The sequence below is a fragment of the Podarcis filfolensis genome, assembly GCF_964270895.1.
Source record: "Podarcis filfolensis genome assembly, chromosome: 6".
Taxonomy (NCBI): Eukaryota; Metazoa; Chordata; class Lepidosauria; order Squamata; family Lacertidae; genus Podarcis; species Podarcis filfolensis.
Window position 1 is genome coordinate 68,370,088 of NC_139609.1, and position 1,086,759 is coordinate 69,456,846.

The 1,086,759-nt window shown below is 41.5% G+C and overlaps 28 protein-coding genes and 3 long non-coding RNA genes across 118 annotated transcripts; 17 read left to right on the top strand and 14 right to left on the bottom strand.

The window, feature by feature from the left end:
• Nucleotides 1-318: 318 nt before the first annotated feature.
• On the top strand, nucleotides 319-2,495 carry RABIF (RAB interacting factor). Its single transcript, XM_083617654.1, has 2 exons — nucleotides 319-488; nucleotides 1,509-2,495. The coding sequence occupies exons 1-2, from the start codon at nucleotides 336-338 to the stop codon at nucleotides 1,752-1,754; spliced, it is 399 nt and encodes a 132-aa protein (XP_083473780.1). The 5' UTR covers nucleotides 319-335; the 3' UTR covers nucleotides 1,755-2,495.
• Nucleotides 2,496-18,882: 16,387 nt separating this feature from the next.
• LOC310764415 (tubulin alpha-1C chain-like) lies at nucleotides 18,883-28,505 on the top strand. The gene is made up of 5 exons (XM_083618254.1): nucleotides 18,883-19,043; nucleotides 23,566-23,788; nucleotides 24,802-24,950; nucleotides 26,242-26,922; nucleotides 27,989-28,505. Exons 1-5 carry the CDS (start codon nucleotides 19,041-19,043, stop codon nucleotides 28,280-28,282), a joined length of 1,350 nt encoding a protein of 449 aa, XP_083474380.1. The 5' UTR covers nucleotides 18,883-19,040; the 3' UTR covers nucleotides 28,283-28,505.
• A 14,649-nt stretch (nucleotides 28,506-43,154) lies between these two features.
• KDM5B (lysine demethylase 5B) lies at nucleotides 43,155-91,587 on the top strand. Of its 2 annotated transcripts, XM_083617294.1 has the most exons (28): nucleotides 43,155-43,682; nucleotides 54,157-54,234; nucleotides 57,308-57,430; nucleotides 57,772-57,942; nucleotides 60,391-60,447; nucleotides 62,627-62,761; nucleotides 64,034-64,136; nucleotides 64,614-64,723; nucleotides 65,810-65,968; nucleotides 66,706-66,825; nucleotides 68,047-68,205; nucleotides 70,086-70,267; nucleotides 70,488-70,650; nucleotides 72,886-73,005; nucleotides 73,663-73,857; nucleotides 75,471-75,652; nucleotides 77,302-77,426; nucleotides 78,242-78,392; nucleotides 81,015-81,129; nucleotides 82,151-82,506; nucleotides 83,907-84,045; nucleotides 84,357-84,536; nucleotides 85,952-86,110; nucleotides 86,839-87,324; nucleotides 88,988-89,099; nucleotides 89,302-89,456; nucleotides 90,121-90,438; nucleotides 90,741-91,587. In XM_083617294.1, the coding sequence occupies exons 1-28, from the start codon at nucleotides 43,545-43,547 to the stop codon at nucleotides 90,876-90,878; spliced, it is 4,629 nt and encodes a 1,542-aa protein (XP_083473420.1). In that variant the 5' UTR covers nucleotides 43,155-43,544; the 3' UTR covers nucleotides 90,879-91,587. The 2 variants fall into 2 exon arrangements, with proteins under 2 accessions (XP_083473420.1, XP_083473421.1); XM_083617295.1 differs by lacking the exon at nucleotides 60,391-60,447 and having other exon boundaries at nucleotides 43,177-43,682.
• A 3,899-nt stretch (nucleotides 91,588-95,486) lies between these two features.
• On the top strand, nucleotides 95,487-131,257 carry IPO9 (importin 9). Of its 3 annotated transcripts, none has more exons than XM_083617342.1 (25): nucleotides 95,487-96,180; nucleotides 96,352-98,294; nucleotides 109,459-109,589; nucleotides 110,483-110,569; nucleotides 110,808-111,009; nucleotides 112,132-112,220; nucleotides 113,788-113,874; nucleotides 115,091-115,210; nucleotides 115,965-116,065; nucleotides 116,824-116,882; nucleotides 117,310-117,461; nucleotides 117,717-117,815; nucleotides 118,233-118,339; nucleotides 119,062-119,201; nucleotides 119,605-119,764; nucleotides 120,025-120,251; nucleotides 121,014-121,162; nucleotides 122,656-122,784; nucleotides 124,255-124,530; nucleotides 125,099-125,265; nucleotides 125,512-125,645; nucleotides 126,386-126,505; nucleotides 127,445-127,549; nucleotides 127,848-127,924; nucleotides 129,225-131,257. In XM_083617342.1, exons 5-25 carry the CDS (start codon nucleotides 110,949-110,951, stop codon nucleotides 129,333-129,335), a joined length of 2,670 nt encoding a protein of 889 aa, XP_083473468.1. In that variant the 5' UTR covers nucleotides 95,487-96,180; nucleotides 96,352-98,294; nucleotides 109,459-109,589; nucleotides 110,483-110,569; nucleotides 110,808-110,948; the 3' UTR covers nucleotides 129,336-131,257. The 3 variants fall into 3 exon arrangements, with proteins under 3 accessions (XP_083473468.1, XP_083473466.1, XP_083473467.1); XM_083617340.1 differs by having other exon boundaries at nucleotides 109,459-109,520; XM_083617341.1 differs by lacking the exons at nucleotides 95,487-96,180; nucleotides 96,352-98,294 and adding an exon at nucleotides 106,394-106,495 and having other exon boundaries at nucleotides 109,459-109,520.
• A 2,734-nt stretch (nucleotides 131,258-133,991) lies between these two features.
• Nucleotides 133,992-158,909, top strand: LZTR1 (leucine zipper like post translational regulator 1). 2 transcript variants are annotated; one of them, XM_083617386.1, is made up of 20 exons: nucleotides 134,676-135,055; nucleotides 135,187-135,249; nucleotides 137,991-138,047; nucleotides 139,393-139,472; nucleotides 140,025-140,133; nucleotides 140,949-141,032; nucleotides 141,850-141,907; nucleotides 143,341-143,480; nucleotides 144,562-144,763; nucleotides 144,953-145,063; nucleotides 146,004-146,096; nucleotides 146,904-146,999; nucleotides 147,597-147,780; nucleotides 148,059-148,228; nucleotides 148,448-148,604; nucleotides 150,405-150,531; nucleotides 152,440-152,589; nucleotides 153,453-153,558; nucleotides 154,634-154,714; nucleotides 157,747-158,909. In XM_083617386.1, exons 1-20 carry the CDS (start codon nucleotides 134,889-134,891, stop codon nucleotides 157,861-157,863), a joined length of 2,352 nt encoding a protein of 783 aa, XP_083473512.1. In that variant the 5' UTR covers nucleotides 134,676-134,888; the 3' UTR covers nucleotides 157,864-158,909. The 2 variants fall into 2 exon arrangements, with proteins under 2 accessions (XP_083473513.1, XP_083473512.1); XM_083617387.1 differs by lacking the exon at nucleotides 152,440-152,589 and having other exon boundaries at nucleotides 133,992-135,055.
• A 3,481-nt stretch (nucleotides 158,910-162,390) lies between these two features.
• MMP24 (matrix metallopeptidase 24) lies at nucleotides 162,391-199,022 on the top strand. 2 transcript variants are annotated; one of them, XM_083617452.1, is made up of 10 exons: nucleotides 162,391-162,642; nucleotides 175,676-175,824; nucleotides 177,548-177,664; nucleotides 183,066-183,370; nucleotides 188,032-188,193; nucleotides 190,743-190,957; nucleotides 191,871-192,009; nucleotides 192,151-192,417; nucleotides 192,914-195,616; nucleotides 195,986-199,022. In XM_083617452.1, exons 1-9 carry the CDS (start codon nucleotides 162,475-162,477, stop codon nucleotides 193,249-193,251), a joined length of 1,860 nt encoding a protein of 619 aa, XP_083473578.1. In that variant the 5' UTR covers nucleotides 162,391-162,474; the 3' UTR covers nucleotides 193,252-195,616; nucleotides 195,986-199,022. The 2 variants fall into 2 exon arrangements, with proteins under 2 accessions (XP_083473578.1, XP_083473579.1); XM_083617453.1 differs by having other exon boundaries at nucleotides 162,391-162,609.
• Nucleotides 194,983-206,608, bottom strand: EIF6 (eukaryotic translation initiation factor 6). Its single transcript, XM_083617617.1, has 7 exons — nucleotides 206,343-206,608; nucleotides 204,963-205,048; nucleotides 203,538-203,713; nucleotides 202,469-202,645; nucleotides 200,618-200,799; nucleotides 195,972-199,504; nucleotides 194,983-195,606 (listed from the first exon to the last, which is right to left on the bottom strand). Exons 1-6 carry the CDS (start codon nucleotides 206,447-206,449, stop codon nucleotides 199,495-199,497), a joined length of 738 nt encoding a protein of 245 aa, XP_083473743.1. The 5' UTR covers nucleotides 206,450-206,608; the 3' UTR covers nucleotides 194,983-195,606; nucleotides 195,972-199,494.
• A 19-nt stretch (nucleotides 206,609-206,627) lies between these two features.
• On the top strand, nucleotides 206,628-235,513 carry LOC310764197. Its single transcript, XR_014549053.1, has 4 exons — nucleotides 206,628-206,873; nucleotides 208,036-208,464; nucleotides 221,904-221,976; nucleotides 235,394-235,513. It is a non-coding gene; the product is annotated as an uncharacterized lncRNA (long non-coding RNA).
• FAM83C (family with sequence similarity 83 member C) lies at nucleotides 209,280-221,882 on the bottom strand. The gene is made up of 5 exons (XM_083617469.1): nucleotides 220,954-221,882; nucleotides 216,251-216,418; nucleotides 214,480-214,604; nucleotides 210,746-211,833; nucleotides 209,280-210,487 (listed from the first exon to the last, which is right to left on the bottom strand). Exons 1-4 carry the CDS (start codon nucleotides 221,500-221,502, stop codon nucleotides 210,966-210,968), a joined length of 1,710 nt encoding a protein of 569 aa, XP_083473595.1. The 5' UTR covers nucleotides 221,503-221,882; the 3' UTR covers nucleotides 209,280-210,487; nucleotides 210,746-210,965.
• UQCC1 (ubiquinol-cytochrome c reductase complex assembly factor 1) lies at nucleotides 230,541-272,640 on the bottom strand. 4 transcript variants are annotated; one of them, XM_083617581.1, is made up of 10 exons: nucleotides 272,394-272,640; nucleotides 270,423-270,527; nucleotides 269,070-269,174; nucleotides 263,788-263,895; nucleotides 258,369-258,441; nucleotides 255,538-255,595; nucleotides 251,430-251,538; nucleotides 235,872-235,949; nucleotides 234,945-235,058; nucleotides 230,541-231,977 (listed from the first exon to the last, which is right to left on the bottom strand). In XM_083617581.1, the coding sequence occupies exons 1-10, from the start codon at nucleotides 272,415-272,417 to the stop codon at nucleotides 231,843-231,845; spliced, it is 909 nt and encodes a 302-aa protein (XP_083473707.1). In that variant the 5' UTR covers nucleotides 272,418-272,640; the 3' UTR covers nucleotides 230,541-231,842. The 4 variants fall into 4 exon arrangements, with proteins under 4 accessions (XP_083473707.1, XP_083473708.1, XP_083473706.1 ...); XM_083617582.1 differs by having other exon boundaries at nucleotides 272,406-272,523; XM_083617580.1 differs by lacking the exon at nucleotides 272,394-272,640 and adding an exon at nucleotides 272,078-272,125.
• Nucleotides 272,641-292,877: 20,237 nt separating this feature from the next.
• Nucleotides 292,878-298,327, bottom strand: GDF5 (growth differentiation factor 5). The gene is made up of 2 exons (XM_083617515.1): nucleotides 296,717-298,327; nucleotides 292,878-295,441 (listed from the first exon to the last, which is right to left on the bottom strand). Exons 1-2 carry the CDS (start codon nucleotides 297,351-297,353, stop codon nucleotides 294,573-294,575), a joined length of 1,506 nt encoding a protein of 501 aa, XP_083473641.1. The 5' UTR covers nucleotides 297,354-298,327; the 3' UTR covers nucleotides 292,878-294,572.
• Nucleotides 298,328-305,383: 7,056 nt separating this feature from the next.
• Nucleotides 305,384-338,171, top strand: CEP250 (centrosomal protein 250). Its single transcript, XM_083617209.1, is given in 34 exon segments — nucleotides 305,384-306,027; nucleotides 306,029-306,205; nucleotides 307,652-307,834; nucleotides 308,542-308,598; nucleotides 309,177-309,259; nucleotides 309,399-309,564; nucleotides 310,195-310,301; nucleotides 310,451-310,708; nucleotides 311,417-311,513; nucleotides 312,192-312,290; nucleotides 312,799-312,951; nucleotides 313,413-313,591; nucleotides 314,074-314,256; nucleotides 314,628-314,772; nucleotides 316,188-316,334; nucleotides 317,711-317,941; nucleotides 318,659-318,852; nucleotides 319,364-319,491; nucleotides 319,584-319,753; nucleotides 321,459-321,638; nucleotides 322,201-322,335; nucleotides 323,258-323,401; nucleotides 323,921-324,759; nucleotides 326,214-326,373; nucleotides 326,724-327,081; nucleotides 328,932-329,059; nucleotides 330,433-330,553; nucleotides 331,199-331,353; nucleotides 332,108-334,561; nucleotides 335,327-335,455; nucleotides 335,719-335,871; nucleotides 336,263-336,370; nucleotides 336,605-336,652; nucleotides 337,192-338,171. Coding segments are annotated over 34 exon segments (8,247 nt in total). The 5' UTR covers nucleotides 305,384-305,931; the 3' UTR covers nucleotides 337,474-338,171.
• A 1,180-nt stretch (nucleotides 338,172-339,351) lies between these two features.
• On the top strand, nucleotides 339,352-358,549 carry ERGIC3 (ERGIC and golgi 3). 4 transcript variants are annotated; one of them, XM_083617741.1, is made up of 14 exons: nucleotides 339,358-339,485; nucleotides 343,439-343,509; nucleotides 344,698-344,785; nucleotides 345,779-345,898; nucleotides 346,143-346,236; nucleotides 347,022-347,187; nucleotides 348,712-348,769; nucleotides 352,351-352,365; nucleotides 354,068-354,099; nucleotides 354,703-354,799; nucleotides 356,461-356,525; nucleotides 357,053-357,189; nucleotides 357,582-357,637; nucleotides 358,089-358,549. In XM_083617741.1, the coding sequence occupies exons 1-14, from the start codon at nucleotides 339,398-339,400 to the stop codon at nucleotides 358,166-358,168; spliced, it is 1,167 nt and encodes a 388-aa protein (XP_083473867.1). In that variant the 5' UTR covers nucleotides 339,358-339,397; the 3' UTR covers nucleotides 358,169-358,549. The 4 variants fall into 4 exon arrangements, with proteins under 4 accessions (XP_083473868.1, XP_083473870.1, XP_083473867.1 ...); XM_083617743.1 differs by having other exon boundaries at nucleotides 339,372-339,485; nucleotides 345,779-345,865; XM_083617742.1 differs by lacking the exon at nucleotides 352,351-352,365 and having other exon boundaries at nucleotides 339,352-339,485.
• LOC310764245 (CMP-N-acetylneuraminate-beta-galactosamide-alpha-2,3-sialyltransferase 2-like) lies at nucleotides 356,566-373,655 on the bottom strand. Of its 4 annotated transcripts, none has more exons than XM_083617755.1 (7): nucleotides 373,503-373,655; nucleotides 367,524-368,079; nucleotides 364,471-364,661; nucleotides 363,235-363,414; nucleotides 362,455-362,500; nucleotides 360,272-360,391; nucleotides 356,566-359,213 (listed from the first exon to the last, which is right to left on the bottom strand). In XM_083617755.1, the coding sequence occupies exons 2-7, from the start codon at nucleotides 367,794-367,796 to the stop codon at nucleotides 359,046-359,048; spliced, it is 978 nt and encodes a 325-aa protein (XP_083473881.1). In that variant the 5' UTR covers nucleotides 367,797-368,079; nucleotides 373,503-373,655; the 3' UTR covers nucleotides 356,566-359,045. The 4 variants fall into 4 exon arrangements, with proteins under 4 accessions (XP_083473881.1, XP_083473880.1, XP_083473882.1 ...); XM_083617754.1 differs by lacking the exon at nucleotides 373,503-373,655 and adding an exon at nucleotides 371,532-372,224; XM_083617756.1 differs by lacking the exon at nucleotides 373,503-373,655 and adding an exon at nucleotides 371,761-371,954.
• Nucleotides 373,656-376,610: 2,955 nt separating this feature from the next.
• LOC310764233 (arf-GAP with SH3 domain, ANK repeat and PH domain-containing protein 1-like) lies at nucleotides 376,611-410,491 on the bottom strand. Of its 7 annotated transcripts, none has more exons than XR_014549089.1 (29): nucleotides 409,369-409,762; nucleotides 407,555-407,627; nucleotides 404,799-404,944; nucleotides 403,855-403,920; nucleotides 403,376-403,425; nucleotides 403,128-403,257; nucleotides 401,671-401,756; nucleotides 400,437-400,512; nucleotides 398,623-398,718; nucleotides 397,922-398,022; nucleotides 396,657-396,726; nucleotides 396,186-396,273; nucleotides 395,630-395,678; nucleotides 394,746-394,909; nucleotides 393,985-394,118; nucleotides 393,230-393,321; nucleotides 390,976-391,165; nucleotides 390,124-390,209; nucleotides 388,715-388,830; nucleotides 388,004-388,071; nucleotides 385,743-385,850; nucleotides 384,476-384,713; nucleotides 383,349-383,510; nucleotides 382,289-382,352; nucleotides 381,282-381,331; nucleotides 379,818-379,957; nucleotides 378,953-379,075; nucleotides 377,082-378,407; nucleotides 376,611-376,992 (listed from the first exon to the last, which is right to left on the bottom strand). XR_014549089.1 is itself a non-coding variant. In XM_083617693.1 (29 exons), the coding sequence occupies exons 2-29, from the start codon at nucleotides 409,492-409,494 to the stop codon at nucleotides 378,320-378,322; spliced, it is 2,976 nt and encodes a 991-aa protein (XP_083473819.1). In that variant the 5' UTR covers nucleotides 409,495-409,549; nucleotides 410,308-410,491; the 3' UTR covers nucleotides 376,611-378,319. The 7 variants fall into 7 exon arrangements, 6 of the variants coding, with proteins under 6 accessions (XP_083473819.1, XP_083473820.1, XP_083473818.1 ...); XM_083617693.1 differs by adding an exon at nucleotides 410,308-410,491 and having other exon boundaries at nucleotides 376,611-378,407; nucleotides 378,957-379,075; nucleotides 409,369-409,549; XM_083617694.1 differs by adding an exon at nucleotides 410,192-410,293 and having other exon boundaries at nucleotides 376,611-378,407; nucleotides 378,957-379,075; nucleotides 409,369-409,549.
• A 132-nt stretch (nucleotides 410,492-410,623) lies between these two features.
• LOC310764228 (fer-1-like protein 4) lies at nucleotides 410,624-524,680 on the bottom strand. 4 transcript variants are annotated; one of them, XM_083617673.1, is made up of 46 exons: nucleotides 524,602-524,680; nucleotides 464,649-467,975; nucleotides 459,700-459,755; nucleotides 458,995-459,083; nucleotides 457,490-457,589; nucleotides 456,516-456,607; nucleotides 455,394-455,435; nucleotides 454,009-454,164; nucleotides 453,326-453,386; nucleotides 452,236-452,367; nucleotides 450,617-450,679; nucleotides 449,377-449,461; nucleotides 448,111-448,270; nucleotides 447,724-447,907; nucleotides 447,100-447,286; nucleotides 446,107-446,477; nucleotides 444,172-444,280; nucleotides 442,924-443,122; nucleotides 441,915-442,035; nucleotides 440,621-440,721; nucleotides 440,118-440,205; nucleotides 439,028-439,144; nucleotides 438,353-438,505; nucleotides 437,128-437,311; nucleotides 436,136-436,260; nucleotides 435,080-435,214; nucleotides 434,379-434,552; nucleotides 433,149-433,265; nucleotides 432,170-432,331; nucleotides 430,938-431,106; nucleotides 430,023-430,189; nucleotides 428,390-428,521; nucleotides 426,956-426,998; nucleotides 425,272-425,378; nucleotides 424,060-424,191; nucleotides 423,587-423,697; nucleotides 422,177-422,304; nucleotides 421,420-421,590; nucleotides 420,564-420,718; nucleotides 419,705-419,883; nucleotides 418,968-419,053; nucleotides 417,607-417,705; nucleotides 415,525-415,766; nucleotides 413,135-413,424; nucleotides 412,432-412,532; nucleotides 410,624-411,925 (listed from the first exon to the last, which is right to left on the bottom strand). In XM_083617673.1, exons 4-46 carry the CDS (start codon nucleotides 459,048-459,050, stop codon nucleotides 411,745-411,747), a joined length of 5,967 nt encoding a protein of 1,988 aa, XP_083473799.1. In that variant the 5' UTR covers nucleotides 459,051-459,083; nucleotides 459,700-459,755; nucleotides 464,649-467,975; nucleotides 524,602-524,680; the 3' UTR covers nucleotides 410,624-411,744. The 4 variants fall into 4 exon arrangements, with proteins under 4 accessions (XP_083473799.1, XP_083473798.1, XP_083473797.1 ...); XM_083617672.1 differs by lacking the exons at nucleotides 464,649-467,975; nucleotides 524,602-524,680 and adding exons at nucleotides 462,913-463,132; nucleotides 464,128-464,430; XM_083617671.1 differs by lacking the exons at nucleotides 464,649-467,975; nucleotides 524,602-524,680 and adding exons at nucleotides 462,913-463,132; nucleotides 464,036-464,052.
• CPNE1 (copine 1) lies at nucleotides 469,451-520,282 on the bottom strand. 8 transcript variants are annotated; one of them, XM_083617714.1, is made up of 17 exons: nucleotides 520,155-520,240; nucleotides 516,954-517,008; nucleotides 485,398-485,526; nucleotides 483,463-483,642; nucleotides 481,562-481,636; nucleotides 479,633-479,704; nucleotides 478,769-478,852; nucleotides 477,942-478,031; nucleotides 474,935-475,033; nucleotides 474,276-474,362; nucleotides 474,132-474,191; nucleotides 473,607-473,740; nucleotides 472,983-473,037; nucleotides 472,852-472,903; nucleotides 472,236-472,369; nucleotides 471,211-471,447; nucleotides 469,451-470,819 (listed from the first exon to the last, which is right to left on the bottom strand). In XM_083617714.1, exons 3-17 carry the CDS (start codon nucleotides 485,524-485,526, stop codon nucleotides 470,703-470,705), a joined length of 1,605 nt encoding a protein of 534 aa, XP_083473840.1. In that variant the 5' UTR covers nucleotides 516,954-517,008; nucleotides 520,155-520,240; the 3' UTR covers nucleotides 469,451-470,702. The 8 variants fall into 8 exon arrangements, with proteins under 8 accessions (XP_083473840.1, XP_083473839.1, XP_083473838.1 ...); XM_083617713.1 differs by having other exon boundaries at nucleotides 516,954-517,040; nucleotides 520,155-520,205; XM_083617712.1 differs by lacking the exon at nucleotides 516,954-517,008 and having other exon boundaries at nucleotides 520,155-520,282.
• On the bottom strand, nucleotides 508,635-512,886 carry RBM12 (RNA binding motif protein 12; the record flags this gene model as incomplete). The annotated part of the gene is made up of 1 exon (XM_083617707.1): nucleotides 508,635-512,886. The coding sequence occupies one exon, from the start codon at nucleotides 512,884-512,886 to the stop codon at nucleotides 510,244-510,246; it is 2,643 nt and encodes an 880-aa protein (XP_083473833.1). The 3' UTR covers nucleotides 508,635-510,243.
• NFS1 (NFS1 cysteine desulfurase) lies at nucleotides 522,064-537,675 on the bottom strand. Of its 2 annotated transcripts, none has more exons than XR_014549092.1 (13): nucleotides 537,495-537,675; nucleotides 536,024-536,091; nucleotides 535,368-535,484; nucleotides 533,399-533,482; nucleotides 531,968-532,120; nucleotides 531,442-531,535; nucleotides 530,656-530,790; nucleotides 529,060-529,217; nucleotides 527,062-528,063; nucleotides 526,637-526,812; nucleotides 524,758-524,841; nucleotides 524,403-524,492; nucleotides 522,064-523,790 (listed from the first exon to the last, which is right to left on the bottom strand). XR_014549092.1 is itself a non-coding variant. In XM_083617740.1 (13 exons), exons 1-13 carry the CDS (start codon nucleotides 537,583-537,585, stop codon nucleotides 523,727-523,729), a joined length of 1,326 nt encoding a protein of 441 aa, XP_083473866.1. In that variant the 5' UTR covers nucleotides 537,586-537,651; the 3' UTR covers nucleotides 522,064-523,726. The 2 variants fall into 2 exon arrangements, 1 of the variants encoding a protein (XP_083473866.1); XM_083617740.1 differs by having other exon boundaries at nucleotides 526,637-526,718; nucleotides 527,958-528,063; nucleotides 537,495-537,651.
• On the top strand, nucleotides 537,619-540,521 carry ROMO1 (reactive oxygen species modulator 1). 2 transcript variants are annotated; one of them, XM_083617770.1, is made up of 3 exons: nucleotides 537,619-537,751; nucleotides 539,218-539,348; nucleotides 540,154-540,521. In XM_083617770.1, exons 2-3 carry the CDS (start codon nucleotides 539,218-539,220, stop codon nucleotides 540,260-540,262), a joined length of 240 nt encoding a protein of 79 aa, XP_083473896.1. In that variant the 5' UTR covers nucleotides 537,619-537,751; the 3' UTR covers nucleotides 540,263-540,521. The 2 variants fall into 2 exon arrangements, with proteins under 2 accessions (XP_083473896.1, XP_083473897.1); XM_083617771.1 differs by having other exon boundaries at nucleotides 537,748-537,813.
• Nucleotides 540,522-542,037: 1,516 nt separating this feature from the next.
• RBM39 (RNA binding motif protein 39) lies at nucleotides 542,038-574,345 on the bottom strand. Of its 21 annotated transcripts, none has more exons than XM_083617726.1 (20): nucleotides 574,005-574,308; nucleotides 568,851-568,913; nucleotides 568,556-568,628; nucleotides 567,055-567,104; nucleotides 564,529-564,640; nucleotides 558,902-559,099; nucleotides 558,268-558,462; nucleotides 557,546-557,611; nucleotides 557,402-557,455; nucleotides 555,027-555,144; nucleotides 552,497-552,649; nucleotides 551,424-551,561; nucleotides 550,660-550,725; nucleotides 549,462-549,666; nucleotides 548,731-548,808; nucleotides 547,535-547,567; nucleotides 545,873-545,948; nucleotides 545,656-545,761; nucleotides 544,260-544,338; nucleotides 542,038-543,023 (listed from the first exon to the last, which is right to left on the bottom strand). In XM_083617726.1, the coding sequence occupies exons 10-20, from the start codon at nucleotides 555,087-555,089 to the stop codon at nucleotides 542,923-542,925; spliced, it is 1,098 nt and encodes a 365-aa protein (XP_083473852.1). In that variant the 5' UTR covers nucleotides 555,090-555,144; nucleotides 557,402-557,455; nucleotides 557,546-557,611; nucleotides 558,268-558,462; nucleotides 558,902-559,099; nucleotides 564,529-564,640; nucleotides 567,055-567,104; nucleotides 568,556-568,628; nucleotides 568,851-568,913; nucleotides 574,005-574,308; the 3' UTR covers nucleotides 542,038-542,922. The 21 variants fall into 21 exon arrangements, with proteins under 21 accessions (XP_083473852.1, XP_083473854.1, XP_083473853.1 ...); XM_083617728.1 differs by lacking the exon at nucleotides 558,902-559,099 and adding an exon at nucleotides 560,340-560,450 and having other exon boundaries at nucleotides 564,529-565,249; XM_083617727.1 differs by lacking the exon at nucleotides 564,529-564,640 and adding an exon at nucleotides 567,473-567,627.
• On the top strand, nucleotides 545,955-547,528 carry LOC310764253. Its single transcript, XR_014549097.1, has 3 exons — nucleotides 545,955-546,315; nucleotides 546,354-546,665; nucleotides 546,877-547,528. It is a non-coding gene; the product is annotated as an uncharacterized lncRNA (long non-coding RNA).
• A 305-nt stretch (nucleotides 574,346-574,650) lies between the features above and the next one.
• LOC310764230 (rho GTPase-activating protein 39-like) lies at nucleotides 574,651-676,246 on the top strand. 7 transcript variants are annotated; one of them, XM_083617678.1, is made up of 12 exons: nucleotides 574,651-574,682; nucleotides 586,982-587,054; nucleotides 591,527-591,756; nucleotides 645,950-646,348; nucleotides 658,919-660,227; nucleotides 662,405-662,957; nucleotides 664,228-664,317; nucleotides 666,942-667,015; nucleotides 668,738-668,937; nucleotides 670,520-670,611; nucleotides 671,592-671,761; nucleotides 672,668-676,246. In XM_083617678.1, exons 1-12 carry the CDS (start codon nucleotides 574,666-574,668, stop codon nucleotides 672,860-672,862), a joined length of 3,402 nt encoding a protein of 1,133 aa, XP_083473804.1. In that variant the 5' UTR covers nucleotides 574,651-574,665; the 3' UTR covers nucleotides 672,863-676,246. The 7 variants fall into 7 exon arrangements, with proteins under 7 accessions (XP_083473804.1, XP_083473805.1, XP_083473808.1 ...); XM_083617679.1 differs by lacking the exon at nucleotides 664,228-664,317; XM_083617682.1 differs by lacking the exons at nucleotides 574,651-574,682; nucleotides 586,982-587,054 and adding an exon at nucleotides 595,031-595,231 and having other exon boundaries at nucleotides 591,670-591,756.
• Nucleotides 676,247-679,848: 3,602 nt separating this feature from the next.
• On the top strand, nucleotides 679,849-727,483 carry PHF20 (PHD finger protein 20). 4 transcript variants are annotated; one of them, XM_083617688.1, is made up of 19 exons: nucleotides 679,965-680,161; nucleotides 688,590-688,729; nucleotides 694,424-694,534; nucleotides 701,181-701,352; nucleotides 702,645-702,729; nucleotides 703,572-703,651; nucleotides 705,096-705,480; nucleotides 706,075-706,182; nucleotides 709,156-709,329; nucleotides 709,596-709,778; nucleotides 709,958-710,233; nucleotides 710,786-710,884; nucleotides 711,477-711,641; nucleotides 717,037-717,212; nucleotides 718,694-718,829; nucleotides 722,033-722,228; nucleotides 722,718-723,117; nucleotides 724,401-724,572; nucleotides 725,602-727,483. In XM_083617688.1, exons 3-19 carry the CDS (start codon nucleotides 694,452-694,454, stop codon nucleotides 725,742-725,744), a joined length of 3,033 nt encoding a protein of 1,010 aa, XP_083473814.1. In that variant the 5' UTR covers nucleotides 679,965-680,161; nucleotides 688,590-688,729; nucleotides 694,424-694,451; the 3' UTR covers nucleotides 725,745-727,483. The 4 variants fall into 4 exon arrangements, with proteins under 4 accessions (XP_083473816.1, XP_083473814.1, XP_083473817.1 ...); XM_083617691.1 differs by having other exon boundaries at nucleotides 718,694-718,793; XM_083617689.1 differs by lacking the exon at nucleotides 679,965-680,161 and adding an exon at nucleotides 686,226-687,413 and having other exon boundaries at nucleotides 688,282-688,729.
• A 177-nt stretch (nucleotides 727,484-727,660) lies between these two features.
• Nucleotides 727,661-739,028, bottom strand: SLA2 (Src like adaptor 2). 6 transcript variants are annotated; one of them, XM_083617767.1, is made up of 8 exons: nucleotides 735,882-739,022; nucleotides 733,629-733,777; nucleotides 732,420-732,522; nucleotides 731,324-731,410; nucleotides 731,023-731,126; nucleotides 730,736-730,885; nucleotides 728,577-728,709; nucleotides 727,661-728,114 (listed from the first exon to the last, which is right to left on the bottom strand). In XM_083617767.1, the coding sequence occupies exons 2-8, from the start codon at nucleotides 733,735-733,737 to the stop codon at nucleotides 727,985-727,987; spliced, it is 816 nt and encodes a 271-aa protein (XP_083473893.1). In that variant the 5' UTR covers nucleotides 733,738-733,777; nucleotides 735,882-739,022; the 3' UTR covers nucleotides 727,661-727,984. The 6 variants fall into 6 exon arrangements, with proteins under 6 accessions (XP_083473893.1, XP_083473891.1, XP_083473892.1 ...); XM_083617765.1 differs by having other exon boundaries at nucleotides 733,629-733,802; XM_083617766.1 differs by having other exon boundaries at nucleotides 735,621-739,022.
• A 380-nt stretch (nucleotides 739,029-739,408) lies between these two features.
• Nucleotides 739,409-797,217, bottom strand: NDRG3 (NDRG family member 3). 7 transcript variants are annotated; one of them, XM_083617746.1, is made up of 17 exons: nucleotides 786,039-786,172; nucleotides 773,099-773,199; nucleotides 770,495-770,530; nucleotides 754,889-754,994; nucleotides 754,513-754,633; nucleotides 753,348-753,410; nucleotides 752,974-753,034; nucleotides 751,919-752,005; nucleotides 751,083-751,139; nucleotides 750,314-750,417; nucleotides 749,623-749,688; nucleotides 747,996-748,047; nucleotides 744,847-744,894; nucleotides 744,021-744,056; nucleotides 743,867-743,918; nucleotides 743,171-743,209; nucleotides 739,409-742,221 (listed from the first exon to the last, which is right to left on the bottom strand). In XM_083617746.1, exons 2-17 carry the CDS (start codon nucleotides 773,153-773,155, stop codon nucleotides 742,052-742,054), a joined length of 1,155 nt encoding a protein of 384 aa, XP_083473872.1. In that variant the 5' UTR covers nucleotides 773,156-773,199; nucleotides 786,039-786,172; the 3' UTR covers nucleotides 739,409-742,051. The 7 variants fall into 7 exon arrangements, with proteins under 7 accessions (XP_083473872.1, XP_083473873.1, XP_083473874.1 ...); XM_083617747.1 differs by lacking the exons at nucleotides 770,495-770,530; nucleotides 786,039-786,172 and adding an exon at nucleotides 797,079-797,217; XM_083617748.1 differs by lacking the exon at nucleotides 770,495-770,530 and having other exon boundaries at nucleotides 786,039-786,175.
• Nucleotides 796,600-854,455, top strand: RALGAPB (Ral GTPase activating protein non-catalytic subunit beta). Of its 4 annotated transcripts, none has more exons than XM_083617675.1 (31): nucleotides 796,769-796,984; nucleotides 808,306-808,521; nucleotides 809,553-809,755; nucleotides 811,237-811,400; nucleotides 812,760-812,946; nucleotides 814,728-814,859; nucleotides 815,976-816,154; nucleotides 820,000-820,148; nucleotides 820,252-820,468; nucleotides 824,732-824,767; nucleotides 826,709-826,910; nucleotides 828,335-828,502; nucleotides 829,083-829,197; nucleotides 829,840-829,987; nucleotides 832,502-832,566; nucleotides 832,721-832,853; nucleotides 835,641-835,762; nucleotides 836,260-836,442; nucleotides 837,516-837,667; nucleotides 838,006-838,193; nucleotides 839,928-840,034; nucleotides 841,085-841,237; nucleotides 841,862-842,071; nucleotides 843,085-843,243; nucleotides 843,693-843,858; nucleotides 844,404-844,526; nucleotides 844,787-844,923; nucleotides 845,481-845,589; nucleotides 846,617-846,695; nucleotides 847,176-847,324; nucleotides 849,005-854,455. In XM_083617675.1, exons 2-31 carry the CDS (start codon nucleotides 808,336-808,338, stop codon nucleotides 849,196-849,198), a joined length of 4,515 nt encoding a protein of 1,504 aa, XP_083473801.1. In that variant the 5' UTR covers nucleotides 796,769-796,984; nucleotides 808,306-808,335; the 3' UTR covers nucleotides 849,199-854,455. The 4 variants fall into 4 exon arrangements, with proteins under 4 accessions (XP_083473803.1, XP_083473802.1, XP_083473801.1 ...); XM_083617674.1 differs by having other exon boundaries at nucleotides 796,770-796,984; nucleotides 835,629-835,762; XM_083617677.1 differs by lacking the exon at nucleotides 824,732-824,767 and having other exon boundaries at nucleotides 796,600-796,984.
• A 48,279-nt stretch (nucleotides 854,456-902,734) lies between these two features.
• LOC310764252 lies at nucleotides 902,735-904,991 on the bottom strand. Its single transcript, XR_014549096.1, has 3 exons — nucleotides 904,862-904,991; nucleotides 904,492-904,618; nucleotides 902,735-902,818 (listed from the first exon to the last, which is right to left on the bottom strand). It is a non-coding gene; the product is annotated as an uncharacterized lncRNA (long non-coding RNA).
• Nucleotides 904,960-1,008,961, top strand: CHD6 (chromodomain helicase DNA binding protein 6). Of its 9 annotated transcripts, none has more exons than XM_083617666.1 (39): nucleotides 904,960-905,038; nucleotides 941,069-941,198; nucleotides 942,119-942,174; nucleotides 956,406-956,926; nucleotides 963,379-963,526; nucleotides 965,679-965,828; nucleotides 966,963-967,028; nucleotides 968,690-968,748; nucleotides 969,479-969,596; nucleotides 971,745-971,831; nucleotides 972,556-972,690; nucleotides 976,041-976,162; nucleotides 976,711-976,954; nucleotides 977,816-977,992; nucleotides 979,024-979,167; nucleotides 979,607-979,862; nucleotides 980,255-980,465; nucleotides 982,236-982,431; nucleotides 982,955-983,119; nucleotides 983,411-983,590; nucleotides 985,239-985,349; nucleotides 988,274-988,476; nucleotides 988,873-989,072; nucleotides 989,811-989,970; nucleotides 991,417-991,506; nucleotides 992,186-992,289; nucleotides 992,906-993,035; nucleotides 993,559-993,619; nucleotides 994,554-994,608; nucleotides 995,956-996,175; nucleotides 996,755-996,963; nucleotides 997,199-998,812; nucleotides 999,482-999,630; nucleotides 1,000,845-1,001,051; nucleotides 1,001,352-1,001,798; nucleotides 1,002,124-1,002,306; nucleotides 1,002,391-1,002,510; nucleotides 1,003,746-1,003,850; nucleotides 1,004,728-1,008,961. In XM_083617666.1, exons 3-39 carry the CDS (start codon nucleotides 942,142-942,144, stop codon nucleotides 1,005,628-1,005,630), a joined length of 8,283 nt encoding a protein of 2,760 aa, XP_083473792.1. In that variant the 5' UTR covers nucleotides 904,960-905,038; nucleotides 941,069-941,198; nucleotides 942,119-942,141; the 3' UTR covers nucleotides 1,005,631-1,008,961. The 9 variants fall into 9 exon arrangements, with proteins under 9 accessions (XP_083473792.1, XP_083473788.1, XP_083473790.1 ...); XM_083617662.1 differs by having other exon boundaries at nucleotides 982,955-983,117; nucleotides 983,406-983,590; XM_083617664.1 differs by lacking the exon at nucleotides 904,960-905,038 and adding an exon at nucleotides 905,421-905,526.
• A 2,291-nt stretch (nucleotides 1,008,962-1,011,252) lies between these two features.
• RBL1 (RB transcriptional corepressor like 1) lies at nucleotides 1,011,253-1,034,703 on the top strand. 4 transcript variants are annotated; one of them, XR_014549088.1, is made up of 23 exons: nucleotides 1,011,253-1,011,870; nucleotides 1,013,730-1,013,863; nucleotides 1,014,449-1,014,649; nucleotides 1,015,121-1,015,185; nucleotides 1,015,269-1,015,397; nucleotides 1,015,490-1,015,650; nucleotides 1,015,964-1,016,013; nucleotides 1,018,086-1,018,272; nucleotides 1,019,177-1,019,343; nucleotides 1,021,025-1,021,137; nucleotides 1,021,926-1,022,029; nucleotides 1,023,042-1,023,179; nucleotides 1,024,570-1,024,734; nucleotides 1,024,923-1,025,058; nucleotides 1,026,497-1,026,748; nucleotides 1,027,056-1,027,273; nucleotides 1,027,992-1,028,168; nucleotides 1,030,023-1,030,094; nucleotides 1,030,250-1,030,328; nucleotides 1,030,415-1,030,587; nucleotides 1,031,518-1,031,682; nucleotides 1,032,000-1,032,805; nucleotides 1,032,843-1,034,703. XR_014549088.1 is itself a non-coding variant. In XM_083617685.1 (22 exons), exons 1-22 carry the CDS (start codon nucleotides 1,011,721-1,011,723, stop codon nucleotides 1,032,168-1,032,170), a joined length of 3,207 nt encoding a protein of 1,068 aa, XP_083473811.1. In that variant the 5' UTR covers nucleotides 1,011,253-1,011,720; the 3' UTR covers nucleotides 1,032,171-1,034,703. The 4 variants fall into 4 exon arrangements, 3 of the variants coding, with proteins under 3 accessions (XP_083473811.1, XP_083473812.1, XP_083473813.1); XM_083617685.1 differs by having other exon boundaries at nucleotides 1,032,000-1,034,703; XM_083617686.1 differs by having other exon boundaries at nucleotides 1,011,647-1,011,870; nucleotides 1,018,086-1,018,221; nucleotides 1,032,000-1,034,703.
• Nucleotides 1,034,704-1,047,770: 13,067 nt separating this feature from the next.
• On the top strand, nucleotides 1,047,771-1,072,074 carry LOC310764238 (deoxynucleoside triphosphate triphosphohydrolase SAMHD1-like). Of its 2 annotated transcripts, none has more exons than XM_083617710.1 (16): nucleotides 1,047,771-1,048,143; nucleotides 1,050,059-1,050,125; nucleotides 1,052,422-1,052,491; nucleotides 1,054,434-1,054,594; nucleotides 1,056,978-1,057,093; nucleotides 1,057,173-1,057,243; nucleotides 1,058,425-1,058,580; nucleotides 1,059,789-1,059,889; nucleotides 1,061,626-1,061,734; nucleotides 1,063,461-1,063,552; nucleotides 1,064,076-1,064,191; nucleotides 1,066,826-1,066,965; nucleotides 1,068,449-1,068,544; nucleotides 1,068,651-1,068,755; nucleotides 1,069,046-1,069,177; nucleotides 1,070,085-1,072,074. In XM_083617710.1, the coding sequence occupies exons 1-16, from the start codon at nucleotides 1,047,936-1,047,938 to the stop codon at nucleotides 1,070,196-1,070,198; spliced, it is 1,854 nt and encodes a 617-aa protein (XP_083473836.1). In that variant the 5' UTR covers nucleotides 1,047,771-1,047,935; the 3' UTR covers nucleotides 1,070,199-1,072,074. The 2 variants fall into 2 exon arrangements, 1 of the variants encoding a protein (XP_083473836.1); XR_014549091.1 differs by having other exon boundaries at nucleotides 1,047,772-1,048,143; nucleotides 1,069,046-1,069,377; nucleotides 1,071,155-1,072,074.
• Nucleotides 1,072,075-1,086,759: the final 14,685 nt, after the last annotated feature.

Genomic DNA, 1,086,759 nt, shown 5'->3' on the forward strand with positions numbered 1-1,086,759 from the left:
GGGCGCAGAGCCACTTGCTCATCTTTTTCCCCCCACTGGGTTCGTAGCTGATGAATTCAGCCGGCATCTACTTTTACTATTTCCGTTCGATATTATATTAGTACTAAAAAAAACAAAAACCCGAACTGGTGCAACGGCAGGATTGCAAAAGGAAGAAAAGAGCTTTAGCATTGAGGAGCGCTGGACTGCGCCGCTCGCTCGGTCTCCTCTCCGCTTTCCTGTTCCGCGTAATTTGCGCGCGCGCCTTGCAGAGCCGGCCGAGGGGAACAAAGCGGGGCGCCTCTCTCGTCCCCGCTGGTGTCGCCCCGCCCTCGCCCTCTTGCGCCTGCGTGGCTATGGCGGCGCCCGGTTCGGAGATGGAGGCGGCGGGCGCGGCGGGGCCGGAGGAGCTGGTGTGCGCGCGGGGCCGGAACCGCAAGGCCGTCCTGTGCCAGCGCTGCAGCTCCCGCGTGCTTCTGCCTGGCACCGCCACCTTCACCCGCCGAGAGGTAGGCAGCGGGCGGGCGGGAGAAGGGCTTGCTGGGGCGCCCGTCCTCGGCCCGCCTCCAGGCGCCGCGAGACCGGCTTGCCGAGGCCAGGGCGGGGTTTTCGGAGGAGCTTCCCCGGAAATCTCCCGTTCCTCCGGTGGTGCTTTGCTTAATAAGAGCCAGAGGTAGAAATCTCTGCCTAGCCCTGAAGATCCCTCCGTGATTTGGGGCCAGTCATTCTCTCAGACTCGCCTAATGCTACATTGCAGGGAGGTTGCGAGTTAAAAATGGGATATATTGCGGGTGGCGGGGGGTGATATCTGCAATGTTGAGCTTGTTAAAGTCCGGGGTATAAGTGAAAATAATGGCTATGAAAGGAAAGACGTTTAGAAAGAGGCTTGGCGACTTGTCTGGCTGCAGAATGGGAAGACTGTGAAGACACCCTGCAGATCCTAAGAGGCATACTTATTATTAACACATGCTTTACAGTTATGGAGATAAGTCTTGCCTAAAATGAAGCCCTGAATCCAAAATCTAGGTGGAGAGCCAACTTTGCAGCCAGAGGCGTACCCAGGCTCCCTTGCACCCTTCGCAGTGAGCTGTCTCGCCCCTGTCTTCCCTTGCACCCTTGGCAAGGAGATCTATTGGTGTGGAGAGACACACTTTTTGCACCCTCCTGGGCCTGCACCCTTGGCAGGGGCCAACCTGGGCAGCCCCTAGGTACACCCCTGTTTGCAGCTAGTCCGCTTGTGTATGCTAGGGGAGGCTAACCAGTGTTATTGGACTCTGATTCCTATCAGCCCCAGCCAGCGTGGTCAATAGTCAGGAATGATAGGAGTTCTGGTCCAACAACGTCTGGAGGGCCACAAGTTAGCCACTCTTGAGGAATATTCAAAGTAGCAGTGAAGAGACAGGGAGTTGTGTGTTTGGGAAACTGTAGAGAGCTCTAACTACCCCATAGTAAGTACCAGCACATCATGCCAGCCATGTTGCTTCTTTCACGATAAAAGCAGCTGACTTGCTTGTTCTGTTGCTTGACAGCTTTTCCTCCCTGCTATGAAGAAGAAGACCGCCCTGGTGGGTAACAGTGACTTGGATGGGGATGTCCTACAGGACCACTGGTTGGTTGATGACATGTTCTCTTTTGAAAATGTTGGCTTCACCAAGGATGTTGGAAATATAAAGTTCCTGATCTGTGCAGACTGTGAAATCGGTCCTATTGGCTGGCACTGCTTGGATGACAAGAAGAGTTTTTACGTGGCCTTGGACCGTGTGTCCCATGAATGATGTGCTGGCTGGTGACCAAAAGATCAATGATCTTCCTGTCGGCTAGTTCAGACACGTTATAGCTACTCTTCTCTCTAGCAGACTAATGTCTACTTTGTAATGCCAACATGCAGCCTTGAAAACGGCTCAAGAATGGTGCCCTAACATGTTGCATTGAAAGAAGTGTCTGCTTATATTGCTTGTCAAGTGACTTACGACTCCCTTGAACCCCTTCTCCCCATTTAATCCTTGCCCTGAGTCCTGTTCTTGTCTAAATTCTTGCAGATTACATTGGTGTAATTTGAAGCAAAGACCTCTCTTTATTTAATTATTGAGTGAAATAAAAATATTGAGATACACTGAACCATCTATCCCCTGTAAAGTGAGCATATTAATGCAACTGGAAGAATTCTTCTAGCCTTTTTTTTTTTTTTTTTTGCTTTTGGGCAGTATCATATCCAGATTTATGGTTTTCTGCTGTATTTTGGACCAAAGGGTGCATACTTTTGACTTTAATGTTTACAGACATGACTGCTATATCTCTGTCAATTGACATTTTATAATTGACATTTTATAATTTCTATCTTATAATTGTTATTGAAAGCCAAGTCTTGGTTGCGGGACTTTTTAAATGTGGGAAAATAAAACGAAGCTTTTGAGAGTGCAGAAGAAAAGTACAAGAAAAGAATGTAATCGGCGGAGCTAACCTTCTAATCCTTTACAAATATTTGTATTTAATTAAATGTAAACCAAGCTTTTCAATTTGTATGTTGTGATCTTTCTATAAAATGTTGCCAGAGATAATGAACCTAATGAATCTTAGCTAATTAAAAACACAGCAAATCTTGACAAAGAAAGAATGCTTCAGTTGGATGTACTTCCACTTCTCCGCATAGTCCTTTTCGATTTTTATCAATTTTCCTTGCCAAAAATGACCCATTAGTTCTATAGAAACAGAATTCTGATGTTAAAACAAAACAATTATCTGATAAAATATATTAAATGTAAATCTCACTACTTTTGTGGAAATGAGAATTATGTTCAATAACAGTGACGGATAAAAACAAAGTAGCACATGTAGAAACACCCATCATAGGAAGGGTTGAGGGAGTTGAGACTGTTTAACCTGGAGAAGAGGAGACTGAGAGGAGAGATGATAGCCATCTTTAAATATCTAAAGGGCTGTCACATGGAGGATGGAGCAAGCTTGTTTCCTTCTCCCAAAGCTAGGACCCGAACCAATGGATTCAAGTTACAAGAAATGAGGTTCCAACTAAACATCAGGAAGAACTTCCTGAGAGTAAGAGCTGTTTGACAGTGCAAGGACTCCCTCAAGAGGTTGTGGACTCTCCTTCCTTGGAGGTTTTAAAGCAGAGATTGGGTGGCCACCTGTCATGGATGCTTTAGTTGGGATTCCTGCAATTCATGGGGTAGGACTAGATGACCCTCGGGATCCCTTCCAACACTACAGTTCTATGATTCTGTGGTAGATCAAAGGAACTATTTGTAAATTAGAACTACAAAACATTGCTAAAGGACTTCATGAAGAGAAATGTCCAATGCTTTTGTTAGGCAAAAATATTCCAGACCAGCAATAGCCAATGTGCTGTTTTCTAGCTATGGCTGGACTACAACTCCCATAATCCCTGACTCCTGACCATATTGGCAGGGGCTGGTGGCAGTTGGGAGTCCAGCAACATCTGGATTTTGGGCTACCCCTGCCTAGTGAGTAGATTTCTAGTGCCAACACCCTGCTTAGTTGAGAAAACCCAACTTTAGAGCATCCCCAACCTCTTCTGACGCCCTCTAGCCCTCTAAGGAATCAGTTCTATTGTTGACATGCTCTTAACCATCAAAACATTTCTCCTATTTTAGTTAAAGTCTGTCCTCCTATCCTTTAAACCCATTAGATATTGTCCTGTCGTTTGGGACACCAGAGAAGAAGCCATTGCCCTTCTTGGCAAGCATCTGAAATGACCTGGAAAGTAAAACGGAGAGGGCATGATGACATTTCCATTTCAAATGTACACCTCATGGTGGCACCACTGCTTCAGGGCTGTAGTGTGGATTTTTTGCTTCTGGGATCCAGCACTTGTCTTGCAAATAAGTGAACGTGTCCCTGTTAAAGCAGTGGTTATTTCCAGTGCAGCAGCTTCCTTCATACCTCTTTACTACATTTTCTTAAGTGGCTGATTCTCCTCAGTGGCTTTTGATACCACTGGCCATGTTATCCTTCTGGGCCATCTGTGGGAGCTAGGAAGCACTCCTTTGCAGTGCTTCCATTCATATTCTGTGGCAGCTTCAGACAATAGCCCTGGGTGACTTCTGCTTGGGCCAGAGCTAGCTTTCTCGCGGAATCGCACTCGGTTTAGTCTTAATTGTCCATGGTATTTGTACGAAGCCACTGGAAGCAGCCATCAGAATTGGAGCACCAAGTCATCAGTATGCTGATATCACACACAGTGTTCTCTTTTCCACTTGTACCAAGCAAGGCACTGCAATTGCTCCGTCAGTGCCTGGAGGTGGTAGTGAGCTAGATCTGACCCAATAATTCATCTTCAGTGTAGTGTAGTAGTTACAGTGTTGGATTGGAACCTGGGAGATGGGCTCAAATCCCCAATCAGCCATGAAGTTCACTGGGTAGCCTTGGACCAGTTCACTGTCTCTCAGCCTAACCTTCCTCACAGGGTTGTTATGAGGATAAAATGGAGAACCAATATATCTGCTGCCTTGATTTCCTTGGAGGAAAAATGGAATAGAAATGTAATATAAATTAACTGAAGCTGAATCCAAACAAGGCAGAAGTGCTATGGGTGTCCAGGAGGGGGCAGAATTAGCTGTTCTTGATAGGGTGCACTTCTTTTGAAGTTTGTGTATTTTGGGGACACTCCTGGAATCGTCTTTTTTTGTCACTCAAGGCCAAGGTGGCCGTGGCTAGGAAAGCCTATGTCCAGCTTCAGCTTATGTTCCAATACAGTGGTACCTTGGGTTAAGTACTTAATTCGTTCCGGAGGTCTGTTCTTAACCTGGAACTGTTCTTAACCTGAAGCACCACTTTAGCTAATGGAGCCTCCCACTACCGCCGGAGCTTGATTTCTGTTCTCATCCTGAAGCAAAGTTCTTAACCCGAGGTACTATTTCTGGGTTAGCGGAGTCTGTAACCTGAAGCGTATGTAACCCGAGGTACCACTGTATAACCATTTCTGGATAGGAATACCTTGGCTGTAGTTGTGCATGGGGCTGTCTTTGAAAACTCTCTTGAAATCACAACTAATGAAAAATGCTACAGTAATAATATTAATTGGAACAGCAGGCCATAAGCACATTACTCCTATCTTGAAAAAACTACACTGGTTGCCAGTTGTTTTCTGGGCCAAAATCAAGGTGCTTACTTTGATGTTTGAAGGCCTAAATGGCGTGGGACCGAAATAGCTGCAGGAATGCCTCCTTTCAACTCAACCTACTTGTGTTTAAGATCAGCAGGTGACACCCTCTTGGTGGTCCCTAAGCAAGATTGTGAGTGGCCCAGGGAAGGGCCTTTTCTATAGTGGTGCCTTGCAAGTGGATCACTTTTCCTACAAAGGTGCACCTGGCCCCACCTCTTTATAGTTTTAGGCACCTGATTAAGATGCACCTCTTTCAGTAGGCATTTGGAGGATAAATGGATTACAGTGCTACCTCAGGTTAAGTACTTAATTCGTTCTGGAGGTCCGTTCTTAACCTGAAACTGTTCTTAACCTGAAGCACCACTTTAGCTAATGGGGCCTGCCGCTGCGCCGCCGCCGCCTGATTTCTGTTCTCATCCTGAAGCAAACTTCTTAACCTGAGGTAATATTTCTGGGTTAGCAGAGTCTGTAACCTGAAGCGTATGTAACCTGAAGCGTATGTAACCCAAGGTACCACTGTACAGTTACGAACTTAATTCGTTCTGGAGGCCCGTTCTTAACCTGAAACTGTTCTTAACTAGAGGCGTGCTTTCGCTAATGGGGCCTCTTGCTGCTGCCGCTGCGCCACCAGCACACGATTTCCGTTCTCATCCTGGGGCAAAGTTCTCAACACAAGGTAACTCTTCCAGGTTAGCGGAGTTTGTAACCTGAAGCGTTTGTAATCTGAAGCGTTTGTAACTCGAGGTACTACTGTATTGGCAATATTATTATTATTATTATTATTATCATCAGCAGCAGCAGCAGCAGCATTATCATTATTATTTATTTATTATTTATACCCCACCCATCTGGCTTAATTTCTGCAAGCAAATTGGTTCAGGCCCCTGACAAGAGTGATGTTCCCCTCCTACAGCAGCCTGCTGGACATGCAACAATGGGAGAGAGAGAACAGGGTGGCCTCTCACCAGCTGCTTGTTCAGCCCTAACCATAGTCAACATGTGGCCCCAGACAGACTACCCTCAAGGGAATGTGGCCTTTGAGAGGAAGATGTTTGGCCGCTCCTGTTTGAACTGAACTGGACTGGTGTACCATAGTGTGTTTGTCCCCCAGCCAAGAGAGCTGCCTCTAAGAACAGTCAGGAAAGGGATGCCACATCAACAGTTTTCAGCGCAGGCACCTGTCAGAGGAGGCTGCTTTAGGCCGCACCATCCTGCGATGGAACAAAAGGCCCCTAGCTACTGCTTAGTGCTAGCCGGAGAACATTCCTTCGATGTGTGGAGCGCCAGGAAATTCTTGCCTTTTCTTCATTATGGAATGATTCCTTTTTCTCCTTTCTGTGCAGATCATGACTTGGCTCATTCTGCCAGGACAGGCTGAAGAAGAGGATGGAGTACTAGCTCTTTAGGCAGTGAGTAGCATAGGAAAATTTGGCAGGCAGAGGGTTATTAGAAGGGAACTAGATTTGAAGAACATTGCAGTGGGCCAGATTCAACTAAGTAGGTCTGCTGGCTGGAGCCAATGCCAGGACTCCTGCTAGCACAATGGGACTTTGAGTTCATGTTTAGAATTGGAGTTTTACTCCCAATCAACCAAGTTTCCCTTGTTTTCAGTGGAACTTAACTCATGACTAATGTTTGCTAGACTGGGGACTTCTTCTTTAACAACAACAAAAAAAAGGAATATCAAATATCAAGCAGCTTTCCTTTAAAACAATGTTTATCATATTTTTAATCAATACTTTTTATATGCTCATGAACCACTGCATATACATCCATTTATGACAGGCTACAGTCCTAAGTGCCTAAAAGGAAGCCCCACTGACCCCGGCTTAAAGTGGAATTATAAAGTAGCCATGCTAGCCCATTTAAAAGTTTTGTCTGAGAGAGGCGTTGGGCTGCAACTCACCTTGCTTTGTAGACTGGCATGGGAAGGGTAAATAGGGAGGAACCTCCAGTCTTCCTTTTGCTGATCTATTTATTCAGTATTATACTGATACTCTCAGAGCCCCTGGCCTCATTTCCTACTTCCTTTTCTTCATGCTCATCCTGGGAGATGAGACATCTTCATGAGTCTCTCCAGCAGACATCAGTGAGCTCCATGTATCTCCACCTGAGTGAGAACTAGGATCTTTCCTATCAAGAATGTGTTTCCTTTAATAAACTTAGCTTTCTTATTTTCAAAACTCAAGAGTCTCAGTGTAAAGTGCGCTTCTTCAACAGTGTTTCAGTTAAGCTTCCAAGTTGCATGTTAACGCAAAAAACCATGAGAAAGTTCCTTATTGACCTTGGAGCAGCAAGGCATAACAGCAGATTTAAAGCATGCATTATGGTATTGCAATCAAAAACTTTTATTAACTATTAAATTCTACCCCTAGAGACAGAGATCTATTTGTGTACTAGCGCTCTATTTGTGAACTGGCAGAAATCCAAGAACATGTTAACTCCTGGGCTGTCTCCTTTGACAGCCACCTATTACAATACTGAATTCGAAGAAGAAGAAGAAGAAGAAGAAGAAGAAGAAGAAGAAGAAGAAGAAGAAGAAGAAGAGTTGTTAAGCAATAGGTATATGTGGGGAACATCTGGTAGGATTAAATTTAGAAGGGATACTTAAATCATGCTATCAGATAAGAAAAAAGTACACTGTCCACTGCACAACATAAAAATACAAAATGAAAATGCAAAATACATAATATTATAACATAAAAATTAAAGACAACATAAAAAACCCTCCTACAAGCACATTTAAAAGCCCATCTTTCTTTGGCAATCACTTGTAGCCGAATAAGATTGTTTTCCAATAAAACAGTCTTAACAGTGAGTGTGTAAGTGACTGTGGAGGCTAATTCTGGATCCACATGTCCTTCCACAGTGGGGACATAGGTTTCCGCTGAGGGTTTGCCAAAAGTGCCTTATTCTTGGCTCCTTTCTCCTTTTTGCCCTGAGTTCATGCTTCTTCAAAGTCCATGGCACCTTTGGTAAAGTCTGTTCTCCAGTTGGAATGCTTGCAGGCCAGTGTTCCCCAGTTATCTTTTTTTAAAATCATTTTTATTAAGTTTTCCATTTTAACAATCCAATCAAATCACATTAAATATTCCAAATTATACGTATACATATCAAATAATCCAAATATTCTGCCAAATTATAATTTTTTTATTGGGACTTCCCATGCTTCAAGTTTGGCAGGGCTCTGATCATCTCATATCTCTACTGCTTTTAATAGTAATTTATAATAGTTCCTTTAAATCTTCCTGTTGTTTTCCTTCTTTCGTGGCCTCTGAGTTGTTTCCACAAGCGAGTTGAAGTAAAATGATGTGTTTCTGTGTGAATTTTATGTGTATGATTCCCCTCTGTCCGTTGCAGCATCTCCTCACACACTGGTGCTTCTGCCAAATCAATCCAAAAGTCTTTTCGCTGCTGGCAGCTGCCATCTTCTCTCAGTCCCAATGAAATCAATTCTAGGCGTCTGCTCATTAATTTTCCCAGACCAGTTGCATCAAACATTAGCCTTTCCCGGGGAGATTTACTAAATTGGACTTGAAATACAAATATAACAACATATTAAAGGCTCACCTCCCCCTATGACTATTTATAATTCTGCAGCTCCGTCTTATTCCATCATGGTGGATTTCCAAATTAAAAAGTGTTCCCCAGTTATCAGTGTTTATACTACATGTTTTAAGATTTGCCTTGAGAGCATCTTTAAACTTCTTTTGTTGTCCATTTTGCTTTCCATTCTTAAGTTGGGAATAGAGTAGTTGCTTTGGAAGGCATCCGAACAACGTGACCAGTCCAACGAAGTTGATGTTGAGGAATCATTGCTTCAACACTGGTGATTGTTGCTTCTTCCAGTACATTGTCATTAGTTCTCCTGTCTTCCCAAGTGATGTGTAAAACTTTTCGGAGACGCAGTTGATGGAATCTTTCGAGGAATTGGAGATGGAGTTTATAAGTGGTCCATGTTTCGATTGTTTAATCAGGCAAAGACCTAACGGAAGAGGAACAATTTGGCCTGGTGCCTAAAGATATGTAATGAAGGCACCAGGTGATTCCCGCTGGGGAGAGCTTCCACAAATGGAGAGCCACCACCGAAAAGGCCCTTTCTCTTGTTGGCACATGAAGAATATCAGCTTCAGTAAGAAGTGGATTCAGCTAAAGAAGTACCACATTGTATTTATTAAAATGTGTTACCTGTTGCTTTTTATTACAAAATAATCCCAAAGTGGAGGTGCAATACCATAAAACACCATAAAACCATGCAAGCCATCAACAAACAGTAAAACCAGACACCAACTCTATCTGAGGAATAACCAGAGTGCCCTTCCTCGGGTTGTAGCATTTTCAATCCCTGACAAGTGTGGCGCTGTCAAGAGGGTGCCCCTATTAGCACTTAATACTTGGGCAGGCCCATAAGTTAGAAGGTGCTCCCTCAGGTATCCAAGTTCTAAGCCAGGTGAAGAACCTTTTTGGCTTGGCAAACCAGATCTTTATCTCCCCACCCCAACCCTGTGCAGGCCAGCTTTGACTAGTGAACATTACTACCCACCTGTCAGTCACTGGACATCATTGCTGGTATGCAGCCCCTGGAGGGCTGCCCAAGGTTAGCCAAACATGGTTAGCCACCCCTAGTTTACTGCATACTCAAATGTTTATTCATTTTTGCATTGCATTTATTAGCTGGACAATATACCTTAATTTATTGATGGATATATAGAGATTTTGGGAACAATGTCCCCCCCCCGCCCCGTAATAACAAAGAAAGGAAAAAAGTGAGGAAAGATGAAAGACCCGTGGACATCTTATTTACAGCTAGCAGCATTGTGTCCTCTGCTGCTCAGTAATTCTAAGAAACCGAAACATCAGCGCTGGTTTGAAAAGTTCAGTCTGCTATTTTGATCGAAACTGCCATCCCATTGCATCCAAACATATTTGAAAACCTGCTCCTTGCTCTCCGCAATTCCATGTAAAATTTGGTTATGATATCTTGAGATGTATCTAAATGCATAGCAAAGCAGGCAACATTGCAAAGTATATAGTAGATTGGGAGGTAAATCTCTGTTCACTTAAAAATCAGGTATCTACTTCACCAATTTAATATAATATTTATACTATTGTTCAGAATTCTTTGCCATTTGTGAAAATTGTGCATCAGAAACATTAATTACAATGATCAACTTCTTTAGAAGTTCTTTAGAAATCTATAATGTCTATACCCTTACCTTATGTAATATTAAAGGGGAAAATGGGGAATTTATAAATAATTAAAAACACAGAGGAAGTACTGATTCGTTATGGAGTGATATCTGTATCTGTCATAGATTCCTAAAACCCACTGATGAAACTAGACACCATTTTGGCACAATAAATGCAAATCATATGTAAAAATTAGACCCAGGCATATCTCCACTATGATATACGCCAGAGAATTTCACCTCATCATTCTTCTTGCAAACACAGAACATCTGGTTGAACAGAAAGAGGCCCTTTGCAAGATATCACTATCTTGCAGAAGGAAGTATATAATTATGCATTGCCTGGAGAGAGAAAAGCTTTACTCCCTCCTCTTGTAATATTAGAACCTGGAGACATCCCATAATGTTGGAAGATTCGGGATAGCCAAACGAAAGTACTTCTTCACACACACATAGCATTTATCCACACTTAACTTTCCTCCATGCTTTCAAGGCACAGACTGCGCCTTAAAGCTCTGTGCCTAAGCACCCTTTTTTCACTCTAGATCTTTCCCCATGAAAACCCACTCTTTAAAGCTCAATCGGAGCAAGCGAAAATCCACAGAAAACCTAAATTGACGTCTGCTCTGATTAAGCACTAAAGGGCAGGTTTTTGTGGGGAAAGCTCTGGGGTAGGGGGACAATCCAACTTGGACACTGAGCTTTTAAGCGTGGTCCTGTGCCTGGAAAGAGAAGGGCAAAAGCTAAGTGTGGATAATAGTTGAACTATAGAATTCACTCGCACAAGAAGTAGTGAGGGCCACCAGCTTGGATGGCTTAAAAAATGGATTAGACAAATTCGTGCAGGATAAGGCAAACAACATCTACTTGCCACCTCCACTGTTGGAAGCAGTATGCCTCTGGATTCCAGTTACTGGGAATCATGGGTTTGGTGATAGCTGTTGTGCTTAGATCAGGGGTCAGCAAACTTTTTCAGCTGTGGGCCAGTCCACTGTCCCTCAGACCTTGTGGGGGGCCGGATTATATTTTGGAGGGGGAAAATGAACGAATTCCTATGCCCCACAAATAACCCAGAGATGCATTTTAAATAAAAGCACACATTCTACTAATGTAAAAACACCAGGCAAGCCCCACAAGTAACCCAGAGATGCATTTTAAATAAAAGCATATGTTCCACTCATGTAAAAACACCAGGCAGGTCCCACAAATAACCCAGAGATGCATTTTAAATAAAAGGACACATTCTACTAATGTAAAAACACGCTGATTCCCGGACCATTTGCAGGCCGGATTTAGAAAGTGATTGGGCCGGATCCAACCCCCAGGCCTTAGTTTGCCTAACCATGGCTTAGATATTGCTTTCAGGTTTGCTATCTGTTGACCACTGTGCGAACAGAGACACTGGCCTAGATGTGCCATTAGCCAGAACCAGAAGGCTTTTCTCATGTTCTTCTGAAAGAGCAGCAATTCCACTTGGAGAGCCCATGCAGACAGCTAAGCTATTTTGTCACATATTCACTCAAGTGTATTATATTGCCAATTAATTAGGGAATGTGCAACCTTCAGGTGCAAACGTGTTTTAAATTTGCATTGAATGTGCTTGAAATGTATTGTGTGGATCCACGTAACAACTGTGCTTTCCTTCTGCAACAAAGCAGTCATGTGATATATGTTGCACCCTAAATGTTGCAATTCATTTCTAATTGTGGTTAACATTGTTGTATGGATTAAGACATATTTAAAAGAGCAGGTTTTCTGAAATACATTTGATGGAGTTTTTGTACTGGATGAAAGACTAAAAAGACATTTGGTAATGAATGGATTAAGAAATATGATGACGCAATTACCTAGGCCCGATTCCTTCCTAACAGGTTAAACAAGAAATCAAGTTCTGCAGTCTTTGGTATGCAAAATGATATGGTATGGTTGCAAGTCTCATTTTTAAATACAGTGGAAATCTCATAAAATTATGCATTAAAATTTAAATTAAAGAGAAGCTGTCTGTACTCTTTGATTTTCAGCTGACAAAAAAGATAAAATTAGGTGTTTGATAGTGATATATAAATATTTTATATGCAGAGAGGAAATGTCCGCATGGAATCATAGCTTAAACACGCCACATGAGAGCCAAAGTTCAATGCTCTCATTTCAGGATTCCAGCCAGGCAAAAAAACTAGCACTCCAAAACACTGCCAGCTCACAAAGTCCAAAAGCTAAGCAGTTCTGTGTCTCTGGGCTTTTCTGAAAACTCTGGTCTCACTCAAAACTGCCGTCAACTGTTCTTCTCACAGAGAGACAGACACCTTGTCATGCTTCCCTTGACCACCCATTCAATTCACCTTCTATTTAAAACATTTTTTTATGAGGCAATAATCAATATTTTTATTTATAGACATATTTATGGACATATTTCTAGCTGATTTTGCGCACTCACCCTCACCTGCACCCCTGGCAGGGGCCTACCTCACCACCCCCTAGTTACAGACCTGCCTAGAAGTACACACAACATCCAGAGCGCCTTCCAGCTATTCTGCCATATGCATGTGTGATCTTTATACTGCCTTGCTCTGGGTTTCAACTCAAACCCAGTAATATTGGTGAATCATTCAGCACTGATTTTGAGAGAAGCCAGATTCAGCCAAGAGTGCCCTGCGGCCCTGTTTTTGTCGTGGGACATTTCTCAAGTTTGAGCTGGATACAGCCCAATGTAGGTGTAAAGCTCACATTGCAGAGTATAGTCAAACCTCGGTTTTTGAACGTCTCGGCTGCCAAATGTTTCAGAAGCCGAATGCCGAAAACCCAGAAGTGAATGCTTCCATTTTCGAATGCACCTTAGACGTCAAATGGCTTCTGAGGCACATTTCTCAATTTTTTCAATGGTTTTTGCTGCCAGCCCTTTGATCCTCGGTTTTCGAATGTTTCAGAAGTTGGATGGATTTCCGGAACAGATTACATTCGAAAACCGAGGTTTCACTGTACCAGAGGCTGATCAAGAATGTGAGAAGAGAGCTGAGTCTAGCATCAAGGTAACTCAAACCTCCTGGCCTGCAATAGCAAAAGTAGGAAGAGACATTAAACAGTTATGCTAACTGAAGCTGATGGGAGTTGTAGTCTAAAACACACAGAGGGCCAGTTTGGGAAATTCTGCAGTAAGACATATTCAAATGTATTTCATTGGCCAATATCTACTCCCAGTTGCATCTTCTCTCCTACACAAACCCATGTATTGGGAGCTCACGCAGTTTAAAACAGGGACATCAGTTATTCATACATGTGGTGGCAAACCTGCTCACAAAACCAGTTAAAGGTAAAGGTAAAGGGGCCTCTGATCATTAGGTCCAGTCGTGGCCGACTCTGGGGTTGCGGCGCTCATCTTGTTTTATTGGCCAAGGGAGCCGACATACAGCTTCCAGGTCATGTGGCCAGCATGACCAAGCCGCTTCTGGCAAACCAGAGCAGTGCACGGAAATGCCGTTTACCTTCCCGGAGTGGTACCTATTTATCTACTTGCACTTTGACGTGCTTTCAAACTACCATTGCTATAAAAAGATTAGGGTGCACACACACAGCAGACACACAAAATATTCCCTGAGAAAAATTACACTTTATTTTAGCAGACAGAACAATCCCAAAAAGCCATCTTGGATTTCCTAATGATTCCAAATATTTCCTCTGCAGATGGAAATATATTGGGGAAATATTTCCCAACAGTTCTTTCACTTACAAATCCTTCAAATCCTGTCTTGAGAGCATATTTTGTGTATGAATAGGGTATGCCTGTGACCTAGATTCAAGAACTAAAATATTTACCATCTCAAAAGCATGGTCAGGCTGTCCAGGTAATGCAATCTGTAAAACATTATAGGGTATCTTGACAGGCAGGAGAGAAGTCATGTACTCAAATTTCTCCTATGGACAGCCTCCTTCTGCGATGTATGTATGCTGCTTTTGGGGTGGTCTTTGGTTAAGGGGTTGGGCAATTTCAAAAGTCTTTAAAGGGGCTTGCACACCTTTGTTCTTGGTTGCTCACCTCCTTGCAAAGGGGGGGGGAGGACTCTGTTGCAACAGAAAAATAAATATCTTCCTTCTTTCACTGGATTTTGCCTCCATCCATTCTTCTCTGACCGATCATGGACTTAGAGGACTCTAAGTCCCTTGGGAATTTGGGTTGCAAAAGCCAACTCCAATTTTTCTAAAACACCATGCACAGATTCAAGCAAACTCATAAGTAAAATCAACAGCCAAAAAAGTAGTCAGATGCCATCAAAAATTAGATTTATTTGTTCACCCAATGGCTCTGAAACCAAGTGTGTGATGCACCCTAGTGCTATGTGGATTGCTGCAAAGCACAAGTATTTAAAGAACAATGAAAGGAAAAAAACCATCGAAATGTATTATGTGGGTGTTTAAAAATCCCTCAGCCTTACCTAACACACTCAAGAATGCAAAATAATCCCTGGTCTCTCTTGCCTGGCCTGTCTGACTGGTTAATAAGTAAGTCACATACAGCAATTACAGCAGGCAGGCAACTCCCAGAGCTGTTAATACTCCTCCTGTGTTTCTCTTGCCAATACCCACGTTCTCCTTGCACACACACATACCATGTTAATTCCTGGTCAGGTTCCCTCCTTCCAGAAACCATGAAGCAATAATTAAATTCTCTATAGTAAGAGTCTCCTACTGGGAAAAGGCCAAGGACAAACCAGGTTACATTTGCTGGGCTGCTTTAAACAAGAAAGAGGCTTGCTCTCACACACAAAACAATCAAGAACAGAGTCTTTGGAAGTCTTGCATTCAAATTCTGCTGTGACCTCATTAGGCTATCTTGAACAATCTATTATTATCTTAGCCTCTTGTGCAAATCCCTTCTGCAGTATAGGGATAATAATTCTGATCTCCTTAAAGATAGTTATTGTAAGGAGGATTTTTGAGATAATGTATGGGAAGTGCTAAATATCATTGAAACATGATATTTAAATACTGCTGTTATCATTTACAGTGATAATGGCTCCTCCATAACCATGATGCAGAAACTGGTGGTATTGTTGCTAAATGCCAGGTCTGTCCAGAATAAAACATAAAGCACCCATGATTTGATTGTGGATGAAGGGACAGACTTGGCATATTTAACTGAGACCTGGGTGGATGTGTTGGGTGACCCTGTGCAAATCAGACATGCCCATTCCAGAATTAGTCAGGAGATAAAAACCCATAACAGGCCCGGCTGTAAGATGTTACTAGTTAGGAACAGGTGGGTGTCCTAGAAACTTGGGTACCAGCCTTGAGATAAGGGGCTGTAAATCTCCAGCAGCTGGCAGATATTTCATGAGACACTCAATTCCCAAGAGCCCTTGATCTATCCAGACACCCCCCCTGCTGCTGCCAATGAACCTCAATTTGTCCAAAGTCCAATAATAAAGCATAACTACCCTAACTAATATTTACATGTCACAGGAGTTTACTAAATGGTGACAGGGAGCTACTACCAAAAAATCCATTCTCTTATTATTATTCCTGGAAATAATAGTTTATCTATGATTAGTTAACTATCAGCATAATTCTATACATGTTTACGTAGACTGGTATGTATCCCCAAACTCAATGGGACAAACTAGTAAGTGTGTTTGGAATGACAATTCACAGTATTGAATATTGGCACAACCTCAGTTATATTGTATCTGTTTTCTATCAGATTTCTATCAGATTTCTGTCAGCTGTCTAGGTTGCCCTGAGGCAACAAGTAGACTTAACAAGAGTGCTGGTAATGTGTTGGCATGGGAACTAATAAATAATTAGCCAACTGATTATTCATTTGGACAACTATCAGAGAAGGTACTAGCCCCCTCCTAGTTAAGGATGTGTTAATCCAAGTGTAAACATACACTGCAGTTTGAGAAAAACAGAAATATACAGAGAACTCAGCTAGGGCTTTAGCAATATTTTAGGATGCTATACCTGCCTCCCTGCTACAGGTGTAGGGAACTACACTACAATTACCATCATCCCTGGGCTTTTGCTGTGCTAGCTGAGGCTCATGGAAATCGTAGCTTAGGAACATCTGGAAGGCTGAAGGTTCCCCACACCTGCCTTACTAGATGAAAGAGTGGACAAGACTCCAACACCTTTAATAGTTATGTAGGAGAGAGAATTTTGGCATGTGTAACTTGCATGACAAGCCCAACCTGCTGAAATCTCTACACAATTATTAACAGTGTGGGAGCCCTGCCTGATATTTCACACAAGAGCCCAGCTAGATCAGAGTAAATATCTTCTAGTTCAGCATCTTGTTTCCCACAGATGCCCAGAGGAAGCCCACAAAGCAGGGCAAAAGCACAACGTTTATCTTCTGCTTGGGCTCCCCAGTGAATGACACTGAAAACCAGGAAGCCTCAGATTCTAGAGGGAGAAATACTATACAGCCACCATGACTAGTAGCCAATGGCAGCTTTATTCTCTTGTGGAGTTGTCCAATTCTCTTTTAAAGCTCCGTATAGTTAAAGCTATGGTTTTCCCAGTAGTGATGTATGGAAGTGAGAGCTGGACCATAAAGAAGGCTGATCGCCGAAAAATTGATGCTTTTGAATTATGGTGTTGGAGGAGACTCTTGAGAGTCCCATGGACTCCAAGAAGATCAAACCTATCCATTCTTAAGGAAATCAGCCCTGAGTGCTCACTGGAAGGACAGATCCTGAAGCTGAGGCTCCAATACTTTGGCCACCTCATGAGAAGAGAAGACTCCCTGGAAAAGACCCTGATGCTGGGAAAGATGGAGGGCACCAGGAGAAGGGGACGACAGAGGACGAGATGGTTGGACAGTGTTCTCGAAGCTACAAACATGAGTCTGACCAAACTGCGGGAGGCAGTGGAAGACCGAAGTGCCTGGCGTGCTCTGGTCCATGGGGCCACGAAGAGTCGGACACGACTAAACGACTAAACAACAACAAAGCTCGTTGCCATCACCATAGTTGCGGTAGCTAAATTCCATGGTTTAGCACTGTGCGGAAAAAGTGGCCCCTCTTGTCTGTCCCGAATCTTCCACAATTCAGCTTCATTGATTGACCCCAGCTTCTAGTATTGGGTTGGCAGGGGTGGGGAGAGACTTCCCTCTATCCACTTTCTCTACACTGTGCATACATTTATACACCTTTATCATATACACATAGCCCCAACAAACACACCTTACTCTTCTTTTCTCCCACCCTAAAAAAAAGTTCCAAATTGTGTTAGGGTATTTCCTCCTGTTCCCTGATCATGCTGGTTATCCCTTCCTTCAACTCTGCAAACTTCTTTTTGAAATTCAGCAATGGGAACTATATGTAGTATTTAAGTATGGCTCTACCATAGATTTCCATCAAGGGCAGTTTTTTATCTCTTTCCTAATGATCGCTGATATAGAGTTAAGCCACCCACCCTGCTCTCATTCTTGGAGACGTCACACGGGAGCAGTGACCTTTGTGTGTTTAAACTGGGCAGCCGGCATAAAGGAACCCCTGACCATTAGATCCAGTCATGGCCGACTCTGGGGTTGTGGCGCTCATCTTGGTTTACTGGCCGAGGGAGCCGGCGTACAGCTTCCGGGTCATGTGGCCAGCATGACTAAGCTGCTTCTGGTGAACCAGAGCAGCGCACGGAAACGCTGTTTACCTTTCCGCCGGAGTGGTACCTATTTATCTACTTGCACTTTGATGTGCTTTTGAACTGCTAGGTTGGCAGGAGCAGGGACCAAGCAACGGGAGCTCACCCCGTCGCGGGGATTCGAACAGTCAACCTTCTGATCGGCAAGTCCTAGGCTCTGTGGTTTAACCCACAGCGCAAATGTTACAAAGTGCCAGTGAGCCTCTAGTAACCTCCTCCCAAAAGGGACCCAAACCTGGCAACTCTTAGAGAAGTAAGTTCATCACAACCATATAGAGCGCTGGCTTCAACCTAATTTAAAGTGGATTTGTTTCCCAATAGCATCGATGGTTCGAAGTGTGTCGGGAATGAATCGATCAGTGCATCTCTTGGCACCCGTCGGATTCACGTCCAACCCACCTCCCGCCGGCTTTCATTCCTCAACCTGATCCGTCTCGCAAGCTCGCGGGATGTCGCCAAGTTGTGCAGAAAAGCGCAGCCAAAAGAGGAACGCAGGGTTCTCCGGCAAGCGGTTCGGCACAAGGTGGGCGGAAGGTTTGCCTGCTCAAGGGACACGTCCAGAAACAACTGACCAACCCCCAGCCTCTGGGGGACGACGCACTTTGAAATTTTCCAAAATCAGGGAAGCAGCGCCTTGTGCTGGACTCCGCAAGGCCGCAGTCAAACCCAGGTATGTGAACCTGACATAGAAGCAGGTTCTGCCAGTGGTGGAAATAGCACGAGAGAGCGAGAGCTTGGGGGGTTCGCTTCTATCCCGATCATTTTTGATTTGGCGGGAACTCGTCTCCCAGTTTTGCCTCGTTACGAATTACCCTATGGCTGTCCGCAAATGGGCAAATTCATATCCGCTGCCCAATGGCGGCGGGCCGGGGGCGTCTTCCTTTGGCTCCCTATTCAATGGGGCGCGTGGGGCGGGGCAAGGGGACTCGGGCGCTGTCCAATCGGCTGCGAGGAGAGAAGCGCTCCTTCGGAGCCCCTTATATAAGGGATGCCCGGTCCTCAGAGCAGCTGTTTCGTGGTGCTGATCAGACCCGTAGCGCGTCTGCTGAAGCCAGAGCACCGACAACCTCACAGACTCCTCGTAGCCTGTCGGAGACATGGTGAGGGTTGCTTGGTTTTTCCTTCCCGCCGGGTTCCTGCTTCTCCCCTCGGTGCCTATTAATAAAGGCGCGCGTTATGTGTTTTTTTTGCCTTACGTAATGTCATGCCGTCGGGCTTTCCAACATCTTTCTTTCCGTTTTCTGTGCCGCGCTAGCGACGCTGGGACGAGTGGGGATGTCGAAGGGCTTCTCCGCGTCCTTCGGGGCGGGAAAGAGGGTTGTAGATCGGTGTGTAATGCGCATTTAACAGAGCGGAAAGTCTTTGCTAAGACAACGATCCTATCCCCGCTTACACAGGAGTAAGCCCTGCTTAATGCAGCGGGACTTACTTCTGAGTAGACGCGGTTAGGACCGCAGTCCATGCTGTCTACAGAAAGCAGCTACGACAGAGATGCAGGACTGTTCAGAGCGGGTGGGGGTCCCCTCGATCTCGGAAGGCCCACAGGTTTCCCTAAGGGTGGCCTCCGTGAAGCTAGGAAAGCAGGATCGGGCCCTTCTTCGTTTCCTGGTTCCCCGCCCGAGTCGCGCGCCCAGCTGGTGTAGGCTGAGTTGGCGGGGTGAGCTTCGGGTTTTTGCAAAAGGTCAGTGTCCAAAGTCCTCGCGTGGGAGACCAGCCAACAGCTGCAGCAGCAGCACTTGGACTCTTTCTCCGATTCAGTGTCTCGTTTTGCCTCACCCTCCAGTTGCCCCGCTTGTCCTTTCTGCCAGCTCCTCTTGAAACCTCCGCTGCTGAGATTCTCAATCTTAATCGTCTCTGGGCCTAGACATACATTTGAGGATATGCAAGTGATGCCTACATGCCCTCAAATCAAAGGACAAAAAAAAAGGAAGCTGCGACTTAAAATGGCTTGGGCATGACTCATTTGTCTGGGAGACTTGGAGCTGACATCTCCGAGCCCCCTTCCTTTGTCTGGAATGGGAAGGAGGGGCAGCAGGGGCGAGAGTTTTTGATCCACCACCCTCTGTCCTGCTTGCCTCCGTTTTAAGTTCTTCAAGATTTAATTGGTTATTTTTGACCAGGTAGTGGGTTTTTTAAGAGTGCTGGAAGCTTTCTTGGGTATCAGAACTAGTTTGATGCTGTGTTGGCCACTCACTGCACTCCCCTTTTTACAAGTTTATAAAGCAGCATTGCTGCAAAATGGTGGGAAGTTTTTAAAGAAGATGGCTGCCTCTCTCAGTCCTTCCCTTCCCTGGTATTTCAACATCCTGGGGTTTTAGGGTTGTTGTTTTCAAGTCTGTCTCTTTGATTTTTAGCCCAAAGTTCACATTGCTATTTTGTGTTACCCCTTAATGCTCCATCCTGTCAAGCTGTTGTGTGTGTGTGTGTGTGTGTACACGTACACACATGTACAAATACACACTTCATTCTTTTAAAATTGGCACCAGGGCTTTCCTGTTACATTCCATCCTTTTTTGCTAGTGAGTTCTCCAAGTACAACTTTGTGAACACATACCACAAAACCCCAAAAGGCAAGCGAAGCATTGCTGTAATGGTGATAGACACTAAATCTTGAAATGACTACAGAGACCTGAATTCTGTCTTAGAGGGCATTTCTTAACATCTGGCTAAAGTGCTGTACTCTGTCCATCAAAAGTATGGCCTTAGTTGAATTTTAGATTACAAATGTCTTGCATCAAGAGTGACTTGGCCAACAATTCCGATTGTTCCAGTTAAATAACTGCAAGAAGGGATGTGATTTCCCCCCCCCCCCGACATGAAATAGCAGGGAGCACTGTAACAGGTAGCCGAAATTATTGATCATTCCTCCTCATGATTCCTTAGGCAAAGGAAACTCTAATCAACAACTGAAGATTTCATCTGCTGTCCTAATATTCTTGAGAGTTTATTCCATTATGAAGCCAGTAAGCCTCACACACAAGCACACACACTCAGGGTTGCAGTTTTGATACGATTTAACTCCAGTGTATGATATTTTGACTGAACTAATATTTGCAGGTTTCCACTATAGCTACAGCCACTGCCAGCTAGCTGTGGACCTATTTCCCTTACTTTGATTAGAGCATCTTTCTGTCTGTGATTCATATTTTTCATTCTGCCTTAGCTGAGGTGTGCCTGCGTTCCATCGACAGCTGTCCCTGGCTTTGGGGGTGTGCAGTAAAAACTTGGGGTTGTAAACCAATGTTAGTTCCACTCAGATAAAAACTTAAGTTGAGTACAAACCTTGAATGTGCACAGATGTCTGAGAACTAAATCTCCAGATTTTTTTGTTGTAGCTGCAAATCCTGACAATACTGCTGGATTGCCCAGTAAGCCGCCACCACTCTCGATGGGTGTCCTATGAAGTGCACTGCTTAATAGATGAAAGGCAAATAGCAGGAACATGAATCAGCCATGAGGCTGTTTTCTCAGTGCTGGCAAGCCAAGGACTGGATGTTCCTGTTCTGTGCCTCCCAGCTTGCTGCAGAAATGAAGTGAGAATCCTGTGGCACTTTTCACACTAAGCAAATACTCAGCTTGAAAGATGGTGGGGGCATTAAACCTCATGCACTATATCCTTGGCCATTTATCCAGAAACCACTAATAAGGTGTCAGCAATGTGGAAGGTGGAAAGAAAGAGACCTTCTGAAAGGGGAGACAAGTTTTTATGGGAAAAGAGCAGAATGAGATTTAAGGCAGTTAATAACTTAATTGTATATATTTTTAATGTTAGTAACTGCTGCTTAAGCTAAAACTGAAATACTGTTGTGTGCTGTATAATTTAGATCATTATCCTTCCGTGGTAGAAGAAAATTACCTAGTATGGATAATTGATGAGAGAAATATCTAAATGTAAGAACTGGAGGGATATCTCAAAATAGGCCTTACAAGAGAGCATCACCTGAGCTTTGAGACACAAGGGAGTAAAGCTAACAAATTAGGACAGCTAATTAAAAGTGCACCAATAGCTTGCTAATTGAGTTAGCTTTATCATTATTTCTAGATAAAGAATACTTTGGGGACAAGCTTAACTTCTTTTTTTTTTTTTTTTTTGCATTAAAAATCAATAAACCAAGAAAAAGCATCAGTCAACAAGTAGTATGAGAGATGAATATTTAAATTACAGTGGGGGGGGGGAGAACCTTGAAAAAAACAGTAACTGGAATGTGGAGATTGTGTAGAGAATGTGTAGGGTAGATTTAGGATTTGTGTTAGCCCAATTGAAACATAATTTCTGTATGGCAACATATCACCATCTGGCTTGATGATTGCACATGAACATCACAATCCAAACTGACGACAACTTCCTTGGAAAAATGCCACTTTTTTCTTTAAATGGACTAATCTGTGCTTTATTTGGCATATTATCAAGACTCCCTGGGTGACTCACAATAAATTATTAATGCTGTACACAGTGCATTATAGGAATGTATATGGGAATCTAATTACAAAGCTCAAGCATCTTGGGTTTCTAATATTGTTCTCTTGATTGGTTCTAGAAAAGCAGAGCTGCCAGGGATTCTAGATGCCCAAGGACCTTTTCTAGTTCCTCCTTGGGCAAGATAGTAACTGGGAAATAATTTGAGCAGTAGACATCCTATACCCTTTTAAAATGTGGCTCTTTTGGGGGGGGAGTGTTATTGGGTTATTATTTTTATTTTATATACATTGTGATCTTTTCTGTGAACCACCCTGAGACCTCTGGGTATAGGGCAGTATATAAATTCAAAATTAATTAATTGTACAGTTGGAAGAAAACATGAGGCTCACCTAGGCCAACCTCCTGCAATGTAGGAATCTTTTGCCCAACGTGGGGCTGGAACCCACAACCCTGAGATTAAGAGTCTCATGATTTACTGACTGAGCTGTACAGCAGCTAAAGGTAAAGGGACCCCTGACCATTAGGTCCAGTCGTGACCGGCTCTGGGGTTGCGGTGCTCATCTCACTTTATTGGCCGAGGGAGCCGGCATACAGCTTCCGGGTCATGTGGCCAGCATGACTAAGCCGCTTCTGGCGAACCACAGCAGCGCACGGAAACGCCGTTTACCTTCCCGCTGGAGTGGTACCTATTTATCTACTTGCACTTTGACGTGCTTTCGAACTGCTAGGTTGGCAGGAGCAGGGACCGAGCAATGGGAGCTCACCCCGTCGCGGGGATTCGAACCGCCGACCTTCTGATCGGCAAGTCCTAGGCTCTGTGGTTTAACCCACAGCGCCACCCGCGTCACCTAGAGAGGTGGTTATTGGCAAGCTGAGTTTTCAACCTAAATTAGATGGGCTTATTTGTTTTCAACTGAATAATTCATATATTGTATATGCAACCAATGGTGGGCCATCTGCTATCAGTACTATTTCAGTAGTGGCTAGGGTTGGCAATTATGGGGCACAGAGACTATTGAATCCTCCTTTTTTATCCCACAGGACATTGGTAACTGTAAATTGAATTGTGCTTGGCAGCTTCTCTTTCAGTGCATATTCCCCTTTTAATGGGTTTGGTGGCAGTTTGCATTTCAGTTTCAGTAAAGAACAAAGGAGGAGGAAACTGGGCATTAACCTTTTCTGTCTGTCTCCCTTCCCCACAGCGTGAGTGCATCTCAATTCACGTTGGCCAAGCTGGTGTGCAAATCGGCAATGGATGCTGGGAACTCTACTGCTTGGAGCATGGGATCCAGCCTAATGGCACCATGCCAAGTGACAAAACAATTGGTGGTGGAGATGACTCATTCAACACCTTCTTCAGTGAAACTGGTGCAGGAAAACATGTCCCTCGTGCTGTGTTTGTGGATTTGGAGCCAGCAGTGATAGGTAAAGTAAATACAGCCTGTGTGGTTGGAATGGACGTGAGATGGGATGTGGGACAGTTGTATAATGAAAAGTCTGGAACGTGAGGATTCAGGTTTTCCCTGTTGTAATTTAGATTCTGTATAAAACACATTGCATGACCTTAACTGTAGACATAGCCAGAGCAAGGCACAGTGTTTCTAAACATGTGGTTAACATATTTATCATTATTTAAGTTTAGATACAGTAATCCTTGAGAAATTAGGTAGTACTTTCCTGTGACTTGGATGGAAGTGAAGCCTGGGTTAAGATGTCACTTATGAATATCTGTAATGCTTGGTATGTGAAATACTGGATTGCCGGACTTTTGCATCAGTTTTTACAAGAAAGTGTTTACAGATGGGGGGGGGGACGGGATAATTCTTGTGGTGAAAGGTTATATCCAAGTAATTATTACTCAGAGTAGACCAATTTACATTACTGGACTAAGTCATGCCCATTTATTTCAGTGGATTTACTCTGAGTGTAACTAACGGGTAAAACACTTAACATACTTACTAATCTTTAAGGCAGGCATAGCTAAACTTGGCTCTCCAGATGTTTTAGGACTACAACTCCCATCATCCTTAGCTAACAGGACCAGTGGTCAGGGATGATGGGAATTGTAGTCCCAAAACATCTGGAGGGCCAAGTTTGGCCATGCCTGCTTTAAGGTGTTTCAAGACTCTTTGTTCCACTCTGCTACAACAGACTAGCATGGCTACCCTGTGGAAATTGTAGCTGGAAAAACATTTTAACCCACATACTGGATACTGTTGCCAGCTGTTTATACTTCTATGTATATTGTTTAAAAATCAGTTCTTGTACTAACAAAACCTGTTCTAGGCAATCACTAGCAGTGCCTGTCAGTAGAAAAAAAAGTTCTCTTCAAGTTCTATAAACCTGCAAAACTACTTAGGGTGCTTCAAGCACAAGCAAAATTGTAAATTTTATTTGTTTCATTTTTATTGTACAATAACTTGTGGTTTTGTTTTCAGACGAAGTGCGGACTGGGACATATAAACAGCTCTTTCACCCAGAACAGCTGATTTCTGGCAAGGAAGATGCTGCTAATAATTATGCAAGAGGTCACTACACTGTAGGCAAAGAAATAATTGATCTCGTACTGGAGCGCGTCAGGAAACTGGTAAGTTCTGTTGCTTTTGCACAGTCAAACTTGCATTGAAACATTTTGCCCTGTTTAAAAATTAATTCTGAATGTTCAGACTTCACTTGTCAATCTGTGCCTGTCAAAATGTAAATATCCTCGAGCTCTTTTGTACCTCCATGTAAATTTATTTGGGGGGGGGTGTTATTTAACTTTTGGTGCTACTAGAACACGGACTGTTGCTTCATGTATTTTTTACTCTGGTTAGAACCATGTGGCAGTCATGAAGTGACAGGTTTGGTGTGGTTACCAGGGGTCAGCAAACTTTTTCAGCAGGTGGCCGATCCACTGTCCCTCAGACCTTATGGGGGGCAGACTATATTTTTTTGGGGGGGACATGAACAAATTCCTATGCCCCACCAATAACCCAGAGGTGCATTTTAAATAAAAGTACACATTCTACTCATGTAAAAACACCAGGCAGGCCCCAGAAATAACCCAGAGATATATTTTAAATAAAAGGACACATTCTACTCATGTAAAAACACACTAAATCAGCAGGCCAGATTTAGAAGGCGATTGGGCCATATCCGGCCCCTGGGCCTTAGTTTGCCTATGTTTTGAGCAAACATACCCTCTTCCTTCCCTAGCCACTGTACAACCTCTTTGTCTAGGAGGTCCATGTAAGGACTAATGCAATGTTTTACATTGGTTTCTGCCATTTGTTATGGATTTGGTCTCATCTCTCATGGTTTTAGAATTGAGTCAGAGGAATGAGGCTATAGCTAACTACAGCAAGAGAATTCTGGGGGCTATGGCTTTCTTACTCTCTAAAATATTTAGATTGCAATCTTTGTTGGTCTGGTATAGATTTTCGCTTTCTCAATTTTTATGTATAAAATAGTATTGGGTTAGAGAACTGAAAGGGGGGGTATTTTGTGAGTTTAAAAAATCTTTTTAGGCTGTGATTGCCCAGAGAATGTAAGTTATTGGGTGACTGAAATACTCTAAATAAATAAAACTACATATGGCCTGCTTAGTCAGTGAACTTGCAAAATTTGCTTGTGACCTCCATGTAATAAGAAATATCTACCTCCAACTGGCAGATCTGTTTGGTTGGTGTGGGAACTGCTCACGGTTCCTGCTGATGAGTTCTACATTTGGTCTCTGCTTTTTTCTTACAACTGCTTAGTGGTTGAGTTGAATGATAAATGAACTTTTTGCTGCTGGGCAGAATACCACATTAGAAGGTAGAAAAGTGAATGGGCAAAACCCATTCTCAAATGTTAGGATTACTAGCCTGCTATAATGTCCTTTCCCCCCTCCCCAGGCTGACCAGTGTACTGGCTTGCAAGGATTCCTGATCTTCCACAGCTTTGGAGGTGGCACTGGGTCAGGATTCACTTCTCTGCTGATGGAACGCCTCTCAGTCGACTATGGAAAGAAATCAAAATTGGAATTTGCCATATACCCAGCTCCCCAAGTTTCAACTGCTGTTGTCGAGCCATATAACTCCATCCTGACAACCCACACCACCCTCGAACATTCTGACTGTGCCTTCATGGTTGATAACGAAGCAATCTATGACATTTGTCGTAGGAATCTGGACATCGAACGCCCTACCTACACTAACCTCAACCGCCTCATTGGTCAGATTGTTTCTTCAATCACCGCCTCTCTCAGATTTGATGGTGCCTTAAATGTGGATCTGACAGAGTTCCAGACAAACCTGGTGCCTTACCCCAGGATCCACTTCCCTCTGGTAACCTATTCCCCCATTATCTCAGCAGAGAAGGCCTACCATGAGCAGCTCTCTGTCTCTGAGATCACCAATGCCTGCTTTGAGCCATCCAACCAGATGGTGAAATGTGATCCCCGCCATGGCAAGTACATGGCTTGTTGTATGCTGTATCGTGGAGATGTTGTCCCCAAGGATGTCAATGTTGCTATTGCCGCTATCAAAACGAAGCGTACCATTCAATTTGTTGACTGGTGTCCTACTGGTTTTAAGGTAAGCGCTGCTGATTGCATTCAAAATGGTCTGTTTCATGTCAAGATTTATAGGTGGTTGAATAAGCACATCTCAAGTACTGTATATAATTTTACAAATGGTGTAGGCAGGCTTAATTAACTGTGTTTCAGTCTTAAGATGACCTAAAGGCATGCAGCCATCCCCTGAACTGGATGGTTGATCACAACCTTTGTGGAAGGGCATCTACCATTTCCTGCTTTTGCAGAACCTACATGAAGGAGGGTGGAAATACTTAGTCAATACTCAGCTTGCCATATATATGAACTAACTAAAGCTGATTTGAACGTTGACAATCAGGACTTTTCAATATAAAAATGCCTTCTAACGTTAGTCATGGTAGATTAATGTACTATTTGTGGGGGCAGTTTAAAATGGGAGCACTAGCTCCTAACAAAATTATAAAATGATGTAAGCCTGTAGAGAAAAGAGAATTATGTTGATGACTAATGATGTTTCAGCTTCTAATGTAGGAGTGGGAAACCTGCATCCCTCGTGAGAGATGCCACATGAGAGAAGTGGGCAGGAAACAAAGGAAAGCTGAAATGGAAGGTGGTAGAAAATCTCTCTGTTCTGACTTCTGCCAAGAGCTATTTGTCAGTCCTTCCCACTGGGTCAGGAGAAAAGGGTGCAAGAAAGAACATGCAGCCTTTGGAAAAAAAGATCCCCCCACTTTGCTCTAATAGGTATCTGAAAGTCCCAACCATGTGTCAGTTATAAGAGCTGCCCACTATGCTAGCTGTGAAGAAGAATAGCAGCGCAAAATACTGCACTTTGCAAATGGGTAAAAGGTTCCCCATAACACAAATTCTACTTTGTTGGGAACGTATCAGGATACCCCCGGGAAATGGATATAGCTAGACATCTCTTACATTTAAATGTGAAGTTCTACACTCCCAGTGTTCTTAATGCAGGGTGATCTTGACCTTGAGCTTGCTGGCTTGTGTACAGATGCAGCTCCTTTCTGACTTGCAAATACACACAAATTAGATATTATTGTGATATAGGAAACTTTACATTGTCTGCATATCTATTGTTTGTTTTCTAGGTGGGCATTAATTACCAGCCTCCAACCGTTGTTCCTGGTGGTGACTTGGCCAAAGTCCAGCGTGCGGTCTGCATGCTCAGTAACACCACAGCCATTGCGGAGGCCTGGGCCCGCCTGGACCACAAATTCGACTTGATGTATGCCAAGCGTGCTTTTGTCCATTGGTATGTTGGAGAAGGAATGGAGGAAGGGGAGTTTTCGGAGGCCCGAGAAGATCTGGCTGCACTTGAGAAGGATTATGAAGAAGTGGGCACAGACTCCTTGGATGGTGACGATGAAGGCGAGGAGTATTAGACTTGCACACATGTCTGTTGTATGGCTGTTACCATTTGCTACTTTGTAATAAAGTAAATGGGGAGCAAATCTCAAATGTAAACAGAACACCTGGCATTCCATGCCAGAGCGCTTGGAATAAACACTTTTATAACTGAGGTATCTTGCCAGTTGATGATGATGATGCAAGCATTAAAGCATCCAGCTGGATGCAAACAAATAAAACCATCTTGCTATTTACTAACATGGAGTACTTGTCTCATTGCTACATGCCCTAAACACTTGAAGCAGGCAGATTTTAGGGAGAGGAGATAGATCTTTGGGAAGAAGTTGGGTTACGTTGGTGGCTTAGCCAGTAACAAACTTCAGTGGTCAATTTGCTTGCGCCTACACTAGCAAGTAGTTGTTAACAAACAAAAAGCCAAGCTGTTTTCAAATGCGCTTGAAAATGTTAATCATTGTTGTGAGTAGTGCGTATAAATTCTACTTGTAGCTGGTGAAATACTCCAGTCCTAGACATGCTTATTCGGAATTGCCAAATGCTAAATAACCAAAACTTTTAAATATTGTAATTGGTCTAATTAAAAGTAGAAACAAAATAGTAAATGGCTAGCCCCTCACAACCTGCCCACCCACTGGAGGGAAAAGACACCTCCAGAACAAGATACCACATGCAATAGGACGAAAGAGGGTGTAGAAGATGAGAAAAGGGGAAGAGAAGCTGCAGAGGAACCCAGGTAAGATGGAATTGCTGGTTGAAATGAAAATGTGGATATACTGTATCACCTGCAGAGCTGCTCCCCTAATTATGTGAACTAGTTGGCGCCTGTTCGTATTGCATGACGATGGCATATTTTAGCAGCCTACCTATGTATTTGTAAAGAGTTTTGTTTAGCTACAGGTGGCAATCTAAAGTAATCTGATAGTATCAAAGGTCTGTTTGTGGCACATGGCTGCTCAAATTCTACTTAGTTATATAAAATGTCTGAGGAGGCGGGAGGTAGGCCTTAAAATCACATACAGTGGTACCTCAGATTACATACGCTTCAGGTTACAGACTCTGCTAACCCAGAAATAGTGCTTCAGGTTAAGAACAGAAATCGGGCTTCGGCAGCGCAGCGGCAGCAGGAGGCCCCATTAGCTAAACTGGTGCTTCAGGTTAAGAACAGTTTCAGGTTAAGAACAGACCTCCAGAACGAATTAAGTACTTAACCTGAGGTACCACTGTATATTTCTGGTGTTCTGCCACTGGTTACTGTTTGGCAATGTGCCAGAGATCTAATAAATTCGGTCTTTGTTACTATTGCTGACCAATTCCTGATGTTAAAAAATCTGGAATATTTTAAACACTATTTGTTAATGGGGGTTGTGGGAGGAGAAAACTACATTTCTGATCAGATCCACTTTTGTAAACACATCATGCTATTGGTGTGTATTTATATTTCCACATTTCACAGAGCTATGATGTGATGGTGTGGGTACAGTCTGACCCTGTTAATAATTTTCTCTGTCATTGCCTAAAAGCAGGCAAGGCCTTTTTTAATATGTCACTTTCCAGTCATACTGTTCCTGGCACAAAAAGAAAAAAGCTTAAGACTCCCGAAAATAGGTCATGCTCTTATTTGCCCAAGCTTCAGTGGAGGCATGGAACAGAATAGGTTTGATGTATGTTTAGCCTTGTATGTTTGGCCTTGACTACCAGTAACAGATGTTTTGCAGAAAGCTGTGGGGAGTTCATGATTGTAGTAATTTTGTAGGCGCCTTTATTTTTCCTTTAGCTTATTTTATGGGGAGAGATGCTCCTCTGTCACAGGGAGCATCGATGCTTTCATAGGAAATACTTTGGCAAAACAGTCTGCCTAGATTAAATTGGCATATACTGCAGGATCTTGTTCTTAAACCTTGCAGATCAAAGAGGCATGATATCCCTAAATTACTTTATATGGCAATACAGTGGTACCTCAGGTTACAGACTCTGCTAACCCAGAAATAGTACCTCGGGTTAAGAACTTTGCTTCAGGATGAGAACAGAAATTGTGCAGCGGAAGCGGGAGGCCCCATTAGCTAAAGTGGTACCTCAGGTTAAGAACAGTTTCAGGTTAAGTACGGACCTCCAGAACAAATTAAATTCTTAACCTGAGGTACCACTGTAAAGTAAAGCATGCTGGGACTGAGTGTTGTGTCGGCTGGGGGCTAGGATGACCCCCAGACATATGACAGGAATGTTTCCAGCCTGACTCTCCCTTCAGCGTTCAGTGTGCAGCTCTAGGGAGTTTCTACAGCCTTCCCTGATGATTTATAATGACTCAAGTCTTGGAGACACTGAGCGCACATTCAGAGTCCAGCAGAGATAAACGCAGGCAGAGCTAGGCTGGAGTTGTGAGCACTAAAAGCTACTATATTAAGCATTATGCAGAACATGTCTCCTCTCGCTCGTCTTCCTCAAAGAGAAGTCAGAAGTGAAAGCAAAAACAAACGGAAACAGAGTACAGTAAATGTCCGCTCCGCTGATTCCAACAATTGGTGCTGGAATGCATAACACAGACATGTGATGAGCCAATCCTACACAGTATCTGCACTGTGAAAGGAATAGAAATCCAACACTGAGTAGGTGGGTCCTAAGCAAAAAAAAAAAGGTGGGGTCAGAGCAAAAGGGAAGCCAGCCAACCCCTTCGCTCAAGAACTGCTGGCCACTGCCCTATGTGGTGAGCTGCATGAGCCTCTTTGAGAAGAATCTTCTAGTTCTGACCTGGTTCTCTCAGCCCAAGCTTCCCATTAGACTCTTTCCAGCCTAAGAGGAGCCAAAGGACTTCCTTTTCCATTTGGATTAGCTCATGGGAAGCCCTACTTGTGACCTATAGGTATCAAGTTGGCCACAGTAAGGGTGGTCCACTGTTATGTTCCTTCTTGAACAAGGCCTACCAGAGCTCTAGCATGTCCTGCATTTCTCACCATGCTGCTCTAGCAGAGTCCTCCTGTCTTGTGGTTTGATCTCTGATCCTGATTTTTCTTCAGCATTCCTTACTTTGTTTTCCAGCTCAGCCACTTGATCACTTTTGGATTCTGGTAAGTCATCTGACACTGGACTCTTGTTCCTAGCTTTTGGTATTCTCCAGACTGCTGCTCATTGGCCCATACCTGACAACATACTCTGACACCCTTGCCTTGGCCCCTGCTCACCACCACCACTCCAGCCCTATTTGAGGCCAGTGTGGTGTAGTGGTTAAGAGTGGTAGACTCGTAATCTGGTGAACCGGGTTCGTGTCTCTGCTCCTCCACATGCAGCTGCTGAGTGACCTTGGGCTAGCCACATTTCTCTGAAGTCTCTCAGCCTCACTCACCTCACAGAGTGTTTGTTGTGGGGGAGGAAGGGAAAGGAGATTGTTAGCCGCTTTGAGACTCCTTAGGGTAGTGATAAAGCGGGATATCAAATCCAAACTCTATGAAACTAGGCCACGTGTTGCAAGCTGCCCACCCTGTCCTAGGGCCTATGTAATAATAATAATTGTACCCCGCCTATCTGACTGGGCTTCCCCAGCCACTCTGGGCGGCTTCCAACAAAGATTAAAAACACACTAAAACACCAGTCATTAAAAACCTCCCTAAACAGGGCTGCCTTCAGATGTCTTCTAAACGTCAGATAGTTGTTTATCTCTTTGACATCTGATGAGAGGGCGTTCCACAGTGCAGGCACCACTACCAAGAAAGCCCTCTGCCTGGTTCCCTGTAACTTGGCTTCTCACAGTGATGGAACTACCAGAAGGCCCTCAGCACTGGATATCAGTGTCCGGGCAGAACGATGGGGGTGGAGATGCTCCTTCAGGTATACTGGGCCGAGGCCATTTAGGGCTTTAAAGGTCAACACTAACACTATGAATTGTGCTTGGAAATGAACTGGGAGCCAATATAGGTCTTTCAAGACTGGAGTTATGTGGTATCAGTGGCCACTCCCAGTCACCAGTCTAGCTGCTGCATTCTGGATTAGTTGTAGATTCCGGGTCACCTTCAAAGGTAGCCCCACGTAGAGCGTGTTGCAGTAATCCAAGCGGGAGCATGCACCACTCTGGTGAGACAGTCTGCGGGCAGGTAGGGTCTCTACCTGCATACCAGATGGAGCTGGTAGACAGCTGCCCTGGACACATAATTGTCCTGTGCCTCCATGGACAGCTGTGAGTCCAAAATGACTCCCAGGCTGCGCACCTGCTCCTTCAGGGGCACAGTTGCCCCATTCAGGAACAGGGAGTCCTCCACACCTGCCTGCCTCCTGTCCCCCCAAAATAGTATTTCTGTCTTGTCAGGATTCAACCTCAATCTGTTAGCCACCATCCATCCTCCAACCACCTCCAGACACTCACACAGGACCTTCACTGCCTTCACTGGTTCCAATTTGAAAGAGACGTAGAGCTGGGTATCATCCGCATACTGATAGTAGTATGTAGTAACTGTAGATTTAGGCATGTCTACACAGAAGTATGTGCCACCGTGTGGGGTTCCTCCCAGGTAAAGGTGTATAGTGGTGATCCTTACAGCTTCAAAATCTGGCTAAAGCTGAAGCAAGCCCGAAGCCCAATTATTACTTCCAAAAGGTAATGACTGTTATTTTAGAAATGCTGATACTTTTTAAAACAAACAAATACTCACACTGGAGGCCTTTTTGGACATTGTTTTGTGTTGGTTTTTATAACTGTTTACAGAGTGCTGCCAAAAGCATGATAGGACTTCCTTCCTGTGTTGAGCATTTCCTGTCAAGTCTTTTTTTGCCGCTGTTGCTTCTTATTCCATGGCCCATGTGGTCTGGTTTCTTGTCGCCCACATTAATTCAAGAGAGTTTCGTGCCGTGGTGATAAATGGCTGCAACTAGGTTCCTTTGAAGGTCTGGAATCCCAGACCAGCATATTAAACATTGGTCGTCAGAGCTTACCAAAGAAACTGAATTTGAACTAGAAGAGGGGAAGGAAAGGAAATTGCAAACTTAATCCTTCTTGCCATACAAATGACTAAAGCAGGGTTGGTGAACCTGTGAGCCTCCTTTTTTTTATCCTCTTACTCCAAGGAGTGCAGGGATCCAGAATTGGCCTCCACAGTCACTGACGGACTCACTGTTAAAACCGTGTTTATGGAAGACAATCTTACTTGGCTACAAGTGATCGCCAGACAACAAGAAGATGATATTTCCTCATTACTCCCCACAACAATAACCCTCTGGAGTCCATTAGCCAGAGTGACTGGCCCAAGGGCACCCCCTGAGCTCTGTGACTGAGAAGAAATGTGAAGCTGGGTCACCCTTGCCTAAGTAAAACACTTTAGCCATTACTTCACACTGGCTCTTTTTTTACATCTCTGCACTTGCTGTCTACCTCTTAATGCATCCAAACCTTTTAATACACTGGGGGGTGGGGAGGGAATCCAGTACCCAGTTAAGCTCTAGTACAGTGGTTCTCAACCTGTGGGTCCTCAGATGTTGTTGGACTACAACTCCCATCATCCCTGAGCTCTGGCCTTGCTAGCTAGGGGTGATGGGAGTTGTAGTTCAACAACATCTGGGGACTCACAGGTTGGGAAAGGCAGCTCTAGTACAAGGCCAGAAGCCAGTTTTGGCTCTTGATCCTCATTCAGTGGGACTACACCAGTTTACAGAGGGGAATGAGAAATTCTCTCATCTTCATGTGCATGTATGCATTGAATTATGCAGCATACATGTTTCATTAATGCACATCTGAAGCTGCAGCAGCCTTAAAGAAAAAAGAGGAGAGAAATGAGTGGCAAAAAAATAATTTCAGCTGCCTTAAACTGAAGACAGCATGCCTAAAGTGCTGCCTGTAGAAACTGTTGAATTGGCGCAGTGCTATCAACCTCCTCAGAAGCAATGCAAGCAGACAAACTCTGACTACAAGCCACCTTGTGATCCACAATCAGCTATTAGGGACCAACTACCAGCTCAGCTGTGATTGGGCCAGAGCAATGGTTTCTGCCAGAGGTTAATATGGGCGTTAACACCAGTGGCGGAGCTTCAAGCTCCGGAGAGGGGGGCGGAGAGCAGTCAGGGGCGTGGCTGGCGCACATCCCAGGAGCATGGTGCACTGCCGTGACATGCGTCCTGGTGGTGTGGCGTGCTGCCTGCGGGGGCATGGCACCCAGCGTGGGGGGGGAGCTGCGATGGCACCCCACCGGGATCGTGCCACCGGGGATGGTGCGCTCACCCCGCACCCCGTTCCTCCACCTGTGGTTAACACCAGTCTCAATAGTATGTCTTGCCATCGCTCATGGCTCCTTGGCTGGTTGTGAAGTCTCTGGATGCTATCTATGTTTGGGGTTTGCAGACTTTGAAGGTGCCAAGGAGGTATCAGTGCACTGTGCAACAATTACAGATTGTGCTTCTAGATAAAACTCATCCAATCCTTTTAGAAGTTAAAAGCTGAGGTCCTGTTGAGGTGCAAAGTCTGAAATGAAAGCTGTTAATTGCCATTCCGTATGATAGATGGTGAAAGTACAAGGGAAACTTATGCCACAGCTGATGACTCAGTGCTATGTGGGAAAAGGCATGTGTAGGTAGGTTGTGTGCCTAGCAAAACTGGTCTGGCCTGATCAGAAACAGATGCTCTCCATTTCTAAATTCATTTGTTCCCAGGAGGCTATTTGGCAGAATGAGTTTTCTAAAATTCCATGTGCATTGTGGCAATTGAATGCCCTTACTTGCAAATTTATTTAAGCCCCCAAGTGGACAGAGAAAATACTTTTGATGTTTGGTCTCAGATAACTGGGTCCATTCATACAAACAATCAGCTACTTGGTAGTTGGTTGAAATTCCTGCATGAAGGCTGCTATGCTTAACAAGTATTTTATTTTCTGATGGTTGCTGGATAAATCAGCTACTTGCCATGACAAAGTCAATGCAAACAGTCTCTTATGATGTGTAAAGACACGGTGCAGTTACTGGAACTACTTGGTAATTTAACTGGCTACAAACAAAAGACTTCTCCCATGTAAAGCACCATACATGCAGTCACAATTTTAAGTAGCCACAAAACGCGTGTTTTCTTAGTTGTGAAAAGGTACATCTCAATCTTACTGTATTGCAGAATGTTTGTGGAATACTATGTGAGATCTGGCCTCTTTTTCTATGTACGCAGCATAGGGGTTTGCAGAAGGGAGATACCCAGTTACTGGAGTTAATTGCTATCTCACAGCCTTCTCCAAGTTGGTGCATTCCAGATGTTTTGAACCACAGCTCCCATCAGCTGTGCTGGCTGGCCCCATGTAAAACTTTCACCTGCTGGTTTTAACAGATCAGGCTGCTGTTGAAGGTACACATGCAACCTTCTCTTTTCTGGTTAACTGGCAAACCTACATTGCAAATGTCATGTCTGTTTTCTCTACAATAACTAGCAACCTCCTTGCCAAAAACAAATAAATAGAAATGCAATACATATTAAAAACTAATATTTATAGTGCAGCATTTAAGATCTTGAGGTTATTTATTTGCCACACTTATACACCTTTCTGCCAAAGCAGAACAAGCATTATGGGAATCATAGAATGAGAAAGGGAAACAAATTCCTTGAATCACATAGCCAGAAAATAAGTTCCAGACATTCAAAAACTTTCCTAAGAGATAACCTATCCCTCTCTTAAGCAGAGGCCACTTTAAGGGGAAGATTATTTGAGCTGCTACAAGAGAGATATCAGAACAGAAATATAGATGCATTTGCATAGCTTGTTGCAGATGGCAGGAGCTTTAAAGTGAATCTTGTGTCCTGCCAGGGTAGATACATATCTGGCTGACAATAAAAACTCCCGCCACAAATCCAAGTGCTGATAAAAGCATGTGAAAGAGGATGTCCTCTGTATGTGTGGCTTGTTTGATTCTTAGATTTTTGTTTCTTATTGCCATTGAATATTCTTTCTTCCCCAATCTGAGGCTGCTGTGTTTGTTTTGTGTGTGTGTGTGTGTGTGAGAGAGAGAGAGAGAGAGAGAGAGAGAGAGAGAGCGCAAACTCTCACTGCCTAATATCCCATCCCATTCGTCACTCAGCTTGCTTTGTGCTGGCCTGTATTCCGAAGCAAACTTTTTGTGTCCTAACGTTTGACCATTAGAGGCAAATGCATCCTGTTTTATATGTTGCCATCTAGTGGAACATGTGAATAAGAACAGATCTGGTATATGAGGAGTTTATAGGATGAGTTGGCTAGTTTGCCAGAAATCGTCATTTTACTATAAACACTACAAATGGTTTCCTGTGGATTCTTGTTGCCTGGCCGTTGCTAATCCCAAATCTGCAAAGAAATCAAGATTGGATTATTTTCATTTTGGTTTCAGATGAAAACATCCTACTTCTAAGCATCAATTCGTCCTCCTAGGATGGATCTTCATGTAGTAGCCAAAATAGAACCATGCACACGAGTGTGAGATTATGAGTAGGCATGTATGCTTGGGGGAACCAATATCTATATATAGATAAAATAATCACACCATTTTACTCTTAATACCCAGGATCCTTCCAGGATTTGGTCTGAAGGCATATGGCACAGCCTCTTTGGTGATCTTTTGCACATCTCAGTCTGGTGAGATCTAACTCTGGCCTGGATAGGAGACTGCCTGCGAATCCCATTATGTTGCTGTGATTTCTGTAATGGAAGAGAGGTGGGATAGAAATGTAATAAAATAATGTCAGACATTCACTGGCCTTCCTTTTGGCCCTTTTTGCGTGCTTGGACGGAATGTGTCCTTGAACTGTGATAATGCCTCTTGCATGCGTAGATGGCAAGACTGGCCTGCCCATGAGGTAGACTGAAGCAGCTGCCTCGGGCAACAGAATCCTGTGGGTGGCATCACTGCAAACTCTTTGCCTACCACCTCACAAGATCTCACCAGAAGACACTGCCACTTAACCTCAGTAAGCGTGACCTTGAAAGGAGGTGGCATCTTTCTGTTTCGCCCCAGGCAGCAAAATGGGACAGGTGGAGAGACGTATGTAAAGATACCATTGATTTTTTAGTGACTGCCATTTAGCCTATTGTGTAAAGCTAAGAGTTGCATCCATTGCTCTGCCCCCTTTTACTTATGTTCCCCATCCTGGTCTAAGGACACAGAACAGAGTGAAGAAGTCTGGCTGGAATCTGAAGGCCATGTCTGGTCCATCATATAGGAGTTGTAGGGAACCAGTCAGTGGGGGAAGTGGATTATCAATAATATGTTGGTCGTTTCTGTTTGCTGTTTTTTTTTTATTGCAGGAGGAGATTGCCTTGGAATTATTCAAGCCTTGGAGTCAGCTGGGAAGATGTTTGCAAGAGAGCTGAAACAGAATGTCAATGGCTGTTGAAATTTAAAAATTCAGCTTTGATTTTGAAATTTTATTTCAAAATGTGCGTGCTTTAGACTGTGGGGTGCATGCTTTTTTTTTTTACTGGCAATGCAATGTTTCTTGATTGGTTCCTGAATCCCACCTTACCTCTTTCAAGAGTGGCCAATTGCCAAAGAAGACAGGGCTACAAACAATTGAGTAAAAGAGGGTCTTTCAGGAAGTGTGACTAGCATGTGCTGAATTGACCTTGCTATTTGTCACTATTTTGCTTTGTTGCTCTTTTACAGTTATTGATTATTTCTGCTGCTTTTTCTGCGGCTTTCCTATTGTTTTTAGATGTTCTATGGTGGTTTTGTATTTTTATTAAATATGATTCTGTATTTGTCTAATGGAAACTGCCTTGTCAGGATCCTAGTCCTAAAAGACAGCCTAAAATATCTTAACTAATAAATATTGAATGCCAAATATCAAGTAGCATTAAATATTGTATACAGCAGTGGTGAGCACTGGATATCAGCATAAAGTCTACAGAGGACTTTAAGGCTGTGGGTTTTGGTTTTTTTTAATGCAGGCACATATATTTGACCTTTATCATGATCATACAAAAGCCTTCTTAGCATAGTGCATTTGATGAAAGCTTTCTTTACATCTGTTTAATTCTGTGCATTCTCACTTCGAAATAAGCCACACGGAAATCATTAGATTTCACTTCTTAGCTTCTGTGGTTAAAATTGTGCTGTTACCTGGGCCTTAGTTTCGGGCATAATGGCCCTTACTTCTGAGTAAACATACAAAGGATTGTGCTCCACTGTAGCTTTTAATACACACATGCCCTTTTTGCTAATTTTTTTATTTATCCATCATAAAAAACACCACTCCCTGATTCTGTAGACACAGCAACTAACTTAGATTACAGCTGTGCTGAACTTCACCCACAGCGTGTACTGGGAGGTGGGGCAACGCCTTGCTTTCCGTAACTCAGTAACTTCCTCGTGAAGATGACTCGCGTGGATAAAAGGCCCACGCTTTAGAGCTTGGCAAACCCGCCCCCACTCCACAGTGTGGAAACGACGTCCCCTCGAAATTCAGGATGGCGCTGTAAGTTAAAAGACCTGATCCCATGTGGCTCGACGGCGAAGACTCCCCTTAAGCTGTTGCTATGCTGGAGAAGTTGCCTAGCGCATACTTAGAGAAGGGCGCGGGGCAATGGAGAAGTCGGGATAATAGAGGGGGCGGTGTCAGGACCGCGGAGAAAGAGGAGTGATGGCTGCAAGGTTGGACGGCGGAGGGGGGCGGGAGGGAGGAGCAGGCTGGCCCAGAAATGCGGGAGCGAATACACGTGTGCTACGTGCAGCTCCCGCTGCTCCCCTGGGTCCTAGAGAGTTCCTCAATGGGGAGCCACCTCCGTAGGGTGCGGTGGGGTGGCTGCCTTGTCGATCGGCTCTTTGGCTCCACCATCCCTCTTTGCTGGATCGACCCCCGAGGGGAGCCTCATGCCCCCCCCCGCCAGCCCAACACGCCCTCCCTCCCTCTGGTAATAATGCTCGATGTGTTTCTTCACCAATGGAGGCGCTTCCTTCGACTCCCCTCGCCGGCCTCCGTAAGGCAGACCCCTGCCAGATGCGGAGGGGGTGGGGAGGGGGGCCTGGGTTGCGTCCGGGGTGGGTTGTGCCTCCCTTGGAGAAGCTGACACCAGAGGGGGCTGCCCCTTCCCTTTGTCCTGTTCATCGGCCTCGACGGGGGCAGTGGTCCGGAGTAGGGGCCCGAGGGGGTGTCTGTTTGCTAACCTGCACGCCTTTAGGGCTGCTCACACCCAGGATCACCCGGCCGGACCCCAAGTTCCTCACCCTCTCCCAGTAATGAAATTGGGGGTGTGGAGGCAGGATTAGAGTAGCATGGAAGACTACACAAGGGGGGGGGGCGATACTCTTCCGGAGGGTTGGGACAGCTGCTGCAGGATTGCTGGAAGTGATACAGGGGTAGGTGTGTAGTAGGTAGCGAGCTTTGTGCAATACTAAAGGAGGGAGGCATAACTACTAAGGAGTTCAGGGTGGGAAGAGATTACAATGGGCGTCTCCAGATTTGGGGTGTGTGTGTTGGGGTACTATTGAGAAGATGGCTTGATCTGTTTTCTCTTTAAGTAAAGCCGCCGCCGCTGCCCCCCCACCTCTGAGGACACACTGTGGGTGCTGAAGGAGGAGGTCTGGAGCGGACCCCTTCAGCAACCTTTGTCAGTGGCTCCATTTGGGGAGGGGGGGGGAGAAGAGGAGGAACCTCTTTTGTGCACAACTTTTGGAACAGTTCCAATATCTCCCCCACCCCCTTGGAAGGGAGCCCGGTCTTTGCTGGAAGCGAAGGGGTTCCTGCTGGGGAAGGAAGGATTATAAAACGGGGGGGGCGGGGGTGATGGTGTCAGTTCATCTCATGGAGAAGGTATGGGGCGGGGAGGGGAAAGGTTGTGGCCCGGTATGGGGAGAGGAGCAGCGACAAAGCTACCTTTTTGGGGGGGGGAGGGAAGCCCCACCAGAGAGAACAGATCAGTGGGCGGAGCACTGTTAACAACTGCCAGCTCCCCGGTGGATCACCGCCCCTCCCCCTGAAGCGTGGCACCGTTTATCAAAATAGCCTAGACGTTAAGGCTGCAACCTTACGCTCGAGAACAAATCCTATTGAGCTCAGTGGGGCGTACTTCTAAGTAAACTCGTGGTAGGATTCCGGATAGTTGCGCCGAGCAGTGACCCCCCCCCCCGGCTCCCTTCCTCCCATCCAACCATTAATTCCCATTGTCCTGGGGACTCCAGTGATCTGCTTACAGTCCCCTCTGAACCAAGGGCCTCCAAGTCTTGTATGAGACCTAGGGAAGCGACAGGGATAGCAGCGTTACAGTGCGCCCCCCCCTTTGCCCCGCGCACTGCTTTGCACTGGAAAGGGAAGGCTTCCCCACTGCACAGAGCCAGGCGCAGACAATGAAACAGCTCGGCCTCCCTCCCCCTCTGACGTCCCCCCAAGCCCTGGCCTATCCCAGAGAATAGAGAGGCTCTTTAAAAAAAGAAGTGCCGGCACTGAGGTGGCTGTCAGCTGTGAAGGATCCCTCCGCACATGTAAACATAGATCATAAAGGCGAAGAAGGTGGATTAGAGAGTAGAGACCCATGTGGTTGGCGTTCTCTGCATGGAGCTCATTAGCTTAGAGGCCTCTAGTGATCCCCTGTTGCTGGCGAAACTGAATGGAATCTGTCATTGCAGCAGTCACGTTGTAGGTCCCCACCCCCACGCCACAAAGACAAATCCTAAAGTTTTGCACGACAGGACTAAACGAGGAGATTTTGCCAATCCTGCGGTACTCCTGCTCTACTTAATTTAATAAGAAGTTTTGAAAAGGCCTTTATCTTTTGGTAAAGCCATTAACTTATACAGAACATAATATTTTAGGGATAAAATAATTCTTGTGGTTTAATAATGGAATCCTCTCTCTCTCTCTCTCTCTCTCTCTCACACACACACACACACACACACACACTTGGGATAGATTATATGTATCCTCATTTTATTCCTCATTAGTTCTAAATTTAAAACAGCAGTATTATTCTGAAGGAAATGGACTGAAGATTGCAGTCTTGTAACAAAATGCATGGTACTAAAAATGATCCATACCTACTTGAAAAGCCACCCACAATTTATATCATGTGATGTTGACTATGGTGATCAAATGTATAATCTGTGCATGACTTAAAATGTACAAGCCACACAATAAACTTCCCTCAGTGTCCCCCTCCCCACTATTAGAGCTAAAATGCAAGCATAAATGTATCTACCCAGAAGGAAGTCCTACTGAGTTAAATGGGGCTTACTCCCAAGTAAATAAGTTATAATTGCAGCCTTAAGCATTCTCTTGGAATCGATACAAAACCACATGATTTTGATCATAGCTTTAGACAGAACTTTCCAAATTTTTCATGTTGGTGATCCACATGCATCATTTCATGACAAAGTGATCCAGTTTTCCTAGCAAACCTGAGGTTAAACTAACCCCTTTCCAGCCCCAGCAGAAGCACTGGGAGCATTTGTGCGGACACACCTACACACTGCAACCAACACACTAACATTTTGCAACACAGAATTTGGAAAGCTCTGGCTTCTCTAAAGATCAGGATCAAGAAATAATTGGGTTATGGGAAGTTACAAAATTAAATAACTGAAGTTGGTGGGCTTTATCCATAAGCCTACATACAATATAATCAGGCTGTTATTTGGTTTAATTTGAAAAAAAAGCAAAGGTAATATTAGAAATGCATGAGAAATAAAGAAAATAAAACTAATGTGAGAGAAAACATACTGCTAACCCTATTGGCTCAATTTCCATTTTGAATTAGGAATGGTTTGCACATAAAGAAACCAAAATTCTATCTATGAAACAGTATAAAGTATGAATATAAAGCAAACCCAAACTCAGTTTTAAATGTCAGACTATTATTTGTTTCATATACTGTACCTTGCTGAGACACATTAATATATTTTTGACAACGAAGTATTTTTAAAACAATGCATGGCTAAATAAAACCACCGAGTCCTAATCTTCCTTGCATGTGCATTATTCTCTTGTAGAATTAACTACTGCATCTGAAAACACATGTGGATCTGTTGTATGTTTATAAAAAAAAGGTAAGAATCCTGCCTACTGAAGCATATTTAAACACGTGAAGCATATTTAGGCATTTTTAAGTATTTCAACATTAAAGCTATAGCACATTTAAAACATTTAAAGTTTTTCAGAATTATGTAATTGATAATCATTTGGCAGTATCAATGTGAGAATACAGCATCCTAATAAAACAAAATGTGATTTTCAACCCACCATATGTGAAACAAACTTATTTTAAATGCATAAATATGTTGTGCTTTGTTTTAAAGGTGCCTGGGGCTGGCAAAATTAAAGCAACTTCACTTAAAACCAGCAAGAAAATATGCTCATGATCAGAATGTCAATCTTTGCACATTTGGGTGTTATCACATAAAAATGGACATTTTTCTGTTATGGACAAACTGTTCTGTCGTAATTGGTGCCAAGTAAGTCAGAAACAGCTATTTAACAGCACAGCTAGTTGAATCATTTTATTAGTTATTAATTATGGAAAAACGATGAAATTAAGTTATAAATACAGATTTTAGAGTGGAAGGCATGTAATGAAGAAGATGATTGTTAGGGGTTCCTGGTTTTGTCAGAGAAACAAAATGGAGTGACTATGTTGAGTGTACTGTGTACCCTGAAACAAAATAATGGGTACCCAGGCGAAGAACGCGAATTGCAAAGGTGGCTCCTTTTTCCTCAGTCCCGTTTTGTCGGCAAACAGGAGTCCAAATGGACTCCTGGATCACTGGATCGATCCCACCAAAACAATGAAAGCCTACCATGGGGCCTGAAGGCCTAACCTCGTAGGGAGAACACGCTCCCTCTTTCCAAAACAGACACATTCCCTTTGGGGGAGGGGGAAAGAAACACAGCTGAACCAGCCCCGGCTGCAATACTTTCTCTGCTCCTACTGCAGCCCCATTACTTTTCACGCATATGGGCCCCATGGGCGTAGCCAAGACGGGCCCTATACTCGGCCGTCCCAGAAGAGGCCTTTCTGCAAAGAGCAGCGAGCACGTCCGCACGCAGGCAACCCGTGTTTTGCGCAAGCTCTTTCGGACGAGAGAGTTGGGCGTCCGCGAGCCAACCCGAACAAAGGGGTGCGGTGGAGAAAAGGGGCTGGCACCCCATGTGGCGTGGGGGAGCGGGCGGGCGGGTCCCTCAGGAGGCACTTTCCATAGGGCCGGGCCTCCTCCTCGGGACTCTTTTTCTCCCCCTCCCCCCGCCCTCGCTCTGGCGGAGGCACACGGGCCGTTCCAGCGGCGCTCGGTGACGCTTTGGTTGTTGGGGGATTGTTCGGAACGGCTGCCTGACTCGGCGCTGCCCGTCCTGCCGGCGACCCAGGGCTGACCATGGCCGAGTTCCTGCCGCCGCCCGAGTGCCCCGTCTTCGAGCCCAGCTGGGAGGAGTTCGCCGACCCCTTCGCCTTCATCCACAAGATCCGGCCCATCGCCGAGCAGACCGGGATCTGCAAGGTGCGGCCGCCGCCGGTGAGTGAGCCTGGGCGACCGACCTGTGCGCCGCCTTCACCCCCCACCCCCAGCAGCGACGCCGTGGACGGCCGAGCAGAAACCTGGGGGGGGGCAACTGCGTGCAGAGAGTCTGGGGGCAACAACAACATCTCTTTCCCCTTCGAGCCTTTTGCCCCCCCCCGCCCTCCAAGTTCCTAAAAACTCCCGGTCCCAAGACCCCTGCATTGGGGGGGGCAGGTATCATTTTACACATCCCCACTCAGTAAACTTGTACATCTTCCGTCGGTCCCCCTCCCCCCTTTAATATTCAGCGCGTCTCGGGGGGCTTCCATTCGCCCCCCCCCACTGCACGCCTTCATGGGGGGGAAAGAGCCCCCCCCACCTCCACCCACTGACCCTTCAATGATGGGCAAGCGTTGGGTTTCTGGACGAGCTCTGAGAGAGTCCTCAAAGGCGTCCTTGTCCCCATATGGACTCGCTTTGGAGGCCAGGCTCGCGTTTACCCCACAGAAACGAGGTCATGGGTTGGAGTGCAGAATGGCCCTCTTGTGTCGCTTCAGCCCAGCGGACTTTGGAGGTTTGGCTCCCCGAGGGAGACCCACTCTAATATGGCTGCCAGTGAGCTTTCTGCCTCTCTCTCTCTCGCCTCCCTCCCTCCTTTCCTCTCCCTCTCTCTCGCCCCCATGGCTCTCTCACTTTGGCCCCTGGCTCACTTTCCATTCGGGGAGCTCCCCTCCCGCGGCTCCCCCATCTCCTCCTCCTCCACGACCCAAATAAAGTTGCCTTGTGTGTCTTATCCCGCGGGTTGGGGGGGAAAAAGCAAGAAACGCACACCGTTCACACAATGAGGCACGTTTCTTCAGCTGCTAGTTTTCCAAATCAAACGGGGAAGTTGGTCCCGAAGTGCTTCCTTTGGGATGACTCGTGCTAGGGAAGCTCCAGTGGCAAAAGCCTCTCAAGACCCAGTTGAGGCTTTTGTTTCTCTGCACAGGATCATATTAGCAGCTAGTTAAGTAATAAAGAGTGTAGCTTTTCGAATGAGTGAGGAAGGGGGAGGTGGAAGAAACTTTATTAAGGCTCAAAACCTGCCTTGCAAGCCCACTTTTAAATTGAGGGAACAAGTTTTACCTTACAGGCAACTACAGTGAAGAAAGAACACATTATTTATTTATTTCCTAAAGACTTAATGCAGCAGAAGTAGTTGATTTTTTTATGGCTAGAAAGAGGCAGCCATTGTCACCGTTTTACCTTTTTTATAGTAGGGTATTTTGAAGGTAAATAAGTGTTTGTTCCACATGGTTTGTCTAACAAAGTTTAAGCATTGTCAAATTCTTGGGGACTGGGCTACTAATATCAAGAGAAATACTTTATAGCAGTCACTGTGTTAAAACCTGAGACAGCTGCTTGGGTGTTGCCCTCCATGTTGGCATTGTGGTTGAGCTAGGACTGTGGATTTTCTTATTTCCATGTTTTCTGTACCCACAAAAAGCTTTTCTGTGGCCACTTTAGTTCCATCTGGGTTAATTTTAATACTGGCACCCATATTTTAAAGTTGGGAATATATAAATAGAAGCCATTGAGTTTTCAGAGATATTTTCTTTCAGAATCCTAGGCAGACATGGCCACCATTTTAGAGTGCGATACATAGTGGGAAGGGTGATAAGTCTTCATCATTACCAGTATAAACAGACACTACAGAGGGCTATAGAAGGGGTGATTTTGAGCCACTAACTCAATTCAGTTTTTAAAAAATTGTTTCTCAGTATAATTTACTTCAGTTTTATTACCCCAGTTATTTGCACTTCCTTTTTAAAAAAGGTAAACTGTGATTGAGGAAGGATTTGAAGAAACAAAGATTTGTTTGTTACAAGGGGTATACACTACTTTCACTAAAAAGAAGGCAATCTTCATTTAGGGAGATGTATTGGTAAATATGGATTCAAACAACTTACATTCTAGTTAAAATACTTGAAATGTTAATTTGGAGCTGTGTATAAATCAGACATATTGATGAACTTGAGTTCTGCAATGAAACTTGAATTTTATTCATTCTCTGTATCCAGTTACATTTCAGTACGACTTTCAGTCCTAACTGGAAAACATAACTGAAGATTGACCCTTGACTGAAGAAAGTAGCTTGTAGGAACTTTTCTTATTCTACTAGGTGAAATCTTGTCAACCTTTGTTCCTCTTAAATTCCATTTATTTCACTAAGGTTTGGGTGCAAAGAGTGATTGGTGGGTGGAACTCACATATACACTTAAGTAGGGCAGCCTTTTGATTTGAAAGTAACTCCGTTTAATATATGATCTTTTAAAGTTTCTCTTCAGTTTCATTTTTATGTTTTAATTGTACATGTGTATGCATTAAAAAGTCTGTGGCTGAACAAGATAAAAACTGCACCTAAGATTGTGTATCATACCTACCTACATGACATTCATTATAAATCCCTGTGTTTGTAAAATTATTGTTGGTGGTTGGTTGTGGTTTTAGCGCCTTTGAATAGGGTGGAGGTAAAGTGTGTGTGTGTTATGTATGTTGTTAATGCTGAGATGGCCTGGCTTGATTGTTTGGTCCCAGTGGTCCTACCAGTCAAGATTTACTTTTTAGGAAAATAAGTCATGAGACATGCATTTCACAGAAATTACTTCAAGCTTAGGTGCATTCTAGAAAGGTAAAGTATTGCCAGGCTGCCCTTTGAGGTGATTTTTTTAGGAAGCACATACCACAGGCCTTTTATCATATGAAGGCATTGTGTCCCATACATTTGAGATCCTTGCTGGTAGGTGACACCATATTTATAAAAGGGCCTGCTCATCCCTGAGTGGGTCAGAGCGCACAAAATATTGATGGCCCATGGATTAGTATCTAGACTATAATATGACCCTCAAGGACACAAGTTGGCCATCTCTGTTCCAAAGGATTCATTGCTGGGTGTTTGCCTGTTTTTTTTTGTCACTTAATTTTGGCAGCGCTTGGTAGCAAATAATTGTTTATAGGAGCCTGCTTTCTTGCTTCCAGCTCTACAGAGACAAAATGACATCCCTTTTGTTTCTGTTGCCTTGCTGAAGAGCTTTTTAAAAAGGGGGGGGGGAGGAGCAATGAGAATTGTATGTATGTAATAATCCCTCCAACCCATAACACTAATGCTTTGTTCTGACTCAAGATGCAGTCTGCTGCCATTTTGAATGAGGTACACACTACCACCATGTTCTTTGAGTGTGTTTCTTTTAAACTTGTTACTCCAACTTTTGTTGGTTATATAAGCGGACAAATATTTTTAAAAGAGTGACATTTGTGAGAATTGTATGTTTTCAAATGAAGGTGTTGAATAATGAAGCATACAAATAATGATGTACAAGACAAAATGCCCATGGAATTTAATGTCTCCAAATAATGCTACTCAACACCTCATATTGGTGTATTTGATGTGAAATTAAACTCTGGACCGTAGGTTCCATCTGCTTTTAAACTGAAGATTTTTTTGCACTGGTCTCAGAATACTTAATATTATAGGCTGCAGTCCAGCACACAGCCTGATTGTGTGCTTAGGCATGCCTAAGACCATGGATTTCAAAGGGTTTAGATGCTCCTAACTCTGATCAGGGTGATTGTTACGGATAATTGAGTCTCACTGAAATTAGTGCAACTTGTGTACTGAATTAAATCTACAGACTTAAAATCCTGTACACCAAGGAGGGGGGAGGGGATAAAGGAAGCCAAAAAAGAAAAAATGGGGTGGTAACCTTTATATTTTTAAAAAAGAAAAGAAATGCCCACACCATAAATTACCAGTCCAAAATGCCACCCAAAGGATATTGGGTTTTGTGGACACCATCTGCTAAATGCCTACTTGTTGTAGAGATGCTGTAAAGTTAAGTGGGATGGATGATTGTTTCTCTGGAGCTCTATCCAGAAGGCAGATGAATCTTCACTCCCAGGCCTTCCCTGGAAAAGGTGCTGTAGCAAGTGATGTTCTGAAAATTAAAGCTTGTTCCCAGCTGTAATTGTGTTGATGTCTAGCAGGCAGGTAAAATGACTTCCAGATCTCCAAATGTTTCTTTCCATCTGCACCAGAACTATAAAGGCAATGTTGATAATGTACGTAACTGAAAACCTCCTTTCTGGACTAAGAATTCGTTTTCCTAATAGCCCAACCAGAACTCATCAAATGGGAATGTTTGGATTCAAATAATGTTCATTTCACAGAAAAAAGAGAGTTAAAATGGCTTAAATGTGCACATTTCAGCATTTGACATTGCCTTCTTGGTGGCGGCACAGAAGTAGGTTGTTGTTACTTGAATGAGCTGGCACAAGCCTTGGATCAGACCCAGGTTTTGAGCCTAACTTATTAACAAACCACCATTTGCCAAGTTTGTAAACCAACAAACCACAATTTGTTTCTAACCAGGAATAGAAGCTTTACATCTTTCTTTTTTTTGTATGAAGGGGAAAGGAAGTGCACATACTTACGATTTGTTTGAGCTTGTTCATGTAACAACACACTATGGTTTTTTTATTACCCCTGATGAAGCCCTTACTCTGAACATAAAGAATATGCATCTTGCTTTCAATTTTATTTATTATCAAGTGATCCTTTGATGTGAACAACTTTTATTTAACTGGGATAGCAGAATCACTCTCAACATCACATGCTTTATTCCTTCCAGTTGTAGAAGACTTAATATACATACCTTCATAAAAAGGTGAAACTTAGTCTGTTTCTTAGGCATTTTGCTTCCTGAAATGAGGTTATGATAGTATTGTTTACTATTCTGTATGAAGTGTCATATCTATAGCAACATGGAGTACAGTCTTCTAGCATTACCATAAAACAATAGCTTTCAATCAAGCTTGTGACCTCTTGACTGTATTTGCCTAGCATAGACATTGTACCTTTGACAGCAAAAAAAGGAATTCAACAGGTGCTTCTCTTGGAATGGAGTTCGGAGGTCATGCATATTAGATTTTTGCTGTCAAAAGGGCATGATCTTTGCCAAGAAAAACACTTTCACCAGACTTAAACTTGCCAAAGCTTGGCATACTGGTACTTTGATTAAGTTCTAGCAGTTCTCTGTGTCTATACATTCAGGTGGTATAAATGTTAATTTCAAAATATATGCATAGCTGTCAACTTACAGATTTGAAAATAAGGGACCAGCAGCCTTGAAAATAAGGGATCAGCAGCCAAAATAAGGGACCTGCAGCCTCACCTGTTCCAGGCACTCCAGTCTTCCTGTCCTCCTGCCGTCTGGTCAAACTCATGCTGGGTAGCTTCGAGAACACTGTCCAACCAACTTTGTAACCAGAGGTTCAACTGAATAGAATCTGAATCATATGCACCACAAGGCCTATGCAGCCTCAACTTAAGATGGCTCCCCGGCCTGGCTTTGCACTGCAAAGTTTGCTGTAGCACATGCAACAAAATGGCGTCCAGCATTCAAAAACCCCCTCAGCTTGCATTAACTAGCCACACACAAGGCATGCAAGCTCCACCCCCCAGTCGTTCTTAGACTTCTTATTGGGTGAGCAACACAGCCAAGCAACACAGTTGGAGCCTCCCTCCTCCCTGGCTGGCAGGGAGGGAGGGAGAGGAGCTGCTTCCTTTGAAATTTAAGGGACATCATTTAAGGGACATTTAAGGGACATCCATCAATAAGGGACAGCAGTGGGACATGGTGCTGGAATAAGGGACTGTCCCTTCAAATAAGGGACACTTGACAGCTATGATATATGCCTTTCAAAATATGAACATTTGGAAAATCTGAAACAGGGACCTACCTGCTGATGATAGACATTACCTTAAATCTAATCTGTATCTTAGTTTTCATATTCTACTGTTGGGATGGCACAATCAGATGAAAAACTTGTAATTCTGGAATAGTTTTCAACACTTTCCTTGTGCATGCTAATGGTCTCAAGAGTACACTCTTATTTTTGGGAGGTCCAACAAAGGGATGTGGGAATCAACTCTACATTGCATGACTTAAAATTGGGGCTGTGCAGTTTTGCAAATGATAGCTTCTGTTTCTCTAAGAAAATTTGTAACGTGGTCCTTTTAAGTTTTCTTTTCAAGCCACTGTTAGTAAAGGATCACCAGTTGCATTGCAGTTCATTTGCTAAATACCACTTCTCTGAACTTGCTTCTTAGTAGTCTCAATTTGGTTGACTAGTTGTGAAAATCTGCAGTTCTTGGTGAAGGAGGTTTTTCCCAATTGCTTTCTTGCCCTTGGAAAGTCCTCATAAACCCAACATCCTACCTGAAGAAATTCCAGCCAACCTCTACCTTCAGGTTATATCCCCAATCTTGGTCCAACTATAAAAAACTTCTAGGAGTTTGGTCTAGGGCTTGATCAGTGATGCCTTATTGAACATCAGTCCTCCCCTCTTTCTCAGAGACCTAGAAGTGATTTTTACAGAGACTATACCTTACATGTCTGATTTCTATTAATGTAATTTAATATTGCAATTTCATTCCCAAGAGAAACTTCAACTGGTAATACACAAGTCTTGCTAAAAGGGCATACATAGATCAAAGTGATTTCTTGTGCAAAACCTGTGCATTATTATCACATCCCTGTAGAAACATGTAGAAACCAATCTGGTTATTTGTATGAACTGTGGCATGCTGAGGCATGCCTAATGTGTTATGAACCAGACAGAGACAAGTGAATGTACCTAAGGCAGTGAACACAGCCTGTAGTTGGTGTACTGCACAAACTAAGAAGCTTGGTGTACATACACACCTTAAAACAACCTGGGCTGGAGAGTTCAGTATGAAGCACTAATTGGGTAGTACTTGTAAGATGGCACTTGAATACGAAGTACTTTTTGAATGATCAAGCTTTTTTGGGTTATCTGTGTGGGGCAATTTTTTTAAAAATGGCAAATTTAGTATTTGAAATGCTGGATTTATGCAGGTAATGAAGTCTTCAAGACTTCATTGACCCTTTTCAATGCTATTAAAACAATTCCAGAGCATGCCATCAAATATATCTTTTAGATATTCCTACCAGTAATTACCCTTATTATTATTATCTTTAAGTTGGCACATCACTGTTTTATACCGTGGACCATGTATTTTCATGTTTTCTTATCTTGAAGGAACATACTAGAAAAATAATTTCATCACTGTACCACAGTCCCTCTCTGTTTGATGTTCATACAGCAAGACTCAGTTCTGTGAAGGAAAACAACAGTTTATCATTAATCCTTCTATATTAAGGAAAAGGACTCAAGCAAATTTTTGATTAATTCCATGGCTTTGTGATGAGCTAGAAATTATACACACAATATTGTTGTAGCTGATTTATAACTCATTCCAAAGTAGTTGTGGGGGTGACAGCTACTTTGCATAAGTGAAGAGAAAAGGGAGAACAAATGTGAAGAAAATTAACATAAATCAGCATTGGAAAAGTTAGCAATATTTTAAAACCCAAGTCAGGGAAAGGGATGATAGGTTTGCTAAATTTTCAGTGTGGTAACATGTGTGAAAAGGTTATGTAGCAGAGAAAAATAGCACTTGCAGTCTACAGAATTGGAAAACTTTATGGAGATTTCAGAACATACACTTAACAGGAAACAGAGAGTTACCGGAGTGGGCTTGTATCAGGACCACTTTCCATACGTCTGCTTCACAAGTCACATTAAACCACACTTCAATTTTTTTAAAAAAATGAATGCACTGTAGTGAATGCCACTGGAAAGTTTTTGTTCTCTTTGCTTGCTCCTGATGAACCATTAGGAAACAAGCAATGTTGGCCACTGCTTGTGCTTTTGAAAGAACCAGGAATTCTTGTTTGGATATAATCACAAGCCAGACTCTGGCAGGAGCTGGGAAGGTAGAGTGAGAAATCCTTAGCTGCATGTGATAGCATGATGAGCATTCATATTAAACCATAGTTAACTTTGAACTATGGCTTAATGTGATGTGTGAACTAGACCATTTGAAAGCCATCTTTATATAGGAAAAAAAAATGCCATGTGTGAAGTGGGCCAAACCTGATATTATGGGAGAAAAACTAGTTAGTTTTCCAGTATTTTCCCTTCTAAGGCAACGTGGGCTGGGGAATATTTTCAGAAGAAAACTAGTGGGTTGTTGCGTATGGGGTGGGGTGTTCTTACCCATCGGTTCTCTCCTGTAGATACTGTCTGGGCACTTACTTTCCCTCTCTGATTTTTGATTTTAGGACTTGCAGAGGGGAGGAGAAAATTACGTTGTGGGTAGCATTTGTAGGAGAAATTGGCAGGTCCTGGAAAGATTACGTAGCCCTCCTTTCTGCTTTCTGATCAGCACCTCCTGTGTTCCCCACTCTATCAGAAAATTTGGCATTGTAACCTTATTGTTCCTGAGAATGTATACTTTAGCCCTTAATGTCAGTATGCTTGCTGTAGCAGAGAAGTGGTAGCTGTTGGATTCACTTTCACCTGTATGGGACTAGATTAATTCTTAAATCTGTAGCTCTTATACAGAGGGTGGGGGAGAAACATAAGTGATGTAGCCATCTTGAGTTTAAATAGATCCACCTCTGATTTCTAGTTTAGGCTGTCCTTACATATTAGTATGGCAGTTGTGTAACTCTCCCTTTAAATTTAAATTTCTACTGCCTTGTCTTTCTGGATGACAACAGAGGCTAGCTGTACTTCCTTCTCCTTCCATATTTATGGCTGGAGAAGGTTAAGATGGGATTGTGATGCTTCTCTGCCGGCCTCTGACATTAGAGTGAAGCACAGTTAGTGGGAGAGGTAGCTATGTTCAGCTTGGTGGAAGGCTCCCACTGATGGTTCACCCGTTGGCAGAAGCAGGCATTACATTCTGAAATGAGGTATTTTGAGGTTGGGTCCACAAATTCCCTGAGGAGTTTAATCCTAAGGCTCTTTTGGCTGCTTGAGCAGTGGATCCACCGCTCCATCACTCATTGAAAAGATCACAAAGCAGTATGCAAAGAAAAAGCAAAAAATACAATAAAAATAGATACATTATGGAAAATATCAAAATCTATAAATAATACAATATAAGAGAATATAAGAGATCAACCTCCAAAATGTAGAATTGCACTCACTCAGTACACTTATCCTCTCTCAGTATCCACATCTGCTAACTCTTCTGTACATCAGTCAGCCTACAGCTGCACACATTCACCCACACTCATAGAATCTATGTTCTCTATTTAGATTTCCATACTTCAAAATATTTCCATATAAATACATATTTACTTTGACTTGGTACAGATTGTTTTCCTTTTAATTTTTATTACTAAATTTTAGAGAGTATTATAAAACAAATTAAAACAAGGAAACAGTGAGTTGTATCCAACTTAATCACTGTGCAAGTGAAACAATTTTTACTCACACGGTGCAACTTCCGTTTCCTCGCCTCTCTCCACATGCCCTCCCCACCTGCACCTGTTCTGGGCCTTCCCCTGGAACAGATTTGGGGGTGGTGTGTGGTCGGAGAAGGATGAGAGGTTCCATTATGCAAGCTAAAGTTGTTCTGCTCATGCAATGACTTGGATTAATTCCAGTGTTTGAAAAGATTAAAAAGGTAGTAATATTGGTGATGACAGCATTCTACTGTATTAGACTAGATTTCCAGCACTGGTGGTTTTTGGCATGCATTTTCTAATGCCAATGAAATTTGCACTGTATGGTGTGAGGTAGCATTTTTACCCCATATAATATTTGTATTTGTAGTATCGGATGAAGTGTGCTCAGCAGAACCCAAACACCCAGAGCCAGAAAACATATTCATGGGATATTGTATAAACAAGAAAGTAATGTTTTTATTTTAAATTACAAACAATTCCAGAGTGCAAAAACTATATTTTAAAAATGCTCTGGAAATACTAAAATGTCTAGAAATTACAACTGAGAATTAACTTTAATGTTTTTTGGGGGGGGAATGTTTTTCTTACCCCATTTAGAAACCTGAAAGAAAACTCTTCCTGGTTAGAGAAAGGTCCCCCAAACGGTGTTACATATTTTGTGCCAACCGACTGACATTTGCTTGACCTTTCCATGACCATTTGTCTATGAAAAAACAGTGAAGAGTTTTACTACCCCAATCCACTAAATTGGCTGGCGTAATAAACACACCCCAGTGGCAAAATTCAATGCTTTTCTGGGCCATTTTATGCTGCAGGTGGTTTTTGTTTACACTACTAAATCACTAAGTGGTAACTGGCTCAAACTTGGGAATGCTGTACAGCTGACAATTTGTGTGTGGTTATGTGTGTGAGTAAATGGCACAGTGAGAAATGTGCCTGCAGTAAGTATCTTACCCTGCAAAGCTGGATGAAGGTTAATGCTAGTAAGAAGTAACTGTGAACTATATTTTTCTGTTAGATTTTTCTATATCTGAAAATAAAGTGAACAAGATCTTTTAAGTTGTATTTGAAAATAAAGTGAACAAGATCTTTTAAGTTGTATACCAGTTTTGCTCTGTCAAAAAATTCTCTTCTCTGTACTGAATTATTTTTTCCCCCTTTCCTAGGATTGGCAGCCTCCATTTGCATGTGATGTTGATAAACTTCACTTTACTCCACGGATCCAAAGGCTGAATGAGTTGGAGGTAATGAATTAACTAATCGTAAATACTTCCCAGTGACCACTGATGGATTGGGTGCTTAAAACTGTTGAGATAAATGCAGTATTTTTAATTAAAACAGCAGATCTCCTTTTCAGACAAAAAGAGGAAACAGGTGTGGTGATTAGCCACCATTCTGTTGTGATCTGTAAGGCTGGATAGAGAAGTTCTAGAATGCTACCTCTCCCTCAACAGTTTGAGGATCTGACAAAGACATAAATTCTAGCTGGAGAGCCTCAGCTGCTAGCTCTCTGGCTGGCTTCTCAAACATTTTGACCTTTTAAAGATGTCTCTTTGGAGACAGTTTTTCTGCCTAATGTTCAGCTTCCTGGGGATATATTATTTAAGTATGCTTTCTTTCATTTGGCATCTCATGGTATACAAAGGTATAAACAGATTAAACAATTAAGAACAATTAAAATCAGTAAAGATCCATTCCCAAAATATTAAAAACACAAAAGTGATCCAAGGGAAATTAAAGTTTGATACCCTATAGTGGAATCAAACACCAACAAAAGCCTGGGGGCTGAAATACACTAGTGTTGGTCTGCAGAAGATGTAAATAGTTCCATAGGGAAGGTGCTGCTACAGAGAAGGCCCTCTTCCTGGTTACTGCCAAATTCACGTCTCTAAAGTGTAGCGCAACCAAGAGGACCTCCTCATCTAAGTAATGAACATGAGGATATCCTAAAATAGTATCCACGTAGGAGTGAGATGGGAAATAAGATGCAGAAAAGTGGAAAGTTTCAAATGTTCTAGAAATGTGAAGAAGGGGTACTTCATAAGCCTGGAAACACCACACTACTCGTTCATCTGGGAAGGACTTCAGGAGAAGTCAATCTTAGATTGTATTTCTACCACTTTTCCTCTAAATATCTTGGCTGTTACATGTTCTCTGTGACATTGAGTCATGCCTACCCCTTTCCAGAGGTTAAGATGTGGAGGTGCTTCAGAAGTGCCAGTTGATGCATTTTGGTGGTGTGTTGACAGCTATTTTGTTTTGAACAGTCATTAAGCTTGTTCTGCTCATTCTGCAAGCTCCTTTTGACTACTTTTAACATTCCATTCTACCAAAAATATCAGATGATTATTATTTTTGTCATTTTAAAGAAGCAGGAGTAAATAAATATATGTAGTGTGTATTAAAATGCTATACAGTATTTGCATTTGTTCAGAAGTCTTTTCCTGTGCATGCAAGACATCAGGTGGGACTTAAATGCCACCTAGTGGTAGCAGGCAGAATTCACTGTTTTAAAATTCTGAATGCTCTGGAGCGTTAATTCTCTCATGGACCCAGTCTAAAATTCTATCTCGCCACTTTTTTTGACCTCTTCTGATTGCATGGTTCAAGCCTTCCATTGCAGCACATTCTTCATCTGGGAGCCCTGGTGGACTCTGTTGTGGGAACAATGTCCTTGTCTCCAGAAAGGATAGGCAAGGTCAAAGCGGCACTCAGTTCTGTCAAAATCATGAGTGAACCTCAGGGTGCAAATTCTGGGTCTCATGGCAATACTACATTCTTGACCTCTTCAGTGGCTGCTGCTCTCCCATTGAAGTTCCATAGCTGCCAAGTGACATATCCTCATTTCCCTGTCAAGATTGGTATGTCACTCTTTTCAGTGGTGGCTTCAGAAATCCTCCCTTCACCAGGGATTCCCTCTCAGGCAACCCCCTTGGACAGTCATCATTTCAGATAGACAGAGGGCCTCTCTCCAGCAGCTGGATGCTCCAAGGCACCTAGTCCTCAGAGGAGACTCTCCTCATCAACCTGGAATGAAGGGCAGCCCACTTCATAGTCCAGCACTTTGCAACCAAGGGACATTTGGGGGCGATCCTAATCTTAACCAGCAATGTCACAGACCAACAGTCACACAGACAGAGTGGCACTAGAGGTGGAAGAACATGTGGACTCCATTTCTGTCAAGCACTTCAAAAGGATTGAAAATGCTCAAGCCAGCTGACTGAGCAGGGAGCACCTCCTTCGTGGAGAATGAATGCTTCAACTTGAGGTGTTTAGAAAAACTGTGTCCCGCTTTTGGGACAGTCCAGGTGGACCTCTTTACCTCCTTAGTCAATCGCTCTGTCCTCACCATGGCCTCCAGGAATGCTTTATGCCTTCCCCCCATTCCTACTCCTCTCCCAAGTCTTGAGAAAAGAGAGGGTTCAGTTCACTTTGTGGTCCCATACTGGCCTTAAAGGCCATGGTTTTCCGAGATGGGGACAACATTCCCATGGACTCTTCTTTTGCATGACAACCTCTTGACTTAGGGAGAGCTTCATTATCCAGTTCCAGCGTGGCAGAACCTGCATGTTTGAAGACTGAGTGGAAGTATCTTAATCAAGTTGGGCCTTTCTCCCAGCAGCTGATACCATGTTGTTCTCCAGCATCCTCCTTCCTTGGATATATCAAAGCTCTTGGAAAGTACTATCTAAATGGTGTAATAAGAAAGGGCTCTTGCACACACACAAAAAGTTGGAATCTCAGAATTGTTATTACTTCAAGCTGGTTTGAGCATGGGCTTCAAACCTCATACCCTAAAGCTCCAGTCACCAGTCCTTTCAGCTGTGCTGTCAGAGAATCTGAGCAAGACTCAAGGCTCTCATCCATATGTCAAACATTCCCTTTGTGGTGCTTTGCTCAAATGTTCTCCCACTCACCATAGATTCCACCCATCTATGGGAATCCACATGGTGCTCCTAGCTCTCCAAAGATCTAGCTTCATGAAAGGACTAGTGCTTTAGAACATTCAGAATTTTAAAACAGCAAATTCTGCTTGCTATACAGGTAGGTAGAGCTCAAGTCCCACCAGATGTAGTTTTTACATGCACTGAGAAGAACTCACATTTGGGTGGTGTACATGGTTGCTTAAAAGCACAACAGATTCTTCCTCCATACTTCTGCTTGCATCCCAGGATAATGATTGCTTCTTAACCTGAAGAGACAGTAATCACCTTTATTTTCACTTTCTTTGCTCATTATGCATAATAGATTGGAGAATATTAAATTGGTACTTGAAAATAATAACTAAACTGTATAATAAATCCACACTCTGAACAGGCTCAGACCCGCGTAAAACTGAATTTTCTGGACCAGATTGCAAAGTTTTGGGAACTTCAGGGATGCACACTGAAAATTCCACACGTAGAAAGAAAGATCTTGGATTTATTCCAGCTTAATAGGGTAAGTTTCACATGCTTTTAGGCTGAAATTATGCTAATTTTCAGTCGCAAGCAAGTAAAAATAAACTTGTTTGGTCCTGAAGGCTCTTGCATTGATAAATATTTTAGAATGTAGTATCTAGATAAACAGGGATTAAGTAGTTGTATTAATTACTTAAAGCTTTGTTTTTGTCTGACACACTAAGTAATTGTGTTAAGGTAATAACTTCCTCTGGATCTAACATTTATTTATAAGATAGCACCTGCTCACTGGAGTTAAGCTGTTTCCTTTTCTGAGTTATATTTGTCGGAAATGACCCTGTAAATTTGTAAATCTTGATGTGCAATCCTTTTCATTTGCAGCTAGTTGCAGAAGAAGGTGGATTTGACTTGGTGTGTAAGGACAGAAAATGGACTAAAATAGCTACCAAGATGGGGTTTGCTCCTGGAAAAGCTGTGGGCTCACATATTCGTGCTCATTATGAGCGCATTCTTTACCCTTACAATTTATTTCAGACTGGAGCTAGTCTGCTGGTGAGTATAGACTACTTTTCCTAGATTGTGAACTTCTTTACAAATTGACTATTTTTCCATTGTGGGAAAGAGTTCTCCAATTTTCTTTTTTGGTGAATGCTTTTAGAGTTCTAAAAAAGACTTACTACAGCAGAGTCATGGAAATTTTAATATAATTTTTTAAGGTTTCACTGAACACAAAGACGTAGTTGTATATTAGCTGCTGTTTTTAGGGTTTTTATCTTCTTGCTTGATCAAGAAGTTGATACTTACAATGGCTATTCTTGCCTAGTAGAAAGGAAGTGGTTTGGATTGCTTTGCTCCTTCCTCACAGTTAGAAACAAGGTAGTTAGCTTTTGAACCACATCTAAAGCTGTACTTTGCTTTGAGGGCTCTATGCAGCACTTTTTTACAGTACACATTTTCAGTGTGCTAATCTTCTTAGCTTACATTTGTGCAGTTCTAGCCTGCTTGGGTTCCTTTCCTACCTTCCATTGAATGGGAGTAAGCTTCTTACTTTATTGGACCCCAAAGTGGTTAAAGTTTATCTGCAGTTTCTGAGGTAGTTGTGCAGTTGGTATATAGAAAGCTGGTATGTCTGAAAAGACATGACACTGCTTTACTGAAAGAGTAGAAATGTATGTAGAAAGGATAGGCTTCATCTGATCAAAAACCAGTTTAGACCATCTATAGGAACATAGGAAGCTGTCCTATACTTTGGTCATTGGGCCATTTAACTACAGCAGCTGGCAGCAGCTCTCCAGGGGTTCTAACGGGACAATCCCAGCCCCATGTGGAGATTCTGGGGATTGAACCTTGGACTTTCTGCTTGCAAAGCAAATGCTATATTTCACTGAGCTGCAGTTCTTTTATGGCCAAGAACTCAATACACATGCACTGGGTACATCCAGACTAGACTACTGTAATTTTATGTATGTAGAGTTGTTTCTGAAGACAGTCTGGAAACAGATGCCAGGATGCTTGTGAGGATTAGGCAGTTTGATTATATAATACTAATTTTGTATTGGTTTCATTGGTTTACCTTTTCGTTTCTGGACTTGGTTTACCTTTTTTGTTTCTGTAACACTAGCTTTAAAACTAGTTTGGTGTGCTAAAAGGCATTTTTATTTTGGAATTTGAGAGAAGTTGTATCCCTGTCTGTACAGACTCCTCTATACGCTTCCTTCCTTTCTTTTACACTGATCTTGTTTTCTTTCGCCTTAAAAAAAAAAGAAAAATAAGTTGAAATTATTTGGTTTGATATAAATTCAGAAGGTGGATAGGCTTTTAAACTGAAGTCTGAAGTTGCAAAGAAAGCTGCACATTTTAGTGCAAGGTTTCTTTATCACAATTAAAAGGCTGTGTTTGCATTACCTCCCATCTTGAGCATAGCATATTTTGAATTAGTCTTTGTTCATTCTTCATAGTAGTTGTGCTATTTGATAGCACATTAGAGGTCATTCTAAATATCCATAGTATTGTTTTTTGTCTTTTAAGACATTTACTAACCTATCTGTAGGTCTGTGTGGCACTGTGGTGCTTATTCACTAAGTTAGTCTACACAGTAAAGGCTATGGATGTATGGTAGTAATCAAAATAGCCATCAAACTCTAGCTGTGTATGTAATAACAGGGATGTCTTCATATTCAAGGATCATGCAGAAAGCTGTTCTACTAATTTTATCCCATTCTGCAATATGACAGGCCCTTTAAACTTGATGGTCTTTGTGTCATAAGCTTACTTACAGTGGCTGTGTTTGCACATCATGCATAGAACCACCTCATTCTGGGGGGACTGTAATAGGCCAAGTGAAACATAGCTGCTGATGAGCTAAAAGGGTTTAATTAACTCATAGAAAGTAGGTTCCATTGTTTCCACTAAATAACCATAATGGTATATTGTAGGTTGTAAAAATAAAACTCATATTTTCTCAATTAAGTATATCTATATGTGTGTTTTTTCAAAGTTCTGAATGTTTTGGTTATTTGTAAAAATGCTAATGATGCAAGGACAAAACCTTTGAAGTAAAAGTACTAGATTTTTGTAGCAGAAAAGCAATTTTAGTGTTTCTGTCATTATCTTTGTTAATACATTCCTATTGTTTGTCCAGTAGAAGCCAGTAAATCATTGCAGTCTGTGTTTTGCTCTAAAGGCTATATAGTCATGGTAGCATCTTATGAAGATCTGCTGCTTTGGCCTTGTGTAATCAGGTTTTTATAGTTATTGTAATAGGAACTTATAGAAGAGGATCTTTTTGTTCCATCTTAAAACAGGGCTGTCTTAATGCCCATGTACTTACTGAAAATCTAGTCCTGGTATAGGTGTCTTTATATTCCTGAAATGAAAACTTGCAGCTTTTCAGAAAAGGACCACTTAGAAGGAAATGACTTTCAAATAGCTACTTGTGACCCCACTTCACAGGGTCACAATTCTTTAAATTGTAACTCTCCAAGCTCTCTCTTGCAATAGGCGCCAGACATTTGTTCCAAACTGATGTGTTTAGTGGATGATGCAGTTCTGGAAAAGGTATGTTCAACATTTTTTTAAATGATGATCCTTTCCCGTTTCTCTTCTAAGCTGTTTCAGGTGCTTCCTCTATATCCACCTGTGCAAAATAGTTCTATATTCTGTCAAGTGCATCAAGGAATTGTGTGAATCTGTGTTTTGGGCACAGGATTTCAATTATATGCTTTTCAATAATGTTTCTATAAAAGCATGTTACATTAACTTGGTTTATCCTTGATCCATTGTCTCTGGCCTATTCACTGTATTTTAATTTAGTGTGGAGTGTTCATTGCCTAACTCAGACAGTATTTCCTGTATTCCGTGATTGTGTGTTAGTGTATAATACAGAGAGGGAGAACTGGAGGCAAATGCTGTATAAAAAATTAATTGCCTCTTATTAATTTCTTGCATTCATTTTTAAGCAGCTATATATTTGTGATATTATGGAGTATTGTGGTATTTGTTGTTGTATATACCTTTGCAATTTTTTTACTTAAGATTTTATTTTTTCATAAAGCTTCTACCCTTCAAGCAAGTGCTGTTGTTGGATGCAAAATGATTCTTTAGCAGCTATGATTATTCTTCTCCCCTGTCTATTACTTGTATCTTCATAGCTTTTTGTTTGAAGTCTAAATGTTCCTCAGGAGAACAATTAGCATTGTGATGAGAATTGACAACCTTCTATGGAATTTTGTTTTATTGGTGCTTCTGTAACTTTTGGATTCTTGAAAGCTGTGTGGGAAAAAAAGTTAAACGCTATTTTGTGCATGTAGAGGTTTATATAAGTAGTTTGGTGAATGATTAAAATTCTGGTTATTTAAAAGGCATGGTGTACATGGTCAAGCAGAGAGAGAACTTTCAGATGCATCCAGGCCATTTTAGCTTGTTCCTTGTCTGGGCATCCCTGTGCTACCACCATGTGGTGTTTGCCTATGTACCACATTTTGATCAGGCAACACTTCAGTTCAATTGTAGATTTTGTAAGTTCAGTTGTAAATTTGCTAGGAAACATATTTCAATGCACAGCTGGCAGAAGAGGAATGATCAAAAGGTTGAGAACTGTTTCTCACTGTGTTTGTTAAATCTACAAAGAATTCAGGTTTAGCTTTTTATGACAATGGCACCTTGGTGTCAAAACAGATGTGCATTTCTTTTTTTCTTTTTTTTTTTTAATACTGGGAAAAGCAACACTCTCTGTTTAATATCCCCCTGCTGCAAATCTTCCGCTAATCCTGCTGGGGGAAGGTACAGGTACACGTACATTGACTTAATCTTTCCCTCCATTAGAATAGCAGTCAAGATTTTTTAAAAAAAAAAAGTGGGCATGGAGAAAAAGTGTATTTTCTACATCAAGCAGTGTATAACTTTAGTGAAATAAATACATAAATATAAATATTGTTCTCTTTTTTTCCTAGCAGTAAAACATTTATGCTTGGTAACTACTTGTGTTCTTTGCTTCTTCAGCAAAACATTTAATGATTTGTGCCTACCTGAGGGCCAGTGGTTGGAGGGCTGCAGTTAGTATGTTGTACCAGGACTGACCCAATTTCAGATTCCTTTCTCTTTCATGACACTCCTTGGGAGACCTTGGGCCAGTCACCACTCTATTCCTAACCTTATCTCACAGCATTGTTGTGACAATAAAATGTGCATGGTATGGAATAAATGTACACTATCCTTCTCTCAAGGAAGGAAGGGTGAGAAAAACATGTAATATTTCAGTATTTTCATAGCAGATTTGGTATTTTCGTTCCACTGCCCAGAAAACTCAAATGTTATTATCAATAGCAATCCACAGAAATGGTGAAATTGTCAAGAATTCTATTGCAGGTCCCATGCAGAGTACCTTGGATGTAAATGATCGCAATCTACTTTTCTTCTATCCACTGTCATTAGTCGCCAACACTGCAAAACTGCCAGAATGTTGGATCCAGATTTACTTCTGCAGTTACTGTTGGAATGCCGTATAGAACGCAAAACTTGTAACAGATTTATTTTCAAAAAAAATTGCCATTATTAAACCATTTTAGAAAGTACAGATTGGTCATTCCAATCCATCTGTAGTGAATATAATCATGTATGGTTTTTTATTTTAGCTACTAAAAATACTTTACATTGGGGTTTTGTTTTTTTTAAAATGTGTGAAATATTTGGTAGGAAATAGAGAGAGGAAAAAATCACTTTTGCTTGTTTTTTTTAGTGTCTTCAGAAGCCAGATATTACCAGTGGCACAAAGGACAAGGAATATAAACCACATGATATTCCTCAAAGACAGTCTGTTCAGCTGTCTGAAACTTGTCCACCTGCTCGTCGAGCAAAACGCATGAGAGCAGAGGTAGGATTGACTTTTCATGTATTGATTTCTAAAATGCCATAATTCAAAGCCACAGAAGTACTTTATAAGTAGTTATTTTCCTTGCCAGAAATTAAACAGCAGTTCCAATATTTCCACATCATCGCTGCCTATGGTTCTGAGGAGCACATACAGTTTTATTTATGGACTGATGCAGACATACTCTTTAAGAGATTATGAGTGGGTTGTAGGATCACACTGCCTTTCCTTGTGGGAACAAATCTTTCAGCCTTAACCACAGTGAAGTCTTGTGTTGGCACTAACAGCAACTGGATAACCAGGGTTCCCATTTAACAAGGATTTGAAACTAAGGTCTAGATTTCACTAGCATTTCCTCATATTGTCTGAAGCTGTTGACATCTTAAGTAATGCAGTTTATATTCATACAACATTTCTTATACACATTGGGGCTTAGAATCTCTTGTAGCCATCTGTACAACAGCTTTGTAGAATATATGTCATAATTTCCACTTTTGAGTAAACTGAGGCTGAGAAATGCTGACTATCCAGAAATCATGAGTCACGCACAATTTTGGTTGCCCTTGAAAACCGAAGGCCTTAAGCAACATAACATTCTTTTGAATTCCTACTAGAATCTAGTTTATGAAAAATTTCCATTTGGGTGTCTTAGACTAAGTGTAGCATCCCTGAAGCTTTACAGTTCTCTGGAGAACCACCAAGGTGACTTATCAATTGTCTGAATTGGTGTTTTTTTGTAATTTTAATCATATACTAGCACATCTGTTTTAAGGCAGCTGAATCTAAACTTTCTGAATAGTCTAGGATGCAGCTTTAGCCTGGATTGTGTGAATTGCCTTGACTTTGACTTAGGCATCCACCTACAGCTGTGCAGGAGCAATATCAGTACATGAAACTCCTACCTACTTTTAGTAGGGAACAGAATGTCTATGAATGGGACTTCTTCATTCTTCTCGTTTATCAGTAAAATATTAATTGTAGGTGTTGGATACTTCAGGCAAACATTCCTCAGCATTGTCGTTACTGTGCTTCCATAAGAGAAAATCAAATGCCAGCAGTTGAGGAAGGAGTCAGAAGCACTCCTTCCTTTTCACCTTTGCATAATCTTACTATTGTCATCAATAAGTTATGGGGCAGACTATACATTTGAACACATCCAAATAACTATTCCAGCAGCGGTCTACTGTTGCATATTATAAGCTCATGACAGATAATTCTGTACTGAACAAAAAGGAAGAATAAATAAAGATTAAGCTTAATTCCCCTCCCCTCTAGGCTACTAATATAAAAACTGATATGGAGGAAACTACAGAAACCAAAACTCACAATTTGAGACGTAGAATGGGAACCACACCTCCAAAGCTTGAACCTGAAAGTGGTAAGTGTATCAATGGGGTGGGGGGGAATAAAATAGTAGGCATTTGCTTTTTAACATCCAAATTATAGCTTGACCAGTATTCATTTGGATGTAGTATTTGCCAAAATGGTGGTGGCTTTGAAGCAAAATCTTTTATTTTAAAATAAAGCTTTGAAATTTATGAACTTGCTGACCTTTAACAAGAGAAAATACATTGCTGAGACTGTTGGTTTTTTAAAATGTAACTTCTGTAAAAAAAATAATTAACAAATTGTAAGTAGTTTGGTAGGCACCATCTTAGAAGAACCTATTCCCTTTCTCTTTCTCTTTGTTTTTACATGACTTGCAGATTTAATAAATTAATAAATAGTCACACAATTTACTCACTTAAGGATTCTTTAAGTGGGTGACAGCCCCATTTAAACTCTTTTAAAAGCAGTTCTATTTTGTCTCAAACACTTTTGAGTAATATTTTCTAAATGTATTTTGCTGAATCAGATAAAGAGTCTCAAGGCCTTGTGAAACGGGAAACGGTTGAAAAAAAGCAACCCATTTGGGAAACAGAAAGAGAAAAACCAAAGGGACGTTCTAAGAAAAGCTTTAATGCAGTGAGTACTCTTTTCCCCCGCCCCCTTTAATGCTGATTGTAGAAAATTATGGGCTTGTAGTTTGAACTTAGTAGTCAGAAGAAAAATAATTTCTTGGTATTTTGTATTGTGAAATACAGTGATGCAATACTTTTGATTCTTGGTTAATATAGAAAAGATATTATGTCTTAACTGTAACAGGTTTTTGCAAAAAGTTGATCCAAATGAGGTTCTACAATTACCTCATTCATTTAGAATGAGATCTCAATTTTGGCATTCAGCTGTCCAGTAGCCATATGGCAAATTCCATCTGATATCTGTGTCATGTGCTCCATCTTGCTATGCAATGGGAAAGCTGCTTTTTCTGAAAAGCTGAGATGCAGGAAGCTTTGTAACTGTCACTGGATCCTTTTTCTCTTCTAGGAGACGGACTGACTGCATATTTCTTTATAGCAGCCACAGCTGAGATGATAAAATGAGATGGCCCATGCATCCCATTGTGCTCCTTGATGGAAGGGTGGGATAACTATTAGAAAATAAGGGTGTTTTTGATGGTAGTCCACCAGGTTTTCTTTACTCTTTTTTTTTATCCATCTATTCATAGATAACGCACTCCAAACAACTGGGCCATTAATGGTGCAATGCGAACCTGGCCTGGCAGCAGTAGGGTTTAATGAAGTGGCAGGATGCTTCTGCATCCCTGCCACTCAAGCTGCCCAGGACCGAAGGTTGCACCAGTTGGGAGTTGGCACAGCTATCAGGCTTGGGCCCAGTGCCATCAAGTCACAGCAGTGAAGTCCTGGGGCAACACAACTGTTTTGTGCCCTGTTTTGGAGCTTTCTGTGGAGCGCTGCTAGTAGGTTATACTTCTTCTCAAACATTCAGTTCATGAATCTTCTCACCAGTTCAAAGGGTGTTTGGATCACAGTGCTTCTAGCTTGAGATGTTTGTAAGAATAAAGAAATGAAATGTGTTTCTGCATACACATGACATGCCTACATCATATCTATCTGTCAAGTGTTTTCTTACCAAGAACCTTGCATAGAAGTAAGCAAGGTAATGATGGGACCAATCCCCCATCCCTCACTTTGGCAATTTTTTTTACAGGTGGATTTGTATGTCTGTCTCTTGTGCGGCAGTGGTAATGATGAGGATCGTCTGCTCCTATGTGATGGCTGTGATGACAGTTACCATACCTTTTGCTTAATACCACCTCTTCATGATGTTCCCAAGGGGGACTGGAGATGCCCCCAATGCCTAGCTCAGGTAATAATAAAATATGGGTTAAATATTCCCCCCCCCAGGGCTCACAAATATAAAGGGTCAGCACCCAAGTAGACTAAAATACATTAAGCAAAAATCTGTTTTTCTTTGACTTCTCCTCTACCTTGGAGGTTACTGAGTGGTATCCAAGTAATATGTCCCATCAACACAAGGGTTTCCAGAAGTACTTTATCTGCACAAGTGCCCTGCGCCTTCCCCAGATCTGCTGTTCAGGGTGTATGGAGGTGTGGGGGGAGGAGTTATGTTGCACAAGTAGTAATCCAAGTAGTAATCCTTCTTCTGATGGGACTGCAACTTAAGGCTACTCTGGAGACAATCCACTGTTGTACACCTTCATCCTACCCAACCCCATGGTGCAATTACTCATTCAGTATAAGAGTTTGTTTAGATTCAGCATACTCCTAGAGCCCCAGACCCTTCTTATCATTCAACAAAGGGTTCTGGTGGCTCCATTGTTCCTCCTGGAGACAATTTAAGATTATTCTCATCATAGGGCACCCGCACATATCTAATATAGTGTGTGTCTGCCTGGGTCTTGTTGCAAAACCCCTTCCAATACTGTCCTGTATTTATGGAGTTCCTTTTGTCAACCTGTAAAAATGGATCCGTGCTAGTCCATCTTGGATGAAGCCCATTTTGTTGTTTGTTTTAAAAAATACTTGCTTTATGTATGGTATGTTTTCTCTTTGTTAATTCAGTGCTGTATTTTAATTACACAGGAGTGTAATAAACCACAAGAAGCATTTGGTTTTGAACAGGCAGCACGAGACTACACACTTCGCACATTTGGAGAAATGGCAGATGCCTTCAAGTCAGATTATTTCAATATGCCAGTGCATGTATGTTCACACTTCTAATGAGTCTGTTAACTTGGGTTTCATTATTGGGTTTATTAAAATTTGCATTCGGGGGAAACTCTTGTGTTGGTATCTAGAAAACAAAAATGGAGAATTTAGTTATGAATTTGGAGTGGGAAACAAAACGCTGGCAGTAGGGTTTCTATCTCATCCTTATAAAGTGGGTGGCAATGCGATTATTTATAAGACAGAATGGCAGCTGTTTCCCATTTGGTTTTTTACATGATAAAGTTGAAGATTCAGAATTGACACTCTGGGCAGAACCAGTGTGGGGAAGGAGTTAAGGTGTTGAAAGATTCTTGCCTCCCTCTCCCACTGCTATCCTGGCATTTTAAAGGAATTCAGTGTAACTTGCATTTTAATGAACAGGTGGCTACTTTAACAACTTGACGGCCCCAGAAAGGATTTATATCCTGCTTGGTACTTATTTATTTGCCATGACACTTCCATACCGCCCATCAGCTAAGTCCTTTGGTATTAGTTACTACCTGACAAACTTATCTTGTCACCTTTTCTAATGTTTCATCTAGCATTTATTCTGATTTAATGCATTTGTTAAAAGGTTTAACACTGAGTTGTGGAGTACAATATCTTCTAACAGTACCAGTGTAAATAATTTTTTTTTTACTGACTCCCTAAAACTGCATGTGTTTGTAGTAACAGAAAGCAAGTACTGACCACTGCAAAATGTTGCATGCAAGTATCACTGGTCATTTCATGTATAATTCTTATTGATGCTCATTAGAGACTGATAAATCTATGACCCTAGGAATAGGATTTCCCCAACCTAAAATATTTTAACTGTTAACCTGAGATACCTGAATCATCCACTGGTCCATCTCATCGGCATGTCTCTATTCATGCAAGGACCCCCAAGTTTCTTTCTATGTGGCACTTCAACTGGTCCAGGGAAAGTATGAAAGTGGTATTTTCCTTCGTTTTCATGGTTTTCACCACTAAGGTGCACTTCTAGTTCCTTTCCAGCTCTGTTTGTCTGTCTGGTTTCATTGTGGCCTCTCCTACTTGTATTTGCAGCATACCTGCTACATTCCCCCTGTTGTTTGATAGGGGATGGCATTCTGTGTTAGGGATAGTAACACTTAACCCTCACCACCTCACAATTCTGTTTTGGCCCTTTATATTTATAACATGCTGCTGTTTTATTTTTTGTTAGTGAGTAACTTTTACCTGCCTCTTGTTCAGATGGTTCCTACAGAATTGGTTGAGAAAGAGTTTTGGCGTCTTGTTAGCACAATTGAAGAGGATGTTACAGTGGAATATGGTGCTGATATTGCTTCAAAGGAGTTTGGCAGTGGGTTTCCTGTGAGAGGTGGGAAAATCAAATTAAAACCAGAAGAAGAGGTAAGATTTTATTATTAACTTATATTTGGCATGTAGGCTGTTTAGAAACATATATAAAATTTCATGGATTCAAAGTAAGAAATGAGCAATTCGGACTGGCCCCAGCCTTTTGGTGGTTTCTCTGCTTGTGAATTAGGTGGTTGTTATGGTATTTTTCAGTTCCAAAATGGCCATCTTGCTGATTCTCCAAAAGGAGGGAGGAAAGCACTTTGCTATCACTTTAGACGTGAATGAGATTCTGGAACAACAATATACTCCCCCAGATCAAGCACTTCCTTTCCAACGTGGTAAAATAAGCCAAAAATATCCCAGATGGGAATAATTTGAAGCCAGTTACTTAGCTGCTCAGAGTTTCTATGCTTATTTCAACCATGGAAGCTTTTAAACTAGCTATTTAGTCCAAAATCACAATCTTTTGTTCACATACTATTTTTTTAACAAATCATCCAGATGACTTGGCCATCAAATGATTGTTGTTTTGGCTTTGTCTTGTTTGTCTCTCATTCCTTTTTGGAGCACATAAATTCCAACTATTGCAAGGGGAGGGAATCAGAAGACCATTGTAGCCCTGGCTGGTGTACATCACCTTTGTCCTACAGTCCCATACCTCCCTTCATTACATTTCTAGCCCAGGTTTCCCACCCACCCTTCCTTGTTGCACTGGAATAGAATTACTGTCATAATTCCACCCAACCCCCTTCCCTTAGACTCCAATTTGAAGGAAGAGGACTTTGTGTGGCATAAAGCTGGGGAGGTTTGCAAAACAGTGAAATACCTTTTGCAAATGATTCAAAGACACTATGAAATCCCCCTCCTTTCTCTGATTCATATGGCACTGGAGTTAGTGGAACACCCTCCCATCAGATGTCAAGGAAATAAACAACTATCTGACTTTTAGAAGACATCTGAAGGCAGCCCTGTTTATAGAAGTTTTTAATGTTTAATGTTTTATCGTGTTTTTAATATTCTGTTGGGAGCCACCCAGAGTGACTGGGGAAACCCAGTCAGATGGGCGGGGTATAAATAATAATATTATTTGTTTGTTTCTTGAAATCAGTAAGAGGTCCTGCTGCTTTTCAAGGCTGAGAAGGGAAGATCTCGCTCTCTCTTGCACTGGGCTGTGATGGAAAGCAGCAGGATCTCTTGTTGCTTTCTGATTACTGCAGCTTCATGTGAGTTAGAAAAGGCAGGGGGAAATCCATGCCATCTGCACTGAGAGATATTTTACTGGTCTGATGTTCAGCACATCAAGGAAATGTGGGAGGAAGGAGTAATCCAGGGTGGGAAAACCTGTGGCTCTCCTGATGTTATCGGATTCCCATCAGCCTCAGTCAGTATGGCTAGTGGCCTGGGATTATGCGAGTTGGAGTCCAGAGAACCACAAATTCCCTGCTCCTGGATGAACCCTTCTTGCATCCCCTTCTCTTCATAAGTTCTGTAAAATTACAGTTGTTTGTGGACATCCACATGTACCCAGCTTCATTTGGCCCTTCAGCATACGGGTGGGCATTCCTGGATGCTAATGGAAATGAAGCACAGTATTAACTGCAGTATGGAACCATTATTTTTATTTTATTTTACAGCTGAGAATTATACCTCAGCAGTGCTAAGACATCCTACTTTCAAGCAGCCCAGGTGATCTGTAATACATGTATTAGGACACAAGTGCAATAAGAACTTAATAGGAATATAAATTTATTTTACTGGAAAAGCTAATGTTAAAGCAGTAGCTAGACTTCGGGTGGTAAAGTACCCATGCAATATTCTATGGCATTTTTTAAAGTTATCAAATTAGAAAAATGTCCTCCTCAAATAGAAAACTGCTTTTTAAATGTGGTTTGTGTTAAACCTGTGGACTCTCCCATTTGCTTTGCTTTCAGGAGTATCTTGATAGTGGATGGAATTTGAACAACATGCCTGTGATGGAACAGTCTGTTCTTGCTCACATCACTGCAGATATATGTGGAATGAAGTTGCCTTGGCTATATGTAGGGATGTGCTTTTCCTCATTTTGCTGGCATATTGAGGATCACTGGAGCTATTCCATCAACTATCTGCACTGGTGAGTTTATAGGGAATGGAGCATATAGATATGTTTGTGCAACCTGATATATATAGGTCACCAGACTAAATTATAATGTTTCCTTTCCTTTTAACATTAATATCTAGGTATTTGTATCTCTGCATACCTAAATTGTCTCCCCACTTATAGGACATAATTATGATCCTAAAACCTGCAAATGGTTGATTATTGTAGTTTATCTGCTTTTTTATGTTTGCAGGGGGGAGCCTAAAACATGGTATGGAGCCCCAGGATATGCAGCTGAGCAACTGGAAGATGTAATGAAGAAGTTGGCTCCTGAGCTATTTGAATCTCAGCCAGACCTTTTACACCAGCTGGTTACAATTATGAATCCCAATACATTAATGTCTCATGGTGTGCCTGTATGTCATTGAGCTTTTGTTTTCACCCCTACCTCTTCTAGTGCAAGGTTCATAGCTTAAGCAGTTGTTTTGTAGTACCTGACAAACTTCAAGCTTTTTTGCAAACACTAATAGTTGTGATGTTTCATGAGCTATAGCTATAGAAAGAGCAATACTGTCCTTGCTTCTCAATAATTGATTTGAAACTAGCAAAACCAATTTTTGTTTGCTGTTCCAAGCTCCTATCGTGCACAAAAATGAGCACAATTCGATAGTGGATGATGATTAATTCCTCTGTTGCACATTGCTTGCTTTTTGTGCAAATTATAGTCTCCAGGTAGGAATTCTGTGTCTGTAAAATGATGTAATGATTTTTCTTCAAGGGCACTACTTTGGAGTAATTCCTATAAAGGAATAAATGTGGAAAGTTACATCAGAATGGAAAATCTAAATGGAAAGAGTTATTACCGTATATACTTGAGTATAAGCCGACCCGGATATAAGCTGAGGCACCTAATTTTAGCACAAAAAACTGGGAAAACTTACTGACTCGAGTATAAACTGGTTCACCACACCACAAACCTGGTGGTAGCAGCATTGGTGGAGGAAGAACAAGTAGTCTGAAAGGGCTGCTTTCAGGCTGCTCGTTCCTCCTCTGCTGCCGCCGACAGCGGCAAAGGTGGAGGAGGAGGAAGGAGCAGCCCGCTCGTCCCTCCGTCACCGCCTCTGCCGCTCGCAAGAGCAGGCATAGGAGCCGCGGTTGGGAGAGGCACAGTGCACCGCCTCTCCCAACCGTGGCTCCTGTGCCTGCCCTTGAGAAAGGCAGGCGGTGGCGGCGGGACCAGTGGTGAGAAAGGGCTCCTTTTGGGGCGCTCCACCCTCCGCCTCACGCCTTGAATATAAGCCAAGGGGGGCTTTTTCAGCATTAAAAATGTGCTGAAAATTTGGCTTATACTTGAGTATATACAGTATTAGTCTTTCTTCTCCCTCTCCCTCACCGGATACTACAAAGCTTTAAAGGTGACTTGCAGCAAAGAAGTAAGATATAAACATTCTATGCAACAAAACATCTGTGTGGATAATACTGAGCTAGATGGACCAGTGGTCTGACTTTATGTGAAGATAGAAGCATCCTTATAACAGTGATTATATACCAATTATGAGCTATTGAAATCCCCCTTCCCCAGCTGCAACAGTAAGATAACCATTACAACAGGGAGCTAACAAAACTCTTCAAGCAGCGGGAGGAAACATTTTGCAATAAAATGCCGAGGCGTCTTGGCCTGGTGCCAAAAGATGTGGAGTTATGGGTTGTTTACATACCACTTTTTGGCTCAAAACCCCCCAAAGCAGTGAATGACGTGGTAGTACAAAAGAAATATACAATAGGTAAATCAAAACAATATAAAATAGCTAAAGCACCAAACACTCCTGATCACATTTGAGAGCTGCATTCATGTTTTCGCCACAAAAGCAGCTCCACAGCATTACGCATCTCATTTAATTTGCATCATCTTGTGCAGCACCAGTAGCATGTTGTCACTGGAAAACAGGTTGTAGGCTGGGTAAAACAGGTTGTGTCCAACTTGGTTTTACTCGTAGCAGAGACATTGATTACTTACTTTATTTGAATGTTCTCTTTGTACTATTACAAAACTTTAATAAACATGTTTAAATAAAAACGAGCAAACCTGTTGCAATGACTAGCTCTGGGCTAGTCATGTTCATTAATTTCAGTGGCTCTACGCTGAGTAAAAGCTTAGTTGAATAGCTTCCTTAATATTTAGCCCCTTTATGTTTGCCAACATAATGTGACAGAGAGCGTATTAGAGTTAGAGGCTGAATCACCTGGATAATTGAACCCCTCAGTATCCATGGGTTTCGACAGCTGTCCCATTTTGTGAGCAGCAATGACTTATTTCTGATGATGATGATGATGATGATGGCTGTCATCATAGATAGCTTGAAAAAAAGGCTTGGACAAACTCACGGGATATTTCTGTCAGCACCAAATAGATTTGATAGGTAAATGCACAGAAGCAGTCCATACTTCTGGATACCAGATGGTGGGGACAAAGAACATGGAGGGTTGTTTCTCCCTTTACACCACATTTATGGGTTTCCTGGATGCAACTGAGTAACTATGGTTAGAATCCAAATGGATGCTTGGTCTGATCTAGATGGCTTTTTAGAAGATTCCTAAAAATTCTAAATTTTCAACTTCAGCATTTTCTGGTTTGCTTTGCTTTGCCATAGATTTACCGTACCAACCAGTGTGCTGGTGAATTTGTGATTACGTTTCCAAGAGCCTATCATAGTGGCTTTAATCAAGGTTTCAACTTTGCTGAAGCTGTTAATTTTTGCACTGTTGACTGGGTAAGTTTTCCATTTTATTGCCATCTTGTTGGAAAGCATATTCTGAAATTTGAAGGTGTGGCCATTGTTTCCTTTAACCTTCAAAACACTTCTGTGAGTTGGATCACAGTGTGGATAGTATGAGTTTTATTCTTTTTTTAGAATATGAAATCAGGTTTTAAAAGATCTTGCTGTATTCTTTGGACACCTTGTCATCATCTCACCTTAAGAAGCAAACTAATGTTATACATTTTGTTTCTGATTCAAAATTTTGTAGAAGGGGCTTCATTGTGCATATAGCATTCTTGACTGCTGAGGTCTTCCAATCCACTGAAGTAAAATGGATATATCCCTGCCAATGTATTCCAAATGCTGTGAATGGTTAAAACATTTCAGCTGGAAGTGTGCTGCCAAGTTTCTGGTTATGCTTCAGTTTTGCACATAGCACTGTACAATCTTAATTAGCATTGAATTCCTTTCTGCAGAGAATGGTTTTAAATACTTATTTGTACAGGGTCCTAGAATGGACTGTGCTTACCTTGTTTATTCTGGATCAAGTGGACTGCATTAATTTAATAATTTGGCCAGTGATGTATTGGCAAGAACCTGTTGCTTTATACAGCTTCACCTCTCCTGAGAACATTAAGAAAATCTGTTTATTGTATTTTTTTCTTCTAGTTGCCATTGGGACGTCAGTGTGTGGAGCACTATCGCTTATTAAACCGCTACTGTGTGTTTTCTCATGATGAGATGATATGCAGAATGGCTGCCAAAGCAGAGACTCTTGATGTAGTGGTAGCGTCTACTGTTGAGAAAGACATGGCTATTATGATTGAAGATGAAAAGGCTTTACGGGAGGCTGTGTGTAAACTGGTATGTTTTATGAAGTTAAGCGATTAGCAGTGAAATTGTTTCAAAGCAAGCAGCTCAGTGGTAGCCACCTACTTTGCTTGCAGGTCTCTCTAAGCAGGCCATCTCAGAGCCCTGAACCACTTACAAACTTTTGAGGCCCCCTAGCCAGTGGTGGCTTGCTTCTGAGACCCACTGAGTTCCATGGGGATTGCTCTCTGATAAGTATGTACAAGATTGCAGCCTGAAACCGCTAGTGTTAAAGGTGCCACAACAAGGGCCCCCATGAACTTCCAAGCTATGGGGGGGGGGGAATTCCTCCCAAGGTATTCACTTCAATACTTAAACTGGTGTTGAATATTGAGTGGAATGGGACTTGGGAGATAAAGGGTTAAAAACACGGCTCAGATGGATGAGACCTCCTGGCCATAGCAGTACTTTTGGACTGAGTGACTGAGTTGTGCAGAGAGTTGATAGGCCAGTGAACAGGAGCTGGAGAAGGTCCTCCTGGAGAATACACACTTCTCTCAGAGTTTAAATTGGTTGTGGAAGAATATATGGAACAGGAAAAAATGTGCCTTTGCAATTTTTTTTGGGAGGGGTGTTAAAAAGCACTTGGTGTTTTAAGCCCTGGTTGCCCTAATGGCTCCACTGCCCCAGCCATAATAACTATGAAACATGACAACAAACAAAAACAAAATAAGGAACCACAACAGAAAAATAGACATATTTTGATTTTTTTAAATTTAGGCTTTTCTACCCTTTTCCTGTGGAAATGCATAAATTATTGAGGTAAAATGGTACTTTCATGTAAAACGGCTGTTGATATTAAGCATATGACAGAACTCCATATCAGTTAACCAAAAATGGTGTCTTTTAGCAAATCATCCATTTGTTTAAATTTGCATTTCTAAGCTGGGAGGGTGTGTCGCAATCTGGTCCAATGTACATAAAAACGAGTTGTGAAACATCAAATTCCCCCAAAATAACAAGTGTTGAATTAAATTTGAGGCTTCCTTTGAACTTGAGGCCTCGGGGCAAATGGCCCTCGTAGGTACGTCTCTGTTTGGCCCTGCTTCCAGGTTCAATTTCAGCATCTCTAGGTATGGCAGGGAATGTCCCTTCTCTCAAACATGCCAGCCAGTAATGAGGTAGATGGATCAATGTTCTGACTCTGCATAAGGCAGCTTCCTAAATTTCTATGTCCTGTACTCTCAACTAGCAAGGAGAGAGATTCCTACTTCTATTGCTTGCATGGTAGCTGCCTCATGAATAGTCCATATTAGAAAAAACAATTAGAATGTTTGGTCGTTAATGCAGGTAACATTTATTTTTTTGAAAAGTTTTATTGTTTGTTTACTAACTTTGGTAAGGTAATTAATGTCTTAGCTATTTAACTTCACTATTTAAAATCCTTAATTCCAAAAAATGATAATTGTTGATAATTTTAATCTACATGATGGGGTAATTTACTCATAAATGTACAGTTTACATGCAGTGAATCAGTTTATTTTTATGGAAAGTAGCTATGCCTGAATCTCTCAGGATGGTACGTTGCCATTCTTGAAATTTACTTGCATCCATGAACTGTTTTGTTTTTACTGTCGTATGAAGTGAATGACTGTTGTTTATTACAGGGGGTTACTGATTTAGAGAGAGTGAATTTGGAAATATTGCCCGATGATGAACGACAGTGCATAAAGTGTAAAACCACTTGTTACATGTCTGCAGTCTACTGTTCTTGTAATCCTGACTTATTGGCATGCCTGTATCATGTAGAGGACCTCTGCACATGTCCCGCTTATAAATACAAAATGGGGTAAGATTTTGTTTGCAAAATCTATTCCAAGGAATAGAAATGTTTCTCTTAAAGTGTAATTGCATTTCTTTTTCCTGCTTTTGCTGAATATTGTGTGTAGTAAAAGATTGCATCTTAGAAGCTTAAACAACAAATTTTGTTTGGTTTCTTATCACAGCCAATAATAGGTTAGATTTTTAAATAAACAGCAACAGAGCATAGTTGTATGTATAGGAGGGAGGGAAGTTACAGAAGCATAGCTTTTTCTGGGGTAGTTCTAGGTGAATTCTTTGCATTTTCAGTTTCATTTGGGGACAGGCAGTGTATCTTTTGGATTTGCTCCCCCCTCAGTGTTTAGCTAATAAATACCTTAATATTGTAATGCATTATTTTGGAAGAAGCTGTTGGATTGAAAAAATGATATGCTTGGTCCTTTCTAGCTTATGTCACTTAAGTTATGCATAGCTTTTCTCTGTAGTTGATTTTATGACTTCCTTCCCAAGTTTTCCCCATCCTTATTGCTCTAAAATACTGTATCTCTGAAAAGCAGGGACAAACTACCAGGAAGTGTTTCCATGCTGCTGTTTGCCACAGTGTAGGTTATTGGGGGGGAGGGTGTTATATAGACATGGTTGTGTTGCAGACCTGTTGCTGCGGCTATCACACTTTATGTATACATATATATATACCTGCATATATATATGCAGCCCTGCCATTTGATTTACCTGTTATCCCTTCCTTCTAAAGCAGGGGTTGAGGAGAAATTTAAAGAGTAGAGTGACACGTCATCTCCGGAGGAGGAAAAAACTTAAACACGTAGCAGAGTTCCCATAAAATAGACCAGAGGCAATTGTACTTCATCCAGCAGAGCTTTACTTGCTACTGAAGGCAAATGGGCATAATCTCATTTGCATGGAATAATAATAATTTTATTATTTATACCCTGCCCATCTGGCTGGGTTTCCCCAGCCACTCTGGGTGGCTTATAGCACATATAAAAACGTAGTAGAATGTCAGACATTAAAAAAATTCCTGATACAGGGCTGCCTTCAGATATCTTCTAAAAGTTGTATGGTTCTTTATCTCCTTGACATCTGATGGGAGGGTGTTCCACAGGGAGGGCAAAGGTGAAAGCAAATCCCTCCCCATCCCATTGTTTTCGGAATCACTTCCCCACAGCTGTCTGGACCTTTGGACCACTTCTGTAGTCAGAAGTAACTCTTGATGAGAGAAAAATAGATGGGGGAAACTGTACAGCCAAGTTCAGTTCCCTGTCGTCCTGCACTTTAAAACTTGTCCTACCCCATAGGGAATTGACAGAGTGTGGTCAACCCCACATCTTTTCTCCTTTCCTTTTCATCCCCCATCAATTAGTAAATAAAAATGTGTCAATATGACGTAACTGCATCACAGGCTCAGTGATCCCCAGTTCACATTATTGAATTCTGGCTGTGGAGGTGGGGAAGCTTTAAAACACAGTGACATCATTCATTTTTGTTTCTTAGCTTTTAGAAAAAGGGGAGAAGTGGGGCTGCTACCTTTGGCAGTGGCTACAGTCTCCCTAACATTTCAGCATACCGTGCACATTGTAGTAGAATAGTACATGCCAAAATGCTTCACTTAGAATTTCAAATTTGCAAGTATTTATAGAAATTCTGTACTATTTCCAGATATCGTTACACATTAGATGAACTCTATCCAATGATGAATGCACTTAAGCTGCGGGCTGAATCCTACAATGAATGGGCTTCTAATGTAAATGAAGCTTTGGAGGCAAAAGTTAATAATAAAAAAAGTATGTATCTTTACCTTTTTGTTTTTGTGCTATGACTACATATTGTCAAATGTTATTAGTTTGATATTATCAGGCTGTTATTTATCACATGTACCCAGAAATTCCACTAAGTTCAGTGATACTTACTTTCCACTAAATGTACATATGACTGCAGCCTAGTTCTGTATAGGTTGAAGATGAGCAACCTCATCTGTTACCAAGCCAGGTTCAAGCTTTTTGTATTAATTTACAAAGCCCGGAACAACTTAGATCCAGGGTATCCCAGAGCTCTCCTGAACCCTTTCCCCCCAGCTCAGTCACTGAAATCAACTGCAGGAATGCCATTGGTCGTTCGCAAAGTTAATGAAGGCTCATTTTACAACTATCTAAGGCCCAATCCTGTGGAATACTCTGCTAATAGAGATTCACCAGGCCACGTAGGCAACTAAGAATACATTCTTCCACAGTGTTTAATTAATGTCTGTTTTATACTTTTTTTATATGGTTTTTATTGTACAGTTTTATATTTTATTGCTGTAAACTGCTTTGATAAACCATATTTCACAGTGTATAAGACTAGTTTTTTTTCTAAAAAATAATGTCAAAAATTAGGAGGCGTCTTATAAATCTGAGTCCCCCAAAATAGGGGGGGGGTCTTATACATGGGGGCATCTTATAGACGGAAAAATATGGGATATATTTTTAAGACTTTGCAGTATTTTAAATAAATAAATAAATAAAATAAATAAGAAAGTAGAATAGTTTACTATAAAAGTGCAGACCCAAAATAGCACACTTTACTATTCTAATTACCAAAAATTTTGGTTCTCCCAAAGGTCTCATGAATTTCAAAGCTTTAATTGAAGAATCTGAAATGAGGAAGTTTCCAGACAATGATTTGCTGCGACACCTTCGTTTAGTTACTCAGGACGCAGAGAAATGTGCCTCAGTTGCACAACAGCTTCTTAATGGCAAACGGCAAACTAGGTATGTTTAATATGTGTCTTGTAGCTTGATTTCAAATTCCCAGGGGGTTTATTAGGAAAACTTGCTTCATGTCTTTAAATTATTGTGAGTGTTTAAACATTTTTTGCTTCTAAAAATGCTGAATACAACTCTACAGCATAAAGTGCTGAAAATAGCTAAATTACCTACATTTTTATTGAGGTTAAATGTGATAGAAACGTGCATATCTATGCTTGGCATCATCAGTTACTATGATGATGGGCATTAAAGGTAAAGGGACCCCTGACCATTAGGTCCAGTTGTGACCGACTCTGGGGTTGCGGTGCTCATCTCGCTTTATTGGCCAAGGGAGCCGGCGTACAGCATGACTAAGCCGCTTCTGGCAAAGCAGAGCAGCACACGGAAATAGCGTTTACCTTCCCGCCGGAGCGGTACCTATTTATCTACTTGCACTTTGACGTGCTTTTGAACTGCTAGGTTGGCAGGAGCAGGGACTGAGCAACAGGAGCTCACCCTGTCGCGGGGATTCGAACGCCTGACCTTCTGATCGGCAAGCCCTAGGCTCTGTGGTTTAACCCACAGCGCCACCCGCGTTGGTGACGGGCATTACCTGGAGCTATAGGAGAGCTGAGCAATGTTCAGTTTCCCTTTGGGAGGAGTGCATGTTTGCAGCAAATAACACAATGAAGTAATTGTTTGTTCGTTCTGCTGTTCTCAGATAGCCACATTGACCTAATTAATAGGAAATAGCTGCAGACACTCCTGCATCATCAAAGGAACCTTGGTGGCAATCTCCCATATCTTGAGGGGAGGGGTGTTGGCAGGAACAGAGTGTAACTTTCTTAGGCTTCTTTTAGCAATGGTAAACACCAAAGGAGATTAGAAGGAGCAAAACGGGAGTTGGAAAAGACACAGAGGCAAGCATCAGATAGCCACATTGACCTAATTAATAGGAAATAGCTGCAGACACTCCTGCATCATCAAAGGAACCTTGGTGGCAATCTCCCATATCTTGAGGGGAGGGGTGTTGGCAGGAACAGAGTGTAACTTTCTTAGGCTTCTTTTAGCAATGGTAAACACCAAAGGAGATTAGAAGGAGCAAAACGGGAGTGGGAAAAGACACAGAGGCAAGCATCACATGGTGCTGAAGAAAATACTTTCTTTCAAAAGCACTCAAGTTTTCTATTTTTACACTTAATGTATTTTGAGTGCACCAGTTCTTTCATTGGCAGAAGCAGCTTCTCAGTTTTTGAATGAGGAATTTATGTTTGGTGTAGCAGTAGACAATTGGAATGAGCATGGTAAGCAGTAAGATGGCCAACAGCGACACCAAATTATTCAAGGTAGTAAAAATAAAAGATATGTCTCCTAACAGGGCATTAAAATGGGAAATACAGCTCAGTGCATGTAAGTTTAAAGTAACACACATTGGCACTAAATAAAACGTCACCAGTGATGTCAGCTGATGGGCGGTTGGACGGGGTTTAGAGAAAATGGCCTTGTAGACCAGTTTTGACTCAGTAGTGGACCAGGTTTGGCCTGCAAACTGGATGTTCTCCACCCCTAGTGTACAGAAAGTGGAGAGATGTCATCCAATGAGGCTAAATGATGGGAGGTTCAAGACAGATAAAAGGGAGTACTTCATATAGCTAAACCTTGGAATTCACTATTGCAGGATCTGATGGTGGCCATCGGTTTAGCTTTTAAAGGAGATTAGGCAGATTCATGGACAATAAGACTTGCAATGGTTCCAAGGGTGACATGCCTCTAAATATTAATAATTGTGGGATAATAATAATAATAATAATAATAATAATAATAATAATAATAATAATAAATTTATTTATATCCCGCCCTCCCCAGCCAAAGCTGGGCTCAGGGCGGCTAACAACAATAAAACAGTACAAATGTACAGCACAAACAACACTCTAAAATCATTCATTATAAAATTAATTAAATTCAAGCCACTGGCCACCATTGGGCCAGAGCTCCGCGAAGATTGCCAAGGGAGGGAGTCAGGCTGTGCCCAGGCCAAAGGCCTGGCGGAACAGCTCTGTCTTGCAGGCCCTGCGGAAAGATGTCAAGTCCCGCAGGGCCCTAGTCTCTTGTGACAGAGTGTTCCACCAGGTCGGAGCCACAGCCAAAAAAGCCCTGGCTCTAGTTGAGGCCAGCCTAACATGTGACTGAGAACTTTCCCCATGATGTCCTCCTTGTGGACTACCCATAGTCATTGGGTTGGTCACAGTGGGAAACAGGATTCTGGACTAATAGACTTTTGGTCTGATCCAGCAGGGTTCTTCTAATGTTCATGTGTTGCAGTGTGTTTGTAAAAAAAATTAGACCATTTTCTTCTGCACCTTTAAGATTTGCCATTGTTGTATGAAACTTGTGTTGGCTTCATTATTCTCTCAGAAGAGTAAAATTAGCACATTCACACTTCACTTGGCATTGACCACATGCTGTTCCCCACCCCTAGCTTATAGGAAGTTTAAATAGCAGGTGAAAAAGTATCAATTGCAACAAAATTCCATCTGCTGTAGGAATTTCATTGAACAGCGGGGCAGAAATCCCTTTTTTAAAAAAATCATTTCTGATTATGCAAATAATTGGAAGCATGTTGTAATTATGTCTGTGCGATTGCAGGTATCGGTCTGGAGGAGGAAAATCTCAAAATCAGCTGACTGTGAATGAACTCCGTTTATTTGTTAGGCAGCTCTATGCTTTACCATGTGTCATCAGCCAAACAACATTGCTGAAGGTAAATTAGAGCATTCCAGATAATAAATCCTAAGAAAACAGACTCAGATTTCTGAATGTTCCAAGAATTTGGATAGAGAAACAAATGCCACTAGAGCCAACAACTTATTGGGACTAAACAAACCATAGTTAAGCTTGTTGGGCAGGGTTCAGGCAATCAAGCAGTCAAGTCAAGTAACCTTTATTGGCATCACATAAGAACATTCAGAATACATTTAGAATAGATAGGCCAGTACGATCTCGTCGCCACCCCAACAGCACAGTCACCTGCCAAAGGGCAGAAGAGGTGAGCAATCTGCCTCATCTCTGTGGGTTTCCAGCAAGGGCAGGATCCTGTAGCATACTTCGGCAACAAAAAATCAAATAGAGGAACTTAGCTACTGTCTTGGTGAGCTCCTGGTCTTTCCCCTGTAATAATATGTGCTCGATTCAGCAGCACATAGACTAAAATTGGAACGATACAGAGAAGATTAGCATGGCCCCTGCGCAATCAAACAAAGAGTGGTTTTAATAAACCATGGGTTAGTGTTTTGTGCAAACCAGACATATATCATATTTTGGGGTATGTATTTGAACATAGTTTTAAATGAATGTAAATTGGCAGGTCTGCATTTCTGATTTTCTATGCTTTCTTGGTGTAGAAACCTTACCCCAGGGAGTTGTCACTTCCTAAGAACAGGAAGAATATGAATTCCGATTGGAGCTCTCCCTGACCAAAATCCAAATCTAATAAAGTTGACTTGGTTAACTCATACAAAATTCTGAAACACATCAGAATTTTTGGTCATTATTTATTTAAGCAGATCTTGGCAAAGTTGATAAGCTCTTAAAATGAGATTTGTTCAGAAATCTTAAAATCTGAGGAATTGTTATTTTTTTACTTCTTGGAAACAAATACACCTGGCATTCTGAAAAACCTGCTAGGTGGCTTGCTGTTCAGGTGAAAATGACAGAATAGATTTCATGATATTTTGGTGGGAGAGTTTTAAACCCTTGACATATTTTGCTGCTTTATATTTCAGGATCTTCTTAATCGTGTGGAAGACTTTCAGAAGTATAGCCAAAAACTCCTCTCTGAAGAAATTCCCAGTGCTTCAGAAATACAGGAACTGTTGGATGTCAGTTTTGACTTTGATGTTGATCTTCCCCAGCTAAGTGAATTACGGATACGCCTAGAGCAAGCCCACTGGCTGGAAGATGTGCAGCATGTTTGCTTGGACCAAAATTCTCTTACTCTGGATGATATGAGAAGACTTATAGACTCTGGTGTTGGGCTCGCTCCTCATCCTGCTGTTGAGAAGGCAATGGCTAAGCTGCAAGAGCTGTTGACAGTATCTGAACACTGGGATGACAAGGCTAGAACCCTGATAAAAGCCAGGTAAAAACTGAATCTTCCTCTTTCAGAATTATTGCAGTTACCACACACTGCTTTCAAGTAATTATTTTCCCAAACTTTCACAAAAATGAGGAAAGGTGAGTCTGTAGCACTCTGTGTACAGGAAAGAAAGTGAGATGGTTAACCCATCTTCCACTTGAAGGCATTTGGGTGAAGACGAGTCCTACAATAATGTATTGAGCCTCGTTTTAACTACAGGCATTAACTTGTTTCTGACCTGTACCACTTTAGACTTCAAGATGGAGCCTTATGTGTCTCCATGCTTCTCTGTATGTATGTACAGTATACATGCATACAGAATCTCTGCACATAAAAAACTGTTGTCAGGAAAGTGACCAGGCTAGAACTCTGCCCCGATTCAGTAACCATGTGCACTAGTGAAGACCAGCACAAGGGCTCTCACTAGTGTATATGCTTCGCTCCTCCCCCACTTCCCCAAATCCACTCAGAAGGGTCAGGAATACTCCCCAGAGCAGCACATAGGAGGAGGAAAGATCAGAAGAGTGCAATGTTGAATTCCTCCCTGTTATGTTTATGTTATCACCGTTGGGCTGAGAGGATCCTCCAACTCTTGGTCCCCATTCCCCTGGTTAAAATGTAAAAATTGCATCTGTGGGGGATATTTTCCTTAGCAAAAAAGCGTTTTGGGGTGGGGGAACGGAGTCTGTGTGTGTATGCATGTGTTTGCTGAACTGCCTTGCAAGCAGCATATGCAGGCAAAGAGAGCATGGAAGGAGACAGCTGCTTTGGCTTGCTCCTGCTCCCCAGCTGGACAAGGCAGTGGCAGCCCAGTAGCAGCATCACAACAGAGCCCTTGCACTGCCTTCAGGGCACTCTGATGCAAATGCTGGGCTGCCTCTGCCTTGCCCAACCCATGCACCAAGGCGGCCTCGGATGGGGCAAGTGCGCTGGCCTGTCTCAGCTGCTGCTGCCTGTGGGGGGGGGGAGTCTAATGGATCCTCCACCCAGTCTGCCGGAGACATGGTGGGGGTCTCCTTTAAACTTCTCCATTGAGAGGCGGGCAGCTGCACACCCCCAGTGGAGAAGTTTAAAGGAGCCCCCACCTCCCCAGAATCCCTCCCCCCGCGTCCTCCTTATTGGCCTTCAAGATATGGGAACCTTATGCAGGCAATTCTCAATTTGTGCATGTTCAGCGTTGGAAGAGAAGCAGGGTGGGCTTACACGTATGATGACCTGGAATGTGACCCCCACATAAATGGGGGATTGCCTGTAAATTAAACTGAATTATATATTCATTTAATTTGTCTGTTGACATCCCATACTGACAATAAGTGCCTTATGATACTATAATTGTAGCAATTTTGCACTAGTGTTTGAGTAATAATACAACATTGTGATCATATATGTTTGTTTATTTTAAGACCACGGCAGTCATTAAGTAGTCTTGAAGCAGCAGTGAAGGAGATTGAGGAAATTCCTGCTTACCTTCCAAATGGCATAGCTCTGAAAGAGGCTGTAAAAAAGGCCAGAGACTGGCTACAGGAAGTGGAGGGCTTACAGGTAGGAAAGATACATTTACTCATCATCAGTGATGTTCATTAGTGATTTCACTCTGACTTCATTTGTTTCTGTAGACTGTGTGGTGTTCAACTGCTGGCAGAAATTTAAGTTGTACAACTGATGTTTCCTTCGGGTAGGGATGGGGAGCCTGTGATCCTTCAGATCTTGTTGGGACTCCCATCAACCCCAGCCAGCATGTAGTCCAGCAATATCAGGAGTCCCACAAGTTCTCTGTATCTGCCTTAGATAGGCATGCGGCAGAATAATACAATTACTTTAATTTTTTTTTAATAATGTTTCTACACTGTTAGGTTGGTGGACGTGTGCCTGTGTTAGATACACTTGTGGAACTTGTGTCTAGAAGTCGCTCTATTCCAGTACATCTTGAATATCTGCCAAGATTAGAATCATTAGTTGCTGAGGTTCAAACTTGGAAAGAGTGTGCAAGCAATACTTTTTTGACTGAGAATTCACCTTATTCTCTTCTTGAGGTAAGCAGTTTATGGTGTATACATGTTTGCTTTCAATTCAGTATTTGTGATATATACCCACCACATAGAAATTAAGAGTCAAAGGCTGACTGAAATACCACAAGTATCTTGTTCACATCCACAGGGTACATCAACTGAAAGTATCCCACAAAACTGGACAAGACACCTGACATAGATTTGTCCCAACTATGGTATTTGGATCACTATGAAATCAAGAATTTTGGCCTAAAATTGCCTAGCAAAACTCCCATAGCAGGCTTCTGAGGGTTCCAGCATACTGTTTCCTGTGGCAGATATCAGCAAACCTTTCACCTCTTTCAAAAGCTCTGCTGGACAGCAACTCGAGGATTTGATGGAGGCTGCAAACTAAGCCTTCACTGTTGCCTTCACCACTATGCAGTAGGCACAATTATGTGTTCTAGTAGTAAATGTTCAGTTACCCTCACAGCAGGCCTTATGCCTATTGTGCTTAAGCCATTGTCTGGCCTGAAGCTCCACAGAAAACCACAGGGGCATTCAGGCTCCATTGTGTCAATGGCCTATCACATCTCACCATTCCACAGTGAAACTAAGGCCTCCACATCTTATGCTGCCAGGAATTCACCTAGAATGCAAGAATCCATATTGACAAGTTCCTCACCAAGGCAAAGACAAAAGTATATGCTTTCTGTGTCAGGCCAGTGACAAACTTATGACTGATCCATGGTTGTCATGGAAGCCATGATGTCCTGAGCTGGACCACATTAATCCTAATTGCCCCTCCAAAAGGTGGCTTTCATGGTTCAGAGAGGTCTATCAGGACGATGTTATACATGACTGTGTGCAGTAACTAGTTTGGCCCTTGAGATTCCCAGATAACTATGATATGGGAAGTGGGATTATACAAGAAGTAAGTGCTGGAACTGACAGCCCTCAAGGTTCAGGTGACTGATGACTATCAGATTTTAAAAGATGTATTTGCAGTCTTCTGTTTAGTGTATGCCCCCTCCCATGTTTGTTCTTGGCTACAGCTCATGTTTAGTGATCAGTTAGCTTAACCATGAGTAAAAGGTAAGGTAAAGGTAAAGGACCCCTGGACCATGAGTAGCACTTCTGGTAAAGCATTAAGCCAAACCTTGGTTTAACGAGGTGTGGCACAATAGTAAAAAGTACTTGGGAGGAGTAAAATTACTGTGAGCTCCTCTCCAGGAGCCTGCAAGTTTGTCTTGCTGTGTTTTGCTAAACAGGTCAGTGTCTTGTTGCATCTCTCTTTTTTGACAGCATGACCTTGCATAGAACATCCTGATTCGGATGGATCTTTATTGCTTTTGCCACAACAGACTAACACAGCTACTGTGGATTGGCCATTTACAAGGAGGATACGATTATGTTGTTTTACACCAGGATGAATAATGGTTGTTCTGACTCTTCACCAGGTGTTGTGTCCAAGATGTGATATTGGAACATTGGGATTTAAAAGAAAAATGAAGAAATTAAAAGAGCCTGTCCCAAATGGAAAAAAGAAGAACACCAAATTAGAGAGTTTAAATGATTTGGAAAGAGCTTTATCTGAGAGTAAGGAAACTGCTGCTGCGGTATGTATACTGTTAGAAATGGGTTTGGAAATAGGTGTTCAGTAGATTAAGCTTTTCTCTTGCTTTGTTCTTTTATGATGCTTCATTTCTTCCATTTCCTTCGGTGTGGAGATGCACACTAATCCTTTTTTGTCTAGTACAGTCATACCTCGGGTCGCGAACGTGATCCATGCAGGAGGCACATTCGCAACCTGCAGCACCGCATCTGCGCATGCTCATGAGGTGATTTGGCGCTTCTGTGCATGACGTCATTTTGTGCTTCTGCACGAGCGCCGAAACCTGGAAGTAACCCGTTCCGGTACTTCTTGGTTCGGCACGGTCCGGAGCATTCGTAACCCGAGGTATGACTGTATATCTTTTTATGTTCTCTCCCAAATAAAGAGGGCATGTTTTAATACATTTTTTAAAAATGGACTTTCTGAGGATTGAGATAAGATGTGTTTGGGATGGATCTTCTGTTAATGAAAGTCAAGCCTCTTACTCTACATGTAAGAGTATCCCTTAACATTTGATGAAGTGTCAGACAATATGCCATTTAAAAAAAAGGTTCAAAAAGAATGCATCTGGTTTGACTCCCTAGTTGGAATCATAGAATTGTAGAGTTTGCAGGGACCCTGAGGATCATCTAAAGCTTTCTTGCAAGATTTGGAGAAAATTATAGTTGAGCCCTTCAAGTTTAAAAACCTTGCTCTGAGGAATTTGACTGTTTTCATGTCATTTTCTTCCAGATGGCCACACTTGGTGAAGCCCGCTTAAAGGAGATGGAAGCACTGCATTCACTTAGAGCAGCAAATGAAAAAAAAATATTCTCCACTGAACAGGATGTAGAGATCAAAGTTTGTCTCTGCCAGAGTGAGCCCGCAGCACCAATGATACAGTGTGAACTATGCAGAGCGGTCTTCCATACCAGCTGTGTTTCAGTGCCCAGAACTTTGCAGGAACCTCGGGTGTGGCTCTGCCCTCACTGTCATAGATCTGAAAAGCCACCTTTAGAAAAGATTCTACCTTTACTGGCTTCCTTGCAGCGTATTCGAGTGAGACTGCCTGAGGGAGATGCTTTACGGTATATGATAGAGAGAACCGTGAACTGGCAACATAGAGCACAGCAGATGTTGTCCTCAGGGAATATAAAACTCATACAAGACAAAGTGGGCTCAGGTATACTGTACAGCAGATGGCAAACCATGGCAGGCCAGTTGCAAGAGACAAGTAAGGTAAGGTTCTCCTTGATAAGGGGAGCTCACCAGGATGTGTTGCGCAACATCCAACTGACACATTTATCTAAACTCTGAGCCAACAATACTGTGGTAAATTATTAAGGAATTACATGCTAATTCCCAGTCTTGGTTCACACACATTTATTACTTAATGGATTGTCCTATTAGGCCATGAATTCTACTCTCCCTCCTTGATACGTAGCCTTGTTGTGGATTTAAGCTGCCTTATGTTCCTGTCCTAAACTGTATCATTTAGAATAAAGTAAATCCTCCTTATCAGTCTTGCGTCTCTGGCCCTTCATCAGCTCCTCTGTCATGGACCTCCAGTCTGCTTGTGGACAAGCTGATCTGATGTCAGTCTGTTTAGCTGGGTTGGGATGAAACTTGTTTGACTATTTGTCTTGGGGGGGGTAACACCCTCCTCCCCCAAGGTCTAATTAGATTTGACTATGTGGTATCACAAGGCCAAACTGGAGAGAAGGCAAAAATTTGCCATCATTTTAAAGTGGTGTAAATGTTGACCCCTCTAGTGTCTTCCCCAAATGAAATGGTTATGTGTTTTTCATGGAAAATGAGGCTCCTTTCTCCCCTACCTTAATGTGATAGTCTTTTGTCTGCAAAGGACAGGCACATCTTGCATGGCAATGTGAGATAAGCTTTGCTCAATCAGACTAAAGGTCTAGTGTGGTATCCTGTGTAGTACTTAATTTTGTATGTCATGAATCTACTGCCAAGGAGTTTCATTGAGTTACCCCAATTTCTGATGTTATAAGAGAGAGTAAAAAATAGAACACTTTCACTTTCTCCATAACGTACAGTATAACATTGTTAACTTCTGTCACATTCCCATTTAATCATTTATTCTTATCTAAAAAGCCCCAAATCCATTCAGGAAGGTGATCAACAATGTTGGTTGCCCTTTTCTTTCCTGTTTTCTCTGTGCCTTTTTTGAGACGAGGCAATCATAACATGGAATTTGCTTTTGTTACTTCTACACACATGAGTTGACATTTTTCGTTAGTTGTCTCTTTAACCCCCTAAAACTTTTTCCCCCAAGTCACAGACAGATTAGAACCTATTACTGAATGTGTGGTTAGAATGTTTTGCCCCTTCACATTTCAATGGCTTTTCATTTGCTACTTTTTGCTGGCCGTCCACCCAGTTTGGTGAGATGCTTTTTGGAGTTCCTCACATGTTTGTTGAGTTTTCACAATCCTGGATAAATTGGTACTGTATTTACTGCAAACTTTGCTACGTCACCCCTAACTCCAGATCACTTATGACTAAATTAAAGAGCATCTGCTCCAATACTGATAATGCCTACATGCATTACTCTGTTGTGGAAAATTGTTTATTCCTCACTTCTGCTTCCTGTTTCTTAATCAGTTTCCAGTCCAAAAGAGGACCTAATCCAGTGATTTCAGTTTGTTTTAGATGGTTATAATATTGTGTTTTAAATTGTTGTAGCCAGACATAGCACCTTATGGTGAAGAGTGGCTAATAAATTGAAATAATAATTATAGAACTTTCTAAAACTAAGATATTGGGCATGTCATTTTAATCAATTGTCAATTTAAAGTTACGTTTTAATACCATGATCATTCAAGTTCACAGCATGTTAAAGAAATAAGGTGGTGTTTAATTGCTTCTCTTTAATTAGGTTTCACAGACAATTGGTGCGACATCTTTCTCTTTGCCACATGACTGGAATAACAGACCCATGCATTTACACTCTCCTTTCTCTACAGGACAAAACTGCATCCCCCTTCATGGTAAGTATGCTGTACTTATCATTCATCAGTGTGAAATCCTAAACATAACATTATGAGCTCCTTTGTGTAGGGTCTTGTAGGCAGAGAGTTTGTAAAAATAATTTCAATTTGCTTGATGTGCTTTGGAAAGAAAAGTTTTAAAGCTTCACCATTTTTAAACTTCACCACTGATAATTAAAAATTATTTTGTTTGTCACTCTAGCCATTAGTGCAGAGCTGAATGAACTGATGATGGAAGCCCAACTACTACAGGTTTCACTACCCGAAATACAAGAGTTGTATGAGATCTTATTCACAAAGCAAAGCCCAGTTGCAAAGACAGAACAGAGGTCACCAGTAGGACCAACAAGTGAAAAGGTAAGCTTTTAGGACTGGGGTCCATCTCAGAAAGGGAGTGATTGCTTGAATCTGCTGGTTTTGAAAATCTTGTTTTAATTGCTGTAATGTAAATATAGGCTCCCCCCCCCCATCAACAGTGCACATGCACACACAGAAGCATTTTCCTGTGTATCACTTTTATTTCTCCCCTCCCTCAACATCAGCCACTAGGAGATGATAGAGAGGGCACACTAGAAATCCAGCTCAGTTGTTTCTCTGTACCCCATTCCCCCAAAAAACACACCAGATGTGCAGTTCCAATGGAATTCTTACAAATGTTCTGTTGCATAAGCTTTGCCAAACCAAAGCTCTAATGTCCAGGTTTTTGTGACATTGCTTACATTCTAAAAGTGGTTAGGGATAGCTTGCATGCTGTGGCAGTTCACAGCTGATATGTGTGCTCTCAATATTAATTCCCTTGCACTTAAAAGGTGACAGGAGGTTTTTTGTGTCTGTGTTGAAAAAATGGTAAAACTTTTCAAAAAAAAATCTCATTCTTAAGTGCTATAAGAAAGAGATGCTGAAGTATTACGCTTAATATGTGCTTCTCATTAAATGTGTGGATGGTTACTGCATAGCATGCAGAAGTATAAGGAACTGGCTACGTGGTACTTTATGAACTTCTAATGCATGTTTCTTGTAGACTGATTTTTGTCGAGGGAAGAGAGATGGAATTTGCTCTGTGGAAAGGAAGCTGAAGAGACATTTTGAGAGAGGAGATTTCTGCGGTGAGATGAGAACACGAGTCAGAAAAATAGCTCCCAACAAGAAAAAACTGAAATTATCTCATTTGAGGGAACTGGGTACTAGCAAGCTGGAAAGAAACAGGTTGTTTGACATACAGCGGTCTGGTGAAAGCCAGTTGCTTCTTTCGGATATGTCCTTCTCTGAACAAGAAGAATCTGAAGATGAGGATGCCATCTGCCCAGCTGTCAACTGCCTACAACCTGAAGGTGATGAGGTAAGTTGAAGGAAATATCTGTAAAGGATGTAAAAATGCATGGTTTGGTAGAATCATAGAGATGGAGGGGGCATTGTAGGCCACCCAGGACAAACAAACCCAGTTCTTTCAGCCTTTCACCCTAAGACTATTTTCTGAACACCAGTTTTTCTATCTCCTCAAAGTATTGTGCCCAGTACAGGATATGGTACTAGTAGACTGCTAGACTTGTAGCTACAGAAAACTTGCTAGCAAACAGATATAAAAGTGATGTACTATATTTGTTGTTGTGTGAAGACTTTTAACTCTCTCTTTGTGTCTAGGTGGACTGGGTCCAGTGTGATGGCTGCTGCAATCAGTGGTTCCATCAAGTATGTGTGGGTGTCTCTCCAGAAATGGCAGAAAAAGAAGACTACATATGTGTGAGCTGTACGGGAAAGGACTCCCCATATCGAAAGTAACATGCCTGATGAACATAAGGACTCTACAAAAGAAGATTAGCTTTTTTTTTCCTCCATAAAGCCACTGGGCTGGTTTTAGAGCCAAGTTGCAAATGGTGCTACTTCTATCCTAATGGGATCATTTTTCAGACCTTAAAACAATTTGACACTTTTGTATTTTTATCCTTTAAGCTGTTTGTGGTTATTGAGGTTTGAAATGCTGACTGTTCAGACAGGGGTTTTTCGCCAGTTTGAAGGCATCAAAACATGCACCTTTTCATGTATAGCATTAAATTACCTCTTTGAAATTTACCAGCACATTTAATCAACTCTGTTTAGGTGCAAAACACTGCACTAAGAATTCCCATAATTCCTCTTTTTGAAGAAATCCCTGTTTACTCTTTTGAACATTTTTGAAAACTTTAGATTCCCCCCCCCCTTTGATTTTGTAGTCTAGGTTTATTTATCTGAGCAATAACTTCTGTGTCTGGTTTCAGTGACTGGAATTCTATTTCTGAACAGCGTGTGGTGCTTTTAGCATTGGTTAATGTACAGAAAGCAAATGTTTAGGTTCTAGTGTCACTGATGGACTAGTGATGTAGGAGACAAGAAAGCTCTGTAAAGTAATGGCCACAGCTGTATTTTGGCTTTTTCTTCTTTTTTGGTAGCTTGTATCAAATGTTGCAGTTTATATTGTGGAATAAACCCTTGGTTATGTTACAAAATTCAATGCTGGTGTCTTCAAAGATGTTGCATTGCAGCCGTTTCCCACCTTGATCACTTTTATGATGCATGTTTTCACATAATTATGTTTTTAAAAGCATCCATGCCATTGCATTTTGAGACGTCTTTCTTTCCTTAATCCCACAGAGCCTAGATCTGCCTTGTAAAAACCTACTTCTTCATTACCTGTGGCAAATAGGTGTAGAAACTTAACAAATCTGCTTCTTTTCTAAGACCACGAATGTGTAGGCAAGTGGGTTTTATGAGGTAGTAACTTTTGTAGATATGTTTTACAAAGGTCTCTCAGATGACATAAATGGTGGAAGGGCTCAGTGTAGAGTCCACGCTCTGCAGGCAAAACATCCCAGGTTCAGTCCTCAGCATCTCTAGACTTGTCACAGAATTCTGATGGAAATCAGTGTGGAAAATGCCGATGTTCACTTATTTGTCCCATGCCTGGAACAGAAATCAATTCAGTGAATATGATTGGTATTTGCTCTTGTTTTGAGTTTGCCAGTGGTGCATGATTGATTGCGTCTTTCCCCATTTGTATTGAGTTCCCTGTGTATTGAAATGAATGACCATTGCATTGAAATGGTGTGTAATAACGTAGTAATAGCAATTAATGTAAAACTCTGCCAAATTGGAAAGTGAGTCTAATAATGTAGTTTGTGTCAGAAGACAAACTGCAGCAGAATGGACATAAATGTCTTCTTCCATCCCTAGCATCTCCAGGTATGGGTGGGAGAGACCACTGCTTTAAACCCTGAGTGCCACTGCTAGTCAGTACCTGAGCTAGATGGACTAATGGTCTGATTCAATATGAGAGTCAGGATTCATCTGTGAGCTTTGTCAGTACAAGCCCTGCCCACGGCTATCTTCTGTATTGGACTGGTGTTCCTTTTTGTGTCAATTCCTCATGGTATATATTTGCTCACTTCTGACTTCGGTAAGTTTTTGGACAGCAGTCTTCACAACCAGATGCCATTCTTTCCCAATTCATGGGTGACGAGAATACAGTTTGGAACTCTTGACCAGTGAGAAAAAGGACAGAAATATTCCTATCAGCTTTGATCTTCTTCTATCTCTATATAACTGCCACTACTAACATGTCCGACTGAGTTCAGAATCAATGTTATGTTAGATGATAGCTCAGTCAGCAGAGAATGAGACTCTTGACATACATTTGGCCTAAAATGTAACTTGCTAGCAGAACGAAAAAACATTGGCTGGCTGTTATATTTTTTTTTAAATGCCAAAAAATGCCAATACATTTAAAGCATAAAACATATTTGTAACACAAAAATCAAAAACTGGAATTCTTATTTACAGGCTTCTTATTTCATTTTAACTTCTGGAATTAGTGGTGGGAATATGCTATGGGATTAGTTCTTAAGACTTGCGCTAAATCTGACAGCTAGTGAGTACAAGCAGTACAAATTATGGATGCTATAGTCCAGGTGTTTCTTCTGTCTACCTTCAGCCCTTGTAGTGGTTCCAGAATAGCAATGGAAACTGTGTTTTATAATAAAGTATTGTCCCAACTGCAATGGGTTGGCTGCACTTTCAGAATTCCCATTACTTGAGAACAAAGCATATTAAGACAGCCTTCCCCAGCCTGGCACTTGCCAAATGTTGGGACTGCAGTTCTCATAATCCTTTACCCATTGTCGTGATGGCTGGGGTTGAGGGCAGTTGGGAGTCTCAACATTTGGATCACCAGCCTGAGGAAGGCTAGCTGAGGGAAAGCCTTTCCTTGAAAGCCATGCCCGAAACAATCCTAATGCCACATTTATTTATTTATTTTAATAAATAAATAGCATATTGATCAACACTTGGGCGGAGGGGCAGAATGAAAAATATTTTGCTCCTTTATGAAGAAACCTGTTCCAGAACTGTGTAGAAAAAGATTGTGTGTGAGAGAAATACTGTCCTAGGTGTGTTCCTTTCCAAAATGCTGTGTTGCTTGGGTGGAAAATCAGTGGACACCTCTGCTAGCAGATTCTGAGGGAACGTGATTTTTGCAGACTAGCTCTTCCTGCTGTAGTCAACCTATGCCACCTCCCATGTTTTCAGAAGTGTCCCTCAACATTTGCTCTGATTTTGGGGAAATGCTTGTACCTGTGGGGGCAAGGAAGAAATGGTGAACAACCCCCTCTGTGATCATCCATTGGCTTAGCAGAAGCACCTGCTGAATCAGAAGTCCTCTTGTGAGCTTAAGAACACCAATGTGTATCTTTGAGTTGGCACAACTCATCCAAGTTATACAGTGGTACCTCGGGTTACAGACGCTTCAGGTTACAGACTCCGCTAACCCAGAAATAGTACCTTGGGTTAAGAACTTTGCTTCAGGATGAGAACAGAAATCACATGGCTGCGGCTTGGCAGCAGCTGGAGACCCCATTAGCTAAAGTGATACCTCTAGGTTAAGAACGGACCTCCAGAACGAATTAAGTTCTTAACCCAAGGTACCACTGTACCATGAAAATACAAAGTAGCAGCATTAATAGAGTAGTAACAAAAGTTTTGTAGACTGTTCAGCCCTTAGATTTTCAGAAATGTACCCTCTTCAGACCAATAAACATCTCATTTCAATCGACAATGTTACCTTGGAGCCAGTGCTGCCAGCCTTTCCCCTTATGAGAGATGCATGTTTAAAGGTAAAAACATTATTGGCCCATGACAGTGTTTTTATTTTGGGGAGAGGGGAGCACCTATTGTATGGGAGTGTGAGAAAGAGTGGCCAATATTACATTGTTTTGCCAGGTTCCTGCAAAGGCCCTCAGCTTCGAAAGCACTGCATTGTGGGAAGGAAACAAAAAACCAGACTTTATCATATCACCACTGCACAGCCAGCATGAGATTGGGTTACATACAGTGGTCTGGTTGGTTCCCTGTACAATAGTGAGGTTATTACAGAGAGATTGCCATCATTTTGACAGAGTCAGATCTAGAACACAAGGACGCTGGTATAAGAAAACACTGTGATCTTTCATATGGAAGCACTTAAATAGGGTTGTTTTGTCACCATGCCGGTCTATGCAAAGCAGTGTTTTCAAGCATTTACTCTAGAACACATGGGTGCTGATGTAACAAGCCAGTGCTGGAAACATTTAAATTGTCACCGTGTTGATCTGTGCAAAGCGTTGTCCTCTCAGGCATTCTCTTTAGTGAAAGCCATTGCACAACAAAGCCAGTTAGGGAGCTTTGTCTTAAAATAGCAACAATGAAATTGGGTTAGTACAAATAATGTATTGGTAATAGGCCAGAAATAATAATGTCTCTGTTCATCTGGATGTTTATAGGCTCTGTCATGCACTTCACTGGCATGACACATGTCTCACTACTGCCTGCTCATGAGATCTGAACTGGCATATTTAATTCTGGCTACAACCCAACTTTACCTCAGAATGTGCTAGTTCAAAAGAAAGATGCCTATAGTCAGACCATGCTTGTGGTTTCATGCATCCATCTGCAGGACAAACAATGGGATATTTATAGGACATGTTGGATTTGTGAAAAATCCACACATTTTTGTCTGTGGTTTTTGCATGTTTAATTAAATGCATTTCAGCCACTCTCAGAAGAGCATTGCAAGCCCTTCAGCAGTTTGCTTCAGCATGCAATGGGGGGGGGTGGAGGAAAAATAACTTTGCTACGTATTGATGCTGCAGGACATTTGTTAAAGGTGCCACATAATACTTGTTCTGCACTTGTAATAAATCTGTCTTTTAGTGTGGCAGCACATACGTTGGAACTTCCTGTGAACGAGGTCAGGTAGTAGGCACTTTCACTGTAATCTTAACGGTGCCTGTTTGAAACATCTTTTGTTTAGGCAAGCCCTCCAGGCATGTAGAAGTTGCAAGTATTTTTTTTCTTTTCAGCTCTGATTAATAAAAGTCTCTCATCATCATCATTATTATATTTATATATCAACTTCGATTTGAAATTACAAGGCAATGTACAAGAAAAAACACACAGTACAAAATAAATCAGCAGACAATAGACAAGGACAGACATAAAATTTATAAATGCAACCAAATTCTGGTCAATTCTTAGGGCCTCTTGGTGCAGCCTTTGTATTTTGTATCCTCCATAGCACCCGTCCAATCCATATAAGGGAAGTCAGCTGTGGCAATGCAGTGTAGCCCTTCAGTTCTCCTGTTCTTCCAGGGCTATATGAGCAGTTGGCTTAAGAAAGCAGCCCTTATTGGGCTTTCAGCAATCTTCTCTCTCTTTACTGCCTCACCACTATTTGAAGTACAGCCAAGAGAATCATGCCAAGCTACAGCTCTGCTTGCTTTTAGCTCACAGTTCACTACTGAGAAGGATGGGTGAGTGGGAGGGCATTTTAATTCTGATGGTGGCAGTGAGGGGGAAAAATGCTTGGTTTTTTAGAGACACAATATTGTGTATGCACAGTGATGGCTGTTCATTAATAGCAATCATGCATGCTATCCAGCAGGGGCCCATGACATGTATACAACCATGTGCCATCTCAAATAATTTTTTTTTCTGGTCACCACCCACCTAACATTTGATATCAGGGACACCCAGAGGAGCTCTGATTACCTTAATATCCAGACAGTGGGAGCTTGCAGTCCTTTCAGATGCCCCTTCAGTACATCTCCACATTTTACCACTGCTCAGCTGACTCTCCAGAGCTTTGCAATGGCCAGAACAAATCAGAATGAATGTAAAGAATGTAATTCTAAGCACACATGAGAGTAAGCCCATTTCAATCAGGGTTCCCTAACTGGTCAGAAATAAGTTCGTATAGTCCCTCGACAGTCAAGAAGCAAGGTCATTTCTCCTCCCTGTCTTTTGTCTTGTTATTTATTTTAAATTTTATTGATTAAATTTGTATACCACCCTTCATCTGACGATCACAGGGCCGTTTGCAACATACAAAATGAAAACAAAAAACACATCATAATTATCCTCATTCTCATCAACAAACAAACCAATAACCAGTAGGGAGGAACATGTGATCTTCTTTGGACTCTTAACTCCCACCATTCCTAGCCAGCATAACCAATGGTCAGGGGGTGAAGGAAGTTGTAGCCCAGCAAGGGCCAAACATTCCCCACCCCCTGCTTTAAGATGTAGGTGAACAGTCAATTTTTGTATTGTATCTGCCCATCCCTGTTTCCAGCAAAAGCTACTGAGCTGGACCCCTAAGCCAGCCAAAAATGGATGGATCCCACCGTCCATTTTTTTATTTCAAAAGTTAGCCTGTTCAGTCAAGGCGGGCGAGTCTGAATGGGGTCAAGACAGGACCATGGTAGCGGGGACATGCTGGAGACCTGCGAAAGGGGATCCATCTTCACCCTGGACAAAGTGGTGAAGCGAAACACCAACAAGGAGACCTGGCTGGTCATCAGTGGACGTGAGTACAACGTCACCCGCTTCCTCAGTGAGCATCCACGTGGAGAGGAGATTCTGCTTGAACAAGCTGGTAGAGATGCCATTGAGAACTTTGAAGATGTTGGCCACTCTTTGGATGCCCGAGAGATGCTTGACCAATGCCTTATAGGAGAGTTTCATCCGTATGGCAGTAATCCTAATGCCTCCAAGGTTCCAAACAAGTCTTCCTCGAAAGAATGAAGTTTCTGGACAGTCTGGCTGATCCCTGTTTTGGGAGCCATACTCTTGGGATTGTTGTATCCCTACTACATGATGGATGGGAAATTCTCCTGATTTGACCTTGCTGAACCTTTAGGACTGGAAACCATGCCTTGCCACTGAAAATGGGGTTTTACTAAATTTGATGAACATAGATTTTGTCCTTCACTTGCATCAGCCAGTCCAGCAGCCCTGCTTTCTGCAAAGCTAAGCAGGAATTTGGTGGGGCTCACTGCTATCTTTCTTGTAACTGCAGAAACAGCAACTTCCTGCCATTCCATGGCATGGCATTTCTGTCACCATTGATCATGAGTCACTTTTCATCCAGCAGCTTCTGGCTTGTCGTGATGGTGCCTCTGACCCATGCCAGCCTGTCCCATTAAGTACCAGCAGAATGAGATGGCATGCTGTCAACATTTCTCTTTAGCAGACCAGCAAGAGAAATGGCTCCACCAGCACAGCGCAGACTGGGAACAGCGGTACACCTGCCTCTTCTCGGGTGTTTTCCTTCAGCTTCTTTCCGTACATGGTTTTTTGAAACGGTTAAATGGGTACATTTTTCTTTCAGTCTTCTGCTTTACATAGTCTAACTTTTTAATCTGCCTGATCTGTAAGAAAGGACTCCTCCAATTAAAAAAAAAAAAGTAAAAGTTCTCAGCCTAAGGATGCGATGCTTCCATCCGTGCTGCAGGGGGCGCTCTCCGAGAACCGGTTCCGGCGGGATCCTCGCCGGCGCCGCTCTCCGCGCGAGAGCACGTCGTTGCGTGCGCGTTTGGCGCGCGGTGGCGGCAGCAGCCGCGGCCCTCAGCCCGCCTAGTGCCGCCTCACCCGCACCCGCTGCTGCCTTTCCTCCCGCCTCGCGCTTCCTCCCCGCCCCCCCCAGGCCCGCGGAGCTTCTCCCTCGCCTTTGCTGCTGCTCTCCTCAGGGGCGCGGCGGGATGGCGGGCGTCGCGTCGGGCGTGGGGCCGGGCCCTGTGGCTCAGGGGCTGAAGGAGGCGCTGGTGGAGACCCTGAACGGCATCCTGTGCCCGGTGCAAGGGGTGCGCGCAGCTGCCGAGGAGCAGGTGAAGGTGCTGGAGGTCACCGAGGGTGAGTGTGGGGGCAGCAACTGCCGACGGGGGGGGGAGGCTCTGAGGGGAGCGGAGCCTCCCGCTTCTTCCCTTTTGTGGGCCTCGGGTCTCCCCGGCCAGGGCGATGGGCAGAGAAGGAGATGGAGCTGCTCCTCGGTTTCCCAGTTCTGGATTAACCCCTTTTGGGGGGCAGGGGCTGGAAAGGACTTTTCGCAGAGCTTGAGGTGGGCGGGGAAACTCGTGTCCTGCCTCTGCCGCCACCGGTTCCGCGCTCCCTTCAGGGTCCTGCCCCAGTCTCGCCTCTTCTTCGGCACCGGAGATGCCGAGGCTTCCTCTCCAAGTCGTCCGGAGTTTATATGTCTCGGAGTGGGCTTCCTCCGGCGGCCCCGCTTCTCCTTTTGTGCCCATTGTGTATGTAAGGCATAAATCGGCCTTCGTCTGGTGAGTGTCGTCGGCCTGACCCTAAGGGTCGCCGCACCGCTGCGGCCACACAACTACTACAGGGTGCAGCTAAAAAGTGGCTCCCTCCCTTTTGTGCTAACGGCGGGTCCTTGGTCAGAAAAGGTTGAAGAGGGTTCCTCATGGGATAAGGTTGGGTGATGGGGAAGGAGGGGGCTTTGTCTGGGCGCCTTGCTGAAGTTCGCCTATAAAGCAGCCTTAAGGGTTTCCAAGCTAAATTATTCAGACTTTAAAGAGCAACACTGAACTGAGTGAGATAGTAATATCTCTGTAGTAAAATTGGTTGGCCTAAAGGGTTGCGTACAGCCGGGTTTTAATGAGAAAAAGCTGTGCTCATTAAGTGTAATAGAATTAAATAGAGATGTAGATCTTAAAGCCTTCTGCAGAAATGTTTCTAAAAGGCGTTCTCTCCTACTTAAGACTAGCTTAGGTGTATACAGTACTGTCACAGGGTATACTGTCTTTCTCCCACTTCTCCTCTGGAGCATTGTTATGCTCACTGTGATAAGCTAGCTGTGGGAGTGCCTGGTATGTAAATATTCCCACACCGATTGTGATCTACCATGTGAACTGGTGCAGATCAACAAGGGCTGAAGCATTGCATGTCTGAATTGCAGAGTCTGAATGTGCTGATACTTCACTCCATAATTTCCAAATTAGGCTTTTCAAATGTGCTCTAAAACCCATTTAACTCCATAGATTTAGACATAGCAGTTCCATAAACATAATAAATTACTTCAGTTTAATGTAGAGAGTTATAATAAGATCTGAATTCTGTGTGGTTATTAGTTGTTTGTGTGTGTGTTATATGTGTTGATATATACCCATATGCATACATACATACATGTGTACATACATACATGTGGTTAGATCCAACTCCCACCAGTCTCAGCCAGGACAGTCAGTCATCAGGGATAATAAGACGTGTATTCCAACCATTAGCTGATGGACACCATGTGTCCCAACCCTGTTCTCCTGCCAAAATACCACAATAGAAAAAAAATCTGCTTTAGCTTTATTTATCAATTTTTGAATTATTTATGTGCTTATGCGTTAGGAATATTTTGTTAAAATATTTAAAAACGATGTTTTACATAGCAAATTCAAGTTAAATAAGCCTTTAAGCCTTTCCCTCTCTTGCCACCCCCAGTCTGGTAACTTAAATGACTAATGAGAAGAAAATTCCTAAGATTGTAGTATGTAATGTGTTGTGGGCAGATACAATTGCTACTTGGTCACTGTTGTGAAAACGTGTAATACAGGCATAGGGGCTATAGGGGGGGGAGGCATAACTACCTACCGTATTTTTTGCTCTATAGGGCGCACCGGACCATAGGGCGTGCCTAGTTTTTAGGGGGGGAAATAAAGGGGGAAAAATTATCCCCCCCGCCCCAGCCCCAAAGAGCAAAGAAGCCAAGACAGCAAGCGGGATCCATTCCGCTGGCTGTTTTGGCTTCCTCCGAAGGCTTGCGAATAGCTGCCTGAAGCCTGGAGAGCGAGAGGGGTCGGTGCGCACCGACCCCTCTTGCTCTCCAGGCTTCAGCGAAAGCCTGCATTCACTCCATAGGATGCACACAAATTTCCCCTTCATTTTTGGAGGGGAAAAAGTGCGTCCTATAGATTGAAAAATACGGTACTTTCAGAAGCAAGTCATGAACAATATAGCACTTTTGTGATACTGTTCTTGTTGTTTGAAAGCTGTCATTGCTTGAAGGAGAAGTACCAATATTTATGCGTATTTGTACCATATTTTCTGGTTTTGTCTGTTTTAAGCAGTTTGATTATGTCACTTCAAAGGGAACTTCCTTCAGACACCCAACCCAGCTGAAGCTTCTCCCAATGTGGTTTCTTTCAGTTGATGAACTTCTATCTCTGGCACAACTTAATTGGAGATGTCTGCTGAGTAAAGTACAAATGTGTGTTGAGGTATTGGTGGAGAGGGCAGAAAGATTAATCGTACAAAGAGGACAGAGATGGCACTATTAAAGTGTCACTAATTATTGCAATAAAAGAAATCAGTTGTATAGCCTTCTGAGAAGGCTTATCCATGAGGCTTCTTCACATAGGATTAAGCTTTAATGATGTATATTTTAAGATCAGAAGTAAGTTGTGCATGTTTTCTTTGTAACTTAGCTTTATCTGTACCTATCCTGCAAGCCATCCCACTTTTTTTGCTTAATTCTTACATTTCAAGAGCTGATTGCACTAAGGAATGCTGGATTGAAGAGAATTTACAGCACACTATTGTGTATGAAAGTATGAGAGTGCCATAGGTCATCACAATAGGATAATACTAGCCTGCAGAAAACTCTAGGCTGCCTCATTTTTTTTGAGAGCTCGTAAAAATATTAAACAGGAAGCAGCTTTGGACTCACTTTTCCAATGCTTAGAGTACACCAAGTCATAAACTATCCTTAAAACACAAAACTTAACCATATTGTTGAGCATGTGGGGAAGAGACATTATGAGACACTCCAGATAATGGCCTTTTAAAACAATTGAAGCCAAATGTCAAACTATATGAAATTTTATTTGGTGAAAGGTGGGGGGAAAGAAATGGGAAGGCAAAAACACACAGAGAGACTTAAAATGAACTAAGTAAATATCTTAGAATCATAGAATCATAGAGTTGGAAGAGACCACAAGGGCCATCGAGTCCAACCCCCTGCCAAGCAGGAAACACCATCAGAGCACTCCAGACATATGGTTGTCAAGCCTCCGCTTAAAGACCTCCAAAGAAGGAGACTCCACCACACTCCTTGGCAGCAAATTCCACTGTCGAACAGCTCTTGCTGTCAGGAAGTTCTTCCTAATGTTTAGGTGGAATCTTCTTTCTTGTAGTTTGGATCCGTTGCTCCGTGTCCGCTTCTCTGGAGCAGCAGAAAACAACCTTTCTCACTCCTCTATGTGACATCCTTTTATATATTTGAACATGGCTATCATATCACCCCTTAACCTCCTCTTCTCCAGGCTAAACATGCCCAGCTCCCTTAGCTGTTCCTCATAAGGCATCGTTTCCAGGCCTTTGACCATTTTGGTTGCCCTCCTCTGGACACGTTCCAGTTTGTCAGTGTCCTTCTTGAACTGTGGTGCCCAGAACTGGACACAGTACTCCAGGTGAGGTCTGACCAGAGCAGAATACAGTGGCACTATTACTTCCCTTGATCTAGATGCTATACTCCTATTGATGCAGCCCAGAATTGCATTGGCTTTTTTAGCTGCCGCGTCACACTGTTGGCTCATGTCAAGTTTGTGGTCAACCAAGACTCCTAGATCCTTTTCACATGTACTGCTCTCAAGCCAGGTGTCACCCATCTTGTATTTGTGCCTCTCATTTTTTTTGCCCAAGTGCAATACTTTACATTTCTCCCTGTTAAAATTCATCTTGTTTGTTTTGGCCCAGTTCTCTCATCTGTCAAGGTCGTTTTGAAGTGTGATCCTGTCCTTTGGGGTGTTAGCCACCCCTCCCAGTTTGGTGTCATCTGCAAATTTGATCAGGATGCCCTTGAGTCCATCATCCAAGTCGTTGATAAAGATGTTGAATAAGACCGGGCCCAAGACAGAACCCTGTGGCACCCCACTAGTCACTCTTCTCCAGGATGAAGAGGAACCATTGATGAGCACCCTTTGGGTTCCAGTCCTTTTATTCCAGTCTTTTGTAAATGTCTGGTCCTGCTGGTTCTGAATTTTCCCAGTTAGTTTCGCCAACACGGCATAGTCCATTAACTTCATCTGCCACTCTTCTTTTGTTGGGATCTCTTCCCGTTTCCTATTTTGGGCCAATAATATCTTTGCTGCAGTTGTTGCATACAAAAGCAATATTTTATCTTGCTTATGTATTTATCTACAATACCCAATAGAAAGGCTTCTGGTTTCTTTACAAATGTATATTTCAACATTATTTAAAGTTCATTATATATTATTTCCCGGAAAGCCTTCACTTTCTTACAAACCCACCTCATATGGTAGAACGTTCCTTCTTTTTCTTTAGATTTCCAACATTGATTATTTCGTCTGTACATTTTTGCTAACTTCACTGGTGTTATATACCTCCTATACATCATTTCCATTACATTTTCTTTAAGCGAACTGCAAGCTGTAAAATTTATTCCATCTTTCCAAAGTTTTCCCCAGTCCTCTAATTGTATATTATAACCAGTATCCTTTGCCCAGTGTATCATAACTGATTTAACTTCCTCATCTTTCACATGCCATTCTAAAAGTAGTTTATACATTTTTGACAATATTTAAATTTTAGAACTCAACAAATCTACTTCAAACCTGGATTTTGTATATTCAAATCCATTGTTTTTCTTATCTTCTTTAAATATTTCACTTATTTGACAATAATGCAACCAATCTTTCACGAAGTTTTAATTTCTTCATAGATTTTAATTTCCATTAAAATCCATTCCATTAATTCTCTATTTCGATCACCAAATCTTCATAGGTGGCCCAATTTCCTTCCATATTTAACTTTTTTACATTTGTAGCCTCCAATGGTGATAACCACCATGGTGTTTTATGTTCTAACAAACTCTCATATCTATTTATTGGTGGAAACTTAAACCCATATAAACCATTCTCTTAATGAGGGCTGATGGTCATTTGGCCCAATCATGAGTTAATGCTCCTGATGATAGTGATGACTGGTCATAAATTTATTTAGACACTGGGTCCACCTCAACAGCACTGAACTTATATTACATAAGGCAAGCCACTTCAGATTAGCTGACCCACTGGAAATACAGTGGTCAGGTTAAGTACTTAATTCGTTCTGGAGGTCCGTTCTTAACCTGAAACTGTTCTTAACCTGAAGCACCACTTTAGCTAATGGGGCCTCCAGCTGCCGCCGCACCACCGGAGCACAATTTCTGTTCTTATCCTGAAGCAAAGTTCTTAACCTGAAACACTATTTCTGGGTTAGCGGAGTGTGTAACCTGAAGCGTATGTAACCCAAGGTAGCACTGTAAAGGATTAATCTGAGTATGTACTATTGAAAATTAAATGCAGGATATATTCAGGGGCTGTAGGCAAATTGACAGAGGTGCAGGATTTCAGACTCTTGAAAGGATAGTATTGGTCTGTTCACACACACTCTTACCCTCCTCCCCATATAAATTCAACGATTCCTAACCTATTTCTCACATAACCCAAGTGTCAGGTGATCGCACCTACAGGGAAAATTTATATGCAGCTTGTAGTATCAAATATGATCTGATAGCTGCTTTGAAGATCTGAGGTCAGCCCTCCTGTTACAGAACAAATGAGAATTGCTCATTCTAGGAGTGGCTGCTTCAAGCAAGCTTGGGGACATGTCACACTTCTACTTTTAGCAGCAAGCCCAGACTCTTTCGCATTATATGATCATGTAATGGTACAGTATGGGGTGAGCAACCACCATTGGGCCCTCTGATGTGTTGTAGCTTACATACATCATTCAAAACTGTCACATTTTCATCCTGCGCCTTCTGAATAGGTTATTTATTTTAAAAGTAGTAGTAGTAGTAGTATTTGGCAGAACCTGCAGATTTTGTTATGCTGAAACTGGAAACACAGGCAAATTAACACTAGTTTGCCCTAGCAATTATTCAAGTAGTTTTTTTTCCTGCCCTAGCAATTATTCAGGTAGTTATTTCCTATCCCGAGGGCTCTGAGTTGAATTTTAAGAGTTGTGAACCTATTGCTAGCTGAGGTGGGCCCTGAATCTCGTCTCTGGTTTGAAAACGGGGGCATTTTTGACCCATCTCACAGCCAAAGATACCTCTTCACAGAGTCCATTTGATGGGAAAGCAATGGCTATGAGATTGCGATTTAGTGAAAATAGTTAATGGTTTTAAGTAATAACCGTGAGAATAGGCTAGTGTGAAGCATTCTACATAGCATTGCTCAGGAAGAGTTTTGCAAGCTTTAGTTGAGATAGCATATCACAGCATCACTGTCAGAGCACTTAAATTATGTGAAAGAGCATGTCACATGAGATGTATCTCAGTGGCCACCCCACAGCTGGCCATCACTATTTCCCTGGAAACTTTCTAGGACTGCCCTCAGTCTTGCCTCACCGCAAATCACCAATATGTTTTAAACGTGTAAAACAAGGGTGGCTAACCCGAGATCCTCCAGATGTTATTGGACTACAGCTTCCATCATCTCTGACCATTGACCATACTGAATGAGGCTAATGGAATTGAGAGTCCAAAGGCATGTGGAGGGTCACTGGTTAGTCACCCCTGGTCTAAATCAAGTGTGCATAATTAATCTGTGCTAGGTGATCCTGAGTATGCACTTTTTATGGCAGCATAGGAAGCTGCCTTATACCACGGTTGGGCCATTATTTCATCTAGCTCAGTATTGTCTACATTGACTGGCAGTGGGTCTCCAGGATTTCAGGCACGAGTCTCTCTCAACCCTAACTGGTAGTGCCAGGGATTTGACCTGGGACTTTCTGCTTGCAAGCCAAACCATGTACCACTGAGCTAGGTTTTGCTGGATTAGATCAAGGTCCATGCAAGAATGTCAACAATCAGCATTAAGGATGTCATCTTCTGCTGTTATGTGAATAAGTTAAAGTACTTGGTTTCATTTAAAACACAGTTTGAATGCAGCATTGCTTCTCAGTAGTTATGTCTTTGCTTCATTATAGATGTTTGTCTTTGCAGTGATAGCATAGTTGAACTTTACTGTAAACAAATATCTTTTTCAAAATATTTTTGTCTTGTGTTTCTGTCTTAGGTAAATATTCAGCTGCTAACAAAATATAATCAAATTGAAGTATACATTTAAATTAAAAAACAAATGTAACCACAATTTTAAAATATCAGGAATCATTATTTTTTTTAATGGCAGTATCAGCACCCTATGATTAAAGTGCAGCGTCCAAAAAGTCTTTTGTAAGGATGTATGTTTACATATTTTGTACATACCTTTTTGGGGAGGGTGTTCAGTAATCTTTGCGGCACAACAGAAGACCCTGTCCCTAATGCCCACCAGGTTCACTTCTTATGGTAGAGGGGCATAGAGTTGGGATTCTGAAGTTGACTTCTGTGTTCAGCTGGATTCTTAAGACTGTTCTTAGTATCCAATCCTATGCTGTTTAACGTCAAAAGCAGAACTTTGAATTTAGCCCAGGGACAAATTGGTAACCAATGGAGATCAGATGATAATAGAGAGATGATCCAAACTGTGAGTCCTACATAATGCCTTGGTTCACAGTGTAGCGGCCCATTTACTACAGCACGAATGAAAGAGGCCATGTGCCAGCTGAAACCATAAAATGCATTCTACCCACCCTCACTATCTGGCTTCTAGGCACAGAGCTGAATCCAGGAGCACTCCAGTATTGAGTCTGATGTTCAGGGTGGTGCAGTCCCATCCAAAACAAGTTTTACATCTACCTCCCAGTTTCCAATCTCCTCACCCAACAATATTTCCGCTTTGTCTGGATTAAGTTGCAGCTTGTTTGCTCACTGCCAATCCAAAATTGACACCAAGCAGTGCTTTAAATCCTCATCAGTCTTCCTGAGTTCAGATTACTCCTGTGGTTACAAGACTAGGTAACCATAGTGGTCATATAATGATTCCACTAACTTGGAACTGGAGGGGGAAATTGCTTTCCTATTCTCACTTGAGGTTTTCTGGATCTCTTCCAGTATAGCCTAAACAATGTTCTTCTGCGAAGGGAGAACCCTCGGGGATCAAGACTCAGTCCTGAGCATGTGGTGTTCACTGAGCCTAGCTGATGGAGCCTGTACTTGGATAAAGGCCAGTTTTGCAGTTTTTTACTACTAGTATTGGCTTTGGTTCCACAAGTAGTTCGAGAAAATATTTCTGAACAAAGAACATTCTGAACAAAATATTTCTGAACAAAATATTTCTGAACAAAGAACATAAGAGCATTCTTACATACTGTATTTGTGCTTGGTTCTCCAGTTGTACAGCTAGGGAGAGGAAGGTGCTCCAGAAGGTCATAACCACAGCACAAAGGATTATTGGTCAACCTCTCCCATCCTTGGAAGAATTGTACGGTTCCCGTTGTCTTAGGAAAGCAAACAACATCCTGCAGGATTCATCTCACCCGGGATACAGTCTGTTTGCACTACTGCCGTCTGGCAGGAGATATAGAAACATCAAGTCAAGGACAAATAGACTGAAAAACAGTTTCTACCCGAGAGCTGTGGCCCTTTTGAATGCTGTAACTCGATAGTGTGACTTGGGAGATTGATGGGTGTGGGTGTGGGTGTGGCTGGAATGTGGTTTGTGGGTTGTTGTTGTTGTTTTGCTTTTGTTGTTTTTAAGGGATGGCATCCAATTTCGTTGCACTTGTGCAATGTTGCACGTGTGTAATGACAATAAAGAATCTATCTATCTATCTATCTATCTATTTAACATTGCTTCTTCTTTTAATTAGGATGCTCCTGCTTTTATAAGAACTGTGCCCCATAAAAATTCAGGAGCAAGAAAGAAAGATTGACTCCTTTTAAATTTTGCATTGCATTCTCTATATCAGGGTGGGGAACCTACAGCCCATGGGCCTCCCTGTATGTCCTGCCAGGCAATTTTGATCGATGCATGCATATCTGCCCTTCTGGTGTCAAATGTGGGACACGTAAAGTCACCACTGGGCCAGAAAGGTGCCAGCAAAGCCCTCTTCATGGTGCTTTGAAGTCCCAATTATCAGCTGATTGTTGGGGTTTTGAAGCACAGCTTAGGGCTCTCTGCAGTCACAGATGATCAGTTAATATTTTGGTGTTGGAGAGAGCCCTGCACAGCTGCAGCCTATACATTCAGCTGGAAATAGCTGCACAGAAAGCCTTGTATTTAGAGAGTGCTAGAAGAAGTGATTTGAATACAAAGGTGTTCTCTGCAGAGGAAAAGGTGCTCAGTTTTTAGGATCATTTACCCCTCCTTCCTGCATAATGGTCAGCATATTTTGAATGTTGATGGCTGTCAGTCACCTGACATGATGATGTGAGGCAGGGCAGTCCAACTTTTCATACCAAATGGGCTACAAGAGTACTTTGACACGGAACCCATGGGCTGCACACTGCCTTGTCATGCAGGGTTGTAGGAATGAGGCCAATCTTGATGTTGGGAAATCTCTTTTGCCCCCCAAGGGCCTCATTCTTTTGGGGAAAACCTGTCTAATGCTGGAGCCAAGAAGTGGATAGGAAAACAGGGAAGCATGACTTGATTGAATGACTCTTTCAGTTACCCTATCCTTCCCCCCCCCTCTCTCTCCTACCCCATCTATCTCTGCTTAGATGTGTGGAGTAGAGGAAAAGTTATGGTTAAGGTTTGCATCAGCAAAAGGGGAACCATTTTTCTGATTTGTGGGGAAGTGATTAAAGTCCATTTACAAACAAAAGGGTCGTTTTGTTGGAAAGCTCAGCATACAAATTACATTTCCTGCAAAGATATCACATATCTTGGCAAAAGAAAGAATTAGTACACAGGTTGGGGAGCAGAAATACTTAACAGCTGTGCTGCAAAGCAACATCTTCCCATTTTTCTTTGTGAAATTGCGGGAATTGCAAAGGGGGTGACTGGATGGGAACACCCTGTGAGCCAGAAGTCCCATCCCTGAGTTAAAAAACTACATATATAAATTTGAATAATATGTCTTATTGGAGAGGGAGATAAGAAACTGCAGAGATGATGTTGGTGGAAATATTGAGGGACTGTACTAGCACTGCATCAATCATCAGTGGATTTTGCATAGGATAATTACAGGATGTGAACGTGATCAGTACGTACCTGCTGCAATGGTGTCCAAGTGCAGAAGCTTCTCTTGTGCCGTAGAACTGGCAGAACTGGAATCTAGCCATAGAACTGGGAGACATTAGGAATTATTTGTTTTAATTGAATGTTTACAGTTTTAAACTCATATTTATGTTAGTATAGTTATAAGTTCCTTTGTGAAGCTTTTTACCTTATAAAGGAGGTAGAAATACAAAATTGGGGTGGGGAATCTCACACCTCAAGGCCACATGTGACCCTCCAGGCCCTTTGATTTCTTCTTGGGCCACATAGCTTAGCAACCATGCTCCATTTCCTCCTTGTGAGTTGATGCTTGACTGGAATGCTTGTTTATCTGGATGGATGATTGAAAAAGGTGATATATATGCATGTGCTTGTGGAAACTTAAGCATTTTGTGTGACTGGGTCATGTTTGTTGCTCTACATACTTCTGCTTTTAGCCCCACTCACTACTGGCATGTGGCCCTCCACCTGAAAGCAGTTTGCTGTCTCTGATCTAAATAAATAAAATATTTACTGCTTAGATACACACAGGATTGTAATTTTAAAGCTTCACTTTCAAATTGTATGAGCTTCTTGTTTTGTAATGACCTTTTTGCTTTGTAAATCATTTGGTTGGGATGTCTGGTCCAACCAGACATTATTTTTTATCATCTATATTTGTGTATTAGTGGCAAAGTAACGACAAAGTGTTATTTTCTTCAAATGGTTCAGATTTCTAGATGTCCCCTCTTTTCTCCGACTTTCTGCTATAACCCATTCATTGAAAATATCTTTTGTTCATAGGATTTTTGAATTAAAAGGTTGGTGGAGAGAAGCTGAGAATAGGGCAGGAACTATAGGGAATGGACTGTGCAAGGAATAAAGGGTCACACATGAAAAATGACAATGTAGTTTCCCCAGCGTTATAACCTCTGAAACATGATATTGTGTTACCAGTAGCTTACTTTTTTTTCTTTTAATTTCAGAATTTGGTGTTCACTTGGCAGAATTGACTGTAGATCCCCAAGGAGCACTGGCCATTCGTCAGGTCAGTCTCAAATAATTTAAAGTTAAAGTATTTGTTTGCTGAGCAGCTTCCTGTTATCCCTATAACCAGGTGAGCAATTATTTTGGTACAGAGGATGTTCACTTTCATGTATTACGACTCACTTCTCCCTGCCCCTTCCACAGATGTTAATACCACAGAGCTGAGTAGGAGTCCCTTAGCACCACTTTCTAGAAACAGCTGCCCAAATAGGAGTGGAACCACTGTAAAACAGTGCCCCAGTCTTCAACCTAGAGAACCAGTGCAGAAGAATGCAGTCATCAGAACCTTGCCCAAGAAGGGAGTATTAGCTACGTTGAGATAGAAGCAGAACATACATATTACACAATAGTAAGCTACTGCTGAAGTACGTCACATTTTCTGGTATAATCATGATGTCTTTCTTAAAATAGACAGACTGACATGAATAAAGACATTCAATTTTTAACATTTTAAAGTTAAGCACATTTAAGTCCCATTAAATCAAATGAGAGAGAGAGAGCACATGCTGAAATTTCTCTCCTTGAAAGCAAAAGTGCTTAAGGCGAGTGACTTCACTGGAATGTTGATACTGGCAGTCCTTATCTCCCTTGTCAGAGTGAAGAATGTAAGAAAGCTAACTCTTGAACATGGTATCGTGTAAGACAGGATGATGTCCTTGTAAAAAGTGTTCTTTTTGTCTATTGAAAAGTGCATTTATTGCCTTGCCTCTGGATGTTTACATTCTTTTATTACTGAAGCACAGACCACAACAAAATACTCACTCTTTGTACATATCTATGACGGCTGACGTTCCTTTTCTTGTACTTTGACACCAAAGAAGCAGGCATCTTCTGAATTAGGATGTTTATCTAATGTTGAGAGCTTTGCCCTTTCTGTGGGCAATCTAAGAGATTAAAAGGACCTTTGAAGACCTAAATTTCAACAGCTCAGTTTTGTTTTATCTTCCTTGCTTTCCTTCGCAGCTGGCTTCTGTGATCTTGAAACAATATGTGGAAACTCATTGGTGTTCCCAGTCAGACAAGTTTAGACCTCCTGAGACTACAGAAAGGGTAATACTTTCATTAATTGCTCAGTTACATAATGCTCAAGTTTGGAAGAGAGATGTGTTTCCTTGATTTCCAAGTTAAAGCCATTTATAAATGTATAGAGAACTTTTTGTATAGGATACATCTCAGCTGGATATTTACTGATACGTGACTTGGAATAGTATATCATTTGTACATCCTACTGTGTTGTGCAAATGATTGGTGTCCCTTGCTAAGTTCCTCCACCATTCATTTTCCACAGGCAAAAGCTGCCATTAGGGAACTGCTTCCCAATGGGTTGCGAGAATCTATTAGCAAAGTACGTTCAAGTGTTGCGTATGCCGTTTCAGCGATAGCTCATTGGGATTGGCCTGAAGCTTGGCCTGAGCTTTTCAATCTGTTGATGGAAATGCTTGTCAGTGGGGATCTGAATGCAGTGCATGGAGCTATGCGAGTGCTTACAGGTATGTGAGGATTGTGTTGTCTTAACTGAGTAGTTCTTGCAACTTGTTTCGGGGCTTCCAAACCATTTTAATATGTTGGGGTTTTTTTTAGATAGGAAACTTGGTGTTGCCTTCTTTCTTTGCCTTATAAATTACATTGTTCATACTGCAGCTTGTAATATTGGAAATACTTTTAGTTCCCCCTCTCCTTGTACAAATTTCTGGAAGCTGCGTAATGATAAAAGAATTTAGGTGTAGTAGTAGATGAGACTGTTGATTCCAGTAAATCTTCAGCAAATAATCCACTCTAGCCATCTCCCTTGCACGTTATCACTAGTTCATCTGTCTAGCAGGGTACATATAACTATGGTGTTCATAAACGTTAAATTAAAACAGAAAAAAATCCAGTAGAACTGGGATTTATTTTTTATTACCTCTGCAGGGTTGGGTTTTTACAGAAGATTGTAATATAGCATCAGGCTAACAGCATTTTTTGTCAAATTTGTTCCCAATTGAATCTTGTAGTCCCCTGTGCCATTTCAACTACACTGAATTCTTGAAACTCTGTTGAGTGAAATAAGGATGTTAGATACTTTGGGTTTACTCAAAGGGCAATCAGTGATTGCTCTGTTCATGGACGCCACCATCCTCTTTTTGCGGATTTTCATAATGAACCTCTGTAGTGCTATCAAGCCTGAGCCTTGGCTATACAATATGAGAATTAGGGTGAATGTTAAGTGGATAATTTCCAAGAAGTTGCGTGTAACTCCTTAGAGAAAATTAATGCTGAATTCTGAATGACTCCTGTACTGGATATAAGCCTAGTTCTCACTGAGGTTGTAAAGCTATGGCTGGTTTAGATGTTGGGGAGAAGGCTAGGCTAGAACTCTTCAGCCTCATAGTTTAGTCCTCTGTGTGCAAATATTTGTTATGTGAGCAACCACATGTAGTCTGAAACAATACAACCCAGATGCAGTTTAACACCTCAGAAGGAAGTTGACTTCTACTTTATGTAATCCTAAAAGGAAACTTAACCCTTGCTCATTTGTGAATATGTGTGTCATTAGACTGAACAATATGGAAGTGAGAATTTACTCTGAATAATCTCTAAAATAAGTACTTTGCTACTTTTCTTTTTTCTAGAGTTTACTCGGGAGGTGACAGATACACAGATGCCCCTTGTAGCTCCTGTTATTCTTCCAGAGATGTACAAGATTTTTACAATGGCAGAGGTATGGGTGAAAATGGATGACTTCCATCTAGTAGGAACCATCCTACTAAGTACAGTCATACCTCAGGTTGAATGTGCTTCGGGATGAGCGTGTTCAAGTTGCGCTCTGCGGCAACCCGGAAGTAACGGAGCGCGTTACTTCCAGGTTTCACCGCTTGCGCATGCGCAGACGCTCAAAATGACGTCATGCGCACGCACAGAAGCGGCGAAAAGCAACGCATGTGTGCACAGACGTGCCGTCGCTGGTTATGTTTGCTTCTAGATGCAAACGGGGTTCCGGAACAGATCCCGTTCGCATCTAGAGGTACCACTGTACTGATATGTTTAGATCTATGCTCTTGCATAGTTAACATATACTTCCTCTAGCTTCTCTTCTAAATATGTACTTAGAGGATCCCTAGACAAGTTAAAATGTGGATGTATGGCATGGGTGTAGCCAGGATTTTTATTAGAGGGGACAGGCCTTTTGTTGGGGGGGGGCAGAACCTCAGTTAGCTATGTATTTTTATTGATGGGGGGCAGCTGCCCCTCCCTGTCCCCCCTTGACTACGCTCATGGTGTGTGGCAAGAACTATCCTCTAGGTGTGTTTCTGGCTCTGCTACAAGAAGCTGGTAGCCACTATGTGGTAGTTTCTGCATAATATAGACAGAGAAGATGCCTTTGGGCTTTGTTTTCATATTTCCAGGTCTAGAGTGATATTTATAAATATACTATTAGCTACATGCTATATCAAGGATTACACCAACACAAGTTGTATATAATGGTTTCTTTAATTCTTATCTGCCTCCTAAGCCAATTCTGTTAGTGCCCCAGTGAGCCTAGTATTTTTCTCACAGAGAGTGGTGTAGTGGTGAAGAGCAGTGGACTCGTAATCTGGTGAAACGGGTTCGATTCCCTGCTCCTCCACATGCAACTGCTGGGTTAGTCACACCTTGGGCTAGTCACACCTTGGGCTAGTCTCTCAGCCTCACTCACCTCACAGTGTTTGTTGTGAGGGAGGAAGGGAAAAGGAGATTGTTAGCCGCTTTGAGACTCCTTAGGGTAGTGATAAAGTGGGATATCAAATCCAAAGTCCTCTTCTTCTTCTTCTTCTTCTTCTTCTTCTTCTTCTTCTTCTTCTCCTCCTCCTCCTCCTCCTCCTCCTCCTCTAAACATCCCAGTCTTCAGTTATGTGATGATTCTAGATGAATATCTTACAAAAGGGAAATTTCTTACAAAAATGAGTGTTTTGCTTATTTTGGTTGTAGAAGGAAATGATTTTCTCTCTCAATAGAAACAAAGTATGCTTGATAGAAAATTAAATGTCAGAACATTTCAGCTAGGAGTGCTTTGAAAGGCTAGTTTGAAAGTATATATTATTCTATCTTAAAATATCTATTGAGGAAAATCTGGTGCTAATTTTAGGTTGTCTGCACAGTGAAAAATTAGAAAGCTAACTACTTTTTACTAGATACAATTCTGCGGAATTGTGAAGCAGGGAGAACTAGTATTGTGGGTGGCAGCTGCTGATAACACATTAACAAACGCTAGTTGTTTTCATATTTTGACAAGTTGCTTTTCCTGTTAGGTTTACGGTATTCGTACAAGATCACGTGCTGTGGAAATCTTCACTACTTGTGCCCATATGATCTGTAACATGGAGGAGTTAGAAAAGGTAAATTGTTGATTCCTTATCTATGAGTTGTGTTGATTGTAGTAGTATAATATTCTTTCCATTATACTTGACACAGGGTTGTACTAACTCTGTGATAGGTTAAAAAAGAGGTGACAAGATCAAAAATTTATTCTAGCATCATGACTGAAAGGAAATTTGAATGTGAATGTCCAAACCCTCTGATCTATACCCTGCATTGTATAGGACTAGAGTGTATGGAAGGTGGCCTGTCGGTGCAAAATGTGTTGCCAAATTGAGAGACTGGTAATTTTTATAATTTTTAGCATGACAGTCAAGGAACCTTTAACTTGGTTATAATGTGGGGCAAGGGGACACCTCCAGCAGTCTCCCAGGAATGGCAGCTGGTATGCTTAGTCCATTTTTAGAGCCCATCTTGAGAGTAAAAAGGTAAAGGGACCCCTGACCGTTAGGTCTAGTCACGGACGACTGTGCGGTTGCAGTGCTCATCTCGCATTACTGGCCGAGGGAGCCGGCATACAGCTTCCAGGTCATGTGGCCAGCATGACTAAGCCACTTCTGGCAAACCAGAGCAGCACACGGAAACACCGTTTACCTTCCTGCCAGAGCGGTACCTATTTATCTACTTGCACTTCGTGCTTTTGAACTACTAGGTTGGCAGGAGCAGGGACCGAGCAATGGGAGCTCACCCCGCGGCGGAGATTCAAACCGCCAACCTTCTGATCAGCAAGCCCTAGGCTCTGTAGTTTAACCCACAGTGCCACCCGCGTGCCTTCATCTTGAGAGTAGTTGGATTCAAATGAGGCTTGCTGAATATGCAATCCAATTAGTTGATGATAAATATCAACTACTGTACTGTATTGTGTTTGGGGGTATAGGGAGAAGCCAAGTAATTGAGGGTTTATAAAGGCAGCTGCTGGAACACCAAGAGAGAGGGGGAAGCCAAGGGCAAGCTGAGCCATTTTGGGTGGGATTCAACCAACATAGGTGGGTCTACTGTAAGTCTTAGTTGAATACAAAGCTTGGAAGCTAAGTGACAAATAAATGAGATGTAGAGATTATGTGTAGCTTTAAAATCTGCAGCAATTAGAACCAGTTAGTTGTTTTTAAGGAGGAGGGAGACCATGAAGAGCTTTGGGGCATGTGAGTCACAAGTTTCCTTCACTGTTTTTCCCAGGGATAAGCAGTTTACACATTGCTGTAACTGAAAACCAAATGATACTTTTTATTCTGGTAGGGAGCAGCCAAAGTCCTTATTTTCCCTGTGGTGCAGCAATTCACTGAAGCCTTTGTTCAGGCCCTACAACTGCCTGATGGACCTACATCAGATAGTGGACTTAAAATGGAGGTTTTAAAGGTAAGTATATAAAATACATCTGCATGTAAGCAGAGAACCTTTTTTTTGAAAGTCTTGCTGTAGTGGGCAACAAAAATTGTGTTCTTAAGCTTTGTTTTTATTTACATGGTATGTGACATTATAACAATACTAATATAGCAGTTAATAACAGGTGCCATTAAATTTAGGTAAACAAAATACAACACAACAGAGTTTCAGGAAATATCTTTCTTTAGAAACCCTTACATATGATAGGAGTAAAATAGCTCTGTTAGGGATCAAAAATAAGTATTCATATTACAAATGCTACTCCTGCCGAAGTGGTATGAATGCCTTGTTAGAAATTACTCCAGGATATTTTATTATATAGTTAATTTATCTAGAATGAGATTGGCGCTTATAAGGCTAGGGGTTTGTGTGCAACCCTTTGCTCGTCCTTGTCAGAACCCATGAATTAGCTTTTCGTAAGCCTGTAATATGTTTCCGGTTGGGTTCTTAAAGATGGACATGGCTTTCTGGATCTCCTATCAATTGTCAGCTGCTACCTCCTAATGACATAAATGAATCTATGGGTCATACTGTGTCTATGGATCATAGAATCAGAGAATAATAGATTCACGTTTGTGTTCATTTAATTACCAATTTCAGTATTAATATTCACATGCATATAAGACAAGTCTATTCTTCAGATGGAGAAATGTGAATATAGTGGTTTTTAGAGGGGAAATTACTAATTTTGTAAAAAAATGATTGTAAGGATCCTTTCCTTCTGCAGGCAGTGACGGCCTTAGTGAAAAACTACCCAAGGCATATGATTTCCTCCATGCAACAGATCCTTCCTATTGTGTGGAATACACTTACAGAAAGTGCAGCCTTATATCCTTTTTTCTGCATTTTGAAATAAGAGCAGATTTTCTAGAAAGAAAAGGAAAAGAGGTTCTTTTCTATGTGAAATCTAGGCTTTCTATGTGAAAGAAAAGGATGATAGAAAGGAAAAAGTAAACAGTGGTGGTGTAAATTTGTACATGCAACAAGCATTTTACTCACAAGCAAATGACTTGAGGCTGAAAGAATTAGTTCTGTGGCATTTCTGAATAATATATCTTACTGAGAAGATTGACATGAGAAGGTGAAGGCATGCTTGAATATTTTGGCTACTGGAACAAATAGCAGCTTTGAGGGGACACCCTCAACCTAGGCCTGATACAGAATGGGCCTCCTCAAAGAACATGGATGCATGTTCTAAGAAAGAACATGGATGCATCTGTGTCATAATTTGTTGTTTAGATCTTAGAATATCTCATTATCACTTTATTTGTATACCACCTCTTCACAAAAAGATTATGCTCTAAGTGGCTTACAACCCTGAGAAAAAAGTATCACATAATCAACAGTTGCAAGAAAAAATCATTTTAACGTCTCTAATAAAGGTGGCTGTGATATGCAGCCAGTTTGTCTATTTTTAAAAAAAGAATTAGCCACAATATGGTATTGATTTCCCGTTCAAGTGTTATTGTTGCTCACTTACGCTGACTGAAGTATAGTAATTTCATTGCAAAGGATTTGGTCCTTAAAAAAAGGTGCCATGATCTGGTAGTATGTCAATTGAATCTATTTCTCCTTAACTAACATACCTATGTGAGAACAGAAGTAAATTACACAGAAGAAGTAGAAGACCCAGTGGATTCTGATGGTAAGAAACTCACTGTTACAGGTGTGATTGAAACTCTATCTAAACATCTATAAGAAACATCTGTAAGAAACTCACAGCACATGGATCTCTAGAAGAAATAAGTCATCCTTGAAAAGCATGCTGTGTGAATATTATAAGATTAAGTACTATTTGCTGGAAACCTTGGAAAAAAATTAAAAACTGACTAACTTAGGTGAAGCCAATAATTTTTAATATATTTCTGTATAACTGTAGTTGAGATTTTAAATGTTAAAACAGCAACATAAACAACAAGATACTTGCTGTTGGCAAAGATTTGAAACTGTGTAAAAAAAAGGAATAATTTGACTGTCATGCAATAAGTTGAATTAATTTTGGAAACTATTCATAATTTTTTCCTATCACAAAAAAGTTTGACTTTAACAATCTTTACTTTTTTCAAATTTAGGTGAAGTTTTGGGCTTTGAAAACCTAGTATTCAGCATATTTGAGTTTGTTCATGCTCTGTTGGAAAACCACAAATTTAAAAGCACAGTGAAGAAAGCGTTGCCAGAGCTAATATATTACATCATTCTCTATATGCAGATTACAGAAGAGCAGGTAAATATATTTACTGTACATTATTATTTAGAAAATGATTTTTAACGCTTCGGTATACAGCCTTTAAAGCTGGTTAGAACTTAGTGGTAGAAGATACAATATTTATGATTATTGAATCAGTTCCTTTGTAATAGTCTCCAGTGATCTGAAAAATAACATTGGAACCTTTCTGCATGTGTTGGTTACGGTAATTTAGTTGCATGTATTCCTGAATAGGCTAAGGGTTTCCTATAAGTATTGTGCTTTCCTACTTAGATAAAAGTCTGGACTGCAAACCCACAACAGTTTGTTGAAGATGAAGATGATGATACATTTTCCTACACAGTTAGGATTGCTGCACAGGACTTACTGCTGGTAAGAAATAATATGCAGTGTTTTTGCAGTAATGGTAAATAGTAGTGATTTTTCACATGCAGCTTATACACAAATACAAACCCATATACATGGAACTTGAGTATTTTCTTTAGAGCCACTTCATGTATGATTTAGTTGAGATTCCTACATTGAATTAGATGGCCCTCAAAATCCCTTCCAACTCGTATGATTCTGTGATTTCATTCTCTTTGGATATTCCACTAAGCATCTTGGAAAAAGTCAATCTGAAACAGAGAATGAAGGCATTTCAGAGGGCATTTCTACCATGCCCAGATTCTCTGTGTTCTGGGACTATGTACTTAAACATCTAGCTTTATATTCAACAAGGTGTAGTGTGAAATGAGTTCCCTTTTTTCTTGTCTGCAAAATGTATCCTATTGTCATATTTCTGTGTAGGCTGTTGCGACTGATTTCCAGAATGAGAGTGCAACAGCATTGGCTGCAGCAGCTACAAGACACTTGCAGGAAGCTGAGCAAGCTAAAAACAGTGGTGCTGAGCATTGGTAAGACTGGGTGGCAGCTATTCATTTGATGGTACTATCTCAGATTATTTAGCAGGCAACGAAAACAAATCAGTTTCATTGATTGATGTAGTCAGAAATGATATTAACTGACAGTCTTAACTATTCCAGTTACCAGCTGTTAAATTTGTATTTATAGTGCATATGCACTATATTGGTACTATTCAAATGCCAGTTAGATTATCCAAATTATTGTAGGATTTTTTTTGGGGGGGGACTATGCATCTTATAATCTAAGTTCCCAATTGGGGGTCCATGTAATACACCTAGTGGGTCTGTGACACCATTCACATAACAAAAGCTACCATAGAGATGCAGTCCTGGGCTTCGCGCAGCTCTCCGCAAGCCTGGGGAGACCGGCGCGACTTCCCCCAGGCTCCATAGTCTTGCAGATAGCAGGCTGTTCTCGGGCTGGGGTCGGGGGAAGCTCGGGCTTCCCCCGCGCCAGCCCCGCGCTTGGGGGGGGAAATAATTTTTTTTTCTTTATTCCCCCCCCCCCCCAAAAAACTAGGTGCGTCCTATGGGGCGGTGTGCCCTATGGGGCGAAAAATACGGTATACAGTACTCCATGTTTACAGTTAATATATACAAATATTTACCTTTTGTGTTATTAAGGGTAACAAAAGATATTTGTATAATTTCTCCAGAAGTAAAATAGAAAAATGAATATTGGAAGACCTAAGTAACTTATTTATTTATTACAGGTGGAAGATACATGAAGCTTGCATGCTGGCTTTAGGTTCTGTCAAATCTCTTATCACAGACAGTGTGAAGAATGGTAGAATACACTTTGATATGCATGGATTTCTAACAAATGTAGTTCTTGCAGACCTCAACCTGTCAGGTACTTCATCATTTGGTTTGCTGATTGGTTCCTAGAAAATAACCTGAAACTCAAGCTGTATTGGAAAAATTGTTACCCATAGATTTCTAAACTTAAAAAAGATAAACTAGCCTAAAACATTAACATCAAAATATTAACGCAGGAGGGAGACATTTGCTAAAATGAAGTCCATAAAATGTAAATAGAGGGAGCTTCAGTGTGGAAGAGGCATTTTACTCTGAGTAGACCCATTGCAATTAATGAAGATGACTAAGTTAAGTCCATTAATTTCAGTAAAGTTACAATGAGTAAACAGTTGAAGACCATTCTGTAACTGTATACAGCTCTTCTCAATAATATATTGGATCCTTCTGTTTAATGGTAATGAGGGAGAAATGCACGAATGCTTTTTTCCTTCTTCCAGTGTCTCCTTTTCTCCTTGGTCGTGCTCTTTGGGCTGCCAGTCGTTTCACAGTCGCAATGTCCCCAGAGCTCATCCAGCAGTTCCTACAAGCCACAGTTAGTGGTCTTCATGAAACTCAACCCCCTTCTGTTCGAATTTCTGCAGTAAGGGCTATTTGGGGGTAAGTAGGTCAAGAAATAGAACCTATATTAGTTGATTGTAGGCTGATACAAGGAAATGTTCACAATTTCTTGCTGTGACAGGTGAAATGTTGAAGCTGTAATCTTGACACTGTGATTATGACAGTGCATATGTACTCAGAAATAAGCCCTAACCAGACTTATGTCTGGATAAGTATGGATAGGATTGCAGCCTGAAAGAAATATTGGACACCATTACTGTATTACTGACTGTTGATGTTTGTTGGGTTTTCCCTCCCAGGTATTGTGACCAGTTGAAGATATCTGAAAGCACCCACGTCTTGCAGCCTTTCCTTCCCAGTATCCTTGATGGACTAATTCACTTAGCAGCTCAGTTTAGTTCTGAGGTCCTCAATCTTGTGATGGAAACACTTTGCATTGTTTGCACAGTAGATCCAGCCTTTACAGCAAGCGTAGAGAACAAGATCTGCCCCTTCACCATTGCCATCTTTCTCAAATATAGTAATGGTATGTGCTCAGGCAAAACTATTAATGATCATATTATGGATACAGATAATCTTCATGAAACTATCTTCAGTTAACAGGGTTATGTATGTGTTGGCTGTCCCAATGCCTTGTTGTGAAAGACAACAGTGAAATTTCCGTGGATAGGAAAATCCATCAAGAAATTGTATTTGACATGCTCATTTCTTAATCTGTGAAAATGCCCCAACTAGAGCTTGGTGAACTTGTAGTTATAATAATTAGAGCTATATATTATTTCAATCCTGTTTTCTCGTAAATAATGCTAGAAATTTTGAGGTGTGGTTGATCAGAATCTCTGCATCTTTCTTCACCCAGTTCTGGTAGCACCTCTTCCGCCCTTTGCATTTAATAATTACTGTTAGTAGCTAGGAGCAAGGGACATATTTTAAGTATGTGGAAATCAAGCATTCTTTCCCACTGTTTAGTCTTTTACTCTTGATTGTTGATATTTCTAACCAGCTATCATGACATTGGGACTGCAGACGAGTCAAGCTAAGGCATCCCCACATATAATGCATGAATCACCAAAGGCAAACATCACAGCTGTGACTTTCTTTCTGACCTTTATAATTTAAAACAAACTGCTTTGTTTAGGCAGAAAGGAGGAACCCTGCCACATATAATGGAAGAGCATCATATTTGATCCAGGAGGATTTAAAATTAGCACGCCGCATTTCCTTACTTCAGTAATATAATTTGATGTAATTTTATACTCTTGGTAATTGGGTGTTTTTCTTGCTTTAGATCCTGTTGTGGCCTCACTTGCCCAAGATATCTTTAAGGAATTAGCACAAATAGAAGCCTGCCAAGATGCAATGCAGATGCGATTGATCCCAACCCTTGTCAGCATCATGCAGGCTCCTGCTGATAAGATTCCAGCAGGGCTTTGTGCAGTAAGTATGAGGGTATCTTCTCAGAACGTGAAATGCTTTATATATCCTAATGCGGTTTATAAAAACAGAAATACTTTTTATTACTGAAAATACATAATCATGGAAGAGAAGGGCATACAGTTGGATCGTGTCTTATGTGTGGGTTTGGTTTCTGACAAAGCACATATACACAAAATTGTGTACAGGCAACTCCCAACTTGCACGCAATCTACTTGCATACAACCGCACACATGCACAGTGCCAGGAACCTGAAAGTAGTGGGAGAGACCTGGAAAGTCTGGCTCACGGGGAGACTCCAGAGCCTCAAAAGGATGGCCTCTTTGGGCTCTGGGGATGGTCTCTTTGCAAGCCACAAGTACTCTCCAGGGTGCTCCCCACTTACGCACATTTCACTTATGCATGTAGGGGCTCAGAACATAACCCCCGTGTAAGTGGAGAGTTGCCTGTAGGAAGAAGAACCTCCATCACCAGCAGCAACAGGTCATTTTTCCTCTCACTGGCAGCAACAAGCACTATGAACCCACCACCTCCAGCTACCTAATGGCCTCAAGAAGTACAGCACTGCTGGGTTCACCCTCTCTTTTATTGGCAGCCAGCAGGGTGGCAGAGGCTGGGCACCGCTGCTCTCCCACCTTCCAAACACAGCATGTTGCTGGCACATACTGGAGGAAGTGAGGCAGGGATAAGGTGCTGTGAGTTCAGTATTGTACAATAAAGTGGAACCAGTCCTCTACTCTACAGCTACACAGTGCCGAGCTCCCTGTGCCTCTCCCTCTCATTCAAGCAACATGCTATGTTTGGAAGCCAGGAGAGCAGTGGTAGCTCACCTCTGTTGCCAAGGCACATGTGGAGAGGGATAGGAGTGATGGGGCCAGGTGGGGTGGGCCATTGCTAACTGGGAAGCCCCCGGAGGTGCCCTTTTCCATTCCACTGGGGGATATTCCTTGTGGAGAAGTGATGGGAACACCATTTTGAAATGGGATCCCCCCCATTCGCTCCCCTCTTGAGGAAGACCCACTTCATCTGGATCTGCATAAACAGAACGCATGTAAGATGTGCTCCCACTGTATCTATTTTGAGAACAGTGCACATACCTTGTCTTTGTTCCTTTAGGTGTCACAGTTATTTCAGTAACTGTTTCTTGGTGAAAACTGAACCATTAACCAGATTGAGAGGATTTTTCACAGTGTTTGGACCAGGACACATTAGTTGAATTTAAATATAATTTATTTCCATGAGAGCTAGTCATGACTAATGAAACACTTTGAGTTCAACAGGACCTAAGTTCAACATCTTAATTTGGTTCCAGCCAGCACACTAAAACTACCACTCTTCTGACTACTCTTGATGCGACCATCTGGAAGAATCTCTGCAAGAATATTTTGCAGATGACAAAAATGTTTTCTGCAAATTGATCTGCTCCTTTCCTGACGTTGTGCTGTGTCTCCTTATTCCAAAACTACTCAACATCTATCTGAATTTTTCTTTTTCAGACTTCGATAGACATATTAACAACTGTTGTGAGGAATACTAAACCTCCCCTTTCACAGCTCCTAATCTGCCAAGCTTTTCCTGCTGTGGCTCAGTGTAGTCTGCACACAGATGACCATGCTACCATGCAGGTAATCATTTTTTGGAAGAGGGAAGTTTTTGTTAGATCTTGCATTGTCTGGAAGCTTCTGAGTTGAAGCCAACCACTTCATACTGCATATCATATTTAGGTTTATGGACTGGAAATTGCAACTGGATCTGTTATTGAAAGCACAAGTATCTTGTTTTTATTATAATTCTTGGTCATAGTAACTTGAAATTTACCTTGCTTAAGCCCCCAAAATACCAGAGCGAGTGAGTACCTCGTGCTCCTCTCTTTTTCTTTTGGTAATTTATAATAGAATGAATTAAGAGAAGTAAATGGGTTTTATAGTACTTTGAGAATATTTTTTAGTAGCCTTTTATTGTAGACTGAAACAATTTTTCATAGGAGACTGTCTATTCTTAAACTATTAACACAACTCAAATTATATGAATGAATTGGAGAGAAGCAAGAAACCTAAAGATGAAATATATTCACGGAAGAATATTTGAAAGGAGGTTGTGAGTTAAGTCCAAGCTCCTCACATAAACCAACCTGGACATTGTGATCATCATCTGAGACCCTTCTCCATGTACCCCTTCCACAGAAATTCTGAAGGGTGGAAACTTGAGAATGGGCCTTTTCAGTGGTGGCTCCTGTTTGTAGAATGCTCCCCAGAGGCTTGCCTGGTATCATCTTTATCCATTTTTAGGTGGCAGGCTAAAACGTTCCTTTTTACATGGGCTTTTGACCATTAATTTGAACGTTATTAAGTACTTACGATTTCTTGTAGTGGGGCAGGATCTTTAAGACCTGTCTTGTGTTTGTGTAGATTTTTAAAATAGTTTTTGGTTGTGCTCTTGTAATTGGTTTAAGTAGGTCACTTTTGTCAGCAAAGTGATGAATAAATGAAATAAATAATACATAATAGAGTTTGCATGCACTTGGGGCAAGCTTCACTGACCTTGATTTCATAGGAAAGGTAGTTCCCATTCAAATCCAAAACAATAACTCATAAAGCATAAACTAATGAATTATGGGGTCCTGTCCATCATGTCTTTGTTGGCACTGGTACTACTGCAATACAGGTAAGTTGTCATTGCTTAATAAGTAACATTTCCCCAGTTGAGTCTTTCATAGCTGGCTGGCTGTAGATCATGTTTATACCCTTTGGAACCATTCAGACATAGTTCCAGGTTCAGAAATGCATCCTGTGTTTTCATAGCATTCTCTCAATGTTAAGTGCATGAGCTCAGAATATTGTCATCATAACAGATAGTTCCCAAGTGCAAATTTTGCCAGATAAACATGTTTTGGTGGCACTCAGGACTATTTCCTAGCCCTTGCATAAAAGGAAAGGAGCAAGTTTGCATGAAAAAGATATTCCACATACAGTTTTTGACTCGTACAATCTCTTGCCAGTTAATTTGTTTCCTTTGGGCCTATAAGGCTGTTTGTTAAATGTCTGAAGCACTTGGTAGGTTGAAAGTGTGTATTCTCACGTGCTTTGTTCTTTCAGAATGGTGGTGAGTGTCTACGTGCATATATTTCAGTCGCTCTGGAGCAAATTGCACAGTGGCATGATGAGCAAGGCCACAATGGACTGTGGTATGTGATGCAGGTGGTGAGCCAGCTTCTTGATCCACGCACTTCAGAATTCACAGCTGCCTTTGTAGGCAGATTAGTTTCCACGTTGATTTCTAAAGCAGGGAGTGAATTAGGAGAGAATCTTGACCAGATTCTGAGAGCAATTCTTAGTAAAATGCAGCAAGCAGAAACACTCACTGTAATGCAGGTAAGAGGCTCAAAACTTAAGTTGATAAAATGAGTTGCCTTGCCCAAACCCCTTGATGTATTTAGCTATCCTGTAGTTTTATACATGAAGTTGACCTGGCTTAGAGCAAAGCTAATTTGGTGAGGGATATGTTCACTAATGCCTGGCGGGATGGCATTCCAGTTGTAAGTGGGTGTTCTGAACTGAACTCACAAGTTTGTTTATCCATTGCTTATGAAACAGTATATTCCCTATGATTACCACAAACATTGTATTAGCGTACAAAACAACTTGTGTTCATTACTGCTACTTAAGCAGAGAACTTCTAAAATTCTAAAATTATATTTGAGATGCAAAATTCTAAAATTATATTTGAGATGCATCATGAAAGATGACTAAGCTTCTTAGCAGGATGCATGGGGACTAGGTGCTTTGTAACTTTTTCAGTCAAGTTCAGTGACTGATCCTGCAATCCTTTTTTGGTTTTGCAGGATGTTATTGTTGAGTTCAGTTTCAAACATTGGTAAAACGACTGAAATTCCCAAAATACAAAAGTCAAAATGTCTATCTTACTTTGTCTCTCTTGCAGTCTTTGATCATGGTATTTGCTCACCTGGTTCATTCTCAACTTGAACCACTACTAGAGTTTCTTTGTAGTCTACCTGGGCCAACAGGCAAGCCTGCTCTGGAGTTTGTAATGTCAGAGTGGATGAGTCGACAACATTTGTTCTATGGACAATATGAAGGCAAGGTCAGGTAAGGTGTCCATCCCTTGATCACATGTATGCCTTGAAATAATTGAGCATGCTCATACCTTTCATTTTAAAGAATCCTATGTCATTATAGTTGTTTGTTCCTGGTTTTGCTTTAATAACCTGCTCTTTGAACAAACCACTCTGCCCCAAATTTGTAGATAAGGGGAAACTAGTTCTAAAGTCTTGTAAATAGGATGACACTAAGAATGGAGCTGATCTTCAAGTATGTGACTCTTAAAATTTTCAGCTCTGTAGCCCTGTGTAAACTCCTCCAGCATGGTATCAATACAGATGACAAGCGACTGCAGGATATCAGGGTAAAGGGAGAAGAAATATTTAATATGGAAGAAGGAATACGCACACGATCAAAAGCAGCTAAAAGTAAGTGTTAACATATTCTTTCAAGATTGAATCAGCCAGAAGTAAGAGGCATAGAAAGTCCATTAAAATATGCTACCACTCCCTTCAAAACCAGTGGACTTAAGTGCCACTGACAGAGAATTAAAAGCTTTGAAAGTTATGACATGTACATCTTTTTCTGGTCTTTTTCAGACTAATGTAGAATGCAAGGCTTACACAGACATAAGAGATTTTATAGTAGTTGAATGCATTAAATGCATGTTGGTCAGAAACAGTGAACAGTTGCTGACTTATAAATAGCAATCGTATATAGAAGAGTGCCATCTTTTAAATAATAAGATAAAGTGATGATGACTGTGCAAAGGATTGGCATTTAGTCATCCAGTTCTCCCTGATGCTGCAAATGTAACTGCTCAACAGGATGTCTACTCAGTCATTAGTTTAGAAAACAATGTTAAAGGGATCATTTGTTGTTTAGTCATTTAGTCATGTCCAAGTCTTCGTGACCCCATGGACCAGAGCACGCCAGGCACTCCTGTCTTTCACTGCCTCCCGCAGCTTGGTCAAACTCATGGGATCATAGTGAATGTATAGTGTTGAAAAGAGTTGACTACTGCTGGTTTTTGTGACAACTTTAAAAACTGAAGAGTTCAACAGATTTGGAATGCCTCTTCAGACAGTTGTGAACGTTTACGTAATTGCATCGAGTTTCCTAAATTCTTAGCTGCATGTATAGACTTTTTTTCCTCTGTTCTTCTCAGATCCTGAACGCTGGACAAACATTCCTTTGCTAGTTAAAATCTTAAAATTGATAATAAATGAACTTTCTAATGCAATGGAAGCAAGCTCTTCTCGACAAACTGCTGCAGAATGGAGTCAAGGTACAACACTGATGTGACTTTCAGTCTTTATGGTGGTTATCATTTGGTGCCATCCAATATGTTGCAGTGGTAAAGTGTTTCAGACTAGGCCTAGGAAGACCAGGTTCACGTTTCCATTCTGACATGAATCTCACATTAGGGCCCATCACTGTCTTTCAACCTAGCCTACCTCACAAGGTAGTGGTGATGATAAAATGGAGGGATAGGGACCCAAGTATGCTGCAATGAGCTCCTTGGTAAGATAATACATGTAATGTAATGTAATACATTAAAATATATGACTGCTGCTTCTATAGCACAAAATGTCAACTATGCCCGCATGGTGTGTGTGTGTGTGTGTGTGTTTGGTTTTAATTTTTTTAACCCATAAATCATAGAGAATGCTCACATGCTGTGGACAATCTTAGATTTGCACTAAGCTGCATGAGAGTTCAGGTGTTTAGAGAATAGGAGTTCTGGGTATAGGTCTTCTTACTTAGTAGTGAGAGCTCTGCTCCCTTTATATGCCCCAATTCTATGTAATTTTCCTCAGTGACTAGAAATACTAAGTACTCCATGAAACAAATATTTTCAATTAGAAGTATGTGAATTACTAACCAAAATAATATGACAAATTTACTTGGCAATAAATACAATTTTAAAATAGTACTTAATTGTAGGTATATGTGCTTAGAATTGAGTTTTCTATGTACCTATATAGAGCATTCCATTGTCAACCATGGCACTTTCAGTATATTTTTCTTTTTGGTGAGAATTGCAGCTTTCTTGGTAATATTCTGCTTGCTCAGAAATGTACAGCTCTGTCCAAATTGAAATTTCCAGTATGCCTCCTAGTTAAAAAGCAATGTCCAGGTGGTGAACTTTACATCAAAGCAAAACAAAAACAAAAACAAAAAAACCCACTCCTCAAGGCAAAACTGTTTCTCTCTTAATTAACAGAGGAATCCAATGATATGTGGGAAGATCAAGAAGAGGAAGAGGACGAGGAGGAGGAAGGGTTAACAGGGCAGCTATTGTCTGATATTCTTGCTACAAACAAGTATGGTGAGCAAAGCAGTTCTAAACTTGTGAAGATTATTTGTGCAGGGAGCGGTAGACCCAAGCCTTTAGTAAAAGTATTTTACAAACCACTTTCACTGTGTTGTTTAGAAATGTGACTTATATAAGAACTGAAATAACACCAATTTATTTCTTCTTTCAAATGTATTCAGTGTCTAAATAAAAGTGTTGTAGTTCATTTCAGTGCAAAAAGTGTATGCAAAAAAGACAGATTTCTGTAATTGTGCATATTGGTGTTTTCTTGCCAATATGATGGCTCACATATCACATTGTTTGTTTACAGATGACGATTATTATGAAGATGATGATGAAGACGATCCAGATGCACTGAAGGATCCTTTGTATCAGATAGACCTACAGGTAGGTTGAATGATCAAGGTTTCGTTGCTGTTCACTAATCTTTTTAAATACTTATTCTAATCTTTTAAAATACTTATTCAAACACCTGGAATACAGTTAATACTGTTGAATACTGACTTGAATATTTATTCTCATCTGTTTAACATGCCCTCACAACAGCACGAAGCTACTGTAATTAACTTTGAAAGCTTTATCTCACAGTAATGCATAGCACCACACATAAGGCTGTAGACAAAAATCAGTACATCCATCTGATGGTCAGTAAATAAGGGGACTCAGAAAGAACAATCTAGATTTCTCTGTGTTGCCAACCAGTGGTCCTGAATATTGGGATGTAATAGTGCTCTGCTTCTGTTCTTTAAAGAGAAAAGCTTTTTAAATCTTGGGACAGGAAGCATCTGGAGTTCTAATTTTGAGTGGGAAAATGACTGAAAATGTTCTGCTTCTTTCCCCCTTCCCAAACTGCTTTGCTGTTATATTATCCCAACACAAATTTTGTAACTGAGGATTAATGCCTTTGAGTTGTTGTAGTCAGTGGAGCGTTTGTATTTGGAGAGGAAGGTTCATCTTTCAGGAAAGTTTCTTTTAACAGCAAGAGAGCTATATAATACTGAGTCTGATGTATAAGAAAAATGAAATAAATCAAAATTGAAATTAGAATTTGATAAAACTCCTCTTTGGGGTTAAAACGCAATCATTTATTTTAAAATAACTAGTAAAATCATACCAAAACAAAATAAACTAAAACAACAGAAGCAATAAAAGCAAAGCAGTGACAGATTAGTATTAGTATCTGACAGGGAGCAATTCAGGTGGAAAAATAAAAAGGCATTTTGCCTGGCATGAAAAGAACATTGGAGTAGGCACAAGGCTTAAGGGTTTAAGACCTTTAAACTAAGGTCTTGAGCATTTTATATTGTTATCACTCTCTTGCATTAATACAGCGGTGCCTCGCAAGACAAAATTAATTCGTTCCGCGAGTCTTTTCGTCTTGCGATGTTTTTCGTCTTGCGAAGCACGGTCCGTCGCAACTGCGCCTCTTCAAGCGGCTTTAGGAAAAAAGCGAACGAACTCGCAAGACGTTTTCGTCTTGCGAAGCAAGCCCATAGGGAAAATCGTCTTGCGAAGTGACGCAAAAACCGAAAAACCCTTTCGTCTTGCGCGTTTTTCGTTTTGCGAGGCATTCGTCTTGCGGGGCACCACTGTATATTGTTCTTCTGTATTATAGAATAATTTCACGTATAAATAATTGTGCAGTATCCTGTGGAAATGAATTGACAACTATTTGTCTTCCTTATAGGCTTACCTTACAAACTTCTTATGTCAGTTTGCACAGCAGCCTTGCTATGCAATGTTCTCAGACCACCTCAATGAGAATGAAAGAAGAGTTCTTCAGACCATTGGCTTATAAATCCTGAGCATTGTGAACATATCTGGAAAATATTTTTCTGGTTTATTTCACGTTTTGTGACTTGAAACATCTTCCATTACTCACCAGATGTGATTATCTTTATTTTGAGGAACTGTTCCTTATCTTATCATGATGTAGGGTTAAGAGAAGGATTGTTGAAGGCAACAGGCAGATGTGCATAGAATTTTGCACACTGGATTTGCACAACGGGAACACTATTCTTCAGATCAGCTTTTCAGGAGAAAATTTAAGTATTGTGCCCTAAAGCCAACTTTCTCTCCTCCACTGAAAAAGCACTTCACTGACTTTTCACAGCACAGCTTAATGAAATGAGGAAGACATCGCCATTCGTTCGGATGTGTATTGAAACTGGGAAGTTTTGTCCCACTTTGCACTTCTGTTACACAGGGTAAATTATCTTGATCTTACCATATGGCATCTTTTTACCGACACTTGAGTGGAAATGGAATCCACTTACAGTACAAGAGCTTGGATAAAAACCTGAAAAAATAAAATTGTTTACCGTTCATATATAGAAGTAAACGACTCCTATGTGAGCTCCGTTATTCTCATGATTCTTTACTAAAGCTATCATGCACCCATTCTGAGCAGGCTTGCTAAAAACTCAGTTCCTGTGGTTACTGATGACTGGTTTTGCAACCAAACATTTTTATACAAATCTTGATTGTATTTAACTTGTCTATTTACTCCATGAATACAGCTTTCATATACCTTTTGCTTCCTTCACATGCACAGATCACACAATATGGCTAAACTGTAGTCCACAAATTAGTATGTGTATTTTTATAGGGCCATAAAATTAACATTTACTGGCTAATCTGCAAGTACAGTGATGCATCTCACAACACCTCTTTGCCTTTTTCCTCCCTTTTTGGGAAAGAAATTAAAAATAAAACTGTTCAAACCTCCATTGTTATCATTCTTTTTAAAATATCCAGGTAACAAAGTTGCATCCTTTGGTAATCTCTTTAAAATTCACGTGTGAAAAGCATACCAGCCTTTAATTGCCACTTCATTGAACGAGGTATAGGCATCTTTAATTTGATGTATCGCACAGCTTGTTTCACTGGTTTTTATGTTAAAGGTTATATGAGTCTTCCAAAATTAAACCCAAATTTAATGATGTAATTTAATGATGTCATGATCTATCAACTTTATAAAAATACAGTAGAGACAGTTCATGTGTGTATTACAACAGTTTGGATGAGATACTGTATGATGGAGGAGAGTGATGGCTGCCAGGTCTGAAAACTGGATTTATAATACTTTATTCATGTTCAATGGATAAAATTTAATGAATCGTGAGAAGCTGGAGGTTTGGGGAGTGTTTCAGTTTAATAGCTGTCAGAGCTTTCAGCCCCAACTTGAGACTTCAACTGCGTAATTGCAGGACACTGCCAAGGAGGAAAAAGCAGTAGGGGTTCAGCAAGGGAAATAAGATCTCAAACGTGCTGGGGCCAAGCTTAGCTTTGCATGCTGAGTGTAAAAAAAAGAGACTGTTAATTGAGGGACCAACATTAACTGTAGTTCCACCCTCCCCGTAATTCAATTGGAATGTATGAGCACATTTGGACCAGGTTATTATTTATTCATCAATGAATTGCTGTTTGCATATGCCTTAAGGCAATTTACAAATATACCATAAAACCAGCTAAAATAGTTTTCAGAACAGTACAAAAAACAATTGAAGGTAAGTTTATTTTGTATTTTTGTTAAATCTAATTGAGATACAGTATGTAGGATGCATGTCTCTCCAACTCAAGTTGTTTCCTGACAGCATTTTTATACTCGAGCCTAATTTGCCAGTAAGAAGCAGACTCATTGAAGTTCTGTTCTTGCATTAGAGGCTGTTGCCTGAGTTACAAGAGTTTTACAAAATAATAAACTTTTTAAAAAATCTACAGAGCAACAGTGTCTAATTTTCTTTGTAGTATCAGAAGCTATAACTTCACTTTCTTATTATCAGTCCATACCAACTTAATCTATTACTGCACAACATGATTTTAAAAAAAAATGCTTACTGCATGAAGATTTTAAAAAATAACCTGTTTGCTATGGATCCACTTCCGGAAAATTGCGAAAATAGCAGTTAACCACATGTGTATCTTCAGGCAAATATTAGGCTAGGGCAAAGAAGCTGAAGTGAAAGCAATGGTCTGAACTATGAGTCATCTCTCTCATAGTGGCATATGAGAGGGTAGCATAAAACAATGCAATTTCTAGCACTCCACAAATTTAGGACCACTGTGCCAAGACAAAACATACAGATAGCTGACATTCTTGTGAAGTTAGCCATCTTAAATGTCTTCCTAATGAAAACCTATTTATATATGTTAAGTACAGTGAGGGGTATTCCTCCTACTTATTCCTGTAACAACCAACTAGGTGGCAAGACGGGGGATAGCTGAGAAAAAGATTTTTTTTAAAATAGTTTATAAACCATTTCTAAATTGAAGCTGAATTTAGACTATTTTATGGAAATGGTGTCAAATAGTGACGCCAGCTTCTTGAAGAGGGCAGTATCGAAAGCTACGACATTTGCAATTCTTTAAAAAATAATCTTTGTTTTCATTGTCTTGCCAAAAATATTCCGTTGAACTGTAAAAAATAAATGCCTTAAGGCGTTTTTGTGCAAGTTGGGAAACTTGAAAAAAGACTAGTTGGCTGAGAACAATCTTGTGACACAACCAACTTTAAAGACCACGGACGGGATTCAACTACCATGCCCTGCTAGCACAAGGATTTTTGCTTGTGCAACAGGAATCTCCTCCCCAAAAATGTTCCAGAGTACATTTAGGGGGGCACACATGGGGTGGGGAGAGGAAGAAGAGGTTCCATTGTGCAAGATTTAGTGCTATGTTTGGTTCTACCCCAAGTGTGAAACATCCACTTGAATGGTTTCCCTTCTGTTTCCTTTTCTAACGTATGTCTATAAAATGTGTTTTACATAGGAGAACTGTAAAAATCACAACATCCTGTGTTTGAAGTACATAAAGCTAAAATGTAAACTCAGGAGTTAATAGCTCAGGATAGCATAAACTATTTAGGATATTAGAAACAGCTTATGTCTCATACATTCATTGTCCCTTAAAAATCATCCTGTAATCTTAAACTATCTTTGCACACTAAAGGATGGACTTTGAGTACCTCATGTTTTTATTGCTCCTTAAAATGAATGCCTGCTATACATCTATGCCAGACTCCTTGATGAAGGAAAATGCAAGCAACTTTCCCCTTTTTATATGTATTTATCTTGCTGAGGAACTCTCAGAGCTTCATAAAAATTGAACAGAGGTTAGATCTGGTCAAATGCAATTTTAGAAACTGAGCTAAAGCTATCCATAAATATTGTTTGTGTCTTGATTCTGTGTAGATAAAATTTAATAAACACTATAAATGTTCAGTGTCTGCTTTATTCTACACACAAAAGCCTTCCTGTGCTACTATGCATCTATTTGCTTAAATGATGCAGGAACTCCTGCCTGCATTCAGATGACTAATCCTGGATATGTTCTGTATTTAGTTTTACAACAAGGCTTACCATTTGGTTAACTTTTCACTGTTGTCTGGCCAGCATCTGTACATGTGCATATTGCCTTATCAATCAGGTAAAGAACCATAACAACAAGCAATTTAGAGTGGAATTTTCTTCATGTTTACTCAGAAGTCCTGCACTGAATACGTATTACTCCCAACTAAGTACATAGGACTGCAGTCTTAGTTCCTGATGTTCTTTAGCCCTGGCAGGGATAAGTATAATACAATCCAGGCTACATAAGGGCTCTCGGAAAAGATAACTGGAAGGATGTATTTATCCGATAGAGAATTTGCCATTAAATTGTTAAATACAAGGATGTGGTATCTTGCCCTCCAGATGTATCTCTCATCAACCTCAACCACAATGGCCAGTGATCCACTGCTGGAAAGCCATTAGTTCCTCAGCCCTGGTTTACCGGCTACTAGCTAGCTGATATTAGAGGGTGTGGCACTGGTGCCTAAAAATTACATCTATTTGTTGCCATACACCCACAATATTTGGCAAGCACTGCATTTCTAGCTATCATGTCCAGTTTGCAAGCTTTTTCCAGGGCATCTGCCTGCCCTTTTAAAAACCAGTCTGGGACGAACTATTGCTCTACTATTCTAATGCAGGGGAAATGCTTGCCAATCTTGATCTTTCCTAGACTCAAAATTCCAATCTTGAGTGTGCTGCATCATCAAGATTTTGCCTAGTGTTAGCTAATGCTCTTGATAACAGTTCTACAAATAATACAACTTGATTAGGTGCGTGCTCTGATTCTGTGCATTCTAACGTGACAAGGCTGCAGGAGGCACACAGCCTCTAACGGCTCTTTATCTTATCTCCTCTCTTCACAAGAACTTGATACCTGTTTCATGTGATTCTTTTGCCTTACTGGACATAGGGAAGCTTGATAAACACTAGTTAAATGCTATCCAGAGTCTTAGTGATAAATAAATAAATAAATTTTAAAAAACCGTCCAGTAGCACCTGGTCTGGGTATAAGCTTTCGTGTGCATGCAGAAGTGTGCATGCACATCAAAACTTATACTCAGAACAAACTTAGTTGGTCTCTAAGGTGCTACTGGACAATTTCTTAATTTATTTCGACTGCGTCAGACCAGCACGGCTACCTACCTGAATCTTACTGAGAAAATTCAAGTTAAGACTGGTTTTTCTGGATTTGCTTCTTAAGGGTTTAGCACCAGTGTGGAAAGCAGGCTTTCTCGGGGCTTATAGAGCAGAGAAGGATTTTCTGTTTGCTAAAGATGATTAAATCCTGTTTTTTGTTTCTTAAAAGAACATTCGAGGAGCCCGGCTGAATTAAAACAAAGGCGCCTGTAGTCCAGCATCCTGCGCTCGCAATGGCCAGCCAGATCCGCTCTCCTCTCCCAGCTTACGATTCCTAAACTGCCTCCGATACTAGTAGGCAGGGAAAGCCCTATTCTCCATGAATTTGGCTAACGCCCTTTTAAATGTTGGAGGCTGAATGCCACAGTTAAACCAAGAGCTACGTTTCTTGCATTAACTCTCCACCACAGTGCTCTTATTTATCTTTATGTCCATTTCTGAAGCAAACATCCAGGTCTTGTCTGGCGCGCTGGGAAGAAAGAGCTGCACGTCTGGCCCGGTAGCACCTTTGATGTGGCGGTTCCTAAGATTTTTATTAAAGCTGGGGTCTTCTTCGTTGCGTCTGTTCTTTGGGGCATCACTGAAACCGACAGAGGCAAAAAAAGGCCATTTCCAGGCGACGTTTCTGCGAGACTACTTCATTCCGCGCCCATTCCGCGTTCTAGTTTACGGTCCAGCCCTCCGAATGCCGCCGTCAGAACGTGCTTGGCATGCTGGGGATTGTAGTCTCACGTGGCCACGACGACGACGACTAAAAGCGCTCCTGGGTAGCGTCAGTTCCTCTGAGGCGAGACGGGAATGCCGGGAAGTGTAGTTTCTGCTCCGCCCTGGCCTCTACCGGCCGTCGTTGGCCCTCCTCCTCCTCCTCTCTTGCCCGGGCCATGGCGGATGCGGCCGGCTCGGGCGGGCGCTCCAAAGTGGCGCCCAGCGTGGATTTCGACCACAGCTGCTCGGACAGCGTCGAATACCTGACTCTGAACTTCGGGCCCTTCGAGGCCGTGCACCGGTGGCGCCGCCTCCCGCCCTGCGACGAGTTCGTCGGGGCTCGGTGAGGAGGCTGCTGGGCGGCGGTGTGAAGGGAGGGGGGTTGTCGCTGAGGGGGAGCCCTGAGGGGGCGGCGGCGGCTGACGGGTTACCGGAGGGATAAATAAGGCCGTTTTCTCTTCTTCGTCCTCTCAGCCGCAGCAAACACACCGTGGTCGCCTATCGAGACGCCATCTACGTCTTCGGCGGGGATAATGGGTGAGTACTCCTGCCGGGAATCGCGGATACCCCGTTGCAGGCGGCAGTTTATAATCCCCAGGTCTTGATCCCAGGTCGCCTTCGCGTAGGCGAGGCTGATGCCGCCGTCGCTTTCTCTCTCCCTTCCCTCTGTGCCTTTTAGCAGGGGGGGGGGGAAGTTTCCAAAAACTCCCCAGCCTTCCCTATCACTGTCTTTCTACCAGAAAAGCTCCCCTGTGGAATTGTTGCTTGCCACACGCTTATATTCTCAGGAGCCCGGCTAGGCAAAAAAAAAAGCGAGTGGCAACCCTAAACGCAACTGGAAAGTGTGCGGTGATTGATGGGGAACGGGTTTCTTTGCCGGAGAGATTTGCCTTGGAAATCAAAAGCTACGCATGCAAATAAAAATACTTTGGTTTCTGATGTTTGGTATCTAAAACAGGAAATAGGGAAAAACAAAGAGCAGCCCAGAGGAGCTGAATTTGCTGTTGCTTGCTGTTGTGCTTTGGGGGTGAGGGGAGGGGAAGATGTATATTTTTACATTATTATTTCAGTTTATAATGTATATAAAACAGAGAGAACAGTTATAACAACAGGCAAAAATTAAAAGACGAAAAACAAGGCTATAAAATAGGCATGTAGTAGTTGCATGTGAATTTAAAATAACAAATAAAGATTTATTCACTTTATAAGATCATCAAGCATCCTTCTAGCTTTGCCAGGCTTGTGACAGGGGTTGCCCTGAAAATGATGGTTCCTCTGTATGTGTCATAAAAGAATGCCAAATCATATTATAAGTGACTAGAGTTTGGGGGGGGAGCGTTACTGGATTGTTGTTTTTATTTTGATTATATATTTTGTGGTTTTATATTTTGATTTTCTTCTGTGAACCTCCCTGAGACCTCCAGGTATAGGGCAGTATATAAATTAAATAAATAAATAGTCCTTGTCAAAAGCTCAAATCATGTGTGATTTTAGAAACTGTTTTCACAAATTACAGTTAACAGAGATCAACCTCTAGTTTTGCTTTCAGCTGAATATAAAGAAGTTCTGACACAAACTCTACTAAAGAAGCAAAAACCCAAAAGCCTACTTATTATCTTTTGGTTTCTTATGTTTGGTATATAAAATCTCTGTTTTAGAGCAAATCCAGGCAATATGGGAATAATAACAATGTTATTATGGGTAGTATTAGTATAGTGGGTAGCATTAACAATCAACACAAAGTTGCTGGCAACATATAAAACTAGCAGTAAAAACTGAGCATTGCCTTGTCTCCAACATCATTCCCCACTCTCATGGGGACAATAATATTGAACTGTATAAGCTGCTTCCTCTTAGCCCATTCCCAGCATTATGCCATCTTTGCCATCTTTATCCACAATCTAGAATATAGCTGTCCAATAGTATTCAGCAAGAACTGTTGGCAAGGCTGTTGAGTGGTTTAGCCTACCAGGATTATATTCCACTGATCTTGCGCTGACTGCCAATTTGCTACTGAGCCACATTCAGAGTATTAGTACTGTAATGACTTGTCAAGTCCTGTACAACTTGGGATTTAAGTATTTGGAGCATCGCCTTACATATTGACTTGCTGATGTAGTAAGATCATTGGTGGGGGACAATAGAAGTCTATTATGCAGGAAGCTGGGAAAGGGCCTGCTCTGTGGTGGCACCTCAGCTATAAAATGCTCAGGGGTTGGGGATGATGCCTGCAAATTACCAAAATCATGAATTTTCCTTCACTGTCTCGTATGATAAGATGTCATTATTGCCACTGTAATAAAGAGAAGGCAAAGACTTCAAAGATAGCTAGGAAAAATCACTTGCAAACAAAATAACCCTCTGTCTGGTGTTGTCATATCTCTCCTGTAACTGCTGAAACTTGGTAAGATATTAGAAGTGGATATGCTGGAAGAAATTTATGTTTAAAAGCATTTTGATTATAAAATTGGATCTTGATTATGGGACTCAAAGCAAGTGGTAGAATTATTGTGGGAGAATATTGCAATCTTGACTTAGTCCATGTTGAGGGATGGCAGATCTGTATATTTTCTCAAAGCAATTTACTAATAGAGACGAATGCACATTATATATGTGTGGCAAATTAGTTAACAGTAATTAGTTAACAGTTTCAGCAAATAATAAATGTGTAATATTTAGCAAATCAGTGTAATAGCTGGTAAAGTTAATTGTAATATAAACAAGTGCTATAAATAGCAATATTTGCATATATTGCTTAGCCATTGTTTGGATTAACCATGGTTCAGCAAACTTCAAGCCATCTCACAGATGAGAAAACACACTATGGCTTGTTTCACCAAATCTTGGTTTGTGTTTTGTCTGCTCTTGTCTTATGCCCCTGCAGCTTGACAAAGTCTGGGGCAGAGTAGCCAAACAAACCAATGTTCATCAAGATGGTTGTATTCAGACATAATGATAGGCCATAGTTTAATAAAGCCAAGATTTGTAACCCACCAACAAAGAATGGTTCAATATTTTGGCTTGTTGCCAGAAAACAAATCCTGGTAAGCCCATACGCTGGTTTAAATATCCAAACAAACTATACTTTGGTTAAACAAACCAAGGCTTTGTGTTGTGAGTGAACCAGGTCAGTGTGAATTACTGTGTTTGCTCTCATTTGTTTGGGGTACAAAGCATCTCTTTTGTACTTTCTGCTGCTTAGAATGGTTGGGGACTAAAAACTAAATAACATGTTATATCTGAGGATAACTGTATATATTATATCCCTTATTCTGAAGGAAAACCATGTTGAATGACCTATTGAGATTTGACGTGAAGGACTGTTCTTGGTGCAGGTACAACTATATTTCTAGTGAATATTTCATATATTATTTTGGCATCCATTTTAAAGCCTAACCAATTAGACTTTATAAATGGATGACAAAATTAGATATTACTGGCATGCTGCATTTTTTTAATGGCTAATGTATACTTGATAACTATCTACTATGGGTTTGTAATCAAATTACGTTGAAGTGTTATAGATGGGAAAAGAACGGCAATTTTGAAACTTGTAATAATAATAATAATAATAATAATAATAATTATTATTATTATTATTATTTATTATTTGTACCCCGCCCATCTGGCTGGGTTTCCCCAGCCACTCTGGGCGGCTTCCAACAAAGATGAAAGATACACTAAAATGTCACATATTAAAAACTTCCCTGAACAGGGCTGCCTTCAGATGTCTTCTGAATGTCAGGTAGATGTTTATCGCTTTGACATCTGATGGGAGGGCGTTCCACAGGGCGGGTGCCACTACCGAGAAGGCCTTCTGCCTGGTTCCCTGTAACTTGGCCTCTCGCAGTGAGGGAACCGCCAGAAGGCCTCGGAGCTGGACCTCAGTGTCCGGGCAGAACGATGGGGGAGGAGGCGCTCCTTCAGATATACTGGACCGAGGCCGTTTAGGGCTTTAAAGGTCAACCCTTTGTTTATAAAATTAGGATACAATTCTAAACTTGGAAGTTTGCTAAAAATCTATACAGTGGTGCCCCGCAAGACGAATGCCTCGCAAGACGGAAAACCCGCTAGACGAAAGGGTTTTCCGTTTTGGAGGTGCTTCGCAAAACGAATTTCCTATGGGCTTGCTTCGCAAGACGAAAATGTCTTGCGAGTTCCTGCGGGTTTTTTTTCCTCCCCCCCCCCCTTTTTCCCAAGCCGCTAAGCCGTTTATCAGCTGATCCGCTAAGCCGCTTAACAGCTGATCCGCTAAGCCGCTAATCAGCTGATCCGCTAAGCCACTAATAGCGCTAAGCCGCTAATGGGCTTGCTTCGCAAGACGAAAACACCGCAAGACGAAGAGACTCGCGGAACGGATTCTTTTCGTCTTGCAAGGCACCACTGTATTTACAATAATGTTTTCTTATAGTAAAACAAAATATATCTAGTGGCTGCTGTTTTCTGCAGTTCGAAGACTCTAAAATGTTCTAAGAAAATTCTCAAAATACCACAAATTACATGCATCTGTAACAGTGTGAAATGAACAAATTATTTAATCAGATTAGAGTCAATAGAGCAATAGAAAATGCACCTAAAATGCACGCCAAACTATGAATATTTAAATATCCTTACAAATAAAATATTGTCACATTAATTGAGTACTCTTGCATTTGTACTGCTTTGTGTTACATTGCGCAGGGCTTTTACTACAGGGACCCCTCCAGCACCCAGATATCACCATTCAGCAGTAGTCTATGGAAGCAGTATGTTTGTATTTGGTAAGTTATTAATAAGCTACATCACTATCTGTGAGCAAGTCTGAATAAATATACGTTTGAGGTCTTGCTGGATTTGTGAAAGTGCTGTCCAGCAAATACTAGTGCAAGAATTGACAAGTGGAATCATAAAAGTGTTTGTGTCATCATATAGTAGATAATTGCCAATTTGCCAGTTTTGTAGAGAGGGCACACAACTTAATTCAAATGGGTACCATGAATATGGATATCCAAACGAACAGCTTAATTCTTTATGTACAGTATTCAGGATACTAAAATATATGAATAATGCTGTATTGAGCAATGGAAATTATAGATGACCATGAAAGCATACAGATGCAGTAGATCAGAAGTAAGTTTGTGTGTGTGTGTGTGTGTGTGTTTTAAAAAAGCATCAAAGTTGAATTTTGGGCTGTGCTCTCTACTGATAGCTATATAGCAGTCTGCACCCCAGTTGGTTTGCCTTGTTCAGCTCCATAATTTTATTAAATAATATTTTCAATCTGAAATTGTGCCTAATATCCCTTTTACTGCAATCACATTATCATCATCTAGGTGGCTATACTGGAGACATTTATTCCAATTCCAATTTGAAGAATAAAAATGATCTTTTTGAATACAAGCTTGCAACTGGTCAGTGGACTGAGTGGAAGATTGAAGGAAGGTAAAAGCCTGTGCATCAGTGTAAACCTTTTAAAAGGAGATTCACTATAGTGAATATGATTGTAAAGCCTGCAAAGATAATTGCAATATATTGTCCTTTTAAAAAAAAAGCATCAGTGCTAGTCAGCCAATAAACAACAGCAATTTTTGTACTGTTTAAATTCAGTAAACTCCACTCATTGAGTTTTTAGGACCCCACTCCCAGTGCTATGCACCACAGCCTAACCCATTCAGCAGGGTCCCTGGCCCTCAAGCAGTAGCATAGTGGGGGGGCCCCAGGGGGGCAATGCCCCCATGCCCACCCATCAGCTGACAGGTGCCTGGGTGAGTGCAGAGAGTGCTCTTCACCCTCTGTGCCCCTGCTCTGGTCTGGCAGCGGTGACGGCTGGGTTAGCACGCTCCATCCCTGCTGGGGTGGGGTGGGGAGTTAAGCAAACACTCCTGCACCGGGTGCCAGCAGACAGCACTTTGGCACTGCCCTTGAGAACCTTATGTGGGGACTGCCATGTTGTGAGTAGGGGGACACGGAAGTTACCTTTTCCCTTCTTCTGGCATTTCTCTAGATACAGTTCTTAAACTTTAGATACTACTAACCACTTCTTTAGGCATCAAGGCAAATATTGGGGGGTGGCGAGATATTCATTGGAAGTTTACTCAGTGGACTAATTGAAAATAATGGATCTAACTCAGATGTGTTCATTTATTTCATTGGGTATGTTCAGAGAAAAACTTAGTTGAATACCACGTATTGCCTTTATTATAAATGTGTGTTCACGTTGTCATGTAAAATGATTGATAGGTCTGTTCTTATTTCAGATTACCTGTTGCCCGGTCAGCTCATGGTGCAACAGTCTATAGTGACAAATTGTGGATCTTTGCAGGATATGATGGGAATGCACGGTAGGTAGCATTTTTCTGGTCTCTTCTGGTTCACACACAATAATCCAGCTTCAGTATTGCTAAATATGAAACAGGGTTTTTTGTCTTTCTGAGTTGTAACAAAAACTCTTCTCTCTTAGGACATCTGTGCTAGAGCCTACTGTTTTCTTAATTAGTATTTTAAGTTTAGAGTCGGACCATGATGACATCTAGAAACTTGTAGTTAATAAGACCTGATCTGGCATGTGTGCAGCTTATTGAGCAACTGAAACCGATGTGAAGGAAGATCAAATAACATGTTTAAAGTAGTTTTGAAATATTTTCATTGTTGGTAATTGATAATTCCCATCCTTTAGAGCTTCTTGTGCAGACAAGAACAAACTAGAAGTAATATACTTTGTGCCAAACGCCTTGCTAAGCACTTTTATTTATTTAAACATTAGAAACCACATTTTCATAACATACAGAAAGGCAGTGTAACTCATAAAATGAGGCGAGAGTATGAGTTCCACAGGACAGGGCTTGCCACACTTAAGGCTCAGTCCCTAATAAAAGGCTTGCTGACGTCAGGAGTGTGGGGAGCAGCACAAAGGAAGTGGCTAATTCCCATACTGTCTCTCCATTTCATATTCCCCTCTCCCCACAGCTGCTTTTTGTAGGGGGAAAGGTGAGAGAGGTTTGTTGCATGCATGTATCTGTAATGTCTAGGTTGGTCTTTATTCAGTCTCCAAATTGGAAGGAATCTTATTGTATATGTGAAAGGAGTAAAATATACTCCAGTCTGGTTGTGATCAGCTTTTAAAGAGTATTTTAAAATTGATCTTTCCTCTTGATGCAGACTCAATGACATGTGGACCATTAGTTTACAAGACAGGGATTTAACTTGTTGGGAAGAGGTAAGAGGAATGGATATTTTAAAAAGTAACTATTCATTTTAATGCTTGATATAGTTTGTGTCACTTATCTGATCTAGAGAAGCTTAGTCTTGTCAAAATTAAATTCCTCGGTAACAGTGAAGGTTAACCATTTCTCCAGAACACCCTGATGGCTTTGATATACATTTATAATGGAGCATTTGCCACACATTCTTTATTGAATCCAAGGGTCCACGAATTGTGGACTGGTGGTTTGGATTATGACAGAGCCTTCTCATAGAATTATAGAATTGTAGAGTTAGAAGGACCCCAAGGGTCATCTAGTCCAACTCCCTGCAACGCAGAAATCTCAGCTAAAGCATCTAGGAGAGATGGCCATCCATTCTCTTCTTCCAAGTTCTTTGCACTTGCCAGAGAATTGGGGAAGAGGGAGCTTGTTGTATCAAGAGCTTAGCAGCACAGCATGAGTAGCCTTTCTCTTCCCCTGCCTCCTTCATGTGGAGAGGAAGGTGTCTTTTAGTGCTGAGCAAGGGTTCTTGCTAGAGAACCATGGATACAGAAGGCTGTTTGGATCATTCCCAGGTTGGAGAAAATATGGAATAGCATGCTTTTTAATTTTAATAAAAGGGGAGATGCATTCAGATGGACCCAAATAACTTGAGCCACCAATAGATATTGCTTACATACTTTCAACATTTCTTCATAATAACAAGGGCTATGAACTTACTAAAGCTGAATGTTTTCAAAGCTTAAAACTTTTTCAGGATTCTGAAATCTACTCCTGCATATTTGCATGACCTAAACTCTTACATTTTCATACAACCGAACACCTGTGCTGCTATCCTTCTCAGTTGATGTCTTTACTACTTAACTCAGTAGTTTAAGTTAAATAATGACTGAATTTTATATGTTTTGGTGTAGTAGTAAACAATGAATAGTTGAATTTGCCAAGAATATTCTTGATCCATATGCGTCATTGTTACAATATAACTTATCACCAACATTCAGTGCAAAAACTGTTGTTGGCAATATCTTATTATTGAAGTTTCCAAAGTTTCAAACTTAGTTCATCATGTGACACTGATAGTAGAGAACCAATGTTCATAACTAGGTGTGTGCAGTTACTTCCATTCCACCTATGTATTTCCTGGTAGATTGTACCTTAAGTAAACAAGGCTGCAGTCCTATGCCTGCTTACATGAGAGTAAACCTCGTTGACCTCAGTGGCTCATATTTCTTAGTGAATATGTATAGGATTGTATTGCAAGATATTAGTAAGGTTTATGTTTTTAATACATTTGGGGCATGTTAACAATTGCATGGTTTGCTAAGAACATAGTTGTTGTATATGTTTTGTATATGTATATGTTTTGAGTGAGCAGTCCAAACTTGAAATTGACCTTTGACTTAATTTCAAGATGAAATATGGTCTATTTTGTGTTGCTGCTTTTCAGATTAAGCAAACGGGTGAGATTCCTCCTTCGTGTTGCAATTTTCCTGTAGCTGTTTGCAAAGAGAAGATGTTTGTCTTCTCTGGTCAGAGCGGAGCAAAGATCACCAATAATCTTTTTCAGTTTGAATTCAAGGAAAAAATGTGAGTATCAAAATACCCAACCCAATCCAAATTGTGGCTGAATTAAAAATAATACAGGAACAAGCATTTTGTGCATGTTCAAAGCACATGTGATGGTGCATGTGTGTGTCATTTTTGGACCCAGACGAGGGTGTAAAAGGCAGGGCGGACTTATGTGTGCTCTGCCATTGCACGTGACAACCAGGAAGGAAACCCCCACTCAAATTGGGGGTTGCCTGTACTGTGAAATAGAAGCAGTTGAAGTATTTAATGTGATTTTTATAATGTGCCCACAAAAATATTGGGGGGGGTTTCAATTCAATAGGAAAAAGTATGAAAATACTAATAAAAATGTAAAGGGGGCTGTAGCTGCAGCTGATTGTCATTTGGACTGGGTGGAGCAGTTTTAAGCCTCTTCTTCCTACCCCAGCACTGTGTCTGCTTTTATATTTTTTCTGCTCCCATCAAAGTTAGTGGGACCGTGAGAGTATAAACCCTTTTTTGGGTACTGAATTAGGCCCCCAGTTTGGGAGTGGCCACCCCTGCTTTTGTGTAATAATATTGTGAGATGACATCATGCATTGTAAATGCATTTGACACACCAGGTTGGGGCCAGAAAGCCAAAGCACTGTAGCTCTCCTCGCCCATGAAGGGCAAGGATTGTCATTACAGACAGTTCTTCTGCGCACTTGATGTATATTGGGGCACTTATATGCACCTACTAAAGTCACTTACTCAGACAAAAGCTTGTACTTCTTTCCCATATGTTGCAAATGTTTACATTTATTGCTTACAAGCAAAATTCATTGTACCAATGCATTTAAAATAAGTTTAAAAGAAATAGCACAATCGTATGTCTGTTCAGAAATAATCCCACTGTATTCAGAATTGTCATTAGGATTGCAGTCTGAGTGAGTATTGCATCTTAGACAAGACAACAGATCCAAAACGCATAATATACACATAAAAAAAGAGCTATAGAATTGATATCATACTACAGCTTGTGGTATGCTATGAGAATGAAATATAACATAGTTGTGTATATGGATTCATGTGTGTCTTTAGGGACTGAGCCACTAAAACCTTTTGTTTTCTACTTCAGTTGGACAAGAATTCCCACTGAGCATTTACTACGGGGCTCTCCTCCTCCCCCACAGCGGAGATATGGTCACACAATGGTTGCCTTTGATCGCCATCTCTATGTGTTTGGTGGCGCTGCGGACAACACATTGCCTAATGAACTTCACTGCTATGATGTAGATTCTCAGACATGGGAAGTTATCCAGCCAAGCCCAGATAGCGAGGTAAAAAAAGTATTAAAATTTAAATCTGGTGTGGGGAACCTTTAGCCCTCCAGATGTTGCTTAAAAAACCCCCCAGAAAGTTGCCATCAGGGAAATGTGGCCTTTGGGTTGAAAAATCTCTGTTTTATATATTTGACAGATACAATGTCTGCTCATGTTGTGTGTCTTCCCCCCAACCTCCCCTTCTAGCTACCAACTGGAAGACTTTTTCATGCTGCAGCAGTCATCTGTGATGCAATGTACATCTTTGGTGGAACAGTGGATAACAACATTAGGAGTGGAGAAATGTACAGATTTCAGGTAACACGTTAAAACCACTGGTGTTCAATTCATTTAAGATTATGATAACTATTATTTTTCCCCAGTGACCAAGTTTAACAGCAAGGAACAATTTATTTTAAAAGTTTTTATGTTTGGCTTCATTCTAAATTATAACATGAAACTTTAATCAATGTAAGTTCGACCATTTCATCAACATTTCAAACAATGTTCTTTAAATAACTCATCTTGAAGCATGGCCCTGTGACCAGGAAGAGAGTGCCACATCTATGTCAACATTCATATCCATAACAATAGCATTAGGCAGCTCTCCAAAATAGTTGCCAGTATGAGTTTGCACCCATATGAATAGAAAACAAAGATGCTTAAATGTAGCAGGAGCTTCATATTAATTTTTACTGCACCTGGCTGATATATGCAAACTTCCCTGCCAGAGCATATATCCTTCTACCTGAGCACGGGGCATCTCATCATAGAATCACAAGTACGTCATGGAAATGTGTTATCCTCTGCCTACTTAGCAAAAACCTGATTTGCAAATATAAGAAGTGATGTGGGTGAACACAGCTATTCTGAGATGGCTCAGTGCAACAAGCTGTTCATGTGAAATACTTTTATTCTAGCTGTTCATATATTCCTGATTTTTTTTGTATATTTGTGTTGATGTATGTTGAAATTCACTAATACTACACACATTTCAGATAGCTTTCCATGCAGAGTTGCCCCCACTTGGTTATATATCAAGTGGCCACCTGTTGGCACCTGTGAATTAGGCCTGGATGCTTCTTTCGCACTGCTCCTGTTCAAATGTTGTAAGTCATTCTACAGCTGGCTGCTATATACTGCAACAATACATTGGTTCCAATGGCAACTTTAATAATTACACTTTTGTAATACAGCAATGCAACGACAGAACTTTTCCATTTCAGACTTTTAACAGAACTTCAACTCTCATTTTCAGTTTTCTTGTTATCCCAAATGCACTTTACATGATGACTATGGAAGACTGTGGGAAAACAGGCAATTCAGTGACCTGGAATTTGTTCTTGGAGAGGTGAGTGTGTTCTAATGGAAATGTTGAGCAGAAGCTGTTTCCTTCCTGGCTAAAGAGATACAGTTGTGATACAATATTACACCAGATACATTTAATTATATACAGTACTTTGATGGAGAAGGAGAGAAACAGATGTTGCAAATTGGCTTTTTGTGTGCTTTTTCACTGAAGAGTTTTCTCTATGTATAGGTTATAAGGGTAGGTATGATAGTGGCATATTCCACTGTTATTTAGGAAATAGGGAAATGGAGTAGTACATTGAGTGAGGTCCAGTCAGAGTAGACCATTGAACTTAAAATCATTGATTTCTGTGGATATACTTGTAGTATGCTTAACTGGATATTGCCCATTATCTCTGCTTGTCACTTTTTGTACCCCTGGTTTCAGGATTTTAAAGTTGCCAACAAGAATATGTTAACGTTTGCATGATATCAACATGGATGGTGTAATACTGATGTTGGAAAATAGTGAAATAATGTTAGGTTTATACTAGCTATTGCACATCTGTAGCAATCTCCTCATTTTGTACAGGTACCTCCCCATTTCGCACAGTTGGCATGTGCGTGACCGCTGATGCACATGCCATTTTTGGCACTGCAAAGGGTCAGCACGGGGCGGGTTTATGGGCCGTGGAACATAACTCCCATGTAAATGGGGAATTGCATGTATTTAAAATGAAAATAAGGGTGTTTTTTGCTGTGTCATCAGTTGTTACTGCAGCAAGTTAAAAGATTTTAAAATTCAGCTATCTGTCAAATCCTATAACTGTCAAAGAATGCAGTTCTTTTTCTCTCAACTGTTTGACAGAAGGAAGAAAGAGTGCGAGGACATACAGCCATTGTCACAGCCCGCTGTAAGTGGCTCAGGAAGAAAATTACACAGGCAAGAGAGAGATTGAAGCAGGTATGATTTGCTGAGAAGGTTTCCTTGTGGGACGATTAGCTATTATAGCCGTCATTGTCATGGCATGCATTCTGAAAAACATTTTGAAGAATTGATTCTGTGGTTAATCTCATGACTTCCAGATTTGCAGTTTCATTGACATGGCAGAGCACTATCTATCAAAAAGGGTGACACATTATTTCTAAGTACCTACATAAGTTTGTCTTGATAAATTGAAAGACAGAGGCTGTCATTGGATTCCGTTAACCTGGATGAGCACATATTTCAGAATTGTTTGTTTTGTTTAAGAAACAGGATGTTTTAGGTCAGGGATAGCTCGCGTGATTACCTGAATGCTGTTGGACTATAACTGTCATTATCCCTGCACATTGGCCATCCTGGCTGGGGCTGATAGGAGTTCTAGCCTAACAACATCTGGAGAGCACAACGTTGGTGACCCCATTCTAGGTTTTTAGTACCGAAGTTACGTTAAAAACAAAAGTTAGTTTGCCTGATATTATCTGTACATGGTTAAATGCATGAATGCTTTTGGGGTGCTGTTATGCTGTAAGATTGCCCAGATGGTTCAGTCTTTCCTTGTTCCCATTGTGATGTTAGAAATCTAAGCAAGATGTTGATGAAGAAGGAGAAGGGACACCCCAGATGGAGACAGCAGGCAACAATGTCAAGCTGTGCCGCCTGCAGCCGCTGCTGGAGGTGACCATCCGGGAAGCTGAAGCCCAGCCTTTTGAGGTGCTCATGCAGTTCCTGTACACCGACAAAATCAAATACCCACGCAGAGGTAGGGTAGCAGAATGGCTTCCTAGGAAAGAAGTGTACATTTTCTGTCTCAGCCTCTTTCAGAGTTTCTTCACATAATAACTATGTAGTTTCAATCCATAAACACATTGTTATTTATCTGTGCTTCAATGGCATTTTCATACTATGCTAGTAGAGGCCAATTAAGTTGTGCTTAATACTGGAACAGGGAACCTTTCCCTGCCTACTGTCACACTTTTCTCTCTGTCTTCAGTACATTAAATTAAATTATTTTTTAATATATATTTTTGTGTTGTACAGGGCATGTGCAAGATGTATTGCTAATCATGGATGTGTACAAATTGGCCCTTAACTTCAAACTCTCACGATTGGAACAGCTGTGTGTCCAGTATATTGAGGCCTCAGTCGATCTGCAAAATGTGCTTGTTGTGTGCGAAAATGCGAACAAACTTCAGTTAGATCAGCTAAAGGTAGGTGTGCGCAAGACTATGAATAAGATTTCATTTAAAAACCCTAGTCCAAATAGAACCAGCCTAATTGGTTAAATACCATTCTAGAACATTCTGAGAGAGAAAAGACTTGCTGGTAGATTCTTCAAAGATTATTTGCGGGAGAAATATGACAGACTTGTGTTTTTCTTAAAGTGGTGGTGGTTCTTCAGATGACAAGCAACTATTTGTTTCCTTTAGGAACACTGCCTGAATTTTGTAGTAAAAGAATCCCACTTTAATCAAGTAATAATGATGAAAGAATTTGAACACCTTTCCTCAGCATTGATCGTGGAGATAGTACGAAGAAAACAGCAACCTCCACTTCGAACACATTCCGATCAGCCTCTCGATATTGGTAACGCACCTTCCTTCTTGAATGAAATATAGTTTGTGGCTCTTGATGAATGTAAATAATGACACAGATCCTGAACATGACTGTCTCCAGTTGTTGCCGTCATTTAGTTCTGCTTGCGCAACTACTTTAACTCTTTCAAAAGTTGATAGAGGGATGTAGAACAAAATTCAGTAAAAAAGTTATTTTGAAATAAAATGTATCATAAGAGGATAGTGTAGTGGCACTTTGTAGTTTTTAGCGGGGAGAGAATGGAAATCTGATTGTTGGCTAGCTCCTATTGATGGGCTGACAAGAGGTTACCATCCACTAAAGGGTCATGAAGACCAGAGACCTTGTTGCTGGTCTTAGTAGCCGGGTTGAGTGATGGTGTAACTTTTACCCAGATTGAGAACTGGAGTACCTATCAGTATCTGGTTCTGCATACATAGTTAGTTCCATTGCATTTTATTGCATAATGCTGGTAGAGGGCTGTCCTTATAATAAAACTCAGTGGCTTGCTGAAGAGAATCATTTGACCAAACTATAGGATAGGAAAGAGTGAAACTCTTAGATACCACTTTTCTGTTTGCAAATTCTATTTTTAAGCCGTGCAAATCCCCCTCACTACTGATGGTGATCAATTTGGTTGATTTGAGGTGATTATCTCTCAACACCCCTAGCAGTTATGCTAAGGAGGATCACAGTGTACTCTCTTATTTAACATCTACATGAAGCTGTTGTGAGTGGTCATTAGGAGATCTGGAGTGAGGTGTCATGAGTGTGCTAATGGTTCCAGTTCTTTTTCTCTTGCAAAATGTGGTGGCTTCCTGCCATCATATTACACCACTTCTGAAAGAATTTCACTGGTGGCCAGTTAGTTTCCAGGCTAAGTTCAAGATGTTGGTACAAAGCCCTAAACAGCTTGGGACCAGATACATAAAAGACTCCTTACATACCCAATCAGTTGCTGTGCTCTGCAGGTGAGGGCATCCTGCAAATACAGTGGTACCTCGGGTTAAGTACTTAATTCGTTCTGGAGATCCGTACTTAACCTGAAACTGTTCTTAACCTGAAGCACCACTTTAGCAAATGGGGCCTCCTGCTGCTGCCGCGCCGCAGGAGCACAATTTCTGTTCTCATCCTGAAGCAAAGTTCTTAACCTGAAGCACTATTTCTGGGTTAGCGGAGTCTGTAACCTGAAGCGTATGTAACCTGAAGTGTATTTAACCCGAAGAACCACTGTACAATCTTATCAGGAGGTCTGTTCTAAACAGCGTTGAAATCCAGCCTTTAGTCTGGTGGCCCCTACCCTTTGGAACTCCCTCCCCCGCCCGCTTCATATCAAAGAGGCACTGTTTGTTGTTTTCGGTTCCTGTTGAAAACTTTCCTCTTTCACAAAACCTTCTAAGTGGAGATTTTTATCCCAGACAGTGTCTGTGTTGGCTTTGAAACTGTTTTATATATATAATTACTGTTTGTATACGTGCAGTTGTTTTTATATGTGGTTTTTATTTTATTGTGAAGCCACTTTGAGATGCTTCATAGGTAGTTAAATGAAATAAGTACTAATAATTTTGGACTAAATTTTCCTTTAATAATGTGATATTTTGCTTGCTTCCTCCCTCAAAGGAAAGCAGTATACAACTGTGACTCATTATTATTATTACTTATTTTATTTTATTTTATTTATTTTATATACTGCCCTATATACCCAGAGGTCTCAGGATGGTTCACAGAAAATATCAAAGATTCATATTCATTTGAACTATACATTGATCCATACTTGTGTGTTACGTTTATTCTCTGTATGTTCATGTTCAGGAACCTCATTGATTCAGGATATGAAGGCCTATCTGGAAGGTGCTGGACTAGAATTCTGTGATATAACTCTACTCTTAGATGGTCACCCAAGGCCAGCTCATAAAGCTATTCTTGCAGCCCGCTCCAGGTATGTTCACTTAGATGTTTTATTATGTTTTTGTATATGCTGGAAGCTGCCCAGAGTGGCTGGGGTAACCCAGTCAGATGGGCGGGGTGCAAATATTAACATTATTATTAATTATTATTACTAGATCAGTCATTCAGTGGTACAGAGTTATACTTTCAGCTGTTGGGGCTTTACTTCCTCCTTTCATTTCTCTTAGGTTTCTGTTTCCTTTCTGTTCTCCTTGTTTCTTTTATGGCATATAGAAGTGAGTTCCTGAATGGAGTTCCGCTGCTGTTGGAATGGGGATCTCTCTTGATGTGTTATGGATATTGAATACACAGTGCAAAACAGATTTGATGTCCAGGAACATCAGAGATCCATGTTAAAATAATTGTGTCCTCAGCCCCGGTTTGGATGTTGGCTTATATGCAGAGATTGGGGGCGGGGGGGGGGAGTATAAGAAGCTGAAATCTGGGGGGAGTATAAAAAGCTGAAATCTGTTCCTGTTCTCACAATCAGGAGTAATGTCAAACAGTACCTAAGAAAGATAGTATCTTACCATAGCCTTTAAGATGCCACAGTGCTATTGCTTTTGCTGCAACATGCTAACCGGGCTACCTCTCTGGAAAGCATAGATAACTTTGATCGTAAATTTGACTGGATACCTGTGCCACTGCCACACTTAAACTACCAACTTTTAATGGAATGTTTTGCTAAGAGAGGTTGCAGAAATTATTGGGGAATGAGAAATACAAAAGTATTTTTTTCCTCTGGGATAGGCAACTTAGTGTGTTGCAGGGGAAACAACACTGTCTTGTTGCACCTTAAAAGATTAGCATATTTATTACAGTGGAACCTCAGGTTACGTACCATCCTCCTTATGAGCGCTCCAGGTAATGAGCTCCACTAACCCGGAAGTAGGTGCTCCCGGTAGCGAGCTTTTCCCCGGGATGCGATCAGAAGTTGTGCGGCAACAGGAAGCCCCATTAGCGAAAGCACGGCTCAGGTTAAGAATGGTTTCGGGTTAAGAATGGACCTCTGGAACAAGTTAAGTTCGTAACTGGAGGTACCACTGTATAGTGAAAGCTTTTTTGGACCTGAGTCCACTTCAACGGGTGTTTGATGTAAATTGGTCAGCTTGTGCACACATGTGGGGAAGAGTGAAGTTAGAGGGGAACCAAATGCAAAAAGAATATTAAGAATTATGTAAAAGCAAAATGGATAAAGTGGCAATTGACTGACAAGACAGTGTTGGTTATAACACAAACATCCTGGCACTGGTAAGATAATCAACACATTGTGATAAAAATCCATAAGGTTGTATCTAAAGCAACGCTAAATAACTTATTGCATGAGTCGAACAACAGATTTGTAGACGGCACAGGGGAAGGATGAGGGCATTGTTCAAGCCACATTGTTCAAGTGGAAGTCATTCTGCTTATGCAGTCATTTAGTTTGAAACCACCCACTTTCTGAAGTCAAGCTACAAGGGACAGCATTGAATTTTTTGAAGAATTGTAATACGGCATAAGCTTTCATAGAGCAGAGACTACTTTATAGATGCATGTAGTATAATCCTAAAGCAAATTTGCTAAAGGAAAGTATAGGGAAATAGATTATTAAGAAATAAATTTAGAAATGCTAGTTAGTTGGTACGCATTAATCATTGTTTGTTCAAGACATCATATGGGATGTGTTTCTGAAAAAGCTTGTTAAAATTCTGCATTTTGATAAGCCTAGACTTAAGCAATTTAATATATAAAAGAGGTATTTAGAAATGCCTTAGGCCTCCCACCATCCACTTTTTTTTCTTGCTGGCTAAAAATTAGTGAAACAATCTTATGAAAAGCAGACAGTAGCAGAAAAATGCCTTAATTATTTTGGCTGACCCTGTTTCTTCTTGCATCACCACATTTGCATTTTTTCCAGTTACTTTGAAGCTATGTTTCGTTCTTTTATGCCAGAAGATGGGCAAGTTAATATTTCAATAGGTGAGATGGTTCCAAGCAAACAAGCATTTGAGTCTATGCTAAGATATATTTATTATGGTGAAGTGAACATGCCTCCTGAAGATTCTCTGTATCCTTTATCTGACTATATAGGCTGGATCTATTTCCTTGATACTTTTATAAAAATGTACTTAACATTTTAGTGTTTCCAGTTCACACATTTTTCTCAGCTATAAATATGCAAAAACCATACTGAGGTGAACAGTAATTATTTGTCAATGAATATATTGTACATCTAGGCTAAGTCTTTGAATGAATCTTAAAGGGTATAATAGGATTTTGGGGAAAGGGCTAGCTTTGCATAGTCAAATGGAACAGTAAATAGAGTATGTTTTTTGTGAGCATTAACCTAAAAGCTCAGATGAGTTCATTTTTCTTTTGTCTCTTAGCATATTCCAAACACAGTTAAGACTGGAGAATCACTGAATATTTGCTTTGGTTCTCCCATCTGGTGTAAAAATATAGGGTAGTTTTTCCAGGGCACCTTTCCCATACTTCTTTGTATAGATTATGATATTCCTTAGTGCTGTTCCTGGCCAAAATCCTTGGACAGACAAACAGATAGTTTCAGTTTAGGAAGCCAGTTAGTTGGCAGTTTACCATAAGAATTGATCCTCTTCAAGGACACTAGTTCTGGTTTTTCGTTCCATTTTTTGCTTATTCTGTCTTTTCAGAATGTTTGAGTTCACAGAAAACCTGGAAACAGCAGCTGCATATATAGCATGGTTGATGTGGCAGTGCTATGCATGGCCCAGAGCCAAAGACAACTTTCAAGGAGGCAGCCAGCAGCAATTATAACAATAACACATTAGAGAGAATGCAGCAGACAGAGGTCAAATCTCTGTTCATCCTTATTGCCATTCCATTTAGGTTTATGGTACCTCTGTTCCTTGCAACTTGAAACATGAATTTTCTTTAACTGGCTTTTTTTAGCTACCTCTTTGCTGCCCCTTATTATTATGGATTCTACAATAACCGACTCCAGGCATATTGTAAGCAGAACCTAGAAATGAATGTTACTGTGGAAAACGTGCTCCAGGTACTTATTACCACCTAATCAGGAACTAACTGTAATTACAATTACAATTAATAACTGTAATTACAATTAGCTCCTAACGTATTTTTTTCTATGGAAACTTGTCAAATAAAAGACCCATAAATTTTTGTCTTGGAGGTTTGTAAGATGAATTCACATTCCCAGATGAACATTACGGCCACTGCCTAAAGAGGGTTAAATGCACTCCTTCCCGTAGAAAACAGTGCGTAGATTGGGATTGCATCCTACTGGCCCCATGGTGTAAAGACACCCTACAAAGTGGCTAAATCCTTAATATATTTCTACAACAGACTTGAACTGATGCAGTATCATAGGAATTGCCCCAATTACTATTTTATTTTCTAAAGTTTTGTTTTTTTAAAAAAAATTGTTTGTTTGTTTGTTAAGTTTTATGGAATGGCCCCAATTACTTTGTGACTGCCATAAGTTTAAAAATGGAGGGTGCATAATCAGTATCTAGTTCTATGCTGTTTTCTGCCTCAAATACAAGAAAACACGAAAATCCTGGGAGCGATCCTATACACAAGAAGCTAGCATAAAGCAAGCCTGGTGTAAATTAAGCCGGTGCAAATACACTAGGATTCAAACTCATTTCAGGAGTCGGGCTACAGCTGGCTGAGGCAGCCTAAGCCTAGCAGAGGGAGAACAAGCTTTTAAAGTAGTGTGTTACAGCACCCTTTTGATGGCCTAATTTACACTCAGTTGCCAGTTTCCTTGACTGAGCTGTATGCAACTCCCCTTTCTCAGGGCTTACATTGGCTTAAGAGTCACTGGGCTTGGCTCAGCCAGCTGGGTCCTGATTCAGCCAAGATCGGGGAGTTCTGTTGATGTCTCTGTGCCTGAGCTGAGGATGAGGAAGCCAGTGTAGCCTGTCTGTACTGGGAACCTCTCAGCACAGCTGGAGATCTTTTGGATCTTAATCCTGCTCACCCCAGTGGATCTTACAATAGGATTGCACCATTAATCTATAAAGACTGCTCTTAAACAATTAAACATTTAAAGTGGTTTGGTTTGTTGTTGTTTTTAACATAGTAAAAATGTAGAAACTCTGTTTCAGATTTTAGAGGCAGCTGACAAGACCCAGGCTCTGGATATGAAGAGACACTGCTTGCATATCATTGTTCACCAGTTCACCAAGGTTGGTTGGATGTTTTCTTGGGTTCTGGGCATCTGCTGTCCCCTTTCACTGCCATGGTTGAAAACAGCTTAAGGTAGTCCTCCATTTCATTCTTGTTCCTCCCTTTGGACTGTGTGCTATGCTTTTATAACTTGTCTTTAACACTGATAAATATATAGTCACTAACATGATTTTTACATGTTTGTGGTTGTGTTTTCCATTTCTTCAGTGCCTCTTTACCTTTTATTTGTTGTCTTCTTAAATACTGACTGTTCTATGTACCTTGTTTCCATGTGTTTCATTTGGCCATATAGCATACAATGTCCTTTCTGGTAATGAATGTAAATAGAACTCTCAGTTTTCTATCCCAGGGAAAAGATCTTCTGCAACTTTGCAAAATGCTATTTGCATGGAATTGCAATATACATTTATGTTGGTCAAGATTTAAAAAAAAATCTCTGAAAATATTCTGAGAATCTAAGGAGCTTTAGATATGTGTTTCACAAGCAGGAGCTCTGCCACCCACCCCCAGACACACAGCATGACAACCTGCTCTTTTTTTTTTTTTTTTTGAAATAATTTTTATTAATTTACATCAAAAACAATAAACAAATTAGTTCACATCAATTGAATCACATCTTACTCTTATTTAGACTTCCTTCAGTTTTTCCGTAAATCATTCGTAGCTGTCATATAAGTTACGCATTTCCTAGTTTTATATTGACATTCTTTGTATCTTTCTATTTGTTCCCTTTAGCCAATATTTCTTAATTTTTTACAGTGCTTCTTTGAATCCCCTTAGCGTTATCTGACCATTACTTATGCATTCCAGATACTCCACGAATTCGTGGAGCATGACAACCTGCTCTTGAAATGCAGGGAATGTGATATGTCATAGAAAGGTCACCTGCTCAAAGGAACAAATCCTCAAAATTCCATATTGCTACCTCTAGCCCATTTCAAGAGCCCAGTAAGGATGAAGAAATGCATAACATTTAACAGCAGTGAAGCTGATTTGAAGTACCTTTGCAGTGTTTAATCCAAACATGCCTTTCCTTTCTCAGGGTTTTTTTTTTGTGGGGGGAGAATCTACAGGGCTGTAGTAGAAGCTGTAGTGCATTGGGCTGATGGGCTAGTGTCTGTGATGTCAGTAAGAAACTGCCTGTCCAACCGCAGACCAATTATATATATATTTAAAAGCCTGTCTTCTAACTTTAAATTAAAAATTATTGGATAAACATTGTTGGTCCACACCTGTCATCTCAGTTGCAAAGCCAGCAAGAACCCAAGCTTCCACTGTGGCTCAGACTATCCTTGTATTATTATTATTATTATTATTATTATTATTATTATTATTATTATTTAAAGAAATCTAGCTCTTTGTAGGTTGGCCATTTTCTTTGAATTATTTACATTTTTACAGTGTTTTGAAATATTTATAAAACCTCTTTCTGTTGACTTCTGAAAAAATATCATAAAATGAGTTCCAGAAACACCCTCTGCTTATTGCAGAGAGATGAAAACTAGAAGAGACGAAGGGAGATGCTTTTTTTTGGGGGGGGGAGGTTCCATCTTCACTAAACCCGCTTGCGTAACAAGTAAAAAGTGTTTCGTTATATTGGAATTCTGTTTCCTAAACTGATCAGTTTTATTAAGCTAAAGAAAGGCTGGTTTTTTAAGAATAAAGCTCTACGCCTCATTACAAAATCTTGTTCAGAGTTTAGTAAGTGTTAAATCGTGTGCCCCCCCCCCTGGAGTTTTTTGTTCTGTTATTTCTTTGTGTTGGAGACCTAACTATCCAGGACAATGCAGTACCTTTTTTCCTGCTTGATAAATGGCAGATTCCCACCAATGTTAACAGCACTACTCTCTTTTATCCCTTGATAATGCTACTGTCCCCTTTTTGGGGACCTTTAAAGTCAAATACATATGCTGAGGGTATAATAGATTCCTGAGATAGAATTTTTATATATGAATAAGCCAATGTATTGTAATCTTAGTGAAAAGCCTTTTCCACCCTTGATGCAGAAATTGGTGGATGAAACTAGCAATATTTAATGGTCAAGAGGGTATTATGAGTTTCTTGTGATTTCAGTGGCGGGGGTTTTTTTTGGGTAAAGTTTTTTATTATAATGTATAGAAAACACAGTATAATTATAACAACAGAATAAAATTAAAAGATGAAAAACAAAGCTATAAAATAAGCAAGTAGAATGAGTAGTTGCATGTGAGTTTAAATAACAAAGTCCAAGTAAAGACACTTGAGATTTCAGTTTGAGAAGCAGAATGTGTTATTACTTTACACATACCCACACTCTTTTATTATGAATATTAGGTATTGACACATAATAAAAATGCAACATGTTTTTGATGCTGTTTGTTTGTTTGCTTGCTTGCTTGCTTACTTTAGAAGTGAGATTGTACTGTCTACTAGGAAAAGTATGGCTGTTGCTCAGAATTTAAAAGGAGTCAATTAAAAGCAAGTCTGTTGCAAGTGCTGTGCTCTTTTGAAACTCTGGTTGCAAATGACACCAATGTGAGGACTTTTTAAAGTAGGGAAAAGAATACAAAGTTTCAAAATACAAGGGTGCACACTTGCTTTTTAAAAAAAAAAAAAACACAACCCAAAGAATCCTTTATGTTGGTTCCAATATTTAATTTTGAGATGTTTGGAAACCTAATCCCTGAATATGTAAATATTATGGTACATAATGCTTAGTGCTCTTGTATGTTTTTGAACAAATTAAGTGCTGTATTATATTAAAATGCTATAAACTAATAATAAAAATTACCTGTACAAACAGGATACAATGAGGCTGAAAGAAGGCATTACAAAACTTGCCCATATGCCCTTGACGTTCATCAGTTCCAGCACAGCTGTGTGAGCTTGGGCTGATTAGAGCTGTAGTCCAAAACATTTGTAGGGCATCAGATGGGCATGGGCTATGGTGCCTACAAAATAAACAAATATCATTTTTATTATTCTATGTGTTTCAAACATTGTTGTGTTACAGTGAAAACTAATTCCCTCCCCCTCTTTTTTCCTCTTGAAGGTTTCAAAATTGCCAAACCTTCGGTCCCTCGGTCAGCCTCTCTTACTTGACATCATAGAATCATTAGCAAATCACATATCAGACAAGCAATGTGCTGAACTTGGCTCAGATATCTAAGATTTCCCGTGTTCTTCATATTGCACTTTTTCTTCAAGAGATGGCACTTTTCCTACCTGTACCACCAGTCTCTGTCTAACCTTTGTTACCATTCCACGTTGATCTGGTGAAGAATGTCCTCAAAGCATGAAAACCTTTGAATGTGTGAAAGGTAAATTTGAACCTGAACCTGACCACAGGGATGCAAAGAGAAGATGATGCGACAGTTCTCAGGCATGTTGGCACTACTAAGAAACAAGCCTGATACAAATATTTACTTAACTTTATTACTGATAATGCCTCTTTGATTCTTTGTCCTTGAGAGCATCACATTTGAACCACGACAAAATGGTTTTATCCAAACACAGAAGTTGCTTCCTTTTCCCATCAGTACACTTCTGATGCCTGGCACATTTAATCAGGTGGACTGAGATATAGAAGCTGAAGGAAAAATGATTCAGGGCCTGATGGCTTCAGGTAATTATGAATGCAGTAGAGCAGCCAAAACTGTGTTCTGCTTCTCCGTCAGTGTAACAAGTCACTACATGGAGCATCTGTTGACAAGGTGCATCCAGCATATATTTGTTAAGTCGTAGATGTTTTTCCTTTCCCAGCATCTAAGCAGATGTCACCAAAGACTCTTTTCAAAACAATGTTATACCTTTCATTGTGTCTGTTTGTAGTTTAAAGGTTGAATATACTTTCTGAAAAGCAGAGCAGCAAAAAAATGTAAATGTATATTGGAATGTGGTGTACTCTCGAAAGCCTTTGACGCAATCTTTTAATTAGGGAACATTAATGCCTGATATTTTGCACACTTAAGTTCTCAGTATACCTTAAAACATTCACATAGAAATTGATCAAATAAAAGTTGTCTCCTTGTTTGTCTGCAGTTTTTTTAAAAAAATGTGTTTTCATTAGCAACCTCAACATTCCCCCCCCCCCCCCGCCCACAAAGGGAGTATAGCTGAATTGCTGGCTTGCTTTCTTTTTGCTTGCTTCTCTACTCTCACTGTACTGCTTTTGGAAACAAAAATGTATCTGAATAAAGCAGACCTTTCAATTAACTAATAGAGCATGTTTTGCAGTTGAATCAAAATGTCAGTTACAAGTTTCAGTAACAGAGGCATGCACAGGTATGCCATATTGGAGAACTCAGAAGGTGATCTCAGGGTCCGGGTAGGTTCATATGGAAATAGGTATCTTGAGGTATTGTGGTGCTGAGCCGTTTAAGGCTTTATAGGTCAAAGCCAGCACTTTGAATTGGGCCCGGAAACTAATTGGTATCCAGTGCAGTCAGACCAGGATTGGTGCTGTAGCCTTATTGGAGTTCACCGATTGGGTCTGCGTTGCTCCGGGACAGGAGGAAGGAAGTCAAAATGACACCGAGTTGGTTCAAAGAAAGAGTTTATTCTGCTCTCCGGATAGCAGAAGGCACTTGCATGATGAGTCCACAGCAAGTCCAAAGAAATGACAAGGTTCATGCAGTATATATATCCTCCAGGCATCCTCTCCCCCTTCCCTAGCTACGTCAGCTTGTATACGCAGGTTGACATCACATATGTTCCTGCTCTGGTACTCTCAACCATAAAAGGATCTTCCTTCCTGTACTTCTCACCATAAAAGGATCTTCCTCTTCCTACTCTTATCTGGGAAGAGGTCATGATCTCCGGGAACACGCTTTTGACGTTCTTCCCGGACATTGGTCTTGCGCGTATTTTGTGGTCAGCACATAAGATAAAGTTCTGACGTGTTTTCTTTGTTCCCCTAGAGAGCCAAGGCCATCCCTTGCCATGACTGATAAAGGAGAGAGCTTGTTTATGCAGCTGTGTCCTTATGATGTTTTTGCTCAACAGTTCAAGTTTTACGCATTTAAAAGTGCTCTCTTTTGAAAGAACAAAAAGGGGGGGGGGTTGAGTCAGTTTTAAACTTGCTACACAGAAACCCATTCCTTCAGTGCAATATGCTCAAACCGTCTTAATTCTGCACAGGCTGAAGTTTCTGAACCATCTTCAGAGGCAGCCCTATGTATGCATTGAAGTTATCTAACTTTGAGGTTACCAGAGCATAGACAACAGTAGTTAGACCATCCCTGTCCAGATAGGGGTGTAGCTGGGCCACCAGCCGAAGCTGATGGAAGGCACTCTGGCTCACTGAGGCCACCTGACCCTCGAGCGACAGCAATGGATCCAGGAATACCCCCAAGCTACAAACCTGCTCCTTCAGAGGAAGTGTAACCCCATCAAGAGGCAGGCGATCTCCCACCTATCTGGTCTAGGGAACCACCCGCTAACAGTGCCTCAGTCTTACCTGGAATGAGTTCCTGTTTATTGGCTCTCATCCAGTCCATTTCAGAGGCAAGACACTGGTCCAGAACTTCCACTGCCACACCTGCAGATGTAAGGAGAAATAGTGCTGAGGGTCATCAGCATACTGCTGACAACGTACTCTGAACCTCCGGATAACCCCACCCATCAACCTGTGAGAGAGATAACTTATTATCCAATTGTAACCATTACTTGAGCAAAGCACTTATTTTTAATAGTGGGGTTTCCACTAGATCTGACTAAGTGTCATCCATGCCAAGGTGACTGGCTCTGGAGGGACTAGCAGGGAGGTCACAGCTGGCTAGGCAGGGAGGTGATGAATGCCACCTTGTGAGAGGGAGTAGTCCCTGCCTGCTTGAAGGAGGCAGTGGTAAAACCACTCCTCAAGAAACCCTGGACTTGGAAAATCTAAGTAACTACTGGCCAGTTGCCAATTTCTCCTCCTTGGGCAAGGTTCTTGAGTGGGTGGTTGCAGACCACATCCATGTGCTCTTGGAGGAAACTGATTGTCTAGATCTATTTCAATAGGTTTAACACCCAAAAACTCCTCAGAGTGCCTGGTCGGTACCTTTAAGGTCCCAATACATTGTTACATGGGAAAAAAAGTGTGACCGTGATAACTATTGGTCACATACATGCGTGATCATAGAAATACATAAATGATTGTCTAAAAACAAGCATTCAACTTGTTAATTAGCATCCATCTTAGACATGGGTATCAAAATGGAAAAACACTGTGGTCAGCATTCAGTTAGGACTAGGCTTAGGTCCCTAAAAAGCAGGCTTCCACAGGTTTCTACCACCTCCTTGGACGTTGCCTTTTTGACACTGACAGTAAACTTCCAACCACAAAGTGTGTCAGGTTAACAGTGTAACTTTCTAAGAAGAGCAGGTACCAGCTAAATAGGTCATGCTGCTTGCGAGCAAAGTCTGACTGAGAGAGAAGCAATCATGGCTGCACTTACCGTACATCAAGACGGTCTCTCTCTGTCTCTTTCAACACAATTGGTCCTCCAGGCCACCTTTAAGAGAATTGGAAAACTGGTGTGGTGGTTCCATCACTGCTCCCTGGGCTCAGCCTTCTCTTGGTGGTTCTCCAGCTCGTTCCTCCCACCATTCCTCTGCGTCTGGCATTCATCAACCAGACCTTGACATTGTGTCACAGTCATCATAGATCTCTAATCTGCTAATTTAGCATTCCATATCTAGAATGAAAAAGCTAAATGATATTTCTCAGAACTTGGTTTACCCCTGCTTTCTCACTTGGTATGAGAGCCACAAGTTTGCACATTTAAAATTACTTAGGTTACCTCTCAATACACTTAAACCTCTGTGGGGGGTGGGTATTGGGTCATAATCAGTGCTTTTCCCCCCAAGGGGTATTCAAGGGTTCTCAGTACCATCACTGCACCTCTTTTTCTAGGGAAAAAAAGCACTGGTCATAATAATTAGGGAGATGGAAGTGATAAGCATCACCTTGAAGCAAATTTACTAGTAAATGAAGGGATTCCGAGACTGGAGTAAAAAGGATAATAATGAAAAAAACCCACTTGAAAGTTAGCCCCGTTATACAATGTTACTTAGTCATTGTGTTTAATAGAATTGGGTTGTAATTCAAATCTGCATGTATTAAAAAAATAAAATAAAAATACCAAAGACGCTTTAAAGGGGTAGCCGGTGGTGGATAATTTCAAATTGAATAATCCAGGATAACAGCATCAGGAACTTTCACACGGTGACCACCTGCAAACAAGACACTTGAGATCTAAGGTTGCAAGCGCCGCTGAATTCAAAAGGACTGACTTCCAAGTAGGCACGGTTAGGATTGCGCGCCAAAAGAACTTTAGAGCCCGTTCTGTTGCTGATACTTTCCCCTCATGCTTTGGCGAGCATCTTGGAGCCCTTCAGCCTTATTATTTTACTTTATTTTTTGAGTGTCGTCTTTTCAACCCGGTCTAAGACCAAACCTCGCCCGCCCGCCCGCCCTTCTCCTCAAGCGGCGCCGCGTTTGCCACCCATGGTGCCCACCCTTGGCGAGCTTCTCCAAGGCGCGCCCTTCAGACAGGGAGACCTGGAACGGAAACCTTTCTTTCCCGCCACCTGGGAAGGAGGCTCCCAGGGCGGGCGGTGGGCACCGTCTGCGTGTGCGTCTCTCTGTGTGTGCCCCTGTGTTTGCGCGCGCGCGCGCGCGATTACCTCAAGGAACCAGCGGGGTTGAGTTGCATCGCGTCCCCTTCCCACCTCTGTGGCCGGGCGCATGCGCGGTCGGCCAGGCCCTGCTCTCCCTGCCTGAGCAGGTGCAGGGATGGGCCCCGCCATGGAGCGGAGGCAGCGGGGATGCCGTGGAGCCCCTGCCTGGGGGTGCCGCCGCCTGCTCCTCCTCCTCCTCCTCCTCTGCGCCCCCCTGCTCTGCGCTTCTGGGGACACCAGCGTCGGCCCGGTAGGGACAGGGAGCGGCGAGCCGCCTGCCTGGGTGGGTGCTGTGAGGGAGACAAATGGGAAGCTGCCGCCCGGAGGGCTCCTTCCTCTCCATCCCCGGGCGTCGCCCCCGCTCCCAGCCCCCGGGCACGGCAACCTGGGGGGGGGGAGCGGCCTGCTGGGTCGCCCCCCGGCTGGAGGGGAGGGCAGGTGGAGGCGAGGTGGAGCTGGACCAGTGCGCCTTCCCCAGGCTGGCCAGGCTGGCAGAGACAGGGAGGGGCTGCTGGGTGCCCCCCTTCCTCGCTCTCCTCCTGGCACGGCGGCGTTGTCTCCAATTAAATGAAGGTGGACGCGGGTCGAGGGGCTCCTCCCGGCGCCTGGGGGGTGTTGTTGGCTGTTTTCCTTCCCTCAGAGGAAGGAGTGGGCATCTCCAGGAAGGATGCTGATGGGGGGAGATATGTTTGGGTGCCACTGCCTCGGAGGTCTGGCGTGGGGTCCTCAGGGGAAGGGGCCTGAGCTGCTCTCTTCCGCCTGCAGGGAATAAGGGGCGGCGGCGGCGGCGGCGGCGATTGTGGGGGTCAGGGGCAATGCCATGATGCCATGGAGGACGGTGGCTAGGATGCGCGAGGGAGGAAAAGGTGAATCGGGGTGCCCTGGTCTAATGGAAACGGGCACACGAAACATGTGAGCCAGCTTCTCCCGGGGGCGGGGGGGACGACTCGAAAATGTTCTTTCTTTTACGTCCCTAATGGTGCGATCATGGGAAAGATCTGCCAGTATATAGGAACGTGCATACATGTTATTGAGCAGCATGCACCGCTTTTGTGGCAGGCACAGAGGGAGAAGTACGGCGCTGGCTTAAACGTTAATGGTGCTGTTGATTTTGGGTCTGTAATTATATTCCTGTACCCTCTTCCTTTTGCTAGCTTTTTATGGTGTTGTTTGGTACATGTCTCAGTGTTAATGCCTTCCATCAATAATAGGAATAATAGAAAAACATGGTGTGAAAATGCAACCAGGCACAACTTTAAAGGACGAAGATATGCATGGTTGACAATGCACATTTTAGCGTTTAGGATGAGGTTGGCCAGTTAAATGAGGTGTGCAGTTTTGTTTGTCAATATAGCTGAGTGTTACTACCTACTCGGTCTTGAATATACCGATTTGGAAGGGTTAAATTAATTAGGTGGGTAGGAGATAAGGACAGTCCAGTTAACTGCAACTGTAGAACCTTCACAGAGCAGTGACAGGCAAGCAAACCTGTGCACAAAACTTCTGATACATGGGAACTGCTGGTCTGTTTCTTAACATTGACTGCTACTGACCAATGGCTGCTGGTGAGATGCCCCAAGGATCTTGTAGCTGACATTGCTCTAGAAGCAGCAGCCCCTCACATCACATGCTAAACCACTATTGACCCTGAGATAGGACTGGGGAAGACATTTTTATTGTTTGCATTTAAGAGCAAATCTGCCTAATGCACGTTTTCTGCAGCAATACATGAACAACCATTCTTCGAAATAAGCACTTTCTCAGATCTTGCAGTGCTGTCCTTCAGACAAGTACTATGTACAGAAATGCATATACTCTAGTAAAATGTGCATTCAGATATATATATTCTTGAAAATAATATACAAAATGCATTAGGGAAATTTGTTTGGCAAAAAAGGTATATTTTAGGCAATATTACCCGGAAGCTGTACACCGGCTCCCTCGGCCAATAAAGCAAGATGAGCGCCACAACCCCAGAGTCGGTCACGACTGGACCTAATGGTCAGGGGTCCCTTTACCTTTTTTACATACAAGAGTGTATACTGTATTAGGAGAAATTTGTACAAAAAGTCCAAATTTTCGTCAACTTTTAAAAATAAATAAATCTCAAGCTGATGTGCGGATATGGATAACTGAATTTAAGACTGGAAGAAAGAGAAAGTGGAATTGGCAGGTTTACACATCCCTAGACTGAGGAAACTTTCTAAAGTAGTTTGGGAGATGGGGTGGGGATGTTGTATCATTATGGGTGCAGCCAAGCATTTGGGCATGCCTAAAGTAGCTGAAATAAGTTCCATTAGTTCCATCATCCCTGGCCACTGGTCCTGCTAGCTAGGGATAATGGGTGTTGTAGTCCAACATCTGGGGACCCAAGGCTGAGAAAGGCTGATCTGTAGAGTTGGGTGTGTATGTGCAGGTGAATGTTCCTGTAATGAAGGAGCTTGTGCTAATTACATTTAATATGCTACAGTTCTGTGGCCCCCAGTTTGGAGAAAGTTACATTTTGGTCGTTTGAAATCAATGGGACAAGTGGATCACATCACAGCTAATGTTAAGTGAAACAAATAGTGCATTCTTAAAGATGTTTCCTTAGAAGGAATTCCATTCAGTTCAATAGGATTTACTCCCATGTAAGTGTGTGTAGGACTGTAGCCTAACATTCTCTGGGTAGGATTCTATGAGCAGAGAAACTACCATGGCATATGTACACCCCCAGTGGTTGTGCTGCTGTGTGATAGCTGTGGATGCATTCCTGCCCTTAATTATGCATGGTTAAGTTTCCTTTAATTTAATGAGTTCTGTACCTGAGTAACTGGATGCAGGGTTGCAATTGCAGAGAGATCCTCCTTTACAGTGAAATATATGCATATCTGTTCAGAAGTAATTCCCATTCAAGTTCAGTTGGGTGTGCCCCAAGGTAAGTGGGTATAGGATTGCAGTCTTATACTGTAATCCCAACCTCATTTAACTGTGAGTAAACCCCATTGAATTAAATGGGACTGACATCTGAGTAGTGGTTGTACCCTGCTCTTTAGCCAAAAAGGCTCCCATACAATATATATATATAGTCCCTTCCTGCACACAAAATCAAACTCAGGCCCCAATTTTAAACAGCTGTTCTTATAATGACCAGCTTCTGGTACAATTCAGAGGTAGGAGGTGCCTGATGGCAAACTGATGGAATGAGCCCTGCTTCCTATCTTTCTCACAGAGGCAGTCTGATGAAATGGCTGCTTCAAGGTGAAAGTTGAGGGAGAGGAGTCCTGATGGAGCTGGTCTGTCACAGCAGAGCTGATGGAGTGAGCTCTGCTTTCCATCTCCCACTGACAAGCAGAAGGGGACAGATGGATTACAGCCTTAGTTGCAAACATAGGCTAATAGAGCCAAGTTTAATTGACAATGTGAATGATCAATAGATTAATTACATGCTATGCAATCAATAAATATATGTAAAACTATGCAGTTATGCTATCTGGATTTATGATATGGAGCAGGGGAAGAGTAGAGGAGGGAAATGAAAGCTAGAAACATAGATGTAAAGAAGCATAAAATGAATTGAAACAATAGAGTCATTAACAGTATTTACCCAAGTATTTTTAAAACTAGATATGTCCTCCTGGCTACCATTTTTCATGAAGTTTGAACCATTAGTTCTCAAGCCATTTGCACTAGGAGTAGCTACCATTCTCAAGTTCATTCAAATGATAGAAAATAATATGACATAATTTGCTTGTTTTATAGAAGTATTTACGAGAAATCTATTTGAATATAGAAATATTTGAAGGAATAGTTGGGTCTCGAGCCCTGAATTATATTGTTAATGGGCAAGGTTGTACACACTACCTGGCACAGGTTCATACTGGTTGTTGTTGTTGTTGCATTGTATTGTGGAGGCAGCATAGCTGTGTATGAAAAGTATAGAGAAAAGCCATCCTCATAAGCAATTCATAAGCAATAGAAATGAGAGGCAAATATACTACAGGTACCATTAGGCATGCAATTTTCAAGTAAATGTATAGCTCCCCCCCCCTTGGGTTTGACAGTCTACAGATGCATGAAGTCCTTGGTGCTTTACTTTATATTCACTTGCTAAATACTGAAGTACTAAGTACTTTGTGGACTTCAGCAGCAGATCAATGAACGCAAGGTGCAGCTGCTGTGTAGGGTGACATTAACTAGCACGGGGTGGTTCTATCATTAGGCTTGAAGCTGCTCTGTCTCCTTGAAGAGGATGTAATGCTAGGTTAGAAATGAGTAGTTGCAAAGTAGCTTTCTGGCATTCTTGAGTAAGACCCATTTGTATACAGGTAAATCCTGCTATTTCCATAAATGATATTTCTACTAGGCGCTTATGTGAATTGTTGAAACAGGCCCACAGCCTAAAAGGTAAATACAAAGATATGTATATATTGCCATTTTTAGGGCAATTGCCTGTTTGCTTTGAGCCTTAATTCAAATCTCTGAATATTTATTCTAAAGTTCAGTTTACGTTGCTAGACATTTGTTGGTGGTTGGTAGTCCTTTGAAACAAAAATATTTCTCCCCTTACACAAACTCTTGAGTTTGTCTTGAGTGACAATAGCAGAAAGATTTAATCCTACAGAAATTACACCATAGTTCTTCCCATAATCCAAACACAGATGTGAACCAAAGTCAGTTTAGGTGATAATGAATTTTTTATCTGCCCAGCTCCTTTTTGTGACATGTTGAAACAGCCATCAATATATTCCATCTGAAGGAATTGTTTGCTGATGCAGCAAGTGTTGAGATTGGGCTGTTAGTCATTTGAGGCATGCATTGTAGAACTCATAGAAGCTTTCCTTCAGGTATCGGTTTGTCTGCTCATAATTAAAATATTATGCAAGAGAATATAAATTATTTAAATCTCCATGAAACTGAAATTGTTGCAGAGCAGTTATGGCTGTCCTGCTTCAAGCTACTGGTCAACTGAGGCAATACTTATGGGGAATACAAAATGTCGGAAGGAGTGTTTAGCACAGCCCTCCTCAGGTGTATGGAGCCAGCTATGTGGTTCTTTGGATCACAGCCATTTTACTCTAACCATAAGATTCAATATCATGCAGTTTCTAACACTAACTGTAGAGTGAAGAGATGATCATGTTAAAATATTCTGTTGGATCATTAGGAGTCCATGTCTCAGCTTCTATTTTAAAGGGGTAAATAAATACTGTAACTGTACCTTTCTCCATAACCACAGTAATGTTGAGTTATGTGATTACTGCTCTCTTTTCAGTTCATTTCTGTTCTTAATGTATCTTGAGAAGCTTTAAACATTGTCCTCTACTCTGTTGACTTGATGTCTTTATAAAAATAATTTTCACATTTAAGTTTGGTTTACTTGACTTTGAAGTAGCTTTGACTTTAGTAGTTTTGAAGAAGCTACTAAAAGTGTTATTAAATACCTTTCCTCCACAGCAGGTTCTGTTTAATGTTTCCAAAATTATGGGTAGCATCTAACAAAAGAAGTTTCATTAGCACAAGGATTTGTGTTTGTGGAGCTCCCCTTCCTCTCTTTCCCCCTCTTACACACCACAAATATTCTCCGGGGTGTGTGTGTGATGGCACAGAATAGGTTTAGGGGTGTAGGGGGAGGAGAGGGTGAAGAAGTTCTGTTATACAACCCAAAATCCTTGCACTATCGTAACTAATTCATTGGATACCGTCCTATGTTACTTCATTTTCTTTAGGGAAACGTTTGTACATAGCATACGTGTGTGTATGAATAGCATGATCAATTAGGCTGTAATGTATGCTAACGTCTATCATAGTTTGTCTAATATCAATCTAAATTGGATACATCAGTTTACCAGTTTTTGGCAGTTAACCAAAGACCTCCACTAAACACATTCTTATTATGTAGTCCATGTTCTTTCACCTTGCCATAATCTGTTGTAATTTTGATACTGAATTCCTGTCTGCTGTATCAGTGACTGATTATTGAAAACATTAGGCATTTGGGGGGCAATAAGTTAAAGATAGATCCAAGTATGGGCATAGCCAGGATTTTTATTGGGGGGGCAGGCCTTTTGTTAGCAGCAGGCGGGGGGCAGAACCTCAGTTTGCTATGTATTTTTATTGAATTTTATTGATGGGGAGCAGTTGCCCCTCCCTGCCCCCCTTGGCTGATCCGCTTCACATGCAACACTAAGCTATGGCTTGTATAGGAAACCATGAGTTACTGTAGCTACCAGTTGTCCCACAGACAATCAACAAACCATGGCTTATTTATTTGAAGCTTGGTTTGTTTTCCAGCTACTTGAACCTTTGTAGCTTGATGAGCTCTGAGGTTAGGCGGCCAAACATCCCATTGTTAAGGAAGGGTGCTAGTTTTCCACATAGTTAAAACAAATCAAGATTCATAAGCCAACAACAAGCCATGGCATCAGATTGTGGTTTGTTGGCTACAAACGCGCCATAGTTGAGCCACTGGGCAATGTTCACACAGAACACTAAAAAATGACTTAATAATCCATGGTTTAATAATCCATGTGAATCAGGCCAGTGTTAGCTGGTTTACCCCTTTTCATCTATCCAACAGGAAAAGTTAGTTCTGTTCACTGCATTCAGATTCTTACATATTAAATTATTTAATATAGCCGACTAAGGAATTAAATAGTGTTTCATAGCTGAAGCTAGAAAAAATTGAAACAAAGTAAGAAACATTTTTCCGATGACAGCAATAGGCTTTCTGACCACTGTCTTCCAGGGTGGTACATAAAATGCCAACTGTTTCAATTTCCCAGAACAGAGATGAGTTTTCTAGAATCTTTGTTCCGCCTATAGTTTTAATGTGAAAAATCCAGTGAACTGTTTCAGGCAGGCATTAGGATTCTCAGTCCCCCCCCTTCCGTTAACATTTTGTTTGAGTACATTTCCCTATACATTTCTGGCAGTATCATTTATATGAACTCATTCACCTGAATGTTTTAAGTTCTCTGTTTCCTGAAAAGTTAATCAGATTAAAAGTATATAGAAGAGGGGGGAAATGCTTTGTGCATATTAAAATACCTTGGTCCTATAATTTGGACCTCAAAACTCATAATTGGGTTTTTATTATTAAGTCCAAAAGAAATATTGTAACCCGGGGGGGGGGGAAGTTTCACATGCTTGGGTGAAAATATAGAAACACAGGTTTCTGCCTTAGCTCTGCCACTGCAGGAATCAAAGTACTAAATTGGTCATTTTCCTAAGGTTCAGGGAACACTGTAAGAAATGTTAATGCACTGTGGGGTTTTGAATGCCACTTTACTGATTCTGAAGGGGAAGCTGTCAATCCTGTCAAAAAACTCATTTTATCCCGTTTTATATGGGCTATTCTTTTTTATATAGTTTATGGTCACCTGAAGACTGGGGAAAAAAACATATTCTCACCTTCAAGCTTTCTTTTGCAGCTAATCACCCTTAATATGCTGTTGTTGGCATCTGTCTGTGTTGGTAGACAGATTGGTCTCTACAGCCACAGCAGGCGAGGTAAATTTCTAACAGTGACTTCACTTTACCTCGCCTGCTGTGGCTGTAGAGACCGATACAGGAGAGACATGTTTTGTTGCAGTTGGGGCAGATGAAGGTATCTGGTTATGATGCCGCAGATGCACCATGACGTTTCTTCTCTGCACTCCTCCCAGTGGTCATTCCTCCTCTGGCCACTGCAATGGATTCACGACCTGACTGCCTGTCTCCAGGCACTGCGGTTGTTGATGCTGCCAGCCTTCAAATCACATTTGCAGACATCTTTGTAACACAGAATTGGTCTGCCAATGGGTTTGGTGCCACCCATAATAGTCCTCTAGCATAAATGTGTTATAGTTTTGGAAATTGTCTTCCTGCAGTCAGTGGCGTAGCGTGGGTTGTCAGCACCCGGGGCAAGGCAAGTAATTTGCGCCCCCTAACCCGTGGATTTGCGCCCCCTAACCCGTGGATTTGCGCCCCCTAACCCATGGATTTGCCCTAACCCCAGATGTTGCGCCCGGTGCGGCCGGCCCCCCCTGCACCCCCCACGCTACGCCACTGCCTGCAGTCGTTCTGCTAGAATTGGAGAAAGTAATGATGTGCCTAGTATACAGAGGCAAATTTTTAAACATCCTAAGAAAGCTGAAAGATTTCTGAGACCCGTCTTAAGGTCAAAAGTGAGTGCAGGTAAAATTAATCTTTTGCATCCTGAAATAATGGGCATAATTATTAGTTCTCCAAAATGTACAGTCACAGGAGAGTAACAAGGAGAGAGAATATGGGGGATCCATCTGTGTGGAATGCCAACTGCCTTGAAGGCAAGGCCAGCCTGCAACACTGCCATTTATGTCTACCATTACCGTTGTGGGTTGATTTTCTGCCTGGGAGGGTGCAGCTATACAATTCCCTTGTCATCACTAAGTGATTTCAGCCTGCTTTCTCTTGTCTCCCCTTGTCGCCTAGCTCTGCCCAAAGCTTTAAGTGCTTTTTATTTTTGCTCTCTTGTTTGATTATCACACACACACACACACACAAATGTGAAGAGAGATGCTAAAATTTTAAAGCTGAAATTAAAAGGGGAACTCGTAGTGGTGGGGGAAGTAGCCCAGTAAAATGCAACTTACCAGGAAAGTCATGCCTTTTTAGTTGGTGCTAAAACACCAACAATTATTTTAATAATTAAACAAGCAAAAGTGCATTTTAGTGCAAATAAGACAGATTTTTAAAATTATCATCATCATCATCACACTCACAAAAATGGCATGCATCGGGTGTACCAGGAATGGGGAACCTGTGGCCCTTTGGATACTGCTAGACTACAACTCCCATCACCCCTCACCACTGGCCATGTTTGCTGAAATTGAGGGCAGCTGGAGTCCAACAATATTTTTTATGGCTTCAGGTTCTCCATCTCCTAGTATAGATGCATGGGGATAGCCTCACTTGCTTGATAAAGCACTGCACATATTACAGCTAAGGGCTGTATCCGTACCACCCGACTTTTTCAGACTCAAGACAGGGACATACGTCTTCTGAGATGATCTTCTGGGTGAGTCACATGACCCATGCCTTGCTCTTGCCACCCCCCAAAAGGCAAGGGCAAGGGTATGGCACTCAAAAGGGTTGCCGCAATCTTGCATGAAAAAATGGGATATCCCATTTTCTTCTGGGGCACGTAGCAGGTTTCTGGTGCTGTGCATGTGGGGTCTCCTAGCATAAAGGGGCTTAACATTTCCTTTCCTCCCCCTCCCCCCCCGCATCTCCGCAAATCTGCTCTGCAGGGTCCCCAGCCCTTTGGAGGGTGCACGTGAGGGCTGGAAGGAACAGGGCAGGAAGAAGAACTTCTGTTCCGCAGGTAGAACTGCATTGTTTTTCAATACAGTCAGGTTTTCTGCAGAAAAAAAGATGGAGAAATCCTACAAAATGATGATAACGACATATAGATGCCCCAATTAAAAAATGAGTTCCAAAAACATGATAATTTGGCTTGGTAATTTGGTGATTTGGTAAAATGTTGGTGTGAAAGAATTCTAATACTTCCTGCTTTTAATAAACACACCTTGAAAAAATATGAAGGGCCCAGCTTCTTTCTCTGAGGAAAAAGTTGCCTACCATTGATGTGTTTTTATTTATTTATGTTTTAATAACCACACAGTTCTCAATGTGATGTGAAATAAAAGCACCTTAAAAACAATTAAACAATTAAAAATAAACACACAAATAACATATATCCCAATACAGAATAGACACCCATGGCAGAAACCCATTCATGTAGCTGGAACAAAAATGTCCTCAATTGTTTCCAGAAAGTGTAGCCAGTGGGCACTTGCTGTATCTTGTCAGGAATACTGTAACACAGAGCAGGGCTTTCAGTGTGGCTGCCCCTGTTCAGAATTACTGTGGAGCAGGCCTCTGATAGCTTTGGAACTTGCAGAATAAGCCCTCTCACAGACCACAGTGACCTAATAGGTGCATAAAAGATAAAGGTGTATTCGTTTCTCCTCTTGTATGGTTAGAGGAAGCTTACCCAAGCCCTGAGAGAAGGCGGCTTGTTGACATTGTTGTTGAGCTGGATTTGTGGTAAATTGAGATCAATATGTCAGAACTTTTTGGATTGAAAAATTGGGCTTTTGTGATCAAAGATACCTATGATCTTAGTTTGGAGTGTTTAGCAATTGAGATCCTAGATAATTAGCAGAGACAAATAAAGTAGGATTTTAGTTTTGAAAGCATACCCAAAGAACAATCCTCCTTGATGAGCAATATAGGAGAACACTGCCTTTCAATGGAACCAACAGCTAGCCCTAAAATTGATGATACCTTATCCTGGAAGCCCCCAAAATTATTTGTGTCGCTAACTGATGAACAGATGTGTGTCTGCCTAATAGCCTTTCTATGGCTTAATGACTCAGGATTTTGTTTTTGTCCTTTTAATACATCTGGAATCTAAAAACTGGCTGGCTGATACCTCTGCCCACCCCCCACCCCTTTTTACTGCCTTTATATATTTTCAATAATGCAAAATGAGAATCAAAGGAAAAAGAAAAACCCATAACAATAAAGCACCTCTGCCTTGAAAAAAAACAAGGGCATTGTCATGTAGGAATCCTACCAGTATGTAGATTTGATTCACAAGACCTCAGGTATTTTCAGGTGCTTGAGGCACTTATAGTAGTGCTGCATGCATTTTGTGTTTTGTCCATTAAGACCAGAGCTTTTAGTGTCATGATACCTGCCCTTCAAAATGTGCTTGCAATGAACACTAGGCAGAGACCTACAATATGGCATTTAGGTACCTGCTTAACATATACCTGTTCTCCCAAGCTTTCCCTGAGAGGTGATCCACCTATATTGACATACTAATTGGTTTATCCTGTATTCTGCAGTGTTGGTGATAATGGAAATGGTTGCAAATAAATAAATATGTGGTCACCCTGGGCTGTCATTTAGTAAATCCTCTGAAATGGATGCAAGTCAGTGTTGCGACACCATTGTGCATTAATTTTTTTTATAAAATCTGTCTTATTAGACCTAATGACATAAATTGAGACAACTTGTGTATTTTTATGTATTAAGTTAACAGCAGAGCAGGATTATGCAGCTTTCAAATTAAAGCAAAATACATTTCTAAAATATACTCGACAATGTGCAAATTACCTAGGTGGGCTGGCTGTATTGTTGAGGCAGAGGGCACCAAAGCTTCTTTCTGCCTTTCAGGATGTATTGGCTCAAATCAACGAAGTTTTGTTTCTCAGGCTTCGGGTGAGACATTTGTTTAGGATTTCATTAAATTGAACTGTCTTGAAATATTTTTCATTGTTAACTGCAAATATAAAATCATGTTGCAAATGGCTCAAGTGATTATGATCAGTGCCTACCTGCTGAAAATTAGTGGCCATGTATCCAATGGGTATAAGTTTTAATCTAGATTGTTATGGTACGGTAATTCCTATATATGTCTAACCCCATTTAATTTTGGATTTCTTCAACTCTTTGTCATATCATTATTTGCTGTTATTTTTGTCCTGGACTGTTGTTCTGGGATTGAGTTATTTAGCATTTTAAATACAACATAAATATATTAATATATGTGTGTATATATATATATATATGAACAAAGTCATGCAAGTGAAAATCCATTGCATGAGTAGATGGGCACAACTGGATATTGCTATGTATTTATGAAAGAGAAAATACAAGTATAATTGGAGAAATGTTGCAGTATATAACAGCTTTGTGGGGATATTTTATATAGAAACAGTATGGAAGAAAGAGTTCAATCCTAACCCTCTTTCCAAGTCATAGTCCCAAGCATGATCTCTTCCCTGCCTCTTCCCACCCTGTCCTCCTCCTGGCGTGGCTGCTTTTTGTGAAGAAAAAAAGGTCCTAAGCATGCTATTTTAAAAAAATGTCACCAACGCAACATTTTTAGTCCTCAGAATGTAGACTATTTTGAGTAAATTACTACTGTAGTCTGTAATAGTTGTGCAATAGAGCTACATTGGTTGATGTCAAAACCTAAGACATTACTGCTACATTGAAAATATGTTGAATTGGTTTAACTTGTGAGCTCTGCTCTATACATGACAGGTCTGTAAACATCTTATCATCAGAATTTGCAAACATTGTGTGCGTTATGCTGGTAAATCCTATGTAGGTAGCAACACCAGTTAAGGTTGCTTTATGACTTACTTTCAATAGAGAACTAACTTTTTCACTTTTTAATCTAATATCAAATTTTAATCCTAGCTGTTTGCCTAAGAGTACATATTCCTTTTAGAATTCTATGGACTAATGGTGAATTCATTCCCTTCCCCCATTTTATATGCAATAGAGGGAGATCTTAAACAGGCACTGTCACATATAGTTTGAACCAAAGCTTTGTTTGAAAACAGGACAGTCCTTTGCTTGAGGCTGCCTCCAGTCAGACTGGACAGCCGTGGTTGAGACTAGAGGAACAAATAGTCTGATCTGTTATAAGGCAATGTTTTAATTTTTCTCTGTGAATGTGTTCTTAAAGCCTTTCGAGTATTGGTCATATTTAAATGCATTAATTTCCTACATTGTCTTGTCACACCCTAATTTGATTCTCTGGAACTCTATGTAGTCTGCAGCACTTTGATAACACAAAAACCATGCGGACTACTATTGTAAACAGGTTTATACATTTTGGGTATGATAAAAACAACAAGAGTGTGAAACAAAAATGTTTGGCAATCTACCCTCCACCCTCAGAACCACCTGGCATATACTTTAAAATACGCACATCAGCTGAAATTGAGATATGTACACTAATGACCTGTATGCAGACAAAAGAGATAAATTTGCACACAAACTGTAATTCAACCACCCCTGGGAGGTTAGCAAACTAGCACTGATTATGGCAATCAGCCTTTGCTCATGTTGTACTTTTATTGTTATCCTCAAAACAGCATGGATTCAGATATACCAAGTAGAATGAATGAGCTCAAAATATGCAGCAAACTGTTTCAGCTTTGGATTTACAGTGGTACCTCGGGTTAAGTACTTAATTCGTTCCGGAGGTCCGTTCTTAACCTGAAACTGTTCTTAACCTGAAGCACCACTTTAGCTAATGGGGCCTCCTGCTGCCGCTGTGCCGTCGCTGCCTGATTTCTGTTCTCATCCTGAAGCAAAATTCTTAACCCGAGGTAATATTTTTGGGTTAGCGGAGTCTGTAACCTGAAGCGTATGTAACCTGAAGCGTATCACTGTACGTTAAAACTAATAGAGTGTAACACTTTGAAAACAACACATCTAACCTGCTTATATATACTGTCAAATCAGACTATGTTGTAAATGTGGTTTTGCTTTACCATATTTTTCAGAGCTGGTTAAAAACCTATGGTTATCTGCTCCCTTCTGACACCCGAATGTCTGCTCTGCACTCAGGAAAAGTTATGCAGTCTGCAGTCACCACTATGCAGCAGTTTTATGGCATCCCTGTGACAGGAGTGTTGGACCCAACGACTATTGAGTAAGAGTTACTTTTGTAAACAGTTGAAAGCATTGCATTCACAAAAATCATCATTAATTGCTGGATGAAATCCTGTATAGTGTGGACTTGCATAAATTCACTTGGTGCTTATGTATTCTCTGGAACAGAACATGTCTCTGACTCCTGGCTCAAATGGCCAAACAAGCCCCATTTCTTGCTAAATAAATTTAACTGGAAATGAACTGATCAACTAACATAATCCATGTTAAATCCAAAATAAGTGTGTTCATACAGGGATTTCTGCTGGTTTAACTAAATCGGTTTAACAACTGGAACTCTGTGCATCACAGAGACATGCAAAAATAACATTGTGTGCAATGTATAATATAACCATTATTGTGTTTTGTCTAAATCCCATATATACAGAGGTATTGCAGTTCTAGATCGTAAACCATTCTATATTCTGGAAGATATGCTATTTCAAAATGCGTCTCTGACATAATCTGAGCCTGATCTTTACTGATTTGCGTAGTGCCAAACTGCATGAGGTGTTATTAATGCGCACACGATTTTTCTTGCAGAAATAACTAGCAGAGCAGGACGGTTGTGGGGAGTGATGTTCCATATTGAAACTCTGGCATGGAGCGGAGAGTTCTTTAGCCCTCTAGTGTGCTGCAATTGCAATCTGGAACAGGGGAACCCCATTCCTGCAATTTACGTGGGCAGAGGAGCATTAGCTACTTCTGAAAGAAAAATCACACATTAAGAGCAAATAGTTTGGCTCTTATGTACACATAGTTATATGAATGTCAACTTTCCTCCCTTCCTGCTTCCTACAGCTCAGAATGTAGATAAACTGATTGGTAAATGTATTGGTATTTTTACTTTGGTCTAATCTATAATGGAGGGACGCGGGTGGCGCTGTGGGTTAAACTGCAGAGCCTAGGACTTGCCGATCAGAAGGTCGGCGGTTCGAATCCCCGCGATGGGGTGAGCTCCTGTTGCTCAGTCCCTGCTCCTGCCAACCTAGCAGTTTGAAAGCACGTCAAAGTGCAAGTAGATAAATAGGTACTGCTCTGGCGGGAAGGTAAACAGCGTTTCCTTGCGCTGCTCTGGTTCACCAGAAGCGGCTTAGTCATGCTGGCCACACGACCCGGAAGCTGTACGCCAGCTCCCTCGGCCAATAAAGCGAGATGAGCGCCACAACCCCAGAGTCAGCCATGACTGGACCTAATGGTCAGGGTCCTTTAATCTATAATGGATCATTGTTAAAATATTGTTTTAAGCTCCCTCCCCACTTTCCTGAGTGATTTGGAAATTCCAGAGACAGGTGCTTTTTTTGTTTGTTGTTGCTGTTGTTTTGCGGTTTCCCTGTGAAGAAAGAGAAAACTGAAAATGTGTGGAGCCTTGAAAGGATAGGAGAAACTGCATGCATGAAAGTGGGATTGTTCTTAAACATCTTCAGTCTCCAAAAGCAACAGCAAGCCCTCAAGATTGCTTCTTGCTACCCTGCTTCAAAAACTCTAAAAGCTCTTTTTCTGGCCCAGTTCAAGCTGCCCTTTTCTTTATTCCATTTCAGCGCCTGCCCTCCGGGCAGAACACCCTTAGGCAGGCAGGTGTAATCTGCATTCCTAGTTTATCTCGGTTGCCCATTAATTAGCATTCATTATTTGTAGCTGAACCACCAAACAGGACAGCCTAGCTCATAACCATGTCATTTAGCATATTTCCCAGACTCACTAGGGAATATTTCGCTTTCTAGGTGGATGAAGAAGCCTCGCTGTGGTGTTCCTGATCATCCCCATCTAAGCCATAGACGAAGGAGCAAGCGATATGCACTAACTGGGCAAAAGTGGAGGCAGAAGCATATCACATACAGGTGTGTATAATCCAGTATTTTAAAGTTCAATACATAGATATTCAACTGAGTTCTATAGGGCGCGTGTGCGTGTTTGTATGTTAAGTAGCAATCAATATCCCTAGGTAATTTTTACTTATTTAATAGTCTGCTGCATATAAATGCCCAGGACACACATTTTCAGTAAGGATAAGCAATTGGAGGCACGTAGGCCAAATCTCTTCCCTTCAGAGGTACTGCCTGTTCCCAAATCGCCCCAGAAGACATGTGACAGGAGTGGCAAGTCAAACCACTGTCTCCCAGCTTCTGTTTCTATAAAATGAAAATACAAACAATTATGGAAGCATTATATTAGTAACCATAGCATAAGTCATGGGTTTGAGCCCCACATCGGGCAAAAGATTCCTGCATTGCAGGGGGTTAGACTAGATGACCCTCGTGGGCCCTTCCAACTCTACCGTTCTGTGATTCTAAGCATTCACACAAAAATGATATAACTCTTTAAAAATACTTATGTGTTTATACTAATAAAATTGTGCTGCCTCCACTGTCAGAGGCAGTATGCTTCTGAATGCTCATTGTTGGAAGGGAGAGTGCTGTTGCACTCGGGTTCTGCTTCTGGGCTTCCCAGGGGCGTCTGGTTGGCCACTGTGAGAACAAGGCTGTGTCACTAGATGGGCCACTGCCTGGTCCAAAAGGGCATTTATTATGTCCTTATGCAAATATAGCACCACACGGGGCTTGATTCCTTTATATGTGTTATACATATTGTATACATAGGGATGTGGGTGGCGATGTGGTCTAAACCACGGAGCATCTTGGGCTTGCCAATCAGAAGGTCGGTGGTTCAAATCCCCACGACGGTGTGAGTTCCCGTTGCTCTGCCCCAACTCCTGCCAACCTAGCAGTTTGAAAGCATACCAGTGCAAGTAGATAAACAGGTACCACTGTGGCGGGAAGGTAAATGGCATTTCTGTGTGCTCTGGCTTCCGTCATAGTGTTCTGTGCACCAGAAGCAGTTTAGTCATGCTGGCCACATGATCTGGAAAGCTGTCTGTGGACAAACACCAGCTCCCTTGGCCTGAAAGTGAGATGAGCGCCGCAACCACATAGTCGCCTTTGATTGGACTTAACTGTCCAGGGGTCCTTTACCTTTACCTTTACCCATATTATTATTTTTTTGTTACATTTTTTGGGTATAATTAGTCAGACATTTTGTTAAAAAACAACACAATTAATGAGTGACTTGGACATAAGCCGGCATTCAATGCAGCAGGTAGTCTGACACAGGCAAACTTGACTGGCTGAGAACTGCCAAATTCCATGTATAAAATTAGCTTAAAATGGATTTCTCCTTCATTGCTAACTGCAAAGGAATTTATAAGTAAAAAGACAACAGGGTATTTTCTTTCTTTCTTTAAAGCCCTTTAATCATTTATTTTTGCTATCTCTAATCTGATGTCTGACACACTTACTCCCTCTAAACTTAGCTGAAAAAGTGACTTTGTTAGTTATTTTATCTTAATTTATTCCAACCTTGCAAGATGGAAGTGATTGCAAAGTCTGCTTCAGGGAGAATGCTACATTTCAGTCTGCTTAAGTGATGAATTTCAATAGATAATGGTATTTTTAGCTTACTTTATTTAAAAAAAAAAAGTAGGAGCCAAAATTTCCATGTTAAAATTGGACTTAAATTAGGCTCTCCATTCCCCTGTATTCTTTGCTTAGTTATTGGCAGAATGTCCATGAGTGCATTCCTTTGTGTGTGTTGCCCCTTTCATTGAAGTAAATGGGGAAATCCCTTTGAAGTGTGACAGCTCCATATGCACCTTTACGGTTTGCCAATTCCTTCCTGGACTTCCAAGCATGCAGCAATATGGCTTTGCCACTCTTCCCTCAAGCTTGCTGTGGCACAAGCAGAGAGTGTTGTTTTCCTGTTTGTTTCTCTGGATTGGGATAAAAGTGGACAAATTGAACAGTGTCCAAGAACCAAAGATTCATACAGATTCTCTGTACTGGTGTTCTTAAAGCAACAGATAGAGATTTGGGATTATTCAAGATTTGGGATTCTTTAAGACACCTGAAAGACTTTGTACACACCTCTAGTATGGACACTGCTATCAATCTAACGATAGCTGCTATAGTAACAATATCCTTCTTTTAGAAAAGAAATAGATTGCTCCACCTCTCTTGGGTTGTGTTCAGGTTTAGAATCGTAGAGTGGTGGCCAGGAGCAAAAGAGGACAGGGCTCCTGCACCTTTACACCTGCTGAAATCTAGCCTTCTATACAATTATCAAAAGTGCTGAACCCTGGCTTTATTTTGCATCTGGCCACCCTAAACTCATCATGTGATAAGATAAGCCACTTAGTACAGATCAGAGAAGGACAAGCACTAGACTACAGTTTCATGCAAAAGTGCTTATTTACTGCTTGTAACGCGTTGGTGCTTCTGGAAATAGATGTCTATTTTTGTTATTTATTTGTGCATGCTTTATGTTGTTTATGGGATGGCATTAAATGGCATCAGCCCACATGTGCAACTGGCTCCCACTCCATGTGCAACACAAATAGGACTTCCATTTCATTTCCTTCCCTGTACTTCTAGCAAAAAGCGTGCTAGAATGTCCCTGTTTTCTGAGGAATGTTGGAGGGTATGTGTTTGTAAAGAAATTGCCATCCATTAACATAGAGTGATACAGGTTTTACAGAAACGTTTGTAATTAAAACTATTTGGATTTTTTAAAATGCAAATTAGGGTTATTTGCATAAGTCAATTTGTATCGGAACATTTTCTGATGCCCTAGATTTGAACATGATCTAATTTAGTACTATTATTATTTTACTTGCATTTAGTAAACCAGAGATGGCTAAGCTCTGACTCTCTAGATCTTGCTCAGCTATAGGTCCCAAAACTAAAGATAATAGCAATGAAAATAATTAATTACAACCATGAGACTGCTAAACTTGCCTAATACTGCATTTACAGTCGGAAAAATAAAGCTCTGGACCCCACATCACTGTTTATATGAAGACAATCTTTTCCTTTTAGTTGCCTTGATAGGCAGCTATTGATTTATTCCCCTATTGATAATTCCTTGTACAATTTCAGGCTGCAGTATTTCACAATTTTATCTGAAAATTTGGTAGCTACTTTTTAACTACAGACTGACAACTGCTAATGTATAGCCATGCTTCCCTCTAGTGGTTGATGCTAGTGACTACAACCAATTTTTAAGTGCTGGTATTTTAAAGGTTTTCAGACTTTCCTTTGGTTTCTGTGTTTATTCTTTTAGTTAGGAACTCTTGGACATGCCATGGAACATTAATTATTGCTGAGAATTCAAAGATATGGAGGTGTGACCATGTCTGTTGTTGGCTCTGCCCTTAGTGAGCAGAGTGTGTTCCAGAGATTATGCCTGTTAACAGTTGTCCATTAATGCATGGGAGCTAACAAAGGCTGGAAGTCAACATGGTTCTACAGCAATCCTTCCATCAGCACAAACATTTCAGCTTGCCAGGTGGAACACTCTCAGGCCTCTTCCCCCCTGCATGTTGTTCTGGTGGTTCTCCTGCCCCCACAGAGCCAAATGGGGGGGGGGTACAGGGGAGTGGGAAGACTCAATGCAGTAGAGCCACTTCTTATGCTGACTGCTCCTAGTGCAACTGCTTAGTTTAATCCAGGCCAGAATATTTTAATAGGTAGTCTAAAATAAAATATTATAGAGTCAAATTGATCAATTGTAATTATTTTTAGTTACAATTAATTGCAATTTAAGGGCCATTACAGACCCAATCCTTTTCCTTTCAGGTCCAAAGAATGTTGGCCATATTGATAAAATAGGAGTTTCCACCCTGAAGGGTTATGAAGTTGGCTTGTTGAACAAATCATGCTTTAAGGTTAAGTTGTATTGCAAAACTATGATTAAACAAACAAAAAAAGGAGTGAAAACCTCTGACCTCATGGCTATGTCAGAGGAGGAGGTGGGGGTTACTCATCTGAGTCTCAGAAAACTCGTTCCTGTAATGATGTCATCTATCCTTTCTTTCTTGTAATTCACTGTACCTTACTTTGTATGTGAGGTGATTTCTCAGTCTCCCTTTCCTGTCATCTAACATTATTTTTTATCAACATTTATTAATTTTTGTCTTTCTGGTTTTCCTAAACCATGATTCTTCTCTCTCTTACTCTTCTTGCGTGAGAATCTATCAACATTCTTATCCTTTGCCGACATTACTCTAATTCTGTGATATCCTGTGGTTAAATCATCTGTGCTGATCACAGTATTCTAGATGAAGGCAATCTACTGATTTTGTACAATGGTGTAACATTTCATATGCCTTTTCCATCCCGCACATTATCAATGGCAACATGCTTTTTAGACTATAGTCTGCTAAGATCCCTGAGTCAGTTACTTTTACCCATATAAGAAGCAAATGGTACTAGTACTAGATTCTGCAGTCGTTGTGGACAGAGTTGAGCATTGCGGTTGGATGGGATGCTAAGCAGTTACACTATAGAGACAGTTCTGTATTACATATGGGGATTATCTGGGATTAATTCCACCAAGTGACCACACTGTCAAGCTGATTGGCTTTCTGTATAGCAGCTTGTGGAGTTTATCCCACTGCCAGGTTTGCTGCTGTGTAGGGTTTTGAATAGAGATATGATGTCTTGGGGCCTCTAAACTATATCCAAATAGGTTCCTGTTTCTGGACTGAGACAACATTGCAAGGAGAGGTTACATTGAATCAACCTGTCCAGTCTCCAGTATTCAGAAATGCTTTGCCAGTCTGGCAGGCGAAAGGGTTGAGCCTTCATAATTTGCATTCCAGATTCAGTGCAGAACTGTGATTAGGAAATAAAGGTATATTACTATGTCCAAAACACTTCCCGTATGTCCAGTTGGGAGCTCAGGAACCTGTCATCTGACCAAGCCTTGAGTATTCATATTGAGAGGACAGTAAATGGCTCTTATTAGTAGTGGCCTTGTTGTTATGGATTAGCTGTTGGAATCAGTGGCGTAGCGTGGGTTGTCAGCACCCGGGGCAAGGCAAGTAATTTGCGCCCCCTAACCCATGGATTTGCGCCCCCTAACCCTAACCCCCAGATGTTGCGCCCGGTGCGGCCGGCCTCCCCTGCACCCCCCACGCTATGCCACTGGTTGGAATGCAATACTTTTAAGTCATTACGTTTTCTGAATTTTGTTTTTAAACCCTCTAGTTATTATTATGTAGGAAATATTTGTAAACCTCATAATGTGTACCGTACCTGAAAGGACTCTCAAAAGATATCAAAGTGCTCAAAATGTAGTATTACGGTTGTGTCGATCTGAGTCCTGAAACATGTTTGTTAACATCAGAGAATATGAAATTCTCTGAATGAATCCTCCTAAATAAACCCCTTCTCATCTTCTTCACAGTGTTCACAACTACACCCCCAAGGTTGGAGAGCTTGATACAAGGAAAGCCATCCGGCAAGCATTTGATGTTTGGCAGAGGGTGACTCCGCTCACCTTTGAAGAAGTTCCTTACCATGAAATTAAAAGTGACAGAAAAGAGGCAGATATTATGATATTTTTTGCTTCTGGTTTCCATGGTGACAGCTCTCCTTTTGATGGGGAGGGTGGATTCCTAGCCCATGCCTATTTTCCTGGACCAGGGATAGGAGGCGATACTCATTTTGATTCAGATGAACCATGGACACTGGGAAATTCTAACCATGATGGTAAGATGACGTGGGGGGTTTTATAACAGTATTTTTGATATGATATTTCATGAGGCAGTTAGCTTGCAGAAAGGAAGAGGTGTCATCACAGGACTTCCTATAAGAATGTGGTTTGGTGATACTGAGGTGGACAAAAATCCGTGCTCTGTCCCCCCCAAAGGCTAGACCATGAGTTTTCCCTCCAAAAAATAATGCCAGTTTTGCTTATAAATCCAAAGTAATATGAACCGACAGATGAAATTTAAATGGCACTCTGATCTAGCTGCCTGAGAAACTAGAACAATTCTCAGGGAAAAGGGAAAAGAGAGAAAATTAATTGGTGAAATTAAGTTTACACAAAAAGATTAATTATTGTAAGTACTAAGTAGATATGACATTAAATATTTCAGATGCATTTGAGATCCAAACTGCACTCAGATCTGTGCAGGATGTACATTTGAACAGGATGTACATTTCTAACACCCTACATACAAAAGTCCAAATAGAAGAATTAATTCCTGGATTTGGTGATCTGTGTCTACGCTAGTTGGACTTTAGGGATGTGCAATCTATTCAAACACCATTCTTGTGCATCAATGATCAGAAGACTCTTGGGATAAAACAACCCATTAGTTGGGACAAAAAGGCCCATTGATGGTAGAAAAGACTGTTGTCCAATCTGGGTTCAAATAGATTTCAAGTGAGTGATTCTGTAGCCCAAGGTCTGATGCTAGCATCTTTTGCAGAGACAATTCTGTGCAGTGCTGTTTTTCCAGTAAAGTCCATGCTATAAATACAATTATTATTTTTTAACAAGGCTTCACTGTGAAATGTTCTCCTCTAATTATGGTGATTATGTGGGAAATACAAAGATTTTAAATCCCAGTATATTCTTCAAGTAGGTAATACCACAGTATGAAGCCACCCACCCTCTGAGGCTGTTACCCAGAGGCTGGGGGAAAATAATTGGATGTAGAGTGCTCAGCTGTGATGAGGGTACTTGGAGAAAATAGATACACTACTTGATTGTTTCAGGGATTTTGTTAAAACAATGGTTCTCAGAAGTCTCTCTCTCTATATATATTTGTACCGATTCTTCTGATTTTGTATTATTGTTCCCCACCACAGTATTTTTCTGGTTTCATGTTGTGTGATGAGGTTGCCTTACTCCACTGTAGAAATTACATAAATATAACATAAACATAGCATCTCCTTCATGAACGTGGGGCTGTGGTTGCTGCTAAAATTGGCTTCTGCATGGTTGGGACTCCACATGACTGTCATTATATATACAATTGCTTAAGAAGCCACTGTGGGAGTCTTAGTGTCCTACGGAGTTGCAGTGCTAGTATGGGGACTTGCTATACATTTCAGTTGATTCATGTAGGAAGTCTGCTATAAGTGGAAAGGCAGTGGTATAGTTACTGCCCAAAGCTGCTTTCAGGGCTCCTTGTGAATGCTGTAATATGGATATTAAGCATTTGTTGTTTATGTACTACTCACACTTCGTATCAGATCATTGTGAAGTTGCCATTTCTCAGCTACATATAGTTAATGAAACCACATCCTATTTTACCACCACCTTGAGCGATTATCATTTTTAAAATATTTTGTATGTCCCATTCCTAAGCATCTTACTTTGGTGCCTCTCCCAGTAAGCAGGGAGCCCTTCATGTTTAACTATTGTAAATTAAAATGTATTTTTAAAGATTAGAGAGAAGGCAGAATAAATATGGAACAACTGCACAGCAAAATAAACTACAGATTCAGAGTTCTTAAGATGCATTGGTTAACTCCTATATGCCATCCTGGTTGAGACAGAGGTGGCACCCCCCGCCCCATGATAAAGTAGACTTTCAAAATCTGTATCCCAGGCAGGTGAACCCTTGTCCTCAATTTTTTCAAATAATGTCCTTTCAAAACTGGCAGTGAAGTCCCTTTCTCCCTTGCTTTGAAAATTATACTGATTACCAAATCATACTTTTTTAGCTGCCACCACTTCCATCAGCTATACAGCCAAACATATAGGGAAGTGGTAAAACAGCTCCAGGTTCTGCTGGTACAGACTCCTGCTGAAAATATTGGAGAGCAGTCAGTGATGCTGAACTAGATGGAACAATGGTCTCACGCGGTACAATTCAGATTTTGATGGTCCTGAACCTAGATCTACAGCAGGCTGAATCCTGGGCATTGACATTTGCATTGATTTTATATAAATATATATATGCAGGCTGTCATTGGTGTGGCAGGTATAGAGATTTATTTGATTAACCTGACTGCTGGTGACCTGAGATGAATTCTGGATCACTTAGTACTTTTGAAAGGTGGTGAATAGCATGAAAAGCCCAGTGTGTAATTAGGGGCTCCAGGTGCTCTGCAACAAAATTGCTCTATTTCACAAACCAGTAATTTAATGGATTATTAGCATCTCATGAACAATTGGGTACAGAGAAATCCTGGGCCTCTGCAGCCTTCCTATAACTCAAGATGGCTTAGCCTTACCCATAATGCCCCAAGGACTGTTGATTGGGGGTGGTATCCTAACTAAGGCTGTGTGAACCATTTACTCAACACTCATTATGTTTCCGGTGCTAGGCTGTAATTCCATGTTCACATGGCATCATCCAAAATGCATTCGTATCCTGTGCTTTGCCATGAAATATTACTGTCTGATGTGTTTTTTCTCAAATTAGCATCTCTCCGACTGGAATCCTTAAGTCATTCCTAATTTGTTTCTAGACAAGCTGTGAAACACCTTGGCATACAAATCTGAAACAAATGAAACCATGAAGCTGTGCTAGTGTGAACAGCTGGGGTGGTGTTGGGGGAAGGGGAGAGCCGTGAAATGCACAGCAGTGGTATGGGGGGGACACACACTCACTGCAGTCTGAGCCAGTAATGTCAACACCCCCAAACTATACTTGGAGAAGTCCATTGATGTTAGGGAGTCTATTCTTAGTATGATTTCATTGGGTACCACACCACATGATTTAGATAAGGCTGTTCCACATTTTGCTGTCATACCCTAAATTCAGATAGCAACTGTACTTTATTCAAACATACTGCAAGAACTAAAAAGGACAGTCACTAGTGGCAAAATAAATGCCTATGTCTTGACGCTATACTAAATTAGGAGCTTTTCTTCAGACCTTACCACACCTTTCAGATGACACGTCAGTTTTTTTTGCAGTTTCTTAACAATTTTGATTTCTCAGGTTGTTTTAAGATCTGGTCTTAGAACTCTCCTCTGTTGCCTTTCTGAAAATCAGGCAGCTATTACTACAGAAAAAAATTGACTTAAGTGGATGAAACCATTTCAACATTCTATCTACTTTCTTTTATCTACTTTGCTATATTATCTGCTTTGCTATCCTATTAAAGGGGCTCATCTAATCTTTGCCATCGTATTAAAACTATCTCCCTTCTGTCATTCCTACTTGTTTAGACCCCGGTCACATGTTTGTTTCATTTCTCTTACTTTTCAATGTGCTGCTACACGGTTAGGACTGCCTTTCTCTTATTTTCAATTTACAGAACTGAAATAAATGAAGTGTGCCCCATTCATAATATTGTTGTCATGCTGGCAAAGCTTAATTCTCAGTTTAATAACAAAGTAGGGCAGTTATAGACAGATTAGGATCAGCCACATTTTACTTTAAATAATCATGGTTTTGTTGTCATTACTCTCAACCACACAAGTGATTTATTTTATGGCCTACTTGTTTAATAACCTTGTCTTTATTTATCAGATTACTCCTGTTTTGACCGCTAACCACCGCTAACCACCCCTCACTCTTTGAGGACATCCATTTTCATGTTGATAAGAATCATTCCTCCCAATTTCCCAAATGAAACTGTTGTACTGTTCGTAACTGTTTATTTGATTTTATTTGCTCTGATCCCAAGACTCCAAATGGATTTTTTAAAGGCACAGTTTTGTACAGAAAAACAGAATTACAAAATCCATAGGCACGCAACTTTTAATACCCTTTGCCTTAGTCCTTTGCTTCATGAGATGTCCTTGAGCGACAAAGTCATTTGATGCAACAAAGGGCATGTCTAGGATGCATTTTTGCCTCCCTTATTTTGATGCTGTTCTGATTCACATTAGCATCTAGTCATCACTTTCCCTAAACTCCAAAAGCCCAGTGCTACATATTTTACTTTTAAGATGCGGATCAGGGACTTCTTCACAAACAGTTAATTGAATCTGGGGCATATGTCTTTAGACTCCGGTTTTATATTCTCTCTCTCTCTCTCTCTCTGAATTCTCAAAATATATTCTCTCAATTTTGCAGAGTGAATCAGTCATTGTCTCTTTTACTGGTTTAATTACACATTGTCAACAGTCTTTTGCAATCTCTTATTACATTATATTTAGCGGACAACAAAGACTCTGTTGGTGCCTTAAAAGATGAATGTGTCTGTTGTGCCATAAATATGAACCAGGGACTTCCTGGTCATACTCTTAGCAATTGCAATGCACCAGCTTCTGCATCTGATGTTCATCTAATTAGACCAGGTGCATTGCAAGAATTATTTTTAAAAGTACTCCTGCTGAGCCTCTATAGTTGTTGGATAAACTGCTTTATCTTCTTTAGAATTTTGTTAGGCTTGTTTGTTAATGTTGTTAACACCCTATGGATGTTGACGCTGATGTTTGTAACATCTTGCCTCTGTAGGAAATGACCTCTTTCTCGTTGCGGTGCATGAACTGGGCCATGCCCTAGGCCTTGAGCACTCCAATGACCCCAGCGCCATCATGGCTCCTTTTTATCAATATATGGAAACGCACAACTTTAAGTTACCACAGGATGACCTTCAAGGAATCCAGAAGATCTATGGTAAGATGGAACCTGGTTTATTAATTGCCATTGGCAGGATGCCAATTCCTCATCGCCTCCCATAAGCTCAGGCAACTTAAGGTACTGAAATATACAGATGTATATATTTATCTGGGATGTGTGGGCATGTGGTGGCTGTGCCCATGTTGTTGTTTTTTAAATAAAGCTTATAGCAAGGGAAAGCGCACTTAAAATAACTCCCACTTATTTTTCATTAGCAATCAATTGTTCGTGTAAATAAACCTCTTCAGGAAAATGATCAGGGTCTGGGTTTGACATGCTGCAGTAAAAACAAAGTTGACTTCCAAAGCTGAACGGCAGTCACCAAAAACTGCCTCTTCCCATGTCTTGCATCTTGGTAACTGATAAACAGGGCACTCTTAGCATACTGTCATCAGGGAACCTTGAGGCCTTTCCAGATGTTCACTGTGAGCAATGAACAGGTCACTGAACAGGTTGCGTATGAAGTGACTTTCCCTTGTAATTGCATGGGGAAATTGCATTTCCCCCCTACTGTAATATGCTGCTGACTGGTAATATGCCATTTCCATCCTGCGCAACTGTTGTGAGTATAACCAACTAGTAGAATAGTTGCTCAAGTCTGACAAATATTTCAGTGTTCAATCTTCCTCTCTTACTCCCTCCCCCTTCCCCAAAACTGTCAGTATTTCAGACTGCAATATCAATACGGAAAGGAATTCTTAGCCAGATTTTAAAATGAAATCATTTATATAGTACCAACTCCAGCAATGCTGCCCTTTCTCCCACAGCAACACTCTGCCACTGTTTGATCCTTTGCCTCCTTTTTCTGTTTCCATGTAGTTCTATGGACTCCCCCTTTCCAGTACTGGAACACACATCTTTACTGACAACCACCCCCTTAAAATAACAATGAAGGGAAGAGCAGCAAAACACACACACACACACACACACACACACACACACAAGCCATGAAAAGAGCTCTCCTTTTCAGTGTTATCCTACTTGCAGCAAGGCCACACCCTTCCAATGGGATATTGTGGTGCTGGCACCATGTAACAGTGTTCCAAAAAAACTAAATTGTGAGGGTTTCTAATACCTCAGTGATTACGACATGAGAAGCAGCATAAAAATGAGAACTCAGTCAAGATGAAGAGTGTTCCACTGTCAGGATGTCACCACCGAGAAGGTTTTTCCCCTGGCAGCCACCTCTGCTGTCTTTTGAATGTTGAAGAATAAGGAAAACGAAGAATAGATTACAACCAACATGTGGAGACAGGCAGTCCTTCAGGTACCCTGGCCCCAAGTTGTCAAGAGCTTAAAAAACCCAAACTGGCACTTTGACGTAGGAGTTAGTGCAGTTGAACCACCAACATATGACCCGAATGCCTAGTCCCAGTTAGCTCAAGAGTACCAGGGGCTGGCTAGATTGCCAATGCAGTCAGTGTCTGAACAATCGTCAGAGGCAGATGCATGTATGAGTGGCCTAATGAGGATACTAGAATGCAGGAAAATAAATTGGTAAGAATTTACCATGTGTGAATCAGCCCTCTTTATCATGCTGCCAAGTTGCTGGGGTGCAGAGTGGGGAGAGACTTATGATACACCCAGTGCAGTTGTGTGGTTAAATGGTCACCTGTATCCAACCAGGTACACTACTCCTTATGCAAAGGGGCCAACACTTTTTTCTTTGGCTCCAGCCTGAGACAGCTTCAATTTGCAGAATCTGGAGCTGGCTCCTACTGTTCACCACCTGAAAATAGCCACTTCCATCTTATACACCTCTCCTGACTCCAGCTATAGGACATTCCTTTACAAGGTTTGTGGCTAAGGAATAGAAAGTATATGTATAAACTATGTGAATTTGATGTATGCTTTTGGAGACGGTTGCTTCTGAGGGCCTTACTGCTATGCAGTATGGGATTTTAGATCCTGATATTCTATACAGCAGATACAACAGCAAATTTTGGAAACCTAGATTACTTGGGGGGAACCTTTAGGTTAGATAATGAAACTCTTGGATGAAGTTTTTGAGGTACTGGGATGCAAAGGAGTAAAATAGTGTGGCTTTGGGGACAAGTTAGAGTCTTATCGTTTATTAGATTTCCTACCTATCCTTCACCATGAGGTCCAGGGTAGGAAAGAGATCTAATAATAATTTACTATGAGGTCCTAGGCAAATGGACAGGCCAGTTCCAATGCAAAGGTCAGGTGCTGTTGCTAGATGATGTTACACAAAAGTATGAGCGTGATTGGGATGAGAGAGCAGGAGACTCTTAATTTCAGGGTCTTGGGTTCAAGCCCCACATTGGAAAAAGATTCCTGCATTGCCGGGGTTGGACTAGATGACCCTCGTGATCCCTTCCAACTCTACAATTCTATGATTCTGTGATCTACAGCCAATAATTTTGACAGCAAGTTGAGGATGGTGATTATGTCTGCGGTGGAAGGAAAGATTTTGAGAAAAAAATGGGAAGGAGTGTTCAAGCTTTGTGATGGTCTTTCAAATGATGGGTACAATATTCAAGCTGCTAATTAGTTTTCTCTCTTCCCTCTTTTTTATTATTTAGGGCCACCTGCTGAGCCACTAGAACCCACTAGACCTTTACCAACCCTTCCTGTTCGTAGAATCCATTCTACTTCAGAAAGAAAGCATGACAGACATTCGAGACCTCCCAGACCTCCTCTAGGAGACAGGCCTTCTACCCCAGGCAGTAAACCAAACATTTGTGATGGGAACTTCAATACTGTGGCTCTCTTCAGAGGAGAAATGTTTGTTTTTAAGGTAGTGAAAATCATCCTGTCAAAGCTGTTTTCATTAATCTTTATATATTACAAATGCATGTATTATTAATTAAATGCCACCAAAATTTCTTGGTATTTTAATCTCTGCAGTTTTTTTATTGGTAGATGTCTTGGTTTGAAGAAATGATAATAAAGTAGAATGTTTGTTGTGATAGCTGAAAGAATGTGTTTCCTTCAGTAACACTTACATTAAGTGAAACTTCTTAAATCTAGGACAAAAATATATATCAATTTTTCACTTGCTTCCAAATGAGCTCTGCAGATGTAGTTCCTGTTTTCAGCATTTGTCCTGATCAAGGAATCTTCTCTAGTATTCCAGAATTCTGCCTTCTTAATGAACAGTGTGTGTAGATCAGATCTGTGTGAGACTCTTTGGATTGTATTCAATTAACTTTTACTCAGAGTAGACCCATTGGTCTGCTCAGCGTAAAAGATGAACACATCTCTCTGTGATTCACTCTGGTGCTGCTACTGAATTTTATTTTGAGACTTTAAACATAGAGAATATCATACATAATAAAATACACTATTTTTTTTGTCTCGGGTAATGATTTGGTCACAGGAATAGCAAGAGAAGTTCTGAGCAGGGCAGGAAATTACAGCTTTTGGACATGGCAGTTAGTGGCACTATTTGGCACTTTTTTGAGGTGGCAGTTATTGCTTAGTAAGACTGGTTTTTTTTATGACTGGTGCCGAATATAAGATAACAAAGCAGAGGAGTCGTCTAATTCTGCCTGAGAGGAACACTGAGTGATCTGAAAGTTAAAGGGATGTCTGACGTTAGTAAACCTGAGGGTGATGTGATATTTTAAAATTAACTTCATCACTTCATGTTGGAATCTGATGTAGACATTTAACAAGACTCTTCTTTTTCCTTATTCTTTTTCTTTTAGGACCGCTGGTTTTGGCGTCTCCGTAACAACCGAGTGCAAGAAGGCTACCCCATGCAGATTGAGCAGTTCTGGAAAGGGCTCCCTGCAAAAATTGATGCTGCCTATGAAAGATCTGATGGAAAATTTGTTTTCTTTAAAGGTAAACATTTTGAGGTTGTATCCAATGCTGCGTGAGTGAACTTCCCCTTCCTGTTGCCCCCCAAAGGCAAAGTAAGGCAAAGTCCCATTGACTATTGCTGATTATATCTTACCCACCCTCCTCTCCCGCTTTCTTGCCTAGGAGATAAATACTGGGTTTTCAAGGAGGTGACTGCAGAGCCAGGGTACCCACACAACCTAGTGGAACTGGGCAGCTGTCTTCCCCGGGAAGGGATCGACACAGCTTTAAGGTGGGAGCCTGTAGGCAAAACCTATTTCTTCAAAGGAGACCGATATTGGAGGTATAACGAAGACAAGAGAGCAACAGATCCCGGCTACCCCAAACCCATCACTGTGTGGAAAGGAATCCCACAAGCCCCGCAAGGAGCTTTTGTCAGTAAAGAAGGCTGTAAGTATTAAGCTTATTTAGCAGCTTAGTAGTGTTTAATAATCCTCCATGTGTTGAACTTTGTATTCAGATTGTTTTAAAGCCTGAACATTTACAAGATTGCAGACACATGTAGTCATGGACATTTACTTGCCCATATAACACATATCCACCCACCCCAAAGTAAACTTGAGTCAGATATTTGTTTCATAGCACATGATATGCTTCCTAAACTGGTTGATTGATTGGTTTTCATCTGAGTTTTCCTCTGATTTTAATAATAATAAATATATCAGTTTTTCTTATCCCCGTGAATGCAAGTAGAGAATAAAAAGTTATTTTCTTTGCATAGGGTAAGACAGATTTCCCTTCCTGCTGTTATTCAATATATATCATACAAACCATCTGTATTTCCAACATAACCACTCCTGCCATATACAGAATATTTTCTCTTACCTGCACACCTCCAGAATATGTGAATGGCACAGAATGGAATAATATCTGTTTTCTTTTCCAGTTTATACCTACTTTTATAAAGGTAAGGAATACTGGAAGTTTGATAACCAGAGGCTGACTGTGGAGCCGGGATACCCCAGGTCAATCCTCAAAGACTGGATGGGCTGCAACCAAAAGGAGGTTGAACGGAGCAAAGACCGGCGGCTCTCTCACGAAGATGTGGATATTATGGTGACTATAAACGATGTGCCTAGCACTGTCAATGCAATTGCAGTCGTGATCCCCTGCATTTTATCTCTGTGTATCCTTGTCCTGGTATACACAATCTTCCAGTTCAAGAACAAAGAGGTCCAGCAAAGCGTGACCTATTACAGACGACCCGTACAAGAGTGGGTATGACAGGCTCACCAGCTCGTTGGGGCTGACAAGGTGGAAGAAGACCGTGACGACTATTGAGGATGGTGGCAACAGGCTGCAGACATTTTGAAAAAGGGGGGGATTGAAGGATAGCCTGCCAAACAAACATACATAACTCTTCAAGAGACTTAGATGAGTCAGAGAGAATTCTGGGACTGAAAGAACAGGAACAAAATTCAATTAAACCCAGGTGGCCTTGCACGGTGGAGCCGCTTTCCTTCTGACTGACTGACTGCCTCAGTGCCGTGTTATGTCTCGGTGTGACATTTTTCACCAACCCACTCAGTGAGTGTCAGAGACCTCAAGAGGAGTTTGCTTCAACCTTTTTTCAACTCACCCGAGCAATCTTCTTCAGTGCCCTCTTTCAAACCCAGCATTTGCCAGTGTAGCCAAACACCTCTCAACAAGTTGTTTTTTTCTACACTTGTCTCATCAAAAAGAGAGATAATACTGTGGGACACAAAAGGAACACTTCAGGACCTTCTGAAGAAGACATTCTGAGGCTGAGTCATTCTGAAATATTTTAATTTATTACAGGAACCAGGCAATTACCTGGATACCGTTTTTTTCCAATACCTGCTGGTCAGATGTTTTGTACATTCATGGTAATTAGCTGATGTTCCCACTCTGCAATGGCAGACACACATAAAGAGCTCTTAGGAGATAATTCTGTGTAGACCACGACTTCAAACAGCTCTAAAGCCAGATCAAATCACAACAGCAACTAGGAACCGAAATTTGTGAATACAACCAGTCTGCAAGACTAAGCAATTGGGTTTGAACACTAACATGAATGCAGCCCTTAAAACTCTTTGTTTTTAAGAACCTGTCATGTACTAAATATTTAAATGTCATATTACCACTATTTTAAGTTGGCAACAATAAATTAATTGTTACCATTATAAGATTAAAGGCAAATTCTGTGATATTTAAGAATGTAAGAAGGCTCCTGCTGAATAAGGCCAAAGGTCCATCCAGCCAAACATTGTTCTTACAGTGGCCAACCAGATGCAAGCCACAAGGACATGCGGGTTCCCCAGTGATTGGCACTCAGTAACATACCACCTTTGATACTGTATATGGTACTCTGCAAATACAAGTCCCCTTGATCCTTTTTCTTTTATAAATGGAGGCCAAGTGGCATGTACATTAGGATGCTTGATATTCTTTAACAAAATTATGATGAGAATTGTAGTTGCGGTAGTGCTGGAAAGGAGTGGCATCTAGAAGGAAATTAATGTTTTTAAAATCTGATTTGTTTATTCAAGAGACACTTAATCATGAGTGGGAGGTTATCCAAAAGGTTGCAATTTAAAAACTTTAATCTGGCAAATTCTCCAAAATGTATAAAGTAAATTGCAATATTTTATAGTATCGGTGCTTAAATGATCTTGGTGTGCCACATGAATCTTTAAAACAAGAAAGCTGCACATATCTTTTAGACTACTACAGCGGATGGCATTCACTAGTTGTGCTCTTGATGGCCTGGTAGAAACTATCCAACTCTGCTTTCCAGGTAGGTATAAAAAGTAAGTATTTCTGGTTTACTCATAGGCTAGACAAACCAAGTTGGTTTATTTTGATGCAGTATATTTTTGTCATTCCTGTTGGCAAGACATCAATCTTTTTTGCCTTTTCAGGAGATTCTCTACTTGCTGTTATGCTAGAGACCTATTGGAAATTACGGTATAGGAATGTAATAAGAGAAAAACCTTTTGGGGTTTTAATTTTTATTTTCATATCACAAGTTCATGTTGCCAAAACTCTTAAGGACAACACCCAACATCACAGTCTTTCCTTTCCTAAATTTTCCCCAAATCTGCTATGGAGGGTTCCCCAGTCCTCTGGAGCAGATTTTGAGATGGGACAATCCATTCTGCCAACTGTGTCTGTTCTGCTAGTGGCCCGATTCCAACCTTTTTTATGCCAAAATAATGGAGATGAAGGGCCCACCTGCGAGGAGAGGTGCTTATCCCACGTCCACTGACTGCACATCCACTCTAGGCTTTCCAACCCCACAAATCGGGGCAAAAATCATGAACTATTCAAGGTGGGGTTTCCAATCCCTTCCCCACAACTATCCCAAATCCTTCAAATTGGTATTATGGGTGAGACACTGGATTGTCCCAGTTTCAGCATGTTAACAGTAACTAGAAGATACGTCCCTTATATTACCTTCACTTTCAGGTGAAAGTTTAGAAAAGCAAAGCCATGTCATGCTTAAAAGCGGATACACTTAATACATTTGATGTTGCCTTGAAAGCTCATGCCACAATAAGGCAGTCTGTAAGGTGCTACAGCATTTTGCCTTTTTTGCAGCTGTTTATTAAGTATCAACTCAGGGGAGGCAGGTGGCACTGTGGGTAAAACCTCAGTGCCTAGGACTTGCTGATTGTATGGTCGGCGGTTCGAATCCCCGCGGCGGGGTGAGCTCCCGTTGTTCGGTCCCAGCTCCTGCCCACCTAGCAGTTCGAAAGCACTCTTAAGTGTAAGTAGATAAATAGGTACCGCTTTATAGCAGGAAGGTAAACGGCGTTTCCGTGTGCTGCGCTGGTGCTGGCTCGCCAGCTGCAGCTTCGTCACGCTGGCCACGTGACCCGGAAGTGTCTTCGGACAGCGCCGGCTCACGGCCTCTAGAGCGAGATGAGCACGCAACCCTAGAGTCGGACACGACTGGCCCATATGGGTAGGGGTACCTTCACCTTTTACAGGGGAGGATGGCAAGCATGGTTTTTAGATAGGCCATGTTGACTTTTAGCAGTGCATGCAAGGAGTTGCTTCTGTGAACCAACATAAACCTCAGTAAATTGTGTGTGGTTTGCATGCAACCACTATTAATACAATGAACCTGAACAGATGTGAAAGTGCTACAAACAGTGAAATGCAGGTTGACAGGACTCATATGCATTTTACCACCCCCAAATGCTGATTTATATGTGAATTTAATTGTAGCACTGCAAAGGCTTCAAAGAGTTGGGCAGAGTAAAATATCCATACAAGTTGGAAGCTTGGGACTTGGCTATTCTATGGAACTCTTAATATGGTTTTGTTGTGCACCCTGGAATAACTTTCACACTATCAAGCTTTTTTTCAGCATAATTCCAAACACTTGTCCAGTAGCACCTTAGAAACCAACTAAGTTTGTTCTGGGTATAAGATTTTGTGTGCATGCACACTTCTTCAGATACCATCTGAAGTGTGCATGCAACGAAAGCTTATATCCAGAACAAACTTAGTTGGTCTCTAGGGTGCTACTGGACAATTTTTTAATTTATTTCAACTGCGTCAGACCAACACAGCTACCCACCTGAATCTAATTCCAAACACTGCTACTGTTCTGAAATTACTCACCCGAGAAGCATAAAATTTCCCGAGCAAATACTTGATATAATCTAGAAGTTGCATAACTGTCTTAGGTAAATCCATTTTTGCTTTAAAAATAATTAAAATTGCCCTAAAGCTTTATCTGCTTTAAACATCTTGGAAGCCTCCTGCTAATAGCTGAGTGGTCCCTATGTAACACACCATCAAGATCACATATGGTATTAACTAGATTTATAGTTTTGCCCCATATCTAATTCTGTCAGACTATCTACTTATTTAAAAGATGCTGCCATCATACGGACTCAATAGGATTTCATCCTTGTCTTGCAGCTCTGCCTTGAAAACACCTCCTTGCTGATACTTGATCTTCCCTAGTACCTAAAAAATTATCTTACAATGTTACTGTATCAATCTATTATAATGTCCCATCTCATTATTATTTGAGTCAGATCTAAATTTTATAAAATCACATTATTTATTAATTTCTTATCTACACTGTTATGTATCTAAATCTACTTGTGTTACAATGCAAATTGACACATTTATTAAAGGAGTTTGTCATTTTGCCATACCACACAAACAAAGTGCTCATGAAATCAAACACCAGCACATTTATTAAAGGAGTTTGTCATCTTGTCATACATTTTTAAATGAATGCTTGTCAGGACACTTGAACAGCATCTGTTGTTTCCAAACTCTCTAAAAATTTGAGACTGGCCAATTTATTAATATTCCAATAAATCTGCCTGCTCCTAAGGTGTTACATTTCTGGTTCTCCTGGATTTCAGAGTTTTTGTTTTTTGCTGTTTTCAGGCAGAAATATTTTGCTTTTCTAATCTGTTGATGGGAGCTTGTTTCTAGATTCCACACTTAAGGTGTTAAATGTATTTTCCATTTCTTCCATATTCATAATAGATTTTTTTAAAAACCAAGTAGTCTCTTTCCTACTGGTTACTGCGTAAGTTATTTGTTTCCCTTTTCTTAAACATTCTACCCATCACTTTTGCTAACATTTAAAGGCTGCTGCAGAAGGTTACATTTGCTTCACAGAGCAGTCTGGCTACTCTCAGAAAAATAGCCACATGGCAGAAGAAAATGTCTAGTCCTCTGTGCACACTCAATCTCTTAGTTGTCATCTGTGGGTCAGATAGCTAAATCAAATGCCACTGCACTCACATCTGGGATACAGTGGTTCAGCAATTATTATTCAATGTGGCTGCACTTAAAGGCATATATGGATGCTAGATATTTACAAGACGTTCCAATGCGAGCACGTATGGTAAGTTTTATATATATATATATGAACATGCCTGAAAGCTGTTGCAGTAGGGCATTTTGTGTAACGTCAGTAAGTTAAGTACTATAGCTATAAAGGAGCTTTCAATAGTCTATTGGACCACTACAGTTCATAAAGAAAATATGTTGTGAGCTGAACAATTTATTGTCACACTAGATTCCCTTAACAGCATCGTGTTAAGAACTGCAAAACCCCACTATTGTGGGAGGTGGGGAAAGCAATATATTCAGGAAATAATGTAAGCAAATAGTGCAAGACTGGAGGATGAAATGTGTAATACAGGAGCAAGAAACCTGTGGCCCTCTAGATGTTATAGGACTCCCAACTCCCACCAGCCTAGCCAATAATCAGAGATGATGGGAGCTGTATTTTAGAACTGTCTGGAGGATCAAAGATTCCCCACTCCAGTGTAATACACCTTCAGCTGCTTTTAACTTGCACCATGCTTCATTACTGGGATGTGTTTGAGCTAGATGTAGTAAAACATGGAGTAGAGCATGCTGGATCACCTTACAGAGGAAGACAAGGGTGATTTTGTAATAGCCAGGAACAATGAGAAAAGACAGATGGCACAATTGAACCAGGTACTTTGGCCAGTAAACTGCAGCAGGGAAAGAAAAAGGTATGAAATCATAAAGTAGCTATGGAAAGCTTTCAAGTAAAAGCCAGATTGTTTAACAAAACTTATGTGTTCTTTCAGCTCTCTTAAGTTTGATGCAGCCCTTATCCCTTATATTGAATTCCAGTATCAATGTCCAGAACAACGGTTTCTAGCTTTAAGGTTTATTAGTTTTAACTGCCTTTGGCATTAAGCCTCAACCAAGTGACACCATCACCTACTTCCAAGGATTGCTTCTTTCGCTGCGCAACAAAGCAGAGCCTCATAAGAGGCTTAAGATACAGGTTGCAAAGTAGTTTCTTATGACTGAATTGTTAAGGAAGTGTGCATACAACGAAGAGGTCAAAATAAATTATTTCCACCCAGGCTATTTCCTCTAAAGTAAAGGCTCTTCATAACTTCAGCAGAGGGATGGATTGGTCTTTCACCTGGTCTTCCTCCACAGATAAAGGCCAGTGTCATTTCAGAGAACTGCTAGCACATGTTGGCTTTACAGAATTATAGGGATATGGCTCCATGGCTTATTTCAGTCCTTTTAACAGGCAGTGTCTGACTACCAAATTTACATAAGACAGCTACATTAATCTAGGCTGCAGGCTATGTAAAAATGATCCAGCAGAAATTCCAGCTGCGTCTGATCGAGAAATTATAGCTGGTTCAGGCACATGCCGGTGAATGCAGAAGGAGAAAACCATTTTGTTTTGTTTTTTTTAACCATTATTACATGTAATGACATCTTTAAACATTTTTCTAAAACATACACTCGCAATTTGAAAATTATCTCATGAATTAATGAAAGCAGGCCATATTAGCAGAAGTAACAAAAAGGGGCACAGGTGTGTAACATTGTAGTTTAGAAATGCTGATTGTTGTATACCCTTCGTGGTCTAGGTCTGCAAAGTAATAAACAGAGCATTTACTTCAGCGAGCAATCAAGATCATAATCTGGCCTTCAGTGCTTCTGTGGTGGTCAGGGAGCAGCAGATCATGTCAAGCTAAAAAAGGAAACAGAAATGAAGGTTAGCCAAAAATACTTTTGGGGCTCCAGCAAGGCTGTCTTATTTTCATCTCCGTCATCTAAAAAACCAGGCAAGATGCAACAGAGAATTCAAAACCTGTCACACTAACTGGACTGCATTGTGAAGGTCACTAACTGGATGCATGTAGAAGTATCAGCTATACAGCCATGTCAGTACTGAATTCTCACAATGGTCAAATTAGACATGCCACATAAAGGCAAAGAGTCCAGTGGCTTCCCATTTTATTCACTGCCCCTTTTGGCCATTCCGTAAGCCAGTAGCAAAGCACAATGTGCTCACACAGGTAGCAGATGCATGAGAAGGTGCAAGGTTTTTTTAAAAAAACTTACAAAGTTTATTATTCTTGAATCGAGTTGTGGATCAAGTCACTGCAAATATTAATTACAGGCACATCGCCTGGATACACACTTACACGCATCCCACACAATTTATTTGCAACACAAAATAAATGTTTACACGGGTCGTCACACAATAGATAGGCCTTGCCTCACTCTGGGCTGCTGCCTTGAGTGAGGGAAGGTGGCCTTTCACTGGCCAGCATCATGGGGCAGGAGGTGCCTTCTCCCCACCACTGCACACCTATCTTGGCAACAGTTCTGCCCTCGTCCTCTGTGGCCGTCCACCACCACGCGCACTAGCTCCCCTCAGGCAGGCTTGGGACAAGCCGGGTAGCAGCCCCGAACGATTTCCAGGGTGAGTCTCTCTCTCCTCCCTGCGTCCTCCCCCCCCCCATTAAAGTGGTTTGCTCCTCACTTTGTGCGATTTCACTTATGTGAATGGGCCCCCAAAATGTAACCCTCATGTAAGTGGAGTGAAAATGGTGGGTGGGATATATAGAAAAAGTGTTCCCTTTGCAAATGATGAAAGTGGTACTAGAACTTCTAGCAGATCAGTTTCACAGAACGTGACAAGCAGGTGAAAGTACTGAGACAACTGAAGAAAATGAACTATAATCACCACCATTTGTGATTAATCACAGGAAAGTTATAATAAGCAAAATGAGAATCCAGACAGTCACCAACCTTGAGGCATTTACTGGATTTGCGAGAAAACAAGTGTCAAACCTACCTGTCAATCAAAGAATCTCTCATAGTAGTAGCAATGGTACTTGGCTGTGATTCATTGAGTTTAAAGACACTCTCAATAACAGATAACTCTGTGCTGGTTGTGTCCAGGCCACAGAAGGCACACCAGTCATTCACAACCATTCCAGCTGCAATCACCTCACTGCCACGGTTAACAGTTCCAGCCTGGTAAAAAAGAGAGACACATTCATGACAGTACCTCTGGCTAAGAGAGATTTTTTTTTGTCATGCTCATCTATAATGGCAATACCCAATGCACTAACATCAGAGTTATTACCTCCCACCACCTAGTATTGGATAAATTATAAGCCAGAAGTATATGTAACTGATAATTTAGTTTGGAACCAGTAGCCTTGAATACTTTTTAGTGGAAAGGCAGGATAGAAATATTTTAAGTAAAATATTTGAGAAGGCAATAGAAGCCAAGCCCTCCAGAACCAGTTAGTTAGCTCTTTATGTTTTATCATCATTTCAAAAATAATATAGCCCAGCATTCAGAAATGTCAGAAAAGCCAGGCCCCAATTCTCTAGCCCACAATTTCTCATTGAGTGGCCTTGGGGAATCCACTGGGTCTTTGCAAGCAATTTACAGCACAAGTGCTTATCTACTGTGTGGAATTTAAACACAGAGTGTGTTTCTGTTTTGGGATTCTGCATTTCCGCACCCCACTCCACGTAGGCTCCAACTACACATAACATAGATTTCTGCATGTTATTCTCCACTTGTTTCAATCCTTTAAGACTGGAACCAGCTCCACCTATGCAGAAAATGGGTGGCTTAACTCCTTATAGCTTAAAACCACACTATGTGAGCTTTTTTTTCCAGTTTGGGGGACAAATATACCAGTACATGTAAGATATGGAAACTTCATATCACAACCCCATCCCCTGACTCCCATGGCTGAGAAAGCAACTTGCTAAGAAGGGACCGGAGAGGCTAGAGTTAACCTCATTTTCCTCACACCCACTTTTGCTCAGAAACAGGCTGCCCTGGCTGCTAATTAATATGTAGAAATAGTCATCAATATATGCGATCAACTTAACTGTTAATGTACACATCACTTTTCAGTGTTAGCTATAGTAACTGATAGGATTCTCTTCACAGTGTGTGGATTCTAAAAGGCAGACAATTAGGGTAAGTGAAGAGTTGAATCAAAACAAGATTGCCACTCCAAAGTTCTCTTTACAGAATTCCAGGAGAAGCAGCATCAAAAGCTTTTATCCCTTTTAAGTCAGTTTCTTAAGAAGGGTACTTGTCAAATAGCTCTAGACTGATCCTTTTGAAACCAATTATAATCACTAACACTGTATGCAGCCAATGTAACAATGGCACACTGATATTTTTTATTTAATCAATGTTATTCCCAAAGCACATTTCAAACCCATCTCCCCAAGACACTCTCACTCAGTCTTGGATGTATTTCACGTCATTAAGCATTTCATGTTAATGTAAACATTCACTCAAATTCTTCATTGCTCTTCATATTCTTCTCCCCACCCCACCCCACCCATTCTCCTAGTATACACATTTTTCTGTTTTGGGAAAAGAGAGTAATCTTGTGCTTTTATACATTGCCTAACCATTTAGGAATGGTTAGAACTGGTGCTAGAAAGTGATCTCGTGTTTTGAATTGGCCAGGGTGTGGCTATGGTAACTCAGTCATAAATACAGAGGGTATGGTCTCTGATCGCAGTCTTATGAGACCACTAGGTGGGGGGGCGGGGGCGGCAGCAGACAACTCAAACTCAGCCTGTTAACTTTTTCACAGTGTAAGAAAACTGGGCATAAATAAATAAAATAAATAAATAAAAAATCAGCAGAAAGAGTAGTTACCACAAGTGGGACTTGTAGCAATGAGGAGAGCTCATCCTGGTCTTCAATGGAAGTCTTGGGGTGCACAAGTCCTCCCTGGTTGCTGAAAGCACAATAACTTCCCACCAACACTTGTTCTGCTACCGTCTGCCTAAATACTTCCACTTTTAGTACGTCTGCTAAAATCTCTTCTGTCTCCTGTAAAAAAAAATAATTAAATGTTTAAAACCAGCACTGTGAACACATTAAACCTTTCCTAATTAATTAAAAGCAAATGCCAAATCAATTTATCTCATTAAGAAAAGTACACATGATCGCAATATTAATATAAAGGCCTTTTTGAGAACTAAACTCCCAGTTTAATAAACAAAAACCACCACTCATGTTTAGAAGAGCCTGTGTTTAGATACTGGCCATGGAAGGGCTGTTGCTCTGTGCCAGTGCACCACCAGAGACATGCGGAAGGTCTCAGATTCAATTCAGGGCTGAGGAAGACTCCTGCCTTCAACCATGGACAGCCACTGCCAGTCACTGTAGACAGTACTGACTTCTGTGAACCAATGAAATAAAACAGCTTCCTAGGTTGCTAGATGATTTCAACTGAGCATGATCAGTTTCCATTGCCTCTGACCATAGAATCTCAAGTCAGTAGTGATCAATAGCACACAGCATGTAGTTCTTACTGCTGGAAGGAAAGCCATATTAAAAGCATTTACTACAACTAGAATGGAATTAGCATGCTGCTGCCACCAACTTTTTTTGTGTTTTTATATTGTAAATCATCCTGTGATCCTCAGTTGAAGGGCAGTATAGAAATTTAGTAAAATAAAAAATAATAGTTTAAATGATAACTCCTTTCTTCCATTCTGCCAACTGTCTCTGTAACTATGTCTCTGGCATCCTGCCTTCCAGTTGTTGTAAAATTCAGCTGATGGTGTCAAGAGCCTGGAAGAAAGGATGCCAAAGTTTGCAGGCAACTGCTGAACCTTGTGTGGAAGAAGGGGGCTCCCTAAACTACTATCACTACTTAGCATAAGTAGCGGTAGCATGCTAACTGCTGAAAAATTCATAACAAAATTAACTCATTTACTCTGTCAATGTCTGGATGGACAAGTGCTACATAGTCATTGCATGTAGTGACATTGCCCAAGGCAGAGAGGCGCTCTTCCACTCGCTGAATTCGTACGGAGTCTGGAAGACTGTTTCGGATGTGCTGAAGCTCCTGGTCCGTGGTATTGTTTGGGACTAACAAGCCATGCCGGTTTCCTAAAAGAAAAGGGATGGGGGAGAAAAGAGACATAATTCAAGATTCAGGAGTAACAGGTCTTTCATTTTCTTTCTCCCCCAAACCTGGATGCCATAAAGCAATGAATGAAAAAAATCACTGGTTGAGTTCACAGGTCTTAGTAAACAATACTTAAATGTTTACCATGAACACGCAGATGGCTTCACTCCTCCCCTAGTGGTAGCCGGAACAAACCATGATCCCTGGCTTATGTAGGGACTGGGATGTGTGGTTTCTTTTGCTCAAACAATTGGGAAGACAAGAACAACACTGACTTAAGATCATGGTTTGTTTGAAGAAACACAAACAGCCACTACCCAGAAAACAAATCCTGGGATCATGGTTTGAAGCTCCCATTTGCACTAGGGGAGAAGAAAAGTGGGGCCACCTGCATGTTCACAGTAAACTATTAACTGTGTGAACTCTGCCACAGAATCACAGAAAGGGATCTAACCTAACTTCCTGTGACACCTTTCTTGCTGTTAATGGAGTACAGAAATGCATTCGCAAAGCAAGTAACTACAGACACCGAATGCAAGTAAACTAAGCCATATACTCCCGCCCCAGTACAGGGTCACCGAATACTCATTCAGATATATAAAATTTTATATAATAAATGCAATATATCTAGCCAACAAACTAGTGCCAGAAGAACTAAATTGTTAATCTACATAACTTAAAACAAGTTTATATTATTTTTTAAAAATATATCTTGTCTTTCTGCTAGATAACAGGTTTCTAAGGTACAATTTTAAAAAAAAAAAAATAGAAAGCAGTGAAAATAGTCTCCACCTTTAATTTTTATTCCTGGACCTGGAGTACCTCCTCTTCGGAATTAGACATTCTGTAGCTGCTAGAAATTCCTGGAAACAGTGGTGACTTAAGTCGCAAGAGGACAGTGATATTAGCTATCTGCTTCCCAGCTCTTAGATAACGTTATGTAAGACTGCTTTAACAGTAATCGTAACAGTATACTACCATCAATTCACATTGCTGTTTACTGTTAATATTAATATTGTCTGAAAATTATTTTTCTCTTCCGTTTTCCATCCAGCTCAGTGTTGTCTACACTGAACAGTGGCGGCTTTCCAGAGTTTCAGGCAGGGGACATTCCTTGCCCTACCTGAAGATGGTGGAGATTGAATCTGGGAAGCAGATGCTGTATCACTGAGCTACAGCATTTATATTTTAAGAAGGATTAAGACAACCCAATTGGAGAATGCAACTTACCCACACACATTCTGCCAATGATTCGACATCCGGCAATTGAAGCATGAACTACAGGGATGGTATCCGAAAGCTCCCCTTCAAAAACACTAAAGCACAGCAGAATGAAAATTGTAAAACGGTACCAAATTCAACATGACTGCATTGTCAAGGACTCAAATAAAGGAGAAACTTGCACAAGGATAGTCCATCACATGAGCCTCTTGCAGCAAATACAAATAGCTCTCGCAGCATCTTAACCAGTAACAGATTTATCCTGGCATATGGCTTTATTGTGGCATAAACCAACATGGCATGACATGAGCCTGTTGCTAAACTGGAAGAACAATTTATCAATTGAAGAGGCAAACAGCCTTTGACGAAAACAGAGAAACCAACCAACAATAATGGGTCAGTGACTCTTTTTCAATGCTGGAGATGGACTCTGAACTCCATTCCATCTCTTGCCATTCTCCAAGGCTCAAAAAAATAAGAGAAGAACCTAAATTGCAGGTATATAACAACAATAATTTATTTCTTATACCCCAGCCATCTGACTGGGTTGCTGCAGCCACTCCGGGCAGCTTCCAACAAAACACAGGGGTCGACGATGCATCAAACATTAAAAGCTTCCCCAAACAAGGGCTGCCTTCAGATGTCTATGAAAAGTCATACAGCTGTTTATCTTACTAGAGAAAAGCTGAAGTCGCCCTTTGGGGTGCCTCAGAGTCAATTTTTATGGTAGCCCAAATCTCAGTTGTGCAGGTGTATGTATATATCTAAATTTTAACTCATGATCTATTGCTGCAATCTGTTCTAATTGTATATTTTATCTTTATGAACACTGTTTTTATTGTGCTATGCGAGCTGGTCTTTGACCTAAATAAATTATCTCATCTGACGGGAGGGCGTGCCACTAGGGAGGTGCGACTACTGAGAAGGCCTCATCCCAATGAGGAAACAGCCAGAAGGCCCTCAGTGTCCTTCGGGTATACAGGGCGCTGGCCATTTAGGGCTTTGATGGTCATCACCAGTACTTTCAGTGGTGCTTGGAAACAGGCCGGGAGAGCCAATAATAGATCTTTTAGGACTGGTGTGATGTGGTCCCCCAGTCACCAGTGTGGAAGCCGCATTGGGGATTAACAGTTCAAAACCTGCTACTCATAACTTGCCCAGCGCCTTAATGGATTCCCTCATAGTTTTAGCAATATTCGGGGGGGGGGGGGGCAGGGAAAGAAGCCCGGCTGCCGAGCGGCAGCTTCCTTTTCAGGGGCCAGGCCTGGCTCCTGGTTTCAGGGTCCGAGTCCGGAGTTCGAAGGGCAGGCGAAAAGGGTGACAGAAATAGCCTGGAGAGACTCGAGGCGCGACCAGGCTGAGAGGAAGGCCTTTTGGGGGGGGTGTTACCTGTAGAAGCCCTCTGAGCCCCCGATGGCCACCAGGCAGTAGGCGTTCGTGAGCTTGGCGAAACAGCCGATCTCGTTGTTATTCTCGAAGCTGGCCCGCACCGCCATTGCTGTCAAGGCGCCCCCGAGCAGAAAGCAGAGAGAGGGAAACCGCCCAACGTAGCCCTTCGTCCGTTGCCTTAGACACGCGGACAGGCCGCAAGCCCCGTCGCCCGGAAACGCGCCGCGACGTCACTTCCGCTTCTTCACAATCTCGCGCCGCCGTCGCGCACAGACGCAGAAGCACGTCGTGCGTACGGAGGCCGCATCCCGGTGGGGGGACTTCGGAGTTTGGGTTCCTCGGTTCCTCAGTAACTCGAAGAAAACAGCGGAGAAGTCCTGGGTTCCCCCCGTGTTTGTGACTGGGCATTAACGTGTCCCACATCCCCAGTAAAAAAAGAAAAGTTCCAAGTTTTAATTTTATGTGGAAAAAAACACTGCAGTATGCAAATGAGCGCTGGATTCGGGCGCCGAGAGGGCGCGAGGGGGAAATGTAAGGAGGCCGGTCTTCGTTGCAATTTGATGGGAACTTCCTGTGAGGGATTTTTTTTGTTGGGCATCCTCATTAGTCTAGCCCCGCAATAATAGTCATGGGTTGCACTCCAGGGCTGTTAGCCGCTCTTTCAACCCCTACAACCTGTAGTTGTGGAAATAATGAACTTCGTTTGTACTGGTAGGGATTGCTCCTTTAAATGTTTACAAGCCCCAGAATTGTTTTTACCACATGAAGTAAGATCTAGGTTTGAAAAAGCAGACACTTCCTGTTGCTATATATTTTATTTTTCAGTGCTGCTGACCAATCGCAGTTATGCTAAAATCCTTTCTACTCCCATCGATTTCTGTAGCAGCTCCCATCTCCACCCCACAGGAGAGGCTGCAGTTCAAACCTGGAAATTCCCCAATCCAGATGAATCACTTTTCAGTGTCTCTGATTGCCACCTGCCTTCAGGTTGCCAGAGGCCATGACCCTTTCCCAGCGCCACTTGGTGCTGAAAAGGCTTTCTCTCAATGTTGGGTAATGGAAAGAAGCAAGGCTTTTTTTCAGCCAGAACTTGCTGGAACTCAGTTCCGGCACATCTAAGGTGGGTGTCATTGCCATTATAAGAGAACGAAGGAGGTGTTCCTGGTGAGTTCTGGCACCTCTTTCTCTAGAAAAATAGCACTGGAAAGTAGGACATTAAGCATCATATTGTTTGGTCTGTGTAGTAGGCAGAAGACCAGAGGTCTGCCTTAAAAGGAGTGGTGAGGGACTTTGTTGTCCCAGAGTGGTTGCAACTCAATGTTCTCCTCTGAGGGGTTGTCCACACTGGAGTTTAATGGGAATTTAAGGTTGCTTATGTCTGTTAATTTAGCAATGCCCTCATGATGCCCTCCCCACTCAGCCCCTATCTCACACATTCTCACTTGTAAATCCGGGTTTTCCCAATCTGAGAATAAGCCAAAAATTGGGAATGGTGTGTGTGTTGCCAAACCAATCAGGGCCAAAGGGATTGGGATGGGGCAGTGGTGGTGGTGTTGCACTCAGTAAGACACCCAGTCCCTATAATCTAGTGGTTCTTGCAGGGGCACAATGCACTAGATGTTAATTCGTTAGCATTATTTCTGATGTCTAAAAGTTGGAACACCTGAGAACTGTAGCACCTTTGCTTCCCCAGAGCCTCCTGCATCTGCTAGCAGCAGCCCAGTAGCAAAGCCTCGACTTCAAAGGGAGAAACATCTGGCTGTTTCAGCATCTGTTTTCAAGCCAGAAGATTAAGCAGCAGAGAAGTTACTGGTATCATGGGCCAGGAGTCAGCTTTGCCTGCTGAACAGCTTGAAAGGGGAGAAGGTGGAGTGACTCCACTTGCAGCTGATCAGCTTTCAAGGATACAGAGGAGAAGGCACTGATGAGAAACAGCTGGCTTCAGCCTTCTTAAGCAGAGCATCCAGCTGCAGTCAGTAGTGCCTGGCCCTACTTTGCTGCTCCTGTTCACCTTGATCCTTGATCATTGGATTCCCTGGCCCCTGGACCATTTGACCACATGGATTGCTGTTCACCTGACCCTAGGACTGGACCTGACTTTGGACGATGACCCTGCCTACAGGCAAGTAAACCGTTGAGACTCTTCTGGTTCACTGGTCTCCCATTCCATTGAGCTCTGCACGTTGTTGCTCAGTATGAGACTGTGACAGTTGGAACATTTGAAAACTGTAAGGAAAATTATCCCATACATAAACCTTTATCCTACTCTAGTAACTCCTACTCTAGTGATGGCCCAGTTTGCACATCACTTTAAGCCATATTTAAATTATCATTTAAAGGTGAATGCACAGTGTGCTGCTGTACAGGCAGAAAATCATGGCTGCTCCACTCCTCTGCTGTTGCACCCTCCCAAAAATCTCTCCCATCAAACCCAGAAAACTTTGCTGAACTAGTGCAGCTCTCAAGCAGCACATCCAGTCTTGATTTTGAGAAATAACAGGCATCGGTGGTGACAGCCTGCTTCTCTCTACTAAGTAAGGGTTCAAGTTAGTCAAAGCTAAATGTGTGTCACTGATTTCAGATTGGTAAGCATGCAATTAATCCTCCCACTGAAATCAGTGGAACTTCCAAGTGCGTAACTTTGGACTGTGACCTAATTCTGTTCCATTGACTCAGGTGGAATGAAGTATTCTAGGATTGTGTAAACCCTTTATTAAAATCTGGTTGACCACCTATTTGGGATAAATACAACATGTGTTCATGTAATTAAACACACACACACACACACACACACACACACACACACAGCATAGTCTCAAGGAATTCAGAATTCAGGTTGTATAGGCTGCTGTTCAGGACATTTCCAGGCATCTGCATCAAACTTTGGAAAGGCTTCTTGTATATGTGACACCAGTGCTTAGTACTCAGAGGCCCAACTTGTGCAACACAAAAGTGTTTATTAAACACAACGAGTCAATAATTATAGCCCTTCCCATGCTATCTTTCATCACAGGGTTCACAGGCTATTTTTCAGAGATACAATCAAAGCAAACCAATGTATTCTCGGTGTTTTCTTCCTGCAAGAGCAGATTTATTTATTTTTACAGGAGCAAAACCTATGACTGACAAGGCACTGGGATTTATACAGTAGCTTTGCATAATTTCATATGACTAATCCCCCTACCACTAAGCATTTTTCATATTATCTGGTGCTTCATCCATTAGAATTAATAGCTTTATGCAGGGCTGGCCCAAAACATTTTGGCACTTGAGGCAAACCTCAAAATGGCACCTCCTTGCCACCATGGAAGAATGGCTGAGTGAAGATCTACATTGGGAACAAGGGGGGAATAAAGACCTATATTGGAAATGAGTGGGAGGAGACCAGGAACACCTTCTATTCACCAAGAGGATGCTGCAGAGGTAGCAGTTCCAGCCTCCACAGAGTGCACCGTAGCTGTTGCTGCTACTGTGGCGGCGGCAGCGGGCAATGCATTAATTGGAGGCCAGATATTCTGCCCCTGTGGATCCTGCTGCCTGATCACCTTGCCTCATGCATGGGTCAGCCCTGACTCTGACATTTCTGGGGGAGAAGGAAAGAGAAGTGGGCAAGTAACAACTGGGAGTAGGTGGGAGCATAGCTTTTACTTTGGCTTCTGCTGATCTTTACAACTTTTACCTCTGTGAACTCTTCCCCTTTGGTAGCAATGATTTCTTGCAGCTCTGACTAGAGAGTTCTTCTGATTCCACTAACAAGCTGCACTGAAGTCTCTCTACCAGTATTTTAAAGTGGGTGGTGGGTGGTTTGTGTGCCTTATGTTACTTTTTTATGGATTGATTACGTTTTTATCCTGTTTTCCTCCGCTGAGCTTCGGATGACATACAGGTCCACTCTACTCCCTCATTTACCCTTACAACAACCCTACATTTTGCTGAGAGATAGCAGTTGGTTCAAGATCCCCAATGAATCTCACCAAAGAGACTTCCTAGTCATGATTCAATACTCTTAACTTCTACAAATGAGAGATTTAGTCAACCCCACCCATTATTTCAGGAGTCACTACTTATGCAATGGTGCAGAAGTACAGATTAACCATTTTTCCAGCTTTCAGAATATGCCATCCTTTATATTACCGTATTTTTTGCTCTATAAGACTCACTTTTTTCCTCCTAAAAAGTAAGGGGAAATGTATGTGCGTCTTATGGAGCGAATGCAGGCTGCGCAGCTATCCCAGAAGCCAGAACAGCAAGAGGGATTTCTGCTTCCACTGCACAGCGATCCCTCTTGCTGTTCTGGCTTCCGAGATTCAGAATATTTTTTTCTTGTTTTCCTCCTCCAAAAACTAGGTGCGTCTTGTCGTCTGGTGCGGCTTATAGAGCGAAAAATACAGTAATTCTAGCACCCTACAATATCAAGAGTTCATCCTATAGCTGTCACATAGCTATGGGTTTATATTTCTGGACTCCTTTTTAAGACTATTCAGGTTTTTTGTTTTTTAAAACTAAGTCTGATACACCCAACTATGAATGGGAGATTTGGGACTTCCATATTTTTGTATTATTACAGATATAATTAACCATTTGAATCAGGTCATATGTTTTTGCTAAAATGATAATACAAAATTACATCTCAAATCGACTGTGAACTAGCTTTGGTTTTGACTTGTTATAGTTGGTAATGAGATCCAATTTACTGTGACCAAGAGTCATTCTTTTTTCATCCCTGTGTATTTTGCTGCTGTTTTTCGTTGGCACATCATCAGAGGAGCAATAGGAACTAGAATCCGTGGTCTTCGGCTCAAAATGTACTGATTTAGTAGGCTTGTTACTGAGATCTAGTCTGCTGTAGCCATGAGTTGCTGGTTTTTCATCCTTCTGTATTTTGTTTACATCTTCCATAGCTTGAACAGTATAAGGGAACTTTTTGTTGACTTTCATTCCTATACTCTCAGGCAGAAGCTTCAAATCGTGCCCATTTCTTGTATTGTTGCTTAGTATTGGTGAAGATGTTGACAGCAAAGATGTCTTAAGTCTTAGTAGATTAGGTGCATCATTTAATTTAGCTGATGCACTGCAGCTAGAGTCCAGCAGCTCCCTGGGCTGGTATTTCAAGTCATTAAGTCCCAGGAAGCCTGAAACATTCATTCTTGTTTCACCGGGAGTCCATTCTTTAATTTCACAGTGTGCATTAGAAGTTGTCAGGTCTAGATATGGTGATCTCCTTATGCTTACTACGCTTGAATTTGAGAGGCTAGTTGAGGGGCTTGTGGTCTCGCTCTCATTCATTTGAATACGCTTAGAAACTGGCTCAAGTTTCTGCAACAACCTGTGGGGAGAGGTTGTGGATTTTTCAGCTTTGGGGATGCTGAGTTTGTTCACAGATCTAGACTCGGCATATATGCATCGGAACTCTCTGTCAAAGTCCTCAACAATTTTTCCTTTGAAGTGTGTCACCAGGCCAGTGTGGACTTGACTGCACAGCCACGTAAAACTGAAAAGGAAAGGATTCAGAGACCCTGTGAATCATCAATATACCAAATAACTCTGATTTCAAATAGTTATCTATTTGGATACTATGGAAATGCATTGGACAGGATAGTTAGCTGAACACATCAGTATTATTTCAGTGCATGAAAATAATGGGTGGAGCAGTTTGAGGAGCAGTGATTCAGGATGAGTTCACAAGCATTAGGTTTGTTGGGCAATAATTGAAGCTATTACCTGAATATGCCAAGCTATTATATTTCATGGTTGTTATAAGATCCTAGTAACAGATATGGGGGGAAAGCTGGTAGGTTTGTTTGTTGTTGTCATATATTCAGTATGTCAGAGAAAAAGACCTTGCGGGCCATTCCATCCACACCAGTATTCCCTAGATTTGTCTTTGGTTTGCTCCCCAGTCTACAGTGTAAGGAAATATCATTGGCCCTACCACTTGGCAACTCCAGGTGGTGCTGTGTTGGCAGCACATGTTACAGAGGTGACTGTTCAGAAATAGAAATTGAAGCAAAAATGGGGTGTTTGCTGCAGAATGTGAATAATCCTTTACAAGGGTTTAGCCCTGGACTTTATTTTCAATATTAAGGGCCAGCTCTGGGATATGAAAAAGTAATGGGTGTTCCTGAACATTTGTAAAGCACTTTCTGCTCAAGATGAGTTACTGGAGCTAATCTCCATATATATTGGTTTAAAATTTAGTTTAGAGGACAAGGTGTCTAGGGAGGCTTGACCTCCATCTTCCTCCAAAAGGTTTGCTCCAGGTCTGTGTGCCATTGGGGTTACTGTGGAAATCATCAGCTTACGATATGGCATTCTTACAATGGCAGCACCCTGTCAGAGAAGCTCACTCCATCTCCGCTCTAATTATCTTTCAGATTCTGAGTTTGGGACTCTTGAGTTTTTTGGTTCACTGTTCCCGTTGGTTGTTTCCTGCTGCTGAATTGAATTAGTTAACAGTGTTCTGCTGTGATTTACAGTTTTTTTTTATCATGTTCTTATTTTTGTTCTTATTTACTGTTGTATTATGCATTTTTAATTTTTTTGTTAGCCATTTTCCAGAATTTTTATAAAGAAACCGTTTCTTTTAGAGATTTCCCACTGGCCTGGCATTGTGGGCAAACAAGGGAAGGACAACATGTGAATAATCCCACAAGTATTGTTGGGGTGAGGGGCTAGTGCAGGGGTCAGCAAACTTTTTTAGCAGGGGGCCGGTCCACTGTCCCTCAGGCCTTGTGGGGGGACTGGACTATTTTTTTTGGGGGGGTGGATGAACAAATTCCTATGCCCCACAAATAACCCAGAGATGTGTTTTAAATAAAAGCATAGTCTACTCATGTAAAAACACGCTGATTCCTGGACCGGATTTAGAAGACAGTTGGGCCGGATCTGGCACCCGGGCCTTAGTTTGCCTACCCATGGGGTAGTGGATCCAGGACCTGATGCGAGGCAGGAATAGATTAGTAGCATCAGTTGCTCCCTCTTCTAACTGGGGATCATTGAAATGCAAGGAGGAGGGTTAGTGAACCAAGAGCCCCAAAAGAGTTGCATCGGAGGGTGGAACTTCTGGACCCTTAATAATGATGTAGAAGAAGGGATTTCAGGAGTTGTAGGTTTTCAGCTCTGGATGACAAGCTGCAATTGCTAAAACATCCTATTCTACATAAATATTAAAGGTACAGGAGACTTGTCCCGTTTTGTCTGGTTTATTTGAAATTGGAAATGGGTAAATGGATTCTGAGTAGAATAGTTGAAGTGCAACTAATCCCAGCAACACAAGAATCCAGTGGGTGGGGTTTTAATACTGCATCAATGGTGTCTTGTGCTGGTGCAATAAGTTACCCTGTTCCTAAATGCCCTTGACAATTAACAAGTCTGACTGCCAAGTTATTATAAACTTCCACACCCAAGTATCCCTTCCTATTAAAAGCCATTAAGAAAAAAAAATGCCATTTTGGAATCCATGCATTGTAGTTCTTTGAGATGGCTTCATGATATGGGAACATTCCACTGGGTTCCCAGGCTTCCTGTAAGTTAAAACGAGAGGGCAAGGGAAAGGCAGCTATTAAAGTGTTGATGAATCTGTCTGGGTGGAAAGGAGTGAGTTGTATCAGACAAGGAAGTCCTCTTGGCTGCAGTTAAAACAAGACAGGGCTGTTTCCTTCTGAAGGCAAAGCCAAGGGATTGGCATGTGTGGCAGGGTAATTGAGGCATGCAGATAAAAAGGAAGCTGCACTTACTGATGATGAAATACAGATGCTATAGCATCAGCAAGGAAAGGGACAAGATCAATGAGTGGACAGTCAACTTGTGAAACTTATCTCTTTTATATAAATGTTTGTGTCAGTGTCATATTATCTCTATTTACTTGGAAGAAGATTAGGGAGATCCATGTTCAACCACAATGTCTGGGTCAGTCATACTCTCAACACAATCTGTTTCCGTGGAAGAACTGCCCTGCAAAATTCTGAGAAGTGTGAATTTCAAAGGATTGGCTGTGTTTTGGTTCTTATATACCCCACTGCCAAATTGCATGAACGAAGTAGCAAGCATATCAATCCTATTCACAGGGCCTAAAATAGCACAGGTCCTAAAGAAAGAGGTGGCCATATCTTACATGCATTGTTCATGATTATCTCACCTGTAGGTCCCTGCAAGGACTTCTTCGCCATCTATCAACACAAATTTCTCAAGTGCTTGTCCTGTAAGCTTCTTGCCAGCTTTGCTGTAGTATGTGTCTCCACTCACACAGCGTATGCGCATATTCTGAAATGGGAACAAGGCACAGTAGAGATCAAAGGGAGCAAAGACAAATGTCCCTTCTTTTCTGTGCTGAACTTAAATATGTATGCAGTGTGTATAAATTAATATGAAACTTGGAATTTGCCATTGCAATATATATATCTACATCAACAGTGTGTTTGGATTTAAGGGAATGTTTCTTTAAAAAATCCCATGTACATGTTTCCTTACCCCGTTAAGATTAACAGCACAATTATATACAGTAAATGTCAACTTGGAAGTAGGGCACAGTGAGTTCATTGGGGCTTAATCCCAGGTGAGGATGCATAGTTGCAGTTTAAATATATATCTCAAAATATAATAACTGCTGCAGATATGAAAGACCAGGAGCTGTTTTGCCTCATGTTTTGAGGCAAAATACTCTAAAATTATAAAATACTGGAAACCGGTTGTGGGGCCTCTATCATTTGACTCCTTTCAAATCCTATTTAGATATTTGAAAGCTATAGTAGCTGTAGACATAACTCTTTATCAATAAATGTGCAATACGTTCGAACAGCCAGAATTGCAGTAACCCAAAAGTGGCAGAAAAGAAAAATCTCTGATACAGAATGGTTATTAAGAGTGTGGGATCAGGCTCATATTGACAAATATAATATAGATTAAATAATGTAGACAAGCAGGCTATTTGATTATTAGAAAATGGAAATAGAATTCTGTTGAACTGGATGAACTTGGTCTGATCCACCAAGGCAGAACTTATATTTTAATTCCTGAAGAAAGTGCTTTGAAGAAGAACATAGTTTGAGAAGACAAAGGGCACAATTAGACATGACACCAGCAGGCCCGTAAGTTTAAATCCATGTTTGCCCCAATTGTATTTAAAATATTTTAAATTCTATTGCTCCCTCAGGCAGTTTTATTTTCAGTTGAGTTACCATACCAGAAATGAGCATAGATGGAAGAAAAGGGATGTGTGTGTGTGATTCACTCTCTGGCCCCATGTGCTTCAAGCATGAGCTTTCATTAAACCCATCTTTATATGTGATCAAGGCAGACCTGGGCATATAAACAAATGTTTCTGTTGCCATCCTATCTGGTTTCACCCAAAATGGATGGATGGAAATATTTGGGTGAAGACCTCACAGTGTGTTACTGAGCCTGATGCATGGTATGTGCCTTTGTGACTTAGCCCTAATAATTGTCACTGTCTCTGCTCTTGGGGTTTTCAGCTGCTCCTGAGTGGTAGAAATGAGACGTGAAGCCTCCTCTGCCAATGCACAACCTCTGCTTTAAAGGCTGCACTTGTCCTGTTTGCTTTTCTGTCTGTCATCCAGCTGAACAAACATTCAGCAACACATTGTACTTCTTCACCAACATTGTAAGGAGGCAGGGATCAAAATTCAATTTTCTTTTTTAAATGACGGTATAGCAAAACTGCAAACTGATATTGGTGTTATACAAATTTAACTGTTATGTCTTCCAAAAAAGCCTGGGGTTTAGGTCTGGTGAGGATGCTAAGAATTGTTAGAGGTCTCTAGCCCCCACCCCCTCTCACAGCACTATAATGACAGGCATATAACTGTCCTCCCCCTTTAATGTCCATATATTTTCTCACAGGTTGTTTTAACTTAGTAGTACTATACTAGCAAAACTAACTAGAAACGTACTGGGAAGTCATCCATAGTGAGATCCATTTTATTGCACATTTCTGCAAAGTGCCTCAAGTTCTTTTCATCAAGGATCAGGTAAACAGGAACACGCCGTCTGCTTGATGCCTCCATCAGGTCACTGAGGATCTCCATGTCTGTGAAGAGATCCATCATAATCGCAATCACCTGCACAGATGGGGGTGAAAGTGATAGGAGACATGTTAAAAAATACCAGCAGTAGATCTGTACTATTAAAAATTATTTTCAAAACATAGCAACGAGTTCCAGTATCTCTATAAGTGATTTACTGGTAGTTTGCTTTGGGAAAATGGAAGAGCAAGAGTACTTTGCAGATAAAGTGAGACAAAGTGAGATTCTTCTGGCCCACTATCCTAGGCTGCTTCCACACTAGCTCTTTTGTATGGAATTGCAGTCCTTTGGTAACTCACTTTTTATGGAGAGTCTATGCAATATCGCTGACAAATAGGTACATCTTAGTGTTCTCTCCGCTGTTCACTCAGGGTGGGGTTTTTTCCTTCTAGATTTGACTTAGCAGTGTTGTTGTTTGCAATAAAATACCATTGCAGCACCAGTCTTTCAGATAATCCTGGGATTTATGTATTAGCCGAACAGTGAGCATTAGAAAGCATTTTGACTAAGTGTAATTTCCAGACACACTTCAAGGGAAGCCCCATGTAGAACACATTATGGTGATATGACTGAGGCATGTGTCACTGTGGCTAGATCTGCCTTCTCAGCTTGAGCAAAGGCACTCCTAGCCACAGCAGCTGCCTGGATAGCCAGGTGTAATGCTAGGTCAGGAGCTACAAGCCTGGTGCTTCAGGTAGAGGTCATCCCCATCACAACAGGTCATATTTCTGTTCCCAGATCACCTTATCTATTAACCAGCATTACTGCTATCTTGGCTGCATTAGAATCACAGAATAAGAATTGTAGAGTTGGAAGCCACACCCAGGAATTTCCATGTTTGGCACAGTTTAATCAAACCTTGATTCTAACTTTTATTTATTATAAGAATTATGGCTGCCTTGCGCCCACAAAACTCTGGTACCCCAACACATAGCAGTATACAATGCAGCCACATAGCAGCCACATTAAGCAATTGTTTCTCTACAGTTTTCAGTGCATTTCCTCAACACTCCTTATAGCAGAAAGTTCAGGGCTTGTTTGTTTTGCAAGCGGGTTTGGTGTGCAATCTGAATTTGTCAGTATGCAATTGAATCCCGCCCACAAAATGGTGGCAATCTGGAAATGCCCCAAGGCTTAATTGTGGAGGGAGTTTCATAACTCAGTTTGGCAGGCCAGGACCTGATGGGAATCCTGTACTTCAAAGTTCTTCTCATATCAAATAGATGGATTAATCTAAAGTATTTGTATGCTGCCTTTCATGCAAATATATCCCAGACTGGTTCCTAATAGTAAATTACAATAAAATGCAATTACTTAATGAAATACCAGGGTGGGGGTGGAGCCAACAACAACTCCATAAATAAAAACGACCCCACAAATTAACCACAACTTTAAAACAAATTCAGGAGGATAATGGAAGTCTCAATTACAGTGTTTCAAATATAACATCTTTTACCATAAGAGCGAAACCATCCATTTTATATACAGTGCCTGAGGGAATTAAAAATGCCTTAACCTGGCAACAGTATACTTTACATATGAAGTATTTCTGCTTCACCATGAGTATTAAATATTAAGTTAATAGAGTTAAATATTAGGAGATTGACCATAGCTCAATGATAGCGTGCACACAGGAGTTACAGCAGTAAAGGAGGAGTATGAGCTGAAAAGGCCCATTGTCTAACTCCCTTGTTATATTTGCTTTTGGCTACTGCATGTTGTTTAAGTATCATAGAATCTTAGAATTGTAGAGTTGGAAGGGACCCCTAGGATCATCTAGTCTAGTCCAACCCCCTGTAATGCAGCTGTCCCATATGGGGATAAAACCTGCAGTCTTGATGTTATCAGCACCATTTTCTAACCAGCTGAGCTAGCTAGAGCACAAGTGATCTTCACATATTTTTTGCATTTAGTTATATTTACAGTTTTGGAATGTGTTTCTTGTATGTTATTGTTTTTCTATGTTATTTTGAAATTGTTTTTGTAGTGTTTGAAATGCCTTCCCATTCCTTTGTTGTAAGTGCTTTGAGCATGTTTTTGTGTATGGAAAAATGCCATACAAATAAAATGAATGAGTGGCTTAGAACAAGTGATATGTGGATTATATATGCATGCGTGTGCGCATGTGCATACATGCATTTGTAATCATGGGTTTGTAAGCGACCCTCGGAACTGTCCTGTCTCAGCTGCTTCAAATGCAAAAGTGTACAACACATGCACAGTCTTAATCTGTGATATGCAAAGCTGCTATAAGAATTGAATAGAAATACTAATTTCTCAAGGTGTGTCTTTCCCACCACAATGATAGTGACATTTCCTCTCTTCTATTCAGTTCTTTAGCATCCATAGATCTGGCACCCCTGCCAACTAATGAGCTTAATTTCAGTGTCACACTCTTATTTCTGTAGGGGTTTTGTTATGACACCAATATTACGACAACATTCCAGTAAGCAGCTGAATTAACTGATCTCAACCATAAATGTCGATTAGCACTAAGTATTTGTACAAACTGGGAGTGCACTTAATCCTTCCACCCATCATGTGTCCTTGCCACCTCTTCCTCAGGCAATACAGTCACACAGCTCTTGTCGGTTCTTATTATTGTTGGCATCTGAGACAATGGAGGAGTGCGCCTTTGGGGGTGAAGCCAAACCACACTGGAGACTTACAGCGCCTGCTGTGGCTGTATGGATTGATATATTCCTCCAGAGAATCATGGGAGTTGTGATTTGTTTAGTGCCTCCTCACAACTCTCAGTGCCTTTAACAAACTACAGTTTTTAGGATTCTTTGGGGGAAACCATGACTGTTAAAGTGGTAGTGTTTGGCGTGAATGTCGTAGACAATTAAAGGGAAATTAATTCTATTCAAATGAATAACAGATCTACATGTAAATGTATTTAGGAAACAAATCTATTCACAGATGTGTTGCAAACTCTGTTAAGTACTTTCAGCAGTCACCAGAGCAAGGTCTGTAGACATCTTGACATAGCACACACATGCACAAACACTTTGGAATTACTCCTTTGAGGGAATAAACATCAAACATTTTACACTGAAGAGGAAAAACTACTATGGAGGCAAGTTTTGAGGAAATATCCTAGAAAAGGAACTGGCAGGAACCTGGCATCCTATTCATGGTTCTTTCCTAGAAAAGCCACATAGACTGTGGTATAACATTTTCCACATACATTTCTTGACTGACTCATCCCAAAGAACTCTCCTGTCTTGAGATTCTTCTGGGCTACAGTTTAGGGATGGCCAAAAGGAGACTGCAGGGCCAGGTATGGTCCAGGAAGCCATTTTATTTGGTCCTTGGAGACCACACCAAATTTAATGATTGTATGATAACCATTTTCTCTACCGTTTCATGCTTTAGGGAAAACATTTTCAGAAGCTGGGAGAGATTATTTACGGTTTAATGTTGCTTCTGTTTTTGAGTTTTGCACATAATACCTGGGCCATGCATACACCCATCTGCTCCATGATGGCGAAGTTCTCGCTCCTAGGCTGCAAGGATGACTTTATACTAAAGAATAATAAAAGTGCATCTAATAATTTCTAAAGGTGTGCAGCAAAATATTATTCTTCCCCCAGAATTCTTATAATGGTGTTGAAAATATAGATTGGCCACTTCTGCAATAGCTAAATATGACATACTTCCCACTACAATACTGAACAATCGAGCGTCAAAGCCTGTCATGTAACCCATCAGATAAAAAACTCATACAAGGCTAAAATACTAACACACACATAAACACACACGGAGTTGACATAATACATAAATAATTGTATCCAATGCTGTCCAAATCCAAACCAAAATCCCAACCATCTGGAAGTAGAGGTGCTGTGTGGGAGACTGCTGGGCACATGAAAGGAGGGAGAAGTTCAGATGTGGAAGTTGAAATCTGCTGCGTGAGCAGAGCAGTAGTGTTGGCTATAACCCAAAAATTCTAAGTAGGATATCATAAAAATGGGAGCAAACTACCAGGACTGGCCAAAGACAGTTTTCTGCCAGAGATGAAGGACAAAAGGGCACCCCACTCTTACTCCACATGCAGAAGGCAGCTGCATTTTACCACAATATTAGAAACAGGATGGTGTCCACCACCACACCTGGGACAGACTGTAGGGCACATGCAGCTTTGTTTGCCAACAGAAAAGTACAGAAAGGGGGCTCAGAGGGAACAGGAAGGGGGAACTGCTCACTTGAGGCAGTCAACTTACTCTTCCTAATGGTAGGACTAGCCTTGCAAAGATACAAGTACAGTGGTACCTCAGGTTACATACGCTTAAGGTTACAGACTCCGCTAACCCAGAAATAGTACCTTGGGTTAAGAACTTTGCTTCAGGATGAGAACAGAAATCGTGCTCTGGTGGCACGGCAGCAGCAGGAGGCCCCATTAGCTAAAGTGGTGCTTCAGGTTAAGAACAGTTTCAGGTTAAGAACGGACCTCCGGAACGAATTAAGTACTTAACCCGAGGTACCACTGTAATTACAGTGCAACACCAGAAGCCCAATGATCAGCCCCATCTTCCCCTTTTGGATTATATATCAAATGCTCTACTTACTGCCTTGGCCTTGCCTATCAGAGACCGAAGTAATTCCTTTACATTGTGTGTCTTGTCCCTTTGGAAATACAAAGTGACTTCTGTTTGTCCAAATGATGAGACCGTGGGAACCTCTGGCCAACCGAGCTCCAGATCTGGGGGGTCAATGTCTGACATAAATGGGAAGTATGTCCCAGATGTGACTCCAGAGAGGAGGGAAGCCCCGTCACCACTGTCTTCTCTCGTCAGCCCTGCCTCTCGTCTTTTAATCGGAGACCCTGTGATGCTTTGACTATGTTGGCTCATGTAATCCATATCTAACGTGGAAAGAAATGGCAGCTCCTTTTCCTTAGTAATGGCTTGCCGGTAGCCACCTTCTCCCTGTTCCAGAAAGGCGTCCACAGCCAGCCTGGCCGTCTCGCTATGCTGCAGCATTGAAGGGGTGATTTCCACCCTCCAGGGCTTTTTCAGATCATCCAAACGGCTTTTCAGTTGCCCTGTGGTCCCTTGGGAGCTCCCATAGCCCCTGTGGAGCCAGCTCATTGCCTCTGCTGTTGGGTAGCCAAACATGATAGTACTCAGAGTTGCGCCTCTTGAGAAAAATTCTGCTGCTTTTTCAGTCAGGAGTCCTCCTGTTTGCTGTTTGGTTTTTGCTGGGTTCTTCGACAACGTAGCTCACAACGACTCTAGCTCCTGAGGATCCGTATCCTTTGTCCTCAGCCTCTTCTAAACATCCATTCCTTCCAGGAAGAAGGAAACTTCTCTGGTTGTTCCAATTTGTCTGCTGAAGGAAGAAGTAGTTGCTGGAAATTTTGGTGTCCAGGGCCTGTTTCGGTGTTGCCTTCCTCATGGAAATGTCAAGGATTTCCCCATCTTTTCTGCAGTAGCTGCTTTTAGATACGCTTCCTCAAGCAGTGAGACTCAAATAAGTTCCCGCCCTAACTAACCGTGAACAAATTTCTCTGTTGCAGTCAAAACCCTGAAACCTGTTCAGGCAGTTCTCATGCCTCGAGAGGAAAGAGGAATGCTGGGACCTGTTCTAAGGTCAGTGTGGATTTATGTGACTATAATAACTATACACAAATGAAAAAAGAATGTAGTAACACTGAGCCAGGCTTGAAATAGGAAGGAAGATGATAGTGCATTCTTTAGTGTACATTAGTATTCTTTTTTTCTTTTGGTGTTAATGGGTGCACACCTGTGCAATAAATTCTGCAAATTGCTGTAATTCAGGGCAGGGCAGTGGTTGTTTAGGGTCTCCGGAGCACATATTTTCTTTGAAGTGCATCAGAAAAGTATTAGGCAAACTTATTTTTCATAATGTTTTAATAACCATGGTTTTTAGATTTAGGACAAGTGTAGTCAGCATTCTGACTATTTCTAGGTTATTTCATCTGAAGCTTTCCTCTGGAACTTATTCTGAGGGAAACTTGGAGGGTGATGTTGAGTTAGGGCCTTTTTGGCTGTGGCTCCTTGTCTCTGGAATGCTCTTCCCAGTGAGGTCTGTCTGGCTCCTTCACTGACATATTTTTGATGTTAGGTAAAGACTTAGCTTTTCCTCAGCTTTTGACAGTCTGAGTCGATTTTGTTCTGGTGCTAGTGTGCTGCTAAAACTTCCTGCAGCTGTTACGGGCTGCGTGTGGTGTTTTTTAAAAAAAGGAATTGTAGGTGTTCGCTTGAAAATTAAAGTTTGATATGACGTTTAAATAATATTATGTATTTATGTGCATTTTAAAAAATGTAAGCTTCTTGAAAACATTTTAGGTAACAAGCAACTAATATGTCTAAACAATGTTGATAATGTGGTGGTGGTGGGGATGCATAAGTAGCTTCTGCTATCACTTTCAGGGTCAGCCCAAGACATTTTGTTGCCTGAGGCAAAGATCAAAATGGTGCTGCTCCCCATTCAATATACAGAAGCTAATTGAACTGGTAACTGAATCTTATTTCTGCACTGGCAATGGGATAGCCACCTGCACTGCATCTGAGGCAGCAGGCCAGTTTAGGGGTCCCAGTGGAGGCCATGAGTCATACCCAGTGGCATCCTCCAGCTAAGAAGAGGGAACATTTGGTGGGCTTAAGAGAAACAGCCAGAGGGCTGCCATTGCTACTCTACAGCACCTTCTGCCTGAGGCAGTTGCCTCTCTCTGCCTAATGGTAGGGCCAGCCTTGATCAATTTGTATTTGTTCATTGTTATATCATACTGTTCTCATGGGCTAATAATATTGATATATTAATAGCATACATTATGCATTATATGAAAATGCCCATAAGAGCAAGCATTGCCCCCGAGGATATTCAGTGTTCTTTACTTAGTAACAAACGTTTATGTTGTGAACTGCCCTGAGATCTACAGGTACAGGGCGGTATATGAAATTTAATAATAGTAATAATAGTAATAGAAATACAAAAAAGGAAGGGCAGAATATACACTGTGAAGTTGCATTGGTTTCAATGAGAGAGTTGAATGTATGCTTGTATATTTCCTATTGAAGTAAATGGAACTTTACTATACTTTTTTTGACTGGATCATTTCCTAAGGATCAGCCATGGCTGAATTCCATTTGTGTGTGTGTGTGTGTGTGTGTGTGTGTGTGTGTGTGTGTTTATTGCATCCTTCCCCAGTTTGGTACCCTCCAGACGTTTTGGACTACATCTCCAATCAACCCCAGCCAGTATAGCTAATTGTCAGAGACGATGTGAATTATAGTTCAAAATATCCAGACAGCACCAAGTTGGAGAATAAAACCTATTTGAAGTATTTTCTAGTATTTAACTAATATTCCAGATACATTTTCTTAATAATAACAACCTAATTTTAAGGTTCGCAAAGCATATTGCCTTTGGATACGAGAGCAGCAATTAATCCTTGCTGCTGACAGTTAGAACTGACATGTAGCTACTTAAAACGATTGCATTTTTATCAATGTTTCTGAACTGTGGGCATTACAAAAATATGGTGGTGCGTGATTGCCGATTGTTACACATGTAGAAATGTTCATTTTTCAACGGTGACATCTGGAATCAGAGTAACCCAAGTGTACTTTGGCTTACAAAGCTTTCTGTTTTCCTGCTTCCTCCTTTGTCCTTTGTCCCGCTTTCCCCCAAAGCTACTCCTAAAGGCCAACAACACTCTGGGATGTGATGCAATGGTTTCAGTGGGGGTAGAAATCTGGGCAGCAGGGAAGCAGGGCTGACGTGTCTTCCCTTCACTCAATAAGCTCTTTGGACCCCAGACACTGATTTGCTTTAGCAGTTTGCATTCATTTTTATAAGAACATGAGATGAGCCTGCTGCATCAAGCCAATTGGCCATCTCATCCATCATCATCTTCTCCTAGTGGCCCAGCAGATGCCTGTGGGAAGCCCACAAGCTGGATTCAACCAGAAGAGCACTCTCCCCTCCTGTGGGTTCCAGCAACTGGTACACAGAAGCATTGCTATGGAAGCAGAGCAGATCCATCATGACTAGTAGCTATTGATAGCCCTCTTCTACATGAATTTGGAAGACCATCACATTTAAATACTCCTTCTGAGCACAAGCTTCTGCCTCTTTCTCCTCCTTTGTTGCCACCACAGGCACTGTACTCATCCTAAAGGGGGCTGGAGCTGCAGAATTACTAATGGTGTCCTGGTGATGTGACCTAGCCTAAAAAAGGGAAGCCATATCTAGAGGCATGTTTGCCAGGTGCTACTTTGGTCAGGATGGCTTTTGTTAGGGGAAACATCATTTTAATTTCTAAGCCTTCCAAGTCCACCTAGCTTATGGTCAAACGAGACATGAAATTTTGAGATCTATGATTAGATTCCTCCATTGCTATAATGATGATGATAATAGTCCCACTAGTGTGGTGGTAATGGGGGGGGTGCAATATTGTTGGGGTTGTGGTGCTGGATCAGAGAACTTAACCCTTTCTTCCATTTTTCTCTTGGCTTGAGGCCAAGCTTGTGAGCTGAATCAGCCTTGCTCTTCACCCAAGGGGAGATAGAGGCAGTAGGAAGGAAGGGCTGCAGGGTAGTGTGATGTGGAGAGCTTTGTTGCCATGCTGCAAGCAAGAGGAGAGGTCAGATCCAGCCCTGCTCACTTCAACACAGCAACAGTGTCAGGGATGAAGGTACAGCGGGAGAGCATAGCAATAACTCTGTCTTCTTCCTAGGGCCATTTTCCCCTATCCAGTGTTCAACAACCTTAGGTCCCCAGATGTTGTTGGGACTACAACTCCCATCAACCATCACTGGCTAAACTGGGTGGAGTTTATGAGAGATGTGGTCCAACAATAGCCAAGGACCCAAAGTTTAAGAACACTGCCCTAATGAAGGTAATTGAGCAATTGATGGAAGCAGGCTTGGAGAGTAAGTAGATCCTGGCTTTGCTTGTGAGTCTGGCAGGTATAAGAAGAGATGAAGGCAGAGAGAAAGAGAAAGCAAGCAAGCAAGCAAGCAAGCATACACCAATGTAGCAGCTTGGAGCTTCCCCATTGAATTGATGCTAGATAAATAGATATGCATGCAGTTGTGAGTTGCAATATTTAAATATTGCAAAATCCCTAATGAGAGGAAGAGAGTCCCAGCCGTGAAGGAGACACGCACTGCTCACAACATATTGTTGTTAGACATTTTTGCAAACATCTGGGTGTGTATAGTTACAGCCCTGGTGGCACATTCGAAAACAGTATTAATGAGGATAATAATAGTAATTAGAAATAATAGGCAGTATTATCTACTGCCCTGCATTCACTGCTCTGCAGTGATACTCTTGGGGTGGTCTTGACCAAGTTTAGCTATGATTCCTGCATTGTAGGGGTTTGGACTAGATGACCCTTGGGGTCCCTATGATTCTATGTGATAAAAATTCTGTGATTAAAAATTAGGAGGAAGTACATGGTGGCTAACTCCATGGGATGTCTTTTCTAACGTTGGACCTATATCAAATCCCTACAATAGCCTACTTTGCAGGGTTGTTGAAACCATGCACAGAAAGACTGTACAGCACGATCAAATTAAAAGTACAAAAAACGCCCAAAGAAATTAATTGTTGATATGGTTTCCGGTTATGATAAAGCCCTTTCTACTGGAACTTTCTAAACAAAAACTCAGTCACACCCTCTGATTCATTTTGAAAAGTGCTGCTGTGTGAAATTAGTATCTGCCTCTCATCTTGGCAAGCATGCAGTGACTATTTATTTTTCAACTACCTTCTCGGTAGTAATTGCGACATCAACTTTCCCCCCAACCAATTCCCGTTCCAGGAAGCTTTGAGGCTATTTTATCACAAGAGAAAACATTTTTGTAGCCAAACAGTGGGATAGAAATCTTCTAAATAACAATAAACGTTTGAGGGAAAAAATAACTACATATTCACATATCGGAACCCTAAACTTAAAAGGAAACATTTGTCTAAAGTGAACAGACATGGGAGCACAGTTGAATGTACTGTCTACTGACTGCTGTAGGAAATGGAACAGGCTTGCTTCAAAGACATGCAACAGACACCTTTCAGTTATAGATTGCAATTGTTTGCACAGGAGGAGGTATGATGCATATAGCGCTCTTAATGTGCCAACTGTTTCATGATCTCCATTTTACATGCCTTCACAATGAACCTCTTCCTCTATTCTAATGAGATTAAATCATAGAGCCTTATCTAGATATCTAAGCAAATTCATGACTATGCTAGGATTTGCCCCCAGGTGTTGCAGAACCACCTGCGGTCAATGTGTTGGACTCAAGCTGGAAAGACTAAAGTTCAAATCCCCCACTTGGTTATGAAGGGCCCAGCCTTTTCAACCCAAAACCCCTGTCCAGGCCATCAAAGCCTTCTGCTAAAGCACTCTTGGTAAGGGAGAAGGATAACATGCATTTGCCTCAAAAGTGTGGTCCTCCCTGAATCTAGCCTGTCTCTAATATTCCCTTCTGGATCCAGTGGGTGGTGGCTGACAGCTGCAGGTACACCTGGAGAAAATAAGTTATCTAGACATATTCAACTTTCAGGCCTGATTTTGCCACCAATACAGCCTTGGTCACCCTGACTGATGACCTTTCTTGGGAGAAAAATGGGACTGTGATCCTTCTTGACCACTCAGGAACCTTTTGACATTATTGACCATGGTGACCTGGAGGGACTCAGGGAGGTGGAAACTGGAAGCACTACATTAAAGTGGTTTTACTCCTACCTGCTGAGTTGCTGCCTACTGTTGCTTGGCCCCATAGCTTTTGAGCTGTGGGGTCCTGCAAGGGTACATTATGTCCATTATGTATATGAAAATGTTGAGAACTGTCACCCAGGGATTTGGAGCCTGGTGCCATCAATATTCTGATGACATGCAGTTCTCTCTCTCCTCTCCCCATTCCATCACAACCAGCAGAGGCTGTGATGGCTGGATGGGGGTCAATAAACTGAGACTGAATCCTGACAAGAAGGTGGTCTGTGGGTCTGGGACTTAGGCACTGCACTCCCCCTGAAAGAACAGGTTTGTAGTCCATGACTACTTCTGGATTCCAACCTGTCACAGGAGTCTCAAGTGGCTTCTGTGGCTAGGGGTGCTAGCTCAGCTTAGGTTGGTTCATCAGCTATGGCCAGCCCTGGATTGTGATATCCTGGCTTCAGTGGTCCAGGCTTTGGTGACCTCCAACCTGGACTACTGTAATGTGCTCTACATGGTGCTACCCTTGAAGACAGTATGGAGGTTTCAGCTAGTGCAGAATGTGGCTGCCAGGTTGGGACAGCCCAATGGGACCATTGTCTTCAGAGCAGTGCACTGACTACCAATGAGCTACCGTGCCCAATTCAAGGTGTTAGTATGAGCAGATAAAGCCCTAAATGGCTTGGGACCCAACACCAGCCATCTTGGCTCCTATACTTAGCAGGGGAGACCCTGTTGGTGATTACCTGTGAGAGGGCCTTTTTGGTGGCGGCTCCCCATTTGTAGAATGTCTTCCTTAGTGAGATCTATCAATTTCCCTCGTTATTAACTTTAGGAAGAATTGTGAAGCATTTCAGTTTACTCAGGCATTTGATGGCTGAAAGTCCTATCCCTGTCAACTCCGAAATTATTGGTAGCTGTAGAGTTCCAAATATTAGATGGCTCACTGTCGGATTGTGTGCTGTGTTGGGCCCACTGTAAATATGTGAGACAAATTAACAATCTGTGCAGTGTTTCTTGCAACCCAATTGTCACAGGATCCTACCAATCAGTAATCACACTGTTCAAAGTTGGAGTTAACTCTTTTTTGGCTGGGGCAACTGTCAGATGGGCAACATATAAACTGTTGTTAGCAAATACATGATCTCTACAGACTTGGTTGAGTGTCAGGAATAATGAGCAGAGCAGGCATTCCCAGAGGTCTTGCTCCATGAAAATTTATGGAGTAAATTGATGAAAATTAGTTGCTGAGACTAAAAGTCCCCACCTCCTCACAGCCGTCTTAAGTCTCCTCTCAAGGGATTTCCCCAAGCAATCAGAGACTGTGCCTGCAGGCAGCCAACCTTTCCTCTGCCCTTTTCATGCCTCTTCTGGTTCTGGGAGAAAAGAGGGGAGCTTGTTGCAGCAGGAGGGGGAGACACCCATGACTCTTCACCAGCCTGGCTCATCTCTGCCTCTTGGCCTCCCTCTTCCCACTTCAGCCTCTGCCTCTGATTCTAGACTTCTCTCTGCCACAGACCCTCCCTGCTCACTAAGCCCTGTTACCTCTTCAGCTTCCAACCCCTCGTCTTCCCATTAGTCTCCCTCTGACCACTCATCATTGTCCCACCACCATTCCCCAGGCTCTAAGCCTTCTTCCCTTGGTCTTTCCCCAGCTGGTTCCTCCTGCCACTCATCTGTATACAACCAGTCCACGTCACCAGTATCTTACCTTCCTCTGTTGACTGCAACTGTACACTGACAGCCAAGATAACACTGTCATGGTTCATTTCTTTTTTGCCTCCATTTGCAGCTCAACAGCCATGTGGCATTTTCTGGGGCCATAGAATATTAATATGGATCTAGAACTTGACACTCAATTCACTAAGAGAGGTGCCAATATTTGAGTAGCCAATAACAAAACCAATAGTATTTAAACATGCTGAGGTCAGGGTCCCCTGGGCTCCACATGGTCCCATGGCTTAGAAGTAAGACTTCAACAATTCTAGACTGTAAACTGTGTATCTGATGCATGACAGCTTTGTACCGGTGCATCCCAGGCCTCCACTAAGGTTGGCTGGCAGTATTGTACTCCCATGGCATTGCTGGATGACAAGACAGTCCTGGGTTCAGGAGTGGGGTTAATGTTTGAGTATTTGGAATATGAATTAATGTATGTAGCTTTGTGCCAAAATATCTACCATTACTTTTTCCATCTATTCCAGGAGCAGCAAGATACACACAGTAAAGTTTATTTTGGTCTTAGGTATACTTCACTCCCATTAAAAATAAATTAATCAGCAAATTCCTACACAGCTAAGCCTTCTTTTATGTAAATACAACACAGCTGTAATGAATTACAAGGTGTTATTATCTCTCTCACACACACTGCATAATACTTCACACATAAGAGGTTTTCTCTCCTTAGCTCAGTTTGCAACAAAAGCATCTTAAATAAACTGAGGAAAAAAATGTTTGGTTTGTAATGTTTTCACAGAAGTGGAATATACCTCACACATATAAAGTTTCTTTATATGACTCATTTTATAACAAGTTAAACTGAGGAAGTTTGCTTTGGGGAAAAAAATAACAAATTGACTTTTTTTTGTACAAAGAAAATTGTTGCTGGAGCAGAGGCCTAGGGGTACATTCAGAGCAGCCAGCTTGTTGCACTTCATTTCATTGTAGTTTTGTTCTTTCTTGTCTTCATACTAATTTGCACACATCTCCCATGCATGCCTGCTTCCTGAGCCTGGAGCTGGGGCTTCGGTTTTCAGTTTCCCCCTAACACATTGAATTTGCAGAGTTACCAGTGTACCCAGACACCCCCCTCCCCCAACAGAATCGATTCAGTGTGTCTCAGCAAGGGATAGCGGTGTTGCAAGCTTTTAAAAGAAGCAAATTTCCATTAATAGGTACACAGGTGCAACAGATTTAATTCAACACTTTTTCAAAAAAATGCAGGGATTGCGTTGGTAACCTATGACAAATGTTGTTAGACTCCCATCATCCCTGATATTGGGCAATACTGGCTGGGGTTGCTGGGAGGGTTGAAGGTTCCCCATCCCTACAATAATGAATGAGGAGAGGAGCAGGACAATTACCAGGAAGGCAGCTAAGGTGAAACTTCTATGAAAGCCAGTCATTGAAAGACGTCTGCCTTTACTTAAAAGAAGTACAAGCTTCTTTCATGCAACCACCTCCCCAGGAATAATAGCACTAAATAATGCATTTTCTAGTCCACCCCATCACATAATTATATGCCAGTAGCAAATACAGAACATAAGACTGCTTGCCTGGATGCACCCACTGAAGAGCAGGTTTGTGTGCTGGGGGTCATGTTTGAGTCTCCCCAAGAGGATTAAACTTGACAGCCCTTTGGAAGGTATGAGGAAGAGCACAGACACATGCATAGACCTGGTTAAGCATCAAAAGCCAACTTCTGTGAATGCACATGCTGTACAAAATGAAAGACTTATTTCTATATTGTTTTCAGTACATTTATTTGGATCAAATTTTAAAATGTGTGTGGAGAACTATTCTCCAGGTTTTCAGCAAAGGCATTACATGGTAAGGAAAAACATGAGAATTGTTTCTCGGGTTACATGTTGTACCATAAGAGAAACAAAATAGGTTGTGCCTCTAGAATGGAATAATGCGCTAACCTTAATGCAGCACATACAAGGGCTGTTTTGAAGCGAATGAACTCTTGTTAGTCACGTAGGATCCTGAGCCACTATTTTATAAAGAGGTGACCTGAGCAAAACAAACCCATGAATAGGAAATGTTGCTCATACTGCAAAAACCTTCAGAACACAGTTTGGAGACATGGAACCCTGAAGTGTTTTTAAGTCACAAGTCTCGGGCCCAAACCAGCCTGACATGACAAGCATAATGTGCAGCTTTAAAAAATGCAAATAGCATCAGCTAGGGTGGGGCTGACAATAATCAAGATTGCATCAGGCATGGAGGAGAAATGTAACACCTTCCTCCCATGCTGTAATCCTCAGGTAAATTTCTCAAATGCAAATGGAACATTCAGTGGAAAGAAAATGCCAGCTGATGTTCTGCATTTTTTAAAACCTGCACATTAATATCATGTCTAGTTTGGCTCTCTGCCTCCCATGGGGTCATTAAAAAAGAAACAAAAACTTCCATCTATTGGGTCATAAAAACTATTACAGAGGCAAGGAAGGAAACTGTCCCTCACTATTGGGATCAGCTTCATACTAACCTTAGTTGGGAAAGGGCAGGCAATCCTTGCAAAAACTTCTGCATTTTTCAAGCTTTGGAATTCTAGTTTCTCATTTGTCCCAAGATGCACAATACTTGTACCAAAGAACGTCTTTCATATCCATGCTTGTGCTTACCAGTTTTATGGAAGACAGAATTATGGTATGTTTAGACAGCTGATCCCCTCTTACTAGACGAAAAGCATATTGCCTGTCACTTTGGTAAACTATTTTGCTCTCAAGAAAAGGAAGCTCCATTCAAGAACCTGTGTGTTGGAACAACCAGATAATGGAACTGAGAGGGATTCCTGAAATGAACTAGCAGCATTTAACCACAGATATAATACTATAAAAGTAGCATGTTAATATTTCTAAGGTGAAAATAATTACAAAAAGAGGAGTTCTAATCACTCTTTCAAACAGCAAATACAGCATTTATTCCTTTCTTTCCTGGAAATCCCTACAGTATAAATCAAGTCTCACTTCCAGGAATTGTTCCACATATAGAATTAAACACAGTCAGCAGCAAACGTTTTCAAGCAGGGTGATGAAGATTTCAGAGTCCTTCATCATTATATGTGGGTAAAGCAGGTTTCACGATGCTTTGAGCATTTGTTTCCACAAGGGGGCGCCAGGTCACTTCACCAGACAGCAGCAGGTCTTCTCCAGGAATAGCATCCAGGTGCTGCACCTGACAATCACAACAAAATAATGCAAGTCACCCAAGAGAGATTCTAAATATGATACCACTCATCAGAAGTCTACCTGTGCAACCACTAAGGAAGTAAAGAGAGGGAATTTGGGATCTCATGGTATTTCAGGATAAAAAAAGGTAAAGGACCCCTGACAGTTAAGTCCAGTCGTGAACGACTCGGGGGTTGCGGCGCTCATCTCACTTTACAGGCCACGGGAGCCGATGTTTGTCCACAGGCAGTTTTTCTGGGTCATGTGGCCAGCATGACTAAGCTGCTTCTGGCAAAACCAGAGCAGCACACGGAAATGCCGTTTACCTTCCCGCCGGAGCAGTACCTATTTATCTACTTGTACTTTGACGAGCTTTTGAACTGCTAGGTTGGCAGGACCGAGCAACGGGAGCTCACCCCATTGTCGTGGGGATTTGAACCGCCGACCTTCCGATCGGCAAGCCCTAGGCTCAGTGGTGTACACCACAGCGCCACCAGGTGTTAGTAAGTAAACCAGACATTTGTAAGATAAAAAGGTAAAGGTAAAGGACCCCGGACAGTTAATTCCAGTCAAATGCGACAATGGGGTGCGGCGCTCTTCTCTCTTCAGGCCAAGGGAGTCAGCATTTGTCCAGACAGCTTTCTGGGTCATGTGACCAGCATGACTAAACTACTACTGGTGCAACGGGACACTGTGACGGAAACCAGAGCACACAGAAATGCCGTTTACCTTCCCGCTGCAGCGCTACCTATTTAGGTACTGGCACTAGCATGCTTTCGAACTGCTAGGTTGACAGGAGTTGGGACAGAGCAACGGGGGCTCACCCCATCGCGAGGATTCGAACTGCCAACCTTCTGACTGGCAAGCCCAAGAGGCTCAGTGGTTTAGACCACAGCACCACCCTTGTCAGATAAATAATGCTATATAATAATGCCATATAAAAGGCATTTGTACAACATGTATCTGTTTCAGATTGAGCTGTTCTCTAATCTGAAGACAAATAGAAAATATTGGCTTCCAATGAGCAGATGGCCCCTACATACTGGAGTAATCCATCTGATAAATGTGATAAACAAAGGCATTTTATCTCACATTCTACCTCCAAGAAGCTCATGAAATTACCATATTTTAGCCTAAGTGTTCCACAAACTAGGTTAGGTGGAGAATGACTGGCCTGATGATCAGAAGTCTAAGGACTGACCTGCTTCCCTCCACCTGGTTTGGGGCGGGGCCTGACAGGCTCCATAAAGGACTGCTGCTGCTGCTGCTGGGCAGAGAGGCCTCCGTTTTTGTTTTTTTAATTGCTATTATTTTTTATCTATATCATTTTAAATTGTGATTGATATTAATACTGTATTCTTAGTCTTAGATTTTATGATTCATGTGGAAATTGTTTTCCATTTGGTTGTGTACTTTTGATGTGTTCTATTTATTGTTTATGACTTTTGTTATGTTGGTAATTATGTAAATCTTGTCATGTTGTAAGCCACCTTGAGCATTGTTTTAACTATGGAAAGGCGGCATACAAATAAAATGATGATGATGATTTTTCCAATATGCCTCCCTGGTCCAGGTCCTACACTCTAACCATTATGCCAATTGCCTGTGTGCAAGTGATTGTCATCTAGAGTAACCAAAACCACAGATCTTATTCTTTATATATCAGTTTTCATTTATAGTGCTGGGAATCATTCAAATGCCATTTCATTTTTGCCTCTATGGGTGGTTTTTCTTTCTACAAAGCAAAAACTCTAACTATCTCATTAAAATGAATATATCTCATTTTGCTTTAATGATGTTTGCAACCCCCCACCCCTGCAAAAACGCTTTACATTTAGAAAAGCATTTCTACTGGGTATTTGGGTACTGAAATATATGGTTAGTAGGATGGTAAAATTATTGCTAGGTGTGACTGGGCAATTTCCATACGGCTTTGAATCTTTGTTTGTTCTATAATTGCCCTTACATGAGCCTATGTAGGTTGAGAAAAACTTGATCCCTTAACCACAGTTAAGGAATTGGAACAATGTACCGTATTTTACTGTGTACAAGACAATGTCCCTTTAGTCAAAAATTGGAGGTCATCTTATACACAGATTTATACAATAAGTACTGGGTGAGCTGACTGGAGAAACAAGGCTGTTCCGAGGTGCGGTGGATCAAAAAAATCTCAACAGCTTTTGGGATGATTTTCCCCAAAACTGAACAACTTTAAAATAATGATTTCTAAATTTTGGGCTCCCTTAAGTAGGGGTCGTCTTATACATGGGGTCATGTTATACATGGAAAAATATGGTATTTCTATGCTTTCCCCCCAGTAGTGATGTATGGAAGTGTATGGAAGTGAGAGCTGGACCATAAAGAAGGCTGATCGCCGAAGAATTGATGCTTTTGAATTATGGTGCTGGAGGAGACTCTTGAGAGTCCCAGGGACTGCAAGAAGATCAAACGTATCCATTCTGAAGGAAATCAGCCCTGAGTGCTCACTGGAAGGACAGATCCTGAAGCTGAGGCTCCAATACTTTGGCCACCTCATGAGAAGAGAAGACTCCCTGGAAAAGACCCTGATGCTGGGAAAGATTGAGGGCACAAGGAGAAGGGGACGACAGAGGACGAGATGGTTGGACAGTGTTCTTGAAGCTACCAGCATGAGTTTGACCAAACTGCGAGAGGCAGTGGAAGACAGGCGTGCCTGGCATGCTCTGGTCCATGGGGTCACGAAGAGTCGGACACGACTAAACGACTAAACAACATGCTTTCCCCTGGTTAAGGATTGTGTCAATGCTGCCCATAACCATGTTTGAAAATAAGTGCCTGTAAACTAATGTTTGAAGCAGATTTCAAAGGCTTAACAATGGTTAAGGAATTGGGGGGGGGGGTGAAGAAAGGCCATTATTCCACAGTTGCAAGTACACCAAGCATGCATATTGTTTGAAATGTAATGAGAACATCCACATTATAAATAGTTGCCCACCTGCTTGCGTATATATTCCACCATTATTTCCAGCTGCCTTGGGTCTTCACAATGCTTGTTGAACAGATTTCTCCAGATGGCTGCTGCAAGCACATGATCATCTGATAAAATTCCCTAAAACGAAAGAAAAACAGCAAATTGGGAAAATGTAAACACTAAATAGGAAGTGGTTTCAGACCTTACAAATAGCTATTTAGCTGGACATTCCCTCTAAGTCTCTAAAGTGTAGCAATGTACGAATACAGCTTCAAACTTTCCAATAATAACAGTTTAAATGTTATGCTTTTAAACTAGCTTTTTATTGTGTAGTTTAATTGTGTGTAGATATTTTATAATTGATTTTATACTTGTAAACAGATCGGAAGCCGTTTTGGCTTGTAAGTGGCATATGAATACTACTACTGTTACTGCTTTTTTATGGTGTGTACATTGCCTTCCTTTATTGGTAGGAGAAGACAAAGCATCAGAGAACTTATTAGCAGAGGAAAAACAAGCAGCAGATATAGTGATGAAACCAATGAAAACTTGAGCACAGTTCTGAGAAGCAGATTCAGTAGCCTCAGGGATCAGGTGCTGATACTCTATATTTCAAAAAAAATTAAACAAGTTGTACAAAAGTCTGCATGAGGCACAAAATCTTTACCCAGATTCATGCTACCTATGAACAACACATTCCCCACTAACATGCAGCACGATATGGGCAAAAGACAGCTCCCTTATGACCACATCGCACTCCCTAGCTTTAGTCAATGAGCATCATTAGCAGAAGCAGAACAAATTAGCCAAGACAAGCTAACAAACACACTTCCATTGGAATAATCTCTATGGTTTGGAAAACACAGTATATTCAGCACAGAAATAATGCATCTTTTTTGTAGTGCATAATATGCACCTGCCATTTATCTTGTCTGCATACATTAGTATTACCTCATCATATCCAAAAATAGCTGCATAGAAATTTTCTGTCATGCTTCTCATACTCGTTTTCAGGGCAACAGAATCAATCTGAAAAATAAAACAGCAGTCAGTAGTAGTACTGGGGAAATCAGAAGTGAGCAGTTTCTTGCTTATCCAACCCACATCTAGATAGAACAGAACAAGCACCCTTGTTGGCCAGGGTTTGGTGGAAACATGTCTGGATAAACAAATTTCACAGAAGAGCCTTGGAATACATAAGGAAGGAGGAAGGTGCATGTTCAGCACCACATTCTGCATGTATTTGCAATGCATGGGCAATATACTACTAAACAAAACTAAGGCAGGAAGAGTATCTTCCAAATATGGCTTCTAATATGGCAAGTAAACTACATGAAGCCACTTGGAGAACTCAACATTGACAGAGTAGGATACCTGTGGTGGTCCTGATTTTGCTAGGCTACAACTCCCACCATTGCTGACTATTGGTCATGATGGCTGGGCCTGACAAGAGATGGAATCCAGCAATGTTTGAAGGGGCAGCAGATTACTGTTGGGCCACCTTTTACTATAAGTAAAAGGGAGACCGAGCAGAATTTGAATGTCTAGCCCCCAAAGATCATGCTGGACCATCAGTTGCTGAATCTGACACACAAAAGAAAGCTATGAATAACACCATACACAAATCTCAACACTTTGATAAAAGAAACCAGTACTGCTTCATCAATGATGTCATCAAAGCCCTATTAATATGCATATAGCCCTGCGGTTACTGCCTTGTAATAATTTCCCCCTCCAACAATTAATTAGTTCATGTCATACTATCAAACCTATGGCTTATATATAGTGCTCCATTAAACTGTTATCCTTCATAACATTATTTTTATAATACACGCATACAGTGGAACCACAAGGAAAAAGTTCTTTTATGTCAGTTACTCATATTTTTCCATTTATATAAACTATGAAAATTCATGCATATATTTTATAGGCCATCAAGATTTGGTCACTGGGCTATTACTGAATGTTTAATGAAAAAAGCGCTAAATAGAAGAAATCACAGGGTTAAATGATGACTGCAACCTCTGTAATGACTTAATTAAATTTTTATTGAGTACATAAACTATGATGTCACTTTTAGCCAACCAGGCTTGTACTTTCTAGGCATGTCAGAGACCATGGCTTTTCTCAATAGAACATACTCCTAAATAAGCAGCATTTCTATACTCTAATAAGGGGGAGCAGCTCTCATGTAACACACTCAATAAATTATCCTTCCATTTTTAAAACAAACAAATTCCATGAGTTATAATATATTTGCCATGCACTTTTTATGACATAATAAAAATGTTACCTTAAGGATTACTTAACACATACTACAAATGTTACAGCAGGCAATTGCAAGGGGGCAAAGAAAATAAACAGCACCATTACAGGGACAGGTCCTGGACTTTGTATCCCTAGGGGAGCAGCTCACTATATAAAAGCAAAAAGCAGCAGCTTTAAGAAAGAGATTAATAAGGAGATAACAAAGCTAAATAAACATGGCAATAAATAAAAATATGACTCTTACATTGGAGGGGGGGCAGTATCCTGGATAACATCACGTTTTTTAAGAGGGCTATCGCAGTATTTGGAGGAAACTGGTTAATACTAGAGAAACACCATCTCATTAAAATAAGTAAATAAACTTAAAGAAGGGTTCTTTAGAAACATTCTTTTCTCAATCCCGTCTTCCCAGCACTGGCAATTCTCAACACCTGGCTTTCAATAGAAATGACTTCACTGACTACAAGCTTGTCTCAAGTGTCAAGGGCACTAGAAAAGTTTAAACTGCTACTCAATGCTAATGCTGCTAATAGCCACTGGATTTCTCCTGTAAATTTAAGCTCCTTCACACTTTGTCAAAAAACAGACCTTGGACTCCAGTACCTGCTTTGGTTCAAAATAGACAAGGATTCTTAGGAGCGATGAACAACAAATACAGTGGTACTTCGGGTTACAGACGCTTCAGGTTACATACGCTTCAGGTTACAGACTCCACTAACCCAGAAATATTACCCCGGGTTAAGAACTTTGCTTCAGGATGAGAACAGAAATCGTGCAGCGGCGGCACAGTGGCAGCAGGAGGCCCCATTAGCTAAAATGGTGCTTCAGGTTAAGAACAGTTTCAGGTTAAGAACGGACCTCCGGAACGAATTAAGTACTTAACCCGAGGTACCACTGTACTAGGTGTATGGAATCTTCAGAATTTCACCAAAGGGTATATATTAAAGGTTATATCCAAGAATCTCATAGCAATTTTGGAGTATACCTGCATATAAGACCACTGAGATCTATTTAGTTTTGAAAGAAGCCATTTAGTCTTAAGCAAGTCACTCAGAAGTAAGTTCCACTAATTCACCTGGACTTACTCCTAGGTAAACGTGTAGAGCTCCAGGGCTTAAGAACTATTCCCAGTCTCTCAGCCTAAGGATTTCAATGGCACTCATTTAAAATTTATTTTTGTTTCTTAGCAGTATGGTATCTATCAAGGATAATATAGAGGGACACCTTAGCTGCATTCAGGCATAGCAAGATCTGAAGCTCTCATGCTTCCCCCTCCGCTGTCTTCCTCAGGCATGGCTGTAAGGAGACTGGAAGCTTTTCCTTCCACTCTGTATTAACTGTCTTTTTCCTTTACAACTAAATGTGAACAAAGTGTAGTTAACTTTAACTATGGTTTACTGAAATAAGCCACCTTCAAACCTTGGGCTACGAAGCTGGTTTCTTTTAATACACCATAGCGAAGTTTAACCACAGTGTAGGGTTCTGGTGCAATGCTAAACTGCTGTTAATCAAAAATAGAAACAAAAGTTTCCTATAGCTTCCTCGTGGTTTTAGTACCAGAAGAAGGGGGGGAGGGGGAAGCCTGGGAGCCCAAGGACTGTTATGGATTGTTCCTGTAACAATAGATAATAGTTTATTGATACATCTGAATACAGTGGTACCTCGGGTTACATACGCTTCAGGTTACATACGCTTCAGGTTACAGAAGTTATTTCATGCTCCAATATATAACTATATCATAAGATACTGAATACAGTGGTACCTTGGGTTACATACGCTTCAGGTTACAGACTCTGCTAACCCAGAAATAGTACCTCGGGTTAAGAACTTTGCTTCAGGATGAGAACAGAAATCATGCTCCGGCGGCGCGGCAGCAGCGGGAGGCCCCATTAGCTAAAGTGGTGCTTCAGGTTAAGAACAGTTTCAGGTTAAGTACGGACCTCCGGAACGAATTAAGTACTTAACCCAAGGTACCACTGTACAGTGTTTTATCAAAGTTTTCACCTAATGTCTTCTGGTGTCATACATTTGTCTTAACCGTTTCAATCTCTAGTCACATTACAATGTTTGCCCATAACGTTTGTTATATTTGACCATTGCATTTGTAAAAGTGAAAGTTTCATATGTAGCCTTGAAATATTGTCATATACACTGCAGGATTTCCCCCTCCTCTCTCAAATGTAGAGGGATTTCTAGATCAAATAAAGCTTAGCTCCCCTTAAGCGCTCCTCCTACCCAAGGCATCATATTCATGCTTGCCACAAAACAGTTAACAGTTAAATATTTTCTTGCCAATATTTTAAGAGTGCAGAAGGTTCCAAATTGCTGGTAAAATAAACAATGCCAGACTGTGAAAACTCCTGGCTGCCATGCTCTCTGATGTTAACAAGAGTTCCTTTATTACTATAACCTTTCTGAAGTGAATAAAAATTACTTCTCTGCCCTACTTCTGCCCTCAACTAAAAGGAAAAGAAGGAAAGTGAACCACAAAAAAGTTACACAGTAAGATGTCGAGAATCCTGGAGGATTCTTAAGTTTTAAACATTTGTTTATACATTATGTAAACACATTGTACCTTTGTTGCAAAACTTATGTCCCACCAATGCAACAGTTTCTGCAAATCTCCAAAATGTTTGTTCAATTCCGTTGAAAAAAATTATGTGCAAAGGACCCTTTATGATAAAGTGTTCATCTGCTCTTTAGCTGTGTTCATCTTTTGGCGGTACAGTGGTACCTCAGATTACATACGCTTCAGGTTACAGACTCCACTAACTCAGAAATAGTGCTTCAGGTTAAGAACTTTGCTTCAGGATGAGAACAGAAATCGTGCTCCAGCGGCGTGGCGGCAGCAGGAAGGCCCCATTAGCTAAAGTGGTGCTTCAGGTTAAGAACAGTTTCAGGTTAAGAACAGACCTCCGGAATGAATTAAGTACTTAACCTGAGGTACCACTGTATGTGATTCTTAATTTGTAGCAAAAATTGCCACAACAAAATAAAGATTGCCAGTGCCAAAATACCAACTGCGTTTTATTTGCTGGGCTTTCTTAACAGGCCTCAAACTTGCACATTTGTGGTTCAATCTAGGCAAGTTTAAGCACCTTAAAGCACTGCAGAGTTCGGTGACAGAGTTAAGCACATGCTTAATATCCCATTTAAATGAATGGGACTGGCAGTGAGAAGCACAGAGTGACAATTCATAACATCTTTGAGGGGACGGTAAGATAAGAGTACACATGGCTAAGCTAGGAAAGTATATCATCATTATCAGGGAAAACAAATGAGATAACATTTATGATAAATTGGTTGTCATTCATTGATTCACTTGCAGAACTAACTGCTTACTTAAAGCTTTGCTTTAAGATTTTATAGCTAAATTACTTTATGTCCTCAGTTTATAGATGGGGGATATAAGTGATTAGCACATAACACTGACATGTAGTCTTTTGCATGTTATCTGGATCTCATTTAATGATATGATATACTTTTAGGCAGCTGATTGATACCACCACCACAATCCCAGAGAGAAGGATCATCTTCCCCAGCTAGTTTTCTTAAGCAATAACATAATTGAGCTCAAGTGGTTCAGAATACAGCTGCAAGTTTGTTCTCTCTCTCTCTCTCTCTCTCTCTTAAAATACTCTGCTGTATAATTTACCATACGTTATCTGTACATCATGGTATTTGCTGACAAATGTTTTATTTAACAGTTGAGATTTCTATGTCATGTTGTATTTGCTGGTATGTAATGGTGTGGATGAAATACATATAAGCAAGAGGTGGGCAAATAGTGGCTTGCAGGTAACATCTGACCTGCAGCAGCTTGAGAATCACTCAGCACCTCCTACTGGCTCATTCCTGGGCCGCTTTCAGTGGACAAGGGAGGACAACAGCCTCCTTCCTGTTCCCTTGTAAAGCTGGCCTGTCCATTTCAAAAATGAAATCCAGAAGCTAACAAATGAAACGCACCAGAACACAGGCTAAATTTCAGATCTCAACCTAAAATTCAAAAACCATTTTCAAAATCTGAGGAGCAGAATTAGAGATTTTGGCAAATGCTGTATATTTGTAATACTTGTTCTAGGTCTCTACAGGGTTATAACATTGCAGCAGGTCCCAACCCATGAGCTGAAAATCTATTATCTAGAACACATCCTGCAGAAAAAGAGTGGTGAGATCTTGGAGTTTGGTTAGCTATACAAATGAAGGGGCAGCTATGCTAGGAATTTACCGTATTTTTCGCCCTATAGGACGCACCGTCCCATAAGGCACACCTAGTTTTTTTGGGGGGGGGAAATAAAGGAAAAAAAATTATTTCCCCCCCCCCCAGACGCGGGGCTGGGGCGGGGGAAGCCCGAGCTTCCCCTGACCCCAGCCCCCAGAACAGGCAACTCTCCGCAAGCCGTGGGAGCCCAGCGCAGGGGAGAGCTGCGCGAAGTCTGGGCGCGCTGAGCTCAGCGCACCCAGGCTTCAGCATGCAGGCAACTCTCCGCAAGCCGTGGGAGCCCGGCACGGAGATCTGTGCGAAGCCTGGAGAGCAAGAGGGGTCAGTGCGCACCGACCCCTCGTGCTCTCCAGGCTTCAGCGAAAGCCTGCATTCGCCCCATAGGATGCACACACATTTCCCCTTCATTTTTGGAGGGGAAAAAGTGCGTCTTATCGGGCGAAAAATACGGTAAATGTACCAACAGAAGTAGTGGGATGGATGCTGGGAGGTAATTTAATGATATGTAACAGAAAGTGGGAAACAGTGCAGTCAGGAAAGGAAGGATTAAAGACATGCAGACACACACACACACACACACACACACACGAGAAACAATACATTTGAATGTCAAAAGAAGTTGAGAGCACAACTGGAGAATTACTGGAGAAATGCGAGACTTAAGAAAGAATGGGTTTAGAAAATTTAGAAAGGAAAAAGAAGTAGGAACAAGGGAGGGTGTGGAAAGGCAGAGATATGAAGAGCATCATATGGACAGCAGATTGATGGAGGCACAAGAAGCGTACTATCAACATTGAATGACAGTATGGTTGAGCTCTAGGAGCAAGATCTTCTCTGGGATAGCTCAGTCAATACAGTATGAGACTCTTAATCTCATGAGTTGAGGGTTCAAGCCCTGCGTTGGGCAAGAAGATTCCTGCATTGCAGGGGGCTGGCCCCTTCCAACTCTTAAATTCTATGATTCTACAACAGTTCACAAGAGGGAGGGTCATGGCACTTTAAAAAAAATGAATCTGAGGGCTCAATCATTATACCCTGATGCTAAATCAGGAGAACCCAGGATGATCAGAAGCAGTATGTGGAACATCACCTCATAGCACCTTCTCATGTGGCTATACCTCTGTCATAGTTTCCCATAATTTTCAATGATGTAAATTCTATTTGACCTTTCATAGACAAATTACCAATGAAAAGCCCTTTCACGGTAACCAATGAGCTACCCACTACTGTTTATACCAGCCCATCTTCCCACCACTAGGAACTGACCTTTTGAAGCATGGAATCTGTTTCATACAAATATGTGGCTTTGGGTGGAGGTAATTCCAAGAAATCTATATAAGCCACCCTTGCTATACTGACTTACTGACTGAGATGTATTGGCACTCCTAATGAACATTATAGCCTCTGACCACAAGTAAGAGAAGAGTAGCACAAAAGTCAGAACTGTAAGAAGTGGATGTTTGGAATACAGTCTATGAGCCTACAACTCTCACAGTCCCCCTCCCCCTTTGCTTGGTCTACTATCTCCTGTATGTGCTCATTAGCTGCAATTTTGGAGTTGGAATTGCCATTCTCATAGTAAATATACCCAATAGAAATCTGCAGTGAAGGGAGGGCAGATCTGTGGGCTTTGACTGGCATTTTTGGTATAAAAAATAAAAAACCAAGGCTGTTCGGGCTGAATAGAAGAGACTGATGGAAGCATTTTGCATCCAGGGGACCTTTGCCTTTTACATGCAAAATCTAACACTGGATTAGTTTTCTGTGCCAGACATGCACCTTCATTGGGATGCAGACCAGGAGGGACTAAGAATAATAGACATGAGCTCTCCTCAAGCTGTATGTTGAGAGAAGTGGGACTGTGGCTGTTTGTCCCACAACCTCCACGTATTGGGTACAATGTGAGAACAGGTATGTGTGAACATGGTTTCACATCACTCATACAGGCCCTACATCTGTAAAATTGTGTATGCAGGACCTGTTCTCATCTCTCACCCAATGTATGAAGGTTGTGGGAAAGAACAGTAAATGTGCAGAGCTCAGAGCCAGCTGGGTGATGCTGATTTCCCTCCAGGGTTTTAGCAAATGCATGAAGAATAAGGCAAGATCTTGGGGCTAATTCAAAGAAGAAAACCAACGAATGAGAAATAGTTTCCATACTTTGTCAAGTTGAGAGAACAACTCAAATACTGTATCTTCAATAGTGAAGATTTGTTTATTGAATTCATACCTCACCTCTCCTCCTGAAAACTCAGGGTGGCAAACATACCCACATTTCAAAAAAGAATTCTAAAACAGTTAAAGTATTCTAAAAACAGCTACAGTTAAAAATATTATTCCATCCAGTGATCTCAGGGTTGTTGCAAACAGTATTCTTTAGTATTCACCAAATGCCTGGGTAAACAAGAAAGTTTTCAAATTCCTTCTAAAAATTAATGATGGAGAGAGAGAGACACACACCTCAAAGTTCTACCCCAAAATGGACTTGATTCGTGTTCAGTTCACCTGCAATTATGGGAACTGCTTTCAGATGTAGTTCTGAGATTTTAAAATGAATTTTGTGAACTTGGTTAAACCGAACTAGTTCATTCCAAGCACCGCAAATGGCCAAATTCACACAAGCAGTCACCCTGCCACTGTTTTAAATGAAACTACGTAGAAGTTTTTTATGCGCTCTATTGTTCATATGCAGTGACTCACTGCATGGGTCCAAATGTTTCCCTTGTTAAACTTAAAAGGTAAAGGGACCCCTGACCATTAGGTCCAGTCGTGACCGACTCTGGGGTTGCGGCGCTCAAGTCGCTTTATTGGCCGAGGGAGCCAGCGTACAGCTTCCAGGTCATGTGGCCAGCATGACTAAGCTGCTTCTGGTGAACCAGAGCAGCGCACGGAATCGCCGTTTACCTTCCCACCGGAGCGGTACCTATTTATCTACTTGCACTTGACGTGCTTTCGAACTGCTAGGTGGGCAGGAGCTGGGACCGAGCAACGGGAGCTCACCCCGCTGCGAGGATTCGAACTGCCGACCTTCTGATCGGCAAGTCCTAGGCTCTGTGGTTTAACCCACAGCGCCACCCGCGTCCCTTTGTTAAACTTACCCTCCTTTTATTTTGGGGGCTAAGAACTCTCCAGATATGTATTGCTAACTTACCACATGGAAGGGTTTCCATAAATTTAGCTGGAGTTTAAAGTCACTGTTATCCCATTGTTTCTGTGCATTCTGGCCTTTCACTGGGATCAAACATGAAGGAACACAATGACCATGTTTTGCTGTCACCATATGTCAAGATTGCTGGCTTATCATAGTTTACCAGAAACGACCAGTGTGTTCCTGCATGCTGCCCAACTGTTCCTATTTCACTCCTATGCAGCATGAGCAGCAGAAACTAGAAGCCTCAATTAAACATGGCTTCCTATGCTGTCCAAACCCTGGACCCTAGTCTGTTGCGCTTTAAGAAGTCAGCAATTTCAAGTTTTTTTAAAAATGGCATGGTAGAGAGCAACAAACTAGGATCCTGGGTTGGATGTAATGGGAAGCCAAGCTTAATTGCGGCTTCCTGGTGTTTTGCTCCTCCTTTAGCATGAGCAAGTGAGAGCAACTGGAAAGCATGCACTAGCACACTGCCTGTTTCTGATAAGCCGCAATACCGGCTTACTGTGACATGTGAATTAGGCAGTTTTTACTCTCCTGCTCATATAGAGAAAAGCAACAGTACTATCAGTTAAGTGGTTCAGGGTTACATGAACAATTTGTTTGGTCCTGTGATAATTATCCATTCAGACTAATTTTACTGATTCCTTTCCTTGCTATCATTGGATCTGTTTGTAACCAGGAGAGATCCTTCTGAATTGGAAGTGTGGCGTCTATGAAATAGATTAAGACTGTGATTTGTATACTAACCTCTAGTGCCATTATAGTCTAGTGTTACTACAAATTAATCCACAATGTACTGGTGGCGGGGGGGGGGGGGGGGAGAAGAAAGAAAGAAAGAAAGAAAGAAAGAAAGAAAGAAAGAAGCATGAGTTTTATTTCAATTAATTGCAGAACATCAGGCAAGACTCTCATTTTAGCCGCTCTCGTGTAATATGAAGTAATCCCAGTAAACTTCATCTGAACCACTCCAGAGTAACTGAATATAGAATAGGGGCTACTGTGTATAAATAGCTCTACCTAAAAACATAACAAAGACTTCATTGTACTCCACAGTGCAGGGCCAATAAATGAATTCAAGAGACACTTAGATGTGTTTCTGGAAAAGGAGGGGCCTGAGTGGTCTGGTGGGAAAGCAGGAAGGTGGGATTAAGTTAAATTAAAATGCGGTTGGCATGTTGGGCTGGACGGCCTCTTCCTGCTCCTATCATCTTGTACAGCTTTTAAAACAGGCTCAGCTACAAATCAGGATTTTACACTGAACAAACAAGTCTTGTACGTTGTGGGATAAGAGCAGCACTCCAACTTGAAGGCACGGTTTTTGTTAGAAAGATGTTTGCCATTAGGAATGCTTATTTCAGATGTGATTTTAAGTCATGTTTTCCACAGTTTTTAAGTTTCTGTATAGAAAGTGAGAGCTTTGAAATTTTAAGCAGAAGATAACATTTCTAAGGACTGGGGCAGAAATAAAAAATAACTAGGGCTTAGGGACCAGGAACAGGTTGTGGGATTCTGTGCTTCCTACTTCTCTCTAGTTTGGTATTGCATGCTCTAGCCATCAATCTACAGATGCACCAAGATTCTCCGTATGTGTTCAGAAGCATTGTGGGGATCAGCTTAATGGGGGTCAGTGAATTCAAGAGACTCACTTGATATATTTGGGGGGGATCAAGCAGGGTAGGGGGGTGCAGAGCATGCACAATTGCATAGCAGACTTCCAAAATCCTAGTTAAAAATTTACATCAGCGAGTAGCCTATAGGTGCATTCAAATGAACATCTCTCCATTTATTAAGCTGAGATATACAAAACCTTTTGCCCATGCAAGAACTCCTTCACAGCAAACAGAGACTGAACCAAGAAGACTCTAATTAAACATGGTTTCCCATTTTGTCTGAACGGGGAAACTGTATTTACAATCTTTTGGAACAAGACGGATTATTCAGTTACAATGTGAACATATCAGCTTAATAAGCAAAGATGTGACAATCCAAACCAGGCCTATAACTCACTCAGTGACATATACCAACATCTACCATTTATTTTAATCCCACCCACCCCCAGTTCAGATGTTTTGAAAATGGAAAGATGATTCAGGGTTTTTCTTTTTCTAGAAGCATCTTAGCAGATTTATTTATTTGTTTAGGTAGAGCATTAATTTGTGTTTTCAGGTTCTGTCCCTGGCTCTCACCTATGAAAACTACTGAGCAGCTGACAGATTAGACAGTTCATGCCTATAAAATGCAAGACAGACACAAGAGCAGAGCAGGATCAAAAGGAAATCTTTTATCGAGCCTAATGTTACTAGTAATACTTTGAATCACTGCATCAAGCCAATTTTCATGCTTGTTTTTAAGTTTGGTAGAAAAGTCACAAGTGGAAAAATTAAGTAAAGAACACTGGTTAGCCACAAAACTGGACACACCTGGCTGCATAACCACCAAAAGAAACTGACTTCATTAGTTCTAGGGGCAGGAGAGTAAAATTTATATATGAAATCTGCCTGCACCAGTAGAATTGCTGAGGCCAAAGGCTTTCTTTCTGTTTTTACAGCTGTGTCAAGTTTTGGGTCTCAACTCTTGCCAACAATCAAGAGTGCTGAAGGAGCCCAGGTTAAAGGGTCCCAAAACTTTGCAGCTGAGATTCAGATTGCAACAATTTTAACAACTAGTCTATGAATTAATACACCATTTAAAACAGGGATAAGCATAAATTTGAAGTGAAAATGCAATGGATTGCATTGGTTCAAACCATGATATCCTTACATCTGTAATACCAGATGGCATGTTCTAAAACTAAACAAAGCCACCAGATCTGAAATATATAATTTTAACATCCATTTTCTCTACACATTGCCAGCTATGAAAGCAATGTTTCACTTGCCTTGCCAAAATATTATCTAAGTTTTATTTTCTTCAGCACAGTTATCTTTCAAAAGTATTTCAATTAACTACAGACCTTTTTATAATTTCTTCATAAAGCTTTCCCCTAAATGGGGTTTCTTTGTAAAAGTATAGCTGACCTTCCTTGTGCCTGTTACTTATACTGCTGTATCTATATGCTATGTTAGTATGAAATTACCGATTTATGCTTTTGTATAGAACTCAAAACGGATAGATCTCAAATCAAAATTCTGAAAGTTGCAAGTCCTTCTAACTTTGAGTAAACAAGTTTCATAGGTTGAAATCCCCCTTTTGGCCTAGAAAGGTATCATCAACGTTCTGGAATGAGCACTCATTGCTTTGAGCTAGTTTACTTTCTCTGCCATGAATTCTTAACATAAAAGTGAGTCCTTCTGTTTTAAGGAACATCATTGTTTGGGTCAGCAGAACAAGAAAACTATGGAATCAGACTTCCTTACAAGCTAATGATAACAAAAATCCTTAGGTAATATTAATATAATTAATAATAATTGCACTTTTCTATATGTGAAAATTCAGAAAAATATGTATAAAGCAAACAATGACTTCACATGTTTTATTCTGGCCTTCGTATACAGCTTAAGAAGCCAGCGCCAGATATCTATCTACAAAAAGGCAAGAACTTAGGGCTTTACAAATGTTATTCAATCTACACTCTTTCAATACCACTCCATTTTCTTCTTTATTACTAACCCATAACTGAAATAAAGCTTGCAGTAGTTTCAACCACACAAAGTCTCATTATAGTTAAATGATCCTCTAAATTAATTAATAAAGCAAGTATAATAGTTTGCAAAATCCCTATTAGCAGGGCTGGGGAAACAGAGTCTTCAAATGCTGTTGGGAGTCCAACTCCCCTCAGCTCCAGCCAGAATGGTCAATGAGCAGGAAGGAAGGAAGCTGGAATCCTACAACATCTGGAAGACTTCAGCTTCCTCATCAATGATCCATAGGTTTGCAGTATTTTTTTCTTGTACAAGTATTTTTATTTCTCAGATAGGAAATAGCAATGTTTTGAATTTTAATCTTGGCTACATTTAGAGATGCAACACTTCCAGAGATTTTGAAGCCATGGAGAATAATTGCTCTAGAATCTCAAAACTACCGTATTTTTCGCACCATAGGACGCACTTTTTCCCTCCTAAAAAGCAAGTGAAAATGTGTGTGCGTCCTATGGAGCGAATGCAGGCTTTCACTGAAGCCTGGAAAGTGAGAGGGGTCGGTGCGCACCGACCCTTCTCGCTCTCAAGGCTTCAGAAAGCTATCCGCTAGCCGTGGGAGACCCAGCTCTCCCACGGCTAGCGGGGCGCTGCATTAATCCCGAAGCTTGGGGCGTGCGGAGCTCAGCGCGCCCCAAGCTTCTGGGTGCCGGCAAGGTCTCCGCTAGCCGTCTAGACCTTGCCGGCACCCAGAAGCTTGGGGCGCGCTGAGCTCCGCAGCCCCAAGCTTCGGGATTAGCGCTCCGCTAGCCGTGTCTAGGCTGCGGATAGCAGCCTGCTTCCCGGAGCGTCGGGCGCCCTGAAAGCAGAGCGCCCGGCGCTTCGGGAACACATCCGCAGGGTGGGGAGCCCTGCAGGAGTTCCCCGCAAGGCTCCCCAAGCTGCGGATAGCAGCCTGCTGCCCGGCGGGCGGGGCGCCCTGAATCAGAGCGCCCCTCGCGCCGGGCAGACATCCGCAGGGTGGGGAGCCCTGCAAGAGTTCCCCGCAAGGCTCCCCAAGCTGCGAATGGCAGCCTGCCGCCCGGCGGGCGGGGCGCCCTGAATCAGAGCGCCCCTCGCGCCCGGCAGACATCCGCAGGGTGGGGAGCCCTGCAGGAGTTCCCCGCAAGGCTCCCCAAGCTGCGAATGGCAGCCTGCCGCCCGGTGGGCGGGGCGCCCTGAATCAGAGCGCCCCTCGCGCCGGGCAGACATCCGCAGGGTGGGGAGCCCTGCAAGAGTTCCCCGCAAGGCTCCCCAAGCTGCGGATAGCAGCCTGCCGCCCGGCGGGCGGGGCGCCCTGAATCAGAGCGCCCCTCGCGCCGGGCAGACATCCGCAGGGTGGGGAGCCCTGCAGGAGTTCCCCGCAAGGCTCCCCAAGCTGCGGATAGCAGCCTGCCGCCCGGCGGGCGGGGCGCCCTGAATCAGAGCGCCCCTCGCGCCCGGCAGACATCCGCAGAGTGGGGAGCCCTGCAGGAGTTCCCCGCAAGGCTCCCCAAGCTGTGGATAGCAGCCTGCCGCCCGGCGGGCGGGGCGCCCTGAATCAGAGCGCCCCGCGCGCCAGGCAGACATCAGCCAGCCCCACAAGCTCGGGGGACAGCAGGGAGGCACAGCGCCACTATCCCGCTGTTCCTCGACCTGGTTCGGTTTCCCTGACCTGCTTTTGGGGGGGAAATAAAGGGAAAAATTTTTTCCTTTATTTCCCCCCAAAAAAACTAGGTGCGCCCTATGGTCCGGTGCGTCCAATCGTGCGAAAAATACGGTAAATCAAACATCACCAGAATGAAGCAAGGAGCAATTCAAAGAAAGCTAGGCCATGTATAGTCTTTTCATCATGATGGCAGCGCTCTCTAGATTCAGAAATGCATAAGGAATTTGTGTGCTATATATGCCTACAGCTTACTCAGGAATAAGGCACTCTACTGTAGACTATCTGATATAAAAATAACAATATTAAACATCCTTTTCTTAAAAACCATTATCACTCATTCAAAGATAAAAAAAATTGCATGAGAAATTTTCTCCTTATAGTGTTCCCCAAAATTTTCAGTGTTCCCACTGGAAAGTTATTTTAAAGTTCTTGAAAAAATATTTCCGTGTTTTCCCCTAGGCCTTCACATCATTAACTATGAGTTGGTAGAATTACTACTGAGAAAGTAAAACTGAATACCTTATAAAAAATATCCTATGGCAATGCCAGGAGGGTTTTTCCTTTTTCTTCTTCTTTTTGCCTTCCCTTTTATTACATGACGGGCTTTGCCTTTTAAATCACATTGGTGAAACTGACCAAATCGAGCATATTTTCAGAAAGCATAATTTGATTGGATTTGACTTTCTGAAATAAATACTGCTTGATTAGCTAATTGTTAGCTTGTTGCTCTGGGCAGCTGATGGTATATCCTTGACCTTCCAATGCTCTGACTGCTGCTTACTATAATTAGTTCTCAGCATTAGGCGGCACACTTTTTTATAGACTGGAAGGATGATTTGAAAACCTCCACTGTGAGTACATCATAGGAGCAGCAAGCTGACTTTTTCTCAGGTACAGAATGATGGTAGTGTCTAAGAGAGTGGCTAACACCTCTCTACAGCAACCCATGAAGTCATAGCAACTGCTGTCCATTCTGTATAAGTAGTCAGAATGCATTTTTTTTCCATCAAGGATGAACACTTGCAAAGACTCAATCCACAGTGCAATAACTGGACACCATCATTAGATTATTGCTGGCAACAAGAAATCACTGGCCAGTTGGTCAAACCTAGCATTTATACCTCATTTTGCCAAGGTCTGCCTACCCACTCTCCAATGGTTGAGGAGTTGCCTGCTAATCTCACACAGCTATGCTAAGGATTTCAGCCGAACCTAACAACATAGAGGGCTGCGGTGAGAATAAAATGGAGAGGGGGATGCTACCTTGAGCTCCTTGAAGGCAAGGCAGGTGGGATATAAATGCAATAAACAAAAACAAAAAAATGGATGAATACATATTAGCTGTTGCTGTTGCCTCAGTGTGAGATATTTAAATTTAGCTTAAGATGAAGTTTATGGCTAGCTGTACTTGCATGTGAGAAAAGATCATTCGAAACATCATCTGTTCACTGTTCTGCTCCGTCATTCTTCCAAATATATTAAATAGTAAAATTTTAGACGGACCACATGGCTAAGGCAATCTGAATTCTGAAGCACTGGCTTCCTGACACCGACACAACATGACAGTCATGTGATAAAGGAATCTGTGCCAAAGACTACTTACTCCCATGACCTTCCCACGTTGCTCAACATCTTCCCACATAGAATGAACTATATAGCGACACATGTATTTTCCTGTTCGTCCTTCTTGCTTCATTCGTACTAAACACATCCTAGAGGATAGCAAAGGAAACACATTAGATTCTGGAAATCTTGACTTAAAGAGTATGAGAAGTACAAAGAAGGAGATGCAACTGGTGCATGACCCAGGAATATAGAGCAGCAGTGTGTCTGATAACAACGTTAGCACCATCCTGTAGACTGTAAGCTCCGTGGGACCATGGACATACCTGTTTTTACTATAAAACTTTGGTCAAATGTTCCCTGTATTAATAACAACAACAAAAAAGAGGATCCAAAAGTGGCAGAGACCAAGCACCGTAAGCTCTCACTGATGGAACAAAAACCAAATGTTTTTTTCAAGTAACACTTAGCCCAACGCTTTAAAATATGCTGTATATTTGGATGTTTAGTGCTGTCACAGAGCAGTGTTGCAGCACCCTGAATGAGGTCATGGAATCTGGAGAGTTTATTTTTTAAAAAACAGTACCTCGTTTACAACAACTGCCACTTGAGGTTAAATGACACAGCTTCTTAGATTTTCTAACTACATCAACACAGCTGCAAAACTTTTTATTGTTTTACCATAAGGTCATGTTTTGTAATATATTCAATTATTCAACAACCAAACCATATCTGGGATTTTAAAAAATACTATCCATGTTATTTTAAAAAGATAATTACCTTAGAAATATGAACAGGACAAGTTTATTCTATGCTATGGGCATATATCTGTGGAACATATAATAGGGCCTCAAGAGAGGATATTTATTTATTTATTGAACTTGTATACCGTCCTATACCCCGGAGGTCTCAGGGTGGTTCACAGACCTACAGGCAGGTATCAACAGGAAAAAGCAACCTTTCAGGTGGCACTTCCTCTCCTTACCTGCTGCAATCCTAATAATTATCATGCTTCAACTGATGCCATTTGCATTTTTTTAAACCTGCTAATTAAATGCAAAGATCAATTTAATGACTAGCTTGGTCCTCAGATATCTTTGGTTTCCAACACCTCTGCCTGGAGCAAGTTGGTGTGCAAGCTGTAGGATGTGTGTCCAAAATGCACGGCTTGTACTTGCCCACTGAAGACGGCTTCTGAGTACTATCCATCTCCTGGGATAGCCATCCTCAATTTTGTTTCGGGGTTTTTATTTTAGTCACCATTAAGCAGCTAGTGCTCTCTAATAAAACATCACAGTTTCCCACTCTCCTGTTCAGCATTTTAGAAGGAGGTAAATAAAGGAGGCTTGCACAATGAAATTGATGAGCACAGGGCTGCCTCAACCTGGCATCTTCAGCCTTAGGGCAAAGTGCAATCTGAGTTGTGAATGCAGGTAACACATAATAGCTTGAATGATTAAAGTATCATTGAGATGTAATTAGCTGCAAGGGTACCAGAAATATTTGGAATACATTCAACACTTACTTTTAAAAATACAAGTACAGCAATTAGCATGGCTGCTTTCAGCTGCTGTGATGGCCATCTACAGAGCTAGTTACTAGCAATTCTGTGAGTCTAACATCAGCAATGAAGAATGAACATTCAGAAGACAAGATCATTACTTTTATTATTTAGTGCACTTATTAGTCAATTTTATTTACAAAATGTAACCCAAAGCAACTTGCAAAATTGGTTTCTGGCCGCAAGATTCAGTTTCAACTTAAATTTGGTGCAGGGTCCAAGCCACAGTCCACTTCAGAAAAAGGAAGGCTCCCTTTGCCCCTGCTGCAGGGTGGATAAATAAAGCCTGTCACAGTGCAGGCAACTCGCTCCGGGACTTCTTGTGTTGCACTCAAAATGAAATATCTGTAACTTTTATTTGGGGGTGGGTGGGGGTGGAATTTAAGGAAATGGTATATCCTTATTAGGGAGTGAATTCTGACAAATTTCAGAAGGATACAAGCTGTGGTTTTCCAGCAAGGGTAGCCGTTGCAGTTGGGCAGAGAGGGGAGATAAAAAAGGAATCACTTAAATCACTTAAAGTTAGTATGAATTTTTATTTGTTTTAGTCTCTTGTGATTTTTACTTTCTCTGTGTTTTAAATTACGGCTGTAAATTTTTAGTGATAATTTCATTGTTTTATCATTTTTGTAAACTGCTTTGATTTTTTTTTCTACAATTGGTATATAAATTGTATGAAACAAACAAACAAATAGGTACCGGGGGTGGGGTAGGGAAACAATCTTTTATTTTCGCAGCACTCACACTTCTGAACTCCCTGCCTATTGACACCAGGCAGGTACCATTGCTGTATTCTTTTCAGCGCCTTATTAACACATTTTTGTTCAGACAAGTCTTTCCAGACATGCATGTGATGAATGCATATGATTAAAGCTGTTTCATCTTAACTGTCGAGTTTAATTATACAGTGGAACCTCGGCTTTCGAACATAATCTGTTCTGGAAGACCGTTCGACTTCTGAAACATTCAAAAACTGAGGATCAATGGGCAATGGAGAAATGTGCCTCGGAAGTTGTTCGACTTCCGAGGCATGTTTGAAAACGGAAGCAATTACTTCTGGGTTTTTGGCATTTGGCCTTCGGCTTCCGAGACGCTTGAAAACTGAGGTTCCACTGTATTTGAATTCTTTAAATACTTTTATTTAAAGAATAAATCTTTTATTAAAATGTTAATGCTTGTTTCTTGTAAACCGCTTAGAGAGTCTATTTCCAATCAAGTGAAATATAAGTTTGTTAAATAAATAAAAATAATTTAAATAAACAAGACAGATATATGCTTCCGCGCTTTTGCTCATATACAGCAAAGGTTATTTTTCTTCAACATTCCTCCTCAAGAACGCTGAGATTGGAGAGTCAAAGTAAAACAATTCCTTTTGATTACAAGCTTGACCTGTCAATCACAAGAGAGCATTCCGCTTAGCTTTCCATCCTGGTGTCTACTCTCCCCTCACAGCCTACCTCGTATTTCCCTTTCAAGGTAAGCTTAAATACATTAGTTTTGCTGTTAGCAGAAAAATTTCTGCAACATTTTTAGACATCTTAATCACTGAGGCACCACGGGACCTCACTTTACTTCAGGTACCTGGTCAGATCCCCAGTTCACCTTGGGACATAACCAAAATCCCCCCAAAGCACCCTATATTAGCTCAGGATTCACGTGTCTGTGTCACACATTTATTTCCCCAACCCAGTGATTAATGTGCTCTAATAAGGGGCTTTCTTAAATGCATTCATGAGATGCATACACACTTTAATCTTTCAGGTGTCTCATTTTCTGAATGCCTGTTGTAAGCTAACACCACTGGAATAAAGTTCATAATATCATTTGGAACCCTGAAGTAATTGAGAAAGCTTGGAAAAGGAGAGATGAAAAAAAGTACACATGCTATCTGGGTCATGTGGTCACACTTTGTTCGGTGACACCTTTTGAGCGTCTATATTGGTAGACTCAAATCTAGTGCTATTAACTTTCAGAGAGGCAAGCAATTGGAAAAATAATTTCCTTCCTTCTGCATCATTGCTATATCACTTTGACCTTTTCAAACACGTAACTTTAGATGAAAACTATATTTTGCCTAATTATTTTTCTTGGCCAGTTATTTAACAAATGAAGGGAAAACTCACTTTCTGAGGTGTTAAATATTCTACATGGAACCAACCTGGCATTCACTTAATCTGTAGGTACATTTTAGAGGTGCAAATGTAAATGTCAATGGTATAATTTGTTAAAGGCTTCTGACAACCAGAAAGTAAAATCACCACAGGTTCTCACAATTCAAACCACTTTTACGTAAATGTGAGATTTTCCTATAACAGCTAAATAAGAGACCTTTCCATTCAAGGTGAATGAAACCTTTATATATTTATTTATTTTAAAGTTATTCCTAGCCATATCCTTCCCCCTACTAGACTTTAGAAATAACTACAAATATTAGGCTTCTTTGACCTTTGTTTTTTAAAAAACTGCCCACAAGTCCAATATTTTTGTCACTAGCAGTGACAGACTTCTGTAGTTGGTATAGATGTTGCAGAATTCAGAAAACACAGCTTTTGAGGGGCAGAAAATATAGCTTTAAAGTTTTGCTTACCAGACGTGAAGCTGTGCTACTAAAAACCATGAGTTCAACGTGTCAGGCATCTGAAATTCTTAAAAAATATATATAATTATTTTTAAAATCCTTTACTTTAATCTTTTTTTAAAAAAAGTAAATGAATTTACACAAATGTATTTTTTAATGTTTGACGCTTTATTATGTTTTTATATGTATTGGAAGTCACCCAGAGTGGCAGGGGAAACCCAGCCAGATGGGCAGGGTATAAATAACAACAACATAAAATACAATAATAAATATTGTAACAAAATCAAATGTTTCCCTATGCAAAGTTTAAAAATGAATGATAATTTGCTATGCAGTTAATACCACAAGGAAGATAAATTGCCCACCAACAAAACCTCCATCTTATCTGGATTGAGCTTCATCTTATTGCTCCTTATCAGGTTTTAGACTGACCTAGTTTCTGTTTCACTGTTGGTGTGCAATTCATAGAACGGGGAGATGTCCAAACTGTTCTGGATGGGGCTGGATACAGTGGGGATTCATGGGCCACCCACGGCATGCAGCACCTTCAAATGGTTAAGCCTGATACACCAGCTGCAGCCATGAGCGTAGCCACAGCGGTGCAGCTGCCCCCCATTAAGTAAATAAACAGAAATGCTTAACTAGCTGCCTGATTGTATTGCAGGTATTTTGATTTTGCCCCACCCCCCAGCATAAAGCCTGCCTCCCCCTTAAAATAAATCCTGGCTATGCCCATGGCTACAGCCTGTCTTTAAAAAAAAAAAAAATGGGCAGCAGCTATCCACACCCTGGTAACTCATCTATATAATTGCAATGTGCTGTAGTGCTTTTTAAGACTTTTTGGAAACTTTTGTTACTGGAAAATTGAAGAACTAGGCTACTAACTAGGATAACTTCTTAAATAACTGTAGTGGCTGCAGTATATTTCCAGGAACAGTTCAAGGGCATTTAATGGCTTAGGACTCAAGACACTTGACCACACAAGCCTGCCCAAATTTTACATTATATGAAGGCCCTTCTCTAAGTTCCTGACTCCTAAAATTAGGTGATTACCAGGCAGAGGCAGTTTTATCACCCATTATGTGGAATACCCTCTTGAAGGACTTTTGCCTGGTACAAGTCACATGTCTTTTCCAGCACATTTGCCCAGGCTTTTCAGCATGTTACCAAATCTGTTTTAAACCAATGGTTCTGCTAGACTATTGTCAGAGTCAACTTTGGTTTTTCTTAAACTGGAGAATCATAGAATCGTGGAGCTGAAAGGGACCTCAAGGGTCATCTAGTCCAAACCCCTGCAATGCAGGAGTCGTAACTAAATGCAGGAATCGCAGCTAAGCATATAAACATTTTAAATAAACAACAAATGCTGTATTTTGAGTGAGCAAGGTGTTAACATAAGAATGTAATACCAAGATCATGAACTATCATCATTAATATACTTGCCTTAAAATGTGTCCTGCGACCTCTCACCTCCGCAGAGGAGGAAGACAACCCCCACTGTATCCCTATGGCTCTGGGGGATTTTCTTAGCTGTGACTAGTGGTGATCAAAGAATGCTCCCTTTTTAGCCTCAGGCGATTGGTCCATGTAGCTCAAAATCATCTGCATGCTGACTGACAGCAGATCTTCAGGGTTTCAGACAGGAAACAGGCCTACCTGAAGATGGCAAGGACTAAAACTGGGGTGCATGTACTCTAACACTGAACTATGGCCCCCTCCCTTCAAGCTGTAGCTGACCTCTGGAATGGAGAAATGATTAGCACTCTCAAAATTATCACTCCCAAATATCCAATCTTACGAGTGAGAACCAGATTGGCTCTCTAGTTTCTGGGAGCTTCGATTAATTAAAAAACTGCAGGGATGAGAGTGGCAGCAAGCAAAGACTTATGATGAACCCAACTGGTGTAGTCCACTTGTGTGTTTGATCCTTGCTCTTCATGGCTTAAGATGGGGTGGAGAAGCTGACCTAGCAGATTTCCTAAACAGCCTACATCAAGGATACTTAAAGGATCAATTCCTTCTACCAATCTTGCCAATCCACCCAAATCACTGGAAGAGGTCTTCCTACATCTCCCAACCCCATTTGAGCATGATTAGTGGGAACATGTGGGAAAACTCTGTTACGGCAACTGTTCTAGAACTCCGTATCTTCAGAGATTCATATGGCACCTTCTCTGGTGACATCTCACCACTTTCTGAAATTGTCTGCAACTTGGTTAATTTTACATGTTTACTTCATTAGTTTTGTGGTTTTATTGATTCTGTTATAAACTGGAAAGGTGAGAAAAAATGGATTAATGATTTCCGGTTGTCCACTCAATTGCTCATTATACACTGATCTACTAGTTGAAAACCACTCTCTTGTTTAACAGCCAAGTCATTAATTGTAGGGCCATATTAATGATAGCTCTCTTCCAAACATGGGCTTCACATTCCATTCTGTGCTCGAATAATTAAAGGATCATAGGATGGTTGAAAAACAAGTTGAGCATACAGGAGTGGCAACAGGGCAGGAAACTCAGTGCCTAGGTTACCTGCAGTGACCGTCAAGACTGGTGTTTTCATATTGGTAAGATTTGGTTTTTTTAAAAAAAGTAGGTTGGATATGAATGACCTCTTTCTTTTCCTTTTAAATATGCAATATGTTGGCTGTATAGCGGGCTTTGTTTCATAAGAACTGTTCCTTATAACAAGCAGAAATAAGTGTAGGCATACACACTTATAAGGAAATAAGCAAGATTTGAGCATTAAAGCCACGCTGCAGGCTGTCCTACTTCCTCCATAACCTAAGGGTGAGGATGTAATAGAAGTGAATAAGAGACGAGAGATAGAAAACTTACTGTTAAAGAATTCCTCATAGTCTGTTTTCTCCACACAGCATGTGTACATTCGCAGGGCTGCTATTTTGATTTTCTGGAGAGGAAAAACAATTGCTTTTACTACTCACAACATGCGTAATGTAAGAGTTTTCATTAATCACACCAAATACACTTCTTCTGCTATCAAAACTATACATTTGTTTAGGGACTGTAATAAAATAGTCTGGCTATCTTAAAACATTTGCATAAATAATTGTGGAAATGACCTTCAGTCTTTTGAGATACTTATATTATTCTGCTATGTTTGTTGCTATTTTACTGTGAAGCACTCTCCCATACTGAAAACAAACCAAAATACTAAGTTAACTTTTGGGTTATCATATCGATGACTCCAAATGCTCAAACTGTCTAGTCAGCAGTGCACCATTTTTATCAACATCTGTCAAGGTTTTTTGCATGCATTTCAGCTCTTCACACATTTAGGCCATCTAAATTCCTGTTAATGAGAATCATGAGCAATACTGTTTTCTAATGTGTTTGCTGTTTCATTCCATTATATGGAGATCTGATGAGTAAGTTCATAAATGAAAAAAATATTTGCATACTGTACTCACTTCTAAGACTAGCCCTTCTAAGGTCTCGTTTCATGTATACCATTTATACATTGACACATTAGTCAATATTCCAGCCAATATTTTTTTCTACTCCGCCAATAATATTTGACACAGTTCCATGTGTCAAGAAACACATTATGTTTACTGGATTTTCCTGCCACAGAATGATATTTTGTTGGGCTGGCAATATTCTTAAACTTATACTGGCTAGTAGCCACCATCTCTTTTCAGTCCAGGAAATTATGACTAACCAATTTATTATTTACACTAACAATTTCTTGGGCAGTAAAAATTATAGCAATTGATTAATTAGTTCTTCAGGTCCTCTAATCCTAACCCTTCCCCTTTCTAAGAACTCCAACTTGTCTAGACCAGGTTTTTTTTAAAACCAACAACAGTGTAGGAGACTGCAAGCCAATTTCCAGACAGGTTTCTGGTGAGCCTCTGCAAAGTTAAAATAAAGACAAAGAAAGAGCAGGACGCTCAATACTCCTCCATCTCGGATCTGGGAAAAAGCAAGAACAGCAAGAGAAAAAGATCCTCAAAGGGCCCATAAAGGAAATTATAATGAAAACAAAGATCATCTGGAAAATAAGCTGAATGAGCCCACAGTGACAACATATCAGAGAATATATGGCACATGTGAAGGAGCACATGCTCTGTGCAGTTTTGAGTACTAGGCTCAATGAATGCATGTATACAAAAGATGGACTGAGGATCTTCACCTTAGGCAAATCACCCCACAAGTTACAGCCCCATTCTATTCCCTATTATACTTGTTGCAGTGCAAGCACAAGATGTGCAAGAGAAGCAGATGGGAAAACCTCTGACTCAGTTGCTGAAATACAAAACTGACTTCTTCACTACAGCAAAAGTGTGCTCTGGCATTAGCTCAGGCTCCACCCACTCCAGATTTTTTTTAAGCCCCTTGTGTTGGCATTCCTGTGCTATGTAGAACTTTTTTTTTTTTTTTTTAGAACTAGAGCCAAAGGATTCAAAAGCACAAGGAGTCCCTTTGTGCTGCTGCTAGAAGCCCAGAGCCTAATGCTATATTCCAGAATCTAGATTGGGCTCTTTAGTTCCAATTTGATTGGCCAAGTATTTATTTAAACTGCATCTCACAAGGTCGCAGAAGCACCCAGAAATCCAGGTGCTATTTAGTGAACTAGTTGACATTCTTATTTTTTTCCCTGTGTTGTTGGCAGTAAAAGTGGAAGCACACATGCTTAGTATGAAACAAGAACCCAAATGTAATCCCTGCCATCGCCAGCTAAAAGTGTCAGGTTGTGTGTAATGTGAAAGACCCTGGCCAACATCCCTAGAGAGCCAATATAAGTCAGATGAGGCAATGCAAGACTATATGGGCCAGGCCAAAAATGTCTGATCTGGTATAAGGCAGCTTCCTATAGGGCAAGCATAGGGAACATCTGGCCCATGGGGCAAACCAGGCCTGCCAGGGGTCCTCATTTGGTATGTAAATCCATTTCTCCTCAGCTACACACATCTGACATCAAGGTAATGCTGTGGCTACAAAGAACAAAAAGGAGTGTTGGAGTGCACTCCTGATCATTCTTCTGCAAATGGGACTTGTATTTAGCACATTTTAAATTTGGTTCCAAATTCAATAATTGCTGGGATTGGCTCCATTAAGGAAAAAATCTTCCTTTCCAGATGAACCCTGAATTTAAGCTGCACTTACAAAGGAAGGAAAAAAAGAATCCATGTGTACTAAAACACCAGACACCACAATGGAATCAAGGTAGCTGATAGGCAGGCAGAATAACTCAAGTTATATCTAAAACATATTGCTAACCATATTGCTATGTGAATTATCTATATGAAGCCACAGGGAGAAGTCATTTTTCTCTTCTGCAAGCTTATTCTGAGGAGACTGTGGAGCTCCTAAACCATTTGGGGAGAATGAGGGAGAAACTTAATCCAGATATGACATAGGTACTGTGGGTGGGACAGTAGACACCTTTGTATAGAGCTTTTCAGCCTGTCCTTGACACCGCTGCACTAAACCTAAAGGATCAGTTGGCAGTTAGTTGGTATTTCCGGAATTACTGCTGTCTGGGAAAGCTCTGGTGATGATGGTAGCTTAGGCTGGTACTCCAACTGCAACCCTATGAGAGAGGTCAGATCTCGCCTCAGTCATTCATGCATTTGTCACATCCAGATTGGACTACTGTAATATTCTACATGGGGCTGCCTTTGAAGATGGGTGGGAAACCTCAGCTGGAACAAAGTGTAACCAATCGGTTACAGGTGGGTATAGTCAGAACATACTACACTGATGTTGTATCAGTTGCACTGGTTGCCAGTTCATTTCCAGGCCCAATCCAAGGTTCTGGTTCTTACATTTTAAGTCCTGAATGATCTTGAAAAGAATGCCTATACTCATTACCTGTACCGTGATCTGTGTCACAGTAATACAGTGGTACCTCATTTTAAGAACAGCCCTGTTTACGAACTATTCGGTATAAGAACTCCGCAAAACTGGAAGTAGTGTTCTGGTTAGTGAACTTTACCTCGGTCTAAGAACAGAAGCCAAATGGTGGAAGGGCACCGGCAGCGGGAGGCCTCATTAGGGAAAGCATGCCTCAGTTTAAAAATGGCTTTGGTTTAAGAATGTACTTCCGGAACGGATTAAGTTCATAAACCGAGGTACCACTGTATAGGGCCTTCTTGCTCTACTACTAAATTCAGTAGTAGAGTTATGGGACTGGAAAAATTAATCCCAAATGGAACTGTAATAACTGACAAGTAACTTCAGTGTGCTTTCTTTCGAATAACCTCTCAAAGTATTGTTACATTGTGACACCATACTAACATTCCAACTATCTTCCACCAAGTTTTCCCTCAAGTATAGTAATTAGAACAGCAAACATCTAGATTTTGCTTCCATCTGCCTTCGTAAAATTTCTAATAGTTGGTGCAAGCATAGAAGCTAAGCTTTAAGTTCTCATAAGATTCTTAGTTCTTTCAAGAAGACCAGCTCAAATAAGTATCTACCACTTATTTTTAAGAACCTTCCTTTAAAGAAATAGTATTTAATTTTACAAATTGAACAACTCCATATTACAGGAATGTTTACAGTATTTTGACTACATGGAAAATTATAAGTATGACAGTTATAGAAATGCTTAATTTAGTGAAAACTCCCATTTTCACATCCCAATGCCATAGGCAGTTTGACAGTATACCACATCCAATTCCAACTTGACAGCATGGGCAGGAGGGTCAATTGTGGTACTGAAGAGAAGCACTATAACATAAACCGTACTTTTGATTGATATAACACTAGACATAGGTAGGTACAACTTTCTAGTTCTCTTTAAAAACATAGTTGAAATCCCAGGAAATTGGTATCTGGAGGGCTCAGATAGGAGGCAGATTTTTTTTTTAAGCAGTGAGGATAGTTAGTGGATGAAATGAATCCAAGAGAGGTGATGGAATAATCATTTCCAGACCTCAGACTAAGTGACCGTAGGCTTGCTTGTGAACACTATTGTTGGTGCTTACTATGGAATGCAATGTTTGTGAGAGTCAAGGAATCCCATGTACGCTAGCCAAACCATCTGCTCAGTCAGTCAGTTTTTATAGATTCAGCTACATCCATGTCTATACAACATAAAATCACAATGCAATCCAAGCCAGCCAGATCAAAATTTCACAGGGCCCAGGATGGAGCTTCATACCAGCCCATGATGGTATATGGGGTCATTACTAGAAATGGGGCCTCTGAGAACTTTCTATGTTACTAAGGTGCCAGGCCAGCAGCAGAAGTAGTCCAATAATGCCAGTGGCATTATCTTTATCTTCAAGTAATAACATCTTAAAAGATCAACAGGCTTATCAAATCAATGATTGTAGAGATGGGTTGGCAGACAGTTATTTTGTTGTGTAACATCACTATATGCTCTTGAGATGTTTTCATCTAATCTAATTTTGATTCATTGTTGTATCTGGATAAAATTTTACTGCACTGCTTTTTATATTATATTTATTGTGTTATTTCACTGTACACTGCCCTGTCATGGCAACTGCCCTGAAAGGAGGTCTATAAATCTTTTAATAAAATAAAATACACACACAGGAGAAGACTAAAAGGAACTGAAATTAAAAATAAAGCTTCTAAACAAAAGCAGCTGGTGCATTTGCTACGGGAAGAGGAGCATTCCAGGGGCTGGGGGTGAAGATCAATCTATCTCCTGGACAAAGCTCAAGAGATACCATCACTACCACACCTGGAATTGCCCCTGTCCCATCCTCTTTAACAAATTTAGCAAGTCACTGTGTACACCCCCACCCCATCCTATCAATGTATTTTTAGACAGGTCATTCAAGGTGAGATATGAGCTCTGTTGTTGTTTTAGACATATTTTATGTTTATAATGTATTTTTACTTCATTTGGCCTTTTTTCACCCAAAGAATTTTAGTGCCTTTGAGCCCCTGGGGGTCAGACATATTGATAATAAAAAAACTGCTGTAAGACACTCTGGGATTAAGTGGAATATCAATAAATAAATCAGATGGTAGTTCCACCAGAAAATGTGGTACAAATATCCAGCCAGTCCACTATAATTGGCTAAAATCTGCACATACACAAGCTTTTAACCATTCAGATACAAATGTGAAGTAGCATTGCAATCCTACAGATGTGTACCTGAGAGTGAGCCCCTACTGTACTCAGTGGGACTTCCTTCTAAGGATTGCACCGTAAAAGACATTCAGACATGTGCTTGTAAGCAGAAGTTTGAACTACTTTACTCTGGTAGTCCTTCCTGATTTAGAGCCACTGAAAACAAGATGAATTTTTTACCCATTTGTTATATTTTAGTGGTCCTGTGAAACCCATTGCTTCTATTATCTTCGTGAAAGCACCTACTTTCTCTTCAGATGGCTGAGGGGAGTCTTTGGCTGTAAAAACCTATAATAAAAGCAAAGAAATATGTTAACAGGAGTCACATCTTAATCAACAAAGCATTGTCTGCAAATTAAAGCTACATTAAGCCAAAAGGTATGCTTCACACATTGGAGGAAAGGTATTGTCCAGGCCAGCCCAATCTGGAGTAGGAGGTGGAGGCTGCCATGCCTATCTGCCACATGCATGGTCCTATTTGACCAGGCCACACAAATGTGAAATCCGGTGTCTGTGTAGCCTTGGTGGTGTAAGTGACTGTGCAATGTGGGCTCGTCTGTGTTAGACTTTATGCTTCTATATCACATTTACATGTTATACATGTTTGTGGGCCTCCAGTAGTCCTGAAGATGGGATAAGTGTATCCCACAAGGTGGGAAAACATGATCTTTCCACATTGTTGGGAAGAAATCAAAGCCATTAAAGGTAAAGGTAAAGGTACCCCTGCCCGTACGGGCCAGTCGTGTCCGACCCTAGGGTTGTGCGCTCATCTCACTTAAGAGGCCGGGAGCCAGCGCTGTCCGGAGACACTTCCGGGTCACGTGGCCAGCGTGACGAAGCTGCTCTGGCGAGCCAGCACCAGCGCAGCACATGGAAACGCTGTTTACCTTCCCGCTATAAAGCGGTACCTATTTATCTACTTGCACTTAGGGGTGCTTTCGAACTGCTAGGTGGGCAGGAGCTGGGACCGAAAGACGGGAGCTCACCCCGCCGCGGGGATTCGAACCGCCGACCATATGATCGGCAAGTCCTAGGCACTGAGGTTTTACCCACAGCGCCACCCGCGTCCCCTGCCACCCGCGTCCCCTTCAAAGCCATTACATGACAATAAAAACAGTGTTTCTGATTACCTTTGTCACTTCAATAATATTCTTAAGCCTTAAAAAAACAACCATTGTTCCTAACATGGGAACACATAAAAACCACACAGCATGGTCTACAACAGTAACAGTAACTCTGTGTTCCAACTGGCGGCTGGACTAGTTGAAGAGAGTTAGGAATGAAGGCCACATGTTTGCGTATGTGGCCACATGGTTGCCTATGAGAAATAAGACGTCCAGCCCTATGAGATAATATATTATTAGCAATACATTTGGCCTTCCTGTTCTAATTAACCAGGTAATTTATGCCTACATGAACTTGAAGAAGCCAATGTGAGGCTGGCGCTTTAAAGAAATAGAGAAATCCATGACCAAAAGCACTATATGCAACATGAAAAACAAGATTTGACAAATTCATGGATATACCTATTATAAGTCAGGATGAGAGGTTACTGATCGCTGTCTAAATATACTTTCAAAACCCTGAAATGAACAATCGGAGATGGAAGACCTCACGAAAAAGCTTATTCCTGTACAGTTAAGTTTTATCTTAACAACTTTTACTGTTAAATGCTTATTTGTCCCTTTAAAACTAGCATTATATTGCCTACTAATAGCAGCATACAAGAACTTCATTAAACATCCTTCTAATGTGCGTGTAAAAGGAACTGGGCTCTGAAATGTAGTTCACATAGTACATTGTATATGCTCTTCCTTCTAGAAGACTGTTAAGAACTGTACAGTTGTTAATTTTATAAGCCTTAAACTATCACAGGTGAAAATGAGAATACCTTAGGTTCAATTCAGACCTGAAAAAAGGTGAAGCAAATTGTTTGCCACTAAGCAGGTCCACTAAGCACATGTGATAATGCATTCTGGAATAGACTCCTCTTTTAAGAATATTCAGTTCACTATATTTTCAAATTGTCTACCCAAACTCTTGAGCTCTCTTTTAATCAGTCTAAATACCATAATGGACTTCGAGTCTTTTGAAGTTAGTAGTTTCAGGGGCGCCATTTCAGAAGAAAGGCATGAAAGAATATGGTATAAAGAGATTCAGCAGTTCAAACGTATCTACTCTGAGATACATTTTATCTGTTTTCAAGTCTTGTAATAAAAACAAGAACAACACAGCATGGTGACTTTTTTGTAAGCAGCAAAGATTCTCTTTGGCATGTAAGCAAAGCACACAAGACCATTTACGGTATTTGTTTTCTAAAAAGATATGGCAGTATGTGAAGCCATGTGATGGTCCGAAATACAAGTGTTTCTGATGAATAGTCACATGTGATCTGCAATTCCAGGGTAAGGAAAGCAGATATTGCCCATATCTACCCTCTAGAAATGGTACACCTAAACAATTATTTATTTTATTTTATATAACAAAATGCTTATATTATTTGATTGTAATAAAATCTCAAAACGGCTCACAAAAAAATTAAAATATTAAATTAAAATGATAGAAGAGAGTTAAAAACATATATATAAATAATAAAAAGTAATTAAAATGAACAATAAACTAAAGTATTCTGATACTACCTTGTCATACAAGTTAGTGGACATACTGACTAAAGTGTCTTCAACAGCTAGCACTTTCCAGTACCTCTGCTACTGTCATGGCAGGAGATGGTGGATTGATGCTGGCTAAAATGATAACACAGCTGCCTGGAGCAACTGCTGTTTGAGCCACTTACAAAGTGTACATATGAAGTGCCCTGTCCCTGCCCATACTGCTCCCTTTTTCTGTGAAGATACTCCATAGGTGCATCTCTTTGAGCCAAGTAGTCTTCGACAGGCATCAAGGACACTGGATGGATGGCCCTCACACTAGAGGGTTTCCTAATGAAGATCCAATAACAACAACAAAACTATGAAAATAAATCACAGCAGTAGGCTCTACAATTAGGCATACAGCTCATTTCTTAATTCCCCATGTTGGTTTCTTACTGTAGATATGAGCCTCTTCAGACAATTATTGTAGTGCCCCCCAAGTTGAACAAATCATAAGTCGGGGGGCAGAACCTATGATTCACAGTCCAGATGTGGCCCTCAGGGCCTCTCTATTAGGACTTTGACTCTCCTTGAGAGACACCTCTCCTTGGCCCTTTACCCTTACCAGCCCCACTTTGTCCTCTCCTGCACCCCACAGCTTACCTATGAAGTGGCTGACAATATGCCCACCCTTATGTTCACAATATGGATGGGGGAATAGATTAACTGAAGGCAGTGGATCTGCGATGGTTAATGATGTGAGTGAATATGAAAAGAACAAATGCTTGTGTGGGGATAGTTGTGTGAGAGAACAACTAGGGCATGTGATTGTGAAGGGTGTGTGTGTGTGTGTGTGTGTGTGTGTGTGTGAGAGAGAGAGAGAGAGAGAGAGAGAGAGAGAGAGAGAGAGAGAGAGAGAGAAAGAGAATGTAATGCATGCCTGTGTATAGGTGTGTGAGAAAATAAATGAACTGAATGGCTGTAGCCTCACCTACTTTTGACACCTGCCCCCAGAAAGTTAGCTACAAGGGAATGCAGTCCTTGGCTTGAAAAACATCACCCATCCCAGTCACCAAGATAGAAAACACTTTTCATGTTTTCATAAAGAGTAAGAAGTTAAGAGAAAACCCAATCTGACATTTTCTTTACATTCTGGAAAGAGGAAAGGTGAGGGGGTGGGACTAGAGAAATATATGGGCCTGTTCCAGCTGTGAAGCTTGCCAACTTGGCATTTTAAAAAAGTATTCAACCAGATGAACAAGTGAAATACAGTGTGCATTTAGCTGTGAAACTGCTGCAATATTTAACAGCTTATGTATCTGAATTACTATGCAGGGCCCTTAGCATGTGACATAACCTAACTCACAATTAATGTCTCAGAGGCAGCTGAGTGAAAATGGACATAATCAGGACCAAAATTTTGTAACTGCATCTCAAGCACTTCCTAAACTACTTTCCAGATTAGGTTTAGTCAGATGATATTTTTTTAATTTTAAAAAAAGTACTGGCTATGCTTATTCCAGGTTGTTGAGAAACCACTCACCCAGTATGGAGAGGAACTATTCGCTTCAGGCAACTTGACAACAGCAAGTTGTGCCCATTGTTAAAGAGTGTCTGGGGTTTGTTGTTTCAAGCCCAAGTGCCGCAAATTATTAGTGCAGGTACATGTGGGCTGACAAGCAAGAAACCATTTTTGTGTCTTTTTAAAAAACAACAACCATATTTTTTTTACAAAGCTGGCTTAGTTGATAACTGCAATTTAGCACTTCCATGTCAGTGTTTCCCCTGCTCTACACCAATGCTCACAACTTTTTTGTTATTCAGTCTCCTTCCCTCTTTTGCTTTATTCTCCCAGTCTGTTAACCCTCCTCACAGAGTATGGCATAAAAAGCATACGGACTTTCACACACCAAAGGAATTTGGGATACATGTGGCCCATGCCATATGGCTGGCTTCAACAGACTACAAGCCAAGTCATTTCCACTGCACACCTCCAAATCTAGAAAAAGGAGCAGTAGAACCCTAGGGACAAGATTCTTAGCCTTGTATCTCCCCGCAAACAGGCAAGAGGATTATACCTAGTGTACATTATGAATTTACCAAGGTGCAAAAATAGCTCATGCCATGGTGTGTGTGACTGGTTTTGATGATAGCAAATCTACAGGATTTTTTTTTTAAAATTGCTTAAAATATCAGCCTGGTAGCCATGAGGTCAGCAGATAAGAATTTTTAAACTTTTAAATATATTCCCCCCCCCCGTAACTTTAAAAAATAGTTTTAGTTGTTTTTAAAAAAATGTTTTATCATTGCTATGCCTGCCACCCTGGGCCCCTTTGGTAAGAGGGCAGATATAAGTCAAATAAATCACCAACACCATCAGGCACAATAAAGATACGTTGACATAAGAATTGCTTTGGATAGCTATTAGCTGAATCAGAAAAGATGCAATGCAAGATGCAACTAAAAACAGTTCTCAGAGATCATTTGCCCACTCTGATTTTGAATGCATTAAAAATTGTAGTATAAAAAGCAATCTCATTTTTCTTCCTTGTGGATCTTAGTAGTCAGAATAACTTGGTACCCTATTTGTGCCATCTCACCCCTTAGCATTCTGGTTTATAGCCATTTAAGATCTTCCATGAATTTGTCTGAATCATTGAAAGTATTCTGCCAGTTTCAGCAGGTGTCACTTCCTCAGATTACTCTGTGATTTAATGCTTCTCCTGCATAATAAGACAACAAAGACTGTGCATTTAAAGTTTTGCTTGAAACCTGTTAACTCAAAAAATCCCAACCCCCAATAGAACCACAATCCTAGTTCAATAGGGGCAGACAGCATTTTTGAAATACAAGTCTTCACTTTGGTCTGACCTTGTTTGTGTGATGAAGTGTTCTGTTTGGCTGCTTTACTGTACCAATGGTTTGTATTAATCCACAGCAAACTTGGGTTAGTTGTGACTGGCCATTCTTGCGTCTCTGGTAAAACAACGAAGAGAAATAACCAAGCATAAAAAATAGTAGTATGGAAGGGCAACAGTGGATCATACAATTAGGCACACAAATCACACATTAGTGTTTCCCTATGGAAGAATTTCAGATCATAGACTTGCAAAGTTATCAGGTTTATTATACACATGAGCACAGATGAAGAAAAGTGGCAAATACATAAGGAAAGAGTTACATTGCTTGGCCTTCTAAACTTACCAGCTTCATACACCAGAAAAGATGAAAAGGTCATGAAGACACCACACACCCTCGACCTAAGAAATATTGCAACTATCAGGAATCTCTTTAAAACATAAGAAGAGCCTGCTGGATCAGGCCAAAGGCCCATCTTTTCCAACATCCTGTTTTTACAGTGGCCAACCAGATACCCATAGGAAATCTGCAAGCAGAATCTTCACACAACAGCACTCTGCCTTCTTGTGATTCCCAGCAACTGGGAACAATTACAGTAAAAGTTATCTCAATGAAACTGAAAAGTCTGCATTCTTTTTGTATATGCTTGGATGTGGTATAGAGCTTATGGTATTTATTATTTGCTTCCTATTTTCATCAACATTCAAATAGCAAATACCCATGTCAGACCATTTAAAATATTGATAACTGTCTCATATCCTTGAGGCACTCATAGGCTAAAGCAAATGATGAGCAGCCACACAGCTTTCCTTTAGACTGTCTTTCTGACACAAGGCTTTAGTCTGATACCATTTCCAGTTAGTGCATTCATAAAACCACTGAGAGCTGTAAGCCTAAAGAATTACACTCAATATTTAATCTGTTTTGTGAGGAATAATGTTCCATATTGTATATATCATGCTGGGCCTCGAGAAAGGGTAAATACTAGCATGGCAAGTCACACCTGGCTCAAACTATTCAGTTCCCTGAAATAAGAGTAAATACAAGCCATGGAAAGTTAACATTGGAATGTTAGAGAGTAGACTTGCTGGATCAGCTCTCAGACCTATCTAGCCCAGCATTCTGTTCCCACAGTGGCCAACCAAATACCTGTGGGAAGCTCACAAGCAGGACATGAGGGTACTCTCACACTCATGTTCTCCAGAAGTTTTATTCAGAGGCATTATGAAATACTAACCATTGAACCACTAGAGATTTGCAATGCATTTCTCTTAGGGCTCTGAAAAAAACAACTGAACAGTTATTAATTCCATGATAAGCTCTAGCAAAGTTCTCATTCTTGCAATTAAAAAAAAAAAATTGTACCTGGAGAGTGCCATGGAGCATCCTGCCCCATTGTTGCTGAGCTAATGTCGTTTGTATCAATCCACTGCATAATGCAATCCATTGTGGTACTCCAGCTCGATGAGTCTATAAAATAATAGCCACTAATCAGCAGTGATTATTTTGACCAGCATTATCAAACACCCACTTTCCTATAACCCCATGTTTGAATAATACTGTAAAAATACAAGTGCTGCTCATTTGAAGATTCTGTATCTCCTCAGCACGATTCAGTATGAACAATTATAGTTCAAAGTAACATACTGCTAGAAGTTCAAATATGTAATGGGCATGCAGAAGTATCTGCTCAGGCAAACTGATACGTTCTCTACTAAGAGCTGTGAAGTCTTAACTAAAATCACAAAGATATGAAGAAAAACAACTAAATGTTCCCAGTGTAAAAGGACCCACAATCATTCTACATGACTGATACAAGCAAAAGTCAGGAAGTTATATAACTGGCTCCATGTGTCTAAATTATTTCCTGCCTCAAGCCATTGTGTGTCTTACCACACCTTGCTCACTGCTATTCTCTTATATAATTATATCCTAGATTATATAATCAGGGTAACATGGCTTAACTTCTAAAAGATCCTGCCTGGCCAAAGAAGATTGGATAAATCAACCCACATGTCCCTTCCAGTTCCAGCCCTTTTGCTGACTACATAGCCCATAATAAGAATGTTATAACAGACAATGAGACTGAAAAGGCTGCTGCTAGTAAGCAATCAGAAAAGCCAAAAAGAGGTTTAGCTTCCTATTCTTTAGGTTTAAGCCAGGAGTGGGGAGCCTTGGCCATAAATATGACTCTCCCCAGACTCACACCTCACCAGCCCTGTTTCATACCCCAAATGTCTTTGCTTGGCTGGAATGTGTATTTGAACTCTGATAATGCTTCTTGCTTCCCTGAATGGAGGGTGTGTGTGTGTTTACAAATATAAACTTTCTATGTGTTGCTTTCTCCACATTGCCTCTGGCCCTTTCCACCAGTGGCACACAGCTCCCAGAAGGTGGCCCAGAAGGATATGCAGCACTCCAGCTGACAGGTATGCCCCATTTCTGATTTAAGCCATACAGACACAGAGAACTGGGCATGAAATGGTGCAGTGAAAACAGAGCTGAAAAATGTGGCACTTAAGTCAAGACCATCTCTGCAAAGAGCTTTGACTCAGAGCCCACCTCCATTGCCATTACAAATATTTAAAAAATAGCACTACTGTACTACTAATTATGACAGAGCATGAGCCAGACTATTAAATTAAGAGCTGAAGATCCTGGTTATACAACCAGAGCTTCTGCCTCAGCCGCTGAAGTTACTTTACAAGCATTGTAATGGTTAGTGTTGGACTAGGGCCTCGGAGACCAGGGTTCAAATTCCCTGCTGAGCCATGAAGCTCACTGGGTGATCTTGGGCCAGTCACCATCTCTCAACCTAACCTACCTCACAGGGTTGTTGTGGGGATTAATTGAGAGGGGGTACTATGTATGCCACCTTGAGCTCTCTGGATGAAAAGGTGGGATATAAATGCAACAAATAATTTTATGCCTAATTTTGTGAAGGCCGGTGATGCTTCTACGACGGGTCCCAACAGAAGCAGCTACGGCGCTTTCGTCCTTCCCACAGCAACGTCTGTCACCTCGCCGAAGCCTCCAAGGGCAAAGCCTTCCATGGGCAGCAGGAACCCTCGCTCCCGATTTCCTCAGCCTTCCCACCGCCAACCTGGTCGCAGCTTGTGGGGCTGCCCACCGACAGCCCCCTGCGGACCCTTCTCTCTCCCCCCGCAACACACGCCCACCCCGCGCCCCTTGGCTGGCTCAAGCCCACCGCCCCGGAGAGGCTGCCCGAAGCCGGCCTCCCCAGCCCTGTCCCCCGGGCCCTGCAGGCCGAGAGAGCGGTGCCGGCCGCCGAGCTGACGAAGGCAGCGCGCAAAGGCAGTCGCCAACCTCACTCACCACAACCCTCACCAGCGCCGCCATAATCCTTCAAGGACGAGCTTCCGCTTCCGCCAAACTTCAAAGTGCTTCCGCTCCTTCATCCGATGCCGGCGCCGCCACCTAGTCCCCCCGGGATGCTCTTGCGGAGCGTGTCTAGCCGGGGGCGGCGGTGCATGCGCCTGAAGAAGCTCCTTCGTAGCCTCGATGGTGGTTTTGCGCCAGGGGCGTAATAACGGAGCTCTATTTGCGGGAGCTGCCATAGGGGCGACCTGTGCCTGTGGGGCAGCTCGCAGCTCGTATTTATTATGGGGAAGCCAGGAGACTTTCCGTAGGGGGTGAGGGTGGCTGGCTGTTGGGAAACGCCGTGAAGGTTTCTTTTAATTTTATGCTCCTCAAAATCTGTTCCCCATAAAGCCTCGGAAACTTGATGTATTTTTAATGGTGAGGAAGGTGCTTTCTAGCAGTGCCGGATTTACGTATAAGCTAAACAAGCTATAGCTTAGGGCTCCACTCTTTTGGGGGCCCCCAAAAAAGTTATAAAGGAAAAAAACAACTGGATGTACATTTCCAATATATAAGATAAAAAACAAATAAAACAAAATTAAGATTATGAGTCTGTAAATTGTGTTTCTAAAGGAACTTTTGTTATTGCCAAATGCCAATGTGTTTGCATTATTAAGTTCGTTATGAATAAAAAATCATTTTAAGTTAGAGCTTAATAATTATTTCACTATTAATATACTTCTTCTTAATTGTATTTCAGTTCAGCAATTACTTTGATAAAATACATATTTTGTTATGTGCAAATGGCTTTAGATACCTATTCGGTACATAAATTACCATATAGCATATATTCAACGCAAAAGACAGCGACAATTTGTTGTTGACAAAGGACAGCTAGACATATAAAGGGCCCCATTACCTTCAGTAGCTTAGGGCCTCATCAAACCTAAATCCGGCCCTGCTTTCAAGAATGTGCAGAGTGTGATTTTCTCCCACCAGTTAGTAGCCACAACCAGCTCCCCCAACACACATACCAAGGATGAGGTGGCAGGACCTAATTCTGGCCACGTTGTTCTCTGTTCTCTTCTCACCCTCTTCTTGTGCACTTAACCAGTGCCATAACTAGCCATAACTGCACCTGGTGCAAACCATACATTTGGTGTGACACCCATGTCAACTGCTGCGAATGTATGTTTAGAACCACAGATTTATAATTACATAAGAAAAGCTTAAAAAATCAGTGGCAGCTGGTAAGATTTTGTCTAGGCAGGGCTGCGATTTTTAACCTTGTGGCTTTTTCACAGTAAGACTAATATAGCACTCATTTTGGAAAGTGTACCATTTCACATGTATACTGTCTCACTAAAAAAACAACCTCCATCAATTATTCTCTGCACTTTTATGGACAGGGGAAGAGGTTCTGTATAAGGGAGCAACAGCATTTCCTCCATGCTGCATTCAATATATTTTGAACTTTGCTCTGAGAGGCATGTTGGAAGCAGATACACTTTTTCTGGAAATACGACAACAATAATTTATTTATTAAACCTTGCGCATCTGACTTTGTTGCCCCAGCCATTCTGGGAGGCTTCCAATAAAAATACAAGGGGAAAACCAACATAAAACATTAAAAGCTTCCTAAAACAGGGTTGCCTTCAGATGTCTATGAAAATTTTTACAGTTGTTTAACTCTTTGACATCTGCAATCAAGCAGTCTTTCCTTACGAAACAGCTGCTGTTGCTGCAGTAACTTTTAATGAGTGAATGCAGGGAAATGGTTAATACAGAGCTTGTTGCTACATAAGCCACCAACCATTTCTCCTCCAATCAAATTCACAAAAATAAATACAAAATTGATAGATATAGAGACACACAGTGTCCACTGTTCTCTCTCTTATCCCCCACCCCACCTCTAGAAAGGGCTACAAAACAAATACTATATAAAAGAAACAAACAAAAACGCTTCTCATAGTAGGAAACACTCTCTTGCTTTTCTGGTTTACCAGAACATGCTAAAAAGTATGAGGAGCTCTGGCCTACAAGGAAAGATTGGAACCTATAATGTTTGGAGGGGAGATGTTAACATGTAATAAACATGTGCTCTGAGGCTGTGAATGACCAGTGATCCTTTTCATATATGTGACTCCCACATAATACATGAATCATGCAATGAACAAGTGTAGATTCATATTTGGCATAATGAGTGAAGCAGCCCTAAACTCATTTGCAACCCAGCTATAAATCACTTTTCCATCATGTGAATGATGGCATTATTAATGATCATAACTTTCAACTCTGAATGCCAAAGATGCAGGATGCTATCAGTCAGATGCCCAGGCCTTGAAAGTTTCCTTAAGGCTACTTCTGAAAGTTCTGCCTCTGAAAGGAGCTGTGAGGAGCCATTCATTGTGTCAGTCTTGGCCTTCTGTGGTAAAAGGCTCATTTGTGAAAGAGGAGCTGGCAAGAATGGAGTCATGATGAACGTGGAACAGTAGGAGGGAAAGACTTTCTTTAGCTGTAAAATATTTGTGTTGTGAACAAGCTCCATTCTTAAACTATTTATGCTTCTGAAGTTCTATACTCCAAATACCCAGACCATTTCAGTAGTGTATTGGCAAGTTCCCAGATAGGCACACTGCCAAATCATGTTGGCAGATGCTTTTCCCTGGCCTATTTTAAAATAATTTCCAATGAAAGGGATTCCATAATCACCACTATTAACTTATTCCACTCTCCAACAATTTTCATATTTACAATTCTTTTTGTAATATTTAAGCTGAAAATGTTCTTGTAACACAAAAAACATTGCTTCCTCCCTTACCTTCAGTAGCTATGGAGAACAATTGATCTCCATCAACCTTATAGCAGCTGTTTAGATATGTATTTGAAAAAAGTTGCCAGCTTTCTGATAGCATAGGCACTTTCAAGACTGGAACTCCTGTTGTTTTCTCCTTGATAAATATTTTCAGTGCCTTCAGCTTCAACTTAGCCAGCTCTCAGATGCCTGGTTAAAACTATTTTATTCCAGGAGGCCTTTGCAGAGTGAATGCTGTTCTGATGTGTTAATCTCTGATGTTTTAAATCTCTCAGGTTTAATTATTGTTTTGAATTTTTGTATATTTGATGTTTCCATTTTGTAAGCCCATCTTTGAAACCCAGATGGGGAATAGTTTAATAAAATAAGTAAATAAGTTAAAAAGTTGCCTTCATATATATTACATTCTAAATCCAATATATTCCTGCTTTCTTTTAAATTATCCACTTGTTTCTTAAGGTCATTGCCTGAACCTAGACACAATATTTTACTAGACGCTAATGGCACATTGGTTCTAAACATTTGCCAGGCATTATGATGATGCTACAATTCTTTTGTGGCATGGTACCAGCTAGCTATTGATACACTCCATTTTAAGTAGGAAATCAGCCTTTGCCAGCTTGGTACCCTCCAGATGTTTTGAATTACAACTCCCTTCAGCCCATTATCATAGCTGTGATGGCTGAGGGCAGTGCTTATTTTCTGGGGGGATGCAGGGGTACACATACCCCTAAACATTTTGTGAATCTAAGTTTGGCCTCATTGAGGAGCACTATTTCAATATGAGTAGGAAAATGAGAGTACTCCTAAACATTAAAAAAACAACAACAAAGCACTGGCTGAGGGTGACAGGATTTGTAGCAGAAGACATCTGGAGAATACCAGGTTGGCAAATGCTCTACTAAATAAAGGCTGGTATGGCAATATAAGGTTTGAGAACTAGATCATGTATTGAAATCTAAGTGTTGAATTCCCCCTCCCCTAATTTTGTGGTGCCTCTCAAGGAGGTGTTGACTTGTGACAACAGGGGGCATAAATAACATTATATAATTAGCAAAATTCATTGAAGTTTATTAGCACATTTTTGTGTCTGGGTAACTTGTCACCTATGGTGACATTTCTCTTTGTGACATCTAATTCCACCTGTCATTGACTGGTTGGATGCAGAGGAACGGTGGGAGGAACCAACTAGGAAATCCCCAAGGGAGTAAGACTCAGGGCCCGGGGATTGGTGGTGGGACAAGGATGAGTGATCACAGTAAGAAGACTGGGAAGAGGAGGTGTCAGAAGCTGAAGGGGTAACAGGGCTTAGTGAGCTGGGAGAGTCTGTGTCAGAGAGAAGTCCAGAATCAGAGGAGGAAGCTGTGTGAGTTGGAGGAGGGAAGCTAAGAGATGAGTCAGGTTGGTGAAGACTCCCAGGTTGTTTCCCTCTTCTGCTGCTCCCTCATCTCCATCTCCCAGAACTTGAAGAGGTCTGAAACTGGCAGAGCTATGGCAGGCTGCACGTAGGCATGGTGTCTGATTGCTTGGGGAAAGCTCTGGAGAGGGGGAGACGTAGACAGCTGTGGGGAGGCGAGGACTTTCAGTCTCGGCAGCTGATTCATGGGATAAGGCACTCAGCTAAGTCTGAGTCTTTTTTCTTTTTTCTTGTAATAAAGTAATCTCCAATTTCGAACAGTGCGATTTACTGCTGGTTCTCTCTTTGACACCATCACAACCCTGTTTCCATTTGCTCCTCACCTGAGTACAAGATGGCCATTTTGTTTCAAGTACATCCCCCCCCCCCCCCATATTAGCATGCCTGTTTCCACCAGCTGGCAATGTTGAAGACATGTTCAGTTCACAGCAAGCTGTTAAGGGGGAAGCTGTATTCTCAAGATACTTAAACAACAACAACAACAACAACAACACAAGGGTCTTCACCAATACCTCTTTATCAGTTGGGGTGCAAGCCTAACCCAGATAAATGTAACTAATCCTTTTTTAGTATTAAGTAACATATTTTTAAATGAAGAGTCACACATGCTCATATAAAAAGACGGCACAAACCTTCATTTTACCCATTAGGAAACATGATAATTAGTAGGTCTTGTAACATTTTGTCTTGCACACTTCCTGAAAATTATCTATCTGTGTGTATGCCCAGAACTGAAAAGGGTTGTGGAAAGGGAAAGGAGCAATTGACGGGAGTGACCAGCTTCTGAATAAGATCAGCATAGCAATGAAGATTCATGACTCGAAAAAAATTGTGTTTGGAGCTAATGTGCAGGCAGAAAGACACTAAAATCAAATCTAAATGACACATTTGAAAGCACCCTTAATGCATGTTGCAATATGTTTGTGTGTATGTGTATGCATCTTGCATTCCTTAAAATTAGGTTTATGTTTTGGCTATGTATACTGCTCTGGTGTTGCAGTAGATAAATTGTGGCCTATTAATACTTTTATAAATGAAATAAATAAATAAAATGCCCAACTCAGGTACACTCCACCTGGAAGCTCTCTTCTGCAAGACAAAACCAGGTACAGTGGTACCTCGAGTTACATATGTTTCAGGTTACATACGCTTCAAGTTACAGACTCCGCTAACCCAGAAATATTACCTCGGGTTAAGAACTTTGCTTCAGGATGAGAACAGAAATCGTGCTCCGGCGGCACGGCGGCAGCAGGAGGCCCCGTTAGCTAAAGTGATGCTTCAGGTTAAGAACAGTTTCAAATTAAGAACGGACCTCCGGAACGAATTAAGTACTTAACCCGAGGTACCACTGTATAGCCCAGCTTTGATTTTAAACAAATCAACTGCTCCTGACACTTCAAATGCAAGAATAAACATTGATACCATCTTAATAAACATGACCCCCAGATGTTAAGCAAATGCATAGAAATAGCTGTACAAAGATTAATCTGTAATTGAGGTGAAGTTTAAGCTCTAATATTCATTAACACTGAGGTCTTTCCAGACTTGTCCTCTCCAGAGAAACATATGTTTGGCATTTAGAAATAAAAGTGTTTTAAAAAAATATTGAGGATTGCCATATGCTAGATGGAACACATCCGAACTTGAAGATGTGGTTACCATAGAAGGCTAGAATCCATTATCCAATTTGACTTGTTAAAGCTACCTTGGGCATTAGAGCAGTCTACCTCTATTGCCAATGTAACAACCCCTCTGTCCCAAGCGCCTGTATGAAATTGTAAAAGACTGAGAATGTTCTGTTGTGAACATTCCATGACATTTCATCAGCTCAATCACAGCCAGAGGTTTCACCGCCACAAAATTCTTTAGGGTATTACAATATAAAATTCTTGAAACCAACAAATTTAACACAGTTAGTGGAATTAATGTATTTGACACCAAAAGCAGTTTAATAATTACCATGTTTCTCGCTCCATAAGACACACTTTTTTCCTCCTAAAATGTAAGGGGGGATGTCTGTGTGTCTTATGGAGCGAATGCGTGGACCCTGGAGCCGAATTGCCCAGTGGCAAAAAGCACATCGTGCTTTTTTTTTTTATAGAAAGAGGGAAGGTGGTGGTGAAACAAAGCCACTGAGTAGCTGATCAGCAAGCAACCGGGAGGGGAGATGAGGGACTCAAGCGATAAAGGAGGCTGCCTGGGAGGTGGGAGGTAAAGACAGCGAACTTGCAAGGAGAGCAGACAGGAAGATTAAAGCAATGAGGAGAGAAATTAGAAGAAAAGGAGGAGCAAAAAACTGCTCCAGCTAAGGAAAAGACACGAAGGCAAACAAGAGGGAAGGGGGTGTTGAAACAAAGCCGCCGAGCAGCTGATCGGCAAGGGATCAGGAGGGAGATAAGGGACTCTAGAGATAAAGGAGGCTGCCTGGGTGGGGGGAGGTAAAAGCACATGGATCCTCAGGATTTTTGCATTGGGTCACCCCAAATTCACCATCAGATCACATAGCATTTCCATGGCTACAGCCTGCACCAAAAAAATCACGCATCCACTGTTTCGTGGGGCCGCAATGGCGCAAAAACATGGTTACAAAGCACAGATCCACATGGATTCTCAGGATTTTTGCACTGGGCTACCCAAAACTCACCATCAAATCACATATCATGTCTGTGGCCACAGCATGAACCACAAAAATCATACATCCACTGTTTCGTTCAGAATATTTTTTTTATCGTTTTCCTCCTCTAAAAACTAGGTGTGTCTTATGGTCAGGTGCTCTTATGGAGCGAAAAATATGGTAGTAATGCTTCTGGAACCTCCATTTTCACTTGTGGTCTGCACTTCCTTGAGGACAAGTACATATCAAGGAAGTTGTGGAGTGTTTTTCAGGACTGAGCTAATTTAATTGAGGTTGGTTTGGTTTTATTTGCTGTAATGCTTTCCACTATGTAGCTGTGCCTTGTCTCATGTTCTGTGATCTCAGGTCTTGCTCAGTAGATTCCCCACAAATTAGTCATTGATCATTCAGTTGCTTCTCTGGACTAGACTCTGTACTTTCTGCCAGTTCCAATCTGCTTTTATCCTGTTGGGACTTTTCTTTCACAGTTCTGAAGCCAAAATCAACCCGCAGCACGAGTTTCTTGACTTCCGTACTGCTTGTTGTCACCATCCGTTTTCTATCAATCATGCCAAGATTTTTCCTTCCCTTTCCCAGCCCATGGATTCAGGGTAATAACAAAATAGGTTGGCATTTTTGTTTGTGTTTTTCATGCCAAAGTTTATCCTTCCTTTGCCTCATGGCCAGGGTGTATGCGGTTAAAATTACAGCAGATTCCTCACAAGTCCTCTAATTTGTAATTTGCTTACCTTCAATAAGAAAATAATTTGGACCTTTCAGGTATCAGGAAAACTTTGGGGTTTGGGAATTAATAGGTGACAAAAACTAGACCTATCAAACACAGAAGGCAAGGTTTTGCAATCGTATTGGTGCTTGGAACGGTTAGTGATGTTCAAGATTGAAGCTGCAGTGGATGCTAGTACAAAAATGGCGGAGCAAGTAAAGCAAGTGGAAAGAATAGCTTGGAGGGAAGAGTGGCTGTCATTCCTCCCCCCCCTTCCTTTGTTGTTGCAAAAGTGGGATGGTGACATTTAGGGTATGGTGCCAATTAGCACAAAATACGGCAGCCAGACTTGTCTGGTACTCTTAGGCTGGAGCATTGAACTGATTTTACATCAGCTTCATCAGCTTCCCATTTGCTTCTAGGTCCAATTCAATGTTCTAGTTCCATCCTTTAGTGTGGAATGGCAAAGAGCAGGGTGGTCCAATGTGCCTTTTTTGGCAGCCCTTGGTAATCTTAAAATACATTTAGGGCTCTAATCCTGGCTGGATTACACACAAGCCCAATCCCCATGTTCCCAAACTATCTCAAGGCAGCAGAGGTTGGCAGGGAAGTTGACAGACAACGACATGAAGCCAAGCTGCCACTGTGTGCCTCTAACTTTTCTCCCACACATATCAACTGCAGATTAGTGGGTACAGTGGTACCTCGGCTTAAGTACTTAATTTGTTCCGGAGGTCTGTTCTTAACCTGAAACTGTTCTTAACCTGAAGCACCACTTTAGCTTATGGGGCCTCCTGCTGCTGCCGCACCGCCGGAGCACAATTTCTGTTCTCATCCTGAAGCAAAGTTCTTAACCCGAGGTACTATTTCTGGGTTAGCGGAATCTGTAACCTGAAGCGTATGTAACCCGAGGTACCACTGTATTCAGTATCTTATGATATATTTATATATTGGAGCATGAAATAACACCCAGGGATAGGATCATCATATCCCCCATGTCATGGCACACTTCCAGATTAAAGTTTGTTCTGGAATTGGTGCTACTCATGCATGCTTGCATTTCCCCCCAGCATCCACACAACATTGTTGGCAACAAAATACCTGTCTGTCCCCCCCACCCCAATTTTCCCATTTAATCTGCATCTCCTGACAATAACTCAACAAATGTCCAGAGCAGGGTCATTGGAGACCAGCGTCCACAGAACGTTACCCTTGGCCAAGCAAACCTGGATTTTGGCAAATGCAAGCTTGTTCTATAGACAAGCCCTGTTCCATATTAGATTGTTTTGATCATATGCATGAATGCATTTGGTGTGAAAAAGAAGGTCAAGAAGGCTGAGGTACCATCTATGAGAAAACATTTTCCAGATTTTGGCTTTCTCTAAGGTAATATGCAAGTGCAATTAAAACAGAACCTGGAAATACAGAGTACAGTAGCCTATTCAAAGCTTGTTGTATGAGCTGAACTCCCTTCATTGATAGTTTTCCAAAACACACAGCTGCAATAATCTTTATCCAGGGGCAGGGAATAAATTAAGTCTGAACACCTCCTCTACATATAGTGTGGTACAGTGTGCAGCCCTGTACGCTGTATAACCTCTTATTGGTAATGGAAAGCTAAAGCAGGCAGGAGTGAAAAACCTGTCTGACCAGCAAAGGTTCTCTTCTTTAAACAGCACACAAATGAGAAGAAAAATCTGACAAAGCAGAGGGCAGCTTAATCACTGTTCTGTTCTGTTGCTGTAACAATGTCTGCTGGAGTCATCAAACCTTCCAGTTGGGCACTGGGCCAAAACATATTCAGAAATTGACAGGGAAGGATGAAATGCCAGGAGCATCCTGCTGGGCAGGTAGTCGCAAACAGAGCCCCCACAGATGATCAGCTAAAGTAAATAAATGCGCCATTCTAACAGGAGTAGCAGGAACCACTAGCCTTAAAGTTGGGTAAAGTTTTCCATTCGCTTCCTATGATTTTTGCCTCCATCCTTTTATTTTAAAAAGTCCACTCCTGGGACTGAAATCTGAAGACGGATCCTCTCAAAACCATGTAGTGGAGTGTGCATTAGTGACCTCTGCCCTGATACATTTGGTTTCATTATTCCAAGTTGCGGTGTTCAGACAGGGGAGTCTTACAACAGAGAGGAGAGCGTGTTCCAGTAAAACTGAACCAACTATATCCAGATAGTAAAACATTTTACAGTATTTGCTGCCTGTGCTAAGCGAGTGGTCTAAAAAACTTGGTGAGCAGAGCTCATGCATAGCATACGTCTAAAACTAAGAATCGACGACAATATTATCAGTTAATTGCATTTTAATAAGTGATGTCAAGATTGGTTTTGATTTCAAAGCCATATTTATCACTCCTATAATTGAGCTTGAAAAGTTTGCTCTCATAAATACACTGCCTTATTCAATGGTGGTTGGAGTCATCATCACTTCTTTTTAAAAAAGAAAATTATTCGCCTCCCTGTCATTGCATTGAAGTATGACAGTCTAGTCAATAAATATGTTTACTTGATTAATTCATACAATATTTAAAACATCTATGGGGATCCAGATTTTGTATGACACAGCATTCAAAATGCATCACAGTACTGCTGGTAGGATAATTAATGTTTTAGAGGAGTCCCATTGCACCCCACATTTCTTACTGTAGGCTAGTCATAAAGTCATTCTGTGTAAACCTGAGGGCTTGTAACCAAACAGCATGATCTTCAGAATGTGTGTCTGATATATCACAGGAACATGAAGCTAGCATAGGAACACACAAAGCTGTCTGATTCAGAATCAGACCATTGGCTCATTTAGCTCAGTGTATTTTCTACACTGACAGGCAGCAGCTTTCCAGTGTTTCTGTTAAGTTGTGGGTGAACATATCAGACAACACAGCAATTCTTCAGACAGCTCTTGTTTATTCACAGGCCAGAACAGAACTGAGCTGAAGGGTTCAGCCAGCCTGCTTATATAGAGCTCCACTACAACGCAACAGCAACAACTTTCTGTAACTATCCAATCACTGAACGTCACTTTCAATTCCTTATTTGCATATGTGGACCCGAGGGAAAACTATCTACAGTATCCCCCTGCTGGCCCAGGGTGAGAACTTCAGAACATAACAGTTTCAGATAGAAGTCTTTTCCAATCCTACCTGGAGAAGCCAGAACCCGGGGTCATCTGCATGCAAAGGAGCTGCTCTATCACTGAGCTATAGCCAACCCCACTGAAATGTCTATAAAGGTATAAATCATTACGGACAGCACAAGTGCCATAGCTAGGGGGTGGGGTTAGCTGGGGTTTTTTTTTTGCCCCGGGTGAAGTCTCCAGAGGGGTGACATTGAGGCTCCCAATCTGTGTGTGTAGGTAAATGGGGTTTGTGTGTGCTAAACTGGGTCTTTGACCAGGATGAAATAAATCCTAGTTTTGCCCCTGGACGGCACAACTATTCAAATAGGGAACTTGAAAAAGCAAGCAATCCCATTCAGATGTTAACAAGGCATGACAAAGTGGACCCTGCTCACCTTGAAAGTGAGTGCCACACACCCCTTCCTGTATCCCCAAATCTCAGTAACTTACTTTGGGCATAGGAAGGATGCAGGTACTGCCAGGACTCCAGTAAAGCATCTTCTCCCTCACTCAGCAGTCATTCATACCCTGTCTCTCATTGCTCAGGAGGGGTTCCCAAACCCCAGAGAGGGGTGCATGTGGTTGCTGAGTGGGGAAGGTTGCCTGCTGAGTACTTCCTGAGGTAACTTTCCTTTGGATCCAAGGCACTTTTTAAAAACAACTAACAGAAAACTGCACATTTATAATAACAATATCAAGGATAATATGTTCCAGCCGCTACTGCAGATGAGCAGATATTCTCTGCTCTGCATTGGATAAACACATGTTCTTTACACGTTATTTTCTGGAGAGAAAAAGAAAACTGGGTGGAGGGGGTACCCATCGCCCATGATATCATGGGCACTAACATCTAGTACAGTGATACCTTGGGTTACATACACTTCAGGTTACATACGCTTCAGGTTACACGCTCTGCTAACCCAGAAATAGTGCTTCAGGTTAAGAACTTTGCTTCAGGATAAGAACAGAAATCGGGCTCCGGCACCGCAGCGGCAGCAGGAGGCCCCATTAGCTAAAGTGGTGCTTCAGGTTAAGAACAGTTTCAGGTTAAGAACGGACCTCCAGAACGAATTAAGTACTTAACCTGAGGTACCACTGTACTGCAAAACTGGCCTCATAGCTGGGAACTAGTTTAGTGTTTCCTCAGGTACTGCTTACAGAGTTACAGAAATCTGCAAAGTTGGTTTGTGCCAGGAGCTCTGGTGGGACAGTTTAAAAGAACCGCACAAATGGGGATTGAAGCAATGATGGCTCTGTTACACCACATCCAAGTCCCTAAAAACTTGCTGTCCACACAGTCTTATTAATTTTAGTGGCACAAAGCTGTTTCTTTGCTTCTGCACCTTTGCAGTCCCTGAGGATTAGGCGGCCTGTCAACTAATTTGACTGTTCATGCTTGACAATTATTTAACAATTGTTGAAAACCATCGTCACCTGATATGTAACTTTATGTCAAACTTGTAAAAAAAATACCCCTACACTATGCAACAAGAATAACAATTCCTAAAATAAGATTAACCAAAACCACAGAGTAAAAGTTTTTAACAGCAAAAGAAAAAGAAAAAAAATCTTATCAGGCTTGGTTAAGATGTTGTAAAAGCAGTATCTTTTAACACCTTTTATTATACAAGGGCCGAGGGGGTTTTATGTTTCTTAAAAGCAGCTTCAAATAGCCCACATACTGGGTTACTGCATCTTTCATATGGCTGCTGTATAAACAAGCACATTTTATACAGGAAATGACATAACCATGTAAAAGTGTACATGGAGTTTAGGCGCATATTCAAACACTAATGGGAATGCATTGTTTTAAATGGCATACTTTTATGTTTACCTATTCAGCTTAGTGTTCATATTTTAGCCAAATGCAACAAAAATTACCGACACATACCTGTCTCATAGTGTACTGTTTATTTGAAATTTGGACCTTTACAAAGACTCACTAGGGACAGATAATGACCCTAGAAAGTAAATACAAATGAGACATTTTCAGTAAGAGGGAGAGAGAGGAGAGAAACCTGCCATCATAAAGGTGGAAAACTGAACTTTTAACCTGTATTATTTTACCACTCATGTTTCTTCTCATTTTTACCATTTGGCTAATGTCAATTCCCCAGTGGACAGCAGGGCACTTGGCAATAACAATAATATGGGACGCCAGTCTTCACACTCTGTATCAGAATCCAACAGCTGATAAGAGAGTAATAGCTGTGGGGTTGTAAGCGTATTTCGGTATAGCTTTTCATGCTTCTAGATATGGGCTGCACATGCAACATATATAAATGTATATATTGTCATTAAATAGGACATACTTACAGGAGAACGTGCTCATGGCTGCAGCCACATAGCATCATGAAAGCTCAGAGTTAACAATTAAAGTTAATGTGGGAACTTGAACTTGGACAAGTGACATGTTGGAGCAGACCAATGGTTCACTGTAGACCAGTGTTGTGTCTTTCGAACTGCCAAACTTCCCCAAGGAAGTTCACAAGAAGGGTGAGTTGTTGATATCCATTTCTTGTTTGCTTCCAAAATCCATTAGATGTGCTACCACCAATAAATATATTCAGAAAACGTCTCTGGGGGTTTCTTAAGCCATTTGTGCTATTGGCTAACATAATTTGAATTCTATAATGTAGTTTATGTGTTATGAGAAGTACTGTAGGCTGCAGTCCTATAAAGACTTACCTGGGATGAAGTCTCATTAAATTAAATGTGTCTCACAATGGGGGCACGTGTATAGGTTTCTGCTGTTAATTATGTGAAATCAGTTTAATAAGGGGCCCTGACTAATTAAGAGTGAATTATTTCTTTGCTCAGTCTCTTTATACTAGATCTCATTTTATCATTCTTTCTTTTCTGGTTTGCTAGAACAATAAATATTTATTGCTCATAGCCATAGCCATTGCAAAAAAAAGAAGAAAATGTGTAAAACACAAACACACACGAGCAATGAAGCTTCCTAGTTCTTATTTAACATACAGAGTTTAGCTAAAATAAATCCTTAACAATACCTTCTTGAAGGCTTCCATTTCTTAGGTTGTTCAAATTCATGAATCACTTTTACAGTCCAATTACACTTTATTGAAAAAATCCACATAGATTCTCTCCACTGCTCTTGCAAATAATGTAGCTTGGTATGATCTTTCTTTCTTTCTTTCTTTCTTTCTTTCTTTCTTTCTTTCTTTCTTTCTTTTGCTTGCTTTTATATACCACCAACTCATGTACAAGAAAACATAAAACACTATAAAATAGTACAAAACCACCGTTAAAATGCATGGCTAATCAAGAAAATGTAAACCACTGCATTGGCCTATTGGCATAAAGAAAAGTCTTCAATAGATGCCTCAAGGTTAATAGCAAGGATGCCTGGCAAATTCCTGCTGGAAGAGGATTCCACAGCATGGGACTGGCACTCAATCTTCAACTTCAAGTTGAGGCCAATGAGGCCCCTGTAACACGCCCCCTAAATTAGAACAAATTGTGGGGCGCAAACAACGAACAGCCCCAAAAGATGCAATGACACTGAATGCCGACTGAAGGAGGGACCGGGTAGAAGGGAGAAAAGAATGGAGTGGCTGGGAAGAAAGGAAGGAAGCAGGGATACATAGATGGCAAAAGTATAGAATGTGTAGAAAATTCCTGCTTCGAACGGAGAAGCTACTATAAAATTTTCTTCACAGTAGAAGACAGAGCTGATCATAAATATCAATGGGAAAATTAAATGTTTTACACTACCTGGGATTAGGCACAAGTATGTCCAGCCCATCTCCACCCCCAGAAAAACAAAACAAAATGGCGACCTACCCCCTACCAAAAAAAGTCCCCTAAGGACTAGGCATGTTCAGTAGGCATTATATGTTTGCTGACTGTTATGGTGGCTAGGGAGGAAGGGGAATGGAGTGGATGGAACCCTGAACAGAACTACCCAGCACTGCAACACTTTGTTGCATGGACTCACCTGTAAACTTATGATCCCAGTTATCCAATCTTCTTCCCCACCCCATTCCCACCCTCAAACCTAGTGGGACTTACTAAAGACAAGGGCATTCCATTAGCACTTTTTAATTTTCTCTCTCTTTTAGGTCCAATATGAACAAATTTCAAGTTTTAATCAGCAGTTCTGAAAAAACTTAGACTTTTTGTAAGCTTAAAAAGATCTAGTAGACAATCCTGAAAGGTGTTTTTTTAAAGGTGGTCGGCCTCCATACATTGGCGCTATGTAGCAATGTATGCCACATCGTGTCCTCCCCACCGCCAGTCTTTCTTACTCACTTTTATTTTCTTTTTTTGTAGAACTATTTCCTAATATTTTTGGAAAGTTTTTCTTCTTTGGGTGGGGCCCTCCAGACTCATTTCCTTTTCCATTGATCACTACCATGCATGGGTTGAAAACGAACTCTGCCTGCCAAGTCATCTTTGCTTTGTTTTTTTCTTCATTACATGTGGGAAAGATCAAACTATGTCTTCCTTACTTTGGAGAGGCTCACTATGGCAATAATTGCCTGCCTCATGCTCAATACACACAGGGAAGAGGTTCTTAAAAGGAAGTAAGAAAGATATTTCCGCAGGCCAACTAACAGTACGGGCTTAGCAGCAGACACAGAATCCAGGAATCACGATTTCAGGAGTACAGGAGCAGGACAAGAAGTTCAGAACTCGTCAGAAGCAACGAAGATGTCCCAAGAGTTTCCACATCCTGCCTGTCAAGCTTTTTAAAAACAGAGTGTTACACTCTCACTCATGAGATTCGCTTGCTTTGCGGGTTTGCAGATGCACACTCCTCTGGGGAGGGTGGGTCTGCTCAGGTCTGCAGGATTGGTGCTTGGTTCTAGGGGAAAATACTGCACTCTCATTGAAATTAAGTGGTTTCTAGCTGTAATGGCACACAAGAATATGAAAAAATGGTCCCTTTTTTCTTTGTATATAACTAAGAGTTTAAGCTACAATAATTTAAGAAGATGGATAGAAAATAAGGGGTTTAATTGTAATGTTAGGAGATAAGGATTTGCTGGAAAAACAATTTGAACTGGAATACAAGAAGGGGAGGTATGAGGAGGTCAGGGAAATATGTTACTGAAAAATAAGCTATGAACCTTATGTGTTTTTATTATTTTTTCTTTTTAATTTTTCTTTGTTTGTATAAAATGGAAAATTCTAATAAATATCTTATATATAAAAAAAGAAAATACTGCACTCTCCTATTCAGGCTCCTGATCAGATACTGCTGCCTCCTGAATTGCCGTCCCCCACAGCTGCCCACAGCCCAGCCCAGCCTCCAGTAAGGCTCTCCACTCAGCCAGGAGAACAGAGTATGGAGCTGGCATCCTTTCCCCCACTTCCAAAGTGGCTGAAGTTGAGTCCCCTTCCCCAATCCTGGCTCTCACCAGTCAGCTCCCCCTACTGGTCGGTCGTTTCTTCCTTCTCCTGCGTTGGGGCCTGTCAACCCAAACATAATCCTGTTATTACTGTGAGGTGTACTACAGGTGTCACAACACTTATGGTTTTCAAAAGCATGAAGCACAACTTCTCAGGAAGGTATGGCCATTTTGCCATTTTATTTATTTGGGCAGTATATTTATTTGGATACGTGTATCCTGCTGTTGAAGGAAAAAGCAACAGTATAGCTACGCTAATTTAGAAACAATAAACAATTAAATTTTAAAAGCCAAAGAATTTCCCCGAAGCTCTCTTTGGATTTCCCCAGATAGGGACTCAGGGCTGTTTAAAGCAAAAGACAAGACTATTCTCCTCCCAGACCATTTACCTCTTACGTTGTGTCTTTTTCAATTGTAAGCCTGATGGAAGGGTCTTTTATTTTTTAGCAATCTGTAAACTTCTCTGGGATCCTTTTTTGGCTAAAGAGCAGGATGATCTTTTAAATATTTATATAATTGGCAGTTGAATCTCAACATGGGTCCTGGGACAGCATCCTCCGCTGTACATTGCCATAGCAGGGTAGCTTTTTAGGGGACTTGGGGGGAATGGTGGTGTTGGGGCTTGCCTCCAGTGGCTGCCTCCTTCTGCCTAGTAGGGCCAGCACTAGATAGATCCTGGAGTCCGCCAGCAACTACCAGTTAGTGCAACACACCCTTTTGTTTCACCCTTATCCTGAATGTTATCAGGCATAATGGGGCAACATTTTAGTTTTCACAGCCAGTTTGTGTTCCAAATTGTTTCACGAGGCTCTTCTCCCAGGTGCTGTAAAGACTTCTGTGGGGCCATGTGATCTTGCTCCCATCCTTTACCTGCTGATGAAATCCAGATGTTGTTATATCAAAAAGAAACCCTAGTGGCTTAGGCGTGTGCTGTCTAGACATAAAGCAAGCCTTCACCATTCTCTTTGGGGTTTTAGTGTAGTATTAATGGATTATAGCTAAGGGTACAATAGCTATTTATGAATGGATTGACATGACCACTTTCTCCTGGCTATGAACAGAACATTCCATGTGTTTTGTGGAGATACATATGAAGATCAGTCCTGTGATTGTGAATGGATCAAATGTGCATGTACTACAAACACTTGGGACGGACTCCATCCTTTGGGAGTAATGCAGCTGAAGTTCTTCAGCAAATTCATTCTTGGGCCAGCACTGAACTAGCCTTGGAGGCTTGGAAGGTATACTGGCTGGGTGTATCCTGACCTGATGAAAGTGCTCAGGTCACTGTGCCATCCAGATGCTTTGGACTACAGCTCTCACCAGACCCAGCCAGCAGGGATGCATGGCTGGCTGAGAAGGATGGGAGCTGCAATCCCAAACAGCTGGAGAACACCAGGCTGGAGAAGGCTGCTGTCAAGCCACCCATGCATACTCTAGTTTAGTCAAGCATACAATCTCTTCTCTACAGGATAGTATAGGCATACCTTGGACATATTGTGGGTTTGGTTCCAGACCACCATGATAAAGCAAATACTGCAATAAAGTGAGCCACACATTCCCCCCCCCCGTTTCCCAGTGAGCATAAAAGTTACGTTTACACTATACTATAATCCAGTGGTTTTCAACCGATGCGCCACAGCACCCTGGGGTGCCTTGAATGATGGTCAGGTTTTTCCCAGGTATCACACAGGAGAGCTGCAAAAAGAATATAGTCAAGGGAGCTTGTAAACCTCTGCTGTAGTCTAGTAAGCCAGCACCCGCCACTGGCTGCAGGGGCAGGAGGGGGGAAGCCCAGCACCAGCTCCAGGCAGCTCCACTCCCTGGGCCAGAAGAGGGGTGGCAGGGGCAGGAGGCTTCTTTCCCCTGAAAGTGGCCGGGCTGCCTGCAGCTGCAGCCACAGCCTTGTAAGGAGCAATATCTGTGAAGAGCAATAAAGCAAAGATCAATAAAATGAGGTATGTCTGTATTTTGCTAGTAGCCAGTTGTGCACAGTGCTGATGGGATAGGCTTTGTGGCAGCATTAAGCCTCTCCTCTTCCTCTCTTCAGAAAGTTTTTCAAGCTTTTTATTTAAAAAAAACAAACCAATTTTCAAATAGGCACAATACAAGCCTTTGATAAAAAATTGCACAAGGGAAGGGAAGAGAAAATTAGCTTTGTATTCAGAGGCAAGTATGTCTTTTGAGGAGCAAGGCAGATGAAGCTTGTATGTGTGTTTGAATGCATCCAGTGTCCCCTATCACTTATTTTGTCACAGTGTGTAAGTAACAAAAATAAAAAGAAACACGTTTTCACGAACACCATGACTGCAATATTCACCTTTTTGAGGGAAATTAAACCAGTGTTTAGTTCTGCACCGAAGACAATTTCTCTACAGTCCCTCAAAAGCAGTCATAAAGTATGGGGAAGAAAGGTGGACTGAGGCTACATTTTTTATTTATATTTCCCAAACTTCTTCAGATATTGACTCAGACAAAGGCCAGAGCTAGCGGCCCTGAGTCACTCAATAGCTATTTACTGAAATGAAGGTAACACCCACAGAAATGTAAGTAAATACGAATATATGAAGCTGGCAAACTGTCTTATTCCACCTGATCTAAGGTCCATTTAGGGACACGGGTGGGGCTGTGGGCTAAACCACAGAGCCTAGGACTTGCCGATCAGAAGGTCGGCGGTTCGAATCCCCGCAATGGGGTGAGCTCCCGTTGCTCGGTCCCTGCTCCTGCCAACCTAGCAGTTCGAAAGCATGTCAAAGTGCAAGTAGATAAATAGGTACAATTTTGGCAGGAAGGTAAACGGCGTTTCCATGTGCTGCTCTGGTTCGCCAGAAGCGGCTTACTCATGCTGGCCACATGACCCAGAAGATGTACGCCGGCTCCCTCGGCCAATAAAGTGAGATGAGCACCGCAACCCCAGAGTCGGTCACGACTGGACCTAATGGTCAGGGGTCCCTTTACCTTTACCTTTTCAGGTCCATTTAATCCACTGCTGAATACTCTGACTAGCAATAACCTTTTATGGTGTTCAGCATAAACCTTTCCAGCAATGTTGCTTGAAATCTTTTAACACAAAATGCCAGGAGATACTTAGGTTTTTACTATATGCTATCCATGTCCTCTGTTATTGGCAAAACAAAAAAAAAAATTTCCTTCCAGTAGCACCTTAAAGACCAACTAAGTTAGTTCTTGGTATGAGCTTTCGTGTGCATGCACACTTCTTCAGATACATCCAGTGTATCTGAAGAAGTGTGCATGCACACGAAAGCTCATACCAAGAACTAACTTAGTTGGTCTTTTAGGTGCTACTGGAAGGAAAAAATTTTTTTTGTTTTGACTATGGCAGACCAACACGGCTACCTATCTGTCTCTGTTATTGGGTGATGTCTACCTCCTCCCTTTAGGGATTGTCTCGATCATCCACACATTATTGAAACCATTGTTCACTCTGGACATTGGCTGCTGCTATGCAGAGGCATTAGGTTCTCCTAGATTTCATCACATGCTCAGTTCTGCATGCATTAATCATTCTAGACTTCACAAACAGCTTGTTATAAAGTACTAGAGCAGCAAGCAATGAAACATCTGAGAATCAACTGCTACTCTTTTCTCATGCATACTTTGATGTTTTGTTGCTAGAGAAGCAAGGTGAAGCCTCCACAGCAAATTGTCTTGTAGCCACCATAAATTGTTAGAACAGCCCACACTAGTCCTTTGACAGCTGTTAAAACAGTGGTACCTTGGTTCTCGAACTTAATCCGTTCCAGGAGTCCATTCGACTCCTGAAACTGTTCAAATACCAAGGCATGGCTTCCGATTGGCTGCAGGAGCTTCCTGCACTCAATTGGAAGCTGTGGAAGAAGCGTCGGATGTTCGGCTTTCAAAAAACGTTCACAAACTGGAACACTTACTTCCGAGTTTGCGGTGTTTAGGAGCTGATTTGTTTGGGAGCCAAGCTGTTCAGGAACCAAGGTACCACTGTAACTGGTTATTGTTCCCCCCCCCCCTTTTCTACCCAGTTGAGTTCAAGTGAAAGAAGCAACTAGACTTCTGGTACTAGTATATCAGATGCATTAGTAATCCATAAATCCCCACTTGCCACTCTTTGCAGTGGGCTGTCTTGTCTGCTAGCACAGGATGTGGGAAGGAGCCAATAGGATTCTCAATGTGGCAGCCCACTGGTGGGAGCCAATAACAGATTCTGGCTGGAAGATGGGGGCGTTGCCTGAGGTAGACTGGCAAGAGAACATTCCTATAGGCCGCTCCAAGGATATAGCAATTTCCTCACCCATGAACCCTCTAGAGAAGATACAACTGCCTGCAATCAAACATTTGCGCAAAACCATAATTACTCAGAAACAGAGCCCACCTTGGTCCTAGGTTCTCTTGTTTTGTTTTCATTAATTGAACAAAACATTCAAAACAAATAGCTTTTTAAAATAAAATTATATTTATGGTAACTATGGCACCTAGATACACTTAACACTGTCAATAATTTAGTACATCTTAAGCTGTTATTTTACTACGAGCAACAGAGAACAGCGTGAATTAGAAGCAGAATAATACAACAGTTTGAACGTTAACATGAAAAAGATGGATATTTAATAAAGATATGAAGCTGAAATAAAATATACATTGAAAGAAATAGGTTTGTCCGCAGTTCTCTAAATCCATGTATAATGCGTACAATTTAAAACAAATTCAACATTTATTTATTTATTTATTGGTAAATATACAGTTTTAAGAATTATGAAATGTTGCTCATACCTATTTGTGTTAAACTAGTTAGTTTAAACACTGTGGGTAGAATTAAACATGCTCTTCCAGTCATTCCATCTGTACAAGCCTTCTGGCTACCAGATGGAATGATACCCCTCCCCCTTTCTCCATGTGCTGTTCTGGGGGTTCTTCTGACAGCCCCTTCCCCAGTCAATTTTTTGGTTCATGGGAGCAGGAGGTGAGGCAACGTTCCATTGCACAAATGGGGCTAATGGGGTTCGTTATGTGAATCTTGTCCACTGTTTTGTAGAGATATCCTAAAGCACATATGAAAGATATATATATGATGATGAAAACAGAGGATTAATCCTGCAAAGATGGATTGTTCAGGCTTCGAAACAGTGCCAGAAGGAGAAAGCGAAAATGTACCGAAGCAACTTGCACTGAATTTGCCAGTGTCCTTAGGAATTCAAAAAACTGTATCATGTGAAAATTAAATGTCCTTTGAAGAAGGTTTTCATAGGAAAGTTGTTACTCTGGTGAGTCTGTGCAACTCTAGGCCTGCCCTACTATATGTCAAAGTGAATCAAGCCGCTTCAGGCAGAGGAATTTAGGTGGCTAGATGAAGGCAGGAACTGACTTTCAGAAGTGTTGGCTCTAGTATCTGGAGCACCATTTGGCACTCTGCTCCAGAGAGCAAAATGTCTTGATCTAGAACAGAGTCTGGAAGTAATAAATTAGTGTTGGAATGAGTCCAAAAGGTAGATACAAAAACAATTACATTTCAGTAGATTTTTCGTGTCACTTCTTCTATAAATCTATTCTAGCTATTAGAAAACATACAGCCTGTTCCTATGAGTTGTGTCACTAGTACAAACATTTAAGGTGCAGTGCAACAGATGCTGCACTGATGCAACAACATTGTCTATGGCTTGGCACCATGAGCTGATCCAAGGTTTTAATGGCTACATCAGCATATTTCAAGCTGCTGTGTTGGCAGCTGTGAGCCTCTCCAAAGGTGGCACAACAGCACTGCATACAATTGCTAATTAGTGTTGAACAGGACAGACAAGAAGCATGATGGAGGCATGGTTGATGTATGGCAGGGAACAACTGAAAAATGTAGCACCACAAACAGAATTTCAGCCACCATAGGGTATGCGGTATTACACAGTCCTCCATGCCACTGAGCTTTGATAGTAGCTTGTAGTGGCAACTGAGAGGCAGCAGAGCAAAATAGGCTTGCATTAATTGCCAACCAATGCATTGCTTGTGACAGATGCCACAACAGCTATCGACCAGCACAAACCACTCTGAGTGATATCACAGTGCTGATCTGTGTCAGTTCATTTTTGTCAGCTGCTAGGAAAGGCTTTGCAGTTAGTACTGTGAGAGATTGCGCTGCTGCTACCTGCAGCCGCAGGACTCCACTACCATGTCTTCATATTGTTTGTAGACTACATTATTAGCAGAGTCAATAAACAGGATGCTAATAGGACTCAGTCTTGTCGGAACACAACAAGTTGGAGGTGTCGACTCTGGGTCCATAGAGTTCATTAATGTTTGGATAACAGCATGATTGGTGGGTTCCAGATGGGACCGAAGAGGAAATTCACAAAGTCCTTCACAATGATAAGCTTCATATTCAAGAGGGGCTATTATCCAGTCATCCCAGCCCATATCCTTAAAATTCACATGAAGTGCTTTTTTGCTGCATCTTGTCTTCAGATTCTTGTTGGGCCTCTTTCCTTGCCGAGTTGCTAGAGGAGCCCTTCTCTTTCTTCTCTGATTGAATAGGTATTCATAAACAGTTTTGTCATCCTGGCCAGATCTGGCTTTTATTTCATTGAAGAACAAGTCTCTTTTCTTTGTCCTACCAAATACTAAGAAGAGAGCTTTTTCATTGACTTGCCTCCCTGTTCTGTTAAATCCCACAGTCCTTAAATCAACAGGCCTTCCCCTTTCAAAAGCCTCCAGTTCAAAACACAAGTTAGCAGAGTTTTTAAAATTCCTAAAAAGCTTCCAAATGTCAAAGACTTCCCATTTTGCGGTATCTAAGATGTTGACTGTCCGAGAGTCCAAGAGGATGGATGCTTGCCTGCTTATGGAGCAACTGAATAGTTTCATTTGACATGTTTTCCCATGAGAAGTAGGCTTCCAGTTGTCAGAAGGTTTTTTCCTTAAAATACGCAGTTCTGCCCCCAGTAAGCCATCTTTTTCTAATGCACTGATATCAAAAATGTATTTCTGCTTTTTAACAGCTGGAGCACGGTCATCTAAAGAGAGAAAGAGGGAGAGATGTATGTATACTGAACAGAAATTTGTTCAAAATTTCAATTTCTCTTAATAACACACAATGACCTTCACTATTAGTTTGCAGCCTTGGGAATTATAAAACAATGCTATGGAAATGCTACAAGTTCATACTCCACGGAGATTTACTAAAACAACACTTCCAATTCAGACATAGAAATATTTCTGCATTATTTTAGTCTGTGTTCTTGTCCCCCAAAGTTAATCCAACAGTACATTAAGGCTAATCAATAGGACTTAGTTTCCATTTGACTGCATTTGGTATTAAGATTCCAGACGGCAAATTTAATACATTTTGTTTTATTGTACTTTTGGTGATTTATGTGCTGTCACTTGATTTAGCATTTGAAGGCATGCATTCTCTTTTATATACTATCTACCTATTGCGATACATAGAGAAAGTGTGTGTGAGAGAGTCTTTGTTGTCCATTAGCATGACACTTCCTTTAGTCTAGATAAAGTTGGGTTGCATCTCTTCTGAATCACTACACTTCTTTATATGACTTCAAAACTCTCAACATAAAATTGTATGATCCATTGACTGATCCAAGCTAAATTTACCAAGCATGGTTGCACAAATCATTCATTCCAATGGTGCTTGTGTCAGAGACCTGTGCACCCAACAGCACTGTCACTTGATCCACCCAGCATTCACAGGTTGCTGTGGGGCCCTGTGTGGGTCTAAGGAAGAATGTGGATGGACTCCTGAGGTCTTGGAGACATCACTGAAATATTAAATCTCCTGGTTATTTCTTATAACAAGGTACATCTAAATTTGTTTGATTCATAACAACAGACAAACAACAAAATCAGAAAGGACTGACTGACTGACTGAAAATCAGAAAGACTCGAGAGTCTTCTTCCCCCCAAGTCTAACCCTTTAAACTGGTATTTTAGCTGAAATGGACTAATTGGGTATTGTTTGCTGCAGCAGATATACTGCCACCATACACTTTTAGTAGCATGTTCTGCAGGAAATAAAAGCATTTTATTTCACTGTAAAACAACAACAACAACATAATCCTAAAATTACTAATATCACTGGGATAAAAGCATGACCGTTTTGTTTGGTAACATACCAAAAAGCTGATGTGAAAAATGCTCTTTAAATCTATATTGCAAGGATGAAAATGCCTGGAGTCTGCCCAGATTTTTGGAAATACAGATCCCCTCTGCCCTTTAACTTCTGACATGGATTTCATACACTGGAAAGATAGGCAAACGTTCTGTTTTCTTACCTTGCCCCTTGTCTATGAAGCTTGTAATTGTATTGGCAAGCCCAGTCTCCAGTTTTACGCTTCCATTAACACCTTTCCGTTCTGCATCAGAAAGAGTCCTGTACAGGGAGAGCATGTATTCATGTGGGGTGATCGCAGGATGCCTGAACGCCTCCTTAGATTCCCTTTGGGCAATAGCTTCTTTAGTCTTTTTGGTTTTGAAGGAGCTGGCATCTGAATTGCTGGTGCCAGTTTTCTTCAGTGGGGCCTTGGGGCCAAAGTTCTGTAGCTTCGGGGTCACCGTCCTTATTCCCGATTGTCTGTTTGAAGATTGAACTCCTACCTTTTTGTCTGTGCTCCCTGCTTTGGAGAGAGTCTTCTTTGAGTCATCAGTCTTTGCCAAGAGAAGTCCGGCTTGAGCATTATTATTTTTTGCCCTAGACTTTGAATTCCCAGCACTATATCCATGGTTCCCCGTTCTAAATGTACCTGCCCTTGGCAAGGGGTTTCTCTCCTTTCCATCTATGTTTGACAATCCTAATTTGGATCCTGGATTGCCTTGACTCGCTTCAGCAGGACTCAGTGCTAAGGAAATGAAAACGAGGTAAAACCAGCTAAAGTGCCAAAGCAGTAAAGTAAGAAAGTGCAGGATTTTCATCCTCTGGTCTTCCTTTGAATGCCACCAAAGAAAAAATCAGAAAAGGTTCCTCCAGTTTGGCATAAGAAAACATGAAAAAAATTAAGAACCAAAGTCAGGAGAAAGCGTTTAATTTTAAGCTTAAAGCACTTTAAATCTACTTGTTTAATATTTGTATCCAGTCCCATAGTGGAAATGCTAATTTAGTCAATTTGGTCTTCTCCTGGTTTCTGCTAGCAGCTTGTTCTTGAAAAGAGAAAGTTTACCACCCCCCTTTCTTCTGTAAAAGTGACTAAAAACTTGAAGGACTCTTGTTTAAATCGGAGAGGGTTTTTTTTCCAAGAAGGAAGAATGGCGTAATGCTGCCTCTGTATTAAAAGGTTTTTTAAAAAGTTTTGAATCCCTTCCAGTGAAAATATTTCACACACAGAAACCTGCAGGTGCTCAGAAATCTTTTACAAACCTGAACTCAGGAATTGGAAGCGGAATTCCAACAAAAACCTATTTAATTACTCTCTGATGTCATGCTGTCTAAACTAATTTAAGTGTGATATATTTCTTTTAAAAAGTCTTCTTTGCCCTTTCCATTAGCATGAGTCATACTCTGCTTCGTGTAAAACAACTCTGTAGGACCCAAACTCTATAGAATATGCAATTTAAAGTGGCAACTTGTTGCCTCTTTTAGCCTTAAATGAACTTCTCATTTTAAACAAGACAAAGCTGTGTAAGAGAAAAAGTAGAAGCCTTTAACAAAATCAGTTGGAATAAATGCATTAAAGCATGCTCTAATTCACAGAGATGTTTTATAAAGTTCTTCTGAACATAGACGCTGACCTTTATTAGCAGCAATTTCCTTCTGTCACTGGGTGATGAAAGGATGAGAGTTAACAAGAGTATTAACAAAATAAACTCTTCTTTAATAAGCACGTTAAAACATTTATTATGACATATTTTTAAAAGTCTTTAAGAAATTAAGCAGAATATCATGTGATGCCTAGCTAAGGGAATATTTGCTAGCGCTGCATAAAGCTTTTTAGTCTTTTATTTAACTGGTTCTCTTTACCAGGATTAGTCAATGTTTAAGCAGCAGTGTCCCCTGCAGGAACCTAGAGCTCCTGTGAAAGAAAAGACAGCTTGTTTAAATAGTTTAGTATAAATCTGATATTTTACAGAAAAATTAAAAATTGCTATTACAAAACAGACTGCTGGAACTGTGAAGGTACTATATATCATAAATACCTTTATATGTGGAATGAAGCTTTCTTGCTGCATTGATTCCAGAAAACAGGATATAAACTTTGGGAAAGCAGACCGTGAATTGGGCAAATAATGTCTTCTAGATTGTAACAAAAACAGGTGAGCTTCGCTGAGCAATGTCTTCTGCGTGAAGAAGAGCATCCCAAATCTTTAATCTTGTACACGTTGCTCAACAAAATTTGGCCCCAAGATGAATTCTGCTGCATAGGGAATGTTTCAGGGGCTTCTTGTCCACCTGTGCACCACAACCTACATCACCTGCCTGGAAGTTATGACTGCTTTGTCCAATGCTTATTTTTGTTTTTATTTATTTATTTACTTTAGATGGAGGAAATGTCTGATTGGGGCTGTGTCCACATTAGGCATTCATATGCACCTGGGTCACTGTTTCCCTGTGTATATTTTCTGTGCATCCAAATGTGAGCGCTTTTAGTTTTAAGCCTCTGAAATCTCTCACGTGTTTCCCAGCCACATCAGTTGGTGGTGTTTGGTGGGATTTATTCACACAGTGTGTTGCTGTCTCCTCCTCTTGATTAGGACTCCCCCACCCACCATCTTTTCCAGGAACCTGTGGTCCACTGTAGGCATGTGCACAGATATTATTTATCTTAATTTAAGATAAAATTATAGGTTTTTTGAGTTACCAAATTTGTGCAAAAGAGCAGGCAAGTAAATAAAAAGTGTGTGTCGCTCCAAAATGAAAACAAAATGGAAGAAGTGTGGCAATAGATGGCACACAGTGAAACATCGCCATGTATGTAAACAAACTTGGCCATGCAATGTGCACAATGTGCTTCAACGCCTTCACAGCTGGGTCACATGTGATTTTATATTGGATCTTATTCCCTTATCAGATGATTGGCATATCAGGAAAATCTGAATGGGGGGCAGGGAGGAGAGCAGGGTACCATTTGAATGAGGAGGATGTCATTTGCCAGACAAAAATACAGAGACACAAACAGCTTCAAATCCACATTAAATTTCAGTGTGTTAACAATTACAATCCCATATATACTTATCTAATGCATATATACAGGGTGATTCATAATGAAGTATACAGTTTCCATTTACTATGAATGGAAACTGTATACTTCATTATGAATCACCCTGTATATATAGTATTGTTAACTCTTGTAATAATATAGTAGACCTTTTTCTTTTTTCACTTTTTCTTTTTATGTTGTTCAATTAAAACTGTTCTTTACAAATATTGTTAAAAAAAATTAAACTCCAGTATGAATAAGTCCTGGATCTTCCGTTAACCTTAAGGCACAAAACAAAACAAAAAACTGTGTGTGTCGCTCCAAGTCAGGCAAAAAACAAAGCAAAATTCAAAGCAGAGCTGGTGGTTTACTGATTTGATTGGGGAAGCAGGATGGAGAGGGTTAACCCTTATCTACTATGCCATCCCAACTCCAAACAAAATTGCCCTCTAAAGCTATTATTAGGATGGCAAAAGGTACTGGTTCACCTTGGCACTACAGACATTGCTGTTAAGTCTCCCAGTTGCTGCGGAAACACCACAGCTTTGTCACATGTAGTCAAGTTTTTAAATTCAGAATAATTACAAGATTTCTCCTGTATATGTCAGAAAAGTGACTTGTTTCTATTAGAAAAAGGAATGAGCCCCACCAGCTCAGAGAAAATAAAAAATAAAGGAGGTGTTAATTGGGGTTGAGGGTGTCATTTGATCCTTAAACCATTTTTTTCCTGCCAACAGTTGGTTTTGACCATGACCAGAAGCAGAAATGTTTAAAGAAAGTACTACTTCAAACATTAATTTTCTTACTAACTGTGCTCTAATAGCCTGAGCAAGCGGCATGATCTCCATTGTACAAATAGAGATTGCCGTCCTCAAACCACTAATGAGCGCTATAGTTTTTTATGCTGACGCAGCTGTTTGCGGACTGAGCAGTTCTTTAGAAGTTAAAGCACAGGGAATTTCAGCAGTTTGACAAAGAACACGTGAGGTGCAGTGTTAGAAACTCAGATATATAAGCTAGGCACCAAAGCTCCTTAAACCAGGCTTACAGTCATCAAAACGGAACGTCTAGTTGCCATTTTTATGCCAGAAGGCCCAAAAGTCATCTTTTTCAATGACTTTTTGGTTCCTGACATTCATTCTGATTGTGCAAATAAAATATAAAGAATAGAATTCTACAGGATATGTTGCTAGTGTGTGAAAACAGTCAAGATCCAAGGATCCCCAGGCATGCACCTCCAGGTGGTGGAGACGTCAGGCACCATTCTGACACCCGGGCATCTTCACTTGGTCACAAGTAGCCGATATCCAGCTGCAAAATGTGCCTAGCGCCTGGCGAATTTTGAGCGCTGGTGATGAGAAAGAAAAGCCTGAAGTAGGGTATATACAGTTATCCTGACTCCCCAAGGCAAGGCATTTCCCAATCTCCTCATTTTACCAGATTTTAATATGAAAACTTACTATATTTTCAGATGAACAATGTAGACTTGCTTGGGCTCAAAAGATTTTAAAGTCAGACACAGGCAGAGGGTACAGAGGAAGGAGAGGAAGATGGAGACAAGGGTAATGGGAAGAATATGCACTTAGGATTGGTTTAAGTGGAACAGGAATGGAAAACCCGTGACCTCCAGATCTTGTTGGACTCCATCAGCCAATGGTCAGGAATGGTAGGAGTTGTAGTTCGGCAACCTTTTCAGGGCTGCAGGTTCCCCACCTGTAGAGGATGAGGCCTAAGGGGTTCTACTATTATATGAGGACATACCCCTCATCCTAGTGTTGGGCTGGACCCTGCCCCCTTTAAATGCAGGGTTTTTTAATACTTGGAAAGTTTGAAATGGCTAGGATAAAAAAACCCCACATTTAAGGTGGCGAAACATTGGAGTGAGGATGTCCCCATATTAATGGGGAGACAGGCTGGTGCAAATCCACATATTGCTTCAGTGTGGATAAGCCCTTCAGTCTAATCTCCAGTTAAGACTTTTGGACTGCTTGCTAGAGGTCAAACCTTAGGATCTCTCATGAGTACTTTACAAGGGTCAACCCAGTTGTTAGTTTCCCAGCATTCAGTCTGCTGGATTTTTGCCATTCTCAGTCCAGCACACCAACTATCCTCCTCATTCTGCTGAGACTATGTATGTTTCCAGTCGGGGTCTTACTCTGCAAATGGGTTGTTGAGACGTTGTAAACAGGCAACAAATTTGTCTTGATTGGATTTTCTGTGGGAAGAGTAAATCTAGAGGGGAAAATATGGCTGGTGTTTTGATGCCAATGATGTGGCTACTGCAAAAACAAACAAACACACCAAAACAAAAACAAAAACTTGCATGCATGAGGTGCACTGATCCCACAATAAATGTGTCTGGAAGCATTCTATGGTAGCATAACAAATTCTTATTGTATGTCCATGGTATTACTGGTAGGTACCTCGCTCATTTTTTTCACCTACCTAGCTGTGCAATTTGAAACAATTTCCATGCTCTGTTTCCCCCTTCTTCGTTTCAGAGGCTGTGTGCTTTCTGAACCAGTGCTTGGGTACAAAACTCTAGCCATTAAATTTCCCCCCTGGCTATCTCCAGCACAAAAGCTTGTTCCTGGGTAACTAGGCAATTCCACCCATTAAGTGGGAATAAGTCTCATTAGAGCTGTTTAGTGCTGTTACAGCAAAACCTTCAGTTTCATTAGCTATACGGACAGAAACTCTTCATGATAGGAGCTGTCCATAAATTGTACAAGCAGAAAGTGGAGGCCGAGGGACTGCCTAGATGTATGCCAAATATATGCCACAGCAGGCTATGGCGCCCAAGAATGATTGCAAACTTTTAGAATGTCTCACTATATGGAATATCCTGGCGTAACCTTAGCTATGGCAGGGCTTGAGCTTCACTAAAGTAAACAGAAAAGTGAAGAAAGAATAGTGTGTTTCAGTGTCAAGAGGCTTAGCAAATATATGCAGGCAATGTACTCAGACTGCAACAGTACTCCGGAGGGAGCAGTTTTAAAAATGGTTCCTATCTACAAATCACTGCTCTTCAGACCTTATGTTTAGCTAGTTTCAGAGAGAAAAATCCCTTTGCTAACCTAGGAAGCCACCATATGATATAGTTTAAGCCGTCACAAAAGACATATGGCCAACCATCTTCTTTGGAAGGAAATAATAAGTTGTACAGCACTAGAATGACACACTCTCTGCTTTGTAATAAAGCTAAGAAAACGTTCTCTGCAGGATTCTAAAGAACTACAACTTGGGTTTCATGCTCCCCAACTACTGGGAACACCTGCTGAAGTAGCCACTGATGTGAGTTTTATGCCATAGTTGAGAGGTAGCCCTTTATGACCAAGGAACCAAAAGGCTGCAAATACATTTTCTAAAATGTGCTCTCATAGTGGAGGCCCCTCAAGGGTACAGTATGGATACTGACAGCTTCTGTGAGTTGTTACAAGAGACCTGAGGAAGAAAGGGGCCTCTAAGGGGCATGGATACTGTGGGCTTCTTTGGCATTCACAAAAAAGGTTACCAATAATTTCTGTCCCTTTAAATAATAGAAACCAGATGTTGCTGTTGGCAGTGTCTAACAAATGACATTTCTAATAATTGGAAAGCAGAGTCCAAGGTCTCCAGCTTCTTGGGCTTATAAATCAATAACATTAGTGTCTTAATGCAAACAGAAGCATAAGAATCTGAAGAAGCAAGTGGCTGAGTACAATAATCCAAGGCGTGGAAACTTGGAGACAGAATCATGTGATTTGCTTGTCTGCAGCAGCGCCAGAACGTTATAGAAACAAGCTGCAACCAGTCTACAGAAATCATGAGTGTATCCAACAGAATTTATGCTAGATCTGAAGCACATGCAACAATCTTCTACATCTTTGAGCCAAAGTTAACATTATCCGAATATTTTCCTGATCAGTTCCATGTGGTTTTTCTTCTGAAATCAGTACTAACTTGAGAAATTATATTTTATTATTAGGTTTTTTTTAATGCTTCATATGAAAAAACAAGAGTTCCAAAAAAATCTAAAGGAATGGATTCATAATTTCAGCAGGGCAAAACACAGATAGTACTTATGTAGTAGGACAGATGTGTGGCAGAAGAAATTTTACATTTTTAAGGAAGACTTTTCAGGAAAAATAATACAGTAGTATCTTGGTTTGCAACTGCTTTGGATTACAACCATTTTGGATTACAACCACGTCAAACCCGGAAGTGCGTGTCCCCTTTTTTTTGGGATTACAACCAATTTTTTTTGAAAGGCCCCATTGGCAAAAGTGTGCCTTGGGTTACAACCTGTTTTGGTTTACAACCAGACCTCCGGAACGGATTATGGTTGTAAACCAAGGTACCACTGTATGATGGAAGAAGCCTTTGGAGCCTGACAGAAACTGTTTGCAGTGAATGGGAGGCTGATACCACTACTGTATTTATTTGGAAAGAAGTTCAGCTGAAATAAAGTTGTCTGCCGGTGAACAGGTTTAGGCTTTGCCATGTCTGAAGTCTGGTATGGTCAACTGTAGAGGCACTAAGATTGCAATTATGATATGGATGCTGAAAGGCAAGGCCTGTTGGTCGAGTAAAGAACTGCTCAGCTTTGAAATTTCAACAGTGTTCATACATTTTGAACCTTTGGCACAATCAAGTTTTTAACGGTACCTCTTTAAAACAAACCATGAAACTGGAGATTCTCAGGTGCTGAATTCTTCATATATACCAAATTCTGTGCTTAAGTAGTATGATTCACAAGAGGGGTTCATATGAACACCCGTGTGCTGACAGAGCAAGCAGTTGTTCAGCCAGTGAGAAAGGCCCTACAGGCATACCTTCTTATACATAGAATGCTTCTAGTATAACTTCCCATTTTATGTCTGTGTTAATTAACTTGGAATAACTACCCCAGTTCTGTTTTCACAATCCCTAAAGAGATTAGAATCAGTACTCGTAAAAGTAGTTTATATTATTATTATTCATTGTACACGTTAATTACATGCTCTCAGGGCAGGTTACAAAAAACGATCAGAACTGCTAAATGCTACCAAAATACACATTTACAGCAACCAATTCACAGGAGATAATTTACAACTCAGCTATCAGGTCAATTCCAACAGAGGTACTGAGAGCAACTAACATGTTATTGGGCACAGCTTGAATCTGGGCACTGAAATTTCTGCGTTCTTACACCTGACACCATAATCCTAATCAACCTCTTTTGGAAATGTGTCCTATTACTTTTCAATGAGACTTACTTCTAAGCAAGCATGTAACCTGATTCAAAGGCCTAAAGTGGCAATTCTAATTCCATTTACCTAAAAGCAAGCTCCATTAGCATTCAATAAAACATAATTTCTGGGGTGTTAGGATTGCATTGTTCCTCTCCAGTTAAGACTGCTGCCTCATCCAGCCGATGCTGGGTCCCTATTGAAAGCAGGGAGACATCCTACCATGGTACTTGCATAAACCCCATTTCATGACTCAGATTTTGGCAACCTTAAAGGTATTATCTGGGAGCATATGTGATTGTTTTACATGTTTTAAATATGTTAACTTGTTTTAACTGCCTCATGTTGGGGGAAAGGTGGGGCATAAATGTTGTTGTTTAGTCGTTTAGTCGTGTCCGACTCTTCGTGACCCCATGGACCAGAGCATGCCAGGCACTCCTGTCTTCCACTGCCTCCCGCAGTTTGGTCAGACTCATGTTTGTAGCTTCGAGAACGCTGTCCAACCGTCTCGTCCTCTGTCGTCCCCTTCTTCTTGTGCCCTCAATCTTTCCCAACATCAGGGTCTTTTCCAGGGATTCCATTTATTTATATTAGTATAAATAAATATATACTAATAATAGTAATAAGGTAAATAAGTAAACAACGTGAAAGAGAACCCCTCTGTATTTTGAGCACAGGTTTGTAGCCTATCTTATGGAGAGCTTCTGTGGGCTTAAGAGCCTAACTCCGCATAGGAATGAGCTGTCCCTCCGGACGAACCAGACGCTTATGTACCCCAAACTGCGAACAGCGGGGTCAGCGCTTGCCCAGACTTCCCGACGCGGCCTGGACGGCCTTCGGGGCGCTGTGTACGTGAACTGGCGGCGGCGAGAAGCCGAGATCTGAGGGCCCAAACGGCAAGCGCTCCACAACCGCCAAGGTTGCTTGTGTTTCGCTGGAGGGGTTGCCGTGAGAGGCCTAGCCTCGTCGCTCAGGAAATAACCGCGCAGCTCGAACTTCCGAAAAGCCACTGCTATTGCCTCGCGCTATTCCGCTCCCCCCCCCCCCGCCGCCTTTCCTGCCGGCGGCATTGGCTACTGGGAGTCGGAGCTTCGCGCTAGGCCTGTCCTGCCTGTGGGGATAATGTACCAGGCCTAGACAGTCCCCTTCATGGGCTCACAGGGGGAACGTGCGCCCTCATACGCCCGGGCAGCCAAGAGCCTCTTAACTGTGGAAAAGCGGGGCGGCACAAACGAGTCCCTTGCCCGCTTCCACTAAGCGAGCGAGCAGGCGGGTTTCCGTTGCCGGAGCGGAGAGAAGAAATGTAATAGGACTCCGGCGGCCCCCTTTCCCCGCCCACGAAAGCCTGCAGGCGGCAGCGGAAAGGAAGTTTCACCATCTCTGTGGAGGTGAGCATCCCAGGTGCACGTTGAGGCGTGCTCAGGTGAGGGCGGGGAGGCTTGCTTGCTGTTATATACTAGGCAGGGCAGAACAGGTGAGGGATAACGTGCTGTTATTGGCAATTATAACGGAGTGCCATCACCTCGCTCCGCCTCCGCTCCTGAGCCCAACCCGATTGCAGAAAGGGAAGCTACGGCTTGGGAGATTCCCGGACTCTGGATTGGAAGAATCTGCCATTAATAGAGAAACACACACACCCCCGCCTCAAAACTCGTGCAGATATATGTGGCTGCTTACTGTCGTTGCAAACTCAAAAGTTCTAAGGTTAAAAATCCTAAGCACTTGCAAGTAAAGCCCCATTGGCTTCAACGCAACTTGTTTTTGAGTAAGCAAGCATAAGATAGTGCCAATCTGCATTACAAGATTGTTGTAAATAGGTGCATTAGGTTAGGGAAAGTACCAGGGATGCATTTCTGTGCAATTTCCAGCAAGTAAAATGCCTGGAAATCCATTATACTTTCAAATAAATGCACAGAGGAATAGGTTATGGACTCTGCGCCATGAAAGCTTGGGTCTTGATAAGTTTGTAAGTGCCCCAAGACAAAAAAAGTTGTTTTTTGCTTCCACAGACTAACATGGCTAGGATGTATAATGTTATCCACTGTAAAGTTGAGATGGATAGTTATCTTGTCAAGGACAAATGGTGAGAAAAGAGAGTTAATATTTATTTTTGCTTTTCACACGTGGAATTCTTGCATAGATTTAGTTTGGTGTTGGAATTTGTACTTATTCCACGTGCATGTGTGACAATCCTGCATGTTGTGATTTGTTACTATACAGAATGGACTGTAGGAATTTGTTTCAGAATATTGACAGAGTTGTGCAAAATCATAGATTATTGACAAACCATAACGTTATATTGAAATTACAATTTCTAAAAATGCAGACTGATGCATTTACTTGAGAATAAGCAGCATAGCGGGGATTGTTTTTGAAAACAAACAAACATAGGATCGTACTTCCTTTGTAAGAAAAATGTATTGGATCAGTTGATGCAAAGAAGATTTCCATTTGAAATGTATTAGGCACATTTTTGCTTTTACTCAACCATATTAAAACTTTTTAAAATGTAAGCTTGAGGTTGGTCTCTTGCATCTCCACCTGCTTTTTCTTGACTCTGTAACACACCGCTTTATGGTTTGTTTGTGTGTTTTTTGGTAATATCCCCATTCTCATAAAATATGACTAAAAAATGGCTTGACAAATGTCATAACTAATGCTTTTTCATTCTTTATACAGAATGGAAGCCTGCAACAAGACTGTTGAAATGGCTTTCCAGCTAACAACATTTATTTTTCTTCTGTTGAAAACAAAGCAAATTATTTCCCATCTTTGTGCATTTTTCCTTTTGAGGAAGTAGAGCCATCAGGGCCATCTTGTCTGCTAGATTAATTAAACCAGTCTTGCTTCTTTCTGCTTTGACCTTTAGATGGAAGGAGACCAAGCAGCAAGCAGTATGAAAACACAGACAGTTCACTTACTTCCAGAAGAGCAACTAGTGGCACTACATCACCAGATGGTGGAAAATCAGGCATCCTATCAACACAGACTACAGAATTCCCAGGAGGCACAGCATAGGCAGGCAGTACTTGTACAAAAGTTACAGGCAAAGGTAAAACCAGTATATTTCTAGTGATATCTGAAACAAGGAGATGATGAATTTTGAGTAGAGAGCTGTTGGTGGATGGAAGAAGGGTACATTAAGAATAAAGTGCTTGCTTGAAAACCAATTTCCTTCTGTTCTTCTAAATATACATTTTGGGCATAGAACCTTTTTCCTGACTTGGCAAATTGCTCAGTTCTAAACTTGCGATATCCCCCGTTTTTCTGTCTTTCTGAAAACCTGTACCCCCCGCCTCCCCAAAGCAATGAGCTGCTGTGCCAACTGGTAAATATTAGCACCATTGTACTACTTCAAAGGCACTCTGCTGTGCTTGCTGGAAGTTAAGCTGATGCATCAATAAACAGCTAATTTGCCATTTGATATAAATGGCAGTACTGTATTGCTGTATATTTTGCAGAAAATATTCTTGAAATGCTTGCTTAAAAATTTATTCTTTCCCATTTATTTTAAGAATATTGAATATACACTGTGTTTAAGCCTGGTTTTAAAAGAAAACTATTCATAGCCATTACATATGTATGTATGTATATATGTATGTATTTTTGTATGTATGTATGTATGTATGTGCAATGCACAAAATCATCCCTAAACAACTTGGAACAAACTCAGAACTCTTAGAATTTCATGAAGGGTGTTGCTGCATACACACTCTAAGAGGTAATAATAATATACCAACTTTTCCTGTTTTATTGCAGGTGCTGCAATATCGTAATTGGTGCAAGGAGTTAGAAATGCGTCTGGAAGCAAATAGGGTAAGTTTCAAAGTTGTGAGTACCATTTTTTGTGGTTTTGCTATTGGTAACAAAGTGTTTGTTGGAGAAATTGGTGCCCTTGTCCTTGCTATTTTTCCTTGTAGTGTTCTACTTCCCTTTTGTGATCACTGTTAAAAGAAATTAGCATAGTTCAATATATGCTGTAATGTCCCAAACAATGGGCATGCTTATTTACATGGAAACTAGCAAGGAATCAAATTATGACATAGCTTTGACTAGTCTTCTATTATGAACAGCAGGTGTGTGTGCAGGGGTGGATTCTCACTGGGATAATAGTGGGGCCAAGTGATTATAGTTCAATTTTCTCCAGTTATTTTCAAAAATAAGCCACACAAGGACTAAAGTTGTGAATGACACTGTGTCTTGTTTGGCCCTTAAGCATCTTTCATTAAGCAAGAAAGACCCTAAAAATGCAAACAAATGCACTTCAAGTTGTGCTCATCTCAGCTGTTCACTGGCTTATTGATTCATGGGACATTAACAAGGAGATCCTGAAGTGAGGGAATAGACTTAATATGGATGTTGTTTAGATTAAATTGTCTGCCTTTTTCGCAAAGGGGTCCCATCCACACCAGTGGGATCGTAAAGAGGACCGTAGTCTAGAGAAAGCACTGATCCAGTTGGAAGAAGAGCAGCAGAGGTGAGTGAGCTTTTGCAGAAGCTTTATCTTAGCTGGTTTTTGGGGAAAGCTGTGCAACAGCTGCAGCACCATCATTTCATCTTATCGGGACCTTTACAATAGAGATTTGCTAATCCATTGCCATTCTCCTGTGCTTCAGATGTGAGAATTTGGCTGGGGTGAACAACTTGCTCCGTGAGCACTTGGACAAAGCCAATGAGGTGAATGGGGCTCTCCGAGAGGATGTCAGCAAGCTGATAGCTGACTGGACAAGGGCCAGAGATGAGCTAGAGCACAAGGAGAGCGAATGGCATAAAGAGCGGGAGGTAGGAATGTGTCACTAATAAGATACTGGGTAGGGAAGGTGGATTTCCTTATTGATTAACCTTATATTCTAGGCACAAATACTCATTTCTGGTTTGGCAGGCATTGGCTGGGATTAAGAAAACAGTAGAATATTAATTCAGGGTGCGTACAGATGTACATTGTTCTAGAAGTCAAGACACTGCGGAAATTGTTTCATATACTGTATGTTATACTGACATGCAGTTCCCAGTGAATGATTTTCAGAGGTAGTATCATGAAGAAAAAACAACTCCTGTATTCAATATAGATCTGAACATCTTTTATTGATGTGGAAAGTGCTGTGTATTATGAGATTATCCTATACGATCCATGCATTCTAAGGTTAGAAAAGTATTTCTCAACCATTTGACTTCTTTCCAGACTTCTCAATAATTGGTCAGTCCTAAACAATATAATAAAAGCTTTTTCAAATTTCAGAGAAATGTATTTTTTAACAGTTTAAAGACACTCAGTTTTGTCAGTTCTGAAAGTCTTTAACGTGATTCTGAATGCTGCTGGCAATAATTAAGTATGCATTTTTGAAAGAAAGCAGTTTTTGTTTTAGGCTGGGAAAATAAAGCTGTGATTTGCTGTTGTCTTTACATATATAGTTCTTTGAGAGTTATATGCGGACTGAACATGATCGTCTCTTTGGCATATGGCGGCAAGTAGTGACCTTGCACCGTTATTTTGTGGAAATGAAGACAGCAACTGACAGGTGAGGTTTTTCTGTCAGTTGAATGTGAAATCATTTGCTGAGCTAAAATAGCTGATTAACAGAAAAAAAACTGACTCTAGCTTTTCACGTCTTTAAATCTGTAATTTATTTTTTTTTGTCCAGTACAATATTATTTGTTTCTGTTTCAGGGATCTGTCTGAACTAAAGGCTGAGCAAGCAAGACTTTCTGGCTGTATACTTGTCAGTTGCTTACACTTAAGTTCAGGCACACAGCTCTTGGATACCAATAGTTTTGAAAAACTTACCCTGAGGGGACAGGCCCAACAGCAGCAACTTCATATCAGGCCCAAGAAGTTGGATATGGAAAAGGAAATATACCAGCAAGCACAAGCAATTGTGAGTTTGCATGTCAAAGGAGAATTAGCAAAGGAGGATCTTCATAACAGGTAAAGTACGTCCTTAAAAGGCCCCACTAGCTGCTGTCCTCATTTACTGTAGATTTTTTTAAAGAGTCAGATGGGACATAATAACATAACAGTGCTGCTGAATCAGACCAAAGGCCTATTGAATTTAGTATTCTCTTAAAGTGGCCACCTAGAAGCTCCTGCAGCCAATCGGAAGCTACACCTTGGTTTTCGAATGGTTCCGGGAGTTCAACAGACTCCCAGAACGGATTGAGTTCGACAACCAAGGTACCACTGTACTAGAATCTCAGAGATCAGTCGCTGATCCTGGGAAGGGAATCAACCCAGTGTGGTTTTGTCTCTTAAAAAAATATTGACCGGTGATTCTTGAGCTGGGGGTGGTGATTCTTAAGCTGAGGGTGAGGAAGAGGATAAAAAAGACAAAGGCTATATTTTAAGCTAGTGTAGTTGATGTGAAATGAGTTGTGAAGTATAGACTAAGTGGTTTGGTGTCTGCAACTTTGGGCATGTGAAGTTGGATAGGAGTATGTGTCGCTGCACAATTTGCTTCATAAATTTTTTCCTAAGGTGGCTGGAGATTTACATTTTTTAAAAAAATGAAAGCTCAAAATCTGTGGGCCCTGCCTAGGGCCACCAGTGAAGACTTTCACAGGTACAAGGTTGGCAACCTCTGTGCTAATGTGTTAGTGAAAAGCCTAGTGTTGTAAATGCTTCTCTTCTTTTTCCAAGGGTGATAGAGTTGACTGCCTTGCTTGAAGAATCTCAAAAACAGAATGAGGAGAAGGAAATGTCAATGAAGACTCTCAGAGACACTGTGGAGATTCTGGTATGTTAGCAACTGTTTGAAAAATAATCCAGTGGCTGTTGTGGAGAAACATTCTTTTGTCCTGTCAGCACTTAGCACTGTCAGCACTTAGAATAGAGGTGTCTAAGAACTAGTTGTTGCGAAGGGTTGCAATTCTCAAGTGATTCTATAGTATAGAATGCAACAACTGGAAAAAAGGTTATCTGAAGTTTCTGAGGAAATCTGCTTTGCTTCTTTCTTCTGGACTTGCCTATAGACAGACTTTTTTTTACATATTTTCTTTGGCATCTTAGTTCTGGTTAGTGACGTAGCAGGCATTTGGAGACACTCCACTGATATGATGCTGTCATTCAGTACTCTTCTTAAACCTGTGCTCTAAAATATGAGCTATGTCTGAGGGAATTGCACCTCTGGAAGAAGGTGTAAAGGTAAAGGTAAAGGGACCCTTGACCATTAGGTCCAGTTGCGGATGACTCTGGGGTTGCGGTGCTCATCTCGCTTTACTGGCCGAGGGAGCCGGCGTACAGCTTCCGGGTCATGTGGCCAGCATGACTAAGCCACTTCTGGCAAACCAGAGCAGTGCATGGAAACGCTGTTTACCTTCCTGCTGGAGCCTATTTATCTACTTGCACTTTGACATGCTTTCGAACTGCTAGGTGGGCAGTAGCTCCCTCTTAATCTCCCTTATTCTTTTTCTAGGAGGCTGATCGCTTGCGGAAAGAATATGAACAATCACTGAGCAATAATACACATGAAGAGATACTTTCCCTTCAGCATGTGATAAAAGAAATAACTGAGGTAGACCTAACTGGAATCTGTCTTCATGGTTGCTTCTGTAGAATTTCCCATGTCTGTATTTAAAAACAAAATTAATGAAAGCAGATGTGGTATAAACATATGATCTAAACTTTAAACACAGGTTTTACATATTTTGCACCTGCTCGGGGCACTTCCATTTGTTCATGTATTTCAGTGTTTAAAAACACTGATTTTAAACTTTTGTGAGGGCTAAGTGCTGGTAAGGCCTGACACAAATTAAGCCCTGATATTATTATTATTATTATTATTATTATTATTATTATTATTATTATTTTATTAAAAGTTGATTTTCCTTGGCTGATTATGTTATCCTAGATTTTGCTGCCGCCAGTTTGCTGGGTTGTATTCTACCCCATCATCATAATTTCCCATCCTTGAAAATGCAGTGGATCACTATTTTCCAGCAGAAGTGAAAGACAAATAGGTAGCGAGGTGCAGTGTTTTGATTGTACAGAACTGAGAAAGTAACGTTGGTCTTGGATTTCAGGCAGTAATCAATGAGAGTGATGCAACGATTGGCACCCCACAGGATGAGAACTATGCTGAGCCTTGTAGCTTCTTGCAGTTGAACCCTGGTGACCCAGAGAGGGCTGTCCTGCTGGTGCGTGAGGTGCTGACTAGGAGAAGCAATGAAGCGCAGGTGAGAGAACTTCAGAGGTTCCCTTGCCAGTAAGACTTTCACATCACCAGTAGTAAAACTCCACACCTCGTATAGCACTTTTCTCTGCCTTTGATGCTCTGCCTTATAAATTTCAACCTCTTCCTCTTCCTGTTAATAAGTATTCCTAGTTCCCTCAAGCTGGTTTTGACAGTCATTTCTTTCCCAGACAGGTCTTGCATTGGTGATTTGTTCTTTCCACTTTTCTAATCATTCCTTTTCCCCATGAGCATTCTGCTTATGTCCAATCTTACGACTTTCTCTTCTTAATTTTTTTATTATAATTTTAATTAAGTTTTCAGTTTTACATTTCAAAATAAGCACACACATTTCCCCTTCATTTTTGGAGGGGACAAAGTGCGTCCTATAGGGCAAAAAATACGGTAATACCCCTTCAGTCTCTCACTTCCCCCCATAGCATTATATTTTGCCTTCTTCTGCAGCACCTGAGACAGCAACTCTTGTCTAGTCAAAATTCTGTCAGCTCCCTGGAGAAGCAACAAGAGCAGCAGAAAGACCACTGTAAGTTCCTAAGACAAAAACTTGAGCAGCTAGAAGGAGAGCAAGACACACTCATTAGCCAACTTCAGCATCTGCAGTCCATGGTGGAGACTTACCGCAGGTCAGACATGTAATGCTTTCCCCATCTTTAAAAACTTGTATTGTAAAATAGATCCATATGCTTCTCTTGGCTTGCAGTCTGCTTTCCTCTTGTCAAGTCAGTAGGTTGTCTCCAGTGCTAGTCCTACCCAGAGTAGACCCATTGTAATTAATGGACAAAAGTGGCTTTTCCAATGGGTCTACTCTGAGTAGCAGTTAGCTGGATGCAGCCCAATATCTCTCTGGATTTGAAGCACCTACTGTGTGGTCTGGGCTCTTCAAAGTTTGCCTGGGGCAGTTTGCATCCACAGGTTGGAGAGAGACAGTACTCAAGAAGTCACTCTGCCTTTCAGATGTGATGGTGTCCTCATTTCCCTGTATTCTCCAGTAGCCCAGATAGGAAAAGGAGGATGCTCAGTCAGTAGTAGCTAAACAAGTGCAATGAAACTTTGCAGTGTATCTCTGTTTTTTGTTTTTTTCTAACTGAAGACTTTTTCTTCTCAGTGACCATGTCACCCTGGATAAATCCAAGATAGAATTACAGCAACAGCTGGAAGTCTTGGAACAGGAAGTCCAGCACTTGCGCCGAAGCAATACTGAGCTACAGCTGAAAGGAGACATGGTGGATGGCCAAAAAGAAGAACAGCAGCATCAATTGGAAAGGATGCTGCGGGAGAGAGAATATATGTGAGCCTTTTGTCTTTCCCCCCCAAAGGGCAGTAAGTTTGTTGCTAGGGAAATACAGGAAAAAGAGAAGCTGGCAAGAGCATTCACAAACCCATTTCTTACAACAATCCTTCTCCATTTTATGAAGGTTGTGGAAATTTGGAATCTTTGCACTTTCTTCACCCTCTTGTCAGGATTGTGTATGGGCTCTGCCAATTTCACTTTTAAAAATGAGCCCCTCTGGATAGCATTTGTGAAATTTGCAAAAAAATATATATATGGTGCTGTATGAGAATTTTTATGTTAGAAAATGAAATTTGCAGCCCCGGTTAAGCTTTGGAGCTCTCATGTACTTCACTACTTAAAATAAATAAGTGTATGTGTTCATTCAGTCAGGAAGACCGAGATGCTCTTGAAGGAAAGCATTCATTGTTAAAGAGTGAGTTGGTAGCCATGAAAGAAGCACTGGAAAAATCTCACCTTGATGGAGAACTGGTGAAACAAGAAAAACATGAACTTGCTACAGCGCTGGAGCAGGTACAGTTATTTTCTTTTCCTAGTAATAGCCAAACACACTCTTGAATTTAAACAGGAAACTACATAGACACTCACTGTAGACAGACACTGGCATGTTCATTAAACTGCTGTAAAGTGGTGGTCAGTGAGCATAACAGTAGAGTTTACAAAAAAAATATCAAAATTCTGGTATTGTCCTGTTCTGGGCAAGAGGCTGAGCTGCAAATCCAGTTCCCACAGCAAGTTTCCATGTTTCCTGGCCACCACATGCTCCCATCTCTTTCCCCATGGTTTAGTAAAGCCTGTGAAGGACAGTTATGGAGAAACAACATTGTAGCAGCATTTGACATTAGTGCATGTATATTGGCTATATGGCTTAAATTTATGCATCTGGGGCAATTCTTTATAACTTACCTTTGATTAATTTTGGGAGGCTAAAAACAGGAACAGCTGCAACTTTCCTTCTTCTCTCCTGCCTGGCTCCATTGCAGCCATTCTTCCACTGAAAGTCAGAACTTCTTGGACTGCATTTGATTTTGAAAATAAAAAAGGAGAAAGTTTAGCAAATAGCATGTAATGTCTAGTTCCAGTCTAAGTAAAATGGTGCTAAAGATTTCTACTCAGAAGTGTTCTGGTCGTACTAAAAAAAGAAATATATATATATATATCTGGCAATTGGAACATGTTTCTGACATTAAAGCTCATGGTCCTTGTGACTGGCCCAGAGATTTTTTTAAAAAAATATAAACATACACATTTGGATTGGTTTTTTCATGATCAATCAGAATAGTGGTTTTTTCATGGCATTTAAGCTACATACTCATACATTAGTAAAGTCGTTGGGTTTCTATTTAAGGAAGAAAAGGAGACATACTGATGGAAAACCAGTGACATAATGGAAGATTAAGAGGGTATATTCTAAATAATCCAACAGATATTAATCTAGTCTTTTCCCCATTAGAACCCTCAATGAAGGTTCCATGCCACAGGGAGGCATTGAGGATAGAAGTTATCTTAAAAAATATGTATGTATCTTAAGTTTTACTCGAGTGCTGCCATTGAAATTAATTGTTCTAAGTTAGCTATGTCCATTAATTTCAAAGGCTGTATTCTGACTGTGACTAATACAAGACACAACACATTGCCTTGAATGGCTTCAGAGAGTGAATCTTTGATCTTTGGTGAGTGGGAGGCATTTGACTTTCCTCAATGGGGAATCTGAAATATCCAGCTGTAAGCCCTGCATACTATTCGGGGGGAGGTGTCTCCTCACCTTCAGGGACAACCTTTTAGGGAGTGCAAGAGGTTGCTGCAGGAAAGTCCATTTGGACAGCATGATAAAATATGGTTTATTGTAAGTTAACAAAGTTAGGGGCAAGTCTTATTCTGCTTTTATTGACTGGTATTTCTTTGTTTTGTGTTTTTGGGTCCACAAGGCTGAGCAGTCCTTTGCAAAGTTAACTGGTGCACACAATAAGCTAAAAGCAGAAACTGCTCACCTTCATGATGCAGTTGCAAAGATGAGTGCCCTTAATGAAGCTCTAGCATTGGACAAAGTGAGTTTGAATCAACTTCTCTTGAAGGTAAGAAGACTGTTGCAGCTGAACTATTCTTATTCTGTGCAGCCTACAAAATATATGTAAGGAATTTGCTAATATGTAGGTTGCATTTTTAGCAGTTCGAAAGCACGTCAAAGTGCAAGTAGATAAATAGGTACCGCTCCAGTGGGAAAGTAAACGGCATTAGTGTGCTGCTCTGGTTCGCCAGAAGCGGCTTAGTCATGCTGGCCACATGACCCGGAAGCTGTCTGTGGACAAACGCCAGCTCCCTCGGCCAATAAAGCAAGATGACTGGACTTACGACTGGACTTAATGGTCAGGGGTCCCTTTACCTTTACCTAGGTTGCATTTTATTCAGAACGGGGGAAAGGAAGGCTGCTGTTTAAAAAAAATTTTTTAATAAATTTTGAATATAGAAACAATCATACAATCAATTACAATTCCCCCCATAACAACCCCAACTATGTCCAGCTTTATTAGTAGTAATAAACTGAAACATAAAATCAATAGCTGTCAATTTAAAAAATGTTGTTCCACAAGTTCCCATGGCCTATACACATGTTTTTTCTTCATTGCAAATGAAGTAAAAGTGGAGCACATTTTGTAAAACTTTTGTAGATTCTTGTGTTGTCTTCTTTCTTGTACTTTATCTCTCAACCTTCCCATCAAGATAAAGGCCCAAACAATAAGCATACCAAATTTCATATGTTTGCATTCCATATCCTCCAGTGCCTTGCAAGAGCAAGAAGTGCTGCAGTTATAATATGCATAATTAAGTCTCTGTATCAAAGATAATTTGCTTCTGCTGCAGATATTGAAATAGTGCCATTTTCACATCTAATCAATTTAAAAGTAATTTGTTCCATTTCCTAAAATACCCTTAACTAGAAGTTTTTAATCTGTGGCATTTTCACCACATGTGTATAAATGTTCCTTTATCCCCACAGTTTCTCCAACATTGTAGAAAGGTATTTTTGCATATTTTACTTAGTAACGTGGAGTGCTGGTACCATCTGTGGGTTAGCTTTAAGATGTTTTCTCGTACACGAGCAGAATTAGCTCAAAAAGGAAATATTTTCTCACATTCTTTCCCATAAAACATAATAAATTTCTTTTAAGTCTTTCCCATCTAGTCTTCAAATTGGAAGATTTTGATGTTTAAAAATTAACGATAGATTTATAAGCTATAAAACATTTTAAAACAAGGTTAATGAATTTGTCCCTTGTTTGCAAATTTCTGTGATACTGATGAAGTGAATGACTTGAGCGTTTACCATCCAATTGTGGGAGAAGTTTGTTGTATAGCTTTTCCAGACAAAGGGGTACCTCTGGTCTTTAAGCCAGAATATGCCCATTGAAGGCTGCTCTTTTATCAGTTGCTTCCATTTCCTTAAATGTAGATGGAGCAGGAAAAACAGGCACTTTTGGACAAAGTTGATCACCTGGAAAGACTAAGGACCTCTTCACAGAAACAGCTCAACCAGATGGCGAGAACAAATGAGGAACTATGTGCAGACAAGACTCGGTTACAACAGTTGCTACACAAGGCTGAGGGAATGCAGGAAAGTTTACAGGAAGAGTTAAAAGTACTGAGAGATGAACAGAAAGAGACTTGTGAGAAGCTGAGCCAGGTGAGTGTTAGCAGCAGACTTGAGTTATCCTGCATGGACATTGGGCAGCAGCAGTGTTGTGCTTCTGAAGTTGGGTTCAGTTAGATTATGGAATTCTGCTTGAACAGTGAATAGCTCAGTTAGTTTGAAGGTGGTGCTGATAACACCAAGGTTGCAGGTTTAATCTCCATATGTGACAGCTGCATATTCCTGCATTGCAGGGGGTTGGACTAGATGATTCCAACTCTACAATTCTATGATTCTAGGAATCTTTTCAATAGCTAGTGCTGCTCATCACAAAGTTCATTTTACTATTCTTGCATAAGACAATCTTTTCAATCTTATTTGTGCTCCATAAGTGTTTCTGGGTAAAGTATGTTTTGCAGCCATTGTAACACTCATCTAGATTTTCTTCTTTTCCAATACACATTCTTTCTAAAATCTGGCCACCGGTGAAGTGTCACAGTAAAACATTAAGTGCAGTGGCTTCAGGCAATTATATATTTTGTACTCTGGTTCTCTCCTGTGTATAGATAATCAAACTTCTCCATAGCAGTCCATCTGTAACAGATCCATTTTTCTTTGTAATGTGCAGTTAGGCAGTTCCATCTCTTTTGTGAAAACAATTTTCTATCCTTCAAAAGTAGCTATAGATCTATTTCTTCTTACAGTGCATTATTGCTTAATGTGACAGAGCTTTAACTTGTGCTATAAATTGATTTTCTTTCTCCTCCATAGGCTCATCACCAGCATGAGACATCTAGTACTGATTTGGAGCATGCACATCAGGAGTCAAGTCGTCTTGGAGAGGTGCTGGCCAAGACATCCAAAGAAAAGGAATCATTAATGCGTGAGAAAGCCGCATTGGAAGTACGACTAGGGGCTGTTGAACGAGAGAGGTGGAGTTTTTCAGAGCAAGTGGCAGAGTACAGGTAAGAGACTGACAACGAGAAGGGCCTTGCCTATTCAAATAATTATTTAATGCCATCATTGTAGCTCTGGATTCTGAGAGATGACTTTCCATCAGAGGACTATGCAGCTTTTTGTGTCTTGGCTGTTCAACCATGTGGCAGAAATAGTTCCACATCTGCAGAAAGAAATTCAACAAATGCACAGCAGGAAAAATGTTTAAGTCAAGCCCAAGTTTGAAATCCTGCACACAGTTTGACAGGCTGTTTTCCATAAAGCTGCAAAACTTACACTTAATAGTATTTCTGTTCTTCCAGACATTGTTTCTTGTATCAGCATGACAAATGGCCTGTGATTGTTGTCCTTGTTGTCTGTATATTTAGACTCTAACTGACTGGTGCACTGCTACAAATGAATGACCTCCTTTTGTTCATAGTGTTTCCAGGGTACTCAAACTGGCTTTGCTGGGATTACATTTATCATGTCATGAGCAAGAGATTAATGTCACACCAATTCTGTATATGTAATTTGTAGATCAACGAAGGATCTTCTGGAATCAAGCCTCCTTCAAGCTCAGCTGCAGGTGTCTGACCTGGAAGTTACCAAGGGTCAACTGGAAATGAAAATCCAGGCAATCAACCAGGCCAAAGAAGTGATACAAGGTAAGATGTTTTCAAAGGCTTCCAGCAAAAGGTAGTATGAACAGAGCATCCTCCCTTCATGTCTGACTCCTGCTCTTTGTTTATTCTTACAGGAGAGGTGAGATGCCTTTGCACTGAACTGGAAGCTGAAAAGTCAAAATTTAAGCAAGAAAAGGAAGAAAAAGCACAACAGCTCTTGCAGGCCGAGCAGAAGTACCAAGAAATGCTTGACCACTGTCAAATTGTACATAAGGAGGAAGTTAATACACTGCGTCAAGAGTTGGTAAGCAACCATATGGTCACCTCTTTAATTCATGATATAAATTTTTTTTTGGGGGGGGGGTGGGAAATTGAGCAGAAGATAGAATTAATAAAGTGGCTCAAAATACCAGATGATTACCAAGACTTACTTTTCCATTCAACTGTTATGCCTTGTACTAATTAAACTATTAGTCTTTTAAACTACCTTGCTTCGGATGGGTTGTTTTCAGCATAGTGCTAAGGTGAATTGTTTGTCAGCTCAAGGATATCTCTGTGCACAATCAAGTGCTCCCCCCTCTCCTCTCCCTGTGCACCCTCTAAATCTGTTCCGGGGAACCCCTAACACTCTGGAGTAGAATTGGTGTGGGACAGATGCAGGGGGAGGAAAGGTGGGGAAGCCAGGTTTTGATGGACACAGAAGTAAGAATCTTACCTTAGATTGCCAGGAATTTCCCATTACAGCAAACCTTAGCAGAGGTGACGAGAGGTGTTTTGTACACATAATGGTCCAGTGTCTTGATCCCTAAACTGTGGTTCTCTTATACATCTGCATCAGGATGCTCTCTCTGCCTTAGCTGATAAAATATTAGTGATATCATGTTATTAAAGTGTTTGAAGAGCTCTGAATACCTGACATGCACATAGGCCATGTTGTAGTGAATGGAGGGGAGGGGTGGGTAGCTTCCTTATACTATCCACTACATCGTAGTTAGTGTTATGGCTATAATAGTATGCTGCCTTGTTAAATGGATCTGGAGTAGTTGTGAGTGTGCATTTGTGCCTCCAGTTGCATGATATGTCATGTCTAAAATGTTGCTCCAAATCTTTACTCTTTGTTGTTGTTGTTTACTTCTAGTGTGTTTTTCAATATAAAACAAATTCATGAGGTGCTTGTATTATTGTTGCATATAATTTTTACTTTAGTCCAAAATCTCCTAGTCTTCTGGCATCGTTCAGTTCAGGAAAAATCTGTGCCTGGCAACCTTGTAGTACAACTAATTTGGCTTCTGCTACATCCAACTTTGCACAGGCGCCTAGCTATTTTGTATTTTAGCTTGCCTCAACATCAAACATATAACAGCCGCAGAAAATGGAGAAAATATTCTGTTGCAACAAAGTCCCTAACAGCTCTCCACACCCATCTATTGCAGTGTTGCTCATGACTCTTTCATATTAGCTAGGCTTGGAAAGCACCAAGTAACATTTGGAAACTGGAAAAATCATGATATTACTTAATCCATTCCATGTTCCCCACCTCATACACACACATAAAAGGCACAAAATTCTGCCAAGAAGAGCTCACAGTGCCTCCGGCATAGCTTATGCCACATCCAGTGGTTAGGAGAACAGCAGCTGATGTCTGCAGCCACAAGCACCAAATTTCCCAGTCTTTGAAACCCCTAGGAGCTCAAGCAGATCCTGTTTGTAAACAGTCGTCCTTTTGGCATGGCTGCACAGAGAAAGGAGGACTGGCATTCCAGTTGAACAGTCTGCCAGTTCCATAGGCCAGTGACTAATAGGAAACCTTCATTTAGTACCCATAGGTGATAATTATTACTCTCAGAGCAAAGTTTGATAAATATCCTTCCCAGAAGCAAAACTCTTAACACTATACACAGCATCTGCTAAGGTAAGAAGTAAACCTTACCTTAAATCAGTGGCTAGAAGTGGGACTGTTTTTTCCTTTCTTTTTGGTCATTTATTGGAATTGGCTGAAATGCTTCCAGGAAGGTGAACGAGAACGCCACCGTTTAGAACTGGAGCAGGTGTTGGAGCGCATAGTCAAGGAAAAGGAAGAGAGTGAAAGTGTCTATGAGAGGAAGCTGCTGGAACTACAACAGGAGGTCATTGCTGTAAAAACGCATATGGAAGACGAGCTCATTAAGGCTGAAAATGCCAAGCAAGAGGTAAAGTTTGACAGGTGCTTTTGACCTAGAGACATCCCCCCACTCCTGCCTTTCTCTTTTGGGACCTTGTGATAGAATGGTATCTGCAGGAGGCTGTCTCCCGCAGAGCATGATTGGATTTTGTATATAAAGGGTGAGACAATCTTTTAGGTATCCTAAAAGCATGGGCGTGGTCAGGTTTTATGTTGGGGAGGCAGGCTTTATGTTGGGGGATAACCTCAGATAGTTAAGTATTTTTTATTGATTTACTTGTTAGGGGGAGGCAACTGCTCCCCTTAGCTATGTCCATGCCTAAAGGTATTATATGAGGATTGCTTAGGTGTTGTATGAGAAATGATGTATTTTAGGTATTATGTGAGAAGGAGAAAAGCTTTTCTCTATCCACTTATACTGCACCATGCATAATTTTATGCATCTATTTCATGTCCTCATTATTCACCTTTTCTCTAACTAAAAAGCCCCCATTTTCTGTAATCTTTCCTCCCAGGGGACCTGCTCCAATCTTTTGATCAGTTAGGAGTTCATCTGGAATGTTTTAAATTCTCTGCTTGCTAATATCTAGGTGCTGCTAGAAAAAGAGAATGAGAAGAAATCATTACAAGAGTTTCACCTCCAAACAAAACAGGAACTCACTAGTACTTGCCAGCAGCTAGATCATCTCCATCAGGAAATAAAGAAGAATAAAGAGAGGGAGCAGGTAGGAGTAGACCAGAGCAGAAAAGCTTATGAAATCTACCAAGAATCCAGCAGAAAGCTATGGAGCAAATATGAAATAAAGTATATTAACATGATAGAAAGTTGGCTCAATAAATGGATAGTTTGGACCAATTACATGGTGTATGAAAGGTTTTCCTAGGATTATGTGCACATGACTGATTTCAGAACTCTTGCCCAACCGAACCACATTTGATAATTCAGTCGCTTCATTTTTGAAGAACTGCTTGTTGAATGTCTGTTAATTAAGGTTCAGACAGTTCCTGCATTTTTCCAAAGTTGTGACGTGTGATAGAACCAAAAGCAAGAAGATGGGTTCTAATTCTAATGCAAAATTGCATCTTATTAGCACCTATCAAATTTTGGCTTACATTTGGTAACAAAGGCATATATGAAATCCTTACACAAAAGTTTACCCAGTGAAGCTACTTGCAGCTTTTTCTTGTTCTGCCCTCCATTTTTCCAATATAATTTGAGTAAGTTATATCCAAAAGCTGCCACCTTCTTCTTTTTTTAGAGTTCATTTTGATGCCAGTGCAAAGATTTTATCTTTCATTGCATGCTCCTCATGAACCCCATTTCTCTTTGTAGAGTATAATCCTTAATTATGCCCTACATTTCCCCTAGATACTTGCTATGATTGTTAATATGCTATATTGAAATTTGCATTTTATGTCTGTTTCATAATTGTTCATCTTATTGTCATTTATTGATTTTTGACTGAAGTACTAAGTCTTCATCCCACAAGATTTGTGGCCTGACTGTTGTGAGATGTAAATCATTTTATCTTGTGCAGCAGTTGCTGTACATGTATTATAATTGCACATTATAAAATAGTTCTCTAATTTGACCAAACCTGAACCTTGGAAAATAACTCAACTTTTTTGGCTGGGTGGGGAGTGCAGGATACTTTGCAAGATTTGGAAGCTAAGCTGAAGGAGGCCCAAAGTACTATAGAAGCACTAGAAAAGAAGTACAAGGAGGAGCTCAAGTCTCTCAAAGAAGAAGTCAACTTTCTCTGTAAACAACGAGACTCTTTGCAAAGTCAGGTGATTTTACTTAAAACTATGTGCTAAGCACTTCGTTCAGTGCCAAATGTGTGGTTTTTCACAAGCTGCTTCAACAAGTAGAAATGGAAATCTCTTTGTGGGGTAAAACTAAGTTATGGGAACCTTTCCCAAACCATCGTGGAAAATTACTTGAAGTACTAGGGAAACCAAAAAGCCATTATTTGAAACAGTTTTGGAAAATTTTTGATGCAATACTCCAAGAAAAGCCATATGTTTGGTTCTGTATAAGAAGTCATAGGCATGCTAAAAATGTATTCTGTTTCACCAGAGTTCTTGCATGTTACTCAAATGGGGCAATGTCTCTATCATGCTTATAAAAAAGTCTGGCTTGGTTTATGAAGCAAATAAAAAACTGCATTCTGTTAAAGTGGATGTTTGAATTGACATGAAACTCTTTCTTGAAATAAGATGCTTGTATCTATATTATCTCCTCATGTGTACTAAAATAAGTGGATACTGTAACTGCTGCATCTTTGCTGTTCTCCTGTCTATTTCTAGGTACAAGAGTTGCAGTCACAACTACTGACAGAAAAAGATTCTTGCCATTTGATTAGCCAGGAGGCTCAGCAGCATTTACGTGACATACAAGAGTTGTCCAGACAGAAAGCATTGGAAGTTGCACACCTCCAGAAGATGATGGAAGCAGAAAGAAAACTTCGAGAAGAGAGAGAACATCAAAACATGGAGTTGCAGAATCAGAAAGAAGAGATGGAGCACAGAAACACAGAACTGCATAATATGCTGCAAAGTCAATGGGAGGAAGAACAGCATCTGAACAGAGAGCTGCAAAGCAAGCAGGAAGAAATTGAGCACCAACGTGCCACAGTTCAGGCCCTGGAAAGGGAGCAGAGCCAGTGGGAGGAGGCAAAGCGCCAGAGTTCAGAGCAACATTCTGCACTCCAGAGGCAGTGGGAGGAGGCAAAATGTCAAAATAAGCAACTGCAAAATCAGAACATAGAGCTGCGGCACCAAAAAGAGGAGGTAGAACGTCAGAATGCACAGCTGAAGGCTGTGCTCCAGAGACAGCAGGAGGAAGCGGAACATGAGAGTGCGGTGCGTCAAAACCGTTGGGAGGAGGCAGAACAACGTTATTTAGAGTTGCAGGGTTGGAAAGAGAAAGTTGAACATCAGAATTCAGATTTGCAGGCCCTTCTCCATACCCAGCAAGAGGAGTTGCAATGTCGGACCAAGGAGCTGCAGGCAAAGCAGAAGGAGATGGAACAGCAGAGCACTGCTCTACAGAAGATGAAGAAAGAACGGACTCAGTGGGAGGAAGTTGAACGTCAGAATTCAGATCTTAAAGTAGCATTGCATGCTTTGGAGCAGAAACACACCAGGTGAGCCCAACTTTCATAATTTGTGGCTGGACTAATTGTCTCATATAGCTATCTCACCTCCACAGGTTACATATGAGTAATTTACAATTTATTTACGGCTATTAGCCCATAAAATATGTACAAACATAAAAACACAGGGACATAAAAACAGATATATCCGACAACAGAAGGTGAACACCACGATGCAAGGGTGGGTCATTGAGCAGAGCCAAGTGACAGCTTGGGGTCAGGAGAGCTCCAAGGGACGGATCACAGAAAAGGAAAACTGAAGAAGAACTCCGACATGCACTCTCATCCTAACAGTCCGATTAGTTTTGATGTTGTTGTTGTTTTTTGGTGGTTTTTGAGTGTGAGATAACCGCATTCAGAAATCTCGCCACCTGCAGAGTTACAGAAGGATCTGTATCCTGCAAAAGCAGTGCGGCGTGTGACTCAACAGGCCTGCCAACCAAGCGCAGTAAAGCAGGACCCAGGAATTTAGCCCTGGCTATGCTATGTAGGGGACAGTTGAACATTATATGTGAAAGAGATTCAACAGTTTCCCTGTCACACACGCATAGCGGAGACACCAAAGGGTTACATATGCTTCAGGTTACAGACTCCGCTAACCCAGAAATATTCCCTCAGGTTAAGAACTTTGCTTCAGGATGAGAACAGAAATCGTGCTCCGGTGGCGCGGTGGCAGCAGGAGGCCCCATTAGCTAAAGTGTTGCTTCAGGTTAAGAACAGTTTCAGGTTAAGTACGGACCTCTGGAACAAATTAAGTACTTAACCCGAGGTACCACTGTATACATAATTTTTCAGAAACTGCACTTTTCAAAGCTTCTCTTGGAGAAATACAGGGCATTAATTGTCTACTTCAGATTGCCTGATCTGGAACTTTTAGCAAAAAGGGGTCCTCCTAAAATCCCAGCCTTGGCTGGGATCAAATAGTGCACGGCGGTTGTGTCCTTCTCACACCGCCCTGCCAGCTCTGAGCTGCTTTGCGATGCTGGGATCTGATCTGAATGATTTGCCTACTGAATCATACCCCAGCCTCACAAAGGAGTGCAGGGCTGACAGGGTGGTGTGAGCAGCACCCCCCAGAAAAATGCACCCAGGGCCATTGCCCCCAGCCCCTCCTCCAACACTATGCCCCAGCTCCCCACCCCATTTATGAAGTGTGTAACTGGAATGCCTCCTTTTCACTTAAATTCCCCTTTTTGTCCAGTTACATAGAAATTATATATACAAGATATATAGTCTGCACTTGAGATTGTCATTTGTTTATTTTTGCATAATTTCAGGGTCTTGTGCACATATGTTGGCACACTGTTTGTTTGCCATAGCCAAGTCTTTCATAAGTGTGTCATGGAAGAGAACCAAGGTGAAAAGCCAAGTCTTGTACTTGCTTGCATAGGGTTGTTGTTTTTTTTCAATCTGTAATAGAAGTCCTGCTTTTTTCCCGGTTTCAGTTTGGCTGCATCCTTGGAGGAGAAGGAACTCAGGCTCAAGAGACTGCAAGACAGTGATAGTGCTCACCAGGGTGAAGTCACCAAATTGAATACTGCACTACAGCAAGCAGAGCAGCTGCTTGCTGAGCATAGCCGAGAAGAGCAGGAGCTCACTAGACAGGTATTACCTGAAAAAAAACTCAATACAGGGTGCAATACTGCTTTTTATTTTTCTGCCCTACTGCCAGTCCCCATCTGCTTCACATGGTGCTTCTGTTATACAGCCCCCCCTCCCAAACATGGCTTCTTTTCCATAACACACTGGCTTCCAAATATACGTGTGTGTGTGTGTGTGTGTGTGTGTATCAATACCTGGTCCTTTTCACAAGCGAATTATATCCTTATCTCCTTTCTATGCAAATTATATCCAGCTTCTCTTCTTTGTTTGGTTGATTATTCACCCGGTGCTAACTTCTTTGCATTCCAATCCACCATTCCAAAATCATTGCAAGCTGTGTTGCTTTCCCCCAGATACAATCCCTCAAGGAAATTGTGCTAGAGAAGGAGGCTGCCTTGGTAGCTCATAAGGAGCAGCTTGCCCGGAACCTGGAAGAGTCCCGTGCTAGTGAGCAGTCTTTGAAGGATTCCGTGAAAATGCTGGAAGGTGAAGTATCTCAGCTACGCCTGAGCCTGAGCAGCACGGAGAGTCGGGCAGTGGCATTGGCATCGGAATGTCAGCGTGCTTGTTCTGCCCGCTGGGAGGCACAGTCTCACTTGACTAAGCTACACTCGGTTCTGCAGTACATGCTGTGCAAAAGCCCCGAGACAAAGCTGGAGCATGGAGGGAGAGGAGACAAAGCTATTCGAAGCTCATTGTTCAGTGCAAGAGGTGAGTCTAATAAGTCGACTAGTATTATGTCCTTTGCAAGTAAATTGTTGAACATGTGACAGAGCCAGAACTCTTCAATAGGGGAAGGTACCTTTTTGTGTGTGCTTTGGTGCTTACTTATTTTCTAATATGATGTCTTGAAATGGCACACCCTTTCACGTTGATTCAACTTCAAATGGATTTGCTAAGGAGTGGCAAAATGCCCTAATGTTGCCATCTTTGCCTAAAGCTAAGATAGTGAGTGACACCTTGCTCCTTTCAATAGCAGTGGTATAAATTGCTTATTTAAGCAGCCCCTGCCATTGGCTTTCTCAGGTATACAGGATGGAATTGATCTTTCCTGAGATTAGTTGGGATAGCCCAGAGGAAAGAACAGGCTGCTGTTCGAGGTAGAGCTGACTGATAGCACCAAAAGTCTTGAGGCCACTTCCTTGTAGGGATGGTACAAGGTTTTGTGTAGAAGGAAAACTCAACTGTGCCAAACAGTTAAGAACCATCAAATAACGGAGGAGTGTCAACTGTGTCCTGAGATTTGAATCAGACACAGAAGATTGGGGTGGTGGAGACTGGCCAAGGTGTGTAGATTAGATGGGATGGCAACACTATCATTTTTCTGTGGAATACTGCTGAAAATAAGTCATAGTGACAAGTCTTGGGCCTAGCTACAAATTACAGTGATACCTTGGATTCTTGTTTGTGTGACAGCACTGACATCTTGTGGGCTGTGTAGATAATGCACTGGGTATGATGGTTACCCTGTGAGGTCAAACTTTTCAAGAGCTATGAAGCTGTTGCTTTGTGGGTACTTCCACATGGAACCCCTCTGCTGATTTCTTTCCCTTCTCATTCCACTTTTGTCAGAATACAGGGTAGCGTGGCATCATCCCCACCTTTCCAAATTTTTTGTTTTTACACCTATGGTATTCCATCTGCATCAGTAGGTGGTGCATATCTGAAAGTGCCTCTCTTCTTCTTGGTGATTCTTGCCCACTATTACACTGAGCATGCACAGAAAGTATGAAGCAGGGTCTGATTTTTGTAATTGTCCAGCCACAGGAAATGTTTGTCATGCAGTTGTACAATTGCCCATACGTTTCGTAGTACATCTCTCTTGCTGCCCCTGCAGAGTTGGGCTTTTTTAAAAGAATAACTGGATGGGACTTGCACCTTGTCAACAAGGCCAGCTTATGCACAGCAGAATTGTCATCTCTTTCTCCTTCCTTTCAAAGTAAAAGCAACAGATGTGGCTGTTCTGGAAATAAAATGGTTCAGATGTGCCAAACTGGAACCAGGCAGAAGTGGCTATAGAGCTCACCTCAATAAATGCCATATGATGTGTCAGAAACTACATTCAAAAATGGAATAGCTTTGCTCTGAAACAGCCGCATCTTCAGAGTTTTCGCATTTATACTGGACTTAACAGTAATACTTATATTCTTCCAAGTTATGCAGAAACTGCTTTAACAAAGGTGGCAGGGTAGGGGGCAGATGGACTGGAATGCATACAATTCAAGCACAAGGTCATGTGGATCTCCCCACCCCAGAAGTGTGCTCGGGGACACTACAAATATGCAGCAAATAGGAATCCTCTGTGTCTTTTTGCTATCTTTTTCTTGGAATATGCAGTGTCATACATTATTGGTACTATGTCGTGCATCTCTTCCATCTCCCCACCCTTATCTTGCACTGAAGAGTTCTTGCATTACAAGAAAAAATGGGCAGTAGCAGCAGCTCCATATCTCTTGCAACATCTAGTTCTGCCTTCGGTGAAAAATAATCCTAGAATTTTCTATATCTTGCCGAACAACCCTTCAGCTAGACGCTGTTACAGAGGAGGTTTATTTCTTCAGAACAGGATAATGGAACGGGACTGTCTTTATCTCAGCTGAAGGACCTTTCAGCTGAGCTTACAGTGGAGAGAGTGGCAGAAGCTATTCAGGACCTGCGGCAAGAACTCTGGCAGACACGCCTAGAGCGGGTAATTGTTTCACTTTCTTAAAAAAAAATCATCATATCACTGTCCTTTCTTGGCATCCAAGCTTAAAAGGATATAGTAAACTTTTGAAACATAAATACATTTCCCATGGATTAAAATAAAAAAAGCATGTAGTTTCAGCCTTACTATTAATCCTCCATGTAGTGCCTAGTATACATTAAGTCAGCCTTGGTCAATCTGGTGCTCTCCAGATGTTTTGGTTACAACTCCCATCAGTCTCAACCAGCTGATGGTTGTCATCCAAAACATATGGAGAACACTAGGTTACCAAGGCTGCATTAAGCACTATAGTAATAATTACCAGGATGTACCATTGTATTGAATTTACTTTTTCGCTTGTTGTGTTTAGCAAATGAAACTCCAGCTTGCTTAATACAATAATATATGCCATATCTGTTCTCTGTCATACTAATGGTTCTATGTGGCTCACTAGGAATGGAGATAAATATATGCCTTAAAAATATTATAGTTGGTTCTGTCCATCTGAATTTTCCACTGCTGCTTCTACTAAAAAATTCTGAGCTTAGCAAAACTTGTTGCTCCATGATTCAGCTAACATTTGTCTTTTCGATAAACTTTACTTTTTTTAGCACAACTAGTTAACAGCTGGATATGCAGGAACTCACAATGCATTTTCCTATCAAAGTGACAAAACTGTGTCCAACAAAGACTGTCTTCTAAAGCAACTAAGGCAAATGCCTAGGCCTCAATGTATTGGGATTTTGCTGTAGTGCCATTTGCTGTGGAGAGAAGATAATTTTAGGAACATAGGAAGCTGTCATATGCGGAGTCAGACCATAGGTCTATCCAGATCAGTATTGTTTACAATGACTATCAGGAGCTCTCCAGGGTTTCAGATGGAGAAAATTCCAAGTTTTACACAACTTTTTACTGCTGACTTGGCCCTAAGATGCTACTGGGGGCCAAACTATATGATACACAGTTTTATGTAACTTTCCCCTGATGCTTTTTATGTTTAATTTTTTAAGAAAAGTAGTTGGTAGACCCTGTAGCCTAGAGTAGAAATTTGGTGGGTGGGGAGGCAGAACAGTGTTTTTCTTAGTAGGCAGTTTTCATCTCAAAAATTCTTCTCACCGGAGAAAAAGATTTTGGAACCTCTACCTTTTTCTACAAAAGGAAAAGTGGTTCAAATGGGGCAGTTTTTGAGATAAAAACTAGTTGGCAAAGAAAAGGTTTACAGTATACCTTATACAGAACTCTGTGTGACATATAGTTTGGCCCTGAAAAGGGGTTTTTGTTCATAGTCTTTGGGGGTCCCTGGTCTTTCTCCTTATTTTACTGTTCTCTTCATTGGACATGCATAGCATACATTGTACTCCTTGCTTTTCTTGCAGGATGAGATGAGAAAGAATTCAGAAAAGCTGAAGCAAGACCTCAGTGAAAAGGAAGCAGAAAGAGACCGCGTCAGTGCCAAAGCTGAAGAGCTTCAAAAGTGGCTAGATCAAAGCCAAGAAGGTATAGACTCCTCATTTTCACTATGGTGCCTCAGAAGTGTCATAAATCTCCCAGAAGTAGAGATGTTTGCTCAAAAAGTGTAAGCTGGGGGAAATCCACAATATGAAAAACATTAGATGTCAATAAAATGTGCTGTGCCATGCATAGCAGGGGTTGGAGACAAAAAGATACCCTTTTTATGCAGAAAGTTTTTATGCAGAAAGAAGTAATAAAGGGAGGTATCCAGCAGCTGCGGGGCATTAAGTTTTTCAAACCAGACATCTACAGTGGTTTTTTTTAGAGAAACGATTCCAAAATATAGTTTCCCTTGCAGGGGCAGGGTCACTGTTCAAAATAGCTGCAGCTTGTTATGTTTTTTTGTCTAGTTATGCCCTTTCTATCCCACACTTCATTGCAGGTGCTTTCAGGGTGCATTACATAGTAAAAGGCAGGTGCACACAATAAAATTTAACCAATAAAACATTAAGCAGCATTAAAAGTACTGTATTCAAGTATGCTCACTTTAATCTATTCATTGTCATATAAGAATATGTAAGTCTCAAAATAATGACCTCTATCTTCACTAGAAGTCTGGAGGAAGAGGTAGATCTTTCACTGGTGCCAAAAACAAAAAAAATGCTCCTCTTCTTACATTCTCCATTTCAGAAAAAAATGTGAAAGAAGGCAGACGAGGCTCCCTAGAGTCTGCCTTGAAGGCAGAGGTCATTGCTTTCAAAGAAGAGAATGTGACTTTGCATGGGAAGGTGACTGCTTTGGAGAAGACTCTTGAGAGTACAGAGAAGCAAAGAAAGGATGTCATGGTAAGGCTAGCAGGTGGTCTGCAGAGGTCCAGTTATGAAATTGGACAGGCTCATGAATATCTGATGGGGAGTGTTACTATTCTTGATGTGAGACAGCATCTATTAGGGATTTACTTCCCTTCTCTTACAGCTTTTGCAGAACCATGCCCACTGAACCTACAGCATCCTCTACTTTTTGATAATGCTATTCTTATCTCCCACAGCCTGTTTAATGCTTCCAGCTAATTCTTTTGCATTTAACTGCAGGGACTGAACAGTTTTTGATAAGCAACTATCACTAACACAAATGAGGAAAACCCAGAAGAAATAATAATAAAAATAATAAAATTCAGTGAAGTGTCATAGTGCTGTAGTCTTCTATTATTCAGAGTCTGATTTTTAATTAGTGTCTTATGATAAATCAAATAGTTGTTTGCTCCTTGTGTTATTCTGTTATGGCTTAAAGATTCTCTCCATCTGGAAGAAATATTGCATGCTCTCTTGTGAACATTTCAGAAAGTTATTCTCAAATAACTTGTCTATTATGTGAAGTGATGCCACTTCAGCAGACATTTGGTTAAAAAGAGAGGTAATCAGTTGGGTTTTTATGTAAAGCTTATGTTGAAAACCAACCTATTTCCTGTTAATATATATAGTGAACAATAAAAAACCAGGATGGTTCAGCTAACATCATGGCCAGCTTAGCACTCTGCATAAAGAGAGCAAAGAGTTGCAGTTTGCTTCTGCATTTTGAGTAATTATATTTCTGTTTCAGAATGAACGAGACATGCTACAAATGGCCAAGGAAAAGCTGACATGGGAACTGGATCTTCTTCGGGAATCTGTCACAGCCTGTGAAATTCGAGCAAATGCCATGGAGAAGATGAATCAGTCCCTAGAACAAGAGCTTCAGGCAACTCTCTCCACTCTCAGAATTAAACAGGAGGAAGCAGAGACTCAACAAAAGAGATTTATGATTTTGCAGCAAGATGCAGAAGTGCGAAAACGTTTGCAAGAAAATCTGGATTGCCTAACTGTTACTCTAGGAAAAAGAGATGAAGAAATAAAATCCCTGCTACAGCAAAACAGAGAACTGGAGAGGCACAGAGAAGTGCAAAAATCTGCTGTGGAACATCTCACTAAAGATCTCGAAAAGAGAGAGCAAGAAATTGAATCTCAAAACAAACAGATTAAAGACTTGGGAAAGCAGAATAAAACACAGGAGGCTGCTCTAGAAAGACTGAATATAGATCTAGAAGAGACACTCCAGAATGTGAAATCTCAACAGGACAAGATCCAAATACTAGAAGACCTGTTACAAAACCAAAGCACTATAATGGAAAACCTGAATTTGAATCTGGAGCAAAAAGTCAAAGAAATGAAAATCATGGAGGAAAAAATCCGCATTGCTGAAGAGAATGAGTCAGCACAAATTGGTGCTCTGCTGAAAGAGTTGGGTGACTTGAAAATTAGGTTGAGTGAAAAAGATTGGGAACTTGCATCTCAAAAGCAGCTACTTCAAGAACGGGAAGAACAGGGGGGGAAGCGGGAAAAGTCTCTTCACACCAGCCTAGAACACATGAAGGCCATTCTCAGGAACAAAGAAAGGGAGGTAGAATCCCAGAGGGGACAGATAACAAGATTCCAACAGCGCGAGGCTCAGCGTGAGAACCATCTCCATGAACTGCAAGAGAAAGTAAAAGAGATGACATTCATGTTGACCCAGAAAGATCAAGAGCTTGAGTCACAAAAGCAGCAGATAAAAGAGCTGGAAGGAGAAATGGAAACAGAACTAAAGGCTCTTCGTGAACTTTTGGGTAAGACGGAGGCATCCTTGAAGGAAAAGAACACGGAGTTGGTGTTTCAAATGAAACATGAAGAAGAACTGAAAAGGCAGTTAGGCGTTCTGCTTGGAGATGTCCAGCACAGTGCAGCCGTATTAAAGGAGAGAGATGGTAGTGCAGAGTTTCAGAAAGAGCAAATGCAGCAGCTGAAGCAAGAAGAGCTGCAAGAAACAACTATTGATATGTTGGAGCAACTCAGGATATTGCTAAAGGAGAGAATGCGAGAAATTGAGACCCTGAAAGAGCAGCAAGAAGAACACAAGGAGGAGAAAGAAAGGCTTGTGAGAGAAATGCAGACAAATCTTGAATTAGCAGAGCATGCTCAGAGAAATGGTGAGAGGCAACTGGAGTCCTTCAAGGAGGAGAATTGCCAGCTTAAGCAGCAAGCGCAAAAAGCAGCAGCACACACTAAATCTCTATTGGAGAAACTGGAGTTGAACAGATCTTCTCTTCAAGACAGAGACAAGGAGATAGAATCTTTACAAGGGCACATAAAGGAACTCTTGAGGCAGAAAGAATTGGAACAGAAAAGTATAGCGAGCCTAAAGCAGGAGCTAGATAAAATGAAGCAATTAATGTCAGAAAAGGAAGATGAGCTTCACAAGCAGGCTGAGCAAATTAGCACATACCAGGTTAAAGTAGACGTCACTCTTGCAGAATTACAGGTATGCCAGAATCGGGCAAGTCATCTGGAGGAAGTAATTAAACAGAGAGAAGAAGAATGTGAGAGAGGCCACCAAAAGCTTCAGCACCAACACAAGCAGTTAAAAGAGGATGAAAAAGAAGACTTTTTAGAAGAAGGGGAGAAAGAGAAGAGAACTCAAGATGAGAGAGTGCAAAGGCTAATGAAAGATGAGATGAAGGAACTTCTTGAGAACATACAGCATCTTCAACATGCACTGAAGAAAAAAGATGAGGAAGCTGAGTGGCAGAGAGAGAATGTTAAGCAGCTGGAAGAGAGAGTAAGAGTTAAAGAGAAGGAATTGTTAACCTGCAGTGAACAGCTGAAGGAAATTGTTTCTCCTCTGAAATCAGAAGAGAAGGGAGACTGCAATTTACAGAGCTATATCCAAAAGATTCTTACGTGGAAGGAGGAGGAGGCAGCCAAGAACAAGTCTCTTCAGGAAAAGGACCAGCAGTTGCAACGGCAAAATGAAAAAATTCAACACTTGGAAAACGAGAAAAGAGTAAAGAGACAGGAATTTGATCGTCTGACTGCTATTCTGAAACAGACAGAAAGTGAAGAGATAGAATGGCGAGAGAGAGCACAGAAGCTGGGTTTGTCCCTGGCCCAAAGTGAAGAGGCCTTGAGAGCCCTGAGAGAAGAAATGGCTATTGTACAGAGCATGGTTTCGGAAAGGGATAAGGACAGGCTTCATCTTCAAGTAAGGATTTTAGTGGTGCTATTTAAAAACCCTGCAAGTTGATCTTTTATAGCAAAGGGGATTAGGCAAATTCACGGAGGATAAGGCTGTGAATGACTACTGGAATGATGGCTATGTTCTAGCCCCACTAATGGAGGCAGCACGTCCCTGAATAGCATGAAATCACAAGTAGAGAGGGTATGGTTGCACTTGTGTCCTGTTTGTGAACTTCCCACAGACATCTGTTTGGCCACTATGACAGCAGAATGCTGGAGTAGATGAACCTTGGGCCTCATTCAACAGGGCTCTTCTTATACACTCTATAAAAATAAAGTAAGATTATATTTCGTGGTATGGTTGTATCTGTCCTTCAGTTCATTTTGTACTTTGTAGTAGGAGACTGTTTTGGCTAGATAGCATTATAAAAATGGGATTTTAGTGAGGTACCTCTGTGTTGCTCTCCAGATTTGCTGGACTACAACTCCCATCAGGCCTAGTTATTACAGCTAGCGGCCAGGGGTGATGGGAGTTGTAGTCCCGCAACAATGGGTGGGCACCACCTTAGTTACCCCTGCTCTGGGGTGTAATTAGCAGGATGTGAGTAACTCATAAGATGAAGTAGGAGAGAGAAAGAACCCAAGTAGCTGTGGGTTGAACCCTGACAGACACATCCGCATTTAGATACAGTTCACTTGTGCATAATACTCTAGGGACACAGTAATGTTTAAAAAGTCTGTGTAACTACTTGGGTACTTAGGTAAGTGAATAATATGGTTTGTTCCGCAGGAGCAGTTAGATACAGCTTTCAGAGCTCTGGAGGAAGAGAAACTAGTTACTAAAGCTCTGGCAGGAGATGCAAGTCTGCTACTCAAAGAAAATGACATGCCAGAAGTAAGGCAAAAGGAGGCTGGAAAGGTAAGATAAAGGAACAGGTGGGAAGGATACCAAAATAGAGAAGAACACTTGAATTCTGATGTAGAAGGGGGAGTTGTTGAGTTGTTGAGTTGCCTGATTCTAAAATTTCCAGTAACAACAGTGCTGAGACAAGGAGGTTCTTTCCAAGAGAAGGAAAAGACTGTGCCCTATCCATGGAGTAAAGTGTTTGTTCTGCATATATATAAATTCCAGTATCTTTTATGGTCCCTTCTTTACCCCACCCTGTTTTCTTCATCATGCAGGTTGTGAGAAAAGAGGGAGAGCTGACATGGATAGCTGAAAGGAGACTCTTATGCAAACGCCTACAGCTTCTGCAGCAAGCTGTTGCCAGGCTGGAGAATGATAAACATGGCCTAAAGCAGCACAATATGCAGCTTAGAGGTGCACTGGAGCAGGTGAGATTACAAAAAGAAGAATAAGACATAGTTCATGTGCCTCCTCCCCATTTCCCAGTGAAATTTAAACCTACCTTATCACTCTTTGCCCACCCCTTAAGATACTTAAGATACTGTAACGGTGCCTGCTCCTGATTTTTCCAGTGCAGACTTGTACTGATTTACTGATTTAATGGGCCGGTGATCTTTTTGTTCTTTTCTCTCATACTCTGTGTTCAGAGATTTGGTGCTTTCCAGAATACCAATGCCCTGTGCGACCTAGCCTGCTCAGCTCCCGTGCTTGGGGTCGTCCATTTTCACAACCTTCTTCTGCTTATCCCCCTTTGTCCTGATGATCATTGTCATAATCTCTTTTGTGAATGCCCTTGCCTGCTTTTTCTTTTGTCTTCAGGTAGAACGTGAACGTAGGAGACTGAAAAGAAGTCATGGAGACCTTTCTCTGAGCTCTGGACTCTCCCAGGCTGATTCTGGCACCCAAAAGGTTCCATCTCTAGCAAAGGTCTGAATACTTGCCTACTCTTAAAACCCATCCATTATTTTTGTCCTGTGATATCTTTTCTTCTGGATATTAGCATGCTGGTCTCTAAACTCTTTTTCAGTGCTATTGTTGTCTTCAGTTGTCCTTGGATAAATGGAAGAAAAAAATAAATTTCCTCTTTAGTACTTTTCTCCCATGTTGTAGGCGTCTTGAAAATAACCAAGTGGCTGAATCTTGTCACTTTTCTCTCTCTAGGAAGAAATTCAGGTTCTCCATAAGCAACTGGAAGAGTTACAAAAACAGGTGAGCAGTTCATTTCTATAGCACCCTGAGAGGCTTTCAGAATGGTGTGCCTCTTTCTCTACCTCTTCTTCCGTTTTCCATCTCCACTGTAGATGAGCCCCTATAGTAGAGATGGCTAACCTGTAGCATCTGCCCCTACAAGCCGTCCTTTAAAAGTAATAATAACTGGAGCTAACGGAGATTTATTGAAGCATTTTACCATCAGTGGCATCTGGACAAATCTTTTAAGGGAGAGAGGATGTATGCTTCCTCCCCACCTTAATCTGTTGAAATCTTAGTCCCTCCTTTAACATAGCTGTTTATTGCAGATCATGTCACTTTGGTCTTGTTCTTGCATTTTACTGTATGTGTATAAAATGTTTACTTACATAGCTTACTATGCTAACATTGAAAAATGTTAGAAATGATTAATAATAATAAACCTGGATGATAAAAAATGGGACTGAAGGTGTTCCTTGCTGAGATGCAGAACTGTTGAAAGCAAGATACTCAGAATCAAACCATCTAGTGGTTCCTGATACTATCTTTTTCGTTTTTAGGTTTCTGTTCTACAAAAGCAGCTGTCATTGGAGCGGAAGCAGAAGCAGGATTATGTCGACTGCTGTGCCAAAACAAGCCAGGAGCTTTCCTGCCTACACCAAGAGCTTTCTGATTCTTTAGCTGCTGTGGCTAAGGAGCCCGAGGCTGCTGTCCTGGAACTGGAGACTCGCAAGTTGGATGAAACCCTGAACCACAGCTTGGCAGTAGGCTGGGATGGTTTCTTTTCTGGAAAACAACCAATAAACTCAACACCCAAAACAGTCCAGAAGACCTCAAGATAGCATGAAGGAAATGGCAGGAGTCAGAAGCTCTGCAGAAGTGCCTCCATCGGAACAATCTGGAAAGACTCTTCCATCAACATGAACTTCAACCCATATTGAACTGCATATAATCATTAATATGCGGGGGGCTTCACCTCACTCAACTAGGCCTGGACTCCTAGGACCCATGCTGCCAATTTGCATGTTCATTGTTTGGAGTCAATCATGTTAAAACAAGCTGTGAAATAACAAGAATAGCTGGTGGGCTGCATATTAAGTAGCTGAAGATATGTATTGTGGAGATTGTGTCATAGAACAGAACTCTGAGCTAAGGATGAGAATCAAACAAAAAAAGAGAACTGAATTTCTGGTGGGGAGAGTAGAAGCGAATTGCTGAAATTGAGTTCTGAGGGAGATGGGAGTTCACTAAAAAAAGTTCCAGCCAGATTTTACATAGAAGTCAGGTCAGAACTGTATGTTGGGGAGGGATTCTAACCAAAGCAGCATTATCTGAATTCCTTAATAATTTTATTGGGTAATGAGATTTTTTTTCAGATTTGATGTCTTACCCTGTTCTGAATTCAGCAGCTCATTGTAAAATATCTTTAAAGTTGTTCAATATTTTTGTACTAAATATTTTCTTAATATTTATAAATATATTCACTTTAATTTTTTTTACTCAAATACCCTTCCACATTAAATATGTCTACTTTACTTGATCACTTCAGTTCCTATCTTGTTTGTTTCTATTTGTTAGGAAGCTGTACTTTCTATGCTGATTTTAGTCCTTAATGTCAGTACTGTATAAGGGTAGAAGCTTGTCTGCTAGACCTGCAACTGCAAAAAGAAACACACCCACACACACCTCTGAAATAAGCATATGCTTGTCTCATACACTCCTTTTTTGAGATTTTCCCTCAGATCCTGTCACTGGTTGTTTTTGTAATGCACAGTGTCCTTTCTTCACAGCTTCATCAGCATGGCAAGAACTTATAGGTAAGCAGAGTTAAGATTGCACTCTTATTTTATGTGAAACTTCTCTTTTTAAGTTTGCAAATTCCAGTAACTGCCCATGATCCCCATTTTGCTGGCTGGGAGAGCAGAGTTTGGTAGAAAGTTGCTTTTACATTCTATTTTTGGGTTACACACTCAGAAGCCAGGTACCATATCATCTGAAACATACTCCTGTTTATCTATAAAAATTTAACTTGCCCTATATCAAATTGATCTCAGGCTAGGGTTCGTTTAAGACAAGTAATCCATCAAGAAATAGATAATTTCTCCAATTTATTGTTTTAAATACAGAGTGACTAGTTCCTCTAGCACAGGGGTGGGGAACCTTTATTCTGCTGTAGTTGTCCTGGTACCACTTTTCCTACTTAGGCAAGAAAGAGAAAAACAGAACTGGATGTCACCAGCATGTTTAATGAGAGGTGCAGGCTAAAGCTGGTCTGGGTGTCCAGCCAAAAACCTCTCCTACAAAATGTTCGTGTTGCCAACAAAAGTCAGTCTTCTTAAATTGATTCCCCAAAGCCCTTTCCATTCCGCAGAATGCAGAATATACACCCCCCCCCCTCGCAAAATCACTGCATTCATTCTTCTCTACATGGAAACAAACCCCTTTCTTTCAATGGGACTTCCATTTTCAGTTGTCTCTTTAGGATTGCGGTTCACAACCCGAGTTGGGGTGAGGGGAGAGGAAAAAACGCCGTTGCTACTTTTAAATTCGTTGATGAGGAGGGAAATACGCTGTCCGGTCAGGGCTGCACTAAAAATCCTAACCGTCTAAAAAAAGCGGGACCGCATGTCTTCTTGGGGGGATTGTACGGCATCCCACTCACCTCTACCGTGGCTGCCATAGCAACGGGGGCCGGAGCGGCAGAGCCCCAACCGGAAGCAGGTTGTTTTTCCGGGTCACGGGGAGGGCCGGGTGGGAGTGCCCGTCATGGAGTCGCTCGGGAGGCTGAAGCGGTTCGATGCGTTTCCCAAGACGCTGGAGGATTTTCGGGTTAAGACCTGCGGCGGGGCGCTCGGTGAGAGGCGTCGTTTGCGGGGGCCGGCCTAAATTGTGCTCTGGCGAGGAGCGCCTTCCTTGCGGCGGGAGCGGTCTTGCGGCTCGCGGGATTCAGACGCGACTTCACTCGCGATGTGCTGCTTTCATTTGCGTGTCCCGTGTGCGAGTCTGTTACGTGCAGTCGCGTGTTCGCGTGTTCAGGTGACGGGCTTGGTTCTCACGTGACGTTTCATCACTTTAGCGACTTGCAGCTGAGCTTTCCTTTCGGAAAGCCTCTCGTGTTTGAGATGTGGCCCTTCTGTCTGCGGTGTTTTTAATCCGTGCTGGTTTATTCGCACGTGTAAGTCTCCTCGATGGCAGCGGCAGCAGCATCAAGAAGGCTGGGCATGTGGGTGCGAATGAACCAGCTCTGGAAGAGATGCAAAACTTATAGGAAGCGGCGTCCTTCTATACTATACTGCTTCGAGCGGCATAGCAGGTGTGTGGTCGGTTTTGCTGTTGTGCAGAGCCTCTTCATGATCAGGCAAGAGTGGGAAGAGGACTAATTCTCAAGAGATGCCCTTAGTCAACTCAAGACAGCGACTGGTTTAAAGAGATTTTAGTATTTAATCAGGAAATGTCTTGGGTAACACTCCTTCAGTTTAGTAAACTTACTCTCCAGCAGATGTATTTTGCTAGCCTGGCTTGCTAAGAGTCTCCAATATTTCCATGCTGGCTGCAGAGGATGGGACTCTCCCATTTTTGTGTGCCCATTATGATGATGCAAGAGACTAGTCTCTTAGCAACTAGTTAGAAATCTATCAAGTGTGCTGGCAGAGGAAGAAAAGAGCTTAAGGGAACCATCTTCCCTTTCTGCTCAGCCAGCATAAAAACCAAGCAGAGATATCCTTTGCTTCTCTGCTAGCCCACTATGCTCTCCCCCTACCTCACTTTCTCTTATTACTAAAACCTTAGTTCTGTAAACACCTACAGGGAAAGGAGTAAGAGGGTAAATCAAACCCCTAGCAAGTCTTGATGGAGCAGTATAGCTACCATTGCTACCACAGGCCACAGCTTGTGCTGGGGAAGCCCCTTTGCTGTACAATGGTACCTCGGGTTAAGAACTTAATTTGTTCTGGAGGTCCGTTCTTAAGCTGAAACTGTTCTTAACCTGAAGCACCACTTTAGCTAATGGGGCCTTGCACTGCCGGAGCACAATTTCTGTTCTCATCCTGAAGCAAAGTTCTTAACCTGAGGTACTATTTCTGGGTTAGCAGAGTCTGTAACCTGAAGCATATGTAACCTGAGGTAGCACTGTACTATCTCTTGTGGCAGCAAGGCTAGCTCAGAATCCAGTGGGTCTTTTGCCAGCCTAGTCTCAGCCCTTGAATGCTGTTTCATGGGTTTTCCCATGGCTACTACCTCCAATAACATCCATTTGCCATTTGAGGTGGAGTCACAGATAGAGTCAGGCAGGCTGGGTAGAGGGACAGTTGGCCCTATTCACACCCCTATTCAACACTGCAGATTGAGGAGTTGGATTACTCTCTAAACTCCACTGGACAGTATGGGGCTAACTTCTGAGTAAATATGCATAGGATTTCCCTGCAAGACTGGATTTTCCATCTATTTTTGCTATTTTCCTGGTAGATACCAACACTGAACCAGCATAGTTTATATTTATAAATAAGCACATGGGAAGCTTTATACAACACTTTTTTGTAGTATTTCTTTGCGTGTTCATATGGCTATACCAGGGGTTTTCAGCCAGTGTGCCATGGTACCGTGGGTTGCCTTGAATGGTGGTCAGGGGTGTTGCAGGCAACACTGGCCTCTGCCCTTCTTTCCTTCCCTCCCTCCTCTGATGCCCTCTCACGTCTTTGCCTCCCCAAGGCTTACACAGCTGTTTGTTGCAGCAGCCCTGGCTTCAAGCTCCCCAGGCAAATTGTGCCTCTGGAGAGGAGAGGAGAAGAGGCTGAGGGAACACTCCAGAAAGGCGGGTGTTCAAAAAGGGCTGAGGGGCTGCTGGCTCTGCAGGCAAAAGTTGACATAACTGGGATCCTAAGTCCCACAGGGGTGCTACAGAAAGGATGTAGTTGGGTCAAGGGAGCCGTGGACTTGAAAAGGTTGAAAACCTCTGTGCTAGACTATTCAGAAAAGCCTATTGCATGTATCTTCCTTTATAGAAAGTTACTGTATTTTTCGCTCTATAGGACACACTTTTTCCCCTCCAAAAATGAAGGGGAAATGTGTGTGCGTCCTATGGAGCGAATGCAGGCTTTTGCTGAAGCCTGGAGAGCAAGAGGGATCGGTGCGCTCCAGGCTTCAGGAAGCTATCCACAAGCCTTGGGAGCCCAGCGGGAACTCCTGCCGGGCTCCCAAGGCTTTCGGATAGCAGCCTGTTCTGGGGGCTGGGGGGGAATATGAATTTTTTTCTTTATTTCCCCCCCCCAAAAAAAAACACTAGGTGCGCCCTATAGGCCAGTGCGCCCTATAGAGCGAAAAATACGGTAATCCCCTATAGATGAGGGTAAATAACTCATAAGACCTAGTATGCCTTTGACTTAAACTGTTGGATTAGCACCCATCTTCTAATAGTAATAGAACTGGAACCCTTGCCTGGCACCTTCACTCCATATCTTTAAACACCAAGTGAAAACATTTCTCTTTAAACAGGCCTTGGGCTAATTAACATTCTATGTCCCTTTAAATGTGTTAGGGGTGTTATTGGTTTGCTTTTGCTTTTGTTTTATTATTTATTTTGTGTTCTTATTCATTTTTGTTGTTGTAAACCACCCTGGGATCTTCAGACTAAGGGCAGTATACAAATTGAATAAATAAGAACAATAACAATAGTGAAGCCGCAACTTCCAACCAAAGGACAAAATACTTACTGTGTATTTTTTAAAAAATCCACCCCGTTTAGTATGTAATCAGCTTGTTCCAGGAAACAATGCCTAAGCCAACAACCTGCTTGCTGTGCTTTCTAGCGGCTTTCTACTGCACAGTAGATTATTTCTGGAGAGAACCTTGGGTCTTATTTGCCAAGTGTTGTATTCTAATTGGTGCTTGTTTTGAGAGCACACCTCTTTTACTGAACACAGGAAACAAGGAAGTAGGATTTTCTTCCTACTATTTTTTACTATGGAGTAATTCCAGTTCCTTGGAAGTAGTTAAGCAGGAAAAGAATTAAAACTGATTCTACCAAGATGCTTCATTCTGTTCTTAATGGTTTTTGTTTTATTGTATTCATATTATTGTACACTGCCCTGATATTTTATGAGAGGGCAGTATACAAATACTTTTACAAATACATAAAGAGAAGAGATTTTTAGTGGGTGGATTGAAGACGTAATGACCACTAAAGTAGAAAGTGATCACTTAATCTAACTTAGGCCACTCAAGTACATATCTGTTAAGGCTGGGTGATATCTGGTTTTCAGCATCATGATCTATCAACAGCTAAATATAGCTGTCTGAAAAGTATCTCGGCTGCGTCTTCCTCCCCACCTTTCTGGGCTGGAGAAGAGTGCAGCATTTTGCAAAGGGTTCAGGGATATTTTTCAGCATGCTGAACAATTCATGTGGGGGTGCTGACCAGGTCTGTTGAGCCTTGCAATCAAACTAAATGTACTGAGAGTGTACCTGCAAAAGAACACATGCAGAGCTCTCTTGTTTGCTGTGTGTTTCATGGAAAGATTAGAGGTGATGGGCATCAGATTTTTGAGAAAGCTTATCTGACTGTTGATCTTCATGAGTTCATTATTTAGAAGATATCAGATCAGTTCCTGCTATCTCCAGGAAAAGACCCATTTGGAACCCAGGAGAGCCACTGTCATTCAGTAAAGACAATATCAAGCTAGAGGAACCAATAGTGTGACTTGGTATAAGTCAGCTTCCTATGTTCCCTAAAATATTGATAAGATCATGTGTAGTAGAAGTTGCAAGATATGACAATATGTTACTTGTGTTTTCCTTTTTCTCTCTCTGTAGTAACAGTAGTCAGTGGACTTGTCATGCTCTTACTGTTCTTCTCGGAGCTCCAGTACTATCTCACAAAGGAGGTAAATAAGTCTGTTTTTCTCATCCCCTGTGCACACACTCCCAAATACAGATTTTGCTTTGTCTTTGTTTTTTTATGCTAGAGATTTTGATAATTGTGGATAGTGTGCTAGACTAAGGCTGAAGCGATCCAGCCATGATGCTCATGGAGTTATTCAGAACATAGGAAGCTGCTTTCTACCAAGTCAAGTCATTGATGGGCCAGCCACCATCTTTGAGCCAAACTTACTTACCTCACAGAATGGTTGGGAAGATAAAGGGGAATCCAGCAAAGTCATTGGGTAAACAGAGCAGCTTCCATTCACGCAATGGAAGTTCACCTTCCCCTCCTCCCCCTGCACCCGTGGCATCTGCTCCAGAGGGTTGGAAGAACCTCAAGCAGATTGAAGGAAGAGATGGAGAAGTTTCATTGCATGAATGAAAGTTGCTTTACTTGTGCAGTTACTTCATTAGACGTCTCCTTGAATTACTTGAGGACAGGGTAGAATAATAGTCAAATACTAGCCACAGCTTTAGTGTACAGTTTATGTAAAAATCAACCAGAATTTTCATTCATGCTTTAGCTTAGGTTTCCTGACTATTTTTGAATAGTCTTTTATTCTGTAATGGGATAAAATAGATTTAGAAAATCTCCTTTCTCAGCCTGCATGCTTAGTGTCAAACCTTTGGTGTTGTTTTCATAGATTAATGCAATTGGGATTGTAAAATGCTATTCTGTCCCTAGACACATAATCTTTTACTTGCTTCCTCATTTAAGATCCTCCATCTAGGCCTCTTTCACACTTCCTTAATCGAAGGAGGAAATCAATACTGTTATTCTTTTTTCTGCTCTGAAAATGTCCTACCAATGATTGTTGTGCCTCAAGGGGATTTTCTCTTTCTTTGCTACATACAGTTTCAGAAAGAGGAGCAAGACAGAGATTTATCCCTTGTTCTGGGATTTGGTCATGATTGTGCCTTAAACTAAAGTCTATAATTCTGTTAGCCTAGTTATTCTAATTCTTATTCATGTCGACCTCTGACACTGTTTCTCTTAACGTTCCTGGAAATTTCCCTCCCTTTTTACTTCTCTGAATGTGGAATGCTTATAAACAAACATTTACAAATCTGGACAGATGAGAATAAAACTGATTTATTTTTAATTTTTATTTTTTTGCAATTAGGTGACTTTTCATTTTCTTCATTTTTAGATTCACCCAGAATTATATGTTGACAAATCAAGGGGAGACAAACTACGGATAAACATAGATGTTTCCTTTCCACATATGCCATGTGCTTGTGAGTATCTTCTTTAACACTTGGCTTTTAATTATATGAAACCATGACAATATGGTATGGCTTGGCATCTCATAGCACATTATATAACTTACATGAACTTCATTGGAGTTGGTCATAAACGTCTTTACAGAGAAAATGAGTGAGAGACCAGGGGTTCAACCTGGTCCCTTACACAGAATGCCATTTTCTGTTCCTCTAGTGCAGGCTTCCTCAGACTCGGCCCTCCAAATGTTTTTGGCCTACAACTCCCATGATCCCTAGCTAGCAGGACCAGTGGTCAGGGGTGATAGGAATTGTAGTCTCAAAACATCTGGAGGGCCGAGGTTGAGGAAGCCTGCTCTAGTGAATTATTAATCCTTCCCTATGCCCAGCTAATGTGGATATAAGGGGTCTACATTGCTGTTTTTGAACACTAAGTCCTCTCATCAAATCCTCTTCAGTGAATCGGCCTAATCCTTAGAAAGGTCCTCTCAGAAAACCTTTGTATTTTGTACCATTTTGATATTTGATAGCTCAGTGGGTATCTCACAGTGGTGGGGGACTTTGGCCCACAGGCCTGATTAGGCTTACCTGGCCTCCTCATTTGGCCTGCAAGGCCATTTTGGCCAAGCAGTGCCCACTTGCCATCGCTTATGGTATCAGGTGTGGTGCAAGGAAAGATGTGGCTGAACTGAAAGGAGGTTTGCAGGCACTGACAATCAGCTGATTGACAGTGTCAGTAAAGCCCTGTGAACAGTGCTTTCCAGGTGCTGCTGATTAGCAGTGCCTGTTGTGCTTTTACCTGCATGGTATAATTTCAAACCATGTGGTTTGACAGGTGAATGGCAGGTGGGTGTCCCCCCGCACCTGTTGCCCTTGGCTCCTGGAAGTGGGGGAGAGAAGGATGTGGCTTTTCTCCCAGAGCCAGATCCGCACCCCTGTTTTATCATGAAGTAACTGAATCATCTGATGTCTCAAGAAATCTGCCTTCGCCTGTCCATTGTTGTTTTTCAGATTTGAGCATTGATGCAATGGACGTAGCTGGAGAGCAACAGCTAGACGTTGAACACAACCTCTACAAGCAGCGCTTGGATAAAGATGGCAAGCATGTGACTCCAGAGGCAGAAAGACATGGTAGAATACACTGCTTCCCCCGTGTGGGAACAGTATAGCAGACAAGATGCTAACACTGTGGCATCTGATTTAAAGGCAGCTAAAGTGACAAGCTCACACACTTGTCTACTGTAGGGCCAGACATTTGCTGCTTCTCATGGAGGTGCACCACTGTTAACAATGGTTGGGTGTGCTTTAGATTGATAGTTCCATGCTGGAAATCTGGGGGTTGCTAGTACAAGGACCTTGTCTGTCTTTGTTTCAGAGTTGGGAAAAGAAGAGGAGATACTATTTGATCCAAACTCTTTAGACCCTGATCGATGTGAAAGTTGTTACGGGGCAGAATCTGAGGACATCAGGTATGCCTTAATTCCCTCACTATTACCTAGAGGCAAAGAGATGAAGTTGGAAGGGAGCTGCATAACCATAGCATTTCCTAAACCTTCTAGGAAGGAGTGGGTTCCAGAATGCTTTTAGTCAAACACCATGTGCTCGCCTATTCTGCTTACTCTGGAGGTCAGGTTTCCTCATAGTTAATTGGAAGAGAGGATAAATAGGCAATGCGTGGATTTCATTAACCTTCTGTCTTTCAGATAATTATTTTAAATTGTTGTAACCTGTCCTGGGATTTTAGGTTGAAGGGTGGGTAAAAAATTAAAATAAATACAAAATCATCATAAGATGGTGATGATGGTGATTTGTTATTATTATTCTGTGTACATAGCTCTGCAATGGTTCGAGTTGCCTGTTTCACCGATTAGAAAGGTCCTGCAGGTTGCCATAGAATGATGAAGAGGTTACCACTTGTCTGTCATCCATGTGCTAGTAATCTGGGAACAGCTCAGCATGCTGCATCTGAGATAGGGAGATACATTTTTTCCACATTATTTACTTATGGGAAGACCTATAGGGCACATCTTTTTGTGTCCCTGCTGGTGGCTATTTCTTGCTCAGCAACCTTCGCCCTCTCCCAGCTGTGAGTTTTCTGAAGCTCCATGAAGCACACAGGAAGCAACTGGCAGGGTTTACACAGCTTAGTCCATTTCAGATGGAAGTATAGACTTTTATGCAGAACCCCATTTTCTTACTATGTGCTTCATAGGTGACCATTTTTGCTGATTTACATGCTTATTCTTTTTCACAGATGCTGTAATACTTGTGACGATGTGAGAGAAGCATATAGGCGGCGTGGCTGGGCTTTCAAGAATCCAGACACAATAGAACAATGCAAGAGAGAAGGATTTAGCCAGAAAATGCAAGAGCAGAAAAATGAGGGCTGCAAAGTATATGGCTTCTTAGAAGTCAACAAAGTAAGTGAGTCAATTTTTATCACCTTACTCCAAAAGGTATATTGAAATCCCAGTGACACGAGTGACCAAGAAGCAAGGGAAACTAGAAAATGGGATCTGCACTCTGGTGTTGCCATAGTTTGAGTGTCAGTCTCTAGATTTTTGCAGGCATGCATATTACTGTTGAGCAACATACAAGATAGATACCACGTAGAATAGAAATTAATATAGTGATTAGCAAAAGTTCACCGACAGTTTTAGAGCCAGAACGTAAACTCTTTATTTAACCCCATGGAGAATACGGGTTGCATGTGGAGTATGCTTTTATACGCTTTGGTCTACCACAAGTTTTTGGCAGCTTAAATCTTTACTGTACTTTGTTTAATCTTACAAAGAGGAATGCCAGTGTCTCCCTCTAAGCTCTCTTCCAGATTCCTTATAAGTTAGATAGTTCCTAATGAAACTGCTTATTCCTTCAGCATTTGGCACTAGCTTCTCTCCTGTAACTAACACCTCTGTAGCAGGAAGTGACTTTTTCGGACCAAATTTACATATGTAGACTACTAAATACTAGGTTGTATCGCTAAATGATAGCTTGTACCACTTCAGACTTCTGGGTGAAGGGCACTTCATTTCTGAATATAAAAGGGTGAGGACCACCCAACATATACAATAGGGTGACCAGGCTAGAATCTTTTCTTTGATTTGTGATAGTATTCAGACCAGTTTTATTCATCATATGAGGGGGGATGGATCTAGCCCTGTTTGCTTTCTTCTGTGCTAATCTACTTTCAAATAGTGTGGTTTTGATGGAGGGAAAGATTCAAAAATGTGGTTCACCACTTGCAGACTGCTGGATTTTGTGGGTTTGGGGTTTTGTTTTGTTTTTACTTAATATTACATATCTTTGGCAAAGATTGAGATGGTGCCATAAAAACATTTCTTCCAATCCAGAGGACCTGATTAGTTTATGAACATGTGAGCTGATTTACTTCCATGAAGGAAATGTATGTGAAGTCCAAAAGCAGTAAGTCTGGAATGGGGAAAGGGAGCTACTTCTGATGAGAGGTGCTGTTTTTCCCCCAAAGGCTTCCATGAGTCCAGAGTATGTGGTGATGCATAGTTGGGGCTGTGTCTGTTCAAGTTGAGTATTCTTATCTCTTCAGTGGTCAGTGTAGCAAGCAATCTGCATTTGCAGTTTGGAGGAGGGGTTCAAAGCCTTGGATATCATTTTTGTATCTTTCTCAATTTGGTGTCTCTTGACTTAAAAATATAAACTGTATGTTGATATAGTAATTCTCATCATAAAGACTGGCTGTTTTCAATTTGCAGAGAAAGGCAATAAGATTTGTACATTGCTGTGCTTTGGACATTAGCAACTCCTGCTTGGATCTAGTTTGGGTGAAAGTGTATTGAAATACAGTATGTAGGTTAGACACTTCACCTTCACATTCCTTTTTAAGTTTTACAGCTTCACTTTTAAAAGTTGTTACAATCTTCTATGGAGAGCAGGGCAGTTTACTAAAATGTAGCTGTCTTTTACAGGTAGCTGGCAATTTTCACTTTGCACCAGGAAAAAGCTTTCAGCAATCCCATGTTCATGGTAAAGTAGTTTGCATTCTTCTGAGTGGGTTTTTTGTAATGTTCCCTTTTTACTAAATGTCAGGAAATAATTGTAACTCATGCACTAAAGTAGGTATATAGAATATACTGTTAAGGAGGAACTTTCTGAAGGGATGTTCTGAGAAGTATGTTGGAAAACTGTGATGTTTCTATTCACATGAGGGAAAAAAGTTGTAACATTAGATCCTTTGAGGCAGTGCCTTTCTTCTATAAATGGGTTTTTATCAATAGCCACTTCTGTCCTGGCAGTGGTAAGACTAGCATTTCAAAGCAGTTCAAATCCTGTTAATAATCTGCTTCCTTACATACAGGGTTATTTGACAACATAAATGTTTTAAGTAATGAAATTTAAAATATTGTTATCCTCGGAGCCACGCCGCTCGGAGTGGCTTACAAAATTAAACAAAAAATAAGCACAGGTATACTTACCATGCACAGCACACATTATATTTCAAAACAAATAAATAGGATACTTTAAGACCAAGGTTGAAATTGCATGCAGTAGTTTGATGCATCAAAATTTTAAAGCATACATTTTATGGCAGGCTGTAGCATAGTTCTGTGAGCATGCTGAGCTTATTCCATTGCCATACAAGACGAGTGGAAATTCGGCTTGAATGTGCACTTCCAGTATATTAAGATTTTGATACAAATGTTGGACTAGATCGACTAACACAATTCAGGAAAAAAGTACTTTGGCATCTACAGCTTTTCAAAATTCAGAATGCACATAATGCATGTATGTGATAGTGAATATACTGTCTGCAATCACCGTCTGAAGGTTTCCTCTTCAATTTTGTACTGAATATTCTCCATTTCTGGTTTTCACTCCTGGAACCATAGAAATGGTTCCTGCCAAAGTTTCTGTGTGACAGTGCTATAGAACAGTGGAGTGTGGGGAACCTTTGGCCTGGCATGGGTCCCAATTTTTGACTGTAAAACTGTTTTCCTACCCACCTGCGTTATGTGATCTCAGGTGTGGGCAGGTAGAAATGTGGCTGGATCAGCTGCACAACTGAGTTTCCAGAGAGAACTCAATTGTGCAGCCGATCCCTGCAGGAAGCATCTTTGCCAGCCCTGTGATTGGCACTTGGGAAGCACTCACAGGGTTTGCAAAGCACTTTATGCAGTGCTTTCCAAAGGTCCAACTGCTAACTAGTTGTCAGGTACTTGCCAAGTGCTGAGCGCGGGCTAGCAAAGCCTATTGCACTGCACTTTCCAATTGCCCAACAACCCTTTGACTTTCAGACACCTGTGAAATGCTGCGCAATAAACTTTGACAGGTGGGTAGGACAACCCAACTGTAAATTGTCTGACAAATAATGGTAGGCCCACCTACTTGTCAGAGTTGGCCAGAGGGGTGGTGGTGACAAATGAGGCACTGGCCCTCTGGGCCAAAATGGTTCCCCACCTCTGCTATAGAATATAACTCCTTATTGCTTCTGTTAACTTGTTGAATGTTTTCTGCTCTAACACTTAATCAAAGGAAGATGAGCTTTATTATTTTCTGTTCCTGCCTCTCCTCTCAAATGGGAACTTTGTCAGGGAATTTCTCCTTCTCCTTTTCTGTCTTGACATCTTAGTCTTTTACCAAAAGTTTCACAAATGGCACTTTATTACTGATGAGTTCTTATACATCTGATTCGAAAAGTCTTTGCTGCTAAAAGGAAGTCAGTGCTGAAATTCTCATCTGTTTCTGGAATCTTGTTTTAGATATCTTGCCAGTAGTTAAAGATCAACATGATTGTGTTTCTTTTACAAACCATCCAGCTAGAGTAGTCTAGTCCAGAACAGCATAACATGGGATACAATAAGAAATATTGATATTAAACCACTGTACTCTTGCCTTCATGTTCCCCTTAAACCATAGACTGTACTAGAGGAAGCTTGAAATAAATAAGAGTATCTAATGTTGAGAGGCTGCTGCTATTACAGTAACGTATATTATCTCTGCTTTAGATCCTGCTGGAACAGTTGAGAGCAACCACCACTTATTGATAATACTGATTTGTTTAGTTAATTTTTAATTGTAGCTTCTTAGGGTTTGGACTCTTCTTTTCAGAATATGAGCATTGCTCTACAGCTAATATTTTATCAGCCGAACTACATAGGTCAACCAACTGTTATTTAAAAAACTATTAATCTTTTATCTTTTTTAAGTTGGGAAAATATGAAGGTATAAAGAATTATGGGCCAAAGCATTCTGTTTCTTTTCTGTGCGCTGTCTTTTTAATTTTTCCTGTAATAATTTATTCAGTTTAAACATGATTACACTGGTCCAAGCTCGTCACTTCCCTGCATAAACCTTGTTCTACCTGTTTCAGTTGCATGAGCTCCCTTCTGAAGGGAATAGGTTTCGGAGTCTAGCAATCCGCATGACCTCAGTTGTAGTTCATGGTGCTGATCTTTGCTTTTCAGCATCTCCACCATCTGTTAAGGATAATGGATGTCATAATTCTGGTCCATTATTAGGCTGTTAAATATCACTTATATCAGATGGAACTTCTGTAGCTTAAGTTTGTGAAGGACTGTAGCCATGTGCATTAACCCTTGTGGCTGTAGAGAGAAGATGTACAGTATAGGTGTTTTCCAGTGATTAGGGTACAGAGGTTGTGCATGGTGCTCAGCTCCCTGGCTCACAGTCTCATCACCCCAAATAGTTGATCCTTTGCTTATTACTGTTTCCTTGCATTACTAGCTGACAAAATCAGTCATGGAAGAAATATGAGTTGTTAGGGAGGTTTAACCAAATTCTGATGTGGATGATTTGCATCACTTATTCTGGCTGCTCAGTGGTGTATGTGGCGAAGGACTTGAGATTTCTCCCAAATATGTGATACTAGGACAGCTAAAGTCATGCCCATTTTTCTTTCACAGTTGAGAGGCAGTTGGCCAGAGGCAAAATAATTCCTTGGTAGAATTCCTGTGCTGTAAGTGTCAAGATCCAACTTGCTAATTGTATTGCTTGTGAAGGGCCTTTGTGAGTGCAAACTGTTTCACTGTGCACAGAAACATTGGCCGGGCAAAAAATGGAGATTGGTTGAGATTTGTTTGAAACTAGTGATCAGTGCCAATTCATAATGTTTCCCATCCTCTAATCTTTGCTTACAAGACTGAGCAATATAGACTTCTGTGTTCCACAAGGCCATTATTACCGCGGCCCCTAAAATACCTAGAGCAGGGACAGCTTAGCCTTGGGAGGGCTGTATAAACACATGCATTCAGATCATCATATAGCATCCTGGTTTCCTCTGTGGGCTTGTAGTTGGTGCCCTGCAGCATCTGAATGGGCAGCCAATGCTGTATCTTTAGGAAGCAACACAGTGTTCCTTTTTAGTCCTCAGGCCATAGGTATATGTGAAGGTTCACATGCGCAATTCAGTGCTGCTTTGTGCCCCTTCACAAATTGCTCCAAGCCCAGAGTTTTGTTGGCAGAGTAGCCAGTGCTGCTTCAAAGCAAAACTAATGTCAAGTATTGCCTTTGTTTTTACATCCTTGCTTTTCAGTATGGAGCTCTGAATGTTTCTCTCTTTCTTTTCTTAACCCTGCTCATTTTTGCAGTTCACGCTGTTGAGAGTAAGTGTTGCTGACTTATTTTCTTTACTATTTCTGTACTGTCTGTAATTAAACCAGTTAATTTCTCCAATTCAACCTTGGTGCTCCCTAAAGATTTGACAGAATTAAAGTATCAGTAGACACGGCATGTTTTCAGTCAAGGAACTGCAAATGGTTTTCACGTGGCTTTAGAAGGTCTCTTTTGTATAAAAAATGTCAGGTCATTTCCATTCTTACCTTCAAAATAATGTTCGTTGAACATATGGAAGAGAGTGCAGGATTAAGCCCTCTGCCCAGCCAATTGGATCTCACAGCATGTTAGGAAAAAAGAGGACAGCATATAATAGTTTAAAAAGTCAGAAACAAAATTTAGCTTAGCTTTATATTGCGCTCATCTTAATACTGAATGAAATGTCTCCATACCCTGTAAAGGCATTGTGCCTAGACAGGGGAAACCTAATGCGTTCAAGGACCTTGGGACGTATATCAGGCTATACATGTTCAGCCAAGCACAGAAGCCCCTTGGAGACTTTCTTCCGCAACTGGGGGGTGGAGCAGGTTTGCGGTGCAGGGTACATTGAAGGCAGGGCCAGTGCAATTTGCCCCAAGGGCTATATCTGTGTTGCCGTAATGCTTGAACAGCACATTTCTTTCTTCCCATTAAAGTGTGAATGTGCCTTCTGAAACTGAAGATACATATTTTACTTTAGTTTGCAAATGCGAAGACCTAGGCAGACTGACTGGTTTGGGAAGCTTTGCAGACAATTGAAGGCAGCTTCACACATTTTAAAAATGCAAACCTAAAGACCTTGCATGGCATATTTAAAAAAGAAATGGACAAACTTGTGTTTTTCAGCTAAACCTCTGATAGGAATACATACTCCAGACAGCAGGGATTGGTCTTAGCCGCCACATCTACACATAGTAGAACATGCATATACACACAGATACCCCTTAGTTGTAAGCCTAAGAGTGGAACATCTAGTATCTCTGTCCTAAATTCTCAAAATGTTAGTAGCTTCATTCCCAGTTGGATCTGACACTTACTGCTGAATTGCCTTGCTCAAATCCCTATCTTATATTACAGTCATCTTAATATTGTATTACTATTATAGATTTGGTTGATAATTTGCAGTGGATTCCACTTACTTAGATTTCCAAATGTTAGTTTGCATAGAGCTAAATAGCATAAAAAAGCGGGAAGTATTCTATTTATTTAGTAGAACCTATTTAGAGGGATTAACAACTTGCTTTCTGAAAACTCCTAAAGAGGAATTACAACTAAACTGGGATAATTTGGCAAAGTTAAAAGCCTGCTCTGAATGCATTCAGAAATTAACACAAGCTGTATTTGCAGGTTGGGAAAGAATAAAGAGCTGCAACCTTGAAAGCACAGTTGAGAATTATGGTGGGCAGTATCTGGTGATGGAACAAATAGGTGTATTCTAATCCTTGTGTGTATGCTTAGAATGTGGCATATGAGTTGAAAAGTTGTAAACTGTTCTGAGGTTTTGTTTACAATTAAGGTATACATATTTTGTTCAACAAATAAAATATCTTCCAGTTGCACGAGGAAGTTTGTCATGTCCTTTACTTGGAAACATGCTAGGATTGTGAAAATTTGCAGCTTTTTCTCTTTCTTTTAAAAAAGAGCAGAGCAGTTAAATAACTTTAGGAAGTCTTTTCCTTTATGTAACATTTTGTTGCCTTGCCTCTCTTACAGTTCATGATCTGCAGAGCTTTGGACTTGACAATGTAAGTATCTGGGCGAGACATATTGAGTTTGAGATACTGATTCACATCTGCAGAGAAGGGAGTAAAGTGTCAGTGCAGATGATTTCCCCTTGTGCTTACTGGTGTATCACCTCTAGCTTTGGCAGCAGCTGTGTAAATGATAGGCAAAAAGAACAAAAAGCAACATTTAGAACAAAACTGTTTTCCCCCAAAAGGTGACCACATATTTCATTGTATACTGGTGCTTTCAGAATCCAGTGGGTCACTAAGCATCCATCCTGAGCTCCTTGCCTTATTGCATTCTCACCCTGTATGCCACTGAGCACGGACACCTCCTTCCTGTGACTGCAGTTCCCAGGGGAGGTGTGTAATTACAGGGCGAGGAGTGTATTTCTAGCAGGGCTTCTACCCTAAGGTGGTGTATGCATTGAAATTGCGCAGAAGAGAAAACATCATTAGCTGTGCTCAACTTGCATAAGCAGGCACAGGTGCTAAAATCCTGCTGCTCTTATTGGAGAGAGTTGGTGAAAAACACCTAGCTACCTTTTGATCATAGGCTTAGTACTCCATCTGCTCTGCCCTTTGCTGGTTCTGTTTGAACATGTTTCCCTTTTTTTGTTTCAGATAAACATGACCCATTTTATCAAACACCTTTCATTTGGGAGGGATTATCCTGGCATTGTGAACCCACTTGATGGGACAGTTGTCACAGCACACCAAGGTACAGGTCTGAAAATAAGTTACGCTATAATTTGCTTATATACTGCTTTTGCCCCCAAAGTGATGAATACCATATTAATAAAAAGAAAGGTGCAGTAATATACAGCAAGTCAGCCGTAAAAGCAATATAAGATAGCTAATAATAATAATACCGTACTTTTCTGTGTATAATACTATGGTTTTTTTCCTTTAAAAATCATGCTGAAAAGTGGAGGTGGACTTATACATGGATAGTTCATAGGATGGACGTTTGATTGATTGCTTCCACGGCTGTCAGCGGCTATTGTGCGTGTTATTGCTTGCTGCGTCAATGGGTGGTGTTGATTGGCTGACGCTGGGGGAGTTGGGTGGGTGATTGGCAGCTCCTGCCATTGACGGGACAGCCGGGAGGTGGAGTTTGTGACGTGTGCAGGTGAGTGATTCTTGGCAATCCCCCCCCCCAAAAAAGCTCAACCACCCTGGGCAATCCTTCGCAACTAAAGCTCAACAACTCTGTGCCACCTCCTCCCGTTTTCTTAAATTTGAGTCCCCCAAATAGGGGGCGTCTTATAGACAGAAAAGTACGGTGGTGGTCGTAGTAGTAGTAATAATAATTAATTCCCTTCCCTTATAATAGTACCTAAATGATGAACTGGCCAAAATATGATGGCTACTGTCTAACCTAGGACTGTCTCACTTAATCCAGTCACCGTCTTTTAGCTCTTTTAGTTTTTATCCCCCTCTCACTACATCAGGGTAAGCAAGCAGACCCTCATGTTTAGTTCATCAACCTACTTGCTGGTCCAATGTGCAGGATCCTGGTAATCTGCTTTCTAAACAATAGGCCATAGGAGATTTAAAATAAAAAAAAATTAAAAACAAAAATGCATGCTTCTAATACCACCCACAAATCGCACTGAACATTGCTTCTTAGGCTGTAGTCGTGCTCTCACCACAGACACAGCTCTTGGGTGTTTCTGCTCACATGCACTGAAGGGTTAACAGCCTATTTGATAAATACTAATTGTAATAAATAAAATATTTTAATTAACAATATTAAATTTAGGTTTGCATGAGAAGGGAATAAAAAGGACTGTCCCATTGGTGGTAATGCCACACAAGTTATTTATATATTTAATATTTTAATATAAAGTTGGGCAACTAACTGGCTAGCTTCTGGCTCAGTAAAATGGGAAAGATGCCAGCAAGCTTCCTCTTCCTCCTGGCTGACAGTAAGTTACAGGCAGGGGTGCATGCATGAAAGAATTATCTTTTCTCTTTTTTCCACCCCCCTTTTTTTCTTTTACTTTCTAAGCCACTCCCAGCTCAGAAAGATGGAGTTATAGGGACACACCCCACAGCAAAATAAATCTGGATAGGGAGAGGGAACTAGCCTTGCCTTTCTTCCCTGGGAATGAAATCTTGAGTTTCTTTTCTCTCCCTCCCTCACCTGCTCTTTCATAAGACCCTGCTGGTAAGATTGTAGACTAAAGTCATTATAGCAGATATTATTACCATGTAGCTTGGACCTCAATAGAATTCTAACTTCCCACTTCAAAGTTACTGCCGCTTACTAATTATCTATTCAAATTCCTTCTTGCCCCACATCAATTTTGTTAAGTTCTGTATAAGGGGACTTTCCCCCCCAAAGTGCCTCCTATTAACACCGTATTTTGCACTTAGCATCCATGATGTTCCAGTACTTCGTAAAAGTGGTCCCCACAGTGTATATGAAGGTCGATGGTGAGGTAAGATCCCCACGTTTCCTTTTAAAAACAAACACACCAAAACCTAGCATTATATTTTAATATAGAACAGTGCTGCCCAGGTTATTGCAGTGTAATTAGGGGTTGGGACATGAGGAAATGAAATTGCAAAGAGTTTTGTATATCTTATTACCAATAAGCCTCTGAACAATCAAAGCTCCAGATTTGCAAAAGTGTGGATGACAACCACATGGGGATTTCTGAAAGAGAGAAGTCTTTATTGCTGTGGACCCAGTTTCCTCAGGCTAGAGAATGTAGTATGACGACAGGACAGTTACGAGTCATGGGGGGAATTATCTTGAGTGTATTGTAGGACTTGGGTAGGTGGTTTCTCTGTGTTGGGCAGAGGGGGGTGGAGAGAGAGGACAAACTAAGGTTAATGTTTCCTGCTGGATGCATTGCGCATTGTGGTAAAATTCAACCCAGCTCCAAATCCTATGTAGTCAATTGTGTGTCTTAGCTTGTTTAATTAGAAAGAGTAACATTATGTTCTACTTATGTTCTACTAGGTGGTGAGATCAAATCAGTTTTCAGTAACACGACATGAGAAAGTAGCTAACGGGCTAATTGGAGACCAGGGTCTCCCTGGAGTATTTGTGCTCTATGAGCTTTCTCCCATGATGGTGAAACTAACAGAGAAACACAGGTGAGAAGTTTTCACATGAACCCATTTTAAAACTTGCTTATAAAATTATGTTTCATTTATTCATCACGTGATGCATACAAATAGGTTGTAGAGGTAGTTGCAAAAAATTTCCATTTGAAGCAGTTAACATTTTGACTGCCTTTTGAACCTAAGTGTTCATTAGACATGGTCAAGTGGGATTGAATTACTGTATTTACTTGAGTCTAATGCACCATTGAATCCATTGCACACCTTAATTTTTGCAACGTGATTTGGCCAAAAAGGTGAGCATTAGATTAGAGTAAATACGGTAATCCATGGGTTTCATCCCCCTGCCCCCAAGTTTTAACTTGTTCATTCATAATGTACACATTACATGGTAATCAACATTTTCCCCCCCTCACCCCATATAGGTCCTTTACACATTTTCTCACAGGAGTCTGTGCCATCATTGGAGGGGTATTTACAGGTATTTGAATATTTTAATTGTTCTTCTCACCCATCTTGGATCTTAAGTTTAGCTTGCAAATGTTCTGATCAATACATCCTAGGCATTTTCAAAACTTGTTTTACAAAGATGGCAGAATCATCACTAGTAGTACAATGATTGTTGAAATATTATAGTACATCTGTTTTCTATACATATAAAATGAGCAAAAATGCAACTGAAGGGTGCTTATCAAACAGTGTCTCCTACTAGTATTTAGTGAGCAACGTATTTTGGTTGTGTGATATGGCTCTTTGAGCAGTCCACTCTTTCCTCACTGCTTTGACAAGTTTAGGAATCCCCCCCCCCCCCGAACACCTAAAAGCAACTTTTTGGAAGAAAGAGGGAGGGGGTGTCTTTTTTATTTCCCCTTTACATGCACTGTCAATATGTAACATATATAACCTGACCTTCCTTTTCCTCCTTCTTCCAGTGGCAGGACTCATTGATTCTTTGATCTATCATTCAGCTCGGGTCATTCAAAAGAAAATAGAACTTGGAAAAACAACATAGATTATCAGGTGCAATCCCCTCTGAAGAACTTGAAGGAATTAAAAACAAATGGTCAGTGGTCATTTTGAGGGTGCCAAGAAGATCCCTGGACTTGTACCAAGACTGGAACTATCACCAGTCTCTCTTCACAAGTAAAATGGGGGATTAATTTAAACATCCATCTTTTGTGGCAGTGCTGTATACCCTAGATTTCAGTACTTGTCTTATATGTTGGCCTATCTCTCAACTTCTAGATCATGGAATGAAGAATATGGAACACAAGACCTTTTACATGTGTAAAACAAATATTTTCTATTTAATTTGTACACAGTGCTACCCTTAGGATGTTTGTTTGGACCAAATTCTCAGGAAAAAGTTTTAATAAAGTCGTGTAATATTTGCTTTCTTTTTACTTACATTTCAACACTCTGTATCAAATAGCATTGCAGCCAAGAATATCTGTGCTTGCTTCCCTGCTCCTCTGATACCTTATACTTAGCATACCACTTTTAACAGTGGCTTTAGCACAAATGTAGGCCTGGGAGATACTGTCAATATCAGCTTTTTGAAATCTCTGTCCAAGGATAAAGCAACCTATATTGTCCATAAAATGCAATGAAAGAGAAGCACAAAGTCAGCTATCGGAGATAGCCGATGTTGTCCAAATTTAAAGAAAAACATTTCAAGTTGACCATCTTGCTAAGAAAGTAATTGTTCAGAAGTGGTGTTACATGTGTATGTATGTGTATATACATACATACCTGTGCCCCGGGTGCAGTAGCGCTGGGCCGCTGAACTGTGCTTCAATCTCTAATCCATCCACCTTGTTTCTCTTGCGGCTCAAAAGACCATCATTGGTCCTAGGATTTGGGTTCCTCTTTCTTGGATTAGTGACAAGCTATTTATAAAATGATATTCTGCCTTCAACTGCTAGTCTCTCAATGAGTGCCAGTTCAAAAGTGCCATTGTGGACTCCAGTCCTGCGGAAAGCTCCAGCGTACCGATTCTTTTCCCAGTAGTGGTGCCAGTTCCCTCTGCTGTCTGCTCCGAAACCAAATGCAGAGACCTGCCACACAAAACATTATGGGGAAAGAAATGAGAGTATGAGGCCTATGTAGTGCAAAAGCTGCTACCTAATCTAGCATTCTGTTTCTCAGAAGTCTGCAGGCTGGGCACAAGTGCAACAGACCTTTCCCACTGAGTGGTGGTCAGCTACATGCAGCCATCGATAATAAAAAATTCTTTAAAACACAACAAAAAAAGTAAGTTTTGCAAAAAAAAAATGTTCATCCAAAATAACATTGTCACAATAAAAAAGATACAGTCCCCCCACCCTGCTCCCCATGACTTTCCTCCACTCCCTCTTCTGTTTCATAACATATTAACTTCTCCTGCTTGTTTTGTTATCTCTCAATAAAGCTGTCTTAAATTTAATAATCAATAATCTAACCCTGTAAGGAGTGGCCACATTTTACGGAAGCAGACTCCATTATATAAAGATTGCTGAAATTAACCTTGTCACTGCTAAGATTTTTAAATGTGAAACATACCCTACTACATTAACAAACAGAATTTACTGTAATAGCTGCTTAATAAATACCCTTCCTCCAGCGTCACTCCTAATTTAATTTGGGGCTTTGTGGAATTTTGGCAGGTTTAGTTAGTTCATTCTTTAAGAGGAGATGGATTTTTATGCAAAGACAATGAAACAAAAATGGAAAGTCACACTGCCAGCTTGTAGCATATTCAGCTTATTATCAGGGCCTGCTTGTTTCTGTATAATTTGAGTAATTTTTAGGGTGTGTGGTTTTTTTTAAAAAAAATCTCATTATATTGCAACTTAGTGATCAAGACATAAGACATCCAGCACAGTTTCAATACCAGCCACATGCAATCTCTTCAGTCAACTTCAGTGTTTCAAAACATGGGAGAGGACTATCTTGTTTTCTGAGGGACTCTGCCCATGTACTTTTTGAACCACCATTCTGTCACCAAATCAGTTGTGAGAAAAGTTGCTTTTTTAAACATGGCCCAAAGAGGCAAGTTGCCTCACAAGCAAATGCACTACACCCCAATAGCAACAGCAGCCTGTATCTGTAGACATCTGGAGATCACTGTACATACCTGTTTGCAAGTATGGATAGCAAAAAGCAGCGCGGCGAATCCAGTGGATGGATACCTTCCAAAGCGCTTCATCCATTTATCGTGAATATATTTTAGGAAGGCAGGGTTCAGTATTAAGACCTGAGAAGAAAAACATTTGGACTGAGAAGCTCTCGCCTATTGTCATAGCCTCCTCTTCCTCAAATTGTCCCACCTGCCACAAGCATAGCTAATGAGAATGAGATGGTTTGTGACTCTTATGCTCAACATATTAAAAGCAAAGGTGTTGGTCTTTACTTAAAGCAAATTCATGCTGCTTGATAGAATTAAATCTCCCAAGTTCACATAAACACATGCAACATCAGTTCATATAAAAGTACAAAATAACCTTCAATAAATATTTCCTTAAAACTTAAGTAAAAGCAATCACAACAGCCATTGCCTTTTTAAACATTAGTCGCTCCAGTCATGAGTAACCTAAGCCCAATATGTATTAGTTTTTCATTTCTGAACTTGTGCTATAGGGCTCAGGAGTGTTGAACTAGGACCTGGGAGAACAGGGTTCAAATCCTCACACAGTCGAGAATCTGTGTCAGAGATCAGTCACACTATCTCTCAGCCTAACCCACCTCACAGGGGTCACGTGATGACAATGTGCGGAGCAGGGGAACCATGTGCCACCTGGAGCTCCTTGGAGGGAGGAAAGGATGTAAATAATACAAATACAAGTTTTCCAGTACAGTGTTTCATTAGACTCAAAGGCCTAATGCAGTGGTTTTCAACCAATGTGCCGTGGCACGCTGGGGTGCCTTGAATGATGGTCAGGGGTGCTGTGGGCAACACTGCCCTCTGCCCCTCTTTTCTTTCCTCCTTCCTCTGATGCCTTCTTGAGTCTCTGCCTCCCAAAGGCTTGCACAGCTGTTTGTTGGAGCAGCCCTGGCTATGAGCTCCTCAGCCAAATGGTGCCTCTGGGGCTGGCCAAGGGGTACTTTCCAGGCCCCTGTGGGGCAGTGAGAAAAGGCACCTCCCTCTTTGTGGGGGGCAGCTCAAAGACTGGGGGGGGCAGTTGCAGCTGCTCAGAGGACTCCTAAAGAGAAGAGAGGAAGCTGAGAGAACACTCCGCAATGGAGGGTGTTCAAAAAAGGGTGAGGGGCTGCCAGCTATGTAGGCAAGGGGTGACATAACTGGCCCTCAGAGCACCACAGGGTGCCACAGAAAGAATGCAGTTGGTCACGGAAGCTATGGACCCAATGATTTATTTCAGAAGGTAAAACAGAATTTTACTTTTGTATTGTTGAAATTAATGAAGCTGTTCATTTTCTGCCGGAAACCTCAAGACTTCTGTTGTTCTACTCCATAACCTTTTCCTCGCCCCTAAGAGCTGTCCCATTAAGACTACATTTTATGTGAGCTCTGTAGTTGTGCTTTTAAGTGCCAAGGTCTTTTTTGTGTCTTCTTTTGTTTACAGAAATTGCCAATGTGGGGCCCCCAGTCTGGATCAGGATTCTAGCATAGGGGTTGGATGGCTTTATACCCACTACCCATCCTCACTTGAGGATGAAAAGGCCTCCGTTCAATTTGCACTGCAGTGAAATCTTCAATTTGCTTCAATGCTATCCCTTCCACCCCCCTCCAAATTGCAGGGGAGGATATGGATTGGGAACATAGTTGGGGCAGGAAGTGATTAAAGCTCCTCTACCTCCATTCTTGGGTTAAACCACAGAGCCTAGGACTTGCCAATCAGAAGGTCAGCGGTTCAAATCCCTGTGACGGGGTGAGCTCCCATTGCTCGGTCCCAGCTCCTGCCAACCTAGCAGTTTGAAAGCACGTCAATGTGCAAGTAGATAAATAGGTACCACTCCAGCGGGAAGGCAAACGGCGTTTCCGTGCGCTGCTCTGGTTCGCCAGAAGTGGCTGAGTCATGCTGGCCACATGACCTGGAAGCTGTACACCGGCTCCCTCGGCTGATAAAGCGAGATGAGCGCCGCAACCCCAGAGCCGGTCACGACTGGACCTAATGGTCAGGGATCCCTTTACCTTTACCTTTTACCTCCATTCTAGGGTCCTGGAATAAGACTGTGGGGTCCACACTGACAATTTTTGTAAAAACAAACACTGCAGTTGCACATATCAGTCCTTAAATTCACAGAATAAGCAAGCAATGACAGATCCGAATCAATGTATTGCCTGCATTCACAACTTACTTTGCTTTTGTCAGCTTCAATGAAGGGCTTGACTCTTTGGTATGTACTATGAAAGAAATGGAAGAATAGCATTCATCATTTTATTACTCTTACCATCAAACTTCCTATTTTTCTCCCTCCAGTGTTCAGTATACATAAAACCCATTCCTGGAGAGTCATGCAACTCCCTGAATAATGATTGACCGGGTGCGCTCCTGTTATTACAAGCATATTTCCCTACATTTGCAGCACTGACCTAAGCCCATGGTGGACAAATGTGTAGTCTCAATGAAGCTTTTAAGGGTCACTTCAAGATTTCCCTACTGACTGAATGTAAAGTTAGCAAAGGATGTTTATCGTAAGGAATGAAATCCTCATCGTGCACTGTTTGGAGAAGTACTTCAATTTGTCTGTCCTGAAACGCCCACCACTTAGCTTCATTGGATGACCCCAGATTCTAATACCATGGGAGAGGAAGAAATAAAGCTCTCTCTCTTCATCCACATTTTATCTATGATGTCTCCCTTATAAATCCCTTCTAAACAACCCCCCCCCCCAAACATCATAACATTTATTCACATAGGACATGCTCCAGCCCCTTGATATTCTGATTTCTTTTTTCTGCACCTTTTCCAGCTCTATGCTGTCTTTTTAAGGGGTTCAAGCAGACCTGTACAGAGTATCCACTCACAGTCCAGAAATTGTGCCCAAAGGAACCTGCCCCATAAATGATGCTTAAGGTTTTGTTCCCGCTGTAGTACTTGCCTAGCTTTTTGTACTCCAGTTAGACAAAGTGCTCACCGCTTAATTTCTCCTGAGGAAAAAGCACTAGCTAGCCATTTGAGATCCAGAGGTTTGAAGGGGACGAGCACAAGATGGACGCCAGCACGCAGGTTCACAGCACTCTCTGGGTACATGAAATGGTGCGTGGTTCTTGTACCAACATCTTCCTCAAAGCCTGCAGTTTGTGCTGTGTTCATCCTCAAAGGACATAAGAAACATGATCAGATGCTTCACAAAATATCCAGTCCAGAAACATGGGGATGGTCAAAGTCTGAATCTGACACTTGATGGGCTGAGGCCTAGGAACATCAGTCAGATGCCATTCTTCAGGACTGTAGATTACCAGATTTTATTTCCAAAAATAGATCAATATTTCAGGATTTTCAAAGCTGGAGTTGGGATTGTTATTCCCAGCAACTATTCCCATACATTACAGCATATGCAACTTTTGTCACACACATCCCAACTTCTCTAGCTGCCTCTGCCTTTGCATCTCCCCACCATTTCAGAATTTAGACTGTAATCCCTGTTCTGGCACAAGGAACTGCTCTTCTTATTTGCTTATGCTAATGCCTTATGCCAGGGGTAGGCAACCTAAGGCCCGGGGGCCGGATGCAGCCCAATCACCACCTCAATCCGGCCCGCAGATGGTCCAGGAATCAGAGTGTTTTTACATGAGTAGAATGTGTCCTTTTATTTAAAATGCATCTCTGGGTTATTTGTGGGGCATAGGAATTCGTTATTTTTTTCCAGCCCACCACATAGTCTGAGGGACGGTGGACCGGCTGACCCCTGCCTTATGCACTCGAAGGGCCTAAATGATGCTGATGATAGGAATAGCAGCAACCATAGTAATCCTGTCAAATAACAATTACTGCTCAACAATATTTTGTTGGGTAATAATCCTATTAACCCTATTGGAAGGTGATGGCTTCATTAAGAGAAACATTAATTAGTAAATGATAAATGGTCCCTTCCAACTATGATTCTGTGGCTGTGGCTGAGTCTTCAGTGTTAACCATCAGAGAGAGAGAGATTTAAAGTATCAAGAGATCATACCCCCAACAATTATTTCTCATCAGCCAGTCACTCTGACCTATTAACAAATAATCTCCCTAGCAAAGGAATGGTTTCTCATCAGCCATAATACTACAATACATTATAGCAGCCACACAAAAATACTTTTCAGCATTATTCACACTAATGTTATGAAACCCAACGTAGGGCGTACAGTATATACTTTACTCCACTTACCTCAGCACAAAGTGGTGAGAGTCAATCTTTTTTCCATATTTAGAGCCCTTCAACCTCCCTGAATTGCCCACCACAGCACATGTTCCACACTGGCTAAAATCCTGGGCTGTAACAGGAGGGGAGTGAAGGATGTCAAACAAGTGCTTTATTATCTTCTGGAGTTGGCTTCCATCCTGATATCCTTGCAGCCTCTAATGGAACAAAGCATGCTTTTAGTTGTTTAAATATATATATTTTTTGTAATTTCCTCCCAGTATGTTGTTATGACCACCCTGGGCTCCTTGAGGAGGATGAGATAAAATTATTTTTATTATTAATAAATACTAACAGAGTACATTAAGGGAGGGGTGTAGAACCTGCTTTCCAATAGCATCTTTTTTATATATAAAAAATGGAACTGCCTGCTTAAACAGATCACAAAAGAGAAATATTTGATGGTACAATTGACTGACTGCAAACTATTCTGAATAGAGATACAGAACAAAGGCAAATATCTTTAGCGAGAATGCCTCATGCAAAGGTGGCTCCTGTGCTGTCAATCAGGAAAGCATTGTTCATGTGCTGTTACTGCTGCTTTTTTTATCTCAGAAATGGAAGACGTTTCTGCTGGGTGGCTTCTCCCTGCCATGCAACTATGAAAGCACAGGAGCTCTCTTTGGGTAAAGCAGTTGGCCTCTGTACATCTCCCACCCAGTGGCTTTCCTGGTGCTGCAGCCAGGACTCTTTCCTCATTATTGAGAGACTCCTGGGTATATGTACAAGAGAGAGTTAATGGAGCTGGAAGGACTGCTTAAGATTGGTCAAACCAGCTGGCCAGATCGTCCTTTGGTTAGGGATATTATGACCATGGGCTAAATGATGAGTAATGGTTGCTTTAATAAATAGTTATAAAGCAATAAATAGTGACTTTATTTATTGAATTTATGGGGCCACCAGGGGGCGCATTGGAAGATGGCCGACAATAACATCTCTCCGACCCACACGAGGTAATTAAGAGGCTGCTATGGGAAGTATGCAGCCTTCCCGCCCCCCCAAGGGGATGGGGGGGACTGCCTTGCCAGCGGTGTCCATAATTCACCCCCGGATTCGAAAGAAGGGGGTGTGGACACTTGGCACAAGCCCTCGTGTGAAGTCGGCTCTTCCTGACGCTGTCTCCAATTAGCGCACTGGTTCGCTTTGGCTTGAAATATATAATTGGAAATACATAATTGGAAAGAAGCTAAAGCACATACATCAAGCGAAGATTGGGAGAAAGACTGCTGATTAATGGATCTCTGTGAGCGGAGCGACGGGCGGGACAAATAAATCAAGTGATGAATCACCATTAAAAGACTGGTGTATTTGGAGTGAAACGGAAAGGGGGTGGAGGAAAAAAATTTTCTTTTTTCTTTCCTTATGTGAGTATTAATAACCCTCCACTCCAGAGAGAAGAATCGTTGCAATTTATTAATCACAAGCAGGAATTTAAGAACTGTGTGGAGTGAATCATTGAGGATTGGTAAACATCGGAGAACGGAGGAAAGTTTTATGACGCAGTTTCAAATGGCGTCTCGCCAAGACAGGCTTGCCTAAGAAGGACGGGGGGAGGAGGACCAGGGTCATCAGAATGCGAATGGTTATTGGAATGTGATCTAGACCTGGCAGAGCCCTCTGAGATATGTTCGGCAAGCCTGGAGAAATCAACGGACAGACTGAGGGAAAGTTCTTTACGGAGGTGTGGAAATAGCGTCTGTCCTTATGTGATATGATTTTTGGAGAGTGTAAAACCCACACAGAGGATGTTTGTTTTCAACCCGCTTGTGAAGATTATCAGAGATCGCAAAGAAAGGAACATATGATAACAACAAGAAGATGAGGAAAGTAATAAAGAGACTATCTGGATAGAACTTGATAGAACTGTCTAATTAAAGCAGCAATATAAGTGATGTTTGGACCCCTTTTCGGAGCTTGAAGTATGGGTACCCCCAACAAAAATTTAAAAATCTGGCTGTATAATTTGGAACTAATGTGATTTGGAAATAATGTGATTTGATTGGCCTGTTAATAAAAATTATATTTAAAAAAAAATATATATTTATTGAATTTATATCCGTGCCTTCCTCCCAGAGTTGCTCAGGGAGACAGTTTGCCCGGCTAAATATTAGCAAATATCATAGCAGTGTACAACACTGCAATAAATAAAAATGGTTTCCCAGAAAAACTGATCCATGAGTCAACTTATCCTTTTAAGGTAAAAGGGAAAGGACCCCTGGACGGTTAAGTTCAGTCAAAGGTGACTGTGGAGTTGTGGTGCTCATCTCACTTTCAGGCCAAGGGAGCTGGTGTTTGTCCACAGACAGCTTTCCAGGTCATGTGGCCAGCATGACTAAACCGCTTTTGTCACAACAGAACACCGTGACGGAAACCAGAGTGCACGGAAACGCCATGTGCTGTCCTTCTAAGAAAGCCTGTAGTAATAGGAGAGACTTTGGTATCTGATGGTTGGACTTCATTAATATTTTTTAATATGACGCCTGGTGCGAGGCCAAAATTGGGCACTCCCAAATGGATCTTCTCAGTTATGGATCTTCTCAATTTTGTGGCCCCTCAGCTCAATGCCCTTTGTGGGGGAACAGCCCACACCACCCAAAACCCAGTGCTGATCTGATGAAATGTAGATGTTGGAGCCTGCCTAATTTCAATGGGCTGAATCTCCAGCACAGACAGGTGAAGATTAGTGGCCTGAACAAATGCAGAGCAGGTAAAACATTTGCCAACTCTTCCTGCTCTGCATTTGGTGCTGCTATTCCTGTATGAGAGGGGAACTGCAGGACCATTCCGGGAGAAGGACCCACCTCAAAGTAATTTACAGCAGGTGGCCTTGATGCTGCACCTCCTGGTGAAGTTGGGAGTTAAAAACAAAACAAACACCAAATAAAAAGGAATGCAGTGCACTGCTAGAACCTCTGAGCACTCAAAGAAGTAAGGAGATGCTCTGTGTTTCATTTCGCTCAATGGACACAGCAGGGAGGAGCCTTTCTGCGTGTTTGTCATTAATGTGGTGCAACACTCACCAGCCACCACTGCAGAACCTCCGAGGGGACCTCTGGATTTCTAAGAGTCAGCAGGCAGTTGACTGAGGCATCAAAGTGATCACAAAACCAGTCCAACTTGCTGTGCTCTGTGCACCTGTTCTGGCTGCACATCTTTCCCTCCCAGGGAGACTCCATCAGTGGCCATTCTCCAGAGGAAGGCGAAGGGTCCATATACACAGCCTTGTAAAGCTTCCAAAGGAAAAACACAAGGCAGAGGGCCAGGATGCACCAAAGCTTTTTCCTGAACTGCATCCTTCACTCAGTCAGCTGGATCTCATAGTTTAAAAACCTTCTATGAGGCAAAAGCATCCTGCAGTGTGGTTTAACTTTATTGCCTATGTCAGACTTTTTGCTCTGGCAGTTTCCTGTTCACATATGATGAGCAGGTTGCTTCTTGAGTAGATACTGCTCCACACAGATGCGCAGCTCAGCAGCTAAACACTCAGAAAAATCAAGGTCCGACTCATTCTCCATTTATTCAGCCAGCCAGTGTTCTGTGGGTGTGAACCAGTCGAGGCCTCACATCAAACGAATGCTGAAACGCACAGAAAAAGTATGATATGACGTTAGTATGGACTACAGATGGCAGAGGGAAATGCTTGTGGCAAGATAAAGTTATTAATTTCAGACATCGTTCTGTACATTAATAAGTTTAATGGTGTAATATTTTACTAAATGTCCATGCTGTTGGTCCCAAGCTTTCCTCCAGTTATGCTGCATGCAATTCAGTAGCAGTTTACCAGATGGGGCAGAACTGCAACACTACCTTCCCAGCAGTAGCATTGCTGCCATTTACTGAAAGGGCTGAGTTGGTGAACAGGTCGAGGCTGTTCAGGTGCTCTACAGGACTGCTGGTTTGGCTTCAGAATCTCAGAGTTGTAGAGTTGGAAGGGACCACAAGGGTCATCTAGTCCAACCACCTGCAATGCAGGAATCTTTCAGCCAACGTGGGGGCTCCAACCTACAACCCTGAGATTAAGAGTCTCATGCTCTACTGACTGAGCTATCCCTCAACTCCCAAAATCACTGGTGCATCTGCACAGCCCCAACCTCCCTCCTGCCTCCCCATCTATGTTCTGGTAAGCAGCAGCAAGACCATGGCCAGGAAACTAGAATTGTGGTTCTGGGTGAGCCACTTCGAGTGTGATTTATACCCAACTGTACAGCACTGTCTGCAACCCGTCCAGTATCTATTTCTGGTCATATCCAATATTTGTGTTAGTAATCAAGTTAGCATCTCATTAAACACATCCTGACATCTCCATAATTTGCTTCATACGTTCTGTATTGTCCCTCATCCCAGCCAGTTAAAAAGACAGCTTGTTCACCTATTCACCCATTCCTATCAATACTTGTGTTTTCCTTTCCCTCTTATTGCAGGGTTTGTAGATTTTTATGATATTATACGGTCCTAGCTATTTTTAGATGGAGATTCCTCTCCTCTTGCACTCCAGTAAGCATATACATTGGCATATCCACACTAAAAACCGAGATGACTCAAAATAACCTATTCCAAAGCAATAAAGCAAAAGACTTGTAAAGAGCATGTCATTTTGTGTTGGGGGGTTTTGGTTTCAAAACTAGACTCATAAAAACTTGCTTTTTTGCTTTAGAAACTGTCACGTGTAAGTGGGTCAAATATTAGCAGAAAGCACAAAGGTCTGTTTTGTGCTGGAAGTCGTTCAAAGGAGGGTCAAAGGTTTTTCCTTAAAGGAAGGTCAAAGGTTAATCCTTGTTCTTAACCAAGACTCTCCTTGTGCCTAGTTAAAAGGGTGGAAGGGGGAGTGAAAATATGGTCTACAAGTCCAGCTAAAGAATATGGGAGTTCAGCAAAAGGTTGTGGAGTTAGAAACGTAAAAAGCTGCAAGAGGGAGAAAGTGATGAAACCATTTCAGAGACCTGAAACACTGGGAAGTGTTAGGAAACCACAGTTAGGAATCACAGCAAAGGAGCCCAGAGAAAACTACAAAGGGATGCAGAAGCTGAACTGAGGATACAAATTTTAAGTATTGGTTTGGTCAGAGAAGCAGACTGGTTTGTTTTGTGGTTTGTTTATTGTTTGTTTGTTTTTAAAGTATTGTTTCAATAAAGTATTTAAAGATTTAAAAAACCAAAATAGATAAATCAACTACTCTTATGGGCAACTGCTAAAAATGTAAAAATTGGGGTTCCCCCTATAAGAAACCATTTTCTCAAAAATGTGTTACCTTGCTAAACCTGTAAGTAAATACACAATGTGTTTTGGAAAAGCTTGGTGTGAGATCTTGTTATTCACTCCACACACAACTGCCATCACACACTACCCAGTATTGAGAGTGGGATGGGTCAGGTGGTTAAATAGCTGTTCAGTGGGGATGGGGGTGGGTTAGGGGGAAATGCATCGATGGGGAGATATTTTCACCTGGTGGCAGCAGTGAAATTAGCAAGGATGAAAGGTTAGTTTGCTTACAGGCTACAGCCTGTACTGTGAAAGGAGAAATCAAACTAAACTGGAAAAACATGAAAATAAAATCCAGGCTTGTGCAAACATACCCTAAGCATTCTAACATAAAGATTTAGTAATGTGAAATGTTCTCATTTCAGGAACGACTTCTAAATATTAAAATAGTGATGCAGAAAGGTTATCTAGAAATGTTCCTTTAAAATGCTCTGAGTAATATACAAACATGAGTCTGACCAAACTGCGGGAGGCAGTGGTAGACAGAAGTGCCTGGCGTGCTCTGGTCCATGGGGTCACGAAGAGTCGGACACGACTAAACGACTAAACAACAACAACAATATATGTGCTGTTATCAAGAAGAAGGAAAGCTAACAAAAATCCCTGCAAGGCAAATACACACTGGTGCCACTAGATCATTTTGGACTCTGGACCTAATGATTTTGAGAGGAGGGTTTCGATGGTAAAGTTACTGCAAATGAGAAACACAAAATGCACCCATCACCTCCAAAGGTACACAATGCACTGTGCCACCTACACAGGGTTGTATGCAATGTTAGTCCTACTCAGATGCATTAAAAATAATGGTCATGGCTAACATTGATTTCAGTAGGTCTGCTCTTGAGTATAACTTAATTGGACACAATTCACATGGTATAAACTGATCCTGTGCAAAATAAATCCCACTATGCTCAGTAGGGATTATTCCAGAGTAAAAGTTTGTGTCAGGTTACAAAAATTAAATCACAGCCTCATCGCACAAAGTGAAATGTTGAGCTGGGACACTAGAAAGAAACAAAACACACAATGCCAGAAAGAGGGGCATTTTATCTTACCCACCCCTTGCTTCAACTCTGAAGAATGAAAAAGAGAGATAATGTGCAGAGCTTCACATTTTAAAATGGGACCTGCGCTTGTTGCTCTGATGCTAAGGGTGCTAAAGTATAAAATGTTATAAATGAACATAAATGAACCAGGAAGACTTATGTAATTGGTTACAAATCAAGTGCATAAGTTTATCTGGGTCAATAGTCAAGAACATTGTTGGATCTGAAATGCAATTATGCAGGACTGAAGGAAACACACTCTGTGCATGTTTTGGGACTTTCATCTAATGACTTCACAATCCTAGGCACATTGCTTAGGAGCGAGTCCTATGAAACTCAGCAATAGAGTATATTCTTCTGAATAAAAGGTGCCTAGGATCTGGCTGTAACTGAAGGGGCAACGGGTGTGTGGAAGGAATTAAAAACACAAATTACAGCTGCAAACACACTACACCTTTAATGCACGTTTGAAGCACGTTTCCTACTCAAAGAATTATCCATCACAAACAATTCCCAGCCACTCTGAACAAACTACTGTGCCCAAAATTATTTGAGGGGAAGAAATGTACTCCGAATGTGTTTTAAAGATATGATAACCGGATGGCAGGAAGTGAATGAAGACCAGTTTGTGAGCAATGAACAGGCAAATAAAAGAGAGAAAGAAGGCAAGGGGGGAGGTAATTAACAAAAGTGAAAGAAAGACACAACCCTCTGCACACTTACCCGGGAAGAGCAAGCCCCACTGAACGCATTGGGATTTACTTGTGAGAGTCAACACGCACAGGCACTGGTGGCTGCCCCAAACGGAAGTTTTGTTGCAAATTCAGCTGAGATAGTAGAGTTCCTCTATCGAGGGAGAAGCACTGGTTCCCGCAACGAGGGAATTGTTTCCCATTTCCTGCTAGTTTATCGCTGCAGCGTGGAAAGTTCTGCAAGCGCAACTTTGACTCACTTGGAAAAGGAGGTTGCTGCGCTTGGCAGCACTGCAAATAACAGCTTCCGAGGAGGGATCTTCTTCGGGACCTCAGCAGGAGATTGTCCCCTTCCCCACCTGGCTGAGATAATCACTAGGCCTCCCACCTTGCACTAAGGGTATTTGCATTTGAAAAACAAAAACTAAAGCAAAGACACTTTCTGCTAAAGAACAAACTGGCTCGTTCCCCTCTGTTAACTTGGCAAACTTTTTAGCATAATTGAGGTTATGTTTCAACAAGTTCAAGGACACCTCAGCAGACTCTACAGTGTTTTCAAAAAAACAAGGACCTGCAGCGAAGACTGAACAGGCTGTTGTTTCAAAGTCTGCAGCTACGTTATCTCGTGTCCCTGAAGTCAAGCGACATGTTGCTACTATCTTTCAAGCAAAAAACATAGCCATGAGAGTCAGTTACTGCTCTCCAAGGCAGCTCTGCGTGACAGTCCTCAACTTCTGAGGGGAAAAACTAGGGAAGGAATTGTGTGGGAGGAGGAAATCCTGCTTGCACCAGGCCAACTACCACAAGAGGTGATTCAGTGGAGGCAGGAGTTTGTTTTCCCACACTAAGCTTTCATTGTTTGATTAGTCTAAATCACTCTGTAAGGTAAGCATAAAACCTATAATGGCCTGGCACCCTATTATTTCACACAAATCAGAGTTAACATCTCCTATTTTTGTTTATTCACATTTACATGGATTTTTGCACATTTCATCAGAAAGCACTACAGCTAGCAAATGCACTGTGAAAAATGCTACAAGGCAAGTCCTATCCTCATCTATCCTTTCTTAAAGGGTGGAGGATGCAAAAATGATCATCCTCTGAGACCCTTCTTTGTGTGCTTCCTCCATGAGAGATCTGGAGGGTGGCAATATGAGAACGGGCTCGTCTGGAACCTTCATTACTTATCTTTAGGCACCAGGTGAGAATGTTTCTCTATAGCCAGGCCTTTGGCTGATTAACATCCTATGGCCTTTTAAATGTGTTTGTGGGAGGGGAGTTATTGGTTTGCTTTATTGCATATTTTGTGCTCTCATTTTTCATTTTATATGTTGTGAGCTGCCCTGTGAGCTTTGGATGAAGGGCAGTATACAAATTTAATTAATAATGATAATAATGCTGACAGTGGAAAGAGAAGTTCGTGCTGGTTGTCAAGACAAGCTTTTATTCATTATTTCCAAGCACTGTGGAAATATGGGCTACAGATAAGCAACTTCTACTAAAAATAATTTAAGGCATTAGGCAGAGTACATGTTAGATTACTGGTACATGGTTATGTATTTATTTTATTAATTTCATAAAATTTATACACTGCCTGATTGTGTGGGGGGGTTTTTAAACCACCCTCAGAGCATTTTACAAATACTGCAAAGGAACATTTGCTCTTCTTATGCAAATACTTTTAGTTTACAAACTGCCAGAATGTCCCATTGATTTTAAAGGGATATTTCCTGCATTAGCAACATTTATGTGTGTCCAAATGCTAGTTTAATGGGGCCTCTCCCTTCTGTGCAGTGTCAAAGCAGCATTGCTTTGGAGTATAATTTGACATTTTACAGCAGCTTGTGAAGCAGAGCACAATTACTCCCGAAACACACTGTCACAGAGATACATGCACTATGTCTGATGCTACTCATTGCACTGAATAGTGTCACAGACCCTACACTGAGAATCCTAACTGTAGCTGCTGAAAGATAGTTTGCTAGTGTTACCACCTACTTACCTTACCCAAGTGTTGGAGATCACACAGTCCAGGCAAACTGAATTATTGTTCTTCCTCTTCCTTGGTTGCACTCAGAATATTAATGAAGATTGAAGCCACCTCCCATGGCTGCATGCGGTAAGTGACTCATTTTGAAATAGTGCTTTCGAACAGGAACTATTGCAAAAATAGAAGGGGAAGTTAACAACCCAATGCCAACCACATCAGACTGAGGACACATGCTTTAAAAGCAAATGGTATTGTTTAAGCTGCAGGAACTGCTTCCTGCAGCATAGAGGAGGTCACTGTGTGGTTGGTCACACCTGCAGGCAGGCAGCCACTGTTGACTGCATTAGGCACATAGGAGACTGCCTTATACTGAGTCAGATCATTTGTCCATCTACACTGACTGGCAGCTGCTCTCCAGGGTTTCAGGCCAGAGTGTTTGCCAGCTGTATCTGCTGATGCCGGAGACTGAACTACTAACCACTGAGCTACAATCCTTCCCCAAATCACACTCTCCTCCTGCTGTTGCAAAATTGGCTCACACAGCTGTTCTGCTTAACCAATCAGAATTATCAACCAACTTTGGCCGCAATAGGCACCAACCCAACTCTCCCTATTTGTCTTCTGATAGTAGGTTATCTCATATATTTTCAAGCCCTGTTGGTGGGAAATATTGGAATTCCTTGAAAGTTTCAGGAGGCTCCACAGTGAGAAGATCAGTAATGGTGGGCATCCACCACACCTTTCATCACTGCTAGGAAATCCATTGGAATTCACAACAGCTGGGGAGTATTGGGTGTATTCTAGGTACACTCTCAGTTTGCCAGGGGAAATGGCTAATTCCAGCAGGCTTACCCAGCACCCTGTAAGAAAAGAGCATGTGCCACAGAATACATACCAAAATCCTCTTTAACATACAGAGTTGAGAGGAGGGTACTCCACAAGCAGGCTGCCACTACAGAAAAGACCTGTTCTCCATTCCCTAACTCAGTGGATCTTGGTAAGTGAAGGGAGGGCCCCCCCTACCCCCAAGTGGTGTCTTACCAGATCTTAGGGCTTTGAGAGGCATGTATGTAAACAGGTGGTCCTAATAGCAATCTGCCCACAAAAGCTTCCTGCAACATGAATCCTTTAAATTGCTGGTTGCTAGAGAGGTAGCTAAGTGAGTTTCCTTTATAAGACAGGAGGAGTCAAACAGAAGTCCCTGATCTTTGTTGTTACAGGTTTTATTTGTGCAAAAGAAGGAAGATGGTTAAACAGAGGGTCAGAAACTTTCACTTTCTCTTATAGGATTCCTATTTTAGGATAACAGTTTGAACAATAACATTTATTTGTCTGCAAGCTAGATTGCATTTCTGATTAAAAACTGAAGGTGGCATTTCAGCTGCCTGAATATACTTGTTTTAAATGTAATCTGTCGTGTGTGTGTGTGTGTTACACTCCAGATCAGGATGTTTAGTTTTAAAAGCCATTAATTTATACAGCCTATATAGGCTTTCAGTCAACAGCCAATTTATTAACCTAACCTGCTTTCTCCCCTCATTTTCCTAGTTTCTTCTCTTTTGTAGCAACACAATAACAGCAACACAATAACAGCAATGATTTGGGTTTTCCAGAAAGTGATGATGTCCATTGTATGAAAGGTGACTGTCAGACTTTGCCTCTGCAGGTGGGAAGAGATAAGTATCTGACCCACTGGCCAGATCCGAGTTTCCCACCATATAGAGTAATCTAATTTAGTAAGTTTAGTTTACTTGTATTTAGTAAACAAAGCTGAAAGCTCTAAAACTGCCAAGCTTGTCTAATATTTATTTGTAGTTGCCATTCATTCATTTTTACCAATGAACTTTGGAAATGGAAAAATAAAGTGCTGAAAAAATTTGTCACTAATTAACATTCATGATACTATTCTTAACAAAGTTTGATTTATAAAAAGGTGTCACATTCCCCCTCACATAATAGGGGGGGAAACTGAATTTGATGAGGTTGTATATGTGAGTGTGGGAGTCCATAGTGGTTTGATGGTGATGGGCAAAGTATCTGATGAAGCTGGAACTTCAGACTACCTGGAACATCCACAGATGTGGAGGCCATCAGAACACGTAATTCTCTTTTGTCAGTTTTTCTTACTATGCTTTCAGGGAGAGGTCAGTAACTCTAGACTGTATTTTAGCTTTCAGGCATTTATCTATGTGTAAGTAAGTAAGTAAATGCATCATATGTAAGTATTGAACCTTAACCTTTATTCTTGTGTTTTTTTTTATATTGTATGTTTTTGTTGTGAACTGCCCTGAGATCTATGGATGAAGATATACAAATTTAATCAAACAAACAGACAAACAAATAATGATTGATTGATTGTACCAGGTGCATGAATTGCCAGTTTATTTCCAGGTCCATTTTAAAGTACTGAGCTTATTCTTTAAAGGTTTGGGACCAGGTTACCTTAGAGTAGGGCTAGGAAACCCTTTTTAGCCTAAACTGCATGCCACTGGTGGGTAGGGTTAAAGATATAAAGTGGGTGGAGCAACAGATATGACTCTTACCTTTTGTACAGAAGGCTTCATTGCAGCTATGCAAAAGTCTCCATCCTTCATCCAGGCAAAAGCACTCAGAGAGTGTGCAGTAAGGCTGGTGGGAAGGGGGTATGGGTACTTGTGAGGGGGCTTATTCTTGGAGAGTTCCAAGGCCTAGAGGTTCACTCTTCCTGCCTTCACCTGTAGTCTGCTCACACTTTGAGATCAGCTTCAGAGACTCTGCTTGTGTGCCTGACTGTAAGAGCAATTAGGCTAATGGGAATTTGGGAGAGGGCCTTTTTGGCAGTGGCCCCATGCCTGTGGAACTCTGTTTCAGCTTAAATATATAAGGCTCCATTATTGTAGACCTTTAAGCAAGCCCCAAAGATCCACCTATTTACAACTGCCTCCTCTTAAATAGTAATTTTATTGAGTTGAACTATATATGGTGCAGGTGTACAAAGTTATTTAATATCTACATTTCTTTTTTACTATTCGACACACAAAGCAGGTTTTCAACTTCCCTCAAAACCTTCCACTCAGAAGTAACACAGGAAAAGTGTGATTTCCAATCTCCCTTGGTAGTCTGACTAAGCAGCATGAGACATAAGCAAAAGAAAATTTATTACAGGAGTGGTGGTGATAAAACATGCATTCAGGTGTACCAAAAATTTTAGGAAATAAAGAAACATGAGACAAAAATTAAATAGTATACAGTTTTGGACTGCAGTACATTTTCTTCTCAGGTGGAATCATATCATTTGAAAAGATAGATAGGAAAGAGCTCTGATGATTCAGGCAATCCGGATTACATCTATTAATGCAAGGCAGCTGTAAAGATGTCAACTGCAATTCTTGGATATTTCAGGTTGGGCAGTCTTAGTAAGAATAGATAAATAGGGTTACTGTTATGTAAAGAAATGGTAATACTTTATTTGCAATGAAGTGTTTAATGCTTGTGCTGTTCAATAAGGATATACAGGGCGAGTCTTTTAATAGAGGTTCCGTGGAACATGTGTACTCTGTATCCACAGGGCCTCTTTTAAAGGACTCACCCTGTAATTAGATCAGTTAGAACTATTATTTCTGAAATCACTGGTATGAATGGTAAAACTGTCCCGTTAAGATTGGAGTGGGATTAGAGATGGCTTGGAAAGCCTTCTAAGGAACAGGAACCAATGGCCCTCCAGAGGTTGCTGAACTCCCATCAGCCATAGTCAGCAAGGGCAAGGATGCCGGGAGTTGAAATCCAACAACATCTGAAGGGCTAAAGATTCACCATCCTTGTGTTATATAAGCAGCAAAATCTGAATTTATTCACAGGGTGGGATACATTTGCAAAAACTGAAATATATTTTATGTGAGGGTTTGTTTGTTTTTAAAGGAAGGTGGGGCTCCTTGCATCACTAGAAAAAGGTTGCTGCATGGGGAGCACATGGGATTGGAGGCTTAGCTGATGGATTTTGCTTCATTGCTATGTTGGAATTCAAAAAGAATGTTTCCCATAGCTTGTGGAGGGCAATGAAAGGGGGCTATTATGATTTTGTCCCACTTGTTTCTGCCATCAGGAACTATAGGCTCAGCAAGTATCTTCCGCTGGTTAACATTTGGGCTGAGCTTCATAGCCTTTTAGTCCTTCATGTTATATGATTTTAACTCACAAAGGGAGCACCACATTGTTGAAAATGCCTATTTTTCTGTGCAGTGGAAGGGAGTAACAGTGAAGAGGTGGAGCTTTCCTAACAGAATACCTGGAACATATTGATCCCATTCACAGATACACAGTGTGGAAGCTGCTTTCCTATAGAACAACCGCAGCCCAAGTGTGCATGAATGAAGCAACCACCTAGAGAGGTAACCTAGAGGATCTTTCCCACCCAATTATTACCTATCTGTGAGGTTTGAGAATGATTCAGTTGGAAAAGATGCATGGAGTTGGCTTCACTCTTGGATGTCTGGCATTCATACAATAAACCATAGCAATGACGGACTGAACCACCAAAAAAAGGGCTCCTGTGCCACTCTGGGTGTGTATGAAAGAGGCCAGTGAGTTTGTCAGATAATACAGCGTAGCTACAATTCTATTTAAATCAATGGACATTTTACCAGTGGCTTGAATGAGAAGTGGATTGCACTTTCTATGATGACATTTCTGCATCAGTGAGCCTGATTCCTGGTCCAGCATGTCGTCCTACAGATTGGTGACCAAGTTAGTAAATGTGAGAGGAACGCTACTGAAGTCTTGGCATGCTGCCTTCAGAGGCCACTCTTAAAGCAGAGGATTATATTTTCAGTAAATAATACGGTGTTCTTTCATCAACCCATCCTTCTATTCATGCAGAATGTAAACAAACGATGCTGGGAATAAACCTTTCCTGGAAGGCTGCCCTTCAATCCTGCCACACTGCAAAGAAAGAAAGAGCAGACGGTGAGGCAGTTTTAACACAGAGAGAAAAACCTCAGTGCATTGTAATTACAAGTCTTACAACGACTGTATTTCTGAGACCATCATTCCCTATATTTATGGGATTGGGATGCGATGCAATATGATGACTGGAGGCAGCACCTGGCGTCATTGGGAAACAATTGGAGCTCCAGAGCCCTGAGCAGGGTCGTTGCCAATGCAGACCTGACTTTCTGAGCAGTACTGGGTCTACCTGCCATTTTAATATTCAATACACAATATTCCCTCATGCTCCAGGGCATTGTGGGAAATTAAAATTGTGTCTGGCAGCATTGTTGAAAATAAATGGTGGATAGATCCCCTGTCTGGTGCTGAAGCTGTTGCAGGACACAGCCCATCACTGCTAACTCCTGCCAAGGCCCACTGACCACAGGGCACTTTGCTGAGGACCCCCTCAAACCTGGAGCTAGTCCCATGGGGTAGGGTAACGATCAGTGCCATGATAAGGAATCCCCAGCAATCACCCAGAAGAAACTGTCACATACCCACCAATTGGAGTCCTCCTGTCCTTCTACTACAATTATCTCTCCGGTCTGGAAGGTTAGCTCATCTTCATGGTCAGCCTGGCAGTCATAAAGAGCTCTGACCCGACACACACTGGAGTGTTTCTGAAAATGGACACCAGAAAGCAATGTCAAGCTTGCAGACACAGATAATGTAGTTCAGGGTTGGGGGAACTTGTGGCCTTCTAGATGTTTTTGGGACTCCTAGCTTCCATCAGCCCCAGCCAGCACAACCAATAGTCAGGAATGATGGGAGCTGTAGTCAAGTAACATCTGGAAGGCCACAGGTTCCCCCAACTCAGGTGTAGTTCATGTGGAAGGCCTCAGTCACTTACACATGAAGAAGCTTTATAGCAAGAAGGAAATGCTCAGAATGGAAGGAGTCTTTGTATTGTTATTTTCGGCAACTTGTTATGGATTCTTATCAAGCAGGGCTGAATGGTACATTTGCAAGCAACTGGCATCAATTTAGTGAGTGAAGTCTCCCCTCAGTTATATTGTGATGCAGACATCATCACAATATGGCTGAGGAGAGGGGCCACCACCATGCAATTAATTTCTTCACCCCTGAATCCTGTTAGTGACAGACAGATTTCATTACCTCATCGCTTTGGCTCACTTGGTGATTCATAACATCCTTGGGGTTGACAATTTCACATTAAGATAAAAAGTGATGTACAGACTACCCCCCATTCTTCAGAAGCTTAATTCACACACACACTCCTACAGTAATCAGAGGCAGCTTAGGTCGCTGAAAGGCTACCATCCTTAGCTAATAGTACACTAAAATGAAGAGGGAAAATGAAAGCACTTAGTAAGAAAATGTAAATTTAAATGAAGAACACACCAAACCCCCCCTTTTTGGCAGTGGTGGTGGGACATCATCTGATGATTCAAAGGATGATTCCAGTGAGGGGGAGGAAGTCCACTGGCTTTTTCTTGCATGTTGATTTTGCTCACAAATTGTCCCCTCTTCCTTTAAGGCAGCTGCAACACAAAACACAGCCCTGTTGTGTTATTTCATGTTGGAAGTGCAACAGTGGTGATCATTCTGTGTGCAACTTGTAGGTGAATTCTGTCAGTGTTAAAGTCAACTAGCTAAGAGGAGGAGAGGTTAAGGTGTTGCTTAGCAACCATGCAGAGTACCATGTTGTTTGCTGAGGTATAACATGCTCTTATTGAATGTGTAGTTCTGCAGGAGATTTCCTCTGTATGATTGGTTAAATGTCTCCCTGCTATGTGCAAGGCCTGAAGTAAGAAAAACAAACCTCTCCATCCCTTTCTGCTCAAATTATGTTTTCTCTGTGGAATCTGGCACTAGAGTAAGGTTGCATTACATATACTACATATTTCAGTTTAAAAAAAAATGAAATTAGCAAGTGTTGTAGTTTATCCCTGCAGCCAGTCCACACACAGTTTAAAGACAAAAAGAAAATTGACACAGTACTAATAATTTACACCTGGTTTTTACCTTGCAAGTATAGCAGGATTTCTACACAGTTTCAGGAAAATCCAGAACAAGAGGGATGGCATTTTAAAACACCTAGTAGTGGAGGTGCAGTCAGGTAATAAATAGAGGCAAGGTTACACATCACCAGCAAGCACCTCAGAACCAAGTGAGACAATGGTACTATACTGGTTCACATCTGAAAGGATTGAACTACAATTCAACAGAAGCTCCCCACAAAGTACTTGCAAACCAGAGCAATACCTTGGGCGAGGAAACACAGGGATGCAACAGTTAGGGGAACATATCACCTAAGGCACTTCCAGACTGTTGCTGTTTTGGGGTGGGATTACAAAACAGCAAATTTAGCTTGTGCAATCCTAGGTGACTGGAAGTTATGTGCAACAAACCTGGTTTCCCCCCAAGATTTGACTTTTTGCAGTAAGGAAAGTGATAGGAAAATGCACTTTAAAGTGTGGATAGCATTTGCTTTGATGCAATGTCATTTAATCTCCCCAAAAGCAAGTCAGGCTGAATGTTCATCGAAAGCCAATGCCCTGTCATCATACTGCAATCAGGAGGAATGCTCAATAAACAGGTCATTTGGAGGTGCCTCTAGATTTTGAAATGGTGTCAAAATGGAAGAACAAGGCTGATGTAGGAACACCTTGTGCAACTGAATACAAGGAAATAAAATTCACAAAACTTTTGATATAGTAGAAGTCCATAAGTTCAAAAAGAAATCAACTTTAAAAGGAAAGAATATGTGAAATATTGTTGGAGAACTGTAGTGGAGAGAAGGAAGTAGCACAGATGGTATTTGCTGGGGGGGGGGGTTGGAGAGAGAGAGAGAGAGAGTTTTACCTTGTCGCCAGGAATCCACCACCACTTCAGGGAGTTCAGAAGAATCAGAACTAAAGGAAATAAGGGGGGTGGAGTGTTCATTCACCTTGAAGAATCTCTCATTTCCTAATCGATGTGCTTGAAAAACAGCAGCCACCTAGAAACTCATACCAACTGTCAGGTGAGCAGAAGAAAGGCAGCTGTCTTGCAAATGAGGATTCTGACCAATATAAGTTTTATATTCACAATGCAAGTTAAAGTTGCTTCCATACTGTCACTATATTGCGGGTATGATTCCATCATATACCAGAAACTTCAGTTTGCACAATTAAAGTAAATTTGGTGCTCTTGCAGAACAAAACAAAAATTTTGGTGGTCAGGAAAGTATACTGGAAAGAATGGGATGACAGCAAAGTTGGGCAACATTACATAAGCTCCGTGTAAATTCTGTGCAAATGAATCAGGATGAACAAACAGGAAATCTGGAAGAGCCCTAACTGAACTGCTTTAAAACCTCATTCTCTGCTCTTGAGCAGTATATACATAGACAGACAGATTGACAAAGACAAAGATTGCCCAACCACCCTATTTCAAAACACAGCTGGGGTGCACCAGGCAATCGGCTCTACATCATAGGGCCCCTCCACAACTGTGTTTTATCGCAGAGGCATTCTGCAACATGTTCTTGACACAACAGTAGTGGTGGATTTATTCTGCTTTAGTTTGTTCTGCAGTGCTGCCCCAATGCTACCACATTATTGCTGTCCAGGGGGGTGCGGCAGTGCAACAAAAGCGGGACAAAAATAAACCAGAACAACTGTAGTATGCAAAGTTACTGAATTTCAGCAGTAAGTTACGATATATGAGCTGGCCAAAAATGAAGCCAGGAGACTGCTGCAAAACATTTGCAGCTGCAAACAGTATTGAAAGTGGGATCACATATGACAGCCCCAATAGCTTCATGAGCACAAATCATGAATGTGCAATAAAAAGGATGTCTGGAGGAGCCCCCAGACACCCATGGTTACCTCAACCTCCTAGATGAGGCTCCTTCTGGAGAATAACGTCTTGGAAGCGAGAAAGATCTAGGGTCTAAGACAGAGACAAAGGGACTTTTCTGTTTACAAGCCAGCATCAGGTCAGTTTACTATAGCATAAACTTATGAGCAAACAATCCTTTGATGACACAGTAAAACCAGTTGAGTCCCCCCCCCCCACCTTGTTTGCCGCGATGACTAATTTTGTGAATGTTCTGACCTGCCTCTGATATGCACATGCCCAAAACACATCTCACAATCTCTCAAAAATCCTTCAAAATGTGAATCCACCAAGAAGGCATTATAAAACCGTCTCCACATGTCAGAAGATTCACAAATCCTGTCACTGCAGCAAAAACCCAACAACCCCCAACTTGTGGACACTTAACAGCATCAATGACATGTCAAAATGGCTGTGAATTAGAGTGATGCATTCAGGATAGTTGTGGTCCATTCTCACTATCATGCCATGTCCCTGACTTTCATATAATCAACTTGAAGGTTATTTGCTATCTCAAGAGAATGCATTCATCCTCTCTCAATTCTGGATTGTTTGGGATGCTTCTGAAGTGATTCAGTATATGAATTGATGGGCATTTTTAAAGAAATAGCTAATGTGCTAAAATAAACCCAATTTGATTTTTAAAGGGAATTTTAGCCAGATGAACTGAATTTGTGAACCTGCCACATCTTGATTAAAATAATATTTTTTGCAGGTTTGCAAGATGTGGTGGCCCACATATTCAAAGTGTGTCAGAGCATTCACAGATAATCAACATTTAGAAATGGTGCAGGAAGGCGTATGAAAAAAATCACCTGTGTTTCCTAACTTCATATACCTAGAGCTATGTTTCCAGATTTTAACACACTGGTGTCCTGTGGTAGTTTGTGAATAAGAAGAGTTAACGTCCCTAGTCAATGTCAGTAGTGGACCAACGATATACCTCAGCATAAAGCCTCCCCCCCCATAGATCTAGATTTAGATATATTCCTGCTCCTCATTTTTATAATCAATGCAGCAATCCTCAGCTGATTCAGTGAGCTCTCTTACCTGCAGTTGGGCTGGTAGGATTGAGTGGTGTGCTGGGAGAGGGCTCTGAGGAGGTTCGCTTATGTCGGATTGTCAGAGGTGGAGGCAGGATCTTTCTAGGTGCTGTGTCTGCAGGGAGGACTGACCAGCTGGATGGGGGCAGTGGAGGAGGGAAGCTGGGGGCTGACCAAAGAAAGAGAAAAAGTCAGTGATAACACTCTTGTTGAAGGTTGTTGGACTGCAGGTCCCATCAACCTCAGCCAACATGCCCAGTGGTGAGGCTTGATGGGACTTGTAGGTCAACAATGTCTGGACAGCCATGAGTTCTGCACCCATGCCCTAAAAATAAAAGAGCTGGACATCCATAGATAGGTGCAAAATTTAAGATATATTGTATAGTTTGCATATAAGTAGGAGATGCACGACACTGCTCACCATGGTATTTACACTTGAAAGTAGCAATCAGTTACATCTTCTTCACACCCACAGAGGTATGTGAAAGAAAGGATATCAACCTCTGCTTCCCTGTCTTCTAGGTCTCCAAAATCCCCATTAAAATACATTCTTGACCAGAGTGAAAAGTGGATATGAATAATGCACCTTTGCCCCCCCCCCCCGCAAAAAAGCTGTAGGGTACACTTTGCACATTGTGGAGAGACAGAAGCCAACATCTCTACCTAGGCAAAATGGGAGTACAGTAATTCGCTGTGGGTTAAACCACAGAGCCTAAGACTTGCCGATCAGAAGGTCGGCGGTTCGAATCCCTGCGACGGGGTGAGCTCCCGTTGCTCAGTCCCTGCTCCTGCCAACCTAGCAGTTCGAAAGCACGTCAAAGTGCAAGTAGATAAATAGGTACCGCTCCGGCGGGAAGGTAAATGGCGTTTCCGTGTGCTGCTCTGGTTCGCCAGAAGCGGCTTAGTCATGCTGGCCACATGACCTGGAAGCTGTACGCCGGCTCCTTCGGCCAATAAAGCGAGATGAGCGCTGCAACCCCAGAGTCGGCCACGACTGGACCTAATGGTGAGGGGTTCCTTTACCTTTATGGTACATCAGGGAATTAGCCAACATAGGAATGGTGCAGTTATAGCACTATAATTCTGTAGCTATAAAGGCAGTGATGAAATAGGACATTATCGATGCTGTCTAACCTTTAGGTGCATTGCGCGGTGGCAGTGGTGGGCCTGTACAGGCAGGGGGCGATGTTGCCACAGTGGGTCTAGAGGCAGAAACATGTGGCACAGCGTATAGCTCACGGAGCTTCTCTGGGGATAGTGGACTGGCTCCCTTGGAGAAGTCAGCTGGATTTTTCCATGACTGAGAGGCTGTTCCAGGCAGATTGTAGCAGCTCTGAGGACGATGAAAGCGATCTTTTTTCGCTGGACTAAGCTGAAACGAATGTTAATAGAGAGCAGAATAAAATACTAGAAACCTTACCCAAGAACAGCATCACTAGATCAGCAGCCCAATTTAATTTAGTATTCTGTTTCCAAGAGCCTCCAGCCACCAGGACACTTTCAAGAGGTCACAAAGGGCAACAGCAGTTCCCTGTTGTTTGGTATACTACTTCTGAACATGGAAGTTCCTGCTGACAGGATGCACACAATGCATGTAGACTAAATGGATGAAGGGCTTCTCCTTGAGACGTATTCATTTTTTACAATTCCGAGGTCCCTGTTCAAATAAGAACTAATAATTATAGTTAGTGCCTGATCCTGGAAACCAGATGCTTGTCTATTTTGGATCTAAGTTTGAAACACTTAAGTTGTGTGATGGCCCTTTTAAATGAGTTGTCAAACTTTTAAAAAAAGTTTTTAAAAAGTAATAATTGCAGTCTTGAGCATGATAAAGAACTTTCCTCTGTGGTGAATAGCTCCCTGCAATCTTTGATTAAAACATGCAGGCCTGTATTCAACTACCTTGTTGCACAGAAGCAAGTGCAAGGATCCCCACTAATGCAACAGGATTCCAACCCCACTCTCCTGCTCTCTCTCCTATGCCATCCCCAGATCTGTTCCAGATTGCTTGGAGAATCCCTAGAACAGTGAGTGGGAGAGGAAAGGGAAGATTATTCCCTTGTGCAGGCAGAAATGCTTGTGCTAATGGAATGACCACAGCCCATGGGTTGCAACCTAGCACAAAATCAAGTCTGCTGAAATCAATGGCTTTGAGTGGCCTTGGAATAAATTGATTAAAATGATTCACATTAATAACCCCATTAGTGGATCATTCTTGGGATCCTGCCAATTCTATAATTCAATGACTACAGAAATATCCATTCGGTTTTGGCTATTTTCACAAACTCCCTGCCGGAAGAGGCACCCAACTTTAAGCGACCAAGGAAGGTGCTGAGAAATGGGAAGCAATGGGCAGACCTCCAGCTCACAAAACAACTGATCAAAAGTGCTGGGACCTTACCTTCTCATCCAGATCATCATCGCTTTCAAACATGTCTTCTTGGCCCAGCCGCCACTCATATTCCACATGAGCTCGCATGTTGAACTGATCATTTTGAGCCTGCAATAGCTGCAAGACAGAGGACACTCGTATCTCTTCACATTCTTTCTTATTATAGTTTGGAAAAGTTCCAAAGCAAACTTTAAGTTTGCTGGAGTCCTCCTAGCTGCTTTCTTTCGTATTCCAGAGTTCCAGTGGGGAAGTGGGAAGTCATACTGCCAAAGCATAAAAGGTGACCTGTTTACAATATTAAGCCTCCATATTCTGGAAGCACCTTTTATGCTTTGGCAGTATGACTTCCCACTTCCCCACTGGAAGAAAACAAACTGTTCCCAATGATCCATTTCTTTTCTTTTCTTTTAGTTTATCAGATTTTCCCTGGAAAAGGTAAAGTCAAATTAAAAGAGGGGCAGGGCAGGGCAGGATGCAGGCTGGCATTTTGATGCCAATGACATTGTGTGGATACTGCAACTTGCAGCCATGATGAGCAGCTGCCCACAATAAATAACCATCTGAAAGCACCCAGAAGAGAAGGGGTAGTGGGGGCTATAATCCCAACACCACAAATTGCCAAATTGTTGGTGAATTGGGGCTGTATTTCTCTCATTTCCTTAACTACTCACACAGAATTATGTTTTTCACTAAAGCAGAAAAAGGTTTACAACATGCAAATGAAGAGAAGCCTTGCATATATATATATTTAATTTCTATACCAGCCTTTATCCAAAGATCACAGAGTGGTTTACAATATAAAAACCCAAAACTATATAACATAGTAACAAAAATAATACCCCCTTCCAGTTTAGAAGGCCATAGATTGTTTAATTGGCCAAAGGCCTGGGAGAAGAGGAATATGTCTAACTTGGTGGCTACCGTCTCCCAACTTCTCTCATTTTCATAGGTGAATTCACACAACTGCACTACTTTTACAGGGTATAGTTTTAAAGTGCTAGGTAAACTGATAACCTTGTTTTCAGCAAAGACCAAGTGAGAGTGTGCACACAAAATAAGCATAGGAGCAATGGGCAATGATAGTTTCATAGTAATTTGAATCTCCTGAAAATACAGAGCACTAGATATTTAATTTTGCCAAGAGCTCAATATTTGGGTATGTCCAGATTCCAGACACAGGAACACAGGAAGCTGCCTTACACCAAGTCAGACCATTCGTACATCTGCCTCAGTATTGCCTACACTGACTGGTAGAGGCTCATCTGCATTTCAGACGGGGGCCTCATTCAGTCCAATATGGAGATGCCAGAGTCTGAACCTGGGACATTCTGCATGCAAAAATGATGCTCTATCACTGAGCTATGGCCCTTTCTAAATACCGTATTTTTGCACCATAACCCTCACTTTTTTCCTCCTAGAAAGTAAGGGGAAATGTCTGTGCGTGTTATGGAGCGAATGCCTACGGATGGCGGGGGGATCTGCTGCAGTCGTGAGCAGAGGATCCATGGTTCCCCTTCCTTCCCTCCTCCGTGGCTCGCTTTGAAACAGCAAAGCGGGAGAAGAGCGGTTGAGTGGGGAGGAGAGAGGGACAGAGAGCCTGCTTGCTTTAAAGGAGCAAAGCGGGAGAAGAGAGGAGCCGCTTACACGAGTCCAGAGCTGTTTTTTTTTCAGCGAGCCGGGGAGGAGGGAGAGAAGCAGAGCCTTTAAAGGAGCAAAGCGGGAGAGGAGAGGAGCCTTCTCCTCTTATACCCCTCTTCTGCATTATTAACAGCATCCTTCTCCACCCACCCCACGCGTGTTCCTTGTCCCTTCTGTATTTTTCCTTCCCTCCCCACTTAAAACGTGGTTACAAAGCACAGATCCACATGGATCCTCAGGATTTTTGCACTGGGTATTCCCAAATTCACCATCAGATCATATAGCATGTCCATGGCTACAGCTTGCACCAAAAAAATCATGCACCCACTGTTGCCTGGGGCCGCAGTGGTGCAAAAACGTGGTTACAAAGCATGGATCCACATGGATCCTGAGGATTGTTGCATTGGGCTACCCCATACTCACCGTCAGATCACATGTCTGTGGCCACAGCATGAACCACAAAAATCATACATCCACTGTTTCGTTTAGAATATTTTTTTTCTTGTTTTCCTCCTCTAAAAACTATGTGCGTGTTATGGTCGGGTGCGTGTTATAGAGCGAAAAATACAGTACTTCTCAAGCTCATTACTTCCCTATAGCGGCAAAGCAGAGATAAATCTCCCATTTCTTACCAGATTTTCACACACATCGTGATTCATTTGCCTAGCAATATCGAGGGCTGTCTCTCCAGCTTCATTCGCTGTTAAGAAATATCAGATGACACCAAATGAGTAATAATGAGAGCAACAGACTAAGCTCTATTGATATCATCATACTTTTAGGGACGGGGGAGAAATTTGATTCAGTTCACATATAAAGCTGAATCTTTCAGATTGACACTTTCCAAAAGAATATGGGAACTGAAACATGTCAAAATTTACATTTATCTGAATTTTTTGACTCAGTTCTCCAACCAAACAATGTTTACAAGAATGCATATATTAGGAGGAAATGTGCGTGGGAGAAATGAGGGGAGCTTGTCACAGCAGGAGGGGGAGACACTGCATGACTCTTCACTATCCTAATTTATCTCTGTCTCGTGATCTTCCTTCTCCCACTCACCTGCTTTAGCTTCTGCCTCTGGTCCCTGATTCTCTCTGCCACAGACTCTCCTAACTCACTAAGCCCTGTTGCCCCTTCAACCTCTGACACCTCTTCCTTCCAGGGCTTCTCCCTCTGACCACTCAGTGTCACCAATCCCTGGGCTCTGAGCCTTCTTCCCTTGGTGGGTTCCCCAGCAGGTTCCCCCCCCACCATTCCTCTGCATCCAACCAGTCTGCGACAAGTAAGCAGTTATTTCCCCTCCTAACTCAAACAATATTTTTTGTTTGGAAACCACTTACTGATTGTGATGTTGGCTCTGGCCCGTAGAAGGAGTTTTATGCATTCAGGTTTATTGTGAAGGCTGCAGTAATGAAGTGGGGTGTTGCCTTTAGAGGTCTGCTTCACCAGGCTCCCACTGGATGAGAGACAATTATTAGCCAGGCAGACTGTTTCCCATTTATAGAATACTTCATTTCTTTGATGGCTTAATTAACCAAGGAGTGGAATCTCTGTCTACAAATAACTCCCCCTAACATTCACACTCCAGATAAATGTACATGTATGACAATATATACAGTCAGTGAGTCTAATCAATGCAATGGTAACGCAATGGAGTATGGCTTGAATATGAGGAACAAGTCTTGGGTTATGCAATTAAATACTGCTGAGAACTGGAAGAGGAAGAGAAAGAGATATACCTGGACATTGCCATTACAGTGGTCCCTCGGGTTACAAACACCTCAGGTTACAAACACTTTGGGTTACAGACTCCGCTAACTCGGAAGTAGTACCTCAGGTTAAGAACTTTACCTCAGGATTAAAACATAAATCACACGGCGGTGGTGTGGTGGCAGTGGGAGGCCCCATTAGCTAAAGTGGTACCTCAAGTTAAGAACGGTTTCAGGTTAAGAACAGACCTCCAGAATGAATTAAGTTCGTAACCACAGGTACCACTGTACTGCCACAGCTTCAACAGCAGCAATTGACATCACTTTGTTCTCTCCAACATTCATTTCCTCATTAGCCGAGGGAGTTAGTGTTGCCATCACCACGCCTCCCCAGGTGTTGATAAGTGCCATTACACACACAATATAAGCACACACGCAGCTGATCCAGCTCTCCAAGAATTAAATTCTGTTTTTGTCCAGGGACTCAATCTTCTAATTAACATGACCAAATTAAAATACATGCATATAATTGTCAGCATCATTTTCAGGGCTGGAGACTCAGAAGATAGCACAACAGCATGTAACATATAGAGAATGCCTTTTGGCACACACCAGGCACAAATTCACACATGCATGCTCAGCACTGGATGACATGCTCAGCCTGATGATGATTTACATGAAGGAACATGCCAGTCTAGTTCAAACATCATAGAGAGAACTTTAATATCTTTTCCAACTCAATGGAGAGAGTGCTTTAAAAATAATAATAATGGGGCAGGGAGAGGGGGCTGAAGAAAACTTCAGAAGAGCCCAAACAGACAACACTTCTTCAAGTCCAAGTAGCTTCCCTTCCTCCCCAAACAATGCAGAAACCATTTTGCAAGGAAATAGAGTGTGTGTCTTCCTACTCTCACTCAGGACCTTTTTGTTGTTGTTGCAAATAATAATAATAACAACAATAATAATAATAATCCCAAAACAAAACCCCTCAATAGTAGGTCTTGCCTCAATTTATCATGAGGCCTAGGGAGTCAGCTTACCTATTCTGCACCAGAAAATCTACAATATGCAAAGATGTTCGGTCACATACTAGAACCGCCAGATGGAGAAGTGTCTCGCCTGGCTCCTTTAAACAAAGAAGAAGAAGACAAAGTGATTGTGCAACTATGTTTTGCTGCTTTCTTTGCTTACTGAAAAGTCCTAGCCATTGCTCTTTAGCATCATGGAAATTACTTCCTGATGGCATTCATATCGCTCTAAAAACTTCAGGGGAAAGCTTAGGCAGGCTCTTAATTGCATTTTTCTATAATCAGTTCCTGGCATAAACTTCGGGCTAAACTACATGCTATGTGTTGTGTATTTATTTTATTAAAATGTTTATACACTGCAAATCATGCAGGCAACTCAAGACAGTTCAACAGCAATATCCAAAAATATAATCCAAATAACCATTAAATAAATAAAGTACAGTGGATCTGCCATTATTTCTCCCTGACAGGTTTTTTTTTTTAAAAAAAGGGGAAGGGAGGCAATACTGTATATGAGATGCAAGAGGCAATGGGAGAAGTACATAGAATACACAGAGGCAAAGGGGAATATGACCTTGGGTGCCAAATACTGAGTCAAAAATAATGAAGAGGAAACAACTGTGTGCTTTATTATGCAAGCAAAAGGCTTTGGAGAAACAGCCAAATAACTAAAGCAATGCTATTCAGTGACTCAGAATTTATGAATCTCCTTAGTGTATAGCCTAGGTGCAAATACCTTCTTACAGGGTTCAATAAACCTGTTCTGGTTGGACTGTGATTGCTGCTTTCCTCCTGCAACATTGGTGTTGTCTCTGCTAAAGTGTAGGTGTGCTTGTCAGCTCTTTGGGGCAGCAGAAGCCTCACCTGCCTGTACTCCAGAAGGGCCTGATTTAAATCCACCTTTTCAGCATATGCCTGAAGCAAGATAAATATATCCTTGTCTTTGACAGCATCCTGCAGGTCCTTGAGCCTGGCAGCTGGGTTCTCTATGGTCCTCCGAGCAACATACTTCCTATCAACATACTTGGAGATGATAAAATCCTTCCGGAGAGCCCTGTAATGGTGCAAAGCACAAATTGGAAACCATGGCTCTGATGGGGCATTTTGATGCAAAGCCAGCAGAAAAGCCAATATCAAGAATAGCCTCTAAGTCAACAAGCAGCAAAAGTTCAGAGCTTCAGTCTATGGGTAGAGACTATGGGCTTCACCAGATGACCTATTTACTGAGCATTCATCATGATTTTCTTACACAAAACCTACACGGTATTTAGGCTATGCCTGACCTCTATTGAGCATTTGTTCTGATTTGTTTGCAGGGTGGTTATACAACAATGCATTCATGTTGAATTTGTCCTGATTTGCTGACACGGCAGTTATAGATCTTCCTGTTTATAATTTGTTCATCCCACACATCTTAGTTCATTTCCCTGTCACTTTCCTAACTGCAAAAATATGTTTTCTTGAACAAACAAAAAATAAATAAATGGAGTCATTGTGACAGACTGCTACGATCCACTTTAACTGTGCAAACCTATATTCCTGAAATGTGCTAGAATTCCTCCTCCAAAACATTGACAGTCTAGAGGCAACCTATTCTTTTCTTTCCCACTCCCTGTTCTGGCTCCCCATCACATTGCTTTTTGCCTCTAATCACAGCTTCGGGTGGGAAGAAGAAAGACATTTTCAGAATTTTTCTCTGTGGAGTGCCAAATGTCACACCTGCAGATCCATAGAGCTAGAGGATCAGAAGGTCATACAGACCGATGGCTCTGGCTTTCTTATCTTAGAAATCTTCAACCCTGTTCTAGTACTCCAAAGTCAAGGTGCTCTTATCACTTGACAAAGCTGGTAAGGACCAGTTTAGGATATGCTTTATATTTTATGTAAAACATCTCACACCTTGCCCTTTCCGAAGCAGAAAATAAATCATTGTTTTAAAGTGTTCTCCGATAAGGGAATTAAGATCAACATATGAAACCTGGCTTCTTTTTCCTTAGCCTAATTATTATTGGCTTGCGGTAACACAGAGACAGGTTTTTTCACTAGTGTCATTGAGAACGCTGACCTTGCTGAAATACAAGAGAGGCCCATCAGTATTGGCATGCTGCCGGTTTTTGAAGTCACACCTGTTTAGACAAGCATTTGTTTGATCTTCTGCTTTAAACCTCCTGCTTTAATTGTTTTAATTGCTGTTTCAGCTCTTTTAATTGTGCTGTTTTAATAGTCTTGTCTTAGGGCTTATCTATACTTAACTGTCCTCTGTGCTTTCTCATCATGGTCCACACTTTAAAACTCTGTGTCTGAGCACTCTTTCTTTCTGCCCTGCGAAAACCTACGTACCCTTGAGTACCCCCCAGAAAAAAGCATTTACTACTACTACAACTACACATCAGGGTTCCTATGTTTAACAGGGGTTGGGGGCAGGGTAGGCTAAAAAACTACCAGGATTTTACCAGGGATCTTCCTATATACATGGCTCTCTACATCAAAACAGCAGTGCAGGAAAGTCTGTGTCCAGACAATCTCTAAAGCCCAAGTCCTCAAGTGTTAACCTCATATCCTTATTACACATTCACTCTCTACTAATTTAACCCACATCATTTGTAAGATATTATGTCACAAGTAGTACAAGATATTCCTATAAATTAGTCAGGCAAAATCTACCTATAGTGACACCATGCTGCCTTATTGTCTATCTGCTATCTTCTCCTACATATCTAAGAATGCACTCTAATAACATTGACAGTAGGACCTTGCAAACAGAGAGGTAGGACTTTTGCCTTCGTTCCCTGCTTTTACATTTCTCAACTGGATTATGGACTTGATGAGTCATTGGGTCTGACCAAAGTATACCAACAAAGTATAAAATATCTATTTTAATAGATTCCATAGTTGCCATCTCTCACAATATAACCACTTAATGCACTGGATGTAATAAACCCTCTTTGAAAGTTCTTGCCACAATCAATTATAGACAATAAATCAATGGGTGTCACCAAAATTTGTTTTGTTTTGACATTTGGCTTGCGGTGTAATGTCCGACATGCCCACTCCCCAACACTCTTTCCCACTCACCAGAATAAAAAAAAGAAGAAAAAACAGAATTAAGATTATTTACATTGCACTATCAGTAGAAGGCTTTAGAGATGCGCTGGGAAGATTGGCTTCAACAATGTCATTAAACTGTGTGTTTCCAATATTCTTTGCCAACTGCAAAACAAATAAGATGTAATTTAACACACAACAGGAAATAAAAATATAGCTACGTCAATGCCAAGCATGTGCTTGCCCACAAGCTGCATCCTGGATGGGTCTTATGACAGAGGAAATCAGGTTAGAGTAGGAGAAATGTTGAACTATGGCAACATTTGAGTAGTACCTCTGTGTTATTTATGCCCTGCTTAGCTTAAATGTAAAGGAAGGAGTAAGGAGGAAAGTAACAACAGACACAGACACTGTGTGTGTGTGTGTGTGTGTGTGTGTGTGTGTACACACTATGCATTTAAAGTACATTTAAACCCCATGATGCCCCCCAAAGAATCCTGAAAAATGAAGTTTGTCAAGGCTGCTGGGAATTGTAGCTTTGTGAGTGGCAAACTACAGTTCCCAAGATTCTCTGAGGGGAAGCTATGTGCTTTAAATGTATGGTCTGGGTTAGCAGGCAAGGTGAAACCATGGTAACATCACAGAATGTGGCAGACTGCAAAATAATTGGGGTAGAGAGGAAAACAGCATAATCACCGAAGGAATGTTGGAACCAAAACAGAGCTTATTAAAGAGGTGAATCAGTTGTACTTGGAAGGGGAAATGCCATCATGAACTTTGAATGGAAGGTGGTTGTAGTAGTGCAGAACACAGTCAGAACACCCTTACCAGAAGCTCTGAGGTTGCCAGTTTGTCCAAGGCTACTGACTGAATACGGGAATGATGGACACCCATCTCTCGGTGAATGCCAGAGCATTCAATGCAAATCAGGATTCCCAAATTAATGGAGAGCCAAGCTGGGTCTGTGCGGAGTAAGCAAGAACAAAACAGGTATTGTCACCTTGCTGAAGGTGATGGACAGTATGGTAAGAAATCTTCACACTTTCACCTCATGGAATGTTCTCAACACCTCTGAGGGCCCTCAAAAATGTCAGTGGAAGGGGTGAACATTTGCTCAGTTCATTATAGAACAATTATCTTCAAAGCTTCAAACACATAAAAATGAAATGAAATAATAGGATGCTTAGTGAAAACTAATGACTTCCTAAAAATCACTGCAACCTCCCCATCCCCCGCCCACATGCCCTGGGTTGCTGTGCGAAAGAGAAACCTGGCGGACAAGCAGCGGCAAAAGAGACCCATCTGCCATGTCCAACAAAGTCTCTTGCCAGGACAATTCCTCCATCCATGATCACGTCATGGATGGCAGTGGTCTTATGAATCATTGACCTGGCATTAACCAGACCCTGAGGCAGGGATAGTCCTCAGACAATGACAGTCCTCAATGATGACATGATCTGGTCATAGCATAAGTCCTCCTTCTGCTCGTGATCACTGAGATTGGCTATCCCAATGCATCCCCCTTTGTAGAACCTGCCCCAGCCATTCAGGGTCAAAATGGGAAGTAGTTCAGCTGTCTCCTTTTGCACCTGATGCTGAGCAGTCACAGCACATGCTGTTTCCTGGCATGCGCTTTATCTCCTTGATGATAGCTCCGGTCAGGTCGTCCATGCTGCACTCTTCCCTGCCTTGTGCTTGTTTGAATGCCACGTTGAGAGCCTCTTCTTTACTATTGCTGAGGACAGAGACCCATCTGCAAGGCAGAAGGAAACTGCTGTCAGATAAACTGAACTTCCTCACCCTTTCAGTCGGCCTAGGCCTCTGTACTGTGGACTGCATGCATGGCTGCAAGTGGAAGTAAATCGAAGCCACAATCTGTAAGGAATCCAAAGTAAATACCTTCCCCATGCATGCCACTTCCTTAAGCAAAGGGATGCAAGGCAACAGATGAGCTTGAAGATGGCACTTCAACCACACTATGATGTTGTTAGGACACTTTGCTAAGATGGAAGATGCTGGACCCATAAGCAGAGATCCCACCTGCACCTGGGCCACTATAGCAGGAGACTGCAGTTCCCATCATTCCTGACCACTGACTGTGCTGGATGGGGCTAATGGAAGTTGGTGTCCAACAACATCTGGAGGGCCACGGGTGCCGCAGTCCTGCAGCTGGGGGATGCAGGCACACATATATCCTTGTGAGTTCTGTAGGTTTAATGTGACGGAGGTCAGCCTCCCCCTTCAAATTCAGTCTCAGTATATTTTGTTTGGTTTTTTTAAAAGTCTACAGGAAGAATAACAGAACCATGCATAATGTGTAGTTCTGCTCAAAGCCCTGTTAATAGATCAAAAATAAATGGTTGGGGCTTTCCCCTAACATGAGAAAACAATAAACATAGGAGAAGTGTCACCTGTTGCACTTTTTCAATCCACACAGGTCTTAAGGGCTCCATCCCTCCTCCCCAATACTTACATGGTACATTCCTGTTCGTCCTCTGCTAGAAAGTGGTATGTTCGGTTATCTGAAATAAACACACACACACACACACACACAGAGAGAGAGAGAGAGAGAGAGAGAGAGAGAGAGAGAAAGGAAATTTGTTTTAGAAATATTATCAGAACACAAAATGATCCCACGGAATCTCACAACAAACCATGAGCTGTAAACCAAGGTTTGTTTTTGATTTACCACTCATGGTTAATTAGGAGGTGATGAAACATGAGCCATGACTTGGCCCTAGGTTGCACAACTGCAGCACAGCTGGGGAGGAGCAAAATGCTCTGGGGACCTGCATGTTTGCTTATTCTCACTAAACCATGATTAGGCTTACATTATGTGTAAATGAGGCCAATGGCTAGCCAAGGTCACCCTGTGAGAAAGGAATGAAATTCAAGGATAAGGTAAGGTTTAAGATGCATTCCCTCCCTGGACTCCTACAAAAAAAACCCTCTTCACCTGTACCTTTCCTATGAAGCACTATAGAAAAAGGGTGCTCTTTGAAATGCTTCCTCAGAAAATGAGGACTTACGTGAAATAAGATCAAAGCACTTCCTGTCATCCACGTTTGGCTTCACTTGGCAAGTGAGCAAATTCAGCTTGACTGGAGTGCGATTCAGCTAGGTGATGAAAAAGAAAAGAATATTGTAAGTCAGTTTCAACACTGTCCAGCTGCACAACCTGCATACAATATGGATTATGCACATACGAAACAGAAATCAGGTGGATCTCCACTACACACTCATCATTCTAATCACCACTAGACCAAACACTGGGGTATGAAGAGCAACAGCAAACATTGTCCAGAACCAGGAAAAACTCACTCCTGACCCCTGGGATAACAAGTACTTCTTTTAAAGGGATACTTTCTGTTTCACTTTTGTAGGGAAGGTGAGCTTTGGAAGTACCCTAATAAAGTTATTGTACGTAACTGGTTTCTGAAGAAGCTTATTCTCTAATCCATCTACACTGAACAGGTTCTAAGACGAAGCATGATGCCTACCGTGCTGTGTGAGATGGTCAGGTAGCCATACCTGACTGTGCATTTTCTCTTCTGCCAGACCTTTCTTAAGCTGAAAGTTAAAGGTAACATTACATTAAACAGAAAGTCTCAGGTGGGAGACCCAACCTGTCAAATACTAATTCCAACCACTTCACTAGGGTAAGTGCATCAAAGGGCATGATGGAAATAAACACGATGGCTGTCATCCTAAATTAATTTACAGAAGTTCATGGGAGGAGTGTCTACTGTTGTTTTCCCCTCTTACACTCACAAAAGTCTCTCCGGAAGACTCACTTGAACAAGCATCTTAGTGGCAACATCACATCTCTTACTTAGCCCTTGTTACAACCACATAGGATATTTCTAAAATGACATCGGGTTACATATAAACATGACACAACTCAGTCTGCCAATTTTTGTGAGGGTAAGGCATGGACCTTTCACCAGCAGCATAACAAGCAGGAATTCAGCACCACATGTCCCTCTTCTCAACATGGAAATGCATGATGAGAAATTTCATCCACTGAAGTTTGGCTTGTTCGGTAGTTGCTTGTTTCTTTGTTTTGTTTATTTATAGTCTGCCATGCCATATAAAATCTTTCCAGGGCAAGCCTGAAGAATGATTTGGTTCACATGTCACATTAAATCATAGTTAAAACAAACAAACAATGGTTTAATGTGAGCACATGGTGTGCTGGTGCATGCTGCTGAAAGGGTAGACACTTCTCTACTCTTTCACTACCACTGCTGGGAAGCAAGCCAGAGTCTGTTTTGTCATGCTGCCCAAATCCAGGTTTGTGGTTTGCTTCTCTCCAAACAAACCATGAGCAGTGAAACTAAGGCTTGCTTTTGGCTTGCTACTCATGGTCTGTTTAGAGGAGAAAAATAATGAGCCCAGGTTTAAATATCACAACAAGCCAAACTCTGGCTTCTTTCCTGGCAGAGTGGTAACAGCATGGGTGCAAGAGGAGTAGGCAGAACTTTTCAGCAGCATGTGCCAACACACTGTGCATCCACATCAACCCATTGGCTGCTTTAAACTTTGGTTTAATGTGATGTGTGAACCAGACCTATGAGTGTGGAGAATGCTGCTGAGTTCAGGTTCTGCTTGCAGGCTTCCCATAAGCATCTGGTTGGCCACTGTGAGAACTGGACTTACATGAACCATTAGCCTGATTCAGCAGGCTCTTCTTATGATTTTATTGTTGTAAACTGAGCTCATAAAATATATTTGCAGTTGCCAGATCTGAAGTGGTTTCACTTACCCATCACTTTTCTTAAAGAGACTCCCAGATCTCTCTGTGCCATACTGCTTATTTCCCTGTAACTGGTGCATGCTGTATCTCAATGGCTTGCTAACAGAATTCTGTTGGGAAACAGAACAGTTTTGCAGCACTTTGTAGTTTTTCTCAAGTGCAAATCTAATATTGGCCCAGGGTTCAAAAATCCAAGCTTCATGTCTTACAATTATTCCAAACCTCTGTTCACATTCACTAAAAACTTTTGTGAAATAGAGTTCCTTATTTTCTGACTCCAGAACACTAGAATTTTAATGTAAACCCACCTAATTTGCACATTCTGAACAAAGATGGAAACTGAAACACAGCTGTCTCTCAAAATCTGTCCGAATTTTGCAATACAGGTCTCAAACCAAACAAGATACACAAAACTGCACATATTAAGGGAAAGCACGCACACAAAATAAGCTTATTAGTCAAAGTAACATGGAAAAATACATATTGGGGGAAATGACTTGCCCAAATCCATACCAACGGCCATGATGCATACAAAATATGTATATTAGGAGAAATGTGCACAAAATTGCATGAAGATTTTCGAGTACTTTAAAAAAAAATCACACTGATGAGGAAACTGAACTTAAGATTGAAACAATGTTGAACTAAGGAAAACCAAATTAGCTAATTCATCCATCCTTATTCCTAGGCAAAAGGAGGTGCTCCCTCACCAGTTTTACCTCTTTGGGCTCCAGCTGCAGCGCTGCTTTCAGCTGATCGCGAAGAGAGCACAACTGCTTCTTCTCCTCATCCTGCTTGGCCTTCATCTGAAAGGGCAGCGCAACAAACATTCCATCAAGCAAGGGAGTTCTTCCATCTGCTGCTGCTAAATCCCTTCAGTAGGCATTTCCTTCCTCTTTTTACATTCTGCACTGAGTAACTCTGCTATGTTTACTGCAGAGATGGGGAGGCTGTGGCCCTCCAATTCCCAAAACAGTTTCCAGCCAGCTTGGTTAATGGTCACTCCCAATGGGAGCTACTGTCTAACACCAGTATCACTTGGAGGGCCATAGGCTTCCCACACTTGGTCTATAGACTCTATAGGAATGATCAAGCTCCCACTATTTCATATTATTTAAACAAAGACTAAAAGTAACTAAGGTTGATCACCACTTGCACAAGTCCCAGCTTAGATGTTCATATGCCTGCACTTTTGGGCCACATCCAGTTCTGTCACACTATTACAGTGCTCTTCTATGGATCCACATGGCTGACAGGTACCAGGGCAGGTGAAAAAACAGGATACGCATTTTGTATTAATAATAGTTGTGTCCTCTGCACCTGAATAGAATATCACAGGTCAGTGACCTGACAATGGGTATTTTCTGCTCCTCCTCCTCCTGCACTGTATAATGCCTCTTCTTCTGTCATACATGGAGCAGCAACCATCAATTGTTTCAGAAGTCTTGTCAAGACTTACCGTACCTTTTTGCCTCTTCCTGGCTCATAACATTGGAACCTGTTTTACATGTTTGAATACTCTCATTTTCTGTTTTATTTCCTTTTATGTGTTTATAATATTGCTGTTTTATTGGTTTTAGTTCAATGATATTATACTATGCCTTAAAAGCAGTAGACATGGTGACAATATTATTGTGAAGGGGGAAATACATAAAATTTGCCTATTCTCCTGCTGTAGCTTTTATGATTTGATTATGTTCTGATTTTTAAATAGCTTTTGAGTTTTTGGTTGCTTTCATTTAATTCTGTTAGCCAGCTTAGATCCTTTTTAATGAAAGAAAGGCAGGATATAAATCTTTTACAGCGCAATCATTTACCTGTCTACTCAGACATAAGCTCCACTGAGTTCAATGTGACTTACTTCAAGGAAAGTGTGTATAGAATTGCAGCCCTACAGTAAGGCCCTACTGTGACTTTATCCCAGTAAGCATGCATAGAATTGCAGCCTTAGTACCTTAGAATAAAAAGCATCATGTTACAGTGAAAAGTGCTCTGAGAATGATACAAAAATAATGACCATTCAAAATCGCAGGGTGCCTCCAGACCATCAGCAGTTTGCCCAAACAACTCAGGGGCATACTGGAACTAAAGGTTTGCACGATTAAAGTGGATTGAAGTGCTCTGTCACCCCAGCACAAGAAATCAGCTTAAAAGCCAACGGAGTTTTTGTAGTTTTGAAAGTGACGTGGAAATGCATAGAAAAGTATGGGATGAATGACTGATTAACAGGAAGACATCTAAATACTCAACAAGCAAATCAGGATGGATGTTCATTGCCTTTTAACTACCCTGTAAAAAAAACACACAGAACAAATGCTCCACTACCTATGGATGAATGCTGAATCAACAGATTATCTGGAGGAGCCCTGACATATTCTCTAGTGCTGCTGTATTCAACTAATGTTTACTCAGACACACTGGAATTAATGAACCTAAGTTAGTCACGGCCATTAATTTCAGCAAAGTCTGCTCTCAGTGAATGTTAGTCGAACACAACCCTCTGAAACTGATGACGCATACTCACACTTTGAAGCTCAGGAGTAAGATTCTCTATAAACTGTTTGTGCTTCTCTGTTGCCTTTAAACATGCCTGGAAAAAACTGTCAGAAAAACATTGTGGAACAAAAGTAGAAAAAGGATATTCCCAGTTCCCAACCCAGAGGCAAAGCACAGCCATCATCACTAGTAGCCACTGATATTCTTTATCCTCCATGAATTTGCCTAATCCTCTTTTAACACCCTGTGGAATGCCCTCCCACCAGATGTCAAAGAGAAGAACAACTACCAGACTTTTAGAAGACATCTGAAGGCAGCCCTGTTTAGGGAAGCTTTTAATGTTTAATAGACTATTGTATTTTAATATTCTGTTGGAAGCCACCCAGAGTGGCTGGGGAAACCCAGCTGGATGGGCAGGGTATAAATTATAAATTAAATTAAATTAAACACATTCTGAGTTTGTAGCCATCACTGCCTCCTGTGGGAGTGAGTTCCATAGTTTAACTATGCACTGCGCGAAAAAGGGCATTATTTAATCAGTCCTGAATCTTCCAACATTCAGCTTGGTTGGACAACCACAAGTTTTAGTGGTATGAGGGAGAAAAACTTTATCCACTTTATCCATTCCGTGCACAATTATATAAACTTCCATCACGTCATGTCATACTTTTTATCAGAAATATAAAATGAAACCTTTCCTCATAGGGGAGCCACTCCACCCTCTTGATCATTTTGCTTGCCCTTTTCTGAGCCTTCACCAGCTCTACAATGTCCCTTGGAGGTATTCCAAACATGGTTGCATAATCCAGGGCTTAATCCAGATTGGAATGTTCTGGAACTCCCTTAAGGCTGGGATGGGACCTTTTTTGAGTCTGGGGGCTGCAGTGGAAAATTGTAAGGGGCCACATTTCATAAGCAAGCAGGGCCAGAACCAAAAGTGGGTGAAGTTGGGCAGCGCAGTATCACCCATCTTGAACACACAGGCACAATCACACAAGTTACTTAACACAGACGTATACTTAAGGGCAAGGCTTAAGGGTTGTAAAAATTTAATGTGGGAAAGCTCTGCTATGGGGAAAGAAGACTGTTCAGAATAAAAAAAAGGTGTGTGGAGAAAGAGATCTCACGCACACTATAAATGAAAAATAAATGAATATCATAAGGCTCTCCTACAGAAGCTCATGATGTAATACTGTTGGGATGCTCAAGAATTTATTGCAACGTTGTGAGGAATGAGAATATAGGAAACTGAATGCACTTACTTGAACTGGGAGTTGCAGTGATTGATGTTGTTCTGCAGCAAGTCAACTCCTTTCTTGGTGTTAATCTCATTCACTTTAATTAGGTACTGGAGAGAAAGTGAACATGGACCTGCTGAGTTTACTTATTTTGTTTTGTTTACTTATGCCTCCTCTGCTCAAATAGAAAACAATGTTCTGCAGTGATTTGTTTTGTTTAAAAATGCTTCCCCCAAATTACATGACTTTTTTTTTTTGTAAATTGTACCTTGCATCATTAGCATAATTAATTTGCTACATGAACTATATAATACACTAACGGTTCTTCAAAGACAGCACAATAAACTGGCTAAGATCTAGATTTCTTGTAAGCAGAACTCAAAGGAAGTTCCTGCTGCTGGAAAGTGATGCTGGTGGATATGTTGTTAAGATATCCCTTTAAAAGTAAAGGACCCCTGGACAGTTAAGTCCAGTCAAATGCAACTATGGGGTGTGGCGCTCATCTCACTTTTCAGGCCAAGGGAGCCAGCATTTGTCCACAGACAGCTTTCTGGGTCATGTGGCCATCATAACTAAACCACTACTGGTGCACGGAGGACTGTGACGAGTGCCAGAGCAGCACCTACATAACCACATTGCATTGTACCAAAGGGAATACACTCTCTGGGGGAAGCATTGCATTTCCCCAGGTACAAAACACAAAACATTAAGACTTTAAATGCTGGAAAAATCTGATATCCTGGCAACTGAGCCACAATCCTGAAAACTGCACAGAAACAAAATAGAGGTTCAGCGCCGAGGGCCTTCTGGCTGTCCCCTCACTGCGAGAAGCCAGGTTACAGGGAACCAGGCAGAGGGTCTTCTCGGTAGTGGCACCTGCCCTGTGGAACGCCCTCCCCCCAGATGTCAAAGAGGACAGCTACCAGACTTTTAGAAGACATCTGAAGGCAGCCCTGTTTAGGGAAGCTTTTAATGTTTGATGCTTTACTGTATTTTAATATTTTGTTGGAAGCTGCCCAGAGTGGCTGGGGAAGCCCAGCCAGATGGGCGGGGTATAAATAATACATTATTATTATTATTATTATTATTATTATTATTATTATTATTAAAGCAAGCACACATTTATTGTAGAGAAATGTCTTACATCCAGACTCAACTTCTGTTTGTACTGTAATATTTTTTTTCTAGGTTGGGCACAATATCATGTAGGACCCATTGTTTCATTCCATCAACAATGAAAGTAAAATCTTTAGCAGAGGAGAATTCCTTCTTAAAAAAATTATTGCATCTACTTGGCCTGCAAGTGCCCTGCTTATGGAGTTCAGAGATGCTTCCTTTTTCCTAGATGAAGTCATAGTTTGCAACTATTATTATTATTTACATAACAATTTAAATAATCTGATATGAGTATCTGTCCTATAAAGGGAAATAGACATGCAGGAAACGATAGGAAGAAGCACTTTTTCATCTGCCCCACTCACCTCACACATGTGTAACTGGAACATCCTTCGTTCCTTTTCCATCTCCTCAGCAATCTCCCCTCCTGCAACCTCTGTCCGCACCATCCCATACTGTTTTGCCAGCTCTCGTTTTTCCTTCTCTATCTTTGCACTGAAATTTAGAAAGAGACAGTATTTATTAATGGCTGTGTGCAGGTGTATTTTGCTAGAAACAATTCCAAGTACAGAAGTCCAAGAATCATTGGCTTAAGAGGAAAAGGCCAACTTACAGTTTGCTCTCATAGTCTTTATATGCTTTCTCAAAAGGCTTTTTAAAGTCCTATCAAGAGACAAAGAAATTAAGACTTAATAAATCTAGTTGTTTTATTTCTTCTTCCCTATTTCAGTACTTTCAATGCACCTCATATTTCATACAGATTGCTAAACTGTTATGCTGCCCTATATGGGGTGAAGAGAATCAAACCTTTATTTTCCCTGCCTGCTATTTTCATGCTTTTTATAGTGCATCTCAATACTTGATCCCACAGGATCAGTTTAAAACATTGCATTGCATTGCAATGAGAACAAGGTTGGGCAACAAAGTCTTACAGCACATAAAGATTAAAAAATGGAAAGAGAGCCATTTGTGCCTCCTTGAAGTTCTTTGAGGAAAGGCAGAATGTAAATGTAAAAATGAATGAACCAAAATCTAAGCAATCTCACAGTAATAACCAGATAGAAACTCATTTTTCAGCATCTATTTACTCACCCCTTTAAAGTCTCCCTTGATCAGTGAGTCCAGGGAAAAATGAATGTTGTGATACAGGCTCAGCAACTACAAAAAGAGACAGTTCAATATGTAGCTATCACCAATGGCTTCTTTATTGAGTGCTCTCCAGCAATAAATGATAATCTCAGGCATCATTTTCATTTAGAGAATACAATACTGCAGATTTAGGGCTTTGTTTGCTTGTAACAACCTAAATAAAAACATACAGATCCAACTGGCACTATGGGAATGCAAAAACAAGTGCAACAAGCAAGCAATCTCAATCTTTTGAGTATTACCCCAAACTCCTAAAGCATCTCTGTAGTCCAGTCCAAAACTTTACAGATCTCCTCAGAGGCAATGTCTTTTCTCAGAGATGCCAAACCAATTTCAGTAAAGGAAAACCAGAAGGCCTTTTGTATGAGAGGCATTAACACTAAATAGCCTAGTCTATTTGATATAGCAAAACACCAGTAATATGTGGCTTATAATGCCACCTAGTCCAGGCACCTGCTGGAATCTGCTGGATCAGCCCAGTGGCCCATTTCTCACAGTGGACGTCCTGGAGGTCCTTGAGCATTTTGTGCTTTAGAAATGTGTGTTGTATTTATGATTTTTATTGCAAGCCCCCTTTGGAGATCCAAGTTTTAATTGAAAAGTGAGGATGGAAACGTTTAAAATAAAGTAGAACAAATAAAACCAAAAATAATTGCATTATTGGTTTAGCTTGTCAAAAAGGAATGGGAAAGGAGGGATCAAACTGTAGGCTTATTTGCAAGCCCTAATTTCAGTAAGTAAAGGCAAGGTAGCCTTTTGAGATTCTCCCATGGCCTTTGCTCTTCTCCTTAGGGCCCGGAAGGGAAGACTGACACCATTGACCATGCCCCTGTCATCATGCTTCTGTTTTTCAGACAAATCTGTGGGTGCGGAGAACAGTTTCATACCAGGCTCTTGACAGCATCTAGCAGCTCCCGTGAGAATGAAGCAAAGGTGATGAAGGCTTCAGCTAGCTTCTCATCACTGTTGTTGTGATAGTTCCCTGAAAACCTCTCCTGGGTAATAATGTGAGCTTCTAAGTGATTAATGAGATCTGCAGAAGCAAAATTTGTTTGAACATTTATGTACGACTTTCTGAAACAAACAAAAAGATTCCCTGAAATGATAAAACAGTGAGCTACCTGTTTGACTGAATTAGCAATGAAAGCCCTGACATATTGATTCAGGAGTAAGTCAAGTGGTCATCCTTTGTTAAGTTGCTTTCTTGCTAATCAATAAATTATGGAGTGATATTTTCTTAATGGCAGCTATTAACTACAATTTGTTCATACATGGCAAAAGAAAGGTACAATTTGGGCAGAGTCAAATGGAGGAAAGGGGCAGATGGAAAGAGCTGCCAATACGATGAAGGATTTTGACATTGTGCAGCTGCTGCCTTTGGGAACCTGACCCAACTGCAGGACCAGCAATTCTGCAACCTGTTTTTAGGAATCCATTTGTTTCCAAGAAACTCTACTTGTATTATTTTAAACAGCTTTTGTAAATATGACACCCCTGGATTTCACATTGCTCAGGGAAGTGAGGAACATGGGGAACGACTGATACAGTGGTACCTCAGTTTAAGAACAGTCCAGTTTAAGAACGATTCAGTTTACAAACTCTGCAAAACCGGAAATAGTGTTCCGGTGTGCAAACTTTACCTCAGTCTAAGAATGGAATCTGAACGGTGGAAGGGCACTGGCGACGGGAGGCCTCATTAGGGAAAGTGCGCCTCAGTTTAAAAACAGTTTCAGTTTAAGAACGAACTTCCAGAATGGATTAAGTTCGTAAACCGAGGTACCACTGTACAGAGTTCTGATCATTGGTTTGTCTTGCCTATGCTGCCTGGCAGTGACTTTCCAGAGTTCCAGACAAGAGTCTTTTCTAGCTCCATCTGGAAAAACCAGGAGCTCTGCCTGGGACCTTCCACATGCAAGGAATGTGCTATACCACTGTTGCCAAATTATAAAGATTCGGTTATCATTTTAATGTGTTATCACACATTTTAAAATATGGGGTAATGGTTCCCTGCATGGAGTATCCTAAGCACAATATGACTTGTTATGAGTAAAGTTTTTGAGTGTGCACACATCAATAATAATGAAGATGATGATGATGATGTTGCACTCCACCCCAACCTCCAAGTGGTGCTTACTCAGGGTTCTGTTTCCTTGGAATGAGGGACAGCACCGTCTGTAGTGTCTTTAGGATATATGGTTTAGTAACACATATGGACAACCTGAGCCTAAAATGAGGGGGTTCACAGCATTAAAACCTCAAAAGATATTGCTTCTGCCATAGCCACAGCCGTGGTTTCTAGCAGAAATCAAGCATGGCTCTCCCTCTCCAGCTTCTGCCTGCAGCCTGCTTTCCTCTCTCACACACAAGTGCCCTGGCACTTCCAACTACCAATTAAGTGAGGGAGGGGGCCCACCCATTTGTTCTCTGGCACAGAGCAACTTGATCCTTATGGCCATTAACTCACACACAAAAAACCCCTTGCCTGACTAGTTCAACAATGAGATCCTCCAAGATATTTTAACCCTTGCTGGTTCCATGACCCCAGGAATTAGAAGGGACTCAGGCATCATGCAGATTAACCCCCCACAACAATATTATTAATGCAGTATGCCATTTAATTGCCCAAGCAGCTTGCAAGTTGTTTACAAAATCAATTGCAAAAATATTAGCACACATATCTAAAATACTGTTATAAGTTTGAGGTGTTAATGTATGCACCAGACTCCTCTAATCTCTGGATCCAGCTAGTGTTAGAATTTAATCAAGGCTTTTAATTCTTGGAATAGTCGGGCTAGTGATAACCTGGATGACAGGCCATGAAGAGGGAATAAGGGGCTAGGCACAAGATGGCAAATGGGTGGAGCCCCCTCCCTCAACAAATGAAGTCAGAGTTTAGAGTGGAGAGTTGGAGCAGTAATGTGACACAGAATCAAAGCAGTGCACAGAGACAGAGAGACAGACGACGAGAGAGAGAGAGAGAGAGAGAGAGAGAGAGAGTGAGTCATCTGCTTGAATCCAAGATTGCAGCTATGGGAGAAACAAGACCCTTTTGGGGTCCCCCATCATAGGCTTAGGTATATATGGGTAAATAAACCATATACTGTACCATAAAAGCACAATACCACAGTCTCCACCGTGACTCATTCCAAAAGGAAACACGAACCCTGAGTAAGCGCCTGGAATCTCACAACACTAGGAGATTGGGATGGCATGCAATAAAAGAAATCCATTAAAACAACACAACAATTAAAAGAACAAATTAGAACTATTAAAACAGGAGGATCCGGTCAGGAGATTAGGGAATGCTTGTTTAAACAGGTGTGTGTATGCATAAAAGCAAGATGTGTCTTTCAAGATCTCATCCTATCAACTACATCTATGGTTGCCAAACTCTAGCTGCAATCCTATGCATACTTGCCAAAGAGTAATTATTACCATTCAATTAATTTAACAGGATTTAATAGGACAAGTAGACATATATAATATTGCACTGTAAGACTCTGAGAGGGATCGTCTTCCTTTAAGAATTGATAAGCAGACACTTGGTAAAATTAGCCCGTCTAAGCAACCCTTAAAGGTACAGGAAAATTCTCAGGGCCTCTGGGTTGGGCAGCCCATACCACATCCCCAATGACAGTCTGACCTTGTCCAGTTGTGTGCTCTGCTTTCACTGCTTTCCTCATTTTTTGCAGAACGATTCGATCAGAATCTAAAGCCTAAAGGCATTAAAGAGAAAAAGAAAAAGACATCCTAAGCACAAGCTGCTCTCCCAAAGCAAAACAAAGTTTACAAATATGCAAAAATTATTATACATGATAAGGTTATATTTTTCTAGGTGCAAAACAGAATTCAAGTTGCCCCAAGGGCTACTGGGATAAACCAACTAGTAAATGACCACTCTCCTCTATTTGAAAAATCAAATCTTGTTGGTCTTCTATATCACGTCCAGCTGTATACCCACCCCCATTGTTTTGAGGAGGAACTCTGGATAAATCAAAAGCTTTGTGCCCCTCATCCTCATTACTTAACATTCTAAAGTTGCTCTCTTGAAGTTGTGGATGCTGCTTTCAATATTCCTGCCTCTCGTGCATACTGAGTTCATGCAACATTTCCGTTTCCTGATGTGCAAGCTTTTCTTTTCAGCCCTCAAACTATTCATATTTCCAAATGGTTTCCTGTTCTCCAGCTTTTCATTTTATCTTAACATACTGCCCTAAGGCTCTTTTTTTGCGGGTTCTGCTAAACTGCATTATGCAAAGCTTGATCAGGCATCCTGGCCTTTGGATTTCGCTTCAGAAATGAGTCCAGCATTTGGAAACTGAAGGGCAGATATGCAACGGATTTCATAAGAGGAAATGAGAAGGTGAGAAGGGCAGAAGTGGTTTCAAGTTAGCCAGAGGACAGTTTGGTGGTGGCTCCCACACGCCTACACAGTTAGCTGTGAGATATAATTGCATTTTGAAAGGGTGCCCCATAGGAACATAGGAAACCAGGTCAACGTTGTCTATATTGACTGGCAGGCAGCTCTCCAGGTTTTCAGACATGGGACTGCTTGGAGAGGCTGAGATCTGAAACTTGGACACTTTGCATGCTCTACCGCTGAGCCACAGCTCTTCCCTTATAGATGGTAAGAGCAATGTGGTTTAGTTAGTATCAGAGCAAAGCAAACAGATATATCTCATGGACAACAGTGCAATTTATTTATTTCTTTTAACACCAACAGTTCAATCCTATACATGCTTTCTTGCCCCATTTTAGCCCTAGGTATACAGTTGCCTTGCTTGCCAATCTTCTAATAAATGCAAAGTTGCTGAGGACAAGGACTTAAGCCACGAAGCCACTGAATAGGGATGAGAATAATTCCGAAGTGTCCTAGGTCACTGTGACAAAGGGGCACGTCAGCATGTCTTAGGATGTGCTTTCTCCCAGGTGACTTTGGTACCCATGGAAGGGGCCTTCCTTTGGGTTCCTTCTGTCAGTGACGAGATATCTGACAAGATATCAAGTAGAGGCTCTTGCCTGCAACATAGCTATGGAATCTGTTCCCCCATATCTGGTCCTTCGGTCATTTAGAAGGCAAGTGAATACTGCCTGTTTAGAAGAAGTGGTTTCTGTTAATTTCATTGGCTGGATGGGCAGTTTTGTATTGAATAAAAGTTCCCCTGAAGCTTGTGCTATTTGGTTTTTCGAGCTCATTTATGGGAATTGGTTGTTCTCTGTTAATCTCTATGGACATTGTGCAAGCTGTTTTTAGCTTCCTCTTTTGAAGGAAATGTGGGGGTACAAATCCTTAAATAAATAAAAATAACTGCACCCATCTTCGCTCCTCAGTTTGTCTATTTCCCTGCACAGAGTGAGGAACACCCAGCAGCAAATTCTCCTCATGGGATCCCAACATCTCCCCCTCTGCTTTGGCTTCGGCCCAGCCGCCATCTCCTTCCTTGAACCCTCTCTTACCTCCTCTAGGCTGCAAACGGTGTTCCTGCATTTGCCCATGTGGCTGGAAAAGGAGGAGGTGGTCGGAGAGCTGAGATCCTCTTGGGTCTGGGAGATAAAGTCCTGGACAGAGATAAGCTCAGGCATCTTGCTTCCTTAACGCCTGGTTGCAGATCAGATCCAGAGAAGCAGCAGCGTCAGACTGCCAGGCCACAGAAAAAGGGGAACTCAGGATTGAGAGGAAGCAGCTAAGGGTAGCTGAGAAGGCCACAAACACCAGAAAGGCAGAGCGACGGCCGCTGTCCCTCCATGTCCATAAGTTGCAAAGAGCTGGCCTCTTGCTTCCCCTCCCCAAAACACACACACACACACACACACACACACACACACACACACACAGTACTACTCAGAGTTTGTTAAATACTGTTTAACATGGGAGCCAACCGCTCGGGGCTGGGGTCCCTTCAGCCTCCCCAATAAAATATTTGAGGGGACTCCCACCCAAAAAAGTTGATTCAAATGGTATGTGTGTGTCGTGTCTAGTGATTGATTATGTGGGGTGGGGCTTACCTCTCCCCCCTCCCAATATTTATTCAAGTTGGCACCCCTGACTGTTTCTGAATCCTCACTGAAACCTAGTAATTCATTCTCTCTCTCTCTCTCTCTCTCTCTCTCTCTCTCTCTCTCTCTCTCTCTCGATAAGGGAATAGGGTTATTCATTATGTTTACTACTTGAACAGCTACATTCTGTTTAAACCGTCCAGTCCAAGTCTAGCTCAAATATAAAGAATCAAAATATGGGGGAGCAGGAGAGGCCTTGAAGTCACCCATCAACACTTAGTACCTGAATAGTACAGACCAGGTTAACTGGTCACAATTTTCTCCACTATAGTGAGGTGTATTGCATTTCTAGTCAGCTGCTTAACCCTTGAGTTGCTTTTTAAGCTTAAAACTGCTCACCCTCAGTTGCTTCTTCACCTGCAGGAGAGAGAAACACACACACACACACAGAGAGAAGATACGGGAACCCCAGAGCTTCATCAGAGTTTTAATCCAAAATTGCTAGAGGGCGCAAGGTCACAGGAGGTTAATCTACTTTTCCAAGAGCACAAGTAGGTTGTTGGACTGACACAGTGGCCCCTCCCCCGCACAATTGCCCCAGCAGAGCAGATCTGCATTTGGAAATTTGCCTCTGCGTGAATCACTCTGGTTGTATCAAAAAACACATCTGTAGAAATATGCATTTCTGGAAAAAAACACCACCCTGTAATTTGCAAAAGTGGCAGTGTTATTTATTTTTAAAGTGCATGTAATCTTTAAAGAACAGCAAAAATCATGTTATATCAATGTCACTATTTCACAGGGTAAAAAGACACAAGCAGCATTTCAGCTAATACAGGCAATATGGGGGGGGGGGGGGGCTTTACCTTTGTCCAAGACAGTTTTCTGTTGCCAAGACAACACATTTTCTTTGCTCCAAAAGTGCAGTATCTTGCTAGGAAAATCGAAACATTTTGCTAGGTAATGCTGAATAGTTCTTCACACAATGAGGTTGCACAAATGTCAAAGGCACCTTTTAGGCAGCGCTTGCAGTGTTTAGGAGTAACATAACCCTACTCCTTATCCTCTCCAATCTGTGATTTATATATTTACAAATATCATTTGATGGATGAACTTGTGATCTAGCTGCCCTGCTCTACTAACAAAAATGGAAAACAGCACAGCTGTCTCCCACTTCCAAACATGATGGCATGTATACTGCTTATTGCACTAGAGTGTAGGGATGGATGAGAATTGTGATCTGCATTTTAATGCAAATTTAGCAAATCCATATTTCTCAAACCAATACATTAAGGAATGGGGAACTGCCAACCCATAGACCAACTGTGAACCACTAGGGGTATCAATTGGACCTGCCAGGCGATTCCTAGCAAACCACACCCATGTACCAGACTCATATGATTTGGAGACACAGACAGCAGTGGCATAAAACTATAAATTCCTTTCCATTTTGCCAGGTTTCCATACTTCTATATCTATTGCTATAGGTGGCCTCTTCTTATTTTCTTCTTAAGTGACAGTGAATTGCTTTAGCTATAAAGAGTTGCAGGGTCATAGAACAAGCATAACATCTTAAGAGCTAATGAAAGGCAAGGCGTTTAATGAATAATTCCAAAGGCTTTTCAGAGATAATTGTCATCACATCACAGATGTGAGCAGGATGCCTGACTGCCTGAATATGGGCAGTCTCTTCCCTTACTCTGACAGTTGCATTTTCAAAGTGCTCCAGGCACAATCAGCCAGCTGCACATGCTCCTTAATGTCTTTGGCACAGAAGTCACTGTTATCTTCCTTTGTCAAGTCCCAACTTGGGGAAGAGGACAGAAAGCACTGTCTTTAGCCGTTTATTATCTTCTCGCTGATGTATCCCGGCATTGTGTAGAGAATGAGAACCAAGAATATGGTCAAAATTGCAATAATAAGTAGTGCAATTATGTACTTCTTGTACCGCTTCCAAATGAAGAAGACAAACGTCTTCATGGGATTCACAAACCAGTTGAAGGATGTTTTTGGGCGGCTGGGGAGAAAAGAAAGGGCAAGGCTCGGTGCAGGTTTGGACAAGGGAGTAGCAACAAAGTTAATGTTGGTAGCACATAGCTAGCCCCACCCCCAACCCTAGCTGATAATAGGTCAATGCTCACAGTGAAGACAAGTCAACCTATGCTTGAATGCCTGGAAATCCAAAGGTCATTTTGCATTTAATCAGCTTTCCTGTTAAATAGTGTGTTCCAACAATATTAATGTATTCCCTTTAATTCACAACAGTACAAAGCAGGAGTGGGAAACCTGTGGCCCTCCAGATGCTGCTGGACTACAACTCCCATCATCCCTGGCTGATGGCCATGGCAGCTGGACTGATGGGGGTTGGAGTCTGTGGATTCCCCCCATCCCTAGTATAGAGCAGGGGCTTCCCATAGGCACCTGACCACCATATAACAGGATGCTGCATTAGACGGACCACAGCCCTAGCCGGCCTGGTCTTCTAATTTACAAAGTCATTTATATAAATCTTTAGATACTTACTTGGGTTTCTCTAAGGGTTCAGGCTCTTTCCGTGCCCGACCAACTGGGGCATTCTCAGCCTCCTCTACAGTCAGTAGCTGGAATTCGGCTTCCACTTTTCCCTGGAGAGAAGCACACTGTGAGCAAAATGTCTGACATACTGCAAGAGTCTGCTGTGCTTCAGAGACTCCCGTTTGCTTGCTGCCAATGGTGGAGATCCTGCCAGTGACAGTTCTGCCTTACACAGAGTGGAGTGGGGGTTCTGGGCCAGCAGAGTGACGCTGGCATCGCTCTGCAGGTGGAGGCCAGTGGAGCTCAGCAGGACTTGACGGAAGGGGAGTCCCACTCAGCTCAGGCCACACCCAGTGGGTGTGGATTGCACCCTCAATGTACTACAGTGGTACCTCTGGTTACGTACTTAATTCGTTCCAGAGGTCTGTTCTTAACCTGAAACTGTTCTTAACCTGAAGCACCACTTTAGCTAATGGGGCCTCCCTCTACTGCTGCGCCACCACCGTGCGATTTCTGTTCTCATCCTGAAGCAAAGTTCTTAACCCGAGGTACTATTTCTGGGTTAGCGGAGTCTGTAACCTGAAGCGTATATAACCTGAGGTACTACTGTATTTGATTTGTGTTGTATGCTGCCTAGAGAAACGGCTTAACAGATAGCTAATAAATGTAAATAATAATAAAAATAGGTGCATCTTCAGTGCAGTTCTCTTACTGTAAGGATGAAGATATTTCCACTAGGATCTGAAAATTCAACGTCTTCTGGTTTTACAGAGCTCCTCCACTTCTTCTTCTTCTTCTTTTTCTTCTTCTGCTTAGCCTCCCTCTCTTCCCTTTCAATGTCTTCCTGGCCCTTGAGTTTGATGAATGGCCACCAGCCTCTCATTCGTTTGTTTCTGAAGATAGAGAAGCGGGGCATGGCCTTCTCCTTGGCCATCTTGATGGTGCACTGCTCTGAACTCTTGGCGGCTCTCACCATATCGTTCAGCTTCAACTCAATGGCTCCTTGAAACACAACAAAGTTGGGATAACATCATATACTGGCCACTTATTATGGGAGATTTGACAATTTCCCCCCAGATGGCTAGGAAACACAGCATTTCCTTCCATAGGGAATTGCAGGAATTTTGCTTGCAGCTACTGGGCTACAATATGATTTACAGAATGCAGCCACTACATTTTTGTAGAGATCACAACAATAGACTGGAGCAAACAGTCCCCTGGTTCAAAATAGGAACTTCCATCATAATAGAAGTAGTTAGAAAACGCACTGCAAAAAGGTGCTTACAGTAGGGTTACGCAAAAAGTTGTTGAGCTTTTGGTCTTTTCATTGACTTGCCTAACATCCAGGACAAGGCACCACCTTTCAGAAACTCCCACCGGACATCAATTCTGCCTTTGAAATCCCAGTAATGTATGGTAGCCCTAGCTTACAGGGTAGGGAAGCCTGAGATCATTGTCAAACTGACTGGGTGGAAAAAATATTTGCAAACCCAAATACAGCAGTTTGTCTCAGTAGACAACTGAGACACAGTCAGCATAGCTGGATCAGGGGAAAATTAAGGACCATCTTGCAAGGAATGAGCAAACAAAACTGAGCAGTATTCAGGGAACAGCAAGGCAAAGGAAACAAAGAGTCAGAAAACAGATTCAAGGCATAGCCCAGGAACTACTGACCAACTAATCAGCAGCCTCTTCCACTTCCTTTTATAATACAGTAGCTGCTAGGAGGCTGGAAGGCACAAAAGTAGGGAAGCTCAAGTAAGCCTGCATTCCAAGGCAGGGTGGGGCAGAGGAACTCTTCCTCAGCAACCAAGACATTTTACTTCTGGAGACAGAGAGCACGATGGCGCTGCCCCACAACCCCACATAAGGAAGCCAGCCAGACTAGCAATTGAATGCAAGAATGGCTGGTGGTTCATGGGGCACCACAGAAATTTGGAAGCCCCAAGTCCACCACTGCAAAATGCATCCACTAAATCATCCCCTGGGTGTATTTGTACAACATTATATTAAAAGGGGAGGGGTGAAGGGGTGAAGGAACACAATCGCCTAAGCAGAAAGATACCTGGGAAAATCTTAAATGATCCTAACAGGTCACAACAGAGGCATCAAGAAAAAACTACATTATATCCTCCACGTGCTTCTTTCCTTCAGTCTCAAGCTTTGTGATGTTCTTTGCCCTCACAGCTATTCCAGAACGTTACATCTTCTTTGGTTAAAAACATTCTTCTTCAACCTAAATTTGTCGTTAGCGTGCATTTTCTTACCACTAGGATGTTGTAAATCCCCATATTACATGAGGAAACAGTGGGATGTACAGAAAGAGGAAATATGCAAAAAGATGACATAGTAGGAAATACAGCTGAGATCTCTTTGTTGCTGTCCAATTTCATGCATTCAATGTAATTGATATCTGGGCAGCAAACCATGTTCAGAATTTGCAACTTCAACAAAATCAGAATAAAGTTCAAAAATATGCAGTACCTTGGTTAACCACTAGATGGTGCTGCCTATTAGTTTTCCCTTTTTAGAGCTTGTTGTTGCCCCAGTGTATTTACAAAATGTCATCCATTATCCCATATTGTTTTGATTCAGTCCCATGCAATTTAATCAATAGGAACTGAAACCAAATCAAAACAATATGGAGTCATGAATGAAAGGCTTTGAGTGGTGTTTTACCATTTGTTTGCTTGCAGCAGACAAGCTTTTAATAGCTGTACTGAGAATTTAGACACAAATGGGCTAGATTACTTTTACTGAATATAAATTATTTGTATATGAAGGTGAAAAACAGAAGGACTATAGACAGATGTGCTTGCTGAACACATGCACTCTCCTTTTCCTATCCCTGGAAGCCTCCTCAGTTCAGATTAGCCGTTTTAGGAAATTGCACTGCTAAAAAGGCCTCTTAATGGATGAGTTTTATGCAGGCAGGGAAGGAGGAGTAGAAAGAAAAGGAGAGTTTCAGAAGCTTTGTAGGAACAGTTTTTAACTTCCTTGCAATGTAATTGTTGCACACCCTTCTGGAAACAACTAAAAAGAAGAAGAAAAACATTTATATATGCCCCAAACCTTTAAAAGGCACAGTGAGCATTAAAATACCTAGAAAGTCATTTGCTGCAATCCTATCATAGTCCCAGACCTGAAGGACCAGGACAGCTGGCTCCCGAAATTCCGATTCCTCCAGAGAGAAGATGGAATCCTTCTTCTTGTAAGTTATCTCTTTTTCTGTTGGGAGGTAGTCAAAGCGGAACACAAATCTCCAGTTGAAGTTGCCTTCCCCAGTCAAAGAGTTAAAGTGAACATCTGTCTCTTGCTTGTCCTTCTCCAGTCCTTTGATCCAACTGCAGAAGAACCTTTATTAGAATCTAGCAATAATTTAGCATCAGTTCCTGGCCCCACCTCACAAAAGGCACAAAACCCATAATTTAGGCCTTTAGGACTTAGAAGGCTTTAATAACGTCTTTGGGTGGCATGCATATCTGTGGTATGATAAGGTCAAAGCACATAAAGCGTTTAAAAACCATATTGTCAGAAAAGCACTGTTTAATGTTTGGATAAGATATAAGGATTTGCTTGAGAATAAAACCCCAAGGTGGCTGTCACCAATGGAAGCGAAGGCTCAGAAAAAGCTCAATATGGAGGCTAAATGGCCAAAATATTGGGAAATTTTGGAACAAGAGGGAGACAGATTAAAACTGCAGAGTTTTGAAAAATTAAAAAACAGAGTGCGAGATTGGCTTCATTATTATCAGATAATGGAGGCATATAATTTGGACAAAAAAATTGGCTTCCAGGTGGAAAAATCAAAATTGGAAACAGAACTGTTAGATCCCAAAATTAAGCACTTGTCAAGAATGTATAACTTGCTGTTGAAATGGAACACTCAGGATGAAACGGTGAAATCTGCTATGATTAAATGGGCACAAGATGTTGGACATAACATTATGATGGCTGACTGGGAACAGTTATGGACCACAGGTATGAAGTTCACGGCATGTAATGCCTTAAGAGAGAATATAATGAAAATGATATACAGGTGGTACATGACACCAGTCAAGCTTGCAAACATCTATCATTTGCCCGATAATAAATGTTGGAAATGTAAAGAAACTGAAGGTACATTCTTTCACCTTTGGTGGACATGCCCAAGGATTAAGGCCTTCTGGGAGATAATCTATAACGAAATGAAAAAGGTATTTAAATATACCTTTCTGAAGAAACCAGAGGCCTTTCTCCTGGGCATGGTCGGCCAATTGGTGCCAAAGAAGGACAGAACTTTCTTTATGTATGCCACAACAGCAGCAAGAATACTTATTGCAAAGTATTGGAAGACACAAGATCTACCCACCCTGGAAGAATGGCAGATGAAGGTGATAGACTATATGGAACTGGCGGAAATGACTGGCAGAATCCGAGACCAGGGAGAAGAGTCGGTGGAGGAAGATTGGAAGAAATTTAAAGACTATTTACAGAAACATTGTAAAATTAATGAATGTTAGAATGATATTGGAATGAACTTATGTATTCTAGCAAAAATGTAACAAATATTTAAGAAAAATAGACTGTTAATTGGTGAAAGGAGGGAAAGCAAACTTATATTAATATCAAGATAAATTTTCAGGATAAAAATTTGAAGAGAGGGAAAGGATTTGCTGAAATGGATAATTGACTTAGAATACAAAAAAGGGAGGTGTGAGGAGGTCAGGGAAACAAGCAAATGAAAGACAAGTTATGGGAAGGTTCGATTTGTTTTTTCTTTTTTTTAATTGTTTCTATTTTTCTGTTTTTTATTGTGATGTGTTGTTTTGTTTTTGTTTAATTTGGTGTTTCTTCTTTTTTCTTTTTGTAACCTTAAAACCTTAATAAATACTATTTAAAAAAACAAAACAAAACCCATAATTTAGAGAGTACGTGTGGGAGAAGGGGGAGGGGGTCCCATTGTGCAGGTGAAAATGGGACAGTTACTTAGCACTACATTGGATACAACCCAATATTACTTATTAATCAAAAGTTTTAACTTCTGCTAAACTAGCAACCCACTGTATTGAAACCAGAACAGTTGGCTGCTTATTCCATCAGGAAAATCCTCAGGTTTCTAAAGAAATGATAAGCTATACTTATCATTTCTGTATCATTTCGGACTTATCATTTCGGACTATCTGAATCTATTGGTGAAAGCACCTTTTCACATAGATGTCACTGGAGATTTCGCCTGTTATTGGATTGACGTCGTCAAGGACCACATCGTCCGTGTTCCAGATAATGACACGCAGCTCATAGCTAGAAAGAATGAGAAAATGCAAAGTTCTGTTCAAAACTTATTTTCTGCATCTGTAAATTCTGGACAAAACTTTCCACAAAGAACGAAGAGTACCCTTTACCAATATAAGGGGCCAGACTATCCAGTATGTGAACCACAACAGAAGCAACCCAAATGATCATAGGGTAGACAGGGTGCAACTGAGTAATTTTAGTCCTTAGACCAGGGGTAGAGAACTGCATCAGGAAGGCGGGCCAGATCCTTTTCTCTTCCACCCCCTGTGGGCCAACTTGTAATGACATCAGGTGGGTGACACCTATCAAAGCTCAAAAGAGGTTGCTGTAATCATCGGTCAGTTGATGGTTACAATAACCTTTTTTTTGAAGAAGCAGGTTTAGTGCCAATGAGCTGGCTTTGTGCCTTCAGAGAAGCTCCCTCTAACTTCCAATCAGCTGATCGCTGGATATAAGTGTGAAGTCTCTGCAGCAGGGGAAATGCTTTCAAAGCCAAGTAATTTCCCCTTCTGCAGAGAAAGGGTGCATGCAGACATACTCCATTTTGAGTCCAAGCTGTTCCTCCCTTTTTGCTGCACTAGCTGTAACACCCACTGCCATCCAAGGGCATCAGGTCACCTGCCCAAACAAAGGCCTTGTCAGCTGACTTTGAGTTGGTGGTGGTGCAGCTCCTTGGTGGAAATGCACCCAAGTGCCACCAATCCCAGCTGACAGTGTGTTTGTAGGAGGGAAGGTTATTGTGTTGTCTTGGCTTTCTTCTATTTCTTTGTGCTTTTATTCTGTATTTTTTATCTTGTGAACGGCCCTGAGATTTTCGGATGAAGGGTAGTATATAAATTTTAATAATAATAATAATAATATAGTAGTTGGGGCTTCAACTGTTCAAGACTCTCTTTAATCAATAGTTGGTGCTTGTTGAGAACCTTACACTGTGCTTCGAAGCGCCAACAATCAGTTGATTGCTGGAGCTTCGAAACATCTTCCAAAGGACTCTGCGTTTAAACTTGCTTCATTTGCATTTCACCGGCATGTTAAAACAGAAGAGACTCCTCCTCTTTAAGGGGATACCATTTGCATAGTGGTAGCCATTCGCATAGCAATTCCTATACATTATTAGCACAGGCACCAGCAGGTCAGGTGCCTGTTGCAGATGCTTTCCTGCAATAGTTCCTACCAGGGGGCACACAATGTAAGAAAACGTTCTATAAAAGGCAAAGCAACAAATAGTTTAGGAATTGGCTCTCTTCCAGTTCACAGAGGGCCTTTACCTGATTGGGAGTCGTGGTTTGATGTTGACAGGAGGTGGTGCAGGGACATCATTTGGAAACATATCGATCCACATGTGGAGAGCACCCTGGGAGAAAACAAGGTGTTTGTTTCTGAGATTCAAGAGCAGTTGAATCTATCTAATGAAGGAAGGGGGAAACGTCCAGAATGGTGCTAACAAGTATTTATGAAATATTGCAGACATATTTTGAAACTCAGGGAAATGATTTTTATTCAACTTCAATGTTCAGGAGCTAATTTTCTTTTTGTTTCGAAGTGGCCTGGGATTAGTGCAAAAACTCTCACTCATACATTCCAAAGTCTCTGCATAAGGTTTTACAAACAACGTCTACGTTGACACAGGTATGATTTCCCAAGGCTTCAATGGAAAGGGAAGAAGCTAAGCCAGTCTTTGCCAACCTAGTGTCCTCTGGTGACTGGGGCGGATGGGACTTATAGTTCAAAGCACCTAGTGGGCCCTACATTGGTAATAGCTGGCCTAAAGACCTTTATGATTGTGGAAGAAGGTATGCATTTTTGGTCTCAAGTGCTGCCTCTTGCCATACCACCCTTTCTGTCTATATCTGCTATGTATAACAGCCTTGCCCTCCCTACAATGGATATAACAGGGGTGTGTTTCCCCCGCCGCGGTTGTGCTAGTGCAACATTCCTTGCATATGATCCTATAGTGCCAATGTGCAGAAGTTGTATTATGAGTAAACCAACAGTCTCGTCTCACCTGTAGGAGACCCGGGCTGTCTGGATTGTAAAGGGACCGAACTTCTACATGTTCTGGTACTAATTTATATCCATATTCTGGCATTTCATCCCAGTGTTGAAGAACATACAAAGCCTTGTGCTCATCATAAGCAGACCAGGTTTCATCTTCATTTTCTTTCTTGTCTTTTACAAAGGCTTCTATAATAATAAATGATAATGATGATGATGATGATAAATAAATAATTAACAACAACAACAGCAATAATAATAATAATAATAATAATAATAATAATAATAATATAAAAAAACCAGAAGCCCCTAAGAAAGGGGGCCAGACAGAATCAGTACTGTTTATCAGTATCAATCAATGAAGAACGCCATGGCAAAGCCTAGGAATTATATAACCTTTAGGAGGCATCTGAAGGCCGTCCTGTACTGTATAGGGAAGCTTTTTATTTTTTATATATGCTGGAAACCAGCCAGAGTGGCTGAGGCAGCCCATTCAGATGGGTGGGGTACAAATAATCCATTATTATCATTATTATAAATAAATTATATAGGAATCTCAAAGGGATCTCATCACTGCTCACTTTAGCAGCTTTTGCTTTATGTTCTCCTTTGAAACACTGAACAAGTGTGTTGTAGTGGTTAGAGTGTCGGACTAGAATTGGGTAGACCCATATTCAAATCCCCACTGAGCTGGGATGTTCACTGGATGACCTTGGGCTAGTCACTGCCTCTCAGCTTAACCTGCCTCACAGTGTTGTTGTGAAAATGAAATAGGGAGCATGAGAACAATGTATATCACCTTGAGCAACTTGACAGAAAAGTTGGGTAAAAAAAGTTTTTTTGTTTTTGTTTTTAGCATAAACCAGTACCTTCAGGAAAAGCTTCAGGAGGGATCTTAAAAATCTTGTTGTTTACTTTGACTTCCTCCCGCCTGTACTCAGCTGAGGGGAGTGAATTCTTCTTACACAAACTGTCCAAGATATGTGTGGGTTTGAAAGCATCACGCCACATGTTGTAGCCCTCTCTGTAAGGAAGGAACAGGATCAAACTTATTGGCCTGGTCTGCACATAATACTACACCATGGTTTGTTAAGTCAAAGTATGGTTTGTTTGAACATCTGAACCTAGCAGACTTACCATGGTTTGTTTTCTGAAAACAAAGCACAGTGTGAAACCATGGTTTGTTTTCTGAAAACAAAGCAGTGTGAAACCATGGTTTGTTATTGGCTTAACTCATCATGGCTTGTTTTAACTTTAGCATGGCATTATGTCTGAACCAACTACCTTGTTTAACTTTGTTTCATTTGATGCTCATCTAAGCTACAAGGCAAGATCAGATGGAGAACAAACTAAGCTTTGGAGAAATAAGCTGTGGCTTGTCAGCTCATCTGTAAGATGACCCATGGTTTGCTGAACAGTTACATCAAATGATGGCTTAGCATCATGTGAGGCCATAGCCATTACCTCCTAATGGGTGTAGAACTGAATGTGAAGCTGGTTTATTTCATCTTAGTGCTAGCATTCCAGGAGACGTTTCTATAGAGCAGGGAGCAGAGTCCAACCCCTACCCACCACTATAGAAACAGGCTTCCTTGGGAAGGCTACAGAGTTGCTACCAGCCACTTGAAAGAGCAATACTTTCTGCAAAATAATAATTTAAAAAATACTAACAAAATGACAAGAAGGGTTTGTGGTTGCCTTGCTAACTCCTTCTACATTACATACGTGTCATATTGCGAGGCCACCCCACAGTTGGCTCTGTGATTGCTGTAGAATCGGTTCTCCAAGTCGATCTTTGTTTCCCCAATCAAGTCATCTGATCCGACCAAATCATGGTCAAATATCGATATGGTGAGTTCTGATTCTATGGGAAATGATATGCTCAGCTCCAGCACTCTGAAGAAGAGAGAGAGGCAGACAGGATGAGAATATATATGGGCAACTAAAGGATGGGAAACAACCTATGGAAGTAGGCTCTGTACAACCACCCCCACTTTAATTCTTGTTGTAATAGAACCTGCACCATTTTAAACCTATGTATCATATCTAGGTAAAGTCACACATATCCATCCATGACATCCAACTGGCACAAGCCCCCTTTAACAGACCCTTCACCTTGAAGACCCTGAACTGGCCAATTTCCCTCCCCCATCTCACATGGTTAAGTCATTGGCAGAACCCAACAATGCTCTCGTTTGTTCACCCCTCATTTCCGCTATCCTTTGATAACTGCTATACCCTTCCTCATCTTCCTATAGATCCAGCCCTCTTTCCTTCTTTGCTGCACCACCATCTTGTTAGAGATGCATGCACACCTAGGTGGTGCTGAGAATATGAATCCCTCCCTTTTGCATCTCCAACAATGGGACCAACACAAGCTACCCTTTGCAGTTGCCTAGGTTTACCTAGTGGTAAGGCAAAGTCTGCTATAAGCAATGTGGAGAGGATACAACTCAGATGCAAAGTAAAGCTGTGTTCTTACTCTCCAAAGACTGGATGCAGCTGCTTTGGGATGTACCGCTCCTTAGTGTCTTTCTGTTGCTGCCCGATTTTAACCACAAGGTAGGGATCTGCCTTGCCATTGGGGTCTGCTGGACTCAGATTAGTTGCCTAAAAAACATAATACGTGGCACTATAACATTGGTGGAACAAAACCATATAGCATTACATATATTTGTCTGGAAACACCTTCATGAAACTGCAGGTTGAATCGGTAACGGAAAACTACTATTGCAAAAGATCACTGACCTGTGTTACGTGATCAAAACATCAAGAGTTATAAAATCATAGAGTTACAAGGAACTCGAAGATCATCATTTCCAGCCTCAGGAGGCAGAGCGACCTAGAAGTTAGCCACTTTTCCCCTTCCCAAAAAAATTATTTCCTGCCAGCCAGACCAATATGTCCCAAGCAGGAGCAGAACAACGATTGAAGTGACTGTCACTTCAGAAGGCTTGCTTGCTGAAGCTAGGACACATGTTACAGGCAAAACTATGGTCACTAGCCAATTGAACCTGAATGGAGTGGGGAGGAAACCTAGGGTTGCCATACTTCAAAAAGTAAAAACCAGGACGCCCTGGAGGAGTGAGACAACCCCTGAGAGGGAGACAACCCCACTTTCCCTCAAAAGGGAACTTCAATGAAGCAGTACTGTTCTAAAGTGGAAAAGAACTGCTATGTTTTTTTGGTGTGCTGAGGTAAAGGAATATATTGCAGGCTCTTGTTTATTTAGCATTCATCCTGATTATTTTGCACAAAGGTTATGCAGCATTCGTTCTGATTTCTATGTAGGACAGTTATATGACAATGAGCAGTCAGCCTGAGTTCATTTTGATTTGCTTGTGGGGCATTTACATGTCCTCCCATTAATTAATTATTCATCCATTCCTCACTTTTCAATGCATTCCCCTGTCACTTTCCAAACTGCAAAAAGGCTGCTTAAAATGGAGAGGGAGATTTGATGCATTGGGATGATACAGCACTTTAATCTACTTTAACTCCTGCAAAACATTGACAGTCTGGAGGCTTCCTGCAAAATACAGAACATTTTAGAATGCTGTTTGCATCTCGTAATGGAATCGATGGCACTAGCAGTCCCAAGTCTCCCCAGTCTAAAGGGAGAGTCTGGAAATTCCAAGGGCTCTTTCTGTGACATCTCATCCTGAAATTCATGAAAGCACAATTATTAGGAGCAGGTTGAATTGAATGAAGGATTTAAATCACAGAGCTACTATCCATCTTGGGAGATCATCCTTGCCATAGCTCAAAGGAGATACAAACAGTGACAACAGAATCCCAGGGGACTTTGCAGGTTGTGGGATGGTTATGAATTCATTATCTGGTAATTGTAGCACAGGTTTCAAAACTCATGCCATTCTGTACAAATACTTACTTTTACAATATAAATTCGGACAAGGACCTTAATGGGTCTGTTTCTGGGGATGCCCTGGGAGATCTTGTGCTCTGCACCTGCCTCTTCAGCCCGATAGACATAGAATGAGCCCTGCAAAAGAGGGATTAAGCAAAAGACAATCTATATCACTCTTTCTAGTAGAATGATATTTTGAATAGCCCTACACCTGTCAGAAGATTTTTCTTCTTGTTTCCTAGGAGACTGCAGCATGTTGAGTCCTGCAGTATCACAGCTCTACCACACCTCTGGTGACACATATATTGGAAGTGCAATAAATCACAGGAGAGACAGGAGAAGGAAAAGCACAGTAAAAGTAAAGCTATAACTCCATAAGGAATAGACACAAGGAGGTTTATTACTGCATTCTGAGCAAAGTATTAGCCTTCATCCTACAGAGCAGGCTAGATCGCCATTGTGTTAGTGCACAGGGTTAGTTGAATCCAGCCAGTTACCTTGTATTTTCCTACTAAATTATCCTCTTCATTTCCATCTTCATCTTCATTGGCTTTCCCACGATGAAGTGGAAAAATACAGAGCCAGTCCTCAAAATTGTCAAACTCGTTTTCCAGCTCTGAACTGTAGATCTGAAATGAGAGACGTGTTAATTTTAGAGCTTTCTTGCCATAACAGCTGATAATAAAAACTAGTAGCACAGTGTAACCAGAGGCCTCTCCCCTCTAGTGATCTGTTTTCAGTTCTATCACCGATCAAGTGAATAGGTTATGTCATGTCGCTACAGGTGCTACAGGTCACTACAGGTCTCTACATCATTTTTTAAGTGGATCCATTAAATCCATTAAAACTCGTGACATAACAAATGTGTAGTCTTTAAGATGTTGCAAGATGATCTTTGTTGGTTTTGAAGAGCTAATAAAAGAGCAGTCATCCACATCTCTCCTTATCATTCTTCACTGTGGTCTCAACCTCAAAGGCTGACAGAATAGAACATTATGAACATTGGTGCCTTAATCAAAAAAATTATGAGACGGTGGTATATAAATACTTTTATAAACAAACATCAATACACACATAAATAAGACAGGCCACTCTTTCCTGGCCTGAGCAAATAGTGAAGTATACAATTATTTCCCGATTTTATTTTATTTTTTGGTGGTAAATGTCAGGAGCAGACACAAATCAACTTGCAGGAAATGCCCAAATTGATGTGCATAATATACAAATGGGGGGGGGGTGCTGAAATACACCAGCCCTAGTCTCAAAGAAATCAATAGGAACATCGGCAGTGCCTTGCATCTAGTCAGACCATTTGGAAGTTAGCTCAGTATTGCTGACACTGATTGGCAACAGCTCTTGAGGGTTTCAGGTGGGAATCTTTTCCAGCCCTACCTGGAAACACTAGGGATTGAACCTGGTGCCTTTTGCATGCAACCCATGTGTTCTGCCAATGAGCCATGGCCCTTCCCTTACTCAGTGGCGTAGCGTGGGGGGTGCAGGGGGGGCCGGCCGCACCGGCCGCAACATCTGGGGGGGCGCGCTCGCACTCGCAGCTCTCTGCCCCCTGCTAAAATCCACGGGTTAGGGGGTGCAAATTACTTGCCTTGCCCCGGGTGCTGACAACCCACGCTACGCCACTGCCCTTACTTATCCTTAATAGGACGTACCCTTGATTACTTAGGACACGATTCTGTCTCTGAAAGACTTACCTTTAATGTAGCTATAAGTTTCCTTTTGGGACGAGGTGGCTCAACTTCAACTATCGTGCCATCGTCCACTTCCACGTCAAGAGAAGCAACATTTAAGTTCCCTCCATCTAAATAAGACATTGAGAAATTAATGGGATAATTTGCTCAACTCATACAGTCAAATATCACACAGATTTTCCATTCAACCCCTGCAGCTTTGAACAATTTCCAACAAAGTCAACGACCAGATTGTCGCTCTCCACCCCGTTCTTCTCCTTTATTCTTTCTAGCGTCAGGCATTCATGCTTGCAATTTACAATTCAGTGTGAGCACAGGGCAAAGAAAGGCTGGAAGTGGTTCCACTGCAGACACCTGTCGCAGCTGACAGAACCAGGGCACACTGTAGGTAGGCACTGGGAGGTTTCTGCAAGCATAGTGCTTCATTAAGATAGCTGTGTGTGAACCAATCCTATGAAATCTAAAGGAGCAGTTTGCCAGCCAAAACCAGTGTTACTAAGAGGTTCTAGACGGAGAAAGAGGATTTTGAGAGACTGAACACCTATTACTGTGAGCTGACTCTGTGCCCAGTTATAATTCCTGTTCATTTTGTACATTTCCAAATAGACCGATATTCACAAAAAGCACCACTGGTCTCTCTCCTGCAAAGGATGTTAGACCCATCCTTTGGGGCCCCCCTCTGTTGTTGATACTACAGTGGTACCTTGAGTTACAAATGCCTCAGGTTACAAATGCTACAGGTTACAAACTCTGCAAACCTGGAAGAGTTACCTCGAGTTGAGAACTTTGCCCCAGGATGAGAATGGAAATCGTGTGCTGGCGGCGCAGCGGCAGCAAGAGGCCCCATTAGTGAAAGCATGCCTCTAGTTAAGAACAGTTTCAGGTTAAGAACGGACCTCCAGAACGAATTAAGTTCGTAACTAGAGGTACCACTGTACACCACACTTTGACTAGGTTGAACAGCAAAGTATGCACAACTCCAGCAGAGTCTTCCACCAGAACATCAGAGTCTTCCTGCTTTCCAATAGTCAGTCTTTTCCAGAATCCCCGGTTAAGAAAACTCCTTTTCCACACAGTCCAGTTCAAAGTATAAAGTGTGTTTTGTCTCATGGTGCAAGACAAGCATAAACACACTATCTACATTAACTTTAAGAGACGCTGGTACATCATGAACTAATCTACTATAATACAGTTCTTTGGTTTTATAAATAAACCTCGTAAAGATTCAAGTTTACAGAGAGATTCACTTTACTATGCTAGCTCACCATGCTGTACTTGACCATATAGCACGTAACCTTTGCATTCGGCAAATACCACACAACCATGCCAATATGGCTGAATCCAGCCTTGACTTTATACCGATCACTGCATGTACAAACATTCCTTAGAGAAAGTGAGAGTGGATGAGTAATGCTTTAGGCCTTTGGTCTTGGGTGGATACAAATAACCCAAAGATGTTTTTAACCACCCAGTGCAGCTGACGTGCTAACCCTGAACAGAATCCAAGCACAATTTCACCTATTTTCCCACATTACACCAACATAGGGAACCGTGCTTCTCACAGCTCAGGGAAGGGGAGCACAGACATAACATTAATAAAAACACCACTTTGGTAGTGTTTGAACACCAGATATTCTGGAAAGTTCAGGTCCTGGGCCTGGCAATTTCTACAGTACGAAGATCTCACCTGGATCATTTGGGTCCTCTTCCTCTTCCTCATCACTGTAGGACTGTAAAATAGGTTAGTCATTAATCAGACTATGACAAATAACCATCAATCACTGCTAACTGAGCAAATCTATTAACAATGTGAGATGAATTTCACAATAACACCACCCCCAAAACTCCAGAAACCCATAAAATTTGCTGCAGAAAACAGAAGCTATATAACACAAATTTTGAGTTGTCTCTAGTATTAGACCTACTCAGAGTAGACCCATTGAAATTAATAGATATGGCCAACTTTGATTTGTTAATGACTGGCAGGAGAAATGCAGAAGGGGTAGCTTTAGCTAATTAGGGTGCAGCTGGGACCTCCATCAGAGTGGAGCCCTCCCACCACCAGTGCTCCTCTCCTAGACTCTGGGCACCATTCTAACACCCACCCCTCATTCCAATTCAGTTTTTAAAGAATCCTGCTTTGTACTAGAACAGGAATGTCCAACTCCCCAGAGACTGCGATCTACTCCCACTATAAAAACACTGGCAGTGATCTAACCATTGGATTGACCAAAGTTGTTAAGCTTTTTTTGGGGAGTCCTCACCCAAGTTATTGAGCTTTTGGGGGGGAGGAACACCCAAAGTCAACCTGATGGAGGACATCCCTGTACTAGAACATCAAAATCAGCATTCCACCCTAACACAAAGCTTCACAGGACATGACAGTTTCTCATTGTGGCCTTGCTGGGAATCCTGCAAGGATTTGTGTATGCTAGGGAGACCTAAACTGATTTATTAATGTGTGATGTTCTAGAAACAAAGCACCCTTTACTTCACATCCTAACCTCATATATTGAATTGTAAACAAAGTACAATAAGGCAGGACTCTTTTTGTGAAGATACAGAATACTTGCCACCTCTTTTGCACCTGCCCATAGTAGCCGTTTTGTGCTGGCTGGCACACACAGCATTTCTATCAAGCTATGATTACTGGCACCTTATTTCTTTAACCAAAAAAGCGCCTTTGTATTTGAAATAAACTGTTTGTTTGTTTTTTCATCATTTAATTGCCTTCCTGTTTTTTAAGTAGTTCTCAATCCATAAAAAAAACCCATCCTCTTGCTAAGTTTACTCAAGAACCTTTCCTACTCCCCTCCCATTCTTCTTTCTTCTCCTTCTACAATAATCCTATGAGGGGATTGCAGTATCCTGACGGGATATGGTTTTTCCTGCTTCCTCCTACCTGTCCTATGTAGTTCTCTACTGCAGTCATTTGCTTCACACCTGAGTCCCTCCCCCCTCCCCAATCTGCTGCCATTCAGATTTTTTGGACTACAGATCCTATCAGCCACAGCCAGCATGACCAATGCTCAGGGATGAAGGGAGCTGTAGTCCAAAGCATATGGACGGCAGCAGGTTACCTTCTATTGCAAATACAATTCAGTAGTTGAAATCCCATTACCTGGTTGTTTAATTCCTTTAATGATTCATAGTACTTAGACCACCAATCCAGCTCTTCTTTCTCAGGCTTTTCCTCCTCAAATTCTTCCTCCTTCGGCATGAGTTTATCAATTGGGAGTTTCTTCAGAGGTGCCTGAGAATAAATTATCTCAATCTATCAAAGGCATGTGTGAACATAAGGGCCCGACTGGGTTGGCCCAGAAGCTCCATCAGGTCCAGTGTCCTTCTTCCAACAGTGCCCAGCCAGATGGCTCAATTAAGCCTATAGGCAAGCTCTCCTCTATTCCCTCAGCAATGAGTAAGAGGTAAACTGCTCCCAAACATGGAGGTTCCATTTAGCAATCTGGAATAACAGCTGATGGGAACTGGAGTTCAACAGTACCTGGAGGGCCCCTAGATTCTGAATTCTGGTCCACATGTTGTTGCTTTACTACATCATTGCTTTCCCTAATTCCAGATCATTTATGAATACATTAAATGGTACCAATTTCAATAGCAAATCATTGGAAGACCTTGTTGCTTATATCCCTTCTTTGTGAAAATTATCCTTTTACTGGATTTCACTGGATTCTTATTCTTCAGTTAGTTACAAGTCCACAAGAGGACCCATCCTCTTATCCCTGTTATGTTCACCCAGAAGTCATTCATGAAGGACTGTGTAGAATGTTTGCTACTAAAATGCTTCTACCGACACTCTCAAATAATTCTAAAAGATTAGTGAAGCAGAAATTCCATTTGGGGGAAGCCACGCTGATTCTTCCTTAGCAAAGCTTGTTCTATAGGTTTGATAATTCTAACTTTAATCACGTTTTCCACCGATTTTCTGAGCTTCTTATCTCCCAGATTCTCCTGGTTTTATGTTGACTGCTTACTAATGCTCTGATATGGAACTGACTCACATCCCTTAAACCATGTTACCTCCCACAGTTGTTGCATGGCTTTTCCTACAAAGGAAATTTCTGACAGGAAAGATCAAAATGCTTTCCCTGGGGCAGATGTGCATGTGTAACATGCATAGCTCTCTCACATACACACCACAACCCATGCCTACTGCTAGAGAAGAAGAAGAGTTTGGATTTGATATCCTGCTTTATCACTACCGGAAGGAGTCTCAAAGCGGCTAACATTCTCCTTTCCCTTCCTCCCCCACAAAAAACACTCTGTGAGGTTAGTGGGGCTGAGAGACTTCAGAGAAGTGTGACTGGCCCAAGGTCACCCAGCAGCTGCATGTTGAAGAGCAGGGAATCAAACCCGGTTCACCAGATTACGGGTCCACCGCTCTTAACCACTACACCACACAGTAACAAAGGACTGCAACTCAGCACTCCCTTTTTTGATAAATACCTGGGATTTAGGAGAAAAAGATGTGTCTGAGAATCTTCCCTGGGGACCCAACTGAAATCTGTGAGGATCTGTTTCCAATGATTTCTGTTTGCATTTACACCCCTGCTGTTTGTACCCCCCCCTTTTCTGCTGCTCAGTAAGGTTCCCCCACCATGAAGTACCTAAGCTTTTTGAATGATTCAGCTATGTGGAAAATCCATTTCTGCAATGTGGATTTAGAAAGGCACTTCCTATGAGCCACAACACTCCTCTAACAGCAGAATCTGTGACCATCCAATTGCTGCACTCACCTTTGCAAGCTTAAGGGGATTTACTTTGCTACCTATGTCTCCAGCAGCTGCACCAATATTTATTACTGTCTGACCAGCAGCTGCACCAATGTTTATCACCGTCTTCCCAGCAGCTGCACCAAGATTCAGAACCGATTTGGAGATTTTCGGCCGTGAGGCTTTCCGTGCTGTAGGAAAACAGGATAAATTGTATACTTTAGTATGAATACATGCCTTCACCTGCTGAATCATTTCTGCTTTACTAACCCACGCCATACATTTAAAGCACATTCAGTGCAAATTTAAAGCACACAACTCCCCCCAAAGATTTCTGGGAACTGTACTTTCAACCTCCCTGAGCTGCAATTCCCAACACCCTTAACAAACTATAGCTCTCAGGATTCTCTGGGGGAAGCCATATGCTTTAAATGTGTGTTTAACGTGCTTTAATTGTATGGTGTGGCCCTCCCCTTTGCCACCCACCCACAACTTTCCTCTAATTAACTGACAAAGAGAAAGGATGTTGCATTTAGATGTACCACTGGCCTGACTCATCTTAAAACTCCTTCATGAAATACAGTCTCTATATGTTCACAGCATGGGTGACTGTGACTCTGAGAAGATATTAAAAAAGCAAAATGGAGAAATACTGAAGCTCAGGTTGCTTGCACAGTCTTGCTACCATGCTTGACTTAGATTTTTCTTTCAAAGCATGGTGCTTTGAATGTTTTCTGCCTTGGCTTTGACCTTCTGGCATAGGAATGCCAAGAAATTAGATATGGCCATGAGCAGCAGAGTAGCTCTAGTCCAATGCCATGTGCAGGGTGTCACACTCTGCAAATGTTAAATCCCAGCACATAAAACCCTAACTTGACCCTCACACAATTCCACCTCATTGAAAGGTCCCTTAAAGGAGTTGGGATTCTAAAGACTCACTTTTGGATGGGCTGTCGTCTTCCTCTTCCAACTCATCTAGCTCTTTAGGAGCAAATTTCATAATATGGGAAACTATGTGAGTTCCCACCATGACAGAGCGTCCAAAGGCTCTCTTTTCCACCACGAAGATACTGAGAGGTGGGTGCAAGTACACCTGCTCTGGAAGCTCCTGTGGAATACAATGAGGTGCCACAAAGCAGATTATTTATTCATTATTAGTCATTTATTGACTATACATTGCTTGATGCCCAGATGACTTCTAAGCAGTGTACAAAGCACACACACATATAGCACAACATTGTTAATATGCAGAAAAATTTAAAATACACCAGGATCAAAATACAGGCGGCAACCATTTTGTGTGCATCCAATTGACACATGACCAAAGGGGGGCAGAACAGGGGCAGGGTGGGGGCGGAACAGGCTTATGTGTAACCACTGACTTGTGCAATGACCTGGCATGCAGCCCCCACACAAACAGGGAGTTGCCTGTACCCAATAAAACAATGCAGTTAAAACTAACATCCATGAATAAAGTAAACAATAAAGCAATCCTTTTAAAACAGCCCAGCAATAACAACAGAAATTAAAACAGTAAACTGAATTAGTAATCTTGGTCAGCAGTTAATATAAGGTCCCAAATAAGATTCTTTACTGTATAAAGTGATTTGATAACTGGTGGGATGGTTCTATATCCTAGTTCAACAAGATACTGTGAATGTTTCACACCAACCCTGGCAACATTAGGAAGAGAGGTCAAGTAAAAGGTATGGATTAAGAGTCAAAATCTCAGAAATAAATCCAAAGCTGCTATAAGTAATCAATTCAGGCATTAATCACATATACTGTTTGGGTTGCATGTTTGCATGTATGTTTTAGTGGTATTTTTAATGCAGCTTTTTTACTGTGGCATGGCCTTTCAAGAGCAGCAGATTGCTCCATCATTGGAGCTTCCACAGCTACGATAGCAGAATTCTACAGCTCTGCTCAAGACCAAAGTATCAGCCATTCAGCAACATTCAGGTTGTTGCTCAGCTATTTCTACTGATAATCAAGCACATGGAAACCTCAAAGGTTCTCAGTGGATGGGAACATTATTTAGCAGAAATGTATACAATGCGGAGGCTAACTCAAGATAATGGGAGCTTCTAAATTACTGCCATACAACTCTGGTTTTGTTAATCAAGTAATGGAAGGCGATCCCAGTCTTTTGAGATCTGCCTCTTACTCACCACATCAACAAATTTGACAAGTTCATTGAAATTTGGGTTCTCTTTGTACACTGTAATCACTTCAGATTCCACTTTCTTCCCAGCACATTCAATGATCACCTGTGGCTGGTCAACCTCAAACAAGTTCACACGCTTCAGATCTCTCAGGCCCCAAAACAAGATCTAAAAAAAGAAAGAAAGCAGAAGAGTTGACTCTTCTGGGTACTCCATACAGGGTCCAACACCCTCCTTCTCTAAAATGGTCCTCTTCTCAAAAACCACTGAAGCACCTTTCCCAGTCACAGATGCATTCTAGATTAACAGACCTATATGACACCCACCTACTCTCTCCTGTTCTCTGTTTCTTGCAAACTAGCCTACGGTTGCAAGCCAAACCCCAGCTGAGGAACAATGGACCTTAACACGGTGGTGGTGCTGGCCTGGACAGAAGGCAGGGGAGTAGACAAATCTCTGTGCCATCTTGGAGCTGATGTAGTGATTGGGCCTGGATTAGGCCTCATGTAAACACATGATGGTTGTGGCCTCAGTTCATCTCTGCCCCAGAACACCACCAGCAAGAATCCCACCAGCCGCATTTTCACTCACCCACACATTTGGTGGGCATAACAGAGAGTTCTGTGCTATTGGAGTGACACTGGTAGAGACACCTCCATCCAATCCCTACCACAGCCTGGTGCAGCAAAGGGAATTTGGATTGCATTCTTAGTTACTGTGTGTCAAGCTAGATTCCTTCATTCTCTCCTCTGTTTATTTCTTGCTACTTTTTCACAAAATTGCGCCCAAATTGGCTCATACAAAATGCTAAATGAGCAACAATTAATATGATAATTGCAATTACATATTAGGAATGATTAAAAATAATCATCATGTCAATACGTAAGAGGGAGAATCCCTATAATACTGATGTATTTGAACAGGTTAAAAACAAAATGGTTAGGTTAAATAAATCCTTTGCTAAAAGAAGAACAAATAATGTTACCTCTATACGAAACTCTTTAAGGATTGGTCGGATACCTTCAGGGATAATGAATCGTCCAGAACGGGGGTCTCCCAGATATTCCGGCTCCTTGGGTTCTACATCACTAGGCACTGATGGCTGGACAGCACAGAACAACAATTTAAAAGTCCTCTCCATAGCTATGTAGACTTAAATGCCCACCGGTCAATTTATCCACCAATTTCCATCATAACCAATCTTCACTTTCTAAAGTGAAAGCTGTGAAGGCTCTCTCTTCTAATCCTAGATGTATGAACAGCACTGGTTGTGGGTGGTCAGCAGTGAGAGATGGTCACTGGTTATATACTGAAAGGCACTTGGGTACTACCTGTCTCATATCAAGTCTTTTGATAAAATTCTTTCCCATCAATGCTTCAGGATCCTGTTCTAAAACACAAGGCCCCTCTGCTAGGAGAACATGATGAACCTGAGAACTTGGTTTTATCACAAATTCTGGTTAGTTTTTAAACAAGCCAACATCAAACCAGGGGATATGAAGCTGGCTTGTTTAACTAGCCAGAGTTTATGATAAATCACAATCCCTGGTTTACACACAAAATTAAATTACAGTTAGGGATAAGTACATCTATCAATGTTGGTGTCTCTCTGTTTCTCCTTACTCCAATCTTAAATTCAGTTCTCCACATTTCCATATCCATTTGCAATTTCTTTTTTGTAAAAAGTCCTCACAATAGAGATGTCCATATGATAGTTTGCCTAATATGCACATCGCTGCAAGCAAATATTGCACATTTTGTATGTTGTTTTCACTAATAAATGCATTATAATAAATACTAATAAATACATTTTACACCAGTGTATACATTTTTGCACACATTTCTTGGCTGGATAACTTTGCAAAATTTGGAGAAGGGGGAATGTTGAAGGATGGTTGTGTTTCGGTTCATGTGGAAAGTTTGAATGCAATAGATTTGCCTTTAAATGCAAACTGAAACAGATTTCTCCCCCATCCCTAATTACAATGAAATGAAACACTGGCAAAGTCCTCTAGCACTACACAGGATGAGGTGATGGAGCACATGTCCATGAGGTTTCACTTAAGTTCAATCCAGCTCATCAGCACAAAACTTTACTGTTACATGAGATTTGGGCCATTTTTTATTATTATGAAACTATTCGCAGGCTGTTCACAACCTATTCGAGCTGCCAAACACATCCCTGTAGCCATGAGGTGGCAATGAGCCCACTTACCTCTAAGTAGCCACTATAATCCAGTTCAATCAGCTCAAAGACAGCAATTAATTCCCCAGCTGCTTTGTGTCCCTTGTAAATGTCAAAAAACTGGAGAGCAGGTTTGCTGTATGGCTCATCTACCAGCTTCACCAGTGGTGTAACAAAGGCTCGGCCAAGGAACACAGGTGAACCCTGGAGAGAAGAGGAAGCAGCTATCAGATGTGGCAAGAAACATTATTTCAGGAACCCAGTTTCCCATTAGATCCAATGATGGGCAATTTACCCACACTGCAGCACCCTTTGTATCTAAGAGCAATGAGCTCCCTTACCTCCATCTTCACTGTATCACAATCCTGCCTCTGCTTTTTACTTTACTCATGCAGAAAATTCACACAACTGAGCACTGCTCAGCAAGCCTGCTGCTAAAGTGACTTAACCTCTCTCCCAACTCATTGTTTAGATTAGGAACTAGATTAGTATGAACATTCAGCCCACCCAAGTGCTTGACTAGATCAACTGTATTGGTGTAGGTTTTTTCTGCAACATGCCACGTATATTATTCCTTCAACCTGCTGGTGGTTCCCAAACCATTCTGAATTGCTTCTGCAGGAAAGTGGGGTTATGGTCGATGTGAGTTCCTGGTCGCCGAGAAGCTATTGCAGCCAAATAGAAAATTACAGCCGCACAAAACAGGTGAGAGTTTATATGTTCAAACTTACAAATTTATTGTAGTCAAAGATATTGACAACAGCAATTGGAGTCTCTGTCTTCAAGTCCTCCTTCTTTCCATCGATAATGAGCTGGTCATACAGAAGTAATTCATTCCACATTGGACTGAGTGTCTCTTCCAAGATCTGAATTAACAGAGATTAAAGCTGCTTTTTAAACAGCTCCTTTAGGACCAGGCTAGACCCATGCAATCCACAGTCATATATATCTTTCACCCAACTTACTTTTTAAAACAAAAGCTGCCCCAGGAGTCTGTGAAATTAAGTAATGGGAAGGACTGCTTAACCATTTTCCTTCCATTCTGCTTGTGGGATTTTCATGGGTATCAGGTTGAGCAACCTGGAAACAGAGTGCTGGACTAGATGGGCCATTGGTCTCATCCAACAGGACTGTTATAGTCTTTTACTATTGTTACAAAAGCCCGGTGCCTGCCCCTCTCTCTACCAAGCAGTGGCAAGAGCTCATGGGGCCACAGGCACACAAACAGGGTCTGTGTCCCTTTGGAGAATGGAAGACATGGCAGAGACTGTCATGCTTTAAGAAAATAGGTTTATTCACCTATTTACACCTTTAGTCTGCATGGAGGGGGTCCAGATCTTATGGCATAGTCATTCCAAGAGGCAGCAGCATAAGCTGCTTGCAGTCAGCACACTCCAAAGATGGTTCTCCCCTCTTCTTCTTTCTTCCTCCCAGAAACCCCTTGCTCTCCCCCTCCCCAGCAGTTACCCTGGCAACCTTCCAAATCCCCATTCTCAGGTCACACCTGGGGCAAGAAGTTTGTAATGACCCTCAATGGCTCTCTATTGTTTCCTTAACAGCCCTAGCTTGGCCAGGCTACCCTTTGTAGCTTATATTTCTACCTTCATACCAAAAATAACCAAAATGGCATTTATTAATTTTATCCACATCTATAACACCATTTTCCCACTAAAACACAAACAAAAACATCTTGCTGAGCGTTTTCCCCACCCCTATCCTGGACCATTTCAATATTCACCTGGGTTATCAAATGTGTTTACTCACAAGTCTGCTGCAAATACACTTACACATGTAGTCTGGCACTGAGTTGAAAACACCACTTTTGCAAATGGATCAGAAAGGCCATTTTCATCAGCTGGGAGAATCCCCCGAGCCTGGTACAAATGGGCTCGCAGCTGAAAGTAACTGAAGTCTGCAAAAAGCAAAATGCACCTATCAGCTTTCCAAGATGACAGCCATGTGTGACGTTCACACATTAGACAGGACTTTGATGTGAATCATTGCTGTTTCCAACAAGTTTACAATGGGGCAGAATGATAAATATATCCAACAGCATTTAATCATGAAAGAGAAACTGCTAGAACTAAAAAAAAAGCAAGAAGAAGAAAAAAGCTCCACATGAACATTTCATTTTTAAAGCTCATTGGAGTCTTGTGGCACTTTGAATAACTGACTAATTTATTATGGTGGTATAAGCTTTCATGGACCAGGGTCCACTCCAGATCCATTGAATGCTACCTTAACTAAGTTGGTAGATATATGTTTGTGTGTGTGTGTGTCACACAAACATACACCTGCCAACTTAGCTAAGGTAACACACACACACACACACACACACTTGAGTGATGAGGTGATGTTAGCAATGAGCTCACTAAGGAGTCTTTCTTTAACATATCAGAGGTTGTATTTCTTCACTCTGGTATGAAATTGCTGAACAGTAACATATCAAAAAAATTCAGTTATGTGTGGCATGAACGTATATTGCAGGTTCTTATCTCACTATGGCGTTTGACAATAGTGGCATGTGTCATTAGGTGGAGCCACTCTCCTAGCACTAATGTCACTGCTGTTTAGTGGAATGGGACAGGATCACTGCCACCAATCAGCTGTGCCACAGCTTTGTACAACCGGCCATGATGGTTAGGGCTGATGGGAGTTGGAGTCCAACAACATCTGGCTACCCTTACATCAGAATCTTCTATCCTGCGCTAGTTTTGAGTTATGATATCTTTTCATTTCTGAAAGGACTGGGAGGTAACAAAAAGCAATATGGTCTTACCATCTCTGTTGAGCTGACTGGGTGGGATGTACGCTGGAATCCTTGCAGCCTGCACAGCCTTATCATATATTGGTTTGAACTCCTCTGGTAGCTCTGCGGTGCTGTTTTTCACATATTTAGTTACCCCAAGCCACATGTAGATTTCCAGTTTTGCAAAGATGTCACCACTCCGTGACCCTGGAACCTATAAGCCCCAAATAATATTTTTTTCAGTTAAAATATGGTAAGGGCAAGAAGTGCTGATATAGTAAAAGAATGAAATAAATTATTAGGTCTGCTTCCACACATAAAGCAATGTTCTAAGTGTGTGTGTGGGGGGGTGTCAGTCTGGGTGATAAACATGGGTCCCTTCCAAACCTATGATCCTGTGTATGTGAAGTTAGAATCTATGAGAGAAAACCTGCCATTTATGTGTCAAAAGAGGTTGCCCTGTTGCATAGGAACAAAAGGATGAGCCTTTTCTCACCTCACCTGGCGGGATGCTATGCCACCCTAAGAGGGAGAGCAATAGGCCAAGTGGGGGTTTTGAGTGTTTGAGTTTGTGGCTGGTGCTGGAAGCTGGAGACACAGAGGCTTTATCTTGCTCTATGCTAGATCCCAAAGCTATGGCCTGCAGCTCTCCCTTGGAACCTAATGGGAGGCAAGAGCTGTGGAGCCCCTTTATCTTATGCTCAGGTTGTATATATGTGTAAATAACACCATATATCCTTAAGATACTAGTCTCCAATGACCATTCCAATACAGTGGTACCTCAGGTTACATACGCTTCAGGTTACATACACTTCAGGTTACAGACTCTGCTAACCCAGAAATAGTACCTCGGGTTAAGGATGAGAACAGAAATCGTGCTCCGGCAGCACGGCGGCAGCAGGAGTCCCCATTAGCTAAAGTGGTGCTTCAGGTTAAGAACAGTTTCAGGTTAAGAACGGACCTCCAGAACGAATTAAGTACTTAACCCGAGGTACCACTGTAGCACTGTATCAGGAATTTTAAGAAATGTTTTGTTTTGTTTTGTTTTTATATGTGCTGGAAGCTGCTCAGAGTGGCTGGGGAAACCCAGACAGATGTGAGGGGTATAAATAAACAAGTTGTTGTTGTTGTTGTTGTTGTTCCAAGGAAGCTGAACCATTGGTAAGTAAGTGCTGGAACCCCCAGAGTCTCTTGCTGCTTGGAGGGTCAGGTACATGCAACAGAAATTTAATGAGCAAAAATGGTGAGCACCCACCTTGAGAAAGACCGTTTGTATCTTGGCACAGTCCTTGCCTTTCTCCTCTTCTACCACTGCATAAAGGATGTGTTGGGCAGGGATCCGAGTGTATGCGACACGCTTGTTGTTGCTAAACATCCAGATCAGGACATCAGGGATAGGACATTGGGGCTGGGGGCAGGAAAGAGAAGGAAAGCTGAAATAAAACTAGCTTAATTTTTTTTTAAGTGCAAACATTATTTTCCCTTATCTGTGGGGAGGAAGAGTTGAGTTTTTGTTTTTTGTTTTTAAATGGAACTTTTTGTTTGAGACCGAGAAGTGAAGGAAGGTGTGGTTCATGGGTGTAGGCAACAGATGTAGGGACCAGAGTGGGAGCTGAGCTTCTTCGAATTCATCTCAACCCTTGATCCTTTCATGCGCCATCCATACACCTTTTGGTTTGGAAAGCATCACACTGAATTTCTCACATGCACTCATATTTCTCCGCACCCCACTACCAAAAGGACTAGAAACATGTTTGCTTTCTTCTTTCAAAACATAAACAGAAATTCTAAGGATTCTAGGGTATTACTAGAATATCATGCTCTCTGGTGCAGTGTTTCCTTTCCCAGTTGCTTGAGCTACCCGGCTTTTAATGTATAATGTATAGGAGCTCTCAAACCTGATTGCATTCCCACACCTGAAATTACATACCTCTTTAGCCAGGAAGCGAAGCTTTGACAAGATTATCTTTGTCTCATTTACTTTCTCCTTGACATTGGTGCGAGTCAGGCGCCTTCTTATGCGCATCCCCTGTTTTGCATATAGTATCTGAAGACAAAAAGATTACATCTTCTAACCATGAATTTAACCACACAGGGGACCAGACTGAGAGGTCCGATCTTTTCCCCTCCATCTGCTCTCCCACACCTCCTTGCAAACTGCCCATAGCAGAGAATCTCCAATTTCTATAGCTCTAAGCTGTAGATTGCTGAGGAATTTGTGTTTTCTTAAGTAGAAAGTACTACTGTAATTTTAGAAATGTTTATTTCACTCAGAGAAAGGGCCTCTCTAGGTGGGATCACATATGACTGCCCCAATACCATCACAAGGACAAATCATAATTAATGCACAATTAAAAAAAACATCTGGAGGGGCCCTGAGTTTGAACTCGGGGATTGGAACAGTAAGGGGAGAATAGTATGGGATGGAACAGTCAAGGCAGAATGCAGCAAGAGGAAGAAGGATGGAGGCCATGCACTGATACCAAGGGTTAAAAGGAAACAAAACAAGGAAGAGAGGCAGGATAAAGCATAGGGGGAAAAATAAGCCACAGTGTTCAGAATAAGGAGGCAGTTATTCCTTGCTTGGAACTTTTTCAGGTCCTTTGATCAGTAGGTCCTTTGACAAGTAGACTCTACTTGTTAGAGAGACACATATGTTTTCAAGTAGGACCTGGCTGCAGCCTGATTATGTGGGGTTCCTATGATTTACTTCTCCCTTGCAATATTTTTTTCAGCAAGTGCAATTAGTAGCTGTAAGTTGGGGGGGGAGTCTCCTTATGAATAATTACTTGCTACATGAATGGATGCCAATTGGTAATCTAGATTCACCTCGCCAGTGGGTTTCAAAGCTATGCACTGATCTGGGAAAACTCTGATAGCCACTGAACCTGGCAACACAATGAGGATTCCATGTTTACATTGGGCTAGATGAAGGTCAGAGTATTTGTTGTCACATGGAACATTCAAATTCCTTTCTGCTCCTCAAGAGTGCATGCACACAGCTTGATCACATGACTTACAATGTTTTGTGGGAGAGATTTCATCCGGCAACGATCAAGGTTGTTTGGACGGGCCATGGGCTTTTTGTCCACGTTAAGAGAATACTGCCTGGAATCAGAGAAGCTGTGAGTTCTGAGCTCACGACAGTAGCACACACATACCACACAGGCTGTAGCTACACATATCACATGAAAACATGAGCTGAATTTAATAAAGGGTTGGGGATGATTCCGGTTCACTCTACATCTTGGAGTGAACTTTCCCATTTCACCTCCCTTGGACCCATGCTTGGATCAAAATGCTGACCTGTGGATTAAGCACCATAATCAACAGCCCAAACCACACATGGGTTTGTACTGTACCTACAAGATGGTCTGAGGGTTGCCTCTTTCTCCCTTTTAGCTTCTAGGATTTGTGGTTCTTGGACTCCAGGATATTATTTCAAGATGATTGCAATTATCTGTGGCTGAGGGAGCTAAAAAGCCAGCTTTATGTGAAAAGAAATCAAATATGTAGTACTAACCTACATCCAGCTACAAACTCCTCTAGCACCTGCCGAAGCCTCTCATCTGCCTTTGATCTTGGTCTCCTCAGGAGCTTCTCCACCTCTTCTAGTCCATGTTCCTGTTACGGCCAATACAATAATGATATCAGTCCCAGAAGCAACATGTATTCTCTTATGTTCTTGAAGTGTTCATTTATTACACTACATAATTGTGCTGAAGGGGGGAAATGATTAAAGCAAGCTGTTCTCACATGCATAAGGAGGAAGAATCCAGCTGGTCATTAACTTGTCCATGAAGTTATTCAACCCATACCTCTGGGTTTTCTCTCTGGCCAGATTTAAAAGAAAAGGGACGTGCTTGCAGAAACCACTGGCCTAACTCACATTGCAGTTGTGGGCAAAGCTTTGTAACAGCAATTAAAACAAGCCAAGAGCTAAAACAATTGGCAACTGCCACATTGCTAAAATATTGTTATGAGTTTACTGTATGCATAGACTGTACTGTATGCAGTTACCCTCCCACCCACTGGGATCCTGCTAGTGTTAAAATATAAGCCAGGCTAGCTTCCTGTGTTGAAGTGATGGCCTGGATGATGAGCTATTAATGGAAACAAAGGAAAGAAGCTCTGTGTGATACGGCAAATGGGTGTGGCCCCTCCCTAGTTCATGGTTAGTTTGGGGGGGGAAGTCAGAGTTGATTTGCAATGATGTAACCTAGAAGGAAAGCAGCAAGCTGGAGAGAGAGCCAGAGCAATGTTTGATTTCTGTTTGAATCCAAGGCTGCAGCTATGGGAGAAGCAAGACCTTTTTGGGGTGCAGATGCAGTGAACCCCTCCACTGAAGACTAAGGTTGTAGATATGTGTAAATAAGCCATATATGATAAAGACACCACAGTCTCTGCTGTACCTCATTTCCAAAAGGAAACATGAATCCTGGGTAAGTGCCTGGAATCCCTGGAATCTCACACCGCTCAGAGATGGGGGTGGGGAATACAAGTCAGTATAAAATCAACAGAGTTCAATAGAAAAGCTAAACGAAGCGGGGGGGAAAGATCTCCTTAAAAGTTGGAAGTGCAGGGGCCATACATACTTCCTGGTGTAAGGAATTCCAAAGATAACAAAGTAAGTATCTCATATATAAGCAGCAAGGATGTCACCCTTCATCAGGAACAGAGCTGAGAGTACTCTGAATCTAATCTCAATCATGCTTTTTCTCAGTCCAGTTAAGGATGTGTGGTGCAAATAAAACAAGTATATCAGGAAAAAAGTATCAGGGATTGACAGAGCCTTTAAAGGTAGGGCAATACTTTACCAAACGCTCTGCTATTTTGACAATCCAGTTGGAATTACAGAGTCTCCAGGTATAATCTTCCCAGTAGCTCCAAACATACACACAGGGCTTCTCATGCAGCATTGGCACGCAGCTGTAAGAGCTAAGAGCAGCAAACAGAGGAATTTTACAAACCTTCTACTAATAGCTAACAACTGTCTGCATGCAAGAGTTATACTCAGATATATAATATCAGTAAGGTAAAGGACCCCTGAATGGTTAAATTCAGTCAAAGGTGACTATGGGGTGTGGCACTCGTCTCGCTTCAGGCCGAGGGAGTTGGCGTTTGTTTGCAGACAGCTTTCTGGGTCATGTGACTAGCATGACTAAACCGCTTCTGGCGCACGGAAACGCCATTTACCTTCCTGCCGGAGTGGTACCTATTTATCTACTCGCACTGGTATGCTTTCAAACTGCTAGGTTGGCAGGAGCTGGGACAGAGCAACAGGAGCTCACCCCGTCGCATGGATTTGAACTACCAACCTTCTGATCAGCAAGCCCAAGAGGCTCAGTGGTTTAAACCACAGCACCACCCACTCCCTAATATCAGTAGGGGTGGATTTACAGGATAAAGAACTGCTTTTCCCTTGATGTTTTCTTTCTTTAAAAAAAGCAGTGCCAAAGTACAGAAATACAGAAAGCTGTGTTTCTGCTACACAAATTTGACATAGATGAAAATCCATTCCACTTTCCCATGCCAAAATTAGATAGTAGCATTGAACAGTTCCTTACTGGATAATACAGTAATAATTAAAAGGCTTTCCTGATCAGAAGGGCTTATAAAGTTCTATGCAATAAGGAAGTTCGGGGAGATGATGTATGCAATGACATTGGGGAGCAAAACTTGTGAGTGTGTTTCTGTCCCCTTATACAGTTTTGCACTCAGGTGTTCAGACGAATGCCTCAACATAATTTTTTGAATGTACTATATTAGAAATGAATGAACGAACATGAAGACACAAACAGGGCTAAGAGTATGAAGAGTAATTACTTGTCATATTCAGTGGGTTCAGGTCTTAGGTTCTCAGTCATCGATTTATCAAGCAAAGGTGTACTTGGTGCTATGACTTCAATATCCAGCTCATCATCTGAACTGGGTTCCAGCAAAGGTTGCTTGTCTTCACTCTTTTCTCCCTTCTCATCTTTCTTGGAAATTTTGGTCATCACTTCTTCAGCTTTGCCATAGTTCCCTTGAAGATGAGTATAGTTATTCTTTATTCTCATTAACATTTCATATTTATAATGTTATATAATTATAAAAATAAATTTATAATATTTATAATATTATAAATATCTCTGGAGCATTAACAACTTGTGTTCATAACATGCATGCTCTAGTATATTAGAATCTATGGTTTGTGTTAGAGAGCCGGGAGAAATTCAAATCAGTTTGTAGTAAAAGCCAAACCTATCAAATTCACACTCATGAGAACCAAAACACAGCTTTCCTTAAAAATTCTTACTTCTCTGAGTTTTGCGATGCAGTTCTCCAACCAAACACCACTTACAAAAAATGCATATATTGGGGAAAACTGCATAAAAATTAAGATCTTCGTGAAAGTAGCATGCATTAAGTTAGGGGTTGTTGGGGGGTTTTTTTGCAAAAAAATGTACATTAAAACGGCTTTAAAAGATGTGTTTATTAGGATAAATTCACATGAAAATACTGATGAATTTCCATGTGAATTTTAAAAATAAACAAACAAATACGTCTGCAAATTGCTGCAAAATGTGGATAGATTAATAATTCTGGAAAAATTAGAAACTAAGAAATCTCAAACTGACAGTTCCTTCCATCCCTCATCTGAGTAAAAGCAATGAATTCCCATTTTCCTAGACTGTTCTCTTGCTTGTACTTACAGTGAACAAACACCTGCATGGGTAACCAAAAGCTTCCACTTTCTCAGGTACTTTAAGAGCAATGACAGTGAAGGCAGAGGCAAACAGGGCCAACTACGTGTGGAGATAATCCCCTGGTGACATTTTCCAAGCCATTTTGCGAGTGCTAATCCTTAAGCAAAATGTGCCAGGCTGCAAACCTGGCCAATTTCACTGTGGCCTATTGCAGACAAGGCTGCATATTTGGTGTAGTTGCAGAGCTAAGCGTACAAGGTAGTCACAAAGAGAGGGGCATTTATATAAGAGAATACGAGAATCGAGAGTGTGAGAGAGAAACAAAAAAGGAGACGCATTGGGAAGAAACTGTTTTAAAGTGAACACAAGTCTATGTCAAATTTACCTATGGAGATCTCAAACTTCACAGGCTTGCTACCTATTGCTGGCTCCATCATAGTCACCTCAAAGAAGGAGGCAAAGAGAAGGAATTCTTCTTTCACGCCCAGAGCATTCTGAACAACAACAATGAAATTTAGTTTCAAAACAGCCTAGCTTTACAATATTGACCTCCTCAAAAAATAATTCAGAAAACTAACTTGTGGATAAATCCAAGTACTAATTTGTGATGGCTGCTAAACATTGACACCAATTCAGGCTTCACACATCTATTGCTTGTATTGCAAGTTTATTCATGGCCTATTCATAGCCCCTTTGGGCTGGGCTCTAAAGAGAGACTCATAGTAGGGTTTCTCTTCGTCCAAGAGAAGGCTGGGTGGGGAAAACTGGAAGCTGGATTCTAACTGAAGAGACAAGGCAAAGTTAATTCACTGCGTCTTAATACAACACACTAATCTTAATACAAATGCCACCCAAGACAAACAAGGGCAAACAGCTGTGGGGTTCCATAGGTGATTAGATTAATTGACTGGCTGGCTCAGCTCGGTTTCTGTTTTACAGGTCAGTATATGGATGATATCATCTTGGGAGGAAGATGTGAATATTGGAGAAATAAGTCAACCACTTGATCTAGAGTTCTGAGTGCAAAAGAATACTCATGCAGAAGTCGATGCATTAGATGATCTGTCTTCCTTATATGTAAAGGATGCAAGTGCCTGTGAAGGCCAGAATATTCTGGGACCCATATGACACTTTCTTCTGCACATGGGACTTAAGCAGCAACTAGTGGTAGCCACAGACACACAAAGCAACAGAGGCATGTATCCTGCCTTAGTCCCATTAACCCCACATCTGAAATCTGTCATACAAGACAGCTCAGTTGTTTGTTTGATCCAAAAGTAGGGTTGCCACCCATCCCTTAAAATATGGGTTTGTCCCATTTTGGGGGCACAGAGTCCCTTGCCTGTTTGTCCGCCCATTTGTCCAATTTTTGAAGTCATCATCCTCCATGAAAAAATAAAATCGTCATTTGCTCACTCCCCCTAACTTGCTTGTTTGGTGCAGCCTAAATGTTAGGCATCTCAGAAGCTGAGCCTGCCCTCTGGTTAATTGACATTCCAGACTCAAGCCAATGGCTCAAAGAGAATGAGGGAAACGTTTGCTGGAGCCTAAGTCTTTAGTTTCAAAGGTCCATAGCTGTTTTGATTAAAAGAAAAAAGAAAAAACTTCCTTGGAACTGTAAGTCAGGCAGCCTACTATATTTACTTATTTCATAAAATGTTATTAGATTTGCAGCCAGACCAGGAAGGGAAGGCTCTATGACATGGGTGTGGTGCTTTTCTCATTTCATTTGCCCTTTTTGCTATGATAGAGCAGGTCAGAGCTCTTTGTCCTTATCTATATAATTCTGTTGTATAATCACCATCTCTACCTGCTCACTGTTCCCATTGCAAACACTGTATGAATTGTAAAGTGCTGCATAGTTACTGTAAAAGCACATGTGTACCAAACACTTTCCTTTCTTCCACAGAGTCTAATGGGAGCGTTATCTGCTAGATCAGGGATGGGGAAACCTTTGGTCCTTCAGATGTTGTTGAACTATCATTGACTATGCTGGCTAGAGCGGCTTTGAGCTGGAGTCAAACATCTGGAGGGGCAACATATTTGCTTAAGCGTCTTGAAACAATTTATCACAACTCTTTAAATTTGAAATGTGAAAGAGATGCTTACAATTTCAAGATTTCAGAATTTCAACTTAGTACCTACCTTGCAACATAGTACCTTTGTCTTACATAGTGCCTTTGTAAGAGACAATTATATTACTTTTGTAGCTGTCCAGGAAACGTTTCATCTCTATTCTGGAATTCACATATATGTGTGTATAGAAGAAGGCAATGCACACAGCCAGAGCTTTGCTTTAAGATCTAAATATGAGACTTACCTCTGGGAGAGGATGGAGGTCCTCTACCTCCACAATCACCTCACTTGGCTGGTCAGACTCCTCCAGGACGTCACCCTCAGCTTGGCTTCGTTGCTGCTCTTTGACAGAAGCTTTGGATTTCTCCTTGGCCTTTTTGCTCTTTTTCTTCAGCTTCAGCTTACTTAGGGCACCTTTGAGAGCTTCCACAGGCTTTTTCTCTGCTGCCTGGATAGTGCTAAAGATCTCCACACTAATCGCCATGAGAAGACGCCCGCGATAGAATATGCCTTCACCCAGACCTTCATTGAGATCTTTGTGCACATCTCGCAGGGCAGAATTCTTGGGTGATCCATATAAATTCACCCAGGTTGGGCCAAAGGTGGGATTAAAGCCTGTGGGAAAAAGACATTTCTGAATTTACTGTTATTTGGTTCAGAATTTCACACATGTCATTCCCCACTACGGATCAGAGCAGAGCAGAGCAGAGACTCTTGGTGATCCTCCTAGATACTGGCTATAACCAAACAGAATTCAGCAGGAATGACTGTGGCCATATCCCATGGATTGCCTACGTACCATACATGTAAAGCGCACACACCCAAATCTTGGAAACTGTAGTTTGTTAAGGGTGCTGGGAATTACAGTTCTGTGAGGGGTAAACTATAGTTCCCATGATTATTTGCGGGTATATGCTTTAAAAGTGCTCTAACTGTATTGTGTACATGCAGCCTTAGATTTGGGTGCCCATCAGATCTCCCCTACTTGTGCTTCTACACACACAAAGATGGACATATTTGCATACCCGGCCAGCTGAGCTGTAGTAGATAAATTAATATTTATTATATGCTTGTATGTATTCCATCCTTCAAATATATTCCCCAGACAGGGAAGAATATAAGATTAAAGATATAATCAAAATTTTTAAAAACAAAAAACCCCACTCCAGACCAATCGGCAATGAGTGAAAGAATCATTTGAACATTCAGAAGTGCCTGCTGCTCTGAGGGGGCTCACCATTTCTGCCAGGATCAGATATTTGCTGCAGATCAATAAAGTGTGTGGCAAGGGCAACATCTCCAATGTTGGCATCATCCAACATTTGGACTTTTATTTTTCTGACAAGAGGCGGGAACATTTCAATGAAGCTGATCTGTTCGTTCCACACTGGTTCTGTGGTACTACTTTCAACCGAAGTTTCTCCCTGAACCAAAGAAATGAATCAAGATTGCACGCAAGGGAAAACAGTAGAAGTTTCCACTTTGAAACAACACAACATTTATTTTCCATTCATAATAACGTGTGGACATCCAGTGAGGTGAATGGTGGAAGATTCAGGACAGATTTTTGAAAGCACTTCTTCACACAACACATATTTAAACTATGGAACTTATGCCAACAGGAAGTAGTGTTGGCCACCAACTTGGATGGTTTAAAAAAGGATTAGGCGAAGTAATGGAGGAGAAGGCTGTCTCTCTAATCAGTTTTCTAATCAGCTTCCTACATTCTTAGTACATACCCTCTCTCTATTATGATGCATTAGAAAAGCATTTGTTCAAGTTACATAGACTGGACTGTTGCGAGCCACAGAACAATGAACCAAACATTTCACAGAAATCAGTTGCTCAAGCTTAAACTTACCTGCTGACCAGAAAAAACAACTTGCACATATGGATCAATGAAGACTTTCTTCTCACCCACAATCTTTGAAAAACCACCCATGATTCCTGCACTCATGCTGGGCAGACCTTCTGCCTTGTACATTTTGATGCAGAATTTCGCCCATGGCCTTTCAGCTGGGACTCTTTTAGGCAGCAGCAAGTTCCTGAAAGGAATATATTTGAGCTCTAAATAGTGTTCACAGCTCCTAGAAAACCAGAGGCTAACTAAAATTGAAGGAAAGGAGATCACTGAATCGGAACAATGGCCAATTCCATCAGTTCTCTAATCTTGAATAACATTAGCTATCAATCCCTTGCCAATCCTTTGGGAGAACACACTACATACCTCTCCATAACACAAACTTACTTTTCAATGTCTTCATTCTGACTTGTTGAGGTAGTGGGAAGGGAACTCATTACATCCCCCCGTGCAATGACAGAAATATTGCATTTCACAAAGCCTTTGACTCCTGCCCTGGTGTCCTTGGGGTCATGAATAACAGCCCACTTCTGGTAAAATCTGTGATCTAAAAGGACATAAAGAGAGAATATCTGATTCACAATTTTCTTGGATCCAATACATATTATGATGACAACTTCCATCACAAGTTCAAAGCCTCAGAGAAAAGCCAGCAGAGTTGTATTATCTTCACAAAGTACCAGGGAAGACACTTAGCAAGCAAAAATCAATATCCATTCCCTGAAACCAACAGAGCTCTGCAGATTTACGGGAGGTTATGCACAGGAAATATGAGCTTTACTGAGGTCTTTCCATGGGCACGGTAGAAATTCCATGGAGCTTTCAGTTTTGATGAGGCAACACTTTGCACAATAAGGCTCATATATCCCCTGAAGAGTCAGAATCCTGGCCAAGAGGGCTGTAGAGGGTTCAGAATCATGAGCGCTGGAGGCAGAGCCAAGCTAGCCCTACCGTAGAGCAAAGTAAGATTGGCTGTCACAGACAACAAATGCTGCATACACTCTAACATTTCTCTGATGAAAATAGGGACATCCCATTCCATGATGATAATCTGGGCAGCTTCCAACATATAAAAATAATATTAAAACATTTTTTAAAAAATCCCTACACAGGATTGCCTTCAGACCACTTGGGGGTTGAATAACTCCATTCGCTCCAATGCAAATAGGGACAACCTAAGGAAAAGTTGGACATTCTGGGATCAAATCAGAAACCAGGGTGGCTTCTCTAAATCAGGGACGTCGCTGGAAAATAGGGACACTTGGAGGGTCTGTTGCTGGCAAGAGGCAACAAGATGTTGGAGGTCAGAGTTGTGTGAGCTGTGCAGCCCTGCACCCTCCTCCCCACTTGCAAGTCTGCTACCCTTCACCAATGTTCAAGGAAGATTCAGCTGCCACCAGTCTGGTTGCCTTTTGTACATGGAATAGGGAAAGGCACAATGTTATCCTTAGTTTTCAGCAAAAATGTATTGGGGCTGCCCTGACTAGGCAGATGAAAACCCATTTTACAATGTTCTCATTCGTTACTTAATTGTAAATTATGTTGTTGTGAAAGAAAGAGTTCAAAATAGACCATAATGCAAGGGCGACTCATATCATAGGCTCAAAGCAGATAACGGAAAAGGAAATCAAGAATCATTTCCAAGTACTGTACCTGGCTGGTTGTATATAGTCGCTAGATCAACCTTGAATATCCCTATGAGTGCACCTAAGAATCGGATCTTCTTTGAATGGAAGACCTGCACAGTAATACAAACCACTTTCTCAGTATTGTCAAAAGGTGTGCAGAACGTGTTTAATGCTACAGTAGTATCCCTCTATCAGCAGTGGTGGAGGGAACTGAGCTAATAGAATTGTTCGGTGGTTCCAAAGGATAGGGGAAGTGGCAAAAAAAAGGCCAAGTTAAACTGTACTATATGAAACAGAGACAAGTTTAAAGGATTAAAGGATTTCAAAGTTGTCAGTCTTCGCTAATCTTGTGTTATAAGTCTACAAATAAATTGTAAAGCTCTTTTTCTCAACAATGGTATGATTTGTCTGGTGCTTCTTTTCAATTTAGAAGTTTAATCAAAATATTTTTCCTTCTTGCAATGTCAGGATGTTGAATATTAATAAAGGATTTTAAACAGAGTGTGGAATGCATATGCATGTCGTTTATAAACGCAGCCTCTATTTCAGCATTCCAGATGACAGATACAGGGCATCGTCACACAGATGATCAAACCGTCCCGTGGAGAAATGTAGATACCCTTGGGATGTTGCAAGGATTTTACAAGGCAACCAGCTCATCTCTTCCACCCTTTCCAGCATTCATAGAATACATTAGAAAACTGTTTCCTAGGTACTTAGAATTTCTACCTCTTAGGACCAAGGCAGCCCAGTATAGCTGAGGTTCAGATTACTTTAGCTGCTCCTTCAAATTTCTCCTAGAACACACCATTTTCACTGGACATTTGGCTTAACCCCTGAATCCTCGTTTTCAGCTATAACAAAACTTCGGTGCACATAATTACATTTTATCTCATTTGTCCCTCCCCCACCCCTATGTTTGTTGTCTCTCGCACTTTAAGTTCCAGATTGCATGCTCATTGCGGGGAGGGACCTCTCTGATCCTTCTGCAAAGTGCGACCTACACTTAAGGCACTATAAAATATCATGAACAAAAATACAGTAATGCCTACATTGGTTTGGATTGTAATGGTTTCCACTGAGGCAGTCATTCTTATGAAACTAAGAATCAGCAAAACTTTGGAAAAAGAGGAAGGAAACCTAAAGCAGAGGCATGGCTTAGTACCCCACCTATTTTGTTATGGTTCTTAGCACCCATGTTGCTATGCAATAGGCTCATGTTAGTTCTCTCCCCATAACAGTGACCCACAATGGCTGATACTTACAGAAATCTCTATGAGTCTATGGAACAAAACATCTCTCGGTTCATGGAATTCAAATGTAAAATACTGGAAGGGAAAGGTGAAGAATTCTGACTCATGAGTGCTATCATATTCCAAGGACCACAGTTGTGCCCCCCCCCAATGAGACGCTTTCTTTAAAGCAGGGGTCATCAAACTTTTTCATCCCATGTGCAAATTTGCAAACTGGGGAAGCTGCCATGAGCAACACGCAAGCACTGCAACCATCCGCATACTGAAGCCATTCACACCTGCACACTTTACAGCCACACATATATGCACACAGGGCATAAGGTAAAGGGACCCCTGACTGTTAGGTCCAGTCGTGGACGACTCTGGGGTTGTGGCTCTCATCTCACTTTACTGGCTGAGGGAGCCGGCATACAGCTTCTGGGTCATGTGGCCAGCATGACTAAGCCACTTCTGGCGAACCAGAGCAGCGCACGGAAACACCGTTTACCTTCCCGCCGGAGCAGTACCTATTTATCTGCTTGCACTGTGTGCTTTCGAACTGCTAGGTTGGCAGGAGCAGGGACCGAGCAAAGGGAGCTCACCCCGTCACGGGGATTCAAACCACCGACCTTCTGTTTAACCCACAGTGCCACATGGCATACACACATGCATTTGCTGCAATCTTGCACACACCAGTCACAACAATGCACATACCAGCAATTAGGCTTGACAAAAGTGTTTTTGCTTCCCACCCCCCTCCAAGTCTAACTGAAGGCAGAAGGTGGTATTCCTGGAGAAGACACCCTTCCCTCCCCAACTGCAACCCCTCCATCATCCCTCTTCCATTGTAATTAGGCCTGGGGGGAAACATTCCATTGTAGTCAACAGAGGACCTCTTGTGTGGGAGGCATTTTGCGTCAGGAGGCTCACAACTGGGGGGCGGTCACCATTAACTCACCCTTCCCTATTTGAGACCCCCCCTGCTGAAAATGTTCCCCACCCCCACAGTTAGGCTTCATTGAAACTTTTTGGCTACAATAAGTTTGGCAGGCACTTCTCTAAACTTTTGAACCCATACCCAGCCCACCTCACTGAACCCTTCCCTCCACCCATCAGTTGGCATTGCCCAGTGAAGAGAGCTGATTGACAAGTGGTTATGGTTTGGGGGGAAATGGCCTCACTGGGAAAACTGGACATGGCAGGGCAAGATTCGTCCATAGGCCAGAGGTTCCCCACCCTTGCTCTACAGAGGTGCATAAGCTTAGGACTTTCTCACATGTTGCAAAATTTCTATTCAGAAAGCACTCTCCCAAAGGAATAAATGGTTGACCCACATGCTGATAATCCAATAGGTGATCATGAACACAGGGTAATTTGATTTATATACTCCTGGCCTCCACGTGCTAGTAGGCTGCAGCAAAATTTTAGCAACTGTACACAGAACCATTACTCAATTGTGCAGCTGCCAACCTTGATAATTTAGTTATGACTTGCATGTTAATGCAACATCTTTTGTGGCATATGCAAGAGCATGCGAGTCTTTTGAGAGAAGTTTGCAGCCTGCAGTCAGCTGCCTAACAGTGGCCAGGATATGTACAAAACTAGAAGTTCTGAGTGGTGGAGTCATGGAATCTTGCCTGTACATTACATACCTCATTGTAAAAGGGACAGTTGGTTGACTTTTGTGTTGCTGTGCGTCTCTTCTCATCTCCGATTTTCACAACTACAAAAGGGTCAATATTCACTCCTACCAATTTCTGGGCTTCAATAATGTTTATGCCAATCTGTGGAGACAATACACTTCCTAGGATCAGTCTGAGGATGTCATCATTATGGGAGATGGAATTAAATAAGAGGAAGGAGAAAATTGCTTGTTTCAAAGGCGCAGGTGTCTTTGAGTTTTTTCACAAGTTACTGGTATGTCAGGGTCACTTGGGAATTTTCTTTTAATCTGCAGAGATGGGGAATTCATGGCCCTCCAGATGTTGTTGGAATCCAACTCCCACCAGCCCCAGGCAGCATGGCTAATGGTCAGGGATGATGGGAATTGTAGTTCAACATCAGGAGGGGCACAGGTTCCCCCACTCCTGATCTAACATGTCCTGGGCTAGTCTAATAGGAGTTTGATAACTTGGGAGTAGTCCCGTAAAATATCATATGCCCTCCCAGAAATCTTAAGGCAATATGAACATTCCCTTAAACCAGTGGTTCTTAAAGGGTGTGGCATGACACACTGGTGTGGCAGGAGAAAATGGCAAATGTTGCCAGAAAATTCAAGGGCATTTGAACAATTCATTTCTGTTGTTGAGGAAATGAGAGTTTATCTCAGATTGGTCCTAATATAAATGAGGTTTAGACCTGGCAAAAGCAAATTCACACCTCTCATTGAGTTTGTATACATACTTAAGGTACACACAGTATATCAGAGGCACATTTATAATTTTATTTTGGGAATGATTCATTTTATTTTGGGAATGATTCATTCAGCTGCAATGTTTTATACTTTCTGGATGTCCTATGATCATATTGTAAAATAGTTGTGTTCTATCTTATAAATCAAGCAGTGCTAGGAGTTGTTTCTTTTTGTTTTCCAATGTATTTCTTGCCAATACAAAATTTGATGTGGTATGAGCATATTTTTATTCTGAAAGTGTAGCCTAGATATATATATACATATATTTTTAAAAGTTTGAGAGCCACTGCCTTAAATAGTTTACACAAGAAGACTGGAAAGTATAGTACCTGGAAGTTCTGTGGTCTAGGAGTTGCATACAAGTCCCATTTGGAAAAGACCCGAGAACGGCTGCAATGGAAAGAAAACACTGATTAAACACTTCATCAATGCCATTCTCTGTAAACCATTATTTTATTTTATTAAAAGGGAAGCATAATAGAAGAAAACGAAATGTTGACTTCAAAATTTAATCAAATGCTTTTTATTGTCATCGCTCTCTCAACAGAAATTCAGCAAGCGCTTTCCGCTTTAACTTTTGAACATTTCTGTGCCATCATTTGTATTTTTATGTTATGAACCACCTTGTAATCTTCGGATGAAAAGCAGTGTACAAATTTAGTAAATAATACTAATCAGGTTTATGCAGACAATTAAGAATCTGTAATAATATGCAGACAATTAAGAATTTGGAATAAGTGATTATCTGTAATAATCACTTATTCCAATTTTTTTAGTGGTATTCTAGATGCTCCTTGGGGTTCCTTCCAACTATGAAATATGCTGTTCCTGTTGATAAATGATGAAAGACCCTCATATAGCACATACACACTGTTCTGAAAGGTACACTTTGCTTAACACCAGGTTCCTTTTTTGAAGGGATATCAAGTACGGTAGCTATGTGATGACGTGCCAAGCTAGCTAGGAACATGAAGACAGACCCTTTTGTGTTAAAGTGCTTTCAGAAAAGTACCTCTTGACAGGAGTGAAGACAATGCCGGAGAACTCCATGTCAGACACATCATAATAATCATCCTCATCATCATCAGTCTCCAAGCCTTTGACAAGTTTCCTGCCAAGTACTGCAGCCTTCCTATCCAGATCAGCAGCTCGCTTCACCTCATCAGGGCTGCAACAAACACAAGCTCATGCTACATGCAAAGGGAACTTTAAGAAGCACAAGATATATGCAGTTCCTACAGCATCACAGTTATCAGCCTCTGAAGCTTTAAAAAAATCTTATCTATATCATTCAACATGACCAAAACTGAGCATCTATTTCTTCCCTTTTTATTTATTTTTATCATCATCATCATCAATAACAACAACACAATCCACTCCAAGTTAATCAATTTTAATCAATTATTACAGTGTCAGAGGTTTAAGGATGCCTTCTTTTCCTCTCGATTTATAAGACATAATAATGCTTAACTATGGCTAGACCTGGAGTTTCCCACCCCCTGCTTTCCAGTGAAACAAAACAAAAGAAACACAAACCAACTAAAAACAGCATACAGAATATAAAAGCAATTTAAATCAACCCAGTGTTGAAACAACACAATGAAACATGCAAAGTTGTACAGACACAAAACATACTATAACTTTGAGTTTCTGGAGTAAAATATTTCATATTGTGGGTCCTTCTGTTGCTTGTGTATTCCATCACAGGCCCATTGCAAGCACTCTTTGCCCACTATGTGTCATATCACAACTATGCTTGGCATTGCTACACTGCATCTAGCAAATATGGTAAGTCACCAACTTTGCAGTGTTGATCTCCCAGTGCTATCCTGTTGTAGTGCCCCAAGTTGACTCACAATGCAAGTGCAATGCCCCAACTCAAGGGCTTTCCATCCCTGATTGCTGGCAGGGCGTGCGGGCGGGCATGCAGAGGGGGGGTGCGCACCAAGGGTGGGTGGGAAACGCAAAACTCACCCACTGGAGCCTGCCGGAAGCGCCTGACTCTCTCCCGTGCCGGATCATCACAGTGTTGGAGATGGGCAGTGGCAGCGCCTCTCTGATGCTTCCAAGCTGTGTGTGATGGCAGCATCTGAGAGGGGCAGCGCCACCACCTCTCCGACGCTTTCGCCCCTGGGTCAGGCCTGACTTGGGAGTGGAGCAGCTACCGCCCATGCCCCATGCCCCAGCCCCGAAGGCCAGCCTGGGCACGGCTTCATTCCATAAGGGAACTATAGTGGTTGTGCCCCCTCAAAAAATGCACCCAGGGCAACGGCCCCCTCCCAGCCCCCCACGCTGCGCCACTGCCCCAACTTGTGGTTTTGAACCAGTGCATAAAAGCTTTTGTATTTGATCGAGTAACTCAGAATATCAGGTTATAAAATGGAATAGGACACTTACTCCAGCTCCTCAAATCCAGGGTTGCGGATTATAACCTCTGAGCTATATTAAACAGGGGGAGAAAAGGAATAATGACAAGCATGCACCGACTGCAGAAAATAGCTCTCTATCCAATTTAACCTTTCTTGGGTTATTTCCACAATAGGGCCCTTTATCCCTGCTGAGGGTTTAAATTTCTGCAGTTAACTAGAAGCTGAATAATGACTATGAGTACACACACAGTTTAAACTGTTGCTCTAGTCTATTTCCCAGTTGGGACAGGGGTGTCATAAACAAGATATTTAAAAAGAAAGGATGTCAACAGTGAAAACCCTGGAATGCAATTGTTTTGTCTCCACTCTCTGGAAAACCTGAGTGAGTGAATGATATCAATGTTGGCTGCACTGACTGGTGAATCTTCTTAATGGGTTGCAGTCTCTCTTGGCCTAACATTTCATACCAACAGAGTGATTCTGATGGCAATCAGAACCCCTCAGATTAGTGGTTGAGAGAGGCCAGTTATGGTGCAATTACTTCCAAAGCAACATTATGAATAATATGCTTAACTGTGACAATTTCTCTTTCATGCCTCAAAACCCACATTGCCTGGGGCTAGTCATTCAATTTGCACTTGCATGAGCCCTGTATGTGCTGAAATCTTATCTTTGCTGATCTTACATTTCTGTGCTTGTTGTAGAAATGCTTTGAAATCTCCTAACAGGGGAGAGTACGTGGAGACATACCTGTAGGAATGCCGATTGAATAGCAGACATCTAAGTCTGTGCTTTAAAACTAAGGGTATAATCTAAACTCCCCCCTCCCACTGGTGGGACTTTGTGGAGCAGTGGAACCACTCCCACATTTCTAACCCTGCTGGTTTCAGCAAATATGGGGAGGTTGATCAAAGTGGATGCCATCTTTCCGGCTATAAACTGGCTCCCAGGCAAGCTCAGTCCAGCTCTAGCCTTTCTCAGCCCTTGGAACACCCATTTTGGGATTCTGCCAGCTGTTGGTAGGGATCCTGCCCACCTGTTTGGTAACTGGGAGGAGGCTGACTGAGCTAGGTTTCCTGAGTGGAAGGACACTTCTGCCTAGTCCTACCTTCTGCCCAGTGTAATTTTCTTCTCACATTATATCCAGTACCTGTCTTTCATCTGATAGACAAAATCTTCTTCAGCCCATGTTCCTGCGGCTCCATCAGGAGGCTGGTATCGCAGATCTAGTTCAATATATATCTATATGGGAAAGGCGAACCATAGGAAGACCACAACTGTTATAAGGCAGCTGGCTTGGGGAGGTTTTTTTGCCCTGAAATACAGGATGTAAATTGGTATGGACAGTGTTTTTTTCTTTAAAAAAATGTTTAGGGGTACTCTCATTTTGATTCAAGAAAAACACCATTTTACAGATCAAATAAGGAAAAATAAATACAGTAAATGGACAAAAGTACAAAGATTCACAAAATATTTAGGAGTATGCACCCCCCTGCATCCCCCCCATAAAACAAGTATTGGGTATGGATAAATGCATGCATGAAATATGTAAGAATATTTTAAAACAGAAGAGAATATAGTAAATGCACATACAAAAGTAAGTAAAAAATAACAGTGAGCTAAATTAAGTGGAGGCCTAGTATCTCAGCCTAACCCACCTCGCAGGACAGTTGTGAGGTAGGGACCATGTATGCTGTTCTGAGCTCTTTGGAGGAATGGCGGTATTAAACATATAATAAATGGACCATTTTTTGTGCATGCCCCAAACCAAAATCTAAGCATGTTAGCAATGGAAGATGTCTGCAGAAAGAATCTTCCATAACTCATGTAGGATCTCTTTCGAGGAAATAGGAGCCTAACACGTATTAAGTGCTTTGTCAAGTTAGCTGTGGCACTCAAAAGCCAGCTCACTGGTGCTTTTCAAGTGTCCCTGGGCATAGCCAGGATTTTTGTTGGGGGGGGGCAGAACTTTTGTTAGGGGGCAGAACTGATGTGATTGGTCAGTTAGTTAAGTATTTCTATTGTTTTACTTGAACTGGGGGGTGTGCAGTTGCCCCCCCAGCCCCACCCTTGGCTACACCCATGCAAGTATCCCAGTATTCTGATGATAGTCAAACTACTTACACCTGTGATGCTGTGGTTTTTGTCAACCAGAGCCTCTCTGATGTTTAGTCGTCCAGATGTTACTAAGTGCTGAAGGCTTATAACTAAGGAACCAAGTAATCTACAATGAAAGAATAAGCAATGTTGAAACAGAGTACTAAAGTATGCTGGGGGATGATGAGACATGAATAGAAACATATCGGTGTGAGCTGGTAATTCTGCATCATGGGTAGCCAGTGCGGTACCCTCCAGATGCTATTGGACATCAACCCCATCCAGCATGACCAATAGTCAGGGAATCAGGGATGTGGAGCTCAGCAGTCCAGCAACATCTGACTATTCCTATTCCACCCATTGAAAAGACTGAGGAAGACTACATATCTTTGTGTGCAGGCAGGCATGTATACACATATGACCGTTAGGGTACCCAGGTACCAGCCAAGAGATCATGGATATATCTTTGACAGGTTAAAAGCACTTGAGTCTCCTGCACCTGTGCCACTGCTTCTCCAGTCCCTTTACCACCTCCTCCCATGTTTCTCTTGCTGTTTTGGAATGTTTAAAGGTGTCTGAGTTGAAGTACTGGGACAGGAGAAAGGTTAGACTACCACGTGAGCCCTTCTTCTCCCCTGCTTATAATGGACCCCCTAGGAATGCACCTTTTGCCGTGCACTGGTGGGTGTTGAATTCAGGCAGCGGCCATTTTACATGCATCCAATTGACACGTGACCATTGACCTCTGGGTCCTTTTGTCCTGGAAGAGGGCAGAATGGGAGGCAGAATAGGGTGCAGTGGGTGGGGCGTTATGGGCTGTTATGGGGCAGGGCAGGCTTATGCATGCTCTGTTGATGCATGGGGAGGGAGGGCAAGGAACAGAACCCCTGCTCAAAATGGTTGCCATTTGTACAAGCAAAGGAGTAGTGTTTGCAATCTTAACCAGCTCTAATGCTCGCACAACTTGATTGCCTTGCAATTGTTCAGTGGCAATGTTTCTCAACAATGTCCACTTATGTACCTGCCATTGCACCTCCCACACCCTGGTGACTTCACAAAATGTGATCCCATATTGACATTTGACCTCTCTGGGGTGGCTGCCTGTATGTGTCAAAGCATGAGTATTTGGCTGTAGGCAAAGAAGAGGGTGGATATGGATTAGGGATTCATCGGGTCAGTTTAGAACCCACCATCTGCTTCAGTTGAGCTCTGATTTAGACAACTCGCAATACTCCTGCATCCAAATCACCAAAATTTGATTCTGTTGATATTTAAGCCAAGGGCATATATTTTAAATCCACTTAACCCAGTTGTGCCATCCAGAGTCCACTGGAAGGTCATAAAGTCATAAAGAACACAATTTGCCTGAGGCAAAGTACAGCAACAAGACCTTCCCAATGGAGGCATGTGTTGATTTCTGTGAAATTTGTGAAATGGACACATACATTGGTGACATCAGCCAGGCTTGTTGCCCTAAGCCTAAATCTAGCTAGTGCCTCATAGTCACCCGCTTGAAATAAATATGAACTTACCTATTACTGAATACCTTACTGCAGTTGTAAACTTTAACAATCAGCATCTCTTCCATAATCAGCTTTCCATAGTGTGGCCAGCGAAAAAGCTAAAAAGAAAAGATGAGCAGCAGAATTCATGGTGGGCTCCTGCAGCTCCTGAAGAGCCCACTTCCCCAGTTCTTCATGGCATATATCAGCCTTCACCAACCTGGTGCCCTCCAGATATTTTGGACTATAACTCCCACCAGCCCCAGCCATGTTGTTGAGGCAAGTCATCCGAAACATCTGGAGGATGGTGAGGGCTGTCATATATAGTTAGATGGGTACCAAGGTATGGGGTATCTTAAAAGAACACATGAGAGTAAGGCAGTCATCACATCTTTTGAGTCACAGAACTTCACACATTAAACAATGGTGAGAGAAGGCTTGTCATCACTTTCTCTTATTGCTTAATAACCTAACTTAATATACTGGGGAAATTATAACACTATGATTTAATAAAAGTAGACTGTGGGGCAGAATGAGATTCGGTGGCTAAGAGCACAAGCATGCCTTCAGCCAGATCATGCTGCTTCACACTATACATCAGCCTGGAGACACTATTTTGCTGTGGTAGACATGTCAAGTGTGAAGGCGCTTGTCCACAAACACTTTGGGAGCATATGCTAATGTGTCATAACTGAAAACTCAATCCTCTTTGAGCACAATGGAATGCTTCCTTACCTCTCCAAAGACTACTTCCTGGCCGCAGTGTATCTTCTTTGTCTTCTGAGTAAAACCTTAGAACAAAATGCAGAGTTTGTCATTCTAGAATAGTGGTGAACCCGTTCTCACAACAGCCGACCCAGATGCCTATGGCAGGGATGAGGAACCTCTGGCCCTCCAGATCTTGTTCGACTCCAGCTCCCATCAGCCCCAGGTAGTATGACTGACCAACAGTCAGGAACAATGAGTGTTGTACTTCAATGAATCTGATACTAACAGAAGCTTCTCTCTAGCCTTAGCATGCTGCTACTAGCATGTGTTTAGAAAACAGAGATCCATTTTGCCTAGAAAAGCACCACACCTCAGAAAACATTCCTGGTCACCCTTTGCCTTGCACTTGAGTTACCTGGTAAGGCCTCCCTGATAGGACTTCCCATGCTGCTGTGCAGGGAGAACTCAGAGCACTGACACCTTTGATAAAGCCACCTGTGTCTTTTTGAGGTATATACCAGACTTAATCACAATAGCACACCTAAAGCCAATTGCTATCTAAAGAGTGTTTTGGAAACCAGTTGTCTGAAGGGATATGCACAGGTGATGTCTCAGACTTCATCATCCCACTGTTGTTACTTAAAAGAAACAGAAACGTTATCCTTGCCATTGTGTATGCCCCCTTGCATTTTATCCACACAACAATGCTGTGATGGGTTCCGGGGCTGAGAGTATGTGTCTGGCCCAGTATCACCCATGAAGCTTTGTGGCTGAATGGGGATTTGAAGCTGGGTATTCCTGATCTAAGTCAAGCATTCTAATTACCGGTACTGTTAGTACCCTCATTACTGTATAGATAACAAAATGTTCTAAGTTTCTGCCCCCCCAGCCGTGGTAGAATACATGCAAGGAGGAAGACTAAATAATGGTGACTTTAGAAGCTTTCCCCAGAACTGAAAGCAAAACTCTAGCTTGCATTCGGTGGTGTGAGCTTTTAATTCACTGTCATACTGGACTTTTGTACACTGTTATGTACTGAAGTTCTCACCCTGGGCCAGCAGGGGGATACTGTAGATAGTTATGCAAATGAAGGATCAAAAGTGACGTTCAGTGATTGGATAGTTTGTATGCAAATGAAGGATCGAAAGTGACATTCAGTGATTGGATAGTTTTAGAAAATGGCAACAGTTACATTGTTCTGGAGCTCTATATAAGCAGGCTGACTGAGTTCCTCAGTTAGTTCTGTTCCAGCTTACAAATAAAGAGCTCCTTTGGAAGAATTGCTGTGTCGTCTGATATGTTCGCCCACAACTTAACATACACAGATAACTTTCTTTTAGCATAAGAGGAATTATCCCTGGATATGCGGAGAGGAAGCCTCTGCATATTATTAGAAGTTGTTGTATGACATGAATGCTCTAAATAAGGGGGAACCAGGGCACAAGGATTTCTGGGATTATAGAGAGTGTGACACAGGGGAGGGAGACAGGTTGCTAGATGAAATTATCATAATTTTTTGTTTTAATTTAAAGGAAAAAACTGTTCACCTATCTGGGTTTCTTGGTTGTTCAAAGGAAACAAAGCTTAGCACATGGATTATCACCTTAACTAAGACATGACCTGATAATTCACTGCCACTTTTTAACAAGCAGATGGGAACACCTCTTTCCTTTAGCAAATATTTCATTGCAGTGGAATGGAATGGAATGTACACAAAGGATACTAGGCTGTTATCAGCTACTGAGTCAACAACTACTGGTGAGTTGCTGGACTTAAATAGAGACCAAAGAGGAAATGACTGACTGACAAAAAAAGCTACAAGAGAAAGAAATCCCTCCTTGGACAGAGAAGTGAAAATGTTTCTGAGGTGGGTAATTCAAATAACTGGAAGCATTGCCTAAAAGATCTAAAAGAACCCTTATAGCCAGAGCATAGTTACTTGGAGATGAATGTTACTTCATACATTAGGTTTTTCCTGCACAAGAAGTAATATTCTAGGAAAAGTGGGATCTTTTGATAATTCCTATATCTTGCTGACCTCCATTAAATTAACCTCCAATTAAGATTAACACTGCAGAATGGGTTTCTATATATATTTTTTTGCTGTCCTATCTCCAGTACAAAATATTGTCCATTCAGGTGATTGGACAATCTGAATTCTGCCTCCACATCTTGTTACTAGTAATGTGTACATAAATGAGGAACGAAGAGGCCTTTTTTTAAAGCTAATTTAGATTTTTAAAAAAAAATACCGTATTTTTCGCTCTATAACACGCACCCGACCATAACACGCACGTAGTTTTTAGAGGAGGAAAATCCGTAGGCATGCCACCTGTAGGCATTTCCTCCATAACACGCACAGACATTTCCCCTTACTTTTTAGGAGGAAAAGAGTGAGTGTTATGGTGCAAAAAATACAGTAGATGGAATTCACCAGAACTCAGTTCTGGCACCTCTCAGGTGGGCACCATTGTCATTATAAGAGAACAAGGGAAGTGTTCATGGTTAGTTCCGGCACCTCTTTTTCTAGAAAAATAGGACTGGGGATGAATATTTGCTCCTAAGTGGTTATAAGATTTAAGAGGTGTTTCTTTTGAGGGTGTCTGTGTGACTGAGGAGAAAGGTTTTCTTTTTCTCTTAAAGAGAGCTGCTTCCCACAACAATTTTTCTACACAGCTTAGTACATCCTTGTAAGAAATTAAATATGTGCATATACAGTCCTGTGTATTTTACATACACATGGCTATTTCACCACATATTACAGTTGAGGGAAGCCCTGAATTGGGGGCCAGTTCCCATAGCACACTCTTGCAGTGAAACAGACAGAGACCAGTATGTTTGTTACATGTGATGTTGTACACACAGATGCAGGCACTTTCAAAAAAGAGAGTGCTATCTGTGTTGTTGTTTTTTAAATGTATCATGTATGAAGAGTTCCTCGGTTTCAGAACTTTCTTCAAGGTTATATGAACAAGCAGATTCCATGACAGAACAAGCAGGACCACAGCTCACATAACAGACATGTTCATATAACTGAAAAGGAAAGGCAGTGGTACCTCTACACAATGCACAGAGTCCCACACACCTGCATCTTGGCCCCCTGATGCATTTTCATCAGGCTAAAGCAAACAGATTCCTGGGCTACCAGTTCTTTCCCCCCCTTCCCCAAACCTGGGATGCATTTCCTTTCCTTCCCACCTCATCCCGACTTCCTTCCCCGCGCCTCCCCATGCTCCGCACCTCGGAAATTCAGTTGCACCTGCCGCTCCCCTGTCCCTGGCAGGTGGGTGACCCTCTTGACGCTGACACTCAGGGCCATGGTGCTGCCAGGGCTTGGCTTGCTTCAGCACTGACCAGGCGTGAGGGCTGGCTGCTAGACAGTCCAGGGCTCCACCTGTTTCGTCACTCAGTGAGTCAGGCCTGGGGACTCACCAAGCAGGTTTGGCTGCCCAGACCCCACCTGCAAGTCACACATTATCCAATATTGGCAAGTACGTTCAAAGTGGGTAGGCACCAATCACTCCAGGCTGTATTCAGTACTAGTGCTTCTCAGAGTAGGCCCACTGAAATTAATAAGACATGACTGAATTCCTAGCATTAGCTACAGCCCTCTATCCCCCCCACTCTGATTCTCCTTAATACAAGCCATGTGCCTAGCGAGCATGAGTCACAGCCAGCTGGGGAACAGCAGCCATTGCCCCCTCAGCGGGTCAATGAGGTAATTTTAAACTCTGGACTTAATGGTCTGATTGAGGATGGGGGCTCTTCAGATAAGTGTATTATTCACAGACTTTGGACCCTTTCATCCATACTTTTTATCACACATTCATGACTTGTGCTCCTCATGCTATCCAGGTGCTCATACATAATCCCATTTTCAATACTACTTATGCCTGCAAAAATTTTGAGGTGGTCACACTGCTTCATTTCCAGTCAGTGCATGTCCCATATCTTTCTGCTAAAACCTTGTGGCTTTTTATACCACAAATATTATGGTTTATTTTTGCCACGCTTTTCTTGCATGAAAGCTCACCTGGACAGTAATTATATGGTAGGACTGGGGAAGTGTTGCAGATCCATTACTATTGTGTCACCAACATGTAGCAGAATGCACCCACAATAAAGCAACGGTCTGGAAGGGCCTTTCATGATAAGTAGGCCCTGTTATGTTTGGGGGCCCTCATTCTGCTGTGGGGCTCTAGACTTCTCTCCCCCGCCCCCCTGCTACCTTTCTCTGACTCCACCACAGTTCTTTGTTCAATATATCTGGGGCCCCATCTATCTCTCCACTTGACCTTTTATATAATGCCCCCTCCACACAACCAGTGGAGGTAAAGAATCAGATCAGAAGCTGCAAATTTACTTCAAGTGATGTATTCAGGTCTGGAGCAGTGTGCAAGAGCCCTAATACAGTGGTACCTCAGGTTACAGACTCCGCTAACCCAGAAATAGTACCTTGGGTTAAGAACTTTTCCTCAGAATGAGAACAGAAAGCGCACGGTGGTGGCGTGGCGGCAGCGGGAGGCCCCATTAGCTAAAGTGGTACCTCAGGTTAAGAACAGTTTCAGGTTAAGAATGGACCTCTGGAATGAATTAAGTTCTTAACCAGAGGTACCACTGTATTAGTATCATTTCTTCATATCTATTTAGAATATCTAGTGAATAACATATATTCACCGCCAATCCTAAATACATTTGGAGGTTCCATAATTTCTGCTTGAGTGCCATAAACAACACTTCCCAGAGTCCATATTGTGTTTCCCCTCTCTTTTCTAGTTGTTGACAGAATAGGTGGAGCACATGTAACTTGCCTCCTGCTTAGTTCCAAGATTCTGTTTGCTTCCTTTGCTGAGAAACTTGAAAATGAATTCCCTTGTCATGTACATGTTTACAGTATTATTCTGTCCTGTTTCTTTCTCAGACCATTTAATCTCTCTCAATATTTTAGTTAGTTCTAGCCACAAGGGCTGGCCCACCTGTGAGGGAAGGTGAGGTGAATTCCTCAGGTAGCAGATTCTGTTGTAGAACTTCAATCACCCTTTATTCCCTGGCAGGGAAGGGGGCGCCATTTTGTGGTTCATCTCAGGTGCCCAAATGTATTGGGCTGGCCCTGCTGTTTGTTCTGAGGAACGAACTGAAGAATTATCAGATCAGGAGCTGCAAATTTGCAGACACATTTTTTCTATATTGCACCTGCTTTGTGGTTGTACCTCAGTGTAGTTGGGATAATGTGCTGGGAATCAGTATGTGAATGGTCCTGCTTTGCAGCAGGGGGTTGGTCTTTCTGACCTCTTGGTCTCTTTTACCCCTAAAACACATAACCAGGGGGGTAGCATGTTGGGGGGGCTTCTGGAATGATTGCCCTGGATGCATTTGGGGGGGGCATGCTGCCCTCCTCAAGTCAGCTCTGCACCACTTTCCAAGGTCTGAGGGACTGGGATCGATGCATGGCTGTTGCGTTCCCACGCCACAAAACCCAGATCCCAGTCTTACAAAGTGAGTTCACAGTCAGAAATGTATCTGGCTAGTACTCAGCAGAGTTATCTCTCATCAGTCTACCGCAGATGAGAGAAAATCAATCTGCCATGAGGCTCCCTCTCCTGGAAGTTTAATTTAATTGGTTTTCTCCCCCCTCCCCCCTCCCGAACATAGCTGTGCCACACTGGGATTTATCTAGGCAAAGGGTGTTTTCATATTGCACATGAACCCTCGGTCCACCCTTTCTCTGTTGGAGCCAAGCAGTGATGATTTATATATGGCATGGAATGAATACCTAAAGCAATTTTCTCTTTTTCTTGTGTTTACACCTTCTGGAAACAAAGCTCATGGGTGTGTGGAGTGTGATTTATGATCGAGAGAAAAAGGGCGATGTCACGAGTTGCCACTTTTGTGTATGCCAAACAGCTGCCTACTGGGAAGCAGGGTAGCACAGAGGACTTGCTTATATCTGGGTTCTCAACAAAAAACCTTCAATTTTAGGACTGATTTCATGAGCTGCTTTTTTTCATATAATTTGGTGATGTTTGAAATCACAACCTGGTGAGCTCAAGTCCAAGACTGAATAGTAGATCTCTCCTCCATGAATTTATCTAATCCCATATTAAAGCCATCTAAGGTAATGATCAACACATCTTGCCGCCTTTGCAGACTACCTCAGTGTAACAGGTTTACATTGGCTCTGCATTGTTATTTTTACTGATTTTTATTTTAGTACTCTTGCTTGCTGAATACTGACAAGGAATATTTTTTTTTTTAAAGAATGGTAATGAATGCTACCTGCAGAAAGAGCTTGTGCAACTTGAAGCAACCTGATTGACGCAAGGATTGTGATTCAGTACTTCTCCAGTGCTATGCCAAATAGGAACTACGTGGTTATGAGGACTTCTATACATACTGGAGGTAAGACCATTAAAAGGGGAAACTGAAGCGCCTGTAGGCTACAAATATGCTGTGTAACTGCATTCCAACCACTCCCCGTTAGGCTAGAGGTATAAGCCAAGTAGGAGGGCAGCTGCATGCGTCACAAGTGCACAGCACCAGAGGAACATGGATCCTGTGTTACAGGCTTTGCCATCATTGAGAATAGCTCTAAGCCAAATCACATTTTGGGGAACTTTTAAGCTTAGCAATTTAGCACCACTAGTGGGCAGATAACTGCATACACTCAGCTCAGATGTGCTTCTTACTGTGCCCCTTTTAGTTTGCAGCACACCTAAATGCAAGGAAGTCACACCTCTCTCTTCTGCTCACCTTGTGAATGACTTAATTAACACATGAGCACACATAGCCCAACATAAAAGACATTACCCCCATTTGGGCATTCTTGCTCCTGTGTTTGTCAATATGAGAGTGATGTGCTGAGGAGCTCTGCGACCCTCCCTCCAATAACCTTTGCAATAAGAACCTAACAGTTTGTAATGACAGAGTCTTTGCACATAGTAATGGGGGTTTCAAGTAACAAAGAAGCCTTAACATCAATTTCTATCTATACCTGTGAAATTTTATTAAAATTCAGAGAATGAAGACACCTTGAGTTTGATAAAGAACTTTAATGGAGTTTGTGGTACACAAGATGATAATTCTTACATTAAGAACTGAATCTTTTCGGCATTAATCAACCAAACCAAGCAGTGCAATAGAATATCAATGTAATAGTTTCCAAAAAAGCAAAGCTTACTTTGGTAAAATACTCCATTTTCTACCAAAGAACCAGGCTGTCATTCCAAGTTGGCCAATAATATTTCCAGTGAAACAGTATGTGTGTAGCATTTCTCCCATGAGAAGGCCCTGCCAGTTATGCCAGCTGAATTCTGCCAGACCAGCAAGAACTGATAGACCCCCAGACTGCTACAGCCATGATGTACAAAAGGCATAACTTATTCTGGCTGCAATCAAGACTGTCTTAAAAGGGACTATAGTTTAGTAGCAGTGCATCTGCTTTGCATGCAGAAGGTTCCAGGTTCAATCACCAAAATTTCTAGTTAAAGGATCAGATGAGAAAGACCTCTGCCTGAGACCTTAAAGAGATGTTGCAAGTCAGAGTCAACAATACTGGGGTAGATCCATAAACAGCATTATCTGGAGAGCTAGTCATACATATATTCTGGCGTATAGTATTGGGGATTACCAAACTATGTGCCAATAGGGCACACTAGTATATTGCAAAGTAACACACAGCTCACACTATAGCTACCCACAAAGCATCACAATTGCTCAAAAAGCACTTGGCTAAAAGGAGAGCAAGATGCTAAGATGCATTATTAACTCAATTTGCAAGAGGTATACCTCCCAATTTTCCACAGAACTGATTAAGAATATTTATGTTTCTGAATGTTAAATGGTGTGTGCTTCTCCTGCTACTCCAGGAGAAAAACCAATGTTGTGCCCTAGGCACCAAAAATATTGACTACACTGACATCTGCAGAAAATCAGGACTGCTATAAAAGAATGGCAGCTTTCATAAGGAAAGGCACCAGCATTTCAGACTTCAACATACTCCAGTACAGACCAGCGTTTGAGTTCAAAAAGTACCTGTTCAGCCAGTAAATCACTGTTTAGCTTTGGAAAAGTCACTATCTGCAAAATGGAAATGTGAATGACAGAAATAAGTGGTAGAGCAATGTAAGCATTGTATCGCAGTGGTTAATACAGGCCAGAAGAAAAAGAAGCAAGCAGCTTTCATCATAATGCGTTATCACTTTTACTGTACTGAAGAAAATAATAATCACATTGGAGTTTAATTCTTCTGCACATAGCATCTTTCTTAAGGTTCAAAAATGGAAAACTTTCAATTTTAACAGATTCTCCAGGACTTACTTAAGTGTAGCACAGGCTTCCTCAACCTCGGCCTTCCAGATGCTTTGAGACGACAATTCCCATCATCCCTGACCACTGGTCCTGCAAGCTAGGGATCATGGGAGTTGTAGGCCAAAAACATCTGGAGGACCAAGGTTGAGGAAGCCTGGTGTAGCATATACCTGCAACAGAACAGCATTGTGAGGTGGCAACAGGAATTATACTATTTCAGAATGCTTGGAGGAGGTGTCATTTTTAAATGTTACCCCAGATAATTTTTTAAAGGAAATCTCTGCTAAGTTTTCTACCTGCAATAAGAAGTTTGTTAGTTTTTGTTTTTAAATGCAAGGAAGCATTAAAAACATTGAATGCTACTTACTGTACATGCAGTCTGGTGATACGGTCCATTCTCCCACTTTAGAAATCCACCACCTCATTTTTAGAAACTGCTTGAACACATGTAACCCACCAGAAGTAACAGCAAAGGAAGGTCCTAGGCTTGTAGTATTCACTGTATATTTTGTTCCTGGAGAACTAAGTGTACATTTCACATAGCTGTTGAAATGATAAATACTGCAGTTCTAATTGAAACATCTATAATTTGTATATTTAATTTATACAGGATCAAATTTATGTATGGATCAAATTGCAGTTTCAAAAGAAGAGGCTATTTAGGTATTGTGCAGGGATTTTACTCTAATGTAATTTTCTTATATTTTGGAACAGTAATTAGTAATATCCAGCCACTTTTGATTGATGGGGTCTGTGTGGAGAGGGTAACAACGTTCAGATTTTTGGGCATTGAATTACAAGAGGATCTGTCCTGGAGTGTCAACACAAGGGGGCTTGTGAAGAAAGCGCAGCAGAGACTGTACTTTTTGAGAATTCTAAGGAAAAACCATCTTCCGCAGAAACTGCTGCTTGCCTTCTATCACTGTGCCATTGAGAGCGTGCTCACTTATGGCTTATGTGTGTGGTACGGAAGCTGTACTACCCAGGACAGGATGGGGTTGTGCAGAGTTGTTAAGGCAGCAGAGAGCATTGTTGGCTGCCCACTCTCCACCTTAGAGCAGATTTATGCCACAAGGTGCCATAGGAAGGCACTGGACATAGTAAAAGATCCATCGCATCCTGGTCACTGTCTCTTTGAGCTCCTGCCGTCGGGACGGAGATACAGGACGATGAAGACAAGAACGAGCCGTCTTAAGAACAGCTTCTTCTCCAGAGCGATCTCAGCCCTGAATGGGAAGCCTGGACTTTGAAAGTCATCTAATCTTCCTTGCTGTACTATACTGTATTGTTTTAATTAATGTTTTTATGGAGCAGTCAAGTAATTTCGTTGTCCCTGAGAGGGGGCAATGACAATAAAGATATTATTATTATTATTATTATTATTATTATTATTATTATTAATAGTTGGTAGTATTAAATATTAAACTTCTCCATATACTGTTTTCCTTAAATCCAATAAAGATTTTATATGATGTTTTAAAGTGCTTAAATCCAAAAGCTGTAGGAAGCATGTAATACATTTTATAAACAATACAGCTAAAATAATGTTGTCTAAAGCAAGCATCCAAGCTTTTGCTACAAATAAAACTACAGGATTGTAAATATTGCAATAAACCTGGGACAGATAGTGCAGCAGTTGCTTAACAGAACATCCACACACACCCCTTTTCCCAAGTGACAATTCAGAGACAGAAACACAAATTATCTCACTTGCTCTCCCCCTGCATATCAGTGCACAGCCCAGTTTGAAACACACTGACCAAAATGCCCTTGAGAAAGAATTTTTATATGTAAACAGCACCCTTGAAGCAAGAATCTCTTGATTTGCAATAGATTTTGGGACCTGAAGCTTAAGGTTTCATTGTAAATAAAGTACTAAAAAATTCATTGGCATGCCATAAAGGCATAGTAGAAATTAAGGCAATCAGTGATTTTGGTATATATCAATGCAAAATGATTTCTCTTTCTAGACACAGAAGAGACCATCCAGCAATACATGGTAAGTAATATATAACTATATATGTAAACTTTATAGCAGCTAGATTTCAAATACATTCTAAACTGAGAGAAGCAACCACTCACAAGACAATTCTTTTTAGTGAGCTGCATGAATACCTGGCCATTTTTTCCCTTTTAGTTTTCTTTATTATAATTTTAGTACAAGTATCTGGTGTTTTCATAATTTGTTATGAATGAACCTTCACAACTGACTCAAAAATGCAGTGAAGGGTTGAGCAGATTAAATAATAATATGTGAATGGGATATAAATCAGCAAGGGACAGAAGCAAGCATTAGCAGCCATTTTGTGATATAAGAAGTTTCACCACCTTCTGAAAGCCATGTCCCAAGCTCCATTCAGGTTCTGCGACTTCAGCAGAAAAATTAAAATTAAAAAAGCTTTCTTTTAAATCAAGAGCTAGGATCTTGACTTTTAAAAAACAAACAAACCCAAGATTCTTCACTAGGATTGTGTGCTACACAGCATGGGCAGGTAGACAGAATGCAAATGGATTTGGCCATAAGGCATTCATCAGTTTTCTAATAAGAACTGCCAAGAGCACTAGTATTCCTATATATTGTCTGCAAATATATCATATTCCCCATATATGTTGGAAGTACAGAAATATTGTTTTGAATGCAGAGTAATACATAGGGAAAAGGACAATTCACTGGAAACTCTATATGCAGTATTCTTTTCCTTGTAAATGAAAGGTATTGTGCTTTATGGCTGTTTTTCTGAAGGCATCTTCATGGGATTCAGGCCAAGCATCTTGAAGTAGGATACCAGTTGCTTAGGAACTTCAGCTAACACTGACTGGTTAAGTGCCTCACGAGGAGCCTGTAACGAAGAAAGAGCAAGACAACATCAGTGACGACAAGAGCAAGAAAAGGAATGGTTTTCATAGTTGGCTTTGGACATTGTTATTATTAATTAAAAAAAAAAATTGTACAAACAATGCTATGAGAAATTCTGGGTCAAACAACGGATTATGGTTTACTAAACCATGGTTTAGCATTACATGTGAACTGTGTCCAGCAGCCTCACTATGATTTGTTTACTGCCAACAAACCACAATCTGAAGTTATAGTTTGTGGTTGGATTATGAAACTTGGCTTGTTTTGCCTACATTGTTGCATTATGTGTGAACCAAAGAGTTTTCAAGAAGTAAATAATATTGCCTGCTGACAAAGTATAACTCTCTGGAAGAGTTAGGTATTCTTCAACTTACATTCTGGAACCTCCTGAAGGGCACAAACTGGACAATATCTCGTGCAGCTGGTTCCCCTGACAAGGACTTTAGAACACCATCGTCTCCATCAAGGAATTCCATGGCTTTGAACTCAGCGCTCCCAACTCCAATGATAATGATAGACATGGGCAGCTTGGAGGCATTGACAATGGCTTGCCTGGTTTGGTCCAGATCAGTGATCTCCCCATCTGTGATTATCAGCAAGACAAAGTATTGCTGCAAGAAAATTAGATTAGTCAATAGAGGTTGACTTCAAATCTTAGGCAAGAGTTAAGGAAGGGACTGAAAGGCTGATGTTTTTATACTTCTGTGTTTGCTCAATTATAAAGAATGATCTGCACTCTGTGTCTCACAACTTCGTAAAGCATGAAAGAGTAAAAAAAACACTGGATTGAAAACAATAAAATACAGTAAAGTAACTTTAAAAACCCAGTTCAATTCTCAAACCAGCTATTTCACGTTAGCTTTATTTGAAATTATTTTGGATAGAATTAATAACCTAGGCTTTAGTACTTCAAGGGTTCACGCACACTTCCATTTGTCCCGTGATTTCAAGTTGTGGGTCCAATAGGTTTTAGGTTTGTCCCACTGCTTTCTCATGGAAAATCCGTTGTTTATTGCTGAATCAGAACAAACATCAATCAGGTTTTCTGTGGACTGACTTTGTTCTGATTCAGCAGTAAACAGGTTTTCCCGGGGAAAGCAGTGGGAGAAATGTAAAGCGTCTTGGACCCATGACTTGAAAGCACCAGACAAACAGAAGTACAGTATGTCCTAACTCTACCACATGGGAATGAATTGCAGAGAAAACACAGAATTCAGAGGGTAGAGCCTGATTACAAATCTATTCAGTTTGTGAAGTTTCATGGTAGACTATGGCTTCACAACAGTGAAGTAATGAAAGAATACTAGCACACCTTTAAATAAATGCCTCTTGTGACTTTCCCCCCCAATCCATCACTTAAAAACAAATACATCCAAAATATTAAATCAAACAGACTCACAGAAGCAGTATTTTGCTGTGCTGCCTGAGCAGCAAACCTGGCAACATGATTTATAATTGGGGAGAAATTTGTTGGACCATAGAGACGAATCTGAGGCAGTGCCTGGCGATATGCATCCACAATTCCCTGGATTCCTGAAAAATGGAAACACCAAATGTTATTGCAATAGTTCGTGTGTATGTATGCTGCTTATTTCCCAGTGTTCTCCATAAATCCTCCCACAGTTATTCAACTTTTATCCTTCTGTCACAAAATGGAAATGGCAATCTAATGTGTGCACAATAACTGAAGCTGAGCAGACACGCCTTCCCCCCATTTCACCACATTTGTAGGGTGTGTGAATCAGTTATTTTCAGAGGATGGCAAACCATGTACTGCCTGCAGCACATAGCATAATTCTTGGAGCCTTGCAGAGGTGGTCACTGGCTGCCAAGAGGACTGTGGCTACAGAACAGGTGGAGTGGCAAAGAAAATATACCAAAAGTCATGCACAAAAGTCCTGACAAAAACTCTAGAAGCTCTGCTGGTCCTGTTCTTTATTTTTAATGGAACATACTCTCTGATGCACACTTTGTCAAATTCGATTACTGGGTCATGAAGATTACTAAATGCTTACCTTGGCAATAGGGATTTGTAGGGTTAAAGTTCAATGCAAATTCATGGGATACCTGGGAAAGAGACACACTTAGTCATGTAGCCAAATACCAAGGCATTTGAATTAAGAAACACTTGAGCTAAGAAACTCACCTTCCAGTCTGGAGGAACTTGAGCTCCAAACCCAAAGGCAGGGAACAGTTTGTCACTGAAAGATGTAGGGGGTAGAGGAGGAGGAAAGACAGACATGTTACCTTCAACTGAACAAAAACAATTCATAGTTACCACTGCTGCAAGCTGGCAGAAACTGCATGCTACCTCAGAAACCAAAACTGCTAAAAGCGAAGCAAGCAGTATGAGTGCAGGGGAACGAGGCTTCCAGGAGCCAATGTTGTAATCGAATTGACTCCTCCTTCAGTTTAAAATGTCAGGGGAAAATGCACACTCATCCCATGAGCAGTGATCATTTTCATTTATACATGACTGTCTACAGCTCTTGCTCTCAAGTACCGAGACTCAGCAGTGTCATTTTATGAGCAAGCAGAAAAGCAAAACAATCACTTGCTCTCATGAAGGAACCAACAAAACAAAGAACAATCTATTGCAACTCTCACTGAATTACCATTCTCAGCAATAACCCGAGATGCAGGAGATGCATAATACATAAAGGTTGAAGGGACTGAAGTCACTCAGTCAAATACATCACTTTTAACTCTATTAAATTTCACTTATTACTAACGCTCGCAGCTAGAGCAGCTAAAAATAGTTTTAACATACGTGTCATAATCCTGTACCACGTTCCCCACACACCAGATGGCGGTCAGGTATTCATTTATCCCATTTGGACTGATATAGTGAAGAGAATCTGGTGACTTTGGATCTCCATTGGAGCCGGTGAAATCTACACCCACCTGACACAATAACAAAGAACACAAAGATAAGATTTCTTTCTAGAAACAGGCAACCAAAGAAAGCCCCACATTCATGGAAGTTGACTTCAAGCATACCTAACACCAGTGAAGAATGCTGCTGAAATAATCACTAAAAAACTCAAGGCAGCTGAAGAAAGGTCAAACATTAGGTTCCCCCAAAATGCAACCAGGGAGACTATGTATTAGAAAGATCAGTGAATTCATTTTGTTTAGTCTGGCAGATATACAAGCAGCAGACTTATTCACTGACAGATCTAGTAAACTGGTTTTTGTGCAGTTTAAGTGCAATGGCTTTTTCATAGGAATATATAAATGCTTGAGTTGTTTTAACTTAGGTGGAAAAGGCATGTAAACAGGTGACCCAACTCACAGTGAAATTAATTTGGCAGCCTCCCATGATGTAATCCAGGAAAGAATATTCCATTTCAATCTGAAAAAAAACAGCACACAACTGTTACAACTTCTACCCTACAATCACAGAATAGCGAACTCTTCTGTATGAAATGCTCCTTACTTTGCAAGACTTGACTCGAACAATGCCAGAGTTTTTATAGCTCTTCTTCTTTCTCTTCTTCTCGGGGTGAATACACTCAAATTCCACCTACAAAGAAAGCAACACACATCAAAGGAACTTTTTCTAGTTAATGAAATGAAGCCACATAGTTCACATTTTAAGATACACAGGACAAGACCCAATTAGAAAAAATAATGGTAGCCATGCATACTGGCAAGTGATCACAGCTTGACCGCCAGGTCAGCCTGGCACCAAATGGAACCATGCAGACCCGTTGGGAGCTCGCTTTTGACCTCTGCGGGAACCCTCAATGTCCTGGTCGTCCCCAGGATCTTCTCTGGGGCACTCGTTGCCTGCAAGCTGCCTAAAAACTCCAAAAAGCAGCAACCGGTTCACTGTGATAGCAAACCTGGCTTCCTTTCCCCCTCGCGGTAAACCAGGAAGTAGAAATTAGATATCTTAGGATCCTAGGATCATTTCGCTTGGGTTGCTGAAGAACACAGATGACTTAAAATACAACATCTATTGCTTCCTAGGATCTGTAAAGGGTGCTGGGAATTGTAGCTCTGTGAGAATAAATTTATTGTTTCTATGATTCTTCTTTGCAATGAGAAATAGGTTCAATGAGTTAATAAAAGAAGGTAAAAGTAAAAGCTCACCGGAGAGCTGCCACCTGCCTTCTGTAGCTGGGAGAGGTTAGTTTCAAAAATGCCTATCAAGTCATGTGACCCATCACTATCATAATCTGAACAGTGCACCTGAAAGGAAAGAAACAGCAGCAATGGACAAGCAGAACTTTATAATAGAGAATGACTGCTGCTCACCGCTTGGTCTCTCGCTTCCAACAGCTTTGCAGTGGTGCCTGTGAACTCCCCTATCAAATCTGAACTGCTGCTGTCATCCATATCACTAACTGAAACCTAATAGTAAGAGAGAGACCCAATAATGAGTCCTTGAGGAGAGCCATGGGTACGAACCTGTTTAGTAGGCAATGGAAATGCAACTAAAATGCTGAGCAGATAAAAAAAAGAAGAAAATGACTGTTCCAAGGCTAAATTAAGTAAAAATCCAGTTATAGAAGCCAAGCAATCAACTGAAATTAAGTCTTATATAAGCCTTAGAAAAAGAAACAATGGGAACAAAACAAAAACAGCACAAAAACCCAAGACATTCAACAGCAAAGAAGAGCCTTAACACAAACCGTATAATCCAAAGTTCCCTCTTATTTTAAGAACTTTGCATGAATACTCTTCCCTGGTGATATCTAGTCATGCAAAAACCTGCAAGCCTCATTCTCAAAAGTCAAATGAAATATGACCTGAATGTCCATGCTAAGCCATTTAGATAGTCTCCAATGGAAGGAACACAGGACTCAATTGAGAACTGCTATGTGTTTGGGGCTTAAAATAACTTTGAGTAATGCTATAGTTTAAACAAGAGGTAGCTTTCAGCACTGCCCTTGTTTACCAGCAGATTTAAAAGATAGGAATTACGTCTAGATACAATATACGGCTTACATATAAATGGCTTGATCGTAAATATATTATCTTGAATGCACATCCCTCTAATTTGTTTGTGACCAACATTCAGTGATGTGTTTTTAGGAGTAAAGTAAGATTTAAAACAGCACAAGCCAACAGTGTGCATCCTAGAACACCATCAATTGAAAAGCAGTACCTTTCAGTTAATGGCATAGATAGGGGGGGGAAATGCAGCCTTCTCACCAGATTAGGAGGTGACAAGTGCTCCTAGTTTACACTTGAAAATCAAATTGCAAACCTGACTGAACCAAGGAGGCGATGCTCTTTTCATCTTTTATCCCCTGGTCTATCTACACACCAACCATTATCACTCTTGTCTTGGATTTCAATTTTTCAATTCTTTCAATTTCAATTCTTTCAATTGGCTCTGCTTAGTTTCAATCTCCCTCTGCTCAGGCAGGGAAAGCTTTTGCAAGTGCAGATCCAGAAAGATACATGAATGTAAAATGCTCTTCTCTCCCTGCTTGGGTGGGAAGGGCATGCCCTTTATAGGTGCAAATTTGGTGCTGTCATCCAGCGTGCTCATGCATATTCTGAGTAAACAAAGAAGAATGAGAGCACTCCAGCACAACCCCAAGGACAGTTACTAGAAGGTTATTAGAATGACTGTTCACCTGATTCCCCTGGGAATGGCTGGGCAGGTCAAGAGCTGAGTCAACTTACCGCAGGCCTATTTACACATGCCGGGTCCCACAGTTGTACTATCAACTGCTCTTGCTGTAAGTTCTTACAAACCCCCTAAAGTCATAATTTCCTTCATTAATCTCCAAGTAGAGATAATCTACTGACACTGCTAACACACCTTCAGTTACATAACCAGGACATGACCCTGGTTGGAAATACCCAATCTAGTTGTGATCGCCAAAAATGGAAGGTTTGACAATGAGCAACAGCTGAGGGGATCCTCAACATTTATGTTTTATTCCTCCAATTGTGACTATCTCACTAAAGGTATCTAGCATCTTCCATTCCTTTACGTGAGTATAATACTCCCTCTTCTACATATACAGCTCAGCTTCTCCCAAGCAGCCTTAACTTACCAAGACAGCCAGCACAAAACATAAGAGCTACCCATCTGGATCAGATCAAAGGACCATCTAAGTCCAGCATTCTGTTGTGACAGTAGCCAATGCCAGGGGTGGAGAGCTGTGGCACCTAGATGTTGTTGGACACCAATTACCGTAAGTCCCAGATAGTATGGCTAACAAGCAGGGGTGATGGGAGTTGTAGCCCAGCAACATCTAGAGGGCCAAATGTTGCCCACCCAAGGGCTGTGGGAAGCCTGCAAGCAGGCTAGAAAGTCCAGGTTGTGAAATTTGGTTGGCCGGGATATTAAAAATCTTATCTTAAATGGCAATTTTACTGGGCAGCGGATATGACTTCACTTCTGAACATCAGCAAATTAAGCATATTAAACAACTGCATTAGATACTTGGAAATGCATTTTTTTAAAAAGCAATGGACTCGTGGAGGCTTTGCAGTCACTATATAGTTTAGAATGTTTGGGTATGAAGATAATAATTTCATTAATTAAGCCACAAAAACCATAGCTTAAAAACAGAGCCAAGCATCCTCCCAAGGGCATTTTGGTACACTCAGGTCATATTTTCAAGCTTTCCCGCAGAACCAGCAATACTACAGACTTACTTTTGAAAATTCAAGCCGCTATTTAGGTCTTCGTGATCTTGGTCTTCCATAAAACTACATTTAAGCGTGTAGGATTAAATAATATTATTTATTATTTTCAGACATAATTGTAGTCCACAGTGGATGTACTGCAAAAACTAGTCTATACAGAAAGACAGCTCTGGCAGATGATGTTTCCAGGTGACCAATAAACAGAACAAAGGTTCCTGCTCAGTTAGAGGGTTGGAGAATAGCTCATATTGCCAGTACTCTCAGTGATGCAAGTATATTTCAAAGAAATAAATGGGTAAGCACACAGAAGGAAATCTGGTGCAAAAATAATGGCAATCTAATTTAATTATTGGGCAGCCACACATTATTTGGTTTTAGTTCTTTCACAGTCAGAATTCATATTGCAGAAGATGTTTATAATTAAATCAAATGGGTTCTCTAACCTGTATTTTATTTTTATTTTTTAAAGTTAAATCATTGTCATCACCTTCATTGGTTTGTTGAAGTCACCACCACAGAATGTTTGCAGAGGAACACTGAACTTTCTCCAGCAGGGATTTAAATTGTTCTTAATTACCTATAAAAGAAATCCAATTACAATCAAGCGCCTGAGATCTCTCCTCATCCTACAAGTACATTATGACAATGGCATTCCCTCACCTAGATTTCCGCAGATTATTATTATTTAAATAATAATAATTCTGTTCCAATAGCTGCATAATAATTTTCTGGATGAAAAGTAGAGTACCATTATGATAAGACATAACTCATTGCTTATAGGCAAATATCTATTAATACACTTGATGTGTAATAAACATGTATGTATTTTCTGTATTTTTTAAGCCAATTTCTAGTTTCATACCTAGATAAATTTAAACATGCATCTCAGCTGAATGTGCACAGTTTGCCATAAGTATGAGGTGGCTACAGCTGCAAAATTTAAGAGCTGCTGCAGTGCCTTCCAGACATCCCAACTGGCTTGTACATCACTGCCCAAATATGAAGAACTTATAGTGGGTTGAAGTCTGAGAACCACTAGCAGAAGAAATTACTATGTAATGCAGCCCACTCTGCCCACTGAAAAGTTGTTTCTGAAGGTCGGAAGCCCTCCGGAAGAGTGTGGGATGAGGAGGTATCACCCAAAGTCTGGCCGAAGAACCTTGGATTGGCAGAGCTCCATTTATGCATAATGCCTCTGCCTGATTTTGTCCAAAGAAGTAGCAGCTCCATTTTTTTGCAACTGAGTTCATTCAGAGTTCATTAAGATATAGCAGCTCCTGAAGTTCAAAAGTTGAATCACTGTGTAAATCCTACCTCTGATCGGTAGACAAGCTGCCATTTTCCACCATCACTCTCCTTATAAAACTCCAAAAATGGATCAGATTTGCCCAAAAAATCCTGCATAGAAAAAGAACCTTGATCTTTATACAAATAATAATTCAGGATGTAAGAACTTCTAGAGCAATATACCTTTCTGCTATTCATATTATATCTATTATTACTGGCAACCCCCCCCCCAAACATTCAACGAATAACAGCTTATTTTCAGTCACAGATGTTTCTGTTGGGTCCTTTTGTTCATTTAGTAGCCTGCAAATAATGCACGCCTATGTTCAGCTAAGGCAAACTATAAAGTGCTTTAAGCACCAAAATCCATGGTAGCGAGAGCTGAAATTATTATGCTTCTCTAGGAAATCTTTACTTCAAGAATTAACTTCAATAAATGAAAAAAGCTTTACAAAATAAAAATAATAATCACCTTTAATTTCAAGTGTGGTCTACACACATGCCTCTCACATTCAACCTTCCCCCCCCCCCCGCCCCCTTCGAAGCAACAGACAGGTCCATTCTCATGTAAGCCCTTAATTACTACACTTATTGCCATTTCCATCTTGATGGTTCTGTCATGACATACCTTGTGAAACCTATTCACACAGGTACTGCTATGGAGCCAGTGTGGGGAAGTGTCCAGGGATCTAGTCCCCACTCAACCATAAAGCTCAGTGGGCCAGTCAAGCCTCTCAGCTTAACCTACCTCACAAGGTTGCTGCGAGGATAAAATGGAGTGGGGAGAGCTCTGTACACCACCTTGAGCTCCTTGGAGGAAAGATGGGATATAAATGGTGGTTCAAGAACGGAATGAACTGGAAAGAGAGTTACTTTCAATATACCATTTACCTTTTTGTCTAAATTCCGGGCTTCAACATCTAAGGACACAACTCTAGTGTCTTTAATCTCTTCTGCAGAAATCTAAAAATTCAAGGGGAAATAATTTCAGTGTGATTTTGGAAAGTATTTCTAATGTGAATAATGCAGACCGTTCAAATACACAAATTATAAAACAAATTCACCAATGTACTTCACAGTTAGCTTAACCAAAGGAGAAATATGTGAAGCCATTATGTTCATTCGCATGAAGCAGCAGTGTTATTTACTTCCTAAATTCCTCCTGTGATAATGTGACTGCTGTGGAATCCAGAAGCTGTCTGAATTACTTGCAAAATGGTTTTGGTTTTTTTAAAGCAAACCTGAACCACTTCATACTCCACACATACATTTGACAATAATGAGGTTAGTTGTCCTGTTTCACACCCCTCATCTTTTCATTTTTTTAAAAAAAATTATGTTTAACTATCAGAGGTCTGATTTAGCCCTATTGAAATGAATGGGAATGGGAAACTACAAAATGTCTATACTATTCCCAGCAACTTCTCAAAATAGGATAGGCAAACCCTTAGCATGTATGCCTATATAATGAATTCCGTAGCACTTACCATATTTTTCGCCCCATAGGGCGCATTGGCCCATAGGGCGCACCTAGTTTTTTGGGGGGGGAAATAAAGGGGGAAAAAATTATTTCCCCCCCAGGTGCAGGGCTGGGGCAGGGGAAGCCCGAGCTTCCCCCGACCCCAGAACAGGCTGCTATCCGCAAGTGGTGGGAGAGCTGCACAACTTCGTGCAGCTCTCCCACGGCTAGCGGAGAGCTGCGCAAAGCCCGAAGCCTGGGGCGTGCTGAGCTCAGCGCGCCCCAAGTTTCTGGGTGCAGGCAAGCTCTCCACTAGCCGTGGGAGAGCTGCGCGAAGTCGCGCAGCTCTCCCACGGCTTGCGGAGAGCTTCCTGAAGCCTGCATTCGCCCCATAGGACGCACACATATTTCCCCTTCGTTTTTGGAGGGGAAAAAGTGTGTCCTATAGGGTGAAAAATACGGTACCTATTTTGATTTTTTTTAAAGGCCTGTACATTCCTGTGTACACACAACACACCCACCAACAATTACAAAAAGGATCACAGGGGTTTGTTGGTCTCCAGGAGTAAATTTCAACCTAGGGTTAATTCTGCTTTGCTTTGACACAGGAGTTAACATAGTCTAAACTTGAAATGTTTATTTCTTATTTGGAAAAAGAAAATACAAACAGCAAACCTCATTAGGCCATTGAGGTTACTGAGGTACATTGGCCCACTTCCACTATTTACTATGAGGCCAGTATTTCACTTAGATATTATTTGGTTTCTGTGTTGTTTCCTCTTCTGTTATAAGCCAATATCTCATAGTTCCCTTTTTCTCCTCCAGGGCTTCCTGATAGCCCAATAAAGAATTTAAATAGACATTGAGATTTCCAATGTACCCCAATAGCTTTAGTATTGGATCACTTTTTTTAATATGTTACTTAAAAAACACTATTTTGTCTGTTAAACTGGAGTAATTCTGAAATCGATCATAATTTTTAAATTTATGTTTATTTCATAGTTCTATATCACTTAAAATTTAAAATTAATGGTATATATATTCTTAAAAGAAAAACACTCACAGTTCGATTTGTTCATAAAACCAGAAAATTACCTTAAAATGCCTGCTGAAATAAGGAAGACTTTGTCATGTGATTGAAGTTCAGCAAAGGATGCCTGTCTAATCTCAGTTGGGCGGGAATTCCATAGACGTGGAACACCCCCCACCCCAAACACTAAATGAATGGCTCCTAGTAGTTATGAGCCACGCAGCTGAGCTATGGGGGACCACCAACAAGGATTTTAAAGGGTTCCCCAAAGCAATTATTGGTGAAAAAAATTGTAGAGGAACCTTAAACTAGCCAGAAATGAGTTTCTTACCGTAACAGTGCCTTTTCCTGCAGGTTTTCCTTTCTTCAGCATTAAAGGCTGAGTGACAGTTTTACTTGACACAATCTAAAGAAGAATGAAATCTATGCATCCATTACAAAAGTCACATAAAGTGATATATTCTACCCTGAGGCAGAAATGTGAAGGAAGAAATATCATTGGCAAGAAGCCAATTAACATGCTGTCAACACAACAGACATTTTTGCAGCTATCCGTTATAACAGCCAATCATAACTATTTACATAGTGTGAAATTTTATCACGAATCCCAAAAGCATTTGCCAAGATACATGTCAATGTAACTATATAAGTGTAATGAGAAACAGATTTGAACTTTTACGTGGTTTAACCATTTGGATTTTCAGACAGTTCCCAAAGCCTCAGGATGCATTATTTTAAATTAAAAGGACAAACACAATAAGGATCAAATAAACTCACATGCCAAGGTGCTGAAAGGATTGTGTAACTCAGCCCTAAGAACAACATCCAATGCTGTAACAACATGTTATGGCAAATGACTTGCTGCCACCAGCGCAGCAGCCCCTTATCCAGAGCTTTCATTGTCAGCAATGTAATAGTTCTCCTTTACATCCACAGGTGTGGCAGTGGGTGTGCTGGACTGTTGCCTTGCCTTGGTAATGGACTGGATAAGAGCCAATGAAGTGAAGCTCAATCCAGATGAGACAGAGGCTCTGTTAGTGGGTGGTTCCCTAGACCGCATGGATGGGAGGTGGCCTGCTCTTGATGGGGTTCCATTCCCTCTGAAGGAACAGCATGGAGGTGCCACTGGATCCATTGCTGTCGCTTGAGGCTCAGGTGGCCTTGGTGGCATAGAGTGCCTTCCATCAGCTTTGGCTGGGGACCCAGCTGCACCCCTATCCAGACAGGGATAGCCTAACTTCTGTTGTCTATGTTTTGGTACATGGGGTTGCCTCTGAAGACAGTTCAGCTGGTGCAGAATTCAGCGGCCAGGTTGCTTACAAGGGCAAGACGGTTGGAGCCAATCCTGGCTGAACTGCACTGGCTGCCAATTAGTTTTCAGTCCCAATTCAAAGTGCTGGTTTCAACCTATAAAACTTTAAATGGATAAGGACTACAATACCTCAAGGATCGCTTTCCCCCATATGAACCAACTCAAACCCTGCAATCACTATCTGAGACCCTTCTTCATGTGCCTCCTCCAGGAATGGTCAGGAGGGCAGCAACATGAGAACTGGCCTTTTCTATTCCCTGCTTGTGGAATGCTGTCCCCAGGGACCGGGGAGGCTCGCCTGGTGCCTTTGTTATATATCTTTAGGCGGCAGGCAAACATATTCCTCTATGGGCTTTTAAACTGTGTGTGTGTGTGTGTGTGTGTGTGTGTGTGTGTGTGTGTGTTTATATTGTAAATCACCCAGTGATCTTTGAATAAAGGGTGGGATAGAAATTTAATAAATAATAATAATTATTGTTATTATCCTTGCTGCCAACATAACATTGCTGCATTGTAAGTTTTCCTACCCTATTTCATTGGCACATGTGGGGGTGAGCACTCCTGCAATGCCATGCCACACCTCACATTTTGGGTTACTTAGAGTCAGCATACATCAGGCATAAGGTCAACATCTATTTCGAAGCCGAGGGGTGGGACTGAGAACAACTCTATTATGGAATTATTGTCATGTGCAATAGTCACAGTGAGGTCTGGTTTTAGGGTTGGCAAGACTGATGTTTGCTAGTGTCCAGCAAACAAGCAGGCCCATAGAGTCCTGCACCACCACGCAAAAGGAGGCAATTGATGCAAGTACTTCTACACTTAACTGAAAGCTTTCAGAATATTAACTCCTCCTTTCATCTGTGTAATTAAAAGATGATAAAATAGCATGTAGCATTACAGTACTTGTTTTCCAGTACCTGTCCCAAGGTGCACTCTGCCCCTCCAAGAAAGTCATCATCATTTAAGTCATAGGATTTGTTATCAATGTCGTAAATGCCAAATTTCAGTTTCTGAACTTTCTCAAAATAATAATCAATCCGCAGCTTCTTTGAAAATTGAGGATTCTGGCAATTCTTTATTTTTTCAGTTCGATCCAACTGTAACAATACAACAAGAAAGGGAAATGTCATGCTTAACACTCACATTCTTCAACAGAAAACTAGAGGTGTGATCTAACCAAAGTTAAGTACTTTCTAAGTTCTACTTTCAGTGGGAGAGATTTAAGCCTGTTCTTAATCCCTCTGAAACTATTTGGATTGACAAGTGCTTCGTTTTAACTTAAGAGGAAGAAAAATGGTTGAATATGCCAAAGTTATTGCAATTTTAGGTGTCTGGCTGCATCTCCTGTTGAAATTCTAGAGCACCTCTGCCAGCCAGTGACAAAAATACTGAGCTAGAGGAACCAATCATCTGACTTGATATAAAGCAGTTTCCTACACAACACTTTCCTGTGGCTGCTTACCACAGGGGAAACAGTTCATGGAAGCATATCTTCCATGGTGGTCTTCTCGTTAAGGACCAAAGAAGCAAAAATACAAAGGAAAACACCAATGTCCTTTCTTTCTGTAGGTTGTTCAGGTCATAAACTGGCCTGAGTCACATGGAATGCTAAGTCAAACTATGACATATTTTGAACAAGCAAGCATGCAAATACACAAAGCAAAAATTATGGCCACTTTGCTCCTTCCCTAAACCATAGTATGAGATTAAAATTATGTCTGATCCTAAGTCCATTGTTTGCCTCACTCCAAGCAAACCACAAAGTACAGCTAAAGTTTGTTTTTGGCTTGCTGCTCAAGGCTTGTTCGGAGGAGACAAAACCATGAACCTGGGTTCCCATGTAACTACAAGAACCTGGGTTCCCATGTAACTACAAGAAAGAAGATTCCACCTAAACATTAGGAAGAACTTCCTGACAGTAAGACAGTAAGACAGCTGTTCGACAGTGGAATTTGCTGCCAAGGAGTGTGGTGGAGTCTCCTTCTTTGGAGGTCTTTAAGCAGAGGCTTGACAACCATTTGTCAGGAGTGCTCTGATGGTGTTTCCTGCTTGGCAGGGGGTTGGACTTGATGGCCCTTGTGGTCTCTTCCAACTCTATGATTCTATGATTTTATGATAGGCTAAACCATGGCATGGCTTAGTTTTGATTAGTGCAGCAGCAGTAAGCCTGGGGGAGCAGCAAGGCAGCTGCAGATTTTGCTCTGTGTGCTCACATTCTTGCTTGCTCAGGCTTAGTCATTGTTTTGGATTGGCACTACATGTGACCCAGGCCAGTACAGAAATATACTGCCTTCAATCTTTCCACTGTCAATTACTTGTAGAAGACACAAAAAATAACAAAGTTGTGAACAGGCTTCTGATTTCTCCTGAACACTTTTTCAGGTTGGATGTTGAGTAAAACCAGAAGGGGAGGATATGAAAAAGTTGGGTATGTTGACTCTGGGGCAACTAAAGATGTATTGTCTCCAGATGCAACTTCAAACAGTAAAAAGATTTGATAACATAGTGGAACTTTCAGCATTACAATGGGAATATTAAAAATATTCTTTCTCCACCAAAAGCCAGAGAGAATGAATTAGCAAATACAAAATTCAGTTAAAAATAATTTATAAAAACTTCCATGATTACAAAGCTTGGGCTACGTAAAAGCCCTGTAATATTTTTATTTTAAAAAATGGGACATACAAAAAAACCCTGTGAGATTTTGTTGTCATTTAGCGCATTTAATTGCTTAAACCTGTAAAATATTAATCCTTAATTAATTTTAATCAAAACGTCAAGTGTTCAGATGTGTTCAGAAAGGAGACTGCCAACTTCTGGTAGTTTTAAAATTACTAGAAACAATTCCTTACTTCGGTCCATTGGTTTCCACCAACATCTTGAAGCAGGACACATAGAGGATCAGATTTTGAGCCAACATCTTTATCAAGCAGATTATCACATGATATGGACAGTTCCACCTTTGTCACGCAGTGCGCCATCTGTTAACAGAGTGAAAGGAGAATGTTGAATACTCATTAAACAATTAGGTCATAATAATAAAAAATATGCATACAGAATCACAACAAATCTTCAGAAAATGTCATCTGTGCAAACTGTTTCAGTTTCCTAATAATTTCTTTGGACTGCCATGTATTCTCTTGTCTTAACAGACCATAGAGCTAAATACATTTTCCTCCAAAAAGAAAATAAAGAAATAAAAAAGTAATGATCAGGTACACTGCTTTAACTACTTGTCTGACACTCGCAGAAAGATTTGGCCAAATGCCATTTAATACGATGGTGTTAGGGTTGCTTCATACAGTCAGGTTTTCTAGAACATGAAAACTGCATGAAGCTGCACTATTCTTGTGCACATGCGTATTTCCCTGCAAAAACATGCAGTGTAACATTCAAATGGACCAAATGCAAAATGTGATAATCTGCACCTCAGTTTCACACTAATGTCAATATACAACAGAAATTGATCAGGGTTTAACATACAAACTGGCAAACTTTCAGACCACATGGCTCATTACTTTTCTGTTTCAACATCATCACATGCCCATGGGCAGATGTTATGGAGAGGCTGGCTGACTTGGGATAATCCTAAGGAAATCTCAGATTGGTTGGAAATTAAGCAGGAAGAGATGAAGCCCTGCTTCAGATGCTACAGAAGCAACACCCGGCCCAACCAACCCTTTCATGCATCTAAATTTAGCTGATGTAAAAAGGGATTGTGTGGGGACACCATTTAGGCTTCCCAAACCCACTGCAAAGAATAGTTGTGCACACCTGAGAAGGTGCAAGAGCAACCAGAAGGTCCTAAGAACAGTTAACGTCTGTTTTGTCTCCATTTTTTTTACTGGACACCCTCTCTCTTGTCTATAGGGCCCAGCCACCACACAGGCTTAACCTGTGACAGTAGTTATTTTACCATGGGTAAATATAAATGAGGAAAACCACCACTAAATATTTCATTGTTCATGTTTCATTCCTTGTAGCTCACACTCCTTCACACATTGCCTCCACAACTGGCAAAGTCAGGACATGATAAGCAGATGCCATAAGACCATCACTCATTACTCCTGTGATACGACTGCAAATCACTTTCTCACACAAATACAAAAGGCAATTCATAAGTAATAATCATCCACGAGTTCAGAAATATCCAAAAGAAAAGGAAGCCTCTGGGCAGACAGGACACCTTCTACAAGACGGGCACTCAAATCACGTGACTATGCACACTCAGAGGAGATATCAGGGTCTGACAGGCAGATATCTCTGATTGGTTTGTAATCCAACAGATGAAAGGGGCTAAATAGGTTTGAGGCCCTGCTAGATTTGTTCATACTTCATGGAATGGCAGATTCAACCCTGCCAGTTTGTTCTGGTTTCAGAGCCTCATAGATCTTCACTTCCTTTCAGAACTCCCACACTGGAAAGGTGGAAGGGAAAGACTTCACCAAAACCTATCGTCCCTCTCATAGCAGCACCATACGACAATTAATCTGAAAGCATATGCCTTGGCAGAATAGCTATGTTCCTTTAAAAAAAAAAAAGCATTTTTATTCAAAATTTCAATAGCATACAAACATAAATGGACGCAACACAAAACTCAGTACATCTGTTGTTATATTTGCCATATAGTCCCAAGCCAGCTATGTTTCTTCAAAAATGTCCTTTTCTTAAATCACACTATTATCAGTTTATGCTGTTTCCAGGCAAATCTGCTATCCCTTGCAGTTAACCAAGTTTAAATGAGTTGCAAAGTTCCCATTCTCCTCTCACTTAAAGAAGCATTAGCTACTTTCCCAATGGCACTGCTAGAAGGAAGTAGCCTGCAACTCACCTACATCAGGTACTGGCAGACTTCAGGCTTGTGGGATCTTGCTTTTTTACTAGAACCCCAAGATCCTCAAAACACACACACTAAGAATTAAAGAATTCAGAGCCTAGGAACTCATTTTGAGAGCCTGAATCGAACAAAGCTCACAGTCCTTCCACACAGGTTTCCCAACCTTTCTTCATTCCAGCAGTATAATGTGTTGGCAGCACTTGTTAATTCTGTTACTGCTTTTTTCAAGCAACTGAGAGTCAGAAATTCTTGTAGAATGTCCTGAGATCTACCAGCAGACACAGATCTATCTTCTGCCCACCCTAAAAGGAAGGAAATTCACCACAAGTGCTACTGCTGAGAAGGGCAAGGGACACTCAACCAGAACTTTTCTTTGAAAATCACCCCCAAGTTAGGGCAATAACAGCAGTAAAGCAGAGAAAACTCATCTTTTTTCCAGCCACTGATCAAACTCTTGTCTGAGATTGCCTGGTCATTCTACAATTTACTATGGTTCTGCCCAAGGCAGGCTGGACTAAGCAATCTTTCTTTCTAACTAGGGGGCTGGAAGAGTTGTAGCCCAAAACATATGGAGGGCATTAGGTTTTGCAAAGGGTGCTTTAAATATTACAAGCTACCCATGAATGTAACTTCCAGGCAATATTCAAGTGTCCTTTTGCAACATTTCTTTCTGCAAAAGTAAAAAACCAGGATGTGTCCATCCAGCAGAAGGTCATCCCACCTTGGGTCAGGTTATAGAGAAAAGGCCCCTGATAGCTTCTACTTGTGTTGACCATTTCACCTGGAACATCTTACAATGCTCTTCCCAGTGACTAGATTCAGTAGCCTATTGGTTTCTAGTGGTGGGTGATGATGCTGTTTGCTGTTTTGAGTTGTGTCCACATAATACGAAAGCCCTGGGAATAGCTTGTTGGTGAATCTTTCTGCCTGGATTGAAGTATGCCACCAGTTTATCTCCAATCATCCTTTGCATTTGCTTTAATATCACCATTATAGAGTCTCATAAGAGGAGCAATTTCCAGCCTCTGGAAAATTAGGAAGCTGCCATATACCAAAACAGGACAATTAGCGCCTTACTGTCTGACTGACAGCAGGACTAACATTCCTAGCCATACCTGGAGATGATCAGGATTGAACCTGAGACCTTCTGCATGCAAAGCAGATGCTCTACCAATGAGCTACACCCCTTCCTCTTTGATGGTTTGGTCAAGTGCTTTAATAAAACCCTCCTGTATATACCATCTCAACCACAAAGATACAATTCCTGATCCTGTGTTGTTTGCTTTTCAGGCAGTCCCACAGGTCTCCCTGGAATTATCCCCTTCCTCTCTCCCACAGCTCACAATCTTCCATAGGGGAATCATGGGACAGAACAAACACAGCAACCCTGGAGCCTCAGATACAGAAATCAGTAGTGTTTATAGATGGTGTTGATTACATACAGAATAGCTTGACTAGGGTTCGGATAAGAAAAGGTACCACAAGAAGGAATGACAATATACCTGGGGATAAGGATTTTTAATAAGCCTAAGGTTACACAATACTTGTCAGATGTCTGAAGTATTTACTCCGAATTTGTTGCATGGCGGGCATGGGAGGAGCATTTCTCTCAACTCACCAGGGACAGATGAATTCACCAGCTGAATTCCAGTTTTCAGCTAATAGGGATAAACATAATGCAGCCCAGGCAGAATAAGGGCAGTGTGCTAAAAGAATAGGCAGCCTCACTGATGTCAAACTTGCACCACAATTTCTTTAATCCAACAATACAATACCACTCCCAGGAAGGTGCAACTGCCCAAAAGAAAGCAGGATACAACATACAACAACAACAATAAACTTTTATTTATATCCTGCCCTCCCCAGCCGAAGTCGGGCTCAGGGTGGCTAACATCAGATATATAACGTTGGTATAAAATCAAACAATAATTAAATTACCTCCTAAAAACATGTCAAAATCAAACTAAAATCTAATTAGATGGCTTTCTGCAGGGTTAGGCTTAGGAAATGTAAGTGCTCATCGATTATCTTATATGGACCTGTGAGAATGCTGGGAGGCCTCTTTCATATTAGTTCTTATACAAAAAGAAAAGGGGAGTCAGGCTGAGCCCTGACCAAAGGCCTGGCAGAACAACTCCATCTTGCAGGCCCTGCGGAAAGATGTCAGATCCCACAGGGCCCTGATTTCTTGTGACACAGTGTTCCATCAGGCCAGGGCCAAGGCCAAAAAGGCCCTGGCCCTGGTCAAGGCCAGCCTAATCTCTCTGAGACCCGGGATCTCCAAGGTGTTATTATTTGCAAACCATAAGGTCCTCCAGGGGGCGTACCAGGAGAGGCAGTCCTGTAGGTATGAGGGTCCTAGGCCATATAGTGCTTTAGAGTTTCAGGAAATGCTGAGTTAGAATACTGTGGAATTATGGTGTAGCCTTATTGTATTGGTCCTCAAGCCTAATGGCTCAACTTGGATCCTGCGAGATTTCTGGCAGGTCAATGCTGATCCTATGTTTTGTGTTGGTACAGGCTGAGTAAAGCCTGTTCCATCCACATTCATCCTTTTCAACGGAAGACTATTGCTTTAAGAGCATGTAACTTCAAGACTAGTCGACTGCAATGACCTCTATATGGGATTTCCCATTTTTGTCTGGAAACTGCAGTTAGTGCAAAATGCAGCGGCATGATTGCTGACAGGAGTCTGTTGGTATATCACACCTGTGCTTGAAGATCTGCACTGACTGCCAGTTCACTACCAGCCTGAGTTGTTCTTATTGGTATATAAAGTTCTTAACTGTTTGGAACCGGTTTAAGGGATTGTCATACCTCATGCGTGCAGTTTCACTTTGATCTGCGAAAGAGGCACTTCTGCTAGCGCCATACAATATCCTTTCTGCGTTTGTAAGGAGTCTTCCTTTGGCACCTATACTTTGCAGCTCACTACTGACATTAAGCTAGAACCATCACTATACTCCTTTTGATGCCTATTGAAAACCTTTCTGTTTTGGCAAGTCTATCCAGGCAGACGGTTTGGTTATATCGGTTCTAAATTTTGCTTCAGATGTTTGATTGTGATTAGATGCTTTTAATATATTTTTTAAAATTAAAAGGTCCCCTTTCAATAAAATTTGTAAGCCAGTTTCATGGCTCCTCTAATGTAAAAGTGCAGAGTAAGCACTAAAATAAATTAAGCTATTTTTGCCTGTCTTGCTCTCACACAGCCAGCTCAGAAACTGATCACAGCAATAATGTAAGAATACTTATCCAAGTCAGACCTAAGTTTTAGGTAAGCTAACAAGAGAAACTACTCACTTCGAAAGCTCTAATCCAATTGTCAGTGCATACTGAATTATTAGCATATGGTATTAAGGGAACATAAAGTACAATTAAATTTTATATTGATATAAATGCTGTATGATCAAGGTCTGATCACAGAATCTGTAGAGAATACATACAATTAAAAACCATTCACACAAACAGAAGCAATATATGAAAGCTTGCATTAGAAGAACAAAGAATACTTTATTCTTCCTATTAAAGAAAACATACATCTTCTCTTTCTTGCTCACAAACTAAAGTAGATGATCAATGGTATAATCTAGTGTGTTATTATTTGTGCTATTGTATTTGAATTGTCTTTTATGGACCACTTTGAGCGCAATGTATTTGTGTAAAATGCAGAACATAAATAAATACATAAATACTATCGGCAACTTCCTATGTTGCATCATTTCAGCAAATACACTGGTGGTTACAGCTTGTGATTTGTCTGGAGTGAGACAAACCACATGTCCTGGTTCAGATGATGCACTAAGCCAAATTGTGGCTTAGCTCACAGTAACACAGCAGCAGTACCAGTGAGGACAAGCAAAGCAGACACTATCTATTCTCAAGAACCGCACCTTAGCGCCAAGCCATGATTAGACTTAGCATTACATGTTAACTGAGCCAATGTCTCAATACGCCCCCCCAATTAAGGAGAAACTCCCTACAAATAGAAAGCTAGAATACCAGGGTGGCTAGGTTAAAACCTTCTCTGCAAATGTGCAATTTGTTATTGGAAGCAGGGCCAGTATGGTTGCAATTGTCCACCAACAATCTGAAAGTTAAGCTCTGTCATCTTTCTTTTAGATTATGCAATTCCTTTAATTGCTACTATGTTCATTCAGTTTTAAATAATTGCTGCCTTTGATAAGATGAATAAGCTTCTCTTTAACTCTAACTCTATGCAGACCTCAAAACATATTCCTCTAGGCATATTATTACACTAGAAAAAAGGAAAAGGTTTAAAGGTAAGATACCATTTTGTACATTCATATGAAGTATGCTACACTTCCGAAGCAAGTAATTCTTTTCAAAGGAAGGAATAGCTCCTAAGGTCACAGAACAAGGCAGAAACAAGTTTTTATAGTTTTTATAAGGGAGTGGGGAAATCTGTTAGGTGCTTACTCTGCAAAGTGAACTTGGATTTAATTTGAGCAAGACGTAAGATCCTCATCCACTGTATTCCACACGATACGAAATTGACTTCTTATTTGTGGTTCTAGGAATGCATAATCCTATAACTACACAATGGATGGTGGTGTTATTTGCTACTTTGCTATGCAGGTCCCACTTAACAAACGGAATGTGTTCTCTGGAAATTGTTCATTAGGCGAGCATTCACATACCAGATCTACAATTTACACTATTTCCTATGAAAATATTTCTAATGCAGGATTTTCCAACCTTTCCCCATTTCTCTCCATGGTTTCTTCCTGAAATGGCTGCAGCCAATCAGCAAGAGAAAGAGAAAGGGGGAAAACGGATTTATCTGATCTCACCTGCTCCCCGATTTGTCCACTCTCTCTTGCTCTCTGATCTGTCCTATCTTGCCCCACCTCCCAGCCCTCTTTCTGTGGTTTCTACCCGAAAATGGCTGCCACCAACCAGCAAAGCACAACCAAGGATGTTGTTTGTTTGGATAAGTGAATCTGGAAAGTGTACAGCAGGTTTGGGCATAATTCTTTATGTGTGACTAAGTGAATCTTCGGCTAGCGGATAGCCGGACCTGTGTATATTGTTAAAGCCCTAGGAAGGGAGAACTAAAATCAAGCAGCATGAACAAAAACATTTTAAAATCACATTTAAAATCTAAGTTTAGAATTACTGTCTTGAAAAAAGTATTCTATTTTAAACATATCTGAGGGGTAGGCATGTTAGTCATTTGCAGCAAAAACAAAGATTCTTGTGACATTTTAAAAATTAACCAATTTATTATGTTACAAGCTTTCTTGGATTACAGCTCACTTCATCAGTCGCAAGACTTGGAAGGAGAGAGGAATTGGAGTCACAGTGGTCTATCTATCATTATTCTACCCACTGACCCAGGTGCCCAAGAACTCTCTTCCCGTTTAGATTGTGTCTATCTAAGGTGTGTATTTAGGACAGAATATGGGTTTTGCTGGTGTACCGTGCTGCCCATTAACCTCCACTCTTGAGCTAAGGTATAGTCTCAGTGGTAGTGCTACAGTCCCATCATCATGGTAGGGTTTAAGCTTACTGAGGCTCCAAACCTCTGCTGGTGTGAGGCACCAATTAAAATGGCCCATCAGCTGATGGTTCTTGGAGGCTTGCCTTTCACTTCAAGAGGCAATCCTGTTAAAGCACTGGTCCGCCTTTGAAAAGGGGAAAAGGCCTGAATAGTGGACAAAATTACTCATGAGATCTCTCACTGGGATTTTTTTTTGGTGGGGGGGGGAGCAGGGAGTGATGTAATAAAGAAGAACAATAGCTAGAGCAATACTGGCAAAAGACTTGAGCAAGTCAAAATGAATACAGGGTAGAAACCATCTGAAAACCTACTCTATGGCAGAGATGGCAGCAAAGAAACTGCATTTCTGCCACCACTGCATTCCACAGTCATCCAGTGCAACTTTTTTGGGTGGTCAATGATCAGTTACATCTTGTTTCATGAAATAATAAAGACAGTACCAAATGATTTCCATCCAGTCTCCAATACTCCATTCTTGGGAAAGGTGCTTAAGCATGTGGTGGCATCTTAACTTCAGGATTTTTTTAAATTTAAGACTGATTATCTAGAGCCATTTGAATGCAGTTTCAGGTTGGTTATGGGATGGAGGCAGCTTTGATCCTCTTGGTGGACAATCTACTCCAGGAACTGGACAGGGAGAGCATGTCCCTGGTGGTTCTGCCAGACTTCTCTGGGGCTTTTGTTACTATCAACCATGGAATCCTATTTTTGTGAACTGCCTGGTTGTGATAGGATTTGGAGGCACTGATTTATGGTGGTTCTAGTCCTTTGTGCGGGGTCAGTTCCAGAAGGTGGTGCTAGGGGACTCCTGCTTGATGATCTGGCCATTGGGCTATAGAATCCTTCGTGACTCCATCTTGCCTCAGTGCTAACCACTGTGTGAGAGCAGCCGTGGTTTTGAGGTTCTGTGTTAACAATATGCTGATGATGCTCAATGCTACCTTTCCTTTCCATTTAAATCCAAGAAAGCTGTTCAGATTCTGAATCATTTTTTGACACCTATAAGACTGGATAAGAGTGAATACACTGAAGCCTGATTCAGACAAAGCAGAGTTGGTCCTGGCCTTAGTCTATCTTAGATGATAGCAGACCTCTTGGACACAGGTTTGCAGTTTGGGTGTGTTCCTAGCTTCAACCCTGAACCTGGAAGCCTGAGTTTCAGTGGTGGCCAAGTGCACTTTTTCATAGCTAAAGTTAGAATGCCATCTGCATCTTTTCCTGGCTATATCAGGTCTTCTCACAGTGACACATGCTGCTCTTCTATGCCACAAACTGCTTTCAACACACAACCAAAATATATTATATATAGTATTATATATCAGTATCACAAACACCTCCATGTTGGTGTGTATGTGTGTGTAGAGATCTGATTTCCAAGGTTAGGCATTATAAATGCAAGAAAAAGGCCTTGTAATGTATCATTTTGCCTTTCCATTTGACCGAGAAAGTCATGAAACATGACCCAGAGACATGAGAATACAGGAATGGCATCTTGCACTGCACCAAAATTGTCCACTAAGCCCTTGTAGTCATCTGCAGCCTTAGCCTTCAGGTAAGTGATCCTGTAAGTGATCTTTGTCTCTAAAAAGATACAATTGTTTAGTGCACACAAACTGCATGACCAGACATTTTGGATCATATACTTAGGATGTATAACAAGTTTCAATTTTGTAGCAAACCAAAGCTTTAATCGCCACAAGCAATTGCTTGTCCAGAAAACATGGATTTCAAAAAGGGAGACTTAAACTGGCCTTTTTTCATGGAAATGTAAATCAGGAACATCTACAATGGCTGTTGGATGACCCCTGCCAATGGGAAATAGGGAACGCCTGGCAATCATTAGTGCTTCTGAAGAAGTACAGCAGTAAAAAATCAAAGTAAAAAAACTTCCTTAGAATGGATGGATGGGGAGAGAAATGTGTAACTTATCACCAGTGATGCTACAGACACTAGCCACAGGCTGCCAACCAAACTATATTCAATGCAAAAGGTACATTAGCTAGCTTCTAAAAACCCAAACACCACATTACTGAGAATGGCAGTAAAATGTTTGGCTCACATATGCAACTGTAACTGGGTTATAGTTACAGTGCAATAAGACAGTCTGAAAACGCCCTAGAACTGTAAAATGCATTCAAAATCAAATGATTTTCTGAATATCCTCCCCTTTAGCACAGAAGAGTATGAAGATAAACAGGACTGCTGTAGTATACAGTTGCTTTTTCCTGCAACACTTCAACTGTTTTGTAGGTTTTGTGCTTTAGAGACCTCTTTTGGAGTCTAGAGGTTCAGAGTCTATTAAACCCTCAAATTTTAGATTTGTTGCTTTTATCTTGATGTCAGAGTTTATTAACAGGTAGCCCACCAACAATTTGTAAGATTGAGAATCAGCTCAAAAGTTTGCATTTACTTATTAAAAGCTGAAGAATGAGTCACAAACATATGTCTGAAAACATGTTCTGGAAGCAGTAAGAATTATTTCATTAGTTTACAAGCATTCAGACAAGTAATACTGATCTTTTTACTGAAAAAGTCTAATAAGCAGAAATATGTAAACAATTACTGTGTAAGGTAAGGTCTAAACCCAAAATGAGTGATGCCACCCATGGATTCAACAGTGGTCAAGCTAACAAATTCTTTCAAATGCTCATTCTAACTAGTCAAATGGTACAATAATGAGAGACAGATGCCTTTTATAATCGTATTTCTCTCTGCTGTTAAACTATGAATCTACCCCAAATAGTTTCTTAATCTGCATTTCAGACAGGTGCTAAGAGTTTACAAGAGAAAGGAGCTAAGAACACTAATTTACAAGTTAAAATATACAATGGGTGGCAAACCTGAAAGCAGGGTGCAATGTGGCAGAGAAACCAACAGCTAGCTATCACATAACATAGCCTAATCTACACTATTTGCTACTCTCATCTCATTCGACTGCATCAAAGGATAAATGCTCTAGTTTGTTACACTCTTTGAACTCTGCATGTGACACATATGCCAAGAAGTTGTCTGACTGATACTCCTCGATGAATTCACCATATTTCCTTTCTACAGCTGAACGGTGCCAAGATTTAGTTTCCACAAATGCTTACTAGGTAAGGTCTAAACCCGGGCCAGAGTTTCTAACCTAAACCTTTGAACAGGGATTTTTATGCATCATAACCCTAACTGACTGAATAGCAGGTTAGTTTCTTTTCTAGAAGATAGGAAATTGAACCAAGTGCCATCATGGAGCAATATATCTTTTGTTTACTCCCATTTAGTAATGTTAAGTCAGATCACATATATGCAGTGCTTTTTTTCTATATATAAAAAAATGTTTAGGGGTACTCTCATTTTCCTACTCATATTGAAATACTGCCCCCCAATGAGGTCAAAGTTAGATTCACAAAATGTTTAGGGGTATGCATACCCCTGCGTACCCCCAGAAAAAGGCATTGCATATATGCATGAGGTTTCAGGTACTTCTTGGCAAAGAGCCAATAAGATGTTATATGTTATTTCCATTTTCTAGACCTTTTGAATATAATAGTGTCACTAGACTTTATAATGTAATTTATACAGCAAAAGCCATTTCTTTGTGCCTCTTTGTTAAGTTCATTCTTTCAGAATGGGCATACGAATCTTCCCTACTACACTACCGACACATCAGTCTGGTCAATTAATTATATTTTAGAATCAATAGAGAATCATGAATTTGGCTGCTCATCTTAAATTGTTTCTATTTTCATTTTCGTATGTTTTTGATAAGGCAAAGCTAAGATGATTTGGCCAGAGACTGTGTTGTACTGGTTACATCTTGTACTATTTTTTAGCTTCTAATAACTTTTGACCACAGAAATGGCCTGCTGATATTCTAGTAAATCGCTTTCCTGTCTATTTAAAATTGAAAACTGTGTAGTTGGAATAATTATCAATAATTTTCAACAGATGGACATTATTTTGCATTTCTCAGTCAGAAGCATTGCTTGCTTTTTGTTCATCAGCTTAATCCAGACTGTTCAGAATGTTCCTTCTGCATTTTGGTTTGTATCATACTTATACCCATTTTCCAGATGTGAAAAAAGGAAAGCAGTAGTAAGCTATAATGTGACATATATCTCAGCATCATTGGATCACCACAGTACTTAATTGAAGCGGTGGAAGAAATTGCTCAAGAGAATAGCACAGCAGTGAAAATGTTCAAAGATCAATTTATGTAGCAGCAGTTCACTTGTTGTTTCACTACACTCATGGTTTTATTTATTTACAGATTTCTACTGCACTCTCTAAACAAATCCCCAGGGTCACAATATGCACAGAATATGGATAGCAGCATTGTTCAGTGAATCAATACACAATGCCGTGTTATTTAGTTTGCTGCACTCAACAGGTGATTTCCTTCTATGAGGAAGGTGGATTCTATAGAAATGGGGCAACAGAGCAGGCAGGTAACTAGGTGAATAACCCAAACCCCTATCCTTTTCTTTACCCACAGACGCTATAATTTGAGGTTATCTACCACACTTTGATTAGCTTAAGAATTCAAAGACTTGCTGTGTGAGCTTTAGATGCTTAAATGAAGCATCTCACATCCCACCCCCTGACCTATCCCAAAACACTACTCACAACATACCTACTTCATTTAGCGCTGCAGAAAGAATCAACTGCACCATTCTAATCCCTCCCCCCCAGTCACAGAATCATAAATTGTAGAGTTGGAAATGGCCCCGAGGATCATCCAGTCCAAGTCCCCTGTAATGCAGGAATATGCAAACCTGCAACCTTGGTGTTATTAGCACCGCACTCTAACCAACTGAGCAATCCTTTATATGTGAGCACTTACCAGCAAGTACATTGCTGCAGATTATGAAAATGAAAAACCTTACTTGGTTGAACCATCATTTACTGCTTCCAATGTATTCCTGATCATAGAATCATACTGTTGGGAACCTGAGGATCATCTAGTCCAACCCCTGCAACGCAGGAATCATTTTCAATTACCCAGGCCACTGCATACTACAATCCCTACTAATCCATTCCTAATTCTCAAACCTCATTAAAGTTATAGATTGTGGCTTGAGTTTTACTGAGAGTAGACCCATTGAAATTAATGGGCATGTTAGCAATGTTTATTATTTCAACAGGTCTACTCTGGGTGGAATGAGCATCTTTAGTGGCTTTCTACACTCTCCCCCCCCCCCCCACAACTGCCAATATGGCAAGTTTATGGTGTCATGAACCACTTATTTCCTTTGCCATGAGCTTGTTGAATGCTAAGGAACTTTGATTGTATGAAAGGGGTTTTTAAAAGAAGTTTTCCACTAAGTTTTCTTAACTCTTACCGCCTAAGCTTTCCAGATCGGTAACTCCCTGATCTGTAGTTTGCAGTTTCATACAGTTGAGTTAAGCTGACCAGAACTTCATGTACTACTTAAGATCAAGAAATGCTATTATTTTCTATCACTTCCTAGCCTGGGCTTATTCCTTAAGTGATGATTATATAATCATCACACAATAAACTAAGTTGAATTCCATGTTTCACTTGCGTTTTTCAATGTTGCTGTCTCATTTTAGATTCTCCGATTTGTTGCCGCACATGTAAACAAACGTTGCTCAAATTTCATTTTCAAAAACTAGTTTAGCACAATGCTAAACTATTCAGACTTTCTAAAAAGCTGGTCTTACAAGCCACAATATTGGTAGGTAACTATTATATTTGCTAACTAGAAGGGGTGGGAAGAGATTTGTGGCTAGTATACAACCTAGTTCAGCAATGTTTTCATTGCCTTCATAGCTTTGGCATGAATGTAACTTAAGTTAAGAGTCTCTCATCTGCAAAATAGTTCTTTAGTTAAGTAGAAATGTATTGAGTCTCTGATGAATTACATTTTCACCTGTGAGTGTTCTTTCTATTTTAAACATGTCTTAAACATGTCTGTTTAAGCTATCTACTTAATAATGTCTTTGAATTCACTTGACAAGGTCTTTTTTTTCATTCCTACTTTTCTAGTGTGTGTGGGGGGGTGCCTTTTTCACTTTTAATACTGCTGTTATTACTGGGCTCCTTCAACCTGCCTATATAGTGTAATATTATTAGCATTTCATGTTTGCAATATATTGTAGATACAAATTTTGGAACTTCTGTCCCATCGCAGCAGGCTGTGTGTGCAACCTGATGCAAATGCTCATTCAGATGGAAGCAAGACATGGATGCACATTGCTATCCACATTTCATGTTTCTGATTTCAGGATGCTCATTGGTGTCTGCATCGCAGTGTCGATGAGAACACACATCCATGCTGCTAATCTCATTCAACACTTTATACGATGGCTGAACTGAAATCCGTTTCCTCCTCTCATTTTCTGTTATTCTCATTCTCGCACAGCGACTTCAGTGTTTCATCCAAAAATGGCACTTCATAGGGTATGTATGTTTGAGTGTATTTGCTTTAGAAGTACAATACCCTGTATTATTCAAGAAGCTGAAGCAGTGGAACCGTGATGGGAGATTTCACCTCAATGACAGGCTTCTCTGCTTTCCAGATACAGACCACTCTTTCACAGACAGGGTAAAACATATAAACATATACGTAGATCACTTTTGTTTAGAAGCATGCAACTAGCCTTCCATATGGGAAATTTGTCAGAGGTTACATTGAAGAGGAAGCTGAGTGTTTATTACTTTTCAAAGTTCAGCTTATTAGCTGCACAGTCAGTGCATCTGGCCATGCATATCGCTCATCTGGCCATTTCCCTCACTACAGCTGAAGATACAATAGGAAATGATGCTCCATCTCTCATTGTAGTTATGAACGATGGACAACGGGCAATGTTCTCCTGCAATATTCTTGATTCCAAAGTGCCTGACAGGCAAAACAGTGTGACTTTTTGAAAAAAATAACAAACTGCTTTGTGCTGCATATACAAACCCCAGCTGTGCCTTCAGAAAAGAATCTGAAATCTGTTTTAATCTCCTTCTTGACTTGGACTCAGAAGGTTTTATTTTACAATTAATCCTCTAAATGCCTATTGTTTGACCAGTTTCAAATCCCAGCATACCCAAGACTCTTCATGAATTTAGGCACAGTAGCAGACGTTTAATCAAAAACTGCAGCGTGAACACATTGGGGGACAGCCCAACTGCCGAATCAGCTTTGCAACATTGGCAGCAATAGTTAAGACCACAAATAATTCCCATAAGCAGGATACTCTTGCTTTATAGTTCTACTAAATGGGTATCTTTATCCAAACTCTATATACATCTAACAACCACGAATATAGGCTAAGCTTATGCCAGTGCAAATCCAGTGACATCTGGTTAGTCAGTCTCCTCCATGAGAACAAGTTTTCTACTACGCTTAAAGGAGTAATCCCTGTGCCTATCACTGCTGCATTTACATTTTTCTGCTGCTATCTAGCAGTAAGGATTTCGAATTAGAACATACAGCATTAGTTATTCCTGCTCCAGATTCAAAGCTGTGCAACTAGTGGTAGAAATGGATCCCCTTGTAGAGTTATAGAGTAGAAGGCTGAATTAATTTTTCATTAACTCCTGCTAAGGTGTTCTGAGGAGGTCATATATTTAGAAGAATACATAAAAATCATTCACCAGAGTAACTATGGATAGTGCAGCACGGAGGTGCAATCCGACAATTAAAATACTCCTACGCTGGATGAAAACACTAAGCTTAAATGCCAAGGACTCCTTTGTATGAGACATTATGGCTATAGGTGAAAGAAGCAAATACCAACATAAACCAGTCTTCTCTGAGTATGTTATACATACCCAAACATACAGCTACACATAGCAAACATGTTTATGCAAAAACGTTCAGTTTGAATGTCATTTCTACTTTTCCTCCATCCCAATCTCCCTTAATATTGCAACACTACTTTTTTAAGTTTACTGTATCCTTCCTTGCAGCACATTATTGACTATACTTGTATCATTTTACTTCCAAGTAATATATGATTTCAAGAAGGATATTGTCACAAGCCAAACCACCTTAATGTACATTTAAAACAGTTTACACACAACCCTAAAAATGCATGTATGATGGGGCATATAGAGTGGAACACACATTTGCAACCAGACAAGTGAAACAGCTGTCAAGTCATCTGTCACCTGCTCTGTACTCTCTGAAAGGCTACCAGCAGAGAATGCTAACTAGCTAGTTTCTGCCCTGTAATCCCATAGAAACCAATAAGCCAGTGGTTCCCATGCTTTCCCCCACATGGGCCTTTTGAAAATTGCTGAAGGTCTTGGAGGACCACTTACCGACTTTTCTGTTGGTTGTGGTAATTGTATTAAATTATGATATATGCTGCATGATTTTAATTGTATTTTAATTGCATCTTTTATTTTACATATTGTATTACAATTTGATTTCCATAGAATGTATTAAATAAAAGAAGCAATTAAAATACAATTAAAGATCAGTATGGCTATTTAATGAAATGGATGTGCAGACCCCCACATTCAACCACAAATCCACAAACACACTGTGGACCACCTGAATGAAGCTCAGTCCCCAGGCGAATTTGGGAACCCCTGCAATAAGCCATTATAGATGCAGTTTCATTATCTCAATGAAACCTTCAGTTCCTATTTGTGATGATGATCAACATATCCTCTTCCCTTAACTATAGAGAAAACAGCTGCTCAACTTAGAACCTTATTTGTTATTTACTGTTTGAAAGTTGGGGGATTTTGCAAGCCTCCTCTAGCTGAAAACCGACCAAACGCCAGGATGTATTACTGTTTAGTGTATTTCCCACCATTGTGTATGCTTAGTTCATTCTTTAGCCACTTGTTTCTTTCCAGCACCAGATCTATACTGCAAGTACTACATGGTTAATTTGTTACAAAGACAACACTGGTAATGGTTCATGGTTGTCTTTAAGATACCATTTTAACAAAACCTGTGTCTTGTAACTCACCTGTCATCGACTGGCAATCAATGTCTAATCTTCACCTTTTAGAAGTTACTGTACTGAATGCCTGGAAACATCGTAAGCTTGGATACAAAGCAGCTTCTGTAGGTAGCATGAAATGCTTCTGCATACATGTGAGGAAATTCAACGGCCACCTCTCAGTTTCATTAGAAAAATCATGCATTGGTTAAATAAAAAACTCTCCCTACTAAGCAAGTGCATAATTTGCATATAGTTATTGTTAGCATTTCTCTTTGGAGTAGCTCTATTAGGAAAATCTATCATTTATAATTTTTATTTATTAAATTTGTATACCACCCTTCAACTGGAGATCACAGAGTGCACCAGTGAAGCTAAACAAGAGTGAATCCAATTACTGAGTGGGTAGGCAGGAGGCTGCTACTTAAGCTGCTCTGAGCCTTCATTCGAAAGAAGAATTCCTAACAGCCAGCCCCGAAGAGAAATGAAACAAAAGAATTCTCAATTCTTAGCAGCACCAAATTTTAGGTGGTTAACTTTGAGTGAATAATTTTTCCAGTGTTGACTGCACATTCCTTATTACATGGAAATGTGTTCTCTAGTTTGGCCTAATTTGAATTTCTACCAAATTTGATAATCTGCTTTGAGATTATGCAGAACTCTTCCCTACTGAATTTCAGGTTCTTGACAGACTTTCCTGTTTCAGCAGTTATTTATTATTCTTATTTCATAAAATGTATACCTGTATGCCGGAGGGGGGGGGGACTCTCAAAGCAGTGGTTTTCAGTAGTTTCTTATTGCTATTATGAATTTTAATAATCCTTATCCTTTTTTTTAAAGTACACCACTTAAGACATTCTAAATATTAAGTGAAAGATAAATGACATAAAAATAAATAAATAAACCTCTTAGATGAAGATAGTATTTAGGTTTACAAGAGGTATCCAACAAATATAAGGAATGTTGAAGAAAAGAAACGCACAATAATGATAAGAGGGGCAGACTATTCTTTGTTCCTGGTGCATTTCAAAATCTATTTTTTCAAGGGATGTAGTCTTTACAATGACCTTAAGGTGGCTGGTACTGCTCATCCACACAATGACCACAATTTTTTCTGCACTAGTATTAAGTCCGCAAAGTTCAAATCTATCATAGTATCTGTTCTTTAGGAGATTTGACACTTGTACTGTCTTGTGATAGAGTGAGAAATATTTTTGGTCATCATCACTGAGTGAGTAAGCAGAGCCAACTGCCTTACAGCTTATAGACCTTTGAGGTGGTTTAGGAATACTACCATGAGGGCCACATGAGTCATAGATATGAACAAAACACTTTGCTAGAACCCTGAGAGCTAATCCAAGCAAATTAAATGCACCGACTGCCAATCAACCATGTAGCTAGACGTTTTACCTACCTTAAAGTGATGTATATTAAATGTGATGTAATTCTCTGGATTCTTTAGCATCACAACCGTATTCTTGATAGGCCAGTGTCAAAATACCACCATTTTCCAGTGATAGAACAAAGGATGACTGACAACACTGATTTGCTAAAGGAAGTTTTCAATCTATACAGTATAATTTCTAGTATTCTATAGTCAAAGTTTAGATTTTAATTTTATTGTCCATAGTAATAACCAGATCCAATACACAACACTAGACCTACAGCTTAACAGTAAAGAATGCAAGAAAAAAATGTTTGAATAATCCAAGCAAAAAAGGATAGTTCTCCCAAGGGCCATGCATGCACCTTAAATTAAGCATCGCATTACTTGTATGCAAAGTTTCACTATTCTGAAAACTTTAACAAGGTTCTATAGCAAGGGTTTCTGAACTGTGGTCTGCGAGCTTCACCCAGGTGATCCATAGCATGTCCACAATAAATATTCATTTGAATTTTATCTTTTCATTTCTCATATAGTATTACAATTTTATTCTCTGGAATACAAGTTGTAATACAATTAAATACAAGTAAAAATCACACAGCATCTGCAAGTGCATGACAATTGCTACAACAGGTAGAAAAATAACTAAGTGGTCTGCCATCCAATTTTCAAGTGGCCCCTGGGGGGGGGAAAGTTTGGGAACAACTACTCTGGAATTAATCTATACGTATTTGAGAAATATCTGTTAACTACACCTAAACAAGTTTAAGAGAGAGTATCATTCAGTAAATCCTGGTTCAAAAGGTAGAGAACAAACCTCATATTGAACCTGCAAACTAATGTTCTGCTGCACCATAGTAACCAATTTTAGCACAAAAATATATCTCTCTCACATATGACACATTCGGTTTTTGGTGGAAGGCCCATGTATTAATAAACTTGTGAGCTAAACCATCTAAGTGCTGAATACATTTAAACTTGTTCTGAGTAAAAGAAGCACAATTCAGAAGGAATAACAACAATTTTCTAAACTTGTTACTAAGTATTTCACCAAACTCTGTACTGCAAAGGCCAAAGCTAGCTAACCTAAAAATCTCAAAATCCACAGAAAGGACCTGAAATCAAAAGAAAGGCTGCCAAAAAAAGTTCTCAATTGCCGCAATTGTAGCTTGAGTACCTGCAACCTATCACTTTTCATATGCTCAGGCATATTTTGCAATAAACCTTATTGCTACCAATTAGAACTTAGTATTGCACCAAAAATAATAGTTACAACAGGGGACAGTTGTGCACACACACCTAAGCTACAACAGAATTTTGTTGGACCTAGGAGAGACCCACATTCAAATCCCCACTAAGCCATGAAGAGCACTGTGTAAATCCTTGGACAGTCACTATTCTTCATAAAGGCAGCTGTGAAGATATACTGGGAGAGACATATGTCCTTGGCCACACACACACAACAAATAAAATAATAAAGCTGCCTGTACACAAGTCTGCATAAATACATAAAACCACGAATTACATGAAAACGTTGAATATAAAGTCCAAGTCTCTAGGTATCATGGACAGAGATAAAGTGCATGGGCAATAAATAAGGAGAAGCAGAAGCAAGCAAAATTAAGTTGTGTAATTTAGGCAGGCTGCAGGAATTTTCTTCTTTTAATGCAGAATTTTGCTTTTTAAAAAATACAAACACAAAGCCAAGTTCCTCGCACAAGTAACTATGCTATGTAGAATAGAAACACCAAAATAAAGCATTTTTCACTACGAGAAATTATCACAATTTCAGAAATCTGGCAGTGTCCCTTCCATATGCTCTTTACAATCAATCACTTATGTAGTGTAAGGACTAATGTCTTATGCATCGGCAGACCAACAACAGATCAAAAACAAATTTCTGAATGCTGCAAGTCAGCAGTGTTTTCCTCTCACTTTAATGAGTGGATGCTTATTTGCCAAAATCCCACATGCAGTCCCTAAAAAGTGGCCTGCCAGCAAGCTGATGCCACAGATATTGCAGCCTCAACATCTCTTCTGCCTCTGTGTTGCTGGCTGGCTGAATTTGGCACAAGCACTTCCAGCTGCTGACCCCTATTTAGTGTACTGAACTCAATACTGCCTACAATGCTGTTAACGCCACACCTCCTCTGGAACGCAATTCCTTTCGGCATTATACAGGTGCCTTTGCTGTACTATTTTTGGTGCCTGCTAAAAACTTCTTTGTTGAGGCAATATTTATTTATTCTTTGTTGTAATATTTATTATATATTTTATGTAAACTTCCTAGAGGTGCTTACAATTAAACATGATATAAATTGTTAAATTAAACAGAAATCTGGTTAAATAAAAAATACACAGAAACCTGCTTATGTGCATAGGTTTCCTTAACTGAATCACCAAGTGGTAGCTTTCTAACACAATATCTGATATATATTTTTAAAAAATGGAAGTCCTTTGTTTTAACACAACAGCGTCTTCTAACGGAGATTATTTCAAGTCATTATAAATAGTTGCTTTTACAGTAAAGTGTCGTAACATTGGGCACCATCATGTTTGGTGTCCTCTGCTTCCCAAAAGCCACTAGCTCACTTAAATGGCTCTACTGTTTGCTCCTCTTTATAAATCAATATTGTATCACATCTCAAAACGTCTATCTTCCATAAAGGCTTCCCACCCAAAGACAAAATGCCTAAATGTGTGCAGCTGAACACAAAAATTATTCCTTCCACCTTTATCTCTCTTCTATACGTTTTTCTTCTTTCTCGTAGTTAGAATTTAATAAGTAGCTTCCTCATGGTGAATAACTGTGTAGTATTTGATTTAATAAAGTGCCGTATACTCTGGCAGTGTACTGTTAGGTGTTTTTCCTGAACACTGCTTCAAATACTCTAAAGCAGAAAGGCAGTTTATAAAATTCTAATCAAAATCTAGAAAACTGTATTATAGAATCACAGAATTGTACAGTTGGAAGGTACCCCAAGGGTCATCTAGTCCAACCTCCTGCAATGCAGGAATCTCAGTTAAAGCATCCACAGCACCCAACCTTTGCTTAAAAACCTCCAAGGAAGGAGGGTCCACAACCTCCCGAAGGAGACCGTTCCACCGTCGAACAGCTCTTACTGTGAGTTTTTTTCTGATGTTTAGTTGGAATCTCCTTTCTTGTAACTTGAAGCCACTGGTTCATATAGAAGTATATTAATTTCATATTCTTAGAGAACATCAGCTACATGTTTAGAAACAAGACTCACTATGCCTTCTACAATATTGCTCCTTAAATAACGTTAGCAGAGCAAAAAATATAATTAAATCCATCTAATGCTCCCCAATGTTAGCTAAAGGCTAGCAAAGTTAGGGGTTAGCTAAGTGGTTCTATCAATTTATTCCATCAATTCGACATCACCACTCACAGTACTCTATCCCCATTAGTCATGCACTGAATCTCCAAAAGCAGGGGTACTCACAGTAGGTTCTCTAAAGATCTCAATGAATTTAGACATTTGCAGAGAATCAGACGCCCTTCAGAAGCCCCAATTCTGAACTTTCAATCAAGACCAGTACTTTACTTGTACTCAATGGCTTGGATCCAAAGATATTTCCTAAAAGCAGAAAGGCACTTCCATTTGTACAAGGCAGCCCTCTCAAGCGGTACCCATTTCCTGCTGCAGTCACATGCCCCATCAAAGAGTGTTCAAAAGGACCCTTGACCTTCAGGAACAGCTTTCCAGGGGGCACAGAGGATTGATGTGTGGAAGATGAGCCAAGAAAACCCCATTGTGCGAGCAGAGTTCCACTCATTTTCTCTCAGGATCCAACCAACAGAATTAAGATTAAAACATAATATATACTGGCAGGATAAGTTCCAAGCAGCTATTTAAAGTGAAGTTTGGACATCCTACATACAACACTATGCAGTATGGATGTTAACAGCAAAGATAACTGTAGAAAGGCAAATTATGCCCAGGAGGCACTGCAGCAGGCACACTAGGTGAAACTGGTGAAAAGTGTTTCATTTAACAGATGCCACTGGAACCTCCAATATTAAAGACAAATCTAACTGGAATCTGAAAGACATATTGCTTGTATTTCTCTGGCCTTTCATCTCTAAACAAATATTATTTCGCTACTCCAATGAGGGTGACAATCTGTTGTACACTGGAAATCATACTGCGAATATAATCTTATACATAATTACCTAAGAATAAGTCCCATTGAACTCAATGGGGCTGACTTCTGAGTAAATAGGCATAAGATTGCACTGTAAAGTTTTCTTAGATAAAATAAGCAAAATTTAGCTGTTTGTTCTACTCATTTATTTGGAATAAAAAGGGACTCTAGTATGGGAAGAATAAATTTCTGTTAATGCAAGGTGGGTTCTGTGGTGTCTTGTAACTCCCTTCTCCATATACATAAAGATCGTCTAATCCTGGAGTGGGTGAGACAGCACATTCTGTAAGTGGTTTCTAGGATCCAATCCATCTTGCAGAATTTTCCAGGAAAACATTGTCTTCTCGTCAAAACTTTAACACAAGCTCCCAAATTAATTTCAGCTTGTACACCACTAAGAAAACTCCTACAATAACATCACTTGAATTTTCCAATATCTGATATGTATACTGATGTGTTAAAGTGTCAATATAGCCACTGACCAGAGGACATGATTAACTGGAGAGTATATAAACACCAAATATAAATATTAAGCTTTGAGTATAGCTTTAGCAAGATCAGCTGCAATTTAAAAAACTTCAGACAAATATATCCTCTCATTTTAAGAGATTTACTAGTGCACTATTTTTTAATTTTTAAACAGTATACAGGATATGAATCAGATGGGATTTCAAACACCATCTGCATAACAATCTGAAGAAACAAGTCTACAAGAGTTTCCTAGTACCCTGCTGTATTTTCTAGAGTATTTGCAGAAGTATCCTAACAATCCCACGTCAAAGTGAAAGGAAGCGTTCAAAACCATTAAGTGAGAGAGGACTAAAAACCACCAGTTTAATTGAAGTTAACATCAACAAAGGCAATGCTAGGATTTTTCAATATTTAAGTACGGTTACCAATTCATCTACATACTACTTTCAAAATTCAACCAATTCTTGAAATAAAACATTGGGCTAAATCCAAAGGTTCCATTCCACTCATTAAAGGGACTGCCCATCCATGGAAATAGCCACCAGTGATTGAAAGAAGTCATTTCATTCATGAAACAGAACTTTTCAGTTCAACCTCATTATTTTACTTTTCAGGATTTGTCTTCCTGCAGTCATACCCATATGATTGCAAACTAGTTGGCAATTAGAGAACAAACTTTAAAAATAGAAGTAGAAAATGCTCATTCCCTATTCAGGCCATTTCCTCAAAATGTAATATTTTTATTGACTGTTCAATAAAAGAAGTCTGCTGTTGAAACACACCAGACAATTAAAAATAGATAGCAAGAAACTTCAGAAAGACAGTTTTATTAACAGGAGGCTTAGTAATTTTAACAGTGTAGTACAATCATGTCATTTTTCAGGAATGCACCATCTCTGTTCCTGTCAAAACAGTTCCAAATCCATGAATTACAAAATTTGTAATACAGCCACCACTTCATTGCAACACTTTCACACAATCCTTGAATTACTGTACTGCAAAATCCTCTCATGATGCAGCAATTCAGCATGTTTTTTCATTCACCTAACACACTGGATGACTAGAATAGAATGGTTGCCACTTGCACGTCTACATTATGCCAGGCTGTGCACTTCAGATGTTCCATCATACCCAACTCAAATGGACACTGTTTCCCTTTAACTGGGATCAGAATAGCTTAAAATGTTTTTTAAATATACAATGATTTGCAAGTGTTTTTTCAGGCAACTTGTTGAATCTAATCATGGACAGTCTTTGATTTGCATCTTCCCTCTTTCATAAGAGAGTTCTACCAAGAAAGTGACAATTCTACACAGAATTTGAACAATGTAATCTATTGGAAAGACTTTAAGAACTCAATTTGTGACGGGAGACATTTCAATGCTTTAATATCTTAAGTGATCATAGCAATAATTCACAAGATTTCATGGAATCATAGTAACACAAATGATTGCTAACATTAACACTTTGCATCAGTCCCTTATGTTCACTTAATAAACCAAGAGATTTCAGAAGGGTGTGGTTCAAAAATATACACAACATACAGAGTGTACAAAAACCAAGTGATGAGGATCCTATCCCAACTGTAACATACAATCCTAACAAATCCATCTAATCAAACAGTTATACTTTCAAATTGTGGCATGGTATGGCACCTCCATGTATTCAATATTAAGCATACAGTAAAGATGCAGAGTAATAAATGAAGGTATCTGCACTTGTGGCAAAAGCCTTATTCTATACAGTCAGTTGAAATATGAACTAAAATTATTCCACAAAAGCTGGAATTTTACAGATTGTTCTGTTTATGTATAGGAAAACTGCCTATATGTTTCTCAATGTACATAATTTCACTGTCCATACACCAAGAATCTTTGAAAAAATAAGGTACATAAACAATCTGTGTATACTTAGACTTTATTCAGTTGCAAAGTTAAACTCGGGACTTTTAAGCAAAATAACCCCCAAAAAACAAAAACAAAAAAACTTTGACCTGTGTAAACAAAGAAATTCAGCCAGCTTTTAACCAACTCTAGAAATAGCTACTTCCTATTTTACAATAGCTTGCAACAGCACCCACTAAGAGATCACTAACTTCATCAAGACAGTTTTCCTCATCCAAGATTTCAAAAAACAAAAAACAAAAACACAATCTAGACTCCTTGATAAACATTGCATGGTTAATTTAGCATTAGCAAACTTTTTCTACTTATGAGAATCCTTCTTTATGTATCTGTACTGGTAGAACAACTGCACATTTCCCCTTGCAGTGATTGCTCTGTAAACAATTAAACCAGTCAAATCAAAACAAATGGAAAGTTTAAACAATTTATAGGTTCTAACCTGGAGCTACTATAAAACAGTCTGAATGCATAAATCACAGCACTAATATCTATTCTACAAACATTTTATATTACCAGCTACCCTAGAACAAGTTTGACTTTTCTTGAGCCTATTGGCCTGTCATTCAGATCAACAACAGCTGCCATTGCTTCATCACGAGATTCAAATGCAACCATTGCTTCACCTGTTGGCATGCCCTTTTCATTGTATTTTAAGCACACTGAACCTGGGATTACTTGGTAACCATAGAAGAAATCCAAAATTTCATCCACTGATACAGTAAAGGGCATATTCTGAACTTTAATGACAGTTGGCCCTGGCTTTCCAGAGCCAGCCCCAAACCCAGGTGGCCCAGCGATATGCAAGTTTCCAGGTCCAGGTCCAAACCCTGGAGGTCCACTTAAATGTCCAAGCGCACCACCAAGACCTGGAGGTCCACTACCAAAGTTAGGAGGAACAGTTAAATTACCAGGCCCATTTCCAAAGTTCTGAGGACCTCCTGTGAAACCTGATGGCCCAGTTAAATTGCTAGGCCCACCTCCAAAACCCGGAACATCAATTCCTGAACCAGGCAGACCAGGCAGGCCACTATTTCCAATAGAAGGCATCCCTGGCCTTGAATCACCAAAGCCACCACCCATTCCTGGAGGTGGAAGAGGGGGGCCAAATGCATTAGACCCACTGAAATTGCTGGGAAAATGAAAAGGAGGACCACTGTTTGCATCTTTGGGGCTATTACCTATGAAAGAATGTTTATCCCCACCAGCATTCTGCACTCCTGGCATTAGTGCACTCCCTTGCAATGGCATTTTCAACATTTTTTTCCCCTGGGAGGGAGGATTTCTCTCAATTTCTCTCATTTCTTCAAGGGAAATAACTCTTAGCACAACATCTCTCCCATTTAGTTTCTTTCGATGCAGGCGCTCTGATTTACGAGCATCTTCTTCAGCTTTGAATTGGACCAGTGCTTGTCCTAAACCTTGCCCATTAGTATCAACAAGAATTTGTATAGAGTTCTCTTCCACTGCCAGTCCCTCTAGAAACTGAAGGATTTCCATTTTAGTAATGTTGTAGGGGATATTGGATATATGTGCACATAGTTTAGAAGGGCCAGTCTCCCCTTCAGTATTCATAATGATCTCACGCTGATCATAGTTGAAGTTCTGCAGTCTTTTCCGAATCATTTCTATCTTTTCTAACATAGCTTTTTTTGTTATGGGATGTACTTGAATGAAACGATTTCCAATGTACTGCTTATGATGACATAAAGCTGCTTTGTAGTCAGTTTCATTTCTGAACTCAACAAAACCTTCACCAAGTGCTTTCCCATTGGGTCCATAAGCTATGTAAATACTGTCTTCCACAATATCAAGCTTTTTAAAGAAATCTATTACATGCTTGTTCTCAGATTCAAAAGGAAGTCCTTTTAAATAAACACAGAAGCCCTGGTCATGTGGTGATCTGGATCTGGATCTTTTCTGACCATTAGGTGATTTAGACAGAGAGAGAGTCTGAGGAGAAGGATGATTTTGTCCAGAAGGACCCATGGTTTGCTTGAATGTTATATGGCCTCCTGCAGACACCCACTGTCTCTCTGTTGCAGGACCAACTTCGACATAGCGCTGAATCATCAGCATCCTGTTTCGCTTCAAGGCTTCAAATGTATCTTGAGGAGAACAAAACTTAACTAATCCATTTCCATTATTTCGTCCTACATGATCTTTCAGTATATGCACTGCATCCACACGAAGTCCATGAAAAAAGTCTTTCACGTCAGATTCTGTTGCTGAGAATGGCATTCCATGCACACTGACATACAGATCATCTGGATTGACAGGAAGTGATTTCACACCACTTTGAGAATTGATCTGAATAGGATTTATGGGACTCATGAACATTGGATTCAAGTTAGTGCTCAGATTCATGGCTGTTCCAGATCCATTCATTCCTGTAGGCAAAGGTGCTACAGGTGGGGGATTCATTGGAGGCATTCCTGATAAAGGAGGCAGAGGGTTCATAGGTGGCACAGGAGGTACAGGAGGTATTGGGGGAACTGGGGGAACAGGAGGCAGTGTAGGTACTGGAGGTGGGACAGGGATGGGAGGAATGGAAGGCATTGGGGGCAATGATGGCAGAGCTGGAATTGGAGGTATTGGTGGAGGTGGTACCGTGTTCATTGAGGATGCTGTACTAGGTATGGTGGAACTAAAGGTGGGACTTCCAAAAGTAGCACCAATATTAGGAGGAGCAGTTCCCATACTGGCAGTGGAGAATGTTGGTATGTTTTTGTTGCTTTCATGAACCGAAGTAGCTGCAGTAACTACACTAGGAGAGGGACTGTTAAAGTTAGGTACTGTCGTAGGAAGAGTCACCCTGCTACTTATTCCAGAACTAGGTGGAGGCCCAGACCTGCTAGCATTTGCGGGTGGCATATCTAGATTTGCTGTTTCAAAGCGCCTGCGACTGAGTTCAATCATATTCTGCATTTCAGTTTTACTGCTCAGCAACAGTGTTACTTTGGACCCTTTAATGGTACCACCTGTGCGCATCATACCCAGCCTTGCATCTTCATCAGTGGCAAAGACGATGAAAGCCTCACCCAGCTCACCCCCTACAATATGCACGCCCCCATCAGGAATGGTCAATCCAGAGAAGAAGTGGCGAATGTCCATAGTCCCCGCCACAATTGGGAGACCTTGTAAGCGGATGACCACAGCCATGCTGCGCTGAAACACACACACCTGCAGATGAGAAAAGGCAACGGCTAGGTCAGACTATTTAAGACACCATATGCTTAACCTAGATACTTATGTTTAAAAGCTCCTGCAGATCTTAAATCAATTTACAATTTGTGATCTTTATGCATGCAGCTTTCTCTACAAAGTACTTTTAAAGCACAATTGCATCAAAGCTTTCCAGTAAATTGCAATATGGAATGTTAAAGGCTGTTGACAAGAACACAGTCAAAAACTGGAACCAAGACAAATCCTTCTGGAGAACACCAGCTTCAGATATGACAATCCAAAAGCAAACTTCTTGCATTAAGCTCATTTAGCTCAAGGCTGGAATAATATTTTAGGCTCCTGTGCACCAATGAACTTTTTATTTTTAAAACACTTATCTTATGTCACAATCTTATACTTCAGTCCCACACAGGAATGCATAACTACTTCAAAATTCCTATACATCACATTGCTTGGTATCTAGAGACATGAAATCTCTCCAGCCTATTCCTTGCTCCTCACCTTTGTTCTTTTTTCTTTTTTTTTAAAGAATCTCCTCCTACTCTGCAGCTTTCACAAAGCCATTAATTCCTTTATACAAGCAAGCCAATACTTGGTTTGGTGTTTGGATGGAAAACTCTAGAGTTACCAGGCACTGCAAGATGTATTTTAGAAGTCAGATAGGAACCAGTAATACACCTCTCCTGCACCCTGTGTTTGATTATGTTGCTGTTTCAGATAATGCCACTCTGAAATAGCTACATAGTACTGTCAAAAGCCTTCCTAAATTAAAAAAGGACTGGCATCTCTAGGAAAAATAATGTGATAAAGGAAATAGTATTTAAAATGTTCATGATTTCTTTTTTTTTAAAAAAACCCCTTTTTTGTTAAAAGAAAATGTTTTTAAAACCATTCATCAGCTTGCTAACATGAAGGGATAAAAACTTACATAATTGCTTTTGAAGTATCATAAAATTTTCAATAAATTGGCTTTGATTTAGTTGAAGCTCATCAGAAGAACCTTCCTTTTTCCTTATGGTTGCAGAGAGAACTATAAAATGAACTTTAGCTGAAACAACCAAGTAGCCAGTAGCCAGAAGTATGAAAAATAAACGCTCCAAAGGTGCCATGTTGCCTGGGATTAACAAGCACATTTTCCCATTACTAAACAAATCAGGAAACCAGCTTATGCCACCAGAATACTGGAAGCAAATTTCATTTAAACATTTTTTCAATATATCTATGCTAGATCAAAGAGGCAACGTTCAAAGTCATCCACTAATAATGCTAAATCTCATGAAGATACAGAGAGTACTTCACATTCATCCTAATGTCTAAGTGCTGGAAGGGCTATTGATGTACTGGATACTGTACATCATATTTGGTGAAAATGTGATGTCACAGTCTTTCTGAAGTTCATTTAGTTCCTGGTAGAAATAATTATAATTATAATTATAATTATAATTATAATTATAATAGTTATTGTTTTATTTAAACCCTTCCCTTCAGGCTGATAACAGTAGTTTTGTGTTGTAATATATTTTGTCCAGTTTTACAATGTTGCTTATATTTACTGTAGTAAGTACTCTTAATTAAAGAGTTTTCTTTTAAAATAAAACAGGTTTGAAATCTGCAGTGTCACCTTTAAGATGTTATGACAGTCACAGATACAAATTACTATGCAATAGATTTGCAAATGAGAAATAGGAAAAGGCTTTTAAAAAGTTTATTAATCCCTAATTTAAAAGCATAAGAAAGTGTAGATTATTCAAATGCAAGCAAACAATTTAGTACAAGTTAAAGCAAGCATTCAAAACTAGTACAACATATTAGTGGAAGATGCTGTATTGTTTTTAATATTCAGTTGGAAGCCACCCAGAATGGCTGGGGAAATCCAGCCAGACGGGCAGGGTATAAACTATTATTATTATTATTATTATTATTATTATTATTATTTGGACAGCAACATCTACAAAACATTTATTCTGCAGAAGTGTTATAATCATAACCTAAGCAGCAAAATCAAAAGAGTGAATAGGCCTATTCAGTAGATACAGACCTCAGCACATCATAAAAAGGCTAAAACATTTTTGTTAAAAGATCGAATAAACTGTAAACCATGTTATATAATATTGAGGGTGTCTATGACTGGAACCTTTGCACAGAGGCTCAAGTTCTATTATCTTCAACTAGTTTTTGAAGAACATTCAATTTTGCATGTTCAAGACCCACCACAAATATACAGTGGTACCTTGGTTTAAGAACAGCTTAGCTTATGAACAACTTGGATTAAGAATGCTGCATACCCAGAAGTAGGTGTTTTGGTTTGTGAACTTTGCCTTGGAAGCAGAACATGTTCTGCTTCCTGTTGAGAGTGTTGCATTTGTAAATTGAGGCCCCCGCTGCTATGGGAAAGCACGCCTTGGTTTAAGAACACTTTGGTTTAAGAACGGACTTCCGGATTAAGTCCATAAATCAAGGTGTATTGTCTGAAGATACCTTGTTGCATACCTTATTACCACAGTTATTCAACTGGTGCTCCAGGATCTAACGCAGACTCCAACAGCAGAACTACTGCCAAACAAATGTGGTCTGTGGAAGTGGTCTGAACACAAGTTGGGGGCGTAAAAGAGTAGGCTTATGTATGCTCCGATGTGTGCAGGCACCAGGAATGTAACCCTGCACAAATAGGACGAAGCCTGTATGATGAAAATTAAGTATAAATGCCCAAACACATGTCTGCACTTTAGACTGGTCCTTGGTCTGAAAAAAGTAGAAGCCTCCTAATCTGACCTACATAAGTATTTCACTTGCACTATGTGCACCAAATTCTGATCTTACACAAAAACAGGGACATGCTTTCAATCATCACAAGCAAGCAATAGTATTGTTTACAGCCAAATCTTTCTCTGCAACCATAAGGAGTTTTGAGATAAACCAGTCCAGATATATACATTCTATTAATCAAAACTATTAAGTCTGTCTTAGGAACCTGCTGAAATATTGAGACACCAAAGTCTTGTTCCATACTTCATCACCAGAAATGTCACTGGTAGACCATAGGAACAGGGCCTTTTCTGACAATGTGCAAATATTTTGGAACGTCATTTTGAGAGATGTCTACTTTGCTCCATCTTTATTTGTTCTCATATGGGTAGTTCACAAAGCTTTTGTCTTTTATACTTACCAAAAAGCTATGCTGTGCTGTTTATTTTGTACCAAACTGTAGTTACTGATGTTTTAGATTTAATAGCTGCTTTGATTATATTTTAGATAGAGAGAAGGATAAAAATATTTGAAACTAAATTATTAATCTTTGGGCCATTATCTCAAAGAATGCATTTCTTCCATAATGTCATAAAGCTACCTAACATGGCCTTCCATTTTAAATAATTCATTCATCTGGAGATACTTATTAAAAAATACAAGACACAAATGTTTGCACAGCCATTTAACAACAGTTCATAAATGTTACATAGAAGACTGAGCAGCAAAATAGTACAGTTCTCCAGAAAACAACAGGCTGTAGATATAAGCATCATGGTATATGTAAAGAATGTATTTTGGGGGGCACGGATATATAAAAATCTGACTTTGCAAATATATAGCTAACACTGATATGCATCACAAAATGTATTAATTATTTCAGGCTAAACACCAAAGAGCTACAATTATATTAAAAATGTATTCAAACACCAAATGCAAATTAAACACTTAGCTGCCAAGCTTCAGCTAGGAGAGTAGAACTCACCTGGGTTTTGTTTGTTTTTAAACCTACATGACTAGACAATTTGGGTAACTACACAAAACTTGCTATACAGAAGAGTTAATGGTGTTTTAAAAACCACATAACCCTAAAAAGACCTCAATCTTAAAGAATTCTACCCACAGAAAGTTTTACCAAAAAAATCACAACTTGAGGCCAACAAAGGGGGGGGGGAACCTCCATATATTTTTGGTGATTTAAACTTTTTAAAGTAACTCATGTACTGGCTCTATCTTCCTGAGTACTTTGAATTATCCAAGCGTGTTCAGTAAGCATAAATACATCTTCAGTATCTTACCTGCCAAGAGAGGTGTGTTTTTTTTCCTTAACAAGTAGTAGAAGCCAAGGCAATCCTGTGGGCAACCAATTAAAACCAACTTTTAGACTGAAATAAAGAATAAATGGAGGCAAAAATCAATGCAAGCAACACATAACTAAAAGTTAGCAGTCCACAATGTGCTGTGTATTATGACAGTCTGGGACAATGTCCATCATAAGGCACTCCAATACATGGGAACCACAAGTTTGAGAGTGCATGAAATATACATGCCTTGGTCTTTTCCACAGCTTCACACATTTTGATAGCAACAATTACTTTTATTTTAAAACAAAAAATATTCAACATGAGAACGAATACAAACAAAAAGCCAGAACACATTCATTACAGAAATTAACTTTGCATTCTCTCTTCAGATAGCTGATTTGTCTCATTTCATAAAGAGGGCTAGTTTATTTTTCCTGATCAAGAAAACTAGAATAGTTTTCTAATGCTACAACTTCTCACCCAATTAAGAAGTACTTTAAATAAACCAAAACACAACATCCTTTCAAAGTCATTTCACATTTGCTGAAGCCAAATCAGACTGCAAATACCTTACAATACACTTCCTCCTATTTCTTTAACTTTGCTTATTTTAGAGCTGCAGAATCAAAATACAATCCAACATAAATTGCAAACAGGACAATCTTCTTCTCAAAGTACAGGACCAAACAGTATTTCACAATCATTGTGTCCAACGTTCAGCAAGTTTATATACACTAGTACTTAAACACACACAACCCTAATGTAATCTGGAAATCCTGATCTGCAGATCCTGAAAATATTTTCCATTGAAAGAAAAGAAACAAAAAACGAATACTGAATTCCACACATCTCATGAATGGCTTGACAGGCAGTTCTATGAACAGGTGATATCTGTAATTATGCCTTATTTAAAGAAAACCGTATATTTGCTGACCACAGGAAATAACAATTAATCGAAACAAAGACTTTCAAGGAACAAATCAACATCAGCACCACAAAACTTAAACAGTGTGAATTCCCGCATAAAATCTGAAGTAAAACACCTGTCTGAACAGCAAAACCCAAGAACTCATTCTCTACCTGACCTTATAAACTATTTACAATTCAAGATTAGGACATATGTTAATTCATGTGAGAATTATTCAGCACAAGCCAAACTTCAGCATCTGAAATCTTTCAATTATCCTGGTGACAATTTTTTGTACAATTCGAGAGATCGCCTTTTTTCATTTCTAAATAGCTTAATAATGTTCCACATGGTCATTTCACTGCAAAATATAAATGCTAACAGATATTTTTCTCCAACCAGTTCCCAGTGCACATTTCTATTCAACAAAAGGGTCTGCCGTCATGCTCAGTTTTTCCAGTAACTATTTTCTGTGGTTTATGCCGCATGCATAATTCCAAGCAAGAATGTTCAGAAATCAAAAACCTTTTCAAACAAAGCATACTACCAGATATGCTGAGATATTCTGTCATATTAATTTATCCCTGGTCTTAATGACTCCTTCGTGCCCAATGAATACTCTTTGTATGATGCCCTTGAGTTCCGAAATATACACCAAAATCGTATAGAACCTATGATAAGCTTCTTTTTTACTCATGAGGTAAGCAGAACATTCCTAAGTACAAAGTAACTTTCCAACACCAAGCATTTTCTTGGAGCTTTGTTTCAAACAAACAGTATTAAAATGTATGATTACTATGCTTATCAGTAGCTGGGGAAGGGGAAGGGAAAGTGTGCTGGAATAAAGGGATTCACAACTGAAGACTCAAAGTCAACACAAAACTAAAGCCAGTATTTCCTAATAATCAAAATACATAAGAACAAATACTTTTTTAAAAATGAAAAGCCTTTTTATAGCATCTTAACAGTTTGTACCTATATGTAAGTTTAGCTGTTCTATTGTCAATTGGCAAATTTAATTCCTATCACCTTCCTTTATCTTTGGCTAATAATCATCAATTACTTTACCTACTTACAGCAGCCCTATTGTTTAAAAAGCAAATATCCTTCCATTTATGTCCCTCAGAGGAAATAAAGAAACTAGGAAAATACAGCAAACAATGAAGCACTCTTTCATGAAGTCAAATTTCGGAACGATAAATTAATTTTGTATACAAATGATGTCCTTATCGCTCTATAACAAATGAATTTGTTATATAACCTGACGAGCACGCCCATGTCAGTGAAGATATGAAACATATCCACCCCAGGAGTCCTAAAGAACAACCATAAACTCTGAAGTCATCCTCCAGAACCAAACGTTTCTTAAAACCTTTTTAGCCAACTTAAAACAGCGACACCGGGTTTCACATGTAAGGTATCATTTCATGCCGCGAATTTAAATTTTTGTTAACCACGAAGGGCCCAGAAATTTCACAGAGCGCAGTTAACCAAAATAACAAACAGTGGTGTGTGTACCTGGAGACCACCCCACCAAAACAAAACCGTGATAACAGGACGCTAGATCTCAATCGAAAGCTTTCGAAAATTCATCACGGCGTTGTTCACACTGAGTCCAGTACCACTTCGAATCTGCACAAGGACGAGTCTTTATTTGACTTGGACGCCAGAGATTCGGGCGTACTGCGACAGCTTTTGGTTGATGCGAAAAAAAATAAGGGGAAAAAAAATCCCCGCAGCTCAGGCCATTTTGTTTTACACTACCGAGTTCGCTTCCATTCGCCCCCGCCATCCCCTACAATGGGAGCGCCTGCACCGCCCTAAGACCCGGCCCCGGGGATGCTCCCAGGGAAGCCCGGCTTAGTCAGGCCACTTATGAAGGGAGCCGCCGATACTCACCTACCCCCAAAAGAAACGGGGGTCACAAACCCACGGGGCGCATAGGCGGCTCTTCCACTACCCCGAACCAGCACCGTCGCTCAGGCGCAGCCAAGCAACCCTGCGCACCAGGCCCAAAATGCCTTAGCGAGGCTAAATGCCTGTCCAACCTACAGACCCCACGCGAGAGTTACAGGCCAAGGCCTTGAGGAGCCAACGAGGCTCCGGAGCGCGGCCCTTACCCCCCGCTCCCTTCAGGCCTCATTCCCGCCCTCCCGCCCTTTGTGCAAGCTGAGGTGGGAGGGGAACACGCTCCCCCTCGCAGCCGAGCCGGACAAGCCCGGCTTTCCCCACCTATTATTATTCCCCGGCGAGCCGGAGGCGCCGCCAGGGAAGTGCTAAGTTCTTACCGAGGGGCCTGTACGGGAAAAAAGTGGGTTAGAAAGGAAACTAACTCGCCACTCAGGCCCCGCTCCCCGCGCTGAGCCCCAGCGCCAGCGACCGAGCAGCGCCACAAAATGGCCGCCCGCCTGCACCGCCTCCGGGCCGTCTGCGGCAAGGAGAGGAGGGTGTGGCCTGAGGTAGGCGGCGCCGCGAGAGCGTGTGTGGCGAAGGCAAGCGGAGCGAGCGAGGGGGATCTTCCCTGGTGAGGGAAAAGCGCGGGCGCATCTTCGAGGTGGCCTCCTGTGGTACCTTCGCAGTCTTCGCACGTTTGGTGCGGCGAAAGCTTTCAGGTGGTCAAAGCCACTCCGCCAAAGACACTGAAACGTTATCAGCAGTAGCTGAAAGGGGGTGAGGAAAGTTTTGTAAACATTAGGACCGACCTGCCATGAAATACAATAGGTGCCAGTACTTCTGTCACATTTCCATGTGATCAAACCCAAATATATACAACATAAAAACAGAGAAAAAGCAGGAAGAGAAATGACTGACATTAGCACCCTCCTTGCAGCTATAAGTGAATGGGGCTGCGATTCTGAACACCATAGTGAGTAACCCCTGCTTACTCGGCAGTAAGTTCCGCTGAGCTTCACAGGGGTTACTCACTATGGTGTTCAGAATCGCAGCCCCATTCACTTATAGCTGCAAGGAGGGTGCTAATGTCAGTCATTTCTCTTCCTGCTTTTGTTTATCTTCTGCTCATGGTAGAAGTTAGCCTCGCAAGAGCAGCTGGGTCATAAGTTTCTGCTAACCCGACATTTCTGTTTACCAAGATAGTCCTTTCCCCCGTCCTCAGCTTCACAATCTGTCCTTTCAGTGAGCACTCAGGGCTGATTTGTTTCAGAATGGATAGGTTTGATCTTTTTGCAGTCCATGGGACTCTCAAGAGTCTCCTCCAGCACAATTCAAAAGCATGGCGATCAGCCTTTGTGGTCCAGCTCTCACTTCCATACATCACTACTGGGAAAACCATAGCTTTCACTATATAGATCTTTGTCGGCAAGGTAATGCCTCTGCTTTTTAAGATGCTGTCTAGGTTTCTCATTGCTTTTCTCCCAAGAAGCAGGGGTCTTTTAATTTCGTGGCTGCTGTCACCATCTGCATTGATCATGGAGCCCAAGAAGGTAAAATCTGTTACTGCTTCAGTTTCTTCCCCTTCTGTTTGCCAGGACCAATGGCCATGATTTTAGTTTTTTTGATGTTGTGCTTCAGACCATATTTTTCCCTCTCCTCTTTCACCCTCATTACAAGGTTCTTTAATTGCTCCTCACTTTCTGCCATCAAAGTTGTGTCATCTGCATATCTGAGGTTGTCAATATTTCTTCCGGCAATCTTAATAGGGCTACACAACTTTTTTAAAAAATGCAGATCTGCTAGATTTCATTCATATTTTACAACTTCCAGGCTACAGTATACGAGTGCATTGTATATATTATGTTGTAAGTATGTTGGACCTCAATGATCCACCTTTCTCTTCTGTCCAATTATCTAAAACTGTTGAAGAGCACCCTCAAATCTCAAAGTCAGCAATATTTTTATTTATTGATGGTTAATTTCTGAAATCATGGAACTAGATAGATGCCTGTTCATGAATGTCCTGGAATTAGGGGTGAGCAGTGAGGAGGCCATGTTTGCTGATAATACATTACCACATTATTCAAAGTGGCAAGAACAAATTGAGAGGATCTTCAAAAAGGATCTCTCCAAACTCTGCACAATAGCAAATATATTGCAATATACGCAAGTGCAAAGTGATGCACATTCAGACAAAAATTCCTACCATCTCATATATGCTAATGAGAACTACTTGCTCAGTAAATCAGTGTATATATTTTCCATCCCAATGAACAAGAATTCACAACTCAAACAAGTAAAAGCTGCTTTTATCTCTTTATTAATAGATGAGTGCCACATTACTAAGTTAAACATAGAAAAGCATTTTTGTGCCAATTTTAACTCAGTATTTTGTTTTTAACACATTATCTTTTCTCTGTCTGCCTGTAATATACGTATATTGCACAGAATTCCTCTAAAACAAAAAAAAATAAATGTCTGAAAAAGTCTATGTGTACAGTGTAAGAAGTGTTCCAAAGCTTTTTTTTTTTTTTATTACCTGGGGGGGGGGAATTAATGGCTTGCCCACAAAATTAAATTTTGTGATATGGTAATAAAACTGTCATCATTGCAGTATCAATGCTTCTTCCGTTTTAAACCATGCTTTTGAAAACTTCTGTAACGATTTTGCAAATTAAGAACTCTCCTACATGAAGCAGTTTTGCCAGAACAGGTTTGCAATAAACATTATCTCAAGGAAGCTGATACAATTTCAATGGGAGTATATGCGTTGTGTGTATAGGACTAGTAGTTAAGGCAAGTGATACTTCATTGATTGAGTGCTAACAGTCCATTGCCTAGGGTCAGCAGCCATTTCCTTCAAAATGGTGTGCACACAAAGCTGCATAAGACAAGCGTTCATTTATTGTAGACAGTTAAATTTCCTTCCTGCATTTATTTCAGAAAGCAGTAAAAAAAACTAAAAACTTCCCTTAAATAGATGTTTTCTTTCTACTACTAGAAAAAGTAATACCAGTAAAAAAAAAAATCCGATACAAATGAGGGCACACATTTCTGAGTACCAAAAATACTAGCCTCACCAGTTTAACTTAATCTAGCACTGTCAGGCACCCTGAAGTGAAAGGCAATGACATTGTTTTATTTTTTTAAGTGATGATCAACCTGGGATATTTCTATAACTGGGATATTTCTAGATAGACACAATCTCATTCTCAAGACCATAGCTTCTTATCAACAAAAACCAAAATATGTTGCTCTACAGGAAAAACATTACATTGAAATCTTCCATCGTCACTCAAAAATAAATCAATAAATAGCTCAGAAAAAATTATTCTGGAAAGCAGGAGAAAAAAATTGTGATAACAAATCAAGGGTAAAGGTAAGGAAAAGGTGAATTTGTGAAAAAGTGAATGTGATCTGCATTTGGGAGCTAGTAAACCTTAGGCACAGTTGAATTCATTGCTATGTAGCAAATGCCACTGCTCAAATATAAAACATGGACTTTTTAGATGGAAGACTGCCTTCTGTAAGAGGATTACTTCTGACCATACTGTCTGTTTGAACACAAGTTTTGCAATAAGACAGATGTTGCTGAAACAGATGCAAATTATTCTAGGGAGAACCTACAGTAGAAACAAACTACTTTTTTATTATTTTTACATAAGACAGTTGAAGATTTGGCATATCAAGCTGCACCAATGTCACCTCCAAAATAAAAGTACTGCAACTTCTTTGGTTCCAGGAAACTAATGTCCATTCGTATTTGGTGATTTGTAAGCACAGTTATTTACCTGAACAAACATCGCCTTAGATTTAGTTTTCAGGCTCTAGATTTAGAAAGCGTAACTGATTACCCAAAGATTTTGTATTTTTAAAACAAGCACAACATGGTTTTACTCAGGAATGTAGAGAAAATATTACTTTAATCTATATCCAAGCAGTCCAAGATAACAAGTGATTTCCTTGCTTAATGTTGTGTCCATTTAATGCTCTTCAAATCAACTCCATCCTGTACCATTTCCCACAGTGGGCTGTGAAATGAGAAGGAAAATTCAATGACAGTCAGAAATACAAATAATTTGACATCAATAGAACTTTCAGGAAATAATTAATAAGAACAAAATATTATTTTAAACGAAGTTCCACAAAGAACACTTTCTAACTACATAAAGTAATTATGTCTAAGAATGCCTACTATCTTCCGAAATACCCAATTAAGATGTTTTGTTATGGCAAAATTTCACCAGGGTTGAATGCCTGAACCCACGATGGGTATTACAGTATATTGAGACACTAGCAATGGAAATAAAGAGATTTATATATGAATTTCCACCCTTCTAAATGCGTATTTACCCTGGCCTTTGACACCTGAGAAATATATATATTAGGACCCACCTGATTCTGTGACTTAAATAATGGGACTGCATGCATATTTGGGCTTTATAAGGATTGTGCCAGTTTGCTGTAAATATCTGGCTGGACCACAGCTACAGAGATAACAAATAGTATATTCCTTCTCCTATCTTGATCTGCTCTAACCACTGAGATTCCGTGACTTCTGGCAGTATTTCCTTACCACAGACAGACTTTTAAAGAAATCCTGTGATGGTTAATGTCTAATATTCAGATTTATATTTTTTTACCTCATCTCCCTTAATCTTTTCACATGCTGTATGCATTTTTTTACGGTATAGTCTACCTCTTCTTCAGTAGTGAAACGGCCAATGCCAAACCTGAAATTAAAGCAAAGAGCTTATCAGATGCAACATAGCACACATAAAAAGATAAAAAGGGATTCTTCTCTTGATGGATGTAAAATAATTGAATGTGACTGTCTAGAACCGGCATAGGCAAAGTTGGCCCTCCAGATGTTTTCAGACTACAACTCCCAACATCCCTAGCTAACAGGGCCAGTGGTCAGTGATGATGGGAGTTGTAGTCCCAAAACATCTGGAGGACCGAGTTTGCCTATGCTTAATTTAGAACTATAAGCCTTGCCTTATGGATGAGTGAGCCAAGTCTTCATCAGTTCCAATTGCACGCAACACATATGATGGTTCCAGAGACGCAGATGTGCAAGCACTAATGAGAAAAAACAATATGTTGGCATTTTGTCCTTACACAGAACTGGTATAGAAATCAAAATAGCAGACAGCTCTAGAGTAATATGCTCTTATCACTGCCCCCTAAAGATTTACTGACTACAGAAACAAACCAAGAAGACTAATTATGCAAGAGAAGGGTGTGTAATTGCATAATTAATAGAAGGTAAGGCATTTCAACTGCAGAAGCAGAAAATAAGGCAGAGTACAGCAACAGATTGATGTTAGAAAAAGAAGTGTGAGGTAGGGGGAAAGATCAGACAGGGTGGGTAATATATTAAAAAGTGTGTTATGTGATCAGGAAAATAAGAATGCCCAAAGTTCTTCTTATAACTTAGGGGGACTAAAATATTGGAAGGAAAGGGCAAAAAGATATTAGCAGCAGGAATTAACCATCTAGTAGATCCAGTTATAACTAATAAAGCTTGGTTAAATTATGTAATTTGACATTTGCCAATTGAATTTTAAAAGGAATCAGAAATATTTGAAAGGAGTCAGAAATGCTAATAGGACACTCCTTATAAATGGAAGTAAATCAGCCCTGGTCAGAATAAAGAAAGATTCTGGATTAGATGGCTCATAGATTTGTTCTAGATCATCAATTCTAGTGACTTGAAGTGGAAAAGGCCACTTTTATTCTGCACTCCTTTAAATATCTGGCATGGGAGTTCCAGGCAATCTCTCATCTGCACACTGACCAGACTAAGACTTGCATAGCTTTAACAATGGACCGCATAATGTGCCCTTAGAGCATATTCCAGGCTCTCTCTTCTCTCTCACATATGTAAGACTTATAGAAGTCAGTTGGCCCATAACCTGTTATACCTGGGTCCACCATCTGTTGTTAATACTACAACACACTTTGACCAGTGTCATCAGCAGAGTATGCACAGCTCCAGCAGAGTCTTCTAGCACAACATCAGAGTTTTCCTGCTTTTTAGTAGTCAGTCTTTTTCACAGTTCCCCTATCCATTTCAGTTCAGTTCAAAGTATGTAGTGTCTATTGTCTCATGGCACAAGACAAGCATAAATACACTAGCTACATTAACTTTAAGAGATGCTGGTACATCATGAACTAATCTAGTATAATAGAGTTCTCTAGTCCCAGAAACAAACCTTGTAGTGATCACTTGCCCTTACCATGCTAGCTCACCATACTATACGGAACCGAACCATATAGCATGTAACATTCACCAAGATGATAAAACCTCACACTTGGCAAATACCTCACATTGATGCCAATGTTGCTGAATTCAACCTTGGCATTATACCTGCCTCTGCATGTACACACATTCCTTAGAAAAGGGGAGGATGAATGAGTCATGTTTTAAGTATTTAGCCTTCAACTGTTTCTAACCACCCCATGTAGCTGAGTCTTTCTCTAAACAGAATCCAGAAATGAGGGATGGCCTGAAGAAGAAGAAGAAGAAGAAGAAGAAGAAGAAGAAGAAGAAGAAGAAGAAGAAGAAGAGGTGTTTGGACTTGATATCCCGCCTTTCACTCCCTTTAAGGAGTCTCAAAGCGGCTAACAATCTCCTTTCCCTTCCTCCCTCACAACAAACACTCTATGAGGTGAGTGAGGCTGAGAGACTTCAGAGAAGTGTGACTAGCCCAAGGTCATCCAGCAACTGCATGTGGAGGAGCGGGGAATCAAACCCGGTTCACCAGATTACGAGTCCACTGCTCTTAACCACTACACCATGTTGGCTCAAGACACGGTCCAAGTGCTTAGTGCAATTTCACCCATTCTTTCCAATTTACACCAACAATATTACCTTCCAGAAGACAGAGCCACATCTTTAAGTGCCATCAGCAGGCTTTCTCCTTCCACATATGCAAAGGATAAGTTAATGCAGCCTGCAAAGTTAACAAAGCAGTGTTAGCTTCTTTTAAGATTGCACTTTAGACAACAGGGTTTTTGCAGAATCATAGAATGATAGTACAGTGGTACCTCGCAAGACGAATGCCTCGTAAGATGAAAAACTCGCAAGACGAAAGAGTTTTTCGTTTTTTGAGTTGCTTCGCAAGACGAATTTCCCTATGGGCTTGCTTCGCAAGACAAAAACGTCTTACAAGTTTGTTTCCTTTTTCTTAAAACTGTTAATACCCTGGGAATCCGTGCTTCGCAAGACGAAAAATTCGCAAGACGAAAAAACTCGCAGAACGAATTAATTTCGTCTTGCGAGGTACCACTGTATACGAAGGGACTACAAGGGTCATCTAGTTCAACCCCCTGCAATGCAGGAATTTTTAGCCCAACATGGGGGTTGAACTCAAGACCCTGCTCTTAAATAATCTGAGTCTATTTTCCCTTTATGGAATGTTTCTTTTTCATTTCCTTTGAATGTGAATGTCACCACAGCTCTGATCACTAGAGTGCTAAATGCTAATTCCAGAAATGCATGCAGAACAACTGTCTCACCAGCACACCCATAATTTTTATTTCTAAACAACCTAAAACTGGCTAACTGTGCAGAAGACAATGAAGTGGAAGAAAATATTGAGCAGCTCTTTGGACCATTACAGAATTCTTCATTCAGTCTTTAACACAGTGATTTATCCTAGTGCTCTACCTAAAACATACAAGTCAGAACTAAGATGTAAAACAATAAAAAAAGCTTGTGCATAATCTGCTATTCACTGGGATTGATTTATGCAGTGATTTAAGGTCAGTACAGAAGCAGAAGACATATCTGAATTAGTTTAAACATCGTGTTTCAGTGACTACAATCTCTACTTAATTTCATGTTGACTTCATATGCTTAACAGATCAACAGTGAAACTATTTAGAGTCAACCAAAGCTTTAGCACTAATGCTGTTATAATATTATCTCAGTTTTCATCTAGTCATGAATATATAGAACATTGTATAACAGAGGATGAGAATTTTGCAATATTCAAGCTATTTGTTGAGTTTCTGGGCTAGTACCCGATGAGCACAAGATTGCTTTCAATTCTAAAACAATACTGCTGTACCAGATTAACACTTAAATCTGTTTTAAAATTTCCAATGCTATATTCATTTTAAAAAGAAACCCTAAATGGTCAAAGGCAATTTCTGAAGTAAAGAGGAACTCAACATTCTGCTAATAATACCTGGATAACGATGAACTGGATCGCCGTTCATTACTACATCAGGAATTTCAGACATTATGTTTGTAACTAATCTGCCAGCTAATAAACTAATTCGCTTATGGTCATACTGAAAAAGAAACAAGAGAACTTATTAGCTATTCTACAAACATGCAGATGAGCCTTGATTGATGTACTAAAAATGTTCTATCAGTCAATTCTAGCCTGTTAACCAAAAAGACAAGGCAAAATAACACAATATTTGTCAGAGCAATTTCTCACACAAATAATAACCATAGCAAAACTCAGCCCCAAGTTAAATATGAGAGTTACGGTTATCAAGCTGATGCTGGCTATGTGCAAGTGGAATAGACTTCCACCTGCACAATGGGACTTCACCTACCTCTTCTCTCCTTTCCATGCTCTAATACCCCCAAATATGCCCCACATTTTCAGGGTACATGGGGGGATGGAGGAAAGAAAGAAAGGATAGATTCATTATGTGAACAGAAGTTTGCTTGCACAACATTGGATTCCACCCCCTGAGTTTGCTCTACTATCCCACAATTGCTGCTGTAAAATTCAGAAATATGTAGTAGGAAAATTCTATAAGAAATTGCCTCCATAATTGTTTGAAAATTCTATGCTCGAGAAGAGAGATGCCCTTGAAATAGAGGCACATCTCTGTACAATTATTATAATCAACAAACACTAGTTGTTCTAGAAACTGCTTGCCTTCTCTTACCAACAGCAAGACAGAGACCAGAAAGGTTCTAACTGTAAGGTTAGAGTTTGTAAGAAATATGGCACAGAGAACTACTTAATGAATGAACATAGCACTACTAAAATATCTCAGAAATACTCAAAACCATCTCAGAAAATTGTTCTGCCAAGAAGGCCAAGTTTGCTTTGCTTATATAACTGCTTTTACATATTATAGGAAAATAAAGGCTGAATTATGGAGCACGATTAGTTCTCTACAGTACAGAGAAGGGCATCATATTAAACCCTAATCATTATTGTTAAAGGAATGTGTTGCAGACTTTCAACCATCAACAAGGCCTCAAAGAACATGGTAAAATAAATGGATCAAGAAAAGTTACACAACTAGAACTGCTCTTTATACCTCCATCTCTTGTTGTGCCAATTCGCAAGCTGCTCCAAGACCAACTGCTAAAGGAGTTGGCACAGTCCCAGAACGTAATCCTCGCTCCTGGCCTCCCCCACTTTGTATAGGTTCCAGTCTTACTCTTGGTCGCCGCCGAACATAAATTGCACCAACCCCTTAGAAACAAGAAGTTACTTCTGTTCAGTACACAGGTAGACTTTCCATACTGTATGTCTCCTAGCATATTTAGAAACATTTAGAAAAAATCCTTCAGGAACTTTTAATCAGGATTCTTCGTCGCAAGAGATGCATTTTAAACATTCAGGGCAACACCCAGTGATGTTCCGCCACTTGTGCAATGGGAATCTGGTTGCACAACAGAACTTCCAGTTTCTCATTTGAGCTTGCAGCCCCCTATGCACCCCCAAAAATCTACTCCAGAGGGTATCCAACCCTCTGGAGAAGATTTTTGGGGGATCACTGTAGGGACCTGCAGTGGGGGGAAGAGAGGAAGAAGAAGCCCTGTTACATGAACAGAACCATTCACATTTTGTTGGATCTCATCTTCAGATATTCAATTTACATTTCTAATTGGAAGAATCCTCATTTGCTAATTTCTATAAAATAAGTATCTTCTCCTAAAATTTATCAAAATCCTTGAGGTGTTCTTCAGCAGGATCTTCCTTTGTCATTATTTAACTCCAGAAAATGAAAAATAACTGTCTGGCATCCTAATCTAATATTCTGGCAGAAAGTCATGCATACTGCCACATCCATACACACAGTCTATTATAGAGTGTGCCCTTAGTGCCCTGTGCAGTAGTTTGCATGGAGGCTGCTGCATATAGATCTGTATAGTGGAAGGTATGTGGTCAGGCATAGCTTAATCCATTTGTAGATGTAGCTTGTTCCACATATAGCTGTCTCCACATCTTGGATAGCAGACTAGTGTTTAGGAACCAAGTTGTGTTCAAAGTGCTCATATGGAAGAAGAGGAGGAGTTTGGATTTGATATCCCGCTTTATCACTACCCGAAGGAGTCTCAAAGTGGCTAACATTCTCCTTTCCCTTCCTCCCCCACAACAAACACTCTGTGAGGTGAGTGGGGCTGAGAGACTTGAAAGAAGTGTGACTAGCCCAAGGTCACCCAGCAGCTGCATGTGGAGGAGCAGGGAAGTGAACCCGGTTCACCAGATTACAAGTCTATCGCTCTTAACCACTACACCACACTGGAAGTACTTATTTCGAAGAAAGCTATTTTGAATAAAGCGCCCATCCCTGCAAGACTGTTGCAGGCTTTCCTCTGCTATTCTTGTTTCCTCCTTAAATACTATTGCAGGGATAGGGAGCCTGTGGCCCTCCATATATTTCTGGACTACAAGTCCCATCATCCTTGATCATTGGCTATAATTGCTAGGGCTGATTAGAGCTGTAGGCCAGCAACATCTGGAAGGCCACAGGTTCTCCAGCCCTGTACTAAGGTCTCTGTTTTTCATGGTGCCTTGACAAGGGTTAGCGATTTCTCCAAATGTTTATTTGACTACCAAATCAATTAAACCTGGCCACCTTTATTAGTAAAAATGAAGTAGTATCTAATATAAGAAATATCAATACCTTTGGGACCATAGATTTTATGGCCACTGATGCTCATTAAATCAATTTTCATATCATTGACATTTAGAGGAATTTTCCCAACTGCCTGTGCAGCATCTGTATGAAAGAAAATTTTATGGGAACTGCAGATCTGACCTACAATGGAAAAACAACATGGTTCAGAATGAAATATTATTTATATTTTATGAAAATGTTGAAAGATTTTAAACATACTGATTTTATCAATCAATTCAAATGTATTGCTAAAACCCAGAGGTCATCACAAAATAAATCTGGGAACAGATATAATACAAATGATGTCTGTGTTTCACTGTACTGTTAGCTTTCAACTGCTGGGAGGTGGGCATTTAGATGGGAGTGAAATGGCTCAAAATAAAAAAGGGGGGGGGGGAATCCTCCACGGTCCTGCTCCAAGAGTAGACACATAAACAACAACCTTGAAGTTCTTTTTTTAAAAGGTTTGGAAATCTGGTCACAGATCTCACATGTAACATCTATTTTGACCTTCACAAATTATTGACAGACATAGAAAAGCTGTCAGATATTGATTGTGAGCCAGTGATTTGTTTCTAAGTCACCACAATTATGTAGCTATTCTATGCTTCAACAGTGTGTGCTTCATTGTCGAGCTTTGTAAGTATTTGGCATTTTAGCTCAAGATATGTTTGTTTGTTTGCTTGATTTAGTATTTATTTCAAATTTCATAACCAGTTTTTTGAGGAACTTTTTCCATAAAGCATCTTACAATCTTTCATAAAATCAATTCCACCCAAACTGTCAACTTACCAATGTCCTTAACTGGCTGTACCACTCCTATTTCATTATTCACAGTCATTACTGAAACCAATCCTGTGTCTGGTTGTATTGCATTTTTTAGATCCTGGTGGAAATCATAGAAGAGAATTAATTTGAACTGCATTAGCACTGCAAATGAAACTTATTTTACAATTACACTGCACTTTTAACATATAAGCACCATTATATTCAATAGGGCATACTCCCTGTGCTAAGATGTGCACTCTAAATGGTTAGAGATATAAATCAATTTATTCTACTAGTACATAAAGTGTCCTTTCTTTGAATGCACCTGCTAAACTGATCCAATTTTGTACAATATACTAGGTAAGCAGTAAACCTCACCCTTTTGTCACTGCAACCCAACAAACATTTCACCAGTTTTTACTTAGACAGCTCTCTGTAGCATCCATATTCTAAGTGGAAGACTGCATTTTTGTTAACATTCCATTGCAAAGGACTGAAAAAGGGAGAAGCTGCAATCACATGAATACAAATTTGGAAACAAGTGATTTACCTTTAAATCTATAATCCCATTTTTCTGTACAGGCAAGTATGTGACTTGAAATCCCTCAGCTTCTAGGGCACGGCATGAATCCAGCACACACTTGTGTTCTGTTTGTGTTGTAATTATATGTTTCTTTCTGGATTTATAGAATCTTCCAACACCCTTTACACAGATAAAACGGAAAAAAAATTTAGATCAAAACTGCTGGAAATCCGTAGTTTCTATAAGTATCAAGTAAAAAAATGTAAAACGCCCAGTTACCTTGAAGCTTCAGGCAATAGACAACAAATCCTAGGCACATTTACTCAGAACTAGGTCCCACCAAGTGCAGGGGGGTTTACTCCCAAAAGTGTGCATAGGATTGCAGCCCAAAATGGTACACACTTACATGGGAGTAAGCCCCACTGAACACAATGAGATTTACTTGTGAGTAAATATGCAAAGGATTGCATATGAAAAACTATTCAAGTAATCTTGGCAATTTTCAACTTTAGCTCAGTTTTTTAAGTAAGTGTCATGGTTTCATTTTTACATATTTTCATTTTTTACATATTTACACAACATTTTTCCTCAGTGCAATTATGGGAAATAGCTACAAAGCAAAACTGTAGCCACAGAAACCTTACAAACTGCAGTGCAGAGAAGAATCTTGAAAAGAGACCTGTCGGTTAGTTTTGATAATGCAACTCTCTCTTTGCATAACTGTTTTAAGTACAAAGCAGGCAGAATTAGGTTTGGTTATACAATAGGCCTCTTAACATCAAGAAACATTAGTGCAATCTACTTTAAGGAAGACAGAAGTTTAATTCAACTACCAGTACAATCTTACATGCATGTCTGCACAGAAGGAAGTCCCACTGTGTTCAATAGGGCTTACCTCCTAATAAGTGAGTTCAAGACCACAGCCTGAGGCTCTTATGCACACTTACCCAAAGAAGTCCCACGGAATTCAGTAGGACTTACTTTTGAGTAGACGTGCATAGGAGTGTGCTGTGAACCTGGTTAAGTTTACACCAAGTTGTTTTAGGAACTTACAGTATATCGCTATACGATCTCAACCAAGTTACAATTACAATACATTTATATCAGAAACAACCAAGTATCTCTAGATATTTAACATGACGCAGTATGCTCATCCTGCAAATGCAAAAACAATAACATTATCCAAATAACTTTATGTAGAGAATTGTGACTTCCACAGACTTTAAAAAAACTGCACACAAGATAATAGGTTTAGCACTTTTTAAGACTTGCCAATACTTTTATTTATTCTCAGGTAAAGCCAAAAAATATACACAGGATTGCACTGTTAGTTGCTGCAATTGTATTAAGCTTCTGCCTTAATTATAACACAAGACAGGACAGTAATATTTGAACATCCAGACTACTGTGAATTGTTTTTACATCACCATCACTTGGCATTACAATATACTCATTTACCTTAATTGCTATGTTGTTTGATTCTGTTGCCCCACTGGTAAAAATAATTTCTCTAGGATCTGCTCCTATTAACGATGCAACTTGCTGTTTAAAAAAAGACAGAACACAATAATATAATGTTACTACTTTGAGGCAGAAAACCACATTCACCAGACAATTTTTGTAACAGCTTTCAAAACACAACTGCTTCATAAGTCAGCAAAGGCAGATTTAGAATTAAACTGCATTTTTATGCCCACAGGTGGTGGTGCAGCCACTTCTTTATATTAAAAACAAAACAAAACTTGGTCCAGTAGCATTTGCCACCTACTGCCTGGCCACTAGTACTCTCTTTTGGAGGGAAGGTAGCAGCAGCGCATCTATGGGCACTCTTGGAGGACAGATTACCTTAACCCACTAACCCACTGCAATCTAGATTCAGGTCTGATTTCATGGCTGAATTGCCTTGGTTGCTCTGATGGTTTGTCTTTATCAAAAAAGGGACAGGGGAGTGTGACCCTGTTGCTATTACTTGATCTCCCAGAGGCTTTTGATGCAATTAACAATAGTAACCTCCTGGGATGAGTGTTGGAGGCACTGTGTTGCAGTGGTTTTGCTCCTATCTCCAGGGCTGATTTCAAGGAATAGCACTGCATGGGAGTTTTGTTGGCCCCCCGCAAAGTGTGCTATGGGGTGCCACAGGAAACCGTCCTGACCCCAGGGCTGTTTAACATCTGTATGAAGCTGTTAGGTGTCGTTGTTAGGTGATTTGGAGTAAGGTGTTACCAGTATGCTGATGACACCCTGCTCTATCTATTTCTCTCTGACATCTAAATCAGATGAGGCTATGCAAATATTAAACATGCTTGGATGAAGTTGTGGGATGGATGATAGCCAATAAACTGAAAATGAATCCTGACAAGATGGAAGCTCTGTGGGTAACTGGTACCCAAGTCCAGAAGGCAGCTCAGTTGCCTATCCTGGGTTGGACTGCATTTTTCCTGAACAATCAGGTATGTAGCTTAGGTGTACTGCTGACTCCAACTTTGTCACTATAGGCCCAAGTAGTCTTGGGCTCAGAGCACCTTCTTTCAGCTTTCTATCAGTTTTGGCTGCACAAGGATAGCTTGGCCACAGTGGTCCATATATTTATCCCCTCAAGGTTGAATTACTAGAATGTGCTCTACGTGAAGCTGCCCTTGAGGTTTGTCTGGAAGCTGCAACTGGCACTGAATGCCAGGCTTTTTCAGGATAGCACTACTGGCTATTGTTCATGTTGGTTTTACATTGGGTTTAATGTACTCTTAACTGTTTTATGTTTGTATCTTGCTTTATTTTGTATACTGTCTTGCCAAAGGCAAGGTGATTCTTTTAAAATAAGATTCAGAAGCAATACAAAATACACAGGTGAGTGAGAAGATTAAAGATTTTATTCTAAAACATCAAGCAATGTATACAAAGCAAGCACTTCAATCTGCTACTTGGAAGCCCACAAGAAGTGGCAAAGTGACTCCCCCAGGTAGTCTCAGTTTGCACGGCCCTGCAGCCAATCAGTCCGTGCATGAGCTTCAGAGAAACTCTGCCCAAACCACCTGATTTTATAGATAGCCTTGTGCCTTCCTAGACTGGCTACCTGCAGATAATCCATTAGCTGCCCCCTCCCTCCCTCCCAATGTCTCACTTTCTCAAAACAATGTCCAATAGCAAAGAAGGTACCCGGCATTATCCTCCACAACTGATTAAGGCAGCTGTGGGAGGGGGGCATCACCTTCTCGTTCTCAGGACATTAAAGACTGTTCTCACACCAGCAAAAAAAATTAACAACAGCGAGGGAGGGGGAAGGAACAGAGGCAGGAAGGGTAAACATGTCAGATCACTAACTCCTCAATACAATTTGTCTTCTGGATAAAATTCCCATACGTATACTGCCATGAGATTTGACTGATAAGCAGTTCATAAACAAATTATAAGAAAAATGCAGAAATCTCACCTGTCTAGCTTTTTCCATAGCAGATTCACTCTCCCAACCATAAGCATGAGTTCTTGAGTGTGGGTTACCATAAAAATGCACAAGATAGGGAAGCATGGTATCCAAAACCCTAGGGTCCTAGAACAAAATATTAATAGTTATTCTATTTCATTTCATCATTAAAAAAAAATCTGTATCGAAGAGTTTTCCCCTACACACCCAAATGCTTGGAACACACCCCGCCCTCTTATTAAGGCTACAATCTTCTTTCTGTTTGTGTACACAAGACAGTACGGCCAGTATGGCAGCAGTCTTTATTTCAGAGTAAATAGGATTAAAATGTGATTAGGAACAGGCTGTAAATGTTCAGCCATGTTCTCTTACTACTAGATCCAATGAGAAGTATCTGACTCAGTCAGACTCTAGGAATTATCATTTCTACAGTTCTAGCCTGAGTACATCTTAGTCAGATATCACATTGTATTCTTCTCTCACCTATCAAACATCTCAGGGTAGACAGGAAACTTGGGCTGTGATCCTATGCACTTACCTAGCAGTAAGCCCCCACTGAACATAGTAGGATTTACCTCTGAGTAAATAGTGCAGGACTACTCTGTAAACAATGTGTTTGTTTAAACAAATGCTCCTCAAAAGAGTACAGTACTTAGTTCACAAACCAGAGGAGTAGTTGCTTGGACATCCATGTACAATGGTCGAAGCGAAGTTTCATCAGCACTGCCTATGCCTAGGGAAAGACAACTATATGAGTGACAAATGCAAATTTGCAGAAGATATCATTTCTACTATGGGGTGGAGGACTTATTCCAGTATGTAGTATAATATGAAGATTAATTAATGCACAAGCAATTCAGACAGGTGGTTAAAACATATTTTTCAAAAATACTTCCACTTTAAGTTCAGCTTCAGAAGCTGATACACAGGACTATATTGTTCAGGCAGCTATAACAAAGCATTTCAACCAGAAAGTGGCATTTTAAAAGTTTGAAACTGAACTACCAGCAGAAATCAATTGAACTGAGCTCACACAATAGTGAAGTGTCCAAAGAGCAAGATTATGTCCATGGCTTAGCTATATGTAACATATAAAACATTTTCGGATTCAGAATGTTTGGTTCCTATTAGGATTGCTGAGAAAAGGTTTCCAACCAGTGATGCAGCGGAGCAGGAACATGGGAGCTTCAGTAGTTATTCATACCTGGAGCAATGGCATCTGACTGGGCAGTATTTGCCAGCACTGCAAGCTTGGCAGTTGGATCTGGTCTGCCACATAATACTTTTATTAGGTAGGCTAGGCTCAGACTTTAACTGGCCCAAGGTCACCCAGTGAACTTCATGGCTGATTGAAGATGGGAACCCAACTCCCTCCCATTCTAAAAATGGGCATTATGCAATGTATTGCTGATCAACAAAGAAGCCTACTCCCCACCCTTTAACTGTTCTTAGGAATGTAACCATGTGAGCTGTCGCGATGAGTTCCTGCCCTTCCAACATTACTAACTACGCCACTTTTGCAAACCCAAGGTTGGGCCTGTAACTTTCAAAGGGCTGTAATCCCACCCCCGTCATCTCAACGATCCCTTGGGCTGCGACAGTAGGACTCAATCGCAATGCCGTTTGCTGCAGCTGACGGGAGAGAAAGTTGGACGGACCACCACAACACCGGGAGGCGTAGCTATTTATTTACACGTTCTCTTTCTGCGCTTGAGCTCTTCGCATCGTGCCCGGGGCTAGTAGTAGCGTCGCTGCGGCGGCTCTACCCCTTCGGATCTTGCGGCTCTACGGCCCCGATCCTCTACTACTTTCACATTCAGCCAAGGTTGTTTCCAGATGACAGCAAACCCACTTCAGAGAGTAAGCCCTCAACAGGAAAAAAATGAAATACTGAGCAAGCTGCCTTAGGGAAGAAGGGACCAGGCGACTCTCACTCGCGTTTGGTTTTTTCCCCCTGCGCGAGCTTCCCAAGCCCGCAGCAGCGGAAAACATAACATTGCCCAGGAGGCAGATGCCATCGCAGCTGCGGAAGGGAGCCGCCTACCAGCTGCTTCGGCTGAAACTCGCGATCCGCCGGGCGTCCCGCCAGGCTCGCTCGCCCTTCTGGCGGGATTGCAAAGGACAGAGCGCCGTTACCTTGCTGCTGCGGAGCCCCTGAAAGCCGCCTCCTTTGGCCGGCTAGCAGTCCTCTCAGAGCCCGCCATGTCGCCGGCCGCACCGCCATCATCGTCACACCTTCTCCCGGCCGAGCGCAGCCACAGGCACCCACAAGAACGACGACCGCCACCCCCTCCCCGCCGAGAGAGCCGTTTCCTGTGACGTAATCGGAGTGCGACGGAAGCGCAGGCCGCGCTGAGGGAAACTCGGGTGGAACGAAGCGCGGAGTGGTCGAGGTGAGGGGGGACGAGGGAAGAAGCAGGGAAAAGGCTGTTTGCAGGCGGGCCCAGAGAGCGAGGTGGTCCAGGGTGGGCTTTCTGACGCTGGGTATCCGGGTGGGGGTGGGGTGGGGTCTCTCTCGGTTGCTATAGCGATGCCGCCGTTTGCGTCGTTCTCGTCTCCCGAGCTTTTCCCCGCGTCGTTGGCCTTCGTGGTTTCAGCGAAACTGAGAAACTCAATAAGCAAGTGGGACAGAAAGATAACGCGCGCCCTTAAACGCACGATATTTAAAGACCTCGGTGTTCGTTGCCACGTAACCTAAAAATTATAAAGTCGCGGGTGTTAGTCTGGAGCCCATCTTATTGCGTCCCCTCCCCCGCACATCCCCAACAAAAAGATCTGTCAGTCTTTTGTGAATTATTCCTCTTTTGGTCTCTGTATCCCTTTAAAAGCGGCAGTGTTTTTCCAGAAACTGGTCCGTTTCTCCATATTGGAGGAAATTGCTGATACTCGCACAAGAGATAAGCAAGAATATAGGGATTTTAATCTTTAAATTAGAATGGCTATGCTGCTGGCTTTTTGGTGTGTTGCTTTTTAAATATAAAAAGCATTACGTAAGCGTCTACGAGTTCAAGGTCTAGATTGCGCCACATTACAAATAATGGCTGAACTCCCTGGAAGATTCAGTGGGGATATATATCCTTCAAGCTAATGTTAACAATATATTTGTCTGTTGTCAGTCCCTTTTGGTTTGGGATTGTTTGGCAACTTGTGTGTTTGAACTTCTGCTTGCTAAACTACTGAACTACTACAAGTGTTACCTAGTGAGAAAGTATTGCTTCATAATTTAAATATTTAATAATTTAAACAGTTGCAAAATAGAACTTTGTCTAAGTATTTCTTAAGAGACCAGACAGGGTAGTTAATGGAAATAGCTTAAAATCTCAAAGTTTATAGTTCATTTCTAAGTTGCTGTTCATTCAATGAAGTCGATTTGTAACAGTACTTTAATATATATTGCAAAATGAAATATATTTTTAAAATTTTTTTTTTAATGATGTTGAGTCTAAAGTACTTTTCAGGCTAGTCCATAACTGACTTGCATTCATCCTTTTTACATTTCTATCACACAGTTGATTGGCAATCCCAAAGAAAATGTGACTAGAATAATACAGTACTAGGTTTAGTGGAGGAAACTAATTACCGTATCTTCACACAGGTAGTGCTTACTGCATGTTTAACTCATTTGCCTCCCTGGGGCATTCTGAGAAAATCTTTGTGGTCTTTGTGAAGCAAATAAATCAATGAATTCCTATGGTGCTACTGCTGAAAACTTCTTGGTGCAGGGACTTCTTTTTCACCTTTGTTATTCCTAACAGTCATGTACATTTCATATTTGGAGTGGTCTATCCACACCGGAGATGAGGATTATCATCTGCATGGAAACGATAGATATTCTTTAAGTATTTTTTTATATTTTTAGATGCCTGTGACAGTGGGGCCATATGGCCAGTCCCAACCCAGTTGCTTTGACAGAGTGAAAATGGGCTTCATGATGGGCTTTGCTGTTGGTATGGCAGCGGGTGCACTGTTTGGCACATTTTCTTGTCTCAGGTATGTTGGAATGTAGTTGAATGCAACATAAATCCTAAAAAGAATCTTCTTCGTTAGCTTTCCTGGCTTAGGAACAGAGCAAAATAATGCAATATGATTGTATCACAGGCAGTAACCATTTCGAGCAGGGATTCCATTTCCAGCCCAGCAGGAGTCGGAGATGCAGATATGTGTCCCGCCCTCATTACGGCCATGGTCTGCACTCTTCCAAGTCCATAAGGACCCATGTGTCAGTGATTGCGTGTCAATTGCACATGCCCCAAATGGCTACCGCCTGTACTTAACAATCTTTTATGCTTACTTCCCCACTTGTTCTGTGGATTGTTGCCAGATAACAGACCCATGACTGCAATCCTGTACATTTCTGAGAGCAAGATGCATTCATGAGTATAAAGCTTTAGATAAAATCTATAGTAGAAATTACTTCAGCTGGAGAGTAATTAGTACTAAAACTTTGTACTCTTAAACTGTGTTTGTATATATATACTAGCAAAGTAAAGGATGGGGTTTGGGATTAATACTAAATCTTAAAAGATGTGTTTTCAAATGACCTATCATTAACCTCTTCTCTTTGAATTAGAGTTTAGTTTTTGGGAAGTACTTCTGTTTATTAAGTTGCACTGGCTGGCAGACCACCCCGTGCTTACTATGAGCTAACTTGCTGTATAGGTCACTCCAAAGTACCCACTCAAAATTAGTGAAGTTTTTTTACGTTGATTGCATTTCCCAGTAATCAGAAACAAAATTATTTTCCCGTGATTATTGTGGGAAGTAACCACCTCTGTCATTGTTTCTTCTCTTTTAGGTTTGGCATGAGAGGGCGAGAACTGATGGGTGGTGTTGGCAAAACCATGATGCAGAGTGGTGGAACTTTTGGGACATTTATGGCAATTGGCATGGGAATCCGCTGTTAATGTTACTTTTCTATCACGAAGACCAATACCCCTGCAAGTTGGAAGTTCTGCTATGTAGTAGAATAAAAATCTCTGCACCAAGATTGAATAATCCATCAAAATAAGTTTCGGCCGTTATTGCTGTAGCAAGAGTTTGTAAATCTTTTTCTCCGTAACAAAAGTGGCAAAGGCAGTGGAGATTTAGAAGCAATGGAATCTCTGTATACAGTGAATCTCCGTGGATGTGACCTCAAATAAATGATCAATTATAGGAATCATACCTATTAGAAGATGCTTTTTAATTGGTGTCAAGTGTTTCCTGCATTGGTATGATTAGTTTATTACAAGATCAGCCATTGTTTATCAAAGGAATCTTCTGTCCGTGATTTTGTAAGCCAAACCAGGGAGGCCTGAATTTTTGCAAAAATCCCAAGTTTATGGAGGTGGAATAAAATTGGATAAAAGCGTGTATGTGAAAGGATTAATTTAAATCATTGCATGGATAATCAAAAGAAGTTGGTACCAAGTGTTTGCAGTGTAAGCCTAATAACAGTTTCATGTTAATTTGCACTTATTCTGGGAGAGTAAAAGTAATTTTCATTGCATGTTTAAAGAAGTCCATAGCTTTCCACTTGGTGATAACAAGAACTTCCTACTGTAGGATTGGATCACTACTATTATAGAAGGGGAACTCAGGCCCTCTTATGCCTTTGAGAGAAGGGGATAATTAAATAACACAAAAAAATGAGAACTTGTTTGGGTATGTTGTGAATTGATTTGGCATATTCACCAGATTAACTATTTTCACTTAATAGGCATAGTTATATAGGGTGCCACCCAACTGAATGGTGTCACTTATAATTCATTTTTACAGTTTCTCATTTAGTTTCAAATTTGTCTGAGTATAGCCTTCTCAAGATATAACCAAATTAACAAAACTTTTAGTTTAAAAACGTTGTTTAGTTTAAAAATGCTTTCCATCAGTTGTCAAGGGCCACACACTTTACAGATAGGTTATTTAGGTGATATAGTATCCTATGTTGCAATTCGAGCTTTAGCAGCTGCATGGCTGTTAGTGGCAGAGAGGTGAACCTAAGTTTGATTTTTTTGTGTTCACTGGAATTGACACATGGGAGTTATAAGTACCCAACTGGCAACCTTTGCCATCCACATAGACATTATAGAGTAGTCCAGAAGAAAAGGCCATCAAAGTCATTGTGATGAGTACGAGATGATACAACACTGGGTATGGACTTGCTTCTGCACTACTTGTGCTGAGCAGAGTAGTACATTGCTCCAACTAACAGGCAGGCCTCACTAGGTTTTCCCCCTCCATTGGTGAACTTCGTCTGTCCCATGTCTCATTCGGGCAAGAGAAGATGATAGCTGCGTATGCTTCCAACATTTAGTAACGGCAGCAGTCAATCTGTGGTCATGCAAACACTCCGGAAATTCCAAATGTGCCTGTAGGCCCAAGGTGGTTAGGGACCCCTCCTCTACACCGTGACAAATGTAGCTTGAACAAAAAAATTTTTTTTCTTCCAGTAGCACCTTAAAGACCAACTAAGTTAGTTCTTGGTATGAGCTTTCGTGTGCATGCACACTTCTTCAGATACACAGCTTGGTTTTTAAACTAAGAAATTCTGGTGGATGTGTGTAAGGAAAAACTGAGTGCACTAAGGTGAACAGAGGGAGGGAAAGAGAAGCTCAAACTGTTGCTGATTTTCCAGCATTTTAACTATTCACAATTTGCATTTTTCTGGTTAATTTGAGTTCTCAAAAATAATGCTTTTGGAGGCCTTTAGGAGAATTTTATTGAGTGGTTCTTACAAAGATCATTGCAATATGAAAGTCATTTGTTGATAGAAATATCAAGCTGTTTTGTCAAACACATTGAAGTAACCCAAAAATATATTTCAGAGCTCACAGAGCTTAAAAAAGAGCAGATTATATGCAACCAGACAAAATATATTCCTGCATTTCCTACTTCAACTTTCAAACTTAGGTACATTCCCTGCAATCAATGGAACTTTAATCTGGAAATGCAGAGATAGCTTTGTTTGGAATTCTAAACACACCTTACACCTTATTTACAAGAAACTTTTACAGAGACAATCAAAAGTTACCATCTAGAAATAAAATCTTCTATAATCCTCCAAATTTTGCCAACTGGTCAACATTAAGTGAGCAGAACAGCTGGCCAAAGAAATCACTCAGTAGCCTCTCAAATTTTTGATCCATACAAAACACACTAAATATGTCCAGTTAAATCTGATATTAACCTTTAGCAGAGCATCTACATTTAGGTGAATGTAAAATGTAATACCTGCATTAAAAGAAAAGGCTTGTGAAACATTAAAATTTATGTCCTGTCCACCTTTTACAGAAAAATCTTTTCTATGAGCTACATCTGTTCCTACAGATCACTTTAGCCAAATGTTCTAAATGTACAAGAATTACAAGGCAGAACAAGTAGTCAGCTTTGTATACAGTGGGAATGCTAATCAAGAGAATGAACACACAGCATTCCTGCTTACTCTATTTTTTGTTTTTCGTTTAAAAGTAACAGGAAATGTACACAAAAGGACTTTACAGCCTTTCCTCTTGTCTTCTTCTAATTAAAAAGGTAACTCAAGTCTTCCTTCAAAAATAGCTATGTACAAAACTGACTAAATCCATCTTCATCGCCGAGCAGGAACCAAGAGCTGGGTTGCGTTCATAGAATCAGGGAAAAGGTTGTGGTATGTTGGAAGTGGTACGTACGCTGCTGTGATCATTTTACCTAAAAGAAACGATAGAGGGGAAAACTGCTTAAAATTCTTGCTTACTTTTTAAACAAGAATGAACAAAATGAGAAAGGTGCAATGCCTATGAAGTTCATTACAAGACCTCCAAGGACTATTGTTTTAGTAAACTTCTATCCTCACAATGCATCTGCAATGCTCAGGGAGGTTTTCAACAACAAAAAGAAGAAAAAACCATAAAAATCATCTGTCTAACAAGAGCAATACTTTCCAGAATTAGAACTTGCTAATCAGTCCAATGAAAAAAATATTAAGGTTACAGTAAGTTAACAGTAAAATATCACTGAGTAAGGCAGGGGTTTTCAACCAGTGTGCCGTGGCACCCGGGGGGGGGGGCCTTGAATGATGGTCAGGTGCTGCAGGGAAAGGTGCCTCCTTACACTGCCTTACAGGGGCCTGGGAAGCACCCCCTGGCCAGCCCCAGAGAAACCGGGGAGCTTGTAGTCGGGTCTGCTGCAACTAACAGCTGTGCAAGCCTTTTGAGAGGCAGAGACGCAAGAAGGCATCAGAAGGGGGAGGGAAAGAAAGACGGACAGGGGCCAGTGTTGCCCGTGGCACCCCTGACCATCATTCAAGGCACCCCAGGGTGACACAGCACACTGGTTGAAAACCACTGCTGTAACGTACAAAAATCTGTCTGGCAAAGAAGGATGGGGCATCAAAGGCTGCACTAAACTTAAATGGAACTGTTGATACTCTTGTAATATAATTGTTGGGAAAGTATCCTGGGTAAGGGATGGCAAACTGAAAACAGGTGGAAGGGTTATATATCTCACCCAGCAATTGCCCAAGTGGGAAGAAATAACCTTCTTCCCAAAAATGTCAATCCCATCTGAGTTCAACTGCAAATCATCAATCTAGACAATTAAAAGTATTAGAACTTATTTAAGCAGCCCAAATCAACATGTGTTCTAAGGGCACTGGCTTACTAGCTCTGAAGATAAATTTGCAAGAAGTATGGTAGAGATGCTGTCGTTCTCAGTGGAAGCCTGCAAACTGATACCACTTCCCCCAAGTACTTGTGATTACCTAGTTCTATAGGTGGTGTTCTAAGAAACAACTCCCCTAACTATTTATTTCTCAAAGTCCCAGCTGCTTATCTATACCTATTACCTGTTAGACAGCAACAAGGCAAATATTACCTGAGGGTAATAGGGCGGTATATAAATTCTAATTCTAATAATAATAGTAATAAACAACTTCAGTTCACATACCTGCAAACCACCTTCCATGTAATGCATTGACAGCTGCAATTGCTGCAGCTATTGAAGGGCATTTGACATACACATTACCCTGAAATACAAACAACATTTACTGCATTTAACAGAACTGTTCACTTGCAGATCAACAGAAATCAACAATTCAAGTTGCTGGAACAAAACTACAGATTAAATGTGAATAAATATTTTAATCCATCAAAGGAATTTAATATACTTATATCCTGCCTTTTCTGCACAAAATTAATTCAAGGCAGTTTATGCTAAAGTACATCATGCAAGTAATCAAAAAAAAAAGAAAAAAGAAAAGCAATTTGTTCTGAATGTTTAACCTGATACAAAGGTCTGATGGTAGCATTTTGTACCAACTGAAGTTTCCAAAAGCTTTTAAAGGGCAGTGCCACAAAAAGCATGAGGTAACGAAGGCTTGAAAGACTGTGGCATGGTCCAGTTTCATCAGGAACGGCTGTATCTGGCATATCAGTCAAAGGTGAGCACATAGCCACCTGTGCATCTGAAAGCAGAACTAGATTATGGAGCACTCCTACATGATTTTGTAGGGCAGAGATGGGGAATCTGTGGTATTTCAGTTGTTTCTGGACTACAATTCCCATCATCTCTGACCACTAGCCATGTTGGCTGAGGTAGGTTGGGAGTTCAACAACATCTGGAGTACTACAGGTTCCCCATCAAAGTTTTAGGTGCATGCAAATCTCATTTAGGTTTCAAAGTGTCATCTTTTTTCCTTTAACTGAGATGGTCTATGGCAGAGCTTTCCAAACTGTGTCATGACATGTTAGTGTGTCAGCTGTGGTGTGGTGTGTCACATGAACACTCCCCACGCTCCTCCCAGGGCTGGAAAGGGGCTAGTCTAACCTCCGGTTTGCTAGTAAAACTGAATTACTGTGTCCATGCAGTACTTACTGAACCTATATTCTTTGCAGCCAGTGATTCAGGATTCATAAACATGTATTTTAACCTTGCAATGATGTAAATAGTAATTGAATCAATGTCTGTACAGTCGTACCTCGGGTTACATATGCTTCAGGTTACGTACGCTTCAGGTTACAGACTCCGCTAACCGAGAAATAGTACCTCGGGTTAAGAACTTTGCTTCAGGATGAGAACAGAAATTGTGCTCTGGACCTCCGGAACGAATTAAGTACTTAATCTGAGGTACCACTGTATAGACATTTTGTTCACTGACAACTGAGTAACAGAGTTTTCTGGCATCACACAGAGAATACTTTAGTCTGGTCTGTTTGTAGAACATAAAATGCTCCCAAAGTACTTGACCATACTATTAGTAGTACAGTGGTGTATAGCCACATCTTGTAGAAGTATAGGAACAAATAGAAGTTACCACCTTTGGGTACTGATTTAATCAACATACCTGAGCTGAATTTTTGTCTACATAAATATGGACAACGCCTCCATGTTTGTTACACTCCTCAATCACATCATCCTTAATTTCTGTATCCCAGCCAGCGTCTTCTTCACTGAAGAGTAAGACAATACACAAATTAATTAATTATTCTTCATACGTATACTGAAAATAAGAGAAATAAAATAGATTTTACAAAAAGAGAGAGAGAGAGAGATTAACTTACGTTTGAGGATTAAACATATTGGAGAGCTGGAAGCACTGTGTTGCAAGTGGTTGTACAGAAGCAGCTGCAGCCAACACTGGAGAGGAAAGTGTAGAGTAAGTTTCTCCTTATTTTAAGAAGCACAAAATTCAGGGTGGGATACATCTAAAAGCCCTGTCAGCAGAAGCCCTGTGCGTAACAGACTTTCTTCATTTCTTTCCCTCCCCTGCAATTGGCTGTGAGAGGCATGCCAGCGGAGGCAGATTGGTCCCCCTGGCAAGCTGATACACTTGCACAGGCAGAACGTTTGTAATATCACAATGCCGAATTCCACCCTCAGATTACAACTAAGACTTTAAAAGTATCAGGGCAAACTCTATTGAAAATTTATAATACGTTACAAAATAGAAAACCAAGGTTTACAAAATTTGATTCTGTTGCAAGAATACAGTTCCTAATAAGCAGTCTTTCACATTCAAATTTTTAAAAACTGGAGTTCTAGTTCAAAGGCTTTAATATGGGCAAGGAGGTCAGGATATATATTTTGCATTCAATTTGTTGAGCACTGTGCTAACAAGTAAACTGACTGCATTATGTCCCTGTCAAGAAGCACCAAGTAACTTGAACAGCGATCTGAATTCACGGGTTGTAATAAACTAAGTCCTACTTAGAGCAGAGGTGCCAAAGTTAATGAACCTAATTTTAACATGCCTTATTAACTTGAATAGGCCTACTCCCACCCCCATTTCTGAGGACAAGATACTGTCTGAAACATATAGGGAGGAATTCAACATTGTGCTAAGCAGATTGCTCTGTTGGAATTTCTGATGCAATGATCTCTCTTTTTCTCCCCCTGTGCACTGTTTCCAGGGTGTTCCCTGCCCCTCAACCAATTTAGGAGAAGGATAAGTTCTTGCAAAGGCTTCCATTGGCAGGGCTTGTTATTTGAATATTGCACATACATTGCCCTGGGGGGTGTCAAAGGGGCTCCAATAAAACAACATATGGCTCCTTTAACTAGGGAGACTGACAACTGTTTATTTCTTCCTTCATCTTGCACCAGACAAATAAGTTTGCATAAATGTCCTTAGATCAAAAGAACCTATGCTTTACAAAATTAAGATCCAACTCAGAAATGGCCCTGGAGCAAGTAGAGTACAACTGAGTGGACTGCCTGAGAACAATAAGACTACACCCAAAATCCCAATAGTGTATGTATAGGTTTTTGAGTGTCAGCACGTCCATACCAGAATTGGTGAAAAATGAAATTCTTTCAGAAGAGGAACTGGAAAATAGAAATAAATCTTTTCTATCTGACCCAGTGCTTTATTATTTACTTTAACAAAAGACAACAGCTCAAATGTCATCTTCATACTGGATCAACTAATATCACCTTATCTTAACTAGGTGAGCATCCATTTCTCCTTGCTACCAAGTTCTGTAGCCAAGTATGATAGGCTGAATGCAGTGGAAGTTTTCTCCTGTGTCCAAGGCTTGGACAGGGAAAGAAACAGGATAAATTCATGCTGTATTTTTTCTTATCCAAACTGTTGGGAACTGTCTAAAGCTTCTGAGAGTTCCTCTCGTAAGTAGTAAGGAGCACTTGTCCTTGCTCTCAGGCAGGTGGAATTGTAAATGCCTGTCTTTCTAGCAATACACAACTCTATTCAAAATCAGTCTCACCTTCACTCTGCTGTGAAAGTCGTGTCTGTAAATCTAAAGAAAAATATTGAAGAGAACATTTCAATATAATATTTGGAATGCAAATTTCTCTCTCACACCCCTTAATGCTCTAAAGAGTACCAACCATTCCTCTAAGAAAATTTGTCACTGTGTATTGCATAAGCTAGCAGACAAGAAGCAATAAAAGAAAGCGGTCATATGAAAATTTCACAAGCAATTCAAGACTGGTTATGCGAAATGTGTCCTGTATATCCTGCCTATTCTGGACACGATTATATGTAGTCTCTCTGAAAGAACAGGTTCATAATTCAGGGATTCTCTGTCACTTTAGGCTCAGGTAGACTCAGTGACCAGGAGTGCCTTTTACAAGTTATGGTTATCAACTATGGCTGTTCTTGGACAGGGATAGCCTGATCACTAGTAGCCTCAAAACTCATTACTACAATGTGCTCTATGTGGGGCTATAATTGGGCAGGGTATGTATGTATAAATAAATTACTACTACTACTACTACTACTACTACTACTACTACTACTACTACTACCATCATCAAAATCAGTCTAGAAGCTCCAGCAGGTGCTAAATTCTGTGGCTAGAATGCTAGTAGGGACAGATTATCAGCAGCACATAAATCTGGCACTTCAAAGCTCACACTGGCTGTCCATGTTACTAGGCCAAGTTCAAGGTTCTTGTATAATTTACAAAGCCCTTAACATTCTGAGGCCAGGATACCTTATATCCCTGCTTGATCTCTGAAATCTTCAGAGTAATCTGTTTTAGTGGTCTCCCATGGCTCAGATACGCAGTTCATATCCCCCTGGAGCTGCACATTCAGTACTGTGGGCCTGATTCTGTAGAACTCCCTCACAACTGATATTATACAGGGCCCTCTGATAGTTGAACTTCAGGTGCCTGAAAACCTTTCTATTTCAGCAGGCATTTAAATACATTCTGTTTTTATGATTAATTTTATTTCCTGCATAAAATTTTATTCACTGTTACTTTTGTAATCTGTTTGTACCCCGCTTAGCAATTTCTGTGACTAAGTGGTATATAATTGAAATAAATTAAATAAAGTGATACAGATAATTGCTGTGGTTGTGCAAATCAGCTAACATATCATAATCAACAGGTGAGTAAGTTATCTTCCTTAAGAATAACTTCCAGAATACAGTATTTAGAAAAAACAATTTTACCTGCTACAGCGCTAAATGCTAATGATCCACTCATCTGCAGAGCTTGCTGTGCTGCTGGAGGAATTTGCAAGCCAGTACCTGGAATAGAAAGCCATTAATCTATCTTGTGCTAGAGGCTCTACATTTAACTAGGATACTAAAATTATGAAAAATTGTTTTGTGCTACAAGTACAAACCAGAATGAGCCCAATCAAAGTTACTAGCTTTACAGTTATCCCTTCCCACTTCTACAAGGTTTGGGAAGACTTCTGCTGTGTTTAATTTCCAGACAGCACAGTTTAATAACAAACTCTGATTAGTTAAAGCCAGTGTCATTACCCATGGTTTAAAGTTTACTAACTTTGAAGCTTACAAGTTTATTTTAAACCTTGATTCTGATTAACACCTCATAACAAGCTAGGATTCACAAAACTCAAAGAAAATGCAGCAGGCATTTATTTCCCAGCTGCACAGGAGGAGGAAAGAGAAATAGGAAGTGCAGCTTTAGGTTTGTTCACCTCATGCCCATAGTACTAAATCATGGTTATATCACTGTATGCAAACCAGCTTAAAGTCTTGGGAATCAATGTAGCCAAACTAGAAGGTCTACAACATGGAGATGACTATGTCCCACTTAGCTAGAAAAACTTGGCAGTGAGCTTTCCTTTAGACTGAAATCATATAGTAGTATGCTAAAAAAATACGTTAGAAGAAAATACCATATGTACTATGCTTTTTACAAATGTACTTACCCTCAGCAAGTCTTGCCATCAACTGAAGACGGCCAGTTGTTCCCAAGTCAATTCCAGTCCTTTCCAGTTCATCACTGTCCAAAAACGAGCTAGCACTGGATGCATCTGTACGTTCAGTTACATGACCTACTTTCATTGGCCTGCCAGCTAGTTCAAACCCATTTAGTTGTTCCAAGGCCTTTTTAGCACACTCAGAGTCTGAAAACTAAACAAATTAATCTATGGTCATTTAAAATTCAGTTGTTAGCAGACTTTTATTTCAGCATTTATTTTTTAAAAAATGAAACTATTAAGTTTCAGTCATCAAGCTAATACTAGAACCCTTCAAATAACTGGTTTAGTGTGACAGAAGCCACAATTTTTTTGATTTTTTTGCTATAAAACCGATAGGTACAGACATTTACATGGGAGCCCAAACTAACTACCAGGCAATGCAAACCATGGCATACTTCCACCGGGTTTAAGGGGTTGTAGAGTTTGTCAACTTGATGTTTGCATTTAGTAATTTTATGTAACTTGAGAAGTTGCACACTTGTCTATGGACAATTTTGCCTTCATCCTTTCATTTTCAATTTGCTTTTATCAACACAGCAACATACAGTTGTACCTTGGAAGTCGAACGAAATCCGTTCCGGAAGTCCGTTCAACTTCCAAAACGTTCGGAAACCAAAGCTGCAGAAGCCCCGTTGGGCATTCGGGTTTCAAAGAATATTTGCAAACCAGAATACTCACTTCCGGGTTTGCAGCATTTGGGAGCCAAAACGTCCAAGTACCAAGGCATTCAGGATCCATGATATGACTGTACTCTACTGAATGCTATTATCTGGTAGTGAAGCAGCCATCTTCATTTAGCACACTCCAACTTGAAGTCCAGTACAATAGCAGTGGTTGCTCATGTTTAATAAAAACTGGAATTATTCTACCATTGTGAACATGCCCAAAACTTGGGGCTTAGTACCTAACTTTCAGAATTATTCATGTTTATGACTTAAAATATTTTATCTTCAACTTCTTTCAGGGCACATTATAAAAGGTGTGGTACATATTGTAATTTTACACATGTAAACTAAAACTAAGTTAAGGATCGCAAGTCTAAAAAAATCAGAACGTCTTAAGATCTAAGAATTTTTACTTGGAAACAATATATTCAATTGACATCAGTAGAACCTGTTTGCCACAATAAACTTTATAAACTTACAGTAATAAATCCATATCCTTTGGAACGTCCAGTTTCACTGTCCATCATCAGCTGAATGCTTTCAATCTGCAAAGACCAGTACTAATTAGTATATAAGACCTACTGTCATCAATTTTTATTTTATAGAACAGGATGTAGAAGAAAACAAAGTCTGTTTGTCCAGGACCATAATGCAAATTGGAATATGCACAGAATGTTCTAATAGCTCCCCTGGATATTTGAAATCCTCAAGATTTGGATCGTGAAATCCTAAAGAATAGATGTGTCACACATAATACTAAATCATACTTTGGTGCTATGCCTAAGTGCTCCGTTCTCAGACCATCAACTGCAGTTACAACCAAACATTCCAATTGTGATATTGCCTGAAAACTGGGACTGTAAGTTGGAGAGTGTGAGGAGGAAAGGGAGCACAAGATGTGATCCCATGGTGCAATACCACGGTTTGATGTTATCACAGTGTTGTTGAAAGCACAAACCAGAATAATATTGCAGTTAGACAGATGAAATATTATTTTAATTTTTACAATCTGCTATGAAAGCAGTCTACGCAACTTGGCATCCACTACTATAGAAGTGCAACTGTAAGTTACTCAATCAAGACTGGTCTTTAGGATCAAATGAATACATGTAGTTTTTATTTCTCCTTGAACTAACATTTTTTAAAATCAGAGAAAGGAAGCTGGCCAATTAAACCTTTCAGGAATTCATAATTCTGTCACTACTACTAGGTGCAGTTGTCCCCAATGAACTAAAAAACTTACCCGCCCAAAAGGTTCAAAGATTCCACGAAGCATATCTTCAGTTATATTGAAGTGTAATGATCCCACATAGAGTCTCATGGGGCCTGCACTTCCTTTTTGTAGGTTATTAGCCATTGCTGCTGCTCTGTTTTTCTCTGCCTAGAAAAGTTATCCCAAATAGAAACAATACACATTACTAAATAAAGTTTAACAGTTAACTGTCCTACATTTAACTGAGGAATGCTTCAGACTGTATTCAAAACTGGGTGGGTGTGGGAGGGAGAGGGAGACGGAGAGGGAGAAGGAGAAGGAGAGAGAAGTACACTACAGAGTAGGTCAAGTTCAAAAATTGCATTCTTACATTAAGCAAAAAAACAAAGCATGCATATTAGCAGAAGCCCACCAACTCACTGTATGTTTAGTGCACTCAAAAATAAATACTAAAAAAAAAAGGGGGGGGGCTTCCAATTATTCAAGATTAGGAGTTTGCTGTCATCACCAGTATTTTTAGTGCCAAACAAGTTTTAACTAAGCATTCACCATCTTAAAAATGCAACTGTTGATAAATTAGAAGTGATTTCCACCTTTTGGTCTACTATCAAATACTGTTTATTGTAAGTAACTAGGCACAAGCGTTAAGAAATATACTACTATTATTATTAACAATAATATTCAAGTAGATGGCATTTAAATTTGCAAATAGGCATGCTAGTTTATTCTAATAAACTTTTTTATCTGCCATCTCTGTCTCTTAGCTGTTATCAATCATTGTTTGGTCAAACTACTTTTGAAAAGTCCCCTAATCTTCAACAGCACTTTGAGGTATGGCACAGGTTGACAAACTCAAACAAGTGAAGTAAAAAATATACTGGACATATTCAAGCTCCTTGTATAACCCTAAATGACACTTCAGATCTATCCAGAGTTGAGAATAGAATGTAAGGACTCGATCACAAGTGACTCAATAGAATTGTAGAGTTGCAAGGGACCCGGAGGGTCATCTACTCCACCCCCTGCAATGCAAGAATAAAGTGCACATGAAGTAAGATTTACTGATCATAAAGGAGCTAGAACAGAAATTAGTATCAACTTACTTGAGATGCTTGTACAATAATTGGTACCCCCAAAACTCGTTGTCCTGTTAATCCAATTGCCAAAGGTACTGAACTAACGTCAACAAATTCCACATAAGCAATTCCCTTGGAACGTCTGGAGTTTCTGTCTGAAATCATGCGTACATCACGGACCTAGAAAGATGGGAACAGTTAAAACTTGTTTTACCTATTTGAAAAGTTTAATCTGCATTTCCTACAGAGTGCCTTCAAATTAAAAATTATGTTTGAAACAAAATTGAATCATTTTTCAATCCTCTCTCATGCCTGCAGATAAACTTGTGAAAACATACAAGCAGTGCCATTTTTCAGTATTCAAGGAATGGTGCTTCAATGCCCTAACAGCTACCCTACTGTCCCTCAAAGACTTTCAATTGTTCCTTCAAATAATTAGCCAAGTATTTTCCAAATTTTGCTACAATGTTACCATCTTATTTTGAAAGAAAGACACAAAACAGGGACATACTGAGGAAGCCAGCTTGCCTTCATTCCTGACACCCGCTCTGCACTGCGCTCGGGGGTGTGTGTGTTAGAGCACCGGGAGGGGGGTGAGGGGGACACAGTGCCCTGAGGGAGGGCTGGTGTCTATGTGTGTGGGGGGGGTGTTCCCGCAGGGTACTAACTTAGGGATGGGGCATGACTGGACTCGAAACAAAAAGATGCAGAAGGAGAAAGACTGAGGTGGAGGGAAAGAGTGAGGATGCCGTGTGTGTGTGTGAGGGGGGGGAGGGAGGCAGGGAAGGAGAATCGCAGAGCAAGGAAGAAGCTACTCAGAAGAGTTAACAGAGAGAGAGAGAGAGAGAGAGAGAGAGAGAGAGAGAGAGAGAGAGAGAGAGAGAGAAAGAAAAGCTGGCTTCTCAGATCTGTGCAAACTAATATAAAAATATAGTTTGACTTTTCTCACTTGCTTAGTTACTTGTTCATCTAGTAACTATTTGGATCTATCATGATGATATCCAAACAAAACTACTGTATCTGTGAAATAAAGATCCCTTTATCACGCTCTCTATTTTAAATGACTTTGGAGGGTAGTAGATCGCCGCCAGTTTGATACTTGTTGGTAGATTGCAACCTACTTGAGGTTGGACATGCCTGTTCTAGACAATCTGGTGTATTAACAACTGTGAAACTTTCAGAGTCAAAAGTGTCAGCATCTTACACCATCAGAAAAGCAAGCAAATTATGGATGGATCCTGAGATTCTGTTTTTGCCAAATCCCCTCTCCCCACACCCCTGAAAGTCTACTCCAGAGGGGAAGAGAGGGAAATCAACAAAACTGCCTTTCCCCCTGACGTTAGATGGAGGCTGCACAGAATGGCACCTTAGGATCCAATCACATTTTTTTGCCAACACGCACAAGTTACTTACTTTCTCCTGTTTCCAAAGTGTTGCAAAAATAATGGAACAGGACAATCCTACTGTAACTTGGTCTTGTGTATGTCAGACATGTCCAATCAGTCAACCGCAATCAACCAATAGATCACAGGAGTGATCCTAGTCGATCGTGGGATTAAATAAAGTGGGCAAGGAATGTCGCCGCCCCTTCCCCTGGCTCCTGCCGCAGCCGCAGCCGCAGCCGCAGGGAAGGCAAGCACAAGGAATGTTGCCCAGCTCAACCTTCCCGCCAGCAGCAGGACCCAGCGCCAGGGGGAGGGACATTCCTTGCCTGCTTACTTGCTGTCCAGCCCGGTTGCAGTGGCGGCCCCATACGTCCCTCCACCGCTGGGAAGGCAGGGTTGTGCGATATTCCTTGCGCTTGCTGCCCGGCCTTCACTGCTGCAGCAGCGGCCCTGGGTCCCTCCACTGCCGCCGGGAAGGCCAGGCCGGGCAGCAAGTGCAAGGAATGTCACCCAGCCTAGCCATCACTGCTGCAGTGGTGGCCCTGGCACTGGGTCCCCCTGCCGCCGCAGGGAAGACCAGGACAGGTGGAAAGAACAAGGAATGTCGCCTGGCCCAGTCTTCCCGGATGTGGGGGTAAAAGGGGGGGGCAGGCACGATCGGGATGCACATCAGCTATGCGGCTACCTTTGATGGGGGGGGAGAGAAAGGGCTGCGGGGGGATGGAGAGCTGGATAAGTGGAGGGAGAGGGGCTGGTTGGGGGTGGGAAGAGAGAGAACTTTTGCCTCCCTTTCCTTCCCACCCCCACTTAAACTCCCCCCTCCCGCATCCACTTAGCTACCTCCTTCCACACACGCACCCCACACATGTACCTCGTCCCTCCAAAGACAATGGGTAGATCACTGCCTGCATTTTAAACTGGGAATAGATCGCAGTCTCTTGTGAGTTGGTCGTGCCTGGTCTATGTTATTTTAGCTAGCAAGTCCTCATGTGGAAACTTCTTTAGATTTAGGCTAAAAATTCAGCAGCTCAATCTTGCAAATCATCCCAAATACACCACTGTATCTTAAATGGAATTTAATATACAGAAAGTTTGAAAAAATTCTGCCCAGTTATTCTGCTTTAAAAATATTAGGATGACACCAGAAGAAATTTGAGTTATTGACGCCTCACCTTTCCTACAGTAGAGAAAAACTCTTCCAAATCTCTTGGCCTAATTCTTGCAGCAAGCTGCATACAGAATACTGTTCGAGCATCTCTCTCCTCTGGAGTTAGATTATCAATAGGTTCTCTGAAAATAATAGATAAACCATGGTCAGTAATTTTCAATTTTAAAAGATAATTTGAACATAATTTGTTCTGATATTCATTAAATCCATTTACACTCAGACACAGATGGAGGTTTAACATTCAAATAGCACATGCTTCAAGTAAGGCAGACAGGTACCCGTTTTTCAACTGCACCAGATATCTACAGTCCCCTTTAATGAGATGTGTCAATGTCTCAATATCTCAGAATTCATTATTTATAGTGCAAAAAAGGTATTGCCCTCAGAAAAGGGCTCTTTCCTGTGTAATGTATATTCCTACCCCAATATACAAGAATGTGTAACGCAGATGAAAAAGACAAAATAGGGTTGGGAGAAGGTGCTCGGGGTTAACAAAGGATGTTTTAGAGGTCTTGCACCCCGATTCTACAAGTATGCCTGGAAAAATCTGTTAATTTAATGGACATACTTCTAAGTACGTACACCTTACCTAATCCCAGCATTAGAAAGGAAATGCTTTTAACCTCAACGTACTTTAATAGTTGTGTATGTCTGAAATGAAAGAACGTATTCAGCCATTTTACAAATTTATGTCTTTCGATATTCTATCCATACAAAGGCAGTAATCAGTATAGCACTGGGCAGCAAGAGAAATGCAATGATGCATAGAAAAAATGAAGACATATCACTGTATTTATCAAGCTTAAGCAGAATAGCACTTTTTACACACAAAAATGCATTATCATATACTTTGCAACTGAAAGGCAGTATTACAAAATGTTTCAATCTCCCTCCAAACATTATTTACACCTTACCCTTGCAAAATGTCCACGTTTTGCGGACTATGGCAAGAATGGGAGTAAGGTCTAAACCTAACAGCACTCTGTTTGCAAAGTGACCATGACTCCAATTACAAGACTGCTAATCTATGCCTGACATTGTGATCACTCTTTAATTCAATCAATCCCCCTATTTTCAAAGCAAGTCCCCTATATGTGGATAGGCCAGACAAGAACACACAGGGGCCGAGATCTATACATGGGTGCCGCTAGCAAATTTTGGCAGGAGAGATGAATTAACAAGCTTAAGCTCACAGGAGCCCAAAGATAGTAACTAGGATGAATGCAAGAAAACAGCCCAATGCTTGTTTTCTTTCAGCCTGGCCTGATGGGGAATGACCCTAATTGCCTGCCGCAAGTACTGAATTAAGCAGTGAAGGATGGCTTTTCAAAAAATGGAAGAGCAGGCAGCTGAGGCTAACATGACATTTGCCCATTGGGTCCATGAAACTGCGAGTTAAGAATGATCTCTGTAGGCCATAACTGCACCCCAAGCTCCTGCAGCTTAGCTGCCATTTGGGTCATCTTACCCAATGTTTCCATAGAGCCTAACTTAGGGAGACATTCCAGCGCCTCTACTCAGACCAGATAGTTCCTTCCTTCAGCAGAGGTTGTTCCCACAGACCTGAGACACATCAGTGTGGTATGGAGAACAGCTGAAAGGAGCACAATATCTCTTGCTGCTCCATCTGTGAAAATTTTACAATAATCTACTTATAGCTCGGGATACGGGTGGCGCTGTGGGTTAAACCACAGAGCCTAGGACTTGCCGATCAGAAGGTTGGCGGTTCGAATCCCCATGACGGGGTGAGCTCCCATTGCTCGGTCCCTGCTCCTGCCAACCTAGCAGTTCGAAAGCACATTAAAATAGGTACCGCTCCGGCGGGAAGGTAAATGGTGTTTCCGTGCGCTGCTCTGGTTCGCCAGAAGCGGCTTAGTCATGCTGGCCACATGACCCAGAAGCTGTACGCCGGCTCCCTCAGCCAATAAAGCGAGATGAGCGCCGCAACCCCAGAGTCAGCCACGACTGGACCTAATGGTCATGGGTCCCTTTACCTTTACTTATAGCTCATTAATGTCAAATGCATAAGTCACCTTCACACAGAGGTGTATCACAGATGCCTTTCAAAGGACGTTCCTATTAATGGCCAGAGAAAGCAAAAGGTCGTACTACCAGCAATAAAAGAACATCAAATTCTGTAGTGCTACCAACATCCACAACACTTCAGAACTGCCACAATCAATCAAAATAGGTGCACTCTATGCTACTCATGCCAAATTAAAATACTAACAATAACCTTGGCTTGCAGAGGCAGCACACTAAACATGCACAGAGAGCATGTTCTGGAAGCTGAAAGATTTGCACAGAAAGCAACTGAGACACCTCATATAATATTCAACACTGCACAGTCAATTTAAACAGTAGTATTCAACTGCCTACCTCACAGGACTCTTGTCTTTTCTAAATGGACTTTTGCTCCTGGATCGTCGTCTACTGTGGAAAAAAGGATACAACCAATTATGAAGGTATTAAATACATCAAAATAGATAATTAAATAGTCACCATAAAATAAGAGAAGCAAACCTTATTTTAATGTTGTGAGGCAAGCCAATCTTTCCTCTGATGGCACTGTTAAATTTTGGACCAGAACTAGATTAAAAAAAAAAGAAAGAAAATATATTACTAAGCAAGTTCATTATTGGCAGGAACAATCTTGAAAGAAACTAAATGCTAACTGGTGTTCACTTTACAAGTATATTTGAAAGCAAGTGGGATGCAGTAAGGCAGATATGTGAAGCATATCCAAAATTAACCTGAGATATCATTTTGACATTATGAGAAAGTCTGGGCTAGTTCTCAGATGATTTAGTGTGACATATATATGAACACGAAGGCGCGCAAGCAAAGTCTCAGGCTTGCATGGTCTGTCTTATCCTCCCCCTGCAAGGACTTTTAGTTTCATGGACTTGGCATTATGTATGAACCAAATATTGTTATTCCACCATTACAGTGATTACCCACTCTGATACTGCAAAAGAAAATTGTGTCACTGCTACAGTCATACTGTGATTTCAGATCCCACATGATACTGGAAGCAGATTTCTCTTAAGTTGTCTGCTTAAAAGTATTTTGAAAAACCTAAGCCCAGGTACAGAAATGTATACATCTTAAAATTGAGGCTTATGCAGCTATATTAAAAGGTTAGTTTGCCTTTTTTAAAAAAATAAAACTTATACTTTTATTACATTTCCTGCTTATTCAGCAATGAAATATTAGAACTAAAACGACAATTTTGTGCAACATACTAGGGGCTTCTGTAACGGCCTCTGAATCGCCGTTCTCTACTTCTTGAACGGCTGCGTCTCCGTTCTTTACTTCTACTGCGCTTCCTCTCCCGACTTTTGCTCTTCTTCCTCTCACGATCACGACTTCGTTTGCGCTCCTTACTTCTACTCCTCTTCCTGTCATGGCTACGACTTCTGCTCTTGCTCTTTTTTCTCCTGAACAGGACAAACAACACAAGTTTAGGTGTCTTTTTTTTTCAAAAGCAGCAAATAATAAGATCCACTTAAAAGTTAGACTATGAATTGGGTAGGTAGGCAAGTTTAAAAAATCCCCATCAAGTAAGTTATGGCAACTGCAGCATGAATGCAAATTTTCTTTATAATGTACATTATTTTTTAAATAATGCAATCATTCTTTAATCAAATTACATAATTTATTTTAATTCTCTCTAAACCATTTATACAATAGTTAAAAGCAATGCACTGGGTATGTACAAGCCTTCAAGGTGACAGCACACATTCACAAGCATACCCTCAACCAGGATAAACATACGGGTACCTCACTCTTTAAAATATCTACCTTCCTCCTAGGAGGAGGAATATTTTATCAAACAGAAGACACAAAAATGTTTAAACTGCAGATAACTATACCTACCAAGTTCCTTTGGAGAAATGTCAGGTTCATAGTTGATTCTGAACTGTTCATTTAATGAGACTCTCTTTCCACTCTACTGCCTGCTCACGCTAGATATGTTCCAAATGGAGAAGGTCCCATTGGAGCAAGTAGCTTGGATCCCAGGTGCCCTTCTGCTAGCGGAAAGCCTCTTCCACTCACAGAAGGGCTGTTTCCGACCTAGCGGAAGAGCATTGCATGAGAAAAGCAACCCCAAATCCAAAGAATTGCTTCTGTTTGCATAAGCTATTTTCAAGACATTATTACGGCCCACTAGTTTATCCTACAGCTTCCTTATTCACTATTTCTCTCATACTGTAGGCACAGTATGCTACCTTGTGCTGCTGGGCTTGTGAGAAATATTTTACCATCACTTGCAAGAAAATTCAAACAGCACTAATACATTGTCTTCTTCCCCTCATTTATCTGGATCCAAGTCAATGATTTAGCCCCTTAAGAGTTATATATTCTAAACCATTTGCTGCTTTTAACAGAAATGCAAAGTATTTTTAAGAGGGGAAAAACCTACAGAAGTAACATAGGGACCCAAAGACAGGTTCAAATGTAAGAACATATACATACTGCATTACCCCAAAAGACATAATTAGTCTATATTAGGGTTTCTCCATGCTTAAAAGCAGGGACAAATAATGTTTCCACTGTAAAGAGGCAGACATGTACCAAGAACTAAGGAACTGGTTGCCTCTAAGTACACATCTCAGAACAGGAAGATATTATAAGAGCAGAACTGAGCTCACAATCCTTTCACATAAAAATTCATCCTTAATTCCCCTTAATTACTTTTTTCAGTAGCATAATATGGGGAGCCCTTTTGGTTTGCTGGTAAACAGTTGGAGTCAGAAACTGTTGCAGTTCTATTGCAAAAAATCCAGAGGTACTCCCTCCCGTGCCTCTGCTTTAAAGGATTTAGAGCATAAATGTTCACGAAACTCTATTTGTTGACCCTGGTTTATTAGAGTGGTGCATTTATTTTTTACTTAAGCTGTATTATCGTAACAAGAGTACTGAATTTCTTAAAAGTTGTTTAAGCTAACACCACCTGCCTATAATTTGCACTTTTCATTTCACATGGTTTATTGCATCCAGAGTATTCAACCTTGTTCAGGAGTAAGGTCACTAGCTAAACTGGACAACTGGAATTAATTCAAGAGTTAAGATCTCACTCAGATTCTATTCTAAACAAAGAGATTGAACGAATTCATAGTACTATTTGAATCAGTTACGTTTCTACCCCGTACATAGGAAGACAAGTAGGTTATGAATCAGATAGCTTCAGTGAGCAAAAACCAGGGCCTTGGTTTGTAATCACAAGGAGGACCATTTGTTTCTACTGTGATTTGTTAATTAAAATTCAAGAAATCCATAGGCTAAATAGTCAACTCAAACCTAAGGAGTTTACCTAGCATGATATTAGTGAGATATTATGGATGGTATTCCTCTTTGCAGTCAGATATCCTCAAGAAACATCCTTATAGAAAGCAATTCTTCTTTGATTCCCAGATGACTAAAACTGTCAATACAGGAATAACCAGATGAAATATTGCCAATATCCCCCTTCCCAAGGAAAATGTATAGATTTGAGACCTAATACCTAGGTAAGGAATTATTGCAACGTGTACATTTTCATATACCTGGAACCTACAAGCCCAGTAACTTAAGGCTGCCTGATAGTTATGATATGTGGGGGGGGGGTTTCTAGTTCGCCTTTTCTTTTAAGCTGTAAGACTCTTGTATCAGTTATGTACCAAACATGAATGTGGCAAGTAAAACATTTATGGGAACTACAAGAATTTTCCTACTGCAGGAATAAAAAGAAACTCTGAGAAGATACTGAAGTTCAAACTTGGACCTACAATTAATGTTCATATCATTATTATTAAATAACAAGTGTGACCAATTGTTTCTCCATTAAAATATAAAACATAGCATGTGAAATTTACCCAAGTTGAACATTAGGGTTTCAACTCCTTTCTACCACAAGTCAAATAATTTAAATTTCTAATAAATCTGTCACATCAAGAATGCATAATACATGCTTGCATATGCCATCAGGAGAAAGCTGCAGTTTACTCTCATAACAAAAGATTTCATCCCAGTACTGCCTACACTACAGGAATGAACTTCTGTAAAGAAAAGATAAGGGCTTTCTTAAATTGTCTTTCTTCCTTGTGGCAGCACATTGCGAACGCAACACACAGTTACAAGTTGCAGCTCAAGAACATGATTTTCATCCAACAAACAATTTGTTGGGTATATAGATAGGCTTATGGTTGCAGCAAATGTGCAAACCAACCCGCTTTTTATGTTGATGGCAATAACTCTACCTGTATCAAATGACCTGTTGGAACTTTGAGAGACTGGTATACTAGCAATAGCATTAAAAGTGGGCTGGTTTGTACACAGCACTAAAATATAGCTTAGTGCTACATGGGATAAGAATGAAAAAAGCTTCAGGTTCACAGACTCCCGTTCTAGTTAACAGTGATTTAAAATAAGCCAGCTTCATAACCCATGGTTTGAAATTAGCTCGCTCCGAGAAGTCAGAAATTATGGAAAGTGAACCAAAACACTGAGGAAATCTTTCTCCCAACTGCATGGAAGCAGAGGAACAAGAGACCTCAAAGCTTTACTCAGGCTCATTTCAATTCATACGTGTAAAACTAAACCGCTGTTGTGCGTGTACAAGTTGAATAAGAAAGTATTACTGAGCAGATTGCTCATTTCCAAATATTTTAATAGCTTGGGAACAGCAACGACCAATTAAGTGGAAGAGCTTCTTTCGAATCATGAGAATGAAGAAGCACTTCAGAAAACCTTATACACTATATGAGAAAAAATTAATGCTTGGAACTAGACAAAAAATCACTTTCATGCTGTGCATGGGAGGTCAGTGATAGTGCATCCTAAAGATTAACTATGAAGAATGTAATAAAATAAAACCACTTCATGTGCAGCATGCTGCCCCAAACTGAATATAAATAAAAATGTAATAAATGGGCACCAGTCATGCCTAATACAGGCTTCAAATCATCTTCATTTCTTAACAGCATGCCAGTAATACAAAATGCTCTACAACACAGTACATATGTACATACATACATAATCAGGCTACTATAATGAAGCAGACAAACTGGTAAAAAGGTATGTTCCTTCTAATCAACAATTCCTAACCAAGCTGGTGCAGCAATAAAACTGCTAGCACATTTGCAAAGCTAAGCTGGGTCCAATATGGTTTCAAATTAGATGGAGCACCACCTGTTGAAATTCCTGCATTGCAGAGGGTTGGACTAGATGACTCATGGTCCCTTCTACAATTCTTTGATTCTATGAGTATGATCACCACTTTGGAGGATTTGCTTTATTATTATTTCTGCAGGAGTGTGTGTGTGTGTGTGTGTATCAAATTACACACTTTCCATGGGACTTGTAAGCTTGAGAGTTAGTGTGGTGTAACTGTTAAGAGTATCAGACTAGGACCTGAAACTTGAATGCCCACTTGGCTATGAAGCTTACTGGGTGACCATAGGCCGGCCACTGCCTCTTAGCCCAACCTACCTCACAGGGTTGTTGTGGGGAATAAATGAGGTGGGAGAGAGCTATGTACACCATCTTGAGCTCCTTAGAGAATAAGGTGTTCTAAATTGCAACAAATGATTAATGTATTTAACGTAAGCAGTAGTGCACACAGTGACAAAGGTTTTCTGGAAAACTAGGGTAATATGCATAGGTTAATTTTCCATTTCCACAAAAAAAAAAAATATTTATGCCCAGGAGCATGGGTGGTGGACAATCTAGCCTGTGGGCCAATCTTGTCCTGTCAGGAGGTTCAAGTTGGTCCATGAGGTCATTTTCCTGAAACCACACTGCCTGCCTATCAGCTGACAATAGTTGTGATGGCATCTAATGGGCTTGAGGATGGGGTTGATTTAACACATTCCTGTTCCGAGCAAGGAATGAATCTACAGCCAAAGCAGCAAGATTTAACCCCTACTTGTGAGCCGAAAATTGTGGGGGGGGGGCCCGCATTCCTGATTCTGGAAGGGTTTTGCATGGAACTCCCTGATAAAACAGAGCGGGGGATTTGTTTTAGCAGAAACCGCTTCCTGGGGTTTAGCCTTCCCAGAATGCAGGAAAATACTTTTTAATTTTAGCTGCACCTTTGGGACTTTAAAGCACTTTGCATCATTGTGACATCAAGTGGTTGATGGCTTCTGATAAAAATCTAGCTCACGGAGCCAAAAAGGTTCCTCAACACCTGCCCTAGAGAGTCATCTAATCATGTTTATTTTACTTGTATTTAGTAAACAAAAGGCAAAAATTCTGAAACTGCCAAGCATGCCTAATATTGTATTTGCAATTGATATCCATAATGAAAGAAAAGCTCTGGAACTTTTTCCACCCTACATAAAACCAAATAATGCTGTTTTCCTAATAAAATACATGCAGTCATCATGACTGTAAAAGCTTGTGCATTTGCTACGATTCTATTTTGCTTCAAGTTAAATTACAGCACACATCTGCAAGAAACTGAAAAGACTGGTATCAATAGGTAAGTAACATGTTTATTAGTCACCCGCCCAGAAAATTAACCTTAATCCAAATTGTATTTGTTGCAGTTAGTTTTTGCTTAGTTTATACTAAAATGTATCCTTTTTGCATATGGTAAATGGCTAACTGTTCATCAGAACATTATAGGCAACTGAGGTTTTGGTATAAGCAAAATCTGTGTTGTTTTATGCATATTGAATGTTTTGCACCATCCATTCTTCACTTTTAGGATCTTACCCCATATATACCCACTCAATTGCTTCAATTTGCAGAACTGGCACTGTTACAGGTGCCACGTAATACTCATTCCACACTTGTAGTAATCAATCTTTTAGTGGCAGCACCTACAGTTTGGAACTCCAGGCCTGACAGGTTCCTTCGTTGTATTCCTCTGTGCCTGCTTAAAGCATTTCTGTTTAGACAACTCTATCCATAAATGTAGAACCTACATGAGATTTCTGTCTTTTGGCTACTGTGGCTTTAATAATCTCTGAATGTTTAAATAACATGTTTTAAATAAAGGATTTTAATGTTGTATGTTAGGTAAAGTTACCCATGACTGTTAGGTCCAGTCGCAGACAACTCTGGGGTTGTGCGCTCATCTCGCTCTATAGGCCGAGGGAGCCGGCGTTTGTCCGCAGACAGCTTCCGGGTCATGTGGCCAGCATGACTAAGCCGTTTTGGGTGAACCAGAGCAGCACACGGAAATGGTGTTTACCTTCCCGCTGGTGCGTTACCTATTTATCTACTTGCACTGCATGCTTTCGAACTGCTAGGTGGGCAAGAAGTTCTCTTAAATTAATTTAAATAAACTTTTTTTGGCATAATGCTTTCACTAATCACTTTGTTATATTGTAGATCATTTCCCATCATTTTGGGCCTTTTAAGCTATGAATTAAGCAAAAGGTCAGGATTTTAAAGCCCTGAACAAACCAACAGGGTATGAAGTCTACACCTTTTAATGCACCCAGACAGGAAAAAACCTTCATGAAATTGTCCATGTCCATAAAAGTTTAGCTCAGGGATGGGGAACCTCTTACCCTCTTGGCATGGCCTATTGTCAGGGATGGAAGGTGTAGTCCAGCAACATCTGAAGGGCCACAGGTTCCCCATCCCAGATTTAGCCCATGAGATCAGTGAGGCTACATAAAACTACATTAAAAAAACAAAAACGTTTAGCACTTTTTCCCTGTTCACCCAATGGCTGACAGAACAAAGTCTCTTGTAAATTCTTGAGGGTGACAGGAGACGGCAGAACATTCCTCAACACCTAGGACAAGCAACAAAAAGCTAAGTTAACATCTTCCCACCAAGGTAACATTTAATAAAAAGGAGACTGTCCAGCCAGTTTTTTGTTGCCTGCTGTGGTTGTAAGACCATGAGTTTCAGGCTGCCTTGCAGTTAAGTTAGTACAGCAAAGGGCCCAAAAGGCTTTAATGAAATATTAACGCATATTTCCTCAAGTAAACTACTACAAAGGAATTAAAAAGGTTCTGAAAAGTAACTTACTGTGAGCTTTTGTAAAAAAAACATCCTTTTTGAGAGTAAATCCTCTTTCTTATCTCACTGACCTATGACATTATTAACTTTTCATACAACACCGTCAACCTATTATTGTGGCTTGCAGTCTTAAGATATGTACAAACAGGGGTTTTTCTCTAATAAAAGCAAGTCAGGAAGCCCACAATAGTATTATTCAGGGTATTTAAATTTTCACTTTGGGTGGTATCCAGTGGAGACTGTCAGCAGACAAAAGGGAATCTGTCAATGGAAGGGAGAGAAAAGTTTTATTAATCTCCCATTCCCCCTAAGGTACCCCACACACTATCTAAATCTGCTCCAGAAGGTTGGGGGAGCAGAAATAATTAAAAATAACCTTTCAACAGCTGATAGTCACCACTGGACACCATCCACTGAAAAAAATGGCCAACAAGGCTGGTAGAGAAGCTGGTTTCCTTCTAACACCATTACATTTGGATAAGAGAGAATACAGCATGACTCCTTCTTCTATGTACTGTGTTCCACTTTATAAAAGTAAAACCACCAGGGAAAGGAAATTAGAAGTTTCCACTATCAAATACTGCAAAGAGAAAGGAGCTATCTACCTTCCCAATACAAGCTGTCTTTACATGAACAAGGCAATCTACCTCAGATACTCCCCAAGTGTAATTTAGGAAGATGAGTCTTATTTCTATATTGTGCACATTTTTAAACATTAGTTTACTCCTCTCATTTCCACAAGAAGGGCCACATTCTGCACAGTAGCAAAAGACATGCTCTCAGAAGGCAAGAGTAGACTGTACTTTTCCAGTAGTGGTTTTTTGATGGGATAGCTCTGGGAAGAAACATATTCTTTTTAAGAACAAAGTTCAGTCTCTTGTGCTCTCTCGTCTCTCAGCAGTAAGTTTAAGTAAATGTTTAGTCACTGTTGATATTAATGAAACAAACCACTATCCAAAAAGGATCTGTTCAGCAGGGAGTGGGGAAAATGATTCTGTTTTCCACCACAGTAAAAGACTAGCATTTGAGTTTTTATTGCTCAGAAAAGCACAGCCCTATGCAAAGGCAGTTTTGCTTAAAGTGGTATTTTGTTGTTGTTTTTCTCAGCTAACCATTGCTAAAGAAAGGAACTGATGCCTCAGAAATTGACTGTTTTTTCCCCTGGAGATATTTAAAGAAAGGATATGCAAGTTGACCCCAAGATTCCCTTTTATTTAAAAGAAGCAGATCATCTCACTGGAAAACTATTTAATTTAGTTTTTAGAACTATTCCAGTTCTGTTTCATTAGCCCTCTCTGTTATATTAAAATATTTTGCTTCCATTTTCTAGAAGAGGAAAGAAACTAGTGGAAACCAGCAACTCTCACTGTGTTTCCAAATAGCTTATCAAGATACTGCCAAACACTGTTCTTTTGTCCTGCCACTATGAGGCATGACTGGCTGGAACTAGAGGCAAAGACTGTTCTGTGGTGACTCCAACCTTACAGAATTAGCTTAAAAGTCACCTTAAACCAACCCACACATACTTCTCAACATTCCAGAAAGATAGGTATTCTAGCCTAAATTAGTTCCAAGGTGCTTCAACAATACAAGTTCTTGTGACCCAAGATTCCACAGTCAAATTTATTCCATTTGGAAATTTACCTTAAAAAGTTCATACCAGATTCACTTGGGCTACAATCCCATGTCCACATATCTGGAAATAAGCACCAATGAACGCAATGGAACTTACTTCTGAGCAGACATATTATGCCATCAGTCTTTTAATGTACCTTTTAACTGTTTTTTTAAAAGTTAGATAAACTGTTACAAAAATCTAAAATTATGTATCTGTCATAGACTATATATTTAGCTGTATTTAATTTCTTTTGAAAGATGACCCGGCAGAAATTTTTGGAATTGAACAAGGATTCCAGTTGTCTCTTTCAAAAGTTGACGTTGGGAGTAAAATATTCTGTTTGCTTAAAAACTGAAGAACACTAATATTACTGAGGGAAGATGGCCTGGCTGCCAAAGAATGTTTCCTAGGAATAACGACAAATTCAGTAATACCAATGGATACTTACTTCTTGCTGCGCTCTTCATGGCCATTGGCACTGCTCAATTTGTTCTCATCCTAAGCAGGGTTGATAGAAGAACATCGTGAGGACGAAGTGGAAACATTTCAAGTGGTCAAAAGGGTAATGGGAATAGGGATAAGAAAATACAAAACAAAAATTTTAATACTAAAATTATTTTACATTTAATATGGAGTGCTACTAGTTAATGTAGACTTGTTTAACCACTTTGTTGCTTATAGTTAAGTCATACAATTACAAATACAAGAATTACTATTAAAAAATATATTTAAATCGTACAAGCTTCCTTACGTGACTTTAAAGTTATCCTGAAGTTTTCAGCACTCAAGTGGTTAAATAAATAAAATGTAAAAAGAAATTTCACGTTTAAAACATTTTCATGTACTATAATCCCTTTGACCAGTACCAAGGCTATATCTCTGCCTAAGCCCCAAGTGGCCATGCTAGCAGCCAGCCACTATCGATTTCCTGTGACCGATGCCAGTCCTGAGATCTTCGCCCATTTTCGTTGGAGGGTTGGGACTGTAAGAGCTTGATGCCACCTCTGTCACACATCTCGCCCTGAAGCAAACAGGGATTCACACTGCTTTAGTAACGTCGACTCCCAAGTCAGTCATCAATAATCCAACCAGTCCAGCCTAAATATTCCCTATTTCCATACCTGTTTACATGGAAAATATCCATGTTAAACTAGCACACAAGATTCTTAACATTACAAATTATGATTTGTTTCAAAATGTTACATAGCTAATAAATATTACATAAAACTACACATGAAAATTTAAAAGGTTACAAACACTTGTTCAAAACTCATACCGCATAGCTGTACTAAACATACTTCAAAATGAACTAATAGTTGCTGTTATGTTTATTGTAGTTATCACACCAGTTACACCATGAGTTCAACTGCTACATTACTTAATTTTTTGTATATAGATTTGTGAAGCCAGTGCTACTGCATGCATAATTTAATAGTTTCACCAATATCCAGTGAAAAACTAAATACATTTGCTGCCTGTTTAGATCTAGAAGCTAGGTATTAAATATTCAGAAATGTAGAAAATTATATCAAAGTTGCTAAATTAAATAAATAGAAGAGTACTCTTTCACAACGAACGGTAGACTGCAACAATATTTTGTTTTACTATTACTAAAATGTGAACTATTCAGGGATCCAAGAATTTTTGGAAAGGTCTTTCGCACAACAGTTAATTGCCTCCTGTTCTGTTAAAGATTAATCACCCGTCTATCTTTTTTTTTTTAAAAAAAGAGGTCACTCTTCTTCCATTAAGCAGTCTAAGTATTTGCTTGCCATGAACTTGGGGAAGAGATTATTCTTGGAACCCTGCTATTTGCCCAAACCACTGCATTCACCTTGTTGCTAATCCAAAATTGAGCTGGTAGTTTTTAGGAGTGTTTTCCGTTTGTTTGTTTTTTTTGTTTTTACCTAGGGGGACCACGGTACAGCGATACGTCACTCAATTACTACCTTATGATTGACAGTTCACACTGGAATCAAAGGTGAATTCATGGGAGTAGAGGTGAGATATCGTTAGGCAAGTCTACAAAGAGAGATAGATGGGCATTTATTCATCACGCTGAAGTGAAACTACTGCACAATATAATTACATTAACAGCATATAGTTACTCGTAAGATACACGTAACGCACGTCCAATAAGATAAATCATGAGGGCTCCGGGGATGTTAGTTTACAGTTCAGCAGTAGTTTCATGAATAATGCTAAATGAATAGTGATAAAGCCCTTATTAGCATATTTTCTCACCTTCTTATAAGGAGCTTCAAGCATTGCTTCAATATCAATATCATCAGCCATTTTTCACGACACCTAGAAAAAGGAAAAAGTTCCTTTAGTCAAGCATGTACTAATCCAGACTAGTTCAAAAATTAAGAGCTTGATGATTCTGATGGTGACAAAAGTTGCATCAGTCCACACTTCCAAATGATTCATAGATTTATATTCTGAACATTCTTGAAACTCTAGGTCAGTTTTGACATAACACTGCTAAAGTGAATGAACCAAGCTTCTTCGTACTTTTTACACCCTTTCTTCTTCCTCTAGTGCAAATGAAAGGTACCAGTGTCCACAAGCGTTCATTTCCATTTTTGATTAACATTAGCTTTTGTTTTACCAAACTCTGGACCAACTGTGATTAATTTTAACTATGGCTAATGGAAACAAGCCAACCTTAAACCATAGCAGGCTGGCTTTCATCAACTATAGATAAGATTTACCAGAGCTTAGGGTTCAAACATGCTAAACTGTAGTTCAGCTAAAATTCCAAGTGATAATTTATAATCTCCTAGGTGTAGCTATGCTGGAGGAGAGGGAAGTGTGTGAGCTCAAAGAGAGGCTAGGCTTAATCCTGTAACACTAAAGCACGGCTTCAGCATTATGCCTGCAAAAAGTCACCGTCTCTGGAAGCATGTACACATTCAGCCAAACACAAAACTACGCAGTTTTCCTATTATCCAGAGAAAAAGTAAACCCGGTTCCCATGTTTGTAAATTACTTTTGTAAATACCTACCCAACATACATAAACAGAAGCATATTTGCTAATAAAACATACTAAAATATCCCTTCTCCAAATAGCCATAATACGTTTTATTACTCCAGTAATACCTGTGTAATTAAAATAATAATTTGCTGAAAACCCCTCACCAAGTCATTTGACTTTCAAAATCAACAAACTATTATAATTCTCTGTTGGCTTTCTGACTAACAGAGGTAAAGATTTCTTAAAATAAATGTGATATTCAGCTCAGGTTACAGTTTCTCTCTCTCAATTTCTCTATCATGGAGAGCCCAGACTTTGTCAATGGGCAAGAACACAGATGCTGCAGGCTCCAAGCAACTGCTGAAAGCAAAACAAGCAAGAGCATTTCATACTCTTGTTAAACCAGATATGCACTAACATCAAACTTTTGGAACCAATTCAATTATCAATTCAATGTAACAAATAACAATAATCTAGAAATTCCAATTGTTTAACCACATTTTGAAAAATGAACTCTTGAAAATGCATATATGCATATACCCTCCCATAAAACTGTCCCTGGAATGCTCTAACATTTTTGGTTGAGCATTTTGTTACTGTAAATGCTGTTTGCTCAAGGTTAAAAGTTGACTGATGGAAAACATTTCCCTAAAATCAACAGTGGATACAGCTATGCAGAATTATAAAAGGGAAGCCATTTTGTGTTGTTGCCTTACCTCCAGGGTGTGGGAGAAACATCCCTGTGGTGAAAAAAAGCTCAATAGAGCTTCAGATTAGAAGTTCCTCCCGAATCTGATGATTTCCCATCACCTGAAATCTGCCATGAATCATTGACTCCTTGGGTCAAAAATTCGAAACAGATTAGTTAAACTATCCCAGAAAATATTTCGTATGGAATCAGCTGTTGCAGATTCCCCAATTGCAAGGTATCAGCAATCCTGAGCTTGTTATAATAAGGATTATGGGTAGATCTACTCTCTGAAGAATGGAGAAAAGACCCTCTTAAGAACATTAGAGGGTGGGCAGGGGAAGGACTAGACCATGTGAAAAATGAACATAATATTTTAGCTGCAGTTCATTTTCAGCTTTGTATTCTTGTTATTAAAAAAGTGTGATTCAACATTTTGTAGCTGCACTCATAACCTAGGTTTAACGTGGCATTTAGCTCCAAGCTTTCATATCTCAATTTCTAACACTGAACTTTTTTTATGACTGCTTTTATACAGCACAGTAATATTGTTTTAGGGGTTTCAAAGAGTGTTGAAAGCAACATAATAATTGCACTCACGTAATTACTCCCACTTGTGCAACAAAACTGCTCCCTCTCCTGTTCACACATGCAGACCCCCAAATCTCCTTCAGAAGGTGGGGGGGAAGCATTAGAAACTCAGAAATGTAAACTAATCACCAAATGCCATCTTAAACCTGGGTTATGGTCGCCACATAGGAATGTCTAGGTACCTTTTTTCCTGCAGTGAATTTTATTATTTTTGTTACTTTTTGTTCATTTCCCTTCTGTACTGCTTTATATTTTAAAGAAAAAAATCTCAAAGTGGTTTACAGCACATGAAAACATCAAATAAAATAGTTCAGAATAAAACAACTGAAGCTTCAAGGAAAGTATTTCAGATGCTTCCCTAAGGGATATTTTGCTTTCCCCATATTTATTTACCTACTTAATTTATATAGCTGCCCCAAAGCAGAAGCACTCCAGGAAGCCAGTGTTGTGTACTTGTTAGAGTGTTGGACTAGGATCCGGGAAATGAGGGTTCAAATCCCCATTCGTCATGAAGCTCACTAGGTGACCTTGGGCAAATCACAGCCTCTTAACCTACCTTACAGGGTTGTTGTAAGGATTAACTGAAGAGGGGTGAACCATGTACTCCTTGGAGAAAAGGGTGAGATATAAATGCAAAAAGCTCTTCTGCATACCTAGTAAAGAAAGCTGGAGGGGCCAGCCAGATGGAGATGTCAGTTGCCAGCCTGGCATCCAGAGATCTCCATATGGTCACAATTGGACCCATGCCAGTCGCAAAACGTGCCAGGGGTATTTCAAACACTGTTGGGGAGCCCTCAGAGCAAATCTGAAGGGCATGTGAGAAAGAAAGGGAGAGGAAGTTCCACTGCTTAAGTGTGAGAGTTCAGAGAATACAACACTGTGTTGATAACTAGTGAAGTTAAAGATAGTGGAGAGTACTAACTAATGTGTACAGTGATGTTAGTGCAAGCTTATCTGCTTTGCATTACTTCTGATTTCCAACAGGTATGTATTTTGCTTAGCATGTGTCGAGTTGGATGCATTTGGGAAAAGTGTCTTTCAAGTTTGCATTTATTAAAGATGTGCCAGTAAGTAAAATGGTAATGCCATGCCAGAAATACCCAATGTAGAACAAATAACATAAATTTTAAGATACTGTACACCAATTTCTTCTCTGTAAAGCAAACTCAGAAACATGAGAAAATCCCCAGAAGCAAAAAACATGCTGGCACAAGGGAAATTATTGTACGCAAAAAACAGGTTTGGCCAAAATTTAATCTATCCCAGTTTAAATTTGAAAAATGCACGAAACTCAAAAACCTAACTCTGACCGATCTTTTACTATAATTTAACAAAGCCAAACCACAAACTAAATTATTAGACAAACCTGAAATAGTGGAGGCAGGTAACTAAGATGAGGCTGAAAATACCTGGTGAAATCTTAATTAAGCCAAGAACTTACATTCTCTCTCTGCCTCCCATTACATTAACACCAATACAGTGCAGGAATAATACTGCCCAAAGGTTAGGCAAAGTTAATGATTGCTAGTGAGTATAGCTCATTGTTCAAACATAGCTGTTCTTGGGGACCCTTTTGGAAGACTGAAATATGATATAAAATAATTTAAATTTGCTAAAGAGATTTTGGATAGCCACAAGATGCAAAATATTACTGTCCGATTGTACAAGTTGGACATACAGGCATCCATATTAACTTAGGGCAGGTATGCCAAAATAAGTTGTATAATTAAGGGTTAAGAAACTGATTACACAAGTAATTCAAGATATTCAACTTTTAAAGAACGCTGCAATTTTCTAGCATTTCACATTTTTATTGAGACACATTTTGACATTGTCTAAAATTTGCTACATTAAGCATAACTTTTTCAAAACAAATAATCCTATTGAAAATGGAAACATAACATAAGCTTGTTAAAGTCAACGGTTTCAGTCCCTTAAAACTGAATCCAAGACCCTCTATCAAAAAACCAGTCAAATGTCTGTTTTCTTTCTTTGTAGAAGAGTGAACGATGATGTCAAGCATTATAAACGTGTCACAATAATGACTTTACATGCTTATGGAAAATTATGAGTAAGTGTGGCTATCCTAACAATAGCATAGCTATTTACTTTTCACTGAACATTAGAAACAATCTGCTTCATCCCTTGCTTGTGTGAAGTGTGGACTTTCAGACCAGAATCCAAATAACTGCTCAAGCCCAATGCAATGGGCTTGTACCAGTGCAGGGGCATGCCTATGGAGAATATATGTTAATCATTCTCAAATAAGTCTCATTATTTCAGTGGGTCTACTCTGAGTAGACCAATGTTAAGGAAGTGTTGGCATATGAATTTTCAGATGTGGTTTGAAGAGGCATAAACTACATAACAAAAAAATTGAATTATGATCTTATTCAATATAAAGGTTCTGTTTGGTTGCCAACTGATGGTTTAATAATTTAAGAATGATAAAATGGAAAACTTTACTTAAAATGAATCCATTTATCCTAATAGGATTCTAACTCTTAAACTTACAGGCTTTTCATGCTTTTGTAATTAAACAAACTACAAACTCTGCAGAAAAGGGGGAGTTCATTCCTCCTCCCAATATGCCTGGGGAGGGGGGGGGAATACAAAGAAAACAAGTTTTCCTACTCTCCTTCCAGCATGTATTACGTCGGCTTTTTATTAACTGCCCTTATTAGCTCATTGCATCAACCTTTCGTAAACACACAACACAAAGTTTTATGGCGCTTGGCACGAAAACATATGAACTAAAACGTGGCTAGAAATCTTGTGTTTTGGAAAGTGGTCCGATCACCCTGAAGTAAAGTCGATCGGGTCCATGAAAACCGACGTGTTAAGACTACAAGCCAATTCCTTATAACCAAGTCCCAGTCGACTTCCCCTTCCTACCCTCCCCCCACCCCGCAGCCACTGGCAACTCGTTGCGAAACAGAGGCGAATACCGTGCCTCAGAAAACCGAACACCGAGTCTGTCGGGCCGGGCTCGCACGCTTCCAGGGGGAAAGGGAACGAGACGGGCCCGCCACCTAGAAGGCCCAACGCAAAAGCAGGGCCTCCTCCGGGCCTTACGGAAAGCGCGCGGCCCCTCGAGTCGCCCCTCAAAAAGGAGGCCTTCAAAGAGACGGAGGCAGTTACCTGCGCTGCTGGGGGTCCCGCTTCTAGCTCAGGTGTCTGTGAGGAGGGCGGCTGCTGCAACTACCTCAGGCTCCGGATGTTTCGGGCGGTGGGGAAGTAGGCCCCCCAACGGCAAAATTGCCCCGTCAACGACGGGAAAGAGAGATGGGGAAAATCTAGGCCTCAAAATATATTTTACGGATAAGGCCAAAGCCGAGGAAGTTCCACAACGAGGAGATTCGGACTCGGCTCTAGCAGAAACGACTGCTCCCTGAAATGGCGCCCGCCGCGTCCTGCTGCTTGGAGGAGGGTCCGTGCTGGAGATATGGGGACACCCAGCGCTCTCCGCACGGGCTCTCGCGAGATCTCGGCACAAGAGGGCTGGATGCTGTGCAAATGGCGGGTGTCCGCCAAGCACATCTCGCGAGGAAAGGCGTCTCGCACAAACGCGCCTAGTAACTCGCGAGAGTAACGTGTTGTTTGTGTAGCCTCATTCAGAACCACCGTCTCCCTCAGGGGCCTAAGACTCTCGCGAGAACAGAAGGCTCTGCGAGCGTCACAATAAAAGGTTCAAAGGTTAAGTGCTGAGCCTATGGGTCAAAAAATAATCTCATTCCAGGCATAATTCTTTTGCAGTGCAATTCTAGGCATGTTTATTCAGAAGTAAGTATCAGTGAGTTCAATGGGGCTTACGCCCAGGTAAGTGGGCATATTATCGTAAGCTCAATAATTTAACTGCAAATTTAATTTTCCCTGACATTTCATTATACGTATGGGCTGCTAGTACCTTTGAAAGAGACCTATACTGATTAAGAACTATATTTACATATCAGGATTAAGTCCTTGAAGTCCAACATGTTATTACTTATTTGGACAGTGAAATGCAATATAATTATGAAAGTACACATACTTATATACTATAAATATTATAAGTTAAATGTGATAATGTTCATGCTGAGCTAAAGGTAAAGTTATAATAGCATTTTAAAAAGGGAATGTTTTGGTAGGCCATGTTGGCAACTCCCATAAAAGTGCCTTGTTCATTTGGTTTGTGCTGTAGCCTTATGAGGCTTTGCCATCGGGTGGGAAAAATATTGCGCCTGGGAAAGGGAAGTGGGAGTCAACAGACACTCAAGGAACAGTTTCGGAGAAAAGGCTTTTATTTCTACCATCCATGAACTGGTAGAAGGAGCAAGTGTGATAAGTCACAAAAAGCATGCACGAGTTCACAATCATGTGCACAAGCATATATACCCCTTCCAGATCCCTCCTCCTCCTTCCAGAGTCCTGCCCCATGAGTTCCTCTGAGCATGAACAGAAAGCTGTCTTGGGACTCTTGGTGCCCTTCCCAGGAAAGGGGGGGAATTTCAGAGTGTTCAGATATATTTCAATCTCTTGTTCTGGCATGGTTCCTGGACAGAAAGCAAGTTGCAATGTGGTTCTTTAGCAAGGCCAGAAGGCATGAGAAAGGCCTGAGAAACAATGGACTGTTCTCTACCTTTGTTACAGCAGAGCGGAATGTTTCTGATGCTTCGCTGCTGAGAAAATGATTTGAGCCTGCTTTGGTGGGGGGTGACTTCAGGCCTAGGTGTCTTCACCTTCCTTCAGTGCAATCAATATCATCCAATAAATCCCATGTTTACTTGACTTGTGTATATTATCTTCTGTTTAAAGAGGAGTTAATCTGCTAGTAGCACTTGATAAATCTTTTTTACAGCAGACCACGTATAATGATTATATTTTTTTTTTTTATAATATATTTATTGAAGTTTTCAAATAAAGCATATATTAGATAAGCACCACTTATCATTGTCCATTTAACATCTCTCAATTGTTACATGGGACTCCCCCACACCTCCCGCATACACTTACATCATTATTAAATTAATTTCAAACAAATTATCATTTAACTCATCTTAATTAATAATCTTAATTTGGTTTGACATATAATTCAGCCTTAAATCTAATTTAATGGTAGACAATTGTCTGCACTGGCATCCAATTCAGCACTCAGCCAAATTACAATATTTTTGTAAATAAATCTTAAATTTCCTCCAGTCTTCTTCCATCCTTTCTTCTCCCTGGTCTCGAATTCTGCCGGTCATCTCGGCTAATTGCATATAGTCCATCAGTTGCATCTGCCATTCTTCCACAGTGGGTAGCTCCTGAGTTTTCCAATTCTTGGCAATTAATATTCTTGCTGCTGTTGTTGCGTACAAAAAGAATGTTCTGTCCTTTTTTAACACACTCTGGCCGACAATACCCAGGAGAAAGGCCTCTGATTTCTTAGTAAAGGTGTATTTAAACACCTTTTTTAATTCATTATATATCTTCTCCCAAAAGGCCTTCACTCTAGGGCAGGTCCACCAGAGGTGAAAAAATGTTCCTTCATTTTCCTTACATTTCCAACATTTGCTATCAGACGAATGGTATATTTTAGCCAGTTTAACAGGGGTCATGTACCATCTATACATCATTTTCATCACATTTTCCTTCAACGCATTACATGCAGTGAAGTTCAGCCCAGAGGTCCACAACCTTTCCCAATCTTCAAACATAATATTATACCCAATATCCTGCGCCCATTTTATCATTGTTGATTTTACCATTTCGTCATGTGTGTTCCATTTCAGCAGCAAGTTATACATTCTTGAAAGTACCTTAGTCTTAGGTTCTAACAGTTCAGTTTCTAACTTTGACTTTTCCACTTGGAATCCTAGCTTTTTGTCATTTTTAAACACTTCTTTAATCTGAGCATAGTGTAACCAGTCTCGCACTTTGTCTCTCATCTTTTCTAAACTCTGCAATTTCCAGTTGTCACCATCCTTTTCTATTATCTCCCAATATTTTGGCCAGTTGGCCTCCATATTGGCTCTTTTCCGAGCCTTAGCCTCCAGGGGTGACAGCCACCTCGGAGTTTTATTCTCCAGTAAGTCTTTATATTTTGTCCAGACATTAAAAACTGATTTTCTGACAATATGGTTCTTGAAGGCCTTATTTATCTTAGCTTTATCATACCATAAATATGCATGCCATCCAAACGCATTATTAAAACCTTCCAAATCCAAGACATCCGTATCTTCAAGAAGTAACCAATCTTTTAACCAGCAGAAAGCTGCAGCTTCATAATACAACTTTAAATCTGGCAGGGCAAAGCCCCCTCTTTCTTTCGCATCTGTTAATATTTTAAATTTGATTCTGGGCTTTTTGCCCTGCCAGACAAATTTAGAAATATCTTTCTGCCACTTCCGGAAGCACTCTGTCTTGTCTACAATCTGCAGTGTCTGAAACAAAAATAACATTTTTGGCAATACATTCATCTTGATGGCAGCTATTCGGCCTAACAAAGAAAGTTTTAGTCTTGACCAACTATCCAAGTCTCTCTTAATCTCTGACCAACATTTTTCATAATTATCTTTAAATAAACTCAGATTTTTTGCTGTTATGTTTACCCCTAGGTATTTAACTTTTTTAACCACATTTAGTTCTGTCTCTTTCTGAAGCTGTTCCAACTCAATATCTGTCACGTTTTTCCCCAAAACTTTAGTTTTTTGCTTATTTAACTTAAATCCTGCCACTCGACCAAAGTTTTGAATCAGTTGTAGTACTCTTTTCAAACTAGACTCCGGCTCCTGTAATGTCAGAACTAGGTCATCTGCAAAAGCTTTAAGTTTATATTGTTTCGCTCCGACCTGAATCCCTTCCACCAACCGGTCCCCCCTAATCATATTCAGGAGCACTTCCAGAACCGAAATAAACAGTAATGGGGAAATCGGGCAGCCTTGTCGTGTACCTTTTTCAATTTTAAACTCTTCTGTAACCACATTGTTAACTATCAGTTTAGCCTTTTGTTCTGAATATATTGCCTCAATCCCGTTCTCAAACCCCCGTCCCACTCCCATTTCTTTTAAATTCCCCTTCATAAATTTCCAAGATATGTTGTCAAAGGCTTTCTCCGCGTCTATAAAAATTAAAACTGCTTTAGTGTTTATGTTTGTTTGTAAAAGTTCCAATATGTCTATGATGTTCCTTGTGTTAGTAAACATATGTCTGCCCGGGAGAAAGCCTGCCTGGTCTTTATGGATTATCTCACTTAAAACTTTCTTAAATCTTCGTGCCAAAACATCTGCAAATATTTTGTAATCCACATTTAAAAGGGAGATGGGACGGTAATTCTTGAGTTGTGTCTTTTCAGTTTCTGACTTTGGAATCAATGTGATAAATGCTTCTTTCCACGATTCAGGCGCCTTCTTCCCCTCCATTATTTCATTACTGACCTCCAACAAAGGTTGTATCAAATAATCCTTCAATGTCTTATAGTAGTTAGAGGTCAATCCATCTGGCCCTGGTGATTTGCCCTGTTTCAGACTCAGGATGGCCTGTTCAATCTCTTGTCGTGTTATTTTGCCATTTAAAATTGTTCTATTTTCTTCTGACAGCTTTGCTAATCCATTTCTCTCCAAAAATTGTGTAATCTCTATTTCATCTTGTGGCCCTTGAGTATATAACTTTTTAAAATACCTCTGGAAGCACTTTCTAATCTCTCCCGGGTTCTGAATGTTCCTTCCTTCAACCTCTAAGTTTGTTACTGTATTTAATCTTTGTCTCCTTTTCAACTGCCAAGCTAGCAGTTTCCCACATTTATTTGCCGATTCAAAAGTTTTTTGTTTCATTGTTTTAATCTTCCATTCTATTTCCTGATTTATCAGCTTGGAATATTGCGCCTGATAAAGTTTAATTTCTCTCAGAATCGGTTGGGACTTCGGGTTAGATCTTAACTTCTTCTCCGACTCTTTGATACTTTCCAGAATTTTATCTTTCTTTTCATTTTGCAGTCTTTTCTTTAAGGAATTCTGTTGAATCAAAAAACCTCTCATCACAGCTTTACTTGCATCCCAGATAGTTCTTTTTTCCACCGTAGTGTTCAAATTAATCTCAAAATAGTCCTTTAAGGTTTTTTGGGCCTTCTTTACAATTCTTTGGTCTCTAAACAGGCCATCATTCATCTTCCATCTAAAGGAGCCGATTGGGATCAATGTCATATCCATTCTCAAGGCGTTATGGTCGGAGCATGTTTTGGGGCAGATTTCCACCTTCCTCACCTTAGGTGCCAGACTTCTAGTTATCCATATTTGGTCGATTCGTGTCCAAGTCAGTTGAGCTTCAGAAAAGAATGTTCCTTCTCTTCCCAGGGGGTTTCTAACTCTCCAGATGTCAACCCAGTCCATATTGTCAGTCATTTCAAAAAAGGTCTTAGGTAGTCTTCCCTCTTTAGTAATGTTCTGGTTCTGTGACTTATCCATATTTGTTGATACGACCCCGTTCATGTCCCCCATCATGATGACGTTGTTGTAATCCAGATAATCCAGCATGGTCTCGTGCAACTTCTTATAAAAATCCGATTTTCCTTCATTTGGAGCATAAATTCCTAATATCAAAATTTTTTCTCCTTGATACTGTACTTCTATTGCGAGGATTCTTCCACTTTCATCTTTAAAGAGAAATTTTGGTGAAAGGCTCTCTTTTGCATAGATCACTACACCTCTCTTTTTAACTGTATCCGATGATATAAATTCTTGACCAAGCCTTTTATTTATTAACACCTTTCTATGGAGCCTAATCACATGTGTTTCTTGTAAGCATATAATGTCCAATTGTTCCTTTTTTAAAATATGAAAAATTTTAGACCTTTTTTCGGGACTGTTACAGCCATTTATGTTCCAGCTCAAAAGCTGCAGAGACATCCTGGATAGGTCTGGTTATTCTTTCTGGGGTGGTACCTTGTTCTCCGGTCCTTGAGGATCCGAGGGGGCGGGCTCCCCTGGAAGTTCTGGCGCTGGCAATCCAAGTCCTTTGTGGAGGTCTTCTCCGTGTGCTCCCAAAAACTTGTCTCTATCTTCCACTGTTTTGATTTTGATCTTTCTCCCTCTGTAGGTAAAGGATAATCCTTGTGGAAACTCCCACCTGAAGATAATTGCGTTGCTTCTCAGCAGTCTTGCCAATTCCGTGTAGTTAGATCTAAGGTCCAGCAACTGCTTAGGAATGTCCTTGTAGATTTCAATTCTCTTACCCAAAATGTCTAGTGACTTTTCGTAGTGCAGGCCCAAAATCTTGTCCCTTTCCTCCTTTGATCTCAGTGTTATCAAACAATCTCTGGGCTTCTCTGTCCTTCTGACTCTGCCAAGCCTGAAAGCAGATACAATTTTAAAGTCTTTTTCCTCTAACTTCCAAAACTTGGCAAATTCCTTAGTTAGAAATTCAATAAAATTATCTTCTTCCACCTCTGGTATTGACCGTATCCTCAAGTTGGTCTCCCTGTTTCGCAGTTCTGTCATCAAAAAGTAAATCTGATGTTCTCCAACTTGTTTGCTGAGTGGTCTTACTTCTTTCTCAAGTTCTTCCAATCTTTGACTAGTATCTTCAGCCAGTTTACGATTTTCACCTACAGCCTCCTTTAATTCTCCAATAGACTGGGCATTCTGTGCAACTTGTCCAGTCAGCTTATTCAAGCTTTCTGTGTTCTGTTCAATTTTAGCTGTATGCAAATCAGCCTTCTTGTCCAGAGCCTCCAGTTTCTCCAAAATTTTCTCCAAGACAGAGCTACTTGTCCCTGAAGCCATATCTCCCAGGTGCAGCTCCTCTGTCTCACCCTCCCCTGCCTGTATTAGGGAGGCCGCCTCTATGTCTGGAGGCAAAGTGGAAGGCAAGGCCGGCACAGAAGATCTACGCTGTGAGGCTGCAGATAAAGTTAGAGTTGTTTGTTTAGTCCTTCCTCTTCTCCTTGCGCCACTCATTCCAAAGTTATCTGTAATCCAAGGTCAATCCAAGTTGTTCCCATGAGAAAGCAGAGTCCCAGATACAATAGTCAAACAGAGGCCGGGAAAGGGAAAGTAAAACAAAGTCACTGCTATAAGTCCAAAATCCTCTAGAGGGAGCTTAATACGTCTTCAGGGAAAAGATCAAATCCAAGTTAAACTTATAAATTTAAATCCATGTCTATCGCCTCCACAATGTATTATTTTTAGCAGAGTAAAACTTAAAGCAAAACAGTGTTTCCTACAGTGCCTTGACTGCAACAGTTTCAAAGTATCCAGTTCCAACTCAGAATGTTTCAAAACCTGAATTCAATGTATCCAAAGTTGCAAACTGGTGCTCATCCAGGCAGCTCCAGCACCAGAGATTCTTATTTATTTTATAATCCACTGGTGCCACAGAAGAAGGATATCAATGCACCCCGAATATGACCAGCAAAAGTCAATAGCTCAAAGTCTTTCACTCAGAAAACTGCTTTAACAGGGTGCCAGCATTTAGTTAACGCATAACTTTTTGTCTCCACTCCTCCTGCTCTTTGCTTAAAGTTCAGTATAGCGGGAGATGGGCTTCCTGCTTATCCTCACTCCGTTTTCAGCCAGATTTCAACTTTTTAAAAAAGTTTTAAAAGTTTCATAAAGTTCTCAAAAAGTTTCAGAAAGTTGACAAAAGTTTCAGAAAGTTTTCAATGTCCAAATTTACTCACGGGTTGTAGTTTCCAAAGTTCAGAAAAGTTGCAGGAAGAAAGGACAGCGCTGACCGGCAACAGCAACGCGGCTTCACTTCGCTGTTTGCGCAACGACCCACAGCGCCGCTACCCCCTCCGCGATCCGGAGCCCCTTACGGGGTCCCTTCAGCGTTTTGGGGGCTGCTTCTGGCGCCCGCCGGGTCCCGAGACCACAGGCTTCTGCCACCTGTGGTTTTCCTGAATGGGTCTCCGCTTCGCCGTAGCGGACGACCCGTTTACAGCGGAGCTCCCTTCTCCTTACTCGGAGAAGGCAGCCATTACCGGTCGCGCCGCCTCCGGAAGCCCCTGATTATAATCAACTGATTGATTTAAAAATTGATGCTTTTTTCTGAGATGCTACAAAAATGACACCAAAAGGCAAAGACCAAACAGAACAGTTTTTGTTTATTTTGTTTACTACTTAAGAAGTTTTGCTTTGGACATATATATGTATCCAGAATTAAACTTATATGGATTTTAGCTTGCCACCACTGGCACTGCTCTTCCTGCACATCCTGGGTAAATGTTTAGGCATGATGCCATGATGGGGATAGGGGGGAAACAGAGATAGTCCACCAAATGGTCATCTTGGATCACCTGCTTTTCACAGAATTTGTGTATTTTCCAGAGCAGACTCCATAAAGAGAATGGCTAAGAACTAATGAAGAATGGGGACAGACTCCTTAGAGGAAAATTAAAAAGCATAGCAATAAACGTGAAGATGGGGAGAGGAATAAAGAGGAGTGGGCATTTGTTGGGACATCTGTTCTGGATTCTGCCAGAGATGTGTTCTGTTACAAACAGCTGCCACAACTAAATGCTAACACACGATCAACAGTTCATTAGGAGATGTGAAGTAACTCTATATAGGAAAATATGAAACAAATGTCACGTCCACACCATACATTGCACTTAAACCATCTTAAAAGTGGTTTACACATAGTATATGTAAAAATGTAATTCTATATAAATATTTCCGTTATTGCCTGATATACCTACTCAACTGTATTTAATGTTCTGTATTGAAATCCCAAACAAAAGACAATGGAAGTTAACTGAAAATCAAAATTATATTTAGCATTCACAAACTTCCTGAAATTCAAATGCTAGACATTCTCTTTTACACCACAATCCTAACCTTGTTTACTTAGAATTAATAAGGCTTACACCCAGGTAAGTAGGATTAGCATTGATGCCATAATAATTCTTACTTGGAGGTATGAGTCACATAATTAGTTTAGTAAACCTGGTAGCATGCCCAATAATGGCTGGTGAATCATTTTACTTCATAAATCTAAATTCTGTATTTTGTGTTTCCATTTTTTAGCAAGATTAATTAGACATATGTGGCAGAAGCTTTATCAGTCTCTCATATACAACATATTGATTAATATCATCAAAGTCATTAATTTAGGTAATTATAGCAGTCCAGGAACACTTAATGAAAATGTAGGAATAAATTAGAAAATAGAAAAACAGCGTAATGGTGGAGTGAAATGAGAAAAGGCTACAGATACTCAGAAGTTTATAAGATCTAGGGTATAATACTAATAATAATAATAATACCCTACACACCTGGCTGGGTTTCCTCAGCCACTCTGGGCAGCTTACAGCACATATAAAAACATAGTAAAACTAAAGTTCAGCTTTAGAAGGATTAAGTTGATGTAAAATCATGCAAGAGAAACAGTTGCAAGCAGGAAGAGAGTTTAAACAGAGTGTGATAAATTAGGAGAAGATAAGCAAAGCTGCAGATTATTGGCATGGGAATTATTACTATTATTACAAGACAGCTACAAGTGGGAAAAGACCAAGTAAAAAGCTAAGGACCTTCAAGATCTGATGAAAAGGGGAGAAGAACCATTGATACATAGAACAAGAATTACAGTAGGCCCACAATTTACACAGAGGTTACATTCCAGGAATTGCGTCTAAAGGCAAAATTGTGTATTGTCAAAATCCATTGGGTTCAATAGCAGATAGGCTTGCCAAAGTCTTTTCCCCAGAACCCCACCCACTTTCCACCCCCTTTTAATATCTTAATTTTTTTGCCATGTGCGTAAAGCTGAATGCACATGGCAAAAAAATGTTAAATGGATGCAAGTGGCAGGCTTACAGTATTACAATTACATATACAGTGGTACCTTGGGTTACAGACGCTTCAAGTTACAGACTCCGCTAACCCAGAAATAGTAACTCAGGTTAAGAACTTTGCTTCAGGATGAGAACAGAAATTGCATGCTGGTGGTGCAGCAGCAGCGGGAGGCCCCATTAGCTAAAGTGGTACCTCAGGTTAAGAACAGTTTAAAGTTAAGAACGGACCTCCAGGACAAATTAAGTTCTTAACCCAAGGTAGCACTGTATAAGAGTGAAGCCAAGAAACAGTTGACCACAGAAACTTAGAGTATGAGGATATGGCAAATTACGGTAAAAAGGGAACCACATCACTAAGGCTCCTTTGTTTCAGTATTAACAAACCAGGCATTCAGTAAGAACATTGTTGAGAAATTCTGGCCCATTGAGAAAACTTTGCCCTTTAAAAAATCTCTTGTTAAATAGAGGACTAAAGGCCTTTCAGGGACCTCTCAGATAAAAAGTGTATCATGAACTTACTAACAGCCACTATAATCACCGCACTGGGGGACACTTAATGTGGATTTAATTGAAGTATGGCTTGCACAGACATGGGATCTAATCATCAAGGACAAATTAATGACACATTTAAAGGAGATATGAATTAGTAAAGACTCACCACCGACTACATAATATGGTACGACTTTATTGTGTATGCAACATCCACTGAACATGGTTGCAAACCACCAAGAACACATGGAAGTCTCTTGTATGACACACTTATTTAATAAGACTGACAAATTTCAATGGCTGCAAATTCTTTTCCCTTTTCCTTTTGTTGTTCGCTCTGCAATTCACGTAGGGGTGGTTGATGTTTTATTCCAATATGTTTTTCTCTTTTAAGAAAAAGCAATAAACTATGGTGTTTTTTTAAAAAATAATAATAATAAAGGCCTTCCAGGGAGCATTGGTATGTTGATTTCTTTAAATAATACAGTGAATACCTTCCAAAATAAATGGAATAAAATACTGATCACTTCTGTTTCAGAGGAAAGATGGAAATGGGTTTGGAATAACTGGGAAATATAACATAATCAAGGCTAAACGAGTATTTGGTGTGGGGAAACAGTATCATTGGTACTTTATTTGTTCAAACGTATTCATAACTTGAATATCAGCTATTCCTGGAGACAAGAAGCTGTTTTCGTTTACAGTGGTACCTCAGGTTAAGTACTTAATTCATTCCGGAGGTCCGTTCTTAACCTGAAACTGTTCTTAACCTGAAGCACCACTTTACCTAATGGGGCCTCCTGCTGCCGCTGCGCCGCCGGAGCATGATTTCTGTTCTTATCCTGAAGCAAAGTTCTTAACCTGAAGCACTATTTCTGGGTTAGCGGAGTCTGTAACCTGAAGCGTATGTAACCTGAAGCATATGTAACCCGAGGTACCACTGTATATATTTGGAAATATTTCAATACTAAAACACTTTGGTGCACATGGCTTCTTCCCAATCCTCCAAAATCATTGTTTGGAAGATCAAAGAATGTGACATTTGTATGCTGCTACTGTGATTTGATTGACCCACCTTCACAAGTAGTCAGAAGTTCTAGGAGTAGAATTATAGGTTATAGTTTCCCTTTATTAGGGAGTACTGGAGACATATAGCACCTTTGTAATATTTGCTTTATTTACAAATACACAAGCACCGTGGAGGTAAAAACACAGCTTCAGCAAATAGCATCACCACAAATATAACAGCAAAGAGCAACTTGTGTCTACATATACCACTTTCCCCAGGCTGTAGTCCTAGTTTCAGTTAACTCCAGACAGAAAACTCCAGTTTGCTCATTCTTAAATCTGCAGGGCTGCGGGTCTCTTTCCCTCACACAACCATTTTTGTTTAAAGCACTAAAATGTATTTGTCCAGCCATGTCAGGCTATGCAAGTAGATTGCCTTTTCATGGTGGGGTGGGAGATATCCTAATGATTAGCTTCCATTGTGGGAATTTAACTGTCTGACTGTAGACATGACACTGAACTATGGTTAATTGTGTCAAGAATGTGCCTAGGTGAGCCTCAGGTTCACAGCCTCCATCTTCCCCTCTTCTCCTCTGGCGCAACCATGAAGTGGAATTTATAACCTTTGGCTTTCATTTTCAATAAACCACAGTTTTGTGTTACATCCAAACTTTAAAGTGATTAATCTTAATTACTATTTGAAATAAGACAGCTTCAAACCATAGATAATAAAACCGGCTTGTTTCAACCAATGAGTACACAAATGGTTGAAAACAAACAAGAGAATTAAAAGGAAACTCTTTAGCTAAATATAAAACAGTAGAAAAGGAATCAAGTATATACTTAATATATTCCTATGCTTATGCTTATGAATGAAGATGGAAAGTTGTGATATGTATATATATATATATATATATATATATATATATATACACACACACACACACACACACATACACATACATACAGTGGTACCTCGCAAGACGAAATTAATTCGTTCTGCAAGTTTTTTCGTCTTGCGAAGCACGGAACTGCACCTCTTCAAGCAATGCACCCTGGGTATTAATGGTTTTAAGAAAAAGGAAACAAACTTGCAAGACGTTTCCGTCTTGCGAAGCAAGCCCATAGGGAAATTCGTCTTGCGAAGCAACTAAAAAAACGTAAAACTCTTTCGTCTTACGAGGCATTCGTCTTGCGAGGTACCACTGTATAAATGTTCATAACCCCACAGAAAAAGTCCTGACACCATTTTATGCCTCCCAAATTGACCTCAAATATTTCTCTGCAAGGTCGAAGCAAAATGGAAAAGCCTCCCCATTGTCTTTTTGTTCACAAATCCTGTCTTAAGGGTATGTCTGTGTATGAATAGGGCGACCTGGCTCAGGAACTAAGTATTTATCATTACAAAAGACTGGCCAGGCTCCCCAGGCAATCCAATCAATTGACCATTAACAAGTAACCTGCCAGACAGAAGATAACGCACTCAGATTTCTGTGATGTAGGTATGATGTATCTGGGGCGTGATCTTGAGTTCCAGGGCAGGGAATTTTAAATGTCTATATAAGGGCAGGCACACCTTGGTTCTGGGTCCTCCTCCTTTCCTGCGTGTGAGGGGAGCACCCTGTTGCAACAGTCAATAAAGATTAGGCTTATTAGCTGCTTTGCTTCTCAATATTCTCTGGTTGGCCTCTGTATTTTCTCCGACCGATGGAGAACCTACAAAGGGCTCTGTAAGGGCTCTTGTGTCCCCCATATGGGAATAAGGGCAGATTTTTGTTTATTACAGTTGTCTTTGAAGCTGTTTTTCTACTTGCAAAACAGACTTCCACTTACTCAACAGAACATCACCCTTATTTCTTTTTCCCTGCAGCCCCCAGCACACGCTCAAAATCCAGAAGGTGGAGGGCCCTCCAAAGCAAAATAGGCAGGGGGCACAAAGGGAGGTGAGGAAGGCTAAGTCCAGTTTTGTGAGTGGAACTCAGTGCATGCAACATTGGATACAACCCTGTGATTTTTTTAAAAAAATTAATAAATAAATTACTTATTAATTAATATGCTGATTAAGTGCCAAAATCGCCTCTTCATGGTTTACTGGTGTAAAGCCAGATACAAAACACATAATTAGAATTTGAACTAAACACATTCATACAGATGAGCACAGAAACAAAGATGTTATTATGTTAAGAAAATTAATACAATTTTACATATAATCTGTTTTATTACAACTTAAGTTAGGGAAAATATTGTTTCCTGATGATGGTGTTATATTAATGAAGTAATAATATATGTTTAAAATTAAAACATTGGATGTTTATTTTTATTTAAGCTGACTGGTTATTTTTACATTCAGTGGGATGCACTTAAAAAAAAAAAGCTGAGGACTACAGCCTTAGTTGTTGTTTTTTAAGTTAACCAGTCTCTTGGCTCTTGACTTGAACATAGGCCAGGTAGCAGCTGGCCAAGCTCATCCCTAAGAAATGGCTCTATCCCTGGGAGGGTAGCATCCCTGGACAGATTGTGGAGGTTTTTAATTAAACAGGGTAAGCTGTAGGGGAACAGGAGACACAACAAGGATCTGTCTGAAGCAAAGCTGCTTTAAGCAGTTTTATTTCATCCTGTGTTGGTGTATGCACAAGTTATCCAGAGCAAGAGATTTATGAATTATGAGACAAAGCATAGGGCAGGGTGGAGCTTTGGCAGCTATAAGAATATGTCATTTTCATTTGGACGGCTTGTACTCTCCTGTATGATAAATACCCTAATAAGCTGTTTTCCCTTTTGTGGGCTTTTAAGAGGCATTTAGGGGGAAACCTGAATTATTTAACATACAGAACTGTGTAACACAATTCTATCTTCTCTTTAAAATAAACCATAGCTTTCCAGCTCTTGAGGCAATCCTTTTTTCTCCTTCCTTGCCTATTCCAGAGGGTTAAAAAAACAAAACCTCTCACACAGAGGGGAAACAGTTTAAAATTATTAACCAAATCTAGGCAGACATAGTTTAAAGAATGTCCTGGTTGAGCTGTTTACAGTTCATTGCACATAAGATAGTACCCAGTGATTCAAAAGGATTTCACAATATGACTCCTCTAAGTCCTGATAAATAATTTACCAAAGCACAAAGTGTACCACTAAAAAGCAAAGAATACACATGATATCCAAAAAAAGCACAACAGCACTGAGAACCTCAACAAAGTTTATAAACTAGCTATTTCATTTTTTAAAAGCAACTAAGTACTGGAGCTCTTCCAGTAACACATACTCTCCAACATTTCTCCGATGAAAATAAGGACGTCCCATTCCATGATGCTAATTTTATTTTTTATACACCACACATCTTATTGGGTTGTCCCAGCACTCTGAACAGCTTCCAACAAATATAAAAGCATAAATAAAACATTAAACATTAAAAAAAACTTCCCTACAGGGTTGCCTTCAGACGGCTTGGGGGTCAAATAACTCTATACCCTTCAATATTTCTCCGGTGAAAATAGGGACATCCTAAGGAAAAGCGGGACATTCTGGGATCAAATTAGAATCCAGGACAGCTTCTCTAAATCAGGGACGTCCCTGGAAAATAGGGGCACTCGGTGGGTCTGGTAACAATGCTACATGTTGGTACATGTACACTTTATCCTCTTACAGGCATGGTGAATTTCTGGCCTGCAGACAATATTAATCCCACCAGAAATCCTAATTTGGCCCACAATACCATGTTTCCCCAGTCACACCAACCTTTCCTACATCTGTCACCACATCTGATATCAGGTCAGGTTGGACAGGTAAAGCTGCAATTTCAAAGGACCAATGAGGACCATTAGAATGCACACCCGATTGTTCCTCTGCAAGTTGTCATCTTTTAAATTTGGCACCAAATGCAAGCTCTTCTGGGATAGCTTCCTCTCTTATTCTCCTAGTCAGAGAATAATTGTTGGCATCAATCTGTCTCGAAAGACAGTGGAATGTGCCTCTAAGAAAGAAGTCAAACAGCTGTATTAGCAGCACCAACGTGAGCTCCTTGGGGCACAAGCCTAGGCAGTGTGTATGGAGGTCCTGGCCTGCTCAGATGATAACACCCGCCCTCTCTGCCTTGCTGATGTGGTGCAAAGGAAAGCAGAGCACTGTGTCTGTCACCAGCTTGGTTGCAGGAGTTGACAAAAGGTAGCGTATAAAACACCATCCAACTGTCTTAGGGACTCCGGTCCGGATTTGTGTAAGGTTTACTCCTTAGCCTTTTTTTCTCCTGAAGATATCCCACAAGGCAGCAGAGGTTTAGGATCAGAGTTTCCTTGCCCTAAATGGGCTACCTTTCCAGGCCCCATCTACCTGTCACTCCCCTCTACAGCACAAGTAGAAACCATGTTATTGACAGTTGAACCCACTATTGGCCAAGTCCACTGCAATCTGCTGCAGCTTGACTTTGCATGCAGGGAGGTCCCTAACTCACTGAGGGTTTGAGACCCACTGACTACTCTCACCTGGTTTAGCCGGCCAGTCAAACCATTACCTGGGGGTGGCCGCTGTTGCATGCTGGCAGCTTGTAGGAGCTACAGGTGAGAGCTGAGTGCAGGGTGGGAACCAAAGGTGGACAAACTACCACAGAAGGAGCACGGCATGTCCCCCACCAGTGTATATGGTACAACTGTAATATTGGGGCTTAAATATTTGTATGTTTCAATCTACAGGATTGTGATCTATGCTGTTTGAGATACTGTTAACTGCATGCTTGAACAAATATAATATTATTTATAGCATTCTGTTTCAAAGCCCCTGAAAAACAATTCTAGTGAGTCTCCCAAAATGGGAATAAATATTTGAGGGGTTCAGTTTATCAAAGTATATGGATCTCAAAGTTTCTTATGCAGAATATGCCAAAGTTAGTTTCAAGTTTTTACTGACGCTAAAAAAAAAAAATGCCAGGCTAACTAGATGAGAGTTGTAATTTAATTGGAAAGATCTGCCACCAGGGGCTGCAATTGCATTATATTTGAAAGAAGTCCACAATAATTGGCATGCTTTCCTAAGGAAGAAAGTTGGCTGTCAAGTGACTTCTTCAAGGCCATTAGACCTTGTTAGTGAGAATAGGATGCTGGCCTGAATTATTGTGGTTTAATGAGTCTCAATAAATGTCCCATTGGGGTTTCCACACATAGCACTCTCCTCTCATATTAGTAATGCAGATATGCCTTATTGCAATAGAACACAGTATATGGCGCTCTATATCCCATAAACCATAGAACACAATGAATACTTTATTTCACCTGTTTCCAAGCATGACAACCCTGTTGCTTGATGAGCAGTGTTCTGGCAGAAAACTAATTGGGGAACACATCCTCCTTATTAGGCCGTTCATAAGGAAATAATACAGAATAATTCTAAGGTAAGGGAGAAAATTATTTTATGTTCAGAGTTCCCAATAAACTGTATGAAATATCCTAATTTCACAGTGACATAGTTCTATAAAGTTCCTATAAAGAAAGTTCCATACTATATAAAGCAAAGGTATGTATCATATATATTAGATGTTTTCCTTAAGTGTGACAATATATTGCCATCAAACTGGTACTTACCGTTTTTATACCATCACATACACATTATTTTGTGCATGTATTTTCTGACATGAGTCTTAATGTTCAAAACAGTAAGGTGAAATAGCTTTCCATATTCCTCATATGGGAACTGTAATGTTGATAGCGCAGTGTATACCTGAGAAGTTAGGATAATTTTCCTGTGGATCATTTAATATAGATTCGGTATCCCCAAAATTACTTCAACTATCCTTTTATATTTATTCTATTTATAGGAATAAGAATGTTGAGATTCCCACCCACCCACCCTCTATGTTAAAGACTGCAAGAACAGAACCAAGTGGTTTGCATAATCTAATCTGAAGTAAAAAGGAGGCAATACTGAACCAAGTTATAAAGATATCCCCAAAGTTACATTTCCACACATTTCCCAAACTTAGTTCATGCCTAATCCTTGTTTGTGATCACTGAACCACGAATACCTCTTCTTTACTAATGTACGCAGTAGAATGCCTGTGTGTAAAGACACTTTGCTTCTTATTAATCCAGAATAACCATTACCGCCTTCTTGTCTAGGCAATCATTAAAACGGATAAAATAAAATAAACATGCTCTGAAAGAGCAAAAAGAAATGAAATATTTCCTCTTCAACTACCTCTTAGTGAAAAAATTGGTTATGAAAACGGTTTACAAGTTGAGGTGGTTTTGATTTGGGCATGTAGTACTGAAAAGCGTGACCTTCGATTGACGGGGAAGGAGAACCGACCGTCTGCTGCCGCGTCTATAAAGCTTCGCCGACTCGGGGAAGGAGCAACAAGCGCTTTTAGCACACTAAACTCCCGCGGCCCCTCGCTAATGTTTAATCCCAGGTCCCCTTTCCTTTCCAGATTTCACTACCAGGCCTGAGCTGGCTTTCCCCACCAGAGGGACTGGAGAGCGGGGTCCCTCTGCTCCACGGGAAGCCGGGAGGGGCAGCAACGGCGGCGGCAGCAGGCGGGATCGGGTTTCACATCCTGATCCCGACTCGCTCAGGAGCAGCAGCAGCCTTCGCTCAGCCGGAGGGGCACAAGGAGGGAAGCCCGGGCGGCGCGGCCCGAGCGGAGGACATGGCGGAAAGGTGAGTGCGGCCGTCGGATCCCAGCCAGCAACTTCGGGACGGAGAGGATCCCCTGTCCGACCGCTCGCCTCCCTACCTGTTGAGCTGGGTGGGGCGCAGGGCTGGGCCCCAGACGCAGGGAAAAGTATGGAGAAGCCTCCGCCGCCATTCCGCGCTCCTTTCCCCGGCGAGCGCGCGGCTGAGGGGAGGAAAGAAAAGTGTGCGGGAACTTTTGGGCGTCCCGTTTGGGGGGATATGAACGGCGAAAGGGCATTTGGCGCTCTTCGGGAGCTTCTCTTAGTCGGCTTTGGTCTTCTGAGGGAATTTCCTAAAACTGGGGGAAGGGGAGCGGGACAATGGGCGGGAGGCGGCGGCGGAGGGGAAAGTATTGGGATTGTGGTGAAAAAACAGTTGCGCGACCCTGTTGGAAATGAAGTTTAATCCGCCCCCCGCCTCGGCACAGACCGGTTAAGTGTCCCCACACGAAGGTGGCATGGTGCATTTTCACATGTTCTGGGTTTTGGTAGACTTAGCGTGTGAGTGAGTGGCTTTAGGCGGCGGCGGATTACCGCGCTATGTCGGTGGTTGCTTCGGTGGGGGCATATAGGCTTACAGGCGAAGAATGGATGATGATGCGCTGGTGCATCATGCTTGAGACTGCAGCCTTGCACACTTGCAAGTACTGTAATGACTCTCGCCTCCGGGTGCCAGCCATACTTCCAGTAGCTAACAAGGATTGCAATTCCTGCTTCATCCAGAACCGTGCCCGGAAAAGCGCTGGAAAGATCACCTTTGCATAACTAAGTTAAGTTAACCACGCTGGTTGTGAGCTCGACAAAGGGAGCTAAAGGTCAACGGATCTGCATTGTGATCTTGAGTGGGTACTTTTAGAAATCACATGTGTTTAGGGTTACTACAGAGCCCAAGTATGCGGTGGCTGACATATGCAGTAGGGTGTCACCAAGCCCCTTCTTCTCACTGGGACTCCATTTCCCATCTGCATACTTGGCATGCGGGGCGGGGATGTATGTACAGGGTCGTGGGTTCCAAACTGCAATGGAACATAGTATAGATGCATGCAATCCCTGCACATGTTTATGAACAGTAGTGTTGCTTCTATAGGGACTGATCATGCACTCAGAAAAGGTGTATCTTACGTATTGACTGGGACAGGCACCCATTTGATTCTTTTGTCCTATGCTGGGATCCATGAATAGGTTAGTATACAGATCTAGCAGTTCTAGTCAGGAGGCTATTTTATTTGGCTGATCAGCCACTGACCTTCCGAGCCTCTCTTCTGTGATGTTGGCAGCTTTGCACTGTTGGTGCCAGAATATGGAATGCAAAATAGGCAACCTGATACTTTTTAATGGAATGGATTCTATTTTTATAAGTGTGCATGTGTTTGTAGTTGTACTTTCTGAGTAGTATAGATACACAAAAATATAGCTTGTATGTGTGCACATACTCTTATATCAACAGAAGTTGCTGGACCAATAAAAGATATACCAATACTCATTTTTTATCATTAGTATATCCTTACTTGATAGTGTACTCTTCCAGAACGCAACTTTTTAGAAAACATGGAGAAGTAAATTGTTTTACAACAAGGGTTCCCAAACTGTGGTCCGCAGTAAATATTCTTGTTGATTTTTAAATTTATTTTTATTGTTTCTTTTTCTTGCATTGTATTTTATTATTTATGCATAGAATTGTCTAATTGGAAGGGACCACAAGGGTTGTCTAGTCCAACCGCCTGCAATGCAGGAATCTTGTTATATTTTAAATTTTATTTTATGGAATTAAAATTGTGATATAGTAAAATGCAATGGAAGTAATAAAAACAAATTTAAAACCATTCAGCATTCTACCTTGGGTAGAAAAATTAAGTGGTCTGCCAAGATTGTTGGCAGTTCTCCACTGGTCCATGGAGGAAATGTTTGGGAGCCACTGTTCTACAACATAGGGCTATGATCCAAAGAACTGCCCAAATTAAAGAGTTCATGCCCAATATGCCTTTGGCATTTTTCTCTGAAGAACAGTCACCACACTCACACAGAGGAAATACGGTATATGGCAATCAATAGTGTGTGTCTCAAACTGGTTTCCCAGTGTGACATGGGGGACTGCTGTTTAGCGCAGAAGTGCAGTTTATTTCTGGGCATATAGGCTTTGAGACTTACTTCCATGTGACTTGCTCCTTAGTAAGTGTGCACAAGATTGAAACCTCAATGTAAACATGTTGATCCAAGCTGTTTGTACTAGAAAGGTCTTTGTGCACTTCTTTTGGATATACCCTTTTATCTTTTTGTACTTTTTTTTTTACCTTTTATGCTAGTGTGCTTTTGTTTCTTTTGTAACCCACTCCCATGTAGAACTGTTACTTCCAAGATAAAAGTGAAGGCCATGTGTACTTGAATAGGATCATTTTCTTGGAAACATTGAAAACCAAATATGTACTGTTTTTACTCTGCTTGGAGACATGTACATTCTTCAGAGGGATTCAGCAATGTCGTATATCTACAGCTCTTAAATTCAGGATAAACTGCTGTGATTTGTATGTCTAGATTGGTTTCACCATTTGACATTTTGAAAATCATGTCTTCATTGAAATGTTTGAGGTACTGGTTCTGGGCCAACAGTTCTGTTTGAAGGGGTCATCTTATTATTATTATTTAAAAAAAATAGGTTAAAAGTGAAGCTTCCAGAAGGTGTACCATAAATATAGAAAAGTCAAGAGATCAGTGTTGTAGAGTGCGCCTCTCCATGTGTAAAACAGTGTAGATAATGAAATGCTTTGTACGCATGTTTTTTGAAACTGCTACAATGTTTAAATATGTTGTGACCTGTCTACATCAAAGTTGTTAATGATCCTTGAAAAGAATCCTCCCTGACTACCATGGGATTCACTTGCTTTGTGTGAGGAAAAAGGAAGACAAGTTCTTAAAAGCAAGACCAAAGTAAATATCACAGCAACTGATTTTATTACCTTACAGTATGTAAAGGCTTATTGGGACAAAAGAGGAAGAAACAAAAATGGTGATTCCTCATACTTTTTAAAAATAAAAAATAATATGAAATCCTAATCGCTATCTAGATTTTACTGAATACATGAATTTCTAAAAACTTTGATCAGATCAACACACACACACATATATATATATTTACTACAATCTAGTAGTTACCTATTTCGTCCGTTTTTGTCCCAAGTACTCCTGGATGCATCTTACAATCTGTTTCACAACCTAAGAGGTTAATAAGGTTATACGTCTGCAAAACTCTTCCTGTATTGCAGCTCAAGTTTAGTTACAATCAAGAGTGGCTTATTGGGAGGAACAAGGCAGCAGGAATGGTGGCACTGCAGAAGCACAACCAGGACCAGTGTACGTTCCCAGCAGTGTGTCCACACGGCACTGACTTCCCTGCCACCTTGTCCCTCTCTTCTAGTAAGCTGCACCTATCCTAATACCAGGAGGTGACGTGGTGTGCGCCTTTGGTAACTGTTCTTTCAATCTAGTTTATTATTCACTGAGCTGTGTATGTGGGAAATGTAGTCTAATTCTTTGGATCCAGATAGTCTGAAAATGGTGATGTGAGCTGAGATGTCAGTGGATTATTGGAATGTGGGGATTTGGGCCATGTTCAGGTTTCAGAATGGGTTTAACTAATTGGAAAATATGGGGACATACCTGTAAGTATATGTTAAAGAAAGTACATTTGAGATTTTATAGAATCATAGAATTGTAGAGTTGGAAGGGACCCCAAGGGTCATCTAGAGTTTTATGATACTTCCTGTTATTAAAAGAATCAGCTTTGGGCCATAGATTGTTGGATTCAGATTTCTATAGGTAGGTAGCATGTGCCAGTAAGACGACACATCAAGTCAGTTGACATATGAGACATTTTAGCTTTATTGAGATTGAGAAAGAGGTCTTGCTTGCTCCAAACAAAAAGAGCAGAGATTTAAAAAACTTAGATAAAAAGCAAGTTGTTCTCCTATTCTTGTTCTGTATTCTGGTTGTACTAGAAGTAGTGGATAGGCCTCTGGAGCACTTGGCAACATGCTGTGACCAGTTTCATGACACTTGAGGATAAAGTTGCTCAGTCCCATAGTGTCTCAAATATTGTTGTTGCAGTTCCAGCTGAGGTATCCAATGCAGTGTGTTCCCATGCTCTGTGGGATCAATTTTGGATTATGCAGCCCAGTGATGCAGACAGGTTTCTTGCACTCTTGACCTCTGTCCATCCTGGCTGGTGAAAGCCAGTTGGTGGGGGGTGTTAACTGGATAGATCCAGGGTGTGGTGAGCACAACTTTACACAGTGGAAAGCTGCCTGCTGCTGTTAAACACTCCTGAAGATGCCCACTTCAGAATCTATGGTTTATTATAACAACTACCATCTGGTTGCAAGTCCCCCCTTTTTTCATATGGTGGTGGAAATAGTGGTGGCTGAGAAGGCCGCAGCATTTCCTGGAGAATATGACTCAATTAGATCCATTTCAGTCAGGTGCAGTTTTGGGACTGAATCATCCTTTGTTGCTCTGGTGAATGACCTATATTGAGAGCAGGACAGGAGGAATGCAACTCTTGCTTCTTGATCTTTTAATACCATTCACCATAGAATCCTTCTGCTATCCTTTCTGGGATGGAAATTGGGCGTGCTGTTCTATAGTAGTTCTGCTACTACTTACAGGGTCATATCCAGAGAGCAGCATTTGGGAGACTGTGTTTCAGCCCCATGCTCATTGCACTATGGTGTCCTACAGGGTACAGTCTGCTCAACATCTGCATGAAGCCATTGTGTGTGGTCATTTGGAGTTTGGGGGCAAAGTGTCACCAGAACAATGGTGACACACAGTTCTACTTCTCTGTAACATCTGAGTCACGAGAGGCTGCACATGATCTGGACTGTTGTGTGGGCACAGTGGTGGAGTTGACCAGAAAGTTGAGGATGAATCCTGCGAAGACAAAGGCACTGTGGGTTGGTAGTTCCTGTGTCCGGGGAATTTTCCAGTTGCCTGTCTGGATGGGGTTGTACTCTCTCTGAATGAACAAGTTTGGAGTTGTGGTGTGTTCTTGAGACTATTTTTGTCACTGGAAGCTCGGGTAGCCTCAGTGGCTATGAATGCCTTTTTGCAACTATGGCTGGTACGCCAACTACAGCGCTTATTGGGCAGGGATAGTCTGGCCACAGTGATTCATGCACTGGTAACCTCAAGACTTGGTTATTGCAGTGTGCCCTATGTTGAGCTACCCTTGGACCTGGTCTGGAGGCTCCAGCTGGTGCAAAATGTTGCAGCTAGACTGTTGATGGGGACAGGCTATCACCAGCACACAACTCCAGTGTTCAAAAGCTTCCACAGGGTGCCCATACACTACTAGGCAACCTATAACTTTTTATTGTATTAACTTACAGAGCCCTTAATAACTTGGATCCAGGATACCTCAGGAACCACCTGATTTGTTATATCCCTGCTTAATCACTGAGGTCTTTGCAGGAGTCACTGTTAGTGGTCCCCCATGGCTCAGATGCAGAGCCCATATCCACAAAGAGCTATGTCTTCAGTATCATGGGCCCAATTTTGTGGCATTCCCTTCCAGTTGAGGTCAGAAAGGCCCTCTCCCTGTTGCAGTTCATTTACTGAAGACTTTGTATTCCAGCAGGCTTTTTAATTAAGTTGTTATTTTATAGTTTTAATTCATTTGTAGACTATTTTATTGCGTCTCCTGTACATTCCTTAGAGATGACTGTAATTAAGCAGTATATGTATTGTTGAAATATTGCTGCTACTACTACTATTACTACTACAACAACAACTAATAATAGCTAGCTAGCTACCTAGATAATAACCAAGTAATAGCTGTGTAAGCCTCTCAGCAATAACTTGTATCTCTCTGCTTTTTAAATGTTTATTTCTATGTAGTGTTTGTTACCTAATAAATAAATATATTTTAAAAATGGCATGAGTCTGCACTAATGCATGTTTTCCTAATCTTTCTGTTTGAAGTAGTTCTTTACATGTTTTATAAATATTGCTCGTTCTTTAATCTGGTCTGTGTTTAGCCTACAGCCTCCCCACCTGTGCAGATCAGCAAATTGTAGGATTAGAGCCTCTTGTCCAACAAAAGGGAACAAATGGCCTGTATCGTAAATCTTTCTGAACAACTTTAGTGCAATAGGAAAATCCGTATTACAGAGTGAAGACTAACAAGTCACAGTACAATCCTATACATGCGTGGCTACTCAGAAATAAGCCCCACTAAATTCAATGATGCAAAAGCCAGGTAAGTGTATATAGGACTGCAGCCCAAGCTTTGTATATTTCAAAAGTTTTAAAATAAAGAAATTAAGATTTGGTTGCTTCCTCTCCCTCCTGCTTTACAGCTGAATAATGCCCAGGGTAATGTTGTCAAGGCAAAATGACTTTCTAGTTTAGAATATGTGTCAGTTTTCGGGTGGCAGAGTGATCAAAACTACCTTCTGAAAACTTTGTCCTCTCTGGGTTTTAGTCCTGTAGTGTTTAAAAACAGTTTAGGTAAGTCATAGTAGGGGTGATAGGCAATAGAGGGCACTGAGTGTCTCTTGCTAGTATGACCTGTGTGGTGTCCATCTGACAACTCTTGTATTTAACATTAATTTTATTAAAGAAGTGCTTTAGGAGCCCTGTAATCACTAGTTTAACAAAGTAGTGTGCACCTTTAAGAAGAACCTGACATTAGATTTCACCCTGGAGGAAAGTTAATAATCCACATTACCTAGAGAGCGAGTTAAATAGTGCTGATATTTCAGCCTTGGTTGTGAAAATACTGAATATGCTATGTATCTAAATAGGCTTGAGGCCTTATTTGAGGTGAGACACATAGCTGCTGAACATATAAAGCTTCGCTATACCAAGCTAGTTCACAATTCACATTTAGCAATGATTCATTTTCAACTTCTTTTTTTTTTTAATTTATAAGCTCCCCTCCTCCCAAAGGAAACTACAGTGACAAATAGATTCACAGTTTAAAAACAGAAACAAAGCATTTACTTCCTACCGCCCCGCCCCCCCCTATGACTTAACTGTGAATGTGCTTTCTACCCCTTGCAAGGATTTTTCCTATGGTTGTCATGCATGGCACAAAAAAGCCATAATATGGCTTGTCGTGTTGCACAACCCTGGACTGGGGTATTCTCTCCCCCTCCCCCAACAAACCAATGAGCGGTATGCCAGAAATAAGCCAGAAATACAATTTACCGCTTGTAGTTTATTTGAAATAAGCAGTCATGTTCCAGGGTTGTGCAGTGTGGCAAACCATACTAAGTTTTGTTTGTGTCATGCATGCATGGCACCCATGATAGGAAGGCACAAAAGGTGCATTCACAGTTAAGCCACAGTTTAAAACAAACTATGGGTTAGCATGGCATACAAACCAACATACTTTGTCATTAGTCACTGTGACATTGGCCAGTATGATTTTACTCTGTGACTTGAAGTGGATCTCCAGGGTCTTGGTCAGAACTATCTTTTTCAGTTTTGCTACCTGAGATTACTTACTTTCTTTTAATTGAAAATGCTGAGTGTTGAATTAAACATCTTCCAGATGCAACACATATTATCTACCACTGAACTACATTGACTTCCCATTGTGTTGACCTTTATTTCAGTGATTTCTTCCCATAATAGCATAATTTTAAAATCAAAAACCCTCAAATGCTTAGTTTGGTTAAGTTTAGTTGTTCTTAATGTTATAATTTTACACTAGTTTAAAAGTAGATAAAATTATATAAACATAGGTCCTTGAAAACCAGCAGCTCCCAAAAAGAAAAAAAGAGCCAACACTGATTACCTAGTATAAAAAATATAAAACCAAGTAAAATTTACAGCCTGGTCATAAACACATTTGCATGTAAATCAATTTCAGTGGCACTTATTCCCAAGTATGATTAGACTTGTTTGTTTGGGAGTGTCCCTTTGAAATCAGTGAAATGTATTTCCAAATAAATGTGTTCATGTTGCGGCATAAATTAATAAGTGCATTTCTTTACTTAAAAGATTCTTCTAAATCCAGAACCAGGTGCTGCCATAAGCTCCTTCATGCTACTGAACTTCTTTTGACTGAATATTTGCTAAGGGCTGGTATGATGGACTGTATTCTACAATTATCATTATTCCCATCATTACCTTCCTGGTAGACCTGCTTTCTCCTTAAACTTGATTTGAATTAATGTATGTCCCAATCCTCAGCATAATTTACTTTGAAGTAATTAAATCACTTACATAATGTCATCTTGGGACTCAATTTTTTTAAAAAAAATTTTTTTGCCTTCTTTGGCAACAGCATCAAGAGAGACAATCTGCTCTGATTATCATGTGGTCATCTTGCAAGTGAATCAGATATCTGGCCCTGCATCACCCTCCCAGCTGCCTTTGGTGTAGCGGCTCTGGCCTCACTGAGCATCTGCTGTGCTTTCACCTAGGATGCTTGAACACAGAAGGGAATGGAGAATTTAAATTTTGAAGTCAGTGGCTGTTGTGAGAAATTAAACCTCTGCATTTACATCATTAGATAGCACCTTGTGGGTGCAGTCTCAAAACCTTTGTTGAAAAGAACAGTCAGTTCTAGCTGTTCAGAAGTTACTGCGGAGGTGGGTAATATTCTTGTATCCATCCAATACAAGAACTCTTCAGTCCTTTTGATGCTGAAAGAACCTTCATGCAGGGAGCTTAACTGTCCTGTAGATAAAAAGAATTCTTTATCTGTTAGTGTATTATCTGGCTACACCACATCTACTCTTGATAAGTAGGAAAACTCCCTCTGCCAAAATTGGAAATACTTCCAGCTTGTAAGTGTTCAGTTGTATATTTGACATGTAGCCCACAAGTTTATCCTAGAACCAACTCCCTATTTGCCTTCTGGTATGGAACAGTGTATAAGCTTTATAACAAAGTGATGATGTGAAGAATGCAAAATAGAATGTTGCAAGTCCTACAGATCATAAAATGGCAGGTAAAAAAGATTCATATTGACGGTAACTTACGTTAATGAACAAATTTGTCAGAGTTGGTATAGAATTGGTTTCCTGTGCTTTTAATAATTACACAGATGAGGGATTATGTAAGGAGCAGCTCAGGTCTTCTGTGCAGGTATTAAAGGTACAGTACCACTAAGACTTGTTGAATCTGGGTGCCCAAGCTGATGCAATTAGGCTTGGACAAGTTCATGGTGTAACAGACAGCTGTATAATGCATACTTGTTTGACAAGGACTTAGTTTCACAACCTCTGAAATTCAAAAAATAGAATCCTTTGTAGACAGACACCGAGTATCTAGAAGATTTCCACCATCAACCTCATAATGTGAGTTGATGCAAAGCTAATCAAATGTGTGTGTTTTCCTGAAATGCAATTGAAAATTTGAAAAATAAACACACATTTATTTATTTTTAAATGTATTCCTCTGTTGCCTCTTTCACATATCCCTTAGTAGTCCCTCAACCTTTGCCTTTTTCCTGGTTCACAATTAGTTGTCATTAGAATACATACATTTTCCTAATGCTTTATTTGGTCTTAAGTCTGTGTTGCCTCACTGGAATAGTGTCTTGTTCTAACATGCATACTACATGAAAATCCCCTTAGGGCCTTAGGTAGTCAAAACAGCCAGTAATGTCATCCTTTATAATATAAATTAAAACTAGGGTAAACATGATGATCTGGTTTAATCTGCATTTATGAAAGGTTTCTGTGGGTAATTTTTTTTAGGATGGTCTACCTGGAGGTTTTTAATGCCTCATTAAACTCTCATGTGTAAATTAACCTTATATGCTAAAATTGGCTTTTTCAGCAGGAATATAAAATTATCTTTGCATTTAATTTAAGAGCAGAAGCCTACACACAGTGCATTTGTAGGTGTCAACTATTATTGCTAGGCTGCAATCTGAAAAACACTTTCCTGAGTGTAAGCAACTTTGAAGACATTAGGACTTAACTTTCAAGTAAACATGCATGGACTTATAGCATAATACATTTGTTAATCTTCAGGGTGCCACAAGACCCTTTGTTGGTTTTGCCCCAACTGAAGAACATGGCTAACCCCTCTGGAAATTATTTGTAACTAAGTATCGTTAGGCATACTTGCCCATTCCCTTCTGTGTAAAAGTAGGCAAATACCTGTACAATTTCTCAGTCTCTGTAGGAAATTATTTGGAGGGGAAACACCTCCAACTTACTGTACTCTCTTTTTCCTTCCCCCACTGTGTTTTCTTTCTCCTTCCCCTTGCATTGATCCAGCTGTCCCTCATTTTATATATTAATTCATCTAAAATTGCTCCTTTCCCCTTCTGTACGTACAAACACTAATGCAGATTAGAACCTCAAGGCAACCCATAAGCAAGGATGGAAAGGACTTTCCGTTTTATCACACTGAGGGGTTTTAAGTTTACCTGCATTAGATGTTTTGCTATGAAACTAAAGTTGTTTTAAAGGTACCTTATTGACCCAATTAACTGGTCAGTTATTTAAAAGCTTTTGAGCCCGAAAAGGCCTTCAGTCATGGATGTTTCAATGAAGCGTTAAAGAAGGTTTCCTCATAGGTGATTTACCTCTGCAGTGCTAAACTGGAAGTGTACATGAGGTGGAAGCATTCTTTAGCAGAGATATCAACTAAGGCAGATGTTTTTCAACCACAATACCTCTTTTAGCCTCTTCCATCTACACCGATCCTGTCTTTGTGGCTAGTAGTCATTAGTATGAAGATTGGCACAACCCGCATGTGGTGTCCAGTTATAGATCTAGAATCTGTAGACCTGATATTTGTAAAATGCTTCATCTGGTGCCAGTTGAAGAAGTTTAGAAGCACTGCATCTATGTGGCTCAGTCCTATTCTCAGACTTATTCTGGGTATTCAAGGCAGCTACTATCTGCCATCCTCTCACATGTAGGTAGATGTTTTCCACAGTCTGCTGTGTCATTAGTGCACTAAGGTACAACTAAAAATGAACAGCAAGATTGATGATAGTGTACAGTACAAATGCTTCCCATGGATTCATATTTGAGACCCTGTGTTTTTTTTTTTTTTGCACAGTCCAGAATGTTGTAAAGGAAAGATTGTTGCTGTGAACACAAAAGCAGCTAATAGAAATCGATCAGTGTGAGAGATGCAGGCAAGATCACATGAAGAGTAGGGCTGGAGAGGCAGGGGCCCTAGTTAAAGAGTAAAAGGGGCTTATGCACAAATTCTGCCTGCTACTTGTCTGTCCACAACTGTTCTGCTCAGCTACTTTTTTCACCATCAAGTTACTATTTCCAATATCAGATCCTGTCCCGAGGAAAAGTCCCAGATGGATGGGCTCATGACAAAAGCGGGAGAATGCTAGACACCCTCTGCCATGTCCCACTTTTACATTTTAAATGGAACCCTACTCCTGCTTTATATGTGGTTGAGGCAGGCCTCTATTGAAATATGTGGCTGCTAATATCACATTTTATTTGGGGCCCCTTTTTAAATGTTTCTGATAGTTCCTTTCAGAAACTTTTTAGTAAGATTCTATCTCTTTCAGACGTACTTGGATTTAGAGCCATAGTCTGGAAAGCAGTGCCACTTGGGACTTCACACTGCAACTGAGAGAAAATCCTGAAAGAACTAATTCAGAGTGACTTATTTTCTTAAAAAGCAGTTGACTGGAATATGCTTTTTGAAGGAAGCTGGCTTTCTCTTGAGTTCTGTTTCCCATCATTGCTTTCTCATAAAATCAGAGCGTGAAGTCAGAGTTTCCATTTGCAAAACAACAAAATTTTACATGTTGCTGAAAGCCAGGGGCCCTAAAATCCTTCAGTAACAAAATCCATCATTTCCTTCAACCTCTGAACCCAAATTCTGCGATTGTAATAACAATAATAATTTCATTCATATATATATATATATATATATATATATATATATTCCTGTGTGTTTCTGTGTATCACACAGCTTTGTGTAGGTGCATCGTTCTGGTTTTTTAGAATGTAGAAATCTAGTTTGAGCTGAGCAAAACATGGAAATAATATAATAGCATGGACACGGGAGAATGTGGCGTGTAGTCTTTTGTGGGATGCCACTAATGCTAAGTGAAGAATCTCCTGCAGGCTTCATTTTTCTTCTGTGGCACAACAGAGAGCATTGTTAAGTGTGGTTAAGTGCCTTTAACTCGATGGTGATTTAAGCACATTAACTGTGCACTTGCTTATACCTTTTTTTAACTATGTATTTTTAGGTGGCTCCAGGGTTTAATCAATTAAAGCTTTTATTTTGTAATCCGTGATAGCAAAGTTTTAATCAGTTTGTTAAAAGCACATGGGTTTTCTAGGCTAAGTTGAAATAAAAGTGTGTACAGTACTCAATACTTCAAGTCTTCAAGACAGGCTCATCAAGGGCTGCATTATGAGTGATCTTGACAAGTCCGTGCACCAGTGGAGATTTAGCATCCTGTTTTGCTGGGATCAAGGACTACTATGTCTCTAATCAAATGGTGTCATCTTTAATAAGATACTCCTGTGCCCCACGTCCAGGTGGGGCATGGCATGGCGGAAGAGGCATTGTGGTCCATAGTGGATAGCTCAGTTGATTAGAGCATGATGCTGATAACAGCAAGGTTACAGGTTCAATTCCCATGTGGGACAGCTGCACATTGCAGGGGGTTGAACTAGATGATCCTCAAGGTCTCTTCCAACTCTACAGTCCTATGATTCTATGAAATTAGGGCCCTTCCAGGCCTGACTGAAGGCTTCCTAAAGGCTAGAGTTTTCCCACTGCTGTCAGAGAGGATGTAGTGACTGCTGTGCTCCTCCTCTGGAGAGTTGCCTAGAGCTAAGCCAAACTTAGTCTTGTGGTTTGTCTTGCTCCAAACGAAGCATGGACTTTACAGCTGCCTTCAGGCAAGATCTGAAGGAGATGACACACGAAGTGAACCAGGGCTTATCTCATGGGAGCACAGCAGCAGGAGACCTGGGGAAGGAGAGGAGTGCAGCAGCCAATCTCCACACTTGTGCATTTGTGCTAAGCCATGGTAACTGAGCCACTTTTAAGGTCTCCTTTGGCTGAAAGGTGGTTCGGAACTATATATCACTTTAGCACAATTTAGAATTACCAGGTTTTCTCAACAAATCAAAAACTTTTTAAAGGCTCTTGGTCACCTGCAAAGATTCTGTGCTTCTCACACCTTCAATAAATAAAAACAGCACAGCATAAGAATAGGCAGATGGATGTTGTGGCCAGTGGACACTTACAGGAATCCTGTTGAAAGCCACCTTCCTAGAGCAGCCTACACAAAATTCAGTATGTGATCCTGGCAGTTGGGGTCAAAGAATTCAGGATGCATCCCAGGCGAGGGGAACCATTGGCCCTCCAGCTATTGCTGAACTACAATCCCAGCCATCCCTAGCCATTGGCCATGCTTGCTGGGGCAGATGGGAGTTGTAGTTCACAACATCTGGATAGCTAAAGGTTCCCACACTTGCTGTATCCACATGGTTAGAGTGAAAGACATGTTGCCATTGTGCTTGAAATAAAAGTGGTTTTCAGTATGTTGCTGAGTTTTCTAGCATAATTTAACAATGTTACTTTGAGCTGGAAGCATCCTTAAACAGACTGTGCATTTGTGAAACCCAAAAGGGGGATTGGGAAAAAAGTGCTTGTTTGCATAAGTTTGTTAGCCCTCCAAAAGGGCTAAGTTGTATTCTTAGAGCAGGTTTGAAAAGAAAGAAAAGAAAAAGAAAGGGATAACCAAAGCTGTTAGTTTGACAGGGTTGTATGGTTGTGTAATTAGGAGCAGTGGTCTGTGCTAGGAGACATAATCTTATTAAGCCAGGGACAAACCTGCCAGCAAAGACCTATTTGGTCATACCCATCAGACTCCACTGAAACTTAGCAACTGCAATTAATCTCTCTGCGCAAGGAAGCTGAAGCTATAAAAGGGAATGTGTAGTATCTGCTAGGAAACTGCTGTGGGTAAAATGTTGTACGTGGGGCTGCACCCCACAACAATGAAACAATAGCAGTGAATGTTTATTTAGTGAAATGGTGGTCTGATCATACATCAAGATATCTGAAATACATGGCAGTTGGCACCAAAGCCCTTTGGATGAGGTGTAGGGTTCTTTAACAGCTTGCCAGAGATTTCACAATAGCCAGCAAAGGTTTATTTTGGCTTAACACAGCAGGGAAAATGTAAATTTAGGGCAGTATGCCACCCCAGAGGTGCAACCCACTCCAAAAAGCACACAGAGAGAACTCAAAGCTCCTTTTTTAAGTAAGTAAAAAATAACTTAAGTCCCTTTTGCCTTGTTTATGGATTTCGGACACTGTTTTCTTAAATGTAGTAGATGAAAGTTTAGGGAGAGAAGCAAAGTTTTAATGGGGCATCAGTCTCAAATGAATAGATTTATGCCCAGCTCTCAATTATAGAGAGGAAAAGATGCAAACACAGATGTCACAGTGTAGAGGGTCGTCTAGATCAGGGATTCCCAAACTGTGGTTTGCAAGCTTCATTCAGGTGGTTCAGGGTGACTCTGAATTTGTGGTTGTGGCTCATCCATTAATATTTATATTGATTTTTAATTGCTTCTTTTATTATGTTGTATTTTATGGTATTAAAATTTAAATTCTATGTAATTCTGTGTAATCATGCAGCATCCAGCACAGTGCACGACACAGTTGCTACAACACAAAGACCAATAATTAAGTAGTCCACCAAAACACTCAGAAGTTTTTAAATGGTCCAAAGGGAAGAAAGTTTGGCAGCCACTGATCTAGATTTTCCAGCTGAAATGCTAAATTAAGGGCAGCACCATTCAAAACAAGGTAAAAGGGCCTAGAGTGTCTTGTAAGGTTGCTATTACATTCCTCCTGCAGCTATCACAGTTCAGGGGAAGTATTTTGAATGTGTTGGAATCCCACAATCTGTACAGTCTGAAGTCATCCCTTCTGTTTAGAATTTGACTACTTAATGGAACAACAGAAGACTAACACGATGCAAAATCATGGAGGAACCCAACTTATTAGACTAATAAATTATTTTTCTTAATTATTTCTGAGTGTACAGGTATAGATAGAGAGTGCACCAGGAAGTCCTCTACTTTATGCTCTTTGCTTAAATTATTGTTGCTCTGGGTATGTGTAGGTTCATAATTAAATCTGCTCTACAGCTGTTTGTCAGGCTATTTTTGTGGACCTTGGGCAGACCAGTTCTTCCTGGTCTATGGATGCACCACAAGAAATAAGATTCCTTACAAATATGAAAATTAGGCTGTGATTGCAGCCGTGTTGGCAGGACCGTCTTTTGTGCCAGGTGTGCATAAGGGCTAATTTCATCTTGCTGCTATGTATAGAAATACTTTGTTTGAACTCCAAGTGCAAAGGTTTTCGTTTGTTCTTCACAGGCAGCCCTCTGGTGCTAAACACTATTTCCAGAACAGCATGCAACAACACCTTGGGATCTAGTTATATTTCTGTAGATTATTTATAGAATAAAAGGGCTTGTAAGGGTATTGGGTCATCTGTCTCATTCTTTGAGACAGATTAAACCATTCTTAATGCTAATCTAGTTTAATTGAAGGGTCCTGTTTTGTTGCCTCGATGGAAGAATCTTGTTCTTTTGCCCATCTGCCTTTTCCATAATGTTTAATGTTTCCATAATGTTTAAGATTGGTTGCTGTCTTCTGCAGTCTTAGCTTTTTTCTTTGACCTCAGCTATTATGGACACTTTCTTTCTCCATGTTGCCTTCCTTCCAAGATGAATCTATACTGTGCCAAAGAAAAATCACACTAATGTTCCAAGTAAGACAGATATAACGTAAGGCTATGTACACACTAAAGCACACGACTTACCCCAAAGAATGCTAGAAATGGCAGCGTGTTAAGGGTGCTAGGAATTGTAGTTTTGAGAAGAGTAAACTACATTTTGCAGAATTCTTTTAAAGGTGCTTTACGGAGCCATACAATATCCTGTTTGCTTAAAGTTGATTGCTTTGCATGTTTGAAAATATAGAAGTCTTTTGTCTGAAATTTAGAGTTGAGCAATTGAGTGGAAGAAACGGTTGGGTAAATGAAGGCCCTATGTGAGGAATAAGCAGTTATGCTGCCTCAATGCAGTCCCTTAAAAGCTCGCCAAAAATAGCTTCTTGTTTATAAGCGAAGTCAGGTTTGGAATCTATAGCACCTGTGAATATAAAAGTTCAATGTGCCTATTTTTGGGGGACTTCCGTTCCTTTACATTTGATGTGCCCACACCAGACTTTCTTTGATGATTCAGAGAAAGGTGGTATGCTGAATTATGATGAGTGGCTAGGGACAACTACATCAGACAGCCACCATAGCTAGCAAACTTGTTGGCATCTGCCTGTCTCGGGGGACAAAGGAGAATGTGCCTTAGTTAACATTTAGGTGCCCTAAGCATGAGCTGGCCACTTTTAGGTAATTTTATTCCCCTATACGATTAGATAGGAACAAGGAATCATGGGTGCTATAGAAGAGAAGCAGTGGTATGGAATGTACCTCTTGCACGGTGGACATCTGAAGGCAGCCCTGTTTAGGGAAGCTTTTCATATCTGAAGGACTATTGTATTTTAATATTTTGTTGGAAGCTGCCCAGAGGGGTATAAATAAATTGTTGTTGTTTTATTATTATTATTATTATTATTATTATTATTATTATTATTATTATTATTATTTAGTGTATGCATGGAATTAATAGCATAATTGTTTCTGATATCAAACTAATTTCGGGTTCTTGGCATTTTTTTCAGATTCCAAGTTAGTTTGGAAGATTCAGAGTCCTACAGTAGCTTCTTAAATCAGCAGATGGTTAGCATGAAAGAACCCTGTAAACATGATTCTAGTAAAATATATTCTAGTACTTCTCATAGTATATATTCTTGCTCTTTTTTTGATACCTATTCATTTGAGATCTGCCAAATTCTCCTCTCCTCCTCCTCAACATCCTAAAGACTACTATTATCCTCCCTGTTGTTACCCATTTTATATTACGTACATCTATGAAACTGCTATTAAATGTTAGAGCAGGTTACTATTGGCTGTTTGGAAGGATTGTAAAAGTGAGTAATTTGCTGACTAACTAACCCCCACAAAAGAAACCCCTTATCATTTGTTAGTGGCCTCTGTAATTACCACAGAGTATATATTTCAGTGTACATATTCATTATCTAAAGTTTCTAAATAGATAAGCCAGTGTTTCTCTCATCCATTCACAATGGAGTTCACCTTTTTCTAGTTAGTTTGCCTAGATTAGTTACATTAGATTAACTACTAAAGAGCAACATCTGTTATGAAAAGTCATCTCTCTGGGTATAATCTCATCTACATATTCCTGTTTCTCTGGATGCGTCTGTTAGCCATAGCATCATGCTGGCCATCAATAAACCTCTTTTGGCCCAGTTGTTAACTACAGAAATAAGAAAACATTTCGTTTTCATTTCATTTCACTTTTAATTTATATACCACCTTTCTATATTACTATACACAAGGCGGTTTACAACAGCAAAATATACCACAAAGATCGCACCCTTTACAATAATCTTATTCAATACGAAAAAAACTTAATAGAAACATAACTTTAAAATAAACACCTTATATCAAATAAAGCAATATCCAACAATCCATTAGCATATAATAGTACACAACAAAATTAACTCTCAAAATATCAGCAAAGAATAATTACACAGAAATTTACTCTTAACAATTACAGTAAATAATTGTTAAAGTATAATCAATAAAAAATAACAGCAAGTCACAATGCATATAATACCACCGTACATACATAACCAAATAAAAGGGTGAAATTGAGAAACAAAGGCATGCAACTTATAATTAAAACAAAAACATGTTTTAATAATTTAGCAACGTGCCCTCATAGGCCTTTTTCCCTATAGTCCTTGTGGACAGAAGATGTGTTAAAAGTACCATCACAGACCCTTACTGCCTCCAAACCTTTATGATCTCAGAATCTCAAATTACCAGAGTTTTGTCATAATTTGTGCTGGTTAGTGGAATCCAAGCCTTTCTTGACAAAGTGTAGGTCAGGCTTCCTCCACCTCGGCCCTCCAGATGTTTTTGGCCTACAACTCCCTTGATCCCTAGCTAGGAGGACCAGTGGTCAGGGATGATGGGAATAGTAGTCTCAAAACATCTGGAGGGCCGAGGTTGAGGAAGCCTGGTGTAGGTTGATGCTGCATAGTTTTTATTCGCCAGAGTTCATTGTAGTGCAGCAACTATCAGAGTTGGATGAGCCAGTGATCTGTAAGAAGGTTGGGTGAAATGGTGATGCCTGCTAAAGTGGTAGCTGAATATTTAAAAGAGAGCATTCTCCCCTGTTTAGAGGTAACTGAAAAGGGCCATATTTCATTTCCTCAGAATCAGAGCTGGCTAGCTATGGCTGCAACTGAATAGAACAGTTACTGTCTTGGCAAGTGGCCATTCAAGACACAGTCAGGAAATTCTAACGGATGCAGCATAACCTCAGCTGCTAACACTTCGTTGCCACTCACTTTCTTTTTACACAATGCATTTCCATTCCTTCTGGGATAGACTTGTTTGAAAACCAGTCAAGAGAGAAGTTATATTTCAGATGCTATCCTTTGCATCTGAGTTTTGGACTGCATAAAGTGCTGAATTTTACCCTAGGCATCCATACCCAGGACAATTAAATATTTATTAAGCAGATACCATGCTTAATAGTAGAAATAAATGGGATGTGTTTGTTTTCCAGCCTGGCACTGAAATATGAAGACATTACTTAAACACACTTGTGCTTGGTTCTGTCTGAACTTGAACTCAAGTGCCAGGGGTAGGGAGAATGGCTGGAAGGGGAGCAGAGAGACTGGCAATGAATTTATTGGCCCAGCACTATGCAGTGAGTGGAGCTTTGAATCTGTAAGAGAGAATATGCCCATACTTTACTATCTCTTCATTTCGTGATGCAGCAACTCATAGAAAGAGTTTTGATAGCTCTTGTTGCCTAGTAGGAATAATACATATGAAATTTAGGCTGTGTATAAGCCACAGCTTCTAGTACTGCATAATTTAAGTTTTAAACTAGAAGCAGTGTCCAAAAAAATGAAGGTGTGGGGTTTTGCATGATCTGCAGGGAAATGTTGTTTTGCACTGTGAACACCTGTGCTGTTCCAGCTAATCTCCTGGTCTGCAGTTTAGACTAATAAGGATCAGCACAGCAAGATTTGGCACAGTCCCTGTTGGCACATCATTGATATTGGGTAGGCACGGCTGACACCAAGGAAATCTTCTGGTTAGAAATGCCTTTAAGAAAGCTGGGAGGAATTGATCTGTGTTGTCCTTCACGTGATAATTGTAAATGTTATGCAGTCGCCTGATCACTGTTGCCTTGATATTTCTGTCATGTGAGTTGTAGAGAGAACGTCAATGGAAGTGGCATATTCTATAATAGAAAGGGAAGCTTTCCCATTATAGGTTTGATTCAAAAGAAGAATAATAATAATAATAATAATAATAATAATAATAATAAATTTTATTTATATCCCGCCCTCCCCAGCCGAAGCTGGGCTCAGGGCGGCTAACAACAATAAAACAATACAAAAGTACAACACAAACAACGCTCTAAAATCATTCATTATAAAATTAATTAAGTTCAAGCCACTGGCCACTATTGGGCCAGAGCTCCGCGAAGATTGCCGAGGGAGGGAGTCAGGCTGTGCCCTGGCCAAAGGCCTGGCGGAACAGCTCTGTCTTGCAGGCCCTGCGGAAAGATGTCAAGTCCTGCAGGGCCCTAGTCTCTTGTGACAGAGTGTTCCACCAGGTCGGAGCCACAGCCGAAAAAGCCCTGGCTCTAGTTGAGGCCAGCCTAACTTCTCTGTGGCCTGGGACCTTCAAGATATTTTTATTTGAAGACCGTAAGTTTCTCTGTGGGGCATACCAGGAGAGGCGGTCCCGTAGGTACGAGGGTCCAAGGCCGTATAGGGCTTTAAAGGTTAAAACCAGCACCTTAAACCTGATCCTGTACTCCACCGGGAGCCAGTGCAGTTGATATAGCACCGGATGAATGTGATCTCGCAGCGAAGACCCCGTAAGGAGTCTCGCTGCAGCATTCTGCACCCGCTGGAGTTTCTGGGTCAGTCTTAAGGGCAGCCCCACGTAGAGCGAGTTACAATAATCCAGTCTGGAGGTGACCGTCGCGTGGATCACAGTGGCTAGGTCAGGGCGAGAGAGGTAAGGAGCCAACTGCTTAGCTTGGCGGAGATGGAAAAATGCCGCCTTTGTTATAGCTGCAATCTGCGCCTCCATGGAAAGGGAGGTGTCGAAGATTACACCCAAACTCTTAACGGACGGTGCTGGCACTAACTGCGCCCCCGCAAGAGATGGGAGTTGCCCCCCCAATCCCATATCGTCCCGTCCCAGCCACAGGACCTCTGTCTTCGAAGGATTTAGCTTCAACCGGCTCCCACGTAACCATCCAGCCACAGCTTCCAGACATCTGGTCAGTGTGTCTGGGGCCGAGTCAGGATGGCCATCCATCAACAGATAGAGTTGGGTGTCATCGGCATACTGATGGCAACCCAGCCCAAAACTCCGGACAAGCTGGGCGAGGGGGCGCATAAAGATGTTGAAAAGCATTGGGGAGAGTATCGCACCCTGAGGTACTCCACACACCAAGGAGTGGCGCGATGACAATTCCCCCCCAAGCGCCACCCTCTGTCCCCGACCAGAGAGAAACGAGCGCAGCCATTGAAGGACTGTGCCCTGGATCCCCACGTCGGCAAGGCGGTGGTCCAGAAGTTCATGATCGACCATGTCGAAAGCTGCTGACAGATCTAGAAGAATCAGCAGCCCCGACCCGCCTCGATCCAGCTGTCTACGAAGATCATCTGTTAGGGCAACCAGAGCTGTCTCGGTCCCATGACCAGCGCGGAAGCCAGACTGGAATGGATCCAGAGCCGATGTTTCATCCAGAAACCCACCAAGCTGTTCAGCAACCGCTCTCTCAATCACCTTACCCAGGAACGGAAGATTCGAAACCGGGCGGTAATTGGATAGATCTAAAGGATCTAATGATGTTTTCTTTAAGAGCGGGCGCACCACTGCCTCCTTCAGTTCCCCTGGGAATGTCCCCGTGCCAAGGGACAAATTGATGATATCCCCCAGGAGGGCCCGCACCTCGTCTGGACACGCTCTAATCAGCCAAGACGGGCACGGGTCGAGAGGACAGGTGGTGGGCTTTCCAGCTCGGAGGAGTCTGTCTACATCGGCTGGGGATATCCGGTCAAAGTGGTCCAATACTGGACCCGAGGACAGTCGAGGGGCCTCCAGTTCCTTTATTGTATCCAAATTGGCAGGGAGGTCATGGCGGAGCAACAAGACCTTCTCCGCAAAAAGAGCCTGCCAATGGCCCATCTAGGCCAGCATCCTATTCTTACAGTGGCCAAACCTGCAATGGGAAAACTGCAAGCAGGATTTGAGCACAACAGCTCTCAGGCTTGGGCTTCCCAGTAACTGGTATTCAGAGGCACCCTGCCTCTGACAGTGGAGATAGAACATAGCCATAGTGGCTCATAGCCTTTGATAGCCTGGATAGCACAGTTGGTTAGATTGTGGGGCTGATAATGCCAAGTTGCAGGTTTGATCCCTCTATGGGACAACTGCATATTCTTGCATTGTTTGGGGTCTATATGATTCTCAAGGTCCTTTCCAACTCTATGACAGCTTTATCCTCCATAAGTTTGTCTAATCCTCTTTTAAAACCATCCAAGTTGATGGCCATCACTGCTTCATGTGGGATCATGATCTGTAGTTTAGCTATGTACTGTATGTATAAATACTTTATTTTATCTGTCCCAAATCTTCCAACATTTATCTTCATTGGGTGTCCACAAGTTCTAGTCTTAGAAGAGAGGGAGAAAAACTTTTTTCTATCCACTTTCTTCACACTGTGCATAATTTTATAAATTTCTATGAGGTCACCTCTTGCTTGCCTTCTCCCTAAACTAAAAAGTCCCAAAATGCTATAATCTTTTTCATAGGGGAGTAACTCCACCCCCTTGATAATTTTGGTTGCCGTTTTCTGAACCTTTTCCAACTCTGCATTATCCCTTTTGAGGTAGGGCGATCCGAACTATACACAGTATTCCAAATACAGTCACGCCATAGATTTGTATGATGACATTATGATATTGGCAGTTTTTTTGCTTCTCTCTGTTCCACCAGGTTCCTGTTATTCACACTATATCAGTGCCATCCTCTAAGACCAAGCACTCTGGTTCACCCATCTTGGCTCAGAGGCTTCTAGCATTAGCATATAAACACTTGTTTACAGTCCCTCTCCAAATGTCCTTGGCACTTTCAATTTGATCTGTGGCGCTTTGTGTTGCCAGTTAACTCTGGTCAACAATCAAGCTGTGTTGTGCTTGCCTGCTATGGGATAAAAAGTATTGTTCACCCCAACACATGTTTTTTTCTTATCCTTCTCCTCCTCAGTTATCAAATGTGCTCTTGTTTGAAAATATATATGTTTTTCACAATAAAAATATCTGAAAACTGGATGCAGAATTAAACCCCAAGGTATTCCACCCAAGCCTTTAAAGTAGCAGTTTTACTTATGTCTTTGTGTCCTGCAATATAAACAATGACCGACTATGTTTAGATTGGTTTGTTTACGGCAAATGCTGAAGAAGCCCATAGTTTGAAAATGTTTTGCTAGGCCTACACCTTGTGCCTTTCATTTGTCGATTTATTAACCTCTCTCTGTTTATGGAACAAACATTTATGTCACATTATTCAGTGCAATTTTGTAAACAGATCTTTACTTTTTCATTTGGTTAGCCATTTGGCTTCCTTTCTGTAGTTTAGCACCATCAGGAAAATGGTTGTTCTTCCCCCTGTTCAAAAGTCACAATGTGCCTCTATTTGGATTTACAAAGTAATTGGAAGTTGAAGGAAACGTGTAATTTTGGATCCTTGTGGACTAAGCAGTTTTCTCCTTGTTGTTTGGCTTATCGCCAAATTCCTACACTATCCCAGAGTTGTAGTGATTTAGTTGAGTCACACTTAACAAGCTTGGACAGCTAATATGTTCAAGAGTGCTCGGCTTTGAGAGACAGAGGGAAACAACTGTGGATAGGGACAGCTGCAATCTGAGAGAGTTCCCGAAAAATGAAACTACATAAGTTGCAATGAAAACAACATTTATCTTTGTTTGATAGGTTTAATGACTAGTCTCTTGTGGACTTTGCTACCTGAAAAATAGCCAAATCCTTCCCAAAGTACACAAGTATTTGCAGGTTTTCAATGAGCTCTCTTTTGGCTCATAAAAGACTGGCAACTTCAAAATCCCAGAAAGAAAGAAAAAAGACAGAAGGCTATTATTTGTTGATAGCAGATGCTGAGGAATGTCACACAACATTTTGGTTTGTTCTGGGACTTGAATATGTAACTTCAGAGTCAGAGTCCTTTAACTGGCTTGCTGCAAATTTTTACTCAGTTGAAGTTAAGTCTTCCAGAATGGAAAGTACCGTACTGGTACATTTCCTGCAAGAATGAGTCCCAGGCCTATGCATGGAGCACATGCAAAGTGGTTGTTTTGTTTGAAGATCTGTTTGGTAAATAGAGGGCTTTGGCAGGGAAGCAAACAACTGACTCTTTGGCATTTGGATAATGTGTGGGGTGATCAGGAGGAAATAAAGCTACAATAGTGTCCCTTGCAGAGCAACTGCAAATTAGACAGAGCCATGCTACAGTAAATAACCCATGCCTAGTTCATACTCTGCGTTAAAAGAAACTCCAGACTTTATATTGGGAATCATTATGAGAATATACAAAGGATGGCAAGCTGGAAATAAAAGCTGTGTCTTCTAAACACAGGAGGCTTTTTCAGGTTTACTTCCATAAATTTAAAGGTAGGTTTAAAAAAACAAAAGCTGACACTGTCAGTAATTAAAATCCTGTAACAAACTGTATATGGCATTTTAGAACATAGGCAGCCCAGTTTGTACTGTTTATCATTGATATAAGATGGCCGTAAAATCAGGTTTACTGCTCATTTTTAATTTATTTACCACACTTAAACCCCGCATTTCTTCCAAGGATTCGAAGGCAGCATATATAGTTTCCTCCGCTGGTTTTTCCTCACAAATAACCTGTAAGGTAGGTTAGTACTGTCTCACAGAGGCGGAGCTAGCTGCTCTGGCACCCGGAACGGCACACATGCTGTGCACCCGGGGGCGGAGTGAGCGTCTTGGGGGGGGCGGTGATGTCACCCCCCCTCGGGGGTTACACCCGGGGCGGGTCGCACCCACCGTACCCCCCCTTCCCCTGCCAGTGCTGTCTCAAGGTCACCTAGTGAGCTTTGTGCTTAGGAGGGAATTTCAGCCTGGGTCTTCCAGTCCTGGCCTAATACTCTAACCATTTGAAAGTTGTTTTTCACCTATAATGACTTTATCCAGCCCTGACAATAGTTCAGGAAATATTTGTCTGTGATCTGGTCCTGCACCCAGGAGGCGTATCACTTTTTAAGTGCCCCTGTTTCCACCCAGAGAACTCTTCCTTCATTATTTGAAAGTGAGTGAGCTTTGGCTTGAATATTCAGGGGAAGCTGTGGGTGCTAAATCTGTCTGGCCTTCTCTTATCTTGGGCAGTCATAGCACAGCATCTCCTGCCCATGTGCACACACCACGTACCTTTGCCTGTTTTTTATTGGTCAAGTTCCCCATATTTTCCAATCAAACTGCCTCCTGAAAACACTGGGGAAAAGGGGGTGGATTTTATTTCACAGTGATATCACAACAAAAAAATTTTTTTTTTTCCTTCCAGTAGCACCTTAAAGACCAACTAAGTTAGTTCTTGGTATGAGCTTTCGTGTGCATGCACACTTCTTCAGATACACTTCTTCAGATAGGCTACCTTTGCCTGTTTTTTATTGGTCAAGTTCCCCATATTTTCCAATCAAACTGCCTCCTGAAAACACTGGGGAAAAGGGGGTGGATTTTATTTCACAGTGATATCACAACAAAAAAAATTTTTTTTTTCCTTCCAGTAGCACCTTAAAGACCAACTAAGTTAGTTCTTGGTATGAGCTTTCGTGTGCATGCACACTTCTTCAGATACACTTCTTCAGATAGACTATGGCAGACCAACACGGCTACCTATCTGTAAGTGATATCACAGTAACTCACATAATGCTTTTTCAAAAGTTACCAAGTTTTCAGGTTTATTATTATTATTATTTTATTTATTAGTTGCTTTATACCACAAAGGTCTCAAAGTGACTTACAAAAGCCACATATATATCTCAGTGAGTTGAGTTACAAAAGCCACATATATATCTCAGTGAGTTGAGTGCATGCTTTGCTGGCAAAAGAAGCCAAATCCAGTCCTGGTATCTCCTAGTAGGTTAGAAAAGCCCTGTCTCTGAAACTCTGGAGAGCTGCAACCAATCAGTACAGACAATACTGAGCTAGGTGGACCAATAGTCCAATTTAATATATGGCAGCTTTCTGTTTTCTATGACTTGCCTGAAAAGCATGTACTCTCAGCTGTGTACCCTCATTTTGTCTCTGCAGGGAGGAGCTAATAGCTTGTGTGTAGCATAGAGGTAGCTTGCCTTGACATTTAAATGTGTGTTGCATTATGTATGGTGTTGTTAAGTCATATTTTTAGAGTACAGTGTTGCGTTTATGCAAGGTGGGTAACAGGTTTTGTAATGATGGATAAAATGCAGACAGTTGTTTCCTATAACGTCCCTACTTTTGTTCCCAACAGAGATGTCAGTGGGTCCTGTGTTCACACTCCTTGTTGTTGTTCAGAGCACATGCTGCACTGTAATACAATCTGTGATGGTCAAAATAGTTTGCAGCTGTGTAGAGACTTGGAAGGTTTAACTAATTACACAAGCAGCTTGTCCAGCACAGAAAATCTATTTATAAAATTCAGTTGTATCCCTTACAGTCTCATTCACATTGCAGCTGAGTGACAGGGCCTGATGCCAAATCACCTGAACAGTTTCTGAGGTTATGTCTGGATGGTTCCTAACCTGCTTGGCTAGGATTCCAAAAAAGCAGGCAATGGTCACTAGATGCTGCCCTCCATACAAACACTTGAAACATCAGCCAGCCGCACTGAAGAGAGGAGAGTTAAGAGGGAAATTATTTAAAACAGCAGCTCCAAATGACAAAGACCCAGATTGTCTAGATTCAAATAACAGCAACCTGCCTTGATCAGAATCTCCTGAATGCTACTAAAGAATTATGGGCACATCTGTGTTCTCAAAATAAGGATATTGTTTGTGCATGATGAGTAGCATTTAGCAGCTGTTCACCTTCCAGCAGTTCAGAGGAGCGTGACAGCAGTGGAAGGACATCAAGCCCCTGGCCACTATCCAGTATTCCAGGAATTCTGATGGAACTTTATTTGCTTCAGTCAGACTCTGGCCTGTTACCTTTTCATTCAGTGCTGAGTCTCGCTTGCTGCTGTTGCGGGGGGGGGGGGGAAGAGTTCTAAGCATACCTTCTCTGTTCCAGTTGAACTAGGACTGTGGACACATTCCTCAGGACTGGGCCAGGGAAATGAGCTTTGCCAGGGCCAGCGTGATATTTATATTTAATGTGCAGGAGTAAGAGTGAGAGAGTAAGATCCACAAAAACCCTTAGGAGATTCTGGATGAATAGACTAGGACCACAAACTGGAGGGGTGTGGGAAAGTTTGGTCAGTGGCAGGCAGGATCAGGAACCACAAGCGCAATCCTTTCAAGATAAGAAGCAAAAGGGAGTTTGAGGCAAGGTCAGGAGGCGCAAAGGTCAGTGTGAGAGTGTGTGTGTGTGTGTGTGTGTGTGTGTGTGTTCTGTTGAGTTTCACTGATTTCCCCCCCTTAAATCATCTCCCACAGAGGTGGTGGGAGGGGAGAGAAAGGAGAGACGCTGCAGTTTGATGATAGTGTTTTTGTTTTTTGCCTAATCCCTTCTGGCAGCATGTTTGCTTTTCTGTACAGCTTTTGCCCCCTTGTTTGGAAATTAGCAAATGGCAGAAATTTCATTTGCTAGGAAGGTAAGCTTCTCTGTACATGTCCTTATGTCTATAATGTGCGGTGAACTTGATGTTCAAATAATTCCTTCAGTGTAAATCCCATTTGTTCCAAAATTTCCTACTGGTGTTTCTGTTAAACCTTCTAGTAACACCTACCTGAAGAATCATAGTCATACAAAACACATGCTAAGGCCTCAGACAATAACAGTAATCTGGAAAAACTTCGGTATTGCATCAGCTCAAGGTTTTAATTGGCAGATAAAATTCCTTTAGTAGGCTCCCTGTCCCAGTTCTGGCTTCAAAAGGGGAGGTAGACAAAGATGCAAGAATGGAAGGTCAGGCTGGCAAGCTTTGCTTTAAGTGATCGATTTTCCCTGCAGACACTATTTGGCATTGCACCTATGCTTTGTGCGTAACACTGTGGCCTGCATTTTGTAGATTTGTTTGTTTTTAGTGGGTTTGTGGTTGTGTGCATGTTCACCACTTTATTTAGGAAATCAAACTCAGAGACCCTGGTCCTTTTCAGCATCACATTTGTATGACAAGGATGATCAGACACTAATTTGAGGGTTAGGCAGGCTACAGGGTTCATAAGCCAGGAAAGGAAATCAGGCCAAAAGAGCCAGGACACAAGGCAACAAGACCTTTTTCTCTCATCTCTTTCATCACCATGCAGCATCGTAGTTGTTGGTGTTCAGAGGTGCCATTGTGCAAATTCAACTTTTATTTTAGAAGAAATGTTGAAAGTTGGAGCCCAGAACTCTGAAGACAGGGAAGCACCTGTGTATCAAAATGTACAAATATAAATATATCAGGATAATGAAGAACAAACTGATGTTTAAATGGAATTCTGTAATAAGCACTGGTACACATACTACTTTGGAGACATTCAGTGACATCAAAGTGAGGCAGATCCAATATAAGGCAGGAGAATCTAGAATCAGTAATTAAATAAAACAATGTTGGGCAAAAAGATTCCTAAATTGCAGAGGTTTGGATAACCCTTGTGGTACCTTCCAACTCTACAAATCTATAATTCTGTGAAATCCACAGTTTTCTGGGAACCCTTTTCTGTGTCCCAAATAATCAGCCACAGTTTAGTTAGGCAGGTAGAACAAGGCCCAGCAGTTGAGGAATGAAGCATTCTGAAATCATTAGAACTAGGCAAATATGTCCAAGTATAAAGATTCTGATTCTATCCCCCGCCCCCTAGGAAGCTGATTACATTAGCCTATGCTGACCACGTTAAAGGGACATAGCCTGAAATCCTATTCACACTTGGGATAAGCCTCACTGAACCCAATAGGATTTATTTCCAAGTAGCTACACATAAGATTGCACTCTGAAGCAGAGTGGTAGAGTGCATTGTACCACTTGCTGATAGTAGAAACCATTTCTTAATGTTTGCATTAAATACCTCGTGCAAGTAAAAGTGACTAGCATATTATTAAAAATGTTCACACACCCAAAAGTACTATATATTATGTATATGAAACCAATGGTCATTTCCCAAAGTTTTCTTGTGATCCAGGCTGGAAAGTATTTTCCTATAAATGTCTCTTTGAGGTATTGTAGCATATGCTGTATATTTTCTATTCTAATCTTCCCTGTGTTAAGCAAGAAAGGCCCAGGATATTAACTTTTAAATTTCAATGGGAGTACAGCATTTCAAAAATCCAGCTCTGGAGCAGGTCCCAGGCTTTTTGAAGCCGTCAGCCCAGAGACATACCCTGGGGCTTCTAGAGCTTGTGCTCATAACAACATGCAATTAAACTAAAGATTGGTTGTTTGTGAATCTGGCTGCATTTCCCTCTGTTTTTCTTATTACTTAGGCTCTTGTGTGAATCCTGGTCTTCAAAAGTTGGAGAGGTGCGTGTAAGGCAGTATGCTGTGTGCCTTACCTTGTAAAAAACCCCACTTCGCCCAAGAGCTTTCAGTTCAGAAGTTGATTAAAGGAGACAAGGACAGAAATCAGTGTATATTTTCAGTGCTTACTCTGCATAGTACTCACAGACCCCACAGAAAATACACACTTGTTTTCTGCCCTTATGTCTTTTTGCAGTGTAGGACAAAGTAAAGGGACCCCTAACCATTAGGTCCAGTCGTGACCGACTCTGGGGTTGCGGCGCTCATCTCGCTTTACTGGCCAAGGGAGCCGGCGTACAGCTTCCAGGTCATGTGGCCAGCATGACTAAGCCGCTTCTGGCGAACCAGAGCAGCGCACGGAAACGCCGTTTACCTTCCCGCCGAAGCGGTACCTATTTATCTACTTGCACTTTGACGTGCTTTCGAACTGCTAGGTTGGCAGGAGCAGGGACCGAGCAACGGGAGTTCACCCCCATCGCGGGGATTCAAACCGCCAACCTTCTGATCAGCAAGTCCTAGGCTCTGTGGTTTAACCCACAGCGGTAGGACAAAGTAGTTGTGTTTAATTAATTTATGCCTATTGGACACAGTATGTGGATATCTTACTGCAAATATACCCCTTAGTGCACTTCATTCAGTTATTCTGTAATCAGCGCTGCAGATAATTTGTACAGTGGTACCTCTGGTTGTAGATGGGATCCGTTCCAGAGGTATGGTTGGATTTCGAGGTTTCTGCAACCTGAGGACCGCTTCTGCGTATATGCGCGCACGGCGAAACCCGTTAAAATACTTCTGGGTTTGTCACGTGCACATCCCAAAGTGTACACAACCAGAGGGTTACATAAACAGAGGTTGGACTGTATTGGTTATTCAGAGATGTAGAGTTGCATAGGAATAAGCTTCTGTATCGGTTTGCTTCGTGGGATCAAGGACGCAGTTCTCCTTCATACATCTTTTCTCCTTATGTGAAATAGGACTATTTTGCCTTACAATTGCCTTAGATAGCTGGGTATTGATTATAAATTGATTATTAATTATGATATCACCAGGCTGTACTTGTATGTAGTGTCTTTGCAGGCACATGTCTCAGATCTGTATGTGTGTTCACTATACAGACATTTAGTATTGGAGATGACAGGAAGCTCTGAGGTGGGGCTGCTAAATGGCAGCCTGTGTCTAGCTAAATTATTTAGGGCAGCCCCCCAACAACTTAGCATATATATTTTACTGAGCAGAAGTTGGCATTGTCAAGGCCCATCATTGTGCTATTGTGATCACAGAGCTATGATGGGGAACCTGTGGTTCTCCAGAAGTTGTTGGACTCCAGTTCCCATCAACCATGATCCTCATGCCCAGTGGTCAAGGAAATGGAGTACAGTATCTGGAGGGCCACAGGTTCCCTGCCCCAGCATAGAGATTTCAGTCTCTCTGCGCAGTCCAGAACAACAATGGGAATGTAAATCTCTCCATTCCCCTGAGAGAGAGAGAGAGAGAGAGAGAGAGAGAGAGAGAGAGAGAGAGAGAGAGAGAGTCCTTCTCCTGAGCTGCAGCTACAAATAAGCTGGGGCCAGAGGGGGAGGTCTTCAACACTACTTTTTCATGCCTGAATATATATCATAGACAGAAATAATATGTGCCGTATCCCTGTTTGGGCAGGTCCTCAGTATGTCTGGGTTTGTGGGTCTGCCATGCCATGAGGCTCTTGTAGGGCTGGCTGAAGAAAGGTTGGCTACCCTTGTTCTAGTTAACAGTATTTATTCTATATTTTTGCAGAACAGGAATATATATATGCCTAACTAAACAGACTCTGGTGTATTTTGATGATACCTATTTACAAAGGCAACAGACACTTTGTGAAACTGGCTGCAGTTATATTTACCATGGTTTCTCTGTAATTTTCCTGACAATGTGCATGATAAGTGTGGGCATATATATAATTGCTTGCTTTAGGGGTTTCAAATTATAGCTTTTCCTGGTTTTGGCAGAAAATCCAGACAGAGAGTATCATGATGTTGGAAATAGAATTTGTTTTCCTCTAGGAACTGACCATAGCAGCTGGTAAAGTTGTATGGCGAAATAAAGTGTTCAGAGAGAGCACAAATTTGAAGACCTTCTTGGAGCAGCCTTTCTTAAATCTCAGTGTTCATATATTTATTGTTCCGGGAAAGGGACAAGACTTGACCAGGGGATCCAAATGAAAGCAGACGCAGGTTAGATGTTTTGCTATATTATATGGCAGTATATTTAGAACACTGCTAATATACTGGATGAGAGGATTGTGCCCTTACATCTTGTCTCTTACTAAGAGAATAAGCACCAGCGTTGGATCACAGTAAAGGATAAATGCTAGAAACTGAAAGACAGGTGTTCACTAGTTCCACCAGTTTGAAACATTATGGTACCTCATGTTAAGTACTTAATTGGCTCCGGAAGTCCGTTCTTAACCTGAAGTGCACTTTCCCATTGAAAGTAATGGAAAAGTGGATTGATCCGTTCCAGATGATGACAAACACCCCCTAAAACAGCAGTTTAACACAATTTTTTTTAAATAAATGTTTATTAAAATTTTCCATCTTAATAAAAAAATAAAAAAACACAAAAAAATTAAAAAACACATAAAGTTTACAATCCGTATTTTCCATATTTCCCTGACTTCCCCACACCTTCCCTTCTTATATTCCAATTCAAATTGTTAGTTCAACAAGTTCTTATCCCCAATTTTTAACCTTTTTATATTTAGTTCATTTTAAAGAAAAAACCAATTTAAACTTATAAACATCAATATTTATACATCAGTGCTCATTCTTAAAACCTTTTTCTAAAGTCGACCCAAATTCCCTTCCACGAATTCCCCAATTTTCTTACTAATAACAAAACAAAATAAAAAAACAGATTATAATTGTACACCCTTTGGATTCATAGAATCATAGAGTTGGAAGAGACCACAAGGGCCATCGAGTCCAACCCCCTGCCAAGCAGGAAACACCATCAGAGCACTCCTGACATATGGTTGTCAAGCCTCTGCTTAAAGACCTCCAAAGAAGGAGACTCCACCACACTCCTTGGCAGCAAATTCCACTGTCGAACAGTTCTTACTGTCAGGAAGTTCTTCCTAATGTTTAGGTGGAATCTTCTTTCTTGTAGTTTGGATCCATTGCTCCGTGTCCGCTTCTCTGGAGCAGCAGAAAACAACCTTTCTCCCTCCTCTATGTGACATCCTTTTATATATTTGAACATGGCTATCATATCACCCCTTAACCTCCTCTTCTCCAGGCTAAACATGCCCAGCTCCCTTAGCCGTTCCTCATAAGGCATCGTTTCCAGGCCTTTGACCATTTTGGTTGCCCTCCTCTGGACACGTTCCAGTTTATCAGTGTCCTTCTTGAACTGTGGTGCCCAGAACTGGACACAGTACTCCAGGTGAGGTCTGACCAGAGCAGAATACAGTGGCACTATTACTTCCCTTGATCTAGATGCTATACTCCTATTGATGCAGCCCAGAATTGCATTGGCTTTTTTAGCTGCCGCGTCACACTGTTGGCTCATGTCAAGTTTGTGGTCAACCAAGACTCCTAGATCCTTTTCACATGTACTGCTCTCAAGCCAGGTGTCACCCATCTTGTATTTGTGCCTCTCATTTTTTTTGCCCAAGTGCAATACTTTACATTTCTCCCTGTTAAAATTCATCTTGTTTGTTTTGGCCCAGTTCTCTAATCTGTCAAGGTCGTTTTGAAGTGTGATCCTGTCCTCTGGGGTGTTAGCCACCCCTCCCAGTTTGGTGTCATCTGCATATTTGATCAGGATGCCCTTGAGTCCATCATCCAAGTCGTTGATAAAGATGTTGAATAAGACCGGGCCCAAGACAGAACCCTGTGGCACCCCACTAGTCACTCTTCTCCAGGATGAAGAGGAACCATTGATGAGCACCCTTTGGGTTCGGTCAGATTCCCAAACCCCACCACCCCCTTTCCCGGTTTCGATCCCCAACAGATGTCCATCAGTCTGAATCTACTATCAGCCTGGAGACCTCACGTCCGAGGCTCTTAATTCTCTCTCAATTCCTCTCTGCCGGTTTTTTTGATAGTCTTTAGTATTAAACACCAGATCTCGGAGAAGCTCTGTCCCCATAAGGTCCATGTTTCTTCCAGCCAGACCTCCATACTTAGAAGTGGAGCCCGAATCTTGTTTCTTACTTCTTTTAAGTCCAATTGTCCCGAAAGCTCCAACTTCCACCTTAATCAAATTTGTAATCCATAGGTCTTCAGATCTCCACATAAGGAGATCTCTCCATTCTTCAATCTCCAATTCAAACCAGATTTTCATCATCCAGTACTTATTTTCCTTTGTAACCATCATGTCAGGCCTCTGGCTCGATTTCTTATTTTCCTTTGTAACCATCATGTCAGGCCTCTGGCTCTCCTTTGTCATCTGCAAAATTACAGCTCCTCCTTCCTTTTCCTCAGAATCAACATATGTCTCCTTCTCCACACTCTCAAAACTCTCAAGTTTCTCTTTTTGTCCAACTGCATAGGCTTCCTGAGTCAAATCCTTATCAAATTCAATGATATTATTTACTGTTAAGTTCAGAGTTGCAACATTTGTAGCCAAAACATCCATTTGGCCTTGTAGCTTTCCCAAGAGAACAAAAACTCTGTCCAACCCAGCTTGAATTTTCCCTCCTCCAGCCATTCTTGTAATGTCCCAAATCCCCCTCTAGAGGGATTTTGGTAACTTGGTATTCTTTCCAGTTCAAATCCAAAAATCAAGTTAGTTTGTATCAGTTCTTCCTTGTTTTCAACAAAATATAACCAAATTGCAACAAATATATCCAGCAGAGACAGCAGAAACAAAGTTCTCTTTTTCCTTCTTGACAGCTAATTTTGACAGCTGTCAAACTCTTCTATATCTCCTCAACAGGCTCTCTCACGGATCACTCCCGGGTCCGGGGGGGTGGCACTTCAGCTCTCAAAATTAGCTCTTATCCTCCAATAAAATTATTTATGCTTATACTGCCAAATCGTGAAATTAATATCTTTTACCCAATGAAGAAAAAGAAATTCTCTCGACCTTAGTTAACTAGTCCTTGCTTTAAATTATTTACAAGACGGGGAGGCGGACTTCCTGTTTGCACCTTCCCCGATCGTGCCAAATTCAACAAAAAAAATTCCTTTACAAGTCCAATTTCCGTACTACTCACGGGTTGTTACTTTTAGAATCCAATTGTTCACAAGAAGAAGTCAGCGCTCTCCGACCATGGCATGCGGCTTCACTCCGCAGGAGGAGCAGTCGACTCTCAGCACCGCGCCGCTCACCCCATCCCCCGTTCCGAAGCCTTTAAAAAGGCTCCTTCGCAGGTCGGGGGGGCGCAAATGGTGCCCGCCGAGTCACCAGGTTCACAGGCTTCAACGCCTGTGATTTCTGAGGGTCCCCGCGTCGCCGCAGCGGCAAGACCCAGCTCCTGCGAAGCCGATTCCCTCCGGAGCTCGGAGGGAATCCGCCATTAGCCGATCGCGCTAACCCGGAAGTCGAGTTTAACACAAATTTTACTGTCTAACGAGACCATTGATCTATAAAATGAAGGGAATAAACAATGTACTGCACCATAAAATAAATAAGACAGTATTGTAGATGAAAAAATTAATATTCCCCCCCCTTACATGCACTGATGATAGTCATTGTTTGGATGAGGGGCTTTTATCCATTTCTGCAGTCACACAATCAACCAGTAGCTGAACTGGGCTCCACACAATCCCCAAAACAATGGCAGAAGGCAGAATCCCCCAGAAGTCCCCCAAACGAAGGAGCAAAGCAGAGACAAAGGCACAGGGCAGACTCACATAAACACATCCCAGAATCCCTTGCAGAATCCCAAATTTTTCCACCTCCCCCCCCCACAGGGTAGGTGGGCTTACCTGGCTAGGTGCCACCCATCTTGCTACAGCTGGTGGTGGGGCAAGGGCTGGCGAAGGGCTTTTCGGCCCAGGCTCATCTTTGTTTTCTTAACAGCTTCACTGCTCTTGGTCTTCGTTAGATAAGTGTTCCTTACCTAACTTTGGGGTTGGGATGCGACCTACTGGGCATCCTGCAGATGTTGGGGCCTGGTTCTGGGCATTCATGGAGCCCTCCAAGAGCTCCATGGCTGGAGGCTGATCGCAGAGCCTCCGTAGGTCCTGCGGATGTCTGGGCTTGGCTCCAGGCAGCGGCGCGGCCTCAGAGACCTGAAAAAACGTAACTCGAGGCGTTCATAACCAGAGGTACCACTGTACTGTATATCCTTGGAGTCTGAGCCACATTCTTTGGGAGCTTTATCACTTAGTGAAGCATTATAAGATTCTGCCCACCCCCCTTCCAATCTGTTAATTTGACTACTGTAATCTTTGAACCAGTGGTTTTTTTATGCCTGTGTATTTTAAAAGACATTTTCATGTAAAAAAAACCCCTATTTATTATCTCTGGCAATAAAACACAAAAGAACCTTCATTAGCTTCTTCCTAGGTATATCTAGGCAAGACTATGTCTCCAAAATAGCACTATCTAGATCTCTAGGTTCTCCCATTTTAAATGTTTTTCTTACGTTAGTCCTGCTTTCCCTTTCATTATAGGGTTGGGTTTTTTAGGAACTTGGGTTGACTGCAAAGGTTAGATGTCTAATTTAGGAACCCATCTTTAAATGTTAATCCATCTGTAGCTCTTCATTTGTTTTACAACAGCCTGTTCCCAAAAAAGCAAATCTGGATGTATGTGTGCACCCTTTTTACTTCCCAACCCACTATACTGCTTGTTACTTACTTGAGGATGTTGTAGGAGCTATATTGTATAGCACTGTTTGTAGTAAATTTTGTTTGCAGATCTTCTTGCATTTTTGCTGCCATGTGGGTGTCTGCTTAAAATACTTCTGAAATAAAAGTCTACTGTGCTTCTCTGATGGGACTATATTGTGTATTCAAACCAAAACAACTGAGTGTGAGATGAAGAGAATGGAGAAGTATAGCTAGGTTTGCACATCCTTGATATCACCGGAACATTTTCAAAATACGTAGGATACACTGAAAAGCCACAAATGCCATTGAGGTTTCTCGTAAGAATAACAATTGCCCTGCTACATCAAATGGGAGAATTGTCTGTTGTTATTACCATCATTTATATAATACTGGCTCTATTCTATATTTATATAATACTGGCTCTCTGGACTGCACACAATATTAAAAAACAACACTATCTTATAAAAATACAATTCGCAGCATAAAATACTTCCATCAGAAAGAAGCGTAAAGACAGCTGACAAAAAGGCGCAGAACACTAAGCATGATTCATAACAATAAGGCTTTTGTGTGTGAGGGGGGAGGTGACAATTTCAGCACCAGGGCACCACCACCAAGAAGGCCCTCATCTTAGTACTCGCTCATTTTACTTCACTTGGGAAGTGCTTCTGGAACAGAACCTAAAGAGGATCTCATGATGTGGATTAAAAAAGTGGTATTTCAGGTATCCTAGTCCCAATTTCTTAAAGGCTTTTAAGGCGGAAACCAACACTTTAATCTTGGGCCCAGAAACGAACTAGAAACTAGAGCAGTTAGTGAAGCACTGGCGTCATATGGTCACATAGCCCAGGCCCAGTTAACAATCTCACAGTTTGGTTTGGGCCAGCTGCACTTTCCAGACAGTGTCCAAAGTGGCCTCATGCAGAGCACATTCCTAGTCTGCATTCTGTTTCCAAAGCAACCATCCAAATGCTTCTTGAACCTTGCAAGCAAGGCTTCAAGTCACTGGTTACCCTTTGTTAAGCCATAGATTGCAACTTGCTGTTGGCATGGCAGTGCAAAGGACAATTTTTTAATTTGTAGCAAAAGTGTGTCAGAACTAACCTACTGGGTATGCGTTTCTGAAACATTCCATTTCATAAATACTGTACAAGCAGCTATTGTAGAAACAGCAAAGAAACCTCTGGCATATCAGCATTTTTATTTAATTTCCCTTGTGATTTCAGAGCAGTCCATCTTGAGCACACCATTCATGGTCCTTGGATTACTGTTTAAGAATTACTGGTGTATTGCACGTGTAATTTCACCTTATTTGCAAGGGACAAAGCAGAATGTTTCCTTCTTATAATCAGTTGTCTGTACAGAGTTCACCTACAAAAGCAAATCCATAAGCATTCTGAAGGGTTACAAACACAGCTGCTGCAACCTTGGAATTCTTGGTTGCAAGTAAAAAATAGGTATAAAAGGAAAATTCCTGGATGCCAAGAGCAAAGTTTGGGGCAAGTACTCTTTGGTGAGAGAACCCCAACAGAGATTAAAAATCACAAAATATTCAGCAAAGTAAAGCATGGAAGTATAGGTTGTTAGACCTTTAAAATATGCCCTTCCAATATCCTTCCAAAGTTTTGATCTTCCCCAGCAAAAAACCATATGGTAAGTTAAAAATGATAAACTTACAAACTCCCCAAAGGTCAGATTCATGTGCTTTTCTATACAGAATCAGAATAAGTTGCACAGGCAGGAAAACTTGACTTGGTTTCAGTGGTGAGAGAGCCATGCAGTCTGAGCTTGGAACAACCAGCTCAGACCTCCTCGCATGTTGAGCTTCTCAGGTAGACTAAAAGGGAACAAAGGCTTGATTATAGTACCTTCCAGGGTGAGCTCAGCCTCACAGGACAGCTTACTCCTGTATGGCTTTAACCTGTTCATGCATTAATTAGACTTCAGCATGTTTGTTATATGAGGCTGGTTATCCCACAGGAATGATGTACACTGATGAAGGGAGAAGCTGATAAGTTTGCAACGCATGGCTTAGCAGGCTTTGTTTCCAAATTGTCCTGTTTTTTCTCATGAGCAAGGAGAAGCTTGCAGCTGTAAGCTAAATCTGGTATTTAGATTAGCTGGAGAATTGAAAACAATAGGCTCACCTTTTTATTTCTCTTCTGCAAAATAACTTCTAAAGCAATATATTCACCCTAAAGGATCTCTTAAGGTGGGAGACAGCTTCATCCATGAGAGGACACTTCAAGGTACTTTAATGAGTATTCCCACTCTACCAATCTCTGTTAAGACACAAATAAGTAAACGTGAATCTTAATTAAGTCACTGTCTCATCTGCAAAACTTAAGTGACAAAGCCTTCATTTTTATCCTTCTAAGCCAGGCTTTGTTTGAACTGCTCTTTATTTTCCAAATGTTTGCATTTAGCACACATATTGCCCCACTGGTGTGGTAAGTCATTAACAAGGAATGCTTATGTTTGCTAGGTGACGTATCATGTTGTATCTAGCTTTTTCATATACCATCTGGAGGCTCTCAATCAAGAGTATATTTAAGTAAAGGAAAAGCTTTTTCATTTACTAAAGGAGGACATAATTGGAACAAGAACAAGAATAATTACTAAATTGGAAGCACTTGGTTTGGTGTGGTGTCTGGGGGGCATATCCAGATGTTAATATTTTTGATTTTAAGAATAATTAACATGAATGTGTGAATTGCCTAGAAAGTGGCGAGCCCATTGCTTTCTGGATCTATTAAAAGTGTGGAGCACATTCTCAACTAAAATGAGTTAAAGAGACCTGCCTTTGAGTAACCACATCACTCTTTTGTTCTGCTTATAGAGATACCTAAATCCTAGTTGTAAAGTGGAAAAATATTCAAAGCTGGTTGAGAAGTTCTTTTGCACTCCCTCTTTGCAGTTCATCTGGCAGTTCAACGTGCTTGAACAATGTGATTTGTAATCCAGGAGCTTGTGGATCTTGGCCCACAACATTACTGTTCTCTGAGGCTCTGAGTGTACTTACTGAGACGCCTTGCTCACATTACTCAACTTGTGCAAATTAAAATGCCAGGTGGACATTCACAAGTGCAAAAGAAGGTGGCCCCAATCTGAATTGGGTCTCACTCTTCAAATATCCTCCGGCTCTCATCAAACCTGGATCATACAAAGTTGGCATGCTTTGATCAAATGCCTGAGTGCCATTGGGTGTTATATTTTGTTTTTGTCTTGCTGGATTTAGAAGAATCTTTTAAGTAAAGAAATGCACTTATTAATTTATGCCGCAACATGAACACATTTATTTGGAAGTTCTTTTGCACTCCCTCTTTGCAGTTCATCTGGCAGTTCAACGTGCTTGAACAATGTGATTTGTAATCCAGGAGCTTGTGGATCTTGGCCCACAACATTACTGTTCTCTGAGGCTCTGAGTGTACTTACTGAGACGCCTTGCTCACATTACTCAACTTGTGCAAATTAAAATGCCAGGTGGACATTCACAAGTGCAAAAGAAGGTGGCCCCAATCTGAATTGGGTCTCACTCTTCAAATATCCTCCGGCTCTCATCAAACCTGGATCATACAAAGTTGGCATGCTTTGATCAAATGCCTGAGTGCCATTGGGTGTTATATTTTGTTTTTGTCTTGCTCAGGAAGTTCCCCAGTAGCAAACTGTCCAGAGCTGTGGTTTATTTTGACAGGCTGTAGCTTAGTGGAAAGAATTTTTATATTTATGAATGCAGAGGAAATGCCTGAGATCTATAAAACAATACAGAGAAAAGAGACAGTACAAATGGCTGTTTGGCTTGTGATGTAACAGAAGTTTGATTCAGGAACCAAATTAATCAATAACCCAACTCCTTCAATTAATAGACAAGCTTGTTACTGAGTTACTGAATGAGAGGGGAATTTGACAGTTTGCCCCATAAAATACTGAGCATTGGATAAAGAAAGAGTTTATCCTAATTTATTTAGTATTCCTATATTTTATTTTAAAAGGAAGTCTTAATGCACTAACGTTTATAGTGCCTTATGCATTTAGGGACAGGTTACATATTTTGTCATGATTTTGCCTTCATTTCAATTTCTGTTGTTACTAATGCAATGGTAACTGCCTTTGGGTGTACCAAGATAAATGTTTGTTTCAGAGCTAGAGTAATTATATATTGGTGTGCAAAGAATGCTTAGGCAGAAACTGCAGAGAACAGCTGGCCCTGAATTATGTTGTATTAAGCATTTTCCCTGAACTTATTTTCTGATCTAAACCTGTTTAAACTTTAGAATGTATGAAATGCTTTCTGTGATTTCCTTTCCTTTCTTTCCTCATACATGACCTTGTTTATGAAGGTCTTTTAGCCATTTCTAGCTTTATCAGAAATAGCTGGGATGAGGAAGAGGAGATGCCACCATTCATGTGCATCCTACAAATTCCCCTTCCCCTTCCTCACACAGCAAAGTCAGGGCTTTGAAAGAGTAAGGAGCAGCGGCACTTTAGGGAACTTTAGGGAAGTACAGAGAGTCACAATAATTTTTTATTGTTCTCTTGGTTTTTTGATGATGGGAAGGAAAACCTAAATCCTGAAGGTAAGTTAAGCACAGTTTAGATCATTAAATAAAATTTATGTGGCCTAAAACACTTTTCTTCCACCCAGATTTTTGGCAGAAGTTGCTTTACGACTTTGTAACTTGTGGCCCATGACCATGTCCATTTTAGAAGACAGTAGTGGCTGTCTTCTATAAAAATTCACATTTTTATTACTTGGGTGGAATCTACACACGCATAAAAAACGCTGTGAAAATGTTTTTTAAAAAAACATTTTGAAAAATATATTGAATTTTGCATAGCTCACTTTTGCCATCTAGTGTCACATTTGTATATTGCACTTTTCAACCCATTTAAAACGTTTTATTTGCAGCTGTGTAACTGAGTCCTTAGTTTCCAGATGTGGTTCCTTGCCCTGAATATATCTTCAAAGTTTGCTTAAATAAGCTAGGATCAAACTGGTTTCAGATTCTGAAACTATCTTCTCTAAGAACAAATCACAACTCTCCTACGTTCAGCTGTAAGATGGAACTGTGATTTGTTTTTAAAGTGAAAGCATGAAAGGGGGAGAGTGGAAGAAAGCTGAGTGATACTGAGGCTCATTGCAACTTGCTCCCAAATCATGGTTTATGTGATTGTCTATACCAGCCCAGAAGATCAGTTCCAGCCATATGAGTCATCTTTGTATATGATCAGTCAAGGTTATTAACATATGAGTACTATTTTGAACAAAACTAGCAAGAAGACTTATAGAAGACTTCCCTGCAACACATTTTAACCGTGGGAGTGACCTGATGCAGTACTATTTCTGAATACTATTACTTAAATTGAAAGCTCCTCTTTTGTTTCCTCTCTCTTCTGTGTTAAGCTCCATGAGTTAGAATGAGGAACACGCAAATTTCTTTCCAGTGAGCATTCTTGAAACAGTTCTGATAAATCCATAGATTTCTTTATATTACATCATACTGTACTATCTTTTGACAGGGTTGGGATTTAGATTGCAACTTCATGGCTCGGACACGTTATCTGAAAGCCTGTAGATTTCTTTACGGTTTAGGTGCTTATTTCTCATTCTCTCAGACTCTTGCCAGCAATTTTCTTTGTTTTGTCTTTAATGGTAGTGGAATTGTGTGTTTTTGTGAACAATTGCAGTACATTGTCTAAGGCTATAATCCAGTGTGCACACTTGGGAGTAAGCTTCACTAAGTACAGTGGAATTACTGGCAAGGAAACATGTATAGGATTGGAGTTCATAGCTTTTCAGTTTCTCATCTTTTCAAACTTAGAGCACAAACCTAACCATGTCTTTTCAGAAGGAAGTCATATTGAATTCAATAGGGCTAACTCACAGGGAAGTAGGATTGTTACCTTAGATTGTTAGATTCCAGTGCAGATTTCCTATTCCTTATGTTCTTCTTTACACATACAGTGGTACCTCAGGATGTGAACGGGATCTGTTCCGGAGCCCCGTTTGCATCCCAAACGGAATGCAAGATGCGACGTCGCGTCTGCGCGCGTGTGGGTCGCGTTTTGCCGCTTCCACGCATGCACGTGATGTCATTTTGCGCGTCTGCACATGTGCGAGCGGCGAAACCCGGAAGTAACCTGCTCCATTACTTCTGGGTTGCCGAGGAGCGCAACTCGAACGCTCTCAACCCGAAGCACATTCAACTCGAGGTATGACTGTACATACACCTGGAGGGGGGGAAAGAAAGAATACATAAGATATATGCTCGCCCACGATACCTACCCCCACCCCTTCCCCTTCCCTGCTGACAAAATCAGCAGCCCTCTCCCTTTGGAGCTCGCCAAATAAGCTACCCATAGAGCTTGCCACCTATCTGCCTCAGTCTCCCTTCTCCACTAAACTTCTCCTTGCCCTCCGATGCTGCTTTGATGACCCAGCAGCTCTCAGAAGGCTGTTATAACGCTGTTGTTTGCTGAGCCACCTATTGGTAGCCAAGCAAACTGTGTGATGACAGCCTTACCTTTTTATTATATGTAAGGTTTTGTGTATGTATACACACATGCACACACAAAAATAAAATATGGTTTGTCATGACCCTTGTTAAATGTTTCATTGTTTTTAACCTGTGGACACGGAAGTGAATGTTGGCCACCAACTAAACCCTTGTGTTAGAACTGCCTCTGCGGTCAAAGGTTAATGTAGCCAGGAGAGGAAAACAAGCTATAGTTAGCAACAATGCAAACAAACTTATGGATGAATGCCATTGGAATAGTTTTTGAAGTTGCTTTCTATAGCATACCCCCCAGCTGCAAATATTCCATCCTCCCTCTTTCCCAGGAAATAACAATGCTTCAAATGACAGGTTTTGTTTTTAGAGCCAAATTCTTGCCAGTTTTGCTCCCGGCCAGAGCACAATGCTGTGTCTCAAATTGTTTCATCACATAACCATTATATGCTTGCCATTTTTTCATTTTTAGGTAGAGGTAGTTTAATTTTTTTTTTGTCCTTTCTGCACATTACTCTTTAATTGTGAACATTTTGTTTAAAACCTTTGAAGTAGATCTCCCTCTGAAAGCACAAGTTTTTGCTATTCAGTCAAGGTGCATGCTTTTGTCAGGTCCTCAACCAAGAGTTTGAACAGCATTAACCTTTTGTTTTCCTCAGTCTTAATTGCAGTAACACAGGCAGGTGTGGGGCTGCCACACTTCTGTTGAGTCGTGATGGGGATGAATTGAGCAATCCACTATTTTTTTTGAAATATATATTTTAATCCAAACTATCCTGTTAAATTTTATAGCTCCAGATCTTGCACCCTACAATTATTTTCATTTTAGGACATGACACGCACCTTGTTCTATCTTAGTTATAGGTATGGAGAATCAGAACATATGTTTCCTGACAAAGTTTAGGAATCTATTTACATTGCTTCCCCTGCTTGACCTTGGTCCCAACACCTCAGGTTTTTGTTGTTGTTTTTTTAATCTCTTCATTTTTGTGTATATAAGCATTCTCTGGATTTTATTTTCCAAAACTGTTGGTTTTAAGATTTTTTTGCTCTGCTCTTCAGAACAGCTTACATATATAAGTTCAGTAAACAAGACAGTTGCCACCCCACAGGCTTACAGTCGAAATGACTCAACACAAAAGGAAGACACGTGGAGGGAAGAGTGGAAAAGCAAACTTAGCCACCTGTTATTAAATTTACAAAATTATTCTAAGAGCCAGTTTGAACACAAATAATGCAGAGGGAGAATAAACAAAATGCAGTTGGTCTTTGTCTTGTTTCCTCCCTCTCTCTGCTGCATCTAGATGGAATGGCATTTCCAGATTATTTCTCATCCCTGACTAGTTCTCCTTTCCCATTAAAATCTGTCCATGCTGCACTTTTATTTATTTATTTTAAATAATAGGTAGAAATACATGATAACCAGCTGAAATGAATGTCTTTACAGTTATACTTCACAAATGGACTCAAGGAAAAACCCAGATAATTTCCCCCCAAGATGTTAGAGATTGATTGCAGCCCTTCTCTGAGATGAACTAACGAAATGTGATACCATTTTTTTCTAACCATTTTTTATTCATATAGTGTATGAGATTTTCAATGCTTGGCTTAGAAAAACAAGAGATTAGTGCAGCAAATAGAATACTGGTTTGGACAATATATTAAATAGCAGAAGACCCTGATGTTGGGAAAGATGAAGGGCACAAGGCGAAGGGGACGACAGAGGATGAGATGGTTGGATGGTGTTCTTGAAGCTACCAGCATGAGTTTGATCAAACTGCGGGAGGCAGTGGAGGACAGAAGTGCCTGGCGTGCTCTGGTCCATGGAGTCACGAAGAGTCGGACACGACTAAACGACTAAACAACAACAACAGTTAATTGCATGGGGTTAGAGTTTTATCCTTCCCGCAACCATCTCCAGATCTCACCTGGGAATTGACCATGCATTTTTGGCCTATGCAGATGGTCTAGTAGGGGACTTATGTTGCACTTCTCAACATCTTCCAGCGTGATTGTTGGAATTTTACATCTGTGAAGACTACAGGTTTTGCATCGATTACCTCTCCTGCCCTGGTGTGCTTGGCTCTCTTGATAGTTGGAAACACCATAAACATGATAAATTTGAATCCTAGGTTGTTAACATCCCCTTAAAATACTAGTGTTTTGTATGATTATTTTGCAAAAGCGTAATTCAAATTATAGTTTGACCTGTCACAACACAATACTATGCAGCAATGCACTGACTAGGCGAGGTGGTAATGGATAGTAATTCGTCAATGGTGTGTCTCTGGGTACTCCCATCGAAGTTTTTTATCCCCCTTCTTTTCACTGCTTTTGTTGTTGGTAGATTAGAATATAGGCATCCTTTGCTATTGTTGAGCAACTAAAATAAACGAGAAATATTCTAAAAATCAGAGGAAAGTTGGAAATGGCCCTCCTGCTTTGCTAACTCTTAAAAGGCTTCACAGAATGTGAGACAAATTGTTCCTGTGCTCTTTTATAATCATCTGATTCTTTGTAACTCTTCCGAGTTGGAAAACCAGCACCACAGGCATAAGTAGCAGACTCTGTGCTACTTTCTTTTTTTAAAAAAATCAAAGAGCAAGGACAGTAAAACTAAATTAGGTGCTTATATTTTGTTTTCTTTTTGTCCTCATGATTTCTGACATTCGTCTTTTCACATTTTTCCAATTGGCAAGACTTGAAGGAGGTCAGAAAAGGGAGAAATGATGAGGTCATTTTGAGATATTCCTGAATCCTCTGTGAGTTCTCATTGTGCTTTGGTTCCTTTCCAGCACTGCGAGTTTGTACTTGTAACTTGGAAAATCTTTGGCCTAGTTCTCACAAACTAACGATAAAGAGCTAAACCTGTGTCCTAGACTGTTCTGCTTTAGCCGCCAGTTGAGGACTAACAGGACTGAATGTTTATTCAAACAAAATAATTCCCTGCATGATAGACTGAATAAAATTAACTGTTTAGTTTACAAATGTACACCTACTTGTATCTACATTGTGATGTTGCTGTATCATGTAATGTTCTTATTAGAAACTATCTATCTATCTATCTATCTATCTATCTATCTATCTAGAAATCCTCCGGAGATAGAAAGCTAACCTAAGAGACAGAAGGCTAAGCTAGAACCCCTAGTCAATGTGAGAAGGAGTCATCCATTATTACATTTCCTCCTTTGGCTGCCCCATGTTTTCTTTAATATAGATGAAATTGCCCTCAGAACTTGGTTTGGGGCAGAGGGATGGTCTTATTAAACTATTTTCACCACCAGCAATTCTGGGGTTTACTAAGACCCTCTTCTCAACTGACTTGACTGGAATCATTTGCTAGGCTATAAATCTTCTGCTGCAGTAGCTAAGATACAAAGATCTGTTTAGCATTATGCAAAATCTTTTCCCTCCTTTAAACATTTGTCCCACATATGCTTTTTGAAATTGTCTTTAGTCGGGAGGGGATGACTCCTGTTCAGAAATATCAATTCTAACATTGCTTGCCTTCCTTCATGTTCACAGAACTAGTTTTACAATACTTCAGATTGTGGCCATTGGATGGAACTTCCCACAGCCATCATGAACACCAATGGTCAGCTAGCCACCTGCTCCATATTATACAGCTGTGAGGAAAGAAACATATGGGCACAGGGCCATGTATATACTGTGTGCTGTTTAGTGTGCCAGCCTGCTTCCATACGGATCTGTTTCCTCTCCCACACAGACATCTGGTATCCCTGCACCAGTACGCCATGTGTCACAAGATTGGGTAGATTGGTTGAGAAGCGGTCATATGCAGTGCTGTGTCTCAGCCATAAGATTGGGCCTCATGATCTGCTGGGTCAAAAAAGTGTATGAACACTCTGGGCCTTATGACTGTCTAAAGGGGAAGTGGTGCTGGTAGATATGGGGAAGTTTTTACACAAAGTATTCTCTACAAATTAGTGATACCAATGTTGTTTGTACCTAATGAGATTTTAAAAATAATCATTCTGGCTACTGTTAAATATTTTTTTTCTTTTCTTTTCTGTAGTGTGATGCTTGCAACCAGTTCTTCCTTTTATCTTGCCACAGATAACAGCGCCTTGCAATTAGCATGTTGGAAAGCTTAATGCTGGATGATGCAAGAGAACCAGTCAAAAACTAAAGCTGCTTATTGGACCTTAAATAGCACGTTATACAAACATAGTAGATTCCTGTTTGCTGCTAGGCATGATTCATGGTCCACATTCATGCCAGTGCGGAGATTATGTTGCTGCGCTTTGCAGTCTGATATTTAAACTATGAGAATTCATAAAATCCTCTTCATTCTAAGGCCAGCTGTGTCTGCTGAGTGGAAAAAGTACTCGGGCTTCATTTGAAAGGGGGTATATCATCACAGCAAGCTCCTGCAAATACCTTGTGATGACATGCAAAGGATTATGAATCATACTAACTAAGCGAAGTCAAGGAGTTAAAAGCTATACAAGGTACTGACCTCTTGTCCACCATCCCATTTGCTGCCATGCAAACCGATTTTTCTGGCAGCGGGTCCTGGCACCAGATCATTCTCTGGAGGACCACTGACTGGAATTTGTTTTCCTAAGCGGTATTCAAGGCTCCCAGGCTGCTCTCTTTTCAACTTTCTCTCTGGTTTGGTGGGTATAACTTGAGTGTGTAGTCTGACTAGCTGAGCAGACATTTGTTGGCTTTGGGGTTTCTGGAAAATATGTCAAAGCGCTCAGTTGAAATTGGGGGTATGGCTGAAAAGGTTACTCCTGAACGAAGTGTCTTTTCATATAGATCCTGGAACAAATGGTGTTTATAGCATAATTATAGGGGCATATATTCACTGGAGCATTTTGTGCTCCTGGTTTGATATTTTCAGTAGAGAAGCAGAAGCACAAAAATTGTCAGAAGAAAGCAAGTCCTATATTAGGCAGGATTTTGCTTTCCCCAGTGCTTCTTGGACTCAGGTTGAATGCTAAAGGAGAGCAGAGCTCTGATGTGGATACAGCAACAGTCAAACTTAAACTGAGCCCTGTGAAGGAGCAGCGGCTCTGTCCCAATTGTAAAGTCCACCTTCATTGAAAGGTGTGACATCCTCAGGCTGGAGTGAGAACCAATTATTCACTGAACCACCTGAGGAGGATTAATAGTAGATAGAACAGCCTTGCACATAGTTATTTATGGGGCAGCCTCTCACAGGCAGGATTAAACTAGACTTTAAAATACAATATGGTTTAATGAACACAAGTGCTTTGTGCCTTCCTTGCTCTTGACTGTGCCGTGCAGGGAGGGAAGAAGACTGGAGGGGTGTCATGTGGAGGTGTGTGTGCCAGAGGGCCCTGGGTGCACAAATTTCTGAGGGCATGAACCAGGTGCCCTCACCTGGGTGCTCCTCTCCATCCGCTAAGGGTCTCGCCGGCCAGTCAGGTTTCCCAGTGCATGGGTGGGTAGGCAGTTCAGCGCGGCCATGCTTTCCTCTGGTTGGGGTAGAGTTGCCCCAGCGGCATCAGTGGCAACGGGTGGGCAGGTGTCTCCCCGTCCGGTGCACGTGCCCCTCGCCTAGTTCACACAAGCCGCTGGACAGTCTGACTTGGCATTCAATTTGCATTAAATGTGAACCCAGGTCTTTGCAGGTTCATGATTTGTTTCCTCCAAATAAACCAATGAGAAATTGTGGCTTCTTGTGGTTTGTTTGGAGAGAAACAAGCCATGAGTCCGGTTTCACACAGAACAGGCAAGACAGACTCTGACTTGCTCCCGGTGTGTTTCCTCTGCCATGCTGCACAGTCAGGAGTAGGGATGGAGCAAATGCTTATTAAACCATAATTTATTTCAAACTATTGTTTAACCTTATGTGTGAACCAGCTCACTGCCTGCTTTTCTTTACTGTGGAGGTGGTGATGGTGTAGCTCCTCCCAACCTCAGCAGTGTATTAAGTCTAGAAGAGGGTGTGCGTTGAGCTTGCAGCTGCTGTGGCAGGATATTCATATACTGTCTCCCCGGTGGGAGAGGAATATGTGGAGTTTACCAGTCAAGGGCTCACCATAGTTATTCACCTCTTTGCTCTGGCTTTTTGACACTTATTTTTAGGACCCACCGCATTTTTGTGATTGTAAGTTATTTAAAACCGTTTTTGAAATTGTGTTTTAACATTGTAACCCATCCATCCTGGGACCTTAGAGTGAAGGACAGGCAACAAATAAACAACAACAATGCAGGAGAATAGCAAATTGCCCAATATTTACCCTTAATCCAGCTGTGCATTGCAATTTGAGACCTGTAAATAAATGCCTTGCGGAAACTGTAAAATCTACAGGCCAGCAATAAAAGGTTGGATAGGCATCTGCTAGGAATCTTTTAAGTAGGGCAGTGTCTGTTCCAGTTCTCTCATTCCTTTTTTGTGGACCATTCTAGCATCTTCAGAATGATGTTAAATGCCAAAAGTGTGACAAAGAAAGCTGGAGATGACAGTGCAGGAAATAGCACTCACAGACTCACTAACCACTTTATAGGCAAAGCATTAGACCTGGTGCCTGGTCATTGCTACATGATGTGATTATCTATCCCACAGAGCACTTGGCTGATTTATTTCTTGTTCATACAGGCTCTAGTCCTGGAGCAGGTGGGGGAGGGGGAGAGAAGAGAGCTCATTGCAAGGATATTAATAGCCCTTAGATCAGTTGGTTTTCTTTTAAGCACATCTGGGTTATTCCGTACATTAAGGCTTCCCCTTTCTGAGTCACTACACTCAGCCAAACGATTGCACTTTCTCTTTGCAAAGTTACTCATTCTCCAGGCTTCTTGTATTAATCAGACTGTATCTATAGTTTTCACCAAATAAGGTTTTAGAAGATTATAAATTAAGCAAGGGGGGGGGAACCATAGATAAGGTCACTTTAAATGATACAGGTTCATGAACATAATATGCAAATTGTTTCTAGCAGGAGAACAAACCTTTATTCGGAATAGTTTTATTGACATGATAGTATGCATTTATTAACAATATTTCTATCCCACCTTTCTGCCCAAGCGTTGGCCTCCTGAGCAATTTACATTAAATATAAGATTTTTGTTTAAATAAGAAGGCAGAAGTGACTGTGCTCCATCTGCCGCTCTTTAAAAGTTCTGTAGTAGCTAGATGGGGAAATAGTGTTTGTCCCCATTGGAAGTGAACTACCCAGCAACCAAGGCCAGGTAGCACTAGATATTTTTGACCCTGGGGCTGGGTCACCTCCTTTTGGGGCAGCTGCATAGACTGAGGCTACTAGCTCTTCCTGGCAGTAAGGGTGCTTCAAGCAACTGGTGGACTATAATGTTAACTGTTTGCTCCCAATGTCTGTACCTCAGATTTGTGACTTTCTGTTTACTGAAATTGAATTTGGTTCCTTTTCTGCCTCCTTCTGCAAAGCTGAACAAACCCAAACCCCTGTGTTGCAAAATGTGACAATCTACAAAAATGCAAACGCAACATGCTGGCTAATAACTTTTGGTAAATATATAATCGGTATGATGTCATTCAAAATATACGAATATATACATACTAGTGAAGATCATACTGGTAGATCAGTGCTCACTGAATAATTATGTATATTTCATTGATAATTATTCGCTGATGAAGACTTTATTCCAAAACAGTTGAACTATTCCGGATGCACTGTCCTTTTGAGACTTTGGAGAGACGTCTTCCTTTGAGAATTTTGTGAGATGTCTTCCTCTGAGAGACAGTTTGGCGTTCCTTGCTATTCATTGGTTGGTTGAATCTTTGTTTGACTCTGATACATATAATAACTTGCAGTTACTTGTATATTTTGTGAGATGTGTTGTATGATATATATATATTGTTTTGAAGTGGCTTATTCGTACATTTTGAATGACATCATACCGATTATATATTTACTAACCTCAGTGCCTAGGACTTGCCGATCGTATGGTCGGCGGTTCGAATCCCCGCGGCGGGGTGAGCTCCCGTCTTTCGGTCCCAGCTCCTGCCCACCTACCAGTTCGAAAGCACCCCTAAGTGCAAGTAGATAAATAGGTACCGCTTTATAGCGGGAAGGTAAACGGCGTTTCCATGTGCTGCGTTGGTGCTGGCTCGCCAGAGCAGCTTCGTCACGCTGGCCATGTGACCCGGAAGTGTCTCCGGACAGCACTGGTCCCCGGCCTCTTAAGTGAGATGGGCGCACAACCCTAGAGTCGGACACGACTGGCCCGTACGGGCAGGGGTACCTTTACCTTTTATTAGCCAGCATGTTGCATTTGCATCCTTCTGCAAAGCTAGCAGATATTTTCAATAAAAGAGGCAGCTTTGAATGGTTCTTGATATAACTTGCTTTGTCCTAATATCCAACATTATCATGCCTGCCTTGGGTTTTTGGAGTGATGCATGCATGTTGCTCTTTACCCATGTAACTTGAGCACCTTTACTAAATCACAGTCTAGTTCAGGCTTTTGTAGTTAGTCACTTACCTGATCTACTTTGTTGAATAAAAAATGGACTCCTATGGAAAGAAATAAGAAAGGTAGCATAGCAGTGAGGGGAGAGAGTAGTTGAGACAAGGGAAAGGATGGTAAAGAATCATGCTCGAGTTGGAACTACAGTAATTAGACGTTACAGAGGAAATCACTGGTTCCCAACCCTGGATTTGCCCCTGCAGTTAATGTGAGAGTTGGATATGGCATTTGCAGAACAGAAAATTGGTGTATGGAAGGGAGTATTTAACTCTTCCCCCACTCACAATACTTAAAAGTTTGGTCGCGCCCCCCCAACCAAGCTCCAAAATTGTAAGTTAATTCAGCTAGCAAAATGGCAGCTGAGGTGGGGTGGGTGGGGTTTGCAAGCATTGGCATAGGAGGCATAAAGCATTTGCTCCTCCCACCTGCCAATCATCTCTACATTTTAAATGGTCTCATCCAATTTGGGAGGTGGTTGAAACCATGCATTTGCCCAAATGACGTCTGGTTCCAGCCTCAGCAAATAGAAAGGAAGTGTGCATGATTGTCCCTGGAACTTCAGTTGCCCACTGGATTCAGCTGGCCTCCTCAAGATGTAGTATACGCAAACGGTGCTTAATCCTGAATTTAACTCTCAATAGTATTTGAATGATGCCGGCATTGATCTGCTGCCTTCTCTCTGACATTATAAAGGAGGCAGTACTCCACAGAGCCACTGGTGTTCTGTTTACTTCAATGTTGTTTCAGTTCATGGGCATTCAGCAATAGTGCTGCTAGCGCTAGCGCTTTCACATGGTAGCGAATCACTAGGGGACTTGGGCAGAGAGACCATCACTGCTTATTTGAGGTGGAACATCTGCTGAGTTGCACTTGCAACAGAATAGCTCGTGGTTAGCTCTGGTTGTCAGAAAAGGTTGTTAAGTTTCTATTCACAAAAATGGTAGAAGGATGCATGGCACTGTCGATTACTGTATAGGAAGTAAAATATCATCTAAGAGTGAGCCTGAGCTATGTCTCCAGCTACCAGTTCCTTGTTTGCCTGACTCTAAATCTTTGGGTGATCTATGCTATAGGAATTCCTAATTTTGTATAGAATATTTTCTTTCTAGGCTGTATCTGACTTCCCTTGTTGATTTGTAGGGCATTTGTTGTCTGTATAATATCAGGTACTTACTGAAAAACAAAAGATACCACCAATGAAAGGGAAACTCTTGACCAAAAACAACTCCATTTTATTCCAAGGACACCTAGTGTGTGGATTTTATAACTGCAGGCATATTGTTAAACACATTCCATAGGCAAACTCAACCATGATTGCCAGTTCTTGTAATTTTAGTAGCTTTCAACCCTTACAAACCTTTTTAAATAAGTTTTACATCCTTCATGGTTGTGAAGGACAACAGTATTCCATACATGCTTAAAAGCAAAATTTCAGGCCAAAAGACTGGTTTTAGAAATCATGAACAATCATGGTTTATGCGTTCAGCCTAAACATTTTGATTTTGTTTGAACATTGAGATTTGAAAACAATTGGCATAAACTCCTGAACTACATTTATTTAAGTTCTGCTTGTGTAGAATAGTTCACCCCTCTGCAGTTGAGGATGCCCTTTAAAACATATATATCTTTAGCAGCCCTAGAGCTGGGGTGAGAAATGTTTCCGCCCCCTCCCCATGCCAGTGGTGGGGAGGGCTGCAGCCAAAAGTGAATGGGGCAACCCCACTCCATTTCTTTCTTACTCACTTGCACACCACCCACCTACCCATTCACATACGCATAAGCCTGCAATTTGTGTTGAAGGTGGAAATGCCACTCACTGCTCTCCAAAGTAAATTGCAGGTACAGGCCCCCTAATCCACACTGAGATCCTGGCATAGGGATCCCACTCAAAGATTAGAATTGCATACAAGTTACTGGTAGACGTAGTGAAAGGGGCACATTTGTAGGATGTGAGGAATTAAGCCTAATAGGACACCATATAGGTTCTCAAAAACACGAGTCTTGAGGTTCCTGCTGACATTTCAGAAAATCCAACAATGTGCATTCAACAATGTGCATTCAACAATGTGCATGCAAACGTATTTTGAAGTCTGATGTTAAGATCCAAAGGTTAGGATATTGTCTTAGAACGGAGAGTAGGTCAGAGGAAGATTGACAAAACGTAAAGAAAAATGAAATTTGATTTGACAGATCATCTGAATGAAGCAAAGCAAAGCATGCATAAATAAATAAATAAATATCATATCACATACCTCTGCCCCTTCCCTTGTCATAAGCACACATGCACTAGACACATTCTTACATATCCTCTCACAGACCAAGCCATGCAGGCACGCACACTCATACATTCACTCCCAGAGGGAGTGCTGAATTCACAGCACTGAGATCCCTATGCCTGTTTAAGAGATGGTGTGGGATGACTGACAGGTGGGTAAGGGCCACTGACATGGGCCTGGCTTGCTAGATTGAGGGAACCGGTGGGCCAGAGGTTCCCCATTTACATAAATGAAAAGATTAAGGAAACGTGAGAAGCTGCAAATGGCTTAATGCAGACAGAACGTTTGTTAATGACTTCCACAGCTGTGTGCATAATTATGCAGCACATTTTTGTAGCGATTTCTTGGTCTGTTGTAAAGTTGCTTTCATTACAGAGGCCCTGCATACAGATTTTCAATGGGGACATTTTTCTGTGGCATGCTGAATATTACAAAGTGGAATCTGAGCGTACTAAGAATTTCCCTGACAAAGCAGTAGCATTCAGATCAGACAAAGTTGGAGCCACTGTTGTTTACACTTGTGAGAACAATGCTTTGGTATTTAAAGGCTCCCAGGCATTAATTCCCATAGCATTGCCCCCTTCCCCAGGGTGAGGAACTGGCACAATTTACTGCTAACTCTGCCTAAGCCCCCATCATCTCAACAAATACAGTTTATTCTGTCTAAACGTTGAGCTTAAAGGAGTCCATAGTGGAGAAAAATAAGTTTGCATTGCTTTTTTGAATTAGATTTGATAGTTGAGATTGCAAGTTATTAATACTTTAAAACATTTTTGAGTACAAAATGTGTTGCTGTCCTTTATTTCTTCTTACAAAAGAAAAACCCCTATAAGGTAGAAAAATGTGCTTTTTCTGTCATGTATGCAGACTGGAGCGGGGTGTGTGTGTCTAAAATATAGCCATGCGGTAGAAACTCCCCATGTGGCAAGCACTTTGTTTAAATTACTTTGTATGTAACTTGCCATCGTGAGAATTTTCTAAACCACATGGGAAGCCACTTCATACAAATTGCTTATCGTGTGAAATTCTGTCTGTTGTACTACTTCATGTGGCTACAAATATGCAATTTGCAGGTTGGGATTGGGCATATTAACAAATATTTTACCAGGAACCTGATGTGGCTAAACTATGTTTTGCACAAGGCTGGCAAATCCATGTTTTAAACATGGTAGGTTGTCTGTGTAATCATTGTTAGATGTAGGTTTGACTCAGGCTCTACAATCAATTGGTTCTTATGCTGTGGCCTTGAGCCCGTAAGACTGCCTAAGCAGCCATTTGCCTCGCTGGACAAGATTATATTGTGTGTTGGCTCCAACCAACATTGCCTTTTTCTTTTGCTATTTCAGCTCAGATTGGGTGGAGATCATCGAGCCCCGTTCTCGAGAGAGAATGTATGTCAACTTGACAACCGGCGAGTGTGGCTGGGAGCCACCGTCCAACCTCAGAGTTCGTCAGTCAGATGAGAACCAGTGGTGGGAGCTCTTTGACCAAAACAACAACCGTTTCTACTACTACAATGCCATCACGCAGCAGACAGTGTGGCATAGGCCACAGGGTTGTGACATTGTGCCACTGGCTCAGCTCCAAGCCATGAAACGCAATTCCAAGTCTGACTTCAGGACATCCCAGCACAGGGGCAGCACAAGTAGTGATGGGCGAAACACTCCCGTCCAGATGGCTCTCTTGCAGGAGATGGAGATGGGTAAAGAGGACAACAGCCTGGAGAAGAGACCAGAGACTGGAAGGTAACAGTATTCTCTTTTATATAACTAATTAAAAGGGCCCATCCACATTCCAGCTTCTAGGAAAAGTCATAGGACAGAGATAGTCCCAAGGTGATCTGGTTGCTGACTATGGAAAAAAAGGCAAGTTGAAGTTGTCTGTCCTACTCAGGAAGTGCCCCTTGAGAAAGATTTTTGAGAAAAAGTAACTGGACTCAAGGGTATATAAAACGGTCTCAGCAAATCTCATTGTAAGAACTTTTGAATGCTGTGTGAATCAGGGTGTTTGAGCTGGACTAAGGAGACCTCAGTCCAGTATATGTGAAGGAGCGTCTCCACCCCCATCGTTCTACCCGGACACTGGGGTCCAGCTCCAAGGGCCTTCTGGCGGTTCCCTCACTGCGAGAAGCCAAGTTACAGGGAACCAGGCAGAGGGCCTTCTCGGTAGTGGCGCCCGCCCTGTGGAACACCCTCTCACCAGAGGTCAAAGAGAACAACAACTACCAGACTTTCTGAAGGCAGCCCTGTTTAGGGAAGCTTTTAATGTTTGAGGCATTACTGTATTTTAATATTGTGTTGGAAGCCGCCCAGAGTGGCTGGGGAAAACCCAGCCAGATGGGCGGGGTATAAATAATAAATAATAATAATAATAATAATAATAATAATAATTATTATTATTATTATTATTATTATTATTAAAAATCACCCAGTCAGGGTGATATTGGGACATGAAATGGTCTCCTTGGGGAAGTGGTAAAATACGAATGTAATAAGCAATAGTCAGTGAACCATCACTTGAAGGAAATTTTGCTGAACGTAGCTTGCATGGGAAAGACAGAGTTGGAGAGCAACTGCAAAGGTTGAAGTTCAGTTGCTTAACTAGGCTTTTGTTTTTGAATGTGAGAGAAAGGACTTGAAATACCGTAATCTCTTATGCATTAACATTAATGAGCATCCCCCCCCATTCTGTTCTTCATGAGATTAGCATGGTTGTGTGAAGAACGGGTAAAGGCTGTAGGTTGGCATGAGATGTGTAACACATTCCTTTGCATGTTTACTCAGAAGTAAACCCCATTGTGTTTGACAGGCTTGGTTACAGTTACATGTGTGTAGGATTGCAGCTTTAAACTGTCCCCCTGAGAGTGGGTGATCTATGCTTTTACAAGTTAATATATCCATGAAGGATTGTGATTCAGAGCAAAGAATAAACTTAACAACAATATCATTTTGTAAAAATAATTATGTCTAGAAAAACTTGGGGCAGTTGCAGAAATCGTCATGAAATGTTTTCAAAACATTTCTAGTCTGTTGTGTGTTGTTAATGATTGTTGTTTGTGTTTCATTTGTCCTCTATTTTGTAAGATTTCTGTGAACACAAAAGCGACTTGGAAGTTATCCTTGATTTTGCTGATATTGAAAGCTTTGTAGTCATCTTACTTTCTGGATAAGGATTAGATGAACTCCAACTCATTTGACTTACAGTCAGTTCAGACATAATAAACTGGCACTAGTATTTTGGTGCTATCATATCCTGGAATGCAATCCAAGCCTCTTTCCAACTGCTTATAACAATTGCGTTCATTGCCTTCAAAGTCCACTAAATCATTTGATAGAGAGCAGAGCACTATGCACATGTGAAGAATGGCCACAAATGTGGAAATATGTCATATTCTGTTTTCAACAAACAGGGCCGTCTTAAGCATATCCGGCGCCGTGGTGCAAAGATCCCTCTGCCCCCCCTTTCCCAGAGTTGCTAACCTTTTTTAGGGAGGACGGTGCCGCCAGCAACACGCCCAGCTTCATGGGGCTGGAGGAGGCGGGCAGCAGCTGGAGGGCAGCTCCTCTGGCGGGGAAGAGGCGGAGGCTGGACGCGGCGGCTCCCAGCTCAGCTGGCTGCTTTGTGCCATGGTGGCCATGGCAGGCGGAGGTTCCGGGTGCGGCGCTGCTTCAGCGTGGCATGGCGGAGGCAGGCAAAGATGGGGAGCTGATGCTGGGAGGCGCCACATCCAGCCTCCACCTCTTCCCTGGCGCCCTCCAGAACTTGGCGCCCTGCGCCACTAGCCTCTATGGATAAGACGCCCCTGTCCAGGTTTTACCCAGACAGATCTTATTTCCTGAGTGCTAATTATGAGGCCTAAAAATTGAATAAAGTAATTAACTTCCCTTTATTCTTCCTGTGAACACTGGTACCTGAAGCCCTTGTAAGGTGTTTAGAATGGACTCTGCAAGTAATTTTTTAGCTAAGAACTGCCCCTATGTAAAGTCCCCCAAAAATGTAGAGTCCAGTATTCTGTTTCCAGGAGAATCCAGCTCAATGATTCATAAGCAGGTCATGAAGGCAGCAGACATCCCTGTTGTCTTGTCCCCGCACCCTAAGTATATGGTTTCTAGTCTGAACCTATTCTGTCCTCCATTCTGGTGGATTGACAAAGCTATAACTCTCTGAAAAGTGAGATCACATTCTGTAAGCAGAGTTTCCAGATTTTGGCCAGGACTTGGAATGGCAAAATTCTTTCTTCAGGCTGCAGCTGTCAGCCCATTCTTTCTTTTGCTGGCTAAGCCTTGCTGGAGTGTTGTGCTGGAGGCACTGAGAGCCGTGCTTGAAGTTGTAGTGCTTAAACTTGTCAACAACTTGCTGAAAAAACTCAAAGTGGCATTTCATTTGTTTAGGTAGCTCACAGTTTTCTGTCCCCCAATAAGTCAGCCCAAAAATCATGGAATTCATTTCTTGCGCAGACTTGGCCAGCTGCCAGTGTGCGTTTTGGTAGCAAGTAACACTGCATTGTAAGAAAACAAGTTCGTTGCTTCTAGCCAAGGGTGTTTCCCTAGCACTATCTACTCCAGTTTTAAGCAATATTTAAACCTGCCCCCATTGACACAATTTTTAACTCTACTATAGGGCATATAGACATAAAAATATTTATTACAAGTATCATTACACAACCAGCATGCATTTTAATGTATATAATGTAGAGCTCAGTTTAATTATATATAAAGAGTATTTTATTGATGATTAGTTTTTCTGTTACCAGTAAGATAATATCCCTATATGTGAATCCTATTTGTTCTGAAGTTTTATATGTAAAGAAACCTACAGATCTTGCACCCTTAATCTAGAGGGCTTGCTGAAGGGCAATCAGGATTTATTCCTTTCTTTGTGCCTCCCGAAATGAAATTTGTTGTTTTATGCAGGCAAGAGAGGGGATCACGTAAGGCAACAATGAAGGAATTTATCCCGAGTACAGACCAACAAAGGGGACAATAGGTTCTGTTCAACATAGCACTGAGCAAAACGTTCTGTCAGTGCAAGGATTTCTCCTTGTGCAATGGAATGTACTGCCCCCATGTCCTCCCTAAAATATGTTCTGGGACTTCACCCAATGCATGGGAGCAGATCTGGGGACAGCACAGAGCAGGGGAATCCCATTGCATTAGCACTAATCATTGTGCTGGTGTGACTATTATTTGAATGCCACCCAGTGATTTTAATCAAAGTCATATAGTTCTATCAAGGACTGTTAGCCTTGATAGCTAACCAGAACCTCCATGTTCAGAGACAATATGCAACTGAATACTAATTGCCAGGTGTTTCTCCTGGCCTTGGCTATGGCAAAATCATGAGTGATGTAATCATAGTTCAGAAATCTGATAAATTCGCTGTTGGTGACCAAGAGGGACAAAGCTGTGAAAGGCTCTTTCATGACGGATCAGAAGACATTCTTTACCCATTTTAGAAAAGAGAAGGAACATTTTACCATTAGTACCCAAAAGTAGTTGTGACATTTGGGAAATGTTCTGTCATGCTTAGCTCTGACATGGCGTCAAACAGAATCGTCAGAGGACAAACTAGCCACTTTGCAGGTCAAGGACTTTGAGGATCAGACAAGGTCCCCTGTAACCAGTGCTAAGAATCCTCTTGAGTTGCCTTTCAGTTGCTGGAAACAATGGAGATTTCTGGCTCCTTGGTCCCAAACCCGTTCTCCCCTCCTTGCTGAGCTGCACCTTGCCTGGGATCCCTGTGGCAATGACCTTGGACTATTGCCTGACCTTGCTTTTGGATCATGTTTTGAACCTAAAGTGAGTTTTCCGTGCTTGACCCTGGTTTGTTTGGACTGCACCAAACCTTCAACCCCACTCACCTTTGTGAATGTTTTGCTAAGAGGATTATACCATTCTCTCACATTGGATTCTATAATAACATGGTCCAGCCAAGTAGACTTTCTTCACTGCTCGCACTTCAGCAAACCAACATGTCCCCAAAAAGGGGATTTGAGCATTATGCAAGTGTTTGGTATATTGGGGGGGGGGGGAAGAGGCAAATCTCCCAAATGAAACTGCTTCAGGATATCAATCCACAACACATGATACTTCTGCTATGTGTATTAGACTTTGAAGATTAGATTACTATAGCCCATTTCCACACATAACACTTTAAAATGCTTACTGAGACCGTCTTCAGGGGTTTTTTTAATGCCTTATTTATTCTTCCCTGGGTCCAAGATGGCATACATGGATTTCCCTAAGAGTGACAGGCCCAAGGTCTCAAATGGAAAATTGAGGAATTACAATATATAATGGCCTTATTAGCCTAATAGCCTTATTAGCCTAATAGTCCAGCCCTGCCTGCTCTTTGAACATGGAACTGTGCAAAATGAAGTGTAGATTGTGCTTGAAAAAAAGTTGATTCCATCCACACCTATGGGGAGCTCAGTGGGAACTGGGCTTTTTCAAACCACACTCACCTGCAAACACTGTTTTCGGAAAGAAATTGACACTTTTAAAACCATGTTTTCAGCCTTGGGATCACATCTACTGAGCACATAGGCATTTGTATGATTTTTTCCAAGGGACAGTGGCAAAGTAAATACTCTCCCTACCTTAAAAACTAAAAGATGATCATATAGTTATGTAATCACTTAAAATGCTACTATGGAAGATAATTGGGAAGAAACGCCATCTTTAGAATGGTGGAAGTATTCACAGATATGATTAAGTTAAGACTAGTCCGTCTGCTAAAGTCGCACAAAGCCCACTGGGACTAAGCAGAAATGGACATGGCTCCTTTTGAAAATACAAAAACCAGTCTGTGTCTGTCCCTGACATTCATTATGCTCAAATCTAAATACAACATTAACCTCAGCCTGATAAATATCTCTATGAAAATCAAAAGCTTTGCAAGTTCAGAAACCTCCCCCTTCCCAAATATAATCCAACAAGTGTCTTTTCTGTATCTTGCGCCTTAAAACAAAACAAAAAACTTGGTCTTCTTCCGATTTTTGTTTACTTTTGGCCATGCAAAAAACCAACAACGAAATAGAAATGGGCTGTGTAGGTTTATCTTCTTCCCAATCTCTAGATGTGAAGGCTTACAGTGTACCCCGCTTCCCCCTCCCAGAGCTGGGGGAGTCCTTACCCAAATTTGGTGCCAGTATGTATTCGGGGCTACGGTGGGGGTGAAAACTGTGCACTGACTTTAAAATAAACAGTTCCAATAAAGATGCACATGATAGACAAAAAAAAAAAAAGCTTTGCAAACTGCATTTTGAAACCTTGGCTGGTCCTCATAAAAAGGGTATTACATTCAACCCAATTGAAATCAGACATATGATTGTATTTGAAAAAAGGGTTTGTTTGCTAAAACTAAGTCTACAAGGTTAATCATTTCCATGGTGATATTTCTCCATGTTCTGAGCGGGTGTTTCGGAGCAATAAGGTGAGCTTTTGCTACTGATTGCTCTTCTTCCAACTGTTAATTTGTGTATCTTTTGTGTATGAAGCGGAGAGTTTTTCAGGTAGTGAGAGCACTTCTTTTATTCTCCCTTTTTCTTTGGATCCCAAACCTAACAGCTAAACTCCATTTCTCACCTCTTTCCCCAATGAATTTCTGTCTCTTTAAATATCTTCTTCCCTGCTCCATGGCAGATTTGGATTAGTTAGCAGGGCCCCTCTTAAATCTCCCAGCTATTGCATGAGCCCGAGAATACCAGGATCTGCTGCTTGAAGAAAAATAAAACAAATCTGATGACACAGAATTTCAGTGAGGCAGAACTGAGACAGAAGTGCAGACAAAATATTATAAAGCCATAAGTTCACATAATCCCATATGAACAGCTGCCTATGACGTTTTTTAATCGTTGGCTGATATAGACAAAGACAACTGCACAAAAAGGATATAACACCTGTTGAAAACTGTGCAGAATGCAAGCCCTTTTGCATTTTTGACACACGTATAGAGTTGGCACCTATGAGGCTATTTTTCTAAACGAAAGCTGGCAAAGCCTAAAAGAATTATGCAAGCTGGCAGCCTTTCCCCCTGGTGGTATTGAGACGCATCTGTTCTAACCTATCAGTCTGTTACATGGAGAGTTCTCAGGTTTCAACAACGTGGCAGGTGGAAGAGCTTGCCTTGAGACCAGCTTTCATAGAGGAGGAAGAAAGTGGTGCTTAAAATAGAGAGGTGAAATAGCAGGCTTTGCACTAGCTGCATTCATTTCTTAGGGCGTAATCTTGACTTTTGCACACTTGTGCGGTGTTTTTTTTAATTTTTTTTAAGGCCAGTCTTTTGCACCAACAGTGCTGTAGCTTTGCCATTACAAAGTAATATGTTAATTCACAGGGTTGCACTTGAGAAATGCCCTTGTCCGAAGATGTCGGGGTGGGGGGAATCCTGACATTGCCTGCCTTCTGAAGTACTTCTACTGCTCCTTAGAGTCTTTTGCTCTACCAACTGAGCTACCAAGGTGGATAGCTGAAGTTCTCGAGGCAGCTTAGAATATATTTAAAACACAATAAAAAGGGCAATGGAACAGTGTTTTCTAGAGCTGAGCAAAGGTGTATAGAAATCTCCCTCCCTCCCCCACCAGTTTTCTGTTGTTGCAACGTGGCACTCTGCAGCTGCAACTCCTGGACTAGAACTGACTGTTGAAGCAACCAGGTATTAATTAGTCCCTCACAGGCCAAGGCCTCCTCATTGGGCGGTGGCTGCTGCTGCTGCTGCTATATTGCTATCTCTCCTCACAGCCTTAGGCTCTGATGGTAGATGAAGGAGGAACTGTGGGAGCAGAAATGTTAGGAGGCTCCCAGTCCTCAAATGTTACAGCTGTGTACAGTGGTACCTCAGGTTAAGAACTTAATTCGTTCTGGAGGTCCGTTCTTAACCTGAAACTGTTCTTAACCTGAAGCACCACTTTAGCTAATGGGGCCTCCTGCTGCTGTCGCTGTGCCGCTGCTGCACGATTTCTGTTCTCATCCTGAAGCAAAGTTCTTAACCCGAGGTACTATTTCTGGGTTAGCGGAGTCTGTAACCTGTAACTGAAGTGTCTGCAACCTGAAGCATCTGTAACCTGAGGTACCACTGTAAAATATACACTCTAAAGTTGTTTTTAAAAAATCATAATCAACAGTATGGCTGTGTCAGATGTAATGGGTTGAAGCCAATGAAATATTGCACTTGAAAAATGACTTCCGATTAAACTTTCCCTACTTCTCCTTTCCCTGTGTGCCCTCAGATCTGCTCTGGAGGGTTAGAAGGACCCCAAAAGCAGATTTAGGGAAGCGGAGGAGAGGAAGGGAAAGTTTGATTGCATGTGCAGAAGTTTTGTGAGTGCAATGCCTTCACTTGATACAGCCCAGTTTGTTTTATACTTATTTGCTGTAGTAATTTATATTGCGCTTCACCATCATGCTCAATATCCAAAATGACTGGACTTAATCCACATTCAAGTTCTTTTTCTGAGGACTAGTTTGTGTATTAAGTGAACAGCGCCTGTTTGTGCAATGAGAGTATTCAGGTGACAGTTTGTGGAGATGTTGTGACAGAATCTCTCTCACCCAGCAATGGTTCACCCACCTTTTAGGTTTTACTATTTCTCCGTGCAAATCTTGAGCATGGTGAGATTCTGCTGAAAATTCAAGATGGCATCCAGCATGGCTGTTCTAAATGCTAATAAAATTCAGTCATAAATCTTTGTTGAGGGAAGTGGGGAGAGATGTGTCAAGTCTAGTTAGATTATAAGTGTGATTATACTAGATCTTTCTCAACTTTGTGTTCTTCAAATGTATTTTGAGCCATTGGTAAATATGCTTTTGAGTAATAACTCAACTTTGTTACAACTTTGGGGGGTTTTTTTGAAAACCGTGACTCTTGCCTCTCCATAAGCTTTTCCTGAGCAAACTTGGCGTAGTCGTATTTGCCATGCCAGTTTATATTAAGGATATTTTGCTCGCTTGTATCCTATCATATGCAGGATGCAGCCATGTGTGTTTCCCTTTGTTTCTTTGTTGTGAATTAAAAAATATTTCCTTTTCTGAAGACAAGCTAAAAATACTTTTGGGGAGTCATCAAATTAACTGTTCTCTGTTGTGATTGCTACTAATTCTTCTGAAGAGCAGAACTGGGGATTTAATTCCTTGGGTTTCTTGACCATTTGTTCTAACTACCCAACTCTCTCTGCCACTGCCACTTGGATTCATTTGTCATCAGACCATCACAAAGCAAGAGGGTTTAACAAAGAGAAGTATATAGCCATATGAAAGTAACACAAGTCAAGGTAAACAAAATTGAGAGAGTTCCAAATAAAAAATATATATTGTGCAACATAAACAAATGTAAGATTCTAAAATTCACAGGCAAATCAGTGTTTACCATGAAAAAGTGGCCCCTATTTTAACACATGTTCAAATAAATCAAAGTTACACAAATCTGAATAAAATAAAAACAGTAACAAACTTAAAATTCTGAATATCTCTGGCAGGACAGATATTCCCCTTTAAAAAATTTCTCCTATCATCAATTACTAGGGTTAAAAAACATGCAGTCTTTACAGTAACGTGTCTGTCTTGGCTACAGAGTGGAAAGTTTATAGCCTCATGGAAGGACCTCTCCACATACCTCCCAAAAATTTGTTCCAAGTATTGTTCCCTCAGCAATATATAATAAAATGTACCAGGTATTCAACCAAATTTAAACTCTGCTGCTTCATCAAAAGACCACTTGGCTAACTAACTGATGCAATTAATTCATTAAATTACTCAGTCTTCATCCAGATAGATTTGACCCACTTTGAGTCTGGCATAAGTTCCAGTAAACTTTGTATGAGCACCCCCTGCTTGGTTGGGCAGAAAACTGATGGGGGGGGGTTAGTGTTACATATTTACAAGTGCAATCTGCAATAAGATGTTGCAGTGTGAAGTGTTGCCCAACTACTCTATTCCCTCCCCCCACAACAACCAGCCAGCATTCCATCACCACTGAGCATGCTACGCCCTTGTTGGACTGTTTTGGAATATTTTGTGGGTGGGTGGTGCCGTGGAACGGCACTCAGATAATTGAGTTCGCTCCTAGTATATATGATATAGTTTGGTTAATCTGTGGTGAGTCTTATTGCAGGTAGCTTAACTCAAGACTACAACCATGAGGCCTAAGCAACCACACAAAAGCTATAATTAACTGGAAACAGAAATGAAAACATTTTGTAGGTTAACCAGACTGCATTTCATGCTGCGGACTGATGAATTTGGAATAAAGCTTTCACATAGGCAAACATTGAAGAATAGACTAACATTTCCTGGTCGTGCTATATCTTGTATTGGCAACTGTTTGGTAATAGGAAATAGAAGGAAACTGTTCATTAGCTTCAGTTGATGCCGTCTGAGATTTGCAAACAAGTGTTCTGCCTGTCACCTGCTCTGCTCACCTGCCCAGATTATGTCCCCACCCCAGCTGTCATACAACAGTGCTGTACAGTGGTACCTCCAGTTATGAACTTAATTCATTCTGGAGGTCCGTTCTTAAGCCTAAACTGTTCATAACCCAAGGTGCGCTTTCGCTAATGGTGCCTCCCGTCTACTCGCATCCCTGGGGAAAGTTCGCAACTGGAAGCTCATAACCCGAAGTGTTCCCAAAGAGGACAGTATGTAACACAAGGTTCCATTGTACAGTGGTACCTTGGGTTACATACGCTTCAGGTTACAGACTCCGCTAATCCAGAAATAGTACCTCAGGTTAAGAACTTTGCTTCAGGATGAGAACAGAAATCGTGCTCCGGTGGTGCAGAGGCAGCAGGAGGCCCCATTAGCTAAAGTGGTGCTTCAGGTTAAGAACAGTTTCAGGTTAAAAACAGACCTCTGGAACGAATTAAGTTCTTAACCCAAGGTACCACTGTATTTCCCTGAAATGCTAGTCTTGTCACTCTGGAGTCTGTATTCTTAACAAGATAGAGAGAATGCTGTTTTGTTTCCTCCACTTGGAAAATAACAGCAGAAGTATCTATCCAGATGCCAGTCTTTGTCCTCCTCTTACTCTTTCTGTCTCATAAGAACATAAGAGTGCCGTTGGATCAAACCAAAGGCAACATCTAGTCCAGCATCCTGCTCTTACAATGTCTAACCAGATGCTAATGGAAGCCTTCAAGCAGAAACCAGCATACAATACCACTGGTGTCACTTTTGATTACTATCAGCTAGTATTCATGTTGCCCCCAACTGTGGAAGTAAAACATATCAGTAGCCATTATCCGTCATGGTAGCCTTATTCACCATGAATTTGTCTAATCCTCTTTTAAGCCATCCAAGTTGACAGCCACCCCTACAGTTTAGGAATTTGGGGGTTGTAATGCAATTCTCTGGATTTGGTGAGAAGATGGGCAAGTGCTAATTGCCTGGGCAAATAAATTGGTGGTGAGTTGCATGACTGTTACAACACATGATTTTCTGGAGTTCATACTAGCAGTGTGGAACTGCATATGGACCTGGATCGGATCCCAAGACTCATTTGAAAGAGAACTCATTTATTTACTATGCCGGGAGGAACAGCATAAAAAACCTTCTCATAAGCAAGAATAATCCTACAATATGAGAAAGCAGCCAGATCCTCTGTAGCAATGAGGCATGATAGCATTTAAATGGTTGCTATTTCTACTTTTTGTTTCATTTGTTTTCCTCCTCCTTTCAAAACTTATAGAAATGTCACCCTGGCATTTGCCCTTGGGGAGTGACACATTCAGTTCCAGGAACTTTAAAGGCAACTCTGAATATATGCAAATTATGTGGGTGGAAATCCGTGGGGTGCAGCTAAGCCAATCATTCTGTCAGCACAAGCATTTCTGTTTGCCCTTCTTCACCCCACCAAATGCACTGTTCTGTGGGTTTTCCCTATCCTCCAGAGTGGATTTGGGGAGGAAAGCCCAGGTACACTAGTGGGAATCTTTATATAGTGGTACCTCGGGTTAAGTACTTAATTCTTTCTGGAGGTCCATACTTAACCTGAAACTGTTCTTAACCTGAAGCACCACTTTAGATAATGGGGCCTGCCGCTGCGCCGCCGGAGCACAATTTCTGTCCTCATCCTGAAGCAAAGTTCTTAACCTGAAGCACTATTTCTGGGTTAGCAGAGTCTGTAACCCGAAACGTATGTAACCTGAAGCGTATGTAACCCGAGGTACCACTGTATTGGCTTCCGCTAGCGGAAAAGGGGTAGTTGAATCCAGCCTACTGACATTAGTAAGATGTGCATGTTTAAAATCAAATTCACTTATATAATATTTCTAAAGGACCTGAGGTTTACTAGGTGTTAAATAAAGTTTTTAGTTTTTTTAAGGAAAACCTGCCCTGCTCACAAGCTGTAGAATCTAATAGCAGTGGGGAAGGAAGAGGAAAAATAAGTAAACTCTTATTCTTAAAGGTTTGCTCGTTAGAGCCCATAGTTTATTGTAGTTCCTAGATGACGTAAGAAGAAAAGAAATGACTGCTGTTACAGTGTAGAAGTAAAATGCATACAAGGGGAAACAAACAGGTGTTGAACTTCTAGATTCCTCAGCATTCATTAGAAGAGCAAGGGAGAACACTGCTACAAAATTAAGCCCATAAGTTTTTTCTTTGCTGAATGGGACAAAGTCTTGCTTTCCCTCAAGACTCAACAGAAATCAGCAGACAACAAAAATATGATCTTTACTCACAACTGAAAAGTAGCACTGTAGAGACCATATGTTTGGATGTTGAAAAATTAATGTCCGGTGTCCTATGGAGTTAAACAGGGGAGGGCTTGTCCAAGGGATAGGGGGCAGACTCCCTGAGAGCAGCATTTTCCTATTGCAGGTATGATTTATTATTTTTCCATTACTAACTTGAATAGCTCCGATAGAAACAAAGGAAATGCCTGCACAATGGTTTGATATGGAAGTTGTTCCTAAGACAATAATTGTGGACAGAACAATACTAAGTGTGTTGTATCCTGGGGAGCAGGATTAACCTCCAGGCTGGCATAGATGATGGGGCTCTCAATCCTAGGGCCTCTCAGAGCAAATAAGGATCTTTGAAGCCATTTGGTTCAAGGCCACTCACCAAAACATCTCAGAAATGCACTGTTTGGGCGCCTACTCCTGGCAGAAGCACCACCAGCAGTAGATCTCTGCCCACATATCATTCCATGGACATACCATCCTCCTCCATGGCTGATGCATGCATACCCAACCTAAGCTCCTCTTCACTGGAGGTCCAGTTAGATATTTGGATAAAACTTTTGACTGTATTTTACACTTGAAGGTAGTACTGCATTTTTTGCTTTATTTTCCTAAATGCTTTATTTTCCCCATACAGAGACACCCCTACCCGGTGGCAGCCTTTACCAGGGACTAAAGCAGCCATGCTGGTCAAAGTCAACAGCCTGAGACAAGTTAATTCCACCTCGAGCAATTCGCTTCAGATGCAGAACAGCGGGGAAACCAGCAGCCAGAAATCTCTGCATGCAAAACAAGTTATTTATGCCCAACCTCAGGCTATAGCCCCAAATCCAGCAATGCAGAAACCAGCAGCTTCAGCAGAAACAAAACAGTCAATGCAGATTAAGAAGACAGAGAATGGAGGGTTTTGTCTAGTGTTAACTAATGGGCTCAGTAGTCCTTCAGGAAGTCAGACGCAAACATCACAGCCTTCCTCTCCCAAGTATGCTTCTCCAGCACCAATATATGATGAGCCATCTATTGATTCCCCAATTTATGATGAGCCCCCTGTAGATATGGACACTGGGAGTGTAAATGTGAATGGGACAACTCCACAAATGTCGCCAAGCAACAGCTTAAATAAGAAACCCCAACCAGTTAAATTATTACAGCATCCAAGTATGCAGCAGCACCAAGCTGGAAAAAAGCATGTGAGGAACCCATCGGCAACAGAGTACAGCCCTGTTGGAAGAGAGTATATTAAACATATGGTCAATGTTGACCAATCATCCAGAAATCCTAACTCTACAGGTGTGATAGTTGATGGTGTTGCTAAACCACAGCTAGGGCAGCTTAGTTCCAGGGACAGCTTCAAACACTCTTGGAAAATCTTGGAGGCAAACGTTCTCAAAAATATGGAGGCCCACCACAGTCGGCAAAACAGTCTTCAGGTTCAAGAGTATCCTACAGTTATAAGTCAGCAAGACTCTGGCTATTCAACAGGACCTTCTCCAAGCCTGAGAAAGAGAAAAGGAAGGCGACAGGCTCCTGGCCAGGGAAGACCTGGCTCTGTGGGCAGCAACAGTGAACTCAGTGCTCTGAATGACAAGCTGATTGCAGAAATGCGTGCTGTGGTGAATCGATCAGCAGCCTGCAGAGGAAGTAAAGGTAGCTTAGATGCAGAAATGCTGGAAAATGCTAGTTTGCCAGAGGGTAACAAAATTAAGTTTCAGTCGGAGCGCTTGAAAAAATGTAATAGCAGGAGCTCAAGAGATGATGTGACTTCTAGTAACAGGTCATTATACAGACCTCGAATGGACAGTAGAGGGAGCCTCTCAAATGATCCAGCAGTACAGCAAGACACTGTGAGGCAGAAGAGAACCTACGAAAAAATAGATTCTTTAGAAAAGAATGTGTCCAGTCAGATAAATATGTCTTCGTCTGAATCAGCACAGATACCATCCCAGGTATTCTTTTATTAACAATCTTCTCTTATCAGGCAACAAGGCATTTTGTGGAAATGGAGTTGATGAAGCCTTTGGATGCAATTGGCCAAGTGGTGGTGGGTTGGAGAGTTTTGGGGCACCTGTGGTGGGGTTACATTTAAAAGGGTGTCACTAATTATCAGATCATTTGGGCCCTCTTAAAATTGCTTTAGAGGAGATGTTGCTATATAAATCTGTCAGCATAGCCAACAGAAAGTCTACATTCCTAAAGGAGCCACGAGCCACTTCTCCTTGCTCCACTTCTGAAGCAGTTAGTGGGACCTGAAAGGCCCTCTTGACTCCATGCCTCATGCCACTCATTCAACAGTGGAACAGACTGCCTCAGAAGGAGGTAGACTTTGTTAGGGGAGTTTAAGCAAAGACTGGATGGTCACCTGCAGGAACGCATCAGCAGGGGGATGAACTGGATAACCTTTAGATCTTTCCCAGACTCTATAATTCTATTGTGTGTGTGTGTGTCTGTACATTATACGATGTCTGTATCGTATTTGTCATATCCTCTAAAAACTTAACAATTAGGACAACATTGTCATCTTTAGAGAATTTTTGGAAAGTTTTATTTATATGTTTGGACAAACCTGGAATTATCCTTCTTATATTACCTAGTTTGCTAAACCTAAAGGATTAGAACCTGTGACTAGTGAATCTGTAGATCCTGACCCCTCCCATCCCCCAGATAGGTTTTCTCCCATTCTGTAGCATGCCCTTCACTGCAGACCAGTCAACTGACACTTCACTTCTGGAAGACATTATACTCTTCCTAGCTACCTCCAAAGTCTGAACTGGAGCTTCCTCCCCTCCATTTTCCCTCTAGCTGTTGTCACCACGCAAACAAGCTGTGAAGACACCTCCCTGCTTTTCCACAAGCCCATTTCAGCTCTTTGTAGAGGCTACTTTGCAACTGTCATGCTTTATAACACATAAGATATTTAGTTGGTGCTTTTTAACAAGCTCTATGAATTAAAACAATTCAACGCAGGGTAGTTTAAAAAACAAAATAAATTAAAGCTATGGTATTTTGTCCTTCTACAGCAATGCTTTGAAATGTTAAATGCTCTGAGCTAAAAAACAAATAAAAAAATCCAAAATTTGAAAATGAAAAGAAAAAAGTTCATGGTGTTAATAATTTTTAGAATGAGCTGACAGTATTGAAAAATTCTACTTCTGGAGGACTCCTTATGGGTTTCCCCTACAGCCTAATGCACTGAGGCAACAACTAAGAGAATCCAGCATGACAAACCTGTCACTAGCACAAGGGACAGCTGTCCTCCTTGTGACAACACCAGGACCCATCCCTGAGGCTGTTGTTCATCTGTGAGCACCCAGATCTCCCCAGCTGTTCTTTTGTGACAGAGAACAGAGATCATTGCACCTCATGAGGAACAAAATTACCAGTAATAGGGCTGCATGTTTCCCCCTGCCTTCTTACAGAGACAAATATGTAAGGAAGATGTTGTTCAATGAAAACTGGAGCTTCTGTAGTAACAGTAACAACAATAACTATTATTACTGCATTTATTTGTTGCTTACTACAAAAATGTGTCAAAGCAAAGTACAATTCTATAAAAGCATGCGTACACAACATTTAAAATGCACCAGGAAAGATAAATGAACATGAATTGAGTAAAGGTGCTCATTCTGCAATAACATAAATAGGAAGAATCCTATTCAACCCCACTAAAAGAGTATCATACCCTATGACCCCAATTAAGAGCCAAATGCCTGAGTATAAACATCTTTGCCTAGCATCTAAACATTGATAAGGATGGCCTAAGATGCGTATCTCTGAAGAGAGCGTTCCATTATTAGGGAGCCACCATTGAAAAGGCCTGTTCTTATTTTGCCACTTCCCTCTGAGGGGACATACGAAGAAAGGCCTCATATTACAAAAGCAGGAACTGAGTTAGAAGGGTGTGAAGGGGTGGGTTTGAGTTGAAGTTTCAGACATTGAAACAAGGAGATAGTGGAAGGCGAGGGAGAGGGGGAGAGAGAGAGAGAGCTTCTCAAGCTGTCAGTAGACACTGGGACTTGTAGAAAGACTCTTTTGGAAGTGACTATAGTTAGCTGTTCAGCTCAGGGAAATATGAGTAGCTCAGCTTTTTTAAAAAAAACTATTTTCTTTCTGTTCTTCATTGCAGCCTGGAACAATAAGGTCTGATTCCCAGCAAGAAAATAATGACCAGCCTGGCACCAACATGGGGTATCAGTTTCCCTTCCACACCATACGAAAGCCTATCTCTCAAAGCAGCATGGCCGACTGGGCCTCGAAAAACCTAAATATGCACACTCAGGGCATCTTCCGCCGAAGGCTCTCCATTGCCAACATGCTCTCCTGGAACGGTGGCTCCATCAAAAAGCCAATGCTCATCACCAGCAACCACACCATTAAAAAGGAAGCTTGTGAAATATTTAAACTGGTGCAAATCTACATGGGTGACCGCCAGGCTCGGATGGACAGGGATCATGTGGCTTTGATCACCGTTGCCAAGTGCTGGAGCATTCAAGGTTTACGGGATGAGTTGTACATACAACTGATTAGACAAACAACAGACAATATGTGCTACCGAAGCCTGGCATGGGGCTGGGAACTCATGGCCATCAGTCTGGCCTTTTTCTCCCCATCACCCAAGTTCCAGTCTTATCTAGAAGGCTATATCTATCGTCATCTCAACCAGGTCAATGATGAAAATAGTAAGTGCCTTATCTAATAAGGGTGAACTACATTGCAGCACAATAGCAAATAAAATTAAGTAAAGATCCTGTTCAGCGGGAGTAGGCAACCTTTTCATTTCCAGATTTAGGGAAAAGGAAGTTTTAGATTTATTATCTATAGACACTATCTATGTAATTTTTAATATATTTTATTCTTACTGTAAAATATTAGGTACTGTAAGTGAAAAGTAATAACAAAGCTCAGTACATTCTGATAGTAAAGGAGCTCAAAAGAATGCAGCAGGATTAAAAGCAACAGCTATTTCTTTGCTAGAAAGTGAAATAGAGCTGGTGTTACAACAAAAAGTTTACCTGACTTTTTCCACAATAATACATTTTTTATTAGTTTTCCAATGAACCCCAATAATAGCCAAATTATAACAATAACAATTACAAAGCAGATTTCTCTCTCCACTCCAGTCTTGGAAAACAACTAAGAAGAAAAACATTTCTGCTATTTTAAGGTGTTGATCTGCTCCCATTGAGTTTGTTCCTTTGAGTGAAAATATCTAGCCTCTTTTGGGGGGGCAGCAATTTGGAATGTTCCTTTAGAACTTGGTGATAAGCTATTATAAGAATTCTAAGGGAAGGCTGACATAATTAAGTAGATGGAAAAAACAGTGACATAAATAATTGCATCAGATGTATCACATTTTTTTTAGATCACAGCTGGCAAGCTCACTCAGAGTAAATGGCCAAATGTCTTTCATGTTGCTCTGTTTGTCAAGATATACATTTGGGGAGTTAGGTTAACCTGGTTCAAAAACGTTTGCTCTATATCATGTTAAATGCTTTAGAAAGTGAAGAGAAAGCATTCAGTGCAATGGTTTTATTCCAAGTACACTATTCTGAAGGTTGCTGAAAGAAAATAATTGGTTAGGAGACTTCATTAGTAAGAAATGAGACCTTTTTTTGTCCCTGGCATCAGATATAACCCCTTCAACAGCCATAATCCTGAAAAGTTTCTGTCCATGAATGGTAAACATTCCAGCTTATTTTTAATCAAATTAATAAACTGAAAAAGAATTTTTTAGAATCTGAACTTCCTTCTTCTTACATTGTTAAACTGATCTGGATGTTTGTAATGAAAACTGATCTTGACATGTAATGAAAAGGAGATGGATAGAGCTGATTTTGTGATGTGTGAATTCAGTAAATACGGGCCCCTCTTCTGCCATGGCTGAGTAAAACGGCAGTGAGCATTTAATGTTTTTGCCATCACTCAATCAACGATGCTTTGGATTTTCAGTTACCCAGCGCATTAAGGAGCTTCTGGATATGAAAAACAAAAAGAACTCAAAATCCAGGAAAAAGAGGAAGCAAAATACAGAGGATGAAGGTAAAAATAACTGAATTATGAGGAGGGCTAATAATAGAGGAGACACAACTACACATGTCTGTGTTTGTGTGTCATTGACCTCAGATATAGTTGTACGGGCTTTATTGTAGAAAGATAAGACCCAGGAGTTGTACAAGCATCAACATTTTGGGAATGGAGGAAATTGCAAAATGGCTACTGATAAAAATTTGTATGCAACACTTGATAGAGCAGTATTTAATGATTAACAGCACATCTTAACCACACTTAAAGTCCAATTGATTTCAGTAGAACCTGTTTCCAAATAAAGATGTGTTGCCGTCTTACTTTCACAGAGCAAACTGGATCCCTCCATTCAGATGGGATTAGTTATTATTTGACTTTCAACTGCAGGGTTTATGAGAAACCTTTATTTAGCTATGTTTGTACCCTACATTTATGGTAGATGGGTGGGCTTCCTTCCTTTCTCTTCTAGTCTGAGAACTTTGATAGCAAAAGTCCTGAGATGGATTCATTGGATTCAGTGTAGACAGGCAGCACTGCATTCCCATCTTACCTAGCAGCTAAAGAGTTCCTTTTCAATTTAGAGAGGGCTGGATAAGCCTCCTGTCTGAAATTAGGACAATACTGAGGTAGATGGAGCAATGGTGCCCTCCCTATGAGTTAGCTTCCTGTGTTCTGTGTTCCTTTGGTTTCAGAGACATGTTGCCTCTGATCCTCAAGGTAGCACACAACCATCATGACTAGTCATTGGCAGCCTTATCATCCATGAATTTGTTTAATCTTCTTTTAAGGTGATGGCCATCACCACATCTTGTGATAGGGAACTCCATAGATTACCTATGCACTGTGTGAATAAGTACTTCTGTTTGTTTTGAATGTTCAGCTTCACTTAATGTTCATGGCTACTAGTTATAAGAGAGGAAGAAATACCCTATTCACTTTCCTCACACCATGCAGTTTTATATCTCTCTATGTGTCCCCACTTCCCTTACATGTCTTTTCTCTAAATTAAAAAGTCCTCAACTAAACTAAAACATTTCTCTTTATAGGAGAGTTACATTATCTGAAACTGTGCATTTGATTCCTTCTTATGTTGAACTACTTTTGTCATTTTATTGCTTCCAAATTACTCAATTTGGAGAGGTCCTTTTGGAGCTCTTCACAATTCATTTATGTTTTTCCAATCCCAAATAATTCAGTGTTGACCTTCAGTGATTTGCTTTAATATTGCCCAGGGTACCTCATTTTGGCTAGTTTAGGATGACCCTGTTTCTGGAAGCACAGGGCAGTAAGAAGACCTCTCACACATGGAGCTGCTTACCTGCTCCAGAATTGTACTGGTGCTCCCTCAGCACTCATCCACAAAGCACTATGTCAGCCCAAGCTCAAGTCTCACTGAAATTAATTGGACTTGATCTGGCAAAGTAATTTAGGGGTCTGGAGCTTTGATTTCCATCAAGGATTAATAATGCACTAGGAGATGCTCCTCAATATATGTGATGGCAGAACCCGGCTGGTTCCATTATCTGAAGCCAGAAGATGCCCAGAGTAATTTGTCCATTCACCGTGCCCTTTTCTGTATTCCCAGAAGAGCATTCTTCGTCACCTGGACCCCAGACTTGTCAGAAAACATGATTAAGTGAGGGCATTTCAGGAAAGAGAATGTATCTGTACTTTGTTACGTTCAGGACTGCAGCACTGGAGGGCTTTTGTGTGCCATTTTGAATAGCAGCAGGAGGCAGGATAATCATCCAAAGAAATTAGAGGGTTGCCATTTCCAGCTTTATGTGCCTATATGAGACTGTGAAGAATGTATGCAAAAGTGAAATGGCACATCTATATTATCTCATGTTATAAGGCGGAACTGCACATGCAGTTTGTAAGACCTGTTCAACTCATTTCTCACAGACACCTCAGCCTAGCAGCTCCCTCTGAGTGCTTTTCCAGACACTGGCCAAATGACATTTTATACTAAAGTCTGTCAGAAACGAATATTAGTCCTACAAAGTGCGGGAGAAAGTGATCTGTTCATTGCTTTGTTTTTGTTTTAAGCAGGGGAAGTCTAAGCACTAGTGCTGGAGAAAAAGCACATACAGTTTAGTACAGTATTATGTGTGTTTTTGATGGGTAAAGGTTCACAAAATGTAGAACATTGCTATGGGGGAAATATTGCCTTTCTGATGTTCATCAGAACTTTTCTCCCTTCTAGAATACTGTATGTGTTTTCCTGCACTGGAAAAAAATCCCTCTTTTAAAAAATAAAAATTCACAAAATGCCATGGACTTTAAGGAGTTCTATCACTTGACCCCAATTCAATTACATTTCTCACAGCACTCCAAACTGCAATGGATGTGATAGTTGGAGGGGAAGATTATTTTGAGTGCCAGGCTAATGAAATAACCCTGCGGCAGAAGTGCTATCTTGAGAAAGGATATCTAGATCTGCCACAACAAGTGCACATTTATTGCACAGTAAAACAGTAATAAGGCCTTTATAGCACTTATTTTATCACTTGCTCAGAAGGATAAGCTTGAGGGTCAGTTAGGGAGAATACAAACATTTGTGCTCTGGGGCCATTTTCTCCTCTGAAGTTCTCCACAACTATTCTAAAACTCCCATTTTATTTATTTCCATTTGTTAGGTCTGCCTATCAGCACTTATGCCAGATACTGCTACCGGAAGCTGCAAAAAGTTGCAGTCACTGGAGGCAAAAAGGTGAGTCAGTGTCATATTCTCATCTAGTAGTTTAAGTGAACTGTTCTCTTGCCCCTTTGGCATTATTTTGATGGTGATCAGAAGCATAGATTGGAAAGCTGCAGACATTAATGGAAAAGTCAGGGGTAGATGTGGGAATGATATGCCTGAAATCTTCTACTTTTCCTTTTTTAAGACAGAAAAATTCAGTGGAAAGACAAAATAACAATAAATCTTCATTTTCATAGGTCTTGAATATTCATACAACAAATGGGTGGGAAGATGCCCTGGTAATCAGAATTAAGATAGGGGGCCTTGGAATTGTACTTATAAAACGCATGTTGCAGGATTGGATGAGCAAGGTCACATATAATAAAACACTTATGTGAGTTCTGGAAATCTCCTTATTTTTTCCAAAGTGAAGAATGAATTTCTAGCACTCACGGTTTTTGAGATCAATTTCATTACGATGCAGACATTTTCAGCATATTTATCATTACTGGAAAAATGGCGTACTCTTGCTTGGCATAGATGTGATCATCTGACTAAGTCATGTGCGCACCTTGAGGCTGAATTCTTCCTGTTACGCATGACATCAAAGTACCATAGAGGAATTATACAAGTTCTTGTCTGGATTGGAAATGTTCCATTACCTTACGTTTGCAAAAACGATGAAGAAATAGCTAATATGAGTGCACACTCCACTAACTTATCAGCAGCAATTGAAGGCCAGAATTACATTTACAGAGGAATAATACTAGGATGACAGCTCCATGGACACACAGTTTTTCTGCTATGACCATTTAAAAATGTGTATCATTTTAGAAGTTCTTTTCTTGGGAAAGCGCATTAGTTCAGTGGCAGAGCATATACTTTACATGGAGACACTCCCAATCTTATCTCTGCTGGCATCTCTAGGTAGGGTTGAGAAAGACTCCTGTCTGAAGCTATGGAGAACTGCTGCCAACTCAGTGTAGAAATAATGAGCTCAGTGGATCAATGGTCTGATTTCGTGTAAGGCAGCTTCCAGTGTGTGACACAGTCATCATATTGAGTCTCTATGCCCCTACTGCAGCTTTTTTCCCCAGTGGAGAAGTGGATAGGCTGGTTAGCATATCACACTAAGCCAAGGGAGAGCAACATGGTACCCTCCAGATGTTGCTGGACTACAGCTTCCATTGCTCATGCTTGCTAGAGCTGATGGGCATCGGAATCCAAAATCTGGAGGACACTACATAAACTACTGTATTTTTCGCTCTATAAGATGCACCAGAACATAAGACGCACCTAGTTTTTGGAGAAGGAAAACAAGAAAAAAAATATTCTGAATCTCAGAAGCCAGAACAACAAGAGGGATCGCTGCGCATCGAAAGCAGCGATCCCTCTTGCTGTTCTGGCTTCTGGGATAGCTGCGCAACCTGCATTCGCTCCATAAGACGCACACACATTTCCCCTTACTTTTTAGGAGGGAAAAAGTGAGTCTTATAGAGCAAAAAATACGGTACCTGTGGCTTAATTGTGAATATGCATCCTCCCCCCCCCTCCGCCCCATGGGTGCTGCATACAGCACAAACAGGCCACAGCTAACATGTTCATCCACACAGGTTCTGACATAGATAATTTTTTAAAAAAATTCAGAGCAAATACAAAATGCTTTCCTAGGATGCATGTGATTGTTCCTTATGCAAATCTGTTCATCGTTGTTTTTCATCCTTTCTTTTCCTTTTCCTTTTTTGCTTATAGGGTCTCCGGAAGCCTACGATTGAAGAGATAATACATGCCAAGAATGCTATTGTAACACCTTCGCTGTTTGGCAGTTCTCTGGAGGAAATCATGTTACGGCAGCAGGACATGTATCCTGATAACAAGCTACCTTGGGTACAAACACAGCTGTCTCAGCAAGTTTTGGAACTGGGGGGAGAACAGACTGAGGGAATATTCAGGTGAGGTTGGCTGACCGGAGCTACATAAAGGATTGATTACTGTATAGCTGACTGGATAGTTGGAGATGCATGGCATTTCTGCTCTTGCCCTAGTGGAACTGCATCCTCTCAAGCCTCATTTTTACAGTTTTAGGAGAGGAAGCAGCTTTCAAACCACAGCAAAAGATTTATGAGGTCTCCAGGGACTCGTGCCACCTTCTGAGTTGCTTCCAAACAAATAGGCTTATGCTAGTACATATGAACTCGCTCCTAAAACCTGAGGCTAAAATCTCTAATCTACCCATCTGCATATTTTGGATTGGGGGTGGGGAGAGAACTGTGGTACATGTGCATCAGCTGTGCATGTTTTCTGTGATTTAATCTCCTCCTTTCCTAGAATATCACCGTGTTTGTGAAGGCCATTTAGCCATTGCTAACTTTGTCAGAGTTAGCTAGGGTGGAAAGAGGAATTGCCACGGTTCACCCCCCCCCCCGACACAGTATAGATACTACCTAATCTAGGGCCTTGAGAGTGGGGAATTTACTTTGTTTTTGCACTTTGTTCTGAAAATCAAGGACAAGGAATTGCATCTGGAAACAAAAATAAAAATATTTATAGAATGAAGAAGCCACTACAAAAAAACTGGACAGGCCCTGTAGACCACAAGTTGAAAAGTTATAAAGAAACTTCTCTTGCATAACATGGGGAAGGGGCTACATTTTTAGCTGCTTAGCTTGTTTAAACCATTTAGAGCCAGAGCTTGATTTATGGCAGTCCTGACATCTGCATCATAGTTGAAGGAAGGAAGTTTCATTGTGGTAGTTTGTATCCCCATACTAGGGCTGCTGCTGATAAAGGCATTTTTAGAAATATAACATGCCCCCAACATGTCTACCATACCAATAAGGCCATTGTTTTGGCAAAAACTGTTTAAAAATGAATCCTCTATATTAATTAAATACTCATTCTCAGAACGTGACTCTTCATTTAGCCACAGCCACCATGCTCAAGAGGGAGGAATTAGTAGATTAATGAGACCTCCCCAAATATTGCGGCTTGGTCTATTTGTTTGTTTATAGCATTTTAAAATCACATTCTTCTGCCATAAAAGGCTCCCAGAACAGTTTACAAATGTTGATGATAATGATGCCTTGAGGCTTAGTCTAAAAGTTTGTAAAAGTCATGACCTGAAAGGAAAAGAGTTTGAGAGATAAGGGGGTAAAAGCAAACTCTGGCACTATTTCTTAGTTAATAGAGTTCTTGTAATGACCAGCTGGAATCGAAAGACTCAAGGAGAAGAAGAGCCAAGGTTTCTGGTCCTTAAGCAGAGCAGGTAGAGACGCCTGTAGGAGTACCCCTCTCCCTACCCCCAACCCCCCCCCCGCCCATTTAAGGGGAAATATCAAACAGATGCACTCTAAACTGCAATATTTTGGTTTGTGTCCTACTTGTTTAACACTAACTATGGCATTCTTGTCAAACAACTCTGTACATGGCTTTCTGAATATGTAGTCTCATCTGTTCCTCTGGTTCCTGGATCTGTGGGATTTGCTTCCTCTGTTCAGTTGGTCTTTACTGATGAATCTCTGTGTCTGCTTTCAGAATTCCTGGTGACATTGATGAAGTCAATGCACTCAAGCTACAGGTTGATCAGTGGAAAATTCCTAACAACGTTGGTGATCCCAATATACCAGGTATGGATAAACAACGTAGCTGCTGTATTCTCGCCCAGATTTGTTTGTTTGTTTCTTGATTAGTTTATGAAAAGGTCTCACAACAACTTACAGATTAAAAGTACAATCACACCATAAAACGGTCCCACCATCCCGACCTCTGCAGAACAACAGCACACACACCCCGCCCCCACATTTGCCAACTGTTGCAAGAAAAAATATTACTCAATCATCTGGGAGAACATTCCAACCAGCAGGAGGAAGGCTGCACTGCTGAAAAGGCCTGTTTTCTTTTTGTCATCCTGTCCCCCGTCACAGCCTCACCTTTAATACATTACTTTTGTGGGGAGGTGCTCAAATCCTTCAATTCCGTGGAAAGTAGACCCAGATTGACAATATAACTGTTTTCATTCATGAGAGAATGGGAATCAGATAAATAGCAGGAACTTACTTTTATTTAGAAACCTTCAAAACAGGAGATCTTTGATTTGGGACCTTTTCCTAACCCAAGAAACTCATTCCCTCCCCACCCACCCTCATTCCATACCCACTTCCTTCTTTAAGTGCCAGATCCCAACTGCTCCATTTCCAGCATTCTGCCCTCCAGTAGATTCCCTCTTGCCTTAACATTTCAGTCACGCTCCAAATCACAGTACACTGAGATAGATCCATCTTGTGTTCTTATGTTTCTTCCCTCCTATCTAAACCAAAGCTTTTAGTACCTACTTCTGAAGCCACAGGCCATTGCTACCCTAGCCCCTTTAGGATTTGTGTCCTGTGATTTCAAAGGTCTGAAACCATAAATCTCAATGAACTGGGTGATGCTATCTTTCCTCTGGGGAAGAACAGAGTCTTGTTTAGCATAAGATGGAGGAGCAGGGGTGTTGTGCCCTTATTCAATTAAACATCTGCTTCAGGACAGATGTCTCTGACCCAGATACCTTATTTGTTAAGCTGTTGTTGTTGAAAGTGCCTGGTTTTTTTCCTTCTTGCCCTTGCAGCTTCTTTGCTGAAGCTGTGGTACCGGGAGCTGGAGGAGCCTGTCATCCCACAGCAATTCTACAAGGAGTGTATCAGCAACTATGAGAACCCTGATGCTGCTGTAGCAGTAGTGGAACTCCTGCCTGAGCTCAACAAATTGGTTTTGTGTTACCTCATCCACTTCTTACAGGTATGTAGGGAACTGCATTTCTGAGACTAGGAATCATTCTGAAGCAGCAGACAGGCCACAGGCATTCTGAAGCAGCATACGGTAGTTGCACCCTGGAACGTCTTGCTTTACTCTGCATTGCAAATATTCTGGATTATATCGAGTTGATATACTTCCACTGATGGAAGGCTCTTTAATCCAGCACAGCCTTCCATCAGTGGAACAGGGATTAAGAACCTCTTAAAGTACCGTATTTTTCGCTCTATAAGACGCACCAGACCACAAGACGCACCTAGTTTTTGGAGGAGGAAAACAAGAAAAAAAATAGGAAGGATCGCTACACTGTGAAAGCAGCAATCCCTCTTGCTGTTCTGGCTTTTGGGATAGCTGTGCAGCCTGCATTCACTCCATAAGACGCACACACATTTCCCCTTACTTTTTAGGAGGGAAAAAGTGAGTCTTATAGAGCAAAAAATACGGTATTTCCTATCCACATGTTGCCACCTCCCATGCTGTTCTAAAGGGCTTGCCAACTCCCCAGAGCAGATTTGAGGTGGGGTGGGGGCTGCCGAACAAAAGGGTAGTAGCCGATGAATGTTTCTATCTCTGCTCCACTGACAAAAGGCATTGCTAAATCAAAGAACCTTCCACTAGGGAAAGAATGACAATTGAATAAAACCCTCTGAAGATTCAATCTTCATTTCTTCTAATGTGTATCAGAGGCAGTCTTGGCTGCAGGTCTTAGGACCCGCAATAATAATATCATTAGATCTCCTATATGAAAGTCTTTCTTAAAGTTGACAGCGTATCAACACTAGCAGGAGTAAGTGAGTCTTTGTGGGACAACTAAATCTTTTGGGCTATTTCCAGAATTTTACATCTATGTATCTTTGAGTTTATTTGAGCTGCACCTTCTTTATTTCACAGATTTTTGCTCAGCCAACCAATGTGGGCAAAACCAAGATGGACGTAAACAACTTGGCCATGGTGATGGCCCCAAATTGTCTGCGATGCCAATCTGATGATCCCAGAGTTATCTTTGAAAACACTCGCAAAGAGATGTCCTTCTTGCGCATGCTAATTGTGCACTTGGACACCAGCTTTATCAAAGGAGTGGTGTGAAGGGTTGGCTTCAGGCAACACCATGTGAAGGGAGCAAGGATCTCTTGCCAGTATTACCTTCTATGAGCCATGGATCTTCCCCTCTGCAGGCTCCAGGTTCCTCGGGTTGCTTCTGTTGCTTTGACAGCTGTTTCCTCGCCCCAGCAACACCGCTAATGTCTCCAAGGAAACCCTATAATAATGAAGTCATCATACTAGAAAGGGTTTTGAGGCATCAGGGAGCCAACTCTCAGACCATGCTGTGAGGGCACTCCTAAGAACCTGCAGCAGTTGATTCCTAGGAAGTCAATATGCCAGAGGCAGCAGCCAGTGCATTGTCAAAGCACAAAAGTTGGAACCGCTTTGCATTACACTGGGAATCCACTGCACATTCAAAGTGGAATGTTTATTGGGAACCAACTGCTCTCAGATACTGGGATTTTGCTTCTACCACCTGAAGATTGGAAACTTCGCTAATCAAGCTTCACCCCCAGAAGGAAAAGGGTTGTTGTCTCAGGCTACTATAGCACATATCCTGCCTTGGAGCAAACCTGCTGCAGCCAGTACTGCCATTCAAATTGCTGGCTGCATCCTTCTCCAACTCTTCTACCTGTCTTTGCTACCTTAAAACACACCACTCTTACCAAAGGTTCAGTTTGGCAGCACTGGATGAGCTGTGGCTTCCGATCCAGGTTGACTCTCCTCATGCCTGGAGTACTTTTACTACTCAATTCATATTAGAAGGACCAAGTGGAAGGCATTGTTGGAAACCAAGGTCAAGCTATTTAACAGCAACCTTTTCCCACATTGAAAAGCAGTCATGGGCTGGAGTTTGGGAGACTGCCTGTTGCTTTCTTCTCCTGCTGTATAGTACCTTAGAAAGAGGCTGATTAAATTTCAAGCTTTTTTTTTTAGCTCAAATATACTTTTTCATTGTTTGGGTTAGATGTCTCAAATGGCAATGATCCTTGTCCCCTTGAGTTTAAGCTAGGTCACAGCAATGTAAATAGCTTACAGATTGTTTCTCCAGAACGGAACTTTCTCTATATGTTAAAAACTGCAGTCAATTATGACTCCTGCTGCCTTTCTCCTCCTTACTTCAACATAGACTAAAATCGGGTATCAAGTTGTTGTGAAGATGTTATGAGCAAACATGATCAGCATGAAGGCTTTTACTGAGCTCAAGATATGCCACTCAGGCTTACAAAGCCAAACTAGACATAACACGAGAACTCCTTGATCAGATCTCCTGATATCTATTTCTTTGGTTAAAAGAAGCTGTAGGGAGGCTGCACTGGTTTGGAGCTGAACCCTTCATGTCCATTGCACTTTCCAGACTTACATTGCCCTTCCAAAGCTGCTGTTAGCTGAGAAGCATGATCCAGTGCGGTAGGAAAATCAGTATCCATATAATACCTGTCTCTTCCCTCATCTCTGAACTTTAAGTTGGGCAAATAGTGAGAGGAGTAAAGAGTTAAGTCCCCACCAGTGACTGCTTTTTAAATGAAAGAAAAAGACATTGGCAGATCTGATCATGGATTTCCTTCATCCATATTAGTTAGGACCTCAGTCAGTACTTCTGGTTTGAAAAACACAGGTTGTGGTCTTAAGGTAGAAGAGAGCAATTATGCTAAGCAAGAAGAGCAGTTTAATGCCATAACACTCTGAACTTCATTTCACCCTTTCACAGAAAGTTGGATTTTTCTCACCGAGGCTGAAGTCTTCTGACCACTTTGCCCCTCCACTAGTCAGGGAGTCCTTGCTGATTAAGGGGAAGGGGTAGGAGTAGGACTGCTGCCTCAGTACTTCCACACCTTTCTCTTGCCACTTTGCTGACACATACCTGAAACAGGAGCCTTCCATGTCCTTGCCTCTCCGTCATTTTGGAAATGGGTGTCGCTCCTTCAGAAAGCCCTTGAACAGACTTGCAGGCTTGGGTTCCTTGGGAAGAGGCCAGTTGATGGAAATGACAAGGACAGAATCTTGGAAAATTGAGTCAGGTTGTATATTCTTTTACAGTCAGTGCTTTGAGCCTTTCCTGTGCCAGTGTGATGAGTCTTCGGACCGAATTAGTACTTCTCAGATAGTGGTTGATGTGATCTTCATGGATAGAGGAATGCACATTATCCTTTGATCTCCAGACACTGTGACTCTTACTAGATTATTCCATCTCATTATGTGGAACCAAAGTATGCTACTGTTTCCCTATTTGAGCCAGTTCTGCTGTAAAAGATCCTTTAGCTTGGTTTATTTGGTAATGCCAAAGTTCCCATTCACCTTTATAGTGTGCCTTTTTCTAGCTATCTTTTGAGAGTTAGCTACTTTTCAATTAAATTACCAAGAAATTTGGGGATTTCTGATTTCTTGTATCGGAACAGAGCCATTCTCTGGGACCCAAACAACATGTTATGTGGACATGCACATCTCACTAGTAACGTGAGGAATAGGTGATGCAATTTGCATTCATGTTTCCCTACTTTACATAAGGCAGGTGGCTACAGAAGCTGCATTGCAGCATGTCACGTCTTTTCCGCCCCTTAGGTTGCCAGGGAGACACATGTGGGTGATATCCACACAGCTGCCCGTAACATGTTGTTTGAGCTGAATCCAGAATTCAGGCAATCACTGTGACATGTGCAGAATGCTCCTTGCTATCTCTTACTGAGCTGCACTTGATGAAGTAAATTAGCCTGAGTCTTCCGAGGAGCTGGGTGCTATTCAAAAAGGCTCCTTTTTCAGAATTTGGCCAGTGCTGTTCACTTTTTGTGCCAGGTTGTTAGAACTGGAATCCTACAAACACTTATTTGGGAGCGAGTCCCATCAAACTCAAACTTATTCCCAAGTAAATATGTTGGATTAGAAAATCTCCTACTTTTGACACTTCCCAAACTTGCCTGAAACAGAGTACCTACCTTGGGCCTGCTTCTATTAAAAATCTTGATATAAAGTTATTTTCTCTGTTTCACACAGAGCTCATATCCATGCAGCATACTAAGGACTTGACTCTGTTTGTGGCCATACCATAGAGCAACTATATTTTACACAAATAATTCTTTTGAAAAATGGGAAGTGTTCACCAATTTTTAGTATGCCATACACCCCCGCTCCTTTAAAAAAGGCTTTTAAAAATTGTTTCGGGATGTTCTCTGGGTGCACAGGTTTTCCAGATTTAAACACTGCAGCCAACTACAGAGTGGGTAATGATTAAAATTCGCCCTGGCACTTATAGACAGAAGCATAGACAGGCCGTTATATTAATGCTTTCCCCCCTCAAGGGCTGTAAAATAGGCTAAAAATTACACTGGATATTGTTTTCTTTTTGCCAACATGTTTGTAAATGTGAATCAGCAAAACATACTGTCCCTTACTGTTGTTAAAGAATAATTAAACATCTGTGGTTCATCATTGTTTTCTATGTGTTTTTAAACACTGATTTAGATTTAGACAAACTGTGCCTTGACTAAGGGCATGAATTTAAACTACCTTTCATAGTATCTGCTTTTTTCCCATCTTTTCTCCTGGCTGAATAGTGACTATAACTTATTTACATTGTTAATGGCAGACAGTCTTTTAAAAAATCAGCCTACTTTTGAGTTCTTTGTGGTGGTGTCTCTTTTGTGGTTTTGGGTCATAGCAGAGTACTCATTTTACTAGAACCTCAGGTACCACCTCTTCCCATATGAACCGATATGGGCCATCATCTGAGGCCCTTCTTTGTATGCCCCCTCTATAGGAGGTCTGGAAGGTAACAACGCAAGAATGGGCCTTTTCAGTGGTTGCTCCCTGTTTATGGAATGCTCTCCCCACCGAGGATCACCTGGTAGCATCATTCTATATTTTTTGATGCCAAGCAAAATATTTCCTCTTTAACCAGGCCTCTAGCTTCTTAACTATCTGTGGCCTTTTAGAGTGGATGTTTTTAATATATTTTTGTTTCTCAGTTTTAATGTATGTATTGAGGGGGAGTTGTTTGATTATAAGCCACTTTGAGTTGCCTTGGGCAATAAAGAAGAAGAAGAGAAGAAGAGTTTGGATTTGATATCCCGCTTTATCACTACCCGAAGGAGTCTCAAAGCGGCTAACATTCTCCTTTCCCTTCCTCCCCCACAACAAACACTCTGTGAGGTGAGTGAGGCTGAGAGACTTCAGAGGAGTGTGACTGGCCCAAGGTCACCCAGCAGCTGCATGTGGAGGAGTGGAGACGCGAACCCGGTTCCCCAGATTATGAGACTACTGCTCTTAACCACTACACTACACTGGTGATGTGATGATGATGATGATGATAATTGATAATAATAAATGTTAAGCACATGCAAAGCAAACAGTTCATACTATATAGGTTTGTATAAAAATTGGTCCTCACCCTCCACAGATCGTTTTCCAGGTTACACTACCCGGGAATGCATATTAGCTCCTAATCTTAGTGCTAATGCAAATAACAGCAAGGTTATATCAGTCAAAAGGTTTATACTGTACATTGCAGGTCAATATTTGTGAACTCTGCAGCTTGAAGTTTTCTGGTTAGGAATATCTAGAGGAGTGTATGAAAACAGGCTTTATCCCCCCTCCAATTCCGTTAGCTGACTTTTTACCAGCCATTCCTGCTTGCAATTTGTTGTTTGTCTTCTAACAGTAGTGATTTCAGCTCATTGGCTTAGTCCAGAGAAGTGAAATAATAGAATGTGTTCTTGAGCGTGCGGGAAGCACCCTTCCCTCATCGCAAGAGCTGTCTCAACACTGCAAATAGTCCCACATGGTCACAATTATTTGAGGACATCAGTGAATCAGGATGGTCAAGGGTGGATAGCACTTCTCAGCCCGAGGTCCACATTCCCTCATGGGCAATCTGGAGGCCACACGTTTGTGGCGAGGCAGAACCATTTTAAAAATAGGTGGAACAACAGGTAAAAGCCACACGCCCCTCCATTGCAACAAGCAAGAGGCATTAACACAGTTCAAGGACACATTCTGGCTAGTCAAGAGCACTCAAGGGCATGAAGCATGGCTGGTGAGAGGTGTGACGTGGGGGGAGCCACATAGACTCCTAGAGGGCTACACTTGGCCCAAAGTTTCTCATCTGTGCAGTAGTGGATATATGCCAGACCCTGTTGCAATATTCCATAACTCTCAGATGATGCATGGCTGTGAATGCTCCCACTGCTGCACCCTGACATTTCAAAAGATTGCACAGCTAATAGATCTGATGTATCCTATTATTTTCACCTTTGAGTTCAAGGGGCAGAATTTTCAACTTAAAGCCTGTAGCTTCCAGCCAAAAACGAGCTCTAGAAGCTAACACTGGGTGTTCACGTTCCAGTTTCTGTGCAGAACTGGATATTAGCTTCTCATTGTGGACATCAGAGCTGAGAACAAATTGTGATGGTAGACATGAGAACATGGAATTTTCACTTCAATCTACCATCTATTTAGCCCCCCCACCCCACACCACCTGGAAGTACTCAGTACTTCAGGGGAGATGCAACTTTAAAAAAAAATGCATATGTGTAAAAACACACAAAAGCAATGGTTCCACATCATCTAATAAATAGGTGTTGATACTCCCAAATAAGCTGCTTGGGGCAGTTTCCACCAGCCAAACAGGGCAGGGATCAAGGGGGTATATGATTGGGCTCAATCTTCAACAACTTGTCCATATTAGGCAGAATAAGTAAAATTCTGCCCATCAAAACTTGGCAGGGAGCGAGTACCCCTAAACATTTTTTTAAGCTGCTCATTCTCGATAATCTGCAGCTGATTTCTTCAGTTAATGGAATGAAAACAAAGGATGTGTTTAGGGAAATACTGCCACCCTATGGCCAGTGTAAGAATCTTAACTATATATGAAGAGGTCTCTAAAGCCGGCGGAACTCGGCTCCGTAACGCTTTACGCTGTATTCTGATTATGGTCAATGATCCCGTCGCCAACATCAGAGATTCTGATTGCTGCTCAGAGCAGCGGACTGAGGAGGAGTTATGTTATATAACCTTATTTAATTGTTTCCTCCAAAACCTGAAAGGGGAAAATCTGGTCCTGATTTTCTCCTGGAAAATGTTGAGAAGAAACATTAAAATAAACATTAAAACATTTTTTAAAAAACCAGAAAAATCACAAACAAGGATAACCTGCATTTTAAAAGAAAAGAGCACCCTAAATAGCAAGATTCTAAACCAACTTGCTTCTCCTCCCAGCAAAATGGCTCCTAGCCACTCCAAACCAGAGTGGAGAGAAGCATTTTTTTTTTTTGCACACCCACCCACCCACCCTTGGAAGGGGGGCCAAGAGCCAACATGGCCAACTTCAAAGTACGCCCCTGGTTGGAAGAGCGAGTGAGCAGAAAATTGCCTTGATACCGAAGCCGTAAAGTCTGCATTGGTCAAAAAATTCATATTTAATTTTTGTTGTTGTATAAGCTCACAAGCCAAGGTGCAACGCTATCTTTGAAGAGTGCCTGCACTTCAGAGTTGACCACTACACCAGTGGCTGTGGTTGGGATCAGAGAGAACTTGCTGTGTACAGTGGTACCTCGGGTTACATACGCTTCAGGTTACATACGCTTCGGGTTACAGACTCTGCTAACCCAGAAATAGTACCTCGGGTTAAAAACTTAGCTTCAAGATGAGAACCGAAATTGTGCTCCTGCGGCGCGGCGGCAGCAGGAGGCCCCATTAGCTAAAGTGGTGCTTCAGGTTAAGAACAGTGTCAGGTTAAGAACGGACCTCCGGAACGAATTAAGTACTTAACCCGAGGTACCACTGTATACGAAGCACGTACTCCAGTCACTGAACTCTGCCCTGTTCCCCGCGTGAAGGAGGAAAAGGCTTGGTATGTTTTAAACGTGGCCTTAAAAGCGGTCCATAATTTGCGGCTGCTGGCCCCTCTCTCCAAGGATTCAATACACCTGAGCCCAGCAGCAGCGGGTATTTAAAAAAAGCACGCGCTCGTTGCCCGTGTCGTGAGTTCCTCTCACTGGCGAACTCACACTGGACAACGGGAAAGCAGCGACGCCTTCCGGGTCCCGAGAGATGGATGCGCGCGTGACGGGCCGCCGCCGCCGCCGCCGCCTGGATTTTGCGCGAGGGCCCCCGAGCCCTCTCCGCCGGAGCCACGCCCCCTAGCCCTTTCGCCCCTCCCACAGGAGGACCCTCCCCTCCCCTCGCGGCAGGCGGGCGGGCGAGCTAGCGGCGCCGCAGTCGCGTCGGCCATTTTGTGGCGCTGCTCAGTCGGCGGCGCTGGGCTGGACTCGGCGAGCGGATCATTGGCGGCCCCTGCCCCCGCGGCTCGAGCCCCTGGCACGTACGAGAAGCAACCCCCCCTCCCCGGTAAGGACATGGCGCTCCCTAGGCGGCCCCGCGGAGAGAGGGAGGCGGGGGGGGAGCCCGGCAGCGAGCGCAGAAGAGTTCCCGCCGCGGCCTCACAAAGGCGGAGAGGGGCGGGGACCAGCTGCGGCTGTGGCGGAGAGGAGGGAGTCCCGGGGCCCGGGCGGCGCCTCTTCCCTCCGGGTCCCCGGAGGCTCCTTCAGCGGGAGCCGGGAAGGTGCTTGGCTGGCCTGCCGGTCCCTCCGGCGGCGTCCGAGCGGCTTTCGGCGCCCGCGTGGGACCGGCGCTCGGCTTCCCGGAGGGGCCCGTCACGTCTCCCGCGCCGCCTCTTGCCCTGCGAAGGGGCGGGCGGGTGTCGGCGGCGTGTCTCTTCGCAGCGCTCGGCTTCCTCCCGGCACCATGCTTCTTGTTCGTCGGAAGCTGCTGACGCCGCTCGGCCCCCGTCAGCGGAGGAAAGCCAAAAGGGCAGGCGAGCTTCTCCTCCTCCTCTTGGGCAAGAAGGGATGCTGTGTTTCTAGGATGTCAGTAACGTGACCTTGCATCAGCCAAGACTCCGCTCATCCCTTTCAAGGCGCAGCGTCCGGTTTGGATCGAGACGCAGTTGCGCTTTCATTTCCCCCCCCCCCCCCTTTAATAACACGCCAGTTTACGCATCTTTTTGTACCACAGGACTGGCGCGCGTGGTTTGTTTCATTGGCTACTTTGGCTTCATTGAGAGCCCCACGATTAGTGGGGGTTTTTTTAAGGAAAGTGTTCTAGTAGTGGCCGCAATAATTGCCACTTAGGGCGTAGTGACACCCTTGATAATTGTTCCCTCTTCTCCTTGGGCAGAGATTATCTCTTGTAATAATTAAAGGTGGTGATGAATTGCTGGGACCTGGAGTCTGTATTATTTTCTTGACAGTCATAATGGGCGTTGCAGTCACATAACATATGTTTTCCTAATTGCTTGCCCTTAGGGCTTATATTGTTAGAATAGGTCAGTGCCCTTCATGTTGGCTGTGGGTATTCGTTTGTAAGGCCTTTTGAGAAATGTGGTTTCACTTTGCGTGTTTCAAATTCACTTTGCTTACCTTTTCTGTGCCTATGGGAAAATAAGCTGGAGTGGCAAGTATTCTTGGGTATTTTACCTAGAAACCTAGATACAGTATATTTTGTTCCCAAAGAATTGGGCATATTCAATCTGCCACAGAAAACCACACAGGAGGATGTATTTAAACTTATTGTACAATAAACATTGCCTGTGGGATCAAAGTAAATTCAAGACCAAGATACTCAGAACAGCTTTTATCCAGAGTTGCTAAAACTTTAGTATATCACCTGCTTGTAAACTATATTTACTTTTCCATTCTTGTTAATGCTACTGCATTATAATTAGATCCTCTTTTACTTGGAAGCTAAGATATCAGCACACAGTGTGTTTCAGTGGCAAGATGACAAAGCTGATCTGGAGGGCTGTAAATCAAACAGAATACTACCATCATCCATGTTATTATTTTAATGAAGGGAAAATATAATGATATTTAAATAAATAGTAAATTGAAGACATAATTAGCTGGATAGTTTTACTGACCCTCCTCATTTTTCTAAATGCAACAATAGATGACTTTTTAAGCAAATGTGCCACAGTATTTCAAGCCCAAAGAATGAAAAGGTGTATGGTAGATTTGTGTATGCTAGATTTATTATACAGTACAGGCAACCTCTCTACAATGGTTTAGTTTTGCCTCAGACCCTACTAACCTTAGGAGTATGCAGAACAGGAGAGGCCAGCAGAGCATGGGGGTGATGACACTTTGCTGTAGCCAGGCTCCCAGTACTTCTTGCTCCTGCTCAGATGTGCCACAAACTCCTGCTGTTTATGCAACTTGTGGTGTGTATGCTGCAGACCGACCACACAGCCTGATAAATACCTTCAAGGAAATTGCACAAATATAATCCTGTTGCTTTGTGTGATTATCGGAAAAATCAAAGTAGCTGTATTTGCAGTACCTTCATTTACCCACTCAGTCCTTTAAACTGCTATGTATGTAGACTTAGGGAATTAAAGTAAGAGTCCTGGCTCAGTGGTACAGCACTTGGTTTGTATGCAAAATATCCCAGGTTCAATTAATGGCAACTCCTGAAACCCTGGAGCATCATTGCCAGTCAGTGTAGGCAGTACTGAACTAGATCCAGCAACGGTCTGACTCGTAAGGCAGCTTCATATGTTGGTATGGTATGCAAACTGAGCAAGGGCAGAGGAGGAAGAATTAGTAGCTGGTGGTTCTAGTAAGCTGGAAGTTTCAGTTTTTCAAGTGGAGTGGTAGCAGAAATCAGTGGCTGAATACAGTTGTAATTTGCTCTATAACAGCAGCAAATTTATTCCTCTAGCGTGGATACTGTTTTGAATACACTGTCTAGGCTGAACCTTAGCACCGCATTGTAGTTACCATATTTTTCGCCCTATAGGATGCACCGGCCCCTAAGACGCACCCAGATTTGGGGGGGGGGGAAATAAAGGGGGAAAAAATTATTTCCCCCCCCCAGGGGCGGGGGGAGCCCAAGCTTCCCCCGACCTCAGCCCCCAGAACAGGACCCAGAGCAATGCCGAAGCTGCGTGCAGCTTTGGCATCGCTCTGGGAGCTTGCGGGGCTGGGGGAGGGGGAAGCCCAAGCTTCCCCCTCCCCCAGCCCCCAGAACGGGACCCAGAGCCATGCCGAAGCTGCGTGCAGCTTTGGCATCGCTCTGGGAGCTTGCGGGGCTGGGGGAGGGGGAAGCCCTCCGCCAGCCTCCAAACCAGGTCGGGAGACAGCGGGATGGCGCGCTGCGCCTCCCCGCTGTCCCCCGAGTTTGCGGGGCTGGCGACGGGGATGAGCAGGCTCTCTCCCCCCCGCCAGCCTTCTAACCAAGTCGGGGGACAGCGGGAAAGGCGTGCTGCGCCTCCCCGCTGTTCCCCGAGTTTGCGGGGCTGGTGACGGGGAGGAGCAGGCTTCTCCCCCCGCCAGCCTTCTAACCAAGTCGGGGGACAGCGGGATGGCGGCGTTCCGCCTCCCCACTGTCCCCCGAGCTTGTGGGGCTGGCGGTGGGGCTCTCCTGAAGCCTGGAGAGCGAGAGGGGTCGGTGCACACCGACCCCTCTCGCTCTCCAGGCTTCAGCGAAAGCCTGCATTCGCCCCATAGGACGCACACACATTTCCCCTTCATGTTTGGAGGGGGAAAAGTGTGTCCTATAGGGCGAAAAATACGGTATTCTCTTTTAAAGGATTGTATCAGTGGGCATTACAGAGCACAACTGATCCTCTCTGGTTAACATGAATTTAAATTAATTTAAATCACTACAAATACTTGATAGACTCAATCATAGAGTGCAGAACTAATGCACTTTAGGAACAGGAAAATACAATTGGTGGCAATGTATAAATTCATCACACACTATATACAGTATGTTACAATATGATATGAATATATTTTGTACTTGGGTATTGGTACCCAAATAGGGAAGAGGTCTTTTAGATGCAGAAATGGTAAATAAAATTTACTATAGATGTATGAGGAACAGCTTTTGCAAATGCAGCAGAAAGGATAGAGGAAAAACAGAAATATTGATGATTTCTGCTAAACATTTTTTTCTTTAAATATTCTTTTTCCAACAATCCTTATTATCACAATATATTCCCTTTGACTCCGCCAAACAGTTACTATTACTAGAATCAGCCTTGGGGAATTAAAACTTTCCCAGTAGTTTTGTGTTTATCTGTTGTATAATATTTAGGTTGTATCTTTTCTTCAAACAACAAGCAATTCTCAAAAAAACATGTACACAGACATGCCAATCTTGAGCATTAAGCTACATGCGCTCACATATCTGTCAATTTTATTTCTTAAGCATTGACAGAGCAATTTAAAATAATATATAACAATATCTTACTGATAATCACATGGGGGAAATGCTGATTTTATGCAGTGGTAAAAATGCCAGGGCAGTTCTTTCCAAAGTGCTGTCATATACTATTGGTATTGGTATAGCTCCACTCAGCAACATAACAGCAGCAATCTGCACAAGCTGCAGTTTCCAGACCAACCTTAAGCGCGTCCCCACAAAGAGTGTATTACACTCCTGCCTTGACGTTACCAATGTATGAATCTGTGTCTAGTTTGTCTAGGAACTGTCACAGCTGGTGCATCAGCCAGAGTTGGTAAAAGGCACCCCTGGCTACCATGGACACTTGGGCCTCCAGCAACAATAGTGGATGAAGGTGTACCCTCAGGCTTTGCACCTGTTCTTCAGAGAGAACAGGCAATGTGTCCACTCCCCAGACCTGGGAACCTCCTACTGACAAGGCCTTTGTTTTATCAAGATTCATCTTAACTGACGCTCATCAATCCCTTTGTCCAGGGAGACTTGCATATCTATTCCTAACTCTGATGTAACAGAGAGGTAGAGCTGGGTGTCATTTGCATACTGATGACATCACACCCCAAATTTCCTAATGACTCTCTTGAACAGCTTCATGTTCAACAGCAATATAGGCAAGAAGTTACCTGCTTCACCCCCCACAAGGCCAAGATGCAGGCACCCAATGCCATGCTGTAGAACAGGCCTTGTAGGTATGCATGGAACCACTATAATACAGTGGTTTACTGAAGACTTAGCCACTATTTTGGATAAGCTATATGATCAGCCTACCTGTTCCATGTACCACGGGACAAAGCATTCCCCTCCTCAAGATTAAAAAACTTGCCGGCTTAGTTCCTCCAAGTATGGAAAACTGCCTGTGAAACAGCAGAATATTTACCACTTCTTCCACTTCTTATTGTCAAGCAATTTAGCTTCATCAATACAATTTGCATGTTTACAATTAAAAGAGGGAGGGGGATCCTGCTGAACTGGTCCAGTAAGGTACTACAGTTGAAAGCCATGAAACAATTGAATAGAAGCAACAAGGTTGCACTTCACCTCTGTCTCTCTCTGTGATAGGTAGGTAGGTAGGTAGGTAGATAGAATGTCCAGTAGCACCTTAGAGAGCAACTAAGTTTGTTCTTGGTACAGTGGTACCTCGGGATACGAACGGGATCCGTTCCGGAGCCCCGTTCACATCCTGAATGGAACGTAAGACGTGACAGTGCGGGTCACGTTTTGCTGCTTCCGCGCATGTGTGCGACGTCATTTTGATGGTCTGCGCTAGTGGTGAAACCCGGAAGTAACACACTCCATTACTTCCGGGTTGCCACGGAGCGCAACCCGAAAGCGCTCAACCTGAAGCACATTTGACCCGAGGTATGACTGTATAAGCTTTCGTGTGCATGCACACTTCTTCAGATTCGAGCGTATTGTGTGCATGCACACAAAAGCTTATACCAAAAACAAAATTAGTTGGTCTCTAAGGTGCTACTGGACATTTATATATAGAGAGAGAGGGAGAGAGACTGCATCAGACCAACACTGAATCTCTCTGTGAAAGTAAATGATTAGGCAACCAAGGCCAAATCAGTTCTGAACCCAGACTGGAATGAGTCTAGATAATCAGTTTCCTCTAGGACAGGATGATCCAACACACGGCCCAAGGCCTAGGGCTTTTTTGGGCAGCCATCAGCAACATTTGACCCCTCCCAGCCCTCACACTGCCTTCTCAGAGCTGGGTAAGTGAGGCACCGGACTTTGGAAAGGATGTATGAGGGCTCTGATAGGGTCCTAGAGTCCTCACAGCTCCTTCCCAAAGCCCAGCACCTCACTTAACTGACTTTTGGAAGGCAGCATGGGAGGTGGGGGGAGCAGCATCAAATTTTGGCCTCCCCATCCCTGCATGACAAGACAGTGTGCGGCCCATGGGTTCCCAAACAAAGTATTCTTGTGGCCCACTGGGTATGAAAATATTGGCCCACCCTGCTCTTGGAGCACCTGGAACCAAACTGCTGCTGCCACCGCCCTTCTTAAGCATCTTCCCTAAAAAGTAGTTATCATAAGCCTCTGTGACCAGGTGGTTGTTTTTCTTCTTCTTCAAGAGTGGCTGCACTCCTGCTTCTTTAAGGATGGCAGGCGCTGCTTCTGCACACAAATATGCACTTACCATGCCTTGGACTTACACAGTAAAACACAACACACATCACAAGCTTGTTCAGATCAGCCACAATGAGAAAAGTTTGAGAAGTTGTCAGGTCAGTCAAACAGCTACAAGCACCTTGTTCCACATCCCCAGACCTCAAAAGCTAAAACTGCTTTCACAAAACCAGACTACACTTTATCTAGACTTTTTACAGCCGTGTTGTCCAAATCATCATGGATTCAGTAAATTTCATCATTGAAGTGTCTTGCAAACTTACCACAGCAGGCTTCCTACGCTCCTGTTTATTGGGATGGATGTTAACCTCTCTTCCATGGCTACTTAAGGATGAGATGGAGGTGACAGAGTATACTTTCTTCGCCACCCGTTATCACCTCACAGTAGGCACAGTCATGCCCTTTAGCATGCGCTCAATTGCATTTGTGGCAAGTCTTGCACCATATGTGCTCTAGCTGTCATCTGACCTGCTTCATTCTTGAAGTCTCTGGAGGCAGACATTCTTAATGGGTTACTTACCTCTGCAGGGGTGAACTGCCAGCTGCTGCTGTAAGACCAAATCTCACGAAATGGTTGGACCATAACAATTAGTTATTTCAAGTCTCTCTCTCTCTCTCTCTCCCCCCCCCCCCGCCGCCCTTCCCGATTATACTTCCCATACTTGGAGGCAGTAACTAAATTGAGGGTCTGCCCTGCACAGTTAAAAGTGTGCATGAATCCTCAGTAAGAAGTCAGTCCTGGATAAACAGATCTAGATAATAAAAAGAAATGTGGAAGCAGAATCCTGGGGGAAGAGATAGGGAAACTGGACAGGAACAAAGAGTAGCCAGCCATAGTGGGAATAGGATCACCACCTGTTAATTTGTTGCCCATAGGTGCAGTGTCACCTGCAGAACCTCCATCTGTCTCCATGTCTGCTAGTGCCAGTTATCTAATGGGGATGAGGTAATCGTCTCATCTGCCACTGCCTCAGCTCTCTTCATACAAGTAGTTAACAGTTTCTTAAATGTAATCAATACAAATCTACATTTTTAGAGCTTTGAATTTCAAGAAAATAATTAAAGTATTTTGGGTTATATACCAGGCAACAACTTTTTTAAAAAATACATTAATGTGTCAGTAAAGACTTAAAGGATCATATGTGCTTAAATTACATGCTAAATGGAGAAATAAACATTTGAATGTAGCCCATTAGTTTTTGATGTTTTGTGTACCGTATTTTTCGCTCTATAACACGCACCCGACCATAACACGCACATAGTTTTTAGAGGAGGAAAACAAGAAAAAAAATATTCTAAACGAAACAGTAGATGTTTGATTTTTGTGGTTCATGCTGTGGCCACAGACATGTGATCTGACAGTGAGTTTGGAGTAGCCCAATGCAAAAATCCTGAGGATCCATGTGGATCCATGCTTTGTAACCACGTTTTTGCACCACTGCGGCCCCTGGCAACAGTGGGTGCGTGATTTTTTTGGTGCAAGATGTAGCCATGGACATGCTATGTGATCTAATGGTGAATTTGGGGTGACCCAGTGCAAAAATCCTGAGGATCCATGTGGATCCGTGCTTTGTAACCACATTTTAAGTGGGGAGGGAAGGAAAAGCACTCAAGGGACAAGGAGCACGCGTGGGGTGTGTGGCGAAGGATGCTGCTAATGATGCAGAAGAGGGGTATAAGGGGAGAAGGAACACGCATGGGGGGTGTGGAGAAGGATGATGTTAATAATGCAGGAGAAGGGTTTAAGGGGAGAAGGAACACGCGTGGGGTGTGTGGAGAAGGATGCTGCTAATAATGCAGAAGAGGGGTATAAGGGGAGAAGGCTCCTCTCCTCTCCCGCTTTGCTCCTTTAAAGAAGCAGGCTCTCTGTCCCTCTCTCCTCCCCACTCAGCGGCTCTTCTCCCGCTTTGCTGTTTCAAAGCAAGCCACGGAGGAGGGAAGGAAGGGGAACCATGGATCTTCTGCTCACGACTGCAGCAGATCCCCCCCGCCACCCGTAGGCATTCCCTCCATAACACGCACAGACATTTCCCCTTACTTTCTAGGAGGAAAAAGTGAGTGTTATGGTGCAAAAAATACGGTAGTTAAGAATACTTTTCTCATCCCTAATCCTTTTATAGGTTTACATTACATTACACAGCATTATTTAAAGATAAGGAAATTCAATTCAAGGGGAATCGTTTTATTTACCTTCAAAATTCCATTTTGGGGTCGAGATCAGTGTGTGTACCTAGAATCGTTAATACATTTCTGTATTTGGGACAGGGTGTGGGTCAAGGAAGATATTTTATAGATCTTTGCTCCAGGAATGCTGCCTATTTTTATAGGAATGTTAAAACCATAGTAGTGCTGGTCTTAGCCTTATGTAGCAATTGCCTTTTCTTACCTGCAGGTGTGTTTTTCAGCGCAGCCTGGCTGTGGCCATCCACTTGCAAGGGATCGTAATTGTGTCAGGCATCATGGACATTCACCACTCCTACTTTGGACTGACCAATTCTGATGAGGGCATGCAAATTGCGGGGGGTGAACTGGGTGAGATTTTATTTGTTCTTGCCATTACTTATGGTATGATGCACAACACATGTCGCCACTGAGTATTTATGATTATATTACTTATCTCAGTGTATCTCAGACTTCTTTATTTTATTGTGCCATGTAGCTCTGTAAACCAACGCCAGTAATGTGTGCTACAAGTGATTGTGTGGAGAATCTCGTACACAGTTGTGTTCATTCTGCTGCTTCATTAGTATATGTTTGCTACCAATCAAATATTGCTATTAGAGAAGAATATGCTTTCTAAAGTTACACATAAGGCACCCTGTTTATCTTAGCAACTTTCTTCTCTGATGAGAGTGGTATGATGAGATAGTGGGGATGCAGTCACTCTTGCAAACTCAGTGTGCATCAGTGAGTGATGTCTGCCAGAAGGCATTCAGGCCAGAAACCTTGGCTAGTGAAAGGAGAAAGATTCCTTCTCTTCAATGATACTATCTTGCCTTTGAATGTTTTACCCCATTCAGGTGTTCTGTCTCTTCCAGCCTCCAATTTGAGAGCCACTGATATACTAATAAAACAGAAATCATAATCATCATGAAATAAGTATTATCATTGATTTATTAATTGGTTAACCACCGTCTCCAGGCAATTTGCACATAAGGTGTATGACTGATATAAATATAAATATAAATTGGAGCAATATATCACTAGGCACATTCATCAGAAAAAAGTATAGTATACAATGGTACCACTAGTTACAAACTTAATTCTTTTCAGAGGTCCGTTCTTAACATGAAACCATTCTTATCCTGAGCTGCGCTTTTGCTAATAGGGCCTCCCACTGCACGCATGCCACTGGGATGTGCTCACATCCCAGGGCAAAGTTCACTACCAGGAGCAACTACTTCCTGGTTAGCAGAGCTCGTTACCTGACATGTTCGCAAGGAGGACGGTACGTAACACGAGGTTCCACTGTAGTATAGTAAAAGCACATTATGTAATTACTTCAGTGACAAAATGGTGGAGTGAGTGGGAATGAAGGCATGCAGAAACATTGTAGGACATTGATATGCTCCAATTCATAAACCACCATGAAACTTTACAGCCAAACTTGAAAATACCCAGTTTCATACAGTGGTACTAAGCACAGTTAACGCTAATCATATAAAAAGGTCCCTTCATAACTGCACTTAAGACTGTATTTCCAAACCCTGGTCAGCATTAATCATGGCAAATATCAGTACAGATGCAATGATAACCTACAGTTAAGTGAACAAGAGAAAAAATAGGAAAACCTGTGCCAAAAAGTGGAGGAGAAAGAGGGCAGTTTGTATATTCCCAAGCATGGGTCACTTCCACCTGCAGTTTAGGGAGCTAGCATTATGTCTGTACTGGGCCCCATAATGTCTACCACACATTAACATGAGTAAACTAGCAGGAGCAGTTAATATGAAAAATAGTGTGATCATCTGTGGTTTCTTTAAATCTGTAAATCATTACTGCAGTATAAAACCATTCTTTTTTAACCTGGCACTTGGAGTCCATGGCTGCTTGTCAAGAACAGAGCTTGATGTGCAGGTACTATCCCTCTCTCTTGGATTGGTCTTCAGACAGAGACATAGTATTACAGACATTCTGTGCATTGTGGAAATGGAACGTAAAGGTTATGAGTGCTGAATCTTTTCCAGGCTGGATACAGCAAAGGAAATAGAATATGCAGCTGTATGGAAGCATGATTATTATCATAGAATCGGTTTAGGGTGTTGAAGAACAGAATTAGAATCTAGAGACAGGCCTTTGGTGAGACCAGGAACAAAGTGCAAGGAGAAATAAATAAAATGAATAATGCAGGATGATAATAGTCCAATATTAAACTGACTTGACCAGAGTCAGTTGGATCTAGTCAGTTCCATTGTGGGAGGAAATAGCCTTTGGACTCCAGTAATAAAGCATAGCTGTCCATAGACAAATGCTAGCCTTGGTGCATGTCCTGAACTCACCTGGCTGTGGTATGTTCAAGCTCAACATGACAGAATAAATAAAATGCAGTGCTCTTGAAAACTAGGTTACTTTTCAGTGCTATTAAGAAGTTGATGGTGGAAAGCACTTACCTGGTGGGAAAGTCACTAATATGAGCAGCTCAGCATTCTGTAATACATTTAATTGCATCTACATATTAAATGTCTTAAAGCTTTTGGGGGAAAAGTAGTTTCTGTTTGAGGGAGAACCACCTAGGAAGTGGAGACCACACATTTTAAGCATATTATGCTCTGTGCATGAGGATTCAGCACACGCTCAATTCACACAGATGGTTTAAAATGTATTCAGGCTCCTTCATCCATTCAGTTGGAAAGCCCGTGAAGGCTTTTGATTTATCTCGTAGTTATATTCCACTGGCGAGGTGTCATGGTCCCTTTGGTGACTATTGGATTAGCTGCTTTGGGTTACAGCCTCTGGCTAGGCATTACATGCAAAGGGGACTTAGGAGACCTTAAAACTTACTTTAAAAAAAAATACTTGCTGCTTATGTACCTGATAGCCGCTACTGGAGGCCTGCTTGACAGTTTCCGTACAGTAATTCTTTCTAATAGTGCTCAGTAGGCTTAGAAATTTAGGCAGTTATTTCTTTGGCCTAAAGACAAAATTTTTAGTAACCCACCTTGAACCAAAAAGAGAACAGGATAGATAGAAATATCAGTCACCCCCTTTTTCTCTCACATGAAATCTGCTCCTTGCCCGGCTCTGTCAAAGCTTTCCTGTCCCTTCATTCATTTTTCCCATATGCAGAGCTGAGCTAAGTTGCTACATATTTCTGTCTATGCCTTCTGGGCCCAGAATCCAGTGACACAGATGGACAAGACTTCCTTTCTTTTGTGTTGTATATTGAATACATAGTATTGTATTAAGGGAGAAACCCTGTCTGCCTGGTTTTCAAAGAGGTGTGGGAAATTATACCTTGTACAGGTGTCTAATAGGTTGGTTTTCTGGGTAAGAAACAGTAGGACACGCTGCAGCTGTTGTCTGGAGCTAGTTGCCAGCATCTTGCTTAAGGTTTGCTATACATACTGGCCTTTTAAGTCAGAGAAGGGAGGCACATGGTTATAAATGTCCCATTCTAGTGTGTTCCACAGTAGCAGGATTGGCTATCCACATATACATCTTTGAAGTTTGCAGCTTGTGTGTTTCTTCGTGTATGAGGGAGAGAGAGAGAGTGCGCACTGCAAGACCAATAAAATAAGCTGACATGTAAAATTATGGAATCTTGTTTTGAATCTTTCATACCTTTTTGTCTGATAAAACATAGTGTTCATCAAAGTGGTGATCTGGCAGGCAAAATACAGTAACCACAAATAATTGTACTAACCAAGACCAGATTTTCACCAGCAACAAGTTACAGAAGGAGAAACCTTAGCAGTGTGTGTGTGTGTGTGTGTGTGTGTGTGTGTGTGTCTGTCTGTCTGTCTGTCTGTCTGTCTGTCTGTTAGTCTTCTATTTCTGCCTAAATTGGGAACAAATTACATTCAATAAATGTGTATTTGGTTGCATCACTGCACCATATAGGCCTTGGGTAGGGGTCCAGTTTCAGAAGCTTATGGAAGCCTCAATTCTCTTTTCGGTTGTGCAGCTATTTCGGAGGAGAGGGTGTCATTCTTTTTCACATGCTTAGTAGAGGTCTTCAAGTTATATTTTAGCTCATGGTTCCATATGTCTCAGTAATTTTTTTTTTAGATGTGCAGAGAAGGCTAAGCAGGATCATGTTTGCATTGCATTTAAGATGGGAGATGTGTTGTCACTCTTCATTTGTATTAAGACACTCTACTCAGTGTGTGTCTCATCACTCGCTGGTATGCATGACAAGACAAAGCCCAGCCCTCCTCTCTGCCTTGGACATGGCTGGCGAGTAGGGATTGTCCCGGATGTTGGACTATACTGGAAGCACAGCCCAACTATGGGGAAGATCCCTGTCACACCAGCTCCCAGTTGGAGAAGGCTAGCTTGGTGCTGGGCTGTCCAGAAAAGCAAGCACTGGCTCACCTACCACCTTTAGTTCAGAGCTTGATGGGTGGTGATGTTCCCTACACCTGTGCTAGGCTTACTCATCTCCGTGCCTCTAAAGCCTTTCAGAGGCACTGTATGAGTAGAATGACTTCTGTTAGTGCAGTGGGACGTCCCCTATCTTCTTCCTCATGCACCCCCCAACCTTCTGAAGCAGATTTGGGCGGTATGGGGAGCACAGGGGAAAATCTGTTACATGAGCAGTCTTTCCGCCCACACAGTGACTTCATTGGATTCAGCAGGTTTGGCAGGCTACTGGCAACTGCAAATTTTGGCTTGGCTATCAAATGTTGGCTTGTCTCTGTGTGTATAGGATTTGTTACTGTAGTCCAATTGTTATGTTGTTGACAGAGCCATGTAAACCAGCAAAACATATTTTTAATATTTGAAACATTGTTAATGCCCACTGCTTCTTGGTAGCTCACATTTATAGCACCTCAAATTTCAGCAAAAAATTGTAGTTTACTTCACAATAGCATTTTAAAATTATGATTTTAAGCTGTACATCAAACTTAGAACTGAAAATAAAAAGAACTCTAGGAGTCAACAAATGTTCCAGTTACCGGGGGGGGGGGGATGAAAGCTTTTAGAAAAAGGCATTGCAGTTCTATTGTAATGTCTAAAACACAAGTCACTAAGAGCCACCATGTCAAGGCTGTTTCATTTTGCAAATGATTTTCATGTTCTAGATCAGTGGTGTGCATGTTCCAGATCACTGTTCCAGATCAGTTCTTTTATATGCCACTGTTCATTAGTTTGAGACTTATGGTGTTAATGAAGGAGTTGATAAATCACAAAACAACATTAACAAAATTGCAGCAGTAAAAGCCTGTAGTGCTGTTAGCATGAACTGGAAGCAAAAAGTGTAAGAACAAAGGCATTTGCAGGAAAGATAATATATTTAGCAGTATATATCAGATAACCCAGATAATCCAGTAGCATCTGTTCAGTTCTCTGTAAGACACTACATACACTAAATCTAAGATTCCTGTACTGTGTAAAAGCCAGCACTGTTCAGTGCATCATATCTGTAAACTTGCAGGACTGAAATTAAGGACCTCTTCAGACAATGCATGAGCTTTGTGGTTACTCAAAATTTGTTCTGCATGATACCTGGTCCATATGGCAAGGATTGTTGTTGTTTTTTTTTAAAAAAATACGTACTATTAGAGAAACATTTAGAGATGACAATCCAGGTGGTAAGCCAACAACATGTTACGTGGCAACAACACAGTAAACTCTAAAGGTGGTGGCCATAGCACATGGATCAAAGTGTAGACAGGTAGCACTGGAAACAACAAACAGTGATGTACAAAATTGTGCTGAATTATCAATAAAATATTGACCACAAAGAATTTAATTTGAGAAGCATTACAGATATGTTGGTACCTGAACACCGGAGGGAGCCCCTCAACAATGATACTGTTTCCACAGTATACCCAGGTGCTCCACTTTGACATCCAGAGATGAGTTTTAGTAAGATCTGGGGTATACAAAGCCAGTCTTTGTAATGAAGAGACTATATATTTAAGGGCACTCTTTTCAACATACAGTATAAAGAATGCAAAGAAAACTTACATAACTGAAACATTGGAATATGAATTATTTTATCTGATTAGACAGATTAGCAATTGACACAGGTTCTGGTGATTGATATTTAATTGCATTTTTCAGGGGAATAAAAGCAGCGGCTTATAACAAAATGAGAAAACATCCACCAAACAGAAGAGGTATCAGCTTTGAAGTGGGAGCCCAGTTGGAAGCCCGAGACAGATTAAAAAACTGGTATTTCTTATTTCATGATAAAACTTGGATACATTTTTGTGATGCTGTCACATTGTGCTACAAACAGGGAGTCAAACCAACAAAAGTTCCAGTTCAGGTCTGGTTCTGATTCAACTGCATCAGACCAGTAGCATTTCAGTAACTGGTTCAGAGTATCCGAACCACCTAGTCTTGTTCTACTTTATGTGAGGAAAACGTAAATGGTGGTTCACGTATATGATAAGGTGATTAGTATCAACATGATAATTATCCTAATGTCAATAATACAAAATGTTTAAATATATTGTACAGATGCAGCTATTTATCTAACGATCTTTATGTCACATTGTAAAAGTAGAAAGTTTCAAAAACTTAAAGGCCTAGTTTGGGTGTAATGGTATTGTGCACTGAACTTTAGTATTCCTATCTTCCCTTCGTTTACACACTCAGCTTGGGGAAAAACTGCCTCGTTAATTCACAGTTTCTGTGATATCTAAACCAGAAAAATAGTTTAATCTCTGCCTGCAAACCATATTGGCTGCATTTGTACACAGTGCTAAACTATTGTTTAGCAGTACTATATGCACTAGCTGGAGTGAGTCAGAGCAGAGGCTCATGCTCCCACACTTCCTTCATTTCTTCTTCATTGACCAGGAAAAGGACATTTACTTTCCACAATCTGGTTTATTACAAATGCTGGCAAAAGTCCTGACTGCATTGACAGTGGGGAAGCACTCAAGCCTAAGACTTTCCTCAATACTTTTACACCTTGTTCTTATAGCAGTAAACCATGATTTTAGCATTGCATTCTTCTCAATATTAGTTCTGTGAATGCATTAGTAGTTTATTATAATTCTTTGTTTTTGGAGTCAGTAAGTGCTATCTTTTCAGTTTTTAGTCAAACCCTTATTCCAAACTAATAACCTGCCCTTTTTTCTGATTGCATTCTCATTCTTGTTTCAAACAGTGATGTGGTACAGGATATTTTTGGTTATGGAAAAAATTCCATTGCTATGTTTTTCCACATTAAAAAAGACTTATTTCTAAAACTGCATTGTTTCATAAAATTGTTTTTTAAAAATAATGACTGGATAAAAATAACTAGTCAAAATGGATTGTTACCCTCAAAGTGTGCATGCAGATATAGCACTGAGTATGCTAAAACTGAGCATGTTAACCATTTTCAGTGCTTTCATTGTCCACCTTAAAATTTGAGGATGCAGATGTTACTGAATTGTAATGTCAATATTGATAAGCATTTCATTAAAAAATAGTACAGCTTTGCATTCGCTTGAATATAACATCAAACATTTCAGATCAGATACTTTTGGGTATTTAGGAAATGCGATATTTATACAGCACATAATATTAGCATGGTATTCTTTAATAAAAATGATAAATAAATAAAAATGACATTTTAAAATAATTTTGTTTAATAAATACGGCAGAAATTATAAAGTGGATCACAGTTGAATTTGGGCATAATAAAAGTTTGCAGACAGCTAACATCACCAATGATTATGTAGGTTCTGATTATGCTGGGTTTTCAGTTTTTTTAAAAAAGGGTTCGGTTTGACTCCCTGACATTAACTTTGTTCTGATTGCAAATGTTCATATAGTATTTATTAATTTTGCTCCCCTCACCTAATGTCTGCTGATCTGTAATACAGTGCAATCCTATACATGTCTACTCAGAAGTAAGTCTCATTGAGCCTAATGGTGCTTACTCCCAGGTAAGTGGGTATAGGATTGCAGCCTTTGTGTTAAATCTGTTGTGAAGTTGGTACAGGGTTCAGCCTGAGTTTCCTGCACAAAGAACACCCATCTGCACTTTCTTGAAAAATAATCTCTGATTCAGGATCTGGAATCTCCAGTAGAGTAGACAGCACTAGACTACATGGACCAATAGTCCGATCTGGCGTGAGACTGTTTCCTAAGCCACAGTGAGACCTTCTGCTTTACACCATTTTAATTGTTATCATAGTATTACTGTTTTTGAGGTGCCAAGTGTAAGGGATCTTGGAAGAGGCTCTGAAAAAGACATTTGAGTCAATAAGTTGATCATTTGGGGATTGCCTTCTCCCATGTCATCCTAGTCGCTCTCTAAGATTGGAAGGAATGGTTCTTTGTCTTTCCTAGAGTGGAAGCACAACTGAGTGGGACAAGAGAAGATAACTGGTATCATGTGATGCTTTGCCTTTTGAAATGTGGTTGGCTGTCTCTCTTGCTGTTTTTTGTTTGCAAGCTATTGAAGACCATTTCATTGTGACCTTTTATTTTATGACACATATATGGATATATTCTGAATTTTTTTGTTATTTTTATGGAAGCATTATGTTTTATATGTTGTAAACAGCCATGAACGGTATATTTACTCTAGAAGGGAGCATACTCTAATCAATAAATTATAAAAAAGAACAATATGGTTAGGGTATATCCCATTCCCCTCAGGTATAGTGTCCTTACTCTTCAATACCCTGCACCTTGAAATGAAGGACCCCTGTCAAGTGGCTGAAATAAAAACTTTGATCATGAGGAATGCTTTAAAAGAGGGTGAACTAGTGGATTAATTTTTCATTCTGACTTTATGGAGGTTGAAAGTAGAATGTGATATTGTAATTATTATCTGGGCGGCTTCAAACAAAAATTAAAAATACATTAAAATGTCACACATTAAAAACTAATAATAATAATTTATTATTTGTACTGTTCTGAATTGATAAGTAGAACTTTGTTTTGTGTTATATGAATAGAGAATACTGGAAAGTTCGCTTTTTGACGTTGCTTCTTGAGGACCCACCATGTATAGGAAAACTGAGAATCAATCTTTTTTAAGAGACTGAGCTGAACCTTGACACTGCAGAACACTGATACTAGACATTTGTATAGAAAGGACAGCTACACATTTCATTTTAAATCATTCTGTCTCTCTTGGGTTAATGTATTATGGAAACATGCTTTCATGAGAACTTGTTTTGGCTAGATCAAGGCTATAGCAAATGACGTATCTAAAACGATGCATTCTGGACAGTTTGCAGTCTGCTGAAGATGAGGGTTGGTAGCATTGGAAGTTTATAAAAAAAATAGAGTTTATTTTTGAAATGCTTCAATGAATGAACTAGTGTCACTAGTTTGGTCACTGAAGATAATGTACGCCACTTAGAAATTTGAATAATTAAGTGGTATACAAATGTCTTAAATTTATTTGTTAAATTTATTGATCACTTTTTTTAGCAAGGGACCACAAAGTGACTTACATTGTATAAACAAACACATACATTAAACCAGGCATGAAAGAAAAACCAAGAAAAACAATCCTCTTTTTAAAGGCAGGATTAAAAATTCCCCATCCACTAAAGGGGACCACAGATAATTAAGAGCAAAGCCCTGGTGAATTTTTATTTTATTTTATTTGGTGTCTACATCTTTACAATGATGATGCCAGGTGAGCCACCCTCAAGGAGAGCATTCTAAGCACAAGGAGTCACCACTGAAAAGCACTGTTCTAATGTTGCCACCCTTCAGACCTCCTGAGGAGGGGCACACACAAAGAAGGGCTTCAGATGATGGTTGCAGGTCGATGTTGGTTCATATTAGGAGAGGTTGTCCTTGATGCATTGCGGTCCTTAGCTGCATAAAGGTTTATAGGTCAAAACCAGCATTTGAATAAGACTTGGAATCTAATTGGTAGCCAGTGCAATTTGGCCAGGATTAGTGTTAACTACCTAGAGTCTCTTGCCCCAAGCAACCTGGCCATTGAATTCTATACCAGCTGTAAATAATAAAATAATCAGCTCAGACCAAGGGCTCCTAATACATTAGGGCAGTGTTTCCCAACCTTGTGCCTCCAGCTGTTTTTGAACTACAACTCCCATCATCCCTGACTAGCAAGACCAGTGGCAAGGGATGATGGGAATTGTAGTCCAAAAACAGCTGGAGGCACAAGGTTGGGAAACACTGCATTAGGGATCTCTGATGTGCATACGAGACTCCTGTATAAGCTAGTGGGTCACTGTTGCATTACGATACAAGCCTACTTGTAGATGAGCTTTTTCTGTGTATATGAATGTATGAAAATATATGTTGGTTTTATCTGTTCTTGCTGCCTATGTGCTGCTTACCTTTTCATTTGTTATTTAAAATATCTGAACAACTGGAAACATAATACTGAACAGCTAGTTAATTATAGTTTCCTTGACAGTAGGCCTTATAAACAGAAACCTTTTTAATAAACACTTCATTGCACATAATGTGCAAGTAAAAAACAGCAATACTGAGTTGCGAGAGAAAATTGTAGCTTGTTAGGCAGATGCTGGTGTTATGTCATTCTCCTTGCAAGTATAGATGGGGGGGTGTATAATCAGTATATTTGACATAACCCTAGTTATTTTCAGGAGCTAAGCTTTCTTGATGCAGTAGCAACACAGCAAGAATTGTATTAGACTTCATGATAATTGGAGGCAGAAGGTGGGTTGCCGTTGTCAAGTTATAAAGCAACCTGGTCTGCCCTTTATTGAACTTGAGTTTATATGCTAAACTATGATTCTAGGTTTGAAAAGAACAACATTAACTTTTCTGAGAATTGTAAACTTAGTAAACACTTGACTAAAGAACGATTTCTTGGGAAAGTGAGACCTGTATGTATCATTCTGCACTGGTGTCCCCCCCCCCCCAATTACCAATGTAGTGTCCTCAATTTCTGTTGGACTCCCAACTTCCATAAGTGCTGATTGACTAGGGCTCATGGGAATTGTAGTCCAATGACAATTGGGGCGTGTCATGTTGATTATTCCTGGTGTTAGGCATTTGAGTCTAATGTAGCCTATAGCCTTTTGAAGAAGAATGTAGGTATTACTATAGCAAAATACACGTTTGGAGCATGAAATAAAATTAGTTCAGAAGTGTTAGATGAGAAGTTGTATTATTAGAATTAGTTTTAAATTACTATATTTAAGTAAATAAGAACTGTAGGCCTTAAGAAGTTGAAAATGATTGGTGGTTATAGCCAATGTGATATTGTATAGAATTCTATGGTTGTAAGGGTATTCTTGCTATTGGGTCCAGTTTAGAGAGCCTCCTTAGATAGCACTTCAAAGACAGGCAATTAACAGTGAGCAAGGAGTGGTAGAAGGAGAAGAAATGCCATAAATGCCATAGGATTGCTAACCATCGATGAATAGGGTTTTGTTTTGTTTTTTGGCTATGCTCTGGTAGTATGTTGCCCCAAGCTGATGCCTTCCAGATATTGTTGGTCTACAACTTCCATCATCTCCAACCATTGGTCAGGTTGGCTGAGATTGTTAACAGTTATCCAAAGCATTTGGAGGACACCAGGTTGGAGAAAGCTGCTGTATCTGATATTGATGTGTAGTCAAGGATTTGTAATGTTCAGAACTTGTTTTTTCAATTCCTAATTCTGAGAGGAAACTAATCTGCCAGTATATCAAAGTAAAGATACAATGAAGGGAAAAAGTATTTGATCCCCTGCAAAATTTGCTTGTTTACCCTATGACGAAGAAAAGACCAGTCCATAATTTTAATGGTAGGTTTATTGTAGCTGTGAGAGGCAGAATAACAACAGGAAAACCCCCAGAAACCCAGAAGACAAAAGTCAGAGATTGATTAAGGTGGTTTTGCTCATCTCATCAGATATCAGTAGGAGATGATGAAAATGTTCTTTGCTTGAAGATGGATTGATTAATATGATTTGCTAAAAAGCATCTTGCTCCATAATGGTTGAGGATCAATCAGAAGGAACTGATTATTCTCTAGGAACAAGCATATAGGTCTGAGGAGTCCTTCTCAGCTTCTGTACCCACATGATTATTGCACAATTGAAAATTCCCCGGTTACTTTGTCATATGGGATAAGCTGTTGTTTGTTACTTTTGAAGTTACCCTTAACAAAAGTGTAGATTAAGCTATTGTAGGGATGTACATCTTGTATGGATCTGTGTTTAATTTTTAAAATAGACTAATTCTTAACACTACTGAGTGACATCAAACATTACAAAAGTAGATTTCCCATTCTTCTTCGTCCTCCTTCAGCCCCCTCCCCATATTTCCACAAGGTCCTGTAACTTGCCAAGGCAGATTTGGTGGGTATGCAGTCTGTCTGCCAGCACTTGGGAACAATTTGATGTCAGCCACCGATAACAGCAGTGTCAGGTCGTGGTGCTGACAAATTAGCATTGCCTATTGTCATCATCCTGAGGATACCAAGCAGCTATTCCTAGGGGTCTTTTTGTTGTTCTCCGATGGCATAAGATTTTTAACTTTCTATCATATACTGCTGATAGCACCAGCAAGGTTGTTTGGCTAGAACATTAGTTATGGCGAAAAGTGCAAGGTCTGCACAGCAAAAGCATGGATGGAAACCATGACTTAAGAATTCACAAGACACAACCATAAACACATAAACTGTCGGCTCTTTGTTAATCTTGATTTCAGGTGTTTGTCGTATTTCCTAGAAAAAGAAAGCAGTTTCGCTTAATAATAAAAAACCAGCAAGATTAAATTGATCACAAAAAGGTGAAATTGAAGCTATTTGTATATCATATTCATACATTTACCAAAATGTATGGCTTTGTAGTATAGTTACTCCTTTTTCAAGATAATTATTTCAACTTTTTTGGCAAGAATATTTTAAATTAACTTTCTTTGCATAGGTATCCAGCTCACATTGAAGAAATTGATTATGAGGAAGGAAAAGTGCTAATCCATTTCAAACGCTGGAATCACCGCTATGATGAATGGTTTTGTTGGGACAGCCCCTATTTGCGTCCTTTAGAAAAAATTCAGTTAAGAAAAGAAGGATTACATGATGACGAAGGATCTTCTGTAAGTAAAAGCAACCTAAGTTAAAGCTTGACGTCAACCCAATTCTTTACAAACTTGTGAATGCAGATTTAATTGTTTTTTTATAAATATCATTGGTATATTAAAAAAACTTGCATAATATTTCTTCTTAGCTGGGGTGGGATAGAAAAAATGATAAATGAAATACCTTGGGCAACATTGCTGTTTATAAACATGTTGTTTGTCACTGTAAGGCATGGGTGGGCACTCCATGGACCTATTTGGGCCCAACACAGATGCCAATGTAGTCCTCAAGGCTTCATCCCCTCCAAACCGCGCCCACACCTGACTTCAAATGTGACATCAGGTGTGGGGCAGAAAAGCATGTGGGTATAAGTAGGTATAAGTCATTGCCTGTTTGTTTATAAGCAGGGCTTTCAGGTGTCACCTCAACAGTGAGACCTCCACTGAGAACTTTCAGAGTACATCTCTGAAGGCTCTTGCTGTGATCCTTTTTGAAATCTATTCGCATGTGCAAATGGACATATTTTCTCTACAGTCCCACCCACCTGTTACTGTGGACCCACAGGGGATGAAGGAGTTAGAGGTGCAGCCCATTTGCCTGATTAGTTCTCCACACCTGCTGTGAAGTTTGCTTTACAGTGCAGTCTGGTGGGCCAGATCCTTCTTACCCCAAATCCATGTGGTCCAATTTGATAGGTGGATGTCACAGTAACATCAGGCAATGAATCACTTGAAGTTCCAACAATCAGCTGATAAGCCATGCTTCAAAGCACTTTTGAACTCCTCCCGATCAGGTGATTGGCAACATTTCAGAAGACCTCTTTGGCCCTGTCTGGTCACCTTTTTACCTTTCCATATACGGCATTGTGTATGATGTAGGTGATTGGCATGTGCGTGTGGTTTAGCCAAAGTGGCCTGTTGGCTTTAATTAGGCCTGCAGAGGTTCTGCTCTGTTGTTTACTCAGAAGTACTTCCCTTTGACTTCAGCAAAGTTTACTCCCAGATATGTGGGTATAGGATTGTATCCTTATTATTGTCGTTTTTCATGGCAATTTCCCATTTTTTATACAAATAACACGCTCTTCTGCATACAAGTGTTCAATAATCTTGCTGCTTATGATGACAATGAGTTTAGAATATCAAAGCTATTGTGTCCCATAGGCTGAGTAGAATTATTAAAATCTTTTGTAAAATAATTGGTGGAAAAGTCTGCTGCAGGAATGTTTTGTTTACTGAATAGATTATTTTATTATTGCTATGATGCAGCAGTGTATCCTGAACACTCACTTCTCTATGTTTTCATTTTTTAGGGATTTCATATAAATGATCAAGTGTTGGCTTGCTGGTCTGATTGTCGTTTTTATCCAGCCAAAGTTACTTCTGTTAACAAGGATGGTAAGGCATACTTGTTAATTTCAGAGTACACTGTAGGGAAACATCCTTTATGACTGCTTTCAGAAGTCGTCTTGAAAATGAGTAGCTGCTGTATATGTTCCATACTATTCCCAATTTTTATGACCACTGCTTATGAATGTTATGAATATTTGAATTTGTATGAACACTAATTATGTGAGAGTGAAAAGGTAATGTGAGACAATTTTGTGGATTAATTTCTAGTAGTATGGGCATGTGTAAGTTCCATTGCTTGGATCCAGACATTTCTTATGGTGGAAGAAGGGTGTGGAGGCAGCTTCTCAGATTCCCCCCTGCAGCTCCTTATGCTCTCTCAAAACCTGCTCTGGAGATTTGGTGAACTCTCAAGAAAAAGAGGTTTTTGGTTAAAATTGCCCCTACCACCTTTTACCAACAAGATCTCACCACTGCATCAAAGGTGTCCATGGAATGAAGGAGCCTTTCTGTTTATAGAAAGCTAAGTTTCACTGCAATGCAATAGCTTTTCTTATTTATTTCCACTCAATGGAAATAAAAGCTATTAAGCAGATTTGAAATCTCAACATTTTCCTTGATAAAAATAGAATTTATTGCAATCAAACCCAGTTTTTCACAGTGATGGAAACTTGTGACCTGGAACTTCTGAAGATTGCTTTTACCCCACTCTTGCCTATTGCCCATGATGTCTTTGAGGTTGATTGAGTTGTAATTCAAAACACCTGAAGGACACCAGGTTGGGGAAGACTACTTTTACGTGTAAACCACTTTGTGTTTATGCTTTGAGTAATTAGCACACTGTAGAGTTGCTGCTTCAGTTTATAAGCGGAGTTTCTTTTAAATTTCAGGTACTTACACTGTAAAATTTTATGATGGTGTAATTCAGACAGTCAAGAATATACACGTCAAAGCTTTTTCCAAAGATCAGGTATGAAACTTACTTTTATATTTTGATTTGGTTAAACTGATTTGGGGCCAGAACATAAATTACACGGTTGTTAATTCATGTGTTTTATTAGAGGACATACAGTCTAAGATGTAGGGATGAAGTGGATTCTGGTTCACACAACATCTTGGATAAAATCTACACATTTTGCCCACTGAGGACCCATGGACAGATCAGAACATGGATCTCAGATTAAACTGCATGATTGTTTCATGAATCTGTGCATATGTTTGCACTGTATTTACAAGATTGTCCAAGGGCAGCTTTTCCCTACAGTGTCCTTCCACATAGTCTTTTTAAATGTTCCCAGAAAGCAACTGTATCTTAAGACATGCGGTTCCTGCCTGGGGAATTGTAAGGATAAAAAGGTGACTGCCTTCATGACCTATGAGAACTACCATATTTCCCCCCTGATGTAATGTCCTTGTAAGGGAAGGAGGCAGTTATTGTGAGAGGACTAGACAAATTAATGGAGGCTATCAGTGGCTGTGAGCCATATGTTCTATATCTACTGTTGGAGGCCATATTCTTCTGAATACCAGTTGCTGGAAATCCACAAGTGAGGTGAACGCTGTTATACTTAGGTCTTGTTTGTGGGCATTCCTTACATATCATAGGACGTATTCAACATAGCACTAAGTAGATCACTCACTAAGTGGATCTCCTTGCCTGAAAGAGTGATCTGCCCTCTCCTCCTTCCATGCAGTGTTTCAGGGGTCTTCCCGACCCTCACAGAGCCAACTTGGGGGCAGGGGGGTTTAAAAACGGTAAGTTGCTCTGAGAGGTCCTTCTTTGGGTTCCCATTCAGAACCAAGATCTGGTGTATGTTGACCAGGCAAAGGACCTTTTCAGTTCTGCTCTGACATTTTAGAACACACTCTGCAACGAGGTCTCAACTGGTACCTACTTGGGTATCTTTTCAGCATGAGGCAAAGACTATTACATTTTCCCAAGCTTTTAAGCTTTTGATTATCAGCTTTATTCTTTCTTATGTATTACTTATTTCTGCTTTTATAAATCTAAGTTTATTTTTATGTATTTATTCTATTGTGTGTTAAAATTTAATTGTATGCCACCCTGCTAATTTGATTAAAACACAGATTATAAATCTTAATGTAGAAAATCTTAATGTACATGGGGGACAACTTAATGTAGTTGTCCCCCATGTAATCTCCCATGAGCACAGAGTGTTGTCATATGGTACTTGTTTCCTTATGTACTGCTCTATAGCTTTTAACTCTTTTTATATGTGCATTAGGAAAAAGGAACCAGACAATAGTATTAAAGCTGTACAGTCACAGAATTCTTTTAACTGTATATTGTGTGTCTTATTAATTGGCTTATTTCAGTGCCTCCCCCTTCCCAATTCTGTAAGTAAGTTTAATTTACAATGGAAAGTAATCACAATTTTTAAATTTGCTTTTAGTCTATTGTGAGTAATTCAAGACCCAAGGAGAGAGGTAATGAAATCCCTTCATCTCCTGAAAGATGGGAAAAGTTTAAAGAACCGAGGAAAGCAACTGAGAATAGTAAGAAAGACAAGGATGAAAAGACGTTAAAGACTGAACGAAGGTCTAAACCTGATAAAGAAGGGAAACTAATAGTTCCTTCAGAAAAGAGCAAGGTGTCTGAAAAGGCTCTTCCAAAGGATGGCAAAGAAGACAAAGAGAACATATCTGAAAATGACAGAGAATTCTCAATAGATACCCAGATTGAAAAGAAACCTGAAAATGATAATGTGAATAGCCCACCAGAAAACCTCAAAGAAACTAAAAGACGACGTGGTCGACCACCTGTGGTGCCTCCTGCAGGTCAGTGGTAACAGTCAAGGCTGTGTCTCATTCATATACGAGTGGAGAATCTGTGGCCCTCCAGATGTTGAACGTCAATTCTCAGCAGCTCACAAGCATGGCCAGTTGCCAGGGGTGACAGGAACTGTAGCTCAGCGTCATCTGAAGGATCTCAAGATCCCCCATCTCTTCCTTCTCCTTGTGTAGATATCCCAATTTAGGTGATACAACAGATATAACTAGTTATTATGCTGCTTTAATTTGAACTGACCATCAACACACACAAATTAGTGTAAGTTTTCTACACTTGTTAAAGCCAAGAGTTACAACAGTGATTGGGGTGCAAGATCTGTCATCCAGTTCCTAAGGAACTTGTGATGTTAATGATATATGGCTATTATCTCAGTTGGTACCACTACATATTATAGAATACTTTCTCTCCCCCCCCCCAAAAAAAAGGAAGGTGAAACTAGAGAATTCACATCCTAAGCTCCATAAAAGTTTTATAAAACAGTAGAAAAATGTCATTTCTCTTTTAAAAAGAAAGAAAAAATCTGGTTACCTCTTCTCTTGGTATGTTTAGAAACTTTTTCCTTGCTCTATTTACATATTTAGAGCAAGGCTCTCAAACATTGCAGCCAATAACTTTAGAACTGAGAAGGCGGAAAATACCTAAAGGAGGAGAGATCCCTTCAAAGCGTCCCCGACTCCAGAAGAACATGTGTGAGTATTTTATTCATTTACTTAAATAAGCTTTTTTTGCATTTAACTGGAATAGAAAATATTCTTAAAGAGAGAGAGCGTGCAAATTTTAGGAAAAATGGGTGGCATTCAACTAAGTTTTACCCAGAATAGACACACTGAAATTAATGGACCTAACTTAGCCATGTTCATTAATTTCAGTGGGATTACTCTTAAGTAAAGCTTAGTTGACTGTCACCCATTAGATTTTAAATATAGGCACATGGAGGCTTTTTCATGTATTTCTAATAGCAGTGGTAGATTCCTTTTCTGGTTTTATTGGGGGGCAGGGAACCAAAGGACAAAAATGCTTCAGATGTGCAAATCTATCCTCTCTTGCCGCAAAAGCCGAAGTAATGCCTTTTCTGTGTCAGTTCTCTAGAACAAGGGGAACAGGATCTGGCCAATGGCCCACATTGTTATCTTGGCCATCCCTCGTGGGTCAAGTTTGACCCACCAGCTATCACAATGATTTTGGGTTACTTTTCCCCCACAAACCTGCAGAGCCCCTTTCAAGAGATTCTGAAAAATAGCACTTTGTAAGGAACGTAATCAGCTGATTTTGGTCTTGCTAATCCCTTTTCAAAACACTTTACAAATGCAAAAACTATACAGTCATTGCTTTTTCTTGCAGTTCTCTTTGCTCACCAATGAACCAAGGCGAGATATAAAATATAGGGATGTGTGTAATGGCTAAATAAGCAGAGATGGGACTATTTTTATGCTCTACTGGTCTCTCTCTCTCTCTCTCTCTCTCTCTCTCTCTCTCTCTCTCTCAAAAATGCTTAAACTTACACTTCCAATCTTCAATTGTTTTTTAATATGCTCTGATCTTTTTAAGTACATGGTTATCTGAATACTTGGACCTTATTTTGACTCATTTTCTGATTTTTTGTAATATCTGAATTTTATGAGGATGCTTAGCTTGAGTAACTTTAGCTTTTTTGCATACATTTCATCCGTTTATATAAATAACAGTTTAAAAAGTAAACATAAGTTTTTAAAAAACAAAAAGCCAGAGAACACTTGAGATGTACCTGTTTTGATGAGGTTCAGTCTCATGTTTCCTGCATAATTTGGCTTGGTAGGCATTATGTAATCTTTAACATTTTTGTTTTGTTTGTTTTTCCTCTCCCAGTGTTTGGGCATGCATTTCAGGCCCTGAAACTCTTTTGTTTCAGTAGCATACAGCTTATGGAAATGCCACAGGTCAGGATTGATACTTGAGGGCAGACCTCTAACACAGCAACATCAGGGACACCAGAGAGCTGGTGAGAGGCTTTTAATATCATGCTCCCCCCCAGCATCTCAGCTGCCCCATCATCAAATTATGAGCCAGAAGCCAGCCTTCTATCTGCTCTGCATGAGGAAGAGTTCCACTCCTGAGTGACAGTTACATCTTCCCGAAGGGGTGCAGTTTGCTTGGGTTTGCTATTGGCCTCTAAGGCCCGTAGCGTCAAGAGCTGAGGGGGAGCCTTGAATATCACATTTTCTCAAAACTGATTATATGTCACGCCATCATCTTGCATTGAATTGTATTATCTATTGGATATCTACCTTAGAAATGCTAGATCAAAAAACTGTGTGTAAATATATAAAATAAAATTCTGAAGCACTAGCCTTAATTTTTTTTGTGAGAACCACCTAGACTATTTAGACGCCATGAAAGGTCAGATTTATGGCACTTGGGTCAGCTGAAGAAGCTGATAATTGTACATCAGCATTCAGCTCTCCTGACTGGATATTCTCAGCTGACTAGTGCACTAGCCTTTAAGTTCTGTGAGTGAATTTGATTCTCCAAGAATTGCAGTCTAATATTCAGACTATGTTCATATTTGGTCCATTGAGTCAGTTTTATTCCACACAGCAGACAATCTTACAATCTTTAAACAGCTGACCCACTTTCTGTTACAATAGTTTTACATTCTTTTTATGAAATCGTAATTTTATATCTTATAACCTGCCCTAAGTGGTGTGTATTCACACTAGAACAGTGAGATAAATGCTTTAATAAAGAATTTAACAATAATGAAGGGAAAGGACTGGGCATTTCCCTTTCTATATTGAGTTTGGCATGTAGCTTAGAGCTACTGGCCATTCCCTCATGTTCGTTTTAATGACCTTTATTGATTAATAGTGTAGAAACTTGATAGGAACACCTACTAACAGAAGGAGCTAGTGACGGTGACAAAAGGGGTCAGGGGGAAAGTTGCAGTTTTACGGATAAAATATAAAGTAAGAGTAGTTCACTATTTGCCTGAGTATTTGTTTAATTTCTTTTTAAAAAATACTACATGGGACATCTCTAATAGTGTCTTCTCAATTGTGCAGCAGACTTCCACTCACACAAATGGGACTTCCCCTTCCTCTCTCCCCCACCCCTCAACTCTGCTCTGATGGCTTAGGGAACCCTCTGAAGTAGATTGTGGGGCAAAGAGGGTGAGGAGAGGAGAAAACAAAGTGGAAACCCTGTTGTGTCCACTGGCACAGCTGTCTTATCTGTAACAACCCCCAGCATCATCAAGATGATCCAATAATTCAAAGACCGCTTCTCACTGGACTGTGTTTGACCCTAAGAACAACATGCCTTTCACTAACCATTGGCAGTGGATATAATACCTTTTTTAAAATGCCCATTTATTCTAATAAGCTATTGCTAGTCAATAGGTTTGGAGGTTGAGAACCTACATCCATGCTTCTGGGGAAGCCAGAAGGGAAGAGGAATTGTGTTACATGAAGAAGAATGGATGTGGTCATAAAGATGAATGATAATTGCCACAAGGTCAACACATTGTGTATAATTTTATGTGTATATGAATGTATATAACTGGTGAAATATCTTTGGTGGTGTAATAGGTTGGATTTGAATTAAACATGTAAATATTATGATAAAATATTATGTTAAAATTTGATTGCTAAGAGTTTAAAAATAAATGGTCTTAAAATTATTTTTAGCTCAAGAAAAGTTGAAAAATGCTCTGGACAATGAAAAGGATTCTATAAAGAGACGATCAAGACATTCTACCAGTAGCAGTCATGAAACTTTAGATACTGACTTCATTGCACCACTACTGGATGAAGTTGGATCTGTAAAAGAGCCAGAATCTAGCCCAAAAGAAGTTGTAGAAGGTAAACAAGCTGATTTTATAAGTGCCTGTCTTTAATTATAAGCCACCCCTTGAACTTAATTTTTTTTTTTTAAATCTGCACATTAGTTGTAAAGGTGCATTGAATGTCACGTGTAGTGTTGGCCCTCATTCTAGTTTATTTCTTGCTTGAGTTCTCTTAAGGTTTTAACTTAAAATGTAGATTTGGCTGTTAAAGACTTTATGTTAACCTAAGTGTTTTGTATCTGTGTGTTCTATTCTTCACTTACCCACTCTTTTGACTTTTAGGTCCATTAGAAGCATGCGTTGAGTCTGACCAAAAGATTAATGAAGAGTTGCCTCCATCTTCCGAAGTATCTCAGACTTCAGTACCTCAGATTTCAGTAGATGACACCAGATTAAAGGAAGAAAATACAGCAGAGCCTTCCTCTACACCTGAATTGCAGGAGATTTCAGGGGCATCTGTTACAGGTTAAGTTTTTACTAATTATATTTTTCAGGCTAGGCTTCTTTAAAAGTTAGTTTGAAGGGCTTTGGGCAGTGCAGTCCTGATTACCCACTGTGCAAAAGGCTTTACATTTCTACACAAGGCTAGTGTGTTACAGTTAAAATGCATGTGTTTCTTAAGTTTACATCTTGTGTTCTTACAGTAACCACTGCTTCAAAGAGAGCTGATGTTTTTACTGCTTCAAAAGCTGCAATAGAACATGAACCCAAGTTTAGATGCAAATTCTTGGATTGTTCCAAATCCTTTCGGAAAGCCAAACTGCTGCATTATCATATGAAGTATTTTCATGGTATTGAGAAGTCACCAGAACCACAACAGAGTCCAGCAACAAGAAGCATTCAAACAAGAGGCTCTGTAGCTTCTGAAAAGGCCAGTCAAGAATGTTCTAATAGAAGACGGACGACATCTGGTTGCTTATGTGAGTGTTTTGCCAAAAGTATTCTTTCTCGTAACTATTTTGAATTGGCCTTTAACACTCTAGTTACGTTTATGAGCCTGAACCACTTGAGTTACATTTAATCATTAAAATTCAGCTTGTTATTTTTCTATTAATCACTTAATTTACAACATGGAGTTGTGCAAATTAAGTATAACCTTTAGGGGCACAATATAATGAGCCAGCAATTTGAGGAGGAGGAAACACACATTTATAGCAAATGAGTAGAGATTGGTACTGGAACACACAGAGATGACTAAAATTAAATTTTACATGACTACTGATCTAGAAACACTCTAATCATGCATAAATACACCCAGTACTTTTTTCTGGGGGGATGCATGGGTTCGCATACCCAATAACATTTTGTGAATCTAAGTTTGGCCTCATTGAGGGACAGTATTTCAATATGTGTAGGAAAATGAGAGTACTCCTAAACATTTTTTTTTATAAAAAAAGCACTGAGTATACCTGAGTAAAAGCTTACTATTTTATCCTGTAAGAAATAATATAGATTTTTAAAATTCTCTTAAGCTAATAAAGAAAAGGAGAAGAACAAAGAGAAAAAACCCAGAGACATTGTAAGATCAAAATCAAAGAAGAAGAAAAAGAAGAAAAAGAAAACACAATCAGGTAATAATGGGGGATATGGCTTCATTTAATTGTCTTTCCTTTCTTGATCAACGTCATTTTCTTAGCAGAAAACACTACTAAGACAATGTTACACTGGAGACATCAGCAATTGTCTTTTTAACAGAGAAGTGTCACTGTTTGCTTCAGAGACAGGTGATGATGGCATCTAGCAGAGGACGAGGCAGATCAGTCCAGCCTCTGATTAAGCTTGTATTCTGTGACAATGTTGTTGGACTCCAACTCCTGTTAGCTCCAGCCAGCATGGCCAGTAATCTGGTTACAGAGAGATTTAGTCCTACAATGTATGGAGGACACAGGTTTCCTACCCCTGTTCTAAGAAGAGACCCTGCCTCCTACTGAATGGAGAGCAGAGCATCTTAGCATTCGGGAGTGGTTGTTGGTGATGGGCAAATAATGTGGATGGGGGTCTATACTTGTAGGCAGAGGAGCCTACAAGTATGAACACTATCTACACTAACTACTTGTTTGTTAGAGGGGTAGAACCAGTGCAAACATAGTACTGTTAATTCTTTAACCATGGAACCTTGGGTATATTCATTTTTAAAGTGTTAACACTTCCTAATGTTTACAGAGCATTCAGGGAGTGAAGAAAATGTTGACTTTCCCCAAGATCTTTCCCCTACAAGATCTGCCATTGCAACGAGATACAATTCAGCAAATCGGCCTTGTGCACATTCGAGTACGCAACTGCAGGGTGCTGATTCTGGGCATCGTAAACACAAATCAAAAACGAATGGTGAGATTGATTTAGTTTCTACATCAATAGTCTTCACTTTAGAACTTTGAAATGCTAGTAAAGGAATTGAAAATTTGCCAAGACTTGCTGCCTAGGATGGAGCACATTGACTACTGCAACAACACATTATCATACAGCATGATGTATTTGCCTTGCACAGACATGCCAGCTCAAAGACCTAAGACTGATTTATCAGTTTTAGTTAAAGGGATTCTTTAGCTATCAGTTTTAGTTAAAGGGATTCTTGCTATTCTTCCTTAGCAGGTTTGCTTGAGCCTGGCTTGTTTTTGCAACTTTTCCCTTTCTTCCAGTTTTCTGTTCTTTAGAAGTGTTAAATTTGGTGTGTTTGCAAATAATAGTAAGTCAAGAAGCTTGATTTAATAACTACTATGCAAAAGCTTCATGCTGGTGCATGCAACCCAGTTCTGCTGTGCAAAAGCTTCTGTTCTGCTCCTCTCCTGGCGTGAGTTGATACGCTAACCAGGAAGGTGATAGCTTGGTGTTAAATCCAAATATGAAATTTTGGTCTGTTGCTTCATAATAAGCCCTGATTACTGTCTACTCTTAAAACATGGTTTGTTGTTGACTTATTGATTGTGGCTTGTTATTGTCCAACAAACCATGGTCCTGCGTTTACACATAAAGCTAAGCTATCCTCATTGTTTACTATGCCAAAAGAGGAGAAAAGCAGGAGTGATTGGGCTGCATGCACAGTATGGCTTTACTAAGATAAGCTTGGCTTATCATGTCAGAGTGCAGCCATTGTTTTACACAGTTGGGTACTATGTGTCCATTCTCTGTATTTGTTGATGGCTTAGAATAGCCAGAACTAAGCAACAGTGTAGAAAAGGGGGGAACCACCAATGAATATTGAACAAATGTTTTAGAAGCACCTGAAGGTTACACAGAATTTTAGGTGTAGGGTAGTACTAAGGAAAGAAGTATTAAGGTGAGTAAAGAAGAATAAAGGTGAATATCCGGAGGGGATAAATTCTCTGCCTAGCACAACAAAAGCTTGCCTTACACCCTAAAAAGCAATGACAGAAGCAACTCAACTGGCAACTCTATATGGCAAGGCTGATAATATCCGGGGGTCTTAAATAGCAGCAGTGGATGTTAATACACAACTGCTAGCACCTGTGAAACACTGTTGAAGCTGAGAAGTTTTTGTAAGAGGTAAATAGTAAAAACCAGACCATATGATCAGCCCTGAAGAAGAAGGATAGCACTGAAAAACAGGCATAGTTTATACTTTATGTAGCTGCCATAAATATCCTTGAACCATTGATACAGAAAGAACATGGCTAAAAATGACACTCAACTTTCTTTTCCTGGTCCCGTTGCACATCTAGACATGTCCATGTGTAGTTATTTCAGTGAAGGAGAAGGCATCCTAATCTTGATAATTTCCTCCAATTTGCAGATAAGTCGTTCAATATATGACTCTGTTAATTTAAAGAAGTATTGTTAAGTACTATCTGATGCTTCTATACACTAATAGTTTATAGATATATTAGAAAATATTCAGTTGTATTAACAAAAGATCCAGTTACTCCCTAGCTGCATCAGCCGGTAAAGTCTTTGTGCTACAATATCGCTTGCCTCTGCATTAGTTTCCCATATAAAGCTTTGACTTATAAAAGTATTGTGTTATGGGCATGGGGTATACAGGTGTGTTTGTGTGTGAGCTCAGAAGAAAAATGATCACCTTATTACTTGTGGGCTATTGTGGAAAGAAGGTTGTTTATCTTGTAAAGAGAACAGCACTTTAAGTTAACTAATTGTATATGGAAGTCGGTTCCTGTTTTTTCTTTTGGATTTGTCTCATAGTATTTAATAATATCTGAAAGCATTCTTACAACAACTGTGAAGAATAACATTTTTTTGTGTATTCGAGTCCTTGTTAATAGAACCACACTGTGGCCTAGTGTGGCTCAGAATTGTGTTCTTCACTGTTCCTAGATCAGCCACTCATCTATGAACATTAAGTCCTTGATACTTATTTTAAAATGAATTGGATTCCACCAGTTTCCATTCTAAATTCTTGCATTTAAATCATTTGTATCTTTCCAGAATGCTCAACCTTCAGGCTGAAATCTTCTAGATTTGGTTTCTGCTTAAAGGTGACTTACATTTTTCTAATCTTAAACCAACCTTTACCTACTTATAAGAGGTAATGTCCACTGCTACTCTAAAGCAAATTAGAATTTGAGGTTAAATGCATTTTCCATTTCAATCACTATATGACATCTTTAAAAAAGCTGAAGACTTGAAAATAAGTTCTCCACAGCAAATTACTTTGGATACAAAAATTGAGAAATTATATCTCTAGATCCAGATCTAATTATTTCCTAAGCAAACTCATTGAAATCATAGGGAACTTGGAACTTTTTGTTGCAAACCACCTAAAGAGATGCCAAACCTCAATGACAAATTAAGTGTGTGTAACATGAAAATCACATACCTCTGTTATTGGAGAGGAGTTTTGCATTTATTATTCTCACTTACTTTAATCTACTTTTCTGTTGCTTCCCACATTATTCTCTGTGTGCTAAAATGGTATAATAGTCATAAGGGATATGATAATATATTTACTACATTTTTTGTTCCTCTTACTAAGTTCTCACTGCTGTAATAGCTGTTTTTCATAAGTGTTTTTGTTCAGTGTAAGAAAAGTAGAAACAGCCAGTTTAATTAAACAGCACTTTATCGTCTCTTGAAAACATAGATGATATCTTAAAGAGTCATGCAGTTGTGAAATTGAATGTTGTGTGAGTGGACATCCTTTCCTCCCCATGTGCTCCCAGAATATTCTCCTGAGGGTTGAAGGACACTCTGGAGTAGATTTTTTTTAAAAAAAAATAAATTTTTATTAATTTTCCAAAACAGTCATACAATTTTGTCCAAATTTTAACAAAGTATTATTTTTGGTCTTCCTTCAGCTTCTCTGGTAATCATCTGTATTTACCCTTCAATACGCATTCCTTTAATTGCATTGCCATTTGTCTTCCCTCCCTTTTCTATTTTCTTGTAACAGTACCTCTTAAAATTTTACAGTGTTTCTTGAAACCTCACTAGCGTTGTTTGCACCTCACATATATTTTTCGGATAGTCTACGAATTTTCCCCAATCCTCGATGAACTTTTGGTTTCGAGCATATCTTATTTTCCCAGTCAATTTATCCAGTTCCGCATAGTCCGTCAATTTCATTCTCCATTCTTGAATCATTGGTATTTCCTCTTGTTTCCATTTCTGGGCCAATAATATTCTTGCTGCCGTAACTGCATACTGGAATAGTTTACAGTCTTTTCTTCTTATTTCTTTCCCTGTAATCCCTAAAAGGAAAGCTTCTGGTTTCTTCACAAAAGTGTATTTTAACATCTTTTTCATTTCATTGTATATCGCTTCCCAGAAACTCTTTACTTTCTTACATTCCCACCACAAATGGTAAAACGTTCCCTCTTTTTCTTTACATTTCCAACACTTATTACATGTTTTATACATTTTTGCCAATTTTACCGGTGTAATATACCATCTATAAAACATTTTCATAACATTTTCCTTCAACCCCATGCATGCAGTAAATTTTAAATTTTCCTTCCATAATTTTTCCCAATCTTCAAATTGAATATTATATCCAAAATCTTTGGCCCATTGTATCATTACCGATTTAACCTCTTCATCTTTCGTAAACCATTCTAACAATATCTTATACATTTTTGACAGAGTTTTATATTCATTATTTATTATCTCTGTTTGGAACTTTGAATCTCTTTCTGCATAACCACTTTCCTTTATATCTTTTTTAAGCATTTCATTTACCTGAAAATAATGCAACCAATCATACACATAATCTTTAACATAGTCATATGGTTTTAGTTTCCATTTTCCTCCTTCTTTAGTTATTAATTCTCCGTATGTAGCCCATTTCCCTCTCGTATTAATTTTCTTTACACACATAACCTCTAACGGAGATAGCCAATGTGGAACTCTTGGTTCCAAAAGGTTTTTATACCTGTCCCATACTTCTATTAATGAACTCCTGAAAATGTGGTTCCCAAATCCTTTATGGAATTTCTTCTTATCACTCCATAGGTAGGCGTGCCACCCAAATCTGTTATCGAAACCTTCTAAGTCCAATAATTCCATATTTTCTAATTTAATCCATTCCTTTAACCAGCAAAGACAAGCTGCTTCATAATATAATTTCATATCTGGCAGGGCGAAGCCTCCCCTTTCCTTCACATCTGTTAATAATTTATATTTTATTATCGGCTTTTTGCCCTGCCAGATATACCTTGAAATCACTCTTTGCCAATCCTTAAAAATCCCTACCCCCTTAATAACGGGGATAGTCTGAAATAAAAATAACATCTTTGGAAGCACATTCATCTTTATCGTAGAAATTCTGCCCCAAAAGGACAGTTTCATTCTACCCCACACCTCCAGGTCATTCCTTATTCCTTTCCACACCTGTACATAATTATTCTGGAACAGGTCAATATTTTTAGGAGTTAACCAAATTCCTAAGTATTTTACTTTCTTCACCACCTCTATCTCTGTCTGTTGTTGCATTATTTCTATCTTATTATGGACACTCTGGAGTAGATTTGGTACAGTTAACAACAAGTGCAGCACTTTTAACTTTCCTCAAATGAGTAATTGTCAGAGCATCCAAGGGCACTATTGATCTGGGGGTTGAACCTTTCTCCTGCCCCTGGTGATCCTTGAGCCTGGGTTAGTTTTTTATCCAGATTGCCATCCATTTGCTTAGTTTTGTAGTCCTCAAGAACAGAAGCAACTAACCACTGCATGCTGGTCTCTAGCTTTAGAATCTGTTTGCTTTAGTGTCCCCTTAGGAACCAGTTTTTGTGTAGATGGAAGTGGTGTAACCATTGCTTCCATGAGTAGGCAGTATAAGCAGATTACTATTGGGCTATGGCCAGAGAAAATACTTGGTGTCAGAAACTTTCCTTGCAGCTACCCAGGTTACCCAGGAGCAAGTCCTTATTACTTGATGGCAAGCTCCACAGAAAAAGTAAGCATGTGTAGGGTTGTAGTTGCATGTTGACATGATCCAGTCAAAGTAAAGCATACAAATTTCATTGATTTCAGTGAGGCTGGTTTCCTTTTATTACATTGTTTCTTGGCCCAGTTTTCAGTCAAGAAATTGAGGGTTTGGCTGGGTTTTACCTTATGTCTCGCATTTGTTTAGTAATGGATACAAATTTGACAAAGAATCTGAGTCTGGCACAGAAACACAATTTTAAGCATAATCTGGAATGTGTGAAAGTCTTATCAATGGATATTCTTTTGCTAACATTGTTTAGAATGACCACCTCCTTTGGCGGCTTACTCACACAGATTTTATTCCTATTACATTCTTTGCACACAGAGGATGATACCTTGAGTGAGTCATCTGCAGATAGTTTGCTTTGGAGCGACGATGACTGCAGTCAGGACATTGATGTAACAACTAATCCTGATGAGGATCTTGAATATGATGATAATGACTTTGAAATTGTTCGGTGCATTTGTGAAGTGGAGGAAGAAAATGACTTTATGATTCAGGTACATGGTTGTAGATTGTGAGTGTAATGAAGTAAATTGAAACACATAAGTAATTATCAAGTACAAATTGAAGTTTTATTGATATATTTATGGATTTGTATGGTTCTACTTTGCTATATTTCCATGAAAGTCTAGGTTGCATATTTGTAAATAAATAAATATATTGCAGTGCTCTCCTGCATGCCCAAACAGTACTTAATTAGGAAGATTCATTTGTGCATGTTTTATAATAATGTGTGTGGATAGATAGATAGATAGATAGATAGCAGAGAATCCTCATTACCAAACCCCAAAATGGTGATGCTATGGAGCTTAACTGTTACCTGAAATTGCTTTATAATAGAGTAGATTGTGTCAGATATGAAAAACTTTAATTGTTTGCATTTGCCTCTTCTTCTATTACTTTCTGACTTCTTTTATTGTGTTGAAAATATTATCCCTAAGAATGTTCTGAATTGTTCTTACCTGTAACCCGTGCTTGTGCAATTCATGCTTAGGTGAATGCTAATGTAGTATCACTTAGAACAAATGCTTAAGATTTTAGAATGACATAGAGCTCTTTTAATCTTCCTAAGAAAACCCCCAAAATTCCATTACTGTACAAACATGTTGTGTCCTCCCTCCCTGTAACTCAAGGCTGTACTTCGCTTGTGTAAAGAAGGGGTAGGCATTTTTCACTCAGGAAGCTGGAGAAATAAGCCCTCCTCCCTACCATCCAAGTTTACCTGGTTTGTTAACTATAATGGTGGTAGCGATAGAGGATGGCCTACTTCTCCCATTCTGATGCCTGGCTTGGGAGCAGGTAGTGATGTAGTCTTTTCATTTAACATAGTCCTGAGGATGACATATCTAAGTCTCCTGGTATCTGGCTCACATTCTAGCCATTCAACTGCTGCTAGAGCAGCGGTTTAGATAAATAGGTGAGGGAGATGCCGGCTGAGAGTTTTGAGATTCATAAGAGGGAAAGACCAGAAGATCCTGGTGGAAACAGAAGATCCATTAATAACACAGGAAAAAAATGGGATTAGATTCGAAATAGTTCAGTTTATTGAGGGAAATAGTTTGGTATGCTTAGCTTGATACAGCAGGTGTTGGGGCCGATTTGGCCTCCACTAGTTCTAATACACAAGACTATATGTCGTATTTTCCTTCCAAAGGTGTTACATTCACATGGAAAAACTTAAGTTTTTGCTTCTGACATAATTTCTCTATAGATATATTGACCTGATATTTCCTGATTAATTTTCTTGCTACCTGATTTCCATGTTGCATAGTTTGTAATTTTCCAGTTTAAGGGAAAAAAGAATAATTTCCCATAACAACTCTTCTCTTTTTCATTTATTCTGTTTGTAAAAGAAATATGCATCAGCAATATACAGTCATGTATTTAGGCCTCTAAAATACCTTTAAAGTGTTTGTTTGTTTGTGTGTGTGATGCATACTTTGTATTGATCTAGTTCTGTTTATTTGACTTACAACAGTGTGAAGAATGTCTCTGTTGGCAGCATGGAGTCTGTATGGGTCTATTAGAAGATAATGTACCTGAGAAATATACCTGCTATATTTGTCAAGATCCTCCAGGTACAAAGATTTCTAAGGTTGCAGAGTCTTCTAATAGTATGTAGTAATTATTATTATTATTGTCTTGTCTCTTTTAAATACGACCTATTAGATTTTGTTATTGACTTGTCTCCTGTTAATTTGCAAGTTTACATTATTACCGTATTTTTCGCTCGATAACACGCACCTGACCATAACACGCACATAGTTTTTAGAGGAGGAAAACAAGAAAAAAAAATTCTGAATGAAACAGTGGATGTATCATTTTTGTGCTTCATGCTGCGGCCACAGACATGTGATTTGACGGTGAGTTTGGGGTAGCCCAATGCAAAGATCCTGAGGATCCATGTGGATCCATGCTTTGTAACCACGTTTTTGCACCATTGCAGCCCCAGGCAACAGTGGGTGCGTGATTTTTTTGGTGCAGGCTGTAGCCATGGACATGCTATGTGATCTGATGGTGAATTTGGGGTGACCCAATGCAAAGATCCTGAGGATCCATGTGGATCCATGCTTTGTAACCACGTTTTTGCACCATTGCAGCCCCAGGAAACAGTGGGTGCATGATTTTTTTGGTGCAGGCTGTAGCCATGGACATGCTATGTGATCTGATGGTGAATTTGGGGTGACCCAATGCAAAGATCCTGAGGATCCATGTGGATCCGTGCTTTGTAACCATGTTTTTGCACCATTGCAGCCCCAGGAAACAGTGGGTGCGTGATTTTTTTGGTGCAGGCTGTAGCCATGGACATGCTATGTGATCTGATGGTGAATTTGGGGTGACCCAATGCAAAGATCCTGAGGATCCATGTGGATCCGTGCTTTGTAACCATGTTTTTGCACCATTGCAGCCCCAGGAAACAGTGGGTGCGTGATTTTTTTGGTGCAGGCTGTAGCCATGGACATGCTATGTGATCTGATGGTGAATTTGGGGTGACCCAATGCAAAAATCCTGAGGATCCATGTGGATCCGTGCTTTGTAACCATGTTTTTGCAGCATTGCAGCCCTGTTTTTGCATCAGATCATTGCTATGTGATCTGATGGTGAATTTGGGGTGACTCAATGCAAAGATCCTGAGGATCCATGTGGATCCGTGATTGGAACCACGTTTTAAGTAGGGAGGGAAGGAAAAACATAGAAGCGACAAGGAGAGGGGTGTGCAGAGAAGCAGCTGGCTAAGAATGCAGGAGAGGGGTTTTACCGGAGGGAGGAAAGGAAGGCAAAAGTTCCCCCCCCCCCCCCACAAGCCAGCCCGCTCTCTCTCTCTCCCCCCCCCCAACCTGCATGTTGCCTTCGAGTCCCAGACGCACGGAGAGGAATCTGTTTTCCACTCTGCTTGCCTGGAGGGGAGGGGTTTTCTCTGCTCTTTGTTCCGTCTGAGCAAACACAGTAAGGAAACAGAAGTGGGTGGGCAGTAAGACCCTGAGGCAGAATGCAGGAAAGCAGCAGCTTCCTCTTTCCTCCCTTCTCCGGACGATTTGATATTTGCCTGATTTTTGCCTTCACTCACGCTTGTCAGCTCCAGGGACCACACATTCGCTCTATAACACGCACAGACATTTCCCCTTACTTTTTAGGAGAAAAAATCTGCGTGTAATAGAGGGAAAAATACGGTATACATCTGAAGTGATTTCCTTGTCATTTAATTCATACTGTTTGCAGCATTCCAAATGAAACAACTTACAATGATTGTAATGGAAGTGAGGTAAATAACTTATTACTCCCTTGGTTCCACGACTGCCATTCTGGGGAGACCAGTAGTGCCAGAGGCTACCAGGCATGTTCCTTGTAACCCCAGATGGGCGTGGTTTCCAGGGATCCAAGCCAAATGCTTGCAAAGGGAAAGCAGAGATTGCATCCAGTTTATCTGTTCCTCCCTCTCATAGCACACACATAGCATGAATCAAGTGGCTATAACATGAGAGGTTGGAATAACCCTGAGAGTTTGGGCTCAAATGCATTCAGGACCCCAACAGCTAAATTTTATGAAGACTCTTAAGAATAGAAAAGGAAGGAAGGGGGCAAATGGAAGAGGCAGAAAATAACAAAAAGAACATTTTAGTTCAAGTCTCATCTATTCCAGTATAGCTACTTTGATAAGGGCTTCTGGTCTCCTCACATATAGCAGCAGATGGTCAGTTGAGGAACAAGAGACTGTTTGGCAACAGTCATCTTTTGAAGAGTTTCTGACCTAGCTGGGTCTTGATTGACAGGTGGCTGTATCCAGCCAGTCAGAAGTCAATCGTATCCCTCAGGGACGTAGCTTGACACCTTATGGGAAATGCATTATGCATTATTATCGACCAAATCTCCATCTCCCTGCCAGACAGAACCTATTCTGTTTGCATATTCAAGGGGAGATGTGACTTCTCCACTAAAGGAGAATGGAGAATAAGCAATTTGGGGCCCTCACTGCAATGACAGTTGTATATAATAGCATGTGGAAAAGAGGTTAAACTGACCTGTTTTCAGCCAAATGACTTCTGTCAGTATAATTTGTACCTTTTGAAAAGGAAAAATTGTTCTTGTGCCTCTAGGATACAGCTGTGTAGAGATGGTGACCAGAATACACCACTGCAACAGGCGAGCCCAATTCTGGCTTTTCCCTTCTCTCGCACTCCTCACAAGGAAGGTGCTGCTGAAACCAAAACAAACTCACTGTCACAGCAGCACCTATCTTTTCATTGCCATAAGGAAACAGGTTTTTTTGTGCAGTGGCGGCAGTAGCTTTCTCCTCACTTGGAGCCAAGGATTTTGTGTGTTTATATTCAAGTGCAAAGATGTGGTTAACTAAGTTTCAGATAAAGATTTCTGTGTGTGTGTGTTTATACAGAAGAAAGTTCCACTATGTTCAGTGGGCTAGTGTAGATCTGATTACATCCTTTGTGTCTTTTACCAGCTTCCAAGCCTTCTTAGACTGGCTTCAAATGAAATTCTGCATCATAGGACTTGCATTTTGATACTCGCTAGTTTTTACTTTAGTTAAACGATATCCAATTCACTATTTTTTTAAAAGCCAAGAGAGAATTTGAGTATTACTAAATGTCATCCTTGTTTGAAGCAAATGGGTGGGGAGTAGATTTTTTTCTTTTGCAATCGCACTTTAAAGTTGACTTTGTACTATTCCTTTTTAGAAGTTACTATTATTGGGGAGTGGGGGAAGAGAATAAAGATTAAGTAGTAGAATATGAGAATTTTTTGATCAAGAGTTTTCATATATTTACTTTTGTAATCTTACCCTCTCATTATTCTGCTTCAGGTAAGAGATCCAGTTTGAAATACTGGTATGAGAAGGAGTGGTTATGCAGTGGTCACATGCATGGCTTAACATTTTTGGGAGAAAATTATTCCCACCAGAATGCTAAGAAAATAGTTGCTACACACCAACTTCTTGGCGATGTGCAAAAAGTGATAGAAGTACTGCATGGACTTCAACTGAAGATGAGCATTTTGCAGTAAGCATTGTTTTTGCAAGTTCTCATTTGAATCATACCGCTAGATTTTTGAATAAGCAAGTGTGGTTAGCATTGCAGATCTCTGTTGTGTATGGCGTTCTGTACTGTAGACTTGAATTTGTAATAGGCTAGTGTGGCCTTGCTGCTAACCCATCTTGAGAACTGGACACAGTGACCTTCCATCTCATGTGCTTTTCCCCTCTTCTAGTATAGCTGCAACGGGAGAGTTCAGAAACTGTCACTTTCACCTTAAATTAACCACAGCTGGCCATGCTGATCTCAGCTATAGTTAGTTGAAATAAACCAACTTTAAACCATACTTTATTAAGCTGACCATAGTTTATTGACTACAGTTGACTGCACACTTGACCATGGTTAATCTTAGCAGAAGTGAAAACTTCTGATGTTCTTGGAGAAAAGGGGTAGGTCATCTGAATCGTCTGTAAAAGTTTTTAGTCTTGACTCCCACTTATTTACTTTTTTCATCAGAAGCAAAGAACATCCTGACTTGAAGCTCTGGTGTCAGCCTTGGAAACATCTTGAAGTAGATGAAAAATCACACAGCACGCGCCTCATTCATATTGATGAAAACTGTTGCAAAGAGGAGACTACAAGTTACAGAACTTTTAATGGAACCATTGAGAAACCTTCAACCATTCCTTCTGTAGAGGAATCATATATCACTAGTGAACACTGTTACCAAAAACCTCGAGCCTACTATCCTGCTATAGAACAGAGACTTGTAGTGGAAACCAGAAATTCAGACATTGATGATGGTGTCAATAGGATAAGAGAGAATGGAGATGATACTATAGTAGAGAGATTAGGATGGGAGCTGGATAGAGAAATACACAAGTTTGAAAATGAATCGAAACATAACTACTCTAAGGTATGTTGCATTGAAGTATTTCTGAGTTTCCGCAGCTGGGAGAAGGAAAATCTTATCTCTAACACAAATAGATATGATAATCCCTGCACAGGGAAGAGCCGAGCTTGTATACGGAGGATGAGGCAGCATACCTGTCCATACAACTTGGAAATTCTGAGTAGTTGCTAATGGAAATAGAAATATACATATAATACATTGCTGGCCAACAGTAGAAAATAAAATGCAAAGGTGAGAATTGCAGGCTGTATCTAATGCTGCTCCTTGCACCAACAGAAGGCTCTTTGATCAATTGTAGAGAAAACTGGAAAGGAAGTGATTTTCCCCACATCTTAGACTTTTCCGGAGGTTCTCTTAACTCCTTAAAGTAGATTTTGGACACATGCAGAGGGCATCACCAGGAGGGGGAATCGGTAATATCATCTCCCTCCCTATTCCACTGGCAAAATCCTCTGCTGAATCAAAAAGCCTTCTGTCAGCACAAGGGACTCCATTTGATACAACCTGTGCAACCAAAACCCCTCACATCGGAAAATTGTGATGAAATTTCAGAGTATAGACTATTTGTCAGGAGAGCTGTATAGAACTAACGTGCCTATCTATTATTTAGAAAGGTTACATTCTGTTCTAATTTGGGTGTCCCTTTTTTTTTAAAAAAAGAAAAGTTAACTAGCTTTCAGAGTGGAAGTATTTTCTGTATAATACAACAGTATTTTTACTCTGTGATTCTCTTAGGTCTTACTTCTGTGATGACTGTATATGAACCATATATTAAGACATATCCATAAGAGTACACAAGCTTTAATATGTGTTGTTTTAATGTTTGTGTTAATGCTCCATATTATTTTCCAAACTGTACTCTGAAAAACAGCTTGTAGTCATAAAACCCAGAGTTCTGCTGTATCTGACAAAGGAACTTAGTGATATACAATTGAACCTTGGTTCTCGAACCTAATCCGTTCCAGAAGTCCGTTTGACTCCCGAAACGTTCAAAAACCAAGGAGCAGCTTCCAGGTGGTGCAGGCACCCTGGAAACAGTAGCTGACAGCCGCATCAGACATTCGGCTTCTGGAAAACGTTCGAAAACCAGAACACTTCTGGGTTTTCAGCGTTCGGGAGCCAATTTGTTCGTCAGCTAAGCCGTTCGAGAACCAAGGTTCCACTATATCTATTTATACTTTGTCTTTTGATCCAGAAGTAGCCCCATTTGTAGAGCCAGGTTTTCCTTTAAATTACATTGACTGATTTAATGCCTGTAAGCATCATTAATTTGTGTATTTTGATAGATAAGAGAAAAAGTCACATCGGAGGAAGCTATTGAAGTAAAACTGCTGGAGAAAGACAAGGAAGGAGTTGTGAATTCCCAGCTGCAGTGGCAACTTAACCTTCTGGCCCACGTTGAGTCTCTGCAAGATGAAGTTACTCATAGGATGGATTTAATTGAAAAGGAGCTGGATGGTAATGATTTGTTCTTCCCTTTTCTACAACCTTTGCCAGCTTACAAAGTTATCTTTCCAGCAGCTGGTGGAGCACGAGACTCTTAATCTCAGGGTCATGGGTTTGAGCCCCATGTTGGGCAAAGAGATTCCTGCATTGCAGGCGGTTGGACCAGATGACCCTTGTGCTTCCTTCCAACTCTATAATTCTATGTAACATGTAAACACATTCAAATTTCTTTCAGCCTCTTTCCTAATAATTCTTTGGCATATCTGCCATGCTCAGAATTCGTATTGTCATTGAGCTATCCACCACAGCCCAATATATGTCTTTCCTGTGTTGCCATTGCCACTTGAAATCCCAAGAGTGTACTTGGGAAGTTACGAATTTTTTGCCTTAATTGTGCAATTGTTTTGAATCCCATTTGCCATTTTCTTGCTCATTCATCTAGAATGAGGAGAGTCTTTTGGAGCCGTCACAGTCTCCCTGAATTTTCACTAGAATAAATCCAGATGATTTGGTTTCTGCAAATTTGCCCACTTCAGTGTTCATCCCTAATCCAGGTCTATGGATGAAGAGGTTAAATAGAGGTTCCGATAACACCATCACTCCATAGTGGATAAGTGGTGGGAGCTTATTCCTGTTCTGTTTTCTTTTTAGCCATTTACTAATCCATAGCACTGCCTGCCTTCTTACTCTATGACTTTACTTACAAACCTTAGGGGAACCATCCTGACAAAAATCTTTTGGCAAGTCCAAGCATATGATCCTACTGGATCACCACATCCATGTGCTTATTAGCAGAATTTCAAAATGTGATGAGGCAGAACTTACTTCCCTTTGTAGAACCCATTCTGATTTGTTCTTTTTATATACTTCGTTTTTCTAGCAGATACCCTGGTACAAACGTTAAGCTAACTGGCCTGTGATTTCCCAGAGCCTTTTTTAAAAATTGACATTTTGTTGGCTGTTTTCCAATCCTCTAGTACAAATTAGTTACCAGTGACTGATGTGTGCGCATTTTTAAACGTTATTCTTTTTTTCTTCCAGTTTTGGAGAGCTGGTTGGATTATACTGGAGAGCTGGAGCCACCAGAACCACTAGCTAGACTCCCCCAACTCAAACATTGTATAAAACAACTCCTCACAGACTTGGGCAAAGTGCAACAAATAGCACTTTGCTGTTCCACATGATACTGGAGACTTCTACGTGATGGCTGGAGCGCATCACATGAATTGATCACTCTCTGTTAAATGGAATAGCATGCTTGTTGCATGTGATGCAGAACTGACTTCAGGGAATTGTTTAGGGACAAGGGTCACTCTTCAGAAAAGTGATGGGGTTGCCCTTACCTTTTGTTCATTTGGCTTTTGCTAGGCATTTTTAACATTATGGAAAGGGATTTAGTCTTGTCTTCAGAGGCTAGGAGCAGGCTGGTAATAAGACTTTTCACTCCTTGTATCAAGTTGTTGAATTCAACATTCATGTTCTTTACATACATACACTGACAAAATTGTGCCACTGGAGAACAAAGTTCTAAGAGCCAAAAATGATTAGTTGACCAAGGCTGTAAATTACATTCTGCATAGTTTATTTAAATAACTAGTGCACCAGATAGTCATACTTTATTTCTAATGGTTTATGCATAACCACAGTATTTAATCAATAGAGAAGACGTTATTTTCAAGCCTAGCAAGTATGAATGTCTAATTTAATTGTAAACTGTTACAAGAGGTTTGCAGATTATGACCTGAAACTTGTCTACTATTTTGAATAGATGTAGTAGAAGGTCACAACTTGGTTGCACTTCTTTTCTTTGTAAATGATTGTTTTCCGTATTTATCATGTCATTGTAGCATGACTTAAGGTACTGGGAAACCCTTTTTTTTGTTGTACTTCTGTACATTCTTGAATTTCTAAAACTGGCCATGCTGTGCCTCTCATGACCTAGTGCTGATGAGACACCCTCATGGCAGGGGACAGGACGGTCGGTGAGATATAAGGTGTACTACAGATTCAGATTTGTCTGTGATGGACACGGTGTAGTTTTCTACCCTACTGTTAATAATTGCCATTCCGGTTATAGTTTGAAAAGTAGTCTTTTTCAATATTATAAACTTTCTCATTGTAGAGACTTGTAAATGTGTGGTTTTGGGAATCAGTTTATTTTATATTTGTGTAAATGGAACCTCAAGATCTATGCATGAGGTACTGTCCCCAAAGCATGGGGGCATTATGTTAAAACAGTATGTTTCAGAATCCCTTTTTGTACTTTTATTTAGTTTCCTTATTTGTATTATTTGTGAGATCAAAGTGAAAATGCTGCTTATGTTGAAGCTACATTATACAGTACCTTTTGGAAACATTGGTGTATTGTAAGTATTCGTTATGTTTTTAAAAAAGGTTTGCCTGCAGATCATATTTCCATAATTGATTTTTGTGTTGGACAACACCTGGGACAAAAGTAACAAAGTTACTTCAAGCTGGACAAGAATGGACTATTTTTCATTGATGGTGTTCTGAATGTTGGATTTTTTATTACCTTGATATCAGTTGTTTTTGACACCACCAAAGTTTTAAAATTAAAGCACATTTGTGAGTTGAAGATCTGTTAAGTGACAAATTGATAATTATGGATATAAATCTGTAATGTTTATATGCTGCAGAATTGATTATGTAAATTTCAGTTAGCCAATGTTTGTCATAGGAGTAACAATTACTTCAGTTAACATTTTGACCAGCTAATTTTTTCAGAAAGAATTATTACACTATTCTGAGTTGAAACGAAGGCTTTTGTGCCAAGACTAATTTCAGGGAATAATTTGTCTCCAATTTATTGGCACTTATTGATATGAGTGTAACATCTGTACAGCAGATAAACTTATTTTGCTGTAATAATTTGGAATAAAGCTTATGTGACCATTAAATGACACCTGGCTGTCTCAAAGTAGCATAGTGCTTGTATTACGGGAGTGTTCACAGAAATATTTAGTTACGTAGCCAACACCACATTGTGAACAATGAAGGTGAGTGATTTAACAGTTGTGGTGATCTGTTGGTATTTGAGTGGCTTGCGGTTTGCAAAGTGAACTTTGCTGAAATGCAGAGCTTTATAGGAGTAGTCATAAATACACAGCCAAGCTTTATTATTTAAAAATATTATTATAAATACATATATATATATATATAGTCCTCGTAAATGAAGCCCATCAAGGCCGTGTGCATGAGGCTGCCATCTTGCTGAAGCTGAGCAGGTCTGGGTTTGGTCAGTAGTTGCATGGGATCCACATGATGGAAGACCAGCAGAATATAATTATTAAGTAGATAAATTAATGTGAGAGAGCATGAAAAACTGTAGAAAGAGGTCAGTACTGAAGTCCTGGCTTCCACATTCCAGAAATGCTTCCCAACAGTAGCCTTATTTGCTTCTTTCTCACTTTTCACTGATTGTGTCCTCTGACGGCAGCTCTTCAGTCATTAACAGGTAGGAAGTGACAGCTTCCCTCAGGCCCAAGCTAATTGGCGAGTCTTCTGCTAGCGGATTTTCTGCCAACAAGTCTGAGCTAGACAGGAGAAAACATTGAAAGATTAAAATACGCTGTGAAGCAGAAGGATAAACATCCTTCTCTTGCAAAGACGTTCTCATTATAGCATTCTGGTAGATTGTTCCCACACAAAAGCAGGCAGACTTCCCCACTGCTTATCCCAGTCATACCACTGTCAGAAACTTGCTTTTATCTCTTGTTGCTATTAGCAAGTACAACCAAATGCTTCTCTTGCAGCAGAAGTATTTACCCACTACAGATTAAATGGTCTTATGCTTGCTGCAACCAGTGAATCATCACAGCAGCGACTGTCTGCAAAGATTGCAGTCTTCTCCTTAAGAGGAAGGATGCCCAACCAGAACATGGTTTTGAAGGCTGATAGTGCATCAACATGAATTCATACAAGCCCAGATAAAGAGACTGCTTAGGAACTCTGTGCTGAGTTCTGTGCTAGAAGAAAAGAGGATAATAATAAAATACCTGCTGATCTCCTCCCAGTTGAGAGCTGGCTTCTTTACTACCATTGGTTGGGAAAGATTAGACTTCTGCCACAATGTAGAGCCTTGGATGAAGCACGGCTCCTTCAAGCAGCAACATAAGCCATCTCCAACTTCTGTTAACAAAAGGAGGAAAGAATCTCCTCATCTGGGCCTTCCATTCATAGCCACTAGGTATTCCAGACCAAGCACATAGTAGTAAACAAAGTTAAACTGCACTGATCACCACATACTTGTTTCAACCTTGCTATTTTAAACCAGTGTGTTGCTGGCAGCACAAGAGGCGAGGAGCCTTTTCCAGCTCAAGGGCCACATTCCCCTGTGGGCATCCTGGAGGTTGCATGCCAGAGCAAAAGATGCAGCTCCTAATTTTGTGCAGTAGACTGACTTGCATGTAAAGAAGGTGGAGGTTTCTACACACACACAGGCATTCAAGGCATGGTCACAATTCAAGGATACATCCTAGCCAAGCCAAAGTACTTGGAAGGATCCAGAGCAAGCTTGTGAGTCAGATAGAAGCGATTGGAGGCCCCCCCACCACCACTTTAGCATGAGCAAGGAAAAGGCATCCTGTTGTGTTCCCCAAGGCAAACAAGCAGACTGCAATTTGTGTGAGTGGCAGCAGACCACCCAGAACTAGTTTCACCAAGCATAGGATTGAAACCCATGTGCTGAATGAAGTTGAGCAGTGCAAAAAAGTACAAAATAAGTTGGGTATCAAATTGTGATTTCTCATGGCCAGGGAAGCTCAGCTTCCCCACTCCTTATTCTACAGAAGCAGTGTGAGCCTCTTTTCCATCTGCTGCCCAGCCAGGAAGTTTAGCAGAGGAATAGCAGGCAGTGTGTACAATTCCATGTGTGAAGAGCAACCATCCAACCTGTTAAAGTCATGGATGAGGAATTTGTATTGTTCCAGTGGTTGAACTTCCAACTCCCATCATCTCCAGGCAGTATAGCTAATGGTCAAGGATGATGAGAGTTTGTAGGCTGTTAACATCCAGAAAATCAGAGTTTCTTGTGCATGAAATGTAATTCCAAGTACAAGGTGCACAAACAGAGTCAGTCTGTTATCATAGACTGGAGTCTGTTAGGGTAATTCTTTTAAGGTAGTCTTATGGCAGCATATACTACAAGCTTTTCCTGCATTGATAGCTGCCGCTTATAGAGCCCTGATGATGCCTCTTAAGCACACATTTGTTCTTTCTGACAGGAGTGCATGGCAGCTATTCTCTTCTATGGCAGAAACTAAAGATGTTACACTTGGGTCAAACCTGCTGATATGAGAGATGCCTCTTTCATCAAGAGTCCATACTGGCCATCTCATTCTCTACATCCATCTATCCCTCACTTGCTAGTGCAAAATGACCACCTACACAGGTATAACAGATGGACTGGTCCACCTACTTACCCACTGGGCTTTAGTACAACTCTCAGCTTTTTACACAAGAGGATTTGTCAAGGCCTGACTTCAGTTTTGGGGAGGCCTTGGGCAGGCTGCTCTCCATAGAGCCTCCCAGTGCCCTCTGGCATTTGGGCTCACCTGCTGCAGCCTCCCTTCTCGAGGGAGCCAGTGTATCCAACCCACTAAAGGCTCCTACGCACTACAGCAGGGGTCAGCAGCCTAAGGCCCATGGGACACAAGTGGCCCACGGGGGTCATTTAACCGGCCCCCAAGCCACTCGGCGCTCGCTGCGCTAAACCAGCGTGGCGTGGAGACTTGCTTTCACAGCACCAAAAATTGAGTGCGCAAATGCCGAAAATCGCAGGCGTGCACACGATCCGGCCCACGGAGGGATCTCCGCTAGAGTGAACCGGCCCAGGCAAGGTAAACCTTGCCGACCCCTGCACTACCGCAACAAGGTAGGAGACTGCCAGCCTCCTCCCCCCATACACTCACACTCAGGCTTAGCTGGTGGCTGAGTAAAGGGCTGCTGCTGAAGTAGCAGAGCATGAGCAGGTGCAGGAGGAAGTGGCTGGCTGCTGTGAGGATACAGCCGCCAGAGGGCCCAAGGTGTCAGCCCAGTATGCCAGGTGCAGACACCAGGACTGCGTTGTAACTACTGGAGGCCGCCTCAAGCAGGAACAAAACAGAATTTAATCTCTCCCTTTTATCAACCCGGAAGCAGGGGGAAACAAAATTACCAGAATAGTACTCCACCAGCTCCTGCAAGCTCGAGAAGGTGAGGCGAGGGGAGATGTAAAGCCAGCCGTTTTCCATGCAGTTAATGCGATAGTGTTTCACGCAATCCCAGGAAGCACGATTTGTGTGTCTGATAGACAAAGAGTAGCAACCTGCATGTGAGAGAGGACACCATCAGGCCACAAAGTAGTATGAAATCATCACCTCTGAACTTTCTGAGCCACACTCTTCAGCCCACTTCGTTCCCTAGAATCCAGTGAGTCAGAAGATTTCTGGAGAGACTCAATACCTTTCTTCATTTGGCTCTCTCTGACCAGAAAAGAACCTTCGCTGTTGGAAGGCAGCAGCAACAGCTCCTCAGCCTTCGATCGGCTGATGCCCTCATAGAGCCACCTGGAAGAGAAGCGCATGCCACTGTTACTGCCCAGAACCCTTGTCCCATGCAGGCTAAGACTGGATCCTCCAGGGCTATGCACTCTTAGGCAGCTCTTGGGGGGGGCACACATCCTGAACTGCCCTGCTGCTGCCCAAATTACTCCCAACCAGACCATTTATATTGCTGCAGCATAAACGAAAGCAGAAACTCCTACCCGTGAGAGATTTTGGCAACATGGTTGCTGGGAACATAGCAGCCTTTGCCCGTGGTTACTGACTCCACTTTCCACCATTCACCATCTCTGTTAAAAGAAAAGCATATTGTAAAATTGAGCATCAAGACTTCCCAATGACCTCTTCCTTGAAGATCTTCCCTATTCATAATTGAGAACTAGGGAAGGGGGCTGGCCATTACCGTGACAAAAATACTTATACTGTTTCCAGCAGCTTTCCTTTTTAAATAACAGGGAGAAAATCTGTTATTGATAGATGGGGATAAATATGACATAGCACTACAAGAATGTTCAGTCAGTATAAGGATTTCTGCTTATACAATGGAACATTCTCCCTCTCTCCTTCCCCCGTGCCCCCTAACTGTTCTAGGGGTTCCCCCAACCCTTTGGAGCAGATATGGGGAGGGTGTGGCTGGGGGAGGAGTGGAGGGGAAGTCCCATCCCACAAGCAGAAATCCTTGAGATGAGGGGATTCCTTAGTTGGATAGTACCCAATGTTTCTCAGTTTCCTTAGCAGCCCAGATGGATCACACAAAATTTAATCATACAACATGAGGTCTCATGTGCTGGAGACCATCTATGCGAAAATGTATTTATATACTATTTGTATTTCTGTGGTGACAACTGGTTTCTAAAAATTAAGTTTGACTGGCTGACTTGTTTCTTACATTTGTATATCACCTTTTTCTCCAATGAGCTAAAGGTGGTCTACATGGTTCTCCCCTTTCCATTTCTCCTTACAACACCTCTGTGAGATCGGCTAGGCTGAGGAACTTTGACTGGGCCAAGGTCACCCAATGAGCAGGGAATTCAACCACTGGTCTCCCAGGTCATAGTCCAATACTGTTATACCACATTGGCCCTCAATTATCTTTTATATATTTTGTGGAAACTCAAGTAGAAGCCAAAGGAACTGGTCCTTAAGCACAAACGACAGAGAGCTTAGCCTTTGTCACACTTCAAAAAGTCAAAGAGTTGGAGCCAGTTCCACAAGGACACCCTTGTTCCACGCCTTCGTGTATGTCTCAAGATGGGTAGGGGGAATTCTGTCATTCAGCATCTCAGTGCAAGTACTCACTCAGATAGCAAATTCAGCTGCTCTCCCATCCACAGTATTGGCTCTGCATGTCCAGAAGGGAAATTACACACAGCAACAGCTATAGGGGTACTCTCACCTACAAGTTAATAAATAAAGACATAGTTAACAAACGACTTACAATCTTTCCATGCCTTGAGCTTCCCTATGATACAATCTATGTGGGACTGCCCTTGAAGAGTATCAGGAAACTTCAGGTGTCCTAGGAGCAGGGTGCACTCTTATTATAACAGCTGCACTGCCTTCTAGTTCATTTCCAGACACAATTCAAAGTGCCCTAAATTCAGGCCCTAAATAGCTTAGGCTTAGGTTATTTGGCTGGTACAGGGGCTGCTGTTCATTTTTAGAGCTCTAGTTGACTGGGTTTTATGGGTTTTTAGCCTTTCTTTGTTAACTGCCCAGAGAACATTGATGATAAGCCAAGTACAGTAGTACCTCGGGTTACAGACACTTCAGGTTACAGACTCCGCTAACCCAGAAATAGTACCTCTGGTTAAGAACTTTGCTTCAGGATGAGAACAGAAATCGTGTGGTGGCGGCGGCAGGAGGTCCTATTAGCTAAAGTGGCACCCCAGGTTAAGAACAGTTTCAGGTTAAGAACGGACCTCCAGAAGGAATTAAGTTCTTAACCTGAGGTACCACTGTACTGGCAACAAATGATCTAAAAGGCTTCCCATACAGAAGCTGTGCAAACCTTCAAATCAACAGAGGCGGCTTCTCTTGACATCCCATTGGTGGCTGGGGCACCGCAAAAGGCTTATTGATTGTGGGACTCCCTCCCCAGGGAGGTTTGTTTTGCCCCCTCTTGGCTGCCTTCCCCTGCCTGATTAAGACATTCCTGCTTCACCAGTTAGTTAGCCAGCAAAGCTGAGAAGTGTTTAAACTAGTAGTGGCAGCCAACATGGTGCCTTCCATATAGGGTTGGGACTTCCAATTCCCATCAGTCCTAGCCAACACATCACCAATGGTCAGCAGTGGTAGAAGTTGTAGTCCGAGACTATCCAGAAGGCACCACTTTGATTCTCCCAGTCCTGGATCATCCTTCCCCCACCTGGTACCTTCCACTGTGCCGATGGTCCCAAGTTAGCAGTGGTCATTCATTTCAGTGGATCTACCTTGAGTAGGACTAGCATTGGATGCAACCCTAAGCTTTCTATGTCCAGGGATCAGTAGCACAGAACAACCTCCCACCTTGTGGCCTGACACCACGGCTGAGGCCAAGGGCCTGGCTGTTCTGCACGTTGGACTGTGGGCTTGGCTGAGTAGCAATCTGCTTCCTCCTGCTGGGCAAACTTCCCATCACAGTCTGCCGTCAGCTGGTAGATTTAAGTAATAGTGGTCTAAAAGCACAGTATTGAGAGCGACCTTTTAACAAGAGAGAAAACAGAGGGTCATCAGCATCAACTTCAAGGTTGCATCCAGCCTCCCATTGAGCTTCCATTCAGTTGCTCACCAATGATATAAGAGCTTTTTCTACATGCTAAAACTAAATGCTGATCTAGGTTCCCAGCCTGGAATCCTCTGTCCTTGGCTCCACTCAGTCACATGCTCCAAAGGACCTTGTGCTCGGCACCTCTTCTATCAGCCATTATCCATCATTTGCTCTGAACTCAGTTATCTGCCAAGTGTTTGAAGTGTCCTTGCATTGTGTTAGGGAAAGAGGCAAGAAGCCGCAAAGCCATTTGCTGCCTCTGTAAGATGTTACTGGCTTCATCATTGGTTTGGTTATTGGTTTGAGTCTGCAAGGAAAGTTAACATTAATAGCCCAAGCAAGAATTAGGTAACCCTGGAAATAGACTCAAAATCAGAGGGGTCATGAGGACGTAAGCTGGCCTGGCCTGTGAAAACAAGTAGGGGTTATGCCTCTGTAAAGCATTATAGTCAGGCTAGATTAAGAAGGACTGAAGCCTTGGAGTTGTACTACTCTGCAAGACTGCAGTACCAAGAAAAATATGGATCTTTATAGTACAAGGTACACCATCCTGGTTAAAGGAAACAAAATTGGATGTCTAGGATGCTAGCACTGAGGCCTCCCTTGCCTTCTTTTGTATCTTTAGCCATGTGAAGTAAGTTGTTGGGCAAAAGTGAGCAAAAACCATGAGAAGCGAGTTTAAAAATGAAACTACACTTGCTCAGTGTTGTGGTGTTGTTTTTGTAGTCCATGAAAGCTTATGCAACAATAAATTGCTTAGTCTTTATCTGAGGTATCTGATAGCTCAGTCAGTAGGGCATGACACTCGACTAGGTGACCTTTGGAATCCCTTCCAACTCTACAATTCTATGTATTTCCTTACTTTGTGCTTTAATTTTTTGGATAAGAGGGGCCATATTTGGGAAACTGCTGTAGGAACCCCCAACCACTTTAATCCAGCCTTGAGTTGCCCAGTAGGGGGTGATTAACACTCTTCAGTGAAGACTATCCTACAGTAGAGGTGAACAAATGAGGAATCTCTGCAGTACAAAACACAGCCAAGTTAGGACATGTCACACTCATTTGAAAAGATGGAACTTATTGCCTTAGCCATAAGTTTGATGTACTCCCAAGTACTTTGCAAATCAGTTTGGACTGTACTGCTGAGAGCACATGCCTAGGATGGCAGTGTTAAGATACCATCCATTTCTAACCTGGTTACAATATACACTGGCTAATCGTGTTTGGAAGTGATGGCTCCACTATCTTTGAAACTTATGTCTCACCCACAGCTTGGAAGCTAAACAGATTACCTATTGATAAAAGAAAGAATCTTTGAGTAGAGTTTAAGTCCATACTCAGTATGACCAGGCAACAAAGATCAGTTCTGGATCTCAGTCCTGGTGGCCAGTAACATAGCTATCTGCCCCAACAATTAAAAAAGGCTTTCCTAAAGTTAACCTGTAGTGCTGTTTTTTTGTTAGTAGACTAAGCCTCATGGTTACTCTTCACACTTCTGTGGTTTCCACCGTGGTACCAGGGACATTCAAGGCTCCTCTTTCACTATTCTCCTACTTATCTTAATCCTACAATGAAGCACACTTCAGCAAAGCATTTATTCACCTCCAGTGGCCTCTTTGCCCCACCAGTCTTCTACTACTATCACCATAAAATTTGCCAAACCCTTGGTTCCATTTCTCAAAAGCATCATGGCCTCTAGCTCCATAACAGTTCCTCCTGTTCCCAGTGATGCGACTGTGAGCACCACTCACCTGTCTATCCCAGCACCAAATGGCCACAGGCTCTTCAGAAATCACAGCAAGATGGTGATGCGACAAGAAGAAAGAAGCTGTCTTGCAAAACAGTTACCCTTGAGGACAGTTGGTAGGGTGGAGCCCAACCCCAGTTCCCCTGGCTGTAATAGTTTCGGGATAGGAGTCAGAACACTGGGTCGCATCTCTCAATACATAGGGATGCACCAACACAAATCCAGACCTATTCCTTTAATGAACAGTGTCCAAAGATAAACGCACCTGACCAGATTCTCTGCATTCAGTGCAGTAGTTTGGATTTCTTGCTGCAGCGTCTTCCAAGCAACAGGCTGCCCTCTTGTTCTGTACACAAGTACACAAGTAAAATCCAAGCAGAAGAATCCTCTTGGCCCTTCTTCCCTGAAGCACAGCTTAAGCCAACAGCCGGTGAGTTTGTGCTGCTCTTGTTGTTTGACTGCATGTTCTTGAGAAGAGCTGAATCTCGAGAACCCACAAGCTGCTCAATTTCCTTTTGACGCAAGTGGAAAAATGGTTGGTGTGACAGAAAAAAAGGGGGGAGGAAACCACACAGAAAACAGATGCTTCTACAACACTGTTTGACTTTATTTTACCACAAACTAGAGTCAGGTAATTGTAGCAGGCTAGATACTACCTGTGGACTGGTGGTCAATTACGGAGAATGGCCTTTCTTGTCCCCCAAAGGGACACCATTGTTCTAGAATCTAGACAGACAGGTACACACTGCATGGAATTGCAAGTTTTAAATCCAGAAAGTGTCTCGTGTAGCGGAGGTGGTTCAGTTTAGAGAACCAAAGGACACAGATGTGGAGATGGTATACCTGCCCCTCAGTCTCTTTTCTCGGGCATCTATTTTGCAGCCAGGCTCCCACCAGGCATCAAAGCCTGGCTGAAGGGAAAGGGATTCAGAGAGAGGTTGCAATGGAGAAAGCAGCAGGGAATGTGAGGGCTTTGCGCTCCTCACAACCTGCCCTGTTTACTCCTAAAATGGGGCAGCAGGTCCAGGTTTAGCTACCTGGCTCTGCCAGCATCAACCTGCTCAGGCATTTGGTGGCCGAAGAATACTGCTTTAAGATCATTGGATGAATGAATGTTTTCAATTGCTTTTAGAGTGCTTTAATATGTTTTAGAATGCTTTTGCTTTGTTTTTAAATGGTACATCTGTTTGCCTCCCTGGGCTCCTTGGGGAGGGGAGGACTGGATATAAATTCAGTAAATAATGAGAACAACAGCCCTACTTTGGTCCTTAAGCAATGCAGTTGGTTGGTTAGCTTATACAAACTTTCATGTGACAGGAGGCCTCAGTACTATTAAGTTCCTGCCTACCTGCCATTTATGAGATTGTATCTTTCACAGCAGCCTAAAATAAACTCCTATCACCACCACCATCTCCAGCTGGTCGTGAGTATAGACCTCACAACCAACCTAATGCCTCACGAAAACAAACAATGGGTGAAACAAAAGTGGAGCAAGTGGTCAGTGGAATAAACCTATTTTCTGCTCTTTCAGGGCAATACTTGATGGCATAATAACCATTTTATCCAACTATTTTCAAGTTGTTTTCTTACCATGAGATGCAGTTCTGATAACACCTCTGCAGTTTCCTCAGTCCCATGGAAAGTAACGTGAGTAGCGAACATCATGAACATTTTCCATGAGCACTCGTATTTCTCTGTTTTTAGAGATCCCGATGAAGCACTTTGTTCCCTGATGTTCCTGTTCAATTAGTCACAGCCCCCAGATTGCTACATCAGGAAGTTTAGATGTCTGATGTAGATTTCTTTTATATTAAAAAAAATTCTTCCATGGACAAGTGGAGCTTTCTGGCAGTATTAGTCATAAGTATTATGTATGCAAAGACCTCACAGAGCTACCCTCAGAATAACGTGAGGCTGCATTTGTGTAGGCAGCACCCAAAGGTCACAAGGGAACATTGAGAAGTAGATGGAGGAATCTGGGTTGATAAGGTGTCAGACATATATTCATAACATATTCAAAACAGCCACTCAAAATCATTTTGATCAGGAAACCTGAAACCTCCACAATGCTTCTCCATATGGTATATACATCGTATGTACATTAGCGGATCATTCCAGGCGTTAAGACCTCTGGTACTATCAATTCTGTAATGGTGTGTGTTAAGAGACAAGCAACTCCAATTGTAAACAGCAAGGGAGTGTACACATTTCAGCAGCAGGCATGGTTTTGTTAACTCCGTCTCGAAGAATTTACTATGCTTATGAAGTTCCGTGGTAATGCTGTCCCAAGCAGAGAGAGCTATACTCTCATGTGAGAATTACTTTTGCTCACCCTTTTTTCGGTTCAATTTGTTGATTTTTAGTTACAGAAACCACTCTTTGGGGAAATTCTCTTGCGCAATATAAACGATCTGGAGGTGGGGGAGAGTCAGGGACCTCTGAGAAAACCACATCCACCTGAGGACATTTCCCCACCCCACCCCCCAGCGGCAGCATAGCTCCTAGTGCATGCTGCTTTCTGTTGTCCATGTGCAATTTTTTTTTGGGGGGGGGGGAAAGAAACCAGTGTGCTTTTCTTTTTTAATGGACTTTCCTGCATACCTCATGGATCTCTCCACATCTTAAAGGACCCAACAGAGCCTTGTTTCTTTCACATTTCTGGTACTTGTCCAAACTAAAATACTAAAGTTTATGAATGGGGACTGTACTAGGTCAAGATGGTGTCATAGCCCTGGGCATGAGTCCAAAGGTGAGCTGGCTAAGCCTGCAGCAGCTGTACTGGTGCTGGGCTTGAGCTCACGGAGTCCAAACAAGGAATCTTAAATAGCTGCCTCCTGCCCTGTGCCTGCCCAACAACATGGGGAGTGCATCAGGTGGGAGGCCACTGAAAGTGAGATTAACACTTATTTTCTAGATGTAGCCCTTTAAGATCCACATTCTTCAGGCCAACAGGGTGGGAACAGTGGGGGGGGGTGTGTGTGGACTCATAAGGCCTCAGTAAGAACAATATGCTGGCTTAGAATTATCTTTGGTGTTGTGACTACTGATCTGCCTCATAACCATGGGTTGCAGCTCAGAACAAAATATGAAACGTCATGAGTAGTCTGGGAAAGAGCAGTTCCCGTAGGGCAGGGACGTCCAGCTCCCAAGAGGCTGCTATCTACTCCGGGGGGCAGGGGGAATCTAGCAGTGATCTACACATTTTGGGGGCGAACCCAAAGTTGTTAAGCTTTTTGGGGGGAGCAGGCCAAAGTTGTTGAACTTTTTTTAGTTTTTGCAATCATGCACCATTGAAGGGAAGAACAAGGGGGCTGGGCCAGATGCTCTTTTTCCCCCGGGGAGGGGAGGGGCCCTGCGATCAACAGCAATCGACTGCAATCTACCACTATCATCTGGGGATCGACCTGTCAATTGCGGTGGGGTAAGGGGATTTTCAGCACCGTGTTACCCTTCATTTGTTCATACTCTTCCCTCCACCACCCCAATCTCAAAATTCTGGATGAAATTTACATGCTATAACTACATAACTTGTGTCTCTTTGATATTTTTATATTATCTACACCTCAGTCTCTCTACCATGGCACTCAAAAATGACTCAAAAATATATGCACTGCATAGAAACATTGACAGGACACTAGCTATGCTGTCCATCAGGGTTTTGTGTTTTTGAACATCGGAGAAACTCACTGTTTCATTTGATGACCAAGTCATTTGATGACAAAATCTGATAGTTCTGAGCTCTGGAAATCAATGGAGACTAGTCCAAACATGGAATAAACACACAGAGCCACATTAACAATGAGACTCGATTATAGCTTTATTTAATTGGTACGAATTTTCCCTCCCAAGCAGAATCTTCCGGTTCCCTATTTGAAACAGAGCTGAACCTGGTTTTTCCAAGGATCTTGGCCCCATGAGCCAAGTATATTCTGCCACCGTATTATGAATAAGTCAGCAGCACACCAGCAATTATTTCACCCTCTTATCAGATCAGAAATCACACACTTCTGGTCTTCTGTGACCCAACGGGAAGCAGAAAAGCAGCAACCTTTTGAATTCAGGAGATCAATATAATCTGGGAACTATCTAGCTCCCAGGGCAAACCTACCCACTTCTATCAAGACTGCTGAATTTGTCAAGACAATAGAGTTTAATATCAGCCTATGAAAAATATATAAAAAAACAGGCCCTAAACAGAGCACACTGTTACATTATACAGTACACAGATGCATTCCCTTAGCTCAATACAAGCTCAAGACGCCTGCATGATGCAAGCAGAACAAATCATAGACCCAATATAGTCCCACCCGCACCCAAAGTTTTTTGTAGCAACATAACTGCTTGGGGAAAGGCTATAAAATTGGCTTGTCTGTCCCTCCAGATGTCCAAAACCGTAATCTGAAGTCTCCGCTGACCAGTTTGCTAAGTTATTTCCACATATTGCAAACAGCATGTTTCATAATTAAAAGGCTTGGGGATTTCCCATGAGGAGGCTATAGCAGTGAACAGGGAAGTTTGCAGAATGCCAGTTTTAAACCAGGAAAATGGAGGTGGGATTGGACTACATACACTTTAATAGAACTGGCAATGCATCAGTGTCCAGCAAGTTTAGCAAATATAGAATAAACACTTCCCAGTTGTTGAACATCAAAATTGCTGCTACATCAAAATTGACATTATTACCATTGAACACTGTGTGACTACTTGGACCTAGGCTGAAAAAACAATCCTCCATCAATGATTTAGAAATCTATGGTTTCTGAGTTAATATATAGTTCACTTTACTCAACCATTAAATATATTTTGGAAAATTCATTTCATTTTTGGAGAGTGGCTGGCTAACAGGTGTAATTGATTGTGCAAGTCACTATCATGAAACAGTCAGGGTAAGATATTTGTATGAACATCTTAAGCCAACTGTTTTCTTCTTCTTCTTCTTCTTCTTCTTCTTCTTCTTCTTCTTCTTCTTCTTCTTCTTCTTCTTCTTCTTCTTCTCCTCCAGCTTGGGAAAGCACTGGTCCCCCCGCCGCCCACCCCCAGGGTGGCAGAAGTCAGTCATTCTAAATATAATCCAGCTCCCTTTCCAAAGCCTCTATAACCCAGCACTCAGGCTACCGCAGAATGTATAAAATCCCTTGTACACTGCTGAATAGGACACTTTCATCAGGGAGAGCTAAGCTCATGAGAAACCTGGCTCTTTCTTTAAATTGGTGTCCCAGCAGCCCTGGTAGGAGATCCTTTTGCATGCCTTTCACCCACCTCAGCTATGAAAGACTTACACTTCCCTACAGTGTGAAAATATGCAGCATATGCCGGGATGCACTCAAAGAGTTCAGATAGTGCAGGATTCAAGACCCCCACCCCACCCCTGAAGTTTTAAAACACTGAATCTTCACCCCTGCCCCAAAGACATTGTAAAGACTGCAGCCAAGAGCCCTAATAACCTTCAGCAGAAGCACGACTAGAAAGCAGTTCTAAGTGCACAAGCCACAGAAATTATTTGGATTCAAAACAAAACAGGAGACCCACCACTTTCACATGGTTTGACAACACAGGAATCAGGGCCGCGGGGGGGGGGGGGGAGGAATGGCACCAACATATACAGTAACTCTCTCCGTTAGCACCAATGGAATGTTAGCGCAATGGATGCGTGCAGATGTGACGAGCGCGCTGGGGAAGCTCACTTGCCACACTTGTGCCACACACACACACACACACAGTCTGAGCTCAGGAGGATTCTGATTTTCCAGTTTGAGTAGAAGCTAGATTAGCACAGCATTAATTGGCCAGCCCTTGAGTCACTCATAAACGTTCCCCATCCACCCAAAGCATTGCTCTGTGCAGCACCAATTAGCTGACAGCCATGGCTGACTCATGAAACCTCTCCGCTTTCTCAGAGCATGTTCCAAAGAGTAAACAAAAAACCAACCAAGACCAAGCAAATACTCGCACAGAAAAAACCTTTTTGTCAAAATGCTAAACATCGCAAGAAGCAGGTTACGTATGAAGGCCGGGAGCGGTGGTGGTGCGGAATAAACGCAAAGCAGACAGCTCACCTGAAACATGGCGGCCGTGTGGTGAGAAAGGAGAGAGAGACTGCTTTGGATTGTGTGTCAGCAAAGGAGCAAAGGCAGGGAAAAGTGGCGCTCACCCTGAACAACCAACCCTCCCCACCCCAAAGGCCCACAAGCCCACTCCTGTTTTCAGGAACGTCTGTACACAGCCTATGTTTCTGGAGCCAATGCAGGAAAAAAAGAAAAGATTCAGAACATAATGCCAAAGAGACAAATAGCTGAGAAGGTGGCAAGTAAGATGGGCAGGCACAAGGTTGGGAGTGGGACTTATTAATGCCACATGTTTGGGTGAACACTGGATTCTGGGTGGGTTCAGAAGGGGAGAAGAGGGATTGTCTGGATACAGAAGATGGTTGCTTGCTTAGCAGGATACTTCCATAGTCTGAGGAGCACCAGCTGCTCCAGGAATTCCAGCCGCTGCCTCCCCTGGGTTGCTGGCTTGAGACCGTGTTTGGCTGCTCTCTCCAGAGCCAACGCTGGAGGACGACTGGGTCCGGGAGCGGATCAGTCTGGTCATACTTGCAGATGGCACTGGAAGGAGAGAGGCAGTGAAGACCAGAAATAAGCAAGATTTGTTTTACCTTACTAGAAAATGCCTTCGAAATGGAAGAAGCGTAAAGTGGAAGGGGGTGGGGAGTGGTGCTGCAGGAAAACAAACAAAAAGACGCATCACCTTTTTGGAGCTGCCTCCAAGGCGATAGCGCAATGTTACACTGGCAAATGCAAGTTCCCAAACCCATGTGTACCATGGTGAAACAAATGGGGGGGCATTGTAAAGGAGAAACAGCAGGTGGGAATAGGTGCTTAATCCTTCCAACCTCCCCTGCAGATACAATCCCACCCAGCTGCTCCACCCCCACATTCCCTAGTTGTGCTTTCATTTTGTACCCCTCCCACTTGCAAGTGCCCCCTCCACATCTGCTGTATGATAGGGTTGCCGTATTTCAAACAGTGACAACCCGGACAGAAAAGTTGTTGAGTTTTGCCCAACCCTGTTGGACAGACATTGCTAGAGACAGCGGTCTTCCGGAAATTCCAGACATATGGCAAACCTATGTATAAGGAAATTCCGGGCTTGAGAATTCTGTTTTATTTTAAGCATATGGTTCCATTCTCAGGTATGAAAATGAAATGCACACATATGATTGAGGATGCTTAAGGCCTGATGTGCATACCTGCCAAAGACTCATTGCAATGCAGTCACCTCTCTGTGTGTGCATAAGAGACTGCTCACATAGTAGTTTAAAAAAAGAAGATGCTGATGCGAGGAATAATAGAATTTACTCCTGGATCATCACTGAGCTGCAGAACCATGCAACAGTCAACCAAATGCAAATGAAACCACTAAGAAAATTGTAGTGCAAGAAGCGTACAGTGGGATGGCCTAAGAAAGCAAAATGTCGCCAGGCCATGCTAGAAGCAGAGTAACGCGTCAGAAAAAAAAGTAACTCAGTCAAACCAGCCACACACTTGTAGATACCTGACTCAGTGCTCAGGTGACTGAGCTGCACGTAAGGGACTGGAAGCAAAGACAAGAGAGGGAATGGGAAATACAGGTTAGTGTAGACATGACATGCCTAGAAGAATATAAGCTGCTTGAGCACCAAGCCTGAACACTCAGTCTTTCAGTATTTGCAACATGGTAGAACTTCAGGCAATGTGCTTAACACCGCACTAGATGGCCTGCAAATATAGTTTCTACTTTCTTGGGCCTTTAAATGTCAAGTGATTTCCCCCCCGCCCCAACCCTAAAATTAATTTCTGTCAATGTACCTTCTTTTTGCTACAGGCACACAGATCAGGAAGACAGGTGATGCAGGAATTTCCCCCCGATGAAGTTACCTGTAGCAAAAGGCTTGATCCTGTTTTTAATACAAATACAGGGCTGCCAATCTAACCACAGGATAGACCTTGGTAATTAACATCTTCCTTTCTGGAACTCTCCCAATTTAACCCACTCACTGAGGAATTTGGGAATCTGGACAAATATGCCTACAGTTCAGACAAGGCCTTCTTCCAAGTCCAGCAATATGCATGGCCCTTATTGGCCAATAGTGAAAAACACCAAGTCTCAATGGAAAAAAAAATAGACTTATCAGCAGCCTAGTGGGGTCTGAATGACAGGTAATTCCCAATCTTGCCCTCTGTGAAATAAGACAGTGTTGTTATAACTTACTGTAGCCCATTCCCTGCACGAAATACTTGAAGGCTTCAGTCAGTTTCCCAGGCTGAAAAAATAAATATAAATATAAGCATAAGCATAAACATAGCCATATTTATACCCCTAAAAGCATACAAGATGCAGGAGACCCACTAAAATGAGAGCTCACCTGCACGACTTGAGGGAGCCCTCCACAGTCTGCCATCTGCAAGAAGAAATGGGGAAAGGAGGGAGTCAAAACCAAGATAAAATGACATTCAGCTAAAAATGCTGAGCAAACAAATGAAGCCTAAATTAGCCCAGCAAGTGGTGGATTATAGCATCAAGCTGAGACACAGTGTCTATTTCCAGCAAACATAGCTTTAAATTGAAGTTTCCTCAGGGAAAGAAAATGAATGGCATGCTGAGACGGGGAGCCTTCAGTGACATTAGCCACTGGGGAAGACGGCGAAAGGGAAGTATATTTAATAGGGTTGAGGTTAGCCCTCATTTCTGGATTTGGACGAAGAGGAAGCACAGCTGTTAACAAACCCATTCCCTGCTGCCATTGCAGCGCAGCCTCCAGAGTACACTTAAATGCAGGTATACAACTCCAATTTCTTCCTCTGTCATAACACTAGAACTCAGGGACCTCAAATGAAGACTCGAGGCAGGCAAAAGAAAATACTTCTTCATGCAAGGCATTGTTAAACTATGGCATTCACTCTCGCATGAGATAGTGAAAGATATCAACTTGGATGGCTTTAAAAGAGTATCACACAAGTCAATGGAGAATAAGGCTATCAGGATGTCACAATTGCTATTGCCCTCTGGATCTGCTTACGTGCTTCCCATAGGCATCTGGTCAGCCATTGCGAGAACAGAGTTATGAACTAGATGGGGCCTTTGGTCCAATCCAGCAGACTGTTCTTATGTAGTGGAGAATGGCAAACCAGGAACCACAATGAACTCTAGAATGACAGCCCCCAAGACAGCCACTCATAGTTGATGGTTACCTTCAAGAGGGTTGTATTCATTGGATCCAGCCGTGAATTGCATTCAACCTACAAAGCACAAAACAGCATTTATTTCCCCCTCTCCGTTATTTATCTAATTCATAGTTATTACCAAGGATCCAGCGAAGGTGGGGACTGGATACAGGAATATCATACTTCAGCAGCAGCACATCAAAGTAAGGGATTTGGTAGATAAGATACAATGTCCCTGTTCTTTCTCGGTAGTCGTGCCCACCCTGTGGAACGCCTTTCCGTCAGATGTCAAGGAAATAAACAACTATCTGACTTTTAGAAGACATCTGATTCAGGGAAATTTTTAATGTTTCATGTCGTATTGTCTTTTAATTTGTTGGAAGCCGCCCAGAGTGGCTTGGGGAAGATGATGATGATGATGAAGAAGAAGCAGAAGAAGCAGAAGCAGAAGCAGAAGAAGAAGAAGAAGAAGAAGAAGAAGAAGAAGAAGAAGAAGAAGAAGAAGCAGAAGAAGCAGAAGAAGCAGAAGCAGAAGCAGAAGCAGAAGAAGAAGAAGAAGAAGAAGAAGAAGAAGAAGAAGAAGTTAGGATTGAGAGTTTTTCCGGGTATCTGATGTGACTGATATACCAGCACCCATATGAAAGATGCATGAAAATGTAGACCAGAGGTACCCAATGTGGGGAACTCCAGATGTTGTTGGACTCCAATTCCCATAATCCTCAGACAGTACGGACAAAGATGATGGGAACTGTAGTCCCGAAACACAGAGTGCACAATGTTGGTTATATCTAATAAAGTCTAGCTATGACATCAAAAGCCAATACAATGGTACCTCAGGTTAAGTACTTAATTTGTTCTGGAGGTCCGTTCTTAACCTGAAACTGTTCTTCACCTGAAGCACCACTTTAGCTAATGGGGCCTCCTGCTGCCGCCGCGCTGCCAGAGCACGATTTCTGTTCTTATCCTGAAGCAAAGTTCTTAACCTGAAGCACTATTTCTGGATTAGCAGAGTCTGTAACCTGAAGCGTATGTAACCCGAGGTACCACTGTACAGTGAATAAAAAGTTGGACTTGGAAGTCCTGTGTTCAAATTTCTGCTCAGCCATTAAGCTTGCACAGTCTTATCTAACCTTAATGTTAACAGCAGAATAAAATGACATAAATGAAAAACTGAGGCAAGTCTCCAGAAAGCAAAAAGCATACATTCTAAATTTCTCAACCTCCACCCTCAACCTCCAGTTGACACTGAAAGCAGAGATACAGATTCACTGTTAACTATAGCAGCCAGAGAAACTATGGTGCTGAAAACTCATTTGATTTGAGAACAGAGAATTTGAGAGGGAAGTGGCAACACCACTTCACACAACCACATCTCTTAGGGGTGGTGTTGATGTTATTTTACCCACTTGAATCTTTGTGAGAGCAGAAGGGAATGAACTGAGAGACAAAAAGAGTCACTCAATATACATTGCCTTCATAACATCAGAATGGGCTGCATGGATCTAGACATGCATCCAATCATCAGCACCCCAATCTATGCCTAACTGGTAGGATATGTGTGTTGAAATTTGGCCAGATATTAACTACAGTTCAGTGCTGAGATCCCCCACTCTCCCCTTGAACGTTAAGGCACCAGGAGGAGAAATTATACCTGTGTCAAAGAGCTTTGACAGCTCATCAGTAATTAAAAGTATTTCATAACTCAGCTTATGATAGCTGTCAGACTTACTGTTGCTAAATTTTAGAGTACTTTGAATGGCAATCTTTTTGAAATCTGATTTTTACAGATTTGGGACTCGGCTCTGATGGACAAGCTAACAGATAAAGTATGGCAATGATGGATTAATAACAAAAATCAGACTAAGTTTATAAAAAAATGGCTCCGCTTTCTTTCTTATGCCCTCACAAAAGAACATGAATACAGACCACCGGCAAATTCAAGGAGACCTGTGGAAGGACACCTTCATTTGCCCAGCAGAATACTTCAATACAGTGGTGCCTCGCAAGACGAAATTAATTCGTTCCGCAAGTTTTTTCTTCTTGCGAGTTTTTCGTCTTGCGAAGCACGGTTTCCCATAGGAATGCATTGAAAATCAATTAATGCGTTCCTATGGAGACCGCCTTCAGACCAGGTCCGGGGACAGTCTGTCCCCGGACCTCTTCTGAAGGCTGGCGGGGGGAGAAGGACTTTTCTCCCCACCGCCAGCCTTCAGAACAGCCTTCTGAAGGCTGGCAGTGGGAAGAAAAGCCCTTCTCCCGCCGCCAGCCTTCAGAAGAGTTCCCCCAGGGCTGCCTAGGCTGCAGATAGCAGCCTGCTGCCCCGCGCGAGGGGCGCTCTGCTTCAGAGCGCCCCTCGCGCGGGGCAGACATTTGCAGCTTGGGGAGCCCTGCAGGACTTCCCCGCAGGGCTCTCCAAGCTGCGGATAGCAGCCTGCTGCCCCGCGCGAGGGGCGCTCTTAAGCAGAGCGCCCCTCACGCGGGGCAGCAGGCTGCTATCCGCAGCCTAGGCAGCCCTGGGGGAACTCTTCTGAAGGCTGGCGGCGGGAGAAGGGCTTTCCTCCCCACCGCCAACATTCAGAAGGCTGTTTTGAATGTTGGCGGTGGGGAGGAAAAACCCTCCTCCCACCGCAAGCCCCGGGAGCAGAGGAGAAGCGCTGCGCGCCTTCTCCTCTGTTCCCGGACCTCCCACCGCAAGCCTTCAGGACAGGTCCAGGAAAAGAGGAGAAGGCGCGCTGAGCTTCCCCGCTGTCCCCGGAGATTTCCCTGTGGGCTTTCGTCTTGCGAAGCAAGCCCATAGGGAAATTCGTCTTGCGAAGCCGCTAAAAAATCGGAAAACCCTTTCCTCTTGCGGGTTTTTTGTTTAGCGAGGCATTCGTCTTGCGGGGCACCACTGTAATTCCTTGACTATTCTGCTATCACAAAACTGTATTCTGGGAGGTGGGGAAATGGGAACTTTGTTATGATTATATATTGTGATATATGAAAATCAATAAGTGAATAATTTAAAAAGCAATGGCCTGTATTTTATCCTCACACAAATTCAAGACTCATGGATAGAAGCAAACATCTCACTTGATAAATACTACTTGAACGGATTGTGTGAAATTTGCAGAGTTCTATCTTCCAAGAAAGGAAGGAAGTGGAGAGTAAGGAGTATAATAGCCAGGCATACTTACCACAGCTTCAACTGCTGGTGAGCTGTCCCCAACCACTAGTAAGACAGGACACCTGTACAAAATTCACAGGATAAAGTTGTAGTCTGCACAATTTAAACAAGCATCAACTCCTGCTGTCATAAATTCTGCTGTTTAATTTTTTTTCTAAGAGTTGCTAGCATTTCTATAAAGCAACCCTAAACCAAGAAAATACCATCATTTGTATTACAGTTCCTGTTCATTTGAATACCCTACATTTCTGGTCTGCAATACATCTCCATTGCTTCGCAACAAAACATCCCACCATACTAGCTATTGCGAGTCTTGGGAGAACCCCCAGAGAAGATTTGGGGAGATGCAGGAGGTGTGTAGGGGAGGGAAAGGTTTGTTGTGCAAGCAGAAGACATTGCGTGCACACAGGGACTTCACCAGATACAACGTCATGTTCATGAATACTTCATTATGCTATATTTGTATAAAGGTAAAGGTAAAGGGACCCCTGACCATTAGGTCCAGTCGTGGCCGACTCTGGGGTTGCGGCGCTCATCTCGCTTTACTGGCCGAGGGAGCCGGCGTACAGCTTCCAGGTCATGTGGCCAGCAGGACTAAGCCGCTTCTGGCGAACCAGAGCAGCACACGGAAACGCTGTTTACCTTCCCGCCAGAGTGGTACCTATTTATCTACTTGCACTTTGACATGCTTTCGAACTGCTAGGTGGGTAGAAGCAGGGACCGAGCAACAGGAGCTCACCCTGTCGCGGGGATTTGAACCGCGGACCTTCTGATCGGCAAGTCCTAGGCTCTGTGGTTTAACCCACAGCGCCACCCATGTCCCACATATTTCTATACTAGATCACTGTTTCTTAATGTACTTAATGCCAGTGTACATTCATTCATTCATTCATTTATTCAAACATGCATGTACCAACTGATAGAGCCACTGGGAAAGTGAACTCACCATATTTTGTTCACATGTACAACTTTTTTCCCACGATGGAGCTTGGGGAAATAATTATCTGTGCTTTAGGGCAGATACCCACTGTGCAGTGCAATGATTGGCTGAAGGCCTGTGACATGAAACATCCATCACCCCAGCAACAGTTTTTCAAACATCTGACAGGCTATGACATAAATGGATCACATTTGGTTTTTGTTGTTCCAGAGGGTAGACCAGAACCAATTGGTTTGAATTACAAAAAAGGGGATTTCAATTGAACTTTAGGAAGAATCACCACAGTGAAAAAGAATGCCTAGAAGGCATTCCTTTGTTAGAGATTTTTAAGCGGAGTCTGCAGAGCCATGTATCTATCAATGGATTTCCTGCATCAGCAGGGGGTTGGGGTTTAACTGACTTGGAGGTCTTTTTCAACTTTAGGAGAAATGAATTAAATAAAAATAAAGGCAGTTAGATAGCCTGAAGTAGATATTTGGGGTGCAGATAACTCAATTAAGTGTCCAATTTGCAAGTTGTTCTACCAAAAGCATTGGAAAAGGAGATAAATCATGTACTACATTAATATTTTTAAAGGACGTGGAACTCTAGGTACACGGGCAATGGGGAAACAGAGGAAACATAATATGGCTAAACTTAGAAAAGGAATTCCACATATTTTCAAGCACAGGTTCAAAGATGACCAAGATAAACTTACTTGAGTGTTTTTCCTGCCTCTTCAGTCATACCCAAGACTGGCCTCTCAATGTCCAGATCTCTACGGCTAGGAAGACAATAGGAGAGGACCAAGTCAAACAAGGCTGGGATGGAGGCAATGTGGGCATTGCCTAACTCAGGCATCCCTAAATTCGGACCTCCAGATGTTTTGGGACTACAACTCCCACCATCCCTAGCTAACAGGAGCAGTGGTCAGGGATGATGGGAACTGTAGTCCCAAAACATCTGGAGGGCCGCGTTTGGGGGTGCCTGGCCTAACTACTCTACGAGGTGCACAATTTCCCTCTTGTTACCAACAAGAGGCACATGTGCTTTAGTCCCCATCCACCCTTCAGCTTGCCACACGACTACTTTATCTCCTAGTTGTTTGCTCTTTTCATAAGCTAGAAAGCATAAAAAGAATGAAGCAACCAGACTAAGATTTTGCTTAGATAAAAAAGCCCTGACAACTACAACAACATTATAAGGACACGTGTCGATGGCACTGGATCTTAAACTGAAGAAGGGAACCTGGTAAGCTTCTTGAACGAGAGAGGCTCTTTGATTTTTTTAAAAACAAAGGCTATTCCAATATACATGCTGTCAACTGCTGCAGAAGCACTATGTATGCACAATTATACTTTCAAGGTTGGGGTGGGGGGGTGAAACAGGATTCTATACCAGTCTTGTACCTGTTATAGGAGGTGACAAAGAGCTGTAAGTTCTCCTGATTGATGTCCTGTGCAATATGAAGCCTGTAGGTCTGGATCAGCTCCAAGTTAGCTTGCAGTTCTTCCTGGTGAAGAATGACAAATATTCTAATCAGTTATCTTGCTAACCATGCTATTAAAAAAAAAAGCAAATATACGAGGAATTTGTCATATGAAACTACAAAAAACCCTTTCAATACAAACTTTCAAACATGCCTTTTAAGACCCATTTGCTCTAGTTTGCCTTTTACAATGTTTTTAATGGAACTGATTCCTGAAACTTGGCACTACTTTATAATTCTAATTATCTGGTTTTTGTAAACACACTGATGTATTTCAAATTAAACTTCTTTAGTTGTACACTACATTGAGAGGCCTACGCCCTAAGAGACAGAATATAAATATTACAAATAAAACACTTGTATGAAGAGCTTGCTGTAAAGGAAGGAGAGACAGTGGGAGGTCACATATACATGTACTTGCATCATTAATATACACATAAAGAATCAACACACTGGAAATATTCCAATGCTGGAATGCTTAGCAATGCCTGGTCATCCCAGAATGCTCAAGAAAAGGGGAGCAGAATGTCAACACACACTTTTTTTTTTTACTCATCCAACAACTCAAAACTGAGACAGTAATAATGCTATTGTAAGCAGCTACTGAGGTTAGGATCAAAGCAGTTCATTTTTATTTAAAGTTCTTTATATTAATAGGCATTTTTGTTTGGATCCAGCAGTTGACTTACATGACCAAAATGGTGAGCCAGAACAATGTCCACAATGTTTGTTGTCCACCCAGAAAACTGGAAAAAAAGAAAAGTCAAATTATTTCAAGTGGTGGCACTACACAGTAGTCAAGCAACACAGAACAGGCTGCAGTCACAACTCCAACACCCATTTACTTTTGAGGAAACCACATTAAATCCAATGGGATATTACTTCTGCGCAGACATGACAGGGCTAATGAAAGATGTAATCCAACATCTGGAGGGGACCACACTGGTTACCCTGATGTGCATAAATCTGGCAAACAGAATAGAATAGAATGTGTCGTTTTATTTAAAATGCATCTCTGGGTTATTTGTGGGGCCTGCCTGGTGTTTTAACATGAGTAGAATGTGTGCTTTTATTTAAAATGCATCTCTGGGTTATTTGTGGGGCATAGGAATTCGTTCATTTCCCCCCCCCCCCAAAAAATATAGCCCAGCCCCCCACAATGTCTGAGGGACAGTGGACTGGCCCCCTGCTGAAAAAGTTTGTTGACCCCTGCTCTGGGCCATCTCCCCCCATTTTCTTAAATCTGAGTCCCCAAAAATAGGGGGCGTCTTATAGAAGGAAAAATATGGTATATAGAAAAGTATATTCTCTGGCTCTGTGTCAGCTATATGGCTGGGTATCTCTAGTGATACAATGTAAGTAATTAGAATGAAGAACAGAAGAGTTTGACCTTTGTTTTAAAAAAGCAAACAAATGAAAGACAAAGCAGTAATCAATAATATCAAAGCATTCACTAAAACATAGTTCCAGTAACTGAATAATATAAATCAGCATTGGCATCCCAATTATGGAAGAGCAATCCTACCTTGGATGCTGCCCAGTCCATCCATCCTTTTCCACATGGGTCAATGTTAACAAGTACCAGACCTTCCACCAAGTCAGGGTGATGCAACTAAAAAACAAAACAAAAAAAACACACTTGTAAATTGCAGGTGGAAAAAGATTTAATCCTCCCTTTCTCCCAAAGATTGGCATGAGAATCTGGGACACGGCTTATATGCCTCAGCTGTCTAATATGATAAGAGTAAGGAAAGAGAGTTTTTTAACCTGAAAAACAGACCACTTTTGTTATATAATGTAATAATAAGGTTCAAGACACGGTACAACCTTACTCTTCGTTAGCAGTAACTGAATTATTGATTTCAGTCTTGATTAGTAAAGCGTACTTTATTATATATAATTTTGTTCCTAAAAGCAAGATAACACGAGCCAGAAAGGTGAAACTTTTATAAAATAACTTAATTGTTTTTCTTAAATTCTGGGTAGATTAAAAAAATGGAAAATGAGGATTTAATACATTTTAACTGACAATGAACAACTTCTTTTTTGAGGAACATGTCTAGTGTGTATGTTCCCAAATATTGTGCTTTAAAATGCAAAGGAGTATGAATGACTAGCCTAGATCACAGCAACTATAAGGCAACCACGCATGAGCCACGTATCCGCCTTGAGCTCCTTGAAAGGTGGTATATAAATGCAACGCAATAAAAGGAAATGAAATAGCCACAATATTAAGGGTATATGCCAAAGAGCTCGGTTTAGCCTGGGAAATAATACATGAGAAGACTAGTAGACTTAACTGGCACTTAACAGTAAATTTACTAGTGTGTTGAGTAATCATCCTCCTGGAATTGAATAGCAGCCCACAGGGACCTATCCATCACTTTGAATTAACTGTCTCACCTTTCACCCCAGAGGGGTTGGGACATCCATGATTCAGGCCACTTGCTCTTACCAGTATTTCTCATTACTGCACTCATCTCTCCTACGTGTGTTTTTATAAACAGGCAGCCCTATTCATGGAGCACAGAGGGAAAGAATTTGTTCACATAGGGAAATCAACAGTCAGAGGCTACTTACTGCAAACTTGCTAAGGATATAAGCGCCAGCTCCAACGCCAATGCCAATTACGCTTTTCAGACTGAAAGAGAGTTCAAAGTGAGAACATGCTTCAAAGCCCATAACATACCCAGCCATAGTCCTTTAGATCAGCAATGAGATGGGTGATCTGCTGGAAGGGAGCTACTGTGGTTCATGGTGAAGAACAATGGAGTGGTTACAAAAATACTGCATGTATAATTTAAATGAAACTGAGCAACTGCTTCATTTCTATGCATCCTAAACACATGTCTCTCCTCTATTCCTGGGGAAGATTCTGGGGAATGGGGACATGCTATGTGGACATCCTGCAGTGAAGCAAATTATTAAAGGTCTGGGTGTCTTTGCATACTTGCCTCAGGTGCGTAAGAACAGCAGGGAGCATTTCAGCTAATTCATCAATAGAGGGATACTGGTATCTGAAACCATAAAAAGGGGGTTAGTTAACAAGAGAGGCTGCCAATAGCTGACATAACCTAAAGACGTTATTTCAAGGCACATTGTCAAACACACAATTCTGCAAGGAGGTTCTAATAATAATAGATCCTGGGGCTGAAGCATGACATATGGGAATAAATATGTGTACTGACCAAAACCACACAATTTAAAAGCCGAAGTAGCTCACAAGAGACCTTCGTCTTGCAGGCAACACTCCCAATAGCATACATCTCCCCCAGCTCCCGAGGGGGACTCTACAGCTACCTCCACAGCAAAGATGCAAAAACAGGCATGGCAAGTCTGGCTCTCTCTGTTTGCCTTTGTATTTCAAGCTCTCTCAACAATAGGGGTAGAATTCTGTACAGCAAAAGGAGAGCAAGGAACTAGGTACAGCCCTTGCCCCAAATCCTTCCAATCCATACATTATCACATCTACATAACTTCCACCTCATTAAGGAGTGCTACAACATTATATAAGGGACGCGGGTGGCGCTGTGGGTTAAACCACACAGCCTAGGACTTGCCGATCAGAAGGTCAGCAGTTCGAATCCCTGTGACGGGGTGAGCTCCCATTGCTCGGTCCCTGCTCCAGCGGGAAGGTAAACGGCGTTTCCGTGCGCTGCTCTGGTTCGCCAGAAGCGGCTTAGTCATGCTGGCCACATGACCCAGAAGCTGTCTACGGACAAACGCCAGCTCCCTCGGCCAGTAAAGCAAGATGAGCGCCGCAACCCCAGAGTCGTCCACAACTGGACCTAAAGGTCAGGGGTACCTTTACCACATTATATAGCAGAAGTACTATAGAAAACTATAAAACGTAGCCCACATTAAAAAATGAGAGTAACAATTAAACTACAATGCAGCAGTTAATGAAATTTGGACTGAAGAATTCTCTTTAAAGCCAGGCTTTCTTTTTTTCCAGTGGAGAGAATTGCACAAATAGGGTGTCACCACTGAAAAAGCCTCATCTCAATCTGTCTGATGTGTCTTATCAACATGCCATACAACAGGACCTCAGAGGCTGGTCTTAAAACCTGGCCCAGGAAGCCCCAGGGAAGGAGATCAGAGAGATGCCACTGCACTTACCCAGAGGGGAAAGGGGGAGCCCCTTCTTGCTGTCCTGGTGCATCAACATGGCACACAGCAAAGTGCTGAGTGATTTCCTGCATGTCCTCAAAGTTGAAAAAAGCATTGAAGCAGGACTTATCTGTAAGGAAAATGCTGGGAATGACCAAGTGTGAAAGCACTGCTCCATTCTGACTTTAGGGTCACGTTCTGAACTGTGACCACACCAAACAAGAAAGAAAGAAAGAAAGAAAGAAAGAAAGAAAGAAAGAAAGGCTGGAACCGAATGTGTGCCATGGTTCTCTCTTGTCCTTAAAGTCATCAGTAAGAATATAGCTGCTAACTTGCAAACCAAAAATTGCATAGGTCTGCTTACCTAGAAATAAAGGGGACTTACGGTTTAGGCCAATATCATGGTATGTGAGGATTGCAGGCCTGTTTCCTTTTGGGGTGCCCCGCATAGTCACATGAACAACTCCACAAGCTGTCTCGATGTCATGCTCCTACAGGAAAAAACAAATAACCCACCTGGCTATTAGAGAAAACAAGCCCTGAGGAGACATCTTGGCTGGGAAACAGTGAGCCCCCAGCAACAGGCTTATTAATCATTGAGGAAATGTGTTTCCTGTTTAGACATGGAGCACTCAAGGTGACTTACAAATAATAAAAAAAGAGTTTAAAAATGGTCACACTAAAACAAGTTGGAATACTGCTTTGTCAACTAAAAGAGAAATGATAATGAAACATACATATTACCACTGGCAAGTTGTGGAGGGGGAGGGTATATATGTTTTATTCTGTCCATGTTTCATTCTATCAATAAAAACCTTAAAAAAAAAAAACAGGCACAATTCAACAAATGCTTTTAAAAAACCCAAACATTTCCAGTGGCTGGTAGAACTTGCATAGCAAAGGTGCCAGCTGGATCTCTCAAGGAAGAGAATTCCACATAGCCAGTGTCACAATAGTAAAAGCCCAGCTGTATACCCTCTTATTTCTCTTGAAGGGATGTAGAGCATATGTGTTCCCTATAGTATGGTAGATGTTCCATCCACAATATCGTATACTTGCTACCTACATCAGCGGTTCAGGAACCTGACGACCAATCGGGTGCCTGATACACGAGATATCAGGTTGCACAACAAAGCAGTCTGAGTGAAATCAGCAATGGATGCACTGAACAGAAAGACACTGGCTGTTATTCTAATCTATCCCAAGCCCTAATCAGAACTCATGGGACTCTTGTAAAACAGATAGCAGATACAGTGGTACCTCTGGTTACAAACTTAATTCGTTCCGGAGGTCAGTTCTTAACCTGAGGTACCACTTTAGCTAATGGGGCCTGCCGCGCCATTAACCCAAGGTACTACTTCCGGGTTAGGGGAGTCTGTAACCTGATGTGTTTGTAACCTGATGTGTTTGTAACCTGAGGTACCACTGTATAGAGGAAAACACAAACGTTGTCGATACACCTGGCGCAGCAGCTTTTATGAAAGCAGATACTCTATGATGATTAGGAAACAAAAAAGGCCCCTTAAGATTAGCTTGAGTTACTGAAATTTAATGTGCCCAAATAGTGCATTGTGAGTTATGCCTGGCTCAAAACCTATTTAGTTGCATGTAAATTTCACTAATTTATATGGAAATTGCTTCTCCATATTAATACATGGTATCTGCTTCTCTCTCTGAAAGCCACCTGGTCAGCCTTTCTCAGTCATTTAGTGACCCCTCCAAACTGTCCTCTGAAGAAGACGCAGACATGCAAAAAGATGCCAACCAATAATGAAAGCAAACTAGCAACTAGATATGAAGTTACCAGGGATGGAAGACCTCGGTTAGTCGTTTACATATAAACGGCAAAGGTGATAGCAAAGATGGAAGGAATTAAAACGAAAGTCTCGGCAACCCTCCTTGCAAAAGCAGAATGTAGAAGCGCAGTACGAGCCTCTAAGACAGCTTCCCCTGGCCTGAAATCCTCCAGTTGTGGATAGACCAGAACTCCCATCATCCCTGACCACTAGTCATGCTGGCTGGGACTGATAAGGAGTTGGAGTCCAAAATCATCTAGAGGGGACTAGATTTCAGGAAGATTGCTCTAGCCAACTAGATCTTAAGGCGATATTTCATTTTTATTAAGGTCATGGAATATTATCATAATATGGCTAAAGGTCAACTGTATTTCATAAACAGGAAAAAGGTTGTGACGTACACACTACAAAAGATCTGTGCTAAAAATAAACTGCATATGTGAAAGTGTGCCCACCAGAAACTATTGTTGTGGCATCTGTCTGTCTCAACAGACAATGGAGTGCATATTCAGGGGTGAAGTCAAACTACTGCGTTAGTAGCACCCAAGTAACCTGCCTGAGGTGAAAGCCTGGGTAGTGTGTGGAAGTCCTGGGCTGCCCAGATGTTAAGAACCCCCTCTTGGCTTCGCTGATGTGGTCCAAAGGAAAGCAGACCAATACGTTTGGCACCAGCTTGGCTGCAGGAGTTGCCAGAAGGAAGCATAAAAGCTGCCATCCCATGGTCTTAGGGACTCCACCCTGGATTTGTATAAGGGTGTACTCCTTTGTCTTTTCTTTTCCCAGGTCAACTGACAGTATGACCAAAGCAGTCTGCTTTTATGGGATACAACTGTTGTTTCCTAGCAGCTGGGCACTGCAGCTAAGCAACTACAGGTATGTTCAGAAAAATAATTTGGAGTGGGCCAAGCAATGTAGGCAGGGAAAGTAAGGCCCCAGCAACCCCCCCCCAAAAAAAACCTAATAAATCTGAAAACAAATGAAAGGTAACAAAGGGCTTATCCACACTTTGACTTGTCCTGCTGTCCCCCACCACCAGAAAACTTCTCTTTAGCGCTCAGTCAGAGCAACCACCTCTTCCCCATGTTCTGATCTATTGTGGAAGTGTGGATGAGGCCAAAGAGTGTGAAAGAAGAAAAGTTGGGACATCTGATCTCCCAGTGGCTTGGGGAAAGATCCTTACAGCCTGGACAGAAGGCGTCATCTTTTGACAAGAACTCAGTGTCCACTTGGAGCAACATGACACAGCTGATTCTACGGCTCAAATCCTTCCTTTTTGCCTTCACTCTGAACTCCTAAGCTAGCAATCAAGTGGTCAGTTCAGTGTGCCGCTTCTGATTAGGAGTTGGTGTCAATATACAGTGGTACCTCGGGTTACATACGCTTCAGGTTACATACGCTTCAGGTTACAGACTCTGCTAACACAGAAAGAGTGCTTCAGGTTAAGAACTTTGCTTCAGAATGAGAACAGAAATTGTGCTTCGGCGGCGCGGGAGCAGCAGGAGGCCCTATTGGCTAAAGTGGTGCTTCAGGTTAAGAACAGTTTCAGGTTAAGAACGGACCTCCGGGTACCACTGTATGTGTGTCTGAGTGTGCGTGTATATATTATTTTTTACATATAAATTACAAGCTATTTGATGTTCTGAACTGCATTCAGTGGACATGGTGCTCTTACCTCCACCTCTCATTAAATACTGAGGTTGGGCTTTATGCACAAAACCTTCTACAGACATGCCTTACTAAGTTTTACTCAGATGAAGATGACTATTGCTCACTTTAGTCATATCAGTGCATGTAATGCAACAGGACAGCCTGTTATAAGGACTCTGAAACTTAACTCTGTTCATGTGCTACTTGCATGTAGAGTGAAAGCACGGGAAAAGTAGCCATGGGGTCATGCATTTAGTCCCACCCCCAGTAGTGAACTGCTCCTACATCTGCACCATGTTGAGCATAACATCTGCAGGGAGGAGCTTTCTCTGTGCAGGATTTAGTGTCCTGCAACGTAAATCAAAAGGGGAGCTCCGTGCACAGAAAATACTCCCTGTTGCAGACATTATGCTCAACAGGATAATGGCAGGAACTGGAAGAGCAGCATCATGACTTCGGGGGTTGTGCATGGCCTGAAGGTCCCCTTCGCCACACTTGCCCTTTACACATGAGTATTGCATGAACAGGGCTTAAGTCACAACTGAAATAGACCAAGTTTCAGGTATAGGAACTGACATTGCCTGAAAATACTGAAATAATATTGATGTTACTCCCAAACATTTCCACCAAAGGCAGTGTGGGGTAACTAACAGGTTTGGATTGGATTTAAACAGCAGATGGCACTAATCCTCCTTTTAGTTTGCAGTGCTTCCCGCCCACTTTGGGGAGACAGCAGCCCTGCCCTAGAAGATTCATTAGGTGAACATGGTGTGAAGTCTGATTGCTTTCTCAAGATCAGCCTGCTGCTGGCATCCCACGTGAGGCTATCAAGAGCAGCTCTGACGTCTGCTTCCACATTTGAAGTGTGAGCAAGCTGGTGTATGTTATGTACAGGAAGGGTGAAGACACGAGTTGCACATTATCTGCAGGAGGCTGCACAGATTACAGTGACACATCTGCACCGTTGTTTTTAAAGACAAAGAGGTTTAATTAACAAGAGCAAAAGATTTAGCAAAAGGTATTTAAGAAGCAGATCAGCAACACTTTCCTAACTTTGAGCACACATGAGTAAGTCTCAGAGGATTACTATTTCTGGTAGGAAAAATATTAAGCAAGTTTGAGATGTGTGCAACAGAAATACAAGGTGTTAAAAAAACCCCACCCCTATGTATTTTGCCTTGGTGACAATTATACAAAAAATACTGAAGAAATGGGTCATTTCAGGGACTAAAGTAGGAAACCTACAGAAAGTTTTAGCCTATAAACTCTGCAAACACAGTTCAAAGTCCTGTCTTTCTGTTAGCTAGTATGCATTCCATGATCTGGCCACACATGGATGTTTCTGCTCTGCACTGTAAAATTAGCACATGTGACAGTATCAGCTTCATGAGCACAATAAAAGGGACAGCTCATGCCACTCATGGCAAGAGCTATGAAAAGCTGCATGGCTGTAATTGTCTGGCATCTATTACAGAACCCAAGCTAACAATTTTAGGAAACTGAGTGCAGTGTTGCAGAATAAAGCCTAAAGACAGTCTGGCCAGTTTTGATGCAGAAATTAAAATCAGGATGGGATAATGGGTCTGGAAAGAATGCAAAACCTCATGTAAACTCAGAGCTTAACAATACCGTTTCACAAAGCAACTGGCAGCTTTAAAGCAAAGCAGTTTTAGCTAGAGAAAATGCTGTCAGGCTTGCAAAGTAGGCAGGAGGAAAAAAAGATATCCATGTATTCCATGATAAATGGGCCATGGGCATAATTAGGCCCAGCACAGGTCCCAATTTGGCCCACCGGGCTGTCTTCCCTATACCACACCCACCTGTCTGAAGGGCAGGTAGAGATGCACCTGCCAATGCCCAATTTAGTTCCTTAAAAGTATGCTCCTGATTGTGCATCAACAAGAGAGGCTTACTGACGCCAATGATCAGCTGACAGGCAGGCAGAGCAAGCCCACCTTGGAGAACTCTCAGCAGCACAGCAGACTTCTACAGAAAAGCACAGCTTGAAACCAGCGTCTATCAGCTGCCTGGCAGTAAATTCAAGTCCTGCTTGGCTGATCTTGGATTTTTCTTCCATGTGGCTTGCTGCACTACAAAGGAAAAACGGGTCACCTGGAGTCATAATGACTTCACGTGATTGACAGGTGGGCAGGCTCCACTCACCTATCAGAACTGCCAACTGATGAATTCATTTACCCATCCCAGCATTTACCCAAACAAAAACAAAACTACCCCATACCAGAGCTAGTTGTTATGCCCTGGTACTTAAAAGGCTTCACACCAAGTCGTCTTTCAGCATACACAATAACCCGAGCTTTTAAGATCAATCAATCAAAGCAAATAAATCTCTGTTACAGACACTTAGCACAATCCAGACTCAACTGATTTCAGTCCTCTTTGGCCCATTTGGCTTTAAAAAGCATTTAGACAGAGAGAGTTCTGCAGATGACATCTTTGGCTCCTGACCAGCAAGGGAAATGTTTACAGCGGAATGGAACCAACCACTATTCAAGTGAGAAAAGGGCAAACTAATAAATTTTACAATGTGCTCAACAATCCAGAGCAAGGGCAAGAGCAAGAGCAAGATTGCTTATGTTCCTCACAGCATATGACCTTGGTCCTCTTCACTTGTAGATTTTCCTTGGACTCTCAACTGATAAAAGGACAGAAGGGTAAGTGGCCAATTCATCCCAACTGCTTTTCTTTCTTAAAAATCTGTCCTCAGATTCAGTGTGTTGAAGTAGTGGATACAGCATCGGACTAGGACCTGAGACAACAGGGTTTGAATCCCCATGCAGGCAGCTATAAAGCTCAAGGGGTGACCTTGGGGCAGTCAACTTGTCTTAGCTTAAGCTCACGGGGTTGGGTTGTTGTGAGGATAAAATAGGGAGGGATAGAATGATGCATTCCATCTTGTGTTCCTTGGAGAAATGCAGAACATGGATGTAACAAGGAAACTAAAATATTCACATGACTATGATAGCCTACGTATTTACTGCTTTGTGGCCACAAAGTTATGTTTGTTCAGAAGAACTGTGGGAAGCTAGTCGCTCAGATTTTAAAACTAGCACACTGAACTAAATTATTCATACCCACACAGAGCTGAAATATTAATAGAAAAACAGCACAGTCTATGCAAGCAGGCACTGGTTTCTATGGTATTTTGTATAAATAGATCAAGGTGTAAATTAAGAGTGATGCTTTGTGAAATCCAAGCATTGTCGAGAGATAAAATATGCAATCTAATGATGTGAAGTCCTCAAACACACAGCATGCACCCAAGGGCACAGTCCAGTCAGCAATTGTGTCTGCACACATCACATCCCTGTTAAAACTTTGCTTGGGCCCCATGCTGCCTTATACATCCGTTTTTAAATTACCACAGCAGAACGCTGAAAGAATGAGGTGAAGCCAAGTCTTCCCCAGAACACACAATACTGTACAAGCTTGAAACCACTCTGAAATCAGTAAACCACTTCTTAGGTGAGACAGCTTTGGGGAACTAGTCTTATAAAGATTGGACCAGAAGGCGTTCCTACACCAAGATTGTGTTGATTAATTTTTCCAATCCCTGCATCCCTTGTTCAGCAAAATATAGATTTCAAAATTATGAGCAATAAGCAAATTAGTCTGAACAAAACGCTGCTCTTAGAAAAATAAACTGGAAACAGGGCAATTTAGGAGGGAAGAATCTATTCCTTCATCAAAGTCAGGAATCTGTTTAATCTGGAGATGCGGCTGCTTGAAGACCAGAAAGGATAAGCCCTAGAAATATGTTTATTTACAGCACAACCGTATGGACGTCTATTCAGAAGTAAGCACCTTCCCTGAATTCAATGGTTGGGATTACTGCAATAAGATCAGTGTGAGACTACAGCAGCTAGGTTGCTTGTGGGGCAAACTACCGTCAGCATACAGCACCTCACTTATGGGATTTTCACTGGCTGCCAATGTGCTACCAGGCCGGTGTTGGTACCAGCAAATCTCAGGAACAGGTTACTTGAGAGACTACCTTATCCCTTGTATACCAGTAGATCCTCGTGGTCTGTAGGAAAGTTTCTCCTGGATGTTTATCTGCAGTAACACTGAGCAGGGCTTTCAGAGTGGCTCCCTCATTTTGTGGAATAACATTCCTTTTGATACAATAGGTACTCACTATCTACACTTTCTGGAAACAAGTGAATACATTTTTGTTCTGTTAAGCTTTTGCCACGAGTGTCTATTTTGCATTGTTTTAGCGATAAAATATGTTCAGGTAGTGCAGAATGCAGCAGCCAAACTGTTCACAAGAGCAGGCTGATGGCAACTTGTTACTCCACTGTCTGAAAGAGTTGCACTGGTTACCAGTCTGCTACTGGACCAGGTTCAAGGGTTTGTGCTAATTCAGAAAGCCCTAAATAACTTGGGCCCGAGGGACCTTGAGGATCTCCTGATTCCTCATGCTCTGCCTTGATCACCGAGGTCTTCTGATGGGGCCCTTCTGGTGGCCCCATGTGCCCCTGAGGTTTGGTTGGCCTCACTACTACTACTACTACTACTACTACTACTACTACTACTATATTAGTTACCCATCCTTCACCCTAAGGTCTTAGGGTGGGTTACAACATTAAAACACAACATAACAATGCAATATTAAAAACAGCTTAGAGCAACTTACAAATACAGTGGGTCCTAAAGATATACAGCACAAGCATCAAAAGCCAGGGGAAAGAGGTGCATCTCCAGCATTCGTCGGAATGTGTATAATAAAGTTGCCAGATGCACCTTTGCAGGGAGCGAGTTCCACTGCTTAAGGGCTGCCACAGAGAATGCCCTTTCCAGGGTCACCACCCCTCAAAGCTTTTGAAGGTGGAAGAACATACCAATCATCTGAGAGGGTCTGTAGGGAAGAAAATGGTCTTTCAGGTATTTGGGGCCTGAGTCATTTAGGGCTTTGAACATTAATGTGAGCAAGCACCTTGAATTGAGCCCAGAAACAAACTGGCAACCAGTGCGGCTGTTTGAGCACAGGGGATATATGGGACCTAAACTGAACCCCAACCAGTAATCCAGCTGTTGCATTTTGGAACTGCACATTCCAATACAAGAGCAGATTGCAATTACTAGAGTCCAAGGCTTTAGTGTGGCTGGCCCTGCTCTGTGGAGCTCCTTGTCTATAGGGGTTTGGCAGGAGTCATCCCTGTTTTTAGATACCTTCTGAAAACCGTATTATTCAGACAGACCTTTTCAAATCTGAAATTCTTTGCCAACTAGCTTTGCCAACTAGTTTTTATTCCCTATCCTGCTTTGTGATATATTATATGAAAGTGTGGCTTATAAATACTTTAAATAAATAAAGGGCACCTGGTTGGGGAAAGGGAAAACATCTTGATGTTCATTCACCTTGACAGATGAGAGACATAGAATATGTCTCTCCTATGGTTTCCTGCTGTTACAAGCAAACTACTACAGATGTTAACAGAAGGAAAGGAAGCAAAGGCATGGACAAGGTGTCCTTCAATTTCTGAAAATAGCAGCCAGTAGATCTCGTGAAACAATAAATGCATGAACTCCAAAGCAATTTGGAGTAAGCGGCCCCCACCCGCCCCGTTCCCCTGCAGCTTCATCTGTGCCTCTGAAATAATGGCTGTCACTGTTATCATCAAACACCCATGGCAACTACTCTGAAACATTGTTGGTGATGTTTCATAATGTAATCAATTAATATAGATAGGTTATATATATATTACACTGCTGGGGTTTTCACAGATTCTCTTTTTGCCTGCTGGGGTCACGAATTCCTCATGCAAAATCAATACCTGGCAAGGCAGGAGCATTGGACAGGGATATTTTAGTGTGGTCATAACTATCTTCATCCTTTCCCCCTCAATTCCCATGCATAACTACAATCTCTTGAAAACTAGTGGTGGCTAAACAATGCTCTATGGGCTGTATCCAGTCCCCAAAGTTTTTTGTGGCTACCACAAGCTGCACCCATAATGTTTAATTTTATTTAAATCTTTCAACTGAGTTGAGTTGGATAGCCTACTGTGATGTTATGATGCCAAAACATTTTGGGAAGGCCGGGCCCACCAAATTTGTCAATTTAGAATTTAACATTAACAAATAATTGATCTGCTTTTTTTTACTCAAATATTTTGCGCCTCCAGGGACCTAGACAAAAGTTTTTAAAGGCTTTTTTTTTTTTACTCAATTTAATACTGAATATTTATTTTTCTTTTAAATGGAGAGCCTCTGTGAAGGCAGCCTTAGGAACCACAGTTCTCACTGCACATCCTTTTACACCTTGACTACACTATCTTTGACTTGCAGCCCACATAGGGCTGACCATGTAACAATACAGCCCTTGAACCAAAAAACAAGTTAGCTACCCTAAGGGTTAGAAAAAGAATGTTCCAAATTAAAAGGACTACCAGTAGCATTATTTGCACCACATAAGAAGTGAACTAATCTCTACAGTTTCTGTGATGCCTCGAGAGCTCAGAGAGTTATTACGAACAGCTTTTAGAGGAGCAGTTTGGTGCGCTCACTCATGAGACAGTCACTCAACAAGACTGACGCACTTGGAGACACAGGCTTAGAGGCTATTCCAGCTGTCCAACCTCCCCCACTGTCTGACTGACACCCACCCTGTTGATAAGGAACCCCTCCACCCCATGAATGGGGACTGAGAGGCAGCCAGTAGGACTGCCTCCCCTTCCCCCTCTCTAAAGGAAACAGGAGTGGGTTGGTGTGTCAGTCTTCTTCTGCACTCTCCACTTTCCTCCTCCTCTGACTCTTCTTCCAGCAACTGCCCTGAACCAGTCGTGATCATGGCGCTCATGACAAGCACAAAGCATTTTTAAAAAATTAATTTATTATTTATACCCCGCCCATCTGGCTGAGTTTCCCCAGCCACTCTGGGCGGCTCCCAATCAAATGTTAAAAACATTACAGCATTAAATATTAAAAACTTCCCTGAACAGGGCTGCCTTCAGGTGTCTTTTAAAGATAGGATAGCTGCTTATTTCCTTCACATCTGAAGAGAGGGTGTTCCACAGCCACTACCGAGAAGGCCCTCTGTCTGGTTCCCTGTAACCTCACTTCTCGCAATGAGGGAACCGCCAGAAGGCCCTCAGCGCTGGATCTCAGTGTCCGGGCTGGATGATGGAGGTGGAGACGCTCCTTCAGGTATACAGGACTGAGGCCATTTAGGGCTTTAAAGGTCAGCACCAACACTTCGAATTGTGCTTGGAAACGTACTGGGAGCCAATGCAGGTCTCTCAGGACCGGTGTTATGTGGTCCCGGAGGCCACTCCCAGTCACCAATCTAGCTGCCACATTCTGGATTAATTGCAGTTTCCGGGTCACCTTCAAAGGTAGCCCCACGTAGAGTGCATTGCAGTAGTCCAAGCAGGAGATAACTAGAGCATGCACCACTCTGGCGAGACAGTCCGCGGGCAGGTAGGGTCTTAGCCTGCGTACCAGGTGGAGCTGGTAGACAGCCGCTCTGGACACAGTTCACATTTTCAGGAGTAATCGTCATGTTTTTAGACAGTAGCCATGGAAGGAACTCCTTGGCTGAAATTCCTCCACACCAGTGTGAAATCTCTCAGAACCTTGCTTGTCCCAACCTTGTTCTGTGGACAGTGTTAGAATATAAACATTTATTGCTCATCTTTATTCACTTATTCATTGCTCAGGGCTTCCTAGGTCCCTCATAATAAGGTTTGTTCCAAGTGTTAGCGATTGGGTCAGATTAAACATGTGACTGGCAGCAACTGCAAAACAGAAGCATAGGCAGACTAAATGTAACACGGAACTCTTAAAGACAGGCACAATAATGCAGATGCACCCATGACTTTACTAGCAGCGGAGGTCACAGACACCATCTGCTCACCCACAGACAACCCTTGCAGATCATTTAATCTATCATCTGCTCAAGAAGTAGGACAAGCTCCTACATTCTCATATTTCAATTGTACAAAGGGATAGAAATATATTTAAAAGTTTATATGGTCTGAGCAGGGTTTGGCTAATTGAAAACAAGTCTTGACCACAAAAAGAAGAAGAGTTTTAAACCCCGCTCTTTCCAGTGGCAAGCTCAGGTGGTAAGAAGCAAAGTGACTGCAGGCAGATTGGAGCTGCTGGGAAAGATGAGCAAGGTATCCTCACATTTTTTGAGAAGTCTAAAATAGAGCTGTTATATGTCCAGAATTTCCCAGACCTAGCCGGGATTCATCAGTTAAAAATGGCATACGGGTGGAATTTTCACAAATCAGTTAAAATGTCCAGGAAAACCATATAGCCCATATAGGAAGCTAAAAAATAGTTTAAAAACTTCAAAAAAAGCTCAATAACATTTGTGTCTGGATTTTCACTTTTTGAAATATGGCAACCCTACATGAAATGTATTCGAAAGGGGGCAGAACCCCAATGAGGACTGAGCATGCTTAGTTGCCATGGCTGGTAGAATGACACTGGAAACAAAAAATGGAACTGCTAGGTGGAAGCAAAGAGAATACCCTGATTGGAGGGAATGGTTGGGTAGAAACCTGAACAGAATAACTCCTTTTAGGAAGTAGGATACACTGGGACATTTTGTTGTAGGTTCCAGTCACAACATGATATCTTGTTTGATATAAGAATGGGAATTAGGTTGCACAAACCTGGAGATATCAAATTGTCATTTAATAGCAAAGCTACTCCATATGATACAAATATGAGTCCATAGGGTCTTGACTTCATTCATAAAGAGCAGATTTAGGGGGAAACACAAAACGGAGGCTATTTTCTTCTGTCCAATCAGAACAGAACACACCCCAGCAATTATTCAGTGCTGTTTCTAGTAAAAGAATAAGAACCACACATCATTATTTCTCACGAGACTAGGCAGGCCAGGAGAAACAGGTCTCAACCGGACCTTTCACATGATATGAGCTGCTATTGTGGTTCTGCTTCCTCCCTATTCTACCCTCAGAGAATCAAGAGAAAGTGAAGTAGTCAGCCAAAACTCTTTTTGGTGCTCTTTCCTATCTGGAGAACCTTGACTGCATCCACAAAGTGGCTTTCGCACTTATCTACTCACCCACAAGCAATTGCCACTTGCCCCCAGATTATGGTTACTTGAACTATAATCTGTAAGCGAAGTCTAAGATGCAAATTATTTAAGAGCTGCCCAAGGAAAACAAAATTGAGCAGCTATTACACCAGTAATACTGGACTTTAGATATAAAGAACATTCTTAATTAAGAACACATTATTTCAGGAACAAAGACAAACACTTTTTTGGGGGGGGTATGGTTTCTGTTAGAGTGGCAATGAAAATGACTCCTTCAGTCAAGTGTTTGTAACAACCTGAAGTATTTTTTCCCAGGTTCAGTCCAATAATCTCTTGGTGAATAGATCAACAAAATCTCAATGGTTTTGTCTGACTGTAATCTATGCAGTGCCTGCCAGAGATGTTGGAGTTCAGTACCCATCAGCCTCAGCCAGCAAAACCAATAATGGGAGTCTGGGAGTCAGAGCCTAGCAACATGTGGGGGGCATCACAGTGGCAACCCCTGTTTCTGATAGTATCTATCTATCTATCTATCTATCTATCTATCTATCTATCTATCTGGCATTCTTCCACAAACATAGAACTCAGATTCAAGGTTGCCATGTTGTCTCAAAACCAGCCAACAACTAGACCCAGGACTGCTTAGTTTTTCACACAATTGCTGCCTCATGTGCCTTCAGAATGTTCCCTGGGACTGTGACCTATTTTCAAGGTTAACCCACTACATAAAGGCAGCCTCCAAGGCACTTCCTGCAGGTCTTAACCTAGCAGAGGCTTCAAAGCATACGTGTTCAACAGATGCACGTTAACAGCTGTCTTGTGGAGTCGGTCAAATATAAGGAAGCAATATCCATTAAAGTTTTGACAGATGCTGCTGCCTGAGGTGCTGATGCTACAGAACTAAATTCTTTTCACAATTCTTGATGTGACTATTATCTATGAGAAAGAGTGTTAGCCATGCAGACTCAGTATTTGACAGCTGAAGGAGTTAAGATGCAGTTCAAAGTCCTTGCTTGCTCAGCTGCCCACTTCCTTTCCCCCTCAAATTTCCTTTGAAGCTAAATGTGAGCATGTCCCCCTTCCTTTTCCATTATCTAATTGCAGAGACCCTCTGCATCTATGTCTAAGCTTCTGGTGTGCCCACATGATTTCTAAAAATGGTGCCACTCTAATTAACCCAGGTATGAGAGACCATTTGCACTGTCTTTGACTCAAAGGGACATCACCTAGGTTAAAATAGTGGAATGCCACTTGAACCTAATAAAGGATATGTGTATTTGTTTTTCCAGTGAGGTACATTATATCTTACTGTGTAGTTCTTTGGCTTCTCAAGAGCACCTTAGCCTGAAGCAGCTGAAGGCTATGGGAAATTTCAAGATTCAATCTTGCCCACGCAACCCTTCTTAAATATGTTGTAATTCATGCACAGTGTTTAACTTGTATAAATAAAAGCCTGAAGCAGGCAGTCCTCAGAAGTTGTCATTCGTATCATACAAGGCAAAGAAGCTTTATCAACACACAAAGGCTGTACATAGCTCAATTTTAGGAGCAGCTAAAATTAATAAAGTGGCAGTAAGGAACATCCTGTTCAATGGTTGCTATGGACACAAGTTCACTGTTCATCCACTCTAGAAGATTAAGAAAAAGAAGTGGCAAGCATCACCTGGTTTATGCTCAATTCGTGTCACACTCACCAGTTTTGTTTTACATTAATTATAGTGCAATTGCCCTGGGTAATTTTCATAAGCTCTCAAGTGTGCATTTTCTCTATTTCTGTGCCTGCTTGTGTTGAGTTATGCTGGGATGGCTGGGCAGTTTTGTGTTGAGTGTGTGTGTGAATGCTTGAGAGATTCTCTTAAATCCTTTTCAAACTGAAGTTTCTGGCCTTAAATTCACCTTTGCACAACATTGAACACCAAACTGGTCCAACAAATGAGGTAAGTCAAGGGAGCTTCAAGTCAAACCCAAAGGGCATAAAAGGATGTTCAATTTCACTGGTGTGTGATCTTTGCGCCCTGAAGCTGAGATTCTGGTTCCCTTTTAATTCAAAGTTATTCTAAGCATATGTCAGGTGTTAACAATTCCTAGCCATGCCTTGTACAGATGCCACATCAAGATTGTTGGTTAAAATTCACATCACACTCTGCTCATGTTTGGCAAGACATCTGTGAAGACAAGCTCTTAAGCCGAAAGTAGAATGGCATTCCTACCTTCAGGGCAGATGTGGCTAAGACCCAAAACAGGGCAGAAACATTTTTAAAATATAAATTGCTACCCAAATGTGTTAAAAAATAAAAATCAACTTTAATCTATGATGGTGAATAGCTGACATTGATAACCAGAAATCTGGAGGATGCCCTAAAACATGAATGGACACTAGTAGAAAGATATCACCTTTTTCAGATACATTTCAGTGTTTACCATGTGCATACAGTAATATTACTGGCCAGCTCCCCTTATCTATGCAGATCAGCCAAAAGACTAATTTCGGGTGACAAAATTGTATGTTATACATTCATTGATCACTAAAGAAGATTCCTTGGGGATTCAAATGCATTTGGTCTTTAGAACTAATCTAATGCTGGATGTTAAGGCATTGTCCTGTACAGTGGTACCTTGGTTTACAAACTTAATCCGTTCCGGAAGTCCGTTCTTAAACCAAAGCATTCTTAAACCAAGGCGTGCTTTCCCATAGCAGTGGGGGACTTGATTTACAAATGGAACACACTCAACAGGAAGCGAAACATGTTCTGCTTCCAAGGCAAAAACTCACAAATCAAAACACCTACTTCCGGGTTTGCAGCGTTCTTAATCCAAGTTGTTCATAAACTAAGCTGCTCTTAAACCAAGGTACCACTGTATTGTTACGGTCATTAATATGTTTAATTTATATTCATACTTTTTGTAGAATTGAAATCAAATTTTACTTTTCGTACAAATTTTAGTAGCAATTTATATTGCATTTTTGGTCCTACCCAATTTTGTTCCTAATTCCACCTTTTGAGGTTGGCTTGGCATTTCCGTTTTTCTGTATCTTGCTCATGTGGCTAAGACAAGATAGGACAACAGGCCAAGCCACAGAATGTAATAAACTGGCTACTTCATATAATAATTTTTTAAACACTGAAAACACCACTTTATGATTTGAGGATTACAAGCCCTTCCTACTTCATTAATTTCTGAGATGTAGAGCTTCAAAACAGATTTGCATCTTACAAAAATTACACACACAATTTAACTCTATGGTGCTTCAAAAGTCCATGGTGATCAACTCCAAAATCTGGCCCTTAAGATCTGGAAGCAGACAAGTCCTGTTCAACACATACTGCCGAACACACTGTTAAATGTACAGAAAAACAGCAAAAGGTATATGGGAGCCAATGGACTCTTAGGTTTCTCAAGTCCTTTTTTATTTTTAATTCGGGCAACTATCTGATCAACAGAGATCCATTGTCGTTCTTGAAGGAAAGCCTGACAATGCATGCCCGTTTTGGTTTCAGGTACTTACCTGACAGTCAAAGTCCTGGAAGTTTCGAGCTGAATTCTGTCAAAATAAGAATAAGAGCCAATGAATAGCCCAGATTCCAGAACAGCCTCATCTATCTTTGCTTTGCAGCTGAGTTTTCTGAAAACTCTGCTCCGTCATATCACTTTGCAGCAAACTATTGTCAGAATTGAAGCTTCTTGTACTTCATTAGTATGAATAAATGCAAAGGACGAGGTCATTACTATTAGCTTTCCTCCACCCCCAACAGCTGATGCCAGAAACAAAATTTTTGTACGAACCACCAAGGATAGAAGAGAGGCAAGTGCCACAATTCCACATGAGTCGGTACACATTTATCAGTCCCAGAAATAATCATTTTCAAACACTTTCAAGCATAGACAAACCTGCTCATTTTTCAAAGGCACTGTGAAAATACCATTCAAAATTATTTCCATTCCAACATTTAGTCAATATATATTAGGAACTGGTGGCACTGCTGCTCAGTTCATGCAAAAGGTTAGAACACATGTTTTGCATGCAAAGGGTTCCAGATTCAATCCCTGGCATCTTCATGAAGGGCTAGGAAATAATTAACTGAAAACTTGGGTGTTTTCTACCAGTAACTGAAGAAAACGCTGAGCTAGATGGACCAATAAGTGGTCTGATTTGGTAGTTTCTATACAGTCATACCTCAGGTTGTGAACGTGATCCGTGCAGGAGGCGCGTTCGCAACCTGCAGTGCCGCTGCACACGCGTGTGACACGATTAGGCGCTTCTGCGCATGCGCGTGACACCATTTTGTACTTCTGCACATGCGTGAGCACCGAAACCCGGAAGTAAGCCGTTCCGGTACTTCCAGGTTTGGTGTGGTCCATAACCCGAAAATGCGCAACCTGCAGCGTTCGTAACCCGAGGTATGACTGTATTCCTATATATCGTAATTTTTGCTCTATAAGACTCACTTTTTCCCTCCTAAAAAGTAAGGGGAAATGTGTGCGCGTCTTATGGAGCGAATGCAGGCTGCACAGCTATCACAGAAGCCAGAACAGCAAGAGGGACTGCTGCTTTCACTGCGCAACTATCCCTCTTGCTGTTCTGGCTTCTGAGATTCAGATTTTTTTTCTTGTTTTCCACCTCCAAAAACTAGGTGCGCCTTGTGGTCTGGTGTGTCTTATAGAGCGAAAAATACAATAACTTCTTAAACATGCATGGTCATTTAGACAAAACACTCAACCTCTGGCTACTATGTAATTTATCACTGGATCTGGCTATGGCTTTTTGTCTATATTGATATAAAACTACTAGTTCAACTCCCTTTAAAAAGAGGAAAGACTTTTTGTAGTGTGCGGGCTTGGTAAAACGAATATTTGTTACCGCCATTCATTTCTTTAAAAAACCCAAGAGTGGTTTACAACAATTATATATAAAACCATACAATAAAAGCCACATACAAAGTTAAAACCAGAAACCAGCTATTATGGAAATATGTATTCTTAATTGCCCACATAAGCCTGATGGAATAAAAAGTTTTTTAGCAGGCATCTAGAAGTTGAAACTGAAATATGTTAAAATAGTAAGTGGACGAGACAGACACAGTAGCGAGAGGAAAAACCGGACGGCCCACAAGTGTTCAAGGCACACCACAAGCTAAAAAGTGAAGGCCAGTATAAGACTGGATTTTGCAGAAATAGCTGGAAAACATTGGCTCATCACTGTAAATCACCATAGAAAATTTAGTGATCACACTATTCACCCACACACTTGCACACCCTTGGAAAATGCTAAGAACTGAACCAAAGTAAGAACCAAAGTTAAAACTGAAATGAGAAAGATATCCTATGCATTCTTTGTGAAAGGTACCTCAAATTATGTACTAAAGAAAGGCTAAAATCATAATTAACGGGCTGGATCCTGAGAAGAGTGAATGCAACTCCACACATGCAACGGGCTTTCCTGTGCCCTCCCTGCACCAACCCCCCCCCAGCCACTCCTGAGGATCCAGGGATGGAGAAATCAAGAATCCTGAAGGTCTGCCTTTTGCAAGAAGTGCCCTTCCACTTACTCTTGCATAACGCATTCTTCTTATGCTACTTGTAGGGAAGGGCAAGAAACAATGCAGGGCACTGAAGTCCTTTGCCCTTCCCAACCAGTAATCCCACCCCAGCCCGGCTTTGGAGATTTCATCAGACATTGGTCTGAAAGTGTATGGTATTATATTTACAGCTCATTCTTTACGTATTCCGTGCTATTATGGATTGATGCATTGGACTCTAGCCCAACAAACTTATTTATTTTACAGTGTCATAGGACTCTTTATCATCAATGTTCAAAGAGATGATGGAAGCTACAACAGAAGGAAGAGTACCCATCCCAGGGAGTTTGCAATATATAATTTGCAAAAGGCAACAGAGACAATATTTAAGGGCGGGGGGTTGTGTTCAGTTACATTGAAGTGATGGACTTTTGGGGGGGGGGGGAAATACATAGAGCTTCTCAGAACGTTGAGTTCTGTTTCTTAATACCAAACAGTACAGAATTCTAAATTACACACAACCCTTATGTACCGCTCACAGATAACATAAAATGACTAGTGCTTTGCTAATGCTCAAACACAGCCAGAATTACCTTATCATTCAGAAGGGGCTTGATCTCCGTCAATTGGACATCTTGCAATTCTTCCATGTTTACCGAGAACACCGACGTTAGCTTTCAAACAGCAAAACACTCTATGAGAGAGCAAGGGAAAAGACCAGCGTTAAGATTGCAAACACTGAAAAAGCTGCCAGGACCCCACAGAATGAATTGAAAGCATGGACTAGGTACTTGAACACAGCCGTGGAATAGGTTTGTGCCTCCTGAACAGAAAGGCACCTGCTCCCTTCACAATGCAGCACTAAAGAAGGCATTATTTATGCCTGACTGAATCATAAACAAATGACCTCTCCTGCAAGGCATCCCTGTTAAAATACCGGTAGACCAGAGGTCTAATCTGACAAACTTCCTCCTTCAGAAGAAGTGCAACCTAATTTCATGAACATGTGAACCCTCCATCCAAAGAACCCACAGCTTCCCAGGATCATTGGTCCTCATCCAGTCCACCACTGCATCCAGAAACTGGTCCAAAGCTCTCATGACCTCTCCTGATTCAGATGTTATGGAGAAGTAGAGCTGTGTATCATAAGCATACTGGAGACACCTTGCTCTAAAACTCCTAATAATCACACCCAATGGCTTCATACATGTATTAAACAGAACTGGGGAGAGAACAGCACCATGCAAAACCCCATAGCACAAATGCCAGGGGAGGGAGGCGAGAAACACAAACCCAGTGCTACTCGCTGGGTACAACCTTAAAGATACAAACAGAACCACTGTAATATAGTGCCTCCAACACCCATCTCACTAACTTGGTCCAGAGGATATCATGGTTGATGGGTTTCAAAGGCCGCTAAGCAATCAAGCAGAAGTAATAAGGTTGTACTCATCCTGTCCCTCTCATGATAAAGGTCACCTATGAGGGCACCCAATTCAGTTCCAAAATCAGGTCTGAACCCAGACTGTACTTGATCCAGATACAGTGGTACCTCGGGTTACAGACGCTTCGGGTTACAGACTCCACTAACCCAGAAATAGTACCTCGGGTTAAGAACTTTGCTTCAGGATGAGAACAGAAATTGTGCTCCGGCGGCGCAGCAGCAGAAGGAGGCCACATTAGCTAAAGTGGTACCTCAGGTTAAGAACAGTTTCAGTTTAAGAACAGACCTCTGGAATGAATTAAGTACTTAACCTGAGGTACCACTGTAATCAGTCTCTTCCAGGAATATCTGCAGTTGCTCTACAACCACCCTCTCTATCACCTTTGTCAATAAAGCGATGTTAGTAACTGGTCTAGGGTGGGCTTTCTGAGGCGTGGATCCACCACTGCCTCTTTAAGCACAAAATGTTTAAATATGTCTATAGTTTTGAATAAGTAAAATAAGGCTACTGTTTCCTTGCCACCACTAGCTTGGTGTTAATCTCTTCAAAATGTGTGTTGGCACTGTTGAAAACCTGCTATTTCTTTAACAGGTTTTTTCCCTTGCTACTGTCTCCTCCTTTGGTGAAATGATTCACTAATGAAAATGGTGAGAGGCTTGTAATGGTAGCCTTGCAAGCACCTCAATCTGCAAGTGCCTAAGAGTTTAAGAACACTGTTTAAAATTAAACTCTTTTCAATTTTATCTGCAAATAGCTAATTTAACACTAGCAAACAATGTAACCTGCTGATGCATCAGACAGGTCCCTGGGAAGGGCAGTAAAAATCTCTGTGTGTGTGTAAAATCAAGGAAGGTTTGAAGACAAGGAGGTCTTTGGTGGGGCCGTGCAGGAGAACAGAGGAGAGTAGGAAGGGAAAGAGAAGAGGAGTATTGACTTGCAATCCCATTAGCGAGCAAGAAGAAGGGAGGAGACAGGGAAAGGACAAAGGTTTAGGAAAAGCCATTACAGTACAATAACTATATTTAAAGGGACAGGATCCAGTGATTAAAAGTGTACCTAAACTAGCAGAGTACAGGTCCCATCAAATAGTCTCTGAATTGAAGAAACACCCTGAAACTGAGTTTTAGTTGCAGGTAAATGTAGCACTAAAATAAACTGCTGGTAAGTAAGTGGTACAATCTAGTGCAAACTTGATGCACCATTAAAAAACCAGCGGCTTCTTTACTGTTTGGATTATAAAATATCCAGGTGTCAATTAAACGGGCAGTTCTCAAATGAGCACCTCTGTCATTCATCACCTTTTAGTTGATAGTGTTTGAGGGCAATTTGCCCTTTAAACAGTCCGTAGAGAAGTCAACATTAAATTCCACATTAGGCAGGTGTAGCCATAAGGACAGTCTCTCTGCTTTGACCAGAAATTATCACTGGAGTCCATAAACACTTGTGAATTCTCCCAGAAAGGAATTAACAAAACCCTTCCCATTTGCTTAATGTGTACGCTGCTACTGATAATTAGATTCATGTCTCTAACACACTTTTTTCCAGAGTTGATACTATTACAAGTCTAACACCTGGAATGATTCAATATAACTCGTTATACATATGGTGCTGTGGAAAAACAGTGTCCAGGGGGAATTCATGCCTTGTTCTCCACAACTGGTAAATATAGTTGGCTGACGTTTCCAAGGCAACTGTGTGTGCTCTCTGTGGATATGGAAGAGAAGACTGGCGTAAGGCTGGCCAAGAAGCTCTCCTGCATAAACCTTGCTAGCCCTTATTTTGGGACTGGTATTTAGGTTCTTAAGCCTCCGATGCCCAAAGCACGCAAACTTAATAGAGGGTGGTGAAGCCTCCAGATGGGTGCCCTTGAGGCTCCCAGCCTCTGTGTGTTTGTGTACACAAATATGCAAAAACTGGGTCTTGGCCCAGGTGAAATAAAGTATTGTTTCGCCCCCACTAACTCGAGAACAGCATCTTCCTAGAACAAATTGTGCCTGGAGGCAGTAAACAGAGCAAGGAGACAAAAGGGGACTCTGCTGCCATCTCTAGATCAAAATTGGAATTGCTTTTTGTCACTCAACTCATTTTGGACTAAGGAGAGTCTACATAAAAACAGACATGCCAGCTCTGTTAACCCCAACTGAGTAGGCAGTGGAGGACTTAAAAGAAAGGTGATGGAAACTCCCACAGAGCCTAAACTTAGACTTTGAAATAACCACAGAAAAATGATTCCAAAGTTCTGCAGAATGACAAGCTGAATGGTGCTGGGAACCATTCTAGAAGGTGAAACCTGCCTCTTTGCATATTTAAAGGAGCAAGTTACATCAGTGAAGGCTATCCAAGCAAAAAAAACCCTTGCTGCTACATTTAATCTGGAGGTACGTCTCAGAGCAGCACCTAGCACTCCACAAGATTTAACTATAAAATTTTTGAACTATGAGGAAAAGTTTAAAAATAAAAATAAACAAAGTGGAAATCTCATCTGAAACAACTGGCTGCAATTTCCCTAGATCTGCCCTGGAAATGCTTCAATGACAAGATTTTTAAGTTGCTTGTTATCTCACAGGGACACACTCTATTCACTAGAGATATGAGTGATGGATGATTATAGAGGTAACCAAGAGACACTAGACAATCAGCCAGCAGTGACACATAAAGGAGAAATACCCAATGAAGTAGCTCCATTAGCACAAGAACTTGCATTTGTGCAACAGAACTTCTCCTCTCTCTACTCCTCCTGCAATGGCCTCCCCAAATCTGGGTTGCAAAAAACCCCTAAATGAGGAGAGAATTATTCTATTATTATTGCACTAATGGAACTATTTTGTTAGATACCTCCCTAAATCTAGATGGAACAAAATGCAAACATCAGAGTCATTAGCTCACATAATTGTAGAGTTGGAAGGGACCATGAGGGTCATCTAGTCCAACCCCCTGCAATGCAGGAATTTTTTTGCCCAATGTGGCGCTTGAACCCACGACCTTGAGATTAAGAGTCTCGTGCTCTACCAACTAAGCTATTCTGACACAGAAAGACAAGCAGATTAGTCCTGTTAACAGTTTACAGTCAATGTTTTCTGGAGTAATTACACCTACCCAATAGTTACAGTTGTCTCACCAACTTTGCACCACTCTTGAAAAATGCACTGAATTATTTGGTATACTGCACAAAGAGGAAGATGTTCTAGTTTAGGAGGATAGCATTATTATTATTATTATTATTATTATTATTATTATTATTATTATTATTTTGCTACTTTTTACAAAAAGTCTCAGAGAAGTTAAACAGAAAGATTTTGTTTTTTAAAAAACCAAAATAAAAACACACACAATACTAGAAGAATTTATCTACCAACAAACAAGCCAGAGGTTTAGGAGCAGGGCTTTAAAAAGCAAAAACTAGAGACCTTGATAAAAGAGACAAAATAATGATTGCATCATGCAAATGATCAGGAATATAAAAGGGAATGTTGAACCACCAATATTGTTCTGCCTGTTATGAAAAAAGCTCTTACTCGGTTACACTAGCAGCTTGTAAACACCTGCACAAGGGAGCAGAACATAGGGTGGAAAATTCCATTTGTCAACATAGTTCAGCTACAAATCTAAGGCCTGGTTCACGTGTATCACTAAGCCGAACCACGCCCCAGCATGAACCCACAACCACGCAGGTGGTCACAGCAAAATTTATGGCCACTTCGCTCCTCCCTCAGTTAATGTTGCTGCTGCTACACAACCTGGAGCTAAGCCATAGTTTGGCTGAGTGTTATGTCCAAACCCAAGCTCCTGGTTTGTCTTGCTTCAGACCATGCAGCCAAAGTTTGTTCCTTACGTGTGGTCTATAGTTTGTCTGAGGAAGACAAGTCATAAGTCCGAGTTTTGCTTTTTAAAAATATTTTTTACTAAAGTTTTTCACAATACAATAACAGCTACAAAACAACAACAACAACAACAACAACAACAAACAGAACAAGTAAAATATGGAGTCCTCTCCTAGAGACTGTTCTCAGTGTCTACCACCACAGAAGGTAGCAACCTCTCCCAGCTGTCACCTGTGGTCCCTCCTTTTTCCTCCCAGCCTCTCATCCTAGGAGACCAACATTTCCCTGTCTCCCACCCAGGGTTCTCCATCAACCACCCACCAACCATATGAGTACACAATTCCTTTAACAAACGCCCAACACATAGGACTCCAAAGAACCCACAAGTCTGACTTCTGATGTACCCACCTTAAACTGTAAAACCTGAACAATACAAGGTATTTTAATCTTCAAACTTATAGAAGACAGGTACACATAATCCAGTCTGCAAAACTCATTGTGTGTGGTTGTGTGTGATCAGACCAAATACCTGTCTTGTCCAGCATTCTGTTCCACAGTGGCCTATGACTTGTCAACACTCTCTCATGTGCAAAACCATGTCCAAAACCATACAATATATACATTTCATTAAACTGACGCAGACCTGGTGATAAAAACAACCCAATCAAATCTGTCGCACTCTGCTTCGCTTTCTTGCTCCACTCTTGCTAATTCTACTTCCTATCCCTTTATTTCATTTAACAGCCAGGTTCACGTCTGTCACGTCTGCTGAGTGAAAGCAGGCTTTAAGTGCTGGAGCTGCAATATAGAGGCACTGTGAGGTGGGCAGGCTTGTGATGAACAGCTAAGGTTGATCACAATTCTATGATTACTGCTCTTGATCTTCACTTGACTACCTCTGTACAGTAGTACCTTGGTTGTCTAACTTAATCCGTTCAAAAACCAAGGCATGGCTTCTGATTGGCTGCAGGAGCTTCCTGCGCTCAATCGGAAGCCACGGAAACCACATCAGATGTTCAGCTTCCAAAAAAAGTTCACAAACTGGAACACATCTGGGTTTGCGCCGTTCGGGAGCCAAGTCGTTCGAGAACCAAGGTACCACTGTACTACCACAGAACTTGTTGGGAACAAGCCACCAAATGATCAAATATAATTATTTTGAAGTAGGCAGCCTTCTGCCTCAAGAGACAATGGAGTGTGTGATGGTTCTGTGGGGTGTGTGTGTGTGTGATGTTAAACTGCTGTGTTAGTAGCACTGAAATGACCTCCTGGGGTGCAAGCCTGGGCAGTGCGTTTGAAGGATGAATGAGTGTAAATTGAAATAAATGCCCACAATATAGGAAATGTAGGAAGGCAGTGGGAAAATGGTGCAGGCAATGCCAACAACTGAATACAAGGTCCCCAGATTGGAAAGGACAGATGGTACTGGAGGAAGCACTACATTGTCTGAGCTAAAGATGACAGATTTCAATGAATTACTAGAGGGAGCATCCCCTATATTGCTGAAGGTAGCAATTCAAGAAAAATAACTAGGGATTTATTATAAACTAAAGTAAGTGGAAATATCGATGCAAATCAGGATGTCAGCAAGTATATTGGGAAAGTTGATTTCTTTAACTCTAAATGGGTTGGATAAATGTAAACTCAAGTCACAGTCAAAAAAGTGTGCATCAATCATAACTCATTTGCTCCACCTGGAAGCTCATCTTTCAATATATTTCACAAAAGATACATTTACTGTTGCTTACAGTGCCTTCTGTTCAGAAAATCAAATGGCCAGCAGGGTCTTTTTCTTACCTAGTTGGGTATTTTATAAATATCAAAAGACACTGATTCAATATTTTGGGGGGAATGAATAGCTGCTCTTGAAATTAGAAGCAAGCTGTCTACCAGGATTATACAATGTTTGTGTATGTAGGTAAGAGACTATTATATATAGTTCTCTCTCCATGGGAAAAACAATTATCCCTTTGTAATGCCATAATTATATATCCTTAAGTTTCTCCTAGATTTTCATGTATCTTTTCAAACTTAAATTCACTACAAGAGCTTTCCTGAGAACATACAAAATCTTATACACTCAGTTCAAAACCTGTTTTTAAAATGAAAATTAAGGATGCTAAATTCTGTTCCCACAACCAGATTCTGCACTTGGACAGAATAAAGGCACACACACAGTCCTGAATTTACCTCTTTGTATTACAATACACAGTATTTTGATTAGAGAGAATGGGCAATTGCAAGGGGGAAATATTATTAGAGCAGAACACAACATTTCTGTGTAACTGAATAATTATTGTTGTCGTCATAACATTTTTTTCAGTGTAAATGCTTCTTCCGAAAGTGTGCAAACTCCCAGTTAGTTCTCCCTGCCTCCTTTAAGTCAGGGAACCGCAACCAATAGAACCAGGAGAGTCCTCAGGCTATCCAGGCCAATGGCACAATGATCAGTGAATGCAGAGACCATCTAACAAATGAGATTTTCTATCATCTCTGTACATAATTCATTGTGTGTGTGTGTGTGTGTGTGTGTGTGTGCGCGCGCAAGACATTATGTCCATTTAAGTCACTGAGAACTTTTTAATGAACTGGCAACTATGGCTAGAAGTAGAGAAAGCTTATATGGCTGGCAGCCTAGAATTTTGAGGTTAGAATAAGATTTTTTGTATGGGTTTAATAGATTCTGTATAATTCTATCACTGTTTAATTGTTTTTTAATTATTGTTTACTTGTGCTGTTAGTGCTTGTTTTTATCTCTAAGCTACCTTGAGGTGGGATAGAAATAACAGCAGCAGCAGCAGCAGCAGCAACAACAACACAGAGTACTGTCTACACTAGAGCTAGTGTGTGCATTTGGATATATTTACAGTAGCAGTTACTCATCTCATGTTGAGAAGTCTCTGAGCAGCACTGTCCATGAACCAGCTAGGTTTACAATTATCTCTAACCTGGAGCCCTCAGATGTTTTTGACTCCCATCAGCCCCACCCAGCAGGGCCAGGTAAGATAGCCAAGGATCTGCAAATTCAACATATTCAAAATTATGATGAGGCTTTGAGGTCTTGCAATGTAAACTACATTACTTCCAAAGGAATGGAGTCACCAATATACAGTTTAATCTCCACTCTCAAACGTCTGGTATTGGGTATTCGCAGTACGGTCAACTGTGCAGGAGTTCTGTTCTCTTAGCACGTATAAGCTCGCTCCACCCCACCCCCTACCACATTTTAGGGTCACTTCCAGGTTTGGTGCCATGCACAATCGTGCATCTTTTGGACACGTGTTAATCTGTCATCACTGCCTGTACTGGTCATGTGTCATCAGAGTCTTTGTTTTAATATAACCTCTTATTATTTTATACTTCTAACCTGTGCTTCATTTCACAGCAGCAAGCTTCCTTCCTTTCACACTTCTAAGCGACTATTTTTTCCATACATGTCTTATGAAGGTTTTTATAAATATGTTTAAATATGGGTTATAGTTCACTGGGTTTTTTATTTAGTATTAGCATTAGTATTATTAGAATTTATATACCACCCTATACCCGGAGGTCTCAGGGCAGTTTTAATACTATATTTTTCTGCAACAAATGCATTCTTTAGGTGCCTGATGTAACAATTCTTAATGTGCTGAATATTCCTTCTTTGTAAATGAATCCAGATTTTTTATTAGATTAAGACTTCACAGGGACACAGCATAGCAGAACTAAACCTGAGAATCAGATTACTGGAGAGAAACACAACATGTTAAGCGGGATTGGCAGGCTGCTGCAACTATTTTAAATAGAAGTGGGGGCTGCCTTTTCTCTCTTCCCTCTCAGAAAGTAAGATGAGAGCAGAGGTTTAAGCCCTTTATAAGCTGACAAAAAGCACCAGCTTATAAAAAGGACTTACTTGGTGCCTCATGTGAAAGCTGACCGAGAAGGGCAAGGCTGTTTTTGTTTTGTTTTATTAAAGTACATAATATACTCCTCTAGCATGTTTTGTTTCCCAGCACAAGACACTTACTGGTCAATGCCACATCTGGACAGAAGAGAAAGGAGAAGCCTTCATCTCACTTATACTTTAAGAACAGCAGGATCCCAAAATGCTTTACATGCAGGAAGAAAGCAACCCATGGGAGTTGGTAGCTTTGAGAACTAGCCTAATACATTTGTCAGTTCAAGAGCAAGTGATTTCATTTTTTTGTAGGGTGAAAAATAATGAAGTGAGTATGGTGTTCTCCTCTTGCTAAGTGCCTTTATTATGTTTACTTCTAAAAACTCATTTAAGATCTCTATTTAAGAGTGAATATTATTCCTTATCTCAAAGTCACCAGAAGCTTAGCATGCCATGCTGAAAATACTTGCTGGTTACTGGAAGATAAAATAAGCCATTACTTGCAGTAGCTAAACATTATTGTGATCTGATTTTGGCTATTAACAACAGGAGCAGTGGCAAGAGGGTTGGCTACCAATTAGCATGAAATCCAATAAATGTTGTCAAGCTTACTCTGGAACATATGAACTAAAATGATGAGAAATGGGTAGCGAACACAAATATAAGGAAGGGAGACTTCTGGACTAGGGAAAAATATAGGAGAAAAGAGAGCTGTTAGTATATTTTTACTGCAGTCAAGGTCATAAACCATGCAACTGACCTGTAGAAATACCCTTCATGAGATTATCCTGCTTACAATGAAGAAAATGTACCATTGCCAACTTATTTATACTGAATCATCCCTGCAGCAAAGCTTCTGAACAGCAGTCTCCTATTTTCAGAGAATCAACAGCTACAAATTTGTAAACATATTTGAACCTGTTTTAAATAATCATGTATGAAGAGATTACAGGACGTGGCTTTAAGTGTTCAGTTCAATGGTAATTGTTATATTTTCACACCTCAACAGAGGTGAGAAGAGGTGATTAATTTCTACAGAGCCTAGGTCAGTTATCAATGTATGATTGCTTTAATTTCCCATAAAAATTATGTATGATGTACAATCAGGTTACACCATCCTCCACTGTTCAAAACTCCATCACTCTTTCTTGCTACCGAAGCACTGGCTGGAAATTTATCCACTAGGGAAGACACAATGTAATAGAGCACAGAGCAACATGCATTATGAAAAGCCTTACCTATCAAAGGAATTGGGTGCTGCTGTCCAAAAAGTGCACCTCCATTCTCCTTTACCTAGTATCAACAAGAGCTGGTACGCAGCTCAGAAGCACAACCTTAGATCAGCATTCCTCAGTCTGGTGCTCTCAATATTTTTTCAGACTACAACTCCCAGAGGCCTATACTCTTGGAAAGGAGCCCAACCAACACCTTGTGCCCTTGGCAAGGAGCTCCACCAAGGTGCCTAGGGAGCATGTGGAACAGTGAGCTCCTAGCCACTCCAAGCCAGAGTGGAGAGGCACAATTTTTGCACCCTTGATGAGGGCCAACCCTAGGTACACCCTTGTTACTCCCATGAGCTCCAGCCAGCCTGGCCAATGGCCAGGAATAATTACCGTAAGAGTTGTGGTCCAAAAGCTATTGAGGGCACTAGATTGGGGAAGGCTGGCTTAGTTATGAGAACTTCTCTCCAGCTCATTTCACATAGACTGCATACACACTTACACAGAAGTAAGTTCCAGTGACTTCCACTGAACTAATCAGGATGCATTTCTGGATAGACATATTTAGGATTGACTGGGGTTTTTTCCACCTTAGAAGCCTATATCCAAACAATAATTTATTACAGGGTGGGAAGACCTACTAGGTGCAAGAATCCACTTGTTTATAAGGTTCCATGTATACATCTAGCATCGCACGAACAGTAACCTGTATGAACGTTTCCATATCAGATTATTTTTGTAGAGTCCAACTAGCATTTAACATTTCAGTAGCCAAGTAAACTATCTAGCTTTCCCCATCCACTAGCCTTAAAGAAAATAAGCAGTATCTTGAGCCACAAAAGAACTCAGATATCCAGATCATTTTTGCAAAAAATATTACATATAGGTGAGACACTGATTAAGAATATTAAAAGTAGTTGATGGCCTACTTTGAAACACTGTTTTTAGATAATTATGTCTCATTTATTTCCATGGAATGTGTATGTATGCGTAGGCTTACAAACAATTGATAGTGAAGAAGCATGAGGGCAATTAAAGGTGTGTCCCCAAGGGTAGCAGGGGAATCCAAAGGTGGTTTAATTGACCATCCTTAGCTTTGTCTGGATCACACTGGCAAAGAGAAGTTTACTTTACATTTACCCTTTCACTGGAAACAATGAAGGAAAAGGAGACCTGGTCTAAAATGTCTCTAAGTCTGGGGGGATATTAGGGAACTAGGAGGACTTTAGAGCCAGCTGATTTTCTGGTCCTCTCCTGACATGACTCTGAACGAACAACCTTTAACATGTCCCTTTCAGCACTACCAATCTTGGGAATTCCAAAGTCACTTAGGGCAAGGCATTGCTGGCTTTCTGTGGTGGTGGTATTACCAGAAAAGTGCTCATTGCCTTCACTTGATTTCTGCCTCAGCTCATTCATCTTTGGCAGGTAATGAACCTGGGGAGTTGGGTCCTTCTTTTCTGGTAACAGTAGAGGGGCAGGATTGGACATCAAGCTCTATCTTCAACCATGGCCAAGAGACTCCTATATGTCCTATGGCCCTTGGGACACTCTCCAGGGCATCACAGAGATGCAGGCTTAAATATCTGCACCAGTCAATTGCTGTACTTAACATACATATGTTAGAGATGATTTAGTTACCACTTGTAACTGGTAATTGGCACAACACAGCAATCAATCCCAGGTGCAAATGTAGGATTTTAATTTAGCTTTAAAGCACAGCTGCTCTCCAAAGAGAAACATCTCTTGAATCAAGCAACATAGAAGCAATTTCCTCTACTATATGAAACATGTTCATTAACCAGCTTCAAAAATATTTCCTCAGTGCCTTATTTACCCGGTAATCTGTTGAATAGGACAGTTACTTCAATTATGGGGAATAACCTTCAGTGAAATACATTAGCACCCTCTCTCACACACACCCATTTTAAACATATAACAATCCCTCACCTTCAAAAATAAAAATAAAACCAGTAACTAAGGCCATCACAAAAGGCATGGGGCTGCCTCCTTTTATGTACGTGTGGAAAAGATTACCCGCTAACAATACGGCTGCAGTGTGCGTTTTAACTAGTAACGAGCTTCCATCGGTTAAAACGACAATTTCTGAACCATGCGAAGACAGCCCAGTCTAGATACAACGGTAGTTACATCTGAATGGAAAAACACTCAAAACTATTAATCCTCCCAGCAAGCAGGGAAGCCTAGCGCGGCTGCTCATTAACTCTCCTGGAATTGCCTGCAAACGGCACAAATGCTTCTGTTTATATGAATAGCCTTCGGCACATTTCCCTCTTTCTCCAAAGAAAAACAAGAACAGCACACGCACGCACACTGGAGAAAATGGAGGAAAGAGAGAAAACGGCCCGCGCAAGGCGCAAAAAAAAAAACACCCTTTGCTGAAATTGCCTATCCTAGGGAGATTCACAGCCCGATCCCAAATGAACATTTAGACGGAAGTTCAACGGGGCTTCCTATTTAGGATTGCAGCCTTAAACTGTTCACTCGGTCCCCAGGCAGTTTCCCTTTCCCTACAATGCTCGAGTTAAAGCAGCACCGTAGACCCTCCGTATCCTCTCCAAGTAACTCTCCCACAGAGTCTACTACGACGCCGTTTACTCTAACTTAACTGGTGGTCGGATACGAGTAATCCGCTAGGTGTCCTTTCTCCTTTCCCTGCATTGCATTCCCCCCACCCTGCCCTCGGGCGGCGGGCTGAGCTCCCACAGCTGAGACGGGCACGGTGCAAACCTGCATCACCCGAAGGGGCCCAGGATGCAAAGCCCCCAAGAATGCACAGCAAGAGCAGGAACCAAAGCGACAGGTAGCCCCCGCTTAGGAGGACACCAGCACCCCTCCCTCCCCAAAGCGCGCCTCAATATTGTCTCCGGGAGGACGGAGAGAAAGAGAGGACAAGGCCGAGACCTTCCCGCCAGCTTCCTCCGGGAATAGAGGCAGGGAAGCGAAGGGAGACTAGGGAACGGAAGACGCGGAATACTCCAGCCGGAGGGGAAGAGGCGTCGCGCCTCAGTCGCTACCCGAGGAGTTTCGAAAGCACAACAAGCGCCGCCCCAGCGCCAAAGCACAAGGGAAGCAGCCACAGCAAGCAAAGCGGGCGCGGAGGCACCAGAGCGAGCAGCGCAAAACACAGCCTAGAAGCAGCCACCTACCTCCTCCTCCCAAGAAGACACGACCGCGCAGGTGAACCTGAGCCGCTGCAGCTGCCTCTCCCAGTAGCAGCAGCAGCAGCAATGCCAGCATGTATGGGGAAGCGACTACGCAGGCGCGCTGCGCCTCGGTGCGAGTGCCCCAGCTCTCGCGCAAGCGCAGAGTCGCGTCAATGTTTAGGACCACAAAAGAATATTGCTCGTTCGGCTTGGAGGGAAATCGGGGAGGGGAAGGAGTTGGGTTGGCAGCGGCGTTTAGGGTGGGTTTTAGTACTTGCAAGAGGTACAGTTGCGCTTTGGTAGAAACGCAAGGTGTCAGGTGCATTTGGAGCATTTTACAACATGTTTCTGCTGAGCTCGGGGATTTGTTTATTTAGTAAAGTTCACCATCCTTCCATCCCCTGTTGCACTAATCTTTCTTCACTTCAGCAATCTAATAGCATAGGGAAAGTAATTTTTGTTGTTCCTTTCAGAGGTGTTAACTTTGGGGGTGGGGCTCAAGATCCCTCTACCCCAGGGGCGCTACCCGCCTCCCCCCCCCCCACAGGCAACAGCCCCTGCCAAGCATATTGACAGGCTGACTTGATGGGTTCAGTTACAACAGCAGCACCGGACCAACCCATCTCTCTGTTGTGTCATACAACCGTTTTCATGATTCTTTGAGGCTTTGTACCTCAAGTATTTGTTTTTGTAGAGCTGACAGGCCTTTGGAGATGGGGAACATTTGCCCACCTCCAGTCTGCAGGGACCTCACCTGTTCTCCAAGAATCCTCATAGATTATAGGCAGAGGCTCTGAGATTGCACCAAGAAGCTCCTTTAGTACCCTTGGGTGCAGCTCATCAGGCCCTGGAGATTTGCATTCATTTAAAGTAGCTTGGTGTTCCCTTACCACTTTTCCTATCTTGGGCTGCAGCTCCCTCCCTGCATCATTTATTCTGTTATCACCAGCTTGGGCACTGCTTTCCTTTTGAGTGAGGACAGAAATAAAGTAAGTGTTGAGCAGTTCTGTCACCCAACAGCATTTTTCTGTCTTCACATAGAGGACCTGCTACTTGCTTATTCTTCCTCTTACTTTGAACATAGCAGAAGAAACCTTTTGATTTTTTAATTTTAACCTCTCTTTAATTTTAACCTCTAGAATAAGCCTAGGCTTATTCTGAGCTTTGACCCACCTGACCTCCCTTTAACTGTTGGGTACTCATATATACTCTTCCTTCATGATTTCCCCTTTCTTTCATTTATTATACATGCCCTTCTTAAATCTCAGCTCATCTGTAAGCTCATGCAACTACACTGGCTTCTTTAGGTGCCTCCCAGTTTTCTTTCTTGTTGGAATTGTCTGCATTTGGGCCTTCAATATTTCACCTTTAAGAAACTCCAATCCCATCTTGGACCCCCTTCTCTTTGAGTATTTCTGACCATGGGATATCACCCAGTAGTTCCTTAAGCTTTTTGAAATCAGCCTTCTTAAAGTCAAGAGTACTTGTACACTCAGTTTTCTTTTGTCTCTGCACCCGGCTTTCTATTGTTAAACAATTGCATTTCAGAAATCCTTGCACCCCTGGGTAGATGGGAGAAAGTTTGCTGGGTGAGGTGTGCTAAAATGAAAGATGCAGCAGTGCTTTTTGGAATGCAGTTGGAATTAATGAATGCAATTGATGGGGTGGAAGGATGATAAAGGCTGCTGTGGTAGTAAGATGCAGTACAAAGGGGAAAGTATGGTTTAGCTGCCACTGCAAGGCTAGCAAAACAGGAGTCAACCAAGATTCCCTCAAATTACTCATTCATCTGGACCGTATAATGTTTACAAGGAAGTAAACCCCATGAGACTTATTCAAAAGAAGCTAATCATATGATTGCAGCCTTCAAGGACAATGTCCTCTTCACGTATTTGGAAACACAGGCACCCTTCTTCATTATATTGTTTCGTAGATCCCTTTGTCAAACCTTGATGTTGATTTTTCAGGACTGAGTCATGGCTCAAACCGAGCCCTAAGGAATTTAATATTTCTTTTTAGTTGTTGGGGGCAGGGTGGAGAAGGTTTGCTTTAGAGAACAACAATTGAAGCAGGCATTCATATCAAACAGGGAAATCAAATAAAGTATTAGATGATAAAATGGGCTGCGGATGAGGTTAACATGTGTCAAAGAACAAAAATGTATATTTTTGTGATGCATAGGGGTGGGAATATTCATTCTCAAAATAAGTTCTGTATTGAAGCTGATATGTAGCAAGTTTAAGACAAAGACAAATAAACAAAATGTTACCAGGAGATAGATATCATGTTCTGCTTGTGAACTTTTCGTAGGACCTGACTAGGTGCTGAAATTAAAAATGGTGTTTCCCCAACTTGGTGACTTCCAGATGTTATGGAACTACAAATCCCATCAGCCCCAGCCAAATACAACATTGGGAGGGCAGCCTGTTGGAGAAAGTTCCAGAATGGAAAGTCTAAATTTGAGGGGTGAGGAACAATTTCAGATCCAACACGGTATAGTATGGATTTGCACATGTAGAGAGGGTTGTAGTTCTATGATTTCATTTTCTCAAGTAGTGCAGCCATTTCAGAGAATTTTCTCAGGACAGCCAGATCGTCTGTAACACTAGGCTGAGGAAGCCTCATTTACTGCCTGACCTACAAAAAGAACAGGATTGTTTAGAAAGGATTAAAGGGTCAATGGCCTTTTGCTGTCACCAGCTGAGCTGCAGCAGTATTATTTACAAGCTTATTTTACTCCAGAGTGATTACTATTGAAGATTTCTAAATTTAAAACTATGTACAGAATGTCATGGCTAGCGGAGTCCCCTTATACACAAGGCAAACACAGGAGAATTGCCATACCACTATAAAAACACATAGCCCTAAACAGTGGTACCTCGGGTTAAGTACTTAATTCGTTCTGGAGGTCCGTTCTTAACCTGAAACTGTTCTTAACCTGAAGCACCACATTAGCTAATGGGGCCTCCTGCTGCCGCCGTGCCGCCGGAGCACAAATTCTGTTCTCATCCTGAAGCAAAGTTCTTAACCTGAAGCACTATTTCTGGGTTAGCGGAGTCTGTAACCTGAAGCGTATGTAACCTGAGGTACCACTGTATATGTAGTGTAACTGTAATGAATGCAGGTCAGATGAGGACCAGGAGACCAAATAGTAACATTAACTTTATAGAGCAGGTGGGATTCCCCCCACCCCCACAGCTCAACATAGTTGCAGTTGTAGAACAATAAAATGCACATAGCACTTTGAGTGAGTATGAAATAGTGTAATCCTTCCCAGATTTGAATGCACTGTTAAATTAGTGGGCAGAGGAGAAATCAACATACCCAACAGCAGTACAGAACAAAGCTGCCAAACCACATGTTCCACTGTGAAAAATCATGGGAACCCAAACTCAACAAGGGCAGGCATTGCCCTAGGAGGTAAATTTGTTGGCTGAGTGATTACATTGGATTTGAAATCAGTCATGGTTTCAACAAATGTATTGAACGGTTACAGTACAATCCTATACGTGCCTAATCAGAAGTAATCCCTGTTGACTTCAATGCGACTCTAGCAAGTGTGGACTGCAGGTTTAATTAACCAGTAGAAAAGCTATGGTGCTATTCCTATGAAGTAAAAATTACTTAAAGGTAAAATCTTAAGGATTATTATTTTAGTTTTTAAAATGCAATGCAGGGACTCTGTAGAGATAGGAACAGCAATTTATTTCACACTAACTCCATGGCAATTTATAGCACAGGTGGCGTTCAATCATACTTTCCTTACTGTCAAAGCATGCAGATAAGTCATATGACTGTTGTCCTTTTCACTAGCGATGATGTATTGTTTAGCCATTGATTCGAAGGCATACCAAATCAACTATTCAAAAACTAAACCAAAATAATGTTCGGAGCTTCTCCCTACTCTGCAAAATAATAACAAAGCCTGTTTTTAGAAACTATAATGATAGTATGTGTGCTATCTGTAAGAATGAGAGTCTAAAGATAAGGGATGTGAATTAATTTGGTATGTTCTTTGGTCAGTTTTATTTTTCTGGATGCATAAGCAGTAAAACAAAGAGACTGTGAGTTCTAGGATTTCATTCTAGTTCAGGAGAACTATGAATATTCGCAACACAAGTCTGCCTGGATTTGGCTGAAGTGGAGAGTGTTTTTGCTGTCCGCATTAACCTAGTTTGTTAACCCTATGCCTAATTAAGCAAACTGCCTCCAGGAAAAGAGAATGGTAATTAATTTTAAAATAGATAAAAGGGAGGAGGGGAATGCAATGTAAGAAACAGCCATGTTGTGAGGGCTGCAAACCTACAACCAAGACTGGCAAAATAAATTAACAAAATCAAGGTTATGTAAAACAGGCTTCTATCGGTGCCAGTTCTAATGAGTTACACAGTATCGTGTAAGCAAAAAAAGGAAGCTGGTGGACCTGTCCTTACTGCACATAGATTAGAATTGTGGAGTTGGAAGGGACCCTGAGGGTCATCTAGTCCAACCCCCTGCAATGCAGGAATCTTGCCCACAGCCGTCCTGGGTGGGCTCCAACCACCAGCCTTCTGGTTAGCAGCCAGATGCACTGGCCCGTTGCCAATAGGGAAGAAGTCTCAAGGTTGGAAAGCTTTAATTGCTGGAATCCTGCATTGCTTCTTCCTCTACTGTATTTCAGTTTCTCCTTTGCCTTATATATGCTGCTGGTCAGGGAATTCAGAAGTGTTTTTAAGGGGGCCCTGTCAAGACAGGATGAATGCTATCTACTTTTTGGACACGTTTCTGTCTCCTTAATTTAGTGGACAAAAACGTTATATAAGCTCTTATATTCAACATTGATGAAATTAGTCATATGTACGACTATGAATAAATATTCATATTTGTACATCTGAATAAATAAATGTAATAACTAGCAGTTGATGCTCTGAATTTTTTATGTTAATCTGGCAGCGGTGAGACTCTAGCGCTTTCTGCTTTATCACCCCAGACCACCTCTGGCCTCCATCCTATTGGTTCTGTACTGACAGGGTGGGGAAAACCCATAATGGGTTTTTACATTCATTTGGGGACTGTTTCATTTTTGTATGGTAGGAATTGCCACCAACAGGAAACCCCGCCCCCACTTAAATTATATCAAGGCACCTCACTTCCACATAGCTGTGGTTCCTTCCACTGCATGCAGTGTTGTCAGATGCTGGAATTCCCTCTTCTACACAACTATGCAACTATTAAAGGTGAAGGGGCCCTGCTCTCTTTTAGGTACAGCCACCTGTTCGCATGCTACACTTTGGAAGGAATGGAGGAACTATTCTTCGAGGGAAAACCCTGATTTAATTTAAAATCAGAAGAAATCCTGATTTAAATTAAAATCATGATAGACATTATTTTTAATTGGCTTGAAATTAAACTTGTCTCTTTGAGCTGTGCAGTATGCATGGCACAATCCTATGCATATCTACTCAGAAGTCCCCCATTGGATTCAATGAACTCACTCGCAGGAAAGTGTGCATCATATCCTACCCTCATGCTGCAGTCTGATAGCACTTAACTGGGAATAGGTCTTTTGTGGGACATACAAAGCAAACCAATCAGAAAAGAAAGAATGACATCTGTTGACATCAAAGAGACATGAAATGTAGAAGTTCCTTGATACGATATGCCCCTCAAGCTTGTTTGTGCAATGTCTGCATCCATAAGAAAATGTAGGCTGCTATCCTTAATTGACCCAGCCTTGCAAACTTTAAAGCTAAACACAAATGTTGATCAAATTCCAGAGGAGCAGCCATATGGGCCAGAACTGGAGGCAGGCAGCATACACACATGTATACATCCTGAAGATGGTCCCATGCAGCAATGAGCCTTCTTTGAGCCTAATTGTGGCTCATTTTATTTTATGATTCCCTTAAGCTGAAGATCTCAAGGTGGTTCTCAGCATAAAATAAAAACAAAAACACAAAATGCATAGTAAGAACAAAACAAAGACACATTTACAAAGAATGTTAAACAGCCAAAGGCCTGGTTGAACAGAAATATTTTTGCCTGGTACAAAAATAATGTATAATGTATAATGTATAATGAAGGTGCCAAGCAAGCCTTCCAGGGGAGAGCATTCCACAAATGGGGAGCTACTGCAGAAAATATCCATTCTCATGTTGCCACCATCCAAACCTCTCGTGGAGGAGGCACCCGAAAAAGGGCCTCAGATGATGCTCACAAAGCCTGGGGAGAGGCAATCCTTGAGGTACCGCTGCAGTCCTTATCCGCTTAAAGGTTTTATGGGTCAAAATCAGCACTTTGAATTGGTCCCAGGAACTCAATGGGAACTGGTGCAGTTGGGCTACTGATATGCTCAAACTGTCTTGCCCCAATGAGCAACTGTATTCTGCACCAACTGAAGTTCCCAAACCACCTTCAGAGGCAGCCCCATCTATAACACGTTGCAGTAATCTAACCTAGAGGTTACCAGAGCATAGGTGATGGACGTTTGGCTATCCCTGTCCAGATAAGGGAGCAGGTGGGCCACCAACGAAAGCTGATGGAAGGTACTCCACACCACTGAGGCTACCTGAGCCTCAAGCCACCTTCAAAGGGAGTGTAAAACCCCATTGAGAGCAGGCAACCTCCCAGCCATCTGGTATAGGGAACCACCCACTAGCAATGCTATTATATGGATTGAGCTTCAGTTTATTGGTTTTCATCCAGTCCATGACTGTTGAGGCAAGACAACAGTCCAGCACATCTATTGCCATACCTGCAAATGTAAAGGAATAAGTAGAGCTGTGTGTCTTCAGCATATTGCTGACCACCTACTCCAAAACTCCAGATAACCCCACTTAACAGTTTAATGTAGCACAGGGGATAAAATTGAATCCTGAGGAACCCCACATTGAAGGCTCTACAGGGCCACAGAGCACTCCCCAAGCATCATTCTCTGGAAACAACCATCCAAGTAAGAACAGAACCACCACAAGGCAATGCTACCAACCTCTATCGTGGAAAGCTGCTCCAGAAAGATACCATGGGTAATAGTATTGAAAGCTGCTGAGAAGTCAAGGAGAATTAACAAGGGCACATTTCTTCTGTTTCTCTACTGACTGATGTCATCATACATGCGCCAAAACTGGGCCTAAATGCCAACTGAAATGGATCTAGAAGATCAGTTTCCTCCAAGATGGTCTGGATCTTTTCTGCAACCACCTGCTCAAGAACCTTGCCGAAGAAGGGGAGATTAGCAACTGGCCAGTAGTTACTTGGATTTTCCAAGTGCAGGGAGTGTTTATTAAGGAATGGTTTTACTACTGCCTCCTTCAAGCAGGCAGCGACAACTCCCTCTCGGAGGGAGGCATTAATAACCACCCTGGCCCAGCCAGCTGTCCCCTCCCTGATAGTTTCTTTCAACCAAGAGGGGCAAGGGTTCAGAGTGCAAGTGTTTGCCCTGACCGATCCAAGCACCTTGTCCACATCCTCGAACCTTACCAACTGAAACCCATCCAACACAACAAGACTAGACCGTGCTCTGGATTCCCCTTGAAATTCATGTGCTGTAACAGTGGAGTCAAGATCCCTGTGGATGCAAGCAATTTTATCCTAAAAATGCTTTGCAAACAAGTCAGTGAGTCTCCAGTACTCTTTCCTTTCATGGAGACTGATCCTTTAAAAGTCTGAAATCTCTTACCCTTTGGATAAGTGTTTATATGTGTGAGGAGGAAGAGTTTGAAACACAATGTTTTTCATGTTTTGTGAGATCAACATAGCAGAAATAGCAGCTTACATTTATGTTACAAGTTCAGCATTTTTACCATTGCATTTTGCTTCCTGCTGATCATTTCCAAGTAAAATACCATGAAAAAGAAAGTAAACACACCTGCACACCCCTACACACATAAAAAGGCTAGCAGGAATCCAAATTCTGGTTCCTAACGCCATCTAGTGCCTGGCTTCTGTACTAAAATATAGGAGTAAATAGTCTACCAAGAGCTAATTCAATGCTTTTTTAATTAGGACTGTGTGGAACCCCCAGTCTGAAGATATCTCCAAGGGGTTCCACAACTTTTAAAATCTCTTCACCTTTCCTTCCTGCACCAGCCTGTCACTCACACTCTTAAGAGTGGGAATGTCTGTTTGTAAAATGTGGCCTAGTCTTAGTAAAAGCTAAAGGGACCCCTGACCATTAGGTCCAGTCGTGACCGACTCTGGGGTTGCGGCGCTCATCTCGCTTTATTGGCCGAGGGAGCCGGCGTTTGTCCGCAGACAGCTTCCGGGTCATGTGGCCAGCATGACTAAGCCGCTTCTGGCGAACCAGAGCAGCACACGGAAACACCGTTTATCTTCCCACCAGAGTGGTACCTATTTATCTACTTACACTTTGATGTGCTTTCAAACTGCTAGGTTGGCAGGAGCTGGGACCGAACAACGGGAGCTCACCCCGTCGTGGGGATTCGAACCATGACCTTCTGATCGGCAAGTCCTAGGCTCTGTGGTTTAACCCACAGCGCCACCCGCGTCCCCTCTAGTCTTAGTACTAACACTTTAAATCGGGTCTGGTAGTTCCCTGACAGTTAGCGCAGGGCTTTCAGAACAGGTGTGCTACTGGAATGGTTTTATTGAAATGTATTGTTTTATATGTCTTTTTTGTAGTTAAGTGAAGAGTAAGTCAAATAGATAATAATGATTTCTTAAATCAAATTTCCATCACAGCTTCTAGTAGAAATTACCTTTCACATCTTGATATTCTCAGTGAGGTATCTTTTAACTCCTGGGCCCAGTTCTGTAATGGAAGGGAGAGTGAAGGGAGAGTGCAGCTCCAGACTTTTTTGTGCTGACTGATGGGAGTTGTAGTACATCTGGAGGGTATTGGGTTGGTGAAGGCTGTTCTGAACTTTCTTTTTGTTTTTTTTTAGCCATCCAGTTTGGGCTTGTTAAAGTTATAACTAAATTCCACAACAGAATTGCTCTTAGGCTGAGGACAGCATAGTGCAGCAGTACTAACTATTCCTCCTTGTTGGCTATAGTCATATGCCTTCTCAGACATTGCTTTTTATAATTGTGCAAATGGTTTGTGCATCCATTATGCATGTGTTTAAAACATTAGCAAACTTTGATTTATTGTTGTATTAAAGGCAAGCTTTCTAACCTCCTTGAAGTATGGTGTAACAGCAGTGTCAGCCCAATACATTTTGGTACCAGAGGCAAACCACAAAATGCTTTCTCCCCTCCCATTAGGGAAGAAGGGGTGGGTTACGATTTACAATGTGACCAAGTGAGGGGGGTGAAATCAAATCAAGCTTGCCTGACGGTTGATGTGGGAATCAAAGCCCATCATGGGCATAGCTGTCAACTTACAGATTTGAAAATAAGGGACCAACAGCCAAAATAAGGGACCTGTAGCTTTGAGAACACTGTCCAACCAACTTTGTAACCAGAGGTTCAACTGAATAGAATCTGAATCACATGCACCACAAGGCCTATGCAGCCTCAACTTAAGATGGCTCCCCGGCCTGGCTTTGCATTGCAAAGTTTGCAGCAGCACGTGCAACAAAATGACGTCCATCATTCAAAAACCCCCTCAGCTTGTATTAACTAGCCACACACAAGGCATTCAAGCTCCACCCCCCAGTCGTTCTTAGACTTCTTATTGGGTGAGCAACACAGCCAAGCAACACAGTTGGAGCCTCCCTCCTCCCTGGCCGGCAGGGAGGGAGGGAGAGGAGCTGCTTCCTTTGAAATTTAAGGGACATCATTTAAGGGACATCCATCAATAAGGGACAGCAGCGGGACATGGCGCTGGAATAAGGGACTGTCCCTTCAAATAAGGGACACTTGACAGCTATGCATGGGTGGGAAAGAGGCCCAGTCTAAATCATGACAGGAGGATGCAGAGCACAAGAGACTTCAGAGGGCAGCCCCATGGGCATAGCTATCAAGTAAATAAATAAAAATACTTAACCAAAAATAGAAATTGTAGAGACTTTGACAGATTTTCCTGAGCACTGGGAGTCAATATAAAGTAATCTAAAACAACTGCTGTTGAGACATTTTATTCCAAATCTAGAGCTGTACATAGGTTAATGACAGGTAGATGTCTGGCCCCAGCCTAACAAAAATCCTGGCTTCCTGCCTTCCTAACATAAAACCTGTGTGGGGGACTGTCTGGTCCTTCAAGGGGCAAACCTTTGCACTTGTGCTCCATCGCCACCTGCTTAGGACCTTTCTAGGAGCTGCTTCCTGCAAGGTTTCTAATTAAAGGCCTACTGTTCTAGGGGGTGCATGGGTGGCGGTGGGTCTTTGTCGTTAAGCTTGGATAGTATGGCTTTTGAGGTTTTTTTTACAAAAACCCTTGAGATTTTGCTGACTTAAATTTTTGCAAGCTGCTTGTTATTGCTTGAATTCTGCACATTTGAAAACTTTTTGTGGGCTGTATTGGGGGCCTTATGCCTATACCACTAAAACACAGCGTGGCTTACCTCCGCGTAGACATGTACGCATAGGATTGCATTGTTAGGAATTTTAACAACAAGGACGCAACAGGACAAATTAAAACGAAACCGGCCCCTTTAAAAGTGTCAACGAAAGGGATGAGCATAGAACGGCATTGCGCATGCGCACACCGCCCAAGCCTGCCTGAAAATTCTTCCCTTCACCTTACTCTCCCACCGCTTTTCAAGGGAAATATCACGCACGCACGCGTACTTCCGGTGGAGAACGACCGTAGGGGGAATATGAGGACTTATTTCGCGCGGCACGGAAGGTTCTCAAGGCGCGTGCGCGCGGCGTAGGGTGGAAACAGGGGCTCTAGGGTGTGAATTTTCTGGCGCGGCCGGAAGTGTCCGGAGAGACCTGAGCGCAGCGTCCGATTTCTCTCCCGCACCCCCCGCCCCTCACCCACTGCGGGCACTATGGAACCGGGAGCTTGAAGGAGGAGCTGCTTGCCTTTGCCCCAGACATGCTAGCCGGCTCCCTTGGTGCAGGTAAGCGCGGCCAGGCGACCCCCCCCTCCGCAAAAGAACCACGGCCCACGACGCGCTCTCCCTTCGCTGGGCCCGCTCCCTCACCCGCTCTGACCTCTGCGCTCCGGGCTGCCTCGCTCCTTTATTATTCCCGGGTTGGAGGCCTCGACGCCCGATGCTGCCGCCTCCTTTCCCGGGAGGGTGTAGCCGGAGCGGGGGGCTCTTCTCCGGGCTGCCTCCCACAACGGTGTGCGCGGTTGTCCCTGGCCGGGAAGCAGCTCCTCTTTCCCGGCAGACCGCTCCTGGTAGAAAGTGCTCCCTGCGGGAGAGGAGTTGCTCTTGTTTCCGGTGGATCCTGGAGCCCCCCATGGGGCGCTTAAGCAAAGCTAGGCCCTGCCGAGGCGAAGCAGTATCCCTTTCCCCACTCCCACCCTCTCGAGGAAGAGCCCCTACAGCAGCTGCCTGAGTGAGTTAACGATTGCACTCCAGTTTGTAGTTGTTGTTACTGCTGGGCAAGGTTGGCCAGCTGGCAAATTCTGGGTTCACTTCTTCTCCCAACTCGGAAATAGGTAGCAGGATTTAAACTTAAACAGCCAGAGACACATGTTTATTAGGCAAAGATGCTGACACTGTTGGTCAAGCTCAGGTGGATGGAAACTATACTGATGGCATGTCATCAAGAGGGACTTGAGGTATAAATGGAGCCATGTGTTGTCATGAATTTGTTTGCGCCTGTTGCTGCTTTTACCTTTCGGCACTCCACAGCTTTCTGCAAAAAAGAGGGGTAATTATAGTGCTTTGCGACAGAGGAGTTGTAAAAATCGGCAACACTGATGTGCGAGAAGCACTTTGAAAAAAGCGCTATGTATAAATGCTACGTATTAATACTGTTTGTGGAAAGAGTTTACTCCCTTAAAGCAGGGGAGCAGAACCTGTGGGTCTCCTGTTATGGTTGGCTCCTCATGCCCATCAGGTCCAGCCAGCATAGCCACAGTCACAGATTATAGGAGTTATTGCTGAAAACATTTGGAGGGCGAGAGGCTGGGGACGGCTGTCTCATTCCATTTGGGGCAGCTGTAGTCTGTAATCCAGTCTGTGTATTTACTGCCTTTCATCCTAGTTGTTTGAAAACCTAACTTGAAATCCTGGCTTCTTTGAAGCTAGAAGTTATACTCTTACTGACAGGATTTTGCTGTTTTGTCTCATGCCTGAAGGCAAACAGCCAGTTACTCTACTCGCTGATTTCCCCAATTTAGTTGTTTTTTAAAGTTATTGCTATGAAGATCCTGTTTTTACTAAAAAAACAGGTTTGCAAAAGGACTGCTTTTCAAAACCTGGTAATGTAATACCTCGGACATATTCATAAAAAAGAATTCAGTGTTGCACTCTTCTGATTGTTCTATCTGTGCAAGTATTGTATTCCCCCCCATGCAGTTCTGGGGGCTTTCCTGACCCTCCCCAAGCCAATTTCATAGGCAGGAGGAGAAAGCCTCATTGTGCAAGTAGAAGTCCTTATGAAAGTAGAAGTAGAATCCTGCCCACAATACCTATGAATTTGTATGTGGTTATATATTGGTTTATGTTTTGTTTTGAAGTTCTAAAAAATAAAAGTAAAAATGCAGCAATTAACCTATGAACCTGGCAAATTATAGGCTCAGATCATGTGCACATATGCCATTTTCAGCCCTCAGCAACCCAATCGGAAAAAGTACTCTTCTCAATCGGAAAATAGTAACACTTCTTGAAAGACCATACATAAAATAACTTAAGATAATTATTGCGGATTAGCTGAATAGCATTTCTTCCCACTCTATATCCCTTCAGTGGTCTACATGCCATTCTGAATATATGTGTGAGCTGTGCCCAAAGCAGCTTACAACAAACATTCAAAATATCAAAATACAAAGCAATGGGGTGGGGTTGTTGCTCTTGCAAAAACATGCAGTTGTGGTATTTCTGCTGTGGCAAAGCAGTGTGGTTGTACATCTATGAACAAAAAACTCCACATGAAGCAGATTGAAAATAAGTATACCAGAGAGTATGTGTCATTGTTCTTGTTATGTGAAAATGCAGAAGAGCAAAAAGGAGATCTTTGTTTGGGAGCACAATATACCATAGTAAAATTTTGTAAGAGAGAATGGGGAAGGTGTCTACCTTTATGGTGTGGTGCGGAAGGGGCATTTTTGCATACTCCCTCCCCTCCCATAACAATACAATGCACTAAGTAAGGAATCCTCTGGAGCACTATTCTTTTGTAAGCATAATGGTAGCAGACATAATGAACAAGAACAATAGAACAGTTATGCAAATATATAAGAAAAACTCAGCATTTGAGAAAAATAATGCAACATGTGGATGCATTTCTTGTATTATAAACTTAAGACCCCAGATAAGCTGGAAGCCGGGAATGCTTTTTGTCAATTATGTTTAGCGCGTAGGCTGTGCACATTTGGAGGTCAGTTATCTTGCTTTATTTATCTGCTTTTTGTAACATGTAAGGTTTACTACTGTAATGCAATTATGTGAATCTGCCTGTTAGACTGTTATGCAGAATGCCACTACTAATTTCCTGACAGGGAAGTGGGAACATATTCAACAGATGTGGCAAATACATTGGCTTGTTGTTTGCATCTGTGTCCAGCTTAAGCTTCTGGCACTTGCCCTTTAAAGCCTTTCATTTTTTGAGACCTAAATACTTGAGAGACTCCCCCTCTTGTTTTGAACCTCCATACTGTCTGCATTCTGTAGATCCCATGCTCTTATGATCCTCTTCCCTTTGTGGGTAGACTAAAAGTAGTGTCCATACTGTAATGGCCCTAAGTATTACCCATTTCCAAGAGGTACATTGTTAATCTCATTGCCTTCTTGAAGGTGTACAAAACCATTTATCTTGGTAGGCATTCACAAAAAAAGGTTGTGTTTCTGCTCTTACTACATTTTTGTTTTTATATTATACTTATGTAAATGTTTGGGTTGTGTGAAGTCTGTTGATTTCAAGCAGACAGACTGCTTGGTAAATATGTTTAGGATTGAAGTGAGTGGCTCTGTTTGGTCTTATATATGGAGATTTAAAAGCTTAGAAATACTATCCTGGCTCCAATATAATCGGAACAATAATAAACAAATAGTAGTAGTTAAAATGTTCCTTAGGTGAGTTCTATAGGAAAGGCTTACATTCAAAGCCCAAAGGAACCAACTCCGAAAAGAAAATACTTGGCTTGCCCTCAAGGCTCTACAAACTTTGTTTGGAAAAAGCCAGCAGATTTAATTAAATCTTTATTACTTTAAAAAAACCACACACACAACCGAAACTATTCTGTAGGACTAGGAGAAGCTTTGGGCATGGTCAAGTAAGTTACATATGTTGTTGCCTCCCTTCACATCAACTGCCGTGGGAACTCTCAGGTTGAAAGGAAGAATACAAATTAAATAATAACGGAATAGCTTCTCCTACAGCTCTGTGTGTAAGATATGTCATCAACTTCTCCATAATGTACTGGCCCTTTTCACCAGCTCCCTGCTCTAAAGCTCCTTCTAGAACTGGGGAGTTAAGAATTTTAGGTGTTAGTACAGGGTCTGCTGGTGTTTGGGGTTTTTAAAACTCCATCCTCTTCTTTCTTCCTGTCCTATCTTTTGGGTCTCAACCATTCTGCTTCTCAAGCTCTTTTGCCTCTCTGATCGCCCTTCAGTACACAGCGCTACTTGTCCTTGGGCCTTCTGTGAAGTTTTCCCCGAAGTGTGCAATGGGGAACCTGTGGAGTGTGGACCTTCATATGTTGTTTGAATACAACTACTGCCATCCCTGAACATTGGCCGTGCTGCTGGGACTGATGGGGTTGGAGTCAAACAATATCTATAGGACCATAGGTTCCCTATTCCATCCATGTTACATGTTTGAAGAGGTTGCCAAGGAAGCAAGATGACACACAATATTTCAGTACATTATTAAATTCTCCATTAGGCTATAATTACTGATGTTTGGATTTTGGATGTTAGGGAACAAATTAACAGTGGCTGTGTTTGGACGATAATACCATGGCTCAATATGCACAGACCTTCTTGCCCCTGTACTTAGCCCCATGGCTCCCATTCTTGGTGTACCACAGTGAGCCAGGAAGTGCTCAATTGACCATAGTTGCCTGTTTCATATGAAATGGGAAACGTTGCCTAGTTTGGAATGAGGTGGTATTCTAGACTAACTTCAAAATACAGTTTTAGGTTCCTGGCTTATTTGAAATCTGCTAATGACCATTTCCTATTTCAGCCAAAACAGGCAACTATGTTCAGTTAACTTAATGCGGTACAGCAAGAGTGGGTGCCATGGGGACCAAACTACAGCACACTGAGAGACTGGACTACATGCATGTGCTTGGTCACTTCTCAGCTTAGCTAATAAAGATGAATTATGTTTCTGTTTCTGCCTATTTCTAAAGTTGAATTAATGTGTAGTGTACAAACTTTAAAGTGAAGAAAAATCTGTTGGCATCCAATAGATCTTGTCTGCTTACACAAGTAGTACACCAATTGGGCATGGAGGGAAATAATTCCCTCCCTGCTTGCTGCAATGCCCCCTAAATTGGGTTCAAAGAGTCCCCCAACCCTTCAGAACAGATTTAGGGATGTGTGGTACTGCAGGGGGGGAGTATTGATACTTGCCTGCCTCCCTATTCTGCTGGTGTTTTCTTTCTGTCAGCCGACAGTTACAGTAAAACCTGTATAATAATTAGCCTAACAGTAAGAAGGGTATAAAAATAGAATGACACCAGGGGGGAAATGCAACAGAGAAGAGATGAGCTTATATTAAAGGAGGACAAGAGGATGCTTGCTGAGAGGAGAGAATTCCATGCATCAAGGGCCAGGGGAGTGAAAGAGATGGCATCTGCACAGGAAATGGCACAAGGAAATGAAGGTTTAATAATAATATTATCATTTCATGAATGAAGGGAGAAAGGAAAAAGTAACTAAGACAGATAAGGGGTAAGAGCAGGAAAATACTTGTAAATTGAAACTTAATTGGGTCAGTAAATGAAGACCGTGAAGAGAAGCACATGGGCTTGCGTTGCATGTCATGCTAAGCCAAATAATGGTAAAGCATAAACCTAATGGTTCCCACAGGGCAGATTCTGGCCACTTTGCTCCTTTCCAGTCATTTCACTGCTGTGCAGTGCTGTGCTAAGCCATAGTGTGGCTTATCGTGTCATCTGAAGGTTAAGCTCCCTCCAGACTAACCATGAACTATAACCAAGGTTTGTCCTATGGCTTAGCCGATTTATAATTAGCATATTTAAAGGACTACATGTTCTAATGATCCCACCCACTTATTGAGGTCCCTGGGGAGGTCCTGTTCTGCGTTCCACTATTGTGGCTGGGAAGTGCAGTTGGGAATGTGGAACAACGCCTTCTCAGTTGTAGCAACCAGACTCTGGAACTTCCTCCTTCCCCTATTAATTTTTCATCACTATTTTCTGTCCTTTAACATGTCCTTTAGTTGCCCCTCCTGTATTTGGTAGTTTTGATGCGGCTGACTTTTTCTGTGGCTGATTTTGCTTCATTCTGTGCTGCTCAAAATTTTATTTTGTCTGTCTTTTCTTAATAAAGCAACATGGTTTTTGAAAATTCTGCTACTTTGTTTTATTGTATGCTATTTTGAGGATACCTTAAACAGAAAAGCAGTTTTAAAACTTCAGTTTGCACAGAGCAAAAACCAGATTGGGAAGTGTCAAAAAGGGAATTGGAGAAACAAAGCTGAGGTATTGGTTGTTGAAGTGTAGGAATGAAAGAGAGAACAGAAAAAGAATAACAGTTCTAGGGAGGAGGAGGATTCAGAAGGCTTTTTTAAGTATCAGGGGAAATAGCATAGCGTATATAAAAGCAAAGAGAACAACACCAGAAGAGAGAAAGAAATGGAGAAAAGGATGGGGAGGCGGGGACAGAACAAGAGATATACAGAAGGGGCGGGGGGTAGAGGAACACTGGATAAAGTAAAGAAGTAGTGGTGGGTTTAACTAAAGAAGAATGTTGTCAGAAGCAGAATATAGAGAATAGCAAAAGGAGGATGAAGATTCGGCAAGTATGACGGAGAATTAGATCAGAATATTGCAACCCTATGACAGAGAATTATATCAGAATATTGCAACCCAACGAAGAAGAGCATAGTTAAAGAGAGCACTTTTACTGATAAAAATAAGGTGAGATGAGTAATATTGCTTAGCATTAAAGCACGTGAGCAGAATGAAAGCATGAATTCATAATGAGTGGAGTTACTGAGATTTGCAGAGATGTTCAGCAGCTTTGATGTAGGAATAAAAATAAGATAAAAAGGGAGACTGCTAAAGCAGAATATCAGTTGTATGATGGAAACCAGAGCAAAATAGTATAATGTGTGACCATTCAGAACACAAAATACACAACTGCAGAATAAGGAGATTGCAAGAGAAAAGACTGATGAGTTCCCACAGATATCCAAGTGTAGAAAATGAAGTTCTCAGATGGTTCAGAAACTTTGGGACATGTCCAACACTGCAGTTCTGCTAGTGCAGCAAACTTCTGCTTGTGCAGCAGAACTTTCCCCATCTCCCCAACTCTCAAATCCACTTCAGAGAGCTGGAGCACTCTCTGGAGCATATTTTTAGGATGCACAGGGGGAGGAAGAGTAAAACGTGTTGCATTAGTGCACAGTGTTGGATACACCCCTAGAGGAAAAATTAAATGGAAGAAATTAAAGCAAACAAAATGATTTGAGAGAGGAAAAAGATCAGAATGAAGACTAACGATCAATTCATTTCTTCATATTGCAAGATCTAAGACTGGGTGATGAACCTTTTTTGGTCCAAGGGTCACTTTTCCTCATTGTCACACCCTCCACTCAGGGGTGTTTAGACCAAAGGTGGCATGATCACACTGCATATCCTCTGCCTTTCTGCAGCTCAGCTGATCTGTGAAGATCAACAGAGGAGCATGGAGTATTTTATTTCCCATTGTGGTGCTCAGCTGGGCGGAGAGGTTTAAACCACTCTGCCCTGCCCAGCACTGTGATGCTACCCTCCAGCTCCCAGCCCAGTTTACCATTGGTAATGATGCTGAACAAAGCTCCTTTCCTCTAGCCACCATTGGTCTGAGCAGATTGGAATTCTTAGGAAATGTCTGAGCACTCTATACAGTTTATGGAGCACTTGGCTCGATGGTGGCTGGTGGAGTGGCATTTCATTCTGCGCCACTGGTAAACTGACTTGGGGACTAGCAGACATTAAAAACAAAAGACTAGGCAGACTATAGTCTTGTTTTGCCAACGCAAAATAAATTGGTGTATAGAAGAGTGGGTGAAAGCAAAAGAACTTGTGTGAGGAAGTGCTGAACAAGATTCAGAATGTGAGTCAATATGGATATTGAAGTTGCTAAGAATAAGAGTGGGAGTGGAGAAGAATGAGGCAACTGTAGACTCAAGGATCACAGTAGCTGGCTTCAAAGAGAGAAGGTGATGACAGGCTTAGCTCTCCTGTCTACAACTGACTCCTCTCATCTGAGAAATGCATATGAAAACCAAAAGAAGTGGTTGAAAGTAGGACAGCAAGTACAAAGCAGAATAAACTTTTTTTTAACAAGCCCCCCCCCCAAGTAAATGTCTTAATTTCCTCCCCCACCCTGGACCAAATGAATATTTTTGCTCTAAGTCTACTCCTGCTCCTTAGTGATCCGCTGGAGGTGGGACTGCTCTCTCCTTGTCAGAAGGCGGCATTTTATACTTCATTATCCTGAACTAGTTGGAATGTCTACCATCCTAATGTACAGTCCTTCTGACAGAGAAGTGGCAAGCATGTGGCCGTTTCCTATTCTTCCACACAGGAAATTTCTGGCTGTAAGCCATTTTCTTGTCCAGGAAATAAAAGTTGATTCCTTAGGAAGTGTGTGGGAGTGGAGGATATCCTTCTGAATGTATCAGCTTTGTTCTGAGTACAGTACTTTCTCTGTTTGTAACAAAGGTGAAAGAATATATTTGTGGGAGGAGGTTATACTGCGAAAGGGTTTTAGTTCAGCTTCCCCCCACCCCTTTGGATAAATGTTATTTATATACATCTCCCAATTTTATGGCAGTCCTGTTTGAAAGGCCACTTTCTGCCAACTCTTTCCTTTTGGTGCTGAGTGGAAGATAGACATCTATTCAAGAGAAGAAGAAACTATTTCACTACTGCAGATTTTTCTTTTAGACTTGTAGGGGAAGTAGTGCCTCTGATATGTTTCCTTCTCTAATATACATGGCCAAGCATAGTGAGCAGGCTTAGATACACTTGGGATTAGGGGCTGGCGCTTCCAGATCGGAAGATGCAAGTTCCAAGGATTCCTGAGTTCTGCCACTTCCATTTTTAGAAGTTAAACCAGTTTTATGTCAACATAGTGACTGGCACTGAAGGGACACAGCTTATTAGTACTTTTTGAGACAGGCTTTCTTAATGTAGCATGTGTACACACTACTTAACTACCAGAATCATAGGGGTATCCTTTTGCATAAGCGCGTGAAACACAAGACGACTAGTTGAGCTGTTTGTGAAGTTCCAGGTATATAACCTACTGTAATACATTTGGTCACTGTGCTACATTTTCCATGGATACGATGCATCATTCATGAGGTTCTGCTGATCATTGCATAGACCATGTCTAGCATAGCGTAGGCCAGGGGTCCTCAACCTTTTTAAACAGAGGGCCGGTTCACTGTCCCTCAGGCACTGTAGGGAGCCGGACTATAGTTTGAAAAAAATATGAACAAATTCCTATGCACACTGCACATATTTTATTTGTAGTGCACAAAAAACAGGAAAAAATACAATATTTAAAAGGAAGAATGATTTTAATCAACATAAACTTATAAAAAATAAAAAATAATATTTTTTTTTTAATTTTGACTGCGTCAGACCAACACGGCTACCTACTTGAATCATAAAGATGGTTGCAATTTTGAGTGCATGGTTCCTGAGATTAAGAAATGTCTCAGAGGGGAGAGATGCACTGAAATTAGTGAGGCTGCTTGATTTGATTGCGTCTCATTGGGGGTTGTGGGGAATAAATGTGGAGGGCGAAAACCACAGACCTTGAGCTCCTGGGAGAAAAAATGTGGGATGGAAATTCAGTAACTGCTCAGTCCCGCTTTCGGGGGGCAGGATTCGGATGAACCCATACCCATTTTTTTCCAAAGCCTGCCTCCGCCTGGGCTCCTCTTGGATGGCAGGCAGACGTTTACTCGTGAGCAACCCGATGCCAAGAGGGGATTCCTCGCAATCAAGCGCGCCTTGGGTCACAGCCCAGCCCCCGAGCACTTTTCCGAGGACAAAAATTCACTAGGATGATGGTGGCCATCTTTTTCCTTGGACATAATCCCCAGTGGCCCCAAGGGGGGCTTCCTCATGAGTAAGCGCTGGAGCCCTGCGTTCCTTGGGAGCGACCTTCTTCCCCCTCCGTCCATCAGTGTGGAGGCCACCGCAGGCGCAGGAGACAGAGGGTGAGCCTGCCTAGAGGAGGTGGCGGCTGGAGCCACTGAGCTGGACTGCAAGGACAACAGCGGCCGGGGCTGGATCGGGTGGCATGCCACAGCGGAGAGGGTGATGGAGCACAGGGCGCAAGCAAGCAGCATGGTGGCTGGGGATCGAGGGAGGCGGACACACGTGGGGAGACACAGGCCAGAAGGCAAGGCCAGAAGGAGGGAAATCCTGACCCGCCTCTTTCCCTTCCGCCTGCTCTCCAGTGGTTCAAGCTCTCCAAAGCGCGTTGAGTCTCCTCAACAGCTTCGCGGCGGGTTCTGCAATGGTCGGGCGGGCCGGATTTAGGACCCTGGCGGGCCGTAGTTTGAGGACCCCTGTTGTAGGCCATGCTGCACATGCATCATAGCTTTTATATGCAGCACTTTATTAGGAACAATGTGCCTTTATTCCAGCATTGTCTGTATACAGCAAATTCACTGCCATATTATCCCATTTTAATAGCTTTCTGAACTATTAACTAGTGTTTCTTCTAAGGCTTAAAGCCAAAACAAAGCAGCTCTTTATTTATTTATGGCATTTATATACCACACCTCATAAATATTCCAGGGTGGTTTACAATGCACCTCTATATCTACATTATACTAAAATTTCTGTTTCATTTCCCCAGTCCAGTGGAGATGGCTTAAAGGGGCTAACGGTATACAGCAAACCACACCAAAAGCAAAAATAACCACAACCCCCCTCAACTGAAATATTCAAATAACATATGTAGACTGAAAACAGCACAAAAGAGCCTTCATTCATGTCTCAACATGGCAGCAACTGCATCTTCCCATATAGTCTCTCTGAAGTTCCTTCACTGTGGGCAGCTAAACTGGGTGCACCTTCTAGCCTTTGAGAAGGGTTTACTTGTATAGGCCTTTGTGGCTAGAAGGCAGAAACCCAGGGCAGCAGCAAGGGGGAGAAGAACCAAGGTAAATGTGGCAGGTCATGTGCAACTGCCTCCCCAAGTGCAATACTGACAACATACAGAATGAAGTCTATCTCCTAACCCTAGCCTGCTCCTTAGCATGCATTTATTTCATGTGGGGTGCTTGGAGTTGCCTCCGTGGAATACATGGTGCACTGCTGTCTCGTTGAGGTTCAACTTCTTCCTTTTTCTGTGCTCCCTCTTCTGAATATTTTTCAGTAATGTGAAGCTAAAATGTGTGATGAGAACCAATCATGGTGTTTCCTGCTTGGCAGGGGGTTGGACTCGATGGCCCTTGTGGTCTCTTCCAACTCTATGATTCTATGATTCACCATGGCAAGCTTGTGAAAGTGCATGGCTTTTCTGCACGGAAGAGGTTTCAAGCAGCTTCTGTGTATTAGTCAGTTCATGAGAGGTGGCTCTTTGTTGGTCTGAGCGATAGTTGAGAAAGAAGCGCCAGTATACTCTGACACTACAATAATATTATTGCACTCCAGTGTTGTCAGTTGCATGAACTGTTTCCAGTGGCCATAATAGGAACCAAAGTTACAATCTGGATAAAAATGGAAAGTAACTATTAAAAGCACATTCTTAAGTGTCAGAGAGGCTTGCTGGTTCTGCTTTCCAGCTAAAGCAAACTGAATAATAAACCATGGTGAGCGGAAGAGTTATGTCAGCTGATAAAAGTTCAAGGGGTGGCAAAATGACAGCAACTTCTGTACTGCAAGATACACAACTGCACATGAAAAACTATACGTTTCATTGGGCTAAGGGTTGCACTTCTTAGTGCCAAGTGTTTGCAATATGCATGGCTCTATTTTGTGGAAACAGTGTCCTTTGTAACCAAAGTGATATCAATTAAAATTAATTTTAAGTCTGTTTTCTCCTTTCCCCCCTTCCAGGTACAGTCTACTCTGCAGTATAGAGGCATTATGTACTCAGAGTGGAGGTCCCTACATCTTGTACTTCAAAATGATAAGGGTCACACCAGTGTACTTCACAGCTATCCTGACAATGTGGGGAGAGAAGTGGCAAATGCTGTTGTGCGTCCCCTTGGCCAAGTCTTAAATGCTCCATCAGCAGCTGGCAGTGAGAGTTTACTGAAAACAGACAAAGAAGTGAGTATACAAAACCTGTAGTACATATAGTCTCATCATTACAGGCATTTAAGAGGGCTATAAAGACCCATTTGTTTAGAACAACCTTCTCATTTATAGTTTCTATGATGTTCTGGTTTGAATCGGTGCTGAAATTATTTTAAAGCTTTTTTCTTTCTTTTGTAAGACTGTGTGTTGCTTAGACGGCTGTTTTTGTTGGTATTTTATTGTTAATCCTGCTGTTCTTTTATGGTAGGGATGAGGAACCTATGGCTTTCCAGAGGTTGCTGGACTACTTTTCGTATCCCTGACGGTTGGCCATACTGGCTGGTACTGAAAGGAGTCCAACACCATCTGAAGGACCACAGGTTTGCAAGCTTTGCTGCATGGCAGTAATTTAGTTAGATGTAGTGCTCATTATATTTGATATGTTGGAAGTCGTCCTGTGAGGGTTTAACCATAAAAAGTGGCATAAAAGTATATCTGATAAGTAGATTGGCTCAGCAACCCTGTGTACGAGCACCTTATCTCTCGCACAACACAAAGTGTGATCTTGGCATGAGCAATCTGGCTTGAATGTCAAGGTAACTTAACTTAAGGAAGTCAATGGAATCTACCTGATATTGGGTGATTCTCCCAGCAGACTCCCATCTCATGTTATTTGGGAGAGTCCTACCTTCTCGAGAGGCTCTATGAGGTCCTCAAGTGTATGTGGGGTGAGAGAGTACAGGAAACTTCCATTTAGGCTGCAATCCTGTACCCACTTAACTGTGAGCCCCCTTCAGCCGAATGGGATCTTCTCCTGAGTAGACATGTATATGAACCAAAGTCAGGTGGATCTTAGAATCCAGGCCTAAATACTATGGTATTTCCAGATTTAAAATAATACAGTTGTTAGAGGATGAATTTTCTGTTATCTCTTACTGTGTATCCTTTGTCTATCTCCTGTTAACAGTGCTATGCTGTGGTGCCGGTTTTCATTTAGAAGAGTCTACCAAATGGGGACATGTTAAAAATATGGTCATGTAACTTTCCACTTCTTCTTCTCTTAGGTAAAATGGACCATGGAAGTAGTTTGTTATGGACTGACCCTCCCTTTAGACGGTGATACTGTAAAGCACTGTGTTGATGTGTATACAGACTGGATTATGGCTCTGGTCTTTCCTAAGGACTCAATTCCTCTACCTGTTATTAAAGAACCAAACCTTTATATTCAGAGCATTCTCAAACATCTACAAAATCTATTTGTACCAAGGTGAGAGCAGTGGAGAGTGAATTATTTCATGTAGGCAACATGATTACAAGCCAAGTTTAATTGTAACCAGCAGACATTTATTTAGACATGTAGTTAAAAGAATTGTTGTTGTATTAACATGGAGGGTAAAAGAGCCCCAAAATCTACTGTTTTGGAGGTTGGATTTTAACATTTGTGTATTTAAGAAAGCAAATGTCCATAATTTGCAGCTGCAAAAAAGAAAAAAAGAGAAAATTTTTTTGAGAGGGTGCATGCTCTCTCTGGTGAAGATGTCAAAGCTGGGGGGGGGGGCGGGAATTCATTTTGAAATTATCCAAATTTTATATGCACATATCTCTGTTGCTGGATTTTGTGCTAATTGAAGTTGAAGCTTATTTGTCTTTCCTTTTTGTTTTTGTTATCATTTAAATTTGCTGAGCAACAAAAAAGCAAAATGTATGTACCTACTGCAGCAGGAATCCATGAACAGAGAAAAGAAAGCTGTCTGAGAATGTAAAATATTTATTTTAAAAATCTATACCATACACATTTTGAAGTATTGGGAACAGTCCCTGAAAAATAGTTTATCAACAACAATATTTTGTTACTCTCAAATATAATGGTCATCTACATTAATTCTTGCTTTGGGTACACTATAAGGGTGGAAGGAAGTGGGTTTTTATAGCCTTTCTGCTTTAAGTATGTGGATTAATCTCTGTCCTGAGCATTAGGCAATTTGAATACCATTGTCATGTGAACAGTATGAATGCACAGATGTACTTGTGGTATGCAGAAGCACAGACCCTGCATTTTCACTGTCTTCTGTACAGACTGCATGGCAATTGGAATACCTAGGGCTGCCTAGTGGCTTGAACAAGAAGCAGAACAAGAATCTGTTTGCCATTCAGTTTTCCCTGTAGGGAAGGAGTGAATATCGGGGCAATCCATTGCCTCTTGGCTCCAGTGAAGTCTGGTGGCCACTGGCCACCAAAGAGCAAACAAGCTGCAGGCAGCTTTCATATTGGCATGCAAACATCACAATTCATTTACTTAGATTTTGCTGCCCTTTGGGCTCCACTTCATCTGATGCAATTTACTATATTTGCAATAAGGCTATCTCAACTCAAGCCTGAACAAGCCTAATGCAAACCAACACTTGTGTGCCCACGGGAATTCAGTAGCCCCTGCCTGTCCTGGACAGTGAAAACAGGAGATTTATTGTTCTCCTGTTAGGCCTGCTATATGGAACTCGTAGTTTGTTTTCAACCTGGTCTATCCTGGTCTATTGTGAATTTAGATGTTTTGCAAATCTTTTGAAGATGAGTGGCTTTTCTAAGATTGCGTGAAGATAGTTTAACTCCAGCTTGATTTACAAACAATTCTTATTAGAGGTGCAAAACATCTGTTGTAAGAATGCCTCCAATCTCTTGTCTAATTTATCTTTGGTGGGGGGAAAGTACTCTGTTTATGCAGGCGTAAGTAATGTTTTTCTTCTTCTACAGGCAGGATCAGGGTACCAGTCAGATTAAACTATGTCTTCAAGTTTTGAAAGCTGTCCAGAAATTGGCTCGTGAGTCAAGCACTATGTCTAGAGAAACATGGGAGGTTTTATTATTGTTTCTACTACAGATTAATGATATTCTGCTGGCAGCTCCAACAGTGCAAGGTTTGGGTCTTTACCTTTTTCCCCATAACTGTTTATAGTGTGTGGCTCTGGCCTGAGTGTGACAATTTAAGAACCTTATCTTTTTTTCTTTCCTACCATTCAAAATTTAGAGGGACTATTGTCATGAAATGAATGGTGTTGAAATAATTATTGTCCAATTCTGATTCTGTTTAATTTCTTAATTTGGAATTGCTACAGGAATTGAATGATACTTCCATTTCTATTACCATTTGAAGCAGATGCCGCTTTTACTGACATGTTGTTGCTAAGGCCCTTTTACTACCTCTCGTTTATTCATTCAGAGGTGCTCTAGGGCTAGGCAGTGATTTCTAGGCTTCAACACTGTCATGGGGAGTGGAGCTGCCCTCTGGCAAGCAGCCATTTTTTCTTGTAATGGTGAAGCTGAAGTAGCAGGCAGAGCTTGTGCCATCAGCTGTGCAGTGCTCTTCCCCAACTCCAAAAATGGGAGGAAAGATGAAGGTTATTTGCTAGCTTCATAGCCAAGGCACCTGGAGAGCCTTGGCCATTCAGAGTCTAACGAGCAAAAAATCCCTCTTTCTGCTAAGTTGAATGTAGCCTAAAAGCTACTCAAGATGCCTTCAAACAACAGTGCACAGGCCTGGCATACTGCCTCTCTGCCTGCTTTCCCTTGAGAAAAGGCAGAAAGGGCTTGCTGGGAGAGAAGGGGCACAGGGCTTGACAGGCAGGAGGCTGGTGGCTGCAACTTCTGTCTTGTCCAGCAAGAGCCCTAGCACTGAGAAGCTGAGAAACTGCCCTGGCTGTGGATGCATCCACTTGTTACTGATTTCTAATAGGTTTGCAATCTTTAGGCATAAATTAAGGCTGCCATATACTGCATACCAGTGCTGCATTGTTTTGGAATTCATGCATAAATTAAGATAGGATATTTCCCCCCACATCCATTCCCATATTTCATCTGGTTAGATTGTTCTTTCCTGTCTCCCAATTCTTAAATTTGAAATTCTTACATTTTTAAGTGCATGAACATTCTAGAGTGCTCTTGATGTTCTCTATGATAGATCTTTAGCTGTGTTAACTTTTGCTATCTAATAATACATGAATTACTTATTTTAGATTAATATTTAAAAATAGCAATAGGATTTGAGGTAATTATTCTTTTTAATCATGGAAATTCTACAAACCCAAGATAATTTTAACTTTACTATCCCATTCAAATAATTTTACACTTTGCACATCAGCTTATTTTGATAAGATCCCCACTATCCGATTGCTGTTTTTCTCCAAGGAATATTTGGAAGTTTCTTCTTCAGTGATGATAAAAAGAAACCCCACAGGTATTTTTTTTAAGTGCTTTTCTCTGTTTTATTTCTTTTGTAGGCGGTATTGCTGAGAATTTGGCAGAGAAGCTGATTGGTGTGCTGTTTGAAGTCTGGTTACTAGCCTGTTCCCGGTGCTTCCCCACACCACCTTATTGGAAAACTGCCAAAGAGATGGTAGCAAACTGGAGGCATCATTCTGCAGTGGTGGAGCAGTGGAGCAAAGTAATCTGCGCCCTTACAGCCAGGTAGCTGAAAACCTATTGCTTTTTTTCCCATATGTCAGCCTGCCACTGTATACTAATGTAGTTATTTCCATTTTTATGTAGTGTGTCTTAGTAGAATCTCTCCCTTCACCCTCAAAAATCCATCATTTTGCTACAGAAAAGGGGGACTGCTTTTCACTCTCAGGTACCATACTTGACTGTGCCCCATGTGTAATGGCTTTAGGGGTTGCTTGTGCGTAAGTTACCGCCGCTCTGGGCTAGGTTGCCTGGTTAAACCGTTTCTGTCTGGACAGCCATCCACTCCGTGGCTGTTCAGTTGCTAGCAGAATCCGTCAGTGGGCGTTTCTTGAACCTCTTCCAGCAAAGAAGTTCCTTGACGCCAAGTCGCCGCCTACTTTCCCTGCGCGGAAGTCTTCTGCGCAGGGTGGGTGTGGGTAGCGGAGGACCTGTGCTCTCCTCGCTGGTCTCCTGCGAAGAGTCCTGGAGCCTCCTCTCTGCTTCCCCCATCGGCCCCCCTCTATCCCTGGTGTTGCGCTGATTTTCTTCCCCAGCCGGAGACCTGCCTCTCTCCCTGCTTGGCCCCTCTCCAGCATCGCTGTGGAGCCTCGCCTCCTCCTCTAGTTCTGATGGCAGTTCCCTGACACCATGTATTAAAAATAAGTTTTAAACCTTGTTCTTACTGAGGAGGCAAAAACCTGTGCCTGGGAAGTAATAAAGTGGTACCTCGTCGAGCGTCCGGGATCTATTCCGGAGCCCCGGACACTCAACCAAAGAGATGCTCAACAGAGCGTCACTCTGCACATGGAGCGGTTTTGCGCTTCTGCGCATGCGTGAAGCGGCAAATCCAGAAGTAACCTGTTCTGGTACTTCTGGGTTTGCTGTGAACGTCTGCCGAAATGGACGATTAAGGGGGCGGACGTTTGCAGAGGTATGACTGTATTTCAAAATATAGGTCAGAGCTCCTATGATGGAATGCTCCACCATATATTTAAAAAGAATGCCAGCACATAGTAAATTGACATGTCAGGGAGAAGCCTGCATTCTGACTCGGGATTACCACCTCAATGAGAACTTGGCTCCAATGTCCTGTCCATCCTGGAATGCATATCATTGTTGGTCAATGAACTGAGGTGGAGAGAAGGGACTCTTTACAGTGTGTGTTTTTATTTTTATTTTTAAGGAAGACCTGAAATAGACCCAAGCAATCTGATCTTATTTTAATGAAAGGCAGTGGCTGAGAGAATGCTCTCAACATTTTTGTTTTCCTTTGTTTCTGTTTAACACCCTGATCCAAAGTGTGAACTCTTTGACAACTGTTTGACATAACCAGACAGTATTTGTTTCTGGTATAGCTTTTTCTTGTCACTTTTGTATGTGGTAAATGGCAAGCTCTGTGTCTCCCTTTCACAAAACACTTCTTTGCACATATTTTGGTTTCTCTGTTGGCCCTATTTGTATCTGGAGTTAGCTTTTTTTGGATGCAGGAACTGCAGCATTAATTCAACTCTTTATTAGGTTGAAAATGGCATACTTTCTGGGCAAACCACATGTCAAAAATGATAGAAAGAGCACAATTGTAATATCTCAAGTTGATGGTTGGGGAATGGTTTAGAATGACACATGGGCTTCTCTTCACTGGCCTCCACCAGTGAGGTGGATTCCAACCTGGAGGAAGCCCCATGCTTCACCATAGTGAGAGGGAAGCAGATATCTGCAATGAAATATGGATGCATCATTTATAATTAGGCAGAGTGAAATCATGCAGAACTACAAACTCACCGATTGTCTGACTTTTCCTCCAGATTGCTACGTTTTACATATGGGCCGTCGTTCCCACCTTTTAAAATCCCTGATGAAGATGCCAGTCTGATTCCTCCTGAAATGGATAATGAGTGTGTTGCCCAGACTTGGTTTCGCTTTTTACATATGCTGAGGTACTGTACATAACAAAAAGCATGCAATGTTAGTAGCGTATTTATCAAAATTTGATACATTATATATGTGAATGAGTCCTCTTGGGGGTGTGGTTTATTGGAATCAGATGCCCTAGTTGTGGAAGGGGTGTATAATATTGTGGCAGATAATGCCTCACAGGTGCCTGTGACAAGATCCAACTCATAGTAGGATCAGTTACTAGCTCTGTCTGTCTAGTTTGCATGTGATAGAGATACAGTAGTACCTCTACTTGCATTCACCTCCCGTTACGTATCTTTTGGGATATGTACGCGGCAAACCCAGAAGTGTTTTTCTGGTTTTCGTCCCACGCGCATGTGCAAAAGCGCTAAACCGTGCCATGCGCAGAAGCAGCACCTCCGGTTGCGAATTCCTCAGGATGCAACTAGAGCTCTGGAATGGATCCCATTCGCAACCAGAGGTACCACTGTACAGTCATTCTGAAATTTAGTACCTGATACTTGTTTGTCTTCAACTATTCTCCTGAACACCATGTATAGTTTTGCCCTTCAACATTTCATTCATGGCTTCAGATACTTTTCGTTTGCAATTCTGTATACCCTTCATTTTGGTTCCCTTCAGATATTTAGCAGCTACAGACACTGAGTAGCCTATTTTTATGTACCTTAGTGCTTCCTTGTCTCTTCAGTTGCATGGGGTCTTACAATACTGTCTCATTTCATACTCCTCAGCTGGAGGCAAAGATCATGTGCCCCAGGGTAACTGCTGCTTATAGCACTTTTAATTTGCAAAAGACTTCAGCATTTTTGTTTGCTGGGTGTAGTTGATCACTGTTCTTATAAACAGATGCTGTCAACTTCTTTAAAACTTCCATAAAAGTTAAAGCAACTTTGAAAAGTAGTGTGAGAGAAGGTAGGTAAATAATAATAGGAAGTGGATACATGTGAAATATTCGAAAGTGGCAAACATAGTACAATGATTTGTCTATCTTTTAATTGGTAGGTTTAATCTCAACTCGTATCAGAGCTTTTTTTTTAAAAAAATGAACATTTTAAAATTTCAATATTTAGTGTATTTTACTTTTTACATCTGTTAAATGTATTATGATTAAACAGAATCTTTTCTCTCCCTTGTAGTAATCCTGTGGATTTGAGTAATCCAGCAATTATAAGCTCAACCCCCAAATTTCAGGAACAGTTCCTGAATGTGAGTGGAATGGCTCAGGAATTGAATCAGTATCCCTGCCTTAAACATCTGCCTCAAATATTCTTTCGTGCTATGCGTGGGATCAGTTGCTTAGTGGATGCATTTTTAGGTAACATTTTCTACTCTTAATTTATAGGATGTTACTTGCCTTTTGTAAGCAACTCAAATAGATGTTAATACTTTGTATTGGTACATCTAATATTTCAGATGTTTGTCTGCGGGGCTGTTTGTGTTAATCATCATTTTCTCCTTGTCATCTGTGCAGCAGCTGTATTCTATTTTCATCAGTTGGGGACCAGTGACTTCTGGACCAAATTGAGCTCCCAGTTCTGGTGCCATCTGCCCCTCTCACCTATCCAACCCCATAATTTCAAATTAGGTTTGGATGAACAGCTTTGGGGGCAATGAGGCCCTTGCAACAAGATATTGGGGTTTGATCTGCAACCTGCCCTATTCCCTTTTTGGAGTGGTCCCCAGCAAAACTAATTCCTAAATAGGGCTCCCGTATCTTGCTTAGAGGTACTGAAAAGTAATTGATAATATGTTCAGCTAGATGCCTTAAAACCTGTCATGATTTCAACTTGTTACCTCCAATAGAATTTCATTCTCAGGAGTTTCTCAGCAGTTGTGTTTGGTGTTAATTAAAACTGCCTCTTCTTGTGAAACCATAAATGCTTTTACTAAATATTCATTTTCCTGAAAAACTGCTTTATGGAAATGTTTCCATTGCAGTACATAATATAGTAGCAATATAATTTCTTTTTTCTCCAGGAGTTGCTGTCTTTACAACCAGTGGGTGTGAAAGATTACCCAGATATGGTATTAAAACTTGTTGGACTCTCCTGGGTGACAAGAATCTGGGGCAGGGGTGATGATTTTAACAGTGGTTGGGGTTTGCATCAAATCCTGGAAAGCTGCAGTATTCTGTCATGATAGAAATTTTCTATTAAATGTGGTTCTTCTTAAAGACAATGCTTCAAAAGTTACTAGTTCTATTTTAAAAAATGGTTGGCATACAGATACTCTTGCAACAAAAAATCTGCTTGGTTGCAGCATTATGGGTTACGCATTTTAAATATGAACAGTAGGTTGGTCGTTTAAAAAATAACCACCACCCAAATTGTTAGTATCTCTTGCAATATGGTATAAGTCTCTCTCACTGTAACAAGCAGGTATGTGCTGTTTTAAAAACATAACTTTAATACCTTGTCTATGATTAAATATGTGAGGTTTTGCAATTAAGGGGTTGAATCCAATGTAGTGCTAAGTAAGTCACTCTGTTAATGCAAGCATTTTGTGCAGATTTGGAGGCAACCTGGGGGCAGCGGGTAGGGGAAGTCTGTTGCGTAAATCCTTGCGCTAATGGAACATGTGCATTGGATGCCACCCAACCTTTCTACTGAGATTTGTCTATATGCAGATTTATGACACAGCTGTGATGAAATGATCTCTGTCTTGAAGCTGGGCTGATAGATATTGGATTATGGAGAATTGATTATTTAATTTTTATACTGCTAAATATATTAAAAATATATCTATAAGCGGTGTACAAAAAACTGAAGCAACAACTGACAACTTAAAATACTACAAAAATACACAGTTAAATATAAAAACATTACATTAATATAAAGTGACTAATATATATATATCAATATATAATCAATATCGGTTCCCTTCCTTCCTAACACACCCTCCCTCTCAGCCTCCAGGTTCTCACCTAGGGCCCAAACAAACTCTCAGCTTACCCACAAAAGTCTCACAATGAGAAGAGTTCTTGGAACTCTTCAGTGAACATCGCCCTAGTTTCTTATTTTAGACTTGCTCTTTATGGGCAGGCGCAAGGTGGATGGAACTTCTTCAGGATGCCCACAGCTGTGTCCCATCCGCTGCATGCTCCACACCCAGTTCCAGGTATAGCAGGCCTTGTTGAGTTTTCCAGAGGGTCCAAAGATAGGAAAAGCCCTCCCCCCTCACTCACAGCTCTTTCTTTGTACTCTGTCCTGTCCTCCTCTTCCAGCTGCCGGAGAAGGTGGACTCATTAAGAAAAGCACAGTAAACTGAACAGTTTGGTCCTTCTACTTTGAGGAATGCTGTTTAAAGCCTGTTGCAGTATGAGAGAGAGCGCTTCTTCTTAATTATGAGGAAACCGTATAATTCATATTAACATGACCATTTAATTTTTTTTATTTTTAATAACAAAGTCTGAATTCTTGGATGAATTGTTCCTCATAACAGAATACTGCTTCTTTGTTTATGAAATGTAGCACAGTTCCTTTTCAATTGTGCTAATCATTATACCAAGGCAGATGGAAGAGTACTGCCAATCACAGACTTGTAAATTGCTTCTGTCCTCTTATTATCCATTACTTAAGGTTGTTTTTTTCCTGATATTCTGCTTGTCAGTAAAGAACTGTTGTATGAATAGCATGCACTTGTGACTTGAAAATGTTATAGAACTGTGGGTATTTAACAAACCTGAGTCCTTCATGCATCATGAATAGCGCTTACCTTGATGCAGATGCTTTATACTCCTCCATGAGTAATACTGAAATGTTGAAAACAGAACAAAGAGGATAATTTGCCTGAGAGGGAGATGCAAGCGAGCACTGAGGCCTTGTTATGTAATGTTTCAATGCTATTTACACTTAGCTGGGAGTGTAGGATAGTATAGGTTTGGGGAATGTCAGGTTGGCAGTGGGCCTGTGATACATGAAAATTCACCAAAATGAGAGAGATGAAACTGCAGGACCCTTTTAGTAGCTTTACCTTCTATACTAATCTCTGCTACTACAAATATCTGTGTCACCATTCCCTGTATGTGTACTTTTCTTAGAATAAACGAGTGTAGAGGGCCCTCCAAAATATTAATAAGATCAACATTTGCCTGCCTATTAATTATTGTGAAAGAACTGTTTGAACTAATTGCTTCTCAAAGATAAGTATTGTTTTTACTGTCATTTTGCTTTCCAAAGGATTAAATGTGATATCAGTGTAACGGTGGCACAAAAGAAATTAGCATTTGTGTTGTTTCACTAGTGATTTCTGTTTGTGCAAGCAGTTGCACAAACGCTTCTTTACCGAGTAGCACACAATAATGTTATAAACAATGTGCACTAGCAGTTAGTAGTATCTTTCAGAAGTAGAAATCGGCCATTTGATACACCAATTGGAGAAGGTTGAAAACAGGGTTTCCACTAGGGGCAGACAAACCAGGAACAGGGCTTAGACACAGAGCTGCTAAGCCAAACTGTGTGTTAGTTCACAGCAACACAGTGGCAGCAGGACCAAAGCTCCAGGAATGTACATGTTTGCTTGTTAGCACTAAGCTATGGTTTGGCTTAACATTATGCCTGACTCAAGCTGGAGGCTTGTCTGGGAGAGATAAGCTGCGAGCTTGGATTTAGACATCATGCTGAGCCAAACTTGCAGCAAGACTAGATGAGGAGCAAATCTGTTGTAGTGTGCTCCCGAGGAACCTGCGTGCTTGCTTGATAGCACTAAGCCACCATTTGGCTTAAGCTTATATTCCTTAGCTATCCTAGTTTAATGGAAAGAGATTTATCCTTTTAAAAAAAGTCAATTGCAGCCTGTTTCTGCTAGATCAAAATGAACTGACAGTGGCAATAATATGGCTGGAAAGAAAGTGGCTTTCGGGCGGCCTTTGTTCCTCTTTGCTTCCTGTTGGTTTTCTTACTCTTCCCACTTTTTAGGTGCAAATGTGCGTGTTGCTCCCTTTTGAAAGGTAAGCAGCAGTCTTGTATGTAGTTACCTAAATACTTTCCTCGATCACTTTCCAATCTTAACTAAAAACTAATTTCAAAACAATATTTTTTAACACTGGTGCTGGTATGGGAGGAATTAATGGATATGTGTGCATTACTACTTTGCTGTTTAAATGCCCAGTGCGTTGGATTTTAAAAGAACTTAATGCTGAGATTCCCCTTTTTCTTTTAGGTATTTCAAGGCCTCGGGCAGATAGTGCTCCGCCCACACCAGTAAATAGATTGAGCATGCCCCAGACTACAGCTGTCAACACAACTCCACCTCACAACCGAAGGCATCGAGCTGTAACTGTAAATAAGCCAATGCTGAAAAACAGCACAGTGAGTATTTACACTTAGTAAAGCAATGGTTTTATATGACTGAGTATATGACTTTTCAAAAATTATTCTCTAATGGGATTATTTCCATCTCTCCTTCCAATAGGCTAACACCGCTCACGCTTCCAAAGTACAACACCAGCCATCTTCCACTTCTCCGCTATCTAGCCCAAACCAGACTAGTTCTGAGCCTCGACCGCTTCCTGCTCCCCACAGGCCCAAAGTCAACAGTATATTGAACCTCTTTGGATCGTGGCTTTTTGATGCAGCCTTTGTTCACTGTAAGCTTCATAATGGCATTAACAGAGACAGCAGTATGACTGGTAAATATTGCCTTTCCATTCTGAACACTCCCTTCCTCCTTTGCTGGCACTTCCTACCTGCAAGATTAACTCCTCTGGCTAACCAAAACAGAAATCTGACAAAGCAGCATGATTAACTGATGTCCAGTATCATGTTAACCTCTTGCTTTTCTACATAATATAGGAGCTAAAATAGCTAATTTGTGATTGGGTCAAATGTTACTGCAGAAACGAAATTTAAGATTTGCCCGCATGTTAGCCTGAAGAATATAATAAAGCCGAGGGAAGCATTAAAAAGCACAACTCTGGGAGCAACTTCCCATACTTTGAATCACTTAAAGCAGTTCATTAGTAGGGGTGGCAGGCAAGCCATCATAACAGGACCTGCCTGCATTATTTGGTCTTTGTTTAACTTTACTTTTGAGAGATAATTAGTTTAGTTTTCATAAATGGCCCCACAGTGAAGCATGTGCATTCCAGTGGTTGGTCAAATACTTAAACTTCAAGGGTTCTGTAAGTTGTAGCTTTCAAATCTCCCTAACTACTGCACCAATTTTGTTTTTTGTTTTCTCATTGTTTTCCTAATTTCTGTTTTCGGAGCTATCCCTAGACACATGACAGAGGTGATCTCCAACTGAGATAAATGAGTTCATTGCAGCAAATGTGTTGTGTTGGGGTTCTTTGCAGGACTTGTCGTCACGATCATATTATGCCAAAGTTGAATTCCTTGTTGCTCTGCCATGAAATGTGCTATCTGAATAAGACAATTCATAATAGCAAGGACTAGTGGTAAAGGTGGGGTTTCAAGTCTAGCTAGTTTACATAACTTTCATTAACATCTTACAGCCTGTCTGTTCCCACGTGTGTAGAAAATATATGTCTGTCCTGGTGAATGGCATGTGTAGACCCAAGGAGCTTTTGTGGAGAATGAATTCCAGTATTCCACAGAGCTTGCACAAGGGCAGCTCAGTTGCCTTTAGGAAATCAAAGCAAAACCACATATTACGTCCTCTAGAGTTGTCCGCTTAACCATATAGATTTAATAGAAATCATATACAACTGTGAACTACTAACCATTGGGTTGAAAGAAAAATTACATCTCTAAAATTTCACACGTTGATCTATTATTCTCTCTCTTTTGAGGTCTTGAGGCTTATTTAAAAGTGTTACAAAACACTTTTGCAAGTGTTTGATCCTATGATGAAAATATAAAACAATTATTGAGTGCAAATGTCAGCATTGCATTAGCCAATATCACTTTAGTTTGCTTTCCTAGTGCTCAGATTATATTGAGAAATCTGGCTTTAGGGAGGCATGTTTACTAGAGTATTGAGAGCCATGTTGTCTTTTCAATGTATTGGCCATTTTTCATTACTTCATCTAAATCTGATTCAGTAACTACAGTTCTATTTTGATGTTGTCGAGGCAGTAGCAGTACCATCTTGTTTTTCACTCTCCAAAGAAATATGTGGTGCATAAGAAACTCTTGATAAATTGCCACACATCTTTCTCTGTCCTAGATTTATTGATATAACATGCCCATGGGGTATTGTGGAGCACGTGTCCGTGATTCATAATTTTCACTTGTGTGTTATCTCCACTTTGTAGTCCTGTATCTCCTTAGTTCTTAGATAAGGGGCTCTGGTCCAGTGGTAGACCCCATGCTTTATTATTTGTTTGTTTCAATTCGTATGCCATTTTTCCATATAAATGTGCCCAGGGCCGCTCACAATATGGCAGCAAAAAAACCTCCAAATCAATACATCATTCAGTAATACTCCTAATGCAAATTCACTTCAAAAAAAAAAAAAAAAGTATGACAGCCCAAATGATTCAGCTTGATAATATGGATATTATAATATTTTAAATTCATTATAGAATAAATTATAAATCATTAAAGCAAGTAACTTGATACCAGGAAGTTAAAACATATAAACCATAATGATGAACATTTCCAGTAGTTAGTACACGGCAGTGCTAATAAATAAAGTGCATAATTTTTTTTCTATAGAGTGCACATCATACCTAACAGCTTGGTCATACTCTCTTAAAGTGCACAAGAATCACCTCTCATTCATCCTTGCAGGGAGCCACAATTTCGTTGACAACAGATGGCTTCAATCACCTCTTCCAACTCTGGCTTCTCACCCCAAACTGCCATTAAAGCCATCAGAAAAGCACAGAAATTTAGATTGTGTATATGAAACAAGCACACCTCTTACATGGGGAGGCCTCAGCATTCCTCCCTTTCCTGTCCCAAATAATGAGATCTGTAACTAACAAAACAATGAGAATGCTCACCCACTGCCTCTGAGGCTTCCCAAGCTTCTGGCTTCCTTTAAAACAAAACAACATAGGCGTATATACTGCTGTGATGCCCAAAGGGAGACTTGTGACCTTCCAAGGCCCCCCTAAATTTGTCCATTAAAAAAGCTTTTAATAAAAAAATTAACAGACTAATTCCACGGTCCCCTGCTGTGATTCTGTAATGCCAATTTTGGGGGAGGAACTTCCCAAGACCACTTTAAATTTGTTAATAATAATAATAATAATAATAATAATAATAATAATAATAATAATAATAATAAATTGTCCACAGCCACTCCTACACTTTGGTCACAGCCACTTTTGGACTTTGTCCATGCCATCTCCCTTTATAACTGAAACATTACTTTGTTCCAATATTTTGATCTAGTGAGAGCTGTGTGTCTTTCCCCCCTGCAGAATTGTAGTGGAAAACTTAGGTTGAGTGTTTCATCACTTTGCAGTGTTACCTGTCTACCCATTTGCATAATCACGTACTGTTTGGAATAAGCTTTCCCCCTTCAGTGTAGCCACTATTTTATTTTATTTTATATTTTATTTTATTTGCTTCAAGGATTCTTTGTCATTTGACCCTTCAGCAGTAGACTAGAAAATGAATCATGCATTGATGAAAAAAATTCCCTGATGTTGATGTCTTTTTGTAACCCTTGCATCTGAATAGACAAGCAGTTGTGGCCAGTGCAAAGCAAGCAGTTGCTTAAAAGAAGCATTGGTCTTTTGCTGTAGGAGGTGTAGACGGCCAATTCAAAACACCTCCACAGTAGAATATGGAAGGTACCTGTTGACAGCAGCTACAGATTGCAGAACCCTTGAAGAAACAGAGGAAGAGCCCTCGCTTTCTATCTGAATTGTTCTCCTATTCTTAAGGGTTGCAGGGAACCCTTTGATAGAATGCAGAGAAACTAGGTGGCCATTCACACAATATTTGAAGCCAGGTGGGATGGGGTGGGGTTTGGGGGTAAAAAGCTGTGACCCAGATGTTGGAATGTAATTCCCATCGTCCGTGCCTGATAGACATGCCGGCTGGGGGCTGATAGGAGTTAGAATCCAACAATATCTGGACGGCCACAGGTTTACCATCCATGTGGGAACTGCTTTGTACAAATAGTTATTTGGGATTCATTGAAAACAAGCAATGGGTTGTAGCAGGCTAAGTTTTACTCATAGTAGAGCCATTGAAATTAATGGACCTAAATTAGCTATGTCTATTAATTTCTGAACAGGGCTAACATTGAATTCAACTCAACACCTCCCCACTCCCACATGAATCCCTTTTCATGATTGGTGACACTACAATGGGAAAAATCTTCCAATGCCATTTACAAAGCCAAGCAAGACACTTGGCTGTTCTTATACTAAGAAACTAGCAGGCTGAAACAACGAGTTTCTAAGATTATTTGCAATCTTCTAGCTTTCCCTTTTCCACAAAGTGAGGATAAGCCTGAGTTCCATTCTACCCTGTACTTCTTTTGACTAAAAGGAAATGGTTGGGCCATCTTGAAGGTCTTCCTGTATGGAAATTTCAGATAAGTAATATGTGGGACAATCAGACAGTGGTGAGCTGGTTACTTGTATTTTTTTCTCCTCCACCCCCAATGATTTCCTTCTAGTGCAGATTTTCAGCTGGTGGTATATGAAATAAAGCAAAATACTGCCTGAATTGTGAAGGGGCAATATTTCTACTACAAATATTGAATGTACATTAATATAGATACCTAACCCTTACAGCAGTATATTTTTTCTAACTTTTGTTCATTGTTCTGCATGAAATCATAATTTTAGACCCTAATGCTAATTTCCTGTGTGTTTAACAAGCCTACTAGATCATAAGCTTTGAATCAGTTTTTCAAAAACCTAAAAAGCTGCTTAACTTGTTGTTACAGTTTCACCATCTTTAAAGTATTTTATAACTACTGCTGTCCTTTGATTTGTTTCCATTTTATTTCTATTATCTTGCAGCATCTTTTATCCAAATTCTTCTTTCTTATAAATCTTGTAAGTAGGAACTAGTAGCTTCTCTTTAATTGCAGTCATTTTTTTCTTTTTTTCCATAATCCCATTTTTTTTTAATTTTTATCATCATCATCCCTTGTAGCTTTTGCTCTTTACATGGGAAAGACAAATAACTGTGTGTGGCTTTTTAAATGGGGAAGATTGTTGGCAAAAGCAAATTAATCTGCCTGAATCAGTCCCATCATTTTCTGTACTCTAGTCTGTGATCATGTCATGAATTTAAGGACTTTGCACTAACCGTGTTCTTTTCTTAAAGCTTATTTTTATACAGAACTAGTATTTTGATTTGTATGCATTTTGCATGTAGTTCCCCCCCCCTTAATTATAATAATTTGCTGGATAGTTTATTCAGGACAAAAATGGCTCATGGGAAGACGCATAAAGATTTGGGCTTAGCTTTCTAAAATATTTTTTATTTTAAAAAAATCAGTGAAGAATTTTTTAAAAAACAATACATCTGACCTTGGCATGCTTCTAAATTGTCAATCTGTAAAATTTGTAACATCCAACAAAATCATGAGCAGAGCTTCTGTTTGTAAGACTAGCTGATCTAGGCTGCAATCCTATGCACACTTACTTGCGAGCAAGTCTGATTTGAATTCAGCGAGACTTCCTTTTGAGTAAACATGCTTAGGATCAGACTGCAAATGACTTGTGCCCGGAGTTCCCTTAATAGCGTATGCTTGTTCTTACTTAGTTGCTTTAGGATTGGTGGAATTAGACTTGTGCATGTCGATCCAATTTTATAATTCACCTTCTCTAGAAATTTCAAAGCAGCTTTCAGAAATCGGGCAAACCACTATGGAAATGACATTCTTCTTGACCACTTCCTCCTATCTGGCTGACAATGAGAATTTTTTTGTATAGGGCATCACTGACAATATAGGATTATAAATGTATGAAACTAGACTTTTGTTGAGGAAAAGATAGTCAGAGCTTCCGGGTGGATTTTAAAATAAATTGATTGTGTCTTGTCTTTAACCCAAAGAGATTCAGGCACAGCTTCTACATATGTGCAGGAGCTTCTATCTTTGCTCTTAGCTTCTGAGGTCCCACCTTTCCACCATCACCCCTCATGCTTCTCACAAAACGGAATCCAGAAGGTGGTAGGGCTATGGAGCAGTCTCTGATAGAGCGTGAAGATCTGTAGACCAAAAGGGGGCATCTTTATATGAATGTGGAGGGCACCGGCATTTTCTGTAGGGCTGTGGATCCTAACCCTTCTTCCTGAATAGCACACCCTGCTCATTGGTGATCGTCCCTTTTAGGGTTTTTTTTGTTTTTGTTTTAAGCAGCGTGAGAGGGGAAAGTTCTGAAGTCAACCACCCATTATTTTATTTTCCGAAACACGGTTTTCGTTATAATTTGGCCTATGTCTTAAACTCACGAAATTGCAGTCTTAGTTTCTGTAGCACAGATGGTACCTAGAGTAGATTCATGACGGTGTCAAAAGTTGAAGGGAGATCACTAGGCATTAAGATCGATTTGTGCTATTGAAAGCGTAGAACTAGCTTTTCGAACGGCAAAGAATTTATGGAGCAGGCTAGGAAAATGAGTGGCCTAGACCTGAAAAAATTATTAGGGGCTCTATTGAGGGACCTCCTTGTTTAATGCATGTTGCTGGGAATGTGAATGGAGTCGAGGCTTCTGTGCTTGGCAGCATGGATTGTGCAGCATAGAATACTGTGGGAAGAGATGATTACACTTGTGCGTGGAGATTAAAGGGATATAATTTCTCACTTCTTACCAAAGTAGTCAAATGATCCCTAAATGCTTTATAAACAGAGGCAGCAACTCAAATGCAATGAACTAGTGGCTTTTATGATGACTACATTTTACTTGATCTTTGTGTCCCAGATCCCATGAGCCTATTGAGTATGTTGACCAATATAATGAAACTCTGTGCTTCTCGTTTTGTTTTAGCTATAGCAACACAAGCTAGTGTGGAGTTTCGCCGGAAAGGATCACAAATGTCTGCAGACGCTATGACATCCAATCCCATGTTTGATGCAGGCGAGTTTTCAGACAACTATGAATCGGGCAGAGCAGAGGCATGTGGAACACTTTGTAGGATATTTTGTAGCAAAAAGACTGGGGAGGATATACTGCCAGCCTACTTATCCCGGTAATTATTTAATCTTAATTATCTTCTCAGAAGCCCTGTTCAGGGGAACTGTTCCCGCAGTCTGTCCGCGCATAACATCTGCCAGTTAGCTCCGCCCTTGCCATCACACACTTGAGCTAGCCTGGCTGCCAGCATTTGTGCATACCGGAAGTACATCTGCAGGGCGAGAGTGCTTGCCAAAGGCTCTCTCCTTGCAGAAGTTTGCATTGTACTTGCAGGTGCCAGAGGACAAGGCTAGCAGGGATGTATGGTGATGTGGGCAGAGCTAGTTGGCATGGCCCTCCTTGCTCATTGATTGAACACATGAGCAGTTAGCCTGAGTAGGGCTCGAATCTGCTGCTGAGTATCTGTGTTAGATAAGAACGGGTTCTACAACTTTTGAAAGCTCCTTTGTGCCCAAATGTTCAGGGTTGTATGAATCCTAAGTAGGAGACCCATTGAAATTAATGAGTCTCCTCGGTTTAGAGTGAATAAATAAAACAAATCTGGTCAATCGTATGTTTGTAGGATAAGTTACTGTCCTTGCCATTTAAGATACAGAGTAATCAGTCAAAGGGGATGAATAGGAGAGGTTACTTCACGGTTCCATTTTTCCCCCCGGTGATGAAAATACAGTATTTCACCCACAATGTGCTTTTTTCTACCTAGGGTAGAACTTAATGTAAGAGAAATAGAGCAAATAGAAACACCTTGATCATTATGTTTCAACAGCTGTATTGGACAGTGGAAGAGAGTGGGTACAATGTGGCTCAACATGATAATTGCCTTTATATTTATATGCATTTAAATACAGAAGCCCATGTTCATTTTTTTTATGTCACTTGGAGAGAATGTTCAACTAAAAGCAAGCAATGCATCCTTTATCTGAAACATTAAAATGTTGGGTAGAGCTATGTTATGGGTGACAGTAGTAAGACACAACTTCATATTGAGCTTTCTTCCTATTTTCCATGTAATTTTGAGCAAAATGTTGTGGCATCATATTGTGTATTTCCCCCTGTTCTGTATCACATGGAATACTATGTTTGGGTAACTGTGTCTTGGAAAGAATATTGTAGAACTGTAAAAGGTGCAACCAAAATAATCAGAGGGCTGGAGCAACTCCCCTGTGAGGAAAGCTCAGTGTTTGGGCCTTTTCAATTAAGGAAATTTCTTTGATGTCTGAAGATTATTTACACTACTCCAAAATGTTAGAGAGACTCCCCTGAGAACTGAATGACATTTTGGTACAGAATAAGTAATCAAAATGTCTGAAGGACATTTATTGTGCTGATCAGCCTATGTGTCTTTGCTTACACAGACAAGGTGACAGATATTGTTATATCCACCTGAAAATGCTTCTGTGCTTCTGACCCAGTCCCAATAGCATTGGATTACAAATGTTTTCTTTCTTACAACTCATTAAGCCTGTCTTTCTCTGCCAGATTTTACATGCTTTTAATTCAGGGTTTGCAGATAGCGGATTCCGTTTGCCATCCGGTTCTGGCTAGCGTTATTCTAAACTCTCCTGCATTATTCTGCTGTGACCTGAAAGGGATTGATGTCTTAGTTCCATACTTTATTTCAGCCATGGAAACTATATTACCTGACAGGTAATTATATATATATATAATTTCGTTTTTCTGTTTTGTCTTAGTAAGTGAGAGAGTGTGAGAGAGCCTGTCTAGGTGGCCTTAAGAAATTGCTTAATTTCAGTTTGCTTTTATGTGTTCCCACTTTCTGCTTCATTGACCATGCTGTGAGCGTTCCTATTTTCAAGAAATAGGTAGCCTTGGGAATCAGATTAGCTTTAAGCCATACAAGTGCTTCAACAGACCACATGCATCTTGCCCATGTAACAGTGCAAAGCTTTGAAACATATTCAGATTCTGAGGGAATGTTAACTGTTTTAATTCCAAGTTGGGGATCTTGCTTTTTAGCTTTAGGCATAAGTACTGCAATCCCCTATGTTGCTTTCTGCTTACGAATTCTTACAATAAAGTGAACACACTGGGCTCTTATGCAAAGCCAGCGCTACCAGGACATCAGAAAACCCTGATGCACACACTGACTGTTTATGACATATAGGTGAAATTTGTGCAGCAGCTGCTGTCCTTTAAAATATGGTGGTTTTTGCTTTGAAATCAAATGTGTTGGTGCCGATTTTGTTTAAAAACTGTTTTTTGTCTTTAGGGAACTCTCAAAATTTAAAACATACGTGAATCCTACAGAATTAAGAAGAGCCTCTATCAATATCTTACTCTCCTTGTTGCCACTTCCCCATCATTTTGGAACCATAAAATCAGAGGTAATGAATTAGTTTTTCAGTGACAATTTATATAGTTTTAACTTGGGCTTAATGTATGCTTTCAAATTAACAGTTAGGATGAATTACTTCTGCAATGATGTTGATTTTTTAAAACTTCACTGCTGTTGTATAGGAAAAAAAGAAAGAATTTCACAGAATGGGTAATTATTTGTGGTCTTAACATAAGAGTTCTTGCAGCAGTGAACATATGCTTACAAAGGAACATTTCAGGATTTGAAAAAGTGTATATTACACTGTTACAGTCATTTCTAGTAGAGAGCAGATATGACTGGCAGTGACACTACAATAGGACTCAGGCTAAAATCTATGTTTGTTGGGCATAAATCAGGTTTGTTGAGTGAGAAAATTGTGTTATACTTCATTGATTTGCTGGTTTCATTTTGCTAGAGTTGAATCAAGTCCAATTTTGCAGCCTGTTTAAGGGCTCCATTTAGCATTCTTCCTGTGTCAAGCTTTTCACTTTGTTTCTTTTTTGGGTGGGGCATATATTAGAAAAATTAGATGGCACTAAAGTAGATATTTGTTAAATTTGTAAAGGGTCATTAAGAATACATGGTAGTACTGCTAGTGCCAATTCATGCATATGACTACAGATTATAAAAACCATTTATTATTTTTCAGGTTGTCCTGGAAGGAAAATTCAGCAACGATGAGAGCTCATCCTATGATAAACCAGTAACTTTCCTTTCCTTGAAACTGAGGCTTGTGAATATACTAATAGGAGCACTGCAGACAGAAACTGATCCCAACAACACACAGATGATACTAGGTTGGTGTTTCTACTTGATCTGTGGGATGTGCATTTGAAAATGTGCATGCCCTTGGTAGTTTATAGTTTACAGTAGCCTTACCTGAGTGGTGTCACATTCCAGTGGCAGGAGGCAGAATTTATGAGTGCAGAGAGAAAAACCGCAGCCGACCAAAGCTTCCATGGTTGAAGGAAACAGCAGAATGCATCATAGTGGGGCAAGCCATGGAACTGATTAAGAGGCAGATACAGTAACAAGTGGCCAGGAAGCAGAGTGGGGAATGGTTTGGATGTGGCTTCACTCCCTGAGACCAAGAGAGTGCCACAAGTATTGGAGTTGGTACCGAACAGTCCTACACGATTGGCTCTTCTGGATCATGTTATTCCTGGGATCAGAAGAATATTCAAGGATTTTGCCCTTAACCTCCAAGGGGGTGCTCCTCATGTAAATGTTCTAGCCCTACAATAATTAAGCAAGTATTTTAGCAATGACTCCTGTCATTGTAAGGACCATTGCTATGTGAAAAAGAAGAAAAAATAAAAAGGCATGTGTTTGAAGATATCGCATGTTCTGCAGCGGGGGCAGAACTCCGGCACTTTTGGACAATGGCTTTGCAAACATCATATTACTGAACTGAAGGAATAATTTGGCTTATGGTATGGTATTGGTATGGTGGCCGGGGACAAGTTCTAGAACCAATAGCATTCTAGTTCAGCCTTGTTTTACAAGCCACACCTGTTTTGCCTTTAAAACTGAACACCATATTTTTCTGAGCACTCTCTACAGTTTTAGCTCTCGTTGATTACGTTCCTGTGTTAATGTATGCCATTCTCTGTCTCTTTTGTTTTATCTAGTTCTGTATTTCTGGGGAAATCTTCAAAGCTGCCTTTTGCTTTTGGCTTATAATGTTCATATAAATTATATCACTGGGTTAAATTCAAAGCATATAGATAGGTTTGCAACTTCTGCTGTAACATTCTGCATTATAATTTGCATTCTCCAGGTGCCATCCTTATATAGGCAGGAAGGCACCATCCATACACAAAAGGGAGGTATCAACAGGCTTATTTCAGAGCTGTTCACCCCTAAAAAAACCACAAAGGAGGAACTCCAAAACAGCCCAATGAAGACTGAACATGCTCAGAGCAAGCAGAAGTAAAATGTGGGGGTGGAATGGAGTATCTTAGAGGGCATGGGTGGATGACCGGAATACTAAACTGGTGCATCCCATTCTGCAACATTTCTGTTTTAGGACCCCTTTGTATCATTAGATTTTTTTTTCTTTCCTTATGCTCTAAATTTGTAGTAGCACATAAATGTCTGATCTTTTCAGAACATTCCCTCTGGGCTTTCACTGCAGTGACTTATTTTTAATGCAGTCTGAATAAGAATTTTAGTGGAGTTTTTGCAGAACACTCTGGCCTTCATCTTTAAAGGTAGTGAGACCTCAGAGGAATTGAAGGGGTGATGACTGCAATAAGTCATACTTAGCGGGTTTATTCTAACACTGGATTTCATCTAAAAGTTTCTCTTCATCAGCTAAGGTGGAATTTAAGTAAGTGGAAAGGAAGTTTTATAGAAATTTAGTTGAAAGCAAGTTTGTTTAGGGCCAGATTCAACTACTTGGTTCCATCAGTGGAAACCCAGCACAAGGTCTCCTCCTCTCCTCCCCTGCAGCCCTCCCTTCCCTAAGCCTCTCCCAAATCCATTCTAGGAAGTTGGGAGAATGGAACTGATGAGACGATCTCCTTAGTGCTACATTTTATTCTACCCTTAGACTTGTATTAAGACATAAAATTTGGATCATGATTGTTAGCTATCCTAGATCAGTATCCAGTTAATGCATCCTGTTAGCGGATGGATTTCCACTTGTGCAATGGGACCTTCCCCCTTCCTCTCTTGCCTGCAGCCTGTAGGATTGGGGGAAACTGTAGAACAGTTTTAGCTAAGGTTGGGGTGGGGTGGGGGGTTCCACTACCCATGGAGAAATCCTTCTGCTGATGGACCGTGACTTACTACTGCTTTGCATACAATCCCAAGTGTTAGGTATACCTATATTATTTTTAACCCACTTATAAAAATGCTAAGATGCTAAAATGTGAAACAGTAGTAGCGTAGAAACAGCAAAATATAATTTGAAGGTGGGGGACCTGAGACCTTCTATTTTCCTAGCAATTTCCACTGAGCTTCTCATTGGAGTGGGATTCGTCAAACTTCGAAATTCTTTCCAAGTTGTTATTTACTATTTCCAAAAATAGGGATCATAGCCCTCCTGTTGCAGGGTGGGGATGGGTGTTACTTGATGGATTTTCACAAAAAAAGATGAGGTGAGTGTCCATCTGGCCAGTACTACTAAAATGCCAATTTGCAAGATGAAACAGGATTTTACCAAAATTTGAGGTTATTCTCACAAAATTCAAAGAAGAGTGTTCACATGTTTATCATTGCCTTTGGATATATTGGTATAAGGGGTGTTTTTTAAAAAAAATTGTACATACTTTAAATATAAAATTCTTTCACTTTTAACTCTACAGGTGCAATGCTGAACATCGTGCAAGATTCTGCACTCCTAGAAGCCATCGGCTGCCAGATGGAGACGGTAAGATGGGTTGTTTTCCTTGTTTTGGAAAAGGGTGCCAGATTCCTTGTTGGGTTACATCAGGTTATCACATAGCTAGAGCACGAAGGATGCCTGACTCAGTTGTAGAAGGGTAATTTTCAGTCCTTCAACAGCCTGTTTTCTAACTTGACAGAATGGCGGCGAGAATACTGTCTTGAAGAGCCACAGTCGCACTAACAGCGGCATTAGCACGGCAAGTGGAGGAAGCACAGAGCCCACTACTCCCGACAGTGAGAGACCAGCGCAGGCTCTGTTAAGGGATTATGGTAAGGAATTGAACTTCTTAAACATTTGCATTCATGCCCTGGTATGCAGTTCCCATTTTTAAAATGATGATAATTATTTTTTTAATGCTAAGGAGATTTCCATTTGAAATAATTTAGACAGCTTGTAGTCCTTAATAATATAAAAAGCAAGGGAAAGAGTGTAATAGATGCTTTATTATTATGAACTAGCAAAATCATGATGATGGGTTAGTGAGGAAGGATTCTGGGTAGCAGTGGGAGTGCTGGGAGCATTCCAACTCTTATTTAGTCAACCCACCAGTTCTCTTGCTGCAGCTTTTCTGTTCCTTCACCTCAATCCCAGGGACTGCCACCACTGCTTTCTCATTAGACTAAAAGCCTTCAAGATACTGCCTGATAACACAGGATGTAGTTTGGTTTCTCTGAGATGATGCCATTATCCGTGACCTCTTCTGCTCAGCTGCTCCTGTGTCGGAGCACTCTGACCCCATTGCAACTTCAGGGAAGATAAAACTGAATATATCATGTGGTGTCCCAGTTCTTCATTGTTGCTTCAGTTTCATGCACTTTTTATGTTTCCTTCTATCGAGGGCCAATTACGGAGTGTCGGCTAATTGTTGTATGCCATGTTCTAGCGCTCCAGTTTTGTGCCTGCTACAAATGTGTTAAAAAGCAGTGTCCTGCAATTAAAAATTAAAAATTTGCTACAGAAAGCGGGAGAGCAATACAGTATTTGTTTCATCTGCAGCAGTTTTATACGTCTTTCTTCAGCAGTTGAGTTTAACCTGAAATGTCTGTTTTGACAAGAAATGCTTCTGTTTCACATACTTAACCCAGTTTGCTGTGAGATGCTGCTGTTTTATGTGCCTGGGGTTCATAGTGACTACCCAGCTGTCTGGATTTATACATGTCTGAATTTGATAAACCAGAGAGCTCAGTCAAGTGAGGGTTTGAAGCAACCTAGGTGGGTGAAGGCAGGAGACCTCAGACAATCAACTTCCCAGAAAACACAATAGGAGCCTACATTCAAAGTTTAAACGGAGGAAATTGGCAAACAGGCAGTTCTCCTTCCTCTACACGGAAGATTCCTCACCGTTTTTACTTGGCAGAAACCTCGCCTTAGGGATACCACCTTTCTTAAGAGCAGCAACCTGTCTCATCTACTTAAATATTTAAATGGCTCACTCATGCCACTGCCTGTGCTTAACAGGCAGAAAACCTAGCACCCAGATAAAGTACCAGGTAGGTTATTGAAACACAAGCAGTTGAAGGTCCAGGTAGGCTCTTCAGAGAGTTTCCCACCTTGTACCTTTCTTGAAGCAATGCAACATGTAAGCTGTTTTTGAACCCAGCTTGATTTTGAACCGGATGCTTTAATGAAGTGACATCACCAGTCCATTAACTAAAACCCATACAGGCTGCTTGAAACTGATTATTTGGCTTAGAAATATGGAGATAGTCATGATCAATTGACCCAGTTTTGGACATTCAGCTAAATTGTTGTTGTTGTTTACTACTACTACTACTACTACTACTACTACTACTACTACGTGGTTTTTCACCCAAAGGTCTCCAAGCGACTCACAGCAAAGAAAAATATATAATGCATAATGCAATAGGGAAAAGGAGGGGGAGAATCAAATAATACATGATTTTCACATCACGAGTTAACGACATGTTAAATGGAAATGAATCCCAGCAGTGTTTTTAAAAAGCAGTGAAGCTTTAGGCAAGGGAAACTTCAGAGTAGAGAAACAGCAGGGTTCTTGCCTAGTCCTTTCATTGCCCATAATTTATCTGTTGAGGAGGGCAGGGCTTAGCAAAGCCATTTCAGAGAACCGATTTGGAGCAGATAGACAGGATAAAGCTCACTCATTTCTGCTGTAGAGATCCCTCTCTCAGAATTGCTTGGCTTTGCATCAGAACCAGGTCTGTGGATATATAGTTAATGAATATTATTTGTATAGCCCCTTTTCTCTTCAGATCAATTAATACAACCAAACAACAACAGCAACATTCATTTTGGAATTCAGTTCCATTGTGATCCTATCTTTTTATTTTGTATTTTTGAGCCTAAGCTTATCCTTCCAATAATTTTTTTGAAACACTTAATTCTAACTATGCAGTTTAGGAAGATCAGTTCTCTAGAATTTTATTGTTCTATCCTGAGGGCAGAATTCACATGCTGTAGCACCACATATTGAATGGACAAAGATAAAGATAATGAATTTCCCTTTCTAAATTTTCATGTCACAAATTTCTGGCCGTAATTAATTGAAATGCTGTTTGAAACTGTAACAAATTGGTTTCTGATTTATCAACATTTATAAAGTGACATTTCCCAGCAGTATTTTACAGCATCAGATACTTTGTTTTCAATGAAGTTCACTCTGACATGTTTAAGTGTCTCTCTTACCAAATAGCAGTGGCCTTAAAGTGCATCTGCAGCTGGCAAAACCTGCTGGATTAACATAGGATAAACAATGTTTTGGAGACATCAGTCTGAGATATGGAAAGCATTTGTGTTCCCAAAAATTTCTTTATTAATTTCTCAAAACAAAACCAAACAAAACCCACATGCCTAAATCAGTAAATAGCTTCTTTAGTTAACATTCATAGTCCAAAGAAGTTACTTAATCTGTGTGGATTGTGAATGTTTTGCTTCCCAAATGGATGTGTTTTCTGTGTGTACTGTAGCTGCTTGAGCTTCTGCCCGATGGACTGCTTTGCTGACTGTTACTAATGCTTAGTTGTTTTCCCTCCCTGTGGTGTGTGGTATTGGGGTTTATATCCTAGCTCTTCATACAGATACAGCTGCCGGACTCCTGATTCGCAGCATTCATCTGGTAACACAAAGACTCAATGCACAGTGGCGGCAGGAAATGAGCATCTCATTAGCTGCACTAGAGCTTCTTTCTGGTTTGGCAAAGGTGAGCTTCAGGCAGTCTGTTGGGCTATGGGATTTGGGCTCAGGTTTTCTGTCTCTCCCAGCCACAAGTTCTTACCTGATGATAATTGTAGAGAGTTTTGCCACCTCTTTAGTGAAAAGAACATCTGGCAGAGCTGGCAAAAATAATTTGTTCTGCGCTGAGGAGCCAACTCCTCCCACACAGTGTGTGATTTTCGTTTTTCCTCTTGGAAAAGAAATTGCCCTGGATAAATAATTCAAGGTGAAGAGTATGTTTACTGAAATAAAATAAATGGCTAAAAGACAGCAGGGTTTTTGTCAATCCAGCTAGCTAGAAAGGCACCAAATTCCAGCACTCCTTTGTGTCTCTTCTTTCTATATCATCATTTAGCTTTTCAGTTGTGCTTTTACGGCTTCAGAGAGTATTGATTTACATTGTTTCTTAGTTTTGTTGTTATCAACTGCAAGCCTAATTTGAGAGGTTTCCAGCTGAACATCTGCCTTTGCTGCTTGCTTCAGGTGAAGGTTGGTGTTGATTCTTCTGACAGGAAGAGAGCAATTAGCTCTGTGTGCTGTTATATTGTGTACCAGTGCAGTCGTCCAGCTCCTCTCCACTCCAGAGATCTGCACTCCATGATCGTAGCGGCATTTCAGTGTCTGTGTGTCTGGCTCACGGAACATCCAGACATGCTTGATGAAAAGGCGAGTGAAATCGCACTGCTTATCTATCTATTAATGTGCAAACCACATTATTTTTCTCTAAACGTTAAAAAAATGTCCAGAACAGCCGCTCCTACTTTCACCGGGTATAATAATGTGTTCCCATGGTTTGTTTCTAGTACCAGACTAGAGGCTGTACAACAGAAGTGTAAAACTCAAGTGGGCTGGAGGATCAGATTTCGCCACCCAGCCCCGTTTTCCCCATCACTGTTCACTTGTAAAATACCAATTTTGACAGCAGCTCATCTACCTTAATTAGACAGTAAAGTTGCGGGGGAAGGTGGGCATAGAAATGGTTCCTGTGGGTCTGCCAAGCTTTCTGTTCTTAAATATTTATTAGAGTTAACAGATCACCAAAAAGTCTGATGCACACACATACCGTGCTATATCCTAGAAGCCACAAATGTAAGCATTTGTATACCCCCAAATCCAGCTATCCTACTTGTCAGAGGCTGCTACTGTGGCATAATGCAGTAGGCACTCTTTTGTTAGCAGAACAGTAGTGTGATAGGGTGCCAAATTGGGAGGCCTAGAGGGTCTAATTTTCTTTTTTAAATGTATATGCTGCCCTCCATCAGAGGATCACAGGAATACAGTATAAAAACACAAAATACATGACCTAATAACAAACAAAGCAATACCCCCCCCAAATGTGAGCACAAGTTCTCTGTTTGACACTTCTGGTGCACTCTGATCTCTGCTTCTGCCTTCTCCCTCTTGGAGTTTGAGGCAACACTCCACAGACTTTCTGTTCCATCACACTCTTCCCCAAATTCACCTACCAGGATGTGTCAAAGAAGGGGGGGGTGGAACCAGCTTACAAAGTCCAGGAACCACGAGTGAGATCCTTTAACAACACAAGGGCTACATTCCTATAAGCTAGTGTTGGATAGCATCTTGTAGATCAGGGGTAGACAACATGGTGTCTTCCAGATGTCATAGATGAACACTAAGAATATATGAAAGCAGTGTAGAGTTCTTCCAAAGATTTTAGTCCTCATAAGTACAGTGAATTTGCCAGACAGCTGAACATTATGGCTTTTCTCTATCCCCAGGACTGTTTAAAAGAAGTATTGGAGATTGTGGAACTGGGCATCTCAGGAAGTAAGTCCAGGAACAGTGAACAAGAATTCAAGAACAAAGGAGATAAGGAGCCCAATCCTGCTTCCATGAGGGTGAAGGATGCAGCTGAAGCCACTCTCACATGGTATGGAAAATAGTTCAGTCGGCTGGTGGTAGGAAATTGCTTAATTTAGAAGTGAGAGTCAGGAGTATTAGGAAATGATCTTTCGGAAAAGTGGTTTTTATTTATGTAGGTTCTAGGAGTAGAAAAGGTGTTAAAGTCCTCTGTGTGTTAAATGTTGTTTTCTTTGCAGATGAGCAGGATTTTGTCTGTTTCTGCAATCTTCTTTTGAATCTCACTTGTCTGTCTGTAGTTCTAGCTAACATTACATCATCAGTGCATCTGACGAGATGTCATAGCAATGTGCGAGTGTATTTTTCTGTGATATGTATTTTGACTTAGCCATTTTCTTTGGTTTACAGCATCATGCAAATACTTGGAGCATTTCCTTCACCCAGTGGCCCTGCCTCACCTTGCAGCTTGGTGAATGAAATCACATTAATTAAATGCTCCCGTCTTCCTTCCATAAACAAATTCAGCTTCCGCTACTTCGTCTTGGACAACAGCGTCATCCTTGCAATGTTGGAGCAGCCTCTAGGGAATGAGCAAAGTGAGTCTCAGCTAACAGTAGGGTGATGGTAAAAATTTGTATGCCGTGTTATCAAGTGTCTACCTGTTTCATTACACTGGTGTCCTGCTCTACAGAACATTGTGGAGTATTATGCAAAGTATTAGGAAACTCTGGCACAGTAAAAATTCAGACAGCAAGAATGTTCACATAATCACTGGGTATACAATAATATTTTTTATAATCTATGCAAAATCCAGCCTTCCATTTTCTCCAGATATTTCTCCATTTCCAGTGTCTCACTTTCATAATACTATAAAATGTTATCCTCCCCACACACCCCAAAAAGCCTTCTTTTTTAAAAATCCTCCCTGGATAGATTTTTCCATGTAGTGAAGTCTCTGGTATGGAGCTTGACCGATCAATACCTGAATCTATAGTTGCCTTTTTATTTAAAATATTTATGCTTTGACTTTCTGAAAGCCAGAAACATATCATAAATAAAACTGCAACAGACTAATCAGTAGCAGTCGGCACAGAACGAATAACCAACAAAACACTTGAAATTCAATAACCTGCCGCGAAAGCTATTGGACAGCACAAATTAATAAGTTTAACCCACCTCTGGAATAGAACAGATTTACCTTGCCACCTGAAAACTATTCTGGCAGAATAAAACAGCCCTCTCTGGAAAGCTTGTTCCAGTGTTACATATTCACACTTATTTCAGCTAAAGTCTAGATGCATACAGTCAGTGTGCTACTGAGACAATCTAAATGATGATCACAGCAAACACTGGAAAAACTCCCTCGAGCCAAGCTCTCTGTTGAATATTCTGTCTCTGTTGTGCAATTTGAATAAATTATGCAATTGAGTATGAATTTTCCATGTTTTGCTAACTCAGATTTTTATTCTCAAATAATAATACCCTTTGACCATCCTTGCACCAGGAGGTGGGCTATTTGTAATACTTTTGGGGCATCGAAAGCACTTTGCATACAGTGGCCTGGCTCACACATTGCACTAAGCCAAACAATGGCAGCACAGCAGCAGAACCAACCAGGAAGGAGCAAAGTGGTCACATTCTCTTTGAGAGCCAGCATTCACACTAAGCTATTGCTTGGTTTAGCATGATGTGCAAGCCAGGACATTATCTAGGTAATCTTTTCAACAATCCCATTAGATACATCAGTGCTCTTAACCCCACGATGCAAACCGATAGGCGTTGAGATTGAGGGAAAGTGGACTAAGGTCAATTGTCATGCATGAATTCTTACAAGATCTGAATTGGTTTGATAAAATGAGTCCACCCTTTTAGAGTTGTACTGCAGGCACTTAACCTAGTTAAACACAATTTTGGTCTGGCTTCTGTTACTGAGTAACAGCTTCAGCTGAGCTCTTGTAGCTTGGCTTTGAACACCTGAGATGCTCAATGCATCAGGTCATTTTTATTGACCGCATTATTGGCCAGCTTAATCTCAACCCCTCCATCCTTTCTTTCACCTGGTAAACTAAGAGAAACTTCCCATGGTGTTTTCAGTTCCAAACTGGTGGCGAAAGAGCCTTCCAATTCTTCTCGCCGGCAACGGCACATTTCTACCCACAGGGGGCAGGATTATTCTGCTGCTTACAGATTTGTTTGTTCAGCTTGCATATCTGCAGGTAATAGGGCTGACCGTTTTTCTTTGCTAGCTTACACATATGCACAGTTTCATGTTTAATTTCTCACTTCTGTCATATCGGGATACTTTTTCATGTGTGTGTTTCCTTCTTCAGACGACTTTTTCCCTTCAGTCACAATTTTGATCCGTGGGATGTCCGGAAGACACGCCTGGGCCCAACAACTTTGCCTCTTGCCTAGAGGAGCCAAGGCAAATCAAAAGGTCTTTATCAAAGCCCATAGTGAAAACTATGCATAATGTTGCCTCCAAACTGCTGTGAGATATATGCAGAGAAAGTAGTAACGTATGTACCTTGGGTTACATACGCTTCAGGTTACAGACTCCACTAACCCAGAAATAGTGCTTCAGGTTAAGAACTTTGCTTCAGGATGAGAACAGAAATTGTGCTTCAGCAGCGCAGCGGCAGCAGGAGGCCCCATTAGCTAAAGTGGTGCTTCAGGTTAAGAACAGTTTCAGGTTAAGAACAGACTTCCAGAACAAATTAAGTACTTAACCCGAGGTATCACTGTAGTCTCCTTGATGAGTTACTAGCTTTTTCACCCTGTCACTTTTCACACCTCTGAGGTGCCTTCTAGAAGACTACAATATTATTCAGTCAAATGATCAGAGATGGGTACACATGGATGCATGTATATAAATGTACAATATGCACATGGTGTGTGTTGAATGTCCCATTTAATTCAAACATAGATTCATCATATCTAATGGTAGAAATCTACCCTTTGCATGCCTAGCTGTAGCTGGAACCATGCAGTGGGGTTTCGTTTTTGTAACTTGCATTGCTTAATCGGGAGCTCTGTGTGCCAAAAATATATCAGGCTGTGCAAAATAATATTCTTTATTGGCATTTAGTGTGTAAATATTTTCAGACATGGGTGGGACATGTTAATACATACTCTTGTTTCCTAAAAAGATGGTAAAAGCAGTATTCTTTCTACATCTGTAGCTTTCCATATTTTTCTGCTTTGAGTATTGTATTCAGATTTGGGGCACATTCTTAGTTAAGGTCCAGGCAGGGACTACCAAAGTCAGATCAGGATCTCTAATTTTGGTATGGAAGAAACCATTCTGGAAGCTACTATAAGTGTTGCTTTAGTTATAACCTAAAAGCACAGCTCAGTCTAACCAACACCCCTGCCCCTTCTCCAAAACTCTTGACACCTGTTTCAGCAATAAACCATTGTTTCAGAAATATCATCCAATATTTGACACATTTAAGAAAATTGTGACATTGTTCTGTTTCTTGAACAGATGTTTGTCCCAGAGCCTCGTCCTGCACCTAAGAATGATGTTGGACTCAAATACAGCGTGAAACACCGGCCATTTCCTGAGGAAGTGGACAAGATTCCTTTTGTGAAAGCAGACCTGAGCATTCCAGACTTGCATGAAATAGTTACAGAGGAAGTAAGAGACTTGCAGTATTTTGATTTCTTGCCCCCTGTGTGTTTCGCTCCTCAAAACGTGTTAGTCATTACCTCTCAAGTAGAATGTATTTTTTCTCAGCGACTTTTACTGCTGTACCTGTACTCAACGTTGGTGTTACTGGCCAAAAGGGTAGGAGCCTGGCACAACGTGTGTATTTCCATAGCCCCATACATCAAAATGCTCCCTGCATGCTCATCTTATAAACCTAAGTAAAGCATTTCTGGAGCAGATGCTTTTCAGGAAGCTGCTGCCAAAGTGAGCTAAAATGTCCTATTGTTCTTATCCCTGTGAAAAGGTGAAAAGTCAGCTTGTTGCTTCTGTTAACACTTCTTGCAGCTGTTCTTTGAAATTGGACACTGATTTAGGAGTGTCACAGTGCACGTGCTGAACAGCAGGTGTATCCATCTCTCTTAACCCAGCAGCTGAAGAACATCAGCGGTCACAATTTTATTAGAAAGCTGGGGGGAAATTACAGCAGCTTTTTCAGGCGCTCGTTGTCGGTGCTGTTTGGCTTGGCAAACAGGTACCACCATTTGTCGTAGGCTGCTACTGCGCTCAGCAATTTCTGATGTCTAAAATGGGGGTGTTAAATATATGTTTCAGCTGGAGGAGCGGCATGAGAAGCTGAGAAACGGTATGGATCAGCAAGTTCTTTATGAGAAGTCTATAGATCAGCAGATGGAGGAAGACTGGAGAAAGAAGAATTTCCCTGACCCAGTCACAGAGTGTAAGCCGCCGCCTCCTGCACAGGAGTTCCAAACAGCACGCCTTTTCCTCTCTCACTTTGGATTTCTGTCACTAGAAGCACTGAAGGTGACTGGAGGCTTCCCTTAATTGCTTCAAATGCTGCCATTATTAGAGACTATTACCGTTTAATATTGGGTCCAACTGCTTATAGCCTACATTAGACAGAGATGTGCAGGAAAGCAGAACAAATTTGGGTACAAATAACAAAGATGTTTGTGGCATCCTGAATATTATAAATTTGTTGGTCTTCAAGGTGCCACAAGACCCTTTGTAAGGTTTTCTTTTTCTTGCAACAGACTTAGCACAGCTACTCCTGAATATTTATCTAAATTACTTTCAGAAAGTGTTAACCATTGTGATGCCATCAGTCTATGCGGGTGTAAGGCTGGCTGTTGTATCTACATGGTTTTTTAAAATTGGGTTTATGTGTATGGGCGGAGGGGCTCCTTTTCTTCAGATTTTAAAATTAGGTCCTTGTTTCATTGTTGTATGTAGAAGAAATGTGCCTGTCGTTTTTATTAATTAGTACAATTCCTTTTTTGCATCCGCACACCTCTATGTGTTGCTATATAATAAAGCTGTAAGGCTGTTGTCAAGTTGCAGTTAGTGTGGCTGCCACTAGATGGCCACAGCAATTCCAGCATCATGACAGAACAGGTGGGAAATCAAGCAACGTGGGTGATAGATGGCACAGCGGTTTAAAGGAGAAGGGTAAGAGGGACTTCAGAAAGCAGTTTGGCAAACTCTGAAGTGCCTTTCCCCCTTCTGTTAAGCATCTCTCCCGTGGTGTTTGAAGAGGGCGGGGTGCGCTTCAGAGAGCAATTTGGCAAACCATTCTCTGAACTTCCTTCCCATCCTCCTTTAAAAGGGGGTTGGAGGGGAGGGGAGGTTTGGGTGAGCTGTGAAGCGATAGACAAAGACATGTATACGAGACTACTAATGTGGGCTCTTCCTCTTGGATCTTCTTTAGCAAGCTGATTACATATTAACAAATTTAAGTGACTGATAACAATTTATAGGTAACCACAAAAGGTGATTATGTAGAGGTATAAAATCTATGTTGCTTTTTGTTTGGTTAGGAACCTGCTAACAGCAGACTACCTCCTCACCTGATTGCACTTGATTCTACTATACCCGGGTTTTTTGATGACATTGGCTACCTGGATTTACTACCATGTCGTCCTTTTGATACAGTTTTCATTTTCTATATGAAGGCAGGTCAGAAAACAAGCCAAGAAGTAAGTGGCATGCTTCTAATTTAAACTCTATCAAAAAGTGTATTCAAAACATAAATATATATTCTCTTGAACTAGAGGAGTAGAAGAGTGTGTCTTTCACATCACTGGACGTGTATCATCGCTAAAACCCCTTAGAACTGGGTAGCACGATGCTGTGATGGCACACAGTGCATATGCAGTTTCTTTGCATTGCCTAGTCCAAGCTTTCCCCAACCTGGTACCTTCAGGATGTCTTGGACTACATTCCCATCACCATTGGTCAGGGACAATGGGAGTTCTAGAATTGTGGAATACATACTGCCCTGGGGTAGATTACCAGTTAACATCTGCTCCAGTGTTGTTTACTCTGCTAACTAGATGGCTTGATACTTCAGGCCAGCACTTCTAAACACCTTAAAAATGTGCACATATAGCATTCTTAACTGCACTGCTGGCCTATTTTCTTCCAGATTTTGAAGAATGTAGAGTCTTCCAGAAATGTCCAGCCACACTTCCTAGAGTTCTTGCTCTCCCTTGGCTGGTCAGTTGATGTAGGGAAACACCCTGGATGGACGGGGCATGTCTCAACTAGCTGGTCCATTAACAGTTTCTGTGATGAGGAGGGATCTGAGCAAGGTGAGAGGTGTTTGTGGAGGTTTCTGTCTGCTTTAATACTTTGGGTCACCTTAGTGTTCTAGAGAGGGATAAAGGCAGAAGGGGCCTTCTTCCCCCTCTACCCCAAGACCTGGTAGATTGCATGCTCCTCCAGAAGACCATTGCAGACCTGCATTGGATTTGGAGAGGGGGTGACTGCATATTCACCACTATCATCCCATTGTGGATGGGATGAAGGAGGTTAAGCACTGCCCCTTGTTCTTAGGACGCTTCCTTATGCATAGTTTTAGAAGGGGTGGCCAGAGAGCTGTTCTTATACTGCTTTTCTTACATCACTGCTGAGATTAGTATCCCCAGATCTTCTGGTGCAGCAGCAAGTGGTATGCAGAGAAGTGCCTGCAAGGATCTCTCCATATTCATCTGTGGAACAGATTCATGAAAGGTTTGGGGTGGGTGTCCTAGAAAGTAGAATAAGTTGTAAAATGGGGGGGGGGGAGATGACGAAGTTCATAACGAGACTGGAAGTCCTTCCCTTTAACCCCATCTTTTATTTGCTTTGTTCTCAGATGAAATAATTCCTTCAGAAGACATTGGGGCAAGTATCTTCAATGGGCAAAAGAAAGCACTATATTATGCAGATGCTCTTACAGAAATAGCTTTTGTGGTTCCCTCACCTGTGGAGTCCTTAAGTAAGTGTTCTCTGTGTGTATCTGTTGATTCCGTAGCTAATTCCAAAGAGATTTCCTCAGTTGTGTCACAAGTGTATCAAATATTTGCAATAGAAATGGGTGTGCATTGAAAATTCTAGAGTTGTATCCAATGGGGCGCCAAGGAGTTCTCCTGGCGCAATGAGTGTTTGCTTTCCTCTCTTCCCCCTGTGTATTTGTTACATCTGAAGTGTAATTGCCACTCACATGTTTGTGCCTAACTTCTCCCTTTTGGCTTTCAGCTGATTCCTTGGAAAGCAATGCTTCAGACCAGGAAAGTGACTCCAATATGGATCTTCTGCCTGGAATACTAAAGCAGCCTGCACTGACACTTGAGCTCTTCCCCAATCATACAGACAATCTCAGTTCTTCGCAGAGGGCAAGTTTATGCAACATTGACCAATGAAGTGCACTTGATATGCAAGTGATAGTCTTAAAGTCGAATAGCCTCTTCCTGTATTAAATAATATGAACTGTTTCATGATACACTAAATAATACTTGCAAAAAAAATGTTAATTTAGAAATAGAATAATTTGGTAGGAGCAAGCTTCCCATTTTATAGTAATTAAGGTTCTGTCTTCCCCTCGGGTTGTGTTGGTTTTTTTTTTTTTTTTTTTTTAGGACTATCACAGTTATCAGATACTTAAAGTACAGTATTTTGTACCTGAGGAAATTTTCCCCAACAAGTGCCTCCATTGCCATGGTGCATCAGAAACAAATCAAAAGAAATCTAAAATCATTGGAGATGTTTAGGCCTCATCCTGACAACAGTTCAATATTTATTGTCTTTTTAATGAAGTGTTCACAATAGGTTGTATGCATTATAATTATTTTTCCCGAAACTTTTGAAAAGGACAGTCTGAATTGCACACCTGTAGCTTTGATTATTTGGTGACTGTCTTCTTTTTTTCTTTTCTCTTTTGTATTTCCAACAGCTCAGTCCAACTTCCAGATGCAAGAGGTTACCGCATGGTCGGGCTGTTCCACCAATGGGACCTGAAACCAAGGTGTATGTGGTCTGGGTTGAACGTTATGATGATATAGGTGGGTGAATCTTAGGCTTTTATTATGGAGTTTGCATGAGCAGGCGGGAGCTGACATAAAAGCCTTAGGTTTCTACTCTCCCCCTTCCCTTCTTCGCCTCCTGGCTGGGGGAAGGACTCCACCAGTGTTTACACTTGGTAACCCGATCTCAGCATTCTGTGCCTGCCACAGATTGTGGTTTAAAACAGCCCTTGTCAGTTTCTAAGCAAACCATCTTCATAACCCAGGCCCCCATGTCCAGTTCTTGTTTTATTAATTTGCTTGTTTCAGCCATTTGTGAGTAGTATAGAAAGTGTTTTAAAAGGTAAAGGGACCCCTGACCATTAGGTCCAGTCGTGACCGACTCTGGGGTTGTGGCGCTCATCTCACTTTATTGGCCGAGGGAGCCAGCGTACAGCTTCTGGCTTGTGTGGCCAGCCTGACCAAGCCGCTTCTGGCGAACCAGAGCAGCGCATGGAAACACCGTTTACCTTCCCGCTGGAGTGGTACCTATTTATCTACTTGCACTTTGACATGCTTTCGAACTGCTAGGTTGGCAGGAGCAGGGACCGAGCAACGGGAGCTCACCCCGTCGCGGGGATTTGAACCGCCGACCTTCTGATCAGCAAGTCCTAGGCTCTGTGGTATAACCCACAGCGCCACCCGTGTCCCTTAGAAAGTGTTTTACTTAAGATTATTACAAGAAGCATTGGTTTTAAAAATATAAAATGGGAAAAAAACCCAACTTGTTTATTTAGAAGAAGCTGGTTCTGCTTCTTCTTGCTCCTCTCGGGGGCAAACTGGTTCTGCAGCAATCCCTGTGGTGGCATTTGGAGGAGGGCTGGGCTGCTGTGGCAGCTGGATGGTGACAATTCGTCAAGATCCTTCTTTCTCCACTTTGCTCAGGGCATGATGGTCCTTCAGACCAATTCTAGTTACATGTTTTTAAATACCAGTCACTTAACATGATTTGGTTTCTCATTTTGTACTATCTCTTACAACTTGAAAAGGGAATATTTAATCTATCGTGGATATGTTTATCTTGCAGAGAACTTCCCTCTCTCCGACTTGGTTTCAGAGACCAGCACTGGAGTAGAAACTACAACAAACAGCAGCACTTCATTGAGGTATGGACCGAATTTATCCGCATTTCCACCTCTGCCATTTGCATAGAAGTTAATTCAGGTTAATGCATTGCTTCCTGCTATTTCTTTCACTCTTGGAAGTACTCTGCTCACATGCAAGCTGTGTGTTGAGTGTTCATGGATTTTAGTCCCAGCAGCCCTTAGAAAGATGTGTTGGCACTTGAGAAATGTTGCAGAAATTCATGAGTCCAAAGGGTGTGGTTACATGGTCCTTCCCCTTCTTTCAAACACGTATTTTGGGCCCAGAAAACTGTCAGTCTGATGCCTTATATTCCTCCTATCATGCAATATTTTTATGGCATTGCCCAGATTTTGTTCCTTCAAGTAACATTCAAGGTGTACCCAATTTCTACACTTTTGTGTATATTTCAAGTTTTTATTTAATTTTGAAAAAATGTTGGCTGTCCCAGCTGTTTCCATTTTGAAATGCTTGCTTACATTGGTAACGTTTATGTGTTTAAGGTCCGCCACTCCTGAAAAAGAGGTTCCAGTGATTTTCATCCACCCCCTAAATACTGGATTATTCAGGGTTAAAGTGCAAGGAGCTACTGGGAAATTCAACATGGTCATCCCACTGGTGGATGGAATGATAGTAAGCAGGAGAGCATTAGGTAGGTGCTTTTAATTAACATTGGATGATTTAGCAACGCTGACACAAAACCCTACACATATTAAGTAAAATAGAAACATCGCCACCCAATCCCAACCCCCTTCTTCCCCCCCCCCACCTCTTTCCTCCTTTTCTTCCTAATGTCTCAACAAATGAAACTGATTTGTAAAAATGTTACATGGTAAAAATATGAGAGAGAGAGACATTACACATGCTTTTGTAAATCAAGAAAATCTTCAATAGATTTTCAGGGGGCAGGGGGCGGGCTGGTGTGGAGGACTCCCTGGTCCTGAATAGGGTAACTGTGCCCCTGAAGGACCAGGTGCGCAGCCTGGGAGTCATTTTGGACTCACAGCTGTCCATGGAGGCGCAGGTCAATTCTGTGTCCAGGGCAGCTGTCTACCAACCCCACCTGGTACGCAGGCTGAGACCCTACCTGCCCGCAGACTGTCTCGCCAGAGTGGTGCATGCTCTGGTTATCTCCCGCTTGGACTACTGCAATGCGCTCTACGTGGGGCTACCTTTGAAGGCGACTCGGAAACTACAACTAATCCAGAATGCGGCAGCTAGACTGGTGACTGGGGGCGGCCGCCGAGACCACATAACACCGGTCTTGAAAGACCTACATTGGCTCCCAGTACGTTTCCGAGCACAATTCAAAGTGCTGGTGTTGACCTTTAAAGCCCTAAATGGCCTCGGCCCAGTATACCTGAAGGAGCGTCTCCACCCCCATCGTTCTGCCCGGATGCTGAGGTCCAGCGCCGAGGGCCTTCTGGCGGTTCCCTCATTGCGAGAAGCAAAGCTACAGGGAACCAGGCAGAGGGCCTTCTCGGTAGTGGCGCCTGCCCTGTGGAACGCCCTCCCATCAGATGTCAAAGCGATAAATAACTACCTGACATTCAGAAGACATCTTAAGGCAGCCCTGTTCAGGGAAGTTTTTAATCTGTGATATTTTAGTGTATTTTTGGTTTCTATGGAAGCCGCCCAGAGTGGCTGGGGAAACCCAGCCAGATGGGCGGGGTACAAATAATAAATTATTATTATTATTATTATTATTATTATTATTATTATTATTAAAATACATTAAAAAAACAAAAACAAAACAGAGCTCCCCTTGGAGTAAGGGAGGAATAATGATAAAAAACATTGGATGATTAACGTAACTCTTCTCTTTGGGGCTATGAGTGCAATTTAATAATGCTATCCCTTGCCACATCACCAGACTATTTCTGATGTTGCAAATTGTTCTGCCTGGAAAGAAAAATGCCCCCATTTCTCCTTTTCCAATGAAGGAGATAACCTGGAGTGCTTGGCTGGGATTCTCAGCAACCATAGCCATGTCGAAAAGGCATCGGTTTGTGGGTGGCTGAATGAATGACAAATGTTCAGATACTGTGTTCGTATACCATCTTTGATCTTGTTGGGTAAGGTGTTTTCCAAGAAGGCAGGGAACTGGCCTTTTCATACTAAGGCAGAGTAGCACTTACGTTTCAAGACAGTCTCTTCGTCCAGATTTATTCCTAAGTAAAGTTGACAAGTATGAGAAGATTCCAAACCTCACAAGTGTCGCTGACTTGAGGATGCAGAGAACACTTTTTCCTTTTAGCCTCAGAAAGTCCTAAAAATAACTTTCCTGGGGGAAGAAGTAAGCAGCATTAACATGTTCTTTTTTCCATTTAAGGCTTCTTAGTGAGACAGACAGTAATAAATATTTGTCGAAGAAAACGGCTGGAAAGTGACTCGTACAATCCTCCACATGTCCGTCGAAAACAGAAAATAGCTGACATTGTCAATAAATACAGGAACAAACAGCTGGAGCCAGAGTTTTATACCTCTCTTTTCCAGGAGGCTGGGCTCAAAAACTGCAATCCTTAGACCAATATCCTCCCTGAACAATTAGATCAGAGCTTGGTGTCTACGGTAATGGGGGGGGGGACTCTTCCCCACCTTGCAAGTCCTGTATAAAGAAACCACAACCTGAGCATGACTTCTGCTTCTGCTGCAAGGAAGAAATGAGGACACAATATAGGCACTTTCCCTGAAAACCAGCTTCACTCCATCAGCTGCTGCAGAGGGACAAACTTTCACCATCAGTCACTATTTAGTAACATGTAGTGGATGTGTAGTAGAGAGAGGGGGGTTAACTGCACTTCTCATAGCTTTCTACATTGACCTAAAATGCCAGATTCTGAACATAAAGAACTAGCACCTGAAGTTTGATACTTTGCTTCATAGCAGGTTGGGTTCAGGTGCATTTTTTTTCCAGACAGAGACCATGAAATTGCAATAAATTATTGTGCTGTATCTTGTTTGGTTTGCTTTCCCACCTGCAAGCAGGCCTATTTATTTATTTTTAGCCCCACTCAGAGGCTCCATTTCTGATTCTCCTCCTCTAGATCCAAGATGCATGTACCCGTGGGTCCATTGCTCAAAGTTTCTTTACCTTTGTAGGTTGCAAGCACCCTCTACCTACTGCTGGCCAGTCGAGGATAAAAGCTCTGGTGTATTGGTGAGGGATGGGGAAGCAAAGAAGGTTGGCTCTTTGAGCTAAGGATGGTCCATTTAAGTCAGCTTTGAGACAAAGAAAAGCCTGTATAGTGGTTCATCCCGATTGTATTTATGACCAGTGCATAATTTTACCTGTATCTTATGAATGCTAAAAATGTGATTTCTCATCTGACCAGTCCACCCTTATAGAAAGAAGTGAAATCCTTGTCCTGGAAAAGGTGCAATCAGAATGTGTGTCCATCTCTGCATGTAAGAACTAGTTACAACCACCCTATTGTGAAATCTGATTTCTGAATTGCAAATGTTCTGTACAGAAAGGGATAGATGCTTCTTTTCATGTCCCACAGTTCGTTCGTTCATTTTACTGAAAGAGGTGGGTTTCTTTTTTTAAAAAAGGAATTATTCAAACCTTGGCACACCATAGCTGTCCAATGTCATCGGAAGTGAAGACCCATGCAAGTTAAATGTAAGGTCATTAAAAAGTGTACTAGAAATTATCTGATAATTGTTACAAGTGTTTGAAATTAAATGGTTTCATCCTTGCTTTGCACTGATATCAGTCTGGAACCATATATTAAATGCATGGCTTCTGCCCAAAACAACCGGCAACGTTGTTCCCACCCTTAACATCTAGTAATACAAAGTCAAGCAGCTTCAAATTTCCCTGGTGTTCCTCCACTTCATTGGCTAATGTGTGTTGTATTACTGGATGTTACTGGAGAGGAAAGAAATAGCTACCCTGTGCAGATTTAAAGAATAAATTATTAGATCACTTGGTTTTATTGTGCTTGATACTTGGATGCAAGGCAGGGTACCATTTTCTTAATAAAACCTTTATTGAAGCTGATAAAACCTTTTAAAAATCTACCTGCACATTTTATAAATGGAGGCCGTGTTTTCCAAAAGGGAATCCAGAAAATAATGCTTTGTGCAAGAACTTTCTGGATAGCTATTAAAAAAAAAGTCAAATTGCATTTTCAGAAATAAATAAGAGATACAAACCTAGTCCACATTTATTTGGAAACAAGTCCTACTGATTTGAACATACTTGATTCCTAGTAGGCATATAGTATGATATTTAAGCAAGCAAGAATTAAGTTCCTAAGTTCCCAACACAGTTTACGTTTGAGGTTTTTTGATGGTTCTCTTCTCTTTTTTTACCATCAGCCTTGCAGATTAGCACGCTTTGCTTTACTATTGCCTAATTGCAGGAAGTTGCTGGAACGCGTTCAAGGATAAAATGTGAAGAATAACTATTTAGAAGCAAACACTCCCAAGATCAAGATGATTCACTTCATAGCAGCCCCTTAGTATTTAAGATTCATCATTGGGGAACCAGTATAATATCCTTACAAGTCTTAACCTAGTACTGAAACAAGGCTGAGAAATTCTAGAGCAAAATTAACTCTTGATTCTTCAGAAGCATATATAATATTAATAATAATGCAAGTGGCTTACAGTTGACAATACCATTTTTGTTTTGCTTTAATTTGTTCATTTTTGCTTATGGAACACATGGCCAGTAATCTTCTGAAGCAAGTGAACTACTCTCCCAGTGTTAGTGAAACACAAGTTGGTGGGCCTTTTCAATGTCTAAAATTAATATGTTCTGTTCAGTTTCTGTGCCCAGGTGGGTCCACAGCATAGAATGTAAATGCCAGCCCTTTTGCTTTTCAATACAGCATTGGAATATCCTTTGAAAAACAGTTGACTTCCACTTGTCTATTTATTCATTTTTTAAATACCCAGTGTTCCCAGTATGCATAACATGGAACTTTGAAAACTTTTACCTGTAACTGATGTGTTAGCCATAAAAGACATAGACATGACAGCTTTCGTTTAGTTAAAACGTTTACCTTTCTCAATGTTGCTATGCAATCTGATACTTGAGGGCAGGAAGCAAACTGTCCATTAATAGAACGTGCAAAAGTAAGTTATATTTTGACTCTTTGAGATCCTGAAGAAAAGCTCTTTTGAAACTGGCCTACAGCAGCAGTATTCCCCTATATCTTTTGATGTAGTTGAATTATGACAAACCAGAGTGGCAAGGTCTGGAGCAATTGGCGAAGGGCTTAGCAAAAAGAAACTTGGTCGCTTTTGATGGATTTCCAGTGAGGCTATGTGTGTTAAAGCTACTCTTTGCGGCAGTACTTGCTTCATAACGGTTATAACAAAAATATTTTATTACGCAGCACTCCTCTGAGAGGTGTACTTTTTGTTCATAAAAGCTGCCAGGGTGGTCATTAAAAAACCCTAAAGAGCTTCCTGGTTTCTTAGGGAAGATTAAACAATGGAGCCTGCTGCTTACTTTGAATTAGCATGCTAGTGTCTTGTCAGCTTGTGGTGTAGGTCCACATATGAAAAATAAGGGCGCATCATAAAATCACTCTCAAAGTCTGGCATGTTTAGCTGTCCTGCTTAATTGATGCACAGATTGGAACAGCAAATAGCACTGCTAGTGGGGATGCAGGTTGTTCTGATACTTGCATAGCAGTTACTTAGTACTGAACATTTGCCAGTATTAACCTAGTGCACGAACACTAAACTTAATTGAACCCTCTTAGATACTGTTCTGATCTAGATGATGATCTGTCACATTTAGTCCATGGATTAAATGGCACAACCAATGCATGCGTACCACAAGAGCCGTGCAATAAAAGGTTGAGCAGTTGGGCAACTGCATATAAAAATCAATGGTTTGAACCATGTATGTACTTTGGGTGAAGCCATTAGTTTGTTTTAACTAATGACCTGCCAAAACCATCCTTTTGAGTTACACAGACAGGACAGAAATGTATTAAATCTACAACAGCTTTTGAACTGGGTTAGAGGCATGGCCCAGTTTGGTGTTCAAGTGTTTAAATAATTTGCTTTTAATTACAGCCTCTCATGTTTAAAAACCTTCTGTTTAGTAAAAGAAATTTCAGTTTGTTAAACTCTGCTGTGAAAACAAAGGTCCCCCCTCTCCCAGGAACTCATTTCTATTAAGCCAGTGTATTCTTGCCCCCAGGAATTTACTTCTCCAAACTTTATAATTTGCTTGATGCAGCCTTAACTTAGCCTGTATTTTATTTTATTTTTTTAAAAACCCTGCTCTGGAGCAGACATGCTGCCCTGAATCCACATTTGTGTTATACTTACTTTTTCTTCCATTGTGTACTTAACAGCACACAAGTGGACTTGGAAGTTGTGGCCTAAATCTGCATGCAGGAATTCTTTTGATTCTGTTAATAAAAATACTATGGAGGGAAATAACAGCAGTGATTTCTCCAAACAGTATTGAGCAATTAATGGAAATGTGTAAGGGCTCACTTTCGCTGTGTTCTCCCAAATGTGTGTGATGTGATCCTTTGGTACAGATGCTGGTTGTCTGTCTTTGTATGTGTGTAAATGAGAAGGCTTCCAAGTGCACTGATAGCTTCCTGTCCCCTGTGCAGAACTATTGACTGACCAATTAACTGCAATACAATGTTCTGTCTAGAGCTCTCTAAACATGACTGCCTTTGAAAAATTGGTTCTTTTTAGGTCAGGTTGAGGCATCAGGCTTGTAAAACTCAATATAACATTTAAATTTCCAACTTTTGTTTTGGATACCATTGCACAGGATAATCAAAAGAATCGAAGTTTGTAGACCAGGCTTGGTTCTTAACATTTAGGTTGCTTGTTTCCTATTACCATTTCCTTTGGGTATCTTAACTACCATGTATTATTTGTTTTCACTCTGGTCTCTTGAAGAGATAAAATATTAGGGCTGCAGTATTTACCACATAAACACATACAAGGGTTGTACTCAAGTCCTCTTAATAAAGCATCATACACTTGGAAGTTAGTCATCTTCACAACAATTTCAAATCAAAAATGTCAGTTTTAGTACCTTTTTGATAGTTTCCATTTAAGAAATATAAAGCACCTTTAAGCTGGTCCTTCAAATATATTTTAAATGTAAAGAAAAAATAAAATGGGGAGGGAGCTGAGTGGAATCATGTCTGAAAGAGTAGCTATTTTGTATGGAGAGCAGCTGTAAAGCAGCTATAGAAAACGCAGCTTGCTTCTGGTCGTCAGTACCAGCCCTATTTTCTTCAGTGGGTCATAAGCTGTTAGGAGTGCCTTGAGGATTGGACTGCCCATTATCTGTAGCCGCTTCCCAGGAGGGAAGTATACAATTGTCATGCAGTGTTCATAATATTTAGCCCAGGTGGATTATAGAACTATAATTCAACATGAACAGTAAACAGAAGTATAACACGGTGATAGTTACACAATTGATAGAGTGCATCTTTGAAAGACAACTGGGTTTTTGCAGGAGTACTTGGAAGGAGATGGCTAGATACCATGTGCTTAATCATGTACAATTATGTATAAAGTTCTGTATGTTGCCAAGACATGATCTTTTTGTTCTTATTGTATTTTCTGTAAATATTCCTACCACTAAGTTGTAAAGGCAGACTGTAAATACAAAGATGTGAAGCTATGTTCCTCTGTCTCTAGTACTTTATCTCTTGTTTAGGGAAGGCACAAAGGCTTGTTTGTATTTATGCCAACTCTTTGTCTAGAAGAAACACATCAGATCTTGAATGTAACACAATTAGTCAAATAAATTTTAAAGATTATTCTTATGTATGAAGCTGATGGTCTTCAGTGTGTGAGCTTCTCCTGTTATCCTTCATATACAAATGAGAATGGGGAATTGCTTAGTGTCTACGGTGCTTCCAGGTGTTGCTGTTGGCACCAGTGGCAGTAGCATAGAAATTATGGAAGACAAAGGTATTTCATTTGGGAAATTAAACTTCCTATCCCTTTTTTTTTAATATGATACAAGAACATAGGGAAGACTTCAATGCCAATCTTCTGATCATCCTGTCGACACAAGCAATTCTGCTTGCCACATGGGACAACCCCCACACTCTTTCCCCCCTCCCCAATTGTTCTCGAGCTTTTCCTGACCTTCCAGAATGGATTTGGGCGAGGTGGGGGAGGCAGAGAAGGTGGAGAAGCCCTCTTGCACTCTCAGGAGCCCTTGTGCTGGCTTCTGGTAGCACATTGAGTTAGCTGAATCTAGGCCAACAGAGCCCTGCTGGCTCAGACCAAAAGCTCATCTACTCTCGCGTCCTGTTCTCAGATCGGTCAACCAGATAACAATTTCTGTCCTGTCTGTGCTCATAATAATATCCTATTATATGGTAGAGTTACATTAGTAATCTCTTTTTAAAAAACCTAAAAAGGAAGGTGTGTGCTGTCCCCTTAATAGGCCTGAGGCAGAAAGCTAGGGATTATCTAAGAAGTGATTTCATAGCAAAGACAAGATACACAACAGGGACTTCCTCATTCATACTACATGTTACAACGTAGGAAATGGCCTTATGTAGAGACAAACCATTTGGTCTAGCTCAGGCATCCCCAACCTTCAGCCCTCCAGATGTTTTGGACAACAATTCCCATCATCCCTGACCACTGCCCCTGTTAGCTAGGGATCATGAGAGTTGTAGGCCAAAACATCTGGAGGGCCGCAGGTTGGGGGTGCCTGTTCTAGCTCATAACCGTCTACAGTAGCAGCTCTCCAGAGTTTCAGAGAGGAGGCTTTGGTGCCCCTGCCTGGAGATACCCAGGACTAGACCTGAGTCCTGAGTGCAAGGCATATGTGCTGCCCACTGAGCTAAGGCAGTGATTCTCCATCCTGTGAAACCATCTGGACCAGCATCAATTTACACCATGAACATGTGGGTTTGTACGACTGATGTGCTATCCCTTGCAAAACGCTGCTGCTGGAGTTGCCCTAAATCACTATAAATCTGTGAATAATTAATCTGATCACAGCTCATGGATAATGCAGGTCTTTCAAATCTCTCAAAATAGAAATTGGGAGATGAGAAAAGTTTGTGGCAGTCCCACTTTGTTAAATTTATCACTAATAATACAGGGATGGTTTACAAGCAAGCTTAAGTGTACAGACACCTTTTTATTTTTACGGTTTTCAAGCTAATTGCTCTCAGAAGTGCAAATCAATGTAGCTCACAGTCTATCACATAACAGAGCTGAATACAGCTTCTCATTTCTAAAAGCACAACTGCAATGTTCTCAGAAATCTCTAAATAAAGCAGCTTCGCCTTCCATCTAAGTAGCTCAGCCTTGGACCTATAGTTTGCTTGCATGACATGGAGGGCTCTTGCAAGTATTCATGGACCAAAGAAGCCACATCTATTATTTTTTCTTGTAAAAGTATACACATTCAACTTCAGTGGGGCATCTCCCTCTCCATAAATGCACCTCAAGGCTCCTATTTTCCAAGATCTGGATTTGACTTTGTATTCATACTGCGCTACCAAAATGCTCACCACTGTGGTTGGCATTCCCGAAAAAGAACCACACACATAAGCAACAACAACTAATGAACAGCCCCAACATGGGAGGTCATGCACAAGTCAGGAGGAACATGTGCAGAACATGTTACGGAGCCTGCTTGATTGTACAAAGCAACATCAAATTGTTAAAACGTCTTGGCTGCTGTTGGCAGGTAGTATTGTACATTTGGTTTAGAGGTATACGAGATGAAGTCCCGCCATATGGCACTAAATGCTTGTGGTTTTTCCTTGCCTAGCATCAACTGTATTCACCTTTAGATCACTCTTAAGGTCAACTTCACACATTCCATACACTGGAAAAAGCTACAGGTAAGAGACTCAGCCTCTTGATGTCAATGTCCATGTCTCATTCCCCACCCCCCGCCTGCTTCCACAGCCACTATTCCAGATTGTTGCTGCTTCAATGGATCTTCCCCTTTCCTTTCCTAGCCCCTCTATCTTTTATGTTGCTGCACATATGCGCACAGCTTAAATCATGGCAATTAAATGCCCATTAAATGCAGCCGCCGCAGCAACAGCACAACACAGAGAAGGAGTGCTATAATGGTGATATGAATTCAAGAGCTTTGTCAAAAGGAGTGTGGCTGTGCTGCTTGAATCCATAGATCTCACATGCCTGGCCATCTGTACATTTGTGTTCCAAGTGTTTTTCCTCATGCAAGCCAGGTGCCTTAAATATGGCTATTAAATATTGACAACGTACTACAAGATTCAAAAGACCATGGGTGGTTCTTTCAGCCTTGCTTTCATAGAGCACACTCTTTTCCTGCAATGCACACTGCACCGAAGTGGTTCTTGTGCAAGGGGAAAGTCTGTAACAAGGCAAGATATCTGTATACTGCAAGCATTACTCTTATCACACCTATATTGCTACACCAGGAATAAAAAATGTCCCATATGGTTACCTTGGCTGCTATCCCTTTTTTCACTGAAACCTTTCACAGATTTGCTTGTCTTGCTTGACTAGGAAGAAGGATGCTACAAGTCACACAAATGCTTCACTGCATATCTGTGCTAGTTTCTGGGTTAGGTTTGCCAGGAAATTTAAAACTACTGTTTTTAAAAAACCTCCGTCAATGAACCTAGCCTGACTAGAATCTAACACTGCAAATGTTCTATGCAGCTCTGCAGTCCCCTGGCTGTCAATGGTTATCAATGGCTGCTTTGCTAATGTTTTATTTTGAAATAGGTACAACCTGCTCTGTGAAGAGGCAGGTGCAATTAAATTCTATTAGGTGTTAGAAACAAGAAGAAGTTATACCAATTTAAACAAGAAAATTGGGATATACTTATTGTGTGGATTTTAAAAAAACCAAACAAACTGTGCACAAAGACATTAAGAATGTATCTCTTTAGTTTACACCACTGTTTTCTCTTTGCAGATGACTACCGAGGCATTAAGTGGCATTAATCTTAGTGCCCAAATGCATTCAAATTCTGCGTGTGTTCTTAAAAGCAGTCTTTCAGATTTCAGAATAACCATTTGTATGCAAGCACCTATATTGCAGAGCACTGAAGTTCCCTGTTTTCTATAAATCAGCATCTAATGCTGTGCATAAATGCAATTTGTCCCAATGGAGTTTTGCTGCTGTGCAAGAGCTGTGGCACTCTCAGCTATGCCTAAATTGTACCCAAACTCACCAGCACAATCCAATGGTCAGAAGGTTGAAGGGATGCAAATACTTTCTAAGATATATTGGACTTGAGGGGAGGGTGGGATATCCCACAAAAGTGACCCATATTGTCAAACAATTGCTTCAGAGGATAGTTGGTCATAATGTAGAAAATTATGAAAGCCCAAGTGAAGCCTTAGTTAAAAGAGTCCGGCTGTTCAGCTGTCCCTCAGATCCCCTCAGACCTCAGGGGAAGGAATGACTCCAGAGACTTCTTTGTCAAAGAAAAGAGATTTATTCAGTAGCTCTGCATGCAGGGGCAACCAGCAGATAAGTTCTGCAAAGATGGCTGCGACACATAGTATCAAAACAGTGATATTTATACCTTTCACTCCCCCCCCCAACTACGTACCCCTCCCCAGTCCCCCTCCCCAGCCCTGTGCAACGCGTGATCAGCTCATGTGCTATACATTCATTGGTACCTGTGTGCACGTGATTATTACGTATGTGGTGCTGCTAGATACTTGGTACCTGTTACTCTGCCTGGTACCTTATCTTGTTTTTCCTCTTACCCTCTGAACATTCCTTTCCTTATTTAGTCATGTTTTCAGTTGGTTAGCTAATGCAGCCCCCCTTAGCTATATGCGGCTGCCTGTTCTGTTCTATATGTGGTTGCCTATTCTGTTCTATATGTGGCCCGTTCAAGAATTTAAAATCTGTTCCTCACACTCCCTCCTCTTTTTGTGGATCGCTATTGAGCGCATCCACCGATAGCTCATGGTAGCCACGCATGACAGCTACAACCTTCGGGCCTAGCAATTGAGATGTTACATGGCGTATCATGTTTTGCAAGCATTGCATTAAGCAAGGTATACAGAAGCAAAGCAGCAGCAAAATTAGTAACGAAATTAAAAGAGGGCCAGCCACCAGGACCACAAGGTGTCGAAGCCAACTGCCGTCCGGCAGCCAGGAGTACAACCAACTCCATAGATCTGCTCCAGTGTCCATTTTCATGTGGTGAGTCAAATTTTGCAAGTGGGATACCTGCTGCTCTATCGCCTTGGAATTATCAGTCAAATTGAAACAGCACATCCCCTCCATCTGCTCACAGCCATAATGATGGAGCATAAGTAAATAATCGATGGCTGCACGGTTCTGTAGGAGCCCATGTCTTAATTCACTTTGCTCCTTAGTCAACAGGTGAAGGGCCTGTGACGTAGAATTGAGAGCTTTTGCAGCAGAGCAAGCTAACCCATTTATATTTCTGCTATTTCGGGTTGCCAATCCAGGGACTCCTACAAGGGAAACTGCTAAAGAAACATATTCAGCTTTGCTGGGAAGAGCAACAGAATCATCACAGTCATTGGTTAATTCCACAGAGCGCCTAGTCCTTGGTGTATGGTTAAAGAAGTGGTGCTTCTCTGGTAAAATCATTGAGAGACGGCTCAGACAACATGGTGTTCCATGGCTTATGTTTGCAGGAATGTAATTAAATGTGTACCCGGGGCAGGACCAAAACCAACCCCCTGGCAACTCAGTGTATTTGTACACATAGGAAATATTCACATACTTAGAGCAGTTAAAATTGTCTCGGCCGAGCCTTATGCAGTTAGATTTTGTACAATTCACCATCCTGGCACAGGTAGTATTAAAAGAAGCCACGTAAGGGGTCAACAGATCAATAGCCAAAGGCGGACGGCGTTGATACTGCCTACCCCAATTGTGGTATCCGGGATATCCGAGACCCTGGAGGGAGTCATTTTGGGGCAGGGATGAATAGAACCATGTATCATTATTAATGTCACCAGGATCATGGCATACAGGGATCAAACAAGACCCCAAAAGGTCGCCTATGGAAACCTGCTGTGTTAGGCAAAAAGAAGACACGTTAAGGGTTTGTGCAAAGGATTCCCATACATTAGTTGGAGGGGATGCTGGGGTAGGTTTCCCACACCCTAGGCCAACTAAGGCCAAGAGTGCTAGAAGAAAGGGGAGGGAAGTGGGCTTCTTTCGTCCCCAGAAGCGATGGCGCTCATGCCAGCAAAAATAGAATAGCATCCAAAGAATGAGGGTAACTACTAAGGCACCCACCCACCAGGGCCAACTATCCCAGAAACTGAACATTATTTAAAATTAGGGGAGTAGTCCCAAACTATAGCAGTATTTGTCTCGGGTACGTTGGGAGCGCTGCCAGCGGGCGCTCCTCCTATCCACTGCTTCAGCCGTGCGAAGAGATACCAGCCTCCGGAGTGGTATCAGCAGAGCGGTTGTCAGGTGCCTTCCTGGAGATGGTCAGCCTCAAGGGATCGTCAGGATTCGGGGTAGCTGTCCAGTTTGACACGACCTTCTTAACACGAGTGTGGTGGACCCATGGAGTGATGCCAGCGACTTTAACAGCAGTGGGTGTGGATATCAATACAGTATGTGGGCCTCTCCAGCACGGTTGCAGGGGTGTCTGGGCCCAGTCCTTGATCCACACTTCGTCACCTGGCTCGAATTGATGCAGAGACTCGATTAAAACACAAGGCGTGCGAGCCTGGGTCCACCTGTTGAGACAGAGGAAAACTCGGGAGAGTGATTGCACATAATTGTCTAACTGGACATCTCTGCTCGCGTATGGTGTTATCATCCTAACGTAAGGGACCGGTCTCCCAAACATTACCTCAAAAGGGGACAAATGGGTGCGCTTCAGGGGTAGACTCCGTACCCGGAGTAGGGCCAATGGCAACATAGACACCCAATTTGAACCCGTCTCCTGAGTGAGCTTTGCTAATTGGTTTTTCAATGTCCTATTCATTCTTTCAACCTTCCCAGAACTCTGGGGCCTATAAGCTGTGTGTAATTTCCAACCAATGTGTAAGGCTTTTGCCAGTTCTTGTAATACTGAATGTACAAATGCTGGTCCATTGTCTGAGCCAATTGTTCTAGGTAGCCCGTAACGGGGTATGATTTCTTTCAGGAGGCATCGAGTCACTTCGGTAGACCGCTCAGTCTTAGTTGGCCATGCCTCCACCCACCCGGTGTAGGTGCACACTGCCACTAGCAAGTAGCGGTAAAATCCGCAACGGGGTAGCTCAGTAAAGTCTACTACAAGGTCCTCCATAGGGGCACTCCCTGCGTGTTGGGTGCCTGGGGGCACCAAAGGCCCAGTCCTAGGGTTGTTCGCCTGACACAAAGTGCATCCTCTTGACACTTGTGCCGCTAGTTGGTATAAGTTAGCCATATAAAAGCATTTTCCCAGCTGCTGGGCGATAGCATCTGGTCCTGTGTGTGTGGACTCGTGATATCGCTGAATGATCTGGCGAGATAGAGAGGCTGGAATCCATATTCGATCATCAGGGGTAAGGTACCATCCTTCTTCAGAAAGCCTGAATTCCTCGGCTGATGCAGTAGCTTCCTCACGTGCAGAATACCTTGGTTTTGATGAGTTGTCCAGAATCTTCTCTGGCACTAGAGCGCCAATAAAAGGTGCTGGAAATGGGGTCCGGGCTGCTTCCTTTGCTATCCGGTCAGCCAAACGGTTTCCTCTAGCTGCTGCACCCGGTCCAGTCTTGTGCCCATAACAATGTACTACTGCCACTGCTTCTGGCTCCCAAACGGCATCCAAAAGGTCCAAGAGTGCCTGGGGATGGGCTACCTGGTTTCCCTTGGAAGTGAGTAGGCCTCGCTCTTTCCATAGTGCTCCATGGGCATGCAGAGTCAGGAAGGCGTATTTGGAGTCCGTATATATATTAATCTTCTGTCCTTTTGCCAGGCACAAAGCTCTAGTGAGTGCCGTGATCTCTGCAAGCTGCGCTGAAGTACCGGGCGGAAGGGGCTTCGCCTCAATAACCTGGTCTTCCAAGGCTACCACTGCATACCCTGCTTTCCGCTGGCCATTTTCCACAAAGCTACTTCCATCCACAAACCAGGTGGGCCAATGTGGGTTAGCCTCATCCTTCAAGTCAGGTCTGCTGGAATACACTTCGTCCATGACTTCTACACAATCGTGGGTCGGCTCCTCATCTTCTCCAACCGGTAATAAGGTCGCTGGGTTGAGGGCTGCTGTAACCTGAAACTTCAAGCGTGGGTGCAGTAGCAACACCTGGCACTTCCTCATCTTCGCTTGAGACAGAAAATATGTGCCTTTCATATCAAGCAGGGCCGGAACCGCATGTGGCGTCACACAAGTAGTCTCTTGTCCAAAGGTAAACTTGTCTGCTTTTTCCAGCAGGGTAGCCACAGCCACTACTGCCCTCATGCAAGGGGGCAAGCCCTGTTCCGTCGGGGTCAATTGTTCTGATAAATAAGCAACAGGCTGCTGCCAACTTCCCAGTCTTTGGCACAACACTCCCTTGGCCACCCCCCGATCCTCATCTGTATACAAGGTAAACGGCTTTTCTGGGTTGGGGATGCCAAGTGCTGGGGCTTGTTGTAATGCAGCTTTAAGATCCTGGAAGGCTTGTTGTTGCTCAGGTCCCCACACAAATAGATCTTTCTCTGTTCCTCTCGTGGATTCATGCAGGGGGCGCGCTATACCACTATAATTGGGAATCCATATTCTACAAAACCCTGCAGATCCCAGGAATCCGCGAAGTTCCCGGCGGTTCTTAGGTTCAGGTATTTGGATTATGGCCTGCTTCCTTTCATCCCTTAGCTTACGCTGCTGGTGAGATATGTCAAACCCCAAATACCTGACCGTAGGCTGACAAATTTGGGCCTTTTTCTTTGAGACACGGTATCCAGCTTCTGCCAAGTGATTTAACAGCTCTATAGTTGCCCTGAGACACGTGTCCTTATCAGGAGAAATCAATAAAAGGTCATCTACATACTGTAGAAGAGCCCTAGTGGGGTCAGTAGGGAAGCTTGCCAAATCAGATGCCAAAGCTACCCCAAAAAGGGTAGGTGAGTTCTTAAAACCTTGGGGAAGTCTGGTCCAGGTATATTGTACTTTAGTGCCAGTTCCCGGGTCAGTCCACTGAAAGGCAAACAAGGGTTGGCTCTCTTCCGCTAGGCGGCAGCAAAAGAACGCATCCTTCAAGTCCAGTACAGTAAAATACTGTGCAGTGGGTGGTATAAGGCTGAGCAAAGTATATGGGTTTGGCACATTCGGGTGGAGGGTCTCCACGGCCTGGTTTACCATTCTAAGGTCTTGAACCGGTCTAAACCCTCCCCCTTCCTTTTTTACTGGCAGTAGGGGCGTATTCCACTGGGATTGGCAAGGTTTTAAAATTCCATGTTTCAACAATCGTTCCAAATGAACCCACACTCCTTCTGCTGCCGCTCGTGGGATGGGGTACTGGTTTACTGCCACAGGGTTGGCAAAGGGCTTGGTCTTTACGATAATGGGTGGGATGTTTTTGGCCATGCCTGGTGGGTTGTCCTCAGCCCATACACGGGGGTCTGCTTCCCGTAAAATCACCTCAGGGATCTGCCCCTCCTCTTTTTGTAACACCATCAGCCTCCAATGCTCCCTAAGGGGTACTTCTAAAGACAATTCACCCTTTACACCCGTGTTCATAGTTACTTCTCCACTTGGGGTAAAGGTGATCTGTGCTTGTAATTTAGCTAACATGTCCCGGCCCAATAATGGAATGGGGCACTCAGGGATATAAAGGAACTTGTGCAGGACTGTATGTCCTCCCAGCTTGCAGCAGACAGGTTGCAGGAATGGTGCCTTTTGTGGTTCGCCCGTGGCCCCTACAATGGTGATTGCTTGTTGGGTTGGTTTGGATATAGCTGTAGGTAAAACCGAATGGGCAGCTCCTGTGTCCACCAAGAAAGAAAAAGTCCGGTTCCCTGTTTTCATTTTGACCGTGGGCTCATGGGAACCTAAGTCAGTTGGGCCCGGTCTGTCCTAATACTGGTCCTCTTGGAGACTCATGGCTCCAGCAGGTCCTCCTGGAGTGGGGGGGTACCAGGGCGGTCCCTGTCCACGACCTCTTCCCCTTCCCGGCACCCAAGATTCAGCTGCTGGATTCATTAGGTTTCCTCTTCCTTGGCCCCTCCCTTTGGAATTTGCTTGGGGGCATTCTCTCTTCCAATGCCCATCCTGCTTGCAAATAGCGCACTGGTTTCTGCCGAGTCGGGCGCGCCCTCCTCCCCGGGCGCCTCCCCCTGTGGCCCCTGCCTGAAGTGCCATCAATTTCTTAGCTTGGTATTTTTCCTTTTGCTTCTGGGCCTCCTCATCTCTCTGGTTATAGGTAGTCTGCGCTATTTCCAACATCCATTCTAGGGTGTTCCCCATGAACCCCTCGTGTTTTTGAACTTTTTTTCTAATATCGTGTGCCGCCTGGCCCACAAAGGCTGCTTTTATGATGGGAGCATTTGCTCCTTCATCTGGGTCTAGGGGGGTGTATTGCCTGTACGCCTCCTTTAGTCGTTCCAAAAAGGCTCCCGGGGGTTCCTCAGGTTTCTGAACCACCTCCCTGACCTTCACTAAGTTAATGGGTTTTCGGGAGGCCCTCCTCATCCCAATCAGAACATACTGACGGTAAGTATTCAGGGTGTTTTGACCATTTATTTCCTGGTAGTCCCAATTAGGGGTTTGAAGGGGATAGGCAAGATCTTCATTTACATTTTGGGCCCGCAAATGTGCCCTGGCTTCTGTATGAACTCTTCGGACCTCCTCCGTAGTCAGCAAAGAGTTTAAGAGGTACTGCACATCATCATAAGTGGGGTTATACGTTTGAAAAATCCCCTCAAACAACTTTATAATTTTTGCTGGGTTTTCCTCAAAAGAGGGATTCTGGTTGCGCCAATTACACACATCAGAACTAGTAAAAGGGACATGCTGGACGGTATATGTCCGAGGTGGTATCGTCCCATCTTGCCCCGGGGGTCCTGGTGGGTCATAAACTCGGCGCAAAGGGGCTATTGTGCTTGCTTTTTCCTTTTGTTTCTGAGCTGCCTCATGCAGCTTCGCTCTATCCCATGCTTCTAACCAACACCTTTGCAATTTCTTTGTCTGTTTTGGCGTATACATTGCCACGTCCAGCAAATGTGGGGATACATCCACCTCGCTTTTCCACGGCTCAACATCTCTCTTTACCTTCAGTTCATCTTGCTCTGACCACCTCTTCCCTGCCTTATTCCGTTTTTTAAGTCTTTCCCTAAAATGAACCTCGTCTTCCTCACTATCCTTCTCATCATCTGAGGTGTCTTGCTTTGCAGGGGTCCCTCCTGCCCCTCCTCCCGCCCCTGCCTCCTCTGGTAGTTGCGGATCCGGCAGCGGCGCACCTGGTGGTGGTGGCGCCGTTGGCGGGGCATACGGGGGAGGGGGCTTCAAGATCCCTCCTTCTTCCTCTTCTGGCTCTGGGAGGACTGGGGGTACAGGCTTTTCTTTTACTGCACAGACCCGAGCCTCTTGGGCACCACGCCCCAAGGACGTTCGGCAATTCTGTAGCCAAGGTGGATTATTCTCTGTGTTCCTTTTCCAAGTGGAAATATATGGGATTTGGTCTGGGTGGATGCTCACTATATTTCGCCACAAAGGATTTATTAACTGCAAATCGAAGGTTCCCTCCGAGGGCCACCTAGTCCCGTGGGCGGGCCAATCCACTTCGCACAAAGTTCGTAGGCGTTCTTTTCTTAGCTTAAAACCCCAATCATCGTCCTTCGTGGCCGCTTTCCAGTTATCCAGAAAGCATTGCAGGGGGGTGCATTTACTGCCTCCTGACCCCATCTCCTAATAGGATACTCCGCTCCTGCACAGGGTTTTTACAAGCACTCACAATTTCGCTACAGGCTGTGGCTTGGTCGAGCTCGCGCTGCCAAGAATCTCACAGCCCTACACACGCTTAGCCAAGGGGACGCTAAGCCCCGGCCACTCACACATTCATCCTTTCACTGGAGTATCCTTCACTCCTAATACCCCACCACCCAAAACCTTTCCCCCTTGTACCACCCTTTTACCTTTTACTGGCGGCACTTTACTGCCACGGCCAGTCGAGGCTGATCAGGCCTCACGCCCTGCCTTTTCCTTCCCCAGGGCTTACCTGTTCCGCTGCGGACTGTCACCCCTCCGGCCGGCCTCTCTCTCTTTTCTCCCTCGACCACAGGTGTCTCCACGCAGGGACGGTGCAGCGATCTCCCCCTACAAACTGGCAGGGTGCGCGCTGGAGGTTGCAGACGCCGCTCCTGGCTGTTCACCGGTCGAGCCTGGCCCCTGGTCTTATGCGAGGGGCGGGGACATATCCCGGACGAGCCCCCAAATGAAGCCTTAGTTAAAAGAGTCCGGCTGTTCAGCTGTCCCTCAGATCCCCTCAGACCTCAGGGGAAGGAATGACTCCAGAGACTTCTTTGTCAAAGAAAAGAGATTTATTCAGTAGCTCTGCATGCAGGGGCAACCAGCAGATAAGTTCTGCAAAGATGGCTGCGACACATAGTATCAAAACAGTGATATTTATACCTTTCACTCCCCCCCCCAACTACGTACCCCTCCCCAGTCCCCCTCCCCAGCCCTGTGCAACGCGTGATCAGCTCATGTGCTATACATTCATTGGTACCTGTGTGCACGTGATTATTACGTATGTGGTGCTGCTAGATACTTGGTACCTGTTACTCTGCCTGGTACCTTATCTTGTTTTTCCTCTTACCCTCTGAACATTCCTTTCCTTATTTAGTCATGTTTTCAGTTGGTTAGCTAATGCAGCCCCCCTTAGCTATATGCGGCTGCCTGTTCTGTTCTATATGTGGTTGCCTATTCTGTTCTATATGTGGCCCGTTCAAGAATTTAAAATCTGTTCCTCACACAAGAAGCATGGCATTACAGTGCAAAATGTTTTTTCTGGGCAAGAAAGCATTAAGCTGATCAGTTTATAGCAGAGCAAATATCCTGCAAATGGTTGCTCATTCATTGCATCAAAAACATCTTAAATTAACTTAAAGACATAGGATGATAGTCAACATTAGTCACCCACAGTGTAGATCATTGAAATCAATGGATTTTTGGTCCATTTATTTCCATGGATCTACTCTGAGAATGAGTAACACTGGATGTTGTCAATGTAATTATGACATAAGTTTTCACAGACCATTTTTTAAATCAGATTCATTACCTTCAGCTGGAAGATCTATACATGGATGAGTGAAGAGGGGCGGGGAGGAATCTTTTCTTAAATAATTTCCTCTGTTTGGGAGACAATTGCATTTTTCTGGCATTCAAACAGGGCCTGGTCTAAAAAGGCAGGCAGTTTCAGGTCAGTACCTAGAGCATTTTATTAATAAATGAAACATAGTGGGTTGTAGCCAATATTTTAAAGTCTGGGTCTATTATCGTTAATATTGGGTTGACTACATCTTACTGTAGCTGAGTACCAGCTAGCAAAGCAACTGCAATTTGGAATAGCAGCTACATCACAGCCAATAAGCAACAGAACTATCTCCTCAGGCTCAATTCAAATTGCTGGTTTTAGCCTTTTAAAACAGTGGCTGGCAGAAGATAGATTGGGATCTACTGGTAGGTCTCTTTCTGACATGTAGACTTTCCTCATGCAGATAGACAATGGCAACACATGGGCATGTGTGATGCCTAATGCCAAGGCAGTGCCAGCAGCATGGCCCCATTGCTGGTACAGTGGAACCTCGGGTTACAAACGCTTCAGGTTACAGACTCAGCTAACCCGGAAGTAGTACCTCGGGTTAAGAACTTTACCTCAGGATGAGAACAGAAACCGCACGGTGGCAGCGGGAGGCCCCATTAGCTAAAGTGGTACCTCAGGTTAAGAATGGTTTCAGGTTAAGAACAGACCTCCAGAAAGAATTAAGTTCTTAACCAGAGGTACCACTGCAACCAGATGAGGCCTCCCATGGCAATTACTCCATCCATAAGAAATTCCATCTAGGCAGTTAACCAGAAGGGGGAGTTAAGATGCCTTTTTTTTTAATGGACTTCAATTAGTCTGGCACAGCTGAAGGTTGGTGGTGGTGGTTGTTGTTGTTGTTGTTGTTGTTATCATCTTTGTTGACTGGTTGTTTGGTTTGAGGATTTACACCCTATCTTTCCAATTCCACAAGGCTGTGCTCAAGGTGACCTACATAACCATAACACTAATTAACAATGTTTAGAAATCAAACTACAAAGAGAATTAAGCGAAACCAATTAAACAGAAAAGTAGCAGATAAGAGCACAGAGGAGACAACAGTAAAACGATGAACGCCAGGCAGAATAAACACTTGCTACTCACCAGCGGGACACTAGCAAAGAACGTTCCAAATGAACTTCCTGAGGCAGGGGGTTTCACATTCTAGATGCCACTGCAGAAAAGACCCTCTCGCAAATCCCTATCCCTGAAAACCTGGTAGTCAAAAAGGCCTCACCAGATGTGGTTGTTCTTGTCGTGTTGCTGCAGCTGTTTTGAATGGAATTTTATTATTTAGAAGTTGTTGCTTTTTATTCTAAGTTGGGGACACAGAAGAAGGTGATTGTTCTGAGGGTGTCCTCTGAAAGCAATTCCATCCCATCAGTCCTCCAAAGTGCATGGGCAGATCCTTTCACCTTGAAGTGCCCTGAGACCAATCTTCCCATATATCCCAGGCTGAAGGTAATCAAGGGACAAGTCCCTTACTTGCCATCAGCCCGACTCTCAGTGTATGTTAGCTGAGGGTTCAGTTACATACTGTTGTCTGCTGTATGGCCTGGGAGTATTAGTCTTTGGTTGAGGGCCTCTTCTACCCTGCACCCTCTCCTTTTTCTTTTGTTCTTTTTACTCCCAGTGCATCTGTAGTCTACTCATATATGGTTGGCGTTCCCAACCCTACGTTTGGTATTCTGCCTAGAGAACAAATTTAGCTGCAAGGCACTGCACAGATAGACACATTGATTAATGGTCTGACTCCATATAATATGGCCCACAAGAAAGAATCAAACTATCTAATCCAAATCTAGGAAGCTGCCTTGGACCAAGTAACACCCTTAGTCCATCTAACTCAGCATGAACTAGCAGATGCTCTCCAAGGATTAAGATGAGGCCTTTCCCAGTCCTACTGGAGATACCAGGAATTAAACTTGAGTTTATGTTCTACCACTGACTTACAGAGCACTTGTGATGGGGCTTTGCTCTGAAGCATGGTTAATCAAGCTCTATACCAAAGCAGCTTAATTTATTTCATTCAGAAAACCTGGAAGAACAGAACTTTTCTGTACTTCTGTTAAGCTTTCTCTCCAGGGTAGTTTCCTGGGCTCTAGAAGCTGCATGACTGCTTGCAGCAGGTACCATCTGGCTCCTCTGAATAATATTTAATATAAATTTAGACACAGCCAATGTGCCGGTGGTTTAATTGTGTGGTTTAATTGAGCAAGACTTACACTAATTTACTTAATAACATTTTAGCTGTTTGCTTAGCTGGAGGAAAATGTGAATATTATTCTTGGTTGAAGCAATTCAGATGGGTATGAGTCTTCAAGTTCGGCAGAAATTGTGTTTGCGGGCAATCTCGTGGCGGGTGCAGTTGTGCAGGGCTCACATCTGTTAATGTTGGCAGCGCAGAAAGCATGAATTATGAACTCAGAGGCTTCTATGGCTTAAGTCCCGCCCTGCGTATGCATAGAGCTGCAATGAGAGTAAGGTAATAAGAAGTGTTAGAGTGAATTGTACCAGTTCATATTGTAGATGTAAAGACACATTTTTCAGTGTTCCCCACATCAAAAACAAAACAAAAACCTCTACAAGCAAAAACTAAAACATCAGGGAGAACCATTTGATTAGGATTCTGCTGTCTGTTATCTACTTACACATATATATTACACAGGGAACATTTAAAAATGTGATCCTCTACCCTGTAATTTGAAGTAGTACCATCCATTCTATTAACTCAGAACTTTACCACAACCATGTTTATTCCTGTCTTGGAATTGTGATTTGGGTTGGGCTCCACAATACCTATTAAATTACCCTTCCTAGTCTGATTCAGTTTCCATGTACTAAATGCAAAGTTTGCAACCTACAAAATATCTAGATAATTACATTTTCTGGAATCATAGTAGAAAGATATTATCATATAAGCTACAACATCACCCCCTAGATGGTGCTGTTATATATACCTGTACATAGGGTGTTTTGGCCTTGTATACCTGAAGGAGCATCTCTACCCACATTGTTCCGCCTGGACACTGAGATCCAGCTGTGAGGGCCTTCTGGCGGTGCCCTCATTGCGAGAAGTGAGGTTACAGGGAACCAGGCAGAGGGCCTTCTCGGTAGTGGTGCCTGCCCTCTGCAATGCCCCCCCCCCCATCAGATGTCAAGGAAATAAACAACTATCTGACTTTTAGAAGACATCTGAAGGCAATCCTATTTAGGAAAATTTTAAATGTTTGATGTTTTATCGTGTTTTTAATATTTTGTTGGAAGCCACTTAGAGTAGCTGGGACAACTCAGTCAGATGGGTGGCATATAAATAAATTACTATTACTATTACTATTCCTTAGTGCTTAGCTTCATTTTATGTAGGTACTGGTGTCTGAAAAGGTTAAAGATACATGGTCTAGAACCCCCAGAATCTGACAGCACTCAGGAACAACCCAGAACAATATTCAAGGAGGACCCAGGACCCTTGGGGGAGACTGGCAGAAATACAGCTTGGCCTCTGAAGTAGAGGCAAAACAAACCCCAAGTCCCAGCATCTTAAGAGGCAAACCAACATCCTTAAAGTCAGGAGAAGTGTTCAGTTACAAAGGAAGACTCCTAGTGAGTAAAGTGCAAGTCCTCACAAGGAGAACCTTCTGCATAAACCTCTAAGGGGCTTCAGCTAAGCTCTGGGTAGGATTCTGGAAGCTCTTGGCTTAAAAGCCTCAAAACAAGACTGGAATAATGTCTTCCAAGCCTGTGCACTCACCTGAACTACGGCCATTGCGTCACCAGACCATGGACTGCCACTTGACTTTGTCTGTGCCCTTGCCTGAACTGCTAGCTGTGTGCCCAGTCTCTGGGTGGCTTGAGGGCCTTGCCTAGCCTGGGCATGGCCTAAAACAGGACAGTGAGGCAATGGGGAAGTTGGCATGGTGCAAACACACTGGCAGAGCCAATCTGGTGTTCCTGCCAGTGTATTTGCACTGTGCCAACCTCCCAGCTACCGCTTCACTCTTCCTCCCTGTAAGCAACAATGACCCACTTGCCAGGAAGGCTAAGGACAATATAGCCGAAAAACACACTATCCCCTGGAAAGGCTGTCTCATTAAACATCAATGGATCTGGGTAACTCAGAATTTGAAAGATATGGTTATATTTCACCATGATAAACTTATGAATGAGGTATATAATGATATAAAAAAGTGGATGCGGCCCCAAATCTCTCCTTTTGTTTTCAAACATTCCTTTAAAAGTAGTGAACACTTTGCTTTCAAACTGGCAAAAGTTTATGTTAGATTTTTTTGTGGAATTGAGAAAGCCCAGGATCACAGCCAAAACACTGTGCCAATAAGCTTTCACAGGCTGCCTTCCATTTCCTTATGTTACATAGAATTAAAAGTGGCCGTGACATCACTTCTGAAATTTTGGTATGAAAAGACACAACAATTAATCTTGAGCAAAAAGATTTGTCAGCATATTAAGAACACTTTCTGTCACTGAAGCAAATAAGTTCTTACTAAGATTAAAATATATCCCTGCTAGGGAAATGTATTTACTATATGGCAAAGATTTAAAAGTCAATTTAGCCCTGGTTTATCACCTCTCATGACAATATATTACAATGCTGAAATGGAAAGAAAGAGCTTTTGGGAAAGATTAAACCTTGAGAGGACCATGGTTGAATCAAATGCTTTTTAAAAAAATTAATTATTCAATCATATAGAACTTTTTTTTTCCAATTCCCACAGATTAAAAACACAACCAATAGTGCACCATTTGCTGAGAGACTGTGCAGATTTTGAACTAATAGTATCTACTGAACAACTGAAGGTCATAATTAGCTGCTTGTCCAAATACTTATTACCACCCAAACCATAACAAATAAATACCAGCTAAAATGGGGATGAGACCCCAAGAGAAATATAATTGGACACTTGGAAATGGACTTGCAAAAATATCCTCTAATTTATATTATGCATAAAGCTTTTATAAGTTACTATCTGACACCAGCAAAACTGCATGCAGATTTTCCAGTTGTGTACAGAGACACTACACACCCACCCACCATATATATATGAAGTAAAGAATGTCAGGTCACAGTAGCAATATGAATAATCCATCAATCCTTATAGAAACATATATACAGTGGTACCTTGGGTTAAGAACTTAATTAGTTCTGGAGGTCCATTCTTGACCCGAAACTGTTCTTAACCTGAGGTGCGCTTTTGCTAATGGGGCCTCCCGCTGCCGCTCCTTCGCTGGTGCATGATTTCCGTTCTTATCCTGAGGTAAAGTTCTCAACCCGAGGTACTACTTCCAGGTTAGCAGAGTTTGTAACCTGTAATAAGCAATCCATATGTCCAAGTAGAAATCCAGATGAGATCACTGATTATAACATATAGTTTGAATTTAATTTTAATAGAAATAAAAAAGTATAATCACATATGGAGTTCTAATGTTGTCTTGAATGTTTTCTTCCTGGATTTTCTGATATGAATACTTTGTCGTCAGCCTATAAATTGATTTTACAATAATGTTATATTTTAATCCAATTGTTTTTGTATTTGATATTATAGTTTCTGCCAGCAGTTCTGTTAACAAAGTGATTGGTATTATTTATGCATACCAATGCTATGAGATTAGTATAAATCATTCTAAACCAGCTAATGAATTCAACACCCAGCCCAAATCTACTAAAAACTTGAAAGAGGTCATGCCACTCAATCCTATCAAATGCCTTTTCTGCATCAAGAAATAATACAGTTGCAGCTTTTGCTTATGAATGATATTTATGCACTTGTATATATTTGTTGCTGATTTTCACCTTTCATTAATCTTGTTTGGACTTCATGTGTGTAATTATCTATAAAATTATTTACCTTCTTAGTCAAGAACATACACCAAATTTCAAAGCATTGATTAAGAAGGATGATAGGCCAGCATGACTGTCATTAACTAGCAGGATGACAGGGAGGGGAAGAGGATCCCAGTGAGGGGTAGCCAGGACTGGGACACATCAGGGCAAACAGGGGATGGGCAAGGAAGTATTCACAGGGTGGTAGAGAATGGTAAGGGGATGAAGGTTAATGCACAGGAACCAGGGCAGCAGGATACATCACCAGAGGCAGAGGGGTCCCTGTCCCCACAAACATGACAGGCTCTGAGGCACAGGGAGCAGCAGGAGTGGTGCTCTAGGAAGCTGAGGCAAGTAAGGGCCCACATCCCAGCTCCTGAGCTGGTCAGGTGGGGCTAACTAGCTCTGAGAGTAGGGGTGTGATTCCTCAGCTGGAGTAGTCTTGGAACAGGTGAGGTCACATGCCTCAACAATCACAGATGCTGCGATCAACATGCAAAGTACAAAAGGGAAGCAGAATTTGTTTGCTATATCTATATGATATACTGTTTCCTCCATCATGTAGATGTCCCTTCAGATTTTGGTCTTTTTAAATTGAACTGATTACAATTCGCCTAGTTATTACCTTTTAAAAATATACACTGAAAGTCTAGTTGTTCCTGTACTGTTTCCAGATTCCTTGTGAAAATGTCCCTTTATGCTGCTACTCCTATTGTTTTATTTGTGAGGCAAGTTTTAATTATTTCCTTTTTAAAAATGAAGTTTTTATATTAAAATCTTTGTGGATTTCCCCCAAATAGTAGCTTGATTTAGTTCTGAAGATTTTAGTTCTGAATTAGTTATGAGGATCTTGCTTGAGCTCAGCTTCATTAGTCTTTTTTTACAACCACCAATTCCTTCCTTAATAACACCTTTAATCCAAAGGGGCACCCCATCTGTACATTATCTTTCTTTCTTAGAGTCAATAATTTAAATGTTTTTTTAAAAAATATCCCTGAATTTATGTTCCACATGTTTTCAAAGGATATCTTGCCCAAACTTTCTTCAAATGGCTTCCTTCACTCTGTTAGTGATTAAGCATATAAAAATATCTCTAGGTAACTTTTTCCTTTTTAAAAAAGTCAAAATTAATTCTGAAAGCAGCTTCTATCACAATAACACATTCATTAACAACTCCCAAATAAGCTTTCAAAATTTCCTTTTGTGGGTTGCCTATCCCCTTTTTTTTCCAGGACACGTCCTCTTTTTCATGGGTATGTAAAATGAGTCATCATAGTGATCCAAGCAGAAGTCTGCAAATGTGTCCCCTTTTTTGCTCTTCAAAATATGACAACCCTACAAATATCCTACTAGATCTTACAGTTTAACTTCTTCCTGAATATTCCTTAAAATTATATTTTCTGGATAACAGATCTGATTTCTTCCTTTGACCTTAACTATGTCATCCTTATGTTCATGCTGCCTGCATCTTTTAGCTGTAACTTTTGTTGCTCTTTCTGTTTTAATTCTTCAAGATCCTCACGATACTTCTGAACTTTATTTTAATAAACATTTTAGAGTTTGCTAATTGTTTAATATTCTCACTCAAGCCTTCAGTTTTCCCAACCCACCCTCACTAATTACTACCCTTCTATTTTTCCTCAACTGCTTTTATTGCAACTAAATTCTGTTGCTTTCGTTATACATAGTGATTCCACATAAGCATGGATTTGCTATGTGGTAACTATGGGGTAACTGGGACATGGGTGGTGCTGTGGGTTAAACCACAGAGGCTAGGGCTTGCTGATCAGAACGTCGGTGGTTCAAATCCCCACGACGGGGTGAGCTCCCGTTGCTCGGTCCCTGCTCCTGCCTACCTAGCAGTTCGAAAGCACGTCAAAGTGCAAGTAGATAAATAGGTACTGCTCTGGCGGGAAGGTAAACAGTGTTTCCATGTGCTGCTCTGGTTCGCCAGAAATGGCTTAGTCATGTTGGCCACATGACCCGGAAGCTGTACGCTGGCTCCCTCGGCCAGTAAAGCGAGATGAGCGCTGCCAATCTGAAAGGAGCCAAAGCTGTTGCACAGCTCTGCTGTAGAAATTCGTTATTTGTCTTTGTGACATGTTATCATTGTATAATATATTGCATGATACAATTGTCAGTCTGTGTTGTGGTGGCCTTGGGTGATTATCCTGCATGCATATAAACCACTGTTTGTATACATATGGAAAGCCCTGATTCTGTAGCTTTGTTTACATCAACCAATCACATAGGAAATCCCATCTCTAATTACATGTTCATATAAGAAGGACACGATGCCTCTCTGATAAAATTCTGAGCTGAACATTCCGGCAAAGCATTCACATCTGTTAATGGATGTTTGTGTTTGCCCAGAATGTTCTCTTCTCTGCAAAAGGAAAGGGGAGGGGGAGAGCTAGGAGCTGCCACATCAAGAGTGCTCAGGGTGTTAAAGCCTTGTGCACAGATGATGTTAGGTTCTACACATCCCAGTCTAAGGATATCCATAAGCCACGATGAATCGGTGGCCAATGCAGTCCACTTGTGCAGGTAAAGGCTGCCCAAACAAAGATTGTGTAGGTAGCCAGTTTCCAAGAAAATGGCTCTTCTCCACTCTCTGCTTCGTTCTGCAGTTCGTTGCATGCCGCATGACTGCCTTCTTTTCTCCAAGAGCCAGCGGCAAAGTGGAATACACATGCTGAGCACATGGATATCAGGGGAGTCGTTTCCGTGGCAACAGAAATCATGTGACAGGAACACATGGAGACCAAGAAAGTTGTCGCTTAGCAACAATAATCAGATAAAAGATCTCTGAAGTTCTCTGCTCACTCACTTGTTTTTGTTTCTGTTGCTGCTTTTAAAAAAACCCACACACATTTCAATAGGAAACCCCTTTTATCCTCTTTAAGAGAGAGGGATATCTTCAGCCATCTAACCCAATAGCACACTAGCATATTGCCTCCTGTGGAAATGGAGCAAAATTGAAATAGCAAGGTTCTCCAGAAATCACGTAATGCTTACACAGTGGAGTCCAGAAGGAGATCCTTGTTGCGGGTTTTACAACGGTCACGTAGTTCCTACAGCAGACTATTATAGCAAAGTTTAAATATTATTTGGTTGAATTAATATATTGAATACTATATTTTGCAGTATTGTATTCAAAGATGCTTCTATATCTACAGTATATAGTGACTTCAGAGGCAAAGAGACTCAACTTAGCTATGTTTATTAATTCCAGTGGGTCCTCTCTGAGTAAAACGTAGTAGCTGAATACCACCCAATGCTAGGAATGGCATACTTGATAGACTTTATAGGAAGATATAGGATGACAGAGTCAAATAGGATAATCCAAATAACTGTGCCTCCATTCTAAAATATATTTTGGATTAATAAATATGGAAGATGTTTTAATGTTTCACTAGATCTATATTTCCATATTGGACTCATCATTAATAATAATAGAAATAATAGTAGTAGTAGTAGTAGTAGTAGTAGTAGTAATAATCCTACCCCACCCATCTGGCTGGGTTTTCCCAGTCACTCTGGGTAGCTTTCAACAGAATAGATTTAGGCTGCTGCGTACATATTTAAATCACACTTCCCTCCTCTGAAGAATCCTGGGAGTTGTAGTTTATCTATGAGCTACACTTCCCAGAACCCTTAACAAACTACAGCTTCCAATACATGTACCAAAAAACAGCCATTCTTTTAAATTTGCACTTCTCTGAATTTTGTAAATGCAGTTCTCCAGCGAAATAATGTGTGCAAAAAATGCTTTTACTGGCGTAACATTTGCATAAAAATGCAAATATTAGAAAAATAACATAAACAAGTGTTATACTAGGGGGAATTATTCTGCAAATATGTGTATGTTAGAGAAAATTGGATACAAATGTGTATATTAGGATAAATTTGCAGTAAAATGGTGGTGGTTTTTATGAGGACTCTTTAAAAGAATTCACCAACTGATGTGGAAATGTGAGAAACTGAACTTAAGAATGTCAAAAACTGAAACTGGCAAGCTTTGCCCACCCCTAGTTGTGGGGAAGAAAGGGAGAGGGGAGTCATTTGGGTCTCTGTGCCAGCTTCAGTGAGAGTGTTTTAGCCTCTGTGACCACTAATATTGCCTCAGGACCAACCACTGAGGCAGCACAGGCTCTGAACTAACTTCCACTCATCCCTGCTCCATCCAGTTTCCCCCCTTGCACAGCTAGTGGTCAATGGATAGTGGATACCTGCTAGTGAAGCAGTAGTGCTAAGCTAGCAGAGCTTCCCTACAACAGTGCAACTTTGTGGTGTAGTGGTTTAGGGCGGTAGACCCGTAATCTGGTGAACCGGGTTCGCGTCTCCGCTCCTCCACATGCAGCTGCTGGGTGACCTTGGGCCAGTCACACTTCTCTGAAGTCTCTCAGCCCCCCTTACCTCACAGAGTGTTTGTTGTGGGGGAGGAAGGGAAAGGAGAATGTTAGCCGCTTTGAGTCTCCTTCGGGTAGTGATAAAGTGGGATATCAAATCCAAACTCTTCTTCTTCTTCTTCTTTGTCCTTGCCCGTGTATAGGGTCATCGGTGAAATCCTGGCTTAGCCTCCTGGATGTAACTGGAAATAGATTTACTCTGTAAGAACTAAACAATATACAGTGGTACCTCTGGTTATGTCAGGTCCCATATGAAACCTCTATTTTGACAACTGTGAAGTCGAACTGGGTGCCACCCCACTTTAGCATGTTGCTGACCCACAAACATTAGGCCAACAAGCAGTTCTAAATTTTTATGGGTAACACAATGGCTATCTTTTTCCATTGGTAGAACCAATGCAGAGAAAAACCTGTTAACTTTCATGACTGAGGATTATTTTCCTAACATTGCTAAACTATGGCATTCGTTTTCTCTCTTTAAAGTGTTCACTACATATGTGGGCCTGATTCATTATTATTATCTAATAAAAGATTATGTGACTTGCTTTCATGTTTTTTCCCCCAATTACACATTGAAATTGTTACCACTATGACCTTGCAGCTGCTGGATTTTCTAAAATTAGCCGTAATGATGCATTTCTCTGCGATAATTAATTATCTAAACTGAGGAAATTGAGTAGTAGAACTGGTGCACATGCTGCTAATTATCCTTTATTATGTCATTTTTCTATGCAAATAAAGAAATATTATGATAGCTTTAAATATGGTTTTTATTAGCTAATGTTCTTGTTAATGTAGCAAAGAGTCTTTCCTCAATTTAATAGCAAAACATTGGCTGCAGCAATCTTATTTATGCATTAATAAATGATGATTAATCCAAATTAAGTTTGTTTTGTACAACTGAAAATATATAACCAAGATTGGGCACTTTCCTAAAATGAAAGATGATGATAATTAATACATGGGCCATGACAAAGATGGATTTTTCTCTTTGCTCTGCTTTCCCCCCTCTTGGCTCTGCCTGTGAAGAACCATGGAAAGGGTTAGTGATTCTGTGTCAGGACTGAAGGACCTTTTGCCCTGCAGATGTTGTTAGACTCCAACTCCCATTATCAATCCCCCTTGTCCATGCTGGGGCTGATGAGAGGTCCAGCAACATCTGGAGGGCCCAAGGTCCCCAGGCCTGCTCAATGTGGATTGTATGCTATGCTGATGGAAGGCAGTGTCATGAACTGGCAGGACAAGGGGAGGAGGAAGAGGGCAAGCTGGGGATGCAGAAAGAGAGGTTGGTGTAGGAAGTACTCATGGGGCGATAGAGATGATGGTGAGGGGATGGAGGTCAGTGGACAGGAACCAGAGCAGCAGGACCCCTCAACAGAACCAGAAGGTGTCTACGTGGAATGCCCTCCCTTCCTGTGCAGCACCAGCACTGAATGTTTTTAGATGTCCCTAGTAGAGATGGAAGAAGGTCCAGGACCTCCATACACACTGCCCAGGCCTGCGGGCTGTAGAGGTCACTTCAGTGCTGTTAATGCAGCAGTCTGACTTCACCCTCAGAGGGATACTCCATTTTCTCTTGAGCCAGATGGATGCCAATAGTTTGTCTTCTGCCCAAAACTTTGTTGTTCATTAGCTGTCTACTAGGACAAAATTAGTTAATTTACATACTGTATTTTTCGCTCTATTAGACGCACCAGACCACAAGACGCACCTAGTTTTTGGAGGAGGAAAACAAGAAAAAAAATATTCTGAATCTCAGAAGCCAGAACAGCAAGAAAGCAGTGAAAGCAGCAATCCCTCTTGCTGTTCTGGCTTCTGGGATAGCTGCACAGTCTGCATTCGCTCCATAAGACGCACACACATTTCCCCTTACTTTTTAGGAGGGAAAAAGTGAGTCTTATAGAGCAAAAAATACGGTAATTAATTACATAAGTTATGTCAGCATCGTGTTATTCCACCCCACTCATTTCAGTGCAAAGGAAATGTCATAGAAATGGAGGCAAAAAACGTAAGTATGTATCACTTGTGGACTGAAAGTAACAGCGAATACTGATCATATTTGCTGGATTGATTTCCATACTGGACGTGGGACAAATAAGCAAATACTGTATCAATAATTTCTGCTCCTGTTTGTTTGCATCAGTATTCTCTGACACCCCTAATTCCAAGTAAGGATCTGTCTTTTTAGAAAGATCTCTGGCTTAAGCTTGGCTTTGGTTATTTACCTTTTTACCTTTGCTGCTACACACTATGATTTTCCCTACATTTAAAGGTTCTGCTTTATTATACAGGTATAGGTTTTGTTTTTGTTTTTGCTGTTTTGTGCCCTTGCCAGGGTCCTGGGGCTTTGTAGCTACCCAAGAAAGCCAGGCACTGGTGTCAGCCTCGTATTGCCTAATGCGGACAATCAATAAGTAGGCTGCATGTATTTTCTGCATGGAGGTGCTTCTCATACAGGAATTTTGTCATCCTTAACATGCACTTCCCCCAACCCCTGCACATACACTGTTGTTTGGCTAAGAGCTGGAACTATTCCAAGATGGCTAGTTTCTCACTGCTACATTCGCACTGTATGTGTGGTCCTGCTTTCCCTGTGGGAGATGTTGCTAGGCTGAATTAATGCTTTGCAGAGCTCACCAAGCTGTAGCTTTCAAAAGAGATGTGATTATTAGTTGTCTCTTTCAAAGAACTGTGTCTTGCAGGCAGGCAGATGGGTGTGTATTAAGAGGAGAAAACCCAAATCACCTTTCATTGGTAATGATGAACCTTTCCTTGCAGATGCAGTAACTGAGGCTATATTATTAACAGATGGCAGATTCACCCAGTCTTCTCCCCCTCTTGCAGTGCATGAAAACTCAACCTTGGGTAAACCGTATTGGTGAAGTGACTCTTCTTCTCTCAAAAGATCCAACTGCTTGGCTCTCAGAGCTCTTCAGTGTGAGCTGCTGTTTGGGCAACTGCCAACCTTCCCTCCACTCTCACAGATTCAGGGTCAGACTCTGACAGCAAACAGGATAGCATCAAGGCATGCAACAGACATAGACACAATGAAAGCAATGCCATAGAGACTATTTTACCCGTTTCTACATGTAGGCATATTTCCTGAACAAATGGGAAGGTGAATGACTCAGCAAGTCATATACAGTACTCAACCTCACTGCTGTTGCTATGGTAACCCAGGGCACCTGGCAGCCTTATCTCAGAACATTCAGGTGTGTGTGTGTGTGGTGCTCCTCAAGACATGAGCCCAAGCACTATGTAATTTAACCCATTGTTCACAACCCACCAGCAACTGGTACTGTTCAATAAAAGCTTTAACTTTGCCTTCAATATACAGTGGTACCTCTGGTTACGTACTTAATTCATTCTGAAGGTCTGTTCTTAACCTGAAACTGTTCTTAACCTGAAGCACCACTTTAGCTAATGGGGCCTCCTGCTGCCGTCGTGCTGCCGGAGCCCGATTTCTGTTCTTATCCTGAAGCAAAGTTCTTAACCTGAAGTGCTATTTCTGGGTTAGCGGAGTGTGTAACCTGAAGCGTATGTAACCTGAAGCATATGTAACCCGAGGTACCACTGTAGTTTCTTTGTTAGTAGTAGCCTGGTAGATCCCTCCCTTCTATGTACTTCATTTCAGCCAGCCCCAGGATGAGACTCTGACTAAGAGGGTGGTACAAAGATGCTTCTTTTACCAGGGCAGGGGCCTCTGACACATGCCATTCTCTGCCTTCTTGTCTCCACTGAGCAGGCCTCTCAGAGCTCACAAGTAGAATAGTCGCTGCTGCTGTGGTGAAGGAGGCTATCATCTGATGGAAGGAAATGAGGAAAGATAGTCAGTCAGTCAGTCCCAGTGTGCTAATAGTCAGCAGGGCTGATGGACCTCCTTGTGGAGCTCTGCCTAAGTTCCCACAGTGGAAGTCTCATTCCCCCATCGTGGCTCCTCTCCACTGGTTCAGTGGCTTGTCTACCATTTTCAGGGGCTACTCAGTCAGACGATATCAGAGATAGTGTTGTACCTTCATTATGGCATAAACTTTTGTAGGCAGGATCCTGCATTGTCTGATGGATAGCTGTAATGAAGTATGCTCTGGAATGAGGCTGAGGAATTCTATAGTTGTGTAGCGTGATTTGTTCAGCAAGTTTAAGTGTGTCAGTTGCTGTAATATTGCTTACACATATGAAGAATTCATCTTTTCAGTCCTCAAAGCGGTCTGCCAACACAAATCCACTTCATTTGAATGGACCTTCTGTCAGCAGAACATCCTGCGGATTGTTGGCTTACAGTGTGTCCCATTAACAATGAGGCTAACTTGCTTGATATTAGCTATTTAGTTTGCCATGAAGAATAATATTATCCATGTCTGCAATTCATATTTAATAGCTGGACTAAAATTGCTCTTGCTCAGTAATTCAATTTCTTATAATTAAGTAGTAGTTCAATTACTCAGTATAAATAATAGCAATCCCGCTACTCAGGGCTCATTCATATTAACATAGTTCTCCCTGATGGGGAAAATTGCATTGGGAAACCTCCGCTTCAATATTAAGCATTTTTTGTGGGGTACATTTTTTTTATTGAAATAAGGGATACATAGTTTTAATAATACCACAAGAAAAGTGAACCTGTGCTGAAAATTTGACAGACTCTGTTTTGCAGGCCAAACTAGGTGATCTGTGAAATGTGTAATTGCATTTCACATATTTGCTTTTATGTTTGTTTTAAAGCAACCGGGGCGATCAGAATCCAGACTGTGGCATGTAAGGAGAGGATTTAACTCTTTTTGTCTATACTATCGCCTCAACCTTCCTCCACCACCCAGAGATTATATCCTCCTTTGGAGGAAAGCTATTGGCTGCTGCAAATTCATTTCTAAAACTGAACTGTACTAGGAAGCCTTAAAGGGTTTATATGATGCCTCACAAGCACCTGGTGGAATTGAGAAAGACCCTGCAATGATCTGTTTTGACCGGGATTATTCAAGAAAGAGATTTTGGACACCTGGTGGATTCCTCAATGAGAATGTCAACTCAGTGCTCAGGAGCAATGAAAAAGGTTTATTTTATGTAGGGGATTATTAGGAAAGTGATTGGGCATAAAATGGCTGTTATCTTAATGCCGTTCTATAAATCTGTGGCATAGCTACGTTTGGAATACTGAGTGGAAGTTCCTGTTGCACCATCTCAAAAAGGGCATTGTGGTGCTGGAAAAGGAGCAAGCAAAATGATCAGGGGAGCACAGAGCATTGGTGATGGTGGGGAGAGACACCATGTTTCTGATGCGTTTTCAGAAAATCATTCTCTTTATCAAGTGTCTTTATGAATCATTCTATTTATTCAGTGTCTCCCAGCCACCTTCTCTTACAGCTCACCTAAACAGTCTTCCAAGAAGCACCAATGGAAATCCCTTGAGAAAGATCGCCTGCTTCTTTTTAAAATGTGCATTAAGAACATAACCAGTGGTGCGGCTGTCTTTGTGTGTTTGTTTGGCCCTTTCCATGGCAGCATTTTGTCTACATTACAGCACCTTCCCTCCAAGGAAAGACATTTTCTGAGGCTGGTGGGTTTTTTAGTTTAGAAAATAGACTAGCAAGGAAAAAGCTCATAATATTCGGAATGGTTAAGAAAGCACATTGAAAACAAAACAAAACCAAGAATGTAAGGACAGCAGAACTTCGGCATCTTAGGAAGAGGCATGGTTTTGACATAGGGGGTGATATATTGGGAAGCTCAGCACACTTTTGCTCTAAACACTGTGGCTGGAGGGCACTCTTTTATAACCCTGTTAATGTTTTTAATCAATGACTTAATTAGCTGAAGAAATTCTGTTCTGGCTATAATATTGTAAAAAAGAGAGAGGAAAATATCAACTTAAATACTGCTTAAAGATACTGTTGGGCTGCAATCTTAACCCCACTTAGATGGGAGTAAGCTCCACTGAATTCAATAAGACTTGCTTCTGAATAGACATGGTTAGGATTTCAACATTATATGCTATAATATGTAGCCCATCCACCCCTATTTTAGCAATGTGTATCCCCCCAATCAGAACACTTCCAATATGCACTTCCATCCCCAAACAACTTAAATGTTTTATTCAGACTGGCACACCTGCCTTGGGTGCATCTGTTTAGAAGAAATTGCTGCAAATTCTGTCGTATTATGGAATTTTGCCCTTCCTTCCTTCCTTCTTTTTTGCTTTCTCTTCTTTATTTTATTTTCTTTTTTTTTCTTTTTGGGTGGCAGGAGGGTGGAATCAAATTTGATAGCTATGCTTACAAATAAATCTGGGAGCAGGCATGGTCCTCCCCAGGGCATCAAGCATCGTTTCCTCTGAGCTGCCACTAAGCACCAAGATGATACATCTCAAAAAACGATGCTGTCCTCCTCCTCCTTCCTTGGGGAAGTTGTTGGAAGGAGGAGATTAGACAATGGACAGAGCAGCACTAAGGTGCTATGCAGGCAAGCTGCATGCATAAGATACTTACTTGGCAAGAAGAGAGATTCTTGGCTTTATCAGGCAGGCCTTGTGTAGAAACAAGAAATGAACACAGCACATGCAGGGAGGCAGATATGCTGAGATAGCTGGACCTCCAGTGAATCGGCTTGTCTACAATAGTGACGCCTGCTTCTATAAATAGCATTAAAAAAGCGGAGCAACAGAATGCTGCATCTCTTTCTCTCTCTCTCTCTGGAGTGCAGATATCAGAAAAGAATTCCCGCTCGCCTTGACTAAATGTGCTACATGCAGTTACCAGGGACTAATTTTGGGAAGTCTTTTCTCACAATATATACCCACCCACACTCACATTTACACTCTCCCCTCCGTTTTAGGGTTGGGGGCATAGCTGTCAACGTTTCCCTTTTTTTTAAGGGAAATTCCCTTATTCCGAATAGGAATCCTCGCAAGAAAAGGGAAAAGTTGACAGCTGTGGTTGGGGGTAGTAATGGCAAAGGAAAACCAGCACTCAGAAGGTCTTTTGTCCTTTGTCCAGTGGTATCTCAGGTTACAGACGCTTCAGGTTACATACGCTTCAGGTTACAGACTCCACTAACCCAGAAATAGTGCTTCAGGTTAAGAACTTTGCTTCAGGATGAGAACAGAAATTGTGCTCCAGCAGCGTGGCAGCAGCAGGAGGCCCCATTAGCTAAAGTGGTGCTTCAGGTTAAGAACAGTTTCAGGTTAAGAACGGACCTCCGGAACGAATTAAGTACTTAACCCGAGGTACCACTGTATTATTATTTCTGCTATTCTGTTCCAAACACACTATACAAAAGGAACATTGGTTATTTCTGTGCTGGGGGACCTTAAGGCAGAACATGGACCTCTCTTTCTGGCTCTTGGGATCCTACCTGGGCCATACCTTTCTCTGGCCATGTCTCCTATCCCTAGGGCACACCCCTCAACAGTCCTTCTCTGCGGTCCCCTTGCGTGATTTTGCCTAGCTGGAATGTGCCCTTGAAGAGTGAAAATGATGAAAAGAATGACGAAGGGAAAATGGCTCTTGCTTGCCTGAATGGAGAGAGGGGGGTAGGTAAAAATCTCTTGACTTTTGCATAGCTACAGTATAGCATCCTGTACAAAGGGAACAGATACACCTGTTGTTCCAATCACTTTTACCTGTGTCTGTACCTGCCAATGGCATGCAGCCTCTGCAAGGTTGCCCGTGAAGATATGCAGCCTTTGGACTGAAAAAGCTCCCTTCCACTGCACCGTTTGTCACATGGTAAAAGCTTTATGGGTGTTATATATAATAAGTACCAGAAACAACCAAACATTTGGGGATAAGCTACAATGGAAAAACTGACAACCTATCCAAAGTTGAAAGAAAGATGCCAGACATCAGATTTATTAATATATATATAGATGCGGGTGGCAGTGTGGTCTAAACCACAGAGCCTAGGACTTGCCGATCAGAAGGGCGGTGGTTCGAATCCCTGCGATGGTGTGAGGTCCCATTGCTCGGTCCCTGCTCCTGCCAACCTAGAAGTTCGAAAGCATCAAAGTGCAAGTAGATAAATAGGTACCACTCCGGTGGGAAGGTAAACGGCGTTTCCGTGTGCTGCTCTGGTTCGCCAGAAGCAGCTTAGTTATGCTGGCCACATGACTCGGAAGCTGTACACCGGCTCCCTCGGCCAGTAAAGCAAGATGAGCACCACAACCCCAGAGTCGTTTGCGACTGGACCTAACAGTCAGGGGTCCCTTTTACCTTTACCTATATAGACAGAAATAATGCATAATGTTGTGAGTTGGGAGCGTTTAGGTTGTACAGCCTGAGCTGTAGGGTTGGGAGGGTTTCTATTATACAGCCTGAGCCCAGCCTCACCGGGGAGGGCGGGATATAAATATTTTTTAAAATATTATTTATTTATATTATTATTATTATTATTATTATTATTATTATTATTATTATATTCATTGAGTCCCTTCCAATTTCTGGATCCGGCAAGGATTTAATTGTTGGAATAGCTAGGCCAGCTTCTTGGTAATGGCCTAAGTGTGGGTTGTTAAGGTAACAAGGGAAGTGGCTCTGTGCCAGAGAGCAAATGGGGGTGGGCCCCTCTCCCTCAGCTGGTGGTTGGTGGGGGGGGAAGGCCAGAGGAATGTATGTGTGACCTGGAAGCTGGCAGAAGTCAGAGAGGGAGGCATGCTTGATTTCTGCTTGAATCTAAGGCTGTAACAATGGGAGAAGACCCCCCAGGGTGTTAATGCTATGAGCCCCTCCATCCTAGGCTCAGGCTGTGTATGTGTGTAAATAAACTGTATATCATAAAGACACCACAGTTTCTGCTGACCCTCATTTTGAGGAAAATGAGCCCTGGGCAAGCTCTTGGAACCCCTGGAATCTTGCACCGCACAGAGATTGGGGTGGTTTGCAACAATACAATTATGTACTAAGAAAGCTTTATTTCCAATTATGCATTATTGCTTAAATTTAATATGAGGAAATTCAATGGTGATTAGATGCAGTCTTTGTACACTATAAATCTGAGTATTATTCAATGACCTGTGACTAAGGATGTCGGAGAATTCCAACGAAAACAGGGATGGGAGTGGAAATCGCCAGTGTTCGTTTATTTGTTCCTTGTCTAGAAGAGAAATCAACCCTGCAAATATGGTTGGTGTTTGCTACAGTTGTTCCTTTTAGTCTGCAAATGCTATGCAATTTGTTATTCCACCCCCCCCCTCACAAATTTGCGTTGCCTTACTGAAATAACACTGAAGTGTTGGCGACACCAGTACCAGAATGTAAAGCCTCATTGCATTATGCAGTATTGAGCATTGCCAACAGGCAGCACCCAATTTTGTGATTTATTTATTTATTTTATTTTATTTTATTTATTTATTTACATTTTAGAAAATGAAGGGTAACCTGGAAAGAGAGTCAACCCCTCTGTGGATGATGCTTCAGTAGCCACCATCACCATCTTCTTCCTTAAGAAAAGAAGCACACGGTAGTATTTAATACTTCTCAGCTGACAGTGGGTCAAACCACTAAGGACTGCAGCTAAAGAACATTGTTTTTAAGATGGCTGGAACTGGTTTGAGCAAAACTAGGGGAAGGGTTGACCTTACTGCTGCCTTCTCCTCTCTCTCTTCCTTGTTTCTGCAGTTTATTGCTAGTTGTCATTTTGGTTTGATTTTGAAACATTTTATTATGTTATGTGAACATGGGAAGCTGCTTTATACAGGGTGAGTCCTTTAAAAGAGGCCCTGTGGATACAGAGTATACATGTTCCACAGGGCCTCTTTTAAAAGACTCACCCTGTACTAACGCTTTGTACACACCAGGGAATGTATATGTGTGCCACACAGATCCAGTTTTCCCATGTGCACTTTAGTGCCCTTCCATCCACTAGGGGGCAGACTTTGGTAATAAGGCGCCTTGAGTGAGGACAAAATTTGACGCGCCCCAGTGACATTAACATATGAGAGTGCTGGAGGTGAAATAGTTAAACAGGTTACCCAATCAGAACCCAGGGGGGTGGAGTCAGAGGGACTATAAAACCAGCTCTGGGAGGGGTGAAGGAGGAGTTCGTTGGGAGTTGGGTGGTTGGTTGGAATGGGAGTGAATTGGGATAGAGTTTGTGGGTAGGTTGAGTTAGTGTAGCGAAATAAGCTGAGTCAGGAACAGTTAGGGGCTAGGAAGACAAGTAAATATCTGAGAGGTGGTTTAGTGAGTGAGAGCAGGTAGTGGAAGTTATAGGTCTGGATAGGCACCCCATGATTGTAATTGACTGATACCATTTATGAAACCACATGCTTGTTAAACTGCAATAAATAAACAGAAGTTTATGTTCCAATTTAACCCTGACTGGACTCAGTATTGTAGGGCCTGGGTGGTGGCAGCGAGAAATAAAGTGGTGGCGGCTTTCTGGGAAATGATTTATAATGAAATGAAAAAGGTATTTAAGTATACCTTCCTGAAGAAACCAGAGGCTTTTCTCTTGGGCATAGTCGGCCATTTGGTGCCAAAGAAGGACAGAATTTTTTTTTATGTATGCTACAACGGCAGCAAGAATACTTATAGCAAAGCACTGGAAGACGCAAGATCTACCCACTCTGGAAGAATGGCAGATGAAGTTGATTGACTGTATGGGACTGGCAGAAATGACTGGCAGAATCCGCGACCAGGGAGAAGAGTCGGCAGAAGAAGATTGGAAGAAATTCAAGGACTATTTACAAAAATACTACAAAATTAATGAACTTTGAAAGATGCTGGATTGAACTTATGTGGTCTCTAGCTGTTATAATAAAAATAACTGGGATTAATATGGTTTAAGTCATAAAATTTAAAAAGTTGATTGGAAAATAAGGTGTTAGTTAAAAGGAATGTTAAGAGATTAGGATTTGCTGGATTAACAACTTGAACTAGAAAACAAGAAGGGGAGGTATGAGGAAGTCAAAGAAACATGTTATTGAAAAACTGTCATTGAAACTGATTTGTTTTTAATATTTTTCTTTTTCTTTTTGTGTTTGTATAAAATTGGAAAATTCAATAAATATTTATATAAAAGAGAAATAAAGTGGTGGCACAGGGATCAATAGACGGTGAAACGTCCAGGGACCCTGTGTGATCGCCACAGCCCCCTCCCCCCAAAATCTTATTTTCACAATAATTCACAATAATTCCTTTTAGTACAGTTGCTTTTACAGTTCTATTTTCTCAGTAGGTACCTCTCTGTGTGTGATATATATATATATGTTTTTAACTCTTGTTGTTTTGTGCCCCCTCAGCTCAGCGCTCTGGGTGAGGGAACTGACTTCACCACCCTAAACCCGATGCTACATCCACACATTAGTGCTTTCAATTCAAATCTCTCTCTGTGTTAATAGCCCACACTAATGAGTAGTGCTTTTTATGGGATAATTTTATAACAACTGTTGTTCATTTTTTTAGATAATAAAATATGGGGTTGGCTTAGGGTGGGCATCTCATGTTGTTTGCCCCAGGCTCCAGGATATTCCGGTCCCACTTGTTTATTCCTCATATTTTATTATTTCCTTTTGTGTGCAATCTCAAAGGTCATGAAGCGGGTGGGGGAAAGCAGTTGCTCCACTCCACCCAAAGCCCTGCGACTGGTCCTCAGATGCTTCTCTCCCAAGGACCGTAGGAGAGTAGGTCTAACTATCCCTCTGTGTTTTTCTTTTGGTCTGAACCAAAGCCTTGACCTAATGTAATAACTCAGGTCCCAAGTTCATCTTTCAGCCTAATTTGCATGTGTACCATTCACTCATATTCATATACATAAATCATTTTAAAGAAATGAATATTTTCAAGTATCCATAAATATCCCTTGGCATATGCTTTAATTGCCCCCTTATCTTTGTTTTCTCTAGAAACAATACAAAAACATGAAAAATCTCTAACTTGAATATGGAAATTAAACAATTCCCCACAGGCTGCCTGTAAGCTCCTAAATAGTTTTTTCTTTTAAACCCAAAATTTCAGGGAGTGCTATATTCAGCAACCAATTTATAATCCAGATGGCTAGCAAGGAAGCTTTTGCTTCAGCACCTGCTGCTCCAAGGCAGGTTTGTTGTTTATCCAATCAGGCCCATCACCAGGTTGATACAGTATCTGGGCAGCCAATTAGATGCAAATGACCAAGCAGCAGGCCTTCTTGCTCCAGCACCTGCTTCTCTTGTTTAGGTGCAGGCATCTTCAATCAATTGCATTGCCAGGTGCATATTCCAGCAGCAGTGAGGTCATGTCTTTATCACAAGCAACACCTTGTGACTGGCATAAATGTCCCAGATCTTCCCAGGTAATCAACCTTGAGGCTGAACCAGAGTATCGCTGCCATCACCAGAACCCTTCCTTATGACCAGATGTTATGGAAAATTGGAATAGTCTCAACAATCTGCTAGCTTCCTACGAGTCTAGGCATAGGCATGCACTTCCTTAAAGCCAAATGCTTTTATCTCTCAGCAATCTAGTCTTACCAAGCCCACAAGAGCCTGTCCCCAGAGCAGCATTTAGGCAATTCTCTCTCAAAGATGGAGGTGCAGCAAACTCCAAGGGGCCATTGGCTCAGGTGTGGGGTCTTCAACAGGAGCATATTTATTAAGAGAAACAAGAGTGTCATTGAACCAAAATAGAAATGATCTTAGCACTGGGTCCAACTTTAGATTCAATATGGAATCCAGGGTATATTAATCTACAGGGGTTCTATTTGGAAATTAAGTCATCAGTCTTACTCTGCTTCCATCAGATCTTCTTGATAGTAGACGGGACCAAAGAAGAGAGCGATAATACAAGACCACACTAGATAACAGAAAGGCCATGATGCTTAAATAAAGTTCACCGGTAGCAAGAAGGCCTTTGTGCTCTTTCCTGCCCAGATGGATCAGTTGCCAACCTTGGTGGGTAGAGTGTCCAGGTCTCAAAGGTTCTTCAGTAAGAAGGCTGCCATTTACCTGTCCACAGGACAGAAGCACACAGATTCCAGGAACTTCTGACAGGCCTTACATTTCAAACAGTGTCATATTCTCCAGTTATATGATTCCCACCCCCATGTGACTTTGGGATCAAGGAGGAGGTAATAAATGAAATATACAAACTCTTACTCATCCAGTGTTCTCTCTTTTGCTCTCCACCCCTTTCCTTTTTTGCTCAAAATTCTTTGTTCGCTGTTCCTGCATAGTCTTCAACTGGGTCTTCATCTCACCCCACAGGTAAGAAAATGAATTATGCTGCTGTTTCACACAGGGAAGTTTCCTTTCTTCATAAGCAAGTCGGCCCAGGTAGAAGGTGAACAAGTTTATAATTTAGAGTTCGGCAACAAACAGGTGCTAATTGATACCCTCATGACTTTGGTTTTGTCCTTTTTAGCAGTAATTGCTTAATGAATTCTTGGTGTGTAAAGGTGCCTGCCGGTTTCTAACAAAGGAACATCTGGGCTCTGAGATCAGCAGAGAATAAAAAGGGGAGTTTAAATTTTCTTGCCCCTCCCCCTCTTTCCCACCAAATTCCTTCCTGGCAGGGAAGATTGGGCTGTATCATGCAGCTGCTGTTGCCAACTCAAGACAAACATTGAAGTGTACATAGGGCTTTGTGCTTCAAAGATGGCTACAGAAGCTAGAATCTCCTATCTAACAAGTGCTAACTTTAGATACCAGCCTGGTTGCTGTTAATGTTAAAAAGTGGAAATTGAATTATTGTCCAGCAATAATTTCTAGAGGCAGGCGGACAATACAGATTATTTTAGAAATGACCTGAAGGCATACAATGAGTCTTACTCGTATAGTGATATTGCTTAAATTGGCTATCCCTAAAAATTTGAAATCCTTAATACTGATTTTGTTACTAGCAGCATAGGTTGTACAGGCATGTAAGTGGAGAAATCTTCAAGTACAGTGGTACCTCAGGTTACAAACGCTTCAGGTTACAGACTCCGCTAACCCAGAAATAGTACCTCGGATTAAGAACTTTGCTTCAGGATGAGAACAGAAATCGTGCTCTGGCGGCGCAGCAGCAGCAGGAGGCCCCATTAGCTAAAGTGGTGCTTCAGGTTAAGAACATTTTCAGGTTAAGAACGGACCTCCAGAACGAATTAAGTTCTTAACCAGAGGTATCACTGTACTATCTATAGGAGAATTGATGTTGAAGCCTTTGGAGTTGGCTTAACTAGACAAATTGACAGATGATATACAAAAGAAACTGCAGTTTTCAGAATGTTAAGCTTACAGAGAAATATGGACACGCTTTTGTCAATTACTGAAGGAGCGTCTCCACCCCCATCGTTCTGCCCGAACACTGAAGTCCAGTGCCGAGGGCCTTCTGGCAGTTCCCTCACTGCGAGGAGTGAAGCTACAGGGAACCAGGCAGAGGGCCTTCTCGGTAGTGGCACCCGCCTTGTGGAACATTCTCCCATCAGATGTCAAGGAAATAAACAACTACCTGACTTTTAGAAGACATCAGAATGCAGTCCTGTTTAGGGAAGTTTTTAATGTTTGATGTTTTATCGTGTTTTTAATATTCTTTTGGGAGCCATCCAGAGTGGCAGGGGAAACCCAGCCAGATGGGCAGGGTATAAATATATTATTATTATTATTATTATTATTATTATTATTATTATTATTATTATTATCATTATCATCACCACCACCACCACCACCACTACAGTATTATTATTGTGTAAATTATGGAACTGTAAGCAAGGCTTGAAAGGAACTTTTTTTGTAAATAATAGTTTGTTTCACATTTTGCAATTCCTTAATGGAAATGTAATTTTAAAATTACAATTCTCTTTTGAAAAAAGGGTCTTACTACTCCCTCCCACCCCAAGCAAAACACAAAAATATACAAGTATGAAGCACCAGGCTGTTTTACAGATGTATTTCCTACCCAATACAAGTTTTTTTAAAGACAATCCTATCACATGTGGCAGAAACAGATATGACTAACCAGGAAAGCGATCTTGGGGTCATGGCGGATAGTTCAGTGGAAACGTCAAACCAATGCATAGCTGCTGTGAAAAAGATTAATCCCATGCTAGGGAGTATTAGGAAAGAGATTGAAAATGTGTTGTGAGGCCTTGTACATAATCTGCTGTAAGGTCACATTTCCACTATTCTGGTTGCTTCATATCACAGAGGATTTTGTAGAGTTGGGGAAAGTGCTGAAAAAATGGTCAAGGTTATGGGGCACCTTCCATACCAAGGAAGGTTATACTGTTTGGGAATTTTTAGTTTAGGAAAAAATAAGGGTGTGAGGGACGCATGCTGGAGATTTATACAATTACACACAGTATAGGCAGGTCCATTCAGGCATTTGCCTGCCTTCCTGCTTTCAGCCAAGCCCAGAGGATGGCATTGCTTATCGATTTCTTCCTCCTTAATCTCAGTGTTTCCCTTGCAGGATGGAGGATGGGAGCAAAACTAGAATGGGTTGACTCTGCTAGTCATTGGCTCTGGCTCCACTTACTGCTTTGACTCTCTGCTTTCCACCCTGCCTGTCGTAATGGGCTGCAGCCACTGCTGATTTTGCATGGTGTGTAGAGAAAGAGGACAGAGAGAATTCTAAAACTAAGAGTTGGGGTCCAAGGAATTAAACTGACTGGTCTTACTTTGCCTCATTAAGCATCTGAGTCGTACTGTGTTGCTAAAGGAATCTTCCTGTGATTTGAATAATGACTCTTTGTTCCCATTTAGTACATTTTCAGTACAATCCAATGCATGTTTGCTCAGAATCGAATCCCACTGTGTTCTGTTAATTATACAGTGGTACCCCAGGTCACATGGGACACTGGTGGCGCTGTGGGTTAAACCACAGAGCTTCGGACTTGCTGATCAGAAGGTCGGCGGTTTGAATCCCCGTGATGGGGTGAGCTCCCATTTCTCAGTCCCTGCTCCTGCCAACCTAGCAGTTCGAAAGCACGTCAAAGTGCTAGTAGATAAATAGGTACCGCTCCAGCAGGAAGGTAAACGGCATTTCCATGCGCTGCTCTGGTTCACCAGAAGCGGCTTAGTCATGCTGGCCACATGACCTGGAAGCTGTACGCTGGCTCCCTCGGCCAATAAAGCGAGATGAGCGCCGCAACCCCAGAGTCGGTCACGACTGGACCTAATGGTCAGGGGTCCCTTTACCTTTACCTCGGGCTACATATGCTTCAGGTTACATATGCTTCAGGTTACAGACTCCGCTAACCCAGAAATAGTACCTCGGGTTAAGAACTTTGCTTCAGGATGAGAACAGAAATTGTGCTCTGGTGGCGCAGCGGCAGCAGCAGCGGGAGGCCCCATTAGCTAAAGTGGTGCTTCAGGTTAAGAACAGTTTCAGGTTAAGAACGGACCTCCAGAACGAATTAAGTACGTAACCCGAGGTACCACTATGCTCCCAATAAAGGATCTCAGCCTTAGCCTGAGTCCTAACCAGGACCAGACCTACCATTAGCCAGAGTAAGCAGACCCAGGCCTGGTGCTCCTGTCCTCGGAGCATGGTACCAATTTGCCCATCATGCATAAATCTCTTGTGCTTATGCTTCTTGCCGCAGCCAGAATGTCAGTGGCTTCCCACTGGAAATCTGACTCACCTCCTTCCCAAGAGGAGTGGCTAGTGAAAGTGTGGGACATTGCGTTATCAGAACACCTGACACAAACAGAGAGTACTTAATGTTTCATCAAAAATAATTCACTTTTATTTGACTTGGTATAAGTTTTTCTCCTATGTTAGCTTGTCTGCACAGCTCAGTAAACCCCCTGCTCTACAGATAAATATTTTTTCTTGCACTCACCATTCTTACTGCATTTTGTATGTGCTTATGTCAATAACCCTTCTGTATGAAAAATGAGAATACTTTTAAAAATAATAATAATAATCAGAGTAAGGTGCTGCCTTTGTGGCAGATGGAGTGGTAATATGAGTACTCATTAGCTCCTTGTCCATTCCCATCTCTTGGAGGACCAATCTATGTGAGCCAGGTGACCTGCTGAGTACCTTTGAAGCTTTCAGGTGCATTGGAGGCAATGGCACCACCACCAGTGCTGAAGATGTAAAATTAGAGTGCTAGTCTGGTAAACTTCTATATATGGAGGGAGCCCATCTGACCTCAGGCAGAAACAGGTATTAGGCTGCCTCTGGTTCCAGTTAGCAACCTGCATAGGAAGTGAATTCTGTCATGAATCTCTGGCAGCCGGGATTTGACAGAGAAGTTTCCTGAATGGGCAGTGCCGGACCTTTATTTGCCTTGATGGCAACCTGAACTTTCTCTTTGGTTGACCTGGAGGATATGTAAATGGTTGCCACAACAAAGTTTGGAAATTCTTTCTTATTGGTGAAGCAAGATGGCATATCCCTATCAGCTTCCTCAAAGGCCACAGCAGTTCCTGAATGCATGGTATGCAGCCATGAGGGACACAAATAAGGCCATAAAATCAGGCAGAGATGCATATTTGTGAGGAGAGCTTTAGACATCTGTACTGGCTTTAGAAATGTGTACGTTGAATACTAATTTGATCCCTCCAGTCCCCAAAGCTCTTTCCCAAACGATCATTGCATTTGTTATTTCCCTGTAGCCCAAGGCTAAATGATGAATACAGTATTAGCCGGTGGTCTAGGATTGGGGGGGGGGAGGCTGTTGTCAACCCACAATATAATAAATCAGTTTTCAAATCCTTCGGAATAGATGAAAGGTAGTGCTGTTATTCTAAAGCTGAAATCAAATAGGGCTGTGTTCTTTGCTTTGACACATTTATTTGCCTGCTTGTTTGTAAGATGCCATCTTGTGGCAAATGCTTTTTAGTTGTATTCTAAAGTGATGTTTAAATCCCCAAGGTGACTAAAGACTGAGTATAGACAGTGATGTTGCAAACCTTATTTGAGGTTCCAAAATGCGTGTGGTCAGCTTGCTGGCTTCATTGCCACAAGCAGGGCTGTCTTAAGCATATCCGGCGCCGTGGTGCAAAGATCCCTCCAACGCCCCCCGCCCCAATTTCCCAGAGTTGTCAACCTTTTTTTAAGGGTGGAACCCCAAAGCTGTTGACCTTTTTAAGGAAAGGTTCCCCAGAGCTGTCAGCATTTTTTAAGGGAAGGAACACCAACAGCACCAGAGGAAGCCTCTTAGGACTGGACGGCGCTGCCAGTGGGGCTGGAGGAGGAGGGCAGTGGCTGGAGGGCAGCTCCTCCGGTGGGGAAGAGCCGGGAGGCTGGAAGCAGCACCTCCCGGCACAGCTGACCACTTCATGCTGCGGTGGCCACGGCAGGCAGATGCTTTGAACACGGTGCTGCTTTGGTGCAGCATGGTGGAGGCAGGTGAGGGCGGCGAGTGGGCTGGGGGAGCCAGCCCCGTGGAGATCCGCAGCGCCAGATGCCCCGCTCAAAGACGAAGACGTTGGGCAAGCAAGCACACCGAGCGAGCAGGCCTGCGCCAAGTGAGCAAGTGGGCCTGCGCTGCTTCTGCCCAGCGTTGGCTTGTTTTTTTCCCTTTTAGCCGGCGCTTGGCGCGAGCAGCGCATACACTCGTTCGGTGTTCCCTGGACTCTCGCCTGGTGTCCTTCAGAACTTGGCACCCTGGTGCCCTGCACTACTAGCGTCTATGGGTAAGACAGCCCTGACCACAAGTGGAAGAGGTCTACAGCATTCCACTGTGGAAAGGCCTAAGAGGAGCCCCATGGGCCTGTTTACAGTAGTCAGTTTTCAGTCTCGCTTGCTTCCTCAGTGCTGTGCTGTTGCCTGCTCCTCAGCTTTGTAGGTCAAAGATAAAACTATCCCAAGGCAGTGGATGGATTGGGTGATATAGATGGCCTGCACTGTACTGCACTGCTCTTTACAGGAGGACTGTCTCATATGTTGGACTTGATTCACAGCACACTTGTCAAAAGAAACTGACTGCCACTGGTCCATACCTAGCTGCTTCTGAAAGTGTTCCAGGACTTAGAAATCATTAGAAATTTTGAAATGATGGCCTGAACTACTGTTGCCTTACCAGGTGTCTAAAACACCAAGTCTCAAGTGTTAAAAGAACCAATATTCACCTCAAAGAAAGTGAAGCTAGCAGTTTATTCATGAGAACTGAAAGATCAATACAACTATGTTAATATTTTTATCCTTTATAACTGTCAGCAGAAGTTTGTCTATCCAGAGACTTGTCAAAATAATTATTATCATCATTTAATGTTTGTTAAAGCATCTAAAATATACCCAAAGCTTAAATTAAAACTTCCTACACACAGGCCCCCAGTCTACATAATTCAGAAGGAATGGATAATCAATATTCTCTTCAGAATTTAACATTCTGCTGAAAAATAATACGGCTGTCCTGTTATGTATTTCTGGCTGAGTGAACAAATATACTGTACATTCCAAATGTAAAGCGATACATTATGGGTTTCCCCAGAATTGAATATGGGAAGAAAAAACTGCCTCTTCATTTTAGAAAATGTCAGCTTTTAAACAGAACAGCCCTTTAAAACAAATATTATGCCTATTCAATGCTCTTTAGAATGTAAGATCCTTACCTTACACAGGGTGCTGGTTCCAACAAACCACACAAACTCTGACTGTCCAAGGATGCTTGGGGTTCATGTTTCTTCGACAGCAGACTCTTCTCTACAATGCTTCATGGAAATTTTATTTTGCAACTGATGGGATTTTTGAAAAAAACAGCTGTGTGTGTGTGTGTGTGTGTGTGTGTGTGTGTGTGTGCTGTTCATTGGGGGAGGGGGCATTTTACACATTGCCAAAAAAGACAAAAGGCATTGCCTCCACCCAAAAAAGATTAAAGAGGACACAGATGTCAAAATTTTGCATATGTTAATTAGAGAGAGAGAGATGAAGATTTAGACATAATTGGTATAATTTAATTTGAAATATGTTTCCCCATAGTGAGAAATATTGTGACCAAGTGAATGGTCTTCTGTCATGGTGCTGTTAATGGACATCTTCGGCGCCCCTGCTCTTTCTTCATAGGGGCTTTATTTTCAAACTGGACAGACCAAATAACCTTTCAAATGGAGGACTCCTTCAGGGGACTGCCCTTTATCCTAACTGTTGAAAGGGGCTGCTTGGTTGGCACTGACCTGTGACAAGTTTTTTTCAGTGGTGGTTGCCTGGCTTTGGAATATTCTCCTTAGTGAGGTATACCTGTCTTCATCATTATTAACTTTCAGGAGGAATTTGAAAACATTCCTGTTTACCCAGGCCTTTGGTGGCTGAAAAACTCTGTTCCTGGCAACCACAAGATAATTGGATAGAAGTATGTTTTTATTGTGATTTAGAATGTTTTAATCAGTTTTGGAATGTTGTTGCTTTGGTGTGTGGTTTTTTTTTTCTTTTTCTTTTAAATGGTTTACCTGTTTGTTGCCCTGGACTCCTTGAGGAATAAGGGTTGGATAGAAATTCAACAAATAATAAAACTGTGGGGGCGGAATCACCACAAATATATCCAAGCTCTTGAGTACACCTTAATTACTCTTCTGATCCTGGCTACAAGTTCACCTGAGCTTTGTTGCATCATGTTTTAAAATTTTTATTTTTATTGACAGAAATGTCAAAAGACTGCTCAATGGCCGAATAGCAGGCTATTTACTAAGCTCACTGTTGCATTCAGCAGGAAGCAATAAAAGGGACAGAACTGGCAACTAGGTAACTTTAATTAAAGGCACAGAAGCCCTGAAAAGCCGCAATAGCACGTTGCATCTCCTTACTGGACAGGCTTGTGCTGAAATTGCATTAAAAACTTGCCATGTGGGTAGAACAGAAAAACCATTGCAATGCAACTAATTGTTATCAACCATGGCACCTGAATTCTCTGTAAAATCTAGTGAAGAAAGGATTCAATGCAGAGAAAATTGGAATTGGAAGCTCAACCTGGAAAAGGAAGGGACAGCATAAGGACCTGCCTCATGTTTGCTCTTGTAGGTTTATTTTTTTGTCATCTTCTCAATTATTTGCTCAACATAGCAAAGAATTAACCAAAGGGGGAAAAAGAACTTTGGAAAAAGAGAGACATAACAAAAGTGTCTCAAAATAAACAACATGCCAGAGTCTTTCACAAATGGGATTTATTCATTTTTCCAAGTAAAGAGATACAAATAATCTGTACTTTGCTTTGGTTTATATGCTGCCCCATCTTGTTATGCCGATGCATAATTGAGAGTGGTGTCATTAGAACATCTACTACATTTGCCATGTCCATGACTGCGGATGAGCGATGTTTTCCATGGTGACTATGTCCCACATTCAAAGTACACGTAGAAGGAATGTTTGTTTGGTTTTCCCACATACTAGCTATGACTCATTTCCCTGCAGTTATCATGAATTATCCATTCCTTGTGTTTCATGCATTACTTGCAAGTTGCAACTATATTAACTATATTGAAAAGCATAGATATCGGAGAAAAAGAGAGTTTGGTTCTTCTTCTTCTTAGCATGGATAATATTTCTCATTAATTTCCCAAACTTCTCGCTATTGGAGCAATTAGACAGCTCTGTAACTTTCTGGATCTCTTTTGGATTTTGAAGTGTCGGGGCTCATGATAATTGTGCAAAAGAGATCATTACAGTAAAGGGTAAAGGTAAAGGTACCCCTGCCCGTTCGGGCCAGTCTTGCCAGACTCTAGGGTTGTGCGCTCATCTCACTCTATAGGCCAGGAGCCAGCGCTATCCGCAGACACTTCCGGGTCACGTGGCCAGCGTGACAAGCTGCATCTGGTGAGCCAGCGCAGCACACGGAACGCCGTTTACCTTCCCGCTAGTAAGCGGTCCCTATTTATCTACTTGCACCCGGAGGTGCTTTCAAACTGCTAGGTTGGCAGGCGCTGGGACCGAACGTCGGGAGCGCACCCTGCCGCAGGGATTCGAACCGCCGACCATGCGATCGGCAAGTCCTAGGCGCTGAGGTTTTACCCACAGCGCCACCCGCGTCCCTAATTACAGTAGATACAGATTTTCTCGTCTCTTCATAAGCAGCTGCAGCTGTTCAGAAATTCTGTTTTGCTCAACTTCACAACTACTGTAATAACAGCAGGAGAGTGGGAGGCTAACTTGTGGCTCTCTAGATGTGGCTGTAAAGGTAAAGGGACCCCTGACCATTAGGTCCAGTCGTGACCGACTCTGGGGTTGCAGCGCTCATCTCGCTTTATTGGCCGAGGGAGCCGGCGTACAGCTTCTGGGTCATGTGGCCAGCATGACTAAGCCGCTTCTGGCGAACCAGAGCAGTGCACGGAAACGCCATTTACCTTCTCGCCGGAGCTGTACCTATTTATCTACTTGCACTTTGACGTGCTTTCAAACTGCTAGGTGGGCAGGAGCAGGGACCAAGCGACGGGAGCTCACCCTGTCGCGGGGATTTGAACCGCCGACCTTCCGATCGGCCAGCCCTAGGCTCTGTGGTTTAGACCACAGCACCACCCGCGTCCCTCAGATGTGGTTGTACTATGACTCTAATCATTCCTGACCATTGGCCATGCTAACTAGAGCTGACAGGATTTGGAGTTTAAAAAGTCTAGACTCCATTTTGATTCAAAATGGCATCTAGTTGTATCTAAACATAGACAAAAACCAGTGAGCCAGTGTGATGTAGTGGTTAAGAGCAGTAGACTCGTAATCTGGGGACCGGGTTCGCGTCTCCGCTCCTCCACATGCAGCTGCTGGGTGACCTTGGGCTAGTCACACTTCTCTGAAGTCTCTAAGCCCCACTCAACTCACAGAGTGTTTGTTGTGGGGGAGGAAGGGAAAGGAGAATGTTAGCCGCTTTGAGACTCCTTCGAGTAGTGATAAAGCGGGATATCAAATCCAAACTCTTCTCTTCATATTCCTGATCTTTGGAATCACTATGCAAAAATTGGTTAGGTTATCTTTAGAGGTGTCCAAACACATAGTAAACATCAATGTACCAAGATTTATAGTAGATTCTGGAAAATACTGAGGCTCAGAATTGACAAATCTCTGGACAGTTTACATGGTTTATGGGGGCAGCTGTCAAATATGGCTTTATATTTCATTCCTTGGGATGGAACACAGAGCTCAAGCATCATTTTGGTGGGCCCCAGTACAAACTTGTAATGCAGGCCCCTGTCCCACCCTACACTTACAATCTTGTGAGTAGTGAAATAAATATTTTTATTTTCATCTGAAAACCACATTTCCATTGTTTCTAAAATTACTCCATGGCCCACTCTGGGACTTTTCTACCATCCACCTGAAAAAACTAATCATCCACTATTTTTGTTTCATATACTATTCGGCTTGAAGAAGAGTTTTATAAAGATTTTTATTTTGTAACTTTGTTGTTGTTGCTCCTAATAAAAATATTATCCTGTTGATGTTATCTTTATTGTATAAAAATATTTGTGTACTGTTATTTCATTTTTTTAAAAAATCAAAGTTGTTTACAACCATTATAGGACCACAATAAAATACATTAAAATTTAAAACAGATCACCAGCTACTACAGAAATGTTTTCAGCAAATATTCAAAGGCTAACATAGAATACACCTCCTAATATGCTAGTTGAAGAGCACCCTACTCAACTAGATCAATGACATAAAAGGCTTGGTTTCAGGTTGAAGTCCCATGAGCTTTAGAACTTGGGGGACAACCAGCATTGCTCCTAACAGATGATCTCAGTGACTGAGCTGGAATATAAGGGTCCAGGTAGTCCCTGGACCTCAGTTATTCAGGGCTTTGTAAATTAATACAAGAACCTTGAACCTGGCTCGGTAGTAGATGGGCAGCCAGCGCAGAATGTTTTTACAATCGTGTCACATGTTATTGGCAATGTGCTTCCATCAGCAGTCTGTTGCATTCTGCTTTTATACTAATGTAAGAACATTACTGCACACATTTGATACATAAACCAGTTAACTTAAAACTTTTATTTTTCTGGTCTTTTTCATTGCAAAAACATGTATAATTTCTCTTCCAAGTTGACACTCAATAGACAAAATAGCTAGGTGGCTTAACTGTTCTTGCCCATAGTATAAGGGATGCAGTTTTTGTTGAATGCTAGTTTGCTGAAACGTTATTCAGGTTCTGCCAGAGTCACTGGCAGTGTGCAAAAAATCCACAGGGCTATGGACACTTCGTTAAAAACCAGTAGCAGTTGTATTTTTGTAAATCTCATGTAATAAGATACTGGGAAGAGGCAGGGGGTGGATCACAAGCTTTTCCATAGTAGGCATATCTATATCTGTATCTTTATCTGTATCTCAGATGCAGCATTTGATAAGGAAAATTCTCCAAAAGATCTGAACAATACTTGTGAAGCAGACATTTAGACACTTCTTCTAGTTACTCAGATGCTAGTGTCACAGACGTTACAAAAGCAGCAGAATGTAAAACAAATGTTACTGGTATCTTTTGATCTACAATTTCTCCTCATTTCCCATTTATCAGCACACGGACAGCAGCAGTTGGATTTCATCTCCTGGAATTTTTAAATACTTACATGAAAGATCTAGCATGGTGCCTTTTGTGAAGCTGACTTCCAAAATTATGTCGTCTTCTTTACATGACCATGATATTATTTGCTCCAGGGATCTTCTAAGAACGGAACCAGTTACAATTTTTGATGGGATCTCTAAAAGCAGAAAAAGGGACACGGGTGGCACTGTGGGTTAAACCACAGAGCCTAGGGCTTGCCGATCAGAAGGTTGGCAGTTTGAATCCCCGTGACGGGGTGAGCTCCCGTCGCTCGGTCCCTGCTCCTGCCAACCTAGCAGTTTGAAAACATATTAAAGTGTAAGAAGATAAATAGGTACCGCTCCAGCGGGAAGGTAAATGGCATTTCCGTGTGCTGCTCTGGTTCTCCAGAAGTGGCTTAGTCATGCTGGCCACATGACCCGGAAGCTGTACACCGGCTCCCTCGGCCAATAAAGCGAGATGAGCGCCACAACCCCAGAGTCGGTCACGACTAGACCTAATGGTCAGGAGTCCCTTTACCTTTACCTAAAAACAGAAAGAGTAAACGATATAGGCCAGGTAAACAATAGCTTGGGTTTCTACAGCACAGGGTTTCTTTAACATGCAGATAATATATGAAACTCTCCTTATTTGACGGCGGCGAGAGTGTTAATGGCTCAGAAGTGGAAACAACAGGAAACACTGACTGTAGAAGAATGGAGAATAAAATTGTTAGATTATGCTGAGTTGGACAAATTGACAGGAAAGATCAGATATTTAAGAGACCAAAATTTCATCGAGGACTGGGGGAAATTTGTGGAATATCTGGAAAGTATAAGTAATGGTCAGATAACGCTAAGGGGATTTAAAGAAGCACTGTGAAAAATTAAGAAATATTGTCTAAAGGGAATAAATTGAAAGATATAAAGAATGTCAATATAAAACTAAGAAATGCGTAACTTAAATGATAGCTACGAATGATTTACGGAAAAACTGAAGGAAGTCTAGAAAAAGAGTAAGTTGTGAAACAAATGATGTGAACTAATTTGCTTATTGTTCTTGATGTAAATTAATAAAAATTATTTCAAAAAAAAAAAAGAAACTCTCCTTATTTGAACCCAGGTATGATTGTGCATTGCAACTGATAAAGGATGCAAGGTGCCATATGTTAAAAAAAAAATCAGTAAAATTCATATTATAAAATGAATGTGTAGGAGATAGTGAAGGAAGGAATTAGATGAGAACAACTGCAGGACAAAGTATTTTGTAACTCAGTTCATCATTTATTTCGGAAATTTGAGTACAATGTCTGGAGAAATAAGGAAGATGACATGCTTGGTAAATCTGTCCAGAACAAGAGCTCTGAGAAAGTAAAGGAAATAAGTGTGATAATATGAAGATGGATTTAGAAGAACTATAGCAGGCAAATGGAAGTACAGAACAGAATGTGTTTAGAAATAAGTAGTGCAGTGTACCTTCTTGATGACAACAGCTGTAAATGGAGGAAAAAGGAATCTATTGCAATATACCAAATCCTCAGCTTCCCTCATAGAAGTAACTGAGAAAACGGAAGTCTGAAGATGTAAACTAGAAAACTTAACTTCTAACACGGAATTAAAACATTTTTGTCAAATGTTTGCAAACTTTAGTATTTTGAGATTTCCTTACTACAATTTCTATCAGTGTAGCAGACGTATTTATTTCCCATGTGGGTAACAGCATGCTTCCGTGACTTTGGAAAAATTGCAGCTTTGTTTGGTACTTTGGTCTATTCTTAATTTGATTGAGGACTGATTTATATGACCAAATGGACATATTCAGAATGTTGGTTGAACGGATCTGTGCAGAAGGACCAGCTTGACCAGCTAAGTGGGCAACTCCCTAGTTAGCATGGGTATGAATGCTAGTCTAGGATGTTCTATTCCCAGCTGGTAGTGGTACTCCAGTTGGAGGTCTTACATGGTCTTAAAAAATAATAATAATAATTTGTATTTAATTTTGCAGCAAGAAATCAACTTCTCACCTAGAACATCATTTTTCGGTGTGTATCCATAGGCATACTGTGTAACATATGGTATTGGGGAAGGGCTTCTAGCTTAGTAGCAGGGAAACTGCTTTGCATACAGCTCCCTGGTTCAGTCCCCGGCATCTTCAGTCAGAGTGAAAAAAACTGTCCAAAACCCTGAGGAGCCACTTCCAGTCAGTGTAGAATATACTGATCTAGATGGACCAATGTTCTGACTTGGTGTAAGGCAAATTCTTATATTGAACCCTTCACTGTCTTTTTACAACTTGTCTAAACACCTCACATCTTACCCATTCCTTTGAGCCTCAAAATAATGCATCTCTCCAAAAGGAGAGATTTTGGAATATTGGTGGTTTAAGGCGACTTGTCCATATAAGATAGGAAGGGGAATCACATTACAGTATTGTGTCCCTGATTGACCATTCTCCTCATCTGCATACTTTTGGTGAGTCAGCTTCTGACCATCTATTCTAGCAAAGCAGCTTTGAATACTGGTAGGATGTTGTTGCGTTCAGGTCATGCTTGTGGGCTTCCGACAGGTATCTGGTTGGCCATTGTGAGAACGGGATGCTGGGCCTGGTGAGCCATATATGTTCATCTATATAGGCTATACATTTGCTGTATCTCTATCAGAACTGCAGCAAACCATTCCTTCTACAGCTGGGTCATTAAAAATAGGCAGCAGCACCTTAAGCAAGTATCGGAAATTGAACCAGAAACTTAGTTCATACAAAACTTGGGCCCTACCACCAAGTTTAGCATATGGGGAAGCACTTGGTGTGACTGCTTTGTGCCATGCCCCTCGTCTGCTAAGTCCATCCACTTCTGCTATGCCACAACAAAGCTGCACTGAGCTGTCCCTGTGGTAAATGTGGGTGAATTTGGGCACTAGGCACATTGTAAAGTAATTCCATGACTGAATCGGCGTACAGATGTTTGGCAAGGATCTACTCTGCTCATGCTGTATCAGCTTGTTCATATTTTCCAAAGAGTAACACCCTACTCACCAGCCTACATATGGGGGGAAAAAATAACATAACTGGCAGAAGGCAAGAGGTCTTATTTCAATGTTTCTTTTCCAGGAATGTTCCATAGGTGCACCATTCAACCGGCGTATCAACTGCGCACATTAGCCTGGAACCAATAAAATAACATTAAAACCAGTTAGCAAAAGAAAGGTCTTCAGAATGTGTTTGATTAACTCCCACTGCAGCCATTACTCAACAGATTTTTTTTTGAGGGGGAGGAGAGGAAAGCTACTCCAAGGAATAGCTCGTCTAGATTGGCGCTACCCCACATCTCTTAAGGAAAGTTGGCATCCGTCCCCTCCCCCAGTATTATGCCCATTTCTCCTTCCCACACGCGACAAAAAAAGACCTGCATCGTCCTGCTCGGAGGTTGCACATTCCACCTCCAGACACTGTGCTTTAAATGCAGGAAATCTCACATCCGGGACATGAAAAGCGAGCAAAGACGTGGAATGCAAAGGGGGAGAGGTTCTCCCCCGCTTCTCCTCCCCTCCCTTCTTCTCCTCCGCTTTTAATGCTGGCTGAAGTAAGTAAAAAACCCCTTGATTGGAGGATACGGGAGTGGGGGGCGAAATCCTTCTCTCCTCTGCTAGCCTTTGGAAAGTTGCAGCTACAGTTGCGTTGGGCAACCGAGCTGGAGAGCTGGAAGGGGGCGGGAGGCAGGGCAGAGAACGACCGGGGCTGCAGATCCGGGAGGCAAAAGGAATTGCGGGGAGGGTGCGGGGGGGGGGGAATGCTCCGTCCTCGCCACAGCCAATCCCGGCAGCGATCACATCAATGCAAATAGGAGCACAATGGAGCTAGCAATAAGCGCGCTGCAGCCAAGCTTGGAGCGGGCTGCGCTTGGCTGACGGGCCGCCTCTCCAATGGCAGGCGCCGGGGGGCTGCGGGTGGCCAGTGGCTGCAGCGCGGGGGCGTGCCGGGGCCAGGCTAGGCTGTCCTTGCAGGGTGTCTGGGCTAAACTTCACCAAATAATAGCTGTTTGTATTTTGGCTGCTGCAGGAGCCATTTTAGGTAAGTTGGGCTCTGAACTTTTTATTGGCGCGCCGTGCGCGAGTGAGGGGTGCGCGGGGTGCGCAAGGCGGCCCGGGGCCAGGCTATGAATGAACTCTGCGCTCGCCGGGCAGGGCAGGCGGCAGGGGCCAAGGAGCCGGCGGCTGGTCAGGCGGCCCGGGCTCGGCCGGCGGGCGGGCGGGGGGGGGGGTCTTGCCAAGCGCTTAGTTTCTCCTCTCAGACACTGTCATGGCGTTGGCGAGGCTCTGTCCTTGGGAAGCAGAGCTGGGCGCCGGGGGACGGGGTGCTGCGTGTGATGGTGCCCTTGCGCAGAGTTGCAAGGAGGGAGAGGATGCCCATGTGGAGCCGAGCAGGGATGCCCCGCAGGTTCCCCTTGCAGCGCAAACCTTCCCCCTTAAAGCGCAAGGCTCGGGGAGGAGAGCGAGCGGGGGATGGGGGAGGGAGGGAAGATGATCTGCAGCTCCTCCCTCTCTCCCTGTGTGCAGGCAGGCTGTGGGCTATGGCTGGGGCTGCCGCCGCTGACCCTCTCACCCCCAGAAGTTCTCTGCGCCTGCCCACTGTTTTGCATGGGTGGCGATCGGGAGGATGCGCCGTCCAACCCCAGCTGCGACTCCCCTTGGGTCGAGTCCCACGCACTGCAGTTTGCTTTCTCTCGCCCCCCCCAGCCCTCCCTCCGAGGCGCTCACGCACAGAAACGCGCGCACACACACAACGCACAGTCCAGCCCACCTGCCTCTTTTGCAGATCCATCCACAATACGGCCATGAGTCATGTGCATTCCTGCAACCATGACCAAGTTTGGTGCAATTCCGGGGCTAGGGAGAGATTAGCATCGAAGGAGAGTTGGAAACTCAATCCATCCCCTCTCTACTCCTCCTTTCATTGTTTTGCGTCCGTGTTGCCACCTTCCGAATTATGCCGCCGGGAGGTAGTGATGTTTTGTAGAGGGCTTGTAAATATTTGCAGATTAAAAAGCAAATCGGGAGGCCCTAATTCCCAGGGTGAAAGAGCAACTCCCCATCTTGTTTGATTTTGTGACCGCCTCAGCGCTGTATGTTTTGAGCTATGAGACGTGTTCGGTAAGCATTCCAGAGTTTACAAAAATGGTACACAGCAAGCCTGCATGGCTGTGTGTTTGTGTGTCTGTCTTGGAGGGGGAGACTTGGAACCTGCAAACTGTGTACACTGTCCCTGTGGACTAGTGACTTAAAAAGTGTACGTGTAGTACAGGGTGATGCATACTGAAATGGGACTTATCATTGAGAGAAGTGTTTTCCAATAACCTGGGATTCCACATGGAGTATGAAGTTTACATACTAAAGAATGGTTATAGGCCTGATCTGCTACCAGTACGTGGTAAGAAACACCGCAGATAAGAAGCATCTCTGCTGTGGTATACTGGCATTTGTTAGACTGATACTATACAAGCTGTGATTTTGATGATATTTTTGTACTTCCCCCACTATTGTAGCAAAATGTCAATTCATTGCCAGTCTCCTAACACTGCAACCAGCAAAACAACTCATTAATTTCAAATCTGGAATATCATCACCCACAGCTTCTTGACCTAGGGCAAGCAAGGGCATCTTCTAACCCTGAAGTGGATTAGAAAACACAAATGAAATCTGCTAATGAAAGCAATTAATGAGCAAGGCTTTCTGTGCTGTAAAAGCGGCAACTATCGTTGCTGCCAGCTGATCCGTTCCTTCTCTTTTGCTGTGTGCAGAGCAGACACAGATCTTTTGTGACTTTGCAGTGGTAGTCGCAATAGAAGAGGCATGGCAAGTCACATTAGAGTCACTTCTCATTCACTCTGTTGTCGCTGTCTCCCTGTGAACTTGTAGTCTCATTACGCAGCCTTAATCCTCATCATTTTGATCACTTCTTTGGGGAATTCTTTATGTCTTGTACCAATGACTTTTTACTGGTAATCGGAATGGATTTCTTCGTATTGATCAATAAGCTTCTCGGTCTAAATGCTATAAGAAGTCAAAGGGAAACCCACACACTCCCAAACAGAATGTAAAAAAAAAAGGGGGGGGGATAAATCATACGTTGTTGCTGGCTGGTGAAACCATTTTTTATAATATACCAAGCATTTTCTCAGTATTGACTTGCCTTTATGATAATTGCTCGAAACTTTAAATAAAGTTGGGAACGTCTGAGACTGGTGAGGCATTTGATATTTGCAATGCTACTCTTGACAGCAGGGTTAGATGTTCTGAGAGCCAGTCTAGTGTCAATGTGATTGATGGACTGGATCAGTCACAGCCTCCCAGCTTTGGCTACATTGCACCATGGTTGTAAAGATGAAATGTGGGGAATGTATGCTGCTCTGAGCTCCCTGGAGGAAATATGAAATAAATGTGTAATAAATGAAAACAGTAAGTAAGTATTTGCTAGTCTGCATAGATTCTTCAAATTTATTAGTTTGATCCCTAGACTTAGGCATATTACTCACTGTGGTTGTGAACCCATGTCTTGACAAAGCTAGAACTGGGAGACCCTTTGACATCAGCTTTTCTATGTGGAGAAAGGGTTTTGTGGTTGTTGTTGGCAGTGTTCGAAATTAGGCAGTTGCCAGGCGCATTTTGCACCTGGCTTTTGACCACTTGCAACCAAGTGAAGATGCCTGGGTGCCAGGATGGCGCCTGACGTCTCCACCATCTGGAGGTGCATGCCTGGGGATCTTGTTGGTCGTGGTATGAACCATTCAGTGATGAGCAGCTCCTCACCCATCTAAAGCAGTTATAGCCCAGACACAGATTTACCACATCTAGTGAGAACTAGGTTTTAGCTGAGCCAAAAACATGTTCTTAGGATGAAGAATCATGGCCTGCTTCTCCATTGTGTCCTTGTTACTGCAATGCTTTGGTAGCATTGCAGGGATATTATCCTGATGCTGCAAGGGAAATGTGCAGAATTGTTGTGTCAGTGATACAGTGCTTCTTGACTTAACTTGAAAAAGAGGTCCCTCTTCTTTTTAAAAAAGTAGCGTGTACTTGTCGACTGCTGTTAGTTTGGAACACCATATTTTAGTAAAATGACTGTCCTGTTCTTGTTTTCTTTGAAATAAGTCCCACTTTGTTCAGCTGGGTTTACTCAGAGTATGTAAGTGAGGCGTAGAAGTACAGCTGTCATTTACTGAAAGGTGTTGCCTGTATATTTTAATAATACATGTATTATCCTGTCATTTTGCATAAAGTTCCAAGGCGGAACAGTGGTACTGCTAAGTTGTTTTGAGCAGTCCTAATGAGAAATTTCAGTAATATTGTTCAAAGTTGCACCTTAGTATTCGGAGAGGCTGAGATATCATGTCTCTTGGGACCAAACAGGAATTGAACAACCTGTTCCTTGTACTCCCTGGTGAGAGATTGTCTCTGCAATCCCTGGTGGGACCTTTGATGAAATCACTAAATCTCTTTGGGATGTTTCCTCTCTGATGTCTTGAAAGCACGGGGCTCTGAGACTTTGCTACAAAACTTAATTTATTTGTATTTGTCCATCATCCCACCTGCTGAACATTTTCCTTGGAAAGTAAAACTACTTTCATACTCATCCTTCATTAGCAAAGATACATGAATTTTAGTTTTTATTTTGTAAATTTGTGTTTTGTGTGGCTTCCAGTTTAATTAATTAAACTGGAATCCACACAAAAAACCAATTTACAAACTAAAAACTAAAATTCATGAATCTTTGCTAATGAAGCTGGTATCATTACAATTCTGCATCTCTGCATTTTCTTTAGCATTTGCAAAACTTGGTGGTAGAAAGGAGAGTCAAATGCAAGAAGAGAAATCATTAATAAAATGATGGAGGAGATTAGAGGCAGTAAACTTTCATTCAAAGAGGCAGATATGGAAATAGGCTTGAGCTTTTGTAGGTAACAGGAGATTTTGTCAGGATAGTTTGAAATCTCTTGTTGAAAGCTGCATAAGCTGTGCATCCACAATTGCTTTTGTGTGTGTGTGTGTGTGTGTGTGTGTGTGTGTGTGTGTGTAAGTTAGCATTCCTCAGGTGGGAACAACCAATTCTTTCTCTTTCTATGATAATCTGGCTGTGGAGACTGCTGATTGGCTCACCTTTGTGACAGTCATGTCAATTGCAGAGTTATCCCGTAATCCGTTCAAGAGCAGTTCAAAGGGTGTTTTTTTAAAAAAAAAGATTTATATTTTTTTTAAAAAAATAAGGCGCCAAATAAATGTTTCGTCAAATTAACATAATGTATGCTTGGGAGAAAATAATTATCAAGCAAAAAAACTTATCTGAAGGAGAAGCAGCAGCAAAAATGGTGCCAGGTGCCAGGTACTTGTGGGTTAAACCACAGAGCCTAGGACTTGCCGATCAGAAGGTTGGCAGTTCGAATCCCCGCGATGGGGTGAGCTCCCGTTGCTCGGTCCCTGCTCCTGCCAACCTAGCAGTTTGAAAGCATGTCAGAGTGCAAGTAGATAAATAGGTACCGCTCCGGCGGGAAGGTAAATGGTGTTTCTGTGCGCTGCTCTGGTTCGCCAGAAGCAGCTTAGTCATGCTGGCTACATGACCCGGAAGCTGTATGCCGGCTCCCTCGGCCAGTAAAGCGGGATGAGCGCCGCAACCCCAGAGTCGGTCACGATTGGAGCTAATGGTCAGGGGTCCCTTTACCTTTACCCTTACCTTTACGTGTGTAAAGGAGTAAAGGAAGCAGAGCATTCAGTACAGCAAAAAAATAAAGATGCACTGGTTTTTGGGTATGCTAGTCACACCAGTAAATATCAAGTGGTAATTCTTTTCCTGGGCGGTATTACTCAAGCTACAAGTAGGAAGATAACATGTTTGAATTCTTCCCCACTAAGCAAAAAAAAATAAAAAAAAATTGTCTGGGACCATGGATTGCTCAGTTGTCACAGTATAGTGCAGATAATGCCAAGATTGCAGGTTCGATCCCCCTATGGGACAGCTGCATATTCCTGCATTGCAGGGGGTTGGAGTTGATGATCCTTGGGGTCCCTTCCAACTCTACGATTCTATGATTTTGGAGAGCTCCTGGTGGTTAGGATGGGCCTCAGTGATGAGCTGGATGGTTTGGTAGCTTCTTTGAGAAAAATTCAAACATAGTCACTTTCCTCCCTGCCACCAATATCATGCAGGAAACATTTTACCACCTGGTTCTGCGAGGTCTCCCTTTAGAATTCAGGCCAATGGTGTAGCGTGGGGGTGGGGGCACAGGAGCAGTTGCCCTGGGCTCAAAATTTCAACACCCTATGCTGCCTCATCACAGCTGCGTGCTTCCGTCACTGGGCTTTGTTGAAAACAGCTTTTCCATGTCAGCCAGGAAGGGACCTTTCCAGACTGCGGCTGCCATTTCCTGGGTGACGCGGATACCTTTAGGGAGGCAGTTGAATGCACATGCATACAGTGGTACCTCGGGTTACATATGCTTCAGGTTACAGACTCCACTAACCCAGAAATAGTACATCGGGTTAAGAACTTTGCTTCAGGATGAGAATAGAAATCGTGCAGTGGTGGCACGGCAGCAGCAGGAGGCCCCATTAGCTAAAGTGGTGTTTCAGGTTAAGAACAGTTTCAGGTTAAGAACAGACCTCCGGAACGAATTAAATACTTAACCCAAGGTACCACTGTACTATGTTCATTTGATGTTTTTAATATTTTGTTGGGAGCTGCCCAGAGTGGCTGGGGCAGATGGGTGGTATATAAATAATAACCTTCGTTGTAGTAGATGTATTACCTATTGGAAGGGCTTTTTGGCTTATATAGAAATGCACAGGAAGAATTTCTTCCCATTGGACCAATCAAAGAGGCTTGGAACAGAAGTACTGTGGGTTCATTGGCTAGGTCAACTGAAAAGGCACTCTTCTGTACTGTACTCAGTCTTTGGGTTCTACTGAGTTGTACTCAGAGTAGACCTGTTAAAATTAAAGGACCTGAATTAGTCATGCCCATCTGCTCTGACTAGGACTAATAATTGGCTACTATCTTCTGGAATTCTCTTCTGAGAAATATCTATCAAACCGCTTCTTTGCTTTCATTCTGCTGCCAGGCCTGGGACAACGTTGCTATAGAAAGATTTTTCCTGGCTATTAAGTGATTATCCTGATTCAATTTGTTTTTGTCTTTTCAGTTTCATTTGTATTTCAATTGTTACGGATAGCTTCTATTTACATTTTTTCTGTATGTGAAATTTGCTGCTTTGTGAACTTATTTTAGTGGAACAGAGAGCAATAAATTTATTAAAATGATATAGACAGGTACTGGTTTGTGATGTGATCTGCCCATCCTATGAACAGTTACTAGGGCCCTATTAAACATAGTTGAATTTTGAGTAAAGATGCATAGTATTATACTATAAATCTCAGCACTGGTGCACACATGAATTGCTGATGTCTAAAAACAATAAAAATGTGTTTCAGAAAATCAAAACTAAGAGGGTGAGGTTGATTTAGTGTTTCTCTTGTTTACATTCAAACATCCTGAAATGTGTGTTATTTCTTCTTCAACTATTTGTATCAAAGCAAAAGAAAATCACCAATAGTTGCTTTCTAAGAGCCACTTCAAAGGTGATAGTCCTCCTTCACATATCATAGTACTAGCATAATCATAATAATAGCATTTTAGAGTATTCAGACACTTCATATACATTTATTCTCTGCTGGCTATTGACTGAAACAGACACATAAAAACACACATTCTCAGTCATGTGAGTGCTAAGTATATGGGGAAAAGGAGGAAAACCATACGTTAGGTGTGTGTGATGTCTGTAGATGCACATTTGGTGTACATGCCCTAAGAGGCACCATTCAGTTGTGGCTTTCCAGTGCATCTATGCACAGCAAGAACAGATGAATATGTACGGCTTGCAAGTTCCCCCGTATTTGTTTATTTTCATAATTTACATCCCAACCATCTGTCAAAAGTACTTTAGGTGCCATACACAAAAATGATACACTAGTAAACATTAAACTAAAATAATCAAGCCAGATACTATAGAAGTGTGTGGTTCAAGAAAATACTTTCATGTAAGATGAAAGTCGCATTTTAAAAGGTGCTGAAGAATGTGACTGACTGCTTTTAGGGCTTTGTGGTAAAAATTAACTAGTGTGGCATCAATGTGTTTTTGTTTTCCCATCATGCAATGTGCAACTAAGCTTTGCATGGTTTCGTGGGGTTCAGCTGTACAGTGGCACCTCGGGTTACAAACACCTTGGGTTACAAACACTTCGGTTTACATACTCCGGTAACCCGGAAGTAGTACCTCGGGTTAAGAACTTTGCCCCAGGATGAGAACATAAATCGCGTGGCAGTGGCAGCGGGAGGCCCCATTAGCGAAAGTGGTTCCTCAGGTTAAGAAAGGTTTCAGGTTAAGAATGGACCTCTGGAATGAATTAAGTTTGTAACCAGAGGTACCACTGTACTCTATTTCATCATGCTGTGGACCAGAATACTACCTGGAAAGTACTGTGACAATGGTCATTGAATGTTTGTGTTAGGAACAGTTTCCTCTCTCATCTGTATTCCGCAAATTTTATTTCTCTCTCTCCTGTTATTAGGCATTCTTGCTGCACGTAGCTGATGATGATGACTAGCTCTTTCCCAGATCACACTGTACTGACTGAAGAGCCCAAGTCGTATGCTGGATGGAAGAATAGACTTGAATCTGATTTCATATTCTTCCTTGACCACTAAGTTGGTGGCCTTGGGCCAGTCCCAGACTTCCTCTCAGGGCTGATATTAGGAAAGAATGAGATAACGCCATGTACCCTGAGCTGTTAGGAGGAGGGATGGAATACAAATGTGATAAATGAAGTCTGACTCTGGTGTAAGCCATTTATTAAAAGGCTGCCTTTTTTGCTCTAGGCCGTACTAGTTCTCTAGCTGATTTAGCAATTGCACTATCATGTGGATACTCACAGGAAAATAGCTACCGCTCAGCTCCTCCTTTTCTCCTTAGCCTAGAACTAAGCCTTTCTTTGGTTTAGCGTTCTTTCCAAACCTAGACTCATGGTTTGTCTCATTCCATGCATAACCAAAAACGCAAACCTTTACATGCTACAAGTTGCTTTACTTTTATAACAAAGACCTGAGTTTCCTGCTTCAGTATTGTTAGTTTTTAATAATTTTGATTTGTCAAAAGGTATGCCAATAATATTTCTGACAGTATTTTCCCTTTATGTCTTCAGAGGCATTGTAAAGATGTACAGGTGGATTATGCAAAGCAAATTTATTTTCTTTGGCCAGTTCTCTTTTTTGTCAGGAAGGTTGCTTGAGAATGTGAACTTCTTTTTAAAAACAGCTGCAGAAACCATAAGCTTGAGGCATCTGTGCCTTGTATGACCTCTGAGACACAAACTACATGTGATGGCAGTATTTGCTGAAACTTGGGTCTGCCTCTGTTGTGTATAAACTGGGGTGGGGAGCTCTGCTTTTTAAAGCAAATGGGGCATACTGGTGAGGAGAATAAACCCCTATCCTCTTACATGAATATATGTAATTATTAAGTATCTATCTGACAGTTTACACTCAGTGGTCTGCAACTATTTTTGAGGAAAAAAAGAGGTCGTCATCTGATAATCCCCCGTAGCCTTCAGACTGGCCTGCCATAGATTTCCCTTTCTCTTGACTCCTTTAGCCTATAGATTAGCACAGCTGGGCATCTTTCAAGGGCATCACAGCACTGAACTTTTTTATACCTCAAGAGCATCAAACTCTTCACAAAATGTTTGAGTAGCAAATTCCAATACAGGCAACTCCCCATTTGCACAGGTGTTGCGTTTCGGGTCATACTATGTGTTGGTGGGGCACGCATAAGCCCACCCTGCCCTGTTCTGCCCCCTTCTGGGGCTGAAAATGGTGTGCAAGTCAGCAGTCGCCCATGCCTTAAACGCTTGCAAAATATGTAACAATTGGCCAAGTTCCCAAGGATGCTGACTGCAATGTAAACTTTACTGAAATTTCATGTTTAGCCTTAGTAGGATTTCTATACGACTTTGTCAGCCCTAGATAGCCCTAAATGCCAGTGGGTTTAAATCTACAGAGAAAAAGCATTATAACACAACTGAAAGTCAATTAACCCTTAATAGTTATTCTCATTCTCTTAGCATTCCCCCACCTGCGCATTGTATATTTTAAGGAAGAGCTTTAAGAGCTCTAATACAATTTCTCTCTTGTGTGTTCTTAATACTGCTATTATTTCATTGTTGTTAGACCATTTCTGTATTTTTTAATGTATTTTGTAAATTGCCCTTTTAGTATTGTAAACTTCCCTGTGATCTTTGGATGAAGGCAGTTTAATAATAATGATAATAATAATAATAATAATACAGCGGTACCTCGGGTTAAGTACTTAATTCGTTCCGGAGGTCCGTTCTTAACCTGAAACTGTTCTAAACCTGAAGCACCACTTTAGCTAATGGGGCCTCCCGGTGTCGCCGCGCCGTCGGAGCATGATTTCTGTTCTCATCCTGAAGCAAAGTTCTTAACCCGAGGTACTATTTCTGGGTTAGCGGAGTCTGTGACCTGAAGCGTATGTAAAGCGAGGTACCACTGTAGTAATAATATCCCTACTCACAGCCAAGCTCTAGCACTAGAAAGCATCGTACTTGTGAAACAAGTGTTGTGTCAGTGTTGGAGGGGAGAGGCTTTGTGTGGGTAATGGTGGCAGCTGTTTTAGTTTGAACCTTAGGGTATAGGCTTTATTTTTAAATCCTCTAAATTAAGAGTTGCTTTATGTGTGTGTTTATGTATGATAAGAGAATATAGGGCTTGTGTTCCTAAGGAAAGTGAACTTGTTTTGTTGTATATTCAGGGGAATTGCGTAGAAACAAAGAATTCTCTGAAGTTTTCTTTAATGGCCTGGTCTATTTCTGTAGACACTGGCCACATAGTTCCTGGTGCCCAGCAAGGACTCAACCAGAGCAAGCCCAAGACACAGTGGTGCCTGGGGCAGAAAATCCAAATGCTGATGATCATGTAGGTTTTCCTCTGCTGTCAGAGGCAGTCTGCTTCTGAGTTCTAGCACCTGAAAACTGCAGGAGAGGAGAGTGCTTTTGTGCTCAGTTCCTGCTTGTGAGCTTCCCTTAGGCATCTGGCCACTATGAGAACAAGGCTACTGGACTACATGGTCTACTAGCCTTTCCAGCAGGCTCTTCTTATGTGTTTACCACAGGATACAATCCGTCAGGAATGGCTTCTCTGCAGCTACTTCCTGTGCAATGAACAGGAGTTGTGCAATAGCGCAGTAACGCTCCCGTGCAGTTCCTATTTATTTCATTGGAGCTTGCACATGAGAAAATTCCCGGTGGCGATGATATCTGTCTCCCTCTCTTTTATCTGAGGCGCCTGTCTCATTTTTCCTCTTGATAAAGGCTATCTCTATCCTGCACTGGTGCATCGGGAAGGGGACATAGTTCTCTTAATGCTAGATCTTAAGAGCCCCTGGGCAATTGCAGATGGATGATATAAGATGGCTAGTACTAGGTCTAATGTTTCTAGTAGTTACTGCAAAGGTGGGAGTTTGCCCTGTCAGTCTTTGTGCAGCCACAGCAACAGGCATGTAGATAGTTGGGCTGTGCATTTGTTGTTTTGACCTTTAGCGCACCTTCTTACAGTTTTAATGGAAGATAGTTCAATTAATTTAAATCACAGGAGAAAATGTATTTGTTTGTAGGCAGGCGATTTTAGGTCCACTGATTTTTCAACTTAAGTAGCAACTACAGCCACGTGGAAGCAGTTTGAAGGAAGAGAAGAGCCTGTGAAAGGGAAGGGAGGGCAACGGGCCAGTCTTAACACCACAAGTCTATATACATGTCTTCTAAGGAATAAGCAGGCACCCCCAAATTGAACAGTTCTATCTTGTGCTTTTGGTCTGTAACACTAATGTTATAGTAACAGTGCCTGTGTGGGTGTGGTTTTTGAGGCAGAGATTTTCAAAGAACCGAACACTCCTTTTACGGGCTATAAGCCTCGTTTGGGAAACGTATGGCTGACTTGCAGGTTCTGTGCTGGAATCCTGTGAAGGCCCGACCCTCTTTTGGAAACAAAGTGTTTCTAGACCTCATTGTGATGGAGAAACCTTGGAAATGTGGTTGCTGTGTTGTAAAGGCAAAATGAGCTGGAAACGTCTTTGTGTGCAGATTTTTAAAAATGTGGCTACAATAGCAGCAGTGCCTTGCTTGAGGAATGCGCTCCTTCTGGATGTTCAGTCGGTGCTAACATTGTATAGATTTAGGCACCAGCTGAAAGCTTGCTTTTTTGCACACGATTCTGTATGATCAGTGTGTTTCAGAGTTCTATTTTGAATTAACAAATTAATACAATATTATTATATAGAAAATATATACCATGATTTAAATTTTTGTATTTGTACCTGTAGGTGGTCCTGGGGTCTTAGGAAGGTTGTGATGTTAGCCATAAACAAACAAACAAACAGAAGGTTATTTAGAAATTATGTTTCTGTGCAGTTGCACCATTAGGGTCTTCAATGCATTCTCTTGGACCATTAGGCCCTGCTTATTCAACTTGTTTTGACAGGCAAAAAGACCGTTAACAACACTGGAGAACCCATGATCTAATGCATGGATGTTGAGGATGCCCTCAACAGATTGCCTAAGGGAATGTAGACCTTGGCTGAAAAAAAGGCCCCCTACTCTTAATGTGGGACGTGGCTGGCACTGTGGTCTAAACCACAGAGCCTTAGGGCTTGCCGATCAGAAGGTTGGCGGTTCGAATCCCCATGACGGGGTGAGCTCCTGTTGTTCAGTCCCAGCTCCTACCCACCTAGCAGTTCGAAAGCACGTCAATGTGCAAGTAGATAAATAGGTACTGCTCCGGCGGGAAGGTAAACGGCGTTCCCATCCGCTGCTCTGGTTCTCCAGAAGCGGCTTAGTCATGCTGGCCACATGACCCGGAAGCTGTCTGCGGACAAACACTGGTTCCCTCGGCCTATAGAGCGAGATGAGCGCGCAACCCCAGAGTCGTCCGTGACTGGACCTAACGGCCAGGGGTACCTTTACCCTTTTTTTACTCTTAATGTACACTATGCAAAACTTAACACATTGTGGTTTGTTGTGTTTAAAAGGTGACCTATGAAATGTGTCTTAGTGCTTTTTTCTTACAGTACTGAGGTGTTGATCTTTGTCTGTATATATTTTTTGGGTGTTTGTGGAGGGGTGGTACCTATGCTGGGGGGCACGTCATGCTCTTTCTAGGGTAGTTTGTCCACTTTTGCTCCCCACCCTACACTCAGCTTTTACCTGTGGCTCCTACAAGCTGTCAGCATGTGACAGTGGCCACACCCTGGGAACAGCATTGATTGGCTCTCTAATCCAGGTGAGGGTAGCTGATGGATCTTAAACCTCAGTGAGTTAGGCATTTCTCCTGCATGCGAAGACAATCAGGTGCTGACCCACCACTGTCCGCCTGCTTCAATGGGTGCTTGGAGCTCAGAGGACTGTGATATCTAAGCCTTTCAGAACATAAAGGGCACAGTCCAGGAGAATGATCTCCTGTGCTTTCCCCCTTGAAGTGAATGGGAGATATGCAAGAGCAACAGAGCTTGCATAGGAGACCTTCTTGTTGAATTATGCCCATGGTTTTGCAGTGCACCTGAAAGGTGAATAAAATATTGAACAATTCTTTTAAAAGACATGAATGGTAGTTTTCAATGAAGAAAAACGATAGTGCTTTAAAAAAATCTACTTGAAATTAACGTTATTTCAACCCGTGTTAAACCTTAAGCTTAGTGCAATTTATTATGTCACTTGAATAAAGTTTAGAAATATGCTGACTCAATGAGCCCTCATCAAACTTTAATGACTTTTTATATGCAGGCTGTTTCCCCTCCTTCTTATACGATGCTCAGGCGGTAGTAAGGAACAGCTTTAACGAGATTTCAAGGTGAATCTTTATAAATATAGATCAAGTTGTCATATATTGAAGGATTGTGGTTTTAAAGCAAACACTTAATAACGTGCTTGATTTTTCACACTTCCGTGAGTTGTGCTAAATTCAGTAGAATGCCTTGCAAGGTGTAAAGTGTGCGTTTACAGCAAAAAGGGTCCTGCATCCTCAGACTTGGAAAATACACATGCTTGCTCTTACATGTGTGACCTTGAACTTGGAGGAGTGTCGTATTCCATGCTGCCTCATAGGTTTTGTCAGATTGATGGTGTTTGAGGTTTGGAGGCAGCCTTGATTTTAAGGGCCTCTAGCGGGTGGCGCTGTGGGTTAAACCACTGAGCCGCTTGGGCTTGCTGATCGAAAGGTCAGCGGTTCGAATCCCCATAACGGAGTGAGCTCCTGTTGTTCGGTCCCAGCTCCTGCCAACCTAGCAGTTTGAAAGCACGCAGTGCAAGTAGATAAATAGGTACTGCTCCGGTGGGAAGCTAAACAGCATTTCTGTGTGCTGCTCTGGTTTCGCCAGAAGCAGCTTAGTCATGCTGGCCACATGACCTGGAAAAACTGTCTGCGGAAGTGGACAAACACCAGCTCCCTCAGCCTGTAAAGTGAGATGAGCGCCGCAACCCCAGAGTCGTTCACGACTGGACTTAATTGTCAGGGCTCCCTTTACCTTTAGGTAAACATAGCCTTCCTACTTTGCAGCGTAGGAGTATGTTGCTGATTTATTTTTATTTTTTATTTGCTAAATAACTTGATCGTTACTCTTTTAAAAAAAGATGGTATTGGTGGTGATGAAGTATGTATAACTCATGAATAGGATTAAGGGACACTTTTGCCTGAGGGATTGTACACTTGGAATTTCAACACTCAACAGTTGCTTGAGGTCGAGAAATTGATAACAGCTGTTTTTGGAGGAAATCAGGGCTGCTGCTGGCAAAGGATTTGGGCATGATAACATATTGACCACCTAGTAGTGCAGTAAGAGTATAAGAAAAGCCCAATCAGACCAAAGGCCTATCTAGTCCACCTGCCTCTTTCCCACAGCTAGATTGATTTATTATTGTTTTTTATCCCATTTATTGACCATGTTCCATAAAATACCTTGAAGCAATAGATGCTTATAGGAAACTCAAAAGTGGGACTTGAGGACAGCAGCCCTCAGGCTTTTTGTCCCTATGGATTTGCCTCAGCCCTTTCTAAGGGCATCTAGCTAGTAACTAGCACTACTAGCTTTTTCAGATCTGCTACTAGTTATTATGGTTCCAAATATTAGTTTCTTTAGTCCTAATTTGAATTTGTTGCAGCAATAGGGCTTGATGATTCTCTGTAGAGCTTCCTTGGAGTGCACTGTTAAAACCAAAGGTAATGTCTGCATGCTGGATTATTATGTACACTGTTTGCAGGCTACAGCACCTTTTGCAGAGGGCTGGTCAGTAAACTCAGTTCTCAACTGCATTAACGGAGTTCTGGTAGCGGCAGTAGTGCTGTAGTCCATTCCTCTCTTTATTCGTGTGTGTCCTCATGGAGCTGAATATTCAGCTGGTAGCCGTCTGGCTTTTTTTGACTTTGCCATACCAATGCTAAATGCCAATGGGACTTGTCTGCCTGTCTGTAACAAGTCTAGTGATTTTCCAAAGCCATTGATTACGGATTCATCAGTCTCAGACACATTTAAAGTTACTTTACAGAATATGGTTGGCCTGTTTGGACTGATTCCCACAAAATAGCCTCTTCTTTATCTCATAGTTTTGCATAAATTAATTTTAGTATAAATTATTTGTTGATAGAACTAACTTTTAAGTAAGAGGAAATACAACTCCTCTGCCCTTCCAGGGGAAAAAAAAATTTGGCGATCAGTACACAAACAGTACATTGGTTGCTGTTCCAAGAAATACGTTGATTACTTAAAAGCATTAGAAGTGTAATAAACACATATTCTGTTAGGTCTCTTCTTGAATTAAAGTATACGTTATTGAGCTTTAAATGGCTGTGCTCAAACAAGAAGTCTGCTCTAAGTCAGTCTTTGCCAATCTGGTGCCCTCCAGCTGTTTTGGACTTCAACTCCTCTCAGCCAGCACGCCCAAGTTGTCATCCCAAACAGCTGGAGGGTACTAGGTTAGTGAACACTGCCAGAAACCCCGGTTACAATGAATGAGCAGCTAGTGCAGTCTGCCGAATTGTTCACACTGTGTTCCTCCGCTATTGCCTGGGGGTGGGAGAGTTTGCACAGAAAATGTCGTTGTGACCAACCAAAGCTACAGCCTTTGCTATAAAAGGAAAACGGTCTTCACATTATTGTGCAGGTGTAGAAGGCATCACTGCGTTTAACAGTGAAACTCAGGAACTGAACGTGTGTAATTTTAAACAGAGTACCGACTTAAGGATCAGCAGGAAATTGGATTTTATGGTTATGTTTTATACATACAATGTTCAGAGTTACTATAAACCAACACATATCCATTATGATAGAGCACCAGGTGCTATGATTGTAACCAAAATATTAAACTATTTTTGAATCAGTATACAACTCAGTATATTGCATATTATATCCATTTGCATACTTAAAAATGTGGAAAACCTGTAGTACACATTTTTTTAAAGAAAAGCTTTTTAATGATTTAAGCAAGAACCTATACTTCAGTGGCATACAAGAATAAAGGAAAGCAATGCAATTAAATAAAAATGAAAATTGAAATACACACACACAAATGCAAATGTGGGTCATTTCATTCACAGTTCCTGGTGTGTGGACAGGGGTAGTAGTATATATATATAAAAGGATATTGTCCTTGAGGGTCTTATGATAGTCTCACTTAAAGCTGAAAAGTTACTAAGTTACTAAGCATTCCAAAGAGCAGCATATTTCATAGTAAATGTTTTAACATTTTTACCATCATTAATGTATAAAATATTTCTTGCCACATTATTGAAAGTTAATTTGTTTTTGCTTGTCCTCTAGTGTGCCTTAATTTTTGAGTTAATTTTTCTGCAGCAGCCTGGGCCACATTTGACTGTACCATAAAAGCTTATTTAATCCCTCCAAATATTTCAGTTTTCTTGCAATAACGATCCTGGCAGTTGACAATAAATATAGAATAAATTCTTTATCCAAACCGTCTTCATTTGGCCCATCCCATATCCCCAATAATGCTGGCAAAGAGGCTGGTTACAATTCTTGTTTTGTTATTAAAATAATTTGTGAGAACACCGTTGCCCAAAAAGCTGCCACTGGGGGACACACCATAAGTGAAAATAGAAACCTTTATTTTTTTCCCTTTTTGTGGCCAGCAGCATTTTGGAGACAGATTGGCTCACAATTCTGAACCTTCAGTGCAGTTTTCAGGACAACCAGAACAAAACAGAAATGTTCATGTGAGCTTCTTGTTCTCATGTAGTCCGCCATGTATGCACTTGAGGCTTAAGAAAAATCCCACGGGGAAGATAAACATGTTTCATGACTCTGAGCATGAGATGCTTGTACATGTTATATGCAAATCTCTCTTTCTGTCTCAGAGGGGCAGTGAGTGTCTGAATTATTCTGATCAGCCAAGTCTTGGTAAAGATGTAAAGATATCAGTTTTTAGGGAGATTGTTTATGGAATAATTGGACTTGCCATTAAGAGCACCGTAGAAGAGATGCTTTTAAATTTGTGGTCTATGGGAAATTTTCTGGTGCGTTATTTTGCCATAGAAAAATGTCTTTTTCATAAGTTTTATTAGTAGCAACCAATAGATGCCAATGGCAAATATAATAAAAGGCAAGTTTGGCAGCTTCCAAAATTATAAGTAATGTTTTTCTAAGGTGATTATCACTAGCAAGTAGGTAAGTCAGAACATCATCCACAGTTTTGGGGGATACTAACATTTCAGCAATTTTCAGTGCTTCCCTCCCCCCCCCCAATGCAAACAATGCAATGAAAATTCAGTGTACATGCGGTTGTCTTTGAATTTTTGCATTCCAAAAGATGTTATTCTTAACAGAGCATTGAAATCGCATTAAATACACTGTTAATTTCCTCCCTTAAATATTTCAGGTCAAACTGTATTGTATTGGGACAAAAATTTGGGGCATTTTTAAAGCATGGTTTACTAAAACACATGTAATAAACATGCTAAATTAGATCACTCTCTAGGGCATCAGAAATTTTCAGTGCAAATTAGCCAAATTTGTACGGGGGGGGGGAATGTATTGAATTTTATTTTACAGTTCAAAATTTTCTAGAAAACCCACATTGCTATCCATGGACCACTGCACAAGCGCTTCATTCAGGTGATCCACAGAAAGGTTGTAGAGCAGAGAGCATATTGGCACTTTCATAGAATCGAAGAATTGGAGAGATGGAAGGGACCCGATAACAGAGATCTACTGCACATAATGTTGCTCACAAAACAGGCATATCCATTGCATCCAAAGTGAAAAAACTATATTAAAATATGAATCACGTGTGTGCTTCAATTTGTAGAACAAAAAAAGTTTATTAAGTGGCCTGGAGAATTGGTGGTTTAGAGGAAAGAAGTTATCTGGTAGCTGCAAACTCGCTTGTGATTCTCATTGAAATGAAGGACTATTGTCCATATGGCAAATAGCCGGAGGAGCAATCCTCGTGTTTTGACCCTTGAAGAAAACTTAGATAATTTACATAACAAAAATTGTTCTGCTAATATTTACAGAGAATTGAATGAGTGAGAAATTTTGAATGGTCTATATTTTCTGCTAAATGAGGACAGAACATGTGGCGGAGGTGCTGGAAAAATTTTAAAATATGGCAGAACCAATTAATCATTTATGTCAAATGATTAAATTCAATACTCTGTAAAAAAAATACTTTTTGAACTGAATAACAAAAGTTGTGGCCATTGGTTTGCAAGTTCCTTTAAAAAGAGTGTCCTCTGTTACTTTGAGACACTTGTTTCTTGAGCTCCTGCTGGTTTAGATATTGTACTTGGTATGGCATTGAGATGCTATTTTACAACCTTGATGGATTGATTATGCTTGCTTTGAAATCAGTAACTGTAATTTTACCCTACTGATCACTTTAGATCTTTGGCGGCCTTTAATACTGTTGATGGTAGAGGACCTGCTGTGCTTTTACAAGAGCATTCTGGAACGGTGGTGGTTGATATTTTCAGGGGTGCCTCTGAGGATGGTGCTGCAGCATGTTGAAGGGGCCTCTCCTACCCCCCCTTCTTGTTCAAGATACATGTAAGAACTCTGGGTAAAATGGAGTGGAAATCAGTTATGCCATGCATAGGTTCTGCTCTAGCTTCCTGTACCATCTGATCTGGCCCTGCGGTTTCAGTGCTTGATTCAGATCCCTTTGTGGAAAAGCTCCTAGTTTCAGGTAAGCCGATGAGGTAAAGCAAAAGGAAAGGAATCCCTGGAGCAAAGGAGGAGGATTGGTGCATCTCTGAAGATGAAGTTTAGCCCACTTTTGTCAGCTTTGTGGCCTTGGCATGAGTGTTCAAATCCATTGCTGGGATTTTTATTTTGTAGCAGTTGCCATTCCACTCTTCATGTTGTGTATTGTTGCTTTCTCCTGTTCTGGCAACTTCTAACAGCATCTGTGCAACTTAGCTGACTAGGGTGCATGCGTACATACATGCAGAAAATGAGTCAGCCTGCCTTCTCTCTTCTGATAGAGTTACAAACGTGGTGGATCAGGGGAATGCTGTGGAGATAGTGTGTCTTGATTTCCGTAAGGCTGTAGACAAAGGCCCCCATGATATTCTTGTGGAGAAGCTGGTAAAATGTGGACAGGGCAAGGTAACTGTTAGGTAGATTTGTAGCTGGTTGACTGATCAAACCCAAAGAGCATTCACTAATGATTCTTGATTATCCTGGGGGAAACGTGATAGGTGATGTGCTACAGGGTTCTGTCTTGGGCCTGTTGTTGTTCAACATGTATATAAATGATGTGGATGAAGGAATTGAGGGGATGCTCATCACATTTGCAGATTTCTTTATTGATGGAGTCTTTGAAGCAAGCACTATCTCTTGAACTTAGGGAAGGTTATGATAAATATACAGGGTGGAATTCAATAGTGTTCTCTTCCATCCATGGTTCTGGTGGTTGTCTTGACCCTGCTCCCCAACCCAATTTTGGGGTGCTAGGAGGAGGGGGGAAGCCTCATTGTACAAGCAGAGCTCATTGTGCAGGGCTTCTGCTGACATGGCTAATTAGGTGAATCTTGTCCATTGATAGACAGTGGACACTCGGATTGTGAACATGATCTGTGCAGAATGCACACTCGCAACCCACAGAGTTCGCAATGTGCGTCTGTGCACACGCGGGTTGCGATTCGGTGCTTCTGCGCATGCACAAAGCACGATTTAGTGCTTCTGCGAATGCATAGCTGCCGAAACTTGGAAGTAACCTGTTCCGGTACTTCCGGGTTTCGATGGTCCACAATCTGAAGAAACACAACCTGAAGCATCTGTAACCTGAGGTATGACTGTACAGTGGTACCTTGAGTTAAGAACTTAATTCGTTCTGGAGGTCCGTTCTTAACCTGAAACTGTTCTTAACCCGAGGTACCACTTTAGCTAATGGGGCCTCCTGCCGCTGCTGTGCCGCTGCCGCGCGATTTCTGTTCTCATCCTGCAGCAAAGTTCTTAACCCGAGGTACCATTTCTCGGTTAGCGGAGTCTGTAATCTGAAGCGTCTGTAACCCGAGGTACCACTGCATTCTGATTCATTATTTATTATATTAATGAGTTGCTTCCCATGAAGCACCCCAAAGCAATGTAAAGGTAAAGGGACCCCTGACCATTAGGTCCAGTCGCGAACAACTCTGGGGTTGCAGCGCTCATCTCGCTTTACTGGCCGAGGGAGCCAGCGTACAGCTTCTGGGTCATGTCACCAGCATGACTAAGCCGCTTCTGGTGAACCAGAGCAGTGGACGGAAACGCCGTTTACCTTCCCGCTGGAGTGGTACCTATTTACACTTGCACTTTGACATGCTTCCAAACTGCTAGGTTGGCAGGAGCAGGGACCGAGCAATGGGAGCTCACTCCATCGTGGGGATTCGAACCGGCCACCTTCTGATCGGCAAGCCCAAGACTCTGTGGTTTAACCCACAGTGCCACCCGCGTCCCCCAAAGCAATGTACAATGCAGTAAAAAAATGTACACAGAACAATAGCCCTGTTTAAATATCCCCATTTCAAAAATTTCCTCTTTCTTAATTCTGATCTTCCAATAAGCAGGGATAAGGAACCTGTGGCTCTACTGATGTTGTTGGATTCCAGCTCTTATCATCCTCAGCCAGCATGGTCAGTGGTCAGGCATGATGTGGGTTGAAGCCCAACAAACATTTGGAGGGCCTCAGCATCCCCATGCAAACCTGCTTTCTTTTACGTACTTCAGTAGTTAAATCAAAATAGACGTGCATCATGTGTACAGTTAGCTTCTTTTGGTGCAGAATTTGGGTTACCTTGCTGCTGAATTTCAGTGTGGTTTGTTTTAAAGGGCAGTGTACACACAGACACACTGCCCCTGCCCACTTTCCCTTGGGCCAGCACATTTTTGCATGCCTGTCGGCTGTGAGCCCTGTGCTTTGATTGCCTTGCTGCCCTTGCTACTGAGCTGCTGTTTTGTTTCCTACTTGGCACAAATCCCTGCATCCTTCTGTGCGCCCCAACAATGGAAGGAAGGTGGGACATTGGGGAAGGGAGTGCAGAGAAAGCGGGGCCTGTTGGCTTCCTAGGAGGCCCGGGTCACATCCTGCTAGGCTTTGCGGTTCTGATTCCCGAGGCAGCGAAGTGAGAACACAACAGAGCTGCCACGCTGGAGTTTCAGCTTGGTTTCTCACAGCAAATGCACCCCCCCCACTCCGTACAAGAGCCCAGCAGCTGCAGTGTAGACGTAAACAGAACTTGCTGCAGAATGCTGTGGAGAGGAGGTTTGTTTCCTCCATATCTGAAGGCGCTGAATTATCTCTCTCTGCTGCAAAACGCACCTGTCCCTCTCTCCTTTCAAGCATCTTAGCAAATTCCGGGGAAGGGGAGGAGACATTCCTCTGTGGAATTGCCTGGCATGGCTGGCTGCATCTTTCACAGAGAAGCCCTTCCCCCACTCCCCTTCAGTCCACAGGAATGTTGTTGTTTGAGTTCCCACTGGATTGCACCACAGATACCTTGCTTTCAAGTGGCAGCCGCTTTTGCTGGCTAAGACATGTCCGGCTGAGCTGCCCTAGCTGTGAACAAAAGCTGCGAGCTTTCCTCGCAGACCTGAGATGCTGTATGCATCTCTGCTTACTTCGTGGAATTGGAGAAGGGCAACAAGACAGGTGGCGATGCTTCAAGTCATGTACATCAATTAACAGCCTTGCTGCCAGCCAAAATCTCTTATATGGCAGCTATACCTGAAGGTTCCTGTTAAAATCCCTAACCTGTCCAGGTTGCTGTTTTGCATATAGACTGAAGTTCACCAAGCTTTCCAGTATTGTGGGTTGTATTGGAAATACACTGCAAGTCATAAATGGCATGTGTAAACGTGCGATTTACTTACTTGTTTTTAAGTATATTTACCCCATTTTTCTTGCAAGTAAACACATTTTAATTTTAAAAACAATGCCCTCCTTTCCCTAAACGTCTGAGGCTGCTAGGAAAGTCACTGTAAAGCACCAACAAAATGTCAAATTACAAAACTGAAATACGTGTGAGAGAAAACATGACCCATCATAACAGCAACATCATAAGACAAACCCACCCCCATAAACTATCATCACCAAAATGGCCACAGTATAACAGATACAATATATACAGTATAACAGATACAATATATACAGTATAACAGATAAAATAAATCAATGAAAAAGGCACTGGGGGAAAACATACACAAAAACCAGCCATGGCCAAAATTTAAAGCCAAAATGCTACCCTTCCCATGACAAAAAATAGGTTAACGGGGAGGTGGTGGTTGTTCATCAGTATTCTAGAGTGTAGGAGCCACAACAGAAAACACTTGCTCATGTCCCCAGGCTCTGCATTATACTTAGCAGGGGAATGTGGAAAAGAAATATCCAATATGGAGTGGAAAGCTTAAGGAAGAAACATAAAGTGGGTTTTAAGGTACCCAGGTCTCAGGCCTTTTAGGGTTGTAAAGATTTGGATCACCACATTGAATCTAGCTCAGAAACTAGAAGGTAGCCAGCACAGATCAGATAGAACATATAACTCTGGTACTGTTTGCCTCATCCCAGACAATAGTCTAGTGTCAGTTTTAGTTCCACGTAACTAATGTCGTTTTGGATGTTGGTGTAGTGAACATGGAGCCGCAGTCGTTGGTCTTAGCTTCTACTGCAAAACTTACTCTGAAATTGCTGCTTCAAAAGCAGAATTTAAAATAAGATAGTTGTTGTATATCTGTTATTCTGCTATCAGGATGTTAGAATGTAAAAGTGGAGTGGCTTATTGGCAGAGAGGCTTATATAATCCTTGGTATCCATTGAATTGTGACACTGGGAGCATTAGAGTCAGTGCATAAGTGTGCTGAATTGCTTGCAAGATTACTTTCATCGTCCTCTTTGGGTGGGTTTGTGTGTGTGTGGATTGCAGGGGGTTGGGCTAGATGACAGTTCTGATTGTATTAGCAATCACAGCTTTTCTGCAATAACATGGTATGTATCCCCAAACTGTCCAAAATCTGCATTGGGACAATATCTGTACTGTATTAGGATAAACCATAATGGCAGCGCAGATTCTGGGGGGCTAGCACAATGTGGTTCCATTGACTCATATCTGTCAGGATTGATGCTGCCACGTTCTAAGACAGCTAAAACCTCTGACCAGTCCCAGCATGATGACTGCTACTGATAGAGACTCTGCTGTGTCTGTAAAATTGCCATCTCTCTGTGTGATATTTTTCATTGGGAAGCCTGCTTAGTTCAGGGTTGTTTTTGACTCAATATAAACAATTCGTTTGGGTGGTTTGTGCATTTGGAAGTATAGCTTTCACTAAAAGGTGCTGGGAAGGAGTCAGGTGTATGGAGTCAGGGGCATGGCTTCAATCTTCAGTTAAATGGTGATGTGTTTGAAAGGACACCTTGGTTCTTGAAGGAAATTAGTATGCTTTGTGGCAATTGAGGAGGGAGGCTTCTAGCTGCTGATTGGATGGCAAAACATCTGTGAGCCCATGAATTGGCGTTAAAATCCTTGCCATAAAGCAAAGTCAACGGTTTTATGGACACAACTAACTTTGCAGCCTGTAAAAAACAGGCTTTAAAACTCTTGTGAGTATTCCTTCAGTGACCTGAAGATTTAATCGGAAATGGGCAGGATTTTGAATGAGATGTCCAAGGCCCGGGTTGTGCAGCTGTTCAGTTTTATTCCAGTCATTGTACCTATTTTACACATTAACCTTTGCTTCTCTAAACAAGGTATCATTTAGGAGTTTTCAAGTCTGCTAAGTTTTGGAGATGTGATAAATGTTAACACATATGTTACACTGGGGAAAGCCCATAGCTCAATGGTAAAGCGCATCTTTTGCATGCAGGTTCAATTCATGGCTTTACCTGGTGTTAGTTCTTTTTTAAAGATTTCAGGCAGGCCTCAGGGCTGGGAGCTGAGATCCTAGGAATCTGCTGCTGGGAAAGAAGATGGCGCTAGGCCAAATGAACCAGTACTTTATACTCTGTATAAAGTAGTATGCATGCTCTTCTGTAATATTGTTTGCAAGTGTCTGTGCATGGTCTAATTGCAGGTGTGTGTATAATTGCAGGTGTGTGTATGTGAGAGTGTGTGTACATGTATGTGTGTGTGACAGAGAGATAACATGTGGGAGCAGTTGCATGTTTTTAAAATGGATTAAATTGTGTTTCAAAATCTAAACATTAAAAATATCTATTCATAAATATCAACACACCCATCCCACTCACACATGAAAATAAAAAGTTCACCACAGCCAATCACAAACAAACAATCACACAAGCGAATAGTAAAGAGAACCTGCACAAGCGACGCTGACACAAAACCCCACACATACATTAAGTCGAATAGAAACATTGCCACCCAACCCCACCCCCACTCACCATTCCCTCTCCACCCCTTTCCCCCTTTTCTTCTTAATGTAACACTAATGTCTCAAATGAAACTGATCTGTAGAAAATGTAACTTGGGAAAAAAGACATTGCACATACTTTTGTAAACCAAGAAATCTTTAATAAGAAATATGTTAAAAAAACAACAACATTAAAAATATCTTTGTGGGTTTAAAAACTAACTTCCCTTTTAGTTCATCTTCAGGTTTTCCCTGGCTGTTGGGTGAACTAAAAACAAAACAAAACCATGTGTTCAGTAGCTGGCCCATTTTTTAATGCCGAATGTGTCTCAGTACAGGTGTGTTGATGGGAAACACAGCAGGCACAGATTAGATTGTGTGGAAACTCAGGGGGTTTCCATCCAGGGCACGTTGAGCCAAAGGATGCGGGTGGCGCTGTGATCTAAACCACTGAGCCTCTTGGGCTTGCCAATCAGAAGGTTGGTGGTTCAAATCCCTGTGACAGGGTGAGCTCCTGTTGCTCTGTCCCAGCTCCTGCCAACCTAGCAGTTCAAAAGCACACCAGTGCAAGTAGATAAATAGGTACCACTGCGGCGGGAAGTAAACGGCGTTTCTGTGCACTCTGGCCCTCATCACGGTGTTCCGTTGCGCCAGAAGCGGTTTAGTCATGCTGGCCACATGACCCGGAAAGCTGTCTGTGGACAAATGTCGGCTCCCTTGGCTTGAAAGCGAGATGAGCACCGCAACCCCATAGTCGCCTTTGACTGGACTTAACCGTCCAGGAGTCCTTTACCTTTTTACCTTTTTTTACATTGAGCCAAATGCATTGCAAAATGGCATTGTAGAAATGGCAGAACAGTAACTGAAAAGCCAAATAGTGCACAAATAAACAAAAACAACAGTGTGAAAACTAAGGAATTGCGTATTTTCAAACCAGTTGATTGATTTCACAAATGTGATAAAAATACAGAAACTTACTCCATCACTCAGAAAATTGTCCAAACAAATGGCTGGCTCACAGGGAAGGCAAGATAAACAAAACATTGTATTTAGATAAAGATTACGGTTTGTGCAGAAGGGGAATTTTCTTTCTTTAATGTAGATACGTACCTTGTGTGTAGCTGATGCACATCTGTTTTCTCACCAAGGATTTAGGTAAGTATTGACAAGAGATCATTGCCGTTCTTAGTTTCAGATAGCTGCTAGACTGGTGTGATGGCAATTAGCTGCCCACGTGCACCTTGTCTTGAACTTCCTGGAGAGATGGAGAAAATAGTGGTTGTTCTGAACCTCCTCCCTTGGTAGCCTGATCTGTTGTCCAGGTCATGCCATTGGGATGATGAGTTCATATTTCCCCCTCGCTATCTTGTATGTGCTCGGGATCCTATTGGGATCCTCTTTGTTGCTCTGTTATTGTTGGCATCCGTCTTTCTCGGGAGACAATGGAGGAGTTGCGCTTTTGCGGGCGAAGTCAAACTGTTGGAAGATTTCAGCGCCTGCTGTATGGGATAGATATGTTTTGTTGCAGCTGGGGCAGATGAAGGCATCCGGTTGTGCTGCTGCAGATGCACCATGGTGTTTCTTCTCTCTGCGCTCTTTCCTGCTCTGTATAACAGAAATAATATATGTACGTTTGGATACTGCAAGGACTTTGAGTGGCATTAGCAAAATACTTTCTGAGTGAAGGCTTTCTGACAGATTTCTGAATACAAATTCATGGAAGCTAAGATTATGAATGGATACTGATGGTTATGTGCTACCTGCTTCCAGGTTCAGACACAACATCCCTCTGAATATCAGCTGTTGGAAAGCAACAATAGTCTTGGTCTCAATTCCTGTTTATCAGCTTCCAAAAGATTTCTAGTTGGCTGCTGTATGAAAGAGGATGGTGAACAAAATAGGTATTTTATGCATACAGTGGTACCTCGGGTTAAGTACTTAATTTGTTCCGGAGTTCCGTTCTTAACCTGAAGCTGTTCTTAACCTGAAGCACCACTTTAGCTAATGGGGCCTCCTGCTGCCGCCGCGCCGCCGGAGCACGATTTCTGTTCTTATCCTGAAGCAAAGTTCTTAACCTGAAGCACTATTTCTGGGTTAGCGGAGTGTGTAACCTGAAGCGTATGTAACCTGAAGCATATGTAACCCGAGGTACCACTGTACAAACAAACAAACAAACAAATTTTTATTTGTATGCCACCTTTCCATAGTTCAAAACATGCTCAAGGTGGCTTTCAACATGAAAAAAATACATAACCTCAATGCAACAAAAGTAGTCTTAAACAATAAATTAAACATTTAAAAATGCAAAACCAAACTGAACAATTTGCTGACTCTTCTTAGGTGTCTGGGCTTATAAGGTGTGTACTGGTATGATTTTTAGCCAGTCACGAGAACCCCAGAAATACTTCCTCCTCTTCCTCCCTCCTTTGGCTGGCCCCTTGCACCTCTGCCTTTCAGCCTTATGAAGTTCAACAGGGTGCGCATTTTGCAGAGGATCCTTCTGCCATAGAAATCCTCTGATACAGAATTCCAGATTTCAGCTTGACATCTGGTGGCAATCTGACTGCCTTGAGGGATTTTTTATAATTACCTTTTTTGATGCACGTTTTTGATTTGCAGTATTTCTGCCCTAAACTTTTCTCGAGGTCAGTGCCAATACGTGTAAATTGAAGAGGTAAAATTTCTCAAAAATTATTTCCAATAGAAAACGTCCATTTCTTAGAGAAATTTGTTTTCTTTTGCAGTTGGTGTAATTTGCTATAGTTCTAATAAATTAATGTCTTAAATAGTGTTTGTGACTTGACAGGGTGGAACTGTGGTGCTCTCTGGTCACAAAAAACAAATTATGGAAGAACCTGTTACCATGGTATTTCTAGTGTTGATTCTAGTGATGCTCTCTTCTTTATGGGTTCTCTGTTTAGCTGGGCTTGCACCAAGCTGTACGGTTATTTTCTGTTGTTGTTCCATATGTATGTTTTGAAAACACTATAAACAAAGATTAAATATAAATCACAGTTATTTGACAATAATTGACCTTGTATTTTTGATACATCGGTCAGATGCCCAAGTCGTATGTTTCCTGTTCAGCATGATGCACTGGCATAAATGCCATATATTCACTGGGTGCAAAATGAGTCTGCTTGGATTTTGGGGTGGCGTGGAAGGTGGTCGGGACATTTAATGCCTACATTTTACCAGTTCCACTGGGAGTTGGTAGATTTCGGGGCCCAGTTTAAAGTGCTAGTATTGATCTTTAAAGCCGTAAAATGTTTGTGGCCAGTTAATCTGACTGACTATCTTCACCAATATGAACCCACCCATGCAGTTACAAAGCTTTAACGTCCCGCTTTGTAAAATTTAGATTGGCGGGCATAAAAGGCACAACTCTTTCAGAGGCAGCCTCTCCTCCGTGAAATTCCTTCCCAACACATCTGTGTGTATGACCCATCAGTACAGGATTTTAAAGGGATCTTAAATACCCACTTATTGCAAGCTGCTTTTTCATAAAGATTTTATGAGCTGCTGAAATTGTTTGAAATTGTTCTAGCTGATTTATAACAGCACATTGCTGGCCTACGTATTGGTTTAAAGTACTGTGTCAAACAGGTGCTTTTAATGAAAGGTGATATTGTATGATTATTTTATGTAAGCTGCTTTTTAAGGGCTTTGCTAACAATATTTAAGTAAAAGAAATAAATAAAAACCCAGCCAGTCATGCTTTGGAAGTATGCTTTCTGTTCCTCTGTAGGGAATCTGCTTGCTCTCTGCGCTCTGTTGTCCTTTCTTGCTTTTGCATGTTGCCTGCCTTGGGAGCTGTTGTCTTTCAGGTGTTGCTTCACCCTGTAGAGACCATGTCATTTCCTGTCTCTCTTTCAATCTGCACTTTTGCATCATGAAATGCTAAGGGATAGAGAACTGGCATGAATCTACTTGTGCCCAGTAACTGTTGTCCTCTTCCCCTGGTATTTGCACTATTGCTGTCAAGAATGTGTGTGTCAGATGTTGTATGGCCTCCCTCCCATAAATCCACTCTGGAGAGCCCCCAGAACAGTGGGGGGGGGGGCGAGGAGGTGGAAGATTGTAACTGACAATCTGAATTTCTTACACTGATGGAACAATTGTATTAATGCAACATTGAGTTCCACCCAATTTTTTTTCCTCACTTGCTCCTTCTCCTGGTGAATATTTGCATGGAACCCTTGTCTGTAAATGGTCTCCTTACATCTCTGATAGCCCTCCCCCTAAGTGATAAGAATAAATAAATTTGGGCCAGCCAGACGACATCACCACCACCACATTTATATCCCATCTTTACCCAAGGGAGCTCAAGGCAGCACATATGGTTCACCCATCGCCATTTTATATTTGCAGCAAATGTCTGGCCCAAGATCATTGAGTAAGATTCATGGCTGAATGGGAATTTGAACATGAGTCTCTCAGAGCCTAGTCCAGCACTCTGAACCACTAAACCATGGGTGGGATTCATCTAATCACTCCTTTCAGCAGAAGCCCTGTGCAATGATTTCTGCTTGTACAACAGGGATTTCCTTCTCTCTTCCTCTTTCACGCTCCAAGGGTGGGTGTGAGTCAGGAGAACCTTCAGAACAGTATACAGTGAGAGGAGAGAAGACCATTCCATTTGGAAGGCTCCAATGCCTGTACTGATGGAATGATTGGAAGTGTGCGATATTGAATTCTACCTTATGAGCCTTACCATTAGAACAAGTTCCACATGTCTCATCATCAGGTCAAACCACGTGATGTTGAGAAAACAGGCAGGGAGATAGTTTTTTGAATCTGCTCTTGGGAACTGAGGGCTGTGCCTAGATTCAGCAAGTAGCAAGTATCTTGTGGAAAGTTTTTAAACCAGCCTTCTCTACCCACTCACCCACTCTGGTGAGTAACTCTGCAGTAACAACAAGGGTGTTTTTTTTTTGTAGCTGGGAAGAACAGTTTTCTTCGCAAGAGTAGCTTGCCTCAAGCTAGAAATAACTGTTTGCCTTTTAGAAGAACGATACGCACTCCCTGCTCCGTGTTGCAGACATGCCACTTTCTGCCATGTGACTCAGCAGTGTATGTTGACTAGTTATGGATCCTTCACCTGAATGTGCTTTCTGCTAGTGTCCTCTCCTGCATCCTAGTTCTTTGAGTTTGCCCTTCCTTTTTCTCAGGATAACCTTCCCTGCAAACTTGGTAGCTTCGTCTACCAGGTTACCCAGTTTGTACACTGAGGACTATTGCAGACACATACTAGGAGGGATCACCACTAAGTTCCAGATTTTATTAACAAATTTGCATGATCATATAGTGGATTCAGTTGGAGCCCATTCAGGGGTGTGGGTGGCCATAGCATAAGCTGGACCTGGAGGGTTTGAGTAGGTATCTTGGTCATGAAGTACCAGTAAGCAAGGCAGTACAGCTTTGTTGATGAGAGAAATGCAGAAGGCCAGCAGTCCAGGGGTTTTATGCTACCAGGTGGCTGATACTACATGTACCTCCTCCTTTCTGTATCTGAAGAAGGCTCTGAGGCTTTAGCACACACAGCTCATAGTAGCGTTTCAGGCTGGGTCCAGCCTAAGGCCTTCAGGCTTCTGCTTCAAGCCCCAGAGTCCCTGAGGTTATCTTGCACCTTAAAGGTCTAGCTTTACTTTTAGAAATCTGCTGTGGACAAATTAACAGATTGTTGCTGTGATGTGAATACATAATGGCATACTGACAAGCTGCTAGTACCAAGATTAGTACTGTAGTACTGCTAGCACAATTGTGATTTCAACTGCAATGCAGAAGTTGTTTATGCATCTTTTTGCTTGTTTGTTTTTGCAAATCTGGCCTCGTGGGTCTGAATGAGTCACTTTTCATAGCTGAAAAGTACGTGATGGGTAAGAGATATTTGTCAACTTCTGATTGAAATCTGCTGCCGACGGTCCAGCAAAACTTGGCTGTGGCTATACAGTGGAGCATTTGTGGTCCTTGCATTTCTTATTCTGTCAGCTGTGTAGCTTGAGGCTACCATGGATAGTATCTGTTCTAAAGTAGATTGAAGTGGATTTTGTGGATTCGGTAACAGCTTTTCTCCTGTATGTGTTATGTGTCTCTGAGAATTCCCAGGAGAACCCAGACGGAAAGGATGCATAATTGGAACTTGATTTTGTTTCAGCCTTGTTGGAGGAATGTGTCACACTTGGGAAAATGAAAATAAATCAAAGAGAGCAGGGTAATAGGCAGATGCTTCAATCCCAGCAATGGTACTAGCAGAGAGTCGGCTACTTAGAACAGCCTCAGTGATGATTCAGTTGCCCAGTCTATAATAGTCTCACCTGTTAGGAAATGTTTATTTCTGGCTGTGTTGAATGTAGCTTGATGCTCCTGCTTCTGCTTATGGGATGATTTTGCATCTTGATAAGGAATATTAATAGTATTCTGAGTTAACATAAAAACCATAATGGAATGAAGCATAAAACCTGTCCATTTCTAATAATTGGCAATGAAGTTCAAATTAAACAGTCGAAACACTTAACGTAGTACACCGGCAAAAACACCCTTATCTTCATGAGAAAACTGCAGCTTCATTAGAAAATTAGGCAGCCTTGTTTGAGATTAAACAGAGATTTTAATCTCTGTATATTTAATGCAGAAGCGGGGATGCTGGCATATCTGCTTGTCAAAGTGTACAGGTGGATCTTAAATTGGGATGCTGGGAGGTTTTGCACACAGGAATAGTGCAGTAAAGGAACAAAATCTGGCAGCTCTTTTAGGGATAGAGGAGAGGCACGTGCTTAGTGGTGATGGGAAAATTCATGTCCCACATGAGATGGCCTGCCAAAGTGCCACTGTGAAAGTACACAATTGGTTATTGGAGGTCAAAAAAGGGTTTGGGGCACAAAGAAAAACCTGCTTTGCAGGAATGTAGCCTTTATCCCCATCAAAGCAACAACATGGAGGCACAAATGAATAGGTTGTAAAGCAGGATGAGTTAGGAAGAAACATGCAGAAAAAAATAGTACTGATGATAGATGAAGAATAATAAGAAAGGAGATATACAACTGGGACTTAAGCTCCTGGACAGTAAGAAGATATTGTGGCAAGTAAAGCTGCATAACAAATGAAGCATTGCTCAAGTGGTGTGCCATGATTTTTGCAATTATATTCCTTTTTCTCCAGCACTGTGCTCAGTTCTGCTAGTTTACAGCAGAAGGCAGCTGTGCACAGTATTGATGGGTAGGCACCTGAGAAATCTTACATGTTTGTGTGGTTTTAGTTAAGGTGATGAATTAACTTTACATTGCATAAATGTACAAATAATGCTTTAAAAACGACTAACACGTGGTTTGGATGCAGCTACTCTATTCTGCAAGAGTGGAGTTACCTATTGATATGGTCTGCCCTCTGAGACTTAATGGAATCTGATGGCTTCCTGAATGCTGGGAGGGATTTTCTAGCTGACATGGCTAAAGCTCAAGTCTCACTTGTGGAATGGTGAGATGCACAGAGCCGTTGACACAATTGCTCCTGAGTACCATTTGCTATCTCTGGAGTGTGTAGGTCAACATGGTACTCTAGTGACCAGCATGTGACGAAATAAGAGGGTCAGCAGCTAGAGCTCAGGTGGCATACATCTCAGTACAGACGAGGTTGCACCATCGGGACTACCATACGGTAGTGAAGAAAGCTTGGTTCTCTGCCACCATCACATCCATCTGGCAGATGAATGGGGTTTTGTCATCCAGGCAAGAGAGCATTGCTCTGACATCTTTGGAGACCTGCTGTAACAACTTTACAAGGCACTTTAGAGACAAAAGTGTTTAGACAGTGGTGGTGTCCAGTGCACTGTCCATTTCATTTGTACTGGATCACTTTCAATTATTGTGGCCGAGGATGTGACCAGCTGCTTGAAAAATTGTATCTGGCCACCTGCCCCCTTGACCCTTCCCCATTTTGGCTTCTTAGAACTTATCACGCTAATCTCTGCAGTGGCTTCCAGTTCACTTCCTAGCCTAAGTCAGTGTGCAGATCTTGTCGTTTAAAGCCTAAAAAGCTTGAGGATCTACTCCTTCTGTACTAAATTAAATATTGAGAGGCTCTGCTGCAGGTGCCCCCACCAAGAGAAGTTATGTGGTTAGCTACCAGGTAAAGGACCTTCTTTGTATTGGCACTTGGTTATAGAATGCCACCCCCAGAGATGATTGCCTGGCACCTTCCTTGTGGTCTTTTCAGTGGCAGGTGAATACATTTGCAATCCACTGATTTTTAGATCTGTTATATGTTTTTAGTGAAGCTGTGTACTGTTTCTACTGCTGTAATTTTTATGCTGTTTTCTGTGGTTTTTATTTTATTATAACACTGAGTAATATTTAACGTTAGACATACTTAGAGTAAGGCCCATTGAAATTAATGCAGTTAAGTGGATTTACTCTAATCAATACTGGATATCACCCACCGTTGTTCGGCGACTTACAGAGAAAATATTTTGTAATGGGATTCTTATCCTTTTGGCGCTGCGTGTTTGTTGGTAGTTGAGAGATCATCATCTGCACTTGATGATATGTTAAATTTGCACAGCTGAGACAGGTTCTTTTACTCTTGATACTTATGAAGGGTGTACTTGAGCTGGTTTGCAAATCATCTCTTGGTTAAAATCTTTGTACCTAATGGATGCAGCAAATTTGAGGCTCTTGGGCTTTAGAATAAGAGGTAAAGTAAAATCAACTTTGCTGGGTCGTCCAGCGTTTCTGGGCTGGTGCCATCCTGTGGAGACTGGGTAGCTTTGCAGCCTTGTGCAAGCTTGATTTAGAAAAAGAAAAAGATGGAGAGGCTGCCTAATGCTTCCAGGAAGCTGAGACAATCCTCTCCTTGCTCCAGACATGCCTTTCTGGGTTCCCTGACCCCACCTTTCTGTGGCTTTGCTGAGGCATGATTTCCATAACTGATTCCCCCCTTCCCACTCCACCCAATTAAGATGGCAGTAATGAAGCCCATATTATGCATGCATGGTGGAAATTTGACCTGCAGAAAATTCCCGGCATGCTGTGCTCAACTAGCCTGCTCCTTGTTCTCTGGCTTCTTCCTGCTGCTGTGTTGCTTGCCGTGTTCTTTGTCACATGGCTTTCGCCTCCTAGCTGGGGAGCTACTGTGCGGCTGTAGCCACTTTGGAGTAGGAAAGCAAAAGAGACACAAAAGAGATCTCCGTTGCTTATGGGAGCAGCGTCAGCCCAGTTTCTCCGCCTGAGCAAAAAATTGCTGAGCGTGGTTTAAGCAGGGTTATTCAGAAGGGCATCGATATTGTTCTTCCAGAAGCTGTAATGATCTCCAAATTGAGATGTAATTTTTAGAAAAAAGAGATTTGTGTTGGATTTATCAACACTAAAAGAAATTAACAAATAATCTGGTAGCCATAGCCTTTTTGGTCTGTTCATCCCTCTGCACTAGCGATCAGCCAGCAACTCTAGCTTTATAGCAGCCAGTTTATTTCATTTAGTTACTGAATACATTTACTGTGGTACCTCTGGTTACAAACACCTCAGGTTACAAACACCTCCAGTTATAGACTGCTAACCTGGAAGTAGTACCTCAGGATGAGAACAGAAATTGCACACCGACGGCGCGGAGGCAGCGGGAGGCCCCATTAGCTAAAGTGGTACCTCAGGTTAAGAACTGTTTCAGGTTCAGAATGGACCTCCGGAACGAATTAAGTTCATAACCAGAGGTACTACTGTGTGTGTGTGTGTGTGTGTGTGTGTGTGTGTGTATAATAATAATTTTTTTTTATTTTATTTTCTCATAACAATTATTCAAAATCATCATTTAACATCCATTTTCTACTTTCCCCCCTCCCTGTTGACTTCCCCCAACTTCCATTTCTGGTTTGTTACATCAAATGTTACGTTCTGCTGTTTATACTTAATGTTCTGTTATCACTAATTATATTTCTTGTTCTCTGTCAATAAAGTTGCAAATGTTTATTTAAATCCTGCCAATGAGTCCATGTTTTTTGGTTGTTTCTGCAAGTATGTTGTAAAGGGCTCCCATTTTTCCCCAAAGTCACTGTTGTCCTTTTCATGCAATTTGTCTGAATACCACTGTATATCTCACCTTTCCTCCAAGGAGCTCAGTATATTCTTCTCCTCTTCCCCATTTTATTCTCATGTTATCCCTGTCAGGCTAAGAGGCAGTGACTCTGCCCAGGGCCACACAGTGAACTTCACTGATGAGTGGGGATTTGAACCCTGATCTCCCAGCTCTTAGTCCATCACTCTAACCACTGCACCACACTGGGTCACAGTGTGACCCAAGCAATGCCCAACAGTTATCAGTGTACAGGTCATTTCTCATGTAGCTCTATTTTTCTGCTTGTTTGTTCGTTTATTAATACTTATATTGATTGTTCTTTTTAAAACATACGAACAGGAAGAGGTGCGAAAAGGAGGAAAAAGGGGGCAAGAGAAAAGATACAAATTGGGATGTAATCAGTGTTGTTTTTTCTGGAAAAAAGTTGGGGGAACTCATCATGAAGTTAGTTTATCACTGTACCAGTTACAGTGGCATTCCACACACCCACCTACCCAGCGGTGGCTAAATGTAAGATGTGATTAATAAACTCAAGCAGACAGTGCTCTGAATTACAGATGGCTCAACTTTATTAACAAGAGATATAGGTGGATTTTTTGTTCAGACATTGGGAGTATATTCTTTCCTGCTCCCAGCCCCCTGGACAAAAAATAATAATTATTATTTAATTTAAAAATGCTCAAAAATACCCCTGGATTTAATAGTGATCATAAATGCCTCAGGTCATAGCAATTTTTTATATTCAGAGTTTAGAACTATTATTGTTGTTGGGGCTGGGCACAAGAGACAAGCAGTGTAAGCATAGAGTTCTGTGTATACTGCCAAATGTTTCTAAATATGTATTCGTGAGTTGCTCTCTGTCAAAACAGGATCTTCAGTCCACTGAACGATTGAGGATGGAGACTCTTATGAAGAGCCCTGTTCTTTTGCCAGCACTGTGAATTGCACCACCCATTTCAGTACTTGGGAAACTGAAGTGAGCTTGGATTTGGTTTTCACCCATCCAGGGCATAAAGTTCAGAAGGCAAAGCAAATCCCTGTGTCGGAGAGATTAACTCCAGGGCTGAAACCAGAGTGGGTGGGCATGGCATTTAGAATTTATTGCTCTGCAGCACAAATTGAAGCAGGGGTAGAGCTATTTGAGGGTTGCTTGAGTATCTAGCACATGGCCTCTTTTGTATCTCAAAGAGGTTGGGCTTCCAGTTGACTGTACTTGTTTATAGTCACCAAACCAACCTTGTCAGTGAAAACCCCCTGCATCCCTTGAATGAGCTCTGGCAAAGTTGGGAGAACCCCCAAAGCAGCATGGAGAGGGAGGATAGAGGGAATCACTCTGTCTGGCAAGCAGCAATGCTTGCACAAATGGAACATTTGTAATTACACAATGCTAATTTCCACCCACAGCATACACATAATTGAACTTGGCATATGGCTGATTGTCATGTTTCTCGCCAGTCTTATTTCAACCTTAACTACTACACCACTCTGTCACATGTATTGTTTTGATATTTAATGGATACCATTTATTTCCTAATTGTGCTGCTAGGCTGACTGTGTCTCTTTTGGTTATGTCCCTTCCCCTTCCAGGATACTGAAATGAGAATGGCCTGGCTCTGACCCCAGAGTGTGCACATTCTTCTTTTCCCCACTTTCCAACTAAACAAGATCCTTCATCCCTCTCCTCCTCAAAGAAGGCAATGTATTGCTCCTGGAGAAGGTAAATGCATGTTTCTCAATCTGCATAGGTATGGGAGAGCAGGAAGTGGTCTCCAACTGTTGCCGGACTTTTATAGGGCCATATTTTCAAGTGGGAAATGATATTTTTAATTGGTAGAGTACTTTCTTTTGTTTCTATAAAGCCCCAGGATTATTATTATTATTATTAATAATAATAATAATAATAAATGTTTTGTACCCCACCCATCTGACTACTTTGCATCTCAAAGCAATTGCACACATTGCATAACATCTGATAGTGTTTATACTCAGCAGGTCACTAACCAACTCTCTCCCTCCCTCTTTAGCGTATCTGTAAGTTGTATGCATTAACTGTCCCCCCATAACATTTTTTAATGTGGAATTAAATAAATCTTAGATGTATCATTAAGGTGCATAATGTATGAGGTTCCCAAAGGATCTGAATGGCTAAGGTTTGGAAGACCTCTACTTAAAACCCTGAGAAATCCCTGTTTGACATCAATGGGATGGACAGACCCCTGATAAGCCTTCAAGGGCTGGGGAGCTACCATCTGCCATGACCATAGGCAATGCTGACCGGGTCTGGTGGGAGTCCAATCACATCTGGAGGATGGCAGATTCCCCATCCCCGCTGTAGAGTTACAGGTGTAATGAGGAAGTTTCAAAACTATCTATCTATCTATCTATCTATCTATCTATCTATCTATCTATCTATCTATCTATTGTATGGCTCCTAGTCATGTAAATCAGTGCCACAGGATTATCTGTTTAGACTCCAAAAGGCCCTTCCTTCTTGAGTAATACAGAGTATTTTTGAGCAGGACTTATATCTGAGTGTGTCACTGCTCTTTAGGGAGGGTGTTGTATTAAAAATACTTTACAAGCAGTTCTTGTGTGCCTTCAGTGTTAACATGACCTTTTTGTCTTGTGTTTTTACAGAAGTAATATACACCCCAAATTTGATGATAATGAAAATACAGAAGAAAGAAAAACAGGTTGGCAACCCTTTCCTTTGTCAATCTCTCTCTCTCTCTCTCTCTCTCTCTCTCTCTCTCTCTCTCTCTCCCTTTCCTTTGTCAATCTCTCTCTCTCTCTCTCTCTCTCTCTCTCTCTCTCTCTCTGTGTGTGTGTGTGTGTGTGTGTGTGTGTGCAAGGGAGGGAGAGGGAGAAGGAGAAGCATTCCCTAGGGTCCTTTATTCAACTGGATTTGTGGAAGTTGAGTCCTTTTTGCCATATGGTGAAAGGAACCTCCTTAACAACTTTGTTCCTGTGGGCAGCAGAATCCCCAAACCTCTTAATGTGAATAGCTTGCTTAAATCTAATCCCACTATCATGCAGTTTAAATCCTAGGAAGTGCTATCATAAGATAAACAATTTTTAAAATATAAATGCAAGTCCATAGTTACAGTTCATTCTTAAATTCCTTACTGTGGTGTAGTGGCTAAGAGAATGAGTTATGAATCAGAAAGTCCCTAGTTCAAGTCTTGCCTCTGCCAGGAATCCCATTAGATGACTTAGACAAGCAATTCCTTCTCTGCCTCAGTCCTCCTTTCTGCAAAACGAGAATAATAATATTGCCTTACCTTACAGCAGAGGTGGGGACCCTTTGGTTCTCCAGATGTTGCTGAACTACAACTCCCATCTTCCCTGGGCGCTGCCCATGCTTACTGGGACTGATGGGAGTTGTAGTTCAGCAATATCTGGGAGGCCCAAGCTTCCCCACACCTGCCTTGCAGTGTTTTTGTAAGGATTATAACAAGATAATGACAGCTGAGGCATTATAGGGGGCTGGACTAGATGACCCTTGGCAGTCCCTTCCAATTCTACAATTCTCAATTCAATTTAAAGACTTACAAGCACTATTCAAATGCTAAGTGTTGTTTTTGTTATGGATAGTAACTTACACTTTGTTCCTATCACAAAAAATGGCACATACATTAATATGTAGGTAATATGTGAATTGATTTAAATTTGATCAATCTTTTGAAAGCCAAAAAATTAACTAAAAATTCTTCATGCCTCTGAAAGGCCGTTCCTTCCTCTGTGTGTCTGGATCTGCTGCTTTTGCTATGCTGGTGCCATTTATAAACCAAGTATGCCTGAGAGATTGATGAAGCAGCCATCATTGTATTTTCTGTGTGTGCACACTGGCAAACCTAACTGTGGCCTATGTGATAAAGGGAAGGAGCTTGCTTTAATATATGGAAGCATGGAACAAACCAATCTGCTCCGTGCTGTTTTGTGTCCTGCCTTGTTTTAAATGGGAATTTTTAAAGTGAGTTTGTTAGAAAGGAATAAATCTTCCCTTCTAAGCCTGTTCTGAAACAAAGTCTTAAAGTGATGTTGGCCAACAACTCTATCCCTTTCTGATATTTCAGATATAAGGAACAAAAAAACAACAACAAAATTCTCACCTGCCGATCCTACTGCTAAGGTTTATTCCATCATTCTAGTTAACATTGTATCCCAGTTCTTGTCTCCGGAGCAGCACACACTTTGCCATTTCCTAGTTGGTCATGTTGTTTTTCTTTGTTCTTTAAGAAACAGCTGTTTTGCTGGTAGCCTTCTCCCCCCCCCCCCAGCCATGCCCTTTCTCACGCATTGTGCAAATTGATGCAACTTGCTTCTTCTTTTAATGGATGATAAAATGCCCTTTTCTCATTCTCATAGCATTCACTTTCTGTATCCAGCACATTATTATTATTTATGCTGTTGCTACTCTTTAATTTATTACCTGCCCTTCACCCTAAGGTCCCAGGGTGGGTTGCAACATTGCAACACAACATTAACAACAGCTTAAAACAACTTACAGTTACAGAAATAAGATAAGATCTGAAGGCAGCCCTGTTTAGGGAAGCTTTTAATGTTTAAGAGACTATTGTATTTTAATATTTTGTTGGAAGCTGCCCAGAGTGGCTGGGGAAACCCAGCCAGATGAGCTGGGTATAAATAATAAATAATAATAATAATAATTATTATTATTATTATTATTATTATTGGTCCTAAAAATATGCACCTCAAATGGTCTAAAGCCAGGTTTACATGCCTAGTTTGCATATTGTTATTTTGCTCAGTTCTGTATCCAGGATTTAGAAAATGCAGGGGTTTTTTTTGGCAGAAACTGAGGGACACAGATACAGGAAATAGTGACCAGGAGTGTGCAGGGGTACCCATAATTCAGTGGCAGAGCACATGTCCTGTGTGTGTGATGTCTTTGGAGCTTCCACTTAAAAATAATTTGGGCAGGAATTATGGGGGAAACTACTTACAGAAAGGGACCAGGTAGACAGATACCGTGCTAGACATACAATTGGTCTGATTCACTGTAAAGCCGCAGTAAAACCCCATCACTGGAAACCGTGCCAGCATGTAGGCCTGGCTGTTGCAACTGAATTCTAAAGGACTGCTGTTGCACCCTGTTCACACAAATACACGTTTTGTCTCATTCCAGTGATGTAGTCAGGCAACTTGATGGGCTTAGGGAGGAGCCCCTCTGTAGATGGTAATGTATATTGCCCCACTTGCTTCAAAACATGGTGAGCCAGGATGGCTGCATTTGCCCTGCCACCCCCATTCATTCTGCTAGATAGGACCCTTGATATCTGCCTTACAGTCCTGCCTCGATAGCACCACTGCCTAGTTCTTTTTATCTTTGGAGAGTCTGCATTGCTGCCTTGGGTGTTTTTCTCCTTGCATGGAGCTGGGATGCCAAGATTTATGCTTTCCCTTGCAAGTCTATTTTTATTGTATCCACATAATGCAAGATACCATCGGAGCCTCGGCATTTACATTGCCTCCTTCCTCTTACTAATAATCTCTAGTGAGCCTGTTAAGGGGTAGGTATTGTTGGTGGACTGTGGGACATAGCTGCTCCTTTGTGATCTGCAAGATGTGATGATCCCTGGAAGGGGAAAGGACAGGCAGTCAGAAGGGCTGCTGCTACCTTACAGGGAGAGAAACAGCCGCTGGTTGTTTTTTCACCTATGCAGCAGCCAAAACTGACCTCTAATGCTGTGTGTTTCCCATACAGGAAGTCTAGGTGGGAGGCTGGCTGAAAGAAATGCTCAGCTGGATGTTCTGGATTTGACATGAGAAATATTTTAAGTGATTTTCAAGGGTTTGTGCTGCAGATGAGGTAATATTAGACAGAGGAATCATTGTGTGTCCCCCAACACTCCGCCTTCATAATATCAGCATCTTGTCAAAGCTTTTTCTTTCCCCCCACTTTTCCTTCCTCCAGTGCGAGCAAAGGGGGCATTCTTGTTCCACTGGTTTTTCTTCACTTGTTGACTAACTTGAGAGGTTTGGGCTTGAAGGAGGGCAGGGGAGAAAGGAGAGCATTCAGGGCAGCAAAACTGGTTATTCTTCTGGGACTGAAAAAGTCCCAGGGCAGGGGTACCTTTACCTTTACCTATGAAATTAATAATAATAATAATAATAATAATAATAATAATAATAATAATAAGGCTTGTCCCCTAGATTTGGGGCTAGTGTGGATTTTAGAAGTGGAGGAGGCCAACATAACGTGCAGGGATCAGACGTGGAATGCTTTATTAAGCTCTGGTCTGCTTTCGCATGTGTGCTTTTTCTGAATAAAACAGCAAATATGGGTAGCTACTTCGGGGCCAAATTGCACATTACACAGTAGTGTGTTTGAATAGCAAACTTAGGTCTTGGGCACGCCTTGTTCTTAACAATAAACAGCTGCAGGGTGGTGGGGGGGTCTCCTAATCTGGATTGGGAGGTTAGAGGAGTGTGTGGAAAGGGTTTTTAACCCTTGGTTAACCTTTAGTGCCCCTGTGCTGTTTGGCTTCAAAAAAATCCCTCTTGAAGCTTCTTATTGTCCCTGATGGTACCACTTTAAACATTCATAAACTGCCTCTCATTCAAATTTTCAGAATGGTTACATTAAGAAGAAGGGGAGGGAATGCAGTGAAGTAGTTAAAATTACAGGGGGGAAAGAAAAAACCCAACAACCCATCATAAAACCAACAAGACATAGGGTGGAATTCAACATTGTGCTATTATGAACATTCTGCCTGCACAAGCAATTCAGCTTGCCAGACAGAACAATTCCCCTCTCCTCTCTCCACTCACTTTTCTGAGGGAATTTCCTGGACCCCCTACTGAGCCCGTTCTGGGGCGTGCAGGGTGAGGAGAGGAGAAAAATCTCCATTGGGTAAGTGGAAGTCATTGTGCCATGCTTCCACTGATGGAGTTTCTTAGGTGAATGAACCTGCCTAAGAATCAACAGGTGGGCTTGTTGTAGAGCGGTTGTACCTCGGTTTATGAACTTAATCCGTTCCGGAAGTCCGTTCTTAAACCAAAACCATTCTTAAACCAAGGCGCACTTTCCTTAATGAGGCCTCCCACCACTGGTGCCCTTCCACTATTCGGATTCTGTTCTTAGACCGGGGTAAAGTTCTCAAACTGGGACAATATTTCCGGTTTTGCGGAGTTCATAAACCAAATTGTTCTTAAACTGGACTGCTCTCAAACTGAGGTACCACTGTATTCTTAGATTTTAATTGTTGTTGGGATGTCCTTGCTACCATTGTGGTTTATCTACACGTTTTGATTGTTTTAATGAGACACTTTTGTAAGTCGTTTTGTTAACTTAGAATACCAAGCTATAATGATTATGTTAACATGCCAAAACAAAAAAAAATTTTTTCTTTCCAGTAGCACCTTAAAGACCAACTAAGTTAGTTCTTGGTATGAGCTTTCGTGTGCATGCACACTTCGTCTGACGAAGTGTGCATGCACACGAAAGCTCATACCAAGAACTAACTTAGTTGGTCTTTAAGGTGCTACTGGAAAGAAAAAAATTTTTTTGTTTTGACTATGGCAGACCAACACGGCTACCTATCTGTAACTGGAAATATGTTAACATGCCTTATGCTAGCCAAAGATGGCTTATCTGGAATGTAATCTGCTTCTAGCTGAATACTTTTTGCGTTGGCTCATAAGTAGTGAGGATTGCTCTTGTATGGTCCATGCTGGTGGCAGTTTATTTCGTTACTTACACCAAAATATGTGCTTTTTGTTTTCCCTCCCAAGAAGAGTTGCAGCTTACAAAATTTAAAATAAGCATGAAAATAATAATGCCCCGTAGTTAAAACACCATTTCCAGACTAAGAGCAGCATCAGTAAGGAAAAACATGAAGGGGTGTTTAGCTAGCGTAAGCTTTTTGACTTCCACAACAGAATTTCCTCTCTTTTTTCCCTATGTGCCACTCAGATCTGCTTGGACGATTGGCGAAAACCACAGAACAGAGTTTGGGAGCAAGTGGGGTGGGGAGGAGAGGGAGGGGAAGTTCTGTTGCGGAACTCCTAATGTTGGATACAACCCTTAGAGGCAAAAATGTTATTTGTATTTCAATAGATTTATTTTTATATTGTTTAAATTTTATTATAGTTTTTTTTTTTACTTTCTAACTAGTATCTTGTATGTTTTTAGCTTTCTGTATTTTACATGTGTTGTTTTAATTTGTGTAAGCTGCTGGTTTGAGTTCCAGTCTGGGAAAGAGGTGAGATGTAAAGAAATATAATAATAAATTAAGTTCTAGCAAGAACTGAATTAAAAGCTTGTTTCAAGAGAACTAATATTGGAATACAACTAGGGAGAAAGATACCCGCTTAAAGCAGGTGAAGTTCCACATATGGGGTACACCGCAGAGAAAAAACCCTCTCATTCAATCCACATTTTGGCTTGTGCAATAGACTTGAGCTCTCTGGTTGGCTAAAAACCCACCTGACTCTTTTCTTGTATATACAGAAAGGATTAATGATACTCACAGTGTCTGATACAGTTGAGAAGGGCCTATTGATGAGTGAAGAGCATGAACACTTAACTGCTGCCAATGTTAAGTGTTGTTGTGAGAAGTAGCATTGTTGTGAGAGATAGGATCACTCTGGAGATGGGTGAAAAATGAATTCTGAAAAATGAACTGAACAAATGTTTCTCCCTGAAATGGCAACCCATGAGGGGTTAAGCATTGCTTTGTCTCACCTCTTTGGTTCTGTAGCTCTGATGATACAGAGTAGAGTAGAGGTATCTTGGCAAGGTCAGGGCTGACTGGCCTGGAATGTTTCCCTTTGCAGCCTGTACCTAACTGGACTTTTAGGGAAATTTATAACATGCAGGGATATGTGAAATTAGATATGGCACCTATAATACCACTGTGATTTCCCCTGAAATGTCCCAGAGTTACCAGGGACCTGTCCTGCATGATGGCAGTGGTAACTAGCCAGTTCTGTGGGTTTTCTTTTCTTGTATCTGTTTCATAAGGCTGTTCCTACAGTTAGGTCTGAGAGCTGACTAATACCTAAAGAGGAAGTGTGTCGGAAGGCAAGGAACAGGCAAGAGGTTTGGGAGAACGTGGCCTGGAACATCTAGGTGAGGAAGACTTGGGTTGCTGACCACGTGAGACTGGGCATGACCAGGAAGGAGATTATATATTTCTCTCTTCACTGCCCTCTCCTGCATTCCTAACCCTGTGTTTTCCACCATCATCAATACCTCCCTGCCTCTTCTCTTTTCACCATCACTATAACCTTCTAATCTGTTCATTCTGTCTCTTCTTCCTTTCTCCATCTCACACCCTTCGATCATCAAGAACTTGCCTCTTTAAATTCATGATCATCTCTTTCATCCTTGGCCTTTCTAACTTCACAACTCTTTTGGGGCTCAGTGCCCAAGATAGTTGGATATCCTCCTTATTCCCGACTTATTTAAGATCCACCTGCTTTTTAAAAAACAGAAACCCTTGTTTTCCTTTCCTTAACTGCATTACCTTCTCCTTGCCTTCCCCATCTTTCCCCTTTATGTTTAAATGAGATTGCGAGCTTCCAGGCATGCCCTTGTCCTTGGTTTGCCTTTTGCACAGTATTTTGCATTTCAGGTTCAAAATAGCATACATCTGTGCATTGTATAGGGTATTTTATACTTTTAGAATGGGGACACCTTTTTTCCCAGGCCAGAATCTAAAGTTCGGGTATGTTCACAGACAGATAAGGGAAAAACTTACCTCCGTATTAAGGGTTTAACTTTCTCTCTTTGTTCTAGTATTTCCCAGTGCCGGAGAGGCAGTCTGCTTTTTAAGCCAAAATAGCTTTTTTTCTTTGAAACCTGTTCAGTGAAAGAATAAAGTAAAGGCCCGGCTGCTTTTCCCTCTCCTGTATGAGGACACATGCAGCTTGAAAAATGAATGGCAGACTAAGCACCCTTCTTTTCTTCTTTGGGGTGTGAGCTGGGACACACCATTTCTATTATTTCAAGTTCTTGTACCGGTTTGATCTTTGTGTTAGAGAAGGACACATGTGAAGCAGTTTAGTACAGTGTTTCATGGTGATAGATCGGTGCTGTAAGGTTGCAGATGTGGAGCTGAAGAGCTCATCAAGGGTGGCGGGTTAATTAAATTTTAGTGGCCTCTATTGAAGTATTTTTTTCAGAGCTTGCCTGAAGAACGCTGGTCTCTGCAAATACACACAGGCAAGCAGCTAAAAAAAAGTAGGTCATACTTTTGAGGCCTACTAACCTTGACAGTTTGCCTTTAAAGTGCATCTCTCTCTCACTATGTTCACAGCAGCTCCTGATTGGAAGCAGATAAGTTTTTTCTCTTCCCCCTCCATCCTGCTCTGGGTGTACTTGAATTCCCATTGGCTTTCACTGAGATTCATAGTGCCAGATCCAGGACAGGTTTGGGGAAGTTGTGCAACATGAAAACACACACACACAGATTTTTTTTGCTGATGTTTCTATTCTCTGCTCTCTTTTATTATTAGAGATACAAATTCTATTTGCAAATCTGCCAACCAGCATTAGATGCTGAGCCATTGCTTTAACAGAGCCAAATAAATGAAGAAGGATTGCAAGACCTGTCCTATCTTCCAGAGGTATGGTAGTTCCTATGTACAGTGGTACCTCAGGTTACATACGCTTCAGGTTACATACACTTCAGGTTACAGACTCCGCTAACCCAGAAATAGTGTTTCAGGTTAAGAACTTTGCTTCAGGATGAGAACAGAAATTGTGCTCCAGCGGCATAGCGGCATCAGGAGGCCCCATTAGCTAAAGTGGTGCTTCAGGTTAAGAACAGTTTCACGTTAAGTATGGACCTCCGGAACGAATTAAGTACCTAACCCGAGGTACCACTGTATATCCAACTACAGGTGTTTTCGTGGTATAGAACCGACCTGCCTTCATCTGTAATCCAACTGTGCTATTGCTACTATGATGATCCCAGAGATGCAAATTAACTTTAAGTGAGATATTTTGTTATGATGGTTTATTGGTGAAAGTTTGAAAATGCAAGGTTATGGAGGCATAAGCATGCAGCTAAAATGGAGTATTTTGAGCAGATGTCAAGTCACACATGAGAAGGAAAAAGAAAAGGAAGTGTCTGTGCTGCTATTGGTTAACTGCATTAGAATTTCACATGCCAAAGCTGGACATGGAAAACTTGCATGTGTCAAGAGAACTTTAAGTGTTAATGGAATTAGAAGCTGCAGTTGGTGTTAGGAAGTATAATTTTCTGAAAACATATTTATTTATTCTTCCCAATAGGGGGCCTGAGCTAGTAGGTAATGATGTGGCTGCAGAACAAATAATTATGTTGACTGTGTTAATTTAAAGCATGGATAAGGCTGCAACAAATTTTATCCTGTTTTGATTTTCCTATCAAAAATAGTACAGTAGATAGAAGTAAAACATGTCTGACTTTCAACCAGTTCCCACAAAATGTTTCCACCTATCCCTTTTATAGGAAAATGTAACGTATATAATAATACTCAAAATGAAGGATGGGCCGAGCATGCTGCTCTCCCAGAAAATAAGTCTGCTACAAATTTGCAATTAAATAATTTTTTAACAACTTGGGTTTTATGTGTTTTTCAACAATTTAACATTCATAATGTCCAGAAAGGGACGTAATGCAGTCATATTTACTTAGGTTACAATACTAAAAACACTTAGCTAGGAGTAAGTCCTACTGAACTCAATAATACTTCCATCTGGGTAAGACTGCATAGAATTATGCTGTTAAAATTGTATGCTTAGCCATCCTGCCTCTTCAGGTGATTAAGAAAGATTTTAAAAATAATATAAAACTAGCTAAGAAATACAGTGGTACCTCAGGTTACATACACTTCAGGTTACATGCGCTTCAGGTTACAGACTCCGCTAACCCAGAAATAGTGCTTCAGGTTAAGAACTTTGCTTCAGGATGAGAACAGAAATTGAGCAGCGGCAGCAGGAGGCCCCATTAGATAAAGTGGTGCTTCAGCTTAAGAACAGTTTCAGGTTAAGTACGGACCTCCAGAATGAAGTAAGTACTTAACCCGAGGTACCACTGTAGTCTTCAAACCTAAGAGAACAAGCAAATCTGTCAGAAAAGAGCAATAGAGTTTTGTTAGGAATTATACAAATGCATATTAATTGTTAACTTCTTTATTAAGAAGTTGTGTAGAAATAGACGCAGACTGACTTATAATACCGATTTAAGGAAAAGGTGACTGCTTCATCCCATTTCTTTCAGTGTTAATTTTAAAGCTGTATTTTTAACTAGGTTGATTTTTCAATTATGAAAGAGTAGTACATTTCAATAACTACTCATTTCAAACAGCTATTTTGAAAACTAAATTTAAGATCATTAACTGCTCAGATTATTTTGTACTTCAGGGTTCTTCCATTCTAGTTGTACAGGTGTAACAAATCTAATTCAGTTCTGAGGTTCCTGCAGGACTCAGATAAGGTTTGCTGGGGCTACAGTAGTTCATTAATTTTTTTTTGTTTCCATTGTTTTACATATTACACACTATAAACATCAGTGGAGGAGAGGGCACAACTGTTGCAAGTAAATGCACTATATGAAGCTCAATTCTAGTCACAATTTTCTTATTTAGATTGCAGCATGTTTATGATTTGAATTTCCAGATTCCCTGTATTAAAAGGACACCAGTGTTCTTTTACATATTTGCAATCAGTTATTGCAGATGGCCACATCAGTTGCAGATGTGTTTAAATGCCATTGGTTTAGTCTTTTCCAAACTATTTTTAAAATCACATCAGTATCCTGCTCTTCTTCCAAGTAGCTCGAGGCAATGTACATGGGATTATCTCATTTTATTGCTGCAATAACTCTGTGTGGTAGCTTAGACTGAGAGAGGGATGACTTGCCCAGGGCCAATCTGTGGGGTTTCATGATGGAAAGGAGATTCTAGCAATATCCGAATCGGCAATGCAGATGAAACGCTGCTCTGGCTCTACAAGTTAAGGCTGTTTTTCTCAAACTTGGATCTCCAGCTGTTGTTGGACTACATCTCCCATTAACCCTAGCTAGCTGAGTCTGACCACTGGTGCCTCTCACTTTGTATTGTCCACACTGACTGGCAGCAGCTCTCCAGGGGTTTCAGGCAGTGAACTCTCCTAGCCCTACCTGGAGATGCCAGGGATTGAACCTGAAGGAAAGAAGAAGCAGAAGAGTTTGGATTTGATACCCCATTTTATCACTACCCTAAGGAGTCTCAAAGCGGCTAACAATCTCCTTTTCCCTTCCTCCCCCACAACAAACACTCTGTGAGGTGAGTGAGGCTGAGAGACTTCAGAGAAGTGTGACTAGCCCAAGGTCACCCAGCAGCTGCATGTGGAGGAGAGGGGAAGCGAACCCGGTCCTCCAGACTACAAGACTACCGCTCTTAACCACTACACCACACTGGCTCTCACACTGGGACCTTCTGCATGCTGAGTAGATGCTCCACCACTGAACTATGGCCCTTACCCATTCTCTGAGGAGAGTCTTCTCTGTATATACTCTGGTTTCTCTTCAGATCATATACATCTTTTGCCTGGCAGTGAAATTATATGCCTTTCAGTGCTGGGTTAAAATCATCATCTTCAGCAGCACGACCATCATTTATTACTTATACCCCGCCCATCTGGCCGGGCCTCCCCAGCCACTCTGGTGGCTTCCAACAGAATATTAAAAACACAATAAAACATTAAAAACAACCCTAAACAGGGCTGCCTTCAGGTGCCTTCTAAAAGTCAGATAGTTGTTTATTTCCTTGACATCTGATGGGAGGGCGTTCCACAGGGCAGGCACCACTACCGAGAAGGCCCTCTGCCTGGTTCCCTGTAACTTCGCTTCTTGCAGTGAGGGAACCGCCAGAAGGCCTTCAGAGCTGGACCTCAGTGTCCGGGCAGAACGATGGGGTGGAGACACTCCTTCAGGTACACTGGGCCGAGGCCATTTATATAAAACCTTTTTATTTGCAGAAGCATTTTAAAATACTTACTTTTTAGAAAAGCCACCTTAACTCTTAACAAGAGTTCATACTATGTGAGTAAAGGGACCCCTGACCATTAAGTCCAGTCGCAGACTACTCTGGGGTTGCGGCGCTCATCTTGCTTTACTGGCCGAGGGAGCCGGCGTACAGCTTCTGGGTCATGTGGCCAGCATGACTAAGCCACTTGTGGCGAACCAGAGCAGCTCACGGAAACACCGTTTACCTTCCGACCGGAGCCGTACTTATTTATCTACTTGCACTTTGACATGCTTTCGAACTGCTAGGCGGGCAAGAGCTGGGACCGAGCAACAGGAGCTCATCCCGTCGTGGAGATTCGAACTGCCGACCTTCCGATCGGCAAGCCCTACGCTCTGTGGTTTAACCCACAGTGCCACTGAAGCTGTATTTTGGCAGATCTGTGCATGGCCATTTTGGGTGTTACATTGTATGGTGAATCCTTCTGTTTATGTGATGTTGGGTAGATCCCTTTGTTCGGAATCATTGTTGACTTTTACCAGTTCAAGAATAGCAAGATGCTGAGGAATCCTGTTTCCTAAGTTTTTTGTTTGTTTGTTTCTTTTATTACATGGCTGAGGATGACTCTGCTAATCCATGCCAGGAGTCAGGAGAGCCATATCTTTCTCCCTGAAATTGGCAGCTCTGCCTCACTGCAGTGAAATGCTCTCTTAAGTTTTTGGGTGTACTGTCTTTGCTGTGAAATAATGCAGCAGCTGAGAAGTGTTACACTGAATTTGAAAATACACAGGAATTTTATAGGAAAACTCAATTTAAAACAGGAGTTGGCTTGAATGCAGCTTCATTGCTGCTGGATTTTTCCCATGCAGCCATGTGATAAGCTGGGTTGTAGCACTGCATTGCACAGTGAAGTGATGTTTAGAACATCTTTACTGTTCCGGATATCTGATGTTCAGCCAGGTTTGTACAACCAGGTTCACGTGTGGCTGCATGTGCTTCTTTGCAAAGTTTGTAAGTAGTGGCCACTGTGGTAAATGGTTATCCGTTGGTACTTGTTTATTTGTTGATGGCGATAGCAAAGCTTTATCTTGCTCCTGCAGCCATAGCCTCGAGACACATTTTCCCTCATGTTGTTACATGCCAAAGTGAGTGTAGTGAAGTTGAAGGCATAGGACACCTATGTACCGCCAGGTGTTATTGGACTACAGCTGCCACCATTCCTTTGGCTGATAGGAGTTGGCAAGATTTGGAGGACCACTGTGCTAGATTGAAAGTGAGTATGGGCTAGCAGGATAGTGGGAAAGGGTTTATTTTGCTTGGGATGTGCTGTGTCGTAATGAAACGTTGGCTAAGTTGTAGTAACGTTAGGACAGAGATGCCACTTGTGCATTTGTTTGCAAGGGGCTATTTGGCTACCTGCTCTTTCACCTTATTTTTATGAGGACTTGCACAATGGGCAGTACCCAACTAAACAATTTCACTACTGCAGCATTTTTAGCTGTGCAGTAAGAACTTCCCCACCCTCCGCCCTAAATTTGCTCTGGTGGGTTGAGGGAACCTCTGGAACAGATTTAGAGATGGTGCAGGGAGAAGAGGAAATGCAAGAAATCCTAGTGGAACTGGATTTCTATTATTTCTGCCCAGCTTGTTGTCATATGAAATGCTTCTGGCAATCAAAGCACTACGCATACCTATTCTTCTTCTCTACAATTTTCTCTATACAAATTAATCACTTAAAGTCCACTGCCATATCTCAAGAATGGTTCACAATTAGTTCCCTGTCCTGATATAATGGCCTTGAAAGGTATGTCTTCAGAACAGGGAGGGATATTACTACTACTACTACTACTACTACTACTACTAATAATTTCCAGTGGTTTTGAAAGGCTGGGAGTTCTAAAACAACTGGGGGAACAGCTGTGTCAAGACCTTAGTCACCCTTTCCTCTTTCTTCATAATCATACTCACATCTTTGTATAGGATCTTGGCTATTTGTGATGTAGTGATTAGAGGCCAGCGGTGGTAGCTAGAATTTCCCAGAGAACCAACATTTTATCTTAGAGACAGGGCCTGCTACATCTCTTTTATACAAAGCAGAGATGGTTGGTTGCTGTGGCAGCTCAGTCATTTACACCCTCCGGCTAGCATAGCAGGCCAACAGCAGGTGTGAATTGTCAGGTCAACAGCAGCTTCAAATATCTGGACGGCTGTGCCATGAAAGACGGAGGAAGCTTATTTTCTCCTCCTTCAGAGGGTAGAACCTGAACCAACCGATACAAATTGCAAGAAAGGAGATTCTGACAAAACATTAGGAAGAACTTTCTCATGGTAAGAGCTGTTTGACAGTAGAATGAACTTCCTTAGAAGGTGTTGATCCCTCCTTCATTGGAGAGTTTTTAAACACAGGTTGGATGGCCATCTGTCAGGGATGCTTTAGCTGTGATTACTGCATCACAGGAGGTTGGACTAGATGCCCCTTGGGCTCCCTTCAAAATCTGCATTAATTCCTCCAACTCTGTAATGTGTGCAGAGAATGGCTTCACATATTACCTGTTCCAGCATTTACTTTGATTTCTGAGTATGTATGTATCCTTTAATAATCAAGTGTCTCTTCTTTTGCCGGGCATATGCATTTTTCAGTGTCATAATCCATAGTCCTGAGGCAGCCAGTCATGCATACATTTTTTTAGGGAATGCACTATTTCTAGCACAGAGAAAAATCCTAGTAACGTGGTAGGTTGCCTAAGACCTGGATGGAAACTCTGGCATCAGTGTGGATTAACTGAGTGAAGCTTTCTGCTGTTTTTGTCAAAGCTAACTTTTATTCAAAATCATGCGAGGACAGGCCACTTGTCATTACCTTGTTAAATACAGCGGCCAGGATTGGCTCTCAAGCTCTCAGCAGCACTACACACTTCTGTGTACACGTGTGGTGACATTTCTTTCTGTGTTCTCTTTGCAGCTGCCAAATTTTAATGTGCTGAGTCATTCCCCAATGTCTGATGCCTCCATCACCTTTGAATGCAAGCCACAGTCCCCTTTTGCTGACAGCACAGACCAGGAAGATTTGCATGACCTGGTGACAATCTCCGACTTGGCCAGCGTGAGCCTGGCCCAGAAGAACCAGCAGGATGATGTGGTGCCTGTTGAGGTGCCCGATGAGATTGTGCAGAACATGGTGACATCCCTTAATGGGATGCAGGATGACAGGGGTGGGGGCACCGGGGTGAAGAAGAAACGGAAGAAAAAAGAGCTGGGGCAGCAGGAACCAGGGGGTGAAAGAGAAGCCAAACCAAAGAGAAAGAGAGAGCCTAAGGAACCAAAAGAACCCAAAAAGCCCAAGGAGCCTAAGAAGGCCAAGGAGCCCAAGCAGGAGGGGGCAAAGAAACCCAGAAAGCCTCGGGAGCCCAAAGTCCCAAAGGAGCCTAAAGAGAAGAAGAGCAACTCGGAGTCTCCCCCCAAAGCCAGACCCAAGAAGACCAGGTGGGTGTTTGCTCATTTCATGTTACCCTTTGTTTGTTTCCCCCGCAGCCATTTTTCTCTCTGCTTTGCTTTGGCCTGAATGTTGTGGGTGGTTTTTAGGAACAGGCTATTACATCTACACTTCTCTATACCACAAAGCATAGTGCATCCCAGAGGACTACAGAATGAAACACCCTTGAGCTAAAACCTGTAATGTGCATATGTCAAATGCAGTCAATAGACTCACTTTTTTGCAGCCCCTGGTTTTTTTTTTCCAGAATTGAGTCCCACTGCTTAGAGGAGAATGGCTCAGATGTTGATAGGAAACAAACTGCTTAATGCTGTTGTGGAATAAAGGCAGCTTGGTGATTTTGGCAAAATGGGATGGAGAGCCTATTTGGTTTGTTGATGTTTCTGTGCTAGAGGGACTGGATATTTAAAAGTATGTTTTCACTTTGGGGTTTCATAAAATTAGTACCTAGCAATAGCATTATTAATCATATTTATAGTAATTTATTCAGAACCATGTGCCTGCCTTCTCAGTATGGTTGTTAAAACTGCAAGAGCTCCCATTTCTGTGCCAGTGTGGAAGCGTAATTTGTTTTCGTTGAATGCAGTGAAAATTATTGTTCCCTACTTAGATTTATCTAAGGCTCCTGTCAAATGTAGCCACAGTGGTATGGGAGTGCTATGATGTGATCCCATAGCTGGTCAGGTGGAGAAAAACCATGTGATTGGCATTGCCCATATTGTAGTGTCTGCATTTGTCTTGGAATTGTTTGCAGATATTTTAATTATTTTGTTGTCTGTATTCATCACCCTGGAGTCCTTTGGGAGGCAGGAAAGCATTTACATGTAGTTAAAAGTGATAATTCACACACAGCCTAAACCTAAATGGGCTCACGCTACTTGGAAATGGCCCATGCACCTCTCTGACCACATGAAATGGGGACCTAAATCTCAAGTTCTGACTGCCTCCTGCAGTAATACTTGGTGTTTGAGGTTGGCAGTTTCCCCCTTCTTTTTTTCCTTTGATGTCACATACCTCCCCCTACGCATACTTTGGTTTGAGAAGAAAAGTAAGTAAATGGTTGCAATAAATAGGAGGTGGCTTAATTGAAATCTGTCTTTGGTGGGAAAGAAAAATCCGCAATATAAATGAGGCAAGAATTTTGACCTCTTGGTAGCTTTATTCATCCTTGTTGGGGGGGAAGTGGAGCTGAATGCGGGAATAGGGGCGGGTGGGGGGAATCGCAAGTCCTAGTTCATCAGTGACAGAGCCAGCAATAGAACCCATTTCCCTCCTTAAGCTTTCAGGTGACATGGGTATCCTAGAATACAGCCCATTTTCCTCAAAATGACATACGGTTGTTTTTCTATGTCTGTTGTAGTGCTGGACCATAATAAACGAGGGTGCATGTCTTAGGGTTCTTTGTGTTGCTGCCTGAACTAATTTCTTTAATTACGAGCTGGTCAGGAGAGAAGGGCTGATCTCCCTTGAGAGTGTCCTTAATTAAAGATAGGCGTAGGTAATGTCTCCTGCCTTTGTTGCTCTCTCTCCCTTTGATTTGGCTAAAAGCTTTCACAGAGTCACTTGCTTTAAGAATCCAGGGGTGAAGTCTCCACTCCCCAGCAATCCATGCTTTCCCTGGGGTTATGGTTGGTCTTGTGCAGGTAAACAAAGGACAAGCACCAGGCTAATCTGAAAGCGGACTAATTATCCCAGCATGTGATTATTTTTGCGTTCACTCGAAACCTGTGAAAGTGTTCAACGTTCATTTGCCACCTGGGCTGAAGATTTGACTTGCTGTTCTTTAGTGGTCAGGAGCATGACACATTAGATAGAGAATTCTGTGTGGATTTCATCATGCTTAAAAAGAAAAATCGGTTTATGTGAAATCATGCTTGTTATCACACCTCAGTGTGGCATTGGGCTAGTGCAGTTCTATGGCTGAAGCTAAGCCAGACTGACCCTATATAAGCCTTCTGGCTAAGAGACCACAAGAACAATCATGTACCCTACCCTGAACTGCTGGACTGAGAAGTGGGCAGTCAGATCAGCAGCACTGGAGGAGATAAATATCCAGACACCAGCATAATGGCTATTCCTTAGCTAGAACCTACTGAACTTCAACAACCTCTGTGCCTGCACCCTTCCAAAGGACCTGTCCTCATCCTCACCAGAGACACTGTGTGTCTCCATGTCACTCATTTTGGAGGGAATTAAGGTGTGCTAGGCTTGAGGCCAAAGGACTCAAAAACATCGCTTTAGGAATGGGCAGAGCCTGGGACGTTGTGATCTGGTCCTGGAAGAATGAAAGGCTTCAATTTGCAGGCTCTCTTGGAACTCTCCAAGGTGCTGCATCTTTGGGCCTACCTTGTCCCTATTTGTCCTGTGGAATTCTTGTTAAGGACCTCAAAAGTGTAGGAAAAAAAAACTTATTTTTATCAGGTGCCATAAGATTGACTTTAGCGATCAATTTTAAAGGGGTTTTAAAATAGTAATAATAGTAATAATAGTAGTAGTAGTAGTAATAATAATAATAATAATAATAATAATAATAATAATAATAATAATTTATACCCCGCCCACTCTGGGCGGCTTCCAATAAAACACTAAAATACAATAACCTATTAAACATTAAAAGCTTCCCTAAGCTGCCTTTAGATGTCTTCTAAAAGTTTGGTAGTTATTTTTCTCTTTGACATCTGGTGGGAGGGCGTTCCACAGGGTGGGTGCCACTACCGAGAAGGCCCGCTGCCTGGTTCCCTGTAACTTGGCTTCTTGCAGTGAGGGAACTGCCAGAAGGCCCTCAGTGCTGGACCTCAGTGTCCGGGCAGAACGATGGAGGTGGAGACGTTCTTTCAGGTATACTGGACCGAGGCCGTTTAGGGCTTTAAATGTCAGAGAGAATGAGAGAAATGCCTACCCAGGTAGGGTAACAGTGGGAGCGGAGTGCAAAAAGGAGAAGAGTTTTAAAATGTTAAATTCATCAGGGGGTGGGTTTCTTGTCAATGACACTCGTGACTGCCATATATTATGTTGCTCTTCGTAATTTGTGGACTAGAGCCACGGCTAGGAGCAACTTGCTTGTGACGAAAGGGTCATTCTTGCTACTTAGATTCTCAATAAGGATTCAAGTCCATTGGTCCTGTCACAAGACATTTTAAAAAGAAGATAGCAGGGAAGCATTCCTTCTGAAGTGACAGTATAAAACATGCATGCAAATGGAGCAATTGCTGCAAATTCTCTAAGCGGCTGGTAATCGTGGCATAATCTCCTCTAAATTATTTCTAATCACAGTTAGCTCCAGCATTCATGAATGGAACCGTTGTTAATTGTGACTGCAAAATCAATGTCTGGGGACTTGCTACTGAAGCAGAAGCTACAGCATCAGTGCATTTCCAGAGCTTCTGGTTCATTCACAGGCATGTGGTTGTGTCGCAACTGCCTGAAAAAGCTGTTGGCAAGAATTATTTTTTGCACACCCTCCAGCTAACAGCAATTTCCCATGAAACAGGGGCAGGAAGGTTCAGCGGAAACATGATTTTAAAATAGACAAAGAAAGATAAACCAAAGCAAACCATTTCTTATTAAAGGAGTGGCAAAAGCTAAAATAAACTAGATGAAAACAGCCCTGAGTAAGGACTAATACACTTGAAATGTGATTTCTGTGGTCCCTGTGGATGTCTTATTCCTGTCCACACACCCCTCCCTGCTCGACCTGGTAAATTGGTACAACTCTCTTGATTTGTATATGCTGGTACCAGATATGTGAAACTGATCTGGTATTTGCCTGGTGCCTCTGAGTGCTTTGCTGAGACCAGTGCACTGGAAGTAAGCATCACTGATAGAGAAAGGACATTAAACCCTGAACATGAAACTCAGCTGTGCTTTGGGTTATGTTTAAAAAAGTTATGTGTTTGAAGTTTGTCAACTTTTAATTTGAGAAACATCATAGGGAATTTGGCTTGAACTGTGCCTGATTGTGCATTGTCTGGTTTGCAGCTGGTGGAAGCGTAAATTGATGGGGCCAGTTATGGGGGCTACTCCCCCCCATTTACAACAGTCTCACTGGCTACCAGTCCATTCCTGGGCACAATTCAAAGTGTTAGCTGTCACCTACAAAGCCTTACACATCTTGGAACGAGGCTGTCTGAAAGGTTACGTTTTTCTATATGATGCTGTCTAGGTTTTAAGATTCTCGAAGAGAGGTCCTTCTGTCAGTCCTGCTAACATCAGAACCACATTTGGTGGAACTTAAGAGAAGACCTTCTTGATGGCTGCTGTAGAAGTCCTTGCCAAGGGAGTGTGATGTTAACATATGAGAGTGCTGGAGGTGAAATAGTTAAATAGGTTATCCAATCAGAATCCAGGGGGGTGGAGTCAGAGGGACTATAAAACCAACTCTGGGAGGGGCAAAGGGAGGAGTTCGTTGGGAGTTGGGTGGTTGGTTGGAGTGGGAGTGAATTGGGATAGAGTTTGTGGGTAGGTTGAGTTAGTGTAGCGAAATAAGCTGAGTCAGGAATAGTTAGGGGCTAGGAAGACAAGTAAATAGCTGAGAGGTGGTTTAGTGAGTGAGAGCAGGTAGCGGAAGTTATAGGTCTGGATAGGCACCCCATGATTGTAATTGACCGATACTGTTTATGAAACCGCACGCTTGTTAAACTGCAATAAATAAACAAAAGTTTATGTTCCAATTTAACCCTGACTGGACTCGGTATTGTACCAGGTAGGGTCTAGGTGGTGGCAGCGAGAAATAAAGTGGTGGCGCAGGGATCAATAGACAGTGAAACATCCGGGGACCCTGTGTGATCGCCACAGGGAGGTCTGGCTGTTCCCATCTCTTAGTGACCTCCTGTTGGTAGGCAAGAAGATTTTTATTTAGACAGGACCTGAACTCATAAGCCAACTATTGTAAATATGTTTAAATTGGTTTGAAGTGGTTGTTTTTCTTGCTGTTTAACCTGATGTGTTTTGAATTTTAATGTTGTTTTTGTTGTATTTTATTGCATTTGTATTGTTAGCCACCTTGAGCACCATCCGATGCATGAAAACATCTGGAAAGGGCTGGGTTAAGCTGTAGCAGAGGAAAACAAGGCACAAGAAAGGAGCAAAACCAAAGAATTCTGCTCCTTTTGGCCACTGGCTGAATCTCTAATGGTCCAAGCAGCTGGAACAGGCCCTCGTCAGATTCTTAAAACTTTGAGTGTTTGCTGGAACCAAATTTCCAAAACTCCAGCAAATAAAGGTTATTCATTGTATTCCTGCTATCATGGCGTGCTCCTCCCCACCCCCCAATTATTTGAAGGTCTGCATTGTATATTGTATGAGGCTCTTTTAGAAGCTATGCAGGTTTCACGTTGCACCAAGGTCTACTAGGAAGGAGAAAATATGATGCTTTGGAACTGCAACTGCTAGCTGTTACCCAGTTCTGTCTCTGTCCTTAGGTGAAGCACACAGTTACCTTGGCAGGTGGAGAACAGGAATAAAGAGAAAACTAAGCAGTTATAATATTATCAGAGGTAGAGATCAATTTTAGTTGGTACGCTAGGGTAAAAAAAAAGTCAACAGAAACAAAATTGGGTAGCTTTATCCTAGCAGTTAGAGGGAATAACCTCTGATAATGAAACCCGCCTCGCAATTTTTACTACCTAGCCTGATGAAGAGCTGTGGGGAACTTGCCATTATTTTGTGACATTTCAGTTGACCTAATAAAGGTATTGACATAATGTGCATTTTGGATACATGGAATGGATGATTTACTGAACGACTTACTCTAGCTGCCCACTTTTCTTTTTTAACACAGGCACTTTTGAGGCTGCCTTTTCATAAACAAGACGTTAAAAAAATGCTGTGCAGTGAAATGTCTCTGTATTTGCTTGCTATAATATTTTTCTCCTTTTCGTGTTGAAAAGATTTTGCAAACATCTTTTGCTTACTTGTTCCTGGAAAGGGAGAAAGTGTAACCTGTTTCCTCCAGCAAGACCAGTCAGTTTGTAATTCAATTAACACAGCTCTTGTTCAGCCCTGACTCTCTTTGTCCAAAGAATACCCAACTGCCATGTGACATCATCAACCTCTCCTAGCCCTACTTCCCCACCCCCATTTGTTTTTTAAAATTGTTTGGAAGCCCAGAGAAGGGTTCTGTTTAATTTGACACTGAACAGGCGTGCATGTAATGCTAAACCAAAACATGGCTTGATTCAGATGTGGTTTTTGGGAAGAACATAACTGCCATTGGAAGAGAACCATCCAAAGGCATGGTTTTGTGTGTGACCCTTTTGATCCTGACTGAAAACGACCAAGTACTCTCAAAGGAATAGTGGCACAAAGGGAGACACATTTTAGGGAGGCATTTTGGGCAGAAACACAAATTATTACACCAAGCAAATTATTACACCAAGCTGATGTCCTTCAAAATGTACCTGCGATTTCATATTCCTCTGACACTACACATTTATATCTGCAGCACGGAGCAAGGACCAACTCCTGTTGAGAAGAAAAAAAAAGGGAAAAGGAAAAATGACACTTCAGTGGACAGCCTTGAGCTGGATCAAAGCCTTCTTTCACTTTCTGGGCAGAGCCCTGAGGAGTCTGCTGAATCAGCTGACAGCCAGGTATGCTTGGGCTTCTCACCTTTATGGCATGGGAGGCTCTGTCTTGAGAAAGAATGACTGCTATCATTGGGATTCTGTGTGTGACTCTTCAGGTATATGGCCAATTGCTGTTCCAGTAATGTTCCTCCTATTTAGTTGGAGAGCTCATTTTTTAATCATACATTCCTTGCAATGTGAGTCCCAAAGGATACATCTTGATTGCAGTTTGTGCCCAAAACCAGAAGTGTGGGAATTTGCCAAACTGTGTATGTCCAAAATGCAAAGGCCTCGTTTTTTAATACTACATGACCCCTTCCCCTCATGGATAGCATGGTTTGTACTGATCTTGTGCCTGGTACTACTTGTGCTGGAGAGAGGTGGGAATCTATATAGTATAGAATTGATTGTTCAGTATAGTGAAATATAGGGGGATGTGCTGTGTGTGTATCTCCTCCTTTAAAAATGACAAGATCCTACTGTTTGGCCATGCATCCGAGATACAACTGGTATGAAGAGAATGCTCTCCTCTCAACTTTTTCCTCTACTCTTGCGATTGCTGAGGTAAAGGTACCCTGGACAGCTCCATGCTCAGGCTGAATACTTCATATGAGCAGAGCTCAGATGTTGCTTCAGCAGCTACCACCCTCAGACCGAGCCTTAAATAGGAACTGCAGCTCTGTCTCTGTAGCTAGCACTGCTTTTGCTGAGAGGGAGCACTATGATCAATTCGCTTCTTAACAGACCCAATAAGATTATGGGTCAAGAAATGCTGGAGACGCAAAGAGGAGATAAAGGATGCTGAAGGAGATGTTCTGTTAAATCAGTGATTTGTGAATTCAACAGGGAGTTTGCTCGGAGAGTATTTGCAGCATGAAGGAAGTGATGGTTTACTCAAGGGCAGCTCCAGGGAAGACACAGGACAGCAAAAGTGATTCTGTGGAGTGAGCTGAATTGTGCTTAGAGCTTCCCAAACAGAAAGGGCTTTTGCCTCCCTTTCCTTTCCTTGTCTATGGAGACACTGCCTATGGAGTTAGTGAAGATTTCCAGGAGCATGTGGTGTTGAAATCAGAAGGGTACTTGCTGTTGGAAGGAAACAACTGAAGTGGGGGGCATGAGGTTTTAGATGTACTTGACTAAGTGCAGATTCTCACCCACCAGAGTAAGTCATTACCTGCCTTGTGGTTTGCTTTGTGCTGGTTTTCTTTCTGGGATTTATGGGGCCTTTCAACATGCATAGGACTGTGAAAGAGCAGATTCCCCTGTCTTGTGGTGTACAGCACCCAGGACCAGAGGTGCTGATGTTAAAGAGTTGGCTCCAGATTTATCCTTGGTGTAGGATGCTTGAAATGATGGTCATGGCAGATAGCAATGGCAGAAAAGTTGTCCCTTAAATTGAATGTAAAACATAATGGACCTCTGCACAGTTTTTTGCAGCTGTATTAGCTACACCACATAGCATCAAATGGAATTGGATGCATCACTCCCCTAAGACTTTGGATGAGGATGGGAGGACCCTTGTTATTTGCATTGGTGAATGTTAGCAAGGAAGAAGCAGAGATTTTACAATTGCTGTATACTTGAACATGTATGACAGACTGAGATACATGAATAGTTCTATGGAATAGTAAGGTGTGATATCTTTGGAAAAAAATCACAAAATAGTGTACTAGTGGAGGGCTGGTTTTTGCTATATAGTGGTACCTCGGGTTACATACGCTTCAGGTTACAGCCTACGCTAACTCAGAAATAGTGCTTCAGGTTAAGAACTTTGCTTCAGGATGAGAACAGAATTCGTGCTCCAGTGGCATGGCAGCAGCGGGAGGCCCCAATAGCTAAAGTGGTGCTTCAGGTTAAGAACAGTTTCAGGTTAAGTATGGACCTCCGGAACGAATTAAGTACTTAACCCAAGGTACCACTGTATTACATTTCCTCTTGCGTGTAAATTTAAAAAATTAAAATAACCGTGTGGTTAGAGTGGGTATTTGACTGTGTCCTTCAAACGACAGCTTAGTTCATCCTGCCAGTGCCCTAGTTTTACAAGGGCTGGGAGAATACCAGCCAAGCTCTGAGTCCTGTTCCTGCTCTCTGTATTAGCTGGGCAAGTGCCAGATCTGAGTCAGTAAATTAGGTGTGCATCTCTCTTCTCTTATCGGAGCTTCTGTTTGATGCACAGAAGCGCCGCTCCGGCCGCCAGGTGAAGCGCAGGAAGTACAACGAAGACCTGGATTTCAAGGTGGTGGATGATGATGGTGAAACAATTGCTGTTCTGGGAGCTGGTCGGGCTTCTGCTCTCTCTGCATCTACCTTGGCCTGGCAGGCAGAGGTAAGGCTGGGGCTGTTGAGGAAACAAGGTTTGCTTCTTTGCATCCAAATATCATTTTCTGATATGGAGGAGAAATGTAATAGGAACATGACATGTGGATGTCTGGGTTAATACTGGCAAAGGTTTGAGAGCAGAGACACGTATATGCTGGTGGTATGGCCATATCATTGAGGGTCCAAGAACATGGAACATGCTATGTAAAGGTAAAGGGACCCCTGACCATTAGGTCTAGTCGTGACCGACTCTGGGGTTGCGGCGCTCATCTCGCTTTATTGGCCGAGGGAGCCAGCGTACAGCTTCCGGGTCACGTGGCCAGCATGTCTAAGCCGCTTCTGGTGAACCAGAGCAGCGCACGGAAACACCGTTTACCTTCCTGCCGGAGCAGTACCTATTTATCTACTTGCACTTTGACGTGCTTTCGAACTTCTAGGTTGGCAGGAGCTGGGACCCAGCAACGGGAGCTCACCCCATCGCGGAGATTCGAACCGCCGATCTTCTGATCGGCAAGTCCTAAGCTCTGTGGTTTAACCCACAGCGCCACCCGCGTCCCCAACATGCTGTGTACAAGTAACCAAAACATGTAAACTAACTTCACTTCTTAAGCTCCCAGTTTGTTTCCAGTGGTGGTCTGAATATGGCCTCACACATTACTATTTAATATACTTTTTAATACATACAAAACAGGGATTTGAATGTGGGTATACCTAGTCGTAGTGCCATAGCAAAGCACACCACAAAGCACCTAAGCCAAGAGCAGCACACCACCTGAGGCAAAACAGGAATGTGCTGTACTGCCACACCGCAGCCTCCTTTAGCAGGGTGGTGTGATGGCTCCTGCTTCTGCTGCCTGAGGCAGCTTCCTCGCCCCACTGACCTCATGGGCGGCCTGGCCCTACATGAGCAGAATTACTATAGAACATCCTTCATTAACCTGGTGCCCTCCACATGTTTTGGACGACAGCAGGCTGATGAGAGTTGGAGTCCTGGAGGGTGCCTGCCTTTTAATTCCAGAAGAGGCCTTGAGTTGGGATTTGAGAACTTGAAGATTTCCCCCTTTTTAACCTGTGCAATTCTGGGGCATCAGATGCCGCTATTGTATCAGAATAACATACCTTACTGTCTCGGGATCCACAGGAGCCCCCTGAGGATGATGCCAACATCATTGAGAGGATCCTTGCCTCCAGGATGGTGCAGAAGGAGGTGAGTAACTCTCTTAGCATGAGATCCTAACCGGTCTTTTTCTAGGCTGCACGAAGTATGTTGGGCGAAAGGTCTCTAGTGGGTAGAGTTAGGCCATGGCAACCCATGTAGGGTTGCTGTAGCAGTTTGACGTCATACTGACTAAGCTTTTTGGGCTAGGGCTACGTTGCCTCTATGAACGGGTGTAACATGGTATGGGTCCTAAACAAATGTTCTGTACTGTTAGTAGTAGAAGCGGTTGGTGCAGTTGAGTGGGGAGATTGCGTGTAAGGGAGAAAAGTGTCCTTCTGAATCAGGCATTCACTCTTCGTAGAGTAATTACAGTTGTACCTTGGAAGTCAAACGGAATCCATTCCAGAAGCCCGTTCGACTTGCAAAGCACGGATTCAGGAGCTTCTTGCAGCCAATCGGAAGCCTCGGAAGCCCCGTTGGGCATTCTGGTTCCACAGAAGGTTTGCAAACCGGAACACTTACTTCCAGGTTTGCAGCATTTGGGAGCCAAAATGTCCAAGTACCAATGCATTTGGGATCCAAGGTATGACTGTATACGATGTGAAGTTGAGGAAGAGAAACACTGCATTAGACGCAGTACATGCACATAGTCTGCATATCATGGAATGGGAAGGTGGACCCATGTGGTTGAGTATATAACATTTAGAGAAAGGAGCTGGAGTTAACATAATGATTCTTCCTGCAAGATTTGCAGTTTTGTTTTTTTTTATTAAAAAAAGAATTTTCAAAATAGTTAGGCTTTCAACCTGTTGTTTTGATGAAGCAATTGTACCGGCTATTGTCCTTGACCTTTTACTGTGCCTGAGAAACAGAGTCCAAGGTCACAGGAAAATCTAAGTCTCAGCTCAGACATAGGGAGGGGCAGAAAGCAAGCCCACAACAGCTCAAAATTGGAGGTAGGGAAGGCAGAGGCTCGCTGCGCCTCTGCACCCAATGAGTGCTTTGAGCTTGGTTCAGAGAGAAGCCCACTTGTTCTGCCTCCTGTCTCCAGTCCCAAGCTGAAGGGAGGAGGTGGAGATGTGGCTACTTACTTAAGGTTTGGGTTCATCTCGCTCGCTAGAGTTTGGCCAAGTTTTAAAATCTGGGACTCCATATTAATATGGGCTGATGTATTATTTACCATGTCACAAGTGGGTTTACAGCATTTGCTGTAGAATAAAGCATGTGCTTTAAAGACAGTCTCCAGTCTGCTTGGCGATAGGGCTTTTCTTACAAAGTTGTCAGGAGTGGCTGTTCTGTGCATTTTCTGGGGTTAGAAGAGGTCAGTTCTTGTCCATTGACAGTGTTGTGTGGCCTGTGTTATCTGCTCCTGAAGCGTATGGGGGAAATTTAGTATCGGACATAGGTCCTGTATGCTGCATTGTCCTTCCTTGCTGCCTAGGTTTATTGAAAGTCTCAAGAGTTCCATTACTGATTGGGGATGGAAACAGAATTTTCTGCCTTCCCTTGCTCCACCTCTGTGCTTCTTGCCAACTGGGCTCCAGCATTCGCCCTCCCATGTATCATGCAGGAAGGTGCTTGAGTCTGTTACACTCTGTTCTGCTAGATCAGAGCAGAACAGTTCAGGTGAGATCACGCTGGCCATACAGTGTGGTCCTAGTAACTCTTCCATGTAAATGAGGCTTACTGAGCACTTGCTGTTGTTCCAGACCTACCCAGGAGGAGCAACTTACGAGCAGGAAGAGTTCTACGTAAAGTACCGCAATTTGTATGTATGGCATGTGGTTTTTCTTCTTTCCAGCTTGTTTACGCATTGATAATGCATTTGTTCCTTCCACTCACTCCAACCTCACTGCTGTGTCTTTAGGGAACAAGTGCTAATTCCTTGCACCTTCTTGCTTTGTCTTCGGTTTCGCTGCTTCAGTGGTCCGCTGTCCTCTAGTCTTCACTCCCCCCCCAATTCACTTGGGTAGAAGGTCTGCTTCTTGCAGCCTACTTCCTTATTTGTAGTTTGACCTGAACTTCCCTTTAATTCCCCACTCCAAGTGAGTGATCTTTATTAGAAAGTGAGATTGACCATTGCTTACACGTGCTGCTCATCTGCCATGCAGTTCTGTTTCACCCTCCCCCCATTAAGTTTCTGGTTATGGGCAGTATTCAACTAATGCATCCTGTCAGCACAAGGGATTTCCACTGGCACGATGGGGCTCCCTCTCCACTCCTCCCCCTGCGTTCTTCCCACATGTGCTCCAGAAGGTTGGTGGGAACCTCTAGAACAGATCTAGGGGTTGCTTAGGGGAGGAGAGGGAGATGAAGTTACGTTGCGCAGGCACTGATGGGACATTTTATGAAGCACTGCATTGGATACAACCCTGTGGCTTTTATGGCTCTTGCTTTTTATGATGTCCTAGAATTGTGTTCCCTTGGGGGGGGTTGGGGAGTAGGGGGTCAAGCTCTGTTTCTTCATGCCCTTTATGGTGTTTTCTGCTCATTTGCAGTTCTTACTTACACTGCAAATGGGCCACAATGGAGGAGCTGGAGAAAGACCCACGCATCTCCCAGAAGATCAAGCGTTTTCGCAATAAGCAGGCCCAGATGAAGCACATTTTCACTGAGGTGAGCATTGACCCTGGCGGGCTACTCTGACACTCCCTCCTCGAATTATGTGACATGTCGTGTGTCAGGGCTTCATTACCCAGGGGTGCTTTTTCTCAGCATCACCAAGGTGTGTGCATTTATGGAGGGCTCCCATTGTCACTGCTGTGACCCAGTTGCCTCAGAGGAGGTTCCAGGAATGACCAGAGTTTCACCAGGCCTCTTCTTCCACTTACTTGCATATGCACATGTGCTTGAGCTCTGTAGGTAGATTGGTCTCACTTAGAATGAAATTTAATATGAATTTATCGCTCTTGCCAGGCTTGCTACCTGCAGCTTTTTCCATGCATCCCTGGTGGGTATAAATCAGAGCAATATGAAATTGAAATTGCTTTCTAACTGCGGCTGCGAATCCTTGGAGTTTTGAGCCCTTTGTCTGTACAGGTTCTTGGCACGAGTGTGAAATGTTTCTGGTGGAAGGTGCCACATCATTCCCTTTTGTCTGCGATGAGCAGCTGCTCCTCTGCTTGATGCACTGGGGTCCTCACCTCCTGTCTCCTAGTGTGAGAGCCAATTCCCACACTGCTTTCCATATTCTTTTGTGGCAGAACCATTGAGGTTTTTAAAGAGACACCGCTGTGATAAGCAATCACATTTCTGCATTTCTTCCCTGAATTAGCACCTCTGTTACAGAGAGAAAGAGGAAGGAAGCGCTGGCAAGAATAAAGAGCTGGTGGTTTCCACCTGCTCATTATTTATAAGCTGTCAGTTAATCCATAGCCTGTCTATTGGCCCAGATAGTTGAAAATGCGAAGTTGCTGCATTTTGAATGGGGCAGAGCTCTGTTTGATGACATTTTGCCCCATAACAGTTCCATGAGAACCAAGGTAGCCAGAATCTTTTTTTTTTTTTTTGGGAACATGATCTTGGATGTTCCTCTCTTTGTGTCAGATAGCATACTGTGCCCTTGCTAGATTTAACAGGATGCCATACCTTTGCATGTTTGTGTTTAGGCATACATTGTGGAATTTTCACCTCAAGTAGGAAGAGGAAAAGGATGGCTTGATGGTTCATTGTGGCCCTTCGTGGCTTTCCATTACATCTGTGTAAGACCCTTCCAGTTAAGCCCTGGTCGAACACTCAGAAACCTTACGGACTTTCAGGAAACCTAATTCAGTTTGTTGCTGCTGCTCTCCCTTCCTTGATAATCCTGCACAGGCTTCTGCAGACAAAAAAGAAAAGAAAAAAGTCACCTTGAGGAAGGGTGGTGATGCAGTCGTTGGCAGCAGAGAGCTTCCTTTCAGACAAGAGAGGCTCTTAGCTGGTAAATGATGTGTGGGGTGTCATTTTCTGTTTTGGGTTTCCAACTTCCTTCTGCAAGGTAAAATCTTCTTTGGCTTAGGGAGGAACTAGCACTGGAGGCAGGGCCCCAAACCTATTTCAAGTTTGACCCGAAGGGGGCTGGACCCTGCGCAGAATGGGCCAGCACACTCCGAGTATGGGGGGTTTACATTTCAAGCTCTCTCTGCCGCATACCATCCACATCTCTCAAACGAACCTCAGCATAGCCTGAGAACACCCCTCTTAAACTTATGCACCTTCGCTGTTTTAGAAATGTGAAAGCCTGAGCAAAAAAGGTTTTTTTAGTAGGGGGATTTGGTTTCCGTTTTCCTTTTTAATCCCCTCTTCCCCAGTATGAACATCAAAAGAGGCTTGGGCAGAACCCCCCTTTTATGTCACTCGGGTATGTACTTCCATTTGCCTGTATGAATTGGAGTCATCAGATGAGGAGGATGTAAGGAGAGGTAAGCAGCCTCTGCTGCTTCTGTTAGAAATGCTGGAGGAGTTTGGTGAAGACTCATTTGCTTGTGTAGGAATGAGTCATTAAGCAGAACCAGTGTCCAAGGACCTTCAGTCCTTTCTCAGTCCAAAATATAGCTCCTGTATTTAAAAATAAATAAAGTTGCTGGCCGGACAACTTAATGCTTTTTTACTGGCTTATAAAAAAGGGAGTGCCTGTGGGAGCCTGTGTGGCTTTCTTATACCACAATAATCCAACAGATCCTGGCTTAATGGCTTCAGAAGCTATTGTTTTCATGCTTACTTTGTTCAGTCAAGTTTTACCCTGTCTTGATGTATGTCCTGTTGTTTTGTATCCTTTCCTGCCAGCCTGATGAAGATATGTTCAACCCAGACTACGTGGAAGTTGATAGAATTTTGGAGGTGGCTCACACGAAGGACTCTGACACTGGGGAGGTAGGTGTTGTTCTAGCATGGTTGCTCCTTGCAGTTGACAGCTCCTTATTAATCCCTCTTGTTTTCATGACGGACCATAGAGTGTGTGCAGTGTGAGCGCCAGAGTAGTGCGGCACTGATAACAATGCCAGGTGCTGATACTTAATGCTGGGCATATCTGTTGCATGCAAATGTCCCAGCTTCAACCCACTCACCTCTTCCCTTTTCTTTGAATTAGCTGTGTGTGGGGGGGGGGGCATTGGATTAATTTGAGTCATGCTGTTTAACGCAAATCCAATTTATTCATCACTGTGGAGGGCATAACTAATTGCTTTTAAATATTCTGAGTATGCATGCTTCTTCAAGATAAGAACTAACTAACCAAATGGTCCATCACTGGGCCAAGATCTTCTGCTCACCCCTGCGTTAAGATATATGTGCAGTTTATTATTATTATTTTTAGAAAAAACCCCTCCTCTGCCTTAGGAATGTTTTTATGATAGCTGGCTGTACAGTTGCATCTGTCAGCATCCCTGCACTCAGTTCCCATTGGTCTTGATGCAAACCTTCCTTATCCTCGGTTTCCTTCTCTGTAGGGATTTGTGCAACAGATTTTTATGTGCTTCCATTTGCTTAAGGCTCTTGCTTTCTTGGTATATGTACAGAACAGGGTTCCCAAAGGACTTCTGTCACTTGCGCTTTGTCACTTGTTTTCTGCATCTCCTTTGTTTTCCATGGATTGCAGGAGGTGACTCACTACCTGGTGAAATGGTGCTCATTGCCTTATGAGGAAAGCACTTGGGAGCTGGAGGAAGATGTCGACCCTGGAAAGATCAAAGAGTTTCTCTCTCTGCAAATCCAACCAGAAATCAAATCCTTGGTAAGAGTTAAGAGAGAAACTTCAGTTTAATAAGGAGGGAAATGTTGTGTGTTGATGAATTTTAGCATTAGGTTCTTCTCAATCCTGGCACTCTCTCTTAAGATGTTGTTCCTACCCTTATCTTCTCCTGATATCTTTGCTGAGGCCATTCAACTCACAGCAGTAACCTTCCTCTCTTTCCAGCCCTTCCTCCCCCACTTTCATCCAGATGTCTCACAGAGCATCTGCTAGTTTAGCCTTGGCTATTCATGTAGTGTTATTATCTGCTGCTTATCATCATTTTGTGGTTGTTTGATAGTGGCTCTTCATATCTTTTGTGCTGTGAAATCCAGCTGGTTGGTGCAGAGATGCTTTGTAGGTGTCATGTTCAGTACATAAGTTTGTAACTACAGTGGGACCTCGGGTTAAGTACTTAATTTGTTCTGGAGGTCTGTTCTTAACCTGAAACTGTTCTTTTTTTTTTTATAATATTTTTATTTTTCCATATAAACACAATACAACAAACATAAACATACAAAAACAAAAACAAAACAAAAAACATGTATCATTTCATATCCTAATTTCATATCCTATCTTCCCCGACTTCCTCATGCCTCCCCTTTCTGTATTCCAGATTCTTATCGATTGTTCAGCAAATCTTCCCTTATTTTAATTTAAATTTAGACTATTCTTCCTTATTCTCCTTGTCTTAACCATTGCTAATAGTAACCATTTACTTTCCAGTCCAACATCATTCTAACTTTCATTAACTTTGTGATATTTCTTTAAATAGTCCTTGAATTTTTTCCATTCTTCTTGCGCTGCTTCTCCTCCCTGGTTTCGGATTCTGCTCGTCATTTCTGCCAAGCCCATATAGTCTATCACCTTCATCTGCCATTCTTCCAGTGTGGGTAGTTCTTGCGTCTTCCAGTACTTCGCAATGAGTATTCTAGCTGCTGTTGTAGCATACATAAAGAAAGTTATATCCGTCTTTAACACCCCTTGGCCGACAATACCCAAGAGAAAGGCCTCTGGTTTCTTGGGGAAGAGCATTTAGAAGCTACTAGATCAAGAACAAATGTCTGGTTTTAGCACAAAGAGGACCAGACAGTGGTGCTTAAGCCAAGCAACATTATTGCATACACCCAGGTGGAATGTACAGGCTCACGTGGCTGAGTGTGAGGCAGCTGTAATGAGAGAGTGGCCAGACTGGTTTGTACAAGTCGACAGAGATGTTCATTTCCTGGTATGGGGGCAGCTCTGATTGACACAACACAATAATGTGGGTCTTTTGATAAGGTTGGTTTCCTGAAGATCAAAGGAGCACAGTTCACAAAAGAGGGTGCAATGGGTAAGATGCAATTTCTTATAGCTGCCAGGAGGACTGGGCTTTGTAAGGTGGAGGTACAGTGGTACCTTGGGTTAAGTACTTAATTCGTCCCAGAGGTCCGTTCTTAACCTGAAACTGTTCTTAACCTGAAGCAGCACTTTAGCTAATGGGGCCTCCCGCTGCTGCTGTGCCGCCGGAGCCCGATTTCTGTTCTTATCCTGAAGCAAAGTTCTTAACCTGAAGCACTATTTCTGGGTTAGCGGAGTGTGTAACCTGAAGCGTATGTAACCCGAGGTACCACTGTAATGGCTCACTGACATGAGCAGAGCTGACCCCCCCAAAAAAATAGGTAGTAGCTTCCCTGAAAACCAGGAGGACTGTAGTAGGCAAATCCAGTCAGGCTTATAAGATGGAAGTGGTGACTGACTGATAGTCACGATGTCTGTAGATTACCTCCAGTTTCAGCAGCCTTGTGCCGAGTCCCAGTTGCTGGGAAAAGGGAATAGGAGAGTGCTGTTTTGCTTAATTGCTTATGTGATTCCTTGCTTGCCCTTCACCATAAGCTCCCAAGGGTAGGTTACAACAATAGAATATGCGGTTCAAAAAAGGAGATAAGCCATTACAATGATAAAACAAGTAAAATTATGAAACTGTATTGGAAAGGACCTGGGTCCCACAAAACAAAACAAGACACCCTCCAAAGGGAAACAATTTTTTTGTTTCACATCTGGCTTGTTGGGCTTCCTATAGGTGTCTACTTTTCCACTATATGGGAACAGAATGCTTTTGCTCATTTTATTTTTAATTGTGTTGTTTTATTGCTTTGTTGTTTCCTGGGCTCATTTTGGCGAAAGGACGTGACATAAATTTAATAAAAAATATTGTTGTTGGCTAAGTAGTCCAACCTGGTGTGAGGCAGTCTTCTATGTTTCTGATAAATTCCTAGTGTGTTCCACTCATCTTCATTAGGAGGATTTATTCATCAGTTTGTCTGGCTGCAGTCTTGTACACATTTACTTTCGAGTAATTACCACTGGACTTACTTCTGAGTAGCTGTGCATAGGATTGTGCTGAAAGATTCATATTCTGTCTCCTTTCTATGAAGACCTGGATGGAGTAGGAGCTGTGCCTTAATGTGCTGCTAATGTTGAGCAGAGCTGTGGCTACTTCAGTGGTCTTCTAAATAAAGTCCAACCCTTTGAAGGTCCCTTGCTGTGTAGCATGGCTTATGGATCTATATCTCTTTTCAGCTTTCCTCCACCCTTTGAAATAGCTGGTGTAGGAACAATTTCATGTAATAAATAAAAATAAACAAATGTTGCTTTCCTCAAAGGAATCCAGAACTCTGGATGGGGTCATGTGTGGGATGTGTTTGTGCCAGGGGGCTAAAAATGAATTGCTTCCCTACAATGACTTATGTGGATGGGTTTTTGGTATTGTTCCATTGTGTTATAGATCCTGATAAGTATCATATTATAGGTCAGTAAGGAGTTTTCTCCCAAGCCCTTTTTGCTTATTTTTTTTAAAAAAACCTTTTGCCTGTAGGATGTGGCTTCAGTCACCCAGAACTACTTGTTCTGTAGGGGTTCTGTTCATTCCTGTTCTGTGGCACAGTGTGATCTGAATGATGTAAGTGCCCTAGTTTGTTCTTTGTGCCCTGAACCACTATGGGGAAACTTGTGAGCACATTGCAAGTCTTTACTTTATCAGGCTCCCAGTGTATTCTGGACTAATACAGTATTCCGGCCATCATAAAGTTGGCATGGAACACATGTGCTTCTATCACTTAGGTTCACCCCTTCTGCTGCCAGTAGAGGTAGGTGGGTTGAATTTGATGATGGGGTTTTCCCTTTCAGCTCTTGGGAATCTGTGAATGCATGGCACTTTTGCCATAGCCAGTACCATACCATAAACACAAAATGTAGCTTGCTATAGAATGTGAGAACTAGTTAGAAGTGCTAATCAATTATGAAAATATCCTTCCCAAGGCAAGATTAGTCTTTGCACTAGTCACTGTACTCCTTTCTGATTTCCCCTCCAGGAACGTCCTGCCTCTGAGTCCTGGCAAAAGTTAGTGAAAACTCGGGACTATAAGAACAACAACCAACTGCGGGAGTACCAGCTGGAAGGAATGAATTGGCTGCTCTTTAACTGGTACAACAGGTGAGTTGCAGATGGCACAGGGGCATCTTTGGTAAATGTCATCAGAAACAATGAAGTAACAACAGGAGTTGTTTGAAGGGGTGCTGTTAGCATATTTCAGAGGCTACAAGCATTCAGCTGGGTTTTGGGGATGTTTTTTGTTGATTTGGTGTATAGTTTAATTGGCTTGACTTCTTTGTCACTTGCAGGGTAGCTGGAGCAAATGTGCCTATAACTTATGCTAGGAATGTGGAGGCAGGAGAACTGTGTAACTGTTGGAAACGTGCAGCATGGGAAGCTAACCCCGTACTGTGTTCACATGTTGCTTTTGCTGCAAATGTCTGAGGCTATTTGCCATCAATACTAGTTAATTTGGCACTCATTTCCATGGGATGTAGACATGAACTCTTAAGAAGCAAGTAGGTGGGGAGAACCGCGCCAGAAGGTTCAAACAACTTGTCTAGGTAACACATTGTGTCATTGTTAAAGCCAGGAATCGTCTGCAGGAGGCCTTGCTCAGTTGTGTGCTTCCCAGGGATTGTAACGCCTGCTTGTGGTGTTTCCCGTAGGAAGAACTGCATTCTGGCTGATGAAATGGGTTTGGGGAAGACAATCCAGTCCATTACATTCCTCTCTGAGATATACCTGATGGGTCTTCGGGGGCCGTTCCTCATCATTGCCCCACTCTCCACAATCACAAACTGGGAGAGAGAGTTCCGCACGTGGACTGAGATGAATGCCATCGTGTACCATGGCAGCCAGATAAGCCGCCAGATGATCCAGCAGTATGAGATGGTGTACCGGGATCCACAGGTTTGTGATGCTCTCTGGTCCCCAGGCACCCCTGGAATCCTTGCTGCTACTGCTGTGCCTGGGTGTGTTTTTTAACTTCTGTTGGAAATGTGGCCTGCAGGGTTCCCAGCACTGCTCTGGAGCAGGGTGGGGAGGCTTTACTACTTTGGGGAGTCTAAAACCAAGGAGTACATGAAAAACAACAACAACAACAAAATGTTAGAGCCCTGCAAAGGTCCATCTCATCCAGTGTTCTCATGGTGGCCAACCAGAAACCTATGGGAAGCTTGCAAGCAGGACCTGAGTGCAATTTGCAACAACTGGTATTCAGAGACAACCTACCTCTGACAGTGGAAATAAAACACAGCCAACATGACCAGTCCACTTGTAATTTAGAGTAGTTGAGGGTGGTGTGAGTGGTGCAGCTGACTCAGTGGCGGCACATGTTTGGGAGGTTCTGAAAGCGAGGTTTAGGCTGCACCTTCCTCCACTGCCAGAATTGAACAAAACTTTCAGAAAGCAGAGAGTGGGGCTTTACCACCTGGATACCTTGGGGGAGAAACCTAACTGGGAAGGGCTGCTTGTCCTTCAGTTATAGATGCAGACTCCAGGTGCATTTAATAGTGCCCCTTCTCTACTTATGGGTATGCTCAGTGAACAGAGGAGTTATGCTAGGTATGGGCAACTGCTGAGTAAGTAGAAGATTACTGGTGATGTAGTTCCATGGCCTCTGTTTTAAGTGGAGCTTGCAAGTCCCCTTCTGTTGAGCTTGACTGGCACTTTTCAGGCACCAGGTGCCTCAGTCAAGAACTTGAGGGACTCCTGCTACCTGAGCAGTCCTAGCTGCTAGCAAACTCTCCCATCTTGTTTTGGTATCTCCAGGGCAATCCTCTTTCAGGGCTCTTCAAATTTCATGTAGTCATCACCACCTTTGAGATGATCCTGGCTGACTGCCCAGAGCTGAAGAAGATCCAGTGGCGCTGTGTGGTAATCGATGAGGCCCATCGGCTCAAGAACAGGAACTGCAAATTACTGGAAGGACTGAAACTCATGTCTCTGGTGAGGCTTTCCAAATTGAATTTCTTCTTCTGTGCACTGTGGGAATCCAACCCTGGTACGAGGTTACTGAATGCTGTGCACGTGCACACCGATTTCAATTGCTGTACTGTGGCCAGGATCCTACTCCACAGTTGCACAACACATGTCCTGAGGTTTGCCCAAGATACCGTATTTTTCGCCCTATAGCACGCACTTTTTCCCCTCCAAAAATGAAGGGGAAATGTGTGTGCGTCCTATGGGTCGAATGCAGGCTTTTGCTGAAGCCTTGCGAGCGAGAGGCGTCGGTGCGCACTGACCCCTCTCGCTCTCCAGGCTTCAGGAAGCTATCCGCAAGCCTTGGGAGCCCGGCGGGAGCTGCCACGGGCTCACAAGGCTTGCGGGCAGCAGCCTGTTCTGGGGTCGGGGGAAGCTCGGGCTTCCCCCACCCCAGCCCCGCGGCTGGGGGGGGGGAAATAAAAATTTATTTATTCCCCCCGCAAAAAAAACCCCGAGGTGTGCCCTATAGGGCGAAAAATACGGTAATTGTGCTTTGTCCCTGCATGGCTCTGAATGGGAACTTCTAGCAGCCTTCTAGCTATGTGCTGCATGTATCTCATGCACACCAGAGGCATACCATAGCATAGCTTTTCCAGTTATACCCTTAGGAGAGTCACTGTGTCTGGATGAAACCATCAGTCAAAACTTGTGGACTCTTAGCATTTTCTACAGCGGGCAGTTTTGGAAGTTAAGTGCTTTCCTGTAGGAAGATGGCTTGGAGCCATCTGGCTTGCAATAGAATGTTTGCTTCTCCCTCAGGTGGCAATGGTTTGGGCAGGGCAGGTGCTGGCTGTAAAGATGTGAGAATGGTCTATGAGAAGCTGGCTTCTCCGAGAGCTGAAAGTAGACCCTTTGACTGGCAGAGTGACCTGTCACCAGCTGCCTCTGGTCCAGAAGCAAAAGCACTGCAGGGCCACAATGCAGGAGTTAGCGCCCTGTCCATCCTGTTGCCTCAGCAAATGTCCTGTCCTGATCTCTCCCTGCATGGCAAATAGGAACACAAAGTGCTCCTGACTGGGACACCCTTGCAGAACTCGGTGGAGGAGCTCTTCAGCCTGCTGAACTTCTTGGAGCCACAGCAGTTCCCATCTGAGACGGCTTTCCTGGAAGAGTTTGGGGACCTCAAGACAGAGGAACAGGTAAATAGGAAAGGTTGCAGGATTGACTCTCAGCTGGTGTGCTGAGCCGGGGCTCACTTCAGTAGGGCGTGTGTGTTTCAATGATCCCCCCCCCCATTTTTTGTTGCTTTTATCTGTAAACCGCCTTGAGTCCCTGACAGGAAGAAATCAGAGTATAAATAAATATATAATAGTAATAATAGTATGTACCACTTTTCTCCCAACTAGGCATATTTGTTGCATATGCTACTTTCCCTGTTTGAGGCTCACAAAAGAGCAGTAAGCGGGCTTTGCCCTGACATCTTAGAATTTGCATGTCTGAGTTCTGGGCAGTTGCTTACTTAATCAGTATGCTAGGTCTGGCATATGGAGAGCCTTTGTATGTGAAGTTCCAGAGTTGCTGTCTGAGCTGAGATCCCATGCAGTGTTAATGGATTATCTTTCTTCTTGATCCTGGCAGGTAAAAAAGCTCCAGTCCCTCCTGAAACCCATGATGCTGAGACGGCTGAAAGACGATGTGGAAAAGAACCTAGCACCCAAACAGGAGACCATCATTGAGGTAGAACTGACCAACATCCAGAAGAAATACTACCGGGCTATCCTGGAGAAGAATTTCAGCTTCCTGTCCAAGGGTGCTAACCAGCACAACATGCCTAACCTCATCAACACCATGATGGAGCTGCGCAAGTGCTGCAACCACCCCTACCTCATCAATGGTAAGGGGTGAGGCTGGAATCTGGGTCCTCCAGCACACTTGGCCTGTGATGCTGCTGCAGTTTCCTCATCCATAGTGAAGTGGCAAGAGTTACCATAGCAACTTGCAGATGAATCGGGTGTTTCCTTAGGAGGTGATGGTGCCATCAGTGGTTCCAACAGCGGGGACGGGAGGAGTTCTAGTCAACAACATCTGGAGAACTACAGGTTCCCCACCCTTGGCCTAGAGGTATAAGGACTGCCTCCTGCCCCCCCATCACAGTTCCTTTACCAAAGTCTCCATGGTAAACAATGAGCATCACCAAAACAAAGCAATAATGTGCTAGGGGTGCTTTGGGAGTTGATTATGAACCTTGAACCATTGGTGAATTTCCCCCCTCTCTCTCTGGGCCAGGGGCAGAGGAGAAGATCCTGGAGGATTTCCGTAAAACCCACAGTCCAGATGCTCTTGACTTCCAGCTACAGGCGATGATCCAGGCAGCAGGCAAGCTGGTGTTGATTGATAAGCTGCTGCCGAAGCTGATTGCAGGCGGGCACAAGGTGCTGATCTTCTCCCAGATGGTGCGCTGCCTTGATATCCTGGAGGATTATCTCATCCAGAGGCGGTCAGTACAGCCCAAGAGCTCGCACCACAGAGCATCACCTGGATCAGTGATATCCTTCCAGAGCATGCTAAGCTGTTAGGCTTACTGTCATCTTCCAATGCACTCATGTATACCATTTTCTTCTCCCCCTCTGCCTAGATTCTCTCCTTCATCCCCTTATTGTTTTTCTCTTTCCCCATAGATTCTCTTCCTTTACCCTAGGAGGCAGGAAGGGAACAGCTGTGTTGTGAAAGCAAGCACAAACCCTCCATCCCTTGCAGCTGTCATAACTCACTTTCCCTGGATCCATTCTTCTCTGTGGATTTGAGTCACAATCTGCCTTGAACCACTACCATGCGGGATAGCAGTCCCTATTGAGAATTCAGTACCCATAGAGGAAAGGAACCATAGCTCAGTGGTAGAACACATGCCTTGCATGGAGATAGTCCCAGGTTCAATTCCTGTCATCCCCTGTGAAAAATAGGATTGATTGGTCACTGCTAATCACAATAGACAGTAGGAGGCTAAATAGACAGATAGTTTCATCTCGTATAAGGCAGCTTCTTCTGTTCCTAATTAAGAAGCAGTCCAGTCATTTTAAGTTCGATGTCATGCGGTAAAGCTTTGTGGCACCTTAAAGGTTTAACACAGTTATTATAGCGTAAGATTTTGTGGAGTAGAGTCCCATTTTTATGATGTGGGCTCCAGTCCATGAAAGCTTGTGCGCTAACACATTAGTTAGTGCTTAAGTTGCCACAAGGCTGCAACAGAGTTATGTGGCAGCCCCTCTGGAAATCATAGCAGTTCACTGTGATCTGTATCTATGTAGTTGCTTTCTCACTGTGATACTAGATGGCTCCAGCAGCCCTCCTGCAGTTTATCAGTTCTGTAGTGCACACCTTCTTCTCTGAGTGAACCAGCCGCTGCTGGCTTAAAAGTGCCTCCCTGGTGGAGACCCGCTTTCTAAGCAGCACACTTGCAGCTACCATCTTATTCCAGCTGCTTTCTGTAATGTGACAAAGGCTGCTAGAAGTCGCACAAGAAGTAGCACATCACAGTTGGGAAAATCCTGGGCTTTAAGTTGCCTGGTGGTTAGAACTTTAATCTGGGACCCAAGAGACTGAATAGTTTTTTTTTAAACATGTAGTACTAGTGCCTATTTGAAATACATTTCCAGCTCTTTGCATAGTAATCTAGTTGCTTTACTACTTCTTGACTATTGGTATCAGAGAACATCTTACATAGAAAGCCATGGGGGGGGGAGTGGGCTTTGGGTGAAACTGGGGGATTATTTTAGGGGACCAGCTTGATTATAGGAGGGGGGTCTTGGAGTACCAGGTGTATTTGCTGATATCAGAATAACTCCTAGATCCTATGCATGTCTATTTAAAAAAAACAGATACAGGTGGTGGTCCTGATATTTTAGCACTTTAGAGCATGGCCGCAAAGCATTCCATCCACGATGCCTCAACAATCCTGGCAACAAGCCTGTAACATAGGCCAGCAGTATTCTCTTTATATTATAGAGATTGGGATAAGGTTAAGAGATATTGGCATGATTGAAGTCTCCCAAAGAATTCATAGCTAGACTGATATTTGAAACAGGGATGGCTGCTTCATGGCCATTGCTCTTTTCCACAACACCAGAGTAAGGAAACTGGGTTTGCTTAGCTTTACCAACACAGCTCTGTTGCTAATTTGGCCACAGTTGGAGGCAGAAAGTCCTGGTTCTGTGGTGCTGCTTTTTGCACTATTCCCAAGGTGACCTATTATGCCTCCCTCTTTACACAGGTACACCTATGAGCGCATTGATGGGCGGGTGCGTGGGAATTTACGCCAGGCTGCCATTGACCGCTTCTGCAAGCCGGATTCAGACCGCTTTGTGTTCTTGCTCTGTACACGGGCAGGAGGGCTGGGCATCAACCTTACTGCTGCTGACACATGCATCATCTTTGACTCGGACTGGAATCCACAAAATGATCTGCAGGTACTGCCAACATCTCTGAGATGGGACCACATGGTCCAAAGGTCTGGCTAAAAGCTTGTTGCTGTAGAGGCTATGTAGAGTGACCATGAAAAATGTGGAACTCACTGCTCAGAAGGCAAAAGGGTGCTTGAAGGGGCATGAACCTGACACTCCCATCTCTTCCACATCAATAGGGTATCTCTTCCAGCTTCAGGTGTACATGCATTTTCAGTTTTGTACTCATAAAAGTTTCCCCAACAACAAAAGTAAACTCTAATATGCCTTGATTTGGAAATGCTTTGGTTGTTTGTGGGTCTTACGGTTTGTGAGTCTAATGGTGGTGTCTATTACGGTCTTTTATACAGGGAAGCCTTGGCATGGCTGTTCTTCCTCCACCTGATGAGTTCAGATGCAGTTATGAGAGGGTTAAGAGAGGTGGTGGGGGAAGGATTTTGATGGTGATGTGGATGGAGAAAGCTCCCCCGCTGCCTCCAGTTCGGCCAGCTCTGTCTCCAGTGATGCCTTCCTTGTCTCTCTCCTGTAGGCTCAGGCTCGCTGCCATCGGATAGGCCAAAGCAAGGCAGTGAAGGTCTATCGCCTCATCACTAGGAACTCTTACGAGCGGGAGATGTTTGACAAGGCCAGCTTGAAGCTAGGCTTGGACAAAGCGGTGCTGCAGGACATAAATCGCAAGGGGAGCAACAATGGGGTAAGGAGGCCTTTTGGAACCATGACCTTTGGGTCTGCTAATTTTCATTCCTTTCTGTAGACTTCATAGAATCATAGAGTTGGAAGGGACCCTGAGGATCATCTAGTCCAATCCCCTGCAATGGAGGAATCTTTTGCTCAACGTGTGGCTTGAACCCACATCCCTGAGATTAAGAGTCTGATGCTCTACTGACTGAGCTATCCCAGAACCTACTTTTTGAAGTTGCCAGTTTTTTTTCTGTTCGCTGTCCAAGGTGGGGTTCTCTTTTCTTTTTGTTTGTCTCTTTGGAAGGTGCAGCAGCTCTCAAAAATGGAGGTCGAAGATTTATTGCGAAAAGGCGCTTATGGGGCTTTGATGGATGAAGAAGACGAAGGCTCCAAGTTCTGTGAGGAAGATATTGACCAAATACTTCAACGCAGAACCCAGACCATCACTATCCAGACTGAAGGGAAAGGCTCCACATTTTCCAAGGTTGGTGTATACTGTTTGCTTGGGGGCAAAGACCAGCTGAGCCTGCAATAGTCCTCTTAGATTTTCAGTAGCATGCAGGCATATGAGAGCATGCCTTTGGGAAGAAAGGGGTTGTGCTCTGCTCCATTATTTTCTGCAAGCCCCTCTGATTCTCACAGGCATTTTTTTTTTTTTTTTTTTTTTTTTTGGGTAAAGGTTGAGCTTCTTTTCTGGTTTCATTGCCTTCTTGGTTAAGGATTCTATTAGACTATTAGAGTGCTACCTTCTTCCTGTGACACTAAAGATGTCTGCTAAAGAAATGCAGAGAAATACAGTTACGAATCAGAATTACAATTGGACAGCGGGTATGAGTAGCAAAGAAGAGGAGAAGGTGTTCAAACCTCCATTGTTGGAGGCAGTATATCACTGAAAACTGGTTGCTGGGAATCACAGTTGGGCAGAGTGCTGTTGCACTTGAGTCCTGCTTGCGGACTTCCCACGGGCATCCAGTTGGCCTCTGTAAGGACAGGATGCTGAACTAGATGGGCCATTGGCCTAACTCAGCAGGCTTTGCTTATGCTCTTATGATAGGTAGGTAGGTAGGTAGGTAGGTAGGTAGGTAGGTAGATGATAGATAGATAGATAGATAGATAGATAGATAGATAGATGATAGATAATATAGAAAATTTATTACGGTCGGAGACCAGCTTATAAAACACACTTGGGGTACAATCCCAGAAGGAAAACAAACATTTAAAACAATGTACAACAATAAATTTAAAATTTATAAATGTGATAAGTGTATAGACACTTAAAACTTTAAGATAAGCTACCGCAGAGAGATGACCCAGAGTCACCCATGGAACCAAATTTGGGGATTTTCTTAACGAACTAGTTTGGGTTGGGGGATGGTCTGCACCTATAGATCTGTACACAGAATCTGGCAACCACCCGGGTCATCTTATGTTGTTCTTATGTGTTTGACGGAGCTGAATCATTAGACTGAATAGTCGTATGAATTGTTTCTATCTAGCATTTGCCTTGTGACTCTGGTGTTGGCTCCAGGACACTGGAGCAACTGCCTCTCTCAGTTATTCTACCTTCTTAGCACAGCAGGTCCATGGGGGTCTTGTCAGTGAACCCCCTGGTGGGGTGTGTGATGCCAAATGATACTGACCATTGAAAACAGGCCCTGTGTAACCCTAGCCATGCCCCTTGCCTTCCCTATATTAGTGAGATGTTTGTCCAAGGGGTCAACTTCTTCAGGGAATCACGTTGTAGTCTGTGTTGCATAGCAGAGAATTGGCACCAAGAGAGTTCTGGGGGTGAGACACTGTGTTTGTTTTTCACCTCTGCCTATCAACTATATGTTTGGCTGACAAGCTGGTTTCTTGAAACCAACCTGCTAAATGCAATGCCTGGTATGTATAAATATCCAGAAAAAAACACCGTTTAGAAATCCTAATCACGTATTGTTTATCCCAGGGCCTAACATCCTCAGCATGTTGGAGAAAGCCAATTGCTGGGCATTCTCTAATTTAACTACCAAATTATTTGTCTGCACCCCAGTGTGGTTTCTTTCTGAGTGGTTCTGCATAAAGGATTCATGGCTCTCCTTTGTTCTGCTGCTGTGTGAGGTATAGTCTGTTAATTTTCATTTCACTCCCAGGCCAGTTTTGTTGCTTCCGGAAACAGAACTGACATTTCACTAGATGATCCCAACTTCTGGCAGAAATGGGCAAAAATAGCAGAGCTGGATACAGATGCAAAAAATGAGAAGGTAATTATGATGTTACTATTTTGGAACCGGAAATAAAATGCATGCACAAACATATACACCTACATAACTGTTTGCAGCAAGCGCTATTCAATGGTGCTTTGGGCTACTGTTGGTGTATAATGGAGGACAGGAGCTTGATGCAGATCATCTCTTCTGCAGGAACTTGGGTCGTGCCATCCCTTTCCCGAACCTCATTCTTAGAATCCTTTCTAATACTATAAATTCATGCTGAGGTCCTTGGTCTGAGGGTTGTTCTGTGTGTTAGCAGTATTTCTGACCCACTCAAGTACGGCACAGTAGCACAACCTGGCCCTGAGTCAGCATATCAGATTCTAATAACTTTATTCAGCTGATAGCTTTGACTAGCAAGTGCATCTGACGCAACTTGTAGGTTTAAGTTATGTCTGTGTTATGTGTTGAGAGAGCTTTTGTAAGTTAAAGCCTGTTCCTTTTGCAAACTATCTAGCAATGCCTGGTATGTCATAAGTATCAAACAAAAAAGTACTTATTTATTTTAATTGTTTCTAATTCATACAAGAAGAGTCTAGTGGTCTCCCATCCAAGGAACTGATAAGGTCTATAGTGGCTTAGCTTTAGCAAAGTGCTCCCCAGTCATTCACTGGGCCCAACTCTGGTTTTTCTTAACAACCTAACCTTTACTTATAGTTTATTTCAAATTAAACTTTATTCTTCTTCATCTCAGGGTGAAGAAGTCTGTTTTATAGATTTGCATCTGTCTGCCTTCCTTCTTTTCAGCCACTTCCTTCAGTGTAGCCTGGTATTTAATCCAAAGCAAGTCCTGTTGATTTTACTTCCAAGCAAACTTGCTTAGAATTGTGGCCTATAGTAATGCACTGATGTGCAGTGTGAAAAACATTTAGTTACTACATATGTATGTCTACAATACATATGTTTGCATGACGGTGCACATGTGAAGGCACACACACACACAAACACGCTTTCATAAAATTGTCACTCAAAAATCCAGAGGAGAAAAGAGAACTTTTTAAATCAAGTAAACGTTACTTCTTCAAGATGCATCATAAAACAAAACACAGTGATTGAAGTTAGTATTAACATTCTGAATGAAGCTGGGTACAGTTTTAAACAGCCTTTCAATTTTAAACCAGTCTCTAAATTGAGCGCCAGATGCAATTTATCCTCAGCTCCCACACTTAGCAATTTAGATACTCTGTGCTGTGAAATCAAATCAACTGACATTGTAAGAATGTAAAATTCAAGCATATAATTAAAGTCTTTTTCTTTAAAACCTGGTCTACTATTTTCTATCATTTATTTTTCTTTTGCTGATTTCCTTAACATTGCTGTTTTTAAGGTGAAAAATCTGCACACGCCAATATAAACAGCAGACATTGGAGGGAAACCTCATTACAAAGAAATATTTTATATCTCTTTAAGTTGTATTACCTTTACAACCACCATTCACCAATTTGTTTGACAAGAGTACTGTTTTCAGGTTTCATGTAAAGTTCTCATGAATTAACGATTAACAAATTAATCCCTGTATTTTCAAAATACTGGAGGTGGACGTTCACCCCTTTTGTCTTGTTGACAGCTGTGGCTTTTGCAAAGGAGCATAGAATGAAAGGAACCCATCACTTTGTACTGGGCCAGGGAGAGATGCAGACAATGGTTCAGGTTTTGGATTTTGACAGTCCAATAGCTTTGCATTGTCCTTCTCTCATACTCATGTGAGTTGTAGCAACTAAAAGTATTCCTGTTCTTGCTGCCTGTACTCTGCCAGAGGCAAGACTGCATCCCCAAAGGATACCATATCTCCCATTCTTTCCTTCAGTGCTTGCTTATCAGATAGTTGATGCTGTTAAAGGGAAAGGAACTCCCCCCCTCCCCTGCCTTTGAAAGGTATTAGGTGGCTCCAGCCATCACAGTCAGTCTTCCTAGTTGGAGGCACTGAAAACAAGTGTGTGGTTGCTGCGTTTTTTGTGGGGAGGAAGAAACACTTAAGTGTTCAGCTCCCTGGAAGAAAAACAGCATACGCGGCTGCCACCTCCTGAGCCCAGTCGCTGTACCTGCTTGCTCAGTCAAACAACTGGTTCAGTATGGTCCAGCTACCTTGGGCAGAACCGGTCATCTCTGGTATCTGCCTTATTTATTCATTAAAATTCTATACCGCCCTTCATCTGAGGATCACAGGTCAGTTTACAATATAAAACCACAAAAATGCATAAATAGTAGCAAACAAAAGCAATACCCCGCCCCTCCAGTTTAAAAGGCCATATATTGTTTGAATAGCTAAAGGCCTGGGAGAAGCTGGATATTTTTGCCTGGTGCCTAAAGATACGTAACAAAGGCACCAGGCGGGCCTCCCCGAGGAGAGCATTTCACAAACAGGGAGCTACCACAGAAAAAAGGCCTGTTTTCGTGTTGCCATCCTCTGGATGTCTTACAGAGGAGGCACATGAAGAAGGGTCTGAGATGATGATTGCAGGGTCCGGGTTGATTCACATGGGGAGAGGCTTTAAAATGTAGCCTAAGGATAATGCCTTCTAATACTCCAGCTAGGGCAAAGGAAGCCGCAGCAGAGGGAATAATGCTATGCAACAGACCACTGAGATATTATCTTCTTGTTTTCCTGCCATAATATAACACACATGCAATAATGAACATGGGCGGAGAGAATAAAAGAGTCGCTCTGAAAAACAGGAAAGTGGGGGGCAGGTGCACAGTCTCAGTTTTGTCTGTGGCCAACTCTTGAAAATAGATTTACCAACTCATGGCCATTCCAGCTGTGACTTTTTTTAAAAAAAAGATGTATATCAGTGCTTATTTCTGAAAAATCTGTAGATGTTACAGTTTCAGAAAGAAATGGTTAACCATCCCAGGCAGCTTTGGGTGTAGATTCGAGTAGTTACATCTGTTCTTCTTTTCCCTTCCCTTCACAGGAAAGCCTAGTGATTGATAGGCCCCGTGTCCGTAAACAGACCAAACACTACAATTCCTTTGAGGAGGATGAACTTATGGAGTTCTCTGAACTAGACAGTGACTCCGATGAGCGACCCACACGCTCGCGACGTCTCAATGAAAGAACGCGCCGCTACCTACGGGCAGAATGTTTCCGTGTGGAGAAGAACCTGCTTATATTTGGGTGTGTCTTTTTGTTAAGCTTTTCCTGGGAGCCCAGCCCCATATTATCCTGGCCCTAGAAGGTGGGTTCCGTGGTCTGAGCAATCTGTGAAGTGTTCAGTGCAGAATATGTGTCCAGTCTTTCCCAAATTTTATCAGCCATGGCATTTTCTGCAATGCCTAGAGGGAAATCTGCGGGAGGAATAAATACTTCTGGGTCCAAAATCCAGAACCAGTGATCAGGGTCCCTCCTTTAGCAATACCCTGCTCATTTTCCTCTATAGTTTCCCTTTCGATGAGTCTCTCTTCCTTTTCTTGAGCCTGGCCAGGCTTCATTGATAAAGTGCAGTGTGGGAAGATGCTGGAAAAGCGCCAAGTGTCCTTATTAGTATGTAAGATGCATCTCGTGTTTTTCAAGCTGGGGGCGCTGGAAAGACATATTGACCCATGGCCGGTTTAAATGGCATCTCAACGAGAAAGACATGGAAATGATCTGCCGAGCACTCCTAGTCTACTGTGTCAGACATTATAAGGGAGATGAGAAGATAAAGAGTTTTATCTGGGATTTGATCACTCCCACAAAGGATGGACAGAACCAGGCCCTACAGAACCATTCAGGTACACTAAGCTCATTTTGTTGTTGTTTTATCACCTCCTTTAAGCTTCAGCTTTACCTCAATGCAGTGAAAGTAGGAGCTAAATAAAAACTTCCGGCATGGGGTCCTTTCCTAGCTTACATCAAAGCTAATAAAGCACTTGCTAATAAAGTGTAAAAGTTTTAAGTCCTCCGTTTAGTGAATGAACCTTCATTTGTAATCTGCAACAAAGACACTTCTCAGATCAGAGCTGCATTACTTGCATAGAGACATGGTGTGAAAAGATTTAAGGCTGAACACAGAGCAGTTATCTATTGTGATTCTCCTGTGATTCCCTGCTGGGAACTGGCACATGCAGACAAAGCAGCAGTATTTGACCCCCCTGCTCATCAGCTAATGAGCAGGGAGTTCAGTCCTGCACAGAACCGTGTAGAGATCAGGACTGAACTCTCCAATCATCACCTAATAAATGGACAGTTCAGCCCTGCTGAGTGCTATTTCTCCTGTGTATTTCCTGTGGGGCCATGATGGAAGCAGACCCCTATCCCCACACCCCTGTGGCCCAACTTCAGCAGGTGGGCGGAATCACCCACTTTTCAGTCACCTGATGTCATCATGATGTCAGATGACGTGACAGGTGGAGGGCCCTGTTCATCTGTCACTGTTTGTATGAGAAGATAAAAGATCTGGCCATAGATCTGCTATAGAGCCATGTTGAGTCTGCAGTGATGCTCATGATTCTTCCCCCTGCCTATTGCAGGCTTATCAGCCCCGGTGCCAAGAGGAAGGAAAGGCAAGAAAACCAAGAACCAGATGCTGCTCCCTGAGATCAAGAATGCTGACTGGCTCACCACCTGCAATCCAGAGATTGTCTTACATGATGACAGCTACAAAAAGCATCTAAAACAACATTGCAACAAGTGAGCAAATGGGGGGTGCATTATCCATTGTGGGGTCTTGTTTGATCTATCAGCTGCTGCGCATGTTCACTATGGAGGTGCCTCAAACCATTTTTGAGGAAGTCTGCTCCTGTTTTTACACCTCTGGAACCAGGAGTCAATTCCCACCCCCCCAACTTGGTGAGAACCATCTGAAGAAATTGAAGTTGAAGCTTGGAAAACTGTATGGAGAAGAAGCTGGCATTTCCTGCTGTGGATCCATGAGGATTAAGGATAGCTCCCCAGCTCAGATTTTTCCAGACTGTGTAAAATGGACGAGTGTACAAATTGGAAAACTTCACAGGGACATGGTCTTCCACCGCTCCTGTTCCCCCCAGGTCTGGTGCAGGAAACAAGCACCCACTCATTCCAATGATTAGATATGTTTAGCTTCTCTGTTTTGGTGCAAGTCATTGAGAGAAATGCATGCTCTCTGCTTGTTCAGAACATATTTGAATAAAACCTGGTGGATTTTTGCAAAAAAAATAATAAATCATCATGATTTTCTGAAAGAGGCTATGGAACTGGCAAATTTTGCTCACTTCTCTACAGTGCACAGTGGACACAGGATTGGAACTGTGCTCCCCTGTGTCCCAAATGCAACCCAGCTGGCACTAGGTAGTCAGTAAGGGGACACCAAGCGAGTGTGCTTCTTCTTAACTGTCCAGTTTTAGAAAACCTGGAATTTCTGAATTATATTTCAATACGTTTCATTGACTGCAGCATATCATCTGGCCCTTCACGTACCACCTTTTCTCATGTATTTTCTTTTTGTGTGCACGTATGTTGGGTAGTAGGGACGCAGGTGGTGCTGTGGGTTAAACCACAGAGCCTAGGGCTTGATGATCAGAAGGTCGGTGGTTCGAATCCCCGTGACGGGGTGAGCTCCCGTTGCTCGGTCCCTGCTCCTGCCAACCTAGCAGTTAGAAAGCATGCAGTGCAAGTATATAAATAGGTACCACTCCTGCAGGAAGGTAAGCAGCGTTTCTGTGCGCTGCTCTGGTTCACCAGAAGCGTCTTAGTCATGCTGGCCACATAACCCAGAAGCTGTACGCCGGCTCCCTCGGCCAGTAAAGCGAGATGAGCGCCGCAACCCCAGAGTCGTCTGCGACTGGACCTAACGGTCAGGGGTCCCTTTACCTTTATGTTGGGTAGTAACTCAAGTTATGGCACAGTAAGAGTAAAGAGTGAAGTGTAACGTAAATCACCGCTGCTTATTCCCCAGCCTGCATGCATAGTGGCTTCTCTTCTAGCACTGGGATCTGGTCCCTGCAAGGCCAGCTTTCTAACAAGGCAGCAATGACAGTTTCCACTGCCAGCAAATGAACTGGCACATCCTGGAGACCTGCAGATTGGCTTGTTAGGTTTGGACAGCATATTGGAAGCTCAAGATTTTGCCCTCTGAATTGCTGCTCTTCCTTTCGGTAGGGTGCTGCTGCGTGTGCGGATGCTCTACTACTTGAAAGCCGAAGTGTTGGGGGAGGCAGCCGACAAAGCCTTTGAAGGAACTCCTGCCAAGTATGTTACATTCGCCTTCTGGAATTTTGCTTTACAGTGCCCCGGTGTTGGAAACATACACAGCATGTGCTTGAGTTGCTGCGTTCGAGCTGGGGTGTGTGTGTGTGCGCGCAGGTGTTTTTGCACTCAGCAGGAAATTGTAGAACCCTGCGAATGCATATTTTTACCTACTGCAGATTATATTTGTAAGAAATCTGTGGGGTCTTTGCAGGGTATTCATGGTTCTGCAAATACATGCAGATGAGAGCAGCAATAAGCTCACCTGAATTAGAAAGGAGATCCATGCATGTCAAAACTCTGATAGGAGACCCAAGACCTATCCTGGAGACAGCAACAAAATTAAATATTTTAATGAACCGATTGATCCTGACTGGTGCAACTGTCCAGGATTTCACCCAGGTCTTTCCTAGTCTTACCTGGAAATACCAGGAAGTGAACCTGGAACATTTTACAGCACTTCTTAGTGGATTTTCACAAGTCCACACTCCCAACATTTTATAGAGATGTTGTAACTTGATGGTGGCCCTGCTGTTGTGGAATTTCCTTCCCCATGGGTTCCATCACGCTCCTTCTGTGCTAATCTTAAACCTAAAGACTATTTCATTCCCTAATTTGTAAAAATGAGAGGAATGCCTGTGCAGAATGTTCTTGGGATATAATCTTTGCCTGTCCTTCACAGAGATCTGGATTTCCTCCTGCCAGACATTGACTACATAGAAATCCCTGTGGATTGGTGGAATGCTGAGGCAGATAAATCCCTCCTTATTGGCGTTTTCAAACATGGTATTACTTTTTGTGTGGCCTTGAATATGACTTAATTCCTAGCAAGCATGCATAGGGTTGCTCTGTAAATCCTGCACAGGATTTTTTGATGGGGTTGAAATGCCTGTGTGTTGTGAGTTTAGGTTACGTATTGGGTGTTTAGGCTGTATAAAAGGGGGGGGGAGAATAGTTACAATCAACTCGTATTAAACTATATATTTTGTAGGTTTTAATGGTTAGATTAAAGAAAGAAATAATTGTGGACTGTAATGTGATATTTTAGCAATAATAAATATAAGCCTCTTTCGTATTTATTTCTTTAACTTGCATACCTCTGTTTGCCATAGTAAGGGACAATAAGTTATCCAGGGTACTGAATACTTGAAATCCTGATGGGGCCCTTCTCTGGCGACCTGTATTATGCCTGTGTTATGTCCACATACCCTTGCCTGTATTATGTAACATAACAAAGTTTAACTAATTCAGCAAGAACACTGCATCATATAGAATGGGCAGGCCATCTATCTTACCTCCTACTGTTTCTTGCTGGCCCTTAACAGAGATGTAGTAGTAGAGAGTTAAGGCTGGAAGCACTCAGCTGAATATCACTGAACAAAAAACCTCTGGCTTTTGACAGGTTACGAAAGGTACAATGCTATGCGAGCCGACCCAGCCCTGTGCTTCCTTGAGAAGGTAGGCATGCCAGATGAGATGCTGCTGTCTGCAGAGCAGAGTGTCATCGATGGAGTGCAGGATGCTCCAGAAAGGTAAGCTTATGCTGGGCTGGCAGGTATTGATCTGTCACAGGAGCAGAATTGCTTAAGTGAACACTATCCAGACTACATGCTGATATTGTTGTGGGAGCTGTACACAAAGGCTGTTGGTGATGTTAGCTATTTGTAGTGATGCTGTGGATTGGCAGACGGGGAAGCTTGGTCTATATGAATTACATCAAAAGGTTATGCCTTGGAGCAGCTCTTTCCAAAAGCTAAGTGTGCACCATTCATGCATACAGTCTTGAGAAAGCGTATCCTTAGTGGGTGGTACTTTTGGTGATCCCCAAATGTTAAATCAGCAGAAGGTGGGGGTGGAATGATTGTTGGGCTGCCCATGACTGTGCTGTCACAACAGTCTTCGTTATGAGGCAGATGCCTACCTATAGCACAGGTGATAATAGCCAGCACTCCTTGCCTCCACTTCAGTGGAATTAATGTTTGGAGAATTCTGTCAGAATGACCTTGCCTTACAAAGCTTCTGCAGACTAACCCCCTCTTGGATTGCTTTGTTTAGAGGGAACGTGGATAAAGAAGAGACAAGTGCAGAGAAGCTGGACGGGCTGCAGAAACAGGAAGTAAGTGTGATTTTCTAGGCAGGGTCTCTGCCATGGGAGCATATTCACCCAGTGCTTTTCCAGCTGCACGGGCTCCCGGTGGAGTACAGAGTCAGATTTAAGGTGCTGGTTTTGACCTTTAAAGCCCTTCATGGCCTAGGACCCTCGTACCTACGGGACCGCCTCTCCTGGTATGCCCCATGGAGGACCTTAAGGTCCATAAATAGCAACACCCTAGAGGTCCCGGGCCCTAAGGAAGTTAGATTAGCCTCAACCAGAGCCAGGGCCTTCTCAACACTGGCTCCGGCCTGGTGGAACGCTCTGTCTCATGAGACCAGGGCCCTGCAGGATCTGATTTCTTTCTGCAGGGCCTGTAAGACAGAGTTGTTCCACCTGGCCTTTGGCTTAGAATCAGTTTGATTCCCTCCCCCTCTTTCTTTTTCCTTTCTCTTCCTGTGAAGAGGCTGCATCCTAATGTTTTAATATTGTATTTTAATCTTGTTTTTTAAATTGTATTTTAATCAACTTGTTTTTATTATTGATTGTTAGCCCGGTCTTGGCTGGGGAGGGCGGGGTATAAATAAATAAATAAATATTACTACTACTACTACTACTACTACTACTACTACTACTACTACTACTCTGCTTCCATTATCTGTTCTGATGGTGTTCTGGGACTGCAGAAAACACAACACACACAAATAACACCCTTGACAGTTTCACATCCCTTAAAGTTGGGGGTTTGGATCATATTGACAATACGAAGTGTTCTTCTGGTGGTTTCATAGTGCCTTTATAGATGTGTAACATACGTTGCTGTGGAGGCAATGTAAATTATTTTTTTACTGCATAATTCAAAGCCAACATTGGTTGGCTTTGTGTACTTGGCTTTTGGCCCAGAAGCCAGTGTCTCTAAAGTAAGCTCTGTTGATGTGGGCTTGTTTTCATTTCATAGGAAACTTCAGATGGTTGTGGTGAAGTCACTGAGAAGAAGGAGGACACCATGGCAGGTGAGGCTGCGCATCTAGATGTTTTAGGGAGTGTAGGGGTATTAATTTTATCGGTTAGAATAGCAGCTTATGCTAACTTCCAGAGCAAATAAAAACTGTATTTCAAGAACCTCTCTTGCAAAAGATCCTTCATTATGCATTTGAAAAACTCCAATAATACTTTTTTATTCCAGGTGCTTTGCATCTTAACAAGCCTTCTGAATGATAGCTGCTATTTTCTGTTTTTTTCCCCTGTTTCTTTTTTATTGAATTATGTTGCATACACAAACAATTAGAACAAAACTTAGTCATCAAACAGATTAAGTAAATAAAAAAAGAATCAAAAATTAATAAGGAAAAGTAAAATTATAATATAGAAGAAGAAAAAAGAAAGAAGTATGAAAGAGAAGAAAAGAGAGAAAAAGAAATGTGTGTGTGTGTGTAACTGGGATAACAGTAAATCATTCATTGTTAGACTAATATTTTACAAACAGATTCTTAAATTAAAACACAGAGAACTACATGCAAAGCTACATACAAGTTGCTGAAAGATAGTCAAAGCAGAAAGCTTGACAGCTTCCTTAAAGGAAGAAAAATGGGTAGCAAGGGAGTCCCACAGTGATAGAATCACTGCAGGAAAAGGCCTTGGTCTACAAATTAATCCTAGAGCACTGATTCCCAAGTGGGCTGTTGGGTCATCAGCTGTTATTACCATGCACAGCAGCACATAAGGATATTTGCAGTTCCTCCTTCTGGATCAGTGGTTAGAACTGACAGGTGGGCTTAAAGAAAGACAAAAATTGGAGGGCGTGAATCTGGACTTGGTTGTATGGTACAGAAGCCAGACAGGTAAAAGGTACAAGGTTATTAGCATTGTTAGATGACACAAATATCGCCTCTCGCCATGGAGCAAAAGCAATGAAATGCAGCAGGCTTTGAGTATGAAATTACAGTATATTGCTGAGGGAAATTCTTTGTGTGCGGCAAGCCTTCTGCAGAGCAGGGTTTTGTTTACAATTTAAGACCAAACTTCCTTTTCCCCTTTGGATGGGTGTGTGGCTGCATGCTTCTGAGAGAATGGGTAGGCTTCAGTTTATGTGATTATCATTTCCACATAGTTCAGAGGCATAACATTCAGGAAAGAAAGGAAAGAAAGCAAAACCAAACAAAAAATAAGGTGACCTTTGAATCCCAGTGACTCAGAAACCCAATGCTGCCTGCATATCCCAACCATGGTATTGAAGACTGATGGACAGATTATGTCCGTGTATATGTAGGTGGGGTGAAGTACTTAATGATTCAGTAGGGATGTTTCAAGGACTCTGCAGCGTTTGTGTTAAATACTAATGACCTTGCTGATGTTTGAAGCCCAGGATGGCTCCGACCCAGACAAATCCAGCTGGCCTGTGTCATCCGCCCTCACAGCCAGACTGCGGCGTCTCGTCACTGTCTATCAGCGCTGCAACCGTAAAGAGCTCCCTACTAGGCCTGAGATCATTGGGCCTTGTAACCATGGTTATTGGCTGCAAGAGGAGATGTTTAGGAGAGCCAACGAGATGGACCCTATCAACAAGGAAATGCAGAAAAGGTAATACAAAACAGTGGGCTGTGAACAGGCTTGATCTTATTTGAGCACTGGAAGGACTGTTTTAACATAAATGGGCAAAAACTGCTAATAACTTATCCCCAAACACTGTAGATAGCTCATGTTCATAGCCTGCATGCTGTAATTTCAAGCTTGCAGATGCTCCTACCATTACTGGAATCCCATATGCTTTGATTCCAGATTGTGGCATAACGTAAGATACCAAAGATCACCCCAATAGGCAAGGAATGTTCTTGTTACACCAGGAGCCAGCAAATACAGTATGCTTGCTATGATAAGTCCGGCAGGTGTGAAGAGCAGGCAGTCTCTCGCCCAACTTTGAAGCTGCAGGAGTGAAGGAGATTTTTGAAGCAGTTCTACAGTGACACCTGCCACCTCTCCAGCTCCAAAACTGGAAACTGTTCGGCTGCTACATTATCATTATCATTTGTTCTATTTGTATCACAAACTAGAAAAAATAGATTGACCAGAACTAATACATAATTGCGACAAACTGAAAATTGGAATTTTTTGAAAGCAAGTTTCGTGAATGGGTGGATTTGTGTTTCCCATGCATTGTAGGTGGACCAGAAGAGAGCAAGCAGATTTCTATCGCACGGTCTCTTCATTTGGGGTAATGTACGATCCAGAGAAGAAGGTTTTCGACTGGACCCAGTTCCGATCCATTTCACGCTTGGAGAAGAAAACTGATGAGAGCCTAGAAAAATATTTCTATAGCTTTGTTGCAATGTGCAGGAACGTCTGCCGCTTGCCCCACTGGAAAGAAGATGGTGAGTGGGAACTATTTGGGGCTTCTAAACTTGTAATTTAGATGATGATTGAGGGCATTACCCTGCTTCTTTCCTTTTCAGGTTTGTTTGTTTGTTGTTGTTTTTTACTGCTAAAAACTCCCTGCTAAATGTCTTGAGCAACAGACTTGTAGTATTTTGACCTTAATCTAAAGACATTCTACCATTCTATCCTTGATGGTTTTCTCTACCCTCCCTCCCTCTTCTATACTCATAGGCCCAGCTGATCCTAGTATCTATGTGGAACCAATCACTGAGGAGCGTGCCGCAAGGACTCTATACCGAATTGAACTGCTACGGAAGGTCCGTGAGCAAGTGCTGAGGTGTCCGCAGCTGCACGAGCGGCTCAAGCTTTGCCGCCCAAGCCTGTACCTTCCTGTGTGGTGGGAGTGTGGTAAGCATGACCGGGATCTGCTCATCGGTACAGCTAAACATGGGCTGAACCGCACAGACTATTATATCATGAATGACCCCCAGTTGTCATTCCTGGATGCCTACAGAAACTATGCTCAGCACAAAAGGACAGGGGTCCTTGGAACAGAAAACTTGTGTTGCCACCACCAAGCAAATGCTAAGCTGTATTGCTCCCCTTCATACAATCAGGTGGAAAGAAAACATGAATCTCCGGAGACCGAAACGGAGAGCTGTCTCAAGCTAGTGGGCTCAGGCAATAGTCTCTCGCGGACAGACAACATCTCCCAGGATAGCAGCTGTGAAAATTTCATGTCGAAAGTCCGGGGTATGATTTCCATTAACTATGATGAGAGCTCTTTGCCTGACTCTCTGATGTGCATGATGTATGATGAGAAGGCGTGCAACAGCGAGCATAGCTCCCTTGCCCGCGACAGTCCCAGCTGCACAGATGTCAGTAGCAATACTACCAAAATAGCAGAGGGCAAAATAGATGGGGATGAAGATCTATCTAGCTGTGATGCTGAGACCACAAGAGAGCCCTCCTACCTGGATCACTTGCAATTTGGCAGTGACCAAACGGAGGGTCAGAATGCAGCCCAGGAGCCCTCATCTAAGGAAACTAAGCCCTCCAAGAGCTTTATTGTGGAACCCTGTAATGCCCTTGAGCACATGGAGAGTCCGTACACTAACCCAGGATCAGTACCGTTTGAAAGAGATGGCATGGAAGGGGTCCTGAGCATAGGAGTGTATGGCCCCAGTCTCCATAACTTTGATATCAAAGTCCATCCTGAGAAGAGATTCATGGGCTTGTTGCATGAAAAGGGCTTGGAAGAGAAATCGGTGCAAAGTCAGAGCCACAGTGAAGAGGAGGAGGAGGAAGAGGAGGAAGAAGAGGAAGATCATTTGGAGACAGCTGCTGACACTGTGGAAGATTTGAGAGGTTGCTTAAAGACCCTAGATGGTGGTGAAGACAAACCCATTGTGCAAGAGGAGCAAAAGCATAGTTCATGTCTTCTCACTACTCTGGATGCATTCATGAAGGAAAGGAATAAGGAGCTGGTTGAGTCAATCTCGAGTGAGCAGGCAGCATCCAAATGTGATAGTGAACATGGGGCTGGGGAGGACGATCAAGCTGAATTTGAGAGCCTTGAGGAGCACACCCCAGTCTTGCAAGAGATCCAGACCTGCCACCATCACCACTACCACCATTCTGCACGAAGCCAGACGTCAGCAATTCAGATGGAGCTCCTTAAGTCACATCCTGTTTGTATGGAGGCAGACCCCTGGGGAGATGACACAGAGGAAAAAAGGGGCAGTCCTGTTCCACAGCCCCTCTGTGGGAATGAAATGAAGAGGGAAGAGGAAGAGTGTGAGAATCAAGACCTAGAGAAGAGGGATGAAAGCAGCCAAAATCAAGGTAGAGTAATGTGGGGGGTATCTTTCTGCCAGTGAAGATTCCTGCATATCTTAGTAATTTTCATTTTGAGGTGAATTGTAACTTGACACTAAGTATAATATAAAAAGACAGTATTAGCATGACATCAACTTCTATCTTTACAAGTGCCAGAAAACTGACTGTGGCTACGGATTAACAGATTTTCAACTCCATAGGATCTTGCTTCATGCATGTTGCATTTTATACCCTTTACCAACTGAGTTGGCTCAGTTGGTTGGTTAGTTAGTGAAAATGAGCTTTTATGTATACTATTTGAAGGTTAGGATCAAGCTAGGCCACTGAATCATAGTAGCTGAATTATTTAACTGCTTCTGTTTTCTTCTGGTGTTTTGTAGCAGTGCTGAATTCTGTTGTTGCAAGCTTCCAGAGACACTTGGTGTTACATATCAAACTTCTACCCATAATTAGCAAACTTCTTCAGAATCGCACATGCCATTCTGTCATTTAAATTTACCGACACTATTCTTCAAATATATGGGAGCTGCTAGAGGGTGTCATAGATGTCCAGAGAACCATGAGGCTCTGTTGTGTTCTTTGCTGAAGATCCATCGATGCCTCAGAATGCCTTTGAAAGAAAGAGCGATTTGATGCTTTAACGAATGCTTACATGTTGTTTTCCACTCCGTCTAGATTGTTTTGAGAAGTTTTCTGAAGATGAAAGTAAGAGTTCCACATTTGTTGTTCCTGGAGAGATTGATGAACTGCAAGATGTCCGGGCACCTACCATTGCTCAGCTTCTGCAAGAGAAGACACTCTACTCTTTCTCAGAGTGGCCTAAGGTGGCTTGGTAGCTTAAGTATGCATGATTAAGGGCTTTAGGTCAATGTTCCACAGGGACTGAGATCCACCTACCATGTTGTTTTCACACAGGTGCACCCTGGCTTGTGTCTGAACCGTTTTGAAAACATATTGAGAGACGTAGAATAGATTATCCGGCAACATTTTGGAAGCAGCATTGAAGTATTTCTCCAAGTTGAATATTTCTCTGTTATACTTCCTGCATTATAGTGTCATATTTTGTCAGATGTGGGTGTTAATATCAATAGCTGTCCAGTGTCTTCAATAAGGAATGTGAAAAACACCATTGTGTTTGTGATTCCAGTGGGCTTTAGCCTTTTCTTTGTAAAAAGGCCAGGCGTTTCTCTTCTGAAAAATGTCCTAGCAGTTTTGAAGTATTGAGGTTTTCTTTGAAGAAAAAAAATGTTTTTATCTCTTTTTAGTTATTGGTCTCATGTTCTGAGTGTGTGGCCCTAACAGGACTTCAGCCTAAATGACAAGAGCCTCTGGCAGGCCTGTTAGTGATTGTTTCCCTCCTATACCCTTTATTTTATTTTGAAAGGGGCATCCTGGTGCTCTGCATTTGACTTCCTCCTGCAAATCCAGGGTTTAGAACCCCGGTGTAGTTATTATCACTCATTGTTGAAATATTGCTGAGGCAAGTTAATAGCCATCAGAATGCTACTGATGTTAAAACTGCTTCCAATGTGTTTGTGTATATATGTCCTAACAGGACATTATTGGGATCAACCTTACATTAGTAGCTTTAAATTATGATGTAGAGAAAGGAGCAAATTGATGTGTGATGGAAGGGTGGACTGTAGAGGTTTATTTTCCAGCTTGTGTTGCTTATTGGTAAATGTCCAGTCATACTTTGAAATGCGATTTTTAAAAAATGAAACAGAAATAGAGAGTGTATCTGCATAATGGCTCCAGTCATTTTTTTGGCTGAAAGCTGTCAATTTAAAACTTTGTATGGTATGTACTCTGGAATGAACCCTTTCTACAGGAGTGACCAAGTGTCGTGTGCCTTACATGCACAGGCCTGCCGCCTTGCTTCCGCTATGCAGGATGGTTAATTTACAGGCTGGTCAAGCTTCTGTATCACCTGGAAAAGGAACACCTGAAGCTAAACTAGTTGCCTAGTTGTAGTTCTTGGAAGGATTAGAACTTAAAGCATATGCAACCTAGTGAAGCATATCTGCTTCTTTGACAGGATCGAGTGATCATTAACCGCATAGACAACATCTGCCATGCCATCTTAAAGGGCAAGTGGCCTTCTTCCAGCCAGCCATTTGAAATACAAACTGTGATGCCGACTCCTGCATTATCCAGCAGTACTGGCAATAGAAACAGCTACACTGAACCAGAAGCCTCCGAACCCAGCTTCAGCAATGGAGTGATAGCTGCACAGGTCCAGAAGGTGAGCTTCGGTAGACATCTTTGCCTGCTGCAAAGTGTTACTTGTATAATGTTTCAAACTCCTGTCCATAAGTAATAAACTTACGCACAATACTGCATCACCTTACTGTTCTTAAAATTACTGACACTATCATTCTGGCATCCTTAAGAAAAAAGTTGATAGCTACATTCAGGTATTTCTTTTAGAAAAGGGTGCTGAATTTAAAAGTTGCTTGAGAATATTAGAAAATTATGTATGCAGTCTTCATTAGGACAGATTGTTGTAACTGTGCCTTTCTGTACACTCCTGGTTTAAACACAGGAAGGTTTCCTGGCGCCCACTTTCGTCAAAGATGAACACAAGCACAGGCAGCCATATGAATTTGAGATGGAGAGAGATGCCAAGCAAAGGAGCCTTGAACAGCTAGTGGCTTCCCACCCCCACCCTTCCATCGTGTTGAACGGCTGGCGGGATGCAGCAGTAGACCTCTCAAGAGTGCCTGATGGGTCACCAGCAAGCAGCTCTCCTTTCTCCCTGAGCACAAATATACCTAAGCTAGGGACAGTGAATGCTCTGCAGGGCTCCCTTGGCATGGACTTGTCTGGTATCCTTCAGGCAGGGTTAATTCATCCTGTCACAGGACAGATCGTCAATGGGAGTCTACGAAGAGATGATGCTGCCATGAGGAGGAGACGGGGCAGGAGAAAAAATGTGGAAGGGATAGACCTCATATTTTTGAAGGAGAGAACCCTCCAGACAGGGCTGCCAGTAAGTAATAATCCCCATCCTCTTTTATTCCTCTGTACTTTAATGATTGCTTAGTGCCAAGTGCAAATGTTTTGTTTTATTCTTATTAAATAATGGTGTCAAGGTACTGGGGGTGGGGGGTCTGCCCCCTGTGCAACCTAATCAAGGAGAAATCCACACCCCTCCCCAAGGAAATAGTTTGCCATTCTTGCAGGGTTTAGCTAGGGTAGTTGCAGTGGCTGGATCAGATATTGTGTTCATTTTGCAATGACATTTGGAAAATTCAGTAGTATTTCTGCATCTCAGTAGTGCCTTTCTTTCTCACTCTTCCCATTATATTATTCAGGAAGATCAAACCCAGACTGTACCAAGTAATCCTAACCCTGATGGGCCAGCCATTACTACCTCAAGTCCGCAGACCGTTCCAGGCACTAATGTCCAGGCAGAGAAGATTGTTCCAAATAAGAGTCTTCTGGACTGGCTGAGACAGCAGTCTGACTACACGCTTGAAATCCCTGGCTTTGGCACAGTAAGTACAAGTCTCATATTCCAGTCCTGTGCACGTTTACTTGGAAGGGAGCGTCACTTATATTTTCACTAATATTCCTTTCAGAACTTTTCAGAAAAGCCTAAACAAAGGAGGCAGCGCTGTAAGGACCCTAGCAAATTGGACATAAATTCTCTCACAGGGGAGGAACGCGTGCCTGTGGTCCATAAGGGTACTGGGAGGAGGGTAAGCAGAAGACTTTACTATTCTTGTCTTTTATGTGATTTGGCACAATGTCAGTTCTAAATGCATTAAAATCCTGCAAACCTGAGTTCCGTCTTAACTGGCTTATTTTGTTTTGGAGAAGAAAATGCAGTTTTTCTCAAGTCTGTCTTTCCTTGCCTCTCTTCCTACATATGAAGTGCATATGTGCAAAGAGCAACACATAAATTACTTAAGTGTGAATATCCCCACTTCCATGTAGATCTGCTTATAGGGGAGGAAATTAGCCTGCTGCTTTCACACCAGATTGCTACATTCCTCACAGACAAATTGACTGGTAAGGAAGGATTGCTGCCTGCTGTAGGGCATAGCTGGTTGGAGCTGTACTTGCTTCCTTCCAGCAAATTGACTCAAACAGATGGAAGGTGCAGCTTGCTGTATCACATGGCAAGCTGCAGCTTTTTCTCATGGGTACGCTCTGCTGGCTGGAAGGAAGCAATGTTCCTTGCAGTGTTTTTCCAGGCAATATGAGAAACATTGTGGAGGAGTATTTCTTTCATAAGGGAAAACCTACAGAGGGACACTGGGATCAGGAGGGTGGACTATACCAGCTGTTATGAAATATCATGGAGAAAACATTTGGGTGACCTCTGATGTCCAGTATGCTAATTTTATATCTCAGTCACAAGAAGATACTTACTCACATTCACAAAAGTTCCCACTGCATCTACATAGGGGTGGAATGCATGTTATGTTTGTTCAGTCGTACCTTGGTTGCCAAATGCCTTGGAACTTGTACGTTTGTCCTCCCTAACGATCGAAAACTGGAAGTGAGTGTTCCGGTTTTCGAACAATTTTCGGAAGCCGAACATCCAGTGCGGCTTCTGATTGGCTGCAGGATGCTCCTGCAGCCAATAGGAAGCTGCACCTTGGTTTTCAAACGGTTCCGGGAATTGAATGGACTCCTGGAACGCATTCTGTTTGAGAACCAAGGTACGACTGTATTTGATTTACATCTGTAGGTTCCAGCAGATGCTTGTATGGGGAATCCTTTTAGGACATTGTCACAAACTGTAATCTGTACAACATCCTCAGATTTCAGTCAGTTACCATGTACCATTTTCCTTCTGGAAACAGCAAAAAAGTGGGCAACTCAGCTTTGATTTCTCTAGGTGTTTCATCACATATTACTTATGCAATGTTGCTTAGTCTTTTCTAGTCTTCTGCAAAATAAGTAATCATTTTACTGTGTTTTATAGTTAGGGGGAGCCATGGCACCAGCACTGAAGGAACTGCCAAGGTGGCTTGATGCAAACATGGAGTATGCAGTTGCAGCAGACTGGTCTGACATTGTTAAGCTTTCAGTAAGTTGAAAGGTTTTCAGAGGAATATCTATCTTGTAACTCCCCTCCACCTCTTCCATATCTCTTTTCTAATTAGTTTTCTGAATAGGTAGCACAGCTGATTGTTTTTCAGTACAATTGAAAGATAGTTAAGTGTGAGAGCATGCTGTATACATAAACCTAGGCTTACCTGCAGATGCAGAGCTGGCTTTTGAATTAAATATGCGAAGAAAGTATCTTTCAAAATGTATCCTGATCCCTTGTTCTTCACTGATCTCTCTGAATTTCAGGGAAGATAACAAATCACATAATTCATGCATTTCACACTTCCCAAATCATTCAGATTTGTATCCTTTGTGTGCTCACAATTTGGTTATGCTTCCAGTTTGAGCAATGGCCAAAAGTACTTTCCTGCTAACTTCATCTGAGGATGGCTAGAACTGTTTCTTTGAGAAGGCCCTTCTAAAAGTACTGAAACACTTTTTTAAAAAAATAAAAAAGAGTAAGCAACTATTAGCTAGCAATAATTAATTAATTATAATTACAGCCCAGTCTTATGCATGTTTACTTGGATATCTTGTGTTCAGTCAGGCTTACACCTTAGAAAATGTCCATATTATCACAGCCTTAAGACTGATCCCATACCCTCTTGCCAGGGAGTAAGCCCTATTGAACTTAATAGGACTTATTTTTGGGGTAGACATGTATAGGATTGTAGGGTGGGGGTTGCTGATTATTTTACCAGCAAAGCACAGAGACTTTGTTTTTGCACAAATGACAGTTTTGTTTGTCACACAGAGAAGCACTTGGGGATTTGTATTCCACTAGAGAACACAGCTGAAGGCACATGTGATTGTGTTAACATTTGGAATTCTATTTCTTTTCTTTTCCAACTCAGGGTTTTTTACCTGAAAGCAAGTTTAATCGTATTCTGACTGAGCCTGTACTCCGAGATGCTGGGCCTCGGCGGAGAGGAAGGAGGCCAAGGAGTGAACTTTTCAAAGCTCCTGGCATAGTAGCAGATGCTTCTTCTGGAATGGGACCATTATTCATGAACGGACTTATTGCTGGAATGGATTTAGTAGGACTTCAGAACATGAGAAACATGCAAGGCATTCCTTTAACTGGGCTGGTTGGGTTTCCTGCTGGATTTGCAGCAATACCTGCTGGCGAGGATGTCAAAAGTGCTCTGAGTATGTTGCCGATGATGCTACCAGGCATGGCTGCTGTACCACAAATGTTTGGTGTTGGAGGACTTCTTAATCCATCAATGACAACTACTTGTACTTCAGCTGCTCCAACTTCATTAGCAAGCACAACTAAAAGTGGTACGTCACATGCAGAAAATGATGCTGAAGACAAACAAAGTGGCCAAGGTGCAAAAACAGAAACTCTGTCTGAAGACAAGTCTGGTCCTAGTTCATTTTCTGATCAGTCAGAACCTGCAATAACTACCAGTAGTCCTGTAGCTTTTAACCCGTTTCTTATTCCAGGAATGTCATCTGGACTGATCTATCCCTCAATGTTTCTTTCTCCTGGTATTGGTATGGCATTGCCAGGCCTTCAACAAACCAGACACTCAGAGGCAACAAACCTAGAAAGTCAGAAACGGAAGAGGAAGAAAACTAAAGGGGAACTTGCAACTGCAGAACCAGAAACTCTCTCACTGTCCGACAAGGAACATGCAAACAGTCAAAACTGTACAGAACAAACACCATCTGTGTCAGAAGAGAATGAACAGGATGTACCAGCGGAGGAGGAGGAAGAAGAGGAATTCAAAGATATTAAAGATATCAATTAGAACTTTTGTTTCGTTCTGAAAAAATAATATTGTGGCTTGTAAGTTTCTCATCCCATAAATATTTGTTACAGCCCTCTGTTCCCACTTCACCTTCATAAAAAACCTGTGTTTCTATAAGTAATATTATCTACCTGATTCCTGGTAAGATAACTATGGTGACATGTTAATAGTTGCAGGGTCTTGCCATAGAGATAAGCAGTGTTCTATAATTGGTACGGGAGGCAGAAATTTCTTGTTCAGTTGTCCAGCTGTTCATCCCTCCCTTCTCCAAAACAGTAGTAAATAAGTACTTGGTGATTGCCAAAACTGCTTGCTTGTTTGAGAGGGGAAATAATTTCAGTAAGACAATGCTTCTCTAATGATGGAAACACAAACACAGGAAAAGGTAGATGTTTTTACAAAGACACTGAATTTAAAAAATCTTGTATTTTGGGGTAAAAAGCACAGTTATAGTAAGTGCTAATGTGTATTTTTTGATTTAAAGTATTTCCCTATTTTATCATGGTTACTAGATTAGTAGTATAGACAGAAGTATATAACTAATGACTGAAAATGCATATATTCATTTCTTTCTTTTTTTAAAAAAAAAAGGCATTAATGGTAGATAATTTCCTCCTGTTCACACTACAAAGTTTTGGAAACAAACTGCTGTAAGTGAAAAGATTACCTGAACTTTTATATTTCTAAAACCAAATCTTGCTTTATGTTTAAGGTGGATTTCAGTTGTCCTTTCTTTGATTTTAGGCCATTTCCAGCTCCTGCTAAGAAACTGACGCACATCTTGCATATTATTTTTTTTTAATGCAGAGGCAGGAGCTTAATAACTTACAGTTTTTTGGTTTTTTTTCTATTAGCCGTTTCTCACAAAGGCCCTTAACAATAATTCCCCCTCCCCCAATGAAGAATAAACTACTGGTTTTAATCTTCTTATGAGGGAACAGGATTGGCTTTTATCAATTCTACTACCCTAAGAAATTTTATTTTTTGAAATCAGAATTTTTAAAGCTGTGAGATGGGCTTTTGTTAAGGACTGTTGATAGTTTCAAAGCTTGAGTTTATCCTCTGTTTCTAGTATTAGACTGTGAAGAAAACGTTTTTGCTCCCCCTTTCCATTCCTCTTGATCCCATTCACTGTTCAGTGGTATTTCCCAATGTCTCTGCACATACATTTTGTGTAAGTGTTTCAGATGAAACCCTTTAAAAACATAAGTAGGCTTCCAAAGCTCAGTGTGTTGAAACACCCTCCACAGGTAATCTTTACATAGCCCTCTTTATTCCCACTCCTATGTCACTTTTCTTTCACTTGGGCTTGTTCTAATTTATAGCTCATGGTTCGAGACTTGAAAAAATACACACTTTGTGGTGCGATGTTTAAATGGCAGACCATTAGAGGGGCTTCGGAGTGTATGCTCATATTCAGATTCACATTTGGTTTGTCACAATTTACTGTATTTTTTACTTATTTTTTTCTGTTACAGTTTTGCTAATTTATCAGATGGTCCAAATGTTTTGACATAACTATTTCAGTTTGCATTATTTATTTATGATGCTTTTTTCATTGTCTTTTATACATTTGGGATTATAAAGTATGTACATGTTACAATTAGCATCTCAAAGAAGTCTGTTACCCATGAACTAAAATTAAGTCTGTATGTTGCAGTGAATTTATTCTGAGTTTTCTGGGTTGGAATCAATTTCAACAATTTATGATTATGCTATTGCAAGAGATTGAATAATGACATAGGCCCTATTTAAATAGCACCCTGTAGCACAGATACTGTATCACTCTTGACAGATTTCTTAGAAATGCTGCTATCTGTTTAACTAACATTTTGTTCAGTTTTGCCTCCAGTGGAAGCAGAGAGGTTTTTTCAGCTGTTAAATCCAAAATCAATATAATTTATTTATGTAAAAAAAAAAATCACTTGATATATTTTTGAACCTTTTAAGTACTAACTTTTTATTTAGTAGAAAACATGTACTTGCCCTAAATCCTTAAAATACAAATGCTATAAAACTTCATATATCTTGAAAGCCTTACTGTGAATGGATGCAGGTCTCTCTCTCTGGAGTCTATTTGTAATATATAAAAAGATTATTTGCCAGAGCTACACTCGTAAGGAACAGGGTTGAGACTAAACTTTTATTTAGTTTGTCAGCATGTGCTATATACCTTGTTCTTTCTTATTTAATGTGTGTGTGTCTGAGTGTGTAGGTTTCTCTTTGACTTTTAATGTGTGACTCTTTTGCAGTGATGGAGCTACTCTGGCTTATTTACAATGAAAGGCATCAATGGCTACTTATTTTTCCCCATAATCATCTTGGAGAACAAATGCAGATTTCCCACTTATTTCGTGAACACTCACATAAACATAGATGCTTCATCTAATGTGCTATTAAAATAAACTGTCTGTGCTTGTAAAAAATGATAAATAGATTTAAAAGTCAGATTTTTAATTTTTTAATTTAGTGCCTATATCATGCATTTTTAAAAATATTGGCAGAGCCTTGCGAAAGTTGTATATACTTTTTTCTAGGAAATCTATTTCTGATTGTTTTGCTTGACTTGGAACTAAACATGACTTGCCTTTTTCTCAGCATGAGCACTGTTTTGGCCTGTAGCTTATCTTTCTTTCATATTACTTCCCAGATGACCCAAGAAGCCCCACTGTATAAACTATGCATTACTTTTATGACTGGGTAGATTTGATTTAATTGCACAATACAGTACTTACATACTTTTCAGCAAACTAAACCATAATACTATTTTAAGCCATCCTTCTATCAGACAGTGCTTTCAAATATTCTTTAACATTAATATTCCATATTGTTTTGGCACCCAGCTGGATGGAGGTTTCCAAGCTACACAACTAGAGCTATTTCCAGCTCAAGGACCAGAAGACACTAAGAGAGTTTCATCATTTAAAATCTAGTGATTCATGTACACCCCATAGTGAATTTGCACAGCACATCTAATTAGCAAAAATAAAGTATGTAGTGGTGGTTTCACCTGTTTAGTTCCTGAGAATTTCAATTCAAAAACTGCCATGGTGAAGGGTGTCAGTAACTGTTTCCAATGTAAGGCTTCTAAAACTCTCTTAAGACACTATCATGCTCTTAGGAATATTTTATAGTGATGTCTTTATTTCTTAAATCTGCCAGTATTCCTTAAACAATGTAATTTCAGAGTGAAACGAACTGTAGGAGGTTTGGATTATTGCATCATGCAACAGAATGGCCAAGATATAAGGACCTCAAATGCTGAGCCTTTGCATATAGGACAGCCACAATATAAAAACAATTAAATGTTTTGTTATGCAGTGTTCTACTTGAGCAGAAATCTCATTTTCATCCCATAAATGTTTATATGTTGTAAAACCTCTTTTGTTATCCAAAATCTCTTATAATAATATAATTCACCAACCAGCCTCAATGTTGTATGGGTATGGATTGTGTCTGATAGATTCCCCTTCTGTTTAGGAGGCCGGAGAATGATGTTCTTTGTGCAGGAGGCAGGCCTGAAGTGGCTTTCACCAGCATGGGACAGACTGTCTTACCAAACTACAGTAGCTGAAAACCATTATTTTATGCCTTGAACTAGATTCAGTATCAACTAAGAAACCACCTGATTACTGAAATTTATTTGAATGGAGAACTATAAAGGAGGTCTGACTACATTCTGAACATCTTTTCCTGCCATCACAGCAGATTGATAATTTATCAGAGATATGTGAACATTTACTTCCCATCTCAGTTCAACAATTACAATTACCTCCTTTTTCAAATGTGTAAAAGCACTGCTATTCCTGATAAGTTTTTAAATCCTGAAACCACCCTACTTGTCCCCTTCCCCCAATACAGCCCTAATTCATAGCACCCAAGCTATAGAATTGTCCGCTCAACTGAAGAGCCAAATGTCCTGTCTCTCAAGTATATTTAAAGGAGATAACAGAAGAGAAAATAGTTGCCTTCCAAAGTGCAGAAAGAAAGTATGTTGAGGAGCCCCCAGGCCAAGCAGCTAATGACACATTTCCAAAGACTGATAACTGGGTTCTAAGTGTGCTGTCTCAATGGGTTGTTTTTAAAGCTGTTGATTAAAGTATTTTTGGTCATCTTTTTAGAAAAATTGATTAAGTGGTAAAATTAAATCTACATGTAATCAAGTGTACATTTTTGAAATATTGAAGAAAATGTGGGACAACCTATGGTCAAAGAAACAAAAGCTACCAATTGTTGGAAAGAGAGGCTGTTAATTTTTTGTTGTTGTTCCTTTTCGTATTATTTAATTTTTCATATTTCCTCACCAAAATGAGAATACTTCAGCAATGTATACCTTTAATTGTCAGAGCCTACTGGATTAAAATGTGTCTTCATTAGTTAGAATTAACCCACAACAACTGAGCAGTTTACTCATTTGTTGATTAATTAATCAATTTAAGGTGATACATGTTTGCAGCGCTACTTATTTTATCTACCTGACTAGGGTAACACTACAACCTTTTGCCCCCAAAACCTAAAATGCTGAAGTACTCTGAGTGGCTTCAATTGGCATGGTCAATAGAACTTGCTTGGTTCCAGATCATGCAGTAACTAACATGGCTCACAAATCTGTTGCACACTATTTTCCAAGAAAGTTAAAAGTTCTTCTGGGTAGTTTGAGGGAGTGATGTTGAACACTAATCGTACATGCAGTCCGACTACTTTTGTGACACTGGCTCCATAGCACTGCTCCAGTCTGAGAAGTATCTTGGACTGAGATAGTGGGTGGTCTCCTGACTGTCTGAGCCAATGGCTTACTTTTCAGGGTAAAGGTAAAGGGACCCCTGACCATTAGGTCCAGTCGTGACCGACTCTGGGGTTGCGGCGCTCATCTCGCTTTATTGGCCGAGGGAGCCGGCGTACAGCTTCCAGGTCATGTGGCCAGCATGACTAAGCTGCTTCTGTCGAAACCAGAGCAGTGCACGGAAACGCTGTTTACCTTCCTGCTGGAGCGGTAACTATTTATCTACTTGCACTTGAAATGCTTTCAAACTGCTAGGTGGGCAGGAGCTGGAACCGAACAACGGGAGCTCACCCTGTCGCGGGGATTCGAACTGCCGACCTTCTGATCAGCAAGTCCTAGGCTCTGTGGTTTTCAGTGTAGGTTCACCCTAATCTAGATAACTCGGGGGGGGGGGGGGAATTCAAGCATAAATTGAAAGCAACAACCTGGGTGTGGGTGTGTGCATTATTTCTTACCCCAGGCTTGTAAATTAAAATGCTTGATTTGTTTAATCAGCCAGAGTTTTTCCTCTCTCATTTGTAAACCGTCTTTGACAACAAGGACCAAACATATAAAGCACTTTTTACAGCCATGATAGCGCCATTTAAAAAGAAAGAAAGAAAAGTCCAGAAAGCTAGGGCAGAGTTATTAAAAAAAACTAGAGGGGTGGGATGACCTAGGTAATAAATAGCAGCCCTTCCTCGTCTCCGTTTATTACTGTTTATGACGTGAAAGGTGTGGCTCGAGCTCGTCCAGAACTGACCACCCCCCTCCCCGAACCTGGAAGCTTAAGATTTTATCAGGAAGCCATTCCAGATATATAAGAATTCCCTGTTGCTATGAGGAAATAACTGCGGTTTTTGTTTGTTTATTTATTTTGAACCTGAGCTGGAAAAGTGACAACAACTTCTACTGAGGAAGTGTTTCTTTACCCTGCTGTCCCTTGGACAGATACCCCGGAGAACCGATAGGGAGGCTAGCAAAACGTGGAGCTGAGCAGCTCACCCTCGCTTGACCGTGTCCTTTCCCTCCTCTTGACTCCCTTTTTGGGGGGGAAACCAATTATTAGTACGGTTTGGGACATCGGAGTGCATTTTATTCCCCCCCCCCCATCCCCGCGCACGACCTTCGAAAATGTTTGCGAATCTACCGATGGCGAAAACGCCGCTAGATATTTAAAGAGGCTTCACCGGGCGGGGGAGGAGCCCGAGTCGAGCGTCGCTCGCTGAGTGGCTGAGGCCGTTTTGGCGCGCTCGGCGCAAAGGATTGTGGGCGATCGGGAGGCCTGTTTTTACGCGGGGGGTCTCGCGGGACGGGGTGGAAGCATCATGCCGGGGGAAGACGACGACCCGGCCGACAGCCAGTGCCCTATCCGGGCCGCCATAGGCCACCTCTGCCAGGAGCTCAACTTGGACGCCAGCAGCGCCGCCGAGGCCCTTCGGGATTTCACGGCCCTGCGAGGCACCTACAGCCTGGAGGTGGGAACCAGCCTGTCGTGCGGAGGGAGGGAGGGAGGGTGGGTCGGTCGGTGAATAGACGTCTCCCCGCGACCTGCCCTCCAGTGGCCTCAGCGCGCCGGGCTGCGTGAGGGTTTTAATTCGCCTCAAGGGACGACGCGGCTGAGTCCCACCTGGGCTGTGGGCCACTATGAAGGGCTTTTAGGGAGCTTTCAGTAGCTTCAGGCCGGGCTCCGGACTTCGTGGGTCCCCTGGCAGGCTGCCCTCCCACCGACCCCCGCTGTTGCTTGCTCTCTCCCGCCCCACCGGCGCCGACCCCTCTCTTGCATCTGCCGGCTTCACTCTTCCATTCACTCCTGACCGAGCTGTTTGCTTACTCTGGGTAACGGAGGAGCAGCCGCCAGCCTCCTCCTCCGCGCGAACTTGCCTGACAGCAGGCGACGGCCTTTTAAACGGGGGCCTCCCACAAGAGCCAGGAATTAAGTCGAGGTCTTCAGTAAACAAGTACCAGTGAGGAACCAAAGTTTCAAAACTTTTCTTTCTCCACTGCTTACATCCATTTGTGTTGTCCCCGTCACCAAAATGGATTCATTACTATGCAGCTCAGCTTTCACTTAAAAGTGCATTATTAAGGATTCTTAAGCTGTATTTAAATAATCATAGCCTTCTAAGGAGCTTTGTAGGTTCTGATGAGTTGTGCCCTGGACACTTTTGCCTCCCATACCTTGTGGGCAAGGACTCGGGATGTTTCCTTTTAAGATGGACTATGGACATGGAGAACGCCACCTGCTCTTGGGCCCCGAGTCGCTACCAGGCAACCAGTTTGTTTAGCATTTGTGCTGATTGCTTTGCACAAAGTTTGCAGAGAGGGGATGGGATGTTGACTGTTTACTGAGCATTCATGCTTATTTATTTGCTGAGAGATTTCTCGAAAATTTCCCGTCCCCCAAGTTGATTCCAGTACTTAATCACTCATTCAAAATGTGCGTTAGGCACAGGATTAAAAGCTTTGGAGTTCAGTGTTGAGCTCAAATATTTAATATTGCACATGTAAGAGATTAAAGACTGAGTCGGGTTTCTAGGATTTTGGTAGTTTTTTGCAAGTTGAAAGCAAAGTGTTGTCTCCTTGCTGATAGACATTTGACAATGGCAGAAGATAGCTAACCTGGCTGGCCTGAAAACTTTGTTAGATAAAAAGTTGTGCCATATTTCTTCTCCTTCAGTGACACATTTCCATGTTTTCATTTCTAATGCTAAAAATTGAAGCAGGAGCTGAAAATAACTTCTCAGCACACGTTCTATGACAGATAATGCTGTTGCTTAGTAACTTTGCAGATATTTGACTTGCATCCAAGACAGTGACTTTAAAACTTGGTGTCTTTTTCAGGGAACATTTCATCTGCTCTGTGTTTAGCAGAGAATTCTGCATGTGTTCAGAATCTAGTTAGAAAACTTTTATAATTGTCCAGTCATGTGGGATGTTGGTGAATTTCAGTGGACCTCAGAACACAACATACCTCAAGAAAAGATTGGTGGCAGTGGACAAGCTGTCTTTCATAAAAGCTTTTCATAGAACTTTCTCTGTGAGCAATCCCAGAGTACCCTGGAACACAGTTTGAAAATGATTGAATATGGGCTTGTCAGAGTTTGCTTGAGAGTTAATGAAAATTCAGAATAGCTATCCAACTCATAGTGCTTGTTTTGATTAGAATTTGATGTTATTTATTCTATTATATCTTCTAATAAGTACATCAAGCAGAGTTGGTACCAAGTTATTCTTTAAGAGAAGTTTAGTAGTTAGTGTAGTTTAAAAGAATCAAAAACCAGAGTATAAACTGAGGATTGTTCTCTTAAAGGCCATTGTTTATTTATCTTTGCAGGGGGAAACAGTACATTGGTTGGCCTGTGCGCTCTATGTTGCTTGCCGTAAGAGTATTATCCCCACTGTAGGAAGTGGCCTGAGGGAAGGAAACTGTGTCTCACTCACCAGGATACTACGCTCAGCAAAACTAAGGTATTACTTTTTTGAAAATAAATGGGTGAGTGCCCATACCGCTTTTAGCTTTTTTCAGTCTGAAGACATTAAGTAATTTGGTGTGCTTATGATTTTATGCTCCATAAGTTCATAATTTACTATTTTTTAAAAAATGGGTCTGTGCATATAGCGGTAACCTTAGACATGAAATACTTAAACTGGAAATTTATTTTCAAATTGCACAGTTGCCTACTTTGAGGTTTCATAAGATTTTTGCAGATTGAGTGTAGTTAGGCAAACTCCTTTAGTGTAAGAAACTACTGGTAAATAGCATAGCATATGTCAAAGGATAATTCTAACACTAGTTCAAACATATATGCATACTTGTTGATTGCAGTGCTAATGTAGTTTCTTCATATACCTTCACGACATCTCAGACCTGGACTTTGCAGTGAAGTCAGTTCATGCATTCAACTGTGAGCCATGTAAACATTTTGTAATCAAGTGATTTTCTTGCTTGTGTAAATGGGTCTTCTTCAACAACACAAGAACTTCAAAGTACATACCTTGTATACTGATATGAACTATAGTAAAGATTACAATCCAATGTCATTCTTTTTTAAGTTTAATTCAGTTTTTTAGTAAAATGAAAAAGTGGATGGACATGTCAAATATGCCTCAGGAGTTTCGGGAGCGAGTGGAGAGACTGGAGAGAAACTTCGAAGTGTCGGCAGTGATTTTCAAGAAGTTTAAGCCAATATTCCTGGTCATATTTAAAAATCCTGATGAGGAACAACCAAAGCTACAAAGAAGCAGGAAACACAGGTACTACTGAAATGCTGGGTTATTTTGGATTATATATTGTGTAAAATAATAATAATGAAGCTAATTGTAATCCAGCTGTTGCCAGTTTGGTACCCTCTAGATGTTTTGGACTATAACTTCCATCATCTGCAGCCAGTACCAGGTTGGTGAAGGCTGATGTAATGTTATACAATTCCTGTGGTGCCCAACTTGAGATAGGCACAAGAAGCATTCTGCAAAATAGTGTAGTTTGGACTACAAAAGAACTAGGTAGTCAGTGGGATGGTGATAGTGGTGGAAGGGTTCTTGAACATGACAAATGGAAGTATGGCTAATGGAGGAATCCATTGTACTACTCAAGTTTAAAATTGCGACTGCAGTTTATGGTAGTTGCTAATTAGATTCAAGTTAATGCTCTAGCTGCATATCTTCAAAGAACAGTTTTTGGAAGAACAGTTTTCTAGAACTTAACCTTGACTTTTATTTCTGTAGACGGGTGCCCTGCAATGTTAAAGACCTATTCAACTTTTGTTGGACGTTATTTGTTTACACAAAAGGTAAGTCATGATTTAACTTGATTCCATATATTCAATTGAAGGGTTATATGATCTTAATTGTGTTTATGTGGTTTGTTCCAAAGGGAATTTTAATATGATTGGAGGTGATTTAGTGAACTCATACCATTTGCTTCTGTGCTGTTTGGATCTGGTTTTTGCAAATGCACTTCTGTGTCCACATAAGAGAGATCTATTGAATTCATCTTTTAAAGGTATGATGACTGCCCCCAATTCAATTTTTTTTTTGTACAAGTCTTGAAATTAGTTTCTAATTCATCACATTACTTTTCCCCTTTTGGTTAAGGTTTGCCAGAAGACTTCCATACAGCTGATGTCAGGACTTCTGAAGGGCCTCCGTGCATTATTGCCACACTATGTGAATTACATGATGGTCTTTTGGTAGAAGCCAAGACCATAAAGGAACACTACTTTAAACCATATATCTCGAAGCTCTGTGATAGAGAGGTATACGCTCAAAAGTCATTGTTAATTATTGAGTAGGTTATAAAGGACTGATGATTGGCAAAAGTGTTCTTTTGGTAATTTTTTGTTTATTTTTAATCAAAACTTCAAGCCTGCTTTAAACATATATTTATCCTTGTCTGATATAAATAGGGGAGAACATTTCTGAGTGGTCTTTCTTTGGTTCCGACTAAATAATGCTTAAGTGTCAGGGCCACTTGAACTGATGTTACACAGCTGTGCTGTCAGACTGGCTTGCTTGTTCTTGTTTTATTTATTTGAACTGCTTTTCTGATTTTTTGTTTTTTTCATTTAGATTTTAAAAGGAGACTGTCTTTTGGATTGTAGTAACTTTGCAGACAACAAGTAAGTTCCGCATTCAAAAATTACCTGAATACTTTTATTTCATTATGTGAATCTGGTGGTAGAACATTTTGGAAATGGCTCTTCTGCCATCTGATGGTATTACTAATGATGAATTGCAAGCTATGGCAGTAAATGCACACTGGATTTTAAAATACTGTGCATTCCTATTCTGGAGTATTTCTACACAAGATCCTGAAGGACGTTATCTTGTTTTCCTGTACAATCAAGGCATGCAGATTTAGGAAACTGCTTCATGTTGCAGTCTCCAGCTCTAGTAAATTAACTTGGTTTGGGGGCAAATCTTTGGTTTACTTTGAACAAGCACAACCCTAATGCACACGGCCCAGTCCCTCCTCCTTCACTTTGCCTACTTGCAGCTGGGAGAAATAAATCATGAGACTTGGACTAGTGTTACGTGAGAACCAGCATTTGTGGTATGTTTCTCTCCAAACAAACCATTAGTGGAAGCCAGGAACAAACGCGAAGCCAAATATGGTTTGTTTCTCCTAGCTTCAGGCAGGCTGCAGCAAAATGGGAGAAACTGAGTTATATGCATATGCTTGTTAACAGTAAACCAAGGGTTTGCCCCAGAATAGAGCCAATTTACTAGAGTCATGGTAAGCCACGGTTTGTTGCTTACTATGACATGCAAGCATAAGAGGCTGCCATTGGTATTTTCAGCTTAGTGTTGTCTACACTGACTAGCAGTGGCTCTCCAAGGTTTCAGATAGGAATCTGTTCCAGCCCTACCTGGAGATGCCAGGGATTAAATTTATGACCTTCTGCCTGCAGAGCAGGTGCTAGATCAATGAGCTATGGCCCTTCCCTTGACCGTTGAGTCAGGAGGTGAACTTCATTAGTGGATTTCTTGTTTAAAGCAAAAACTTGTTTTATAGGCTCTGCTATTTAAAATTCTATAGGGAAGTGATAAACAATTTGCAATGTCCAAGCACATTTGTTTGTGTCCTGTTGGTGCTACCAGATTTGAATCAAGTAGAAAGAACTTGATCGTATAGTGTGGCAGTGCCTAAACAGGCACCTTCACTATACAGTTGTACCTTGGCTCCCAAATGCCTTGGGAGTCTAATGTTCTGGCTCCCAAACAATTGAAAACTGGAAGTGAGTGTTCCAGTTTTTGAATGTTCTTTCGGAAGCCGAACAACCAACGGAGCTTCCATGCCTTTCGATTGGCTGCAGGAGCTTGCAGCCAATCAGAAGCCACGCTTTGGTTTTCAAATGTTTCAGAAGTCGAACGGACTTCTGGAACGGATTCTGTTCGACTTCCGAGGTACGACTGTACTCTTTTCAGCACCTGCTAAAAACATTCTTGTTTAGAGAAGTGGGTGGCACTGTGGGTTAAACCACAGAGCCTAGGGCTTGCTGAACAGAAGGTCAGCGGTTCGCATCCCCATGACAGGGTGAGCTCCCGTTGCTCAGTCCGTGCTCCTGCCAACCTAGCAGTTCGAAAGCACCTCAAAATGCAAGTAGATAATAGATACTGCTCCGGCGGCAAGGTAAACGGTGTTTCCGTGCGCTGCTCTGGTTTGCCAGAAGCGGCTTAGTCATGCTGGCCACATGACCCGGAAGCTGTACACCAGCTCTCTTGGCCAATAAAGCGAGATGAGTGCCGCAACCCCAGAGTCGTCCACAACTGGACCCAATGGTCAGGGGTCCCTTTACCTTTACCCAGATGCTTAGACAGTTTAGTACTTTTTTTTTGTATGCTTTAAAGTACTACTGTATTTTTTTTCTTGATTTACTGTTTTACTTTTGGTAAACCACTTTGAGTTTTTTGTTTTTTTTAAATCAAGTGGTATATAAATTTTATGAAAATAATGGTGTAAAACATTTTAAAAGGCTTTTTCAGACCCCCTAATTGCTAGTGCTTCCTATTTCCATTCTATCCCAACAGTTGGCTTTAAAAAAAAATCAACTTGTAGAAACTAGAAAACCATAGGTAGAAGAGCAGGGGAGCACTGAGAGCATGTGTGTATAGCAATGGGTAAAATATAAAATCTTACCAGTTTGGTTTCTTTTAACATTAATTCATAATTGTGTATATTGTCTTCCAGCAAAGCATTGAATAAAGAATATGAAGAATATGTTCTGACAGAAGGAGACTTTGATGAGAGAGTTTTCTTGGGAGAAGATGCAGAAGAAGAAATTGGAACTCCTCGGAAGTTTTCTACTGATGTGCCATCTGGCAAGGTGATGACAAGAGCTCATGTAGAGTGTTACCTTCAACAGCATTTTGAGAAGGTAATGTTAGTTGTCTTACAGAAGTGGGCTTGCTTTCGTAGTCTCCAGCAAGAAAAGTGGATGAGGTATTTTAAGTCAACATGTCTTGAACTCTGTACATAAAAAGCAATAGTAAGTTATTTACGTACATTCATATGTCCCTAGAGAAAGAGAGAGCATTCCAAACATGTGGTGCCACCACTGAGAGAGCACTTTTCTTAGTATCCATGTGCCTAACAGCGCTCATCTACAGGCCAAAAAGCAGGACCTCTGTAACTTATCTTAATGCTTAGGCAGGCTCATATGTATGAAAGAATTATACAGTGTACCTGATCCAAACTCTATTCTTAAAAACACATTTTAAAACGTGATTTGTCCACATATCTATTGAGAAATAAATACCAACACTTTTCAGAAGGACAGGGGAATTAATTGGTTTTCCTGACTACGCTGCTTGCAGAAAGTAAACAGGTGTTAGAAAATAGGGAGAAATGGTTTCATCTTTACAAACTTTTAAAAAATTAAGACGCGATTAATGCAATATCTAAATAACTTTTTGGCAGATTGGGGGTGAACACCAATACACTGGCCTTGTTCATACAGTACAGTAAGCCAAACAAGGGTGTACCACTGGTGGGGAACTGAATCTGACCACTGGACCTGATCCTCTGTTGCACCACTCTAAGTGAGCCATTTTGATAGGAGAGTGGGGTCAGCCCACCTGTCAGTGGATCCAACCCACAGTCTAAAAAAGAAGTAGTGTAACATACAGTTCAATTCTGAACGGTCAGTAGTTTCTGGGATTGTTATTTTGGGTATGTTTTTGTTGTGTCATGTTCTGCAGCTGTGATCTAAAGTTTGATGGTATTTGTGAAGTTAACCATGGGCCAAAACAATTGAAAGATGTTTCTCTTTGACTTGGTAGAAAAGATCCTTCACACCCTCAACTCCATTGACTGGCAGGAGATACCTTAGAGAGAAGGAACAAGTAATTACTCCTGTTGCTTCCGCAACACAGAGTGTAAGCCGGTTACAAAGCATTGTAGCAGGGCTAAAAAATGCACCTAGTGAACAGCTTATAGCTATTTTTGAGTAAGTGGATACTCCTTTTCTTTCTATCAGATCTGTCTTCCCCCATTCTGGTTTTTATCAAATGATCTAATCATAATCTGGGGACTGAATCCAAAGAAACATATTGTCTTTCCTGGATTACAACTACAATATTACATGGCAAAACACTTCTTGAAATTTAAGGAACTGTCAAAAAAACTGCTAGCAATATGGCATGCGGATTGCTATGTAAGAAGGGGGGTGGAATAAAACTATAGAAGCTCTTTGAATCATGACTGGGAAACATAATGATTTGCAGTTAGTAATTCATTAAGTTGCTTCTTTCTGTTTGGTTCCTTGAAGTTGTGTGAACTGATTTGAAATACAGTAAGTGTATAAGTAATGCAGGGACGCGGGTGGCACTGTGGTCTAAACCACAGAGCCTAGGGCTTGCTGATCAGAAGGTTGGCTGTTCGAATCCCCGCGACAGGATGAGCTCCCATTGTTTGGTCCCAGCTCCTGCCCACCTGGCACTTTGAAAGCACTTCAAAAGTCCAAGTAGATAAATAGGTACTGCTCTAGTGGGAGGGTAAACAGCGTTTCCGTGAACTGCTCTGGTTCACCAGAAGTGGCTTAGTCATGCTGTCCACATAACCTGGAAGCTGTCTGCGGACAAATGCTGGCTCCCTCGGCCTATAGAGCGAGATGAGCGCCACAACCCCAGAGTCGTCAGCGACTGGACTAACGGTCAGGGGTACCTTTACTATAAGTAATGCAGTTAAAAATTAAAACTGATCATACTCTGGTCTTATCCAGTAATCTTCCAGCTAGTCATGGCAGCAGTAGGTGTTCGTTCTATAGGAACTGAACTTTATGGCTTCCCAGCCTTGGGTATTCAGGGGTGGGGGTTAGTTAGGCTCAGTTCTCTTACAGCAAGAAGAAGTTAGATGGAAATGGAATTCCAGAACTACAGAGCTCCTCTGTTTTGGGAAGTGGTTTACTAGATTTAGGGCATTCTTTTTCCACTTATTTTCTGCCAAGGCAATGATCATTTGGGAAGTTAGTTATACTTCAACGCGTTCAGTTACTCCTTGTTTAGAATAGACAATTGTTAAGTTGTTGTGGGGAATGGCTGAAGTAAGGCAATGTTGCACATCCAAATGGGGAATGGAATAAATAATTTTTAGCTAAATAAATAAATAAACATCAAATCTATAAGTCTAATGCTTCACTTTCTGTAGACTAAGCCTTTCATAACAGTTTGGTTCACAAATAATGCTAAGATATTATCTGTTTGAACGCATGAGCCCAGGTGATTAACCATAGTTTGTTTTCTGACAGCAAACCATTGATTGTTTTAAGTATGGTTTGATGTTATGTGTGAACCCAATAGCTTTGTTTAACCATGGTTTATTTGGGCATCCCACCCCTGACATTCATCAGGTTACAAGAGCAGCTGGAAAACTAATCTGGGGAACAAACCAATCTTTGAAGAAACAAGTCATGCCTTTTTTGCATGTCTGTTAGACAACTCATGCTTTGTTGAGCAAACCATTGTTAAAATGTAACATTATTTGCAAATGCAGCCAATGTATTCTAGTTTAAAATGCAGTAAAGTGAAGGCATTAATTACAGAAGAATGTGGCAAGTGGAAGCCTTTCTATCAAAAGATAATTACATAACATTTCATATATTATGTTAATTTATTGGTTTTATATTATAGGTCTTGTATACAAAATCCTGTGGAAACGATCATGAACAGAGTGAAAGAGATAGGGGAAGTTTTCTGTCAGAACTATACACGGTCAACTGATGATCAGCCAGGATCTCACATAGGTAGGAATGGAAGTAACAATTACATATTAAATTTCATATGTTTCAAAGCCAAAGGTAACAAAAACACAACTTTCAGTTCTTTGTGTAAATGGCATGTTGGGAATACTTCATGTAGCTATTTTAATATACTGTACTAATGTCCATCTTTAGGGGAAGAGTGCTGTTCCTTAGGTAGCTATAAAGACTACCCACACAAAACAGTTATCAGCAGTCTTATGGGAACCCAAAGGTTTGCAGAAATATAGAAAACTCTTCAAATGCCCCCTCTCCCCACATTCCAGAGAGACCTGAAATGACCAAGGAATGTTGGCTGGTTGCCTGGCTGTCAGTTAGGCGAGGGAATGGAAAGCTAGGACGACAGGGAATAGGATAGAATGGCTGCGATTCTGAACAGGGAGCACTCCACACTGCAACATTTTGTTTCAGGTCCTACTTGTAGCTAGCATGAATTGTCTGTTGCAGGCTTCCTCAGACTTAGCCCTCCAGATGTTTTGAGACTAGAATTCCCATCATCCCTGACCACTGGTCCTGCTAGCTAGGGATCATGGGAGTTGTAGGCCAAAAACATCTGGAGGGCCGAGTTTGAGGAAGCCTGGTCTGTTGCATTACCGTGTCATCCCATGCATGCTCACTATAAAGTAAGCCCCCTACTGCATTACTCTTACTCGCAGCCTGAGCCATTTGATGTTTTCTTCATCAATATGAAGTCACAAACATTTGGGTCTTACTATAGAAGTTAAATACAATTAAACTGTAAAAAATGTAAAAACTTTCTGTTTAAATTGTAGATTTTGCTGTTAACCGGTTAAAATTGGCAGAAATCCTTTATTATAAAATCTTGGAAACCATAATGGTACAAGAAATGCGGAGGCTACATGGCAAAGACATGTCTGTAAGTAAACCAACTCGGGGGTGGGGTGCAGTATGGAAAGCCTATTTTGGTGAGCAAAATCCAAGGATCAGAATTTTCAGGCTTTTTCTCTCATTCTGAAGATTGCATGAGGGGTTCAGTGATAGTTTGCATTCAGAAGTTCCTAGGTACAGTTCCCAGAATTTCAAGGTAAAAGTTGTTAGGACAGAGCTCTGCTTGGGACTTTGGAGAGCTCTCTAGTTAGAGTAGGCAATAATTAGCTAGGTGGACCAATGCAAGAGCAAGAGTATTGGACTAGTTGGGCTTTTCACCTGATCCAGCAGGGCTATTATGATCTTAATGAACTGGTTCTGTATAAGGTAACTTGAATGGCCTCAACCTTCCCTTGTACTACTTCCCTTCTAATTAGTTCACTTATGTGCTGTTCAGATGATAGTACCTTCCAAACTGAGGCAGCCATCTCTCTTCCTCGGTCCTTCCCCAGAGACAAAACTGGTCTCACCTATGTTAGCTTTTTAGGGTGAAGATACTCTGTTAATCTATTTATTAGAAGCTTCATTTTGTATAAGTATTAGTTTATTATTACTGCAGCAGGATTTTATAAGACTGAATAATTCAGTGCTGTGTTTGGAACTTCAAAAACCCATGTCCCTATCACCTACAGAATCTGCTCTTAAAAATATAACCAGTGGTAATTCTGAAGAAATGTCTTGTTACCACCAGTAAAACTTGAAATGAATGTTTGCCTGTTATACTTCACCTAGCTTCTTACTATATGAAACATCTTTTTTGAAGTAAAATAATTGACAGAACTTCTAAAAAGAGAAATCAGAAGCAGAACAGGACTATTAGGCATAGAGCTGTGCTAATGTCCGCTGTGAACTCTCTAGTGTTTGAGCACCTTCCATATAACTAAGTTTCAACTCCTGACAAAACAGCTTATCTCAAGTTCGATTGGCAGGGTTTAAAAAGCATGCTGAATTACAATTTCTTATATGACTGAGAGGTTAAACATTCTGCTTTTTCTTTCTAGGCCCTTTTAGAGCAAGATATTTTCCACCGTTCCTTGCTGGCATGTTGTTTGGAGATAGTGCTGTTTGCATATAGTTCACCCCGAACTTTCCCCTGGATCATTGAAATTCTTAACCTCAGGCCATTCTATTTTTATAAGGTAAAACACAAGCAAAGCACTGACTTCATGTATTGTATACTGTATTAAGTTGTCAAAGGGCTGTTTCACAGACTATGCATGCTTGATAGGAACAGTAGTGGTCAGTCACAGTGCCTTGGCAGTGCAAGATTGTTGCATGCATAATTAACAGATTTAGATGTACACTTGAAGCCTCTTGATGCACACATAAAAATGTAATGTGTTAGTGGCCCAGGCATTTAGTATTGGTCAAAGTTAGGTCTAACTTCTGTCTTATGAAACAAATATAGAACTTGTATGTTAGTGATGAAATTGTTTAGCTTCCATACTACTTTATAAGGTGGAGATGCCATCCAATGAAGGGTTGAAGGAAGAAGTTAGGAAGACTAGTAAAAGAAGGCCTAACTGAATTAAAGTTGGTTTGCAATTTGGCAAATCCTTCCTTCTGACTTCTTACAGAAATGACAGCTAGATAATAATGCCAGTCAGTTACTATCTTTTGATAGGTAAAAATTTTGTACGCTGATGAGTATTTGTGTTCTATGTAAAGTAATTTTCTTGGCTACTGTGTAATGTACTATGTGGGGCTACCTTTGAAGGTGGCTTGGAAACTACAACTAATCCAGAATGGGACTGCTAGATTGGTGACTGGGAGCAGCTGCTGAGACCATATAACACCAGTCCGAAAAGATCTACATTGGCTCCCAGCATGTTTCCGAGCACAATTCAAAGTATTGGTTCTGACCTTTAAAGCCCTAAATAGCCTCATCCTTGTATACATGAAGGAACATCTTTACTCACATCATTCAGACAAGACACTGAGGTCCAGTTCTGAGGGCCTTCTGGTGTTTCCTTCACTGTAGAGAAGTGAAGGTACAGGGAACCGGGCAGAGGGCCTTCTTGGTGGTGACTCCCACCCTGTAGAATGCCTTTCTGTCAGATGTCAAAGAAATAAACAGTTTCACGACTTTCTGAAGACATCTGAAGGCATCCTTGTATCAGGAAGTTTTTAATGTCTGAGGTCTCACTGTTAGTAATAATAATGATGATATCCAAAATGTTTGAGGTTGTATTATAATTATTTATTAAATTTGTATACCACCCTATACCCGTAGATCTCAGGGCAGTTCATATATGAAATTCCAAAATTAAAAACTGCTGGACTAAAAGAGTCTGAAAGCAATTTAGTTTTTATGGAAATTTTTGGTGTGGCTGAGAGAAATTTGAAGACTTTGGAGATGAGGTTGGCCAAAAATGCTGAAAGAACACAGGAGAACCTCCAAAATTCCACATGAAAAGAGCTGTAGGGAAAATGCTTTGTATATACAATTCTTAATGTGAGGCAGTGAAAATGGTTAGTGAAGTAGATTTTTACTCTGTGTCTGTGACCAAAATACTCTTTTCATTCAAGGTGATTGAAATATTGATTCGATCCGAAGAAGGACTCTCTAGAGATATGGTAAAACATCTCAACAGCATTGAGGAACAGATTCTTGAAAGCCTAGCCTGGACAAAAGATTCGGCTCTGTGGGATGCCCTCCAAGCATCGGAAAACAAGGTCCCTACCTGTGAAGAAGTATGTTGACAGGCAAATAATTAAAGTTGAACACATGGGAGTAATTTAAGTCATATCCCTCACCCCTTAAATCAAGGAGGGAAATTTGTGGTGAACTACTCAGTTCCCCATTAAAGAAATATTTGTATAATAGACAGCAAAACAGTATTATTCCTACCTCTTCAAAATTGTCACATTTTCCTTCCCAGGTAATATTTCCATGTAATTTTGAAACAGGGAATGGAGGAAGAGGACTAGGACATCTTCCCATGATGCCAGTATCTCCTATAGTGCATCCTCGAGTAAAAGAGGTTCGGACAAATCTTGGGGAAAGTCTTAGACGGGGTAAGCTCATCATCTCTCTCCCCCTTTCCTCAACATCTTACTACTGTTTTCTGTGTGTAAAATAGCTTGTATTTAAAAGCGTCTCCTTGTCCAGGTAGTCAATTAGAATTGGTCATCTGGGTTTTAGTTAAAAGCTAGAAGAAAAGCATTTCAATGTTTTTCTTTCTGAAAACCTTATTTAACTGCCTCTATACGTTATTTAAAGTTATTTAAACTGCCTCTATACGTGTACAGTGGTACCTCTAGATATGAACGGAATCCGTTCTGGAGCCCCGTTCGCATCTAGAGGTAAACGTAACTAGCGGCGGCGTGTGTGTGCACACGTGCGTCGCTTTTCGGCGTGTCTGCACATGCGCGTGACGTCATTTTGAGCGTCTGCGCATGCGCAAGCAGCGAAACCCAGAAGTAACGCGCTCCGTTACTTCCGGGTTGCCGAGGAGCGCAAATCGAACGCGCTCAACTCGAAGCATATTTAACCCGAGGTATGACTCTATCTGGGTAGTACTGTCAGTCATAAAAGCCTCTAAAGGTTGCATTCATTGTTGGTAAACCTCTGAAAAGCACATGCCAATGGTAGGCTGCACCAAAGTGACCAGGCACATAGAGAGGCAGGCATACATACCCCCACCCAACTAATCTGCACCAATCAGCAGAGGAATAAGTGGTATTTCCTCCACAGTGCTGCAAATGGGGAGGAAGATGGACCCAGCTCTCTGTGTTTTTTGCTAAGGTGCCTCTCCTGCTTTTTGTGCACCATGATTGCTAGCAGGTCAGAATGCTCCAGAAACTGGAAGGAACTCCAGCCTGCTTGCAATAGTGACATGCAAGTGGGAGAAGAGGGGCTGCTCAAGGCTGATTGGTCATTTTAAGCAGACCTAACCAAGCTTACAGACCATAGGCTTACAAACACTGGCCTAGATAAGAAAGTGGAAAGTGTTGCCCTTCTTAAGGAGGAAAACAAGTTTTACGTAAGTGACTCATTGAGAAGGGTTGCTTCTGCTTGAGGACAAGAACACACATCACTTCATGTTGGTAATATTACTTATGCAAAGATGTTTATTTCTAAACAAGTTGTTTCTCAAAGAAAAGATCCGTCAAGGAGTGTTAAGAATCAGCAGCCTAAATGAATGTTAGTCTCTCACTCACACACTGTAAACCGTAGATTGCTGAGCTTCATTATTTTCCTTATTGATGTATGGCTTGTGACAAATGAAAAATTCCATTCAATGGTAAATGTGACCTTGTTGTTTAGACTCTGGGAAAGAATTTTTGTGCAAATAGGAACTTAAATCGATAGAGATTATTTAGAAATTGTGAAAATGTAGTATTGGTGCATGACAATTCTGTGTTTCAAAATTTAATTACTGAAATGATAAAGTTAACCTCTCTGTGATCAGTTGCATTTTGTTGTGACACATTGTCCCCTCTTTCATTTTAGATATGCAACCATTGTCTCCCATTTCTGTTCATGATCGCTATAGTTCTCCTGTGGCAGGAAGTGCTAAGAGGAGACTTTTTGGAGATGAAAGCCCAAAAGAAAAACCTGCAGAAAAAAATCTGACTGAAGGGACTAGGTTGAAAATTGCCCCAGTGTCAAGCTTTGTTGATGAAAATGTGCCTGTTTCAACTGAGCAGACGGTTCTTTCAATGACAACAGCTACAGTAACAGGACAAAAAATTACATTGCATGGTAAGTTGAATATATATTGCAATTTATAATTTAGATTATAATGCTGGTAATCTTGGAGAAGAGTAATAAATGTGAAACTGTTGGCTATAAACACTTTTGGTTCACTGAATGCCTTTTAACTATTGTGGGAAATTCACTTTGGTGTGTTTATTTATAAAGGCACTATATGGTATAGCTATATTGATGAGTAAATACCATGCACATCAATACACTTACATAAAAAGTTTTTAAATAATTTTTCTGTTTGCAATTAACTTTTGCAAGTGTGTTGTAAATACATAAATTGTAACTTGTGGATATACCCTAGGTATTGCAAATAATACTGGAGGGATCACTTTGATACCGATTTCAGTCAACTTGTCTGAAGAATCTAAAGCGGACAGCCTTGGTCAAGCCCCACTCACTGCTCAAGCTTTAATCAGTGTGTCTCCAAGTCATCCTCATATGACTCAAGCACAAGAGGCATATCAGCCAGCTGGAAGCAGGCCAAAGAAAACTGGATCTCTTGCACTATTTTTCAGAAAGGTAAAAAGTGTTTCTAGAAGATATTTTTTGCTAAAGTTTCTAACGCCCCCCCTCCCCCTGGCACAAAATAATGCTTCGTTGTAATAGCCCTAACAAAATATTCTACATTAAAGCCATCAGGATTTACGTTGCAACATTGTACAAAATAGATTTACTCCAAGTCACAACATGCTGGCTTGGATCTAAAGTTCCACTTGTGTGAATGGAAGCACTGACCCCTGGGGGGGGGGAGAACCAACAGAAGCTGGAGAGCATCTGTTTTGGAATAAATCGCCCCTAGGGGATAAGGATGAAATGTTTTTAATCATCTAAATGGAGATGGGTTATAACTAAGCAATGAGCCTACAGTAGAGCATGAAAATCAATTAAAATGGGTGTAAGGGAAAATGCATATGCCAGACACATTGGGAAAGAGACACCTTGTATTTATATGCTAGCGTTAGAAGCCTTTGGGCCAAGATGGGGAGTGGCTTTAAAGGGGAGCATTTATGGTGGGCCACAGCATTTTGAATGAGGCAGGAGAAATGTGCATACCACTGTTTCAAACATCTCCTAAAACATAAAGTCTGTATTAAAGAGCAAAATTGCCTGAAATGAAAGTAGTGTACACTTCCATTTCCTCGCATTCCTATTCCTTGTTTGTCCCTCCACTCAAATTCCTAACATTCCAAAAAAAATCTGTTAAATTCACTTAGTGTTACATGGTAATTCATTTTAGGTGTATCATCTGGCAAGTGTGCGGTTGCGTGATCTGTGCATAAAACTGGATGTTTCCAATGATTTGCGCAGGAAGATATGGACATGTTTCGAATTCACATTGGTTCATTGTACAGATCTAATGAAAGATAGGCACTTGGATCAGCTCCTAATTTGTGCTTTGTTCATCATGGCAAAGGTAAGGCATTCTGTTCAAAATGCAGTAGTGTTTTTATGTTATATTCTGGCATGACTTTCATATCACCATTCCAGCTGCCTGTTTAGTGATATATAAGTTGTTCAAATACAAACCTGACGATTCTGTGTTTTTTCCATCCCAAATACTTAATATTAGTAATTTCCCTTTGTGTCAATCAAATAAGAACATATTGCGGCCTGCTCTCTAGCACAGCATGGATTAGTTGTTGCATGCAAAACCTGGATGCTTTGATACTGAGCCTTCAAAACTGTGTTATGTAGCAGTTTGATAAGCTGTCCTTGTGTTCCCCAGAGGTGCTATATGTGCTATATATAAGCACCCCAGAGGTGCTTTTCAGAATCTTTCCTGTACCACAAGTCCTCTATAGAATCTCTTGAAGCAAATGCCAACTAATATTTAAGTATTTCTCAGTGTGTGGAACAACACATAGTCATTTCACGTTTATCTTATTTGAGCTCTTCAAACTGCCAAGTGAATTAGGAAGGTATGAATTTAGCCAATTGTACCTTGTGAGTTAGAAACAGAAATGCACTAAGTAGCTGTAGGAAACAGCCCTTTCTCCATTTACCCCATACTTGTAGTTATGGAGCTGGAGAGTGGGAAGTATTTGCTGGGCATCCCCTTTCCAAAGCAGTTGCTGAGCAAAGGTAAGAGCAAGGAATTTATTTAAATACTAGTGCTCAGTTAGGTGTGAGCTCCAACAATATTTGCTGTCACAATCTTTATAAATGATGCGAGTGGGAGTATGCAACAAAAGACATTAATTCAAACTATGTGCCATTTTACAATGATAATAAAAAGTGATTCCTATTACTTCCTTTGAGGTTCCGTATAATTACTTCCCACCATGTAATTTATTTATCATTGTTATTTATTAAATTTATACCGCCCTCATCTATAGATCTCAGGGCACCTCACAACATAAGCATTTATGAACACTTCGGTTCCTACTGTCAGCCACAAACTTAGCCATATGGCATGCAACTAAGAGAAACCTCAAGTGCACAGCATCCCACCAGTTTTGTGTTTCTCCATAAAGATTGTTGCTGGCGGACTCCTCGTTTAGGCTACATGCAGTCATCATGTATTCATATGCACTAGCACTGGCTTATTTTCAACTCAAAGGTCTAGCGCCTTATGCTCTGTTGGGAATTTCCTCCTAAAGCAGCAGTCAGCAAACTTTTTTAGCAAGGGGCCGGTCCACTGTCCCTCAGACCTTTGGGGGGGACGGACTATATTTTGGAAGAAGAAAAAAAAGAACAAATTCCTATGCCCCACAAATAACCCAGAGATGCATTTTAAATAAAAGCACACATTCTACTCATGTAAAAACACACTGATTCCCGGACCATCTGCGGGCCGGATTTAGAAGCCGATTGGGCCAGATCCAGCCCCCAGGCCTTAGTTTGCCTACTCTTGTCCTAAAGATTTATTGAGTTGTCAAGCATCACAAAGAGCTGCAGGAGAAGTCATTGGAAGCTCACTTACGCATGTAGAAGAACTCTCCCAACCCTTCAAATCCATGCATGTCTACAGGAATGTTTTTATTGTGTAATGGGTTTGGCAATGTTCTGTAGAGCCAGTGTGGTGTAGTGGGTAAGAGCGGTAGATTCGTAATCTGGGGAACCGGGTTCGCGTCTCCGCTCCTCCACATGCAGCTGCTGGGTGACCCTGGGCTAGTCACACTTCTTGAAGTCTCTCAGCCCCACTCACCTCACAGAGTGTTTGTTGTGGGGGATGAAGGGAAAGGAGAATGTTAGCCGCTTTGAGACTCCTTCGGGTAGTGATAAAAGTGGGATATCAAATCCAAACTCTTCTTCTTCTTCTGTTCAGGTATCCAAAGATGAAAGAACATTTCAGGACATAATGAAATGCTATAGAAACCAGCCACAAGCAAATAGCCATGTAAGTATGTTCTCAAGCTACAAACAGTTTGTTAAGGCATTTAGTAAAGATAATACATTTGTTACCTAAATATTACCTGCACTTTTGAGAAATTGTAAACCTTTTCTTTCAATTTACCAGCAATTCCAAAACCTGCATTTTTCCATGTGCTATAGGTCTACAGAAGTGTTTTACTGAAAAGTGTGTCCACAGAGGCAGCGTCAGATATAAAAGTGGAAGAGATGTCAGAAGAAGGTAAGTAAATAGATCTACTATTTTTAATAATAATTTTAATAATAATAATGGCCTATGTTATTTTTCTTACACCTTCATTTCATTAGACTTACCCAGGAAGATGAGCTGTTCACCTATGAGAACAAAACCAGAAATTCCCAAAGGCTTGGAAAAGGAGGAGAGAGGGGATCTTCCAACATTTTATGACACTGTCTATTTAGGAAGAGTGCAGGTCTTCGCACTGAAATTAGAACCCACATCAGATAAACATCACCCAGAGGTAATCACCCAGATAAGAGTAATTGGGGAAAAACTATGTGGACTCCTGTTAAATCTGTTTGTATTAATCAGTTATAAAACTTACTTTGTGTAACCAATAAGAAGTAGTACCGTGGTGTACTTTGGGTCATTAGCCTTCTACATAAGCATAATTTGAATGGTTGCAAATTTATATTCAAAATATCTTGAGAAATCGTTAGGTTCTCCGAAAGATCCTTCAATACAGTCATACCTCATGTTGCGTCAGCTTCAGGTTACGCCTTTTCAAGTTGTGTCCCACAGCAACCTGGAAGTACCAGAACGGATTACTTCCAGGTTTTGCTGCATGTGCAGAAGCACTAAAGCGCGCACACACACGCAGGCGTGGCGCTTCTGGATGCGAACACTTTGACGCGCCTCCGGGATGGATTACATCCGCAACTCGAGGTTCCACTGTATGTAAAAGACCTAACAGCCCTAAATTTCAGTATTACTGTGATGATAAATAACCTAAGTTTTAAGTAATGCATACATAACAAATGTGGTATGTAAAATAGAATTGTTATTAGATGTGGTGTATTCTAAAGAGAGATTCAAAGAGGTGCATGTTATATTGTTCCCCTCTTAACTGCCGTACAACAGGTTCCTCCAAGTCTTGGGTAGCAGAGAATTCTCTTCAAAGCCTAAGATCGAATTAATGGTATCTATTTGATGTTGAATTGGTATTTGTGGTGAATAAGTTATGGAAGCAGCCTCGGGAATCTCTTCAGTGGCTGAAAAAGATCCTTCAAAATTAAGAGTGTAACATACATGGTTTAGAAAATTGTATAGATGGTCAAATAAACTTCATCACAGTTGTCATTTTTGAGCTTGTGTTCTTCCGTTAAATCTTACATTTGTAAAATTAGAGAATGGCCTGTCTGTATTTAACTCTGCAATTTTTCTTTCCAAGGTCGAAGCACCTTCCCTTTCCCCATTTCCTAGCATTAAACATCAACCTGTATCTCCTCGGCGGATATCCCAGCAACATTCTGTTTATGTTTCACCTCATAAGAATGGTGCTTGCTTGACACCTAAAACTGCCCTCTTATATAAATTTAATGGGAGCCCTTCTAAGGTAAGATTAATGCTGTTTAAGTGTTTAAAACCTTCTCCATACCTTTTTGAAGTGCCCTAATACTATATGTGATTGTAATAATTTAATCAAAGATTGAATATTATACCGCACTTCTGAACATTTTTGAAAGCTAAGGGTAATATCTAGTTGAGTTGGTGCATAAGTGGAACTGACTTGAGATTCTACAGTACAGATTAGAGGAAGGGGAAGTTTGTGCAATGTTGGATTTCCCTCCAGTATACTCTAATAAAGACACATATTAAGCTCTTTTTGTTTTTAATTATTACCAGCTTTTATTGTAATTCTTTAATTTTCAGAGTTTGAAGGAAATCAACAATATGATAAAACAAGGAGGACAGAGGCCTAAGAAGAGAGCAATCTCAATTGACAGTGACACAGAATCACCAGCAAAGAGACTGTGCCAGGAAAACGATGATGTTTTACTGAAACGCCTTCAGGATGTTGTCAGTGAAAGAGCAAATCATTAGGTCTGCAAGAATACTATGTGGGCCAAAGCTTGTTAAGATCTGTCTCATGTAGCTCAAAACACTGTCCTCTTTCAACTTTCAATTTTTGCTTATGTTACCTGGATGGTGGACTAGTCAAAACATTGAAGTAGTTTTATGGTACTTTCTTTTTAAAAGTGGAACTTTAGAGTTAGATCCTTTGTTCTACAGCTTATAAGTGCAGCTATTTGCTTTTTAACTTTTATTCTGAAAGTAGGAGCCAGTTCCTACTATGAGAAGGACCAAAGTTTTCAGATTGCAGCCACCACATGTTAGAGATGTAATAACCAGTCAGTTGTTCCTTACTGTGATTATTCTCTTGGTTTGAAGTTCACTTGGAGAAATAGCTTGGTTTTTATTTGTTGAAAGAACATTATTACCTTCTGCACATTATTTTAATGTGACATAAGTTGGACAATTCTTACTTCTAGTCATTCATATACTAAAACCCGGTATTTTTCACTTCCTAGTTGAGAGTGAAGAGGTGTCACTTTTTTATCTGATGCTTGGATAGTGCTTTGATTTGAATCATGAGCATAACTTTCAAGGGCTGTACTCTTAGCTGCAGGTAGGATGGCTAACTGTCTGCAGGATGAAATGAAATAGGGTTTGGGATTGTTTTTGTTGCTGGTGCAACAGCAGAGGTGAAAGTAGCCTACAATTTTCTATTGTAGGCTGTACTGGGGAAATACTATCTTCTGTTATCTTAGTATCTCATTTTATTTTCGTTTCTTAAAAGGGCTTTTAGACAGAAGCACTCTTTGTAACTTCCGGAGCTTACATTGCTTTCACTGTAGTGACTGATGCTTACATACTGTAAGCCAACTATGAAAAGCATGTCATACTCTGCAGTTGATTTCTTAGTTCCTCAGGTAACATGCCTGCTTACACTTTGATGAGCCTGGCTATGCATTGCAGCTGCTTACAAACAACCATATCTGAGTGTCTGACATCCGAAATATCTCTCTCCCACAACTGTCCCCAAAAACAGGAAAGGCTGCAGTGGCTTGAAGCACCAAATGAGCATATGCCTTTCTCTGATCTCAGGTAGAAGAAATTACCCCCACCAAGTCATAGGAGTAGGAAATGTACCATGTTTGTGAGAAGTTATGATTGCAAATTGAGTATTAGCAACTTTCCCCCCAAATAAACATGGTAAGATAATACTTTTTTTAAAACCCTCAACCAGCAACAAGAAAAGAAATGCATCCTTTCTTTGAACAATACATTTTTCCAGTTCCTGTGATTTGCTGGGGCTCCTCTTGCTTAAGAAAGTGGGGGGAAATGAGGATTTAGCAATTGCTTCAAGCCACTTCTTGTTTGCCCATTGTACTGCTTGGGGGCATTCTAAACATGCACACTGGTTGCTTCTTCTGTGAGAAGCTATAATTTGTAGCCAATGTTACTACATTCCTATTAATAAATACTGTCCCCCAAAAGTATAATTTCGCTTGTGTAGTATCTACACAAAAGTTAGCCTTAATTGGGTGTTTTTGTACATAAGATATATGTAACTGTTGTAGGATTTAGTCTTCATTTTCTATTACTGGCTTTGGGTACCAAATTAATTTTGAACTCTTTATGCTTAAGGGTCTCTAAAGAAGAGATTTGATGAGGAGTACCCAATGAAGGTATGGGATAGGCAAGGTTCCCTGGTTAGTAGGACAAATCTTCAGCCCTGCTGGGCTCACGCCAATAGGGCAGAAAGTGTGTCCTGCCTCCCACATGAAATATATTCTATCCCATTGGTCTTAAATGGAGGGAAAACAAGTAGACCAGTCCCAGGAGTGGCATATGTCCCCCTTTATCTGAGGGCATGTCAAGGGATTAGAAAGGCTTGGAATCCCACAGAAACATGCTGAGGATCATCCCCCCCCCCAGCTGCTGTTGGGACATGGAGGACAGCAACTAATATTTCCATGGCTGCACTGAATGCACTGAAGTCTTCCAGTCTAATAGATGGTAAGGTGAAATAGAAGAGCCATGGTTTCCAAGGCAATGAAGCTGATAAACAATTAGTGCTTCAATACAGAAAATGTCAGTGTATTTGTGTTTTAATAATTGGATAGGGAATGAAAATCCCCAAGTGCCACAGGATCTAAAATGTTGAGCTTTTTATAAAGTTAGTACCTCTGTGGCAATGACGGCTTTGAAGGTGTGTTACTTGTTACATTTTTACCGTGTAGCATAAAAATGCACTGAGCTGAGTAGACTCAGCTGTGTGTACTGTTATTTTTTGCATTCCCCCCACATCAGTTGATCTTAATTTCTCAAGGGCTCTTTCTCAAAGTATCTGCCCTCCAAACCTATCTATATTTTCTTATCTCAAAGGCTGATGCTGAATTTCTTATTAATAATGATTTAATAGGTTGTATTATATTTTGTACTAATTGCAACTTGGTCTACAAGAGGTTATTGATCCTGCAATATTTGACTTGATAGAATTATATATTTCCATAATACTTTGGAAAAAATCCTTGTAAATATGAACCTTAATTAAAACACTTGTTTCTGATAGCTTTCGTTTTGATTGGTTTCTCTTGCTCCAGTATGGAGATTGTATGCAGGGCCCGAGATTTCCTAAGTAAAAAAACCCAAAGGTGATCGTCAATTTCCTGTTTGGTGGTCCATTTCCCCACACTTTCCACACCGATACTCCTCTGATTGTACCCTTATGTGGTGCTCAGATGAATTGGTCATAGTTAGTCTTCACAGAGCCAAGGGTGAAGCAAATTTCTGTTGAAGAGATTCATTCAAGGGGCACAGGAGTTCATGATAAGTGCTTGCAGAATTTCTATCTATTGAGGGTGTGGAGTGACCCAGCAGAGTGGAGAGAGAGAGGGAGAGAGGGTGCTATTGAAGAGGGTGGTGCTCATGACATTCAAAATTCCACTTGCTTCCACAGGACCAAAATGTATGTTGACACCTAACTAAGGCAAAGGAGTGGTGGAGATGCTCATTGCATCTGCAAATGACTCAATGCAAATTGGGCAGAGTAGCAAATGCCTTAGAAGACAGAAGCAATTTACAATTTTACAATTTATTTATTTACGGCTATTAGCCCATAAAAGACAGAAGCAATATTCAGGATTATATTGAAAGAACGGAGAACTAAATCAAAACAAACAAAATGAATTTCAAAACAGATAAAAGTTCTGCATTTAGGTCTGAAGAATCAGATGAAATATAGGATGAGTACTTCATGGCTCAACAGCTGTATTGTATGTGAAAAATATATAGGATCTTAGTAGACCACATGCTGAACATGAGTCAGCAATGCAGTATTTTTCAAGGTTGTGAAATGCATGGAAACCTTCTTGGGAATGAGCTGGTATGTGTATGTCCATGCATCACCCTTTTTTGTTTACTTCACAAGATTTTGAAATATTGTTCTGCAATATGAAATCTTTTGCGCAAGATATAAAGCAACCTAGCCATTTGGCAATGAGCTTCCTGGATCACCATCTGAATGTAACATTACTGAAAACAACATTGCACAGAGAACTGCTGCAGCAGGACCTCTCCTCTCTCTCCTCCCCCCTGCATAAAATCAGCCCTGCTAGATCACACTAAAGGTTCATCTGGTCCAGCATCCTCATAATGGCTACCAAATGGCTATGGCATGCCCAGAGCCAGGACCTGGTAGTAATAGCACTCTGCCCACTTGTGATTCCCAGCAACTGGTATGGAGACATGGTGCCTCCAACAGTGGAGATAAGAACATAGCCAACATGGATAGTAGCCAATGATAGTCTTACCTGCTATGAATCGGTTTAATCTTTTAATGTCATCCAAGTTGGTAGCCATCCCTCTCTCTTGTGAGAGTGAATTTAATAATCTAACTCTGTACTGTTTCCCTCGCAGCCTATGTCACCCATCCTGAATTCCTAAACCCCTTTGGTTTCTGCCCACAGCTAGATGAGGGGCTGCAACCCTCCTTGTCTGGTACATCTTCACTCTGTTGATGGCTTCCTTGATGGGTCAATGTCTGGCCAGCATCAGCTATTGTTCTTCAAATGGCCCCCATCCAGCTAGCTCTGCTGAGCAGTCCAGGCTCCTAAACCAAATTCAGCAGGGGTTTTTTTGTGTTTGGCACAGTTTAATCAAACCTTGATTGTTTCTAATTTTTACTAGTTCCAGGATTTATGGGTGACTTGCACAGACACTGGCCCCAAAAATATATTGCAGTACATTTGATTCTGAATTATTTACATTACAATCTACTTGCAGGGTCTCTTGTCAAGGCTCCTGAATATATTACTTTGACCCATCCATCTGTATGGCCATACCAGTCAATCCACCAAAGTTGTTCCCAACCTTAAATCCCCACCCTGGGGCCACCTCTTGCCTTGGATCCATTGCCTCAGTCTGTTTTGTATTTATGTTGGAAATATTTTGGAATTTCAGCAGCACTTCTTTCAGGTGTGGTTCTCTTTTTTGGAGCCCATGAAATCTGTAAGAAAAGCAGTAATCAAGTACGGTAAGTCATGGGGCTGGGTGGAGGCAATTTATCCCTCTTCTCAGGGAACTGCCATCGGTTCAGGAGGGAGAGAGGAAAAGCTGAATGGATTATAGAGAGCCTCCATGGATCGTGGGAAGCAGCTCTTCTTCAATGGAGGTGAGTAACCACGCCTCCAGTGGAGAGGAGCTGCAGGGCTTGGAGGAGGCGAGGCGGTGCCAGGACACCTTGCCTGGGCAAAGCGGGGAGGAGAGGGGTCCTCTCTTACCCACGCCCTCCTTGCGCAGTAAGCTTCCGTGCAGAGAGGGGAGGCACAGACTGGGCGTCAAGAAATTGCTTTGCTGGGGAAAGTTTAAGAACCGCTCACTCATGGATTCTGCCAGTGAATGAGTCAGCCACGGGAGAGTGGTGCTCCGGACAGATAAAGTTTATTTTTGCAGCAAAAGCAAGGCTTCACAGCCGAGCAGGGAGGTATTTGCCTGCTTGCTCTCGAGCAACCCCTTGGAAACATAACACCTCTCAACTTTGATGACTAAACATTGAATGAAAGTTTAATTCTTCAAGTAATTATGGTATTGTCTCTTTCCCAGGCCAGTATTTTGAGTTTCGTTTTCGTTTTCCCTACATTTCAGTTTCCTGAAAATCTGGGCAGAATTGTCTGGTGTACATGTCCATACAGACTCAGCTATGTTGTGGCTAGAACCTAAGAATTTAGGTGTATCCAGTCTTTATCACTGTTCCCTCCCTTCTTTAAACAACTGACAGAAAACTGCTTTTGAACCCTGGGCATCTGGTTGTCAACTATGAGAATAGGATGCTGGACTAGAACCACCTTTGTCCTGATCCAGCAGTGATCTTTTTATGTTCTTAAAAAGCCGGTTTAACTTGTTCCATTAGACAGATTTGTAAAAATGTTTCCAAAGTTGAAGATCTCCAAATGTATTTTTGCATCAATGGAAATTGGTATTTTTAAATATATAGGATTCAAAAGGAAACATCAGGTGTTCTGAAGCTGAACAAAAGTGCAATGCCAGTAATATTTATGACCCAGTTGTGAACTATTGTAGGGTACAAGGAGGAGAAAGAGAAGTAGTAGTTTAGGATTGTCATCATTCCTTTCTCCATCCATCCATTCCATCCCTAACCTTGGGAGAATGGGTTATTGAAGGTATTTGTTCACTTTCTTCCACCATGTGAATCTAACCAGAAAAATGTATAGGCTGATTTTTGCAAGCCCAGACCACATGCTTTTAGCAAGTTATCTTTATAATTTCTATACAAATAATTTAGAAACATTTACCAATTTTTGAAACTAAGTTAAACTGTTTGTGTTTTCTTGCTGCTGTATGGAAAAGCACATGAATCTGACCTTTGAAGAGTTTGTAAGCAAACCATTTTTAACTTATCGAGCTTGTCTTTTTTTAAATGCTGTGGGAAGAAAGGAGAAGTATGGAAAGAAACTTAGAAGGGGATATTTTAAAGGTCTAACAACCTTTTCCCATGCTTTAATGCATATTTTGCCATATAGTGGTACCTCGGGTTACAGAAGCTTCAGGTTACAGACTCCGCTAACTCAGAAATAGTACCTCAAGTTAAGAACTTTGCTTCAGGATAAGAACAGAAATTGGGTTCCAGCGGTGCGGCGGCAGCAGGAAGCCCCATTAGCTAAAGTGGTGCTTCAGGTTAAGAACAGTTTCAGGTTAAGAACAGACCTCCAGAACAAATTAAGTTCTTTTTTTTTTAATGATATTTATTCAAACTTTCAGAAATACATATATAAAAGAAAACAGAAAAATACAACAAAAAATAACAAAAGGATAAAACAAAAAGAAAAAAAGAAAACACAATTCTCGAATTACATCTTTTCATCTGCTTGTTTCTTGACCTCACACCTCCCTTTTTGTATTCTTGCTTAATACATTGTTTCAGCAAATTCTTCCCATATTTCTCGATTCTTATTTAAATATTATGTCTTAACAGTCTGTCTTATTTAATTAACTCAACAAATCGTTTCCATCATTTACCATGTTCTGTTATTCAGTTTACCTTAATTTGTTTAACTTTATCTTACCTTAAAAACTTTAAAATTCAAAATTTAAGCCATTTTTATATATATCCTTAAATCCTTAAATCCTTTTTACTAAAGCCAAATAATTCTTTTCCAACATTTTCCCTAATATTTCATTAGTATTACACTAATTCCAAAAATAAAAAGAAATTCCCTTTTTATAAACTCCCCCCCCCCCCTAGTTTTTGTCCAACGTCCCTTCTTCCTGGTCTCGGGTTATGTCAGTCCTTTCTGTCCATATCCAGTCCATCAACCTGGTGACCTTATGTCCGAGGCCCTTAAGTCTCTTCTATGCCCCTTCTGCAGATTTTCTTCTTCTTGTTTGTACTTACACTCTTCCTTGCCCTTTGTTGGTTTCTTTCTTAATTTCTTCCCTTTCTCCTTGAGGGGTAGGTCTCTGGGGGGTTCCAGCTGGTAATGATCTCCGTTTTCCTTCATCAAACTAGCCCATTCCCCCCAGTCCCATTCCCCATCATCGTCATTATAATCCAAAAGATAGTCATCCAAAAAATAATTGTCAACATGTTTCATAGTCCCACCAGAGTTAGGAGCCTCCTTAACTCCAGGCACTTCCAAGCCCACTCCAAGTTCCATCTTCCAATACAGCAGCTTTTGCTCCTGCAGGGCTTCAGCTCTCTCCATTCGTGTTGCTTGAGATATGGTCACAGCCTCCTCCATCTTCAACTGCCCTTGGACTTGCGAACCAGTTTCCTGAATTGGTCCCTATATAGTTTCTTTATCCTTGTTTCCCGTTAATTCGTATTCACTGGCTACGGCAGTCATCAAGTCCAACTTCTCATTCATCAAATTTATCCTCTCCTGTAACTGCTCCAGCATAGCATTTGTCTTGCCAAGAGCAGACACCAAAACTTCCTCCCGACACATTTCTATTCAAGGTCAAACGACTGGTCCCACGATCTCAATCTCGCAGCTGTAAAGTCTCCAAATAAACTGCAGCAACAAACTGACAAGCTCCCTCTAGGGGACACAATTTCTATTTGTATCCATCTTTGAAACGTATCCAACAAAGGAAAGTTACTTTCGATTTTCGAAAACTTTGTTTTTTAAAATGCAGAAAGCAGCGTTGAAGTTAATTTGTTTCTCTTTCTTGACTATCTGTCAAAATGCTCCACTTTCAATCAATGGACCTCTCCATAAATGTCTGTCCTGACACCCCGTTCCCAGGTTTGGGGCGATGGAAACTTATTTTCCTTTACTCTCTCTCCTGCAGGCTTAAACAGTCAAATTCCCCCCCCCCCTTTTCTCCTGCTTCCAGGGGGGGGGGTTATTAGTTGTAAATGCAGGAAATTTCAATCTTTAAAACAACTTTCCCGGCTATTAGATTGTAAGGTTTTTGCTTCAGTCTATTACCAAAAGCGGAAGGCGGACTTCCTGTTTAGACCTTCCCACTTCGGTGCCTAATTCAAGAATTTCTTGATCCAATTTTCTGTTTTTACTCACGGGTACTTGTTTAAAGTCCAATTGTCAACAGGAAAAAGTCAGCGCTCTCCGGCGATGGCTGTGCGGCTTCAGAACAAATTAAGTTCTTAACTCGAGGTACCATTGTATTAAATCTCTGTTGGGGCTCTCTCACCAAGACAGTATTTGCCCCAAACCTGGATTTAGGCATCTAGGGAATTGTCCTTTTACTCTTTTAAACCAATGCAAACATTAAAAACAACATATTTCCCACTCTTATTTGCCTTTTTTGTAAACTGTTTTCTAATCCTCTGGAGTGGAGCAGATTTTGAGGGCGTGGCTTATTTTCTGAAAAATAGTAGGTCCTCAGTAATTAGATAATTGGGAACCACTGCCCTAAGGCTTACGTAAAGTAGTACTCTGGATCCTAGCCACAGAATACAATGCAACGTCTGACAAAACACTTCCAAGAAACTGAAAGCTTTCACTTTCTGCTTAGGAGAAACGAAACTCAAAGGAAAGAGAAAACGAATGCCAGATTTTTATGAGGATTCTAAATTTTGTTCAAATTCAAAGAGTGCTTACAAAAGTGTTCAAAAACCGAAGCAGTTACTTCCAGGTTTTTGGCGTTTGAAAATGGAAATGTTCCGACTTCCGAAATGTTCAAAAACTGAGGTACCACTGTATAAAAAATATGTGCACATTTGCTTGGGAGCAGACAAGCCATCTCCTTGCTACGATGTCTGTTCCAGGTCTAGCAAAGGTTGCTGACAGGCTGTAAAGTCTATACATTTTTTAATAAAGCGCCAGAACTGATCACTGGTGTTTTTGGCCACCTTCTTTGGTATCCCTGCAACCGACAACTTCCCAGAGCCCTCCTCTGGGCCTGTGGTTTGGAACTAACTAACTGTTTGTTTGTTTGTTTGTTTGTTTGTTTGAAATAAATAATATGCACAGCCTTTCAGGGTAAAGCTCCACTCACCCCCAAGGGAGAATTTAGCTTTATGTACTGTTACATGCCACCCCAATCTCCACAAGCCATACAAGATTCCAGGGGTTGCAGGCGCACTTTACCCCAGCCTTATGTTTCCTCTTGGACAATGAGGCACAGCAGTGACTGTGGTGTCTTTATGAACCTGAACTTGGATAAAGGAAAATCCCACCATCACACCCCAAGAGGGTCCTTTGCTTTTCTCATAGGAGCAGAAGGTTTGGGTCTGCAAGAGAAATAAGCCATGTTTTGTGTCTTTGTTACTGCTTGTCCCAAGTATCCCACATGGTGCTCTGCCCCCTTGCCCCGCTGCCCATCACTGCTAACCCAGTGGGGGGGAATCTGTTGTTTCCCCCCCAGCCTATGTCACCCATCCTGAAATCCTAAACCCCTTTGGCTTCTGCCCATAGCTAGATGAGGGGCTCCACCCCTCCTTGCCTGGTACATCTTCACTCTCTTGATGGCTTCCTTGATGGGTCTGTTTCTGGCCATCATCAGCTATTGTTTTTCCAATGTCCCCCATCCAGCTAGCTCTGCTGAGCTGGCCTGGCTCCTAAACCAATCCAGCAGATTTTTTTGTGTTTGGCACAGTTTAATCAAGCCTTGATTATTTCTAATTTTTACTAATTTATGGGTGACTTGCACCCTGGGACTCTGCCCCCCAAAACTTATAGCAGTACATTTCATTCCATATTATTTACATTACAATCTACTTGAAGTGTCTCTTGTCAAGGCTCCTGAATATATTACTTTGACCCATCCATCTGTATGGCTATACCAGTCAATCCACCAAAGTTGTTTCCAAACTTTAAACCTACCCCTACCCTGGCGCCACCTCTTTCCTTGGATCCATTGCCTCAGTCTGTTTTGTAGTTACGTTGGGAATATTTTGGAATTTCAGCAGCACTTCTTTCAGGTGTGGTTCTGTTTTTTGGAGCCCATGAAATCTGTATGATAGGCAGTAATCAAGTACGGTAAGTCATGGTGCTGGGTGGAGGGAATTTATCCCTCTCAACTTTGATGACTAAACATTGAATGAAAGTTTAATTCTTCAAGTAATTCTGATATTATCTCTTTCCCAGGCCAGTACTTTGAGTTTCGTTTCTCCTGGACAATTTTCCCTACATTTCAGTTTCCTGGCAATCTGGACAAAATTGTCTGGTGTACATGTCCATACAGACTCAGCTATGTTGTGGCTAGAACCCAATAATTTCGGTGTATCCAGTCTTTATCACTGTTCCCTCCCTTCTTTAAACAACTGACAGAAAACTGCTTTTGAACGCTGAACATCTGGCTTTCTACTTTGAGAATAGGATGCTGGACTAGAGCCACCTAGTGATCTTTTTATGTTCTTATAAAGCCAGTTTAACTTGTTCCGTTAGACAGATTTGTAAAAATGTTTCCCAAGTTGAAGATCTCCAAATGTATTTTTGCATCAATGGAAATTGGTATTTTTAAATATATGGGATTAAAAAGGAAACTTTGGGTGTTCTGAAGCTGAACAAGAGTGCAATGCCAGCAATATGTATGACCCAGCTGTGAACTATTATAGGGTGCAATGAGGAGAAAGAGAAGTAGTAGTTTAGGCTTGTCATCATTCTTTTCTCCATCCATCCATTCCATCCCTAACCTTGGGAGAATGGGTTATTGAAGGTATTTGTTCACTTTCTTCCACCATGTGAATCCAACCAGAAAAATGTATAGGCTGATTGCTGCAAGGATAGACCACATGCTTTTAGCAAGTTATCTTTATAATTTCTATACAAATTTAGAAACATTTACCAGTTTTTGAAACTAAGTTTACTGTTTGTGTTTTCTTGCTGCTGTATGGAAAAGCACATGAATCTGACCTTTGAAGAGTTTGTAAGCAAACCATTTTTAACTTACCGAACACGTCTTTTTAAAAATGCTGTGGGAAGAAAGGAGAAGTAGGAAAGAAACTTTACTTTACTACATATTTTGCTATATTAAATCTCTGTTGGGGCTCTCTCTCCAAGATGGTATTTGCCCCAAACCTGGATTTAGGCATCTAGGTAATTGTTGTTTTACTCTTTTAAACCAATTGCAAACATTAAAAACAACATATTTCCCACTCTTATTTGCCTTTTTTGTAAACTGTTCGTTAATCCTCCGGAGCAGATTTTGAGGGCATGGCTTGTCTTCTGAAAAATAGGGAGTCCTCAGTAATTAGATAATTGGGAACCCAGAGCCAGTGTGGTGTAGTGGTTAAGAGCGGTAGTCACGTAATCTGGGGAACCGGGTTCGCGTCTCTGCTCCTCCACATGCAGCTGCTGGGTGACCTTGGGCTAGTCACACTTCTTTGAAGTCTCTCAGCCCCACTCACCTCACAGAGTGTTTGTTGTGGGGGAGGAAGGGAAAGGAGAATGTTAGCCGCTTTGAGACTCCTTAAAGGGAGTGAAAGGCGGGATATCAAATCCAAACTCTTCTTCTTCTTCTTCTTCTAAGGCTTACCTAAAGTAGTACTCTGGATCCTAGCCACAGAATACAATGCAAAGTCTGACAAAACACTTCCAAGAAACTGAAAGCTTTCACTTTCTGCTTAGGAGAAACGAAACTCAAAGTAGTAGCAAAGGAAAGAGGAAATGAATGCCAGATTTTTATGAGGATTACAAATTTTGTTCAAATTCACAGAAAGCTTAGAAAAGTGTTCAAAAACCGAAGAAGTTACTTCTGGGTTTTTGGCGTTTGAAAACGGAAATGTTCCGACTTCCAAAATGTTCGAAAACTGAGGTACCACTGTATAAAGAATATATGCACATTTGCTTGGCAGCAGACAAGCCATCTCCTTGCTATGATGTCTGTCCCAGGTCTGGCATAGGTTGCTGACAGGCTGTAAGTCTATACCTTTTTAAATAAAGCACCAGAACTGATCACTCTGGTGTTTTGGGCCACCTTCTTTGGTATCCCTACACCCAACAACTTCCCAGAGCCCTCCTCTGGGCCTGTGGTTTGGAACAATTCATGAATATATTTACAGTGGTACCTCGGGTTAAGTACTTAATTTGTTACGGAGGTCCGTTCTTAACCTGAAACTGTTCTTAACCTGAAGCACCACTTTAGGCAATGTGGCCTCCCGCTACTGCTGCGCCGCCGGAACACGATTTCTGTTCTCATCCAGAAGCAAAGTTCTTAACCCGAGGTACTATTTCTGGGTTAGCGGAGTCTGTAACCTGAAGCGTATGTACCACTGTATTTATTTGAAATAAATAATACGCACAGCCTTTCAGGGTAAAGCCCCAAAGGGAGAATTTAGCTTTATGTACTGTTACATGCCACCCCAGTGTTACATTTTGTTTACAGCACCATACAAGATTCCAGGGGTTGCAAGTGTGCTTTACCCCAGGCTTATGTTTCCTCTTGGACAATGAGGCACAGCAGTGACTGTGGTGTCTTTATGAACCTAAAGTTGGATAAAGGAAAATCCCACCATCACACCCCAAGAGGGTCCCTTGCTTTTCTCATAGGAGCAGAAGGTTTGGGTCTGCAAGAGAAATAAGCCATGTTTTGTGTCTTTGTTACTGCTTGTCCCAACTATCCCACATGGTGCTCTACCCCCTTGCCTCACTGCCCATCACTGCTAACCCAGTGGGGGGGGAATCTCTGTCCCCCCCAAGCCTATGTCACCCATCATGAAATCCTAAACACCTTTGGCTTCTGCCCATAGCTAGATGAGGGGCTCCACCCCTCCTTGTCTGGTACATCTTCACTCTCTTGATGGCTTCCTTGATGGGTCTGTTTCTGGCCAGCATCAGCTATTGTTTTTCCAATGGCCCCCATCCAGCTAGCTCTGCTGAGCTCCTAAACCAAATCCAACAGGTTTTTTTCTGTTTGGCGCAGTTTAATCAAACCTTGATTGTTTCTAATTTTTACTAATTCCAGGATTTATGGGTGATTTGCACCCTGGGTCTCTGCCCCCCAAAACTTATAGCAGTACATTTCATTCCAAATTATTTACATTACAATCTACTTGAAGTGTCTCTTGTCAAGGCTCCTGAATATATTACTTTGACCCATCCATCTGTATGGCCATACCAGTCAATCCACCAAAGTTGTTCCCAACCTTTAAACCCCTACCCTGGCTCCACCTCTTTCCTTGGATCCATTGCCTCAGTCTGTTTTGTAGTTACGTTGGGAATATTTTGGAATTTCAGCAGCACTTCTTTCAGGTGTGGTTCTGTTTTTTGGAGCCCATGAAACCTGTAAGATTGGCAGTAATCAAGTACGGTAAGTCATGGTGCTGGGTGGAGGGAATTTATCCCTCTCAACTTTGATGACTAAACATTGAATGAAAGTTTAATTCTTCAAGTAATTCTGGTATTTATTATCTGGTTATCTCCCGCTTGGACTACTGCAATGCGCTCTACGTGGGGCTACCTTTGAAGGTGACCCGGAAATCCAGAATGCGGCAGCTAGACTGGTGACTGGGAGCGGCCGCCGAGACCATATAACACCGGTCTTGAAAGACCTACATTGGCTCCCAGTACGTTTCCGAGCACAATTCAAAGTGTTGGTGCTGACCTTTAAAGCCCTAAACGGCCTCGGTCCAGTATATCTGAAGGAGCGTCTCCTCCCCCATCGTTCTGCCCCGACACTGAGGTCCAGCTCCGAGGGCCTTCTGGCGGTTCCCTCACTGCGAGAGGCCAAGTTACAGGGAACCAGGCAGAGGGCCTTCTCGGTAGTGGCGCCCGCCCTGTGGAACGCCCTCCCATCAGATGTCAAAGTGATAAACAACTACCTGACATTCAGAAGACATCTGAAGGCAGCCCTGTTCAGGGAAGTTTTTAATATGTGACATTTTAGTGTATTTTTCATCTTTGTTGGAAGCCGCCCAGAGTGGCTGGGGAAACCCAGCCAGATGGGTGGGGTACAAATAATAAATTATTATTATTATTATTATTATTATTATTATTATTATTATTATTATTATCTCTTTCCCAGGCCAGTACTTTGAGTTTCATTTCTCCTGCACAATTTTTCCTACATTTCAGTTTCCTGAAAATCTGGGCAAAATTGTCCGGTGTACATGTCCATGCAGACTCAGCTATGTTGTGGCTGGAACCTAAGAATTTAGGTGTATCCAGTCTTTATCACTGTTCCCTCCCTTCTTTAAACAGCTGACAGAAAACTGCTTTTGAAAGCTGGCTTTCTACTTTGAGAATAGGATGCTGGACTAGAGCCACCTTTGTCCTGATCCAGCAGTGATCTTTTTATGTTCTTATAAAGCCAGTTTAACTTGTTCCGTTAGACAGATTTGTAAAAATATTTCCCAAGTTGAAGATCTCCAGATGTATTTTTGCATCAATGGAAATTGGTATTTTTAAATATATAGGATTCAAAAGGAAACATTGGGTGTTCTGAAGCTGAACAAGAGTGCAATGCCAGCAATATGTATGACCCAGTTGTGAACTATTGTAGGGTATAAGGAGGAGAAAGAGAAGTAGTAGTTTAGGATTGTCATCATTCCTTTCTCCATCCATCCATTCCACCCTTGTTTATATCCCCTTATCTCTTTCCATAGCAGCTTCATTTTTCTGGTCCTTCCTCCTCTTAACTTCTGGGGAAATGAGCCATCTGAAAAGTGTGATAAGGGGAGATAATTGAGAGATGGAGAAAAAGCTGTGTGCCCTTCCCTTCTGTGCCTATTCCATCTTCCTCTGACTGTCTGCTGGGTAGGGTTGTCACCTCTCCTCAGGCCTGAAACCCTAATGAAAAGCCTAGTTTATTGGGGGGGAGGGGAGAGAATTGCTGCTGGGAGGGAGCTCCAAAATAAACTCTCGTAACATTTAGAACATTATGTATTAGATACGACAGAACGTTAGCAATACTTTTATTAGAACATACTGGCCTTATAATGCATTAAGTTAAAATTGCTTCTTAGAAAGAAAGGCAACATATTTAACAGTAAATAAGAAACATTTCCCTGGAAGAGTTTAGTTACGGGCAGGGCCTGTAAGTTACTGAAGGAAATGTGGCCCTTTATATGTCCAGCTGTCCTTTGTCAACAATAAATTGTTGGAGTTTTTGTGTTGAATATATGCTATATGGTACTTTATGGACCTATCTAAGGCCATTTGCACAGAACAAAATATGTCTTTTATCAAAGTAATTGTTGAACTGAAATACAATTATATTTTGAAAATGTATATCCAGTTTTTGTTTCCTTTAAATTTTTTGGGGGGCCCCAAGAGAGTGGGGCCCTAAGCTATAGCTTGTTTAGTTTATACATAAATCCTGCACTGGAGATATGGCGTGGATTGCGCAAATGGCAGGAGCTCGAGCCACGGATGGGGAATAAGATTCCCTCCAGAGGTCTGCAGCTACTGGCCATGCTGGATGGGGCATAGCTGCTTGCAAGGAATCCTATTCGGAATAAGGGAATTTCCCTTAAAAATAAAAAAAAGGAAACGTTGACAGCTATGGGATGGGGACCAACCACAGGTTCCCCATCCCTGAGCTTTAAACCCCATGTTTTGCCCCCTCACGCCTTTCCCTAAAACTCCAGCTCTGCTGAGGGGATCTGGCTTATCAGCCTCACCTCCAACCAGCCCCTTGAACTCTCTCTCTCTCTCTCCCCCTCCAAAAACAAAACACAGAACCACCCAGCATAGACACAGAAGCCGCAAGCCACGCGGGCCGCCTTGACTGGAGGACTGCCGTCACGTGACCCCCGGCCCTGGCGGGAGGCGTCTTGCTGTATGTGAAGGCAAGGCCGGGTGGTTGCTCAGCCTCTCGTCTCTCCCGAGCAGGCTGCTGCTGCTGCGCGGTGTCCCTGCCTGGAAGCCGAGGGCGATGTCGAGCGGGAACGGGGAAGGAGCCTTCAAGCGGCCCCGGCCCGCCAGCCCGGGCGACGGCTTCCACACGCCGGAGAAGCGCGTCTCCGTCTGCCGCGCCCCGGATCCCCGCGGGAGTCACCCGCGGGACTGGGGCATCGAGCAGGTGTGCGAATTCCTGCGAAGCAGCGGCTTCGAAGACCCGGAGTTGCTGCGCTGCTTCCGAGGTAAGCGGGGGGCGGGACGAGCGGGACCGGAGAGCCGCTTCGCCTGCGCAGCCTCGTTGCGCCGGCAATTTCAACCTCGGCGGACCTTAAAGGGGGCGCCCGGCTGAGGCGACGCTGCTGCTGCTGCTGCCGTTTCCTCCCTCGAGCGGTTCCCGCTTCCTGACCCTGTGAGGAGAGGTGGTTATGAAGTGCAGAGCCGGGGCATAACGGGCTCCGTCGCCTGAGGGCGGCCTTGGCTAGTCGCGGCTGCTGCTTTGATTTCGCGGTGGTTCTGGAAAACCTCTAGGAAAATAGGAATGATATCTGAACTTTCCTCGCAGGTCGACTAGGGGGCCGACGCGAAGATATATACGCGTGCCCTGGGGAGACTTGCTCTCCCGGTGCCCCAGAGTCTCGTCTTGGTGTAAGTTCCCAAAGGGGAAAGGCTATTCGTTCTGAGGAGTAAGACCCAGGATGGCTTGTTCTGAAGTCAATGGCCATAGGGCTACATCATCATCATCATCATCATCATTATTATTGTTGTTGTTGTTATTAATTGAATTTATATACCGCTCTATACCCAGGGGTCTTGGGGTAGTTCACAGAATAAAATCAAGATTTAAAACTACAAAATACGTAATAAAAATAAAAACGACAACCCAATAACTCCCCCCCAAACCCACATTTTAAAAGGGCTGTGTCTTAAGAGTCATTTGCAGCGCAGTCTACTCCGGAGTAAGGTCTATTGAGCTCAGTGGGATTCACTCCCAGATAAGTGTGTTTAGGGTTGCTGCCTTAAATCCCCTTTTCCTTTTAACTTGGGTTGTATTTATTTATTTGATTTATACGCCACCCTTCCTCCCAAAGGAGGAGCACTTCTTTCTCAAACAAGCCTTTTAGCTAAAAAGGATTGCAAGCCACCCCAGTCTGACTCAAATAACTCTACTCTGGCATTTTGTCTTTCCGAACAGGGAGGTAGACCCACCTGTTTGACCTCTGGCACAGAGCCCCTGCTCTGCTTTGTTACCTTAATGACCCATCTTTAGCTGCCCATTGGCAGCACAGGATCATTTGTGCATTAACCAGCATTGATATGTTCTGTCTCTCCTTGTAATGTTCTCAAAGAATAAGGAAATAACATTGGAGGCACATATTCTAGTGGGGGAAAGATACATGCACCAAGTATGTATCAGAGGATCGCCAAAGCATGTGCCATCAGGACGCAACATCATCAAAGCTAGAAGTCAGGTCATTCGTTTACCCAGATCTAAAAATCCCCTACGTTACTTTTCATGCATGCACTTTTGGGTTGGGGCAACTGGCTAAAATGTTTTAAAATATTTTTAACAATTCTAATTTTGGTACCTCTGTTTTCTTTTTGTCAGGTTGATGTTATATTAGTTACAGCATCAAAGCAGTCACTTTACCTACTGTTACCTAGTGGTGGTTACAGAACACCGCCCCGCCCCCATTTGTCTAAGGAGGGAAGCATGTCCTCCAAGTAATACCAAACATGGCTTCTATTGATTATATGATTCTATAACATATTAGATATAACTGTAGGTTCATCTAGTCCAACCCTCTGCAATGCAGGAATCTTAACTAAAGCATCCATGACAGATGGCCCTCCAACCTCTGCTTAAAAACCTCCCATGAAGGGAGTAATTTTCTGCTACAGTGAGTGATGCACAGTGGGCTGCAGCTGGATAGGGAAAACAGGAAAATTCAATGGTGCTTCATTCTAAGCTGTCTTTCTATTCATGTAAGACATCTCTGGGTCCAAGAATTCAGAATAGCATAGTTTCTTAATGTTCCTTATTTTTCTAGTGATTTTCATTTGTCATCTGCCCAGAGAATTTTGAATTATCAGGAATTTCAGAAATATAAATGTTAAGAGTAACGGAATAAGCTAACTGTTGTCTCCTTACTTCCTCAGGAAAAAAAATTGCTGGTTCATCTTTCCTTTACCTCACTGAATCAGAACTTGAAAAAATGGGAATTGGGTAAGGGAAACTTAAATCTATTGACATTTGAATTCAGCTGCAATCCTATATGTGCTTCCCTGGGAGTAAGTCCCATTGAATTTAGTGGCACATACTTCTGAATAGCCACACATAGGATTGGACTGTTTGTGTTTCTAATTCCTAAATGGATCATTGCTATATTTAGTGCCTACCTTGAGCTTTGTACATTTGCTAAAGAAATATAGATTAGTGACCCTGATCTTTTATCAGCAGAGGAGGAGTGAAGCTGCCTCGATTTCAACAGTGGTGCACATTAATCTGCAGTTCTGTTGTAACGAAGATTTAATGTGACATGCAAACCAAGCCAGTATGTAAAGCATTTTCAGGAAATCAGGAAACTGAAGCAGGACTTGAACTTGCCATATTGTGTTACATAATTATTGCAACATTAATCATCATAACAATGGATGTTACTTTTCTTCTCTGCGATCTCACACTTGACAGATGTCACTAAAACTGTATTGAAAGAATACCTTTAATATTACCATAACACCTCTATTCATACACAATTTATGAAAAACACCTTTTTACACAGAGAGCTACTGGAATATTATGCATTTTTTGGTAATCAAACATATTTGTTGTTTATTATGCAGAAATGCACCCCTTCCAGACAGATATATGGCACTTCATAACATGCTAAGGCAAACCTTGGTTTAGTGAGATGGCACAGGCTTCCAGAGAGCTGCTTATAGCCACTTTCTCCTCCAAAATTCTTTTTGTTGCCATGCTGTCGTAAGTCAAAATTTTGCTTAGCATGTAATCCAGATCAGGGCGCATGGTTAGCCTCTCTACTCCCTAACTACTGTATTTTTCGCTCTTTAACACGCACCTGACCATAGCACGCACATAGTTTTTAGAGGAGGAAAACAAGAAAAAAAAATTCTGAATGAAACAGTGGATGTATCATTTTTGTGCTTCATGCTGTGGCCATAGACATGTGATTTGATGGTGAGTTTGGGGTAGCCCAATGCAAAAATCCTGAGATCCATGTGGATCTGTGCTTTGTAACCACGTTTTTGCACCATTGTGGCCCCAGGCAACAATGGGTGTGTGATTTTTTTGGTGCAGGCTGTAGCCATGGATATGCTATGTGATCTGATGGTGAATTTGGGGTGACCCAATGCAAAGATCCTGAGGATCCATGTGGATCCATGCTTTGTAATCACGTTTTTGCACCATTGCAGCCCCAGGCAACAGTGGGTGCGTGATTTTTTTGGTGCAGGCTGTAGCCATGAACATGCTATGTGATCTGATGATGAATTTGGGGTGACCCAGTGCAAAGATCCTGAGGATCCATGTGGATCCATGCTTTGTAACCACGTTTTAAGTGGGGAGGGAAGAAAAAACACAGAAGGGACAAAGAGCACTAAGAAGGAATTAGAATGACTAAGAAGGAAGGACGCAATCCTTTCCTTTCCCCTCTGCTTGCCAGGAGGGCAGGGGATTTCCCTGCTCTTTGTTGCATTTGAGCAAACACAGCAACCGAAGAGGGTGGGCAGTAAGACCCTGAGGCAGAATGCAGGAAAGCAGCAGCCTCGCTTCTGAAGCCTTCCCTCCCTTCCCTCCTCCGGGACAGTCAGCTCCAGGGACCACACATTTGCTCAATAACACGCACAGACATTTCCCCTTACTTTTTAGGAGAAAAAATGTGCGTGTTATAGAGCGAAAATTACGGTAATTGTTGTTGCTGGTGGTTAGCTAGGTGAGAGGTTAACCATGAGCCCTGGTTTGGATTACATGCTAAGCAAAATCTTTGCTTAGGTCATTGTGGTACAACAGCAAAAAGGACTGGGAAGGAGTAAAGAAACTGTGAGGTTCTCTGCAGGAGCCTGCATGTTTGCCCAGTCTCATTAAGCAAGGTTTACCTTTGCATGTTGTTTAGATGAGCTTTCCTAGACAAAACCACCATCAAATTAATGAAGCAAATATATGTTGGTGACTGTGTGTGCAGAAACAGATGCACAGATAATGGAGCCTGTACATGAAAATGGTGTATAGTCATCTTCTTTGGTACCACATTGGCAAATATTGGGTACAGATTATAGTTTGGAGAAAGTATGTTTTAAAACCACTACAGTTTGACATCTGAATAAATCTTCATGGAATTGGTAGAGTTTAAGAGTATTCGGTTTCAGATCTTTTGAAGATCTTTTACTGAAAACTTTAAAAAATGTTTGCACTGAACAATAGCAATTAACTTAATATTAGCATCCACTACATTATTTAATAAAATATGGAACGGTCAACTTAACTTATACTTGATAACTTTCAGGACCGGAGTGAGACAGAACCTTCTGAATTGTCTGAGCAAACTGGGACAAAGGCATGTTGACATAATGAAGGTGAGAGAAGCATTTACATTAATCTGAAAGCAATGTTAGTCTATTCCCAAATCCTTTATCCTTGAAAACCCACGTGGAGGACAGGTTAGGGACCAGTAATTTATTTAGGTTAATTACCAATTTACCAATGGCTGTATGATGAGACTATATCTTCTGATTGTCAGGAGACTGGCACAGCTGAACTTTGTTTAGCCTCAGAGACCTTGAGATCAAAAGGCTCTCCCTCCATTCCCAGGCCTCCCAGGCCTCTCTTACGCATACCAGGCTCCCAAGTTGTAAATTACTTGATAGCCTCCTTTACCTTTTTACAACCCAATCCACACTCAGGCCCTCAGCTGTGCCAGGGTCTACAAATCAGATAACATCTCATCCTGCCTAGAGTCAAGATGTAATTGACTCACACCTCTAGAGAGAGGGAGTTTTACATTTAAAGAGACCAGACACCCATTCCCCAGAAGGCCACAGTTTTATCTCTCCCACAATGCCTCACTCCTGCGTGATCCAGCATTTGACATACCAAGATTTTCCAACTTCACTACAGGGTGTCTTCTAGTTTGTCTTGTATTTCTTGTGTTTTATCTATTGGACGATAAAAGCCTTTGGTTTGCCAGGTTTTTATCTGGAGGTTTTGTGCTGCGTGATGAAATAATGGGTGGTATGCCAGGGGAATTAGTGGGGATGGGGTTGGGGATAGTTTGCCTATTTCTGTTTTCCATGCTTTGAGCATGGTCTGTGTGTACCTGTTAAGTGTTGTGCGAATTTTCCTTAGTTTGTTTGGGAGGAGTGGGGGTTCTGTGGTGCAGGTATTTTCAGTTGTGTCCCTCTCTAGGTGTATCCATTGTTTTGTCTCATCTTCTAGTATACATGGGGTTATATGGCGTATTTGGTTGGCACTGTAATATGCTTCTATGTTGGAGATTCCCCATCCTCCTTCTGAGGTAGGGAGGTGCAGGTATTTGGGGCTTATTCTTGGTTTTTTGTGTGAGAAGATAAAGGAGTGTAGTTTTCTCTGCCATCTGTGGAGTTGGGTTTGGGGAATCTAGATTGGGAGGGTTTGGAATAGGTAGGTCAGTCAATTGATTTGAGGGGGGGAAACACGTTTTGCTTGATCAGAAATTCTCCAATGTTTTTGTTTTTTGTTTATAGCTTAGCTCAAAGAACAAATGTATGATTTTTTTTCTGAAACAAATTATCTGAATCTGGACAAACTTCTTATCACATTTCATGTTCTCAACATCTATTTTATTTGCGTGTGCTACTTGTCAGTCAGTTAAGGCACTAAAAGCTTTTGTTTTATGGCAGCCATATTGGTGGCATCCGTCTGTCTCAAGAGACAGTGGAGTGTGCCTCCAGGGGTGAATGGCTGTGTTAGCAGCATCAAAGTGACCTCTCCAGGACGCAAGCTTGGACAGTATACATGGAGGTCCTTGGATGCCAAGATGCCAAGATCCCACTCGCAGCCTCACTAATGTGGTCCAAAGGAAAGCAGAGCAATACATTTGGCACCTGCTTGGCTGTAGGAGTTGCCAGAAGGATGCATACAAGGCGCCATCCAACCGTCTTAGGGGTTCCACTCTGGATTTGAGTAGGATTTACTCCTTAGTCTTTTCTTCTCCCAAAGATATACCTCAAGGCAGTGGAGGATTGGGGTCGGCTTTCCTTCTCCTAGATCAACTACCTTCCCAGGTTGATGAGGTCCATGGGCCTCACTTCCCTCTACAGCATGTGCAGTATCCACCTTCTTGACTGTTGGACCTGTTGGTCTTGCCGCTAAATCTGCTGGAGCTCATCTTGGCATACAGGGGCAGCCATATATGCTTTTTGTTATCCAGTGATTGTACTAACTTTTGAGTATAGTGAAAGAAAGTGAAAGTTAAAGTGTTTTCTTCTGGTGCTTTTCATATATCTGCAATAGTTTTACATTTTGTTTTACATCTTCCAGGTATTTAATGACCCGATTCATGGTCATATTGAAATGCATCCCCTTCTTGTTCAGATCATTGACACACCTCAATTTCAGCGTCTAAGATACATCAAACAATTGGGTGGCACTTATTATGTTTTCCCAGGAGCATCGCACAACCGTTTTGAGCATTCCCTTGGGTAAGGCACACGTTCTTTTTGCAGATCTCTGGGTTTTTTGAACTGGTATATGCCACCACTCAGGTTACTGCAGACTGGTTGTGCCTCTGAACATGAGTAATTGCAGTTTCATTGAATTCCATAGTAATCTATCGTAAAACAAAAGCACTGCTACTTGTAACAGGGAGTCCTTGGAGCACCCCACAATCACCTAACCGTGACTCTCTTAGGTTCAGGTCAGGGTCACAAGCAAGAGACTTCAAAGCGGGACATAGAAGCCAAATAGCAGCCAATTATTGTTGCAATAAACTACTACAAAGATGAAGCAGCCGGAAGCCTCGATCAGCGGGTTACATCAGTATTTCAAAGGTTTTCATAATACATCTTGGGATGCATCACTAAGACATCATAGATATGTCACAGAAAAGGTGTGGTCTCAGAACCTGAGATCCAGGCATGCCCCTGTCACTCAAATATAGTCTTTCACACTTACTCCATCACAGTACAAAGGAAAGTATTTACAGTTTCCAGGTCCCTGAGTCAAGTCAAATACACACCTTTGTCTTGACCAGGCTTAATTCCACTATGGGGTGGTTAGGCATTGTGATTGAGATGATTATTTGTCTGACACTCTTGGGGCAGAATATCAGTCATGACTGCTTGGGAAGGCCCTGCAGACTCTTATGGTGGGCTCTCTCACCCTTCTGTTACGAAAAAGGAGCAATGCTGCTGAGTGCTCCAGATGGCTGGAAAGCCAAACAGGATGTTGATGTTTTGGGACTGTACCGTGGGAACAAGGTACACCTTCCCCTTATACCTCACTTTCCTGGGTCCTAAAAGCCATTGGAACTGAGAAGATTGATACAACAAGTGATTTCTTATGAATTTCGAAAGTTTTCCCATTGAGCTAGTACATAGATACATTTATCAGTGAATTGCTACATTTGGTATTGACACTTTCCCTGTTTTCCTTTGTTGGAGACCTGTCACTCAGCGGTGAGTCAAAGGCTCCTGAGCTGAGCTTCCCTTGCAGATGCAATACCTTTGCAGATATGTTGCTGTTTTCTCTTGACACTAAGGCTTGACAGGTGAAAGGCAGGGAAATGTGTGAGTGTGAATGGTTTGGTAATGTGCAGCGGAGACTCTTGTCTCTGCCTTGTGGTGTGTGTGGGGGGGAGGGTCTCTCACCCCCCTTCCAATTTCCCAGTAACATACTTAACTTCCATTAAAGGAGATTTACATCTAACATATATGTAAAAGTTAGAAGTACCCTTCATCTCATATGCTGGTGTGTTCAATATTTGGTTTCGTGAGGATGTAGGCTCACCAAACCCAAACTCAACTAAGCAAGCAGATTTTCTGACACTGAGTTTTCCCACTAAAACTCATGGATGAAAAGAAATGCTATTTGCTTTGACAATAGCTGTGTTCTTGCTTGCTTGCTTTCCTAAGAATGCACTTTGCTGGTGGATAGAGAGGCCAGCTGATGTGACTGGAACCTTTAAAAAAATTTTTTTTAAGGCAGCATTGTATGAAATTTGCAGGCATAGTAAGAGAGGGAGTTTAGTTGCATTTCCTCCCCTAGTTTATTTTAAGCAATTTCAGCCGAAGAGATGTTTTTTTCTCCAGTCTTAGCACTAAGCATCACAGCACTGAAATCAGAGATGGACCACAGCCTCCCTTTTAAGAGTACAAAGCAGTAAATTAAGAAATATTGTCTAAAGGGAATAGAAAGAAAGATATAAATAATGTCAATATAAAACTAAGAAATGCGTAATTTAAATAATAACTATGGATGATTTACGGAAAAGCTGAAGGAAGTCCTGAAAAGGAATAGGTTGTGAAAAATTTGATGTGAAACTAATATGTTTTTTGTTTTTTGATGTAAATTAATAAAAAATCACTTTTTTAAAAAAAAGTACAAAGCAGCTTCACCCCACCCCCACTCCAGCGCTGGTGGGGGTGGGAAAGACTGCCTTTTAACTTCCACAGATCCTTCTCTGCAGAGTAAAAAAGCAGCCTTTATGGTCATTCTACCATAGTGCTGGGAATGCTGATTTTGTATGTGTGCACATTTATACATGCGTGTTTGTGTGTGAGTGTATGTTTGAGTTTTGGACTGCATGTGTGAGAGAATGAAAATGTGTGCTATGTCCTGTATGTCAAGTGAATGTGGGTGTTTGTGGGTGGTATGTGTGCATACCTTGGTCAAAGCCATCACTGGCATGTGGGCCTTGGAAATGTGGCTGACCAGCAATGTGGTCCTTGGATATAGGTTTGCAGTTCACAAGCTAAGTAAGTTTAGTGGTATTTCACAATATATAATGTGGGGCAAGTTTTTATTTTATTTATAACCCTAAAATTCAAGAACTGGAGAGCTGAACCTTTTGCCTTCTTGCAACAGGGTCGGCTATCTAGCAGGCCGTTTGATCCGGGCACTGCAGAAGCGACAACCAGAGTTGGACATCAACCAAAGGGATATTTTGTGCGTCCAGATTGCTGGTCTTTGTCATGATTTGGGTAAGCCACTTCCCAAATATCTTAATGAAGCAATTTATGCACGCTAGGTAAAGATGAACTGCATAATTCTTACTTTCAGGTCATGGACCATTTTCACACATGTATGATGGAAGGTTCATCCCTCGTGTTTGTCCAGGAACTGCATGGAAGGTGGGTATGCAACCAGTCATTACTGCTTTCTTTTTTAAAGGAAATGCTTCCTTGCCTAAAAATATGTTAACCACATTTAACAATTATAATGTTTTTTATAGTCAAATTACCCAGACATTTCCTGAAGTTTTTAGTTTTTAGTTTAAAAAAGTTACCATATTGGTGAAATATAGTCACTAAAATTCCTACTGTTTATCTACCACTCTCTTTTGCCTTAATCAGACCCCACCTGGAGCACTGTGTCTAGTTCTGGGGGTTGAGGGAGTTGGGTATGTTTAGCCTGGAGAAGAGGAGACTGAGAGACAGTATGATAGCCATCTTCAATTAACTGAATAGCTGTCACATGGGACATGGAGCAAGCTTGATTTCTGTTGCTTTAGCGGGTAGGACCTGAACCATTTGATTCAAATTACATGAAAGAAGATTCTGACTAAACATGGAATGGACTCACTCAGAAAGTGGTGAAGTTCATTGGAGGTTTCTAAACAGGTTGGATGACCATTTGTCGGGGATTGTTTACCTGCTTTGCAAGAAGTTCGACTAGATGGCCCTTGGGGTTCCTTCAACCCCACAATTCTTTGAATTTTCTCAGTCCTTTCTTCTCACAGAGATTATGTTCCATTAACCTTTCTAGGGTCTTCTTTCAGTGGCTTCTCTGCTTCATTTGCTGTTCTAAGTACCTTTCTATTTTCAGCCATCTCAGGTTATTGAACATTCCATTGCTTATCAGGAATTAGTGATTTCAGCAGCTGAGCTGCAGCAAGAATGTGAAACTAGAAAACAACTCTTCTCCCCCCCCTGCTGGTATTTGTTTGCTATTGCAGCAGTGGGAGATCCAGCATTATGCTTGAATGAGGGAACCTGATTTAAAGAAACTCTGGCTTGTTTAACAAGCTAGTTAAATTTGCTTTTTATGGCACATTAAATATTTTGTTTTAAACCAGAATCCCTGGATAAAATCTGACATTAAGCTGGGATTTTGCAGAAGTGAAAATGAACTCTGTTCAAGCTTCTGTGAGGGGAGCAGGAGCACACACACACACAATGCTTTGCTTCAGGCTCATCCACCTGACATTAAACCATGGCGTAATGTTGTCTTCATGTTTTTGTATACAGTTATGATGGCTTGTTTTGGCAGCATATGCTTTGATTAATAATAATTAAAACTTCCTTTTTTGCAGCATGAAGATGCTTCTGTTAAGATGTTTGAACACTTGATTGATTCCAATGATCTAAGACCAGTCTTGAAGTATTATGGTCTCAAGCTGGATGAAGATATAGACTTTATCAAAGAGCAGATAGCAGGACCCATTAAGACTGAAAAAAGCAGTAGTTCAGTAAGTCTTCTGCTTTGTAAATACTGTGCAATTTAATGGAATATAATGCTTAATAGCATTATCTTTTTTGAAGGAAAATTGACAGGTGTTGCATGTGGGAGATTCATTACTTTTTGTGAACCATTGGTTGTTGAGCTTTTTATAGATTTTGGAAGAGGGGCCATAGTTCAACAGCAAAGCATATGCTTTGTGTTCAGAATGTTCCACTCTGTTCTACCATTTCCAGTTCAAAAATGCACAGCAGCAGAACTGCTTAATGCTTCTGCATGAGGCTTTGGAGAATTGTTATGCGTTAGGGTAGATCAAAGAATGATCTGAGCTGCTTCATACTTCATGCAATTCTGTGCATGTCTATGCAGATATAAGTATTGCTGAGTAAGCATGCAAAAGACAGAGGTGCATCTAATGGTTCCCTTCCTTTTGGATGAAGGGAATATTTGCAAGTGACACAGTAAGAGGTCACCTTGCAGGCTCTTCATTTGCTTATCCTGATATTTTGATAAAAATGAATTTCTGTGAACAACTTTTAAAGAGTTAACTTCACAAAGTGATGTACAAGTATAAAAACAGCAGCCACCAAAACAATGCAGAATATGTTAAAAACAGCCAAACTTTTTAATCATCTTTAAAAGCCACCACAAACGCAAGCACACTATAAATCAAATAGTAATACTGTTTTTGCAGCCCAGTTCAAATTAACTGTTAAAAGTGACTGAGGGGAAAATGGGTTTCCAGGGTCGGATTCAAAATATAAAGCTGGAGTTTGCCTAATATCACATGGAATTGAATTTCCTAAATGTGCTGCTGTGGCCAACAATGTCCTGTTCCGTGTGCTTGCCAATCTGATTGAAACCAGTTGTCCAGGAAGGAGTAGTACTACTTAGACCCAAACCAGACAATTGACTGATAAGAATACCATGGTCAACAGTTCAGGAGAACCAATAGGGCTGTGCTCCTTGCATTCATATTCCAGTGTAAGTTAATTACCTGGCTAGCCAAGGTTGTTTCCATCACAAAACTAGGCTGTGATTATTAGCTCCACTAATTTTTATCTCTTATTAGTAAAGTATTGGCAGGTATCAATTAATCTGTTCCAGCATGTGCAAAGAGTTCTTAGAACCCTGCTTCCTTGCCAGTTTGGTGCTCAGAGTAGATTGCTTTATTGTAATGTATTATTTGCTTTTGGGTATTTCCACCCCTGTCTCCAGTGGCCTTACCGTGGGCGACCTGAAGAAAAAGGCTTTCTTTATGAGATAGTGGCCAACAAAACAAGTGGCATCGATGTTGATAAATGGGATTACTTTGCCAGGTATGGATCTTGCTCATTTTAAAGCATTTGGAAGATTTATTTTATAGATAAACAATACTGGGAATATTTTACCTATAGACAAACCAATTAATGGAATATCCTATTGGTCCAAGTTAAATGGGATATCAATCTTATCATTAAAAACTCTTTATCTTTAAATACTGTATGGTGTCACACCATATAAACTGTAAGCTTGTTGGTTAACCCTTTATTTTGTTATATTGAAAACTAATAAAAATACTTGAAAAAAAATATCTAAGTGAGAGAGCCATGTATACAGTATGAGCAGGATATAGACTATGAATGAGGAACCTGTGGCACTCCAGATGTTGTACTCCAGCTCCCATCAACCTCCGCCAGGATGGCCAATGGTTGGGGATGGTTCAGCAACATCTGGAGGGCTGAGGTCCCCCACCTCATGTAGAGAGATACCTAGCTCAGGTATTTCTCTGTGCACATGTACTCCATGTACTTTCTATGAATTTATTCTATGGTCTTGTGTTGTTGTAAGCCACTGTGATATATTTTTATGATGCAGGGCATATGAATATTTTTATAAATAAATTCAGTATCTATAAGTAGCTGCTGGGGGTGACCTCTACAAAATTTGGGGCAAGGCAGCACCATATGCTGATGATACCCAGCTGTTTCTCTGTAACATATGAACCAAGAGAAGTCATGCATATTTTAAACCGGTGCCTGGGCTAGATGAGGGCTGGATGGAAACCCTATGGATGGGCTGTTCAGCAGTTCTGATAGGTTTGCATTCCCTCTGGGGGTGCTCCTAGAACCATTGCTGTCACTAGAGGCTCAAGTGACCTCAGTAGCTCATGGTGCCCACTACCAACTTCGGTAGGTTTACAAACTACAACTGTTTCTGAATGAGGAGAGGAAGCAATCCTTGTTGGAGATAGCAACCACTCTCTGGAATACTCTGCTTTGGGTAATTCATGAGGTAGAGATCATAATGGCCCTTGAACAACTTTTCAGAATATATTGCCTATGTTTTCCTGGACTCTGTCTGACTTAGTGTTTAATTTTTTTGTTTTGTAGACTTGCTCAGTTTTATTTGTGAAATACAGCTGTGTTCTGTTTTTATCACATGTTTGTATTTTTGTTGTTTTTATGGAAACCACTTGGAGATTTTCACTATCTTAAGCAGTTTAAATAACATTTAGCAATATTTTTCAAACTAAACAGTGTCCCATTTCATACATCACTTTAAACCAAACCATGGCTGAGTGCTGGGGTTCCGAGGGAGGAGATAGCAGCTACTTCGCTCTTCTCTAGTTCTGTTGCTGTGCTGAACTAAGCCATGGCTTGGCTTAGTGTCTCATGCAGGCGTGTGTTTTAACTCTTTCCAGTGAGCTGTGACTTCGCTCTCTGGTTTAAGACCCTTAGTTTTTCCAGGAGAATTCTGAGCCAAACTATGGCTTAGTGCAGCAGAACAGCCTGGGAGGAGCAAAGCAGCCACAGGTTCATGCTAAACCATAATTCGTCTGAAGATAATTGCAGTTGCTATTATGGAAGTGTGCCTGGAGATTATATATCTATATTTTGGGAATGTGAAAAATATAGAGCCTCAAAGAATCCCCTGAGAGTCCTTTTACATTATTTAAAGGTGAGGTCCCCAGTGAAGCCATCTTCCTGTGTCCTCCCCTTTTCCTTGGTCCGTGCAACCCCTCAATTTGTAATTGAATGACCTTACCTCCTGCATGCTTCTGGAATATATTTAGGGATTGTCACCATCTTGGAATCCAGAACAACTTTGATTACGTACGCTTCATTAAATTTGCTCGTGTCTGTGAATTTGAGGGAAAGAAGCATATTTGTACCCGTGACAAGGTAAGCTTTCTTGAGGAAAGTAGAGAATGCCAACTAAAATAGTGTTGGCAGCTTGAAAAACTCGCCGTCAAATTTTTGTCTATTTCGTTCTTCTATTCCCCCCCCCCCTTTCAGGGAGCTCAGGGAAACACCGTCTCATTTTGCTGTCACTCAGTGTTGAGAGGCAAATTAACCTGAAAGCTAATGTTTACACAAAGCCACCCAGTGAGCTTTATGACTGTGGGTATATTGAGTCCAGATGGAGATAAACTTGCAGTCTGCTAGTGCTGCATAAATTGAGAAGTGCATTTCCAAGTGAATAGGAGACAGTGCAATATATGTTTTCTCTGTTGTTTGAGAACAGAAAGTTTGAGAAAAAAATGGATTTTGGGAGCACGAGGTATTGGCCAAGCCATTACCTTTCATCTCAACCAGCCGCACTACATGTAGGGAGTATATAGGCTTACTATAGCATATGGTTGACCATGTGGTGATGGGTTGGAGTCGATGTTTAAGGGCCATAAATTAGAACATAAAAAGAACCCTGCTGTTGAAAAGTACGTTGAATTCAACCTTGCGTTCTTGCCATAGCCAGCCAGATGCCTGTGGGAAGCCCACAAGGAGGACGTGAGCAGAACAACATTCTCCTGCTTGTCATATGCAGAGACTGGTTTTTAGAGGCATACTGCTTCTGATAATAGAGTTAATATAGCCATCATGACTATCAGTTTAGAGAAAGTGGGTAGGGAAGGTTTGGGTTATCATGGAAGCCAGGTACAAATCGTCGCAGTCTATTCTCTCTAGTTCCAGCATTAATCCTCATGCATTTGGTTGCTCTTCCACTGTGCTCCCTGGTCTATGCAAGTCACAAGCAAGGCAGAGTGCTTAAAAGCTCTCTTCACTCCGGGTCTGCTTAGCGTTGCCCATCGCAAAATGAGCTTTTAAGATATGCTTTGTTTGCTGGGCAAGGCCCACTCAGCACACAGGCTGTGGAAGGTTCTGGGGCGCACTCACGAGATAATCTGACTTCCTGCGAGATCTCACACGTGCATGCATAATCTTCCAGAGCTGGCATGTCGAACAGGCCTTGCCCGGCAAGTTAGACAGAGAGCTTAAGAGCTCTTTTCAAACCTGGTAACCCAAACGGCCCAGCACAAAATGAGCTTTTAAGGTCTTGGCCTTGGTTGCTGGGCAAGGTCTGTTCAACACACTGGCTCTCTGAATCCTGGGGATGCTGTCTCTCACCCGCTTGCTGCAAGGCAGCTCCAAGGGTTGGCTGGCTATATGTGTGCGTAAGATAAGGGATTACTGTATTTTCATTAAACAGAACAAAAAGGAAATGTAACCCCACCAGCTTGTAGAAGGCAACGCTCAATACAGAAGCAAGGATATCATCCACCAATTATTAGCATTCTGCTCTCATGAATGTAAAGAATAATCTTATCTCAAGGATCCTGTGCTTCATTCACTTCTCCACTTTCAAGGAGCCCCCATGAGGCCTCTCCACATAAGCAGAAAGTATTCTTAATTGCAAAAATGATTACTCTAGTGTTCTGGAATACATTTTTATATTTCTTGTGTATGGATTATTTAGAAGGGTCTAATTATTTCTATGTCCTGGAACCTTTTTTATTTTATCCCTAGTTGTTCAGCAACAAACAACCAATCTGATGAATTAAAGTACAAGTCTTGGAACTGTGGTTTTAATATAAAAGATGAATAAAGTACTTTTTATCTTGGACTTTAGGAGGTTGGAAATTTGTATGACATGTTCCACACACGGAATTGCCTGCACCGCAGAGCCTACCAACATAAAATAAGCAACGTCATTGAAATTATGTAAGTAAGTGTATGTTGATATGCCCTAGACAGGGCAGTATCCAAATAAATCCTAGCCAATCTTACATTAGTTGATTAATTACATTTGTATGAGCTTGCATATTAATTCATTTTAATAATATATGACTGAAGGAGGAATGCTTCTTCTACAATGGTGCTTGCCAGCTACAAATGATTTTTTAAAAAGTATTGCCTGATTTATTTAGGGGTGTGTTTTAATTCAACCAATTTGAATTTAATTAATTTTAAAAAATCAATATTAACCAATTGATCAATTAAAGGTTGTAGCCCTAGTTCTGGAGTGTCTCATTGAGAAACTCTGTTGAATGTCCCTGCCCTTCTCCTTAATCGTTTTTCAAAGTGGATTTTGATGACTAGAAAAACAGTGGTGTTTTTGTATTGCTCTTTGCTACCAGTCTTAATCTGGAAAAGTTTATTTCCAAAGCCATTGTGAAATCCTTGATCTGGAGTTAATATTGAATTTATGGATTCTTCCTCATTTGTGTTGCATGTTTCATATCAGGATTACAGATGCCCTTTTGAAAGCTAACCCACATATCCGCATAAAGGGATCTGGAGGGGAAGAGTACAATATCGCTACAGCACGAGAAGACATGGAAGCCTACGCTAAGCTAACAGGTATGGGCTTATTGGACTGACACCTAAATTCTAATTGCATCAATTTTGGAAGCATTTCTGTCAGGGTACCATTTTGTTATGGCACTTAAATGAAACATTGTACATTGCATTATGTAAAAGAGTTATATATTCTGCTGTATGCATATGAAGGAAGTGAAGTCTTTCTGTCACTAGGTTTGAAGAAGTAATAATTTATTTATAGTATAAGAAACGGATTTGTTCCGCTGCTTAACATCTCTCCAGAAAACTAGGATTAGGTATTGCAAACTTGCAGCATTTCTCTCCCTATTTATAAATTGCACATTCTGTGTGTAGAAGATGAGTATAAAGGATGGCTAAAGGAAGTCCCTACAGATAGTACAGGCCTCTGATGCATGCCAGAAAAAACCCTCTATGTATGTTTATAGGATTACAGTCCTGCCCCCACCTCCCCACCCCCCCCAAAAAAAAACCCTGGAGGGGATCAAGGACTGAGCTTGTGCACAAGAGAAAGCAGCACATAGAAGTGAGCTTTCACTTTCCAGAGTTGGGATTTATGCTGAAGGGAAGCAAGTGGCAGAACTATCAAGGGTGAGGCCTATGGCCACACGTTTTCCAAACTTCCCCCTCTCCTAGTTTAAATTAAGGGGTGGTTTGTGAAAGAGAAAAATAAAAATTGCCTCCTCTTTTTCCCTGCCTATCTTTACCCCTCTGTAAGCCGTTAAAGAGCTTATCAACTTTGTTTAATTTGAATAGGTTGATATATGACCACTTATGCAAATTCTCTTTTTGGTTTATTGCTCCTGTAAAATCTTGTTAGGATGGGTGTGTATTGGATGGTGTTGATTCAGAACTGAAACCAACATTTCTTGTTCAGTACTCCTGTTGTCTCGGGCTAGTGAGAATCTTGGAGCCAATGTGACTGAATATAAGCAGAGGAGGAGGAGGAAGGCAGGATAAAACGGAAAGCAATGGAGAAAGGGAAAGGAAGCTATGAGGGATGTATAGATTTCTGGTTACTAGTGCTGAGCCCAGGTTTTTGGAGGTTCTTGGACAAGATGCCCTCAATAAACCCCTCTACCTCAGTTAGTGTGTCCCTTCACTCCAATGATGGCAGCTGCTCCTCTGCCTCATCATTGCTAGCTGCCTGTTTGCTGGCCAGAGGAAACCAATGAGCAAGCAGGCCATGGCAGTTACTACTACTCTTTCTTCCCACCGTTGTAATAATAAGAACAAGAACAAGAAAAATAAATAAATAAATAAATAAATAAATAAATAAATAAATTCATTCATTCATTCATTCATTCCCTTCCATCTGGCTGGGTGCTGGCTTTCCCCAGCCACTCTGGGCAGCATCTAACAGAGGACTAAAAACACAATAAAAGATCAAACATTAAAAACTTCCCTAAACAGGGCTGCCTTCAGATGCCTTCTAAAAGTCAGATAGTTTGATCTCAGTCAGATACTTTGACCTCAGTGTCTGGGCTGAACGATGGGAGTGGAGATGCTCCTTGTTCACCTCCTCCACTTTGGAGCAAGACGCAGATGAACAAGCAGGAAATTGTCAGGGGGGGGTGTCATTGAGAGGTGCCCAATCTTGCCAACCCTTACACTGGACATGCCAGTTTTCACAGAGCCTTAAGAAATGCTTGTTTGAAAGTCCAGCCTTTTGCCCTTGACCCTTCTCACCTCTCTAATCCCAGTTGTGTGGTAATTAAAGTGTTATTTACTTGTAAAGTGGGACGTGGGTGGCACTGTGGTCTAAACCACAGAGCCTAGGACTTGCCGATCGGAAGGTTGGCGGTTCAAATCCTTCCGACGGGGTGAGCTCCTGTTGTTCAATACGAGCTCCTGCCCACCTAGCAGTTCGACATCAAAGTGCAAGTAGATAAATAGGTACCGCTCTGGCTGGAAGGTAAACGGTGTTTCCATGCGCTGCTCTGGTTCGCCAGAAGTGGCTTAGTCATTCTGGCCACATGACCACTGTCTGCGGAGAAACGCTGGCTCACTCGGCCTATAGAGCGAGATGAGCGCCGCAACCCCAGAGTCATCCGCGACTGGACCTAACAGTCAGGGGTACCTTTACCTTACTTGTAAATTAGTGTCAGATGCTTCTAGCTGTGCTATTCTTTACTGCTGTGTATAGACATTGCACAAAACCTGGTTGTTTAGGAAGGTCTTCAGCTCAAAAAACAGACTCTTCTTGTTAGGACTATGTTAGGGCTGCTTTCTTTTGTGCTCTTTTGGTTTATGAGTGGACATTTTTGATGTGTTTTTTAAAATGTTATTTCCTGATTTGGTTTCATTTTATGCACATTTTACCATAAGCTACTTTGAGGTTGTTGGGCTTTGATTTGTATGAGGATATAATTTTTCAAAGATGTTACCTTCTGGTGCCTTTCGTTTACTGCCAAAGCAGTTAGAGAAGAGACCCACAGAACTATATCTTAACCCTGTTGAGACACAGCAGAATCTGACTGTTGAATTGAATATGGTCTTGTGAGTTTCGTTTTGCAGATATGTAAAAGATCATTTCCAGCTGACTATGATTATAATAACATAAAAAACATTTCTTAAATTCTGACACATAATACATGTTTCAATTATGCAAAAGAAAAGCTGGCTTTAATGACTTCATTTGTTTAATACTGGCAGATGAAATCTTCTTAAGGATTCTTCATTCTGATGAGAAAGAGCTTGAAGAAGCACGGGAAATTTTATGTAAAATAGAACGGCGTGACCTGTATAAGTACCTGGGACAGACTCAGCCCCCAGAGGGCACGGAAATTACGAAGGTGGGCACAGTTTCTCAAGTTACATTGGTTTGTTCACTCTGCCAACTTGTTAAGAGTGATCATAGAGTAATGTACTGGTTGGTTTTTTCAGTACCAATTTGCTTACCTCTGGCTTCTATCTCTCTTTACATTAAAAAATTAAAAAAATTGTCCAGTAGCACCTTAGAGACCAACTAAGCTTGTTCTGGGTATAAACTCTTGTGTGCATGCACACTTCTTCAGATACACTGAAACAGAAGACACCAGACCCTTATATATAGTGGGAGGGTGGGGTGGGGTTTTTCTCAGAAGGGTAGTAGAATCATAGAATCATAGAGTTGGAAGAGACCACAAGGGCCATCGAGTCCAACCCCCTGCCAAGCAGGAAACACCATCAGAGCACTCCTGACATATGGTTGTCAAGCCTCTGCTTAAAGACCTCCAAAGAAGGAGACTCCACCACACTCCTTGGCAGCAAATTCCACTGTCGAACAGCTCTTACTGTCAGGAAGTTCTTCCTAATGTTTAGTAGGAGATGGGTGATTGACTCAATGGGTATGGTAAACCTGTTGATGACTGTTAACGACTGCAATTAGTCCTACAGGAAAAGCATTTATAGTATGCAGATGACCAAAAATAGATTTAGCATATGTAATGAGACAAGAATCCAATATCTCTATTTAGACCAGGTCTCTCCATAGTGTCTCTTTACATACTCTCTCTCTCAGTATTCCTCACAGATCACTAATCTCTCCCCTCCTCCCCTATCTTGCCGCAAATGCCTTGCAAAAGCCTGCCTGAGCAGGTGCATGGTCCATGAAGTGCCTGGGGAGGCCATCTCTGTCACTTCTCTCTCCAGCCATGCCACAATGCAGAAACAACAACTACCACTTTCTAGACTGAAAAGAACCTTTGGAAAAGCCCACACCTTCTTTGCCAGCACAAGCTGACTAGTCATGATGCAACTGAGGGCAACATCCTTGTTGCATTTCTCTCCTGCTCCCACTCCTGCTGAAAAAGTCCACTGGAGGCTGGGAAAAGGCTGTTCTTGCCTGTCCTTCCCTATCACATGGGCATCCTGCATGAAGTGAGTGAGGAAGGCATCCGCACTGCTCCTTCCCCTCAACAACAATAGTAATAATAAATTCTTATCTGTACCCCGGTCATCTGACTGGGTTGCCCCACCTACTTTGGCTTTCAACATAATAAAAGCACGGCAAAATATCGAACATTTATCAACAATAATAAAATGTTACAGCCTTCTTTCCTTTCTCTCTAATGGATAACTAATTTTGCCTTAGTCTGCCTGAAGAGAAGCTGTGACAGCATTAAAAGTCATCACTACTGATTGTCATGGTATGGTGATATCAAATACCTTATTTGTCACATTGTACAGTGCGTGAGAGAGAAAATTATTTTGAAAATTAATCATCAGTTTCTGAGAGTATGATTCAAATACAGTGATTCAAATACACAAAAAAGTAAAAGGTTTTATGCCCTGCAGGAACGATATAGTAAGATGGCTGAAGAAATTGCCAAGTCCCAGCCCGGTGCATTATCTCACAAGGCTGGATTAAAGCCTGAAGACTTTATTGTTGATGTAAGAATGATCTCTTTAAATGTTCATTTTAAATGATTTTATTTCTTAATATATGTGCCTACAATGTACTTTAGTACATTTTTATTTTTGACTTGCCTCTGTGAAGGTTATCAACATGGATTATGGAATGAAAAAGAAGAACCCTGTCAATAACGTGGGTTTCTACTCAAAGTATAACCGCGAGAAGGCACTCACAATTTCTAAAGAACAAGTAAGTAAGGGGGGGGGGCGAAGGAGTTTCTGCCTGTTTTATTACAATAGCTTTTTAAAGAGTATCTGAATACATGTGAAAATGACTACAGAGTTGCATGGCAATAGTAGCAACCAAGTTCTTATATCACGTGCTATGTAAGTGCCCACTGAATGCAAGTGGTTTTAAGGTGAAATTCCCCTGTGCAAACATTCTTGTAACTGAATGGTGCTGCTGAGAAATTTGTTGAACTTTTTCTGACAAGGTGATAAAATTAAGTGTATGTGACTTCTTTTTCCTTCTGTCTTAAGGTTTCACAGCTCCTACCAGAAAAATTTGAAGAGCAGCAAATCAGGGTTTATTATAAGGCAGCGGATGAAGAGACTATCTGTGATGCTAAAGAATATTTCGATCAGTGGTGTAAAAGTCTCACTAAACCACAGGTAAGAAAGGTTTAACATTTAGCAGGTGCATCTCAGTGTAGAATCATAGAATTGTAGAGTTGTAAGGGACCCTGAGTATCATCTAGTCCAATGCAATAATATGCAGCTATTCCATACGGGGATTGAACCTGCAACTTTGGCGTTCTCAGCAGCACACTCTAACCAACTGAGCTATGAGATTCAGATCTACCTCATTCTCTGTATTCCTTTTGTTCATCACCTGTTCGTTCTTCCATAGTTCTATCACCAACCCATTATTACTTCTGTGTGGTGTAGTGGTTAAGAGCGGTAGTCTCGTAATCTGGGAAACGAGGTTCGCGTCTCCGCTCTTCCACATGCAGCTGTTGGGTGACCTTGGGCTCGTCACACTTCTCTGAAGTCTCTCAGCCCCACTCACCTCACAGAGTGTTTGTTGTGGGGGAGGAAGGGGAAGGAGAATGTTAGCCGCTTTGAGACTCCTTAAAGGGAGTGAAAGGCGGGATATCAAATCCAAACTCTTCTTCTTCTTCTTCTGCACATTATGAACACAAGGGATTTGAGAATTCTAAAAATCTCAGAAATCTCATTGGAGGACAATCTAGCCTTTATGGTATACATTCTAAAACAACTGTAATACTACCACTAACTAGAAGTTTTGTATCTGTTTATTAAGTTCCTTGCAAATGATGAGTACATAAAATTTGTTGAGAGGCGACTGCCACAAATAAATGGGGTACAGCATGAGTCACCCATTACCCTTTCCTGACAGTGGGAAAAGGCAGCGCAAGAATGTTTTTCTTGTAATATGATGTGTAAAAAGGCTCCAATGAGTGTCTTGCTCCACTTGCCAAGAAGATGATAGAATGTATTGACTGTTAATTTCCAGTGCACAACTGAACAACTTTTCTTCATTTTGATGCTTTGATAGGATGGTGATATTGTTGCCTCTGAACTTACACCACCAATGAAAGCAGACTGCAATGTACACAGAGATGACAAAAAGCATGATTCAAAGGCCAGAAGGAGACTTGTATTGCCTTGAACAGCTTTAATATCTGTGGTTTGATTATGCTTTGTATAAGAAGGTTGTGTTATAAAAAAATGTAAACGTAGAAATAAAAGTAGTAGTGGAAAATGTCAGTCTTAGCTCAAATGAGTTAAAATTCCATTTGTTGTAGATTTCACATGGACATTTTGATGACCGGCAATGTTCTTATTTTGTTAATCTAAATGTGTGGCGGTGAAGAAAGGTCTACTTATAAAAACAGGTTGTTAATAATAATAATAATAATAATAATTCATACCCCGCCCATCTGGCAGCTTCCAACCAAGTATTAAAATACAATAGGTTGTATCCAATGTAAGTCCTATTAAGAGTAGAACCGCTGAAATTAATGGACATGGCTAATATAGCTCCATTAATTTCAGTGAGTTTGCGCTGAGTACAACTTAGTTGGATAAAATTCAAAAGCTTTTTGGGAAAAACATAAAAGAAGGGACAAGCCAATGCTATTTGCCTATCTTCTGTTTATGATAAAAGTGGTTATCCTACTGTTCTTTCCCCTCAAATCATGATAGAGTCAGTATATTTTCATTTAGAGCTAAACATGCCTTGGCACAATCAAGGATATACTATTTTATAAAGTTAATTTTTTAACTTCAATGCTTACCTTTTATATAATCCAACAAAATACTCGCAGTACCAAAATAATCAATTATTGAATGTATCCTAGCCATTAAGCACTAGGTAGAGAGGAAATTAGCTGGTTTGTATAGAGAGGCAAACAGCTGTTAAGAATCAGAAGCAAATTTCAGACTAGGGAGTTTTGCCTGTTATGTTTCAGACCGACTTGAATGTATTTTTAATCTCTCATATTTTCACAGATTTGTTGACTTTGTATGGAATAGTATATATTGTTCATTAAAAATTTTTTTTGGGAGAAACACAGTTTTATGATGTGGCACTTTATGCTGACAGAAAATGGGTTTGTGTGTGAGAAGTGTGCTGTTAAATGTGAGAAAAGAGAGTTTCTGAAGCTTCATTTAACAAACCTAAGGCTTAGAAGAAATGTATACACCATTTAAGAACTATGAATTGGGAAAGAGAGATGTCCTTCTGCAAACAGAATGACTCCTCGTTGCAGAAGGGACTACAGCAAAGGTACCTACTGTAGGAAGCTGGAAAGCCACTTACACCATCAACCCCCAGGTGTCTCTTTCTGTACTGTGCAGATTTTCAGGGCCATTGCAGGGGGAGTTGAATCCCGCTCCCTTCACGAGCAGGATCTGCTCAAAGTAATGTTGGATCCATGCCACTGTTTAAAATGAAGCTGTGTCATGGAATTTTCTTAAAACTTAGGGCTGAAAAATTAAACATTTAGGGCATTATCAGGTGCTTGGTTGAATTTACTCCTAGCACATGGCACCTGAAACTATAATTATTTCACCAGAACACACTTTCACCCAACACGCTTTCACACGAGCAGAGAGCTGTTCAGAAATATCCAACATTTCTAGTGGTGCAGTCAGAGTACGGGTAGCTAACCTGTGACCTTCCAGATATCAGTGAACTGCAACTGCTATAGTCCCTGACTGTTTGCCATGTCTGGTGCTGATGTGAATTGGGAGTCCCAAAAACATCTAGACTAGATTATGCAAGAAGAGACCTCAAACTCAGTGGCTCAATTGTTTGAGCTCCATAAGATTGGATTAAAAGGGAGCTGCTGGCATCCTGAGCTTTCGTTTTGACATTAAATTGCTTCATAAAAACGGGTTAAGGTAACATACATAGAGCTATTTTCTCCAAAGCTATATTCAAGTGTCAGACTGGTGAGAATTATAATTATATATTTTGTGTGCCTGTATATTAATCTTTTTTCCTGTGCATATCAGCTGAGTAATAAAACCCCTGATCTATATTGAATTGTTGCAACAGGTTGCCCCCTTCACACACAGGAGAAGGAGGAGGACCCAGAACCCAGGTGTGCCCACCCTTATATAGACATTTTAAATTGCCCGCCCTGGAGCCCAAGACCACCCCCAGACACATCATACCTACATCATAGAAAGGGGTGGTTTACAACATAAATCTGAGTACGTTGTTTACCAGAAATCTGAGTGCGTACTTAGTTCCTGAGCCAGGTCACAGGCTCACCCTATTCATACACCGATATACCCTTAAGACAGGATTTGTGAAGGAAAAGACAATGGGTAGGCTTTTCCATTTTCCTTTGACTTTGCAGAGAAAAGATTTGGTCAGTTTGGGAGCCAAAATGGCTTCATGGCTGTTTTCCTGTGCTGCTTCAGACATTTGGTTTATTTATTTATGTACGTGTTTGCTTTGTACATTTACACACACACACACACACAATTTTTTTTCAACCCCCCCTTTGGGGCTATAATTTATTCTTTAAAAATTCTTTGCCCCACAAAATGTTAACCTGGTATGCTGGAAATGGATGCCTTTGTGTAAATCTGAAAAGTCTTTCATGTCAGGCCCCTTAAGGCTATTTGCAAGTGTAGCAGTGCACATAGCTGAACATAGGATATCACATAAAAATAACACATGTTGCATTTTGTTACTAAATTATTTGTGGCATTCTAGCACTTTGGGAGAAACATTTTCTCCATAGTGGTCTATGTTTTACATTCAGCAGGAAGGTCCACCAATGACTGAAAAATGCAGTTTGTTTTGTTTCTGCTTTTTTGTGTGTTCCTAGGTCTCAAAGTTAGTTCTCTGGTCTCACACCTCCAACATACCCACAGCAACACCTCCTGGTGAATCCCCTTAGGGCTTTCATCTTGACCATGTCGCCTTGTCCCTGGCATAGGTCTGGACATTTCGTGAGAGAGATGTCTTTGCCTTTCTATGGGATTGCATTTTTTTATTATTGGCATTTGTCTTGCACTCTAGGAAAGTTGCTCAATTGTTCTAAGGGGACCAGAGAAAGTTCAGTGCCCCTGGGATACATGCCCAATCAGAACTGAGCCCAATTAGAATTTATTTAGTCCCATGGTTAACACATTCTAAACCAATGTTAAAACAAAACCATACTCAAAAAGGGCACTTGCCCAAATTAGTCAGTTTAACTCTATACGGGATCATTCCTGCGAAATCAAGGCATATATACCTTCATGTATCTGGTGTTTTCATGGACCCTGAAGCTTCTCCTTGGTAAAATGAGTTAAAACACATTTTAAAATGGGTAGGGAAGGTTGGTAGAGTGCCAGGTGGGACAAGGAAATGTGGTCATAAATTGATCTAATCTAAATATTGGACTATGCAATAGCCTGATCTATTAGAAAGCATAAAATGCATGAGAATCCTCCATTGGGGTGTAAACAATAAGACACTATACATTAAACATAAAAACAATTACACACAAAAATTGGGGGCCCCCTTTGTGGAAATAACACACTATCAAACATATTTCAACATTCCTACATAATAACACATAATACACAACAAAATCATTAAATATCAGTCACATATCTTGAGGCAATCGTGATCTTTTACATATCTTTTCAGTCCTGGAGCACAGTCTTGAGGTTTAAAAGTGAGAGAATATCCTTGCAGTTCAACTTTCCCCCCTTTGTCAGCCCCATTCCCCCGTCAGTCTATATCCTTTGAAAGAGATAGCTGTGGCCACTCTGGTGTCTTTTGTTGTTGTTGCTGCAGGTAATAAATAGCCTTGTAGTCAGGAGGAGTTGGGCTGAGGGTTTTCCATTATTGGGTCTGCATTAACATCTGTAGCAGTGATATCCTCCTATAAGGGGGCAGGGTTTTTTAGGGACTTAAAGACACAGTTAGAAAAGGAAGAGGCAAAAGCCACACAAAAAAATCTTGAGTTATCTTGGGAAGTTGCAATTAATAAAATCTTAGCGTGTTAAGCATTTTATTCATTTTAATATTATTATCACATTTCCATATAATTATTGTTATTATCTGCTAAGTTTGTTTGCTTTCCTTCACTTAGTTACTCCACATATACAGGAAGAAAGGGGTAGAAATACAAGAAAGGTGAACATTTAAAAAGAAAACAAAAATAAAAAGAATTAGATTACCAGTTAAAAAAATTTTCCAGATGAAAACGGACTTGACACAAAGACATCAGATTTAGAAAAGAATTATTATTAAATAATACAAAGATATTATCAAAACCACACAGATTACTACTAGACTGAAAAATGGGAAAACAATGGGAAAAGGCTTAAAATTCACCATGTGCTATCTGATAAAACAGAACTTCATGAGAATGACTTACATATAGTACCTGATCCCATCCAAATCAGTCAGAATAAATAAATATCAGCAATAAGTTTTGGAGATGCAACAAAATGAAGGAACCTTATTCCACATGTGATGGATATGTCCCCAAAGTAAAAAAGAAAAGAAAAAAGGACATGACCTATGAGGAACCAAAAATAAATAAATGCTAAAACACACAATTTTAAAAGAAACTCTACACTTATCTATTTTGGCATTCTAACAATGAGCATCCCAAATGAAAATAAAAGAGTGTTTCTTGATGTGACAACATCGGCTAGAATGTTAATAGCAAAATATTGGAAAATGAGTTAATACCAAAAAAAGATGAATGGCAATTTAAAGTCGTGCAAGTACCTCAAACTAGCCACAATGACAGAACTAATAATAAATACTCAGGCAAACAGGGTAAAAGGGAATGGGTTTGCTTAAAAACTACCTGACAAAATACAGTTCCAAAACAATACTTGGTTGTGCTTAGATTAATTTCATAGACATAATGGAAAAACTGATTTAATAAATGAAAACAGGTTATTTGTAACTTTAAAAGTTTCAAAGCCACTAATACAAATGCAATTACTTTTCTGAGAACCTCGGATATAGAATATTTAAATTACTGTTTGTATCCCCTCATTATTATTATTTGTACTGTGGGAGAAAAAAAGGGACAAACACTTTGTAAATGGGGTTGAGTCTTCTTACAGGTTCACATATCCTGTTGAAAGGGGAATTTTTTTCAAGTGAAATCTGTCAGGAAATGCTGTTCCTAAAATGCATAGGCATATACACACAAAACAAAACCTGTTATAAAATTCATTTACCGTATTTTTCGCCCTATAGGACCCACTTTTCCCCCTCCAAAAATGAAGGGGAAACGTGTGTGCGTCCTATGGGGCGAATGCAGGCTTTCGCTGAAGCCTGGAGAGGGAGAGGGGTCGGTGTGCATCGACCCCTCTCGCTTTTCAGGCTTCACGCAGCTCTCCGCAAGCCGGGGGAGCCTGTTCTGGGGGCTGGGGTCAGGGGAAGCTCGGGCTTCCCCAGCCCCGCGCCTGGGGGGAAAATAATTTTTTTTCCTTTATTCCCCCCCCCCAAAAAAAACTAGGTGCGCCCTATGGGGCGAAAAATACGGTAAATCCCTTTGGGGGGGGAACTACTCAAGACAGGAACTCAAAGTGGGAGTGCTCTGATATTTACCTGTGGAAAGAATTTGGCATGTTAGATTTGGAACTTGGCAACCTCTTGACTTTTGAGGGTCCAGTACTTAACCCTTTTGTTTTCCTTAAGTGGACCCTGGAGCAAAGGACACATAAGGGTGATTTCCCTCAATGGTTCCAAGTTGTTCATAAAGAAATTTGAATAAATGTCTCCCTGCAGTCTGCTCTCTCTCCAAACCTCCTTTTTTCTATCCCCCTCTCTCCCCCCTCCTCTCTTTTAAGCTGACATAGCCTCTGTGCATGTGCAGAGTTCATGTTTCAGCAAATATTTTATACCATTAAAAATGTTGCATCTTTTGGCCAAATTACCATTTGAATAAAGGAAGGGAAGGGTAAGGAGTATATTTTAAAATAGGGTTAGATTTAAAACAAGAAGAGAAACTCAGCAATTCAAGTTTTTACTAACACCAGCAATAGAAGTTGGTCAAAATAAATTTCTGTTAACTCAGTTCTAAGGGATCATGCTTCCTTCACCAAATAAGTATACCTGTACCCCAGGCAAAGGGAATTTGGGAGCACCGCCTCCTTTATATACAGGAAATTGGGGTGCAGGTCTCTATTAAAAAATGTGGGCTATCATTATTTTGTGTGCTCCCCCTCTGGTCATTCGAGGAACAATCACCCGCTCCCTTATGTATGGGTAAAAATGGCCAGAGAGTCAGAATTCATAATAAGATATTTAACATTCTCAGTCATTTCAGCCCTACCATTTGCAGACAAAATTTTCTGCCCTTTATTTACAGAGATGGTCAAGGCTCATTCTGCTTGATTATGCATTTGTATGTGCTTAAACTTTGAATAGACTTTGAAGTCTGATTTTTAAATAATAGACAAAATGGTAAAAACTGTTAGATAATCACTCAAATGCTTGTTATCACCAGTTCTGCTTCAAAAACCTCACAGCTTTCACCTTTCACCCTTTAAAACTCTTTATTCTAAACTCTAAAAACCAATCTTTCCATCTTTCTGTACCAAAAAGCAAAGCTCGGCTGAACTTCAACCCATCACCATATACCAAAACTTAAAAATTACCCTCCAATGCTTGCAGACACATTGCCTTCCACATAGTCATAAAATTGGGAGAGTTCGAAGGAACCCTGGCATCACCTAGTCCAATCCTCTAAAATATAGGGTTCATAGCAAAATTTGTACTACCAGAGAGAGACATACATACTTATGTACACAGACACAACTGGGGAAGGAAACACAAGCTATGCTCCTATCATGCAAGCACGCACGTGTATACTAAGGAAGAGGAAAATAAAAGTACCCAACTTTATCCAGAACCCTTTTAGCAGATCTTAAGATAGTTTGAATGAGAGTTCCTTAGACTAAAGAGTGAAAGTTCCTAGAGAAATGATCTTTAAAGAAAGATACAAGTGAACAGTTTTCCTAAGATTAGATAGGGAGAGAATCTTTTATAAGGAATAGGGTCAATTCAAGAGATGATATAACCACTCACAAATATTAAAACAGCCATAGATTTGATCTTAAAAGGAATACAAGAGTGAACAATTCCCCCCCCGAAGTTGCATAGGAATAGTAAGCCTATTTTAAGAATTTAATAACCACACATAGGAAATTGAGATGCAGGGTACCTTTAGCAAACATTGCCCCCCCCTTGCTGGATCACACTAAAGGCTCATCTGGTCCAGCATCCTGTTCCCATAATGGCCACCAAATGGCTATGGCATGCCCAGAGCCAAGACATGATAGTAACAGCCCTCTGCCCACTTATGATTCCTAGCAACTGGTATTGAGGCATGCTGCCTCCAACAGTGGATATAAGAAAGGAGCCGTCATGGCTAGTAGCCAATGATAGTCTTACCTGCTATGAATTGGTTTAATCTTTCAAAGCCATCCAAGTTGGTAGCCATCGCTCTCTCTTGTGAGAGTGAATAATCGTAACTCTGTATTGTACTGTGGAAAGTAAAATGGTGAAACCCATACGTCCTGGAAGGCCTGTAAACCCCTTCTTGGTAGTCAAGATAACTCCAAGAGTAACTGGTACATGCTGCAAAAGTGATCCTACATGTTTATCTGTTTGCTTTGAGAATTTGGCTACTGGCCTAGGGAGTTGAGAGCTGGGAACTTTCCATACAACCTGGGTGCCTACCACCTATCCCCTCATCTAACAGATGGATAATTAGGAGTTGGGAACAGGCAGGCGTTAATAATTGGACTGTTGCTGCTCGATTACGTAAGATGTTACCGTATAAGTAACACACAAAAGGTTTGCCCAAGCACAGACCTTCATGACATGATTGCTATTTCAGAGTCCATCCTGAGTCATAACAACAAAGAACTCTGCACTGTATCCTTTGGAGCCTCAGTAAACCACTTGCCCAGGTCCTCATATCACTAGTATATTTAGCTCTAGGTAATGCATGAAGGAGTTAATACCATAGAGTAAGCTGTTCTACACTCCTGAAGACAGGAGTGCCTGGCATGCTCTGGTCCATGGGGTCACGAAGAGTCGGACACGACTAAACAACTTAACAACAAGCTGTTCTGCTAGACTTAACTAGGTCACACACCCCTAACCTTAGGAGAAGGGGTTACTGAAGGCCTTTGTTCACTTTCTTCCACCATGTGAATCCAACCAGAAAAATGTATAGGCTGATTGCTACAAGCCCAGACCACGTACTTTTTGCAAGTTATCTTTATGTTGTTGTTGTTGTTTAGTCGTTTAGTCGTGTCTGACTCTTCGTGACCCCATGGACCAGAGCATGCCAGGTTATCTTTATATATATATATATATATATATATATATATATATATATATATATATATATATTTAAATGATATTTATTCAAAGTTTAATGAATACATAAGTATGAAAAAATAAAAAAACAAAAAAACAGCAAAAAAAAAGAAAAGAAAAAGAAAAAACCAAAAAAGAAGAAAAATACAAATCTCAAATTACATCTTTTAATTTGCTTATTTCTTGAACCTCCTCACACCTCCCTTTTTGTATTCTAATTTAATTCATTATTCCAGCAAATTCTTCCCATATTTCTCAATTTTAATTTAAATAATTTATCTTAACAATCTATCTTATTTATTAATTCAACATATCCTTTCCATCTTTTAATATATTCTGTTATTCAATTTACCTTAATTTCTTTAACCTTATCTTACCTTAAAAACCTTAAAATTTCAAAATTTAAACCATATTCATACATATCTCCTTAAATCTTTTCTACTAAAGCCAATTTAGTCCCTTTCCAGCATGTTCCCTGATATTTCATTAGTGTTACACTAATTCCAAAAATAAAAAGAAATTTTTCTTGATATCTCTAATTTTTATCCAACGTCCCTTCTTCCTGGTCTCGGGTTATGTCAGTCCTTTCTGACCATTACATCCAGTCCATCAATCTGGTGATCTTATGTCCGAGGCCCTTAAGTCTCTTCTAGACCCCTTCTGCAGCTTTTCTTGTTCTTGTTTGTGCTTACGCACTTCTTTGTCTTTTGTTGGTTTCTTTCGTAGTTTCTCCCCTTTCTCCTTGGGGAGTGGGTCTCCGGAGGATTCCAACCGGTAATAATTTCCATTTTCCTTCGTCAGACTATCCCATTCCCCACAGTCCCACTCCCCGTCATCATCTTTGTAATCCAAAAAATAGTTATCCAAAAGATAGTTATCCACCTGCTTCATAGTCCCACTAGAGTTAAGAGCTTCCTTGACTCCAAACACTTCCAGACACACTCCAAGTTCAATCTTACAATGCAGTGGCTTTTGCTCCTGCAGGACTTTGGATCTCTCCATTTGTGTTGTTTGAGGTGTAATCGCAGCCTCTTCCTTCCTCATCTGCCCTTGGACTTGCCCTGTCAAACCAGATTCCTGAATTGGTCGCTGTATAGCTTCTTTATCCTTATTTCCTGTTAAATCATATTCACTGGCTACAGCATTCATCAAGTCCAACTTTTCATTCATCAAGTTCATTTTCTCATGCAGCTGCTCCAGCAAAGCATTTGTCATGCCAAGGGCAGACACCAAACCTTCCTTCCAACACATTTCTGTTCAAGGTCAAACGGCTGGTCCCACGATCCCAATCTCACAGCTGTAAGGTCTCCAAGTAAGCTGCAACAACAAACTGACAGGCTCCCTCTAGGGGACACAATTTCTATTTGTATCCATTTTTAAAATGTACCCAACAAAGGAGATTACTTTCGGTTTTCAAATACTTTGTTTCTTTAAAATGCAGAAAGCAGCGTTGAAGTTAATTTGTTTCTCTCTTTTTTTTTTTACTATCTGTCAAAGTGCTCCACTTTCAATCAATGGACGTCTCAAACAATTTCTGTCCAGACACCCCGTCCCCAGGTTTGGGACGATGGAAACTTAAATTCCTTTACTCTCCTCCTGCAGGATTAAACAGTCAAATTCCCCCCCCCTTTTCTCCTGCTTCCAAGGGGGTTTTATTGGTTGTAGATGCAGGAAATTTCCAACTTTAAAACAGTTTTCCAGGCTATTAGATTGCAAGGTCTTTGCTTCAGTCTATATACAAAAAGCGGAAGGCGGACTTCCTGTTTAAACCTTCCCGCTTCGTTGCCTAATTCACAAATTTTACAGATTTCTTGATCCAATTTTCCGTTTTTACTCACGGGTACTTGATTTAGAGTCCAATTGTCATCAGGAAAAAGTCAGCGCTCTCCGGCGATGGCTGTGCAGCTTCCCTCCGTGGAAATAGCAATCGGTTCGCAGCACCGCGCTGCTCACCCCACTTCACTCAGGAGCCCCGAAAAGGGGTTTCCTCACGAGTAGGGGAGGCGCTCTTGGTGCTCTGCTGAACCCCACGTTCCCAGGCTTCTCCGCCTGGGATTTCTAGCGGGTCCCCGCCTTCGCCGCGACGGGAAGACCCAATTTCAACAGAGCCCGTTCCTCCGGTCGGAGGAACTCCGCCATTCGTCAATGGCGCTAACCCGGAAGTCTATCTTTATATTTTTATACAAATATAAAGTTATCTTTATATTTCTATACAAATAGTTTCAAAAATTGGTAAATGTTTCTAAATTAAGTTAAACTGTTTGTGTTTTCTTGCTGCTGTATGGAAAAGCACATGAATCTGACCTTTGAAGAGTTTGTAAGCAAACCATTTTTAACTTACCAAACACGTCTTTTTTAAAATGCTGTGGGAAGAAAGGAGAAGTAGGAAAGAAAATTTACTTTACTACATATTTTGCTATAATAAATCTCTGTTGGGGCTCTCTCACCAAGACGGTATTTGCCCCAAACCTGGATTTAGGCATCTAGGGAATTGTCCTTTTACTCTTTTAAACCTATTGCAAACATTAAAAACAACATATTTCCCACTCTTATTTGCCTTTTTTGTAAACTGTTCTCTAATCCTCCAGAGCAGATTTTGAGGGCGTGGCTTATCTTCTAAAAAATAGTTGGTCCTCAGTTATTAGATAATTGGGAACCACTGCCCTAAGGCTTACCTAAAGTAGTACTCTGGATCCTAGCCACAGAATACCATGCAAAGTCTGACAAAACACTTCCAAGAAACTGAAAGCTTTCACTTTCTGCTTAGGAGAAACGAAACTCAAAGTAGTAGCAAAGGAAAGAGGAAATGAATGCCAGTTTTTTATGAGGATTATAAATTTTGTTTCAATTCAGAGTGCTAATAAAAGTGTTCAAAAACCAAAGCAGTTACTTTCGGGTTTTTGGCGTTTGAAAATGGAAATGTTCCAACTTCCGAAATGTTCGAAAACCAAGGTACCACTGTATAAAGAATATATGCATATTTGCTTGGGAGCAGACAAGCCATCTCCTTGCTACGAAGTCTGTCCCAGGTCTGGCAAAGGTTGCTGACAGGCTGTAAGTCTATACCTTTTTTAATAAAGCACCAGAACTGATTACTCTGGTGTTTTGGGCCACCTTCTTTGGTATCCCTACACCCAACAACTTCCCAGAGCCCTCCTCTGGGCCTGTGGTTTGGAACAATTCATGAATGTATTTATTTGAAATAAATAATACGCACAGCCTTTCAGGGTAAAGCTCCACTCACCCCCAAGGGAGAATTTAGCTTTATGTACTGTTACACGCCACCCCAATCTCCACAAGCCATGCAAGATTCCAGGGGTTGCAGACATGCTTTACCCCAGGCTTATGTTTCCTCTTGGACAATGAGGCACAGCAGTGACTGTGGTGTCTTTATGAACCTGAACTTGGATAAAGGAAAATCCCACCATCACACCCCAAGAGGGTCTCTTGCTTTTCTCATAGGAGCAGAAGGTTTGGGTCTGCAAGACAAATAAGCCTTGTTTTGTGTCTTTGTTACTGCTTGTCCCAAGTATCCTACATGGTGCTCTGCACCCTTGCCCCACTGCCCATCACTGCTAACCCAGTGGGGGGGGGGAATCTGTTGTTTTCCCCCCAGCCTATGTCACCCATCCTGAAATCCTAAAACCAAATCCCTTTGGTTTCTGCCCACAGCTAGATGAGGGGCTCCACCCCTCCTTGTCTGGTACATCTTCACTCTCTTGATGGCTTCCTTGATGGGTCAATGTCTGGCCAGCACCAGCTATTGTTCTTCCAATGGCCCCCATCCAGCTAGCTCTGCTGAGCTGGCCTGGCTTCCTAAACCAAATCCAGCAGGTTTTTTTGTGTTTGGCACAGTTTAATCAAGCCTTGATTATTTATAATTTTTACTAATTCCAGGATTTATGGGTGACTTGCACCCTGGACTCTGCCCCCCAAAACTTATAGCAGTACATTTCATTCCATATTATTTACATTACAATCTACTTGAAGTGTCTCTTGTCAAGGCTCCTGAATATATTACTTTGACCCATCCATCTGTATGGCTATACCAGTCAATCCACCAAAGTTGTTTCCAAACTTTAAACCTACCCCTACCCTGGCGCCACCTCTTTCCTTGGATCCATTGCCTCAGTCTGTTTTGTACTTACGTTGGGAATATTTTGGAATTTCAGCAGCACTTCTTTCAGGTGTGGTTCTGTTTTTTGGAGCCCATGAAATCTGTATGACAGGCAGTAATCAAGTACGGTAAGTCATGGGGCTGAGTGGAGGGAATTTATCCCTCTCAACTTTGATGACTAAACATTGAATGAAAGTTTAATTCTTCAAGTAATTCTGATATTATCTCTTTCCCAGGCCAGTACTCTGAGTTTCGTTTCTCCTGGACAATTTTCCCTACATTTCAGTTTCCTGGAAATCTGGACAAAATTGTCTGGTGTACATGTCCATACAGACTCAGCTATGTTGTGGCTAGAACCCAATAATTTAGGTGTATCCAGTCTTTATCACTGTTCCTTCCCTTCTTTAAACAACTGACAGAAAACTGCTTTTGAACGCTGGACATCTGGCTTTCTACTTTGAGAATAGGATGCTGGACTAGAGCCACCTAGTGATCTTTTTATGTTCTTATAAAGCCAGTTTAACTTGTTCCGTTAGACAGATTTGTAAAAATGTTTCCCAAGTTGAAGATCTCCAAATGTATTTTTGCATCAATGGAAATTGGTATTTTTAAATATATGGGATTCAAAAGGAAACTTTGGCTGTTCTGAAGCTGAACAAGAGTGCAATGCCAGCAATATGTATGACCCAGTTGTGAACTATTGTAGGGTACAAGGAGGAGAAAGAGAAGTAGTAGTTTAGGATTGTCATCATTCTTTTCTCCATCCATCCATTCCATCCCTAACCTTGGGAGAATGGGTTATTGAAGGTATTTGTTCACTTTCTTCCACCATGTGAATCCAACCAGAAAAATGTATAGGCTGATTGCTGCAAGGATAGACCACATGCTTTTAGCAAGTTATCTTTATAATTTCTATACAAATTTAGAAACATTTACCAGTTTTTGAAACTAAGTTTACTGTTTATGTTTTCCTGCTGCTGTATGGAAAAGCACATGAATCTGACCTTTGAAGACTTTGTAAGCAAACCATTTTTAACTTACCGAACACGTCTTTTTTAAAATGCTGTGGGAAGAAAGGAGAAGTAGGAAAGAAACTTTACTTTACTACATATTTTGCTATATTAAATCTCTGTTGGGGCTCTCTCTCCAAGATGGTATTTGCCCCAAACCTGGATTTAGGCATCTAGGGAATTGTTGTTTTACTCTTTTAAACCTATTGCAAACATTAAAAACAACATATTTCCCACTCTTATTTGCCTTTTTTGTAAACTGTTCGTTAATCCTCCGGAGCAGATTTTGAGGGCATGGCTTGTCTTCTGAAAAATAGGGAGTCCTCAGTAATTAGATAATTGGGAACCACTGCCCTAAGGCTTACCTAAGGTAGTACTCTGGATCCTAGCCACAGAATACAATGCAAAGTCTGACAAAACACTTCCAAGAAACTGAAAGCTTTCACTTTCTGCTTAGGAGAAACGAAACTCAAAGTAGTAGCAAAGGAAAGAGGAAATGAATGCCAGATTTTTATGAGGATTACAAATTTTGTTCAAATTCACAGAATGCTTAGAAAAGTGTTCAAAAACTGAAGAAGTTACTTCTGGGTTTTTGGCGTTTGAAAACGGAAATGTTCCGACTTCCAAAATGTTCGAAAACTGAGGTACCACTGTATAAGGAATATATGCACATTTGCTTGGCAGCAGACAAGCCATCTCCTTGCTATGATGTTTGTGCCAGGTCTGGCAAAGGTTGCTGACAGGCTGTAAGTCTATACCTTTTTTAATAAAGCACCAGAACTGATCACTCTGGTGTTTTGGGCCACCTTCTTTGGTATCCCTACACCCAACAACTTCCCAGAGCCCTCCTCTGGGCCTGTGGTTTGGAACAATTCATGAATATATTTACAGTGGTACCTCGGGTTAAGTACTTAATTTGTTACGGAGGTCCGTTCTTAACCTGAAACTGTTCTTAACCTGAAGCACCACTTTAGGCAATGTGGCCTCCCGCTACTGCTGCGCCGCCGGAGCACGATTTCTGTTCTCATCCAGAAGCAAAGTTCTTAACCCGAGGTACTATTTCTGGGTTAGCGGAGTCTGTAACCTGAAGCGTATGTACCACTGTATTTATTTGAAATAAATAATACGCACAGCCTTTCAGGGTAAAGCCCCAAAGGGAGAATTTAGCTTTATGTACTGTTACATGCCACCCCAGTGTTACATTTTGTTTACAGCACCATACAAGATTCCAGGGGTTGCAAGTGTGCTTTACCCCAGGCTTATGTTTCCTCTTGGACAATGAGGCACAGCAGTGACTGTGGTGTCTTTATGAACCTAAAGTTGGATAAAGGAAAATCCCACCATCACACCCCAAGAGGGTCCCTTGCTTTTCTCATAGGAGCAGAAGGTTTGGGTCTGCAAGAGAAATAAGCCATGTTTTGTGTCTTTGTTACTGCTTGTCCCAACTATCCCACATGGTGCTCTACCCCCTTGCCCCACTGCCCATCACTGCTAACCCAGTGGGGGGGGGAATCTCTGTCCCCCCCAAGCCTATGTCACCCATCATGAAATCCTAAACACCTTTGGCTTCTGCCCATAGCTAGATGAGGGGCTCCACCCCTCCTTGTCTGGTACATCTTCACTCTCTTGATGGCTTCCTTGATGGGTCTGTTTCTGGCCAGCATCAGCTATTGTTTTTCCAATGGCCCCCATCCAGCTAGCTCTGCTGAGCTCCTAAACCAAATCCAACAGGTTTTTTTCTGTTTGGCGCAGTTTAATCAAACCTTGATTGTTTCTAATTTTTACTAATTCCAGGATTTATGGGTGATTTGCACCCTGGGTCTCTGCCCCCCAAAACTTATAGCAGTACATTTCATTCCAAATTATTTACATTACAATCTACTTGAAGTGTCTCTTGTCAAGGCTCCTGAATATATTACTTTGACCCATCCATCTGTATGGCCATACCAGTCAATCCACCAAAGTTGTTCCCAACCTTTAAACCCCTACCCTGGCTCCACCTCTTTCCTTGGATCCATTGCCTCAGTCTGTTTTGTAGTTACGTTGGGAATATTTTGGAATTTCAGCAGCACTTCTTTCAGGTGTGGTTCTGTTTTTTGGAGCCCATGAAACCTGTAAGATTGGCAGTAATCAAGTACGGTAAGTCATGGTGCTGGGTGGAGGGAATTTATCCCTCTCAACTTTGATGACTAAACATTGAATGAAAGTTTAATTCTTCAAGTAATTCTGGTATTTATTATCTGGTTATCTCCCGCTTGGACTACTGCAATGCGCTCTACGTGGGGCTACCTTTGAAGGTGACCCGGAAATCCAGAATGCGGCAGCTAGACTGGTGACTGGGAGCGGCCGCCGAGACCATATAACACCGGTCTTGAAAGACCTACATTGGCTCCCAGTACGTTTCCGAGCACAATTCAAAGTGTTGGTGCTGACCTTTAAAGCCCTAAACGGCCTCGGTCCAGTATATCTGAAGGAGCGTCTCCTCCCCCATCGTTCTGCCCCGACACTGAGGTCCAGCTCCGAGGGCCTTCTGGCGGTTCCCTCACTGCGAGAGGCCAAGTTACAGGGAACCAGGCAGAGGGCCTTCTCGGTAGTGGCGCCCGCCCTGTGGAACGCCCTCCCATCAGATGTCAAAGTGATAAACAACTACCTGACATTCAGAAGACATCTGAAGGCAGCCCTGTTCAGGGAAGTTTTTAATATGTGACATTTTAGTGTATTTTTCATCTTTGTTGGAAGCCGCCCAGAGTGGCTGGGGAAACCCAGCCAGATGGGTGGGGTACAAATAATAAATTATTATTATTATTATTATTATTATTATTATTATTATTATTATTATTATTATCTCTTTCCCAGGCCAGTACTTTGAGTTTCATTTCTCCTGCACAATTTTTCCTACATTTCAGTTTCCTGAAAATCTGGGCAAAATTGTCCGGTGTACATGTCCATGCAGACTCAGCTATGTTGTGGCTGGAACCTAAGAATTTAGGTGTATCCAGTCTTTATCACTGTTCCCTCCCTTCTTTAAACAGCTGACAGAAAACTGCTTTTGAAAGCTGGCTTTCTACTTTGAGAATAGGATGCTGGACTAGAGCCACCTTTGTCCTGATCCAGCAGTGATCTTTTTATGTTCTTATAAAGCCAGTTTAACTTGTTCCGTTAGACAGATTTGTAAAAATATTTCCCAAGTTGAAGATCTCCAGATGTATTTTTGCATCAATGGAAATTGGTA

What these genes read in the sequence shown, in the direction of transcription:
- RABIF (XM_083617654.1), top strand. Translation starts at nt 336, where the DNA reads ATGGCGGCGCCCGGTTCGGAGATGGAGGCGGCGGGCGCGGCGGGGCCG. An exon ending in CCACCTTCACCCGCCGAGAG is followed by an intron (nt 489 to 1,508) that starts GTAGGCAGCGGG and finishes GTTGCTTGACAG; the next exon opens with CTTTTCCTCCCTGCTATGAA.
- LOC310764415 (XM_083618254.1), top strand. An exon ending in TTTGGAGCCAGCAGTGATAG is followed by an intron (nt 23,789 to 24,801) that starts GTAAAGTAAATA and finishes TTTTGTTTTCAG; the next exon opens with ACGAAGTGCGGACTGGGACA. An exon ending in TGGAGCGCGTCAGGAAACTG is followed by an intron (nt 24,951 to 26,241) that starts GTAAGTTCTGTT and finishes CCCCCTCCCCAG; the next exon opens with GCTGACCAGTGTACTGGCTT.
- KDM5B (XM_083617294.1), top strand. Translation starts at nt 43,545, where the DNA reads ATGGCCGAGTTCCTGCCGCCGCCCGAGTGCCCCGTCTTCGAGCCCAGC. An exon ending in AAAAGTTAATAATAAAAAAA is followed by an intron (nt 77,427 to 78,241) that starts GTATGTATCTTT and finishes GTTCTCCCAAAG; the next exon opens with GTCTCATGAATTTCAAAGCT. An exon ending in AGTTGCAAGAGACAAGTAAG is followed by an intron (nt 87,325 to 88,987) that starts GTAAGGTTCTCC and finishes CTCTTTAATTAG; the next exon opens with GTTTCACAGACAATTGGTGC.
- IPO9 (XM_083617340.1), top strand. Translation starts at nt 97,871, where the DNA reads ATGCGATGCTTCCATCCGTGCTGCAGGGGGCGCTCTCCGAGAACCGGT. An exon ending in ATGACCATGCTACCATGCAG is followed by an intron (nt 122,785 to 124,254) that starts GTAATCATTTTT and finishes TTGTTCTTTCAG; the next exon opens with AATGGTGGTGAGTGTCTACG. An exon ending in ACGATCAAAAGCAGCTAAAA is followed by an intron (nt 125,646 to 126,385) that starts GTAAGTGTTAAC and finishes TGTTCTTCTCAG; the next exon opens with ATCCTGAACGCTGGACAAAC.
- LZTR1 (XM_083617386.1), top strand. Translation starts at nt 134,889, where the DNA reads ATGGCGGATGCGGCCGGCTCGGGCGGGCGCTCCAAAGTGGCGCCCAGC. An exon ending in ATTTAACTTGTTGGGAAGAG is followed by an intron (nt 141,908 to 143,340) that starts GTAAGAGGAATG and finishes GCTGCTTTTCAG; the next exon opens with ATTAAGCAAACGGGTGAGAT. An exon ending in ATTCTTGCAGCCCGCTCCAG is followed by an intron (nt 150,532 to 152,439) that starts GTATGTTCACTT and finishes CATTTTTTCCAG; the next exon opens with TTACTTTGAAGCTATGTTTC.
- MMP24 (XM_083617452.1), top strand. Translation starts at nt 162,475, where the DNA reads ATGGGCCCCGCCATGGAGCGGAGGCAGCGGGGATGCCGTGGAGCCCCT. An exon ending in GGGAAATTCTAACCATGATG is followed by an intron (nt 183,371 to 188,031) that starts GTAAGATGACGT and finishes TTGCCTCTGTAG; the next exon opens with GAAATGACCTCTTTCTCGTT. An exon ending in AAAATTTGTTTTCTTTAAAG is followed by an intron (nt 192,010 to 192,150) that starts GTAAACATTTTG and finishes TTTCTTGCCTAG; the next exon opens with GAGATAAATACTGGGTTTTC.
- EIF6 (XM_083617617.1), bottom strand. Translation starts at nt 206,449, where the DNA reads ATGGCGGTGCGGGCCAGCTTCGAGAATAACAACGAGATCGGCTGTTTC. An exon ending in GGCTCAGAGGGCTTCTACAG is followed by an intron (nt 205,049 to 206,342) that starts GTAACACCCCCC and finishes GCTGTGCTTTAG; the next exon opens with TGTTTTTGAAGGGGAGCTTT. An exon ending in TGCTACAAGTCCCACTTGTG is followed by an intron (nt 200,800 to 202,468) that starts GTAACTACTCTT and finishes CTTTTTTACCAG; the next exon opens with GCTGGAACTGTTAACCGTGG.
- FAM83C (XM_083617469.1), bottom strand. Translation starts at nt 221,502, where the DNA reads ATGTTTGGCTACCCAACAGCAGAGGCAATGAGCTGGCTCCACAGGGGC. An exon ending in TGATAGGCAAGGCCAAGGCA is followed by an intron (nt 216,419 to 220,953) that starts GTAAGTAGAGCA and finishes CCATCTGTGCAG; the next exon opens with GTGATTGCGATTATGATGGA. An exon ending in TCACTATGGATGACTTCCCA is followed by an intron (nt 214,605 to 216,250) that starts GTACGTTTCTAG and finishes TTCCCATTTCAG; the next exon opens with AATATGCGCATACGCTGTGT.
- UQCC1 (XM_083617580.1), bottom strand. Translation starts at nt 272,110, where the DNA reads ATGGAAGGCTTTGCCCTTGGAGGCTTCGGCGAG. An exon ending in CACTTCATCACACAAACAAG is followed by an intron (nt 263,896 to 269,069) that starts GTCAGACCAAAG and finishes CTTTTATTATAG; the next exon opens with GTTTTTACAGCCAAAGACTC. An exon ending in GTAGCACAGCTTCACGTCTG is followed by an intron (nt 251,539 to 255,537) that starts GTAAGCAAAACT and finishes GCTATCCTCTAG; the next exon opens with GATGTGTTTAGTACGAATGA.
- GDF5 (XM_083617515.1), bottom strand. Translation starts at nt 297,353, where the DNA reads ATGAAAATCCTGCACTTTCTTACTTTACTGCTTTGGCACTTTAGCTGG. An exon ending in CTTCATAGACAAGGGGCAAG is followed by an intron (nt 295,442 to 296,716) that starts GTAAGAAAACAG and finishes TTCTCTCTTTAG; the next exon opens with ATGACCGTGCTCCAGCTGTT.
- ERGIC3 (XM_083617741.1), top strand. Translation starts at nt 339,398, where the DNA reads ATGGAGTCGCTCGGGAGGCTGAAGCGGTTCGATGCGTTTCCCAAGACG. An exon ending in AGTTGTCACAGCACACCAAG is followed by an intron (nt 354,800 to 356,460) that starts GTACAGGTCTGA and finishes TTTTGCACTTAG; the next exon opens with CATCCATGATGTTCCAGTAC. An exon ending in ATATGAAGGTCGATGGTGAG is followed by an intron (nt 356,526 to 357,052) that starts GTAAGATCCCCA and finishes ATGTTCTACTAG; the next exon opens with GTGGTGAGATCAAATCAGTT.
- LOC310764245 (XM_083617755.1), bottom strand. Translation starts at nt 367,796, where the DNA reads ATGCAGTTCAGGAAAAAGCTTTGGTGCATCCTGGCCCTCTGCCTTGTG. An exon ending in TCCTCAGGAGAAATTAAGCG is followed by an intron (nt 362,501 to 363,234) that starts GTGAGCACTTTG and finishes TTTCTTTCATAG; the next exon opens with TACATACCAAAGAGTCAAGC. An exon ending in CTATCCATACTTGCAAACAG is followed by an intron (nt 359,214 to 360,271) that starts GTATGTACAGTG and finishes TTTGTGTGGCAG; the next exon opens with GTCTCTGCATTTGGTTTCGG.
- LOC310764233 (XM_083617693.1), bottom strand. Translation starts at nt 409,494, where the DNA reads ATGCCTGAGCTTATCTCTGTCCAGGACTTTATCTCCCAGACCCAAGAG. An exon ending in CCTTCTACTGATAGTGCAAT is followed by an intron (nt 391,166 to 393,229) that starts GTAAATAATCTT and finishes GCACCATTACAG; the next exon opens with GGCTCTCCGGAAGGATTTTA. An exon ending in ATGATGATCTGGATGAGAAG is followed by an intron (nt 384,714 to 385,742) that starts GTAAGGTCCCAG and finishes CATTCGTTTCAG; the next exon opens with CTTAGTCCAGCGAAAAAAGA.
- LOC310764228 (XM_083617672.1), bottom strand. Translation starts at nt 462,991, where the DNA reads ATGGCCCTGAGTGTCAGCGTCAAGAGGGTCACCCACCTGCCAGGGACA. An exon ending in AATCTCTCCCACAAAACATT is followed by an intron (nt 439,145 to 440,117) that starts GTAAGTCATGTG and finishes TTTTGTCTTCAG; the next exon opens with ATACTATATGCAAAACAGGG. An exon ending in TCCGAATTTATATTGTAAAA is followed by an intron (nt 422,305 to 423,586) that starts GTAAGTATTTGT and finishes TATGTTTTTTAG; the next exon opens with GCAACTAATCTGAGTCCAGC.
- CPNE1 (XM_083617712.1), bottom strand. Translation starts at nt 485,526, where the DNA reads ATGGCGCACTGCGTGACAAAGGTGGAACTGTCCATATCATGTGATAAT. An exon ending in GTGGTACAGGATTATGACAC is followed by an intron (nt 473,038 to 473,606) that starts GTATGTTAAAAC and finishes TACATCTTTCAG; the next exon opens with TGACAAACTGTTCCCTGCCT. An exon ending in TACAAATCCCTATTGCCAAG is followed by an intron (nt 472,370 to 472,851) that starts GTAAGCATTTAG and finishes TCCATTTTTCAG; the next exon opens with GAATCCAGGGAATTGTGGAT.
- NFS1 (XM_083617740.1), bottom strand. Translation starts at nt 537,585, where the DNA reads ATGATGGCGGTGCGGCCGGCGACATGGCGGGCTCTGAGAGGACTGCTA. An exon ending in TAAAATCTATGGTCCCAAAG is followed by an intron (nt 529,218 to 530,655) that starts GTATTGATATTT and finishes CTTGTTTCTAAG; the next exon opens with GGGTTGGTGCAATTTATGTT. An exon ending in AAAAGATTAAGGGAGATGAG is followed by an intron (nt 523,791 to 524,402) that starts GTAAAAAAATAT and finishes CTCATTTCACAG; the next exon opens with CCCACTGTGGGAAATGGTAC.
- ROMO1 (XM_083617770.1), top strand. Translation starts at nt 539,218, where the DNA reads ATGCCTGTGACAGTGGGGCCATATGGCCAGTCCCAACCCAGTTGCTTT. An exon ending in GGCACATTTTCTTGTCTCAG is followed by an intron (nt 539,349 to 540,153) that starts GTATGTTGGAAT and finishes CTTCTCTTTTAG; the next exon opens with GTTTGGCATGAGAGGGCGAG.
- RBM39 (XM_083617719.1), bottom strand. Translation starts at nt 568,901, where the DNA reads ATGGCTGATGATATTGATATTGAAGCAATGCTTGAAGCTCCTTATAAG. An exon ending in CATGAAGAGCGCAGCAAGAA is followed by an intron (nt 558,463 to 567,054) that starts GTAAGTATCCAT and finishes TGTCCTGTTCAG; the next exon opens with GAGAAAAAAGAGCAAGAGCA. An exon ending in ACTTTCACAGCAGAGTGAAG is followed by an intron (nt 545,949 to 547,534) that starts GTGAGACTGATT and finishes TTTCCTCTCCAG; the next exon opens with TGTTGGCTGCAGCTGCTTCT.
- LOC310764230 (XM_083617678.1), top strand. An exon ending in CAGCACAGATACCATCCCAG is followed by an intron (nt 660,228 to 662,404) that starts GTATTCTTTTAT and finishes TCTTCATTGCAG; the next exon opens with CCTGGAACAATAAGGTCTGA. An exon ending in GCAAAATACAGAGGATGAAG is followed by an intron (nt 664,318 to 666,941) that starts GTAAAAATAACT and finishes TCCATTTGTTAG; the next exon opens with GTCTGCCTATCAGCACTTAT.
- PHF20 (XM_083617690.1), top strand. Translation starts at nt 694,452, where the DNA reads ATGAGAAAACATCCACCAAACAGAAGAGGTATCAGCTTTGAAGTGGGA. An exon ending in CCCAAAAGAAGTTGTAGAAG is followed by an intron (nt 709,330 to 709,595) that starts GTAAACAAGCTG and finishes TTTGACTTTTAG; the next exon opens with GTCCATTAGAAGCATGCGTT. An exon ending in AAAATGACTTTATGATTCAG is followed by an intron (nt 717,213 to 718,693) that starts GTACATGGTTGT and finishes GACTTACAACAG; the next exon opens with TGTGAAGAATGTCTCTGTTG.
- SLA2 (XM_083617767.1), bottom strand. Translation starts at nt 733,737, where the DNA reads ATGGGAAGTTTGCCCAGCAGGAGGAAGCAGATTGCTACTCAGCCAAGC. An exon ending in GTTGCCAAAATCTCTCACGG is followed by an intron (nt 731,127 to 731,323) that starts GTAGGAGTTTCT and finishes CTTCTCTTCCAG; the next exon opens with GTGGCTCTATGAGGGCATCA. An exon ending in AACTGGGAGGAGATCAGCAG is followed by an intron (nt 728,115 to 728,576) that starts GTATTTTATTAT and finishes TCTCCTGTCTAG; the next exon opens with CTCAGACTTGTTGGCAGAAA.
- NDRG3 (XM_083617746.1), bottom strand. Translation starts at nt 773,155, where the DNA reads ATGGAAGAATTGCAAGATGTCCAATTGACGGAGATCAAGCCCCTTCTG. An exon ending in TCCAGGACTTTGACTGTCAG is followed by an intron (nt 754,995 to 770,494) that starts GTAAGTACCTGA and finishes TTTTTCCTGTAG; the next exon opens with GAGCATGACATCGAGACAGC. An exon ending in ATATCCTTAGCAAGTTTGCA is followed by an intron (nt 752,006 to 752,973) that starts GTAAGTAGCCTC and finishes TTTGTTTTTTAG; the next exon opens with TTGCATCACCCTGACTTGGT.
- RALGAPB (XM_083617674.1), top strand. Translation starts at nt 808,336, where the DNA reads ATGTACTCAGAGTGGAGGTCCCTACATCTTGTACTTCAAAATGATAAG. An exon ending in CTTAGTGGATGCATTTTTAG is followed by an intron (nt 816,155 to 819,999) that starts GTAACATTTTCT and finishes TTTTTCTTTTAG; the next exon opens with GTATTTCAAGGCCTCGGGCA. An exon ending in CAGACATGCTTGATGAAAAG is followed by an intron (nt 836,443 to 837,515) that starts GCGAGTGAAATC and finishes CTCTATCCCCAG; the next exon opens with GACTGTTTAAAAGAAGTATT.
- CHD6 (XM_083617662.1), top strand. Translation starts at nt 942,142, where the DNA reads ATGATAATGAAAATACAGAAGAAAGAAAAACAG. An exon ending in AAGGCTCCACATTTTCCAAG is followed by an intron (nt 983,591 to 985,238) that starts GTTGGTGTATAC and finishes TTTCACTCCCAG; the next exon opens with GCCAGTTTTGTTGCTTCCGG. An exon ending in CAGATGCAAAAAATGAGAAG is followed by an intron (nt 985,350 to 988,273) that starts GTAATTATGATG and finishes TTCCCTTCACAG; the next exon opens with GAAAGCCTAGTGATTGATAG.
- RBL1 (XM_083617685.1), top strand. Translation starts at nt 1,011,721, where the DNA reads ATGCCGGGGGAAGACGACGACCCGGCCGACAGCCAGTGCCCTATCCGG. An exon ending in GTTATTTGTTTACACAAAAG is followed by an intron (nt 1,015,186 to 1,015,268) that starts GTAAGTCATGAT and finishes TTTGTTCCAAAG; the next exon opens with GGAATTTTAATATGATTGGA. An exon ending in CAGATAAACATCACCCAGAG is followed by an intron (nt 1,030,588 to 1,031,517) that starts GTAATCACCCAG and finishes TTTCTTTCCAAG; the next exon opens with GTCGAAGCACCTTCCCTTTC.
- LOC310764238 (XM_083617710.1), top strand. Translation starts at nt 1,047,936, where the DNA reads ATGTCGAGCGGGAACGGGGAAGGAGCCTTCAAGCGGCCCCGGCCCGCC. An exon ending in CTTGAAAAAATGGGAATTGG is followed by an intron (nt 1,050,126 to 1,052,421) that starts GTAAGGGAAACT and finishes GATAACTTTCAG; the next exon opens with GACCGGAGTGAGACAGAACC. An exon ending in AGGGCACGGAAATTACGAAG is followed by an intron (nt 1,066,966 to 1,068,448) that starts GTGGGCACAGTT and finishes TATGCCCTGCAG; the next exon opens with GAACGATATAGTAAGATGGC.